Genomic DNA, 1,100,911 nt, shown 5'->3' with positions numbered 1-1,100,911 from the left:
GGAATTTTCAGGAGCTTCAGGCGCTCCTTCCCCCTGGCAGGCAATGCAGCCTCAAGGGCCCCCACCACAATAAGCAGCCTGCCGCTCCTTCATTCCAGCCGATACCTGCACACAAACCTGCTGCCCCCACCATCGCTCCAGACTAGCCAGAGGGCAGCCCTACCTACAGCAACTACATAGCTTAACTCAGAGGCTGCCCCCTGCGCGCAGCTCTGACCCTGACAGTGGAGGCAAACACTGCACCTGGGAGCAGGAAAGGGTTTTGACCTCCTGGCAGACACCAGCACTGCTCACCTGAAACCCCTGTCATTGCTCCAGGCCAGTTGAAGGGCAGCCCCACCTATGGCAGCTTAGGGCTTTAACGCAGAGCCTGCTCCCTGGACATGGCTCACTGGTCCTACCTGGGGAGGCAGACCCTGTGGCTGGGAAGCAGGAAAGGGGTCTCTCTTTAGGGTAGGCACCAGCACCACTCCTCTGCAACCACTGCCATTGCTCCAGTTCTGAAGAGCAGAGCTTCTGAGCACTAGAGGGTGCTGCCTACACAAACAATATTTCTCACTATCCAAATATGAAAAGGCAGAAGAACCTTGTTCAATCCCAAATCCCTCAAATACCAGAAAGAGGGCTCAGTGGGACTGAAATCACCAATCTTCCTGAAAAAGAATTCAATATAAAAGTCATAAGCATGCTAATTGAGCTACAGAAAAATATGCAAGAGCTAAGGGACCAATTCAGGAGGGAGATAGACACCTTAAAAAATACAGTATCGAATGAAACATACAATGGAGGAATTTAAAAGCAGATTGGATGAGGCAGAAGAGACGGAAAATGGAATTGAAATTAGAGAACAGGAATTCAAAGAAGCTGAGGCATAGAGAGAAAAAGGATCTCTAGGAATGAAAGAATATTAAGATAATTGTGTGACCAATCCAAACCGAACAATATTCACATTACAGGGGTATCAGAGAAAAAGGGATAGAAAGTGTCTTTGAAGAAATAATTGCTGAAAACTTCCCCAATCTGTGGAAGGAAATAGTCCCTCTCCGGACATGGAAGTGTGCAGATCTCCCAACACAAAGGACCCAAGGAAGACAACATTAAAACATATAATAATTAAAATGGTAAAGATCAAGGACAAGGACAGAGTATTAAAAACAGCCATAGAGAGAGAAAAGATCACCTACAAAGAAAACCCATCAGGCAATCATCAGACTTCTCAGCAGAATCCTTACAAGGGAATGGCATGATATATTCAATGCAATGAAACAGAAGGGCTTCCAACCAAGAGTACTCTACTCAGCAAGATTATCATTTAAATTGGAAGGAGGGATTAAACAATTCCTAGATAAGCAAAAGTTGAGGAAATTTACCTCCCACAAACCATCTCTACAGTGCATTTTAAAGGGACAGCTCTAGAAGGAAGTGCTCCTAAGGCTAAATAGCTGTCACCAGAGAAAATAAAACCACAGTGTAGAGAGTAGACAAATTAATTACTAATCAAATGCAAAATTAAATCAGCTAACCACAAAGTCAGTCAAGAGATACATAGAGTATAGAATATGACACCTTACAAAGAGTGGAGAAGGAACGAAAAGAAGGGAAAGAAAAAAAATCTACAGATTATGTTTATAATAGCATAATAAGTGAGTTAAGTTAGACTGTTAGATAGTAAAGAAGGTGCCCTTGAGCCTTTGGTAACCACAAATCCAACGCCTGCAATGGCAATATGTACATATCTATTGATAATCACCCTAAATGTAAAGGGACTGAATGCACCAATCAAAATACACAGTTACAGAATGGATAAAAAAGTAAGATCCATCTGTATGCTGCCTACAAGAGATTCACTTCAAACTCAAAGACATAGACTAAAAGTGAAAGGATGGAAAAAGATATTTCATGCAAATAATAGGGGGAAAAAAGCAGGACTTGCAATATTTGTATCAGATAATATAGACATCAAAACAAAGTAACAAAAAAGGACATTATATAATGATAAAGGAATCAGTCCTACAAGCGGATATAACCATTATAAATATCTATGCATCCAATACAGAAGCACCTACATATGTGCAACAAATACTAACAGAATTAAAGGGGTAAATAGAATGCAATGCATTCATTTTAGGAGATTTCAACACACCACTCACTCCAAAGGACAGAACAACCAGATAGAAAATAAGGACACAGAGACACTGAACAACAACACATTAGAACAGATGGACCTACTAGACATCTACAGACACTCTACCCAAAAGAAGCAGAATATACATTCTTCTCAAGTGCACATGGAACATTTTCCAGAATAAATCACATACTAGGCCATAAAAAGAGCCTCAGCATATTCAAGAGATTGAAATTGTACCAGCCAGCTTCTCACACCACAAAGGTATGAAACTAGAAATAAATAGTACAAAAAAAACAAAAAGACTCCCAAACACATGGAGGCTTAACAACATCCTCCTAAGTAATGGATCATTGACCAAATTAAAACAGATATCAAGCAGTATATGGAGACAAATAAAGACAACAGTTTAATGCCTCTACTTCTGTGGGATGCAGTGGAGGCAGTTCTAAGAGGAAAGTATATAGCCATCCAGGCCTATTCAAAGAAGGAAGAACAATCCAAAATGAACAGTCTAAATTCACAATTAGTGAAACTGGAAAAAGGAGAACAAAAGAGGTTCAAGTCAGTAGAAGAAGAGACATAATAAAGATCAGAGAAGATATAAATAACATTGAGAAGAATACAACAATAGAAAAAATTAATGAAACTAAGAACTGGTTCTTTGAGAAAATAAACAAAATAGATAAACCCCTAGCCACACTGATTAAGAATAAACAGACTGTACACAAATAAACAGAATCAGAAATGAGAATGGAGAAATCACTATGGACACCAACAAAATACAAAGAATTATAAGAGAATACTATAAGAAATCATATGTCAACAAAGTTGGATAACCTAGAAGAAATGGACAACTTCTTAGAAAAATACAACCTTCCAAGACTGACCCATTAAGAAACAGAAAGTCTGAATATATCAATTACTAGCAATGAAACTGAATCGGTAATCAAAAAGCTACCCAAGAACAAAATCTCCAGACCAGATGAATTCACCACTGAATTTTATCAGACATTTAAAGGAGTAATAATAATCCATCTTCCTTAAAGTTTTCCTAAAACTAGGAGAGGAGGGAATACTCCAAAACTCATTCATGAACCCAGCATTACTCTAATATCAAAACCAGGCAAAGACACCACAAAAAAGAAAATTACAGACCGATATCACTGATGAACATAGATTCAAAAATACTCAACAAAATCTTAGCAAACTGAGTTCAAAAATACATCAAAAAGATCATACATCATGATCCAGTTGGATTCATTCCAGGGGTGTAGGATATTATAATACTCGAATATCCATCAACATCATCCACTACATCAATAAAAAGAGGGGCAAAAATAACATGATCACCTCCGTAGATGCTGAAAAAGCATTTGACAAAATTCAACACCCATTCATGATAAAAACTCAACAAAATGGGTATAGAGGGCAACAATCTCAACGTTAACAAAGGCCATATAGGACAAACCCACAGTCAACATCATACTTAACAATGAAAAGCTGAAAGCTTTTCCTCTAAGGTTGGGAACAAGACAAGGATGACTGGTCTCCCCACTTTTATTCAACATAGTACTGGAGGTCCAAGCCACAGCAGGTAACACAAAGAAATAAAAGTAGATTACACTCCCTGAATTCAAGCTGTACTACAAAGCCACAGTCATCAAGACAATTTGGTACTTGCACAAGAACAGACCCATATACCAGTGAAACAGAATAGAGAGCACAGCTGTAAACCCACACATATATGGCCAATTAATACATGGTAAAGGAGCCATGGACATACAGTGGGGAAATGACAGCCTCTTCAACAACTGCTGTTGGCAAAACTGGGCAGCTACATGCAAGAGAACGAAACTGGATTATTGTCTAACTCCATACACAAAAGTAAACTTGAAATGGATCAAAGACCAGAATGTAAGTCATGAAATCCAAAAACTCTTAGAAGAAAACATAGGCAAAATTATCTTGAATATAAACATGAGCAACTTTTTCATGAACATATCTCCATGGGCAAGGGAAACAAAAGCAAAAATGAACAAGTGGGATTAGATCAAATTTAAAAGCTTCTGTACAGCAAAGGACACCATGAGTAGAACAAAAAGGCATCCTACAGTATGGGAGAATATTTTCATAAATGACTTATCTGATAAGGGGTTAACATCCAAAATATTTAAAGAACTCATGCACCTCAACAAATAAAAAGCAAATAACCCGATTTAAACAAGGGCAGATGATCTGAACAGACACTTCTCCAAAGAAGAAATTCAGATGGCCAATAGGCACAAGAAAAGATGCTCCACATAGCTAATCATCAGAGAAATGCAAATTAAAACCACAGTGAGATACCACCTCACACCAGTTAGGATAGCCAACATCCAAAAGACAACAACAAATGCTGGTGAGGATTCGGAGAAAGGGGAACCCTCCTACACTGCTGGTGGGAATGTAAGCTAGTTCAACCGATATGGAGGTTCCTCAAAAAACTCAAAATAGAAATACCATTTGACCCAGGAATTCCACTCCTAGGAGTTTACCCTAAGAAAACAGGATCACAGATTCAAAAAGACATATGTATCCCTATGTTTATCGCAGCACAATTTACAATAGCCAAGGCATGGAATCAACCTAAATGTCCATCAGTAGATGGATAAGGAATAGGTGGTACATATACACAACGGAATATTATTCAGCTATAAGAAGAAAACAAATCCTACCATTTGCAACAACATGGATGGAGCTAGAGGGTATTATGTTCAGGGAAATAAGCCAGGTGGAGAAAGACAAGTATCAGATGATTTCACTCATTTGTGGAGTATAACAACAAAGCAAAAACTGAAGGAACAAAACAGCAGCAGACTCTCAGAACCCAGTAATGGACTAGCGGTTACCAAAAGGAAAGGGGTTGGGTAGTGTGGGTGGGAAGGGAGGGATAATGGAATTAAGGGGTATTATGATTAGCCGACATAATATTGAGGAGCACGGGGTAGGAAGTATAGCACAGAGAAGACAAGTAGTGACTCTATTAGCATCTTACAATGCTTATGGACAGTGACTGTAATGCAGTATGTGGTGGGGACTTTATAATAGGGGGGAATGCAGTAACCACAATGTTGCTCATGTGAAACCTGAGCATAAGATTGTATATCAATGATACCCTAATAAAATATATACATATATATAGTATATCACCTATAATTTTTTTTAAAAGATTTCTGAAGGCATTAAAGGAAAAAAAAACCTATAAAGAGACACACTATTCAACATCATCAGACACAGAGATAACTCAGACGTTGGAATGATCAAATAAGGAATTTAGAATTGCTATAATTGACATATTGTAAAGGGTCTTATGGAGAAGCTGGACAACATGCTTGAACAGATGGGGAATTTCACAGACAGAAAGCATCAGAACAACTGAAATAGAAATGTTATAAAAAAGAAAAACACAGTAAGAGTGGAAGAATGCCTTTGGGCTCACCCATAAACTTAACACAGATGATGAAAGAACTAAATATAGTAAATAGGAACTACCCAAATAGAAGAATAAAGAAAATAAAGAATTACACACACACAGAAGTAAGAGCTGGCAATAAATTGGCATCTCATAAGGAAAAGAGAGGGACACTGGGACAGACAAAATACTTAAAGAGGTAACTGCTCATAATTCTCTAAATAAAATAAAAGATACTGAACTAGAGAAATTACAAAGCTCAGAAACCCCAAAGTGGGCTTTAAAAAACCTAGACATATTGAAACTGTTGGAAAAATAAAGAGAAAATCTTGAAGGAAGTGAAAGTGAAAAGTTCACCTTACATACAGACAACAAAAATAAAAGACAGTAGACCGGCTGTATGGAAGGCATAACAATGGAGAGAGACCTCTAAAGTGCTGAAATTAAAAATCAAAACAGAACTGTTAATCCAGAATTCTATACCAATGAAAGTAACTTCAAAAAGAAAAATCTTTTTTTCTTTAGATAAAAATAGAATTCATTAACAACAGACTAAACTACAATAAATGCTGTAGAGTTTTTCTGGTAAAAGGAATCGAACACCAGATGGAAATTTTTATACAAAGAAATGAAGGTCTCTAAAATTGGTAAAATAAAAATAAATATAAAAGGCACTTGCTGTCTTATTTTCACTTACTATAAAAGATAATTGTTTCAATGCAAAATAATAGCAATATATTGTGGATTTATAGCATATATAAAAGTAAAATGTATGACAATAATACAAAAGATGAAGGGAATATAGTGGAAGTATACTATTATAAGATTCTTAAACTATATGAGATATGGTAGAATATTATTTGAAAGTAGATTTTGTGATTAAAGCTGCAAACTGTAAATTTAAAGCAATTACTAACATTTATTTATTTTTCAAGTATATATTTTTAATTGAAATATAGTTGATACACAATATTCTGTTGGTTTCAAATATATGACAGTGGTTCAACAATTACAAACATTGCTAAATCCTCACTCCAATTAGTGCAGTTACTGTCAATATAAAAGATGTTACAAAGTCATTGACTGTATTCTCCATGCTGCACTCCCATCCCCATGACCAACTTATATTATGATTGAGATTTTTGTGCCTCTTTATCCCCCTCACAGTCCCCCCACAACCACCCCTAAACCCTCCCCAGTAGTAACCACAAGTCACTTCTCAGTGCCTCTGAGTCTATGGCCCTTTTGTTCATTTTGTTTTGTTTTGTTTCTAGATTCCACATATAAGTGAAATCATAACGGTGTTTGTCTTCCTCCACCTGGCTTATTTCACTTTGCATAATACCCTCTAGGTCCATCCATGTAGTTGCAAATGGCAGGGTTTCTTTCTTTATGGCTGAATAATACTCTAATGTGTATGTGTACCACATCTTGATCAATTAATCTATCTGCAGACATTTTGATGTTTCCATATATATCTTGCCTATTGTAAATAATGTGGCAATAAACATAGGGGTACACACACACACACACACACACATATATATTGCTCTCACCACTTTTATTCAACATTTGAGGTTCCCATTACAATAACTATCTATCAGCGTAGTAAGATGCTATAGAGTCACTACTTGTCTTCTCTGTGCTATACTTCCTTCCCCATGCCCCCCCAACTTTATGTGTGCTAATTGTAATTCCCCTTATTCCCCTTATCCCTCACTTCCCTCCCATCCTCCCCTGTCCCTTTCCCTTTGGTAACTGTTAGTCCATTCTTGGGTTCTGTGAGTCTGCTGCTGTTTTGTACCTTCAGTTTTTGCCTTGTTGTTATACTCTACAGATGAGTGAAATCATTTGATACTTGTCATTCTCCACCTGGCTTATTTCACTGAGCATAATACCCTCTAGCTCCATCCATGTTGTTGCAAATGGTAGGATTTGTTTTCTTATGGCTGAATAATATTTCACTGTGTATATGTACCACATCTTCTTTATCTATTCATCTACTGATGGACACTTAGGTTGCTTCCATTTCTTGGCTATTGTAAATAGTGCTGTGATAAACACAGGGGTGCATATGTCTTTTTTGAACTGGGCTCCTGCATTCTTAGGGTAAATTCCTAGGAGTGGAATTCCTGGGTCAAATGGTATTTCTATTTTGAATTTTTTAAGTAACCTCCATATTGCTTTCCACAATGGTTGAACTAATTACATTCCCACTAACAGTGTAGGAGGGTTCCCCTTTCTACACATTCTCACCAACATTTGTTGTTGTTTGTCTTTTGCATGTTGGCCATCCTAATTGGTGTGACATGATATCTCATTGTGGTTTTAATTTGCATTTCTCTGATGATTAGCAATATGGAGCATCTTTTCATGTGCCTGTTGGCCATCTGAATTTCTTTGAAGAAGTGTCTGTTCAGCTCCTATGCCCATTTTTTAATTGGATTATTTGCTTTTTGTTTGTTGAGGTATGTGAGCTCTTTGTATATTTTAGATGTCAACCCCTTATCAGATATATCATTTACGAATATATTCTCCCATACTGTAGAATGCTTTTTGTTCTACTGATGGTGTCCTTTACTGTACAGAAGCTTTTTAGTTTGATATAGTCCCACTTGTTCATTTTTTATTTTGTTTCCTTTACCCTTGGAGATATGTTCATGAAGAAGTTCATGTTTATGTTCAAGAGAATTTTGCCTATGTTTTCTTCTAAGAGTTTTATGGTTTCATAACTTACATTTGGGTCTTTGATCCATTTCGAGTTTACTTTTGTGTATGGGGTTAAACAATAATCCAGTTTCATTCTCTTGCATGTAGCTGTCGAGTTTTGCCAGCACCAGCTGTTGAAGAGTCTGTCATTTCCCCATTGTATCCATGGCTCCTGTATCATATATTAATTGACCATATATGATTGGGCTTATATCTAGACTCTGATCTGTTCCACTGGTCTATGGGTCTGTTCATGTGCAAGTACCAAATTGTCTTGATTACTGTGGCTTTGTAGTAGAGCTTGAAGTTGGGAAGCAAAATCTCCCCTGTTTTATTCTTCCTTCTCAGGATTGCTTTGGCTATTTGGGGTCTTTTGTGGTTCCATATGAATTGTAGAACTATTTGTTCCAGTTCACTGAAGAATGCTGTTGTTATTTTGATAGGGATTGCATTGAATCTGTAGATTGCTTTAGGTAGGATGGTCATTTTGACAATGTTAGTTCTTTCTACCTAAGAGCATGGGATGAATTTCCATTTATTAGTGTCCTCTTCAATTTCTCTTAAGAGTATCTTGTAGTTTTCAGGGTATAGGTCTTTCACTTCCTTGGCTAGGTTTATTCCTAGGTATTTTATTCTTTTTTTTTTATGCAATTGTGAATGGAATTGTTTTCCTGATTTCTCTTTCTGCTAGTTCGTTGTTAATGTACGAGAATACAACAGATTTCTGTGTATTAATTTTTGTATCCTGCAACTTTGCTGAATTCAGGTATTCTAGTAGTTTTGGAGTGGATTCTTTAGGAGTTTTTTTTATGTACAATATCATGTCATCTGCAAATAGTGACAGTTTGACTTCTTCCTTACAAATCTGGATGCCTTTTATTTCTTTGTGTTGTCTAATTGCCGTGGCTAGGACCTCCAGTACTATGTTGAATAAAAGCAGGGAAAGTGGGCATCCTTGTCTTGTTCCTGATCTTAGAGGAAAAGCTTTCAGCTTCTCGCTGTTAAGTATGATGTTGGCTGTGGGTTTGTCATATATGGCCTTTATTATGTTGAGGTACTTGCCTTCTATACCCATTTTGTTGAGAGTTTTTATCATGAGTGGATGTTGAATTTTGTCAAATGGTTTTTCAGCATCTATGGAGATGATCATGTGGTTTTTGTCCTTCTTTTTGTTGATGTGGTGAAGAATATTGATGGATTTTCAAATAAATCATCCTTGTGTACCTGGGATGAATCCCAGTTGATCATGATGTATGATCCTCTTGATGTATTTTTGAATTTGGTTGCTAATATTTTGTTGAGTATTTTTGCATCTCTACTCATCAGGGATGTTGGTCTGTAGTTTCTTTTTTTGTGGTGTCTTTGCCTGGTTTTGGTATTAGAGTAATGCTGGCTTCATAGAAAGAGTTTGGAAGTGTTCCCTCATCTTCTATTTTTTGGAAAACTTTAATGAGAATGGGTATTATGTCTTCTTTAAATGTCTGATAAAATTCAGTGGTGAGTCCATCTGGTCCGGGAATTTTGTTCTTGGGCAGTTTTTTGATTACCGATTCAATTTCATTGCTGGTAATTAGTCTGTTCAGATTTTCTGTTTCTTCCTGGGTCAGTCTTAGAAAGTTGTATTTTTCTAGGAAGTTGTTCATTTCTTCTAGATTATCCAGTTTGTTAGCATATAGTTTCTTATAATCTCTAATAATTCTGTGTATTTCTGTGGTATCCATAGTGATTTTTTTTTCTCATTTCTGACTCTGTTTATGTGTGTAGATTCTCTTTTTCTCTTAATAAGTCTAGCTAGGGGTTTATCTATTTTGTTTATTTTCTCAAAGAACCAGCTCTTGGTTTGACGTATATCTTTTTAAACAGAGATTTTGTTTGCTTCAGGTAAATTCCAGAAGTAGAATTACTGGGTTGAATGGTATTTCTATTTTTAGTTTTTGAGGAACCGCCACACTGCTTTTCAACAGTGACTGCACCGATTTACATTCCCACTAACAGTGTAGGAGGGTTCCTCTTTCTGCACATCCTTGCCAACAGTCATTATTTCTTGTCTTTTGATTAGTGGCCATTTTAACTGGTGTGAGGTGATGTCTCATTGAGATTTCAATTTGCATTTCCCTAATGATTAGCAATGTGGAGCATGTTTTCATGTTCCTGTTGACCATTTGTATTTCTTCTTTTAGTTCCTCCACCCATTTTTAATAGTGAGGTTTTGTTTTTGGTGTTGAGGTGTGTAAGTTCTTTCTATATTTTGGATGTTAACCCCTTATTGGATAAATCATTTATGAATATATTCTCCCATAATGTAGGTTGCCTTTTTGTTTTGTTGATGGTGTCCTTTGCTATACAGAATCCTTTAGTTTGATATAGTCCAAACTTGTTCATTTTTTGTTTCCCTTGCCCAAAGAGATGTGCCTAGGAAAAAATTGCTCATGCTAATGTTCAAGGGATTTTTGCCTTTATTTTCTTCTAAGACTTTTATGGTTTTATGTCATACACTCAGGTCTTTAATCTATTTCAAGTTTACTTTTGTGTGTGGAGTTAGACAGTAATCCAGTTTCATTCTCTTGTATGTAGCTGTCTTCCCAACTGCAGTTTTTGAAGAGGCTGTCATTTCCCCATTGTATATCCATGGCTCCTTATCGTATATTAATTGATCATATATGCTTGGGTTTGTATCTGGGCTTTCTATAGTCTGTTCCATTGATCTATGAGTGTGTTCTTGTGCCAGTACCATACTGTTTTGATACCGTAGCTTTGTAGTAGAGCTTGAAGTCATGTAATCCCACCAGCTTTGTTATTTTGCAGGATTGCTTTGGCTATTGGGGGTCTTTTGTGGTTCCATATGAATTTTAGAATTATTTGTTCTAGTTCATTGAAAAATACCATTGGTATTTTGATTGGGATTGCATTGAATCTGTAAGTTGTTTGGACAAGATGGCCATTTTGACAATATTATTTCTTTCTATCCATGGGCATGGGATAGATTTCCATTTGTTGGTGTCTTCTTTAATTTCTCTCATGAGTGTCTTATAATTTTCATAGTAAAGTTCTTTCCCCTCCTTGGTTAGGTTTATTCCTAGGTATTTTATTATTTTTAATGCAATTATGAATGGAATTGTTGTCCTGATTTCTCTTTCTTCTAGCTTGTTGTTAGTATATAGGAGCACAACAGATTTCTTTTTCATTAATTTTGTATCCTGCAATGTTGCTGAATCAAATTTTTAGTTCTAGTAGTTTTTTCATGGAGTCTTTAGGGTTTTCTATATATTTAGTATCATTGTCACCTGCAAATAGTGACAGTTTTATTTCTTCCTTACTTATTTGGATGCCTTTTATCTCCTTATCTTGTCTGATTGCCATGTTGAAAACTTCTGGTACTATGCTGAATAAAAGTAGTGAGAGTGGACATCCTTGTCTTATTCCTGATCCTAAAGGAAAAGCTTTCAGCTCTTTATTGAGTATAATATTAGTTGTGGGTTTGTCATATATGGCCTTTAGTATGTTGAGGTATGTACCCTCCTGCGGGTAAAATTGTAACATTTCCAGAATATCTCGCCTGGCTTTAGTATATCTGCATATCAAAAGGCGTTCAGGGTGGAAAGAAGTATGGCTTTAGTGCATTTGCATCTTTCCTCAGGGATGGAGAAGTTCATCTCCATATCTATGGGTGATTACCTGGGCAACAGAGTGCTTATCTGTATCTGAGAGGTGTGGTTGCTGCTTGAGCAGAGAAGAAAGACGGACTGGGACTGCAGTTTGTGAGAAATAAACAGATTTTAAACTTTATTTCTCCCTTGACTGATTTTGGTTTTTGGAGGTGTTTTGCTACGGGATTTCTTTTTCCCCGGACTGACACCTCCGAATTCATTTTGTTGAGAGTTTTTATCATGAATGGGTGTTGAATTTTGTCAAATGCTTTTTCTGCATCTGTTGAGATGATCATATGTTTTTTTTCCTTCCTTTTGTTAATGTCATGTATCACATTGATTGATTTATGAATATTGTACCATCCTTGCACCCCTTGAATAAGTCCCACTTGTTCATGATGGATGATACTTTTGATGTATTTTTGAATTAGGTTTGGTAATATTTTTTTAAGGATTTTTCTATATATGTTCATCAGGGATATTGATCTATTCTTTTTTTTTTTAAGTAGTGTCTTTGGTTTTGTTATTAGAGTGATGCTCGCCTCATATAATGAGTTTAGAAGTATTCCCTCCTCTTCTACTTTGTGGAATAGTTTAAGAAAAATGGATATTAGCTCTTCTTGAAACATTTGGTAGAATTCAGCTGTGAAGCCTTCTGGTCATGGACTTTTGTTTGTTGGGGTTTTTTTGATTACTGATTCAATTTTGTTACTGGTAACTGGTCTGGTTAGATTTTTCTGTTCCTTCCTGAGTTAATCTTGGAAGTTTGTACTTTTCTAGGAGTTTGTTTCTTCTATGTGTCCAATTTATTGTCATATAAATTTTTCCATAGAATTCTTTAAGAATTCTTTGTATTTCTGTGATGTTGTTATAACTATTCCTTTTTTGTTTCTGATTTTGTTTATTTATTTCTTCTGTGATCTTTATTATGTCCCTCCTTCTACTAACTTTGGGTTTCATTTGTTCTTTTCGTAGTTACTTTAATTGTGAGTTTAGACTGTTTATTTGGGATTATTTTTGTTTCTTGAGGTAAGCCTGTTTTGCTATCTCCTTCCCTCTTAAAACTGCTTTTGCAGCATCCTTCACTGCATGCACTGTTGTATTTTTGAACTGTTGTATTTTTGTTTTTATTTGTCTCCATGTATTCCTTGATTTCTACTTTGATATGTTCATTGATCCATTGCTTATATAGAAGCATGTTGTTTAGCCTCCATGTGTTTGTGGGTTTTTTTTGTTTTCTTCATGTAATTGATTTCTAGTTTTGTACCATTGTGATCTGAGAAGATATTTGATACAATTTCAATTTTTTAAATTCTTTTTGAATTTCTAACATTTTAAAAAATGTGGTTAAACAATAAGCCAATAATAGAGATAAAAAGGAATCACAAATACTTAATTGAAAAGCAAGCAGAAATAGAAGTATAAAAGGAGCAGACAAATAGGTAGAACACATAAAAAAAGCTTTCAAACTGGTAGGCTTTAATCCAAACATATGGATGATTAGAATGAATGTAAATTTTCAAAACATATGAATTAAAAGAGAATGTTAAATTTGAAAAAAATGCAAGACCCAACAATATACTGTCTAAAAGAATTCTAATTTAAATATAAAGACACAAATAGCCTTAAAGTAAAATATAGAAAATATATACAGTTTAAACATTAATCGAAAGAAAACTTGAGTGGCTATAGTATTACCACACACTGTAGACTTCAGAATAGGGAACATTTACTAGGAATCAAAAGAGACATTATGTGATAAAGGTGTTAAGCAGCCAATAAGATGTAATAATACTGAATGTGTATCCACCTAACAAAAATGAACCTTGCTTTATACCTTACATATCTACAGAAATGATATTAAAATGGATCACATACCTAAATGCAAAATATAAAACTATAAAACTTCTAGAAGGAAAACATAGGAAAAACCTTCATGATCTTGAGTTAGGCAAAGATTTCTTATATAGGGCACAGAAAATCACTATACAACTATACAAGAAAAAGTTGATAAATTGTATTACCTCAAAATTAAAACAATTGTTTGAAAAACACAACTAAGAAAGTTCAAAGGCAATTTACAGACTGGGAGAAAATATTTGTAAAACATATCTGATAAATTATATCTATACTATATAAAAGAACTCTTACAATCTGTTAAGAAAGCAAAAAGCCCAGTTTTAAAATGGGCAAAGGGTTTGACTAGAGACATCACCAAAGAAGATATACCACTGAAAAATAACATGAAAAATGTTCAACATCTTTAGTCTTAGGGAAATACAAAACAAACAAACAAACTTCACAGTGAAATACTACTACACAGCCACACACACAAAAAAATGGCTACAGTGAAAAACAGAAAATGATTAACCACACCAACTGTTGGTGATGATGTGGAGCCACTGGAATGCTTATACACTGTTGGTAGGAATGTAAAGTAGCATATTTACATTTGGAAAACAGAATGGCACATTCTAAAAAAGTTAAAGATGCACTTACCATACAGTGATTCTTCCCCTAGGTATTTACCCAGAGAAACAAAACATATATCCATATTTAGATTTATATGCAAATGTTCGTAGCAGCTTTGTTTATAATATCTAAGAGCTGAAAATAACTCCATCAATTGTCTACCAAAAGATGAATAGATAAGCCATATTTGCTCTATCTGTACAATTAAATTCAATAAAATATAATGAGTTATGGATAAAATAATATGAGTATATTTTAAAATAATAATACCAAATGAAAGAGGCAGCCAAAAAAGGGTATAACCTGTATAATCCCATCTATATAAATTCTAGAAAATGCATACTTAGCTATCTCATAAAGTAGATCCATGGTTGCCTGGAGATGGGTATCGAGGGAGAAAGGGCAGGAGAGAGAAATGAAGTTAAAAAGAAATGAGGAAACTTTGGGAAGTGATAGCAATGTTCAGCAACTTGATTATGGTGAAGGTTTCACAGGTATATACATAGACCAAAAGTCATCAGCTTGTATACACTTTAAATATTTATAGTTTATATGTGTATCAGTTATACTTCAATGAAGTTATGAAAAAGGAATGATGAATTAATGAATTTTTTCTGACATTGGATTATACTTTTCAGAGTACTATTTTTATAAGAGAACTCTTTCTAAATGCCTGAATGTCACAGTTTCTATACATGGTTGTTTTCAAGTCCCTTTCTCAAAGTCTGTTTTTTTTTTCCTAAACTGAAGTTACCTTATTGAAAACTAGATGAGCATTCTCTCTTCTTTGTGGTAGTTTGCATGACTACTGATGTTTGGAGTTCAGAATGAAACTTGAAGGATAATCAATTCAATTATTTGCTTTCATTTCTTACTTCTGCCACATCCTTTTGTGTGATCTGGGGCAGCAAATTGTTTTTACATTTAAAACTATTTTTAAATAATTTGGCTTAAAGTTTCCAAAGAGTAGAGTGGTAATAGAACTTGGTAATAGACCACTGTCCTAATCAGAAACCCTTATTTAAATAACATTTAAACCAAGTCTTCAATTTAAAACATATCAATGCTTTGAAACCCTTGAAATAAATATAGATGTACCACACTTTCAACTTATTAATTGGAAAGTAGCTAACTTTTATATGCAGGAATGTCAAGTTCAGATAACTTGGCTAATACATAAAGGATGTTTAATACAAAAAATATCCTTTAAAAAAGACAAAAGGCGGTTGTGTAATTGAAAAATTTTCAAACGACTTTCCTGTTCTTTATTATTTTTAATCTTTTATAGATATTTTAAAGTTCTATAGTTTTTAGTTTTTGTTTCAACTCCATTTATACCCTATGCATTTTTTTTATACTGTAGATTACTTTGGGCCAGTTGTCTTTTACAATTTGAATATATCAAGGAATAATCATTTTTATTTTTTATGATTTTAATTGAGAAATAAGGTAGGAACAATAAATTACCTTCAACTATATCTATTTTAAGCACTGAAAAAACATCTTAAAGAATATGGGTGTTGCAGCTGTTCAATTGTTATTTAAACATTATTTCTCACATTGTGCCTAATGGATTTAATTATGGTTCATGCAGTTGTTTCTTTATCATTTCTTCAGATGGAGAAATATACAGATGCATTGTACACCACCATGACAGCATGTTATTAGGCTATCTTTGCTGATGAAGGTATTTTCAAGTTATGTTGTAAAAGTCCTTTGCAAATAAATTCCATTAAGCACTGGCTTTCTTTTGTAGCCCACCAGTAATCATAGTTACTCACCTAGATCAAGTACAAATGAAAGTGAACATATCCAAACTAAAAAGCCTTATTGTTGACAACAGGAAGGAGTCTAAAAATCCATTTAACATTGAAAAGAACCAATTAAAAATATTTGCTCAACTCTTTTTCAGCCCATACTTGCCCCTAGGAAGCTCATGCTTTATTTGAGGACATAAAACAATCACAAATAAAGTAATATTTAATAATAGCCAAACTCTGACTTTAAGTGCATTATTATTTTAAGGAAGTGGATTGAAGAAAGAAGATCTAGAATCAGGTTTGAAAAATGGATGATTGACTATCAGTAAATAATATGAGCAAAGAAATGAGGGGTGTAAGTGTGTTGAATATGGTACATATGGGGGAGGTTTGGGAATAACAGCCTACATAGAGATACAGTTTCATATTTGGAAGTAATAGATAATAGGATAGAAAAACCTGATCAAATTACAGAGGGCCTTGAATGACATGAAGTGCAGTTGACCTTGACACAATGGGCAGGCCTATTTTTTAAAATTATTTTTTATTTATAGTACATGCCTTCCACACAAAATTTTAAAGGTACAAAAAGGCATTCCAGGAAGAATAATTCTCCCTTCTAATAAAACTTAATAAACTGATTTAAATATTTATATGGTGAGCAAAGATCCAAGAATAGCTGAGAAACTCCTGAAGAAGAAGAAAAATAAGAAGAGGAGGAAGAAATCAGCTTGCCCTATCAGATATCAAGACTTAATGTGAATTTATTAGTAATTCAGACAGTTTGGTGTTAACACAGGGATGAAAGATTGACAAAATAGCCTGGAAACAGTCTGTGCATATTTGAACACTTTTGACAAAATGGATATTGCAGATCACTGGGGAATCAGTGCTGGGAGAGCTGGTTATACATACAGAAAAGAAAAGAACAGATCCCTCCTTCATGACATATAAAAATAAACTTGAAAGATAAAAATTTGAAGAAGATGTGGGACTTTTGAAACCTTAGTAGAGAAGAATCTCTAAGATATAAATGACACTACTTATAAAACATAGATAAATTGGACTACATTAAAATTAAGAATGTCTCTTTAGTAAAAGACATCATATAGATAAGCCACAAACTGAGAGAACATTACAGCAAGATCTCCTATGAATAGATCAATAAGGAAAAAAAGGATAACTTAATTGAAAGCACTCAAACAGGTATTTAACTGGAGAGAAAACATGAATGGCCAATAAACATAAGGGAAGAAGCTCAATCCCAGTCTTAATGAGGAAAATGCAAATCAAAACCAATGAAATTCCACTTTATGCCCACTGGACTGTAAACATTAAGAAGTCTTAAAGACCAAATATTGGAAGGGATGCATCTTAGGCAGTGCAGCAAAATGGTAAGCAACCAATTGGAGAACATTTTGTTACAATATTATAGTCACATAACTTACTACTCTGTACTGGGTATTTCCTAGAGGATTTCATGCACATTCACAATTGAAGACACATACAAGAATGTTCATAGCACTATTTAGAGTAGCAAAAATCTGTAAATAACTCAATGTTTGGTAACAACAGATAAATTCACTGTAGTATAGTCACACAGTAGAATATTATGCAGCAATGATAATGAACTACAGCTATTTTTTTAAAAATGGATGTATCTTAGAATCATAATGGGTCAAAGTGTCAAGTCATGCAAGACTGTTCATAAGTTTAAAAATGAGCAAAATCAACAAATACATAATTTAGCTATATATATGTATGTGATCAAGTTTTCTTAAAAGCAAAGGGAATGATAAACATTAAAATCATTTAAGAGTTACTTCTAGGGTGGCAGATGAGGATGAGGCAGGAAAGGAACACAAATGTAGATATGCTATTAGTACACTAGCTTTTTATTTTTAAGTTGGGAGAGTAGATGGAGTCATTGGTATTTTGTTTCTTAACTCACTTATACATATTTGTATGAAATATAACCTTAAAAATATCATTTGGAGAAAAGTATTTCCTCCTACTCACTCAGCTGCCCATTTTCCTGCCACAGAGGCTTGTTAAATAAATTGTGGAACATCCGTTTCATGGAGTATATTGTAGCCGTTATAAAAGAATAAAGCAGTTCCATATGTTCTAAAATGAAATGACCACTGGGTTATATTGTTAAAAGAAGTGTGTGTATAATGCTACAATGTGCATTAACACACACTCACACACATATTTGTTTGTGCATGTGTCAGCTATCTCTGTAACTTTACCAAGAAACTGGCTCTCATAAATTCTTGACTCTGGAAGTGACTTATGGAAGCCATATTCTTAAGGGTTGTTTCAGCCACATGTAGGAAATGAGATGGAGACAGTGATAGGGTGCTGTGTGTGGGAGGGACATTCAGTAACAAAATCAGGGAAAACAGGGAGACAAGATGGAAAACCATCACAGGAATACAGCCATGGGGACCCAGGACTGGGGAAGGATGATGGCAGTGGGATTATAAGCGGAAAAGCATAACGAAGTGAAATATATATTTTGACACTGTAAATTGATTAAACAGGCCATTCTAACTAATTATTTTATTATCCTAGTTGTGACCTGTTAAATTCGAGGAGTGGTCATGGAATGTCACAGCACTGATGGTCGTTAGAAGTTTTGTGGAATCTCCTTTAGCATTAAAGTCACAAGGGAGAAATGCCTACAGAATCTCAGATTCTTCCTGATTTACATAATGTACATAAACTATTTTCTGACCTTTATCCTGAGAAGGACTTAACTAATTAGTCTTTGGTGGGATCATAAAAATGTTTGCCTACTAATGTGCCCTCTGTAGCAATGCCAAAAATACACTCCTAACTGGATATTCTAAGAAAAAGTCCTTTTAAGGCTGAAAATAGATACAATTAGATTTATTCTTATGACACCTCTAATTAAATTTAATGAAAATGGTAGAATTTTTTTCTTCTACCCAATTTCATTATGATATGAATTTCTGCATATGTGTAGTATTGTATCCATAGTAATGAACTGTTGATTTTTCTTAAATTGTCCCGCCAATTATACATGCCCATACTTCAACTAATTTTTAGTAGAATATGCTGGCAATTTAAATAAAATATTCCTAGCCACCTTTTCTTCTTGCCCCCCTCATTGCCACCATTACTCTTTTTGAAGTTGCTCCGTTTGCCAAAATGAGGCCAGGAGCTTGTTGCTTACAAACATATTGATTGCAGTGTTGTGCGTGTGACCCTCTGCTGTCCTATTTTCCTGAACCTTGGATGGAGTCATCGCTGTCACCAGTACAAATCAGTTATTTCTTGTTGAAGTATCTGACTCTTTAAACATCTGTTGTCCTTTATGTCATTTATGGGACTCAGAAGAGATCCACTTCAAGTTTTTTCTCTCATACAACAGAGATTTTTCTACAACTTGTGTTATTTCCTGTGTCCCAGAGATTGTTTCATTTTCCTGCAAAAGGAGGAAAAAAGAATCTAAATACTTCCTGCAATTGCATAAAGTTTATTTTGGGAACTAAAATCTGTGCTTTTTTCCCCCATTATACCCTATTTTCCTTGCTGAAGAATTATAGGGAATGTTGAGTGATGTTTGCTCCTTTGCACCAAGGAAATGTTTCTTTTACTGATTAGAAAGTTTTAAAGTAAATATTCTGTGACCTAGTTCAAATTCCAGGCTTGATGTGTTTGTGGAAGGGTACAAAAACTTTCTTCTGAATCTGTCTCCTTACCCTTTAATTAGCATTCAGACTGTTGCTTGAAACAGCTAACATTAGTCCCCCTCTATGCTAATCAAATTTTATGAATAGTGTACACAAAATCAATAAACAAAAATATCCAAATCTTGTATTAGTTTATTGCTTTTTATGATGAAGAGAGAAAGTTTTACTGTCTTGAATTAGCAAATGTTCTCTGTTGAATCACGGATATTTCTTATCCTTTCTAGGGAGGAATTTTCATATAAACAAGGTTTTCTTTAGTCTATCTAAGGCTTCCAATTAATTACATTTTACAGTGACTATAAAAAATGAAGATTCACAATAATCATTTCCTGTGAGGAAAGAATAAGACACAGGAGTTACTTAGTCAAGTTGCTTGTTCATAAAATGAAGTGTTGGAAGAATGGCCAGGATGCCACTGTATGTTTAGGCTGGAACGTGTATAATCCACTTTTATTCCTGAATGATGGTTTTATTGCCACCTTTTAGAATGCTTTAGTGTCCTGAGCTTTTAGATGCAAGTGTGTATGTGACTTGCTTGCACATTTTCTAAGAACATATTTTCCAAAGGCAAAACAGGCACTGTTGTTTCTGCTGTGGTCTCATTTCACAGCTCCGTTGCAAACTAATTTTCCTTGGCAATTCGTAACAACTTTAACATGTTATTATTTTAAGCAATAAGTGAAGGAATTATCAATTCTGTAAATAAGAGTATTAGTCACCATCTCCAAAATTGGTTTGAGGAAGGAGGAGAGAGTTGATTTCCTGGTGACATGGGAGACCAAATTGTGGGGATAATTTCCTTTTGTGCAGTTAATTTATCTGTGCTGGTAAGTACCTTACCAACACAAATTCCTCCCTTTTTGTTTTTTCACATATTGGTAAACTTAAAGTACCCATTTTTTCGGATGTAAGAAACAGGTTTGGAAAGTTCAGTAAATTTGCCTAGGTAAGACTGTCAAAGGAAGATATACCCGAAGAAACCCAGGAATCATGATAATCTTTTATTAGCTGAAACAGTCCACAGTACTAAGTGCATATCAAATGACATGAGTAAGATTCTATTCATATTGCCCAATTATCCATCCAAATTTCCTTGTTTTACTCACTGGAATACTAGATGTGAATTTAAGGGGAAATTTAAATTCAAACAGCTATACCAGATAACTTAGGATAAAAGTAAGTGGCATCCTTGTTGAATTAAATATTGATGAAGAATATAATTTTGATTTTATTTATTTACAATTACCATCCTCTGAAAGATTTGTTTTATTTTATAGCTTTAAATAAATATTGGTTTCTCCCACCTCCGTTAATCTGGTTTTTTAAAAATAATGATTGGGAGAATCACTCAAAAGATGTTAGCATCTAGGAGGAATAACGAGTTTGCCTCTGATTTCCCCGCCACGGAGGGTAATAGAGAGGAAGTGTGGAGTGCTTGAAGTGATTAAATTTTCTGGGCCATCTGGTCATCAGGAAAAGGCTGTGTTTTCAATTTCACAGTGAACAAGAAGTTTATTAAGGAAGGAGAGCATTTGGTTTAAGGAAGATAGGAATCATACTTGATTTCCACAACCAAGGGCTTCAGCTTGCTTAATTGTGAAAAGAAGGGCTGCCTGTGGAAGACTCATTGGTGTGACCGGTTAATGGTGCCAGTGTCTGTGTTGCAAGGGAGAACTTGAAGAATGGTTTGGGCATATGAGTAAACACACAAGGGTAGCCACTTCAGTCCCCTAAAGCCTCTCCCCGCTCCCATACTGTCTTTATGGAAGGAAGAAAATGAGCCAAAGAGGTGAATTTTTCTCAGGCCAAGGAAAGAAATCAGAGCTTCTGGTTCCTTAACGTTTACTGCCAGTCTCTGATCCAGGTATGAGTTGCAAAGCCATGAATCAAGATTAATTGATTAACAACTGTTCACTCTTCTATTTATTGAATTACCTCATGCTTTAAAAGTTAAAACCAGGCTCATGTTTTATTTACCACTTTTTAAATAAAGAAAGCACTAAGTTCAAGAGAGGCTGTAGGGTAAAAATCAAGAATAGGAAAAGCAGTCAATGCAAAAAGCATATATCTGCACTAAACATTGAGATTGGATGTCTAGCAGAGAGATGGCAATGGACAAGATTATACAAAAATTAAGTTTGGACGTGAGTCCAGCTGTTGCTACCTGCTGTCGGCTCATTGTCATCTTTGCAAGTAATTACTATAAATCTCTGATGCTACCTAAATGAAACTAATTAATATAGTTCTCTGATGCTACCTGGGATGTGATTGAGATTGAGCAGTCTGAAACTTTTAAAAGAATTTGTAGAATGTGCAGTTCCACAGAAAAGGGTGTTTGCATCTTCAAGGGATAGCTAATTGCTGGGTATTAGGAAGAAATTTTCCTGACCATTTAAGAGACTATTGCCCAGATGATCTTTGGTTTATTAGGAGTGCTTGTCAAGGTGAGGATTCTTTTCATCTTCACTTGAAGCTGCCAGTATGGAGAGAGAAGGGTGAGGTGAGGAATGGATTGCCCTTCCAAAAAGGGCAGAAGAATGGAATGTGCAAAGGCTTGAAGGTCAAGAGTTTAGTCAGCCTCCAGACCAAGGCAAGGTCAGTGTGGCTGAAGCTCGACCGGGCTGGGGCTGAGCAGAGGTGAACTGGGAAGATGTGAAGGGCCAGATCATGAAGGGCTTCATGCCATGTGGAGGAGCTGGACTTTGCCTGCAGACGATGTGGAGCCACTGGAGAATGTTAGCAGGCAGCCCTCCTTGTTACTGACATCCTGGCTCATAGTCTTCTCTCTCCTTCCAAGCCCCATGCGCACTGAGTGCACTGTGACAGTTCACAGCACCTGAATTTCCACATTCTCTGCATCCACTCCTCTGACTTTGTTCTCATTCAATCCACTCTGCATCTGACATCCTAAAGTCTCCTAACTCTGAATGTAGTAACTTAACCATCTTTCCTGCTCCTGCATTCTATTATCTCATTGAAGTTGCTTTATAGGACTTCTAATGCCTGATGTCCCTTCACTCAGTCCTTTCCCTCTCTCTAGACTTACCTTCTGTGTTAGTTGGAGTTCTGCAGAGAAACAGAACCAATAGGATGTGTGTGTGTGTGGATGGACAGAAGGTTGGATGGATAGATCTAGATCTAGACCCATCCATCTGTCTATTTAGATTCTTATTTTAAGGAATTGACTCACACCATTACAGAGGCCTCTGAGTCCAAAATCTACAGGGTAGGCTGGCAACCTGGAGACCCATGGTAGACCTGATGCTGTGTTTCAAGTTCAAAGGCCATCAGGTTGGAGATCTGGGAAGAACTGATGTTGCAGTTCAAGTCCAAACACTGTCTACCGGCAGAATTCCTTCTTGCCTGAGGAGGTCAGTATTTTGTTCAACTCAGACCTTCAACTGATTGGATAAGGTGCACCCATACAAGCTTTACTCAAAGTCCACTGATTTAAATGTTAACCTCATCCAAAAACACCCTCACAGAAACATCCATAAAAAGGTTTAACCAAATATCTGGGCACCACAGCCCAGCCAAGCTGACATAAAAATCACCGTCACACTGTCCTGTCTTCTCCAGCCTAGACCTACACAGTGAATGTTTTCATCTACTCCTTGCTCAGTCCCTCACCTTGTTGTGCAGCCACTATACTGGCTTTGCTAATGCCAGAGCTTGTATCACTCTTGCAGTCTGCTGCCTCTCCTCCTGAAACTGCTCAGCAACACTGAAGAAACCACACATCCAAGTGTAATGGTGCTGTGAGGATGTCGTCCCCAGTTTCGGTGCGGTACTAAGGGCTGGTGGGTGCTGCTTGTGTGTCCCCAGCCAGCTCCCTCCCCATTCCCACAGAGCCTATTTCAGACCTCTGCAGTTCTGGGGAGTCCCTTACCATACCAGTCTCTCTTTCTCAGCTGATTAACTTACCTATTACTACACAGTGAAAATTGTGGGTTTTAAGCATGAACCACGTCAACTTGCTGCTCTTCTTGTCTCAACCATGTGAATGACATTGGTTGACCTCATGAGAGAATGTTGGAACCAGAGGAAGAGCCCAACAGGTATTTAATTTGTCTTTGGAACTTATCCAGAGCAACTCTGCCTCTTCTCAGTTTTAACTTTTTTGTTGTCCAGACTCCTTGCCCCATTTTCCCATTTTCTACCTTCCATTTTCCACCTGGTCTGTTTACCCAGTGGCTCAGTTTGACCTTCATACTCCTCAAGGTCATGTGTGCTGGTGCCTCCTCTACTTAGGAAAGAAGGGACTGGCAGTGGCTACGGAGGTCTATATTCAATTCCTATACCTGTGGTTCAACCAGATAGCATGTCTGCTCAGAACTGGAGAGTCCCTGGGGACTTTGGTGGCTCCATGTCTAGCATGATACCCTGCACTTCTTACTACCAGTCTCCCAGCAGCTGACCAATGCTTGTAACAATTACAAATCTCCAAGGGGACTTCCTGACACCCTCTGGTGGACCAGTGTACCAAACAGTGTACAGAAGCTGTACAAAAAGTATTTCCATCAGTTCTGGTCTCAGTGAATTGGGAACCACAGTTTGGGTCTCCTCTAGACACACATGCTCCCCAACACAGGCCAGAAATGATCAGCCCATGGTGCCTAGGAGTCTTTGAAGGTCATTACTGTTGGCCTTCTGACATCATCTGTCCTCTGCATGGTGGCCCATTCCATCTTTCGACTTGCCATATCCTGCTAAATGTCCACTTTGAACTCCTTTAACTGACCTAATACCTCAGGGTGATACATCCGAATCAGACTTAGAAATGGTAGGACATAGTGTCTGGATGTGGTTGGACATATGGTACCAGTCATGGAGAAATGGCAGTAGGAAGAGAAGCAGGGTGTTTTAGGAGGAAGATCAGTGGTTTGGCCATGTGAAATCCCAGGTGACTGGCACATGTGTAACCATGGTTTCTGGAGGGCTTTGTATTAGGCCTGGATCATACAGCCTGACTTTTTCCCTTCCCTCCAGACCATGTGAGTTCACCTTTCATCTTACAGGTTGCTGAAACATAAGGAAGAGTGCTGATCACCTAATCCCAGTAATGTAAACCAGAGGGAATTTATATGTAACAGAAAAGACCCTTGTTATAGCAGGAATTCCTTATATACATCAGAGGTAGGTCCCAGCTTCTGGCAGCATCAGAACTTCAGCCTCAGTGCAGTAATCTTTTGCCATTTCTGCCTGACTGTTGGTCTGAAGTTCATTCTAGATGCTGTTTGGGTCAACTGTGTAGTTTATACAAAACTATTATATAAGGATCCTTAAAAAGACCTCTGTTTATTCATCAGTGCATCTAAGCCTGTAATATAATTGCTCCTTCAAATGCTAGCCAACGCGCAGAGAGGATAGTGAGGACAGCTTCTACCTGCACTGCAGGTGTTTGGGAGGGTCTGGAATCATCAGCTGCTATATGTGCAACATTGGTTGGCATCAGAAACAGGCATGGAGGAAAGCATGTTCTGAAACATCTCCCGAGTCTATCTCTTGCCTGAGAACTAGCTCCTTTCCCACATAAAGGCCCACTCTAAAAGGCTGTTTCTTGAACTCAACATGGTGAGTGCCAAGTATGTGTGTGTGTGTGTGCATAAGCACGTGCACTTAAATGATGAGCCATTGAAACACAGGCCTTGTAGACCTCTATACCATCAGAGGGATTGTGTCAGAAGACAGTTCTGTGTCTAGCCTGAAGCTCAGAAAGGAGGCTGGGGTACAGATGGCACTTTGGCAGTCAGTACATGCTAGGGGAAGTTGGAGTGTTTTGTTCTTTCTTAGGTTTCTTTTGCACTCTTTACCTCCCAAATTCCTTAATTTCAGTATTAGAGATTTATATTCTCTTTTAAAGACTCAGCAGGCATGTGACTCTTTAGTGTGGTGATATTTTCCTTTATTATATAGTAGTGAACACTGCTGTTATAAGGTATAAATAACCTTTTGAGTAGAAAAATAAAAGGAGGGAATATTGTAAATTTTAAAAGAGGAACACTTTTAAATTATTTTTATTAATTTCAGAAAGACTGGAGAGTGAAGACAGGTCCTCTAAATGTTTCACAAGAGTGAGATCCTTGAAGAGTTTGCAACCACCAAAAGAATCAACAGAATGCATAGAAATATGGACAAGCCAATTGTAATAATTTTTAAGTATTTTTATTGAAGTATCATTGATATGCAATCTTATATTGGTTCCAAGTATACAACACAGTGGTTCAACAGTTACCCATATTATTAAATCCTCACCCCCACCTAGTTCACTTGTCAACATAGGAAGATGTCAACAAAATCATTGGCTTTATTCTCCATGCTGTACTACTATCCCTGTGACCAACTTATATTATGATTGAAATTTTTGTGCGCCTTTATCTCCCTCACACTCCCCATCTACTCATCCCCAGCCCTTCCCCCATGGTAACCACCAGTCCTTTCTCAACGTCTATAGGTCTACTGCTATTTTATTCATTTTATTTTGCTTTGTTTTTAGATTCCACAAATAAGTGGAATCATATGATATTTGTCTTTCTCTGCTTGGCTTATTTCACTTAGCATAATACCCTCTAGATTCACCCATGTTGTTCTTCCAAATGACAGGATTTCTTTATTTTTTATGGTTGAATAATATTCTTTATCCATTCATATGTTGATGGACACTTAGATGCTTCCCAGCTATTGTAAATAATGTGGCAATAAACATAGGGCTGCGTATAGCTTTTTGAATCAAAGATTTTGTTTTGCAGCAATTTACATTCCCACCAACAGTGCAGAAGGGTTCCTTTTTCTCCACATCCTCGTCAACACTTGTTATTTCTTGTCTTTTGGATAGTGGCCATCCTAACTGGTGTGAGGTGATATCTCATTGTGCTTTTGGTTTGCATTTCCTGATGATTAGCAATGTGGAGCTTCTTTTCATGTGCCTGTTGGCCATCTGTATTTCTTCTTTGCAGAAATGTCTGTTCAGGTCCAATGGCCCTTTTTAATCAGGTTGTTTTTTGGATGTTGAGTTGTATAAGTTCTTTACATAGTTTGGATGTTAACCCATTAGTGGATGAATCATTTACAAATATATTCTCACATACTACAGTTGCCTTTTTGTTCTGCTGATGGTGTCCTTTGCTGTACAGAAGCTTTTTAGTTTGATATAGTCTCACTTGTTCATTTTTCTTTTGTTTCCCTTGCCTGAAGAGATGTGGCCAGGAAAAAATTGCTCATGCTTATGTTTAAGAGATTTTTGCCTATGTTTTCTTCTAAGAGTTTTATGATTTCATGTCTTACATTTAGGTCTTTGATCCATTTTGAGTTTTACTTTTTGTATGGAGTAGGTAATACAGGTTCATTCTCTTGCAGGTAGCTGTCCAGTTTTGCCAACACTAGTTATTGAAGAAACTATCTTTTCCCCATTGTATATTCATGGCTCCTTTAGCATATATTAATTAACCATCTATGTGTAGGTTTATTTCTGGGCTCTCTATTCTTTTCCATTTTCTATGGGTCTGTTCTTGTGCCAGTACTACATTGCTTTGATTACTGTATCTTTGTAGTATAGCTTAAAGTCAGAGAGTGTAATGCCCCTAGCTTTGTTCTTTGTTCTCAGGATTGCTTTGGTTATTCAGGGACTTTTGTGGTTCCATATGAATTTTAGGATTATTTGCCTCTAGTTCATTGAAAATGCTCTTCATATTTTGATAGGGATTGCACTGAATCAGTAAATTGATTTGGGCAGGATGGCCATTTTGACAGTATTAATTCTTTCTATCCATGAGCATGGGATAGATTTCCATTTATTGGTGTCTTCTTTAATTTCTCTTGTGAGTGTCTTATAGTTTTCAGAGTATAGGTCTTTCACCTCCTTGGTTAGGTTTATTCCTAGGTATTTTATTCTTTTTGATGCAATTATAAATGGAATTTTTTCCTAATTTCTCTTTCTTTTAGTTCAGTGTTAGGGTCCTGATTGATTGGGCTCAGCTGCTTAACCCTTCTCTGTGTGGTCTTCTCTTCTTCACCAGGTTCAGGTGGTCTGTTCTGCAGTCTTCAGGTCATTTTCAGGGTGAGTTGTATTTGCCATAGTTGCTTCCCTGCTGGGTGTATGAGAGGTTTCCGCCTTGCCTTCCTACTCTGCCGTCTTTCTCTTCCCCCTACTTTTTAAATATCAAAGTACATATAAAGGTGCACCCAAGTACAGATTACAGAGAACTGAATGGGTGAGTCAATAAGTTCTCCTTGAGTGTAAGTTAGGCTCTTTTGGATGTCCCTTTTCTTCCTCATCTACTTACAAACTGATGGATGGTGTTCCTTGAGTGCCTCAGAGTCTCCTATTACTCCTAAGCCAAAACTAAAAAATGATAGATCCAATGTCCCTATTAATTCATTAGTTAATTCTGCATTATTTCATTGAACACCACCAAGGAATCACTGTCAGTCTCCATGTTTCTTTTTCTCTGATGTACAGAGCTACTCCAGATAATTTGCATCTTTCATTCATTCTCTGTGTCAGAACTCTAAGAGAGGTGGTATCCCAGGGCCAGGAAGCCAAACTTTCAAGGTCAGTGGCAGTATATTTTACATTGATGATACCAAATATGTTTTGCTGAGAATATTGATAAAACCATTTATTTCTACCAAGGGCTGTCTACACTGATAAGTAGTCAAATACAAGAAGCAAAATAAATATGGATGACCTTGGCATTGCTGCCTCTGACACTTTTTTTATTACTTTAATATTTTTTCTATAAAGTCTGTAGGTGTGGATGGTGCCAAACTGTATTGAATTTCCCTGTACCTCCTGGAATTGCAGTTGTTAGTTTTATGTACTAATTCTTAAAGGAAGAGATATTTTTCTGTATGAAGATGCAGTGCTTAAACTTGATAATACAACTCTCCTTCCAAATATGTTAAACTTTAATTAATGAGGATGTGTGTTTAATGAGATATGCAGATTAATTGAAATACAGAGTTATTAAAACCTTCCTAAAACAAAATTTTTACAATTCTCCTCCTTAATAAATTATATTCAATATTATCTATTTATCATCCTTTGATTAGTCTGGATTTTGTTATGCTTCAGGATATAAAACAATCATTTATGCTTCGACTATAATATATATGAATATAGAGAGGAAGAAAGTATTTCCCCTCTTTATTTCCAGGATCTAGCCTTAGAACTTCACTTAAAACAACAACTAACATGCTCTCTATTTATTTCCTTTTGATTGCCTCTTTGACCCAAGGGTGCAGCCCTAGATTCAATTTCAATGGGAATTTTTTAATTTAAGGTTTTAAAAATCACTGTTAATCCTTTTTCCAATTTCAATTGGAAGTCATACATTTTAGCAAGATATGTTTAAGTTGCTGACTAAGCCAAGCAAATGAGTGTCCCCTGAGTTTTAGAAGGCAAGCATTTTTAAACAAAATCCTAAGATTACTTCAGATGTGAATTTATCTGCTAGTTGAGTGCTATAATCATCTCCAGCCTTTCTCCTATTTCTTCATTCATTGTTCAGGCAATGAATATTTATCAAGTGTCTACAAGCTGTCAGACAGTGTGTGGGATGCTGAGGGACACATAGGAGACAGACCACGGATCGTGCCTTCAGGGTATTTATGAGAGTAGTGGGGCATTAGGCAGGGAGTTTCTTCGGCATCACTGGCTGATAGAATCAAAGCTAGGTTTCAAGGCAACTGTTCTCAGTCAATAAAAAAGCAAAATTTTAGCAGCCTTCCTGAAAAATTCAAGCCCTCTGGCTGCAAAGAAAAAAGTCCCACCTTCCCCGCAAAAAATATTCTAGTGGCTTCAACAAACAAGGGTACTAGATCAGTAATTTTCAAACTCTAGTGTGCCTGAATTACTGGAGTGCTTATTAAAATACAGATTGCTGGGCCCCCACTGGAGGCTCTGATTCAGTGGTTTGGGATTGGAGATGGGAGGGGTGGATTTGCATTTCTGAGAAGTACCCAGGTGAAGCAGGTGCTGCTGGTTTGGGGACTACACTTTGAAAACCACCTGTCTAAATTATTTTGTTCTTTAATAGACCCTTATTCTGGTGACAATGTTGATTTTAATAATGATCATGACAATAGTGCACACCTGGTAAGCCCTTGTAGCGTGTCAGGTATTTTGCTCTTTACCATCATTACATTTAATTCTCACAACACCTTAATGAAATAGTTGTGATTACTGTCCTCATTCTACAGGTGAAGATATAAACGTTTAGAGAGGTTAATTAATTTGCTCAATGTTACCGAGCTAGTAAGTAACAAAGATGAGAATTTGAATTTAAATCTTTCTAAGACTCATCTGTGTCCCAACCCCCATGCTCTTCTGCCTTCCTAGGATGGCCAGCACTCCTGGGCAGTGATGGAAAAGTGCAGTCATAGTCTGTCTGGGAAACAGCGCAGACGTTGGGGGCACCTGACTCCATGTGCGCCTGCACCTAGGGGATTCTGAATAAATGGCTCTTTAGATTCTCATGGGAAGGAGATAGCAGAACTTCTTTTAGTAATCTATTCTAGTGGCTAATAAGCTTTTTTGTGATGGGAAATTCTCTTTTTAATTAGATAAAGTGTTTCCGTTTTACAGAGTTTTAAAAGCCATTAAATCATCAAAAATTAGATAACTGTAGCACAGTACACCCAGTTGAATTGACCACAGCTCTAGATAAAACAGGAGTTAACAGTGAGGGCTGGAACAAGGTCTGCTGCTTTTTCCAGAAGGTCAAATACCTGCCTTCGCAATCCTCATCCACTTACAATGCATTTCAAAAGGTGTCTGCGCAATTAGTTTGAGCTTCCCTGACCTGTCTGAATTCAAGTATTTTTTGTATATCTCCTGACATAAAAGTAGTAATTATTCAGTATATTAATTAACAGTTCTCTCAGGAGGGTCCAGTGATTCTCCCTATAGGGAGAGGAAAATCTGAAAATGTGCTGGAGGTTCATCAACATCCTGGGAAGGGCCACCCTGCTTCCTGGATGGACTGCACTGTCTGTTGGGGGAACTGTTGCCGTCTCTTGACCTCTCATCGGACTCTTCTCCCACCCACAGAGGGTAAGGGGGTGTTATGTGTGGGCTATTAGTATAATAATATAGTAACATCATTATTATAAAACAGAACAGATACAGAAACAACACAAAACAGTTGTATGACTTAAGAATTATTCTGAAGTGAATGTTCTTGAAACCACTGCCAAGTCAAGAAAGAGAACTTTGTCACCCACAAATGTTAATTTTATGTGTCAATTTTAACTTGACTGGGCTAAGGGATGCCTAGATAGCTGGTCAAACATCATTTCTGATGTGTCTGAAGGTGCTTCTGGAAGAGATTAGCATTTGAATCAGTGGACTGAGTAGAGAAGATTGTCCTCACCACTGTAGGTGGGCAACGAGCCCATTCAGGGCCTGAAAAGAACAAAAGGTGGAGGAAGGACGGATTCACTTTCCGCTTGGGCTGAGACTTCCATCTTCTCTCACCCTCAGACTTCGCAGCTCCTGATTTCAGCGTTTAGACTCAGGCCGGGTCTCGTCCTGTCAGTCTCCTGATGCTCCGGCCTTCAGGCTGAGGCCACTGGCTGTCCTGGGTCTCCAGCTTGCAGATGGCAGACCATGGATGGGACTCCACAGCCTCCACAGTCAGATGAGCCAAGTCCTGTGGTAAATATCCTCACATATGTGTATCTCCTTTGGGTTCAGTTTCTTTGGAGAACCCTGACTAATACGCCTACCCAGAAGTCCCACCTCCCCCACAAAAGTAATCAAATCCTGACTTTCTGTAATTGCTTTGCTGCATTTTTATTGTGTTATCCTGCATGTGTGCATCCTAAGTGCTAAAGTTTAGTCTTGCTCATTTTTAAAATTTGATGTGTCTTTAGGTATCTTTTCACATACAGAATCCCTCTCCTCCCTTTTCTTTTCTTTAAATTTATGTGGAAGAATCTAAGCTATTTGACCTTTGCAGTTTCCCCAAATCTGGATTTTGCTGATTGCAGTCTCTTGGTGGAGTACAACACATTCCCCTGCCCTCTGTATTTCCTGAGAATTGGTGGCTAGATGCAGGCACTGGATCAAACCCATGCTTACTCCCTTTGGCAAGATTCTAGGTGGTGTTGGATAAGATCATAGGCAGCACATGATATCTATCTCTCTTTTTATGGTAAGAACAATTTTGATGCTTACTCTCTACATCTTTTAATTCATTAGCATTGTAAAATGATGCAATTCTTGTTCTATCATTTCTTTCCCATTATTAATTGAAATACATTTATAAAAAGATACTTTATTTGCTGTTGTAGTCAATATGTATAGTTCAGTAGTGTAGTTCATGTAGGGACAGAAGGGTAAATGCTTGATTCTTTAACTTTATTTACTGGTTCTTATGAATTAGCTCCCTATCATATTTCAAAGGTGACCAATTCCTTTTTTAAAAGATCATTTAAGAACTTACAGATTTAAACACGCTTATAAGTTTAAATACATTGCATTTATTATCATCACTGAAGCTCAACAATCACTTTTGGCCAGTGGGAGTCTCTTCAGCATGGCCCCTGAGGCCTTTTGACTTGACCCAAGTAGTCTTCGACAGCTCCCTTGATTTTTGGAATGGCGAGACGTTCTAGGCTTTTTTTGTATACTTCTGTCCATATGTAGAATCCAGCATTTCTCTAATAAGTCTCAGGTTCTTTTGATGAGACATTTTAAAAACCATATGTTGTGTTAAGGGTGCTCATTGCTACCGGATCAGTCTTTGTTTCTAGGCCTTTGTTTCTAGAGCCAGAAGTTAGATACATGTAGACACATACATACATATATGCACCCTTTTATGTCTGCTCTTCCCCCACTTTTTAGTAGCTGTACTTTGTCTACATTGTCTCATAGCCCTCACACAGTCTTTTCTCCACAAAGGCAAGGTATATATCTAATGTCCATCACCAATCCTTATGTCAGTGTCAGCCTAGTCATCTTGGCTGTCTGAAGCTCATTCCTCAGGAAAGGTTCTTGGGAATAGTATTCCAGGTTCCTCTCACGTTGATAAATCTGTGCCTATACTTGAAAACAAGTCTTTCTGGATATTAAATCCCTGGCTCATTCTTTCTTTGAGAATCTTAAATATGTTACTCCATTTCCATCTGGGGAAAAACATTGCTGTGGAAAAAAAACGAGTGGCAATCTAATTTTCTTTCCCTTATAATTCACATTTTGTTTGTTTTTAGGCGCCCAACACTTTCCCTTCCTATTCCTCTCCCTTCTCTTCCTGTCCTGTCCCCTCCCTTCAAATATTGCTGGGCATTGATCATTCTCAGTTGATATTCTTAGGTACATGGTGTCTCTTTTTCAGGGTATAGTTTCCAATATGTATATTTTTAAATTTTAGAAACATTTTTCTGGAGTTACGGTTTCTAGCAGTTGTTCTGTTCCCTCACTTTGGCTTGTCTTTTGCAGGTACTCATCTATACATTCAAACTCCTTTGCGTATCTTTAATATTCCTCATTTTCTTTTGAATCTTTCTTAAATTTTTTTCGTCATCTCTTTTATCTTTAAGATGTTTTTCTTTCACACATCTTGTTTCTTCTTAGGTTTGTGTCTGTTGTATCTTCACTTAGGTTAAGTATCTGTTTTGTGTATTTGCTCTTCTTTTCCTTCTGGTTTACTCTTCATTTCTGAATGCTTTTTTCCTTTTATTTTTAATTTGTGTGAGTTTTGTCACCTCATTTCTGATTTTTTCTGATTTTGATTTATTTTTTAAGTCTTCTATCATTTTCTTAATGTCTTTCAACTCATTTTGAAGTAGTAGATTAAAATTTTGTTCCATATCGTGGGCATCTTTCTGGCATGCTTTCTTCACCTAAGGGATGCTATTCAGATCCTTGGTTCCTTTATCCTTATAATACTTTTGTGTGGCATCTACCTTGATACTTTCCTAGGCTCATTTTTAGTGAAACTTGTTTTTCTGAACTTCAGAATGAGGTGGAGGTCTAGTAAAGCGTTTCTTACTTCACAGAGATGCTCTTGCTGTTTTTGAATAGTACTTAATATATGGCAGCCTTCTCAGTTCTCTTGGCTCTGTTTCCCTCCCCTACTTTCACCTGAACTTCCTCCTTGCTTTGTCTCCATTGTCCCTATTCTGCTAAATTCTGATTGCACCCCATCTGCTTCTCACTTTTCTGGGCCCTGCCCTGGAAGGGAGCTCTGATCCACAGGGGCCCCTCAATGCTCCTGCAGACCCTTCACTCCCTGTTGGCGAGGGCGGAACCTCACAATGTCGGCCACTGCTCTCACATTGGTCCTCATATTTTCCGGTGATACCTGTCCACTGTATGGTGGGCTTTCTGTTCTTGGACCCATAAGTCAGAGCCCTGTTGCTTCTCTCCTCTTCCTCCTGCACAGATGGGCTACCATGCAAGTCTTGTAAGGGGTGGTTTATCTCCACCCACTGATATCTTGGGGTTCATGGGATTATCTTGTCACTTAGTTTTGTCATAAATGTCCATGGGTTTTGGTCTTGCTATCTCATCCTAATTTTATGTGAGGATTTGGAGAGATTGACAAACTATAGTTGCCACACTGCTTATCTTCCCAGAATCCTCCCTACCAAGGAACTCCTGATAAATGTTTCCCCAATTTCCTTCCTTCTTAGAGCAGAGAACTATTTTAACCACCCTGGTAAAGACCTTTAAAAGTGTTTTGAGGGAGAACTCTCTTTTCTCCTCAGTCTGCTCAAGCCTTCTGTCTCCTCTTCCTCCCCCTGGGCAGGTTTGAGCAGGACAGAGAGCTTAATAGTGTGACAGGATACTTGCAACATTTCCCCATCATGCTCTCTGTAGGACTGAACCAAGGAGAGAGTGAGAGCAGAATGTTTTAAAATGAAAGCTGTTTCTGTCCCAACTGGATCTTTAGGGATTCATTCTTTAATGGGAAGAGGTCATTTAGAATACAGTTTTTCAGGGGCTGATATTACACTTGGGAACAGAGGCAGGTACCACTAGGGGAAACCAGCCCTGTGATCTGAGAAGCATTTTTGATAGTTGTATTTGTGCAGTGAAAATTGGAGAGGCCAAGGATTTCAACTCTGTTACAAAGACCCATTCTGTGAGTATAAAACTGCAGCAGCCCACCGCGCGAGGCTCGCCTCCTCCCCTCACTGCTGGACGGAGTGTAGCTGAAGTCGCAGCTCCTTCCTCCCTGCCTCACGGGCTCTGCGCCCTCCCTGAGTCACCTCCCCAGGCTCTGCGGTTTTTCTGGGGAGGTGCTTGGGGCCCTCACTGACAGCCAGGGCTCCTTCTGAGTTTCAGCCCAGGCCCGAAGGCCCCTCTGATTAGCATTTCTTTTATTAAGTGGGAACCTATGAAAAATCAGCCCTTTCTACTGCTTACAGCATTTGGTGTTTGGCTTGAAAGTGTCTCTTGGTGACCTTTATTTGCATTGGCCTCCAGATAATAGTAAGCTTCCTTAGTGAGGAAGAGGTGGGAAGAGGTAAAGGGCATATATGAAGCCTAAGTATTAACTGTGAGGGCCTAAGTATAGGCTGCGCAGCGGGCTCTGGCAACCTCAGTTCTTCTGCCCTTTACGAAGGGACAATCACTATCATTAACTACCCTGGCTGAGCACCACAGGGACACTTACAAGTTCTAAGATTTTAGAGATGAGATAGCCAGTGTCCCTCAGAGGTCCTTAAAACAGGAGGTCGCACCTGGAAACCATGGAAGGGGTAAAACTTTGTCACAGTGGAGAGGTTGCCAACTGGCAGCTTGCAGGTGAGTTTTGTTTGGATTTCGGAGAGTTAAATTTTTTTAAATTAGTTGCGAACATTTAAATATCAGGAGACTTCATGTTGTTTAAAAAGAGGTCAATTACTGGCTTCTCTTGAGAAACCAGACACCTGGCAACAGCTGGCTGGAGCTGAGTGGCAACTGGCCTGTAATACAGGGGCTTGTGTGCTCCTCGTTGCCATAGTCCCCTTTCTCTCCTCTGCCATCATTTCTGCTCTTTCAGCAGATTATTCCCATCAGCATACAAACCTGATGTTATTTCTTCCTTCCTAAAGAAGCCAGCCTTTCTCGACCCTCTTCCCAGGCCATGCTCCTTCCCATTTCTTACCCCCTCTTTGCCGCAAAAACTCCTTGAGTGTTGCCCACACTCACTGCCTCCACTCCCCTGCTCCCATCCTCTCTGAATGCTCTGAAGTCAAGCCTCCACCCTCAGGCTCTGCCACGACACATTGAGGTCACCAGCGACGCCACATGCCTCCTCCCAGTCAATCCCCGAGACCCCTCTGACGCCGGCGCTCGCCCCCTCCCTCCAGAGCTCCCTCCTCGCTCATCTGCCCTCCGAGTTCCACAAGCTCCCGGTTTCCTTTCTCTCCAGGCAGTTAGCTGGGAGAGACCCTGGTCCCTGCCCACGGTCCTCATTTCTCCCCATACCCCCTTTGTGATCACCTTCAGTCTCATGATTTTTAAAAGCATCTATGTGCAAGTCGCGAGTGTCTATGTCCAGCTCAGGCCAGGGCCAGAACAGCGGGCATAGATAAAGCTGCCTTTCTGACACTCCTGACATCTAATAGATGCCTCACGGTGGCACATCCAAATGGAGCTCTCGGTCTTCCCCCGTTTGCCAGCTGTCTTCCATGGACCTCTCCAGGCTCACTAGAGGGTGAACCTAACCCCTCTCCCACTCTCAGCCCTGGGAGAGTGACTTGTATGGGATATTCCACCCTGTGGCTTCTGGTTCTATTCAGCCAATGCAAATCCCAGCAGCAGATCAGGGGAGAGAAGAGACTGAGTTCAGGGTGTTTATTCCTTGGGCTCCTTTCCCACAGGGTCACCCAGGGTTGGCTGCATCCCTCTATCAAAAGTAAGTCAACACAGCATATAATTCTGTCCTTTCTGGGTCTGGTTACTCTGGCCCCTTCGTGCCTTGGGGCTGGTCACTGCCCCACTGTGTTCTAGACTCAAAGTATCACACTATCACTGTGGTTTCCCTACACCCTGCCCACACCTTTGTAAAAAGTCCTTCCATGAATTATCCTAATTTTAGTGCCATCTGTTTCCTACTGGGAACTTGGTTGTACCTTATATTGTTGCCCTTTTTATTTTAAGAGGATATTATTGAGAGGGGCTGTCCTTTGTGTGAAGACAGTTAGAAAGGCAGATGTATGTCCATCATTTTAATGTTACACTTTGATGGAAGCCTGAAGGGAAAACAGAGCTAATATAGTCATTTCAATAAATATTCTTGACTAGACCTTAACCTAAGAGGATAGCTAACAATTCAGAAGTAAATGCAAATGAGATAAAAGAGTATTTACATTAGATAATGACACTGCTGCACAAGCCAAGCCAGTTGCAGACCCGTGCAGACCACTCTGACTGTGGTAATATAAATTGTGATTGATAGAAACCTTCCAGTAAGGCTGCAAACTGCATTCGCACGCATTTCCAACCATTTTGCCAAGATACTTGTAGTGGGGAAATACTGCATTTCTTTGATCTCAAGAGTGGGCATTGATTTAGCTGCCAGAGACAGAGGAAGCTAGAATCATTATTAATTTATCTGCAGACACTGACCCAAGCCATTTGTTAAACAAGAGGTTCACTGTATGGCTTGCGTTTCATTGCTGCTGATGTTTACTCTTGTTCTTAATACTATCTATATGCTTAACTAAACTCAGTTAAACAAGATCCTAGCTTGTTGATGCTTCACATTATTTTGGCATCTGATTGCTTGTGAAAGGAAGAATATGGTAGCTCATCTCCTGGTGATGCTGGGACAACAGAAGAGGAGACTTCCCTTGATGTGGAATTGTGAGAGATTTATCCCTAATCTCACTTCCACTTCCTGTCCCTTTCCCCCAACATGAAGCTTCCAGAGAAAAGATATATGAACTTTTCAAAGGGCAGTTTTGTTTTTAAAATTACAATGAAAAAAAAACAAAAGCAGAAACAGCCAAGATAAAACAAATCAAAATGAAACAAATATCATTTATTATATCATTGTGGGGGTCAAAGGGTCAAATATTATTTTTAAGGGCCTAGATAAAGGGAAATAAAAGCAGAAAGGGCAAATAATTGGGCAAAGATTTATGTACAAGGAGGTTTATTCTACAATTATTTATTCTGGTAGAAGCAATAAGAGTATATTACAATAAAGGAATGATTAGATAAACTATGATATATCCATATAATAGTTAAATAACTTGTTATATACACACACAAGCACCCATTAAAGTCATCTTTTCAAAGTATATTTGAACACATAGGAGACTGTTCAAGATAAAATTTCAGGTGTAAAAAGCAACTATATGTGTAATATTATCCCTGTTTTGACTGTATGTATATGCATGTGTATTACATATATATATGCACACCCATACTAATAGAGAAAGAGTTGGGGAGGTACACGCTATGCTAAGAGTGGTTATCTCTGGATGATAGGGTTATAGATAATCAATATTTGGTTCTTTATAAGCTCAGTATTTTATAAATTTTTTTTGCAACAAACATATATAGATGTTAATTTTATAATTAAAGGTGGGAAAGTCTGTCTTTAAGAAGGTATGGTGGAATTTCAGGCAGCCAGTAATTGGCACTTTAATGTGTGTGTGAGAACCTTCTATTATATCATACATAATAGACAGTAATAATTAACAATTTTCATAGAATAATAATAACAATGAGCCTTTATTATGTACTTACCATTTGCCAGGCCCTGTACATTAGCATACTTTATGTTCATTGCTTCTCTTTTAATTCTCTTTTAATTCTCTTAACAGTGCAATGAACTAGAATTATCCTGAAGAGGCAAGTCAGGCTTAAGAGAAGTTGAGAATATTGGTTAGGGTAAAACACACTGCTGTAAAGTAAACCTGAAATCTCATTGGATTAGCCAAAAGGAGGTGAGTTCTTAATCATGTAAAGGTTATTTCTTAACAATATAAATCCATTGGCAACACTGCTGAGGCGTTGGGTGGAGTTTCCACACTATGTATGGATGCGGCCCCTGCTATCTTCATCACAGGGCTTCCAAGGTTGCCCTGAGTATTCACATCAGGGCAGCAGCCAGGGGAATTGAGATAATGAGGGAGTGTAGTTTTTGTGGGCCAAAATTTCCATACACATTTCAGTGACCAGAGCTTAATCACAATGGCCACTCCTAACTGCAAGGGAGGCGAGGACATAGAGTCTAATCATATTGCCAGGGGGCAGGGAAAAGGGCTTGGAGAATGGCTCACTAATCTCTGCCATGTGAATTGTCTTATCAGAGATCGGGCACCAAGTAAGTAGCAGAGCAGGATTTGAATACAGTTCTACACCAAAGCTGACATTGTGACCACAGAGCTAGATGTTCACATTACAGAGGGCTGAAAGTTTAAAAACTGACTTCATTAGGCATTGGCTTATAGTGCAGCAGAGTTGCTGTCTCTGGAATTGATATATTCAACCTTTTGGTTTTATTTCCTTTAAAAAAAAGAGGTTTTATTTTGTGTTCTTTGTTAAGTGAGATTCAAAATGAAAACAGAGGTTGAGGTACGGCCAAGGCTAAATACCCAAGAGTGGAATAAACATCCAAGAGTTAAAGATAGGATGAGCAGATATATGAGGAGAACTGCCTTCAAAAACAGTAAGACAGATTTAGAAAGTGTAATGCAAGAACAGCATGTTATAAAATGACAACAAAGGAAAAAGAACAATTGCATACTTCATGTTCTACGAGGAATGGTCTTCAAATAAGAAAGAGCAGAACAAACATAATTAAGAGAGAATTGGAACTGAGATGCAAAACAGCAGTGAGTGTAGCATTCTATAAAATGAGGCCCAGGACATCTGTTTCATGGAGATGGACGCATTTGCCTTTCTTACTCCAAAGTGAAGGTATAGAAATTCCAAAAGGAATAAACCCGTAGCAGGGGAGAGAATGGAATCATGGTTTGCCAAAGAATGAGAGACTTCAACACGTTTCTGGAAGGCGGGAAGTGGCTGAGAGCTAGTTGGCAGATGAGAGGGAAAGACAGGTGACAACCTAGCACCAGTCTGGGGAGGTTGGGGGGCCGTTTGGGGTGAAAGTCATCAGGTTCCTGGGAGGCAGGTGTGAGAGCAGAAATGGGAGCAGGGAGGGAGAAGGAGGTGCACTATTAAAGGTCTGTCTACTAAACAATCTGTTAATGCACCTGACACATGGCAGACTTTGGCAGAATGTGGAAATGAGGAGAAAACACAGTGAGTCAAGGTAGGATGGCAGCTTTTATGTGAAAAGAAATAGATGTTTAAATATTATTCAATGTTGCAGTGGTGATTAAGAGAAAAAAAAATTAAAGCATTGAGAAGAGGAGAGAGCAATGGGATAGTATAAAGAGAATCCTTATCTTTCATATCAAGGAGTTAAAAAATGCTCTTATTTAATAAATTAATAAATAGAAATACGTCTTAATTGTATCCAATAAATCATCCAAAGGAGTGAAATAACTTCTAAAATAAAAAAAATAAAACTATTACGAGGTTGCCCTTTGGGTAGTGCCACTGAGGGGCAGAGAAGGGGACAGTAGTAGATTGTAAGGTCTTCAAATAAGTACTATTTGACTTACCCATGTATGTTCTTTATAGAAAGTAGAAATCAGTTCAATCCTCTAGGATCCCTTACTTTATCATGCATTAAATTTTCTCAGAAATCCTATTAGAATATAGATTTCTGGCCCGACTCCCTGAAATGATAATTTAGCAGGGTTTTCTGATATAAGTGATCCAAAAGCCATACATTAGGAACCATGGTTCTTGGCAGTGAGAAATTGTATCGTGTTACTGCCAAAATCATAGATGTGAGAGCTCAACATACAGGCTCCACCCTAGATCAATGCATCAGGATCTCTAAAGGTGGGGCTCAGGCATTGGTATTTTTGTTAAGCTCCCTAGGAGATTTTAGCAGCCTGCCAGAGTTGAGATGTGGGGCATTCCCGCCGACTTGTCTGAGACTCCCTTTCCCCTGACCTACATAGGAGACTAACATGTGTCCCAAAAAAGGCCTAAATGCCTGTGGCACCACTTTGGTGACTATGTGCTCCATGACTAACTAGTTCCTTAGCCAAACAAGTCTAGAAACTTGTCTGCAACAAGTAAAACTGCTTTATGTGTGTTAGTTTTTTAAATCATCATAGCAATCCTATGAGGTAGTTATTATTACTATCTGCATTTCATAGATGCGGAAGCTGAGGAAAAGGAGGTTAAGTAACTTGCCTAAGGTCACAAGGTTAGGTGGGAGATCTGGGATGTGAACCCAGGTGGTCTGGCTCACAGTCTGGACCCAGCCATTCAATTTCTTTATAATCATTGACTTCTCCCTGCTCCTTATTTTGGCTGATGGCCATGATTTTACTCACTGAGGAAACCAAGGCAGTGAGACAAGGCCTCACTCCACTTGCTTCCACACCCACGTCCACCAGCTTCCTGCACCTGCTCCATGTGTGCACTGGATCCTGTCTCCTCCTGTAGAGTCAGAGACATGGTTCCACACTTAGCCATCCCTCTCCTCCTCCTCAATTATTTCCTCAGTTGCCTCTTTCTCACTAGATGTATATATTAGCTGTTACCCATATGCTGTAGCCCCTTTCATGGAAAAAAATCCCTTCTTTTTTTTTTTTTTTTGATCCCACATCTGCCTCCAGGTGCCATCCTATTTTTCTCTCTTCTATAGCAGAGTTCCTCAGAAGAGTGATCTTCCCTCTTCTTCTTCTATTCTGCTCCAGTCAGACTTTAGAGTCCCCCCACACCAGCACACACATGTATACTCATTAAACTAGTGTTTTTCCCAGGCGCTCTATACTGCCAACTCCCATGGTCCACTCTGAGTCTCAGCACCCTCCACTGAGCAGCGTGTGTCAGCACTAATAACCTCATCTGGAAACTTCTGGGACTTCACTCTGCCTCAGTTATGTTTTCTGCTATGTTACCAACCATCTACTCCTTCTCAGTCTCATTTTCCAATTCCCCTCATCCCTTTGTTTTCTAAGCATTGCATGCCCTGGGCCTCTGTCTGCTATTCCTTCTCTCTCTATAATCAGCCCATAGGTGATCTTGTCCAGGACACTGCTGATCTTCAAATTCATATTTCTAAATATCTTCATGGCCATGGGATAGGAAAAGATTTCTTAAACAGAACATAAAATGTGCTGACCATAAAAGGGAAAATGGATAAATCAAACTACATTAAAATTTCGATTATAAATCAAAAGACACTATTCAGTGAATGAAAAGGTAAGCTACAGAGTGGAAGATATTTATAATGCATATATCTGACAAAGGACCTATACATTATGTAAATAACTCCTACAAGTAATAAGAAAAAGATACACAAAGTAATAGAAAAATGGGCAAAAAGTTTGAATAGCCCAGATCTGTCCCTTGAATTCTAGGCTTGCATATTCATCTGCATATTCATGATCTCCATTGAATAGTCATCTTAAATTTAACCCATCCAAAACAATTTCTCCTTCCTCCCTTCCCCCTTCACCTGCTCCTCCTTCAGTAAATGGCAACTTCAGGTACTAGTTGCACAGGCTAAGACCCTGGAGTCATCCTCAACTATTCTCCATTCTCTTATACCCCATATCTAATCTACATTAGTTCCCTACTGCTGTGCAAAAAATTGTGTTTTAGTTTCTGTATGTTGGGAATCTGGGCCTGACTTAGCTGTCCCCAATATCAGAGCCTCTTACAAGGCTGCAGTCGGGGTGTTGGCCGGGGCTGCAGCCATCTCAAGGCTTGCCTGTAGAGGACCATGTCCAAGCTCATTGGTTGGTAGCCCTCAGGTCTTGCTGGCTTTTAGCTGGTCACATGGGCCTCTTGAAAGTAAGATCAGTGTAGGATTTGGCTTTCCCTAGAGTTTGCTAGAGAGAGAATGAGAGAGAGCAGCTAGACAGAAGTCACATTTTGGAATCTAATCTTGAAATTGACATGTAATCACTTTGGCCATATTCTTTTTTCATTAGAGGTGAGTCACTAAGGCCAGCCCACACTCAAAGGAAGGTAGGTATCATTGGGGGCTGTCATAGACGCTACCAGTCACACAGTCCAACAGGAAATCCTGCCATTTCTACTTCCAAAATATGTGCAGAATCCAAGCACTTCTTACCATGTCCATTGCTAGCACCCTGGTCCAATCTTCTATCATGTCTCACCTGGCTTATTGCAATAGCCTCTTAAATGGCATCTTTCCTCCCTAACCATTACCAAACAGAGACTGGCACACAACCTATGAATCAGATCATGTTAATCCTATACTAAAAAAAAAATCTTTAATGTTCTTTAAGGACCTACATGCTCTGCTCCTGCCCTGACCTCTTCTACCTTTCCCGTCTTCACTCATTCTGCCCCAGCCACACTGGCCTCCTGATGTTTGTTGAACACACCAAGCATGTTCCTGCCTTGGACACTTTGCATGCTGGTCTTCTCTTAGGTATCTGCCAGTCTGTGCAAATACCACCTTTCAGAGAGACCTTCCCCAAGTGTTCTATATAAAATATACCTGCCCCCTCCTTTACTCGCTGAATCCCTAAACCAGCTTTTATTTTTCTCTATAGCACTTACCATTTGCTTTGTTTTACTTGTTTGTTTATTTTATGTCTCTCAGTAGAATTTAATGGCATGTAAAAGGAGCTCAGTAAATATTTATTAAATAAATACATACATACCCTTATTAGCTTATACCAAGTTCTTGGTCTTCCTATGGCTGCTATGGGACAATTTTGTGTGTGTGGCACCTTTGGCATGTTGACCTCATCTGAGTTGTATTGAATTCATCATGTAGTTCTTATCATAAAGTGGAATGGGTGGGTGGGAATGTGGAAGAGGAGCAGGAGGACAGATTGGGTAATATGTACATAGCTCCCCCAGTCCCTCCCAACCAGCTGGTCCTTCATCTTCTTGGAACAACCTTTCCTTTTCTGATCCTCCTGGTGCCTGTTCTTACTTCTGCCTCCTTGCTATCATTTCCAGGCCCCACATTCATCCAGGACCTTCCCCAGCATGGTCCTTGCTCTTACACCCATGGCTCTTGCTCTACCTTTGAAATCCTAAATCCCTGCCAGAATACTCAGGTGTGGGCCCTGGTGCTGCTACCTCTTAACTCTGACCCTGGACAAGTAACTTAACCCTACCCTTGCTCAGTTTTCTGTAAAATAGGGAGAATAATGGTATGTATCAAAGGGTGATGGTATGAATTAATGCATGTGAAACACTTTGAACAGTGCCTGGCATGCAGCAAGTTCCCAATAATTACATGTTCTTTTAAGTTATTTCAATCTCAAAAAGCATATAAAACTCTCATATTTATGTCTTCTCCAAACAACTACCTTATCTCCCTCTCCTTCACATTGAAGTTTCTTGAAAAAATATAAATATCCTTTGATATGTTTCTCCCTTGCTCTAGTGCCTATTTTTTCCCTTCAAATGAGTTACCAAACTATGTCATTAAACTGCTTTTTCACTTCATTCTCTCTCTCCCTTACCTTCTTGTCTTTGCCTGGAATGCCTTTTCCTGGTTCTCTATTTGACTGAATTACACTCACTCTGTAAGATTCATCTAAACTTTATCTTCTGGAAGCCTTCCCTGGCCACTAGTCTATGTTAAATATCTCTTTGATTCAATTAGGAATTTATTGTAGCTAATGATCTATTCAGCTAGCTTTAAAAAAGATAGAGTGGGGAGGGAAAGATGCTCATAAAGTTATTGCAAGTGTTAGAAGAGTAGGCTCTAGGCTCTAGGCTTAATGATTAGTAAACCAGAAAATTAGGAAGGTGCATCTGCAATTCTTAGGTTTAGGTCTACACTGCCTCTGCCAAGATCCACATCAGCATGGATCTTCCAGCACCCAGAAAGCTGGGGACTAGACCCTGGCATCACTGCCACTAAAAAAATCAAAAGCCTCCACAACTGTGCTTATCAGTATGAATGATGGAAGCAGTAACAAGTGGTCTCTATCCTAGGGTAGTTACATCCATGTTCCAAGTCTTTTGGTCTTTGGTTCCATTTGACAGAGGCTAGGTCCATGTGGGGAAATTGAGCTGCAAGAAAACTGGGAAATGTAGTTTGTAGCTTTCCAGCCCCTAATATGCAGAGAGGCATGCTGTAAAGAGGATGAACTAGAGGGAGCCAGGGCATGTAACTGCCTGCCGCTCCTTTATGCTTTCATACTGTCATGTGGTAATATTCTGTAGTACCACCACTCATGTTCTCTCCCACTGCCTCATTACCTGTCTGTCTCATCTGAATAGACTGTCATCTTCTTGAAGGTAAAAACTATTCCTGTTCCTCTCTAAATTGTGCCTGACACATTGTAGGTTCTCAGTAAATGTTTATTAATTGAATGAACAAGAAATTTTAGCTTTATCTTACAATTCTTCTTTAATCCACCAGCAAGCAACTTCTATTAGTTCTGTCTTCAAAATATCCTTCCAACAAGGTCTCATTCTCTAACTAATACAACAACCTCATTATTAATTTCTATGATGTTGTTACATTCTGTGGTATAAGCTTTATGGCACCACCTAACTTCCTAAAACACAAATCTTCTCATATGCCCCTGAAAGCTAAAAACCTGAAAGCTTCCAATGACTCTCCTTAGGCAAAGATACAAATGCCATAGCATAGAGTTCAGTCTTCCTCCTTCTGTGCACTTCCCCAGCTTTTGTTCCCATCAATCTCTCATGCACGCCCTCTCTGCTCATCACTCCCTCAGTGCAGCCAAAATGCCTCGCTTTCTTGCCTCTGCTCTGTCCAGTCCAACTCACTGTTCATCATCCAGCTCAAATGCCACTTATTTTAAGGTTTTCCATTACCATCTCTTTATTCCTTCACCCGCAAACTCCACATCTGACCAGCAGAACACCTTGCTTTTTCTCTCAAATTCTAGAGCAGTGGTGTTTACACTGTGTTCCACAGGCCCTCGGGCTCCCTGGGGATGTTTCTAGGGCCTCAGGGAAGAGAGGGAGGCTGAGCTGGCAAAACTCTGAGCCCCCATTTCACTTCAGCCAGAGCAGCTCTGCTCAGTCTGATTCTTCTATTATGTTTTGTATGAGACATTGTTGAGAATAAGTTTGCATTGCTATGGGGAAAAGAAAAAAAATACCTTTAAGGGCAGTTTCTAAAGGACCTTACTCTGTAGACACAGCAGTCATCTTAATACATTACATTTAATTATGTGTGTGAGTAGTATTGTCCTCGCTCAGTTTTGGGTCCCTGTGTTTGACCTGACAGAAGCAGCCAAGAAGCATTTGTTCATTTGTGTTGAAGAGAGAAGGCTTCAAGAAGACATTATAGTAGATGTCAGCTTCAGGTGGAGCTGTAATGGAGAAGAAGGTTAGACTTCTACTTCCTCAGAAAACCAAAAATAAGAACCAAAGGGAGTGTTACAGAGATGGCAGTTTTAGATCCATATGAACAACTGTCACTCTGACCTAAGCTGCGATGGACTGACCACCTTGCAAAAGCCTCTATGACAGTGGATTTCTCTCCATGAATGACACATAAGTGATCTCAGGGGGGGTTGTCCATTCTACCAGAAGACATCGCAGGCCCCTTGACTTCTCTGTCTCCATGATCTGCTGTTATAATGGTAAGTCCCCACTGAGATTCCAGATGGCTCAGTATCTGGACTTTTTGACACTGTAAAATCAACAGTAATTTTTTAGTTGGAAATGAATTGGTGTGATACTTTATATTATTGAATTGTTTACTGTCTGTTTCTGACTGAGGCCATTTTAGAAAGGCAGTGCCAGGACTGAAGTGGTGTCAGATGGGGAAGCCAGCAGTGTTACTGAAGCTATGTTGGCATCTTATGGTTACAGATTTGCTAGGGCAGCACATTTACAGGAAAACTTACAGTTTCTGCTTCTTAATAGGAAATGGGAATTCACTTGACTGAGGTAATGGATTGTGGGGGATTCTGCAATTATCTCTGTGGGTGGTCAGCAGCCATTTGTCAGCAGCATTCAAGTCAAGGGTTTACTTCACTGCCTATTTTGCATTATACTTTTATTACAGTTTGATTAGGATTTCCCACTTGGAGGTTAAGTAATGGTATATTTTATTCCCAGAACAACTAACTTTTTTACTAGAAACCAAAAAATTACTTATTTCCATGCCTTGGGATCTTTTGTTTGCTGTGTTTTGGAACATATTGGCAGGAAGACTAACAATGACCGCAGGACTGCCACAGTTCTCAGGGAATTTTGACACAGTATACTTGGAAACATGGAAAGAATTTGTTTGCTCACTTACTTAGACCAATACCTATCTTTTCTGGAAACATTTTGTAAGATGGAAAAGTACTACATGTAGTTCAATAATTCTGTTTTATTGATATTATTCTAATTAATTCTTGAAGCTCTGGCTAACAACTTCAAGGAAGAATGGTTAGCATAATTACCTAATTTTATATCTTTTTTACTTTTCTGTTTCCAGAGGTGGCTATTAAATTGAAGGTTTATGGCATAATATTTTTCTTTAATAATGATAAATGTTTGATTTCATGTATCTCATATGTCACTTAAGGAAATAAACTCAACAAATAAACTTCAAAGAACATATCTTCATATCAAGACAGGATATTCTCATCAATCAGCTTTGTAAATAGAAGACTAAACAGAAATATAATTTATAAGTTGTATTATAGATGTTAGCTGACATTGACATTCATACTAAACACAGGGCTAGCCCTACAGCACTGTACAATTTGTGACTGTCAGTATATTTTCTTCTGTAGCTTAACCTATTCTATATCCCTTAGCCTCTTGCACATATATGCACACATTCCATGTCTGCTCTACTTCTGTTAATGTCAATACCAGTTGTTAATGGAGCAAAGGAGAAATAACAATATTTCAAATACTCGCTCCTGGGAAGGGTATTCCTTCATATCTAACCATTGTCCTACAGCTAAAGATACCCTTTTCAATTCTAGCAAAATCGTTGGCTGTCTCATTTTCTTAAACTTAATGCTACATTAGCAGGATAGTTTAGTTATTCAGCATTTGCAACACGGGAGTAAGAAAGGAATTTATGTAGTAGTCCAGGGCTTAAACTAACAGGATTAAAAACCCAGATAGTGTGGGTTACAAACATATGGCCCATTTTCATGACTAATCACTTGAGATGTATAAAGGGTGTCACCACAGAAGCAGTAGAAGGAAATATAAAAATATGTGATATAATTATGTTTCAGAGGAGGAATAACCAATTCATTACACAGGATCAACTCAAAGAGAATCAAGAAACTTCTTGTGTGTGGCTGAGGATCAAACAGTACTTTATTTTGTTGGCTCAAACAAGTAAGCTCAGAAACCACAGTCCAGGATTAAAGGGACTGTCATAAGATGTAAAATGCTTATTAGCACAGACATAATCTTTGATGTAAATGTCACAGTTCGAAAAATAGCCTGAGAGCACTGGGCAGCCTTTGAAATTTGGTTCATATGTTGAGCTTGTCAATATGCTACCCATTATGCCAGAGGCTTAAAATTGGTTCTTTTCTTGGTTCATATAGGGTGGGGGTGAGGGAATGCAAAATTGTTGCTCATTTATTACATGTATGAGGCAACATCTGTCCATTTTTTTGTCTGTGTTTCTGCCTTCAGAATATATTAAATAACCATAGAAATGAGCTCTATGGTTGAAAATTGCTAACCTAAAGGTAAAACACATGGGTAGACATACTACCTGGGCTAATGGTCAATGAGAATGCACCAGCTGTTAAAACACTAAACCCTTCCATGATGGTTGGTCAATAGCTACAGTCCTGCCATTCCTACATGCCCCCTGCCCTGGCCCCTTTCCTGGGACTCGAGGCTTTCGTATAATCCCACAACTGAAGGGATAATGCCTGGTTCAGTGCAGCCTCCAGGGTTTTGTTGGGGCATTTTGTTAAATATTCTCAGTAGCACCTCTGCATATTACCTAACTCTCTGGAAAGCAGACTTCCAATAAAAGAGTAGAATGTTTCTAGCCTTCCCTATTCAGCAGCATAACATCATTCAGTCAGGATACTAACTGGAAAGACATGGCGTACCCAGATTGAAAGAATCTGTTCAAAGTCAACTTATAAGGGCACTATTTATAAAGATGTGGAGGGACCACTGGGTTAATGGAGTTGGCCAGGGATAGAAAGAGTAAACTGCCACCACAGGGCCCTGGTGGATCGAGGAAGGGTGGTGGTAAAATAGATAAGGCTGCCTTAGAAGAGTGACCTTAGATCACGCACACACACACCATTAGCCTGAAGCAGTCCTCAAGGCAGGGATTCTGACTAGGCGAGGGTAACTTGCAGAGGGGCCCATCTCCTGCCAGTCCCCCACTGGCAGGACCCAGTGGGAAGCCAGGAAGGACAAGGGCCCAGTGACTAGTCTGTAGGTTGTACCCCCTGGGGTAATGCTGCAAGTGAAGGGGGGAGGGAAAACACTCTCTAATTGTTGTCCTTCTATGGAATTTTTCAAAATATCCCACGTGAAGCCTCTTCACAAGGAGAACATATGGAAAATTTAGCTCATTTCTTTAAATGTATAACATTAGATTAGGAAATATATCTCTTTTTGTTAACTAACTTAATTCTCCATGCTTAGTACCATACCACAGCCACACCTCTGAAATGGAGTTTTCACAATCAATCATACAAAATTTCAATATTAGAATGATAAAGAAACAAATAGGTATGCAGTTGTTCAAGAGATTCCTGTGAAAAAAGGTGACAGAAACTCTGACAGATATAATTACTTCTGAGATAGGGCAGGGCAATAATTTATTCTCAGTTAAGATATAGTTGACTCCTGTGATGTCTACAGTTGTGAACATACAACTCTCTTAGCAGCTCAGTGGGTAAAAACATACTGTTTTAAAGCGATCACTCTTATCTCTCACAGACTGACCCATGTTTCATCTCCATGCAAGAACAGCTGCTTATTGTCTACATATTAAAAGATCAAAAGATAGATTATAGGAAAAAAAGAAACTCTTTTTTGCTTTTGCTTCTGTTCCTTCCAAACTCCACCTCCCAAATGTTGAGCACACAGTGGCCTTGGTCGGAGTTGGATTTGTGCAACCTGCTACTTGCCCCCAAGGTCCCACAGTTTTCTGTTGCCACAGACACTCCTGTGGTGCTTTCAGACTTCAAGGGACCATCGAGTGGTTGAGCAAATGCAGGTTAGCCAGCAGTGACAGAAATGGCTTCCAAAGTGTGGGACAGCACAGATCCCATTGCCCAGATGGCGTGGTCAGTTTGGAAGTGTTGCCACTGCTCAATCCATGTTACTCCTGGGAGTTAGTGACACAGAGGAGCTGAGCTCTAATTACGATTAGGCAAAACACTTAACTTCTTACACAATGGGGATCATATTTGACTTCAGTGGACCTTTGGAGGACTTAACACTGTGGTGGTCTGCCCTGGCCAGAGGGACCACTTTCCTTTTGGCCAACATCCTGGATGATTATTTTTATTCCTTTTCCAAATTGAGTTCTTGCACTTATGATGATGTCAGCCCTCCTGGGCACCAAACTAAGGAAATTATAATGTCCTCACTGCCTAAGAATATAATATAATGCAAAGATATATGAACAGCTTTGTTTTGGGAGAGGTGTTTCATTCAAACAGGAGAGGAAAGGAAATGAGTTTTAAAATTCTCTGAACACTGAAGGGTTTTTTCTTTTAATTATATGCCTCAAGTGGGTAGCAAGAAACTTGCATAATGGAAAAATAATAGGTAATTCTAAGTTCAAACATTTATTAAAGGCCTACTGTGTGCCCAGCACTATTCCAGGTGCTAAAACAATGATAGAATATGATGTCTACCTTGACCTCAAGAAGCTCCTGGTCTAATAGGAGAATACATTTAGACTTAGGAGCAGCAGGGGTACAGTGCAGGAAGTGTGTGCTACAGAAGAGTGGAAACAGGGAAGACGTGACATTTGAGTTGGACTTTGAAGGACAAATTCTAAGCAGAGGAAACAACCACCTAGGCAAAGGCATGGGGTGTCTAAAATGGTGCGGTAGGTCTGGGGAAGGCGTGGTTAGAGAGGACAGGGTCTGGGGAGGGAGCAGAGGCTTATGGGTGCCTGTTGCTAGGAGCTAGGGTTTTATTCACTCAGCAGTAGGGAGCTGTTGTAGGGCTTAAACCAGGCAGGGCATAGTCAGATTGACCTTTTAGAGCTATCCACATGTGGGTGCAAGGGGTGAATTAATATTCCTGTTCCAAACATTGTATTGGACCTTCACATGCATTAAATGGCTTTCTAATTTGCTTTAGGTTAAATTACAGTGAAATTAATTGTATATCAGTCAGTGTCCTGTCAGGAGACAGAAACCACATCAGTTATTTTAATAGAATTTAACATAAAGAATTGTTAACTGGGCGTTGAAGAACTGAAAAGACACAGAATACATTGAGATAGCCTGTTGGTAGGAAAGGCTTGGTCAGGGAATGAGAGGAACAAGGGAAAGGTTAGCATTATTAAAACTTAAAAGGCTTTGGGGTGGGGGTCAGGTACTCTGAGGCTGGTTCTGTGAGTATTGGCAGAAGTGCAAACTAGAATCAGCTGCTGTCACTACCAGAGTGAAGATGTGAGACTGGGAGGGGCTGATAAATAGGAAGTGGGCAGAAAGCCAACAGGACAAAGCAGCTCCCTTCCTTCTCTGGCCTTGCCGGCTCCATCCAGCGCTCCTGCCTGGCAGGGCCTAAGCGGGAGCAGCAGGCCAGAGGCTCAGCCCACAGCCAGCAGGCAGAGCCTAGGAGGGTGAGTTTGCAGCTGGCGGTTGTAACTTAGTAATGCACAACTGTCATTCCCAGAGTATGAGAAGAAACAGGGCAGACATCCTAGAAGCTAAAAATGTCCTGAAACATTAATGGGTGATCAGTCACTTCTTAGGCTTATTTTCATAGTTACCTGTGGGTGCTATTAGCTCTTTATGACCTCTAGTTCACATTTTCTTTAATGCCTTAGGACTCATTGCTTTTCCTCTGACAACCCCCACCCCAAGTCTATTATCCTGCAGACTTTAGGGAAAAGATATGAGTGGGCCCAGAAACATCAAAAGGTGGGCAGGGACATTTCGGGCCCATGGTCTCAAGCTTATCGTCTCCCGGTTGTCTTGGCTTATCTGAGGCAGGTATGTCTTTGGTAGAGAAATCATACTTCCTTTAGTCACTGCTGCTTCAACTAATGCCCCTGTAAATACTTTGCTTAGGGCTTGGCTCTTTGTATGCATTTGAACTTGTTTAGAGAATTGCGTTTGGGAGTCTTGATCCCGTGAATTAAGCACTTGTTACTTACTGCTGGTATTTTTCTCCAATTGATCTATATGTGTAAGTCTTGCTTCACCCACTAGATGACAGTCTTCTCTGAGGGCAGATCTGTGTGGCAGGGGAGCACCTACTTGGAGTCACCCGAACTAGGTTCAAAGCTCGGCTTGGACAGTCGCCAGGTAGTTCATGACAGGTTACTTGATCTAAGCCTTAGCTGCCGCATCTGCAAAACAGGGGATGGTGTCTGTGTTTACTGGGTCGTGAGGGTGAACTGCAATGATACCATAATACAGAATCTAGCACTTCGTAGGTATTTAATGACTTACTTCTCTTCTCTTCCCTTTATTTTCTATCTCTTCCAGCTATCTCATTATGCTTGGAATGCAGTAACATCAGTGACCTGACTTACCAAAATGAGAAGTTGTGGAATCCTTTTAGAAAAGAATCTGAAATGTCTTTATACAATTTCCCTCTTCCCAAGGCATCTACTACATTGGGTACACCAATAACAATTAAAATACATACATAATGGCTGGAAGTTATTTCTAAAGAGGAAGGTCATCTTCAGTGTATGCGGACACGAGCTGCCGGATATCGTGTCAGAACAATAGCTATTCATTGTGTCGGTTTCAAAGCCGGCACCGGCAGGCTAGCATTGCGGTGCTATTCCCACACAAACAAACCTCAAGCACAATTTCCTTGACCCGATGGATTGGTACAAACAATTCATCCCAAGAGCTCTTTACATTTGTCTCCATGTCACTCATTTAAGCACTCAGTGCTTTCCAGGGAGTCTTGTAAGCAGTGCTTAGGAATTAATGATTTTTTTAAAACAAATGTTCATCAACTCCTACCCTCAGGATCGTGATTTGTTGCTGAGTACACATGGTAAACAGCTCGGTTCCTTCCACCAGAGCTGTAGATGGGAGATTCAGCTGTCAGATAACACAGGCTGAAGGAAAAGTCCTCCAAAGGCGCCAAAGCACTAAGAGGCTGGCCAAGGCACACAGGCTGCTGGAGGTCCTGACTCCTGGGCCAAAGAATAATGACAGACTTTTTATTTTTAAGTAGGAGTTAGCATTTGGTAGCACTTAATATCTGCAGTGACCTTTACAGCTATTGTTATTAGTTATTCCACCCAGCAGCAATTTGAACTAAATGAGAAACTATTTTTACTCAACTCTACCAACTCTCTCCCCTTCCACTCCAGTCACAAGACCAGTGGGGTGCTCTGTATATCTTGCTGACATTCATTTAGGTGTAAGATCTGTTCCCTCATGAGCAGTGATCACAGTGGTAGAGTATTTTCAAGTCAAAACAATATGAAATACAATGCATTTTAATATGTTCTAGATAAACCCGATCATGTCACTTCTGTGCTTTAAAACCCCACAATAGTTCCCCATCTCACTTGATATAAAAGCTTAAGTCTTTAAACTGGCCTACAATACCTGCTGTCCATCGCACTGCTTGGACCTCCCCTCCTACTCCTCACCCTCTCCTTAACCCTGTCCCAGTCACGGGCCTGTTTACGGCAACTCCAGCCGGTAGACTCTTGGCCTAGGCCTTGCAGGGCATGTAGCCTCTGCCTCACATTTTTCCTTCAGATTACCTCCACAGCTGATTCTCGCCTCCTTCAAGTCTGCTTAGATGTCACCTTCTCAAAGGTATCTTCCCTACCAGTCTAATTTAAAATTACAACTGTGATCAAGTATTCAAAACCTAACATACTATATAATTTACTCAGCTATTAAGTTTACTGTTTATTTTCTCTCCTCCCCACAAGACTGTAAAATCCACAAAGTAGGGATTTTTCTGTTTACTTCACTGCCTCGATGTGCTTTGTACGTGATTTTGGTGGCTGTGATATTCAATCATATATATGTGCTACTAGTTCCCTGTTGTTAGACCTTCAGGTTGTTTTCTTTATTGGGTATTATAATTTCCTGGAAATAGTTTATCCTTATAACTTTGATTTTGTAAGATTACACCATTTCAGCCTGACAGAGGTGTTTGGGATCCTGAGAATGTCTACAACCAGATACTGTTCTAAATGCTTTTATACAACCAACTTAATCTACCATATCTAGTGAGGTAAATACAATTGTTATCCCCTTTTTCCTGTTTGGGAAAAGTGAGTCAGAGCGTTTAAGTACCTTCTTTAACATCACAAGTAGTAAGGAGTAGAGCTGGGATCCAGACCAGGCGCTCAGCTTCTGCAGCTGTTCTCTTAACCTGTCCTCCACCCCACCAGCTGCCTCTTGGTCTCTCTCCCAGCAGATGTCAGTAAGATTCCTTTGTCCTGCAAGTCAAGACCTCTATCTGTATATGACGCACTAAAGACCACATCAAGTGCCATTAAAATCCCTCTCAGGGAGTAAAATTAAAATCCGTTTCCCGGGCCTCTTTGGGGCTCCAGCTGAGCCCCTCTGAGTTCTCACTGTACTGTCAGGGAGCCTGTGTTTTTCTACCTGGTTCACAGAGGTTGCCCAGACTTGTTACCATTTCCTAACTCTACAATGTCTGGGAAACAAAGTTAGGTCGGAGGAGCCCTGTGAGAGAGATGAGGTGGGGGGAACCAGCATTCATCTTCCCGGGCCAAGGCAAGGCAACTCAGCTGTGCTCACATTGTGCTAAAAGTCTCTGTTACTAAAATTGAGACATTTGCCCCTCTGCAAGTTTCTGGGAGTTCTACCATGCTTCATAAACCCTCATAAATTGTCATATTGCCATTTTCAGATATAATCATAAATTCATGTCTTATAGGGTCGTAGAGCTGTTTATTTTGTTGTCCCTGTTACAGTGATGTGCAGAGGGTGCCAAAGTGTAATTCACTGGAGCCTGGAGACTTAAATGCAGCAGCCAGGTGCTCTCCTCCTATCTCCTTACTATCTCAGACTTTAATTTCCTCTTGGCCATGGTTCTGCTCTCCTTCCTGGCTTGATAGGAGATCATTCTTCTTGATAGAGAAGATGGAAACAAACTAGGGATTAAGTAAGTCTGCTTGCACTGTCTCATCTCTAACTGTGCCACCTGCCCCAAGCAGTAGGCCGACCCTTCTCTCATTCCTTTTCTTGTTCTGAGCATACCCCAGTGGTTCTCAGTGTTCTGTGTATGCACTAATCCCAAGCCCCAGTCTCCCACTTTCCTGACTTGATTCTTTCATCATGCTGTTTCACTGTGTGGAACAAATTCTTCCTGCCTGACTTTATAAGTGGTCTTATAAAATATACACAGTGGTTTCTTTGGATAACTCCCTCTCTTCTTTCTTTCTGGAATTATGTATGAATAGAAAGTGAAACAATGTGGAGCCTCCAATCTTTCTAGAATCAATTTCTAGATGATTAGTGTCTCTGCCCATGAGATCTGAGTGCCTCACCTAGGCTTTGCATGCAGGAGGCCTGCGATAATGGTAACAAGAATAGCCAGTCTTTCTTGAGTGTTTACCATGATTTAGGCACTGTGCTAGGGGCTTTATATACATTATCTCATTTAATTCTCACAATCAACATATAAGGTAGGTCATATTATTCCATATTATTCTTGACTATAGTGAGGAGACTGAGATACAGGAAAGTGCCATTTGTACAGCCGTGAGGGCAGAGCCAGGAGTCTGACTCAAGTCTGTCCAGATTCCTGAGTGTGCACTTTAACCTCCTCCTCATGCTGCCCTCTGAGTGTGTTGAAGTCCAGTGAATCATCTCTTCTTTTCTCTGGACTTGTAGGGCTCTGCTTTCCTACAGTCTCAGGAAAACAGACTGCTCATGTTCTCTTCTTTGGTGCCTACACATCATCTGATGACAAGGTTCCTGTCCTCTCTATGTGCCAGTCACCTCCACTCTGTCATCCATCCAGCTCTCCTGCATTGGCCAAAAATAGGTCTGAGCAGCAGCTCTTTTCACTGTGTCCTTGTCCTTCTGCGACATGAGAGCATCAGCAGAACGAGGCTTACGTGAGCCAGATGCTCTGCATCTGGCAGAATGGGGCTCCTAACAGACCTCTGGATGGTTCTCTCATCATCCCTCAGTCTGCAGAGAACAGGGCCTGGTGGTGGAGTGACAGGTGCCCCCAGCCAGGTGGGCCCAAGGGGAACTGGCCCTCCATCTTGCTGCCTTCTCATGGAGCTTTTCATGCTCTGGGAATATTTTGTTGGTTTGAAGGCTTTTCTTCAGCTATGATTTACATGTCACCTACTGCCAAAATTTTAAGAATGTGAGATGGTTTACAATAAAACACATCTACAACAGGACAGTAAAAACACATTTTAAAAAGAGAGGCAGATAGAGAGAGGTCAGAAATCATTTGGTTGAATTCCTGACTTATAAAAGAAGTTTAATAGTATATGAATGTATCTGATTAATTCCCTAAACAAATGTCTAGGTATGTGAGAATTGGAACAGAACTCTGCAGATGGGAGGAATCTGGAACCTCAAGGCCCATTCTGTACATGCAGTCAAAACCAAAGGGCATCCCACCTAGTGTCATCCATGGAAACACTCATCACTGCTGCTTCATCTCAGGAGACTGCAAGGAAGGCAGCACACAGCCAATCACATGTGTTAGTCCAAAATTTAGAGTAGCCAGTCTGCCCAAAGGTCATAGCCAGAAGAATTCATCACTGTCATTGACAATAGGAAGGACCACAATAAACTGGTCCTTAAATTTTAGTACCTAATTCACATATTATACAGACAGAACTTACACTTGCTCGTTTATCTCTCTGTTATTATTTTTAAGCACAGGATTGGTATAAATCATAATAGAACCTTTTAAAATTACAATACTTGCTTCAAGGGAAGCTTGTGCTGCAGCTTATCTGCTGAACAAGATTTCCAAAGGGAATGGATGAGTGAAGAGTAGGTGAGTGCCCACCTAGCCCCATAACACTGGCGAATCAGTCTCATGCTAGCCACAAACATTTCATTCATTAAGGCCAGGTGTGTGCCCTCAGTGCTTCCTGCTGTGATGAAGGCTGGCACTAGGGGAGTTCAGAATCAGACTCGTAGCCAGGGGCCTGACTCAGGACATTGTGGGGCAGGGCAAGGAGCACAAGTGCCTTGCTGACTCTGTCCAAACATGCACCTTGATAAGTTTACATGTGACCATTCTACAGATGGAAAAATAGAGAAGGAACATTGGCAGTGGAGGGTAGCTTGTGAATTTTATGTCATCAGAGATGTAATAAACACTCAAAGTGACCAAGTAAATCAGAGGAGTGGTTCCCTGAGATCCCTGCTGGGTGTTCTCTGTCTTCCCTATAATTCAATAGGGACATTTCTATAGTTCATTGCATAGAATCAGAGTGCTAAAACAATCTAGAAACTAAGTACTGGCTGGGATTAGTTAAAAACAAAAACAAGTACAAACAATGAAAAATCAGACAACAGATATAACCAAAGCTATTATCTTAGTTCTTTCTGTGTCCCTAATGTGAATTTTTAAAGTATGTAGATATTTATGGGAGTAGTTATCTGTCATAGGTAAATACTGGTATTTTCTTCAGTACAGGAAGTCATTACCAATAGGAATGATTAGGACAGGGGAAATGGCATTGGTAAGTCTGGGTGTGGCTATTTTTTGTCAACTTGATAGAATTTGGTGATAATTTTTAAAACATCTCGTATGGCTGGATTAAAACATAATTTAAGAAACTTGGGGTGATATTACAGCAAAACCCAATCTCCACAAATGATTATGTAAACTCATTTCACCAAGTATTTTGTTGATCAGTTGTTTGTTCATCCATCCGATCCATCTATCCGTCTATCTATTCATACACCCATTCTTCCACCATTCAATAATTCAACACTTTCTGAGCAATGTAATGGGCTGAATTACATTTGGTGGGCTGTCTCCACCAAATGCATGTGTGTTGAAGTCCTAAACTCCAGTACCTCAAAATTTTTTAATGTATTATTTTTATTAAAGTATAGTTGATATACAGTATTATATTGGTTTCAAGTGTACAACACAGTGATTCAACAGTACACGTTATTAAAACCTCACCCCAACTAGTGCAGTTACTGTCAACATAGAAAGATGTTACAGAATCATTGACTATATTCTCCATTCTGTGACCAACTTATTATGACTGAGATGTGCCCCTTTTCCCCTTCAACCCCTCCCCCAGGGTAACCACTAGTCACTTTTCAGTATCTATGAGACTACTGCTGTTTTGTTCATTTGTTTTGTTGTGTTTTTGGATTCCACGAATAAGTGAAATCAAATAGTATTTGTCTTTCCCCACCTGGCTTATTTCAATGGGCATAACACCCTCTAGGTCCATCCATGTTGTCACAAATTGCAAGATTTCTTCTTTATGGCTGAATAATATTCCATTATATATATGTACCACCTCTTCTTTATTCATTCATCTATTGATGGACACTTAGGTGGCTTCCATCTCTTGGCTATTGTAAATAATGCAGCAATAAACATAGGGTTGCATGTATCTTTTTAAATAAGGGATTTTGTTTTCTTCAGGTAAATTTGTAGAAGTGAAATTACTGGATTGTACGGTATTTCTATTTTTAGTTTTTTGAGGAATCTCCATACTGCTTTCCACAGTGGCCTCACCAATTTTTGTTTTCACCAGCAGTGTAGGAGAATTCCATCTTTCCACATCCTTACCAACACTTATTTCTTCTTTTGGATAGTGAACATTCTACCTGGTATGAGGTGATATCTCATTGTGGTTTTGATTTGCATTTCTCTGGTGATTAGCAATGCGAGCATCTTTTCATGTGCCTATTGGCCATCTGTATTTCTCATTTAGAAAAATGTCTGTTCAGGTCCTCTGTCCATTTTTTAATTGGGTTATTTGTTTTTTGGTGTTGAGGCATATGAGTTCTTTATGTATGTTGGATGTTAACTCCTTATTGGATAAATTATTTATGAATATATTCTCCCATACTGTAGGTTGCCTTTTTGTTTTGTTGATGGTGTTCTTTGCTGTACAGAAGATTTTTAGTTTGATGAAGTCCCACTTGTTCATTTTTTATTTTGTTTCCTTTGCATGGGAAGATGTATCCAGGAAAAAATTGCTCATGTTTATGTTCAAGAGATTTTCGCCAGTGTTTTCTTCTAAGAGTTTTATGGTTTCATGTCTTATATTTAGGTATTTGACCCACTTAGAGTTTACTTTTGTAGATGGAGTTAGACAGTAATCTAGTTTCATTTTCTTGCATGTTGCTGTCCAGTTTTCTCAACATCAGTCATTGAAGAGAATATCTTTTCTCCATGGTATATTCATGGCTCCTTTAGCATATATTAATTAACCATCTGTGTGAGTTTATTTCTGGGGTTCTCCATTCTGTTCCATTGATCTATGGGTCTGTTCTTGTGCCAGTACCATACTGTTTTGATTGCTGTAGCTTTGTAATAGAGCTTGAAGTCAGGGAGCATAATACCCCCAACTTTGTTCTTCTTTCTCAGGATTGCTTTGGTCAGTACCTCAAAATTTGACTGTACTTGGAGAATAGGGTCTTTAAAGAGGTAATTAAGTTAGAATGAGGTGGTTAGAGTGGGCCCTAAGCCAATATGACTGGTGTCCTTTAAGAAGAGGAAATTTGGAAAGACATGTGAAGACATAGGAAAAGGACAGTCATCTACAAGCCCACCCTCACCCCCATGGCTCCCTAGAGGAACAATAGCAATGAGCAGGCTTGCCTCCTGGAGACACAGGCAGTCACTTCTCCCAGTGTTTCTTCCAAGCCAAGAGTCAGCTCCCTTAATGCAGCTCCTGGGGGCTTGCTGTCCTTTCCTTGGGATAAGGACTTGGCCCTGGTTTCCCACTGGCTGTGACTTGAACTAGGGTGCAAGCTTTGGGAGGGTCTGCCGAGGCCTAGCAGAGGGGCAGGGACTGTCCTCCAGGAAGCTGCATGAGGCCACCTTGGTCCTGATCTCGCTGCAGGGATCATATTCCGAGGAAATCCATGTGAAGCGTTGGAACTGCACCTGGCACACAGTAAGTGGTGCACGTTAACATCATTGTTAGCGCTCCTATGATTATTGCAGCACTAGTTGCAAGACACTCTGGGATTTGGCTCAGCTTGTCTTTCCAAATTGGTCCTCCATCTTACAGAATCAAGGCATAGGTTTTAGAACCAGTAACTGCACAGCCATTGAAGGAGCGATTGGACCACCTCAGCATTGATTACATGTGTCACCTCAGAGCCTGTACATCCTTCTTATTCTCCCTAAATAGCCAGGATAGCTAAGCTGTGCCTGGGTCCTTCCAATTCACCTGGAGTCTTGCTATCTCCTGAGCCTTGCAGAAGTGATGAGCACCTCTCCATGCATTCATTTGGTGGGCTAGTGGAAATGGGATGTAGCCAGACTGCTAAATCCACAGTGTCCGGAATTTAGGCCTCAGATATCTGACTCTGAGAATGTACACCTTGCACTGCAATCTAGATTTCCAGAGGAAGGTTTTCCTTGGCACAGACTAACCAAGACCCAGGTCTGGGTAATTTAAAGCCTAGGTGAAATGGGGCAGAAGGAGCCCAGCATATATACAGGTCTGTGTCTTGGCTGGGGAGATGTGGAAGATTCAAGGTGCCAGACAGCTGGCTTCCCTCCAAGCATTTACCACCCTGGCGCCATGGAGCTCTGGGCAGCGCACGTGCTCATCTCCCCCTCCTCTCCTCCTCGCATTCCTTCCCCCACCTCCTTCTCATATTTTCCATAGGCTGGAGAAACTCAGGAAACCTAGAGACCCAGAGGGAAGGTAATGAGACAAATGGGACCAAGGAATCAGACCCTGCCCTGCCTGAGGACACATGGCTTACAGCGGATGATCCCTCTGCCTATGCAATCCAAGGGCTAGCTAGCCCTGGACCTTGAACCCAGGCCCTCACCCAGCTCTGCCTGGGTGTGGCCCTGCTTCCCTGGCAGCCTTTGTTCTCAAGAGAGAGGGCAGCTGAGGCCTGGGGTTGTATCTCCAGGAAAGAGGAAGGCTTTGGCAGCCACAGATTCACACAGAGCCCGGGAGAACAAGGGCTGCTGTTCCCTCCCTGCCCCCTGCCCACTCCCAGCCCTCTGCCCTGTGGTGCCCAGGCTGCATGCACCATGTGGACACCCGAGACCTTGCTGTGGGCTTCCTGAGACCTGAGGCTTGTGGCTGGCGGTGCCTGGAGTCAGCATGTCTCTGGGTTCTCCTCCCAGAGGGGAAAGCACATGCTGCCGGCCCTGACGGCAGCTCCTCGCTGGGTGTGCACTACTCGGGCAGGAATTGTTGTTCACTCTGGGGCTGCTCGCTTTTCTTCTTAAAGCATAATGTCACATGGAATCCTGAGCCTGAGCCCAGACTAGCCTCTGAAACAGAAGAATGTGAGCTTTTATAAACCTGCTTCAGGTGCTCCCTGAGGGAAGCGTTTCCCTAATTCCTCCCTCCTCCCTCCCCACAACTATGTATCGAACTAGAGGAATTACCTTAATAAGGTGAAAACAAGGTGTCCTGTGACTGTCATTGCTCCACTTGCTGTTGCCAGCAGCCAAGGATGCCTGTGGACAGGTGGCACCAGAGGCCAGAAGAGTGGCCAGTAGCAGACATGGCACACCTTGGGGTGGAGGTGGGCGTGGCCAGCACTGCTTGTGACACTGGCAGAGCCCCCGCCTCCTGCCCTCTACTGGGCCTAGCCCTAGCCTAGCCATTGCCTGAACTTGAGAACTAAATGCATTGGCTAGGACTAGCCTAGCCTAGCCTGGCCTAGCCTGGCCTGGCCTGGCCCAGCCACAGCCCAGCCCCTGTGGGCATGGTGCCGCAGGTCTCCCAGACGCTGGCCTTCTCCCATGGCCAGCACAGCTGCCCTGGGCCACACTTAGGAATTCATTCCAGGGGTTTTCTTAGACCTATTTCAGGAGCACAGCAAAGGAGGGCCTTTCATCCAGGGATCTCCTGCTCACTGAACACTCCCAATTTAGATTTTTTAAAAATTTGTCTCCAAAGATATGCTAATATGATTGAAAGAAGGAAACGATCACGAGCTTTAAACTTCTGCCAAACTTAAATATACCATGCCGATGAGTTTTAAAAATAAAATCTGCTATTATTGTGAATATGATTGGGTGTGTGTATGTTCTTAACAGCCTTAATTTATTAAATATTAATATCTAAAGTATATCACAATTTTCAAAATGCTATTTAGATATTTTTGGATATTTAGCATACCCAGAGCCTCAGAGAATGGGCATGTACCAGGCCTCTCTTGACCTCTGAGTGGCCTGCTGGCCCCTTTTCTCTCTGTTGACTGTGGAAAAATTTTCACATTCATTTCAACTTCAGAAAATCTAAGATGCTATTCCCTGTTTCATTATAGCGGCTGACCTATGTTGAAAGATGCCTTCTAGGTATAGGCATGCACAGTTCAGCCCTTTCTTACTCCATTTGCAGTACTGTTTTCTCCCCCACAGTAAGGCTGCTTCACTGACTTCTTCACCGCAGCCTGTCCAGCCCTGAGGGAAATGGCTGGCAGATATGCATGAGTCCTTTTCCCTTAGCCAGTGGGGTTCAGCATGGCCTCACACTGGAATCAGTGAGAGGAGGGTACAAAACTGAGGCCTGGGTCCCATCCTCAGAGATTCTGGTTTACTTGATATGAGATGTGATCTGGGCATTGGGAGTTTTAAAAGTTCCCCAGGTGCTTCTAATGTGTACCAAACTTTCAGATACAGTGCCTTAAATCAGTGGCTCATGACATTAGCATCAGAGTAATGTGGTGGGTGTTATTAAAAACCAGATTTCTGGGCCCCATTCCCATGGTTTCTGAGTCAAGGTTCCCAGATGGTACCTGGTAATGTGCACCTCTAACAAGTTCCCAGGTGATGTGGTGCTGCTGGTTCAAGACCACATTTTGAGAACCACTGTTGTAAAAGAAAGAAAGTCAGGTAGATGGGCTGGGAGGGAGACGTGATTGAATGCACAGAGATCCAGCTATTTCTTATTCTCAAACACTACAGCTGGTTGCAGAGTCAGGGACACCCTTAAGTTCCAGAGTGCAGGTCACGGTCACTATAGCTGTGGCTGTGCGGGAAACCCAAGTGGGGTTCAGCTAAGTCCAGGCGACCAGAGCCCCAGTTAGTTGGGTAAGGCACGGGTCTAAGACAGAGAGTCTGGGGGTCTAGATCAGCTTGTCCGAGGAGAATGTAATGCGAGCCACAGCCACGAGTCACATCTGTAATTTCATATATTCCAGCCACCTTAACAAAACTAGAAACAAAGAGGCTAATTTTTAAAATAAATATTTAACCTAATTATCCAAAATCTTACCATTTTAACATGTCATTAATAAATTATTAATGAGGTATTTTACAGTATTTCTTGTAATGCTCAAGTCTTTGGAGTTGGGTATGGTTTTACTTTAGAGCATGTCTCCGTTTGGGCTAGCCACCTTGCAGTGGCCACGTGTGGACAGCACAGGTCTGATACACCAAGTACTGGGGCCATCTACCTCTGAAGAGGGGCTGGTGCACAGAGGCCCCCACTTCCCTCAGCAGCATGCATCCCCTCCTGCCCACCCCCTCCTCAGGCCCCTGGAATCTATTCTTGGTGGTATATGAGCCTCTTCCCTGTGTTCTTCACCATCTGCAGGCACTTCTGGAGGGTGCAAAGGTCCATTGGGCCAAACCAGATCTGCAGGGCTGTGTCCTCATGCCTGCGTCTGAGGTCAGGATCCGAGAGGCTCTCACTGTCACCCCCTCCCCCTTTCCTGACTTCATCATCTACAGATATGAGCAGAGCCCCCAGGAGTTGGTGGGAGATGATGCAGCTTTTGTTGGAGAGAAATGGGTGTCTGACATGGATTGAGGAAGGCAATGAAGGGAAAGCTGTGGTTAAACTGAACAGTAGAACCACAATGGAGTTTTCTTTTGCACGCTGCCAGCAGGAATGAACTAGTGTTTCTAGTGCTCACACTGGCCGGAGTAGCCCAGAGCACGGCTCTGGGTCAGCTGTCACTCTGCTCTGCGGCATGCTGCCTTCTCTCCCATCGAAGTCATCAATCATGCAAGCATCACACACCTACTGCATGTGCAGGTATACTGGTGAGGCAGTAGGTCATGGTTGCTGGGATCCCATGTTTTGGAATCAGGCCTGAATTCAAATCCCCACTTTTGCAGGATGATTTTAGGCAAGTTATTTACTCTCTAAACCATGGTTTCTTCATTTACAAAATGGGGATGATAACATCCATACCACAGATATCCTGTGAGGGTAAACTGAGGTGATGTGCCATTTCTTAGCTCAGTGTCTGGCATGCAGGCACTCAGTGAATGGGAGTGGCTGGCACTCGGTGAGGTGAGCAAGGGGCCTTGGGAGCAAAGTCTAAGGAGGCATGTGCTCTTGGGGTCATGCAGGCTGCTCTGTGTGGGGTTCTCACTACCATCGCCACCGTCACTGTTATGTTCCTACTCACAGGAGGACTGTGGGAATCACCAAGCTACATATGACATTGTCTTTTCCCTCAAGGAGCACAGGGTCCAAGAGGGGAGAGAAGATGTAGACACAAACCGTTCAGGGCAAGCTGTGATGATTGTCCTGAGAGAGGAAAGAGAAATCAGTTCCACCTAAGGGATTCAGAGACTATGTCCTTGAAGAATGGACAAGATAACCTGCAGATAGAGATTGAGGGGGAGGACGGTTTATAGGGAGAATGACTTGGTCAAAGCCGTGGAGGTGAACCACGCTCAGGGAATATTGAACAGCTGTTGTGCTGGCATATGGAGGCAGCTACAAGGGAACGATAGGAGGCTGGTTGCCACCCATTGGTACAGGGCTTTAAATACCAGGCTAAGGAGTTGTCCTGTATTTGGTAAAAAAAAGTAAAGCCATACACAACATCCCAGAGAGAAGTGGCAATAGTAATAATGAATACCTTTTCCTTTTCAAACAGAGGGGTCTTGAGAGTCAGAATTTATTGACTGTCAAAATTCAACACAAACCCTCATGCCTTGAGACACAGGTAACTTGTAAATCATGTCATCCATTCCCAATCCCACTCCCCCCAGGTAACCCCTGTTACCAACATGTTGTATATCCTTCCAGACTTCCTTTTGTACACAGATGGTATTTAGAGATTAAAATTTTAACCAAAATTGGATCATACTATACTTGCCATTCTGCCATTTACTTTTTTATTGTGAAAAATATCCACAACATAAATTTTTCCATTTTAACCATTTTAAGTGTAAGCAGCATTAAATGCATTTACATTGCTGTGCAACCTTCACCACCGTCCAACTCCAGAATGCACTTCATCTTCCCAAACTGAAATGCTGGACCCATTTAACACTACTCTCCCCCTCTCCCGCCTCTAGCAACCACCACTCCACTTTCTATTTTTATGAATTTGACCAGTCTAGGTAGCTCATATAAATAGAATGACACAGCATTTATCTTTTTGTGACTGGCTTATTTCACTCAGCTTAATGTCTACAAGGTTCATCTATGTCATCAGTATATGTCAGGATTTCCTTCCTTTTTAAGGTTGAATAATATCCCATTTTTATATATATGCCACGTTTCATTTTGTTTAACAATTCATCCATCGATGGCATTTGGGTGGCTTCCACCTTTTGGCCATTGTTTGCTATGTGCTTTTAAATAATATATTGTGGACATATTTTGCATGTGAGCTCCTTTAGAGCTACCTCATTCTCCTTAGTGGCTGCCTAATATTCCATTGTATGGACATGACTAGTCTAGAATCACACAATCATCTAGGCTGTAGTTTGGATTTGAATCCAGTCTTTTCTAGCTCCAAAGGTTGAGCATTTTTTTACCTCTTCAGGAGTCATGAAGGATATATATATATTTTAAATCACCACATGGGCAGGAGGGTGTTAAGCAAGTATAAATATTGTGATACCATTTATTGGGTTCTGAGAGGATCTGATAAATGAAGTGATGAGCGTGGTGCAGGCCAGGCTACCTCTGGATAAAGAGTCCCCACCTGTCCTCCCAAGACAGTTATCACCAGGGCTTGGCTCATGCTTTCTGGCACCCCTCCCAGGCTGGTTCTGGAGTAACATGAATAGTAGCATCTTTAGACCAGAGGGGGCCTTAGAGTTCACCCAGGCCAATCCTTTATTTTCTGAGGAAAGGAACCCCGAGCCCTGGGGATGGGCCCCGCCATGTGTGAGTTTTCCCCTGCTTCCACCTGAGGCTGTGGCTGCTAGCTGAGCAGTGTGGTAAGATGCTCCACACTGCTTCTTATCCCAGTTTTGTTGTCTCATAATCACTCTGTTGATGCTGGAAACTCATTTTCCCAAATGCGTTATTTTTATTGTTTATTTCTCCTGTACGCATATATTCTTCCCATAGCCTGCCTGGCTTTATTAAAAGATGTTTATATTTTCTAATCACTTCTACTTCCTTTTCTTCCTTCCAGAAATGGAAAATCAATCTGAGTATCATTAAGAGGATATCCCCTAAAGAAGATTGCTGGTGACAATGAATTTGTTACTTTGTTCTACTGAGCAATTGGAGTCCCTCCCACAGTGGTGAGTCCTGGTGTCATTTCACGGTTTGAAGTCAGGCAGGCCTTTCACTGTCTTGCCAAGTCTTCATTCCACTGTCTCACTGCCATTGGCTGATCTGATCTCTACACTAATTAGTTTCAAATCCCTTCATATTGATCTAATAAAATTGGCTTGTTTAATTCATGTCAGGAAATTCTGAGAATGTTTCATTTAGAATCTGATGAGGGCATTTTTTCTTTTAAGTGTCCAGCTGGAGACATCCCTTGGGGGAGAGAGGTCATCTTCCCTGCAGGCTCTTGAATTACACAGAGCAAATGCCGACACTGCGGTGAGAGTCTGCCTGCTGCTGGGTCCAGAGGCTGTCACCACAAACACTCCTGCTTGGTAATGTGCTCTCACCAAAGGCACCCTGGACTTCTGTCTCCCCACCTCTAGAGGCTGTCTGAGCTGGTTCAGAGCATCAAAACCTAGCCTGTGAGGGTGGGGCCTACTTGCTGTCCATCCCCACCATCCAGGCCCAGACAGAGCCATGGCCTTTTCGCCAGCCCCATTCACACACTGCGTGATTTATAAATGCCTTCTTTTTTTCTACTGGCTATGATCCCCTGAGGAGAGGTTGCAGTAAAAGTCCCAAAGTTGAATGTTTTCTGTTCTGTCACAAAGAGAAATGTCTGGGCAGATACAAGTGGACTTAAAGGGGAGAAGGGAATTCAGCTAGGAGCCCAACCATATCCTGGACGCACGACTGATTCATGGCAGTCAGAGAGATGCTTTTTGGGGCTGTGGTTACTCAATGGCTGAGATTAAAATTCTAATATATATACTTTCCCAATCAGCAACCACCAGGATGCAGAGAGCTGTTTATTTAACATGATCAGCCCACTATATCCAACTCGTCTTCACTTGCATATCTCCCCCGAGATAACTTCCATAAAAATGTGTACACATGCTCTTAAATCGTAGAATTTCCTTAAAGCCCCCTGCGAGTGCCTGGCCTAGCCAGACTGTCCAGGCAGTGGCCAGGGGGCGCCCCCACTCAGTGGAGGGTTCTCATACATGTCGACAAAGCAAGCTGCAGCCAGAAATGAGCTTCCCCCAGGGCAGCCTCCTGTGAGCCGGGCCCTGGGAGCTGCTGTGCAAGCTGCAGCATTTGGCAGATTCATTTGTCTTCATTAATGTTGCTTATAGCTGAAGCCTTTGTCACATATATGATTATGTGAGGTTCGATTCTCCTGAATGTGTAAACACAGAGCTCTAGGGCGAGGCTCCAAGCAGGCAGCAGCCTGAATAAAAGCTTTCCTGCTGTTGGGGGGATGGCATATGCTTTCAGCCCCCAGGGATCAGGGCTCCACTGCAGGACCCAGGTCTGAAATGCTGGGAACCATTCTCAGAGCAATAGGGTTAGGAATGTTGCTACCTGGGTCCTCGGCTCCATGGGCTCGCCTCTGCCTGCCCGTCACCTTACTGGGTATGTCCTTAGCCATTTCTCTCTCTCCTCAGTTCCATGTTCACAGAGTCTACTCAACATCACGTTCTCCTGTCCCTCAGCTCCAACCCTTCCTCTTTCCTCCTGGGGCTTCTGTTCTCATTTAATGCGAGCATCATCTCATTGCTGGATTTCTGCAACAGCCTCTTAATCATGCCCCGTACCTCCAGTCTTGTCCCCCTGTAATCCCTGCTGATATCTTAATCTTTCCAAAATGCCTGTCAGTTTGGGCCACTCACCTTCTCTTGGAAAAGGCCAGATGGCTTCAGGTGGTCTCAGGCCCTTCGGGACTAGGCCCCGAGAGCCCTGCCAGGCTTCAGCTCCATCAATCTGCTAGGTCCCTCACACGTGCCACACCCGTATCAGGGTTGTACTTTGTCACACGGCTCCAAAACAATTGTACCTGGTGCTTAAAACTGTAAGGCTTTTAGATAAGGCAATTGTTTAGTTTTAACTCACTTAGCTCTGCTATTTGTCAGATTAAGACAGGAGCACATGGAGAACTGGACCAAGTAAATATCTAAGTCATGGCTTTACAAACATCACGCTTCTCCAGGGGCTGGTTTTGTTTCCCAGCTGTCATACTCAGGCTGCTTTAGGTATGAGGAAGAGGACAATCAGAGGAAAAAAGGGGAAATTTATTAAAGAAAGTGTGTGAGGAAACCCAGAAAAATTTGGCCTTAGAAAGGGCAGAAACAAGACAGCCCTAGGGCCAAGCCCATCGCCATCTGTGTCTCTGTCTCTTACAGTCTCCCTCATTGGCTTGACCTTTCTCCATTTTCCTTGCTTCCCTTTGACCAGCTTCCTCTGCTTACTCATCCTGTACAACCCAAAATGCCAGCCACATGCCAGGGTCTACATGGGCTGAGCACCTACCACCCGCTGCAACTTCCTACTGTCTGAGAGAGAATGTGATGGTCCTGAGTCATCTCTCTGAGTCAGGCTGAAGCAGTCCTGGGCCCTGGGAGGTCTGGGGATTGGTTGTCCCTGGGTCAGGACTCTCCTGCATTCCTCCGCATAGCTTTGACCCAGGGTGGGCAGGTTACAGGGTGTTATGCCTTCTCTGTCAAGGGCTGGGAATGGAGGAAGCTTGTCAGTGGTAGGCTCTATTAGTTATTAACTCTATTTCTAACAATGAACCATAACAAAGTGACATAGGAGGCTGGATTACTAACAAAGCACCACAAACTGGGTGGCTTAAACAAAAGAATTTATCGGCTCACAGTCCTGGAGGCAAGAAGTCTGAAATCAAGGTGTTGGTGAGGAAGGTTCCCTCCGAGGGCTGTGAGGAAGCATCTGTTCCCATTCTCCAAGCTTCTAGGGGCTGCAAGCATTCCTGTGCTTGGAGGTAGCATTCTCCCTGTGTCTTCATATCATCTTCTTCTGGATGTGTCTGTCTCTGTGTCTCAGTTTTCCCTTCTTACAAGGACACCAATCATATTGGATTAGGGCCTGCTCTAAGACTTCAACTTAACTTGATCATTTACAAAGACCCTATTTCCAAACGTCACATTGGCAAATACTGGGGCTTATGACTTCAACATCTTTTGATGTTCAACCCATAACAGAGGCTAGGGACAGGGTCAGTAGACAATTTTATAGTTCCTCTCCTGGAGCTTCTCAGGAGCTCCACGGTGAGCCCACTTTGCCAGTTAATACTGCATATTTGAAAATTGCTGAGAGTAGATCTTAAAAATTTTCATCACAAGAAATCTAGTTGGCATCCATCACCATACTTAGTATTATTAACTATATATAGTTATACATATGTAGTTATTATAGTATATAGTATAATACAGTATTATTAAGTGTAGTCATCATGCTATATATTACATCCCATGGCTTATATATTTTGTTACAGGAAGTTTGTACTTTTAGACCCTCTTCACCAATTTGCCCACTCTCCACGCCCCACCTCTGGCAACCACCAATCTGTTTTCTGTATCTATGAACTTTCCTGTTTTTTTCTTTTTAGATTTCACACATAGGTGAGATCATATGGTATTTATCTTTCTTTCTCTTATTTCACTGAGTATGATGTCCTCAAGGTCCACTCATGTTGCTGCAAATGTCAAGATTTCGTTCTTTTCTGTGGCTAATATTCCACTGTGTGTGTGAGTGTGTGGTGATGGTTAGGGTTTAGTGGGGCATAATTTCCTGACTTAGAATACAGCCTTCATTTTTGTAAGACCTCTAAGGAAAGATAATTTATAACATAGATAGGTCCATAGCTCTGAGAGCAACTGTTAGTTTGGTCAGTAACAATTACAGCTTTATCCAGTAGGTAACTAGATTGTTTCCATATCTTGGCTGTTGTAAATATTGCTGCAATGAACATGTATATATATTTTTCAAGTTAGTGTTCTCATTTTCTTTAAAAATATCCAGAATTGGAATTGCTGGATCATATGGTAGTTCTATTTTTTTTTTTTGAGGGTCCTCCATAGTGTTTTCCATTGGCTGCAAAAACTTACATTTCCACCAACAGTGCACAAGGGTTCTCTTTTCTTCACATCCTCACCAACACTTGTTATTTTCTTGTGTTTTTGATAAGAGCTGTTCTAATAGGTGTGAGATGGTATCACTATGGTTTTGATGTACATTTTCTTAATGATTAGTGATATTGAGCATCTTTTCATGTACCTGGGCAGATTCTTATTAGATTTTCTCTTTTTGCCTCAAGTTTCCTCATCTTTGAAATGAAGATAGCAATAGTTATTCAAAGGATTGTTGCATGGGTTAAATGCATTAAAAACTTCAGAGCACTGGTACCCCACAAGCCTGATGAATTGGATGTTATTTTCATCACAGTCATTCATATTATAGAGGGTAGAAGGAGAGACAGAGATAAGAAGAAAACAAATCCTACCATTTGCAACAACATGGATGGAGCTAGAGGGTATTATGCTCAGTGAAATAAGCCAGGCAGAGAAAGACAAGTGCCAAATGATTTCCCCCATTTGTGGAGTATAACAACGAAGCAAAACTGAAGGAACAAAACAGCAGCAGACTCAGAGACTCCAAGAAGGGACTAGAGGCTACCAAAGGGGAGGGGTGAGGGAGGGATGGTGGGAAGGGAGGAAGGGAGAAGGGGATTGAGGGGCATTACATCAGTACACATGGTGTGGGGGAGGTCACGGGGAAGACAGTGTAGCACAGAGAAGACAAGTAGTGACTGTGGCATCTTACTACACTGATGGACAGTGACTGCAATGGGGTGTGGGGGGAACTAGATAATATGGGTGAATGTAGTAACCACAATGTTTTTCATGTGAAACCTTCATAAGAGTGTGTATCAATCATACCTTAATAAAAAAAATCAAAGTATTAAAGAAAAAAGAATAAGGAGAGGCAGATGTTAAGAGTCTCAGCCAAGGCTCCCAAACCCACTGCAGAGCCAGGGCTGGCCCTCACAGCTCAGGCACAAGAGGACAAATGACTATCTCTGTGAGCTCCGGAAGGAGCTGCCTCTCCATTCCCACCCCCTCTTCCTTTCATATCCTACAGAACTGACAGTGCAACGTTCTTGGGGTGGAATGGTTTATACCCAACTTTATTCCCACATTGGCAGGTCAATCACTAGAATCCCGTCCACTCTGAGCGAGTCAGCAAGCTGGTCTCTGCCGCTGGGCCTCTCTGCCCCTGCAGCCATCTCAGTCTCTGACCTCATCTCCACTCTCCTGCAGCCCTGCAGCCGTGCCACTGTGTTGCCCAGAGCACTGGGCGAAGCTCTTTATATAGAGTCAATAATGACATATTGCCCACACGTGTGTATAGTGAGCTAGCTGACCAGGGCCAGGTGAGAATCCTTCAGTTCATCCACAGCCATGGATTCAATAGCAGGGGAGAGATGCTGGGAGCAGCGGGTCGAACACTGAGTCTGGTTCCTTTTGGGGAACCGGGGTTTACTCGAGGTGAGAAGAGGCTCCGTGAGCTCATCCTCAACAGCAGGAATGAAGATTAGTATGAGTCACAGGCATGAATAAAAGGGACTTGCAAGGTACAGAAAGAGCATGTCTGGGCTCTGCATGTCTGAAGATGGTTTTAGAAAAGGCCTATTCTCCCTAATGAGGGAAAATGGGTGTCTGGTTTACAGAAGACAGAGTGGTGGAGGGGAAGTGCTTGGAGAGCCGCAGGCTGCTGGCAGCGGGCACCTGTGGCAGGGAACTGAGACACTCACCTACAGTGCTTCTTGGCAGAAAGGCAAGGTACTTCCTAATGGAGACTGATGAAACCAGAACTCAGAGAGATAATGAAATGAAACAGGATTCCCCCTCTGAATTGAAAGTCAGGGCTGGTGATAATGAATGCAGTTCTCTCTCTTGAGCCTAGAGAAGCTCCAGTCTGCATGGAACTTTATGAAATGAGGCCTTCCTGGTAGGACAACTTATTGTGAGGAGAAGACTGTTTAAACTGCTGTTAAACAGAGCTAAGCAAAGTCAAGCAATAGCCTTCCAACTCTGCAGATTAATCCTATGAGCTGGGTGCTCAGAAATCTCTAGGAGGTTTGAAGACTTCTCAAGTCTTCCAGCAACCTCTGAAAGGAAATAGGTGCAAATTGCCCTGTGTTGTTTCTCTGAATGGAGCTTGTGATATCATAGGGTGAAAAAAAGAACCCTCAGGTGCAAGCACTTTGGAAATCTAGAGATGTTTTCCTGGCATGGGGAGTATCAACAAAATATCCTAGACTTTGGGGTGCATTAAAGAAGGAACTGGAGGAAGTTTGTCCTATAACAAAGGTGGATAGCAAGTCTTCTGATGCTGAACTCCCAACATCACTACCATTCTACTGTGATGAATAGAAAAGGCAGAGTCAGGATTGAAGAGATTTGCTCTTGAGGTAGGATATTTTATTAATTTTTAAACTAATATTTTATCTGTATAGTATTTGATATTTGCATTGTCACTCACTAAATTTTTATCTCATGCCCTACATGTGTGCACTTCAGAAAATTGTGCGTAAGTTGGATTTTTATAAATCATTCTTAATTTTGATGATTTAAGGCATAACAACACTATACATTGGTAAATCACTTCCACAGTTTACAAAGTGTTTTAGTGTATATGGTATCAATTTTCACAGCACCTTCGTGAGGAAGTGCTGTCTTCTCCATTTTCCAAAGGAGGGAACTAAGACTCGGGGATCAAGGGATATGCTCAACCTTCCCTGCTTCTTGGCTTGTGTTCAGAAGTCAATTCTCCTCTCCTGGCTAAAAATCTTACAGTCTTATTTTAAATTTAGTATGTATTAATTAAATTAATTCCCTCATAGAGTAAATGCTTATTCTGCCAGGTTAATTTTTCTGTTTTATATGTATAATATCAACAAATATTTATTTTTATTTGTCAAATCATTGTAAGGGCATACACCTATAGTGGGTCAACATTGAAGAGTGTAGCCTAAGACTGAAATAAGGATTATTATCCCCATGTTGTGAGTAAGAAAATAAAGCAACAGTGAGGCTAAGTGGACTTCCTAAAGCGTTGGTGAAATAATAGTACCAGTGCTGAGTATTCCAAGCCTCCTGGTTAGCCCATAAAATACCCCTATATTTTCACTTCTTGCTTTGATAGACTGGTTATTTGCGATACCCATGTGGATAAAGTGAGAGTTCCTGTGGCTAGGATTCTCACCTGGCGCTGGTTGACTAACTCACTGCACACCTGTGGGCAATACATGGCTGTTGACTCTATATAAAGAGCTCCGACCAGTGCTCTGGGCATTACACGGTGGCAGGGCTGCAAGGCTGCAGGATAGCAGAGCAGAGGCTGGAGTGGTGGCAACACTGAGGACAGAGGCCCAGAGGATGGCTGTGCAGGATGACTGTGCAGAGAGGTCCAGATGACGGCTGTGCGGACAGAGGGGCCCAGAGGCACAGACCAGCTTGCTGCATACAGACTTGCTCTGAGTGAACAAGATTTTAGTGACTGACCTGCCACCTGTAAGTAAAGTTGGGTATAACCCTTTCACCCCAAGAATGTTTTGCTGTCATTTTCTTTGGTCACATTGAATCCACAGCGAACTTGCCCAGGGCTGAAATCCACCGGCAAGACAACCCATAAGAACTTTTTAGTAGAAGCATAATATGTGAGCTTACACAAGACCCAAGGGCAGATCCATATGTCTGTCCTTTGAAGGTTACACAATTTGGCAGAACAATTTTAAGAAAAAGAATATGAAACTAGAGAAAGGCTCTGAAGATTCATTAGCTTCATAATTCATTCATTCATGGTAAATCTACCTCTGTCAGTAGCCAGCAGGAATGCTCAGCAAGAGGTGAGAACCCTCTTCCAGGGTCTCACCACACTCCACATTCCAGAGTTACACTATCCCAATGGGCAGGAATGGCTTGAATTTTGTCTCCCTTCATCAGTGAGGAGAGGTGGGTGAAACCCCAACTAGGGTTGAGGATGTTAAGAGCCACTGTCCATTTGAAATTCATTCAAGTCTCTGAGACCAGAGAAATTACTTTCCAGGAAACCAAAATAATTTAAGACATGATTGAGGAACAAGGTTTAATAATCTTTAAACAAGTTACCAAGGAATGAGTATCCACAGATTAGAGGGGCAAGTGCTACCCCCAAATTTCAAAATGGTAAATTCTGGAAACTACAGACTGGTAATTTTAGTATTAGCCACCAAGAAATTCCTAGAATGGGTTACCTAACATATAGTTTATTAAAATATGGGGGAGACATGATTACCAGTTTCTAACATGGATTCACAAAAAAGAAATCATCACAAATCAAGTTCATTTCCATTTTTTTAAACTGAAATAGTAAACCCAAAGATCAAGTGAATACCTTTGGGCTTTAGAAGGCTGTTTACAGGATCTTTCATCATATCTTTTCAGCCAAGTTGGAGAAATATGGATTGAGCTATGGAATTTTTTAATAGATTGGTCCAATTGACTGATAGAGTGAGATGAATTAGTGCTGGAATGAAAGTTAGGATTGCCCATTTCTTTTTAACTCTTGTTTGTCAGGGACAATGGAGAAATAAAGGTGAATAAGACAGAACTTCAAAAGGTCAGCAGAGAGAAATGGTATATAAACAGCCAGCTATGATCCTTATGGAGAGGGCTGCCCCAGGGACATGGAAGCAATGACTGAAATAGGACCATTGGGGGGAGGGGTGGGAGATCTTTAGAGCAATTCATAATGTCCAACTACTATGTAGACCACCTTATAAAATAGTGAGGATTCTAACTAGAGACAAGATGACTGGTGGGAGAAGACATTGAACAGTGACTTACAGGTTGTCTTCAAATGCTAAGGTCCCGAGTTTGCTCATGGTTAAATTCCAACTGGTCACAGCACAGCCACACCTGCCCAGAGCTCTGTGCTTACGTCTCTGCAGCCAGACCCGGGCGGGACCAGAACTGCTGCGGTGGAAACAGTCAGCTTGGAAAGCACAGTCACACAAGGAGTGAAGGAAGGGGAATGGAAACTTGTTAGCTTGTTCAGATCATTGGGATCCTCATTAAAGGGAAGGTACTTAGCTATTTACAAAACCAGAAGCTAAAGAGTCCAGGAATTAAAGGAACATGGTGGTCTAGCAAATGAAGGCTGGCAGTATGGGTGGGAGACCCTCCACTCAGAGATTGTATTTATGTCTCAAGAGCTAAAAACCTCCATACTCCCCTCATTTCAAAGCTTTTTCATGCCATTGAAAAGACTGATACTGCTTTTCTAAAGAATAAAGTGGATTATTTATTAACATTTATAAAAAAATACTTCTGTAATGCTACTTCAGGGTTTGAAACCAGGCTGACTGGATGAGGCATATCTAAAGTCTAAAAATTCTCATAATATCAGCCTTGTTCCTGTGCAGAGAGTAGTTTAAAATGAAATATTAACTCAGTTAAGTACCTGGAAACAATTGACATCAGACTGGGAAGAATTTATTAGAAAAAACACATCTCAGTCCCCCCCAGTGCAGGAGCACACAGCTCACTGTGCACACTTGTCACTGGCAATCTGTTAGATTCCATCACTGGCAAGCGGCCTGGCCTAAATCTAAATTCCCACTGGGAGTCTCTTCCCCAAAGTCACTGTAACAAGAAAGCCACACATCCTCAAAACTCCTTATAAGTGTATTTCCCCAGGGACTCACCCTTGCTCAGTCTGACACCCTCCTCTGAGGACAGAAAGTGGGCATGTGGTGTGAGCAAAGCCCTTTTCACCAAGCCAGCTCCCAATTACTCACAGCCTTTCTCCAGTGTGCTCAGCGTCACAGACACGACAATGAACTCATGTCGCAGGGCTCCAGATAATGCTGGTCGTTTAATGCGGTTGAATATCACAGCCAGGGCCTTCCTGTTTCCAAACCAGTCAGTAGAGTTGTGGGTCCTTGAGTGTGTTTCACAGCCTTTTGCCATCCTGTGGAAAACAAAGAAGAATCTGATGCCCTGAACACTTAGTATGCGACGCTGAGGTTTAGTTATTCCTCTGCACGGCAGTGGAAGGCTGTGGTCCTTGGATGAATTAGGGTAGAGCTCCGTTTGCTAGGCAGCACCCTGCCCCTGTATGAATAGGCCCACAGATAGGATGGTCTCCATGTGACTGGGAGGATCTTTAGTCACAAAATGTTATCTATTCTGTCTAGTATTCAAACATCATACTTCAGTTCCTTTGGAAACTTAAAAATATTAGTTGAATTTAACCATCCCTTTTAGGACCCTGGCATTCTATGTTTCCTTTGTAAAACCACTTGTGGTATAATAATAATATTATAAAATAATAATCCAGAGGGAGCATAAAAAAATGTCAGTACATGTAGGTCCTGACAGTTCTGAGAAATGGGTTATGTGTAAATCTTGCCTTCTTTTTCTTCAAGGAACCACCCTGATAAGCCGAACTTGTGAAAACCTGCTGGGATGGTCCCTAGCCTTTTGGCTTTCAGTAACAGAAGGGGATACAGATTTGTGTGTAGGCAGTCTCTTCATTTTATCCATAATAGCTTGGCAGTCAGATTATTCCCATGTTTTGGATGATAAAGAAATGCTGTGAATAGCAATACAATGTGTGGAACCAATGCACTACAGCATTAATCTAATCCATCCCTCTCTCCTCCCCCTTTTCCCCACACTCCATTTGTAAATGGCAGTATTACAAACAACTCAGGCAGGTACGAACAAAAATCTACAGAGAGGCTATAAAAAATATATCCTCATGGTCCTACCCAAACCATGTCTAGCAAGTACACAGGACTTGTGTACACTTGGCTAAGAATGCATAGATGGATGGATAGATCAATAGATTGGTAGACATAGCCAGATAATTTTACATTATCATAATAACTGTTGATGGTGTAAAGGTCTTTTAAGTAAATAGATAAAAACCAAGGTGACACTCCTAGAAATGTTCAAGCTGCATTAAATCTCTTTTGGTTCTTCCAAAGCATCCTTCTCTTACTCTCCCTAGCACCCTTAACCAGCTAGTTCAGGATCTTATTTTAAGGATAACCAACCCTGGGAAGCCTTCTGTGATCTCCCAAGACTAGGTTAGTTGCTCTCTTCTGTACTGCCACAGCACGCTGTTTATCCCCTCTCAGAGCAACACCATGCGAGGCCATGTTACAGCTGTTTGTTTAACTGTCTTTTCCATGAGTCTGTAAGTTCCCTGTCTTTTTTACATTTTGATCTCCAGCACAGATCATGGCACATAGATGGTGTTAGATAGGCATTTGTTGAAAGAATGATTGACCTCACTGTAATTCAAGGTCACCCTGGAATCTGTAGAACCAGCAAGTATGAATTGTAGCTCCGTTATGTGTGAGCACCATCCTTTATGTGTGAGCACCATGCTCTGTCCCGGTTCTTTTGAGGCCATTGAAGGGTACAAGCAATGGCCCTGCTCTCAAATCCTTTGCACACTACTAGACAAAAGAGATCCTCAGAAACCCTTCAGGATCCACTGACTTCAGCGGAACAAGAGATCACAGAGGCCTAAGAGTTCTATAAGGCAAGGAGTGAATGACTGCAGCTAGGCGTGAAGGAGGGGTGTAATTTGACTAGGCAAAGAGGATGAGGAGGGCATTGCAGGACGGAGGAATAAGAAATGGAGGGAGGGTGACAAATCTGGCATAAACAGGGAACAGGGAAGAGCCTAGCTTAGCTGCAATTGAAAGTCCAGATTCTCCATGAACTGTGGAAGCTGGGGCTGAATTATGGAGGATTTGCAAAGCCAGGCAGAGGGGTCTAGGCTCCAGATAGTACAGAACAGGATATCCAGATAAAACTTGAAGTAAGGGAATTTCATGATAAAAAAGTCACTCAGGAAGAAAATCTAATGGTCAACAAGGCAGACCTGAAAGGGAGAGAGCTGTGCTGAGAAGGCCACACAGTAGCCGTTGCGGTTATCCAAGAAGGAAGTGACAGGACCTGGGCTAAGGAGCTGCGTGGATGAAGAGAGGAAAAAGGAAACCAGGAAAACACTTCGGGGAAAGAAATGGCAGGCTGGCCTCAGCCAGAGACATCTGATGCTCTTTAAGGGCCTGGGAGGTCTGATGCCTCGGAAAGTACAAGTGTCTGCTCCCCGGGAACCAGTGGCCAGGGACCGGCGGATGAGGGGGAGGGAGATGTCTTTGGAGGTGTTCAGCTGTCCTGACTCCCCTTGCATAGGTTCTAGGCCACCCTGCGCTTCCCTAGAGCTGAGCTCCCATGCAGCTCTTCTCTCTCCCCAAGCCCAGCACAGGATGGGAAGCTCCAGCTTCTCACAGCACCCGCTTTCTGTGCCAGGCAGGGGGTTAAGGGTAATTGTCCAGTAGCTGCCCTGCAGGGCTTCCAGTCCCTCCAGGGAGAAGCTCCTGGGCTGTGCTGGAAGCTTTGCTGAGGGCAGGACTTTACTGGCCATTGCTGGGAAAATGTGCCGGCCTTTGACTGCCTTCTCCAAGGACTCTTGGTCCTGCTTTCACACTTTCCTCCAGTGGCTTTTCATGCTGGTCTTAACAACTGTCATGTGAAAGTATAACTTTGAAAGAAAAGGCTCTTTTCTTTTCCAGAATGTGCTCAGGAGGATTAGCCAGATCCCTAGTGCCACCAGTTCCAGCTAAGCTTCTGGTGCAGAGAAGTTGGGGCCTCATTGCCATGATTTATCATTCTGGTGTCATTCCCAGACAGCCTGCCTGCTCTCCCAGTTTAGCTTTTCATCATCATTTCGGGGCTGTTTGCTCAGCCTTCACTATGGCTGTTGCAATTGTGTTTTGGACCTGACCTCCTGGCAAGCCATGGGCTTGGCTGATGAAGCCGGCAGAGGCTGGCAGGGGAGGAGAGCAGCCTGAGCTCATGGGAAGGGGAGGTGATTCAGAGGGGACTCTGAAAGACAGGCTTGTGCTTCTGGAGCCAGGAAAGGAATTCACTGAGCAACTAGCTCAGGTGTTCTTTCTGAGGACCCCGTCTGATGGGGGGCCACCATTGTGGTATGGTTTCCTGCTTCGTCTCTTCTTAAACCAAATCCCCCCTCAGACTTTCATGCTGTTGTCATCTCCTAACAAAATGATTGTAATTCTCTCCAAATTGTGCTTCATTTGAAATGAACCCAGAAGCAGCCCTAAGACAGGACACAGCTGCCTGCCTCCATTTAGGAGCCACTCGGCCTGCTGAGTTGCTAAGTGCCTTCTCCCCACCACCTCCTCCACTGCTCCCCTCACCTGCAGCTGCGGAGATAGCAGACAGATGGGGGTGAGCAAAGAGCTTTCTTTGGTTTGGATGTCTGGAAATCCAGGAGTCCAGAATCCTAACACTGACTTCTCCCGGGTTGCCTACTTTATAAGAACAAAATCACCAGCCTCTCTTTGGCATGGGAGGGATGGATTTAGCATTATTGATCAGTATTATGTGTTAAGCTCTTTACATACCCTGTCAATCCTCAGGACAGCCCTTAAGAAGTAAATAGTTGTATCTGAAATTTACGGTTACTCAGAGAATAGAAGTATTACCTAAGGCTGCACAGCTAGTAAGTGCGGGAGCTGGAATTGAGGTCCACCCTGCCTCTGAGAAAGGATAGGTGAGCCCATACACTAACTCTTCTGATTCATAGGCAAACATGCATATCAGAAGGATATTATTGACAAAAATATATATTTATTGAGTCCCTTAAATGTAAGTCAAGAAAATGCTTCTAGCTTCTCAGAGGGAAAACGCCATATGAAACTCACATAGGGAGTACATAGCAGTTCCTGCCACTTCCCTTCAGGGCTGGTTTGATGACAGTGTGATGTGAACTGCTGGGCACCATGCTTTCCACTGTCAGGCCAGACAAGTCAGGGCTGGTCAGTGGGTAAAGTGGCCTTGAACAAGAAGAGCTGCAAGGCTGACCTCTGCTGTCTCGCCGTGGGTCAGAAAACTTGTCACGCAGCCTGTCTAGGTTTCAGGAGCTCCACCGCAGAAGAGAAACTGAAACCCCCGGCGCTGCGGAGCCCGCCATGAAGGTGGGTGCAAGCCCTGCAGACTGGCGACGAAGCTACTGCCAAACAGAAGGCGACACCTGACGGGACTTTCTGTTGTCTTCTCCTGGGAAGGCGGAGCCCTCCTCTAAGGAGCCTCCCTGGAGCTAAGAGAGGATCCCATCGCTTCTGAAACAAGTCCCTCCTTCCTTGCTCTCCTGCCCCCCACTCCAGCAGGCAGGGGCTCTTCGTGTACAGGCAGTGAATAGCCCTGGGGCAGGGCTCCTGGCATGACTCAATTATTCACTGAGCCTGGTGCAGAATTAGTGCTATTTCTCTCTTCCTCCAGTGAACTGGCTACTTCTCCAGACTCAGGCTCTGGGGTTATAGACTTTGCCATGTCACCTGACTTCTTAGCTTAGCCACTTGGGGCTCTTGGAAAACAGGATCCTTTCTGTCTGGGTCTCGGAACAGCCCCAGGGCATTCCTTGAGTTTGGCTGAGACTGCCCTGCACACACCCAGCCACCTTGAGCCAGACCATAATGTCAGCCACCCTCCGCCTCCCCCTAGGTCCCCTGTTCATCTTCCTGAAATGAACTCATTCACAGCCTTCCTACACGCTAGCTCAACCCTGCCTAATGGCTTATATTACGTCTGTCAACACCAACCACCCAGTAATGAATGCATGAAATACAGTGCTGACAAGGATTCTCATGTTAAGCCTCAGCTGGTGGGAAGGAATAGCCTGAACTTGATTAGCAGCGTCCGTCGTGGGCATGGGAGGAAGGCCACCAGCGTGTGCAAGGTGTTTGTTGTCTATGCACCAGCAGTAAGAGCATGTTTCCCTGGCCTCACATCAAGTTTGGGTTTTTTTAAGTCTTTATTCAGCTCATATATTTTCCCCATGGATGTGCAGTACCATTTTTTCCCCTGATAAGTGATTTTTAGACGAAGAGTACTTTTTTTTCACACTGAGCTGTGTGAAAAGCTTACTACTATTATTTCCATCAGAGCTCCTTGAGAAGTCTGGGGAAATGAGGACATATCTTTTTCAGAGACAAGTACTAGAAATTTACTCACTCATTGAATAAGCCTTTATTGAGTGGTTATTATGTGCCAAACACTTGGAGGCACTGGGACAAAGAAATGAACATGACACTGAGTCTGCCTGCAGAAAGCTCACCTGCCAGCCTGGAGGAGCCGCCTGTTAACAGCCAGACACAGACACAGCAAAGCCTCATTACTTCCCCTGGAAGTCACTGTGATGCTGTTGAAACTGAATTGTTCTCACTAACTTCCATTTTCTAAAGAGGCCCAGTGTTGAAGGAAGAACAATCTCCTCCACACTGTTATCCATCAGTGATTCTCAGTTCCTGGTGTCAAGATCCATGGTGCCTTTAAAACACTCTCAGGCAAAAACTGCTGAACGGGGTTAATAAATCTGACTGAGGCAGCAACAAGCTATTTGGCAAGAGTCCTCATAACTGCCCTGTTTACCCTGTTCAGTCTCCACAGATTCCTGTTCAATACTTGACTGCCCATCCTGGCTCCTGAACCAGTTCTGTTCTGGACTTGAGACCTTCAGGCTGGGCCCTGTGCAGCCTCACACCCCTGACACCATTGCCCTCCCTCAATGCTCACTGCTGCCTTTTCAGACCAAACCTGACCTTGCATCGCTGACCTGGCATGCCCCAGATTTCACTTCTGCTAAGAGCTTCTGCACCAGAATGGGTCACCCATGTAGTTGCTGCATGGTGCTAGAGCATCAGGAAATGCCTGAAACACTTTGGCGATGTCTGGGCGTCTGACATTTGCTTTTATTGTGATTCTGGGCTGAATTTCAGTGCTCATCAGCGTGTTTGGCAATACAGAGACTCAGCCTTGGCCTAGAGAAGGCTGAAGCCATCTGTTCTTTCAAGTGATAGAAAAGATGAGACTGGATTAACTCAAACCAGGATAACCCAAGGAATGCTTTCTGAAAGGCATAACCCAGGTGTGAGATTTCGCTTTGTGTGCTTACACAGAGATCCACAAAACTGTTTAATGTAGTGCTCAGAAATCTAAGGTCAGAGACAGAAAGTGAGTTAGTGGTTGCCAAGGACTGAGGGGTGGGAGGAGGAGAGTGATGGCTCAGGGTGCAGAGTTTGGGGGAAGGTAATGAAAATGCCCTGAGATTAGATAGTGGTAATAATTGCCCAATTCTGAATACATTAAAACCCACTGAATTAAAATGGTGAACTTCATGATATGTGAAGTATATCACTAAAGCTATTTTAAAAAGGAATCTATGGTCTATAGCAAAGAAAAAAGAACCCCAACCTGGTATAAATTTAATCAACACTTGCTTAGCATCTACTATGCACCAGGCTTATTCTGAGGGCTGAGAGGCATTTAGAAATGAGACAAACAAGGACTTTGTAGCACTAACCCACAGATGAAGTTGAAACTCCTCTTTGCATGCATATATGGCTCACCTGGAATATTTGTCAGCCTAGAGCCAGGTGTAAGCACCCACCCAGCCACAGTGGTCACCTTTGGACTTCTTGGGGTATGACTGCGTGTCTTGGCGGCACCAAAGCCCTTTCATCTCCTGGGAGTGTTCCACTCAGGAGCTGGCTTATCTCACTTGTTAGTAAGCACAGGAGCGGAACAGCCTGCAGTGAACCTTTCTCTTTCTCTGTGCTTGTGGGAGTCGTCCAGGCCTCTCTCTGGGACTCCATAATCAGAGATATGGTCGAGAGTGCTAACGCAAGACGTCCGCCCGAGTGCAAAGCACTCCTGCGAGGTGTAATTGCCTGGCAGTTTCAGGGTCTTTGGCTGGCCTTTGCTCGCAGTTTTCATCCCCACTATGAGAAGCTAAGTCCATGGAGTGGCAGTCATGAGCTGGGCACAGGTGAGGCCCCTCACTCCCCTTCCTCTCTGGGAGTTGTCTGCCATGTCAGGCACAGTAGTTACATGAAAGTGTTCTCAGCGACAGTACCCAACCACACCTCCAACTATGAGCAAATTAAAAGACCTTGGAAACAATCCTCTTATCCTCCAGAGGTTAACATTTTCTAACTTCCAAAAATAGAAAACCAAGTTCAGCCAGTTTTCTGGACATCTGGACTGCAACCTTCCCTCCAAACCAGAGTGAGGTAAGGGTCCTGACTGACCCCACTAAATACAACACGTTGTCCGACACCCACCTCTCTCCTGTAAAGAAAACCAGTTGTAACTAGATGAGAATTTCCATGTATGCCAAATGAGCTCCCTGGCAGGAGAACAAAGGGACACTGTTGGAAAGATGTCATCCAGTATGGAGATAGGAGTTCAGATACTGGGAGTCCACTGGCTGTAAACTGAGCCTAGATTCCTGCCCTGAGAAACATGTAGATGTCTCCCAAGGAGGGGAAAGTTGTGCAGGCAAGCACAGCCCCAGTGGTAAGTTTGGAAACTCCAGGAGCAGGGAGGAGGGGGCCTGTGGGAAGATAGGAGGATTCAGGGCATCTAGATACCAGATGCTGTCTGGAGAATTGGGTGGGGCTCGTGATGCCTTCTGCAAAAACTTGGGCAAGACGGGGATGCTTGCCTGGCAGAGGCAATAGAAACAAGACAGTTCATTTATATTTTTGATGAAGTGAAACTTTAGCTTAAAAAAAGGTCTGTTGCAACCAGAATCCATCTCACAGATGAACACAGAAAAGCACTGTTGCCTGTTGCCTCTACACTCAGGAATTGTGCCTTCAAAATCACAATCAGTGGCCATTTCAAGGGCATGAACAGGTCCTGTCCAACTGTCTCACAGAAGGAGAAAACAGGCAAGCAGAAGGGGAAGAGTTTAAAATAACAAGGAGGCTCTTTAAATAGAGCTGTAAAACTGGGTGGCAAACCTAGTCCAAGGGTTAAAAACAAGCTTTTCCTCCAAAGTTTCTATGGCAACTAGATAAAATCTACAGCAAGAGTGTAGTTAATGGAATATTTCTTCTAGACCAGCATGTAGCGGTAAGTAATGAAGGCTGACTTTGTGCAAGGATCCAACATGGGTTACATTTTTAGCTGCTTCTTTTTTTCCTGGCAGGAATTGGGCATGGAGTTTGGTGAAACTCCATTTACAATATGCCCTGATTTCTCTTTCTCATAGCATAGAGTCTAGAAAGCTGGGGCAGAAACACTGGTGTTGATCCAAATCACTTGGAATGAGAAGAAACCTCCCTCTCACTTTCCCCACCCCCACCAACAGTTTGGATTCATTTGACACACACTTGCAGTGTTAATTTGGACATTTAAAATAAATGCTCATGACTAATTTTATCTGTACACAAAGAAGAAACACAATCTGGTGAGGTTATTCTGAGCTACTTGTGTTCTACATGACTAAGGAGCGATGGGAATGCTTGGATGTGGAGGCCTGGAAATGGTATTTTAGGACTGTCAGTTACTAGCTGTGGGACTTTGGGCAAACTATTTAAACTTTCTGTGTCTCAGTTTCCCATAATATGGGCCTAAGGGTAATGCCCACCCAAAAGTTGGTTTAAGGATTTAAAGGAGATTAAAATATATAAATGTGCCCAGCAGTGACTAGTATAGAACAAGTATTCAGTAATTGCTTATTGAGTCTGATTAAGTTTCTTTGGCTACAGATCACTTTAGGGTTCTAGAGAAGCTCCACTATGTTTCTCACCAAGAACACTGAATCCCAAATCCTTTCAGAAAGTGGCTTCTCAGAGAACAGTATAAAAATATGAGATTATTCTAAGTGTGGAATGTATAATTAGATATTAATAAAAGTAACACTCATTGACACTTACTTGGTATCAGGCATTGTTCAAAGCACTTCATATGCATTTGATTATAACCTTTACAGGGCCCTGTGTGGTAGGCAATAGTATTATCTGTTAAACAGATGAGGAAATTGAGGCATAGATAAGTGAAAAATTTTAAATAGTCCTGAATTGTTTAATTTCCTACCACTACGCCATCATTATCAACACTAACATCTCCTGAGCCTGACATGGCGCTATATACTTTATGTGTTTTATTTCATCCTAGCCTTGTAACTTGGTATCACCACCTTACAGATGACAACAATAAGGCTTGTTATACTAAGGAATTAGTCAAAAGACAGCAAAGCTGGTAAGTGGTGGAAACACCATTCAGCATAAGTATTTGTGGCAGGGATGGGAAGCAAAGTTTTACTGGTGGATCACTGGAGGTAATAGTGAGGGTGCTACTCCTATTTGTAACCCTTGGTTCTTGGACTCATGAATTCTGACCGTGGGAGAAACACCACCATATACTGTATGCTAATTTAAAACATATATAACCTTTTGGAGGACATTGCCATAGACCTAGCCACCTAGCTGGCACAAGTTTTCAAAAGGCCACTTCACCATTCTACCAAGGCAGCTGCCTCAGTATGATGAGGAACAGAATAAGACGAGTGCAATCTGTGAACTCGGCCCATTGCCACATAGCCCATTGCTGTAAAGTGAGACCCTTCATCAGAAACAATGCTGTGTGGAATACCGTGGTGATAGGCATTCAGTAAGTCTATGGATGGTAATTTTGGCAGAAGCATTGCATGCAGGAAAGCAAATCCATATCCAGAGTAAGTATTTACTCAAGTAAGAACAAAGCACTGCCACTTTCATGATGGAAGTGTTTCATTGTAATTAACTTGCCATAGTTAGTTAGTTAGTTAGTTAATCAGTCTGGGGAATGGTTCCATATCAAGAACTCAGTGTTGGAGTGCTTCTGTACATGCCCAACTTTATGGCTCCGTAGTTAGACAACACTCAGTTCATGGTGGGAAGCTCACATTGCATAGCAACTTGGTGGCCCATGATGTCCCATAGTAAGACCAGTTTGATGTCTTATGGAAGGGAAAGATATCTGATCAAGGTCTCTGTGGACTACATTATGACATAGGGCTAGAGAGTTGATATACCTCTGAGGTAGGGCTGTGAAGGCAGATTGCTGGCCTTGGCAACTGAAAGCAAACTGCTTCTGGTGGTTTTTACTAACAGGCTTTGAGAAAATGGCATTTGATGGATCAATAGCTGCATATCAGATACTAGGGGAAGTGTTAGTTTGGCCAAACAATGAAACTACATCTGGAATAGCAGCTGCAATTAGAGTCAGCATCTGATTAAGTTTATAATAATCAACTGTTATTCTCTAAGATCCATTTGGTTTCTGCACAGGCCAAATAGAGAAGTTCAGCAGGGATGGGGTGGGAATTACCAACCAATCACCAATCCTTTCAAGTCCTTGATGGTGGTAATATTTCTTTCTTAAACGTTTAGGTGAATTTGCTGTAAAAACTACGTGGACCTGGAGTTTCCTTTGTGGGACCATTTTAGTTATAAGCTCAACATCTTTAATAGACATAGAGCTAGTCAGATTTTCTCTTCTTGTTTTTGTTTTGGCCATTTTAGCTTTTCAAAGAATTTTTAAAGTACTTCTACATTATGAAATTTATTGGCATGAATATTTTACAGTATTGCCTTATTATCCTCTTACTGTCTGTAGGATGTCTATAATGACAACTCTCATTCTTAATGTGAGTACTTTCCATTATCTCTTTTTTTTCTTAATCAATCGTGTTAGAGTATTATAAATTTTACTAATCTTTTCTAAGATCCAAATATGGCTTTGTTATTTTTCTCTATTCTTTCTTTAATTTCTGTTTCTTCTATTTCTGCTTTCTTTTGCTTTTTTGTTTCAACTTACTTTGGGTTTAATTTGCTCTTCTTTTTCTAGCTTTATAAGATGAAACTTAGGATCTTTAAATTTAGATCACTCTTCTACTATAAGCATTTAAAGCTACAACTTTCCTTCTAAGCACTGCTTCAGCTGTGTCAAACAAATTTTGATATGTTGTGTATCATTATCATTCAGTTTGGAATATTTTCTAATTTTCCTCATGATTTCTTCTTTTACTTGTATGTTATTTTAAAATGTGTTGTTTTATTTCAAAATATTAGGTATCATTCTTTTATAGACTTATAATTTAATTTCATTGTAGCCACAGATCATATTCTATAATATTTCAATCTTTTGAAGGTATTGAGATGTATTTTATAGCCCATTACATAAACAGGTAAAGTGTGAACATTCTGTGTGCTCTTGAAGAGAATGCATTTTCCCATTTGTTGAGTGTGGTATTCTAAGTGGCAGTTGGGTCCAGTTAGTTGACCATTTTGTTCAAATCTTCCTTATCCACTTTGATTATTTTGTCTAATTTTTCAATCAATTGAGAGAAATGTATCAAAATCTCCAACTATGATAATCTATTTCTCCTTTTAGTTCTACCAGTTGTTGCTCCTTATAATAATTTGAAGCACTATAATTGGGTAAGTAGAGATTTAGAATTTTTATTACTTCCTGATTGAATTTCTCTTTAAGAAATACCATTTTTTAAAATCTGTGGTAATACTGTTTACTTTCTCTGATATTAATAAACCACACCAGTTTTCTTATGCTTACTGTTTACCTAATATTTTTTTTCCATCCTTTCATTTTAAGCTATTTCTATCTTTATATTTCAAGTGGATCTCTTACAGATAATATTTAGTTGGGTCTCACATTTTAATCTCTTCCCTTTAATTAGAAAATTTAGTCCATTTACATGTAATATAATCATTAGTTTTAAGTCTCCCATCTCATTTTTTTCTAGTTGCCTCATCTTTTTTTGTTCCTCCCTTCCTGACCTCTTTTGGGTTAATGGAATTCTTTTTAGTATGTTAGACCACATCATAGTCCTATAGATCGCTGAAGTCTGTTCATTTTTTTAACCTGTCATCTCCAGATTGAATAATTCCTATTTTTCTTCAAGTTTACTAAACATTTTCATTTCATATATTGTACCTTTAAGTTTTAGAATTTCCATTTCATTCTTTTCTATATTTTCCATTTTTCTGTGAGATTTCCCATTTGTGCACTCATTTTGACCATCTTTTATTATAAATCCTTTGACATATTTGTAGTAGCTTCTTTAAAGGACATGTCTAATAATTCTAACATATGGAACATCTTGAGTTCTGTTTCTATTTTTTTCTTTAATTCTTAAGTTTGGATTATATTTATTTTTTCTTTGAAAGTCTACTAAATTTTTACTGTAGCCTGGAGTAGAGACTCTGTATTATTGAGTGTTGAGTTTAAAGAGTATTGAGTTTTGTTCTTGAGGGCAATTAAATCACTCGTAGATTCTTTTTGGTTTTGTGAGGCTCAGTTTTGTTCTTTGTCAAGGTAGGCTTAGTTTGGTTTTAGAGTTAGTCCTTAGTGTAGCCCTTACTCTATGATATGGTCCTTACTCCTACAATTCTTATGTCTAAAGTAGGGACTGTATTCCTAAGGCATAGTATTTCTTGGGTCTCAACTGAGTTCCAAACCAGAACTCCAATATCTGTCAGTACTATGCAATCTCTGTCATTACCATTGGTATTATCACTCAGCTCTCAGCCCTGTAGCAATTTCTGCTAGACCTCATGGAGTTTTACCCTGTGAAGTACAGTCCACACTTGCCAAAGCATATTGAATCCCCCAACAGACTTTTGGGCCTCTCCTCACACAGGTTCTTCTCTAGCACCTGATCTCACAAAATCCAACTGTTTTAGCAGCCTTCAACTGTGTTCGCTGCCTTATCTGCTCACTGTTTTGTCTCCATCTCCCTATGTTATGGCATAAATGTGCTCAAGGCAGAAAACTGGAGCAATTGAGAGAAGTGTGTTAAGATCTCCAACTATACTTCTCTTCTTTCAAGAATTTAAGTCCTACAGCTACATGCAGAAGAATGAAACTGGACCACTTTCTTACACTATACAGATAAATAAACTTGAAATTGATTGAAGAGGTAAATGTAAGACCTAAAACACGTAAAAGAAAATATAAACAGTAAGCTTTTGAACATTGACCTTAACTTGTTTTTCTGGATATGTTTCCCCAGGCAAAGGAAACAAAAGCAAAAATAAATAAGTGGGACTACACCAAACTAAAAAGCTTATACACAGCAAAGGAAACATCAACAAAATGAAAAGCCAACCTACTGATTGGGAGAATATATTCACAAATGTGTATCTGATATGGGGCTGATATCCAAAATATATAAAGAACCCATAGAACTCAACACCTAAAAAAACAAGTAATCCAGTTAAATAATGGGCAGAGGAACTGAATAGACATTTTTCCAAAGAAGACATACAAATGGCTACCAGACATATGAAAAGATGTTCCACATCCCTAATCATCAGAGAAATGCAAATCAAAATCACAATGAGATATCACCTCACACCAGTCAGAATGGCTACCAGTAAGAAGACAAGAAATAAGAAGTGTTGGCGAGGATATGGAGAAAAGGGCACCCTCGTGCACTGTTGGTAGGAATACAAACTGGTGTGGTTACTATGGAAAACAGTATAGAGGTTCCTCAAAAAATTAAAAATAGAACTGCCAAATGATCCAGGAGCTCTACTTCTGGGTATTTATCCATAGAAAACAAAAACACTAATTTGAAAAGACACATGTATTCCTATGTTTATCACAGCATTATTTACAATAGCCAGGATATGGAAGCAACCCAAGTCTCCATCAATAAATGGTTGGATAAAGAAGATGTGGTATATATACACAATGAAATACTACTGAGCCATAAAAAAAGAATGAAATCTTGCCATTCACAACAACATGGATATACCTAGGGAGTATTAGGCTAAGTGAAATAAGTCAGACAGAGAAAGACAAATACCATATAATTTCACTTATATGTGGAATATAAAAAACAAGACAAACAAACAAACAAAAACCCAGAAACAGAGTCATAAATACAGAGAACAAACTGATGGTTGTCAGAGGGGATGGGGTGGAGAGATAGGCACCTCTTGAGGTGCAAACTTCCAGTTATAGAATAAATAAGTCACAGGGATGAAAGGTACAGCATGGGGAATATAGTCAGTAATATTGTGATAACTTGGTATGGTGACAGATGGTAACTACGCTTATCATGGTGAGCATTTAGTAATGTATGTAAATGCTGATCACTATGTTATACACTTAGAAGTATTATAATTATTATAATATGTCAACTATACTTTTTAAAAAATAATTGCAGTCCTGTGCTACCTGTTGTTCTTTGCTTGAAAACAGCTGTCTCATATATTTTGTTCTTTGTTGTAGTTTATTTCAGTAGGAAGACAAGCCAGGTATCAGTTACTCTGTCATTTTGGGACACTAAAATCTCTGAACATGTCATCCTAAAGCCATTTTGAAATATAATAAAGAGCAAATGCTTGTATATGATGTTTGCCGATGAGAAGACCAAGCTTCTGTAAAGAAAAATATGACTATTTGTATCTTAAATGAATATCTAAAAGATGTTGCAATTGAAATTGTAACACCATTAATTCACATATCAAATAGCTATGAAGTATTTACATTTTGTACTTGGTGTGTACCAAGGAAGGATGAAATCAGTCCAACCAATATTTTTGATAACCCAGGCAAAGGTCCTGAAATAGGCAGAAAGAAAATAAAGCAGAGCCCTAATGTCAAGAAGCTTTTATTACACCAGGGAAGACAAGTCACACATTCAAAACAAGCTAAATATGAAGACAAACCTAACTTCCCCTTCTACCTGCAGGAGCACCTCTTATCACACACAATCCCTACTCCACACTGAAGTCCAGAGCTGCACCAGGATTGAACACCTAACCCACAGGGTACCAGTCTATAGATGGGGGTTAGCCAGTGAGACTCAGAGACTGCAGTTAGATGGTAGGGGTGTTTGGCAGGTATGGTTACTCTAACTAGAACCAAGATTGAGATGTAAAGTGCTATAGGAGTTCTGCCGGCATAGAAATGACTCTGATCTATAGTAGCCAAAGAAGACTTCATGGAGGAGGTGAAACTTAAGGTTCATTTCAAAGAAAAAAACTGTACCTTAATGGAGTAGAGTATGGGTGGCCTTCATATGCCTCAGAATTGCCCTTTGTAGTCTATGTTCTACATTCTTTGAAAACAAAACACTAACTTAAGCTTTGTATTGTTTCCATCAATCATTGACAGTTTCTCCTCTTTTTGTTTCCTGTGCGAAAGGGTAAACCATCTAGTTCTTTGTGAGGTCTCAAGTTTTCAGTCTCCTGTGTCTTGCTGTCTTTGGTTGTATGCACTCTACTCTAGTCAAAGAACTAGCCAAAAGTTACAGAAATGCTATTGAATCTCTGTGGAATTATTTTTATTTTCACTCCATCCTGACTGATCCTCTTGTGTTTATTTTGTGCCTATCAGATGTAGAATCTTTTGGAGCAACAGTAGCCTTAAATGAGAGTCAGAACACTACATTTTAATTCCAACTTAGCTAATTCCCTTGTGACCTCCCAGCGCCTTGTCTTGCTCTCCCTGCCTAAAAACAGAATGAGTTATTTTAGCCCTTGTTTCATTTCAGAGCATCATTAGGGGAATTAATGAGATCATGTTCGTAAGAGGATTTAATATCTTCACTGGGACAAAACATCAGAGATGGCAAATCCATCCAGCAATTGTTGCCATAATAATTATAGTGAGCAATAGAGAATCTAAAGGGAGAAGTGGTTTTCTATTTTTCCTGTAATTGTGAAGGAGATTGGAAAGTGAGAAGACAGGGGTAGAGAAATAAAAGCCAGCTTCACTTTGACTTAGATGGCATCTGACTTTCCCTTGAAGGTAGATGGAGATAAGAAGATTCTCAGAAGGAATAGTTTCCTAATCCTTTACTCTGCATCACTACAGCCTTCTCGCTGTCCCCTTTGAGAAAGCACGGTGAAAACTGCTCTGTCCTAACTAATCGTTTCCTATTTGATGGAATAAATGGTGACATTTAGTGTAATTGTAGTGCAGGTCAGGTTGAATTAATTGCTTTGCTGTGAAGGGATCCTGGAGCAGAAGACAGAGTTATAAGCAGCACAGACAGGAATGGTATTAAATTTGCAGTGGCCGATGAGATGAGGGCTTCAGTTTCCATGTTTTGGGTGGTCGGTGTTAATGGGCAGGCAGCATTCCGACAGCATTGGCAGAAACATCAGGCAAGACTGCATGAGAGATAATGTTCCCCTTGAAAACTAGGGAAGGGGAAAACTAGGGGCCAGAAGGCAACCAGCTATCGTAAAAGTAATTAATTGTTTTAGTTTTTAATGGTCTGGCAAGATTGCCTTTCAAAAAAATGAATCATGCAAATGGGACCATGATGTCAGACAGACTGCCCCTGGAGACACTGGAGACTAGTTCCTGATATAAATTATGATAATGAGTTAGTTTTTAAAATGTTTTATGAGGTTGAGAAGTGAAAATTCAAATTGTTTCTCTTCAATCTCTCATTGCTTTGAATGCCTTTCAGAATACGGAAGTTAACATATTCTTTCAAAAATTCCTTCCAAATTTACTGGCTGTTGCTTCCCAATCAGGTCTTTCTCCAAGGATGGTTTTAGTGCATGATTTTCATGACTCAGCTTAAAATGAACAAGACCTCATTGTTGGCTTTCTTGTTTTTGCACCAGCATTATTGACAAGATCTGCATAACTATTGGGAAAAAGGTCTGTTGTCTAACCAAGCTACTATGGAAACCTGATCCAGGCCATTTAGAAGCCCAATGCCTTTTCCTCCTGAATTTGTGAAGAATTTTGAGGCTGGGCAAACTTCACTTAGCAAATATTCATCAGGGCAGAGCGGTACAACTTGTTCACTACACTTAGCTTTTCATCTAAATCAGCTTTGCAAATAGACACACTGGCCGGGGGCGAGGGGCAGGCAGCACCGCTAGGGGGTCATTGTGAAGCACGCAGTTTTCACTTACTTCTTTCCTTCCGTCCTGATTGGGCAGGAGTGGAGAGAAGTAAGGCTTGGCTTCATTTTCTTTTAAACCACACTGACAAAATTGATGGTTGGAAAAGTAATTTTAGATGCTCAGTCTTTGTAGGTAAATTGCTCTATATTCAAGAAAAGAGTTGAAACTTTACCTCAAACCTCTAGGTTCTAAAGGAGCCCAGAAATGTGGTCTCATCTCTGCTTTCCCATGAGAATTTTCCTTCTCCCACCGTGCCCTTTAGATATCAACTTGAGAAGAGAGTGATCACTAGTGGAAGGTGAAGCTAGAGTCCCCGGATCACACTGGGAGCCAGCACCGGGGTGCCACCCACCCTGCTCCGCCCCAAGGCTAGTCAAAGTCTTTCCTCAATAAATTCCTCCGGCCATTTCCTTTCCTTGTTTATTGCCGAGTATCCTGAGGTTTAAGGGCAAAGGGAGGTTTCACTGCCAGTATCTTTAGGTATAAATCTCATTTCTGTGGAACAAGCCTTGAAAAATGTATGATGTAGTTATTCATCATCATTTATGATTCATATACACTTAAACTTCATGACGACTCTGACCACAGTCATCTCTCCGGGAACATGGACCAGAGGGATAGAGCCTTGGGGACATTTCCTGTGACCGTTGACAGGATTCCTCACTACATGACAACTGAGGACTGAGTATCTGTGAGTAACAGTCTCCTCCTTGGGATCTGATACACAGGGCGTGCTCGTGGTGTGGGACAGGGTACAGAACCTAAGGATATGGTAGCCTTTTCATACTCTACTTTCATCCTCCTCAGAGGTGATGATATAATTGCACCACTATCTGAGGTAATTGGAATAACTCAATACAGAGGCTTTATCTCTAATTCCTGCTAGTATTTCAAACTCTTTCCTGCCAGATCTCTTATGCAAACTGGAAAATCAGTGCTGTTGAGGTTTATGCCCCACCCCACCCTTTGGCCCAAGTTATTCAGATCGTGTCAATAATGCTGGTGCAGAAACAAAGCATGGGAAAGGAAAAAAGCAAAGGAGTTTGAACAACCCAGGGCTGGATTGTCTGTCTGCAGTGAGGTCATTCCTGGCTCAGAGGGTACGGCTGAAGTTGAGGTGTAGTTTGGGTTCCCTTGGATTCCCCTGCAAAGAGGGCAGTTTCTGCAATAGTTTTCTTTACAGAATCTAAGATACTGAAGAACAGGCTTCACAGACATGGCCAGATGCCCAGTGGATGCAAGCAGAGGTAGACTCTGAGATGGGGAGAAACCTATTGGATTATAAAATATTAGATTATTAATTGGTTCAATCAGTGAATTTTATTGAGTACCTACTATGGGCCAGGTACTGTTCTAAATGCTTAGAATACATCATTGAACAAAAAAGATGGAAATTCCTGCCCTCATGGAGCTTACATTCTAGTGGAAATAGAACCAATACAAATAGAATAAATAAATTAATGATAAATGTAGGGGGATTGGGAGTGTTGGAAGGGTCAGTTCTAATTTTAAACAATATTAATTAACCAGGGCAGCCAGGATAGATGTCACTGAGAACTGAAATTAGAGGAAAGAGTCGAAGAAGGTGTAACAGTTCATTATCTGGAAGAACATTATCCAGGTATAAGGGACAGATCAAACAAAAGTTCTTAGGCAGGATCCTGTTGGTGCACTTGGGGACAGCAAAAGGCCCTGTAGCTGGAGCAGAGTGAGCAAGGCAGAGGGTATTTGGAGAGGAGGTCAAGCGTAGTGTTGTGGGACAGAGCAAGTAGACAGTCATAGGCCATGGTAAGGACTTTGGCTTTTACTCTGCAGAAGATGGTCAGCCACTGGACAGTTTGAGCAGAGGAGTGACATGATCTGACCTTTTTTTTTTTTTTTTTTGTGAGGGCATCTCTCATATTTATTGATCAAATGGTTGTTAACAACAATAAAATTCTATATAGGGGACTCAATGCACAATGCACAATCATTAATCCACCCCAAGCCTAATTCTCGTCAGTCTCCAATCTTCTGAAGCATAACGAACAAGTTCTTACACGGTGAACAAGTTCTTACATAGTGAATAAGTTCTTACATGGTGAACATTACAGGGGCAGTCATCACAGAAGCTTTCGGTTTTGACATGATCTGACCTTTTAAAAGGGTACTCTGGCTTCTGTACTAAGAACAGCCTGTAGGAGGACAAAGGAGGAAACAGAGACCAGTTAGGAGGCTGTTGCAATAATTGAGGTGAGAGATGATGGTGGCTCAGCCCAGAGCAGTAGGAATAGCAGAGCAGGGAGAGAGAGAGAGAAAGGGAGAACCCTGGTGTACTTTAAAGGTAAAGCCAAAAAGATTTCCTAATGAGTGAGTGAGCAAGTGAGTGACCTCTAGTCCCAGGAGTAAGTATAGCAATAGACTTGAGCAGCAGAAGAAATCTCAGTGCCCAGTGAGAACCACTTCTGTGGCTCAGAGGGCCCTGTGGGAACAGAGGTGCAGGGGTAGGAACAGGAACAGCTCATGGCTGGTCTAGCTCTGCTGGGCCCTGACCCCTCCTGGACTTCTGGCTTGTCTTCTCCATTTCTCTCATTGGCTGTCAGCCCCAGACACCTTCAGGATGATACACCAGAATAATTTCCACTCTGCAGTTTATTCATGTATTCATCCCCAAATACATATTTAGCCCTCATTTTGTGCTATGCCCTGAGTGGAGACTGAGACTTGCATTCATGCTGTGCTTTACCCCACTGGCTGGGACCTCTGCTCAGTGCCTCATGATCTCATTTAATCTTCCCAACGACCCTTAAGATAAGGACTGTGGTAGGACATTAGAGCTTGAAAGGTTAAATAACTTCCCAATGTCGCACAGCTATAGGGGTGAGCTATGATTTGAACCAAGTTATGTCTGACCCAGCTGGTCACTTTTAGCCTGTATACTTGAAATAGCAGTTGGCAAACTTTTTCTGTAAAGGGCCAGAAAGCAAATATCTTAGGTTTTTGGATCATGTAGTCTCTGTGAAACTCCTCTGCCCTTGTAGTAGGAAAGCAGCCATTGACAGTATGTAAATGACTGAGCACGGTTGTGTTCCAATAAAACTTTACTGAAATCTGAGTTTCATATTGCTTTCGTGTCATGAAATATTATTCTTCTTTTGATCTTTCTTCAACCATTTGAAAAGCTAAACCCCATTCTTAGATCACAGGTCATTAAAAAATGCAGCAAGCTGGATTTGGCCCATGGACCACATACTTGCTGACTTCTGCTCTGTAAGATAGTCTCTTCCATGATGATCTTAAACCTAGGAATTTTCCATACACACTGTGTCAATTAGATTTCAGTTCTCATAATGCAGAGACTTAGAGCTGAGGAAACCGAGGCCTATGGGGCCGACCACCTGCTGAGGGCCCCAGAGCAGTGTGACCGGCCCCAGCCTGTGTGCATTCACAGGCTCCTGTAAGGGTCCGTTCCCTGTCGCTCATGGCTGCCTGCTTCCAGGGGAACGCTGAGGGCGGCAACCTGCCAGGAATTCTATCAGGGGCCACGGTGGCCTCCGCCTACTCAGCTTAGCGTTCCCAATAGTAAAATCTTGAGACCCTAACAAAAAAAATCCTGGGCTTGAGAGGAGACTTAAAGAGAACGTGTGAGGGATTAATTACACACCCTTCAAGAATCTTAGCTTCCAGCATCCAAGCCAAACAAAAAAAATAGTTGTCTCCTGCCAGTCCCTTTGCTTCGAATTTAGCTGTCTCAGTATATTCCCTCTCCCAAGCTCAAGCAATCCTCCCAGCTGGTAAGAGAAGCGAGCCACCTAAATAGAGCATTTCTGCTCAGGAATGTAGCACCTGCCAGGCCAGCTGCAGTTGTCAGATTCCTCCTAAAATCTGCTATGATGCCCAAGACGAAAAGCGTTCTTGGGTGACTTTTGATTCCACATTAACTGTAAGTAAGTCTTTAAACTAAAAATATATTAATGCATCATTCTAAGGCATTTTTGGGTAACACTAATTGATTTAAAAAATCTGTCAAGCAAATAAAAAAGGTGCAGTGAACCTACTGCCCTTAAAGGGGAATATAGGAGATAAAAGAGCATTCTTGGAGGAAGAAGGTAGTGTTCAGGAAGTCAACAGCCAGATCCTTCTAGGAACTGACCCCTAAGTGACTTCTGAGTGGGGAGGAGATCCCGCGATGCCTGAGTCACCTTGTAGGCAGGCGGCCGTAGGGGGCTCTGGCTCACCCACTCGAGTAGGGGCTTGGGAACTGTTGGCCTGGCTGGAAGAGATGATCCGAGATCACTGGGATCAGTATAGGTGGCTCGCTTCTCTCACCAGTGAGGAGGGTCGCTTGAGCTTGGGAGAGGGACTGTACTGAGACTGAGAAAGCTGGCGGAGGTGCAGCAGGGAACAGCTGGAGCTGTCACATGGCTCGGCACCAGCTGAAGTAATGAGGAGATCAGGAGTTGGGAGAGAAGTGAGGTGTAGTAATGGTGGAGTGCTGGAGTCAAGATTTTCCCAGCCCTACCACTGAAGTTTGCTGGCTCCCTTTAGTTCTTGCCTCCAGAACACCCAGCTCTATCAAGGAACCCACCAACATTTGTATCCTTACATTTTTGTAAGATTCCTTCTTATTAAGGTAAACCCCTTTACTTGAGTTTGCTTGGGCAGGCTCCCATGAACCAGAGACTGATAACTAAAAATCACATGTTCATTCAGTTTTTCATTCACTCAATCAATATTTACTTTTAAGCCTTGGGATCGAGCAATGAATAAGACAAAGCCCTGCTCCAGGGGGGTTCACATTCTAGTGGAGAGATAAAGACAAATAAACAAATAAACAAGTGAACATATACAATATCAAATGCTGCTGAATACAGTAAAAGAAGGTGGAGAATGGAAGGATGGAGGAAATTACAGAGATCCTCACTGATAAGGTGACATTTTAGTGGAGACCTTAGGAAGTAGGGGAGCCAGCCCCACAAATACATGGAGGCAGCGGTCCAGGCCAAGCAGCAAATGCAGAGGGAGGCATGTGCTTGGTGTGCCCCAGTACCAGCCAGGGGACATGTGCAGCCGGGCTGAGTGAGTGAAGGTGGGAGCCACAGAAGATACGTCACAGAGTCCGTAAGAGGCTTCAGATTATTATTCAGTTAGTCAAGTTTATTGAACTCTACTGTGCACTGGGTCTCCTCAAAGTCTTAGAATCAGGAATCAGGATACAAGTGTCTTCTTTCATTAAAGGTTCCAGATTTCACTCTGGCTATCTGACATTAAATAATCTGCAGCTTGTGTTTTCCATACTCAAAAAAATGAAACAAATGTATTGGAGAGAGAAAGTGATTGAGTAATATTCTTATTGCTTAGGAACAGTATATATCACATGGAAAAAACATACATAATTGCAGGATTGAAGCATGACTTTAAAGCTTTCTTTATCTACTTCAGCCCCTGCCTCCATGAGGGAGTGCCCCTAAGTTGCCCCAGAAATGCAGCCCTCTTTCCTGTGCTTCAGAAAGATCCAATGAGAATTTCCATAGCTTTCTTTGGAAATGCCTTCTCCAAACCCAACATCAAACTTGTGCAGTTCTGCATGAAAACGTAAAGCCCTTCTGCCCTTATGTACTGCTACTACAAAAAAATGTCATCAGGTGACCCAATTCCTTCATTCAAACATTTGTAGTGAATGTCAGATAAAGGGAGAGTACTGTTATAAAGCTAGGAATAAATCCCTCACATATGCCTCCTCTTTTCACCTGCACCACCCATGGAGGACAGAGTGACACTTGGCCAGTCTCGTCTTTCAGGAAGATGGTATCTGACTGGATCCCAAAATAGTCATGCTTCAACCAAAAGATGAGTCTGCCTTTTCTTATCCAGAGGAAATCAAAATTGTCCCCAAATTAAGTTCCTAAATACATAATAACTCTGCTAATAAATGGACTTGGATATAATTTGTCCTCCCCTCAGAGACAGAAATAACATCAATAACTATAATTTGCATACAACTGCTCTTCAGATTTACAATCAGTCTAAGAGATTGTATTTGTTTCGGTGTCTTCTATGAAAAGTCTGAAGTTGACCTGTGAACCCTTAAAGAAATGGCATGAAAATGAAGTATTATCAACTCCACTCTCATAACAGACAAATCACTGGTCACTCTTGTCTCTGCTAAGCTCTTAGTGGCTCTGTGTGTGTGTGTGTGTGTGTGTGTGTGTGTGTGTGTGTGTGTGTGTGTGTGCATGTGTATGTGTGTTGAAGTGTGTGTGTGTCAGGTTTGGGGAATCTACATTAGATATTTGCCTTCTGCTTGTCCTAGTGAATTTCCATTTTCTTTTCCTTTCTTCTTATAAGCCAAGAAAGTATAAAGAAAGTTTGCTCAATCGACAGAAACAGATTTTTGCCATCTGTTTCATTTCATAAAAAATGAAATTGCTCAAGATGACACTTAGCATTTGATGAGGGCAATTGGTTTCTTTGGATGAAGTGCAGCATTAATGTGACCAGGGCATAGGTTCAGTTCCATATGGGCTACCTGGAGCACACAGAGATGAGACCTAGCTTCAGATGCAGTATTTATACCACTGGAGCTTGACCAGTGTCCTTTTAGTGTTTGATGCTAGCCACATATAAGAAGCCACATGAAAATGACTACAGAGGAAATGGCTCAAAGGGCTAGTCCTGCCAATGGGAAATACCATCCCTATGATATAATGACTAAATGACAGTATATTGCCAATACTTGGTGCTTATGTAAATATAAAGAACTCACATCTGTACACAGATGTCTGTTTTTTTTCAGTATGATAGGTTTCTTTATATACCCAGCAGAGCCTAGTGGTTAAGACCCTGAGCTCCAGAGACATAATATTTTAGCTCAAAATCCTCCTTCATCTCTTACTAGCTATGTCATCTTTGATAAATTAATGAACCTTTCTAAGCCTCAAATTCCTATCTGTTAAGCAGAAGTTTAATAGTGCCCCACTCATTATTTTGAGGATTATATGAGATGATGCATGTAAATGACAAATTCTTATAGATCATAAAATTCCAGAGTCACTTACAAACATAAATTGCAGATTGTAAATATGCCAGTGTGAAATCCTCAAATTCCAACTCTCTACCCTCCCCATTAACTTCCCAGGATATTGTTTTAGAAAAATCTTTGCAGTATTTGGGGAAAAACCTGAAATAATTTCAAAGAACATTAACCTCAAACAGTCTCTTGGTAGGCAAGTTTGCTATAAGGTCAAATTTAATCAAGTTCATTTTTTAAAGTTTAAACTAAAGAGATATGATAAAGGATACCTGTTATCATAGTCAATGGTAAGAGAGTTAGTGTTTTAATCTCACTAAACTGAGATTTAGTGATTGAGATAGAGATGGGGAAAGCACATTTCTTCCATGATGTGAGAGTTTTTCTTCTTCAACAAATATTTAGAGTTTTAGATTGTATCATAATTTCTTATATTTAATTATTACTTTGGATTCACGCCAATTAATTATTACTTTGGATTCAAGATAACAAGCATTTTTCAAAAGCCATTCTACCTATACCAAGCTGGATCTTAGAGAGGGCAATAATAGATTTCATAGGTGATAATCCCTGGCTTAAATGTCTCCTAGATATTATGGGAATAAACATTTTTCTCATTTTATTGCTTCTTTTTCTCTTCTCAGCAGAACATTTCTCTCGTATTTTATGGTAGTGAAAATTATCCAAGGCATTATGAAGAATGGGAGAGGAGGATAATAAGAAGGTTTAAAGCAAAAACAAGACTTAAGCACTATCAGATGCCAATGAAGTAGGAAGCCCGGTGGTTGTTTCTTATCATGATGAGATGTCAGTGATGTTCAAAATGAAACCCATCCCTCAAGTGCAGGGGGCAGTCCGCACTGCCCAGACTTCCCTGGAATTTGGGTAGAGGAAGGAGGAGGAGGTCGCGCCTCTGTCTCTTGATTCCTACTTCCAGCAAAGCAGTTGATAGACCATCTGACCATCCATGTGTGCAGGCCTTGCTCACTTGGTACTTTCCCACCGATGAGGCCCAGCACCTTTCACTGCTTGCCACAAAGACAGTAAAGCAGCAGAAAGCCCTCACTTGAAACCTTTGTGTGTATAGCAGACTTTATGTAAATATGGGGAGATGGGGGGATTTCATAGACTTGAAACATAACTTAAAACTGAATTCAATACACCCCTGAGCTTAAATGTCTCTGCTCCTGCCTCCTGAAATGTTCATTCCTCTCACACTTCCCTTTTCCTCCCCTCTAAGGTCACTTTCTTCCATTTTCTTTTGCATGACCATTCAGCTTTCTTTTTGTTTGGCCTTGTCCTTCCAGGTGCTGTATTGGTCTATCTAAATTGTCCACCAATATGTTTTTTATGCATTTGCTTTTTTTCAACAAATATTTATCAAGGACCTATTGTGTGCCCACTTCTGAGCTAGGCACGGGGTGTTCAAAGAGGAGTAAAAGAGATCTAGTGCCTATCCTCATGGAACTTAGCAGTCAGTTCTCCTCACAAAAGGAATTCTCGTAGCCGTATTTATAATAGCAATTCTTTTTAAACCCTAGTGCTTTATGAATTGGCATCTGAACTCCCCAGTTCATCATGGCATCCAATTTTCTGTCATCATGATAATAATTTTTAAACGTGTTAAACCCTCATGGGAATATGGCAGCAGTTGATTCACATCCCAAGTAAGTTTATATACTTTAAAATCAACAAAAGGGAGAACCAGATCCAGAGAGATATGTGAGATGTTAAATCCAGAGGAGATTATTGCGAACCCTCCCTGAAGGCCTGGACACAAGTATAGCTGACCTCAGAGCCATCTTGAAGAAGGAGGAGGAGAAGGAGCCTTGTCATCACGGCCTGGCTTCCTGCTTTGGGAAAACAGGACAAGGGAAGTACCCAGCCTGTTCCTGGGCACGTGGGTCACAATAAACAGTGCACTGTGCATGCATGAAAACATACTTTAAACATGGTTTAAAGCACTCTTTAAACATGGTTAGGCCTCAAATTAGAGGTCTTTGGGACACACAAGAGTGGAACAAGTGTGAGGGCTAGGAGTTTGAATTAGCTCAAAGAGAGCCCTTTTTCTTCTCTTACAAGTGTCATGCAGGTGCGACTGAGGATCATTCAATTGGGGACAGTTAGAGACATGCAAAATAAGAGTCTAAGCCAGGAGACTCTGGTACTTGGGACTGGAAAGAAGGACAGCAGTCAATGGGCAGATTGTGCTCACTTGTTATCAGGCCTCACAAGCTAAATAGTGCAGGATTTGTCCAATATGCAGATGGGGAAAGAGCAGATTCTTGTTTTCTACTAATGGCCTCATAACTAGTGTCAAGTGAGAAGCAATAGCAGTGGGCAGACAGTGGGGATTTATTTAAAGCAACAGGGTAGAATGGCTCATTTTGGTGAGACACCATGCAATAAGCCCAAACGGCTGCATGGCTGGGTCAGTCCTGTCCAGCAGAACCCCAGCTGCTGGCCAGCCTTGGGACACTGATGTGGCAGGTAATTTTTGTTAGATACAGCAGGATATGCTTCCAAATGTTTCTGCCCAGGTGCCTGGCCTGCAGGAGTGAGGAAATGCAAGCCCCGGAGGCCAGCACTTAGCAGAATTACTCACAGCTGTTGGAGAAGTGAGTTGCACTCACCCCTTTTATATGAAAAATATATTACACTATTATACTCTACTCCAAAATATATTGCTTTTTAATACATAAGTTACTTAAATTACTAGTTATGTTGCTTTATAGACGTCCATGTCCCAACCCTCACGTCTTTGGGGACAATTCATACATCAGAAAGGTGGGCTTGTTTATGCCTGGCTCTCACGCACATGACTACACATTCCCCGGGAGGGGAGGTGGGCCTCTGGTGTGAGAAAGGGAGCGTGGTGGCAACGCGGAGCAAGATCAGTAGGAGTGCTGCCCATGCTGGGAGAGGCGTGCGGTGCTTTGGTAAGTCGTCACTTCGGTCTTGCCACCACCATCCCTGCTCATCCTTTCCATCCCGTGTCATTTGAATGGCAGTTTCTGCCAATTTTCAGTCATTTACGTATGATAAACCACAAAGCCACCTCCTTAATAGATTGGAAAGCTATGCATTCTTTAAACCCACCTGTTTCCATCTTTCACAGGACAGCCCCTGTCCTCTCTGGATAGACTTATAAGGAATGTTCTGAGACAGAGATATCAGAAATGTGTGGTCAGTAACTTCTTACTTTTTCATGTTGGGGTGGAAATAATGGGCATAAAAGATGTGTAACTTCTGTCTTTCCTAAAATAGGACTGAAACTGAGAAGAAAGCAAAGTAAAAGAACCAAAAATCTGATCCCTTCCCTACTTCATGAAATGACCACTTCGGCACAGGCGGTTATGTGAGAGAGATTGGTGAGACTCCAGTTATATCTCAAAAGACAGGTCTCCAGAGTAAAACACAATGTGGAGACAAGTAGCCAGGTAAAATTCCAGCCTGTTGCTAAATTAACCTAGATGATTCAGTCACAAGTGAGATTTTTGCCTGAATGGCCTGGAGAATTACCTAATGTCTCATGGCAGTTGAGATGGTGAGAGCTTGCCCCAAATGAAGGATGTGAATACAATTTACTCTACCATGGCCAGAAGAATAATTGGCCAATTCCTTGAAAAACTTGGTCACAGAAGAAAAGAATTATGAATGTGTTTCCTAATTCATTACTCTTTTCTCAAGTTGGAAATGTCACTTAAGCCACCTGGCAAAATCTGGGAAGCATTCCCCTAAGAGACTGAGGGTACATTTTCATGTGGGGGGTGTGGGGGTGTCCTGAGGAAATCACAATACCATCCAAAGGAGAGGAAAAATGGCTCTCCTTTAACCTAGAGGTCTGCCTGCAGGCTGAATGCTGGGAGGCTTGCTCTTTTAAAGGAGGCAGATCTCATGGCTCAGGATAGGATTACTTTAGATCAAATTGTGCACCAGCAAGGGTGGGGGCTAGCAAATGAAAATGCTGTCATGCACAGCTGGCTTGCCAAAATCCGCAGAAAATCAAACTTAAAATCACTTCTGTAATTCTAGCCTTAAAACTGAGAAAAGAGAGTTCATACCCTGTGTTTTGGAAGTTGCCAATGGGACACTGTATTATTAGGAATTCAGGTTATGAAGGAGCCTCCCAGCCCCAGCAGGGTGTTGAGGACTGAGTGGGTAGGGACCCTCTAACACTGAGCATGCTGAAGGTAGCTTTCCCAATGCTTGCGCAAAATGTAGCTGGGCAGGTATCAAAATGTAGCTACACAGGTGTCAACTTCTTTTCCATTTTTCTTTTTTTAAAACCCAGCTTTTACTTTCAGAGAGAATTTCCAAGTTACAAAAACTTGGATTCTATTGACCTACTTTGATATTATATCCACAAAAACTCGGGCCTGAAACCCTAGGGCTGCAGATCAAGATGGTGAGGGGTCCAGTCTGAGAGCTACACTGTTCCAAGTGTGCCTAACAAAAGGTGTGCCAGCCCAGCAGGTTGATGAATAGAAGCAAGTCAAGGAAGGAGTCAGAAGCTACTGGCTGGACCAAAGAGAGAGGACTGGACTGCTCCCCCTCTGCTTGCATAGTCCAGCTTGCATCCTCTTAGCTGGGGCCTGGGCAGCATTGTTAATGGAAGAGCCTGCTTGCACATCTGGGGGCTCCTGCTGCCTCCAGCCCCACTTTCAGAGGGAATAATCCAATGACCGCATTCCCACCAGCTTGTTAATGATTCAGTGTGTGGCTTGTTGCATTCTCCCAGGAGACAAGGACAAAGGTGCTCTAATGATGGGATTTCACACATGCTATAGTGCCTGGGAGGGAGTGCTGCCTGGGGCTAGGGACTTTTCATCTCTCTGTGGTCCCCACCACCTCCTCTGACAGCCTTCAGAACAAGGTCTGCCCAGACTCTTAGCCCCACACCTTCTGTTCTGACATGGGGTTGGCCTCTGCTACCCAGGGCCCAGAGGAAGCCGGTTTTGCCTGGTGGGTTCCTGCCCAGGATGAGGGAAAAGGAATGTAGTGCCTTTTCTGTAGCCACCTGTATGCCTGGGAGATTAAGGAGTCTCTGTAAAGGTAAACAGTTATGTAAGGAAAAAGAGACTTACTTTAGTGCTGGATCTTGTTATGTGGGACCTGCAGTACCACGTGGAGTATTAAAAAATAATGTGGCGATTAAAACCATCTCTTCCCTGTTTGTTCTTCTGAGTCATGCTCAGTTTAAGCAGCAAGAAAGATGACGACCTTTCTCTTCACTCTAACTTAAAGAGCAGCTGATGCCTAATGGAAAAATTGGAGAAAATTGTTATCATCAACCAATTCAATGGCTGGAGCATTTCCAGCATGGCTTTTTTCTGGATAAAGAGAATTTCCGAATGAGAAGCCTGGTGTGGTAAAAGGATGAATCGGGAGGTCCAGGGAAGTGTTATAAAGCCAGGGAGAGCAGGAACAAGCTCCCCTTCATGGCCCCAGTTCTCAGAATTTCCTTGATTTTTCTGGACAGCTAACTTAAAGACATGAAGGATAATCTGGGCTGTGGGCAGAGCAAGGAAGTTCAAATCCAGACACTGGAGGTGTTCCTTGCCATGCTGATAACCTGCTGAGGGAAGACCTGTTCCAGTTTCTTCCCATGTGCAGAGGTGATAATTGCAGCCCCATATGAATTTTGTGAAAATGTTAAGAAGATTATGTGGTCAACCTTTGAGTGATAATCTAGGCTAAATGTTAAACAAATGTGTAGTTCATTCCCAATCTGAAATTGTTTTATTTCAATGCTCTTCCCCAAGGAAGTCCATGATGCTGTGTGCCAGGATGTGTCAGGACAAGGCAGCAGCCCCTGATCTCATTATCTATGTAGTTATTTTTCAAAGACTTCCTTGTGGGGACATGACTAATGAGTGACCAAAGAGTGGAGAGTATGGAGGAATGTACTGTACAGAAGATAGGCACTAGTTAATCTCCTCTGTTGAAGCTGGAGAGAAAGGGAAAAAGAAACTTGTTCTAAAACAAGAGAGATAGAGGTTAGACATAATGAAGAACTTGCTGACAGTGAGCATTTTAAGTTGCTTAGCAGGGCAAATACAATCATAATCCTGGCCTTGGCCAATATAAAAAGCAATAAAGGAAGCCAAATTTCCCAAAGAAAAGAGGCTGTATTACCGGAATTAGGTCTGCTTTCCAGGAGAAGCAGACTCAATTTCCCCACAACCAACACTCTAACCTGTGGGCTTGGCAATTTTAGGTTCTGTCCCTAGAAAAGTTCCTTTTGGAAACTAGAGCCTTTCTCATCACTGTGAAAGTGAACTTGCTGACAGTTCTAGGAAGGCTATAGATTTTTTAAATGGGAAGGGCTTTTTCCTCCTCCTCTCTTTCTCTTTCCCCTCTTTCTCTCTCTCTCTCTCTCCCCGTCTCCTTTTTAAACCTTTTTATCCAGTCTGTTAAACCACCACAGACACAGATTCTTCCCCGGGGGCTGTTTCTGCTTCCCATTTATTGAGACTACCAGGTCATACCCCTTTGCTTTCGATTAACCCAGAGCCATCTAAAGCTGCTGTTATGCCATTAACTGATGCCCTAGCTGCCTGCTCTCCCAAGTCTCCCTCTTCTTTCCTCCAGTCTGGTTACCCAACTACCTTTCTTTCCTCCTGTTTCCCCCTCTGTCCCTCCTGCTGGCCTGCATGCCTTTTTCTCTCCCCTTTCCTTCAGCTTCTCCTGACGGCTCTCTCTCCTCCTCCCTTCTTTCATCTGTTTCCTCCTTTTCTTCCTTTCTTCTCCTCCCTTCTAAGCCGTGCTCACTCTATCTCCCAGAGCCATGATTTAAAAAATCAGGTTGTTTCTTGGAATCTACAATAGAAAGCTTGGCTGAAAAATCACCCCTGGGAGGTCCTGGAAAGCCAGAACCAGCATTCAGATTTGTTTATTCATTCAACGAATATTTACTTAGCAACTACTATGTGCCAGGCCCCTGAGATTAAAACTATTAAACTTGCCCATCTGAAATATAGGCCTGACTGAAGACAGAGGATGGACTAAAGACCTTGTGTTATTCCCCAGCCCTGTGTTCATAATTAGTGATTATTGCTCCAAAAATTGCAGCCAGAGACCTTTCACGAATGTGGCAAATGCCCCGACAGCTAGTGGCTGGCCTTGAAATGTCACTAGGACTGTGTATGGTGATTTGTTTCCTTTTTCCCAGCCAAAGACCCCAGTGTCTGGCCCTTCCAAATTCTTTCTGAATAACTGGTTTCTAGATCACTGTAATCAACTGTTTCCTATAGGCAAACCCTTCTTGATAATGAGCTCATCGGCCTATCCAGTGAAAATACAGCAGCACAATTAATATTTGGGGATGAAAATAAATCACCGTTTTCTGAATAATGAGCCCCAGGTCCTGTTTTAGAGCTGAATACAAAGTGCGAGACCAAACTTTAATTCTTTTCATGAGAACTGACAGACTTTACTTCAAACCAACTGCACTTCATTAAAAGTCTGATAAAAGGCTACAAAGCAGCACAGAAATATTGCAGCTGTGTGCTCTGAGAGAGAAGGAAAGAATCCTTACATTGTTCAAGTATGACACTATGAGTTTGTAATGGAGTCACCCCATTGCAGATATATTCAGATTCAGTGCACTGATTCTCCTCGCCTGCCACCCGGGTTCACTTAATGGTGAAAGGGAGGTAGCAACCAGTTCTCTTAGATGCTTTTGACTGTACAGGAATTAAACAACCAAGTTGGGGCTGGAGAGAGGTGCAGAAACATAAGAAGGATAAGCTCCCTCTGAATAAGAGGCTGGCACCAGGGCTGGTGACCAACAGGGCGAGTCATGTCCAGCTAAGTTGCAAAGGAGGGAAAAGTGGGTGGTGGTTTGACAGGCCCCCACAGAGGTGGAGGTGGAGACCAGCCTTTGGACTACATAGTGACCCTGCCTCTGAACTAGGAACTGGGGGTCTGAAGCTGCTCAGAGAACATCTCCAGGAGGCCTTGTATAATTCCTCATGCTTAGGTGACTTCTCTGTGCTACCTGGGTATCTTGTACACACTCCTACATACACTTCGCCTTCTACTGGAATTGTCTCCTTTTTCACAGTGGTTGCACCATGGACTTTGGGTAAAGGCATTTGACTTTCTCACTAATTACCTGTGTGACCTGGGCAAGTTACTTAACCTCTTTGAGCCTCAGCTTCTCCATGAATAAAGACTGGAGATAATAATAATAGGGTTGATATGGGAATTAGGTGAGTTAGTGAAGGGCCTGGCATATACTAGTCATTACCACCATCATCATCAATAATATCATCTTTCTCACTTGATCATAAGTTTCTCATGTGCAAGGTTTATATACTAAGAGCTCAGCAGATAGGATATCAATAAAAGTCTTCAATGGATTTCATAACAGTATCTACCAGCATGTAGTAAGAAGCTAGATATGCCTCTCATGGGATGATGATTTAGTCTGGAAAAAGCTAAGGGTCAACGGAGATGCAGGGGGTCACCCACTATTCTATATCTTTGCTGTGGTCAATGAGAAGTGATAGGCATGGCCTTTGCTATGAGGAGTTAGGATAGGAAAGATTTTTTGATAAGGAGATGGTATAATGAATCCAGAGAATCTTGCACCAGATACAAGCTCCCTGCTGCACCTTGTGTGCATCCATTTAGAAGTGGATGACTAGTGGGTCTTGTCTCCCAGGAAACACTCCATAAGAAAGAGCCCAGCATACTGTGTGCAGAAAATGGAGCCGTGAGTAACTTTGTACCCTTCTCTACCCTCACTGCCTTTCATGGACCTCCCGGAGCAGAAAGGGTTCTCAGCTGCCCACACGGTGCCTATTGCGGGATGTGCTCATATGGGGTTTACTCTTAGAGTTATTAGAAACTAAAGGGTACTTCCAAGGGAGGGGTGCCCTGTACAAACAGTCTAATCTGGGTGTACAGGTGTGGTCATGTCTAAGGAGAACAAGCTGGATAACTTCTGAAGCTCCTTTGCAACCCTTTGAGCACAGGAAATAATCGCTATTGGTGAATGTGTGTGCACATGTATGTGTGTATGTGAGAGAGAAACAAAGAGATAAGGGTAAGAAGGAGAGAAGAGAAACATGGTATTTCTAACCAGATTGTTTCCATGATAGTGCCTTTCTTAAAATTAGCATAGCTAGTGAAATGAAGAGGTGGCAGCTGACTTGGAAGTATTTCAGACAGCAATGTTTCTGATTCATCAGAGTTGTCATTAAGAAAGAGAATAACTAAAATATGTGTCATAAATACTGCTTTCAACAGCCTTTCTCAAAGAGTGAGACAAGCTCACCTCTGGCACAGTGGACTTACAAATTAAAGGGGAAGACATTCATGTGGTAGTGAAAATAGAGCTAAGGAGGAGGTCTCATTACTGAGCATGGACTAGAGGGGGGAATGCCTAATGGGAGTTAGGAATCTGGGCTCCAATCCAGGACCTGCTACTAACCAATGTGTGGCCTTGAACAAGTCACTTCATTTCCTCTGTTTTTCTATCTGGTGGATAGTAGTAGTCCTGGTTTATGAGTCCTCAGGAATCTCCTGAACAAAGAATTTGAACCGAGTCCTCCAGCAAACTGGAGGAAAGGGATTTGGAGGAGAAAGATGTGTCAAACATTAAATTGCAGAGCTGTGCAGTCCCTGGGAGAAAATTTATCCTTAGGGGAAGAAAAATTCTGGCACAGCAAACTGGGCTTAGCAATAGGACTCAAGGATCAAAAGGAGTAATGACTCTTGGTTCAGCACAAAGGCTGTTATTTGAAGCCACCCTGGCCCAATTATCTTGATGTTGTAAGCTAGCCCTTGAGAGAAGAATAAATAAGGCTGGAAATGCAGTGTCACCAAACTGTAGCACCATGGAGCCGCAACAGTCCACTCCAGGTTGAGGCCTCTCCCAGCAGAGCACAATAGCAAGGCAAACACCAATTCATTTCTGTGTGGGGTCTGCTGGGGGCCAGGGCACTGAGCAAAGCTCTGCCTCCAGAGCGGCAGACAGGCAGTAGCAGGGCTGGCAGCCTGCAGGGCAGAGCCTGGCAGTGCTGGGAAGGGGATGCACAGAGGCACTGTCACGATGAGCATAGGCCCAGGAGTCTCAAACACTTTTGAGACATCCCCCAGGGCTCCCAAGAATATCTACAGGGTGAGGGGCTGTGGAGAGGGAGTAATTCAGGTGGAGTCCTACAGGCAAGTAAAACTCCATACTAAGGACAAAATTGCTTCATTGAGTCTTATATCCTGGAGCCTTCTTGGAACTGTGCTCCTGAAGGGTTTCTCAAACACCTAGGTTCTACTTCAGTTATTCTCACCCTCACCTGTCTTGGCCCAGCTGCTGCGGCAGTTGCCAGCTCTGCATGGGCTCCAGTGGGCTTCATGCCAGGGCCACCTGACAATGTCTAGCGCTACAACTGCACTGCAAGCCATTCACCTTCTTCCTGGGGCTTCCCTGTTGCATGGGACCCAAGTAGGTGCCCATGTATGAGCAACAACCTAGAAATGCAAAAGAGTTAATAATCCCATGGTTTAAACCTTTGGCCAGCAGGAAACAGGTTCCTCCCCAATGGTGGAGAAATTCTTCCTTCTTTTTCTCCCATCCCAAAACAGCATACTCTCTCTGAGATGCAGTTTTATAGTTTCTCCAAGGATGGTCTTATCAGATGTAACAAGACGGTGTGGAGAAGAGACATAGCCTTCTCCTATGAGACTGAACACCAAGTGTGCAGATCTTCCTGTCTCATATTGACAATCAACAGAGTATCTACCACAGAGGAGGATTTCAACAACCAAGGGGACAGAGAATTCCTGCAGATACAAGCCAGAGTCTCTTCTCAGACACCCCAGTGTTCGTGCGGTGATCCCATAAGCAGAGTGACTGAGGTAGCAAGGAAGGAGCCTATGCATGGGCCCCAAAGTATGGGCTTCCTCACCAAGGTTGCTTGAACTACTGGCACTGACAGAAGCAGAGACTGATGTTGATTCCTTGATATGACAGCACTCTTCAATGAGACTAGTCAGCCACTTCATGTCAGGGCAGTTACAGTGGTTCCTTCTGCCCAGCAGGCATCTTTACTGGACTTGATACCTACTCTGCATGTGGGTTTGTTTTTTCTTCCCAAAGTTCCTCCACCATGACTACCTGAGGCCTTCCAGAATACCTGGTACATTGATGTGGTAGCCCTCACAACATTTCATAAGACTGAGAGACCCATTTTACATCGATGGTGGAAGAGGTGCGTCAATAGGTTCTAACGTGTGCCCTGTCATCAGGAAGCAGCCAGTCTAATAGAATGGTGGAATGGGCTATTAAAGTCTCAGCCAAGTCACCACCTTAGGAAAAGTAACCTGCAGGGGTGGAGCACTGTCCTCTGGCATGCAATATATGTGTTGAACTATCAGCCAGTACATGGTGTTCTGTCCCCATAGTCAGGACACATGGGTCTGGGAAGGAGACGTGGCCTCTCTCATCATCACCCCCAGCAACCTTAAGGAATTTGTGTTTCCCATTTCCACAGAGAGAATGTTCCAGGTATAGAGGCCCTGGTGTCCAGAGATAAGAATAGAGTTTCCACTGAACCTAAAACTGCAATTACCACTTGGTCACTTTGAGCTCTTTATGCTAGTGGATCAGCAAGAAAAGAAGGAGCTTCTGTACTGAGTACCATGCAGGGCTATGGTTGCTCACACAACGTGAGCAGGGAAGAGTATGTCTGAAACCACAGGATTCATGAGGATGTATTTTGGTGCATCCATGGAAAATGAGTAATCACAGCAATCACAGCTCAGGGACAAAGCAGTAAAGTCCTCAGATGCCTTGGGGATATAGATCGTGATTATACTACTAGGTTAAGTAGCGCAGATCAGTGGCAAAGTAATGGCCAAGGAGATAGAAATCTAAAAGGGAGGTGGAAGAGGAGGATGGTGAATGCCAGTTACGGCCTTGGGACTGGCTGCAGCTGTGGGGCTGCATCTCATTCCCCTAACCCTCTTGCCTTGGAACCCTTTGGAAATTTCAACCACTACCACCTTGAGGGAAACTCTGTGACTGATTAGACAGTTCCCCCCAAATACTTCCCTGGCTTGATTTTCTTCTTAAATAGTCTGCATGACAGGACAAAACAAAGAAGAATTCAGCAACTGTTGCCTAAAAACTTATTCATTACTTTGGGAATCAAGGCAAAGTGAAGTACCTGGATGGAATGAATTCAGTTCCTCCTCCTATTGTCTCTAGCAAACAAGTGACTAAAGCCATGAATGTTAATTTCCTAGAAAGTGAAGTCATCACTTGTCATCTTCATAGTAAGAAAGAGCCATTAAATATATTAGTTCTTTTTTAATTGAAGTATAGTTGATATACAATCTTATACTGGTTTCAAGTATAGAACACAGTAGTTCAACAGTTGCCTATATTATTAAAGCCTCACCCCCTCTAGTGCAGTTACCATCCATCAGCATAGGAAGATCTAACAGAATCATTGGCTGTCACTCCCATCCTCGTGACCAACTTATATTATGATTGAGAATTTCTGTGCCCCTTTATCCCCTTCACTCTCCCTACAACAACCCTCTCCCCATGGTAACCACCAGTCACTTTTTGGTATCTTTGAATCTACTGCTATTTGTTCATTTTGTTTTGTTTTGTTTTGTTTTTAGATTCCATAAATAAGTAATCATATGGTATTTGTCTTTCTCTGCCTGGCTTGTTTCACTTAGCTTAATACTCGCTAGGTCCATCCATGTAGTTCCAAACAGCAGGATTTCTTTCTTCTTTATGGCCAAATAATATTCCATTGTGTAAATGTACTACCTCTTCTTTATCCATTTATCTATTGATGGACACTTAGGTTGCTTCCATTTCTTGGCTATTGTAAATAATGTGTCAATAAACATAGGGGTGCATATATCTTTCCAAATCATGGATTTTGTTTTCTTCAGATAAATTCCTGGAAGTGGAATTACTAGGTCATATGTTATTTCTATTTTTGGTTTTTGGAGGACCCTCTATACTGCCTTCTACAGTGGCTGCCCCAATTGACATTCCCACCAACAGTGTAGGAGGGTTCCCTTTTCTCCACATGCTCACCAACATTTCTTGTCTTTTGGATAGTGGCCATTCTAACTGGTTAGAATGTGGTTTTGATTTGCATTTCCCTGATGATTAGCATTGTGGAGCATCTTTTCATGTGCCTGTTGGCCAACTGAATTTCTTCTTTGGAAAAATGTCTGTTCAGGTCCTCCACCCACTTTTTAATCAGGTTATTTGTTTTTTTGTTGTTGACGTGTATGAGTTCTTTATATATTTTGGATGTTAATCCCTTATCAGATAAGTCATTTACGAATCTATTCTCCCATACTGTAGGATGCCTTTTTGTTCTGTCGATGGTGTCCTTTGCTGTACAGAACCCTTTTAGTTTGATGTAGTCCCACTTGTTCATTTTTTATTTTGCTTCCCTTACCTGAAGAGATGTGTACAGGAAAAAATTGCTAATGCTTATGTTCAAGAGATTTTTCCTTTGTTTTCTTCTAAGAGTTTTATGGTTTCATGTCTTATATTCAGATCTTTGATCCATTTTGAGTTTACTTTTATGTATGGAATGAGACAGTAATCCAATTTCATTCTCTTGCATGTAGCTGTCCAGTTTTCCCAACACCAGTTATTGAAAAGACTGACTTTTCCGCATTGTATATGCCTGGCTCCTTTACCATATATTAATTGACCATATATGCATGGATTTTTATCTGGGATTGTTCTATTGATCTATGGATCTGTTCTTGTGCCAGTACCAAATTGTTTTGATTACTGTGGCTTTGTAGTAGTGCTTGACATCAGGTTGCATAATCTCCCCAGTTTTGTTCTTTTTTCTCAGGATTGGTTTGGCTATTCAGAGTCTTTTGTGGTTCCATTTGAGTTTTAGAACTATTTGTTCTAGTTCATTGAAAAATGCTGTTGGTATTTTTATAGGGATCGCATTGAATCTGTAAATTGCTTTGGGCAGGATGGCGATTTTGACAATATAATTCTTCCTGTCTGTGAGCATGAGATAGTTTTCCATTTATTTGTGTCTTCTTTAATTTCTCTCATAAGTGCCTTACAGTTTTCAGAGTAGAGGTCTTTCACTTCCTTGGTTAGGTTTATTCCTAGGTATTTTATTCTTTTTGATGCAATTGTAAATGGAATCATTTTCTTGATTTCTCTTTCTCCTCATTCATTGTTAGTATATAGGAATGCACAGTATTAATTTTGTATCCTGCAATTTTGCCAAATCCAGTTATCAGTTCTAATAGTTTTTTGGTGGAGTCTTTAGGGTTTTCTATATATAATTATCATGTCATCTGCAAATAGTGACAGTTTAACTTTTTCCTTACAAATCTGGATACCTCTAATTTATTTGTGTTGTTTGATTGCCATGGCTTGGACCTCCAGTACTATTTTGAATAAAAGTGGTGAGAGTGAACATCCTTGTCTTGTCCCTGATCTTAGAGGAAAACTTTTCAGCTTTTCTACATTGAGTGTGATGTTCATGTGGGTTTGTCATATATGGCCTTTATTATGTTGAGATACATACCCTCTCTACCCGTTTTGTTGAGAGTTTTTATCATGAATGGATGTTGAATTTTGGCAAATGCTTTTTCAACATCTATTGAGATGACCATAGGGTTTTTCTCCTTTTTTTGTTCATGTGGTGTATCATGTTGATTCATTTACAAATATTGTACCATCCTTGCATCTCCTGGAATAAATCCCACTTGGTTATGATAGATGATCCTTTTGATGTATTTTTAATTCAGTTTTCTAATATCTTGTAGAGGATTTTTGCATTTATGTTCATCAGGGATATTGGTTTGTAATTTTATTTTTTGTATGGTCTTTGTCTGGATTTGGAATTAGAGTGATGCTGGCCTCATAAAATGAGTTTGGAAGTATTTCTTCATCTTCTGCTTTTTGGAATACTTTAAAAATGATGGGTATTAGTTCTTCTTTAAATGTTTGGTAGAATTAAGCTGTGAAGCCATCTGGTTCTGGACTTTTGTTTGGTGGGAAACATATTAGTTCTTATGTAGCTGCGTGCTATAATAATATCAGCTCTTAAGTGTTTATTTTAAATACTCAATCAGTTTTCAGTGTCTCTGTGTTTGTGGGTAAAAGTGTTTGAAGATGTAAATTCTACCTTGACCTAAGTACAAAGTTTGAGTCAGACCAGCATAAGATGTCTGATTGCACTCCTGACCAATACAGATAACCTTTGTGGATAAAAACAAGTTTCCCCATTACAATCCTTTATAAATTCATGATCTTCCTAAGAGGACACAAGCCTCACTCATGCCCACTCACTACCACATCATTGAGCATTTAATTGTTTATATTTTGCATAGAATGATCCTGCCTTCCCCCTGGAGTCTAAGTTATTGGAATATACAAAGCCTGTCTTCTAAATCTTCTACATTCAGTGTGAGGCATACACCTAAGACTTCACAGATCTTAAAGCCTTCTTATATATATTCTCTAATTTAAACTTAGTGTATATTAGTAGACTGCTTGGCCTACTTGCTTAAAAAAAAAAACTGGCTCAGGGTAGTTTTAAAGGGTTTCCTCCTTGGATACATAATCATAGTAGTTACTATCAGCCAGAATGCTTTCCAACAAGTCCACAAGCAGTCATCACAAGCAGGGACTTAGACACAGGGCTTTTCTGTGTCAGAGCCAGAATTCAGAATGCTTTGCTTTTCTTTGGTAAAAGAGACCCAAGGTTTTTCTTTTCAACACCCTTTTGTACTGACCTCGTTTTCTGGCTTCTCAGTAAAAGGATTAAGGGCTCAGGAAGCATTCAGGGAGGAAATGGCTTGTTTAGCTGGACAGGGTACTCAGGCAAGTCTGAAACTGTGAGGTGCAAAAGCCATAAGGAGCTTCCATTGCTCTGTTTCAGGCAGTTCTACAAGCTCAGGTCCCTGTTCAACCCTGGGTCATCTTATAGTGATATGCTTGGTGGTATGTGTATTGTGTACATTGAGTCAAACTGTTCCCTTGAGTGAGCACATCCTAGCAGTTGGCAGGATATAGAGTGCTGAAGCATTGGGGCAATTTATTAACCAACACTTTAATGACCTAAATCATTTATGTCAACTTCCTTTTTGAGAGTGTAGCCCATAGTAATGTGCTGATCCTTAAATGTGACACCTTGTGGTGTTTAGCTAAATAATAAATACACTGAAGAGCTTAAAAATAAAAATGGATTCAGGCAATAGTTGAATGTGCCTTTCTTTCTTCTAAATTTCCTGCAGAGAAACTTTCTTCTCATTCTGAATTTTATATGATAGGAAAATCATCTACAAATGTACTCAAAATATTGAAAATACTTTCACTGAAGTCTGATGGTGGGTAATAGCAACTAGGTCTCATGGCTTGCTCCTGACATGAGTTAGATTTAATTCCAGAACCCAGGTGAGCTACGAAGTGACCCTCTTCTTTCCATTATCCTTGATTTTACTGTCCTTTTGCAGTGGTTTCAGTGAAGAGCAGACTGAAAGCAATCCTTAGGGGCCTACCATCAAAGTTGGATATAGAAACTGAGATATAAAGTACCGAATAAGAAGCCCGTTGTCAAGAGAATAGTGAGTCCCAGAGCTTCTAATTTTGTATTTCTTCCTTCCTCCTCATTCTATTAAAGATGATTGCCTTCAATATTTTTCAGAAGAGTCTTCTCAGGAGTGGTCTTGACAACAAAAAAGTGTGGGGAACAAACTTTGCCAGAAGAAACATAAGTGCACTTGGGGAGCAGAGGTAGGGCAGCTTTATGGTGGTCTTGGCAAGGAAGTATTATATGATATTCATGGGGGGCACTCAATTCTTCCTTCCATATCCACACATGTGGTGGCTGGCCTTGGGTTCCCATCAGAGCCTACTTGTTGTGGTGCCTGGAGACTGAAGAGACTCCTACAGCCACCTCAGACACACCCTGCGGTTGCAAATTGGGAACCCTGCAGCCTATTAAGAGGTTTGCATGCAGTGGCTATAGCTCTACTGACGCCAGGGCAGGGCCTGCCTATTTCACAGTTAGATCCTGCTCAGATGAAGTGGGATGAGGGGTTAATAACTTCCCTTCCCCTGCAAACCCCAATTCTCATTCAGAATGCTGTTCTCAAGCCCACGGTCTGTTTAAGAGAACTCCCACAGCAGATTAAAGAAAATAAGTCTCAGGCTATTAGGACTCCTACAAAAGTTCCCTAAACATCCTAAAAAGTTTCCACTAGAGGAGGAAGCAGTACATGGTGAGCAAAGCCAACAGAACAACTAGAGATGGCAGGGCTTACACCCTGGGTTAATGGTGACAATATTGAATGGGATTGTTTAGTAGACAGTAACAGAAAATCCACTAAGAGAATATCTATTTGTTTACTTAAGAAAATCTTGAACTAGGCAGTCCCAGGTTTGTGTCAGCAGCTTCCTAAAGCAACAACACTGAGTAAGAGTCTCTGCAATTCTGTTGATCTTCCCCCTCATGGTTGCAAAATGGTTGCCATAAGTCCAGGCATCATGACTTCACAAAGCCATTTCCAAAGGCAGCTGGCAGAAACATTCATCAAGATGTCTTCTACTTTTTATTTATTATAATTGTAACTAACTTTCAAGTATTTACTATATGTCAGGGACTATCCTAAGCCCTTTATAAGCATTAACTCATTTAATTCTACAGTAGATCAGAAAAACCAAAGCACAGAGGGAATAATTTATCAGGGTCACACAGACAGGATGTCATAGAGCTGGGACTCAACTCTGGCAGTTTGGCTCTCAAGCCCTTAGAGTGCCAAACCACCTCTCAATTAGGGCAGAAGAGATTTCCCAGAAGTCCCTGAGCAGACTTTGCCTTATGCTTCATTATTTAGAGCTGGGTCACATGACCACACTGGCTGTAAAGGAGGCTGGGAATACAAATATCTGCTTATTTCAGCCTACAGGAAGGTGGAAGCTGTGAAGGTCAGCTGAGCAACCAACCAGCAGTATCTGCCCTAGTTACACAGAAACAATGGCCTTTGTCATAGGGGAAAGGTTCTGGTGCACTGGGGCTTAGGTGAAAGTCCAAGGTCACAGGGCTATTTGGCTTCCTGCCACTGGGGGGAAAAACACAAGCTTCCACACAAGACCAGCCAGAAATAGTGAAATGCCAGCAGCCTGAATCTTATCTTTCAGTCAGTCACTGGAGTATCTCTGCCTAAGCAGTTCTTAATAAATTATTCATACTGATTTAATGAGGAGGAAATCAGATGCAACAGGTGTGGTTCTTCCTGCTTGCTTGTTGAATGGCTTTAGAATAAGCTTTCAGGTACTGGTCACCTCAGGGAAAGCAGAAGGAGGACAAAGCAACTGTATTTTAAGCTAATTACTAAAATGCTAATACCTGTCAAGTGGGGATATTTAGTTTCAGTGTCAGTGGTCCTAGAACAGAGCTCTGGAAAGGAAAGGAGAGTATTACATAAGCGATTTGCTTTACATGTAGTCCAAAAAAGCCTCTTAGATGTGAAACATAGTCACCTTCCAAGTGCTATTGTACCTGCTTGTGCACTTGGGTAGAATCTCATTTTAATAAGCTTGAAGAGACTTCCAAACTGCTACATTACATCCAAATCTCAGTAAACTTGAAGTCCACTGCTATAATATACTAAAATATACTGTGTTATTTCCTGGGTTTAAAATTTACTTGCACAAAGCAAACGTTAGGTGTACAATTCACTTGCAAATGACTTGTAGGGGGAGGAAGAAGAGTTGGGTGCCAAAGGATTTGCTTGGCTTGTACCAACCCATTAGAGCAGGAGAAGGGAAATGGTGCTGTATCGTTCTGCAATGACTGTAGTCAAATACAGCACAACATCTGAAGAGAATACAACATGTTTTTCAAATGTTAGATGGTTATGTTTTGCAGTTTTATAAATTGCTTGGTTGTTTGCTTTTGCCCTATTGTTCTTTCTCCTTTTTGGTCAGGAGCTCATGGTATTAGTACAAGCAGCTAAAGAATGCTATTAAATAAGTGGGGTTTTGAATAGCCATGATCTATTCAGAAAATAATTAAAGGTTCACTCAAGACAGCTTATAACTGGAAAATGCTGAGCGCTCACACAGCAAACCCACCCAGATGCACTGTTTTCCCTCCTGGCCCTAGAGAGTCATCACCTCTGCTGTTCCTGATCTCCCTAAGCCTCAGTTTTCCCATCTGCAAATTCTACACACACTGAGCAGGATTTCACAGAATGCCCAAATTTGATAAATAGGATTCAGTCACAACTGACAAGCTTTTCCATATGCTAAGAAGAGTTAACAAAGCAGACAAAAAACTATATGAAAGGGAAATACCTTCATTCAAAAGACAGACGATTAAAAGGATAAATATTTCTAAATGCTTTGTATGACTGGAATCTTTTCCTCCATATTGTATCTACACTGACAAATAATGTTAATATATAAAGCTCTCTCAAGGCATGGAAATAGCCTTGTTCAGTTGGATGTTAAAATGGCATTCTCCCTACATTATGCTTTATGAATGCAAGGTTAATGAAATTGTGCGTGTTTCAGTTTTCACTCTGCAGGTTATTTTCTAATAGGAATGAGACAGTCCTACCTTTAATTTGCTCTTTTATTAAATTAAATGTGTTTTGAAGGAAGGGCCATTTTATCTGCTATTCTGTCTTACATTCACAAGCAAGAGGGCATGCTAAGTGCTTTCCCTTGCTGATTCTTCTAGGAGCTTCCTGTTTCCAGTGAATGTGATACCGTCCCATGTTTTGCACACAAAAGTAAAAACTATGAATTTCTTTAAATCAAGGTCTTTAAACCTAGGCAGGAGCTTCCTTTTGGATTCCTATAGTTTGTATTCACCTTATAAAAAAAAAAGACTTTAAGTATCTAAATGGTTAACTCAGTGGTTCTCAAGTAGGGGGCTTAATATTTCCCTTCACTCAGTGCTCCTCAGCTGGGGGCTAAGGCATCGGGTGGGACACTGTGGGGTCTATGTGACCGACCCACACGCTGTAATGCATTTGGTATCCCGGGATCCCACCATTAAATGGCAGAAGCACCCTTTGGTCATTATGAAAACCATAGCAGCCCCATGCACATGTCCGAATGCCAGCTTCTCTGAGAGAGTCCGAGGTGGGAGAGTCCCTCTGCAGGAAGGAGGTCTGGTAATAAGAGATTAGTTTCTAAAAAACCCAGAGGGGTGTCTGTGTCCACATGTGCAGAAATGTGGCTTTAATCATTCTGGCCCATGTCACCTGTTAATGTATCTTAGCAACTTCATCACTCCCCAGGTGGCAACCCTTATATTAAGGAAAAAAGCATAAGAGAGGATGTTTGAGAATCCCATGACTTAAAAAAATCATACACTTTTCCTAAATCTTAAATAAAAATTGAAGCTTCATCATGTAACTTTATAGAAAATGTAGACTTATATCTCTTTCATACACTATAGAATAGACTAAAGGTAGTTCACTCTAAAACAGCCCTTGAGAAGTAAAGATCCTGCATAAGAAACATACTCAGGAGAATACAAAGATTTTGTTTCTGTGTTCCAGATTCCTGTGGGCATCAGGGTTTTGAGTCCCAATTGAATTTAACAAACAGGTATTGAGTGCTAAATGAGACAGATGCTGTCTTGCACCCTGGGAATGTAAAAGATGAGTAAGACATGTTCTTTGCTTTTGAGGCTCAAGCTGTGCCTGGGAGACTGACTCTTGGATAAGCAGGAGGTAAAATAATAAACACCACCATAGAGGTATGTTTACAAGCTATGGGAATCAGGTAAAGGGATAGTCGATCTCACCCAGGTATAGGGGACTGGGAGGAGGGGGGCAGGTAGAGACAGACCCAGGGGAAGCTTCAGAGGGAAAGTATTAAGTGAGTTGGGCCTTGAAAGACAAATGGGAGTCTGCCAGTGGCAATGGGATGGGGACCAGAATTCCTAGTAGAGAACAGCAGATACATGATCACAGAAGTATGAATTAGAATGGAGAAAATCCAGTGTGGTGGGGCATTGGTGGGAGGGTGGTCGAGGGGAGGGTACAAGAGCCAGGGGTGGCGGTGTCTAGAGGGCCTGATATGCCAGGCCAACAAGGTGGAGCTTACCTTACAGGTAGAAAGGAAGCAATTTATATATTTAAGCAGGGAGGTAAAATAATCTGATTTATATGGGGACAAGAACTCTGATAGCAGTACATGGAAGATGGGTCAGTGCAGACAAACTTCAACCAGGGATACCAGTTAAGTGAATTGACCTTAATACTTCACTTCTAAGCACTCATTCATAAGATTTGGGAAACCAAGATAATCCATAGCAAATTGAAGGCTGAAAATAAATTTGAAGATTTTCACTACTGAAAATTTTAATGATTTGCCCTACTCCTGCTAGTCTGAGTGCCAGCTCAGGCACAGTTGGTTAAGTCAAAGGTTCATGGTAGCCACAAAAACAGCCATCAGTATCTTGGGTGGACTGGCTCTGGGTTCTGGACAGTGATGGGTGCCCTTTATTGGATAATCAGATCTTCTCAGGGTGTCTGAGCACAAGAAATAGATACTTGCGGAAAACATGATGGCAAAGAAGCCAAGTTACACAGAGAAAAGCTCACAGAAACTGTACCAATAGGTGCTGAGAAGAGCAGAAAAGAAAATCAGAAGCAGCAGGAAAAAGATGCTAAGCCAGAAAGAGGCTGAGTCCTGGGGGTAGGGTGGCCAGTGTCCTTCCTGAGAGGTACTCCTGAGGTTCTAGGACAATTGTTCCACAATTAGAGCCCTTCTCGTCACCCCTACAATGGTCTAATGCCAAGATGCTGGGTGTGCAGCTGCTCAGACATTTTTCCTGTTTGTTCTTATGTTCTTGTATCTCTTTTTTAAAAAGTTCAAATTAACTGAGATAGCTTCTATGTATGGTTCTTGCAAACAGAAGGAAACTTATGCATCTCACTGAGGTGGTGGCATTGTTTCATAGTCAATAATGAAAACACCATCTGCTGAGTGCTCCCTGTGGGCCAGGCACTGTGACAATAGCTGTATGTGCAGGATCTCACTTAACCCCCATGATAACCCCATGAGACAGATTCTTCCATTAACCCCACATCATAGGTGAGGAAAAGGTCTCAGAATATGCCCATGTCTGCTCAGAGAGCAGAGCTAGGGCCAGGTCCACTGGGCTCTAGAACTGGCATTCTTGACAACTGTACCTTTGTGGCAGAGATGGCTAGCCATCTCCCCAATTTATGTTCCACCTTCCCTAGAACACAGTTGGTGCTGGAAGTCACCACCTAGTTGGTCACTACAGTTCCCAACCTTCTCACTTGTAGGGGAAGCCATGTGACTAATTTTTGCCAGTGGAGAATGAGCTTTGGGTTTGTGCATCACGTGTGGGCTGAGGGCCTCTCCCTCCTCCCGCCTTCTGCCAGCTGAGTGCAGATGATGAGGGTGAGGCTCCAGGGAACAGCGGGGCTGCAGTGTGGAAGAGCCCATGTCTGAGTCATAACATGAAAGAAAACTGCTGAACAGGGACACCTGTATCGTATTATGACATGAGCAGGAAATAATCTGAGATTTGGGGGGTCTGTTTGTTTCCACAGTCTAATACAACTGTGTGGCCTCCCTTTCCTGCCATGGGTGTCGAGAGCAGAATAAGCTTAAAGCTTGAACCTCTGGTGCCCTGGTAGGTTACCCACCATTGCTAAAAGATTGTGGTTACTCTCTTCGATTCACTGTTTTCCCAAACCAAGAGGAACTCCCTCTTTTTATTCAGCATAACAGGAAAACCAGAAGGTGTCAGAAACAGAATAAACACATTGTTTTCATGCCTTCTCAAAATCCTTGAAAACTCAGGAGGAAGAAAAACAGCAAAGCTTTGAGCCTAGTAGCACCTCTTATCTGTTAGAGGCCTCCATTCCAGTCCAACTTATATTTAGATGTCACTTCTTATTTTATACCTCCACCTGCTGAGGTGCAGTCACTTTTGGTGTGAAACCCAGCACCTGTTTAATAGGCACACAAGAGATGACACAGCTGTTTTCAATAGTAAACAAAAGTGTAACACACCCAGGAAAGACAGCATGCATGCGAGGGAGAGAAGCTAGGATCAGAAAGTCCGCCTCCACTGCTCCCCAGCAGAGGACTATGTCACTGGTGTGAACAACTGGGATCCATACCATGGGAACCCTCAAGGGAGACATACAGAAAGCACCTCAGTGCCTGGGGATTAAAGAGAAAGGATTTATGTATAAGCGGCCAAGACCTGTTGGTCAAGGGGTTGCCCTGTGGGCGGTTAAGACCCCTGCACCTCCAGGTTGCACATTCGTGAGGGCAGGTTCCCACAGGCAGACATGCTCAGGTCAGAGAGGCCCCCTGAAGGAAGTGAGGATCTAAGGGGTGCTTCAGTGGTGTCTGATAAAGACCTCGATGTGAGAAAAGGCAAGTGGGATTGCATTCAGGACCCTCTGGTGCTGAAGATCAATGTTGCTGCCCACACGCCCCTGCTTGCCTGGCCTGTGGGAGAGACCATAGGCCTGGGAGTTGGAACATTTGTCTCTCGTTCTGCTGCTGGCTCCTTGACTTAGCAAACTGATATCTGGGCCTCAGCCTCCTTACCTCTAATGTAAGGATAGTGAACTAATTTATTATTTCCCAAAGTGTGCTCAGTGGTGCACTAATGCTGCAGAATGTTAATTAACAGGTATAGCTGGGAAGTAAGGTTTCTGTGGCCAGAAATCATGCCGAAAACTTCTCATATATTCCTTCAGTTATTCATTTTTTTTTCAAAACAGTATTTATTGAGCTCCTGCTATATGTACCACATTGTTCCTGGCACTTGTTCCATGAACAAGACAAAGTCTCTAATTTTTACTTGGAAGTGAGGTAGACAGAAGACAGATAATAAACAGATAAATACATGAGCAAAAAAAATGGCATGCATCATCTTATCTTATTCTCACAACAAGTGAGACAGGGACTTTTTTTTTATCATGCCCATTTTACAAATAGTGAGATTGAGGATAAGAAAGCATAACTTATTTAAAATGATAGAGGTTAGAAATGCCAGGGTTGGGACTATCTCTGCATTAAAGTCTGCTTTAAATATGTTGTTCTGCACAGAATTGCATTAACCAGTATCCTGGGGCCATTACATTCCTTGTCATCACTCTATGTTCAGCTCATGCCCATAGCCACTATGGGCTCAACCACCTGCTCTATGGTCTCTTCCACCATCCTTGAAAGTCAGTGCTCTGCAAAACACCAGTTTGAGAAATTACATATACCAAACAGTCTGGAGGAAGGATCTTCTCGTCCTAATAAGACAAACAGCAACAAAAGATTTTGCTCATACACATGCAGAGATTCATAACTCAAATGACTGAGAGGTGATGTATCACCAACTACTGTATAATGTCTTGTGAGTTATGCCTCTCAGCAATTCTGAATTGACTTAAATTGGTATTCTCTTCTTACCATAATAATTAAATTTCTTCTCTATAAAAAGCAAATGATGTTTTTGGAAGTTCTTCCAACTTTAATAATCTAAGGAGTGACTTGTCAGTGATAAGCTGATTTAAAAAGCATATACTTTATCTTGATACCTTTCTTTGAAGAAGATAAAAAATCCAGAGCCCACTTTCAATGATCCTTTGGTCTTTGATATCACTGTCAGAAATCATAAAGTAGGGAAAGAACGGTTATACTTTTTATGTATGGCCTATTGAAATGGTCAGGATTGTGGAGTGTTAGAAACAATATAGTGTCCTTTAAAGGAATGAACTATTTGTAGATACCACTTTCTTAAATGCTTTGCCATTTTTACCATTGAAAGAGTCCTCTTAAAACCCAATCTAGATCTAATCTGATCTTAAACTTTCCAGCAGAAAGGAACTTTAGAGTTATAGTTTATATAAAATCTCTGCAGTAGATGGAAACATCTCTCACACACACACACACACACACACACACACACACACACACACAATTATGTTTAAATAACCAAGTGACCAGATTTGAAAACTGGAAATAGAAAACAGATTGCTCTTCCTGGAGATTTTCACAGTAAAGGGTCACAAAACAATAAAAACGGCACAAGAAAATCTTAGAAAGATGGAACCCCAATCATTTGAGGCCTTGGGATCTGGGGAAGAACATCAGAAAGTGGTGGCAAAATAGTCCCTTCCACTTGCACTGATTGACATTCAGCTGGGTTATGGTCTTTAGATGTGCATTAGGGAAAGGAACAGAAGTGAAACAGGAGTGAGAGAGTTGATGTGTTGACCATTCCCAAAGACCATGTGTTTTTGATTTTTGGTTTTTAAATATATCATCTTATTTAATAGGACTGAGGCAGGAGTCCTAGATCTTTGATTTTACTTTGAGACACAAGTAAAGGTGACTTAGAATTTGTTGGAGGCTGTTCTAGGACAATGTTGAAAGCCCCAACACTTTTATGACTGGCCACTAATCTCTAAGGCAAGCCTCAAAAACTAGTCCTTTGCTCGTCTACAAGAAAAGACAGTAATTGGTGAGCTACCTTTTTCAATAACCAAGGTTTCATCAAATGTGGAGTGATTATACAATATTCAAGTAGATGATCAAGAGAAATGCATCCCCTGTTCTAAACGGGCCATAATGGAAAACTACTTGTAGATGATTGCAAAAAGAAAAGGGCAGGGTATATGGACAGTGAGATAGAGAAACACATTGTAAAGCACAGGCCATCTCATTTGGTCTTTGAAATTATTGATTTAGAATTCCTGAGCTCTGGTTAAGAAGAAGTAAATGTTAAAGCTGTAATTTTCATCTTGTATAAGAAGGAGACCATTTGCTTCCTCTACAAGAATGCTTTGGCTACTCATACAAAGTCAGAAAGAAGAAGACATTTGCTTGGATGTCTTGCAAAGGAAACATTTGCTGTCCTACTAGAATAAATCAGAATTAGCACTACTTTCTGGCAATTACTGGAATAGTAAAGGTCTGGTGTTCTCTGTTTTAGAGGAGATTCAGTCCAACTAGGCCCCCTATGTTTTGATCCTTTCTTCCTCACTGTCACCAAGATTAGACTTCCCCTGGGTTAAAAACCCACCTCTAGTCTTAGACAGCCCACTTTTTATCAGGATGACACAAACAGAATGCCTCCCGCTCTAAAAGTCCAAAGGTGGTTATTAAAAGGAACTACCTGTGATAGGTACAGGTGACTCATTTTTCCCTTCATTAATTCATCAAACATATAGTGAGTAATTTTCCTTCATTAACTCATCAAACATATATTGGGTAATTTCCGTGTGAAAGATAAAGTCAATAGCAAACCATAGTTGGTAGTTAATGGGGGAGATACAGGGACTGGGATCATAGAGAAGAGGTGCTCAAGAGGGCTTAGGGAAGTCAATGAAAGCTTCTACAAGTTGTCAAGCAATAATGATCATGAAAAGGGGATACAGAATTGAGTAGACATTTCCCTTTACGCATGTTGTTCTCTTGGTCCAAGTACACAGAAACCCCTTTTGGAAATCTACCATATTTCTTTTCCCTAAATACAGCCACCCTGTATTGTGGTGGGTCAAGTGACTATGGCCCTAAGGACCTGTTGGAGGCCTATTAGGGAATGACTGTGTCCCTGCAAAATTCATGCACTGAAGCCACACCCCATATTATGATTGTATTAGAAAGTGGGTTCTTTGGAAGGTTATCAAAATTAGATGAAGTCATAAGGATGGATCCCTCACAAAAGGGATTATAAGTACCTTTATAAGAGTCAGGAGAGAGAGACAGCTCAAGACTGCTTCCTGTCTCTGCTCCCTGCCATGTAAGGATACCTTTGAGAGGACATCAGTCTGTAACCCAGAAGAGAGCTCTCACCAGAACCTGACCATGCTGGTAGCTGATCTTGGACTTCCAGCTTTCAGAACTGTGAGAAATAAATTTCTGCTGTTTATAAGCCATCTCGTCTATGGTATTTTGTTTTATCAGCCCAAGCCAAGATATGGCCCTTGTTTACCTCCATTTAGTCTTATAGGTCACATTGGTTACATGCTGTCTGAACCCTTTTCTAGGCTCAGTACAAAGGCAGTGCTGGGCACAGGTCCAGTTGGAAAGCTTGGCCTTCCTTGTTGTCTTTTAACCAAAGCACAATGTCAGCTGTGTCTCTTTTATTATGCTGGTAGCTGCATTAATCAAATTCAACATTTTTGTCCTTCTTTTCATTTTTCATAGCTATCATTGCTTTGATATTTCATTACTTACTTCTTTAAAAGAAAACAGTTTTTATCCAGGGTGGCAGGGATGAAGGTGGGGAAGAAGCTGATAGCAAAAGATGTATCTAAGCAGAGATACACATAAAACCAGTTAATAACAGTTCAACAAAAAATTAAGTGTCTATTATGTGCTAAGTATAGGCAACTTACATTTTGGACATGTAAGCAAATAAATGTGAAGATAATTCAATGGATGGCTGGATATGGATGGAAGAAAAAGTGGACAAGGCACGTGCCTTTGCCCTCTAGAATCTCACCGAAAGGGAAACAGTTCACACCCCTACTAGGATATATGCTGTAACTACAGTTGCCACGTTGTCCAACCCAAGACAGCCAAGCACTGGTATGCTCATGTGGACAAGCTGACAGAATATTTGAAACTGAGATTGACAAAGAACTAGGACATGTTATAGGTACACTATAACACAAGACCAAATAAAATCTTAAAGGAACAAATTAAGTCTGGTAGGAACAGAGTTGATATGTGGATTGGCTGTGAAGAGTGAGCAGGATTATCCCACCAAGCAACCAAGAAGGGCAAAGCACTGAGACAGGAAGAACACTGTGACAAATCAAAGACTCTAGAGACTAAGAGATCTCTAAAATAAATGAGTTTATTAAGACTTTACAGATGCCAGCAGGATAAGGACTAAGTCCTGGGACAGGAAACTTTTTCACCAGCAGCAAGGCCAGTTAACAGAAACAATTTTCTGCCAGACTCAAGAAATAGAGCATGTTTATAAGGGGTCTCAAGGAAAGAAAGTTTAATTTAAATTCACATTGGTTACAGATAAGGAAGATAGGCAAATGCAAATTGGGGGAAGTCTAGGGGTAGGTGGTTAGTCCACAGGAAAAGCTCATGGGTTTGTTGTTGATGACAGTCAGATACCGGTCACATGCACAGGGATGCAGCTGTCCTGGGAACCTTTTGGCTAATTGTTTAAATGACTTATCCACAAACATGGAGTTTCTGGCTCTGTCTGCGGCTATTGACTGGATGACCTTCCCTTTTCTCTCCCTGATTCTCTGGCCCTTATGTCACTTCATTTAGGACATTTCAGAATTTTTGCCTTGTCAACTGTTATCAAGGGCACAGAGCTGGGTAAGCCTGGAGGGTTGGGGTTGTGCCCTGAGCTGCTGGGAGTTGAAGTTTGAGAAAAGGATAGGGCTGATGGTGAAGGAGCTTTTGCCCCATAGAAAATGAGGACCTATAGATGAAGTGGTGCCTTAAACCTGAAATGGGAAGGAGGCCAAGTCTGACAACACATCTTGAGCTCCAGATGGCCCAAAACCATGTCTTCTAGTTCATTTCAATTCCACAAATGAACATTAGAGTTTGAAGAAAGATTAGAAGTGATCTAGTGTCTAATCCAACAGCCCTCATCTCCAGATGAGGAAAATTAATGGCTTAAATGAGTCACATAACTACTCAAATGACCCATGTACTACTTAGTGATAAAACCAAAGTCCTGCTTTGCCAATTACTATCCCTGGCTTTAGGCAAATTACTTAACCTTTCCAAGTCTTCATTTCTTCATCCATAAGATGAACGGTTGTTGCGATGATTCAGGGTTAGTGTATGTAAAGTGCTTAGTAACATGCCTGATGTGTAGAAAGAACTCAATTAATATTAACAAATTATCATCATCAATAACAATGAAAATAATAACTACAGTGTTATCAAAGTTTTCTCACTCTAATGCTTTTTTTTGGTATTGTTCTGTAGTGCTTAATCTTGGCTGATTATTCTAAATCCTGTGTGGTGTTTTAGACAGTTATATATTTCCTAGTCTACTCCAAACTTACTGAATATGAATCTTGAGATATTTGGGGAATCCGAACTTTTGAAAAGTTCCTTTGATGTTCCTGACAGTAAGAACTAGGATTAGAAACAACTGTCTATATTTACTGTTTGTTCAAACTTAATTTTTTAGTCTTTGGATAGGAACATGGAATCATTTTCCATGGTTCTGTCCTTACAGTGTAGGTGTAGGACGTGGGGGTGGAGGGATGGGTGGCACATAACGCTGGGATCCCAGGAGGTTAGAAACCCACATCTGTGCTCAACAGAAAGGAGGGATCGGATGGCAAGATTGGAAATGGGAATATTCATCACTGGTGGAAATGATTAATTATGCCCAGTTTTGCACATACATTTGCATGCCTCTTAATCTAACATATGCAAATACATCTTTAATAGCATGACTTGTTTGCCAATGTTGAATGCTAACTGTAAATAATTTCTATGTTTTGTAGTGTTTAGGAAACTTCAATATGGCACTTGCTAGCAGACAGTTGCTGTCTCCTGGATTTAGCAACATATTAAGTAATCATTACAGAAACATTTTTCATTTACTTCTAATAAAAGAAGTCTAGACAACAATTTGTGGTTCTCTATGGAAACAAGATAGGTAAAGCAAGAAGACTTTAAACTTACTTATGGAAAAATTTTAAAATATAGCCTATGGTTTTATTTTATTTTATTTTTTCTTACTAAGGTTTTGCTAACAGAGCAAAATAAGCCATTACAAGTTTCACCCCTTCCTCCAGGATCCTAGTTACTTTTTCTTGTGGTATCATAACCACCAACATAAGACGGGCAATAGAATAAGGAGTGAGACAATGATAGGTGCCTGGCAGTCAGTACCAGGAAATGGTGGTCACTGAATAACCACCTTCTGATGTGCCCCTCTCCTTGCTCTCCTCTTCCCCATCCCCACTCCACAGTCCATTATTCTTAGTCTAAGAATAGAAGAAACTCTTATTTGACCTGCAGGTTCCTGGGGCCCCACTTCCAGAGTTTTTGATACTGTTTATCTAGGGGTGGGCCTAGGAATCTACACTAATAACAATACCCTCCCTCCCCAGTCAACTCTGTGATTTTGATATAGATGGTCCTCAGGACATGTTTTGAAAAACTCTGCCCTGGGTAATGTAGGGACTTGAAACCCACTGGATTCCTGGGCTGGAAGCATCAACAGCCCCTGGGAGTTAGAAATGCAGAACCTCAGGACCCACTTCAGGCCTACTCAGTCAGAGTCTGCATTTCAGTGATCACAGGTAACCCATAGGCACATTCACATTTAGAAAGCACTGTTATAGAGGAGGCATGTTCTGCCCCCGCTGATGTATAAACCTTTTCCCTACAGCCTTTTCCTCAGACCTACTGAATCAGAAACTCTGTAGGGAGGACCGGTAGTGTGTGCTCTAACAAGCCCTCTAGTCCAGTGCATTCTGGTGCATACTAAAGTTTGAGAACTACTGGCATAGTTAATGGCCTGCATGTTAAAATTAAATTCACCAGAATACTCAGTATCTTCTGTTGTGTATAACACGTAGGCCACTGTCACCTGATATAGAGCAAATCTCATAGGCTCTTGCTTCATATTATCAAGCCCCCAGAATCAGTCAACACTACAATATCTCCTACCTTCTGCTTCACTGGTGAAGAGGAGGCTTTGACTAATGCAAACAGTGCAGGCAATCTTCTCTTGTAGTAACTAATGAAATGCCACAATCTGCAAGCAGCCAGGACAGCTATGCTGTATGATGGTATCAGGGGATGAGTGGCTCAGATAGTTGAGTTTCAAATGAAAAATAACTTCCTGATCTAAATTCCTTGGAGGTTACAAATTAGTGTTCTCTACTTTCTGGTGACTGACCCAGTTGGAACAGTGTAGGGAAAATGAAAGTTCCTATGGCCAGAATCCTCACCTGACCCCAAACTACTTGATGACGTAATTGGCCTCCTGCTACACTAATGTTTACATACCCACTGGCAATGAGCCATTATTGTCCTGTTGCTAAAGAGCTCCGCCCAGTGCTCTTCCCTGAGGAAGAGGCAGAGACGGATTGTGAACTTGTTAGAGGCAGACATATTTCTAGCACTCAACCTGCCACTATGAGAATAAAGCTTGGTATAAACCCTTTTACCCCTAGGTCCCATTGCCATTCAGTCTCACCGAATCCAGAGTGAACTTGCCTGGGGCTGAAACCCTCTAGCAAGACACTCTTGTTTGGACTTTCCAGTAATTGTTATACTCAGCACATAATCTAATACCAACCAGATCTAAACTAGAGGTTTTTGTTTTTCTCATGGTCTCTCTCTTCATGTCATCTGTCTTGGGCTCTTTCTGGCTCTCTCTTTCTGTCTATGTCTCTTCCTCTCTCTGTATCTCTTCATCATACTCTATGTCCTTATGTCTCTGACCTTCCCATCCCAATCTCTTTAATGAAAAGAGTCAGCAAGTCTCCCAGGGGGTGGGGGAAGAGAGAAGTGAATTTCAAGGTGGACCAAGCAAAGAGGCTGCCAATAAGGTTTTGTGGCTCCTGTATTTTACTTTTTCTGATGTTAGAGAGTTGCAGGTTATCCTGCTATCTCTGCTCCTTTTTCTAGTTTTTTAATTTGCGAGTGTTTGCCATAGATCATTACCATGCTATTTCTCAATGGGACTGGAGTACTAGTTTATCAAAATGTCAGCATAAAGACTAAAAGTCAAGCAAATTTGCTGCAATAAGGAGAAGCGGTAAATTTGCTGTCAGTTAAGAAATCCTCTTGAATTCAAAGTGCAAGTCTAGCTGAAAGCATTTTTTAATAATTGTGACTGAATGAGTGTGACATTAACCCAATGTGTGTGCACTTTGATCTTGTGCCTTGTTAAATCTCTCAGTTTTAATAATTGGAGCCATTATTTATGCAATGATTCCAGGAGCTACGCTATCAGGGAATGCCTAAAATATCAAATCAGGTTCATTTTGCTAATTTCATTTGGTTGGACTCACATCTATCCTCCTCTTATTCTTTGTGAGTGTTAATGATGATGTACCCTGGAATAACTTTCTTCTTCCAGTCTTAATTATAGTTTGGGTGAAATATTGAACCATTTTAACATTGAAAATATTTGGTGAATAAACCAAGAAAAATTTTAAAGAAGTTGTCATCTCGTATAAGCAAAAAGAGATGAAGCATGTGGAGAAAGACCTTTATCTGCCTGGATTTGAAGTTTTTCCGCAATATTCTCCAATCAGTGGATGGAGGAAACACAGAAGACAAAATTTTTTTCCTCAAATCTAATTATCAAAAGGCAATTCATCTTGTTTGAATATTTCAAACAACACATCCCTGAAGCCACTTTTTCAATTCACCTTCCTGTCTGATGTATGGATTTTGTGTTATCATTTGGAGAAACCTCTTAGCATATGGTGAAAAAAATGCTGTTTTGCTAATTTTATGTTTTATTTCTTAATGACCTACTACTTCTCTGAAGCAGCTTTAGTCAAATGGCTTAAACTCAATCTGACTTTTCTAAGAGTTCTTTACTCTGTGACAGTGACTCGCTGGGACAGAGCCAAGATGTTTATATGTTTGGGGTGGGAGTTACATTGGCCTCAGCTTTTGCTGCTTTTTCAGAGAGCTTACAAATTGTAAGCCCTCAGAATAAGTGGCATCATTAGTGGGTGTAAAATGCCCTCAGGGAATGGCAGTGATTTAGAATTCAAGGAATCAGTGAAAAAAGAGTAAGAAAGGGATGTAAGAAAGAAAAGAGTAAGAAAGAAAAAAAAGTAAGGTGAACATATGCATTTTCCTTTTATTGAAATACTGCAAGTTACCAGGGCAGTATCTGCCAAGTAAAAGGAAATCTTTTCATTTTAGACAATTATTTTAGGTAATGTTTGGCAAAAGATTACTTAACCTAAGCAGCTTCGATCTAAGATTCTGTGAAAACTGCATGTGCCGTAGAGGAGATCTGCTCTGAACTGAAGGGGTCACTGGCAGAATAATTTCATTTCCCTATAAAGGAAAGATGGTCTGGGCTCTTTGGAAATCTGGTCTTCTGAAACTACAGTTGAAATTGTATGAACAATTTAATCAATCAGTATTTTATAGCCTGGGTCAAATGATATTACCTACATTAGTATTCTGATCAAATGTGAATACCCTTGGTGAATCAATAAAGCAAAACATAAGTACTCAACTGATCTCCTCCTATAAAATCACTGTGTTATGCACTGCAGGGTTTCCAGAACCTTAACGATTGCCTTCCAAAGGTTTACATTTTAGGCCAGCATTCTTCAGTAGCACTTTCTATGGTGATGGAAATGCTCTATATTGGTGCTATCCAATAGAGTTAATAGAGTTAACACCAGCCACCTATGGCTAATGAGTACTTGAAATGTGGCTAGTGTAACTGAGGAATTAAAATTTTAAATTTTATTTCATTTTAATTAAGTTCAAATAACCACACACATAAGGCTAATGACTACTCTATTGATTGGATGACCATTTTCATCAAAGACAAAATTAGTGCTCATAAAACCATTAATAACTACCCATGAAGAGGTATAAAAGAAATGTTGTCTTGGACAGAGGAGAACTTGAACTGAGCTAGGCTAGGCTGGCAGAAAATGGAGAGAGCAGATGTTCTGGGCTGAGGGAATAATAAAGCAATGACCTAAAGACAAGAAGAGCCTGTGATGTACCTGAACAGCTAGGAACCTGCCTTGATGGGAACTGAAGGTTCCTGCTAGAGCTGAAGAGGAAGGATGATGTTGGGGGAGGGGGAATTCATCATGTACCAGGTACTTCACATGTACAATATGATTTAATCCTCATAGCCAACTGATGAATAGTTGCTTCTATTATCTATATTTTGTGCTCAGGAAACAGACTCAGGGAAGTTAAGTATTTCCCCCAAGTTCACAAGCTAGAAAGTAGTGAGCCAAGCTTTAGAACCCAGGCAGCTTTCCTCCAGATGCCATGATCTTTAAGCACCTCACTCCACTGCAGTGGTTGAGAATTTGCTCTCCAGATTGTTCTTCTGTTTCTATTAGCTTGTGACTATGGGCATCTATAAATTGAAGACAGAAAACATACATCATTAAGCTTATTGTGCTAACATTACATAAGATACTGCCTGTGGAGTGCCTAACAGTGCCTGGCACATAGTAAGGACTCAATACATCTTTGCCCAATCTTATTATATCAGAAAGAGACTCAAAAGGTAGCAAAGAAATTAGGGCTTGCTTGAGTAGGCATTAGGTAACCTTGCACTGAGGTCTGACATGTTGAAACTCATATAAGACAAAGGACAGAACAGAGGAAGAGAGGGAAGATTAGAATCAAGGAGGCCCCCAAGAGGCAGTTGCAGTCTTAACTAGGTCTACAGGCTCACATTCAACAGATGAAAGAAATGTGATTTTATTTTTTCCCTAGAATCAAAAGTAATACATATTGAGTAGGGAGAAGAGGACAAGGAAGAAAATTAAAATCACCTGTAATGCCACACCTAAAAGATAATCACTATCATTATTTTGGCAGATAGCCTTCCAAGTTTTTGTGTTTGTTTGTGTGTTAATTCACATTTTAAGTTTACCGTATTTACCTACAGTAAAATTAACACTTTTGGTGTGCTGTTGTATGAGTTTTGACTAACATACAATGTCATATAACCACCAGTACAGTGAAGACACAGAATAGTTCCATCACCCTTAAAAAATACCTTTTGCTGTCCTTAGAATCAACCTCTCCTCTTACTTCCAACCCAAACCCCTGTAACCACTGATCTGTTGTCCATTCCTATAATTTTGCCTTTTCTGGAATGTCACATAAGTGGAATTTTACAGGATGTAGTGTAGCCTTTCAAGTCTGCCTTCTTTTACTTAGCATAAGGCATTTGAAATTCATCCATGTTGTTGTGTGTATGAATAGTTCATTTCTTGTTACTGCAAAGTAATATTTCATCATACAGACATACCACAGTTTGCTTCCATACACCAGTTTTTAGCAATTTGAATACGGCCACTTAGAAATAAATTTTCATTTCTCTTAGGTAAATACCTAGAAATGGGATTGCTGGATCATATGTGTTATGTAAATGTTTAACTTTATAAGAAAATTCCAAACTATTTTCCAGAATGGCTGTGTCACATTTGCATTTCCACTAGCAAGTATAAGGGCTCTAGTTGCTCTACATCCTGACCAGCATTCAGTATGATCAGTTTTTTCTTAAAGGCATTCTAATAGGTGTATAATGGTATATAATTGCGGTTTTCATTTGCATTTCCCTAATAACTAATACTGTTAAGTAACTTTGTGTGTTTTTTATCTTCAAGTAGAGAAACTTTGTTTTCTTCTTTTTGAAGCTGTTGGCCTTTTACTTCTTTTTCTTCCCTTACTACATTGGCTAGGACCTTCAGTATGATGTTGAATAGGAGTGGTGAGAGCAGACATCCTTACCTTGCTCCTGTTCTTTGGGGGAAAGCATTCATTCTTTCACCATTGGGTAGGATGTTAGCTGTGGGTTTTTGTAATGCCTCTTAATAGGTTAAGGAATTTCCCTTCATTTCCTATCTTGCTAAGAGTATCATGAATTGATGTAGAATTTTTTTCAAATGCTTTCATGTGAGTATTGAGATGATCATATGATTTTTCTTCTTTAGTTTATTAATATGGTAAATTACATTGATTGGTTATCTAACCAGCCTTGCAATCCTAGAATAAATCCCTCAGCCATGATATATTATCTTTTCTATATGTTGTCATATTTAATTTGCTTGTGTGTGTGTTTGTATGTATATATATTCTTTAACCAAAAATAGGATGGTTCTATGCATACTGGTTTGTAGTCCTTTTTAAAAACTTGTATTTTCTTCAATCTTAAAGAAATACATGTTTATAAAAGTTTTTTCTGATTAGTTCAGTAGATTTTTTCCCTGTGTTTTCTCTTGGTAGAGGAGTAGAAGATAGTTACTATATATATTTTGTTTCAGATTCATTAAATTCAAAAAGCGGAATGAGACATTTCCAACCCACACAAACCAATTCTTCTAATTAGCTAATAAACTTTGAAAAGAACTATTCGTATCTTTGACAAAATGTTAAGAGAAAATTACTCTAAGTTTTGAAGGCCACTGTAAATGTTAAGAGCAAAGGATGAACATAGACCTCGGAAATCCCAGTACTCATCAGGAATATGGGGAGTCTAAGATCTTTTTTATGATAAATTTACTTTATCTCTTAAATAAACTTATTATACAGTAGAGAGCTCTGATATTTGTAAAGAAACTTTTTTCTTCCATTAAAAAGTACTTGTATAGATATAGATGTAGATATACATATGTATATATGTATGTATGTATATATATGTGTGCATATATATACATAGGCTCAAAGAAAAAGCATTAACAACCTTTTGATAAATTTTATTTTGAAGTATTTTTTATTATGAGGTGTTTCTTTCCTGGACAAGTTAGTTTTATCATTTCTTAAAAAAATAGAAATGTGATTGTTTTCTACTCTAGAAAAATGCTTTTAAGACTGGCATACCCTGGGCACCCATTTAAGGCTTATTTTTAGAATTCCAAGAATCTGTTTTATTTTACAAAATAGAATCTAGTTACTCTCTATATCCTCATAAAGATAATGGTACTGCTGAATTCTGTATGCGAGATGGAGCTCAAGAAAATGGTAAATCTCGCCCAAGGCCTCGAGGATACTAAGCATGAACTTTGGGAGGAGTTAGGGTTTTTTGGGGGGAGTCTCTCATTCTCAGTCTGTGGTTAAGATGTATCTGGGTCTCAAAATGTTTGTGCAAGAGGGTGAATTTCAACGTTTGCATCATTTCCCCTGTTTTACACTCCACTCGCATAGACCACAGCTGAGAGCTTTAGAGAAAAGGCGCTTTCGGCAAGTGCAAAGTGGTATTGTCATGTTGCTAGTGGAGCTGTCTGTGAGAGCCAAGAAAATAGGACCAAAAAAAAAGGAAGTAAAATAAGTCATAGTGAAACCTTCTCCCTCAGAGGAAGGAAAGCAAACATTGAAATATTGCTTTTTCCTGGCTGCTTATTAAAGGGAAAATTTGCCTACTGTGCTGGAAGAGTCTTTTATTCACCATTCTGTTGATGCAAAGCATCCAGTGCAAGGTTTGTTTTTGTATGCATAACCCATACTGTTTCTTAAGGTGAACTCCACTGACAGTGAGTATTGAACAGATTCAGAATTTCTCTGATTAGAAAAGATGTTGATTTGTTTTGATCATTAAATAATTTATCTGAGACCAATTCCCTGAAACTGTTAAATTTAAACATGCTTGCTTCAAAGCCCAAATTTCTGAAACATATGAAGTCATTATTTATATGAGAGTGGAAGTCTTATTTTATTTTTAATATGGATCAGTTTGTGCCATTTGGATATTTTGTGGAACTTACATAATTTTGTCACTTTTAGAAATGTTATAGGGTATTGTAAATTAATTAATATAAAAATCTTGAGTTTATAGGTATAGAATTGTAGTACCACATTATGCAATTAAATACCTCACATTCTGTTTTCCTAAGTCCAAGGTCATTGGTCCAAATTGCAATTATATAATTTCTGTTATGATTGTTGGGGATTGGTATAATTTGACTAATTATTACCTAAACAATGAAAGTTGGCAGGGACTCAAACTGAAACAAATGCTTTTTTATATGAGAAAATAAAGGAAACTGGATGCGTTTTTCTTTTGTCATTCATTGCGATGGACTTCAGTTAATCATACATTTGCACTGGGTGGTACAGAAAGCTTTCTTTATTTTCCAGAATCATCTTTCCTGAATGGGGTAGAAGGGAATCCTTCAGAGGAAAATAAATGATTATGTTTAGAGAAACATCACATTGACTGACTAATTGGAAGTATAGTGGAAAAATCCCACAGGAAATGGTCTGAAGCCTGTGACTTTTATAGTCAGTACTCTTAGACAGAGCAAACATTCCTTTTAATGACATAAAAATCCATTTAAATTGAAGGTACCATCTGCTCAACTTTCTTATCTGACCACAGGCTCAAGAATAACCATTGCCATTAAAGAAATAATAAAATATATTGTGAAACATTGGTAAAACTTGTGTCTAAACAATAAGAGTACAATTACAATTTAGGATATTGCCTTTTGAAAAGGCACTTGTTCTTTTAGGCAATTTAATATATTACATAATTTATTAAACCTTCTTAGCCTTTCCAAACTTTTCCAGAATTCTTGGTCTGTTTTAACCACAAGCTTTGAATAAATGGATGATAAGAGAACAGGGTCATTGTCACTTTCTAAAGGTGTGGTGAGTTGTGTGAGTGCAAATAACAGAGAACCCCACAAAGGGTTTCAGAACAGAAAGGTTAGGGAAGTATTACTTAGCTGTGTACCTTACAATGTTAGGAATTGCACAGGGTTCTTGGGATGCTGAAGAACCCACTGGCCCCTAGAGGCAAAGGGTGAAATGTTGAGGAAGTGCTGCTGGGACATCTCAGGCTCAGAGTTGGAAATAAGTTTCTTCCGAAAGCCTCGAGGCAGCAAGGTTTTCCCAAAGTGCTGGGAGTGAGAATCCCATCAGTCTTATGGCCATTTCTTACAAATTCTAGGTAGAGAGTTGCCCCATTTCCCCCAACCCCTAGCTTTATGACTTGGAATATGTTCACAGAGGCCATCATTCCATGTCCCTACACATTGTAACCTCAGTGCCAGAGAAACTCTTATTGAAAAGAAGAACAGATTGGATAGGGCAAGTCTTCCATGCTAGCAGCACATTCCAAAATTAATAGTGTGGCTTCTGGAGGACTGAATGAAATAAGAATTGCCTTTAGGTCAGCTCAGTGTAGCATAAATAAAAATGTAAGTTCCTTGTTTAAATCTCATTTGAACATTTCATGCTGCTCACCTTAGAGATTGTCTTATTTCCTTGGCAACTAATGACAGGTAGGCAGAGACGTGCTGGACTTTGTGGAAACAAAAGAGGCCTTCTAGAAGGTGGTATAGCATACTGTTTAAACCTGTCAGATCTGGAACCCTCCTGCCTGGGTTACATTTTTATTTTGCCATTACCAGCTATGAATTGTCAAGCAAGTTTCTAAATTTCTTTAAGCCTCAGTTTCCTCATTTGTAAATTGGAATATATAATTAGACCAACCTCAAAGGATTACTGTGTGGATTAACCAAGATCATTTATGTCAAATACTTGATATATTTTAGTTGCTATTATTAATAGCTGCCACTATTTCATCTACTTTGCTATTCCTACTTCTGGCCTTTCAGACATCCAGATTATTCAGAATTATTATTCTTACTCAGAATTCTTATTTAGAATTACTTAGCCCACCCAAATTCTGAATGCCTAAACAATAATTCTAGAAAAAGCTATTTATTAGATACAAAACAGACACATTTCCAACAAAGGCCTGTCTCTCTGTGTTTCCCTCAGCATTGACAGGATATCCCTAGACCATAATTATACCCAAAGTTATTTAAGTGGGTTCAGAAGCTCTAGTAAATTAGGTAGATGTAAATTTTGCAGGCCAAGTAGCATTCCAGTGATTTTTGAAAGTCATGATTATAGGCGTCCCTAGCCCACTGGGGACATACATACTCTTCTCATTTGTCTTGGTAGAGAGAGCTCTGTCATTCCACTGGTCACTTTCAGCCTCACAGAACTGGTTTTTAATTTCTGAAGATGCAGTAAAATGTGAAGGAAGAAAGTACTTGAGCACCTACGAAACCTGGTGCCCACCTGGTCTTTGATGGGTCATCAGTCATCAGTGGTTTGGTTTTGGAGTTTATATTTGTTATGTGTGGATTAGAGGTTATTGGCTGCAATCTTTCATAGGCCAGAAAAAGAAAAGCTACTTTGGCTTTTTAGGTCACAGCCTTTAAGAATGTCATTTAAGATTAGTATGGAATATAAAAAAATTGTTTTCTGTAGAATTATTGACCTAAAAAAGTAACCTTTTCATTTTAAATTCTGAGCTTACCATGCAACACAAGTAAATAGACTGTAGCAATATTATACTCCTTAGCTGCAGCAGAAAACATTTTATCATTCTTGGTTGCTGCAAAATAATAAACTGAATAAGTCAAAGTCATTTTATGAACTCTCCAAGATCTTGCTAAGGAATACATAGAAAATGTATATTTATCCTTATGATACATGGAAAATAATCTCAGAACACTTCCCTAAGTGACTCTACGATGCTATACAGGCTATGTAAGATTATGAATGCATTGAGTTTATTTAATATGATGCTTTTGGGAATGTGGTATAATTGAAAGCTTTGGAGATAAACAAGCATCAATTGAGTTGAAAAGTTCCTTTTTAAATAAGAGCTGTTAAATTATACTGCAAAATGCTGGAGAAAATATTATACTCTATCTAAATGTGAAATTAATGTCTCCCTCAACATTGCTATAAGTAGTGTACCACAACCTAGTTCATAATTGAGTGAATTGTTTCTTTTGTTTCTGGTGATTCAGATTTCCCAGGTAATAATGTATCTTTTCCTTGTCTCTTTCTGTAACCAAATTCTGTCTGCTAGACTAGGCTGTATGAACAAGCAAATTAGTGCCTCCAGGGAAGGTATTAGTTAATATGCCATAGAGCAAAGAGAAATATTTCAAGGGAGGTAAATACATACTAATTTTCTGAAAGCACAAGTTTGCTTCATAATTTTCCTCACTGAGTTAGAACCACAGCTCTTTCACCAGTGGTTTTCCTTCTCCTTTGTAACTTGTGACTTCATTTATGTGACTTATTTCATTTGTTAAACTTGTCTCTGTGGACACTAACTATCTGAAAAGCCATGCTTGGGTCATTTTAAAACAAGATATAAATCAGCAATCCTCAATCTGTGGTTCCAATATCCAAAGGTATGTTGATGTAAATCAAGGCGTATCTTTAGTTCTTTAAAAATAAACTCAGAATAGCTTTGAACTACAAGATGCTACTGAAAATTAGAGTGAATGATTAATTGTACAACAAATTGCCTTCTAGGATTTGAAGTACTTTATACTGGAAGAATTCCAAGTGTACAGTACCTGAATGAAGAAATGGTTGCTAAGCAAACAACTGAAGTGTCTTAAAAATTTAAGTTATACCTGCTCCCATCTTTGATTTCCATTCCTTTCCTCCAAGCCCATGGTATTTGGAGGCAATGTGTTGATATTATAAAATAGATTAAAAAGTAGACTCTGCTTTTTACATGCCATCAGTGAAATGTTTAGGCTTTATAGATCATTACCACTTGATGGTAATTGGCTTTCTTCAGCAAAAAAAATCATAGATGTGTGATTTTAGAAACTCTCCATTTTTACAAATGAGGAAGCAAAGGCCTTCAACATTTAAAGGAATTGTTTGAGTTTACCCAACTAATTAGCCACAGACTTCTACCAAGAACCATGGCCCCTCTCCACCAATATTGCATTTTTTCTCCCACTATACCAGACTACTATACCTTAGAATAAAGTGAATGACAAGGCAAGGGAACAGGAAATTAAGAATCGGCAATTTGGGGTAAACTCTATGACACTGTTTCTCAAAGTGTGATCTGAGGATCACCTATATTAATTACCTAGCTGCCTGTTAAAAATATTGATTCCTGAACCCTACCCTGGACCTACTGAATCTTAATCTTCCAGGAATATGCAACTTAAACAAGCTGTCTAGGTAATTTTTCTGTATGCTGAAGTTTGTATTCCATAGGCTAACGATAGCCTACATGTTACACTAGAATGTTTAAAATGTTTTAAATTACTATAATAATGTAATATATTCCCATTTGAGAAACATGTAATGTTCTGCAGTGGAATCTAAAGAGTGGTGCAGAGGCCTGTGGTAAAAGGCAAGGGCACTGAGTTTGGGTTCCATTCCAGGCTCTGCTGCTTTGCTGCTTAACTCTGAGCCTCCCTTTTTTTCTTTTTTTATTGTAAGAATAATGCCACCTTTCAAGATTGCTGAGAGATAATGGATATAAAATACCTGACAGGCATTGGGCCTAGCAGAGTAGAGGCATACAACGGTCAATCACTGTCATTCCCTAAGCTAATGTAACTGTTGTTTTCCATGCCTCTTCCCTTACCTTATAATGTGGAAATACACTGAATTCTACATTGTTTCAGACCTAGCTACCATTTGTGGATTATTTCTGTCCTTTGCTCCTCCTCTCCTCTGTGGCTTCCTGCCTACCTCTTGGCCATCTCACCTCCACCAGGAGAAAAGGGAAACTAAGAAATTCAACTCAGAACATCCATTTTCCTCATATGTTATTACTTTCAGCAAAAGGTTTGGTTTGAGGGAAAGAGGCTGAACCACTGGCCCAAATAACATTTTTTTTTATTTGCTTTCTGAGAGTTTAATTTACCTATTTTTTTAAATAGTTTCTGTTCCTTCTCTTATAATGGATAAATGGTAGTCAACAGGCTCCCATCTGAAAGCAGTTTTTAATCAATATTGCACAATCAAAGTATATTTCTGAAGGAAACATTTCGAATCTTATTTCCTTCCTTACTTTTTAGGGAAACTGAGAGGATTTGGTTTAATGAAACTCATTAAGATCCTATGGAGAAGGAGCCCAGGTATGAAGTAGGTCAAATTCAATCTCCCTGGTCATGCCCTTCAGGCATTGCCGACTGAGTTTCTAGCTGGGCAGAAAGGTGTGTGTGATGGATTCCTAGATGGCAGAGCTCCTCCTTACAGGCTGGGACCTAATGAAAAGGTGCCTGTGCAGGATCTGCGGCCAGGAGTCTTGATTTTCATGTAAAATGTCCTCAGCTCCTTCAGACCTCTAGGTTTTTCCTCATGAAAAGCTCTGTACCCCAGATGCTTGGTGTTAGGCATTTGCTGGTTGGAAGGAAGAACTGCAGCCTCAGTGGCAAGAGCTGTGAGACTAGCGGAGCTAACAACCGGGGGCTTCCCGCGGAAGTGAGCGGAGCAATAGGGGAGATGGTTCATGACCTTGCCGGCGTGTAATCAGACTCTGGCAGGGCGCTGGGGGCGGGGGGCCGGGGGGGCGGGGGGGAAGCTGTGTGGAGGCCTGGTCTTCTCCTCTCCCCACTCTTCAACCATAGCCAGTCCTGGGTCCTGACTGAAGTCTGATACTGGCGCTCGGGTGGACCAATGATCTGGTTGTGATGCGTGGCAGGACCAATCCACTAGAGTTGCATTTTCTGGAGGGCAGGTATGTTGGCTTTCTTGTTTGCTGCTCTAATCTCAGCACCTACAACCAGGTCTGCACTCAGTAGATATTATTAAATAAACGAATCAATAACCATCAGTTAACAAATGTTTGTTGAAGGAAAGGAAGAAGAAGGCAGAGGGAAATGGAAGAATAAAATTATGAGAAGTTGATTGGCTTGTTCGAATCAATAGATTACCTGAAGAGTTTCCTTTTCAGATACAAGAGAATGCTTCTTTGGTCAAAGGCATAGGAGATGCCTGCTGCTATAGACCCTCCAGTTTTAGGGTCTACCTCTCATAGTATTAATTCTGGTGACTGGCTGGATTAGAAAAATAATGATGATGATGAATAACAACAATGGCAGCAATCAGCATTTACATAGCACTTGCACCACATGGACTACCTTTTCCAATCCATTTGTAAAACTTAATGAATGACACACAAGTATAAGAGTACTTTGCCATAGCAGTGTGAAGTTTGATATAATATGGTACAAAGGCCATTTAGTCACTGGAATGTGGTGATACAAACAGGGCTTAAGGGCAACAGGCTAGCCTGGTTTCTCTAAAAAAACTCTGTGTGTGTGTGTGTGTGTGTGTGTGTATACACACTTGTGTTTGTAAGTGCATGCACCTACATTGCACAAAGCCTACTCAAAATCATTTTGCTAATTACCTTGATTCTGGAAGTCGAGTTACTAAATAAAGCTAAATGTAATTTTTACCTTAATACCACATCCTTTTATTCAGTTCATAGTTTTCTGGGAAGTTTCCAAAACCACAGATGCAAATGACACATGAATCTCTAGAAATTTCCCTTCAGGAGAATGGCATTATACCAGCAAAGGTGAAGGCTAGAGCATACTTTTAACAGAGCCCCTAACTAGATCTGTGTTTTATAGACCTGCTATGTGATCCTTATTTTGTCATCTTTGTTTGCTACTTTAGCACTTTGGCTCTTGAGGCACTTCATTTAGACTCAGAGAAGGCAAACTGGAATGAATGGAACTTTAAATAAACTGTAGTGTCCTTGAGTGTGTCCTCTGTGAAAGGCCATGGGCTTTGGAGGAATACAGATGTGGGTGGTTTGCATTCCAGCTCTGCAGTCATCATCTGTATGACTTTAGATAACCTAAACAACTTAGAATTCTCCTCTACAAAACAGAGAAGAAATAACCTCTAAGGGTTGTTGTGTGTTTCCAGTGAATAATATACATAAAAATGCTTAGCCCAAAAACATGGCATGTACAATGTGTGTACATAATTACTTCCCTTATGATCGAGTCTTATTAACCCCCTCAGCAGCCTGCATAGTATAGACTGCTTGAATACTTGGACATCCCCAGAACCAGAGTAAATTAAGAAAAAACCCAGCTTTTCCTTCTATGCCTTTCTCCTTTACTTTCACACAGAATACTTCTGATCCTTCTGTTTTTCCCCACAATATGCAATCCTCTGTGGCACCAGCTGAGTGCCCTACAATTTAACTCAATCCTCTAAAAATTACGTTTAGAGATCTACTACTTAGAGATCATCTCAGATCCCTCTGGTTAAGGGCTCAGTTCTCACAAGATAGCTCCCATCCCAGTTCAGATGCCAAACACAAGTAGAAGGTCCCCAGGCTACCCACAGTTTCTGTCTGAATTGGCTACAAATTGGAGGTTCCCACTATCCTCTCCTCAGTTTCGACTGATTTGCTAGAGCAGCTCACAGAATTCAGGGAAACACTGATGTTTGCCAGTTTGTTAAAGGATGTGATAAAGGATACAGATGAGCAGCCAGATGAGGAGATGCACAGGAGGAGGCTGTGGAGGGTCCCAAGTACTGAAGATTCTGCCTCTCTGGAGTATGGGTGCATTACCCTTCTGGTGTGGACGTGTTCACCAACCTGGAAGCTCACCAGACCCCATATTGTTAGGATTTTATGGAGGCTTCGTGTAGGCATGATCAATCATTAACTCCATTTCCAGCCTCTGCCCTCTCTGGAGAATGGGGGTTGGGGATGAGAATTCCAAGCTTCTAATTATGGCTTGATCTTTCTGATGATCAGCCCCCATCCAGGAGCCCACCCAGGGTCACCTCATAGAACTCAAGATGTTCCTAGTGCTCTTACTATTTAGGACTTCACAAGGGATTTAGGAGCTGGGTGTCAGGGATGAGGTCATAGACCAAATATTTATTTCTTATTATATAAATCACATGATCAAATAGAACCTCAGGGAAGCCCCTTCTTTCTCTCATAGATTGTTGCAGTTATTACAGGTGTCCTTTGTACTGCAGCCCACTGTCTACATCGCCACAAATGTTATCTAAAACACACGCGTACATGGACACATGACCTTTAATTCCGCTCCCTCCTTAGTTTTCTGCTGCCTACAGGATAAAGCCTAAGCTCCTTGTTGAAGCATGCAAAGCTTCCTCATCTAGCTTTAGGTCTTTTGATTCATTTCTTGCTGATCCTTAACTGTTGCTTCGACCTTGCTATGCCCTTTACACCTCTGTGCCTTTGCATGTTAATTTTTTCAGTCAAGAATGTCCCCTACTCTTCTCCACCCAGTGAATATCCACTATCTCTTCTTTCAAGGTAAACCTCAAGTGTTATCTCTTCTGTAGAGCATCTGTGGACTGCCTGAAGCCAAGTCAGTTACCTTCCTTTATGCCTTTCTGGCTCCCATAGCTCTTTGTTTGTATCTCTATGATAGCAGCATCATGTAGTAGTTAAAAATCAAACACACCTAGCAGTGCCATGTTCTGGATGTGTGACCTTGGGCAAGTACACAACTTCTATTAACCTTGTCTTCATTTGCAAAATGGAGACAATATTAGTATCTATCTGACAGAGTTATTTTAAATATTAAATGAGATAATCCATGTAAAGCACATAACAGTGCCTAGAACATGGTCTTTCTTCGTTAGACTATGAGCTACTTCATTTTTGTATCCCAGTACCTAGCACAAAGCTTGGAACATCGTAGGTATTTAATATGTTTGTTGGAAGAAAAGAAGGAAGCAAACAAGCTTTCATCTCTATTAACAAAGAACACAGAAAATGTTAAACCATTTGTGAGGAAGGCTCATTAACTGTCCTTTCTTTTATACTTTATTTAATACTCTTGGATCTCTAATTTGACTAGCTATAAAATGCCTGCTCCCCTCTCCCCCCAGAAAAGCTTACAAGACATAACATGTAAAAATCACACCACCTTATGGCCTTTGCACACTTCTTAGGTATAGAAATTAAATCAACACTGACCCAGAAAAAGGGAAGAAAAATTATCTCCTATTTTAAGAATGCATATAAACTGTGAAATTAAAGAAACTTGGTAAAATAGAGATCAGATAAACCAGGCAATAGCATTTCTAGAGTTCTCCATGTTCTGTATGGAGTGTCAATACTTTGGTTTTCAGGACAATTCACTTGTCAATTATCAATTCTCTTCTAGTGAATTGTTAATGAAATGATATTGCTGTCTTCTTATACTTCAAATTCAAAACCGAAATATTAAAAACAAATACTGTGTTTCACTATAATAAACTATAGCAGCCTATTTCTTACTGTGTCTAAAAGTGAGCTTTGGCAGTTGGGAGTAAGATTTTGAGGTTCTAGTTCAGGGGCAGGTATTGACAAGTCAAGTACTCCAGCCAAGTTTATGGTTTACCATTTTAACAGCACTGCTGATTATTTCTTAGGTAACTTAGTTATTTATTTTAATACTACTTAATTTTTCTGCAGTTCAAATTCCTCATTTACAAAAAGAAGGTAAAAATAACTTTTTGAAGGCATGGAGATTAAATGTGAAGATTAATTGGATAATGTGTATAAAACATCTAACATGGTGCTTTGCATGAAGCAGATACCCAATAAATGTTATTTTCTTTCTCAGGATTTTGTTTACAACATCTTGCTTTATTCAGGTTAACCTGTTTACATATGGGTCTACCTCACTATACTGTAAATTCACCCAAGGCAGGAATTATGTCAGACTTATCTGTGGATTCCTGTCACCCAGCACACTGCTTGACACATAACAGGGGTTTAATATATAATTATGCAAGGTGGGAAGAAAGGATGGGAGGAGAAAAAGAAAGAAGGAAGATAGGAGAAAGGTAGAGACAGAGGGAACTAAACACTAGGTAAGTTGGGTACCAAAGAACAAAAGTTGCTGTACAATTATTTAAGTTATTGTGTTTTAAATGTTTATTTTATCATGTTAATTCTAATAATTCAAAATTATCAGCATTATAAGAAATTTAATTAAATATTCCTTCATACTTTTGAAATAAAAAAACCCGACATAATGTCTCTTTTTGTTTTATGCCAATACACATGAACAAGCACTACTGAATGAAAATTGCTTGTCAAAAATGTAACAAATGTGAGATGGGGCTATGATTTTGATGGCATGTGTCAATTATACCAGCAAAATGACAGGAGTGCCACCATGTTTCAGGGTTCTTATGTGGCATTTAGAAAACTCTGCAGTCTGTAGTCCTTGTTCTGTGACCTAGTCAGGGTGATTTATCACAGTTAAAAAGCATATGTTTCATGCCTTTTTAGTGACATGCTTGACACAGATTACAAAATGATACAATCTGTAGCATACCAGAGATGTTATGCTTTTGGGTTATGTAATTCACTGTTTGAAAATACCTTATCCAATATCAAAAGAAGGAGAAGCTGCTATCAAAACAGTTTTCAATCTTCTCAAACAAACTTCTAGTACCCTTTCTCCAATGTTTGCTGGCTCCTAACTTTATTTTAGGCTTTTTGTTGCTCTTGCTGTTCTTTTTGCTTGGTTAGCATTTGATAAATACTGTTTTCTTTTGAATGTTTAAAAAAGTTTGAATCATAAAAATGCGAGCATAAAAGCACAGGAAGTAACAAATTCCTCTGTGCCATCTCCTTGTCCCCTTACATTCCATCCACTCTCCTCCACAGTTATGCATCCTTCAAAACCTTTCCCATATATTAAATGTATAGCTGCATGTACATATATATGTGCATATATTTTTTCACATAAATGGAAGCCAGCTGTATACACATGTTATTGAGTAACTGTTTTTCTTAATATGTCTTGGAGATCTTTTCATATTTGTGCATATAAATAGACTTCATTCATTCTAATGGTTGTATAGTGTTCCATACCTTGGTTCTAACACAATTGATTTCTACATTCCTATTTTAATCAGGTTAATTTTATTTTTTCACAATATAAATAGTACAGCAATGGACATTCTTGTCTGTTTACCTTTCCATAGTATAGACTCCCAGAAGTAGAATTGCTGTGTTAAAAAGCACACCATTTTTTGAGTGGCACTTAGAACAGTCTATTGTAACATTTAGTAATCATTGCCATGTGGTTATTCTTCCCTGTTTTACATGAGGTTGGAATTCTCTGGTTTAATTGATCCTTCAGATACATTAAGATATTAGCATAAAGAAGCTTTAGCTTCTTAAACAGAAGGGAAGACAAGAAAGATTGTGCCACTTAAGTTAGTTTAATCAGGAAATTTTAATGATGTAATATTTGGACTTGGCCATAACAAGGTTCATTTTAAAGATGAGTTCAGTTTAAATCTCATATTTATTTTATCTAATACCACAGCCAAGGGGAATTTATCTATTTAAATGGGTATTCACCTAAAAGAATTATCCCTATAGCATGGACTAGAGTGGGAGCAGGAAAATATGGAATGAAGTGCTTCTCAGTAGATTAGACAATTACAGTCCAGTTCTATTGATGCCCTACAAAATGATTGCTGCTAAATTTAATGCATATTTTTATGGGCATTTTGTTTTTGTTTTTGTTTTGCAGTGGGGGGACAAATGCCCCCATTATTGCCTTTGTATTGCAGGAAAGGGAAGCGTCTAAGAATTCTGCATTTTTAAGTGTTAAAAATGAGAAATTTAGGCTACTACTATATGGGTCATATTTGGAGCTATCTTAATTAAAAAGGCTGTGAAAATTTCTGAGATTGAGGATATATCACAGACTTTCAAATGGAAAGTTACAAATCATGTTCAAAGAGAATTGAGGACCTAGGGTAATAGAGTTTGGGGAGACTATTGGATGATGGTTTTTATGGGCTGTTTGGCTGCGCCTCCTGGGCTCCCTTCTATATTCGCCCAGTACCCTCCCCCACCTATTTGACTGGTATGGTTGCAAATGAAAGTTGGTCTTCTTTATCACTTTATGGTTAAGCTTGCATCACTGCTTTAAAATCAGAACATTTTGAGGTACCAAAGGAGTCCTTGGAGGGCACTGACTCGTTTCTCTTGCCCTGAAGCAATAAAACTATGTGCTGCCTTCTAGGGTAATCAAAGGTCATCTGTCTTTCCAAAGGATTCCTACTGAGTTTCTTTCACTTTTTTTTTAATAAAGGAAATTGATGGCTAATGAGAACAGAATGATCAAATCAAAGTCCTCCCTGTCCATGCTTTCTACACAAGTGTCTGTTCCTTGAATCTTGTCTATTCTGTTCACCACTGCAACTCCTTTTCCTTCAAACTTCAGTCAGTCATCATTTCTTTGGTGATGGACACCCTCCCGGGTGCACCCTCACTCCCAAGGGAGAGTGTTCTTCTGTCATGCTTATCAGTATAGTTTGATATTGTGCTCTTGTTTGTCTCTCCCATTAAACAGCGAGGATAGGTGATTTGTCTTTATCTTCATACCTCCAGCATCAGACTTAACATCCAACACTCAGTGAATGTTGGTTAAATGAATGAATAAACAATTGACTGAATAAACCAATTGGACAAACAGTCCCTAGATGTCAAAAGTGTATTTCAAACTAGAGGAAGAAGGATGGTTTAGAGGTTCTTCTCTGCTTTCTGATTCCATATGAAAGCTATAGTCATTTTACTTAGACTCTTTAAGGTCTTTGTGTAGGGTGATAACCACTTTGGAAAATGACCGCAGTGTGAGTTGGTGTTTGTTAATGTGCCAAAATGCATCATGGCAATGATTATCTATCCATCACTCGGTAATTCTCTGGAGTCTTACTCAGCCCATGGAACTGATTCCAGAGGTTTGTTGTAGAAAGCCCTGATCAATTGGACTGAGCCAAACTGATTTATAAAAATTTGAATTTTTCAGGGTCAGTTGTACCAAGAACATTCCAAATTTTGCATGTGATTGTGTTCAGATTCGATTGCCTTTTTTTTATTTGTTAGATGAGGGCAAGAATGACAAGACCTGTATCAAAACAAAATATGCTGTGAAAACTGCTAAACAGTGGCATTTGGGAAACATGGTTAAGCATGTGTACTTGTGCAAAAGTGATTAAACTGAAGCAGGATTAGCAAAAATTTAGGGTTCAAGATTAGCATAGAAATTAATTTCTGAATAAGCAGGTTGTCTTGTTTCATTTAATTGTTTCCTGTGTGATGATGTTAAACTGAAATTAATTTCTGAACTTTTTTTAGCCTTGAAACTATAGGAGTGCTTCTCAGCTTTTTGTGTCTGTTTAGAGTCCCATTTTGCGGCCTCCCCATCATGCCAATCAAAGGCTGTTTATAGCCTTATGAGTTTCTGACTAGTTGCTTCTGACCCTACTTGTCTCATGCAGCATTTTCCAGACTGTATCTGAACCATTCCTTAATCAGTGTTTTTTTTTTGGGGGGGGGGGGGAAGATCTTTACTCCACTGAGCAATCCTGGGAAAGTTTCATGAAGAGACTTCTCAGAAGCCTTGAATCTGCAAGTACTTAATCAGTGTGCAAAGCTTGCTCCAGCTTGCAGAGTCAGTTTCTATGAATGCACAGCAGAGTGACTGTGAGGGGGAACCAACATCTTACAGGGTCCTGCAATGTGGTCCCATCATCCTACTTCATTTAGGAATTAGAAGGGTAAAAAGAAGAAAGAGTTGAGTTGACAGAAGTCTCAATGCCATACTCTCTGGTTCTATAGAAGTTTTTGGGTTTAAGTTCCTTGTGATTTAGGCTTTACTTTTCTCCTTTCCATTGCCAGCTAAATCCTTGGTCCTTTATTATGCTTATCTTGACATGACTTCTTAGATTCTTACTCAATATAGTTTTTTATACCTGGGTGAAATGCAAACATACTAAACCCTTGTTAAACTGGTACTGGTTTATTCTGCATAGTAATTCTCTTGCTCTAAATTGAAAGTTACTCTTCTTCTGAGTGCATCAAGTACTCAGGTGTTCTTAAAACATTGGCTCCCCCAAGTTTCTTGTAGTAGAAATCTCTTTATTTCTAGACACCCACTATTTTTAAATGAAAATGTTTTCCTATAGTTAGGCCTTAAAATTATGGTACAGTTATGAAGCTACCTAAAATATCCACTGAGTTCAAATGATCAGAAGAAGAAATGTGTGCATAGTATTTAAATATTATATATATATATGTTTGTGTATAAAGTCACATTAGTTTTGTACATAAACTTACTTTAACATGGTCAGAAGAGTAAAATAAATGCTAAAGATAATGTTAGAATCATATTACTCAAGAAAAGTAAAAAAATGTGATGATTTTTAAAATATAAAAGCATAATAATTTATTGAAATTTACTAAGAATAACACTTATGAGAATTCACCAATTCATTCATTCTCAAAATTTTTCTTCAAATGCTAGTTGTGTAAGCAATAATCATATTAATATTAAAATTTCGAGGTATAGTTCAAGTCAACATTTTAAAAACATACACAAACCCTGATACAGCAGCATTATAGTCTTTTAATCAATTACAAGTAGAATAAACTATAAAAGTACTTAATTGTAATCAGTAATTAGGGCAGTGATAATTTTGGAGAAGAAAATCACCTACAGTGATTATTTCAATAACTTGCTCATTACTATGAAGATAGAATCAACAGATTCTTTTAGCATTCTTCGCAGAAATTATCTCCTAATGACATTCTAAGCGATGTCACTAGCTACTGTGTGACTCTTTGGACAGATATCAATGTTTCCATCTATAGTATAAGGATACATATGTTGAAACCTAATTTTTAATATCTACTGACTAAATGAATTATTAAAATAAAGCAGTATTTAAGAAAAGGTATGCTGATATTTTTAATGGACTCACTAAACATAAATGTATAGGAATATTGATAAATTTTTGGTAAGAACAACTTCCCTACATGAAAAGCATATTGAAATTGCCACACATTGACATTTACATCCACATATGACATTTAAACCCAGTTGTGTCTGGTTGCTAAATAGAAGACCTAATATAATCACAGAAATTTTAGAGTTCAAAGATTTTTAAAGAGCACCTAGTCCAACCTCCTTATTTTATGAATGAGAAAATTAAGGTTCAGAAAAGAGAAAACACTTTCTAGGGTGTTTAAGGAGTCGCTGCAGATCTAGAGCTCCTTGGCTCAGGTCAGGACAGTTCCCTCGTGGATCTCAGCTGACCTTTGTCAAGAACTTTGAATATGAATACCAAACATAGTCTGGAAACTTAACATGTAGTGACCCACAGGTACAATTTTTCAAATGTACATAAATGCCACAGGGATTAACAAAATATACTCATTTAGAAATGATAAGAAAATTCATGGTAGTTTTTTTGTTGTCATTTTGTATTTGTCTCATCTGTAGATTTCTCAAAAATTTTCAATGGAAACCACTCAGAATTTTTGAAGTGACTGTAAAGTTTAGGAACCATGACACAACGTATCTTCTCTTCTCTGTTAAAACTTTGAGTGAGTCCCCTACATCCATTAGAATGGCTACTATCGAAAAAAGTGTGGGTGAAAATGCAAGGTAATTGGATCCTCTGTGCACTGTTGGTGGGAATGTAGAATGCTGTAACTGCTATGGAAAACTGCATGGCAGTTCCTCAAAAAATTAAAAATAGAAATTAAAAATTAAAAATGATCTAGCAGTCCTACTTCTAGGGAAATCTTATGTTACATGTATTTTATTGCCATTAAAATTTTTTTTTAAGTTGAAAAAAAATTTGAGTCACAATATCACAAATATTGGAAAGGGATAATGATTTACTCATTTGTTGTTGTTATTATTATTAATATGACCTATAGTAACAGAGCAACTATAGTACTGATGCAAGGATGAGTCTAAGACCCAATGAAACAACATAAGATGTTAACTCTGATATTGGTATGTACACAGTGCTACTGAAGATTATTTACCATGACTTTATACCAAGTGAAAAATAATCTCTTTATTTTATAGTCATGTTAAGACACACAGAACATTTGATTTTAATGGCATTTTTCACTTAACAAGAGTAGTATAAAAATATCCACCCCATCCTTTATCCTGACTTACCAGCAACACACCCTGATTCTGGTCTTTAAACAACTCTAGAGAAACACGCAAAACCCTATGGTATCTAGTCAGCTTTGTCATGTCTTCATTCTTTTTAACTTTATAATAGTGTAAGCTCATTTCCTTTTGTTCATTCTTCACTGCATCCTTTATATGCTTAAAAACAGTCTTCCTTTTCTCAAGCAAAAGAATCCAAGTTACTTAGGCTCTCTTGGAGTGTATTTCCCACAGATTAGCACACTTGGAAGTATTTGTATTAAATTGTGCTCCGTGAGTAGATGATTAGCAGCATGTCACTAGAACAAAATACTCTGCCATGAGTCTGCATAAAGGCAGGGTTCGAGAACATGCTTAAGCTTTCAAAGATGAAATGAGAACCCAGAATACAACCTTTATTACAATTCAACAAACCAAGTGCTCATTCACTGTCAAAATGTTCTTAGAGTCTTCTCTGCTGTTATGTTCTGTGGGTTCCACACTAGCTTAGATGTATGCACTTCATCCCCATTAACTTTAATGGGTTTTACCTGCACAGCAAGAAAGGCTGACCCACAAATACGTACGGAGCTGCCATAAGCTGTATTTCTTAGGAAACCAAGTTCTACAGGATTAATTTTACATGGGAATATAGCCAAGGTCTTCCTCAAGGCCACCTTTAAAAGAAAAACTAAGATTTTTAGGCTAAAAATTTGGCAACCCAGAAAAACCTTATTTTTGTTTAAATAATAGCACATATTGCTAAGGAAATATGACTATTATTTGTATTGAATCAGTTAATATATGTACAAAACATTGATATTTTTAACTCTTGTATTTTCTACATTTTTTTATAATGGTTGATCTTTTTAAGTGTTTAACTATATTATGATGATTATTCTTCTATACTACTGTTCCTACAACTCCTGCTTTTACTACTATTCATACCACCAAGAGGACTTGCTGAGTAAGAATTTTGTGTTTTGCTTGTCTTAAAACACCTCCTTTTATCACTTTTCTTGGAATGTCCTGTTAAAAGTTTAGTTACATTAAAGGAAATGGAAACAGTATATGAAGGAGGGATAGTTTTTATGAAATGGAATTTGTGGAATGCCCTTATTTTGGATGAGTTACAGACTTCCAAATTCCACAGAAACCCAAATAAAAACAGTTATATGCCAGTTAAAACAAGACTTCACTCAGTCTTGGAACAGCCTGTGTCATTTGGTGGCATGGCACTAGTCTAAAGAGCACAACAAACAAAACCACGAGACTACAAACTTGACAACAGAAGAGAAAAAAGAATGGATTCAAAGTGCCTTTAACATTCAGACTGTGAGTCTGAAAACACCCTAATCACAAAAGTAATTTGTGCAAGTTAGTTGGTTAGTTTAAGAAGAAATTATTGCCCATTCAAATTTGTCATTCTTCAGAAGATTCTATTATCTTCATCTATCTATATCTATCTATCATCTATATCTATCTATCTATCTATCTATCTATCTATCTATCTATCTATCTATCTATCTATCATCTATCTATCTATCTATCTATCTATCTATCTATCTATCTATCTATCTATCATCTATCTGTAATCTCTACCAATGCTTGTCGTGTTTAAAATGAGAAATTGTAAATGATGAAGCTATTATAGAGTAATAGAAATTGAAAGATTTATTTGTTCTTCATTAAAAGATATACTTGATGGACCTACTTTTCAGTCAAGATCTAATCCTGGGACACGAAAGTGAGCTCTTTGCAGGCTTGAAACATGCCTTTCATGTTTATATTTCTGGTCTGAGTGCAGTCTTTGGTGCATAGGGAGTACAAACTGATAGTTGTTGAATGAGAGAGTATATCAAAATAGTATTACAAAGAGATGGCCTACCTAGTTTCAAAACTCTTGTTCATTATATTCTGCCAGTCAGTGTAATTTTAAGGAAGGAACGTTGTGAATGAGAAGCTATGATTAGTACATGCAGCATTAAAAAATATCCTCTATTTCAAATTCTAAGAAAGTATATACACACACACACATATACTTATATATGTATACATATATATACATATATGTGTATATATGTATATATATGATGAAAATGTAAGAAAGCATTTATGTTGAAGTAATTTTTCAGAAAATTACCTAGAGATAGCCATTGTTAGTATTTTTATATATTTCCTTCCAGTCTATATAAGTATTCATAGTTTTTATATTTGAAGAGATTTGCAATCATATTGGATCTACAGAACACATCAAACTCTAAATGTTATTTTATACATAAAATAATTCAGAGCAAACTAAAAATAGTTACCCTATAAGGAGTTTACACATAATATATATCGCTCACAAACAATGAGTTCGAAACAAAATAAACCAAAAACTAAAACTAAATAACATTGGGATCAATGATGTACAACTAGTGGGACTAAGGAGAGTTCCTGGGTCTCCAGGTTGTCTGCATTCCTAAATTGTTTCTACTTTATATGAAGATTTTTTCATTTTCAAATGAGGACATTTCATCTTAGCAACTTACAGAGTACTTATTTCATACGTCTTACAAGGGTTTAAAAGACAAGTGCTCCTCTAAGATGCAGACATACATAGTGGCATCTGATCTGAAATACCTTTGCAAATACCTGTTATTGTGATGATTTAGCTAAAAATACTTTTCTGAATGGTGGGCTGTGGCAGCTGATTATGGCGAGTTAACTGATGAGATGACTGGGGAGGGTGGAGTTTTACCTTGAGATAAATTCATAGAATTATCAGCAGCTTGTTTCCAATCATGACCAACATACAGAACACTGTCAAAGCCAGAGCTCTTTTATTAGAATTAGGATGACACTTGGGATGTGTACCGCAGAAACATGAACCCACAGGCCATACTGTGGATGTACACGTAGTAAATTTCCAAATTCACAGAAGTAAATTTCCAAACTGCAGTAGCCTCTTTTCTTTCTAATCCCTAAATCACTGTGGTACATGATTTCTTTGGGGCCAAGAAGTTGCCTTGCACTGCAAAATATTAAAAAGCATGGCAGTATTTTGGGGTATCAAATGAAAAGATCACTTTGAAGTGCTCTAAAATTGTACTCCTTTGGCTTAAAAGAGCCAACTAACTTTTGAAAATACTTACTAACTTGAAAATGAATTAGGCTCCAAGGAGAAGAAGGTTAGTTGTAGTTTTACTCACTTTTGATTGAAATGCCTCAGAAGTCCTGCTCAAGGCTCATGTTATTGAGACAGAGATCCCAATTGTGGATCAGGGAGCTCATTGTTGAATAGTCCTTCATCCAGATTTTCTGATAGAATGAGTGTAGAGTTTCTAACAAAAAAATCAAATAGGACAACTGGCATGAAGCTATCCTGTTTGAAAAAGGAGGGAGGGGATAAAAAAGGTTAAACAACTATATATTGCAAATTAAGTAAGCTGGGTGTAAGAATGCCCTAGAGAAAGTACTTTACTCAATTATATGGTATATTTTACAACATTTTGCAAGTTGGGAAAAAGAAATATTAGATATATAAGCAAGTGGTTCTTGGAAATTATTGAGAAATATTAAAATAAAGCCATCATTGCATTAAGAAAAAATCTTAAGGACTTTTTTTGAAAATTCAATCTCAGAATTTAAGATCCAATGAGGCGCTACTCAATTGTAAGTCTAACAGTCCAATTTAAAGATGGGCAAAAGATTTGAGAAGATATCAAAGAAGAGATACTAATGGCTCATAAGCACCTATAAAAATGCTAACATCATTTGTCTTAGGGAAATGTGAATTCAAACTATAATAAGATGACACTTCACACCCACTGTAATTGCTATAATGAAAATGTCAAGACAATAACAAGTATTGCCTAGGTTGTGAAGAAACTGGAACCCTGACAGGAATGTAGTATAGTACAACTCTGGAAAATGTTTGGCATTTTATAACATTAAATATAAATTTACTATATGACTCATCAATTTCATCCATAGGTTTCTATCCAGCAGTAATGGAAACACGTTCACACAAATATTTGTATGTTCATAGCAGCAGTATCCATAATAGCCTAAAAGCAAAAACTATTTAAGTGCCAACTACTAAGTGGTGAATCGAAAAACAAAATGTGGCATATGCATACCATAGAATACTGTTTAGCATGAACTTCAAAATATTATGACAAGTAAAAGAAGCCAGATCCACAAGACCACATATTGTATGATTTTTTTAATATTAAATGTCCAAAATAGGCAAATCCTTAGAGACTGAAAGATTAGTGATTGTCTGGGGCTCACGATGGAAACAGGACTGACTAAATGGGTACAAGGGAGAAAAGATATCGGTAAGACCTCGAGCGTCCTGAATAGATTACTAAACAGGATTGTGGGGACCCGGGATCGGTCACTTGGATGCTCTGAATTGTACTGTTGGTGTGGTGGGGGCGTGAAGTTATGACTAAATCATGAGAGCATAAAGAACTGTGGGTTTAGAAACTAGAAAGCAACCTTCTGGCAAAAAAAGTTCAGAGTAGCTGACCTGTTAAGAGGGATGGGGTAGGCTTCTTCTGGGAAAGAGGGAGGTTCTAACCTAATGAAATACATTTTTAGGGAGGGTTTTAGAGGAATACAAATTAACTTGGTTTCATCAGGATGACATTTTGCTTTGTTTTCTCTTTGTGGAGAGGAGTGAGGTAAGGGCTCCAGACAAAACCAACGGGAAAGCTAAGAGTAACAGCTTTTTCCTGGGTGAGGTGGTAGGCGTGGGTGGGTGTTAAGTGTGAACTAGGAAAAAGTGAAGCCTAATGAGCTGATCCTGCAAAATAATTTCAAACTAAATAATGTTAGAGTGGCAAAGGGATCATTTTATGGATATGGAAAGTCAGCTCAGAGAGTGTCAGTGACTTCTGAAGGTCACACAGCAAGCAGAACCTTAGTACAAATTCAGGCCTCTTGACTTCCAGTTCAGTGGTCTTTCCACTACAGACTAATTTGTACCCCAGCATCCCTTTGTACTGTGGTAAGACTATTTTTACCCTTTTTAAAACTAGTAATTGATTGTATTGTGCTGAGGGGGATAGAGCAGAGGAGGAATGATACAAGACAAATGCTCTGACTTAGAAAAGCAACCCTCAGTTCCCTGGTGGGAAGGAAGTCCAAACGTAACTTAAGTGTCAACAAGCCCTCATGGGAAACCATAAAAATGGAACACGTTTTATCATAAACCTTGTGATCCAAAGGACATACCAGAGCATGTGGAAAGATCTGCTCAACTTTATCATCATTAGAGAACTATCTATTTTCTATACTAGAAGCTTTTGAACAGAGTCTTAGTGTAAGAACAGAGTTTTAAAAACAGAATCTGTGCCATGAGACCATCAGTAATATAGTCAAAACTTTTGGCAGATTTACATAATTAAAAATAGTCATTAAATATAATAAGATGTATGTTGCTCAATATGTTTTGGTCTGTAAGACTGTTAAAAATAAGTCGTCAACAGTAATACAATCCAGTGGTGGCAAAAATATGTTTACTGAGACCATTTCATTCCATTCCATCAGAGGCTGGTGCAGATGGAACCAGGCAATACCCAAGGTGGCCTGTAAAAGCCCAAGAGGATAATTAAGAGAGAAGGAAGATGGAGGATCAAAAAATTAAAAAAAAAAGAAAAAAGAAAGAAACAGAGTAAGAGGAAAACAAGAGGGAAGAAGAAAAGGAAAGCATAAAAGAGAAAGATATATATGGATATATGATGGGCAGTTCAGTTGCTTCAAAACAGTTTACCTTATCCTGCTTTATACATCGTCTCTCTCAATTTTCAACACCACTCTAATCAAAATTTTTGTTGTGCAAGAAATAATATAATATGCACATAGTAAAAAATTAGAAATTATAGAAAAGCAAAAGGAAGAAAATAAACATTAGCTATAATCTCACCATCTAGATTAAATCTCTATTAACATGTTACTCAATAATATTGTCAAATATTTTTGTGTTTTCAAAACTTTTTTTTTTACAAAAAACCTTTATTGTTTTGTATCCTTATTTTTTTTCACAGGAAATATTATGGGTATTTTCCTACCTCAGTAAATATATACTTTTAAATTATTTTAAATATTTACCTCCATTTAAATATGATTTTATAAGAATTTGATTTTATAAATTTTATGAATTTTTCCTACTTTTACTTTGTTATATCATGCTTGTAAAATCTCAGAATTTCTAACGTAAATACTTTTTTTTGGATGGAATAGAAAGTTATTTAATGTCCATTCTTATGAAAACAAAAGCTAGAAATAAATGAAGTACATGCTACAACCCTGTGCTCGGCTCTGTGAAGAGAGATGGGAATGAATCTGTGTGTCCAGAAAAATCACATGGTTATTTGAGAAGCTTTTTGAAGAAAATGCAGAAGCATGGATTGGCAAAGTAAACACTTACCATCTATTGCAGCTTGCAATAATAGGGAAACAATGACACAGCCTTAATTGTGAAGCCATTTGACACCTTATTATTGATTTCAGAAACTCTAATGCTGCACCAGTTCTTTACAATGTTCCCTGATGTTTCAGATCCACAGGTACTGTTGCTATTAATTCACATTTACCTACTAGAGATGCATGAAGCTTGGTTGGTTAGTTGGGGAAGGATGTCTAACTCAATATTCACTAATTCAGCAATTTCTTTACATGATTTGTATTTTCCAAAGTGATGATCTCAGCTGATACTTCAAAGTATAATCTAAAGCCTTCTGTTAGCAATAAATCTGCAGAAATTCATAAAACCTAGTGTTTCATATTATTATTATTATCAAACATTTATAGAGCTTTCTACTAATGACATTTTGCATAGGGCCCAACATTCATTTGTGATTCTTACCTAGTCTAAATTTGGCCTAAAGAGAGTGAGAATAAGGGATATTCACAAAAAATTATGTTCTTATGGTTAAATATTAAATAGCCAAGCAATACACGTTCCTGTTTACCATTGTAATGATTTATAAATGACAGTGGCAACAATCTCAAAGAGAATTCAGTTAACAACCTTTGCGATTATTTTTTAGCTTTATAGGGTTAGCCTTATTGGGGTTGATTAAATTCAAGCTGTGGTCTTTCATAAAAACTCAATGGAGGGACCAGATGGCCCAACAATACCTCCCTTTGTGAGAGGAAATAACTTGAAGATTTTTGTCTAATTAAAGTATTTGTCTGGTGGGACCTGAATTAATTGTTATTCCTTTAAAAGGAGTCTGCATTACAAATCATCTCTATAAAATACTGATTATTCAAAAACAGAGTTCTGCTTTCACTATTTCAGTTATGTCCTGGCCCAGAGCAGCATGAACATGACATTTTGAAGCTAGACTCTGATACCATCTTGGGATTTCAGTATGAAAATACAATTCTGGGACATCAACAGAGCAAGGCTCTATGGAACAAAATGCCCAGAAGGTCACTGCATTACTTTCCTACTGTTCCAGTCCCATGCTCACAATTACCTTAACTCTTGTCAAAATATTTTCCACAGTAACAGCCAAGACATAATTAGCACCTTTTCTTCATGCTGAAAATATCATTGGTAGCCATAAAACACATTTAGAGAAAGTCTTTCAGTACCTTAACTCAGCAAATGGCTACTACGGTTAGTGAAGTACCGTAATTTGTCTACTAGTAGGAATAACGCTCTATTGCACCCTTCATTCCTTCCTCCAAATAGTCCTAACTGTATGGGACAAAGAGAAAGAGGGAAGTCTCATCAGGAGGTAGTGGTTAAATGAGTTGTGAAATTCAATAGGAAATTAAGACAATAAGCAATCTTTCAGTACTATGGTTAGTTATTTGTCTTCGTCATTTTACAACTTTGTGTAATTTGACTATAATCAAAGTGATGTTCTGAGTTTTGTTTTCCAAAAGCCTGTTTTATATCAGACAGACAAAAAGTGTTAGTTTTGTCAGGAATGGAGACCATTTATGTGGCTTCTCATATGTTCTTGATTGAGGCTACAAAAGCCAAAGTAGTTATGATCAGACATTTCCAGCAGGGGGTGTAGCCACTTCCACAGGGTAAATTCTTTGGAAGCCAAATCACATCAAACATCTGAATATTTTTAGTGTTACCACTGATAGTAGAAGCTGGAATTTTGATAATATTTTTCATGGCTTTTATCCCTTTTGATTCTAAAAAGACCAGGCATATTAATACTTTATTAGGATATAGTAAAGAAATAGAAATTTGTGGAGTATATTTAAACTAAAAATCTAAATTCTCAACTGAAATCTTATTCTGCTAGTTTTTTCAAAGTAAATTAAGTACAAAGCTTTGGGTGATTTTAATTATCTGGTACAGCAGAACAAGTACTTAAATTTTTTATTTTAGATAAGAGGAGTCGTTGATCTGAGAGGGCTTGGTAATATTTACTTCATCTCTCCCTCATGCACACGCATGCACGTTTGTATATTTAAAGAATAAATTACTTTTCTCAAAATTTCTTCTCTTGAATGGGTCGGGTGGGTGTTTATAGCTACTTTCCTGAAGACATGGCTCCTGATCAATTATAAGATTTCATCTTATCCTTTGGTTTCTGCTTTATTTTCTGCTCTGAATTGCCTTTAATTGTTGATTCAGCCATAGAACTTTGGCCCCCAATTCCCATTTTCAGATTTTTATTTGTACAGAAAACTGTATGCTTTATTTTTTAAGAAGAGCAAATAACATAAAAGATAAAAATTTGTTAGTTTATTTGTACTGGTAAGCAGCTTTAGACTGTTAGTGTAAATGAGGAAGAACATCTTTAAAGTCCCAGAGCCCTTAAATCAAGATGGATGATACAGGAAGACTAAAAATGCCAGTTATAAAAATTATCATTTGAAAACCATGGTTTTTTTATTTATATTTTCTGGGGGTCTTTATTTTGAGAAAATGAAATTTCAAGTCTTTTTTTCCCTGATTTCATGTCCTGATTCTTTAGTATCATGTCCTGTTTTATTTGACTTTGGTTTGTGTTGATGCGTGTGCATGATTATTAAATTTATGATTTAGGAAATATTTTTTAAAGTATCTAAGTGGACACCTTGTAATACATAACATTTCAAAATCAAAGTTATAACTTTCAGTTGGCTTACTGTATTTTTAAAGGTCAAGAAATGCCTTCACAGGCATCAATTTTCCAACCTATACAACTGGGATTGGTACTTAATGGCATCAGTACCCACTCTGATGGTTCCACTTCTTCCCCCCAATTTCCTCCTCTCCTCTGTTACTCCTTTCCTTCCCTCTGTGTTTACTTTCATGGCAAGTTTTCTTTGGCATCCTTCTTCCCGGTTTATGCCTTGTAACTGAAGTCAGAAGTACCTACAGACCTTATTTAATCTATTTGGTAGTTCAGAAGCAAGGGAGTGGCTGGAGTAAGGAATTTGTCAGGCCTTTTTAAAATTAGGGAGTAAAAGACAAATTAAAAGTGTCTCTTGTGGCTTTATTAAGGTTACCTTTAAGAAATATGGAGACTCGAGGAGTAGGATTGTGGAACAAATGAACAGAACTTCTGCAGGAGTATTGTGACAGATTTCCTGAGAAATATTTTCTAACAGATTTTAACCAAAAGGCAGATTTTGTTTTTCTTTATTGACAGACGTATATGTATTTCTGGTTGGCAGCAACTACATCCTTGTAACACTAGAAAGCAACTTTGGTTAACTTCAGTACCTTGTGTGATATAATAAATAAAGAATAACTTCAATTTAAAAGACTTTTTATATATTGACTTTACTAATGAACTGTGCTCAGTTGTAGGAAACAAAGCTTTCCCCAAAGAGAACTTCTCCCGCACAATACTTAACGAATTTGGGTAGACTTATGTTTTTATTCATTCTTTTACGTTCCTGTAACTATTTTAAGACTTCTGTATAAGATTCTGATGACCTTGGGAAAGTCACAAGACTTCAGTTTTTTTCAATGATAAAAGGAAACGTTATTTTTCTACCGACCTTTCTTTTCGTACCGTTCACTGCCAATGCCCAAATGAGAACGCTGAAAGCCCAGTGGATCGCCAGACTTGTGACATTTCTAGAAGTCCCCCAAAATACTGAATATGTTTAAGGCGATATAATAAAAGCCAGGTGGCCGATGGGTTCCTAAGGTTGGGCTGGTAGTGATGAAAGCAGGGGTTTTTGGGCCGCCCTAAAACCCGCCCCATGTCTCGGCATTTCGCTCAACTTCCTTAAGAACACACTAAACCGAGGGCCTGCCTGCGTCCCTGTGCCATGGCGACGGAGAAATGGATTCTTTTTGCTCCCATGGAGTTTTTGCTTTCTAGGTGAGTATGGCATCAGGTCCCGGCCGGCGAGTGATGTATTTGGCGAGCAATCCCCAGGAGAAACCTGGCTGCACACGCAGGAGCAAACATTCGAGCATGTCCGTGAGAACCAGCTTTGGCGCATATTTTCCTCCCTGGAATTCTTTCTGAGACCGTAGGGTTATTTCTCGAGAATCATTCGGTGCCCACGCGACGTTTGGCAACGGCTAACACAGTATCAGGTTCCTTTGCAGTATTGTGGTTTGTTCTGTTTCGGCAAGAAACCGGAACAGAAGGAAACGGAGAAAGCAGGGAAGGTTCGGATTCGACGGTGCTCAGGATTGCACTGTCTGCAGCATCTAAAATGTGGAGGATGGGATGGAGGAGGAGCAGAATATAGAGAAAGGAGAAAGCTGAGGAAAAATACTCACGCCAACGGGTAGAAGGGAAAAGGTGAGAAGGAATGGAGTAGGAGAGGGAACCAATGGATGGGAGCGGCGGCGGAAGAAGGAGGGGTAGAAGCCAATGGGGGAGCCGGGACGCGAGCGAGGACGCGACTCAGTGCTTGCTTCCCTCCCTCCTGCTGGAGCGCTCGCGCCTTCCCAGCCTCCCCGGAGACGAAGGGAGGGGCGGGGCCCAGCCGGGGCGCGCGGCGCGGGAGGCGTCGCGAGGTGCGGGCGCGGAGGCGGAGGATTGTGGGGGGCGGTGCGGATACGCGCGCGCGCGCCCCGTCGAGGCTGCGCCGCCGCTCCGCCCCCGGCCGGGTGTGTGGCTGCGCGCGCGCGCGCGTTCCGGCGGTGCGCGCCCGGAGAGATGCTGAGGTAAAGTTCGGGAGAGAGGGAGACAGATCCGTCAGCGCGAGGAAGCCCGAGTGGCCGCCATTACTGAACCCGGCGCCGCGGCGGGGGCAGGGAAGGGGGGAGGGACGGGCCGCCGCTGCTGGCGGGGAGGGCGGGTGGGTTACTCGGCAGTGGGAGCCGTAGGGCTTTAAGGTTTCGGGGCGTGTGTGTTGGGGAGGGCGGGGGGAGGTGGCTGAAGGGACACGGCGCTCGGGGAGCGCGCCGGGGACGAGAGGCGAGCAGAGAGTGGAGGAGGAGGAGGAGGAGGCGGCGGCGGCGGGAGCGCTCCCCAGGAATGTCGCTGCCGCCGCCACCGCCGGGGCTGCTGCCGTTGAGGAGGAGACGGAGGAGACCGACGGTGTTAGGTAGGACCTTGCGAACCCCGCTCCTCCGGGCCTGCCCGCTCGCCCCCACCCGCCGGGGACCCTCCCGCCCTGGCTGCCCCGCTCGGTCGCCGCCGCCGGTTGTAACCAGTTCAAGGGGCTGGGGCCCCATAGCCGCCGAGGGGAGCCCGGCGCCGCGCTTCGACCTCCAGGCCGGGCGGGAGCGGCTGCGGCGGGGGCACACGGTCGGCGTGAAGGGCAGAGCGGCCGGCGGAGGGTCGCTTTCTCCACAGGTGATGGGGCCGGGGTCGGCGGAGGCCTGGTGGCGGCTGGGGATCGCGCCGGCCCGCCAGGCGTCCGTTGTCGTCCGCCGCCCTCTCGTGTCCTGGTCTCGGATGGTACGTGGGGAACGAAGGTGGCGGTGTCTGTTGGCTGGGTTGCTGCTATTAACGAGTTCCACCTGGACGGGGGAGAGGGGACGGGCACATATTCGCAGAAACATGATCTTCTTTGGCAAACTTAAGCGCCTTTCAGGGGGTTCGGCCCTTTCACTTCTCCCTCTGTCGCTCCCCATTCTTCCTCCACCAGTTTCCCTTCTGCTAAAGGTCGGAGTAGGGTGTGAGAAGTTTGCACTGCGCAACTAAAACAGAGTCCTGTCGGTTGCTTGCGACTGGGTTGAGGCTTTGATACCGAGTTTTCGCTAGAATAACCTCTAGATTCTCCCTGTTTCCACTAAAGAAAAGTATTGGCGTGGGGGTGGGGAACCGCGCGGGAGCGCGCGCGCACTTAACCCACACTGAAATACATTCCCTCCCTCCCTCCCTCCCTCCCTCCCTCTACAGCGTTATTAGAAATGCAAGTGAGGTGTAGAGGCTTTGGGTACAGCTGAGGCTGAAAGGTGCTGGTAAGTGAAGGCAAACTTAAGACGTTTAGTAAAATTTCGAGAAAGTTGTAGGGGAGACGCTTGTACTTCTACCATATGATAGAAATTCATGTTTGGCCCATGGTTAATAAATGGGAATTTAAATGTTTTAAATTCAAACTAATATAGGCATAGAGATGGTGTGTTCGCGCGTTTAAAGTTTACTTTCCAACGGTAATCTGTTTTGTGATGAGTAGTAAACGTTATCAGTAAAAAAATATGTTCAGGTGTAAAACTGAAATACGTCACTGTTTACTGGTCTTTTCTTGAGCTGCCTACTTACAGGTGTGTGTGTGTGTGTTGGCGGGCGGGGATGGAGGGCTTTATCGGCTCCACTTAAATCCAAAACCCGTTTTCAATTTGAACAGTATATTTAGGGGGTGTTTGTTTACATTGAGGATCTCATTCACCTGGGAATATTTTTCTAAATCTCCATTTGAAATGGATTTTTAAACAAAAATTTAATCTAGATGGAACTTACTCGGATAACTAATTTGGTTAAGTAAGATACGTTAGTAAAATGTGGAAATGTTCCAATTTCAATTTAAGCTTATTTAACTTTAACATGATAAAACTAAGTATTTTTAGATACACATACTGATCGTATGGGTAACCTACTACACAGTTTCCAGAGTAAGGTTTTTCTTCCATTTTAAGTTGCACAACATTTCTCCCTATAGCAGAGCAGAGAAAGAGTGTTGTTAGTGCCGATCACCAAAAACTTGTATGAGCCTTGGAGCACTTTGACTAAACATGCATGATTGAAAAGCTGGGTAGACCTGTGTATTAACTTTCAAGAAATAACACTATTGATCTAATTGATTTAGAGCACAAATTAGAACCATATCCACTACTAGATACCCCTCCCCCCACTTAAATTCAGGAATTTAAAATATGTATTGTAAAATAATATCTTAATTGTCACGTGGTACGTGCCCTAAATGCTTTAAAATCATCTTCCTCTCCTCCCCTCTCCCCCTTTTTGTGTTTGAAATGCAGATTTAGTACGCTTTCTCTTTTGGAGAAAATTTTGACCTTGACAGTTAAGAAATTTTAAAGAACAAAGTACTGTATGTACATTCCTTTTCTGGAATTGAAGTTGTGGTACAGCTTAAAATAATTTTAATAAATATATTAATTAAAATAATTATATTTATAATTATAATTATAAATTAATTATAATAAATATAATAAATAAAAATTAAATAATAAAAACAGTTTTGTAACTCACTTTTTTAAATTGAAGAAAAAGTTACGTCTCCGAAGACTACTAAATTTTTACTTTTTCAACATTAGCAGAACTTAAGGTGTTGCCTTTAGTGTTCATTTAAATATGAAATGATATAGAGATTTTCTTGGTAACTACAGAATAAGTTTTGTCACCACTTCGGTTTCTATCGGTACTATTTTTCTTTGCATACCAAGAAGGTATGTACGTAAAATAATTGACTCAAGAAGCGTTGTATAGTGTTCTGTTTTAGTAATGTGTTTGTTCCTAAAAGTTGTCTGTAAAATACAGTTAAAAGTACACCAAGTGAGTTCAGTTGTTAAAAGAACTGTGAAGAAACTTTGATTAAGTGATCCGTCATTTGTGACTTGAGTAATCAAGATCCTATTTACTTTAATGAAAGTTGCGGTCGATCATTTCACCAAAGCAGGAAAAACCATGTTAGAAATTAAGAATAATAGTTCAGGGCTAAGACTTTTAAGTATGGAATTGAAAATAATTGATTTCAAACTCTATTCTTTTTGGTTCCTTACTGATTTTTCTTGGATGTTTTGAGACTTCTGACAGCCTCTCCTCCCAGACTGTGGCAACTTCTATTTTTGTCTGCTTAAATGTATTGTACTTAAGTAAGAATTCCTTTGAAAAAAGAAATCATACGCATTGAAAAAAAATTGAAAGCCTGATTTGTTACACATTCAGATTACCTTTATTTAGCATTTACTGTGTGACTGGTCTGGGGGAATACCAAGATAAGTTAGAGATCGCTCAAGCTTAAGTTGAAAAGGTGTAGTAACTACACAGGAGTAAATAGTTATTACAAGCACTAAGGGATTCAGAGAGCAGCTGTTCATATGAGGGTCTCTTTGGGAATCCTTTACAGAAGAAAAAACATTTGAATTTGTATGTTTTAAGTGAATGGAAGAGAGAATTAAAAAGGGTGGTTCTTTAATTTTTTTTGTAGTTGGTTGTCAACAGTATCTTAGATTTGCAGTCAAATAATACTCGGTTTTTAATGTTTGGTCATGTCCTTGTGTTTTACTCCTTAGACCTATTGCTTGGGAAAAAGTTACGTATAACTTTTTTGGGTTAAAATAATATGACTGGTACATGTTGCTTGGTTAGATACTGAAGTTTTTTCATCATGAAGAGTTTATGGTAAAGAATTTTTGTTTTTTTAGCTTCATGTTAGATTTAGCTTATTCTGCTATTCCTGACCAGTATCTTATTGAGCAGTTAGGCACTGTTAGTGATACAGGGAAATAAAAAATACTGCTTCCTTAAAAGAGCTTACAGCTTTGGTGGGAAGAGAATTTAGGAATTGTTAAATACCAGGTGAAGAGTAGAAGAGCTATACAAGGCAGTACATACTGATTTAAAAATGGGTATAAAGGAATTTAGATAAAGGAGGTAATATTTGGAAGTTGCATAGAATTGGAATTAGGAGAAAGAAAGGCATTTTGCTAAGTTAATGACACTGGGCCAAACAAAACACACAGGGAAGTGGAGGATAGATTGGTAGGTGATAGGAAAATACAAGGTAAAAATGTAAGAGCATCATTTTGTGCCTTACGAGCCAAATTGAAAGATTTGGGGGAAAGGATTAAAGTTATAATAGCAGTCATGGCAAAATACATGAAGTTTGCATTGCTGTATGCTGTATTTGGCATTGTCCAACAGCCTTGGGAAAACTTGTGAATTGGCTTCTGATAGGGTATAGTTTTGTTCATTTTCTTCCAGTTAGTCATGTACTGTTCCTGATTCACAATTCTGTTTCTTTCTGTGCTTACCTTTTCAGAGCCAAGGTAATAGCTCTTTTAATTTACTTTTTATTTTGGTTGACTGTTTAAGTGACTAGTAGAAAATTAACATTCTTATGATCTGAGGAATTTAAAGATCCAGGTATCTATTCTACTGTATTAAGTATATAACTCTGGATATTTCTTACAAGAGTATTAAATCATACAGCCTCTTAAATTTTCTAAAGTTTATGACTTGCAATTTATGTTACTGATCTTGACCTTGCCTCATTTCATTTCTGTATTTTCATTTGTCTTCCAAAATACTGTCACCTGAATCATAGGTGACACCACCATCTGTTGCTGAAACTGATTAGTTTTTCATTAAGAAACGGACTCATTTGTCTTTATTTTTTATATCTAGTAGCTGCCACCAAGCTCTCTTTGTTTTGGATTGCTCTTTTCAGTTGTGATAGGTGTTTTAAAGCCTCCAGTATTGGTACATCTGTTGGGCTTTGCGCCCCACCAAATCTAATTTTGTATTCTACTTCTAGTCTATAATGGCTTCTTGTTGCTTCTTAAAAGGTCTTAACTTCTGTTTGCCTTGAAAAACTTCTATAGTCATATCTTTAGAAATAAACAAGATGTGTCTACTTTTCAACATGGCAGCTATGTTCAACCACTCTTCCCTAATCACACATGTGGAGTGACTTCTTAAAATCCAAATCCAGTTTATTTTTCAAAGTTCCCTCAAGTTTGTTCTCACTGCAGTTTAACCTATTGCAGGGGTTTGCAGATTAAGGCCTTAGGGCCAAATCTACCCATAAGCCTGTTTTGTGTAATGGCTTTTTACCTTCTGAAGTCATAGAGGAAACGGATATTTTGTGTTGTTAAAATTTCCATGAAATTCAAATTTCAGTGTTTTTTAACACTCCCATAGTTATTCATTTAAATGTGTCTATCGCTGTTTTTGAGCTGTAATGGCAGAGTCCAGTAGTTGTAGCAGACACTGTATGGAATGCAAAACCTACAGTATTTACCGTCTGGCCTTTTTCAGGAAAAGTTCTCCAAGTCCTTATGTAATCCAACTTGTAGTGATCTTTTTCTTTGAATTCCCATTGCACTTACCAATTCCCATAGTATGATACATATAGCACATTGCCTTTTGTCTCTCCTCAGCTATGGTATTATAAAGCTTCTTAAAAATAGTGAGGAGAGTGCTATTGAGCCCTTTTTAAAAAGTCTGTATCTCCTTTCAAGTCTTTACCCCTTCCTGAGATTCCGGTTGTAATAATGAAAATAATTCAATGTCAGATGTCAAATAGTGTTCTTTTCCCCACTTCTCAGTCCTCCAGAGGGGATAAAGGACTCAGACCCTGCAAAGGAGGTTTGAGTATTGATAGCGCTGGCTTAGTGGATTTCCCTGTGTGTACCTTTGTACCCCCAAACCCTCTACATAAACCTAAGCAGATAGTAGCTAAGTGCAGTAAATACTTAATGGTTGTTTACATATATTGATAAAAATGAGATGACCTTTGGTTCTTCTGTTTTCACCACAGAGTAAGGAAATAGTCAAAGAGGAGTTTAAAATAGCTTTCACTCCAAGGACTCAGACAACAAGTTATTCGAGGAAAAAAGTGTTGATTAAATATGTTGGCAGTTAGTCTCTAGGAAGGTAAAAATGAGTAAAAGCACAATTACCTTCCCTGAGTGGAGCTTACGTAGCTCACAGGGTACTGCCTACTTGGACCCTCCTAGAAGTGCTTCCATTGAGCCTTCAAGAAATGCTGTTGATAAACCCATAATTTGTTGTTTATGAGCATAGTATATAGGTCTTGGAAAAAACTGAGCTTTTTATATTAGAATATTTTGCTATAGTAGACTTCATAGACCCATGGTAGTATGTGATTTTTGTTAACTGTGACTACAGCTGTGACTTCAGGATTCCCTAGTGGTTTAGGATCTGAGTGCAGATTGAATCCTTTAGTCATTAAATACTTGAGCATGCACTGTATGTTGCTATACTAGACTTAATAGACTTACGGTAGTATGTGATTTTGTTAATTGTGACTACAGCTATGACTTCAGGATTCCCTAGTGGTTTAGAATCTGAGTCTGCAGATTGAATTCTTTGGTCATTATTTGAGTTCCCACTGTATTTCAGGCACTGTTTTGGGTGCTTGGAATATGGTGGAAAAACAAGATCTCCATCCAAATAGTTAATCCTGAACCCTGCCAATACGTGCTTCCAGGTGTTCAAGTCAATGCATAAATTGTTGAAATTCTTAATAGATCATCTTTTCATTCATTTTCCTATACTCTTGTCTAAAGAATAGAAATGATGACTATTTAGTGTTCTTTTCAACCTTAAGATTGTGTTTATGTGGTCAAAACCCTGGTCAAAGCAAATATTATGGAATATGATTGTCCTACAGGTATTACTACATTGTTTAATTACTTAGCTATCTTACATGTGTTAAAGTGTCTTTTTCATTATGATTTTTACAGCATTGATAAATTTGTCATTGAGAATGTATAACATTAAGAAAAGTAATATACTGTATTCATTTTTTTAGTATACACTTAGTATTTTTATTAAACTATTCTAGGTAAGTTTACTTAAGATTGTGGAATATGTGATAATCTTTGGGGTTGGGTCTGTCTTCTCTCTCAAATACTTGTTTATAAGGGACATTTTATTTAAGATGGAGCATGATTGCAAAGGTCCTTCTGTTAGATGTTTAGAGTGTAATTTCTTTAATATTTGATTTGAAAAAGATGTCAAAATACAGTTAGATAATTCTGGCTGACTGTTGCAGATCACAGACTTCATTCTAATGGCTTACTTTTTGACTACAAAGTTTTGGGATTTTGAAATTTGAAATATATGTATGTATATTCCATAAATAAAAGAGCTTTTAAATTGTTAGCTGTGGAATCTTTGTGCTGTATTCACAAACTAATTTCTGCTTTTTCACTGTATAACTTTGTTATCCAGTTAATTCACTGTGTTCTTGAATTTGTAGATATTTGTAAATATCTACAAATACAGTAAGTAGTCCAGTTCTACGAAGTTTAGGTAAAAAATGTTAAGCATGGTGCAAATACTTGGTTTGACTGAATTAAGATTTTTATTTAATTTTGCTAATAAAAATTAATAGGATTGGATGGGACTGCCCTAATTTATTTTACTTCTAGTTATTTGCAGGTGATGTCAGTGGAGAAGCCAGGTATTTGGGACAGGTGGTAGTTCTTTTCTTACCTTTATTTTTTTCTTCATGTTCTTTATATTCTTTACTGTTTGTATACATGACTATGTATTTTCCCTATTTTGTGAAATTTTGACATGGTAGAAATGATCTGTTGCTTTTAATTCAACCTCAAAAGAATGTGAAAGATCTCCAAATAAAACTTTCATGAAAGATTCATTGCTTCCACATAAGTAACCTAAACATGCACTTCTTAAAGGTTATTTAATTTTGTTGGTATATCAAATAATTCTAAAAGATTGTCTCAAATATATAATCTTAAAATTATTCAGCTCGGTGCTACTCAAAATGTGGTCCATGAGCTCTTTGTGATGACTCTTAGGGGAAATGCAGAAATCAAGAACATTTAGAAACAATTTGACAGTAATTTTATATGTCTTGATCTAAGAAATTGGAGCTTGGATATTTAAAATTTTTCATTTATTATACTTTACAAAATCGGACTTGCAGATATGAAATAGTTGGTCTTCACCTTAGTTTGAGAAGGGGTGCTCTGTCATTTATATTAACTTCCCATTTATTTCTATTTCCCTATTAAGTATTTGAATGTCCTTAATTGTTCTGGGGCATAAAATTTGATAGGTCTCACAGGAGTATGTTGAAACTTCTTCAAAAATTTTTTTTAAATTCTAAAGTCTTGCTTAATTTGTATGAAATTCTATTTCAGGGAACAAGTTTTGAGGAGCTGTATAATAGAAGGCAGATTGTTTTTAGAAGTTGTAAAGGAGTTGTGACAACTAGTACATATTAGTTATCACAAAACATAGCCTCTAGTCACAGAAGGCAGGAAAATTGAGGGAGGTGGAAGGACTAGTTTCCCTCAATGAACAAGAAAGTTGTAGAGACAATGGCACTTTTGGTTAAACAGGCTTATTTTAAAGTTTATGAGACATTACATGTAAATTTTTGTGTTTTTTAATTGTTAGATTTGTCTTAAATTTTGAGGTCATTTTGCATTTCAACAAATCATAAAGTGTCTTTGTGGTGATTTCTTAAACATAACATTGTCAACTTGTGTGGTGTTTGTTATGAACATCTTTAATATGTATTTAATTCTATGTGTGTATCTTAATTTATGATTAAAATTTGTTCTTTTTCTCTTCTTTCTAGGAAGATGATTCATATGATCTTGAAGACCTTTCTGCACAGAAATGAGGGAAATACAAAGAACTAAATTTAGTTGCAAGATTTGGGATCTGTATTTTGAGATGATTTTATTTTCAGAATGAGAAGTATATCTGGTTACCTATATGAATGTAGAGACATGAGAAGAGAGATATGATGGCAAAAAACAAAGAGCCTCGCCCCCCATCCTATACTATCAGTGTAGTTGGACTCTCTGGGACTGAAAAAGACAAAGGTAACTGTGGAGTTGGAAAGTCTTGTTTGTGCAATAGATTTGTACGCTCAAAAGCAGATGAATATTATCCAGAGCATACTTCTGTGCTTAGCACCATTGACTTTGGAGGACGAGTAGTAAACAATGATCACTTTTTGTACTGGGGTGACATAACACAAAATGGTGAAGATGGAGTAGAATGCAAAATTCATGTCATTGAACAAACAGAGTTCATTGATGACCAAACTTTCTTGCCTCATCGGAGTACGAATTTGCAACCATATATAAAACGTGCAGCTGCCTCTAAATTGCAGTCGGCAGAAAAACTAATGTATATTTGCACTGATCAACTAGGCTTGGAGCAAGACTTTGAACAGAAGCAAATGCCTGAAGGGAAGCTCAGTGTTGATGGATTTTTATTGTGCATTGATGTAAGTCAAGGATGCAATAGGAAGTTTGATGATCAGCTTAAATTTGTGAATAACCTTTTTGTTCAACTATCAAAATCAAAAAAACCTGTCATAATAGCAGCAACTAAATGTGATGAATGCGTGGATCATTATCTTAGAGAAGTTCAGGCATTTGCTTCAAACAAAAAGAACCTTCTTGTAGTGGAAACATCAGCACGATTTAATGTCAACATTGAGACATGTTTTACTGCACTGGTACAAATGTTGGATAAAACTCGTGGCAAGCCTAAAATTATTCCCTATCTGGATGCTTATAAAACACAGAGACAACTTGTTGTCACAGCAACAGATAAGTTTGAAAAACTTGTGCAGACTGTGAGAGATTATCATGCAACTTGGAAAACTGTTAGTAATAAATTAAAAAATCATCCTGATTATGAAGAATACATCAATTTAGAGGGAACAAGAAAGGCCAGAAATACATTCTCAAAACACATAGAACAACTTAAACAGGAACATATAAGAAAAAGAAGAGAAGAATACATAAATACTTTACCAAGAGCTTTTAACACTCTTTTGCCAAATCTAGAAGAAATTGAACATTTGAATTGGTCGGAAGCTTTGAAGTTAATAGAAAAGAGAGCAGATTTTCAGTTATGTTTTGTGGTGCTAGAAAAAACACCTTGGGATGAAACTGATCATATAGACAAAATTAATGATAGACGAATCCCATTTGACCTCCTGAGCACTTTAGAAGCTGAAAAAGTCTATCAGAACCATGTACAGCATCTAATATCAGAGAAGAGGAGGGTAGAAATGAAGGAAAAATTCAAAAAGACTTTGGAAAAAATTCAGTTCATTTCACCTGGGCAGCCGTGGGAGGAAGTTATGTGCTTTGTTATGGAGGATGAAGCCTTCAAATACATCACTGAGGCTGATAGCAAAGAGGTGTATGGTAGGCATCAGCGAGAAATAGTTGAAAAAGCCAAAGAAGAGTTTCAGGAAATGCTTTTCGAGCATTCAGAACTTTTTTATGATTTAGATCTTAATGCAACACCTAGTTCCGATAAAATGAGTGAAATTCATACAGTTTTGAGTGAAGAACCTAGATACAAAGCTTTACAGAAACTTGCACCTGATCGGGAGTCTCTTCTTCTTAAGCATATAGGGTTTGTTTATCATCCTACTAAAGAAACATGTCTTAGTGGACAACATTGTACAGACATTAAAGTGGAGCAGTTACTTGCCAGTAGTCTTTTGCAATTGGATCATGGCCGCTTACGGTTGTATCATGATAGTACCAATATAGATAAAGTTAACCTTTTCATTTTAGGGAAGGATGGCCTTGCCCAAGAACTAGCAAATGAAATAAGGACACAGTCCACTGATGATGAGTATGCCTTAGATGGAAAAATTTATGAACTTGATCTTCGGCCAGTTGATGCCAAGTCGCCTTACTTTTTAAGTCAGTTATGGACTGCTGCCTTTAAACCACATGGGTGCTTCTGTGTATTTAATTCCATTGAGTCACTGAATTTTATTGGGGAATTTATTGGAAAAATAAGAACTGAAGCTTCACAGATCAGAAAAGATAAATATATGGCTAATCTTCCATTTACATTAATTTTGGCTAATCAGAGAGATGCTGTTAGCAAGAATCTACCAATTCTCAGGCACCAAGGGCAACAGTTGGCAAACAAGTTACAGTGTCCTTTTGTAGATGTACCTGCTGGTACATATCCTCATAAATTTAATGAAGCCCAAATAAAGCAAGCTCTAAGAGGAGTGTTAGAATCAGTTAAACATAATTTGGATGTGGTGAGCCCAGTTCCCACCAATAAGGATGTATCAGAAGCTGACTTGAGAATTGTCATGTGTGCCATGTGTGGTGATCCATTTAGTGTGGATCTTATTCTGTCACCCTTCCTTGATTCTCATTCTTGCAGTGCTGCTCAAGCTGGACAGAAAAATTCTCTAATGCTTGATAAAATCATTGGTGAAAAAAGGAGGCGAATACAGATCACAATATTATCATATCATTCCTCAATTGGAGTAAGGAAAGATGAACTGGTTCATGGATATATATTAGTTTATTCTGCCAAAAGGAAAGCATCAATGGGAATGCTTCGAGCATTTCTATCAGAAGTTCAGGACACCATTCCTGTACAGCTGGTGGCAGTTACTGACAGCCAAGCAGATTTTTTTGAAAATGAGGCCATCAAGGAGTTAATGACTGAAGGAGAACACATTGCAACTGAGATCACTGCTAAGTTTACAGCATTGTATTCTTTATCTCAGTATCATCGGCAAACTGAGGTCTTTACACTGTTTTTCAGTGATGTTCTAGAGAAAAAAAATATGATAGAAAATTCCTATTTATCTGATAACGCAAGGGAGTCAACCCATCAAAGTGAGGATGTTTTTCTACCATCTCCCAGAGACTGTTTTCCCTACAACAACTACCCTGATTCAGATGATGACACAGAAGCACCACCTCCTTATAGTCCAATTGGGGATGATGTACAGTTGCTTCCAACACCTAGTGACCGTTCCAGGTATAGATTAGATTTGGAAGGAAATGAATATCCTCTTCACAGTACCCCAAACTGTCATGACCATGAACGCAACCATAAAGTGCCTCCACCTATTAAACCTAAACCAGTTGTACCTAAGACAAATGTGAAAAAACTGGATCCAAACCTTTTAAAAACAATTGAAGCTGGTATTGGTAAAAATCCAAGAAAACAGATTTCTCGGGTACCTTTGGCACATCCTGAAGATATGGATCCTTCAGATAACTATGCTGAGCCCATTGACACAATTTTCAAACAGAAGGGCTATTCTGATGAGATATATGTTGTCCCAGATGATAGTCAGAATCGCATAATTAAAATTCGAAACTCATTTGTAAATAACACCCAAGGAGATGAAGAAAATGGATATTCTGATAGAACCTCAAAAAGTCACGGGGAGCGGAGACCTTCAAAATACAAATATAAATCTAAAACCTTGTTTAGTAAAGCCAAGTCATACTATAGAAGAACACATTCAGATGCAAGTGATGATGAGGCTTTTACCACTTCTAAAACAAAGAGAAAAGGAAGGCATCGTGGAAGTGAAGAAGATCCACTTCTTTCTCCCGTTGAAACATGGAAAGGTGGTATTGATAATCCTGCAATCACTTCAGACCAGGAGTTAGATGATAAGAAAATGAAGAAGAAAACCCATAAAGTGAAAGAAGATAAAAAGGTAAGTTTATGATCAGTAATGATTATAAAGATGCTTAATTTTGCCTTTAAAAAAATTATTGTTTAAAGATAATGGATTTGACATCAGAGAGAATTTAGGCTCCCTTATGTCATTCAGTAAATATAATTGGTAGCTCTCTCTTAATATTTTGAGAGGACAAATATTTGTGTTTTTTTGCATTTTGTGTTTTAAGTGGAGTAGAAATTTGATATCATAAAGTATAAAAATTCTTAGTGAATATGTTCATTTTCTTTACAGAAACCCAGATTGAAAGTGATTTTGTTCTTTCTCCATTTTTCTGAAAGCATCCCATTCGTCTCTTTTCCCCTTCAGACCTACCAGTTTTGCAATAATTTGATATATCTGTCTCACTCAGAGGTACTAATGCAATAAAAGTAATCATTTGTAGTCATGGAAATTAATTTTTCCAGACAGCTTCTCTGTAACTGGTGGTGTACTGCCTAAAGATAGGCAGAAAGGTTTCTGAAATTTGAATGTAGAATTCTAACCAAATGGCAAGTTTTTGTCTTTTGTATTTTCATTAATTTATCTGATGGAATTAAATATTAGAAACCTGCATGTGTATGCTATTAAAGTTGTATTTAATCATTTTTATTTTTATTAGATTTTTTTCACAGTGGTACTTTAGCTCCCTTACTTCCAATACTAATTGACCCTTGAGTATATACAAACTTTTCTTCAAGGTTTTTTATGGTCTTAAGATAAACCACACAGTAGGCTTTTATTCTATGTATTGATAATTCTTTATCAATTAAGTCTGTTGTTTTAATCAATACATATTTATGACAGCTGACTGCTGTATCACACCCAGTTAGATACAGATGTTTTGAGCGACCTTATTCTAGTTTTCCTCCATATCTAATTTCTGCCCATTACAGTTGGATAGACTTCATTTTCTGAGTTTAAGCTGCAGTATTTTCTTATTTTATCATTAATTGTTCTCTAAATTAGGCACGTAAACTATTTTGAAATAAGACTCATCTAAATTTATAGCATAAACTGTTTACCTCATAACACATTACTAAGTAAGTCTGACATCTCTTCATACTCATCCTATTATCACTAGAGTCCTCATTACACTTTTTTTCACTGCTGACATTGTTTTTCTCTTAATTTGCTTATTTTGATTAAACGAATGCTTATTAACAAAAATAAAGCATTCAGTCTATTTTTAAAAAAATTTTTATTAAGATATGATTGATATACACTCTTATGAAGGTTTCATATGAAAAAACAATGTGATTACTACATTTACCATATTACCAAGTCCCTACCCATACCCCAATGCAGTCACTGTCCATCAGTGCAACAAGATGCCACAGATGCACTATGTGCCTTCTCTGTGCTACACTGTTCTCCCCATGATGATACACAATGTGTATAAAACATAATACCCCTCAATCCCCTTCTTCCTTCCTCCACACCCACCCTCCCACACCCCTCCCCTTTGGTAACCACTAGTTCATTCTTGGAGTCAGTGTGTCTGCTGCTGTTTTGTTCCTTCAGTTTTGCTTCATTGTTATACTCGACAAATGAGGGAAATCATTTGGCATTTGTCTTTCTCTGCCTGGCTTATGTCACTGAGCACAATGAAATAACTCCATCCAGCTCTATCCATGTTGTTGCAATGGTAGGGTTTGTTTCTTTCTTATGGTCGAATAGTATTCCGTTGTGTATATGTACCACCTCTTTATCCATTCATTTAGTGATGGACACTTAGGTGCTTCTATATCTTGGCTATTGTAAAAAGTGCTGTGATAAACATAGGAGTGCATATGTCTTTGAATCTGAGAAGTTGTATTCCTTGGGTAAATTCCAAGGAGTGGAATTCCCGGGTCAAATGGTATTTCTATTTGTATTTTTTTGAGGACCCTCCATATTCCTTTCCACAATGTTTGAACTAGCTTACATTACCACCAGTAGTGTAGGAAGGTTCCCCTTTCTCCTCATCCTTGCCAGCACTTGTTGTTCTTAGTCTTTGATGCTGGCCATCCTTACTGGTGTGAGGTGATAATCTCATTGTGGTTTTAATTTGCAGTTCCCTGATGATTAGTGATGTAGAGCATCTTCTCATGTGTCTGTTGGCCATGTGAATTTCTTCTTTGGAGAACTCTCTCTTCATATCCTCTGCCCATTTGTTAATTGGGTTATTTGCTTTTTGGGTGTTGAGGCATGTAAGTTCTTTATATATTTTGGATGTTAATCCCTTGTCGGATATGTCATTTACAAATACATTCTCCCATACTGTAGGATGCCTTTTTGTTCTGTTGATGGTGTCCTTTGCCAGACAGAAACTTTTTAGTTTGATGTAGTTCCATGAGTTCATTTTTGCTTTGTTTTCCTTGCTTGAGGAGATGTGTTCAGGAAGAAGTTGCTCATGCTTATATTTAGGAGATGTGTGCCTGTGTTGTCTTCTAAGAGTTTTATGTCTTCTAAGAGTTTACATTCAAGTCTTTAATCCATTTTGAGTTAACTTTTGTGTATGGGGTTAAACAGTAATCCAGTTTCATTCTCTTGCATGTAGCTGTCCAGTTTTGCCAACACCAACTGTTGAAGAGGCTGTCATTTCCCCATTGTATGTCTATGGTTCTTTTATCATATATTAATTGACCATATATAGTTGGGTTTATATTAGGGCTCTCTAGTCTGTTCCAGTGGTCTGTGGGTCTGTTCTTGTGTCAGTACCAAATTGTCTTGATTACTGAGGCTTCGTAGTAGAGCTTGAAGTTGGGGAGCATAATCCCTCCAGCTTTATTCTTCCTTCTCATAATTGCTTTGACTATTCGAGGTCTTTTGTGGTTTCCCTATGAATTTTAGAACTGTTTGTTCCAGTTCGTTGAAGAATGCTGTTGGTATTTTGATAGGAATTGCACTGAATCTATAGATTGCTTTAGGCAGGATGGCCATTTTGAAAATATTAATTCTTCCTATCTGTGAGCATGGGATGTGTTTCCATTTATTGGTATCTTCTTTAATTTCTCTCATGAGTGTCTTGTAGTTTTCAGGGTATAGGTCTTTCACTTCCTTGGTTAGGTTTATTCCTAGGTATTTTATTCTTTTTGATACAGTTGTGAATGGAATTGTTTTCCTGATTTCTCTTCCTGCTAGTTCATTGTTAGTGTATAGGAATGCCACAGATTTCTGTGTATTAATTTTGTATCCTGCAACTTTGCTGAATTCAGATATTAGATCTCGTAGTTTTGGAGTGGATTCTTTAGGGTTTTTTATGTACAATATCATGTCATCTGAAAACAGTGACAGTTTTACTTCTTCCTTGCCTGAGTGGATGCCTTTCATTTCTTTGTGTTGTCTGATTGCCGTGGCTAGGACCTCCAGAACTGTGTTGAATAAAAGTGGGGAGAATAGGCATCCTTGTCTTGTTCCCAGTCTTAAAGAAATGGCTTTCAGCTTCTCGCTGCTACATATAATGTTGGCTGTGGGTTTGTTATATATGGCCTTTATTGTGTTGAGGTACTTGCCCTCTGTTCCCATTTTGTTGAGAGTTTTTATCATGAATGGATGTTGAATTTTGTCAAATGCTTTTTCATGTGATCATGTGGTTTTTGTCCTTTTTGTTGATGTAGTGGATGATGTTGATGGATTTTCGAATGTTGTACCATCCTTGCATCCCTGGAATAAATCCCACTTGATCATGGTGGATGATCTTTTTGATGTATTTTTGAATTTGGTTTGCTAATATTTTGTTGAGTATTTTTGCGTCTATGTTCATCAGGGATATTGGTCTGTAATTTTCTTTTTTTGTGGTGTCTTTGCCTGGTTTTAGTATTCGAGTGATGCTGGATTCATAGAATGAGTTTGGAAGTATTCTCTCTTCTACTCTTTGGAAAACTTTAAGAAGAATGGGTATTAGGTCTCCACTAACTTTGTTATAAAATTCAGTGGTGAAGCCATCTGGTACAGGGGTTTTGTTCTACGGTAGGTTTTTGATTACCAGTTCAATTTTGTTGCTGGTAATTGGTCTGTTCAGATTTTCTGTTTCTTCTTGTGTCAGCTTTGGAAGGTTGTATTTTCCTAGAAAGTTGCTCATTTCTTCTAGGTTATCCAATTTGTTAGCATATAATTTTTCATAGTGTTCTCTCATAATTCTTTGTATTTCTGTGGTGTCCGTAGTGATTGTTCCTTTCTCATTTCTGATTCTGTGTATGTGTGTAGAGTCTTTTTTTTTCTTGATAAGTCTGGCTAGGTTTTATCTATTTTGTTTGTTTTCTCAAAGAAGCAGCTCTTTCTTTCATTGATTCTTTTGTTTTATTCTTCTCAATTTTATTTATTTCTTCTCTAATCTTTATTATATCCCTCCTTCTACTGACTTTGGGCCTCATTTATTCTTCTTTTTCTAGTTTCATTAATTGTGAGTTTAGACTGCTTATGTGGGATTGTTCTTCTTTCCTGAGGTAGGGCTGTATTGCAATATACTTTCCTCTTAGCACAGCCTTTTGACTGCATCCCACAGATTTTGCGGTGTTGAATTATTGTCATTTGTCTCCATATATTGCTTGATCTCTGTGTATATTCGGTCATTGATACATTGGTTATTTAGGAGCATGTTGTGAAGCATCCATTTGTGGGCTTTTTCATTTTCTTTGAGTAATTTATTTCTAGTTTCCTACCTTTGTGGTCTGAGAAACTGGTTGGTACAATTTCAGTCTTTTTGGATTTACTGAGGCTCTTTTTGTGGCCTAGTATATGATCTATTCTTGAAAATGTTCCATGTACATTTGAGAAGAATGTGTATTCTGCTGCTTTTGGGTGTAGAGTTCTGTAGATGTCTGTTAGGTCCATCTGTTCTAATTTGTTGTTCAGTGCCTCTGTGTCCTTACTTATTTTCTGTCTGGTTGATCTGTCCTTCAGAGTGAGTAAAGTGTTGAAGTCTCCTAGAATGAATGCATTGCATTCTATTTCCCCTTTTAATTCAGTTAGTATTTGTTTCACATATGTAGGTGCTCCTTTGTTGGGAGCATCGATATTTATAATTGTTATATCTTCTTGTTGGATTGACCCCTTTATCATTATGTAATGTCTGTCTTTGTCTCTTGTGACTTTCTTGTTTTGAAGTCTAATTTGTCTGATACAAGTACTGCAACTCGTGCTTTTTTCTATTAGTTGCATGAAATATCTTTTTCCATCCCTTCGCATATAGATCAGTCTTGTTTTTTTTATCCATTCAGTGACTATGTCTTTTGATTGGTGCATTCAGTCCATTTATATTTAGGGTGATTATCAATAGGTATGTACTTATTGCAATTGCAGACTTTAGATTTGTGGTTACCAAAGGTTCAAGGTTAACTTCCTTACTATCTAAGAGTCTAACTTAACTCATGTAATGTGCTATTACAAACACAATCTAAAGGTTCTTTTCTTTTTTTTCCTCCTTTTTCTTCCTCCTCCATTCTTTATGTATTAGGTATCATATTCTATACTTTTTGTCTATCCCTTGATTGACTTAGGGGATAGTTAATTTAATTTTGCATTTGCTTTGCTTAGTAATTAGCTGTTCTACTTTCTTTACTGTGGTTTTATTACCTCTGGTGACAGCTATTGAACACTTCCGTCTATAGCAGTCCCTCCAAAATAGACTGTAGAGATGATTTGTGGGAGGTAAAATTCTCTCAGCTTTTGCTTATCTGGAAATTGTTTAATCTCTCCTTCAAATTTAAATGATAATCTTGCTGGATAAAGTAATCTTGGTTCCAGGCCCTTTTGCTTCATTGCATTAAATACATGATGCCACTCCCTTCTGGACTGTAAGGTTTCTGCTGAGAAGTCTGATGTTAGCCTGATGGGCTTTCCTTTGTATGTGATCTTATTTCTCTCTCTGGCTGCTTTTAACAGTCTGTCCTTATCCTTGATCTTTGCCATTTTAATTACTATATGTCTTGGTGTTGTCTTCCTTGGGTCCCTTGTGTTGGGAGATCTGTGGATCTCCATGGCCTGAGAGACTATCTCTTTCCCCAGATTGGGGAATTTTTCAGCAATTACCTCCTCAAAGACACTTTCTATCCTTTTCTCTCTCTTCTTCTTCTTCTTCTGGTACCCCTATAATGCAAATATTGTTCCGTTTGGATTGGTCACACAGTTCTCTCAATATTCTTTCATTCTTAGAGATCCTTTTTTCTCTCTGTGCCTCAGCTTCTTTGTATTCCTCCTCTCTGTTTTCTGTTTCATCTATCGTCTCCTCCACCGCATCTAATCTGTTTTTAATACCCTCCATTGTGTTCTTCAATGATTGGATCTCCGACTGGAATTCATTCCTGAGTTCTTGAATATCTTTCTGTACCTCCATGAGCATGTTAATGATTTTTATTTTGAACACTCTTTCAGGAAGGGTCACGAGGTCCATGTCATCTTTCTCAGGAGTTATATTAATTTTACTCTCAACCAGGTTCCTTTGGCATTTCATATTTGCATATGGCGCCCTCTAGTGTCCATAAGCTCTACTCTCTGGAGCTGCTCAGCCCCTGAAGCAATGTCAGGGTTGCAGGGGAGTGGTATTGGTGCCTAGGGGGAGGAAAGAGCTGTTTTCTGCTTCCCTGCCGCTATGCCTGTCTCCACTGCCTGAACCAGTAGGCCGAGCACACAGGTATAAACCTCTATGCTTTGCATTTGTAGTTGCTGTAGATCTTCTTTCTGGCTGGCCTAACGCCAGGGTAGGGTTTGCCAGTTTGTGAGCCAGGTGGGGCTGGCTGGGAGAAAGGTGCATTAGGCTGCCTATCACAGCAGGCGTTTTTGGAGCTGGGTAGCCAGCCAGGGAGTTGGAGCACCTGGAAATCATGAAAGTTCCCAACACGCTGGGCAGAATGCACCTGTACAATTCTGTGTACCTGTCCTTTCTTCTGAGCAGTAAGCTCTGTGCTATCCTTGCCCCTTTAGCAGCCCTCTTGGTAGGGGCTTCCTTGTTAGGAAGTCTCTCAGACTGCCCACCTTTTTTTGTCTCAGAGCAGCTGGATATGGATTCCTGCTTTCCACAAGCGTCTGAAATCTCAGTCTCTCCAGGAATTCTGCCTGTCTTAGTTTTCCAGTCCCCTAATCATGAGAGTAGCATGCAAGCACCATGAAATGTAGGTTTGTGCTCCCAGAGTATATCTCTGGAGTTAGGTATTCAGCAGGCTCAGGCCTCCACTCCCTCCCCGCTCCTTCTCTCTTCCTCCTGCCAGTGAGCTGAGGTGGGGGGAAGGGCATGGGTCCCACTGGGCCACAGCTCTTTTCTCCATGTGTATGCAGTCTGGCTCAGTCCTATTTCCTGTTGCTCTTTCAGGATCAGTTGTCTTAATTGTATTTTCTTATTACATGCGGTTTTAGTAGGAAGCCTCTCGCTCACCTCTCCGCCATCTTTAATCCATTCAGTCTTTTAAAACATTTTTTTGAAGTATAGTTGATAGTCAATCTTATATTGGTTTCAGGTGTACAGCATAGTGGTTCAACAGTTACCACATTATTAAATCCTTGCCCAACTAGTGCAGTTACTATCTGTCAAGATAGAAAGATGTTGTAGAATTCTTTGCTCTGTTCTCCATGCTGTACTACCATCCCCGTGACCATCTTATGATTGAGAATTTTTATGCCTCTTTATCACCCTCACCCTGCTCACCCACCCCAGTCAGTTCTCAGTGTCTCTGAGTCTGCTATTTTGTTCATTTTGTTTTGTTTTTAGATTCCACAAATAAGTGAAATTTTATAGTATTTGTCTTTCTCTGCCTGTCTTATTTCACTTACCGTAATAACCTCTAGATCCATCCATGTTGTTGCAAATGGCAGCATTTCTTTTTATGGCTGAATAATATTCCATTGTGTGTATGTACCACTTCTTTATTCATTCATCTATTGATGGACACTGGTTGCTTCCTTATCTTGGCTGTTGTAAATAATGTGGCAATAAACATAGGGTTGCTTATATCCTTCTGAATCAGGGATTTTGTTTTCTTCAGGTCAATTCCTACAAGTGGAATTACTGGGTCAAATGGTTTTTAGTTTTTTTGAGGGACTTTATACTGCTTTTCCACAGCAGTTGCACCAGTTGACATTGCCACCAACAGTGTATGAGCGTTCCCTTTTCTCCACATGGTCACCATCACTTATTATTTCTTATCTTTTGGATAGTGGCCATTCTGATACTGGTGTGAGGTGATACCTCATTGTAGTTTTGATTTGCATTTTCCTGATGATTAGCAATGTGGAGCATCTTTTCATGTGCCTGTTGGCCATCTGTATTTCTTCTTTGGAAGAATGTCTGTTCAGGTCCTCTGCCTATTTTTTAATCAGGTTATTTATTTATTTATTGGTGTTGAGTCATATGAAGTCTTTATATTGGATGTTAACCCCTTATCAGAAGTGATAAACAAAAATATGCTCCCATGCTATATGTTGCCTTTTTTGTTTTATTGATGGTGCCCTTTGCTGTACAGAATATAGTTTTACATTTTAAATTGTCTTCATTTTTTGTGTGTGTGTTATTTTTCCACATTTGATCTACTTAATTGTTTTGGTAAATTTTTGTTTTGATTTTATTTAGAGAACATAGTTGTGGGCAGAATAAAAGGAGCTCTTACATACCCTTCACTGAAATTACCAGCAGTTTAAATTTTACCCCATTTGCTTGAGCTGTATGTATGTGTATTAGGTTTGTTTATTTGTTTTTGAGCTTTTCAGATTAAGTTGGAGATATTGGACTCTTTTTGCTATTAATTACTTTATTGTTTATTTCCTAAGAGCAAGAACATTCTACATATATTTTTCGTTGTTTTTTCTCACAGTTGTATTTTTCCATATTGTTCTATCATCTTTCAAATTACAATTTTATGCATTTGTAGTTTTCCATTTAGCTAATTGAATCAAAACTGATAGATAGGTTAGGCTTCCAAGTTTTTAGTTTTGCTGTCCCTTTTCACTGTAGTGGTCAATTTGCATAAAAGTGTTCATTTTGTGTTACTTCTTTAGGGGAAATGTACAGCAGTGGAATCTCTAGATTCAAAAGACATGAATATTTCAATGACTGTTATTACTATAGCTCTTTTAATTTCTTAACCATGAGCACTGTGAAGGGAAGGAATGCCAAATTTATATTACTATTTTGAAATTTTAACAGTCCTTAATTTCTTATAAGAGTAATAGTAATTACTAGTAATGGTTCCTAATTTCCTATTAAGTTTATTAATTACAATGTTCCATTCTCATGCCTGATTTGTCCTACCTAGTTACTTAATAATAACTACCTTTTATTGATACTAAAATTCTTGTTTTACATCTCTTAAATGTGGATATGTCTAACAATGTCATGTCATAACTGAGTAACACAAGGTTTTTTCCTTTATTTTTAACAGGTATATAAAGTGGTGCTGTTGACAATCACTGGCATCTTAAATTTAATGGCTATAGTAATTTGCTTAACTTTTATTATTATGCATAGCCACAGAGACAAATGGGGACTAACATCAGACCTATAATCCCTTTTCCCTGCTTGCAAATAGCTCATGTATTTGATTCCACTCAATAAAAGGTATAATGTACCTTTCTTCGTTTGGTGTCTGTCCTTTCCTCACTTGCACTGAAGTGGTGAGTTGTCTGATTTGTATTTAAAAATTTCCTTTTAGTTGATGTAACTCGCAGTAGGCTCAGCTATCTTACTTTGAGAGCTACCTTACAATTTCAGTGCACTTTCATGTAACAATTCTTAGATTCATGTTATGATACTTGAACTCTTAAAATTAAAAAAGTAGTAGTTTAGAGCTTTTAGATCTATAAATAGTTTTTAAATAAGTGTCACATTTAAGTGACACTTTAATGTTTGGTTTCTGGACCTATGGTTTTAAAAAAGATAAATATGGGTTACAATGTAACTTCATTGATGCGTTTTTGTACCAGAGTTACATTTAGGGCTTTATGTTTATATAGGCAGAGTGAAATGGCTTGAATCTCTTCAAGGCTAACTGTGTAACAGTTATGCATGGTATTTTTCCTTTAAGCATTACAGAGAGATCAGATTAAAAAGATAATAAAAATATTAACAATTACATGTCAACAAATTTGAAAGTTTAAATGAAGTTATCAAACTCTTAGAAAAATATACTTTACTGAGGCAAGAAAGCTTTGAGTAGTCCCACAACTATTAAATTGCGAAGTGGCACTTTAGTCTTGCTGCAAAAATACCAGGCCCCTCAGATAATTTTACAGGAGACTTTTCAAGGAGCAGATCATTCCAATGTTCGACAAACTATTCCAGAAAATAGAAAGCAGGAGAATACATAGTTGAACTCATTCTCTGGAGCCATGTATACTTAATTCCAGGACCAGACAAGGACAGTATAAGAAAAGAAAGTTATACCCCATTTTAGTTATAAATGTGCATGAAAAATCCTAAATAAAATACAGGTCCATAGACCCTTAGCTGCAATATTGAAATCCAGTTACCTCTGAAAACTTTTTTTTTTTTTAAGAACTTGACAGCACTACTTGATTTTGACCTGTTCTTTGTGGCAAAACCTAACTTGAACTGATGTGAGCTTATTTCTAATCATTGTTCACTTTATTTGGAATGGATAGCCTTACAGTTCACTGCAAAAATATTAATGTTATTTGAGTACAGAGTGCTGATGCACAATTTGCTGCAGTTGTTACATCATAAACTTTTTAAAAATCAAATGTACATCACAGTGGTTCAACAGCCCCCCTTCCCCTCCCACCACCCCTACCCACTCTCCTCGCCCTTGGTAACCACTAGTCACTTCTCAGTGTTTATGAGTGTAATGCTGTTTTGTTCCTCTGTTTTGCTTTGTTTTTAGATTCCACAAATAAGTGATAGCATGGTATTTGTCTTTGTCCGCCTGTCTTACTTCACTGAGCATAATACCCTCTAGATCCATCCATGTTGTTGCAAATGGCAGGATTTCTTTTTACGGTGGAGTAATAATCCGTTCTGTATGTGTACCACATCTTTATCCATTCATCTCTTTGTGGACATATCTTGGCTATTGCAAACAGTGCAGTGATAAACATAGGGGTGCATATATCTTTTCTAATCGGATTTTTATTTTTTTGGGTAAATTCCTAGGAGTGGAGTTACTGGGTCAAATGGTATTTCTAGGTTTAGCTTTTTGAGGAACCTCCATACTGCTTCCACAGCAGTTGCACTAGTTTGCAGTCCCACCAACAGTGTAAGAGGGTTCCTATTTCTCTGCATCCTCGCTAGCATTTGTTGTTTCTTGTCCTTTGGATAGTGGCCATTCTAGCTGGTATGAGGTGATATCTCATTGTGGTTTTAATTTGCATTTCTCTGAGGATTAGCAATGTGGAGCATCTTTTCATGTGACTGTTGGCCACTTGGAGAAGTGCCTGCTCAGGTCCTCTGCCTGTTTTTTAATTGGGTTATTTGTTTTTGGGGTGTTGAGGCATATGAGTTCTTTATGTATTTTGGATGTTAACCCCTTATCAGATGAGTCACTTACGAATATATTTTCCCATACTGTAGGATGCCTTTATGTTCTGTGGATGGTGTCCTTTGCTGTACAGAAGCTTTTCAGTGTGGTGTAGTCTCACTTGTTCATTTTTTATTTTGTTTCCCTTGCTCAAGGAGATGTGTCCAGGAAAAAATTCTTTATGTTCAAGAGATTTTTGCCTATGGTTTCTAAGAGTTTTAGCATTTCATGACTACATTCAGGTCTTTGATCCATTTGGCGTTCTCTAATAATTCTTTATATTTCTGTGATATCTGATTATTGTTTTTTTCATTTCTGGTTTTGTTTATATATGTATATTCTCTTTTTTTTCTCCATAAATCTGGCTATGGGTTTATCTGTTTTGTTTATTTTCTCAAAGAACTACCTCCTGGTTACACTGATTTTTTTTTTTCTATTGTTTTTTTATTCTCCATTTTATTTCTTTCTGCTCTGATCTTTATTATGTCCCTCTACTAACTTTGTTCTCCTTTTTTCTACTTTGTGATTTTAGACTGTTTATTTGGGATTGTTCTTGTTTCTTGAGGTAAGCCTGTATTGCTATGTACTTTCCTCTTAGAACTGCCTTTGCCATGTCCCACAGATTTTGGGCTGTTCTGATTTGTTTTCATTTGTCTCCATGTATTGCTTAATTTCTGTTTTAATTTGTTCATTGATCCATTGATTATTTAGAAGAATGTTGTTTGGCTGCCATGTGTTTGTAAATCTGTCTTTATGGTTTTTTTGTGTGTAATTTATTTCTAGTTTTGTACCACTGTGGTCTGAGAAGCTGCTTGGTACAATTTCAGTCTTTCTGAATTTATTGAGGGTCTTTTTGTGGCCTAGTATGTGATCTGTTATAGAGAACATTCCATGTACACTTGAGAAAAATGTGTATCATTTTGCTTTTGGATGGAGTGTTCTGTAGATATCTTTTAAGTCCATTTGTTATCAGTGCCTCTGTTTCCTTATTTATTTCTGTCTGGTTGGTCTGTCTATTGATGTGAGTGGTATGTGAAAGTCTAAAATGAATGTGTTGCAATCTATTTCCTCCTTTAATTCCGTTAGGTTTTTTTACATATTTAGATGCTCCTGTGTTGGGTGCACAGATATTTATAATGGTTATATCCTCTGTTGGACTGACTGCTTTATTGTTATGTAATGCCCTTTTTCTCTCAGTACTTTGTTTTGAAATCTATTTTGTCTGATACAAGTACTGCAACTCCTGCTTTTTTCTCCCTATTATTTGCATGAAATAACCTTTTCCATCCCTTTACTTTTAGTCTGTGTATGTCTTTGGGTCTGAAATGAGTCTCTTTTAGGCAGCATATAGATGGGTCTTGTTAACTTACCCATTCTGCCATTTTCTGTCTTTTGATTGGTGCATTCAGTCCATTTACATTTAAGGAGATTATTCATAGATATGTACTTGCAATTTTATTGTTTTCTGGCTGTTCTTCATCTTTCCTACCTGTTCCTTTCTTCCTCTTACACTTTCGTTATTAATGGTTTTCTTTAGTATTGTTTAGAAACTTGGGTTTCTTTTTTTATTTATTTTTCTGTGTGTGTATTTATGTATTTATGGTAGTTAGTTGTGGTTACCAAAGGTTTCAAGGATAGCTTCTTTACAATAGTGTATCTTAAATTACTGAGTACTCTGTTTCAAACACAATCTAAAGGTACTTTTTTTCCTCTTCCTCCACATTTTTCATATTAGATGTCATAATCTGCACTTTTTGTGTATCCCTTGACTGATTTTGTGTATAGTTGATTTTACTTCTTTTGTTTTAATTTCATTCTTGCTTGGTTACTAATTGGTCTGCTGCCTTTACTGTGGGTTTATTTTCACTGGTGAAAGCTATTTAGCCTTAGGGACATTTCCATCTACACCAGTCTCTTTAATATATCCTGTAAGGCTGGCTTAGTGGTGATGAATTTCTTCAACTTTTGTTAATCTGGAAATTATTTAATCCCTGCTTCAAATTTAAATGATAATCTTGCTGGTGGAAGATTCTTGGTTGGAGGTCCTTCTGTTTTAGTACATTAAATATATCATGTCACTCCCTTTGGACCTGTAAAGTTTCTGCTGAGAAGTCTGCTGATAGCATGATGGGGTTTCCTTATAAGTAATCTTTTTTTCTCTTCCTGGCTGCTTTCAGTGCCCTCTCTTTGTCCTTGATCTTTGTCATTTTGTTATTGTCAATTATTACATGTCTTGGTATTATCTTCTTGGAGTTCCTTTTTTTTAGGGGCTCTCTGTTCTTCCATGCCCTGAGTGTCTATTTCCTTTCTCATATTGGGGAAGTTTTCAACAATTATTTCCTCAGAGACTTCTATCCCTTTGTCTCTTCTCCTTCTGATACCCCTATTATGCAAATAATTTCATTTGGATTGGTCACATACCTCTTACCATTCTTTCATTCCTAGAGACCTTTTTCCTCTCTGTCCCTCAGCTTTATTTTGTTCCTGTTCTCTAATATCTCATTCAGTGTTTTCTCTGTCTATAGTAATCTACTCTTAAATCCCTCCATTTATGTTTCATTTCAGATGCTGTATTCTTCAGCTCTGATTTAGCTTTTTTCCTGGTCTTCTATTTCTGTGTTGAAGTTCTTGAGACCTTGAATATATTTCTGTAAATCAGTGAGCATGTTGATGACTTTTATTTTGAAATCTTTATCAAGAGGATTGGTGATCTCTGTTTCATTTAGCCTTCTTTCTGGGGTTCTGTCTTACAGTTTTGTTTGGGTCAAATTCTTCTGTCTGCTTATTTTATCAGGGATTCTGTGTTTCTTCCTGTGTATTAGATGTCTCTGCTATGTTTTCTGGTCTAAAGAGTAACAGTTTTATGAAGAAGGTGTGCTATAGTGCCCCGAAGCTCAAGATTCTTTACTGTCTAGTGCCTGGTTCTATTTTGTGGGCCTGAGCTGTATGCGTGCTGTGGACGGGTCTGCTTTTCTGTCTGGTTTCTGTAGTGGCCTAAGTCTGCGTGGGTAGTTTGCTGCCTTTATGATCAGATGATCAGCTCAGGAATGTCTGTTGAGGTCACAATGGGTGGGGCTACCCTCTGCTGGCCTGCAGCAGTGGCAGGGCTGCAGGGTTAATGGGGTGTCCCCTCCAGACGTGCAGCACCAGGTTTGGACATCTGCAGGAAGGAAGGAGCTCTTGGGGCACCTTCTCCAGGCACCTCTCCAGTTGGGTTGAAATGGAGTCAAGCAAGCTGGGAGAGTCTCCCTCTGCCTGCCAGGTAGCAAAGTCTGATGCTTCTACTGGGCCACATGGGTTGTCTGTAGGCAGTATGTGCAGGGAGGAGCCTTGGGGCTACATTTCCAGTAAAGGGGGATGGAGCAGCTCAGGCTCCCATGAGTTCCTGATCTGTTGGGCTAAGGAAGGGCTAGGAGGCATCTTCCACCTGCCCTTTCTCCTGAGGAGAAAGTTCTGTTCCACTGCTGGCATGTCTTTCAAACTGCCACCTCTGTTTTGGGTCTCCAGACTGGCAGAGCATGCCTGCCTTCCACACTCACTGGAGTCTCAGCCTCTCCGAGTGTTCTGCGTGCCCCGCCTCACTAATCACCAGAACCCAATGTATTGTGGCTTCATGCTTCCTGATCATATCTCCAGAGCCAGGTGTGCAGTGCTCCTGGGTTCCTCCCCCCTCCCTGCTCCATTCTTCTTTCTTCTGCCTGTAGGCTGATGGGGGTGGGGGGTTGAGGGAGGGCTTGGATCATGCTTGATCTTGGCTTTGCCTCCTTACCCTTTTCTTTGTGATCCTTTCTTCCTCAGGTGTAGGGGGTCTGTTCTGCAGTCTTCAGGTTATTTTCAGGTCTAGATGCATTTGCTGTATTTTCCTCTTTTATGTATTTTTGGAAGGAGGCTTCTGTCTTGCCTTCCTATTCTGCCATCTTTAATCCTCGGGTCTCACGTCATAAACATGTTTTGTGCTGTATATTATGGTTATTTAAAAATTTCTGAATTCTAAAGCATCTAGTCTCAAGAGTTTTAGATAGGGGATTTTGGACATAAAATAGCAGAAAGTACATTCAACGGTATTATAAGTCACTTGATAAAACTTAAATTCATGGGAAAACTAGTGTGAACAGAGGAGAACTTTCTTAACTTGAAAAAAACTCTACAAATACACAAATGATATTTACAATAAACATTATCCAAATGGGGAAATGAATTCCCTTTTCAACCAGGAGCAAGATGTTATGTACCCACTGTCACTACTTCTATTCAATATTATACAGAGATCATAAAGCATTAAGGTAAGAAAAATTAAAAACATGAGTATTGCAACCAGGGAAACAAAATTGTCATTAATAGTTGATATGATTGTCTCTATAAAAGCCAGAAAGGATCTACAGATTATTTTTTATAATAAAAGTATTAATTAAAGAGTTAGAAAACAGCTCCATTATAGACCAATAATCAAAAGTATGTTATAGCTCTTTACATTACTAATTCACAACTTGAAAAAGCAGAGAAGACACCATTTTCAAAAGCGTGGCATATTATTAAGTGCCTAGGAGTAATTATAGTATCATGCAAACCCCTGTGTTGAAAAGTATAAAACTTTATTGAAAGACATTAAAGAAGACCTGAATGGGACATTGTGTCTTCTTATGCATGAATATGACATATCCTAAAGAAATTGTTGCTCTTAAAATGATGTCTAGATTCATTGTTCCTTCATTTGAAGTGTCAGAGTTTTCAAGAAATTTCACACACTGATTCTAATCCAATTATGGAAGAGTGAAGAACCTAGAATAGCCATGACACTTCTGAAGAAGAAAGGCAAAGTGGAGTGGTGGTGATGTGTATGTGCTTATTCTATCAGATAACGTAAAATCTCAGTATTTAAGAAATGTTGTATTGGCCCAGGGATATGCATATTGACCTATAGAATAGAATAGAGAGCCCTAAAACACAGACCTCTGGCTGGGAGCTATCCTTACAACATGGTACTCAACAGGCTGTTAAACACTTGAAATGTTGCTCATCTGAATTGGTATGAACTGGTATAGAAGGTAAGGAAGGGCTTACCTAAAAAGTGTCATTTTAAGTCAGGTCTGATACATGAATAGGACTTAAGTAGGGGAATGGTTGGGTGGATGGAAGAATATTTAGTGTTGAATGAATAGAATGTTCATGTGGTGAGAGGGAACATTGTATGATCTTAAAGGAGTTCACTGTGGCTGGTCATGGATCTCAGTCAGGTGTTGGCATACTGTCTGTAAAGAGCCAGATAATATTTTAGGCTTTGAGGGTGATACGGCCTCTGTTAATTACTTCTCAGGGCTGCCGTCATAGACAATATTTTAAGCGGATGAATATGGCTATCTTCAGAAACAGGCAGGCTAGATTGAATCCCCTGGCCATTTGCTGATCCCCAGTCTACAGGAGAAAATAGTACAAGGAGATACTTTATTAGGGACTAGACTTAGACCTTTTTAGCAATGTTAGGAATATTTGTTACTTAAGAGTAATTTGAAACTAGACAGTAACTGAATTGAAATCACTTGATTTCAGTGTAGAGAATAGGTCGAATGATATGGAAGGACAGTTGACATATTACAGTAGTCTAAAAGAACCTATGATGAAAACTGAGTGGGAAGGGAGAATGGTGGAAATAGCATGAGATGAATTTTAGAGGATTAAAATCTATAGGATTCAGTGCTGTGTATTTTATTACATGGGAGAAGGGTGAGGATGATAAATAAGATAGAAAAATTATCTCCTTGGTTTCCAGCTTGTTCAGCTTCGTCCATGCTGTTAATGATGTAGAGTATTGGAAATTTACCAGGTTTGGAGTTGGGGAGTGGAAATTGTAATTGGTTTTAGAGTTAAAATGGAGATGTCAATTTGACAGTTAGATACACTGGTCCTCAGAGGAGATGTCTGAATTTGAGATGAATATTTAGGAGACAGTGAAGTAGAGATGGCAATAGATGAAATGACTAGGGAGTGAATACTGAGGAGTGCCTAACAGAGTTGAGGAACTGCCAATGTTGAAAGGCCAAGTAGCAGAGATGATCCTTAAGAACAAACAGTAGTAGAAAGAAATAATGAGTCACTTATTTTTTCTTAGCTGATTTGCTCATCTATAAATTGGGAATTTCCTTGGAATTGTGGTAGAAATTGGAACTGTATGTTCTAAGTCTCTGGAATACAGCACTCAGTGCTCAATAAATGCTATAAGTGTGCTTCAAGCCTGAAATTAAATGCTCTTATAATTACTGATCCTGATTTTATGACCTTAATGGCTTTTTTTTTTTTTCCTCCTCTAAGAAAAAAGGTCATTCTGCTTACCTTCATTCTTTGATTCCAAGATGGGAGCCATAATATAGGAATCTTTTCTCAGATTCCTTGACAGCTAGAAAATCCTAACTTTTGGGTACTAATGGCATCTAAGGAAGGCTCAGATCTTTTTCTTTTAAACTGGGTTTAGTTGTCATTTGTGCCAATCAAGTGACTTTACGATAGAGTATCTTTTATTCTATACTCTAAAATGAGTTTAATGTTCATTATGGGAAAAAATCCTCTTAAAAGACATTTCTTCATTGCAACCATCAGAGAATTTTTTTAAAAATCATGACTCATATAAATTTCTATCTAACTGAAATCTCACAAAACAATACTTGCTTCTACTGTGTGTGTGTGTGTGTATATATATATTTTGTTATCATTAATCTATAATTACATGAAGAACATTATGTTTACTAGGGTCCCTCCCACAAACCCCATTACAGTCACTTCCCATCAGCGTAGTAAGATGTTGTAGAATCACTACTTGTCTTCTCTGTGTTGCACAGCCCTCCCCATTCCTCCCCTCCAAATTATACATGCTAATCGTAATACCCCCTTTCTTCTTCCCCGCCCTTATCTCTCTCTTCCCACCCATTCTCCCCAGTCCCTTTCCCTTTGGTAACTGTTAGTCCATTCTTGGGTTCTGTGATTCTGCTGCTGTTTTGTTCCTTCAGTTTTTCTTTGTTCTTATACTCCACATATGAGTGAAATCATTTGGTACTTGTCTTTCTCCGCCTGGCTTATTTCACTGAGCATAATACCCTGTAGCTCCATCCATGCTGTTGCAAAATGGTAGGATTTGTTTTCTTCTTATGGCTGAATAATATTCCATTGTGTGTATGTACCACATCTTCATCCATTCATATACTGATGGACATTTAGGTTGCTTCCATATCTTGGCTATTGTAAATAGTGCAGCGATAAACATAGGGGCGCATCTGTCTTTTTCAAACTGGAGTCCTGCATTCTTGGGGTAAATTCCTAGAAGTGGAATTCCTGGGTCAAATGTTATGTCAATTTTGAGCATTCTGAGGAACCTCCATACTGCTTTCCACAATGGCTGAACTAATTTACATTCCCACCAGCAGTGTAGGAGGGTTCCCCTTTCTTGACAACCTCACCAACATTTTTTGTTGTTTGTCTTTTTGATGATGGCGATCCTTACTGGTGTGAGGTGATATCTCATTGTGGTTTTAATTTGCATTTCTCTGATAACTAGCGATGTGGACACATCTTTTCATGTGTCTGTTGGCCATCTGAATTTCTTCTTTGGAGAACTGTCTGCTCATCTCCTCTGCCCATTTTTTTAATTGGATTATTTGTTTTTTGTTTGTTGAAGTGCCTGAGCTCTTTATATATTTTGGATGTTCAGCCTTTATCAGATCTATCATTTATGAATATATTCTCCCATACTGTAGGGTACCTTTTTGTTCTATTGATGGTGTCATTTGCTGTACAGAAGCTTTTCAGCTTGATGTAGTCCCACTTGTTCATTTTTGTTTTGTTTTCCTTGCCCAGGGAGATATGTTCATGAAGAAGTTGCTCATGTTTATGTCTAAGAGATTTTTGCCAATGTTTTTTTCTAAGAGTTTTATGGTTTCATGACTTACATTCAGGTCTTTGATCCATTTCGAATTTACTCTTGTGTATGGGGTTAGACAGTGATCCAGTTTCATTCTCTTACATGTATCTGTCCAGTATTGCCAGCACCATCTGTTGAAGAGACTGTCATTTCCCCATTGTATGTCCATGGCTCCTTTATCGAATATTAGTTGACCATATATGCTTGGGTTAATGTTTGGAGTCTCTGTTCTGTTCCAGTGTTCTGTGGCTCTGTTCTTGTGCCAATACCAAATTGTCTTGATTACTGTGGCTTTGTAGTAGAGCTTGAAGTTGGGGAGTGAGATCCCCCCAGTTTATTCTTCCTTCTCAGGATATCTTTAGCTATTCGTGGTCTTTGGTGTTTCCATATGAATTTTTGAACTCTTTGTTCCAGTTCATTGAAGAATGCTGTTGGTAGTTTGATAGGGATTGCATTGAATCTGTATATTGCTTTGGGCAGATGGCCATTTTGACGATATTAATATTTCCTAGCCAGGAGCATGGGATGAGTTTCCATTTGTTAGTGACCTCTTTAATTTCTCTTAAGAGTGTCTTATAGTTTTCAGGGTATAGGTCTTTCACTTCCTTGGTTAGGTTTATTCCTAGGTATTTTATTCTTTTTGATGCTATTGTGAGTGGAATTGTCTTCCTGATTTCTCTTTCTATTAGTTTATTGTTAGTGTATAGGAAAGCCACAGATTTCTGTGTGTTAATTTTGTACCCTGCAACTTTGCTGAATTCTGATATTAGCTCTAGTAGTTTCGGAGTGGAGTCTTTAGGGTTTGTTATGTACAATATCATGTCATCTGCAAATAGTGACAGTTTGACTTCTTCTTTACCAATCTGGATTCCTTGTATTTCTTTGTTTTGTCTAATTGCCGTGGCTAGGACCTCCAGTACTATGTTGAATAACAGTGGGGGTAGTGGGCATCCCTGTCTTGTTCCCGATCACAGAGGAAAAGCTTTCAGCTTTTCACTGTTCAGTATGATGTTGGCTGTGGGTTTATCATATATGGCCTTTATTATGTTGAGGTACTTGCCCTCTATACCCATTTTGTTGAGAGTTTTTATCATGAATGGATGTTGAATTTTATCAATTGCTTTTTCAGCGTCTATGGAGATGATCATGTGGTTTTTGTCTTTCTTTTTGTTTATGTGGTGGATGATGTTGATGGATTTTCGAATGTTGTACCATCCTTGCATCCCTGGGATGAATCCCACTTGGTCATGGTGTATGATCCTTTTGATGTATTTTTGAATTCGGTTTGCTAATATTTTGTTGAGTATTTTTGCATCTACATTCATCAGGGATTTTGGTCTGTAGTTTTCTTTTTTGGTGGGATCTTTTCCTGGTTTTTGTATTAGGGTGATGTTGGCTTCACAGAATGAGTTTGGGAGTATTCCCTCCTCTTCTATTTTTTGTAAAACTTTAAGGAGAATGGGTATTATGTCTTCTCTGTATGTCTGATAAAATTCCAAGGTAAATCCATCTGGCCCGGGGTTTTTTTTTCTTGGGTTGTTTTTTGATTACCGCTTCAGTTTTGTTGCTGGTAATTGGTTTGTTTAGATTTTCTGTTTCTTTCTGGGTCAGTCTTGGAAGGTTGTATTTTTCTAAGAAGTTGTCCATTTCTCCTGGGTTTCCTAGCTTGTTAGCCTGTAGGTTTTCATAGTACTCTCTAATAATTCTTTTATTTCTGTGGGGTCCGTCGTGATTTTTCCTTTCTCGTTTCTGATTCTGTTGATTTGTGTTGACTCTCCTTTTCTCTTAATAAGTCTGGCTAGAGGCTTATCTAATTTGTTTATTTTCTCGAAGAACCAGCTCTTGGTTTCATTGATTTTTTCTATTGTTTTATTCTTCTCAATTTTATTTATTTCTTCTCTGATCTTTATTATGTCCCTCCGTCTGCTGACCTTAGGCCTCATTTGTTCTTCTTTTTCCAATTTCGATAATTGTGACATTAGACAATTCATTTGGGATTGTTCTTCCTTCTTTAAATATGCCTGGATTGCTATATACTTTCCTCTTAAGACTGCTTTTGCTGTATCGCACAGTAGTTGCGGCTTTGTGTTGTTGTTGTCGTTTGTTTCCATATATTGCTGGATCTCCATTTTGATTTGGTCATTGATCCATTGACTATTTAGGAGCGTTTGTTAAGCCTCCATGTGTTTGTGAGCCTTTTTGCTTTCTTTGTACAATTTATTTCTAGTTTTATACCTTTGTGATCTGAAAAGTTGGTTGGTAAGATTTCAATCTTTTGGAATTTCCTGAGGCTCTTTTTGTGGCCTAGTATGTGGTCTATTCTGGAGAATATTCCATGTACACTTGAGAAGAATGTGTATCCTGTTTCTTTTGGATGTAGAGTTCTGTAGATGTCTGTTTGGTCCATCTGTTCTAGTGTGTTGTTCAGTGCCTCTGTGTCCTTACTTATTTTCTGTCTGGTGGATCTGTCCTTTGGAGTGAGTGGTGTGTTGAAGTCTCCCAAAATGAATGCATTGCATTCTATTTCCTTCTTTAATTTTGTTAGTATTTGTTTCACATATGTTGGTGCTCCTGTATTGGGTGCATATGTATTTATAATGGTTATATCCTCTTGTTGGTCTGAGCCCTTTATCATTATTTAATGTCCTTCTTTATCTTTTGTTACTTTCTTTATTTTGAAGTCTATTTTGTCTGATACTAGTATTACAACACCTGCTTTTTTCTCCCTGTTGTTTGCATGAAATATCTTTTTCCATCCCTTGACTTTTAGTCTGTGCATGTCTTTGGGTTTGAGGTGAGTTTCTTGTAAGTAGTGTATAGATGCGTCTTGCTCTTTTATCCATTCTTTTACTCTGTGTCTTTTGATTGGTGCATTCAGTCCATTTACATTTAGGGTGATTATTGAAAGATACATACTTATTGCCATTGCAGGTTTTAGATTCATGGTTACCAAAGGATCAAGGTTATCTTCTTTAGTATCTTATTGTCTAACTTAACTTGCTTATAGAGCTGTTAAAAACACTGTCTGGTGATTCTTTATTTCCCTCCCTTCTTATTCCTCCTCCTCCATTCTTTATATGTTGGTTGTTTTATTCTGTGCTATTTTGTGTTTCCTTTAACTGCTTTTGTGGGTAGTTGATTTTATTTTTTACCTTTAGTTAGTATTTGGTTGGTCTGATTTCTTTGCTGTGATTTTATTTTCTCTGGTGATATCTATTTTGTCTTAGGAGTGCTCCCGTCTAGAGCAGTCCCTCTGAAATACCCTGTAGGGGTGGTTTGTGCGAGGCAAATTCCCTCAACTTTTGCTTGTCTGGGAATTGTTTAATCCCCCCTTCATATTTAAATGTTAATCGTGCTGTATACAGTATTCTCTGTTCAAGGCCCTTCTGTTTCAGTGCATTAAATATATCTTGCCATTCTTTTCTGGCCTGTAAGGTTTCTGTTGAGGAAGTCTGATGATAGCCTGATGAGTTTTCCTTTGTAGGTGACCTTTTTTCTCTCTCTGGCTGCCTTTAATACTCTGTCTTTGTCCTTAATCTTTGCCATTTTAATTATTATGTGTCTTGGTGTTGTCCTCCTTGGGTCCCTTCTGTTGGGAGTTCTGTGTACTTCTGTGGTCTGATCGATTATTTCCTCCCCCCAGTTTTGGGAAGTTTTCAGTCATTCTTTCTTCAGACACTTTCTATCCCTTTTTCTCTCTTCTTCTTCTTCTGGTACCCCTATAATGTGGATATTGTTCCTTTTGGATTGGTCGCACAGTTCTCTTAATATTGTTTCATTCCTTGAGATCTTTTTATCTCTCTCTGCATCAGCTTCTATGTGTTCCTGTTCTCTGGTTTCTGTTCCATCAATGGCTTCTTGCATCTTACCCATTCTTCTTATAAATATCTTCCAGAGATTGTTTCATTTCTATAATCTTCCTCCGGACGTCATCCCTTAGCTCTTGTATATTTCTCTGCAGCTCTGTCAGCATGGTTATGACCTTTATTTTGATTTCTTTTTCAGGAAGATTGGTTAGGTCTATCTCCTTCTCAGGGGTCGACTCTGTGATTTTGGTGTGTATCAAATTCTTTCACCTGTTCATGGTGATAGAGGTAGTTGTGCTGGGCTGGCGCTGTGTGTCGGCTGGGAGAACATCCCTTCTTGTTGGTTTGTGGTCTTCCTCTCCTGGGAGAACAGCGACCTCTAGCAGCTTGTGCTGGGCAGCTGTGTGCAGACGGGGCCTCTGGTTCTTGCCTGGCCACTGTGGAGTTAAGCTGCTCCAATATGGCGGAGCCGGGTTGGAGGGGAGACAGGCAGGAGGCTGTTTATCGCTGTGAGGGGCCTCTGAGTTGTGCTGCTGCCGAGGGGGTTAGGGTGCCCGGTGTTCCCTGGGCTTCCCATCTTTTGTGCTAAGTGTCCCGGGACAGTCCTGCCCAGCTGTCGGGTCCCTGTCCCTTTAATACTTTCAAAAAGCACTCGCTTTTCTTTGTCCCAGGGGCGCCGGTTGCGGGGACCCGCTCACAGGTCTTACTGTCCTGTTTCCCTAGTTTCCAGCACCCCACGTACACACTGTGTCTGCGCTCTGGTGCAGATGGCTAGGGCTGGCTATTTAGCAGTCCTGGGCTCCCTCTCACTCCCCGCTCCGACTCGTCTCCTCCTGCTGGGAACTGGGGTGAGGGGCGCTCGGTTCCCACCGGGCTGCAGCTTGTATCTTACCCCCTTTGCGAGGCACTGGGTTCTCGTAGACATGGATGTAGTCTGGCTGTTGTCCTGTGTCTTCTGGTCTCTCTTTTAGGAATAGTTGTATTTGTTGTATTTTCAAAAATATATATGGTTTTGGGAGGAGATTTCCACTCTTCCACTCCACCTCATTCCACTGTTTATTTTATTTATGATTTTTAAGTAGAAAAAAAGTGCTAGTTGTGAGCTACTAAATTGATATCCTTACAGGTGTTTGAAAAACAGTGCTTTCAGAGAATGAAAGAGAGAACTTGAGTTGTATTGATAAAATTGTCAGTTTCTTACATGTCTTTCAGTGAAATGACGTATACCTGAGTTTAAGCTAGTTCGTTTTTTAAGTATCTATTTCAGTGCTGTCAGTGTAATTCAATTAATAAATAGTAAAATATCTGGTGATTTTTATGGTGCAATAAAAGTAAGGTGATATTCTGATGGGCTTTATTTTCAACTTCTTTTTAAATTGTTTTCCTGTCTTGTTTCCAGGTCCTGAATCTTTTCATCCTCTTATTTTTATTAGCAACTACCAATTCCTATTTTCTTCTCAGATGTTCCTTCCAGTCCATATTTTCTCTGTATTTTACTTCTCCTTTCTTTCTAAATTTCACTATCAGATAGTATCTTTTGCTGTAGCCAGTGGAGCCTGTTTGGAGAATAATACCAACATAGGTTTGTTTTTGTTTTTTTTTTTAAATGGAAGTGAGAGATGTCTGTATGTATATATTAAGTCACAAGATGTTAATTTAGTATTAGTAAATAGTGAGTTAATGTTATGCTATTAATATGGTAGCTCCTTTAGAATGAAGTAAATCTTATGTTTAAAATTGACTTCTGACTTCTAGAACCCCAATCTTAATAAAGTAAAATGCCTTTTTAAAATACGATTAAACAAACGTGGCAAACAGAATTTTCTCGATTCTTAAATTGTTCAGTTCTGATATAAAAATAGTGAATTATGTGAAAATATATCTTTATTGAACTGTTATTTCTGTGTATCAAAAATGCATAAATTATAGGGTAAGTTTGCTTTTTGTTTTTAGTGTAGATCACTTAACCTCATGATAACCATTTGATTATCACTGTTCATATTGGAGAAACTAGATTCTTGAAAGAATTTTAATTAAGGCTAAATAAAAAGTTGATGCTAAAAAGCTTATTATAGAAAGAGTAATGCTTAGAGATCACATACAGATAGGATAGGCAATATTTGTTTAATGTGCAAATGTAATAATCACCAAAGTCTAGAGCTGCTTGAAAGTTTAAGGTTTTGTTTGTTTTTTTTGTTTTACATATTTTGTGGTGGAGTACCTTGGTTAGATTTTTTGGCAGTTGATACAGGGTATCCATTGTATCCATTATTATCTTGAAGACACTTCTTAAGCAAGTGAGTGAGGGTCACTTTTATAAACGATGTATATTCAGAAGAATGAGAAAGCTACTTTCCTAGACCCCTCACTGAGTATCTTTTCCAGCCTCTTGCCTTGAATTGGGTCCTGAATCCATTCCTGTTAGTATACTCTGACCAGGGGAATATGCTATTGGATGTCTACCTAGAGCTCTGGGTAAAGTTAGCTTTCCCTCAAATTGAGGTGATTTCCAAGGGATGAAAACCATAATGTCTACTATAGGCAAGATGCTTATCCTGTTTATAATTGATCTCCGTGGCCTAGCACAGTATACTGTACTGTGATCACTTGAAGTCAGAATGGATATATGGCTTTGTTTTTGTAGTGTTGATAAAAGAACCATTTATGTGTCTGTTTAATAATTCCAGTTTATTTAATTCTAGGAAACTGTCAATAACAAGCATCTTACTGAATGCCTACTATGCCTCAACACTGTCTGAAGCTAATGTAACAGGGATGACTTGGTCATGAGCTCTGCTCGAGAAATTCAGCCTAGTAAAACTGATTTTGTTGAAAATTAAACATTTTGTATTTTTAACAAGGTATAGCAAAACTTCAGGTGCTTTCATGTCTCATCTCATTTGGAATATGTTTAGTGAGGTGTTCCTTAGTAACCATTTCTATTGCTTTCTTACTAATTGGCTGAATTTGTCTACCTCTGGTTGGTTAGTTATATGATTTTTCTAAAATTTCTTAGAAAGTTAAAATTGGTTTCTTTAAAACCATTTCTGGTACTGGCTACATCTATTTATGGTATTATATAAGTGTAGATATATAATGTATTTCTTCATATATTTTACTAATTTACTGTTTCTTTGACTTTATTCTATGTTGTCTGTCCATGATTTATTACTCTCAAATTCAGGTTGAAATGTAACTAGGTGGTCAGTTTTTAGAGTATATTTCTGATTCATGTGACCTAATGAGACTTAATTTAAATGACTGTATCAGTGTTATGCTTGTTTTTACTTTTTTCTAAAAGCAAATGTACATTTCATTGTGGCTTTCTTTTTACTTTTTTTCTTAATTATTGAAATGACTAATTTTTGCAGCACATTAATTATAATTGTTAGAATATATTTAGTTTATATCAGGGAGGCACTTAACTAACCTATAACATAGAATAGTGCTCTTTTTGTAATTTTGTATTAGTAGACAGTTGTTACTATTGCTAGACTTACAGGTTATAGAGTTGTCAACTTTATTTACTCCAAAATTTGGTGTACTACAAATTGTCCCACTCAACCCTAGAAGGGCTATTTCTACAGTAGGTAATTTTATGGTATCTAATTCTCTGTAATGTTTTCTTGTCACCTCAGCTATGTTGTGAGAGTCCTAAAATAAATAGGGCTTAATCCTGATTGTGTAAAGAGAAACTCCAGTGAAAAGAGAACTGCATTTTTTAAAAAGTAATTTTTGATATTTCCAATTTTTAGAACAAAATATAAGGGTGTGACAGTGATCTTGTGATTGTATCTAACTTTGTCCAAATAAAAGATACACCTATACTTTGTATAAAAGTAATTGTTTTAAGCTTTTTGAAAATCTGAGAAAAGGTTTGGGATTTTTCCCTGGGAAAACACAAATTTGCAAAATTTTACTGAAGTTTTAGGGTTTCATATACATCTTAAAACTGTGAACTGTAGTTTTAAGAACCTCTGTTGATGTGAAGGAGGAAAACAAGCTGAAATTTTTCTTCATTCTTTACTGATCCTCTGATTGGCAACCATAAAGTAACAGAAAGTACTTACCAGATGAAGATGGGAAACAAGGAGAGAAACTGATTTTAAGAATGAAATGCTAGGTAAAATTTAAAAAAACTTATTTTCAATTGAGTATACTTAAAAATATATATTTGGAGAAGTTGTTAAGAAATCCACCCATTGTTCACTTGAGTAGCTATGTGTTTTGCTAAGACTCCAAGTGACTCCAGGTTTATTTTTCTGTTAGTGAAGCTGTTAATGGCATTAATAAAATATGTGCCACTTAGACAATATATGTTGAAATGGTTTATGAGAAGATGTCATCTTAGATATGAATCAACACTAGAACCAGTTTGTCTGTTACTGTATGATAGAATACAGACCACATTTGTTTACCCTCACTTATTTTCTCTCCCCTCTTCCCACCTAGTGTTAGCTTTTAAAAGATGTGAAAGCACCTTCTACATGTTCCCTGATTTCCAAAGTGTGTCTGAACTCAGACAGCACCTATAGCTTTTATAGACTTTACAAAAAAGAAAATTGAAAAAGGAGTCCTGGCTCCCACTAAAGACTTCCTACACTGATGTGGTGTGCTGTGGTGTAATGCTTATTTAATTCCTCCCACCTGAAGTAATCACTTTATAGTCTATCATGTTTAATAAGTTTTGTTTTTCTTACTATGTTGTAAGCTTTTTTGAGGGCAATTAGGATTATCCTTCATCTTTGTGTACTCTACAATAACAATAATCAATCTTGAGTTATGTAGTGACCTTTTATAAGTTTAAAATTCTCAGACTTCCTAGGAAGAATATATCTGTAGCTGTTTCCCAAACTTGAGTTCTTGTTTCTTGTTTTTATTAGCCTAGCCCAGTGGTTCTCAATCAGGGTCAGTTTTGCCCTCCAGGCAATATCTAGCAATGTCTGGAGACATTTTTATCTGTCCCAGCTGGGGTGTGGAGTTGCTCATGGTGTCTACTGCATACTGCTAAACATCCTACAGTTCATAGATGGTCTCCCACAACAAAGACTTTTATGACAAAAATGTCAGTAATACTGAAGTTGAGAAAACCCTGTGTAGCAGCATGTGGCCTTGAAGGAAATTCCTGTGAGATTGTAGAAGATTGTACAAGGTGTGTTTGTACCTGCTTATTTAAAAACAAGTTTTTCCTTGTAGGTCATAGATTTTACTTCCTTCCCTCACCATGATTCAGTAGGAATGTATTTTCTAGAAGGAGCTACTGTGAGCCAAATCTGTATGCTTATTGCTATTTGTCCTTCTTGGCTGATCTTTGCTCTGCTGTAAAATAGGTTGTTTCCATTTCATTGTCACAGTCTTATTGGATTATTGTGATGACCTTTTTTAACAAAACTGAGATTATTGTAAATGGCATGTGATTATGAGAAATAATGCAGAGAGATCCCATGCACCCTCTGCCAAGTTTCCCACAAAGGTTAACATCTTGAAAAACTTAAGTATTATCTCACAGTCAGGGTATTGACATTAATATCCACAGATAATTAGATTTCCTTGGGGGTTTTTTGGACTCATTTGTGTGTGTATTTAGTTGTGTGCAGTTTTTCACATGTGTAGGTTTGTGTATTGACCACCGTAGTCAAGATGCAAAATAGTTCTATCAACAGATCCCTCCTGTTTCCTTTTTTTAAAATAAGTATCATTAATATACAGTCTTCCTCCTGTTGTCCTTTTATTAGCCATACCCTTCCCTCTCCTCATTCCCTCCCATCCCTAACTACTGACAATCACTAATTTGCTTTCCATTTTATAATTTTGCCAGTTCCACTATATATACGTGGGATTATACAGTATGTACCTTCCTGCGATTGACTTTAATCATTCAGCAAAATTCTCTTGAGAGTCAGTCAAGTTGTATAAATCAGTAGTGTGTCTCTTTTTATCACTGAGTAATATTCCATGGTATATGAAGTTTTTTAACCTCTTGAAGGACATCTGTGTTGTTTCCAGTTTGGGGCTGTTATGAATAAAGTTGCTGTGAGCAGTCGAGTACAGATTTTTATATAAACACAAATTTTCATTTTTCTGGGTTAAATGTACAAGAGTCCAATTGCTGGGTTATATGATAGTTTTATATTTAGTCTTATAAGAAACTGCCAAACTGTTTTCCAGAGTGGATATACCATTTTAAATTCCTTCCAGCAATGTGCAGTGATGGACCCAGCTTTTCCGTATCTTCACCAGCATTGATGGTGCAATAACTTTTTAGTTTTGTGTTCTCTGTTCGCTCCTGCTTCAAACTATTCTTGTATGTTGCTTTCTGAAGTCTGGTATTAGAAGTGCCTAATCTTTCTCCCTACAAAATATAGCCTCTGTATGACATTCACATTCCTTAGTTAGGCCCCTAAAAGCCATTTGCAGTGTGCCCCTCATCTACCTTTGTACCATCATTATTCATTCCTACATAAAACTTTTTAATTCCAGGTGTGTTGAAATATATGGTGTATCAGCTGTTGTGAGAGTCAAGATTGTGCATATAATATTACAAACTTTCTAATATATAGTAAGCAGTAAGTAAGGGCCAGTTTCTGGAGATTTCTGAGTACTTAAGCTGACACAGAGTAGACACTAGATTATTCCTAAATTCCTGAATGTCCCCAACCTCATCTCTTCCTTTATAAGTTTTTCTTTTTGAGGTCTGGGGTTAAGCATTACATCTAATTATTTTGACACTTTATATATTGTTTTGTGTGTGCTATTAACTAAATGACTAGTAGTGAGGTGCTTCTTAATAGATTATATGTTTATTGAGGGCATTAACTTCCATTGATTTCTTTATCCTGTACAGTATGTAGCATTATGTTATATACATAGTAACTGCACAGTTCTTACACACTGTTGAAAGTATACAACCTTATATCTAAAAGAATTTCCACAGAGTTGGTTGGTTTATTATTCTTGTAATTTTATGATAATCAGTATTTTGTGTGAACCCCAATTTTATTAGGTTTGGATGCTTAAGCTTAGGCACACCTATACAGTGACTTCCATAGGATTGAAGAATTAGGTATAATGAAACTTTGCATAAATTGGTAAATAAACCAACAGTATTTTATATACTTACTAATAGAAATCTTACATGTAAAAGGCTTTTACGGTAAACAGGCTAATTCCTTTTTGTAATTTTGTTGCTTCTGAGCACCTACCATGTGCTAGATATTGTGCTAGGTACAGGTACCAAAAAGGGAAAAGTGGACAGCTGCTGGATAGTATTTTGGAAGTCATATCAACCAAGCTTCCTATGCATTTGCTGTGGAGAGTAAGGGAAATGGAAAAATCGATGTTGACTCCTAGATTTATGTTTTAAGCAAGTGGGTAGATTTATTGACACAGTGAAGACTAAGGGTGAAAGAGTAAGTGAAAAACGAGAATCACAGCGTCTGTTTTGTGCTTATTATGTTAAGTTTAAAGTATCTGTTGACATCTTAGTGAAAGTGGAAAAGTTAGATGTATGAGTCTGGAATTCGGAAGAGGAGTTACCAGGATGTAAAAATCAGGGGATTGATTGAACAAGTGATGCAATAATCTAGATATGTGAAAAGATGATAGCTTTATGGACCAGAGAGTTAGCAATTAAGATTGAAAATAGATTCTGTATCAAATACATTTGTGTAACAGTTGCAAGTAGGGTGTGAGAAAAAAACGGTATCAAGGATAACTCCAAGACTTTCAGTCTGAGTGACTGAAAAAGTGGAATTGCCAGCAGTTGAGATGGAGAAGGCCACAGATGAAAGTATATTTTAAAGAAATCATTGGTTTAATTTTGTATATGCTAAGAAAGAAATATCTCTTAGATATTCAAATGATGTCAGGTAGAATGTTTCAGATAAACCTAGAGTTCAAGAGAAAGACTTGAACTGGAAGTATTAATTTGGGTTAATCAGCATGTGGATGACATTACCAAAAGGGTGAGTATAGATGTTGAGAAAAAGACAATTAGGGTCTGAGGCCTAGAGTATTCACAACATCACAAGTTTGGTGAGGAGGGACCAGCAAAGGGAGACTAGTAAGGGGAGAGCAATGGAGGTGTAATAGAGGTAGTCTGACAGACCAGTGATGGGAGTGACTGCTAAAAGGCCAAGTAAAATGAGAGCTGAGAACCAGTTGTTGGAAAACAATTATTGTTGATCTTCCTTAATAAGAGCAGATTTGGTGGAGTGATGAAGGAGAGTGATAGGCTAATTTGAGTTACACTCAAGAGAGAATGGAAGAAGAGGAATCAGAGACATGTAGTATAGATGACTTCTGCATTATGGGGCAAGTAGGGATAGGAAGACTGAGGCTTCTTTTTTAAATGGGAGCAAGAGAGTGTTTTTTGGTGTGTCAAAGGAATGATATGGTAGGAATAAAGTGTCTTGCTCAAGAGATTTTCATTTCTTTAATGGGTTTTTTTCTTCAGTTTCTTCACATTTTTGCCTCTTTCTCAGTTTTTCTTTAATCTTGTTTCAAAATTTCATCTTAAATTTAAGAGAGCAATCCAGATTTTCTTGTTTCTGGGATTGGTTCTTTGAAAGTCCAGTCAACTGCCTTTTACTACTTCAGTTTGCTTCAGATTGATGGTTACAAATGAAGCAGTTAAGTATTGTTTTTTTTTTTTAATGTTATTGATTATACTATTTATTTGAGGCTGTTGCTTAGATGCCTTCATTGTAGCATTGCTGAATTACTGACGTGGGGAAGCAGTTTCAACTATATATGTCTTTTCCTGGTCCTGTTTATTTATACTAATGATAGTTTTTAATATCTGCTGGACACTTAATTGGTAACATTGTTTACATTATTTGTGAATGGAATGTTTATTTTAGGGTGGATATGCTTTTACAGACAAGAGATTTGGCTAAGTGGCCCCAAAAAAAGATAGTGGGCATTTGCATTCAAGCCAAAATTGAGGTAATATGAATGTACTAATAAATCAAAAATTGGATTACCATAAATCAGATCTTGTTTTCCCACTGGTGTGATTATTAAATTGGGGCTGCCATTTCTGACTAATGGTTCATCAAAAGCTATAGAAAGAAATGACCAAATGCAGGTACAAATGACCAAATAAAAATACTCTTATTTTTCTTACATCTCAGAAAATCTTGATGGTATTTTGTAACAATTGTAATCATCTAGCATTAGGTACTTTAACTTATGAAATAGATTTTAATCTAAATCATTTTGAATTGGTATAAATTTGTAGCTACAGATGAGCAACTCTTAACCAAAGAGCAACTATATCAGAATTACATAAGAACTATTACTTACAGAAAAAAGGAAATAAGCATTTTATTCATCCTGAAAACTAATATGGGCATGTCTAATCCAAAGCTGTCTTCTGTATAGAATTTTCTTTTGTAACCGGTCAATTAGTTAATAGAAAAATTAGTAAAATCACAAAAGCTTTTTATGCTTTCCCCTCCTCTCCCTTCCCCAAATATATATGAATTATAACTTGACTGTTAAGGCAGTTCTACATTAGTAAATTACCCCTTTATAGAGTTTGTCAGATATTCCATTCTGTGAACCACTTAGCCTTTCGTTACCTTAGATTACTAGCCCTGATTCTCGGTAAAACTACAGAATTAAATAATTTGCCCTTGTAACTTTATGGACCTTGGGAGATATTTTCTGAACCAAAAATCAATTATTTTACTTTCCTGTCTCCACCCGCCCAATTTTAGTAAAGTATTCAGGGCTTCCTAGATAAAGTTTACACTTCACTTTTTCCTGTCCCCATGATACTAAGAGTAAAGGTGGAATCATTTCAGAGTCATCTGAGAGTTTAGATTGATACTTCTAAGGCAGTATTAGAAGAGGATTTCTTAATATTTGATTGGAACAGTTAAGACTAGCTAGCTTACTATTAATTTGCCTAAGTGTAATCTTTCTACCACGGTACCATCTCTCTAAAACACCCATTGTTGACTTTTTTCACTTTTATAATCAAATGGTACAGGCTAGAAGGTACCTTAGTGTTGCTGAGAAAGAGGACTCAGCTACTGTATCCCTAACTCAGCTTTGAAATCAAGTTTCTTCATTTCTACTTCCTTGCATATTGTTCTGTTTTGATGGTGGTAGTAGCGGAAAGATCATTTAAGGAGTATGGGTCTTTATGACTTGGTGGCTGCAGTCTTGAGCTGGATCAATACTCCAATACTTTATTGGCAATATTCCAGACACCTACCTGTATTAAATGTTATCTGTACACATCCAAGTTGTATGTGGTCTCTGTCACCAGGGAGTGATAGTATGTGAAAATTTAGAAGTTGGATTTCATGAGCTCTGGAAGTTTGCTTTGAAGAATATTCCCAAGGTACCATCCAAAGGAGACTCCTCCAAAAAGAGTGGGAAATAAGATGAGGATTGTACCCTAAGCATTGAAAACTTGGCCTTAGCTCCTTTCCCTGTCTACACACACTCTTTTCTGATTATAAATGGCATGTTTTTATCCTGTTTTGTAAGTCAGTAATTTAGGACAAATATGAATGTGATTTATACCAGAGAAAATAAAAATCTGTAGATAAAAATTTAGACTATAAAAGGAAGAAGGGGTGTCAATAAAAGTGCTCTAACATCTTTGAATTTCTGAGAACTTTATCATTATTCTATATTGTAGAGATTTCTCAACTGGGGGTGCACAATAAGAATATCTGTGGAGATATTTTCTGTGCTCTACTCCAGAAAGACTGACTCAGAATCTCAACAGTTGGATTACAGATAATACTTAGGATTTTGAGATGTTCACTCCCAGGTTAACTCATTTTCTCCCAATGTTAGATTGAAATCAAACTTTTACTACTGTGAAAATGTTTCATCCATTACGTATGAAAATCATAACATTTAGAAATAGAAGCAGTAGACAGGAAGAAAATGGGAAAGTAAGAAGGGTCAAATGATGGGATTAAAGAAACATTGATGGAATTATATAGCTTCATTGTATAATCAATAGTTAAAGTTAACATTATGTTCTTACAGACATCGCTATGCTCAAAAGCCTCACTTGGACCTGCCCCAAAGACTAAATAAAATTAACAGACTGTCTAAAACTGAATTGAGCATTGCTTACTCCTAGTTTTTCCTTTGCATTGGAATTGAAAAATATTTTCTTGTCTTCTTCCTGTCCACTTTGCTATTATTTTTCAAAGGTAACATTTTTGTCAGCCATTTTTTCTCAGTCTACTTTTATCTCTTTGCATTGGTCAAGTTGCTGCTTCTAGCACAATTTATTTAATAAGATCCATATTGATGGACATTTACACTGGATGTGGTTTTTAAATATTTTTTGGTACAAAATGTGCATTTACATTATTACAAATGTTATTTTGAAGGAAATAATTTTAATAGTTTTAACTTGAATGCATTTTCTTATAGCAGAAAAAGAAAACTAAGAACTTCAATCCACCAACACGTAGAAATTGGGAAAGTAATTACTTTGGGATGCCCCTCCAGGATCTGGTTACATCTGAGAAGCCTATCCCACTATTTGTTGAAAAATGTGTGGAATTTATTGAAGATACAGGTAAGATCAGAAGTATGATTGCAAGAAATTTTACGTAAACTTTCATTTTTACTACACCAAAAATTTGCCAAATGTTCATGATTCATTAAAGCTAAGTTTTGAAAGAGGTGTATAGTTCTCATTATTAGATTGATTGTCTTTAGTATTAACACTAAGTATAACGTCTGATATTTGGGAGAAATTTTGTTCTCTGTTAATGCTTGGACTTCTGTTTAATGGCTAAGTCAGATGCTAAAGTGTTATACTTAACCTTATTCTGGAATTTAGAAAAACTTGGTTATTAAATTATGCCACTATTTAACCATTGGTAGTTAAGATTAAATCAATAATTTGAAAATTTTCAATATTTAAGTCTAATACTGTTTAATATCATTTTGCACATGAATCTGTTAATATTCATAATAGTATTTACGAATGTGTAAAAGACAGCTTGTTTGGGATGTGTTTTGGATTGAGCTGTATTTTTGAAGAGAGGGTGGATAGCCTCACTATTTTAAGAATAAGCCTGCTCTTATGTTTACTTTTCCAATGTAAAACTATTATTGAGGATTGGGGTAGTCAGAGGTAGGGAATAAAGGTAGGATATTATCATGTTTATGTTCGTTTAAAATGAGCACAAGTAAACTGTGAAACCTTAGTGATTGGACTACAAAATTTAATGGTTTGAAAAAATGATCTAATTCTGTTTTAGCTTTATTTGTTCTTAATGACCTTTGATAAAACAAGCATTGTTTAAAAAACAAAACTAAGATGCTCATTTCCTATCAAAAAATCAAGCTCATTTTTATACCTTACCCTTTAGTCTGATTATCAGCTAAATTCTAAGCATAGTGGGTTGTCTGGTGAGAAGTACTGAATTCTTAGTTTTCATAATGTGGGGTAATACTTGTCATCCACTGCTGTTACAGTTGAAATACTCTATATCTTCCTCCTCCTGTTACTAAGTGTTCACTTATAGAGACTAAATTTGGATATGCCCTTAATCATTTGGTTGTTTCCTTCACAGAGAGTGTATTAGACAGATTTCTTACCTATATTTCTGTCCATCTTTAGCATAGTAGAAATGCAGAGGTTCTTATATTGGCTTCCTGCTTTGAGCTCAGGGAATTCTCATTTTCTCTAGTAATATAGTAAGGCTTTATAGATATGACCTAGCACTTAGAAAATACTTTTCTCTAGTGATTAGAAAAATCAAAATAAATTAATAATAGCATTTTGTGCATTTTTATAATTAAAACCTTTTTCTTGAATATTTTCATTGTAGTTGAGTGGTTTTGTTTGAGGAAAATGAGTGGATTCTAAATGTAAGATTAAAAATGAAATTCTAGTTCAATTCTTAGAACAATTTGAATTAGTTCATTCAACTGACAGGTAGTTTATGTGGGTGCTTTGTGAGAAGTATGCTGAGGTGCTCTAGGACCACAGGATCACTGTGTGAAAGGTGAAAGCTAATTCTTTGGTGGTGGTCATAGCGTACTGTGTGGTTTTGTTACTAAATTATAATGCTAATCAGTTTTAGTAGAAATTCCCATTTGCTTGCGAGTTCAATATTGAATTCTCAGTATGGACTATAGCATACAACCATCTTCTGTTTAAGGTTCAACTTGTAAATATATATCAGATACCTATTACATACAAGTTGTACTTCATTGTTTATAGCTCCGTAGACATGCTGGTATAAATGAACGGTACTTTTATTGTTTTAATCATTACCCTTGTTTAATCTGCATACAATAAAATTCACCGATTTTAATTGTATGAATTTTAGTAGCTGAAGTCATGTGACTGCCACATTGACGATACAGAACATTTTTATCATCCCCATAAGCATCCAGTGTTTCATCATTAAGTATGATGTTACTGTTGTTTTTTTGTAGATTCTGTTTATCAGGCTGAGAAATTTTCCTGGTTTCTATTCCTAGTTTGCTGTGTTTTTATCCAAAATGGGTGTTGATTTTGTTGTGTGATTTTTTTTCTACATCTTGTGGAAGTGACCATCATATGGTTCTTTTTTATAGTCTGTTACGTGGTGAATTAAATATTAATTGATCTTCAAATGTTAAACTAACCTTTCATCCCTGAGATAAGCACTACTTAGTCATAATGTTGTGTGTTATACTTTTTATATATTGCTGGGTTCAGTTTGCTGAAGTGTTAAGGATTCAGCATCCTGAGAGATATTGTTCTATAGTTTTCGTTTCTTGCAGTGTGTTTGTCCGGTTTTGGATAAGAATAAAGCTGGCTTCATAGACTGAGTTTATTTTCTGGAAAAGTTTGTATAGAATTAATAATTCTTCTTTCTTAAATTTTGGTAGAATTCACCAATGAAACTACTTGAACCCAGAATTTTGTTTGTGAGGAGATTTTAAAGCATAGATTAAATTCCTCTAATAGATACAGGGCTGTACAAGTGTTTGATTTCTTCTTTGGTGTAAGCATTGGGTTTTTGTGTCTTTTGAGAAATGTGTTCATTTCATCCAGGTTGGCATAAGGTTGTAAAATCTTACTATTCTTTCAATGCCTATAGCATATGTAGTGATGCCTCCTCTTTTATTCTTAGTATTACTATTTTGTGCCTTTTTTTCTCTTATTAGAGGTTTATCAGTTTTACTGGTCTTTTCAAAAAACCAACTTTTCCTCTCATCCATTTTTTAATTCATTGAGTTATTTGTATTTAGTTCTTTCTGCTTTCATTTGATTTCTTTATAGGCTCGTAAAGTAGAAGCCTACATTAATGATAGTAATCAATATTCTACTGTAGTATTTAATGTTAAAATTTTTCCTCCAAGCATTGTTTTTAGCTGCATGCCACAGATTTTGATAGGTAGTTTACATTTCATTCAGTTGGGAATACTTCGTAATTTCCCTTTTGATTTTTTTTTTTAACTCTTCGGTTATTAGAAGTGTTTTATTTCTAAATATTTTACAGATATCTTTGTTACTCATTTCTAGTTGAATTTTATTGAAGATGGAAAACTGATTGTAGTGTAAGTTTATTGAGACTTGTTTTATAGCCCAGGATATGGTCTGTTTTGAAGAATGTTCCATGGGACATTGAACAAAGTGTTTATTAAGCTATTGAGAGATTCTGTAAATATCAGTTTTTTTAGCGTATTGGTCAAGTCATATATCCTTAGTGATTTTCATATTGACTTGTTATTTTTAATTATTTAAAACAGTACTATTGAAGTCTGCAGTCATGATGGTAGCTTTTTTCTGCTTTTAGTTATGTTAGATTTTACTTCATATGTTTTTCAGTTCTTTTAGTTGCATATGCATTTAGGGATATGAAACATCTCTCTATGCTTCATAACATTCCTTTTCTGGAGGCTACTTTGTCTGATATTAATATAGCCAGTGATTCTTTTGAGTAGGGTTTATGTTTTATGTCTTTTACATCCTTTTACTTTTAATGTAGTTCCTTGTAGAGAGCATATCATGTCTACCAATCCACTTGTTTAAAGCACTTATTAGATCTTTGGCTCTTAATGTAATTATCACTATAATTCATTCTAAGTCTGCCATCTTGTTTTATTTTCCAATTGTTCCATATGAACATTATTCCTTTTTTCTTTTCTTGCCATCTTTTGGATTAATTGAATATTTTTATTATATTTTAACTCCAGTATCATGTTACTAATTATAACTCTTTTTTTAGGGTGCTCTAAAATTTGAAATACACATCTTTCATCACAGTTTGTCTTCTGTGATGTCTTAAACATCACAGTACATGTTCATAATTCTAGCTTCAAGCAGGTAATTATCTTCATTTTTGAAAGATATTTTCTTAGATTATAAGTCTTTTATATAAAAGCTTTATTAAATGTAATTTACACACTCTACAACTCATTTAAAGTATACAATCCTGTGGTATTTTGTTATCATAATTTCAAAGTATTTTCATCATGCCAAAAAGGAACCACATACCTATTAAGCAGTCACTCCCTGTTCCCCACACCCATCCTCTTAACTTTCTGTCGCTGTAGCTATTTCATGTTCTGTTGTTTCATGACCAGTTTCTTGTATTTAACATGTCTTTGAGGCTCATCCATATTGTCACATTTCTCAGTACTTCATTTTTGTTGTTGAATACTTTTTCATTGATGGACGTCTGACTGGTTCCCACTTCTTGGCTATATTGAATATTGCCATTCTGAACATCCCTGTGTAAGGTTTTGTGTGGACACGTTTTCATTTCAATTGATCATATACCTACAAGTGGAATTGCTAGGTCATGTGGTAACTCTGTGTTTAACCTTTTGAGGAATTACCAGATTTTCAAAGTGGCCACACCATTTTACATTCTCACCAGCATTGCATAAGAGTTCCAGTTTCTCCACATCTTTGCTAACACTTATTTTCCTCTTTTTTGATTATAACCATCCAGTTTTAATTTGCATTTCCCTAGGGACAAAATGGTGCTGAGCATATTTTCAAGTGTTATCAGCCATTTGTATATCTTTAGAGAAACAACTGTTCAGATCCTTTGCCCATTTTTTAGATTGTCTTACTGTTGAGTTTAAGAGCTCTTTATATATTCTAGATACAAGTTGCCAAATACGATTCGCAAAATTTTTTTCCCATTCTTTGGGTTGTCTTCCACAATTTCTTGATGGTATCATTTGAAGCACTAAGTTGTGGATTTTGATCAAGCTCAATTTTTTATTTTAAAATTTATCACTGCATGATATCACATCTAAGGTTTTCCCTAATCCAAGAGCACAGAAGATGTTTTGTATAGTCTCCTATAAGAGTTTTATAGTGTTAGCTCTTAAATTTTAATCTATCACCTTGTGTATAATGCAAAGAAGGGTTCCAGCTTGATTTTCTTTGCATGTAGATATCCATTGTCCAAGCACCATTTATTGAATTGCCTTGGCATTCTTTTTGAAAATAATTGATCATAAATGTGGGTATTTTTGGACTTTAGTTATATCCCATTGATCTAATATGCCTATCCATATATGCCAGTACCAGTCTGTTTTCATTACTGTAGCTTTGTAGTAATTTTGAAATTGAGAAGTATGGTGTTCTCCAACTCTTCTGGGGATATAGTTTTAGGCTGATAGATCTTTTTCCTTTTCTTTTCATTCAGCATTTAATGGCTGCTTACTTGTTAGATATGCAGAAAACAATCTGCTCTTATTCTCGTCTGTGTTCCTCTGTGTATGATGTTTTCTCCCTCAACTCCCAGCTGTTTTTAAGATTACTGTTTTTTAGCAGTTTAATTAAAAATGTACCCTAGTGTGTTTCTTTAAAACAAAAACAAAAACTTCTACTTAAGATTTTTAGAGCTTCTTATATCTCCTGGTTCACAATTATAAATTTTTTGAAAATTTTGGGTCATTATTTCTTGAAATATTTTTTGTTCTTTTTCCCACAACTCTGCCTTTATTAGATTCTAACATGTGTTTTGACATCTTGAATTTGTCCCACAGCTTACTGACATCGTTCATTTTAACCTTGTTTTCTAGTTGTGTTGCATTTTGATTAGACTATATATAGAGAGGGGAGGGGGAAGAGCAGTATCTTTTAGTTCACTATTTTTTGTTTTTTGTTTTTGTTTTTTCCTCTGTGGTCTAATCTAAAAGTTCAATTTAAGCTGCTTCGATTTTTTTACCCATCATACTGATTTTTTCCTCTTACATCTTTGAGTATATGTATAATTCTGTTCTATTTCATTTCTGGGTCTGTTTATGTTGACTTTTCTCCTGATTATGGGTTGTATTTTTCTGCTGCTTTGGTGATTCTGATTTGAATGTTAGACATTGTATATTTTACATTATTGGGTGATGAATTTTCTAGTGTTCTTTTAAAGAGTGTTGGATTTGTTTTGTCATGTGTTAAGAATTTTGTGACTCAGTTTGGTCTGTTACAGACTTGCTTGTAAATTAATTTTGTCAGATCCAGAGCAGCTTTTATTCTAATGTTTGTTTAGACCTACAATAAAGTATAAGGATTTGACCCAATACCTGCATATTAAAAGGTCTTTTGAGAATAGAATTTGAGCTTCTCAACCACTGGCCTCAGGAAGTTTCCTCTCATACATGTGCAATATTCAACCAAAGACTCCAGGGACTTTTCTGCATACCAATCAGTCGCTTTCTCTGCATTTTCTCTTTTTTTGATACTCTACTCCATAAATTTTAGCCACCTTTGCCTTTCTGACCTTCTGTCTCCATCTTGTCAACTCTGGTAGACCATTGTGCTATGTTGGGATTCCACTTCCCTATGCTACTATCTAAAACTACCTATGCATTTAATTGAGGCATTTCAACAGTGTAACTTATTTTTCCACACACATCAGTTCTGAGCTGCTTTTTTTCTTTTTTAATAAAAGTATCATTGATAGACAGTCATTGGATTCAGATACATAATACAGTAGTTCAGCATTTACCTACATTATTAAGTTCTCACCCCCCTCCAGTGTAGTCACTGTCCATCAATGTAGTAAGATGTTACAGAATCATTAACTGTATTCTCAGTGCTGTACTACCATCCCTGTGACCACCCTATATTGTGATTGCTAATTATTGTGCCCCTTAATCCCCTTCCCCCTCCCTTCCACTCTCCCCACCGCTCTCCTTTGGTAACCACTAGTCCTTTCTCAGTGTCTGTGAGTCTACTGATATTTCATTCTTTCTGTTTTGCTTTGTTTTTATACTCCACAAATAAGTGAAATCATTTGGTATTTGTCTTTCTCCACCTTACTTATTTCACTGAGCATAATGCCCTCTAGGTTCCTCCATGTTGTTGCAAATGGGAATGTTTCTTCTCTTTTCATGGCTGAGTAATAATTGTGTATATGTACCCCATCTTCTTTAACCATTCATCTGTTGATAGACACTTAGGTTGCTTCCATATCTTGGCTATTGCAAATAGCTCAGCAGTAAACACAGGGGTGCATATATCTTTTTGATCAGGGATCTTGTTTTCTTCGGGTAATTCCTAGGAGTGGAATTACTGGGTCAACTGGTATTTTTATTTTTAGTCTTTTGAGGAACCTCCATGTTGCTTTCCACAACAGTTGCCCCAATTTACATTCCCACCAGCAGTGAAGCAGGGTTCCTATTTCTTCACATCCTTGCCCACATTTGTTAATTCTTATCTTTGAGCTGCCTGCTTTTCCATGTCTGAAAACTGTTGTTTCAAATAATTTTTCCAGGTTTTAGTTGTTTGCCATAGGAAGACAATTTCCAAAACAGTTAATCCTTCATGGTGGAATCAGATGTCTCTATTCGTTTGTATAATAGTACTATATAGTAAGTTGTGCTAAGTTCTAGTTGGAAAATGAGCCTTGAAATATTAGTACAAATTCAAAGTAGACAAAACAAGGTAATGTAGAGGAGAGAGAGAGGGAAAAAAGGGAATAACAGTCCTTTCTTAGTAATTAATCAGGTTGATAAACCTGATAGATATGAGGTTGAAAAAGGACTCGAAAATGCCTCTCAGGTTGTTACATTAGGGTGACTGTAGGTGGTGTACCATTAATGACAATAAAAATTATGGTACAAAAAGCAGGTTTGATATTTTGATACTGGATTCATATTATGCACCTGTTAAAACTTAAGGTGCCTGTGGGGTTTCCATATAAAAGCCCAAGACTCAATTGACCGTATAGTTATAGATCCTTGGGAAATGGTTTGATCTAGAATAAGAACATGGTAATTGTGACAGATACTAATGTAAGCTGTGTGCTGATGACATTCAAGGTGAACATAAAGAGTGAGAAGTTCACAATGCAAATAGGCTATACAAAAGAGTGGAGCCTTAAAATAGTGGGAGAAGAAAATTTTTAATGAGAAGGAAACATGGTTATCAGCATTGAATGTACAGAGATCAGGTTAGATAGTTATCTTAGAATGATAACTTTTTTCTTACATTTTTATTGAGGTGAAAATCATATAAAACAATTAAAAAATGTACGATTCAGTACCATGTAGTACATGTTTGATGTTGTTCAACCATCACCTTATCTAGTTCAGAGATTCTCATCACTGCAAAGAAAACTCAGTACCCATTAAGCAGTTACTGTCTTCCCTATGCCCTCTTTGACCCTAACCACTGGCAGCCACCAACCTGCTTTCTGTCTCTGTGGACTTAATTGTTCAGGACATTCCATAGAAATGGAATCAGGCAGTGTGTGGCCTTTTGTCTGGTTCTGTCACTTCACAAAGTCTTTGAGGTTCATCTATGTAGTAGCATGAAACACTGTGTGAATACATACCACGTTTTGTTTATTCATTCTTCAGTTGGTGGGCTTTTGGTTTGTGAATAGTGCTGCTGTGAACATTCGTGTATACAAGTATTTGTTCAAATGCCTGTTTTCAATTCTTTGGGGATACATACCTAGGAGTGGAATGGTGGATCATATGGTAATTCTATGTTTACTTTTTTGAAGAACTGTCAAACTATTTTCTACAGGTCCTCTGGCAATATACAAGGGTTCCAAGTTTGTCCACATCCTCGCCCACATTTGTTATAATTTTCTGTGTGTGTGTGTGTGTGTGCTAGCCATTCCTCTTGAAGGGGATTGCATTTTGATCTGTTGATCACTTTGGTAATACTGCCATCTTAAACAGTATTAAGTCTTCCAATTTATGAATACTAGATATCTTTACATTTACTTAGGTCCTTTCTCTCAGCACCATTTTAATTTTCAGTGTACAAATCTTCTACTCCTTGATTAAGATTATTCCTAGGTATTATTTGGATGCTGTTGTAAATGGAATTGTTGTCTTACTTATTTTTGGAATGTTTGTTGCTGATGTGTAGAACTGATTTTTGTGTGATGCTGAATTTTTTAATTAGCTCTTTTTTTATGTGTGTATTCTTTGGGATTTTATATATATCATATATATATATATATATATATATATATATAATGTAATGTCCTCTGAACTAGGAATAGCTTTACTTCTTTCAAATTTGGATGCCTTTTATTCTTTGTCTTGCTTAATTGCTCTCACTTGAACTTGTGCGGTGTCGTATAGCTGTGGTAAAAGCAGGCATCCTTAGCTTATTTTGTATTGAATAGAGAAGTTTAATTCTTTCACCATTATGATGTTAACATTGAGGTTTTCATAAATGGTCTTTATCCTGATGAGGAAGTTTTCTTTCTGTATTAGTTTCCTGGAGCTGCCATAACAAAGTCCCTTAGAGTGGGTAGCTTAAAACACCAGAAATTTATTCACTCACAATCTGCAGACTAGAAGTCTGAAATCAGCATATCAGCTGGGTCACACTGCCTGTGAGATTGTGCGTAAAATCCTTCCTTGCCTCTTCCTGGTTTCTGGTGGTGGCTGTCAGTCCTTGGTGTTCCTTGGCTTGCAGCTGTATTAATCTAGTCTCTGCCTTTGGAGCTTTCCCTGTGTGTCTCTGTCTTCTGAGGACACCAGACATTGTGTTAAGGACTCACCCTACCTTAGTATGACTGTATCTTAGTTAACTGATTGTACATTCAATGACTCTACTCTCAAAGAAGGTCACCTTCTAAGATATTGGAAGTTAAGACTTCAGCATATCTTTTTGGCAGGCAAAAGCAATCCATAACTTCTTATTTTCTAGTTTGTTGAGTATTTTTTATCATGAAAGTGTTAGGGGGCATTTGTTTATTTTCCTCAGTTCTTGTCCTTGCCACAACAAAGAATTGAAGGGCAGAGACACAGTAGTGAAGCACAGGGTAAAAGTTTTATTTAAAGTTATGTACTTAGAGTATGGGTGACCTCAGAGAGGAGAGGCACACTCTGAAAGGTTGAGAAAAAGTTTTAGAGAGAGTGCGGGCAACCTCAGAGAAGAGGTCGGTCTTTTAAAGTCTGCTGTCTTCAAAATCTATTGAAGCATTCCTGTGTTAGATACTTCTAACACAGGATTCACCCCAGGAATGCAAGGGTGGCTCAATGTAAGGAAAGATTGAGGGTTCCCCCTTTTAAGGATTTTTCAGGAATGTGACAGAGGGCCAGGGGTGTGGACTTGTCAGGTGGGCTCAAGGTGTGTATCTTTGATGAGAGACATTATGGGTCTTTTCTTCTATTCTCAGTCCTCCAGGTAATTCTGCAAAATTAACATAAGAAATTTACTGATCAGGTTCCTCCCCAGGATAGCAGCTTCCCTCTCGGAACATACCAATCAAGATCACCTGCCCTGCCCCCAAGGTGGGTGTGTTAGTCTGTTTGCTAAAGAATATATTAAGAATCTTAATTCCTAACTCCCTGGGTTTTAAAATGCAGTCTTAGCTTTAAGATAGAATCTTTCCTATTTTTACTATGCTGTTCAAAGCTGAGCTTGTTTGGAAAATTAATCATGATGCTTGTTTCCTCCCCAGGTTGCAAATTACTTTAGGGGCTGGAGGAGAAGGAAAAAAACAGCATATAGGTTAAGTTAAAGAATAAGCTGGGCCTTTTAAGCAAGCTTAAGTAAATTTTACCATAACATCATCTGACTGACACAATAAAGACATGGGCTGTGCTGGGATACTTTTCTTTATCTGGGGAATATCTGGATATTCCAGGTTACTCCTGGCAATTGGGGCTTCAGCTGATTAACTCATTAACTCTGTGAGTCTTTTCTATCTCTAGTTTTAAGTGGCTAACTCTTTGAGTCTCTTTTAGTGGGCTTTGCTGGCTTTTATCTCCACCCTGCTTATACATATTTTTCTAACAAAAGGGTGTTGGATTTTGTTAAACAATTTTTCTGTGTTAGCTGAGATGATCTTGTGGTTTTTCTCTTTCATTCCATTGCGGTGTTATATTCATTGATTTTTTTTTTTTGTACATTGAACCACCCTTGCATTCCTGGGGTGAATCCCACTTGTTCCTGGTGTATAATATTTTTAATAATGCTGTTGAATTCAGTTTGCTAATATTATGTGGTAGGTTTTTGCATCTGTATTCATGAGGGATATCGGTGTGTATAGTGGTCTATTCTTTTGGTATCTTTGTCAGGCTTTAGTATCAGAGTAATACCTTGTAGAATTTGTTAGAAAGTGTTTCCCCCTTTAGAGTGATATTTTAATGAGCATTTTCTCTGGCTTTATAAGTCTGCTGTCTTCAATATTGAAGCATTCCTGTGTTAGATACTTCTAAATTTTTTTCTGCATTTTATAGTTTTTCAATTTCCTGCTTTGTTGTCAGTGTACCTCCTGCTGCTGGTAATCTTATTTTGTTTTTCCCATTTGCAATTTCTAGTCAGTTGTGATCAGGAAAACACATGGCAGAGTTAGCTTAAGTTGTGCTTTTTGGAAAACAGGAGGTGTTCCTCCTATAAATGTAAAAATGTATTTTAAGGCAAGGGTTTTGTGACATCTTTTTTATATGTGACAGCTTTTTATAGTTTTTATGACAGCTACTTATAGTTCTTTTTGTTTCCTTTTGGCTATGATAGATTAGGTGATCAAATAATCCAAGTTCCAAATATGTGAGTAATTTTTTCACCTATATTTGCCAGAATTTACATTTGCATGTAGTTGTTAATCTGGACTGCACTTTAACAAATGGGTTATAAAGAAATGGAGACTCTGTTGTAAATGGATTGTAAAGAAATGGAGACTGTCATTGTGTCTAAAGCTTAGAAGTTTTATTTCTAGTAAGACTGAGTCAAATGCCAATGACATTCTTAAAATACTGGTCTAATAAAATTGTGTATTGCTCCAACACACCAATAATGGATGAAATAATTGAGGTAAAAGTGGATGAATGAATCTTTATTTTATTGCTAAGGTAAATGAATAGAATTTTTTAAAGCCTTTTTATTTAAAGAGCATTCTCACTTGCTGTTTTGAAGAACTCCCATTTTTTTCATCACTTGCGTGCTTTTTCACTAGACATCATTACTTTATGTCCTCTGTCCTTCCTTGCCCTGCCTGTATTTCTCGATCCATTTTTGTGATCACTCCCTTGCATACCTCCTCAACCTCCACTGTGTTATTCACTTGACAAAACTTCAACTTTGGTTAACCTGAACTCTCTTCCTGTTATGTAATTGGACCAGAAAGGGGATCATGGCTGTAGAAAAAATGTAAGCCTTGCATTTGGCTTTAGAAAAAACATAAGCTGTGCATTTCACTTTAAATATATGACCACACGGGCTGAAGTAATTGTGCTGTAATTCCCTAGTCAGTTTGTTCCTTTGCTTTCGTAAAGGATTACTTCTTTTTAAAATAACCATTTTCTCTGTCTTCATAATGTTGAGAATTTCTGAACCTTCAGAAATGTAGCAAGAATAGTACAATTAAGTGTCCCTATACTTTTCATGTAGATTGACCATTATTTACTTTTGGCCATATTTGCCACCCAACCTTTTTTTTTTTTTTTTTGGCCAAACAGAGTAAATTACGCACAATTGGACAATTCATAAATCTTTTAGCATAATATATCTCCCAAGATAAAGGACATTTTCCCCACATAACTACAATATAAATACTGCTTTCAGGAAATATAAATTGGATAAATCTTATTCCCTAATAATATTTAATCAAATTTCCCTCCATTGTCCCAGTAATGTCCTCCTACAGCTTTTTTGTTCTTTCTATTCAGGATCCAGTTAAGGATGGTGCATAAAATTTCTTGTTTCATTAGTTTTCTTTAATCTCGAGTAGCTCCCTTGCCTCATGTGTGTGTTCATTACACATTTTCTGAAGATTATCAACCAGTTTTTTGCACAATGTTCTAAATTTTGTTTTAATTTCTGGTCAGAGTCATAAGTTAAATGTTACTTGTGGCTGGAATTCTACATTGGGCTATCGTATCTTAATGAATCACTCTAAGAGACTCATTGTGTTGGTTGCTAAAGGACGTTTTATGATTCTTTTGAAATTCTAGGCTTTTAATAACCATAACAGTGTATGATAAGTGCTAAAAGTTGGTGTCATTGACAGCTAAATTTACTGATTCAGATGTGACCTGTTGTTATTGATCTAGCAAAGAGGAATTATAAATTAGCCCTTAAAACATTTCTTTAATTTTAGTATGCCTGTGTTCAGCAGAAATTCACTGACATTTTCTGGTATATTAATAATTATCTTTTGTGGTTTCTAGCTTTTAAGTACTTTTTATCAGTAAGCCAGAACATTGTCTTCTTGAAGTAGCTGGTCGTTGGGTCTTAGCTAATGCTTTTTTTTTTTAAAACACCACAGCCATTAGACTCAGTATCCATGAGAGTTAGGATCCCTCTCTCTTAAAATAGTGTTTGGCACATTTAATTAAATCCTTCATTAATAAATGTTTAAAAGAACCCCAATATTTTGATAAAAAGCAGTTTTATGGAAACTTTGGGGGGGAAAGAACCACAATTTGTTAAAAAAGAGAAAAGAAAAAGAAAAACATGTAAAAAGAAAAACATGTAAAAACAAAGTGTCCTACTATGGCATTAGTTACATGAATAACATTTCTTTAAGTTTATTTTCCAAACTCGAAGTAGCAATTATGGTTTCTTCCTACAAATACAAATAATTTATGATCATTGCTAAAGATTAAAGAATGGATACATTTGTGCTACAGTAAGACTTTTCATAATAAAAATGTATAGCAGGTTATGATTTACTGGACCACTAAGTTATAAACACAGGTTTCGGTTTTGCATTTTGGTAAAAGTGGATGATGAAGTTGATACCGAATGTGCAAGATTCTCAATGGTTAGGATAAGGAAATGAAGTCTCTAATTATTAGGCAAAAACTATCTCAGATGCTTTGTTTTTATGTTTAATTGAAAATTGAAAATTGTTTGTAGTTGACAACCAAATGATGTATACCTGTAACTCTTTATTTTTTTTTAATGATGAAATTCCTGCAGTAAAACAAATGTGCAAGTCTGAAGAAAACTTCTGGTCTTTACTCGTTTTTATCCCTCAGGTGAAATAATTATTTTGATTATAATCAGTTTAAACTGAATGCTTACTTTCGTATAGTAAACTTTCAATGTGCTCTGAGATGAGTGTGTTGTTTCTTTAATTTTCATACCTCTATGGGATGTATGTGCAGTTACTATCTCCATTTTAGAGAATAAACTCAGACCAGAGAAACTGAGTAACTTCTGTGAGGTCACACAATTGGATTATAGCCAAAGCACTACTTACCATTACAGCTTACAGGGGATTTTTGATAATCAGAGATGTTTTTCTTAAGGAAAAAATAATCTATTTATGATAGCAGGAAGAAAAATACAGATAGGTCCATAAGGAGTAGAACTGAAAAATCACCTATGATTTATGATCAGGAGTTAAGTTTTACTTTCTCTATTTATATCATAGATATAATACACATTTAAACATATGTGACTTTTTCAAAAGGGGGAAAATAACATGGTTTTGTAATAATTTTAATATATGAGCAGCTTCATTCCATGCAATAAGATACTTTGGGATTACTTTTTGGTGTGCAGGGACGTGGTCTTTTTTTTTTTAAGGTAGCATCGATAGATACCCTTATGAAGGTTTCACATGAAAAACAATGTGTTAACTACATTCACCCATAATATCGAATACCCCTCCCCCCCCATACTCATTGCAGTCACTGTCGTTCAGTGTAGTAAGATGCCAGAGTCACTATTTGGCTTACCTGTGCTACACTGTCTTCCCCATGATATCCCCCAAACCATATTTACTAATCATAATACCCCTCAATCCCCTTCTCTGTCCCTTCCCACCCACCCTCCCCAACCCTTCCCGTATGGTAACTGCTAGTCCCTTCGTGAAGTTTGTAAGTCTGGTACTGTTTTATTCCTTCAGTTTTGCTTTGCTATTTTACTCCACAAATGAGGGAAATCATTTGGTATTTGTCTTTTCTCTGTCTGACTTACTTCACTGAGAATAATACCCTCTAGTTCCATCCATGTTGTTGTAAATGGTAGGATCTGTTTGTTTCTTATGGCTGAAAAGTATTCCATTGTGTATATGTACCACCTCTTCTTTATCCATTGATCTACTGATGGACACATAAGTTGCATCCATATCTTGGCTACTATAAATTGTGCTGCAGTAAACATAGGAGTGCATATGCCTTTTTGAATCTGAGAACTTGTTTCTTTTGGATAAATTCCTAGGAGTGGAATTCCTGGGTCAAATGGTATTTCTATTTTTAGTGTTTTTGAGGAACCTCAATATTGCTTTCCATAATGGTTGAACTAGTTTTACATTCCCACGAGCAGTGTAGGAGGGTTCCCCTTTCTCCATATCCTCGCCAGCATTTGTTGTTCCTAGTCCTTTCGATGTTGACCATCCTAACTGGTGTGAGGTGATAATCTCATTGTGCTTTTAATTTACATTTCCCTTATAATTAGCGATGTGGAGCATCTTTTCATTTGCTGGTTGGCCATCTGAATTTCTTCTTTGGAGAATGTCTGTTCAGATCCTCCACCCATTTTTTAATTGGGTTATTTGCTTTTTGGGTGTTGAGGCATGTGAGATCTTTACATATTTTGGATATTAACCCCTTGTCAGATAAGTTGTTTACAAATATATATTCTCCCATAATGTGGGATGCTTTTTTTATTCTGCTGATGGTGTCTTTTACTGTACAGAAGCTTTTTAGCTTGATGTAGTCCCATTTGATCATTTTTGTTTTTGTTTCCCTTGCCCAAGGAGATGTGTTCAGGAAAAAGTTGCTCATGTTTATATTCAAGTTTTTGCCTATGTTTTCTTCTATGAGTTTTATGGTTTCATGGCTTACATTCTGGTCTTTAATCCATTTTGAGTTTACTTTTGTGTATGGAGTTAGTAATCCAGTTTCATTCTCTTACATGTAGCTGTCCACTTCTGCCAACACCAGCTGTTAAAGAGGCTGTCATTTCCCCATTGTATATCCATGGCTCCTTTATTGTATAATAATGACCACATATGCTTGAATTAATATCTGGAGTCTCTATTCTGTTCCACTTGTCTATGGGTCTTTTCTTGTGCCAGTACCAAATTGTCTTGATTACTGTGGCTTTGTAGTATAGCATGAAGTTGGGAAGTGAGATACCCCTGCTTTATTCTTCCTTCTCAGGATTGCTTTGGCTATTCAGGGTCTTTTGTGGTTCCATATGAATTTTAGAACTATTTTCCCTAGTTCGTTGAAGAGTCCTGTTGGTATTTTGATAGGGATTGCATTGAATCTGTAGATTGCTTTAGACAGGATGGCCATTTTGAAAATATTAATTCTTCCTACCCAAGAGCATGGGATGAATTTCCATTTATTAGTGTCTTTAATTTCTCTTAAGAGTGTCTTGTAGTTTTCAGTGTATAGCTCTTTCTCTTCCTTGGTTAGGTTTATTCCTAGGTATTTTATTCTTTTTGATGCAATTGTGAGTGGAATTGTTTTCCTGATTTCTCTTTCTGCTAGTTCATCGTTAGTAGTGTATAGGAATGCAACAGATTTCTGTGTATTAATTTTGTATTCTGCAACTTTGCTGAATTCTGATATTAGTTCTAGTAGTTTTGGAGTGGGTTCATTAGGGTTTTTTATGTACAATATCATGTCATCTGTGAACTGTGACAGTTTGACTTCTTCCTTAACAGTCTGAATGCCTTTTATTTCTTTGTGCCGTCTGATGGCCGTGGCTAGGACCTCCAGTACTATGTTGAGTAAAAATGGAAAGTGTGGGCATCCTTGTCTTGTTCCTGATCTTAGAGGAAAAGCTTTCAGCTTCTCACTGTTAAGTATGATGTTGGCTGTGGGTTTGTTATATATGGCCTTTATTATGTTGAGGTGCTGGCCCTCTATACCCATTTTGTTGAGAGTTTTTATCATGAATGGATATTGAATGTTGTCAAATGCTTTTTCAGTGTTTATGGAGATGATCATGTTGTTTTTGTACTTCTTGTTGATGTGGTGGATGATGTTAATGGATTTTCTAATTCTGTACCATCCTTGCATCCCTGGAATAAAACATACCTGATCATGATGGATGATCTTTTTGATGAATTTTTGAATTTGGTTTGCTAATATTTTGTTGAGTATTTTTGCGTCTATGTTCATCAGGGATATTGGTGTGTAATTTTTTTTTTATGGTGTCTTTGACTGGTTTTGGTATTAGAGTAATGCTTGCCTCGTAGAAAGAGTTTGGAAGTATTCTCTCTTCTACTCTTTGGAAAACTATAAGGAAGATGGTATTAGGTATTCACTTAGTGTTTGATAAAATTCAGCAGTGAAACCATCTTGTCCAGGAGTTTTGTTCTTAGGTAGTTTTTTGATTACCAGTTCAGTTTCATTGCTGGTAATTGGTCTGTTCAGATTTTCTGTTTGTTCATGGGTCAGCCTTGGGATGTATTTTTCTAGAAAATTGTCTATTTCTTCTAGGTTATCCAGTTTGTTAGCATATAATTTTTCATAGTATTCTCTAATAATTCTTTGTATTTTTGTGGTGTCCACGGTGATTGTTCCTTTCTCATTTCTGATTCTGTGTATGTGTATAGACATACACAGAATCAGTTTTTTTCTTGATAAGTCTGACTAGGGGTTTATCTGTTTTGTTTATTTTCTCAGAGAACCAGCTCCTGCTTTCATTGATTCTTTCTATTGTTTTATTCTTCTCAAATTTATTTATTTCTGCTTTAATCTTTATTATGTCCCTCCTACTGATGTTGGGACTCATTTGTTCTTCCTTTTCTATTTTCATTAATTGTGAGTTTAGACTGTTCATATGGTATTGCTCTTTCCTGAGGTAGGCCTGTATTGCAATATACTTCCCTCTTAGCATGGCCTTCGCTGCATCCCACAGATTTGCAGCGTTGAATTGTTGTTATTTGTCTCCATATATTGCTTGATCTCTGTTTTTATTTGGTTATTGATCCATTGATTATTTAAGAGCATGTTTAGCCTCCATGTGTTTGTGGGATTTTTCGTATTCTATGCATAATTTATTTCTAGTTTCATACCTTTGTGGTCTGAAAAGCTGGTTGATACAATTTCAATCTTTTTGAATTTGCTGAGGCTCTTTTTGTGGCCTTTTATATGATCTTTTCTGGAAAATGTTCCATATGCACTTGAGAAAAATGTGTATCCTGCTGCTTTTGGGTGGAGGGTTCTGTAGATGTCTGTTAAGTCCATCTGTTCTAATATGTTGTTCAATGCCTCTGTCTCCTTACTTATTTTCTGTTGGTTGATCTGTCCTTTGGAGTAAGTGGTGTGTTGAAGTCTCCTAAAGTGAATGCTTTGCATTCTGTTTCTCCCTTCAATTCCGTTAGTATTTGTTTCACATACATAGGTGCTCCTGTGTTGGGTGCATAGATATTTATAATAGTTATATCCTCTTGTTGGACTGACCCCTTTATCATTGTGTAATGTCCTTTGTCTCTTGTTACTTTGTTTGTTTTGAAGTCTATTTTGTCAGATAGAAGTACTGCAACTCCTGCTTTTTTTCTCCCTATTAGTTGCATGAATTATCTTTTTCCACCCCTTTACTCTCAGTCTGTGTATGTCTTTGGGTTTGAAGTGAGTCTCTTGTAGGCAGCATATAGATGGATCTTGTTTTTTTTGTGTTCACTGACTCTGTGTCTTCTGATTGGTACATTCAGACCATTTACATTTAGAGTGATTATCGATAGGTATGTACTTATTGCCATTACAGGCTTTAGATTTGTGGTTACCAAAGGTTCAAGGGTAATTCTCTTGCTATCGAACAGTCTAGTTTAACCCAGTTAGTATGTTATTAAAAACACAATTTAAACCTTTTTTTTCTTCCTCCTTCATTCTTTATATATTAGGTATCATGTTGTATACTCTTCTGTAGTCTTTTTCTATGTCTTGACTGACTTTGGGGGTAGCTGATTTAATTTTTCATCTGTTTAGTAATTAATTGTTCTACCTTCTTTACTGTGATTTTATTTCCTCTGGTGACAGCTATTTAGCCTTAGAAACACTTCAATGTATAGCAGTCCCCCCCCAGAGTACACTGTAGAGATGGTTTGTGGGAGGTAAATTCTCTCAGCTGTTGCTTATCTGGAAATAGTTTAATACCTCTTTCAAATTTAAATGATTATGTTGCTGGATACAGTATTCTTGGTTCGAGGCCCTTCTGTTTCATTGCATTAAATATGTCATGCCACTCCCTTCTGGTCTGTAAGGTTTCTGCCGAGAAGTCTGATGGTAACCTGATATGTTTTCCTTTGTTTGTGATCTTTTTTCTCTCTCTGACTGCTTTTAATATTTTGTCCTTATCCTTGATCTTTGCTATTTTAATTATTATATGTCTTTGTGTTGTCCTCCTTAGTTCCCTTGTGTTGGAATATCTGTGCACCTCCATTGCCTCTTCAAAGACTCTCTTCTTCCTCTGATTGCCCTGTAGTTACTTTTGGATTGATCACAGAGTTTTCTCAATATTTTTTCATTCCTAGCAATCCTTTTTTCTCTCTGTACCTCAGCTTCTTTGTATTCCTCTTCTCTAATTTCTATTCCATTTACCTTGTCCTCTGCTTCATCTAATCTGCTTTTAAATCCCTCTATTGTATGATTCATTTCAGATATTGTATTCTTTAATGATTGAATCTTTAGTATATTTAATTCTTTATTATTCTTTAGTATAAGAAACCTGAATTCTTCCCTGATTTCTTGAATATTTTTCTGTACCTCGATGAGCATGTTTATTTTGAAATCTCTTTCAGGAAGATTGATGAGTTCCGTTTCACTTGGCCCTTTTTCTGGTGTTTTTGAGATTTTGGTTTGAACCAGGTTCCTGTTAAGTTTCATATTTGTATGTGGCGCCCTCTAGTGCCCAGAAGCTCTGCTCTCTGGAGCTGCTAAGCTGCTCGAGTGAAGTCGTGGGTTGCAAGGGAGTGGCGTGCTGGTGCCTGAGGGGAGGATAGAGCTGTTTTGCTGCTTCCTGGCTGCATTGCCTGTCTCCACTGCTAGAACCAGTGGGCCTAGCACACAGATGAAGCCTCTATGCTTTGCATTTTGTAGCTGCCAGTTTGCGAGCTGGTGCTGGCTGGCCAGGAGGAAGACACAGCAGGCTGCGTATCATGGTGGGGGCCCTTGTATCTGCTTAACCAACCAGGGGAATGGAGCACCTGAAGCTCCTGAAAGTTCCCAACCTGCTGGGCAGAGTGCGCCTGGACAATTTTGTCCACCTGTCCTTCCTCCTGAGCAGCAAGCTCTGTGCAGTCTTTTCCCGTTAGCACCTCTCTCACTGTTAGATAGTCTTTCAAACTGCCTGCCTGTCTTTTGTCCCAGAGCAGCTGTATGTGGATCCCTGTTTTCCACAAGCAGCTGGAATCATCTCTTAAAGTATTCCACCTGTCTTAGTTTTCTAACTCCATTGATCTCCAAAGCACCATGCAATGTAGGTTCATGCTCCCAGAGCAGATCTCCAGGGCTGGGTGTTCCGCAGTCCTGGGCCTCCACCCTGACCTCTCTCTGTTTCTGTTCCCCTACTGATGAGTTGCTGTAGGAGAAGGGCTTGGGTCCCACCGGATCAAGGCTTTGGTACGTTATCCTGTTCCAAGGTCCGTTCAGTTCCCCAGGTTTATGGATTCTGGCTCATCCTTCTTTCCTGTTGCTCTTTCAGGATTAGTTGTAGTAACTAAATTTTCGTATTATATGTGGTTTTGGGAGGAGACCTCTTTTCTCATGTCACATTGCTATCTTTAATAATATCCTTTGGGATTACTTTTGTGACTCAACTATCATACCCTAGTATCCTGATAATCATAGTCTATTCCTGAACATGTCTTCAAACATTCAGTATTCATATTTATCCTTATATATATGTCTTCATATATATAAATTTTATTTTTACTTTTATTTTCTAGGAAAAATGTCTACATGAAATTGTTTTGCCTAACCCCAATGATAGAAAGCATGCAGAGAGGAAACCACCCACCATGAAATAAATGGGGGTGGGGGGCATTTCAAAATACAACCTTTATATATTAAATGGAACAAACTAATGACCCTAGTTTCCTCAGTGTGTGACCTTTGGTAAGTCACTTCCCTTTTCAAAGCTTGTTTCCTTATCTTTAACAGAGGGCCTCTTGTGAGTTATTTTGAAAATGGAATGAAAATGAATCATGGTGGTGTGGGGGGGTAGTCACGGGGATGACTTTGTAGCACAGCTAGGACAAGTAGTTACTCTGTGGCATCTTACTACACTGATGGACAGTGACTTCAGTGGGGTATGGTGGGGACTTGATAATATGAGTGAATGTAGTAACCACAATGTTTTCATTGTGAAACCTTCATAAGAGTGTATATGAATGATACCTTAATAAGAAAAAAGAAACTTATGCATGGAATAATTGGGAACTTTTAAACATTATATGCAAGGAGAGTAACAAAGTAAAATGTTAGCAAGCTATTGGTGCTTTTTCCTAAATACTAACTTAGTGGCTGGATAGTAGTGAATGTTTTATTAAATTCAAGTTGTAATGATAATATATCCCTCCCTCCCCACCCCACTGTGGAATTTAAAATACTGCTTTTGATTAATCGAGAAAACAAAATATTGTAGTTAGCCTTATTATTCCTATAATGGTCTTATCCCAAAATGTCACTTATGAGTACTTTAAAGAGTCTTGTTCCATTGACGTTATCTTATCTTTACAAACTTGATATATATAACAGTTGCAGAATGTAGCAGACCCTTGAACAGCTTGGGAATAGCAACACCAGTTTCATGCAATTGGAAATCACATCTAACTTGATTCTTCAAAAACTTAACTATCTATTGGTTGTTAACCAGCCAACTGTTGACCAGAATTCTAACTGATAACATAAACAAAACATATTTTGTATATGTATTATATACTGTTATATGTATTATATAAAGTAAGCTAGAGAAAAGAGTTCAAATTGTTGCAAATCTTCAAAAATTCTTCTAATGTATTTATTGAAAAAAACCCACATATAATTGGACCTCTACAGTTCAAACCATGTTGTTAAAGGGTCAACTGTATATCTATATATCTATATCTATATGTCTCTGCTTTTTTAGAGCAATTTTAGGTTTACAACAAAACTGAGAGGAAGATACAGAGATTTCCCATATATCTTCTGCCTGTACATATGAAATTCCCCCACCCTGCCTTACCAACATCACTCAACAGAGTGGTATGTTTTTTTACCAAGGTTGAACCTACATTGACACGTCATAATCACCCAAAGTCCATAGTGAACATTAAGGTTCATTCTTGGTGGTGTACATTCTGTGGGTTTTGACAAATGTCTAATGACATATATCTATGATTATAACGGAATATTTTCACTGTCCTAAAAATCCTTTCTGCTCTGCCTGTTCTCTCTTCCCATTCTCCCACCTGTGGCAACCAGTGATCTTTTTATTGCCCCCATAGTTTTGCCTTTTCCAGTGTAATATAGCTGGAATCATGGGGTGTGTAGCTTTTTCTGATTGGCTTCTTTTACTTAGTAATATGTATTTAAGTTTCCTCCGTGTCTTGTCATGGCTTGAAAGCTAATTTCTTTTTGGCACTGAATAATATTCCATTGTCTGGATGTACCACTGTTTATCCACTCTACTGAAGGGGCATCTTCATTGCTTCCAAGTTTTGGCAGTTATGAATAAAGATATGCTGTAACTATCCATGAACAGATTTTTGTATAGATGTAAGTTTTCAGCTCCTTTGAGTAAATAGCAAGGAATGCAGTTTCTGGGTGCTGTGGTAAGACTATGTTTTTTCAAGAACCCACTAACCTGAATTCCAAAGTGTCTGTACCATTCTGCATTCCCAGTAGCACTGAGAGCTCCTTTTCCATATTCTTGACAGCAATTGGTATTATTGATGTTCTGGATTCTGATCATTCTAATAGGTTATTTCACTGGTTTAATTTGCAATTCTCTTGTAACATATGATGTGGAACATCTTTTCATACACTTATTTGCCATCTGTATATCTTTCTTGATGAAGTATCTCAAGATCTTTGGCCCATTGTGTAATGGAGTTTTGTTTTCTTATTGCTGAGTTTTAAGAGTTCTTTATATATTTTGGGTAATAGTCCTTTATCAGATGTGTCTTTTGTAGACATTTTTTCCTTATCTTCTAATTCTCTTGACATTGTCTTTGATGGAGCAGTTGTTTATAATTTTTATGAAATCAGCTTATATTTCTTATGTATTGTATCTTTGTTTGTTGTCTTTAAAAAAGCATCACCAGCAAAGACACTAATTTGAAAAGATACATGGCACTCCTATGTTTATTGCAGCATTATTGATAATAACCAACATATGGAAGCAGCCTAACTATCCGTCAGCGGATGAATGGATAAACAAGAGGTGGTACATATACACAGTGGATTATTACCCAGCAATAAAAAGGAATGAAGTCTGTTTATGACAACATAAATGGACCTTAGAGGGCTTTATTCTGAGTGAAATAAGTCAGACAGAGAAAGACAAATACCATAGATTTCACTTATATGTGGAATCTAGAAAACAAAACAAAAAATAAACAATAACCCAGAAACAGACTCATAAATTCAGAGTAATAGCTGGTGGTTGCCTGAGGGGAGGATGATGGGGGCATAGGCAAAATAGGTGAAGGGGATCAAGAGATAGAAACTTCCAATTATAGAATAAATAAGTCACAGGGATGAAAGGTACAGCATGGGGAATATAGTCAGTAATATTATAATAACTTGGTATGGTGACAGATGGTAACTACGCTTATCATGGTGAGCATTTTGGAATATATAAAGATGTCAAATCACTATGTTCACCTGAAGCTATTATAACTATACTTAAATTTTAAAATGTTATTAATTGAATTAAAAGGCATCACCATACTCAAGGTTATTTAGGTTTTCTACTATGTTACCGTGTAGGAATTATGTCATTCTGCATTTTGCATTTAAGTCTGATCCATTTTGACTTCATTTTTGTGAAGAGCGTAAGGTCTGTGTCTGGATTTATTTTTTGCATGTGAATTTCCAGTTTTTCTGGCACCATTTGTTGAAACTATCTTCAGTCTGTTGTATTTATTACCTTTGTCAAAGATGAGTAGACTGTTAATTGCTGTCTATTTTTGAGCTCTGTTCTGTTGGACTGATATATTTGCCCATTCTTTTCTCAGTGTCCATTGTCTTGATTACTGTAGCTTTATGTTAAGTCTTAAAGTCACGTAGCATCAGTCCTCCTACTTTTTTCTTCTCTTTGAATATGGTGTTGGCTTTAGATCTTGGCTTCTCTCTATAAACATTAGAATAAGTTTGTTGATATTTACCCATCTTCCTGGGATTTTGATTGGCATTGCATTGGATCTGTAGATCTAGTTGGGAAGAACTGACATCTTAGCAATGTTATCTTCCTATCCATAAATATGGAATATTTCTCCATTTACTGAGTTTTTAAAAATTCATTAGAGTTTTGTAGTTTTCCTCATATAGATCCTACACATATGTATTAGAATTTTACTTAAGTATTTCATTTTTTGAGGTGTAATGTAAATGGTATTGTATTTTTAATTTCAGATTCCACTTGTTCATTGATATATGATGAAAGCATTTGGCTTTTGTATATTGACCTGTAACCTGCAACCTTGCTGTAATCACTTGTTAATTCCAGGAGGGTTTTTTTGCATTTCATTTTCTGCATAGATAATTGTGGCATCCATGAAAAATGATAGTTTTATGTCTTTCTTCCCAATCTGTACACCTGTGACTTCTTTTCTTGCCTTTTCACTTTAGCAAGCACTACCATTCCAGAATGGTAGTGAAAGGTGTGATGAAAGGAGACATCCTTGCCTTGTACCTTATCTTAGTGGGAAAGCTTCAGGTTTCTCAGTATTAAGTATGATGTTCTTAATAAGCCTTTATCAAATTAAGTAAGTTCCTTTTTATTTGTAGTGGGTTGAGAGTTTTTATCATGAATGAATGTTTGATTTTATAAAATGCTTTTTCTGCATCTGTTGATCTGGTCATGATTTTTCTTTTTTAGTATAATGATATAATGGATTACATTAATTGCTCAGTATTGAACCAAACTTCATACCTGGTATAAATGTGACTTGGTTGCAGTATATAATTCATTTTATACTTTATTTTTTAATTAATACTTTATTAAGAATTTTTATACATTTATGTTGATGAAAGCTGTTGGGCTGTAGTTTTCTTGTTAATGTCTTGGAATTTCTAAGCTTTTTATCAAGTGAGAAATCTCACTTCACTCAGCTTGAGATACATGATCATACTTCAGCCATTATTTTAAGACTCAAAATAGCTGTCCTGTTGAACTATGTCATATCAGGGACAATATATTTTATATCTTATATATGCATGTTCTAATGCAGTATATAGTAGGTGATTATTAAGGATCATTAAATTCTGTTTCAAATAAAAACACATCCTAGTATATATATCCATGGTCATATCTCTTTAGCGTCTACTAAGTACACCTTTAATTAAATAAGTTACAGCTGTCTCTTAGTTTTATCTTATTTATGCATATTCTGTTTTATATTTGACTTTAGGCTTAGGATATCATCTATGAGAATGACTCCCAGATTTTTTTTTCTCACACCCCAGTTTTACTGTATTCTTGACTATGTACAGAACATTTCTGAAAGTGGTATCTTGGACTTAGGATAAAATTCATCTTCCCCCAAGCCACTTCCTCCCTTGATTCTCCCTTTTCTGACAATGCCAGATTTCTTTCTTCTCTTATTTCATTAGTCTGACTCCTCTTTCATCCATTGTGTCTGCATACTATTAATTGTTAAGCCTTGCCCTTTCTTAGCAATATTTTTTGTGTCTGTATTCCAGTGTCACTGCTAAGATCTGTTATATCACATTTATACTTATTACAGCCAATCCAGTTTGTTTCCCCACTCCGATATATCTCTATTTAAAAATACTGAGTGTTTAAGGAATTTCATTTAGATCAAATTCCATAGCCTAGGAATTAAGGTTTTTTAAATCTAAGTTATTTTGGTTGCAAGAAACCAAATGGAAAAAAATACACTTAATTGGAATGAAGGGTGTCTTATGGAAGCCAAAAGCAGCTATTCCCTAGAGGATTAGAACCCAGGTAGTGTTGTTATCAACATTTTCCTGTGTCCTTTTCTCTCTCCAGACTCACTTTACTGTTCAGAGATTGTAGATTTTTATGTCTCAGTTTTAACCACATGCTAAGCCTAACCAGATGTCCTTGAGCCCCAATTCCAAATTCCCATAAGTAAGACTCTGATGAGTACAACATGCATACTGGCTAGCTATGTCTTTATTTAACATTGCCAAATAAATAATCAAATTATGTTTTTGGGGGGTAACCAGTTAATGAGTAAGAATGTTTAATTTAATTTAATTTAGAATGTTTAAATGCATATTGCATTTTGCCTTAATACTACCACATACCATATACCTCCTTCTCTGGTCCTTATATTCATAGCAAGCATAAAGAATGCACATTTAATTCCATAGCATCTAGCTTGAATAAGCTTATATATTACCAATTTTTTTTTCCATCACCTACACTTTTTTTGGGGGGGAGAGTAAAATTCACATCACATAATTAGCCATTTTACAGTATACAGTTCAATGGCATTTAGTACATTCACAATGTTTTATAACCATCTCCTCTTTTAGTTCCAAAATATTTTATCACTCCAAAAGGAAATTCTATATGCATTAAGCAGTCACTCATTCCTTATTCACTCTTCCTCGGCCCCTGCAACAACCATTCTGCTTTCTGTGTCTGTAGATTTGCATAATCTAGCTCTTTCATTAAGCTTTATGTTTTTGTGATTAGTCTGCATTATAACATGTGTGTGAACACTTCATTTTTCTTATCACTGAGTAATACTCCATTTTATTGATGTACCTGTTTTTGTTTCTAAGGTCATCCATTGATGGATATTTGAAGTATTTACACTTTTTTGGCTATTGTAAATAGTGCCTCTATGTACACTCATGTACAAGTAATTTCTTTGAGCCCCTCTTTTGAGTTTTTTAGGGTATACACCTAGGAATGTATTCAATCTTTCTGAGGAAGAGGCCGTACCATTTTACATTCCTACCAGCAATGTATGAGAGTTCCCATTTCTCCACATCTTCACTAGCATTGTTGTTCTCCATTTTTTTTTTAGTATAACCATCATTAGTGGTTGTGAAGTAATACTTAATTGTGGTTTTGGTTTGCATTTCCTTAATGAGTAATCATTTTGAACATCTCTGTGTACTCCTTAGCCATTTATCTTTGGAGAAATGTCTTTTCAAGTCTTCTGTCAAGTTTTAGATTCAATTGTTTGTCATTTTCGTTCTTGGTTGTGATACTTCTTTATGTATTCTTAGTTCTAGACTCTTACCAGATAAAAAATTTGCAAGTATTTTCTCCTATCTTATGTGTTCTCTTCCTTTATCATGTCCTTTGATGCACAAAAGTTTTAAATTTTGATGCAATTGGTTTTTATTTTTGTTCCTTATATTTTGTTGTCATATCTATGAATCCATCACCAAATCCAAAATTATGAAAATTTAAACCCTGTTTCCTTCTAAGAGTTTCATGGTGTTAACTGTTAACATTCAGTAAGTAGTCATCAGCAATTAAGGATAATTTTACTTTAGTCGTTAACATTTTGGATTCCTTTTCTTTCATTTTCTTACATAACTGTTCTAGCTAGAATTCCAATACAGTATTTATTAGAAGTAACAAAAGTGAACATCTTTGTCTTATTGATTCTTCTGTTATTCTACTTTGTATTTTGTTTATATACATTTTAATTTTTCTTATTTGTTCTGCTAGCTTTGAGTTTAGCTTGTTCTTTTTCTATTTTCTTAAGGTTAACCTAGCCTTAAAGTTGAGATTTTCTTCTTTTTTAATTTAGGTATTTATAACTACATACTAACTTCTGACCACTGTTTTTGCTGCATCCCATAGGTTTTGGTATATGTATCTTTTTATTTATCTCAACATATTTTCTAATTTTTTCTCCTTTGATCCACTGAATTTTTAGAGTGTGTTTTGTTTCCACATATTTGTGAAGTTACCTTCTGTTACTGATTTCTGGTTTCATTCTTTTGTGCCCAGGAACATATTTGTATTATTTTAAAACACAAATTTTTTTAGATTTGTTTTGTGACCTAACAACTAGTCTGTCCTGGAAAATGTTCCATATGCATTTGAGAAAAAAAGTGTATTGTGGTGTTATTGAGTGAAGTGTTATGTATGTATGTCTGTTGGTCTAGCTTGTTTTTAGTATTCAAGTTTTGTATTTCCATTGTGGTCCTCTGTCACTTGTTCTATTCATTATTGAAATTTTTTTCATTACTGAAGTCTTCAGCTTTTATAGGTGAACTGTTTTGCCCCTTCAATTCTGTCAGTTTTTGCTTTGTATATTCTGGGATTCACCCTGTTTTCAGTGTGTAATGTCCTTCAATTTCTCTTGTAATAATTTTTGTCTTAAAATCTATTTTTTCTGATATAAGTTAGCCCACCCAGCTATTTGTTTACTATTTGCATGGAATATAATTTACATTCAACATATTTGTGTCTTTGGATCAGTAGTGTGTTATAGATTGCATACAGTTACTCCTTTTTTTAAAACTGTAGTTTCTATCTTTTAATAGGAGCCTTTAATTCATTTACTTTTAAGGTAATGATAAGAGTTCTACGAGTTTGCTTTTTTTTTTTTTTAATGTCTTAAAACCATTTGTCTCTTAATTCCTCCATTACTGCTTTCTGTTTTGATTTCCCCTTCTCCCCCAGGGTACCATTCTGATATTTTTCTTGTTCCTTTTTCTGTATATTTTATATTTGCTTTGTAATTATCCTGGGGGTCACAGTGAACATTTTCATTTTTTAGCATTCATATTTCATTAGTGTATAAAAAGTCTGCTCCTCAACAATCCCATTTCCTACTCTGTTATGTGTTATTTTCACAGATTACATCTTCATACATGTGTACCTGTTAGCATAGGTTTATAATTATTGTTCTGTGCATTTCTTTTAAATCACATAAAAACAAAAAGAGGTGTTACAAATGAAAAGTAACAGTACTACTATTGGCTTATATATTTATCTATGTAATTAGTTTTATCTTTTTTATTTTTATTTTTTATATGGCTTCAGATTATTGTCTGATGCAATTTCATTTTAGCCTGGAGGACTCTTAAGTACTTTTTAATAGGGTATGTCTACTAGGTATGAACTAACTCAATTTTTGAAAATCTAAGACTGTCTTAGTTTTTCCTTTTTATTTTTTTTAATCAAATGTACACATCGCAGTGGTTCAACAGTCCACCTACCCCTGCCCACTCTCTAGGTTTATGAGTCTGTTTCTGTTTTGTTTGTGCATTTGTTTTGCCTTTTTTAGATTATACATATAAGTGAAAGCCTATGGTATTTGTCTTAGTCTACCTTATTTCACTCAGCATCATACTCTCTAGGTCCATCCATGTTGTCAGAAATGGCAAGATTTCATTCTTTTTTATGGCTCAAGTGATATTCCATTGTGTGTGTGTGTGTGTGTATACATACACCACATTTTCTATATCTTCATCTATCAATAAACACTTAGGTTGTTTCCACATCTTGGCTATTGTAAGGAGTCATATATCTTTTCAGATTAGAGATTTGTTGTCTTTGGGTAAATTTCTGGGTCAAAATGGTATTTCTGTTTTTAGTCTTTTGAGAAACTTCCATACTGCTTTCCGTAGTAGCTGTGCCAGTTTACATTCCCACCAACAATGTACAAGGGTTCCCTTTTCTACATATCCTTGCCAACATTTATTACTTCTTGTCTTGATATTAGCCATTCTGACTGGCATGAGGTGATATTTTGTAGTTTTGTTTTGCATTTCCCTGGTAATTAGTGATGTTGAGCATCTTTTCATGTGTCATTTGGCCATCTGTGTGTCTTTGGAAAAGGTGTTCAGTTCTTTTGCCCAGTTTTCAGTCAGATTATTTCTTTTTCTGATGTTGTGTGAGTTCTTTATGTATTTTGGATATCAACATTTTATTGGCTATGTTACTTGCAAATATCTTCTTCCATCAGTAGGTTGCCTTTAGTTTTGCTGGTAGTTTCCTTCATTATGCAAAATATTTTCAGTCTGATGTAGTCCCACTTGCTTATTTTTGTTTTTATTTCCTTTGCCTGGGGAGACATATCCAAAAATAAATTACTCATGCTCATATTCAAGAGTTTACTGTCTATGTTTTCCTCTAGGAATCTTATGGTTTCAGGTATCTTATACTTAGGTCTTTAATCCATTTTTAGTTTATTTTTGTGTCTTGTGTAAGTAGTGATCCTACTTAACAAGTTTCATTCTTTTGCATGTAGCTGTCCAATTTTCCCAGCACCATGTGTTGAGGGACTATCTCTTCCCCATTGTATATACTTGCCTCCTTTGTCATATACTGACCACATATGCATAAGTTTATTTTTGGCCTCTCTATTGTGTTCCACAGATCTACGTCTGTTTTTGTGCCAGTACCATACTGTTTTGATTACATAGCTCTGTAATATAGTTTGAAACTACAGAGCATGATGCCTCCAGCCTTGTTCTTCCTTCTTTCAGAATTGCTTTGGTTATTCAGCATCTTTCTTGGTTCCATACAGATTTTAGGATTATTTGCTCTAATTCAGTGTAGACTGCATTGAATCTGTAGATTGCTTTTGGTAGAATGGGCATTTTAACAATATTCTTTCTGTTCATGAACATGGAATATATCATCTCAGTTTCTTTCATCAAAATGTCTTGTAGTTTTTGGAGTACAGTTCTTTCATTTACACAGTTAGATTTATTCCCATGTACTTTTTTATTTATGTTGTGTTTGTAAATGGGATTGTTTTTAAATTTCTCTTTCTGCTTGTTCATTATTTAAATATAGAAATGCCACAGATTTCTCTAGATTGACTTTGTAGTGTGTGACTTTTTGAATTAATTTATTCATTTTAAAAGTTTTTTGGTAGAGTTTTTAGGTAGGGCTTTCTATATATAGTATAACATGTGCAAATAGTGACAATTTTACCTCTGCCTTTACAATTCAGACCTTTCATTTCTTGTTTGATTGCTGTGCTTAGGACTTCCAGTACTGTGTTAAGAGTTGTGAGAGTGTGCATCCTTGTCTTGCTCTTGATTTTAAAGGAAAAGTTTCCAGCTTTTCGCCATTAAATATGATGCTAGCTTTGGGTTTTTCATATATGGCTTTTATTATGTTGAGATATGTTCCCTCTGTACCCCTTTTGTTGAGAGTTTTTATCATGAATGGTTGTTGAATTTTGTCAAATGCTTTTTCAGCATCTATTAAGCATTATGTGATTTTTACACTTCCATTTGTTAATGGGTTGTATCACACTGATTTGTAGGTGTTAAAACATCCTTGTATTCCAGGAATAAATCCCACTTGGTTATGGTGAATGATCCTTTTAATGTACTGTTGAATTTGGTTTACTGACATTTTGTTGAGGATTCTTTCATTTATGTTTATTAGGGATATTGGTCTTTAATTTTTTTTTTTTTTTCCTGTAATGTCATTGATTTGAGTATCAAGCTGGCCTCATGGACTGAATTTGGAAGCTTTCCATCCTCGTCAGATTTTTGGAATAGTTGAAAAGGAACGATAGCTATCAAATCTTTTGAGTGTTTGATAGAATTCTATAATGACATTGGTCCTGGACTTTTGTTTATTGGCAGCTGTTTGATTGCCAGTACAATTTTGTTACTAGTCTTTGTTCAGATTTTTTATTTCTTTCTGGTTCCCTTTTGAAAGATTGCATGTTCAATTTTCTATTTTTTCTTGGTTTGGCTTTGGGAAATTGTATTTATCTAGGAATTTATCCATTTCTTCCAGATTGTCCAGTTCGTTGGCATATAATTTTTCATAGTAATGTAATTGTGCTTCTGTGGTGTCAGTTGTAACTTGTCCTTCTGATTTTAAGTCTTTTTTTGATGGATCTAGCTAAAGGTTTATCAATTGTGTTAACCTTTTCAAAGGACCAGCACAGTTTCATTCATCTTTGTATTGTTTTATTAGTTTCTGTTTTATTTATTTCAACTCTGATCTTTATTATTATTTCCTTCTGTCTACTAACTTAGGCTTTGTTTGCTTTTTTTTTCTAGGTACTTTAGGTGTAGAGTTATTGTTTGAGATTGTTCCTTAAGGTAGGCCTGTATTGCTGTAAATTTCCCTCTTAACAACTGCTTTTGCTACATCCCAGAGATTTTGAACCATTGTGTTTCTATTTTCATTAGAGTATTTTTTTATTTCCTCTTTGACCTATTGGTTGTTTAGTAGCATGCTGTTTAGCCTCCTAGTGTTTGTGTTTTTCCAGTTTTTTTTCCTTTCTTGTAATTGATTTCAGTTTCATACTATTGTGGTTAGGAAAGATGTTTGGTATGATTTCATTCTTAAATTTATTGAGACTTGTTTTAAATGTGTCCTAATATGTGATCTATCCTGGAGAATGTTCTGTGTCCACTTGAGAAGAATTAATATTCTGTTATTTTTGGATGTAATGTTATGTATAGATCTGTAAGTCCATTTGGTCTAATGTGTCATTTAGAGCCACTGTTCCCTGATAGATTTTCTTTCAGGATGATCTATCCATTCATGTCAGCAGGGTGTTAAAGTCCCCTACTATTATTATGTTATTGTCATTTTTTCTCTATTTGTGTCTGTTAATATTTGCTTTATATATTTAAGTGCTCCTCTGTTGAGTGTGTAGATACTTAAAATTACTGTATCTTGCTGGGTTGAGATCTAAATTATTATATAATATCCTCCTGTGCCTCTTGTTACAGTCTTTGTTTTCAAGTCTATTTTGTCTGATAAAACTGCTGCTGCTCCAGCTTCTTTCTCATTTCTGTGCGGAATATCTTTTTCCATCCCTTCAGTTTCAGTCTATGTGTGTCTTTAGGTCTGAAGTGAGTCTCTTGTAGGCAACATAGACATAGATAGATCTTGATTTTTTGTCCATTCAGTCAGAAAGGTGGGTGATTTAAAGCTTCTTTCTGCACCAAGGCTTCTTTTAGTGGTTGTGATATATATATTTTTTTTATTGTGTTCTAGAGAGTTCTGCAAAAGTTGGTTCTGACAGTTTTGCAGCTTTTTGGTTGCTTTTGTGGGGGAACCAAGCCCTGAAACTCCTGTCTCCCTCTGTCGCTGATGCCATCCCGATGAATGTATTTATCTAATTTATGGCCTGTCAACATACTCTACTTCTCCTTCACCCTTTGTCATCTATTTTATAACATAATTATTTTGACCTGAAGGTTTACAGAAACAGTTTTTGAAACCCTCATTTTGTATGTTAGCAACTCAAATAGAGCTTAACAGTATTTTTAAACTTCAGATTCAATAATTCTGTGTGGTACAAAAGTTACCTTTCTAGTAAGAGAAAGAAATATGGTGACTCTTGTTTAGAAGGTATTTCAAATTTCTAAATAATATTTAGTTTTGGAATATTGGCATAGATTTCTAATGCCTTTATTGCTAAGTCCAAGTAAATCTTGGGTAAATCACAAGATAATCGAGTTGGTTTCTTTTCTTTTCTTTTCACATCATTCAGATACTAGTGAACGGAAAGCAGGGTTTTTAGTATGGATGATTATTTTTCATTTAGCAATCAATATAAATGCTTATCACTTTGAGGGTTTCTCAATCTTAGCACTATTGGCATTTGGGACCACTTTATTCGTTATTAGAGGAGCAATATAAGATCTGATCTAGGTCCATTGCATTTACTGATCATGTCTTTTTTGACATCTTTAATCCTCAGCCTGTTTTGTCTTTCTTAACTGAGGCTGTCACTTTGAGCTACTAGTTTTAGCCTCCATTGATTGTTTATCTGTATTACTTCTGTGTTTGTAGGTTAATATTTGTATAAATCAACTGTTTTCCTCAATTTGAGTTTGTCTAATGTTTTCTCATTATTAGGTTAAATTGTGCTTTTTTTGTGAGAAATACTACCAAAGTATGTTGTATCCTGCTAATTAAGCATATCATATTTGTTGAGATAGCTGGTCAGTTTGTCCCAATATAGGTGATACAAATTTAGATCATTTGGTCAGTGTCTGCCAGACTTACCAAAGGTAAACTTTGGATTTATTTATTTATATTGGGGTGGAACATGTGTGTTGCTCTTATATTTAATGAGTTATAATCCATTAATATCCTTATATATTTTGATATTCAGATTGTCTTAGGCTCTGTCTTAGCTTCTGTGTTCTTTTAGGTAGGTGTCCATAATTCTTGAAACACTTCTTTGCTTTCTGTCATGAGACATACCAGGCTTGACTAAGACTTCCTAATCCAGACTGGGGATTAGCCTTCTTTCCAAAGAGCTCTGATTTGTTTGTTTTAGTGTTTTAGTAAAGAATAGTATTTAGAAATTAATATTGAGGCTCTTTCTGGACCCTCTCAGTGGACAAGCCTAGGAAATGAATATGTGCATGTTTATGTAATCTCTAATTATTTCTATACTATATTAAAAACTATGAGTTTATGCTGATTATCTTCAATTTCAGTCCAACACCACAAAATACACTACAGTTCTAATCCCCCTCTTGTTATGAATAAGTCTCTTCTCCTACAGTGAGAATCTTTGTTCCCTTTATCTTCAGCATATTTAGTCATTTGCTCAAGTCTAGAATACACAAAAATACCACTCTAGATTGGAAATACACATACCACTGAAATGTGGAATACATATACCATTCTAGGTTGGAAACCTACTAACTAGAGCTCAGTATTTGCTTACAGTTCTTTTTATTTTTAAAGTCCAATTACATAGAGTGAGGAACATCAAACTTGGGGTACAATTATATGAGTTACTACAAATGCATACTCTAGCTTAATCCACACACCTGTCAAGATATAGAATATTTTTATCACCCTTTATGTCTCCTCCCAATTAGTCTTCCACCAAAGATAACCTTTTTTATGACTTTCCCCCCACAGTAGATAAGTATTTTGCCTGTTTTAGAACTTCATACAAATGAAGTTACTAAATAAATTATTTTGGGTCTGGTTTCATTCATTCATCAGAGATTATTTCATGCTAACTGTGTTAGTAAAACTTTATAACTTTATTTTAAAAATGTAACTTTGGCCATGAAACTTGTCAGTGGGTTTTCGCTCCCTTTATGTTCATGTCTTTTTGAATATTGACTTATTTTTCCCCAGTATAGACACATTTTGTTTCCCTTCCATGTCCTTAGAATCTTTGTAAAGAACAAAATAATTCTAACCAGGTGAAAAATTGAAATTAATACGTTGTCCCTGAAAGGCCTTGACATTGGTCAGGAATAAGTTTGACAGAATCTGCTTTTCCATCGATTCTTTTTTCCTCCCTCTCGTGTGATCAGAATGCAATGCCTTATCAAATTGAGTGTCTTTAAGAAGTGCTTTGAGGAACTTCCCATTAAACATAGAGATAGGTATAGACTGGCCAATGACAAAAATGTTAGATCTTTTGTTATTGTCCCAGAAGTCCCTAATGCTTTTCTTTTCTTTCAGTCTAATTTCTTTATGTTGTTAGATTGGGTAATTTCTATTGATTTATCTTCAAGTTCACTTGTTCATTGCTCTTATCAACTCCATTCTGCTACTGAGCCCATTTAGTGAATTTTTAGTTTCTCTTACTGTCTTTCTTTGTCCTAAAATTTCCATTTAGTTCTTCTGTGTATTTCTGTTCCTTTGCTGAAACTATTTTTCATTTATACAAAGTATGCTTATAAATTGGCTGCTTTAAAATATGTTTATAAATTAGCTGCTTTAAAATCCTTGTCAGATAATTCTACAGTTGACATTTTTGTGTTGGGGTCTGTTGTCTTTTCTCATTCAAGTTGAGATTTTCTTAGTTCTTGGTATGATAATTGATTTTAATTTTATTGTATCCTGGACATTTTGGATATTATTCTATGAGACTTTGGATCGTATTTAAATCCTCAATTTAGCAGGCCTCCTCTGCAAACTGCTCCAGTAGGGGAGGAGGGCTGCCTCATTACTACAAGGTCAAGTGGAAGTTCAGACTCCCTTCTTGGTCTCCAGGAGCCTCTCTGACACTACTATGGTGGGTAGGTGAGGGTCCTTCCTACCTCAAAGTAGGGTGGAAGTTCAGGATCTCTACACAGCCCTGACATTCCAGGGGCAGGAGAGGTGCATTTGTTACTGAGCAGAGGTGAAATTCTGTTTTCCCTATTTGGTTGCCACTGGTGTGTGAGGAATCATGAGTTCTGTGGTCTTTGTCTGGAGTTAGAGCAATTATGGTCAGAATTGTTTTGTTTTACTTGCTAGGCTGAACCTTTCTCAGTCTTTTCACTGGAGAGTAAGCTTTTCTTGTTGGTGAGTTTTTTCTGTTTGTTGTATTGTTTTCATTTTTATTTTTTGCCTGAGCTCCTTGTGGTATTCTGGATTGTAGGCTTCTCTGTTGCCTGGTCCAGGATACATAAGAGGCAGAAAGAAAACCCAGGGAACGCACTGTCCATATTATTCAAAGTTCCAAGGTTGCTGGCTAGTCCTCCTTCATGTCTCCACTGTACAGAATCTTTTGATGTTTGTTTTTTATATATTACAATCAGGAATGTTAGCTGTATTTAGTGGAAGAAATAGGGAGAACACATCTTAATGTTTGCTTAGAACTGGATGTCCTACATAGTTTAAGATTAAAATTTTATTAAGAACTTACTGTACATAAAATGCTCAAATATGTAATTTCTAAAAATATTTTACCACCATATTTTCATTAATTACTAAGATGTACGTAAAGTTAAGTACATTCGTATAGATATTATATGCATGTATAAAAGAGTATATATGTATTTATTCTTTTAGGATTATGTACTGAAGGACTCTACCGTGTTAGTGGAAACAAAACAGATCAAGACAACATTCAAAAGCAGTTTGATCAAGGTAAGAAGACAGTTATATAAAATAAAACCATTGTTGTATTATTTTCCTTAATGAAATTTTATGATGGGAAGATTGATTTTCAAATGAAAACTTCCTAAGTATATGGATATTGAGGGGAGAGAGTTTAAAAGTGGAATTAGAATTATTTAATAGAATAGGTACCACAGTCAAGGAATAGGAGAGCTGTAAATCCATTACCAGAACTGGGAAAGCAATAAATTGGTTTATGATGTATCAGCATCTTTGTATATAAGAGATAGTAGTTACCTGAAAGTGCAGTTTAAAGGGTGTTTGTTTTTTGAAAGTTTGGGTTTTTTTTTTTTTTTACCATAATTTTGGGCCACCCAACTAACCAATAGGAGTAAAAACAAAGCTGAATTTCCTACTCATATTATAGTAAATTCTGTATGCGATTAAGGTTTAAATGTAAGAAATGAAAACTAAAGAGAAAAATGAGTGTGTATTTTTATAATCTTGGAATAGGGAAAGGTTGAATTCAATATGAAACCTAGAAAGCATGAATAAGATAATAAACTGGACTACCTAAAAATGTAAAAATTGTGTATTAATGGATAAAACATAAAATCAGGAGACAAACTGAATGTGGTGACACTGTGGATCTCTGTGTTAGATTAAGCAATTACATAGAGGAAAGCAACCAACAAGTACGTGAAAATACGCTGTCTCTGTCAATTATAAAGAAATAGAAATTAAACCAAAATGATTGCATTTGTTTATGATCAGAACAAGAATGATTGTTGACAGGATGTAAACAAACAGGTATATTGTACACTGTTGGTTGGGGTGCCTTAAGGGAGGCATTTCATGAATATCTTAAAATTCAGGTAGCTTTGCTAGAGAAATTCCACTTGTAAATATTTGTTAACAGACATCTTTGTGTAAGCATACCATCATGCACTTAAGGGCATTCACTGCAGCATTGTTTATAATCTTAAAAGGATTGGGGACCACCCATGTGTTTATAAATAGAATAGTAGAATGCCTTGTAAAATAACGTACATTTATATGTGTTGAAATGGTAAAATCATGATTTTTGAGTGGCGTGTGTGTTTTCCTTGGCTTTGAAAAAGAGTATTGTATAGTATTTTACTTAAAAAAATATTTTGTTAGAAAAACTGTTTAATCTAGTGATGGAGGGAGGATGGTAGTACCAGGGCTTTTTGAATTAGATTTCCTGGTTTTGTTTTCTGGTTCTGTCATTTAATTGTCTTTGTGCCCTAGGGAAGTTACTATTTCTGAATCTCAACTTTTTCATTTCTAGAATGGGAGTAATAAGAGTACTATCAAGACTAATCAGATATGCATATGAAGAGTTTTCTTTGCCAGGCACCATACTAAATGTTCCTTGGGTAGTTATTATAAGGAAACAAGCTTTAATACATAAACATGTTTATCATAGCAGCTTTATGATGTGTTTAAATGAAATCAAAATGTTCAGTAAAGAATATTATGCAAATTTTTAAATCTGGGGGAATATTTTGTAACTATTAAAATTATGTAGGGCAAAATGTTAATAATTGGTGATTCTTGATTAAGAATATGTGTGAGTTCTTAGTACTATTCTTACAAATGTTGTGCAAGTTTGAAGTTACACTCCCACCTCCACTAAAGTTGCTTGTAAAATTTTAATAACCTTGGTAATGCCTTAACAAATAAGCCCAATATAAAATGTATATATGTGATTTGTCTTTTTTTTTTTATTGAGCAGATAAGGGCTAAAAGGAAACATACAAGTGTAAACAAGTGATTATCTTTGGGTATTGGGAGTAATTTTTTTCTTTTTGTTGGTCTGGATTTGTACGTTTTCTATCATGAGTATTGATTACAGTTAGTGAAAAATGGTCTGTTTAGCAACAAATTAGCCTTATGTTACACCTATTTAATATGTTCATTATCATTTTTTAAGTCAGAACCTCACTAAAAATATTTCAACTTATATATTAAAAATTTTAAATATAAAAGATGTAGATTCAAATATATATATATATGTAATTTTTGTTTTTCTGTTTCCTTATGACCTCTTAAGTAGGCCATATGTAAAAAAAATACTTTAAAAGAGGATAGGTATTAGTAAAAGCTAATGTCCTCCAGTATACCAGTAAGCTTAACAGCATTTTTTATTATAATAGAATATGCTTCTTGCTTGGTTTTCTCTTACCTATATTCCTTGTCAGGCAAACCTATATTTAAACAATGGGGGAGGGTTGAATCAGCCTATAAAGAAAGGTGTCTGATGAGAAGACTTAAAATATCTGGATCTACAAGTACATGTTTATCTTACTTTGCCCATAATAAAAATTTTATTATATAAATTATAAGTTAAAATTTTAATTTTTGTCCTGCAGATCATAATATCAGCCTAATATCAATGGAAGTAACAGTAAATGCTGTAGCTGGAGCTCTTAAAGCTTTCTTTGCAGATCTGCCAGATCCTTTAATTCCATATTCTCTTCATCCCGAGCTGTTGGAAGCAGCAAGTGAGTAAAAAGCCTTCTTTATTTGAGAGGAATGGGGATTGTGGCTTTTGTATATTGATTGCTATATGTTAAAATCACTAGGTTTTGCAGTGCACTAGAATGTAGCTAATAGAAATTCAGCTTTCTAGTCCTGTTTCTTAAAGGTATGTTTTTCTAAATAAATCAGATCCCTGGGGATAGCCTCCAGGAATATTTAGTTTTAATAGTCTCCCCAAGTGACTCAGTGCTCCTAGAAGTTTGAAGATCATTGTACTAGAAGTTTCAAATTTGTATTTTTAGTTCAAGTCAAAGGTATTGTAAGAAAATTGAACTCTTCAATTGGATGTATCTGTAATGTACTTCAGTAAAATAATCACATCTGGTCTGTACATGTATGTATTTAAATTTTTTCAAGTCAGATTAACTTTAGCTTCCTGTCTTAAGTCATTTTTTGAAAAAGAAAGGCAGGAAAATGAGTATTTATTCCTGCTTTGGCAGCATTCATACAGATGTTTCTATGAAACAAACAGTACTAGATACCTGGAAATTGAGATAGGTCTATTTGAATTATCAGGTAACATAGTACTGAATCCACATTGTGGTCAGTAACTACAAAAATGTAGTTTCTAAATATTTCTCTTTAAAATTTCCTTTTGATTTTAAGTCTTCAAGCTCTTTTAAGTGAGACAACTTTCTTATAAGTTTGATTATATTAAAGTTCTTAGTTAATTTTCTGTAATTAAAAACCACTTCAGTATATTCTTACAAGGTATAAATTGCCTTACGCATATTCTCATGTGTAAATGGAAAATGTTTTAATTGATGGCTTAGACGTTCTTGACTGTAAACAATAGCTTTAGAACTTTATTTCTTGGGAAATGTTTGAGGACTGATTTTGAAGTAATATGTGGCAAATGAGAGTTTGTTAGTACTTGGTTATACTACCATCAATTGGTATGCAGACTGGGTTCCTCCAAAGGAAATTCGGTTTGCAGAGGTAACTCCTCCATTGTTAGCTTTTTGGAAGAATTAATGAGGAAGAGCAGTAAAGTGCTCTCTTACCTCCCATTTGCAGCAGAACCACATTTCAGTTATCCTGTTTCATAATTTACATAGATTTGGGGAGTAACTGAGTTAAATGCTTGAACTACTTAGGAAAAAAGACTTTTGATAAGCAAAGTGGATTATAAATAAATATAGGGTGATATTTAAGGGAGTTGGCATAGTGACCTGTGGGCCAAATTTGGCCTGCCACTAGTTTTTGGAAGGCTTGTAAGCAGAAAATGGTTCTTAAATTTTTAAATAAAGAGAACTAAAAGAAAATTTCATGGCACATTAAAATGATACGAAATTCATATTTCAAGTTTTATTGCAGCAAAACCACACTTCCTTGTTGCATGTTGTCTGTGGCTGCTTTTCTGCTAACAACTACAGGGTTTGAGTAGTTATGCCCTCAAAAACCTAAAAATATTTACTCTGTTGCGTAGAGTCTAACAGGTTTATCAGTAATTAGTTCATGCTAAACCAATGTCTAGTTAAATAAATTACTTGAGTAAATTGGTAATATACCATTTACCATTTTACCATCTCTGAGTCACTTTGATCTTCAGTGGCTAGCTTTACTTGCAAAAAGGCTGCTTGAAATAGATAATGTATGAGAAGTTTCTTTAGAACACATTTTCATTTTTGTTTACCTATCCTAATATGCTTCAAACACGTTAATTGTCTCTTAAGCATAACAGGAGGCTTTCTCAGATATTTTTAATGTATGAGTTTTATACAGATCCCTCACTACTTTAATTTTACAGAAATCCTGGATAAAATAGAACGTCTTCACGCGTTGAAAGAAATAGTTAAGAAATTTCATCCTGTAAACTATGACGTATTCAGATATGTAATAACACATCTTAACAGGTATTTTTATTTCTTGTTTTTGAAAATAAAATGCACCACAAATTTCAAACACATAACTATAAACTGGGCAATTATAAGATAGAAAAAGGGCACAAACTAAATATGTGGTTCGGTGTTGGTTCCTCATTTTTTCTGGGTTTTTAAAGTAGATTTTTGATCAGCTTGTTTAAAGTAAATTACATGGCTTTTTTAGTACATGTCTTGGTTATATAAATAGTAAATAGGTTAAGTAAATTTTCTGTTTTATCACTATTTAATTTCTTTTATAGGCTTAGGATTTTAGATACAAAGTTACAGATAATTAACTAAAATAAACCTATTTGAATTTGGAAAAATGGAGGTTTAAACAGAGAAATTATATACCCAATGTCGTAAAATTAATGACAGGCACATCTTATGACTTGAATCCAAGTCTTACTAAGAATATCCATTTGCTTTTTCTATCATACTGTGTTGCTTTTTTGTATCTTGCTTGTTTTGTTTGTATATTACACATAGTGAAATTTTATCAAAAACTTGAATTCATATTGCTGTCTATCCTTTTACCTAAAATGCAGGACATCAATCCTGTATTAATAGCCCTAAATATTTAGCTTCAAGTCTATGCTTTTTTCTGAAAAGATCCTTCTCCCAATGCCATTCCTTAAGTGAAAGAGGCTATATTGTATATTAGCTTAAAATCAGACCAAGGAGTGAAACAGGTTTTGAAACATTTTTAGTTCTGTGACCTTGGGCTAATTACTTAACCTTGCTAATTCTTAATTTTCTCAACCATGAAAATGAGAAGCATAATACCTCATAAAACTGTTCTTGCGACTGAATAGAATTACTAAATTTTCCTAAAGTCTGCTCTTCACAATATTTTCTACCACCATTTTAATGAGCTGAAGTTTGTTGTTTGTTTTTTTTTTTTAACTAATTTCAGTGCCCAACCAAGTACATTTCAGCCTGTACTTAAAAGAGAATATTAACCAATTAAAAGTTTTATTATTGCTATCAGTGTAGTCCAAAATTTTATTACTATTACTAGTAACCTTTTTCCAAAGTCTCTCTCCCTGAGAAAATGCCACCATACATAGTAATGTGGCATGATAGTGAAATTAATTTTTTTGAAAATTACCATAATAGTGGTCCATGATATGATAACAGATGTGCGTGGTTTGCTACTATAGGAGACCTTACCCAATACAGAGTGTAGGGATGATTTGTGAACATAACTGTATGGCTTGATTAAATTGTTGAAATATGAATTGTACTTCATAAAAAAGAGTAGGGGGAAAAGAGCATGTTCAAGGAATCACACTTGTATCCCACCATCAGTATTGTTTTAGACATTTAAAACACTTGGCACTATTTGGCTCCAGTGATACAACATCAGGCAAAAAGCATGTTTGATGGGTTGAGGAATAGCAAAGAGGCCTGTGTGATTCAAGCCTTGTGTTTTGGAATGCTAAAAACTAATTTAATTTTTTTGAAGGTTGGAAAGTCTTCTGGTTGGAGGATATAATAAAGTCATTATGCAAAGCTCAATTTTTCCAAGGTTTAAAGAGATGGCATACCATGGTTTATCTTTCATTTCTCACAGTCATCAAGGAATTTGGATATGCAGTTAGAATTTTCTGTTTCTCTTGCTGGAAACGCATGAAAATTTGTCACATGTCCATCTTACCCTGAGAAAAAGTTTTTTCTTCACACAAATTAAGGAGGTTTCTATAAGTAAATTCTAAAAGCCCAGGGTACAACATTTTTAAAACTTTGATTCTCATAATGAATGGTTTTTACTGCTGTCTCCTGTTACTACAGTGTAGATGAACATAGATTGCACAAGAAGGAAAAAATGTTTTAAATTTGAAGTTAGATAAAAGGTAAAACTAAGTCATCCAAGATCATACCTTGCTCTAGGATTCTTTATTTGTAATGAGTGTTGATTGGTTTCTAACTGTTTTTTCCTATCATGATTTCAGGGTTAGTCAGCAAAATAAAATCAACCTAATGACAGCAGACAACTTATCTATCTGTTTTTGGCCAACCTTGATGAGACCTGATTTTGAAAATCGAGAGTTCCTGTCTACCACTAAAATCCATCAATCTGTTGTTGAAACATTCATTCAGCAGTGTCAGTTTTTCTTTTACAATGGAGAAATTGTGGAAACTGCAAGCACTGTGGCTCCTCCACCGCCTTCAAACCCAGGACAGTTGGTGGAACCAATGGTACCGCTTCAGTTACCACCACCATTGCAGCCTCAGCTGATACAACCACAGTTACAGACGGATCCTCTTGGTATTATATAAGTAAGAAGTGATTGCAGACAGCCTAAATTTGGACAAATAATAAATCTAGACATGCATGTTTCAGGATTCAGTGGTTATACTTCATATTTCTTACCGTTCACATTCATAATGATGAGACATTTTCTCTTTGAACTATATGGTATTCTTTACATTTACATTACAAATCTAAGACCATGTGATAAGCATGATGGAGAGGTTTAATTTTTATAACAGAAATAGCTATAAAATACAAAGCTGCTGTTGCATGCAACCTTATTGCAATCAGTATATCATTCCTGTGGCATTTTCTGTCACATTATATTGTGAATAAAATTTTTCTATAGAAATTAAATGATTTAAAAACTCACATATATGAAACATTTAATGCTTTTCAGCCTGCTTTATGGCTGGGTTTTCTTATTTGATGTGTTAATTTGAGCAACTTAATTCACATTTTGTCTGTCTGTATAGATCTAAAAGCCCAGTTCAATATTTCATAATTTCAGGCTACTTAATGCCATGCTTGGGATGTTGTTTGAAAGAAAGAAAAATACACTTTAACATATTTCTGTACCTTTATCTTTACTTAAAAACCTGTGAATGATTTGGTGAGGGGTAGATGAACATATTTTTCATACACACATACCAAGGACATGCTTGTGGCTAAAGTGCGTTGATAATGTTGTGCAAAGGATAGTTGTCACTAATCATTTCCTTATGATCCATAATAAAATAAACATCCTGTATACTGTTAATTCTGTAAACAGATCGCATGTTCAAAAGATCTATGATGGTCTTGTAATCTTAATCTAATATATTTTAGATATTTTAATTTTTTCCCTCTGAGGAAATACATTTAGTATAATGTAGAAAATACTTCATAACATTTTCAGAAGGTTATATAACTTTTCATACATAAACATGAAATTTGTTGTAGAAAATTCCTTAAACCAAACGTTTTAATCTAGGACTTCAATTTAATCTATTCCTTGAATCTATTTTTATGTGGCCCTTAAAAACATATCCAAAAATCCATTGCTAATAAGCAATAAAAATACTTTGGGTACTGACAGCCTCTAGGAGTATGTATATACAAAAGTGCAAACTTGCATCCAAATTTTTTTCTGTGATATGTTATACTAAAATCCAAAATGGCTTTTGCACCAGTTTTTTAAATCAATTTTTCCTTTGCTGTTGGTACCAGATTTGCTGTAAATGACTGCTGCTTTTGGTTAAACATTTTGACAGTGAAAATACAACCAGAACACTAAATTATGGATAAAATTTTCAGAATAGCTGGCATAGGTAAATTTTTTTAGGCTTCATTCAAAATTCGTTGCTTATCGAACCATGCCAATTTTTTCTGGAAGGGAAAAATGATTTATTTTTCATTGCTAAGTTATATTTTCTGTAGTAAAGAGAAAATTCTTTGGTCCATGTTGTAATCTTCACTCATTCTGCAATTTTAAGGTTGTCTTATGTATATTATAGTAAATAGATGATTTTGAGATTTGAGGCTCCTAAGAGTTTGATTTGCTCCATTTTTTCCTAAAATAAATACTGTCTTTCCCAACTGCTATGTCCTAGGTATTGTACTTCTAAATTTAAGTTCAGAACTAAGATGTCGACATGAACCAGGCTGCTGTTGAAGTACATGTATATGATAAATGATCTTATTTGTGTTATCCTCCTACCTGTGGTTATCTTTTCTAAGAAAACAAAGTCCCTATTATTCCTATTGCAAAGCACACAGGAATTAAGAAAGTACAGTAATTTTTAAAAAGAAAAATCCGGTAAATGTAGTATTCTTAACTTGTTCTATATTACTTATTACCTGTTGTCTATATAGCTTTAATTTATAGCTGTCAGTTTAACATTGGCATGTCTGGCAAAGAAAATTAAACTTTAAGAGTTTTATAAACTGTTTCTAGGTTGCTAAAGAATTTATTTTTCTACTATATATGGTATAGACAAAGCTCAAAACTATGTACAGGAAAAAAAGCCTGACTATTTCTTTTGGAAGTAGGATGAAGAGAGAATTTTCAGAACTGTTCGTGTCTTCAGTTCATTTAGTCATAACTTTGCTATTGTAATATGTGAATCCCAGTTTATTTAAGCTATTCTTTTATACTGTTAATTTAACTTTTCATGTACATTTAGTACCATTTTTGTTATTAAAACTAGCATTTACCATTTTCCACATTAAATACCTTACACCTTCCCCAAAACTTATCTCAACTTTCCTATGCATTCTATAATTGATTTGAAAAACTTCATAGTGGGTCATTTAAAATTCTACATTTTGGTTCAGTTAACTAGTAGGTTACAGTTAATTGAAAGTTAAAAAGTACAGTTTAAAGCTCAGTCTGTTACACTGAATTGATTGCATTTGGTTTTGCCAGTGTTTAGATACATGTTTTTAAATATTAGAAAAATAATTCTAAGAACAGAATAATATAAACTTTTTTTCTGGTAAGTTACTGGAAGGTTTCACTAGGGACATGTCATATCTGAGACTTCTTAAAGGATGAGAAGGACATTAGTCTCATAATTAAGGGTAAACATTAAGGCATTATATTTTATAATTTTAAATAAAATTCCATCTATATACATGTTGCCATTGTCTCATTTAAGCTTCAGTGCTTGTACTTATTACAATATTACACTTAACAGTATCTAGGTTAGCGATACAAAGAAATATAGTGGTACTGTTTCAGATTTTTGGTAGGTTTATTGGAAGTCAGTTTCTATTCAACATATACTTATTAGGATATATAATTTAGAACAAAATTCCAGGCACAGTATATTTCCATCTCAAATGATATTTGTTACTAGTGGTTTTTTCCTCCCTAACATTTGCATTGTAAATACTGCAGGTAACACCAATCTAACAGCCAAAAGCAGCTTTTATTTTCCGTACTGTGTGTAAATAAAGTAGACTTCTTTTTCTTGAGGTACTGGAATTTAATTTCTAATATCTCTTAGATATAAACAAAAGGGAACAATTGAAATAAGAACTTAGGCCTTAGCTTCCATGGTGATTTTTAGTTTTTTATACAGTAATAATTGTGATGTCATTTGTCAACTGGATATAAATATATATATATAATTTTAAAAAGTCAAAAGTGCTTTGTTTCTTTGTTTATAATTAATGTAATTTTGTGCTTCACCCACAGGATGCTGCAGTAAATACTAGTGAAGCTTCTTCTGTATAAAGAATGCTAATAATAAAACATTAAGAAGCTGTATAATCTTAAGTTACAGTTTACTTCAATTTAACCATTTTGTTGGTAAAAATCAGCTAATTTGTGTGTGTATGAAGTAGGAAAATAAAAATAATATAAATTTATGTCCTATGATGAAAAGTTTTATTAGGGAGGTATATTAGTTTTTACTGTACTGTGAGCAGAGATTCAAAATTCATTCTGGATGTTTACAAACAAGTGAAAATTCAGTTTTAAAAGTGTTGAGGAAAACAAGATCGCACAGATTACCAAGACTCGAATGTTATCTGGATCTGAATTTTTGACTATGGCTGGATGTTCTTTTGAGCCACTGGAAATAGGAAACCTGTTCTGGTTTATAGCAGAGCTGCTAACATTGAAGAATGTATTTTTGTTTTCTCTTCATGGTTGATGAATATTGAGCCAAACTATAGGTGTGTGTTGTTAGAGTCTGTGGATCAAGTGAGGTCTCTCTGACTTGAATTTTTTTATGTGAATTTAAGCATTTTAATTAAGTACCTTAATTCTTAGTCTAAACATTTTGTGATTTGTATTAATACCTTGGGGACGTGTTTAATTTTTTATTGTATGTGAACTTTTGAAGTTCTCGGCAGCCTTTTCAGTTTACCGAATGCCTGAAAATAAAATTTTCCAAGATTTAATAAGGGAAGGAACTACTCTTCAAAATCGATTTCTTATGGTAGCATCTGTGTGTAGTTGAAAAGACTGTACAGGCATTAATATCATGTCCAATATCCAGTCATTAGATGTGATCCAAGTAGCATGATCTTTTTAAAGCAGTTAAAATCTAATTAGTTAACTTTGGCAATATTTATATTCAGTTGAACTTCCTCCTCCTCTGAGCATAATTCCATTTCCCCCCCACAGTACTACTTTTATGTTTTTGGGGGTAGGTAGGCATAGGGAATCCACAGTTCTTACATTATTCAAATTTTAAAGTGTTTAATATTAATCTTCCATAGAAGTTTTTCAGGCACTAGGAATCATTTTGAGAAACTTATCAAGAAGAGACAAAAGTAAGTTTTCAGTTACTACTCAGTTTTATATATAAAATAGTTACGGCAGTTCTGGTTTATTGATTTTTACCAATAGTTAAGAGTGCTAAGACCTGCAACGTATACTTTTGAATAGCTATCAAGGCATTCATAGTTAAGAAACAATAGTTGTTTATTCCCACAGTGTAGATTTTCAATTTTATTTCCACAAGTGGTAAAAATTAACTATGAACATAATAATGGCTCTCCCATTCTAATAATTTGCTAAACTTTTAGTATTTTCTTAGTGTTATAACCTATTTTTTCTAATTTATTTCTATTTTGTATTAAATCTTACTCCAGTGTAAGTGGGACAGGTTTAGCAACTGACTTATTTTATTCATTGCTTCAGTAATTAATTCATCCAGATTAGTCTGAATTATGTATCTGTACTCACCAGATCATTTTCTTACGACTTTGAACTGAATGTCCTAAACATTTAATATTTTTAAAGTTGTCACCAGTTTTTAAAATACATATGGAGCCTTTTGTCTAGATTCTTGGAATTTCATTTTTTCCAAATACATTTGATCAATGAAGCCAACTTATATTCAGTATCCTAAAATGATAAGTAAAATTAGAAGCAATGCACACTATCCCTGCTGTTATTATTTGTACAGCACTTGGATTGATTTTAAACAAAAACTAACTTTTTGAGAGAACATAGTCCTTAGATACCCTCTCAGATTTACTTCTTGGAAATTTCATTCCCAAATTTTTCGTCTTTGTTGGCACCCAAGGTATAGTTATTGAGTGTTTTTGGTTTATAGAGAGAAACCAGTACCAGCAATGTACTTTAAAAATACAAACTTAATTCTGTTTTATCCAGTTCATTAGTTCAAAAGTGACTGTTGCAAATTAAATCCATTTAAATATTTTCATGATGTAGATCAGGGGTGAACCATTTCTATGAAAGGAAGTAAATAATGTTAAGACATAGCAGGCCCTGTGATCGCTGGCACTACTTTGGCATTGTGCACAGGCAGACATAAGCAATATAGAAATGAATGATTACATTCCAGCAAAATTTTACAGAAACCTTAGTACGGTGATCTTTACCTTAGATGGTTAGTAAAATTAAATCTCAACTGTTATTCATGTAGAATAATTTATGATAGATTAACTCAAAATATAGGTCAGTAAAACTTAACAAAGGATGAAGATAGTTGTCTATTCTTACCACCTTTTTTCCAAAGGGAATCATCTTTTTTAGTTGTAATTAATAAGTAAATGAGAGCTACGGAATAATTATTTTAAAAGATCATAATTATTAAAACATCTGGAAAATAGGACTGGTGACATAATTGCATATATCAGATCTGAATTGTTTACACAGCCTTATTTCTATTCTTAAGGATGACTTGAAATAATATTTTTGAGGGCAGTAATTGCATCTCCACACACTGTGTATTAATCATGATCATACAGTAAATATTTCAATTATGACAGGTTAATGAAGGTATTATTTTTAAATTAACCCTAAAATATCAAAGTCATACCCATAATGGATCTAGAATTATGTGGCAATTAATGGATGGCTTCATAAAGTGTAGGTCTTTGGTTCTGAAATTCTTTTGGCTATTTTTAGTTTATACTTAAGTGCTGTATAAAGCTTATGGATAGCAAATCGTTAACAGTAAGACTTAAGTTCAAACAAGTTCCTTCAACTAAAAATAACCTTAGAAGTTTTAAGAATGTGCTGGCTTTTGAGTGAGTTAAGCTACCCAGAAGCCATCCAACTATACAAATCTTTGAGGTGCAAAAATAAGAGATCCCCATTTAATGTGCCAACTGAGGGGGACAAAATGGAGTTTCAGGAAGGAGAAGTTCATACGGTAAGGGTTGATTATATAGAAGAAAACCTTAACACATTCAAATGTAGGCTCTTCATATATCAATATGTAGTTTTACAGTTAACTGATAATTTTATAAATTATAATCTAGTCAAAACTCTGCGTTTTGGTGGCAGGCATTTTAGTGAAGAAGCTTTTGATGTTACTCTAGGAAATTCAGCTGTTTACAATTCCTTCTCTCCCTTAATTCTTTGTGAATAAAAATGGTTCTAGCCGAGAAACAGGGGGAATTGATACTACAAGGAATTGGGAGAGAGTAATTCGAATTGCAGAATGTTTATTACTCTTCATTATACAGTCTGAATTTAAGTCACTATTTTCATTTTCTACCACCTTAATTAACACTTTGCCTTACAAACACTAGAGGTTCCAGTTTTCACATGAGCTATACTAGGTCACAGCAAGTCAACACACCATCTAACAAGTTGTAAAAAACCAGGATAACTTTCAAAAGCCGTATTTATAAAAAAGCATCAGTGTGCTGTGAAAACAAGGTCTAAAATAAATTCACTCAGTCCCACAGAGGAGAGAAACATCCATAGTTAGAAGATAAACTTTTTTTTTCTTGGTAGAATTGGCTCAGACCAGGAATCTGTATTCGGCACAGGCAGAGTGCCATGTTAAAGGAAAGAGACCACCTATGGTTTTGTGATTGCATAGGGCTGGAGTGACAAAGTAAGAGGTTTGAAAGGCCTTGAAGGAAGAGCTAGTCTTTCAAGATACTAAGTGTTGAAACTTAGGCTAAAACGCTAAGCTGAAGTGTCTGAAAGGCAAAGCTGAATCTCTTGCAGTCTTATCAAGGCTAAGCAAACAAAAGCCCAGGTTCTAAACTGAAAATTTTACAGGTCTGTACCCTTGAAATAGGGATGAATTGGGCTAAGTCTTAACAAAACTTTTAATATTGCCTACCAGAACAAGGGAAGAATTGTCTTGGATCCTCTACAGTTCTTTTATCACAGTATCCAGTATAAAATAAATTATTTGATGTGTGAAGAAACAGAGTGACAGATAACCAAGAGGAAAAAAAAAAGTACAGTTGAATCAGTGATCTGGATTGTAGGGTTAGTGACTTAAATAATTGTGACTCTGTGGAAGAAAATGGAGGGAAAGGTTGACAAGTAGATAAAAGTGAAAACTTTCATCAAATAATTTTTTGTGTTTTTGTCTTAAAAGGATATTCTAGAGCTGGAAAAAGCTTCCTAGATGAGGTAGCTGAGCCAGAAATAAAATTAGTTAAACAAGATTATCAATAGATAATACCAGAGAAGTGGGTATGTTCAAATGTCTAATCTGTAATTTGGAGCACTAGAGGGAAAAGATTGGGACAGGGTGCTTGAACAGATTATGGCTGAAAGTTTCCTGAAATGAATGAAAGTGTACAGATTACAGTTTAGCCAATTTCAGTTGAGCAGAATGAAGCATTAAAAACTACACTTAGGTACCCATGACAAAAATGCTGAAAATAAAAGGGTTCTATTTTTAAGCAGTTAAGAGAAGACAGATATCTTCCATAGAGCACCAGCAAGGCAGTTGAACCTCCGTAGAAATGAGATCAAGGACAGAAGATAAAGGAATGACATCTTTAAAAAGTGCAGAGTGGGGGGAAAAAACCTGCCAAAGATCGTTGTGAAAAGTCCCTCCAGACCAAGATTAAGGTATTGCATCACCAGTAGGCCTGCATTGAAAAAAAAAAAAGCAAAACTGGTCCTCAGGCAATTTACCTGCTGCTTGTCATTGAGACTGCCAACAGTTCCTGAGAGATCTGAGCACTAATTATTTAAAGTTCCCTCTAAAACCACAAACTTGGGAGTTTTCGGTATTGTAAAACAATTAATTTGAGGCTGAGAGGTCATTCCTCAGATTGGCCACCTCTTGTAGCAACTCTGGAACTTAAAGGTTCTTATCAAGGCTAAGCAAACAAAAGTCCAGGTTCTAAACTGAAAATTTTACAAGTCTGTACCCTTGAAATAGGGATGAATTGGGCTAAGTCTGAACAAAACTTTTAACATTGCCTACCAGAACAAGGGAAGAATTGTCTTGGATCCTCTACAGTTCTTTTATCACAGTATCCAGTATAAAATAAATTATTTGATGTGTGAAGAAACCGAGTGACAGATAACCAAGAGGGAAAAAAAAAGTACAGTTGAATCAGTGATCTGGATTGTAGGGTTAGTGACTTTTAAATAATTGTGACTGTGGAAGAAAATGGAAGGCCAGCTTCAGGCTTCTGTAGAAAACGAGGACAACAGCTAAAGTGAATAAAGTAGGAAAGACCTTACCCACTAGTCATTACTCAGATTTCTTTGAAGAATAAATATACTAGAGAAATATGTGTACTGAATGTGTGCAAGCCTTTATTCAAAAAGCATATTTGAACATCAAAATTCACAGTGGAGAGAAACTAACTGGAAAACTAAGTCACACCTCAACATCTAAAAATAGAGAAATCTTAACACATGCATTAAATATGGGGAGGCATTCACTAAAAGATTATAATTTTATACACTAATGCTCATACTAGAGGGACCTTTGTACTGGATTTGAAAAGGTCTTCACTGAAGAAAGTTTACACTAGCAGGAAGCCATATGAATACAGTAACCACGGAAAAGCGTTTGCCCAGAAGTCACAACAATGTTAACTAAAATTGCATATTAGAGAGAAACTAATATAGTGGGTATAGGAAGGCCAGCAACCACAAATCAAAAGGCTTATTTAGTGATAGCCAGCCTCCATGATGGCCCACCCATGGTTCTGGCTCCTAGTGTTAACATATTGCATGGTCCTCCACTTCATTATACCAAGATGGGTCTTGTGTAACCAAAACAGTAGACATGATGGTATGTTAGGTCTAAGATTGGGTTTTCCTCTTGGGCTCTCACTATTTTGTCTCTGATCTCTTGCTCTGAGGGAAGCAAATTGTTGTACTATGAGTACTGAAGTCTAGTCAGCAACTTGAGCCAAGGTCTGTCTACAATCATGAATGAGCTTGGAAGCTGGTTCTCCTGTTCCAGCTGACAGCTTGAAGGAATTACCACAAAAGAACCTGAATCAGACCTACCCAGTTAAGTCACTCCCAAATTCCTGTCCCTCAGAAATGTGTTGTTTTAGGCTGCTGAGTTTTGGGGTATTTTACACACACTAGATAAACAGTACAATTGTGCATCAAAGTTCATATTGGGGGAACACTTTATGAATGCAATGATTGTGTATTTCTTTCATTTCCTAAGTACAACTCCAGGCATTTCAGCAGTTTCACACAGTAAAATCATATATATGTGTTTAGTGGAAAAACACTAAATGCTTGATTAAATCTCAGTATCAGAAAACTCACCAGAGTGAAAAACTATATACTGAGTAAGAGTCTTCATGGAGAAATATTTTAAATATATATAGAACCTCAACTAGAGAGAAACCTTATGAATGTACTGACTGTAGTTAACTAAGAAATACCACAGCAGCATTGGCAGATTGACAAAGAGAACCTCTGTATAGGAAGAAAGCCATATGTCCAGACCAAGTCATGCTTGAGTCACCGTTAATGCACTGATGGTGGAAAAGGCCTTGGAATCAGTTCCCAGTATATATCAGAATTCATAAATGAAAAAAAATCTGTTTCTTTGACGTGAGGAAGCTTACAAGAGTGAAACTAAACTGTACATTATAGATTTTGTAGAAATCAATACAGCCCAGAAACTATATATTTGTCAGAAATTCTGAAGAGAAGATCTTAAAAGACAAGGGCATATTATTGTACTTCCCATAAGTAATAACAGGAAAAATGTACCACTTTGAAGTATTAGAATGTACTAGCAAACTTTATCAAGGGCCAGATGTAAATATTTGAGTTTTAAAGGTCAAGAGACCAAAAAGTAAGGATATTATATATAGATATTTAAGACAAAATAAATGCCCACAAAATTTTTGATAAAAATTTTAAATGTCATTGTATTACAAGTTAATAATTTCCAATTGAATGTCTAGTTACACTTCTGCAATTGCAGTGAACTAGATTTTGAGATACAGAAATTCCTTTGCAATCATCCAAGTCAAAAAAATGCTGCTGAAATAAGTGTGAGCTTGAAAAGTATATCCACTACTAATTTAGGGATGAAGGTGTTACTTCTTGTTTTAACTTTTGATAGTACAGAAAAGTGAATAAAGCAGGTTGACAAAACTTGTGATTCAAATGTCATCAAAATGGCTTTTCTATAGCATGGATTTTGCATGTAGGGGCTACTTTGCCTTTCAATTTTGGGTTGAATTTATTAAGAAACAAGTCTGCAACAAAAATGCTAATTTTGAAAGCCATTCAGTATTTAATAATGGTGGTTGATGATAGGTCCTCTCATTCAGAAAAAATTTAATCCTGGCCTTGAGCTAAAAAAAAAATTGGAATCAAAGTTCATCAGTGCTAAGAAATTGAACTGCTGTGTGAAGGGCAAATCAGAGCATTGAACTACTACTACTGACAAATTCATGGAATTTATACTGGATAAACCTGTAATAATTGGACTCCACAATACTGTGGGTTCAGTAACATGATAGATTCAAATATTTTCCATAAAGGACATACTGACAAATAACAATGAATAACCACAGATTTTAAATCTTATATTACAAAAACTTAATAAATTGTCCAAATAAGCTTCTTTTGTTCTACAGTATATTTTAGCACCAGATTTAAGAACAGATTCTATTTCAGGTTGAATGAATGTTTCCAAAACTTCCTTGAAAATATTCTCCCTTTAGTTGTTCTACACAGAGTATCCTTAGAGGTTATTCAGTCACTTTATCTTGGCAATGACTCTGACTAGACAGCAACAGAACAGTATTGGTAACATCTGTGAACTCAAGACAAAGAAAACCACTTAGAATCATTTGCATTGTTTTTAGATTGACTTGATGTTACCAAGTGTTCTAAATTCGTTGAGCAATTTTTCTCCCCGAAAGGCTTGAACAAGTTTCCTCTGGACATATTTCTTTGACTACTGTAAATATTATTTCATTAATTCACCAGATGCTAATTCTATGCAATCTCTTCCAGAAAACTGGAGAGGAGCATTGTGTCATCTAATTATATAATTCCAGTGTTACCCTAATACCAAAACTAGAAACAAACATGTGAAGAAAACTAAAGACCAATATACCTCATAACTTTAGATAAAAAAAGTTCTTAGCAACATTTTTTATCTTAAAATTATTAATGTACAATTACATGAGCAACATTGTGGTTACTAGACTCCCCCGATTATCAAGACCCCACCACATGTACCATTACAGTCACTGTTCGGTCAGCATAGTAAGATGCTATAGAATCACTACTTGTCTTCTCTGTGTTATACTGCCTCCCTCGTATCTCACCCCCCTGCTACATTATGTGTGCTAATCGTAACACCCCTTTCCCCCCTTATCCCTCCATTCCCACCCATCCTCCCCAGTCCCTTTACCTTTGGTGACTGTTAGTCCATTCTTGGGTTCTGTGAGTCTGCTGCTGTTTTGTTCCTTCAGTTTTTTCTTTGTTCTTATACTCCACAGATGAGAGAAATCATTTCATACTTGTCTTTCTCCACCTGACTTATTTCACTGAGCATAATACCCTCTATAGCTCCATCCATGTTGTTGCGAATGGTAGGATCATGTTGATGGATTTTCGAATGTTGTACCATCCTTGTATCCCTGGAATGAATCTCACTTGATCATGATTGATTAACTTTTTTATGTATTTTTGAATTCGTTTGCTAATATTTCGTTGAGTATTTTTGCAACGATGTTCATCAGGGATATTGGTCTATAATTTTCTTTTTTTGTGGTGTCTTTGCCTGGTTTTGGTATTGTGTGATGTTGGCCTCATAGAATGCATTTGCAAGTATTCCCTCCTCTTCTACTTTTTGGAAAACTTTAAGGAGGATGGATATTAGGTCTTCACTAAATGTTTGATAAAATTCAGCAGTGAAACCATGTGGTCCAAGAGTTTTGTTCTTTGGTAGTTTTTTTATTACGAATTCAATTTTTTTGCCGATAATTGGTCTGTTCAGATTTTCTGTTTCTTTCTGGGTCAGCCTTGGAAGGTTGTATTTTTCTAGAAAGTTGTCCATTTCTTCTAGGTCATCCAGTTTTTTACCATATAATTTTTCACAGTATTCGCTCATAATTTTTGTATTTCTGTGGTATCGGTAGTGATTTTTCCTTTCTCATTTCTGATTCTGTTTATGTGTGTAGACTCTCTTTTTTTCTCGATAACTCTGGCTAGGGGTTTATTTTGTTTATTTTCTTGAAGAACCAGCTTCTGCTTTCATTAATTATTTCTATTTTCTTATTCTCAATTTTATTTATTTCTGCTTTAATCTTTATTATGTCCATCCTTCTACCAACTTTGGGCCTCATTTGTTCTTCCTCTTCTAGTTTCATTAATTGTGAGTTTAGATTGTTCATTTATGATTGTTCTTCTTTCCAGAGGTAGCCCTGTATCACAGTTTATTTCCCTCTTAGCACAGCCTTTGCTGCTTCCCACAGATTTTGTGTTTTTGAATCATTGTTGTCATTTGTCTCCATATATTGCTTGATCTTTGTTTTTATTTGGTCATTCATCCATTGATTATTTAGGAGCATGTTATTAAGCCTCCATGTGTTTGGGGTCTTTTTCATTTTCTTTGTGTTATTTATTTCTAGTTTCATACCTTTGTGATCTGAGCAGCTGGTTGGTACAATTTTAATCTTTTTAAATTTACTGAGGTTCTTTTTGTGGCCTAGCATCTGATCTATTCTTGAAAATGTTCCATGTGCACTTGAGAAGAATGTGTGTCCTGTTGCTTTTGGATGGAGTGTTCTGTGGATGTCCATTAGGTCCATCTGTTCTAATACGTTGTTCAGTGCCTCTGTCTCTTTCCTTATTTTCTTTCTGTTTGATCTGTCCTTTGGGGAGCTAGTGGTGTGTAAAAGTCTCCTAGAATGAATGCATTGCATTCTATTTCCCCCTTTAATTCTGTTAGTATTTGTTTCACATGTGTAGGTGATCCGGTGTCGGGTGCATAGATGTTTATAATAGTTATATCCTCTTGTTGCACTGACCCCTTTATCATTATGTAATGTCATTCTTTGTCTCTTGTTACTTTCTGTTTTGAAGTCTATTTTGTCTGATAGAAGTACTGCAACTCTTGCTTTTTTCTCCCTATTAGTTGCATGAAATATCTTTTCCCATCCCTTTATTTTCAGTCTGTGTACGTCTTTAGGTTTCAAGTGAGTCTCTTCTAGGCATCATATAGATGGGTCTTGTTTTTTTTTTTATTTTGGTATCATTAATCTACAATTACATGAAGAACATTATGTTTACTAGACTCCCCCCTTCACCAAGTCCCCCCCACATACCCCTTCACAGTCACTGTCCATCTGCGTAGTAAGATGCTGTAAAATCCCTACTTGTCTTCTTTGTGTTGCACAGCCCTACCCATGCCCCCCACACACTATACATGCTAATTGTAATGCCCCCTTTCTTTCTCCCCCACCCTTATCCCTCCCTTCCCACCCATCCTCCCCAGTCCCTTTACCTTTGGTAACTGTTAATCCATTCTTGGGTTCTGTGATTTTGCTGCTATTTTATTCCTTCAGTTTTCCTTTATTCTTATACTCCACATATGAGTGAAATCATTTGGTACTTGTCTTTCTCCGCCTGGCTTATTTCACTGAGCATAATACCCCCTAGCTCCATCCATATTGTTGTGAATGGTAAGATCTGTTTTTTTCTTATGGCTGAGTAATATTCCATTGTGTATATGTACCACATCTTCTTTATTCATCTACTGATGGACATTTAGGTTGCTTCCATATCTTGGCTATTGTAAATAGTGCAGCAATAAACATAGGGGTGCATCTGTCTTTTTCAAACTGGAGTGCTGCATTCTTGGGGTAAATTCCTAGAAGTGGAATTCCTGGGTCAAATGATATTTCTATTTTGAGCATTTTGAGGAACCTCCGTACTGCTTTCCACAATGGTTGAACTAATTTACATTCCCACCAGCAGTGTAGGAGGGTTCCCCTTTCTCGCCAACCTCGCCAACATTTGTTGTTGTTTGTCCTTTCAATGATGGCAATCCTTACTGGTGTGAGGTGATATCTCTTTGTGGTTTTAATTTGCATTTCTCTGAAGATTAGTGATGTGGAGCATCTTTTCATGTGTCTGTTGGCCATCTGGATTTCTTCTTTAGAGAACTGTCTATTCAGCTCCTCTGCCCATTTTTTAATTGGATTATTTGCTTTTTGTTTGTTGAGGTGTGTGAGCTCTTTATATATTTTGGATGTCAATTCTTTATCGGATCTGTCATTTATGAATATATTCTCCCATACTGTAGGATACCTTTTTGTTCTATTGATGGTGTCCTTTGCTGTACAGAAGCTTTTTAGCTTGATATACTCCCACTTGTTCATTTTTGCCTTTGTTTCCCTTGCCCAGGGAGATACGTTCATGAAGAAGTCACTCATGTTTATGTCCATGAGATTTTTGCATATGTTTTTTTCTAAGAGTTCTATGGTTTCATGACTTACATTCAGGTCTTTGATCCATTTTGAATTTACTTTTGTGTATGGGTTAGACAGTGATCCTAACCCATTCTCTTACATGTATCTGTCCAGTTTTGCCAGCACCATCAGTTGAAGAGACTGTCATTTCCCCATTGTATGTCCATGGCTCCTTTATCATATATTAATTGACCATATATGTCTGGGTTAATGTCTGGAGTCTCTATTCTGTTCCACTGGTCTGTGGCTCTGTTCTTGTGCCAGTACCAAATTGTCTTGATTACTATGGCTTTGTAGTAGAGCTTGAAGTTGGGGAGCAAGATACCCCCCCTTTATTCTTCCTTCTCAGGATTGCTCTGGCTATTCGGGGTCTTTGGCGGTTCCATATGAATTTTTGAACTATTTGTTCCAGTTCATTGAAGAATGCTGTTGGTAATTTGATAGGGATTGCATCAAATCTGTATATTGCTTTGGGCCGGATGGCCATTTTGATGATATTAATTCTTCCTAGCCAGAAGCAAGGGATGAGTTTCCATTTGTTAGTGACCTCTTTAATTTCTCTTAAGAGTGTCTTGTAGTTTTCAGGGTATAGGTCTTTCACTTACTTGGCTAGGTTTATTCCTAGGTATTTTATTCTTTTTGATGCTATTGTGAATGGAATTGTTTTCCTGATTTCTCTTTCTATTAGTTCATTGTTAGTGTATAGGAAAGCTACAGATTTCTGTGTGTTAATTTTGTATCCTGCAACTTTGCTGAATTCCGATATTAGTTCTAGTAGTTGTGCAGTGGAGTCTTTAAGGTTTTTTATGTACAATATCATGTCATCTGCAAATAGTGACAGTTTGACTTCTTTACCCATCTGGATTCCTTGTATTTCTTTGTTTTGTCTGATCGCCGTGGCTAGGACCTCCAGTACTATGTTGAATAACAGTGGGGATAGTGGGCATCCCTGTCTTGTTCCCGATCATAGAGGAAAAGCTTTCAGCCTCTCGCTGTTCAGTATGATGTTAGCTGTGGGTTGATCATATATGGTCTTTATTATATTGAGGTACTTGCCCTCTATACCCATTTTGTTGAGAGTTTTTATCATGAATGGATGTTGAATTTTGTGGAATGCTTTTTCAGCATCTATGGAGATGATCATGTGGTCTTTGTCCTTCTTTTTGTATATGTGGTGGATCATGTTGATGGATTTTCAAATGTTGTACCATCCTTGCATCCCTGGGATGAATCCCACTTGGTCATGGTGTATGATCCTTCTGATGTATTTTTGAATTGGGTTTGCTAATATTTTGTTGAGTATTTTTGCATCTACATTCATCAGGGATATTGGTCTGTAGTTTTCTTTTTTGGTGGGGTCTTTGCCTGGTTTTGGTATTAGGGTGATGTTGGCTTCATAGAATGAGTTTGGAAGTATTTCCTCCTCTTCTATTTTTTGGAAAACTTTAAGGAGAATGGGTATTATGTCATCTCTGTATGTCTGATAAAATTCTGAGGTAAATCCATCTGGCCCAGGGGTTTTGTTCTTGGGTAGTTTTTTGATTACTGATTCAATTTCATTGCTGGTAATTGGTTTGTTTAGATTTTCTGTTTCTTTCTGCATCAGTCTTGGGAGGTTGTATTTTTCTAGGAAGTTGTCCATTTCTCCTAGGTTTCCCAGCTTGTTAGCATATAGGTTTTCATAATATTCTCTAATAATTCTTTGTATTTCTGTGGGGTCCGTCATGATTTTTGCTTTCTTGTTTCTGATTCTGTTGATGTGTGTTGACTCTCTTTTCCTCTTAATAAGTCTGGCTAGAGGCTTATCTATTTTGTTTATTTTCTCGAAGTACCAGCTCTTGGTTTCATTGATTTTTTTCTATTGTTTTATTCTTCTCAATTTTATTTATTTCTTCTCTGATCTGTATTATTTCCCTCCATCTGCTGACCGTAGGCCTCATTTGTTCTTCTTTTTCCAATTTCGATAATTGTGACATTAGACTATTCATTTGGGATTGTTCTTCCTTCTTTAAGTATGCCTAGATTGCTATATACTTTCCTCTTAAGACTGCTTTTGCTACATCCCACAGAAGTTGGGGCTTTGTGCTGTTGTTGTCATTTGTCTCCATATATTGCTGGATCTCCATTTTAATTTGGTCATTGATCCATTGATTATTTAGGAGCATGTTGTTAAGACTCCATGTGTTTGTGAGCCTTTTGGCTTTCTTTGTACAATTTATTTCTAGTTTTATACCTTTGAGGTCTGAAAGGTTGGTTGGTAGGATTTCAGTCTTTTGGAATTTACTGAGGCTGTTTTTGTGGCCTAGTATGTGGTCTATTCTGGAGAATGTTCCATGTGCACTTGAGAAGAATGTATATCCTGTTGCTTTTGGATGTTGAGTTCTATAAATGTCTATTAGGCCCATCTGTTCTAGTGTGTTGTTCAGTGCCTCTGTGTCCTTACTTATTTTCTGTCTGGCGGACCTGTCTTTGGAGTGAGTGGTGTGTTGAATTCTCCTAAAATGAATGTATTGCATTCTATTTCCTCCTTTAATTCTGTTAGTATTTGTTTCACATATGTTGGTGCTCCTGTATTGGGTGCAAATATATTTGTAATGGTTATATCCTCTTGTTGGACTGAGCCCTTTATCATTATGTAATGTCCTTCTTTATGTGTTGTTACTTTCTTTGTTTTGAAGTCTATTTTGTCTGATACGAGTATTGCAACACCTGCTTTTTTCTCTCTGTTGTTTGCATGAAATATCTTTTTCCATCCCTTGACTTTTAATCTGCATGTCTTTGGGCTTGAAGTGAGTCTCTTGTAAGCAGCATATAGATGGGTCTTGCATTTTTATCCATTCTATTATTCTCTGTGTTTTGATTGGTTCATTCAGTCCATTTACATTTAGGGTGATTATTGAAAGATATGTGCTTATTGCCATTGGAGGCTTTAAGTTTGTGGTTACCAAAGGTTCCAGGTTAGCTTGTTTACTACCTTACTGTCTAACTTAACTTGCTTATTGAGCTATTATAAACATAGTCTGATGATTATTTTTCTCCCTTCTTATTCCTCCTCCTCCACTCTTCATGTGTTGGGTGTTTTGTTCTGTGCTCTTTTTAGGAGTGCTCCCATCTAGAGCAGTCCCTCTAAGATACCCTGTAGAGGTGGTTTGTGGGAGGCAAATTTCCTCAACTTTTGCTTGTCTGGGAATTGTTTAATCCCTCCTTCATATTTAAATGATAATCGTGCTGGATTCAGTATCCTTGGTTCAAGGCCCTTCTGTTTCATTGCATTAAATATATCATGCCATTCTCTTCTGGCCTGTAAGGTTTCTGTTGAGAAGTCTGATGATAGCCTGTTGGGTTTTCCTTTGTAGGTGACCTTTTTTTCTCTCTCTGACTGCCTTTGATACTCTGTCCTTGTCCTTGATCTTTGCCATTTTAATTATTATGTGTCTTGGTGTTGTCCTCTTTGGGCCCGGTCTCTTGGGAGTTCTGTGTGTCTCCATAGTCTGAGCAACTATTACCTCCCCCAGTTTGGGGAAGTGTGCAGTAATTATTTCTTCAAAGACACTTTCTATCCCTTTTTCTCTCTCTTCTTCCTCTGGTACCCCTATATTGCGGATATTGTGCCTTTAGATTGGTCACACGGTTCTCTTAGTATTGTTTCATTCCTGGAGATCCTTTTATGTCTCTCTGCATCAGTTTCTATGCGTTCCTGTTCTCTGGTTTCTATTCCATCAATGGCCTCTTGCATCTTATCCATTCTGCTTATAAATCCTTCCAGAATTTGTTTCACTTCTGTAATCTCCATCTGGATGTCTGTAATCTCCCTCCGGACGTTTGTAATCCCTCCGGACTTTATCCCTTAGCTCTTGCATATTTCTCTGCAGCTCTGTCAGCATGTTTATGATTTTTATTTTGAATTCTTTTTCAGGGAGACTGGTTAGGTCTGTCTCTGCAGATCATCTCTTAGGTGTTGTCTGCACTATCTTGGACTGGACTAAATTTTTTTGCCTTTTCATGGTGATAGTGGTGGCTGTAGGCAGGTTGTGGGTGTGTCAGCTGGGAGAAGAAAGTCCTTTCCTGCTTGCTGGATACCTTGCCCTTCTCTGCTGCCTGTGTCAGTTACCCGCACTCCTGGAACAGCCACCGGGTTAGTCCCCTAAGCTGCTGTGGGCGGGGTTTCCATCAGAGCAGCACGGAGCCCTGCGGGGAGTGGCAGGCACACCAGGTGCACTCCTCCATGATAGCGGTGCCCGCTGGGCAGCTGTGTGCCAGCAGCAGCCTTTGGGTCTGGCCCGGGTGGCTGTGCATTGGGCTGGTATTCCGGTCGGCTGCTGGGAGCATGCCTGCTCCTTCTGGCTCCGCGGGCCTCTAACGGGCTCCTCTGGCTCCACTGCTACTAGTGCATACGAGCCGCACCCAGGCTGTTTTGTCGCCGCTACTGTGGGCTTGCACAAGCCTCTTCTGGTCTGTTCTGGCACCGCTGGCGCACACAATCTCCCGGTCCCTTCCAGCGCCGCCCACCCCCGGCACACGCTGCCACTCTCCTGCTACTGGGCCGGGGTGTTGGGGTCCGCCACAGTTGGGGGGATGACTGACAGGCTGCTTAGTGCCATGAGGGGCTTCAGAGCTGCACTGCCTCCATGGGGTTTCGGGCGCCTAAGGTTTCCCGGGATTCCCAGCTGCTGGCTAAGTGTACCAGGACTACTTCGTCCAGCCAAGGGGTCCCTGTCTCTTTAAGACTTGCAGAAAGCACTCGCTTTTCTTTTGTCTCTGTGGTGCCAGTTGTGGGGACCTGCCCACAGGTTTTGCTTTTCCATTTCTCTAATATCCAGCACCCCGTGCACCTTGTGTCTGCGTTCCGGGTACGGATTTCTAGAGCTGGTTATTTAGCAGTCCTGGGCTTTCACTTCCTCCCCGTTCCAACTCCTTTCTTCCCGCTGAGTTCTAGGTGGGGGAGCGTTTGGGTCCCGCCTGGCCACGGCTTGTATCTTACCCCCTTCGTGTGATGTTGAGTTCTTGCAGATGTAGATGTATCCTGGCCGTTGTACTGCATCCATTGGTGTCTCTTTTAGGAATAGTTGTATTTATTGTATTTTCATAAATATATATGTTTTGGGGAAGAGATTTCCTCTGAACTACTCACACCGCCATCTTCCTGTGATCCCTGGGTCTTGTTTTTTTATCCATTCAGTGACTCTGCATCTTTTAATTGGTGCATTCAGACCATTTACATTTAGGGTGATTATTGATAGGTATGTACTTATTGCCCTTGCTGGCTTTAGATTCGTGGTTACCAAAGGTTCAAGGGTAATTCCCTTACTCTCTAGAAGTCTAGTTTAATTCACTTCATATGCTATTACAAACACAACCTAAAGATTTTTTTTTCCTCCTTTTTCTTCCTCCTCCATTCTTTGTATGTTATGAATCATATTTTGTATTCTTTGTCTATCCCTTGGGTTACATGTATTTAGCCTTAGGAATACTTCTACCTATAGGAGTCCCTCCAAAATGCAGTGTAGAAGTGGTTTGTGGGAGGTAAATTCTCTCAGCTTTTGCTTATCTGAAAATTGTTTAATCCCTCCTTCAAATTTAAACAATAACCTTGCGGGGTAACGTATTCTTGGTTCTCAAGTCCCATTTGCTTCATTCCATTAAATATATCATGCCCCTCCTTTCTGGCCTGTAAGGTTTCTGTTGAGAAATCTGATGATAGCCTGATGGGTTTTCCTTTGTATGCAATCTTTTATCTCTCTCTCTCTAGCTGCTTTTAAAAGTCTGTTTTTATCCTTGATCTTTGCCATTTTAGTTATTAAATGTCTTGATGTTGTCTTCCCTTGGTCCCTTGTGCTGGGAGATCTGTGTATCTCTGTGGTTTGAGAGACTATCTCCTCCAGATTGGGGAAGTTTTCAGCAATTACCTCCTCAGTGGCACTTTCTGTTCCTTTTTCTGTCTCTTCTTCTTTTGGTACCCCTATAATGTGAATATTGTTCCCATTGGATTGGTCACATAGTCCTCTCAATATTATTTCATTCTTAGAGATTCTTTTTTCTCTCTCTTAGCTTCTTTGTATTTCTCTCTAATTTCCATTCCATTTACTGTCTCATCTACTACATCTAACCTGCTTTTAAATCCCTCCATTGTATGTTTCATTTCAGATATGGAATTTCTTAATGATTGAATCTCTGTCTTAAATTCATTTCTGAGTTCTTGAATATTTTTCTGTACCTCCATAAACATTTTTATGATTTTTATTTTGAACTCTCAGAAAGATTGGTGAGTTGAGTTTCATTTGGCCCTTTTTCTGGGGTTTGTGAGATTTTGGTCTGAACCATGTTCTTTTGATATTTCATATTTCTGTGTATTGCCCTCTACTGCCCAGAAGCTCCAGTCTCTTGAGCTGTTCAGCTCCTAGAGTGAGGTTGGGGGGTCATAGGGAAGCTGAGCTGGTGCCTGGGGGGAGGAAAGATCTGTTTATTGATTCCCGTCTGCTGTGCCTGTCTCCAGTATCAGAGCTAGTGGGCTGAACACACAGGTGTAAGCCTCTGTGCTTTGCGTCTTTAGCTGTTGTAGGTGGGGGCCTCCCTCTGACTGGCCTGATGCCAGTACAGTGACTGCTGGTTTGCGAGCCAGTGCCATCAGGCTAGGAGGATGGCTCGGCAGGCTGCGTATCACAGTGGGATGCCTCAGAGCTGAGTAGCCAGCCATGGGAATGGAGCACCTGAAGCTTCTCAAAGTTCCCAATCTGCTGGGCAGAGCATGCCCAGGCGACCATGTCCCCCTATCCCTTCTCCCATGCAGCAAGCTCTGTGCAAACCTCACCCCTTCAGTAGCTCTCTTACTGCTAGGAAGCCTCTCAGACCCCTTGCCTTTCCTTGTCCCAGAGCGGCCAGGTGTGGATCCCGTCCTCCACAAATGGCTGGAAACTGTCTCTCAAGCATTCCACCTGTCCCAGCTACCCATCTTGCAGAGCACCACACAGTTTAGGTTTCTGCTTGCAAAGCAGATCTCCAGGGCTATGTGTTCAGCAGTCCCTGGCTTCCACCCCCTCCCCGCTCCATTTCTCTTCAACCCGCCAGTGGGCTGGGTTGGGGGAAGGGCCTGGTTCCCGCTGGATCAAGCCTATGGTACGTTACCCTGTTTTGTGAGGTCTGCTCAGTTCTCGAGGTCTGTATGCAGTCTGGTGCAGCCTTCTTTCCTGTTGCTGTCATAGGGTTAGTTGTATTAACTGTATTTTCACACTATCTGTGGTTTTGGGAGGAGTTCTCTGTCTCACCTCTCATGGTGCCATCTTGAATCCAACCCTCTAAGCAACATTTTAACACATTAAAAGTAACAGCATATGAAAAGAACAATATATTATGACCAAGGATGAAGACTGATGTAACATTTTAAAATGAATTATAGTGAATAATATTAGTGAAATTGGTACAACAGTCCCTCCCTCCACAAAAAAGAAAAATCAAGCATTTTATGTGGACCTGACACTCAAATGGAATTTAAAGGAAAAAAGCCAAATAAACCAGCATTTTTTACCACAGTTCCCACATATCTTCACCTTTGTTAAAATACATTGATCTCACAGAAAGAGGTTCTTACATAGTTAGAATATAAATAGCTTAAAGCAGCAAGAAGGGATTTCAATTTATGCTAATGCAAGTAAGGTCATTTGGACCAACCCTGCAACTTAAGACACCTAGAAAAAATGGACAAAATTGTTTCAAAATATCAATTTGAAGGATTACAGACAGCAGGAGAAAAAAACACCTTCTTAGACAAACCTTTCTTTGGAACCACTTTGTCCTTGGGTTTTTTTTTTTTTTAATCTCTAGGAAGTAACTAAGAGGCTGAGCAATACTTTTGACGGCCTCCTGTAGGTATAGGTGGACAGGGGATAGGAATCAAGACCTCAAAGTATTTCCATAGTTTTGTGACTTTGATGTCCACCACAAAACAACAAGGCAGGTGTGCAGAGACAAGATAAAATGAATTAAAACCAAAAGAAACAAGACAGACTAAAATATCATTACAATTAAGATGGAGAATTTCTTCATTTGTCATGTCAACAGGCATTTGACAAAATTAAACATCCATTCATGATAAAAATGCAACAAAATGGGTATAGAGTGTATGTACCTCATAATAAAGGCCATATACAACAAACTCATAGCCAACATAATAGTGAAAAGCTAAAAGCTTTTCCTCTAAAATCAGGAACAAGACAAGGATGCCCACTCTCACCACTTTTACTCACCGTAGTACTAGAGGTCCTAGCCACAGTGATTAGACAACACAAAAAGGTTAAAGGGATCCAAATTGGTAAGGAAGAAAAACTATTTGCAGATGACATGATGTTATACTTAGAAAAAGCCACAGAAAAACCACTAGAACTAATAACTGAATTCAGCAAAGATGCAGTATACAAAGTTAATAACAGAGATCTGTCACATTCCTATATACTAAAAATGAACTAGCAGAAAGAGAATTGGGAACACAATTCCATTTACAATGTCATCAAAATGAATAAAATACCTAGAAATAAACCTAACCAAGGAGGTAGACACTTGAGAGAAATTTAAAAAGACACTAATAAATGGAAATCTATCCTGTGCTCATGGATAGGAAGAATTAATATTGTCAAAATGGCCATCCTGCCCAAAGCAATTTACAGATTCAGTGCAATCCTTATCAAAATACCAAGAGCATTCTTCAATGAACTAGGACAAATACTTCTAAAATTCATGTAGAACCACCTAAGACCCTGAATAGCCAAAGCAATCCTGAGAAAGAACAAAGCGGGAGGAATTATACTGCTTGACTTCAAGCTCTACTACAAAGCTACAATAATCAAAACAATTTGTTACCAGTGAAAGAACAGACCCATAGATCAATGGAACAGAATAGAGAACCAGATATAAACCCACACAAATATGGTCAGTTAATGTGCAATAAAGGAGCCATGAATATACAATGGGGAAAAGGCAGCCTCTTCCATAAATGGTGTTGGGAAAACTGGACAGCTATATAAACAAAAGCAAACTTGAAATGGATCAAAGACCTAAATGTAAGTCATGAAACCATAAAACTTAGAAGAAAGGCAAGAACCTCTTGAATATAAACATGAGCAATTTTTTTTCCTGGACACATCTCAGGCAAGGGAAACAAAAAATGAACAAGTGGGACTACATCAAACTAAAAAGCTTCTGTACAGCAAAGGACACCATCAGCAGAACAAAAGGGCATCTGACAATATGGGAAAATATATTTGTAAGAGATTTATCCAATAGGTCTAACATTCAAAATATATTAAAAGCTCAAAAGCCTTGACCCCAAAAAACACAATTCAGTTAAAAAATGGGTTAAGGACCTGAACAGACTTTCCTGCAAAGAAGAAATATGGATGGCCAATGGACACATGAAAAGATGATCCACATCACTAATCAGGGAAATGCAATTAGGAAGACCATTACCCAAAAGACAAAAAGTGACAAGTGTTGGCAAGGATGTAGAGAAATGAGAGCCCTTCTACACTGTTGGTGGGAACGTAAATTAGTACAACCACTATGAAAAGCAGTAGCAGATTCCTCAAAAAACTAAAAGTAGAAAAACCATTTGACCCAGTAATACCACTTCTAGGAATTTACCTGAAGAAGACAAAATCCCTGACTTGAAAAGCTATATGCATCCCTATGTTTATTGCTGCAATTTCTAGAATAGCCAAAATATGGAAGCAATGTAAGTGTGCCTCAGTAGATGAATGGATAAAGAAGAGGTGGTGCATATACACAATAGAATATTATTCAGTCATAAAAAGAAAAATCCTGCCATTGCAACAACATGGATGGATCTAAAGGGTATTATGCTCAGTGAAATAAGCCAGGCAGAGAGAGACAAATAACATTGTGGAATATAAAAACAAAGCAAAACAGAAGGCACAAAACAGCATTAGACTCATAGACATTGAGAAGGGACTAGTGGTTCCAAGGGGGAGTGGTTGGGGCAGGTGTGGGAGGGATGGGAATAAAAGGGCACAATAATTTGCAATCACAATATAAGTTGATCATGGGGATTGTTGAACCATTGTGATGTACATTTGAAACCAATGTAAGATTGTATATTAACGATACTTCAATTTAAAAGATAGAAATTTCAGCAGGTAACTGGAAAAATACAGAAAAGTACTAAATGGAAGTTAGAGAACCCAAAAACAAAGCTGAATTAGGTGAATGAAATATATTAGCTGAATTGAAAAATAAACTGAATTAAGAACTCAAAAGATTGGCTTATGATAGACAGCTGAGGATAAAATTCATGAATTGAAAGACTGGTCAGAAGAAAATAGAATAAAACAAGAACTGAGGGAATAAAAGATACAGAAAGAAGAGGGAAAGTTTTCTCATAAATTCAATTGAACTTTGTAGAAGAGCAGAGAAAGGTAGACTCAGACAAAATTCCATTCCACTATGAATAGATAATTGCTGAGATCTTTCCCCAACTAGCAGGACAGCAGAAAACTGATCCAAAGTTTATGAATCTATCCCAAGCAAGAAAGAAAAAAGTTCATACCTAAGCATATCATAATAAAACTGCTGAAAATTAGACAAAAAAACTCTTAAAAGCAATCAGAGAAGAAGAATTACCTTCAAAAGAGTATCGCTTACACTAAAAGCTGCTTTCTCAACCTAAACAACAGTGAAATGAGATCTTCACCTAAAATGCAATACCAAAACAATTAGCCTTTAATAATAATGGTAAAATAAAAGACATTTTCAAACTAGAAAATGATCTTAAGAAATACTGAAGAGAGTTTTTCAGGCAGAAGAGAACTATCTCCAGGCAGAATGTTGATGTGTAAGAAAGTATGAAATGTAATAGCAATGGTAAATATGTGGGTGAATCTAATGTTAACAATAATATAACAACAATAATAATAGTTAACAAAAATTCAATTTACAGTAGTAAATTGAAGCCAGTAGAAAGGAAAAATGGAATAACAAAAATGCTTAAAAAGAAAGGGACAAAAGGAAACATTGAGAACAGAGAAATACAAATACGTGTTTTGGTAAATGTATACCCAAATATATTAACCACCTCGCTGAATAAAATATTCTAAATAAATAATTAAGGAAGTCAGGAAATTTAAAAAATGACAACATCAGAAGAATTTACAAGGACCATGCCAAAAACCATAAGGATACAGAAAGATTAAAAGGAAAAAATATGGTAATATAAAAAACTGAATGTCAATATATTTGAAAATTTGAGTAAAAGAGAAAAATTCCCAAAAAGCAAATCATATCAAAACTTTAAAGAGTAGGGTATACTAATGGTTTGATACCTACTAAAATGAATTTGTAATTTCAAAGTCCACTCGCACACATAGGCCTAAATGGCTTTGTCAATGAGTTTTACTAAATATTTAAGGAAGAAGTAACACAAGTCTCATATAATTGAAAAAGAGGATGAGCTCAACATAATGCTTGATAACTAATTCAACAAGGCCATGATTATAAGACAATTTTGTGGACATAAATGCAAAAATCTTAATTATTTGTATTTACCAAGATATTAAAAGGAAAATACAGTTGATTCACCTTTCAAAAATCAGTCACTATATTTTGCATTTATAGAATAAAAGAAAAATTATGATGTTAATAGATAAGAAACCATTTTATCAAAAGCTATGTCATTCAAATGCTGATAAGCTGGTATTGCCATACTATTGTCAGACAGTAAAATGTAAGGCATAAAACATTACCAGATATAGAGAACATTTAATAATGATAAAAGGTTCAATTTAACAGTAAGGAACAGCAGTTCTAGATTTGTAAACACCTAATAACAGAATTAAAACAAAGTTTTAAAAATGATAGGAATATAAGGAGAGATTAAAAAGTCCACAATTCCAGTAGATTAACATATCTTTTTCATAACTGATAGAACAAACTAATAAAAAATACCAGCAAAGATATCAAAGATTTGAACATGATAAGCAAACATGACATAATGGACCTAAAATAGATCTATACACAATAACTACAGATATTTACATGAGGAAATCTCAACCAATTTCAAAGGATTAAAATTACAGTTTTTTTCTAGTTATATTAAAATTAAGATAAAAATTAACACAATAAATCCCCAAATGTAAATTAACTATGTACTTCTAAAAAATTCATGGGTGAAAAAAAAATATTTTGAAATAAAAGATAATGAAATCACATATCAAATCTTGTAGGATGTTAAATTGTGGGATGCTTGGAGACAGAATTCTAGTTTTGAGTGCATGTATTATAAGCAGGATTTATAGTTTTAAGTGATATGTTAGAAAACCTAAATTACCAGCAGGTAGAGAAGACTATAAACTAATGAAGTAGAAAACAAATGTATACAGTAAAGCCATAACTCATATCTTAGAAAAACTACCTGTATTTTTAGAATGGCCCATATTCAATGGTATTGGAAGAATCCATGATGGGAAAGACATTCCCCAATAGGAGAATCACAACATAGATTCTTAGCATTTTAGAGCAATCTGTGCCATCTGCAGCAGAGAATTATATATCTTTCAAAAGCTCCCGGCACGTTGCTGGGCCCTTGAAAAGAGCATGACCATGGGCTATCAAGTGCCCATGTGGCCAGAACTGAGATGAAATAGGTTCTGTCAGACCCATCCCGTCGTAAGGTCAAATGGATTACCAGCCATCTATAATATAGAAGTGGTACATCTGTGATTGGGCATTAGCAGTGCCAGAGGACCCAAATAAGTTGCATGAGCAGGTAGGTCCTGATCCTTATCTCATCAACCACTGGTGTTCCCTCTTTCTCAGTTCAAAACCATGTCCAATATGGCAGCCATGGAAGTGCACTGCTTAAGTCTTTAAGTAATTAAAGAATTACCTCTAGCAGCATTTAAATTCCAGATAACTGGGCACCTATAGCCAATAATCAAGTAGTGGGTGAGGTGGACAGGTAGGATCTAAACATTTATGCATTCAGCAAGATCTGTAGCCCTGCATTCCCCAAGGCCACTGGGAATGTTCTTGTGAGATGGATACCAGTATCACTAAGGAGTTTATTGGTGGCTCCTCTCTGCTGCAGCCTGGAAATAATGATAGAGGTGGTCACAGAATTGAGCTCATTAACAGCAATAGGAATGATGGCATCCCAAAGCAATGGTACACTAAACTGCCAGAAGGCACAAGGCCATAACTACCTTAAAGACCTGCAAGATTGGAGGGGTAATCACGAAGGCTTGACCAGGGAAAAAAATGAAGATGGTTAATAGAACATGACATCCCGAGGGGCTAAAGAGATGGACATTCAACGATGGAGGTGATTAACACCTAAGTTTTTTTTTTTAAAGCAAGTATGGAGAAATGAGGCCAAGGGCAGCTTCTCCAATAAATTTAAAAATATCACTTTCCTGATCTGAGCTAGTGTTCAGACTGAGAACCAACTGACTAGAAAGGTAAACAAGTCTCCAGGAAGAAAGACCCTACAACTTTCCAGCAAGTATATACCATAAAATTTCCCCTGTCTGTTCCCAAAATGACCTGTTTACTCAGGTGATCATACACTTGCAGAAGAAGAGGACCCTAACTTTTTGAGAAATACTCGACACAGGGTCTGAGTTGACATTTGAAATGTAGAGACCCAAAGTATCATTACTACCCTTTTGTTAGAATGGGAGTTTACAGGGACCAAGTAAAAAGTGGAATCCTGTCCAAAGTCCAGCTTATAATGGGTCCAATATTTTTCACAATCCATCCAATGGTTATTTGAGTGGTCCTAAGTGTATAATTGGGATTGACATACTTGATGATTGGAGTAACCCCACATGACCCTTAGCCTGTGGAGTAAGAGCTAGTTTAGTGGGGAAAACCAAGCAAAGCTTATGATACTATCTACAGCCTCCAGTCAAGATAGTGAAACGAATACCGTATCCCATCCTAGAGGTGGGAGTGGCAGAGATTAGTGCCACTCTTAAAAATGTAAAGGGTGGTAGTCTGTATCTTATTTCTGTTTAATTCACTAGTTTGACCTCTGAAAAAACAAGATGGACCCTGGAGAATAACTGCAGATTATTTATTATAAGCTGAACCAAGTGGTAGCCCTAATAACAGATGTAGTGCTAGACATGTTATCATTGATAGAGCAGATTAGTAAGGCCCCAGGTACTTGTTAGGTGGCCATTGATTTGGCAAGTATGAGAATACAGTCCAATTAGGAAAGAGTATCAGAATTTTGCATTCCTGTGGAGCAGACAACATTCATTCATAATTTTACCTCAGAACAATCTTGAGTCTCTTAACATCTGTTACAATACATTTTGAAGAGATCTGAGTGTCTAGACATCACATTGATGTCATGCTAATCAGACAGGGGTTACCTCCAAAAAATATCTTGCATTTCCAACTCTTTCTTGGTGTCTGCGTCCCAGAGGACCCAAACTAATACAGGCTGCTTGGTGTGTGTTTGTGGGGGGTGGGGTGGAGGCTGTGGGGAGAGCAGAGGGGAGGTGGTGGGTAACTCTTATGATCAGCTGATGAAAGAGAAAAAAAACCTAGGTTTGTTCTTAAGTAGGTCGTCTTGAAATGTGGGTTAGAAACCAAAAATGGACTGTAGCTTCACCTCAGCTTCACTTAGGAATGGCCTTAATAGATGTCAGACATTAATAGGAAATCCTCTTGGTGGGCAGCGATTCAGATGGTATACCTGATCATCCACTTTCACATAAAGAAAAGGGACTAAAGGTTAGCATATATACAGACTCATGGGTATTGGCAAATGACCAAAAGGGATATAAGAGAGGAGGAAGACTGGAATTTTAGAAACAGGGATATCTGGAATATAAAATGTGGATGGACTTCACTGGAGTGGGCACAAAATGTGAAGATCATTATACTGGATGTTAATGCCCACCAGAGTGCATATGCCATGGAAACACTAAACAATTAGATGACTTGCATGGCTGACATCAGCCAGGCTCTATCTTCAGCTACCCAATGCTGGCACAGTAAATACACAAACGGAGTTACCATGATGGCAGGGCTGGAGAACATGCATGAGCCTAACAACACAAACTCCCATTTACCAAGTCTGATCTAACTACTGACACTTCCAAATGTCCAATGTGTCCAAACTGCCAGCAACAGAGGACAACAGTGAATCTCTAATACCATCTCTCAAGGAGGCCAATCAGCCAGTTGGTTAGTGAGTCAGTCAGAGAGATTGGTGAATATCTCACTTAATAAATTGAAAATGATTGTATTTTCCATTGTTATACACAATTCTTGGGGTGTTTAGTACTAAAGTTACAGTACATTATAGCTTAAAGAGAATTTTGTGAGCTGGTTTGTTAAGTCTCTTATATGATTCATTCAGGGTCCCTTAAAACTGACTTACAAAACAAATTCAATACTAGGAACTGCTTCCTGTGTGCATGGGTATGTGTGTATGTTGTGGGCTCTCAGATTTTAGAACTACTGGAGAGAATCTCACCCCATGCCATTGGCCCAGTTTACATGGAGCAACAGCTTTCATTCTCATTTTGACCAAGACACAGAGTGAGAAATAATTCTGACATCACGGCCCATTATGTGTGTGTATATATACACACATACACACTCATTATATACGAAAGTTTTCCAAACAGTACTTTCCCTAATTATATAAAACACCCTCTAATCTATTCTATATATTTTTTATTATTGCTTATATCCAACTAATCATGGTTGCAATCCTCCAAAGCAGGAGATTTCACATCCTAGTAATAGGTTAGGTCCCACAATTTAAAATATAAGAATAAAAAACATCAATATTGAGAGCTCTAGGCCTAGAAATTCTTGACTCTAAATATAGCTTGATAGCAATATGTACTCAAAGATTAATTTGTCAGATATGAGCTATTTATTGGAAGTCAGTAGTTTGGACAGAAAATACATTTCCCACTGAGTGAATGTATCTTTAAAGGTAAAATGAAGGGAAGTCCATAAAAGTTTCTCTCCATACATTTATACACATGAACAAGACACCAACAAGGAGTGCTGATGACACTATGTCTCCTGTTGTCTCCTTTCACAGTCACTCCAAAAATAGGACATTTTCTTTTATACTACTAACCCTGACTTTAAAAAGTGCTAACTAGGGAGGGGCGGAAGATGACGGCGTGAGTAGAGCAGCGGAAATCTCCTCCCAAAACAACATATATCTATGAAAATATAACAAAGACAACCCTTCCTAGAATAAAGACCAGAGGACACAGGACAATATCCAGACCACATCCGCACCTGAGAGAACCCAGCGCCTCGCGAAGGGGGTAAGATACAAGCCCCGGCCCCGCGGGAGCCGAGCGCCCCTCCCCCCAGCTCCCGGTGGGAGAGGAGCAGGCAGAGCGGGAGGGAGACGGAGCCCAGGACTGCCGAACACCCAGCCCCCGCCACCCGGGCCAGAGTGCAGGGCCCTGGATACTAGGAAAACAGGGCAGCAAGAACAGTGAGTGGGCACTGGAGGCCGGGTGTCGGAGGACATAAGAAAAGCGCGCCACCATTTTTTTCTTTTTTTTTTTTGCTTTTTTGCTGTTTTGTTTTGGGAGCGCTTTTTGGAAGTCTTAAAGGGATAGGGCCCCCAATACTAGGGAAACAGGGCAGCAAGACCGGTGAGCAGAGGCCTGAGGCTGGCACCGGAGAATAAAGAAAAACCAGTGACCACCTTTTTTTTTTAATTAAAAAAAAATTTTTTTTTTTTTAAATTTAAAAATTTTTTTCTTTTTTTTTTTTTTTGGTGGTCATTGTTTTGTTTTGGCGGGTGCTTTTTGGAAGTCTTAAAGGGGCAGGGCGGGACACTTAATCCAGAGGTAGGGAATCTGGGGATCTCTGGGCACCCTAACCCCTGGGCTGCAGGGAGCAGGCAGGCCCCTTACAGAAATAAATAGCCTCCCAGCCGCTCCTGCTCCAACGCGACTCCACCATTTTGGAGTAGCTGCCCGAGTCAGGCCATGACCACAGCAAAAGCAGAGATTAACTCCATAGCAGCCGGGCAGGAAGCAGAAGCCCTGTCTGCGTGCAGCTGCGCAGCACAAGCCACTAGAGGTCGCTGTTCTCCCAGGAGAGGAGGGCCACAAACCAACAAGAAAGGAAGTCCTTCCAGCCGTCACTCGTCCCAGCTCTGCAGACTATTCCTATCACCATGAAAAGGCAAAGCTACAGGCAGACAAAGATCACAGAGACAACACCAGAGAAGGAGACAGACCTAACCAGTCTTCCTGAAAAAGAATTCAAAATAAGAATCATAAACATGCTGACAGAGATGCAGAGAAATACGCAGGAGAAATGGGATGAAGTCCGGAGGGAGATCACAGATGCCAGAAAGGAGATCGCAGAAATGAAACAAACTCTGGAAGGGTTTATAAGCAGAATGGATAGAATGCAAGAGGCCATTGATGGAATTGAAATCAGAGAACAGAAATGCATAGAAGATGACATAGAGAGAGACAAAAGGATCTCCAGGAATGAAACAATATTAAGAGAACTGTGTGACCAATCCAAAAGGAACAATATCCGTATTATAGGGGTCCCAGAAGAAGAAGAGAGAGGAAAAGAGATGGAAAGTATCTTAGAAGAAATAATTGCTGAAAACTTCCCCAAACTGGGGGAGGAAATAATCAAACAGACCACAGAAATACACAGAACCCCCAACAGAAAGGATCCAAGAAGGACAACACCAAGACACATAATAATTAAAATGGCAAAGATCAAGGACAAGGAAAGAGTGTTAAAGGCAGCTAGAGAGAAAAAGGTCACCTATAAAGGGAAACCCATCAGGCTAACATCAGATTTCTCAACAGAAACGCTACAGGCCAGAAGAGAATGGCATGATATATTTAATACAATGAAACAGAAGGGCCTTGAACCAAGGATACTGTATCCAGCACGACTATCATTCAGATATGATGGTGGGATTAAACAATTCACAGACAAACAAAAGCTGAGGGAATTTGCTTTCCACAAACCACCTCTACAGAACATCTTACAGGGACTGCTCTAGATGGGAACACTCCTAGAAAGAGCACAGCACAAAACACCCAACATATGAAGAATCGAGGAGGAGGAACAAGAAGGGAGAGAAGAAAAGAATCTCCAGACAGTGTATATAACAGCTCAATAAGCGAGCTAAGTTAGGCAGTAAGATACTAAAGAGGCTAACCTAGAACCTTTGGTAACCACGAATTTAAAGCCTGCAATGGCAATAAGTACATATCTTTCAATAGTCACCCTAAATGTTAATGGGTTGAATGCACCAATCAAAAGACACAGAGTAACAGAATGGATAAAAAAGCAAGACCCATCTATATGCTGCTTACAAGAAACTCACCTCAAACCCAAAGACATGTACAGACTTAAAGTCAAGGGATGGAAAAACATATTTCAGGCAAACAACAGCGAGAATAAAGCAGGGGTTGCAGTACTAATATCACACAAAATAGACTTCAAAACAAAGAAAGTAACAAGAGATAAAGAAGGACACTACATAATGATAAAGGGCTCAGTCCAACAAGAGGATATAACCATTCTAAATATATATGCACCCAACACAGGAGCACCAGCATATGTGAAACAAATACTAACAGAACTAAAGGGGGAAATAGACTGCAATGCATTCATTCTAGGAGACTTCAACACACCACTCACCCCAAAGGATAGATCCACCTGGCAGAAAATAAGTAAGGACACGGAAGCACTGAACAACACAGTAGAGCAGATGGACCTAATAGACATCTATAGAACTCTACATCCAAAAGGAACAGGATATACATTCTTCTCAAGTGCACATGGAACATTCTCCAGAATAGACCACATACTAGGCCACAAAAAGAGCCTCAGGAAATTCCAAAAGATTGAAATCCTACTAAACAACTTTTCAGACCACAAAGGCATAAAACTAGAAATAAATTGTACAAAGAAAGCAAAGAGGCTCACAAACACATGGAGGCTTAACAACACGCTCCTAAATAATCAATGGATCAATGACCAAATCAAAATGGAGATCCAGCAATATATGGAAACAAGTGACAACAACAACACTAAGCCCCAACTTCTGTGGGACACAGCAAAAGCAGTCTTAAGAGGAAAGTATATAGCAATCCAAGCATATTTAAAAAAGGAAGAGCAATCCCAAATGAATGGTCTAATGTCACAATTATCGAAATTGGAAAAAGAAGAACAGATGAGGCCTAAGGTCAGCAGAAGGAGGGACATAATAAAGATCAGAGAAGAAATAAATAAAATTGAGAAGAATAAAACAATAGCAAAAATCAATGAAACCAAGAGCTGGTTCTTCGAGAAAATAAACAAAATAGATAAGCCTCTAGCCAGACTTATTAAGAAGAAAAGAGAGTCAACACAAATCAACAGTATCAGAAACGAGAAAGGAAACATCACGACGGACCTCACAGAAATACAAAAATTATTAGAGAATACTATGAAAACCTATATGCTAACAAGCTGGGAAACCTAGGAGAAATGGACAACTTCCTAGAAAAATACAACCTTCCAAGATTGACCCAGGAAGAAACAGAAAATCTAAACAGACCAATTACTAGCAATGAAATTGAAGCGGTAATCAAAAAACTACCAAAGAACAAAACCCCCGGGCCAGATGTATTTACCTCGGAATTTTATCAGACATACAGGGAAGACATAATACCATTCTCCTTAAAGTTTTCCAAAAAATAGAGGAGGAGGGGATACTCCCAAACTCATTCTATGAATACCAAAACCAGGCAAAGACCCCACCAAAAAAGAAAACTACAGACCAATATCCCTGATGAACGTAGATGCAAAAATACTCAACAAAATATTAGCAAACCCAATTCAAAAATACATCAGAAGGATCATACACCATGACCAAGTGGGATTCATCGCAGGGATGCAAGGATGGTACAACATTCGAAAGTCCATCAACATCATCCACCACATCAACAAAAAGAAAGACAAAAACCACATGATCATCTCCATAGATGCTGAAAAAGCATTTGACAAAGTTCAACATCCATTCATGATAAAAACTCTCAGCAAAATGGGAATAGAGGGCAAGTACCTCAACATAATAAAGGCCATAGATCATAAACCCACAGCCAACATTATATTGAACAGCGAGAAGCTGAAAGCATTTCCTCTGAGATTGGGAACTAGACAGGGATGCCCACTCTCTCCACTGTTATTTAACATTGTACTGGAGGTCCTAGCCACGGCAATCAGACAAAACAAAGAAGTACAAGGAATCCAGATTGGTAAAGAAGAGGTTAAACTGCCACTATTTGCAGATGACATGATACTGTACATAAAAAACCCTAAAGACTCCACCCCAAAACTACTAGAACTGATATCGGAATACAGCAAAGTTGCAGGATACAAAATCAACACACAGAAATCTGTGGCTTTCCAATACACTAACAATGAACCAACAGAAAGAGAAATCAGGAAAACAACTCCATTCACAATTGCATCAAAAAAAATAAAATACCTAGGAATAGACCTAACCAAAGAAGTGAAAGACTTATACTCTGAAAACTACAAGTCACTCTTAAGAGAAATTCACGGGGACACTAACAGATGGAAACTCATCCCATGCTCGTGGCTAGGAAGAATTAATATCGTCAAAATGGCCATCCTGCCCAAAGAAATATACAGATTCGATGCAATCCCTATGAAACTACCAGCAACATTCTTCAATGAACTGGAACAAATAATTCAAAAATTCCTATGGAAACACCAAAGACCCCGAATAGCCAAAGCAATCCTGAGAAAGAAGAATAAATTAGGGGGGATCTTACTCCCCAACTTCAAGCTCTACTATAAAGCCATAGTAATCAAGACAATTTGGTACTGGCACAAGAGCAGAGCCACAGACCAATGGAACAGACTAGAGAATCCAGACATTAACCCAGACATATATGGTCAATTAATATTTGATAAAGGAGCCATGGACATACAATGGCGAAATGACAGTCTCTTCAACAGGTGGTGCTGACAAAACTGGACAGCTACATGTAGGAGAATGAAACTGGACCATTGTCTAACCCCATATACAAAAGTAAACTCAAAATGGATCAAAGATCTGAATGTAAGCCATGAAACCATTAAACTCTTGGAAGAAAACATAGGCAAAAACCTCTTAGACATAAACATGAGTGACCTCTTCTTGAACATATCTCCCCAGGCAAGGAAAACAACAGCAAAAATGAATAAGTGGGACTATATTAAGCTGAAAAGCTTCTGTACAGCAAAAGACACCATCAATAGAACAAAAAGGATCCCTACAGTATGGGAGAATATATTTGAAAATGACAGATCCGATAAAGGCTTGACGTCCAGAATATATAAAGAGCTCACACGCCTCAACAAACAAAAAACAAATAACCCAATTAAAAAATGGGCAGAGGAACTGAACAGACAGCTCTCCAAGAAAGAAATACAGATGGCCAACAGACACATGAAAAGATGCTCCACATCGCTAATTATCAGAGAAATGCTAATTAAAACTACAATGAGGTATCACCTCACACCAGTAAGGATGGCTGCCATCCAAAAGACAAACAACAACAAATGTTGGTGAGGCTGTGGAGAAAGGGGAACCCTCCTACACTGCTGGTGGGAATGTAAGTTAGTTCAACCATTGTGGAAAGCAGTATGGAGGTACATCAAAATGCTCAAAACAGACTTACCATTTGACCCAGGAATTGCACTCCTAGGAATTTACCCTAAGAATGCAACACTCAAGTATGAGAAAGATCAGTGCACCCCTATGTTTATCGCAGCACTATTTACAATAGCCAAGAATTGGAAGCAACCTAAATGTCCATCGATAGATGAATGGATAAAGAAGATGTGGCACATATACACAATGGAATACTACTCAGCCATAAGAAAAGGGCAAATCCAATCACTTGCAGCAACATGGATGGAGCTGGAGGGTATTATGCTCAGTGAAACAAGCCAAGCGGAGAAAGAGAAATACCAAATGATTTCACTTATCTGTGGAATATAAGAACAAAGGAAAAACTGAAGGAACAAAACAGCACCAGAATCACAGAACTCAAGAATGGACTAACAGGTACCAAAGGGAAAGGGACTGGGGAGGATGGGTGGGTAGGGAGGGATAAGGGGGGGGAGAAGTAGGGGGTTATTAAGATTAACATGCATGGGGGTGTAGGAGAAAAGGGAGGTCTGTACAACACAGAGAAGGCAAGTAGTGATTCTACAACATTTTGCTATGCTGATGGACGGTGACTGTAAAGGGGTTTATAGGGGAGACCTGGTATAGGGGAGAGCATAGTAAACATAATATTGGTCATGTAAGTGTAGATTAGTGATACCAAAAACAAAACAAAACAAAACAAAACAAAAAAAAGGGCAGTTCCTGTGTGGCAACCTCCAATGAGTTCTACACAAGGGTATAAAGGGCATATAAAAGTGTAGGCAAAGGGTCTGTTTGCGTTTATACAGAATATCAAAGCCTAATTGGGCTACCCCAAAAATGAACTAAGACACGATATGAAAGAGAACTTCCAACATCAGCACTCTCTGGAAGACTCATGCCAGAAGATGATCATCAAAAAACCCCAACAAAGATCTGCGCACTGCTACAGCTGTAGATGCACTCATCCCACCAGCTCCTGGACTTGACATGGGAATAAAGGAGATATCTAAGCTGGCCTGTGCATACAGTAAAACAACAAATTTGACTGGATCTATACTGTCGGAACTCAACCAAGAATTAGGAGAAGTGCAAATTGTAGCGCTCCAAAATCTTACAACTACAGACTATTTACTGTTAAAAGAACATAATGGATGTGAACATTCCCCAGGAATGGGTTGTTTTAATTTGTCTGATTTCTCTCAGACTGTTCAAGTTCAGTTGGACAATATCCACCATATCATAGATAAGTTTTCACAAATGCCTAAGGTGCCTAACTGGTTTTCTTGGTTTCACTGGAGATGGCTGGTAATTACAGATATGCTTTGGTTATGTAACTATACTCCTATTATGTTAATGTGTGTGTACAATTTAAGTAGTAGCTTAAAACCTATACATGCTGAAGTTACTCTACAAGAAGATATGTCAAAGAAATAATCAATCTTCCCATGTTTTCTTCCGCCTGCTACTTCTATAGCTTTTCTTCTTCCTTCCTAATTACAACCCTTAAATAGAATTCGTGCCTCATATCAAATTTACCGAGTATCATAATTCTTCCAAGTGGTAAAGATACCTCAAGACAAATGCTGGGCATAGAAGCTACAGGGCATAAATATGCAAAGAAACAAAAAGCTAACCATTTCAAACAATAAGGCTTCTCTCTCACTTACCAACTTTACATTTCCCTGTATGGCCCCGGAAGATGACTGGTTAGCCAGAGACGGGTAAGATTCCTCAAGGGAGGAACAACCTAAGACAGGCACAGTTGCAGGGGGGCCATCACGTGAGAAATTGGGGACCAACAGAGGTAAGGCTTAGAATCTCACCCCCCCGTTCTGAGAGAAATCTTCTGCATACGTGGATGTTTTGTTGCCCTTGTCTAGCTTGGATTAACACATAGTCTACAGGCACACACCTGATCATCTACATTTGCTCTCTTACAACACTAAACTATGTTTTCTACCTTTATCTTGTATCTACCTACCACTTCAGCATTTTATTAAAAATAATAATAATAAAGAGAGAAATGTGGTATCCACATATAAATCAAGTATAAAAACCAAATGAGTATTCATATTTGAACTGACTGTTTATAGTTCATAATGCATGAGCAAAACTGAAAGTTTCTGTGATGACTGCCCTTGTACTGTTCACTGTGTAACTTATTCATTGTGTAAGAATTTGTTCTCCATGTAAGAACTGGTTTGTTATGCCTCAGAAGATTGGAGACTGATGAAAAATAGGCTTGAGGTGGATTAATGATTGTGCATTGAGCATTGACTCCTCTATACCGAATTTTATTGTCGTTAACAACCATTTGATCAATAAATATGAGAGATGCCCTCACAAAAAAAAAAAAGAAAAAATTAAATTAAATTAAATTAAATTAAATTAAAAAAAAAAAGGACAGACTTCCAATGGTAAAATAAATAAGTAACCGGGATGTAATGTATAGCATAAGGAATATAGTAAAAATATTGTAACAACTTGGTATGGTGATAGCTGGTACCTAGAATTATCATGTATATAAATGTTGAATTACTGTGTTGTACACTTGAAACTAATGTAATGTAATACTGTGCGTCAACTACCCTTCAATAAAAAATAATTATCTAAAATAGATAAATAAATAAATAAAAAGTGCTAACTAGCCCCCTGGAAAATATGAGACAAAAATGCGAAATTTCTTGAAACTGAACCTTTTGGTGCAAACAATAGGGTTATTACATATGTGATGCTTTGAAATTCCTAAGACAAATCCTACAAGAAACCCCTTTCATATGTTATATCCACTAGAAACATGTTATCCCACCCAACACTGTGAAGAAGGCAGGGATATGGAATACCTCCAGGCTCTACAATAAACATGTTCTAGAAACAATTTCTACATGAACAGTTTCTGTACAGGGCTTAGTAATTCTAAGAACAATCCTAAATTTATTTTGCAGATGAGGAAACTGAGATGCAGATATATTAAATGTAATTTTCTCAAGACCATACAAACTATATGGTGGATTTGAATCCTTGTTCTGACTTCAAAGTCCACGTTCTTGAACAGTCTCATCTGTTTCTCAGTCATTTGATTTGTTAATTGGGCAGAAATGGCAGAAACTCAGTCATGTGAAGAAGTCCATAATGCTATGAGTTCTTACTGTACCAGGAGATGGCAGGTAAGCCTGCAAAACTGACCTTGCTCCAGTTTTCAACAAAGTGGAAAAGATCTAACACCAAAGTCAATGCTGTTATTATATGAAACTTGAATTTCTGAGAATGCACAAATAACAGACTGAAATGAGCAGTGGAGGTATTCTTTTGTTAAGACATCTAATATGATCCCATACCTCTTATTGCCTTCCATAGTTGATAGGGGCTGAGGTTTAGCCCTTTCCCATTCCATTCTAATAATGTTTAATTTGTATTTCACTGTACCATCAGAAGCTTAGTGTGAAACTGGAGAACTCAGACAATGCTCCTTTTTCTGGTCAGGAGATATCCAGACAATATTGGGAGGATTATATAAAAGATAACCCTGTTTTGTGTGAGCCTGAAAATTCTTAGTGAATTTCCAATTTATACCATTTTGTAATCATATCAATCTGATATAACTGGTGTCTTTCTGAGCTTTTCTCTCTCATCTAAACTTTCAAATTTATCAATGCAAAGTTGTTCGTATTTCCTTTATTATCCTTTTATTTCCTGCTGTATCTGTAATGCCTCTGCCCTGCAACACTCTAAACATTTCTTACTTATACCTCTTCTCTTTTTCTGTTGATTAGTTCTGCCCAAAGCTAGTGTTTTAAAAAAAATCAACTTTTTGCTTTCTTAGTTCTATTGTCTTTTTTAAATTTCATTAACTTCTGCTTTTATCTTTATTGTTTTCTTCTACTTCCTTTGGATTTATTGTGCTATTTTTCTAATTTCACATGTTAGTTGATTAGATCATTAATTTTTAGTTTTTCTCTTTTCTTTAATATGCACTTAAAGCCTTAAGTTTCCCTGAGTGTACTGTATTAGCTGTATTCTACAAATTTTGATATATAGTATTTTTATCAGTTTATTTTGAAATGTTTCCATTTCTGTGTGTTGGAAGTATTTTTTAATATTTATACACACAAGATTTCTAGTTTTCATATGGTTTCTAATTTAACTTAATGGTTTAGAGATCATAGTCTTTTTAATAAAACTTCTTTGCAGTTAGTTGAGATCTATTTTCTTTCCACAGACACTTGGAAACAATGTTAGTTTCTAATTCTTGAGTACAATTCATGTCCTATGCATGTCCATAATACTAAGCTTATTAAATTGAGGTGCTTCAGTCTGTAATACTTTACTGGTTTTTTTTTTTGTTCTCAGTTGCTAAGATGAGTACTAAAATCTTCCATAATATACCGACTTTGTCAATTTGTCCTGAAGTTTTTATCAGTTTTTTCTTTACATAATTTGAAATTCTTTTGTTAGGTGCATAAAAGTTTATGATTGTTAAATTACCGTGGTGGATAGTATTACCATTGCCTAATGTCTCTCCTATCTCTGTTTATGCTATTAGCTGGAATATTTAGTTTATTTATTATTAACATAGCTCTGATGCTTTCTTTTGGTGAGCATTTCCTGGATATGTCTTTTTTTTTTAGATTATATATATATATTTTGGTATCATTAATCTACAATTACATGAAGAACATTATGTTTACTAGGCTCCCCACTTCACCAAGACCCCCAGTAATAGGTTTCACAGACACTGTCCATCAGCGTAGTAAGATGCTATACAATCACTACTTGTCTTCTCTGTGTTGTAGAGCCCACCCCATATCCCCCCATATTATGCTTGCTAATAGTAATGCCCCCTTTCTTTTTCCCCACCCTTATCCCTCCCTTCCCACCCATCCTCCCCAGTCCCTTTACCTTTGGTAACTGTTAGTCCATTCGTGGGTTCTCGTATTCTGCTGCTGTTTTGTTCCTTCAGTTTTTCTTTGTTCTTAAACTCCACATATGAGTGAAATCATTTGGTACTTGTCTTTCTCTGCCTGGCTTATTTCACTGAGCATAATACCCTCTAGCTCCATCCATGTTGTTGCAAATGGTACGATTTGTTTTCTTCTTATGGCTGAATAATATTCCATTGTGTATATGTACCACATCTTCTACTTATCCATTCATCTACTGATGGACATTTAGGTTGCTTCCATATCTTGGCTATTGTAAATAGTGCTGCGATAAACATAGGGGTGCATCTGTCTTTTTCAAACTGGGCTGCTGCATTCTTAGGGTAAATTCCTATAAGTGGGATTCCTAGGTCAAATGGTATTTCTATTTTGAGTATTTTGAGGAACCTCCATACTGCTTTCCACAATGGTTGAACTAGTTTACATTCCCACCAGCAGTGTAGGAGGGTTCGCCTTTCTCCACAACCTCACCAACATTTGTTGTTGTTTGTCTTTTGGATGGTGGTAATCCTTACTGGTGTGAGGTGATATCTCATTGTGGTTTTAATTTGCATTACTCTGATGACAAGCGATGTGGAGCATCTTTTCATGTGCCTGTTGGCCATCTGAATTTCTTCTTTAGAGAACTGTCTATTCAGCTCCTCTGCCCATTTTTTAATTGGATTATTTGCTTTTCGTTTGTTGAGGTGTGTGAGCTCTTTATATATTTTGGATGTCAACCCTTTATCGGATCTGTCATTTATGAATATATTCTCCTATACTATAGGACACCTTTTTGTTCTATTGATGGCATCCTTTGCTGCACAGAAGCTTTTCAGCTTGATATAGTCCCACTTGTTCATTTTTGCTTTTGTTTCCCTTGCCTGGGGAGATATGTTCACGAAGAAGTCACTCATGTTTATGTCTAAGAGTTTTTTGCCTATGTTTTTTCTAAGAGTTTTATGGTTTCATGACTTACATTCAGGTCTTTGATCCATTTTGAATTTACTTTTGTGTATGGGGTTAGACAGTGATCCAGTTTCATTCTCTTACATGTAGCTGTCCAGTTTTGCCAGCACCATCGGTTGAAGAGACTGTCATTTCCCCATTGTATGTCCATGGCTCCTTTATCATATATTAATTGACCATGTATGTTTGGGTTAATGTTTGGAGTCTCTATTCTGTTCCACTGGTCTGTGGCTCTGTTCTTGTGCCAGTACCAAATTGTCTTGATTACTGTGGCTTTATAGTAGAGCTTGAAGTTGGGGAGTGAGATCCCCTCAACTTTATTCTTCCTTCTTAGGATTGCTTTGGCTATTTGGGGTCTTTCATGGTTCCATATGAATTTTTGAACTATTTGTTCCAGTTCATTGAAGAATGCTGTTGGTAGTTTGATAGGGATTGCATCAAATCTGTATATTGCTTTGGACAGGATGGCCATTTTGACGATATTAATTCTTCCTAGCCAGGAGCATGGGATGAGTTTCCATTTGTTAGTGACCTATTTAATTTCTCTTAAGAGTGTCTTGTAGTTTTCAGACTATAGGTCTTTCACTTCCTTGGTTAGGTTTATTCCTAGGTATTTTATTCTTTTTCATGCTATTGTGAATGGAATTGTTTTCCTGTTTTCTCTTTCTATTAGTTCATTGTTAGTGTATAGGAAAGCTACAGATTTCTGTGTGTTAATTTTGTATCCTGCAACTTTGCTGTATTCCGATATTAGCTCTAGTAGTTTTGGAGTGGAGTCTTTAGGGTTTTTATGTACAATATCATGTCGTCTGCAAATAGTGACAGTTTAAATTCTTCTTTACCAATCTGGATTCCTTGTATTTCTTTGTTTTGTCTAATTGCTGTGGCTAGGACCTCCAGTACTATGTTGAATAATAGTGGGAGATTGGGCATTCCTGTCTTGTTCCCAATCTCAGAGGAAAAGCTTTCAGCCTCTCACTGTTCAGTATGATGTTAGCTGTGGGTTTATCATATATGGCCTTTATTACGTTGAGGTACTTGCCCTCTATACCCATTTTGTTGAGAGTTTTTATCATGAATGGATGTTGAACTTTGTTGAATGCTTTTTCAGCATCTATGGAGATAATCACATGGTTTTTGTCCTTTTTGTTGATGTGGTAGATGGTGTTGATGGATTTTCGAATATTGTACCATCCTTGCATCCCTGGGATGAATCCCACTTGGTCATGGTGTATGATCCTTCTGATGTATTTTTGAATTGGGTTTGCTAATATTTTGTTGAGTATTTTTGCATCTACATTCATCAGGGATATTGGTCTGTAGTTTTCTTTTTTGGTGGGGTCTTTGCCTGGTTTTGGTATTAGGGTGATGTTGGCTTCATAGAATGAGTTTGGGAGTATTCCCTCCTCTTCTATTTTTTGGAAAACTTTAAGGAGTATGGGTATTATGTCTTCTCTGTATGTCTGATAAAATTCCGAGGTAAATCCATCTGGCCCGGGGGTTTTGTTCTTGGGCAGCTTTTTGATTACTGATTCAATTTTGTTGCTGGTAATTTTTCTGTTTAGATTTTCCATTTCTTCCTTGGTCAGTCTTGGAAGGTTGTATTTTTCTAAGAAGTTGTCCATTTCTCCTAGGTTTTCCAGCTTGTTAGCATATAGGTTTTCGTAGTATTCTCTAATAATTCTTTGTATTTCTGTGGGGTCTGTTGTGATTTTTCCTTTCTTGTTTCTGATTCTGTTGATGTGTGTTCATTCTCTTTTTCTCTTAATAAGTCTGGCAAGAGGCTTATCTATTTTGTGTATTTTCTCAAAGAACCAGCTCTTGGTTTCATTGATTTTTTCTATTGTTTTATTCTTCTCAATTTTATTTATTTCTTCTCTGAACTTTATTATGTCCCTCCGTCTGCTGACCTTAGGCCTCATTTGTTCTTTTTCTTCCAATTTCGATGATTGTGATGTTAGACTATTCATTTGGGATTGTTCTTCCTTCTTTAAATATGCCTGGATTGCTATATACTTTCCTCTTAAGACTGCTTTTGCTGCATCCCACAGAAGTTGGGGCTTTGTGTTATTGTTGTCATTTGTTTCCATGTATTCCTTGATCTCTGTTTTAATTTGGTCATTGATCCATGGATTATTTAGGATCATGTTGTTAAGCCTCCATGTGTTTGTGAACCTTTTTGTTTTCTTTGTACGATTTATTTCTAGTTTTATACCTTTGTGGTCTGAAAAGTTGGTTGGTAGAATTTCATTCTTTTTGAATTTACTGAGGCTCTTTTTGTGGCCTAGTATGTGGTCTATTCTGGAGAATGTTCCATGTGCACCTGAGAAGAATGTGAATCTGTTGCTTTTGGATGTAGGTTTCTATAGATGTCTATTAGGTCCATCTGTTCTAGTGTGTTGTTCATTGCCTCTGTGTCCTTACTTATTTTCTGTCTGGTGGATCTGTTCTTTGGAGTGAATGGTGTATTGAAGTCTCCTAAAATGAATGCATTGCATTCTATTTCCTCCTTTAGCTCTGTTAGTATTTCTTTCACATATGCTGGTGCTCCTTTATTGGGTGCATATATATTTATAATGGTTATATCCTCTTTTTGGACTGAGCCCTTTATCATTATGTAATGTCCTTCTTTATCTCTTGTTACTTTCTTTGTTTTGATGTTTATTTTGTCTGATACTAGTACTGAAACACCTGCCTTCTTCTTGCTGTTGTTTGCCTGAAATATGTTTTTCCATCCCTTGACTTTTAATCTGTGCATGTCTTTGGATTTGAGGTGAGACTCTTGTAAGCAGCATATACATGGGACTTGCTTTTTTATCCATTCTATTACTCTGTGTCCTTTGATTGGCGCATTCAGTCCATTTAATTTAGGGTGATTATTGAAAGATATGTACTTATTGCCATTGCAGGCTTTAGATTCGTGGTTACGAAAGGTTCAAGGTTAGCTTCTTTACTACCTTACTGTATAACTTAACTCACCTATTGAGCTATTGTAAATGCAGCCTGATTATTATTTCTCTCCCTTTTTATTCCTCCTCCTCCATTCTTCATATGTTGTGTGTTTTGTTCTGTGCTCTTTTTAGGAGTGCTCCCATCTAGAGCAGTCCCTCTAAAATACCCTGTAGAGGTGGTTTGTGGGAGGCAAATTCCCTCAACTTTTGCTTGTCTGGGAATTGTTTAATCCCTCCTTCATATTTAAATGATAATCGTGCTGGATACAGTATCCTTGGTTCAAGGCCCTTCTGTTTCATTGCATTAAATATATCATGCCATTCTCTTCTGGCCTGTAAGGTTTCTGTTGAGAAGTCTGATGATAGCCTGAAGGTTTTCCTTTGTAGGTGACCTTTTTTCTCTCTCTGGCTGCCTTTGATACTCTGTCCTTGTCTTTGATCTTTGCCATTTTAATTATTATGTGTCTTGGTGTTGTCCTCTTTGGGTCCCTTCTGTTGGGAGTTGTATGTGCTTCCATGGTCTGAGCAACTATTTCCTCCCCCAGTTTGGGGAAGTTTTCAGCAATTATTTCTTCAAGTACACTTTCTATCCTATTTCGCTCTCTTCTTCTTCTGGTACCCCTATAATGCGGATATTGTTCCTTTTGGATTGGTCACACAGTTCTCTTAATATTGTTTCATTTCTGGAGATCTTTTATCTCTCTCTGCATCAGCTTCTATGCATTCCTGTTCTCTGGTTTCTATTTCATTAATGGCCTCTTGCATCCCATCCATTCTGCTTTTAAGTTGTTCCAGAGATTGTTTTATTTCTGTAGTCTCCCTCTGTACTTGCTCCTTTAGCTCTTGCATATTTCTCTGAAGATCCATCAGCATGTTTATGATTTTTATTTTGAATTCTTTTTCAGGGAGACTGGTTAGGGCTATCTCTGCAGATCCTCTCTCAGCGGTTGTCTGGACTATTTTGGCTGGACTAAATTCTTCTGCCTTTTCATGGTGATAGCAGTGGCTGTAGACAGGTTGCGGTTTGGTCAGCTGGGAGAAGAAAGTCCTTTCTTGCTTGCTGGATGCCTTGCCCTTCTCCGCTGCCTGTGTCAGTTCCCCCGCGAAAGTGGCACCCCTTCCAGGCAGCTGTGTGCCAGCAGTGGCCTTAGGGTCTGGCCTGGGTGGCTGTGTGTTGGTCTGGGATTCCATGTGGCTGCTGGGGCCATGGCTGCTCCTGGGCCACTCCTCCGCCACTGCTGCCAGCTCCCGTAGGCCACTCCTGGGCCCCTCTGGTGCCGCTGCCACCAGCGCATGTGGGCTGCACTCGGGCCCCTTTGGTGCTGCTGCAGGTGTGTGCGGGCCTCTCCTGGGCCCCTATGGTGCCGCAGCTGCCTGCGCGCTCAGGCCGTTCCCAGGCGTTCGGTCACTGCTGCTGTGGGCTCGCGCCAGCCTCTTCCAGACCCCTCTGCTGCTGTGGCTGCTGGCGCATGCAGGCTTTTCCCAGGCCACTAGGTTGCTGCCATGGTGGGCTCGCATGGACTGCTCCCGGTCCCCTCTGGCGCCACCGCCCCCAGCACATGCTCCCGGTCTCCCACTACTGGGCCAGTGTGTTGGGGTCCGTGCCAGTTGGGGGAATGACTGGCCAGCTGCTTACTGCCGTGCAGGGCTTCAGAGCTTCACTGCTGCTCAGGAGGTTAGGGATTCCCAGCTGCTGGTTAAGTGTGCCAGGATGAGTTCGTCCAGCTGTGGGGTCCCTGTGTCTTTAAGACTTGCAAAAAGCACTCACTTTTCTTTTTTCTCAGGGGCACCAGTTGCGGGGACCTGCCTGCAGGTTTTGCTTTTCCGTTTCTCTAATATCCAGCATCCTGTGCACTGTGTGTCTGCACTCTGGGTGTGGATTTCTAGAGCTGGTTGTTTAGCAGTCCTGGGCTTTCACTCCCTCCCCATTCCAACTCCTTTCTTCTTGGCCAGGTTCTGGGGTGGGGTCCCGCCGGGCCGCGGCTTGTATCATACCCTCTTCATGTGATGTTGAGTTCTCGCAGATGTAGATGTAGCCTGGCTGTTGTACCGTATCCACTGGTGTCTCTTTTAGGAATAGTTGTATTTATTGTATTTTCATAAATATATATGTTTTGGGGAGGAGATTTCCACTGAACTACTCACGCCACCATCTTGGCTCCACCTCGAATATGTCTTCTTTTAATCCTTTTTTTTTTCATTTCCAAGTCTTTATTCTAGTACTAAAATTCTAAAAATTTAAACTGCATCAGTGTTTTCATTAAAGTTTAAATCATGAGGGCGTATTATTTTTACTAATAGAAAAATGAAAATACATTTACATCACAAAATAATATTGTATATTTCAAAATAGAAAGTTGATCTTAATAAAAGATAACAATAAATCATTTTCAGAATGAGGAACTGTATTTTTAATTAAGGGGCAAACTTTTGTGATTTAAAACTTTATTTAATAGAAGTATCATTGACATATAATCATTGATATATGAATCACAGTGGTTCAACGGTTACCTATATTATTAAATCCTTACCACTCTAGTGCAGTTACTATCTGTCAATGTACTAAGATGTTACAAAATCATTGACTATATTCTCCATGTTGTACTACCATCCTTGTGACTAACTTATATTGTGATTGCAAATTTTTTTTTTTTGAGACAGCATCTCTCATATTTATTGATCAAATGGTTGTTAACAACAATAAAATTCTGTATAGGGGACTCAATGCACAATCATTAATCAACCCCAAGCCTAGTTCTCAACAGTCTCCAATCTTCTGAAGCATAATGAACAAATTCTTACATGGTGAACAAATTCTTACATAGTGAATAAGTTCTTACATGGTGAACAGTGCAAGGGCAGTCATTACAGAAACTTTTGGTTTTGATCACGCATTATGAACTATAAACAATCAGGTCAAATATGAATATTCGTTTGATTTTTATACTTGATTTATATGTGAATCCCACATTTCTCCCTTATTATGATTGTTGTTATTATTATTATTATTTTTAATAAAATGCTGAAGTAGGTAGATGCAAGATAAAGGTAGAAAACATAGTTTAGTGCTGTAAGAGGGCAAATGCAGATGATCAGGTGTGTGCCTATAGACTAAGTATTAATCCAAGCTAGACAAGGGCAACAAAAAATCCACGGATGCAGAAGATTTCTCTCAAAACAGGGGGGGTGGGGTTCTAAGCCTCACCTCTGTTGATCCCCAATTTCTCACCTGATGGCCCCCCTGCAACTGTGCCTGTTTTAGGTTGTTCCTCCCTTGAGGAATCTTACCCGTCTCTGGCTAACCAGTCATCTTCCGGGGCCATACAGGGAAATGTGAAGTTGGTAAGTGAGAGGGGAGCCTTATTGTTTGAAAAGGTTAGCTTTTTACTTCTTTGCAGATTTATGCCTTGTGGCTTTTATGCCCAGCATTTGTCTTGAGGTATCTTTAGCACTTGGAAAAATTATGATACTCAGTAATTTTGTTATGAAGCACGAATTCTATTTAAGGGTTGTAATTAGGAAGGAAGAAGAAAATCTATAGAAGTAGCAGATGGAAGAAAACATGGGAAGATTGATTATTTCTTTGACATATCTTCTTGTAGAGTAACATAAGCATTTATAGGTTTTAAACTACTAATTAAATTGCGTACACACATTAACATAATAGGAATACAGCTACATAACCAAAGCAGACCTACAATTACTAGCCATCTCCAGTGAAACCAAAAAAACCAGTTAGGCACCCTAGGCATTTGTGAAAACTTATCAATGATATGATGGATATTGTCTAACTGATTTTGAATAGTTTGAGAAAAATCAGACAAATTAAAACAACACATTCCTGGGAACTGTTCACATCCCATATGTTCTTTTAACAGTAGATAGTCTATAGTCGCAAGATTTTGGAGTGCTGCAACTTGCACTTCTCCTAATTCTTGGTTAAGTTCCGACAGAATAGATCCAGTCAAATTTGTTGTTTTACTGTATGCACAGGCCGGCTTAGATATCTCCTTCTTCATTCCAATGGCAAGTCCAGGAACTGGTGGGATGAATGCAGCTACAACTGCAACAGCGCCAGGATCTTTGTTGAAGACTTTTGATGTTCATCTTCTGGAATGACTCTTCCAGAGATTGTTGATGTTGGAAGTTCTTAATTCGTTTTCTGGGTAGCCAAATTAGGCTTTGATCCTCTGTATAAACACAAACAAACCCTTTGCCCACACTTTGATATGCCCTTTATATCATTGTGAAGAACTTATTGGAGATCACCACACAGGAAGTGCTTTTTTCTTTTTTTTTTTTTAAGAGAAAGGAATATTATCAGAAAAATGTACTTCCTTAGCTGATCATCTGACACCCTTTAAATGATCAAAATTAAGGATATTTAAAGCATGCTTTAATCATTGATTTACAGTTAGTTTTATCCTATCAGGGAGTAATCCCCCTTTTCTTTCCTTTTTTCTTTTTTTGTTATCATTAATCTACAATTACATGAAGAATATTATGTTTACTAGGCTCTCCCCTATACCAGGTCTCCCCAACAAACCCCTTTACAGTCACTGTCCATCAGCATAGCAAAATGTTGTAGAATCACTACTTGTCTTCTCTGTGTTGTATGGCCCTCCCCTTTCTCCCACCCCCCCCATTATGCATGCTAATCATAATACCCCCTTTATTCCTCCCCCCCCTTATCCCTCCCTACCCACCCATCCTCCCCAGTCCCTTTCCCTTTGGTACCTGTTAGTCCATTCTTGGGTTCTGTGATTCTGCTGCTGTTTTGTTCCTTCAGTTTTTCTGTGATTGCAAATTTATGAGCCCCTTTATTCCCCTCAATCTCCATTCCCCACCTACTCAAAAACCCCTCTCCCTTGGTAACCTCTAGTGACTTCTCAGTGTCTATGAGTCTACTGCTGTTCTGTTCATTTTGTTTTGCTTTGTTTTTATACTCCACAAATAAGTGAAATCATATGATATTTGTCTTTTTCTACCTGGCTATTTCACTGAGCATAATACCCTCTAGATCCATCCATGTTGCTGCAAATGGCAGGTTATCTTTTCTTTTTATGGTGGAGCAATATTCCATTGTGTATATGTACCACCTCTTCTTTATCCATTCATTTAGAAATGGACACTTTGGTTGCTCCCATATCTTAGCTATTGTAAATAATGCAGCAATAAATGCAGGGCTGAGTGTATCTTTTCAAATCAGGGATTTTGTTTTCTTCAGATAAATTCCTAGAAGAGGAATTACTGGATTGTATGGTATTTCTAGTTTGAGTTTTTTAAGGAACCTCCATACTGCTTTCTACAGCACTTGTACCAATCTACATTCTCACCAACAGTGTAGTAAGGTTTCCTTTTCTCCATATCCTTGCCAACATTTGTTATTTCTTGTCTTTTTGATAGTGGCCATTCTAGCTGCTGTGAGGTGATATTTCATTGTGGTTTTGATTTGCATTTCCCTGATTACTGATGTGCAGCATCTTTTCATGTGCCTGTTAGCCATTTGTATTCTTTTCTTAAAATTTTGGTATCATTAATATACAATCACATGAGCAACATTGTGGTTACTAGATTCCCCCCTTATCAAGTCCCCTCCACATACCCCATTACAGTAACTGTCCATCAGTGTAGTAAGATGCTATAGAATCACTACTTGTCTTCTCTGTGCTATACTGCCTCCCCTATATTATGTGTGCTGATCGTAATGCCCCTTATTCCCCTTATCCCTCCCCTCCCACCCATCCTCCCCAGTCCCTTTCCCTTTGGTAACTGTTAGTCCATTCTTGGGTTTTGTGAGTCTGCTGCTGTTTTGTTCCTTCAGTTTTTTCTTTGTTCTTATACTCCACAGATGAGTGAAATAATTTGGTACTTGTCTTTCTCTGCCTGGCTTATTTCACTGAGCATAATACCCTCTAGCTCCATCCATGTTGTTGCAAGTGGTAGGATTTGTTTTCTTCTTATGGCTGAATAATATTCCATTGTGTATATGTCTCACATCTTCTTTATCCATTCATCTACTGATGGACACTTAGGTTGCTTCCATTTCCTGGCTATTGTACATAGTACTGAGATAAACATAGGGGTGTATCTGTCTTTTTCAAACTGGGCTGCTGCATTCTTAGGGTAAATTCCTAGGAGTGGAATTCCTGAGTCAAATGGTATTTCTATTTTTAGTTTTTGAGGAACCTCCATACTGCTTTCCACAATGTATTTGAAGAAGTGTCTGTTCAGGTCCTCTGCCCATTTTTTTAAAAAGGGTTATTTGGTTTTTGGGTGTTGAGGCATAAGAGTTCTTTATATATATTTTTTCAACCTTAATCCTTTATCAGATGAGTCATTGATGAATATATTCTCCCATACTGTAGGTTGCCTTCTTGTTCTGCTGATATTGTCCTTTGTTTAATCCTTACTTTTAACCATTGTGTTGAAACTTTACCTCCAACTTTAGACATTTCTCATGTAAATGGCACAAAGGTGGGATCTTTAAGATTTCATTAGTTTATATAATATTAACATGGTGTAAAGTGCTTATCCTGGTTTGGAAGAAAGTCTGGAGAAGTAAGAAGAAAATTAAACACTTAGGAGAGCTTAGTACTAAGCACTAGACTCTATCAGGAACTACCTCAGACAGGAATGTGATCTCAGATAGTCTTTTAATATCTTTGGCTCAAACAGAAGTAGTCCTGTTTGATTCACCTGTTTAAAAGCAGTCTGAAAAACATGAATTCTGTTAAACTCCAAGAAGTAATTGTTTGAGACACACATATGTATGCACACATACACAATCTCATTTTAAACCTTTCCACTGTGAAATATGACACACATACAGAGAAGTGAATAAAACATTAATGTATAGTTTAATTATTATAAAGTCAAAACATGTAGCCACTACCCAGATCCAGACTACTGCCAGTTCCCAGAAAACCCTTGAGTGCTCTACCTCCCCTTCAACTACGGTAATTGCTTGCTTGATTTTTTTCTCAAGGTAGCCATAGCTCTGGAACAAAAGGAGATTCTGCTCTCGAAACAAATTCCCCTATGAATCCGGAGAAACTGAAGGAGAACAAGGGGAAGGGTAAGTTGGGAGAAACCATTTTTATTGCTCACAGTTTGCTTTGGATTGCTAGCCAGGCCCAGCGCAGTTTTCTCTGGCCAGGGCTCACACTCTCCTTTGCCACCTGCCCTTTCTGGGAGGAACTCCATGGGCAGGTCCTTGGTGACTGGCAAATGCCAGACCAATTATATATCAGGAACAGAGGGGAGGAGAGAATGGCTGTTTTTTCTCCATCCCTTCCCCCAGATAGACCAGAAGCTCTGAAACATCCATTGGTATGTAAATGGCCTAAGGCTTGGTGGGAGATTTTTGAAACTCTGCCATTTACCCTACAGTAATATTTTTGTTTGTTTCAAGGTAATATTCTTGGTGAAATTTACTATGATCAGAAGTCTACAGTATTTTGAATGAAAAGTCGTTGGAATGCCTGTGAACTCAAAAGGAAGGGGATTGGAAAAATTCCTTATTGGATTATTGTTGAGAACTCTCTTCTCTCCTGAAAGGGAGGCCCAGGTGTAGGCGTGTCTCACATGGCAACATCAATTCCCTGCCTGATTCCACTCTAGCCTGTATTGTGCAGTAGGCACTGTGTTGGGTATTGGGAATACTTATCTCATTTAATCCTCAAAACAGCTCTGCAGGATGAGAAAATTGAGGTTCTCTAAGAGCCAAAGAGAAAGATAAAGAAAAGTTGTACTTAATTCATAAATGTGCAAGACTACTAATTTACTTACATTTTTTTCCCAGGGTAAGCTCTTTAAGGCATGGCCTCATGTGACTGATATGAATTTGCCTTTTTAAAGTATTTGTGTAATTGGGATTTACTTTATCTGTGGAGAACTTGAAAAAGTAAATTTCTTCCAGTCAAAGCATTTTGAACACATTTAGGGCTCACCAAAATTCCTAGGAGTGTTATTAAAAATGTATTATATATATAGTCAGCCATACTGTAAATTGTAGCTAATGGATGTTTGGTTGACAAAAGTAGGAATAGTTTGACTTATTTACTCCTTGGGCTCCTCCAACTGGAAAACTCACCTAAACATGTATGTCACAAACGAATTCAGGACAAAAGCAAAGCCTCAGCCAAATCATGAAAACAGCCCTCACTCACCTGGGAAGACTGCTTGCCTGAAGTAAAAGGCCATCAGTTAAATGTGAATGCTCCAGAAAGACACTTCTAAAAATGAAAGTAGCTGGATTATGGAGAAAAGAAACACCACTGGGCATTTTGACTATGGTTTTATTTCGTTAAGTTACTGAGTATGTACTATATTACAAGAAGTAAAATTTAATATATAGTTTCCAAGTGCCTACTCTGTTTATGACACTATGTGGTGGGCTCCAGGGGACACAAAGATGAATGACTTGCCATCCTCACAATTAAGGCAGTTCTAGTCTAAGGAAGGGTAAACAATCAGGCATACACAGATAACTAATGATATGAACAAAGTGTGGTGAGACCTCTGAGAAAGAAGCAGAGGGAAACTGTAAGTCCGGGGAGAGAAAATCCCAGGGCAAAATACTTCTAAAACCAAAATCAGTCAAAGGGAGAAATAAAGTTTAAAACCCATTTATTGCTTGCAAACTGCAGTCCTGGGCCATCTCTCTTTCCTGTTCAGGCAGAAGCAAAACCAGCCCTCCCCTTCACCTCTCAGGTTCAGATAAGTCCTCCCTTGCCCAGGTAATTACCCATTGATAATGGAGATGAACTTCTCTCCACCCACGAAGAATGGCTGTTGATATGCAGAGGCACTAAAGCCATACTTCTCTCCACCCCTGAGGATGCAGATGCACTAAGGCCAGACAAGATATTCTGGAAATGTTATAATTTTATCCACAGAAATGAACCAATAGTTGTTTGAGTACCTTACAGACCTGGCATGTTCCATACGTTATCATATTTTAATCTTACAATCATTTGATGAGTTTGGTATTATTCTCAATTCAAGAACTATGGCTAAGCACAACTAAAGAACTAACCCAGGTTCGTACTAGTAAATGCACAGCTAATATTAAAATACAGATATGCCTGCTCCAAAGCATGTGTTCCTGACCCCACAGGTTAAGAGCCATGTGATCTACAGAAAAGATGTCCTCATTGACCATGTGTCTATGATAAGAAAGGAGCCAGGAGGCTGAAACATTTTTAGGATGACTTCAGATACCATTAAGTATATCATCTAAGGGTAATTTGGAATTACTTTCTTAGCCTAGAGTGTAAAACACTTCAGTTGGAAGGCATGGAGCAAGATTTGATCAACAGGCATTCTCCTGCTTCTACCGTCAATCTCAAACACTGCCTTTAAATGATAAAAATGCATTGAGTTTTATTATTCACATGAGTACAAACACTGGATATATTTCCATGAAATAGGAAAAATAATATTCAGCCTCATTGTATAAGTCAGGGGTCCATCTTCACTCATTAATATTGCTATTTATATAAATGATCATTTTGATTTGTAATTACCTTTTTGTTCAGGTGACTTTGCAGTCCCAGTTGTCCTCTTTAATTGCTTGCCTTCACTTGAATACCTGCTCCATGTTTTCTCAAGTGCTATCATCACATCATTATTGTGCAAGGTGAATGAACATAAAGATTATTATCATGTGTAGAGGCAGCTGACAATCAGCAGAGATGATTTTTCTTCCATGTGAATTGTGTAGCAAAGAGGGAATGCTAGAAATTAGCCCAAAATGGACAATTCAGCACTCTGGTTTAATTTCAGTTCTGCCAGTAAGCCACTGGGAAGACCACACACTGCGTCCTGGTACTCTCTCTGTTTTCAGGTGATGATTAAAGATGCTTGTCACCATTGTTTTCCATGAAGGGCTGATAGAGTTTGCTAATGAAAGATATTATCATTTCTCAAAATGGTATAAACCACTGTAGAAACTAAAATTATAGGAAGTAATCTTACTCACATTTTGACTTGCCTAGGTCTACCTGGCTTTGAGAAAGCTGGTTTTATGGCAAGGGTTGATATGCCATAAAACTACAGTTTTAGCTTTTCATCAGTGTCAACACTAAAACCCAAAGGGCTAGAATGTCAGAGAACCAAAATAAACTTTAAGAGAACAAAAGCAGCCAGACAATTGTGTGATTATAGATGCTGAAACTGGTGAAATCATGTGGCTCATCTGCATGACCCTCAATTAATTCCAATGTACTAGGCACAAAAGTAAAATGGAATTTTAGAGTCTGAAACTTTTACTCCCTATATCATGCATGATATGATGAATGAGGGTTTGGTTATGTAGTTTGATTTTCGTGGGTTATTTCAAGCCAGGAGGTTTTGAAAATTGGCAGTCACTTCTAGTATTTACTCCTTAAACATTCAAGCCTGGAGGAGAAAGTGAGTTCCCAGTGAAGCTGAGATATGATAGTGGATCTTAACAGTGTGGTGTACTTTACTTACATGCATGGTCCATATGCTTTTAATTTGTGTGTAATGGTTTGGTGAATTGTCAATCTGTCCTTTTTAAAAGAGTGTGTAAGAAAATAAAATATACATTAATGTTCACCAGTGAAGTAGGGCTTCATGTTCTCCTATTTTGAAAGTGTTTTCATTTCAAATATAGTGAGAACAAAAGTATTCAAGAATTGATCTTTGATATCATAGTGGAGCTAAACATGTAATTTGACACTCAAATATGTGATTCACATACTTTTTCAAAAATGAGTTAAATGTTTTCAAGTACTCATTTTCTTCATTGTATTTATCACCATCTGCAATTACCTCATTTATTTATTTCTATACTTTTTCATCATCTGTCTCTTCCACACTAAGGTGAAACTCCATGAAGAAAGAGGGGTAGTGCTTTGATCACTGGTACCTAGAACATTGCCTGGGACATAAGTGCTCAATAAATATTTATTAAATAAAGGAGCTAATATAAATCGAAAAATATCCATCACATCCATTCAGAAGCATATGTATATATTTATCAACTCAACTTGATGAAGCCTCCAGAAAGGCAACATTAACAGCTTGACTAAGTGTCTTGTTGTTAGATGGGATCAATGTATGTTTAGATAGATGGGAGTGTAAGGTTCCAGGAACCATGGTACATTGCTTAGAAAGAGCAAACCCTTTAGTGTTAGATTTCAGAAACCTTTCTTTTGTTCCTGATACTTTCTTCTTTTTAATTGAAGCATTTTTTATTGCAGTATAATTCATAATGGTAAGATGCAAACATCTCAAGTATATAGTTGATATGACATATGAATATACCCATATAACACACCGATCAAGATATATAACTTTACAGCATCCAGAAAGTTTCCCTGTACTATCTTTTAGTCAATCCCCATTTCCCCCTTTCCTCTAACCAACTGTTGTTCTGATTTATCTATTAGTTTTGCTTGTTCTTGAACTTTATATTCATGGAATCATATAATACGCATTCTTTCATGTGTTTCCAGTTTGGAAATTATGAATGAAGCAGTTGTAAACTCTTTTATATGAATCTTTGTGGACATATGTCTTAATTTCACCTGGACAAATATGTAGGAGTGGAATTGATGGGTCCCAGTTTAAGTGTGATTATCTTCATAAGAAACAGACAAAAAATTCTTCATTAGTTGTATTATTTTACACTCCTACCAATAATGCATGAGAGTTCTAGTTGTTCCACATAATTGCCAATGTTTGGTATTGTCAATCTTTTAAGTTTTAGCCATTCTAGTAAATGTGAAATGGTATTAATTGTGTATTTAACTAGCAGTTTTCTAATTACCAATGTGAGTATCTTCTTATTTTCTTCTTTGCCATTTCTGTATCTCTTTTTTTGTGTGTATGAAGTCTGTTCAAGTCTTTTACCCATTTTATTTGGGTTGTTCTTTTTATTATTGGTTGTAAGAGTTCCAAATTTAATCTAGATACACATCCTTTTCCTCATATTTGATTGTGAAATTTTCCTGAATGTTTTCTTCCAGTCTCTGGATTGTCTATTTTTTTAAAAATTGTATCTTTTTATTAGAAGTTTTTAATTTTGATTAAGTCCAGTTATCAGTTTTTTAATGGCTTCTGTTCTCTGTGCCCTATTTTACAAATCTTTGTTAACTCTAAGATTGCAAAAATATTTTCCTGTTTTCTTTTAGAATCTCTATCTCAAATTAATTTTTGGACATTTAAAAAAACAACAACTGAGTTTGATCTTACTTTTTAGGAACTCTCAGATATGCTAAAACTCTATGTAACTCCCTTGGGATTCTTAAATGAAAAATATTTTATTGAAACAAAAGCTTATTACCTAAAACAGAAAGCTGATTTTGGTTGATAAAACATTCATTCAAATAATGGAATTATTATTTATTTTATTCCATTATTTTTCAAAAACTGAATATTTTATTTTTATTTCTATTGTATTGTATTCAACAACTGAACACTAACGGCAATTGTGAATCAGTTGTTTTAATGGAGGACAACATAGGCACAAGTCCTGGTTTGGGTCGTTTTATTGTTTTTTATAGTTGCAGTTTTCCCTTTTTTTTTTCTGACTACAACAATTATATTACTTTTTATTTCATGAGTAAACTTCAGTAGTCTAACGGTAACCAGAAGCATTTTGGAAGACAGACATGAGCTGGTCTGAGACTGAATTTTTTCCTTCAGAATCTAGAAACAGAACTAGAGTTGACTGAAGTATTTCATCTTACCATATTCTATGTATTGATTGCCCAAGAATATCAAAATAGTTCGTATAGATTTTCCTGGTTAAAACTATGTTAGGACATCTCTGATGTTAAATTAAATCACAGAATAATATAAGCAGCATGGATGTGAATTCTGATGATCCTGAGTTTGAATGCTGTCTCTCCCACAACCCAGTTTTGTTACTTATATGAATTGAAGTGGGGTACATAATTCTTTTGAGCATCACTTTCTTCAGCTGTAGAAAAGGAAATACTTACTTCTTAGAATAATGGCAAATATTAAATGCAATCCTATATGTAAAATGCCTGTCAAGTAGTTGGTGCTCAATAGATATTACCTCCCCCCTTTTCTAATTCTTGAGTCATTTTCTCAAGAACAAATACAAAGCTACACAAACTCCAGAAATTAGGTTTTTCTATATTATCCTATATAGTGTTTCTCAAATTGCAATCTAGAACCTCTTGGAGTCTTCAGAGAGATTCTTAGGGGTCAGAGGGTTTTCCTGCAGGATTTTTAAAACAAATCGTTTTTATTGGTATGATTATCTTAAAACATTAAGATAAGCAGACTCTAAAATATCTAAATAAGTTACATTCAGCTTATAACAGAGCATTGCCATGAGATTTCAATATTAATTTTCATTTATTTTTTCCATTTCTTCTTACTGAGCTAAGGGGTCATCAGTGTGACAGTGTGTGTAACTGGCTGCTGTTAGGTTGGCAAGTTCTACAATCTAAATGATAGCAATGGCCAGTATCTGCTGCTATTCTCTTGTCTGTGAAGGCAAAATTTGTATTTCCTAGTGATAATATACATGTGAATAACATTTTCAGTGACCAAGACTTTAGTTTCTTATGTTTTTAATAAATCAGTACTTTGATTTCACATCATGAAAATGACATGCCACTAAGTATTATACTCTTTTGGAGGGACTAATGGAAAATGAACACAAACTGAATAATATAAATGCTGTATCTGCACCAAGTAAAAGCCAAGTGTTTTCAGAACATTCTATACAAATATTTAATGGTAATTTGAATATTCTAAATTGAAAACAGGGTAGAAGCAATAAAAATAAAATCTGATTTATGATCAATTTTGAAATGGTGTAACTGAGACACTTAAAATATCTATTAATTGTATCTCTGAAATTCTGCATCTCAAGCCTCATTCGTGGCAAACATGATGCTGAGTCTGTTTGAAAAACCACAAGGGCAGTGATGCCTGTGTCAGACTTGTTTCCCTGTAGAATCCTGTCTTGGGGGTGGGTGGGTAGTTTTGATTATACAGACTATCCATTAATTTCTCTCTTGCTAACAATTGTTGGAATATTGGCCAAATAGAGTCCCAAGCAGATATAAAGAAAACACTGTGAGAAGCCTAGTTTCTTTTTTACCTTCAATGGACTGACTATGACCTCAAGTCCCTTAACTTAAAAAAAAGAAAGTTTAAAAAATATTTCTAAGAACTTAAAGCTAACTTCAGTCAATCTTTTCTTGTTCCAAAGTTTAGCAAAATCTGATTAGAAATGTATTTAGTGCTGATTTTAATTATACTATTATGCTAAACATATTTGAATAAATAATACAACTTCAGAGTCATCAATAATATATTGGCATTCAAGGATTGCTCACTGGCAGAGTGTTAAGTATGAGGCCTGATTTTCCTAAATTACCTTATTTCATAGATTCTCAGCTCCCGTCTAATTGTGTGCTATGTCCTAATTTCAGAGATGTTAAAATATGAAAAAAATGTGTCCTAGTATCTGTAAAATTGAGTAGTAAACAAAGGTTTAATTTTCTTAGAACATACTTAGGTGAGTTGGTATGCTCTGCATTACTCAAAACACAGAAACAGATTAAGTACAGACTGAACCTGAGGCTACATCTTTCCACTATCAAACCTAACAGTGGTGATTTAGTTCCAGCTAAACATATGATTCACTGCAATAAATGAATGTTGTTAATTTGAATTGTATTGATTTGTAGTTTTGCATTTCAATTGTTAAACCTGCTTTGATTTTAGAATTTATAACAGTTATAAGAATTAGTTTATACCTGGTTTTAAGTTTATATATTTAAATAACAAAATAATAGAAGTAATTTTAGCAATACCGGTGGTCTAAAGAGAACTAAGTGCTTTAAAGGAGGTCATACATAGCTTCTCTGTGAGAAATTCTTTAACCTAGCATTGTTCAGTAGTGCTATCATTCTTTTAAATTATGCTTTCTTGCTATTTCTGTACACATCCACTGATTTCCCCAAAGGATTTTATCTCTTGTCAACATTCATTTTTTTTTCCTATATGTGGTAAACCTTTTTCCTCTTTTTAGAGTATAAAGGGTTTAAACGTGGTCATGCAGGATTGTAGCCTGACTGAAGGAGCTTGTAATACCTGGAGACATCAAGTTCATGATCCTGGAACTCTGACCATCCTTCCAACTACAGATTCCTCTATCCATGTATAACCCTTTAATAAACTGATTGTAGGGTTTCTAAATAGAGAAAGAACATGAAAGGTTTCTGATCTCTTTTTTCAAATCATAAAACCAAACATCAATTTATTATTTCTTAATAGCTTTGAAGTCAGTCATTGCCGACTTATTGGAAAGACAGGTCATTGCAAGAAATATATCAAAGCATATTTTATTTGTAATTGGGCAATTTAATTCAGTAGGTGTGTTATTTTTTTGCCTAATTTTTGTGGGTGAGAAGACACATTTTCATTACTTTTTAAAAGCTGTGAAAGAACATAATTTTAACCAAAAACAAAGAGAAAGATCGGTTACTGACAATCCCTGTAGGCTTTCTATTCCTTTCTCTATTTTTGTCTCAGCAATAACGGAAACTCTTAGATGGTTTCACACAATTTTCTTTTTGTAGACCATAAAATGTGTACTGATTAAAAAAACTTCTCAAAATTACTGATCTTTCACAGTTTTTTACTTCAAAATAGTGTCATAGTTCAGAGAAAGGGTAGGACGACCACAGGAAGGGGAAGAAAGTAGTAAAACTCCATTATGTAAATATGCCATATTCCTTACTAAGAGTGTCAATTTAACATAACGCAGGCAAACCTATTCCCTTCACTTCACCTCAATAAATGGAGTACCGGAACCACCTCAATATCAGAGGCTTTCACCTTTGGCACACGCAAGGCTATCACTTGAGCAGTATGGTTTGTGCAGTAGTTAAAATCAGAATATTTAAAACTAATCTTCAGTATTGCAAGTAGGTCTGTCCCGCATGTTTGTATTACAACACGGCTAAGGTTAGAGTGCAGGGAAGTATAAGGAGAGTAATTGTCCAGTACAACTCCAACAGTCTTAGCGCTCGAATCTACCTCTCGGGCGAAATAGGTGGACTTCAGCCTGCTCTGCGTTTCAGCGGGTTGGAAGCCAGGCTCCAAGGTGACGTAGCGGGAACACTGTTCAGGGCCTGGCCACCCATCCGGGCTTCTCCACCCGCGACCCCACAGGCGTCTGCGCAGAGTGGACGCAGCATGGGTAGGCGAGCTAATGCTCACAGAGCCCGGGCAGGTTTAAGTGTGGTGCTGACAGTCCAGAATTGAACGGTCCCTCGTCCGCAGGAATTTCCCAGGAGCTGGACAACGCCTTCTGGCACTGGCACAAGGTCCCTATGTCACGGAGCGAAATATCGGTAGCATGTTCCATGTATTTGCGAGGACGACCCATACGCGACTCAGAGCCCTAGTGATCCAGCGCCCTGGTAGCCCAGCAAGCCAACCGATTCGCAAGCTCTCAAGACTTGGCTGAGAGGGTGGGGGCTGGGGTGCCGCCTGCTCCAGGAAGGCCGCCGAGACCGCCTCAGTTGCGCTGTCTATCCCGGCCCGCTCAGGACCACTACAGTCCCACGACAGCGCGTCTCTCGCTCGCCCGGCCTCGAAGGCGCCTCTCGCACAGGGGTATCCGCCGAGATCGCCTCTCCAGGCTCGCTCCGCTGCCCGAACGAGGTGACCAGAGACCCCGCAGTCCCAGACCTAGGTCCTGAGATAGGGCCCCCTTACCCAAGGGTCCCTGTGTGCTCATTTGCATGTCCTACCCTGCAGGTAAACCCGACGGGTCCTCAAGGCTACGATCAAAGCACCAAACATGCGGGCCTCGAGAGGTGGGCTCCGTTGCATCAAATTTCCCTGAACATTCCGAAGTCGCCAGTTCAATCACCTTAAGTGGGAGAGGCCGGAGACCGCCTGGCCTTAAATGGGCTGTGAGCGAAGATAATGTAAGACCGTTCATTTGGTCCCGGACCTCATGCTTCCGTGAGCTTGAAATTGATTTCTTCTATTAGGCTATAGCTATAGTTTTTGGTAACAGTACTTAACCTTTGTGCGTCTCAGCCCCAGAGAAGGTGTCGGGTACGCTTGGGTGTCAGTATCACCCAAGAATGTAGTTGCCAGCACTTCTGCTTACTTTCTTTCTAAAAAGGATTGGTTAGTTGTCTTGCATTAATATATAAGTGAACTATCTAGAAATGATTTAGTAACGATCCATCGAGCAATTCATGTGCCACTTTTGCAGTGAACAAGAGCCAACCTACATGGACCTCTGGAACTGTTGAAGGAGATAAGAGCATAAATAAGTTTACTTCAGAACTTTATATTTTATCAAGGAAATGAAAGTTGACATTTTCTTATTTCCCCGATAATGTGGAAAGGGCACATTTGCATGTAAATTTCCAGGTGTAACTCAACTTCATTCGCGTTTCATAGTACACTTAGACTTTCATAGTAAAAGCAGATTTTACTTTTGTTACACGTTGTGCTTGACTCAGACTAATTAGCAAAAGGTGGCAGGGCGTTGGGAGAACTGCACAAAATATGGAACGCTTCACGAATTTGCGTGTCATCCTTGCGCAGGGGCCATGCTAATCTTCTCTGTATCGTTCCAATTTTAGTATATGTGCTGCCGAAGCAAGCACGGCATTTGGGTGTGCTCACAGCTTATAAAAGATCTGGTGATCTATGGCTCCTTTCTACTTACGGCGATCAAATTGCGTGCCTTCCTGGCGACTTCGGGACACACAGGGAAATTTTATACGAGGGGATCCACCCCCAAGGCTCGCAGTTTGGTGCTCTGATCATAGGCTGCTGTGGACCTCTCGGTGTGACATGCAAACGACCATACGGGGAACCTTGGGTAAGGGGGCTCATTGCCGGACAGCGAGTCTTCGGATCTTCGCGCTGGGGCCGCGGAGCATGCTGGGAGCAGCGGTCTCGGCGGACGTCCGTGCGCGCGCAGCGCTCCGGAGTTCTCCGCGAGCCAGAGACGCGCTGTGGCGGGGCGGTCCTCTTGTTGGGAGGGCAGGGCGATAGGATGCCGCAGTTGGGAGTTTGTTGTTTCCCACTTACACTCTCTCTGATGAATATTTTTTAAAAAGTAACCACCCAGCGGTATCACACGTCGAAAAGTTAAGGTAATTCCTTAATATCACCTAAAGTCACTCTACTTCCAAATTTTTTTGATTGTTTAAAGGATGCCTTTTATTGTTGGTTTGTCATAGATATCCAAACAAGGCTCTATCCCACATTGTATTTGGTTGCTTGCCTCTTAGTTCTATATTATCCTCACAGTACCCTTCACCCACCCACCATTTCTCTTATGCCTTTGATTTATTGGGGAAACAGGATATTTGCCCTATAGAAAGTCGCAGTTCTTGTATTTGGCTCATTTCTTACTGATATTTTCGTTGTTTATCCTCTGTTTCTTGAAAATTTATAGTTAAATATGAAAGCCTATTTAGATCCTGGTTCAATTTTTTTAAGCATGCTAGGTTCATTAGTAGGGTGTGTACTTCCTGTTGTGTCTCAGCTTGAGGCGTGAACCAGTGGGTTCAGGTGAGGGCGTCAGCCTGACCCCGACATTATAGTGTTTCCCTCAAATCTTCCACTTAATGATTTTAGAATACAGTGATGAATGTTGCCCAGGGAAGGGGTCTGGTGGTATGTAGGTTGGTTGGTTGATTTTTAATCCTTGGCTCATGAACTGTAAGGATGTAAACCCAAGGCCCCTGGTGCCCAAGTTCTGTGCCCCAGAAGAGAAAATTGAGAGAGTAAGACCAGGAAAAGAAATGAAAGAGGAGTGTCGATGTTTTCTGAGTCTCTGGATCTTTCAGTCCTCTTCATAGTTTGGTTACATGAACTAGCAAATGACCTTTCTTACTTAGCTAATTTGAAGTTGCCTTTCTGTCTCCTTTACTTGTAAGAGGCTGTAACTCTGGGGGAAGCATGTTCCCGGAGCGGGGTGAATAAACCGGTGTGACCAAATCAGTGTAAAGAAAGGTTAGAATGGGAGAAATCTGTTCATTGCTCAGCGTGAGGCCCAGCTCCATTCTTCCCCTCTGGCCACCGTTCTCCCTCCCCATCTCTCCCCTCAGGGCGTGCACTTGGCTTCTCCACCTGCCCCTTTCAGGAGAAACCAGACCAGTGACACAACAGAGAGGAGAGAACAGCCTCTCTCCACCCCTTGTCCCAGAGACACTCTTCTTTCATTTCTTTTCCTGGTGTTTTTCTCTCAGTTTTCTCTCTTGGGACACAGAACTTGGACACCAGGGGCCTTGGGTTTACATCCTTATAGTTCATGAACTAAGGATTAAAATATTCTAGACTAGTCCGACCATCTTCTGAGGTCAAAGCCATGGCTCTTTCCACTGCACCACTTGTAGTATTACAAGGTCATACTATTTGAAACAGGTTACAAAAATAGAATGAAGACTTCAAGCCCGTCATTTTACAACCACATTCTTGAGTTCTACTCATTGCAGTGCAACAACAGGATATCACAAACTGATAAGTGAAAAGTCTACCTTATACTTTTTATTCACAGAAAGGGAACATTCAGTGATGTGATGTAATTGAAACAGGCAAACACCACAAAGCATTTACTCATCAGGAATTTTTCTCTAATTAAAAAGAAGAAGAAACTCAACCCAAATCCTCACATCCTCTTGAGCAGGGAACAGATGAGTCAATTAGAACCACAGCTTCAGTGACCAGCTTTACCTGTTGTGAAACTGGTGAATTCCATGTGGGGGAAGGAGGGTATCAACCTGGGCTGCAGGTTGTAGTCACCAGGAGAGCTTTTCAAAAAAAAAGTGAAAGAGACTATCAGGGATGAGTTTCCTTAATTTCTTGTCTTTAGTACAAATGTACCCATATTTACACCCATCCTTCTTCCCTGTCTTTTGGTATCAGGGGAGAAGTGTCCCTTGTATGAGAAAAACCTAGTTTTGAGCTCTCAGCCTTCACAGATCTGCATCAGGCTTGTCACCCCCTTTTTTTCCTCCCTCCCATCTCCATTCTTCTCCATCTGACATGCTGCACATCAAGTGAAGCTTGTCTGAGTTCCCCACCAGGCCCCTTCCTTTGTTGCTCCCTCCGTTTATGGCCATACCCCATTCCCTCATGTTCCTCCCATTAGTTCCCCAGGACTTCCCCTAAATATCCCACCTAGAAAGAACTCCAGGGATTTTTCAAAACTCACCAGTCTTGGGTTTTATTTCTTCAGGCCTGTTAGCTAACCTCATAAACTAAAATGTACTAGAACATTATTTTCCAAACTTGCTTAGTGATAGATTCCCAGACCCAACTCCTTACATCTCTGGAGGATTCGCCTGTGCCAAGGCATTTAAGGGATGATCTGGTGAATCTCCCAGATGACCTATCTGTATTTTTGCAGGCTACTTTTAGTGAAATAATAAAGTTACTGTGGCAAGTCTGGTGTGAGATAGTATTGTGCTTGGGGCTCTTTCACAGCAACAAGTTCCTTTAATTTGTAGCAGATAACCTCATGTTCTGCTTCACTGAAAGAAAAAAAAAGTGAAAGAGACTATCAGGGATGAGCTTCCTTAATTTCCTGTCTTTAGTACAAATGTACCTATATTTACACTCATCCTTATTTCCTGTCTTTTGGTTTCAGGGGAGAGGTGTCCCTTGTATGAGAAAAAATTGTGCCCAGGTGGGCAACTACATTATATAGACTCTAGAGAATATACTCCAGAGTTATCTGATTTCAAGTCTAAGGAAACTATCTTACAACTCTGTAAATTGTGTTTCTAGAGATGTAAAATCTGTCCTGACCAGTAGAGAGTCAACTGACTTCTCTCTACCACTGTGGAGGAACCTAGTTTTGTTTCCACTTGTACATTCATTTTAACATTCCTCTACTCCATATAATTTGTGATTTTTTATTTCTTTGAGCTGGTTACACCATCTATCTTGTTCCCTCATAATTAATAAATTCCATAAAATCTTTCTTTATGAGAGGCATAATTTTTATCTTTCAAGAAAAATTGTCTTTTAACAATTTGGAGGTCTACTGAGATGCCCAGTGGGGTCACCTAACAAAATCAGGTATATTTTCACCAAGTAAGTAGAGCTCATGTGCTGCTTAAAGCTCAGACACATCTTTTTTTGCTCTAAAAATGGTAGAATTTTGCCGACTTTCCATTTTTCTAATTTGAATGTGGTCCTCTATTAATTTTGTGGTTTGTTTTGTTTACAGCAATGAGTCCTTGCCTGCTCTTTGTAGCACATTGATTGGGAATTAGTTTTGATCTGATCATTTGGTGAGTTCTGTGAATGGTTAGTGATTTGTAAAGATCTAGTCTGTTGTGTGAAAGACAGCTAGTTTTGCATGAAAGAGAGACTAGTTTGGTAGTCTTGTTTGCCTATTGGTTTGTTTGGGTTCAGATCAATTAAGAATGTTGTGTGCCATGAAGAAGAATAGCTCTTGATTTCTGATAGTAAAACATCTATGTCTTCTCTGATTTATCAGTGTTATATATAAGACAAGTGTATGTTTTTGTTATACTTGGGTTTTTTTTTTAACTTATACAAGTTTACTGATCAAATAAGCTAACATTAATTCTACATAATACTTGCTTATGAAAGATGTAAATTTGTGTTTAACCAAATTGAATCCTTAGTCCAATGAACTTTATTTTATTACTAATTATGTTCTGTGTTAGTCAAAATGGTGCCCGACCCCCACACTCTTCAACCTAAGATGGCAACCATTAAGTTTTGGTTTCCTGAGATTAGGTTCAGCTTCCCACTCATGACACAGAAAACTCTGTGATGCAGACTAATAAAGTCCTGCCAGCTGACCCCAACGATTCCATAACCAACCAGCTCATGCCAAGAGCCTTAATAGGATATATAAGCCAAAGCCCCCCAGCCCACGCTGCTGCTCTCTCACTCTCACGGGCAGCCACCCTGCCACTGCTAAATAAATCTCTTGGTTGGATATTTGTTTCTCGGTGTGGTTGTCTCTTCCCCTAAGGAATTCGGTGGTGTTTTATGGGTGCCATGACTCGGATGGGACTCCCCCACCAGGAGTGGGACACCCATCCGTTAGAGGATGAGACCATTTGAGACCTCCCTGAGATAGTGGTCAGCCTGCACCCATCCTCTCAATCACCTTCCTTTCATCCACCATTGCCTTCGAGATCAGTGAGTTCCCCAATTCTGAATCCCTCAACCTCAAGGGTTGCAAAATGGGAAGCTGACCATTGATCGTCTGGAACTTCCTGGGGCCACCTGTGAGGAAGGAAGACACACCACTCAGACCTTTATGGTCCCGGTGGTCCTTGAGGGACTCTCATCAGTCCCAGGGCTCGGCCGGCAGTAAGACAAGACCCTTTCCTCTCCCTCTCACTTGGCCTGGGTCTCACCTTTTCTCCTGCTCTCCAAAAACCCTGGTGCTGGAGACCCATCAGGGTCCCTTGACTATTGGGACTTGGTGACGACCGACTCCCATAGCCCAAGATCTCACCTGATATTTGACCTAAGCCGGGACGCCCCTCTAGTCAATATATTAACACCCTTATATCCACATGGGGGAGCATCTTCTCTGCTGGCCGACTCCCCACTAATATGTCTTTTAGACAATTTAAATACTCTTAGCCTAACTCCAGACATCAGGCCCAAAAAATTCATCAAACTTTGTACCCAAGATTGGCCCACTTACCTGTTAGATAACCAAAATAAATGGCCCCCACACGGGTCCTTAGATCCCACCCTCCTGCGAGATCTTTACAACTGTTGTGAGCAATCGAGAAAATGGGTAGAGATTCCGTATGTTCAGGCTTTCTCCCTCCTCCAATCTAATCCTTCCTTATGCACAAATTTTAACCCAAAACATGTCCTACTAGCATATAGACCCCCCTCAGCCATCCCTTCTTCCTCTGTGGTGTTTGACCCAGTGGACAAGCCACCTCCCTACAGACAACAGGCTCCACAACCCCCAACCCCTCCAATCCCAGCACCACCCTCAGCACCAACTTCACTGGTACCAGCTCCTCCTACTCCCTCTTCTCCTCCTTCTCCCTCTGCTCCTACCCCCACCTACCCTTCTTTCAGTCCTCCCGCCACTTGCTCCCGCACCCCATCTACTCACTTGCCAAAGGTTATAGCCCCTCTTCGGGAGGTGGCCAGAATTGAAGGAATAGTCCATGTTTATGTTCCCTTCTCTCTGGCAGACCTCTCCCAAACTGAAAAGCGTCTAGGCTCCTATACCACCAATTCAACCTCATACATCAAAGAATTTCAGTATTTACTCCATGCATACAGCTTAACATACCATGACATCTACATGATCCCTTCCAATACACTGCTCCCAGAAGAGCACAGGTGAGTATGGGAACAAGCTCGTACGTACGCTGATGAAGTTCATCAAACTACCCCTGCACATCCAATAGGGGCACAGGCTGTTCCAGACCAAGATCCTAACTGGGATTACAACACTTCTGGTGGACTAGTCCTCTGGGATCAATTCTCCACCTGCCTAGTCGTGGGACTTAAATGAGCTGTGCAAAAGGCAGTCAATTTTGAAAAACTACAAGAAATCATTCAAGAAAAAGACACAAACCCCTCCACTTTTCTGGCTAGACTGACTAAAGCCCTTCAGCAATACACCAACCTCAATCCAGAAACCCCTGATGGCCGACAACTCCTCATGACCTATTTCTTTTCCCAGAGTGACCCCGACATAAGGGCTAAATTAAAAAAATTGGGGAGGGAGCCTCTTACTTCTCAAACTGAGATTTTAGCCACAGCTTTTAAAGTTTATCATAAGAGAGACAAAAAAGCCAAATGGCAAAAGTACCAGAATTTAGCGCAAGCCCTAAGAGGCCCCAGCCCATCCACTGTGACAGGACAATGAGGAGGATGTCCTCCACCAAAAATGCCTCCAGGACCCAGTTTTAAGTGCAGGACGGAAGGACATTGGGCACATGTGTGCCCCAATCCCAGGCCACCACCAGTGCTGTGTCCCAAGGGCCATTCTGGAGGTCACTGGTTGGTAGATTGCCCCAGCAGCCACAGGGTAGCTGGATCAAACTCCAACCCAAACCCAGACCTCTTTGGCCTGGCGTCAGATGACTGATGAGTCCTTGGGAATCCCCTCCCGATGAATGTCATCACCTCCCAGGAGCCCAAGGTAACCATTCTGGTGGATGGACATCCCATTAACTTCCTCCTAGACATGGGCGCCACGTTCTCAGTATTGAGGGAGTTTTGGGGACCTACCTCTCTATCTAAATCCCCTATTGTCAGGGTAGGGGGCAAAACAATATTTCCAAAAAAGACCCCCATACTTTCCTGCTCATTCTCTGGTCACCCCTTCTCCCACACATTCCTAGTCATGTCCCAATGCCCTGTTCCCTTGTTAGGATGAGATATATTATCAAAATTCCAAGCTTCCATTTAATTTAGCCTCGCTCCTTCCCTTATCCTCATTCTTGCAGAAGCTATCGAGCCAACACCCAATCGAAGCCCTTCCATCCCCCCCATCAGTGAACCCCCAAGTTTGCAACATAACTACCCCCTCCTTAGCAAAATGCATGCCTGTTAAAATTCACCTAAAAGACCCCCTACACATTCCTTGCCAACCCCAATATCCCCTGCCCACCACTAACCTTCTAGGGCTTCAGCCAATCATTGCACATTTACATAAGAAGGGTCTCATTAGGCCCACACATTCTCCCTATAATACCCCCATTTTAGCTATAAAAAAGCCTAATAGCTCTTTCTGCTTAGTGCAAGATTTAGGACTCATAAATACCACAGTCAAACCTATCCACCCACTAGTACCAAACCCATATACAATACTACCCTCCATACTCAACTCTTCCCTCTATTTTTCAGTTATTGATCTCAAAGATGCTTTCTTCACCATCCCTTTATTCCCTGAATCTCAAGACATCTTTGCTTTTACCTGGACTGACCCCCCCCACACCAGTCCCAACAATTCACTTGGACACTACTCCCCCAGGGATTCAGAGATAGCCCGCACATACTTGGACAAGCCCTCGCAAATGACCTTAAGGAGCTAACACTCCCGCAGTCCACACTTCTCCAATATGTTGATGGTTTCCTTCTGTGCAGCCCCTCTCTTCAAGTCTCTGAGGCTGATACCATTACCCTTCTTAACTTTCTTTCTGAAAAAGGATACCAGGTCTCACCACATAAAGTTCAGTTATCTCAATAAACAGTCACATACTTAGGAGTCCAACTATCACATGGCTCCAAGGCCATCACTCTAGACTGATAAAAACTAATTCAAGAATTACCCACCCCAAAAACAAAGGAAGAAATACTCTCATTCCTAGGTCTAGTAGGGTACTTTTGAGCCTGGGTTCCCAACTTATCCCTCCTAGCTGCTCACCTTTATAGTTTAACAAAAGGAGACTCAAGGGAACCCCTACTCAACTCTGCCAAGACTCCCTTCTTAAAGCTCCAACAAGCTCTTCTCCAAGCTCCTGCCCTTCACTTACCAGACATACAACAACCTTTTACTCTATACATACATGAAAACAAAGGACTGGACTCAGGAGTCTTAGGACAAATGAAAGGTCCCACTTTCGGTCCTGTAGCCTATCTCTCCAAAAAGCTAGACCCTACAGTTCAAGGATGGGCTCCCTGTCTAAGAGCCTTGGCAGTGGCATATGTCCTAATCCAGGAGGCAAAAAAACTCACTTTTGGAGGCGTGATCACAATCTTATCACCCCATTACTTAAAGGACCTCCTAACATATAAGGGATTAAAGACCCTTCCCCACTACCAAATCCTTTCGCTCCTTGTCTCCTTTCTACATGATTCTTCTATCTCCTTTCAGGCCTGCTCATCCCTAAATCCTGCTACATTACTCCCTGTTATGCAAGACTCGCCCTTCCATCACTGTATTGAAACCCTCGAAGACCTCTTCCCATGTCCCTCCCATATGAAAGAGGGACCCCTAGAAAATCCTACTCATGTTTGGTTCACTGATGGCAGTTCTCTTCTAATGAACGGGGAATGGCTGGCAGGATATGCCTTTGTTTCCCTAACTGAAACCACTGAAGCAAAATCTCTGCCACAAGACACAACCAACCAACAGGCGAACTCTTTGCAGTCAAGCATGCCTTCGAACTAGCCACTGATTGCTCCCTGACACTTTACACTGATTCCAAGTATGCTATGCTATCCACACCCTTCTTTATCACTCAGCAATCTGGAAAGAAAGGGGACTATTAACTACCAAAGACACCTCCATTACCAATCCTAAACTTATCACAGACCTCCTCCATGCCTCTCTCCTCCCTCGTGAGATAGGAATCATTCACTGGTGCTCACACCAATCCGACTCATCCCCAATAACAATAGGCAACTCAAAAGCAGACCAGACTGCAAGACAGGCAGCTATGTCAGAAAACCCAACCATTGCTCTAGCCATTCCCCACTGCTCTTCCAATATTCCTGATAATTTCCCTCCCAAACATGACCTCTTTTCCTACTTACACTATTTCACACCAGCCCACAAAATTTAAAAATGTTTCTCAACTCCTTCTTTCCTCTAACTGCCAAAGACCTCAAATACATCCAACAGCTAACCACTGACTATTGTATCTGCCAAAGAGCTAATCCTAACACCCCTTTGAAACCCAGCTCTTTTCCAACTCATCAGGCTAGAGAACATATCCCTGGAGCAGGCTGGGAGCTTGACTTTACTAACATGCCCAGAGTCCGAAAACACACATATCTCCTGGTGCTCATGGACACATTCTTGGGATGGGTTGAGGCCTTCCCCACTTCAAACAAGAGGGCTTCCACCATCGCTTCAATTCTTCTCTCAGATATAATCCCGAGATTTGGAATGCCCACCTCATTTCAATCGGACAACGGCCCAGAATTTGTTTCCCACATTACACAAAGAATTACAGGAGCTCTCAACATCCCATAGCATTTCCATATTCCTTATAATCCCAAAACGTCAGGAAAATTTGAACATACCAATCAAACACTAAAAAATATTCTTACCAAACTCTCTCTAGAATTACATACTGATTAGATCAAACTCCTTCCTCTAGCTCTGTTCCGTCTTCAAGTACTCCCAAAAAACCTTCATCATTATCCCCTTTTGAGGTCATGTATGGTAGACCTCTGCTCCCCCCCAGAATAACTCCTTCCCTTCACCTTCTGCCTGAACACTTTTCTTATCCCCTTCTTTCTTTCATTCGCCCCTAGCTCTGGAGACATCAAGAGGCCCTATTACCCGATCCCCTGAGGTCTCACATCTCTTTTCCCCAGACTCCGAGTGACTGGGTATACTTCTTCTCTCCCTCCACAGACTCCACTCCCTTAACCCCGAAATGGAAAGAACCTCTAAAAATCATTCTCTGCACCCTTACTGCCGCTTGATTAGAGGAGTCCCCTGGAAAATTAACCTCGTGGATTCATATCTCCAGGTTGAAACCTGCCAGACCTCTGGGAGACAGCTCAGGAGAAAAAGCCTCAAACCTGACTCCTCCACGCTTCACCTGCACCCCCTGCACAACAGACCTGCTAAAACTCTGCCTCTCCTGTCTAAAGATCACCCCCCACCATTCCCAAGAATGGATCTTAGCATCCCCACCTTATTCACTCTTACCCTCTGCTTCCTTACTCCCTTTGCCAATACATCATATGTTTGGAGATTCAAGTTGAGGGAGACATATACAAAAAATACCCCCACAAAAAACACTGCCCTGGCAGCCACAGCTGATTATCCCACAACAGGCTGTGCTTACACCATTACAATTTCCCCACACAACTCCGAGCTGATACAACAAGCCACTCGGCCCTACCTATGCTTCACCTTCGACCAGACAAAAGAATCCTGTCGCAACTGGTGGGTCGAAACTTATGGGGGCTGCCCATACTGGTAGTGCAAAATACATGATGCATACAACAGCGCAGGAATGTTCAAATTCAACTTGAACACAAAAACCTACACATTAACAATTTCTGACCCATAGGATTCCTGATGGGCAACCGGAGTGACAGGAAAATTCTATTCCAATGGATACTCATCTCACCCCTCTGGGGAGTTTAGTTTAGGTAGAGAGTATGTCTCCATTGCTACCCAGCACTCCCAACTATCATCCAGCATACAACGCTCTGAGCAAATACTTGTTAGTCAACTAGAAAGCCCAGACCCCGACTCCCCCCTCAGATCCCTCCTCATCCCCTTCACTCTACTCTTGGTTCCGTATCATACGAAACACTCTTGCCTTCTTAAACCTCAGTACCCCCATCCTAAAGCCAACCCACTGTTTCCTTTGTGCCTCTTCAGCTTGGCCCTTATTAGCTGCAGTCTCTCTTAACATCACAAATTATAACTTCTTGACCTCAGGAACCCCTTTCAGCCCAATTACCAATGTTCCCTTATGGGAACCAGAAACAGACAATATCTCACTCCCCTTACATGCCTGCATTTTTCCAAACTCCCTTACTAATGTTTCTCTAGGGAGAGGCAATTGCGCTTATAACCAAACCATCTCTACAACCTCCTATTCATGACCAGGAGACTTTCTCTGGTGTAACGGCACTCTCTCAAACCAAATTCTACCCAATCAATCAGATTCTTGTTTTCTTGTCACTATTGTCCATCAACTAACATTATACAGTAGCTCCGAAGTACAATGGTTGCTTCCTTACTCCAGAACCTGCCAAGCGGCCTTTCTTCTCATTATGGTCGGGATATCCCTCTCTGCCTCTGCAGCAGGAATGGGCCTCTCAGGAGGAGCCTTAGGACACTCCCTATGAGCAGTAGATGACCTTAATGCCAAGCTACAAATGGCTTTAGATTCCACCGCTGAATCCCTGCCCTTACTACAGAGACAAGTTACATCTCTAGCCCAAGTGACCCTTCAAAACCGGCAGGCCCTAGATCTTCTAACCACCGAAAAGGGATGGACTTGCCTCTTCCTTAAAGAAGAATGCTGTTATTATGTCAATGAGTCAGGACAAGTGGAAGAAAATGTACATAGACTGGCCGATCTTGCAGAAAGTCTAAAAAGGTCCCCCGCAAAGACTAGCATAATGGGACTCTTCCAGTCCTCTCTCCTCACTTGGCTCCTGCCTATCCTCGGTCCTTCACTCATGACCCTTCTTTTCTGTACCTTCCTGCCCTGCACAATTAAATTCATTCAAAATTAGATCAGCAAAATTTCTAACCAGACTTTCAACCAGCTCCTCCTTAGGGACTACCAGTTGCTGAAGGATGTGGACTAGATGAGTGCTGAAATTCCTTAAAGTGCTACAGGAAGATAGCTGGCTCCTTCCAGACGTCCAACACACCAGTGATTGGTTCAAGGGACTGTTCCATCTCTGGATCAAGGGAACATTTCTTGAGTTCTCTGAGGAAGAGATCTTCACCTTTGGGGCCTGGGTGTACATCATCATGAAACTGACAGCCCCCACCTTGTTTGATCATAGCTCTTCCCTTTTGCACCCCCCATCACAGCCCCCTTCCAGCAGGAAGTAGCCAGAGAAATCAACAACATCCCCTCTCCCATACTAAATAAAAAAGGGAGGAATGTTAGTCAAAATGGTGCCTGACCCCCACACTCTTCAACCTATGATGGCGACCGTTAAGTTTTGGTTTCTCGAGATTAGGTTCAGCTTACCGCTCATGACACAGAAAACTCTGTGACACAGACTAATAAATTCCCATCAGCTAACCCCAACAATTCCATAACCAATCAGCTTGTGCTAAGTGCCTTAATAGGGTATATAAGCCAAAGCTCCCCAGCCTGCCCTGCTGCTCTCTCACTCTTGCATGCGACCACCTTGCCACCGCTAAATAAATCTCTTGTTTGGATATTCGTGTGTCGGTGTGGTTGTCTCTTCCCCTAAGGAATTTGGCGGTCTTTTATTCTGTAGTATGTCAGCTTGAAGATAAATTTCCAAGATCTAGGTAACTTAAAATCTTGGATTGGGCTTATTAAATTTAACATTGTGTTAATTAATGGAAAATCACTGGATATCTAGATCACTGGATACCTTCTAAGTAAGATCAAATGCTGAAGTATTAATTATTAAGCATAATTTTAACTTTCTTTGCTTCTTATTTTTATATACTATAGAAGGACTATATCTTTGGGTCATGTTAATGAACATGTTCATTTTTGCTGGTTTGTGAAGTTGTATATGAGATATTAGCAACTATGGAAAAATTGTGTAATATGAATTCATGAGCTCTGCATCTGATAAAATGCTGGGGTATGACAGCTCATATTATCCACCTCCAGTTCTCTCGGCAAAGTAGGAGTTATTTTGGTTGAGTTATAATTATTATATATGGTTGAGACTACACTGAGAAGCAATAGTTTCAGAGAAATTTAACTGTATATGCTTCTGTTTTTTTCAAGAAAAAACTAGTTTTGTCCTAAAGCAGCAGCATGAAGGTTTTCAAAAGATAACCTTACTTTTCTTTTAATCTCTCTAATATTTGTAAGGAGGTCCCATCTGGCATTTTTCATGCTGACAAGTTAGATCAAGCAAATAAGACAGAAAACACTATCGGGCTAGAATTTTATCAATTTTATTATACGTGCAAAAAAAACCCAGTTTTTTTTTTCTATTTCTTGTTCATTTCTATGCCACTGATTTCTGCTCTTTGTTATTTCCTTCCTTCTATCTACTTTAGGTTTAATTTGCTCTTCTTCCTCTAGTTTCTTAAAGTAGAAATTTAGAGTATTAATTTTAGACCTTTCTTCTTTTCTAATAGAAGCATTTAAAGGCAAAATATTGCCTCTTGGTAATGTTAGCTGTTTTAGTGTACCCCACAGATTTTAATGTGCTGTGTTTATATTTTCATTTGATTTAGGATATTTACTTTCCCTTTTTCTTTTTTCCCCTTTGTCATGTGGATTATTTACATGCTTATTTTTAGTTTTCAAATATTTGTGGGATTTTATAGGAATCCTTGTATTCTTTTTCTAATTTCATTCCCTTGTGGTATGATTTCAGTTATTTCATATTTATTTTCACTTGCTTTGTAGTCCAGGAAATGATATGCCTAGTGAATGTTCCAATATGTACAGAAAAAGACGTGTTCTATAGGTACTATAGGTTCTATAGGTACTATATTTCATTCCCTTGTGGTATGATTTCAGTTATTTCATATTTATTTTCACTTGCTTTGTAGTCCAGGAAATGATATGCCTAGTGAATGTTCCAATATGTACAGAAAAAGACGTGTTCTATAGGTACTATAGGTTCTATAGGTACTAATAGCAACGTTAGTTGATAATATTGTTTGAATCATGTATATCCTTACTGGTTTTTTATACTTCTTCCATCAGTTATTGAGAGAAGACTGTTGAAATTTCTAGCTGTAATTATGGAGTTCTCTATTTGGCTTTTCATTTCTAACTGTTTTTGCTTCATATATTTTGAAGCTCTGTTAGATATGTACGCATTTAGAATTACTATGTCTTCTTGAGAAATTATCCCAGTATCATTATGAAATGTTCCTCAACTATCACAATGGCCAAAATTAATCAAAAGGAATTTTGATAATTTATAAAAACATTTTAACTAGAAATACAACTTGTATTTTACCAAAGCCACATCCCCTTTTCCTGCTTTGATTTTTTCTATGGCAACCATTTCTGCCACACAGTTGTTTTCTGTCTTACCCCCACTAGAATAAAACTTCCAAAGAGCAAGACTTCATCTGTTTTGTTACTGTTGTATCTCAACTGCCTGTCAAAATGATCTCACTAAATACTTTCTGAATTAATTCATGTATGAAAGGCTGTAAGAACATACTATCTCCATGACTCAGCTCCACTTACTCCCTGGTAAGATGGCCTCTGCTCACACAGGGGCTATCTCAGAAGGAAGCTGTACTCCCTACTGTGCTCTCACACTGCCGTGCAGCACAGCTAGCACTGCAGACCAGTGCTGTCTTGGGTTCTTAGGGTCTCAGGAAGATGTTGGTTACATGATTCTTTGTTGTAACCTTCTCTTAATATTTCAGCCACTTCTAGTCTAACTAGGATTTAGTGCTGAATCATTCCAGAATGGTGAGTTTGAGTGACAGACACCCAGACGCTGGCCCCTCACCCTGGACTCCTGGTACTAGTCTGAACTCACTCCTTTAGGAGGCTGTTCAGGCCCTTATATAATATGGACTCTTTGGGCCAGCCTCACTGCTTCTGGGTGTGGCTTTATATGTCCCTGAATTATAAGGTGAGTAGGAGTTTGCTTCTTATACCAAGATCCTAGCTTTATAAAACATTTCACATCTCCTTATCCATACCGTGGTTTCTCTTGCCCCACCAGCTCTGTTCATTCACACAGCTGAAGGTTTTGGTTTTCTTGGGAAATTTAAGCTTCAAATCCACCAGAGAAACTGAGACTGTCCCCACTGTAATATTTGATAATGCAAAATGCAAGTAAAACATTTATCAATAAAATCCATTTCTCTCATATTAATTTCTAAACAGGGAAAAAGCTCTTCTTAATTAATTGTTAATTAATTGTTTTGGATATCATGGAAAGATGCATGGGTTTGATGGTCAGAGTTTGAATCCAAACCCCACCCCTTGGACAACCCACACCCTCTTGTTATAAATAGGGATAATAATAACATCTGCGCCACTTGCTTCTGAGGGATGAGGAAGGATCTGCGAGAAATGCCTGGGAAGCTGTTGCCCTGAGAAGCTCTTTCAACTTTAAGATTTGTAGTGATTGGTATTTTTAGTGATTAATTCAAGAAGAGCATTTGGGTATGCATCAGAGGTCTTCACTACATCCTGAAGAGCACCTGGCTACAGCTCTTAAACTGGGATAAATGCAGTCCAGTATCCATCGGCAGTTACTGTGGAAGCTGAGACCATATCTAAAAACCCTGGAAAGGAAACTGTGTAGCTGGGAGGAAAAGCACATTTGGAGCCAGTTACCTTTTCTATTTCTTTTTCAAAAGCTTAAAATATTAGTTACTTGTTTAATCTGAGCACAAAAGCTGCATACATTTGGGTTAAATACATGAGATTACTTGTTCATTATATGAGGAAAATGAGAGAGATAAGATCTATTGTCACTTTGGGGAAGTTAAAGCTTAAAAGTCATACTACAAGTGTCTACTCTGTACCTACTATTAGCCTACTGAATTTTCTTTTTATCTGTGATGCCTATCAGCAGGATCAAATTGTATTCTTGATTTGCTGGAAGTCCAGTGTAATTATTCAGGACCTGAGAGGGGGAAAAAAGCCATCCAAGCACCCAATAGTGTTCTTGCCAGAAAATTCCTCATCCTTATGATAATGTATAATTAATTCTGATTTATGCCAAGCTCACAAGCTCCATGTTTTTTTCTGTGTCCTTCATTGGCTACACTGTGTCTACGACCCATAACTGTTGAGCCCTCCCCTCCCATCCCTGCCCCACCCAGCCTGGATCCTGCTTTCCTCTTCAGTAACTTTGGGTGAGCTCAGTTGCTTGGGGTTTGGTTTAAGAGTGGGCATTTCATATCATTGGTTCAGTGGGGGACATACTCCAGTGCGCTCAATATCTCCCATCACATGAACTCATTTTTTTATTTATTTACTTATTTAAAATGTTTTTATTTAGGTATAATTAACATATTGGTTTCAAGTGCACAACATAATGATTGGATATTTGTATGTATATAATGCAAAATGATTACCAAGGTAAGTCTAGACACCACACAAAGTTAACTTTTAGGATTTTCAGTTTTTCTGAAAACTCTTTTCAGTTTTCAAGCATACTGTAAGATATGATTGACTCTAGTCATCAGCTGTACATTACATCCCCATGATATATTTACTTTATGTATTTATTATTCCATTTTTAACTGGTACCTCTTGATTCTCTTTACCCACTTCATCCACACCTCAACTTCCTCTCCTGTGGCAACCACGATTGTCTTCTGTATGTATCTTTTTTTTTTTGTAGATAATTATTTTTTATTGAAGGGTAGTTGACACACAGTATTACATTAGTTTCAGGTGTACAACACAGTGATTCAACATTTATATACATGATAATTCTAGGTACCAGCTATCACCATACCAAGTTGTTACAATATTTTGACTATATTCCTTATGCTATACATTACATCCCGGTTACTTATTTATTTTACAATTGGAAGTATGTACTTTTTTTTTTTTTTGTGAGGGCATCTCTCATATTTATTGATCAAATGGTTGTTAACAACAATAAAATTCTGTATAGGGGAGTCAATGCTCAATGCACAATCATTAATCCACCCCAAGCCTAATTTTCGTCAGTCTCCAATTTTCTGAAGCATAATGAACAAGTTCTTACATGGAGAACAAATTCTTACATAGTGAATAAGTTACATGGTGAACAGTACAAGGGCAGTCATCACAGAAACTTTTGGTTTTTCTCATGCATTATGAACTATAAACAGTCAGTTCAAATATGAATACTCATTTGATTTTTATACTTGATTTATATGTGAATACCACATTTCTCTCTTTATTATTATTATTTTTAATAAAATGCTGAAGTGGTAGGTAGATACAAGGTATAGGTAGAAAACATAGTTTAGTGTTGTAAGAGAGCAAATGTAGATGATCAGGTGTATGCCTGTAGAATATGTGTTAATCCAAGCTAGACAAGGGCAATAAAACATCCACGTATGCAGAAGATTTCTCTCAGAACAGGGGGGGTGAGGTTCTAAGCTTCACCTCTGTTGATCCCCAATTTCTCACGTGATGGCCCCCCTGCAACTGTGCCTGTCTTAGGCTGTTCCTCCCTTGAGGAATCTTACCCGTCTCTGGCTAACCAGTCATCTTCCGGAGCCATACATGGAAATGTAAAGTTGGTAAGTGAGAGAGAAGCCTTATTGTTTGAAAAGGTAGGCTTTTTACTTCTTTGCCCTGTGGCTTCTATGCCCAGTGTTTGTCTTGAGGTATCTTTACCACTTGGAAGAATTATGATACTCAGTAAATTTGATATGAGGCACGAATTCTATTTAAGGGTTGTAATTTGGAAGGAAGAAGAAAAGCTATAGAAGTAGCAGGCGGCAGAAAACATGGGAAGATTGATTATTTCTTTGACATATCTTCTTGTAGAGTAACTTCAGAATGTATAGGTTTTAAGCTACTACTTAAATTGTGCACACACATTAACATAATAGGAGTATAGTTACATAACCAAAGCATACCTGTAATTACCAGCCATCTCCAGTGAAACCAAGAAAACCAGTTAGGCACCTTAGGCATTTGTGAAAACTTATCTATGATATGGTGGATATTGTCCAACTGAACTTGAACAGTCTGAGAGAAATCAGACAAATTAAAACAACCCATTACTGGGGACTGTTCACATCCCATATGTTCTTTTAACAGTAAATAGTCTGTAGTTGTAAGATTTTGGAGCGCTACAATTTGCACTTCTCCTAAATTCTTGGTTGAGTTCCAACAGTATAGATCCAGCCAATGGGTTGTTTTACTGTATGCACAGGCCAGCTTAGATATCTCCTTCTTCATTCCCAAGGAGAGTCCAGGAACTGGTGGGATGAGTGCATTTACAGCTGTAGCAGTGCGTGGATCTTTGTTGGGGTTTTTTGATGATCATCTTCTGGCATGAGTCTTCCAGAGAGTGCTGATGTTGGAAGTTCTTTTCCATATTGTATCTTAGTTGATTTTCGGGGAAGCCAAATTAGGCTTTGATCCTCTGTATAAACACAAACAAACCCTTTGCCCACACTTTGATATGCCCTTTATACCCTTGTGTAGAACTCATTGGAGGTCACCACACAGGAACTGCCTTTTTTTTTTTTTTGTTATCATTAATCTATACTTACATGATGAATATTATGTTTACTAGGCTCTCCCCTATACCACGTCCCCCCTATAAACCCCTTTACAGTCACTGTCCATCAGCATAGCAAAATGTTGTAGAATCACTACTTGCCTTCTCTGTGTTGTACAGCCCTCCCCTTTCTCCCACACCCCCCATGCATGCGAATCTTATTACCCCCTTCTTCTTCCACCCCTTATCCCTCCCTACCCACCCATCCTCCCCAGTCCCTTTCCCTTTGGTAACTGTTAGTCCATTCTTGAGTTCTGTGATTCTGGTGCTGTTTTGTTCCTTCAGTTTTTCCTTTGTACTTATATTCCACAGATGAGTGAAATCATTTGGTATTTCTCTTTCTCAGCTTGGCTTGTTTCACTGAGCATAATACCCTCCAGCTCCATCCACGTTGCTGCAAATGGTAGGATTTGCCCTTTTCTTATGGCTGAGTAGTATTCCATTGTGTATATGTACCACATCTTCTTTATCCATTCATCTATTGATGGACATTTAGGTTGCTTCCAATTCTTCGCTATTGTAAATAGTACTGTGATAAACATAGGGGTGCATTGGTCTTTCTCAAACTTGATTGCTGCATTCTTGGGGTAAATTCCTAGGAGTGCAATTCCTGGGTCAAATGGTAAGTCTGTTTTGAGCATTTTGATGTACCTCCATACTGCTTTCCACAATGGTTGAACTAATTTACATTCCCACCAGCAGTGTAGGAGGGTTCCCCTTTCTCCACAGCCTTGCCAACATTTGTTGTTGTTTGTCTTTTGGATGGCAGCCATCCTTACTGGTGTGAGGTGATACCTCATTGTAGTTTTAATTTGCATTTCTCTGATAATTAGCAATGTGGAGCATCATTTCATGTGTCTGTTGGCCATCTGTACTTCTTTTTTGGAGAACTGTCTGTTCAGTTCCTCTGCCCATTTTTTAATTGGATTATTTGTTTTTTGTTTGTTGAGGCGTGTGAGCTCTTTATATATTCTGGACGTCAAGCCTTTATCGGATCTGTCATTTTCAAATATATTCTCCCATACTGTAGGGTTCCTTTTTGTTCTATTGATGGTGTCTTTTGCTGTACAGAAGCTTTTCAGCTTAATATAGTCCCACTTGTTCATTTTTGCTGTTGTTTTCCTTGCCCGGGGAGATATGTTCAAGAAGAGGTCACTCATGTTTATGTCTAAGAGGTTTTTGCCTATGTTTTCTTCCAAGAGTTTAATGGTTTCGTGACTTACATTCAGGTCTTTGATCCATTTTGAGTTTACTTTTGTATATGGGGTTAGACAATGGTCCAGTTTCATTCTCCTACATGTAGCTGTCCAGTTTTGCCAGCACCATCTGTTGAAGAGACTGTCATTTCGCCATTGTATGTCCATGACTCCTTTATCAAATATTAATTGACCATATATGTCTGGGTTAATGTCTGGGTTGTCTAGTCTGTTCCATTGGTCTGTGGCTCTGTTCTTGTGCCAGTACCAAATTGTCTTGATTACTATGGCTTTATAATAGAGCTTGAAGTTGGGGAGTGAGATCCCCCCTTCTTTATTCTTCTTTCTCAGGATTGCTTTGGCTATTCGGGGTCTTTGTTGTTTCCATATGAATTTTTGAATTATGTGTTCCAGTTTATTGAAGAATGTTGCTGGTAGTTTCATAGGGATTGCATCAAATCTGTATATTGCTTTGAGCAGGATGGCCATTTTGACGATATTAATTCTTCCTAGCCATGAGCATGGGATGCATTTCCATCTGTTAGTGTCCCCTTTAATTTCTCTTAAGAGTGACTTGTAGTTTTCAGAGTATAAGTCTTTCACTTCTTTGGTTAGGTCTATTCCTAGGTATTTTATTTTCTTTGATGCAATTGTGAATGGAGTTGTTTTCCTGATTTCTCTTTCTGTTGGTTCATTGTTAGTGTATATGAAAGCCACAGAATTCTGTGTATTGATTTTGTATCCTGCAACATTGCTGTATTCTGATATCAGTTCTAGTAGTTTTGGGGTGGAGTCTTTAGGGTTTTTTATGTACAGTATCATGTCATCTGCAAATAGTGACAGTTTAACTTCTTCTTTACCAATCTGGATTTCTTGTATTTTTTTGTTTTGTCTCATTGCCGTGTCTAGGACCTCCAGTACTATGTTAAATAACAGTGGGGAGAGTGGGCATCCCTGTCTAGTTCCTGATCTCAGAGGAAATGCTTTCAGCTTCTCGCTGTTCAATACAATGTTGGCTGTGGGTTTATCATAGATGGCCTTTATTATGTTGAGGTACTTGCCCTCTATTCCCATTTTGCTGAGAGTTTTTATCATGAATGGATGTTGAAGTTTGTCAAATGCTTTTTCAGCATCTATGGAGATGATCATGTGGTTTTTGTCTTTCTTTTTGTTGATGTGGTGGATGATGTTGATGGACTTTCGAATGTTGTACCATCCTTGTATCCCTGGGATGAATCCCACTTGGTCATGGTGTATGATCCTTTTGATGTATTTTTGAATTCGGTTTGCTAATATTTTGTTGAGTATTTTTGCATCTACATTCATCAGGGATATTGGTCTGTAGTTTTCTTTTTTGGTGGGGTCTTTGCCTGGTTTTGGTATTAGGGTGATGTTAGCTTCATAGAATGAGTTTGGGAGTATCCCCTCCTCCTGTATTTTTTGGAAAACTTTGAGGAGAATGGGTATTATGTCTTCCCTGTATGTCTGATAAAATTCCGAGGTAAATCCATCTGGCCCGGGGGTTTTGTTCTTTGGTAGTTTTTTGATTACCGCTTCATTTTCGTTGCTGGTAATTGGTCTGTTTAGATTTTCTGTTTCTTCCTTGGTCAGTCTTGGAAGGTTGTATTTTTCTAGGAAGTTGTCCATTTCTCCTAGGTTTCCCAGCTTGTTAGCATATAGGTTTTCATAGTATTCTCTAATAATTCTTTGTATTTCTGTTAGGTCCGTCGTGATGTTTCCTTTCTCGTTTCTGATACTGTTGATTTGTGTTGACTCTCTTTTCTTCTTAATAAGTCTGGCTAGAGGCTTATCTATTTTGTTTATTTTCTCGAAGAACCAGCTCTTGGTTTCATTGATTTTTGCTATTGTTTTATTCTTCTCAATTTTATTTATTTCTTCTCTGATCTTTATTATGTCCCTCCTTCTGCTGACCTTAGGCCTCATCTGTTCTTCTTTTTCCAATTTCGATAATTGTGACTTTAGACCATTCATTTGGGATTGTTCTTCGTTTTTTAAATATGCTTGGATTGCTATATACTTTCCTCTTAAGACTGCTTTTGCTGTGTCCCACAGAAGTTGGGGCTTAGTGTTGTTGTTGTCATTTGTTTCCATATATTGCTGGATCTCCATTTTGATTTGGTCATTGATCCATTGATTATTTAGGAGCGTGTTGTTAAGCCTCCATGTGTTTGTGAGCCTTTTTGCTTTCTCTGTAGTTTATTTCTAGTTTTATGCCTTTGTGGTCTGAAATCTTTGGAATTTACAGAGGCTCTTTTTGTGGCCTAGTATGTGGTCTATTCTGGAGAATGTTACCTGTGCACTTGAGAAGAATGTGTATCCTCTTGCTTTTGGATGTAGGGTTCTGTAGATGTCTATTAGGTCCATCTGCTCTACTGTGTTGTTCAGTGCTCCCGTGTCCTTACTTATTTTCTGCCCGGTGGATCTATCCTTTGGGGTGAGTGGTGTGTTGAAGTCTCCTAGAATGAATGCATTGCAGTCTATTTCCCCCTTTCTTTCTGTTAATATTTTTTTCACATATGCTGGTGCTCCTGTGTTGGGTGCATATATATTTAGAATGGTTATATCGTCTTGTTGGACTGAGCCCTTTATCATTATATAGTTTCCTTCTTTATCTCTTGTTACTTTCTTTGTTTTGAAGTCTATTTTTTCTGATATTAGTACTGCAACCCCTGCTTTCTTCTCATTGTTGTTTGCCTGAAATATGTTTTTCTATCCCTTGACTTTTAGTCTGTACATGTCTTTGGGTTTGAGGTGAGTTTCTTGTAAGCAGCATATAGATGGGTCTTGTTTTTTTATCCATTCTATTACTCTGTGCCTTTTGATTGGTGCATTCAGTCCATTAACATTTAGGGTGACTATTGAAAGATATGTACTTATTGCCATTGCAGGCTTTAAATTCGTGGTTACCAAATGTTCAAGGTTAGCCTCTTTAGTATCTTACAGCCTAACTTAGCTCTCTTATTGAGCTGTTATATACACTGTCTGGAGACTCTTTTCTTCTCTCCCTTCTTATTCCTCCTCCTCCATTCTTCATATGTTGGGTGTTCTGTTCTGTGCTCTTTCTAGGAGTGCTCCTATCTAGAGCAGTCCCTGTAAGATGTTCTGTAGAGGTGGTTTTTGGGAAGCAAATTCCCTCAGCTTTTGTTTGTCTGGGAGTTGTTTAATCCCACCATCATATGTAAATGATAGTCATGCTGGATACAGTATCCTTGGTTCAATACTCTTCTGTTTCATTGCATTAAATATATCATGCCATTCTCTACTGGCCTGTAGGGTTTCTGTTGAGAAGTCTGTCGTTAGCCTGATGGGTTTTCCTTTATAGGTGACCTTTTTCTCTCTAGCTGCCTTTAACACTCTTTCCTTGTCCTTGATCTTTGCCATTTTAATTATTATGTGTCTTGGTGTTGTCCTCCTTGGATCCTTTCTGTTGGGGGTTCTGTGTATTTCCGTGGTCTCTTCGATTATTTCCTCCCCCAGTTTGGGGAAGTTTTCAGCAATTATTTCTTCTAAGATACTTTCCATCCCTTTTCCTCTCTCTTCTTCTTCTGGAACTCCTATAATATGGATATTGTTCCTTTTGGATTGGTCACACAGTTCTCTTAATATTGTTTCATTCCTGTAGATCCTTTTATCTCTCTCTATGTCAGCTTCTATGCGTTCCTGTTCTCTGGTTTCAATTCCATCAATGGCCTCTTGCATCCTATCCATTCTGCTTATAAACCCTTCCAGAGTTTGTTTCATTTCTGTAATCTCCTTTCTGGCATCTGTGATCACCCTCCGGACTTCATCCCATATCTCTTGCGTATTTCTCTGCATCTCTGTCAGCATGTTTATGATTTTTATTTTGAATTCTTTTTCAGGAAGACTGGTTATGTCTGTCTCCTCTGGTGTTGTCTCTGTGATCTTTGTCTGCCTGTAGTTTTGCCTTTTCATGGTGATAGGAATAGTTTGCAGAGCTGGGACGAGTGACGGCTGGAAGGACTTCCCTTCTTGTTGGTTTGTGGCCCTCCTCTCCTGGGAGAACAGCGGCCTCTAGTGGCTTGTGCTGCGCAGCTGCGTGCAGACAGGGCTTCTGCTTCCTGCCCGGCTACTATGGAGTTTATCTCCACTGTTGCGGTGGGCGTGGCCTGGTTCGGGCCTTTGCTCCAACGTGGTGGGGTCGCGTTGGAGGGGGAGTGGCTGGGAGACTATTTATCTCCGTAAGGGGCCTCCGTGCTCCCTGAAGCCCAGGGGATTAGGGTGCCCAGAGATCCCCGGATTCGCTACCTCTGGATTAAGTGTCCCACCCTGCCCCTTTAAGACTTCCAAAAAGCACCCGCCAAAACAAAACAACGACCACAAAAAAGAAAAAAAATTTTTTTAATTAAAAAAATAAATAAATAAGTAAATAATGGCGGCTCGTTTTTCTTTATTCTCCGGCGCCAGCCTCAGGCATCTGCTCACCGGTCTTGCTGCCGTTTTTCCCTAGTATTTTGGTCCCTTTCCCTTTAAGACTTCCAAAAAGCGCTTGCCAAAACAAAACAGAAAAAAGAAAAAAAAAAAATAAATGGCTGCCCACTTTCCTAATGTCCTGCGGCGCCAGGCCTCCGGTACCCTCTCACCATTCTTGCTGCCCTATTTCCCTAGTATCCAGGGCCCCGCGCATGCAGTGTGTCTGCGCTCTGGCCCGGATGGCTGGGGCTGGGTGTTCAGCAGTCCTGGGCTCCGTCTCCCTCCGGTCTGCCTATTCTTCTCCCTCCGGGAGCTGGGGGGAGCGGCGCTCAGGTCCCGCCTGCGGGGGCTTTTATCTTACCCCCTTTACGAGGCACTGGTTTCTCGCAGGTGTGGATGTGGTCTGGATGTTGTCCTGTGTCCTCCAGTCTTTATTCTAGGAAGAGTTGTCTTTGTTATATTTTCATAGATATATGTGGTTTTGGGAGGAGATTTCCGCTGCTCTACTCATGCTGCCATCTTGGCTCCCTATTCGGTATGTATCTTATGATTTTGCTTGTTTGCTTGTTTTGCTTTATAGATTCCATGTGTAGATGAAATCACACAGTATTTGTCTTTCTCCATCTACCTTATTTCACTTAGCATAATTCCATGAAGGGCCATCCATGTTTTTATGGCTGAATAGTATTCCATTCCATTCCACCTTCTTTATTCGTTCATCTGTCAGTGTACAGTTAAGTTGTTTCCATATCTTGGCTCTTATAAATAATGCTATGATGAATGTGGGGTACATATATCTTTCCAAATTAGTGTTTTCAGTTTTTCTGGATAAATACCTAGAAGTGGAATTACTGGACCATGAGGTAGTTCTATTTTTAACTTTTTGAGAAACCTCCTTACTGTTTTCCATAGTGGTGGTGCCAGTTTGCATTTCCACCAGCGGTGCACAGAGGTCCTCTTTTCTTCTCATCCTTGTCAACACTTGCTGTTTCTTGTCTTTAGCAGTGCCCAGAGGTCCTCTTTTCTTATCCTTGCCAACACTTGCTGTTCTTGTCTTTTTGATAATAGCCAATCTGATAGGTGGGAGGTGATATTTCATTGTGGTTTAGATTTGCATTTCTCTGATGATTAGTAATGTTGAACATCTTTTGGCTTTCTTTATGTCTTCTTTGGAAAAATGTCTGTTCAGATCCTCTGGCCATTAAAAAATGTTTTTTGCTACTGTGTTTTATTATTGTTTGTTTATTTTGGATGTTAACTCCTTGTCAGATATATGATTTGTATACATTTTCTCCCATTCAGTAGATTGTCTTTTCGTTTTGTTGATGATTTCCTTTGCTGTGCACAAGTGTTTGTTTGAAGTAACCCATGTGTTTATTTTTGCTTTTGTTGCTTTTGCTTTTAGGGTCAGATCCAAAATTCATTGCCAAGTTTGATGTTAAGTGCTTACTGCCTATGTTTTCTTGTAGAAGTTTTATGGTTTCAGGTCTTACATTCAAGTCTTTAAACCATTTTGAATTAGGTTTTGAGTTAGTTTTGATGTAAGATAGTGATTTAGTTTCATTGTTTTGCATGTGGCTGTTCAGTTTTCCCAATACCACTTATTGAAGCGACCATCCTTTCTGCTGTATGTTCTTGCCCACTTTGTCATAAATTATTTGACCATAAATGTGTGCATTTACTTTTTGTGTTTTTAATTCATTCCACTGATTTATGTATCTGTCATTATAACTTCACACTGTTTTGATTACTATAGCTTTGTAGTATATCTTGAAATCAGGGAGCTTGATGCCTCCAGATTTTTTTTTTTCCTGAAGATTGCTTTGGCTATTAAGGCTCTTTGTGGTTCCACAGAAATTTTAGGATGGTTCCTTCTATTTCTGTGAAAATGTCTTTGGAATTTTGATAGATATTATACTGAATTTGTAGATTGTTTTGGGTAATATGGACATTTTAACAATATTAATTTTTCCGATCCTGAGCATGGAATATTTTTCCATTTATTTGTGTTTTCAATTTGTTTCATCAGTGACGTATAGTTTTTAGTGTATAGGTCTTTGACCTCCTTGGTTAAATTTATTCCTAGATATTTTATTCTTCTTGATGCAATTGTAAGTGGGATTGTTTCCTTAATTTCTATTTCTGATAGTTTGTTGTTAGTGTATAGAAATTTAACTGATTTTGTATATTGTTTTTATATCCTGCCATTTTACTTATTTTGTTTATGAGTTCTAATAGTTTTTTTGGTGGTGTCTTTAGGGCTTTCTATATATAAAATTCTCTCATTTGCAAGTAGTGAGAGTTTTACTTATTTATTTCCAATTTGGATGCCTTTCATTTTTATTTTTATGTTTTCCTAATTGCTCTTGCAAAGGCTTCCAATACTATGTTGAATAAAAGTGGGAGAGTGGGCATCCTTATCTTATTCCTGATCTTAGAGGGAAAGCTTTCAGCTTTTCAGTGTTAAATATGATGTTAGCTGTTGTCTTTTCACCTATGGCATTTATTATGCCAAGGTATATTTCCTCTGTATCCACTTTGTTGAGAGTTTTAGTATCATAAATGGGTATTGAATTTTGTGAAATGCTTTTTCAGCATCTATTGAGATGATCATAGGATTTTTATCCTTCATTTTGTTGATGAGTATATTATATTCACTGATTTGTGGTTACTGGTATGTGGCTATATCATCCTTGCATTCTTCCAATAAATCCCACTTGATCATGATATATGATCATTTTAATGTATTGTTGAATTTACTTTGCTAATATTTTGTTGACAATTTTTTCATCTCTGTTCATTGAAGATATTGGCCTGTAATTTCCTTTTTTTGTTTGGTTTTGGTATCAGGGCAATGCTGACTTCATAAAATGAGTTTGGAAGTGTTTCCTCCTCTTCAGTTTCTTGGAAGAGCTTGAGAAGGATAGGTATTAAATCTTCTTTGAGTGTGTGGTAGAATTCACGAGGGAAGTCATCTGGTCCTGGACTTTTGTTTGTTGGGAGGTTTTTTTGTTACTGATTCAATCTCCTTATTAGTAATTGGTCTGTTTAGATTTTCTATTTCTTCCTGATTCAATCTTAGAAGATTATATGATATCTATGAATTTATCCATTTCATAGATAGTTTGGCCAGTTTGTTGGCCTATAATTAATTGTTCATAGTGGTCTTTTATGATTCTTCATTTTTCTGTATTATCAGTTATAACTTCTCTTTCATTTCTGATTTTATTTGAGCCTTTTCTCTTTTATTCTTGGTGATTTTAGCTAAAGATTAGTTAGTTTTTTTATCTTTTCAAAGAACCAGCTCTTAATTTCACTGACCTTTTCTGTTGTCTTTTTAGTTTCTGTTTAACTTATTTCCATTTCTGATCTTTATTGTGTCTGTCCTTTTACTAACTCTGGACTTTGTTTCTTCTTTTTCTAGTTCCTTTAGGTGTAGGGTTAGCTGAGATTTTTCTTATTTTATGAGATAGGCCTGTATTCCTACAAGTTTCCTTCTTATAACCACTTTTGCTGCATCCCATAGATTTTGGCATGTTGTATTTTGCTTTTCATTTGTCTAGGTATTTTTATTTCTCCTTTGATTTCTTTGTTAACCCAATGGTTGTTCAGATGTATGTTGTTTAATCTTCACAGTTGTGATTTCTTCAGTTTTCTTCTTGTAATTGATTTCAGGTTTCATACCATTGTGGCTGGAGAAGATGTGTGATATGATTTCAATCTTAAATCTATTGAAACTTGTTTTGTGACCTATTATGTGATCTATCCTAGAGAATGTTCCATTTGCACTTGAGAAGAATGTGTACTCTGCTACTTTTGGATGGAATGTTCTGTGTATAACCTATTAAGTCCACCTGGTCTAATGTGTCATTGAGGCTGATGTTTCCTTATTTATTTTCTGTCTGGATGACCTATCCTTTGATGTATGTGGTGTGTTAGTCCCCTAATGTTATTGTATTGCTGTCAATTTCTCCCTTTAGTCAGTTAATATTTGCTTTATATACTTTGGTGCTCCCGTGTCGGCTGAATAGATATTTATAAATATTGTATCTTCTTGTTGGATTGAATTCTCATCATTATGTAATGCTCTTGTCTTTCACTGCAGTCTTTAAGTCTATTTTGTCTGATATGAGAATAGCCATACCAGCTTTGTTTTTGTTTCCATTTGCATGGAACATCTTTTTTCCATCCCTTCACTTTCAGTCTGTGTGTGTCCTTACATCTAAAGTGAATCTCTTGCAGGCAGCCTGTGGATGAGTTTTGTTTTTTAATCCATTCAGCCACTCTGTGTCTTGATTGGTGAATTTATTCACATTTAAAGTAATTATTGATAGATATGTACTTATTGCCATTTTGTTAATTGTTTCCTGGCTGTTTTTGTACTTCCTTTATATTCCTTTCTTCTCTTTCTTCCCTTGTGATTTGATGACTTACTTTATTGTTATGTTTAGATTCCGTTCTCATTTCATTTTATATACCTACTATAGGTTTTTGCTTTGTGGTTATCATGAGGTTCACATATAACATTCTATGTTTATAAGTCTATTTTAAGTTTATAGCAAATTAAATTGAACTCATTCCAAAACTACATTTTTACTACCCTCCAACAATTTATGTTTTTGAAGTCACATTTTACATCTTTTTATTTTATGTATTCATTGACTAATTGCCATAGTTTTAATTTTATTATTTTTTATATTCATAATAGTTTTGTAAGTGATTAAAACACTATCTTTACTGTATATCACCTTTTATCAGTGAGATTTCTACTTTTATGTTTTCTTCTTAATTACTTAATGCCATTTCTTTTCAGCTTAATGAAATTCCTTTATCATCTTGTAAGGTTGGTTTCATGGTGATGAATTCTTTTAGCTTTTGTTTGTCTGGGAAACTATCTCTTTTTCAATTCTGGATGATAACCTTGCCAGGTAGAATATTCTTGGTTGGAACATTTTTCTTTCAGCACTTTCAATATATTGTTCCATTTCCTTCTGGCTTTCAGAGTCTGCTGAGATATCCACTTACAGTCTTATGGGGTTTCCTTATATGTAACAAGTTGTTTTCTCTTTCTTGCTTTTTTTTTTCTTCTTTCTAACTTATGACATTTTAATTATAATATGTCTTGGTGTAGAATTCTATGGGTTCATCTTTGGAACTTTCTGGGATTCCTGGACCTGGATATCTATTTCCTTCCCTAGGTTAGGGTTGTTTTCAGGCATTTATTTCTTCAAATAAGTTTTCTGCTCTTTCTCTTCTCTGTTTGTGATCCCTATAATGTGAATGTTATTCTGCTTGATGTTATCTAATAGGCCCCTTAAGCTATTGTCACTTAAATTTTTTTTCTTTTTTCTTCTCTGTTTGAATGGGTTTCATTGCCCTGTCTTCCATGTCAGTGATCTGTTCTTCTGCCTCATCTAGTCTACTGTTGAACCCATCTAGTATATTTTTCAGTTCAGTTATTGTGTTTTTCAGCTTTGTGACTTCTGTTTGATAGTTCCTTGTATTCTTACTTTTTATTTTCTTAATTTTGTTGAAGTTCTCATTGTGTTAATCTATTTTCATAAGTTCAGTGAGCATCTTTATGACCATTAATTTGAGTTTTTTAATCAGGTATTACACATCTTAATTTCATTAAGGTCTTTTCTGAGGTTTTACCTTATTTTTTCATTTGGAAAATATTCCTTTGTTCCTCATTTTGTTTGACTCTCTCTGTTTGTTTCTGTCTGTTAGGTGAAACAGCTACCTCTCCAGTCTTGAAGGAATGGCCTTGTGTGGGTGATGAACCTTGTCATATAACCTCACCCTAGATCTTAGTTGTCTCTTGAGCCTTTGTGATTGTTTAAGAAGTGTAATTCATTCTTGCTAGATCCCCATTTTTGAGGGTATGCTAAGACCTGTCAGTGTTCCAAGGGGAAGGATCTCATTTAGTACCTAGTTTCAGGCTGATTGGAAGCCAGACTCTCAGGCAGCAGCTTTGAAAGCATGCAAATATATTCAGTCCTGTGGGGTTGTAAGTCTGAGCCCTGTTGGGCTCCAGACCAGGAGATCTGGAGGTGTCACCTGGGTGATGGTTGCAACAATTGGGACTCTAGATGATTATAAGCTCCTTTCTGGGAGGTATTGTTGAGCTGTAATGAGGCCAAGACATTTATCAGGGATGGTGTGTGGCAAATATTTGTAGCAAACCTGAAGCCTGTCTCTCAGGCTGAAACTCCAGGACAAGTAAATAGGCCTTTATCATAGGAAGACTGGGGGTGTGTTTCAGTGTGCTCTCTCTGCAGGGCCCTGGGATTGGTAACCTGCCAAGAACTGTCTTTCTAATTGTTTCAGTCCTGTGGAGCCTGGGAATGCAAACCTCCTTGCCCACCAGAGCCAGGCAATCATGGGACATCCCCTGTGTGAATAGTGTGCATCCACGACTTTGATGATTAGAGCTGGAGAGTGTAAGGGTTGGAGCACACTCACTGACTTCTGCAGACAGTTGGAAAATGCCTTGACTGCATGCACACATGGGCTTCAATTATATAGTGAGAAAGTGCCTTGTCTGCGCATGTCTGTTTGCTTTAACAAGGGATTGGGAGAGTGCTGTAATTGCTTGCACTGGCCATCCCCAGCCAGGGAGTGGGGGTGTGCTACAACTTCTTGCTCCAGTCAGCTTTAGCAAGGCAGTGGGAGAATGCTGTATCTGTATGTACCTGTTTGTGCTAGCAGGGTAAAGAAAGAATACAGTAATGGCATCCATCAGTGCCTGTCTCTAGAGAGAGTTCCCAACTGTTCCCTGCCTCTCTCACAGATGCTTTAAAATTTGCAAATGAATCTCCTTCACTTATAGTCTAGAAGCTTTTCAAACTGCTGCTTTTGCACTGGCTCCCAGGGCAAGTGAGAAGGCACATAAACCTTTTAAAAGAAGAATCTCATTATTCTACATCCCTTTGTGTCCCTTGAACATAAACCCCTTTGTTTATCTAAATCCGACATTTTGGGGGCTTATCTCTCCAGTGCATGTCACAAGGATTGGGGTGCTTGATATGGGACACAAACACCTCATTCCTCTGTGAGAAACTCTGGACTGGAGATACCCCTCCTGATTGTGGGTTGCTGGGATGGGGATTTTTGTTGAGACTGAGTCTCCTCTTCTCCTATGCACCTTGTTTGGTCCTTTTATCCTTTGTTGTGAAGGAGCAGTTCTAGTTTTCCGTTCTTTTTCAGAGGGAATTAATTATTCTGAGGGTATGTGGCTGTAAATCTTGTTCATGGGAGTAGGTGAGTTCAGGTTCCTCCTACACTGCCATCTTGGACTGACCCTCCTCTGGACACTTGTAATACAGATTCCTGGGATTGTGATTCAGCTAACAAGTCATGGAGAGGAGCCCTGGGGACCCCATTTGAGGAAGCACCCAAGGCATTCTGATGTAGGGCTCTGTGGAATACTCTATGAGAGTCAGTTTTCAAACTGCTGGCCTGATTTTTATCTTCTATCTTAAATTCCGCGAGCCTAAAACTAACTTTCTAGGAATAGGTACAGATTTCTCTTATCAGTCATCATGCCTGAACCAAAATTTTGTAAATGTAACCAATATAGTCTTTGTTCTTCCATTTTTCTCCTCTTTTCCCCTCCCTCTTCCTCCCCCTCCTTCTTTCTTTTTCTTCTATTTTATCCAGTCATTCACCAAGTCTGCTTGGCTCTTTCTCCCAATTATTCATTCACAATACATCTCATTCTCATGGCCACCCTTTTAAAACACCCACCCTTACCAACTCACATCAAAGTCTTCCAGCTTCTCTTTTCCTACTCTAATTCTTCTTTCACATAGTTAACTGTCATTTTGTACAAACATCATTTCCACCATGTCACTCACCTACTCAAGAATAAGTAGTGATTTTCTATCTCCCATGTTAGAACTTAACTTTTCTTCCTGCTATTTTGTTTTTTTTTTTATCAATGGCAGTTCTCATTATTCCAAAATTATGTATTTTTAGTGTCTGAATTAGTGCCTCTAGTCCATTATGCAGACAACATATCTTTCTACTTTTGCCTTTGAGTATATAATCTCAAAATACATTCATTACAAATTTTTGTGAACATTAACTACTTTGTTATTGTGGACGTTAACTACTTTGTTAAAGGGATATTTTGATGTAATGATTATATTATTAGGAACACCTTCCCAAATGCAAGGGCTAGTGAAGAAACCAAGTGGACTGATGGAATGAGGACTCTAAGTTCCTATATTTTATCACAGAGTTAACCTTCCCTTTGGTGGTTTCCTTAACTTAGATTTCTCTTGCTCAGTTACCTTTGACCTTGAACTTTTGGAGGAAGTAAAATACATTTTAAAGTGTTGTCTGTTGTAAAAATTTCCCTAAAACTGGATAGCCAAAATTTTAAGTCCTCGATTGTTTTGAACACATTAAAAATATTTATTGTCCTGAGAAGTTGTGCATTTAGCGAATCTGTATCTACTAAGACAAAGCTCTGACATATTTTGAAAGTTAGGAACAGTTATCCAGAAATTCAGGGGAGATAGCTGGTCCATATCATAACAGATCTTTTTCTCTTCTTATTCTAGTCCTTTGATGTCTCTGGTAGCCATGCATAAGCTTATGTTGGAAATGGTTTAAGTACTTGATAAATCAACATATGTTTCTTTTCTGAGCACTTATCATTGGCTACTGTCCACCACCTTGACAAAAACTCAATAGACCTCAACCTCTTTTCACCACAGCCTGACACCCCTAAGGGATACTCCCCTTTCTGACAATAATAGGTGTACTAAATCAGCTCTCAAAGGATCTCTCTCTTTTCTCCTCTCTGGGTAAGGTGGGCAGTGTATGTGTTATTTGAAAAAGTTCCTCAGGAGGTTCTGAAACCCCCACCCATTCTCCATTGAGAATCACAGCTTTCAAATCTCCCAATTGCTTCTTCTGTAATATAACTAAAGTTTATCAGCTTGATTTGTCAGTTTATGAAAGAGTTATGGTAAAATTTATCTCTGTATTTATAGTTCTGAAAGTTTCATTGTAATTGTCACTGTTACTTTTATAATTAGGTGCTTAAAAGATTGTTATGTCTTCTTTCATTGTTTCATTTTACCTTTATATAGTGTGTTTCTTTATCTCTATTAATGCTGATGCATTAACTTCTAAATTGTCTGATATTAACATTGCCATGTATGCTTTCTTTTGGTTAATATTTGCTTGGCATATCTTTATCCATCTGTATATTTTCAAACCTTTAGTGTGATTTTCAAAATTATTTTTTCTTTTAATTAAGCATTATTTGGATCTTAAAAAATTGACCCTTTCTCTTCTTCTATTTGTAAATAAGTGGGTTTAATCCAGGAGTTCACAACCTTTTCCTTTAAGGACCAAATAGTAAATATTTTTGTTTCTGTGGGCCATATAGTATCTGTCATAACTACTCAAAAATAGTCACTGGTAATACATAAATGAATGCATGTGGCCATATTTGGCCTGCCAGGTACAATTTAACAACCTCTGGGCTTAATCCATTTACATTTTTGTGATTGTAATATATTTGGACTTATTTCTGTCATCTTATTTTGTATATTTTGTTTGCCATCTGTATTACTTTGGCAGTGCTAGCTGAGATTACAGATGAACCTGGAAACCTCAGTGGTTTAATACAAAATAAGTATGTATTTTGTTAAAATTCAGTCATTGGCACAGAGGGCATGGTCCCTCCTAAACAGTCATTCAGGGACCCAGGCTAACTTCCATCTTGTGGCTTGGCCAGCCATTCCTAACACGTGGGTTCCAAGATCACCACAGAAAGGGATAAAAGGGTAGAGAAGGTACACCTGTGTCTTAACCACATCAGCCTGAAAGTAATTTATATCACTAGTGCTCACATTTTGTTGATGAGAAGTAGTCACATGGTCCCGCTGAGCGGCAAGAGAGGCCTGTAGTTCCCAGCCGCCTCCTGGTAACGTTTCTCCTCACCATGGTGGAGGACAACAAATCTTTTGTCAGGCATCTAGACACTTAATGCTACAGCCACTCTTTTTCTCTCCTGGTTTTTTTTTTTTTCTTCTTCTTCTCTGTTTTCCTATGTGATTGATAATTTTAAAAAATTCTTTTTTAATCCCTTTGTTGGCTTAGAATATTTATATATAATGTATTTCTCTTATTTTAGTGGTGCTCTTTACAGTTAAAATGTAGGAATCTGTCTTTCTAGTAACTTTTACAATGTTATGTAATTTGATCAGACACTGTATTTCTGGATTTATTTTTATTGATTCAACTTGCCTCTCAGAGTCCATTGCTTGCTGCACGCAGACTCGCTCTGAGTGGATGGAACTCTAGTGATTGACTTGCCACCGTGGGAATAAAGTTGAGTATAATCCTTTCACCCCAAGAACGTTCTATTGTAATTTCTTTGGTCACATTGCAATCCCTAGTGAACTTGAAACCCATTGGCAAGACACTCTTCCATTAACTCTGTTTGGTGGAATTGGTGAGATGTATTTTGAAGCTTCTCATTGTACTGTCCATATTTCTTAACTGTTCTTTCATAGTTTTTTTCTCTTTCTGAGTAGTTTGTTCTCAATGACTATTTTAAATTTCCTAATCCTCATTTGAGTATGTACAGACTAGAGGTGATCTCATCTTAAGTTTTTCAGTTTCTATTTTTCATCCATCTTCTCTAATATCATTTGTGCCTATTTTTGTTTTAGTTTTTGGACGTATGTTTTTCTTTCTTTGTAAGGATCCTGAAAACACATAAACACTTTTTAGGTTATTTTGTTATTTTCACTGCATTTGCAATGTTGGCTGAATTTTGTTGGTTGTCTTCCTTTATTGATTCTCATTTTCTCTTTCCAAGTCTCTTCACTCATTTCTCCCTGAATGGATGTCTCTTCCCCAAGATGCCTGTGACCCCTGTTCTGAACTGGTTATGATATGGATGGTGGGAGTCCTGCACTGTGTGCTCCTGAATAGGTCACGGGTCTAGTCCCTGCATTTGTGGGCAGCTTTGATCAGGTCCTTGCTCAGATCACTTGATTTCAGGACTGCTTCCTGTCTCACTAGGTTTGCAGCTTCTCAGGAGGCTTAACCTCAGGCTAGTGGCTGCAGCAGCTCTCCTTGTCATGGGTAGGGTAGGCAGGGGACACTGGTCCAACCCTGATTTCCCGCAATGAGCCTGGTTCAGGTGCCTGCCATGTGTGAAACATCTGTAACAGACATGAGTCCCCAAGTGCCAAACTCACTTGGATTCAAGAGATCAATATCTTGCTTTAGAGCCCACCTTTTTAATATCTTCTTTTTACATTTTATCTGTTGCCTTATGTTTGGAGCTGTGATGAAAGGGGTGTAGTCCCATTCCTCTTTTAGGAACCAATCTACCCTCATTTGAGAACTTTCCCCTATTCCTTTTGATTCTTTCATTGGTGACCACACTGCTGGCTCATGTTTTCACAGTTCATGTCTCTGTTTGATCTCCAAATGCACTCAGAGCAAGCAAACATAAATTGTTCCTGATAATTTTCCTCAGACATATGGTGGAGACTGAGCCTGGTGGCAGGAGTGGGTTGGGTCTCAGTGGCTGTGTCACAGTGAGGTCAGCTGGCTTTAGTGAGTCCTCACAGAGCTGCCATGGTCACTCTGCCCTTGCTCCTCCTAACACTTCTGTCCTCAGCCAGCCTGGCACAGCCTCATGCCCCAGTGTGCAGCAGGCTGTGAGAAAAGGCTTCTTTTGGTTTGGGCTGACCAAGACAAAGTGTCTTTTCTGACACCCTGCCTTGAACCCAATTATTTCTAGCACTTGAGCTATGGAATAGGGCAGCTCTGATTGGCTGGGTGTTGTGTATTGTTCCTGATTACATGAAGCAGGAACTTTCCAGGTCCCTCAAGGGACCCTTTTGCACTGGTACTTAAGATAGCATAGAAATATGTGGATTCCTGAACCAAATACATGTTTCCTTTAATTTTTTTATGTTTTTGTAATTGTGTTTTTTTTTAATGTCTTGCTACTTTTTATAATTGCCAGAGCTTGCCAGAGAACTCCTTCAGGGAGGTTTAGGAGATGACAGAAGGAAGGAGAGGCTCATTTGAAATAGGAGGAAAAGGTATAATTATGGAAACGATAAAGGAAGCTGAGAAAATCAAGGAAAAGAGACTGGAAACAAGTCCAATCTGACGGTTTCATGCTGTGGTTGGTAGGTTTGGGTTGGAAGCCTCATTCTCAAGAATGTCTTGTGCTAGCCACTGTCCCTGAACCTAATTAGTAGGCACAAGGGAATGGGATTCAGGGACTGTGAGGTATCTTACAGCCAGGGTGCGGGAGCAGGAGTCAGCCAGCAAAGCTAAGTTTTAGAATTATGGAAGCTTTTGATGACTTTTCTTCTTGGAAGCATTTTACTAGGCTAGACAGAGCTTGCCAGTGCAGGGGGGTCGGAGGACAGACAGCATAACGTTTGGAGCAGGGCAGTTCTTCCTTGTGTGGGAAGCTGTTTTCAGCAAGGCACTAGGGCATTTGGAAGACTATGTAGTTGACCCTTGAGCAACACAGATTTGAACTGTGTGGATCCACTTATACATGGTTTTTTTTTGATAAGTATATTGGGAAATTTTTTGGAGATTTGCAATAATTTGAAAAACATTTTGTTTTTTCTCTAGCTTTATTGTAAGAATAGATTCTATAATACATATAACACACAAAATATGTGTTTTTTGACTGTTTATGTTATTGGCAAGGCTTCTGATCAACAGTAGGCTATTAGTAGTGAAGTTTTTGGGGAAGTCTAAAGTTATACATGCACTTTTGAGCAAGCAGAGTGTTGGTACCCCAAACTCCTGTGTTGTTCAAGGGTTATATATGTATATGCTTTTTATGATTGCTGTTAAGAAAATATCAACTATGGGCCCTTGAGCATAGCAGGTAGATACAATTCCTAGAGAATGAAACAGGTATGAGTTCCAACATCAAGGAATTTATCAAATTATCTGTAAAACAGAATCTCAGGTGGCTGTTTCCACTCAGACCAGAGAAATCAAATGTAGAGATATGAATGTCACTGGCACCATGGGATGGATGTAGGAGTTACACATAAGAACCAGGGAGCAGAGATTGTGTTCTTATGATTGCAGCATTCAGAGAGTAGGAAGGGGAAGTTTGAAGGTGGGTTATAGTCTCTGCATTGAGAATGGAACGTGACACCCACCAGAAAGCCAGGCTTCCATGAATGTGGCCATTTTGGACGCTAAGAAGCCAGAGTCCAGGAGAGCTTTCCCACATTGTGCTTGTGATTTATCTCACATCTGTTTCACTTTTCTATCTGCTTATACATCTGTTCCTTCTCTCCTTCCCCTGTCATTTTACCACTTACAGTAATCCTTCCTCAACGTCACCAAGAGAGCTTCTGCAGTGCTATCTCCTCTAAGGCACTCACTGAAAAAAAAAAAGAGAGTTCCTACAATGTGCTGGGCTTTGTGTACTTCGCATGCATCATCTCATTTCACGGTTCCAGCAATTCCATGAAGTAGTTATAAGGGAACTTTCAGGAAGTCTCCAAAAAGGGTTTAAGACCACTGAGCCTGATTGTGTAAAGGTGTTTCCATCTCATAGGAACAGAGGTACTAGTGAATTGTGACCACTGTTTTTAAACCACATCAACAAGGTTTGCTACAAGAATACCCTGCAAAATCTTTTATCACTAAGGGAAAATGAGTAACACATGCTTGGTTTAGGCCCTTTTAAATAAGCAAACATGTTTGGGAGTCATGTTTGAATCAGCAAGTGTCCATAGCAAGTCAAGGAATGTTGGTACCTTTCTAGGTAGGTGTAATGAAATAATAACATTCCTTGCCAAGGAGATTGTTGTTTTTGATGAATCAGGAAAACCTGGAAGGCTAAGCAATTGATTTCTCAGTGGTGGACCTGAGCTGGTCAATTTGTAGCAAACTTGGTTAGTCAAATTCAATTTTCCAGTTTAAGAGAAGTGGACTCCTTGATTTGAGATGTTTTGCTGTGCTCAGAGAGCCTCATAAGCAAAGCACAGCCAGGCACCATGAGCAGGGACAGCTTTTGTTTACCAGAAATCACCTTGATGAAGTTATGTAATACAGAGCCTGTGATTCAGGGAAAGATTGGGCCAGTGAGGGAGCAAAGAGGCCCCTGGGGCTTCTGTTAGGGGTATTAGAAGAAAAGTAATGGGATGTGGAAGTAGAAGCAGGAATGAACATTTGATGCCCTTCACATGGGACTGATGGGAAAAAGAAATTCTTCCTGACCAAATGGTCATGTCATAGATGCACAGAGTTTGAGTAATGGGTAAAGTTTAAGCAAACAAACCCCTCATGTGGAGATGAGACACTGAGGTCCCAAGAGGTCTGTCTAAGGCAACATAGCTAGGAATGGGTGGAGTGGAATTCTCATGCATGTCTTCAGACTCTAACTTTACATCACACTATATGGATTTGAATTTATTTTTTTAAGGTTCCTAATTCAGTCCTGCTTATGGTGTGGCCAAATGAGTCTCCTGCTTCGTTTTATGAAGACAGAGACTATAGATATGCTGTTTTTTCTTTATTAGCAATGATTCCAAAGGCTCATAAAAAGTTTACACATCAGATAACTGACTCCCACTCATGGTCTGAGAGAAATTCTTAACTAACATTCCTTTTTCCACCTACTTCTCTTTATTTTTGTGATGGTTTGGGCTTCCCAGAGTGAGTGATGATTTATTTTGAACAAAATTGAATTTGTTATTGAATCCTGCTGGTGTAAATGCTAAGCTAAATAAATGGAAATAGATATAAGTCCCAGGAATAAATCAGACTCCTTGCTTAAAAAGCAAGTACATAATTCAGTCTTTTCTGGTAGGCAAGAAAAATCCACATAGCTAAAAGTACACCTCCTAGCCTATATGTGGGGTGTTGCTCAAGTTATTTGTTGATTTATTCATTTGTAAGAAGATAGGGTTTTCTTCCTCACTTCCTTTTTTTCTTTCTCTTCATTATCACTCATTTTTGGGAGGTGTCTTTGGTAAGTCAGAAGAAAAAGAGACTTTGTCAGCACAAAAGTATATTGCAGTCATACTGTGAAAGGTGGTGAATATTCATTCACAGGAAAGGTGTGCTGGAAGTGGTGTCCCCTCAAGATTCTGAAGGACTGAAAATAACAGAGAAGCAGATTCACACTCCCCTCCCCTAGAAGCAGAGCCAGGACCCTTGAGGGAAAGACAGGGATGGAAGAAATAATGGGGACATAGGCAAAGAGGTAAAAAGGGAGACCAGAGAGGAAAGGGCCTTACAGTCCACCAAAGACAAGCTCTGCGAGGACTGAGAGTGACTTAGAAAAACTAAAGGGCCCCGTGTGTGATCATCTAATCAATGGAACACATTCAGTTTGGTGATAGACTGTATACAGGTAAAATATAATTTGCTGTCCAAACTGATACCCCTTTGCAGGTGAAAGTGGGCATTACTGATGATGTGATAGGATAGGTGTAAACTGGACTACCAGGCACATCTTGACATTTGGTCACAGACTGTACCTAAACCCTTTCCAGACCTCATGGGCATAGTAAGAGTTAGGTATTCATTCATTCAAAGCACAGTTATTAAATGTCTGGCACTGCACTGGAAACTGAGGATACAAAGTTGAGCCCTTCTGTTTCTGTACCAGATGCATATTCTTTTTGTGGCTGAGACTTTCATAAAACCAAAGAGCAAGACAAAATCTTCACAGTCTAGTTCACCAATTATGATGCTTCTTAGCAGGCTTATGTATATGCCTTCTACCTTGTCTCACCTGCATGGTGGTGGCTGCACACCCTAAAGCATGATGAGTCAGAGTGGCATGGTTTTGTTCTGTCTCTGTGCTGCATATGGTGGTTTTAATCAAGTGAATGCCTAATTTTGTAGTGTATCTTATTAAACCCTTTGCCCTTCCCCATTCCATCTGTTACATGTCTCATTCTCTGTCTTCCAAATGGAATAAGCTGTGTTTTTCCACAAAGACTTTTTTCTCTATGTTTGATGTCTTTCAGAAATAGGCCTGGAGTCAAGAATTACAATCAAGCTGAAGTGGGTCTGACTGAGGATTTTGAGTATCCTGAATTACTTTCTCTAATGCTCCACTTCTTTTACAAGCAAAGCCTCCAATTTTGATGGCTTTTAGTGCAGTGTACTGGGTAGCTCTGTAGTTTCACAGAGCTTTTTCCTTCCTGTTAAGGCCTCAGCTACTGTCTCCCTAAGGTATGAAAGACCCTGGGAACACACGGTTAAGGCGGTATCCACTTGGATCAGTAGGTCTGTGTCTCAGCCCTGCTGCAGAGTTCAAACACTGCTGGTGGAATGATCATAATCTCATTGGGCCTTTCTAATCCTTTTGATCTGTCGGCTATTTTACTGTCTTACTGACCAAATCATTTAAACACATCAAAAACAACACAACTTGAATGTAAGCCTCAGGGACTCTGTCCTGGGAATAGCAAAAGAATACAGACAAAAATTCTCCAAGGAGCATGCTTCTGTTTATTATTACAGTTTCTCTCCTTGGCAGGTATGATGAGGTTTTAAAAGGTGTTGTTGGTATGTAAAATTCCAAATTTGATTCTCTTTCAGCAAGCACAACCCTGGACATTTGGGCTCTGGCCCACTTTTGTATTATTTATTCCATGTTTGTGTCAGCTTCCCTGATTTTTAAGGTTCTGTGAGGATGGCTTCTTGTATCTCTCATCTTTCAAGTCCTCCCTCACCCTACCTTTCCCTACCTTAGTGCTAAATCCACTGTTTTTCACAGAGAAAGTGATTGATAATGGTTTCTAAACTCAGTAAATATCTTTGTCCCATAAACCAGTAATTCCCTTACTTTATATTTCTAGACTGAAAGACTTACTGAGAGGTGCTTAGATGGAATGCAGGGGTTAATGTCCTTTGAGAAACAAGGCCAGACCCAAGGTGTGGAAAATACAAAAGTCACTCTGTGTGTAGTCCTATGGGGAGGTTTTGCTACCTCAGATGCAGAATCTTCAGGCCTCTGGGGATACAGGTGAAACCTGGGGCTGACGCCGCATCCAGTGTTTTGACACTCTTGCTTACTGCTGTTGCTGTCTGACATGCACTCACAAACCTGCTTTGCAGTGAAAGGAAAAAAAGGTGTCTTAGACCAAATAACATTCAGCTAAATCATGACCCATGATCTTCCTTAAAAGGAGCACCCAGAATCCTTGATTGGCTCCCAAACCAGATTAAGGTAATATGTGCCACACCTTGAACTACACAGGAAACAATCCAATCCAGCCAAAAAAAACCCACAGAGAGTAAGATATAGGAAAACAGGCTGCTTGATTCTCCACATTCTATTCCTAATTATCTAGTGTTTCAACTGGCTGGTACATGCTCTCTACCCTATTTGATGCTTTCATGTTGCTTTTCTCTATTAATAGCCAGGGATGATTATGCTTCATTATCACTTCTGGGTAAAACTCTCATTGCCAGGAATTTCATTTGTGTTGCATTTAACAACAATCTAAATTTCTGCCTCACTTGAGGGCAGGAGGGTAAGTCAAAATTGGCCTACAAAATTTAACTACTAAATGTAGGGTTTCCTGCTCCTGGGAATACCTAGTGATCAATGCCAGTTGGAGTACCATAAGCAACAACTGACAAAGCCAGCAGAAACTTAAAGAGTTTTCTAATCTAGGCATAAGCAGCCAGTTGGTGCTTCTTTGAAATGAAGGGACTTGGATTGGTAGAGATGAGGGGGAAACATTTGCTAAAAGTGAATATAGGCACAAGCCAGTTGTATCAAAGACAGTTTCTTAGTGTGACTTGAACCTAAATTTGAGGAAAGGAAGTAAATTTCAGTAACTTGAACTTTTAAACTCAGGTTTCAGAGAAGCAATGAGATTGCAAGTTTCAGAGTTGTAGATTATATCTTATTTCTGTCTTTGTAGGTTCTAAGGTAGTGTTTTATGCTTGGTGGCCACTCAATAAATATTCATTGAACTGGATTGAGTTTTCAGAAGACAAGAAGGAAGTTAGTGGAAAGCGCTGATTTGGGTATTTTTCAGTCCCTTTTCTCTATACAATTTTAGAATTCTAGGGGGGCCAAGAGGCAAGAGAGAAAGTAGCAGGTCTGAAGATATGAAAGAGATTCTGTGAGGCTGGAACATGAAATGAGAGATGAGGCTGGAGAGGTATGTGGAGGCCAAGTTATACAGGGTCTCTTCAGTTGGTAAGGCATTTTTGGCTTAATTCTTAAAGCAGAGTGGAGCTACAGAAGGATTTTTAGTGAAGGGTATGGCATGCTTATACATATTAGAAAGATCACCGGGTATAACATAAAGAATGGATTGGAAGAACTCAAGTAGGGACAGGAGAATCAGTTAGGAGTCTTATCTCAAATTTAGTAAATGATGGTTTAAAGGCTAGTGGCAGTAAAAGTGGAGAAAAGTTGATGGATTCAAGAGAGGGAATTGATAGTCCTTGACTTTGATTGGATGTGAGAGATGGTGGGTGAGGAGGAGCAAAGAGGGAAGGGTGACTTCTGGGTCTCTCCGTTGGGCATTGATAGGAGGTGGTGCCATGAGTGAGACAGAGAAATGAGAAAGAGAAGTGGGTGTGGGGAGGTGGTAGAGAGAGATGATGATGAGTTCGGTTTTCTACATGTTGAGTTTGAGAAGCTTATGGGACATCTTAGAAATGTGTAGTTGGCAGTTGGATGAATGGGTCTGAAATTCTGAAGAGAAATGTCAGTTGAAGTACAAATTTGAGAATATATACTGTGGACATGGGAGTAGATGGGTTTTTCAGGGAAATACAAATATTTAAGGACTTGGCAGAGGGACAGGGGTACATAAAGAAACCTAATCATGAGTGGTCGTTGAGGTAGGAGGCAAATAGGTATGCACAGGGGAAGAGAGAATTTAAAGAAAGAGGGAATGGTCCAACTTGCTCACTTTTTTAGTCTTCTAAGTTCTAGGTTCCCAAATATTTCAAATTCCTTTTAGTTAGTAAATCCAAGATTAGAAAAAAAATACAAATTCAACCACTACTGTATGAATGATGTAGCCCAAGGTCATTGGTATATTTTATTTAAACATATCTAACTGCTTCTTCTGAGGATTTTACCTAATGCTAAAGAGAATGAGAAGAAATCCTCTTCATACACCTCTTCATACCTTGTACATACTGTACAACTACACTAAAAGTAGCCAGCATGGAAATTGACTTATAAATACTATGAGCACATTAAGGTGAGTATATTTTTTTAAATGTTATGTCTTTTGGCTATGGTCTAATATGATGATTGATGGGAACTGAAGAGTGACAGGAAATATAGGTGAAAGCAAACGCATAGTCCTTTGGCCTTAGAAAGAGCAATAGGCCCTGTATCTGTCCCCAGGGGGAACATTTGGTGAGTAATGATCTTGATAGACATTTTAAACATCCTGACAGTGATGTGTAAAGGGTGCTGCTTTTACTCTTTGGACAGTAAATTCTCCTTTGCTGCAAGTCTGTTCAGAGGACCACCTAAGGGTACAATGGCAGAAGCATCACGACACCTATATTCCTGTTACAGACAGTGGGTGCTGTAAAAGGCATGCTATAAGAGGCTGTAAGTGGGTGCTGTAACATTCAGGGCCTGTTTTCCCTGCAGAAAGGAGAGAGCGAATCCGAGGTCTCAAGAAGGCACACTTCCCTAAAACATCCTACTCCCCAGGTTGCTGATTAAGAGCTGATGATTCACATTTAGATGCCCCTACACCCCCATCCCCTTCCTAACAACACAAAATTTGAGTCAAGCTTGAACCTTGCTAAGAAAACAGACTTGCTCTTTTTAGTCTTAGCAGCACTGGAGTCTAAACACAGACTCTGTGGGAGGGCAGCTCCTTAGTTACCTCCTCCCCAAGCTGTTGCAGGAATTTCAGACCTCTGCTTGCCAGAGCACTTTTATGGGGTTTTTTTTTTTTTTTTTTGGTGGGGTGAGGGAATGCCTACTGTGATGTACGCCCTTCCCTTCATGGCCCCAGTTTTTTTCCTCTCTTGACAGAAGGGACTGGATTAGGGGATGTTTGAGGTCCCCCAGGTTTATTCTGTATCCCCACCAGCAGGGAGTTTGTCCTCAGTCAGGCCCTTCCCTATACATTCAGTTGGCTTGGGAGGACTGCTCTACATTTGGGCAAGGCAAGTCATATATGTTGGTCTGCAGAGAGGGAGCTTGTTTGGAGGAGGAATGCTATGGGAAGAGGCTTCTAAGCTGAAAATGCACAGACCCCTCTGCGGATGGGAGGAAGACCAGAGCCCTAGTTCCTCTTAGGGGTCTGTCTAGAAATTAGAATGGTTCAGTTCTGCCTGGCCTTGCCAGTGCTGTGTCTGATTCCTTGGCCTCCTCACTTTGTGTTCACCTGTGAAAAGAGGACCCTGGCTTAGAGGAAGGGTGTCAGAGGCCGACAGATCCAGCTCTGTCCTTTGTTTGTTGTGTGACTGTGAATGAGTCATTGGACTTTCTGCTCCTCATTTTCTTCATCTGTTAAATGAAGATGTCTTAGAGACCCGTGTGAGGATTAAATGAGATAACACATCTGAAACTGCAGTACAGAGTCTGGCGGCGAGGCAGGAGTTACCTCCCTCCATCCCCACTCCTCTTCATTTTTACCTTTGTTCATGTGATCCCCCTTCCCTAGCCATTCTCTCTGCCTTTCCACTTTCAGGGCTCAGCGAGGTCCTCCTGCCTGTCCCAGTGCTTGAGGCCTCCTGCTGCTCCCTCATTTACAAGGAGAATGAGGGGGCAGTGTGTGCTGTGGATGTCGGAACTAGCCTGCTTGGGTCTGAATCTTGGTTCGGCCAGTTATGAACTTTGCAACTTCAGGGGTTGCTGAATCTTTCTGTTCCTCAGCTTTCTTATCTGCATGAGGACAGTGGTAAAAATAGTACCTCTTTCCTAAGGTTATTGTGAAGATTAAATAAATAATATTTGAAAAGTTTTGATTAGTGTCTGACACATGGTACTATGTAAGATCCCACCATTGTTATTTTAAAGAACATTATTTTAGGAAATCAGGAATTTAGGATTGGAGAAAGCTGAATTCAAAGTCTGCTCTCCTGCTACTAACTTTGGATAATATACCTGCCTTATAAATTGTGAAGATGAAATTGAGATAACAGCCTAGAACCCAGTATGTAGTTGATAACTAGTAGCTATTAGAAGACTACTTTAGTCTTATGGAAGCAAGGGACTGAGGTAACTGCATGAAGAATTTTTGTAGTGCTGTTTAGGAAACTGAAAGCCCAGTTGATGCCCTGACTGAGAAGGACTGAGATAAGAGGCAAAGCAGAGGTTGTGGGTGATTTGCAGGAAGGGATGGGAACTTCCTTTGTGTTGCTTGCTAACCTGTATCACCAGAATCCTAATCAAGTTAGGTCATTAGAAATATATTTGGAAAGACCTAGAGACTTTGGCCCATGAGAAATTCCAGCACAAGTCCATGCAAGTCACCTTGCAGCATATCTCTGGTGATGTAAGGCATTTCTTGTGCTTTGTCCTTACATGGCAGCTGAGTCACTGCCATGGCGAGCCGCTGTGGGTGCGTGATGTGCTATCCTCTGCTGGCTAAGCCAGTCTATGATTTTCCTTTTCTGAGCAGGTGGAACTTGCCATTTCAGGGCGTGTGCTTCACATAGCTCTTCTTCTGAAGCTAAGCTGGGACTCAGAGAGTCCTAATTTCTAGGGTTCTTTATCTGATTTGGTCCTGAGTGATGTTTTAGGTTCTAAGAGGGTCTGTGTCTCCTTAACCTCTGCCAACAGTGAGGATGTGACTGCTCTCCACCATTCAGGGCAGAGGGGATCTGACTGGTCTGTTAACCTTGCAGAGAGGTGGGGAGGGGGGAAAAAAGGCAAAAGAGAAACAGGCCCTGGCACTGACGGTTTCTGCCCCAGGTGACTTGGCTGTGTTCACATCATAGGACTAGGAATTTGAACCTGTCTTCCAACATAGTATGGATCTGAGTTTAGACTTTTCATGACATAAACTTGTCACATCCCTTTCTTCTACTTTGACCCCCTACTACTTCTTTTTGAATTTCATGTTAAATTCTGCAATGAAATAAATTCTTTGGTAAGGACATGTAATATATTTCTACCTTGAAATTACAAATTTGCCACCTATTTGCTATATCATCTCACCAACATCTTGTGGCTTCATTGTTAGCAGTGCCAACAATTGCTTTCAAATATCAAGATTAAAGTACCCACTTTTTTTTCATTACCATAAAGTTCTTTCTGTTTTTCACTGTATTCAGGTAGGAAGACTCTTGATTAATTTCATTTTGCAGAATAAAATTCAGATATAAAGAAGTTCAAAGAAGCAGTTAATTACATTTAGGTGGTGGGCCTGGATATAGTAGTTAGTGGTACTCAACCTGGCTGTACATCTGAGGAATTAAAAAAAGTATGATGTCCAAGTCCCATCTCACGTTAATTAAAAGTGACAATCCTTTGGGGCGGTGTCTAGGCAAGGATATTCTAATCTGTTTAGATGAATCTAATGGGTAAACATGATTGAAATCACTGCAGAATTTACCAAGGAGGCAAGACTTCATTTTCATCGTTGGGATTAGGAAATCAAAGGAATGACTGTAAAAGAATTTTTTTTAAAATGTAGCTGATAATATTAAATTACAGCTTGCTTTATGCTATTTTTAAATCGTTTAGCATTTTGCATATGAAGGTTTTTAGATAGCAATAGGTATAAGGCTGTATTTTTTGTGTTTTTCATTTTCAGTAACACTTCAGGGATTAGGACTGGAAATGTCCACCCACTGTTTATCAGGACTTTATTGAATATGTTGGTGTTACCCTCCTATGTGCTCTCTTTGGTACATGACTATGTTAACCTTAGTGATTTCCAGTGGGGTGGAGCCCGGTGCCCCTGGGAGGCTATTCAGAGTCACTTTGCAGAGTAAGCCTTTTTCAAACTACACCCCGCGACACATCCCCCATTCTGATCTGCTTCCTCGGGGCTCCACTTAAGTAATATTGCAGCAGTCAGCCTTGGTAACTAATGGGAGTGTATTTTTGGGGTATGTGAGGGCAGAAATTAGGTTGAGAGCCACTTTCTTAAAAGTTTCCCTGACACTATTAAATATGGCATATTTATTCTTGTCTTTAGAACTTTATGTGGAAATGTCGAGCTAGTTGTAAAAAATCTAGGACTGGAAATTCCTTGCATTTCATCTGAAAGTTTGATGCACCTGTAGTTGGGACTCTATCTCTTTTAGAGATGGAGTTCAGAGCAAAAAAGAGCCATTCTGTGTAAGATTTGCCCTACAGTGGTACCTCTGGCTGGCAGAGTCCCCCTTAAACCACTTTGGGATTCTTCAAGCTTTAGCTCAGCTGGGTTGCTTTTGGAGCCAGAGTTCTAATCATTAGCATTAGTGAGTTGTTGCTCATTAGCATTTGTGTGGAGTACCCAAATCACACCAACAAAGGGTGTGAAACCCTTGTTTATGGTAGGGGGAGGGTGTGCGGGGATCATTTCTCAGTTATTTCCCTTGGTGCAGATCCATTCTTCTTTGGGTGGGGATGTTTAATGTTCATACTGTTAGGTGAGAGTCTTGTTCAGAGAACTTTTCTTAAATACACATTTTTTAAAAACTTTTCTTAAAAGCCCACAAACCCAACAAAATACTTTCTTTGTCATGTTTGTTTAGAAATTTGAAAAGGCCTTCTGCTGTATACAAGTGCTTTTCCTGCAGTGCAGGTCTACCATTCATTCAAGCAAAGAGTTAACCAAGGCCAGGCAGGCTTCCGTGGCAGCCTGCATGCTTTGTGCAGTAGCCAAGCTGGGGGCTGAGAGAGGCTGATACTCATTTGTTTGTGTATGAAGCTTGCATTCCCAAAGTCTTAGACATCACATACTAGGAGGGATGATGGTGCAAAGCAGGGACAGATTCAAGTGTTTCCTGGCTGTTCTGGTTGCCTTGGATACATCAAATTCTACCTGACAGCATTTGCCAGTTGGTTGTCTAAACAGAATTTTCTTGTCCATTGGAGAGTGAAGATGAATGATTCAAGTTTAGCAGTAATCATAAATACTGTTATGTGAGCCATGTACCTGAGTCTTACAGTAAAGCCTTTAGTTTGGTGATCTTCGGCCCCCCCTTGTTACCGCACCATGTGTAACCTTCACCTTGGAATTGTGTAGTATGATGAGGTATAAGGGTCTTTGATTCTGAGAAACTGCGCAGAGGGTTCGTGCAGAGGGGCCCAGCTAGAAATGTCTCCCAGGATCCTGAAAGCTCCGTTCCTTCCTTCTTTTTTTCCCTCCGTGTTTCCCCTGAAATCCTTGGCTCTGGATATAGCAATAGCGCCTCCTAGTGTGTGATAGCGGGAGGATGGGCTTCCCGTTAAAATAAGGTGAAGTATTCCAGCTTCATGGAGTGAGGTGTGAGAAACAGGCAACTTAGCATTTATTTAACAGCATACCTGGGCCTAAATATGCGAGAGCAGCATGTCTGAGGAAGGAAGAGAAAGAGCAGGAAGGCAGGGTCTCAAATTATTTCAGAAAGATATGAAAGCTAAGGGGAGTCACAGAAGGAAATCCAGATACTAGGGAAGTTAACTGTTCTTATGAACAATTTACCATCCTTCCAGATAATTCAAAGCTTGGCCAAGTGCACAGGGAGAATGATGGGTAGAGCCTGGCCACAAAGGCCTTCCACTACTAACTGAGACAACCTGCAAAGGGGCCGAAGCCTTTTTTGAGAGGTAAACTGAAATTCCAAACACACCAAGCATTAGTGTGAAGGCTACCAAAATATAAACGATTGATTATTACCTGACCAAAGAGTTTTGATTAAAGGAAACAGATTTAAGTATAGTAAGGAGCAAAAGGGCTATAGAGCTGGACTACAGAGAGAAGGGAAGAGGAATGCTTCCTTCCTTCATTTTGTTCATCTAATACATATTTACTGTTGAGCTGCTATTCAGGGCCAACTTCTGTTCTAGGTACCAGGGATACAGAGGCAAGTAAAACACAGTTCCTGCCCTCATGGAGCTTACATTCCTCATTGTTGTCAAGGGGCAGGTCACCACAGCTTAGTCCTCCATGTTTACATTTTTAAAATGTGGTTTATTTATAGGCAGAATGTGATTTGAGGCTATGGAAAGTACCCACTCCTCAAAATTGTGTCTGCCCCAGCCAGTCTTTACTGAAACTTCTAAACCAAAACCCCGTATTCATTAAAGACCTGTTTTCTGAGAGGAGTAATGATGAAGCCAGATAGTTTGCCCCCACACTTACTGTCTGATGAAAATAAGCAAGCTGACAAGACCTAGAGGGCTGGGGATGCTGAGGGTAGAATTGTACTTCTGACCCTGGCAAGATGTGGCCTTGGGGAGTCTATTTTTCAGGGCCAAGGTTTGCTCATCTGTAGAAGCAGCTGTATTAATTCTTCTGTCAGGTCCTTTCTAGCTCTTAATATTCTATTTTGCATGGCAGATAGCATCAAGGGAAGCACAGAGCGTGGGGCACCCCTGGGAACACTGGATAATTGTTTGGGGATGGGGGCAGGACCAGATCGGGCCCTGACAAAAAAGGGGGGAGCATAGAGAAGAAGCATGATTAGACAATCAAATTTAGGCTCTTTAAAGAATGTTTCTAGGACTTTTATTCCTGGGTCCAATTTCTGACTAGAAATTGCCTAGAAGGGAGGACGGCAGGTGGGTAGGGTTGTTAAAGAATTTTTGGGATGCCCAATTACTTATACTTTTGTAGGTCAAATTAGTTTTGAAAATTATCTACAAAACTCATGGTCATAGATTGGATCCCCAGGCTGTTGTAAAGAGCTCTGTGGTGTGGATTTCCTTGTTGTATGGAGTGTTTTTCCTTTAACTTTTCTGTTCACGATAGAAATGGAATACCGCAGGCTGATACTCTTTGAATCCTAGAGAGCAAATGACCTACTTACTTCCTATTGTCCCTGAAATATTCAATTAGAGTATATTTTAGGAAATACCTTTTCAGCTTGAAACCTGATTTTGCTTTTGTGAAAACACACTCCAGTAGAGAGATACCCTATTGGTTTTCTTGGCTGTTCTTCTGACCTACTATATAACTTTTGGACACTATATGACTTCTTTCCCTGGAGAGATGTAGTGTAAAATCCATGGGCTTCTTCAGAAAAGACAATTCAACTATACTTTTATAAGCACATGTGATGAAGATAAATGAAATATTTGATTTGGTTAAGAAATTTTAAAAAATGCCAAAGTTATTTGCTAGGCTCTCTAACACCTAGAAGGCATTGGTCCTGGTCTTTGTAGTTTAGGCTTTCTTTACGTTGTCATCCTTCCCTTTGCAAAGAGTTTCAGCCTCTCTGTGAAGATCAAAGTCCTGTGTAAACAGTATTCAGGGATGGAATGTGTGTGTGGCTTTTTATTTGCAAAATTTATTACACATGGCTGATTTTTAGAGAAATAACACCAAAGACCAGAGGCTGAAATCTTGGGTGGCTTTGTAGTTTTCTGTGTGTGTTCTGCCATCTGCTGGAAAAGGATCACCGAGCTTGGAAGGCTGACTGGCAAAGTGGAGGAGGCTGTGCACTCCTGGGCCCTGCGTCCCTTTCTCAGGGCTGGGCAGAGTACAGCAAAACTCATAAAATGCATAATGCTCTTGGTTTTCCTTAATTCACAGCCAGAGTGAATTAAGAGATTTCCCTACCAATCCGCTGAGAGCTAACTGCCTCAGCCCCAGGCTGTTTTGGGAGGTGACATCACAACGTTCTCTGGTCTCTTTCCCCTCCGTACCCAGTACATTGCTTGAATTGCCTTGAGCTACTTTTCATTGGTTTAAAGTGGAAACCAAGCAAACATTAAATCCAAAGTAGGAGGCAGGGTGGCTGCCTTTGTTGTGATGTCAGTATAAAAGAGACAATTGACCTATTCAGGAAAGAAATGCCTTTTTTTTCTGGGATTATAATTTACCTACTTTTTGATGTTAAAATGTCCTTTTACAAAATGATGGTAATAGATGAGCATTATCAGTTTAAATATGTATTTGCTTAGCAGAAGAAAAAGTTAGCAACTTTTTAACTGTAATAAGTTATTACAATTTCTTCAAAAGCATTTTCTTATCTGTGAAATCCCAAAGTCTGGGTAAATGTGGTTTGCTATTCCCTGTGGTCTCACTTTTCCCTTCATGAGACAACCTCAGTGGAAAAGTGGGGTCAGCAATCTTTAACTGTAACTTCCATATTTTCCCTGGCAAATTCTCTGTGGACTTTTCTGTGCTGTGACCCACATAGAAACACAAAAATAATAGTGTGCTAGAATGAGGATAATGCTAAGTGGGTCATTGCTTTATAGATGAGTTTTGGTCTGTTGTAAATGCTTGGCCTGGTTTTGCACCCCTCTGGATCATTTTCTTCTTCTAGAGCTCTGGATGGAATGTGACCTTCCTTGCTGGATGTGTGTGTGGAACTCCCATGGGAAAGACTCAGAATTTTGGCAGTGAAGGCAACTGGGACAGGATGTGGAGGTCCAGCTTCCCTGTTTCTTTTTAAAATTTCTCAGACACATACAATACTTTTGAAAGAATTTAAAATGGGAATATGAAATTTTAATATCAATGATTAGTGAAAAGATTCAGTAACTAAAGTAATAAAACTGACTTTCTTCCTTTTTAAAGGGTTATAATTATAGAAAAGTATGATTTTCCCCCCAAATGTTTTAAAGCCTTGGTTCAAATAAAATTATAAAGATTAAAGAAAAAAGAAGTGGAGCTACTCTAATGAGGCTGGTTTGGTACTTGGCTCTGTGGAACCTGAGTTGAAAACTGCTAGTGTAGAAAAACTGAATCGAAATTCATTTTTAAGAAGATATTTGTTTAGAGAGTAGATGGTTGAGATCTGAGGTGGAGGCTGGGAAAATAAGTTTGTGCTGAAGCCAGAACACATGGTGTCTTCATTGGAAATAGATGTGCCCAGAGAATAAACTTTTTTGCATATATTATTGATAACAACTGCTTCTGAACAAGCAACAGCATTGAGGGTTGCAGGGTGTGAGTATCATATGCACACACACACAGGCTTACAACCTAAAGGCCATGTAAGAAAGGGGGAAAACCCTCCCCAATTAAATCTTCATGGGCCAGATTATTAGAAATATGTCCAAGAAGTGATTTCATAAAACTTTTGAAACTTGGCTGAAAACCTTGCCAGAGCTGTATCATCTGGTAAATATTTAGGACTTTGTATGTATTATTTTCAAGGAAAGACAATAAACTGTAGAAATTTTTTTAAAGCAAAAGAAAACACTGAAGGATTGTTAGGTTTTGAATCAGAATTTTGGTAAGAGAATGAGATTTTTCCTGGGGGAAATAGGTCTTATTTCTGATAGATTAAGATTATTTTAAATTTTCTTTATTGAGAGTGACTGAGTTGAAATTTACTATGACTTGTTTGTTAACTAGACAAAGTCTGCACATATGGTAGCTTCAGTTTTCATCACCTGTTTTTGTTTTTTAAAATTTTCTTGTCTGAAAGAACTTAGGAGATTTCAACATTACCGGCATCTTAAAATCTCAGTAAGTCAACAGTAATTGAAAACGTGAATTCTCCTGTATCTTAGGAGAATTAGAAAGCAGAAAAGTAGAATTTTAAGAGGGAGTAGTCAGATGTCAAGGCAATGTCCTGGTTTCCTCAGGCCATTCCTTTCTTTTAATGGCACCATTTTGTATTTCTTTCACAATGAAGTTGACATCTGTCATCTCACTTGTCTTTCAAATATCTCTTAAAGCAAATGGGTATAGTAATCATGCATCTGTTGTACACCTGGGGAAACAGAGTCACAGATGAGAAATTACTTTCCTGTCTCCCTTTTCCTCAATTCATTGTTCTGTTGATAATAAGGATAACACAGATGTCAATCACTTACTATATGCCAAGCACTTGTATTATCTCATTATTTCTTGTGAGGTAGGTATATTCCTTTTTTTTTCCAAATGTGGAAATAGAGGCTTATAGAAATTAAAAATCTTGCCAGAATTTATATAGCAGTAAGTGGCAGAACTGGGAACTAATCCAACTCTGACTTCATGACCCATGTTTGAAACCATTACGTCATACTGCTTTTCCAGTAATACGTTACAGATAAAGCAGCTTCCACAGACCAATTTTTTAAAAATTGATGTACATACAATAAATTGCACAAATTTTAGTGTACAGCTTGATGCATTTTGGCATGTATATATATATATATATATATATATACTCATGTAACCATCACCTAGATCAGTATATCAGAGATTCTTGGTAATTTTTCCCCCTTTCCCTGTTTCTTCATCCCCCTTCCCTATGGCAGCCACCAGTCTGTTCTCTGTGTCTGTGAGTCTGTTTCTTTTTTTTGTTGTTGTTGTTTATTCATTTTGGTTTTTAGATTTCACATATAAGGGAAACCATACAATATTTGTCTTTCTCTGCCTGACTTATTTCACTTAGCATAATACCTTTGAGGTCCATCCATTTTGTTGCAAATGGCAAGATTTCATTCTTTTTTATGGATGAGTAATATGCCACATTATGTATGTCCCATATCTTATTATCTATTTATCTGTTGATGGACACTTAGGTTGCTTCTATATCTTGGCTGTTGTAAATAATGCAGGGATAAACATAAGAGTGGATATATCTTTTCAAATTAATGATTTTGTTTTCTTTGGGTAAATTCCCAAAAGTAGAATTGAAAGTAGAATATTTCCATTTTTAATTTTTTGAGAAACCTCCATACATTTTTTCATAGTGGCTGCACCAATTTACAATCCTACCAGCAGTATACAAGGATTTCCATTTTACCACATCCTTCCCAACACTTGTTATTTCTTGTCTTGTTGATATTAGTCATCCTAACTTGTGTGAGGTGGTATCTCATTGTGGTTTTGATTTGCATTTGCCTGATAGTAGCGATGTTGAGCATCTTTTCATGTGCCTGTTGGCCATCCGTATGTCTTCTTTGGAAAAAGGTCTGTTTGGATCCTCTGCCCATATTTTAATTGGATTATTTTTTTGGTGTTGAGATGTAGTTTTTAATATATTTTGGATATTAGCCCATTGTTGAATAGATGATTTGCAAATATATTCCCCCATATAGTAGGTTGCCTTTTCGTTTTTTTTGGTGGTTTCCTTTACTGTGCAGAAGCTTTTTAGTTTGATGGAAAATTGAACCCAGCTGTCTATTACTGTCTCCTAACCTGGTTACCTGCTTTCATGTCCAGCATCCAAAAAAGCAAGGTAGACTTTCTAGGAAAGGGCTCTGGAGAGTTCACTGAGCTTTGTTCTGTAGTTCAGTGTTCTGTAGTTTGGTGGTAAGACTCTCATTAAGATGTTTTAAAACAGCATGACAGAAACCCAGTAAATGAATATGCACTCTCTGTCAAGGCTCAGTAATTTCCCAAGGCCTAAGCAGACAAGTAGCAGGCCTCAGACTGGACATGCCTACATAGCGTGTAGGCAGGCGTCATCTCACAGGCTTTATCCCATCCTGGCCTCTTCCCTTTTCTGTTGACTTGGGCAGAGTCCCAACTCTTCCTTACAAAAGATCAAAACTAAGACTTCTTGGCTGTCTCTTAGAAAAGAGGCTGGTTTGGCTGAACTTTCCTTCCTTGGTACCCCAGGAAGTACAAACTCCACTAAAGGACCTTGAAACCAACAACTTTCTTCTTCATACCGTAGTTGTGGCTTTGACTCAAAAACTGAATGTAGCTGAAGCCAAGTAAATGGCAACTCTGAGGATTCTGTCCAGACTCCCCAGATTTTAACCCCTTATCTTTAGAACCCTAACCCTTCTCTTTCAGACCCCAGGCCTATACAAAGTGAAATTCGATTTGGATATAAAGTTTGTTCTAAAAAGGGGGGTGCTTTTTGGGCTGTCACTGGTCTTGAATTCTAATAGCCGTCTTTGTTACTTTGTTGATTATGAATTTTCTAGAAGGAATAATTTTGTGAAACACATGTACTCTGGACCCTGTTTGTGCAAAATTCAGTTTAAGGAAAGGTGCCTTAAATGCCTGACTGTGCACTATTTGTTTTAGAAGGAGAAGAGATAGCTAAGCTCTTTATTTTGTTTTCTTCTTGGTTCTGTGAAATAGTGAAATTTTACTTTTCAATTTCTCCTACGCCTCAGTAATTCAAATATCTCAGCTATCCAACCACAACAAAATATCACAAGTGCTTTAGGAAATTTTGGAGGAGAAAGGGTGTGGTCAGAATGCTGACTTCTTTCTCCTAACAGTCAAATAGCATCTTCTCACTTTGTGATTCGCTACAGAAAAACTGACCTTTCATTTTAGCCTCTGCATATTAAACAACATGATTTGTAGCATTCCATTCACTACAGCAAAAGCTCATTATTTTAAATATCTGTTTCCAGACGTTCATTATATATGTGTTTCCTCTTCTGCTTTCAGAGAAGGAGGTAGTGTTATTTACATCTGGCAAATGGGAAAGAGTTCAATAGACAAACTGTGACTCATCAACTAACTCAGCCCTGTCCTCACCAGCAGGTGGTTCTTTTGATCTGTCACTAAACCTGGACTTTTACAGGAAACAGCTCTGGAAGAAGGCAGTTTAAATTTGGCAGTGTTGTAAGCAGCATGCATATAAATCAGATTATCCTTTAATACCCCAAACATCTTATAGAATAGTGGTGGAACTGGATTTACAGGGGATCCCAAACATGCAATTTCTGCAATGCACACATTGTTCAATCATGAGCCATAGAAGCGTAGTTGGTGGTGTATTGCCTGTATCTTAAATCCCAAACTGAAGAAAATGAGGGACTCCACATTCCTCAGGTTACATATTATATCAAAGAAAGCTGTGTCCCTTGGCAAATTGTACCTCCTTTTGGAAACGGGACCTCTAACCCTACAGTAGTAAGGATGGGAAACCCAAAGATCACCAATGGGTCATTGGGAATGATGGTAAGTGGGGCCATTCCTGCTTTTACCTCTTGGTTCCAGACTTAGGACTCTTTCTAATGAGACACAGTGCCATATATAAATTCAATATACTGCATTTTGGGGGCTGGCACCCTATCCTTGCAAAGAATTGCTTCCAAGCTGATATTTCAGCTATACCTCCTACAGGACATTTCAATGCTCTATTAGGCCATGGCTTCTTGATGGTGCAGTATGTGATATGATCGATGTATTCCATGCTCATGGACCCACTCTACATGTCCTTTATTGTGAAGTGGGTTTCCTGGTCACATGCAATATATTGTGGGAGTCCATGTCTGTGGAAGAGGTGCACTGTGACGATCCCTGGGTAGTGCTGATGCTTGAGGTTCTACAGATAGTAAAGGCAAACCTGGCACTCAGAATAGGTATCTATTCCTATGAAAATGAATCATTGGTCCTAAAGGGTGTAGTGTCAACTGGCCAACAATTAGTTAGTCTCCTCAAGGAATCATTATATATAGGATGCTTAGCATTGATCTCTGAGACTGGAAATTCAGAGATGGCAGTAGCTAGGTTTGCTTTGTAAAGGGAATCACATTGTTGGGCCCTGGTATAGCTTTTATTTTGCCACTGCGGGTATGTGCTCATCTTGTTAGTTCAGGGTGGTCAATGACAGAGGCTAACTCATATCAACTGGTCAAGTCCTTTTGCTTGCTGTTCAGTGCCTTTTCGGTGGTAGATGCTTTCTGATAGGCATTAATGTGTGATACAGAAATTTTTGCACTTCACACTTTGTGCTTGGGACTGTATGTCCATTTACAGGGACTTTTTATCTCTGATCTTCTGGTATTTTCTCCTTTCAGGCCCCTGTCCAGCCAGTTACCCATCTAGCTTTGCAGGTCATTGCAGTCATTTTGTTTTCCTGACTTCGTGCTGCCGCCTGACCTCTCTTACTTTGGGGTCCTGTCAGCCCTATTGTTATCAAAAGTCAACTTTTGTGACTGCCTCTCCCACCATAGGCTCTGGCCTGCAGAGGAGAGCCACTGTTGAAGTTCTTGGTGATGCTGGTTTCCCTCTCACTCGCAAATTCCTGATGTCCTTGATAAATGAAGTGGCCTTTGGCTCTCCTATGAAATATAATACTCTGGTTGGTGATTTAGTATCACATAATTATAAATGTGATGCAGACATAGCCCACCACTCCTTATAGGAGCCGGCACACCCCTCATGCAGGGAGATGCCACAGAGAGCCCTCTGCCACTGGTAGCATATGCCACCTTCAGGAGTGGTGCTGTTTCCCTTCAGTATGCCCTGCTTCCCTTAGCCTTTTTACCCCTTCTACTGCTTGCTGTGGCAACTCAAGCATTTCCACTTTTCTTAGCATAGGCTATAGTTTACTCCAGGTTTCTAGGAGCCATCCTAACAGAAAGTTTGCTCCTTCCCTAGGGTCTTTACCAGGGTATTAAATCCCATGTCCCCAAAAAGTGCCCCCAGGTCAATTTATTTTTGCTTATACAGTCTTATAGTCCTCCTCTCTTCATCAAGTACCTTAAAATCCAGCCTCAGAAGTCCTCCACTGGACTGTTGGGTCATGCTGACTGCTTCTTGCACTCCTTTGGGGTGTAATCTCTTCCCTTTCTTATCAGCCCTAGCATGTCACCACAGATTATGCTGGAATTTATCCCTAGTTACCAGTTTTGCAGCCAGGGACAAGGTGGGGCTGCTTCTAAAGGTGGCATGTGTGCCTGTGGCAGAGAGGCCTTCCTCCATGGGGGATATGCTAGCTCCTAATGAGGAGTGGGGGGCCACCTCTGTAGGCTCTTATGGTTCAGGGGAGTCTGTAGAGACATAATCCTCAAGTGCTCTAATCCAGATGCCCCCAGATGGGTCCCCGGTTTGTCCAATTAGGACTTTTATATAATAGACCTGACTTGGGTAAGTGCTTAAATGTTTCTGGAGCTTTGCAGCTATTCAGCCCTAGGTTTGCTCCTTTGTTGTGTCTGCTCTTCTACTATGGGAGAGAAGAGCCTCTTTGCAAACTCTCAGACAGGTTTTCTTATTTTCTATACTTAGTCTTTACCTGTTAGTAAGTGCTCTCAAGTTGTTTATTATCCCTCTGTAGGGCAATACAACTTAGTAATAACCAACCGACCCTGCATTGTTCCCTGCTAACCTTTCTGATGCCTCAATCTTCCTGGCCAGGGCATCCCCCACCACTGGGATGTGTTCCCACATCACTACCAGTAAAATCTTCAGCAGTTGGCTCACCACCTTGTTCCAGGGACTATCCATGCCCCACAAACTGTTTGGGAAGTGCTTTTCTTTGCCAGGTGAGAGGTGGATGATCTAGTCCAAAGATCCTATTCTACTGCCTGCTCTCAGCCTACTCCTGCTACTTTATTGTGTCAGTTCATGTTTTCTGGATGTCAATACCAAGGTAGAATTAGTGCAAGGGATTTATAGTTGGAGACACCTGTGAAAGATAAAGCGGAGCTAGAGTAGAAGTAGAAAAGTCTTTCAACCTGAAACCTGTGAAAGGAGAGTGGGAAGAAAAGAGGACAGGATAGGAAGAGCCTGAGACTCAGCACATCTCTGAGAAAAATCTCAGCAGGCAGATAAGAAACCAGAGCAAAGATTGTTGTTATAGGCAAGCTGCCCTGGCAGGAATGACCCCACCAAAGTGTACCTGCTGTGCACAGTGTGAGGCTGCGAGTGATCCAGGGAGTCTGTGCCCTTGGCCTGAATGTTGCTTCAAAGTCTGGCATCTCGTCTGCTGGAGATTGGCAGCTGACTACATGCTGGGCAGTGGGGAGATTTGAATGGTGCACATCCATGGCCGTCTCCCACTTTGTTGTCTGTAGTCTTCTTTTGTTTTCTTCAGATAAATTCCTAGAAGTGGAATTATAGGATTGTATGCTATTTCTAGTTTTAGTTTTTTGAGGAACTTCCATACTGCCTTCCAAAGTGATTATACCAATTTACATTCCCACCAACAGTGTAAGAGGGTTCCCATTTCTCTTAATCCTTGCCAGCGTTTGTTATTTCTTGTCTTTTGGATAGTGGTCATTCTAACTGGTGTGAGGTGATCTCTCATTGTGGTTTTAATTTGTATTTCCCTGATGATTAGCGATGTATCTTTCCATGTGCCTGTTGGCCATTTATATTTCTTCTTTGGAGAAGTGTCTGTTCAGGTCCTCCACCCATTTTTTAATTGTTTTATTTATTTTTTGGGTGTTGAAACATATGAGTTCTTCATATATTTCAGATGTTAACCCCTTATCAGATAAATCATTTACAAATATATTCTCCCATACTGTAGGATGCCTTCTTGTTCTGTTGATGGTGTCCTTTGCTGTACAGAAGCTTTTTAGTTTGATGTAGTCCCTCTTGTTCATTTTTATTCTCTTGCCCAAGGGGTTGTGTCCAGGAAAAAATTGCTCATGCTTATATTCAAGAGACTTTTGCCTATGTTTTCTTCTAAGAGTTTTATGGCTTCATGACTTACATTCAGGTCTTTGATTTATTTGTGTATGGAGTTAGGCAATAGTCCAGTCTCATTCTCTTGTATGTAGCTGTCCAGTTTTCTCAGCACCAGTTGTTGAAGAGGCTGTTTTTTCCCCATTGTATATTCATAGCACCTTTATTGTATATTAATTGACTATATATATATGTGGGTTTATATCTGGGTTCTCTACTCTGTTCCATTGATCTTTGGGTCTGTTCTTATGCCAGTACCATACTATTTTGATTAATGTAGTTTTTTAGTAGAGCTTGAAGTCAGGGAGCATAATACCCCCAGCTTGTTCTTCTTTCTCAGGATTGCTTTGGCTATTCAGGGTCTTCTGTGGTTCCATATAAATTTTAGATTCCGTATGAATATTTATTCTAGTTCATTAAATAATGCTGTTGGCATTTTGATAGGATTGCATTGAATCTGTAAATTGCTTTGGGCTGAATGGCCATTTTGACAATATTAATTCTCCCTATCTGTGAGCATGGGATAGATTTCCATTTATTGGTGTCTTTAATTTCTATCATGAGTGTCTTGTAGTTTTCAGATTATAAGTCTTTCATCTCCTTGGTTAGGTTTATCCCTAGGTATTTTATTCTTTCTGATGCAGTCATAAATAGGATTGTTTTCCTGACTTCTCTTTCTGCTAATTTGTTATTAGTATATAGGAATGCAATAGATTTCTGTGTATTAGTTTTGTATCTGACAACTTTGCTGAATTCAGTTATTAGTTCTAATAGTTTTTTGGTGGAGTCTTTAGGGTTTTCTATGTATAATATCATGCCATCTGCAAATAATGACAGTTTAACATCTCCGTTACCAATTTGGATGCCTTTTATCTCTTTGTGTTGTCTGATTGCCAAGGCTAGGACCTCCAGTACTATGTTGAATAAAAAAAAAAAAGTGTTGAGAGTGGGCATCCTTGTCATGTTCCCAATCTTAGAGGAAAAGCTTTCAGCTTTCCACTATTAAGTATGATGTTGGCTGTGGGTTTGCCGTATGTGGCCTTTATTATACATACCCTCTATACCCATTTTGTTGAGAGTTTTTATAATAAATGGATATTGAATTTTGTCAAATGCTTTTTCAGCATCTATTGAGATGATCATGTGTTTTTTATCCTTTTTGTTGATGTGGTGTATGATATTGATTGATTTATGAATATTTTACCATCCTTGCATCCCTGGAATAAATCCCACTTGGACATGATGGATGGTCTTTTTGATGTATTTTTGAATTTGGTTTGCTAATATTTTGTTGAGGATTTTTGCATCTATGTCCATTAGGGATATTGGTCTGTAATTTTCTTTTTCTGTGGTGTCTTTGCTGATTTTGGTATTAGAGTGATGCTGGCCTCATAGAATGAGTTTGGAAGTACTCCCTGCTCTTCTACTTTTGGAATACTTTGGAAGGATGGGTATTAGTTCTTCAAATGTTTGGTAGAATTCAGCTGTGAAGCCATCTCGATCTGGTATGTTGCATTTTGTGGGGTTTTTTTTTATTACCAATTCAATTTCATTGCTGGTAATTGGTCTGTTCAGATTTTCTGTTTCTTCCTGGGTCAGTCCTAGAAGTTTGTGTTTTTCTAGAAAGTTGTCCATTTCTTCTATGTTGTCCAATTTAGTGGCATACGATTTTTCATAGTATTCTCTAATAATTCTTGGTATTTCAATGATAACCATTGAGATTATTGCTTTTTTGTTTCTGATTTTTTTTATGTGTGTATATGTGTGTATATTCTCTTCTTTTCTTGATAAGTCTGGCTAGAGACTTATCTATTTTGTTTATTTTCTCAAATAACCAGCTCCTGGTTTCATTAATTTTTTCTGTTGTTTTATTCTTCTTTATTTCTACTCTAATGTTTATTATGTCCCTCCTTCTGCTAACATTGGGTTTATTTGTTCTTATTTTTCTAATTTAATTATGTTTAGATTATTTGTGAATGTTCTTGTTTTTTGAGGTAAGCCTGTATTGATATGTACTTCCCTCTTAGTACCACTTTGCGGCATCCTATAATTTTGGACTGTTGAATTTTTGTTTTCTCATTTGTCTCCATGTATTGCTTGATCTCTGTTTTTATTTGTTCATTGATCCATTGATTATTTAGAAGAACGTTGTTTAGCCTCCATATGTTTGTAGGCTTTTTTGTTTTATTTGTGTAATTTATTTCTAGTTTCATACCATTGTGGTATGAGAAGCTGCTTGATACAGTTTCAGTCTTTTTGAATATATTGAGGGTCTTTTTGTGGCCTAGTTTGTGATCTATTCTGGAGAATGTTCCATGTACACTTGAGAAAAATGTGTATCCTACTGCTTTTAGGTGAAATGTTCTGTAGATATCTGTTAAGTCCATGTGATCTAATGTATTATTCAGTGCCTCTGCCACTATTTATTTATCTTCTGTCTGGTTGATCTGTCTATTAATGTGAGTGGTGTGTTAAAGTCTCCTAAAATGAATGTGTTATGATCTATTCCTCTCTTTATCTGTTAGTATTTATTTTACATACTTAGGTGTTCCTATGTTGTGTGCATAGATATTTATAACGGTTATATCCTCTTGTTGGACTGACTGCTTTATTGTTATGTAATATCATTCTTTGTCTCTCATTAATTTCTTTGTTTTTTTTATTTTTTTTATTTTTTATTTTTTATTGAAGGGTAGTTGACACACAGTATTACATTAGTTTCAGGTGTACAACACAGTGATTCAACATTTATATACATGATAATTCTAGGTACCAGCTATCACCATACCAAGTTGTTACAATATTTTGACTATATTCCTTATGCTATACATTACATCCCGGTTGCTTATTTATTTTGCAATTGGAAGTGTGTACTTTTTTCTTTGTTGTTCTTGTTGTGAGGGGATCTCTCATATTTATTGATCAAATGGTTGTTAACAACAATAAAATTCTGTATAGGGGAGTCAATGCTCAATGCACAATCATTAATCCACCCCAAGCCTAGTTTTCGTCAGTCTCCAATTTTCTGAAGCATAACGAACAAGTTCTTACATGGAGAACAAATTCTTACATAGTGAATAAGTTACATGGTGAACAGTACAAGGGCAGTCATCACAGAAACTTTTGGTTTTGCTCATGCATTATAAACTATAAACATTCAGTTAAATATGAATACTCATTTGATTTTTATACTTGATTTATATGTGGATACCATATTCCTCTCTTTATTATTATTATTTTTAATAAAATGCTGAAGTGGTAGGTAGATACAAGATAAAGGTAGAAAACATAGTTTAGTGTTGTAAGAGAGCAAATGTAGATGATCAGGTGTGTGCCTGTAGACTATGTGTTAATCCAAGCTAGACAAGGGCAATAAAACATCCACGGATGCAGAAGATTTCTCTCAGAACAGGGGGGGTGAGGTTCTAAGCCTCACCTCTGTTGATCCCAAATTTCTCACCTGATGGCCCCCCTGCGACTGTGCCTGCCTTAGGTTGTTCCTCCCTTGTAGAATCTTACCCGTCTCTGGCTAACCAGTCATCTTCCGGGGCCATACAGGGAAATGTAAAGTTGGTAAGTGAGAGAGAAGCCTTATTGTTTGTAGCTTTTTACTTCTTTGCATATTTATGCCCTGTGGCTTCTATGCCCAGTGTTTGTCTTGAGGTATCTTTACCACTTGGAAGAATTATGATACTCGGTAAATTTGATATGAGGCTATTTAAGGGTTGTAATTAAGAAGGAAGAAGAAAAGCTATAGAAGTAGCAGGCGGAAGAAAACATGGGAAGATTGATTATTTCTTTGACATATCTTCTTGTAGAGTAACTTCAGCATGTATAGGTTTTAAACTACTAATTAAATTGCGCACACACATTAACATAATAGGAGTATAGTTACATAACCAAAGCATACCTGTAATTACCAGCCATCTCCAGTGAAACCAAGAAAACCAGTTAGGCACCTTAGGCATTTGTGAAAACTTATCTATGATATGGTGGATATTGTCCAACTGAACTTGAACAGTCTGAGAGAAATCAGACAAATTAAAACAACCCATTCTTGGGGACTCTTCACATCCCATATAATGTTTTAACAGTAAATAGTCTGTAGTTGTAAGATTTTGGAGCGCTACAATTTGCACTTTTCCTAATTCTTGGTTGAGTTCCAACAGAGTAAAACAATTTGTTGTTTTACTGTATGCACAGGCCAGCTTAGATATCTCCTTCTTCATTCCCATGGCAAGTCCAGGAACTGGTGGGACGAGTGCATCTACAGCTGTAGCAGTGCGTGGATCTTTGTTGGGGTTTTTTGATGATCATCTTCTGGCATGAGTCTTCCAGAGAGTGCTGATGTTGGAAGTGCTTTTTCATATTGTATCTTAGTTCATTTTTGGGGTAGCCCAATTAGGTTTTGATCCTCTGTATAAACACAAACAGAACCTTTGCCTACACTTTTATATGCCCTTTATACCCTTGTGTAGAACTCATTGGAGGTCACCACACAGGAACTGCCTTTTTTTCTTTTTTTTGGTATCATTAATCTACACTTACATTACAAATATTATGTTTACTAGGCTCTCCCCTATACCAGGTCCCGCCTATAAACCCCTTTACAGTCACTGTCCATCAGCATAGCAAAATGTTGTAGAATCACTACTTGCCTTCTCTGTGTTGTACAGCCCTCCCCTTTCTCCCACACCCCCATGCATGCTAATCTTAATATCCCCTTCTTCTCCCCCACCCTTATCCCTCCCTACCCACCCATCCTCCCCAGTCCCTTTCCCTTTGGTACCTGTTAGTCCATTCTTGAGTTCTGTGATTCTGCTTCTGTTTTGTTCCTTCAGTTTTTCCTTTGTTCTTATATTCCACAGATGAGTGAAATCATTTGGTATTTCTCTTTCTCCGCTTGGCTTGTTTCACTGAGCATAATACCCTCCAGCTCTATCCATGTTGCTGCAAATGTTAGGATTTGCCCTTTTCTTATGGCTGAGTAGTATTCCATTGTGTATATGTACCACGTCTTCTTTATCCATTCATCTATCGATGGACATTTAGGTTGCTTCCAATTCCTGGCTATTTTAAATAGTGCTGCGATAAACATAGGGGTGCATTAGTCTTTCTCATACTTGATTGCTGCATTCTTGGGGTAAATTCCTAGGAGTGCAATTCCTGGGTCAAATGGATAGTCTGTTTTGAGCATTTTGATGTACCTCCATACTGCTTTCCACAATGGTTGAACTAATTTACATTCCCACCAGCAGTGTAGGAGGGTTCCCCTTTCTCCACAGCCTCACCAACATTTGTTGTTGTTTGTCTTTTGGATGGCAGCCATCCTTACTGGTTTGAGGTGATACCTCATTGTAGTTTTAATTTGCATTTCTCTGATAATTAGCGATGTGGAGCATCTTTTCATGTGTCTGTTGGCCATCTGTATTTCTTTTTTGGAGAACTGTCTGTTCAGTTCCTCTGCCCATTTTTTAATTGGGTTATTTGTTTTTTGTTTGTTGAGGCGTGTGAGCTCTTTATATATTCTGGACGTCAAGCCTTTATCGGATCTGTCATTTTCAAATATATTCTCCCATACTGTAGGGTTCCTTTTTGTTCTATTGATGGTGTCTTTTGCTGTACAGAAGCTTTTCAGCTTAATATAGTCCCACTTGTTCATTTTTGCTGTTGTTTTCCTTGCCCGGGGAGATATGTTCAAGAAGAAGTCACTCATGTTTTTGTCTAAGAGGTTTTTGCCTATGTTTTCTTCCAAGAGTTCTATGGTTTCATGACTTACATTCAGGTCTTTGATCCATTTTGAGTTTACTTTTGTATATGGGGTTAGACAATGGTCCAGTTTCATTCTCCTACATGTAGCTGTCCAGTTTTGCCAGCACCATCTGTTGAAGAGACTGTCATTTCGCCATTGTATGTCCATGACTCCTTTATCAAATATTAATTGACCATATATGTCTGGGTTAATGTCTGGATTGTCTTGTCTGTTCCATTGGTCTGTGGCTCTGTTCTTGTGCCAGTACCAAATTGTCTTGATTACTATGGCTTTATAGTAGAGCTTGAAGTTGGGGAGTGAGATCCCCCCTACTTTATTCTTCTTTCTCAGGATTGCTTTGGCTATTCGGGGTCTTTGGTGTTTCCATAGGAATTTTTGAATTATTTGTTCCAGTTCATTGAAGAATGTTGCTGGTAGTTTCATAGGGATTGCATCAAATCTGTATATTTCTTTGGGCAGGATGGCCATTTTGATAATATTAATTCTTCCTAGCCACGAGCATGGGATGAGTTTCCATCTGTTAGTGTCCCCTTTAATTTCTCTTAAGAGTGACTTGTAGTTTTCAGAGTATAAGTCTTTCATTTCTTTGGTTAGGTCTATTCCTAGGTATTTTATTTTCTTTGATGCAATTGTGAATGGAGTTGTTTTCCTGATTTCTCTTTCTGTTGGTTCATTGTTAGTGTATTGGAAAGCCACAGATTTCTGTGTGTTGATTTTGTATCCTGCAACTTTGCTGTATTCCGATATCAGTTCTAGTAGTTTTGGGGTGGAGTCTTTAGGGTTTTTTATGTACAGTATCATGTCATCTGCAAATAGTGACAGTTTAACTTCTTCTTTACCAATCTGGATTCCTTGTATTTGTTTGTTTTGTCTGATTGCTGTTGCTAGGACCTCCAGTACTATGTTAAATAACAGTGGGGAGAGTGGGCATCCCTGTCTAGTTCCCGATCTCAGAGGAAAAGTTTTCATCTTCTCGCTGTTCAATATAATGTTGGCTGTGGGTTTATCATAGATGGCCTTTATTATGTTGAGGTACTTGCCCTCTTTTCCCATTTTGCTGAGAGTTTTTATCATGAATGGATGTTGAAGTTTGTCAAATGCTTTTTCAGCATCAATGGAGATGATCATGTGGTTTTTGTCCTTCTTTTTGTTGATGTGGTGTATGATGTTGATGGACTTTCGAATGTTTTACCATCCTTGCATCCCTGGGATGAATCCCACTTGGTCATGGTGTATGATCCTTTTGATGTATTTTTGAATTGGGTTTGCTAATATTTTGTTGAGTATTTTTGCATCTACATTCATCAGGGATATTGGTCTGTAGTTTTCTTTTTTGGTGGGGTCTTTGCCTGGTTTTGGTATTAGGGTGATGTTAGCTTCATAGAATGAGTTTGGGAGTATCCCCTCCTCCTGTATTTTTTGGAAAACTTTGAGGAGAATGGGTATTATGTCTTCCCTGTATGTCTGATAAAATTCCGAGGTAAATCCATCTGGCCCGGGGGTTTTGTTCTTTGGTAGTTTTTTGATTACCGCTTCATTTTCGTTGCTGGTAATTGGTCTGTTTAGATTTTCTGTTTCTTCCTTGGTCAGACTTGGAAGGTTGTATTTTTCTAGGAAGTTGTCCATTTCTCCTAGGTTTCCCAGCTTGTTAGCATATAGGTTTTCATAGTATTCTCTAATAATTGTTTGTATTTCTGTGAGGTCCGTCGTGATGTTTCCTTTCTCATTTCTGATACTGCTGATTTGTGTTGACTCTCTTTTCGTCTTAATAAGTCTGGCTAGAGGCTTATCTATTTTGTTTATTTTCTCGAAGAACCACCTCTTGGTTTCATTGATTTTTGCTATTGTTTTATTCTTCTCAATTTTATTTATTTCTTCTCTGATCTTTATTATGTCCCTCCTTCTGCTGACCTTAGGCCTCATCTGTTCTTCTTTTTCCAATTTCGATAATTGTGACATTAGACCATTCATTTGGGATTGTTCTTCGTTTTTTAAATATGCTTGGATTGCTATATACTTTCCTCTTAAGACTGCTTTTGCTGTGTCCCACAGAAGTTGGGGCTTAGTGTTGTTGTTGTCATTTGTTTCCATGTATTGCTGGATCTCCATTTTGATTTGGTCATTGATCCATTGATTATTTAGGAGCATGTTGTTAAGCCTCCATGTGTTTGTGAGCCTTTTTGCTTTCTTTGTACAGTTTATTTCTAGTTTTATGCCTTTGTGGTCTGAAAAGTTGATGGGTAGGATTTCAATCTTTTGGAATTTACTGAGGCTCTTTTTGTGGCCTAGTATGTGGTCTATTCTTTAGAATGTTCCATGTGCACTTGAGAAGAATGTGTATCCTGTTGCTTTTGGATGTAGAGTTCTGTAGATGTCTGTTAGGTCCATCTGCTCTACAGTGTTGTTCAGTGCTTCCGTGTCCTTACTTATTTTCTGCCAGGTGGATCTATCCTTTGGGGTGAGTGGTGTGTTGAAGTCTCCTAGAATGAATGCATTGCAGTCTATTTCCCCCTTTCTTTCTGTTAATATTTTTTTCACATATTCTGGTGCTCCTGTGTTGGGTGCATATATATTTAGAATGGTTATATCGTCTTGTTGGACTGAGCCCTTTATCATTATATAGTGTCCTTCTTTATCTCTTGTTACTTTCTTTGTTTTGAAGTCTATTTTTTCTGATATTAGTACTGCAACCTCTGCTTTCTTCTCGCTGTTGTTTGCCTGAAATATGTTTTTCTATCCCTTGACTTTTAGTCTGTACATGTCTTTGGGTTTGAGGTGAGTTTCTTGTAAGCAGCATATAGATGGGTCTTGTTTTTTTATCCATTCTATTACTCTGTGTCTTTTGATTGGTGCATTCAGTCCATTAACATTTAGGGTGACTATTGAAAGATATGTACTTATTGCCATTGCAGGCTTCTAATTGGTGGTTACCAAAGGTTCAAGGTTAGCCTCTTTAGTATCTTACTGCCTAACTTAGCTCGCTTATTGAGCTGTTATATACACTGTCTGGAGATTCTTTTCTTCTCTCCCTTCTTATTCCTCCTCCTCCATTCTTCATATGTTGGGTGTTGTGTTCTGTGCTCTTTCTAGGAGTGCTCCCATGTAGAGCAGTCCCTGTAAGATGTTCTGTAGAGGTGGTTTGTGGGAAGCAAATTCCCTCAGCTTTTGTTTGTCTGGGAATTGTTTAATCCCACCATCATATTTGAATGATAGTCATGCTGGGTTCAGTATCCTTGGTTCAAGGCCCTTCTGTTTCATTGCATTAAATATATCATGCCATTCTCTTCTGGCCTGTAGGGTTTCTGTCGAGAAGTCTGATGTTAGCCTGATGGGTTTTCCTTTATAGGTGACCTTTTTCTCTCTAGCTGCCTTTAAAACTCTTTCCTTGTCCTTGATCTTTGCCATTTTAGTTATTATGTGTCTTGGTGTTGTCCTCCTTGGATCCTTTCTGTTGGGGGTTCTGTGTATTTCCGCAGTCTGTTCAATTATTTCCTCCCCCAGTTTGGGGAGGTTTTCAGCAATTATTTCTTCCAAGATACTTTCCATCCCTTTTCCTCTCTCTCCTTCTTCTGGTACCCCTATAATACGGATATTGTTCCTTTTGCATTGGTCACACAGTTCTCTTAATATTGTTTCATTCCTGGAGATCCTTTTATCTCTGTCTATGTCAGCTTCTATGCGTTTCTGTTCTCTGGTTTCAATTCCATCAATGGCCTCTTGCATTCTATCCATTCTGCTTATAAACCCTTCCAGAGTTTGTTTCATTTCTGTAATCTCCTTTCTGTCATCTGTGATCACCCTCCGGACTTCATCCCTTATCTCTTGCATATTTCTCTGGATCTCTGTCAACATGTTTATGATTTTTATTTTGAAGTCTTTGTCAGGAAGACTGGTTAGGTCTGTCTCCTTCTCTGGTGTTGTCTCTGTGATCTTTGTCTGCCTGTAGCTTTGCCTTTTCATGGTGATAGGAATAGTTTGCAGAGCTGGGACGAGCGACGGCTGGAAGAACTTCCCTTCTTGTTGGTTTGTGGCCCTCCTCTCCTGGGAGAACAGCGACCTCTAGTGGCTTGTGCTTGGCAGCTGTGCGCAGACAGGGCTTCTGCTTCTTACCCGGCTGCTATGGAGTTTATCTCCGCTGTTGCCGTGGGCGTGGCCTGGCTCGGGCCTTTGCTCCAAAGTGGTGGAGTCGCATTGGAGGGGGAGCGGCCGGGAGGCTATTTATCTCCATAAGGGGCCTCCGTGCTCCCTGCAGCCCAGGGGATTAGGGTGCCCAGAGATCCCCGGATTCCCTACCTCTGGATTAAGTGTCCTGCCCTGCCCCTTTAAGACTTCCAAAAAGCACCCGCCAAAACAAAACAATGACCCAAAAAAAAAAAAATTAAAAATTAAAAAAAAAAAATAAATAAATGAAAAATGGCCGCTCATTTTTCTTTATTCTCTGGCGCCAGCCTCAGGCATCTGCTCACCAGTCTTGCTGCCCTGTTCCCTAGTATTGGGGTCTCTATCCCTTTAAGACTTCCAAAAAGCGCTCGCCAAACAAAACAGCAAAAAAAAAAAAAAAAAAAAGGCCGCTCACTTTTCTTATATCCTCTGGCGCCAGGCCTCCAGTGCCCTCTAACCACTCCTGCTGCCCTGTTTCCCTAGTATCCAGGACCCCACGCACGCACTGTGTCTGCGCTCTGGTCTGGATGGCTGGGGCTGGGTGTTCAGCAGTCCTGGGCTCCGTCTCGCTCCCGCTCTGCCTATTCTTCTCCTGCTGGGAGCTGGGGGGAGGGACGCTCGGGTCTCTCCAGGCCGGGGCTTGTATCTCACCCCCTTTACGAGGCGCTGGGTTCTCGCAGGTGTGGATGCGTTCTGGATGTTTTCCTGTGTCCTCTGGTCTTTTTCTAGGAAGAGTTGTCTTTGTTATATTTTCATAGATATATGTGGTTTTGGGAGGAGATTTCCGCTGCTCTACTAACGCCGCCATCTTGGCTCCTCTCCACTTTCTTTGTTTTGAAATCTATTTTGTCTTATATAAGTGTGGCTACTCCTGATTTTTTCTTTCTTTTATTTGCATGAAATATCTTTTTCCATCCCTTCACTTTTAGTCTGTGTATTTCTTGCATCTGAAATGAATCTCTTGTAGCAGCATATAGATGGGTCTTCTTTCTTTTTCCATTCTGCTCTTCTATGTCTTTTGATTGGGGCATTCACTCCATTTACATTTAAGGTGATTATTGAAAGATAGGTACTTCTTGCCTTTTATTAATTGTTTTCAGGCTGTTTTTATAGTTCCTCTCTGTTCCTTTCTTCCACTGTTATACTCTTCTCTTGTTATTTGATGGTTTTATTTAGTTTTGTGAATGCATTTCTTTAAAAAAATTTTTTTTGTATATCTATTGTAGGCTTTAGTTTGGTGGTTACCAAAGGTTTAAAGATGGCTTCCTTATTACTATATCACAGTCTATATTAAATTGCTGATTACTCTTTCAAACACAATCTAAAGGTACTTCTTCCTCCTCCATGCATCTGTACTTTTTGTGTATTCCTTCACTGATTTTTTTATATGGTTGATTTCACTTCTTTTGTTTTGGTTTAATTTCATAGTTTCTTGGTAATTAATTGGTCTATTACCTTTACTGTGGGTTCATTTTCACTAGTGAAAGCTATTTAGCCTTAGGGACATATCCATTTACACCAGTCCCTTCAACATATCCTGTAAGGCTGGCTTAGTGGTGGTGAATTCCTTCAACTTTTGTTTATCTGGAAATTATTTAATCCCTGCTTCAAATTTAAATGACAATCTTGCTTGGTGGGGGATTCTTGGTTGGAGGTCCTTCTGTTTCAGTACATTAAATATGTCATGCCATTTCCTTCTGGTCAATAAAATTTCTGCTGAGAAGTCTGATGATAGCCTGCTGGGGTTTCCTTGTAAGTAATATTTTTCCTCTCTGGCTGCTTTCAACACCCTCTCTATATCCTTGATCTTTGCGATTTTAATTATTACATGTCTTGGTGTTATCTTCCTGAGGCTCCTTTTTTTAGGGGCTCTCTGTGCTTCCATGCCTCAAGTGTCTATTTTCTTCCCCATATTGGGGAAGTTTCCAACAATTATTTCCTCAGAGACTTTCTATCCCTTTGTCTCTCTCTTCTCCTTCTGGTACCCCTATTATGCAAATATTGTTTCATTTGGATTGGTCACATAGTTCTGTTATCATTCTTTCATTCTTAGAGATCCTTTTTTCTCTCTGTCCTTGGCTTCATTGTATTCCTGTTCTCTAATTTCCATCTCATTCACTGTCTCCTCTACCTGCAGTAGTCTACTCTTAAAGCCCTCCATTGTATGTTTCATTTCAGATACTGTATTCTTCGGCTCTGAGTAGCTCTTTTTCTGGTCTTTTATCTCTTTGTTGAAGTTCTTGAGATTGTGAATATTTTTCTGTAAGTCAGTGAGCATGTTTATGACTTTTATTTTGAAATCTTTATCAAGAATATTGGTGATATCTTTTTCATTTAGCTTTCTTTCTAGTGTCCTGTCCTGTAGTTTGTTTGGAGCATATTCCTCTGCCTCCTCATTTAGTTAGGGTTTCAGTGTTTCTTTCTTTGTATTAGGTGGCTCTGCTATGCTTCCTGGTCTATAGAGTGATAACTTTATGAAGGAGGCATCTTATTGTGCCCAGAAGCTCAAGATTTTTATTTCCCAATGCCTGATTCTACTTTGCTGAAGCCCCAGCTGTTGGAGTACAGTGGGTGGGGCTGCCTTTTGTCTGTCTTCTATAATGGTCGGAGTCCATTCTGGCAGTTTGCTTCAGCTGCTGCCTTTGTGATCAGAAAAGTCTCTGCTGGAATTGCTGTGGGGAGACCACCATCTGCCTGCTCTGCAGCTATGGTGGGGCTGCAGGGTTAATGGGTGGCTGGGCTGATGTGAAGCTTTGCCTGGGCCGACACGTAGCACTAGGCTTGGACACCTTAGGGGAGGAAGGAGCTCTTGGGGTTGACTCCTGCAGGAACCTGCCCAGTTGAGCTGAAATGGAGCCTAGAAAGCTGGGAGGGCCTCCCTCTACCTGCTATACAGCAAAGTCTGGTGCTGCTGTTAGGCTTAGTGGGTTGGCTGCCACAATGCACCTAAGGGAGGAGACTGAGTCTGCATTGCCAGTGACAGGGATGGAGCAACTGGCATTCCCAAAAGTTTCTGACATGTTGGGCTGAGGGAGGGCAGGAGAGGTATCCTCCACCTGTCCTTTCTCCTGAGGAGAGAGCTCCATCCAACTTTCGCCCCTCTGGCACCCCTCCCACTGCTGGGAGTCTTTCAAACTGCTTCTTCTTCTTTGGGTCTCAGGGCTGGCAGAGTGTGCCTGTCCTCCACAAGTGGCTGGAGTCTCAGCTTCCCAGAATGTTCCACTTGCCCCTTGGTGTCCAGCCCTGCTAATCACCAGAACCCAATGTAATGTGGGTTCATGCTCCCGGAGCAGATGCAGGTCCAAGTGTTCAGTGCTCCTGAGTTCCTACCCCCTGCCCACTCTGTTCCTTTTTCTTCTGTAGGCTGAGGTTAGGGGAGGGTTTGGGTCCTACTCAAGCATGGTTCTGCTACTTTACCCTTTTCTGTGTGGTCTTCTCTTCTTCCCTGGGTGTAGGTGGCCTGTTCTGTAGACTTCAGTTCATTTTCAAGTTTGTATTTACTGTATTTTCTTCTTTTATGTGTTTTTGGGAGGAAGATTCTGCCTTGCCTTCCTACTATGCCATCTTTTTCTCTGCCCCTGAAATTTCTTTTCATGATCTGTCAAAAGATATAACATTTAAAAAGTGGGTCTATGTCTAAGAAACTTTGTGTTTTGTTTAACTGAATTTCTTTAATTTAGTTTTTTTTTCTTACTAGTTCTTGCTGTTCTGTCTTTGATGTGACTTAGAACTCTTGGGTGATGTCTCAAGGAAAAAGCAGTGTTTTGGGTGCATGTTTGTTTTTCTATTTGTTATTTCCTCATTCAGTGTTTGATGAGTGCCTGCTATATACTAGTTGAGATTATAAAGATAGGTATTTTCCCCATTTTACGAAGATCACAGTTCTCAGATCTCTCCTAAATAAAAAAGCAGAATTATAAGGAATTGTCTGCCTTGTAATTCATTGTAGTAACTTTGAGGGAAGTAGTTTTATCTTTTTTTGGATGAATATTCTATCTGCAAGAGGAAAAAAGGCTTGCATATTATAGAATGAGGAAAAGAATAAACATTGTGAAGAATTCAAGGTTTAAGAAACATATTTCTACCTCTAAATGACAACTATTATTTGCTTTAAAATAACAGTTTTTCCATTTTTATTAATTTGTATTTTTCCCCCAAAGAACTGCTACTTTCTTCCTTAATGTGATAATTTTTCATTGATGTTCTTTTCTTTTCTTCAAGATTATTTCTCAAATGTTTTCTTCATGTATAAGACATTTCCTTCTTTTATCATTTTGTGATATTTCCCCATTTATTTTCTATTCTCTAACTAGCTCTTAAAATGCCCTTAAAGATCACCTCAACATTTCTTTTAGTAAATCAAATTATCCTCAGATTAGTTGCCTATTCCCTTACCTTTTTCCCCCATCTTTTCTTCTTTGGCCTTTTTCTTCAAAGCTATCTTTCTATTTTCACTTTTCTTTCTTCTCTCTGAAATACAGTTAACCTACCTCTTTTTCAAAATTTTTTTGGTCTCACTGATTTTCTGTATCTGAGAATTCTTTTAGTGGATTTCAAAGAACTATCCAGTTCATATTATTATGTTCCTAAGAAAGATATTTTTACTCTGAAAGTTTCTTTTGCATTTCTGAATGTTTCCTTTATTTCAGTTCTCCCTTACTCTCCTTTTACATTTTTGTCTTCTTCCTGAAAGGACACACAGCCTTCCAGTTGCTGAATTATCTTTATTGGTAGAGTGATTCCAAGACAAAATGTCAAGGGATTTTTCCTTTTATTCTAGGAAGGTGCTCCCAACATCATTCCCTCCCTAGGTAGGTTCATTTTCATAAATTCCATTTTCTAGTTTTCCTTTAAGAGTAGTATATAAACAATCACTTCTGTGATTTTCCAAAGTTTGCCTCCATTTTTGGGGGTCACAGATGGCTAAATCCCTATTCTTCTGTTACTGTCTCACTTAATTTAAGTACTACATTCAAAATATTGAAATCAGGTGGTCTTGGGTTGTTTTGTTCCATTAATTTTATCTGAATTAGACAATTTACCTTCTTCCATTTAAACTCGATCCCTTGCTTCCCAAAATGTTTAATGTAAAAGTTTCTCTCCAGGACCTTTTCCAAACTTTTTAGAAGACCAAGGCATTATAATGATGTTTTTGGAATTCTTTTCTCTAGTCAAGTTAAGGGCTTTGGTGGTATCTCATTTCCATGAAAGGCTAATCCAGTCTCAGATTAATCAGTTTCAACTTTTAACATTGTTTCAAAATCCAAATGCTACTTTCCTTCCTCTCTGTTTTTTGTTGGTTAAGTAAGTTCAGGAATTTTCTTCTCATTCTATTTGATGGAAAAGCCAATTCTTGCCAATAAAAGTTTTTATTCAATATAATGCTTAAGTGTCAAATTATCAGTCAAAATATGACCAAAAAACATAACTGCCTCATCTTTCCATGCTTTTCACCTTTCTTTCTTATAGGATTTATTCTTAAACATGCTCTTTTTTCTTTAAAATTGGCTTGATTGTCCCTCATAAAAAGCATTCATTTTATTTTTTGACATATGAAACAATTTGTCCTCATTTCAAAAGGATCTTCTTTTTATACTTTGAGTCATAAAGGTTCAAGAAAAATGATTACTCTGCACACTAAAAAGTCATCTTTAGAAATGCAAATCAAAACAACAGTGAGATACCACTTCACACCTACTGGGAAAGCTAGAATAAAAAAGACAAATAATAACAGGTGTTAACAAGTGTTGATGAAGATACAGGGAAATTGTAATTCTACACACTGTTGGCAGGAATGTAAAATGGTGCATTCGTTTGGAAAAAGTCTAGTAGTTCTTTGATAGTTTAAACATAGAGGTACTGTGTAACCTGGCAATTCCAAATTTAGGCTTATATCCAAGTAAAATGAAAACATATGTACATGCAGATGTTCATAGAAGCACTATGCAAAAGAACCAAAAGGTAGAAACAACCCCAGTGGCTATCTACTGATGAACAGATAAATAAAATGTGGTATGTCTATAAACAGAATATTATTTGGCCAAAAAAAGGAAGGAAGTGCTGATAATGCAACAACATGGATGAACCTTAAAAAAATATGAACATTATGCTAAATGAAAGAAACCAGACACAAAAGAGCATTATGTATTATTCCATTTATATTGAATGTTCAGAGTAGGTAAATCTGGAATATGGAAAGTAGATTAGTGGTTACCTAAGGCTGGGGTTTCAGTGGGGATGGCAGAAAGGATGAGTAATAACTGCTGATGGGTACAGGGCTTCTTTTTGGGGTGATGGAGATGTTCTAAAACTGACTGTGGTCATGGCTGTACACATCTGAGTATACTAAAAAGCACTGAATTCTACAGTTTAAATGAATGAGTTGTATGGTGTATTCTTTCAATAAGCTGTTATGAAAAGAAAAATAACCTTTAAAATGCATTTATTTTTCAGTTATTGTACCATTTCCTCATGAAGTGTTTATAAGAAATGTTTTTGGGTTTTCTTGATCAAAATTTCTCCTTTCTCTCAGAAGTCAGACTCATTCTTCTGACTAACAATTGCATCTTATCCTGACAGAATCTATTCTGATTACTTTAAGTTTCAAAATAAATCCAGATTGTGCTTCTTCCTTATGAATAGTAAGACTGTCTTTACTACTTTGAAACAGTAAACATTTTAAGTGTAGGTGGTATAAATTTTATTGTGCACAGCTAAATTTATGACTTTTAAGTATATTTTCAAATATATGCGAAAAAGAATAATTTAATGAAGCCCTCACACCCATCACTTTACTTTAATAATTATCAACTCATAGACAATTTTGTTTCATCTAGACCCTACCTATTTTTTGCCACCCTCCCAACAATTATTTTGAACCAAATATGAGATGTTCATTTTATCTGTAAAGACTATGACTGATTCTGGGATAACTTTAGTCTTACCCAACCAGATGACCCCCAAGAATTTGACTGACAAACCAGGTCCCTGAACTATAGTGCTTTCCTTAGCCCATCCTTTCTCTGGTAGATGTTACAGCAGTCTTAGGTGCTGTGTCTTCTAGTTCTGAAAGTGAATCAGATGTGAGCATAATGTCATCAATATAATGGTACAGCCACACCATTGGTGGCTTCTCCCATGCTACAAAGTCCTGGGCTACAAGTCCATGACAGATGGTGGGGCTGTAGAGGTATCCCTGTCAAAGGACAGTGAAAGTCCATTGCTGTCCTTCCCACATGAAGGCAAACTGTTCCTGACTTTAGTTCTATGTCAATGGAAAATAAGGCATTTGCAAGATCTATAACATAATGATACATTCTTAGTTCATGTCTGAGGGTATCCATCAGGTCTGCAATAGAGGTGGACAGCAGAATGCAGAGGGGGTATGACTTTATTCAGTTCTCTGTCATTCATGGTCATATGCCAGGAGCTGTCCAGTTTTTTCACTGGCCACACTGGGGAATTGAAAGGAGTATGGATGGGCTTTATAATCCCCACCTTCTCCAGTTCCTGGAGGGTTTCTCCAATTTCTTTATGCCCTTCAGAAAATTTGTATTGTTTGGTATTAGTCACCCGTGGAGGCACAGGCAAAGCTATCAGTGGGTGCTTAGCATGTACCCTCAGAACTGCCTTCACCACACATACCTCAGTCTGAACTAACTTGCAGTGTAGCCATAGGCCATGGAGGATATTTATCCCCAAAATATATTTGAGGATGGGAGAGATATACACAGTATACTCCTTTGGGGGTAGATGCCCTATTCCCAATAAGAATCATGCTTGTTTCAGTCTGATAGCCTTACCCCCATATCCATCTGTAACAGCAGGGGTCCTTGGAAGTCACTCAGGGTTGCCATAAATCAGTGAACACTCAGTTTCTGTCTGCCTGGGCCAGGGCACATTTTACATTCACTGGGGAACAATGAATTAATATTTCAACATGTGGCCTCCAGTCCCATCCTGGTCTCTCAGGGTGGGTACCTTGAACTTCTCCTCAGTCAAATTGTATTCCCCAATCATCTTTCTGTGTGGGTTTGGGCGAGGTTAGCTCACTGTCCAGCTGTAAGTCTTGCAAACACACAGGCTGGACTTGTGGCTCTGTCTCCAGCCTCCACTTGGTCTTCAGTGGCTGGAACTGCTGCTCCAGTTTCAGTTGTTGCCACAGCTCTAGTAAAGTTCTATTTGACTTCCCATCCAATTTCTCTCTGTCTGATCCTGCCACTATTAAATCAACTCACATCTGGGTCTTCATGACCTTCATGGGGCCCTTTAAATTCTTCCTCTGAGTAGCAGACCATATGTCCTTTTGTACTTTCATTGTTTCAGCCTCTCCCAAGTCTACCACCATATGGGTAACCTTACTTAGGGACTTCCCTAAGTGAGGGGCAAGAATGACCATTAGGAGCCCAAAGGGACATGGGAACCATTTCAAGTACCACATTTCTCATCCCTTCAGTAAAAGGCTCCTCATTGGGCTGTAATTATCTGTACTGTAAATGGTATTTTTCATGCCTAAGTGCCATAACACCTGTTGGAGCTCAGCATATGTCTGCTATCTAGTGGGGGAGGATGATAAATAATCCAGATGGAGTCATGCAGCATGAAGTGTGACCATAAGCCAATCAACGAGGGAGTGATTTTCTGGGGTCTGACACTACATTTTGTAATCACTGCCTCAGGGCAGGATGAACTGTCAGGGAAGCCAGCTTTCCCATCTCTGATCCAGACAGAACAATTGCGTTTCACCCACATGCCAGAGATGCAGGAGCCAAACTGATACCAACTCTAAGGGCTTCTGCTGAACCCAAGAACCCAAATCTACCAGCTCATCCTGAGTAAAGGAGTAGAGCATAGAGTGCTCTACAACCTGGGGAAGGGGTTGCACCTCTCCCAGAGGAACCCGTGGTTGCTGTGTCTTTATTTTCTTGACTGCAACTGGGTGGGCTTTCAATAGAGGAGGGGTCAGTTCCTCCAACACCAACACTTCATCCTTCCCTGGCTCCTCCTCCACAGCACCTCACAGCTTGCATTCTCCTGCTGCTTCCTTTTGTATCAATGCCATTTTATTCTTCAACAGATCCACAGCACTTCACAGCTTGTGTTCTTGTGCTGCCATTTCTCATGTCTCTCACAGGAGCATGTTCCTCTCATCTGTGATCCTTTTTAGTGCTGTGAGAAACCACCAACCCATGTTCCCACCACCTTGGAGGCATTCTGTTTCTCAAAGGACCTTCTTCTGCTGAGGGCAAACTGTACTCCCTCAGGTGTCACCTCCACCTTCCCCTAGTCCTGGGGAGGGGCCCAGTCCTCTAGGAGGCAAGCCACCTCAGACCACATGCCCATTGGGGGACACTTGAATGTCTCCCCATCCACAAGGGCAGCCTGCTGAAGCACTCCTCCCATGAGGGCACCCTGTTATGTTCTTTCATCTACAGTGAATCCTGCCAACTATACCAGTTGTCTTACCTTAGGATTTCAGCTCTGGGAAGGTTCACTGTGGATTCAGTGAAACTGAGAAATGACAATAGAACATTCTTGGGCTAAAAGGGTTTATACCTGGCTTTATTCTCATGGTGGTAGGTCAAGCAATGGAATCATGTCTGTATCCAGCAATCTACAGGTCTGATAATCCACCTCTGTCTCTGCCTCTGCCCAGAGCACTGGGCTGAGCTCCTTATATAGTGACTCAGTCAATAATAGCTTATTGCCTGTGGGTGTGGCAGCTTTAGCCTAGCAGTAGGCCAATTGCATCATCAAATAGTTAGGTTCAGGTGAGGATCCTGGCTATAGGAACTTCCATTTTCTCCACAGTTGGCGAATTATAGTGTTTAAGGCTAAGTAGCTAATACTTAACTCAGAGTAAGGTCTCATAAGACAGATATTAGCAAAAAGATTTTAAATTGTGCTTTTTGACATTAACTGTAGTCATTTGTTTATTAGTACCATGTATAGCTTAGGAAGCATTTTTGCATAAGTCACTCATGTTTGAATTCAAGGGAAGGGAATCAAATTTACTGAATGTCCAGAGTTTGTCTGGTACATGCTAGGTGTCCTCATCTGAAAAAGTGAAGTTTCCTGTGGTCAGAATTCTCAACTGGCCCTGGTCAGCTTACTCACTACACAAGTGTGGGCAATATGATGTTATTGACTCTATATAAAGAGATCTTCCCAGTGCTCTGCACAATACGGTGGTATGGCTGCAAGGCTGCAGGAGAGCAGAGCAGAGCAGAGACTGGACTGGTGGCAGTGCCAAGGACAGAGACTAAGATGGTTGTGGGGGTAGAGAGGCCCAGAGGCAGAGACTGGCTTGCTGCATGCAGACTCACTCTGAGTGGATGGGATTCTAGTGATTGACCTGCGCGCAACTGTGCGAATAAATTTGGGTATAACCCTTTCACCCCAAGAACATTCTACTGTAATTTCTTTGGTCACATTGAATCCATAGTGAACTTGTCCAGGGCTGAAACCCGTTGGAAAGACACCTCATCTCACTAATTCACATTACAACCCTATGAAGAGTAGCTCTCCAACTTACAGTGGAGGAAACCATGCCTTAGAGTGGTCACTCATTTGTCTTAAGTCTTCTGAATTGCAAATGGTGGAGTCAAGATTTGAACACAGTTCTGTATGATTCCAAAGTCCATTTTTGTTGTTTAATTAGAAAAATTAAGACAGATCCTAATAAACTTAGGTTTCCTTAGTAAAGCTTGTCATAGATATACTATAAGGCAATACATTGATGTGAAGTGAAATAAAATGGCAGGGTGTGTGTATATGTACACATACGTATACTTACGTACACTCATGCTCACACACTTTAGGGAGAGAGATTATCTAAACTGACTTTACATTAAAAATAATTGTGTATTAAAGTGGTTTGGCTATAAAACAGTACTTTTTCCCCTTTATTTTAAAGAAAACTTTTTGTAAGATGTGTTTTGTATACATAAATTATTATGTATATAATACATTTTAATGCTAACATTGATGTATACTGATGGCATTCTAATTACTCTTCTCTTTATAAATCCCCACATTAAACTTAATTATTGCAACCAACCATGATCATCAACATTCTCCTAAAATTCTTATGTCAACTCCAAGAAGCTACTAAATCTTTCTTATCATATTTCTAAATTGTAAATGAAGAAAAGAATTGACTACCAAAATCATCTTATTCAAAACCAGCCTAACCATTCTTAGAAGTTTCCTTTCCTTCTCATTGACTTTTCATTTTATTATCTTTAATTTACACAGAGCTTTAATACAATCAATAGTTACTGCTTCTGAACCATTTTGAAAAAAATTTAACTTGTAGATAGAAGAAGTAAATATGTAAGGACACATGAATTCATATTGTTATTTTCCAAACACATCCATAAAACATCCTACCTTATTTTGTTTCCCTCTTATTTAAGTACCAGCAAGCACTTTTTGTGTTTACAAAGACTGAAACATACTTGAATGAGAATGGATATGCCCATTTCTTTTTCCATGTTGGCACTTGGCTCCAATGATATCAACAGTTGCCATGCCGACCTCAGCAAGTCACACACTCCAATTTGGGATTGAATCCAGGGTAGTGTATCCTGGGGCATGGGGCTCAACAGTGATCTAGGCAAGTGAGGCTATAGACCTGCTTCATTGCTTATGGAGTGAGGGAAATTGAGGAGGTAAAAGGAGCTAAATTTTGTGTGAGCTGAAGAATTGAAGCCCCAAGAAACAACAGTTCTGGTTTCTCTTCCTCATAGGTTACATAGGAAGACAGAGGCACTACCTACACCCTGGTCAAGTGCCCAGGGCAGGGCCATCTAGCATCTACATAAAAGACGTGTTTGTCAGTCCGTGGACCTTCCACATTCCCATTCTTTCAGATCATGAGGACCATGGCACTGGATAGTAGCTGCTTTCTCATAGCCTGTTCCATTTCTAGTTTCCAAACTGCCTAGAACTGAATTTCTTTATTTTTTTTTGTATCATTAACATACAATTACATGAGCAACATTATGGTTAGTAGACTCACCCATCATCAAGTCCCCACTACATACCGCATTACAATCACTGTCCATCAGCATAGTAAGTTGCTATAGAATCACTACTTGTCTTCTCTGTGTTGTACTGCCTTCTTCATGCCCCTCCCCATACATTATGTGTGCTAATCATAAAGCCCCCTTTTCCCCCTTATCCCTCCATTCCCACTTATCCTCCCCTATCCCTTTCCCTTTGGTAACTGTTAGTCCATTTTTGGGTTCTGTGAGTCTGCTTCTGTTTTGTTCCTTCAGTTTTTTCTTTGTTCTTATATTCCACAGACGAGTGAAACCATTTGATACTTGTCTTTCTCCACCTGGCTTATTTCACTGAGCATAATACCCTCTAGCTCCATCCATGTTGTTTCAAATGGTAGGATTTGTTTTCTTCTTATGGCTGAATAATATTCCATTGTGTATATGTATCACATTTTCTTTATACATTCATCTACTGATAGACACTTAGGTTGCCTCCATTTTCTGGCGATTGTAAATAGTGCTGCAGTAAACATATGGGTGCATATGTCTTCTTCAAACTGGGCTGCTGCCTTCTTGGGGTAAATTCCTAGGAGTGGAATTCCTGAGTCAAATGGTATTTCTATTTTTTATTTTTTGAGGAACCTCCATACTGCTTTCCACAATGGTTGAACTACTTTACATTCCCACCAGCAGTGTAGGAGGGTTCCCCTTTCTCCACATCTTTGCCAACATTTGTTGTTGTCTGTCTTTTGGATGTTGGACATCCTAACTGGTGTGAGGTGATATATCATTGTGGTTTTAATTTGCATTTCTCTGATGGTTAGCAATGTGGAGCATCTTTCCATGTGCCTGTTGGCCATCTGAATTTCTTCTTTGGAGAAGTGTCTGTTCAGCTCCTCTGCCCATTTTTTAATCGGATTATTTGCTTTTTGTTTGTTGAGGTACATGAGCTCTTTATATGTTTTGGATGTCAACCCTTTATCAGATATGTCATTTATGAATATAATATCCCATACTGTAGGATGCCTTTTTGTTCTATTGATGGAGTCCTTTGCTGTACAGAAGTCTTTCAGCTTGATATAGTCCCACTTGTTCATTTTTGCTTTTGTTTCCCTTGCCCGGGGAGATATGTTCATGAAGTCGCCCATGTTTATGTCCAAGAGATCTTTGCCTATGTTTTTTCATAAAACAGTATAAACAGTATGAAAAGCATATATGAAAAACTATATGAAAAGCATATAGTTTCAGAACTTACATTCAGGTCTTTGATCCATTTTAAGTTTACTTTTATGTATGGGGTTAGACAATGATCCAGTTTCATTCTCTTACATGTAGCTATCCAGTTTTACCAACACCAGCTGTTGAAGAGGTTGTCATTTCCCCATTGTATATCCATGGCTCCTTTATGGTATATTAATTGACCATATATGTTTGGGTTAATATCTGGACTCTCTATTCTGTTCCTCTGGTCTATGGGTCTGTTCTTGTGCCAGTACCAAATTGTCTTGATTACTGTGGCTTTGTAGTAGAGCGTGAAGTTGAGAAGCAAGATCTCCCCTACTTTATTCTTCCTTCTCAGGATTGCTTTGGCTATTTGGGGTCTTTGGTGGTTCCATATGAATTTTTGAACTATTTGTTCCAGTTCGTTGAAGAATGCTGTTGGTATTTTGATAGGGATTGCACTGAATCTGTATATTGCTTTAGGCAGGATGGCCATTTTGACAATATTAATTCTTCCTAGCCAAGAGCATGGGATGAGTTTCCATTTGTTAGTGTCCTCTTTAATTTCTCTTAAGAGTGTCTTGTAGTTTTCAGGGTATAGGTCTTTCACTTCCTTGGTTAGGTTTATTCCTAGGTATTTTATTCTTTTTGATGCAATTGTGAATGGAATTGTTTTCCTGATTTATCTTTTTGCTAGTTCATTGTTAGTGTATAGGAATGCAACAGATTTCTGTGTATTAATTTTGTGTCCTCCAACTTTGTTGAATTCAGTTATTAGTTCTAGTAGTTTTGGAGTGGATTCTTTAGGGTTTTTTATGTACAGTATCATGTCATCTGCCAACAGTGACAGTTTGACTTCTTCCTTGTCAATTTGGATGCCTTTTACGTCTTTGTTTTGTCTGATTGCTGTGGCTGGGACCTCCAGTGATATGCTGAAAAGAAGTGGGGAGAGTGGGCATCCCTGTCTTTTTCCCAATCTTAGGAGAAAAGCTTTCAACTTCTCACTGTTAAGTATGATGTTGGCTGTGGGTTTGTCTTATATGGCCTTTATTATGTTAAGGTACTCTAAACCCATTTTGTTGAGAGTTTTTATCATGAATGGATGTTAAATTTTGTCAAATGCTTTTTCAGCATCTATGGAGATGATCATGTGGTTTTTGTCCTTCTTTTTGTTGATGTGGTGGATGATGTTGATGGATTTTCAAATGTTGTACCATCCTTGCATCCCTGGGATGAATCCCACTTGGTCATGGTGTACAATCCTTTTGATGTATTTTTGAATTCGGTTTGTTAATATTTTGTTGAGTATTTTTGCCTTTATGTTCATCAGGGATATTGGTCTGTAATTTTCTTTTTTTATGGTGTCTTTCCCTGGTTTTGGTATTAGAGTGATGCTTGCTTCATAGAATGAATTTGGAAGTATTCCCTACTGTTCTATTTTCTGGAAAACTTTAAGGAGAATGGTTATTATGTCCTCTCTCAATGTCTGATAAAATTCAGCAGTGAATCCATCTGGCCTGGGTGTTTTGTTCTTGGGTAGTTTTTTGATTACTAATTCAATTTCATTGATGGTAATTGGTCTCTTAAGATTTTCTGTTTCTTTCTTGGTAGGTCTCGAAAGGTTGCATTTTTCTAGAAAGTTGTCCATTTCTTCTAGGTTATCCAGTTTGTTAGCATATAGATTTTCATAGTATTCTCTAATAATTCTTTGTATTTCTGTGGTGTCCATCATGATTTTTTCTTTCTCATTTCTGATTCTGTTTATGTGTGTAGATTCTCTTTTTTCTTATTTAGTCTGGCTAGGGGTTTGTCTATTTTGTTTATTTTCTCAAAGAACCAGTTCTTCATTTTATTGATTTTTTTCTATTGTTTTATTATTCTCAATTTTATTTATTTTTTCTGTGATCTTTATTATGTCCCTCCTGCTGACTTTGGGCCTCATTTGTTCTTCTTTTCCTAGTTTCAATAATTGTGACTTTAGACTATTCATTTGGGATTGTTCTTCCTTCTTTAAATAGGCCTAGTTTGCTTTATACTTTCCTCTTAGAACTGCCTTTGCCACATCCCACAGAAGTTGGTGCATTGTGCTGTTGTGATCATTTGTCTCCATATATTGCTTGCTCTTTGTTTTTATTTGTTCATTGATCTATTGATTAGTTAGGAGCATGTTGTTAAGCCTCCATGTGTTTGTGAGCCTTTTTGTTTTTTTTGTACAATTTATTTCTAGTTTAATACCTTTGTGATCTGAGAAGTTGGTTGGTAGAATTTCAATCTTTTAGAATTTACTGAGGCTCTTTTTGTGACCTAGTATGTAGTCTATTCTATAAAATGTTCCATGTGCACTTGAGAAGAATGTGTATCCTGCTGCTTTTGGGTGTAGAGTTCTGTAGATGTTTGTTAGGTCCACCTGTTCTAGTGTGTTGTTTAGTGCCTCTGTGTCCTTACTTATTTTCTGTCTGGTGGATCTGTCCTTTGGAGTGAGTGGTGTGTTGAAGTCTCCTAAACTGAATGCATTGCATTCTATTTCCTCCTTTAATTCTGTTAGTATTTGTTTCACATATGTCGGTGCTCCTGTGTTGGGTGCATAGATATTTATAATGGTTATATCGTCTTGTTGGACTGACCCTTTTATTATTATGTAATGTCCCTCTTTATCTTTTTTTACTTTCTTTGTTTTGAAGTCTATTTTGTCTGATACTAGTGCTGCAACACCTGCTTTTTTCTCCCTATTGTTTGCATGAAATTTCTTTTTCCATCCCTTCACTTTTAGTCTGTGTATGTCTTTGGGTTTGAGGTGAGTTTCTCGTAAGCCGCGTATAGATGGGTCTTGCTTTTTTATCCATTCTATTACTCTGTGTCTTTTGATTGGTGTATTCAGTCCATTTACATTTAGGGTGATTCTTGATAGCTGTGTACTTATTGCCATTGCAGGCTTTGGGTTCGTGGTTACCAAAGATTATAGGGTAGCTTCTTTACTATCTAACCATCTAACTTTAACTCACTTATTACACTATTATAAACAGAGTCTGATGATTCTTTATTTCTCTCCCTTCTTATTCTTCCTCCTCCTCTCTTTCTATGTTAGGTGTTTTATTCTGTACTCTTTTGTGTTTCCCTTGACTGCTTTTATGGATAGCTAATTTTATTTTTTGTCTTTAGTTAGTATTTTGTTTGTCTGCTTTCTCTTTTGTGATTTTATTTTCTCTGTTGACATCTATTTATCCTTAGGAATTCTTCCATCTAGATCAGTCCCTTTAAATACCCTGTAGAGGTGGTTTGTGGGACGTAAATTCCCTCAACTTTTGTTTTTCTGGAAATTGTTTAATCCCTCCTAATTTAAATGATAATCTTGCTGGATACAGTATTCTTGGTTCAAGGCCCTTCTGTTTCATTGAATTAAATATATCATGCCATTCTCTTCTGCCCTGTAAGGTTTCTGTTGAGAAGTCTGATGATAGCCTGATGGAGTTTCCTTTGTAGGTGATGTTTTTTCTCTCTCTGGCTCCCTTTAATACCGTGTCCTTGTCTTTGGTTTTTGCCATTTTAATTATTATGTATCTTGGTGTTGTCCTCCTTGGGTCCCTTATATTGGGAGATCTGTGGGCTTCCATGGTCTGAGAGACTGTTCCTCCCCCAGCTTGGGGAAGTTTGCAGCAATTATTTCTTCAAAGACACTTTCTATCCCTTTTTCTCTGTCTTCTTCTTCTGGTACCTCTATTATGTGAATATTGTTCCGTTTGAATTGGTCACACAGTTCTATTAATATTTTTTCATTCCTAGAGATCCTTTTATCTCTCTCTACCTCAGTTTCTCTGTATTCCTGTTCTCTGATTTCTATTCCATTAACAGTCTCTTGCATGTCATCCAGTCTGCTCTTAAGTCCTTCCATTGTTTGTTTCATTTCTGTTATCTCCCTCCAAACTTCATCCCGTAGCTCTTGCATATTTCTCTGAAGGTCCATCAGCATGGTTATGACTTTTATTTTGAACTGTTTTTCAGGAAGATTGGTTATATTGATCTCACCAGGCCCTCTCTCTGGCATTTGAGTAATTTTGGACTGGACCAGGTTCTTCTGCCTTTTCATGGTGATAGAAGTGATCGCTGGCAAGTGGCACATGTGCCAGCTGAGAGAATAAAGTCCCTTTCTGCTTGCTGGTCACCTTGCCCTTCTCTGCTGCCTGTGCCGGTTATCTACACACAGGGATCAGTGTCTGGGTTAATCCCCTGAGCTGCCATGGGTGGGGTGGCCCTTGGGATAGCGTAGGGCACTGCTGGGGCTCGCAGGCAGGTGGCATGTGTTCTCCTGTGAGAATGGCACCCCCTTGTGCCTTCCAGACTTTGTGCCGGCTGCTTCTGCCTGTGACAGGCAGCTGCGCACAGTGGGTAGCCTCTGGGTCTGGCCCAGTTAGCTGCATGCTGGAAGAAGACTCCATGTGGTTGCTGTGGATGGGGCTGCTCTCTGGCTGGTCCACAGAAATGACGGGTCAGCAGTTTGCTTGCAGTGCCAGTGGGGAGAATGAATGGCAGGCTGCTTATTGCCATGAGGGGCTTCAGAGCTACATTGCCACACATGGGGTTAGGGTACCTGAAATACCTTAAGATTCCCAGCCTGCTGAGCTGAGTGTGCCAGGACCATTTTGTTCACCTGTTAAACCCTTGTCCCTTTAAGACTTTTAAAGCACCCACTTTTCTTTTGTCCCAGAGGAGCCAGCTGTGGGGACCTGCTCGCAGTCTCAGATTTTACTTTTCCATTTCTCTAATATCCTGTACACCATGAAATGTGTGTTTGTGCTCCCAGTGCAGATTACTAGGCCTGGTTATTTAGTAGTTGTGTGCTTCCACTCCTTCCCCAGTTAGCAGTCCTGTGCTTCCACTCCTTCCCCACTCTGATTCTTTTCCTCCCTCCAGTGAGCTGTGGTTGGGGGAGTGCTCAGGTCCCACTGGGTCACAGCTTTGTGTCTTACCTTTTTTGTGAGATGCCGAGTACTCACAGATATAGATGTAGCCTGGCTGTTTTACTGTATTTTCTCATCTCTCTTTTAGGAATAGTTGTATTTGCTGTATTTTCAAAATATATGTGGTTTTGGGAGGAGATTTATGGCACTCTACTCATGCTCCCATTTTGAGAAATCTCCTGAGTTTCTTACAGAAATGTAGAGAGGCAAGATTTTCACTTTAAAAGTTATTATGTTGCAATTGCAAGTAATTTGTAAGATCATAAATTGAATGTAAAATTGTGCAAATGGTTTGTCTGTTTTGGGTGGATTCTTTGCTATGGTCATGACAACTATTTCCATAGCCACACACGTAGATTTTGAAAACAGTGTAACTTCTCTAGACAGGAATGTCTCTGGTGGCTTTATTTCATAGCCAAATCATTCGAAGAACTTGCACTAAAGTTGTTTGGAAGCATATTTATAATGACCAAGAAATACAAAAAGATTTTAATTTGGCAGTGTCTAAATAGTCTCTATTCTCTCTATATATATTCTACTGTAAAGATATATTATTTGGTGGAAGAATCCCTATATCAGGAATTTATTCTATTAAAACACTGAAATGTATGCAATGATACTAGTCAGTAAAAAATTGCTTAAGTAAATGTATAAACTTAAAATGGGATACTATTCAGTTGTAAAAGTGAGTAAGATTGATCTAAAATAACTATAGTAACTGGAGAAAGCAAGAGTGTATAATATCAAATTTTTGTCTTAAATATTTACATATGTGTACAAATAACACATAGAGGTATCTTAAATTCTATTTAAAAAGGCTAAATAAAAACACTGTATGTCATCTGGAGAGGTAGGTTTATGGGGCACATTTTTATTTTCTGTTATGTATTTAAAAAGTGTTTCAGCTTTTAATAATTGTCATGTGTTCCTTTTGAAATAAAAAACATGCACTAAAAATACCCTATTCCTTTGTTTTCGCTTCTTCAACACAAGTCAGAAGGCCCAATCAGGGGAAGTACTGGATCTGAGACCCTGAGGGAACTTATGAATTAAGCTTTGGGCATCTCTGCACTGTACGGTATTTTATCTAAAAAATCTTATCCTGACCAAACCATGAAACCTAATTAAAAATGGAAAATTCATAGAAGGAGAGGCCTCTCTGCACATCCCAGGGGAGCCATTCTTCCCCCACTCCCTCTGGATCCTTACAGTTCATTAGCTAAGAAGGAGTTAGAGGACTTGTCTCTGGCCACAGCTGCTGCCTTCTTGATTGTTGCTCTGATCTGGTCAGCAAAACCCCTGGTGGAAAGCAGCAGGCTCTGAGCAGCCTGCCAGGCTGGCCTGCTGGCTGGGCCTGCCCTCCCTCCATCTCCTCCCTCCTCCCTCTCCAAGCCACTGTACTATGGATAGTCATTAGGAAACATGTGAATTGAGGAGCTTTATTCTTTGGTGGGGGTGTATGCCAGGAGTGAGTCATTCAGACTCTGGGACTTTACGAGGGATATTACAGACCTAAGATCTGAGCGATGACTTGAGCTAATGGCTTTATTTGAGTGAGAAACATCATGTGTCCCATGGCAACTGTACTCTATACTCTGGGAGTGTTTGGATTATAAGAGAACTGCTGTTCTTTGCTACCTTCCCTGCTAACCTGAAGCCCTCTTTGTGGGACTGGTTGCCCTCATCACAGCACATGAAAAGCCCCAAGGAAGGACATAAGACTGAGGACAAGCATCTTAATAATTTGGTGCTGGCCGGGTAGGCTGAGTCACATAGCAGTTAATCACAGAAGGAACACGTGAATTGGGTTCTGGTATGGTGGTAGCCCAATTGAGAATGGAAATGGAAAAGGAAGATTAGGAGAGTTCAGCAGAAGAATAGAAAGTTCTGCTCAAAATGGACCTTTTTGTGCTTTTTAACTCCAGAATTGTGCTCCTATAGACCATGTTCCATCACAGTTAGAAAATCATAGTTTACTTTGGTCATTTCCTGACCACTACACTAGAGTTTCTATAGTTTTGATTTTCTGCACCCTACCCTTTTACTGATATTGTTATATTGACATCAAAGAGATGGGCAGGCAAAACCAAATCAGTTGTATGAAAATAGCCCATTTCACCATTCAAGTCCTTATCATTCAACCAGCTTTACATCTTAGTAAATTTTTTGCTTACATTATTTAATAGGAAAAAAATCATATATCTTGATTAGACAATTTTAGTGCTTTTTTTCTTATGTCACTGTATAACTGAGTATTTTTTTAGATCTACCTATGTGTAGCTACTTCACGTAGGGCAGTCTCTGTATTTAAGTAGAGATAAATTACACTAAATAATTCAAGATTTTCTTTTTCCTTCAAGTCAAGGAATTTTTGGCTTATGGTAGAGCCTCCTGGGACTAATATCTATGTTCTTTCCTTGCTGGGCACAAAACTAGACCTCATTTATCAGCTGCTCTTGTAGCTAGAGTGGCCTTGCCTAAGTTTGGTCAATGGAATATGAATGAAAATGATGTGCTCCTCTTCTAAGCCTGACCCAGAGCAATTTCCCATAGGCAAGTCCCACTCCTTTCTCTACTTGTCTGCTGAAGGAGAGATTCAAAGACTTAAAAGAGATCAGAGTTACAAGATGGAGGAACCTGATTCCTGAATAACTTTGTGAAGCAGAGTCCCTCTAATGACCTTATCGGACTGTATGTGAACAAGAAGTAAACTTCTAATGTTCTAAGCCCCTGACATTTGGGCTTTCTAACTACAGAGTGAGTTTCTCCTAATTTAAATGAGCTATTTTAAATTAGAGTTTAAGGATGCTTTCTTTCTACTTCAACCAATTTCAGTGATAGGAAATACTGCAAGAGTATTAATATTCTATATTATTAGGTCATCAATTAGAGAGAGAGAGAGAGAGCTAGTTCATGGCACCAATAACCCTTAAAGAGAAGCTTTTTTTTTAATAGCAATATCCTGTGGAATATTTACGGACAAGCCCTCAGAGGCTATTTATACTAGGGTGTTTTTATTATCCAGGACAAAAAATTGACTTTCCATGTAGCAAGGCTAAACAAATTAAAATATTTACTTTGTTTAATTGCAGCATAACGGTCAGAAGTAAAGGAGCATTGTTCAATCATTTCTAAGATGGCCTTCGAGATATGGTGTTCTGATCCTCTAAGTTTGTTTATAACCAAAATTGACTCTTTTAAATTGAAGAATCATTGATATACAATCTTATACTGGTTTCAAGTATACAACACAGTGGTTCAAGTTACCCATATTATTAAATCCTCACCCCCACTAGTGTAGTTACTATATATCAACAAAGGAAGATGTTCACAGAATAATTGGCTATATTCTCCATGCTGTACTACTATCCTCGTGCCCAATTTACATCATGATTGAAAATTTTTGTGCCCTTTTATCCCTTTCAACCTCTCCACCCACTCACACCAGCCCCTCCCCTATGGAAACCACCAGTCACTTCTTAGTCTGACTCACATTTATTAAAAAAAAAAATTCAATGAATAGATTTGTGTAGTTCACACAATAAAAGAAAATAAGATCTCATAGGTATAGAAGGCATGGTAACTCCAGGGATCTCTGTTGGAGGAGCTCATGGCAAGTCTCCTTAGCTACCATCAGAATGACTCAGCTCCACTTATCTTACATCTGTTCCTCCCTTGTCCAGCGTTCCATTTCCTGGGGGAGAGGGTCAGATGTATACGGTTTCCATGCCTTCCCCTTGGCTAGGATAGGGTGTCAAGTCTGAGAGTCCCAGAAGTACCACAAGGAGGGTGAAAGGAGAACATCCCCAAAAGAAAGGCAGGATTCTAAAACATCCATTTAGAAAACAGAAGGTGGTAGCTGGGGAAGTAAAAGCAAAGTAGATGGCTGCCTCTCTCATGTGCTTGTTTGTGTCCCTCTGAAGAATCTGTGTCCTGTTTCCTGCCTAATATCTGAAAAGATAAGGCAAGGTCAACACAGAGAACTTTTGTTACTAAAGGCATCATTTATAATGAAATGATTGGGTTACCAATCATTAGAATAGTAAAAGGCATTATGATCAAAAGCTTAAAATATTACACTATATTTACTTGCTTATAATATGAGTGAGATGCCCGGGCATATAGTCCGAAGAGGTGAGGTATATTCATAACCATGTGACATTGTGTGTAGTTGCAGTTTTTAGTACTATGCTTAACTTAGCAACATTAACAGGTTTTGCTGGGAAGTATATTCAGATTGACAGCAATTTTCAAAATAATAAGAGACAATGTTTGGGCTCATTATTATCTGAGGTCAAAAGGACAGTGAGTACATCATTTGAAGTCTGTTTATTGATCCTTGAGCCACTGAGCTCTTAATCCACAGTTTAATGTACCTTTTGAAATGCAGTTGCATGCTTTTTAAAAAACTCTATTTTGAAATAATTTTAGATTTACAGAAGAGTTGCAAAATAGTATAGAGTTCCTATGTAGTCTTCACCTAGCTTCCTCTATTAACATTTTATATATCTATAGTTACAGTCAATTTTTAGTAGTTGAACACAGTCATATGGATTTAAGAAAGACAGATTGATGTACTTAAAAGGATGGGGTTTTGGATTCTGACAAACTTGGATTCAGGTACTGTATTATACTTACCAGCTATTAGTGCCAGGCAATTTACTTCTCTAAAAATGGGGTACATCTCTCTTACAGGGTCTTTGTGGGCATTAAACATTCCATAAAAATGGAATCATTTTTTAAAGTTTTGGTACACAGTAGATGCTTATTAAATGTCCCTCATCCTGCGTTTAACCTTTCATCACTCACTTTGACCTCTATCCCTTCCTTTTGCTCTTTATTTCTTCATATCATTGGATAATGTCACTTTTTCTCTGGATTTTTGTTTCAGTTTTTGCGTCTGTCCCCTGTCAGACTGCCTTTCCAACCCACTTGTTCTGGCATTTTCTGATGCTGGGGAAGGAGATGGCATCTTTGACCTAAGTATTTCCTAGCTTTTTTCTAACTTAGCCTTGACATTTACTAACCTGAGTTTGAAGTACAAAATGTTTCCACATCACTAGCAAGGACATGGGGAATTATGAGGCAAAAAGGTGAGACCAATAGCTCAGGTTGCAAAATGTATGTGAATATGAGTATGTGCATGTTTGCGTGTGTATGTGTAGGGTGGCAATCAGACAGGATGTAAACTCTGAAAAACAACTCAAGCTCCCCTATGCTTTAACACTGGGAGGAATTCCTAATATATGAAGTTCAAGACCCTGGATTCAAATAACCCATTTAGCCAAGTGGGACTCAGATCCTCAATGAGCTAATCTACTCCCATCATTTATGCTGATGAATGTCCATGGGGAAGGGAAACAGTACAATTCTGGCACCATTTCACCTCTCAGCAAAAATCTGCTTAAAACCAGATGCCTGGTAGCCATATGACAGATGTAGCCATATGACAGACATCCTGAGTAGGGGGCTCCCCTCAGGGACCCAGGAGAGGCATGGGTGATTGTGCTGCACGCCTGTGTCTAATCCTAATGGGCAGTCTGGGAGGGGGAGATGGAGCCCAGAACATCTTGGAGATGACACCGTCTGGGCCGTAAGTGCTCCAAACAGGATTTAGTCTCAGTTCAGCAGCTGTCTCATGGCAGCAGCCCTTTTTGCCATATGGGGAAGGAATATTTGGCATGGAATTGGGATCCTCAGGCTGGTAGAAACCCCATCATCCATGGGAGAATATGAGTCAGAGGCCTAATTTGAGAGTGAGGGAGAGTATGAGGAGAATAGGCACTGTCTGCCTCCAAATGCCTCTTTTTAAAAAAACTTTTAATTTAGGGGACTTATTCTGGTCTCCAAGCTACAGCCAGAGAAAGGAGTAAGTCTGACTTTGTCAACATCATGGACTTAATAAGAAAAAAGAGTAATCAGGTTGGGCTGGTAAGGAGTTTTACCAAGAGGCAGTGCTTGCCCATGCTCAGTTTGTTTGGAAATCCAGCAGGGGTCATTGGATAGGTCATAAAGTGAAAAATGACCATTGGTAAAGAAAATGGAAACCAGATGTGAGGCAAGTAGCATTTCTGAAACAGCTACATACCCAGATTTGTAGCAGGGCAGGAAGCATGATGGTGAGGCCTGGCAATGTTTCTTGCCTGTGGTGGCTATGGCTGGGACACAGGACCAGAGGGCACCTTTCTTTTCTGAGAGATGTGAGAAGGGTGGGCAGATGAGGTGAAACCAGGGACCTGATTTGTTACAGTTAAGGACTGAGTCATTAGCATTAAAATATACTGCATATTTGAGCTTTGCAGATAATGTAATCATTTTGACTAAGAGCTCAGTGATAGGAATATTCAAGTTTGTGGAAATATGATACGTAGTCTTTTATCTTAGAAGAGAAATGCTAACATACAATATCAGTACAACTATATGACCTAGTGGAAAAATGGTTAAGAAATAAGAAATCTGATCTGTAGTCTAGGTTACTTTGCTTATTTGCATAAGTTTCTTTATACATTGATGGAAATGAAGACAATAGTTAATACTTCGTTACAATTAGCTTTGTGCCAAGTACCTCCTGTGTGTAGGTACTGTTATCATCTTCCTTTTATAATGAAGGAGCAGAGACCTGAGTTAAGCTACTTCCTGAATGTCATCAGCTAGTAAATGACAGAGCCACTATTTGACCCTGAGTCCCTTGACTCCAGAGGCTATATATTCAACTCCCCTACCATACTGTCCGCTCTGTTCACCTCCCAGGCTGTGGCAAGGAAGAAATTAGGTAACAGAAAGAAACAGACTTGCAACGGCTGCTAGTGTGGAAAGAGTCTACCTTTTGGAGCCTGACAAAGGTTGATTTGAATCCTACTGCCATCTTGTAACTACCTGCAAATTACTTAATCTTAAAATTTTTGTTAATGCCCATTTTGCTGACTGCTGGAAGATTAGAGATGATGTTATACAATGTGTTCAATATTTTTGAAACTCAAAAATATTGGTAGCTGTCACTGCTTGCTCCTACTTTCATATACTATTCTAAAGGAACAGGACCATGTGTATATTTTTATATCCTTAGTTGTATTAGGGCTGAGCACAAAGTTGTCACTCAGCATTAATAACAATGGGTAACATTTACTGGGGCATTACCAGGGGCCAAGTGTTAGTCTAGGTTCTTTATTAACTCTTTTAACTTTCTCAGCTGAGGGAGATGAATCCTAGTGCCCTGATTTTACCGATGACGAGGTAACTTGGTTCCCTCAGTGGTGACTTATCATCCTGCTTGCTCCTCTGTCTCTTTTTATGTGTGGTAAATATGACAGTCATTGTCTATCAACAGTACATTATTTTTTTCTCAGTGCAGTTTAAGATTGCATTAGCATTTTGGATAACCTTATCATACAGTTTGTTCCCACTGGCTTTAGGTAACTATAAGCTCCTACATATTAGTCAGCTCAGGCTGCCCTAACCATAGACTGAGTGGCTTATACAACAGAAATTAATTTTCTCACAGTTCTGGAGGCTGGAAGTCCAAGGTCAAGGTTCTGGGTGATTTGATTTCAGGTGAGAACACTTCCTGGCTTGTAGACCAATGTCTTCTGCCTATGTCCTCACATGGCCTTTCTTTGGTGCATGTGTGTAGGGAGAGAGAGAGCTCTGGTATTTCTTCTTCTTTTATAAGGACACTGGTCCCTTTATATTAGGACCCAATGCTTATGACCTTACTTTCCCTTATAGGCCCTGTCTCCAAATACAGTCATACTGGAGCTTAGTGTTTCAATATATGAAATTTTGGGGACACAATTCAGTCCATAGTATCTGTGGGGAAGTTGGGGTTCCTATGGCCAGGATCCTCACTGAACTTAAACCACCTGATGATGTAACTGGCTTGTTGCTACCGCTTCCACACCTTTAGGCAATAAGCTATTATTGCGTTATATAAAGGGCTCGGCCCAGTGCTCTGGGAGGAGGCAGAGATGTTGGTGCTAAACGTACCATCGGAGAACAAGCCGGGTAATAAACGCTTTCACCCCAAGAACGTTTTGCTGTCATTTTCTTTGGTCACACTGAATCCATAGCGAACTTGCCTGGGGCTGAAACCCATTAGCAAGACAATTGGTGAAAGTCAGCAGGGTTCACTGTTGACCAAGGAAAAAGACAGGCTGCCCTTATGGGAGGGGTGCTTCAGTGGGCTGCCCCTATGAATGGGGAGACAGTGGATTGTCCCCCAGTGGGTATGTGGTCTGAGGTGGGTTGCCTCCTAGAAGACTTGGCCCCACTCCAGGACTGGAGGCAGGTGGAAATGACACCTGAGGCGTGGGGGTGGCCCTTGGTATAGTAAGTAGGTCCTTTGAGAACCAGAGTGTCCGTGAGGCAGCAGGACTGTAGGTAGGCTGCTTCTCACAGTCTAAAAAAGGTCTACAGAGGAGACCCAAGAAATGGTGGCACGAGAATGCAAGCTGCAAACCTCTGTGGATTCCCTGAGGAAGGAGATGGCCTGGATGCGGGAGGAGGCAGCATGGGAGTGCCGGCAGCAAGGTGCCATTGGAGGTGAGACAGCAGCGCTGCCAGGTGTTTTGAAGGAGCAAGAGGCCATCAAGGAAAAAGACAAACTCCTGAGGGAAGCACAGGTGGAGGTGGCACAAGAACATCAGCTGCGAAGCGTTGAGCTGAAGGTAAGAAAGCTTCTGAAGACCAAGGTAGCATTGCTGCGAGGCACAGTGGAAAAGGTAAAGATTGTAGCAGAGGAGGCCCTTGGGGGAGGGGAGAGAAAGGTGCCATCAGCCCCAGAAATGGAGGAGCTGGGGAAGGATGAAGGGGTGGTGCCAGAGGCACTGGTGCCTCCTGTATTGAAAGCATGCCCGGTGATTGTAAAGAAAATAAAGACCCAGCAGCTGAAAGTTCCCAAGGAGAGGAGCAGCCCCCTCCCCAGGTCATGGAGCACTCTATGGTCTGCCCCTATCCTCAGGCTGAGCTGGTGAATTTGGGCTCCTGGTTTAGAGAGAAGCCCTTGGAGTCAGTATCAGCTTGGCTCCTGCATCTGTGGGTCTTAGGGGTGGATGGAATTGTTCTGTCAGGATCAGAGATGGGAAAGCTGTCTTCCCTGACAGTGCAGCCCACCCTGAGGCAGCGATTACAAAATGCACATCAGACCCCAGGGAGTCACTCCCTCCTCAACTGACATATGGCTGCACTTCGTGCTGTGTGGCCCAATCCGGGTGATCTGCCATCCTCTCCTGTTAGATGGCAGACATATGCTGAACTCCAACAGGTGCTATGAGAGCTAGGCATAAGAATTGCCATCTATAGTCCAGAGAATTATAACCCAGATGAAGAGATTTTCACTACTGGGATGAGAAATATTATACTTCAAATGGCTCCTACATCCCTCTTTGGGTCTCTAGTGGCCATTCTTCCATCTCACTTAGGGCATCCCATAAGCAAGGTGACACGTACAGTAGCAGACTTAGGAGAGGCAGAAGCAATGAGAATCTGGAAATAAATAAGACCTGTTACTCAAAAGAAGAATTTACCGGGCCCAATGAAGGTTACGAGGACCCAGATGTGGGTTGACTTAATATGCGCAGGAGACATGGAAGGAAATTAGATGGAAAGTCCAATAGGATCTTACTAGAACTATGGCAACAGCTGAAACCAGAGCAGCAGTTCCAGCCATTAAGGCCAAAGAGGCAGAGGTCAGACACAGAGCCACGAGTCCAGCCTGTGTTTTTGCAAGACTTCCTGCTGCAGAACAAGCCAACCTCACTTGATCCCACACAGGAAGGTGATCGGGGAACACGATTTGACTGAGGGAAAGGTCAAGGTATCTGCCCTGAGGGACCGGGGGGGACTGGAGGCCACATGTTGAAATAGCTGTCCATTGATCCCCAGTGAACATACGTGTCCTGGCTCTGGTGAACACAGGGGCTGAATGTTCACTGATTCATGGTAACCCTGAGCAGTCCCCTGGGACCCCCACTATCATAGATGGATATGGGGGGAAGGCTATCAGAGTAAAAAAAGCCCAAATCCCTTTGGGAATAGGGCATCTACCCCCAAAAGAGTATACTGTGTATATATCTCCTATTCCTGAGTATATTTTGGAGATTAATATCCTGCAGGGTCTATGGTTGCAGACCACTGCTGGTGAGTTCAGACTGACAGTATGTGTGGTGAAGGCAGTTCTGAGGGGACATGCTAGGCACCCGCCCATAGCTTTGCCTGTGCCTTCATGGGTGACTTATACCAAACAATACAAACTGCCTGGAGGGCATACAGAGGTTGGAGAAACTCTCCAGGAGCTGGAAAAGGTGGGTATTATAAAGCCCACCCATAGTCCTTTCAATTCCCCCAGTGTGGCCTGTAAAAAAGCCAGATGGCTCCTGGCATATGACTGTGGATTACAGAGAACTGAAGAAAGTCATACCCCCTATGCATGCTACTGTCCCCTCTATTGCAGACTTGATGGATACCCTCAGCCATGAACTAGGAACATACCATTATGTGGTAGATCTTGCTAATGTCTGCTTTTCCATTGACATTGAGCAGAAAAGTCAGGAACAGTTTGCCTTCATGTGGGAAGGATGGCAATGGACTTTCACCATCCTTCCACAGGGATACCTCCACAGCCCCACCATCTGTCGTGGACTTGTAGCCCAGGACTTGGCTACATGGAAGAAACTGCCAATGGGGCAGCTGTACGGTTATATTGATGATGTCATGCTCATGTCTGCTTCTCTTTCAGATCTAGAAGGTGCAGCACCTAGACTGCTGCAACATTTGTAGGAGAAAGGATGGGCTGTGAACAGCACCAAGGTTCAGGGACCTGGTTTGTCTGTTAAATTCTTGGGGGTCGTCTGGTCGGGTAAAACCAAAGTTATACCAGAAGCAGTTATAGACAAAGTCCAGGCCTTTCCTACCCCCACAACTGTAGCTTTGCTACAGGAATTTCTGGGTCTTCTAGGCTACTGGGGAGTGTTTATACCACACTTGGCACAAATTCTGAAGCCCTTATACCAGTTGCAATGAAAGGGTGTCAGGTGGGACTGGGATGAGACATGTGCATCTGTCTTTACTACAGCAAAACCGGCAGTCCAGGCCATGCAGGCCTTGAGTGTGATAGACCCATCAAGGCCCTGTGAGCTGGATGTTCATGTCACTGAAGATGGTTATGGTTGGGGTCTCTGGCAGCGGCTTGAATGAACTCACCAACCCATTGGATTTTGGTCACAACTCTGGAAAGGGGCAGAGGTATGATACACTTTGATAGAAAAACAACTGGCTGCCGTGTATCATGCCTCACTGGCTACTGAACCCATCACCGGAATGGCCCCAATAAAGGTAACAATCACCTATCCCATCTTGGGGTGGGTACGAGACTGGACCCAAAAGCCAAGGAGTAGTGTGGCACAAATACCCACACTAGCCAAGTAGGGTGCTTACCTACAGCAGCATAGTGCTCTCTCTAGTAGCCCCTTGAGTGAAGAACTCCAACACTTGTTGGGGCCGTTAACATATACTAGTGAAAAGTAGGAAGAACTTGCTTTTGAACCATTAGTAGAAGAGAGTCCCTATCAGGAGGGAAGAGCCCCTATACCCAAAGATGCATGGTACACAGATGGCTCCAGCCGTGGGCAGCCCCCAAAATGGAGGGCCATAGATTTCCATCCCAAGACTGAGACAATATGGATGGAAGATGGTGAGGTGAAGAGCAGCCAATGGGCAGAGTTGCGGGCTGTGTGGCTTGTGATCAGCCAGGAGCCCTCCCCTAGAGTTGTCTGCACTGACAGCTGGGCTGTCTATCGGTGCTTGACCCTGTGGCTACCAACCTGTTACCATGCCAACTGGCTGGTTGGTCACCGACCCCCTTGGGGGCAAGAATTATGGCAAGACTTATGGACCTGTGGTCAGACTAAAATAATTACAGTATACCATGTAACAGGTCATTTGCCACTGGCATCCCCAGGAAATGATGAGGCAGATAAATTGGCCCAGATATGTTGGTTAGAAGGAAAGCCTGCCTCTGATATAGCCCAATGGCTACAACAGTGTTTGTTGCATGCAGGGCAAAAGACAATGTGGGCTGTAGCCTGTCGGTGGGGCTTGCCTTTGACCTTTGAAGAAGTTAGTAGAGCCCGGCAGGAGTGTGTCATGTGTTCCAAAAGGGACTTACACCGAGTACCACAGCAACATGGAATAATAGCTAAGGGGCCTATACCCCTCGTCAGGTGGCAGATAGACTATATTGGGCTTCTACCTGTGTCAGAAGGATATTGGTATGTGCTAACTTGTGTGGACACAGCTACTGGACTCCTGGTTGCTTTTCCTACCCCTTGTGCAGACCAGCAGATGACCAAAAGAGGTCTGGAGCATCTCTTTGCTGCCTATGGCTGACCACAGATGACTGAGAGTGATCAGGGCACCCAATTTACTGGACATACACTGCAAGAATGAGTACAACAGCTGGAAATCAAGTGGAAGTTTCATGTGCCATACAATCCTACCGCAGCAGGCATGATAGAGAGGCCCAATGGCTTGTTAAAATCTGGACTAAAGTCTGATACCAATAGTCTGCGGGGATGGTTAGTTTGCTTATGGACTGTGCTACGGCATTTGAATGAGAGACCCCAGAAGGGATCTCTGAGCCTCGTAGACATGTTAACACATATGGCTGTCTCCCCTATATAACTGCAAGTACAAACCAAGGAAGAATCACTGAAGCCGAGGTTTGGCCATCAGAATAACATCTTGCTGCCAGCACCAACTGCACTGAACCCCGGAGACTCCTCCATTGAGTGGACGTGGTTTTGGACATTTTGACACATGAACCAACGATGGCTGGCTCTCCTGGCACCTTGGGGACAAGGCCTGGAAGCTGGCTTCCTATGTATTCCTGGAATAACAGCAGAGTGGCTGCCAAAGGTCGCAGTAGTATATCCTGAACGGCCAGAAGGTAAGAGCATCTTACTGGGGAGTTTTGTTTTATCACTGTGGCCAGTGCATGCACCTCCAGTAACACTATATATAGACTCTTCAGTAACCCCCATGGGGAAATGAGTAAAAGTATGGTATACTAGACCTGGAAGGGACCCCTTCCTGCTACAGTCCTATCACAGGACCACTCTCTTGCATGCATCCTACCTGATGGACAAGATTTACCTGTGTTGGTGACATTAAAACATGTGTCCTATCACCCTTAAAGTCTTTGTGGATAGGGAACTTCCTCTGGCTTGAGGATTATTATAATTTTTGTATCAACATCTTGGTGTATCTTAATTTTTATTATCTCTAAGTTGTTCTCCTCTGCTGCTATCGTGGAATCTGGTTACAGTGCTCCAGCTTTCTCACACAGGTACCATTGCGGAAGATTGAAAGCATGTAGATTGTAAGGCAAGAATCCTGGAGGAGTGGAGTGTGGGGAAGTTGGGGTTCCTATGGCCAGGATCCTCCTGAACTTAAACCACCTGATGATGTAACTGGCCTGTTGCTGGGCTGCTGCTTCCACACCTTTAGGCAATGAGCTCAGCCCAGGGCTCTGGGTGAAGGCCGAGATGCTAGTGCTCGACCTACTGCCGGAGAACAAGCCGGGTAATAAACCCTTTCACCCCAAGAACGTTTTGCTGTTGGTCACACTGAATCCATAGTGAACTTGCCCAGGGCTGAAACCCATTGGCAAGACAGTATCCTACGACCATAGCGGGGTGGCTGAGTGCTGGAGACAGGTGGTAGAGAACTGAAGCAAAAGGCTGTAGCCACTTAATCTTGGGCTATAGGGTGGTATGGGAAAAGTCAAAACTGCCCCTTTGCCTTCAGGGGCTGTGCTCCCTGTCTCTGTAATCCCCTCCAGCCCCTGAGGTTCCGCATTCTTGGTTTTGCTGAGTAACTGTGGTACTGACAAGGTGGGGCAGAGAGACAGCTGAAAGCTGTTACTGCGTCAATAACTGAGTTTCAAGCCTAGGGATTTCCCTGTCTCATAATGGGCATTTTGCCTTCCCACCATAGGAAACAGATGCAGGGAGGGTGGCTTGTAAGCTGGAGCCCTTAATCATAAGAGCAATGGGAACTCTTCTAGGACCTTCACTGCTGGCAGGATGACTGTGGTGACCTGCCAGAGAAATCTCAGCAGCCCTTTCAAAGAGGGTTAAGGTGAGGGAGACTCAACTTGCTTCAGCCCAGAAGAGTGAGGACAGGGCAAGCAGGGCATGTGTTGATTGGGATTCTCTAGATTGCAAGTGCTACATGAGATGGGAATGGATTGATTCATATATAGTCCTCAGGCTGGCTGAACTTCCAGTGTGGTTTGGTTCAGTGCTCAAATATTATCCCTGGGATCTGTCTCTAGGCTTGCTTTGTTTAGGTGTCAGCTTTAAGCTCACTTTGTGGTTTCATATCCTTGTACTACCAATTCCAGAGGAAGACTAAACATATTTCCCTGGCTCTGACTGGTTTATGTGCCATTCTGGAACTAGTGAGTATAGCCAGGGATGGGATACATTGTTATTTTAAGCCAGTCAGGGATACCCATGTAGCTAGGGTTGGAGTCAGTTCCATGGAAACCACATGACTAGAGAATGGTGGAGGTTGGTTTCTCAAAGGAAACTTTGAATCTCTTGGAATTTTTGAAAATAGTTGTTGGACAAAAACAACTGTTTATTACAAAGCCTGTCTGACATGGTCCTCAAAACAAATCTTCAGTCAATGTTACTGAAATGTCCCTGAGAATTATAATAAGGTGTCACTTTCTCTTCATACTCTTATTACAAAATTTTATGTTTTTTATATGCTAGAGTATAGAACTATAGTCTCCACAGATTATCTTTTTATTTCTGAAATTTCCACAATGGTCTTGTGCCCATTCATCCAGAAAAAATACCTAATTGTTTTTAAGCTGTAATGGTCTAAGTGGTTTCTTCATTGGGGACATTGCAGCAGTTAAAAGAGATGGTTTGCCCTGATGGGGCTTTCAGTCTAGTGTTCCAGTCTCCTCTTCAAGCTGCTCTGCTGGTGCCTGTGTATCATGTCATATGGCCCAGATATCTGTGACCTTCCTCAGGCCACCACACTGGCCTTGCCCTATTCTTTATTATGCTGTGCTACACAGAGAGCAGGGTCTCCCTTTAATTCAGCACAGCATTGCAGAGACTGCCATTTGTTTTTATATGTGCAGTAGCACTTGTCACAGTTGTCATGAATTATCTGTATATTTATTTGTTTAATATCTTTCTCTCTAGACTACTCATAAGGGTAGTGATTGTGTCTATATTTGTCATTGTTTTCCCTTGCCTATCCAGTGCCTGGAGCATACTAGACATTCAAATACTAGAAACACCTACTAGTCTGTCAGATTTAACAAGACTACTTAAGGTGAAGGAATAATGAAACAAATTTACAATATCAAAAGAATCCTGAAACAGTTACTAAGTATGTGTCTTGGTAGGCTTGGGCTACCATAAAAAAATACCATAGATTGGGTGGTTTAAACAACAGAAAATTTATTTTCTCACAGTTCTGGAGGTTGGGAAGACCAAGATCAAGGTGCTGACTGCTTTAGTTCTTGAGGAGAGCTTTCTTGTTGACTTGTAGATGGCTGCCTTCTTGTTGCGTCCTCACATGGCAGAGAGAGAGAGAGAGAGAGAGAGCATGAGTAGGCTTTCTGGTGTTTCTTCTTATAAGGACACTAATCCTGTCTGATTAAGGCCCCACCCTTATGATTTCATTAAACTTTAATAACCTCCTTATAGGCCCTATCTCCAAATATAGTCATATTGAGGTTATGGCTTCAAATTTGAATTTGGTGGGGACATAATTCAGTCCATAGCAGTGTTGCTACTTTCAGAATACATAACTCGAGGGTACCATCAGGAGCCTTCCTAGTTGCCCACTTACCCAGTTTCCTGTATGCTTCTGTGTGGCAGAGGCTGGCTGACCATACCCTGGAGTGTTCTGAGTATGTGTACTCATATAATCTAAGTGTACCTCCCTCAAGACCCAGAAAGAGAAGGATGTTCCTCTGCTTCCAGTTTAAGTTGGCTTTCTCAGTCCCTGATTTTTTTTCCCCACATCTCTGTCTTATCCAAAGACTGGGAATATTCACTCCCTTTAAGGAAGCCTCATCCTCAATCTATAACCTGCTGCCACCCTGCAAAAAGAGAGCAAAAATGTCTCTTAAAGACCATTCAAGCTCAACCCAAAATGCAAATCTTTTGTGCCAAACAGAATACTTATATATTTTTAATTTTAAACATCTACAGTTAGGTTATTTCACATTATTCTCCAAGAAAAATTGGTAGGTGTAACCAAGGGTGCATTTGGGTATTTTTTTTTTCTCAAAACAAAGGCACTGTCCACCCTAAATGGAGTTCAAATCACTGCATCTGGGCAGTTAGACTCACTTCCAGCACCTATAGCAGCCTTCCTTCCAGTACTCACTCCTCTCAGATTTTACCTACCAAGGCTTTGCAAAAGTCTTGGGAGTAGACAGAACTCACATTATGTCTATATTGCCTGAGTATGGTACTAGATCACACATAATGTAATATTTTAGCCTCTGAAGCTAGATGTCTGTATCACTGAACCATGGTGGCTGGAATAAAGGACAAAACTCTTATCCTAAAATGGCCAGAAATGTGTTGTCTCTGTATGTAATGGGTGGAAGTAGGTATAATATTTGGACCATAGTTTTTCCTTGTTCTGAAAGCCTTCTGCGTCATATAGTTGTAACTAAAAAACTGATTCTGGTTGCTTGGAACAGCCTTGAATATTGGTAAAGTCAACCAAATATAAATACTTCAAGCTGGGTGGCAAGTGTTTTCTTTAGTAATAGAAAATAATGTTTCTTGAAGAGAAAGACAAATTTTTAAAAGTTTTTTTTCTCCTCTCTTTCTCACTGAGTGTTTGGTCTAGAATTTCTGTGGAGAATATTTGATATGACTGATAAGCGCTTTTAGCTTTCTTGAAGAAAACACCTAGACCATTACAGCTTAAAAACAAGAAACAAGAATAAAATATAATTTCTAAATGGTTGAGCCTGCATATTATCTTTTTGGTAATAATAGTAAAGAAAACAAATAACATTTAAATAGTGTTGTAGAGTTTACAAATGTTTGACAGGTTACCATTGGGTCTGTTTTAGGTATGAGCACTCTGCTCAAGCTCAAGCTAGTAATTCCAAATCTCATCATTCAAATAACTAATGGGTATTTGTGGTGGGGATGGGAGATTGTTTTGCCTCTTCCCACTTCCAGTATTGCCTCCACTTCCTGCTAGCTTACTCCATTCCCCCTGTCCTGCCACTACCTGACCCCGAGATTTCTAGGGCTTCTGCTGCCTCTGGAACCAAAAAGGGATGAGGAAGTCACTGCCACCAATGAAGAAAGAGCTGCAAAGTTACTAGACTGGACATACCCAATCTCCTAGAGTGTCTTAGACTGGACAGTTAACCCAGATCTGCATACTTAAGTGTTCATCCTGGCTTACCATCAGCCATTTGATAGATACTAACTAGTACACAACCATTTGGTGCCACCTGATTCTGTATTTATCCATTAACCTAGCTGAGGCCCACTAATGGCAAATACTGAATTTGGCACAGTTAGGAATCTAGAATCAGGAAATCCATTCCTGGATGAGCCAAGGGAGGTTTTAAGACCTGTGAGCCCTGACTGACTTTGGGGACCCGGTAATGAGATAGAGATGACAGGTTTTGCTCTGTGGATGCAGTCTTCCAGCACCATTCCCAGGATCACTGCCCATGTGTGTTCCCTGCAGAGCAGTTAAGACCCAAACTTCCTAACCATTAGCCTGTCTGCTCAGAGAGCTCTGAGCAAAACTGCCCCTTCCCTTGGGGTTTAGCCAAGTGGAGCCTTCTTTGGACTTCTGATTTGCTATTGCTGAGGAGAGAGGGAGGTGCCGGGTTATGCAGAGTTCATCAAGCCCATACAGAAGACAGGGCTTCTGACTTGTTTGTTCTCAAAGGACACATTTTTGTCTCTCATTTGCACATTAATAATAAAATCCAGTAGTGGTAAGTAAGAGTCTTCTTGATGTATCCTGTTTTTATTCCTTTCAGTTATTCCATTAGGATGTTTATTTCATGGTGTGTTGTCATTTTGATGTGCTATGTTTCTTTGGCTGTTCTCAGTTTTGTATACATGTATTTTAATGGATATGCTAGTGTCTTCATACCTATATTTGCTAACCAAAAATGTGTTATCCCCTTTGAAATTGCTCTTATTGAGAGAATGTTTCTTTATATGTGATTCATGGTCAAGCTTAAGCCACGTTTGGCTCTTTGTAATCATTTTCTTTTTAAACATATACCCATGAATGTATTATTAAATAAACTTTCTCAAGGGAAGTTCCTTGAGAAGTATAAAAAAGGAGTGCCAAAAAGAGGAAATTCCAGTGCATCTGTGCTCTTGGTTACTTTCTTAGAGGTTTAAATTTTCATTTAAAGTTTATTTTCTTGGTTTCACCCTGGTCATTCTCCCAGTCTCTGTCACTTTTCCCAAGGTACATATGACCAACTTGGGCCTCTCTTTCAGCTATTTATCTGGGCCTTTCTACTCTTTACCCCCCACCTGAAATATGACTTTGAATGTGGAAGATTGTAGTCTCTTAAGATTTTGGGGCATTAGGGGTCAGAGAATAAAGTTCTGACCTAAGTTGAAGTTTAAGAGCTCAAGTGCTTAGGATTCAAGTATTGAGTGAATCAGGCTCATTGCTCTGTTCAGAATTTTACCAGCTTCTTTCATTAGTGTCTTCCCCTTTTGGTAGTGACACAGACATGCTGCATCTAGTACCTGTAGGGATCACAACTTGAAGGCTAGTGTAGAGAAACTTGTATTTGACATCCATTAGCATTTGGACTTCCTTAACTTCCAGGATTTACTCTAATATAGTGCCTATAAATCAGCTTTTTTTGCATGGGAGACTTTATCTTCTCAGTTTAGGGATATATAATTCACAGTATAACAAGGAGCAGGCTAGGATAGCATTGCAGTTATCGTTGCTGTTACTATTGCTGTCCAACTACTATTGCTATTGCTGTTATGGCTGCTGTTCCACCCGCTGAGGAAACTACATCATAGAGGACAAGCAATGTGCCCATGATCACACAGCTGGTGAATGACAGAGCCGGGATTTAAACCTAGTCTGTTGAGCCCTAAATCCTATGTTACTTTAGCTAGGCTTGCCTGTAGTTCTTAAATATAGAAAGCACATTCCCTTGTGTTATCTTGGGGGATTTCAGGGCATGTATCATGAAAAAAAGTGTAACACAGAGAGTTTGAATGAACCCTCAGAACTAGTTAGCAGAACTGAGACTCAGGACTCCCAGTTCTCAACCCTGTGCTCTGCTTCCCTATGGAGCAAGCAATAGTGTTTTACTGACTCTGTATTTATAAAGCAGTCCTGCAAATTAGCATAGTTCCAGAGCTTGAAAATTAAGCCAGGGGAACAAGAGTTCTAGCAATTACTGAGATTGCATCTTCTTGCATACTTGCCATGCTACTTACTTTATGCATCCTTACCTTGATCAACAGCATTGTCTTTATAGTGCTGTTGCTCCCTTGAGCAGCATGGGCACTATAGGGTGGAAATACGTGCCTGGTCTGGTGGCTGAAAATTTACTGTATTTTGTATATTGCTTTGATCTACAGTAATTTATTGAAAACTTAGTATATGGCCACCAGTGTCAGATTTCTTAGGCAAGATATTTGCAATTGGTGGTGTTGAAAATGAGAGTGCCTTGCCAATGGGTTTCAGCCCCAGGCAAGTTCTCCATGGATTCAGTGTGACCAAAGCAAAACGTTCTTGGGGTGAAAGGGTTATATCCAACTTTATTTCCAGGTGGAAGGTCAGTCACTAAAATCCCATTCACTCAGAGTGAGTCTGCATGCAGCAAGACGGTCTCAGCCTCTGGGTCCCTCTGTCTGCACAGCCTTCCTGCACAGCCATCCTCCAGGCCCCTCTGCACAGTTGTCCCATACAGCCATCCTCTGGGCCTCTGTCCTCGGCACTGCCACCACTCCAGCCTCTGCTCTGCTCTCCTGCAGCCTTGCAGCCCTGCCACCGTGTTGTGTGCAGAGCACTGGGCAGAGCTCTTTTTATAGAGTCAACAGCCATTGCCCACAGATGTGCAGTGAGCTAGTCAGCCAGGGCCAGGTGAGAATCCTGGCCACAGGAACTCTCATTTTATCCACAGCAGAATCATCAGAAATTCTTTAAGGCACAGTTACCTTTCCATGATCTGTACATAGCTAACATATTATGGGTTATCAGTGGGAGTGCTGCCCCTTTTTTCCATTGATGTCTGAATTCTGGACTGCTGCTGAGGAACCGAGGTGGTGAAGGCAAGGTGTCTGAAAAGGTATATTAATGAGGGAGGGTTTCTGTTCCAGAAGTAAATAAAAACAATTTGGGGATTATATGTGGTGTCTTGGAGTTTTAGAGTACAGGCTCTGTAGTCAGTCTAATTGCTTGGTTCTAATTCTGACTCTGCCACTGATAGCAGGAAGATCTTGGGCAGCTCTGGGTGCCTCTGTTCCTCATCTGAAAATTGTGAATCAGTCCTTGTCTCAGGATTCTTTAAAGATTGAGTTAATAATACCCTAACACTGTCTATCACATAGTTAGCTATTATAGGAATGAATATCATTTTTCTCTCATTTATTTTTCCTTCATTTTTCAAAAAGTAACTTATATTTGACTAAAATATTTGACTGCCTTACTCTGTATACTTTTATATATGCCTCCTTAGCAATTTAACCTGAGAGTCTATTTTCTAAAGATAGCTTTTAGATACAACAAAATATAGAAGAAATATACCAAATTATAGATTAAAAGAAGAGCCCATTTCTAGGAAGCCCAGATATGAAGGCAACATTTTGAAACTCTGTTTTTTAGAAGAATAGCACTTAGAGTATGCCTTTCCTGCTTTAAATTTGGAGTGGCTTCTATTCCTTTCACCTGCCATACTGAGCACTCTTTAAGGCACATTCAAGATCCTCTCATTTTGCTTCCCTGTTCAGCCTCATCTTGCATACCCCTCCTTACCTTCTTGTAAGTCAAGTGACAAGTAAAGTGTCATTCTTAGTAGAAAAACTCAAAAGTTCCTGTTCTAGCCACAGCAAGTTTGTAGTGATTCTTCATGTACATTAATTATATACTTGCACTTCTCATGGTGCAACAAGTTTACTCTCCATTATTCACATGTAAATTATTTAGTTCAGTGGTTCTTAATTCTGACTGATGTACAGTATGGTGACTGTAATTAATAATATGTATTATATGTTTTAAAGTTGCTAAGAGAATAGATCTTAAAAGTTACCACAAAAAATTGTAACTATGTGTGGTGATAGATATTAACTAGACTTACTGTGGTGATCATTTCATAATATATACAAATATTGAATCATTGTTGTACATCTGAAACTAATATAATGTTATATGTCAATTATATCTCAATTAAAAAAAAGTTTACCTCTTCTAAGTTCCATTTCTACATTGAAATGGAATATGGCTAATCTGACTAATTTGGGCTAATAGTACTACTTTACACTTTTTAATACCTAACAATTTATTAGTATCAATGGAAATATTAACCAATATTTACTGGGAGTCTGGTGTATGCCAGGCATTTTGCTGGATACTTCAATTCACAGTAGAATGTGAGCTCCCAAAAGACTGAGGTTCTGGTCTGTCTTTTTCACTGATGTATGCCAAACACCTATAACAGTATTCAATAAGTATTTTTTGAATGGATGAATGAATAATCTTAAAATTCCATTGAAAGGCAGAATCATTATCCCCATTTCCCAGAGGAAAATGTGAAGCTCTGATAAATGCTTGCGCAAGGACACACACTTAGGTGGGAACAGAGGCTAGAGAGGAATTGAATTTCCAAAGCCTACGTACTTTCACTCCTTTTTTCTTCTCCTTTGTCCCTTCCCCTTCCTGTTGCTTCTACTCTTCCACTTTCCCCCATTTTCCTTTTTCTCTCCATTTTTTCATTCCTCTTCCTTCTCTCTGCCTTTTTTCTTTTCCTATTTTCTCTATCCTTTAGTTCCACTTTCTCCCTCTTTTCCTCTTTTTTCTCTTTCTCCTTCCCCTTTACCCATCGTCTTTTCCCTTTTAAAGCACTTTTAATATGGCATTTTACTTCTTAGACTGTCATAGCAGTATTAGACAAGAACAGTTATTTCTTATTTTACAGATGAAGAATCAGAGAGAGATTAAATGACTTGCTCAGTTTCTCATAGCTAGTTAATGTTGGGGCTTCAGCCTGATTGTCTTTCCACTAGTCTAGTTAGTGCCTGTCCCACAGCATGCGTTGCCTTGCAGGTATCAGTGGTTGTGGGTGGTAGATGGTGGGTATCTCTCCTCCAAAACACTTATTAGCTTCCAACTGAATGGAGTGAATTCTGATGTAATTTAGGAGCCACAGTAGGTTTGTAAGGGAGACCATGCGGCAGATGGGACTTGGATTATCCCCTCAAATTCCACCATTTCAGGGAGCTACACAAAAAGCTGTCTCATATAAAAGAGGGCTCCAAAGCTGCCTCCAGAACCCACAGTGCATGTGAGCCCTACAGCCTCAGAAGCAGCACCTCAGAATGGCACCTCTTTTTTGGGGGTTGGGTGGGTATTTTAAAAATCACTTGAAGCCCCACATGGATAAATGTTGCTGACTCCTTCCTACCTTGGGGCATAATCTCTTTCTTTAGTCTAACTCAACTCATGTAATATATTAGTGGTATTCTACTAATATACTTGTTAGTATACCACTAACAATTCAAAACCCCTAAATTACAAATTCTCATAGTGCTGACCAACCATGGAGGGTACTGTCTACAGTTATGCCACACTTCTTGGGCCTTTCAAGACATTAAACCAAGGGCTAACACACCAACTGAAACAGGTCCTGTAGTAGTTCAATCTTATGTTAGGAAAAAGGTTTGCTTTTGGCCAAATTCCATACAGGACCTGGGTGTCTTTTTGTTGTTATTTTCTTTCTCCCCCAAGCTTTATTGAGGTATAATTGACAAATAAAATTGTAATATATTTAAAGTATACAATCTAATGATTAACTATGTATACATGATGAAATGATCCACAATTAGGTTAATTAACACATCTATTACCTCACATAGTTACTTGCTGTTTTTTTTGGTGGTAACAGATGATGTGCACTCATAGCAGATTTTGTGTATAGAATAGGCAGGATTTTATTCCTTTTTTATGGCTGAATAACATTCCTCTGTGTGTGTGTGTGTGCGTGTGTGTGTGTATTTTTCCCCACTTTTTAAAAATCCATTTATCTGTTGATGGACACTTAGTTATTTCCATATCTTGGCTATTGTAAATAATGCTGCAATGAACATGAGCATTCAGGTATTTCTTTCAGATAGTTATTTCATTTCCTTTGGATATGCACCTAGAAGTGGGATTGCTGGATCATATGATAATTTATATGTATTTTTCTAAGGAAACTCCATACTGTTTTCCATAGTGGCAGTGCAGTTTACATTCCACCGACAATGTATAAGGGTTTCCTTTTCTTCACATTCTTGCCAATATTTGTTCTCTTTTGTGTTTTTGATCACAGATATTCTAATAGTTACAAAACATTATCTCATTGTGATTTTGTTTTGTGTTTCCCTAATTAGTGATGTTGAACATCTTTTCATGTATCTATTGGTATTTGTGTATCTTCTTTGGAAAAATGTTTATTCAGGTCCTTTGCCTATTTTTAAATCAGATTTATTTATTTTTTTTGCTATTGAGTTCTAAGAGTTCCTTATTTATTTTGGTTATTAACCCTTTATTGGATATATAGTTTGCAAATATTTTCTCCTTTATTGATTGTTTCCTTTGCTGTGCAAAAATGTTTTAGTTTGATGTAGTGCTACTTGTTTATTTTTGCTTTTGTTGCCTGTGCTTTTGGTGTTGTATCCAAAAAATCATTATTTGAGACCAATATCAAGGTCCTTTACCCTTTGTTTTCTGGGAGTTCATGGTTTCAGGTCTTACCCTTAAACATTTAATCCATTTTGAGTTAATTTTTGTGTATAGTGTAAGATAAGGGTCCATTGTCTTTCTTTTGCATATAGATATCCAGTTTTCCCAACACCATTTATTAAAGAGGATGTCTTTCCCCTTTTCGAATTCTTGGTGCCCTTGTTGGAAATTGGTTGACAACATATGCATGAGTTTATTTCTGGGCTCTGTATCTGATTTCATTGACCTGTGTGTCTTTTTTTATGCCAATACCATACTGTTTCGATTACTATAGCTTTGTAAGATAGTTTGAAATCAGCAAGTGTGATGCCTCCCAATTTGCTCTTCTTGTTCAAGATTGCTTTAGCTATCTGTGGTCTTCTGTGTTTCCATGCAAATATTAGGCTTGTTTTTTCTATTTCCGTAAAATATGCATTGGAATTTTGATAGGGATTGAACAGTATCTGTAGATTTCTTTGGCTAGTTTGGACATTTTAACAATATTAATTATTCTAATCCATGAATGTGGGCTATCTTTCCATTTATTTGTGTCTTTAACTTCTTTCATCAATGTTTCATAGTTTTCAGTGTAAAAATCTTTTACCTCCTTGGTTAAATTTACATCTAAATGTTTTGTTGTTTTTGAGTCTATTGTAAAGAGGATTGTTTTTATAATTTCCTTTTTAGGTAGCTTGTTGTTAGTGTGTAGAAACACAGTTTGATTTTGAAGAGCTTAATCTGTTGGGCTGCTGTAACAGAAATACCATAGACTGGGTAGCCTATAAACAACAGACATTTATTTCTCACTGTTGTGGAGTCTGGGAAATCCAAAACCAAGGGATGACAGATTCAGTGTCTGGTGAGAACCCACTTTCTGGCATGGAGATGGTGCCTCTTTGCTTTTTCCTCACATGGTGATGGGGAAAAGGGAGCTTTCAATGGTCCAGGCCACAGTGATCAAACAAAGAGATAAAAGGCATCCAAATTAATTGGTAAGGAAGAAATAAAATTGTCACTATTTGCAGATGACATGATACTGCATATAGAAAACCCTAAAGAGTCCATCGAAAAACTATTAGAACTAATAAAAACTATTAGAATTAATAACTGGATTCAGCAAAGTTACAGGATAGAAATTAATACACAGAAATCTGTTGCATTCCTATATACTAAAAACAAACTAGCAGAAAGAGAAATCAGGAAAACAATTCCATTTACAATTGTATCAAAAAAAAAAAAAAACCTAAGAATGAACTTAACCAAGCAGGTAAAAGACCTATACTCTGAAAACTATAAGATGACACAAATTAAAGAAAACACTAATAAATGGAAATCCATCCTATGCTCATGGGTAAGAAGAATTAATATTATCAAAATGGCCATCCTTCCCAAAGCAATTTACAGATTCAATGAAATCCTTTTCAAAATATCATTGGTATTTTTCAATGAATTAGAGCAAATAATCCTAAAATTGATACAGAACCAAAAAAGACCTGAAATAGCCAAAAAAATCCTGAAAAAGAAGAACAAAGCTGGGGGTATTATGCTCCTTGACTTCAAGCTCTACTACAAAGCTACAGTAATTCAGTGTCGTACTGGCATAAGAACAGACCCATAGATCAATGGAACAGAATAGAAAGCTCAGAAATAAATCCACCCATATATATGGTCAATTAATACATGATAAAGTAAATATGAATATATAATGGGTAAAAGACAGGCTCTTCAATAACTGGTGTTGGAAAAACTAGACAGCTACATGCAAGAGAAAGAAACTGGATTACTGTCTAATTCCATATGCAAAAGTAAACTTGAAATGGATTAAGACCTAAATGCAAGACCTGAAACCATTAAACTCTTAGAAGAAAACATAGGCAAAAATCTCTCAAACATAAGCATGAGCAATTTTTTTCCTGGACACATCTCCTTGGGCAAGGGAAACAAAATAAAAAATGAACAAGTAGAACTACATTAAACTAAAAAGCTTCTGTACAGCAGGGGACACCATCAGCAGAACAAAAAGGAAACCTACAGTATGGGAGAATATATTCATAAATGATTTATCTGATAAGGGGTTAACATTCAAAATATGTAAAAACTCAAATGCCTCAACACCAAGAAAACCAAAACAAAACACAAATAACCTGATTAAAAAATAGGTGGAGGACCTGAGCAGATATTTTTCTAAAGAAGAAATACATATGGCGAACAGCACATGAAAAGATGCTCCACATCATTAATTGTCAGGGAAACACAAATCAAAACCACTATGAGACATTATCTCACATCAGTTAGAATGGCTACTATACAAAAGATAAGAAGTAACAAGTGTTGGTGAACATGTGGAGAAAAAGGAACCCTCCTACACTGTTGGTAAGAATGTCAATTGGTGCAGCCACTGTGAAAGGCAATATGGAGGTTCCTCAAAAAACTAAAAATAGAAATACTATATGATCCAGCAATTCCACTTTTAGGAATTTACCAGAAGAAAACAATCCCTGATTTGAAAAGCTATATATACCCCTATATTTGTTGCTACATTATTTACAATAGCCAAATTATGGAAGCAACATAAGTGTCCATCAATAGATAGTGGATAAAGAAGAGGTGATACATATACACAATGGAATAATATTCAGCCATAAAAAATAAAGAAATCCTGCCATTTGCAACAACATGGATGGACCTAGAGGGTATTATGTTCAGTGGAATAAGTCAGGTGGAGAAAGACAAATACCATATGATTTCACTTATCTGTGGAATCTAAAAACAAAACAAAACAAAATCAACAAAGTAGCAGTAGACTCATAGGAAAGTGACTGGTGGTTACCATGGGGGGAGGATTAGAGTGGGTGGTTGGGGAGGGTGAGGGGGATAAAAGGGCACAAAACCTCTCAATCATAATATAAGTTGGTCATGGGAATGGGAGTACAGCATGAAGAATATAGCCAAGGGTTCTGTAGTATCTTCCTATGTTGACAGAGTAGCTGCACTAGTGGGGTGAGGATTTAACTGTTGAACCACTGTGTTGTATACTTGAAAGCAATGGAAGATTGTAAATCAATGATACTTCAATTAAAAAAAGATTGTATATCAACAATACTTCATTAAAAAAAAAGGAAAACAAATTATTTGCTTAAAATATTTTAAACAAGAACAAAGAAAGTAAAATGATGCCATTGCCTGGAGTAAGAGGGAAAGAAGGAAAGATTGGTTTTATGTGTGAAAATTCATTCTCATCTATGTTTTTAAGTCTAGATGTATGTGTGTGTGTTTGTTTATATGCACATATATTTTTGTTTGGTTTGGGAGTTTTTGATTGCATATCTTTAGCTGACCAGGGGAAGTAGAATGGGAGGAAGGATTAAGTCTCTGAGTTGGATAAGCTCAGGTAAAGTAACATTTGCTAGGCAAAAACCCAACGGGAGTTTGCTACACAACCTATTCTGCTCTGGAAGACATAGTCTTTGCCCTAAAGAAACTTGGCCTGTGTGACAGACATGCATATAGTTAATGGAATATATGGCAGGCCACTGTAAAGACTCAGCCAGAGGTAAAACAAAATTGATGCTTGTAATGGGTTGCAGGGTTTCAGTTCCCTCATTTGTTTCATAGCACCCTAGCAAATGAAGATTACTTTGCCAATGGTGTGTAACTCTGTACTTTATATAGAACTCATTTTTAAGAGTGCATTTATTAAATTGGATTATTCACTAACAAGTTTGTACTGTAAACAAATCTTTTATTAAAGCCAGTTGTGACTTTGTTATAGTGAACACTTTAATAGAATGTATTATATTTATGCTAGGAGAATATTATAAATGAGAATTAGTTTATTAATAATTTTTCTTAGGTAAGGTGAAGACTCTACTTTAAAAGACTGCATGAGCTGAAAATGCTGTGTTATAGTTACAAAACTCAGCTGTAAATAACTTGAACAGGTATCATGACCACTACTCCCTCTATCTCTGATGACACATAAGAGGTGTTTACAAAAACTTGTATCATTTTTGGTCATTACTTTTTGTTATTTTAGGTAGCAAAGGAAGGGGGAAAATTTACCCTTATAAGCCTTATAAAATCTTCTAATATTACATATTGTGGAGTGATAAGGAGAAAATTGCTAGGAAATTTGTCTTTGCCTGGAATGGAAACAATGTACTTAAAAAAAAAAGAAATTAAGAAATAAGGATTACTGAGGAATTAGTTATGCCTGGGAATGTCATCAAGTTTATGGGGAAATCAAAAGTAGCACAAGACATGGCTAGTACTGTAAAGAGCTGTCTACTTGAGTAGACAGGATTAAGACTTATGAAAAAATTAAACACTAACACAGGAAAGCCCCAGAAATACCAGTGCAGTTTAAACAGCTCATAACCCCTGCTTCATATGTTGGTCCCGAATGCTTTTTTTTCCCTATGTAAAACAGCACAACTGTCCTTCTACCAGTGTATCAAAGCTGCTTGTTTTCATGTCATAGTTTTGTGTTTGGAGTGAATCAAGTGAAGCAGCAAACCATTACTAACTCTATAAAGTCAGGCAAGAGAAAATATTAAATTCAGGATAACAGGGAAATCTCTGACTGGAGCCAGTTTCTGTGGACAGACTCACCCCAAGGTGTGCTTCAGGCTCCAAATCTAGGTGTTCATCCAGGATCTAATCCACACTTCTGGGACTTTTTGAGGCCTTTTGGCCTTTGCTGATGGGAATTTTGCCTGGGAAAGGAGTGGGGCTCAGGCTGATTGGGGTGTGAGGTCACTGTCATAAATCCAGGAATGTCCGGAAGCAAAATGAAAAATGTCTTGCATGTTTCTTGTGAGTAGGGGTTGCCAGTCTGGCCCCCTGACCCTGGGTTTGAGGGGTCTCATCCTTGAGGCTAATGAGCCACTCCAGAACCGAAGCTTTTTTCTTCCCTCCTTCCAAGGAAGCTGCATGCTAATGGTGCCACCTGTTACCTCACACAATCTGTCTCATGGCTTTGTGGATCAGTTGGGTCTATTTACTGTGACTGAAATCCCAAAACATACTGGCTGAAGCAGAAAAAGGACCTTTTTGGCTTTTATGACCAACAGAGCCAGAGTAGGGGTGTTTTCTGGCTCAAGCAGTGTCATCAGAACTGAGTTTATTTCTTAGCTCAATTCTGCTCCCCACCCAACTTTTTGGCTTAATTCTTAGACAGGTTCTTCATAAATGTGAAATGGATGAGCAGCTTCAAATTTGACATCCTTTTACTTTCAAAAGCAGGGGCCAACCATGATTTCCATTAAAATGTCTCATGGGGAGGGGCGGAAGATGGCGGCGTGAGTAGAGCAGCGGAAATCTCCTCCCAAAACAACATATATCTATGAAAATATAACAAAGACAACCCTTCCTAGAATAAAGACCAGAGGACACAGGACAATATCCAGACCACATCCGCACCTGAGAGAACCCAGCGCCTCGCGAAGGGGGTAAGATACAAGCCCCGGCCCCGCGGGAGCCGAGCGCCCCTCCCCCCAGCTCCCGGCGGGAGAAGAGCAGGCAGAGCGGGAGGGAGACGGAGCCCAGGGCTGCCGAACACCCAGCCCCAGCCATCCGGGCCAGAGTGCAGGGCCCTCGATACTGGGAAAACAGGGCAGCAAGAACAGTGAGCAGGCACTGGAGGCTGGGCGACAGAGGACATAAGAAAAGCGCGCGACCATTTTTTTTTTTTTTTTGCTTTTTTGCTGCTTTGTTTTGGCGAGCGCTTTTTGGAAGTCTTAAAGGGACAGGGACCCCAATACTAGGGAAACAGGGCAGAAAGACCGGTGAGCAGAGGCCTGAGGCTGGCACCGGAGAATAAAGAAAAACGAACGACCACCTTTTTTTTGTTAATTAAAAAAAATTTTTTTTTTTAATTAAAAAAATTTTTTTTTCTTGTTTTTTTTTGTGGTCGTTGTTTTGTTTTGGCGGGTGCTTTTTGGAAGTCTTAAAGGGGCAGGGCGGGTCACTTAATCCAGAGGTAGGGAATCCGGGATCTCTGGGCACCCTAACCCCTGGGCTGCAGGGAGCAGGGAGGCCCCTTATGGAGATAAATAGCCTCCCAGCAGCTCCTGCTCCAACGCGACTCCACCATTTTGGAGTAGCTGCCCGAGCCAGGCCACGCCCACAGCAACAGCGGAGATTAACTCCATAGCAGCCGGGCAGGAAGCACAAACCCTGTCTGCGCGCAGCTGCGCAGCACAAGCCACTAGAGGCCGCTGTTCTCCCAGGAGAGGAGGGCCACAAACCAACAAGAAAGGAAGTCCTTCCAGCTGTCACTCGTCCCAGTTCTGCAGACTATTCCTATCACCATGAAAAGGCAAAGCTACAGGCAGACAAAGATCACAGAGACAACACCAGAGAAGGAGACAGACCTAATCAGTCTTCCTGACAAAGAATTCAAAATAAGAATCATAAACATGCTGACAGAGATGCAGAGAAATACGCAAGAAAAATGGGATGAAGTCCGGAAAGAGATCACAGATGCCAGAAAGGAGATCGCAGAAATGAAACAAACTCTGGAAGGGTTTATAAGCAGAATGGATAGAATGCAAGAGGCCATTGATGGAATTGAAATCAGAGAACAGGAACGCATAGAAGCTGACATAGAGAGAGACAAAAGGATCTCCAGGAATGAAACAATATTAAGAGAACTGTGTGACCAATCCAAAAGGAACAATATCCGTATTATAGGGGTCCCAGAAGAAGAAGAGAGAGGAAAAGAGATGGAAAGTATCTTAGAAGAAATAATTGCTGAAAACTTCCCCACACTGGGGGAGGAAGTAATCAAACAGACCACGGAAATACACAGAACCCCCAACAGAAAGGATCCAAGAAGGGCAACACCAAGACACATAATAATTAAAATGGCAAAGATCAAGGACAAGGAAAGAGTGTTAAAGGCAGCTAGAGAGAAAAAGGTCACCTATAAAGGGAAACCCATCAGGCTAACGTCAGATTTCTCAACAGAAACCCTACAGGCCAGAAGAGAATGGCATGATATATTTAATACAATGAAACAGAAGGGCCTTGAACCAAGGATACTGTATCCAGCACGACTATCATTCAAATATGACGGTGGGATTAAACAATTCCCAGACAAACAAAAGCTGAGGGAATTTGCTTTCCACAAACCACCTCTACAGAACATCTTACATGGACTGCTCTAGATGGGAGCACTCCTAGAAGGAGCACAGCACAAAACACCCAACATATGAAGAATCGAGGAGGAGGAACAAGAAGGGAGAGAAGAAAAGAATCTCCAGACAGTGTATATAACAGCTCAATAAGCGAGCTAAGTTAGGCAGTAAGATACTAAAGAGGCTAACCTTGAACCTTTGGTAACCACGAATTTAAAGCCTGCAATGGCAATAAGTACATATCTTTCAATAGTCACCCTAAATGTTAATGGGTTGAATGCACCAATCAAAAGACACAGAGTAACAGAATGGATAAAAAAGCAAGACCCATCTATATGCTGCTTACAAGAAACTCACCTCAAACCCAAAGACATGTACAGACTAAAAGTCAAGGGATGGAAAAACATATTTCAAGCAAACAACAGTGAGAAGAAAGCAGGGGTTGCAGTACTAATATCAGACAAAATAGACTTCAAAACAAAGAAAGTAACAAGAGATAAAGAAGGACACTACATAATGATAAAGGGCTCAGTCAAACAAGAGGATATAACCATTCTAAATATATATGCACCCAACACAGGAGCACCAGCATATGTGAAACATATACTAACAGAACTAAAGGGGGATATAGACTGCAATGCATTCATTCTAGGAGACTTCAACACACCACTCACCCCAAAGGATAGATCCACTGGGCAGAAAATAAGTAAGGACACGGAAGCACTGAACAACATAGTAGAGCAGATGGACCTAATAGACATCTATAGAACTCTACATCCAAAAGCAGCGGGATATACATTCTTCTCAAGTGCACATGGAACATTCTCCAGAATAGACCACATACTAGGCCACAAAAAGAGCCTCAGAAAATTCCAAAAGATTGAAATCCTACCAACCAACTTTTCAGACCACAAAGGCATAAAACTAGAAATAAACTGTACAAAGAAAGCAAAGAGGCTCACAAACACATGGAGGCTTAACAACACGCTCCTAAATAATCAATGGATCAATGACCAAATCAAAATGGAGATCCAGCAATATATGGAAACAAATGACAACAACAACACTAAGCCCCAACTTCTGTGGGACACAGCAAAAGCAGTCTTAAGAGGAAAGTATATAGCAATCCAAGCATATTTAAAAAAGGAAGAGCAATCCCAAATGAATGGTCTAATGTCACAATTATCGAAATTGGAAAAAGAAGAACAGATGAGGCCTAAGGTCAGCAGAAGGAGGGACATAATAAAGATCAGAGAAGAAATAAATAAAATTGAGAGGAATAAAACAATAGCAAAAATCAATGAAACCAAGAGCTGGTTCTTCGAGAAAATAAACAAAATAGATAAGCCTCTAGCCAGACTTATTAAGAAGAAAAGAGAGTCAACACAAATCAACAGTATCAGAAACGAGAAAGGAAAAATCACGACGGACCCCACGGAAATGCAAAGAATTATTGGAGAATACTATGTAAACCTATATGCTAACAAGCTGGGAAACCTAGGAGAAATGGACAACTTCCTAGAAAAATATAACCTTCCAAGATTGACCCAGGAAGAAACAGAAAATCTAAACAGACCAATTACCAGCAACGAAATTGAAGAGGTAATCAAAAAACTACCAAAGAACAAAACCCCCGGGCCAGATGGATTTACCTCGGAATTTTATCAGACATACAGGGAAGACATAATACCCATTCTCTTTAAAGTTTTCCAAAAAATAGAGGAGGAGGGGATACTCCCAAACTCATTCTATGAAGCTAACATCACCCTTATACCAAAACCAGGCAAAGACCCCACCAAAAAAGAAAACTACAGACCAATATCCCTGATGAACGTAGATGCAAAAATACTCAACAAAATATTAGCAAACCGAATTCAAAAACACATCAAAAGGATCATACACTATGACCAAGTGGGATTCATTCCAGGGATGCAAGGATGGTACAACATTCGAAAGTCCATCAACATCATCCACCACATCAACAAAAAGAAAGACAAAAACCACATGATCATCTCCATAGATGCTGAAAAAGCATTTGACAAAGTTCAACATCCATTCATGTTAAAAACTCTCAGCAAAATGGGAATAGAGGGCAAGTACCTCAACATAATAAAGGCCATCTATGATAAACCCACAGCCAACATTATATTGAACAGCGAGAAGCTGAAAGCATTTCCTCTGAGATCGGGAACTAGACAGGGATGCCCACTCTCTCCACTGTTATTTAACATAGTACTGGAGGTCCTAGCCACGGCAATCAGACAAAATAAAGAAATACAAGGAATCCAGATTGGTAAAGAAGAAGTTAAACTGTCACTATTTGCAGATGACATGATACTGTACATAAAAAACCCTAAAGACTCCACCCCAAAACTACTAGAACTGATATCGGAATACAGCAAAGTTGCAGGATACAAAATCAACACACAGAAATCTGTGGCTTTCCTATATACTAACAATGAACCAACAGAAAGAGAAATCAGGAAAACAACTCCATTCACAATTGCATCAAAAAAAATAAAATACCTAGGAATAAACCTAACCAAAGAAGTGAAAGACTTATACTCTGAAAACCGCAAGTCACTCTTAAGAGAAATTAAAGGGGACACTAACAGATGGAAACTCATTCCATGCTCGTGGCTAGGAAGAATTAATATCGTCAAAATGGCCATCCTGCCCAAAGCAATATACAGATTTGATGCAATCCCTATGAAACTACCAGCAACATTCTTCAATGAACTGGAACAAATAATTCAAAAATTCATATGGAAACAACAAAGACCCCGAATAGCCAAAGCAATCCTGAGAAAGAAGAATAAAGTAGGGGGGATCTCACTCCCCAACTTCAAGCTCTACTATAAAGCCATAGTAATCAAGACAATTTGGTACTGGCACAAGAGCAGAGCCACAGACCAATGGAACAGACTAGACAATCCAGACATTAACCCAGACATATATGGTCAATTAATATTTGATAAAGGAGCCATGGACATACAATGGCGAAATGACAGTCTCTTCAACAGGTGGTGCTGTCAAAACTGGACAGCTACATGTAGGAGAATGAAACTGGACCATTGTCTAACCCCATATACAAAAGTAAACTCAAAATGGATCAAAGACCTGAATGTAAGCCATGAAACCATTAAACTCTTGGAAGAAAACATAGGCACAAACCTCTTAGACATAAACATGAGTGACCTCTTCTTGAACATATCTCCCCGGGCAAGGAAAACAACAGCAAAAATGAACAAGTGGGACTATATTAAGCTGAAAAGCTTCTGTACAGCAAAAGACACCATCAATAGAACAAAAAGGAACCCTACAGTATGGGAGAATATATTTGAAAATGACACATCCGATAAAGGCTTGACGTCCAGAATATATAAGCAGCTCTCACGCCTCAACAAACAAAAAACAAATAACCCAATTAAAAAATGGGCAGAGGAACTGAACAGACAGTTCTCCAAAAAAGAAATACAGATGGCCAACAGACACATGAAAAGATGCTCCACATCGCTAATTATCAGAGAAATGCAAATTAAAACTACAATGAGGTATCACCTCAAACCAGTAAGGATGGGTGCCATCCAAAAGACAAACAACAACAAATGTTGGCGAGGCTGTGGAGAAAGGGGAACCCTCCTACACTGCTGGTGGGAATGTAAGTTAGTTCAACCATTGTGGAAAGCAGTATGGAGGTACATCAAAATGCTCAAAACAGACTTACCATTTGACCCAGGAATTCCACTCCTAGGAATTTACCCTAAGAACGCAGCAATCAAGTTTGAGAAAGACAGATGCACCCCTATGTTTATTGCAGCACTATTTACAATAGCCAAGAATTGGAAGCAACTTAAATGTCCATCAATAGATGAATGGATAAAGAAGACGTGGTACATATACACAATGGAATACTACTCAGCTATAAGAAAAGGGCAAATCCAATCATTTGCAGCAACATGGATGGAGCTGGAGGGTATTATGCTCAGTGAAACAAGCCAAGCGGAGAAAGAGAAATACCAAATGATTTCACTTATCTGTGGAATATAAGAACAAAGGAAAAACTGAAGGAACAAAACAGCAGCAGAATCACAGAACTCAAGAATGGACTAACAGGTACCAAAGGGAAAGGGACTGGGGAGGATGGGTGGGTAGGGAGGGATAAGGGGGGGAGAAATAGGGGGGTATTAAGATTAACATGCATGGGGGTGTAGGAGAAAAGGGAGGGCTGTACAACACAGAGAAGGCAAGTAGTGATTCTACAACATTGTGCTATGCTGATGGACAGTGACTGTAAAGGGGTTTATAGGGGAGACCTGGTATAGGGGAGAGCCTAGTAAACATAATATTCGTCATGTAAGTGTAGATTAGTGATAGCAAAAAAAAAAAAAAAAAAAAAGGGCAGTTCCTGTGTGGTAACCTCCAACGAGTTCTACACAAGGGTATAAAGGGCATATAAAAGTGTAGGCAAAGGGTCTGTTTGTGTTTATACAGAGGATCAAAGCCTAATTGGGCTACCCCGAAAATGAACTAAGATACTATATGAAAAAGAACTTCCAACATCTGCACTCTCTGGAAGACTCATGCCTGAAGATGATCATCAAAAAACCCCAACAAAGATCCACGCACTGCTACAGCTGTAGATGCACTCATCCCACCAGTTCCTGGACTTGCCATGGGAATGAGGAAGGAGATATCTAAGCTGGCCTGTGCATACAGTAAAACAACAAAATTGGACTGGATCTATACTGTTGGAACTCAACCAAGAATTTGGAGAAGTGCAAATTGTAGCACTCCAAAGTCTTACAACTACAAACTATTTACTGTTAAAAGAACATATGGCATGTGAACAGTCCCCAGGAATGGGTTGTTTTAATTTGTCTGATTTCTCTCAGACTGTTCAAGTTCAGTTGGACAATATCCACCATATCATAGATAAGTTTTCACAAATGCCTAAGGTGCCTAACTGGTTTTCTTGGTTTCACTGCAGATGGCTGGTAATTACAGATATGCTTTGGTTATGTAACTATACTCCTATTATGTTAATGTGTGTGTGCAATTTAAGTAGTAGCTTAAAACCTATACATGCTGAAGTTACTCTACAAGAAGATATATCAAAGAAATAATCAATCTTCCCATGTTTTCTTCCGCCTGCTACTTCTATAGCTTTTCTTCTTCCTTCCTAATTACAACCCTTAAATAGAATTCGTGCCTCATATCAAATTTACCGAGTATCATAATTCTTCCAAGTGGTAAAGATACCTCAAGACAAATGCTGGGCATAGAAGCCTCAGGGCATAAATATGCAAAGAAGTAAAAAGCTAACTTTTTCAAACAATAAGGCTTCTCTCTCACTTACCAACTTCACATTTCCCTGTATGGCCCCGGAAGATGACTGGTTAGCCAGAGACGGGTAAGATTCCTCAAGGGAGGAACAACCTAAGACAGGCACAGTCGCAGGGGGGCCATCAGGTGAGAAATTGGGGATCAACAGAGGTGAGGCTTAGAACCTCACCCCCCCGTTCTGAGAGAAATCTTCTGCATACGTGGATGTTTTATTGCCCTGGTCTAGCTTGGATTAACACATAGTCTACAGGCACACACCTGATCATCTACATGTGCTCTCTTACAACACTAAACTATGTTTTCTACCTTTATCTTGTATCTACCTACCACTTCAGCATTTTATTAAAAATAATAATAATAAAGAGAGAAATGTGGTATCCACATATAAATCAAGTATAAAAACCAAATGAGTATTCATATTTGAACTGACTGTTTATAGTTCATAATGCATGAGCAAAACCGAAAGTTTCTGTGATGACTGCCCTTGTACTGTTCACTATGTAACTTATTCATTATGTAAAAATTTGTTCTACATGTAAAAACTTGTTTGTTATGCCTCAGAAGATTGGAGACTGACAAAAATTAGGCTTGGGGTGGAATAATGATTGTGCATTGAGCATTGACTCCCCTATACAGAATTTTATTGTCATTAGCAACCATTTGATCAATAAATATGAGAGATGCCCTCACAAAAAAAAAAAAAAAAAAGGACAGACTTCCAATGGTAAAATAAATTAGTAACCGGGATGTAATGTATAGCATAAGGAATATAGTCAAGATATTGTAACAGCCTGGTAGGGTGATAGCTGGAACCTAGAATTATGTATATAAATGTTCTACCACTGTGTTGTACACTTGAAACTCATGTAATGTAATACTGTGTGTCAACTACCCTTCAATAAAAAATAATTATTAAAAAAAACAAAACAAAACAAACAAACAAAAAAAATGTCTCATGGAATCTCATTGGCTTTAATGGGATCCCATGCCCACCTCTGAACTAATTTCTCTGGGTCAGGGGAATGAAACAAACTGATTGGCTTAAGACTGAGTCACATGCTCCATTTCTTTGATTGGATTCCCACCCAAAACATGACCTTGGGTTAGTAAAGATGGCTACTTGAAAGTAGGGGAGTTTCTCTGGTCTGGCCTTGATGCTGTTCTCTAAGAAGAGCTATTTGTTTATTCTGCCCATGTCCCTGGCTCTGGGGGACCTCCTCACCATTCACTATATTTTCTGGCTACATCTGGAGTGGGTGATGAGGGGTAAGCTCTTCTTTGTTTGAATTGAGATAACTATAAATCCTAAGAGGAAGCCATAGTTTGGGGCTCCTCTGAAGCAGTGACTCTTGTAACGGGGCATAGATTTTATGGGAATTTTGGAAGTTATGCCTGTGAGATTGTTACAAAGATATTGGCTCCTGTGAGGAGTAATGCTTTTAAGGTTAGATGATCTTGAATTTGCCTGATATGTTCTATCTCATTGTTCTTGAGCTCTCACCTAGGGGCCAGGTAGAATAGCTCCTGGGTGCTGTGTGGATTGCTACAAGACTCCTGTAGAAGACTAATGCCTGATGCTCTCCTGCTGGCAAACTCTTAGCAGACCTGTGCCAAATGTTGGCTGTGATAGTCTTGTGTGTTTTAATGTTCAGTTGAGCTTACCCACTGGTGGTGTTGCAGACATATATGTAAAAATTAAGCCTGAAATAAGGCTTCAATTCCTGATCTCATGATATGGCAGAATCTGGATAATTGCATTACACCTGTTTCCTCTTCCTCCTGGGCACAAAGCTAGCTTCATTTCCCAGCCTGTCTTGCAGTAAGTATGGTCATTTGACTGAGTTCTAACCAATGGAAGTAAAGAAGAATACTTCCATACCTGGCCCATAAAATCCTTCTCTGTGCCATCTCCAATTGCTCAGTGAATGCCAAGGACTCTAAGGCTCTAGAGGAAGGTGAAACCTCAAGGTAGTTGGAGTTGCTGAGTGGCCACATAGAAGGTCACCTGCAATCAGGAACATCCATTTAGACTTCAAGTAAACAAGAAATACACAATCACTTTATTTAGCCAAGTAATTTAGAGGCTTACCTGTGAAATCAGCTAGTACTTCCACAATTAACAGTTGTTAATTAACAGCTAACATGCCTCAGATCTAGACGTTTTCACATGGTACACTAAGGGATGCAGGCTTGCCACATTTCCAGCAATGGTTTTAAGGTTTTTTAAAACCCCTATAAACACAAGATGTGTGTTTAAATGAACTGATGATTTGGAAGTACACTCATTTGCTCCTAGAATGGTTAAAGTTTGGGATACAACTCTTAATTGTAAGTAGGAAAAAATGGCTAGGAGGAAACATTTGTATATGTGTTCCTCTATCTATAATAACACTATCAAATGTCCACCTTGCCAGTTCAGGATGGCAGAGAGAGATTGGAAGTAGACTGAGCTGTATTAGAGATCAGAGAAGTTTCAATTTTTTCCTCTTCTACAGCCTCCAGTCTCAATCAGGGGATCAGGGGTTTCTAGCCCATTGTTGTTTACAGTGTTGTTTCCCATGCTGTGGATGGACAGCCAATGGAACATTAGTCCATGAAAAAAAGGATTATGTGTTTAAATAAATGAAGACAAATAAATAAATTAAATAAATGAAGACAAATAAATAAATGAGTTCCAATGCATATTAGCAGGTTAAAGGTTCTGAGAGGATCTGTAATAAAGGAACCTATTTTTAACATTGTCAGTTTATAATAAATATTAATACATAATATTATAGTTTTATTATATAGTTTAGTATCATGTTCTATTATTTAATTTATATTTATTTTATATTTTATTAAATTGTTATAATTTTATTTATACATGGATAATTTATTTACAATAAACTACCCCCAAAATCTCAGTGTCTTAATAAAGTAAAAGGTTATTTCTTACTCATTGCAGATCCATGTGGGTCATTGGGTATTTGGGAGAGGATGGCTCTATCCCATGTGGTCACTCAGGAACTCGGGCTCCACCCACAGTGTGGGACCGTTATCCTTCTAGGGTTTCAGAATTCTCCACTAGATTCTTTGCATCCAGCTAGCAGGGGAGGGGAGTATAGAGAAGGCACATGTGCTTCTAACCACTTGTAGAGGGATTGCTCTCCACATCCACTTGCATTCCATTGGTGAGCACCAGTCCCAAGGTCAGCTTAAAGGTAAAGGCACTGGGAATGTATCTAGGAGGAAGAGAAGAACATGGATATTGGTGAGCAATCCCACTCACTGTCACAGTTTGTCTTGCTGACCCCCATATATCTCTTTGTTCCCTTTCACCCTACAGTGAACATATTCACATCCTAAAGGAGCTACCTAAAGTTGTATCTAGTCTCTACATTTAGCTGAAAATCCAGGATATTTTGGTGATACAGGGTCGTCTCCATCAGAGGCAAAATAGGAGAAACATGGTGGTCCCTGACACACAGCAATTCTGAAATCCTTCTAGTCACTCATGTCTGAAGCTTCCAGCCTCAATTCACTGATGTGGCCCTGATTCTGCTCTACAGGAGGAGTTCACTTGTTCATTGTTGCTCATTACCCTGGCTCTGTCCTCTGAGAGGATCCCCTGTCCATTACCTTCCCTGACCTTATTCTGAAGTGAGTGGTGAGAAGTAAGTCCTCCTTGGTAGCTGTGCAGACTTTGCAGGCAATTTCCTAACCATCTTATTCCAGGATCCAGGATCTGGCTGGCCCTTTAGGGTGAGAGCTAACGAGCCTCCACGCACTGAGGTGAGTGGGCATATTAATAAGGTTTGAGATTTCTATATTGTTTTCCAAATGCTTTTATACACATTGTTGCATGCAACCCTCAAAACAACCCCATGTGGTGGGCATGTGGAGACAGTGGGAAGGGCTACTGAGAAGTCCAAAGTGCATTACTGTAGGCCCATTCATAAGGCAAGAAAACATGTCATGACTTGCTTCTGCTTTATGGGCACCCTTTTTTTTTTTTTTTTACCCAATCTGGGCCATTTTGTGGACTCATTATTCAGTCATTTCAGGTTTTTAAAAGTTTGACCTGGCCTCAGATTTGCTGAGCCACCCATCCTTTCTCACCAAATGAATGACTTGTGACAAGGGGACTCACAATATTCATCTCATTATGAGATTCTGTATCCCAGCCTGGAACACCTGATCCTACCCTGCTCTTTCCTCTTTGCAGACCCATGGCATTTCCACTCTGGAAAGGTTTATAATATTGTTCTAGACCCATGACTTTCACTCTATCTTCCCAGAGGAGGAGAAGTTCTTTAGAGGTGACTTCAGCTGTCAGCTCAGAGCAGATGAGGTGGGGGTTGGGATGCAGAAAGGTTCATCAGTCTTGGCTCTGGGCTTCTTATCCCCCCTTATCAACCAGGGCAGCCCAACTGTGGTCTGTAACATTAGAGGAAAGGGTTCCACTACTAAGAAAAAAAACCTTAAAACCCATGGTTATAAGTTAAATCCATCATCTCTGAGGATGAAAAACTTGAGGTCTGGAGAGGTTTATTGATTCCTCCTCACTTGTGGAACTGTCATTAACACTTGGGTTTCCTGAATCCCAGAAGGATGCTCTTTGTATTGGAGTGGCTGCCTGTTATTTCCCTTGTTGGGGCATGTGGTGTAAGAAAAAGGGTGAGAGTCAGGCTCTGCCATGACAGGGAGTATGGATGACTTGGGCTGGTGCTTCATCTCTTGCTCTTGGTCTCACAATTCCTCACTAGGTGAAGCAGGAACAGTCTTGTCTTCTCATGCAGGACAGGGCTGCTCTGTGCATGGCTGATGGTGCACCCTGCAGAATCTGGGCACCTCCCAGGCATTTCATCAGCTCCTATTTACTGAGGCACTGCCTGAATTCCTTATGCCATTTCATCCCCCTTCCGCTCATACCATTGGCTGACAGTGCCATTTAAAATCTCAAGTAGGAGGGGGACAACATAATTGTCTCATCAGATTTTGGACTTTTAGAATGTTGTTCTTCCCCAGAGTTGTGAAGATGATATAGATGGAGGTCAGCTTGATTCTCTCTTTATCCATGGTCTGAGATTATTAAGAATGCAAGAGATGACTGCTCTGTCCAAGTCTCCTCCCGGCCCCACTTTTCACCATGTATTTGTTACTTCTCAGGACTCGATAGGAGTGATAGCATTAGATTTGCCTTTCTTTTACCAACTGGAGAAATACCTCACTGGGTCACACAGTTCCAGCTTTTGTGGGTGAGGGTAGCGAATAATTTCCATCTGTATGTCTTATTGCCCTGAAGAGAGGAAAACAGAGCCCCAGGGTTTGAAATGCCAACAATTTAAGAAGTTTCTAGCTGTTCTGCTACTTGTTCTAACTACCAGCTTTGGTCCCAGAAAAGATTTTCTTGCATTTTGGTTGTCTGTGGGAGGGGTTCTCTGCAGGCCAAAAGAAGGGACCCTAGATGTTGAGGGTCGTGTGGTATGCTCCTAGATTCTAAAGCTCCTTCCATGTGCCTATCTGATGTGCAAGTCAGAGCTGGGACTCTGCATGAGAAGGCTCTGTGGGCTGTTGTCCATCAGGGGCAGACTGCATTGGTGGGAGTTTGCCCATATTTTGAGAATTAAAGCCTATTTATTTTAGAATTAGAGTCACTTTCTTAGCTGTTTATGTTCCATTTTTAATTCTTTTTCTGTTCCCTGCTTTCTTCTTTTGTTCTTTTACAAACAAACAAAAATTCTTTTAAATAACTTTTAAAAAGGTATTGTAATGCTGTCCAGAGAGGGAAAAGTGTTCAGATTGTCTAACAGAGAAACACTGTGCATTTGAGTTTTTATTGCTTAGTATCCACCCACCATTTTCTAAATATGTAATAACAAAGTTTGAGATTCTTTTTTCTGAAGTGGCTTTAGGGAAATCCCTTTTAAACCTATGGCTTTTAGTCCAATGAGGGATCATCTTCCTTTCGTCTAAATTTTGCATATCGTCTGTTTCTTACAGGGCTTCCGTATTGTCTCAGGCTCCACTGGAAATGCAGCAAGGATTCCTAGCACATCCCAGTTGCTATAGCAACAGCAGTCTTTCCCATAATGAGCTGCATCATCTGAACTGATGTCACAGCATCATGCAGCAGGTCAAACAAGGCATCTCCTAGTATTGCATCCTACAGATGTGCTGTAAACATCAAAAGCAGACGGTGGGAGCAGGAGATGGTGAGTGTTAAATGTCTGGGCCTTAATTGCATGGCTGTTTTGTTGGGTATTTGGTGTCTGCTAAGGCGGACATGGGAGGATGTTGTCTGCTTAAAATGGACTAGGAAAAGAAGGGTTGTTTTACCTAAATCTGTTTTTCAGAGTGCTGGGTTAAGACAAAGGCCTGCAAGAGTCATAGAAGAATCAAAATATGTAGAATTAATCTTGCTCTATGTCTGTCTGCTTTTTTTACTGTTCTCAAAGAATTTTTCATAAACATAAGATAATATTCTATTGCAAAACCCCCAATGGGGTCTCAAATGAGTAGTTCACAGTATTTCAACATTGTAAAGATTATATTTCCTTTTTGTGGGGCAGAGCTAATTGGCCCCCTATTTGTTCTGGTGATTTATGAAATATTTAGTGATTTGCAGTATAAAATTCAGTATATACCTTGTTTAGATTTCAGTTTCTTCATGGTGAGGAATGAATGCCGAATAAGCATTTAACATAACCCTGATGTGAAAGGGGATCTCTTGCATGCTCAAGTCAGAATTTATTAAAAACAAAGACCCAAACCAAATGAAATTACTTGAACCTTTTGATTTATATGGTAGTCCTTCAGTCCATATCCTTTATAGTTAGTTGAAGCCTGCCACGATATTTTTCCATTTCTAGCTAGTCTCTAAAATAGCTGGAGTTGTTTGCAGGCTGACTTGTAATAAGTCTCCTCTCTGCGGCATTTGCAGTGAAGGGTAACCCAGAGAAGAGCCTGTGGAAGTATCTCTTGCTTAACTTTAGCCAGAATCTGGTAAGATGAATAAATAGCAGGGTCCTCAGTGATTGTGGTTGAATACAGATCTCTGGACTCAGTCATAATAACTCAGTTCTGAAACTCCAGAAAAACATACATTGTGTTCATTTCAACTCGTAGCTCTGTCTTTAGGCATCTTCATTTTATATATATGTATTTTTTTTTCTAAAAAATGTGGTCTGACAGTGCCAGGTACGGAGCAGTGTGTTGTCTTTTGTTTTGGGAAATGAAATGGATTTCCCTAGTGCAGCTGATGTCTACTAAGGGAGAGAAAGGAGGAGACACATGTCAGTTCAACTGATCAATATGTCCACTTGGAATCAGGGAGTGGTCTTTTGGCTCAGTGCTGCCGCGTTGGTAGTTTTTATTTGAAAAGTCTTACAGGAAAGAATGGTAACTTCTGAGCCCCTCTTCTTTTAGTTTGTTTATTGAGCCTAAAAGATAAAGATTTCCTAATAGGAAGCAGAAAAATCATTACCTCTAGCCAGCTTGGAGTGGTTTTTTTTTTTTTTTTTTTGCACAGAGTTGAGCATATTGGTCCCATTAAGCACTAGCTGGAATGAAAGACCTTGGATTTTAATTAGTTTGTTTATCTACATCGCATGCATGCTACCCTTGGTCCTTTAAGCTGGTGTGGCTGACATTCAGCTGTATAGGATGGGAGAGGCAGCTCAGCCTGGCTTTATCACAAGCACTTAGGAGCATGAATTGTTCGTTGCCTGTTTTTTTGCCGTATAATGTGAACAGAAAGCTTTGCTGGGACTGCTGGGTGTGAATGCAGCTAAGTCAGAAGCTCTAAGGTGACATGGAGGAGTGCAAGATGGTGATGGGGGAAGGGAAAGGGTGTCTAGTGGTTGGATTATGAATCTGGAGAAAATCATGCCGTGCCCATTAGAATTATTTTTAAGTATTACTTCTAAGGAAAAGCAACAAAGACAGACTTGTTTGGTAATATGAATTGCTAGGAGTAAAAATAACCAAAGGCAGCATTTTAATGAGTTTTTCTGTTTGTTTAATTTTTGTTTTCTTTTGTCTAACAGTGCTCTCACCGCTTCATTGTGAATTATTTGTACAATTACTGGAAGTCACAGAAGCCAGATTCCTTAAGGGCAGTGATAGAAAAAGTGGAGTCATGCTTTGAGGGCGGAGAAGGTGCTGGTGGGAATGGGCTGACGCAGTTATCTGGTAGAATATCCTCCCAGTTCAGAGCAGCCTGTGATCTCCCCCTTGCTCCTACAAATGTTCAAAATGCAGTTACAGTTCCCCAACTTTATGCTTTTGTGCTTTTTCCTCCAGGAGAACAAAGCCCTAATAATGGGAGCTGTCATCTTGGTGCTCGGTTTCTTTGCAGAGGGCCACAGCCTGTGCTACTCTGATTAGCTGTGTGTCTTAATTACTAGCTAAGGCTATTTCAGTTGCCTTAGTTTTAATATATCCCCAAGGGGTTGATGGGTGTGTGTGTGTGTGTGTGTGTGTGTGTGTGTGTGTGTGTGTGTGTGTGTATGGGGGAAGGGAGAGAGTGCTCTATTGCTGCATTTAGATGTTTCACTGAAACTTTCTAGAATTTTAAGTGGTGAATGACAGATCATCGTGTTTACTGTGTGGCCAAGTTTAAACCATGGAAGGTTTCCAAGAAACCGACCTTTTCCATGCTTTTGGTTATAGCTTTTATTACTGAATTACAAAGTTATGAAGAAGTTAATTCTTTTTGGATAAGTAGGCCATTGTAGGAGTGATAAAAACAATCATATTAACAAGCTATCATTTGTGCAGTTCTTATTATGTATCAGGAACTGGACTAAACATCATATATATCTTTATTCAACCCTTATAATGACATTATGAGGTAGAGAATAAGAATCTCACAATATTAGATTAGGTGTTGTTATTCATATTTTGCAGAAACTGAGTCTCAGCCAGTTTACAGATTTGGCTAAGGTCATGTAGTTAATAAGTCACTGGGCTAGGATTCCAGACCAATGTGACTTGACTGCGATGCCCACATGCTTGCCCATGCTCCGCTTAGCTTTATAATATCTGAACTGTATATACCAGTTAAATATACAAATGACTGTATAAATATCAGTGTTCTTTACTGTATCACACCCATCCCACCCCTCCTCATTCTAACTGGAAAATCAGATTTCACCAGTAGAAAGAAATCCCACATACAACATTCAAATCAGTTTTACCACAGGAATGAGCTTGAATCTTGGTTGGATCCTGTTCTGAACTTAGAGATTCAAGTAGTACAGAATCAGGGCTCAGACATTTTGCCTTTTCTGTTGTTTGACATATCTTTCTAGCAGGATCTACATATGGGAAATGCTACACGAGTGAGTATGGGCATGATGGAATTGTGCTATACACAGGTTTTACATGAGTCAGTAATGATTCAAGTTTCTTGTACCTGTCTTATCAGGTACATATGTAGTTTTCTGCTTACTTTAAACATTTGCATTCTCTGGCAACACCAGGCAAGGAAGAGAGGAGGAATCTTCTCTCATTGTAGCCATTAGGTATACTCTGAATTCATCTCTTCTTGGGTCAAGAAGATAAAAAGAAAGCTTTTTTGCTGCGTGTATCAGTGGCTGAATCCAAATGCTGCCTCTCTCTGACAATGTACGAGAATGATGGTCTTGTGCAACATCCTGGAAGCCTTGTGTTTGGGGAGAACTGATACAGTCATCTCTTTATCATCTTGCCCATCTCTGGCTTTCCACGCCCAGTGTCATTACTGGGCTCTAAGGGCTGTTCTTTGTTTGACTGTGGGGCTAATGTACACACTGACAGCACATTGATATTGATTCTGGTATGGTGAATACTCAGAAATATTATTCCACAGAGCTCATTAGCCATTTATAAGTTCTGGGAAGAAGTTAACCTTTGTCCCAGTGGGGACAAGGAGGACAAGGCTCATGTCTCCATGAGCTACAGGAATGAGAGGCTCGTCAGAAAGCAATGGTGCAGTGACTAGGGAGTTAGGTTCTAATTAGGGGAAAAAAGCCAGAGGAATTTAGAGAAGTTAGTGGTCCTGTTACCTGTCTCTCATTTCCTTCTATTCCAATCCTAGAATCAGTGAATAATAATTTGTTTTGATCCTATCTATTTAATTCAATTAAAGAAGTATTTATTAAGTGTCTACTATGTGCCAGGAAGCATCAGAGAACATAGCAGTAAATAAGACAAATGCAAGTATTTACCCCCACATATTCTGGAGGGGGAGACAAAAATAAACAAATTTATGTGGAATAATTTATTTTCTCTGCTATTGTAATACTATTTTTATTTCTGTTTATTTCTGTTCCATGTGCTAATAGATAAACTCATCATCTCTGCACATATCATGAATATATGGTCTCTGTGTGGAGGTAAAATCACTGCATTGAATAAGAGCTTTGTTTTCTTTTTCTGCTTGGGTTTGGATTAGAATCTTGCTGGGCCCCAACAAAGCCAATATGGCAATTAGCATTTTGTTGGTATAAGCTATTCTGAAAAGTGGAATTGTAATCAACCAAAAAGTACCTGTTCATCTCAGTTGACACAAACCTAACATATGGAAATATGAAATGTATATGACAGATCAGTTGAGAGATTTTTTTCATTTTTATAAAAGATATTTCTCCCCTTTGTCCAGAGAGAGCCCTCTAAATCAAACGTTCAGCCAGTGGGCTGGTGGAGATATGTGCCACGGGGTAGGTGTTCCAGTCATCTCCAGCTGTCAGCAGCCTGCCCACTTATCCTCATGTGCCTTACTAACATCACTTTTAGATGGGAAGCATTTCTCTACACAATCATATTAACATATTCAAAGCTGATTGTATTTTCATAAAACTTGTCAGGTACGTTTGATGCATGTATGAGGTATGTCTGACTTGTAATCACTTGCAGCTTGACTATTCCTTTTTTTTTTTTTTTTTTGAGAGGGCATCTCTCATATTTATTGATCAAATGGTTGTTAACAACAATAAAATTCTGTATAGGGGACTCAATGCACAATCATTAATCCACCCCAAGCCTAATTCTCATCATTGACTATTCCTTTTGATGGCAGTTGCACATACCCAACTGTAGATGGGCCATGAGTGGGAAGACTTTTCAGGGGAATATCACTTTTTATACAACTGTCCAGAACAGAAGACTTGTAGGTATTTTATATTAATAATGCAGAAGATTTCCTCTCTGTACACACACACCTGTCAGTAGCTGAATCCACCAGTTGGTTCTAAGACTTAGTGAGGGCAAAGGAGAGACTTTTTTCCTCCTATAAGCCACCAGCCATGTTTTTCTCTGTTCTGCAGCTATAGGGCATGCTCCAGACTCTTTTAGCCATCTTGAAACTGTGTGCTTTGAGTCACAGGGGAAATGGGAAGAGAATGAGAACCTTTATGACAGGGTCTCAAACTGGGTGATTCATGAGCTGAACCTGGCCTGCAGCTGGGTTTGTATAGCCCCAGGGCAGGCTTCATGGGCTTGCAACCTGTGCAGAAGAAGCATATGGCCCTGAACTTAGAATGGTCCACACTTGTTTAATACTCTGTCGCCATATTGAAATTCTTAATTATTTTTGAGCAAAGAGTTCTGCATTTTTATTTTACACTGAACCTGCAAATTATGTAGTCAGCCCTGTATGGCTCTTTTAATATAAAAAATTAACACACAAGTCTGAGTTTCAAGTTTCTCTAAGAATCAGATGATGTGGGTCACTTGACAAGAGTTGACTGCTTTAGATGGAGCAATATTCCCCTGTTTATCACGGTCTCTCCATATTCCCATCCATTTACCCCCACTGCTAGTCCCTGGCCCTGTAGGTGTTTAAGTCTGAGACCTCTGCTCTGGAGCAACTCACATAGAAATTGTAGAGCATAAAATAACTAAAGGACCTTTGTCAAAACAACCTGGGGTGAAGATCGCATGCATGGTAATGCAGAGGCCTCCCTGGTAATTCAGCACCATGCACAGCAGTTCAGTTGCATTTCTTTTATAGGCAATGGGGGATATACTACATTATACCTGAGTATTTTGGTAGGTCAGGCTTATTTGTCACCCTCATGGGCTTTCAGGGGAGAAATGAAATCTTTTTTGCAAGGCAAGCTAATTAACCATCCTACTGTTTCATTGTTTATATTAATTCTCCTGCCCTTTGTTTACTACTTGATTACTTTTATCACCTTCTCTGTTTAACTCTCATTTGAATTGCACAACATTTTTATGCTAGTTGGGTATTTTTTTAGGATTATCCTTTTTTTCTATTCTCTTTCTTCCAGGGGCTTGGGGCCCTGTAACTTGGGGTTATATTACTGCAAGAAGAGCTTTTTTTTTAAATTAAATAGGGAAGTACAGTCAATATTTATAATGAACCGTTCTCCAGCAAGGGAGTTCCAGACATGCTAATGTTCATAAGTCCAGATCTGCCTTTACTGTTTATAATAATGAGATGCTGGTGACAGTCTCTTGGATCTTACAGTAGGTGAAGAATTCTCACCTATTATGTCATAGTAAGAAGTAGCTGTGTTAATCTACAGATGTGCAGGTTTTTGTTAGAGAACTAATATGAATGATGGCACTTGCTGCACAGGAAAAAGGTATTTTTTTTTTTGGCTGTGTGAGAGTGAACAAGGACCTGACAAATCCATAAGGGGCTCCTGACCTCTCTTAGACAATGAGGGGGTGTTGGAGTCTTCTCCATGGATTAAGCCCCATGGACTCACAGCCTTATGCTGTGTCCCATAACAGCCCTAATGCCTGCCATGTCCACCCTTGTACAAGCTATAAAACAGCCTGTTTCAGATAATTTCTCCAGAGGTCAACAATCAACAAAAGCATCAAATGTCTGCCATGTGCAAGATCATGGGCTGAAGAGACAAACACCTTATAAATTTGGATGACCAAAGGCATTCACATGTGTATTACTTGGAGAGCTTGTCATAGATTTAACACTACATTGTCTGGGCTCTGCTAGTAGACGGTTCTGATTAGTTCTTCCCTTGTTCTGGAGGTAACCTGAGATGGAGCTCCAGGCATATCTGGGGCTGCCCTCTCATCTTCTATTCTTTTTATTTAATTCCTTGAGTTAAATATTTTTTCTTAAATAACTAATTTTTCTGGCCCACTCAAATCATTGTTGCACCCCCTCTCAGCCTTCAGTTCTCATTAGTGTGCATAGTTTGTTTCTACCCGACAAGTTTCCTATTATTGTTACCTTCTGGGGCAGCTATGAACCTACCACAATCCTCACCAACAGGCCCCCATGCCCTTATCTCCCCTGCCACTGTTTATTCCCACCATTAGCATAAAAATAGCCTATGCAAAACCAAATGACACTGCAACTCCCCCCTCATAATGTAATCAATCTACTTACATTTAGTCTTTAATAGTTAATTCAAATATTGTACCATATTTAACCTGTTTTTGTTTCTATGTGAATTAAAAGGGAATGACTCTTTAGAAGTCCTCTCAGTCACTGTTGCAAGCAATCTATGTGGGGCATCAACCAGAAATAACTAAAACAGCAGGGATTTATGTGGTAGAGGACTGTATGCAAAAATGATAACAGGTGTACAAAAGTGGTTTTGAAAACATTTGTCCTTAGTGTTATTATTATGTTACATTTTCAGTTACAAATAAATAAAAATAAGGAAGTGGTAGGAGAAGGTGGGCAGCACAGCAAGCACCAGAGTGATGCACATTCCTTTAGTGTTGGCTAGGAGTGGCACACAGCTTCTAGAACACTGTGGGGGCATACTTGTTCCAGAGGAGCAGCTTCCTGAAGAGAAAGGACAGATCTGCAAATAAACGTAAAAATAAAAACCACCATAAAAACAGGCATGATTGCTCAGAGAATGAATGAAGAATCAGACTGGTGGATTAAGATATTATAGTTTTTAATAATTTAGTAATAAATAATTGATGACATGATTTTTAAACATTTGAATTTTTACTAAACTAGGAAAAGGAATAGGCCAAGGGACAGAGGACCAAGTAAAAGGTAACATCATTAGCTTAAGAAGAGACAGGTTTCACCATGTTATTTTTTACTTGAAGGATTTTTCTCTTGTTCTTTGCTCTGTCGATGCTGTAAGGTTTACTTGTTGTAAAGGTGATAAACCCATATTTTTGTTTTCCATTTTTAAATTATTCTTTAAGAAAATAATAAAAGTAATCTCTGGCATGATGTTTTTCTCTGGTTCTTAGATGCTAGATCCTAACACTATCCTTTGTAAAGAGCATGGATACTTAGATACCCCAAGAAGCAGTGCAATGAGTGCTGTCAATCAGCTGAGGAGAAAAAAAAATGCTCCTTTTCAGAGATACTCTAGAACTACAGGTGCTGTTGGAGATGTCACATTACCAAACCTAAAGTGATTTCTTACAATAATTTACATTGAATGAGAGATTTCCATTTTGGGTTTCGGAGTTCTCAAGTCCAACAGTTTACACTTATGTGTACAGACTGGTGGTCTCTCTGTGGGTTAGTGGTGAGGAAGGTGAGCAGGGATGAGTCATCCCATGGGCACAATAGCCAAGTTTCCCTTCTTGATTTACTCTATCTCCTGATACCCTAAACCTAAACACTAAATAGGAACAGAGCCTGGAAGGGTGAATTTTGGAGCTAGATGTATTTACCTTTGCATTTTAGCTCTAACATAGAATTACTAGGTATGTTATCTTCTGTTTCTTGGAGTATCAATTTCCCCATGTGTAAAATGGGGACACTATGCATTTTACAGGTTAAAATGAAAGATTTTATGTAAAGTTATGGGCCAAAGCAGGCATTTGATAAATAAAAGTTATCATTATTATTTCAGTACTCAGAAATAGTGGGATAAGATTACTTCCCCAAGAAGAAAAGTAATTTCTCCTCAACTCTAATCCTAAAACCAAGCAAATTGTCCTCAAAGCTAAATACTTATTCCATGCTAGGCATATATATTATCTCACTTAATTTCCTTTTCCCACCTAATTTTTCTCTGTAGCATCACCATCTGCTAACTGCACATTTTACTTACTCATTGTTTGTCTCCTCTTAGTATAAAGCAAATTGCACAAGGGCAGTGATTTTTTTTTATTTTGTCCATTGATGTTTCCTTAGTTCCTACACTAGTGCCTGGCATATGGTAGATGATTTCTGCTATTTATTTTGAATTAAAGGCAAACTGTCTTTTAGCAGTAGATATCTGTAGCTGAATTTTGTACCAAAGGCATATTTCAAATACCATGCTTTTGAACTGAGTATTTATTTCTCAGTAAGCAGGTGTGAGATTTTTTTCCCTTGAAATTCAACCCATTTTGACAGCATCTTATTTTTGGAATGCCTTTCTCTTTAAAAAGGCAAAACAATATCCAAAAGCAATTAGAAAAACATCCTGGGACAAGACAGTATTCTGGTTCCACCATAAAAATAACAGGCTGAATAAGAAAATGTGTGCTGTTAAATTTTAAAACTCGTAACATTTTTATGTTATGGTTGTAAAACATAATTAATATATTTACTTTAGCAACCCCATCATGCTACAAGATAAAAATTATGCATCATAAAAATTTTCTTAGATCTGTAGTATATGCCATGGCCAGTTGAATACACAAAGACGTTATTGTGTTCAGATAGCATGTTCCTATAATCTATTTTAAAGAGCTATGGACTAGAAGTAAGGAACCTAGTTTTAGTACCTGTTGACACAATCTTCCTGAACCTTAGTTTCCTCCATAATAAAACAAAAGGATTTAATTTATATGATTTTTGTTTCCATTTAGCTCTGAATATTTTATGCCTCACTTAAGGGTTCTCCATATCTCTCAATTGTTCAGCCTTATGATTTTTCCAAAATGATGTCTCATGCAGTATTTTAAATTTGCTTAGTGCCCTACTGCCCTCATGCAGATGAAAACATAATTTATACACCATTTAAATTTCACACTTGTGTCTCATTAGCTTGTGTTTCATGAAGGTTAGCCTATAGTTAATACATAAGGTTTCACTTTACACTGACAAATTACTGTCTCTCACAACAAACTTTCTACAGTTTCCTTACCTTGAAAACTCATGGATTTTCTATTTGCTCTTTCTCTTTTTAGTCATAACATGTATTTTTTTTGTTAAGGAATTGAGTGAAATATTTGGTTCTCCTCTACCTTTCCTATTAGATATGGATTATAGATTCTCTTTAAAAACTCACACTGCTGTTCCAGACATTCATAAAAATACTAGTGTATGTGCTTTTATATGGTTGAACCACATGAAATTCTCATTTTTGTAGGTCAAAAATGGCCAAATATCAGCAATTTCATTGTGTTAATTATCATAACAATATTAGTATTTACTATTTTTATAATTCAGTGATGAAAGCCAGCCCTTAAATGAGTTAGTGAGGTAGTGCAAAGACCATGCAGAGATTTTAATGAAAGACATCTGGGATTGAGGTTTTTCTGTTACTAACAGTGTGCCTTGGGCAAGTTTCTCAGTTTTGCTAGGCCACAGTTTCCACATTTGTATAGTGAAAATGTTGATACCCGTCTCTCAGGCTTGCTGAGAATGGCTGCCAGAACAGTGCCTGACACATGATTTGCACTCAGTTCCTGGTAACCATCCTAGTACTCTCTCAATTATAAATATCTAAAATATTTCTCTATTAAAACAAACAAGTGGACCTAAATAGATTGAATGAGAAATGGTTACAAGAAGGGACAGATAGCTAGGAAGAGGGGTCCTGTTATCTAGGGCAGTGTAGACTTTTGACAAGGTTTCTAAGGGACCTTATGGGGGAGAATAGGAAGGTTGTCTTTTGTATCATCCTCAAGTAACTATCTATGGAGCAATAATTCTATAGTTTGTCTGGCACCTACAAATTTACTTCAATTCCCTTTTTATATTTTGTTTTTTGAGCAAGATAGTAACACACTTCTCTTATGAAAACTGTGGACTATCGTATTTATAACAGATTTTAAATGTTATTCTGTAAAATTTTTTGAGCCAAAAAAATTCATAGAGGCTAAATGTTCACAAGTGTTCTATATGTTTAATGCCTACTAGGTAAACAAGTTTAATGTTTTATTTAGTCTAAAATGATTCCCATGAGACCATGAGTCTGGTCTCAGACTAGAAGGGACAAACCTTTAACTCTCTTCTTTCCTCTGGGTAATCCTGTTCTTGTCCATGGCTTCTCCTTAGCCAGTTCGTGCTGACTCATGAGTTCTGATTTCTAGCCTCTGGTTATGTTTCTTGAGATTCAGACTTACATTTTTCCTGCCTTCTGTATGTCTTCTCCTGCATATTCCACGGATAACTTACTCTATACACCTAAAATGATCTCATCCTTTTCCTCATTCCAAACTTTTTCCTCTTCCTGAACTCCCTGTCTGGAATAAAGCCTTGCCTTCAATCCCATCCCTCAGGGTAGCAATCAGGCATCATCAGTCTTTTGTTCCAGCTCTCTCTTCACCCAAGTCCTGATGAGTCACCAAGTCCTGTAGAGTTTCTATCTCTCTGGGATTTGGTGAAAATGAACTTAGGATCACCCCCAATAATATTGCATTATGTGATAGATTTAGGTTGGGCACTCCCCACCTCTTTGCTTCCCCTTTTCTCATAGACCTGATGCTGTAAGACATTCTCTTGTGAAAGCCCCTTCCATCCCCATGATCTTTCTAACTGTGCTCTGAACTTCTTCCAGCTCTGTTACAGCCTGTGTCTAGGACAACCTCAGGTATCTAGCATGGCCGGTGTGTCATAGTGAAGTCGGGGAGAACATGCACAGTGTGAGTATTGGATGAAGACTCCAACAAACATGAGATGTGTTAGCCTAGAGGGAAAGAGTTTGTTGTTTTTTCACTTTGAATAAAAGTTTATCTGATCAGAGAGTTCCAAAAGTTGATACATGAAGTTACTACATCCTGACTCAAGAGAGTTACTTACTGCTGACTTCAGTACCAGTATGTATTTCTTTTTTGCAGGCATAATTCTCATTTGTCGTTTGAATTAATTCCAATAGACAAGAGCCAGTTTTAAGTCTGTGGCCCACAACATGGGCATTGTTCACAGGAATATTCACAAGAGAGCAAAGGAGCAACATTTTTTCCCCTTGAAGGATTCAGCTGACTGGTTCTCTGAAGGAGGCAGGTGGCATGTTGGTGACATGGTCTTGGGATTAGTTAGATCTTCTGAGTTTAAGTCCCAGTCACACATGAGCTTCATGCCTAGGGAAAGTTGCATAACTTATCTGGGCTCTGCTTTCCTTTGTAGTACCTGCCTTGTCAAGTACTGGGCAGTTCAGTCACAGTGTATAAAGCACAGTGCCTAGGATACAGCAAATTTTCAGGAGTGGTCAGTGGAGGCTGGGGCTATTCATAATGTAGAAGGAGGACTAACTCATGGCCAGTCTCACTGCTTGGCCTTGTGTTAGCAGAATATCTGTTCCAATCCCAGATTTGTGAGATTTCAGTGGTCTACACCACTGCTCTGTAGCTTCAATGGAGGGATCTGCTGGTGCGTTGGAAACAGAAGCTCTTCCTGGTAGAGGTGCCCACACTGTGATGGGTGTGCCCACACTGTGATGGGTGTGCACACACACGAGACCCCTGATGAAACTGACGCTTCCTGAGATTCCCCACAGGGCCCTCCTTTCAGGGAGTTAGACTCTGGTGGGGCAGTTATGAGAAAAAAACAGAAAAACAAGATAACAAGATATTACCAGTACTTTGACTCCATTTGTACCTCTAGGTTGGTGAGCCTTGTGGAAACTTGGGTTGTACAAATCCAAAGTATTTCTGAGACAGTGTATTTATCCTAGATTTTAGAGTTCGCCATCACCTTTTCATTCTTCAACAACTCTGTGGGGATGAGGGATGAAAATTGAGGCTTTACTTGATCACACCCTGTTCTCAGGTTCTTTTTGGAAATCATAGTCACCCAAGAGGTTTAAGGTGGTGCTCATTAGCTACTCTTCCACAGAATGCTGTCAAGTTGTAGTGAATGCAGACCAAAATTTACCACACATACAGATATTTATTAGACTAACATTCTAATAAGTGTGCAAAGTAGGCACACAATATTTTATGCAATCTATTAGGCCAGCTTTGTTTTCTTTTTAGGTGCTCCAACTGTATCTTGAGTAAAAGCTTTTCTTGAAGTAGGATTCCACATCTTGTAGTAAGAATCATGCAATCAAATTCTTCTAAACCAGTGGTTGGAGACAGGGACAGATTAAGGATTAAGCCTCAGACAGCATTACTAAGGGGAGCATCCGAGGATTCTAACCTCTCTCTTGCAAGTGTTTCTACAATATTTCAGCTAACTCATATGTCTTAAATACCTTTAATTTCTCCAAGGATAATCCATCTCTAACTTTGAGCTTGTTAAGTGGTAAAGCAATGGTTATCCAAAACCAAATAGAGGCCCAGAGTGTTTAGTAAGAAGAATGTGGATACTGCAACATTCAGAAGAGTTTGTCAAGTTGGGAAACATCTGCTTCTTTTTGGATATAGGAGTGAGACCACCCCCTTTCTGAGGTAGCTCTTGTTACCTCACTCCTGGACGTATATTCCAGTGTCACTTTAGCTGACTATATCTAGAAATGAAGTTTGAATTAATTGTCATACATATCATGCAGATTATTCTCAAGCATTTTAAAGTAAATTTCAGATCTTATAACATTGGGTTACCATTTTACATTGAAGCTTATGTCCTACGATTTACTCAAAGTCTGTTAGCTCATGAGGAGTGGGTAAAAAACCAAATCCAGGTGTAAATGACTCTCAATCCCATGTTCTCTTTGTGATACCAGTGTACTCGACTATATGCTTTTCTAATGCTGGTCTCCTGGGATTGAAGCCCCTTGGCCACTTTTTAATAAAGTCTAAAATTTAGTTAATAGTAATATCCCAAATGTTAGAAAGTAAGGAATCTGCCTCTTCTGCTGACTTGGTCCTCCTGTACCCTCTTCCTGAGTAGAGGAAAGACAGTCCCACCAGAATTAAGAGACTTTGCTTACATTCCCAAAAGGTGGCTTTGGTGACTTTGGTTCTTTTCCTCAAGGAAACTGGGATATGTATCCCAGGACCTAGAGGACATTTGTGTGGGGCCACATGGCCCCTCAAGGCCATGACTCAAGGGCAGGGACTCTCTGGACAGTGAGATGAAGATGGAAGGCTGGGCAGCTCAAGGGCCTAGAGGAGACAGCTGCGTGGGACCAAGCCAAGAGCAAAAGCAAGCAGTTCAGTACCAGAAATATGCTAGACAGTTGCCAAGGCAACAGAGGCTAGAACCAGTGGTAGGGATCAGCTGGTCTTGTCTGGAAGAATGTAGGCCGAGAGCAGAGCAAAAAGAAGCCAAAATAAAAGTAGTAAATTCTGAGATACCAAAAGCAAAAATCAGTTATCTAAAACCAAATAGAGGCCCAGAGTGTTTAGTAAGAAGAATGTGGATACTGAAACATTTAGAAGAGTTTGTCAAATTGGGAAACATCTGCTTCTTTTTATCTGCTAGCTTTCCTCCTACAGTGTCTTTACCCTGGAACCTACAAGATGTCTGATATCTTCTAACCCAGGGGGAGTTTCCACAGTGCTTCCCCTCAGCAGCTTTACAAGGCCCAGTTAATGCCCTGAAAGGTAGGAGCGCCCCTGTAGTTTTACTCATTCCTATCCTTGTGTTCTGAGCATGCTCATTGGTTCTAGGGTCATCCTCACAGATCCTCTGGGTGACTAATCTGATTCTCATGCCCAGAGGATTCCTGGTGACCACTCTACCAGCCCAGAGTACCTGTGGTAGAGGTCCCCTTTAAGGTACCCTCCGAGGAATTTCGTGATTGGTTATTTAATTCATTCACGCGACTCTCTAGGACCTATTACTCAATAAGAACAATGGCATTGGTGTTTGACAACAGGAATTGTTTGAAGGGGCCTTTACAGATCTGCTGGACAACAGCCATTTCTATACTGATGACGCTGCAGTATTTCAGAAAAGCAGCTATTTTGGGCAGGAATTCAAAGCTACACTTTATAGATCCAAAGCGAGTTTGACTTGTATATGGGAGTTACTGTTTTTTAAAAAGACCTTCAGGTGTTTCATTTAAAGTTAAAAACTTAAAAATCAAGGGACATCTTTTTCCACAGAAGTCTTTTGATTTTGTGTAGATGCTAGGAAAGGAAGAAAAATGTTTTATGGCCGAAGAATGCAAAATCCTGGGCCCAGGTAGTAGAGTATCTGTTTCTTGGTCTTACATGGTCCTGAGCCTCAGAAATATAGAAAGATCTGTGGGCCTTTTAGGGCTTGATACTAATAACTAACAGGATACAATTTCGGTTTAGGATTTGGAAATGCCAAACGTATTAAAAATGTGCATAATAACAACAGCTGTAATGACTTTTTTCCATTTATTGAGTGCTTACTAGGTGTCTGGCTCTATGTTAAGAAGTGCTTTACACACACTAACTTATTAAATCATCAACAAATTTATTAAAAGGTAGTTGAAGGTACACACTCAATGCTGAGATATTTCTCAACACCATTTTTCAATGAAAAGACCAGGACTCCTTGGAGAAATGGCTAATTCTAGGGCTAAGGCAGGGAAAAATTTGAGTTGAGTGTAGACATCATGTAGTATTGAGAAAGTGAGGAAGCATTCAAACAACAAAAGGATGGAACGTGCCACAAGTGACACAGGAGCAAGCTGACAGAGCTTCCGATGGCCAAATTTGGAACACTGAGCAATAAAATAAATAATGTAGTATTGAGTTATAATCCAAAATATATAATCAATATATGAGTGCATATTAATATAAAATGATTAAATAAATAAATAGGGAAGAAGAGATAACTCTTCCTCACAGAAGAATTCCAAATAATGTTATTTCAGTACTTCTATCTCTAGGAGTTAAGAGCTTTTAACCTGCTGCTCCATCCCCCTTAGTGGGGCTTGAATTAGTGGCTTACTTTCAAGGAACAGACTATAGAAAGAGAAAAGTAGTAACTTTACAGAGAAGAAATCTGGCAAACACCGCCTTAGGCAAGTGATGCAGGTTAATATCATCAGTGATGTCATGCCAGTGTCATGTACCCCTGATATGATGTGAGGATACGGTACTTCATCTCTATGGTATTTCCAAAAACCTATAACTGCATTCTAATTATGAGAGAAATATCAGACAAAGCCAGGTTAGGGGCAGTCTGCAGCATAGCTGTGTGTACATGAGTGGCAGTGGTGGGGGTGGGTGGGGATAGGGGTCTTCAGCATGTTCCTCAGGCCCTTTCTGCTACCATATTTCTCTCCCATTCCCAGCCCACATTGTAGCAATCCGTCCCTGGTCAGCCTTCCTGTACCTTTCCCAACCTCTCACTTCTCAACCAATTTCTGGCATATCCTGCAGAGAAATGTGAACCTAATGATAGGAATCTCTCCCATGCCCCACCTCCCTGAAACAGATCTGTTTGATACATCCCTCCTTACCTACTTTCTCTAGGTTTTATAGGAAGAGGCAAAAATGTGTTAAAAGCATGGGTTTTGGAATCAGGAAGAAATATACCTGTTCCTTACTCTGCCACTGTAGCTGTGTGACCTTGAGCAGTTCACCTAAAACTTTCTAGTACTCAATTCCCCATCCTGTGAATTGAGCATAATTGTGTTATCTCCTTGGTAACATTAGAAGATAATGCAGGTGAAGTTTATTTAGCATGCTCTCTGGTACAAATGCCTGGCATGGTAAAGAAATAATTTCTTTCTACTTCAGCACTTAGCCTAAAACAATCTGAGTTCCATGCCCCTTATATTGAAACTGTTGTTGTTAAGGTTGCCGGTAAGACCCCCTGATATGGACATTTAGTCTTGCTTACCTCCCATCCTTTCCTCTTCTGGTACCAGTGAGCCGGCTCAGGAGCTGCATTCCTCTGTGGATCATTGTGCAGCTGTTAGCTCCGTACCCTGCTCTCCCTTGTGTTCTCACGGGGAAAACACAAGACCCAAGGCAGGCTAACCAGACAGACAAGTCAGGGGGTGGTGACTTTGCTACCATAATCCCCCTGGACATTCTCTTTTCCTGTCTTTTCCATAGATGAATTCTTTAATTTTACCTTGGAGTTTGTTTTCTACTTCTTTTCCTTAAACGCTTTTATTTTATTTTTTTGCTTATGTGAGAGTTTTCTGTTGATACCAAAGGACTCCGCCTGATGTAGGTTCTTTGAAGCCTCTTTGATGTCTGACGTATGGTTGACTCCTTCCTCCTCCTCCATCCTGAACTTAACATGTCTCTAGTTAGGTTCATAATACTTTTTTACTAGTTCATATTATATGAAATACAAACATATATCCATATATTTCTCTTTTCCATTAAAATGTGAAGTGCTTGAGGAAAAGGACCATATTTTATTCATTTATGTATTTTCAGCTCCTAGCATGATAGGAGCTCTTACCATATAGTCATTATTCCCAACAAATATTTGTTGACATATTTAGTATTACTAAAAAAATCACTATTACGTGATTCACAGAGAGAGTAAGTTTGTTTTCAGGGATTAGAGCAAATAATGAGTCTCTTCCATTATAAATTTAGGACAAAATTTTAGCCTCCCCGTGTAATATAATTGGACCTCTCCAGAGGAGAAACTAGGTCAAGGAACTGTTGTGGTGCAGGGAAAGCAAAATTGTAGACATCTTAAAAGCTGATACAATTTTCTGTATATAAAAGCTCAGCTAACTATGTCTGTTTTGAGGTACTGTTTAGCTAGATCGATCATTATTTTGTATGAAATTGTTTTTTCCCTATATCTGTAAGTGTGTATCTGAGTTGAGTTTAGATTTACTGTGAATGGAAACTCTTAGAAACGTAGCCAAAAAGTCAGGAATGTTTGTGGGTCCTTACTGTTTAAGAATTTAGAGACAGAATTACTGAATGGAAAGCAATCTTACAGCATACAGTAAAATAATGGCTACTGCTAGCTCTTATGGTGCCTTTACACAATTTAGAAAAAGACATTCCTTTCTCAAAACACTTTATTTCCACATTTGGGAAATTGTCATCATAGATTGATTTTATTAGAACAGGGCACTTACTTGCAATCTTCTTGAAAATCACACTAATAAATGTGCAAATTTATGATATCTGTGATGTGAAGCCCCCACTTCCCCCCTGAAGTGGTGCCCTTGTTTAATGCACAGCCTGCATGTGGACTATGTGGCAGCCTTAGCTAAGGAATTGCATTTGGAATTCTCTCCTAGTATGTGGTTTTGCCAATAATTACTAACTGTTCATCGTGATAGTTTGCAGATGAAAAATGAAAAGTATCATCAGCTGCACTTTACTGAAGGGGAGAAGCAGGTCATTTGGGGCATTTCCAAGTGACTCTCAGATCACATCCAGACCATTGTCTCCAGAAAATTGAAACAGGGCACCCAAGACCACTGTGTTTAGGCTGTTGTTTACCTGGCTTGAAAAGGATTCTGTAATACCATTTACATTAGCTATAACTTCACCAAATGTACTCCTTCAGTTCCCAACTTCCTGTTCTAGAACTCTGGGACAGATTCCCAAGTATACAAATTTTAGGTTATGGCAAAGCACCAAAAGTTCTGGCCAGCATTTAATCATTGCCACTTCTTCAACTTCCTTGGTCTAGAACTGGGAATCCCTGTTCTTGTGCAAATCCTGTGGCTGATGCTCAACATGTGAAGCCAGAAAACCATCTGTTCTCTGAATAAATATGAACCCTTGCTTATTTTCTTATAAGAAGTGATATTTTGGATCTAAAAGAATTTGGATCTACTTGGTTTCCCTTGTTTTTTTCTCTCTATGTTTGGTCTCTGACCTGTATTTTGGTTGGGGCCTGGTATGCAGTAAGCCATTGCAATTTATTCTACATATTTTCTGGCTTTAACCCTCTCAAGAGAATCCCTCTCAAGAGGACCATCATAGCAGGAGAGCCATGATCCCAATAAAGCTGGGAGGTGAACAGAACACTGAGGATAGGTACAGGTTCTAGGTGAGCTTGTTTACTATGGGGCTGGAGTGGTGGGTAGAGTTCTCCAGGGGATAGTGGGAAAGGAGAAAAGCTGTGAGTTGTGAATTAGATGCAAAGATGCCTTGGCCAGTATGAAAAGCCCACTGGGTAAGGATCAATGATCATAGAACGCTATATTTTCACTGGTGACCAGGAAGATTCAGTGGTAGAGATCTGAATCATCCTGGGACTGAGTGGTCTCAGAACTCTGGGATAATGACTCAGAGCAGTCACCTGCTGTGGCCCCAACAGAGAAAGTCCGGAGAAACGACAGCTGGCAGGCTGGTCCTGAAGCTAGGGTTGGCTCAGAGACTGGCCTTGTATGGATGGAGGCTTCCTTCCATGACAATAGCTCAGCTGACACTCATTGGATTCCAAGTACTGGGTGGGACTGAAAGGACTCTTGCCTCCTTAGAGCTGCCAAAAAGAAAGACACATAACAACTGTGAAATAAATTAGGATGAGCAGAGTGCTCCAGCAGTTTCTGAACAGAGAAAATCCTGAGGAAATGCAGCCTAAGGAGAAATTTACCTTCTTGGGAGGAACCCTCTTCAAAAAAGTAGTCTTTCAAAGTGAACATCTTTCTGTTTGTACCTGATTGTTTAAGGAAAACGCGCTCATTTTAGAAAAATGGAAGTATTAGTACATATAAGAATCAGAAAAAGAAAAAGTGCACTTTTAAAAACATTTTATTTTGAAGTAACTTTAAATTTATAAAAGAGTTGCAAAGATAATACAGATTGTCCCCGTGTACGCTTTACCCAGCTTCCTCTAATGTTAACATCTGATATTACCATGATATACTGACCAAAACTAAGAAATCAGCATTGGTGAACTACTACTAACTAAACTATAGAGTTTTCTCCAGAGTTTTCTATTTTTTTTCACTAATTCCCCTTTTCTTTTCTAGGATCCAATTCAGGATCCCACATTGCATTTAGTCATCAGATCTCTTTAGTCTTTTTTTAGTCTATGACAATTTCTCTGTTTCCTTGTCTTTTCTGACCTTGATGCTTTTGAAAACTAGCAGTCTGGTATTTTCTAAAATTTACCTCAGTTTGAATCTGTCTGCTGCTTTCTTCTTAATAAACTGAGGTTATAGATTTTGGGAAGGATACCACAGAAGTGATGTGCCCTTCTCATCACATAAGTCATAGGGCTTATGATATCCACACAACTGATTGCTGGTGATTTTAACCTTGTTCACATGGTTAAGATGGTGGTTGCTAGGAAAGTTACTATTTTTCTGTTCTGTGCTCTATTCCTTAGATGCAGGTCACTAAGTTCAGCCACACTCAAGGTGAGGGGACTTGGGCTTCACCTCTTGGAGAGAGATCTGTCAAAAGATCTGTGGTCATTTGTTAAAAGTACCACAATCCTTAGTAAATTTGGGAGGTAGTATTTTGAGACTATGAAAATACCGTTCTTTCTCTTGAACATTTTCCCCTCTGATTTTAGCATTCAGCTAAATTCAATTGATCTTGCCTGTAGCAATTATTATTGTGGTGTTATAATTATTTTCTGTTTCCCTCATTCCTCTACATTTATTAATTGGAATTTTTTGGTAAGGAATGTCACTCCTGCATTTATTTATTTATTCAATTATTTATTCCTATCACTACATACTCATGGATATTTATTTTATACTTTAGATTACAATTCAGTACAATGGTTATTTATTAGATTGCTCAAATTGTTTCAGCTTCAGCCATTGAATATACATTTTTGAGAAGCTGGGGGAAGGTCACTGTAGGCTGAGAACTCAGTGTGAGTAAAGATCTGGTAGGGGAGGAACCTGGTGGGATCAGGGAATTGAGGTTAGGCATTGTTGCTGTAAGTGGCAGAGATGAATGGAATGGAGGTGACAAACAACAGCTTGGAGACCAGTGAGACCAGTACTGGAAAGAAGGCAGAATACAGCTGAGTTGGCAGCTATTTCAAAGCACAGTAACTGATGAATCACTGGACCATTTAAAGGGACACCGTCTAGAGTTTTGTTCTGGATTCTGTTGAGTAAAATGTGATGTGAGGGACTAATTAGTTTTCTTCATTGCCTCTAAAATATTTTTCCTTCCTGTATTGGTATTTTCAACTGCAGTTGTAACAAGGATCAGATTTTTATTTTAAGCTTCATACTTTTTTATGGCTCAATGTCAACAGAGACCAGGGCTCATTTAGGCTAAAGAGAAAAATCATTTGATTTGTGTTCATTCATTTATTATCTGTTGGTTTCTCCTTCGTATTCATTAGGGCCAGTGTGTTGCTGCTATGCTTCAGTGTTGAGAGAAGGCTTGCCTCTTGTGCAGGCTCTTGATTGCATGTCGTAGGGGGCTCTGCTGCTGGCTGACTGCAGGAACTTGGGCAAGTCTTTTCTCCTCTTTGAGTCACTCTCTCTTCAGCACTAAAAGGAAATAATTTGCCTACCTCACAGGTCTGTTGTCAGAAATAAGATTGATTTTTAAACATCACTTAGCATAGTGCTTTTGTACTTGAATAAATGTTATAAGAATCAGTCTAGAGCTGATTCTTACATATTAACTGGTTACTGAGAGATTATGTAGTCTATCCATCTGCCTGTGGACCACTGAGTACCCACAACATTTAGGTTAGAAGTTCTGTATTTTCTTTTCCAGTATTTCTGGATGTGTGGACCCCACAGCCATTTTCAGCAGTAGTGAAAACACTTATTAAGAGCCTCCTATATACTGGTACCATATGGTATGTGTGCTTTATAGAGATGAATAAGATATGTATTGGGCACCAACAAATTTACAGTATTGTAGGGGATACAGCTGTGTAGATATAATTAAAATTGAGTGCATTAAGTGCTATACTAGGGGTATAAACAAAGTAATGTGGGTGTTGTGTGAGAGAAATGATTAATTCTGCCAGACTCATGAAAGTTTCAGAGAGAAGTTGACATTTGAGCTGGGCTTCTATCTCCCAGGAAAAGGTGTGTGTGTTTGTATGCACTTGCGTGTGCATGTGTGTGTGTGTGTTTAGGGAGGAGAGATAATAGAGTGATGGTGGTGGAGGTATGGAAGCAGGAACAAACATGGCATATACCAGATTAATGTGGCTTGAGTGTAAGATGAGTAGATGGCTGGTTGGGGCAGGAAGGTCACAGAGGGGAGGTGGACATGACATGGGACTGGAGAGGTGAGTTGGAACATGCTAAGGAGTTAAGACTTTATCTTACAGAATAGAGAAGTTACACAATTAGACCTGTGTTTTAGAAAATCACTTTTTGCAACAACTCGGAAGTTGTGGGAGGGCTGAAAGTGGTCAGCAGTTTATTTTCATAGGCCGAGTAAGAAGAGACAGGGGCTGGTAGGTGGCTGTGAGTGTGTGATTGGAGAGCAGAAAACAGCGAGTTAGTATTTCAGAGGACTTTGATGGAGTAGGGGAGGAGGCAAAGGGTGAGCTGAAAATGGCCCTGAGGTTTGTAGGCTCAAATGGCTATAATGGCTGGAGTATCATTATCCAAGATACAGACTAGATAACACGTTTTTGTTGGCTTGCTGCTAGATGCCCTGCTCTTCTGCTCACTGGAGCTACAGAGAGAATACACAGCGTCTACCTCTCAAAGAATTTGCTTGGTGAATAGAAGCACAAAAACCACTAACTCACCAACCAAACCTCTACTAGTAACAGGTTGATTATGTACTAAGTGCTGTGGGAACATAGGAAAACAAGCATTTAAGTCTACCTGGGGAAGTGGAGAAAGGTTTCACAGAGGAGCTTCCACTGAAAAGATGAATAGGTGGTTATTAGGGTGGTAGGACGACAGTGGCTAGTCCATGGTGAGGCGGTAACATTTGATAGGGGAAAAATGATGAAAGAGGTTGGGTTATAAAGGAAGTGGCAGCTTTCCTCATTAGATTGTAAATGGGGTGAAGGCAGGGGCATGTCTCTTGCTCAGCATTGCATCTCTAGTTTGACTGGTAGGAGAGAGAATAGGAGAAGCAGGAAGAGTGGTAGCAGGAATCCAGTTTACACCAGGATGAGTATGTAGAGATAATGAATCTGGATTGTTCATTGTAAAAACTGAGGAGGAAAAGGAAAGTGTGAGAAAGAAGGTGGCAGGTTTTGAGGAGAATAAATTGATACAGAGAAATGAAGTGCATTTGGACCAGTTTAGTTTCATACTCTTAGGATTCTTCTAGATACTGATGCAGAAAGGCTTCCATTGTAAGCTCCTCCTTGCCTTTTAACACAACCAAGACCCTCAGAAAATCTGATTGGATTGTAAGACTGGATGCTGTCTGGTGAGCAGGAATGAGTGGTCTACCTGACTGTAGGTTTGCAACTGTAACATCGGTGCTCCTCCATAACTCCCCACACCATCTGGGGACACCATCTGGGTACACACAATTGGGACAACATCTGCTGAAGGGGGGTGGTGATGGGGGGTAAGGAGTGGGATTATTTTTTAATTTTTTATGAGATCCAAAGTTTAATATTTTATTTTTCATAAATTTTTTACTTTAATATTTTTTTATTGGCATATCACTGATATCCAATCTTATGAAGGTTTCACATGAGCAACATTGCGGTTACTACATTCACCTCCACTGTCAAGTCCCCCTGCCACACATCCCATTGCAGTCACTGTCCATCAGCATAGTAAGATGCTATAGAGTCACTACTTGTCTTCTCTGTGCTGTACTGCCTTCCCCGTAACTCCCCTACATTATGTGTGTTAATCATAATACCCAGAAGGAGTGGGATTATTTAAGTAAGTATCTAAGTACCTACTTATCCCTTTGGCTAAGGTAAATAACCATAATTTCTTTTGATCTTTCATACTGGCTGTATTTTCAACCTTTTATTCATCTGGACTCTGTCCCCCTTCTCCACTCCAATACTGCCCTTTTCCTGTCTCTTCCCCACCCCATAATGAAATGTAAAAATCTCAAGGGAAAAGAAATAAGATTTTCATTCCAAAGAAAAACTGAAGGGTGGCTGGAGGGTGAGGGGCTCTTTGAATTATTTCCCACATTTTATATTCCAGAAGTCCCAATTGGGAGAAATGCTCTTCTAGATGATAATCTATAACATGATTAGCAAATCATGACAGCCACTTTGGGGTTCCAGTTAGAATGTTTCCATTTTATTTCTGCTAATTGGTAGATTTAGATTGCCAGAGATGCTTAGATTCTGGCTGGGATCAGGCATTTAATTTATAAATAAAATTGATAGAATTATAAATAATAATAGAATCAAGGAACAGCCTAGAAATCATCTAGATTCTAGGGCAAACTCCATACTTCATAGATGCAGAAGCTGACACTCAAAAATGTCAGTTATGTGCCCAAGTTCGGGCAGTGAACCAAGCTAGGTTTGCCCCAAGTCCCTAGGCCAGACTCCCTTACTGCCTGGCATATGGCTTTGCTGCACATGACAGGATGCAGTGCCACATTCCCATTTCCTAATTGTTTCCTGGCTGCTCTTATCCTTTCACTGCATAAGCTACAGGGTGGTGGCACCTGTATGGAGTGAGTCATCCAAGGACTACAAAGTTACTTACCTAATGACTAAATCCTGGGACAGAAGGGAGAGAGGTTCTTTGGACAGAAGCTTTCTGTAGCCCAGTAGGCATTTCCACACTGCTTCTTCATGCTGGGCCTAGGTCTCTCCCTTTTGTACTGCACTCAGAGGGACACCTGCCGTCAAGAGTGTAGATGTCTCACCAGAACTTACTGACAACTAACCCTAGGACTTCTTTGGAACTGACCATATAATGTGTACCTTTTGTGGTCAGCTAACACTCTTCACTACTGATTTCAGTCTTTTCACACCTCCTTTAAACAACTTCTTCCAGTTACTATGGCCCTCAGGGACTCCGCTCTCTCCTGTGATCTCCCAAGCGTGCAATGCAACTCCTGGGGCACTTGCACCTAAGCTGCCTATCAGGAGTGCTCTCAGTCAGCCCTTCCCCTGTCTTCTCAGCAACCAATCCAAACTTTTACCTCAAGCCCCTCCTTGCTACCTCAGCACCCCATCTTGGGGGGAAGACAGTGACCCAGAGTTCATGAAGGAACTATCATAAGGTAAGAATTCCGCAACCTGGACATGCTTGCCAGCATTTATACTTACCATTTTCTTCTTCCTCAGTGGGGAGATGTCCCTGACCCTTCTGTAGTTGAACTTCCCTCTCCCGCTTCCTGGATCCCTTACCTGTTGGTCAGCCCCTCTCTATTCCCTGTATCTTCAAACCTGTCTCTCTTCATCAGCCCTTTCCTAGTGTATCAATACCCTCAAAATCTCCCCCATTAAAATAAACAAACATTAACAAAACCACACATATCATGCAACAGTCCATTTGTCCTGGCCTCCCCCCACCATCCTACCCTTCTTGTTTGCCTTCCTTCATGAAGAACACCTCTGCTCAGCCTTCATACCATCACCCCCCCACCCAATTCTGCTCCTGCCGATTTTCAGTGGTCTGATGCCTCATCTCCAGACTTCATTATTTTATTTGCTAAGAAGTATTCCTTCACTTAGAATGCAGCACTTGAACTAAACTTGATGCTGGGGATCCTGAAGGGTTAACTTTTTGTGGAGCAGTCCTTCTGGGGTCAAAGTCCCCTCTGAATGGGTTGTCAGGCTGTGTGTGTTGGTAGCCTGTCTCCTGTACCACCTACTGGCTGGTCGTGATTGTGGGCGGGCTGTGATGGGGATGATTGTGGGGATGGCTGGGATCCTTGGCAGATACTCTCCGACATTAGTCCAAGGTCTTTAGAAAACCACTGTGAGAGCAAGACAGTCTGTCCTGAGAACCAAACCCTTTAATTTTTACAATGTTGACTTTAACTGGCATTGCATATTTTATTTCTTTCTGTGTTTCTTTGGATTTAGAAAATGCTGTGTGTGTGCCTATGTGTTGAGGAGGAGTAGTAGAAAGTGTTTTTGGTCAACTGTAAAAAAAGGCTATAACAAGCATTTCCATTTATGTTTAGTCTGTTTAGTCAAAGTGTTCATTATGAAAATTGAGGTGTTCAAATCTCAAATTTGTTCCCTAGTAGAAAGAAAGCCTTGTATAAGGTCATAGTGCACTCAGAGGAGGCTGGGGCAAAGAAGCCCCAAGGCAAAAACAGGGGTGCTTTGTAAACTAGACCGACCTCCCTCTTCATAAGGCTCCCAAATAGGTCCTTGAAAGGGGCATGCATAGCCGCCAAACGGAAGGGCATTCTGAAATTCCCTGCAGAGGGCTGCTCAACTCAGTCCATGAATTATTCCGAGGATCTTCTGGAAGCTCTACTGGGAACAGCAGTCCCACTCCCCTGGGACAGACTCTTTTGAATGGGAGAGGCCCAGCCCCTTCTTCAGACTTGCAGCCAGGAACGGTTTTCCCACCCCAGTAAGGCCACAGAACAATAGTGTCTCCAAAACAGATCCATGTCATCAATTTGTCACCTGGAATCTTACCTCCAGAGTCTGGAAAGACTTACTTTTACAGCAGTGACTCAGACTTGGGTTAAGAATATGAAGCGGTCAGAAGTGTTCACATTCATGGAATTAAGTGGTTGAAAACTCCATCTCCTTGTTTGTCTTCAAAAATTATTAACTGCTCTGGAACTAAGATTATGAATATACATGTTTCTTTGTTTTTATTAAAAGTTGACTACTTATAAAAACAAAGCAAAACAGAAAGAACGAAATAGCGGTAGACTCATAGACACTGAGAAGGGACTAGTGGTTACCAAAGTGGGGAGAGGTTGTAGAAGGTGTGGGGGGGAAGGGGAAGGGGATTAAGGAGCACAATAATTAGCAATCACAATAAAGGGTGTTCACAGGGATTGTAGTACAACATGGAGAATGCAGTTAATGATCCTGTAACATCTCACTACATTGATGGACAGTGACTGCACTGGAGGGGAGTGAGAACTTGAGCCATGGTATTGTGTATTTGAAAACAACATAAGATTGTATATCAATGATACTTTAATAGAAAAAAGTTGACTACTAATTCTGATACCTATTTCTATGTTTTTACTGTGTTTTTAAACAGGAATGGATTGCCATTAACCACATTTTTATGATTGTAGTTTTCTCCTAGTGACTGTGTCACTTTTAGTATCCTGCTTATTAAACCTTGCTTTTTTTCTTAGTTGATGGAGCCTATTTTTCTTACAAGCATGTGGAGAAGGGACGGGGATGATTTCCTGGCAAGCTTGGTGGGTCTACATAGGAGTCTTTTTTTGGACTTCTCTTCTAATCTGACCAAGCTGCTTAACTACTTCAATTGCCACTGTTTTTCTTCTTCGCTACTTATGACTAAAAATAATCTAGTTCAACCTCACATCCCCACCAAGTCACAATTGGCCTAATATGAATAATGCTGAAGACAGGAAATTCAGTGCCTCAATGACAGCACATATATTTTCAGGTAGCTTTGACTGTTAAAAAAGCCCAAACCTGTTGCTGTCTAATTTCCTTCCATTGATCCTACCAGGGCCACACAAGACATATTTAATCTTTTTTCTAGAAATTTGAAGGCAGTTCTCATGTCCTTTATTTCCTCCTTTCCTGCCTCTCTCCATCTCTCTCTTTTCTAGGCTGAACTATCTCAGTTTCTGTTTTACAGGCTGTTAACCCTCCTGATTGCTTTTTTTTGAGTGGGCAAGGGCTCATTTCCATGAACATATGGTATGTAGAACTGAGCATAATCCATTGCAAAGGAAGGCAGGACTGCCATCCCTTTCATCTTTATACTGTAACTTTAAGATCACATTAGTTTATGTTCATGATTCAACAGTAATGTATTAATTGCCTCCCAGGTGGTAGATATTGTGGTAGGTGCCTGGGTGCTGGGACAGCAAGGACTGGTGTGGCATAAACAGTGGAGGACATTTCCTAACAAAAGGGTTGGGGGAAGGGCTTCTCAGAGGAAGTGACTTTAAAGCTGGACCCTAAAGGAATTGGGCAGGAGATTAGGGGGATGAAAGAGGAAAAGGTGGAGGAAGGAGGAGAATGTACCAGGCAGAAGGAAGACCATACACAAAGGCCTAGAGGTGAGAAAGGAGCTGAATATAGTACAATCTGACTGAAGATGAGACTGAAGAAGAGAAGGCAGAGATGAGGTAAGAGGCATAGGCAATAAGTACCCTTCCTCCACCTTTTTCTTCTATTCAGACCCTGAATAGATTGGATGTTGCCCACCTGTACTTATTCAAATGCCAGTCTCTACTGGAGAGACCCTCACAGACACATCCAGAAATAATGTGTTACCAGCATCTGGGCATCTCTTAGTCCAGTTAAGTTGACACAAACTTTAACCATCACAAGCACAATACATTCACTAAATTAAATTGAAAATCTTTTCCTTAACAGGTAAGGCCAAGAATAATCTATTCTAAGCAGTGAGTTTATTGTTTTAGTGGTTGATTTACTCCAAATATGAAAACAATTCTTTTTGTTGTTCTCAGTGCTCTTTTTCTTTAAGTGTGTAAGTTCTCTTTAAATTATAACCCTCTAGAGCAGCTTAACCTCAGGATATTAAAGTACCATTATTTCTAAGCCAGTGTGCTTTGTTCCACTTTGGCCACAGAGGATGCGATACATGACATTTTCAAGACAGAGTCAGAGGTTCTGAAATACCTGTCATCTCTCAAGAGGGGACCTAGTAAAAGACTGAAAGACTGTGGACAAATCAGCACAAGTCAGATGCTCCTGCGAGATCAACTTGGTGCTTGCCCCCAGGGGAGTGGCATCGCCGTCACGCAGACGGGAGGCTTCCGGATCCCTGGCCACCATCATTTTGTGCCTTATAAAGATGATACTATTGATCTGATGGTTTGTTTCTAGGTTCTTATGAGGCATGCTTATAGAAATGGTTGCTGAGCATGCTAGATATGCACAATGCTATTTAAATGCTTAGTTACCAGAAGTGAACCCAGATAATGACTGAGTTTGGTTCCCTACAGACTAGAACTGCTGGTGCTGAAGCAGGACCATTAGCAGAGTTCTGCAGTATCTCTGCACAGTCCTGATGCTTGGCCATTAATAAGTTATTGATTGATCAGGGAGGAAGTCAGTGGCTCTATTAGTGCTGGTGAAGTAGAAGAGGGACTGAGTAATTTGCATAAAATAAATCTTTTACTTACTTCACTATTAAATGATGGAGAGGAACGGAGGATAGTTCCTGAAAGCTAAAATATATAACTATTATAAAGGCTCTCAGAATGTTAACAAATGAGTAGGTGGTAAAAGATCTGTTTGGGGTTTGTATTTTCTAGATTTACTGGCATGCAGACTTGAGCAGGTTTTAGTACTAGAGAGACCAGCCTCAATCTTTGTGTATTCTGTTCTGTCATTGCATCCTCTTCCCTTGTGGAAGAGGAAAAGGAGTGACTCATGATGAGTCCTGGTTTTAGTTTCAGTTGATTCCTGAAGGTGCAAAACTGAGTCAAAAAATCGTCTTATGTTAACTCACTCTGGTTGATTTCTTTTAAAGAGAGCTATTTGCTAGTTTAAACAGTAATATTGAGAAGTAGAAGATTATATGTTACGCTTTAATATTAAGAGAACTCCAGAAACTTGAAAAGTAATTAAGTCCTTAAACTAAATGCTAATCTTGTTTTCTAATGACTGAAAAGATGTCATAAGCATGACATAAAAGGCGTAACTCCTACCTCTCCTTCCTTCCTTCTTCTTCCTTCTTTCCTTCCAACACATGTTTAACCAAGCACCTACTTATATCTGACACTGTACTATATCTTGGGAAAACAGATGGTGCTCCCCTCCCCCACCCTCACCCTCAGGAGGTGAACAAACAAATTGCCATATAGAAGAAGCTAGCATGCTGAGGGAGTGGCTAACAGGCTGGCAGTCAGGAACGGCTTGTTATGCAAATCAAAATGATAACTATTTTGTAAATTTAATTTATTAACTTTTTTCTTTTATTTTTGGTGGGTCCTATGTGGATTTCTGTGACTATTGAGGAGTTCTGAGTCAATACTGAATATATTTGCAAAGAAATACACCATTGGCAGACACAGGAGGGGATATTTTGGTTCAATGAATCTTGAACCAATGCAAATTTAGTGGATCAGATGTAATGTTTGTAATGGATAAGAAGTATTAGTTATCCAAATCAAATGCCATCACGATGAACCCAGAACCAGTCATATTTTTTTCACTAGGGTAAAACTTAAATGTGCAATTGTTAAAAATCAAATTTTTGGTTTTTGGACACTAGAGACAAAGTAGAGGGAATGGCAAGACTCAGGTTTCTAGCATCAAGCACTGAATTTACTCATTGACAAGAATTTTTCTCAACACAGTGGAAGGAGGGATTTGGAACTTTCCAAAACAAGATTTTGTGCAGTTTGGACAGTGTTTCTTATGAGAACACAGAATGATTAGAAGGAAGTGAAGTGAGAAGTTGAAGAGTTATTGCTAATTGTTTTCCTGCTAGGTTTTAGGGAAAGGTTAGAAGGTTAGAGGCAAACTTTGGTAAAAAATTCTGAGGGACTTTTCAGTGTTTCAGAGTCTGATGGTTCTAGTTTCTTATAATATAAAATGTTATTTCAAAACTTATGGTTTTTTTTTTTTGTAGAAGATCATTTTTAGCACTACTAGAAATAGACCAAGTGTCTGCTCATTGTAAGTTTCTCCTTGCTTACACATTGATGTAAAAGTTTTTATAGGAAGAAAAACCCTTACTACATAATTATAGAAAACGTCTTGAAAAGTGTGCAACCCCCTATTTGGATTAAAGTACAACAGCTGTACATCCTCATACCATAGTTATCCCTGCTTAAAGAAGAGGGATAATGAAAACAAGTGTTTTATGGAATGGAGGTCAGACAGATTGCTACTGAGTGAAGTAAAAGGCCCAGAGACAGCAATTTACCAAGCTTATTAGTCTAGTGTTCAGTTTAATTCTGAGACATGTTTTGACGGCCTAGAAAATGTTGGGACTATCCTGGGTATTGTGTATACAAAGACTAAGAGACATAGTCCATCAAGAAGCTCCTAATACAGTTGGAAAAACACATACATAAGCACCAACCACAGCTCAACAATAATTAATCAATATATCAGTCACTTAATTTTGTCCAGGAAGTCCAGGTGATACTGCTAAGAACATTTAGGTATCTGCCAGGCAGAGAAATAATGGAAGACAAAGAGAAAAAAATGATGCAGCCTTGGCCACAGAAAAGTATATAAGGCATTAGGGGATTTTGATTCATTCCATTTGGCTAGGACATAAGATACTAAATGGGGGGAGAATGGGAGGCTGGAGTGGTTGATTAGAGCCATATTGTGAAGGGTCCATCTAAGATGTTTGGATGCTATCCTCTAGATTATAGGAAGCCTTCATAGTCTTATTCTCCACAAACATTTTATTATCAATAGTTTTTAAATATATAGCAAAGTTGAAAGAATTCTTAAATGAGCACTTGTATATCTATCAATAGTACAATACAGATTGTACTATTAACATTGTACTATACTTGTTTAATCAACTATCTATCCATCCATCCATTCTTTTATAATCCATCAATCCATTTTATTTTTTTGTGCATTTCAAAACAAGTTACAGATTTCAGTACACTCTTTTAAATACTTCAGCATAAATATAATTGACTAGAGTTCACTATTTAAGGTATTTAATATAAAATTATAATCTTTATAGGTTTTCAAGTATGAGAATAAGATAATCAGTTTTATATTTATGAAATATCATGTGGAGGATCAATTAGAAGAGGGAAAAGATTAGAAACCTGCTACAAAAGTGTAATAAGAGATGGTATGGATGTGATGAGAACCTGTAACAGGAATGGAGAGGTACCGATTAAATCAAGAGATAATCTAGAAGTGGAGTCAATGGATCAGTGACCAACTGAATGTAGGCAGGGGAACAGAGGGGTTGGGGAGTAAAAGGCAGGGTTGGGGGAGTATAAATGTGAAAAATGGAGTGGGGTTTCCTAGCCTGGACAACTGGGTCTTTAGTGGGGAGCTATATAATACAGAGGGGAAAAGAGGTTTGGAAGTAGAACAGAAGATAGTAAATATAGTTTTGAACATGTTGAGCTCAGGGTGCCTATAGGATGTCTCAGGTACTTATGTTCAGATGCTGTTTGGAAATAGTCTCTGGAGTTCTGGAGAAATAGCAGGACTGGGGTTGTGGTTAAGGGATGCATCAGGCCAGGTAAGCTGAAACCACCTCTCAGGGAGAGCATTTAGAATAAGCAGAAAAAAAGGGTCTTAGGGACTAACTCTGGGGGAAGCCAGTATTTAAGGAACGAGAAGAAAATGCTGAGTCAATGAGGGAGGTGAAGAGGAATAGTCAGAAGGCTGGAAAGGAAACCAAGCCTTAGACAGTTTGTTAGATAGATAGACAGATAAAGGTTTATTGTGTTTGCTGTATCCCAGGCATCATAAGTGGTTTATATTCATAGACTCATTAAGCCCTCATAACAACCCTATTCTATAGATGAAGAAATAAGGAAACTCAGGGATGAAAAAGCCAAGTAACTTGTTGTAGGTCTTGTAGTTGGTAAGTGGCCGAGCCAGTTTTAAAACAGAAGTTATTCAGATTCAGGTTTAACCATGGTGGCCAAGGAAGGGGGAATTTTCCAGGAGGAAGCAGTCAGCCCGTCACAGCCCTCCATGATCTAAACACAACCTACCTTTCCAAATTTTTCTTCTAATTCCTCTTCATTTGCTTGACAGGTCAATTTGGAGTGCTCCATGTCTTCTATACAAACTCAAGTTCTACTACAGCTTCCCAAAGTGTTTTGTAGGTCACTACTTCCATGAGATCTCTGTTAAAAAAATAATAATAAATATGTCCTGTGGTCAAATAAGTCTAAGACATGCTGCCAACTTTATTCGCCTTTTGGAAATTTGCAAGTTACATTAGCCCAGCTAAGGTATTGGGCAGTCTTGCAGTAAATAACTTACTTTAACTTTGTCTGCCAAGTATCTCCCAAACTTATTTGAACTGATTTGACTGGAACCCATTCCCCTTTTCCTCATGGAAAAATATGTAAACTTCCCTCAGAACTACGGTTCTGAAGTGTTGCAAGTGAAATATAACTTTACTTTTTCTTCAGATGGTTTTAAGTGAGACATAGCTTTTTCTGCCTCTCACTCTTAATGGCCACCCCTCACATGGCCCAGTAGAAGGGTGTCCATGTCTATTTCATTTTGGGGTCTTACTAGAGCAGTGCTTCTTATATAGTAATTGTTCTCTTATTATTTGTGGATAAATAAAATGCACAAAACACAAGTACTTCTTTTTAAAGGAAAATTCTCTGTAAAAGGACTTATCTGGTTCAAAACATAGATGCAGATAGACTCAAACCAGACCAGGCTTTTATTTGAGAATAAGGAGAATGTATATTTTCAGTTTTTTGTTTTTATTTGAACTGTTTTGTTTTTGGGCTCAGTTGAGGAGTAAACTGAGAAAGGTAACAATCTGGTCATTTCTGTCCTAACTGTATATATGGACATACCATGAGGTCTTGGGAACATTACTTCTCTTGAGCAATGTCTAGTCTTGTCTTATAATTTAAAGTCAGACTTGGAATAAATCAGTGCATGCCTATACCATTTAAACTTTCTTACTGGTTTGATGCAATTATTGTCCTTGCTCATTCTAACTTATTGTTGGCAGTATTCCCATTGGTTTCATTATTTCATTTGTGAGTCCTTGAATGAAATTTAATCAAATGCTATCTTGTGTCAAATCTTTTTTGTCCTTGACATGTATAATGCATTCAGCTATGCCCTGCTCTGTTTTCCCCATGGAGATAGAGGAGTGACTTCTCAGACTCCTTCCCACACTCTTTTCTGCATTGTGCAGCTCACAATGCCCATCTGTGGTTAAATCATGTAGAGAATGAGTTGTGTGCGTGTGTGTCTGTATGAGAGAGAGAGAGAGAGAGCGAGCATGTGTGTATATATAAGCCAGGGTGAGTCATGTAGCGGGGGATGAGCCATCCTTGATGAGCACAGGCAGTCACTGAGCATAGAAGTCCTTAAGAAGGGCCTGGGCATTTGGGGGAACTGGCTGCTTTCTTTCTGCACATCAACCCCACCTGCCTTCACGTTTGTTTGTTTAGTTGTTAGCTGAATGTGCTACATCAAGAGCAGAATGCTGGAATGCTTAGAAGTTTAGAAGGCTTTGGCGGAGTTTTATTAGCTTACAATACCCATTTATATGTTTAAGAGCCCCTAATTAATTATAATTATTTAGAATGAGTCTTGAGATTATTTTTTGTGGTGAAGACAAATCCTTCTTGGAGTATATTTTTTATTTTCAGAGTCTCTTCAATGCCATGAAGAGTAAGTTATTTAAATTTGTATATGTTAATGTGGTGGTGGTGGTACATTGATAATCATCGTTTAGAGAGACAGCAGACCTGGTGGCCACTTAAAGTTCTAAATTTATTATATTAAATGATTTGCAATTTAGGAGAGGAAAAGAGACCTGAGGATCAGATCTAGCTATGTATAGTAAAAGAACATTAGGCTATCCAAGACTAAGTCTTATCGTTTCCCATATGACATTTATGGTATACAGTTAAATAGGCAATATTTTGCATGGCATGACAAAATTGTATTGTCATGACAACCATATCACATAGGGAAAATACTAACATTTAGCATCACTCTAGTAATACTGAAATATTTAGAGCAAACTTTAGAATTAAAAAAATAATGAAGTTATTGTGATGTCATCAAAATGGAAATTGTTGCAAAGGGAAGAAAACACACTTTTGGCTGAATGCGTAGGAAATGCTGATGGTATTCATTAAGCATGAAATAATAAGGGGAACAAAATTTCCAACTCTATCTCCTCCTCCTTGAAATATCTTCTGTTTTTGGCTCTCTTTGAAGTCAATGTATGGTCTTTGCTTTAATCCATTTTTAAAGCTTCCTTTGAAGTCAGTGGGAGCTCATGCCTGGAAGGAGAGGGAAGTGACTGAGGAGCTGGTGCCTGCTGGGGAAGAGGGACCAGCTTCGTCATCACCGGAAAAGCGTATTTATTGATTGTCCTCATGTGCATGTTCTATTAGACTCTACAACCAAAGTGACCTTCAAACTGGTCTGATTTGTTTCCTAGTCTTATAAAGCTATTAAGATGACCCAAACCAATTATTTCTTTTTAGGATAGTGTTTTCATTTCAAATGATTGGAGAAACATGAATATTTATAAATGGAAATAATTCTTTTGTCTTGATACTTTTACAAATGCTGTTTCACTTAAACAAATGCATTTTCCAGATAAGTGAAACTAATAATTATCTAATAGAGTAATTCCTTCAAGGACAATTAAAAAGTATAGGATCATTTTCTCCTGTATGAAATTACTTCAGACTGCTTAGCTTTTTTTTTCCCCTTTAAAAAATCTTATTAAATATATTTTGGAGCAAGGTAGGACCTAATTTATTTCTCATTTTTCCTGCCTCTGTGCTGTTGCCAGTTGTCCTCTGTGATACAGGTTGTGTTTTCTCTGTTTCTATTCTGCTCTCTTATTTTACAGAGTTGCCTGAAGAAGGTCTGGGACACCTGAGGTAGCTTTATATCTTTCCTACAAGGTAAAGTATAAAGACTGTCCCTTCTGTCATTTCCTTTTTCTTTCCCCTCATCTTGTCCAGGTCCTCACTCCCTGTCCCTCCTCTCCTTAGACCTCCTGCTCCTTTTCCTTTCTGCTGTGGTCCTTTCCCACAATGCCAGCCCCTCTTATGAATTGAGAGGGCCTTCATAGATGTCTCGCCTGTGCACTTTGGTTGCAGGCTTGAGCTCTGCATCTCTGGATCTTGGATGCCTCTTAGGGCCTCAAACTCAACACTTAAAAGCTGAGCTTAGCAGCTACTGTCAAGATCTTTGTGTTAATCTCTGCGAGTGGCATCGCCTTCCATCTAGCCTGAAAACCTGTGAATTGCCCTTAACAACATCTCCTCCCTATCACTCTGCCTCTCATTTAACAAAATCAGTACATGTACACCTTGGAAATCGGCATCTGCCCATCTTCTCAACTCTTCGCTGCTACTGTCTCATCCACACCTCATCACATCTTACCAATGACTACAGCTGTTTCCTCCCTGCACTTCCAAGTACAAACTTGTTTTCACACCATTGAAAGTTTTTTTCCTCACTTGTGGCAAGTGGTGAGGTGACCTGTGATGATCTGTTTTTATGTGTCTCCTGGGCCAGAATGAAAGCTCCTGGAGAGTGCAGTTTATAGTTTATTTCTCTCTCAATCCCCATCCTAATTGCCTACCTCAGATCAGGTACAAATCAATAAATGAGGATTTTGAGAGGTCCTTTTTTCACTTGCATTTGGCCTTCAAGTTGTTTTATGTTGAAGATGCTGGTTCAGACATTACAATAATAAAACATTTTAACAGAGTCCCTCTTCAAGAGGCATATAGTTAGAAAAGGTATAATTTAAAAAAATCTCCTATAAGGGAAAACAATGCTTACACACTGAGGATGGTCCAGTAGAAGGACAGAGAGTTCTGGTCCTTAGTGATGATCTTAAGCCCTTGTAACACCTCCAGAGTCATCTGCTGCTGGAGTCCTTGTTATATGAGAAGTAACCCCCTATCATTAAAACCACTTTAGTTGGGTACAGAGAACAGCCATCTGCTTCAGACTGTTCCACTTCTCAGGATTTCTGAAAAGATTTCAGATAAGAACCTCTTTTAGCTTTTCCTTAGTGTGTTTAGCAGAGCCTGTAAATCAAACACACAACACCCCCAGTCTTATTGTAAAAAGTGATAATATAGTGGGAGAATGCAGCCAAACTACCTAATCTGTGGTAAGGATGAGGAACCTTTTTCTTTTAAAGAAAGGTAGAAAATATCCATAAAGTCCCCTAACTTATGAAGAGAAACCTGGTTTTAATTTTAGTGAGGTTTCTGGGCAACAATAGAGACAGAAAATTATCTGTTTAGCTAATTTAAAAATTGAATGAGCGGACTTACTGAATAAATGTATAAAATAAAAGTATGTTTCAGTTCCATTGTTTGAGCAATTAAAGGAGAGGGAAAAAAGTAAGACAGATCTAGGTTTTTTTGCAGCTGGGGAAGTAGGAGGCAGAGCACAGCTTGCTGTGGATGGATGGCCAGGAAGGCAGAGCCAGCGCCTGAGCAGAGGCGGCGGTTCCTTTAGTTCCCCACTGCGCTTCATACCATCTCTTTGAGGTCTCTGCTTCTTGTCCTGCCCTCGCTTCTAACTTACTTCATCCGGCCCAAAGCATCCTCCAAGTGGAATGTCTTCCCAAGGTGCTGCAGGTTCTTCTCTCAGCTTCTCATCAGCCTTTCTCTCAAGCCTCTGCCCCCAAATACTCTCCTGCCTAGGGTGCAGGGTCCCCCTTGCTGTGGGATCTCATCTCCTCCCTCCCTTTCCCTACATGGATTTCTTCTGTCCAGGAACATTTCTTTTCAGCTCCAGCTCAGTGGAGTCCTAACCAAACTTTGGTGTACTACTTAACTCTCTGGATCTCACTGTCTTTGTCTGTGAAAAGAGCATTAATAATACATACCTCACCAGACTGTGAGTCACCTAGCAGCTCCTCAACAAACATCCATTTCCCTTCCCTCCTGTGCTGCTGTTCCCATTGCCTCACTTCTGCTCTGCTGATACTGTGCTTTCCAGTCCTCTCACCAAGTAAGCCATCAGCTTGGAATTTGCCTCTGGAATTCTGCCTGGAGTCTACCCCTGTGACTGAGAAGGGTTTCAGAGGAGACTCTGAGGTTCAGGTCTTAGTCCTATCATGTACTTGCTGTGAGAGCTTTGGGAAGATTGCATACTCTCTTGGTAGCCTCGTTTCCTCATCTGTAATTTGCAAATAATTATTTCTACTTCAAGGGTTGTAGGGAGGAGTCATGAAAAGTGTTTAGTGTAATATTCAGCATGTTGTAAGTGCTCTATAAATGTTATAGATACCTTAGCTTAGAAGATTTGCTGAATGCCTATGATCAGTAGCATGATGTCCTCAATGCCCCTGCTTCATCATTCATTTGAGAAGGAAAGCATGGCAGCGTTCAAGTACAGTTGAAGCAGTTTATCTGGAGCAGGCCCTTGATAGATACTTCCTGAGGTTCATTGTCTGTGGTGGAAGGGGAGTGTAGAGAAATGCACTGGTTTTATTTTGTGTGGGAGGGAAGCTGTACCACCAGAGAAGGATGCAGTGACTAGGATATGGCTCCCTAGGCCAGGAGGGGGGTGGCAGCTGGACTGGACAGTGGGCCAACGAAGGGTGCTACAGCCATCGCCTCAACACTTTTGGTATCTTTACCCAACTTCACCCTCTCGCCTCCAGTTCTTAAGTTACCTGATACCTAAGAACCCTACAACCCCTTCCTAAAAGAAAACTACTGCTTTAGAAAGATTATTTGCCATTCTGAGGTAGAGTATTAAGATTCTACTCAGAAGAGCAGAATGCAGATTTTTTTTCAGCAAGAAGTAGAAGCCGAAGATGAAACTACTTTCAAGGATCAGCAAAGTATTCAGGTTGTGCAAAAAAGTAATTGTCTTAAAGCATCTTTAAAGTAATACCTGTTATTTAACTGTTTGTCAAAAATACTATTATATTACATTCTGGCCACAGGAATAGATCAATACTTTTTAATAGGAAACAAGACAGGCCTGTGTTTGTGTGTGTATGTATACATAAAGGTATTATCATTTCCTATTCTAGTCTAAAAAAGCAGATACATTATCTTAAGCCTATATTATTTTCTAGAGTGAGTAGTTTCTGAAACCTGTAACTTATGATATATTCTGAGGCAGAGATAGAATATCTGAATTTGGCCAGTCCAGTAATGCTTGCCTGGTGATAGTATAGTGGTGTTACATCATGTGACATTTAACATGTGCAAATTCAGGAGCATTTGGAAAGATACTTAAATATTGTGACTCATTCTCCATGCCTGTTCATTCAGTAAGCCTAGGCTTGCCCCTGGAGCTTCCTTGGGAGGGAATTCATGCTTTTGCTTTTCCTCAGTTGATCTCAGCTCCATCTGGGGTGGGGTCGGGGCAGAGTGGGGCATCTTCTTGAGCTCAGGGTGATTCTGGAGTTTAAACAAGGCTCCTGAGTGCAAGCCAACGTTTTCATCTCTGGCTTAACCCAAGGAATCATGTTCCAACCCTGGAGAAAAACAGTGTTTTGAGAGGCTAAGTAGCAGTCTCTAACATTTTCTAATTCTTTACTAATGGGTTCTCAAGGACGATTTTCAAAATGAGCATCCTTTTGAAATTAGGACCTCCTGCCATGATAATTTAAGCCCTGGTGAAGTGTAGCTCCAGTTGCCTCTCTTACTGCCATTCTATATCCCCTCCGCCAACTCGTGTTCTCTCCTTTGCGTTGTGATTGTAAGTGACCAGGGGTGGGCTGCAAAAGGGCTGGTTCATGACCAGCTAGTGGCCACAAGTAATATGGTGTTCAGTGCTGGAATTAGGGTCAACAATCAGGAGTTAGTAAACCTGCAAACTAGAGGCTTAGGTTTGGGGAATGCTATGAAGGAGCAAAATCCCCTAATTTGTGAAACCGTGCTCTAGGCCAAGAAGAATCTTGTATTCTTGTCTTGCTAGAATGATGAGAGGAGGGATTTCTTTCTAGGCAGGTTAATTCTTACAATACCAGAACAATAGGCAGTCTCCAAGGGTATAGTCTGTGTCTTGCATTGCCCTCATCTGCAGAATATTCAGGGTATTTTTGATGCCATAGATAATTCTCATGGGGGAGTGGGAGGTGATACTCCTGGGAGTTCTATGGTTGTCACTTCATGTTTTGTTACTGTTACTTAGTGATATGGGGAGGCGAGAAGCAAGGGACAGCTGATAATGGCTACTTATAGGGAGTCATAGAATCATAGATTTTGGTAATGGAGGGGCCCTCAACCCTAATTCTTGAGTTTTATAGAGATGAAATGATTTGTTTAAGGTCAAAATATGTGTAGAGCTAGGACCAGAACCTCAGTTTCCTGGCTCCAGGCTGGTGTTCATTACGCAGTTACAGTGTCTGATAAACTGGTTTAGCCTGTTTTGTGGTACAGCCCCACCCTTTAATGAGCTCCCTGAAAAGGGGAAAACAAAGTCCACATTATTCTTATTTGTTGAGGCTTTAGCAAGCAAGATTATCATTGGCAAAGTGCCCAGTGTGCCCAAATTCTGAAAATGTTTTGTGCTTGTATGTGCAGGGGGTGGGGATGGATGGGTGAAGGGGAATGGATGGCACTAATGATGAAGGCCACAACTGCAAAAACTGATTTCACTTACAGTAATGTGTGCTTATGGAATTTACAGGGATTTTATGACTATTACATCCTTCTATCTGTTTGGCATTAGGCAGATCTGCAAAGAGTAAATTTGAAATGAGAAATAGTTCTAGACTACTTTCTGGGTACTTCACTTGTCATGATACTGTCACAGCTCTTGCTTTGACCTCACTTTTGAGAAGAAATCCCCTCTAGCCTCATGATATCCTGGAACGAAGGGTGGGCATAAGCAACTGAGGGGCACAGGTTCTGAGGGGCAAAAGTAGCCACCATGATGCAGATGGAAGGCATTTATTTAAATTTTTACTCTGATTCAATCTTTGAAGCACTGGAGTTCAGGTCACATGGCCATAGAAGGAAATGAATTCTTCCCTTTTATCTTCTGATGGCTTTGGTTTACATGGAAATTCTATTTTAATAAGATTATTATTATTGTTTTACTTACTATAAATGACCTCTGTTTTTTAAATGTTGCATTTGCCACAATGTAGTATATGCCACACTCAGCAGGAATAAATCTTGTTTAGGCACCAATGTAAAAGGGGCTGCTTCTCTGTGCTCTGGCTACAGGATCCGCAGTTGTTTCTTGGGACCAGTTCTACCCAGATCTCTCTCAGTGACACACAACCACATTTTTTTAGGAACTTTGTTAAAGCAGATAAGGGATTAAGTGTGAAAGACCTCAGATTGCTGAATGTTACTTTAAAGCAAGGAGCGAATAGCATGGATGGAGCATTATTCTCACATTCCAATGCCAGTGCCTTCAAAGTCGGAAGTCAGCAACACTCCTTGACTGAAATGGTTCTGTTCTTGGCTTATTCAGATCTTCTCTGATATCCTGTTCTTGGGTCTACAGCTTTCTTTCTCTGCATTAGAGAGTTTATTTCCTTCCTCCAAACTTTTATTACTGACTGGGGAAGTTTTCCAGTAGTAGCTGGAAGTTCATTATCTTTTTGGCTCTAGCTGTTTCTGTTCCTACATGTCCCTGAACATATATGTGAAAATCTAATGTATTAAGAGATTGGCTTTCCTCTAAAGCATGTCCTTTGGAACCAGCTCCTTCTTGACCTTTGGGCAGCTGACAGAGTAGCTGTATGGTCCACCTGGACTCTGGTTTGGAAGAAAGCAACCTCTCAATCCATTCTGACTTAAAACTTCCTCCTCTATACAGAAATCACTGACTGGATGACAGCCTTGGGCTATAACCAGCAAGTGTCCACATAGAGCTAATGGGAGTTAGCTGATAGGGATGGGGATTGCTCTTAACCCATTTCTAAGTGAGCTAAATCAGCATAAATTGGTAATCATGCATAAATGACTTTGAGATGAATCTTATACCTAAATGCAGCTCAGCAAGGTTGCTAGCTTTCTAATAGTTGGTCGTGCTGCTCTACTCAGGCCATCTGTGAGTGAGCAAAGAGAAAGGAAGAGAGAGGAAAGAAGAGGTAGAAGGAAAAAGCTGGGGGATGGGCAGGGTAAGGGAAAGGGATGGGGGTGAGGAGAGAATTGAGAGGGAGAGAGAGAATATTTATTTGAAGGCTTCATCTTCTGCTAGATTATATTAATCTGTGATTTGGGAATTGGCCCCATTATTCAACAGTGTCCTTGAAAATGAAGGTGATATATTTCAACTGCATTTTTAAAGACAGAAATATATATGCCAGACTTTCAGATGTACCAAAGGAGGAATTTGGCTGTATTCCATAATGTTATTAAAGAGAAGAAAATATCTCTTGAATTCTATCACAAGAGTTGGAAAATATCTTATGGAGTAAATTGCAGAATTTCCAGAATGTCCTGCCTAGCCTTAGTCTATTTACATATCACTAGGTATTTACCACAGCTGCCTCCCACAGCCTCCAGGGCAAGGGGTGGAGAGATAATGGCCATTCTCTCCTCCCCTCCTTTCCTGGTACATAATTGGTTCTGGCTTCTGCCAGTCACCAAGGACTTCCCAATTGAATTCCTCTGGAAAGGGGCTGGAGGGGAAGTGAGCTTACCTGCAGAGCACCAAATGGGCTTGGCTAGTTGGAACTGAGGAGAAAGGGGAGAGGGTGAGCAATGGCCGGAGGAGATAGATGAGGCTGAGCCTAGCCAGTGGATTTGAGCAAGCTGTGAGCAATAAAAAACAGTTTCTCCTAACCTGTCCTTTCCCTTGACTGATTTCAGTTTCACTGGTTTCATTGGGGATTTGCCCCAGGTGGGGAATACCTTTCCCCATGGAACTACATATCTCAATTTAGCTTTCCATTTCCTGGAATCAGAAACTGAAGTATAGTGTTGCTAAGTGACTTGCCAGAGCTCACCAGCTGATCAGAGGCAGAGTAGGGTCTAGACACAATTCTGAATTGTATTCTGTGGGCTTTCTACTGCACCCTGGACATATGCATATATCAAATATGTCCAAAAACAAACACAATCTGAGAGACTCAAGAAAAAAAAAGGATTGGTTAGAATTGAGTTTGAGGTGAAGGCAGGAGGGGCTGATCTGTTCTGCAGTAGGAACAAGGCAGAGATAAAGATTTTGAAGGAGAAGGAGGCTCGCTTAGACAGTCTGTGATAGAGCAGGGTGGGGTCCTAATCCTGGAAGATGAATTTGGTGAGAAGAAATACAATCTTCTGCAGGGAATAGTCCTTTAATGTGTCCTTTAGTTTGGAATGATATGATATCCTTCATATCTTGATTCATCTGGCTAATGGAAAAGAGAGAGCTAGAGAGTGGCATCTTAAGGAGGGTAGTTGAGTTGGAATGGCAGAGAAAGGAAATGTTGATGGTTTTTTTACCTGAGATTTATCACATTGACTCTCCAGTCATATGTGATGTTAGTCCTTTGTTTTTGAGCCTTACACAGATGAGTATATTTTTAGGGAAAGTAGGGCATCAGTTCCTACATAAAGACCTTCAGAGGGATGATGATGTTATTGATTGACACAAGTAAAAGTATGATTCACAAAGTAAAATATACCCATGTTTCAGACCTGAGAACAACCCATATAAATATTTGGGGAACTTCTTTCTTGACATCTATCTATGCATATTTATATTTACATTTTGTTTTTATACAAATGTGAACATATTGTACATCTTGTTATGTAGTCTGCTTTATTTAAGCTTTAAGTCACTTTTACTGAATCCAAGAATTGAAGAGGCAGGTGACAATTTAATCCTTCTCCTAACTTAAGCTTTACTTTTATTTTTTAAAATCAATTTTATTGAAGTATAATTTACATAACTAAAATACACCATTTTAAATGTATCATTCAATGAGTTCAGAAGAACTCTGAAAATTCAGTAACAACCCAGTAAAAATGGGCAAAACATTTGAAAAGACACTTTATAAAAGAAAATATTTCTCTACTGGGTTCCTTTAGTTTTTGCTTCCTGTATTTTGAAACTCTGTTCAGAAGTTGAAGTTCTATAGGATTATTATATCCATTTGATGAACTGACTCTTTTATCATTATTATATGTCCCTTTTGTTCTTTGGTATTTATTATTCCTTGTTCTAATGTCCACTTTGACATTGAAATAGACACTCTAGATGTTGTATGGTATATCTTTCCATTCTTTTAATTTTAGCCCATCAGTGTTTCTGTATGTGAAGTGAGTTTCTTATAGACAGCATGCAGTTGGGTTTTGGTTTGCCTTTTAATTGGAATGCTTAGCCAATTTATATTTAATGTAATTGCTAATGAGGTTAGATTTAAACTTAGTACCTTCCTGTTTGTTTTCTACTTGTTCTATCCTTTGTTTCCTTTCCCCCATTTTCCTGCTTTCTTTTGGGCAGATATTTATTATTTTAATAATTTTATAATGAATATTTATTATTTTATCTCCTATTTGCTATACTGCTTTATTGCTTTCAAATTCAGAGTATGCATCTTTAACTTATCATAGTTTATCTTCAAATAATATTGTACTACTTCATATACAATACATGAATCTAACAATCTCCAATTTCTCCCCTCCTGGCCTTTGTGCTACTGTCATACATTTTATTTCTATATATGTTGTAAATCCCACAGTACATTGTTATAATTTTGCTTTAAACAGTCAATTATCTCTTAAAGACACTTTTAAATGGAAAAAAATTTAAGTATATTCCCACATATTTGTCATTTTTAGTGCTATTCATTTCTTTGTGTAGATCACATTTCTTTTGTATTATTTACCTTTTGCCTAAAGAACTTCCATGAACATTTCTTATAGTACAAGGTTGCTGGTGATAAATTTTCTCAGCTTTTATCTAAAAAATAATTTGTTTTTGAAAGATATTTTTACTGGTTGTAGAATTCTAGGTTGTCATTATTTTTCTTTTGTACACTAAAAATGTCACTTAGTTGTCTTCTGCTTGGCATAGTTTCTTACAAGAAATCCATGATCATTTTTTATTTGTTCTTTGTTACATAAAGTATCTTTCCTTTCTCTGATTGGTTTTAATATTATTTTTTAATATGAATTTTCAGCAGTTTGATGATGATGTGCCTTTGTATGATTTTCTTCTGTGTTTATCCCGCTTGGAGTTCAATGACTATCTGGGATTTATGGGTATGTATTTTACCTAAGAGATAGAAAATTTTCTCTCACTGTTTTTAATTGGATGCCAGTCATTGTGAATTTTGTACTGCGAATGCTGGATTTTGTTGTATTTCTTTAAAGAGTATTGAACATTTTGTAGAAGTTAGATGATTTGCAAACCACTTCAACACTTTAGAGTTTATTCATAAGCTATGATAGTGCTGGTGAAGAGCAGACTTTATGGGTAATTTAGGTCTACTACTAGGGTATGACTTATTCTGGAATCACTACTGAATTCCTTTTACATTCCAGGAAGTTTCTTTACTCCGGCAAGTGGGAGTTAGAATGATTCCCAGTTCTGTGTCAGCTTTGGGAATTGATCAGCTTTCATCTCTCTTTAACTGCTATTTCCTAGGAAATTGGCTGGCCTTGTGGAGTTTTGTACCATGCATGAACAGACTATATTCAGCCACAAACTCAAGGAGGTTCCCACTCATGTTTCTGGAGCTCTTTCTCTTCATAGCTTCCTCCTCTGTGGCACTCTGCCCTGCCAGTTTAATCTGCCATGCCTTTCCCAAACTCTAGTTTCTGTCCCCTCAATTCAGTGAGACTAAGCTCTTCTTGGGTTCTTTGTCCCTGCAGTATCATCTGGAATTTGCCTCTAGGCATAAATCTGGGACTCCTGTAGGGCTGATCTAATTTATTTTCCCTTTTCTAGGAATCACAGTCATATCTGAGATCCAATGGCTACAAACCAGAGCTGAGACTAGGTTGAGAGAGGTACCAAGGGTATAAAATTTAAGAAGCCATTCACTCTCAGGGTCATGCAAATGCAGGATTGGCCTTAAAAAAGGAGTGCCTCACCTAGTCTGATGAAAGCAGTTGTCTTATATATTTTATCCAGTTGTCTTATTGTTTATGATCGGAGAATAATTCTGGACTTGGCTAGTCTCTCATTGCCTGAAGTGTAAGTCTCCTGTCATCTGCATATTTAACTCAAGAGTATGTCATGGATGCCATTTTACATCAAATAATTTACATGTTTACTGCTTTTAAAATGATTGCCTTGTATTACATTGTATGGCTGGATCTAAGGATTATGGAAAGTAAAACTCATTTCTTAAAAAGTCTCCCATTCTCACAAGTGACATTTATTTATCACTGAAAATGAATATGTGAGTACACATAAAAATATTTCATTTAGAAATATGCTTTGTATTGAGTATGTTAACTAAGAGGCAAGACTGGCGAGTGGTTTTTCTCTATACTTGGTTTGTTACCTGAACATGTTGTTAATCCAGAGTAGTGGCCTGGGAATAAAACTAACCACTGTGGCAGTATTTCGCATTACATTCTGGAGCATGGGGTAACTTTAATGATGAATCAAAACCAGAGTTTCAAGAGATTGGTTTCAACAGTTCCAACAGTTAATCAGCTGTTTTCTCAGTTAAATTTATTTTGACAGAGGTAAAAACATCAAGGTCTGTCTACTACTTAAATATAAATGGAGAATAGACTGTCTGACATATGTTGTCCTCTTTTCAGTTTAACAACAAAATAGGTATCCAAAAAGCATGATTTGTTCTAACAACTCTTTTAACTATCTAAATATTATTCTTGTTTAACTACCATTTGTAAGTTTTATGTTGCCTTTTAACTTATGAACCAGATAAAGGAATTTTAACATTATCATTGTAATAATTGTTAGAAATTATGTGAAACCAAAAAAAAACCCAGCTACCAGAAGTATATATATACAGGAAAATGATAAAACATTGATTTGTTTAGTTAGTAAGATATGGTATGGTATTTCTTTCTTTTCCATTTCATGCATTGTTTTTTAACACCATATTTCTTTCTTTTCTATTTCATCTATTGTTTTTAATGTAATTGTGTCACACTTTTAGAGTAGAAAAGTACACTTCCATATGAAAATTCAATGCAACATTAAAATATTAACAAATTGAATCCAACAATATGTAAAGGAAATTATAAGCCATGGGCAAATGGGATTTATCCTAGGTATGCAAGGCTGGTTCGGCATTCAAAAATCAATTAATCTATCAGATCAATAGGCTAAAGAAGAAAAGTCATATGATTGTATCAATAGATGTGGAAAAAGTATCTGACAAAGTATAACATTCATTTGTGATTAAAACTCTCAGAATACTAAGAATAGAGGGGAACTTCCTCAGTTTGATAAAGAACATGTATGAGAAAACTTATACCCACATCATATTTAATGCTGATGAACCAGAAGCTTCCCTGCTAAGATCAGGAACAAAGCACAGATGTCTCCTCTTATATTCCTTTTCAACATTGTGCTGGAAGTCCTAGCTAAGGCAGTAAGACAAGAAAAGTATGTAAGATGTATGCTGAATGGGAAGGAAGAAATAAACTGTCCTTATTTTCAATTGCCTATGTAGATTGTCTATGGAGAAAATCTGAAATAGATTCTTGGAGCTAGTGAGTGATTATATAGAAAGGTTGCAAAATACAAGGTCAGTGTACAAAAAGTTTATTAATTTTCAATTAAATTTACATTAATACCTTCTAAATGAAACAATATAAACATAACAAAATATGTACAATATTTATATGAGAGAAATTACAAAATTCTGATGAAAAAAACCAAAGAAGGACTAAATAATGGAGAGGTATTCCATATTCGTGGGTAGGAAGATCCAATATTGTCAACATGTCAGTTCTTCCTAACTTGATCTGCAGATTGAATGCATTCCTAATAAAATTTCAGCAAGTTATTTTGTAGAGATTGACAAACTAATTCTGAAGTTTATATGCAGTGGCAAAAGACCCAGAATAGCCAAAACAATATTGAGCGAGAAGAACAAAAGAGGACTGATATGACCTGACTTCAAGACTTACTATAAAGCTGCAGTAATCAAGACAGTGTGTTATTGGTGAAAGAATAGATAGCTCAATGGAACAGAATAGAGTCCAGAAGTAGGCCCACACAAATATAGTCAACTGATATTTGACAAAAGAACAAAACCAATACAATAGAGCAAAAACATTCTTTTCAACAAATGGTGTTGAAACAACTGGACATCTACATGCAAAAAAAAGAATCTAGGCGGAGCCAACATGGCGGCGTGAGTAGGACAGTGGGAATCTCCTCCCAAAAACATATATACTTTTGAAAATACAACAAACACAACTAGCCCTAAAAGAGAGACCAGAAGACGCAGGACAGTGGCCAGACTGCAGCTACACCAGCGAGAACCCAGCGCCTCGCGAAGGGGGTAAGATACAAGCCCCGGCCCTGTGGGACGCGAGCGCCCCTCCCCCCAGCTCCCGGCGGGAGAACAATAGGCAGAGCGGGAGGGAGACGGAGCCCAGGACTGCCGAACACCCAGCCCCAGCCATCCGGGCCAGAGCGCAGACACAGTATATGCCCAGGGGGCCCTGGATACTGGGAGAACAGGGGGTAGACCTCAGAGCGGGTGCTGAAGCTGACGCCCCTGTGACAAAGAAAAGCGGGGGCTTTTTTGAAAGTCTTAAAGGGACAGGGACTTAACAGCTTGACGGAAACAACCCAGGTCACAGTACAGCAGCTGGAAATTACAGGGAAAACCGGGTGCACTAACCCCCTGGGCAACAGCTCTGAGACCCCTCACGGAGGCAAACAGTCAAGCAGCCCCCCCATCCATCACCCCACCGGGCGCTGCGAAAGCAGAGAAGCAGCCTGAGACAAATTCCGCCCACAGAAAGGGAAATTTCTCCCTTCCGGCCAGGCAAGACACAAAGACCCACTCTACACGCAATTACCCAACACAAGCCACTAGGGGTCGCAGTTGCCCCAGTAAAGAAAGGCCAGTAGTAAGTGAAAATTTTGGCCCTCCCAGCTGACAGTCAATAGCACCTGTCAACATGAAAAGGCAAAAAAATATGATTCAGACAAGACTAACCCAGACAGCTTCGGCATCTGCTACATCTTCCCCTGAGAAGGAATCTGGGGAGATAGATTTAGCCAGTCTACCTGAAAAAGAATTCAAAACAAAAGTCATAACCATGCTGATGGACTTGCAGAGAAATATGCAAGAACTAAGGAAGGAGAATTCAGAAATAAAACAAGCTCTGGAAGGACTTCAAAACAGAATGGACGAGATGCAAGAGACCATTAATGGACTAGAAAACAGAGAACAGGAACGCAGAGAAGCTGATGCAGAGAGAGATAAAAGGATCTCCAGGAATGAAAGAATTTTAAGAGAGCTGAGTGATCAATATAAAAGAAATAATTTAAGAATCATAGGCATTCCAGAAGAAGTAGAGAGAGAAAAGGGGATAGAAAATGTCTTTGAAGAAATAATTGCTGAAAATTTCCCCAAACTAGGGGAAGAAATGGCCTCTCAGACCACAGAGGTACACAGAACTCCCATGACAAGGGATCCAAGGAGGGCAACACCAAGACACATAATAATTAAAATGGCAAAGATCAAAGACAAGGACAAAGTATTACAAGCAGCCAGAGAGAAAAAAAAGGTTACCTACAAAGGAAAACCCATCAGGCTATCATCAGACTTCTCAACAGAAACCCTACAGGCCAGAAGAGAATGGCATGATATACTTAATGCAATGAAACAGAAGGGCCTCGAACCAAGACTACTGTATCCAGCACGAATATCATTTAAATATGAAGGAGGGATTAAACAATTCCCAGACAAGCAAAAGTTGAGGGAATTTGCCTCCCACAAACCACCTCTACAGGGCATCCTACAGGGACTGCTCTAGATGGGAGCACTCCTAAAAAGAGCACACAACAAAACACCCAACATATGAAGAAGGGAGGAGGAGGAATAAGAAGGGAGAGAAATAAAGAATCATCAGATTGTGTTTATAATAGCTCAACAAGCGAGTTAAGTTAGACAGTAAGACAGTAAAGAAGCTAACCCTAAACCTTTGGTAACCACAAACTTAAAGCCTGCAATGGCAATAAATTCATACCTTTCAATAATCACCCTAAATGTAAATGGACTGAATGCACCAATCAAAAGACACAGAGTAATAGAATGGATAAAAAAGCAAGATCCATCCATATGCTGCTTACAAGAGACTCACCTCAAACCCAAAGACGCGCACAGACTTAAAGTCAAGGGATGGAAAAAGATATTTCAAGCAAACAACAGAGAGAAGAAAGCAGGTGTTGCAATTCTGGTATCAGACAAAACAGACTTCAAAATAAAGAAAGTAAAAAAAGACAAAGAAGGACATTACATAATGATAAAGGGCTCAGTCCATCAAGAGGATATAACCATTATAAATATATATGCACCCAATACAGGAGCACCAACATACCTGAAACAAATATTAACAGAACTAAAGGAGGAAATAGAATGCAATGCATTCATTCTAGGAGACTTCAACACACCACTCACTCCAAAGGACAGATCCACCAGACAGAAAATAAGTAAGGACACAGAGGCACTGAACAACACACTAGAACAGATGGACCTAATAGACATCTACAGAACTCTACATCCAAAAGCAACAGGATACACGTTCTTCTCAAGTGCACATGGAACATTCTCCAGAATAGACCACATACTAGGACACAAAAAGAGCCTCAGTAAATTCCAAAAGATTGAAATCCTACCAACCAACTTTTCAGACCACAAAGGCATTAAACTAGAAATAAACTGTTCAAAGAAAGCAAAAAGGCTCACAAACACATGGAGGCTAAACAACACGCTCCTAAATAATCAATGGATCAATGACCAAATCAAAATGGAGATCCAGCAATATATGGAAACAAATGACAACAACAACACTAAGGCCCAACTTCTGTGGGACGCAGCAAAAGCAGTCTTAAGAGGAAAGTATATAGCACTCCAAGCATATTTAAAAAAGGAAGAGCAATCCCAAATGAACGGTCTAATGTCACAACTATCAAAATTGGAAAAAGAAGAACAAATGAGGCCTAAGGTCAGCAGAAGGAGGGACATAATAAAGATCAGAGAAGAAATAAATAAAATTGAGAAGAATAAAACAATAGCAAAAATCAATGAAACCAAGAGCTGGTTCTTCGAGAAAATAAACAAAATAGATAAGCCTCTAGCCAGACTTATTAAGAGGAAAAGAGAGTCAACACAAATCAACAGTATCAGAAATGAGAAAGGAAAAATCACAACAGATCCCGCAGAAATACAAAGAATTATTAGAGACTACTATGAAAACCTATATGCTAACAAGCTGGGAAACCTAGGAGAAATGGACAACTTCCTAAAAAAATACAACCTTCCAAGACTGACCCAAAAAGAAACAGAAAATCTAAACAGACCAATTACCAGCAACGAAATTGAAGCGGTAATCAAAAAACTACCAAAGAACAAAACCCCCGGGCCAGATGGATTTACCTCGGAATTTTATCAGACATACAGGGAAGACATAATACCCATTCTCCTTAAAGTTTTCCAAGAAATAGAAGAGGAGGGGATACTCCCAAACTCATTCTATGAAGCTAACATCACCCTAATACCAAAACCAGGCAAAGACACCACCAAAAAAGAAAACTATAGACCAATATCCCTGATGAACGTAGACGCAAAAATACTCAACAAAATTTTAGCAAACCGAATTCAAAAATACATCAAAACCATCGTACACCATGACCAAGTGGGATTCATCCCAGGGATGCAAGGATGGCACAACATTCGAAAGTCCATCAATATCATCCACCACATCAACAAAAAGAAAGACAAAAACCACATGATCATCTCCATAGATGCTGAAAAAGCATTTGACAAAGTTCAACATCCATTCATGATAAAAACTCTCAGCAAAATGGGAATAGAGGGCAAGTACCTCAACATAATAAAGGCCATCTATGAAAAACCCACAGCCAACATTATATTGAATAGCGAGAAGCTGAAAGCATTTCCGCTGAGATCGGGAACTAGACAGGGATGCCCACTCTCCCCACTGTTATTTAACATTGTACTAGAGGTCCTAGCCACGGCAATCAGACAAAACAAAAAAATACAAGGAATCCAGATTGGCAAAGAAGAAGTCAAACTGTCACTATTTGCAGATGACATGATACTGTACATAAAAAACCCTAAAGACTCCACCCCAGAACTACTAGAACTGATATCGGAATACAGCAAAGTTGCAGGATACAAAATCAACACACAGAAATCTGTGGCTTTCCTATATACCAACAATGAACCAACAGAAAGAGAAATCAGGAAAACAACTCCATTCACAATTGCATCAAAAAAAATAAAATACCTAGGAATAAACCTAACCAAAGAAGTGAAAGACTTATATTCTGAAAACTACAAGTCACTCTTAAAAGAAATTAAAGGGGACACTAACAGATGGAAACGCATCCCATGCTCATGGCTAGGAAGAATTAATATCGTCAAAATGGCCATCCTGCCCAAAGCAATATACAGATTTGATGCAATCCCTATGAAACTACCAGCAACATTCTTCAATGAACTGGATCAAATAATTCAAAAATTCATATGGAACCACCAAAGACCCCGAATAGCCAAAGCAATCCTGAGAAAGAAGAATAAAGTAGGGGGGATCTCACTCCCCAACTTCAAGCTCTATTATAAAGCCATAGTAATCAAGACAATTTGGTACTGGCACAAGAACAGAGCCACAGACCAATGGAACAGACTAGAGAATCCAGACATTAACTCAGACATATATGGTCAATTAATATTTGATAAAGGAGCCATGGACATACAATGGCGAAATGACAGTCTCTTCAACAGATGGTGCTGGCAAAACTGGACAGCTACATGTAGGAGAATGAAACTGGACCATCGTCTAACCCCATATACAAAAGTAAACTCAAAATGGATCAAAGACCTGAATGTAAGTCATGAAACCATTAAACTCTTGGAAGAAAACATAGGCACAAACCTCTTAGACATAAACATGAGTGACCTCTTCTTGAACATATCTCCCCGGGCAAGGAAAACAACAGCAAAAATGAACAAGTGGGACTATATTAAGCTGAAAAGCTTCTGTACAGCAAAAGACACCATCAATAGAACAAAAAGAAACCCTACAGTATGGGAGAATATCTTTGAAAATGACACATCCGATAAAGGCTTGACGTCCAGAATATATAAAGAGCTCACACGCCTCAACAAACAAAAAACAAATAACCCAATTAAAAAATGGGCAAAGGAACTGAACAGACGGTTCTCCAAAAAAGAAATACAGATGGCCAACAGACACATGAAAAGATGCTCCACATCGCTAATTATCAGAGAAATGCAAATTAAAACTACAATGAGGTATCACCTCACACCAGTAAGGATGGCTGCCATCCAAAAGACAAACAACAACAAATGTTGGCGAGGCTGTGGAGAAAGGGGAACCCTCCTACACTGCTGGTGGGAATGTAAACTTGTTCAACCATTGTGGAAAGCAGTATGGAGGTACATCAAAATGCTCAAAACAGACTTACCATTTGACCCAGGAATTGCACTCCTAGGAATTTACCCTAAGAATGCAGCAATCAAGTATGAGAAAGATCAGTGCACCCCTATGTTTATCGCAGCACTATTTACAATAGCCAAGAATTGGAAGCAACCTAAATGTCCATCGATAGATGAATGGATAAAGAAGATGTGGTACATATACACAATGGAATACTACTCAGCCATAAGAAAAGGGCAAATCCAACCATTTGCAGCAACATGGATGGAGCTGGAGGGTATTTTGCTCAGTGAAACAAGCCAAGCAGAGAAAGAGAAATACCAAATGATTTCACTCATCTGTGGAATATAAGAACAAAGGAAAAACTGAAGGAACAAAACAGCAGCAGAATCACAGAACTCAAGAATGGACTAACAGGTACCAAAGGGAAAGGGACTGGGGAGGATGGGTGGGTAGGGAGGGATAAGGGGGGGAGAAGTAGGGGGGTATTAAGATTAGCATCCATAGCGGGGTGGGAGAAAGGGGAGGGCTGTACAACACAGAGAAGACAAGTAGTGATTCTACAACAGGTTGCTACGCTGATGGACAGTGACTGTAAAGGAGTATATAGGGGGGACCTGGTATAGGGGAGAGCCTAGTAAACAAAGTATTCGTAAGTATTCGTCATGTAAGTGTAGATTAATGATTAAAAAAAAAAAAATGCAGTTCCTATGTGGTGACCTCTAATGAGTTCTACACAATAATATAAAGGACATATAAAAGTGTAGGCAAAGGGTCTGTTTGTGTTTATACAGAGGATCAAAGCCTAATTTGGCTACCCCGAAAATGAACTAAGAAACGATATGAAAGAGAACTTCCAACATCAGCACTCTCGGGAAGACTCATGCCAGAAGATGATCATCAAAAAACCCCAACAAAGATCCACGCACTGCTACAGCTGTAGATGCACTCATCCCACCAGCTCCTGGACTTGCCATGGGAATGAAGGAGATATCTAAGCTGGCCTGTGCATACAGTAAAACAACAAATTTGACTGGATCTATACTGTTGGAACTCAACCAAGAATTAGGAGAAGTGCAAATTGTAGCGCTCCAAAATCTTACAACTACAGACTATTTACTGTTAAAAGAACATATGGGATGTGAACAGTGCCCAGGAATGGGTTGTTTTAATTTGTCTGATTTTTCTCAAACTATTCAAATTCAGTTAGATAATAACCATCATATCATTGATAAGTTTTCACAAATGCCTAGGGTGCCTAACTGGTTTTCTTGGTTTCACTGGAGATGGCTGGTAATTACAGGTATGCTTTGGTTATGTAACTATACTCCTATTATGTTAATGTGTGTGCGCAATTTAAGTAGTAGCTTAAAATATATACATGCTGAAGTTACTCTACAAGAAGATATGTCAAAGAAATAATCAATCTTCCCATGTTTTCTCCCGCCTGCTACTTCTATAGCTTTTCTTCTTCCTTCCTAATTACAACGAATTCTTAAATAGAATTCGTGCCTCATATCAAATTTACCGAGTATCATAACTCCTCCAAGTGGTAAAGATACCTCAAGACAAATGCTGGGCATAGAAGCCACAGGGCATAAATATGCAAAGAAATAAAAAGCTAACCATTTCAAACAATAAGGCTTCTCTCTCACTTACCAACTTAACATTTCCCTGTGTGGCCCCGGAAGATGACTGGTTAGCCAGAGACGGGTAAGATTCCTCAAGGGAGGAACAACCTAAGACAGGCACAGTCGCTGGGGGGTCATCAGGTGAGAAATTGGGGATCAACAGAGGTGAGGCTTAGAACCTCACCCCCCCTGTTCTGAGAGAAATCTTCTGCATATGTGGATGTTTTATTGCCCTTGTCTAGCTTGGATTAACACATAGTCTACAGGCACACACCTGATCATCTACATTTGCTCTCTTACAACACTAAACTATGTTTTCTACCTTTATGTTGTATCTACCTACCACTTCAGCATCTTATTAAAAATAATAAAGAGAGAAATGTGGTATCCACATATAAATCAAGTATAAAAATCAAATGTGTATTCATATTTGAACTGACTGTTTATAGTTCATAATGCATGAGCAAAACCAAAAGTTTCTGTGATGACTGCCCTTGTACTGTTCACCATGTAACTTATTCACTATGTAAGAATTTGTTCTCCATGTAAGAACTTGTTCGTTATGCTTCAGAAGATTGGAGACTGACGAAAATTAGGCTTGGGGTGGATTAATGATTGTGCATTGAGCATTGACTCCCCTATACAGAATTTTATTGTTGTTAACAACCATTTGATCAATAAAAATGAGAGATGCCCTAACAACAACAACCAAGAAAAAGTACACACTTCCAATTGTAAAATAAATAAGCAACCGGGATGTAATGTATAGCATAAGGAATATAGTCAAAATATTGTAACAACTTGGTATGGTGATAGCTGGTACTTAGAATTATCATGTATATAAATGTTGAATCACTGTGTTGTACACCTGAAACTAATGTAATGTAATACTGTGTGTCAACTACCCTTCAATAAAAAATAATTATCTAAAAAAAAAAAAAAATAAATAAAAAAATAAAAAAAAAAAAAAAAAAAAAAGAATCTATACACAGACTTTCACAAAAATTAACTCAAAATGGTCATAGACCTAAATGTAAAATGGAACACTATAAAACTCTTAGAAGATAACATAGGAGAAAACCTAGATGACCTTAGGTATAGTGATGGTTTTTTAGATGTAACACCAAAGGCACGGTTAATGAAATAAAAGAATGAAATGAAATAATGAATGAAAGAATTGGTAAACCAGACTTCATTAAAGTTAAAAACTTCTGCAAAAGACATTGTCAAGAGAATTAGAAGATAAGCCACAGACTAGGAGAAATATTTTCAAAAAGCATATCTAATAAGAGACTGTTACCCAAAATATACAAAGAACTCTTAAAACTCAGCAAAGAGCAAATGAACAGTTTGAGTGAAAATGGACAAAAAGCTTAAACAGACACATCATGAAAGAAGATACACAGATGGGAAATAAGCATTTGAAAAGATGCCTAATGTTATATGTAACTAGGGAAATGCAAATTAAAACAACAGTGAGACAACACTGCTTACCTATTGGACAAAATCCAGAATTTTGACAACACTAAATGCTGGCAAGAATGTGAAGCAATAGACACTCTCATTTATTGCTGGTGGGAATGCAAAATGGTACAGCCACTTTCAAAGACAGTTAGGCAGTTTGTTACAAAACTAAACAAACTCTTACCATATAATCTGTCAATTGTGCCCCTTAGTATTTACTTAGATGAGTTGAGAGCTTATGTCCACACAAAATCCTGCACATGGTTGTATATAATAGCTTTACTCATAAGTGCCAAAACTTGGAAGCAACCAAGATGTCCTTCAGTAGATGAATGGATAAATAAGCTGTGATACATCCAGACAGTGGAAGATTATTCAGCACTAAAAAGAAAAGAGCTATCAAGCCATGAAAATAAATGCATATTACTAAGTGAAAGAAACCAGTATGAAAAGGTAACATATACTATAATTCCAACTATATAACATTCTGGAAAATGAGAAACTCTGGAGACAATGAAAGAATCAGTGGTTGCCAAAGGTTGGTGGAGAGAAAGGGGTGCATAGATGGAGCATAGAGGACTTTTAGGGCAGTGAACTATACTGTATATAGTATACTGGTGGTGACATATCATTATATATTTGTCAAAGTCCATAGAATGTATACCAAGAATGAACCCTAATGTAAACTATGGACTTTAGGTGATAATGATATGACAATGTAGATTCAGTGATTGTAATAAATTAACCACTCTGGTGCAAGGTTTTGATAGTGGGGGAGATAGTACATATGTGGTGGCAGGGAGTACATGGGAAATCTCTGTACCCTTAGCTTAATTTTGCTGTTAAGTCAAAAACTGCTCTAAAAATATATTTTAAAAATTAAATGTTACACTGTATAAAAATCCTAAATATTATAAGGTAAGTGTAATAAGAGTCTTTGTTTAGTTTCTCTAGAAAGCAGAGCCCAAGTGAAGATACAAACCCAGGTGGTGAGAATTGAGAGTAAAAGGTAAATGAAGCAAGGAAAAATGCCAAGCTGTGTGATGCAAAGAATTTATGTACTGGATGGCACTGTCAGTGAGGAACAGGTCACTCAGCAGGCAGATCTTCCAGGAGAGTTGCAAGAAAGATCTGTCTCTTCAGGTATTCCATAGAATGAAAGTAAAGGAGCAACCCAGGTGCCAGTGAGACATTAGCCTGCACATGGATGTATATAATAGCTTTACTTAGCCAAGGGAAAGGAAAAAAAAAAGATGGTTAAGGGAATATGGAGACATGCAGGTTTAGTATAGTAATCTGTTAAGGAAGAAAGAATGAGGAAAATACAGCAAGAAAGTCGGAAAGGGCAGTAGGCCACTGTATCAACGGCCTGAACCCATGAGGGAACAAGGACACTGATTTTGGAGTCACACCTGGATCTAAATCCATGTTCCATTGCGTAGCAGTTATGTGACTCACGTCTACAGTTATGTTAAATGATTATCCTTAACACATGTGTGTAAATTTTATTTTTTCAAGTATGAAATTAACAACTGATAGGATCACATTCATTAAGATCTTTGAACAGTAGATTAAATTGAAGCCATCTGATAGTTGTATTTCTAGAGAAGTTTTTCTGATGCTTTTCTTATTAGGTAATTTTTCTACTGTTATTATCAATAAACCTTACTGAACATTCATAATGTCTTGAGTGTCACTCACAAAGAATAAATTCTCTGCTTGCTTGAGGCAAATATTTTAAACTTCCAAAGATTAAGGATTCCAAAGAAGTTTGGCAAGTATATGTTACAAGATGAGGGTGATAAATGTCCCAAACTGAGACTACAGGGTGGAATAGAGTATGATCTCTGGTGTTGTATTTCTATAGGGTGAGATGGAACATCAGAATCTAGAAAAGAATAAAATAAAAAGTGTTGGTGCACAGGAAATGTGGGGTCACTGATGCACAGTGACAAGCAGACTAAAGTGAAGTCAAGGTCACCTATTCTTAGAGAAATTTATATTCACATCACACAATACTTCTCTTTCCCTTTCTCTTCTGTACATCTGAATGCAAGCATACGTGCACAGACATGACATACAAGTACCCCTGAACTTACATTTGTTTTTTGCATGTGTGTGTTTTTGCTAGGGTGACCTTTGGTTCCTTTCCTAGTCAACTAAAACATGTAGTTTTAAAAATGTGGGTTCTGTCATTTAGTTGGAGAAGCAGTTCATGACCTGTAGATACAAATTTATTTTTTATATTAAAGGCTCTGTACTTGCCATTCTTAGAAACTAAAGGAAAAGAAGGAAAAAGACCCCAGTCTCTGAAAACTTGTAGGGCAAAACAAATTGTGCATATGACAGTTGTCTGCTAAATAGCATTGTTCATATCGAGTGGATCCTGGTTTAAGTCAGGACCACTTTGATTTCCTTTCCAAGGGCCTTGGTTAATATGCTAGAGCTGATTTCAGGAATTAAGGAGCAGCAGCATTAACCTGAGGCTCCTCAGTTCCCTTTCACCAGGCACTCAGAACAGATCCTGTTCATATCCGCCATATATAATCACAGGAAACCCAGGGATGTATTTTATCCCCAGCAGGCAAAATATAACTCCATCCCCTTTCTGTCCACCTCTGAAAGTATATGAAAAGGCAAATGATAGTAACAGGATTATAGTGATAACCTTGCACATGCTCTCATTGATTAAGTGGTAAGTTATTTGCATGTTCTAGTACTTTATATAATTGGTAGTAAGATACATTCAACATATCTCAAAACAAATAAATACTGGCCTTGAGCCCCTAACACTAAAGTGGAGCATCCTGCCCCAGGGCAAATCTGCTTCTTTGTTACACAGATAAAATGCTATGTTATCTATACTGGCTTCTAAGGCTTCTTCAGGAACTTACACCATTTTTTACCCTATCTTGGAAAAACCTTACTGGAGTATACTTCATTTCTCAGATGGAGTTCACTGTTATGTTGTCTGTAGTACACGTGCAGTGTGGGCCTGCATCTGTTATTGCCTCCTGCACCTTGCATTGTGTTCACTTGTTCACGTGTCTGTCTGTCCATTCCACCGTAGGTCCCAGAGATAAGGTCTCACCTTAATTTACCATTCTGTTCCCTTTGCTTAGCACTGTGCCTGTCTTAGAATTGCTGCTGTAATTAATGTCTGGTAAGCTATGGAAATAGCTCCAGGATACATTCTTTGTGAGTGAAATATGTCATTAATTATCTATAATGTGTATTCATATCACTAGGAGAATGGCCAAAAGGCCTCTGCTTTTCAATATAAAATTATATTGTTAGAAGTTGGAGAAGAGGGAGAATTATGGGAGAAGAAACAAAAAGGAAGTAGCTTTCCTTTTTCACTTAACTCCTGAGTTTGCCTATGAGATTTGATAAATTTCACTCCAGACTAATTGCCATTCAGTACTAAGGGATAGAGTTTGTAGTCTTGACTTACCAGCCTCATGATGTTTAGCTTTAACTGTCATGGCAAGAATAGATGATTTCCCTTCCTAAGAGCGTGTTCTTGGAAATGAATTGTCTCTGGAGTTGTCTTACCTATCAGTCATAACTCCTTTCTCTTCCCTAGCTGCACCTTGATTTCCTTTTGGCATCCACCATCCCCCCACACATGGAATCTGAGGTGTTGGGGAAGTTGACTTACCCCCAGATGCAGGAATGGGCCTGATGGTCAATCCCGTCCTCTCTGCCAGTAACTGGCTGAGGAATGACATTGTGTCACAAACTGGACCTATGGTGCAAGAGACAGGTGTGTTGGAGACACCTAGGAAAGTTTTCCCTTCCTGTTTCCGGAGTTTCTAGAAGTAAGCCCTGTCTCTACCGCTCTCTACCGCTAGAGGCTATTGTGTGCAGTTGTTGATACTGAGTCGCTGCTGCCATCTTATGGGCAGCCTGAGGATGAAGTTAGCCCTCAGAGGAGGGTAGACTTTAAATAGAGTTTTGGGGAAACCAAGCCAGGGCTGGTGGATTAGGGCAACCATGAAACCTGCCCTTATGCTAGTTTTCCAGTTACCTGAGCCAGTAAATGTTCTCATTGTTTAAGCTAGTTTGATAAGTGTCTGCTGTGACTCACAGCCAGAACTGTCATAACTCATTAAAAACAAACAAACAAAACTTCTCTGGTTTTGAATAGGTGGAAAGTGGAAACAATGCAAGACAGTTTGGCAGGTAGGAGAGCTTTAAAAAAAACCTCGTTTCCTTAAACCAGTGCTTCTAACTTGAGCATATATTAGATTCACCTGAAGAACTTGTTAAAACACAGATTGCTGAAACTCAGTCACATAACTGATTCCTTAGCTCTGGGTGGTGGTTGAGAATTTGTGTTTCTGACAAGTCCCCAGTGATGCTGATGTTGCTGGTCCAGGGAGCATATCTTGAGAACTACTATCTTAGGCCTCCAAATACTCTGCTTTTTCTACCAGGATAGACAAGTACGGTGGGCACTCATGCTGTTTCTGGAAGAGCCATGGAGTTCTTCAAAGCAGGTTAGGCAGGTAGAAACCCACAGAATGGCACAATTATCAAAACATGATTGTCTTCTTAAACAAACCATATACTTCATGAGGAGAGAGTCTATGACTTGACTATCTTTGTTAACACACAGCTCTAAATTAACTTACCCTAAGGAAGGCGCTATCTACCGAGCTTTCGTGGTTGGGTGTTTTTAAGACAAGGGTAGGCACAATATACAAGGAAGGCTAGGCTAACCCGGGATGATTACGTAAATTGGAGTTCACCTAGTTGCTAAGAGACTTCAGCAACTTGTCTTTAGGGGAAATGGCTGCACTGAAGTCTCTTCTTTGAGGCCTTAGCTTTTGAAAAGGAAAACTGTAATCACCTATCATTTTCTACTTTTCGCAGTAACCACAAAATAAATCCCTACTGATGTTGCTTTTGCCCTCAAGTATTTATTCACTCTGTAGACACATCAACTACAAGTTAGAGACCTTTGTGTTACACATAGATAACAGGCTGTCACTTTCTAAAAGAAGAGAACTTTCCTGCCCTCTGTGTAACGTGCATTCAGATAAATAACTTTCTTAAGAACCATAATTGATATTTTTTTGTGCAAGGGCTGGGGTGCTTCCGTGCTTTACTTTACTCCCAAGCAACAAATGGTCATCCAAATGCAGTGAGGCTCTGCCTCTGATGTGTGGTGGAAGGAGAATCAGCCGCCTGCAGGCGGGAGGCCTTGTCTCTGGCAGGGAGTCCTTGTGTCCTCTGAGCCTTTGTTTAAACCTGGTGTTTGTTCAGCTCAAGACGGGGTCTTGGCTTTAAGTTACCCTTTGCATTTCTTTTGGCGTCAGATTCCGCCAAGTGATTCACACATGCTAGGAATGCAGAAAAGAAACTAAAAGAGTGGGCTTTACATTAGCTAGGAAAGGATTAAGACAGAAGTAATCAAATTTGATGAGCACGGTTTGACACAGTCCCTATGCTTTTCAGCCATTCACACACAGGCCTGTATTCAGGCCTGTCCTGTGGTTTCAGGCTTCTGCTGGGTCCAGCTAGCAGAAGGGGTGGGGCAATCTCCGTGAATGAATAAATTTGTGATGATTACTGAACTGCAGCCTTCACAATGGCATTCCTCCAACACTGGAATAGAATTTTTATGTGGTACAAAATGATGGTACTCTGCACGTTGCATTTTTCCCTTTATTTTGTACAAGTAATTAGAAACAAATTTTAACGGGAGCATTCCTCATTTAGGGAGTCAGAGCAAAAAGCTATAAATTTGATAAAGAGGACTCACTCAGATAATGAGAGGTATTTTAATATGGTATTTCATGAAACATTGGCCCTTGTAAAATACCGTAAGTTATGAATATTAAGCTGAAAAGTTAAAATATGATAAAAAGGTTCTGCAGAACAGGAGATTTTACAAAGCTTTTCATCAAATGTTCCCTCCATACTCTGAAAAATACTATCACCAGTGATTTAACTGTTGTCCAGTTTTTTCCCATGTTACAGCAAGATCTCTCCCTGTCATGATAAGGGTAAGTATTGAATACCATTTACAGCAGGGCATTTTGGGGATCTCCCTGCTTAGATATCCAAATTACAAAGGGCATTATGAAGCAATGAGCTTCCCTAGCTTTTCTGGCAACTTTGGTTCCACCCCAGGCTGATTTCTCTGCAGGGTACAAGAGCAGGCTGCCCCAAGGTATGCCACTTTGGCACACGGATTATCTCAGGGCTGAAAACAATCAAGGCCCAAAGACTCAGAAAGAAATTTGATACCCATGTCCCCACCCCCTCCCCACAACTGCATAAAAGAATTTAGATAAAGGACTTGCTCCAGGAAGAGAGCTGTCACCACAAATAACTATGATAGGGAGGAATGTGGCACAGGCTGTTAAAATTCCTCTCTATGTCCCATTGTTTCTGTGTGGCCCAGCAAACACTTGTTTACCAAACATCTACTCCTTCATATTCCTGTGAATTGCTTTCCGTTTCCTTTTAAGTCTCAGACCCCTAGCCCCTTCACCTCAGTTCAGGATGACATATGTACCTCATTTTCCCTGACTGTCTTTGGAATCTGTGTCTATGGATTCCCTGTAACACACTTAACTAAACTTTTGGTTTTTTTCCTTTTGTTAATCTGTCTCATGTCAATTTAATTCTTAAACTAGCTAGAACCTCTAGGGGTAGAGGAAAATTTTCCTCCCACGCACCTCATTGAGGTCGTACATTTCTTGTTGAGAATGATAGAAGTTGGAAATTTCCATATTATGTCTTTTCTGAATCTGTTTAGTTTTTTTTTTTTGATAGTGTCTTGTCCCTTTCTCATATGTTTAATTCCATCTTTTATTTGTAAAAATAATTTAAAATTTATTCTCTAGCCTGTCCTGATAATTATATTATATTGTAAGTCTGGGGAGAGGAAATTTTGGGGCAAAATACCTCTAAAAACCATTATCAGTCAAAGGGAGAAATAAAGTTTAAAATCCATTTATTGCTCACAAACTACAGTCCGGGCCATCTCTCTTTCCTGCTCCAGCAGAAGCAAAACCAGCCTTTCCCCTCACCTCTCAGGTACAAATAAGCCCTCCATTGCCCAGGTAATTACCCTTTGATATGGAGATGAACTTCTCTCCACCCCTGAGAAATGATGCAGATGCACTAAAGCCATCCTTCTCTCCACCCTTGAGCACCTGTTGATATGCAGATGTACTAAAGCCAGGTGAGATATTCTGGAAATATTACAATTTTACCCACATATGTGAAGCTCATGTTTGTTGTTATTGCTGATATTTCGCTGTGGTGACATGTTCCCTTAGGTTTTGTGATTTTGGGTTCTAGCTCTAGTTATAAGTGAGAACCCTGTGTGGCCCGAGGTGAGGATGTGTCTTTATAATGAGGCTTCCTGTTTTCATAAACCAGGACCTCAGAGGCAGTGACATCTGGGAACCCATTTTTATGTTAATTTCTCTGTGTGGGACTGACCTGCTTTTGCAGGTAGTGTAAATCCACATCTCAAACCCATAAGAGAGTAAATCTGTGATTACAAATTATCAGGGGAGATTTTTTTCCCCTTAAAGTTCAGCCTGAGATAGAGAAGATTCCTTGTTGCCTTCCTCTGTGGGCAGACTTTTTCCCTAGTTCATCTGTATTCAGAGCATACAGCCCTTCTATACTCCTCACTCAACATAAAAATCTGTTTTATCACACTCCAGCTTGTGGCCACCCCATGTGTCAGTTTTTACAAAAGCCCCGTTGTTGCTGAGAGTAGCAGTGGTGTCCAGAGTGACAGAAACTTGAGTATCTGCCTTCAGATTTCTTTTTGTTTTTGGCCTTGGGGTGTTTACCTAACATTTTTGGGAAAGAAAAAAAGCCTCTGTTGTATTTCTGGGCTATCTTCTGAGGCCTGGTTGATCTGGACCCTGAGAAGCAGGGACAATACAACCTGGAACTTCCTTAGAATTCTAGGAGCTACAAAGGACTGTAGAATTGAGGATATTTCTCCAGTCAATCTTCATTTAAATGTGAATGTCAAGGAATTTAGGCTCCCTAGAATATGAATGAATAGGCTAGGGCAGCTATAGCATAATAGAATGAAAGCTAGATTGATAATCAGAGGACCTACATTTAAATCTTTACTTGACTATATAAAATTGTGTGAGCTTCCATATCCTCATCTGTAAAATAGAGAAAAAAAATACTAGAGTTGCTGTGGAAAGTTAAAGGGTATAGTGTAGGTTAAAAAAAAAATTTGGAATGGAGTATTGGGGAAGAAAACATTTCCTCTACCCCTAGAGGTTCTAGCTAGTTTAAGAATTAAATTGACATGAGACAGATTAACAAAAGGAAAAAAACCAAAAGTTTAGTTAAGTGTGTTACAGGGAATCCATAGACACAGATTCCAAAGACAGTCAGGGAAAATGAGGTACATATGTCATCCTGAACTGAGGTGAAGGGGCTAGGGGTCTGAGACTTAAAAGGAAACGGAAAGCAATTCACAGGAATATGAAGGAGTAGATGTTTGGTAAACAAGTGTTTGCTGGGCCACACAGAAACAATGGGACATAGAGAGGAATTTTAACAGCCTGTGCCACATTCCTCCCTATCATAGTTATTTGTGGTGACAGCTCTCTTCCTGGAGCAAGTCCTTTATCTAAATTCTTTTATGCAGTTGTGGGGAGGGGGTGGGGACATGGGTATCAAATTTCTTTCTGAGTCTTTGGGCCTTGATTGTTTTCAGCCCTGAGATAATCTGTGTGCCAAAGTGACATAATGTGGGATGGCCTTTAGTCCCTACAGGAGCAAGCATTCAAAAATGCTAGTTGAATGTAGTAACTCTTTGGTCATCTTAATCGTTGTGGTTGGCCTCAATTACTGATCCCTTGATCAGTGTCCTGGTTATGGTGGTTGAGAATCCAACATGCATTCCACTCTAGTTTAAACCAGTGGTTCACAAGCTTAAGCACACCTGAACCACCTGGAATCCTTGTTGAACTACCGTTTGCTGTGCTCTGGCCTGAAGACTGATTCAGTAAGTCTGGAGCTGATCCAATAGTTTGCACTGTTCCCAGGTACTGTGACTGGTGCAGGGATAACCAGTCATGGTAATCTTATTCTTCCCACTGGTAATTGGTTTAGAAAAGTGCAGGTAGTCTAAATCTGCCAGAGGAGATGTGAAGGGAAGTCTGTTGAGAACTTCCAGGGAAGATTACCTCAGCACTGAGAAAAGACACAGGAAAAGCTGGTACTGCTTTTCCTCTGGACATTGTGTCAAGACAGGATGCCTAGAACTGCCACAGGCATCTTGCTTTCATCATGAGGAGGAAGCCATCTAGGGTAGAGAGCAGAGCTAAGAGAATCTCAGGGCAGCAGAGCTGGAATCCTGATAGCTTCTCTCTGGCTAGGTACTGCCTTACCACTGTGAGATATTATATAAATGGAAAAATATTTTTTAAAAATATAGTTTGAGTTGAAGTTTTCTGGTTATTTAGAGCCCAAAATATTCTAAGTGATGCACCTATCATACTGGTATGTTGTCTTTTTCTCTGCCACCCCCTGCTCTAGAATGCCAAAGTATTTGAGTTCATTAAAAATTTTTTTTCATTTCTTTTTTTGAACAAGTAATTTTCTGTGACACTGTCTTCTCTACTTAAATTTCCCTTCCCCCTTCAATTGCACCCAGTCCTCTGGGGATATGCTGTAACACTGTCAAGTTGTGAATCCCTTGAAAGGAGGCAACTGCTCCAAACTTGCATCTCATTTGTACATGTGGAAATGCAGGATCCATTTCTGGTTGAATGCATGAGGACAGTTTTACTGGATGTCTTCTTCCTTGTATTCTATTTCTATACATTGTTATTTTTTGGCATCCCTAGCTAATTAGTAACTTAATCTGTCTCCTTTCAAACTTCAGTTCCAATTTCTAGAATTCCCCAGTCAAGTCAACATTGATTCTACCAGAATTTCAAATGTACCCTGTCCTGTGTTGAGATTTTGCTGGAAAGATTTATAGCAAGGTTCAAGGCCACATGTTGCAAGTGCTGAATACTGAATTGTGACCAGGCTTGCAAAGAAAATAAAAAGGAAGCTATCTAGGGAGTTGGGCCAGCTCAGCACCTCCACATGGAGTCTGAGAAAAGGAAGAGTGATTTTTTTTCTCCCCCTTTTTAATCCTGGTTTGGACAGCTTCTTTATTCGGAACGTCAAGGACTGTTCGGTTGAATGAAAAGAATGGGGGCTCATGGGATTGCTAATGAGATACAAAGCCACCTTGGCATAAAAATGAATTTCTATTTGTTGTCTCCTCTGGCCATGGGAAATGAGTTAAGAGCTTCAAGCCAGTTTCTATTGACAGGTGTCCTTACCATGATTAACAGTGCAATATTCTAATTGGCTTCTGAGAGGGAAGGCCAAAAGCTTCCAGTTGTATGCTTTCCTCCTAGCAGATGCCTGAGCTGAGGTGAGGAAATTGGTACTGATGTGGCATGAAGCACACTATCTCGTAGGAAAATAGGTTCTTAATAATTATAGCTAACATATAATATTTCTCATAAGATTACATTTATATGTCCACAAATTAAGGCAAGTGCTGAAATGAAGAATTTTATTATTTCCTAATATCAAGTGCCTTTTCTACTTACTCTCTAATTGTAACCATTTCTCTAGACCAGGTCATACTCCAAGTCTTCTTTTAAAGTCTTGCTGGACAATCCAAGCTAGAAGTAATATTTATTTCTTCTGAGTACCTGAGAAGTTAATGACTCTGCTCTTATCCTTTTTTTGCAAACTTGACTATTCTGCTTTTTTAAGGCAGGGACTATTTAATATCTTTTCTTATATTCTCCATACAAGATTCAGCATAGTGCTTTGCATGTAGTAGTCACTAATATATATTCGTTCATTGGTTGATTCTTTTGGTTGATTCTTTTTTCGTATGAAGTATACAGCAAGGTAGACTCAAAGCCATCTAAGAAGAGTTTTCTCACATTAGGCCTGTGGGTGGACATCAGGGTTTCTGCCAACTCCCTGTAATTGAATGCTAAGTAAATGTTTTCTGAGGAGAAGGGACCATAGCTGTCAATGGATTCACAAAGGAGTTCTTGATTGCCTCCTAAATGATGAGAATTACTGAACTAGTTCATTCATTTTCTTTTCTTCTTGACAAAGCTAGGTCCTAATCTCATGTCCACCTCACAAGTGCATTAAGAGTTCTCTTGGGATGCTTCAGTTCCCATTTTTAGTTGTTACCCCTGAAAGTGAAACAGATTAAATGAAAATCAGGTGCTGTGATAAACTCTATTCTTTTTTTTTTTAATTGCACACCAGTAAAATGACTGTGTTCCCAAGTTCCAGTAGAGATAGAGTACCTTGGTGGCTGTAAGGACTCTAAGCCAGATGGCCTGCACTTGAATCCCAGCTCTGTCACTTACTAGCTATGTGACCTTGGACAAATTACTTAATTTCTCTGAATCTCAGAGTATTAATCTGTAAAATGGGGATAATAAAAGGGATCAAATTCTGAAGTTGCTTCGAGTATATTAAATGCATCAATACATGTAAAGCATTTAAAGTACTGCTTTGCCCATATACATATAGTAAGCATGATGTAAACGTTAGCTATTATTATTGTTCTTGTTGCTGCTGTTCAGATTTACCTCTCTTTTGCATCAATACAGATTAGCCATGGTAATTGTATCTTCATTAGCCCTTTCCACCACCAAATACTCTCCTGGGTAATCGCATTAGGGTCAAATTGGATCGATGATTTGCTTTGCAGAAATTATGTAGTTTTCCTCTCATAGATATAATTTCATGTTTTCTTGCTTGAGTTTGCTTGGCACTCTGAGGCCAAGTTCTCACAACATGAGAGTATTTAAGTCATTTTAAATATTACAGGAGCAGAGAATCAAGATCCTTTGAATGTGCCATTTTTCCATAAAATATTTTTTTGAAAAATTATTAACAGAAGTATTCTTCATTTGAAGAAAAAACCCTTAGTAGAATCTTTTAGTCATCATTTTAGTTGTTGTTAACTTGGAAAAGGATGAAATAAAATGCAGAGGATGTGGACAAATTGAAGTCAGTACTGCCTGGAATTGTTTCTTTCCATTAGCTTTAAAATTAGCCCTTTTAAAATGATGAAAGGTTTTGATTAATCCCAGAATGTATAAATTTAATTTGCAGAGATTGTCTGACTGATCAGTTCTTAGTTCCCACTCTTGGGAGAAGCAGAAAAACAATGAAGTGATTTTTGTGGAGGAAGGGGTTGTGCTAGGTGAGGTGGTTTATCCAGTGTTATTTTTATGAAGTGATTGGCAAACAGCTTGAAGAGGGAGGTGATGTATGGAGGCTGTGCTGAAGAGATTCCTCAAATAAGTGGTACATCCTGTAATTATTTCCCCCACTTTTCCCTGAACACTGAAACTATAATGAAACAACTAATATGAACTACTACATTCCCAGGGTCCTAAGAGCTCATGGAAATGGAATATACACATTTAAGGAGGAGAAGATTTTCCATATGATGTCCAATATAATGAAGAGTTGCAATGGGAGTTGAAGTTATAAGGAGTAAAATATATAATGGGTGTTAGCAGAAAATAGTTGTTATATACAAATTGGGTAATTTTCAGAGAGCTTAAATAAAACTAAATTTATAAAGGTGTAGGCAGGGTTATAGGGAAATAAACAAGGAAAGCTCTGTATCTTTATGCTACTAAGGGGTGAGGGCAGTGCTTGTCCACTCTAGGTATGAACTAGCAAAAGGAGCAAGTGATAATCATGATAATCATAATCCAAAAACAGAGAGAGTGAGAGGAGAGAGACAGAGAGATATGGAGAGACACAGAGACACAGAGAGACAGAGAATGCTGAGAATCAACTATGTGGAGAGGGTCCCTGATAGGAGCTCTTAAATCTGGCCAAAGTCAAAGGATGGTGGGAATGTAAACTGGTGCAATCATTATGGAAAGCAGTATGGAGGTTCTTAAAAAAAAATTACTATATGTTCTAGCAATCTTATTTCTAGGTATATATATGTAGAGATATATGCAGTCCCATGCTCATTGCAGCATTGTTCACAATAGCCAAGATAAACAACTCAATGTCTCTCTGTGGAAGAATAGATAAAGAAAATGTGGATAACAGAATATTATCCAATGGAATACTTTTCAACCATAAAAAGGAAAGCCTGTCATTTGTGACAACATGGATGATCCTAGGGGACAGTGTACTAAGTGAAATAAACCAGACAAAGACAAATACTATAATTTCACTTACATGTGGTATGTAAAAAAACCTAACTCATAGAAAAAGAGTAGAATGGTAGTTGCCTGGGGCAGGGAGGTTCAGGAAATGGGCGAAATGAGGAGGTGTCAAAGGGTACAAAGTTTCAGTTATGCAAGATGAGTAAGTTCTCAAGATCTGATGTCAGGCATGGTGCAGTATAACTAATACTGTACTGTATGTGTGAAAGTTGCTAAGAGAATAGACCTTAAGTGTTCTCCTGCTGTGTGCTCCCCCCCACCCCCACCCCCACCCACTCAAAAGTAGATATGTGAGGTGATGATAGGCTCATTAGCTTGATTGGAGGAATCATTTCACAATGTTTATGTATGTCAAAGCTTCACATACACAATGTTTATTTGTCAATCATACCTCAATAAAGCTGGGAAAAAAACTTAAAGGATATTGCCAGACTGGGACAAGCCTTCAAGGAAGGGTAAAGATCAATGCCCTAAACTTGCCCTATTCTGTTTTATTCTATTCTCTCCTCATAGTACAAATTTTGTGACAGTTGTGTACTTGAGGTGTGTGGCTGAGTGGAGTGATTATAACAAAATGGAGGAAGGACCAATAATTCTATATAACAAATGAAAACCTTAGATGCTCTTTCCTTTTTACCACAAGACTGCTTCCTCGAGCTTTTGGGAAATGCCATTCTGGGAACATTTTATACCATCCTAATATGAATATTCTCCTTCTCCGGCAGTCTCCACTGCTTACCCAAGTGCCTCTCATTTATCTGCCTTTTTCATCTTCCTGCTTCCACAAGTCTTGAGGACATGCTGGTTTCTTTTGCCCTCCTGGCTTTCTTCTCCCCACCCCCTTTTTGGATACCTCTGTTTCTTTCTTTCTAAATTGGAACAGACATGAATTTGTTCTGGGAACTTTTAGTAATCTATGGAAAAGGTTATTAAAAGCCTCCTGTCAGATGTGTAGTTGCTTGGTAACGCAAAGAATCTCCTGCCAAGTTTATGTTCAGAGAATTAGACAAACCATTAAGTCTCCAATGTTTCCAGGCCTGGGCAGCAGCAGTTTGCTAGATCAACTATGTCTGCGGAGGTCCTTACACAGTCACAGAGCCTCAGCCTCCACGGAGCCCTGAGGCTCAGGGCAGAGGTTGCACCCATCTGGCCAGGCCTGAAGAGGCACCTGGGGAGGGTGGCCTGCACAGAGGGTGCAGCCACCTTTGCAGAACAATGAAAATTGAATAAATCAGTGTGTGTCAGTGAGGTGGTTTTGAGATTCTCTCAGTGTTTCTCTGTTTTTCCTTTGTTCTACTTTATGATCTCTTTTTTATTTTCACATCACTTTCTAGTGGTTTTCAGGAAACCCATAGTTTCTGACTTAACAAATGGTACCAGGTAACCTCAGAGCAATGGAATAGAACTAATGCTTGTTGCCCACCTCCACAGACACACAAGACTGAAACAAACAAAATCCCTAATATTCTGGGTTGGGAGATAATCAGGAGGAAACCTGGAACCCTGGAGGAAACGAGGTTTCTATAGAGGTACGTAGGATGAATCTGGGTGAAATATTTGTCTTTAATGCTTGTTAGGAGCTGAGGCACCAAAAATACCCCAGGGTCCTGCAGAGAGTTCCTTGCTGGACTGAGGATGGTATTTATTGCTTGAGAGTATGCTGGAAAGTGCCAAAAGAGTGGGCTTTTTCTGGTGGTGTCAGGATCCTCTATTACTTGCACTAATTATTGGCCTTGCCACTCTCTGTGACTGTCTTGTCACTCCTCTGTGTTAACTGTAAATCAGAGGAGGTAGAAAAGCTTTTAAGAAGAAAAGTACACTGCTTGAGTAAAAATCAGTGCTTGGCGCACCATGACTGTGGTGGGGTAGGTAGAAGGTAAGGAAGCAGGAACTTCTCTAAGACTCACTGGCTAGGAGCCAGGATTATTCAAGTGGAAGTGAAAGGGAAAGGAAAGGAAAAGCAAAATCTATTAAAGGGTACAAAAATTTTTCTAATGAGCCTTCAAATACTACATTACCTTATAATAGTAGTCATTGTATCATTTGCAAATTAAACTGTGAAATGATTGACTTGAATTGGGCTAGAGACTTAAAAATGACTTCAAGAAAGGAAAAGGTCTCAAATTAGTTACAATATTTTATTTTATTTTATTTTTTATTTTTATTTTGGTATCATTAATCTACAATTACATGAAGAACATTATGTTTACTAGGCTCCCCCCTTCACCAAGTCCCCCCCACATACCCCTTCATAGTCACTGTCCATCAACATAGTAAGATGCTGTAAAATCACTACTTGTCTTCTCTGTGTTGCACAGCCCTCCCCGTGCCCCCCCCCCACACTATACATGCTAATCATAATGCCCCCTTTCTTCTTCCCTGCCCTTGTCCCTCCCTTCCCACCCATCCTCCCCAGTCCCTTTCCCTTTGGTAACTGTTAGTCCATTCTTGGGTTCTGTGATTCTGCTGCTGTTTTGTTTCTTCAGTTTTCCTTTGTTCTTATACTCCACATATGAGTGAAATCATTTGGTACTTGTCTTTCTCTGCCTGGCTTATTTCACTGAGCATAATACCCTCTAGCTCCATCCATGTTGTTGCAAATGGTAGAATCTGTTTTTTTCTTTACAATAGTTTTTATACAAGAAAGTTTTCAGTATTCAGAGTAACAGACTGGACGGTTTTTGATGATGATTTCAACTATCGGGAGCTCATTTGATTTTCATTTGGATGGATGAGGAGTCTCTGTAAAGACAAGACAAGAGCTAGGGCATCTGCTGCAGTATTTTCCTAAGAATACAAGTAAATTGAGTATGATTTGATTTTAACCTCTTTTCATAATCCAGGTTATTAATTATATATATGCTGCTGTATATAGTATGAAAGTATCTCCAAGTAGGTACAGATAGGGGAGGAAGATGACCTTGTGTCTTTATTCTCATGGCTTTGAAGTAGGAATAAGGGTCACTGCTTAGAGGGTGGATATTGGCGAAGGCTGGATGCTCATGCCCGCGGAGAGGACAATGTTGACAAAAGGCTGCATGTGTGGGATAATTAGTTGGTATTACTAATCAAGATTAGTTTATATAACCAATCTTGTGCATGATTGTCCTCTCTTTTGAAATGCTAACTATCTAGATGATTTTGTATGTGTTTGAAAGGAGTTAAGTGCAGGCTGGAAGCTTTCTGGTGGCATGGATGCTCTGCCAGATGTCTCAGAAAGCTTTTTCTGCTCCCCCATTTCCTGATGTTGCTGAGGCGTAGAAATGTTCTTGAGGCAGCAAAACTACATGGATGAGGGAGGAGCCCAGAACTCTTGAACTGAAATGGATGGATTAAAAAGAAAGTCACTTTTTTTTTCTTTGAAGCTTAGATCAATGGGTAAAGATTATAAAAGCAGATTTGGGTAGTTTTCTAGTTGATTCACAACTGAACCATCTTCTTCAAAAAATAGCAGCCCATTATCCTTAAACATGTTTTAGGAATCTTGAAGTGGTGATACCCTCCTAGGATGGGAGGTTGACAGATGGTTTCTACATTCCTTGTATTCTGAAATTATATGGTTCTCATAAATGGATTTTTGTTATATTCAAGATGTACTTCCCATATTGATACAGCATAATAGCAAAGGTTTCCTTTCTTATCTAATTTGAAAGTGACCTTGAAACTAGTAGACAGTATGAATGGTAATAAAATTCCACATGCTCAAACTGATGTCAGATGCTATCTCTGAAAGGCAAAAATCTCAGAGGTATCCTTAAGAGAACCCACCTGACTTACCTGATTTTAGGATTCTAAAAAGATGGTGATGATAATGATGATGATAAATGTTCCTTGAGTGAGAAACAGCAAGCTATTTAGAAGTTTGTAAAGTAAACCCCAACCAATTATCCATAGCTAGACAATGTTAATAGCTTTTTTTCTTTTTTAATTGTAGCAGAATACTTTTTAACTTTACATGGTGTTTTAGGAAGTCTTTTTAAATATTAGATCTTATAAAGAATAAAATAATTTTAGTTGAGAAGAACCAAACCACACTGTGCTTCCTAAAAGGTTAATTAATTCAAGCATAAATTACAAGTGTATCTATATTCACCCATGCATAATTTCAATTAATATCTAAGAAGCTTATTTGAAGCTTTGGGTAAGTGGGATGGACATGCCAACCTCACTGCAAGGCAGTGGTTCTCAACCAGGAGTGATTCTGCCCTGCAGGGGACATTGGCAGTATAAAGACGTTTCTGATTGCCATGATTGGAAGGTGGGAGTACTGTTGACATGTAGTGGGTAGAGGCCACAGACATGCTAAACATCCTATAGTGGAGAGCTCCTCACAAAAAAGAATTATCTGGCCTGAAACATCAATAGTGTCAAGATTGAAAAATCCTGCTATAGGGTAATATGAGCTGTTTACTGACAGAATATCCTCTCCAACAATACTTTCAGGTCTACTTTAGATCTGATCACATTCCAACCCCCTGACTGCAATGTTGAGGCCACACTGATACCATTCAAGGATCTGAGTGAGAGAAGAGATAAGATCTAAACATTTAATAGGTGTATGTTGACCCAGTTCCCCAGTTTGGGTCAGGTACTTCTGCCTTCAACTGTGTTGGTATCCTCTAGTCCAGAGACTCCATTTTACTCTCTCTAGAGAGAGGCAAATTTCCAGCAGAGAGAATCTGAGGTTCTGGCAGCTTCTTAAATTGGCTTTTAGGCAATAATCTATTTTGGGCCCACCTCACCTCACTTCCAGGGGAACAAGATGTCATCAATTCTGGGGCATTTGAGGGCTGCCATATATAAATTAGATAGGCTCTCAGTTCGCCACTGCCTTATTTGGCTTTCTCAGATCTGCTTAATCAGTGACCTCTTGTACATTTGTTTTCTGGTTTCCAAAATTATTTGCACTTATTACCTCTCTTATTCTCTTGTTTTTTAAAAAGTTTCTTTAGTGATATTTTTGTGGGATTTTGAGAGACTTATGAGGACATTTGATTTTCTATCTTTATCAGAAGTGTAAAATAATTTTTTCTTCTCCAGTATGTTTTCTCCTGGCTGTTCTATTTGCCTGCTAATACCAGGAAATGGCTTTTTTTTTGCATTGGTAATAGAAGGGGTTTATTGCGTATCTTGGTTTTTGTGGTATATAGTCCAGATTGAATGCTACCTCAAAAGTTTCTCCTGTTACTAAAAACAAAACACAACATTTCCCAGTATTACTTTCAGCCTCTGGATTTTTTTTCCTTTTTTCCTATTTCATAGCCACTTATTTAATATGTAGTATACAATTGTCTACCAGATAATTAATATAAAGCCTTTATTTTCTCACTATTTGAATTATTCATGCATATGCTATCACTTCCTGATTCATTCATATATTCAGTCCATGTTTATCACATACCTGCTAAGCAGAGGGGTATTAGTAAGACAATAAGTAGGATGCAAAATTGTGTTACATAATTCCTACTTTGAAGAAGTTTATAATCTTTGCCTCTTTCAGAAGTAAATTATATGACATGACATGTTTCTATGATAATGTGACATTCCTCATAATCCTTGTATGTAATATTAACACACGACCACTCTCCCTTTTTATACCATCAACTTTGAAGGGTATCTCTGGGTAAGGATATGATTCTGCATAAAGTAATGGGTTATAAATATGCAGGAACTACAGTTTATCAGATGTCCTAGGCAAAGGAAAATACAGCTCACTTCATTTTGTGGCTCTATTGAGTCCTTAGGAGGTGAAGTGCAAAACTCATTGCTGAATACTTCAAAGGTCCAAACTGTCAACAGTGTCAAGGTTGTCACACTCTTTGAGTCACTAGGAAACAATCTTCTTAGAATGAATAAACATATGCCTATGTGCCTGTTTGCACAGTAGATCTTTGTGACACCTGCTATGGTTGATGGTGTCAGCAACCTGCCTTGTTTTAGTCCTGTATTTCTTAACAAATACAAATACCCTTGATTAAACAAAAAACGTGGTAGGATGGGCTGAGAGTAGTGCAGGCAATGTACTTTTCTTTGTCTTAGTCTTGAATTTGGAGATTTTCATTGTAAGCAAGGCAATCAGTCCTACACTTGCCATACTATATATATCTTTTCTTGGATTTCTACTGTGGAGGCTATCCAGCGGTCCTTAATAATGGATATACTACTCTATTTTATTTCTTTTTAATAGCTTCTTCTCCTGATCACCCAAAGATACCATGTAATAATAGCATTAAACAAGTAAGGATAGTCATAGGGACCAAAAATGTTTTCAGGGAAAACCATTTTTAAATTCTTGTACTGTACAGCCATGAGATAAGTAACCTCATAGGTATTGGGGCACAAATTTCTCCTTTACCTTTTATTCCAGTTCATCCCCAGAACATCAAAATAAAGTGCCCTGCCAGTATGCTTTCTGCAGAATTTGCCACAGCTCTTAGCACCATATCTTGATGACAGAAAAGCTCTTAAAGCATTTCTTCATTGACTGATGGATAAATCCAAGGTATTAGAAACATTGTTGGATTTCTGTGTCTCTGTGGGGCACATTCTCCATGTCACACTTTGGAGTTTGTCTTTATTTACTTTGTTACAGGCAAAAGATGAGCCCAAAGTAGAGACCTAAATTGATAGGCCTTTGCAGAGGACCAAAGGGAAAACCTAGACACAGCACAAAAATGCCAATATCAGAAGTTAATCATAGATTTTGCTAGTCAAAATCTAGAATGCCAGTTGAAGAATCCCAGTCTGAAACTAAGAAAATATTGAAAGGGACATAAATTTATCAAAAGCAGAATGAGAGATTCAGAGCTGAAAATAAAAAGTAAATAAAATGGGAAATTAAGCATGATTTGCAGTTTTATTTCCTTTTAATACTGGTAGATTGAGGTTGGATCAGCCTGGGCATACAGGAGCAGGGACTGTTAAAGTCATAGGGCCAGAAGGCAGGGAAGGAAAGCCTTCTTGCTTTTGTCTGCATGAAGTCTGGAATCACACTGTTTTTGAATACAAAGAATACTTGGAGTGCCATTATTTGTGCTCCTTTTGCACATTGTAGTGCAGCCAAGGCAGGATCTGGGTGTGATAGCAGGTCCACCTAGCTGCTTGATGTCATCCACCATCCCAGCCCCATCAGCAGGACCTGAATGTTTCCTGGCTTACAGGGAGAGTGTATGAATCTGCAGGCTGTGGCAACTATGCAGAGCACCATGGGGAACATGTGTGCTGGGCCTGAACCCTGGTCACTAGTGGGACCTGGTGGGCACTGATAGGGGGATTCCCTGGAGCAGCTAAAAGCACACAGGGGCCATGTGGCAATGTGCATGGAATCTGACTCCATGCAGCCAGTGGGGCCTGGTGAACACCAAACATAGGAACTCCCCAGAGCAGTCCTGAGCAGCCCAGAGTGTACACAGGTATAGTGTGATGAGGCACAGGGAACTCAGCTGGTGCCAATCTGGAGTTACTTGGAGTGCATTCTCAACCCTCTGCTGGCTCACTAGCCTCTACCTGCCAGTGCAGAACCCACAGTTGCCCACCCAAGAGCTACTCCAATGCCTTCAGGACCATGCCCTAAAAGTCTCAGCACTAGGAAAAACCCATCCCACACTGACATTCCTATAGCTTACCAAACCATGAGACACATGCATTTTACACAGGGGACTCTCCTACACAAGCTCAGTCCTTCAAATCTGCGAGAGCAAGACCTTTCAACTTATTCAAAGAACCAAGCACAGAAAGTCATACAAAATAAGGAGACAGAGGAATATGTTCCAAATGACAGAACAAGAAAAAAAAACAAAAACAGGAAAAATCACAAATGAAACACAGTTAATCAATCTACATGATAAAGAGTTCAGAGCAATGGTTACAAAGATATTCACTGTACTTGAGAAAACAATACTAGAACTCCTAGTAGGCCTCAACAAAAATATAGAAAATCTAAAAAAAAACCAATCAGAGATGAAGAATTCTATAGATGAAATTAAAAAAAAAAAAACCACTGGAAGGAATGAACAGCAGACTAGAGGGTGGAGAAGAATGGATCCATGACTTGGAAGACAGAGTAAACTGAAAGCACTCAAGCTGGACAGCAGAAGAAAGAAAGAATTAAAAGAAAAGAGAATAGAGTAAGAGAGCTCTGTGACAACATCAAACATCCTAACATCTGCATTATAGGACTCCTAGAAGGAGAAGAGAGAAAGGAGTAGAACATTTATTTGGAGAAATAATAGCTGAAAACTCCTCTAACCTAGGGAAGGAACCAGTCAACCAGGTTCAAGAAGCTCAGAGAGTTCCAAATAATAGAACCCAAGGAAGTCCACAATAAGACATATCATAATCAAAATGTCAAAGGTCAAAGACAAAGAGAATCTTAACAGCAAGAGAAAAGGGATGGGAAATATATACTATGCAAAAAAAGGGCTGAAAAAAATGCTGGAGCTGCAATACTTACCTCAGACAAAATAGACTTCAAAACAAAGAAAGTAACAGGAGATAAAGAAGGACATTATATAATGATAAAGGGATCATCCAGACAAAAAACAAAAAAAGGAACAGGTGTTGAATGACACATTAGATCAGATGGACTTAACAGATATATACAGAACATTCTATCCAAAAACAACAGAACACAAATTTTTCTTAAGTGCACATGGAATATTCTCCAAAATATATCACACATTAAGATGCAAAAAAAAGGCTCAACAAATTTAAGAAGATTGAAATTATATCAAGCATCTTCTCAGACCACAATGCTATGAATGAAGCTAGAAATCAATTAAAAGAAAAAAACCTGGAAAAAAACACAAACATGTGGAGGCTAAATGAAGCATCTAAATAATCAGTGAATTAAGGAGCAGCTCAAAGAGGACATCAAACAATACATAGAGACAAATTAAAATAGAAACACAATGGTTGAAGATATGTGGGATGCCCCAAAACTGGTTCTAAGAGGGAAGTTTATAGCAATGTGGGCTTGTCTCAAGAAACAAAAACATCCCAAATAAACAATCTAACCCTACAACTAAAGGAACCAGAAAAAGAACTAACAAAGCACAAAATTAGTAGGAGGGACATAATAGTGGTCAGAGCAGAAACAAATAAAATAGAGACTAAGAAAATAGAAAAAAAATCAACAAAACCAAAAGCTGGTTCTTTGAGAAGATAAACAAAATAGACAAGTCCTTAGCCAGACCTACCAAGAAAAAAAGAGAGGACACAAACAAAATCAGAAATGGAAATGGAGAAGTTACAACTGATGCTACAGAAATTCAATTGTAAGAGAATTCTATGAAAAATTATATGCCAATAAATTAGACAACCTAGAAGAAATGGATAAATTCCTAGAATCATACAATCTTCCAATATTGACCCAGGAAGAAACAGAAAATCTAAAAAGACTGATTACTAGTAATGAAATCGAACTGATAATAAAAAACAAATAAAAGTCCAGTATTAGATGGCTTTGCAGTTGAATTTTACCAAATATTTCATGACAAGCTAATACCTATCTTTCATAAAGTATTCCAGAAATAGAAGAGGGGGAATACTTCCAAACATCCTATGAGCCCAACATTACTCTAATACCAGAACCAGACAAAGACACTACAAAAACCAGAAAACTACAGACCAATATCCTGATAAATATAGACACAAAAATCCTCAACACAAAATATTAGTGATCTGAATTCAAAAATATATAAAAAAGATCATCCACAATGATCAAGTGGGATTTATTCCAGGGATTCAAGGATGGCACAATATCTACCAATCAGTGTGATACACATTAAAAAAGGAAGGATAAAAACCACATGATCATCTCAATAGGTGCTGAAAAAGAATTTGACAAAATTCAATATCCATTCATAATAAAAACACTCAACAAAGTGGTATAGAGGAAACATACCTCAGCATGATAAAGGTCATATATAACAAACCCACAGCCAACATCATTCTCAATGGCAAAGAAATTAAGAGCTTTTCTTTTAAGGTCAGGAGCAAGACAAGGATGCCCATTCTCACTGCTTTTATTCAACATAGTACTGTAAGTCCTAGCCATGGCAATTAGACAAGAAAAAGAAATAAAAGGCATCCAGATTGGTAAGGAAGAAGTAAAACTGTCACTATTTGCAGATAACATGGTATTATATATAGAGAATCCTAAAGAGTCCATCAAAAAACTATTAGAACTAATAACTGGATTCAAAAATTTGAAGGATACAAAATCAATACAAAGAAATCTGTTACATTCCTATATACTAATAAAAATGAACTAGAAGAAATGGAAATAAAAAAACAATCACATTTACAAGTGCATTAAAAAGAGTAAAATACCTAGAAATAAGCCTAGCCGAGGTGACAGACCTATACTCTGAAAACTACAAGACACTCATGAGAGAGATTAAAGAAGGCATTAATAAATGGAAGTCTAAAATGCTCATGGATAGGAAAAATTAATATTGTCAAAATGGCCATCCTTCCCAAAGCAATTTACAGAGTCAGTGCAATCCCTATCAAAATACCAATGGCATTTTTCAGTGAACTAGAGCAAGTAATCCTAAAATTTATATGTAACCACAAAAGACTCTGAATAGACAAAGCAATCCTGATAAAGAATGAAGCTGGGGGAATACCCCAATTTCCAGCTATAGTACAAAGCTATAGTGATTGAAACAGTATGGTACTGGCACAAGAACAGACCAAAATGGAGCAGAATAGAGAGCCCAGAAATAAACCCATACATATATGTTCAGTATATGACAGAAGTGTCATGAATATACAGTGGGGAAAATACAATCTCATCAATAAATGGTATTGGGAAAACTGGAAGGCTACATATAAGAGAATGAAACTAGATCACTGTTCTTACATCACAGACAAAAGTAAACTCTAAACTGATTAAAGACCTAAATGTAAGACAGGAAACCATAACATTCTTAGCAAAAAAACAGGCAAGAATTTCATGAATATCAGCATGAGAAATTTCTTTATGGATACATCTCCCTGGACAAGGGAAAGAAAAGCAAAAATGAACAAGTGGGACTACATCAAACTAAAAAGCTTCTGCAAAGCAAGGAAACCTTCAACAAAACAAAAAGGCAGCCTACTGTATGGGAGAATATATTTGAAAATGACACATCCAATAAGGATTTAATATCCAAAATATTTAAAGAACTCATACAACTCAACACCAACCCCCCCCCATAAATAATTCAATTAAAAAATGGGCAGAGAATCTGAACATTTTTCCAAAAAAGACATACAGATGGACAACAGGCACATGAAAAGATGCTGCACATCTCTAATCAGGGAAATGCAAATCAAAACCACAGTGAGACATCACTTCACACCAGTTAGAATGGCCACTATCCAAAAGAGAAGAATTAAGAAGTGTTGACAAGGACGTGAAGAAAAGGGAACCATTGTACACTATTGGTGGGAATATAAATTGGTGCAGCCACTGGGGAAAGCAGTATGGAAGTTCCTGAAAAGACTGAAAATAGAAATACTATACAATCCAGTAATTCCACTTCTGGGAATTTACCCAAAGAAAACAAAATCACTGATTCAAAAAGATATATGCAGCCCTGTGTTTATCGTCATATTATTTACAATAGCCAAGATATAGAAGCAACCAAAGTGTCCATCAATAGATGAAAGGATAAAGAAGAAGTGATACATATACACAAAGTAACATTACTCATTCATAAAAAGAAGGAAATCTTGCCATTTGTGACAACATGGGTAGACCTAGCGGGTTGTCATGCTAAGTGAAATAAGCCAGGCAAAGAAAGACAAATACCATAGAATTTCACTTGTATGTGAAATCTAAAAGGAAAATACAAAAACAAAAATGAAATAGACTGTAGGTATAGACAACAGTGTTGGTTACCATTGGGACAGGTTTATGGGGAAGGGTGAATGAGGTGAAGGGGATAAAGAGCTATAAACTCCAAATTGTAGAATAAGTTAGTCATAGGAATGGAAGTACAACATAGAAAATATAACCAATAATACTGTAATGTCTTTGGTATGATAATGAGGTAACTACCCTTATTGTGGCAAGTATCTAGTAATGTATATAATTATTGAGTCACTATGTTGTATGTCTGAAATCAGTATAATGTATATCAACTCTTTTCTAATAAAAAGTGAGAAGGGAATAATAGTTGGAAATTTCCCAAATCTTGGAAGAGATATCAACATCCAGTTACAGGAAGCTCAAAGTACCCAATGCAAGATCTACCCAAAGATTACTCTGAGACATGTTATAATCAAAATGTTAAAAATCAAAGCTAGGAGAGAATTTTGAAAGCAGCAAGAGAATAATGATTTGTTTTATCCAAGGGAAACCCCGTAAGACCAGCAGTAAATTTCTCTGTAGAAACCTGTAAGCCAGGAGGGAGTGGGATGAAATATTCAAAGTGCTGAGAGGAAAAAATTAAAAAACAATGAAAAATAGTATACCAACCAAGAATAGTACACCCTTATCCTTTGAAGCCAAAATTATCCTTTAATAAATGAAGTAGAGATTAAGATATTTCTGAGTAAACAGAAGCTAAGAGAGTTCAACACCAGTAGCTTGCCTTACAGAAATGCTAAAGGTTGTTATTCAAGTTGAAATGAAAGAACACTAAGTAACAACATGAAAACATGCAAAACTCACTGGTGAAGGTTTATATATAGTGAAATTCAGATTAGCCTAATAATGTGATGTGGTATATAAATTACTTTTATTAAAGGTAACTATATTTATAATAATTTGGTTATGGATACATAGTATAAAAAAGATACAAAGTAAAATGTGGGGGCAGGAAAAGTAAAAGTGTAGAGTTTTCAAAAATAAGGTTTGAAAGTTAGTTGTTAACTTAAAATACACTTATCTATAAGATTGTTTATGTAAGCCTCATGTTAACCACAAATAAAAAACCTGTAGTAGTTACACAAAAGATAGAGAAAGGAATTAAAAGCATACCACTACAAAAAAAAAGAATAAATAAAGAAATACAGTAAGGGAGGAAGTAAGGAAGAAAGGAACTGAGAAAAGAAGAATTAACAAAATGGCAATAGTAAATTTTCAACCTACTAATAATTAATTTATACATGAATAGACTAAATTCTCCAATCAAAAGACTGAGTGGCTGAATGGATAAAAAAACAAGATCCAACAACATGCTGTATACAAGAGACTCACTTTAATTTTAAGGACATGTAAGTAGAAGTGAAGAGATGGAGAAAGATATTCCATGCAAACGGTAGCAACAACAAAAAAGAGCAGGAGTGGCTGTATTTACATCAGATAAAAAATACTGTCAGTCAAAGTTAGTCACAAGAGACAAAGATGGTCACTCTTCAGTGATTAAGAGGTCAATTCATCAAGAGACTATAAGAAGTATAGATATATATGCACCCAACATTGGAGCATCTAAGTATTTGAAGTTAACATTAATAGAACTGAAGGGAGACATAGCATTATAATAATACTAGAGGAGTTCAATACCCCAGATAGATCATCCAGACAGAAAATTAATAAGCAAACAGCAGATCTGAATAACGCTATAGACAAATGACCTAACAGACATATATAGAAAAGTCCATCTCATAGCACTAGAATACACCTTCTTCTCAAGTACACACAGAACATTGTCCAAGATAGAGCATATGGTAGGCCACAAATCAAGCTTAACAACTTTAAGAAGATTGAAATCATATCTAGTATCTTTTCCAACCACAATGGTATAAAAGTAGAAATCAATAAAGAAGGAAACTGAAACATTCACAAAATATGTGGATATTAAATGATACAGTCCTAAAAACCAGGTAACTCCAAGAAGAAATCAAAAGGAAAATCAGGAAGTATCTTGAGACAAATAAAAATGAAGTGCAGCTTACCAAAACTTATGGGATGCAGCAAAAGCAGTCCAAGAGGGAAGCTTAAAGTGATAAATGATTACATTAAGAAAAAAGAAAGATCTCAAACAGCCCAATTTTACATATCAAAGGATTAGATAACAAAGAATGGACTAAGCCCAAAATTAGCAGAATGAAGGAAATAAAAAAGAATAGAGCAGAAAGGAAATAGAGACTGAAAAGACAATAGAAAAGTTAAATGAAACCTTAAGAGTTGGTTTTTTAAGTTATTAAGTTATTTAGATAACTTAATAGCAGAAAATCCCAAATAATCCAACTAAAAAATGGGCAGATGACCTGAATATTCATTTTTCCAAGTCAGACAAATGGTTATCATGAAAAGGTGTTCGACATTACTAATTATCAGGGAAATGCAAATCAAAACCACAATGAAATACTACCTCACATTTACTAGAATGACCTCTCAAAAAGATAAGAAATGACGGGTGTTGGTGAGGATGTGGGGGAAAGGGAACCCATTGCATTGTTGGTGGGATTGTAAATTGGTGCAGCCACTATGGAAAACAGTATGGAGATTCTTCAAAATGTTAAAAATGGAATGACCATATATATGATCTAGCAGTCCTGCTTTTGGGTGTATATCCAAAGGAAATGAAATCAGTCTTGAAGAGATATCTGTATGCCTATGTTTATTGTAGCATAATTCACAATAGCCAAGATGTGCCATTTATGACAACATGGATGAGGGCTAAGTGAAATAAATCAGAGAAAGACAATTACTCTATGATCTCATTTATATATGGAGTCTTAAATAAAGACAAACTAATGGAAACAAAGAACGGCGGGTGCTAGGGGTGATGGGGTAGGGAAAATGAGATATTGATCAAAGGGTACAAACTTGTAGTTATAAGATGAGTAAGCTCTAGGATCTAATGTACAGCATGGTGATTATAGTTTACAATACTATATATATGCTTAAAAGTTGCTAAGAGAGTAAATCTTACACACACACAAATATAATTATGTGAACTATTGATGTGTACTAACCTTATTGTAGTAATCATTTTTGTGTAAATAGTCATGTACACTTTAATCATACAAAATGTTTTATGTCAATTAAATATCAGTAGAGCTGGGAATTTTAAAAAATGGAAAAACATGTATAGGGACTTAATTCCTTCTGTTTAAGATCAGTTTTTCTCCAACCTATTTCTCTTTATGGTTCAGTTGAGAAATAAGTACAGCAGAAACTGCTAGTTCTTCCTTTTCTGGACTTCAAGTTCCTGGAGGGTGGAGGGTCGGCAAGTGCTAACTCACTTGTTTTCTAGAGCACCCAGGTTAGTGTCAAAGTGAGATGCTCATAAAATAATTTTTTCTTAAATTACAGTGTTCATAAAATGATCAGGCCAATATATTCATCTGCCTCCTTATAAATCTAAATCTATTTTCTTTAAAATTTTCATGTTATTTTGCACATTATGGTGGAAGCTGAGAAAAAACATTTTCTCTCAGCTGTTCTTTGTTTTACATTATAAAAATATGAAATTAGAAAAACTCTTACTTGTAGACTCCAGCTTAATTTAAAGGTCATTCCAAATGCTCTTATTTTAAAATTGAGTCAGGTGCATGTTAATGAAATATTCTGTTGTTCATTTTCAGGCATATGAAGTAACATTTCTTGTTGAGGAAACTCATTCATAGGATCTGTAGTATCCAGTCAATGTTTGAATCATATAGAACTGTTAACAGTGATAGAATCAGGGCAAAGGGCACAAACAGAAGCTATGACAAGCAGATTTAGTCTGAGATCCATTTGTATTTGGCTGCAAATGACTAAGACAGACCCAAAGTAGCTGTGTCATGTGATGTATGATGTCATTGTGAAGAATTAATTGAAAAATTATAAACGGATGATTCCCACAACCTTTTGGAGAAGGACCAATTGTTTCTGAGTGTCACATAAATTTTAACTATTGTTAACAAAGAAAGATATGAAAAATCTTAAGGGACAGTCATCTTTCAAGCATCTGAGTCACTCTTGGATGCCAGCCACGTGCTCATGTGCTTGGATGAGGAAGTCTTCGTAAAGACTTGCCTGAGGAGGGCGAGAAGTGAAAGGCTCTGGAGTGATGACCTCTCTGGGATGTGCTGCTCCTTCCCCTCCACACCATGGCTAGACGTGCTTAGTGGTGAGTAATGAAATCGAAGGGCGGGAGGGTTTTTGCTTTCAACTTAGGCTTTAGCGTTCATGGCTGAGGAGGGAGAGCATAGCTTGGCCTGTTGTAGTGTTCAGCATTTTGCCCTTTATCCGCCTGTGGTTTAGAGGGGTTTCTAAATTTTAAAATACAACTTTTTTTTTCTGTTTTTGTTGAAACGAAGATCTGGCAAAACACCTGGTAATATTTAATTTAAAACTAATTTTCTAGGGTTGATGAAGGATCTGCTAGCTTCTTTTTAGAGGCTTTTAAGTCATTAGCTCTTACCCAGCAGTTTCTGTTATTGCTGTTTATTTCATTAAGCAAGAGAATTTACTAATTCTTAATTTATTAAGAAAAACAAAAATTCAGTGAAGGTGAATTTATGCGAAACTGCTACATACCTCATGCTTTTATTTTCTACCAGAATACACAGAGCAAAAATATTTATGGGCTACACTGTCTCTCTACTTTCCACTAGAAAATACATATTTCATTTATCTTTGAAGGTCCATGATATATAACCCTTCCATATTCTAGGAATTATTCTCTCAAACACCAATTCATGTTAGAACAAGTCATATTTTATCAAACTCCCACCTTCAATTTAGATGGCTTGTTGGGCAGAAATGCTTGACAGTATTTAATGAACTTGATGCATTTTAATCAAAACCATTATAAAATATTGGCTACCTTGCTGAAATTGTTTATTTGAAAAACAGACCTTTAATTATTCTTTCTGTAATAAAGAACATTCAGAGGGGGGGAATCTCTAAACATATCAGATCTCTGGATATTAAGAGCCTTTGCCATCTCCCATTAGTATATTTTAATTTTACATCAGAATCTTCTACAGAAAATCCTTTTTGCATGTCTGAGAGGTTAGGGTGCGAAGGAAATAATAGTGAATAGGATATAATTTTTCGAAAATCCTGGTCTCTATGAGAGTTCAACACCTGTAAAGTGCCTGCTGTTTATGAGAAAACAGCAGTTTAGGTAGTTATTTGATGTGTTTTCATGTTGCCACATGAATAGCAAAAACAAATGTAATATTAAAGTTGAAATATTTGGCTTAAGTTCATTTATTTGATAGTTCAGTCTGATTCAGTTATCTTCAAAAATAAAAGTTATTCCAGAATGTATCTACTCATGGGACAGATAATGAAATAACTTAACCTTCAACTGGATTACTTAATCATCTGTGGCTTTCATCATGAGATCATATTTAGTTCACAGGATGCAGTTCTTAAAGGGATATTTGAGTGAAACAAATACAGCCTTAATACTGAAGAGAGTCACAGTATTTTGTATTAAAAAATATGGTATAGGCACAATTTTAAACTTAGTATTTTAACTGAGCATCCCATCCAGTCTTGTGACATTTTCTACCAAAAAAACAAAATCCTTTTCCTAGTCAAATAAGTTTGGGAATGAATGTACCCAATATTCCTATCCTTTATTTGAAGATGCTCAGTGTACCTGAGCATATTAAAGCTGTGTCTTGCAACTAAGAAACTCATTTTTTAATCTAGATATTTTAAAGTTATGTGTTTGCACACAGGTAGAGTCAAGTAGTTCTGAGATTTAAGACACACAGCAGTCACCAGACCTTTTTGTTCCATTTTCCATTCTCCAGAGGCAAGTATTCTTTTGGCTGATTCTTTTGGTAACTACCTCCACTTTGAAACAATAAAATGGTATGGTTACTTCCTGAGTATTTTTTGTCTTTATCTATTCACTTCTCACTATGAAAAAAGAGAAATTTATTTAGCTTGTTCCCCAACCCCATCTCTCTCTTGCAAGTCTCTCACAGGGGTGTACGTACATGTGTGTGCACACACATTTGCCACCCACCCCATCCTGCCTATAAAATTATGTTTTGACTTGGATTATATCAACATTTCGTATTTGTATTATTAAGAATATATAAATGCAGTTTTTGGCTAAAGCAAGTAGAGTAATGATTCCTGTTCTAATTTTGTACAATTTCCTATTTTTTTCTGGAGTTATAGTCATTATTTGGTTAGTTTTCTGTGTGTTTATCTCTAATTCAGTTCCCAGTTCTCTACCAGTTGAATAAATCTCTTCTAAGTATGTTCACTTACAGCAGGTTTTCTTTCAACGTCGTCTGTTAGCAGCAGCCTTTCTGAGAGCATTCTGACGTATTCCAGTCCAGACTGCATGCTTCCTTGCCTCTGGTGCATAGCTGCCATCCTGAGATTTCCCTTCCCTATCACCTTGGGGTGCTAGGTCTCTTGTTTTCTGTATCCCATGACTTTCTCTTTCTTGGTTTACTGTTTTTTTTCTTGGTAGAATATCTAGAGAGATCTGGTAATTCTGGAAAGTGTTTGGGAGGTTTTTCTGTGTGTGAACTTAAATGTCTGAAAGTATCTTTATTCTATCCTCACATTTGTTTGTCATTCTACATTATTCTTGATATGCAATTCTATGCTAACATTCTTAAGGAAATCTATTGTCTTTTAGCTTCCAATGTTGCTGTTATAGAAAAAACACACTACTGTGTGTCTCCTTTACTCTTAACATTCTACTTCACTCCTAATTACCAAATGGGTGGTGCTTTTTCCCACACCAAACAATTCTGTGATACACCTGGGAGTCCTATAACTTAACTCAAATCTGACAGTATCTACCTGAAGTTACTGTCACATCTCACAGGTCAGTCCCACAAGACTCTCCCCTACACCCACACACTTCAGATGCCAATTGCAATCCAGGTTGTTACTGGTGTGTCTGACCAACTGGCTATAAATTGACCCCCTTCTTTGTTCCCATGACCCCACTCTCAGGTTTGATTAATTTGCTGTAGATACTCACAGAACACAGGAAAGCAGTTTACTTACTATATTACCACTTTATTACAAAGAATATTAAAGGACCTGAATGAATAGCCAGATGAAGATATATATATAGGGCAAGGTCCAGAAGAGTCCTAAGCCCAAGAGCTGCTGTTCCCTTGGAGTTTGGGGTGCATCACCCTCCCAGCACGTTGATGTGTTCCTGCTCATCAATCTAGAGGTGCTCTGAACCCTGTCCTTTTGGGTTTTTATGAAGACTTCATTAGGTAGGCATGGTTGATTAAATCATTGGCCACTGGTGATTGATTCAACCTCCAGCTCCTTTCTCCTCCCCAGAGATTGGGTGTGGGACTGAAAGTTGCAATCCTCTAATCAAGGTTGGTTCCCCTGGCAACCAGCCCCCATCCTTAAGGGCTTTCTAAAAGTCATCTCATTGACATAAACTCAGGCGTGGTTGAAAAGGTTTTGTTGTGAATAACAAGACACTCTTTCACCTTTATGGCTCTGGAGCTATTTCAGGAGAGAACAAAAGACCAAATACTATAACAAAGATGCTCCCATTGTTCTTGTGTTTAGGAAATTTCAAGACTTTTAGGAGGTCTCTGCCAGAAATGGGGACAAAAACCAAGGATATATTTCTTATTATAAGTCACAATATCACAGTTGCTGTTAAGAAATCCAAAACAATCTAATTTATGATTCTTTACATATGCCTCTATCTCCAATGTAAATTTCATGTTCCCTAATATCCTGAGTTTTCAAATAAAGTATCTCAGTTTGTGCCTATTCTCATACACTAAGTGGTATCTTTTTAATCTAGAAACTCCTGTCTTTCATTTTCTTAAAAGATTTCTCTTTTCTCCTTTCTTTTCCTTTCACCTTCAGGAACTCCTTTTCTTCAAATGTTGTACCTCCAGATTGGTTGCTAATTATCATATGTTTTCTCTCCTGATTTCTATTTATCTTTTTGCTTTGCTTCCTGTGAGATTTCTTCAAATTTATTTTCACCCATTGTGTTGAAATTTCCTTTCCTACTACCAGGTTTTTATGTTGCCAAAGTTCTTTATTATTCTATTAATATTAAAAAAAAATAACATTCTGTTCTTGTTTCATGGATACAAAATCTTATTTCTGATAATCTTTCTTTTTCTCTAAAATCATCTTCTTCTTGCATAATTTGTTTCTTCCAGGTTGAGGATTTTGTTTGTCCTTAGGTCTGTTATCCATATTAGAACTTTCCCTAAATCTATGCTAATACTTGACTGCCTGATCATATTTAGGAATGGAAAACTAGAATAAAATGTTCTGCATGTGTGTATGGGCCTGTTGACTGTGAATGTCCCTATAAGGTAATCTGGTTGTGCAAACTTCACTAACTTTTCTTCTTGGACTGATCAAATCTCCTCGAGAGGGGATCTCTAGTCTCTTGACAGGACAACAGTAAAGGCTTTGAAGAGTCAAACTGGGGAAGAGAACTGCGGTCTTAGCACTCAGAATGCCTTTGTTAACTTAACCCCCTTGTTTTCAAGGCACTTCTGTCCTTAGCTCTGCTCATGTCCTTAAGTTCAGAGACCCTTTGATCGATCCTTTCTGGAGAATAAACCTCTGGTCTTCTGCCAGAATTAGGAGTGGGAGCAACTATCCAGCAATACGGAGTAAGAAAGACCTAGTTCTAACTGCTTTTTAAACATTTTTCTATCAAAATTAATCTTCTTGATGTATCATTGCCCCTTTACCCAGAGTTAGACCAAAGTCAAGGTTAAGGGCACAGTCCTCCAAAACTACCAAGTCTGCCCAAGACTTCTGACATTAGTTGCAAGTTCAGGGCTCCCCAGGACTATCCCCACTTCAGACCAGATGATTATAAATTTGGAGGTCTTCACAGATTCCTTCAGATGTGATAATTTGGTAGATCAACTACAGAACTCAAAGTGCTATGTTTACAATTGTAGTTTTATTGTGGCAGAAGGACACAAATCATAACAAGCCAAAGGAAGAAACACATAGTGGAACTCGACTGCGAAGATTCCAAACACAAAGCTTCCATGTCCTTAGGGGTGCTTGACTCTTTGATGTGTGACAATACTCAAGGAATACTGCCAACTTGGGAAGTTTGCTTGAGCTTCAGTGTCCATAGTTTTTACTGGGGCCTCATTATTAGGCATGCTTGATTGAAAGGTTGCGTGTTTGGTGACTCAAAGCCCCAGCCCCCTAACCACGTGGTTTTCTTTCTGTTTTGCTAGTCCTTATTATAAATCACCTTCTTAGTATAAAGTTACAGGTGTGGTCTGAGGGGTCAACCATGAATAACAAAAATAATATCACTTGGGAAATTCTAAGGGTTTAGAGATTATCTCCCAGGACTCAGGACAAAGGCTAGACTTTTCTTTGCATAAAGTTAATTCTTCACTACCATGCTCTTCCACCTCCACTTCCAGAGGTATGTGGTTTCACCAATTTCAAGACATTAAAAGATTCTGAAGTAAAATCAGGTTGGTTCTTTGCTCTCTACACTGCTGGCTTAGGATTTAGCTTTCTTCAGTTGGCTAAGGCATTTATCACTTGTTCTTCTAATTTCCAGCTTTCCAAGAAATTATTATTTCTCTTTCCATTCTCAAGTGTTTATACACACACACACACACACACACACACACACACATATATATATATATATATATATATACACATAACCCAAAATCTGGACAGTAGTGTTGTTAGTGGAGTTTCTAGAGGAAGCAAAAAATAATAATAATAATAGATTTATATATATATATATATTTCACTTTGTTATTGCTACCCCCAAATCAATCATCACTCTCTCGATTTATTTGCTGTAACAACTTCTTTTAGAATACCTACTAACACCTGGTAAATAAACACTGAATTAGCAAACACTTCCATATTGCTTCATTAATACAGATAACTAATACTTCAGAATCTTTAAAGATGATTCTTCTTTAGGGCTCATTTCCTCTCAACTTCATATATTACACTCACAAAGATAAATAGCCTCATCACTTGTTGACTGGAGATGAGAATATGGGGATAGAGGAGGATCTTTTAACTTCAATGTTATCTATTTTTATAGTATTTGATATGTATTACTTTTTAATTAATAAATAATTTCAGAACAAGAAATAAAGTAAAACACTGCATAAAATGATCCTTAAAAATTTTCCACTTCAAATCTATGATGGTGGTGTTAATAGAGAACTAAAAATGGAGAATCCTTTTTATATTTAATGGAGTAGGTAGAACAGAGCACAGAATGCCTTTAATCACTCTCATCTAAAAGTCAGACTTGGAGTCTCCCTCTCTCTCAATCTTTCTCTTTTTCTTTCTGGGCTAGAAAGAAGTTTTAAGGTTACCTTTTATATTAATGAAGTGTGCCTGGAAAAGAGGATATTGATCCTCTCAAAATGCTGATTTTTCATTTCATTTTCATGGTAAGAAATACATGTATTGATTTTCTGTCTCCTACTAGGACAGAGCTGTAATCCTATATCTCTCCTTTTATAATCTTTTTAGAGTTCCTGCTTTCTGCCAGAATCATTTCAAACTCAAATAATAGGGGTTCACAGTCTTCTTATAATATGGCCATAACTTACCCTGTAATCTTACCTGTTTCTGGTCCCCTATCAAGCTGCAAATTCCCCTCAAAACTGAATTATTTGTTGATTCTCCCAACTTGTTGGCATGAGGTGTCTTTGTCCACATAGTTCTCCCAGCCTGGAATTCTTTCCACACCTCCTTTCCATCTCTGCGCATCTAAATCATACCTGTTTTTCCAAATCGATCTGAAATGTTACCTTCTCCAGTAAGGTTTTCCCCTTATGTTCCATCTAGGATTAATGCCACTCCATCAGGGCCTCAAAGGGCTTTGTTTGACCACATACTGCCTGTGCAATAGGTATTAGTGGGTGAGTGTGTGTGTATATATGTGTGTGTGCATGATATGCATGTGCACCCATATATGTGTGAGAGAGAGAGGAGGGTGGGAAATTGTCCCTATTGAATTATAATTTCTTTGAGGGTAAATATAGTAAGTCCTGTGTACATAATGACTTACATATAGTTGATTGTCAGTAATGTCAGTTGATTTTAAATGAATCATGTTTCATTTTCCTTGTGTTTATAGCATTGACAAAAGCAGCAACTGCATAGATTATGTAGTAGTGTTTATAAATCTAGTTCCTCACAGAATATTTTCTTGAACAACAGAAAGGTAGCTGCCTAATTCTTAAAAGTGATTATTAGCAACTTGTGATGGGTTAAGACATATGAACACTCTTTAGCATTCTATGAATCATAGTTCACTCATGAGCATGGGCACCATTTGCAGCTGACTGTTTGATGCAGGCAAATGAGTCTCCAAGTGACAGGAACTGACTACTGAAGTAGGGGGAAATTACACAGGATATATGATGATTAGCTGAGTCAGTCTGGGTATCTGTGCCACAGGAGAAGGATCTAAATGGTGGGGGCAGGGGTGGTAAGAGGAAGTGTTGAGGGAGAAAGATGATTGATGAAGTGTTTTATAATCGACAGAAGACTCTATGCTCTGGGTGAGGAAGTTAGTGGTGATTGAGGGACTACCCAGGAGAGGATGCCTGGTCTTGTTCATTAGAAAGATATAATCAGCCATCTGCCTAGGGCCACAGCCATACACAAAGAACATGTTAAGGGGAGAAAAACAGACAGAGAGGAAATATCAGTGATAGCACCAAGATCTTTTAAATTGTAAGAATCTGTGAGGGCCCCATTATTTACTTGCTGTTCCCCCCTTGACCCCATGCTCTTGAAGTCCTTCTCACTGATACCCACTTGCAGGCTGCACTGTTATCGCAGGTTAGAAAGTGAGACATTTCATCTGGGGTCATGGCAGTGACCTCACTAACCTGCATTACTCCAGGTGAGTGTTGGAGGGCATGGGGCTGGCGGGGGAAGAGGGCCAAGGAGAAAGAGGAATCAGACAGTGATTATGGAGACTTCCTTAGGTGCATCTTAGAAAAGCCACTCTTTCTTCCCTCTGACCCCAAGTACAAATTTAACTTAAAACTTGTTGGGAATTCTTGAATTCTCTTTACGAGCTTGAAGTCATTTAAAGTTTCTCAACTCTTGACCTCACAGGAGGCCAGGGAGATAGACAGGAAGAGAGATTTAAAATTAGGTGATGAACTAGAGCCTCATTCATCTAGGAAGGCTGCAACATTAAAGCAATTGATTAAACTTTTTGTATTTTCTTCCCAGAGCCCAGTTCTAGTATCCTGAAACCAGATACAGGAGGCACCTCTTGAGTTCATTTATTTTTCCTTAATGCAGTCAAAGTGTGAGAGTTAACCTTAGACAAAAATCAAAATATTCCAGTGGAACTTTTTTTTCTAAAATCAGTGAATCTGTGAATAGGTTCTGTGAAGAGTGATTATGAGAATATGAAAGAAAGAAATGAAGAAGGAGAAAATAACTTAGTGATGCTTAATGTAATTTTCTCTACCTCAGTTTTGTAATGTGCTTTGTAGAAAGCAGATCTGTCAATTTGGCTAGAACTATGCTTTAGTTTCTCACTTATTTTTTAACGAGTAAATAGAGCACGGAAAGACTGAGAATCAGCATTTAGGCTTGCGGTTGACCTACTTGATAATAAGACTGCCTCTCGAACTATACATAAATGATGATGTTCTTGCTTTGAAAGAAGTTTCTTCCTATGAAAGGAGAGGGAGCATGAACATATTTAGCCCAGTTTAGCTTTGACAGCTGGTTATGTTAATATATTACCATTAATTCATTTATAAATTCGTTAATTTTTCCTGCTTTAGGATTGCTAAGGGTTTTTTTTGGTGCTATTTTTTATTAACTGAACTGCAAGTTTAAATCAGATTTGTTGTAGAGTCCAAACCGAACTTTTTATTGGTTTTGTCTTCCGAGGAATGATAGTTTCATGCTTGCAAGCTTCTACCTGGCCCTCAGCCTTGTTCCAGGGGCCATGGACTGGGGCCGACAGGCGCCTAGCAGGGACTGGCAGCAGTAGGGTCCCTGGCGATTGCAGAGATCTCAGTGGTGGCAGCAGCAGTGTCGGTGGTAGGAGCGGTAGGGGCGATGGCTGGCCTGGCGCCACCACCATAGTGGTGAATGAGGTAGCGGCCCGCCTGCACACTTTGTGCCACCACGTTAGTGCCGTGACACGACATCAGCAGTAAATTTCAAGGCTGTACACAGTAAGCGAAGCTCATAAAGGCCGTCGAGTAGAAGATGAGCACCCTTGTCATGCGGCCGCTGATGTCTGGCGGAGAGTTCATGTCCTTAAAGGCGGCCAGCGGAAGGCCCCAGTTGGCCACAGGACCCCAGAAGTGAGTGCTGGTCAGATATTCCAGGAGCTCCTTGCCCTTCATGTAGTCCCTAGCCCTCCGCCACAGGGCCGCCACCGCCGCCATGATCGCCGAGCAGGAGGAGCACCAACAAACAAATGGACCGTCTGCCCACAGTGACGTGGGGCCCAGAGCCTGTACTGATACACGGTCTGTCCGTGGCTTTGCGCCTTCTCGTGACTGCTGTCAACCAGGCAGCCGGTGGCCTCACACTCTTGCCTTCACGTGACTGCTATAAAGTGCGCTGGTCAGCACCGGCCACTGTCGAGCGTGTATTTGCAGGCGGCAGGTGTGGCCTTACCCTCACGCTTTTGCGTGACTGCCGTAAAATGTGTACAGTGTGTGCACGTGCATGCGTGCATGTGTGAATGTGTCCCTCTAGCAAAGCTGCAACCATGTCCTTGTCCTTTGCTCTCCACTGGGCTGCGGCTACCTTAAGACTCTCAGAGTTCCACGTGTCAGGCCAGGGAGCTGAGTGTCCAGCCGCCTGCTTCTCTACAGCTATACAAAGGGAAACTGCCAGTTCTGTCCAGTCTGTGGACAGTGTTGACTCTCAGAGCTTGATAGGAAATTCTTTAACTAGGGACAGAATTTTAGTCCTGACACAGTTTGCCTGAGTGTTGCAGACGTAGTGACATTTCACCCCCAAATTCAGCATCTGGCTCTTAAGAAGGACATTATCTTACCTACAGTACATAGTATATTCACTCAAGATACTTAACATTTAGTTCAGTACTATTATCTAATATGTGGTACATATTTAAGTTTTGTAGCTTTATGGCTTGGAGGAGGAAGATCCAGAATCCAATCAAGATTCACATTTAGTTACCATCTCTTTTAGCTTAATCCCAGAGTTCCCCAGGATTTTTTGTCTTTCATGACATTGACACTTTTAAGGAGTACAAGTCTGATTTTTTAGAGTGTCCTTAATTTGAACTTGTCTGTTTTCTCATAATCAGATTTAGGGTAAACATTTTTTGGCAAGAGTACTACATGTGATGTTTTTACTAGAGCATCAAAATGGGAGGCACATGAAGTCACTTTGTTCCATCATTGGTAATATTAAATTTGGTCATTTGGTTAAGAAGTGTCTACTAGGTTTCTGCATTGTAAAAGTACCCTTATCGCTCTGTAATCAACAAATAATCCAGGGATAGTCTCTTTGAGAGTGTATGGATATTCTTTTCTCCAGCAGTCTTCCACCTAATAGTTAAAATCTGGAGAGACTGAGATTCCAGCTGCTTGTGGAAAACAGATATCCAGCTGCTCTGGGCGGGCAGTCTGAGAGACTTCCTAACAGCAGGAGGGCTGCTAAAGGGGCAAGGATTGCACAGAGTTTTACTGCTCAGGAGAAAGGACAGGTAGACAAAATTGTCCAGGTACACTCTGCCCTGGACAGGTTGGGAACTTTCACGATCTTCAGGCGCTCCGTCCTCCTGGCTGGTTATGCAACTCCAAGCGGATTGCTCAGTTTTGAGTGTATATAATCTTGGCCTTTCTGAACTATGACTGGATGTGCTCTGTCCACCCAAACACTCTTTTCCATAGTGATCCTTGTTTTGGCAACTGTTTCCTTTTTCTCAGCTCACTTATCACTGCTTGTTTGCAAAAGGCCTGCCTATAACTGCTTCCGGCGTGGAGCTTATACATTAATTTCCAAATAGGGACAGTGTAGTAGCCCTCCCTTTGTAAGAGATTTAGGCCACTAAGGACGTATGAAGCTGGTGCGCTACAGACTTTCCAGCGTCCTGCTGTCATGTAGCAGCTCTGCATCTGACTGTATCTCGTTTGGTCAGAAGAAGAGAACCCGAGAGGGTGGGGAGAAAAGGAGGAACTGGATAGTTAATCCTGCGGAACCTCTAGGGACAAACCCATTTCCAGTGAGTACAGTCAGATTTCCAGCTTTTCTATTCTTTTATTTAAGAGAGAAAATTACAAGAGAAGGAAGAAAGAAGTGGGCAGCTTTGATGACTGTGTAGCTGAATTTTTTGCCCCCTAGTTTGATTGAAGTATACTGTCCTGTTTTTAATGTGATTATCAAGTCAAATGCATTCTCTTAACATCAGGTTTTGACTAAAAAGTTATGGACTGTCAGGGAGATAGCCGAAGCAGACCTTGTTAGTAAGCAGCCAATGGTATGTTTCTTTTGGTTCTAAAGGATGATAAATAGAGTGTGGTGGGAAAAGCCCTCCCATAAATTAAAAAAAAAACAACTTCAAAATCTTTACTGCTTTCAGCTTTTGCACTTTAAATGTTGAATCTTCTTTGCATGTCCATAGAGGAAAGGATTTGATCTATGTTATTTTTAACAGCAGCTGGGATAAAGTGGCATTATCTCTAATGCTGGAAGGTGGCCACAGATGAGCATTTGATGGGGGGAGGGGAAGAGGAGGTCACTGGATTCCCAAAAGCTGTTGATCACTCCTCTCATGCAGCTTTGGAACCAGAGTTATAACTGGGTGGGTACACGCACTTGGGTCAGTGTTTTCTCATTTGCATCATCAAAAGTTGTCTACTGGTTTAGAAAATTTTTTTTCTTTGGTCTAGAAAGGAAATCTTACAGCAATATGCCTTATAAAGGAAGGATACAAAACTTGAAGTATATAGAAGAACATGTACAGACTTGCACTGAATTTCCTGCTATTTACTTGCATTCAAATGGAGTAATTTGATGGGAAGACAAGTTAGAATAGTCATGATATGGGCAGGAAAAACACACACAAAGGTTGTGTTATAGGTCATGACAATATGAAATAGTTTTCCTTTCAATTATAAATTTAAGTGATCTTTGAAATTAGATGTGATTTTGTGAAAATCAAAAATAGAGTTTAGTTATCTGTAGGTGATATATTTAAATGTTGACTAGTAGAATTGAAAATTAAATGTTTATAGTAATTACTTTCCATGAAAATGGGTGATTAATCAATTTTATGCCACTTACCAGGTTTGCTATGCTGTTATGACATATATGAGAGTCCTTTCCCAGTGGCAAAGGTATATTCAAGGGAAAATAAATAGACAGACATTGAAATAAAACTTGAGTAATGTGCTGCTTTGCTTTACTTCTTTGAGTTTTGGAAATTCTCTTGTTTGTAGTCTGATTGGTTAAATATGGAAACATGGCCTGGGTGATATTTTATAGATGCAGAAAAATTTTGCTTTAGCAGCTTGAATATAAGATTTTACTCATGTTTGGTGCACACCAACTTATTTTTGTTTAATGTTTTTATTTTATTCTGTGTCCTCTACCTATATGTCCACGTCTGAATTGTCAATCTTAAGTTGCACACTCCCAGAGGGGAGATACATCCATGTTTCTTCCTTTAGGAAGAATTAGTAACACATTATGTGTAAATAATGATTTGCGAAATGTATTTGCATGGTAATACTTTATTTCTTTCCATTAAGTAGGGCGAATCTCTTGATGCTATTCGTGTCCCTTGGTAAAATGGAGGGCCATCACTTAGTATCTACGCAGTTCTCAGTATAAGCAGGATATAGAGCTTCCAATAGCTTTGAAATCTGAATAAATAATCCAAATTAATCACAGATTTTTAGGGTCAGATGGGATCTTATTGATCATTTAGTCCAAGTTTGTCATTTTACAGATGAGGAAACTGAGACCTAGAAGTGTGGAATATCTTGCCCCAAACAATGCAAAACTACTGTGCCTGCTTGGTGCATGGCCTTTTGGCATGTGGAAGTGCAATTATGTTGGGACATAATTGCATTGAGCCCATTCTTTGTTATGTTTTTTAGTTTACAGTAGGGTGTGCATGTCATATAAGGCCCTGCTCTGATTTAAGAATTTCATAGAAAACCAAGCATCCTTTTTCAGTTTTGCAGGGCTCTTGGGAAGGGGTTTGGTAGTGAGAGGGTATGTGACTCTAGTTGGAACACTGCCCTGGCATTTAGTTTTCTGGTTTGGATGAATCTGGCTTCTTAGAAGACGGAACCACTGTGACACCAGTATATTTCTTCAATTAAAACCAGTTCTGTAACCTTGCACTAGAAACGTTTATTAACCTTTGTGTATCAGATTCCTTCTCTGGGATTGTGATTCTAAACAGATCCCTCAGATGGCAGTGAATTGATTAAAAATTTTAAAGTGCTTTGGGAAATCTGGATCAGAGCCTGTCTGAGGCTACGGTATGGTTTATGAAATAGAATAATAGTTCACTCTTACTGTGAATTTCCCAGTAAAATTTTGATATCTTCTAATTGGTTTTAAAAAATAGCTAAGTCTAGTATTATTGTTATTTTAAAAACTGTGTGCAAAGATAGTTAAAAGTATAGGGTGTGGATTTCTCCCTTTTGCATTCAGGTAGAGAAAGTTGTTGAATTGAAACCTAACTCCATTCTCTAAGGCAAATACCAAAGGAGAAACCTACTTTGTGACTTAATATTTTACTTTTTGCAAATAGCTTTTCATTAAAAAATTCATCTGTAAACCTCCTTGTCATTTAATTTAAATGATAAGAAATTGGGGAGGAGCAGTGTACACTGCAGCATTGGAAGGCTTCTAAAATAATATGATAGGAGTAACTTATTTTTAAGGCTTTTGTGATTTCAACAAGTCTTATTCTCTGTGCCCATTCCTGTGTGGCAAGTTATATGTTCTAGTCAAAAGGGGAGATTTCTTGATGTTTTTCTCTCCACTTTGTAGGTAAAATTATTTGCCTTTTGTTACTAAGGGAATATTAAGAAGCTAAAGAAATATAGCTTACTTTCAGCAGTCACGTTTAATTTGACATTTTGGTGAGCTGCCTTTCTCACTTGGGGGAATGGAGTTATAAACTAACTTGAATGTGTAGAACCATAAAAAGAAAAAAACCCACTGACTGGAGCAGAAAAAAACTTACAAAAGAAAAAAACCCATTGACTGGAGCAGAAATAATCTGCTCCTGAAGCTAAAAATCATGTTTATTTAAAATATTTAAAGTACAAGATCCTAAAAGTTGTTATTTTATATTGGATTGGTATCAAAAGAAAGATTAATTACATAGCTAGATCATTAGTAAACTAATCAACTTTATCTTAAAAAGCAACCTTACTTTATTATGACTTTCGTTTGTTATTTATAACATATTTGATTAATATTTAATGTTTTATGTTTAAAGACAATTTATTATTGAAAATCCAGAAACCTCTACAAATTTCATCATAATGAAATACTGAAGCAATTTAGGTTGAGAGTTAACTAGATAAATTCTATATATTCCATGATTTTTTACTTTTCAGGGAAGTAAAGATTTGGAATTATTACATGATAATCTGTTTATCTAATGAACCATAAAAAGGCACAACCTCTTCTGAATGCAGTACAGTGGTTTTGCTATTTAGAACATGTTCCTGCTCTACTTATGTCTTATATTGGATATATTGGTTTTAATAGTCAAAATGATGTTTGGATGCTTATAGCAGAAAAACTCAAAACAACAGAGGCTGGGACAAGATAGAATTCTATTTTTCTCTCATTAAAAGGAGTCCAGGACTGGAAGCTCCTTGCTATCATGTGGAATTCGTCTCCCTAACACCCTACTTTAGGAGGCTCTTTCAGCATACTCAAAAGCATCTCCTGGTCTGAGATGGCAACTGGAACTCTGACCATTATGTCCACATTATAGGCTAGAAGAAGGGCAGAAAGGGGACCCTTGCTAATTAGGTAAGCTATTTTAAGCAACTCTCCCAGACTGTCTACTCAGCAATTCTACTTATGTCTCATTGGTCAGAACTTAGCCACATAACCATACCTAGCTGCAGTGGAGATAGGGAATGTGGTTTTAATTCTCGGCAAGAATATGCACAGTTGATAATCAAGATTTTGTTACTAAGGAATGAGGAGAGAATGGGTGTTGGGTTAGGCAGTGCCACATGGTTTTATGTTCCTATTATATGTTGGGTCTTGGGGCTACTTTGTAGAAATTCAAAACACCTCTTTTTGTTTTGCTATGAGCTATGGTTTCTTAATTTAGAAATCTGGCTTAATTTAGAAACACTGTTTCTTCTGCAAAGTATCATTTCTTTATTTGGCAATCTTGTCTGACTCTTACTTTCTTCTTTCCTCTTGCCTTTCAGCTGTTTTGGAAAGAAGTAAGGATTAGACTTCTCCATGTTAACCATGAGTGTGACACTTTCCCCACTGAGGTCACAGGATCTGGATCCCATGGCTACTGATGCTTCACCCATGGCCATCAACTTGACCCCCACTGTGGAGCAGGGTGAGGGAGAAGAGGTGATGAAGGATATGGATTCTGACCAGCAGTATGACAAGCCACCCCCACTGCATACAGGGGCCGACTGGAAGATTGTCCTCCATTTACCTGAAATTGAGACCTGGCTCCGGATGACTTCAGAGAGGGTCCGGGACCTAACCTATTCAGTCCAGCAGGACTCAGACAGCAAGCATGTGGATGTGCATTTAGTTCAACTGAAGGTAAGGAAGGTCTCTGAGCTTAGGTCCCTTTTAGACAGAAGTCTGAGAAAGGCTGTGGCACCCAGAGCCTAAGTCCTATAATTCCCAATAAGAACATGACTAGAAAGAAAAATAGAACAACAGGTTTGAAACCATTATCCTTGTAGATAAACATGGACAAAATTAGTTTTTCCCAGATTTTACTGAATAGATTGCTTATCTATAATAAAAAAAAAAAGCTTAGTAGATAATGTGGGGGAGAGTGGGAAAAGGGAGGGACATTTTTGTGCAATGTCATAGGAATCAGTTATTAAAAATAAAAATACTACAAAGAGTTTAATAAGAAGACCCTCATAGGTAAAACATCAAACTGAGCTGTGATTGTGAGTATGTGTATGTGATTATTCTGTCAAAGTAGCTGTTGCCTTTGTGGCAAACAGTACATTCTGGTATGGTGGGGAAGAGCAGTGTTTTTCTTTTAGAATGAGTCCTTTTGTGCAGGTACAATGTATCATGGAAAACAAAGGTGCTTTTATAATAACTCATCTAAACTTCAGACATTAAAAAAATGTGTCTTCTAGAGCCTTTAAAAAATCTGACTTGTTGAAAGTAATGAAATGGAGGTACTAATGAAGAGTGCTATTAATAGAGATTTTGGCCTCTGGACCCCCAAATACAGTGAATCTTCCCCTGCCATAGCCACTTCTCTCCTCCAGGTCCCTGAGGGAAATAGATTCTCAGGTCAAGGACTAGCAAGGCAGATTTATAACAAGTCAAGACATTAGCCTCAAACCCCTATGACATTTCTAGTCAGTTAAATGAGATCCTAAAGGAAAATTCCCTTATCTAAGCTGATTCATCCTGAATGATGTAAAACCAAAGACCAAATAGATTTTTGGATTTTAGGATGTCGCTGTCAGCATGAGAGGCAAAGATGGGGGAAAGTTAAGATAAGAGAGCCGATGGCTCAAAGCCTAGAGCAGAGTTGGCTCAGCCTTCTCAGGCCAGCTCAGCAGATCGTGGGTGTAGCTGCCACATGAGGGTGTCCAAGAGAGGAGAGGGGCTTGGGGGAAAAGAAAACAAAAGAGCCAGAAAGGCAGGGTGGCTGGGCTTCCCCCAGGTTGAATAGGTCTGGGTGGTCTTTGCATAGGTTTTGGGGAAAGAGAAAGCACAGAAGTGTAACAGAAAGATGGCTAGGAACTAGCTTCGGTGGAATGCAAGCCTGGCCAGTTTCCCACTGTAGCAGCAGGGATGGTCTGTTTTGGTTCCTGAAACCCAGCTCCTGATGTAGAGGAGCAGCTCTGCATCTTTGGAGGCTGGAGTGAAATGGAGGTCCGGGGGCTCTGCCGCACTGCTCTTTTCCTCTGTTTTTTCTAATGTTCCACTTACGTGGGGCTCCCGTAAGGAAAAACAGGGTTGGATTTGTACAGAAAGTTGACTGTTGCCTTCCAAAATCTTTCACATTTACACAGAAAAGGTGGTAAATGATAAAGGCTAATGGGGGTGGGGGAATGGAAATATCTGTAGAAGACACCACAAAAAATGCTTCTGAGGGCTCCAAAAAACATTTTGTCAATTAATTTTATTTAATTACATCAACAATACATGAGTGAAAATTTAAATTCAAATTCCAAATAGAAATGTAAAGTGTTCGTACAACCAATGGCTATGTTTAGTGTTTGAGAAATCACCTCTAGGACCATTTGCATGTCTTTCTCTCTTTGGAGCTGCCTGTCAATCTTCTCAGCTTAGTCAAAAGGCACCTTACATCAGCTCTGCCCCACAGTGTGGTCTGTGTCCCCTGCTGAGAAAGGAGCCCCAGCAGGGCAGAAAGTCAACACAGGAATAACACAGTAGTTGATCAATGACTGTTAAAGGGATGAATTGAAATTGTCTTATGTTAATTTAATTCCAGGCTTTCTATAATTACCTATTTTTTAATACTTATTTCATCAAGTGACTTAACCAACATTCTCTGTAGTGTTCTCAAATACTCTGTAATAACAGAGCCCTTCCACATTAAACCCAAAGTCAACAAGCTCTGGTCAGTGAGCTATTGCCTAGTCTACACAAAGGTTTAGTTTTGGTCTCCTAATCTGCTTGGTTAAGTCTGCCCTTTATTTGTGTAATATTTTTTTATTCAACCACATAAACACTTTGATGCATTTAAAAAATATTTTAAATATATGTCAGCTTTTCAGATTTTCACATTGATCTACAGAAAAAGGAAGGACTTGGGCTTGGTATTTTATGTGTGGAGACAATAAAACAACCTTGTAGAAGCAGCTTTCAATTGAGGGCAAAGCAGAGGGGCAGGCCTAGCCTGGGCAAGGCCAGCCGTCCGCTGGGGGGCATCCCAGCCTGGGTTTCCATTACTTGGTGAATCACTCAATCTGTTAATTTGGAATGAAAAATAACCATCACAGAGATAGGAAATACCTTGGCTTTAGGGCCATCTAGGAGCAGATAATTTCTAAATTTATATATCCATTCCAGTGTTCTCCCAGGGCACCCAACTGCCTGACATCGCTCTCTACTTGTGTCTCTAGTGAGGCTATGTCTCCATATCCTCAAACTGGATATGCCCATCAAAAGGCTTTTAATCCCCAACCCCCTCCACTCCCTGTATCTTCCCAGTTTCAGTAAAAGTCACCTCTATTTGTTAAGCCAAGGCATGATTCTCCACCCCACATATATGTCTATCAACAAGACCTGGGGACCCATCTGCAGAGTGTGACCTAAAGCCATTTACTTCTCCCCAACACTACTGTTGTCACTTCACTGCTTGCCTAGGCTGCTTTTAGAGCCTCTTCTACCACCCTACTGTTTATTGTCCACATGGCAGCCAGTGGGATCCTTTAAAAATGTAAATCAGGTCATGTCACTCTCTTGCTTCATATTGGTTTACAGTAAGACCCAAATATCCTGTTGCTCTAGCCCCTACTTACTTCTCTGGCCATGTGTACTGTTACATTCCCTGTGTGCATAAAGCTCTAGGCCCACGGGAAGCTCCAAAGAAATATCAGGCTAGTTCTTGCCTTAAAAATTTTCCCTGTTCTCTCCGCCTAGAAACTCTCTTCCCTCCATTTTCGCCTGGCAATTTCTGGATCCTCACCAGGCAGTCAGCCAGAGGTGCAGCCGGGGTCTAACATCTGGAGGCGTAAGCCTGGGAGAGGATTTGGCAGGGGTTAGGTTGAGGTGGGGCCCGTGCTGTGTTTAGTGAAGGGCTGGCACAAAGAAAGGAGTACGTTTACCTAACTAGTCTACATGCTCACACTCCCTTTCACATTGCTTGCTCTAAGTCTTGTCCTCATAGTCTTCTCTGCCATTGGCTTGAGGTATAACTTAAAAAATATTAGTTGAAAAGTGCTTTTGGAAAATGCTTATGGTAGGCTTATCTTAAAAGGTTTTATATTAAATGCTACTTTCTCAAAGAAGCTATTCCTGATCCCTATTCCTAAGACAACAAACAACTATCTCCTTCCCCAGCAATTTTCTACTCCATTGCTCAGCTTACTTTTCTAATGTTCTTATCACTAGCTTCAATTGTCTAATTTGTTTACTTGTTTGCGTTAACCTTAAGGACCTCAAATGTCTAATTCTTCATGGTATTCCTGTTGCCAAAGACAACGGCTGGGTGTTTGGTGGGGGTTCAGTTCCTATCTGTGGCTGAGTCCAAGTCTGTATGGTCAGTGCCTTCTCTTCCCATAGACAGGCTTGCACCAGAAGTGACATAAGGAAGGCTGCTTGGTAAGAATTAAATTAAGTGCATTGGATGGGTGTGCATTTGGGGCATCACTCTCCCCTCAGGGAGAGTCTATAAGTGGTTCAGAACTCTTGGGGATCTTGCCTGAGAAGTCTGCCTAGGATAGCCTATTCTTTCTGTAGGTGGTGGTGCGTGGTCCTCTTCCTCCCAACCATTTTTCTGTTTAACTCCTTCTTTGGTAATGATTTTGGTCAACTAAGCAAACTCTCACTCTAAACTCAGAGCTACTGTTTTTCTTTAAAGATAACTGCTTATCTCTAGTCATTGTGTTGATCTTAAATTTGTTATCAGAGTCTTCTCTTATCAACTTATTACCCAGTTCTTAGGAGTTTTACTGTAACACCCAGGATTAACTATAAACCACTATTTCAAAGTTCCAGTGTTGGGGGGTGGGAAGGTGATTGTTGTAGAGAGTGAATAAATAGATCTAACCTTAAGATTAAAATATGGAAATAATACAATATATTATTCTGTATAGTGTTTCTATTATTTTTTAAACTGAAAACGTAATACACATATTTTGCATCTTAGCTTTCAGGTATTCTTTATTAAGAAATATAAGAAGCCAACTGAACTGTTTTTAGAAACTCTCTCTCTCCTCCTATGGATTCAGAGGCTTTGCTATGCAGGAAAACTAAAGGAAAAATTTTTTATTTTAACTGAGGCTTCTGGTCTGGGTGAATATATTTGGGTGTTACATAGGCAAATTAGTCACCTCTGGTTCCTGATTAACAATCTTAGAATATTATTTGTATTCCTGGAAATATGGTAGCAGGGGTGAGGCAAAATTTGGACAAATAGAAGTCTTGAAATGACTTCCTGGAATCAGCTCCCCAAATAACCCACTTTAAATAAATAATGCTCTCAACCATCTCCAGTTGAAATTTGTGTCTGTATCTTCAATTTGGGACTGATTCTCAAAGTTAGAACATTCAACAGAGACTGTTTACAAGATGTTCTGATTGGGCTACACCCAGATGGCCATGTGCCTGACATCTGAAGTTAAATCCAGATACCCAGTGCCTTACATGCCATCTGGAGGGCTTGCTGGGAAAAAGGCTAGAGTCCTTGCTGCAGCTAGGGCTGGCATCAGATGTGCCTAATGTACTGAAGACGGTGGAAGTCCTGGGATAATGGAACTCTTGGGAGAGGATTCATGCTCATCATGGGGCAAGGAGCCTGCTCCAACACAGAAGGGAAGGGAGGCAGGGGAGTGGCGGTTTGTGATAAAGTGTGTTCCCAGCCCTGAAACCCATCTTGAGCATCTACCCAATGGGTACCCAATGAGGGGAAAGGCCTGTGGATATGACCTGGGGGACTTATCTCCTCTGACTCTCCCCCTGGGCTTCTCCCCTCCCCTTGTTCAGCACGTATAACAGCAAAATAGTATTCTTTTTCTCCCTCTGCTGGAGCATAACTAACTGAACTCTGCCTGACGTCTCAGAGGTGGTACCAAAACGGCAGCTGTGGAGTCCAGGGTCTGCTGGCTGTGACTGGATAACAACCAGGATTGATTCTTGGGCACATCTAAAACATGCCATAGGCAGAATTTGATGCCATAGCTCAGGAATTCTTGATAAAGGGAACTCTTAGTGGAACAAAACTTAGGTTTGGAGACTGGAGGATTCTGATCTTAATATGATCACATGTTAAAGCCTGAGCCATTCAGTTTATACAGTCTTTGAGCAGTTTCCTATTTCTAACACATCTTAAGTTAAAAAAGCACCGTTTTAAGGTTGAAGACCAAATATCTTGGGTTTTTGGGAAGAGAAGATATTTTTCTTTTTGCCCCTAGACCTCTCTTTTTGAAGAAGTAGGTCTCAATCCATTAGTGGGTTGTGAAATCAATTTTTATGAATTAAAGAGCTAAAACAATAAAATAGCATTACATGAAGTAAGAATAAATACTATTTTGTGAATCTTAATTTTAATTGTACACATATATTACATATATGCTTGACCATGATACCATGATGTGAAATTTATGTCTTATATGTCTGAGTCAAGGCCAGAATAGTCTGATAGCTACTGCTTTAGACTCTCAACTTCCCTCAATGTCTTTGATATACACTTTAATTTTGGAACATACTATGCAAGTATCAATGAAACCTGGTACTGATGTTTGCAACATCATTGTTTTTTGTACTTATCAGAACTCACATGAAATGCCCATTAACTTGGCCACCCCACAAGCATATTCCAAATCCTAGAAAACTGAAAAATAAAGCTTGATTTCTCTGATGGTGGATATGAGGATGTTAAAATTTTTTATTTTCTCAAAGCCTAGATTTGTGGCTGGAAATCTCTTTTTTGGTTAATGTGCCTTCCTTGGGAAATATCTTCTCAGGGAAGCTGGATACTAGTTGTTGAGTGTCTTGGGAGTGTGCTTTCAGTATGGTGCTTAACACCGGAGAAGTTTCTCCTATTCTTAGGGCCTAGTTTGTATAAGAGTAGTTGGTATCATTGACCTTTAAAGGATGGATGAAAAAAAAGGTATGTTTAATGTAAAAGACCTGATTCTGTGGAAAAATCTATCTCAATTACTGAGCAGTTATCTCCCCACCCCTTTATACACCCATCCAGTGTTGGAAAACAGAGTAAGTGCTAAATAAATACTTTATGAATTTTGAATGGCTTAATATTTCATCATGATATGGAGAGATGATCTAAAAATCTCTGATCTAGCATGTTATATACTACATGTGTACTCTCTTGGTTAAGACATGGGAAGGGCGGCTTGGAAAAATTAACTTTGGTAGTTTCTGACACATATTATTATGAAAGATCTTTGGATATGCATGAACCTTAGTCACAGGCACTGATGTATTTAGAGCTTTGGGATGGGAGCACTTCGCATTTTGAAAGAAACCAAAAAACAGGGTTTAGAGAAAAATCACATATATCATAAAAGTATTTTAAAATAAATTCAGTGGGAATAGTCTGATGAAACTAGTATTATTTTATTAGAGAAGTATTACTGGTATTCATTACTTTAAAAATGCTTGTACAATAGCATCATCATGAGCTATCACTGAGCAACAATAGCCATCAGTTTTTGTGGTGTCAGATAAGTTGTTTGTATGGCAACCCACTAGAGGCAGTGTATGAGTTAACTCTTCCCTTATCTAGAGAGTCTTCAGATTGGTGTCATTCACTGAATGTCTGATATATACCAGGAGTTTTTACTTAAATATATTTTATTTAATCCTCATCATAACCCCCTATTAGATATGAAGACTTTGAGTCTCAGAAAGGTTAGTAGGTGATCAGCCTCGGAGTCAAACTATGCTTTTTGAGTCTCAAGTCTAATATTCTTTCTATTTTAGTGCTGTGGCCTCACACCCCTCTAAACAGACGTGAGAAATTTGAGTGGTTATGAAGTATGATAGTTCTGGTTTTCTTGTATTACATGGTTAAGATGAATGGATCTGAGGTGGGGGACTCACTGTTTTTCTTTATTCTTAATGAAGAAGAAGATTCAACCCATGTACGTTTTACTCCACTACAGGTATAGGGCTGGGAGGGTATTGAAGGGGGGACATGAGTGAAGTGCTGGGTTCCCCCTGAGTAGGGGCATTTATAGCTACCCTGAATGAGAGAGAGAACTTTTTTTTCTCTTTGTCATTTGCTGCAACTTTTCCCACTCTCCCCCACTTCAAAATTGTACATCCCAAGAGGGAACCATGGTCTAATTAAAGTGAAATGGTACTCAGTTATAAATTACTAGTATCCTAACTTTGAAGTGGGCAGAACAAGAGAGGAACACCTTTAATAAGAAATGTTAGCAAATCAGTTGGTTTTCATGTATGACATGTAGAGAGACAGTGGTTCTTACCCTTAGCTACACAGTAGACTTTCATGGAAAGCTTTGAAATACCCATTTTCCAGGTCATGTTCCAGACCAGCTACATCAGAATCTGGGTTTGGACCTAGACATTAGTAATTTAAAAAATTTCTCAAGTGATTCCAATGCTCAGATAGAGCTGACAACCCTGAAAGGAGAGGATTTTGAGTAAAGGGCTTTTGGGTACATCTTGCTTGCTCTATGCATTCTCCCTTTTCTGCCAAAAAGATTTAAAGTCACTTATTTAGGAGCAAAGACTTCCACATGACTCTTTTGAACATCAATAGTTTCTCACGTGACCTCATAAAACAATGGGAGGGAAGAGAGTAAGTCCATGCCAGATATCAGCCTATACGTCTTAAATGTACTCTCTTATGTTATTCTCTTAAAATTTTTTATATGTGAAAGAAAAATTGATTCCAGATAAAGTAAGTGTTTCCGAAGTCTCACAACTTTTTGGGCTAGATATTATTTTACATGGGGCACAGGGCTGTCTGCCTGGAACTGTGGAGGTTATATATGAATGGCGCCTTTGAGGTTGTACAGTGCACCACCTGCACAGCTTTCCATGGCCTTCTTGCAGAGGCATGGGAAGTAGCCTGAGCAAAAGGTGCTTTGAACATGAAAGACAGGAGGGCCTCTTTATTGGAGCCAAGGCATGGTGAGTACATATATTACTGAGCTTAGTGAGACACATTTTGAATGACCATAGTACTTAGAATGCCTCAGGGGAGTCTGGGCTTTATCCAGTAGTCACAGACATCTACAGACAAAGGAATAATATGGTAAAGCTGTGTCTTAGGTTGAGATTGAGGGTATATGTGCATGGTGATTTAGAAAAGGGAGAGGTGTGATACAGTTCTGATGCTGTTCAGTAAATGGTACAGAGTGGCTGTCTTGGATGGTAGAAGTGGGAAGCAAGAGAAGCCGTCAGACCAGGTGTCTGATGCAAACCCAGAGAAAGGCAGGGGGGCAGTTAGAGGTGACTGACTCTCAGCGGCTTAATTTGCCCTCATCAGGCTCAAATTGAACTGATATGTATATTGTCACTTCATGTTAGTGCTGAGAGCTGTATTTCTTTGTATAGGTGTGAATAGAATAAAAGGGAACGGAAATTTCTTCTGTGTTCATTGTAGCAGTGGGGCTGTTATTAGAGGTCATTTTAGTGTAAGCTGCTTCTGTTATTCTGAGATACCTTAATATACCAATTTTCTTCATTTGAATGGAGCAAATTTGGCAGAATATCATTAAATAGAAAAGGGATGTATGAAATAAAAATGAAAAATGATTTGCTTTTCTCCCAGGAAAGAGGGAATGGGTATAAGGTCTGCTGGAGAATTAGGTCACAAGGAGGGAAATTGAGCTTAGGCAAATTATGAAGAAAGTCCTCAGTGTATCGTACAGAATATCTAATTTCTATTAAAGAACCCTATAAAATAATTCAAACAATTGTGTCAACAATAGCTCCAGCTCAGACTTCTGACTCTGCAAAGGAAATATCATCATACTGGCCAAAGGACTCCATCTCTGTAAATTGTGGGAGTTAGACATTAGTGACGAGGTGGCCGGAGAGTCCTTCAAGTAATATTCTATAGGGGACTACCTACCCTCCTAATGCCTGTGTCTATGCCCCCATCTGGGAAATAATTAAGAGTGAAATGTTTGGGAAAAAAAAATATTTTAACTGCTGTGTTTACCTCCCTTACCTTTCAGCTGTCCTCCCAGATCAAGTCCAAATGTCTGGGAATGGCCTGTAAATTCTTTCACAGTTTGAACCTAGCTGGCCTAGTCTTCCTTCTGATGTCTCCTTTCCTGTACCTCTAAAAAGCCAGGATCTTTCAGAAATCCATGCCTTGGAACAGGATTTTTCTCTCTTCTGGAAAATTGTTGCACATCCTCTGAATTGTGGCTAAAATGTTGCCTACTGGTGAAACCATTTTGAAAACCAGTCTGGTCAGTTCTCCATATTTTCATATGGTGCACACTGTAGCATAGTGGTGAACACAGCATTCAGTTTGAATTATTACTGTTCTAGTTGTTATGTGGAATCCTGTTATTTTATTTTAAGTCCATAACTGTATCTGTTAATACATTTGTATGACGTTGAAATAGGGACAAAAGAAAACATTTCTTTTGACTATTTTGTTGATCTAATGCAAACAGATATACTAGACCTGTGAATAATTAGCAGATCTTTCTTAGGGAAAGTTAGTTCTCACATCTACACTGGAATCTTGAGGGCATGCATATTTTCATTTGGTTTGACTTTAGAGAGGACATCCTGGAACTTTGCACTTAAGGGGAACAATTTGGGGAAGAGATCCTCACCTCAAAATTTTGTTGGCAATTTCAAAAACAGCATATCAATGATCATTTAGAAGTAAGTCATATTGGTAATGAAAATTTAATGTCATTAAAAAAGTTACGGCAAGGAGACAAAGATGAGGTATTTTAGCTTTTATCTGAATTGTCTGTACTACATTTTGTAAACAAATGTAGGATTTGTATAAGAGGGTACACAAATACCTCATTATCATGGCAAACACATTAAACACCTATGTTGACTTGATTTGTTGGGTTTTCTCTTTTTAAAATAATGTTTTTATTGGAACATAGCTGATATGTGACATTGTATTGGTTTCAGATGTACAATATAGTGATTCAGTAATTATAAACATTACTAAATGTTTACCATGATAAGTGCAGTTATCTCCTGTTACCACGCCAAGATATTACAGTACTAGTGGTTATATTTTCTATGCTGTATTTCCATTCCTATGGCTAATTTATATAATTTGAAGTTTGTACCTCTTTATCCCCTTCACCTATTTTACCCATCCTTCCGCCCCCTATCCTTATGGTAATCAGAAGTCTGTTGTCATTATTTATGGTCTGTTTCTTTTTTGTTTGCCTGTTTTGCTTTTTTAGATTCCACATACACGTACAATCACATGGTATTTGCCTTTCTCTGTCTGACTGACTTCACGTAGCATGGTACTCTCTAAGTGCATCCATGTTGTCACACATGGCAAGATTTCCTTCTTTTCTAATGGATGGGTAATATTCCATTGTATATATATATATATACCACATCTTCTTTATCCATTTATCTATTGATGGACACTTGGGTTGCCTCCATGTCTTGACTGTTGTAAACAATGTTGCAATAAATATTGGAGTGCATGTATCTTTTTGAATTAGTAATTTTGTTTTCTTCAGGTAAATTCCCAGAAGTAGAATTGCTGGGTTGTATGGTATTTCTATTTTTAGTTTTCTGAGAAACCTCCATACTGCTTTCCATAGTGGCTGCACCAATTTACATTCCCACCAGCAGTGTACAGGGTTCCCTTTTCTCCACATCCTAACCAACACTTGTTATTTCTTGTCATGTTAATATTAGCCATTATGACTGGTGTGAGGTGATCTCTCGTTGTGGTTTTGATTTGCATTTCCCTGATGATTAGCGATGTGGAGTATTTTTTCATGTGCCCATTGGCCATCTGTATGTCTTCTTTGGAAAAATGTCTATTCAGATCCTATGCCCATTTTTAAATTGGGTTATTTGACTTTTGGTGTTGAATTGTATGAATTCTTTATGTATTTTAGATATTAGCTCCTTATTGGATATATCATTTGAAAATATATTCTCCCTTATAGTAGGTTGCCTTTTTGTTCTTTTGATGGTGTCCTTTGCTATGCAGAAGTTTTTTCATTTGATATAGTCCCACTTGTTTATTTTTGCTTTTGTTACTTATACTAGATTCTCTTTAAATGTGTAAACTCCAGTAGTTCTCCTTGGTGTGTACATGTATCTGTTGGATTCTGGTCTTCTACAATGAGTAATAAGTTAGATAAACCAGAATGAATCTAAACTCTTCATAGATTAATACAATAGCTGACATTATTTTATGCATGTATGGTGACATGCTTTCCTTTTCATTTTTCTCTTTTCTGCTTCTTGTGATCTATATATATCTCTTCTTGGTTATAAACCTGAACTATCTGTATTTTTTAAAAATTTCCTTTTAAACTTTCATAAATTAAGTTGTATGCATTAGCAAAAATAGTGAATTTTCTCCTTAGAGTTGGTGGACATCAGTTTTGTTATTTTTGTTTTAGGTTTTTAAAATTGTTGGGTTTAGTTTTTCCTACAGATCTATAAGCAATTATATATTTTTTTCTGCTACAAGATCATAAATAAGAATAAATGTTTCATAACTGTTTAATGTGGTTACTCTAAAAGCCATTACATCTTTTAAAATGCAATTCTATAAATATGTTTCAGGTTTCCAGAACAAATTTATTGAAGCTTAAAGAACACGGCTTTATAAAGAGTGTGCATTTATTTAATAGAATTTTGTGGTTTCTGCTTTTATTTTAAAAAGCAAATGTGGTTTATTTCATTCCTTATCATATTTAACCTCTTTGTTTTATTTTGGTCTTCTATTGAAATTTTTATAGATTAGTCAAAGATTGTAAAAAAGATCTTATTCCAAACTGAAACTATTTAAGATGATTGTGTTTCCCTCATATCATGACCCCACCTAGACATTGCAGCACCGATTTTGGACTCACAACTATTCTCATCCACACCTAACTTAAAACCAGTTATCTAAGGCCCAGCACACAACTCCTTTCTCCTTCCTGGATGCTATCAGCCTATGCTGCTCAGATAGAACCTACGCTCTTGATCCGTAATGTGGCATCAGTGTTGACTATCTTGCATTCTTACTTGCTTCTTCACATATGGTTTTGTAATTTCCTCAAACAAGTCTAAAAGCTTTTTAAAGGAAAGTTCTTCTGCTTCTTTTGAATAAAATTGCAAACATTTTTGGTCAACTGACTGAATCTTCACCTTGTTTTTGACTTTCCTTTCCTTGCTAAGTGGCATTAGCATGTCAGAGATGCCATGACTTCCCAAGGATATTTCAGTGAAATAATAAAATATATTCATAAGCACTTAAAAATAAGTATAACTGCTCACAGAAGATTTCATGCTAGAGCTTGGCCAAAACAAGCAGAATTTTGCTGGAATTAACCTAGAGCAAAATTGGATACTTTTCTTAATAAGAATGAGGTGATGAGTAACCTTAATTAAGTTGCTTCAAAGGCAACAGACTCCAGTTAATACAACCCAATGTTTGGGCCAAACTGAACCTCTAAATCCTATGTGAATCCTTTGCCAGTTAAATTCTAATAAATCTCCAGTGTACTCTGTTTCATGTAAAATTATGAATCCAATTCCATCTTGAATTACTTGGAAGCTTAATATTCATTTACATCCACTCTTTGTCCAAATGAGGGCTGGTGTGAAATTTGCTTGCTCATGACATTCCCTCTAATAGCTCTTACAGTAAGAGTCCTGGTTTTATAGGTTAAAGCAGGTACTCTGACTTATATTAATCAGTCATAAATCTACCTATGAACACTGTAGTAAGGAAAGCAAAGGGGAAGAACTAGAAATGCACTGACATCTTGATTAATGATTCCCAGGACACTAAAGATCTTGCAAGGAAGGAAAAACATCTATAAATCAGGTGATGCTGAGTGATTGTGTTGAGTAGCAGCAGTACTTGAGCTTTATAGATGGATAGCAACACTATCTGGCAGCTTCTCTTTGTTCTCAGCTGCCTGGAATAGACCCAGAATCCAGTGTCCAAGTTCTGTTGCTAATGTCATGACGTGGCAATACCTTCCTTTCCTGGACCTCAGCTTCCTCATTTGTAAGGAGGGAAGTACAAGGCTCCTTCCAGCCCTGACATTTTGCAAAGATGACCAGGCACACCTAAGGCAAACTGTAAATTCTGTTAAGTGTGTCACTCTGATACTCAGTCTCCTCTTTGTGCATCTGGATGAAGAATTCTTTCTTCTTAGAGTCCTTTACTCTGCTAGGAATCATGCTAACCAGTCACCTACCATTTGTGCCTTGCTTTCCTCAAAGTGGTTAGCATGCATTATCTCAGTTAGTCCTTACAATAATACCTGGGCATTTGGTGAGGGGCCTGAGGCACAGAGAGGTCAACTCACTGGCCTAAAATCACACAGCTAGAAAGAGGCAAAGCTAGAAATAAAAATTAGGTCTTTCTAATACTGAAGTCTGTGTTAACCTTTTCTTAGATAGTAATTTCTTTGAGAATGTGATGAAAACTATACTGTCTTCTCAAGACATTGCACACACATGCCCATAATATTTTGTATACTATTTCAGAAGCCCTTTGAGACACATTCATGGGGACTCCACGTTAATTCCTGTATTATACTATGTCACACTGCTCTTGCAGGATTTCAAAATAGAAAGATTCTAACAGAGAGAAAGATAATGAAAATGAATACTTGATTCCATAGTCTTAGGTTTAGTAGAAAATTGTCACCTGGATTCTTGTTTCCAATAGATTTCTTTGAATACATGAATTTCAGGGACTTTGGGGAGCCTCTCTCTCCCAGAAAGGTGGTGGGGTTGCAGAAGAGATCATCACCTTGAAAAATTAATTTTCCAGTTTGATCTTTAATCCTGAATTTTCTCTACCCTCCACAAAACCTTTCTGTCTAAACTTAGAAATAAAGCATTAAATATAAATGTCATTGGGGGTAAGTAATATATTGGCTTATATTCACATCAAGAATAAATGCCAGATGCTTTCTTAAAAAAACGTTTGTTGGTGGCGAAGAGGGCTCTGGGCCCATAGAATGTAGATGGAAGGGAAAGAGTTCAGAAAGAGGCCCTGCTGATTAACTGCCAGTTATTGCCTTGAATCATACGGCTCAGGGACTGCTAATTCAAGCAGAAGAAAATAGATTCTGAGCACATGGGTAGTAACTTCTAACAAAACAGTTGAAGGAATTCTTAAACTGGATTGAGGCTTGTAGGGCATATTTAAGATGTCCTTGTTCTTTATCCCGATGATGGCTCTTTTAATTCAGGCTGCCTCAGCGATTTTAGGAGCACATTGGAAGCAATGAAAACTTGATGCCTTATTAATATCAACCAGCTTATACTGCTGGAATGGGAGTTAGCAGACAGTCAGTTGTCATTCCTGCCCTCACACCTCTCCCCTTCCTGCTGGTCCAGTGCTGGGAATGAGGCAGAGTGGGAAGTCTCCAGGATTTGGAGATAGGCATGCCTGGTTCTGATCCTATCTCTGCTACCCACTAGAAGTTAAACACCAAGCAAATCATAATTCCTATGAGCCTTAATTTTCTTTGCCATAAATATTTACCTCTAAAGGCTATTGTAAAAATCAAGTAAGATCATTCCTTAGAAGAACTTGGAAACCTCTCAGGTACTAGGTAAATGTTAGTAGTTATGATGATGAAGATTATTTCCCAGTCCCCACACTGCTTGCTGCATTTGTGACTATGGCAGGATGAACTGGCAAATGTGTGCATGTATAAGTATGTTATGTTTGTGGAAGCTATATATATATATATAAATAAAATACACTCTTCTATAAATTGCATTTGGCCATGAACTATAGCCTTAATTAACAAGGACTGCAAGGACACATTTCATTTGACATTTCTGAAATGAAAGACAAATTTGATTTTATATTGTGCTAAAATATTTTCTAATATGTGTTAGCATAGTTTCTCCCCAAATTTCAAGTGTATAGGGCTGAACATTTCTAATCTTTCTCAGGATTAAGTATATTGCAGCTTTTGAGGTTATCACTTGGAATATCATTTTCACAAAATAGAGCAGTGTAGATTTAGATGTAATAAGATATTTATGCTGAATGTTTCCTCTTTCCTTCAGTGTCATCTTTGGGATTTGTATTTTCTTCTAAGAAGTGGAATAAGGGGAGGATACAATTAATTGAGGACTTCGGTTAATTATAGTTTTATTGTTAAGATTGCTACAATTTGGGCCAATTCAGTCTTTAAAAAGGCTTCTTTAAGTCCCCACATAGAAAAAAAGGCTTCTATATGAATGTTTACTATATCTTATTTATAATATGAAAATATTAAGAAAAACACAAATGTAGAAAGTAGGTATTTTGTCTCACCTATCTAATAATCTGGTAGTGGAAGATTTAGTTGACTGGGGAAGGAGGGAAATGTTGCTTTAGATTTGCAAATTGGAGTGTGGAAATGCCTGTGAACAGACAAGACATTCCTCCTGCTTGTGCAAGTCTAAGTCAAATTAGCTTTTAGCTAGTTCACATGATTTCCTAAGACTAAATTTTATACTGGCTTGTATATGAGAAAATAAGACATTTTGTTGTCTCAGCACATTTTGATATAATCAAAACTTGTAAGTAGAAAACATGAGCTTCCTAAATCATTACAAATCCATTTCAATGAGTTGGATAATTTATCACCCTTTCAAAAAATCTGGCCCTGCTTTCAAAGCTACAGCCTCTGTTTTCTGCTTCTATTTATCACTCTTTCTTTCTGGTCTATTATACAGACCTAACACAAAGGATATAGTTTTCTTGGCAAAAAGCTATTTATTTGCTAGTATGTGAACTGGTATCTGGGAAACTTGCCAAATTAGCACAATTTTGCCGAGGTATAGAAACCACACATGAACTGGGGTCTCATGCTGCAGGCACAGCGGCTCCTTAGGTAAACCTGTTGTAGACTAGTTTATTCTTGTGTGTTCTGGCTGTCTAGTAGGCACAGGATGGTTGGTTTTTTTTTTGTTGATGTTTAAACAAAACATTTTATATTTTTTCTGATAATAAAGTGACACATAGTCATAAAGTAAATATCAGATCTACTGTGCTGTCCAATATGGTAACCATTAGCCACATACAGATATTTAAACTTAAATTACTTAAACTTGAATAAAACTAAAAGAAAAGTTCAGCTGCTTAGTCTCACAAGCCACAACAGTACAGAACATTTCCATAATTGCTGAAGTTCTATTGGATAGTGCTGAAGTGCTGATTGCTATTTGATGCAGTACTCCTCCACCCCTTCTCTTTAACTCCAAGGTAAGTTGTGGCCATATTTCCATTTAATTAACTATAGCTCTGTGCTATCATTTTTAATGCTGCATAGTAATCCACTGCGTGGATGTGCCCTAATTTATGTGCTTAGTCTTCTAATGATGAATATATAGCTTGCTTCTATTTTTTCCCTATTATAAAAGGTATTTGATTATTATCTTTGAACATGTATCTTTTTGTACTTGTCTAAAATATTTAAAATTGGAATTGCTTGGTTGAAGGCTTGCATGTTTTACATTTTGGTAAATTTTGCAGTGCTGCCCTCTGGCGACTCTATCAATAAACACTCTGTTGGTTGATTGTGAGACATTCCTGCCTACCTCGGCAAGTCACTGAACCTCTCTAAGTCTCATTTAATTCTTCTATAAGAATAAGAATAATAATATTTACCATTTACCTTACTAGGTAGCTGCTAGCAATGGAATAATATTTGTGGATACTCCAGGCAAATAAAAGTGCTACTATCATATATGATATTTGTATTATTAAGCTACCTATTGGTTGTAAGGATGGAAGTCAGGGACCCTTAATCCTCTGTGATCTAGTTTAACTCCCTGAATAAGAAAGAATGGTGGTAGTAGTGGTGGAGAGAACATGACTTTGAAGACTTCATCATGGGAAGGGAGTCCTGGCTTCAGAAATCTCATTTATTGTTGTAGGCAGTAAACATATCAGTGTAAAAGGTAGGATTTTCCAAATAAGGACATTTAGAGAAGCGGGATAATTTTTGTTTTCATGTTAGAATGGGGTGAAACCTGAACATGGTCCAACACTCTTCCTCATTCTACAGCTGAGAAAGCAGATGCCCAGAGAAGTTAAATGAGTTCTCAGATTGGCACTCCTAACAAGGGACGGAATCTAGGTCAGACCCCAGTTTTCTGATCCTCCACCCAGCGTCCTTTCCTTTATATCCCGCAGCTCTAAATGACGAAGTTAGGAGGTGATGGGATTTGTATTTCCCCTCAGATGAAGCATAAACCAGTGTTATAATCCAGTTTGGTAACTAGTACTTTACTCTTGAAATAAATGCCTGTGTAGGCTAACTGGGCTATTGAAAGTCAGGTTGCCAAATGCTTATTAGCTATTTGAAATTCCTGTAGTGAAAATAGTTTTTTTTTTTTTTGTTTTTTTTTGAGAGGGCATTTGTCATATTTATTGATCAAATGGTTGTTAACAACAATTAAAATTCTGTATAGGGGACTCAATGCACAATCATTAATCAACCCCAAGCCTAATTCTCAACAGTCTCCAATCTTCTGAAGCATAACGAACAAGTTCTTACATGGAGAACAAATTCTTACATAGTGAATAAGTTACATGGTGAACAGTGCAAGGGCAGTCATATCACAGAAACTTTCAGTTTTGATCACGCATCATGAACTATAAACAATCAAGTCAGATATGATTATTCATTTGATTTTTATACTTGATTTATATGTGAATCCCATTTCTCCTTTATTTATTTATTTATTTAAATAAAATGCTGAAGTGGTAGGTAGATGCAAGATAAAGGTAGAAAACATAATTTAGTGCTGTAAGAGGGCAAATGTAGATGGATAATAGAGTTTTTTTAAACTGACTCTTTAAGCCAAATTACAAATCAAATCTGTCTGCTGAATGGCATCCAAGTTAGCATTTCTTAGAAACAAATTGTTTGGTGAAACTCTTAGAGTCTCTCTCTTTAGTTCTTCTCTGAAATTTGAACTTAATACCTTAATTTACTTTATGATTTTGCATAAGAAACCATAAATATGGACAGCTTCAAGTTACGCAGATTTCCATCAGCTGTAAAACCAGCCAGATGACCTTATTCTGCCTGCGCTGTCTGACCTGTCTTCAAAGTCTTTTCCCTGAGTTCTATGCCCAGTTGCCTCCCACAGGATCTTTCTTTTCACTGGCAGTTTTTTTAATGTCCAATAGCTACTAGCAATAAATAAGTTAGGGAAATTAACGTGGATGGCTCTCCTCCTATTGCATCTGGGTCTTCAAAGAAACAGTAAGATCTCTTAAGTGTAGACACGGCAGACCCCTGTAGCGAGTTGTGTGTTAGATTGCAACTCAGTGAGAATGCTTGTCCTTCTCCTGGAACTAAACACTCACAAGGTTTCCAGTCAGAGTGTAACTTCTCATGTGGCCACGTGTGACTTCTGCAGGGCTTCCATACATGGCAATACTTGGTCTTGCCCTTGCTGATACAAAGCTGTAGAAGATGAGATGACACAGTGTTAGGACCAGTGGTTTGCTGGAGCAGGCCAGCAGGAATATAAATAACAGTGAAAACTGGATTTTTACATGAGATGAAAACTTCCAGATTTTTAGGTAAAGAGCTATTTTTTATTTTACATTTCCTTTTGTTATGTAGTTAAAAAGGCATACAATTATAGATTTGAAATGAATAGGATTATTGCCCCCAACATAAATGCTTTCTTATATTGTTTTCTTTCTTTTTTCATTTAAAAAGTTGTCTTTTTTTTGTATATGCAGCAGTTGAATAGTGTTTTCCTTGAACATACCACAGTTGAGGCAGCTATGAGAATTATCCTTTGAAATAGTGTCTTAGTGTATTTGTCACATTGTCATCAAACATGGTTTACTCAAAATCCCAGGAAGTTCTTCCTTGTAAATAAATTTGCTTGTCCTCCCCTTTTTATTGAAGTAAAACTAGTTCATTTCAGAATTTTCCTTTGTGATGTTGATGCTGGGAAAAAATATGGTGAACCTTATAGTCCCTGTCCCCTTTATCCCCTTTAAAGAGATTCTGATCTGTTTTATCAGGGCTATCCTATATTTTAATTATATATACACATAACATATATATGTATATGTATATATATGTATGTATATATATGTATATATATATATATATATATATATATATATGTGTGTGTAACCCGCCCCAACCTACTTTGAAGGTACATGAGTATAAATCCCAAACAAATGACTGAGTTTACTGGTTGTCCATTTTCCTAGATAATTATAAAAATGGGTTGGTGGGGAAAGTCCATTGATCAAAGCAGGATATTTTGGAGTGACCTCTTGGATGAGAGTTAAGGTATAGAGGAAGGGATTTTGTTGAAATCTTTACTTTGTCATTTTTTTTAAGGGCAAAGTTTTGGGGTTGGGTTTTTTTTGCTCTTGGTTTTGGTTTTTGATTCTGCCTTTACTTAGTGGTGGAGGAGCATATGTAGAAAAGAAATAAATGCCTTTCAAAAATTAAAAAATTAAGGATTAATAATTTTTTGATAAATGCATGAGAATATTTGGTTATTAAGTCTATACAGTAATAGTGCTAAGGCTGATAGGATCCGTGAAAATCAGTTGAAATACTACCACAATGCTTTATATGAAAAGCAACATTCACCATGGTTTAATTTTAAATGTTGAACAGTCTTTAAATATCATATAGTGCCATACTATTTAATTTGGCAAATATTTCAAAATGAAAAAAAGTAGAGATACTATCTTTACTTCACAGAAATGTACTTTAACTTTGACTTAAAAAAGAACAAAAATATAGGGAGCAGAATTCTTTTGACAATACAGTGTCAAGAGCTATAATACTCTGTTTAAAGAAATCACCAAACACAATTCTTTTCAGAAGTAAACATGCAAGATATTTTTGTTTCTTTATCAAATAATGAAAATATGGAGCTGATAGCAAGACTTATAAAATGAGTTATACTTTCAAATTGAAACAATTTTGGTGGATATAAAATCTAAATCAAGTAGGCTTATATTATGGTTTAATACTGGTTGTCAAATGTCTGGGTGAAAATATCTGTTTCAAAATGGTACCTGCAATTGTTACATATTTGTGGGTGCAGACAGGGCTGATGATGACCAGAGTCAGAGAATTGGATCATGTTCATGGACCTCAGATAAAACTCTTAATGGACTTGCTCCTGCTTTAGTGCTAATAATTATATGCATTTTTATCAAAGATGTTATCTTACCCAAGAGGAGAAAAAAACACATATTAGGAAAAATAACTTAATATGAAGAAAATCAATGATCATCAACCTGTGATATCCAAATACATGATACTCTTCAAACTACTTTGGAGACTTCAAAAAGCTTAATGGAAATTGTACATATATCCATGATATGTATTCACTGACTGACATTTTTTTTTATAGCCTCTGTTGGAAATTCTAACAAGCCCATGAGGTATAAAACATCTTTTATATGTCATATTGGTCAGGGAGTCTGAGAGGTATTTGTATTTGTCATCGAATAAATAGAAAAATGGAAAAATAATGATTTCTAAATAAATTTAGCTTGACCAACAGGCACAATCTTTCAGAATATGGGGTTTATTGTGGGGAAGGATTGGGTAGAGGTGAGAGCTAACAAAATAGTTTTCTTGGTGAAGACAAAGTTGAGGAACCACTGAATTAATCTGCTGATAGGGCCTCGTCATCTAGCTGAGTAGGGCCTGAGGGAATTCAGGGTGGAAGAGGTAGGTCTTGATCAAACTGGGACAGGGAAGGGCCTGAAGATCTCTTGCAATGGGCGTTTTTGGCGATACCAGGTTGAACCCCTGAGGATCCTGAACAGCTTTGCCCTCAAACGGCCCTGGTGTAGAGTGCAAGCAGCTCAAATTTAGAAATTTGCCCTGTAACAGAGTTCTTCATACAGTAAATATACTGAGAGCACTCCTTCCCCCTAGTTCTTAGCACTGGGCTAGGGCAGGCAAAACTCAGAAATCCCAAGCTTCTGGCTAATCTAGAATGAATTGCAGAACTTGAGCACAATTGAGTCTAAAATGAAAGAGTGAAACCAAACAGAAAGATGTCTGTGTGATAACCACACTGTGAGTTCTTCCCTGTGTGCCGCCGGGGCTGACGTCCTGATCAAGTTCAGGTGCCTGGAGAAGCTACACAGACAGGGCCCGGACTCCGGACCACATGTTTCCTGTCTACTTCATAAACATGACATTTCTGAGTTGTTCCTGTTGGCATTTTCATCTCAGTTCAGAGACCATAAACCTTAGTTATGTAACAGGACCCAAGTTATATCAAAATAGAAAATGTAAACATTTCTCTTTGACTTACTTGCCTGAAACCTTCCTCTCCCAGCTTTGCAAGGTTGACCTGATCATCATTTTAGCAACTTACAATTATTTACTTTGTATTTTAGAGATTACACCAGATTTGCTAGATCTTCCCCAATGATCAAAGTCACATCTTGTTCCCATCTGCTTACTTGATAGCAAGTTAGCATGAATGAAAAGTCTTGACAAATACATGTTAAATATATAAATGAAAGTTAACTTGTTCAAGATGATAATTCTTTTACTACCATAAAGCTATGTTAGCAGTCAGAAATATATCAAATTTGCTTTCATTTTCTAAAAGGAATGCAAAGTGGAGAGAAATCGGCTTGGAAAGTACAACTCTTCATGTTAGGATAATGAATCTTCATTCTAATTATTTACGTATTTTTGTATGGTCTGGTAGTTAGGAGCTTAGAGTTGTAATACTGCCCTCCAGTTAATTTGAAGCTTTTAATTTTCAGGCACATCAGTTTCTTCTTCAGTGAAGTAAGGGTAAATACTGATTTCATAAATACATGGACTGCAATAATATTACCTACTTTCCATAGATGACAGAAGCTGTATAATTATAGGTGTTGTTGATGTTGTACTTAGTTTTCTTAGGAAGTTTTCCTATATTATTTGTAATTGCAAATACCCTTAGAATTATTATTAATAGCCACAATAATAATAAAGAAAATGAGCAATGGAACAGGTTTGATTACCATACAAAATTGCTATATTTTAAACAAAGAGAATAAGGAGAGAATAACATCTTTATAATGAAAACATGCCAGAAGTATATACCCACAAAACTTGAAAATGATACCTATATAATATTTTGTTTTTTGTAAACCCATTTATTTAGAAAATATAAAAATATACTATTATATTCATCTTGCTTTTTCTTTAGACTATACTTTAAATTTTCAGTAGTGACGTGTAACTTTATAAGTAAATTTTATTACAGCTGAATACTTCAAAGAGTTGTAGTTTTGAAGTAAACTGCTGTAATTAGGGAAAATCTATTCAGAAAGTACAATATACATGGATTAATGGAACTTTTCCAAATATTGCCAGCATATAAATTATTTTGTAAAACTCTTTCTTACACATAGGATCTAAAATGCAAAGAAAATGGAATTTGTATTCAAAACAAATAGAAGCAACACTGGCTCCTATATGCTGATAGTATATGATAAAAGAGACTTTTTTCTTAAGCACTTAGATACAAATATTAACTGTACTGAGAATTTTTAATTTTCAGTATAATTCAACAAGGTACACAAATAGAACTCTATAAATATGTTCCTATAATCATACATAAAACCATTTTATCACAAATACTACCAAAACCTCCAAAAAAATGTGAACTATAAACACATTTTAAGGACATTTTCAGTTTTAACAACTACAAAAGCAATTAATGTCAATAAGATTATTTGGTTTAAAAAAATGAAGGGCAGTGTAATGTAAATCCGAATACTGCAAAGTTGTTTTTTGCAGATGTAGTCTTGAGTTTCATACAAGGTACTAAACAGTTTCAAAAATAATCAGACTTATTCTGTACAATTTAAGGTCTTGAGCTAGAAATCTAAAAAGAAAAAAATAGCAGTACATGAAAAATAGGTATGTAGAAATAATGGTATAAAATATGATTTTTATATAAAATGTACCACTCTTCAAATGTATAAGGCTTAATACAAATATTTTTGGATAATGAGTGTTGCACATAATTTTTAGAATAGTCTCGAACCACCCAAAGTTTAGTATCTTAAAAATGTTAGCATATTTCTGAAGTGAATAAACATGGCACAGGATGCAATTTAATGTTAACTATACTGTTCCACCCAGTAAAAATAAAACCTTTTTTGAGCTCAGGAGAGAATGTATCTTTTGAATGCTTGATCTCTTTATAAATTCTACTTTTAGGAATTGCTGGAATTTTGTAATATGAACTGATATCCATCAGGAATTGGTCCAAATTTAAACAGAAGAAACAAGAAAGACATAGGTGTCAAATAGCTTATGTCTGCCCTATGTATACAGTCATAATTACTTTTTACATCAAGTAAAGTGATTTAAAGTAAAAAATATTTTTGGGTAATACTTTATTACCAATACTTAATATACAAGTAGAATTTTCTCGATTAGTTCCATTTTACCCATTTCCTTTGAAAAGTACCCTTCTGCCACAATGTAAACAAAAAATAGTCTATAATACGGTGACATCAGACACATAATAATTTGCAGTGTGGACTCTTGAACTGAGACCAAATCTTAATTAACCCAGAGCTAGAGAGGTTTTATTTCTTGCACATGCCCAAAGTAACTGATATCAAGTCACATTTTCTGTAAGCCTTGAAGAATTTTTATTTAACACGAGAGGTTTAATACCTTACATTAAAGGCTATGCAGCATTCTTCTGTTGTTGTTCACCAACTGTTTCTATGATGGTAACTCCGAGATCTGGAATGTGATCCAAAATGCAAGTGTTTTGCTGTCTGTGCTTCAATTTCAGAACTAGCATACCCTTTGGGAGATTTACATGGGGATCTTGCTATGGAATCAGAATGTCTTCCAGGTGATTGTGATTTTTGTTCCTGAGTCAGTCTGCTTTGAGGTGAACTTGATTGTGATTTTCCTATTGACTTGGACCTTTTTTTATAAAGACTTGGACCTTGACCACCCTCTAGAACCATTCCTTTATGGGGTTTGTGACTGCCTTGCTGAGGTAGACTGACTGCCTTGATAGTGACTTGCAGCAAGATTTAGACTGGCTAAAAGAAAATCACCTGTGTTGAGACTCTTTAAGGCTATCAGACTGCCTCCTGTTTCTTCCCCATGAAGAACTACTTTGAGTTCTTCTTTGGCTGGGGCTTCTTGATCTCCTGTGGTCACTTGGAAAGCAATAGTGACATTCTTTTGATTTCATTTGGATTGGTGTTTTGTGATCACCTTGTGCAAATGATTTCAATCTGATGGTCACATACCTACTTTGTATTGAGGTTATAAAGAGCACCTTCAGTATTACAAACATCTTCAAATATGACTAGTTCTAAGGACACACCGTGTCACTTGATCTTGAACCTTGACCTTTAAGCTTTAAGGCTTGCAAGATGGAGTTTATGAGACACAGAACCAACAAAATCAGACTTGGTTTTGACTGCAACTCTGAGTAAATGTAGGAAAGCCAAAGTCTCAACCTGGTTTTGTCCTTTGTCTTTTGCTTGATAAAGACTTGCCCTCCTTTATATCTGTGTCCACCTTCCCTCTTGAACTCCTTGATACTTGAACTTTACGTGCTGTTTGTCTTGCCTACTGTTTATGTCTGGATTCTAGCTGACAGGTTGGTTCAAACTGTGTGCGCTTGCTATCTACTATGGGCTACTTTAGATTTTCTGGTGGCATCTATGATGTTCCTGACAAAGAGGGAGGTGTGTGTGTGTGTGTGTGGAGAGGGTGGGGTGGGGCTCGTGTAGCGAGACCTGGAAGCTTCCTCCATTCTTGCATAGTCTCTTTGGCTGCTAGGCCTTCTGCCGCCACAGCAGCTCTACAGGCCCTGGAGTGACCCTTGCCCTCAGCCCTGTCAGCCACAGGCAGGCCCCTAGTAATTCTAATTGAGTCAAAAACAATTTAAAAATTACAGAAGCTGTGAAAGAAAAACATGAGTCAGAATTAGTAAAACTCAGAAATATGGTGATTGAAGGGAAGCAAGATTTTTACGAGAGATGAAAAACTCAGAAAAGAATTAGAAATAAAAGGGAAAATAATTTCAGGAATGAAGACTATACTAGAAGAAAGGAACACAGGGCAAATAAACAAAACAGATAATACCTTAAGAAATCTAGAATATGGGAGGGAAGACTTTCCTAATAGCCCCCAAGTGGAGAAACAATCCAAATGCCCATCAACTGATGAATAGGTAATGGAATTTTCATTTATCCGTGAAGGAACACTATTTACCAACAAAAAGAAGGAACTAATTATACATGCATCAACTTGCATAAATTTCAAAATCATGCTACATGAAGTAAGCCTGACACAAAAAAGACTACATGCTGTATGATTCCATTTAAATGATGTTCTAGAAAAGAGAATATAAGGACAGAAAAAGATTAGTGGTTGCCTGAGTCTGGGAGTATATAGATTATGGGGAAAAGGGAGGTGATTGACTACAAAGAGCATGAGAAAACTTTTTGGGGTGATTGAAATGTTTGTATTTGGTTACACTCCTGCTTATATTGGTCAAAGTTTACCAAACTATATATTTAAAAAGGACTAATTCTATTATATAAAATAATACCTCAGGAAAAATAAATAGAGAGAAAAAGGATGTGAGAAAAAATAATAGAAAAGGGTTGATTGCCACGGAGATTATAGTAGTCTCCAAGAAAGAAAACTAAAGCAGTGGACTAACACCATTATTAAGATCTCTACTTCATGAAAACTTCTTGAAATAGATTTTTTTTGTTGTTTTACATTAAAAAAATTTTTTTAAATTAAGGTATTATTGATATACACTCTTATGAATGTTTCACATGAAAAACAATGTGGTTACTACATTCACCCATATAATCAAGTCACAATGTGGTTACTACATTCACACATATTATCAAGTACCCCCCACCCCATACCCCAATGCATTGGTTACACTCCTGCTTATATTGGTCAAAGTTTACCAAACTATATATTTAAGAAGGACTAATTATATTATATAAAATATATATAGCTTATATTCCCACTAGACAATGCAGGCACTGTCCATCAGTGTAGTAAGATGCCACAGATTCACTATTTGCCTTCTCTGTGCTACACTGTCTTCCTCGTGACCTCCCACACCATGTGTACTAAACATAATACCCCTCAATCCGCTTCCCCCTCCCTCCCCACCCGCCCTTCCACACCCCTCCCCTTTGGTAACAACCACTCGTCCCTTCTTGGAGTCTGACTCTGCTGCTGTTTTGTTCCTTCAGTTTTGCTTCGTTGTTATACTACACAAATGAGGGAAATCATTTGGCACTGGTATTTCTCCGCCTGGCTTATTTCAATGAGCATAATATTCTCCAGCTCCATCCATGTTGTTGCAAATGGTAGGATCTGTTTCTTTCTTATGGCTGAGTAATATTCCGTTGTGTATATGTACCACCTCTTCTTTATCCATCTACTGATGGACACTTAGGTTGCTTCCATATCTTGGCTATTGTAAATAGTGCTGCAATAAACATAAGGGTGCATGTGTCTTTTTGAACCTGAGAACTTGTATTCTTTGGGTAAATTCTTAGGAGTGGGATTCCTGGGTCAAATGGTATTTCTATTTTTAGTTTTTTGAGGAACCTTCATATTGCTCTCCACAACAGTTGAACTAGCTTATATTCCCACTAGACAGTGTAGGAGGGTTCCCCTTTCTCTGCATCCTCGCCAGCATTTGTTGTTCTTAGTCTTTTCGATGCTGCCAATCCTAACTGGTGTGAGGTGATATCTCATTGTGGTTTTAATTTGCATTTCCCTGATGATTAGTGATGTGGAGCATCTTTTCATGTGTCTGTTGGCCATCTGAATTTCTTCTTTGGAGAACTGTCTCTTCATATCCTCTGCCCATTTTTTAATCAGGTTATTTGCTTTTTGGGTGTTGAGGTGTGTGAGTTCTTTATATATTTTGGATGTTAACCCCTTGTCAAATACATCAATTGCAAATATAGTCTCCCATACTGTGGATGCCTTTTTGTTCTGTTGATGGCGTCCTTTGCTGTACAGAAACTTTTTAGTTTGATGTAGTCCCTTGTGTTCATTTTTGCTTTTGTTTCCCTTGCTCAAGGAGATGCATTCAGGGAGAAGTTGATCATGTTTATATTCAGGAGATTTTTGCCTATGTTGTCTTCTAAGAGTTTTATGGTTTCATGACTTACATTCAGGTCTTTGATCCATTTTGAGTTTACTTTTGTCTATGGGGTTAAGCAATAATCCAGATTCATTCTCTTGCATGTAGCTGTCCAGTTTTGCCAACACCAGTCATTGAAGAGGCTGTCATTTCCCCATTGTATGTCCATAGCTCCTTTATCATATATTAATTGACCATATATGGTTGGGTTTATATCTGGGCTCTCTAGTCTGTTCCATTAGTCTATTGTTCTGTTCTTGTGCTCGTACCAAATTGTCTTGATTTCTATGGCTTTGTACTAGAGCTTGAAGTTGGGGAGCATAATTCCCCCAGCTTTATTCTTCCTTCTCAGGATTGCTTTGGCTATTCAGGGTCTTTTGTAATTTCATATGAATTTTAGAGTGATTTGCTCCAGTTCACTGAAGAATGCTGCTGGTATTTTGATAGGAATTGCATTGAATCTGTAGATTGCTTTAGGCAGTATGGCCATTTTAACAGTATTAATTGTTCCTATCCATGAGCACAGGATGTGTTTCCATTTATTGGTATCTTCTTTAATTTCTCTCATGAGTGTCTTGTAGTTTTCAGAGTATAGGTCTTTCACTTCCTTGATTAGGTTTATTCCTAGGTATTTTATTCTTTTTGATGCAATTGTGAATGGAATTGTTTTTCTGATTTCTCTTTCTGCAAATTCATCGTTGAAAGTTTTCCATTTCTTCTAGTCATCCAGTTTGTGAGCATATACTTTTTCATAGTATTCTCTTTTAATTCTTTCCATTTCTGTGGTTTCCATAGTGATTTTTCCTTTCTCACTTCTGATTCTGTTTATGTGTGTAGATTCTCTTTTTTTCTTGGTAAGTCTGGCTAGGGGTTTATCTATTTTGTTTATTTTCTTGAAGAACCACCTCCTGCTTTCATTGATTCTTTGTATTGTTTTATTCTTATTGATTTAATTTATTTCTGCTTTAATCTTTATTATGTCCCTCCTTCTACTGACCTTGGGCCTCATTTGTTCTTCTTTTCCTAGTTTCATTAATTCTGACTTTAGACTGTTCACATGGGATTGTTCTTCTTTCCTGAGGTCGGCCTGTATTGCAATTATACTTCCTTCTTAGCACAGCCTTCATTGCATCCCACAGATTTTGCCATGTTGAATTATTGTTGTCATTTGTCTCCATATATTGCTTGATCTCTGCTTTGATTTGGTCGTTGATCCATTGGTTATTTAGGAGCATGTTGTGTAGCCTCCATGTGTTTGTGAGAGTTTTCATATTCTTTGTGTAATTCATTTCTAGTTTCATGCCTTTGTGGTCTGAGAAGCTGGTTGGAAGAATTTCAATCTTTTTGAATTTACTGAGGCTCTTCTTGTGGCCTAATATGTGATCTATTCTTGAAAATGTTTCATGTGCACTTGAGAAGAATGTGTATTCTGCTGCTTTTGGGTGTAGAGTTCTGTAGATATCTGTTACATCCATCTGTTCTAGTGTGTTGTTCAATGCCTCTGTCTCCTTACTTATTTTCTGTCTGGTTGATCTGTCCTTTGGAGTGAGTAGAGTGTTGAAGTCTCCTAGAATGAATGCATTTTGCATTCTATTTCCCCTTTTAATTCTGTTAGTATTTATTTCATATATGTAGGTGCTCCTGTGTTGGGTGCATTGATATTTATAATGGTTATGTCCTCTTGTTGGACTGACTCCTTTATCATTATGTAATGTCCTTCTTTGTCTTTTGTTACTTTCTTTGGTTTGAAGTCTATTTTGTCTGATACAAGTATGGCAACTCTTGCTTTTTTGTCCCTATTAGTTGCCTGAAATATCTTTTTCCATCCCTTCACTTCTAGTCTGTGTATGTCTTTGGGTTTAAAGTGAGTCTCTTGTAGGCAGCATATAGATGGGTCTTGTTTTTTATCCATTCAGTGAGTCTGTGTCTTTTGATTGGTGCATTCATACCATTTACATTTATGGTAATTATCAGTAAGTGTGTACTTATTGTCATTGCAGGCTTTAGATTTGTGGTTACCAAAGGTTCAAGGTTAACTTCTTTACTATCTAAGAGTTTAACTGAACTCACTTAGTATGCTATTATAAACACAAACTAAAGGTTCTTTTTTTCTCCTCCTTTTTCTTCCTCCTCCATTATTTATATTTTAGGTATCAGATTCTGTACTCTTTGTCTATCCCTTGACTGAATTTGGGTGTGGTTGATTTAATTTTGCATTTGCTTAGTAATTAACTGTTCTACTTTCTTAACTGTGGTTTTATTACCTCTGATGATGGCTATTAAACCTTAGGAAGAAACACTTCCATCTATAACAGTCCCTCCAAAATACACTGTAGAGATGGTTTGTGGGAGGTAAATTATCTCAGCTTTTGCTTATCTGGAAATTGTTTAATCTCTCCTCAGATTTAAAAGATTATCTTGCAGGATTAAGGATTCTTGGTTCAGGCCCTTCTGCTTCATTGCATTAAATATATCATGCTACTCCCTTCTGGCCTGTAAGGTTTTTGCTGAGAAGTCTGGTGATAGCCTGATGGACTTTCCTTTGTATGTGATCTTATTTCTCTCTCTGGCTGCTTTTAATAGTCTTTCTTTATCCTTGATCTTTGTCATTTTAATTATTATATGTCTTGGTGTTGTCTTCTTTGGGTCCTTGTGTTGGGAGATCTGTGCACCTTCATGGCCTGGGAGACTATCTCCTTCCCCAGATTAGGGAAGTTTTCAGCAATTACCTCCTCAAAGACACTTTTTCTCTCTCTTCTTCTTCTGGTACCCATATAATGCAAATATTGTTCTGTTTGTATTGGTCAGTTCTTTCAATCTTCTTTCTTTCTTAGAGATCCTTTTTTTCTCTCTGTGCCTCAGCTTCTTTGTATTCCTATTCTCTAAATTCTATTTCATTTATCATCTCCTCCACCATATCTAATCTGCTTTTAAAACCTTCCATTGTATGTTTCATTTCTGATACTGTGTTCCATAGTGATTGGATCTCCAACTGGAATTCATTCCTGAGTTCTTGAATATTTTTATGTACCTCCATGAGCATGTTTATGATTTTTATTTTGAAATCTCTTTCAGGAAGATTCATGAGATTGGTTTCATTTGACTGTTTCTCTGGTGTATTTATGATTTTGCTTTGAACCAGGTTCCTTTGACATTTCATATTTGTATGTGGCGCCCTCTGGTGTCCAGAAGCTCTACTCTCTGGAGCTGGTCAGCCCTGGAGCAATGTCGGGGGTCGCAGGCGAGCAGTGTTGGTGCCTGGGGGGAGGTAAGAGCTGTTTGCTGCTTCCCAGCTGCTATACCTGTGTCCACTGCCAGAACCAGTGGGCCGAACCAGAGGCCGAACCAGAGGCAAAGCATGAGCCTCTATGCTTTGCATTTGTTGCTGCTGTAGGTGGGCTTCCCTCTACTGGCCTGATGCCAGGGCAGGGTTTGCCGGTTTGTGAGCCACGTGTGGGCTGGCCAGGAAGAGGGCGCAGCAGAATGAGTATCATGGTGGGGGGGGGCCTTGGAGCTGTGTAGCCAGCCAGGCGGCTGGAGCGCCTGAAGATCTTGTAAGTTCCCAACTGGCTGGGCAGAGTGAACCCAGACAATTTTGTCTCCCTGTCCTTTCTCCTGAGCAATAAGCTCTGTGCAATCTGAAATAGATTTTTTAATGATTTAAAATTCCTTGTTGGAAAGGCAGTACACGTTTGAAGAAGGAAAAATCTATATGAAATCAGAAACCAATGGACTATAAAAGGAGAAAGAAAATAAAAGAGAAAAAATCCTATGGTCATCCAAGCTGAACAACCAAGTCATTAATAAGGGAAAGAATATCAGATTGTAACTAGATTTTTGTCAAGATAAGTTTTTTTTTTTTTCCCAGAAGGCAATGGAATATCATGTTTAAGTTACTTTGGGAAAGAAATGGAGGTTAAGTATTCAGCCAGACAGAACTTCAAGTGTAAAGACCACAAACTTGCAAGAGACCAGAGTATGTTGTTTCCTGAGTGGTTACTGAGGAGTCTTCTGGAGAGTAAGTTAGGACTGCTGGCAGTGATTTTCATTGACTGATAAAAACCATAAAAAGGAATAAAAACCAAAAAAAAAACCATATGCAACTCTTCACAAAACTATACAATCCCACCCATGAATAGCTTTGCCAAATAAAAAAAAAAGAAAGACAAAAAGAAGCCTGAATATGATCAAGCCTCAGATCTAACTAGCAATTTCTAAGAAATGTAGTGGAGAGGGATGTGTTGGACAATACCATGGGACTGCAGTCAGCAAAACAAAACCCAGACTTGTAAAATGTGAGATTCTACAGGATAAACAACTCTTCTTCTTCATCAAAATTTCCAAGAAGGAGAGGGAGAAAGAGAAAATCTATAGATTAATAGAGATATGAAAGCCATGTTAGCTGTGTGGTCCTTGTTTGGATTCTGATTCAAAATACAGGCTATACAAACAATATATGTGTGCACGTGTGTGTGTATATACACATACATACACACACATACATACATATACATCTACATATTTTATGACAATTGAGAAAGTATGGACATTGATTTAATATTTGATAATACTAAGGAATTAATTTGTAGAAGTATAATAATGGTGTGGAGAAAGTGAAGGTTTCTATGGCCAGGATTCTCACCTGGCCCTGGTCCAACTGCTCAGTACAGACGTGTGGGCAATGCATTGTTACTGATTCTGTGTAGAGAGCTCCCCCTGAGTGCGTTGGGCTGAGGCTGCAGGAGAACAGAGGCTGGAGTGGTGGCAGCACTGAGGACAGAGACTGAGACGGCTGCGGGGGCAGAGAGGCCCAGAGGCAGAGACTGGCTTGCTGCATGCACACTTGCTCTGAGTGGTGGGATTCTAGTGATTGACCTGCCACCATAGGAATAAAGTCAGGTATAAACCCTTTCACCCCAAGAACATTCCATTGTCATTCCTCGGTTTCATTGAATCCGTAGTTAACTTGCCTGTGGCTGAAACCCATTGGCAAGATAAATGGTATTGTGGTTCTGTTTAAAAAAGAGGAGTCCTTATCTTTTAGCAGTAAATACTGAATGTTATTTAGATGAAATGACAACATGTCTAGGATTTCTTTCAAAATAACTTGAGGTTGGTGAGAGTGGGTGGGAATATAAATGAAGAGGACTGGCCAAGCATTGATACCTGTTATTGCTTGTGATGGGTATGTGAGTGTGGGAAAAAGGGAAGTTCCTATGGCCAGGATCCTAACTGACTCTAAACTACTTGATGATATAATAGGCCTACTGCTAGGTCAATGCTTCTACACTTGCAAGCAATAAGCTATTATTGACTGAGTCACTATATGAAGAGCTCCGCCCAGTGCTCTGGGTGGAGGCAGAGACAGAGGTGGATAACGGACAGACCTGTAGACTGTTGGAGGGGAACATGATGGGGGCTCGACCTGCCGCTGTGAGAATAAAGCCAGGTATAAACCCTTTTACCCCAAGAAAGTTCCATTGTCATTTATCAGTCGCATTGAATCCATAGTGAACTTGCCTGGGGCTGAAGCCCTTAGGCAAGACAGTGAGGATTCATTGTCCTGTTCTCTGTTTTTGTTATGTTTGAAAATTTCCATAATAAGATGTTTAATTAATAAAATGACTAACATTTACATAAGATTTTTCACAAATCTGTAGTGAAAGCATTTATCATTCTCTAGGACAAGTAAATGAGACTTAAGAGGATATCATTTGCCCCAGGACATGTGACTAAACAGTGTCAGAATCAGGAATCCAATCCTGATTCTCTGATACTGTCTTGTCTCTGCCTGTCTAAAATCATGCTTTCTTAAAAGCAGAGGTGGTTCTTTTCTTGGTTGTTTGGGTAACTCTTCCCAGTATTCTGATCTTCAGTGTGGGAGACATCAGATTCCCAAGAAGTTTGTCTGTGATTCCTGCAACATCACACTTTTTACTTCTGAGTGATACCCCCAGTTTTCCTTTGCTTACCTCCAGGCATTGCACCTTTGTGCTGGGCTCACCTCTCCCATTTCTTTCCTTCTGTCATTACAAGTTAAATTTTTCCTGTTTTAGTTGCTTTCAGTTTCTATTTTCTTTTTTCCTTTTCTCCCTTTCTACATCCATCAGGTGACTTTTCAACTGCTAATTACAGCTTTTTTGTTTTTGGCTGTGCTATATCCTTCCTTCTCCCTCATTCGCACCCTAATGATCACTTCCCTTTGAAAGAGTTGGATTCAGGTGAGTTTGAGCAAGTGAGCCAGCAAAGGGAGCTCTCACAAGACAGTCAATGAAGAAGAAATGAATGGCCACACTTACCAGGTGAGCTGACCTTCACTATGTGATTGGGCAAGGTACTGTCTCACAAGGCTACAGTGTATTTCCTGGGTGTAAAAAGTATAGAGGGATGAAAACTGAGTCCAACACCTTAGAAAGCATAGAGTAAGGAATATTTTTTGTCATGAAACTAGCTCTTCTAAGTATGGCATTTCATTGCTTCTTCATTGATGTCACCATAAATATTAATGGAGTACTTACTTTGCACAGGTGCCAGGTTTCCTCTCATACTAATGTTTGAATAGAAAAACCACAAGTATTTCTAGATTTTGAATGCTATTGTTGGGTTCTTGTCTCATGAGGACTGTCTTGTGAGAGCTCCCTTTGCTGGCTCACTTGCTCAAACTCACCTGAATCCAACTCTTTCAAAGGGAGGTGATCATTAAAATTCTTCCTTGTAATTTAAGAAGAATTAAAAACATATCTACAAACACAAATGTTCATACATTTCAAGAATTATTAGGTTATGTGACATTAAATTACCAGAAGATTCCTGTGGTGCTTTCTAGAAGTAGGAAACTTTTAAACATGCCCAGTCATCTGTAGAAAAAAATGCAAGATGAGATTTGATATTTATCTACAAGAAAGTAGGTGAGATTTAATGATTAATTGAATTTGTAAGAATCAAATCCTGTCAAGGGAAGGTATTGGTTGTGCATTTACTATTTACTTGTACTATAGCACCACCTAGTGTTGATACAGAAACAAGTGCTCTACAGCTGTCTAGCTTTGCTGACCTTGCTGGTAAACAAAAACAAGATACCTAAAGAATATTCTTGGCCCATTGGCCAAGGAAATGGTGCTGAAAAATGTTTCTAAGTTATGAAATACAAATTGCATTATACATTTCTGAAATGAAGAATCATGCCTTCAGTTACCTAATGATCAGAATGGATATATTTATTGGCATACATATATGACATTTTTTTTTTTTGAGAAGGCATCTCTCATATTTATTGATCAAATGGTTGTTAACAACAATAAAATTCTGTATAGGGGACTCAATGCACAGTCATTAATCAACCCCAAGCCTATATCTCAACAGTCTCCAATCTTCCGAAGCATAATAAACAAGTTCTTACATGGTGAACAAGGTCTTACATAGTGAATAAGTTCTTACATGGTGAACAGTGCAAGGGCAGTCATATCACAGAAACTTTCGGTTTTGATCACACATCATGAACTATAAACAATCAAGTCAGATATGATTATTCGTTTGATTTTTATACTTGATTTATATGTGAATCCCACATTTCTCCCTTATTATTATTATTATTTTTTAATAAAATGCTGAAGTGGTAGGTAGATGCAAGATAAAGGTAGAAAACATAGTTTAGTGCTGTAAGAGGGCAAATGTAGATGATCAGGTCTGTGTCTGCCTATAGACTAAGCATTAATCCAAGCTAGACAAGGGCAACAAAACATCCACGGATGCAGAAGATTTCTCTCAAAACAGTGGGGGTGAGGTTCTAAGCCTCCCCTCTGTTGGTCCCCAATTTCTCTCCTGATGGCCCCCCTGCAACTGTGCCTGTCTTAGGTTGTTCCTCCCTTGAGGAATCTTACCCATCTCTGGCTAACAAGTCATCTTCTGGGGCCATAACAGGGAAATGTAAAGTTGGTAAGTGAGAGATAAGCAATATTCTTTGAAAAGGTTAGCTTTTTACTTTTTTGCAGATTTATGCCCTGTGGCTTCTATGCCCAGCATTTGTCTTGAGGTATCTTTACCACTTGGAAGAATTATGATACTTGGTAATTTTCGATATGAGGCGCTAATTCTACTTAAGGGTTGTAATTAGGAAGGAAGAAGAAAAGCTATAGAAGTAGCAGATGGAAGAAGACATGGGAAGATTGATTATTTCTTTGACATATCTTTTTGACATGTATGACATTTTATTGCTTTTAAGTTTAATGTCTATCTTTTATTTTTCTGACAAACTGGTATGTAGATGTTTGGAAATTACTGATTTGCTTTAACTTCAGTTGCTCTTTCAACAAAAAAATCTTTAAATGGTGAAACATCAACTTATTTAAATACATTAATGCACTGTTAGGACCAGGGTTAGCACTTATGCACCGTCACTCCTTTTCTGACACCCCAACAGAGAATCGTCACTGTTAAAAAAGCCACAAAACAAAATCTGGGTTATTGACATTAATGATTTTGCTACCCAAGATGTGGTCCATGAACTAGAAGCTTAGGTAACACATGGGAACCTGTTAGGAATGCAGAATCTCTGCCCCCTCCCCAAACCTACTGAATCAGACCCTGCAGCTTAACAAGATCCTCAGGTGACTCATGCCCATTAAAATTTGAGAAGTACTGCTTTAGACTTCTCCCCCACCTTTTCCTTGCCAAAGATTGAACTTCAGTCAAACCAAGACTAAGGACTTTCATTTTAATTTTAGGTTCATAATATTTTATTCTTGGAAAAAGTGACATGATTTTCTTGTCTGAGTCATGACTTATTTCATATAAATTGTATCACTGCTGTTGCTGGGACTCAGATCAGCAAATGAACACAGAAGGCACAGCCCTTTCCTATCATATCCGTCAGGTTGGGAAGCATAATCAGGGAGCCATTTAAAGCAGCTAAGAGGAAAATTGCCAACTGATATTTTAGGGCATGCAAATGCTAACAAAATATTTAATTTTGCTGTGGTAGACTCATAGTTTGAACAGACAGTAGAAGGTGAGGCTTAAATAATTCCTGACAATTGAGGTAGAAGGAACACTTAGATATTGTATTATTATTAAAGTTGGAAATTATAAAGCTTGATTTTTCTTAATCCTTAATTTTATCTAGTTCTTTCTTTATACATCTAGTAAGTTTAGTATAAAAATAAAAGCTGTCGCTGCCATTTTGTTTTTGGTTAATGTTCAGTTAGCTCATAACTTTAACAAATTAATCATTCAGAAATTTAGTTAAATTTTCTAAAATATTTTAACCTATCTAATGATCTCAAACACCTTAGATGAATTAATAGGATAGACTTAGAAGCCTAACTAAACCAGTCTTTCTATGTGCTTATACAAATTAGAAAACATTATAAGCCAAATGTGTAATTATGATAAACTAGAACTTTTTGCATTAAAAATTAATAAAATTCTCACTTTTACTAAATTCATAGATGGTATCTATTAAACATTTCAAATTAAAACTTAAAGGCAATGTTATATTTTAGATTCTTTAAAAATTTTTGAAAAATTTAAAATAATAAACACAGATTATAACTACAAAACTTACTATTAAGTTTAGCACAAAGCACCGTGGCTTCTGTTGTCATCTCTATACTTATTTCTACATTTTCCTAGTCCTAGTCACTTATACACAACTAAAGAAAGCATAAGTTATTTGATCCATGAAGTTATTTAATCCAATTATGGACAGGTGTAGTAAGTGAGATACTGTGGACCAGAATACAAGACCTGGGTGCTACTTCTGAACTGTAGATTCCCGTGCTGAACCTTCTATAGATTAAGTCTTCCCTGCCAGTAGGGCAATCCAAATCTATGGTAATTAGCTGGGATTAATTTTGTAATCCAGTAAAATACACAAGCACTCATCTCCAGGGTGTATTCTACCTTTATTCAATTTTTATTGTAAAATATTTCAACATTCTCTCACCAATTTGGGTAGATCAAGTTCTATACTCCCACCAGAGGTGCAGCTAATGTTTTCATTGCACAGTTAGGGTTGATTGAAAACTACACTCCCATCCAGGCTATAAACTAACTGTATAGTATATTTTCTGTCTCATCTGCCTTCATTTTACAGTAATTCTATTGACATTGCCCCCTGACTGGAGTTTGGCTAAGAATGAAACACTAGACATTATGTTACTGGACTCTACTGTGTAAGCACGGTTATTGCAGTGTATCAAGCATTCTGGATATGGACTTTTGTACTGGCATGATTATTGTGAAGAAATCAAGAAAAGTAATCTTTATGATATTTCTTTCAGACTTCAATATATAGATGCCTATTGGATTGTTCTGTGGAGAAAATGGAAGTTCCTATAGCCAGGATCCTCACCTGACCCTAAACTACTTGATGATGTAATTGGCCTACTGCTAGGCTAATGCTTCAGTGAGCTATTACTGACTGAGTCTCTGTTTAAAGAGTTCTGCCCAGTGCTCTAGATGGAAGCAGAGACTGAGTGGATTATGGTTCTGCAGACTGCTGGGTGCAGACATATAGTACTCAACCTGCCACTGTGAGAATAAAACAGTATAAACATTTTTACCCCAAGAACGTTAAGAACGTTCTGTTGTAATTTCTTGGTCTTACTGAATTCATAGTGAACTTGCCCAGGGCTGAAACCTCTGGCAAGACAGTTCCTTAAAAGAACACGGAAGTTTGAGAATGTGTTTGTCCTCATAGGTTGGGTTCCTAGGAGGCAGCTTCCCAGGCTCTGAGATTGTATGCTGCAGGCTTATTGGGATGGGCCATTGGGAAAACATCTGTGAGAGGTGAGGGACATGAAATCAGGCAGGAGGAGAGTTGAACCCCAGTGCACCTATGATAGAGGCCTCAGTCATTCCTATTGTGAACTGCATAGAGTTGTGCCCTCATCCGTTCCCTGCCAGGCGTTATTCCCCCTTTCACTGCAGGCATTGGATAAGGAAAGCTCACAGGGTAGGGCATGAGTGTGGGTGAGGCATGTAGAAGCAATTCCCAGAGAACTGGGTCTCAGTTGAGAACAGTGATCAGCCCATGCTTCTGGCAGCTGGGGGAGTAAGTGCCCCAATCAGAAATGGTGGGGAAGTATAAATGTTTCCCACAGCACTCCTGAAGTGTTTTCTTCATTAATATTATTATTTATTAAAGAAGGGCTTGGTCCACAAAAGACCATGTTCTTTAGTCATGGAACTTAATTCTAGGACAGGTAGTGTAATAGCAGACTGATCCCTATTTTGCAAAGGAAATGCCTCTCTGCTGAGAGGCATTGTGGAGAATGCATGAAAACATGGCAGTGATGTTGGCAGGGAGATGGCAGCGGGGTTCTCTGAACCAACTGTCTACTGCAGCTGTGAAAAGACACACAGCCTGGCTGCCAACTGTTGGGCTCATTGTGCTTTGGCTGGATTTAGTTCCCTCTAATGTCAACTTGCAATTCTATGTTGAAGAAAATTGGTCTGGTCTGCCACTATCTCCATCTCTTAGCAACTGAGAGAGATTGAAACAACAGCTGGGTAATTTGATACTGGGAACTTAAAGGTCATGGAAATGGAATATAATGGCTGTTTGTATTGAAGGAAAAAGAAGAGAAAATGATGTAACTCTAATGCTTGGAAATGTTTGGAATGTCACATGGGTTACAAAGAATAAAAATCTAGTTTAAACTGGTTGGACTATTCCACTCTCAGAATGATTAAAGTTGAATCCAGAGCACTCCCAAACACATGTATTTACCTAAATATAAATTCCTGTGGAATGTTAGAACTGCAAAGTGGAAAATAGTTTCTGTGTTCTGCCTTTATTTTCTCTTAGAGAAACCTACTGCTTTCTTACCACAAATTTTGAAACAATTCCAATACAACATAGATGACTGAATAGGATTATATATATGTGTGTGTGTGTGTGTGTGTGTGTTTATATATATTTATATAATTTTACAATAATTAGGCAGTGGGAACAGGAACTCAGAGGTGAAGGTGAGAGAAAATGAGGGTGGTCCTTAGGGATAGTAATGTGCTGGAAGCCTGCTTTATAGGCTGCTCACACTGTCTCCAGGGTACCCATACTACAGGTAATAATGGGATTGCATGTTTGAAAACTGGAAGATGAAAAGCCAAGTAAAATTGTGGATAAGTTGTTTTCCCTCTTCCCTGGGGCCAGTGAAGAGGCCATCTGGTTTTCAAATTAGGAAAGCCAGAAAATAGTAAGTGTGTGTTCTCAGAATGAGTCATAGTCATACTCTAATGAAAATTGCAAAGCAGAAAGAAAGAAGGCAAGAGAGAGGGAGGAAGAAGACTTTGAAATGGGGCACAACTACTTGCTGCTTGCATTCCTATAGGTTCATAATCCAAGCATTTTGCAGCTGCTTAGTAGACCCTTCTGGACAAGGTTCATTTGAAGGGGTGTGGACTACAGGGGAAGGGACTAAAAATCTAGTGCTTTATATGGCAGGTAACTGCCTGGTCTTGTTTCCCAGAGTAACTTGTGCATCCTTCACATATGCCTCCTTCATCCAAGCACAGTAGGCAGAAAACCACTCTTTTCTTTGCTTGGCTAGTGATTCACTTCCTCACCACCTTCTCATCCCAGTGGGTTATGGGTGCACTGCTGCTATCAATGCAAGCATCCCTGTACTTTTTCATCAGTGGTATGAGAATTTAATCCCTTCCACATGAAGTGGTTCCAGTTCCTCAACAAATATTTGGTTTTATGGACACAACTTAGAAGATGTGAAGTAAAAATTAATTGAGAAACATGTTTTCTTTTATCCAATTCCTTATCTCTCAACTCCCCTAAGACCAAATTCATCCAATTTATAACAAATGAAATGGAACCATATGAAATTGCTTTTTCTTTATGTAGACCAACAGTTAATTTCATTTGATTCAACTTCTACATACACAAACAAGTTCTCTGAATAAAAAACCCCATACAACTGAGTGACTATAAGTACTGTCCCTAGAATTCTCTGAGGAGAAAGAAAAGACTTCAAGTTAAACAAACTGACAAACTTATTTGTAATCAAACTAAATTCCAGATGGAATTTCTGTTCAAGACAGAAAAATAATAGGGGTTATATCTTGCAAGAAACTAGCACTTCTCCCTAAGGGAGATTAGGATTTAAGTTCTCTTTGTGAGAGATGTTTCCAGTTTGGTTGGTTTTGCATTTATTTAAAAAAGCAGTATTTGATATTTGCACTTCACTAATTCTCTAAAATTTGTTCTGATTCCAAATCTCTGTGTTACAGTTCTATAAATTTGTTTATGTACTCTTTGCTTTGGGAAATAGGAAATACCACTTTTTTTTAGATGTAAACTCCAACTCTCCAGTCATTTGGGAAAGAAGTATGCATTTGTTCACTTCCACAGCTCTAGAACATTCGTTTTCAATTTTCTTCTTTTATTTGAGGCTCAAGAAGTGTTTACATTTTCTCTCTGGGCCCAGAGCTACAGTCTGATGAGCATTACACAAAGGAATGAAAATCTCAAAGTAAAACTCATTTATACTTCATTTTTAATGGCTTATGAATGTATCATAATTATAGTGAAACTTTATTCAACATGTACTTTCAGGTTTATGCATGTACTATCATGTTTAATCCTCATTCTGTGACATGGATACTAGTCCTAACTCACTTAACAAATGAAGGATTTGAAGTACAAAGGTTAACTTTTTCTCCCAAGGAATTGAAGTTGTTAATAGTGCTGAGACTGAATTTCAGGCTGTCTTCAGACCTCTCAATTTACTACACAATTCTGCTGTTAGACTGACTGCAACCTATTCAGGCATCCAATCAATTCATCATTTTCATTGAATATTTTTTGTTATCAGTTTTTATTTTGAAGGTGACATTTGGGGAAAATGTCTTGAAGGGACTGATAATAGGTTACATATTACCTATTCTTTGAAGAGCAAAGCTTCAAAGGAAAGCATCTTGGTGAATTTTCTCAATGAAATTTAAGCAATGAGATTCAAGCAAAATCAGCTTGTTTGTAGCTCTAGCATACAACCAGCCTCTCACCTAAATCCTTATATCTTAATCTATTGAGCCAAGTCTGCAGCCAGAAATCATTTTCACCTCTTGTAACTACCCATAAAAATTTTTTAAGCACACTTTTAACTACACAGTACTATAATTATTATCTACCCAGTGCCTTTAAATGTTCCTGTTTCTATGGTGAAACAAAAGTTTAATATATTGTTCTTAAACATATTTATATGCTGTGTTTTCTAGTATCTTATGTGATATTTATCAATTCCATAAATATTTATTGAGGACCTACTATATGTCAGACATTCTTCTTGGTATAGCAGTGAACAAAACACAAAAATTCTGACCTTGAGTATTTAACATTTTTATAGTGATTAGCTTTTAAAGGGATTATTATCAACAGAAGGCCAGAGAAGGAGGGTGGACCTATAGAAGCAACTCTTTAGAAAGGATTGAGAGGCTTGAGAAAAAAATGCATGTCACCCCCTTTTTCAGGAGCCCCCAAAGCCAGCTCACACTCTCCTCAGACATGAGCAAACAGCAAACTAGGGGCTTGAAAGAGGTTTCAGTTGAGTTTCCCTTGTGTGAGTTACCTCCAAAATACATTGTATTAAGGTATTTGTATAGCAAACTAAAATCTACTACTGGATTTTAGCCTTATTTCCTGTACATAGAATTCATCTAGCTATATTTTAATTGTGTCAAATGAAGATGAAAATGTTCAGATGTTGGGCCCCAAGTTGAGGATCTTTCTAAAATTCATGGAGTTAAAAATAATAGGAAAAATCCCATAAGTAGAAGCAGCTGAAGAGGGAAGCTGAGGGTGGGGTTCACAGTTCTTCCAAGGAATGGCTGAGGCTGGCTGGTTGGAACTCGGCACTGAGGCCGCTTGGCTTCCATATGTGTGCGGGTGTCTGTCCTGACAAGCTGATTTAGCATCACAGTTCCAAGACTTGTGTGTATTGCAGACTTGCAGAAATACCTTGTGGCATACTTTGGTTCCCCAAATCGCTTGAGCCAGATCTTCTCAGTAACAGAGCATTTTTATTTATAGAGCTCTTGCTACAAAGTAGAGGCAATTTAGAGTGGTGGTTATAAGGGAGCTGATTCTTGGAGCCCAACTGTCTGGGTCCAAATTCCAGTCCTGCTTCATATATGGCTACACAAGGCAGCTCAGTGTGCCTCATGTTCCTTTTTCTGTAAAATGATGGTCATAATAATAGCATCTACCTCATAGGATTGTAATGAACATTATATTAAATAGTATCCGTGAAATGCTTAGAATGATGCCTGGCCATACTAAGCACTATATAAATGTAGTTAGTATGATGAGATTCTCCTGTTAAAAGACATTGCTTGAAACAGCAGCAGACTCACAAACTCCAGGAAGGGACTAGCGGTTACCAAAGGGGAGGGGTGGGGAAGGAAGGAGAAGGGGATTGAGGGGGTATTATGATTAGTACACATGGGGCCCATATATTTATCTTTTGTGCTCAGAGAATCTCTAGTAAGTTAATAAGGTTTGTGGAGTTCTTTACCTTCCTTATGCTGGCACTGTGATGGTTTAGGCCTTGTGGGGCTAATTTGGGGTTTGCAGGATGCCTTGATCTGAGAGGAAAAAGCAATCTTTCTGCAAATGGAAGAGAATTAGACCTTGAAGTTGGGGGTTGTGTCTCTTAATAATAGTCTTTTATGGGGAGCACATTCTGACTAAATGTGTATTTCCCAATTCAAACAAATGATAGTTAGCTGCTGGGTTGAGAGAGAAATATTGGCTCCTGTGTTAGATCTTTAGACAAAGGAAGCAGTTGAACTACTCTTCAGAGTTGGTTGAAAAATCATAGCTCGAAGTAAGAGAAAAATCATAGTTCTAAGGTCGTCTTTGAAGAGGAAGAAATCCACAATTGACCTGAATAATAAATTCTCATTTATGAACTCTTGCTTTATTGAAAGATCTTTGTTAAGCCTTGAAGTCTTGTGAATGAAATAATAGCACAATATGCAGAATCCAAAGAGCTTTCTTCTTAAACATTTGTGCCCTATTCACAGTCAAGGTGTCCATTTGTTATTAGTCATGCTTTCTGAAGTTGAATTTTACTTCATGATTTGTAGGTATTTGTGTAAAGTGACTCATGTAACTATTGTGAAGGAAGGAAGAAAGAAATGGTTTTGTAATTTAATGTAGACCAGTGTGGGGCCCAAAGATTTTTAAAAATCTATTTGCATTTTTCATTTGAATTTAGGTGTCACTGTAGTAGGCAAGGGTTCATATGTAAAGCACTGCAAGACATGCTCCTAGGAGCCAGAGTTCAGTATACTTTTACTCAATCAGCTGAGGTCTGATTATCTTCACTCATGCCCCACCACCACCTGCTCATGCCTGAAGATCCTAGTGGCCCAGGACAGTATCTAGTAGGTTTTCTAGTTCCTTTAACACAGAGAGAATTAGTTCATATTTATAGATTCATGTATGGTAAAGATAGTTTTAAAATATGTAATATACATTTTTTTCTGATATACAAGATTGTTGTAAAAAATACAACAGATAAGTGAGAATTCTCCTTTCACATTCTTAAGAGATTACCCCTATTGACAATTTGGTATATATTCTTTTAGACTTTTAGTGCGTATTTATCCTCATTTATATAATTTTTAAAACATGGTGGTTATATTATTTAATGAACTCTCTCACTTCACATAATATTTTAAGATCTCTTTCTGGGTCCATATTATAAAGATCTGCCTTATTTGTTTCATTTTATTGATTGATTAATTGTGATTAGATAATACATGCAATGATACAAAATGGTAAACACTGAAAAGGATCTCTCTTTCCCACCCTTATTCTCCTGCCTCGCATTTCCCCTCTCTAGAGGCAGTCATTGCTATCAATTTCATATAGATTCTCCCGGAAAATACAAGCCCCATTATTCCCTTTAGTACATGAACAAACTGTGTGAGCCTGGATAAGCTGTGCCCCAGCCTGGAAGAGGAAGAACTCTTCCTTGACTTGTTTGCTCCCTTCAGCTCCCGCCTCATTTCTTTGCTCTCCTTATGTCAGTAATCCTTGAAAAATTGTCTCTAATTACTGTTACTGATTCCTCTTGCCCACCTTTTCAGGAACTCACTGCACTCTCGCTTTGCATGCTATATTTAAGAACTGGTTGTGTTCTGCAAGGGGCTAGCTTCCTTATTTCAACTTGGGCCAAGTTGACAAACATTCTCGGTTTGAGTTCCACATGACATGGACTGATGCATTCTTTGAGACTGCATGACAGCCTGACTTGCCCCCACTCTACTTGCTTCCTTTCCCTTCCTTAGGAGTTTGTCTGAAGAGCGCTCCCTAGTAGACTTCCTGCACACTAATCTCCCCTGCAAAGTCTGCTTCCCAGGAACCAGCCTGTGGCATCCTCTAGTGGTTTCCTACCTCAGAATGAAAGCCTGAGGGGCAGTGGCTCCACATGTCTTTCACTCCCCATTGCCAACCTTTCTGGCTGCATCTCCTACCGTTTCCCCTTTTTCAGTTCTATTTGCTGTTCTCTAAGTGCACTAAGCCTACTCCCACTCCTGAGCTTTTGCTCTTTTGACTTCCTGGATGCACTTCCCCCAGATACCCTCCTGTGTTAACCCTCATCTTGAGGTCTCTGTTCAAATATCACTTTATTTGGGTTTATTCCCTGACAACTCTATAAAGAGCATCCCCACTACTATCCTAGAACTCTCTATTCCCCTTATTCTGCTTTTCTATTCGTCATATCACTCACTACTTATCTCAGGTATAATATACTTTATTTACTTTTTTGTGTCTTTTCCTGTTTTGTTTTCTTCTATATTCCACGGACCTAGAAAAGTGTTTGCCATAGCAAATATATTCAAGTAATACTTATAGATGAATGAATTACTCATTTTTCTTCTTCATGCAAATGTTGCATCCTTTAAGTAAATGTATTACATATTAATTTTCTTCATTTAACAATGTAACTTGGAGAATATCCAAATCAGAATATTAAGAGCTGCCTTATTCCTTTTTAACAACTACATACTTTCCACTATTGCATGTAAACACAATTTATTTAATCAGCTCTCTATTAATGGATATTTCCAATAGCAATGAATAACTTCTTAATGTTATCTTCTGTAATGTGAGTGTATCTGTAGGAAAGGAATCTCTAGAATTGTAATTTGCTAGTCAAAGGGTATATAATTTATATTGGCAATTTTGATAAATATTGACAAGTTATTTTCCATAAATCATGTACTAATTTACATTCTCACCAGCAAGGTATGAGAATGTCTCTTTCAACACATCTGATTATTTCTTTGATATCGCTAATAATGATAAATTAAAATGGCATTTCAGTATAATTTTAATTTTCAATTCTCTTATTTGAGTGAGTTTGAATTTCTTTTTATGTATTTAAGAGACAGTTATATTCCCTTTTGTATAATCTTTATTTTAATAGCTTTTCTATAAACTGTTGGGCTGTTGTTTTTTTGTTTGTTGTTTTTAAGGAAATAACATGAATACTTGTGAATACTTTTCTTGGTTTGCCTTTTATCTTTTAACTTTGTGTATGGTGTTTTATTTTTCATATGGAATTATAACTTTTTTTGTAGTGGAAGTATAAAGTTTTTTTTCTCTTAAAGGTTTTGGGTCATACTTTAGTTTTTTTCACTTTAAGATTATAAATATTTGTTTCCCTTGATTTTTCCTCCAGTCCTTTTAAGTTTTGATTTTTTAGATTTTAAATCTTTATTCCCTGAGAATGTATCCTAATGCACCTCTTAAAAACATGGGCATACGTTTTTTTAAACCAAAGATTACTTTAGTGTCCCAGTATCATTTATTGAATATAAATAATCTTTTCCCCACAGATGTCATGTTCATCTCATTTGTTTCCAGCTTTACATTCTGTTCCATTTATCTATTTATTCATGTGTAAGTACCACATTGCTTTATATATTACAGTTTTGTAATAGATTTCTTTGCTATCTGGTTGGTTTTGTCCCAACTGAAAAAGAAAAGTCCTGAAAATAATGTTATTTCCAAAAATTTCCTGCCTTCTAGTTTATTTTTCCACTTACATTTTGTAATCAGCTTGTCTAGTACCAAATAGAAATCTGTCGTTTTTCTTATTGGTATTATGTTACATTTACACATGAATTTAGGAAGAATTAATATCTTGATAATCTTGAGTCTTTTTACCAAGAACACAGTATGTTTCTTTGTTTAAGTTTTCCTGTATTCTCATCAGTATATATTTACTTTTTCATGTTTTTAAATATATATATATATATATATATTCTTTTACCCTGAATGTATTGAGATCACCATATGATTTTTAAAAATTTATTTTTCAAACCTTAAACCAACATTGCTTTCCTGGAATAAATCCAACTTGGTCATGATTATTATCCTTTTTTATGAATTTCTGGATTCATTTGTGAGGACTGATCTATGTCTGGTTTCCTTGTACTCCTCTGGAGTGATCCCTTAGAGCTTCTCCCTGAAAGCCTGGGGGTTTGGTTTCTTTTCTTTTCCAGGGCTCCTCCTGCTTGGTGGCTTCTGAGATCCTGTTTTTGTCCCTCCAGCACTGAAAACTGCTGGAAGTTCAGCTAAGCTTCTCAACCTTGCAAATCTGCAAATCTGCTCTGCTTATAAATCTGCAAAGGAAAATGGTGCCAAATATCTCAATTCTCTGAATTTCTATTCTCTGTGGGATGTTAGACTCTCATCCTTGCTCTTTGGTAAATGTGTGATGCCTTCAAATGGATTCTTTTTTGTTCAGCTTGTCTAGTTCTCAGTGAGATGGTGTGTATAAGCTAGTCTGCCATAACCAAAAATGGAAATCAAGGAATGGTATAAAATGGAAGTTTAAGATAATGTTCAAGTATGGAGTACTATCAGGGGACGGTAATTATAATTTGTGTCCCATGCCTCTGGGAGCAACAGAGGTAGCACAGACTACCTCAGACACCAAGAATTATTTAGCACCCATGGGATGTGAAGGTGATCTACTGTCACAGATCTGTCACATCTGTCACTCCACTGATCTCAGGATATTCTGCTTATTCAAGGGTAGGCAGTGTCTCCTTTCTCCATAAACACTTCATCTGCATCCCACCAGATACCTCCTCCAGGGTCACTCAGTTACCCATGGCAGGAAATGAGGAGGTACCCGTGCTCAGTATCTCTGCTTCTTCACTCATCATGTCCAGCTGTTACCAAATTACATCTGTTGTAGTTCCCTTATGTTTCTAAGTATGTTTGCTCTTTTCCATCCCCACTGCCTTAGTGTAAGTCCAGTTATTATCATTCTTTTTCTGACTTACTGAAAAGACCCCTGTTCTTGCTCCCCTATCAAAACAAAGAATGACCTTTCTAAAATACAAGTCTCACCCAAGCTTTTGCTACTGTGCTTAAAATCCAACAATAGTTCTCTATAACCCGTAGGATAAAATTACATATACTATACATATCCACTCCCTGGATGGACATGTAAAATACTGGAGACAGGCTCTGTGGGTACTTAGAGACCTCTGTCCTTGTGCAGGGGCTGCCCCTCTCTATCATGTGACTGGAGCAAATGACAACCTCTCTGGATCTTGGTTTCCTCCTTAAGGGTAAGAGGAAATTGAACCAGAAAATTTCCAACTCTGAATACTTCATGATTCTGAATCATTATTTTAAAGTGTATTGTGTATATTTAAAAATAAAGCTTATGTTTATAGCAACACCCATTATCTGGTTTTTGAATTCTATACAGAGAGTATTATCAACATCAATTATATAATTTTTATGTAACAACAGTTGATTTTATCTGCATGGATTCATGACTCAAATGGGAAACTAAATTATGAATCATTGTAATGAAGTCCTTTGCCAGGAAAGGCCTGCAGAAGCCCCTCAGGATCAAGGTGTACACACTCTCCAAGACACGCCTTCCTCTGGCTGGCCTGGAGCGTGACGAGTCCCCTCACTCTCTGGTCTATCTCTTGCCTCTCTGTGTGCTCCCCCTGCACGCTATGCTCTTCTCTACTCAAGTGTTTCCAGCTCCTGCAACAAAAGTTCCTTAAACACTTTTCTGCTCCTGGGTCTTCTTACAGGATGCTTTTCCCTCCCTGAATGTTTCCCCCAAGTCCATGCCTGGCTGTCTCTTACTCTCACTGATTCTGTCCTACTCACTAGAACTTGGCTTTGCCTCACCCCCTTTAACTGGCATCTCTGCTTGGAGTTAGGTGCCCCTCTTCTTCCTGTTCTCATAACAACCTCTGCAGAAACCATCATGGTGCTTCTCATACATGATAATTATTTACTTATCTGTCTATCTAGATTCTCAGCTCCTTGAAGACAGGGGCCACATTCTCTTCATTCTTAAAATTCTGAGAGTGGAGAACAGAGCTTAATATATAGTAAATATTTAATAAACACATTAATTTATATTTGAATGAACGTATGTATTTCACAATGAGAGCCATTAAAGAAATACATGTCCCTTATAGGGATCATAGAAGAATCCCTTTTACAGCTAACTTTGTCAAATGTCTTTGTTTGGATTATATATATATATTTGCTGTGTGGCATACTTATGGAAAATTGTGTTTTCCTTAGTGAAAGGATGTTTCTTAAATTCCTTGAGGAATATGTAAATTTTCAAATAAGCATGGTATTCCAGACCAATGTTGATACTTGGTTCTGGACAGAAAATCTTGTCTTAATTTTGTCATCTTTCTTTTGTGCTGGCAAGAGCCGACAGCTATTTAAATGAGAATTAAATATAGGACCCTGTGAAGTACATGTTCCTTTTTTGTCTGCCAGGATGTACCTGACCACAGAACTGGGGTTGTTTCTCTCTCTTAAAAAAAATTGCCATAGGCTCTGCTGTCAAATTCTAAATAAAAACCAGTGATGAAAAAAGTAACTCCTGAGAGATATTCCAGTGGTCCAAATACTTCACCACTCCTAATAGAAAATGTACTTTTTTTCTTTTTCTTGAAAGATATTCAAAGAATCTGAAAGTTAAAGTGCCACCAGTTTGTAACCATTATAGTCTCTAATTCATCTATATTGTGAGTTGGCTTTGACTGCTGGGTGTGTCTTCCCTTTCTGTATTATCACAAATGGAAGAACCTCAGCATGTGGGAAGTGGGAGCGGGGATGTTAGAGAAAAAGTAATTGCGTGTCAGAGAAGGACCTGTGCAAAGCATTTTGGCTTTGGGAAGGTAGGTTCTTTCTTAATCGTTGGTACTGACTAGCTAGAGCAGGCCTAGCTTAAGACTGGAGCTGGGAGTAAGCTCTAAGTGTACTCTCACCAAAGATTTGACGTGCAGTAATTCATTTGTTTGCATCGTCATTGGGTAGTCATCGAGTTTTATGACAAAGTCTATGTGACGTCCATTGGGCCACCTCCAAGCTGCTGGTCACCCTGAACTACAATCTCAGAAGAGTGGGAGTGGGGTGGGAGTAGCTTGTGAAACCCAGAAGCAGGCCCCATATGCTCCAATGATTCTGTAACATCCCCGAATTCATTTAGTCAGCAGACATTCACTGACATATGCTGAGAGCCCAGGGGTGTTTTAGGCCCACTCTGCAAAGATGAACCTGACCTAGCAGCTGCCAACTAGAGTTCGCTGTTTGGAGAGGTAGGAAGGAGGTAATAAGACCATTAACATATCAGGCAGTGGCCGAGCCTGGGGACCCTGAGGAGGGGGCATTAAGCCACTTAAAGAGAATTGTGAGGCTTCCAAAGGAGATGAACACTGAACTGACTGCCAGGAAGTTTGAGGGAGCAGAAGCCAGTGAAAAGGATAAAACTTTCAGACTTTTACCTGTTTTGGTGCTCTCTCTTTAGGGAGACCATGGTGATAGATTTATCAACCCCTTTATTTAAACTTTTTCAGAATGAGATTTGACTAATTCATTCTACAAGTAGTTCTCAGAAAATCTCCAATCCAGGAAAATCTTGCTTATATCTAATTTATATACACCTACTCCTGGAAATTCAAGCTCTCTCCTTGAGTTCTGACTTCTGTGGAAATCATGAGAAGGGTGTTAATGAGGAAGTTAAAAGCTTTGTGAATTTATCCCATGTTGCCTTTGGGAGTCAGAATGCTCAGTGCTGCATGAAGGAACTTGCTGGTAAGATGGCACAATGCAATTTCCTTGTTTCTTTTTTTGGTTATTTCTCCGATGAGATACATGCCTATGAAATGGTCATAGTAGCCAGTAGGTGGAGTACTTTATTAGAAATAGCAGACCTTAGTAGATATGTATCAGTTTGTAAAGGGGAATTAACTTTCATAACTATGAGGAATGTTTCAACTATTTTTGTATTAATAGCTTTTTCTGTGAGAGTCTACAAGAAAATGAATAATCTTCATAAGATGCTGAGCAGTTTTACTGGACTTTTCCTGGGACTTCTCTGGAGCGATACCCTGTGTGGTTACTGCCAGTCAGAACTTGCAATTGTTTCATAAAACAGCTGTGCAAGTCACGTGTGTGCCTCTGTTGAATTATTATTCATGATGGTCTAAGCTCTCAGTGGGTTATTAAAATATAGGTGTATAATTTCAGCATTTCTCCTCAGCTAACATAAAATCCCATAGTGGGGTGTTGAGGAAGTGCTGCACACAGATTGTAAGCTTCTTGAATGGGCTTTCTGCTGTAAACAAGCACTGGCACATTCGACACTCGTTTGCCATCAGCTTACATTCTCTGAGAACTTAGGTCAGTGCCTAAAATAACCCTTCTAATTGTGAGGGGGCACATGTGGACTGAAATTCCAGTTAGCAGTCTGGGAGCTGAGGGACTGAGGATTTGAAACCTTTCTATAGTTACTGTTCATAGAAGCCTTTAGGCAGTTAGGCCCAAAGCCTGTAAGTGTTCCAGTATGGAAAGAAAGTTATATGTTGTGTTTTATATTCTCGGTTTGTAAAGCTGGTTAACCAGAGACAGCTGGTTAAAAACCAAAGCTGCTTGAGTTACAAGTTCTAGGCTATCTGTGCCCTGCTTTCAATCTGGTGGTTGGTGGTGGAATAACTGACAGAAGCGGATGGCTTGGCTGAGGGACGTGAGATTTCAGCATTCTGTATAGGACCCCTCGGTAATTTGGACCTCTTCTTGCTGCAGAATTCAGGTAAGCTGTTGTTTACATGGAATTCTTTATACGACAGAGTTGTAAAACTCTGGGACACAGAGTTGGACACAGAGTGTCAGTTCTGTCCTGCAGGCAGCATGCCTGTATTGCTGGGCACTGTGTTTCACTCCCTACCTTGGCCTTATGCCAAATGAGAGCCTTCATACTCTGTGGGCACTAAAATTCTAGGATACAAGAGAGACTGATGGAGTTCACACAAAGTATGATTTATCTGGCATGTGGGAAAACACCTCTTTAAAATTTACCTTCCTCTTTTCTATTTCCCTTATTCTAGCTCCAAAAGGCAGGCTTTTTTATTTGTGGGAATAAATCTATGGGAGAAAATGTTAAGCCTGTGAGTATAGTTTTCATTCATTTCATATGAAATATATTTCATATATTTTAAAGCCACTTGATAGGTCTGTTTTATCTTTGGGCTGAGATGAAAATCAACACTATACTTTTCCAAATAACCTTATCTAGCCTTGCATTGTGCCCCATAACACAATGGAATTAATATAAAATGCTGCACCATTATTGGTTCTTCTTACTCCAGTATTGACCTACATTGTAAAGTATCAAATGTACTTTTGACTTCCAAGAATCTGGCACATAAAATAAGTATGTAAGTGCTGTAAATGATGCTTTGGAACTTCTGCATGAGTGGGTTATTTAACCCAGCATTTATTCAAATTTCTACATATACATCATATCATATGACAGATGTATTTCTGAAACATGTGTAAATGGGATTTTAATACGTAGTTTGAAAGCTGATCACTTTTAAGGACTCAGTGTAAAAATCAATAGGAAGTCACAACTTAAATTATGCTTTGATGGTTCTTTTTTGCACATAAGGTCCCTAAATTGAGATATACTGCTCTTGCATAACTTTCATAGATTTTTTAGGAGCAAAAGCTGTCTTTTCATTATCAAAGAGCATATATATATACATATATGTATGTGATCACATGAAGCTTTTTGAGTGTTTCTTAGAAGGGTGCTGATGTGGTAGGATTTGGGGCTGGCTTATTGGACACATTGGATATTGAATTCTGCTTCTGGTGGGGAAAGATTTTCTGGAGACAAGGTTTAGTTTGAAACTTAAGAAGTTAAAAAATAGAAGTTGAATATTATCCTACTCTTCATACATTATGTCAGTTTAATAAACCTGAAAAGCTACAATATTAGTGCTCTTCTAACATATCTATTACAGTCTTAGGAATTAGTAGCTTGAACAATATGAAATTGCCAATATTTGAAAATTTTAGACCTATAAAAATGGCAGTTGGCAATTGGCAGTTTTATGTGGCTCATTATAATTGTTTAATGGAGATGAACTCATTTTAATGAAAATTGAGTTAAACCCCCAAACACTAGTAGCAAGAGCCAAATAGTCTCATAGAGTATGAGAGCTATCTCATTAAAAACATGATCATTAAGGGTTACTTCATGTGAATAAAGCCAATATGTATTTTTTATATCCTTCTTTGCATCCTTTACTTCTTTGTTTGGTTTTTTAAAAAGAACTTAACTGTTTCTGCCAAATGCTGCCTACACTGTTTATTAGATCCAGTGACTGTGACATACATCCTCAATGGCTGAGTTGATATTTAGCAGGGTTTGGGATGTTTTTGTGAAGGTTCATCCTCTGGTAGCTTATCAGTGACCAAATGTATGTTACAGTTTTAGGGTTTCTCTATATGTACTATCTCTGTGCTCTTCTTTTTTCAATTCCCTACAGAGAATCTGAGGTCATTGATTTTAGACTTTTCTTCATTTTTTAATGCAGTTGTTTAGTGCTATAAATATTCTTCTAAGTACCTCTTTAGCAACAGTGTAGGAATTTTTGTATGTTGTATATTTATTTTTATTTATTTAGAAATGCTTTCTAATTTACTTTTGATTTCTTCTTTGACTCTTGATTTAGAAATGTATTGTTTATTTTCCACATATTTGGGGATTTTCCAGAGGTCTTCTTGTTATTGTTTTTATTATTCTAACAATTTCATTGTAGCCCAGAGCACACTTTCTGTGATTTGAAACTTTTTAATTTACTGAGACTTATTTTATGATTAGCATCTATTTGGTAGATCTTTCATGGGCACTTGAAAGAATGTGTGTGTATGTGTTCTGCTGTTGTTTGAGGACTAGTTCTAAAGTGTCAATTAGGTCAAGCTGGTTGCTAGTGTTGTTCAAATCTTCTCTATATGTATCCTTACTGATTTTATGTCTATTTGTTCTATCAGTTATTGAAAGAGGGGTATTGAAATATCCATCTAGAACTGTGAGTTTGTCTGATGCTCCATGTAGTTTTATCAGCTTTAGCTTTATGTATCTTGAAGTTCTTTTATTAGATGCATTTAGGATTATTATGTCCCCCTGATGAAATTATTCCTTTATCATTATGAAATGACTCTTTTTATCCCTGGTAATATTCTTTGCTCTGAAATTTACTCTATTTGATACTAATATAGCCACTCAACCTTTGTTTTAAAGTATTTTATCCTTTAAGGAGTTTCTCTAAGGTACTTATGCAAAAATAAACTGTTAAACTTTTATTTATTAATGTATTTATTTATTAAGCTGTAAGTAGAATTCACTGGTAGTTTTCGGAAGTCCCGCAATTCCATTTTCATAGTCATAGGGTTTTTACTGTCATCCTTCCTCCATTGTTAAGTGATTGTCATTTTACAGTAGGGTGGCCTTCTCTCTATATAATGTATGGTATCATATATTTAACATGTAGCATGAAATGACCACTGGTCTGTCAGACTGGATGCCAGCTATAAACAACAGGTGTGGCTTTACTACTGCATGCTTGCTAAATATCAGTCCTTGAATAAATAACAACTGATGACCCCTGAGGTAGGTGTAAGAACCGTTTTTCCAATCATGCTATAGTGCTCTACCTTCTGTAGATACCTTTTTTTTTTTAAGAATCTTTATCTGTTTAGAATCCATAGAACAATTCGATAATCAAGTTAACCTGTATATCAACTTCTTAAGACATGGCTTCTTTATATTAAGGGACAATTTCATAAGGGAACTTATTTAAAAAATTTTTATTTTAGATTTTGGCTGAAGTTTCAGGTAGCAAATATTTGTTTATGAATTTACCAGTTATTTATTGATTATTATTTTGCCAATTATTAATTTACCAGTAATTTATTTATCCCTCTAATCCTCCCAAATGTCAGCTATTGGGAATTTGAGGGTGAACAGTACTACCTGGTTCTTGCCCTGAAGAAGCTACAGTAGTCAGGGAGAGAAGCCTATTGCAGGTTCTAACACATCTAGGATGAGGTGCAAAAGCAATGTGTGGATGATATGTAAGAAGGTACCTTCTGGCCTTAGAGGATCTCTCAAGATGTAAGAGCCCAAAATAAATTCATTCACCTATTTCTAAAAAGGTAGCAACTATTTTATAATGTATACCCTCTTTTATTCTTACAGAGATTTTTACCGTGTACCTTGTTATCAGTGTATCTCCAGTGATTAATTTTTATGTCCAATTCTGAGTTTTCAGCAGAGTTCTCACTCTGCTTACCATGCTCCATGTAGCATATATTACCTAGTAGAGTGCCTTACACTCTCTTGGGGCTCAATAAATATTTGTTGAATGAAAGAATGAATATTTATCTCTGTGTTGCTCACTGTATGGTGGATATAGGAAGAAACTGGAGCTGTTTTTCAGCCCTGTCATGAACTGGATATGAAGGGAGTGACTATCACAAAGATGCTCCAGGGCAGCACTCATGGAAGGCATCTTCAGGGCCTGGGAATGAGCGCTCACGATGTGCCAGCAGGATGGATATCGGAGCAGAAAAATAATTCTGTGTGTAGAGTCTTCCATGTACTGAGAATAGAATTCAGAGAAAAGCAGCTTTCAGCACCTCAGGCCCTGGGTAGGATTTCCACATGCCTCTGTTCCTGTCCATATAGTGTATCCTCAGCAGGTGGTCATGGGAATAAATTAGCTTCAGGCACCAGCTAGGCCAGAGCAGCTCCAAGGGATTGGAGTGAGAGGTCAGGCTAGTTTGGTTATATTGCTGGCAAAGTGTCCAGAGGATCTGAAGTACCAAGTTGATAATAGTTGGTAGTAAATAGTTCTGCACATCTTCCCCTTTTCTTTTTCTTGACAGAAACATTCTGGTAACCATTAGGTAAGTCCAATTTAGAAAAGAGGGAAATTTCTAGAGTTCAGTCATGTAGGTACATGAGTGTTCATTTTATTATTATTATTTATACTTCACATATAAATTATATGTTCTTATACATATTAGAATATTTCTTATGGAAAACACAGAATATGAAAAAATCCTTCTGACATATTAGGTGAAAGAAGCAAGATGTAAGAATACATACTATATGATTTCATTTATATAAAAATCCAAAACAGGGAAAACTAAGCCATTTTATTTAGGTGTGCATACTAACTAGGTAAAATGATAAAAAAGAAGCAGGAAGTGATTACCATAAAATAATAATATTGATCACCTGTAGGCAAAAGGTCATGTGGGGAGCATCTTGGCTGTTAGCATCTTGGATGTCAATTTCTTCAGCACAGTGATGGTTACATGTATGTTAAACTTTAACCTATGTAAGCTATATTTCACAACACTAAACTAAAAAACATGAGAAAAATTAAAATGCAGCACAAAAAGAGAGAGAGAAAGAATTTTCATTCTTCTTCACTCACTTAAGGCTATCATCATTCTTTATATAATTAGGAAAACTGCCCCTTGCTTCAGGTTTAGATGTTGTTGATTTTGGGCTTACATAGACAGGTTTCTGTGTATTATAATTTGACCTGTTAAGAAGAGGATTGTGGTTGATAGTACAAAACATTGATATTGGTGCTTAGAATAGAATTTGGGTACATTTTTGATGCAGTACTAATAATATTAAATAAATGTTATTACTAATATATTAATCATATTTAAAATATTACATAAATTTATTATCAGATTTATCATTAGTGCATACTTAGTATTGTTATTACATATTTATTAACTAAAAATGACATTGAGTATTATACATCTGACATGCTTCATTTTTTCAAACATTGCTTAAAAAGAGATGGAGATAGACTGGATACAACATTCATTTGTTACATGGTTTTTAACTTTAAAAATCTGACAGTTGCAGTTGGTAAATCATCATTTATACCAAATACCTACTTTTTAAATGTAGAACTTGTTAAGTAATGTGTCAGATAAAATGGTGGCACATATGTGCCAGATAAAAAAATTAAAGCTTTTCAGTAATAATTTGTGTTTGTATGAATTGAAACACTATATCATATTTAGCTATTGTCCATAAAAGTTTAACTGTAATTAAATATATTTCTGAGAAATACCTGAGACCCAGATTTTGCTTCTTTTCTTTAGTATTTTTGTGCTTGACCCACTTAGATGAGGTCTTTACTTTCAAGAAAAAAGAGATGAGAAGAGGGAGGGAAAACTCACTAACATGTTCATGAACTTGATCCATGGAATTATCAACAGGAAATATAAACAGATTATTCTTAGAATGATCCTGCTTGCAAAAGACTTGAACAATTTTTTGTGGATAAGTAGGCACCCACACACATCCCATGACTTGATAATTTGGCATGTTTCCACAAAGTATTAACTCGATAAAATTATTTGTTGATATTTTATGAAAATGGGTATTGCAATGTGTCTGAAGGATTCTTATTACAATTGATGTGTTTTTTATTCTTATTACAATTGATGTGTTTTCGATTTTTGTGTTGTGAAATATAACTTGCATAAGTTAAAGTTCATAAATTGTAAATTTATATCTTAATAAATAATCATAAAACAAACATGCATGTAACCATTATTACAAGGAAAGAGGGAAAAACATAATACTCAGCTAATTACTGTCTCCTGTGCTTGTATCACTCGGGGACATTGCACACCCTTGTCCTGAGTCTCTGGTTGGGAGGAGGGCACACATGCCAGTGGTTGAAAGTGCATCCACATAGCCTATCTATCCAGCATTGATATAGTGTTGTCAGTGTGGGTGCTAATACTAGCTAGAATGGTGAAGATCTGATGGACAAATAGAACTGAGCCGTTCTTACTTTAGTGCTGATCACCTGTGGGGAGAAGTCTCTATATTCCCCATATCCTTTTCTCTACCAGTTTTGCAGAATGTTTCTGGAGTCTAAAGGTGTGATGGTCAGAGCCACCATCATAAGATACTCTTCCCCTATCCCTTTTACCCTTGGTGTGAGAAAATTTCTTTTTTTTTCTCAGCTGGGGCAGGTATGCACCCAGGGGACTTCAGGATGGACTTTCAAAGGAACAAGGTTTGAACCCTGCAGTTTCTCCTTGTGAGTGCAATCTGGACTGTTGGCCCAGCACTGCAGTGGGGCAGCTCTGCTCAATGCATTCATTCGGGGGGTGAGGGTCCTTACTTTACCTTGAGCAACACTGTCCAATAAAAATATAATTTTTATACAAATTTTATAAAAATATAAATTTCAAGTGCTACCATATAGGACAGCACAGATCCAGAGGCTCTGCCATTTTTCTAGGACCTCAGATTTCTCCACTGGATCTTTTGAATCCAGCCAGCAGACTGGCTGGAAGAAACAGTACATAGAAGATACCAAAGAAGATTTTAGGGATTATGCCTGGCAATGAAGTATATCACCTCCACCCACATTCCACTGGCCAGTAGTCAGTCACTGATCCCACCTAAAGTGCTTGTGGCACCTGGGAAATACAGATTAGCCCTGAGCCCATGAGGAAAAGGAAATGAGTTTGGTGAACACATAGCAGAGTCTCCACCATAGCAGGTAAGATATTATTGTCTACATTTTACAAATCAGGAAATTGATACCCTGTTAGATGGGCTAGTTAATGGGAAAATTAAATAGACTTCAGATCATCACTCTGCAGAGTCTGCCCTGCCTCATTCCCTTATTTGTCCCTCTTCTTCCTCTTTCTGTCCATGTAGATACAGTTCTTGCAGAAAACCTAATGTCATCAGTATTTTATCTCATCAGCTCTCCTAGGCTGCTCTATGACTTAATGACAGTATCCTATTACTGCTGTTTTGGAAAATAACAGGTATCCCAGTATAATGAAGCAAATGTGTCCTATTACTGAGTGGTTCAAATAATAGTACTATTGTGAACGCTGCATTATCATTTTGAGTTGGGCCTTCTCCTTCCATGTACTGAAGCTCCTCATTCAAAGCAAAGGATTATTAAGGTCCTCATCAAGCCATTTCAATCAATGTATAAATTACATTTTATGATATAATGAGCAATCAGTTCAATTGAAGATTTTAGCTTTTTAAGTGCTTAGAATAGTAACAGAAATGCTCTTAATGGTGAAATTACTGAATTGAAGTACTTGGATAAGCTGTTTTATTTCTTAGCTGGAAGGGGATATTTTAGATGGATAAATAAGATAATATTCCTCAAAGCAAACTAGTGGTAAAGAGTGATGGCCTTCCATGAACTACTGATTATGACACAAATGTCCATCAAGGGGAGTTTTTATCGAAAACATAATTAGACCACTGCTCTTTTTCTCTGAATTAAAAAAACTGGTTTGGGTGTTTTCTGTTGTCTTAAATTTTTGAATAGGAAATACATTCCCAGGGTTCAATATTAAAAAATATTAAAAGATATATATTGCAAGGTCCCCATTCAACCCTTCCCTACCCCAACCAGGTTAGGTACTCATTCTTATGTGTTTCTTAAAGAATTTTCCAGGATTTGTATATGCATTTACAAGCAAATGTAAATAAATAAATATATATATATATATTTTTCCTACTATGTTATTCTATACACACTATTTAACACCTTGCTTTTTAAAGTTAATGGAGATCTTTCTATGTTGAATATAGGGAACCTTTTTATCATCATTTCTTTTTTATGGCTCTACAGTATTCTACTGAATGATTGTACCATGATTTACTAACTAGTCCCCTATTGGTGGACATTTAGTCTCTTTCCAATCTTTGGATATTAAAAATTGAATTACAATTAATAGGCTTAAACATAAATCATTTCACAAAAGGTATAAATGTATTGGAGCTTATATTCTCAGAAGTAGGATTGCAAGTTGATGTGCACATGCATTTGGAATTTGATAGAATTGGCCATATTGCTCTCCCAGTGGTTGCACTAATTTGCTCTCCAACCAGGAATTCATAAGAGTGCCTATTTCCTACATTTTGCCAATAGATCGTTACCAAATTTTTTAATTTTTACCTTGTAGCTGAAAAATGATATTTCGGTGTAGTTTAAATTTATATTTCTCTTACTATGAGAAAGTTTGAACAACTTTTTACATATTTAAGGACTATTTTATCACTTTATTTATTTAATTTATTTCCTTTACCTGTTTTTCAGATGTGTTGTTGGTCATTTCTTATTGATCTGTAGAAGCTATGTTGATCTTTTTTTAATGGCTGGATTTTGAATCCAGAAGACCTTCCCCCATGCAAGGTTACAAATAATTTACCTATTTTTCTCAGTAATTTTTACATTTTCATTTTTTGCATTTAAATCTTTGGTCCAGTTGGGATTTTTCCAGGTACACTGTGGATTCAATTTAATTATTTTCCAAATAATTTAGATATTACTTTTTATCCCATTAATTTGAGATGCCTCTTTTATTATATGCTCAAATACACACATGTGTCTGATTCTACTTCTGGACTTACTCTTTCCAGTTGTCTATCTGCATTTATGTGCCAGTATTACCCAGTTTTAATTATGGAGACTTTATAATATATTTTAATATTTGCTGGATTCATCTGCCTTCATTGCCCTACCCCCTATTTTGTTGCTCTGGCTATTCTTGTTTGTCCATTCATATGTTAGGATCAGAATATTTCCCATCCCCATCCTTCAGCCTGTGGTTCAGAAATACAAAAAGAGACATTCATACCCAAACCAATGTGTAAATATGTCAGTAATAACAGTTTTATGGCATTTGTAACTGTCTTGAAGAAATCTCCCACTTCTTTATAATTTACACACCCATATACAACAACACTTCTTAAGAAGACCTTAAGAAAATTTTTTAAAAATGTGTAGATACATGCCTAAAAACCAGCGCTTTACCTGAGTTATGAAATAACAAAAGACATCGGTGACTAGCATAAGTTAAGTTGAATTATTAAAGGGTTTTTGTTTGTTTGTTTTTTCGCAAAGTTATTAAATAAAATTCTTGACTGTTTTCTCTCCATCTTGGTTGGTATTGTGTCTCTCCATCCACGATTTGCTTATTATTTGTCAACGATATCAGGGTATCATAGCACAGCAAGCCTCAGTGCCTTTTGGTGCTTCAACATGTAAAATACAATCTTGCTTTTAAGATGGAAGGCTTTACAATTAGCAAACTGGTCTCAAATTAAGTTCTACATTTAAAATAAGAAAGGGTAAAAGGAAACATCAAGATGCAACACCCCCATGGCTTTGTTTACTAAGTGCTGTGTTCCAGTATCAGAATGTATTTGGCTGGCTCAGCACATTGTAGTGGTGGTGTTTTTCCATTTTTACCCTTCTTTTCCTTCTTAGATATGCAGCAAGCAAGCTCCTTGACTCAGCTGTGAAGTACTTACCATTGCAAAGCAACACATAATTAAATGCTGGAATGAGTAGGGCAGGCAAGTGCTTTGGCTTTCAGAGGGCAAAAAATTCAGTTTGGTCTGTAAAAGGCATAGTAGAGGAGGCAGAGACTGCACTGGGCCTTGAAAAAAATTTGGTCAGGTACAGAGGCAGGACAGAAAGACAGTTTATGCAACAGTAATGTCGTGAGCAAAATCCAGAGCCAGGATGAGTCAGGCTTATTTCAGGGACAGTCTGAAACTGTGTCCTCTGAATCTGTGTCGGAGTTGCCAGCCCGTTGTAGGCTGGCAAGGGGGACTTGGGAGGCAGCTGGTTGTAGCCCAAGGAACAACCAGGGCCTGCGGGCCAGAGACCCAGATTCTGCTACTAGCTGTGTTTCCTTGGCAATTCATTGAACCTGCTAAGCGACATGATGGCATCAGATTATGCCATAATTCAGAAAAGTCTCTAAGGTATCTTCCCATTTTAAAGTATTCTGTGATTTCTTTTGTGGTGGTCCTTGATAATTAGAATATGAACTTTGCAGTTTATCCTAACATTGCAGAGCCTTTAAGGTTGTTCTGAGCAAGGGAATCACATAACAAAAGGGGGATTTCATTACACAATTAAAGGGATATTTATTGGTTTTAAATTTAGCAAAGGATGATTGCCCTTTGAAAGGCAGTTACACATATTGGAGGAAGGAAACCATCACTGAGGCACACCAGTAGTTCAGACAGGATCAGGGCAGTTGAAATAGGAATTAAAAGAAGGGGACATTAGGGGAGCCAAGATGGTGGCGTGAGTAGGGCAGTGGGAATCTCCTCCCAAAAACATATATATTTTTGAAAATACAACAAATACAACTCTTCCTAAAAGGAGGGGGAAGACAAGAGACATTGCTTACTCATTCTTTATTGATGATAAGAAACTGTACTGGGTTCTGGGGAATCCAGTAATAAGCAAGACAGAAAAAGTCTCTATTTTCACAGAACTTAACATTCTAACAAAAGGAAAAATCAGCAGAATTTGGTGATTGGCCAATAGAGTCTTTGTGCCTTTAAGAGAACAATACTTACCCTAAGGCCTAACATCCAGCTTCACAGGATTGGATAAAAAATGTTGTATTAAAAAAAAAGTACTGTATTTTCATATAATGGAATACATGTAGCCATAAAGAGTTATGACACATACTTACTGACATGAAAGAATATTCATGTTATGCCATTGAATGAAAACTAAGACAAATGTAGAACACAAAATAGAAAGATATATATGGCTTTGTCTGGAGAGTAGGATTATTGGTGATTTATTTAATATTCAGTGATTGTTCATTGAGTGCCTGTGGTATGCCAGACATTGTTTTGGGCTCTAGGGATAAATGGTAAATAAGACAGACATAACCCTTGACAGATTTTGTCTTGTCTTTTTAACTTTTTTGCAAAGAACTCATTACTACTTCTTTTACAAATAATGTTATTACAAAAGTTTTAAAAAATCCTCCCATTGGCCTTCTGTGTGATACCTGTGTTTATGACTCCTTGGCTGTACAAGTGAAGTAGAGGATGCACTGTTATAAATGACACTGTCTTGGCCTATGTCTCCTCCAGATGCTTATGCAGGAGGGGAGGTGGCTCCAGGACACCAGCCTCCTCCTGCTTGGGGTGGATCAGGGCACTGCCTGCTCTTTGGCAGTGGGAGGAGTCAGAACTCCCAGACTCTGCCTGGCTCCAAGGAAAATAGAGTCCTGCTGGTGAGATGTGTGCCTCTGCTGGCTTTTTATAGCCCTTCTAAGGGCTAGTCATTCCAGCTTTGGTGTCTGTTTACATTTGCTGTATGTTACTTGACACCTCTTTATTCCTGTTGAAGTTGCCTCTCCCGGAAATCTCTGTCATTCCATAAACACTGGCAACTGCCCCGCAGTGCAGCTGACCAACCACAGTTTGAAAAACAAAATGTATTCTGGCTACATTTAAAGGGAGTTTTGGGGTGACTTCATGCGTGAGGACATGACTGTAATATCTTTGTGGGCAGACTACCTGAAGGGGTATCTGGCACTAGCTATAACATAGGTTCCAGCACCTTTAAACAAACGTCTGTGTGTTACTCTTCCCTTCCTCCGCGCAGCTCTTCTCCCATGACTACTGCTAACTATGCATTTCTGCTAGAATGCACTTATCATCACCTCCTGTTTTTAAAAGGCAGGATCTTCGTGTATATGCTGAAGAACAAACAAGCAAGCAAAAATCACCAAATTATTATTTTTTTAAAAAGTATGTCATATTCCTTATAATAAATTGTAAATATAAATAAATATATGGATACATATAAGAAGAAATAATTACCTACAATCCTATTCCCCTGAGATGTTTTTGTGTATTTTGTGTACTTACTTTACACAGTTGTTTTCAGCTTTGTTCTACCACTTACGTAGCCTATGAATAGATCTTAGGCTGTGTCTGTACCAATATTTTCCACTAAAGATAAGCCTATTCTTTCTTTTAGTGAGTGAATGCTATCATAATTTTTCCAGCATCAAGATGGCCTCTTGGCCCTGATTGTAAAATGACAAAATTTTTCTCCATTTAAAAGAAGTATCTATCTATTTTTCATGTGCACTCTGGCTAAAGGGAATTACTGAAGCTAAGCTAGCCAATCAAATCCTCACTCTTTGTTGCTCTGTGATGAAACCCAGGGGCATTTTAATACAGAGACCTCCTCGGGGTCACTGATGGTCTTGACCTTTGCACCAACCTGAGGGAGAAAGGAGAAAAAGAGGTCCCTCTGCTTGGAGTGTGAGAACCATCTTGACATTTCTGTGAGCAATCCCGGAGCACAAATCCTTCATGCAGTGTAAGAGGACAAGCAACATTTGACAGAGTTTAATTAGAGCCTGCCTTTTACTAGTTTCAGAGATAAATTTTCCTTAGGAATTTCCTTATTGTCGTCATTGTTTTCTCTCTGGTTTGCTTTCAGCCTTTTCCAGTCTAGACCTCTCTGTATTGTCCCTCACTGTTGAATCTTGCTTCTGCCTGCCATGCAGAGTATGAATCATTGTCAAGATGTCATGCAGTTCCAAAGAACCAAGATCTCTCATGTTTGGGTGTTCCAGCTCTTTTGTTTACTCACAGAGGCCATCTCCTGTTACCCTCTTATATTAACTACTGATAATTCCTTTATGTCTCTAATTTCCCACACCAGGCCTTTTTCTTTAGCCACGCACCGCCGGCCACACATTTTCTCCTCCCTCTATAGAACTAAACTCCCTCTATAGTGCTTGAATGTAGCAACTGTCTCATTTTAGTGTCTTGATCATTTTTCTCCCTCCTGCTTTTTTTTTTTTTTTAGCTTTAATAGTATGCTATTTGTAACCCATCTTCTCTCTTTTTATTTGGAAGTAGATAAGGTCTAAATCATAGAGAAACAATAAAAATTGTCTTATCCTTGTAAATCTCTCTTATAGTCTTTTCTTACTAATATTTTCTATATCCCCAGCTCATTTGCAGCTTTCATTTTGTTTCTTTAATTTTATTACTCATTATTAACTCACTTTACACATCTGAATTTTCACTAGACATTCACAAGATGGTTTCTGTCTGCAATTAAATAGGGGTAGTTGGGTATAAGACCTTGATTACTGTAGGGATGGGTTTATTAATCATGGATTGATGTTAAAAGGACTGACCTGAAGTTTGGTTGGTATTTGTGTTTGCTTAGAACTTATTTATTGTCCTGCTTTTCCTTTTGTGTGCTTTCTGAAACTCTGCTCATTGTTAGGTCTGAATGATTATTCTATCTGTATAATCAGAAAATTCTTCCTCACTAAGTTTATAGTCAATCTAAGTAAGCCATGAGGTTAAAAATGGTTTAACAGGTAGAACTAATCTGGAGGTTTGGAGAAAGTGCACTGAAATTGAATTCCCTTCTTAGCCAGTTGCTAATTTCAAATGTAAATTCCTTTGAGGAGCCTGAATGGGTGTTATAGGACTATTTGAATGGATCCTTCATTCTCCATTTTGGTGTGTCATTGGACATTAATAATGGATGGTTGCTGCACTTGGTGGTCAGATATGTTAGTTTGATCCATTTTTATTTCCCAAAGGGGCCTCTGGAAAAGGGCAGTGAGAGTAGATTTGAAACCACGTTATTGGAATTCAATAACTTTCATCTTGCTTTGTATGTCTAGTGCTTGCAGAAGAGCAGCTCTAATACGGAGAGTCAGTCAAGCATGGAGCAGGCAGAATACCAAAATGGATTTTCTTAACTAAGATATAAGTTGAATACTGTGTTTTAATTTAGGCTCTGATCCTCAGCATTAGATTTTCCAGAAAATGTGCTAGATGTATGCATTTTGCTGTTTTTGATTCTGTGGAGGAAGGAATAAGCATAGGAACAAAACAAATCCACCAATACAAATTATTTGGGTTGCTGAAAGTAAACAACAGTTTATACAAATTGTATATTTCAAAAATTCCTAAGCAATTGTGAAGTACTGAAATTTTAGTGTTTTAAAGTATAATCCCCAAGGGAGTGTTTAGTTTTTGTTAGGTCTCCACTTTCCTGGTAATTAATCAAAGGCTATGTAGTATCTTGAAAGTAGAAAATTCTGAATCCTAGGGTATTGAGGTCACTGTTGAGTGATATAACACAAGATCTACTTTGTTAAGTGATGGAATCTGTCCTTAGAATTGGTCCTCCCTTGAACATTGCTATGAAAATGTAGAAGAGAGTTGATGATCTATTCAGTCATGCTCTGGGACAAATCAATCAATCAAATTAAAAGGAAGAGAGCATGAATAATTTTTACATTCCCATTCATTTCATATGATTAATGTTTTTCCTTCACTCAGGTCTTTATATCAAGTGTGCTCAACTTAAAAAAAAATCAAAGCAAAGCAGAGTTAAATGTCTTAATAACCAGTGATTAATGATATGTTATTTATCTGTTAGTACCTGGCTAGTAGCATCTGACCACCTGACATACAGCCCTAAGAAAATGATGAGGGGATGGCTATGAATGAAGTCTCTGCCTTTACAGAAAGAATGCAGGGAGTCTGAGGACCCTCTTGTGCTGACATTGATCTTCAGTCACCATGATATTGTACTTTATATAACTTACAATGCGTAGTCCGACCTGGATTCTTTTAATGTTGTTCTGCCATGGGAACAGACTTCAATTCTTTGTTGTTAAGTTTTACTCTTTTTCTTTTTCACAAAAGAAATGAATCTATAGTGAAGAAAATTTAAAACATGAGAACAGCACATTAAAAATCATTTGTAATGCTGCCGCCTAGAGGAAATACTATGAACAGCTTTGACATCTTTTTTAGTTCTTCACGAGTACACATAGCTATAATTTTTATAGAATTTTTATAACTGACCTTTTCTCAGCTAACAATATGTGTTGAACATCCAATGCCATTAGTGTATTTTGCATCCTCTCTTGTGATCATTTGACTATTAGAATTTTTTTACCATTATAAACAACTCTGTGATAGGATTTCAGTAGATAAATCCATTATTGCCCTTGGAGAGATCCCCAGGAATGAAATTATTGAATCAGTGAGAGGCAATAGGAACTACACAGGAGGCTAATTGACAATTTGTTGTTATCGCAGTTACAGGGTCTTAACCATGGCCCCTAAAATTAGTTCTTCACAGGGCTCTGATGCTATGAGGTTTCAGTTCCTGTTCTGGACTCTCAGATATGAGATCTAAAAACTTGTGTCTGTAATGTTAGCTCCCAACAGGAATGTTGTAGGTGTTTAAATACAAATCAACAGCTAAGTTAGTTGCTGTGGATATTTATGTGGGGGAAGAAAACATAGAAACACATCCTTAGAAGTTGTGCCATAGTCTTAGTGATCTAAATATATTCAGAGTGCATTTAAGAAAGAGGTTGACCTGTCGAAGGTCACACCATGAGTCAGCAGTGAAATTCCAAGTAGGACCTTTATCTTCTTAACTTCTTTTTCCCAGCATAAAAAAGTATTTATGAATAGGTCAACAGAAATCATTTGTAAATGAATCTATATAACTTTAGAACATAAATTCTTAAATGACTGAGTTGAAGAGAGAGTTATGGTGGTATAGGCAGGTGGAAATGAACCTCAAAGGAATATGTGTGTATGTGCATTTGTGGGGAGGGAGGCAGCATTGAAGGGTGGCAGAGCAATGGCCTGAGCCTCCCATGGAGAACAAGGAAAACACAACCAAAGGGGCAACTCAGGACATTAAGCCTGGAATTGGGGTTGGCACCTTGGCCTTCATTCTGAATGAACCATAGATCTTTCCTCCTCTGTCTGGTGGTATGAATCTGTGTTGTTAATTCAGAGCATATGGCAGGGCCACCTACAGGAGCCAGAGAGATACTTTTCAATGTCCCCAGGTCTGGAACTCAGGGCTCCTGATTCCCAGTCTAGTGTTCATTCTACTACTAATAGGAAATAGCAGTCATTTTACCAGGATTTTCAGGAGATACACAAAAGTTTCTGAGTTAATAAAGCCCAGGCTGTGCATTATAGGATGGGTACATAAAATAAAAGAGAAAGAAAAAAAAAATCTTAGAGCTTGAGAGTAGAAGTCATCCATCCATCACTGTCTTTACAGATGAGGAAACAGGCTCTGTGTTCTATTGGAACAGAGCTAGTCAGTACAGAGCAGGGCTGAGAACACAGACAGTGACACTCAGCTTGGTGCAAAGTCATATGGATACATCTTGTGATTCATTTATTCTTCCTCATGATAATCTTCAAGCCTCTATTTCATGGTTCATGAATTCAGTAGCACAGCATCAGCATGTATTAATATATTTGCATGAGGTACTGTCCTCTATAAAGCAAAACAGACAAATGCAGCACTTTGCCATACAAGAATTTCTTAAGAAATTCTCATAGAAATAGACAGAAATGACATATAGCCAATGAATAAACAGAGCAAATATGTAAATTGCACAACTTTTGCCATGTGAGAAGGTAAATGAAAAGATCCTCACAGCCCATTGCTTGATTAGAAGACCGATCTTCATCATGGATAGCCTTAAACTGATAAGTTATATGACTCACCTCTGCCATGTTGTTGTTATATTGGACAGAAAAAGAAAGAGTGCGCTACCTGCACACCCTGCATGTGACTGCACAGGATGGTGAAGTTTCTTTGGTATTTTTATTCTATGGTTTCTTCTGACAAACCAAAGGTTGCCCTGCCCTCTTCTGTGGTGGCAAAAGCCACCTTCACCTGGTTATCTTATAAATGCCTGTCCTAGTCATTTGCTTCAGGGCCGCTGTTAGTATTAGGGTGCTATTAGTACTGTTATTCTGAAACTATTATGTGTGTAATGTGAGATAAGCAAATGAGTAATTATGGGATCTTTGACTTGCTTCACCCCCTGTGTTCTTGAGAACAAGCTTCTTGGTGCAAAAGAAAGGAGATACAAATGTAGTCTAGAAGGTGTTAGGTAAAACCCAGAGTAATGGATATGAATTGGAAATAGCACTTATGAAGTCTTAAGTTGTTATATTTTTAAATAGTCATATATCCTAGCTCTGTTAATTAAAAAAACCTAGAAACTGTGACTAACCCAGTATTAATGAGCATACTTATGCAGATGGTGGTCTGGAAAAACTTTTACCAGGCTTCTCAGAAAAATGGCTAATTTCAAGTCTGGAAATACATAAGATAAACAAGGACTCTATCAAATACTACTAGAATAATCAACTTGAAGTCACATCGAAGGGGATCCCACTAGTCAGTGAGCTTCAACAATGTTAAGAATTACAGTGGTTCAAAACTCATCAAATATGTTTAAATCCATGAATAGATGGATGGATGGCTACCTTTTGAATATGACAGAGAACCAATTCATTATCTTGAAAATGGATAAAGAAAAAGAATCAAGCATTTATATCGACCTTCTTTTATGAATTGTATCACTGTAATCAAATAGTTGCTGAAGGAAAGCATCTTCTAATACAGTTATTCCAGCTTATTAGCTGGAATGAAAAAAAAGAAGATAGAATTAGAATATCATTATTTTCTAATCCCCAGTGCATTAACAGATGTAGGTACACAACTTCAACTACCAGAACAGTCGGTGCATCAGCTATCAAAAAAGAGGCACAAAGAATGTAACTTCTGCCGTGGATACTTCTGTGTAATGTCAGTGGCAGGCCACCTTTCAAGTGCTGGGAAGTTTTGTTTCTATAGCTGTGAAAAGCAAGCCTGCATGTAGTTCCCATTTCAGTGCCAGTCATTTTGACAGACGGCTTATCCCCCAGTGAGTGGTTTTCACTACATGACGCTCAGCACTCTGGCATCACGACCACTGCGTGCTTAAGTGCAGGTTCCTTGGTTCCATCTCTTTTCGAAAGGAGCGACCCTGGAATCAGCATCATCAGCAAGCACACTGCAGTGTGAAAACCACCACTGGCTTCTCAGTTGGTTTCTACCTGAAGTCAGTTCTATAAAGATGTCTTGGGGGAAGTTTAGTCCTTCTGAGCAGTTTCCAGGTGAGTTGTTTAGAGTTGAGGCCATAGCTGTCATTTTTGTTAGTGAATGAACTTGGATTTTGAAACTTTATCTAGTGAGTCATGTGGAACCCAGAATGTAAGTATGTCTAAGCAATAGCCCAGTTAGAAAACATCTTCTACCATGTATAATAGCAGTTGTCAATTTTCTTCTCATCTTTTTGCTCAGGGTTTTTTCCTTCTCAAATAAGTCAGAGCCTGGGATTAGGAATTTAAAGTGGTATCCCAATCAGTGATTCCTCTAAATCTTTAAAAATAATAATCCTGAATGAAAAAATTTCAAATCACAGAAAGCAGAACAATCCAGATTTGGATATGGCCAGGTATGGCCAGACAGAACTTCTAATTGGTCGTTTCTTAGTTGAAGGCAAAGGAGACTTTCAGAGTATGAAAGCAGAAGTACGAAGGCTTCCAAGCCTGTATTCAGCATCTTATCTTCTATCATCTCCTTCACTCTCTGAAATGCACATGCTATTTTAGCACCTCTACTAGTCAAAACAGAAAATGATCCAATGTCAGTTACTTATATTTGCTGATTGAGTGCCAGTTAGTGTGGATATGCTTAAGAGATGAAACTAAACTACTACTTGTTTTTTAGGGATTCAGGTTGATTTGTAAAACACAATATTTTATTCAGTCAAATCCAACTCTACAAATATCCTTTGAACACTGCCCACATGTATGGCAGTGTCCTAAAACAGCATAGCATTATAGGTACAAAGACAAGTAAGATGCATTTCCCATTTCCAGAAAGATACAGTCTGGTCAGGGAGATGGATGAGTAAAGCTAATGATTAACAGCAAAACCACTTCTACATAAATAATCTTATTTGAATTCTTGCACTTTCCGAATTTTAGCAATTAAAGGGATAACTCCCATTTAGAACAGAGTACTGAAAACTTTGGAGAGAAGTACTGCGATGATCGTAAGAGTCTCAGCATTCCTCCCACCATTCTCCATCACAGTCATTCTCAGTATGACAAAGAAGAAACTAGGACCATTAGAAAAGTGTATTTGTTAGGGGAATGAAAAAAAAGAAGGGGTAGTCTACTTCTGGGGAAATAAAATAACTTGTCATAAAAGCATCTCCAAGTCTGTCTTTTGGAGAAACTACAGTTTTCAAAGTCAACTGAAAATGGCATTAACACTCTGCAATAGGAAATTTTTACTATAAAGTTGCAAGTTTTAGTTCAAATGGTTGACTTGTGACTTTTTGTAACAAGTGTCTGTATTTTAAAATATAAAGTGCATGTATTAAGTAGGAATCTCTTCTCAGCTTTTTCTAATGAACAGACACATATGGTGAACATATGGGTAAAAGACACTTTAATCATTCATTTCTATAATTCATAATAAACAAAACGAGCAGTCACAACACCATGGCATTTTGCAGTAAGACTAAAATATGTATACAAAGTACATCTTACATTTAATTCTCTTCTTACTGACTTAAGAATATGAAAATTTTTTATTCTGAGTGTAATGATATGCTCTGAATAAGATGAGTGTTTATAATTTTTGAAACTCTTATAGGAAAAAGATGGAATTGGGAGTGAGGAGACCTGCCTAGCCTTTAAAATAGGCCTTACTTCACATTTATATTAGAAAAACCATTTGAATGTGTCCAGCAGTTACACAAATGTAAGTTAAGAGGGTTTTTAAGAGAAACACTGAGATTTTTTAGGGGAAGAGAAGAGAAACATTTGGGGTTGTAGATGGATGGAGAAATGCCTGCCAATTGCGGTTGGTTCCTATGGAGAGGCAAGTGGAGTTTTTGGGGGGATTTGCTATGTTTTCTCATTTGGCGATTGCAGGTGGGGAAGCAAAATGCAGAGAGGAGTGGGAGGCATTGCACTTGTAGAAATTCCTGAAACTGAGGTGCCAAATGTGGTTTCAATACCTGCCGTGAGGAAGTTGCTAGAGGGGTGGGTTTCCCTCCAAATGCTCATGGAGCCCTGGAGACTGGCAGTTTGAGGCACTTTTGCAGAATATTGATCCATGGACACTTGTAATTCATGAGGAATCCTTCAAGATGTTTGAGAATGGTTGAGAATGGGCATAGAGGCCTTATGTTGAGGCAGCAAACAAATCCCCTCCCAGAGACAATTAGCAGAGACTGAGGTGGTCACACTCACAAGAAAGGGGAGCACTCACAGGAAGGGTGACCTGTTTTCTATCCCATGCTGGTGAAACTGGACATACTGGTTAACTGTACATTACAGTTATCTTAACAGCCCTGTATCTGTCTGGAGAAGATAAGATACAACTGAAAAATATACAACAATCTTACAGAAAAAAGAAAAGGCACCTCTCTCACATAAACATGCATCAAAATTAGAAGAAAAATACTAGCCCAGCCTGCTGGAGTTTGTTTATACATGGTCTCAGATCAGTGTTTGTATCAGCTACTTCAGTAACCACAGAACATTCCTGTTTCAGTGACAGGCAGCAGCAGCTGCATTTTGAGATCACATGGTTTCAAGAAGATCGAGTGAAGTGGGCAGTTGGCAGCATAATGTAGCCGGTGCGTTTTATGCTCTGAGTAATTCTAAATGTAATAAAGGCTACCATGCTATATGTGAATTAAACAAGAAAATGGAGAAAATCACTTTTGCACTTTAACATAGTAACGTCTATGGGAAAAAATCTTATGTAACTCTGAAGATACATCGTTAACCACTGTCATTTGCTTTAATTCACTTTGAGATGGATTTCAGATTAGCCTCATTTTCTTTAATACGTGCCAGAAAATAATGTAGAAGCTATAAAACCAGGGATGATGATAGTAGTGCTATGACCCTAAGAACTGTGCTATTTGTAATTTCCAAGAAACTGAAGAGAATCAAAATAACCCAAAGTGTATGACCTGAAATGAACTTTCATGTACATTTTACTGAGAGATTATAAACTGGGTTCTTTTCTTATTTTAAAAATTACCATACAGCAAAATTGACATTCTTTTTTGGTGTGCAGTTCTACAAATTTTAATGCATGTGTAGATTTGTATAACCATCCTCACAATCAGGATACAGAATAGTTCCATCACCTCAAAAAACTCCCTCATGCTATCAATCTGTAGTCATGCCCCTTCCCACCCCCAGTTCCTGGCAACCACTGGTCTATTCTAAATCACTACAGTTTTACCTTTTGAGAATGTTACATAAATGGAATTATATAATGTTCAAATTGGTTCTTTCACTTAGCATAATGCCTTTGAGATTTATCCAAACTGTTGCATATATTAATTGTTCTTTTCTTTCCCCAGTTGCTGTGCATTGTACAGATGTACCATACTTTTGTTTATCCATTTACCTACTGAGGGACATTTAGATTTTGGTGACTATGAGTAGAGCTTCTTTTCATTTTTTTGTGTGCCTAAGTTTTCATTTCTCTGGGATAAACACCCAGGAGTGAGATTAATAGGTTATATGGTAGTGTATGTCTAATTTTGTAAGACACTGCTGAATTGTTTTCCAGAGTGATTGTACCGTTTTACATTCCCCCCAGCAGTCTAGGAGACTTCCAATTGCTCTGGAACTCCTCAGCACTTGGTATTGTCAGTAATTTTTTATTCTAGCCATTTTAATAGGTGTATACTGGTATCTCATTGTGGTTTTAATTTGCATTTCCTTAATAACATGTGCTAATAATCTTAATTTTCATGTGCTTATTTATCATCATTATATCCACTTAGGTAAAATATTCAAGTCTTTTGCCCATTTTATGATTGTGTGTGTTGGTTGTTTTCTTACTGTTGAGTTTTGAGAATTCTTTTTATGCAATAGTTTCCCCCTCATCCATCATCTCACTTTCTGTGATTCTAGTTACCTGCAGTCCACAGCAGTCTGGAAGCAGATGCTTCTCCTTCTGACACATTGTCAGAAGGGCAGTAGTAGTCTAACATGAAGTCGCAATGCCTGTGTAACTTAATTTACCTCACTTCATCTCATCACATAGGCATTTTATCATTTCATATCATCACAAGAAGAATAGGGTACCTTTTGATGATGATGATAAAATCTTGATAAATTATATGAAGTTGCATCTGGTTGCCAAATAATAATATTCATAGGAAGTGAGATGTATTAGCTTTCATTTGTTCTTAACAGAACAAGAAAGGGGGCTAACTCCAGGCAAGCTTCTGAAGGTTAACAGTTTGTCCTGATATCCTTGTCTGCCTTTCTCTCAATTTGCCTTTCCTATACCTCCATAGTCCCAGAGTTATCTAGCTGTCTGTTCCTGGACGTGGCACACAAGGGGTGGGAGCTGTCTTTAAGGGCAAAAGACTGAATCTGCAGTCCTAAGAGTGAGAGAAGTCCACACTGGTAGATATGTTCACAGTAACCTCATCCCTGGGAATCAGGAGATGAATCCAAAGGTCAGAGAAGAAAGGTCTGGCAGAGACGACACTGGGGTAGAAGGGCTGGAACCGACAGGAATATTGGCCTGAATTAGCTGTGAACAGGAGAAGTGGGATCATGTCAGGCTAAGATTATGAAAGGTGAGTTTCCAGGAATAACTTGCTTTATACAAGATTGATTGGTGGGCCTAACCATCACTCCCACTGATGGTGGAAAAGGTTCCAGGACTGTCACTCATACAATCTGCAACAATCTCATCCCTTTCCTGACCTTACCTCCTCTGTGGGCACGTAGTTTTCTGCCTGCTAACATGTGCTATCAAAATAGAAAAGAATCTGAAAACAAACATTAACATTTGTTGGGCAATTATAATTCACAATGAATTTTAGGTACTATATGAGCTTAACCAGTCATTACATGGTGTCTTAAAATATCTAATTGTGGAATGAAAGATTTTAATCTCCTATTAATACACCTAATAAGCAGATGGGGAAGAAATATTTTTGCTTATAGGTCCCTAAGACATGTATATATAACCAGTCCTGAAGTGGTTGTTTCTTTTCATATTCCTAAAAAACTGTGGATCTCTACTAAAATAACTGCTTTGTTTCCTAATAAATAGCACTACAGAGCTCAAAAGGTTGTTATACACTGAGCAGTTTAGCCATGTGAGTTGAGTCCGGTTTCCTGTGGCTATCTGCTCAAGTCACATATCCAGGCAAGCTGAACACCAGGGATTCCTTACATGCATCAGTTGAACTCCAGTCTAGCCTCCTGGCCCACTGCCTTCCACTTCACCTTGTTAATCTAGTACCTACAGGGCCTCCAACAGGTCAGATCACTGAGGGCTGTTTAATTCCAAACAGTCCCTGATGGGAGGAAGCCATTCAGCAAATCATTTTTAAAAGTCTCTAGTACCTAGTTATCTGACTACATTAAAATAAACAGAATGTGCATAATCTTCCGTTTCTTTCATATAAAGGTCCAGCAAACTGGTAACAGTTAAGGGCCTAAGCATCAGAAGCTTCAAACTGATTATTCTTTAAATATTTGTTTGGTAGAGGGACCAAGAAAAGTGAATTTTTCTAGTATTAAAAAGTGCATATAGATTCAGAATCACTCAATTACCTGTCTCTAAACAAACCTCTCACCAAATGATCACAGCATAGTCGGTGTTTGGAGGTGTGTATACAGACTCTTAGACACATATATACAACCCACACATGTATCTGTAGTTCTTGTTCCACAGTTGTGTGTGTATGTAATTTTGTCAGACCAGGCAATTGGTGGCAGAGTGAGAGAATAAAAATAATTAAATTAATAGACCCCAGAAAATTACACCATGTTATGTGTTATTTAGTTTCAGAATATCAGGGAAGACGGTGGTGTGCACATTGCCAACATACTCAACAGAGTGAGGTCACATTTGTGAGGAGAGTGTTTCTTTCTCCTCAGAGCCTATCTCCTTCTTTGGGAACTGGGCCAATTTACCTTTCAGTTACATAGGGAGAAGAGTATAGAGGCCTAAGTTAATTGGTACCCCTTAGAGATTTTTTTCCCCTGGATAGCTGACAATGACCTGGCTCTGACTAAAGTCCCATGTCTGTTGTGAAGGAGCCAAATTATGTGTAAGAGGAATGGGTGGCATGTGCATTGGCATGAACTTTTTGTGGTGCCAAGGCTATATATACAGTCTTTCATATTGGAGGACAGGAGTGGGCTAGTTGAGAAATGCCTATTTGGCTATTCTGAGCAGGCCACATAAAGGTTACTCAAATTGTTTTCTCTCATATGTGTTATATTCTGCATCTGCAGGATCCTAGTGGGACCCAGGAGACAGAGATAACAAACCAGAGTTATGAAATCAAGAGTGTGAGGAAGTCGAGAACACTGCCAAGGGAGTGCTTAAATGGCCACTGCGGAGGCTCTGCTAGGAGGGGAGAGAGATGCGAGAAAAAGCGAGGGAAGTGCGAGGGAAGTGGCTGGGGGCCTGGATGAGACCGAAGAGGATCTCTAGTGGAAAAATGGGACTGAGAAAGTTGGACAAAGAGAGGTGGGTAGCATAGGGGACTTCCCAGTACTGTTCCACAGGTAGAGTGATGACAGGGTCCAGGGAGGGTAGAGCTATGGCAGAGATTCTCCCCAGTGGAGTGGGTGTGAAGGTCTTAGCAGTTGTGGAGTAAAGGAAATTCGAGGCTAGGGTGTTGGTTGCTTCATTGGTGTGAATATTGAAATTACCTAAGATAATGGTATCACCTTGGAGAGGTATTATGGAGAGGAAAACTATGAACCAGATACATTCTTCAATATAGAGGAATGAACGAGAAGATAGGTAACAGCAAGGACAGAGGAAGACAGGAAGATTGAGCAGTAGAAGATGCCCACTAAGAAAGAGGGATGTTATGAAGCAAAGAATAATGATCAGAAAATGGCAAAGAAGTACTGAGGCCTGCCCTTCCCTCACTGGCCCTACCCCCCATCTCTCAGGCGAGGCCTGAGAGAATGAGCGCCTTACCTTGGGAGGGAGACAGGGAAAGTAGGAATGCTGGGCAGAGCCAGGTTTGGGTAAGACCAGGAGGTAGATGCAGCCTAATGTGAAGAAGTTAGTGTTCTTACAGAAGAATGTGGGGATCCTAGCCAAGAAGGTACAGAGAATTTGGGTGCAGGAAAGAGGTCAGCAGTGGGAGGAAGGGAGTTTCTCAAGGCAACACAGAACTACAAGGCATCCTAACAGGGCAAGATTGCAGGGCATTTGCTCTGCAGTGGTTGTTGAAGTAGCAGGAATAAGACATGCAGAGATCAAAGGAGTGGGTGCTCTGAGAGGCCTCAGCTGAGACCCAGCAAGATAGACTACCTGATGATAGCAGTTAGAGGCCTGCTGTTTTGTGCTGGAGCCCAGCAGAGACTAGCTAATCTGGCTGATTGGTTCCCAAACACTGGTTATCAGGGTAGTGTAATTTTGGCTCCGGATCTCTTTTGGACTGCATACACTCAGGGGCCACATTTGTAAGGACCTTACCTACTTAGGGCTCCAAAGTCTATTAAATTTAAACTTTTAGTCTGTTTCAAATTACTATCACCAATTTGCATCATTGTCACTAATTAGTTCTTGGGTTTTAAGAACTAATATGGAGAATTTATTGGGATTGTACAATAGTTATTTTTCATAATTCAGCACCATTATTCAATAGATTTTTTTGGCCTGTTATTACACATTGTTAAATGTAGGTTACATTTTAGTTTTCTTTAAAAAAAAAAGGAATTATATGAAATCAGGAGGTATTCTGATTCCAGCATAGAATGACTGAATAGTCATGATAGGACTCAGAACTCAAATAATATCTTAATATTGAGCCTTAACAAAAATCGTAAATAAAAGTCCCATTTAATATAAAACTAAAAATGAGTAACAGAGCATTTTTCATGGACATTGATCATTTTGATGCTTAATTGACTCAAATTACTCAAGTAAATATTAACACTGTTGCTACCCATTTTGTGCTGGTGGCCTCTTACAGCACAATGGAAATTTGGGAACTTATAATGACAAGTGACGTATCAGACACCATATCTGCCTATTTTATAGTATGTATCGAGGAGATTGAAATTTTGATTTAGTAATATTTTTATTTAAAATATTCAGGTCTTAAAAATAAAACTGTATTTTGTCTTTCTTCATCCTTGGAAATCATCCTTAACGCTTTCCTTCTTTCAAGTGATACTTCTTGCAAAGTCTGGGTTGAAGCTTAGCTGTTCATTATGAATTTAAATATTAAAATCTGCCCCCATGGAAATGCAACTCTTATACTGAAGGCCCTGTGGGTCATTTAGAATGGCGGAGAGTTCCTGTCCAGCAAACATTCTAGCCATTCTTAATGCTATAGGTGTCTGGATGAAGATGCTACTATCTTGAAATATTATGTGCTCAGTGGAGCCCACCACCAGCAAAGAGAGCAGCTATTAGCTCCCTTGCCAGAATCCCAAACAGTAAATAAAGAGAACAGAGAGTAGATTTGTGACTTTTCTCCTTGGCTGAACTTTCAATTTGGTACCTGAAAGAAAAGGATTTTTGTGGTTTAGAACAAGATTAACTTACCTGTGTCCACCGAAAGTCCAGTGCCCAGGAAAATGGCCTGCAACTATGTATGTGGTCAGAAACAAAGGCTAGCGATCAAACATGTGCTCACCTGACCTGTTGGCCCTGATCATTGTGTCAGGTGAAGGAGTGACCTTTTTTACTACCACCTCCCTAGGATAAGGCCAAGTAGTCATATGTTTCACTTTTCTTTACTGCAGGACATTTGTGAAGATATTTCTGATCATGTTGAGCAAATCCATGCCCTCCTTGAAACAGAGTTCTCCCTGAAGCTGCTGTCCTACTCTGTCAGTGTGATAGTGGACATCCACACGGTGCAGCTCCTCTGGCACCAGCTCCGAGTCTCTGTCCTGGTTCTGCGGGAGCGTATTCTGCAAGGTCTACAGGATGCCAATGGAAACTACACCAGGCAGACCGACATTCTGCAAGCTTTCTCTGAAGAGACAAAGGAGGTGGGTATTTTCTTTGAAGTCAAGTCATGCACTGTTAAGTGTGACCAGTTGAGGATGTTTCACTTCAGAGATGTGGGATTGGAATTCTTTGTAGGTAAATAAGCAGGTGCTGAGCTTGATTTTGAATCTAGGTATAGTGACCAGAGGCTAGGGCCCTTCTAATGGGAATAAACTTTTAGACCAGAGTTAACTCATACCAGGTAGTTTGCACAGATACCACCCATAGTTGTTGGTGCTAATTTGGCTTCCTGTTCCCCATTTGATTATTTGATAAATATTTGTTGATGACTTACTATGTTTCAGGCACTAGATGCTAAGAATATGATAGTGATCATAACATGGTCTTTGCCTTCAAGGAGTCTAGTTGGGGATGGAGACAAGTGGACAGACACTAAGGCCAAACAGTGGTAAATCTACATGATGCCAGTGGAGGACAGAGAAAGGGCATGTAATTCAGACAGAGAAGCCTTTCCAGAAGAAATGAGTCTAACCTGAGACCTGAAAGAGATGCAGGATTAGACTGGTGAACAGAGGTTTACCAGAAAATGTTCTGGACAGAGGTAATGACATGATCAAAGATCCAGAGGTAAGAGAGAATAATAGGCTCAGAGAGCTGCAGATAGGACTGGGGCAAAAATTTCAGGTACAGTTTGAACTAGTAGGTGAGCAGAGGTCAGATCATGAAGATGAAAAGCCATATTAAAGACCTATATTAAGAATTTGACTTTATTTTGAGGAGAATAGAAGAGTTTGTTCAGGGAATTGGCATAATTAGATTCATGCTTTAGAAAAATTATTCTGGATGCAGTAAATCAAAAGGACTTTAAAAATTTATTTTACACATCAATGTATTTAGATTTATTATACTCATATTGACAGTAGTTTAAAGAGTTTGCTGTTATGATTCTTAATGCACAGCTTAAGAATGAACACTGAATTTGAATCCAAGTGAACTTTCCTATTCCCAAATAAAATTGACATATATTGATAGAGCAAAGTATTGTGCTTACTAGAGGTTTTGTGTGTGTGTAGATAGATAAAGTAGGTAGATAAATAGATACCATATATAGAATTATAGAGTATGTGTGTATGTATACAGTCCCTTGGCTCTTGACATTCAGGTTAGTGCTCTACACTTGGTTTTGTGGAAAGTATGCACTATACAAATTTATAAGGCATATATATAAATAAATAAGATTAAAAGGCCTTATAATGAATGTTGCATTATTCATTAACTTATTAATATATTAATGTTGCCCTGGCTCCAACATTATCAGCAAGACAAAGAATAAATCATAAATGATTTGTACTTACTGATCATTGTTTTCTTAATAATGATGCTCTTGCTGTGGCAAATTCCCTGCAGTCCCTGGAAGTTTATGGGGATCCAACTCTACTAGGCTTATTTCTAACTTTAAGTTGTAGTCCTTGTTTTCATTTAGTTTTCCTTGTTACTGTGAGTTAGGGAGGTGACACAGACTTTGATAGAGAACTTTTTAAAATCATGGGATAACTATGTGGGCGTGTGTTAGTGCCCAGTTACCATCCCTCCCAAGGGGTTTCCCTAGAGGGTCCTTGTGGGGACTCTTACTGTTATGGGAAACTATAAAGAATCCAAAACTGGTCAACCCTGCCCTAAATCTGGTATGCGTAAAGCATATGCTAATGAGTTGGAGATCAGAGATGGGGAAGGCCTGTCCACACTCTGAAGAGACCTTTCTTTAGCTGTCTACCTGGCAGCCATGGTCTGTACATTCGTTGGTTTGTTGGTTTTTGTTCTTCTCGTGTGTTCTGCTGACCCTGTTCAACATCCAGTATTGATCAGTCATCAGGTCTGCCCACTTTCTAGGACCAGAGTGGGCATTAGAAGTCAGAGTCAAACCAATTCATTTTACATATTTATTTATTCATTAAATAAACATTTGCTGATAATCAACTCTTCATTGTAGAGCTGGGGTATATATCAGTGCTCTAAGGTTTATTATTATCATTGTTATTGGTATTTGGTAGAATATGTTCATCATGCACTTATTTGAACTTGTATCATTCATGAAGTGGTAGCCCAGGAAATGACGGGAAGTCACTGAGGCTAACTAATTGTTACTGACTACTGTTTTCACAGGTATGTTCTGAATTTATTAGTAGTATCCATTATGGTTCTTACAATGTGAGCTCAGTAATTTTTCATGGATTTGATTGGAGAGAACTTAGTGCATTTTCATGTTTGGAGTTAGTTCTTTAGTCCTGTTGTAGAGGTGCAAAAATACGTTGTGTAAGGGATAGAGGAACAAGTAAATTCTCAGCCATCTGCTTTGTGGATATTTTTCTATCAACTCAAGTGTCTCCATTACCTTCCTTCCTGAAGCTGTGGTTCCCTGATCCTATTTGTTTGTACTTCCAGTGTGGCTCCATGAGAATATTTCAAAAGCTGCTTAGTTTTATTTGTTTCTGCCAGCACATTGGAAATGTGGAAAACAGAAAGGGAATTAGGATAAAATTCTCAGCTTTATCAGAATAAGTTCAGCTGTGAAAGATTTGAAGAATGCAAAGGGAAATGGCATAGAACATGCTGATCAAATAGATTAGTAGACATCCTTCCAATAAAGGTGAATTCAATTTTCTCTGGCAGTTAGTTGAATTTTGAGCCACATTAAAGAATGAAAGTTGAGAAAGTGCAAGTTCTGTCTCTTGCTGTCCTTGCAAAAACAAGATGTATCAGTTTAATTCCTTTGTTAAAATAGGGAACAGGCCATATCTTGTAAACGAGTTGGCATATGCCTTACTAAAACAAAACAAATAAAATAAATCAAAACATTTTAGGGCAAAGCTTAACATTGTTTAGAAAATGTGTTGTACTAAAGTTTTCTGTATTCAGGTACTGTGGTAAGCACTTTATATTTATTGCTTTATTTAGTGTGAAGGGTAAGGGGTATTAAAAATAGTTGCATTTTATAGATGGAAAACCTAATTTAAGAGAGTTTAAGTAAATACTTAAGGACATATATAAAACAAGGAATAATTTAATTAACAAAACCCAGCTCTTAACTGTTTTTTGTTACAATAGTTCTTTCCTCCCTGCCTGCCTCCCTTCTTTGCTTTCTACCTTCCCTAAATATTTATTGATTTCATACTGTTTATAAGGCACTAGGCATTCAATGGATAACACGTTAGGAATGACCTTCATAATTTTGTTACATCCTCAGATAGTTTTGGGAGGTAAGTAGGACAGGTGATGATATCCTTATTTTACAGATGATATTAAAGTATCTATCTTAAGAAAGAGGACTGACGTTGAGAGAGAGGAAGTCACACAGGTGGTGATAACTATTAGTAGCATTAACACAATAGCAAACACTGATTAAGAACTTGCCCTATGTCACATGGTGTAGCGAGCACCGCACCTACTGGGTGCCCCCCTCTCTACGGGAATGCCCCGGTCCTCCCAGAGCTTTCACGCCGTAGCGCTTTGTGTGTTCTTCGGGCAGCACTTGTCCGGGGCGATTTTTATTATGATGAAGTATGTCTAGTTCCAGCCTTCATGAGTGTTGGCATTGGATTATAATTCTCTCTGTATCTTCCACAGCACCTAGTGCATATCACTATATAAAAATCTGACGAGTTGATTAGAATTAAATAATGCAGATAATCACTGCTTTTAGGGATAGAAGAGTGAGATCAGTTTAAGTTGTTGACTAGGATTAATCAGGGGAGATTAATTATTTGACTCATAATTTTAGCCTGTAGAAAATAGAAAATTTTAAGAATTATTACTATAGTGTAAATAAAAATATTGAAGGATTTTTTTGTGTGGATTTTTCCCCTTGCCCATCAGAAACTAAACTCCTTGCTTCCCATTTCCCTATCATTGCTTGCTCCTCTCAGTCTATGCTGCTCTTTGGAGTGCATTCAGAATCATAGAAACCCAGCATGGCAGAGCTGAAAGGAATCTGAGTAAAACTTCATGTGGTCTGAGGATTTAGGGGGTGGGGGTAGGGTGGGCAAAGTGGGGGTTGCAGCATTCTGGTAAGAGGTCCATGAATTTATGTGTTGGTAATTGAAGCTTAACAAACACAACACCATGTACTGAGATTAGTGGATGAAGGGGAGAGGGGGCATACAAAATTTTCCTTTATAACCATAATTAAGGCAGTGAAATTTTATTTCCAACTCTCTTCTCAGTAAGAACACTAAATCAGGGCACAAAACTGACTGTTAAGTAGCAGTGGACTCTGATACAATCTTGGGAACATTTTAATAGGGAGATCTTCAAATCTCTAAATTATGAGTATTAAATTTCATATTCAGTTGGTGGCAAAATGTGGTATTAAAAAAGGGAAGATCTAAGAAGGCATTTGGAACCAGAGCTTCAGTGAACTTAATGATGGGTAAGTAACAAAGCAAAATTTGTTTCAAATTAGGAAAAGAAAAAAGGGTTTCCTTGATGTCTGAGACAAGATTGAGGCCATTAATAAAATGAATAAATTACCCATCAATAAAGTGAATAAATTACCATCTCCATAAAACATAACCTTCATCTGAGAAACTGCTTTATAATGTATTAAATGGAGGTATATTTGAGTTTAAACATGCTAGGCAGCCGTGACACAGCTAATGACAGTACATAATGAAATGTGAATTTTTTTGAAATAAAAAGGGCAATAAAAACAATGTGCACTCTTCCCCTACCTCCATATCCACCAGAGACTTTATTACTTACAGGTGTTACAAAACTGTCTGGGAAGGTGGTCCAGTAGAAAGCAATGGGACTAAAAATATTAGTATTACTAAGCATTATTTCAAGAAATGAAGCTCATTATTCATAGGCTTTGAGAAACTTCAGAGAGCTTTCTTTTTCTAGATTTTACCATGGAGAAGCAATTTAAAAAAATGCTTTTGACGAATGCTCTTTAATTACAACTGTGTTAAAACATATGGGGGTAGATACTTGTCACTTGGTCTTTAGGATATGAAATGGATTGGTTATGAGCTGTTTTTGTTTTGTTTGTTTTTCAGAGAGGGATTTTTTTTAATTTGAAAAAATGCAGCAATAATTAAATATAGTTACCCCTGAGTAACCATCAGCCATGCACGGAAGTTGTTGTCCTGGTTGGGAACAGGATGGGAGAGGGCTCCCTTTGGAGCATTAAGTATTTTGGGATATAGTATTTTCTTTTCCAAACAAAGGACTGGTAGGGAAGAGATCTTTAGGGAAAGACTCAGGAAAAGGCAGCCATATGCTATTACCTAATGTCATGCATGGTATATATTCATCTCACAGTACTTATTGAATACCTGTTAATTTTAAGCAACACAGCACCCCTAGTCTTAAGGTTCTAAGTGACCATCAAAATGGGGACCAAATGCTTGCTCAGGGTTACAGTGCCCTCTCTTTCCAGAAGCAGGTGGCTGACACTTTCAGGGGTCTAATTTTTACCTGACTCCTCAAATTTTTTTTTCTCTACCCATCATAACTTTTCCTGAATGCCTCCTTAACTTCACTTAAGTAGCTATAATGCTGTGCCTTTATGATAAAAATGATAGAAAATAATGCAAATTTTAACTAGTTGGTAATTTAAATACCAGTTTACAGGGTATCTATGGAAGGTAACCATTATTTATAATTCTGTTTTTGTAAAGGAGTAAGTTCCCAATACAGAACAACCAAATTAAAAAATATATAAATACAAGCTGCTTTTAAATTGCAATTTCCACTATTAGTTTTGTTTAATTGCATAAAGTGTGACTTTTGTTTGGCTGGCTCATTCCCTGGTGTTTTTGGCTTCTGATTTCAATATTTATATAGCCTAGTCCAGGTAGAAACCATAAAAACCACACAATTCCATTTAGATCATTTTCGTTGAGCACTCCCTCTTCTGTAGTGCAACTTAGCATAGGGATATCACTCATTTTGATGAAACCTCCCCCCTCAATATACTTGATTTGTGAAAGTAACAACATAGTAAGTAATAAGAGTGAACATTCATTGAGCACCTATCCATGTACCAGAGCAAAAATCTGACTCTGAAGCTTGGGCTTTTAATCACCAGGGTCAACTAAAACTACATAACCAGAGGAAGAAATTACATGAAGATTTAGAAGAACTCTAAAATATCATCATTCATTCTTCACTTATTTGTTTAATAGATGTATTTTGAATGCTTACTCTGTCCATACCACTGTGCTAAATGTGCAGGTATCCTGGTGAGTCAGCCATTTTTTAAAATTTTGGTATCATTAATGTACAGTTGCATGAGCAACATTATGGTTACTAGACTCTCTTCATCATCAAGTTCCCACCACATACCCCATTACAGTCACTGTCTATCACCTAGTAAGATGCTATAAAATCGCTACTTGGCTTCTCTGTGCTATACTGCCTACCCTGTGACCCCCCTACATTATGTGTGCTAATCATAATGCCACTAAATCCCCTTATCACTCCCCAGTCCATTTCCCTTTGGTAACTATTAGTCCATTCTTGGGTTCTGTGAATCTGCCGCTGTTTCATTCCTTCAGTTCCTTCTTTGTTCTTATACTCCACAGATGAGTGAAATCATTTGGTACTTGTCTTTCTCTGCCTGGCTTATTTCACTGAGCATAATACCACCTAGCTCCATCCATGTTGTTGCAAATGGTAGGATTTGTTTTCTTCTTATGGCTGAATAATATTCCATTGTGCATATGTACCACATCTTCTTTATTCATTCATCTACTGATGGACACTTAGGTTGCTTCCATTTCTTGACTATTGTCAATAGGGCTGCAATAAACATAGGGGTGCATATGTCTTTTTGAAACTGGGTTCCTACATTCTTAGGGTAAATTCCTAGGAGTGGAATTCCTGGGTCAAATGGTATTTCTATTTTTTGTTTTTTGAGGAACCTCCATACTGCTTTCCATGATGGTTGAACTAATTTACATTCCCACCAGCAGTGTAGGAGGGTTCCCCTTTCTCCACATCCTCGCCAACATTTGTTGTTGTTTGTCTTTTGGATGGTGGCCATCCTAAGTGGTATGAGGTGATATTTCATTGTGGTTTTAATTTGCATTTCTCTGATGATTAGTGTTGTGGAGCATCTTTTCATGTGCCTGCTAGCCATCTGAATTTCTTCTTTGGAGAAGTGTCTATTCAGATCCTCTGCCAATTTTTTAATTGGATTATTTGCTTTTTGTTTGTTGAGGTCTGTGAACTCTTTATATATTTTGAATGTCAACCCTTAATCGGATCTGTCATTTATGAATATGTTCTCCCATACTGTAGGATGTCTTTTTGTTCTACCGATGGTGTCCTTTGCTGTACATAAGCTTTTTAGTTTGATATAGTCCCACTTGTTCATTTTTGCTTTTGTTTCCCTTGCCCAGGGAGATAAGTTCATGAAGATGTTGCTCATGTTTATTAGAGATTTTTGCCTATGTTTTTGTCTAAGAGTTTTATGGTTTCATGACTTACATTCAGGTCTTTGATTCATTTTGAGTTTACTTTTGTGTATGGGGTTAGACAATAATTCCGTTTCATTCTCTTACATATAGCTGTCCAGTTTTGCCAACACCAGCTGTTGAAGAGGTGGTCATTTCCCCATTATATATCCATGGCTCCTTTATCATGTATTAATTGACCATATATGCTTGGGTTAATATCTTGACTCTCTATTCTGTTCCACTTGTCTATGGGTCTGTTCTTGTGCCTGTACCAAATTGTCTTGATTACTGTGGCTTTGCAGTAGAGCTTGAAGTTGGGAGATGAGATCCCCCCTGCTTTATTCTTCCTTCTCAGGATTGCTTTGGCTATTCGGGGTCTTTTGTGATTGCATGAGTTTTAGAACTATTTGTTCCAGTTCATTGAAGAATACTATTGGTATTTTGATAGGTATTGCATTGAATCTGTAGGTTGCTTTAGGCAGGATGGCCATTTTAACAATATTAATTCTTCCTTCCCAAGAGCATGAGATGAATTTCCATTTATTAGTGTCCTTTTAAATTTCTCTTAAGAGTGTCTTATAGTTTTCAGGGTATAGGTCTTTCACTTCCTTGGTTAGGTTTATTCCTAGGTATTTTATTCTTTTTGATGCAATTGTGAATGGAATTGTTTTCCTGATTTCTCTTTCTGCTAGTTCATCATTACTGTATAGGAAAGCAACAGATTTCTGTGTACTAATTTTGTATCCTGCAACTTTGCTGAATTCAGATACTAGTTCTAGTATTTTTGGAGTGGATTCTTTAGTTTTTTTTATGTACAATATCATGTCATCTGCAAACAGTGACAGTTTGGCTTCTTTCTTACCAATCTGTATGCCTTTTATTTCTTTGTTTTGTCTGATTGCTGTGGCTAGGACCTCCAGTACTATGTTGAATAACAGTGGGAGAGTGGGCATCCCCATCTTGTTCTTGATCTTTGGGGAAAAGCTTTCAGCTTTTTGCTGTTAAGTATGATGTTGGCTGTGGGTTTGTCATACATGGCCTTTATTATGTTGAGTTGCTTGCCCTCTATACCCATTTTGTTTTTATCATGAATGGATGTTCAATTTTGTCAAATGCTTTTTCAGCATCTATGGAGATGATCGTGTGGTTCTTGTTCTTCTTTTTGTTGATGTGGTGGATAATGTTGATGGATTTTCAAATGTTGTACCATCCTTGCATCTCTGAGATGAATCCCACTTGGTCAGGGTGTATGATCCTCTTGATGTATTTTTGAATTCAGTTTGCCAATATTTTGTTGAGTATTTTTGCATCTGTGTTCATCAGGGATATTGGTCTGTTAGTTTTCTTTTTTTGTTGTGTCTTTGCCTGGTTTTGGTATTAGAGTGATGCCGGCTTCATAGAATGAGTTTAGAAGTATTCCCTCCTCTTCTATTTTTTGGAAAACTTTAAGGAGAATGGGTATTATATTGTCTGTAAATGTGTGATAAAATTCAGTGGTGAATCCATCTGGTCCAGGGGTTTTGTTCTTGGTTAGCTTTTTAATTACCGATTCAATTTTGTTGCTGGGAATTGGTCTGTTTAGATTTTATGTTTCTTCTTGGTCAGTCTTGGAAGGTTGTATTTTTCTAGAAAGTTGTCCATTTCTTCTAGGTTTTCCAGTTTGTTAGCATATAGATTTTCATAGTATTCTCTAATAATTCTTTGTATTTCTGCGGGGTCCATCATGATTTTTCCTTTCTCATTTCTGATTCTGTCGATGTGTGTTGATTCTCTTTTTCTCTTAATAAGTCCAGTTAGAGGCTTATCTATTTTGTTTATTTTCTCAAAGGACCAGCTCTTGGTTTCATTGATTTTTTTCTATTGTTTTATTCTTCTCAATTTTATTTATTTCTTCTCTGATTTTTATTACATCCTTCCTTCTGCTGACCTTGGGCCTCATTTGTTATTCTTTTTCCAGTTTCAATAATTGTGAATTTAGACTATTCAATAGGGATTGTTCTCTCTTCTTTAAATAGGCCTGGATTGCTTTATACTTTCTTCTTAGAACCACCTTTGCTGTGTCCCACAGAAGTTGGAGCATTGTGCTGTTGTTTTCATTTGTCTCCATATATTGCATGATCTCTATTTTAATTTGGTCATTGATCCATTGATTATTTAGGAGCATGTTGTTAAGCCTCCATATGTTTGTGAGCCTTTTTATTTTCTTTGTACAATTTATTTCTAGTTTTATACCTTTGTGATCTGAGAAGTTGGTTGGTAGAATTTCAATCTTTTAGAATTTACTGAGGCTCATTTGTGGCCTAATATGTAGTCTATGCTGGAAAATGTTCCATGTGCACTTGAGAAGAATGTGTATCCTGCTGCTTTTGTGTGTAGAGTTCTGTAAATGTCTGTTAGGTCCATCTGTTGTAATGTGTTGTTCAGTGCTTCTGTGTCCTTATTTTCTGTCTGATTGTGCCTTGGAGTGAGTGGTGTGTTGAAGTCTCCTAAAATGAATGCATTGCATTCTATTTCCTCCTTTAATTCTGTTAGTATTTGTTTCACGTATGTTGGTGCTCCTGTGTTGGGTGCATAGATATTTATAATGGTTATATCCTCTTGTTGGACTGACCCCTTTATCATTATGTAATGTCCTTTTTTGTCTCTCATTACTTTCTTTGTTTTGAAGTCTATTTTGTCTGACACAAGTACTGCAACATCTGCTTTTTTCTCCCTATTGTTTGCTTGAAATATCTTTTTCCATCCCTTCATTTTTAGTCTGTGTGTGTCTTTGGGTTTGAGATGAGTCTCCTGTAGGCAGCATATAGATGGGTCTTGCTTTTTTATCCATTCTATTACTCTGTGTCTTTTGATTGGTGCATTCCGACCATTTACACTTAGGGTTATTATTGATAGGTATACTTATTTACATTGCAGGCTTTGGATTCTTGATTGCCATAGATTCAAGGGTAGCTTCTTTACTATCTAACCATCTAACTTAACCGTCTAACTTATTATGCTATTATAAACACAGTCTAATGATTCTTTATTTCTCTCCCTTCTTTTTATTCCTTCTCCACTCTTTATATGTTAGATATTTTCTTCTGTACTCTTTTGTGTTTCCCTTGACTTATTTTTGTGGACACCTGATTTTATTTTGCATTTATTTAGTATTTGGTTAGTCTACCTTCTCAGCTGTGACTTTATTTTCTCTGGTGCCATCTATTTAGCCTTAGGATCTAGAGCACTTCCATCTAGAGCACTCCCTTTAAAATACACTGTAGGGATGCTTTGTGGGAGGTAAATTCCCTCAACTTTTGCTTATCTCAGAATTGTTTAATCCCTCCACATTTAAATGATAATCTTGCTGGATACAGTATTCTTGGTTCAAGGCCCTTTTGTTTCATTGCTTTGAATATATCATGCCATTCCCTTCTGGCCTGTGAGGTTTCTTCTGAGAAGTCTGATGATAGCCTGATGGGTTTTCCTTTGTAGGTTATCTTTTTTCTCTCTCTGGCTGCTTTTAATACTCTGTCCTTGTCTTTGGTATTTGCCATTTTTATTATTATATGTCTTGGTGTTGTCCTCCAGGTCCCTTGTGTTGGGTGATCTGTGGACTTCCATGGTCTGAAAGACTATTTCCTTCCCCAGATTTGGGAAGTTTTCAGCAATTATTTCTCATAAGACTCTTTCTATCCCTTTTTCTCTCTCTTCTTCTGGTACCCCTATAATGCAACTATTGTTCCATTTGGATTGGTCACATAATTCTCTTAATATTCTTTCATTCCTGGAGATCCTTTTATCTCTCTCTGCTTCAGCTTCTCTGTATTCCTGTTCCCCGATTTATATTCCACTAACAGTCTCTTGCACCTCATCCAGTCTGCTCTTAAATCCTTCCATTGTTTGTTTCATTTCTGTTATCTCCCTCTGGAATTCATCCCTTAGCTCTTGCATATTTCTCTGTAGCTCCATCAGCATGCTTATGACTTTTATTTTGAATTCTCTTTCATGAAATTGGTGATTTTGGTCTCACCAAGCCTTCTCTCTGGTGTTTGAGGGAATTTGGTTGGAACAAGGTTCTTCTGCCATTTTATGGATATGGAAGTGATCACTGGTGAGTAGTGCATGTGTCAGCTGGGAGAACAAAGTCCCTTCCTGTTTGCTGGTCGCCTTGCCCATCTCCACTGCCTGTGCCAGTCAACTGCACACAGGGAGCAGCCTCTGGGTTAATCCCCTTAGCTGCCATGGGCAGGGCAGCTCTTGGGATGGCCTAGGGCACTTGTGGGGGTCTCAGGCTAGCAGCATGTGTTCTCCCACAAGAACGGTGCCCCTTCATGCTTTCCAGACTCTGCTGCCTGTGCTGGGCAACTGCACACAGGTGCCAGCCTCTGGGTTGATCTCCTGATCTGCCATGGGCAGGGTGTCCCTCGGGATGGCCTAAGGCACTGGCAGTGGTTGCAGTTGTGCAGCACATGTTTGCCACGAGAACATAGCCCCTACATGCTTCCTGGACTCTGCATCAGTTTCTTCTGCCTGTGTCAGTCAAACGGGTGCAGGGGGCAGCCTCTGGGTCTGGCCTGGTTAGCTGTGCTCTGGGAGAAGTCTCTGTGTGGTTGCTGTGGGTGGGGCTGCTCCCTGGCTTCTCTGCAGCAATGGCTGGTCAGCCAGTTTGCTTGCAGTGCCTGTGGGTGTGAATGAACAGCAGGCTTCCTATTGCTGTAAGGGACTTAAGAGCTGCGTTGCAACCCAGGGGGTTAGGGCACCAATATTCCTTAAAGTCCCCAGCCTGCTGGCTGAGTGTGCCAGGATGATTTGTTCACCTGTTAAACCCTTGTCCCTTTAAGACTTTTAAAGTGCCTGCTTTTCTTTTGTCCCAGGGCAGCTCACTGTGGGAACCTGTTCGCAGTCTGAGTCTCAGATTTTGCTTTTCCATTCCTCTAATATCTGGTACACAATGCAATGTGTGTCTGTGCTCCTGGCACAGATTACTAGGGCTGGTTATTTAGCAGTCCTGTGCTTCCACTCCCTCCCCACTCTGATTCTTTTCCTCCCACTGGTTAGCTGGGGTGGTGGGAGGGCTCGGGTCCTGCCAGGTCATGGCTTTGTATCTTACCCTTTTCATGAGATGTTGAGTTCTTTCTGATGTAGATGTGGCCTGTGTACTGTATCTTCTTTTCACTCTTTTAGGAATAGTTATATTTGCTGTATTTTCAAAATATATATGGTTTTGGGAGGATATTTTCAGCACCCTACTCACACCACCATCTTGAGAATCTCGAGTCAGCCATTTTTTGTGTGATTTATACTCTTACAAACTTGTGAAAGAAACAAATGAAATAATCACAGTAGTATATTTTTAAAGATTGAGGTAAGTGCTTAGTGGAAAAACTACATAGTTTATGAGAGCTTATAAGAAAAGATTCTGATTTAGGTAGGGGGTTTGCAACCTTGAAAAAGTGAAGCTGTATCTGAGGTCTGAGGAACAAGAGTCAACTATTTAAGGAGTATTATAGTTGGGAAGCTTTCTTGACAGAGGAAATAGTATGTGCAAAGGCCCTAAGGTAGGAGGAACACAGTGTGTTCAAAATCTGAAAGGAAGATCCTGTGGCTGGGTGCAGCCAGGGAGAGAGTGTCCTGAGAGAGGCCTCTTCATGTCCACCTTTGGAAAAGTTTGTGTTTTTAAGTCAGCAGCAGGAAGCTAATGAAAGGCTTTAAGCAGAGAAGTGATAACATCAGATTTGCAATCTGTAAAGCTTACTCTGGTGGTAATGTAGGAAACAAACTGGAGGAGGGGGTGTATCAATTTAAAATAATATCCAGTGCAGCAAAGAAAATTCTGATACAGAGATCAGAGTGTGAACTCTGGGTCCGACAGCCTCCATTTAAGGCCTGGAGCCTGGCCCTTATTTGTGAGGCCTGTGCTAGTTATGCACCTCCTTTTGGCTCAGGCTCTTCTTATGTAAGACAGGAGAATAGTACAGACCTCAGAAGAATGTTGTCATGAGGATTAAATGAAGAAGTAATAGTAGTAATCAACCAGTCCCAGCAGCAGGAAGCTAATGAAAGGCTTTAAGCAGAGAAGTGATAACATCAGATTTGCAATCTGTAAAGCTTACTCTGGTGGTAATGTAGGAAACAAACTGGAGGAGGGGGTGTATCAATTTAAAATAATATCCAGTGCAGCAAAGAAAATTCTGATACAGAGATCAGAGTGTGAACTCTGGGTCCGACAGCCTCCATTTAAGGCCTGGAGCCTGGCCCTTATTTGTGAGGCCTGTGCTAGTTATGCACCTCCTTTTGGCTCAGGCTCTTCTTATGTAAGACAGGAGAATAGTACAGACCTCAGAAGAATGTTGTCATGAGGATTAAATGAAGAAGTAATAGTAGTAATCAACCAGTCCCATTTGTAGATGAGAAAACTGAGGTATGGAAAAGTTAAATGAGGCTTTTCATCATTATTATTCATCTAGATATTGTGGAGAAAGCATTAGGGGGGTAAGAGGTAAAGGCAGTATGAAGGTCTGAAGGGAAAGAATATTCCCAAAACAAAACAAACAAGTGAAGAAAAAAAATAATCTAGTGGAAGGTCTGGGAGAGGGTAGATCTTGGGATAACCTGATTGAAAGGACATAAAGTCCAGCAGCCACATGATGTCTGGCTTCAGTTTGCTCACACTGTTGCACCTCCAGGAGAATGCAGGTCTGGGTATATAATGACCCTTCACTTTTCAGTGTCCTTCCTTCATTTCCTGAGGGTCTAGATTAGACCATGCTGTCCCTAGCCTGGTAGGTTTACTAGGATTTCAGGGCCCTTCTTTCCCGAACAAATCATCAATCAAAAATCTGTTGTGTGATATCAGAAACTGCATTAATAATGAGATAAAAATCTTAATCAGATAATTAAAATTAGAAATTAAAAGCACTTGCTTGTTTAGATGAATGGATAGAGAAGATGTGGTATATATACACAATGGAACATTATTCAGCCATAAGAAGAAAATGAATCCTATCATGTGCAGCAATATGAATGGAGCTAGAGGGTATTATGCTCAGTGAAATAAGCCAGGAGGAGAAAGACAAGTACCAAATGATTTCACTCATTTGTGGAATATAACAACGAAGTAAAACTGAAGGAACAAAACAGCAGCAGACTCGCAGACTCCAGGAAGGGCCTAGTGGTTAACAAAGGAAAGGGAGTGGGGAGGGCTGGTGGGGAGGAAGGGAGAAAGGGACTAAGGGGCATTATAATTAGGACACATAATATAGGTAGGTCACCGGGAAGGCAGTACAGCACGAAGACAAGTAATGGCTCTATAGCATCTTACTACACAGAGAGACGGTGATTGCAATGGGGTGGGAGGGTACTTGATAATATGGGTGGATGTTGAAACCACAATGTTGCTCATGTGTAATCTTTATAAGATTGTTTATCAATGATACCTTAATTTAAAAAAAAGTACTTGCTTGTAAAGCTGTATTTTAAAATAGGGGAGTTTGAAATCAAACCAGCCTATCTTGAATTATAAATAACGAAGGGTGACAGGCACTTGATATCTAGCATACACAAATGAGAGTAGGGGAAAGAAATGCATGCAGAGGGAGGGGACAGAGACTATAATGATAAAGTTTTGACATTCATTAATTTTCTCCAGGATTACCTGCGTTTGTCTTCAAAAGGATGGTGACAAATAGAAGCTGGTCTTGAACTATTTATTATGTATGCAAATTCAGTAGTTCACCTCCCAGTGATTTGTGAACATATATTAAACATGACAGGCTTGGTATAATTAATCATTTCTCTTGAAAAGTAGTATTTGAGTGCTACTATAAGCTAGCCGTGGTTGTAGGTGCTGGAGTGATAGTGATAACCAAAACAGATGTTCTGGAGATTTTACTCTTACATTCATTTTTTGTTCCTAGAAATTTTATTATTTAAGGCATCACTTAAGGAATGCTTATCAAATGAACCATATACCATTTTAAAATAGAATATTTTAAATAGATATTTTTGGCTTGACCTAGACCACTTCTATCAATTCTCTATGCTCCAGATTAAAGAAAAATCCTAAAATATTTAAGAACAGGATACTATATAAAGCAGTATGATAATTGATTAATATGCCTTCTGTATGTCAAACCAGAAGCAGTTGAGACTGCTGCATTTTTTTATCTTTACAGCGGCCTCTGCTGAGATTTCATTTGAACAGCAGTTGAGTGTAATTGATGTTGCGTTTAACTGAAACCATTGCCATAATCTGTTTCAGGGCCGACTTGATTCTCTAACAGAAGTGGATGACTCAGGACAGTTAACTATCAAATGCTCTCAAAATTACTTGTCTCTGGATTGTGGAATTACTGCTTTTGAGCTGTCTGACTATAGTCCAAGTGAGGATCTGCTTGGTGGCCTGGGTGACATGACCTCTAGTCAGGTCAAAACCAAACCCTTTGACTCCTGGAGCTACAGTGAGATGGAAAAGGAGTTCCCAGAGCTTATCCGAAGTGTTGGGTTGCTTACGGTAGCTACTGACCCTCTCCCTTCCAACTGCACTGAAGCGATTAGAGAGGAGGCATCTCACATATCTCCCTCAGCAGATGACAAAGGTGGATGTGAGGAAAACAATGCTTCCACAGTCAAGGAACAACCAGGCCTAGCTCCAGGGACATCTCTGTCATCTTCGGGGACAGCTCTGTCAAATGCAGTTCAACCCTCTTCTGAGACTGGGAAGCAAGAATACAACTCCTCCTCCCAACTTGGGGCAAAGAACCAACAGCCTTTTCCTTGTGAAAATGCAACCCCCAAGCGATCCATTAGAGATTGCTTAAATTATAACGAGGACTCTCCCACGCAGCCCACGTCACCAAAAAGAGGGCTTTTCCTTAAAGAGGAAGCTTTTAAGAATAATCTGAAAGGCACTGATGGGAAGAAGCAAATGGTTGATCTCAAGCCTGAGATGAGCAGAAGCACCCCTTCGCTGGTGGACCCTCCTGACCGGTCAAAGCTGTGGCTGGTGTTACAGTCTTCCTACCCCAAGAGCCTGGCTGCTGCCAGCCAGTCATATGAGTGTTTGCACAAGGTGGGCAATGGGAATCTTGAAAACACAGTCAAAAGTCATGTTAAGGAAATCTCCTCCAGCCTGGGAAGGCTTAAGGACTGCCATAAAGAGAAGCCTCAACTTAAAATGCCACACAAGTCCCCAGAGGAGGTGTCTTTGTGCCAAACACCTAAACAGGGAACCAGTTCAGGCAAGCAAGCTGAAAATAAGAGGAGCTCAGTAGTGCCGAATGGAATTCCTTCGGGTACTTCCAAAGCCATAGAGGGGCCAGAAACGGATTCTGCTTCTACATCCTCCCTTGAGCCATGTAATCAGAGAAGTTGGAGTGCCAAATTGCCAGTGCAGTCAGAAATATCCAGTTCACCACCTTTCACTCAAAGCAGCGAATCGTCTGTCGGCTCAGACAGCATCATGTCTCCAGTACCCCTTCTTTCAAGGCACAAAACCAAAAAGAGTTACTCCTCCTCCCCAAGTCACGTTGCCAGGAATGGTCAGGTTGTGGAGGCCTGGTATGGTTCCGATGAATACCTAGCACTGCCTTCTCACCTTAAGCAGACAGAAGTATTAGCTTTGAAGTTGGAAAACCTAACAAAGCTTCTGCCTCAGAAACCCAGAGGAGAAACTATTCAGAATATTGATGACTGGGAACTGTCAGAAATGAATTCAGATTCTGAGATCTGTCCAACATACCAAGTCAAGAAGAAGCATACAAAGCTAGGAAGGGTGTCTCCAAGCTCCTCCAGTGACATAGCCTCTTCGCTGGGGGAGAGCATCGAATCTGGGCCCCTGAGTGACATTCTTTCTGATGAGGAGTTGTGTATGCCTCACTCTGGCATGAAAAAATACACTGATGAGAAGGCGGAGAGAGCTTCATCCTCTGAGAAAAATGAGAGCCATTCTGCTGCAAAATCTGCTTTAATTCAGAAACTGATGCAAGATATTCAACACCAGGACAACTATGAAGCCATATGGGAAAAAATAGAGGTAAGGTGGTCTTCTTAACCTGAATAATTTCTTACCTGATTTTTGGAAATAATCCTGGGAAAAAGTCAACCCCTCCCCACCCTATTATAAAATGTGTTCCTATTTTTGCTAAGCCTGATTTCCTAAAAAAAGAAAAGAAAAAACAAACCATCACTGTGTTGTGACAGAGTGTGTCATTTGGAGCTGCCCTTGTAGCTTCATATGTCCCTGCCTGGCATAGTTCTACTGATATTCCTCAAACCTAGTATGGCTCTTGCTGAATGGCAGATCCCCTTGAAGGGAATACAAAGTAAAGTAGAACAGTAGCTGTCCATACACAGTACCTCAGGAATATGTGAATGAAATATTCTAATTACCCTTATGGCTTTTTTTATGTGTTTGTTCTAATCCCAGCACAGCTTTCACATCCCATGTTAACTCCCTTAAGAAACAGACCAGACATTTCTAATTTGGGGGGATTCTTTATTTTTCCTCAGTTTTCTTCTTCTTTGAGGCCTCTGGCTAATAACATGCTACCTATACTGTGTACCTCCCATGGGCTCTGAGATGTGGAGTTGATATTTGGTATAAATATGTACTTCTAGAAGGAATTATTAGATGTGATGAAATCTTGGAGGATGGATTTATCAAAGTTCTTAGGATTGAGCTCTGTAATGTAAGATGTGATTTAAGACACTAGATAAAATTATAGTACCTATGAACAGAATAATCTGAAGGAATAAAATGAAGGTACATAAAATAGAGGGAAAATTTTATTGCAATATATAATAATCCCACATATTAGTAATTATTTTTACTAAATATATATTCATTCCATACAACTACCCTAGTATTAACCCCATTGTATGGATGAGGAGACTAAGGCTGACAGAGACCAGTCAGTCTGCTCTAGAACCCATACTGACTAGATGCTCCCATTCCTCTCCTTAAGCCAGCAATCCATACGTACCACATGTAAATGGTGAGGTACTGTAGAGAGGAAATAGTGTCGGCAGAGCTAGGATTTGCTAGGGAGTCCTTGTGAAGTGCTAGACCTTTGGTGGAGATTTGAAGGATGTGCCAGGATTTATACAGAGAGAAGGAAGGTGGGTATTTCAAGTAGGAGATACATAAACTAAAACACTATAGTGGGAAGTGGAATGCACTTGGATATGGGGTGCACAGACAGCTGTGCTGAATTGAAAGCCTGTGAGCGCACCTGTGAGCAGAAAGCCGTGGAAGTCCCCATGTGTATGGTAAGCCTGGTTGCTGCAAGAGCTAAGGGCCAGACCAGGGCAATTAGGATTTGTTCACCAGGCGTTTGTGGCAACTCTGGTGAAGGCAGTAATGCAACTCACAATAATTAGCTCTTCTTGAGCTCATATTTTGTGCTTAGTTCTATATAAGAGCTTTACATGCCTTATTTTACTTAAGTCATGGGAGGTAGGAATTTTTCTGATGAAAAAGCTAGGGCAGAACATGGTCAGGAAAGTTGTTTAAGGCCTCATGGCTAGTAAGTGCAGAGTCAGGATTTGAACCCAGAGCAACACACATAAAGCACTGTAGGCCATGGCCTCCAGTAGCCTTTCTAGAAGCTTTAATTGGCAGTAACAAGAGAGATGGCCATGGTAGTGGTGCTGGTGACGGCGGTGGAGATGTTGGCCTTTGGCAGCCAACCTAAGGAACTTCAGTGATGTGAGAACATGGGGAATAGGGGTGAAGGGCTGTTGAAATGAACAGGATCCAAAAGACTGATTTTAGGCCTTCCTCAGCCATTAAAGTCTGTAATGGCCCACAGCTAGTGATGATCCATTCTGGGCCTTGTTTCTCCTTTTGTAAGTAGAGGTGTTTTAAGCAAATGATGGCTATGATACCAGCTTCCAATGGTAGCATGCTTTGATTCTGTAATTCTACAGAAAGGAAGCCAAGTTTTCAGTCTCTGGGGACTGGTGTATCTTTAATAGAAGGAAATATTTGTATGGGTAGCTGGCTTCACGTGGAGGTGAGGCAAGTAATTTTTTTTTAAATGTGCATTGATACTGAATATATGATAAAGCTTTTAAGAGAAGTGTCTTGTAGGCCACTGGAAATACTGTCCTGGAATTGGAATATGAGGTGAAGGCTAAAAGTAGATTAAGTGCCTTCCTCAGCCCAACCCTTCTTCACTATTTCAGGTGAGAGCAGCTTCCAAATTCCAAGTCACTTAGCCTTGGATATCAACTCCAGCTCTGATCTCCTCTACCTAGTGACCCAAGGAACCTATTCTACCTGCAAAACATACATAATGAGAGAGGGTGTTATTTAACACCTTCCTTATACCAGGCATCTACTAGGCACTTTATCTGCAGTAATTCTCTCACAGGATTCTCATAACAACCCTACAAGGTAGGTTTTATTATCCTAAATTGACCATTTCTCTTCCCCTCCAATGACCCCACTCTGTGCCTGAATTACTGCAGTGCCTCCCAACTGGTCTCTCTGCTTCCATTCTGCTCCCACTAAAGCAGCCAGAGTGATCCTTTTAAAACATAAGTCAGATCATGTTACCCTTCTGCTCAGAACCCTGCAGCAGCTCCTGTCACATTCAGAGGCCCGACGGGCTGCTCCCCTGATTTCCTCTCTGACCTCGTTTCAACTGCTCTTCCCTGTGCTCACTTTGCCCCAGTCCCACTGGCCTCTTTGCTGCTCCTTGAACAAGTGGGTCACGCCCCTGCCCGCAGGGCCTCTGTAGGGTCCCTCTGCACCTTCTCCATCAGATGCCCTCATTTCTAATTCCTTTACCTCTTCTAAGTCCTTGCTCAAATAGTAACTTCTCAGGAAGGCCTACCCTGAACACTTTTTAAAAGTGTAACCTGAATTCTTTTTCTTTATCTATAGCTCTCACCATATTCTGTCTTTTTATATAATTCTCTTATTTCGTGTGTTTGCTTTTGGTCTGTCTCCCCCTGAAGAATGGGAGTTCAGGAATATTTATCTGTTTGGTTTGCTAATTTAGGATCTCACCTACCTAGATCAGTGCCTGGTACATAGTATTTATTTACTCAGTAAAGACTGTTGAATGAATGAGTCAATCCCCATTTTAGAGCAGAGGAAACTGAGTTCAGAGAGATGAAATAAACCACTTTTTCTAAGCTGCACAGCTAGTAAATTAGAGCCAGCCTTCAAGACCCATCTGTTTTACTCTTCCCACTGGATAAAGTCTTGAGAATTCCCTGAGAGAATGAGAATAGAATGGAGAAGAGAAGAGAGGTGACAACTCAGTTTTAAGTTGTAGCCCAGTTTTGAGTCAGGGACAAGGGAGAGACCCAGTTTTGGGAACCAGGAAGGGACGGATAGATTTCTTGGGTGGCAAGTAAATGGATTAAGAGGTGTTTAGTAAGATGGATGTTAGCTTTATTCTCTGCAAAAGGGAGATTAAGAAGAATCAGAACAAAGAAAACAAACAACCTTTAGATCTGTTTGAGAGAGGATCAGTGAGGACCTTAGAGAAAAATGGACTTAATGAAAGATTGGTGGTAGAAACGGGGTTATAGGCGATTAAGAAGTGAGAAGGAATTCCTCATAGTTTAAGGAACTGGGCTGTGAAAGCAATATGAGACAAACGGTGATAATTGGAAATAAAGTCAAGTAGAAGTATCTTTAAAACAAAGCTTATGTGGGGCAGAAAGAAAAGACTGTAGCAAGAGAGCTTGAGGTAGCTGGAAAGAGTGGATAAGTGTGGCACATACTGAGACAAGAAGGGAGGGAGGGCATGTGGAGCTCTGTGGAAGGACTTCTGGCCTGATGGAAAAAAATACTGAGGAATACATCCTGCTACTGACTCCACCTCCACCAGATGGAGAGTGGTGTGTTTCCTTCTCCTGCCACAGCCCAAGTTCTCCTGTCTTGTCTCTGAGCCACAAACGGCACAAGGCTGTAGGCAGCAGAGAAGCCCAGTACCAGAATAGAGATGTATGGGGCTGTGATAGAATCTCTGGGATTACACCTGAGTGACAAATGTCTTAGATGCCTTTAGGTTTTCTGTCACTCCCTACCCCTCATTCACATTTGTGTCTTTCTTGTAGTAGGCTGATTTTGTGAATGTGAAACATTTCTTTTTTAATGTGCACTTTTTATTCTATAGAAAAATTCATTTATTTGAATAGATAATCTACTAACGTGGCCTAAAAACATGTGTTAAAAAATATCCAGTAGAAACCCCTTCCTTATTCCCCATCTTGGGTTTCCACCTCACAAGAAGTGATCCCTGTTGTTTTTAGTTCTTATGTCCTTTAAGAAGTTCTTTACACATACACAAGCCAATGCAAGCATAGTTATTAAACAATATTTTAAAACCTGGGAAACAAGTTGCAACCTATTCATCTCCACAGATAAAAGCTCTTCAGTTAACTAAGTTCCTAAAGGATGGTCCCTCTCCTAATCTCACTTGGGGGTTGAGGGGATTTTGCTCAAATATGACTGATTTCCCCAAAATGTGTTATGTGGCTATGGTAGTCAAGCAGCTCAGGTCTGAGTGTTTACCTCTGAAGTGAGCTTCTCAAGGCCCAAAATTAAATTGAAAAATGAGTCAAGCCATTGAATTAGAGGCATTTCTTGTGATACATTCAAGAAACAGAACACAAGCAATGAAAAGAGAGAAGGACATGTCTGGAGCAGATGGAATCAAACAGAATGGTAAAAAATTAACTTAGTATGATATTTTATGTGATACAAGTAATAGGGGTTGGCAAACTACAGCTTGTGGGCCAAATGAGGCCTAATGTCTAATTTTTAAAATAATGCTTTATTGAAACACAGTTATTCTAATCGTATATGGCTGCTTTTGTGCTGCAGTGATGGAGTTGAGTGGTTGTGACAGAGACCAATGGTTTGCAAAGCCTAAAATATTTGCTATCTGGTCCTTTTCAGAAAAATTTGCTGAGTGCTGCTCTGGAGGGAGGAAGAAGGAAGGAAAATAATTCCTGATCAGCATTTACTATGTGCCAGGTTCTAAAATAGGCTCTGTCATTTAATTTTTATAACAACCCTATGGAAGAGCGATTATTGATGCTGTTTTATAGATGAATTTAAGACTTCAATTTAAGATTTGCCCAGGGTCTCACTGCTGCTAAGTGTAAGAGCTCAGAGTCCAGAGCTCATTTTGACTGTATGCTGACACATTAGTAATACCAGACTGATAGTGGCAATCATTAAAGAAATATCATGTGTCCTGAGTTTTCTGTTCTTTCCTTTTCCCTTTTTTCATTGTGATTAAAAAACATGTAACAAAATTCGCCATCTTAACTGTTTTTAAGTGTACACTTCAGTGATGTTAGGTATATTTACATTTTTGTGAAAAAGATCACCAGAATTTTTTGCATCTTTATAGCCCATTAAACTACAACTTCCCTTTCTCCCCTCTCCCCCAGCTCCTGATATTCTACTTTCCCTTTCTATGAGTCTGACTACTTTAGATACCTCGTGTAAGTGGAATCATACAGTATTTGTTTTTCTGTGACCGGTTTATTTCAGTAACATAATAATCCATGTTGTAGCATCTGACAAGACTTTCTTCCTTTTTAAGGCTAAATAATATTCCATTGTATGTATGTACACATTTTGTTCTTCCATTTATCTGTGGATGGTTATTTGGCCTGCTTACAACTCTTGGCTACTGTGAATAGTGCTGCTATGAACATGGTGTGCGTATATCTCTGAGACCCTGGTCTCGATTCTTTTGGGTATATACCTGGAAATGGGATTATTGGTAGCTCTATTTTAATGTTTTGAGTACCTCAATACTATTTCCCATAGCAGTTGCTCCCATAACAGGGCACAGAAGTTCCAACTTCTCTACATCCTTGCCAACATTTGTTATTTTATATCTTTTCTTAATATTCTCAGGCATCCTACAGGGTATAAGGTGATATCTCATTGTGGTTTAGATTTGCGTTTCTCTGATGATTAGTGATGTTGAGCATCTTTTCATATGTTTGTTGGTCATTTGTGTATCATCTTTGGAATAATGTCTATTCAAGTCCTTTGCTCATTTTTTAATTGGGTAACTTGATTCTTTTATTGTTGAGGTACAGGAATTCTTTATATATTCTTAATATTAACCCCTTATTAAGTATACATATGATTTGCAAATATTTATTCCTATCCTGTAGGTTACCTTTTTACTCTGTTGATTGGGTCCTTTGGTGCACAAAAAATTTTAAGTATGATGTAATACCATTTATCTATTTTTGCTTTTGTTTCCTGTGCTGTTGGTGTCATATCCAAGTAATCATTGCCAAGTCCAATGTCATTAGGCTTTCCCACTATGTTTTCTTCCAGTTTTATAGTTTTAGGTTTTAGGTTTAGGTCTTTGAGTTCACTTTTATTTTATCTCAGTATGGTTACCTCTCATATTTTAAGGATTTCACCCCAGGCTTTCTTGTAAAATAGGACATTGCTTCAAGGCTAGAACCAAGTCATCTTCTGAGACTTATCTCTTAAAAAAAAAAAAACTCGGAGTCACTCTTTTTAAAAACTCCTGTCTGATCATTATTTACTTGATTTGATATTTAAATAAGTCCCATTTGACATATGCTGTAGCTTTCTTTATTCACTCCCAGAGTAACTCATAATCAAGGTCCTCTACAAATTCAGTTCTCACTAGCCTTTGATGTTTCTTTTATGCCAAGGATGTACCCATTTTCCTAGAGCTGATGGAGTGGTAGTCTGCTCTTAGATGTTGATAATGATTTCTTAAGAGCATCCTGTCAGATAGAAACTATTTTCAGGTTACTGGGTTATACTGTTCTTCATTTTGTATGTGCCTTTGCCTTATGATAACTTTTCCCTTCACAGTTAGTTGCTAGTATTCTTCTTGTCTCTGAATTCTCTCTCTTCCTCACATTTTCTCTCCTATTTTTCTTTATTTGTGTTCTGGACTATATATAGTTTTCACTCTCTGGTGCCTACTTTTCTTTTAATTTCTTTTTCCAAGAGTATCTTCTACTCTGTCCCTGTAATGCTGTCCTGGAGATTCTCAGATTCCAAATATGAGAGCACTATGAGCTGGCTCTCCAACACCATCCAGTGTATCCAGGGAGCTGAGGAATTGTTTAGAGGCAAGAGTGAAAAAAGAAGGATTTAGTTTATATATCAAGGAAAAAGCCAGATTCTTAAAGAATTGCCCAGGCTTAGCTTTGTAATTAAAATTGGAAGATTCAGGAGTCCTAAACGATTACAAATTGAACATAAGTTGATAGTACAGATAATTATCCAACAAGAGGTATATTAGCAGAATGCTATAGGAGCTGTGAATATTCCATACTATGGAATTCCATACTAAAACCTAAATTTTGTTTTAGATTCTGGATTTAGAGCTTGAGAGAGCTATGATAACATAATTTAAGGGTCTGTGCTTATTACATAAGATAATATTTGATAACTTCCAAGTGGAAGTCAAAAACTGGGGAAGCAGAGAAAGCAAGATGACAAGTGTATCTAGACCAAGCGTCACGGAAGAGGAGTCACTTGAGCTGGGCCTTGACTGATGAACAGAATGTCGATAGAGATGAGGAGGCAGGATGATAGTGACAGAAGCTGTGGCATATGCCAAAGTTGAGGGCAAGAATATTGAGGTTATATTTGGGAAACACTAACGAGATGCTTGGTAATTTGGAATTTAGGCTAAACTGCTCTCCAAAATATAATAAAATAGAAAAATAGAAATCTTTTCCTCTCTCACATAACAAGAATTAGGCAGACAGCCCAGGAAAGATAGAGGCCGTTGAGGACCCCAGGTACCTTCTCCCTGTTGCCTTTCTATGGCTCACCAATAGTACTGTATCTGCATTCCAGCTCACCAAAAGAGGGAGTGGAGACAGGCCAGACTTCTTACAGATGACTCGGAAGTTGCACACTCTACAACTGTTCACACCCCATTGTCTCAGACTTGGTCACATGACACCAACTAACTGCAAAGGTGTTTGAGAAAGGAGCCTCTAGGCTATGAACATTAAGAGGCAGATGTCTCTTAAACCAACTGCTGGTTGGAATACAGTTTATTGATGGGAAAGAGAATATAAAGCTGAAAAGAAAGTATAGAGCCAAAATATGATGGACTTTGAATTCCAGATGTTCGCATAGCTTTGGCACAAAATAAATACCTGTCCATTGAATGTATAAATAAATAAGTATATGAAAGTGTGAATGTATCATTCAGTTTGAACTTTATCCTTTACACCAGTAATTACAAGCTAAAATGACCCTAAGAGTCCAGACAGATAATATAAATGCATCATACAGCCAGGTGAAAATAGTGAGTGATGGAAACAGAACAACTGGAGGGTAAGTGCTTGTGTCTAAAGGGCAACTACTACTCACCCCAGGTAATTGTAGTGCAATAATGTGGGTCATTGTGACTAGATGTTGCAATATTTTAAAAAGAAGTAGGAAATCTGTATTTTATGTGACATCTCCCCCCCTTTTTTTTTCAATGTTTAATCTGAGCAGTTTTGAAACAGGCCAAATAAAACACATCTGTAGGACAGATTTGACCCTCATGTCATTAATTTGCTGTCTTTGTGAAAATGAGAAACTATGTAGAATTTTGGCCCAGAGCGTTGCTATAGTTTTAAGAAGGTTAATCTGTTTATCGTGTATCTGGCTGGCTGTACCACTAAGTGAAGTGATTCTTGATTAGGGCTGCACATTGTAATCACTGGGAATATTTGAGAAAAAATCCCTACCTCAGATTCCATCCCAGACAATTAAATCAGATTCTAGAGAGGTGGGCATTTTAAAAAGTTTTTCTGGCAATTCCAATGTGTAATCAAGAGTGGGAGCTGGTGCTCTAAGGCCAATTTGGAAGGTTATTGCAATAGCCGAGACATGTGATAAAAGGATCTGAACTGTGGTTTTAGAAACCAGCTGTGGAAAGAAAGAAACAGAGGTGGGAGACATTATAAAGGACAAATTGATAATTTTTTTGCATTTTAAAAATAGGAGAGTAGAGAAAGGGCATCAAAAGACTTGAAATTTCAAGTTGAGTTTGGGGGCTAGGAGATGAAAGGAGTTTAACGAACGGTTCCAAGGTACACATGAAGTTAAGAGACACAGCAGATAAATGGGGGAAAGTATATGTTATCTTATGGGCAAACACTGTGGCCCAAATCCAAACAGAATTCTAAACCAATGTAACATTTTTAAAGATAAGCCTACACAATTCTTTTTAAGGATAATTATCTTTTGTGTGTATTTTATTTGTTGTAATGCCAGGGAAAACCTGTGAATTAACATTGCTAATGGATTTGTTGAGACAAGATGTCAAGGTCATTTCTCAAGGTTGGTGGAAGAAGTGCTATAGAGATCCAAGCAAATGCCTTCCTTGTTCACATACTGGGAATGTTTCAGTCCTGCCTTAGTGGGGTTTCTGCAGAGCCTTAGCTGGGTCTTGAGGCTGTATCAATGATGGTTTAGCACCACCGTGAGGCTCTATCCAGTCACTGCATCAAATTTTTGGCCTCTTAAATATGCAGGGAAGAGGTGCAGTTTTTTGTTCACAGTTTTAAGCATTAAGATGAAAATAGTTCTTTGTTATTTTCTTGGTATGGAAAGGTTGTGATTGAATAACACCTTCTTGTATCAAGATAATTACAGTGCCATAACTATTTGACAACAAATATTTCTATGATAAGTAAAATCAAAAGGGGAAGAAACTCAGTATTGTATTTTTAAATTCAGCTAAAATAATTCTTAGGATATTGTGAGTTCTTCTTTATCCTTAAGCCAAAATAATGACTCTGTAATGCTGGTAGGGTGTTTTGGAAAGATAACAATTAAAAAAAAAACCTTGACATTTATTACCTACTTACAACATGTCAGGCAAAATACTAAGAGGTTTATTAATTTAACACATTCAATTAATTCTCAAGGAAAAAAATCTCTCTTTGATGCAGACACACTTATCTTATATTCCTATTTTGCCAATAAGGACAGGAGACATAAAGAAGTTAATAATTTACTCAAGAGTATAGGACTTGAAGGCAGGGATTTTGGGCTCAGTTTCCAACCCTCCAACTTATTAATTATGAAAACTTGGATAAGTCCCTAAAAGTTTACTGTTTAAGTCTCCTGGTCTTTAAAGTGGAATATTAATTATCTTTGTAATGCCATTGCACAAATTAATGTGTGGAATTACAAAGAACAAAGGCTCATTGTAAACTCTAAAGTCTACATGAATCTTAGTCTTATCATTATGTTACTTTTCCTATGAATGTAGGGAATTAGCATCAACTTTAGTAGAAAAAACTAGAATAAGAACTTTAATTCTTCCCCTAAGTAGCATTGTGACCTTGGAAACTTAACCTCTCAAGCCTCAATTTTGAAAAGTAAATGTTAATAAATAAATTGAGTTGGATGACCTCAGAAACACTTCTCAGTTCTGAAATCTATGAGATTTATTGTGAGGCATAAAACTAAGATAAGCAGCCATTTCTCTGTAAAACACTCACTGGAATTTATCACTTCAACGTGGTTGGCTTTCTGGTCCATGGGACTCTGGATAAATGCCCCTTAGATGATCTTAATGGTAAGTGAATCTGAGATGGTGACATTAGTGAACCTGGAGGTAGGAAACTGTCCCTGCTGCATTCCTGGCACTGTGATATGATAAGAACCAGACATCCTAGAGGAATTGGGGCCTGGCTAGAGTTTGTAAGATGCCAAGAGACCAGGGACAACGGTGACAGTAGACAAGTAAGTAACCCAGTAAGAATTAGATGTGGATTAGCCTGAATTTATAGCAAACAAGGTCAACTAAATTAAGCAGATTAGAAACATTCACCTTGGCAGACTTGCTATTGTGATGTCTTAAAATTACCTGTCAGCACTGCTATTCGTGCTCTGTTCAGACAATATGGGGGAATATCATTCCAAGTGTGTGGGTTCTGGGTCAAGGTCACTGACAATGTCAGACCATGTCTGAGTCTGTGGATCTTACTATATAAAAATGATTGGCCTGAATTTTGCATGGCACAAAACAATTTTACCGAGGAGAGGTATTGCCTGTAAGCTCAGGCCATGTGCTTTACATCTTTCAGGTAGATGAATTTCTATGTATTACTTGTTAGGAAGACCGTGGCTTTACATTTGCCTTTGTTTCTTATGTAGGAATCAAAGAAGTTGTTGGTATTTTGTTTTTTAATACTTTTAAGAAATCAAACTGGAGAGGGTCACTTATAGATGGTGCTTTGATATTTTAGATTTGTTTGGAGACCATTCACTACTCATTTGAAAAAGGTGCATGGTGTGTGTGTGTGTGCGTGTGTGTGTGTGTGTGTGTGTGTGTGTGTAAGAGAGAAGGAGAGAGACAGACACAAAAAGGTGTATGTCACAATTGGCTGTCTAGTATTCTTCCCTTTTCTTCCTACTGGAGTCCATTACCTTATAAAAATAAGGCTGATAAGTTGTATTAACATCAGTTTTTATTTTTTCTTTATTTTCTATAATGTATATTCCAAAATAAATTCTCATTAGAGCCTTTTTCCTTTTCCTATCCTCACTACATCTTTGGTTTTATGTAGTTTGGTGTATGCCATGGTATTCAGGAGACTATTGACCAGAGCCTTCTTAATAGGATAAAGGGCCCATGGAAAATCACATCGTTCTCACTCCTCTATCTAGACACACTTGTAAATAAGGGAAAAATGGTTAAGAGTAGCCTTGCTCAAATTACCAAAAAGATGAATATTCAGAAAATTAGTAGGTGGAACTCTATGGCAAAGGTAACATTGCATTTGGTAGGAAGGGATTTCTGGAGCCATATGTATTAATGGGTGAGGAAGCGTATATGGTGCTCTATGGTGGTGGAACATGGTGGCTAAGAATATTATGCTATCCTGAGCAGGTAACTTGACCTCTCTGTGTCCTCCTCTGCAAAATAGGGTTAAAAGTGTGTTTTTTACATAAAGTTGTGACATTTAAATGTGTTAGAATGTATAAAGACCTCAGATTAGTACCCAGCATGTAGTAAGCATTCAATAAATTTTAGCTCCCTTGGTTGTTATTGTTGTCATTATTGCTGCTTTAGGAGCAGGGGGTCAGGCCTTAGCAGCTTCTTGTATGTAGATGACTCTGGCCTTTTGGGATCAAATGCCACCACCCTGGTTTCTCCTCTCACCTTCAGCTACCTCGGTCATCCTGAAGCTTCAATCTCCTTCACAACCCTCCCTCGCAATGATTGATGCCACCCCAACCCCTTCTTGTCCCTTCTTGGGACCTGTGAGGGTTGACCTAGATACCTGCACCCCTCTTCCTTGTGAGTCTCTGGGCCTCTCGTCTTGACAAATGATTCTTATATTGTACTAGAGATAATTCTCTGCTGATTGGTCCAATAATTTTAGTTAATGCACTTCTTGACATTTTAGGAAGTTTATGTTGGGGAATTTTTGCTATGAATGTGTATTCAGACAGATACAAACAAACTTTTAGTTTATACTAGTGATACATTTATTTTATAGTATTGTGACATTAGTGAGCCTGGAGGTCGGAAACTATTCCTGCTGCATTCCTGGCACTGTAATATGATAAGAACCAGACATCCTAGAGGAATAAATAAATGACCTTATTTATTTATAATATGAACATATTTATTTATAATTTGATTTATACATATTTATATTTATTTATAATTACTTACAAATAATAACTCCTATAGCACTCTTTCACCAGAGGGTGGGTCATTACAATTATAGGAAGAAAAAGGAAGGTCTTCCAATAGGTTTAGAATTATCCCTCAAGCCCCTGACTGCTGAAGATGAAAAGATTGAGAACATGTCTCAGAAAGTCAGCAATAGGTTAGGGTGACTTATTGGGAAAGAAGCATTTGATCTGGATCTTGAAGGATAGATACGGTGAGTGGAGGAGAAGACACCTGGAGAGTGTGTGGAAGTCACCAAAGATCAGTTCCCTGTCTAGAGGAGAGGGAGCAAATCATCTGAACATGTTTGGCTTTTATGGCAGCTATATAGTCAAGAACCACAGATATGAGCAGTTAAAAAAAGCTTGAGAAATTGTTCAGCTCAATGACTTCATTTTACAGCTGGAACCTATCTCGTCCAGTCTGCGGTATTTCCTATTATAACCTGCCGGGCCCTGGTTATACCAGATCTTGCAAGTTTGTCACAGAGGGCAGGAAGCACTTTTCTTTCAAGACCAATACTAAATGTCCCCAGTGTGGTTGGCCCTTTATCTTTGTTTTCCTGAGATATTTTGAAGCAGTTTTCCCTTCTCTGCATTTGATGTATGTTTAAAGAATTCCACAGTTGGTTTTGAGTCACAGTCGGCATCAAGAATCACTGAGAGACACAGAATGAAGGACTGGGGTGAAGAAACTTGACTGCATTCACTCTGGAGCCTCAAAATGTAAAAGACACACTGGACATATCCCACATGCTGTGCTAGGTCACCTTATCCATGCCTGGGGTCTCCAATACCATCTGCATGTTGCTTTCTCTGACCTAGATGTTGTTTCATACCTCAGCTGAGTTCTGAAACCAAACTCATGTTATCTAATACCACATTCATCATCTTCCTGCAGACTGTTTCTTCCTTTTGAATTCTTATTGCTTCTTTCACAGAATGGTACCTCCACCTGAAACAAGTTGGCAATCATTTCAGATTCTAACAAATTTCTCATCAATCACATCCACTTGGTCCCATCCATTTTAATTTTAACTTCTCTGTAACCTGGCATGTTGCCTCCATGTTACCTGCTGCTGCCTCAGTCTAGTCCTCATTGACTATTTCATAGAGAGTGTAGCAGCCTTTTAACTGGCTTCTCTAATCTCAGCCTTATGCTCAATAATCCACACTGCAGCCAGAGTGAGTCTTCTAAGATGCCAGTCAGCTTCTCTCACTCCCCTGCTTCAGAACCCCAGTGACCCCGCCACCCACATTGTCCTCAGGATAAAAGCTAAACTTCAAGTATGTTATATGTAGCCTGGTTCCTGGCCAGAATCTCCAATCTCATTTTTCAGTGTTTTCCTATTTTCTTCCAGGGTGTTAGCCGTGCTATCCTTAGAATTCTCAGAATGAGCTGTCCTCTCTTGGACTTCATTTTCCAGTAATGCTTTTCTTTGCTCCTCCCACTGCCTTTTATTTCTTTTTTTGAATAACTGACACTTATCTTTCAGGGCTCAGCTTAGTTGTGATTTCCTCCATGAAGCCCTCCTTGATGCCCCAAGTCTAATTTAATGCCTTCTAACGGCTCTTGAACACTGGCATTATCTACAACCGAGGTTCTCAAGAGAATGGTTCAGGCACCTCTAGGGTTCCCAAGATCCTTTCAGGAGGTCCACAAGGTCAAACTATTTTTTAATTAAAACTAAAATGATATTTGCCTTTCCCACTATTATTCTGTGTGCTGTAGAGTTTTCCAGAGGTTACATAACAAATGATATTTCAGGAAATTTAAGGGCAGAATTAGAAATTGGAATCCAGCCATCTTCTATCAAGCCACACATTAACAAGATTTGCATAGAGCTAAAATAGTCCCACTCTTTTCACTATTTTTCATAACAATGTGTTATGTTAACATGTAGTAGATTGCTATTGTTGTTTATACATGAGTAAATATTTTTTAAAATTCTAAAGTAAATATTGATAGTTATAACTCATGGAAACAAAAACTCTTTGGGGCCCTCAATAATTCTTAATAGTCTAAAGGAGTGCTAAGACTAAAAGTTTGAGAACTGCTGATCTATATTATCATACATATCATACTTTATATAACTGTGCTCTGAACTCTGTAAGAGTCTGGGTCAAATATATGTGAGTCTCAGGCCCTAATACAATTTCTGATACATATTAAGCTCTCAACAAATAATTTTGGAATAAAGGACCTAATACACACATGTTCATGTGTATGTACACATGCATGGAGTTTGAGCAAAAAAAAGGTAATTTTCACTTCAGCTGGCCTAATGCTACCCAATTTAAATAGTCCACACCATTAACTAAACTAATAGTACTCTGAAATTGCATATTATTTTTAAAAGCTCTAGTTCTGTCCTTTTTTTTTTGAACTCCAGAAATTTTGTATAAGGATGGCTATAAAAATTTTGACACACTTGAGTTCTGGTTCAGCTATTTACTGGTTGCGTGTTATCAGTCAAGTACTTAATCTTTCTGAGTCTTAGTTACCTCACCTGTTAAATGGGGAGCATTGATGGGTCCTAAGGGGCTTTTGAAGATTGCGTCTTTCCTTTTAATCTGCATGGGAGCTCTTCTCCTTTCCAAGCAGATGTATTTAGATAATACTATTTCTGCCTTCTTGCCTTTAATGATAGTGCAGTGGCTGAGTTGTTACCCTTTACTGTCTCACCACCCTGAAGTTGTCCTGTAGAAAGTTGGCTATTTTCTTGCTCATTCAGTATGACAAACTCTCCACAAGGAATTTCATTTTTTTCCTAAATACAATAACTTTATTACTAAAGAATTCTGTGTTCTCAGAGAAAATTTAGAATATTTAGATAAATAACTCAATAATCACAGGTAATCTTTTGAATAATCTTAGCATTCTACAAACACTCCCATCTGTCCATGTGCATTCTTGCTCTGGATATTTGGTTTGCATGGTTTTACTAATCAGCAAATTATTGAGAGGTAAATTAAACACACAACTGTATTTTCAGCTCTCCACTTCAGGTCAAGGAGCCAGCCTTTTTCATGAGCACTTTATGGACATGTCAGGAAATGTTCATTAAAAGTGATTGTGTAGCTCCAATGAGGTTGGGGGAGGCTGAGCTGTAGAAGGACTGAGCAGGTAGAGAGAAGAGAGAAGTGGGGAAGAAAGGATAACAAGGAGAAGAGTGGAGAACAAGGGAGGGGAGCGACTGGGGGGACAGGAAGGAGAAGAAAAAGGCAAAAGAGAAACAGCAGTCAAGAAAGAAAGAAAAAGGAGGAATGAAAAGAGCACAGAGTGTAGGGAGAATGATCTAAAACAGAGGGAGCTGTGATGGGGATGGTTGGGAAATGAGGACAGACAGCAACGGAAGTTACTGGTTTTTCTCTCTGTGAGCCTCCTGGGTTAGTAAGTCTGGGTTTCTAAGTCTAGTTAGAAAGGCAGTGTGGTGTAGTAGTTCAGAATTTGGGCTCTGGGACAAAAGTACTTAATAGCTATTTAATGGCTTTATGACCTCTAATAAATTACATAACTCTTCCTTGTGTCAGCCTGTGCATCTGTACAGTAGGGAAATTTGTGCAGACTAAATGACTGCATAAGTTATTAGAAAAATAGCTAGTAGATAGTCAGCACCCATATGAAAGTATTGTAATTTGTAATCCTGGATATGAAAAATCTACAATTAAACTATTAAACATCACAATCCAAAATTCTAAGGCGTGAGCACCTCAGGTCCTCATCTGGGATTTAGAGGCAAATGAAGATGATCTGGTCTGCCCACCCAGTGTCTTTGGAGGATTGGGAGTGCCTGAGGCAAGGACTCCCCTAGAGTAAGTGAGCAAAGCTTTGGGTCGTTTGGACTACCTGGGAGGGTCCCCAGCTTTACTCCTGACAGCTGTTGAGTATTTGAGCTTATTGGTGCTTCAGTTTCCTCCTCTATAAAATGGAGAGTGTGGGAATCTTATAGCATAGGGTTGTTGTAGGGGTTAAATATGTGCCTGGCACATAATAAGTGCTCAGTTAATATTAACCCATTACTAGTTCCAGTTTATTCCCAATTCTTTTATTCATTCCTGTAACTCGGGGTGGGGGGGAATATTTTCCCAGCCTGAGGCAAAATACCTTTAAAATTGAAATCAGTCAAAGGGAGAAATAAAGTGGGAGAAGTCCATTTTTTACTTACAAGCAGTCATCCACTTCTTTCCCATGTCTCTCATGACCCAGCTGCAAAAAGGGACCCCACCCAACCTCTCTGGTCCAGATATGCCCTGCTTCCCCTTGTAATTACCTATTGATATGAAGACAGACTACTCCTCTCCACCCTTTGGAAATACCTATTTATATAGAGATGTGCTAAGGACAGATGAGAGATTCTGGAAATATTGCAATTTTACCCACAGTCCACCCCTCCAGAAATCTTGCCTCACAATCTACTCACTCCCCATCTTCCATAACGGTCCCTGTGTGAGAAAACTGGAGCACTGTAACCAGACTAATAACATACAATAACAGCAGCAATAAAATCATGGTAATCCTCAAGCCAGAGGATTCAGCTAGGTTCAAAGTCCTATGCAGATTAAGTCCATAGCTCTCCCATTCCCCAGGCGGTAAGTAGCTGAATGGATAGGGGGTTTGGAGCAATCATCACACGGCAGCTGCAACCAGCGGGCAGGTCCAGACCACAGGGACTGTAGAAGAAAATAACCTTAAGGATGATAAGATACATATTTCAATGACACCAACATAGGCAAATCTTGACCATCAGGTAGGATGCATGCAAGAGAGTGGTCCTGTGATAGGACAGTAGCAGGAATGGGATCTCAACCTGGTTTAGTGTACCAGACTTTCACCCCCTTCCTGTGGGAGTTACAGATGAGTCAATATATAGGGCTATGGGAGGTACATGCACTGGCCATAAAGATAAAACAGAACTTCCCTGTAAGATGCTCTTACCTCCTGAATGTTTTGGGTACACTACTGTGATCTTGGGAACCATTCTGCTGTTACTCCAGGAACACACAGTAGGCTAGCTTCCAGGCCTTTCCCCCAAGGTGTCAGAAGAGCCAGCCATCACTGGTCTATGTGTTGAAATGACCAGGGCCACGTCCACTCAACAGAGTCTCCAGGGTTTAATGCAGTAGGGGCTGGCAGCAGGATGTTGCTCTGCTGGTCATATCCTGGCTTCAATAACTCCTCTTTGGTTTGCACATACAGTTGTATAGGAGAGGCAGCAAGGTGTGTGAGCATATCCACAGGGCTCAAGGCTCCTTTTTTGGGCTTCTCATTCAAACACCGTGGCACTGTCCATAAGCAAACTGACCAGCCCCATAGACTACTGGTGTTTGACTTCAGGCCAGATTTCAACAAACCATTACCTCTCTATCATGCCTTCCCTGGTAGGTTTGTATGGTACATGAAACTTCCACTTTATTCCTCATTGATGCACCAGTTCTTGTAACGCATGTCCAGTAAAGTGGGTGCCTTGATTGCTCTCAATCACCTGTAGTTGCCATAGGCTGCAAAGAGATGCTCTAGGCCCCTCTTCGTGGTTTGCTGATCTCACAACGTGCAGGAAAAGCAACCAACAGTCCAGTAGCTGTGTGCACACAAGTTGTGGAGTAGTGATATCCTTTAGATATGGGCAAAGGCCCAATATAGTCTATCTGCCACCTGCCAAGGGGTATGACCCCTTTACTAATGTCCCATGTTGCTGTGGGATTTGGTGTAAGTACCTCTTAGAGCACACAGGGCACTCCTTCTGGGCTCTGTTGATTTCTTCAAAGGTCAAAGGCAAGCCCCACTGACGGGCTATAGCCCACATTGTCTCTTTTTTTTTTTTTTTTTAGGTTTTAAACTACTAATTTAATTGTGCGCACACATTAACATAATAGGAGTACAGTTATGTAACCAAAGCATACCTGTAATTACCAGCCATCTCCAGTGAAACCAAGAAAACAAGTTAGGCCCTTAGGCATTTGTGAAAACTTATCTATGATATGGTGGATATTGTCCAACTGAACTTGAACAGTCTGAGAGAATTCAGATAAATTTAAACAACCCATTCCTGGGGACTGTTCACATCCCATATGTTCTTTTAACATTAAATAGTCTGTGGTTGTAAGATTTTGGAGTGCTACAATTTGCACTTCTCCTAATTCTTGGTTGAGTTCCAACAGTATAGATCCAGTCAAGTTTGTTGTTTTACTGTATGCACAGGCCAGCTTAGATACCTCCTTCTTCATTCCCATGGCAAGTCCAGGAATTGGTGGGATGAGTGCATCTACACCTGTGGCAGTGCGTGAATCTTTGTTGGGGTTTTTTTTGCTGATCATCTTCTGGCATGAGTCTTCCAGAGAGTGCTGATGTTGGAAGTTCTTTTTCATATCGTATCTTAGTTCATTTTCGGGGTAGCCCAATTAGGCTTTGATCCTCTGTATAAACACAAACAGACCCTTTGCCTACACTTTTATATGCCCTTTATATCATTGTGTAGAACTCATTGGAGGTCACTACACAGGAACTGCTTTTTTTTTTTATCATTAATCTACACTTACATGATGAATACTTTGTTTACTAGGCTCTCCCCTATACCAGGTCCCCCCTATATACTCCTTTCCAGTCACTGTCCATCAGCATAGCAAAATGTTGTAGAATCACTACTTGTCTTCTCTGTGTTGTACAGCCCTCCCCTTTCTCCCACCCCCCTATGGATGCTAATCTTAATACCCCCCTTTTTCTCCCCCCCTTATCCCTCCCTACCCACCCATCCTCCCCAGTCCCTTTCCCTTTGGTACCTGTTAGTCCATTCTTGAGTTCTGTGATTCTGCTGCTGTTTTGTTCCTTCAGTTTTTCCTTTGTTCTTATACTCCACAGATGAGTGAAATCATTTGGTATTTCTCTTTCTCTGCTTGGCTTGTTTCACTGAGCATAATACCCTCCAGCTCCATCCATGTTGCTGCAAATGGTAGGATTTGCCCTTTTCTTATGGCTGAGTAGTATTCCATTGTGTATATGTACCACATCTTCTTTATCCATTCATCTATCAATGGACATTTAGGTTGCTTCCAATTCTTGGCTATTGTAAATAGTGCTGCGATAAACATAGGGGTGCATTGGTCTTTCTCATACTTGATTGCTGCATTCTTAGGGTAAATTCCTAGGAGTGCAATTCCTGGGTCAAATGGTATGTCTGTTTTGAGCATTTTGATGTACCTCCATACTGCTTTCCACAATGGTTGAACTAATTTACATTCCCACCAGCAGTGTAGGAGGGTTCCCCTTTCTCCACAGCCTCACCAACATTTGTTGTTGTTTGTCTTTTGGATGGCAGCCATCCTTACTGGTGTGAGGTGATACCTCATTGTAGTTTTAATTTGCATTTCTCTGATAATTAGCGATGTGGAGCATCTTTTCATGTGTCTGTTGGCCATCTGTATTTCTTTTTTGGAGAACCGTCTGTTCAGTTCCTCTGCCCATTTTTTAATTGGGTTATTTGTTTTTTGTTTGTTGAGGTGTGTGAGCTCTTTATATATTCTGGACGTTAAGCCTTTATCGGATGTGTCATTTTCAAATATATTCTGCCATACTGTAGGGTTCCTTTTTGTTCTATTGATGGTGTCTTTTGCTATACAGAAGCCTTTCAGCTTAATATAGTCCCACTTGTTCATTTTTGCTGTTGTTTTCCTTGCCCGGGGAGATATGTTCAAGAAGAGGTCACTCATGTTTATGTCTAAGAGGTTTTTGCCTATGTTTTTTTCCAAGAGTTTAATGGTTTCATGACTTACATTCAGTTCTTTGATCCATTTTGAGTTTACTTTTGTATATGGGGTTAGACAATGGTCCAGTTTCATTCTCCTACATGTAGCTGTCCAGTTTTGCCAGCACCATCTGTTGAAGAGACTGTCATTTCGCCACTGTATGTCCATGGCTCCTTTATCAAATATTAATTGACCATATATGTCTGGGTTAATGTCTGGATTGTCTAGTCTGTTCCATTGGTCTGTGGCTCTGTTCTTGTGCCAGTACCAAATTGTCTTGATTACTATGGCTTTATAATAGAGCTTGAAGTTGGGGAGTGAGATCCCCCCTACTTTATTCTTCTTTCTCAGGATTGCTTTGGCTATTCGGGTTCTTTGGTGTTTCCATATGAATTTTTGAATTATTTGTTCCAGTTCATTGAAGAATGTTGCTGGTAGTTTCATAGGGATTGCATCAAATCTGTATATTGGTTTGGGCAGGATGGCCATTTTGACGATATTAATTCTTCCTAGCCATGAGCATGGGATGCGTTTCCATCTGTTAGTGTCCCCTTTAATTTCTTTTAAGAGTGACTTGTAGTTCTCAGAGTATAAGTCTTTCACTTCTTTGGTTAGGTTTATTCCTAGGTATTTTATTTTTTTGGATGCAATTGTGAATGGAGTTGTTTTCCTGATTTCTCTTTCTGTTGGTTCATTGTTAGTGTATAGGAAAGCCACAGATTTCTGTGTGTTGATTTTGTATCCTGCAACTTTGCTGTATTCTGATATCAGTTCTAGTAGTTTTGGGGTGGAGTCTTTAGGGTTTTTTATGTACAGTATCATGTCATCTGCAGATAGTGACAGTTTAACTTCTTCTTTACCAATCTGGATTTCTTGTATTTTTTTGTTTTGTCTGATTGCCGTGGCTAGGACCTCCAGTACTGTTAAATAACAGTGGGGAGAGTGGGCATCCCTGTCTAGTTCCCGATCTCAGAGGAAATGCTTTCAGCTTCTCGCTGTTCAATATAATGTTGGCTGTGGGTTTTTCATAGATGGCCTTTATTATGTTGAGGTACTTGCCCTCTATTCCCATTTTGCTGAGAGTTTTTATCATGAATGGATGTTGAACTTTGTCAAATGCTTTTTCAGCATCTATGGAGATGATCATGTGGTTTTTGTCCTTCTTTTTGTTGATGTGGTGGATGATGTTGATGGACTTTCGAATGTTGTACCATCCTTGCATCCCTGGGATGAATCCCACTTGGTCATAGTGTATGATCCTTTTGATGTATTTTTGAATTCGGTTTGCTAAAATTTTGTTGAGTATTTTTGCATCTACGTTCACCAGGGATATTGGTCTGTAGTTTTCTTTTTTGGTGGTGTCTTTGCCTGGTTTTGGTATTAGGGTGATGTTAGCTTCATAGAATGAGTTTGGGAGTATCCCCTCTTCTTCTATTTTTTGGAAAACTTTAAGGAGAATGGGTATTATGTCTACGCTGTATGTCTGATAAAATTCCGAGGTAAATCCATCTGGCCCGGGGGTTTTGTTCTTTGGTAGTTTTTTGATTACCGCTTCAATTTCGTTACTGGTAATTGGTCTGTTTAGATTTTCTGTTTCTTTTTGGGTCAGTCTTGGGAGGTTGTATTTTTCTAGGAAGTTGTCCATTTCTCCTAGGTTTCCCAGCTTGTTAGCATATAGGTTTTCATAGTATACTCTAATAATTCTTTGTATTTCTTTGGGGTCCATCGTGATTTTTCCTTTCTCGTTTCTGATACTGTTGATTTGTGTTGACTCTCTTTTCCTCTTAATAAGTCTGGCTAGAGGCTTATCTATTTTGTTTATTTTCTCGAAGAACCAGCTCTTGGTTTCATTGATTTTTGCTATTGTTTTATTCTTCTCAATTTTATTTATTTCTTCTCTTATCTTTATTATGTATCTCCTTCTGCTGACCTTAGGCCTCATTTGTTCTTCTTTTTCCAATTTCGATAATTGTGACATTAGACCGTTCATTTGGGATTGTTCTTCCTTTTTTAAATATGCCTGGATTGCTATATACTTTCCTCTTAAGACTGCTTTTGCTGCGTCCCACAGAAGTTGGGGCTTAGTGTTGTTGTTGTCGTTTGTTTCCATATATTGCTGGATCTCCATTTTGATTTGGTCATTGATCCATTGATTATTTAGGAGCGTGTTGTTTAGCCTCCATGTGTTTTTGAGCCCTTTTGCTTTCTTTGAACAGTTTATTTCTAGTTTAATGCCTTTGTGGTCTGAAAAGTTGGTTGGTAGGATTTCAATCTTTTGGAATTTACTGAGGCTCTTTTTGTGGCCTAGTATGTGGTCTATTCTGGAGAATGTTCCATGTGCACTTGAGAAGAATGTGTATCCTGTTGCTTTTGGATGTAGAGTTCTGTAGATGTCTATTAGGTCCATCTGTTCTAGTGTGTTGTTCAGTGCCTCTGTGTCCTTACTTATTTTCTGTCTGGTGGATCTGTCCTTTGGAGTGAGTGGTGTGTTGAAGTCTCCTAGAATGAATGCATTGCATTCTGTTTCCTCCTTTAATTCTGTTAATATTTGTTTCAAGTATGTTGGTGGTCCTGTATTGGGTGCATATATATTTATAATGGTTATATCCTCTTGATGGACTGAGCCCTTTATCATTATATAATGTCCTTCTTTGTCTTTTGTTACTTTCTTTATTTTGAAGTCTGTTTTGTCTGATACCAGAATCACAACACCTGCTTTCTTCTCTCTGTTGTTTGCTTGAAATATCTTTTTCCATCCCTTGATTTTAAGTCTGTGCATGTCTTTGGGTTTGAGGTGAGTCTCTTGTAAGCAGCATATGGATGGATCTTGCTTTTTTATCCATTCTATTACTCTGTGTCTTTTGATTGGTGCATTCAGTCCATTTACATTTAGGGTGATTATTGAAAGGTATGAATTTATTGCCATTGCAGGCTTTAAGTTTGTGGTTACCAAAGGTTTAGGGTTAGCTTCTTTACTATCTCACTGTCTAACTTAACTCGCTTGTTGAGCTATTATAAACGCGGTCTGATGATTCTTTATTTCTCTCCCTTCTTATTACTCCTCCTCCCTTCTTCATATGTTGGGTGTTTTGTTATGTGCTCTTTTTAGGAGTGCTCCCATCTAGAGCAGTCCCTGTAGGATGCCCTGTAGAGGTGGTTTGTGGGAGGCAAATTCCCTCAACTTTTGCTTGTCTGGGAATTGTTTAATCCCTCCTTCATATTTAAATGATATTCGTGCTGGATACAGTAGTCTTGGTTCGAGGCCCTTCTGTTTCATTGCATTAAGTATATCATGCCATTCTCTTCTGGCCTGTAGGGTTTCTGTTGAGAAGTCTGATGATAGCCTGATGGGTTTTCCTTTGTAGGTAACCTTTTTTTTCTCTCTGGCTGCCTTTAATACTTTGTCCTTGTCTTTGATCTTTGCCATTTTAATTATTATGTGTCTTGGTGTTGCCCTCCTTGGATCCCTTGTTGTGGGAGTTCTGTGTACCTCTATGGTCTGAGAGGCCATTTCTTCCCCTAGTTTGGGGAAGTTTTCAGCAATTATTTCTTCAAAGACATTTTCTATCCCTTTTTCTCTCTCTACTTCTTCTGGTACCCCTATAATTCGTATATTGTTCTTTTTCGTTTGGTCACTCAGCTCTCTTAAAATTCTTTCATTCCTGGAGATCCTTTTATCTCTCTCTGCATCAGCTTCTCTGCGTTCCTGTTCTCTGTTTTCTAGTCCATTAATGGTCTCTTGCATCTCGTCCATTCTGTTCTGAAGTCCTTCCAGAGCTTGTTTTATTTCTGTATTCTCCCTCCTTAGTTCTTGCATATTTCTCTGCAAGTCCATCAGCATGGTTATGACTTTTGTTTTTTGAATTCTTTTTCAGGAAGACTGGCTAAATCTATCTCCCCAGGTTCCTTCTCAGGGGAAGATGTAGCAGATGCTGAAGCTGTCTGGGTTAGTCTTGTCTGGATCATATTTTTTTGCCTTTTCATGTTGACAGGTGCTATTGACTGTCAGCTGGGAGGGCCAAACTTTTCACTTGCTACTGGCCTTTCTTTACTGGGACAACTGCGACCCCTGGTGGCTTGTGTTGGGTAATTGCGTGTAGAGTGGGTCTTTGTGTCTTGCCTGGCCGGAAGGGAGGAATTTCCCTTTCTGTGGGCGGAGTTTGTCTCAGGCTGCTTCTCTGCTTTCGCAGCGCCCGGTGGGGTAATGGATGGGGGGGCTGCTTGACTGTTTGCCTCCGTGAGGGGTCTCAGAGCTGTTACCCAGGGGTTTAGTGTGCCCGGTTTTCCCTGTAATTTCCAGCTGCTGGACTATGACCTGTGTTGTTTCCGTCAAGCTGTTAAGTCCCTGTCCCTTTAAGACTTTCAAAAAGCCCCCGCTTTTCTTTGTCACAGGGGCATCAGCTTCGGCACCCGCTCAGAGGTCTTACTCCCTGTTCCCCCAGTATCCAGGGCCCTCTGCCCACGCACTGTGTCTGTGCTCTGGTGGGGGTGGCTGGGGCTGGGTGTTCAGCAGTCCTGGGCTCCGTCTCCCTCCCGCTCTGCCTGCTCTTCTCCCGCCGGGAGCTGGGGGGAGGGGTGCTCGGGTCCCGCCGGTCCGGGGCTTGTATCTTACCTTTTTCACCAGTCGCTGGGTTCTCGCTGGTGTAGCTGCTGTCTGGCCACTGTCCTGTGTCTTCTGGTCTCTCTTTTAGGACTAGTTGTGTTTGTTGTATTTTCAAAAGTATATATGTTTTTGGGAGGAGATTCCCACTGTCCTACTCACGCCGCCATGTTGGCTCCATCCCCCCCACATTGTCTCTTGCCCTGCATTAGCTGTTCTGGTGATGGGCTCCATTGCCAGCAATGCATAGTACACAGCAGCCAGTTGCTTCTCCATCAAGATGTACAAGACCTCTGCTCCTTTCCATAGTTGTGACCAGAATCCAATAGGTTGGTGTCTCTGTTCAAGCCTCTGCCAAAGGCCCCATCCATAACCACCTTTGGTTACATGAACATCTAGCTTACAGGGCCTTGATGAGCCCATTACACTGGAGGCCTGTACAGCCTTGACTGCTCGCTTAGCAGCAGTAAAAGCAGCTGCACATGTCTCATCCCAGTCCCGCCTAATGTCCTTTCATACCAACCAGTTTAAGGGCTTCAGAATCTGTGCCAAGTGCAGGATAAACACTCTCCAGTAGCTCAAAAGACTCAAAACTCTTATAATACTGGCATAGAGGTAGGGGTAGGGAAAGCCTCCACCTTGTCTTTTACTGCTTCTGGGATAACTTTAGTTTTTTCCGACCAGACAACCCCCAAGAACTTTACAGAAAAACAAGGTCCCTGAACTTTGGTGCCGCCCATCCTTCTCCTTTAGATGTTGCAGCTATCTAGGAACTGCCCCTTCTAAATCTGCAAGAGAATCAGGTGTGAGCATGATAATATCAATGTAGTGATATAGCTGCACTATTTGCAGTTTCTTCTGTGTGGCCTAGTCCTGGGCTACAAGTCCATGACAAGTGGTGGGACTATGGAGGTATCCCTGTGGAAGGAAATGAATATCCACTGCTGGCCTTCCCACATGAAGGCAAACTGTTACTGGCTTTTCTATGCTATGCCAATAGAGAATAAAGCATTAGCAAGGTCCAGAACATGTTGTCCCTAGTTCATGACTGACGGTGTCCATAAGGGCTGCTATAGAGGGGACAGCAGCATGCAAAGAGGTGGGACTTCATTCAATTCCCTGTAATCCATGGTCATATACCAAGAGCCATCCAGCTTTTCTACTGGCCATACTGGGGAATTAAAAGGAATATGTGTGGGCTTTATGATGCCCACCTTCTCCAACTCCTATAGAGTTTCTCCAATTTCCTTGTGTCCCCCAGGCAATTCATACTGCTTAGTATTTGTTACCCACTGAGATACAGGCAGAACTACAGGTGGGTGCTGAGCATGTCCCCTCAGAACTGCCTTTATCACACATACCCTCAGTCTGAACTCACCTATAGTGGTCTGTAACCACAGGCCCCGCAGGATATCTACCCCCAAAATATATTCAAGGATGGGAGAAATGTACACAGTATACTCCTTTAGGGGTTAATGCCCAACCCCCAATGGGATTTGGGTTTTCTTCACTCTAATTGCTTTACCCCCATAGCCACCTATCACAGCAGGGGTCCCAGGAAAATGCTCAGAGTAGCCATAAATCAGAGAACATTCAGCTCCTGCATCCACCAGCACCAGGACATGTTGTACATTCATGGGAGACCAATGAATTGCTAGTTCTACATGTGGCCTCCGGTCCCCACCATGTCCCCTAAGGTGGGGGCATTGACCCCCGCATCAGTCAAACCATGCTGCCCGATCATCCTCCTGTGGAAAGGGCCCAGAGGAAACCTGAGTTCTGTCCACCAGGACGTCTTGCAGGGACACAGGCCAGACATGGGGCTTTGCCTCTGGCTTCTGCGTCCTGGACCTCAGCGGCTGGAACTGCTGCTCTGGCTTTAATTGGTACCACAGTTCTAACAAGTTTTTCTTTCATTACCCATCAAGTTTTTCTTTCATTACCCTGGCTTTTATCAAATCAACCCTCAACTAGGTCCATCTGAGACCTTCACAGGCCCTTTGCACCTCTCCTTTCAGTTGTAGTCCATACTTCCTTCTGTGCTCTTATTGTTTCAACTTCCCAGAGATCTGCTAAAGTACGAGTAGCCTCACTTATGGGTTGCCCTATGTGGGAGGCAAGAATAGTTAGTCACTAGGGACCCAAAGAGAGATGCAGGTTTTGTATGGAGCACCAGATTTCTCATTCCTGTGGTGAACAACTCCTCATCAGGGCCCTGGGGGTCCATATTATAGATGATATTTTTCATGCCCAGGTCCTGTAACAACCTGCTTGAACTCTGCATACATTTTCCAGCTAGTGGGTAAGTATGGTAAATCACCCTGATTAGGCAAAACTGCCCTGATGGCTGCTGTCAGCCAATCCAGAATCACCCGATTCCCTGAGGTGTGACAGGCACTTTGCAACCACTGCCAGAGGGAAGGGTAAGTCATCAGGGAAGCCAGTCTACCAGTTTCAGAACCCAACATAGCAATGTTTTCCATTCTCATATCCCAGAGATGCAAAAGCCATGTAGGCAGAGGTTCTGACAGCTTCTGCAAAAACTGGACACTCATGTCCAGTAGCTCATCCTAGGCATAGGGGCAGAGCATGGAGTGATTCACAACCTGGGGAGAGGACAGCTCCATCCCTCTAGGATGTGCTTTTCCCTAGACTAATTCCCCACTAGGACTTCCTAATTGGAAGATCCACGGGTGAACCTGCACCCTCCTCTGCTGCATCCACTGGGGTCTCCCCACCATCCACAGAAGGGGTTCTGGGTATGTCCCCACTATCTCTAGGGGCAGCCTGCCAAAGGGTTGCACCCTTGAAGACAGATTTCGGGTTCAGAGGTCCTGCCAACTACCGCCAGATGTAAAATGGGGGAAGTGTATCTTCCCAACCTGGGCAAAATATTCTTGACATGGAAATCAGTCAAAGGGAGAAATAAAGTGGGAGAAACCCATTTTTTCCTTACAAGCAGTCATCCACTTCTGCTCCCCCATGTCTCTCGCCCCAGCTGCAAAAAGGTACCCCACCCAACTTCTCTGGTTCATATATGCCCTCACTCCCCCTTGTAATCACCTACTGATAGAGATGGATTACTTCTCTCCACGCCTGGGAAACACCTATTGATATGGAGATGCAGTAAGGCTAGGTGAGAGATTCTGGAAATATTGCAATTTTACCCACAATTCCTATTCCTTTTAGACTTTGATGATATGCATTTCATCCTTGTTTTGCCCTTCAATTTGATCGTTTCTTTTTAGAAACTAACAGGGACAACCAAATTTGAGGCCTCTGTATTTGTTGGATAAAGCCCTTGCCCATTATGAGAGTCAGGGATCTTTCCCCCATTGAAACCACTGTCAACAGTATTTGAATAAATTGGGGCTTCATCTCAATTTATCCCTTCTACATGATCCTACTGAGTTCAGAATAGAACTTTCCACCTGCCCAGCCTTAGATGACACCATTCCTTGCCTTGTCTGCTCTCCCTTTCCAGCTGACAGCCTTTTACCCTTATTCTGGGACAATTTTATCAGGAATATTTTTAGATTCTAAAGACATCCATTTATGCCTTTAGAAAAGAAGGCAAATATTTCATGAAGCATTTTAGTATTTGAGTTTTCTTGTGGCATCTGAGTTAAAACTGCCTTAAACCATCTCATTTTCTCTTCAATCTTTCTTCTAAAAACACACACTATATCCTTTCTTATGTCAATTATTTATACTGTGTTGGATTCTGTAAGTAGGAATGTGGGTAAATGTGTGAGATGGTAGAGCCCTAAGCACCACTTTTAACTCCCTAGCATTTCATCTGGAGCCTCTGGGTCTATGTACATTAAGTGTGTTAATAAGTACATTACATCAAGATGGGCAGTTAGGAAAGTAAATTGTATCTGAGTGCAATTGTGTAAAATCTAAATTAGTCATTTCGTATAGGAACTATGTATATAAGAATTCAGCAAAAATGGAAGATTAAATGTATACCTTGGTAGATATACATCTAAAACCTCAATGCATAATTTTGCTTCAAAGTAGAGTTCTAATTTTCTAGTTATCAGAGCCTAAATAAAGCTTCCTTGTGGATAGAGTAAGAAGATCACAATTATTCATTGGTAGTATTATTAATGTAAAGACTGGCTCCGAAGTATGTGTCCTGTTTTGAAAAGTTAAACCAGATTATTCTTAAATTTATGGCTATTAACAGAGAAATATGACCGCCTTCAGACCTACTGATGAAATAAGCAGGTAGGCAAATCCCAGCTAACCTGCAGGTTCAGATATCGCCCCCTCCACATTGCTTCATCTGATGATCTGGACAGAAGTCGTGACTCCCTCCTGTGAGTGCCCAGAGCAGTTGGTGCCCCCTCCCATACTGTGGCTGTGTAGGGACCTTTCTCATCCATCTCCCTTGCAGCAAAGTACTATATACTTAGTGAATAATAAAAAATATTTGAGTGGATGAGATAAGGTCAAATTGGAACTTCTTAATTAGGAATGCTTTTTTTAAAAATCACTTATCAAGCCCTAGTTTTACACCAGCTTTAAAATATATTTTCTCTTGAAATCCTCATGTAAACCCAAGTTGGATATTATTGTCCCTGTTTTATAGATGGAGAAACTGAAGTCCAGAGACACTGAGTAGCTCATTTGGTTCACACCATTAGTAAGAGAGATTGAGCCTGTAATCAAATTCAGTTTTATCTGGTTGTAGCAACTTTTTTGTAACATTCACAATGGTTGGTGTCGGGCATGTTTTTTCCTCTTTTAATATGACCGCTACTGTCCTTCATAGTTAATCCTCATTTACATATTTTTCAGTTTCTAATTTCTTCCAGGGACTTAGACAAATTGTTGTGTCAGCTGGCCTTTCACTGTTTCTGTGGGTCAGGTGCTGAGTCCGCCTGCCTGTAGCCATGTGACAATGGGCAGGTGTCCTCGCCTCTCAGGGCCTCAGTTTTCTCATCCGCAAGATAGAGGTGACAGCAACACCTACCTCCCAGGATCTTATGAGGCTCAAATGACCTATTGTATATAAAATACTTTTTCAAAGTCCTGACACATAGTGAATACTGTATGAGGATGACTTGTAGTTTCAGCTAGTATTGCTCAGATGAGATCATTCAGAGAATCCTTTACATACTAAGAAAGGGGTAAATACTTTTTAATAGTTTAAAAGATTCAACAACAGAGGCTAACCAATTTTTCATAAATATAGTGAAAATAGTTCACTTTTTTGGTGTTCTTCCTCAGGTTTCTGTCTGAAGGCAGCTAACTGGATCTAGAGTAAGTCAGACATCACACTTGATTTCTCCGTCCCCCAAGAAACATGACTCCTTCTGGGAGGGAACACATTCACACACACAAACAATAAACACCAAAAAGGAAATGAGCTCTTCAGGTCTTTGGCCAGAGTACCTCCTGAGAACCATCTCCTCTGGGATTAAACTGAGTCAAACTCATTGGTAATTAAGGCACTGGTAAAATGGGCTTGTTCAAGCTGCCTTAAATTTTTGGTTTACATTTTCTGTCAATTAGAAATGAAGTTTATAGTGATTTTACTTGGTTAAAAGAAAGATGTGTATTTCTTGTTAAGTGTCTCACCTCATCACATATCCTCTTTCATGAAAATTAATAGAAAAGAGTGAGTGTGAAGGGGGAAGGACTTAGAGCTTAGAGAATTTTACCTGGGTGCCAGGATGGGAACTGGGGATCCCTCAGGCTTCTCCTTCATCTGGGTCTGCTAATGTGTCCCTAAGAGTGCTCCCTCTAGAGGTCAGTGTGGAACCGTGAGAGAAACAGACCAGAGAGATGCTGGTTCACATCCCAGCTCTGTCACTTGGCAAGTCACGCACCTTTGACCCTCAAGTTTTCTCATCTATAAAATGACCATAACTGGCGCCACTTCACAGACTTGTGATGACAACGCAGTGTCTACTTCCTGCTGTTTATGTCCCCTTTCCCCTCTAAGAGAAATAGTTTTCAATTTCAATTTGGTCTTAAAATCATCTAACTCTATAACAAATTACCCCTCGGCTTTCAGCTCCATAAAGCAGAGACCGTTTCTTGTTTCCTACTGTATCAGTGTCTCCTGGTTCCATCTCTGGTGCAAGAAAACCTCTCCTTTTGATTTTTGCTATACATGACAGCCTTGCCAGAAGGCAACGTAATCACCCCCACAGTTTATATGTAACCGAACTAGGTTTGTTGTAGGAGAGAAATAGGTAGGAAAATAAAATAAATAATGGATATCCTTAAACTATCCTGAGAGTGTCACTATTTGCAAGACTCAAGTGTAACTTTTCCTTGTGAATATAATCTTCAAATGTATGCTAACCAGCTGTTTCTAGCAAATTATTTTTCATAAACCTGTAAGTATATATTTGCTTGTACTTTCACTGTGCTTCTTAGTCTTTAAAGAGATTGATGCTTTAGGAAGTTTGAAAGTAAGATTTTTAAAAAACACCTCATTAAGGAACTTCGAAAATTCAAATGATTTGGAGGTGAGAAGTGTGCCGCCAGCGGCGGTAACAGGGCTAACGGCTGTTCCACGTTCTCCCCGGTTAAATGGCCAGGGTTTCCTTTGGGGGTTGAATCCTGGCTTGGCTCCAAACAGGAGTTATGGATTCTCAGAACACGCATTAAATATGGTATGGTAGGGACCTGCCCAGAAGAAACCAGGCAGGGGACGGCCTGGGAGGACTGGGACCCCCCGTGTGCCTCTGGAGAGCACGGCAGGCAGGCAGAGAAATGGATTGGAAGAAGGGGTGGAAAGGGACAATAAGGAAACCGGTGATAGAAAACGATAGGAGAGAGACTGAATGGCTAAGTTACATGGGCCGGAGTTTGAACAGTGAGGGCTAAATGTGGCCTCTCAAAGGTTTGTAATTCAGCCTGTAGCAGTGAGTTGCACATGTGCAAATGTACTTTTTATATAGTGCAGTGGCAGACTGGATTGTATCATGAAGAAAATCTGAATTTTATGGTCATCTTTGACTCTTAAAGTAAGTATGTGCAAACTCAGAATATTAGAGACACAAACACTGATCAGTCAAATACTAAGAACAAATTTGACTACAGATGGAATTCTGATACAGGCAGGATATATTTCACAAGAAAATTCAGGAGAGTGCCCCAGACTCTTTATTGGTTGTAAAACATTTTTTAACAATTAAAATTATTTGAATTCAGTGGGCCAGTGACTAGATATGCTTTACGTTCTGCTGATATTTTGGCTACAGTGATATTTATCTTTTTATTCCCAGTAATGTCCAGCAGTGTGCTTTACACAGAGTAGGCACTTAAGAATATTTGTTAAAAGAATGCATGAATGACATTTGGTGTACTAGGATTTGATCTGTATTAGAAAATAAATAAAATTTTGTATTTTTTCCCATTTTCCTATGTTAGCCCTGTTTTCTTACATTCACACCACACAGACTCTAGCAGAGCTTCTGAAAATGAGCATCAGGTATTTGTTATATGAGTCTAAATGTGAATTCCCTTGCACATTGCATGGCTTGGTGTACTGAGTGGTGCTTACTCGCTCTCTCAGAGAAGAGCATCTCACGGTGTGGGGATGGTACACAGTGCACTGTCCTCCACACAGCCCGCTGGTGACGGCCACACACGGAGAGACTAGACTGGGAGAGGTGGAGGAATAGCAGGTGACAAAGGTATCAAGAAGCAGGTGGATTCGTCTCATTTGCCTTTATGATTTCTGTTCATATTCTTGTGGCTACACATATAAGCAGGAGGGGAGGTGGAAAGCTGAGATCTCCCTAAGAGGGAGGAGTGATCAGCTTTTTATTACAGGAATATAGGGATTTCTGAGGTGTCTATTGTGATTGTTGAAACTTTTTAGTACTGGCAAGAGAAGAGTTGAGAAAATGTGCAACAAATGAAAATTGGTGAGGATAGGATATAATTCAGAGGAAATCCACGAAGCCTTGAAAGGACCTCTGTTTCCTTTGTATCCACAGCCTTGGTTTCGCTGTCCTCCTGCCCTGTGCAGAGAGATCATCCAGAAAGGCTCAGCCGGGCCCCTCGGGTTTTCCTAATCTGCATCTCACAGATTTCAGTTAACTCTGTAATCATGGTTCTCTTAGAGAATCTGATGCACATTGTTTAATACTCCTTGGCGAAGACTAACTAACCTTTTGTGATGAGGTACCCATGCAGTCACATACATACAACTTGTTTCGTTTGCCTTTGCCTATTTTCTGGAGGAAGGGAAGATACAAGTAGTCTATAATTGGTTATATTTCAAATAACATATTTCCTATTTGTCTTCTAGGATTTAACCAGTTGTTTCCAGAATAATTTATTACACTGTAAAATGCTATTTTCATTTCACATTTATCAACCATCTTGGCTCTGATATTCTGATAAGGTTTTGTAGATATTTCTATAAGTCTATTTGGTCAGCAAAAATTCTTAATTATTCATAGAATTTAATTATGGGAGCATTAAGAATTAGGACTTCAGTTCAAACAGACTCTGCCCTTGTTTCTGCTCAAAGATTTACTGTCCTCATCTGTAGGGGTCTTTGATAAACATCAAGTCAGACATGAATTTCCTATGTATTGTGAGTCCTAAGCAGTCTACCGGAAAGAGGGACTTGAGAAGTGATGTTTCTGAACAAGTGGGAACAAGGGAGTGACATTCTACTGAGATGAGTGAACCTGAATGTGGGTAACATCTATGTTAAAAGACTCAAGTATTTGGGAGGAAGTGAAGCAAAGCCACTCTCAAATTTATGGAAACACAGAAGAGGAGAGCTAGCAGACAAACGGATATATGTGAAAAGGCAAAAGGAATTACTTGACATGAATTCCTAGCATTTAGAAGAAGTCCCAATAGGAGAAAATTAGAGGAAACAATGATTTGAGTAGGTCATCAGAAAATGCATTTGGTGGGGGAATGGACTGTATGAAATTCCTGAAACCATCCCTGTTGGACACATTTTCACCTCACCTAGAAGATACTCTTCTAAGTGATGACTGAAGGGAAGCCTCGGTAATGTCATTAGCTTGGGGTCGAAGGCTAAGACCTGAGGCATGTTAAACTACCTCCTACTTCCCAGCTCATCCCGGTGCAATTGCAGAGGCCTATGTTTATAATTAACATATCTCTAACATAATATTTCTTGACAATTTTACCTAAACAGGATGGTTGTTGATTGTCTTCCGACGCTTGGCACAGTAGGGATGTTTACAATAGTGAAAGCTTTGGGTAGCATTTAGGAGCATGGGAAAACATATGATACCCCACGACATGGATGACAAGATGGAGCTCTGCTCAGGCAGACCTCACACCAGAGCACGGCAGGACAGTCTGGTCCAACTCTGTGCTCATATCTCTGCTCTATCTCCCTTTGACAGAAAGGAATGTATTTCTGAGTGCTATTTGTCTGAGTTTCTCTTTACCATCCTTCTAAATCCCATTTTCTCTTTTTCTAATAATTATTTTGAGACCAATCAATTGCTTGAATTAAAAGGTTGTGAATCTTAACTACTATCTAGGAGAAACCTTAATAACCAAACCTAGCTTCTGAGAAGCATGATAAAGAAAATGAATTTTCACCTATTCCCAATTTAGTCTCAAGATATCCTCAGTTAAGCATTAAAAATATTAATCAAAATTAATCAAAAGGCAAATCTGAAGAACAGTTTAAATTTAATAGGGAAATAGCATCCCAAGCCATCTCAATGAGTACAAATGTCCTGTACAAGCCTGTCCTTGCTCTTGTAAGCCTCCAGATGGTGCTGTTTACCCAGATAAGGAACTCGGCACCCAGCCCCTTTTCCTTCCCTTAGATTCATAGCTGGGCTATCATTTTTTTTTCAAAATATTTTCCGTTCCTACAGATGTGTCCTTTTAAATGGTCAATAAATTTTTATAGCCACTATTTGAAAAATTGCAAGATTATTATGATTTGTGCTTCCTAGCCTGGAATATTTCTTTATGTGCGGGGCACACCCAGACTCAGGTGTTTACGTTTGTTCATTGGTCCCACATCCTCTGCCATTCTTGCTTCTTAGAACCCAGGCTCAGCCACAGATATTTGTGCTGTTAGTAGAACTCAACCAAGTCCCTTGTTTAAATCACTTAAATTATTTAATAATAGATTTCTAGTTCAGTTAAGGCATTGCAACTCCATATGCTCCTGAGCAAAGAACACCCCACAAATGCTTTTATCCCACAAAGCCAATGAGTGTTCCTAGCAGACTTGACCTGGTTTTTGGTGAGGGGGCACTTGTCAGACACCAGAAATATTTTTTTTATGATTTGCGGTCACTTTTACAGTGACACCCTGCAATCCAGTCCAAATTCCTCAGAAGACTGTTCCGAAGAAAAACTGAGAGGGAGTCATGGACAATTTCTTTCCATTTTGATAGATTTCAATGCCAGGAATAATGCAAATTCTGTTCTATTCTGTGGAATTAGGATGGCAGTGTGGTAGTATCAATTTTACCATTGGTGAGGCTTGGAATTTTTAAGATTGGCTTTAAAAAATAGTCAACTAACATGGTTTTCTTGTCCTTTTGTTCCTTTTCTTTTCTGTCACAAGGGGTTTGTAAACAAGCTGGATGAATTCATTCAATGGTTAAATGAAGCCATGGAAACTACTGAGAATTGGACACCCCCTAAAGCAGAGACGGATGGCCTTAAACTGTACCTGGAGACACACTTGGTAGGCAAGATTGTGTTGCTCTTGCTGTTAGTAATGGGGAGACTTTAATGCGCTGCTTGTTTGTTTATGGAGAATATCAACTTTATTTATCAGAAGTCATTATATGCTAATGAAGCAAGGTTTAATGGGGTAAACTGCAGAAGCTGAAAATTTACTGGTGTTTCAAGTAACACTATGAAATCTAAATTCTCTACATTTCAAGCTGTTTTTTCAAAACTTTTGCCAGAAAGGTAAGTATCTTAAAAATACTTTAGAAAACTTTACTAGATCCTTGCTTTCTAAAGCTACAATGGAAAGTTTTCTTTAAAAAAAATAAAAACAAATAAATGAAAGATAGTTTTGATGACCATTCTAAGCTTTCTAGAATTCTTGTAAAATTAATGAACCTCTCATTATCAAGAGAGTCTACTTTATCTGTTCTACACTGGGTTATTTTAATAAAATGTTTAAAACAATGATCTCCATCATTTTTGCTGCTATGTGGGTTTTTCAGCATATAATTAATACAACTGTCATTACACTCGTCCCTGTGCACAGGGAAAACCATGGAAGGGAAGTGGAAAACACTTGGATGAATATGCTTCTGAATATCTTAGAAGCAAGAATTATAGACTGAGGGACATTTGATGAACCTCATGAGGTTTTTACTGAACGCTTCAAATGGCCGATATCAATTATGAAGGGGTGGAAACCAAGTAGTGGAGTGTGATAAAGCATGAAGAAAAAGCACGTTGTCATAGGAAATGAAAATTCAAGCTTTAAGGACCTCATCTTTATTCCTTTCACCGAGAGCGCAGAATTAACAAAGGCAATGAACATGAACCCTTGGGCGCCTGACTGTGGGGCCTGTTCTCTGGCCCTCACAGTCAGAATTTGGGTTGAATGAATCCTGTGTGGGAGTCCTCCATGTGTGGGGCCCACAGGCTTCCTGGACTCTTCCCTGTGATGGTGAGTGAGAGACTGAGACGGTGGGGCAGAAGAGGGGAAAGAGAGAGGGTTTTTTTCCTTTTTTTTGGTGTTTGTCTCTTGAGAGTGTTTATTAGAAAAACAGCCTCAAAATCCTACTGTTGCACTCCAGTAGGCTCCTGGATGACAGAGAATGACAAAACCACACAGTCGAGGATGAGGGTATTGCTTTGCTTTGTAGAGGCCTGCGTTGCTGGTGTGTAAAAATGCCAGTGACCCTAACCACCCCGCTTGCACATGGATTTTTAAATACTGCCCTTAGTACTCAGTTCCCTGTTGAGTAGAACCTTGATTTTTTTTTAAAGAGGGCATTTCATAGTAGCAAGATAAAGATATTCAGTGCTTTATAATGTAAATTGTTTTAATTAGAATGTCAACTTTTCACTGGCATTGTTCTGACAGAAATTCTAATCTGTGTTTAAACAGGAGTATATGAACTTTATTTCACATTAAGTGTGCTGTCTTAATTTCTCTTGATTTGATATTTTATGGAAAACATAAATTTAGTTTTTGAGGTCCCAGAGGGCATGGGCATATAATGAGTGCTTCAGCTCTAGGCTGTTATTGAAAGCTAGGCTAGGAGAGTGTGAACCCAGGTTCGCTTCCCCTTGGGAGTTGAGTGACATGGCCTCTGTAACCAGCGCACATTCCCGTTCTCAAATCCGTATTACAGAGTTGCTTACTTAGCATCTCCTACTGATGTCAGCCTCATTCTGACCCAACGCTGTCCACTGGAACTTTCTGGGATGATGGCATACTCTGTATTGTACTGTCCATGGGGAGCCACTGTGCACATGTGTCTGCTGAGCACTTGAAATGTGGCTAGAGCAACTGAGGAAACAAACTTTTAATTCTAACTAACTTACATTTAAATTTAAATGGCTCGTGGCTTAAATTTTAAACTTAAGTGCCCCATGTGGCTTGTGACTCTGTAGTCCAGCCTTATAAAATACAGAACTCTTTAGGGCTGGCCATAATGAATTGCAGGTATCAGTATCTGCCTCCTAATGACATTCTCATCTGAAATGCGGTAACCATTATTCTCTTTGCTGTGGATCTCTTACATTAGATCCACAGCAAAGAGTCCTTCTTAAATTGTTTCTCTCTTAAAGAATAACCTTGTTTCTGCCTAATGACCAAAACTTTATTGACTTTAATGAATTTTCTCCATGATCATGTCTGATTATATTGATTGGAATAGAGATAACATAGGAACATCTTTATCTCTGCTTTGCAAATAGTGAAGGACTATCGTCTCCAGATCTGTTCACTGGGTGTTTAAGTCACAATCTCAAATTTCACTTCTGAAATTATGAATAATATTATCTAACAGTTACTGGAGGCCCTAGTGTGCATGCATTGCCATTGAATGATAAAGGAGAATTATTGAGTCACTATTAAACTCTTGCTGTGGCCCTTACTCTAGATACAGCCTGTTGTTTAAACATCTTTCAGACAAACTCTGAGTTACTCTGTGTCGAAGAGGACAGTGTTCACTTTGTCCTCCTGATCAATACTGTCATGTATATTTTTTATTGTATTTAATTACTCAGTTAATATTGTTATTCTTCTCAAAAGAAGGAAAAAAGCATCTATCTGTCCATAAAAAATATACATAACTAAGTCTAAAGATGTATACTCCTTAGTTTACCCTGCATTACTGTTCCTTAATGAGTGAGCACACAGTATTTGCAAGATTATCCAGGAGGTAGAGATAGCTACATGATTTTCTTTAAATATCTCTATAGATTATATAATTTAACACTAAATTAATGTATATGCAAGCCCCTGAGTGCAGTGTCTCCCTGGTTTAATAATGTGTTAGGATAGTTGGCACTCTGCAATGTTTATTGTAAAGAAAAAAATAAAAACAGTAACAAAAGTTGTACATTTATACTTTGATATGTAATTCAATTATTTTCCATGACAGTAACCAAGGGTTTTTACCAACATAAATCAATTAAAGCTTCAGAATACTTTTATGAGAGATATGAAGGAGCTTTACTTTAACTCGATGAAATACTGTGAAACTGTGATGATACATCAATGATTTTCCATGATAATTAATCATCTGATTACAACCTGCTGCTCCTTTCAAAAATACAATTCCTGTCTTCCTAGAAAATGACATTTTCAGGAAATGTCATTCTGGAGAGGTGTTTTGTGAGTATTGAACATATTGAACATCCTCTTTGTTAAAAATGATTTTTAAAATAGCACTGTATACATATGTTTTTGGACAAACTGCCTTCTTCCTCCCTCTGTCCACTTTTAAAAAATAGCTTTATTGAGATAATTGACATACAAAAAAATGGTGTATATTTAAAGTATACAACTTTACAAGTTTTAGCAAAATGATAAACATATAACCCATGAAACCATCACCACCATGAACAGGTCCATCACCTCCAAAAGCTTCCTCACAACTCTTTGTGATTCTTCTCTCCCTTTCCTCGTTCTTAAATAATCATCAATCTGCTTTCTGACACTGTTAGATTAGTTTGTACTTTCTAGAATTTTACATAAATGGAATCAAATGATATATGTTCTTTCTCTCTTTCTCTCTGTTTTTTTTTGGGAGGGGGACGGGGAGGAGAGGGTCTGGTTTCTTTCACCCAGCATACTTATTTTGATGTTGCATGGTTTAATTGTTCATTCACTTTTATTGCTCAGTAATATTCCATTGCATAAACAACAATTTGTTTATTCATTCATCCTTAATGAATATTTAAGTTGTTTCCCTCATCATCTTATTGGTTAAAAAGCAAAAGTCACCAAAAACTACATTTGAATGTAAGCATCATATATATAAGCATCACAATTAGTTCTTAGCAGACTGTTTATATTTTTTTCCTTTAAGAGAATCTGTAGTATTCAGAGTTAGCTTAAGAGTAAAGCAATAGAACAGGACAGCAACTTCTCCCTCTAGAGATTTCATTTCATGTCCATTTGCATCTGAAAAGATAATTCTAATCTTTCAAATAGTTTTTGTGCATGCCTAACTCATCAACTGGGCACCACATCATATACAAAAACCTATTGTAGGAAAACAAATCAAAAGCTTTTCTAATCTGTAGCCAGTCAGAGTATACAGTAGGAGAAAGCAAAGTCAAACTGACAGCAGATAGTTGTGCAGGAATTACAGAAAATAGCTAAGCACGAGGGCCTGGCTTAACCTTGGGAGATAACGTTTGCACAGGTAATACCATGTCATGTTGGGCAAATATTAACAAATCATGCAGAAATAGCCTTGGGAAAACAACATTCTTAATTCAATCTGATAAATGAGAAAACATGGGTGGAAATGGTGATGATGAGATCATGTATGTTAAGCACTGGTGAGTGCCAGGAAGTTATTTAGGTGCTGGGAGCATCTGTTGAATGAATTTGGCTGCTGCTTTCAGGGATTTGCAATCTAAGGGAGATGACCATAGATTATATTTAGTCATCTACAGACCCATAAACAATGAATGTAAAATGTAATTTTGAGCAGTAAGCTTTGTGAAAGATAAGTACTGTTTGGAGAACAGAGAAAAGTTTTAAGAGCTCTTCCTGAGGGTGGGGAAGTCTCAAAGAGGTAATTTGCTGTAGACCTCACAGGCCAAATATGATTTGTTAGATGGAGAGGGGATAGGAGGAGATTTTATGGTATGTAAGAGAGGTGTGGTGACCCATCTGGTACGGCTGAGACTAGGTTGCAGTCTTACAGTTTGGGGCTGGGTGGTAAAGGAGACTGAGTGTCTTTTTAATGGATTGAATATTTCTCTGGGAGTAGTAGGTACTCACTGAAGGTTTGATTTTATTTTAAAACAGGAGAGTGGCATGAATCAATCATAAAAGCTGCGAGAGTGGGTTCAGCTTGGCATAGATTAACAGGATGAGGTCCATGGCTTAGAGAAGAGAATAATTATGAGCATAATGAAAAATGGATTTGAGTGCAGCATTTTAAGGGTATGCTGGTACAGGCCGTCTGTTATTAGTATCTTTACGTTTTTTTTGGTTTTTTTTTTTTTTACTATGTAGATACAACACAACATTCTAAAGGGAAATAAAGAGAGTAAAAAGGTAGAAAGTCAAAAATAAGCTTTCCATCTGTGTCCCCCCCGTTTTTAGTTCTCCTCCCTTGAGGCAACCATTGATTATTCTTTCTCTATATACTTTCAGTTATTCCAGGTATTTGAAAACATATGTACATGTGTACTTAACTTTGTTTCCTTAATTTTATATGAGCAATAATTCAGAATTAGTAAATATAGAACTACTTCATCATTTTGAATGGTTGCACAGTATTTCACTTATGAATATGCCATAATTTATTCAACCAGTCTTTTATTGATGAAAACTTAGGTTGCTTGATATCTTTTTCTATTATAAACAGTGCTTCAGTGAATATCCTCAGATATTCATTACTATGAACACTTTACTATGAAATTTCTGGATCAGAGGTTATGACATTTAAAATTTTCATGTATGGCCAAAATTATCTTTGATAGAGATTGTACCAGTTTGTACTCAGCAATGCAAGAGAATGTCTATTTCTGCACATCCTTGCTATTGGAAATGTATCACATTGGTCGATCTTTGTTTGATAGTTACAAATGGCATCTCATTGTAGTTTAGTTTGTATTTCTTGTATTGTAAGTGGAGTGGAGTAACCTCTTCATATTTATAGGAGTCATTTGTATTTCCTTTCTGAGAACTGTCTGCTCATATTCTTAGCCTATTTTTCTGTTGGGTCATTGGCCCTTTTCTTCAGGATTTATGGGAGATTTGTATATGTTAAGGAAATGAGTCCCTTGTCTGTGATGTGAATAGAATTTTTTAAAAGAAAGATACTATTTGGGGGGTTCTATTTCAAAACAATATGATATCTTAACAGCTTGAGGAATCCAGGGTTAGGCAGGCCTGAAAGCCAGGCTGATAAGTGTGTAACAGGTCTCTGTCCTCAGCAAAAGCGTGTTTGGATTCTAGTCCTAGAAAGACAAGTATGTTCTAAGGTGTTTGTTTACTTAGTCATTGATGGAACAAGCCTAAGATCTGGGAGGCTGTTGTTGAATGTTTGGATTAAATAATGTTCGAGCAATAAGAGAAATGGAGAGGATGTGGGTTAGGTTAGGTGGGAAGTAGGTAAGACTAGAGTGGAGGGGATGGATCGGGGAGAGGAACAGGTTAGAGAGACACTTCACAGTTCTCTTTGGGACTCTCTCTTTAGTCAAATCTCATTACTAACGTCTTGTTTTGTCTTTCCTGATCTCCCCGAAGCTACTAATGTTCTTGAGAGTAGGCGGGAAGGCCTGCTGCTCCACAGCTGACAGAAATCCAACCAAGACCTGAATGTATAAAAGGGTGTGGAAACTGGCTGAAAGCTTCTTTGTGTATGGAGTGGGAGTGAAGCTCCAGGGCCATTCTAGCGATGTGCAAAACCAGGGAATGAGAACATTACAAGTGGTGTTTTCATGGAAAAGAGGGGGCAGTTTTTACAAGAGCTCAGTGACCATCATGGGCATGTGCTGAAGGTGGAACAAAGTCTATCTTCATACAATTGCTGTAATTATGGGACTCTAGTTAAAGAAAGACATTACATTACACTCACTGGAAAAAATTCAAACCATAGAAAAAAGCATAAAATTAAAAGTAAAAAGCCTTACCCTCCCTTGGGTAACCAACATAAACAGTTGTTGTATATCCTTTTGGACCTTTTAATGTAAAAGTGAATACATTTTAAGGATTTTCAATTCATGTTATACAAACTGTTCAATGACTTGCTTTTTGTATCTAAACATATCTCATACATCCTTTTGTCAGTGCAGGAAGAGCTACTACACATTTTAGCAGCTCCTTAGTATTTTTTTGTGTAGATGTGTCACAGTTTATTTAACTATTCCCATGATGGTGGCCATTTAAGCAGCTTGCTTATTTATGCTTTTGCAAATAATACTGCCAGGTGCATTCAGGATATTTTAACACCAGTTCAGAGTCTTCTCCTTGTCCCATTAGTGTCTACTCACAGCAGCAACTCAGGGCCCTGATGAAATAAGAGTCTGTTGTATGCTAGAGGTGGGCTTTGCTGTTGGCCCAGAAAGTGAGCTGGGCCCGTGTTTGTGTGTGTACAGCATTTTTTGAATTCGTGTTTATGGAAGGGTAGCTTTTAAAACCCACCTTTAAAATTTTGTTCATTTAGGATTGGTACCTGCAATATGAGGTGGCTACCACAAGGTGGCACAGAAACACCGAAATTCTGCAGACCAGTGTTCGCAGTCTTGATATCCGTGAAGGGTTTGAAAATTTTTTTTATTGTACTTAAGGTACTTACAAAACCAGATTGGATTAAACTAATAATGTGCTGGCTAACACAATCTCAATACAGATATTTTTGCATTTATTATCTATATTTAGATTTTCATGTTGTATTTTTTGTTAAATAGCTTTCATTTGTACACAATACTTCTCACAGAGTTTTTAGCTGTACAAGAAAATTTACCAAAATGCAGTCAGCTTTTTTCTTTTGCTTGACTTCCTATCTCCATCTGGGTTCCATTTTTCATTGCTTGAAGAGACATGAGGCTTTCTTTTCCCCACTCCCTTGTGCCCACCTCTCCCTACTTGCCTTTCTCTGTTGAGATGATAGGCAGCCCTGACCCAAGAAAGTTGAGCTTCACAAGACCAGCAGCTGCCATGTGGCTGCACTGCTCAGCTAATGGGAGGCAGTCATGAGACTTCAAAAGCTTGTGCTGCATGAGGTTGGCCGCCACCTCTCTCAGACCTACTGCTGGTCTCATAGGAGCTTTGAAGTTCTGTTTGCTTGTCCGCTTTGATTCCTGTCATTTTAAGGTGACTAGCTAAGAGTTTAGTAGGGAGCAGCATAACTTCTCTTTGGGGGATTTGAAATATTCAACTCCCATCCTTGAGTTACTCCCTTTAGTGGCTTGTGTATGGAAAGGTCTGTTGGGAATTTATAGCATGCAGGCATTTTGAGGTCGATGCATGGGGATGGGAGGATCATTTTGGACATGTGAAAGTTCTGGGCCACATTCCTTTGCTCATGTAACTCTAATTCTGTTTATCTAGGAGACAAATAGTGTTGTCTTCTCTTTTCAGTTAAAAAGGACCCCTAAACTGTTCAAAGCTCCTGGGAATATACTTTTTGCTTGATTCAGTTTAAGAGCTCTTGGGCCACAGTACTGATCAGTTCTCATTTGTTTTGAAAACTGTTGGTACCCAGACATTTTACAAATTTATTACTTTATTTATTCTTCTCTTTAGGATGTAATGACTGTTTTAAATGAGAATGTCAGGGAAACACTGCATCTATTAAGCCCTTCCTTTTTAGGGCAGTGGTATGCTAAGCCCCGAGGAGAAAGTTTGCAGACTGGCCCTGCAAGATGAGGATTCATTTATAGGCTGAAGGACACTGGGTGTAGACAAGAGCCAGGGTAGGACCTAACTCACATGAGCCAGGTGCTGTAACTTACCTCTCCCTCCCTGAATAGACCTTCTTATCTATTGTGTTATATGGAACTTAGGAATCTTGAAGCAGTTCACCCTGTATAAATGATATTAAGGTAGAAGTTTCAGGCCTGAGACAGATGTATACATTAGCCAGAATGCCTTTCATATCTATTTAAGGTTGTTGTGAAGATCAAATAAACATGTATGCAAGGATGCTTTGTTCATTCTGGGAGAGCTGTATGCATCTCCTTGGAGATCTGAGGTGTGGAGAACATGTGGCATGAGAAGCTCAGGTGTTCCTAGAGAAGTCGAGTTTCTCCCCACCTAAAGAAATGATTCACCTGTGACATTCACCTGCTTGAGGAACAACGTATATCTCTTTGGTATCTCCTCTAACAGCCTTGCACATGTGAAATAGGTACTAAAAATATCTGCTAAATGAATGAATGAACATTTGTAAAAGCATGGTTACAACCATTACAGGCAGTAAATTCTAACTAATGTTGTAAATCATCAAACAATGCCTGAGAATGTCGGCAAGTCAAATTATTTCCTCTACTGCTTCCAAACCAAAATGGACTCTGCTTGCAGAGCTGATTTTCAGGTATTGTCTGGTATATTTGTGACAAGAAAAACACCTATAGAGGTTAAAAAAAAAGAGGAATGTTTTCTTCTGTTTGGGGGATGTAATTCATCCCCCTTGGCAGAAAACACAAGGAAAATAAAAATGTTAACTCAAATATTAAAAAGGTTAAACAAATCCATGGGTTAACATTACTGTTTCAAAATATGAAGACTTATGTGACTAGACAGGATGTTAATGACTTGACATTATAAAATTTATTAAACTTATTTTTAAAGCAGTTTGGTTCCCCCTCTCAAATGCATGAAGCATATGGGAGTTGGAATAGAGCTGCCCTAGGCTGCCAAACAAATTTTTAATGGAAGTGGAGTCCTTCAGGGATTGTCCTAAATCCACATAATATTCTTAAGTCCTGGTGTTTGTGCTGGGACCTATATATTAACAGATGTACATGTGAATAAAATACTTATATCCATCCATCACCTTGGTGACTTCACATCTTTAGGGGCTGTTACACATCAATTATTCCACCACAGGGGGTAGAAAGATATTTGGGTCAGCATTGACCTCTTTTTCAATCAGCACCTCAGAGCAGTGTTCTGGAAGTTAGATGGTCCCTTTAGGCAGAACCTCTGTTTGAGAATCTATTTGGCCTAATGTGGCCATGCTGGGAAGACAATGTGATTACCTGTGCCAGGTGTGGAGGTGGCTTTCTGAAAAGCAAATGAAAATTTGGTCACTAAGAGTCACCATCGACAGTCAGAATCTCTCCCATATATCTAATTCTTGAATAAGATATTAGCAAGTGTCTCAGAAAAGACTGTCAAACCTTAATAAAATACACTTACCTACCACAAACAAAAAAATGCAGCTGTTTGAAAGAAATCGTGATTTGTCTGAAGAACTAAATTCACTTTCAAATGCTTGCAGATGTTATTATCTGAGGTTTCAGGAAGAAAGTCTCCTCAGGAAGGATGAAGATTTTTGTCTTTGTATCTTAATGTCTTCTTTTTATTTTTTTTAAAGGAAAACAAAGTTTTTATAATGCTTATCTTTTCATCATAAACTTGGAACTTCATTCTCAGGACTACATAGTGCTTTTAATTTTCTTGAGCTTCTGACATTATACCTGGAGGTGTGTTACATATTGTCATGACTGATAAATCAGTGACAAGTGCAGCCACTTCCTTTTGTTGCAGAAATACACAATCGTGGTGGTGGCTGACCATTTGTTTAATTATGTAGTAAGTATCATATGATGGGAGGGTAAAGCTAAATTAATGATTTGGCCTACCTCAGCCTGGGTACAGTTTATGTCGCAGGTACACTGGGATCATCTAAGTGTAATTGGCGAGTAATTTTGTAAGCAAAGGAACATGACAGGTCATTTAGATGGTGTTCACTGAGTAAAATTTGGGGACATTTATCAACCACTCCCAAGCAAAGAGTGATTGCACCAATATCTCTCCAAATGCTATAGTTAGTTTGAAAGATACATGGAGGTTTTTGGCTCGGATCTTTATTCATTTGCTCCACACTTGTTAGGTGTGTGCTGTGTACCAGGCGTTGATACCTCTGAGGATACAAAAATGAGTGAGAAGTTCTGTTCTCATGGCTGGGAAGCAGATGCATCAATAGTTATACCCCAGCATATTAAGTAGAGCTTTGAGTTCTACACAGAATCTGTGAATTCTGAGGAGGGGGATCTTGGAAGATGGAAAATGGTCAAGGAGAACTGGCCAGAGAGGGTGACACTCGAGATGAATTTTAAAGGATGAGCAAGGCTTAGCCAGGGGAAGGGCAAAAGGACTTTACAGGCCGAGGTGCTAGCAAGAGCAGAATTTGAAGGAAGACGGCTTGTGTGAGCTGGAAACTTTAAGCAGTTCTGGTGCATTTCAAGGCAGACATGGGGCTGGAAATGCAGACTTGCTGGGGATCTTAGGGGGTTCTGTAGGACATGCTTGAGGTGGGATCTTATCCTGGAACCTTGGGAAGCCATTGAAGGGTTTTAAGAAGAAGAGTATATTTGTCAGTTGTCTTGTAGACAGACCGTTTCATGTAATAAAATGTTTTCATAGAGCTATTACTGTATGCCAGGCTCTGTGCTACAGGTATTGAGACATTTCATCCTCACATCAACCAATGAAGTAGGCACTAACATTTACCCCTTTTTACAGGTGAAGAAACTGAGTACACAGAGGCTGTCAAAGTCACAGTAGGTGATGGAGGAGCCAGGATTTGAACCCAGATTGTCCAGCTCCAGAGCCCATGCTTATCACCACCACTCCACACCACATCATAGCCACTTGACACAACTGACTGTAACTCCCTATTTATAAGATGCACATCCCCACCCCACCCCATTGCACTGTGAGCTCTGGGAGGTCAAGCACTGTATTCATCTTATTCTCAGCCACATCCCACAAGCTTAGGACAATGCCTGTATGTTCAAATAAGGAGCAAATGGGGTTTTGAAGGGGCCATAGCTGGAGACTGTTGAAGTAAACTGGCAAGGCATGATGATAAGGGCCTGAATCCAGGGCGTGCTAGTCTATACAGAGAAGTGAAGATAGAGAAATACAATGGCAGGTCTTGGTGATCGAATGGACGTGTGCATTTTCTTGGTGTATTTTCACAATGTTTCTGATTTCCAGCTCCCACACCAGAGAGATGACTTGGCAAAAGAATCTGAAGCAGAGTGAAGCTCGTGCTGCTCTTCACAGAGCTCTGACATTCCTGGGAAGGAATGTTGCAGATTCAGGATGAGAATTTAGAAGAAACTTCCCCGGAGATAGTTAAAAATAGAACGGACACATCTGTCCGGGATGGCTGAGGGACAGAGCTGCCCTGAGGTAGATGAATGGTTAGATGGCCTTTGGGATTCTTCCCCCTTTGAAATTTTCTGGTTTCAAATAAATAAAAGTTCTCCTGAGCTACCTATCCTTCACTGCCTGCTTAAAGATAAAATCAGAGTGTCCAAGGACTGGAAAATATGTTGAGTCAAAATGCCTGGGTTGCAGATAAAGAAACAGAAGCCCAGAAGGGTTAGGTGACTCGTCCCAGGGCACATACCTGAGGCAAAAGGAAGACCCACGTCACTGGTCTTCCCCAAATCTCAGATGGCAGCATCTGTGTTTTAGTGCCCCCTGTGGGCAGGCCTGAGGCAGGTGGTGACACAAAGCAAAGAGAATGTGGTCTCTGCACTTGAGTTGAGAGAGCCTCAACAGTTAGTGCCACTTGTCACCTGGATAATGCCATGAAGTACCATTTACTACACAGAATATTTGGAAAATAAATAAAATGAATTTAGAAGTCTGTAATGATTTTTGTTTAGCTCTGCTCATTGCCAGGCACTGCTTCATGCTTTAACAATCGTTCTCTCTAATTCTTGCAGCAACCTAGAAGTTAGATAGTATTGTTTCATTTTGTGTTCCAGAAAGCTAAAGCCCTGAGAACTCGTTCTGTAAGACCAGGCTGTGTCAGCACCAATCCGACGCTGCACAAATGATGTTGGCATTTTGTTGTGCTTCCCTACAGTCCCTTTTTCTATGCGGTAGGATTGTTCATTTACATACCTGTAATTTTATCATAGATACAGTTTTGAATCTTCACTTTTTGGCTTGTATTGTGTTCTCTGTATTTTTCATGTGGTTTCATAATCTTCATTTTAATGGCTGTATAATGACCTACCAAGTTTTTTAGTAGGTTCTTAAAGAAATATTTACTCATAAAAATCTTTTAATTCTTGGCACATATGGTATTTGGAAGGTACATTTTATATTTTGAGCACCATCTGACTATCCTTTATGAATGGGACTGGGGAGAGGAGGAGAGAAACTTCCAGACTCTGCACAGGGGACCATGGCTTTATTCCCCGCCAGGAACCCCTCTGGGAACATGGGGTGGTCCTGGGCACCATTCAGGGTGGAGCCCAAGTGGAGATGGCCCCAGGCAGGTAGCAGGTAGTTTTCAAGCCTCTGCTTTTCTGACTGAATACCATTCTTTCTCCTGCCCCAGTGAAAAAAAGCAAGTTTTCATTTTCTTAGGGTAGTAAAAATCTTTTGTGTAAAGAAAAAGTGTCATCAAGTGCCTTATTCATCAGCACATATACTATCTCTTTAAAATGACAGTGGGAGTAAAAGTTCATCAGTTCAATATGTCTTTCACATTTGGAGACTCTTGACTAATAACCTCTGGTATTTATCATCAGAACAGCCAAAGAACTAAATTCTGGCACATACTGCTCTCACACACTGTGAAAAACTTAAAAAAAAGAAGATTTTCTCCATTTTTCCTTCTTCCATTCATTTAGAAGGAAAAGCATACCTTTTTTTAATTAAAAAATATATAAGCATGCAGAAACATCTGGCCTATATTACCATAGCAGCCTCCTAAACGGCCTCCTTGTTTCTGGTCTGTGCTTTTAAAATCGACTCTATACAACAGCCAGAAAGATCCTTCCAGAACACAGAACTGTACCAGTCACTCTCCTGTGTTGTTGGTGTCTTCTTCCATGACTCTTTGAGGGTCCGGGTTAAGTACCATATGCAGCCACAGGTTCCACTTACCCAGCTTGCAGCCTGTCCTTGGCCACACCAGTGGGAAGATGCCCATGGCTCCCCACTTCTTGCTACAATAAAGATGACCTCTGGGCCTGCATACAAATCAGTGCAAGCTCCCTACTGGACTGCAGACCCTGGCTTCCGCCTTAGGCTCCCACAGCACCTACTCAGCACTTGCCATACACATATGGAATACAGCCCACAGCTGTGGTTTTACTTGGCAGCATGATGCTTTCATTTTTTTTAAAATTAAATCTCGTTGGTCAGAGCATATCACCATTCAGTTTGCTTAAGGCCCCACCACCCTCTATTATATACCAAACCCAAATACTTATTTATTCTATGCTGGGTCATATAAAACTACTTGCTTTTTTATCTCTTTTATCCAATAGACTATAAGCTGTGCCAGAATTATGGATTGTTAGCTTTTGTATCTGTAGGCCTGGTAAAGACTGCTCAATAAATATCTGTTGTATTAATTTGTGCTCTTCAAAAAAGCTAAAATTAGGTCAGGAAAGACTCAACAGCTTTTTTTGGCCTCTCAGTTGTTTACAAACATCATAAAACTCATGGACCTCAATGGCCCTGGCAAATGCTAACAGTATTGCATGGGGGTAATGAGTGTTTTATCTGCTTTGTAAGGTCTTATGATCAAAAGTACAATCAGCATGCTTACCTGAATTTGGATCCTGCCAAGTAGTAATGCACCCAGGTCTGGACAAGCTGGAGAGGCAGAGATTGCAGGAATGGAAATACTCATTGGTCAGCATCTGATTGTATCATCTTTTTGATAATCCAGTCCTTTGTCCCAGTTACTGTATTTTTCATTTCCTTAGTTATTCTCTTCTAGACATTCAGTTTTGTGTTGCTTTAAGGATGCTAAAAAAGATCTGGTGCCCCACAGGACCCAGATTACTCACTTATGGAATTTCACATAATCAGTCACATAGGACCATGGGACCTGCCTATGGCAATGTTGTTACCATAAATTAAATCTCCAGAAAATCTCCTGCATTTTCAGGGACTGCTATGGGTATTACTGTGGGACTATATACCATAAGATATTGCTGAGGAAATATGCCAAATTACATTTCAATTGTACTGTACCATCTCAAACTTCTGTCAAATATTCTTAATACTAAATTCAGTGTAGTACACAAAGATATTGCTCAATGAGTGTTTAATGAAACATTCTGTAGTAGTAGTGTCAGTAGCACTAGAATGGAAATGTGTCCAAGTTACAAGTTCAAAGGAAATAAAACCTTTTGTCTAAGCTTCCTTCTCTAGGTAAGAGGTGGGGGCATATGGGACAGAGCTTATTTATAGATCCTTTAGCAGCCAGAAATTTCACTGACAATTTTGTTAAAGTGCCAGCTTGGCTGCCTTCTCAGAGGCCCGTTGTGAATTCCTTAGTTGATATTAATGGTTAATAGGTGCACGTGAAAATCAAGCAATATTGTACCTTTTGGGTAATAGATCTATTAAATGGTTCTTTTCCACAGCATCAAGATTATCAGCTTATCTTTTTCCTAATAATGTATACTTCATCTTCAAATGCTTCTACATCATCTTGAGGCAGAACCAGATCCAGCTGCATCTATTCTATACTCTTGGCTTCAATTATGTCAAATTATCCAACCTACTCATAGGTCCTTAGGTTGTCTTTTGCTATGAGACATGTGCCTCTTCGGAAACTCATGATTACCAACCATTCAGCCCAAGTCTATTGTAAGAAAATTTTGGCACTTCTGGTTGATCTCAGGTGTTTTTATTTTCCCTGTACCTTCTCCCTGAAACACACAGAAACCTCATTCTGCATGGCAGTGTTTCAGAGTTAAGGATTTCATTGCAGTGGCAAAAAGTATGCAGAAAATGGCAAAATATGCAGCCATATTTTGGCTATAAAGTAATAGATATTAAATTTTTCATAGACATTGTATTATTTGGATTGACCAGAGGCATGAGGCTTCTCATACTTTGCCATACTTTCTTTATTCAACCATATACCTGTAGCTAAAAGAGGGCAATACAAGAAATAGTTGAACAGCTCTTGGGGATTGTCTCTTCCTGTCATATTAGCATAAAGGCTAAAAACTTTACTGTTTCTTATGTCTCTAGTCAGGTGAAATGATTAAAAATTTTGGAGTCAATGTTTTTAGTCAAAATCCTCATCTGTGTACTTCACAGTCTGATCTGTCTGTCCCTATCTCTTTCATCTCCAAATTCTTTTGATTGTTTTTGTTCTTCTGAGCTTTAAAGTGAACCCTTCCCTCCATTAAAAAAAAGGAGAGCCCAGACTCACTACTGAACATCCAAGATGATTCAGGCTGTGCTTCGTTCTCCTAGTAATATATGCAAGTGCCCTTTGATGCTTTATACCCCCTAATCCTTATTACTCAGCCTAGTATGTAGAATAGACACAATACAGGGTTTTTGAATGAATGAATGAATGAATGAATGAATAGCTAATTTCACAATTTATGGTTGTTTAATCTCTTTATCCAAATTACATTTCAACTTGTACTGTACCATCTCAAACTTCTGTCAAATATTCTTCATACTAAATTCAGTGTAGTACACAAAGATATTGCTCAATGAGTGTTTAATGAAACATTCTGGAGTTTCATTTTGGAGTCTCATCATGGCAAAGCTAAAATTAGGCACACAGGGTTTCAAAATCCATGCTTATTCCAATTAGTCAGGTCAAGGAATGGATTTTCACCCTGAAGACTAATCCTGATTCAGCAGGCTGGTTACTATAATTACTCTCCTTTGGACCTCCTATGGTTGGAATGCCTTACAACATTCCAGAAATGGAAATATCTTCGGGAAACCATCTGTGTTTCTTGAAATATTTAAATGGAAACCTTCCCTTTCAGAGAGTGCTGTTGATCCAGTTCAACAGATATCCACTATTCTTGCAAACATTTATCAAACACCTTTATGTGACATGAGTTGGAGAAAACTGTGAAACTGGCGATTCTTTTAGGTTACTTACAATTGGTAGCCAAGTATAGAAATCAAGCAGAATACAGCATGATAAATTCTGCAATAAAAGCAGGTATAAGGATCAGAGGTCACAGGGAGCAGGGAGTGATTAACTCCATGTAAAGCATTAGGGGAAGGCTTCCTGAAAGAAATGGTTCTGAGTTGGAATTCAGCCGTGACAGCAGTTTTTGTCTTTTAGATGGCTATCCTGACTGAAAAAGCCTCTGATGTGCTTGATTTTTCATTTATAAAAGCAGCATCACATTGTAAGGAATATAGCTTTAAAAATCAAAGATATGAAAAACATTCGACATTTCAATACAGCACCTAGATCCATCTCGGTAGTAATTCTATGGTTTGTGTGATATCTGAGAAACAGAGCTGAATCAAACCCTACTATATTAATGGATTTATGTGCACATAAGGCTAATATATTTTATACTGCCAATTTTTTTATGGTTTCATAAATAGTGCTATCACTAACATTTTTAGAAAGTGAAGAAAAGAGCTTATATGTGCTGATAGAAATTCAGTCTATTTTATAGAACACTGCTACTCTTGATATAGCCTATGGGAGGTGACTTTTCATAAAAACCTAATGAATTTCTAGATTTGTCAGCTGTTTCCAAACAGATGCACTCTGCTAATCTAATGGAAACATTTTGAGCCCAGATTCCAAATATCAATAGCTTTTAGTATTGCAAATTAGTGTGTCTATTGGGTAAATTGGGCTTTGTGGTTCTTGATAAAAAGTAGCAAGTAATTTTGTGTGGATGTATTATGTTTAACTGCCTTGTGAGGGTTTGACGCTCATATTTTTCCTTGCAGAGTTTTAAGTTGAATGTAGACAGTCACTGTGCTCTCAAGGAAGCTGTGGAGGAGGAAGGACACCAACTTCTCGAGCTTATTGCATCTCCCAAAGCAGGTAAATCCTTCTGAAATATTGCAAGTCTTCATGTCTCCAGACTATTAAGAATGAAGAAGCATTGCTGTAAATTACTGCATATATTCACTTCCTTATGTATTATTAATATTTACATTATCAGATTGACCTTCAAGATTTATAAATGTTTCATATACTGCATACAATGCTGTGGTACTTAAAAGGTGAAATACTGCCTCCAAATGCTCTGTTCATCTTATTTTGGGCTTGCTGTTCACCTGAGTTGCAAGTAAAATCACATTCCAAAAAACTTCACATTGACATGCTTTTTGATGTTGGTGCCTGGAAATACCATTAAGATACTGAATTAGAATTGTGCAAATAGTTATAATGCATATGCATTAATGTACTTACAGATATCATTACAGATATAAAGCAGGCAATCTACAACTACCTGATTATTTTCCTGCCAATGCACACATGTGAACATTTTGGGTGTTCTTTGCTAGTCTGATGCAGTAGCAGAGTTTTGGCCTTAAACTAGTTCTTACCCCAATATTAATGTATTTATGAGGAAGAGATTATAAATAAAAAATAGTTTTGTTATTTGGTTATATTTATCCTGGTAATAAGAGACCATAAAATGAATTATAATTTGGCTCTTGCTTTGAGCTTACCACAGCTAAATAAGAAAAGACATCCTTAATCAGATGGGCTAGCTAAAGACTGTTGTTTTTATTGGGGCCATTTACTGTATTTCTCATTGAATTAACTTTACCTATTTCCATATATCTTTCTGATCATTGTAAACCCTCCACATAGATACATACAGGGTCTTTTATTTGGAATGTGAAACTATAGTGTTAATTAACTTTATACATCATGATTTTTGTTCCACATGCATATTTTTAGTCAATATACTGAGTCTAACTCCACTCTAAACCATGCACCTGTGTGGTTATCCCATTTTTGTGCCCTTATGCTTTATATAAAATCAAAACTTCCTAGTCTCTATTCTGAGTGGCAAATGCTTGTATGGCAGGTGATGGCAATGGTCGTTTAAAATTAAGCTTATTGTTTGAAGTATCCATTTAAATTACTAAATGAAAAAATAGTAATGGGTAAAAATGCAGTCAGGTCCATAACTTACGCTCCCCCCTTCCGGAGAAGGACTGAAGGACATGCTGCGGATGGTTGCCAGTCAGTGGAAGGAGCTGCAGAGGCAAATCAAACGACAGCACAGCTGGATTCTCCGGGCTCTGGACGCCATCAAAGCTGGGCTGCTCGCTACTGATGTGTCTGTGGCGGGCGAAGGCACGGGAAGCCCCAAGGTAAGTGGCTTGAAGTTTCCCTTATTTCCTCTTATTTCTGTCTTCTTTTGAACTAGGCACCACTGAAGTTTTTTTTCCACCCCTAAGGCTTTTCGTTTCTACTAGGTAAACTTTATCTATCTATCTATCTATATAGATATATAAACAAAATGAAATGGCTTAGTTTAGAACAGTAAAAAAGCCTTCAACTTCCAAGTTTTCCAGGAAGAGGTCTCTTTGTGGAAAGGGGCAGGCTAGGAGGGGGACAGTCCTTTAGGGTAGGAGAAAGGGGAACATAAAACATTTAGTAAACAAAACATAAAGCATCTTTAACATGAATAATCAGAATGGTTTTAAATTGTTTTGTTGCAACTATAAATCACTATAATCAGTGCAATCACTCAGCTCTGACATCCATTAGCCGCTTGGTTACAGCAAATTAACAAAGAAGAGAGAAAGTGATTCATTATCTCATTCCTGTTAATGACTATCAGATGCATTGCCTAATTAGGGGATGGTCATTGTAGTGGGAAGAAGGTCATACGCTTTGCTACAAATCTTTTTGCTCTGAGTGTAAGTTCTCCATAATGGTGCATGCACCGAATACAACAAGTACTTTAAAAATGAATATTGACATGTTTGGTTATCCATTTTAGGTTTACAAAATAACCCACAAAGTATAAGCAACTAAACTTTAAACGAGGTACCTTTTAATACAACGCACCACTGTTCTAAAGGTATCCTGGACTCATGATATGGAAAATAATTTTATTAATGTAATCTCTTTCCTTTTGTATTTGTTCTTTTGTGAAAGTAAATGCAGAAAACCATTCTCATAACAGACTCAGCATCGAAACATATTGTATTATGGGGGAAGCAAATTTAAGAGTTCATGGTTTCTATTCCTGGCAGGGACAAAGTAATTAAATCATCATCAAGTCACATTTATTCAGCATCCATGTGGATTGGCATTGTGCAAAATGTATACAGAGCAAGCTAAACAAACCGTTTACCCTCTTAGACTCACATTCTTAAGTGCAGGCAGAGGAGAAACCCAACCTGCCCTGCAATGGTGAGACCCACAAAGCTACTGAAAAGCTCAGACGATTTATAGCTTTGGAACCTCAAACAACAACCTCTAACTTATTTGTTGGAAACAGAGGATGGAATCATTAGTTCAGTTCCATTTAAAGAAGTCTTCATGGAGGGGATCACATTACAGGAAATACTTGAAGGAGGGAAGAGCAGCGGCTTGGCACATGAGCACATATTTTAGGAAGTGACGTGATGAAAGGATCAAAGCTGGAACTAATCGCATGGAATGGAGAGGGTGTTCAGCGGCCTTCTCAGGGCAGAAGTGGAGCTCTTTCAAGGAGAAGACTGTAAGGAGAAGTTGATTTGGGTTAATGCTTTGGGCAGGGGGTAATGATGATGAGAAAGGACACAATTAAAAACTCTGTTGTGTTTTATTTACTTAACACAAATATACTGAGAGCTTACTTTTTAAAACCTGTTCTGTGTTGGATATATTCTATGTGCCAGACATTGTTCTATGGTGCTTCTGTGTATTCTCTCATTTAATTCTCTCAACAGACCTGTAAGGTAGGTCTGTTGTAACTCCAGAAAATGGAGGCACAGAGAAATTAAGTAATTTGTGTAAGGTCACACAGGTGCTAAGAAGCAGAATTAGATTTGAATCTACGACCTTTGGCCTCACAGCCCTATTCGTCACCCTATTTTTCCCCTGATATTTAAATTCATATCTTCAGTCTTCTCTGAGAGCATTGCCTCTCACAGCACCGCTCAGGACCTGGTATGGTGAGCAGTTAGCCTCAGTGCCTGTCTCAGGGAGCCTGTGGTAAAGTGGGGAGAAAGACTTCAATCTACTAATCAGGCCTTTACAGATGGTGATGTGCTGTGAAAGAAAAGAAGAGGGAGCAACTGGAGTTTGGGCTGGGAGAAGGGATTTATTTGTATTTTTAGATCAGGGTAGTGCGGAGGCCTTCTCTGCGGAAGCAGCACTCAGCAGACCGGTGCACTTAAGGAGGAGGGTGTGAGGGAAGCTGGGTGGCAGAGGGGAAGGTTTTAGAGTGAACAGGGAAGTGACACTGATCTGCAGCTTAAAAGCTTGTTCCTGGCTGGCGTACAGCACGGTGGGTGGAGTGCAGTGCGTGGGAGCGCAGGTGGGGAGGGGCCAGTGTGGCACTGCAGAGAGGGTGCAGTCACCGAAATTAATATAAGACCGTGTCAAAAGTGAGCAGCCCTATTCACCAGAGCCAGTATGAATTTGATACTTATAAACTGGCTCATTTTGTAGGAGGTATCACAATGGAGTAAGGAAGATAACCCAGTGAGAAGAAAGTAGTATCACAGGAGAGGCAATGTCAGCATTTGTCAAAAGGAGGACCTGGCCTGGCCCCGTCTCAGATAGGTGAGCACCTCCTGTCTCAGACTGCAGGGCCTGCTTTCCACAAGCTCCCAGAGAACTGCTGTTCAAAGCCCTAAGACAGGCCTCTTCCTGTCAGGCCACAAGGTCCTCACACAGAATGGATGAGAGAGCCTATTGCATTGTTACTAATAATAGCAAATAATTGGTATCAGCTGAAGTGTTTAAAACAGGGAGTTTAATTAAATTATGTTACATTTTACCCTAATGATAAGGCTGCATAGCCATTAAAAATAATATGTTAGAATTTTAAACATTGTAAAAGACCTATAGTATGCAATTATGTATTTTTATATACCTTTGAACTTTCCAAATTTCTACAATGAGTCAGAATTATTTTTAACAGAAAAATAAAAAACTAAAAATGCATGTAAAATACAAGAACTAAAAAGTGATTTAAAAGGTAAATAGGTGACATTGATGTGAGAAGACTGAAGATATGAATTTAAATATCAGGGGAAAAAAATAAATACATCTACTTCTTAAAGATTTGGGTGCCTCATTTCTAAACAAACAGTAACAAAAACCCTCTGTATTTGAATCATCCCCAAAGTGAACGGGTCTTCCTTGAGTCACATTAGTTACAAAGGGTAACAAAAGTTTGTCTTGTTAATTTGTATTACTGTTCCAAAGACTTTCCCGACACACTCCGCACAGTGCAGTGCTCATGAAGGCAGCCACAGGGAAGGGCCTTCGTAGGTACCTGCAGATGGGGACCCGAGAGGTGCTGGGGACTGATGGGTGGGGCCAGCAGAGCCCCATGCCTTCGCCCCCCAGGTAGTTCTCTCTTCCCCAATCCTGGCTGAATTATCTCTGGACAAGTGAACTCATCCATAGTAAAGGATGAAGGTGAAATCAATCTAAGACAAAGAAGATACAATTCTAAATTTAAGTTTAGGAAACCATGGAGAAGTGAGAGTGATCATTCTTTCTCTTTCATGTTTATAATTTTCTCCTTTAGTCCCTTGGGCAAACACAAAGATTAATAAGAAAGGCTCAGACTCTGAAGTCAGACTGCCTGCGTTCAACTCCTGGCACTTACTAGCTCTGTGTCCTTGGGAATATTAAGTGGTTTCTCTGTGCCTCAGGTTCCTCCTTTGTGAACTGGAGGCAGTGATAGCACTTGTCTCAAAGGGTTGTGATGTAGCTTGAAGAGTTGACATTTCTAAAGTGCTTAGAGCAATGCCTGGTACATAGCTAATCCTGGATAAGGGTAAATGTACAAGCCTCATATTCTGGTAGTGCAAACAATAAACAAATAATAATAGAATTTGATAAATACTGTAGTAGAGATAGATAAAAAGTGCTACGAGTACACAGAGAAGGAAATAACTAACCCTACTTGGGGGGTATCAAAACAGAATACGGGAGAGTGGGAAGGACTGCCAGGGTGAAAATAATGGGCAGGGAGAATGGCACTTGCAGAGACATGAAGGTGTAAAAAGGTGTGGCATGGCTGGAACCCAGGATTTTGTGTGGACGATGATTGGGTGGTTTAGCAAAATCTACACTGTCTCACAGTGTGACAAAAAATTACCCTTATAATCACTGATTTGAGCAATAATTCCTCATGTGTCCTGTTGGACACTATCCAAGCCAGAGTGAGGTCCCTATACAGAATATATCTAATATGTATTGTTTAAACAGAAATTTTTCTTGCCATATTGCACTAAATAGAGCAAGCTTAAATAGGTGACTCTGAAGTTCTCTAAGACTTAAAACTGGATTAGACTTCTGTCTATCATGTCAGCCCTCTTTCCGTGATGTGACCTTGCACAGGTCATGTACAAATTTTGCCATGAAATGCATCTCCAAGCACAGTAGTTATGATAATTATTTCATCTTAGACCTAAAAGAGGAAGCAAAATTAAAACAATAAAAATAACTCCAGAATTCATCTTAGGTTTACTTCAGAAGCTACTGGGAACTTGAGAAGCATAATAGAAAATCTAAGGGATATATCTAGGGGGTATTTTTCTTTTTTACCTTGTTTGAGAGACTGCAGAAAAGGACTTGGTCTTAGAAATCTTGTAAAGAAGGAGGGTAGGAGGAAATTCAAAGGCTCTGGGAAACTTCTCCCCCAGGACTTGGCAGCATACCTTATTTGTTGTATTTCATTTTTTTAAAAAGTGTTTTCCCAGGGCTGTGAGATCTTTTATACATGGAAATAGAGAACGGAATTCAGCAGTTCTAGAAACAGTTTCAGCACTCACATCCAAGAATTGAAAATATGCTTGTAATTATATATCTTAAGATAGATTGGTGAAAGTTTATCACCTTAAACTAGGCTTTCAGTGTGTTAAGTTTTTGAATGGTGTAAGCCGGAGGGATTTCAAACAGTGAATATCCAATGCCTAACAAAGGCTACATTCTTTTCTTGACCTTTCAAGACAACAACAACAACAAAATCCTGAAAGCAAGAAAGCATCCTTAAATTTTGTACATTGCCTCCTTTAAAATGTTCTTATCCTCTATTTTCTTTACTTTTCGCATATAGAGCATGCCATCATTATGTGTCTAAGCAACAAGGCCAGATTTCCCCACATGACATCTCAGACTTTGCATCACTGGAAGCACAGAGCAATAGTTCCTTTGTCCTCTTTAAAGAAACAGATAAGTTCCTAAAACAAAGCATATTTGAAGATTTTATTGTAAATTCAGGAAACTTTATAGCTTCTAGAAGGGTGATGTAGCCTCAGTCCCAACCAACATCTTCACTTACTTAGTGAAAAAGACAGAGGGTTAGCTGTTTTGAACTCTGGGGTTATGCTGATTTATCTGCCTTCTTTGAGGTTATTAGATTGAAGTCTTCATCCCTTTGGAAATGGATGTCAGCCTATGAATGTCATCAGTGTTATCTGTTTGACAATAGCATGAAAGTAAGCTTATGGACATTTCTTACGTATGTTTGCTCAGCCCTACGGAGTGACAGTATTAGATACTGGCTAAGAGACCTGTGCCTGGCCTCTGACTTGGGTGTGTCTAAGGCAACCTGGCTTTTCTTCAGTCTAGAGAGGCAAGTCCAGTGTTAACACACATTCTCTGTCTGTTATCAGATGCCTGAATCTTAACCCAGTATTTGTACTGAGTTATAGGTAACTTTTTTTAACTGGAGGGGAGAAAAAAACCAATTTGGGAAGTACCTTTGTTGATATTATCTCTGTATTCTATAGTGCCTCTTTGGTAACAGTGCATTTGGGTATTATTATCCTGAAATAGTAATTTGATCCTAATTCTTCCAGAGCATTGTCTCTGCATTCATTTCTTTTCTGGCTCAAAAGCTTATGTAGTTAACATGTTCTTTAAAACAGGATCTTCAGAAACAGCATTAAGGTAATAAATGGGAATTACATTTATATGTTGTAAGTTCCCCATATACACTGACACATAAATGTATAGAGAACTCTTTGAGATACTTTACTATTTTCTTCATGCAAAGAAGGGCACAATTATATGTTGTCAAAAGGAACTGGAAATGATACAATAAGATTAAATTGTATCTACAGTCTACAGAAAGAAAGACCACAGGCAAAGGCCTGGCCATTATTTATTGGGTGCTGATGGAGAGCTCTGCCCAATGCTGGGCTAGACATGAGGGAAGACATGCTCAGTGGTCTTATCATCTCAGTGTTAAGACACAGTGTAACATCTTGTCTAATGTAAATTGGGCTATCTCAGATCTAGAATAATAGATCACCTAAGATTCAGATAATCTTAATTAGGATGTTGACAGATTGAAGTGGAATGTGATTCTTGATGCAAGCAAATGAGTAATAAAATGCATTACCAATTCTACCTCTTCCCTGCAGAACTCTTCCTAAAAGCCAGTATCTGATCCATTTCTTTTCCTGCTGAATATACAAACATAGCCCTCATATACACTACCTAGGGAGAACTCTTTCTTTTACTATGGATTCTTCATTAGTCCATTTTTTTGTTACCAGCAAGGCAACTTTTCTTCAAATGTATTTTGGAAAGACAGAAACAAAAGTGAGTTATTTCTTTGAAGATCAGGTGTGGTTACTAAATTTGTGATAGAATTAAATAGAATATAGTTCCTCTAATATCCTTTAGGCACTTACATTTTCATATTATCAGATGTGTGGGTGGATCCAAGATGAGAAATTTTTAAAAATAACATACCACTCTGAGGAAGTGACTGAAAAAATGATTGAGATAGTAAAAGTATATACTGGGTCAAAGGGCAGGTAATGGTCAACTCTTCATGCTCTCTCTATATGATGTGTAAGACCATAATTTATGTTAATTTTTTCACACTATATTTTCATAGCTAGTGGCCTTGAGGGTAGAAACATTTGGCTCAGGAAGAATCTGGGAGTGAAATTCTTTGGTGTATTTAATCAACATAGAGAAATGTCATTGACCTACTAGGTAGCCTTTTTCCCCCCTATTTGGTCAAAGGGTGCCAAATCTAGGAATCTGTAAAGGCTGAAGTTGCAAAGATGCATAGTATGGATGTAAAGTTACATTCTATGGAAAACAGCCATCTTTTGTTAGCAGAACTCACATGTTAACTGATCTACTTTAGACATACTGCATAGGAAACGCAGAGGGACTTTTTGATATATAGTGGAGGTAAACATTTAAAAAAATCTGTAAGTACTTAAGTACAAAATGGAAGGGAGATACAGAATTACTTCTAAAATCACTTTTAAATTAGTAAGTAAATTAATTGAAAGTGTGAAACAGTTACCTTACTGTGTGATTTACACTTTTTTCTGGATGTGTTGTTTCTGGCAGGGGAGAGGTCTGAGCTGGGGAGAGCCCTGCTAAAGGGATTACTCTGCTCTGGCTTTTGTGTTTATTGAGTCACCTAGGACTTCATATAAAACAGCGGCTTTCAAATGGACACACACCTGCACTTGACACCCAAAATACTCCAAACGTTTGTTTAACTTTCCTCACACCCAGAGGATCTCCCATCCAGTAAGGTCAGAAAGCACTGAGATGACCACATTCTTCTTCTTCCTTCTCCTTGGCAATCAGGTGGAATATAGCTATTTATGTAGTTCTGATGTTAATAGAAATGGAGATCCTCTTTCAATGTATTGTAGTGCTCTTTGCTGCCAGGACTCAGAACATTCCTAGTTTTACCTCCCACTGGGCCTAGATGAAGGTTAATGTTTCTCAGGAAATGTTAACTAGATTGGAGGTCCTGCTGGGCCAGAGCTGGGGGACTGTCTCATTGTATTTTCCAGGCCATTTTGCATTGGGTTGGGGTAGGGGCTTCCCATCTGTATACTTAGTCGCCTGCAGAGGCCAGCACTCGTTTAGTGTTGCCCCAGAAGGCTAAGCAAGGCCATGAATCTTGCTGGGTGGGAAGAAGGCAAGGGAAAAAAAGGAAGCCTTAACCAGGAGACTAAGACAAAGGAAAGGAGGGAAGGAAAGGAAAGAGGGTGAAGGAATGGAAAGACAAAGAAAAGAGAGAAGTATGTGTCCAGTGAAATACATTAGAAGCTAACTGCCCGAGTCTGTTTTACAGACATTAATGCTTTCATGTCTTCCTCTCTCCCTCTCTCTCTTACTCTTTCCTTTCTCTATCTCTGGGAATCAGAGCCAGAAAAGCTTTCTTTACATATGATATCTTAGATTATTATTGTATAACCATTTTGTGTGTGTGTATGTGTAACATACTCTGTTAGTGGGATCAGCACTTAGAGCAGCTTACTGTGGTCAGTCTGTGGTCTGTGTCAAGCCTTTTACCTGGATTGCCTTATTCAATCTTCTCAACAATACTAGCAGTCTTAACTCCTATTATCACTTACACTTTGGAACAACATATCTAAGCACATATTAGATACTCAGGCTTATTCAGAGTCTTTCTGAAAACCTTACATGACAGAGTGAAGGCCAAACTCCTTATTCTGTCATTTGATAACACCTGATTAGTTAAGATTTGTGTCACTGTTTCATTTCATAAATCAGGTAGCCAATTCACCATCTTCCAAATGTATTTTCCCCTTTCTTTTTTCCTTGCTTTTGCCCCAGGATTTTCCCATTCTCTCCTTCTATACTATCCTTAAAATCAATACATATTGAATGTATAACTGTACTGATATCATAGTTCTGGAGAGGATAATGCCATACCTCTTCTTGCTCCCTGGCCAGCAGTAGAGACAGATATGCACATATGTAATTAGATTAAGGAAGACTGTGTGATAAATACCATAATAAGGCACATAAAAGATGGGGAAAGGGCATTATTTCAATCTGATGGAGTCTGGGAAGGCTTCCCCACACAAGAGAAAATGGATTGTGTGAAGGTCTCTAATATTCTGACAAATTGTGAGTAGGAAGATAGTAGAAGGAAAGCATTCCAGGAAGAGGAAATACATGGTCAAAAGTATGAAAAAGGGAATTTATGAGGGACATCTAGAGAATGGTAATCAGTGAATAGTTGGGCTCTTTTGGGCCTAGAGTATCTACATGTTTTGGGGAAGGGATGAGGACCTAGTGGAAAATAAATCTGAAAAACTTAGAGCTGTATACTAGACAGCTTTGAATACCAGCTGCAGAGCTTGTATTTTACTAGCATGCCGTGAGTGTTTTAATGATTGCATTTAGTTACAGAAGACATGATAAAAGTAGGATGAGAAAGCAAGGCCTGACAGGGAATTAGGAAACTAGTACAGTAACGAAAGGGAGGTAAAGTAAAACACTAGCTATGATAATATAAAGAACAAAATAGAAGTGATATTATGGAAGAAGAAATGTTAGGGTTTGGTATCTAGGGAATAGAGGGTTGAGGGAAGAGTTAATGACCACAGTAAACTGCTCTAAGTGCTAATCCCATACAAAGGAATTGAGTATGAGTAGTTGGAAGAATGGTGTTACCATTAATGGAAGTTAGATACATTTTAGTAAGCAGTTTTGAAAGCTGCATATAGTGACCTTGATGTCCAATTAATTAGAATAACTGGGTATATAACCTGGGCATAGATATTTTTGTAACCTCTGCAGAATGTGCAGGCAAGTTCGAGAACAATGATTTGGAAATAGGAGAAGCCTGAAAATAAACTATGGGTTATATGCAATGTTCAGTGGAAAATGCAAACCCGAAGCTTGGAGTAGGGATCAGTGTTAAGGATATAAGTTTGGCAGTCAAAATAGAAATAATAGCTGTAGCCCTGGAAGTTGATATTGACTAGAAAGGATTATTGTGTGAGAATGAAGGAAAGGTATGATAGAACCTTGAAGAATGTCTGGAGTAACTGAGGGCAAGATGCTATATTAAAATGGAGGATTAAATGAGAATCTGCATGCTCAGCAGTAAAACTCCCAGCTCTTACCCCAGAATGCTGGTAGAAGGGATAGCAGGGATGTAGGTCAAAGGAACTTTTCGTGGGGTATAGGTGACCTTAGCATGTGTGTAGGCTAAAGAATAGGACTTCTTAAAAGGGGACAGTTGAAAATAATTTCAAGAAGGAAGAGAAAGAAGATGAATTGATACAGTGATTCAGTTGAGGGAGAGGATGTGAACCCGGTAGAGCTGTGAGTTTCAGGTAGGGAAGATACTTGTGACATAGAGAAAGAAGAAATGTTGGGTGGTAAGCAACAGTCAAGAGGTAAGGAAGCCAAAGCATTTAGAATGAAGGCAAATTCAATGTGATTAGTCAGTGCAGCAATTATTTGCATAGCGGGAGGATTGAGGGTGAGGAGGGACTGGAGAACAGGACTGAAATTCATATCCTGCCTTCTCACTAGAGATTTCCAATAAATTTTTAGTCCTAAGTGATTGCTCCCTCATCTAAATTGTATTGCATTTACTAGTTGTACAACACAGCTGATGATTAATCACAAACAGCCTTGTGACATTATTTCCATTTTATCTTGAACTTCCACTTATGTCTTTTATAGTTAAATTTTAAGGTGCTTACACTCCATGACTGCAAACTCCTCAGGGCAGCAACTGCATCCTAAATTTTTTGTTTTACTCACTTTAAACATTATTTGAGCTAAAAATTTTTATTTAATTTTAATGAGTTGATAAATAATATTAAAACTAAAGACAGAACTCCACTTAATCTTTTCATCTTTCATGATACTGTGTGGATAGTGACACAATCCTATCTTCCATCTGCTCTTCCTTTCTATAATTCTCTTGCTTTTTATAAATTCCTTTGCCTCTTGCTTTTTATTGTATGTAAAACAATCTTTCAAAGAGTGATTTCAGCTATTTTTCCTAAAATGACTAGCAATTTATACTGTAAAAAAGGAAAAACATATGATTTTATTATTAAATTTGCACTTGAGTCATGTCTAGTTGGTTAATCATTTTAATAGGTTGTTAGATTTTTTACATCTTAAAAAAGACTTGCTGAAAAAATGTACTCTGAGTTGCTTCTTTGAAAAAGACTAAAAGCATCTAATGTAACTTAGCAGCTGACCAGCACACTGGTTGATAAAATTTGTAGTCTTCCCTTTAAAACTCTCTAACAAGATCAGGTGACACTGAACCTAAGAAGGTACAGGTCTCTAACTGACATAATCTCAAAGGGCAGAACCAGATCATACCACTGTTTGAATCACTAACAAAGTCTAATCTCTGATGTATTATATTTGGTGCATTATAATCTGTGTTCATACACATCTTTCTAGAAGATGATAAATGCGGTTTAGCTAACCTAATAAAGTTTACACTCATCTAGACCTTTGTAGAAAATATGGGACTGGGGAGCTTTGCTCTGTAAGACGACCTGGATCAATTCTCTGTAACAGTCTCCACAAAATACACACTCATGCAATTTCCAAACCAGCTGCGTCAGTTTCCCTACTTTGATTCATTTGGTTCCTATTCTAAATGTCATTAGATAGATGGGGAGAAATACTGATTTTCACTGCATAAAGTCTGGGTAAACCAATAACACCAAAATTTCTAATAGGAGATTTTGGTCTGGTTGGGAGAGAAGAAAGAATTTAATAAAATTTACCTGAAGCCTCTAAAATTAATCCGTTATTTGAGGGCTATGCATTTTGAATAATAAGGAATTTTGAAAAACTCCTCTTTGTCTCAGCTCTTTTCTCCTTTTCAGACCCTCATACCCAAAGCTCTTATTTCTTTCCTAGCTGAAAATAAACTAATAACCATGATTCTGATACTGAAGAGACTTAATAATATCAGTGATACGGACTGTTGTAGAACATGCCGACCAGCTTGATGTGTTGGAACTTTTCCCATTACTCAAGACTCTGGAGGTTCCAGAACCGTGCCTGTCGCACACTTAGCAGTTGCTTTACATTGACTCCCTTTTTGATCCCTAATTCTTCTTGCTCTTTACAGACTCATTTAAGATTTATGTGTTTATCAAATGGCAGCTTTCTGGGCCCCACTACCCATTCTCATTAATGAAGTTCTGGTGTCATATAGTTTTTTCCTCTCAAGTAAATTAGACTCAAACGACTCAGCAGAAAACAAAATGTATTCTTTGAAATTACCATTAAATAGTACTGCTATCATTTTTGTTGCATTTTAGAATGGAATGAAATCATCTGATTTCTGAATAAGTGAGAACCTTGTAACTATTACTGTTAATCAGTGATTGAATTCCTTCTCCCCCTTTTGGTTGACGGCCACAAGTTATTAATGATACGATACAGGACAAACAGAAGAGTGATGTGAACAAAGACATCGCTAGATGAAGGTACATTTGATGATCTGGGTGTTTTTATACCTTTGTAATTACTTTTGTATTTTATCCAATTGTGCAGTAGTTTTCAGTTGTATTCCTGCTTCAGACCTTTGACAAATAGCATCTTCTATTGTTATCTGGAGATTATTTTAGTCTCAATTGTACACACACAGCTTAACGGCTATTCTCCATTGGCTAATACACAAAGGGAAAATCAGGTAAGATTTTGAAGATAGAATCTCTTTGGAAATTCTGCATCTTAAGCAGACGTTGTCTCACAAGTTTCTTTGAATGAATGCCTTGAAATGGAAACTCTTTTTGTATGTACTTTTCCTACGCAATCAATAGTTCTCTTTCTTCCCCTAAATGATAAAATTGGACATTAGGAAGTATAGGCACACTTCTCCTCATAAAGGGAAAAGGGTTTGGGATGTTGCACTAATGATATAATCAGCAGCAGCATCAAACAATGTTTATTAAGCTTAATTTGCAGGCATGAGAACTGCCTAACCAACAGCCATTTTCCTCCTCTTTCTTAACAGAATAACCTATTTTTTCCACACACACATTTTCTGATGTGTTATGTGGTTCAGATGAAATGGACCTTATTCCCCAGTCCAGGCAATGAACCATGGTTAGCCTACCAGACAGCCATGTGGCTCCCCTTGCTCTGTTAGCATGGCTGATTGATGCACTTCTGAGCAGGGAGATAGGAAGGAAAGTCTCTGTGGGGCTTTGGGAAAGGTTTTCCTTTTTTATAGAAAGAGACAAACAAGAAGAAAAGGTTCCCTTTCAAACTCTGGATGCTTTCACAAGGATGTGAAGCTGAACTATTATAGTCATTTTGTTATATTATGAACGGGCAAAGCTTAAATGCAAAGGGTGACAGGCGAGGGATGGAGTCTTTACATCGTTGAACAGCTGTATTAACCAACCCTGGAGCTATCCTACCTTCAGCGTTTTTAATAATTCCCTGCTTTGTTTAGCCTTTCTCTGTTAGTGGAGTTGGAATTCTCTGTTATTGGGAACACAAGCATCCTAAGCAACAAATTCACTGTTTTAATAAATTATTATAGATTGCTAAGCACCATACAGTTTTAATCTTTCTCTTTGTGTTACCACTCAAGCTGCTTGCTTTTGTTTTTTTCTCCCTCACTGCTAAACTGTCATCTTTTCTTCTTAAACCTCTTACTTCTGAACTTTTGCTACACGGTACCCTGGCCACAGTCACTTTATTGATACTGTGCTCATTAGTGTTCATTTATGACTTATTGGTTACAAATCAATTGATCTCTGAGCCTCAGCTCCATTATCTATAATTAAAACACTTGGTTCTGATTGGTGGTTTAATTTAAAAATTATTAGCCAATAATTTTTTTGAAACTGAATCTTCCTCAAACTCCATCATAAAAAACAAACCAAATAGAATTTTTTGGTTGACTCAGTACGTGGGAGCTTTGCTTACTGCCCTCCCTGTCCTTATCCTCTGCAGAGCTCACAGGTTCCATAGCACATAGTTCTAAAACTAGCCTCCAAATCTGACCTTCTTGTCAGTGCCTCTCCTGCCTCTTTTCCATTTGCACTGTAATCCTTACCCAGAATGCTTCAGTGGTTTACCGTTGCCTAACTACAAAGTTCCTGCCTTTCTAGCTTTGTTCCTTTGAGTCTTCTTTGTATTCCTTTGCCTCAGCCACGTGGGGCTACTTCTAGTCTCCAAAACAGCTCAGTTTTTCCCTTTTTCTATGCTCGTCTCTTTCTGTTCCTTATGTCTTTGCCCATCTCCACCTGTTCAGTCCTTTTCACTCTCATCCAGTACCCATGTAAGTCAAAATGGCTCTCAGTTTTCTGAATGTTCCTATAGCATTTTAATCTCAATTATAGTACCTACCACATTCTTTGAATTTTATGTTAAAGATCTTCCTCAAGCTGTATGCTCTCTGAAAGTGGGGAATTTTTTCTTGCTCACACTGCAGTGTTCAGCATATGTCCCTCAAAGATAACTCTCAAAAAATGTTAATGAACAAAACATTTACAACAGAAATCAAAATCCTTAAATTATGTGGGTGTTCTTTATGTTTATTTTTGTTAGTCCTTTAAATATTTGTATAAGTCTTGTAAATTGATCTATGCTCTATGATGTTATGTAGAATAAATTGATTTAATTGATTAAATTTAGTCAATTGGATGGAATCTAGATGGGCTATATAAAAATAAGGTGAGTATCTTTTCAATACAAAGTGTTTTATGGTTTTGCAATTTCATAACTTAAAAAAAAGAGAAAAAGCTGCCTACTATGTCCATACTGAGGCATTTGGCTTTTCTGACATTTTAAAAAGGGTTATTTTGAGTTAGCTCACTGACATCCTAAGCATACCAATTGTGAATTAATAAAAAGTGTGGCAGGTCTACTAATACTGTAATGCTCAAACACTTAATTTTCATTTAAATAATTGTTACTGAGCTCCCAGAGAGGATAATCAAATTTGTAACTTCAATAAATTATATCTTTTTGTATTTATTTTCCTGTTTCCTATAATTACTATAAGATTATCATTCCTGAATATAATGTGTTTGACAATTCCATTAAGTTGAATAGAAGTTATGAAGGTTGGTGAAGGAAAGACTATGCCACTGTACAACTATTTAGTTTCTACCATTTCACTGTATGAAGTTATTTAGTGCTTCATAATTTTATTAATATCTTTAAATATTTTTGATGAAAAGGAAATGGTATATTGATTTGATAAAGTTAATATTTCAAACAAATTGTAATAAGAATATTCTTTTGACACAGTAGTGATAGTATAATGATTAACATGCTTTGGAGGGGGAAAAAAAAACAAATTTAGTAAGTTTTTTCCAAGACCAATATTATCAATTACTTTCATAACTGGAAGGAACTGACTTTAAGACTAGAAATAATGATAGAGACATTATATATATATATACACATATATATATATATATGTGTATATATATATATATATTCTAGAACTAGATAACTGAGAACTTGAAATAAGTCTGTATATTCATACACCATAGGCAAATGGATGGTGCTGTCCCTGAGGTCATCAAGGCAGAGAATCTTTTCTCTGCACCTGTCATCTGCAAAGGAGGAATGATAATGTCCCTCTGTCCCTTAAGGGTTATTGAAGGGATTAGGTGATAAATAGGAAAGTATTATCAGAGCCGGGTGGTTGATTAACTCATACATAGTTGCTATGAAGACCAGAGATATTTCACACATTCCTAAACTCCTATAGTTGCTGCCAGGGTAGGTGTCTGACTCCCTGTTCTCATTTCAGGGTGCGTCGGAAGGCTGGGCTGTGGTCTGGGTGACACTAAGGAACTTTGAGTGGGACACAGAACAAAGGAGAAGCACAGCATCAGGGAGAAGGTGGGCATGAGAACCAAAGACACGTTCTGAAGCAAGGATTGAGTCCGTAACTGGAGGCAGAGGGAATAGATGTGAAAAGGAAAATAGGAAGGTAAACCTAGAAAGATTCACTTTAGGCACCACTACTCACAGCCAGATGCTTCACAATAGGGACCTTGGGTGGTGCCAGAAATGGTGGTAGTGGTAGCTTTTAAGGTGGCAGAAAAATCAGTCCCAGCACAGGCCATGCCTTCCACACATCATCCTGTGATGCCTGGGGTTCCTCTTTGGTGCAAAATACTGGCCTTACAGATCTCACTGATTCAGTGTATGATGTCTTCATACCTTTTGAGCTCTAGCATTATAACTAAGCACAACACCCTAAGGTGATAAATTCCTAAGATTTAAAAGATAGAGGAGCTGAACTCTTGAGTTATGATTTTAATGTTTGCTATTGTTATTGGAAATAATTATTATGATACTTTGTCAGGGTTTTTGATGTTAAGATATCATGTATCTAGGACTCTAAAATAAATTGCTTCTATGACTATGTTCATTATTTACTCTTAGTAGGTCTAAGGTAACATAGTATAACATTCAAAATATGCCAATTGGCTTGTGTTTTAACACTAACGAAGCTGCTGATCCCTTTCCACTTCCCACATTCCCTCACTCCTTGTCCATTAATTCTATAGGACTCAGTTTAACTCAGGAAAGGAAAATGGGTCACCTAAAATGAGTGTAGTCTGGGAAACGCACTGGCTCTTAAGGCCTTGCCCATAGGAGCCTCAGTAAATTCCTTTCTGCAGAGATTTTGGTGCTTGCTGCTCAACTACCAGCAAGCCTCTGAGGGCTCAGTCCCTGGAGATAAGCTAACTGTGGCCACAGTTGTGCCAAAGAAGGCTCAAAAGAGGGTAAGTTCATGAATATTTTTCCAAGTAGCTTTACCTATTTCAGCATATATGGTCAGGTCTTTAAACTCCCAACCCATAACGCAGTATTTCCTGTCCCAATAATTTCCATATCTTGGTCTCCTAACAAGCACTGAGCAGTAAGTGGGCTCCACTGTCTGTCGGCATCTGACTGCTCCAACTGTGTTAATCATCTGCCCATAGAAGTGTGGAAACCCTGGGGATTAGTGTTTGGCAGTCAGTAAACTGGTTGTATTGTGCAAAATTTTGGGAGAAGAGAATAGAATAGCCAAGTGAGTTAACAGTGGTAACATGAGTGAAAGTGGTGCTGAAAATGCAGATTCCCTCCTATTTAAGTGTATTGTGGTTTTGAATAAAAAGATTTGTGTTAAGTACAAGCTTATTTTAGTTAATTTCAGTGCTAGTGGAAAGCTATTCATTGAGTGTGAATGAAAAGCAAGTCTTTGGGCTTATGAGCCCAGGGCCCACACAGCTGTCCATCCCCACAGAGCCCTGGAAGGTGCTTGTTGTATTAGGTGCCCACAGAGGACAGTGAAGCACAGAACGAGTAGGACAGATGAAAACATGCTGCTCAAGAAAAATAGTTTCCTTTTCATAACACATGTGACAGTCCTGCGTCCTGCATCTGTCATGATATAATGACCCTATTAACACAAAAGATATGAAAAATAAGGAGTCAGCATGGTTGTTACCTAAGCCCAGAACATTTTAAATTGCTTGAAGTTGAAATCTCCTAAAAAGAAATTATAGTTGTTGAGTGGCCCTTTTGGCTTCTTGGTAAGATTTGTAATTCAAATAGTTCAGGACTTAATTCTTATAGAATTTTGTTTCAGTTTTCCTACGTAAAAGGATCACAACATTTTGTATATTACAGAAAAATATGGGATGATTAGAGCCAGGAAAACTAGGCAGGGAAAAATAAGAAAACATACCTCTTTCCCTGTTTCATAAAACTGTGGTAGAGTACTAAGTAAGACAAATAACCTTATAATTAGAAAGAAAATTATGAGAAGCTATTTTTATTCTAAAAATCACATTAATGGCTTTGTCTGCAGCATAGTTATTACCAATTGCCATTAACTTGGTGGCACGAACAAGCTTAAAATTTACTTCATATTCTGTACTTGTAATGATTTTTTTGAAAAAGTGTTTTTTTTTTGAAACAGTGGCATTCAAATGGTTTAATTAAAACAAGTAGAATAATAAACATATTTATGAAGGGTTGTATATGTTTTTGTTTTAAGTTGAACAGATAATGTCTAGTGATTTTGTGAGTCTTACAGTGAATAATTAAAATAAATTTAAATTCAAATATTAACATTTCAATTTTGAGTTTGGTGAGCATAAGCAAATTATTATAAGTTTGTTTTCAATTCCTGCAAAGCTTATTAAAATTAACTTTTCCTCCATTTAAGTAATGTGTATAACTAAACTTCCTTCCTACTGTGAAACGGTTTCATTTATTGCTATTTGTAAACTGCCTAGGATAGATGCAGAGTGGATTGGGCTCGAAACTCCTTGAACAGTTTCTTTTGAAATAACACTACATACGTTAAGCTCAATTACACATCCAAACAGCCACAGCTCACTTTTGGTAATTTATTCATTGATTTAACATAGTACCCAGAAGAGCCATGCCTGCTGTCATTTTTGTAATATATTATGTTTTAAATATACTCATGCTCACCCATGCACACCATTAAGGTGTGCATAAACCTGTGTTTTTCTCTCTTGACAGCTATAAATGTTTGTTATTATTACACAAAACATATGTTCATGTTGTTTTTGTCTAAATTATTCTATCTGGGGCTATAAAGTTTTAATGTTATTAGTTGCCCTTAGAATTTTAATGTTTCACTGCTGTAACCTTCTTAGGATTTCTGTGCAATTAAATAGAAACTATTTCACTGCAGCCTGGAAGAACAATATATTTTATACAAATAAAAAAAAAACCTTCTTGCTCCATTTTCTTTCAGTGTAGTAAAAATGTTTGCTTGACAGTTTTTCTTTTTGGTCAACGAAAGCCTCACATGTGGTCATACCTGAACACAACTCTGTGCAGACCATTGCTCTTCTTGTTCCTGGCATCTACTGCAAAGGTCTGAGTTAAACACCATTTCAGCCCTTTGGGGTCACCCCAGGGGTCATTTAGTAGACTGCTCTTGGGCCTGGTTTTGGTCTGATATGTGTAGAGACCCAATAGGGACTGAATGGGAATCCCATTATAATGCCTAATATGTGTCTAACTTGATTTGTTTTCCCAGCTTGGATCAAGGGTGGTTGGTCAAGCGTGGTTTTAGTTACAGATTGGTGGAACACTAGCATTTGGTTGAGGCATGGAGATGCTTTTCCTTTGTGTCTGATCTCCTTTCTATCTCCACTCATCATACTTGGTCTAGGCCTCTTCATTACAGCACTTTATGGCTGAGACTAATCTTGAAATTTAAATTCCCGCAGAAAGAATAAGTGAGTTGCAAATAACTTATGTTATACGGATAAGGTTTGAAGGTCATCCTGACTTGTCTGCCTATAATTCAATAATGTTGGCAGTGTCCATCCTACCCCATCTTTCCACAGTGCTGAGGAGAGTAGTGTCACTGACATTTTATTGACTCTAAACTTCAATTTTACTTCTATTGATCACTCTTCCATTGTCGTTTTCCTAAAATACATGTTGCATTACATCAAACTCTAGCTCAACAGCCTTGCCACAAAATTTTCCTTCATTTAGCACAAAATCAGTTCTCTAGTCTCATTGGCCCTTAGGTTTCTACACAGCCCATACCTCAGCCCCACTTCTCCACCACCACACTTGACAACAGGTGCAAGCCGGTTCCCTCGGGGTAGGGTGCTCTTTGCTTTCTATCCATTCAAATTCTACTGCTTTGAAGTTCATCTCAAATACTGCATCATCCATTAGGTTCATCCTAATTTTCTCTCAGTCACAATTAATCACACCTGTTACATTCCTTCAGCACATTGTTCTGGTGTGAAGAAGCACATATTTGTCACTTATTTCATTCTGTTCTCTTGTTCACTAGATTATAAGCTCCTTGAGAGAAGGAACTATACAGCTTTCATCTTTGTTTTTTTATAAATACTTAGCACAGGATTTAATAAGTACTGCTGTGAATGAACAAATGACATTCATTTTTTTCTTTTATTAACCTTGAAATAATTGGATTAGGAATCATTGAACTATTAATAGGCTGATATTGACTGAAGTTTTATTCAATCTCTCTACCTTTGTTCAGGTTTTATGGGCATGAATATAGACCTAAGGCAATATAGACCTAAAGTCTGACAGACTGACACAAAAAGAGACTATATAGCTCATTATGTTAGTGGAGCAATCCTTGTTCATGAATTCTTTTGCTTACATCTGAAAGAACCATCAAATGCTCAATTCATCTTGTGTCTGTCCTCTTCTGAGGAATCAAAGATTATTTGGCCTTTCTTTGGATAATCTCCTACCTCAGTAAAAACTCAATGTAAAAATCAGAGAAACAAAAGAAATGGATTTTGAACTAGGGGTATCTCATATATCACCTCTGTTTAACTTCAGTTTGCAGCCCAATTTGACTTCTAAGAAAATTATTTATTAATCAATACTTGGTATTATTTTGTTTTTCTAGATCATGAGTTTGAGTTGTGACAAAAATTGGAATTATATTCTACTAACCTGGTCCATTTTTAATTAAGATACAGAGTTTTAAAACAGTATTAGGAGTTTATTCTTGTTCCTTAAACAGTGCCCCTAAAATAACATAGAGTGAGAATTTCTCAATGTTCTCAGGAACTGAGCCTACTAGGACATTATTTTAACAGAAAATTTTGTTAGTGTCCTTTCCCTTTCTTCTCTGGGACTACCAGAGTTTATGTCAGTCTCCAGGAAAAAGAAAACAGGAAATGAAATTCTTAAAGGATTTGTGAAGTCTCTCATGTTAAAAATCACTCTTTTGGACTTTTCTTCTTTTTGTCTCCCACATTTCTAGTTCAACACCATATGCAAAGCCCAGTTGGAAATAGACTTAAAAAGCCACATTTAACTTCCTTTTGTAGTATTCCTTTTTTTTTTCTTTTTTAGAGTGGTCTCAAACGGTAGAGATTAAAGTCCTCAACAGGCAGCAGTCACTGCTCACGAATAGTAGAACTCCTCTAGTTTGTACCATTTTAATTACACTTAAACTTTTTAACAATTATATGGGAAACTTCTACAAGGCAAAGGAAGGTGGGGTGAGGGTTAGTGTAGAGCCTGAGCAGCTTTCTCTGTTAGAAACAGAAAAACCTATAATGGGAAAAATACCACATCTGCTGAAGAATGGAGATAACAGAGAATAGTAAGTCAAGGTGCTTGGTTACAATAATAATCTCCCATAGAGTGCTCATTACTGCTAAATAATTGACTTGTGTTACAAGAAGTTTTCTCAGTGAGGAAAGGGTCAAGAAGGTCAGTTATTTGGTGGTAATGACCATAGCGGTCATTAGAGGGTATTAGTGCTATTAAGCATAGAACTTTAACTTTTTATTGAAGTTTTTATTTAAATGATATTAACTTCAATTCAACTTTTAATTGAGGTGCAACCAACCAAATTCTACAGCTGGGCACCAAGAAGTAATGAACATAAAATTACATGTTCTTCTAATAGGTTGATGGGTCTTTATGAGAATTTTGAGGGCCTCCACAGAGCTGTTACTAGATGCAGACTGCTCTGATGTCTTCTTCTATTAGAATTAGGGCTGGGTGAGTGAATGCACCAAATAATTTCAACCTGGACTACTGAAAGGAGAAAAAAAGGGGGGACTAATAAAATGAAGTAAGCACTTTGTTTTCTGGCTCTTTTTTTTTAAGTGAAAGGTTGCATTTAAATAGCTGGTTTGGATGTATCTGGCAGGCCTTTACAGCACAATATACAACTCCTCTTGTTTTTCTCTTCCTTTCTTCCTCTTTTTCCTTTATTCCAATTAAATGGGAATAGAAAAAAAATACCCCCCCAAAAGGAGGTTTTTTTTCTTTCTTTCTATATTTTAAGGAAGCTCATCTCTGAGAACAAATATCTATGTGTCTCTGGTTCTGTCAGGGTAGCGGTACCTGTGAGAAGTCAGAATGAAATGAACACTTTCTTAAAATATTTAAGTTAAGCCAAACAAAAGTGAGAGTTAGTGCCAGAACTTTGCCATCCATGATTTATAAATAAGCTGTTTTCTAAATAAAAACATCCAACTACCTGCAGTTCAGATCTCATGGAGAAGTAGGAGGGATGTACAGCTTGGGGAGGGAATCTTCTATTACTCCTTCTCTAGGAACAAAAGAGAGAGAAGGCAATTTCAAGGTTCATAATTTTACCTCTTTGAGCCAAGAAGAGAAGAGCTATGAGTAGTGAACAATTTCATAAACAAAATCATCCATACCTAAAATGCTTTGTTTCATCGTAAATCATAAACTTCGTGAAGATTTGGTGTTAAGCTGGTTGGCTGCCATTTTGCAGCAAAGAAATTTGCTAGAGGAATTGATAATAGCCTTTTTTCCTTTGGAAAAGGATTTAAACTACTTTACATTTTTGGTAGATAGCCAGCGTTTCGTCATTTAAACATGTCGCATTACTATGAAAAACATCATGCATCACCACACAGCATAACTATGTGATTTGCTGAAGTGCTAGTTTCTCAAAAAAAAGGTGGAGGTGGGGAGAGTGAAGGAAATGAAAAAAGGTAGACATCTTTTTTTAAATGTGAAAGCCATCCAGGATATATTTTTTTCCCTCAGGATCCAGGAGAAGTATGCTCTTAAACTAGTCCCATGTCTCTGGATGCCCAGGTGTAAGTGGGCTGCTTCTGTAGATGTGAAAGGACAACCCTAAGCTTCGTTTTGAATCAGAGAACACACAAGTAAGGTTATGACATGTGCCAGTAAAGCTAGTTGCATTTGAGCATTCATTTGCCAGGAAGCTGTAAGGACTAAACCTCAGTTTTTTAAACACAACTAAACTTCTTCAGTGACTTGAAATGATGTCTTTAGTAAGATTGATAGCAGTCTGCCATATTTCATTGACTAACCAAAGTATTAGTTTGGAATGACCTTTATGTGAGAGGAAAAGAAAACTGCTTCCCAATAGCTAGGTGAATATGACCATTTTTGTGTGATACTTTGGAAATTTACTATTCTAATATGTGGATTTCTCTTCTGCATGCAAACCAAGGCTGCAGTTCTCAGCTGCCTCTTCCTGTCCCCATCAGAGGAAGTTGTCACAATTTAACATGTAAAATTTTTAATTAAAGATCTCTTCTTGTTTTAAACTTGGGTTTTGAGAAAATCTTGTTTCATTTACTTCAAACCATCTTTAGATTAAAATTAGAAATAAGGTCCTAGATGAGGATATAAGCAAGCAGCTTATTGTATTGTTCAACATTTAGAAAGTGAAGGACTTTTTTCAAGTATAAGAAGAGTATAATAGAAATTATCTCATGTTATTACACAAAAGAAAAAATATATAATGCACTACTTATAGAATTTGATGAAAATCCTGTTAATGCAGTGGAGTTGGGTATATCAGCTTTGATTTTATTTTCCAAGGCATTTTTTAATAAGTTTTACACTTAGTTCAGGTGAAAAGGCAAGGTGCTTTTGAACCATAGAGAAAATATTCCTATCAAACTAATGTCATTTGCAGACTTGATGCATGCAATAACCCTAACAGAAGTGAAATTATAACTTAATAACGTAAGCCCCCAATGTCCTTTGCAGTCTGAGGAAATAAGTAAGCTGTTCCACATAGAATGTGTAAAGTCTGGTTAACAGTGTAACCCTTTCCTGATACAAATGTTTTAAATGATTCCTTGTTCTTTCTGATAGTAATAGTCATAGATGTTAATCAAAGAAAACCTGGAAACCCCAGAAAACAGTAAAAACAGAAAGTTACAACTATCTTACCGTTGGGTGGTAACAATAGCTAACATTCTCATATATAAAACTTCCTTCTAGTCTTTTTTTCTACTGCCAGTAATTTTGGTGACTTTTGAAAAATTCACAGATTTAATATGGAGATATTTAAATTAGATCAAGATATCTTATACTTCATATTTTCTATTAAGGAATATGCTTTCCATGCCTCATTTTCCGCAAATAACATACCCGTTTTGGGGGAGGTTTGTTCTCATATTTATTTTGCTAACATCTCATATTGTGCTTGAATTATCCTATCTATTGTTTACCATTTATTTCTAGAAAATGATTCTTTGAGCACCCTATGTTTTTATATAAGATTAAGATTAGCACCACTTCTGTGCTTATGCAAATCATGATGTTATAATGACAGGTTTTATATTTAAAAATTTTCTACTTTTCAGAATGCCTTCTTGGATAGTTTAAGATTTCATGATTAGATTTCATTATTGAATAGTTTATGAGTTTTTAAGCTTGAGATTGGCTAGATTTTAAATAGGTTTTACAAATGTAGCAGAAAAGAGTAAACACTATATATTACAGTTGTGCAGTTGTACAGAAGTAAGAGAAATATATTTATTGATCTCCTGAGAGCAGTAATTGTAATATGAAGAAATAGGATTCTATTCACATCCTTCTTGTGCTTCAGAGTTCGTTGCTGTAACTGAAGCCAGCACTCCAGCACTTCACCAGTAAGATGCAGCTCATAAGACTATTGGAGTTACTCTGTAAAAAGTAGCTTTAGAATAAGCTGTTGAAGTTGCTGTATAAATGAAATGTGTAAAATGATTTAAAAATTTACAACAGCATTTTGATTGTCAATTTAGGTAAAGGTCTTTAGAAAGCAAGTGCAATATACTCTAGATGTGGTTATACTGTGGGTTGTCAGTGTTCTTTTATAAACATGGTTATGTGTAGCAGTTAATTATAATACAAAGAAGCCTTCTTAGACCTTGTTGACAGTCTAATAGCATTCTGTAGTATTTAGGAAATGGCATTATAGATGATGGGAGAGAGACAACTTTCTCTTCCTAATAGAGTTTTCAGCATTATATTCATTCCTTTTCCCCAAGTCTTATAAATGTTTATTTTATTAAAAAAACATAGGGAGGGTGGAAGACAATGTGACTGGATGTCTGTTTTGCTATGAAACATTGACCATACATTTTCCTCCTTGCCCAGGTAAACAACAAATATATATTGAGCATCTTATATATCGAACACCTTATAAAAACATATATTGCAATTTTTAAATGCCTTTAAATGAAAGTTTAGGAGCTCTTGCTATATAGAAGGAGCTAATCACTAGAATGATCAGTCAATTGATTTATCTATTTGTCTTTTTATTCTACAAATATTTATTAAGTACATAATATCTACCACACATCCCAATATGATGTCTTCCCCAGACTTGTAAGTTTTGTGTTCTGTGAAAACTTGGGCTTCCCCTAAAATATTTGCTAGGGTTGCAAGAAAGGAAAGAGACAGACCACTTCTAATTAAATGTTAGGCAAATTGATCTTTAATGGGAATGTTCTGGTATCAGCAAACTTCATGCTCATATGAAGTGGTAAATTTGCAGAGATACACGTCTATGTGTCTAAGAATATAAACAGGACAGCTTGATGGAAAGCTGGGAAGAGGATCAAAGAACCAGGCTTTGGACCAGAGAAAATAATTACCTTTTGGAAAGACCTTGGAAGCTGTGAATGATGACTAGTAGGGACACAAGACTTGAGCAAGAAGACCAAACCGGGTAAAACTATGATTCAGACTTTACCTTTATGGGTTAAAAAATTCCAGAGAAAAGTTTGGGAACAAATTGTAAGAGTACTATTACTTTATTTTTATTTGATTTGCGTATTTGGGGGGTGATTTGTTTAGTACCAAAATGTGTTTAGATTAGTTCATTCTTAACTATCACTCATTTGTATCACATATATTTTGTATGCAACTGGAATATTTTATTAGGTCAGCAGCCACAAAGAGTGAGCAGGTAAAATCATCTTAATTGTAATGCCATCTAAGATAGAAAATTAAGAAGGTATGATACATGTTAACTGGGTCCTTTCTCTGCTTATTTTTCTAATTTAATTTCATTTTAATTGTAATAAAACAGAGTATAAAAGATTCATATCCACCCCATCAGCTCATATAAAGTATCTTTGTTTCATTTTTCAGTCTTTGACAGATTTTAGGTACAGGACTACAAAATCATACAGCATAAGGCTTTTACATTAGAAAATATGGAAATACAACAGTAGTTGTTCTCCTTAGGACAGAGCCCTCTATCTGGGGAGAACAAGAGATTTCACCCCTTTCTATGAAGTTTAGTCATTTTGGTCTTGCTTTAATTTACAGTGACAGCACCTGTAAAGAGCATAGGCTTCCTCTGGTAGATCACCTTATTGTTTCCATGATTCACTCCCCTTTCCTGTAAGAGGATTATACACCATGTGACTTGCCATCCTCCTGTGGAGGAGGATGCACCCCTGCTGCATCGATGTCAAGCTCAAGGTTGACTGTGTGACTTGATTTTGACAGTGGTAAGGCAGCAGATGTTTTAAGAGCCATTGCATGTCTCTGTCAGTTCTCTGGCTCTTTTCCTCTGCCACAAAAATAGCATGTCCAAATGGGAGCTGCTCCGTCATCCTGAATCCAGGAATGAAGAAGACAGAAGGAGAAAACTCGCAACTCACTCAGAGCCATTCTTACAGACATGTAAGTGAGCAGTGAACATTTGTTTTTGTAAGCCCCTAACATTTGGGGGTTGTTACTGCAGCAAAACTTACCAATACATTTATCAAAGGCCTGACCAAGTATTTCCCCAGCCTCAGCAAACCAGTCTACACCCCTGCCTGTTTCCCCAACTCTGTCTTCCCCAACACTGCTCTCTTACTTACAAACCTTCCACTTCTCCTTATTTCTAATTCAAACCTTTTCTGTTTCTAAAGCAGCATAGAATGTAATTCATATGTCAAACTAACTTTCTATTTTTACTCCACATAGCCTCCACTACTAGCTGGGCCAGTTTCCTCATTGTCCCCCCAGGCTCCACACATATGTTTAGGGCATTAGAGTATAGTGGGTAAGAGTGGCTTCTGGATTCAGACAGCCTCAGAGTGAACCCAGCTCCCACCACTGACTAACTGGGTGATGTTGTACAAGTTAATCAAGCTATCTAAGCTTCCATTTCCCTATCTGCAAAGTGGGGATAATAAAGGGACCCAGTTCACAAGGCTTTACTATTAGCTAACGTTAAGCATGTAAAGTGCTCAGTGTGGTACATGTCACACGGTAATACTCAATAAGCCTGGAATTTTGTTCTTGCCTTCAGCTGGAATGCTTTTCTTCCTTCTGATTTATCTTAGTTCTAACCAAACTTCAAATTTGAGTGTAAAGCCCTCTTTATACAGTTTTCACTTACAAGTTTTTTTTTTTTAGTATTGTCTTTACTTGCTTATTGTTTCCTTCTGGTTTTAAACTTTTTAAAAACATTGATGAGTTAAACCTACCCTGTATCCTACTGTAAGTTGAGGACATTATGGCTATCTAACCTAATTGGTAGTAATTCTCTTATTGAGGGTATTCATTTTGAGAGCTGAATATTTGGGGGGAGGGGGTAGAGGGATAGAATCAGTATAGAAATGGCCGTAGTTTTAACCAAATACTTCTCTCAGACAGCTCTGAACATGGTTGATACCTGGTATGTCATCCAGTTCTCTTCCTAAATATATCCCTAACTTGAAAGTGGTGTAGCCATAACAATAGGTTTGGTATTAAGATAAAAACATGTCAAGTATTTAAAGCTGAAGGGAGTGAGGCCTGGGCACTAGGGTTAGTTTTCAGTGTGGAGCTCAAGAGTGACCCTATTATTACCAAGTTAAATCAAGGGGATTTTCAAAGGGATGATCATTCCTAGCTGAATGAAGTGTGTTTTGCCAAAGTCAGGTTGTCTTGTGTTATTTGGGATGCACCGCTGAGTACTTTATTGTTTACACATTGGAAAACTAAGTTACAGCCTTTCCAGGAAACTGGGAATCAATTTATTTTAGTGAGGGAATGAGGGCACAGAAAAGCAGATTGCCAATTCTATACAACTGTGAAGAACAAGGAATTATGGAAAGCTTGCTGTATGAGTCATGGTCAGAGTAAAGATCTTTGTTGTAGGACTTAAGGTGTATATAAGTTACATATAAAGTAAATAAGGCTCTATGTTGGGATGTTTTACTGTCAGTTTTCATTTGTATCATTTGCTAAAAAAAAAGTCACATGAAGCAAACATATCACTGATCTATCTGTAATTATTAAGTTGAACGTAGTTTTAGAAAGTATTACCCTCAATAGAAAGCGCTATTACTAATTTAGCTGTGGATAGGAAGCTGTGTTGGAACTGGAAGCTAATGTTAGAAATGAATTAGAACAAAATCTGAATGAAAAACACTGATAGAAATAGACAATGGTTTTGTTCAAGATACTGATATTATAGTAAAGGAAAAGACTGTCAACTATTTTATGGGAAAATGATTATGTTTCACTGAACATAGTTTACTAAATACATAAAGAATGTTGAAAATGAGTGATTAATTATAGTACCTATTTTTTTTGAAGTATGAATAAATGTGTGAAAATTGTAGTTATCTATATATTGAAGCCAAATAATGGTAGGAGAGGAGATTACTTCAAAAAACAGGGTGTTAAAAGTCATGTTTATTAGCTTTTATGAAAACAATGTAGTGCCATTCAATTTATTCATTGCTTTATGTTGGACAGTTCTCAAGAGATCTGAAATCCACCATTAAGCTTACTGATTTACATGCAAATAGTTGTCTTCTTGCTCAGCAGTATATAGGCTAGTATTTATAAGGACTTTATATTTTGCCCTGAAATGTCTTACACTTACTTGAAAAATTATTTAAAATAAAGATGTCCTGGTATCTGTTAGACATATTAAACCAAAAATCTGTATACTTTTAAAAATAACAGACTTTGAGATGCAGCAAATAGTTCATATGCAGACATACCTATATACATATAACATAATTGCTGGCAATCAAATGACTTGCCCATCAAAACAAGCAAATGTTGTCTGTTTTATTCTAAATTCATGGATGCTGTCTTCATTAGGAGTGTTAACTTATCAAAACATCATTTCTTGTACTTGGAAAATGAAAAAAAAGTTTCCTTGGGTGTAGGATAGATTTTGAAAAACATTCTTTTGATGTGTGAGTTCAAATCAGGACGGCTAAATTAGAAAGAAGAGATTGAGAAGTAAATATTTGAATTCTTATATATTGACAGGAATTATGAATAGAACTGGGTTCAAAGTTGAGAAAACCAGTCCTGGTAGCCATACAGGAACTCCTAGCTGAGAGTGAGGCTGTGCAAGTGACTCCATGTTGTGAGCACAGTGAGAGAAATCACATTGTCATGTGGCTGCTCTAGGCAAGACAAAAGCTTTGTGTATGGCTTATGCTGAAATTTCTTTTTAAAGACTGAATAAAAATTAGTTGGATAAAACTGTATTTCAGGCAATGGCCACAGAATGATACTGTTAGGGAACACTAAGTAATTCCACTTGGGTGTGGGGGAAGGAGGATGTGGCATGAGTTGAGGCTGGGGAGGCAGGCATGGGGCCGACCAGGAACAGGCTTGTGTGATAAGCATGACCACTGAGCATTAGTGTGATAGTTCAGGGGCACCTGTGGAGGTATTTAAGTTAGGGGGGGTGACATGGTTAGCTGTGAAATTTAGAGGGGTCTTTGACAGCAGTGTACAGTGTGGAAGGGAACACAAATGGAGCCAGGAAAAGCAGCAAGGAGGGGTGCCTTTGATGGGCTGGTATAAGGCAGTGACAGTGAGAAAAGACAGGAGGGGATGGATTCAAGAGATGCTAAGGAAGTAGAAGGATCTTGGCCTACCCTATCATCTCTAGTTATACTTTCTGTATTTATAAATGGGAATAATAATAGTACCATGAGCTCCATAGGTGGTTTCAAGGATTAAACGTTAAGCAGTTAGTCAGGGCCTGGCACTGAATGTCAGGCTATGATACATCATAATACATCAGCATAGCTTGGTAGCTGATGAGGTAGAAAGCTGGACACAGGTAACTATTGGCTTTTGATGAGTCAGCAGGGGAAACTGGTACACAGGCATGTCTCTGTGATGCTGTGGCTATGGTCCAGACCTTAGAAGAAAGCAACTATTGCAATAAAGTGAGCCAAATGAATTTTTTGGTTTCCCAGTTCATATAAAAGCTAAGTGTGCAATAGCGTTATGTCTAAAACAACAATGTACATCCCTTAATTAAAAATACTTTATTGCTAAAAACTGCTATCTGAGCTTTTAGCAAGTTGTAATCTTTTTTCTGGTGGAGGGTCCTGCCTCATTGCTGATGGCTGCTGACTGATCAGGGTGGTGGTTGCTGAGGGTTTGGGTGGTTGTGGCGATTTCTTCAAATAAGACTGCAGTGAAGTTTGCCACATCGACTGACTTCTCTTCACAAATGATTTATCTATAGCATGCAATTCTGTGTGATTCCATTTTACAGTAGAATTTCTTTCAAAATTGGAATCAACTCTCCTAAACTTTATCAACTAAGTTCATGTAATATTCTCAGTGTTTTGTGGTTATTTGGATAGTCTTCACAGCAACTTCATCAGTAGACTGCATCTCAAGAAATAACATTCATTTATCCAAAAGAAGCAGCATCTCCTCATCCATGAAAGTTTTTTCATGAGATTGCAGCAATTTGGTCACATCTTCAGGCTCCACTTATAATTCTAATTCTCTTGCATTTGCACCACATCTGAAGTTATTTCCTCCACTGAAGGCTTGAGCCCCTCAAAGTCAACCATGAAGGTTGGAATCAGCTTCTTCCAAACTCCAGTTAATGTTGCTATTTGACCTTTTCCCATGAACCGCACATGTTTTTAATATCATCTAGAATGATGAATCCTATCTAGATGGTTTTTAATTTTCTTTGCCCAGATCCATCAGAGGAATCACTTTCATGGTTACTTATAGCCTTATAAAATGTCTTTCTTAAAAAATAAGGCCTAAAAGGCTAAATGGCTCTTTGATCAAAGAACTGCAGAGTGGGTGTTGTGTTAACAGGCATGAAAAGAGCATTGATCTCATTGTCCATCTCCATCCGAGCTCCTGGGTGACTAGGTACACTGTCAGTGAGCAGTGGTATTTCTAAAGGAATCTTTCTTTCTGAGCAGTAGATCTCAACGGTGGGCTTAAATATTTAGTAAACTATATTGTGAACAGATGTGCTGTCGTCCACGCTTTGGTGTTCCATTTAGCAGAGCACCGGCAGAGTACATTTGGTATAATTCTTAAGGGCCCTAGAATTTTGGAATGGTAAATGAGCATTGGCTTCAATTTTAAGTCACCAGTTGCATTTGTCCCTAACAAGAGAGTCAGCTGTCCTTTGAAGATTTGAAACCAGGCATTGACTTCTCTCTGGCTATGAAAGCCATAGATAGCATCTTCTTCCAATAGAAGGCTATTTTGTCTGCATTGAAAATCTGTTGTTTAGTGTGGCCACTTTCATTAATTCTCTTAGTTAGATTTTCTGGATAACTTGCTGCAGCTTCTCCACCAGCACTTGCTGCTTTACCTTGTACTTTTATATAATGCAGACGGCTTCTTTCCTTAAACCTCATGAACCAGCCTTGCTAGCTTCCAGCTTTTCTTCTGCAGCTTCCTCACCTCCCTTAGCCTTCATGGAATTGAAGAGACTTGGGACTTTGCTCTGAACTAGGCTTTGGCTTAAGGGAATGTTGTAGTTAGTTTGATCTTTTATCCAAACTATTGAAATGTCCTCCATATCAGCAATAAGGCAGTTTTGCTTTCTTATCATTCACATGTTCACTGGAGTAGTACTTTTAATTTCCTTCAAGAATTTCTCCTTTGCATTTACAGCTTGGCTTTGCACCTCTTGGTGCAAGTGGCCTAGCTTTCAGCCTATCTTGACTTTCAACATGCCTTCTTTACTAAGTTTAGTCATTTCTAGCTTTTGACTTAAAGTGAGAGACTCTTCCTTTCACTTGAATACTTAGAGGCCATTGTAGGGTTATTAATTGGCTTAATTTCAATATGACTGTATCTCAGGAAGCAGGGAGGCCTGAGGAGAGAGAGAGCGACTGGGAATGACTGGTGGAGGAGCAGTCAGAACACATATAACATTGATCGATGAAATTCACCATCATATATGGTCTTGGTTTGTGGTACCCCCAAACAATTCCAATAGTAACAACAAAAATCACCATAACAAATACAATAGTAATAAAGAAGTTTGAATTAATGTGAGAATTACCAAAATGTGACACAGAGACTTGAAGTGAACAAATTTTGTTGGGAAAAATGGCTCTAACAGACGTGCTCAGTACAGTGTTGCCACAAACCTTCAATTTGTTAAAAAAAATGTATTATTTCCAAAGCACAATAAAACAAAGTTTGCCTGTATTCTGAGACAGGTAATTGTGGAAGAGGGACTGATACCAAAGGGCAGAAGCCAATTTTTAGTGGGTTCAAGAACAAATTCAGGAGAAAGAATTGTAGGAAAGATAGTCTACTACAACAAGAAATTTCACTATGAAGGGAAGGAGAAAAACAAGATCACAGCTGAAGGGAGATACTGTATAAAGATTTTCTTTTGGTGTTTTATTCTGGGTTGTTTGTAACACATACAGAGCTAATAATCAAGTTGTGTTAGGAAAGTGGATAATTGGTATAGTGCACCCTGAGATTTAGATTGGAAAAAAAAGGAAGTCAAAAGAGAGTTAATATATGGGCAGGGCCTAGAATTACTGAAAACATGACTGGAAAGAGTAAATGCATTAACAGAGAGAGAAAGAAAAAGAGTGAGCTGGGAGAATCAAGAGATTGTGGTCAGAGAGTGGGATGTGGGGGTTCACATTCAGATCCTAGATATGACAAGAATATGGCTATGGAAGTGGATTACAAAATAGTTAGGCCATCAGAATTGAAGAAGTCAAGGGTCTGGAGTGTAAAAAGAGTCACCCTCATGTACACTGGAATTATCTGAAGCAGACTTGGGTGGGAGAGAAACAAAGATCCTGAGCCAGGTACCTTAATGTTCAACCAGTGAATGGGGAAAATCCAGAGATTCTGCATGAGTCTCAGGGACATGTTTTTAAATTAGGGCTAAGGAGCAATGGTTTGGAAAAGGCTACAGGGGGCACAAAGACTGTCTCTCTTCTGCCTATTGTGTTAAATGGGGAGGGAAAGAATGAGCAGCCCTGCTTCTGAGAAAAGGGATGGTGGGGACATCAAGGACAAGATGAGTTGGGAGCAGTATTAGGGTTAGCGTATGTGAAAAGATAGAGAAGGCGGTCTCTTTTTGAGCAGTGGTGAAGAATGACAAGGGTGAGAGGCATGGTAGAATTACCTGGTCCCAAATTTCCATTCTGATACAGACAGAGACCCTGGAGAGCAGAAGCAGCCTGTGGCTTTATAGACAAAAATCCAACTCTGTTTTATGTCTGTGTTTTGTTACTTTTCCCTTTTCTGCATCCAGCATTTTGCCTATTTAACTGTGTATTAGAATATTGGCCAATAATTGAGGGAGGGAGATGGAAGGAATGAAAATCAGCAGGTAATTGCATATTGTGATGAAACCTTAAAAATTGTTGAGTTTTTGTGAAATACCTGCTGCAAATAGTTGATATTGTTTAATGACCTAGCAGAATGGTATGATCAATGAAAAGACCACTTTTTAACTTTATATCCTTTTTTTTCTTTCTTCCATCCTCTTTTCCTTTCTTTCATACTCTATGTTTTCTCCTCCTTTCCATTTAAAATGCATATGTCGTGTTTGAGCTACCAAAGCTCTGTGCTTGGCTGTTGGTGGGATCACATATTGGAGGTGGTAAGCAATGAACAAAACTTGGTTCTTATTCCTAAGGTCATTACAGATAAGGGAAGAGACTGATAATATTACATAGTTCTAACTATAATGCCAGCAAAAAGCATGGACTAAAATGAATAAATAAATGATATCATATGGAAGAGTAGAGGACAGAACAATTAAAGAATATAAAACACTTTATGAAATTATGTGCCTCAGGGAATTTTCATTCTGATATGGTGATAGCATTCTGAATTTCAAAGTCTAGATGGCTTCCTCTATTTAGGATTTGATTTGATTCTCTGCCATGAGAATGGATGACTGACAAACACGTAATATATAACATTTAAATTCTATTGCTATTGAATAGTTGACAATATAATATTAATGTTGTTATCTATTGATGCTTATGAATAAGCCCTGAAGATGATTAAAGGAACTGTAGGTGATCCAGAAATACTAAATTGTTCTGCATGAGTGCTCATGAGTGTCTGTGGCTAATCATTGACGCGCTCAAAGAATAGAGAAATTTACTCTTGGAGGCAATGTTTCAAGTATGTATTGGGTATTTACAGAGATGATGCAGCAGTCATCTTCATCTATCTTAAAAGTAAAACTAATGATTAATTGTGTCTGTACAACACCAACCATTCTAATACAGAGTGAAAGCCATTTATTTATTCCTTCATTTGCTCAGTTGTCAAAAATGTTTGCTGAGTGCCTTCAGTGTACTAGGAACCACATTAAGCCTTTGGGAAAATGATAGTGACCACACCAGGTAGGACTTGTCCCTTCATAACGCTTGAGGAAAATAGAAATGTAATAAAATATTTGCACAGATAAAAGTAAAATTGCAACTGTGAAAAATACAACAAAGGAGAAGCCCAGAGTGTTAGGAGAACTTGTAGTTGACTTGATTTAGTCAGGGACGTCAAGCAAATGTTCACCAAGGAAACAAAATAGAGAAGAAATATAGATAATGGTTAGGTATTAAATAGGTGAAGGTGGAGGGTAGTGAGGGACTGAGAATCTTTTCAGGCTGAGAGAGTATTGGTGGTAATGCTCCCCAGTGGCTGGACCAGAGAATGAAAGAAGGGCCATGGGATGGGACGGGATTTCAGTGGGAAGGAGCAGCTAGACTGTGTAGGACCTTGTAGTTCCTTGTAGTGAAGGAGAATATATAACGAGTAAATTTTATTTTATTCATATATTTTACCTTAATATAGGTATATCTCAAGGCAAATGCCTTTCCCAAGAATAAAGTAGAAGAGACATTATTGTCATGGTAGAATATTTTAATAAAATGTAAAAATGGTAAAATCCTTTATTTTTTTCTTTCCAATAAAAGCAAGATAGCATGCTTCTTCACTCATTAAATATATAAATAAGAGGAAAAATAAAATCTCTAGCTCCTATCTTGTTTATCCTAATCAGGATTAGCTTTATCCTAATCAACAATCTTATATTCAACCTTAATGATATTTCATTAGCTTCTCAGAACCACCTTTCCTGTCTAGGTCTAATTATATCTAATGTAATGTATCTCAACTCACTATATTAAATCATTTAAAAAAAAACATTTAAGAAACATTTAAAAATACTCCAGAGCTTTGATTTAGGCCTTTGAGAGGATTGAGCCTTCTTATTTCTTTTTGGGATCCATGACCTTCTAGTTTTCTCCTTCAACATTTATTCTTTATTCTCCTCTTACCTAACCTAGGGAGATGAAAATAAATAATTTTCTTTTTGTAACAATTTATAAATGTCTACATAAATGCAAAGCAAATGTAAACATTTGTTTACTCCATCCTTAAAATAAGTTAGTTATTCAAAATGCTTCACATTGTGAACAGAGACCAACTCTCTCTTGGCTTTCCTCACATTATCCCTCAGAGATAAACCTCAATTGATAGGGAGTCTTAGGCCCATCTAGTGGTATATTTTAATATCCTATTATCCCCCAAAGAGATCAAGGTTCTAAACCTTTTGAATGCTAAGCTTCAAAGAATGTGACTTGGAAATGACACAGAAATACCACCTCAGAAAATCTATGTAGTAATAGTGTGAGACAGACTCTTTGTTACAGAATTATACAAACAAAAATTGCACAAACAAAAGTACACAAACAAACATGTACAAAGGGATCATTAGCTGGTGCAGTTTCTCTTTGCTGACCTTTCAGTGGCATGTTTTCATAAACCACTACCCCTCTATGCACTAGCCAGAGAATCCTCAGATTGCTCACCACCTATGGGATTCTGTTTTTAGTGGGGATCCAGTAGAAGCAGACTGCAGCTCTTCTGCTACCTGAAAGGTTCCTGTGAATTTTTCCTTCATTAAAAATAATGTTTTGGGACTAATAAAAATATGCCCATTTCCTTTCTGTAATGGGTAATGAGTAGTCAGGTGCACATTCAGTTAAGTCTGGCACGCTCAGTGTACAGAAGGGTAAATCTGAATGCAAGAGAAGAATACAAATTTTGTAAATACAAGTGAAGTATACAATAATATGCAATACAAAAAAAAAAAATCAGAGTGCTAGAACCTTCCAGGCAAAGAGCAAGAGAGCTTCTTGCTGTCTTCTAGGTGAAAAACTGAAAAACTTACATTAACCAAGCCTATTGGACCTGAACTTTGGGGCTATTCCTAAGATTAATGGACAAAAACAATGACCTCTAAAGGTCATCTTGAAAGACTGACGGAGATCAGTTAAATTCAGTGTGATCCCTAATTTTCGCTCTGTGGAGAAATAATTCACTCTGTGGAGAAATAACAGAGAGCTACAATTAGGACTTAAGGAAAGGGAAGTTTATTTGAGGAGATAAAAATGGTGTAATCTATAGGTATATCCTTGATAAACTGTAAATAACAGGTTAGTACAAGGATTCTATTAGAGAAAATGGGGAACATTTTGTTTTTAGGGTATTACATTTTAATCTGGCAAAAGAGAAAAGGAAAGCCAATGTTCTTATGCTAGAGGTTGTTTTTGAAAATGTTCTTAGTAGTTGGAGATTTGGAGATGGCAAATCAGCAAATAAATGAAGGTATCTTTAAGGAAAAGGCTGTTAACATTATTTTTCCAGAAATGCAATATCATTTCCTTGGAAGAACAGAAATGATTAATATAGTCTTTTTGTTCAGGGAAGCTATTTCACAAGATAAAAGGCTAGTAATCTAATAACTAGCATATCAGTATTATTTTATTTGCTTTTTCCTGTTTGTAAAATAACTTCAGTGCTATCTTGTTATTGTTGTTATACTTGGCTAGTTATACATCTACGATAAGAGAACATAATTAATGTGAAAAATTATACTGAAATGGTTGTGTTTATTTTGTGTCACTTTAGCATTGCCCCTTCAGGAGTACTATTCTTATTTTCCACTTGCATTCAATAATAGGCTTGCAGCCAGTGGCATTGTATTTACACAGTTTTTGTCAAAACAATTTTATCTCTAATAGATTTTTATCTACATTGACTGAAAACTTCTGTTTCTGTTTAAAACTTTAATGTAATTTCTTGTCTTTATTTCAGGCAATAGAAAAACTTTTGAACTTACATATACTTGGCAGCTATATATTTTTTGTTTGACAAAGATGATTTATCTTTTTAAATAAGGAGACAATGTCCTTAAAATTAGGCATCTCATTTTTAAATGGGCTTTGAGGAAAGCAACAAATGTGAACAGTCTTTTCCATTCATTCACTATAGAAAGGAGCCTTTAAAAAATATTCCAAATGCTGTGACCTTCAGATGATTAGAATTGGTTACAAATACAAATGAATTCCCCACGAACATTAAATGAACCCCTAAGAAACCTTATTTGAGAATATGTAGAGGTATATTTTCATTTTGATGCACAAAAGTTTACATATGTGATTACCTATTAGTGTTACTCAGATAAATCCCATTAAATGTGTATGCTTCTGTGTGTATAAATTTATATAAGAAATGGCAGTTATACTATATCAGTGTTAAGACTACTCCATGGGAATACAATATGACAATGAAAATGGCAATACAATTAAAGCTCACATAGTATTAGAATTTTCCCATTAAGGGAATAGTCTTCATGATAACATAAGAGGATAAATCGAGACTTACTGGTATAATTTCACCAAATGTGTACCGTTCAGTATAGTTCTGAAACAAATATAATAAGGAAGATTAATGCTCTTGATCTCTTGAAAGGTGCTCTCTGACCATTGTGTTGTCCTAATGGATATTTGAAATCTTCTAGTCCTGAAAGTAGAAGATAGGAATCAATGTTAAAACCCATCCACTAGGAAGCACATGGTGAGAAAGGTGTTTCCTTCTTGCCTCCCTTTTTTCTTTTTCTTTCCTTCTTTGCTTTCTTCCTGCATTTGATTTTTATCTCCTCCTTTTCTCCTTTCCTCTTTTTCTTCCTTCTGATCCATGAACATGTTTCCTTTTTTAAAAAAACATTTGTACTGTTGAAGAGTTACTGTGTTGCTTTGTGCCAACTATGTGTCATCAAGGGGAAACAAAGACAAGAGACATGTCCTTTATGTAAATGGACATGTAAGCTGTAATGAACGTGATACTTAGTCTTGGTTCTCTGCCCAGACCAGGGCTGACTCCAATAGAAATGAAAAATTCATTGTTCTTTATCTTCAGGTAGGATTCAATCCATAGGCTTAAATATGTTTATAAGACTGAGTTTGGTTATTCACCTCTTTCTGTTTCTCATAGATATATTTACCTGGCATATGAAATATTAATACTAATATTAATAGATGCTCATATATATATGGAATATGTATATATAAATATATAAGGAAGATTTATATATATATATAAATCTTATTTTTATATATGTGTATATACATACACACACACACACACACACAGAGCACATAATTCTGACCTATGAAAGCTACTTAGTTGCAGACCCTTGAGGATGACATGGTTGCTGGAGTAGACCATTTCCAACATATCATTTGATGTTAAATGGTCTGATTTAGTTTGGTGATCTTGTATTTGCCAAAGAATGATACAGAGGCATTGTAAGGACAAAATGCACACAGATCTCAGTCCAGATGGAGATGGGATCGCACTTCAGGAACTGGAAGAGGTGGTAGAAATGGGAAGTTGCTGTCCTCCACAGACTGTCAGGTAATGTCCAGAGAAGTGGCTTTTTCTGTGAAGGTCATCTTTCCCTACTATCAAGGTTTCTAGGCCAGCATCAGAGTGGAAGGCTGTCAGTAATTTCTAACCTGGCTCAGTTTTATCTGGTGACCTAGGAGCAAAGAAATTCTAACACAGTGCTGGTTTCTTGAGACGTTCATTTGATCTCTCTGTAGAGACTGCCCAAGGGGGGTTGTTTTCAGGATGTTCCCAAGAGTTCTACTGGCCTAGGAAGTAAAAAGGGTTTCAGGTATTCGAAAAATTTTTTGCTATTGCTGTAAAATGGCACAAAGTCTCTCTATATAACAAGGCCTTGAATAGCTTTAGTTCTATGTTGTATCTGGGGGACCAAATATTTTTTAATCCCACAGCTTCTCTGTTTCTGTCTGCCCCTGTTTTCTTTTTCTCCATTCTCTCTACTAATGAACTCTCACATACTTAAATATTTGTTTCCCTAAATATATAAAGTATTTTTTAGCCTTTACTTTTTTCCAGTTCCTTACACAGAGAGCTCAGAAGTTCTTATGATTACCCAATCAAATTCCCTTCTCTCTTTGTCAAGAGACCTCCTTTTTTCTAAAAAGCTGCCATGCTATGATGCTTCTGGTCTTTCACAGACTAACAAGTATGTTTACTATAATCAGTGGATCATTCAAGCACAAAAGTTACAAACTAGTCAACTCTCAGTTACAGATTTATTTCTGTGACAAACCTAAATCTTGTACCATATTTGCTGTAAAACATGCATCGATATGTTACTTAGCTGGACGAATATTTACTTTTGACATTGACCTAATCTTGAAAGATTAGACTCTATTTAAATTCTGACTTTCTGCACAGGAAAATAAAGCCATTAAATAAAAAGCCAGTTATTCATTTGTCTACAGAGTATCAGGGGAAACTATTTCATCCTAAAACATGCACACGTAAAAGAGGAGCACTGAGCACATTTTCAATCTTGAATATTTCATTTAAATGTCATTAAGCTATCAGTAATGTTTGCTGCTTCTCGTTTCCCATTATTGATGATTGACAAAATATTTGTGGGTAAACAGACAATCTTTTTTATGACCGGCCTCCTCCTACCTTGTATACTTCTTGGTGGCACTGTCTAGTACGGGTGACAGAGGAGCTCACTCCTGTGTCAGTAAGCTCCCATGCCACACACAGGACTGTGCAGCTTCCAGTACCTCTGGCAAGAGGAGCAGGGGGATAGATAGTAATGGAGGCAGACACTGTTTATACATCATTCTTGGGAACCTGGTAGGAGGATCAGAGTATGGCAGGGAGGAGTCTTCAAAAAATATCACACAAGGCTGAATAGCACTTTTTAATGGGAAATTCTTGTTTTGACTTTAATTTTATGCTTAGATGCCTTTAATTTGATACACACTTAATTTACCATTCCTTGGAGAAGACATTGATTATATGAAAAACTGTCCTATTGCTAACAAAACAGGATTGATTTCAGGGTGTACCCTGACAGCATTGTAGTGTAATGGTGCCCACCTGGAAACATTGAAGCACATACCTCTGGAATCATCTCTGTCATCTTCTGCTTGTGATTGCCTAAAAGCTTTGTTAAAGTCATAGTTCTGAAGAAAAATGGGTCCAAATAGGTCTTGAAAAAGCAGGAAAGAAGCCAAGTTTGAACATTTGAGTTGCAAAGTGTTGTAAAGGATCATTTAAATAGCTACATAGCAGTTGTACATCTGAGAACACATATAATACTAGATAATAGATATATTTATATATATTTGGATTTCCAAAACCCTAATCACTTTGACACTGTAGAGAAATGGCATTTAACACTGCTATGACAAGTTTCAGGGAGAAATTAGAAATCTGAACCTGCATAAAAGATCTACCATGAGCATTATTTCAGAAAATTCAAGTCTTCTACATTAAAAAAATTAGACTGCCATGATTTCTGAAATTCTAATGGCTGAACTAGCAACAGTAAAGATGTCCTGGTTTCAATGAAATATATTTCATAAATTAGCTTATCATTGCACTGATTTAGCATGCCTAGCAGGTGAGAGACAAAAACATGTGTTACCTTCCCTAGGGAACCTTCAATGAATGTCATTCTGGCTTCATATGTCTTTCTTCTCTCCCCTTCTTGAACTGATATAAAATTCTAATGTGTGCCCTGTAGTTCCATCTTCACTGAAATCTAGCAAAACCGCTGAAGGTAATATAGTGGCTATGGTGCATGAAAAAAGGGAAACGGAGTACAGTGATTCATAGCATACTTGAAGAAAGTTGCAGTTGTTAACAGCACTACTTTTGTATGTAGACAGGTTAAAATATGTCACATATTAATGATAAAAATAAGTTATTCATTTTGGTTAGTTTCTTGAAATTTGTGGAAAGACACTAAAACTATATTGGTAACTTAAAAATATTGCCATATGTATATGAGGGCATATCAAGTCATTGTCACCCAAAACATTAGTCAAGAAAGTAGGTGTATGTGCTATGAGTATCAGTAATCTTGATAAGTAGTTGTTGTGTAAAATAGCAGAAATGGTAGGTATTATGAAAAACTCTGCTTCTATTATTATGAACATGAAACGTAACATTTTTCAAGAATAAGAACTCAGGCCAACTTCCCTTCTCTCTCTTTGTTCTTCTATGCAAATTTGAGCTGCTGATGCAGATATCATTTTGCAAATGGTGTTCATTGGTCTTCACATCCACAGATGTCAGTGCTTTCTGGAAGGAGTGACCCTTCCCCTTAGGCATTTTTCACATTTGCTAGATGAGAAAACTGAGGTATATGACCAAATATGTTTCCTTTTATTGGTAAGAAAAATAGGCCCTGAGAATCCTTCTTACTTTCACTTTTTTGTGGTCCCAGATTTGCCAGTGAAAATGCACAGCCCTTTTTTCCTTACCTTTTGCTCAGAAAGCCTGACCAGTCTTTAAGTGGCATCCTCACTCTTTGAAGGAAGCTGGCTGGTAAAAGCTTTAGCCAAGATTTCCTTCTGAAAATAAGACAGGATGAAGGTACATCAATGATTTGTGACAATCTTTGGGAAAATTCACACAGTTGAAATTAGATTGCTGAAACCTAGCCAATAGATGTTGGCACTACTAGTGTAACTTAGGAATATGAGTGATAAAAGTTACTATTCTTTTTAGCAGTTGAACTCAGAACTTCATGTGTATGGGGTTTTGGGCCACCATGAATCCTGCCAAGTGCTATGAATTATCCTATTTTTCAGAGCACAAATATATTCAAAAGCCTTTCTGGAACTAATTGAAGAATTCAAAGAATTATCAACATGACTCTACTTGCCTTTCTCTATAAAAAAGAAAGTATATTAAATATCCCCTGAAAAGATATACCTTTAAGCTATTAAAAAAAACCAATAACCCAGATCTCCATATTTTAATTTATGGAAGTATACAAGAATAAGAATTTACTTAGGGTCTTCAGATCATTATTTTTCCCTTTATTGTTACTTCATTTAAAATAACGTAAATGGCCACCACCACTTCTTGCAGCCTCAATAGTCTTGGGCTTGAGAATTGCATGTATTCTTATTTCTGTGACTTCAGGAAGCCAGAACTATGTATTAAGTCCCAAACTTAGCTAGAGGAGAATTTAGAAGGAGTTGTTTAAAAAACATACATTTTAGAAAATGTGTTGATTTGAGCTGGCTGTGGTTTAAAAGCTACAACAACATATCTCATTTTTGAGTAAGATTTGGTTTCCATTAGTTCCTTCTCTGGTTGTGCTGTTCTTATGAATTACTATTTGCTATTACTATATGTAGAAATTATCACTGTTTGATAAATAATAATGGTGATCATTTTTAGAATTGCTTTTTTTTTTGAGGTGCACATATGAGTGCATTCCTTTTTGGTCAAGTGTCCACTAAGCAAAAAGGATTGGGTCTTCCTTTCCTGTTTATTGCACTTCCCATTCTGTCATTATCAGGTCTGATATTTAGCAAAAAAACAGTTCCAACTGCCTGGATGTGCTGTGACAGAACTAACTGTATCTTAACTTATTTGAATCAGTGTTGTAGAAAAGCACCTAGGCATGCTGAAGACAGCTTTTATGAGGTACATTTTGTCAGTGTAAACACTATGAAATCCAACACGTTTGGAAAAGCATACTCAGTATTTGTTAGAATGAATGAATCACTAATGGATTAAAGAGTACAGCCAAATAAACCTAGACTAGTCATAAGCATATGTGGCCTAATATTCAAATGTAGGAAATCCAATTAAGCTCCAGCTCTCCTTAGTTTTTCATTCATGAGGTAGTAGCTCTACTGAAAAAGCAAATAACTAAAAAGTTTCTTTTACCAAAAAAAGGCATTGCATTTTTAAAATATAAGTTTGAAGTTAGTCTTCCACAGATAGCCAATTTAATTATGCTAAAAATGACATTTTTAATTAAACACCAAGGTAAGCATAAATGGATTTCAAAATAATTAATCAAACATCAAAAAATTGAAACCTTTTTCTGCTTGAGCAGCAGAAATGAAAGAACCAGTCTTCGGGTCTCATAGAGATTCAATCTAATTTAATTCTCTGTCTTCTCTAAATAAACATTCCTAAAACCTTTTTTTTCATCTGGGGGAATAAGGATGAGAGGGGTAATCAATATTTCTAGCATTTTAATTAAAACCGTTAGTGGAATAAATCCATTTAATTATCAGTTAATGAAATACAAGGTCATTTACCTGACAGGAACTTTGAGGGTGGATTACTAGCTGGAATAAAGCAGAAGAACCCAATGTCACAGCCATTTAACTTCTGTCAAATTTAAGGTTAAAATCCTTTTAGACTGTTTAACCTATTCTCTACCATTTTTCTATTATGTATGCCAATTGGCAGGAGAAATACATGTTAAAACTTACTTTACATCTAATTGTGCTACAAAGTTTGCATGAAATTTCTATAAATACCTTTATATTCCTAAGGCATGAACTGAAAAGCTACAATAGACTCCAATGTAATTTTATTTTTGTTTTGTGTTTATACTTATAAGTTAAAAGGACATTTGTTTTTTTCTTACTGCAAGTCTTACGCATTATTTCTTTTTAAATATGAGTTAATTAAATATAAGTTTCAGAAGTTTAAATTTAGGATGCAAATACTAAACAAGCTATAGTAAAAAAAAACCACTTAAAATAATTTATGGTAAATTTTATATAATCCCTTTTTGAAATGACCTGGATTTCATAAGAATAACATTAAAAAGTAAGAGCTGGTTGGTCACTAAGCTAGATTTACAAATTGGTTTGGTGAATGATTTTAAGTCAGTTTGACAAATGAAGAGAACGCAGAAAGTATGTAAGTGTGTTACAGAGGAAAGTTCCTTGTCTTTAATGGAGACAGGATTTTTCTAAGCAATACACACTGCTCCATTTTATATAGATTACTTTTTAAAGTAAAGCCTAAGAAGGCTTTCTTTCTTTAACAAAGATGTTTAACAAAGAATTAATTATCTAGGGTTTTGGATTTTATTTTAATTTTGTAGATTTTAGTTTGTCTCCTAGCCATATATTTCAGAGTTAAAAAAAGCAACTTGGTACTGAGGTCTCATTCTTTTCTAAAATAAAACTCCCTAAATGTTATAGTTGTGCACAATGCAAACAATTACATGCAGTTTAGTCCATGGTATTTCATCCTGAGGCAACTTAGCAGTGTGCCATCCAAAAAGCACACCTTATAGTAGTTTGCCTTTTAAAGACACACTGGTGATCCATTCTAACTTCTAAATGCTAAGTACAACTAATTTACAAAATCCCACATCACTTAAAAGAGAAAAATAAATTTCTAGCTAATCCGTATTTTATTCAGACCAAGGTTCCCTGTGAAGATATAGTAATCATAAAAGGAGAATTAGCAGCCCTGTTTTGCATTCATCCAGTCTGTACATAGATTTTTAATACTTTGAGAAAATAACATAAACTACTAGAAAGGCTGGTTTAGACTAGATAGTCCCAAGAGCTCTTTTTCCTTTCTTTTATATTATTTAAAATGTAATCCCTTTGTCAAAATGGCCATGCTCTCAAAGCAATTTACAGATTCAATGCAATCCCTATCAAAATACCAACAGCATTTTTCAATGAACTAGAACAAATAGTTTTAAAATTCATATGGAACTACAAAAGACTCTGAATAGCCAAAGGAATCTAGAGAGAGAACAAAGCTGGGAGTACTATGCTCCCTGACTTCAAGCTCTACTACAAAGCTACAGTAATCAAAACAGTATGGTACTGGCACAAGAACAGATCCACAGATCAATGGAACAGAAAAGAGAGCCCAGATATAAACCCAAGCATATGTGGTCAATTATTGTCTGATGAAGGAGCCATGAATATACAATGGGGAAAAGACAGCCTCTTCAATAAATGGTATTGGCAAAATTGGACAGCTACATGCAAGAGAATGAAAGTGGACTACTGTCTAACTCCATATAGAAAATTAAACTTGAAATGGATCAAAGACCTGAATCTAAGACATGAAACCATAAAACTCTTAGAATAAAACAGGCAAAAATCTCTTGAACATAAGTATGAGCAGTTTTTTCCTGGACACATCTCCTTGGGCAAGGGAAACAAAATAAAAAATGAACAGTGAGACTACATCAACTGAAAATCTTCTATACAGCAAAGGACACCATCAGCAGAACAAAAAGGCATCCTACAGTATGGGAGAATATATTTGTAAATGATTTATCTGATAAGGGGTTAACATCCAACATATTTAAAGAGATCATAAGCTTTGACACCAAAAAAACAAATAATCCAATTAAAAAATGGCTGAAGGACCCAAAGAGACTTTTCTGCAAAGAAGAAATATTGATGGCTAAAGGACACATGAAAAGATGTTCCACATTGTTAATCATCAGGGAAATGCATGAGGTATCATCTCATACCTGTTAGAATGCCCACTATCCAAAAGACAAAAAGTAACAAGTGTTGGCAAGGATGAAGAGAAATAGGAACCCTGCTGCACTGTTGGTAGGAATGTAAATTGGTGTAACCACTGTGGAAAGCAGTATTGAGGTTCCTCAAAATAAAATAGAAATATCATTTGACCCAGTAATTCCACTTCTAGGAATTTATCTGAAGAAAACAAATCCCTGATTCAAGAAGATATATGCACCCCTATGATTATTGCTGCATTTTTTTGAATAGCCAATATGTGGAAGCAATGTAATTGTCTTTCAGTAGATGAATGAATAAAGAAGAGGTGGTATGTATATACAATGGAATATTATTCAGTCATAAAAAGAAAACAAATCCTGCCATTGCAAAAACATGGATGGATCTAGAGGGTATTATGCTCAGTGAAATAAACCAGATGGAGAAAGACAAATACCAAATGATTTCACTTATTTGTGGAATATAAAAACAAAGCTAAACTGAACAAAATAGCAGTAGACTCACAGACACTGAATGGTTACCATGGGGGGGGGGGAGTTGGGGTAGATAGGAAGAGTGAGGGGGATAAAAGAGCACAAAAATCTCAGTTGTAATATAAGTTGGTCATGGGGATGGTAGTACTGCATGGAGAATATACCAAATGATTCTGTAACATCCTCCTATGTTCACAGATAGTAACTGCACTAGAGAGGGTAAGGATTTAATAATGGGTGGGTAACTGTTGAACCACTGTGTTGTATATGTAAAACTAATATAAAATTGTATATCAATGATACCTCAATTTAAAAAAGCAAAATAAAAAGAATAAATATGATAATTTAGACTTCAAGAAGAAAAATGTAATCCTTGTAACTTACCAAAGATTATAAATTTTGCTGAGCCATAAAGTGAGATGTGTAAAAAGGAAAATGTTATTCTTGATACCTAATTATTTCAACTTTGATTAGAATACATAGAAACAATCAGGGATGTATGTGTAAGGACACAGAGGGCTGGGCTTTGGCACTTGTGTAGGTTATTTGATGCTCTTTCATAGCAATTTGCTCTGTAGCCTCTTTGCTTTTTAACATATTTTAATGGCTTCCACCCTGGGTGCCCAATTGTCCACTGAAAACTATGCAATGTCTGTCTTGTCTACTTCTCCACATTTCCAACCACTTTCTGTCCTTTAAGCAAGGTGCCCATGTCTATTGTATGCATCATAGCGGCCAAGGATCATGGGTTTAATGGGTTCATCACTCTTTCTAAACTGTTTGAATGGCTCTTTGTCATCGTGGTGGTGGTATGGCATAGAATTGTTGCGGATAGTTTAGTCAGTGCTGTGTGGGGTTAATTGTAACTTCGTGTACTGTGGAAGATCTGCTTCCTATAGAGATTATTCACAAGTCACTGTAGTTTCTTTTTGGTCTATTTACTTCTTAGATTCATTTTTTATTGACTACTCTTTCCCCCTCCACCACCATTTGACTGTCTTTAAGCCCACTCTAGGTGTTTTCTCCATATACATATTCTCTTAAGAGTCTTATCATTTAGGGTGATTTCAACCACTCTCATAAGCAATGGTGCTCAGATTTACATCTTCAGTTCAAAGTCTGCCTACTTTGCAGCCTACAGTTCCATCTTCAATTGACTATAGAAGATTGCCAGTTTTGTATGTTGTTCATACCTAAAACTTTCCATAATAATGAAATGTATCTCTTTCTCCTTTTCCATCTTACCTGTCATTTCCCTGCCAGTGCATGCCGGGATCCTCAGCAATAGGCACAACAACCCATTCTCACTGTTCTCTGCTTTATTTCCTAAATGAGAATCAACCACCGAGTCCTGCTGAATCTTCCTTAACAAGGCCTCTTGGAAGCATGCTTTCTTATTTCCCAGCTGCACAGTAGCCTCGGCCTTAATCTATTTCTGTCTGGATCACTCTACCAGCCTCTTACCTGATTTTCTTTCCTCCTCTTAGAAACCTAGAATATCATGGAGCTGGTTATTTTCAAACATTCTTTTGCTTCTTCATCCCTATAAAATACAAACAATTCCATGCATTTTGATCACTCCCTGTTGGATCAAATCCAAGGTTTTTTGCCTTTTCTTTAAAAATACTTCCAGCCAAATTAATTTTTTATTTCTAGTCAAGAAAACTCCATTCAAGCTGCACCCGAACTCCTCTGAGCTTGTTCACTTTTCTCCATGCTTGGTATTCTGTGCATTCCTCTCTCTGAATGCACATCTCTGATTTTTAAATCCTTTACTGACTTACTCCCATACAGCTCTGTGTGTCCTAACACTTAAAGTGCAGAAGAGTCACTCTGTTAATTGGTATGTGTTTGGCCTCAATTTAGGTATTCTACCTTTGAAAGTTTTATCATGTTTAGCCATTTTTTCCCTCCTTTTCCTTTTATTAGTCTATGAATAAGATTTGTATATCAATTTCCTCATCTGTAAAATGGCAGTGGTATTAATCTTGAAGAACGTAGTGTAATTGCTAAATATTAAGTAACAATTTTGTATTTGTTCACTTGTTTTCTCCAGTTTCTACATTAGCAAAACTAGAAAAAACAAAATATTTTTGTTTATGGTCATGAATTCATATGTTCAACAGAAAAACACAGTAGTTGATTTTTATCATTTCATATTCTCACAAATTGAATGAGTAGCAATTTCCAGATTTCTGCCTATTAAACTGTATATACTCATAGTAGCAAATCAGAAGATCCATGTCTCGGACCATTTGGGCTCTTCTGCCATGTGCACAAATCTAATTTGAAACCATTGTACCTTAAACTCTTACTAATTGCTCAAACTTAAAGCCATTATTTTAGATCATTATTAAAAATCAGACTTTGCCCTATAAACGGCCCATAATTTTTAGCAGCTATATATCTGCTGTGTAATTTCCTCTTTCAAAAAATGTCACGCTCAATTTAATATTGGTATGTCATTCGCAAGTGGCTTGGGGACTTTGTGAAGCCATTACAAACTCTAGTTTCACAAGAGTTGGACTCTGAAGCCTGCAGCACTGACATTCTGGGTCTTGTTTTCCTGACACGGTCCCACAGCATATTTTTCATACCCTAAGGGCTACCCTAGGGGATGTTCTGTCATGGAATGAAATGGCATTGACTAAAATGAGAGTTTTCTCCTCTGTGAGAAAGTGAATTGAGAAGAATCCAATCACAAATGCAACAAACCAATTAAATCAAAACAAAACACACAATTCTGTGGGCTTGCTAGTTAAGATTGAGACATACCATACTGATAGTCTTTTAGGAAGATGCCTTGTACACAAATAGAAATACTACTAAGCAGCTATGTTTACACAATATATGAAGATACAAAAGAATCATATTCCAAGGACTTCTATATATTCACAGAATGATGTATGTAGGATTTGCAATCACAATCTTAATACTTTTGACTGTAAAATATTCTGATGAAGAAAACAGAAACAGACGAGTTGAATTAAAAAAATTCATCAGTAGAAATACTGTATCAATAGGTAAATTGATACCAAAAAGGAAATAACTCAGGAAAAGCATGAATATGCTGCAGATTAAGAAACAGTTGACTGTGGCAGAGCTTACTCTCTCAGAGAAAAGAATTTTGTTTGAATAATTTAATTTGAATTAAGATATAAGGCCTTTTTTATAACAAAATATTATATGAATTGGTAAGCATAAAAATCAGTATGGTTTTACCATAAAGCTGGCTATTTAATGTCCAATTAAGAACAGAATTTAAGTTTCAATTTATTTCATGTATTGTAAAACACTCGCTGGTGGTTCTTGGTTTTTGGAAGATCATTACAAATGCCTTGAAAAGCCAAAATATCCCACCGATTCCTCCATTTTTCCCATGGAATAACCTACTCTTTACCTGAACAATGTAAGTTCAGTCTTTAAAGAGAGAGAAAGGGAGAGTGACAGAGAAAGAGAATTGAAAGCTGTAATTGGAAGAGAGATTTTATTATCACCTTTTCTTTTCTCATCAGTTATCTCCTATCCTGATTATACTATTCACTTAATACATAACCCCTATTCATTCAAATATTTTTTTTATTTTTGAGAGAAAATGGAAAAGATAGGAGAGAAGAAGAAAGAAGGGGAAGGAAAAACACAGGCAGTAAAAGTAAAAATTGTTCCCTAAAGTAATTTTCAATCATTCAAAAATGTGTGGGGTATAAATACAAGGTAACATATAGTTTTACAAGTCAGGGTGATAGTGCTATATTAAATTATGCCATGCAGAAGTAATCAGATTTTGTATTTTTACTCTCTTTCCTATTTGTCTTGCGGTTATTTCTAGTTTAGATAATACTGGTATTCCTGGGTTACTTTTGAGGGAGAGTAAATAGAGTGACACTTGGAGGATTGTGTAATATTGTATATCTGGGTACCCTACTACCCTGTAAGTCCCTGCAACTAAGAAGGAGCAGAATACACCACTCCAAATGAGCTACTTCGGTATGTTGATTGCATTGAGCTGAAGGTAATTAAAACCCAGCAGACTCAGGAAAAACTTTTTACCTCTTCCTTACATGCCTAAAATAATTTAGACAGGGGACCTGTACTGGGAAGAGCACAATTACCCGAGATAACTTTTTATATCACAGACTTATCTTACCTAACTTTCACTCTTCTCCTCTTGCTGTGAATTGTTTTCCTCCTCTTTGGAGCCCCAGACTCCTACCCACTTCTCCTTAGCTCAGGATGGTACATGAGCTTCAGTAGCCTGGCTGCCTTTGTGGGGCTCCATACATATATAACTGAATTTGTTTTTCTTCTATTCATCTGTCTCATGTCAATTTAATTAGACTAGCCCAAAAACCTAGAAAGGAAGAAGGGGAGAACTTTCCTCCCCAACATAACAAAAGCCTCAGTAATGCTCAGAGTTAGAGGTAGATAATATAGTGCTTTACACTTTTTGGGCAGTTTTCCTTAGCAGTAACTATTATTCTGAACCTTTGTTTGGAAATTGAATATTATAAAAAAAACTGAAGCCAACTCTAAGTGTACCAGCCTATGAATCTGCCAACTGAACTTCTTTTCCCTCAGTGTTTACATAGTCACTAACATTCTACTATTATCCTTCTACCTTGGTGACATCTGTGAACTATGTGAATCTATATCTGGTTCTCAGTTGGATTGTAGGTGAAAGATGTTAATAATAACTCAAATTTAGGGCTAAATTCTATAGCATATTTGAAAAATCTATTATTGGAACTTTTAGTAAATCTTTTATTTATTTATTTGATTTGTAAGTTACTCCTTTTTTCCCAGTTTTATGGAGATAAAATTGACATATAATATTGTATAAGTTAAAGTGTACATAGTTATTTGATATATGTATATATTGCAAAATGATTACTACAATAAGAGTAATTAACATCTGTTACTTTACATAGTTACACATTGTTTCCCTTTGTGATGAAAACTTTTAGTGTTGTATATTACATCCCCAGGACTTAGTTGTCTTATAACTAGCAGTTTGTACCTTTTGACTCCCTTTCCAATCCTGTCATCCCCCCACCCACAGTAAATCTTTGTGTCAATATCAAGTTTTCAAGTAACTTTGATGGGTGAGTAAATTCTTAAAGAGCTCATGATTTAGTTAGGAATTTAAGACTTACACACCTGAGCAGATAGTTCTCTACCAGTGCAAGGTGGTCAATGATACATAGTGGAAGTAAAGGTTGTAACTGGGGGGATGAAAGAGGTTTTGTGTTGGGCCTTAAAGGACTTCTGAGCTTTATCTAAGAGAGCAGATTAGAGATTGTGTTTCATATAGGAGAAATGTTGCTTGCAGACTCAGGTGTAAGCACTTATTTAGGAGCCAGTGATGAATAGAGAAATGGCCTGGGGAAGAGGATTGTGTGGAAAGTAATAGGAGATAAGACTGAAAAAGGAAATTGATGTTAGACTGGAAAAAACCTTTTTTGTTAGCCTAACCTTTTTGTCAAGTAGGTGAGTTGGGCCTAGATTTACATATATTTTCCTAGATTTATGGTGATCATGTTATGCAGAGTATAATCAGAAATCTAAGGAAAGTCAACATATGTTAAATCTGTCACTCTTAGGCATCTGTCTTAAATATTTATATGCATTTAAACAAATGGCTCAATGCTTGATGGAATGGGTCCACTCTTGCATCACTGAAGGACTTCTCTAAGGAAGGTCCTTGGAACTTAAAACCAGGAGGTATGTCTGAGGTTTGTAACACATTTCTAAATCAGGGTTCTGTGCTTCTGTCTGTCTTTTCCACTTGTACTTTTCCTGTATGAAAGTCCAAGTGAATTGAATGGCAGAGCATTGGAAATAATGATATATGGTAACCATATATAAAGAAATTGGTGATAATATAATCTTCAGAGTAGAGAATAACTTGATAAAGCCTCCTCAAATTTATTTACACAGAACTGAGTGGTGCCCTGGCACCTATTTCCAAGGCATTGTGCTCAACACTAACGCAGGATGAATGCCTCCACATGGCCTCCAAGAGCCGGGCCCTGATTTGCAATAGGAGAAAGGGCCGAGGCACTCATTGTAACAGCTTGGAGAACAGTTCTGCAAGATGTCTCCAAGAGACATTTATTTCCCAGTTTGTCTGCTGAAAAGGAGCTCAAAGAGTAAAGGGAAAAGATACTGAGCGACTTTGTAGACTGTGGTGAAGTGGCTGGTGGTGAGAACAGATGAGAAGCCCAACTCTCTGATGTCATTGGGAACAAGCTTAAAACAGCAAGTGAGCCCACAAATCTGAGTTCAGCCCGCTGGCTCTTCTCTCTCATTGCATCAACATTTATTACAATAGCTGTGATTTCTGGTATTTTCAATTTCAGATTTGAATGTAAACTCATGCGGAACACTTTTTGTCATGATCATTGGGATTTCTCTGTGCCTAAAATACTGCCTTACACACAGTAGGAGGAAGTAAGGACTTAGTCATTTTAATTTTATGCAGTATTATGAATGTGTTTCTTAATGTTTAATTAGGATGTGATCTTTTTTTCTGTTATTGTATGTTTTGAAAGGCTAGCAATGTTTTTTACTAAAATTTTAGCATGTCTTGGGACAAACGAATACAATGGTATGCTACATGGATACCACTTACTCCATATAATGATGAAGCTATTTTCATTAAAATGATAAAAAATAGGTAATATACAGAACATTAATAGTACTTAAAATTAGCACATCTAGTTGATCATAGTAAAGAAATAACATGAAAGTCAATTTGATGTTTACCAAAAATGCATCCTTAATAATTAAGTGTTGGGGGTTTGGCACATGGCAGTTCACAATAAAGAACTGTTCTAACACATTTGAGTCTTTAAGATAGAGCAAGGAATACAGACTGTTTTTAACATGAATTTTTGCTAATTTGAGACCTCACATATTAAATGGCATTATGACTGATGTTTTCTTTGGTTCCTGGGAAATGGAAGAAGAGGTTAGGTGGTAAATAGTCACGTTGATATGTTGACTCTATTATAGTCCTTTGTTTATTACATATAAGGAAAATGATGGTCTTTGGGGATTTTTTCAAGCCAAAGTTTTCTGCCCTCTGAATGATCACTGAAAGATTATAATGTAATTCATGTTTAAAATGTGAAAGCCATTGGCTGTGTATTTTCTAAAGAACAGTCTTTCTCATTTTGATGGAATTTTCAGTCATATTGTATATATCTCCCTGTTTAATATTTTAAATTTGGTTTGTACTTCAGAAATGATTGCTGTTTTGTGATTTACAGCCTTGGAGAAAAATAACATAGTAGTCATAACTTTGCAGTTTTTTGTGATGCATGAAGATCAGATTTTTTAATGTTGGTTAATGCTTTGCTAATTAAAGTGTGCATGTTAATTAAAGCAGAGGCTAATGTTAATTACCTATATTAATGGAATCTCATGTAGCACCTGCCTGAAGCAATGGGTTCAATTTTCAAAATATCTCAATTAAGGCTGAAACTTTTGATTTGCATCTAGTAGGGTTTCAATTAACTGCATTGAAAACTTAACACTCTTAGGGGTGCAAAATACCCGTGATTATTTGACGTATGGCAGAGTTTGGTAGGTTCATTTATAGAGACTTTTTTTCAGCCTAACTACATTTATCTCTTGCCTACTGGTCTGTTCATCCCCCAAGCCCAGTGAAAGCAGCACCTCTCCCATGAAGCGCTTTCCCATTCCCAGTGTGCTTCCGCTGCTTGTTTGCTGCTTTTACTTCTTTTGTGCCATTCCAGCTTGTATTACAGTTGCTTGTTACAGTCTGGGTCCCTTCCTAATTAGAAGCTCTTTGAAGTCCTTGTCTGCATCATTTACAAGGGCCAGCACACCTGATAAGATGCTAACATGTTTTGTAAGTTGAAGACACTCTGTAAGTGTCCTTTGCAAAACAAGTAAATACCTTTATTGACTAAAGTGGAAAGCAGTGAACTTTTCACTTTCAGCTCATGGCAGTTGCCCTGTTGCTACATAAATAATGGTTGCAAGTAAAGCATGAAATTGCTGTTTGAGATCTCATTGCTTTGTCAAATAAAAGATTGGTATTTTTGTTAATTTCAGTTAGCTAGGGGCTGGAATGGGGAAGAGGCTACTTGTTCAAATAAAATATAGTTCAAAAAATAAGGTTAAAAATAGTCACTATTATGAGACCAGAGAAGGACATGTGTTTCTGCTGGCAGCAGTGATGTTAATATCCTCTTTCAGTCCCAGGTTTATAATCTGACCATTCTGCATGCAGATCTGGCTGTGACCACAAGCACAAATACTTTAAATAAGCTACTCATTTAAAAGAGCCATAGAAGGCTTGTTTTATCTTGGAATATAACATATGGGGTTATCATGTTGTGGGCTCAAATATTAAAATAATGAATTGAAAGTATAAATAGATAACTGAGGACAGGTACATTGTAATTAGTATGCATATCAATCCTCTTGAACTTACTGTTAGGTTTGCTGAAGTCCCAGTAACAACTGTCCCCATTGGGTCTTCAGAAAGGATTATGAGCTAATGGTGCTAACCTTTCTGACATCTAGTATAATCATGGTTTCAGAAAAAGTTTCTATTACTCTACATGATTGAAGGGAGCACTAATCTCCTCAATAAGTATACACAAATACATCACACACTGAATTACAGCTCCTGGAAATCAGCACAGTTACTGCTGTTCCTTGGCAGACTTCGACTCTAACTGGTTGTTGATCTCGGAGGGCTAGGATTTGTCTTTATTCAGCTGTAGAGAATATCAGATGAACATTAGATTTCCATGTGTAAGTTATAACCGGCAAGACAACACAAAAGGCACATAACAGTTTACTGTCCTGAATGTGCTGTTGGCATGCTAGTTTAAAAAATTTTTTAAGGCAAAAAGAAATAGTATTGATTGGGCAAGAAGATGTCAGCTGTAGTCCTGAAGGCAGGATATAAGATAATGAAATGAGTTATGAATGGGTCCCTTAATGAAGAGCAATGCAGGTTTAGATGTGATAGTGAGAGCTCACATACTTCATGTTACAACTGGCACACTGTTGGTTAGTTAGTAGAAGAAAGAAATGTGACAAATATAATATGCAGAACAGACTTTCCCAGGGTGAGGCAATGGACCAGGTCTTTACAACTCAGAGAGCAAAGTCACCAAAGCATCCATTCCCCATTGTGGCACCATTAAGGTGGCAGATGGCAAAGCATTAGCAGGAAGATATTATGAACAGCTGGAAGACATCTGGTAGGAAGTGACAACCTAATGGTTGTGCCGGGCTTCCCTTAATTGTGAGGTAGTCACTCAAAAAGCCTGAAAGAAACTTCGATGTTTTGGTGGCAGAAGGAGTAGTTGGCTGGAGGACTATGTTTTTATTTAGATGTATGACAATTCTGAAAATAAGTGACTTAAGAGCCTGGTGAACAGATTATTTTTAAAAAATTACAGAAAATTAATTGTCTTTTCCCCAAGTGGCAAATAAGAACAAACTTTTTAAAGGTGTCTGCGAGGCTCACATGGACCTGGAATCCACTTTAGGAAGATAGTTGATTCATTACCAAATTATGAATAATATTTGAAACATAGGATGTTGAGGGTAAATGGAAAGGTTAGGTGTTCATAGAGAATATGGAAACACTAATGAAACTGGATTGAGGAAGATGGACTATTTAATGACTCAATTCACCACTCCTATTTCTTGATTTACTATCTCATGACTTTTCTGGAACCTAGATGAAATATAAAAAGCTTTTGGCTATTTCTGTCTCTCTGTTCTGTCTTTTTTTTTTCACTCCAGCCATTTGTCCTTCACTGTCTGTGTCTCATTACTTACTCTCCCACTTTCTCACAAAGATCATCTAATTTTTCATAATCTCTCTCTTTGAAGATTCACTGTAGAGAGAGTGACATTTCATTTTGGGAAACTTATTTCCTACAGAACAGTAAGGACAACAGTAAGGCTGATAGGTAGAATTTGGGGGAGACAAAAGCCACTAATACCTGTTATGTGACTGGGGCAAATTATCTTACAGGTTACCAGGTGAGTACTTAATGACTCCATGAAGCCTGTTGGAATGCACATGTTGGAAAGGAAAAAGAGATCTGAGTAGGTGCCAGGGAATAGGCGAATTTCCCAAGTGCTGTCCTGATCTACTTAACATAGGGAGGATTAAACCAGACTGTTCTCTAAGTACAGCCTTTCAATAAATCTTAGGCCCATCTTCCATCATCCAGCTGGAATGTTAACCTCTTAACCACTGGACTGTTTGTCCTACCCTTGGGCCCCAGGCGCATATAGATAAAATGAAAATAAGAAGGAAAACAACTTACTGTAAGCAGGGTCTGATCTCAGTTTCCGAGCATCTAGTGTCCAGATGTCTTCTTTAGAAAGGGCGGATTGCTGTGAGCAGGCCAGGTGGAGTCCAACCACAGAGCAAGAGGCAGGAGGAGGGGGGAGGACAGAGCAAGGAGCCAGAGACTGGAGGGGGCAAAAGTGAGCAGGTATTGTTGCGTCAGGGCAGCACAGACACAGAAGCCCTAGAGAGGCAAGCAGGGCGCAGGAGATCTGAGGGGAGCAGGGATAGTGTCTCCGGAAAGGAGTAGCAAGAAGACGGGATGGATAAAGGGCAAAGGTCCAAGATGTGCTGCCTCCCCAGCCCTGAGTTTCTGAATTACCACAGGACGCCTCCCCCTCAGTACGTCATGGTAATGACAACAAATTGGTACTGTCTGGGAATCAGCAATCCAGATTGGCAAGAAAAAGTCCCTCACAGTGAAGCTTCCTTGCTCACCTTACCCAGGAGATGTGAAGGGAAGGAGTGACACGGTGGTCGAGTGGCCAGCTATACCAGGGCACAGTAATCAGAGTGTGCAGACAAGGAGCACGTGGCAGTGGTGCACAGCCACCAAAGTCACATCAGCAGTGTCATTTCTGGAGGTTAGGGAGTGGAGAGTTTTGATTGAGTCCAAGAATCACAGGACAAGGTCCACTAAGTCTTGCAGGAAATTACTGATGTGCATACCTTATGCAGGTACTTCGTACTGCACTCCAGCTGTTTTAGTTGCCTTCGTCAGGAACTGGCTAGGGTTTGGAAATCACTATTGCAGGGTTGCTGGCTAAAGAGGATACCTGAGATCATTAGGAGAAGAAGCACTGGACTTGGAGCCAGAAACCCCTGGTTTTTCTCCTGTCGTTGGCTATGTGACTTTGGACAAATTAATTGATTTGACATCTGGCTTCTGCATCTGTTCAGTGGGGATAGTAATATCTGATTTACCTGAGCACAGTACAAGGTTTTATAACTATCAAATGTATATGAAATCACATAGCCATAAGATATAAATGTAACTTATTCCCAAATCTATCAATATCCTATTAGCAACTGATTCCTCATCAAGCAGAACATTATTTTCAATGATGACTTAAGCATTTGTCCAAGCACCCAGTGAGTAGTGAGCCGATATAGGTGAGAGATAGCTAGTTAGATAATTCACTAACCCGGGATTACCACATCTAATTAACTGTTAATTTGCATACCAGTTCAAGTAACAGGACAAAATCAATACTTGTTTCATAGGAAAACAGATTATTTGGAATAGAACTATAAAATACAAATATCTAATTGTGTAAAATACAAAAGCTTATAGTTGTTTTTAAATGTCCAATAAAATTACAGAGTTAAAAATTTAACTCTATCATTAAATCATAAAATTAAAAGATAAATGTTTCTTAGGGCTTCTGTGCTTTCTGTCACAAGAAGATATCCCAGGCTTACTTTATTCTTTTCCTACCCCAAACTTTTACAAGGGTTTTTAAAATATCTTCATCTCTTTTTAGATAGAGAAAAGCTTTATCAGACTGTCTCTTTGCCTCATTCCTTCATTTTAGCAAATACTTGTCTACTATGTGCTAGCAACCTGTGATATCAAAATAAATCTGGCTCATATCCTATTCTTGGGGAACTTAAAATCCAAAAAGTTAGAGGAAGGTGAAAAGAGATACATGTTTTGTACTGGAGAGGAAAGATCATGTGTTCAGAGAATTCAGGTGAGGTGGGAAATTATTGAGCCTGGAGGAATGTGTGGATATGGATTTGCAGAAAGAGGAAAACTTGGGAAGCAGAGGTAGGAAAGTTGTATACCTGGCAGGACATGGTTTAGTCTGTTGAGAGCTTAAGTGAGGTTTACGATTTGTCAGAAAAGAAAGTACACAGGGGAACAGGGACTTGGAGCCAGCCCTGAGTGGTGTTTAAATACTGTGCTAGGACATGTGAATTATATTCTAAAGAAAATGGCAACCACTAAAAGGTTTGGTCCTCTGTTGTTATTGATTTTTAAACATAATAATGATGTAACTGAATATATGCCACAGGAAGCCTCATAGAAAGGCCCCTTTTTATGTAGGCCATCATAAGGGGACATGTAATCACACTGCTGGGAGGTTGGGCATTGAACAGGCTGCCTGGTAGCGGGTATGAGGCCTCGAATCCAAGGGCCCTCATTGCTCCTGTGGCTGTGTCTTGCATGCAGCAGCAGATCACCGGAAGAGTCTTAATGTCACTTTGTAATACGATTGGTTCTACTGCCCGTAACTATGAGAAATTCCATGTAGCTCAGATACCTTTCTCTAAGCACAGAACTTCTTTCTTGGTTCTTTCTCCAAATCTTGATAGAGTTATACTTCCAGAGATGAACTTACATGGTCAACTTGATTATATAAGCTATAGCAGAAAAGTAAAATGACTTGAAAAGACAAAACTGCTGAAAAAGCAAAGCATAGAAGCTCATGCTGAAATGAGGCTTTGGATGCTCTTACTTTGAGGCTACTTACTCTTGTTCTTGATACTTATCATAACTTTTGTTATCTAGTGTCCCAGCTTAATTTAACATATCATGTGAAAGATGACACAAGCTAGTAGAGGCTGTTACATCAAGAATTGCAAGGGATCACTCTTCTAGCCTGGATATAGTAGAGGGCCTAAATTGTTAAATCAGAAACAGGAACTCTGAAGCGTTGGGTCTAAAGCCATTCTATGTGAAGAAAAGTAGCTCCAATAATATCTGCAAGTATATTTGTCTGTAATGGGTGTGTGCGTCTGTGGACAGTCATCCACAGAAGAGATTCTGTTTAAGGATATGAAATATCTCAGGCATCCATCCTAACTGGTAGAAATAAAATTAAAAGAAAAATTATTGGCACTTCAAAAATATATTGTTCCATTCCTCTCCCCTTTGATAGTTGGCAACTTAATTAGGTGGGTTTTGGAGTCCCTGTGAAGTCATCTTAAGAGGTTTGACCACATATTAAGCATTTTCATATTCCCCTGGATCCTTGTGATTTGAACTTTCCTATCCTGTTACCTGTTGTTCAGCTCTTCTTCCCTACGATGACTTCGAGAATTCTGCTTCGCTCTGTGGCCTGGAATGTGATATCTTGTCCCTATGTTTTAACTTAACTAAGTCTCTTATCTCCAGGGTTAAGGTGTCATAGACACCTGCTAAAATTAAATGTTATCACTTTTAATTAAAATGTGTAACATAGAGGCATAATAGTCCCTAGGAATTTTTTTGTTTACAATTCTTAAACATTCCTAATCTATTTTTTAAGATGAAGGAATCTCAGGAAACTTGGTCAAAGCATCCCTTTTTATGGTATTTATCCTACCACAACTGCAGAAGTCTTTTGAATGCCACTCTTCACATCTTACCTCTCAGCTTGGCAACATGAGGTGTTTGTCAGCAGTGGCCAGAGATCTCTCCTTTCTACCAGGATATCACCTCTCCTTCGAGGCTCCTGAGATTGTTCATGAGCCTCACTCAACAACCCATTAATTAATTAATGCATTACACACACAATTTTCTGGGCATTGGCTATATAATTATGAATGAGAATGATGCTGTGCCTGCCCTTGTGGAATTTACATTTCAGTCATGTACAGATCAGAAGAAGCAAGCATGCAAATAAGCAAAAAATAAAATAAAATAAATCATTCAGTCAAATTAATACAATTGTAAGATATAGTACAAATTAGGAAGAAAATAAATAAGACCCCAGAGAGAGAATAATAGAAGCAACCTATCTTAGATGAGATGATCCGAGAAAGAAGTAACATTTAAACTGAGACCTAAAAGTTATGAAGGTGATAGCCATATGAAGAAGAAAGGAGGAAAATTCTAGGCAGAGGTAATAGCATGTCCAAGGTTGGAGGAAACTAGATTCATTCAAGAAATTTAAAGAAGCCTAATACAGTTGGAAAGTGTGGGCAAGGGTGAAGCATCCCAGGAGGAGGGATGGACAGTGGGAGCTAGAAAGGCAGCCCACAGAAGACTCTGGTGCACAGAGGAGATACGTCAGCAACACATCAGTTGAAGCTGAGGCCAGATCTTTCCTTTATTTATTTATTTTTTGACTGAGAAGAGGTTCAGAAAGGATGGCCTCATAGCAAGAGGCCTTGCTTCTAACCCACCTTTTTTTTTTTTAAGGTATTATTGATATACACTCTTACGAAGGTTTCACATGAAAAAACAGTGTGGTTACTACATTTACCCATATTATCACGTCCCCACCCATACCCCAATACAGTCACTGTCCATCAATGTAATAAGATGCCACAGATTAACTATTTGCCTTCTCTGTGCTACACCGTTTACCCCGTGATCCCTCACACTATGTGTACTAAACATAATACCCCTCCATCCCCTTCTTCCTCCCCACCTGCCCTCCCACACTCCTCCCCTTTGGTAACCACTAGTCCCTTCTTGGAGTCTCTGAGTCTGCTGCTATTTTGTTCCTTCAGTTTTGCTGCATTGTTATACTCCACAAATGAGAGAAATCATTTGGCACTTGTATTTCTCTGCCTGGCTTATTTCACTGAGCTTAATATCCTCTAGCTCCATCCATGTTGTTGCAAATGATAGGATTTGTTTCTTTTTTATGGCTAAATAGTATTCCATTGTGTATATGTACCACATCTTCTTTATTCATTCATCTACTGATGGACACTTAGGTTGCTTCCATATCTTGGCTATTGTAAAAAGTGCTGCAATAAACATAGGGGTGCATATGTCTTTTTGAATATGAGAAGTTGTATTCTTTGGGTGAATTTCAAGGAGTGGGATTCCCAGGTCTAATGGTATTTCTATTTTTAGTTTTTTGAAGAACCTCCCTATTGCTTTCCACAATGGTTGAGCTAGCTTACATTCCCACCAGCAGTGTAGGAGGGTTCCCCCTTCTCCGCATCCTCACCAGCATTTGTTGTTCTTAGTCTTTTCGATGCTGGCCATCCTTACTGGTGTGAGGTGGTATCTTACTGTGGTTTTAATTTGCATTTCCCTGATGATTAGTGATGTAGAGCATCTTTTCATGTGTCTGTTGGCCATCTGAATTTCTTCTTTGGAGAAGTGTCTCTTCATATCCTCTGCCCATTTGTTAATCAGGTTATTTGCTTTTTGGGTGTTGAGGCATGTAAGTTCTTTAAATATTTTGGATGTTAACCCCTTCAGATCGTTTCTTTAAATAGATGTTGACTAAAGTATCCAATACCTACCATTGTATTGTCAATTATGGGGAATAAGGAATAATAATGGAGCAATCTGTTAAAATTTGTGTGCTTTGGACAGAGCTATGTTTAGGAATCCTTTCTCAATTAGTCTTTTGACTTAGGAGATAGCAATAGTCCATTTTTTCACTGTGGTCCTAAAGGAAGAGCAGGAAAGATACAATTGAGGTAAGCAAAACTGAGGAAGAAAGCAGAGTGTTAAAGTTTTGTTTAACCTATTCCTTACTTAGAATAGTGGTATGACTGATGAGTAGGAATCAAGCCATCAAAGATAAAAAAAAATGTGTATTTGTATTTTTTTCCACTTTCCTTCAGGTATAATAGCAATGAGCTAGTGAGCATTTTCAGGAACAACTAAGCCATAAGCTACCTTTACAAACTCTAAGCAACAATGAGAATCCATTGGAATTACCATTGCAGAGGTGTGTGTGTGTGTGTGTGTCTGTGTGTATTTTCACAGATCTACCAGAAAATAACCCCAGTAGCTCCTTTTAATATTTGGTGAAATTGTGGAAAAGAGGGAAAGAGGGAAGAATTTTTTGATAGTCTTAGTCTGTTTGGGCTTCTATAACAGAATACCATAGACTGGGTAGTTTATAAACAACAGAAATTTATTTTTCATAGTTCTAGAGGGTGGGAAGTCTGAGATCTAGATGCTGGCAGATTCAGTGTCTGGGAAGGGCATGCTCCCTAGTTCACAGTGTTCTCACATGGTAGGAGGGTGAGAGAGCTGTCTGGGGTCCTGTAATGGTGGTAATCCCTTTTGTGAGGGCTCTACCTACATGACCTAACACCTACCAAAGGCTTTACCTCATTGTATTAACCATCACATCTGGGGGTAGGTCTCAACATATGAATTGTGGGGGCTCACAAACATTCAGTCTATAGCAAATATGTTTTGAGTTTTAGTTTGGGTTCTAGAATTTAATTTTTGAGGATATTGCAACTTCAACGTACAAATGAATTTTGTTTAAGTCAAGAGTTGTTTAAAGAACATCCCATTTTGGGTTCTCTGGGCACTCTTGTGGTAACCGTTCTTCACACTCATACACACACTAGCTTTTTACCCTTGTGCTTCTCTCTGCCTTTATTCTCCTCATCCCACTTCCCTGCTGTTGGATCTCCTTTCCAGTTGAAGGGGCCACACTGAATCTTAGGCACAGATGAGGGAGGTGGACACCCAAGACTTAGGGGTCTTTTCCAGGCTTTCTTTACCCATGCTGTGAAAAATATATATTCACCTATAGCCTGGCTTAAAATTATCTTACAGATTCATGCATTTCAATATTGAAGAATATTGAAATTCATGAACTTGAAGATAGGTACTATGTTAAGATATTAATGCCTGTAAGTATTTGGTATGAATTAATGTATCAGATATCTTTCTAATTCAATAGCTAATAGGAGTAGAGATGGGGCTGGGTGGGCAAAAGTACAGGGAACTTTTGTATATAGGCTGTTACAATGACTTTGAGATTTACTGGAATATTCTTATTCAACATTTAGGGTTCTTGCCTTACAGTAAGCAACCTTTGCTTCTGTTAGAATTTCCCAATTAAACACAATTATCATCCTTTACATTTTTATTATGACTTTAGTAATTTGATTAATAACCAATATATTGAAAAACAAAGGGGTTTTCCTGGAACAATATTTTGATATTTCCTACTAATACAGTTTTAAATTTTTTTAATCTATTATAAATTTTCAAATGACTCTTCTGATTTTCATTCTTTTCTTCATCTTCAAATATTTCTCATTTATCAGTGAATCACATATCAATATAATATCTAGGTAAAATGTATTTTCCCTCCTTTTAAATACTTTAAAATTCTCATCTGTTTTTATGGCATGTTACTGCATGTCTCCAGAGGCACACGGCATTTTTATTTTCAAGTGAATTTATATTAGCTACAGTCTCCAGCTGTTTTAGATATAGGATCATTTCCTGTCAGTACTGTTTCCAGGACAATTCTTTTTCCCCCCTCACAAAAATGAAAAATGTAATTTAACAAAGACATCCTATAATTGCCTTCATATCTAGCAAGGTATCTAACAATCTAAATACTTACTTTATTTAAAACATCTGTCTACATATTATCTAGTGATTGTCCAGGACTATATCATCCTTGGGAGAGGCAGCTGCTGCCATTTTTATTTGATTTATAAGGAACCCAAAAAAAATGTCCCCTCGATACTGATACTGAATCTTCTGCCACATGTCATATGTGAGATTTTTTTTTTTCAATGATAATAGCTTTTGGTGCTTGCAATTAGTTTAGTCTACTTCAAATTGGGAAAGACCATTCTTTTAAAAATCACTATGGAAACATTCTGCACGAATAGTAAGCTTTTGTTATATATATCAAAGTATCATAATAAAAATGGTGGCATGCTGTTCTACTCATATAATTATCCTTACACTGGAATCACATTTTAATTGCTAAATTTTTTAAGAGTTATTTGTCTATAGTGCATTTTCTTTTCATTTATAATAAAAATGTGAAGTCTCTTTATTGTGAAGTTGTTCTGCTGATTAGAGCAGTCAGTTGTATTTTCTTGTTATTTTCCAGAAAATGCATGGAAAAAGATGGCAGCTTCTATAAAAGCTCTTTGTCTGTGGGTTATACTGAATCCTGCTGGTAGAGGGACCCATTTGTTAACTCTGTTTATTGTACATGACCCTTGAGCCTAAGATAAAGTGTTTAACTTTTAATAGATCATATCAATTTAGGCTCAGCTGATTGCCAAGAACAACAGATACCCAGGCTTATAATAATGTGTCTAAATGAGAAAGTTTACCTTTTCCTGGGAAGTAATCAAAATATTCCTTTTTGGAGCACTAAGAGTATGAAAGGAAAATGATTACAGTTCCCTATTGACACACTGTTGTGATTGACAGGAAAAACCAACATGCATACCACCTGAGACATCTTGTTCAGGAACTTTCTGGAGGGCAGTAAATTGGTGTTGGCACAAACACAAAAAAATAAAATGACTTGATTCAGCACTTTTCAATTCAAAATCCCCAAACACCAAAGAAAGAAGTAAATATTCATCAAATGATCAAAATTTATATTGATTTTTATTCTACATTAGCAGCTCAAAGTCGAGATTCTTGACAGGGTGGTTGTCAGTTTGCATGATTCTCTTTGAAATGAGGATATAGGCACTGAGCTGCGTGCTACTGTGCATTCCTGAACCATAGGCCCTGATTATTAGAACCCTAGGAGGCTGAATTTTTAAAAGAACAGCATAAAGTCACACTTGTTCAGTTCTGTTTTGAAAACTAAATTGTTATTATTAGTTTGTAAAGTAATTCTTGTTGTTCCTGCTTCATTCCTTCCCTTCTATCACTAAAGACACCATTTTATAGAATTTCAAAGGAACTGGAGTGCATGTTGTAGTCATAGTTAATAGCAATATTTGCCAGCATAATTGTACTTGTGAACAAACTGCCAGTCCTGCAGGGCAAGAGAAGCTAAGAATGCATCTTCACATTATACATCTTTAATCTTTAGTTTCTGCCAGAAAGTAAATAAGGATTTACTGTAGTGGAATTTGGAAGATGGGAATAAGGACTCAGCCATAGAACAAAAACACAGACTTGATGCCTGTGTCATTGTGCAGAGATTTGCTAATGGAGAAACATCGAAATTCTAATCATCCCCTCAAGTCCACACAGCGTAATCACACTCCCTTCCCGCCCTGACTCAGGACATAAAATGCTGAATTTTTAATGACTGTAACTACTTGCATTACAAAGAGGAGGAGGATGGTGGCGGGTTAGGCTCTTAGAGATGTAGTTGTGTGACGCCTTTGTCGGCTGATAGGTAGAGGAGTGTCGCTGTTGCTTTTAATGAACGTCTGTCCTTAAAGTGGAGGAAGAGACATTTTCTTTACATACAAACAAATGCAGAAGAAGTAATGAAAATAGCATTCATGTTACTGCTTCCACTCCGCTTAAATGCTTACCATTCAACAATTATCATTAAGGACATAGCTTTAAAATCGAATTTCCTAAACATTATAGTGAATGTCTTTAATGGTTTGCAAACAGCATCAGGTCAATAGAAATAAGAAGGACATTGTAAAGATATAAATATAATATTTTTTACTTAAATCAGTTACCTTTTGCAGTTCTCCTGACTTAGTTGTCCATGGATGCAAATAAATAAACCTTGGGAACCTAAGATTAGGTTTTCTGGGCCTGCTAATATGGTCACAAAGTTTTGTATCCTAATGTACAAAGATTAGCATATACAATAGTCTTTGCTGAGTATAATATTAGAATAGCTTTGAGATTCTTGTTAAATGTTTAATGTGTATTTAATTTTTAACAAGGGGAAATATTTATATTTTTAAATACTTTTGTAACTCTATTATACAATGATAAAAAACAAACTCACTAATTGTTTCTTTGGCAACATATTTGGAGTGTATTATTAGTCTTATCCTCAAATGAATATTTTACCTCCTGTTATTTAGTGTAATTTTTCTGTAATTCTAGGTAATATGCTCCCTGAGGGCAGGCACCATGTCTGAACCAGATTTTATCTTGCACAATGTCTTAAACATAAGAGACTCTTAAGATATATTTGTCAAATGAATAAATGAAAGTGATTAATCGACTTTACTGCACAGAAATACACTGCTCCTTAGTCCTGCTGCTCCCTGCCCCATCTCTGTGGAAGGAAGCTTTGGTACTCAGTCATGCACACTGGACTGAAGAACAACATGAGGTTGTTCTCATCTAGTGTAATGTCAAATATTATCTGTATTTAGGCAGAATGTAGTTGTAGCTAATTAGTGGATATGTGAATAAATGTCTTTAGAGTTCATTTCTGGACAAAGAAAGTACACTTTTTTTAAAATTGAGGTAAAATTGGTATGTAACATTATAAGCTTCAGCGGTGCAATATTATAATTTGATATTTGTATACACTAAAAAGTTATCACTACCATGAATCAAGTTACCATCCATCACCATACAGTTGTTCCCCTTCACCCATTTGCCCAACCCTCAATCCCCTTTTCCTCTGGCAACCAACAGTCAGTTCTCTGTCTCTCTAAGTTTGCTTTTGTTTTTTAGATTCCACATATAAGTGACATCATATAGTATTTGTCTTTCTCTGTCTGACTTATTTCATGTAGCATAGTAACCTCAAGATTCATTCATGTTATTGCAAATGGCAAGATTTTCTTGTTTTTTATAGCTGAGTAATATTCCATTGTGTGTGTGTGTAAACACACACACACACACACACACACCCCACATCTTACTTATCCATTCATCCATGAATGGTCAGTTAGGTTGCTTTGCTTCCATATCTTGGCTATTATAAATAATGGTGCAACAAACATAGAAGTGAATATATGTTTTTGAATTAGTGTTTTTGTATTCTTTAGATAAATACCCAGAAATGGAATTACTGGAACATATGGTGTCTTTATTTTGAATTTTTTGAGGATTTCCCATACTGTTTTCCATAATGACTGTACCAATTTATATTCTTACCAACAGTGTATGAGGGTTCTCTTTTCCCTACATCCTCTCCAACACTTTCTATTTCTTGCCATTCTAACAAGTGTGAGGTGATATCTTACTGTGGCTTTTATTTGCATTTCCCTAATAATTAAACATTTTGAAGATCTTTTCATGTGCCTCTTGGCCATCTGTATGTCTTCCTTGGAAAATATCTATTCAGATTCCCTGCCCATTTTTTAATTGAGTTGTTTTTTGTTGTTGAGGTATATGAGTTCTTTATATGTTTTGTATATTACTTGTTGGATATATGATTTACAAATTCAGTAGGTTGCCTTTCATTTACTGATGGTTTCTTTTGCTATGCAGAAGCTTTTTAGTTTGGTGTAGTCCCACTTGTTTATTTTTGCTTTTGTTTCTTTGCTTTTGGAGTCAAATAAAAAAAATGTTGCCAAGACCAATGTCAAGGGGCTTACTGCTGTTTTCCTCTAGGAATTTTATGGTTTCAAGTCTAACATTCAAGTCTTTAATCTATTTGAGTTAATTTCTATGTATAGTGTAAGATAGTGGTACAATTTTATTCTTTTTCATGTGGTGTCCAGTTTTCCCAAACCATTCATAGAAAAGACTGTCCTTTCCCCTTGTATATTCTTGACTCCTTTGTCGTAAATGAATTGATTATATATGTGTGTGTTTACTTCTGATATCTATATGCTGATTCATTGAACTGTGTGTCTGTTTTTGTGCCACACTGTTTTGATTTCTGTAGCTTTGTAGTATAGTTTGATGTCAGGAAGTGTGATACTTTCAGCTTTGTTCTTCCTTCTGAAGATCACTCTGGCTGTTCAGGATCTTTTGTGGTTCCATATAAATTTTAGAATTATTTCTTCTAATTGTGTGAAAAATGCCATTGGTATTTTGATAGGGATTACACTGAATCTTAAATTTCTTTGAATGTTATGGACATTTTAACAGTGTCAATTTGTCCAATCTATGAGCATGGAATATCTTTCCATTTATTTGTGTCATCTTTAATTTCTTTTATCAGTGTCTTGTAGTTTTCAGTGTACAAGTCTCACCTCCTTGGTTAAATTTACTCATAGGTATTATATTCTTTTTGATGTAAATGGGATTGTTTTCTTAATTTCCTTTTCTGATAGTTTACTATTGGTGTATAGCAATGCCACAGGGTTTTTATATTGATCTTATATGCTAACTTTACTGAATTCATTTATTGTAACAGGTTTTTTGAGAGAACTGTTTAGAGTTTTCTATGTATGGTATCATGTCACCTGTAAATAGTAAGTTTTACTTCTCCTTTTACAATTTGTATGCCTTTTATTTCTTTTTCTTACCTAATTGCTGTGTCTAGGACTTCCAATACTATGTTGAAAAAAGTGGGGAGAGTGTCCTTGTCTTGTTCTTAGAGGAAGAGCTATCACTTTTTCACTAATGAGTATGGTGTTAGCTGTGGATTTGATATATCCAGCCATTATTATATTCAGATAATTCCTTCTATACCCACTTTGTTCAGAGTTTTTATCATAAATGTATGCTGAATTTTGTCAAATGCTTTTTCATCTATTGAGATGATCATATAATTTTTGTCCTTCATTTTGTTAATGTAATGTGTCACATTGATTGATTTGTGTATGTTGAGTCATCCTTGCATCTCTGGAATAAATCCTACTTGATCATGGTTTATGATTCTTTTAATTATTGTATTGTATTTGGTTTGTTAATATTTTGTTGAGGATTTTTTCCTCTATGTTCATTGGTAATACTGGCTTGTAATTTTCTTGCTGAGTCTTTGTCTGGTTTTGGTATTAGCGTAATGCTGGCCCTATAAAATAAGATTGGAAGCATACCCACCTCTTCAATTTTTTTGAAGTGTTTGAGAAGGAGAGGTATTAAATGTTCTTTGAATGCTTGATAGAATTCATCAGTGATGCTATCTTTGCCTGGAATTCTGTTTATTGGGAGTTTTATATTACTAATTCAATATCCCTGTTAGTAACCAATCTATTCAGTCTATATTTCTTCAAAATTTAGTCTTGAAAGATTATATGCTTTCTTGGAATTTATGCATTTCTTCTAGATCGCCCAATTTGTTGGTGTATAATTATTCATAGTAGTCTATTTTGATCCTTTGTATTACTATAGTATAAGTTGTAATTTTCCTCTTCTCTATTTATGAGCCCTCTTTTTCTTGGTGAGTCTAAGATTTGTAAATTTTATTAATTTTTTCAAAGAACAGCTCTTAGTTTCATTGATCTTTTCTATTGATTTTTTAGTCTCTATTTCACTTATTTCTGCTATGATCTTTATTATTTCCTTCTTCCTATTAGCTTTGGGCTTTGTTCTTTTTCTAGTTCCTTTAGGTGTAGAGTTAAACTTTATATTGCAACTTCTTGTTTCTTATGGTAGGCTTGTAACACTATAAACTTCCCTCTTTAAACTGCTTTTCCTGCATCCCATGTATTTGGGACTGTGGTATTTCCATTTTCATTTGTTGCCAGGTATTTTTTTTTTAATTTCTCCTTTGATTTCTTCATTGACCCATAGGTTGTTCAGGATCATGTTGTTGAATAACCACATATTTGTGATTTTTCCAGCTTCTTCCTGTAATTGATTCATAGTTTCATACTATTGTGGTTGAAAAGATGCTTGATATGATTTTAATCTTAAATTTTTTGAGACTTACTTTGTGACCTAAGATATGATCTATCCTGGAGAGTGTTCCATGTGCACTAGAGAAGAATATGTATTTTTCTGCTTTGAGATGGAATGTTCTGTATATATCTATTAAGCCCATCTGTTCTAATGTATCATTTAAGGCTGATGATTCCTTATTGATTTTGTCTGTGTGATCTATCCTTTGATGTAAATGGGGTATTAAAATCTTCTACTATTATTGCATTGCTTTCAGTTTCTCCTGTTGTATCTGTTAATATTTGCTTTATATATTTAGGTGCTCCAATGTTGGGTACAGAAATACTTATAATTGTCATATTGTGTTGTTGGATCAACCTCATTATCATTAGGTAATGCCCTTCTTTGTCTATTTTACAGTCTGTCTTAAAGCCTGTTTTGTCTGATAGAAGTATAGCTATACCAGCTTTCTTTTTATTTCCATTTGCATGGAATATCTTTTTCCATCTCTTCACTTTCAGTCTATGTATGCTTAGATCTGAAGTAAGTCTCTTGTAGGCAACTTACAGATGGGTCTTTCTCACTCTCTTTTTAATTGATTTAGCCACTCTATGTCTTTTGGTCTTTTGTCTAATTTAGTCCATTTACATTTGAAGTAATTATTGATAGGTATGTGTTAGTGCCATTTTCATGATTGGTTTCTAGCTGTTTTTTTTAGCTCCTCTCAGTTCCTTTCTTCATTTTCTCTTTTCCCTTTGGTTTGGTGATTTTCTTTAGTGTTATGTTCAGATTCTTTTCTCATTCTTTTTTGTGTATTCATTGCTTTGTTGTTACCATGAGATTCACATATAGCATTCTGTATACGTAATAGTCTGTTTTAAGCTGATAGTATCTTAAGTTGGAGTACATTCTGAAAACTCTGCGTTTTTTACTCCCTGACTCCATGTTCTGTTTTTGATGTCCTGCTGTATATCTATATTTTATGTATCCCTTAACTCATTATTATAGTTAATTTTTCAACTTTGGTCCTTTAACCTTCATATTAACTTTGTAAGTGGTTGATCCACTCTCTTTACTATATATTTGCATTTACCAGTAAGATTTTTAATATTTATTCTTCTTACTTGTTAGTGTTTTTTCTTTTCTGCTTGAAGCCCCTTTAACATATCTTGTAAGGCTGGTTTAGTGGTGATGAACTTTTTCAGTTTTCGCTTGTCTGGAAATATCTTTATCTCTCCTTGAATTCTGAATGATAACCTTGCCAGGTAGAGTATTCTTGTTTGGAAGTTTTTTTCCTTTCAGCACTTTGAATATATCATGACATCCTTTTGGCCTGCAAAGTTTCTGCTGAAAAATCAGCTGGTGGTCTTATGGGAACCTCTTTGTATGTAACAAGTTGGTTTTGTTCTTGCTGCTTTTAAATATTCTCTCTTTATCTTTAACTTTTGACATTCTAATTACAATGTGTCTTGGTGTGGCCTCCTTTAGTTCATTTTTTTTGGAATTCTCTGTGCTTTCTGGAGCTGGATGTCTGCTTCCTTCCCCAAGTTAGGGAAATTTGCAGTCATTATTTTTGAAATAACTTTTCTACCCCTTTCTCTCTCTTCTCCTGTGACCCATGCAATGTAGATGTTATTCACTTGATATTGTCCCACAGGTCCCTTAAGGTATGTTTACTTTTTAAAGTTATGTTTTCTTTTTCCTGTTCTCTTTGGGTGGTTTCTACTGCCTTGTATTCTGGGTTGCTTATCTGTTCTTCTACCTTATGTAGGGTACTGCTGAACACCTCTAGTGTATTTTCAATTCAGCCAGTATATTGTTCAGTTCTGTTACTTCTGTTTGGTATTTCTATGTTTTCTATATCTTTATTGAAGTTCTCTGTGCTCACCCATTCTTCTCCCAAGTTTGGTGAGCATCTTTATGACTATTGCTTGAACTCTTTATATGGTAGATCACCTATCTCCATTTCATTAAGGTTTTGTTTCTAAGGTTTTGTCTTGTTTATCTATTTGGAATATATTCCTCTGTCTCCTCATTTTAGTTGATTCTCTTGTGTTTGTTTCTGTGTATTAAGTGAAGCATTTATCTTTCCCAATCTTGAGTAGCCTTGTATAGGAGATGAAACTTATTTTCAACCTTGCCCTAGCTTTTTGTTGTTTCTCAGATCTTTGTGATTATTTAAGTAGCCTAATTTATTCTTGATAGATCCCAGTAGGGAGGCTGTGCCAAAACTTGTCAGTGTTCCTATATGCAGTCTTTTGGGTCAACAGTCACAAACTCTGCTGACTTCTAAGCCAGGAGATATATAGAGGTGTCCCCCATTACAAAAATCTTGGCTTTAGATATGTGCTTAAGTAACCTTTCTGGGAGATAACAATGTACTGTGGTAAGACCAAGGAAGAGTGCTAATATGGTGTCACCCTGCCTTTGTTCCCTAGGGGGCACCCCTGTTCCTTCTGGATGTGTGACAAGCCTGTAACCTGCTCCTCAGGCTGAAGCTCCAGGACAAGAAAATAGGCCTTTTTCATATGAAGACTTGGGAAATGTTTCAGTGTGCTGTTTGTACAGTGCCCTGGGGGTGGTAGCCTGCCAGGGACTGTCTCTCTGATATTATCAGATTCTTGGGGCCCAAAACCACAATCTTCCTGGCCACTAGAGCCAGATGCTTAAAGGGAATCCCTTATGTGGTCTGCTGTAGCAGGGAAGGCCTCAGTTGCAGCACATGGCACTTGCTCACCTGGCTACTGCACATGGGGCAAAGCACTCCCACCAGAGTTAGCAGGCAGGTGTCGTGGGGTACAGTATGTGGAAATGATGCCTGCCAAGTCTGGCACCCAAAAGGCAGAAGTAACACATAAAAATGGCTCCCACCAAATACAAATTGTTGCAGCCACTATGGAAAGCACTGTGGAGGTTTCTCAAAAACTAAAGCTAAAAGTACCACATGACCCAGAAATTGCATTTCTGGGAATTTAACTAAAAAATACAAAATCACTAATTTAAAAAGTACATGCACTCCTTTGTTTATTGCAGCATTATTTACAATACCCAAAGTATGGAAACAACCTAAGTCTCCATTGATAAATGAATGGATAAAAATGTGGTGCATATATACGTAATGGGATATTACTCAGCTACAGAAAAAGAAGGAAATCTTGCCATTTGTGACAACATGGATAGACCTAGAGGGTACTATGCCAACTGAAATGAGTCAAAGAAAGACAAATGTAATTCCACTTATATGTGGAATCTAAAAAACAAATGAGCAAACAATAGAATTATACTCATAAACACAGAGAACAGACTGGTGGTTGCCATAGGGGAAGGGGTGGAGGGGTAAATGAAATAGGTGAAAGAGATAAATAGAGGTATAAACATCCAATATAAAATGAATTAGTCACAGGGTATATAGCATAGTGAACAATAATATCTTTGTATGTTGATAGACAGCAACTGCACTTATTGTGGTGAGCATTAAGTAATGTGTACAATTGTTCAGTCACTGTTGCACACCTGAAGCCAATATGATATTTTATATTAATCATATTTCAATTTAAAAATAAAATAAAATAGGAATAATAAGAAAAAAATGGTGTGCACCAGCATGTCCATCTTGGAGAGTGTCTCAGTGGTTTTTTGCTTTTCTGGCAGACATGTTAGGATTAATAAATGAGTCTTCATCACACATGGTCCAGGTGCCTTTCAAGCTGTTATTTTTATGCTGGGTCCTGGAGAGACTGTATTTTTTAGAGCAGATATTTTGTTCCCTATATCCTTATGGTTCTCCTGGAAGTAAGTCCAATTGGTTTTCAAGGCCAGATGATTTGGGTGCTCATCTCCATGGTACAGTTCCCAAAAACTGGGTTCCTGATATGGGGCACAAAGCCCTCACTCCTTAAGAGCAAATTTCATATTATGGGATCCCTCCTGATTGTGGGTCACAGCACCTCGGGTGGAGCTTCTTGCTAGACTACATCTCTGCCTCTCCTGCACAGCTCGCTTTGTCCCTTTTATCCTTGTGGAGGTGCTGTTAAGCTAGCTTGTCAGTCCATTTCAGATGGAATTGTTCCACATGTAGCAGTAGATTTGTTGCATTCATGGGAGGAAGTGAGTTCAGGGTCCTTCTACAAGGCCGTTTTGAACCCTTGCCAGAGGAAATGCACTTTGAATTCAATCCCAGAGGTGTGTTATTTCAGGAAATTATGAACAGCCAACAATGATGACAAAAGCAAAATGCACAAAATAACTAGGAATTTGGTGGAAAAAAAATACTGTAAAGGTGACAACTCTAAATCCTGGAATGAGTATGGGGTACTCTACCAAACAAAAGCATGAATATTCCCAAGTAAGTTTCTAATAAACTCTGAAAGTCCTGTCCTTCTCAGGGCCTGTAGGGGTCTTGGGATCTGAAGATGTTTCCAGAAGAAGGAACAATCTGGGCTATTTGCATGAGAGGGATACTATGGGGAAGAAAGAAGGCAAAGTGAATATTTATATAAGGAAGAAGAGAAAAAGGAATGTGCTCAGAGATACTGCATCATAGGTTAAAAAAAAAAACAACTTCATAGTATAAGTAGGAAAATATTCCCAACTGACAAAATTATTGGCAGAGAAAGCATACCACACCCCATTATATTTAAAGATCCCTGTGATTTTCCTAAGTTGCTGTGAACTCTTCCAAAAACAAACTGTGGTATTGCTAATATCTCCTCCAAAAGATCAAATGACTCTTTTTCTTTTTAATGGGAAGTTAGATTTTATGAAGCTAAAACAAGTTCCTACCCAGAGGACTTAAAACTGTTTTGAAAGAGATTATGAAGATTACCATGTAAAGAAAATAGCTAAAGTTTTCATTCTATACATGTATGACTATGATGATTACTTTCTAATATGGTATGTGACATATAAGATCACTGTAGTAGTTGAATAAAACATTATCAAATGATTCTTGAATTAAAGAAACTTCTTCCTTTTTTTTCTAGAGGAAGTAAACAAGTTATGAATTTCAATAATTTTTTCTATCTAAAAAAATAGCCTCATTTCTAAGAGAGCATGAAGCCAACAGTTTTAAAAGTCAAGCTGAGGCTACAGCCTTCAAACTATGCACTTTAGTTCTTTGTATTTTAAACCATTTCAGATTTTTAAACGCAGTAAAATTTATTCAGCCCATTTGACTGGAGTGCCTGTCATATACCATGTGCCATGGAGGTGGCTGGGGATACAGCAGTGAACACACAGACACAGTCCCTGCCCTCCTGGGGCTTCCAGTTCACTGGGGGAAGATGGACAATACAAAATAAGTAACATGTTTTGGCTAGATATGATAGTATATGTGGAAGAAGATAGGGATTTCTGGGGGTGGGGATGAGTTGAATTTTTAAGTAGGAGAGGATGAGAAGATGGCATTTCAGTAAAGACCTGAGGGAAGTCAGGGCCTGAACCATCATGCAGACAAGTCCAGATGCCCCTGGCTGTGCCCACCAGCCCTGCTGGTGCAGTTTGGGATGGTTGAGGATTGAGGACTGACCACTGGCATGGAGAATGTAGGCAAAAGCCCCACTGGAGTGTATTCAAGAGAAAATAGGAGAGGAATTGGACAAAGTAAAATAGGTGATGCACATAAAAGTGATTTTGCTATAATAGAGAATAGAAAAATGAGGCTTTAGCCAGAGGATAGATTGGTGTCAATTGGTCTCTAAGGATTCTTTTTTTTTTTTCTTACTATGGAAAAAACAATGGAATTTTTTTGGCTATTGTGCTAGTGATAATACAGTAGAGAGGAAAAACAGTGCAGGAACGAAGAGCAGTTTGCTGCAGGTGGTGATAATCTTTGCTTAAATAAGAGGGGATCTGGTGCACAAGCAGAGGGGACTGGACTTAGAAATATGGACAGTTTCTGCAGAAACAGGAGGGAAGGAAGAGGATGTAGACCTAGATGTCAGTGGGGTAGATGTGGTGGGCAGCAATGAAGTACAGAATGAGTGAGCAGGCAGACCTACAATGGCACGAGTTAAGAAAGAGTAAAATTATTCTTTGGATAGTTAACCCAATAAAGGATTCTGGGACATGCAATCTTAGTGAAATAATTGGTAATTTTTGATTAAGTCAGTGCTTCTTAGGGCATGGATAAAGCATATGTGTCTCTGTGATTATAAATGTGGTTATGCGTTGAATTCTTAAAGATTGTTAGGCTGAAATTTACCCCCCAGAATTTATCATGGACTAGCTATTTTGTTATTAGATACAATGTCAGAGAGAAGTAGATGGTTGAGTAATTATTCAGGCCCTGAAGAAGATTACTGAATTTGAATTAAATAAAATACTTTAGAACACTGTGTCTTATGTTCTGATTAAATTATTAATTTATAGTCTGAATTTGAAGAGGAGTATCTCTAATGATTTAGGCTGTAGGTGCATACAAAATAAAAAGAGGAAACATGCTTCTAATAAGCAGCAAAGCAATTACATTAAACCTCAGATGAAAGGCAGTGTTTCTAACTGTATTGTGTATTAGTCCAAACAGGCAGCAACAACAAAATACCACAGACTGGGTTGGTTTAAACAACAGACCTTTATTGCTTACAGTTCTGGAGGCTGGAAATCCCAGATCAAGGTGCTGGCAGATTTGGTTTCTGGTGAGGCCTCTCTCCTTGGCTTGCAGACCACCACCATCTCACTGCATCTCACGTGGCCTTTTCTCCCTGTGCCCACTCTTCATCTTCCTCTAAGGACGCTGATCCTATTGAATTAGGGCTGCACGCTTGTGACCTCACTTAACCCTAATTAGCTCTTAAAGACCTATCTCCAAATGCAGTCACTGGGGGTTAGGGCTTTATCATACGGATGGGTGGGAAGCACAATTTAGTCCATAACATTATGTTAAAAATTTATTAGACATACAAGTTACTAGAATCTCTTAGGTATTCCCACTCTTGAGACACTGGTTTTCTGGCCTGATGGTGACTTTTGATTCCCTTCTGAATGCAGTGTTCTCAAAGCACACCAGGAGGTGGGAACTTTTTGAGCATATTTGAACTAATCCATCGAATAGCTCTCTTGCCATGATGGACAAAGAGACATAGAGGAAGATTAATGCCAGTCATAGAAACAGTGGCATCTTCTGTTGACATAGCTAGCATTGGATAGCATCCAAATTCCCTAACCTGACATCTTCAACAGTCTATAACCTTCTACATTTTAGCCTCTTTATCCAAATTTCCCAAAGCTCCAGCCACCATTCTCTGAACATGCCATATCCTTTCATGACTCTTGGCCTCAGAACAAATGAGTTACTTTGCCTACAAAGACATCCATCTGCCTTTTCACTTGACAAAGTCATACCCGTACTCCTAGGTCTGGCTCAGATTCCACCCCTGTCTAGCTTTTCCTGTCCAATCCTCATTGTCAGAAAGTCAGTTGTTTTATTCCCCATCCTCCCCACAGTCATTTAATTCAGGATATTTGTACTTATATGTTGGCATGGCTTTTTCCTCCACTATACTTCAGTCCCTTGGGAGAAGAGGCTATGCTTTGTTCTTCTTTGTACACACTGTCCCTCGTGCCCTTCCTGATACATGATAAAGGCCTATCAACATATGAGTAATAAATGGATGGATGTCTGAATGTACAGTTCATTCATTCAGCAATTTTTTACTGAGCCACTGTTACGTTTCACATTCTGTCAAGATGCTGAGAATACAAAATGGCAAAGGAGACAGACACAGTTCCTTTATGGAGCTTAGAGTCTGGAGACTGAGACAGAAGAAGTATAAGCCAGCAAATACAAGACTCAAATTGTAATACATACTGTGAGGGAAATTAACACTTTTCAAAAAAAGAGTAAAATAGAGTGAATAATACTTTAGACAGGATGGTCAAGGAAGGCCTCTCTGACAAGTAATATGTCAGCCACGAGTTGAAGTATGAGAAGAAATGAACAAGAGAATGTTCCAGAGAAAGGGAACAATATGTGCAAAGGTCCTAAGACAGGAAAGAACTGTTTAAAGAACTGAAAGAAGGCAAGGCAAGTGATCAAGAGGGAGACAAGTAGAAAATGAGGTCTGAGGTAGGCAGGAACCAAATCTCATGGGACATGAAAGAAGTGTGCTTTTTAGAATGCAGTATGAAACCAACTCAGGTGTTATAAAAACCACTCTTTATAAGGTAAGACTGGAGAGTCAGGAATGGGTGAAGGGAGATACAGGTCAGAAGATAATTGCTGTACTGTAGGGGAGAAGTGGTGAAGGCTGGCAACAGTGCAGATTCGGAGATAGAGTGGAGAGACTTTATGAAAGAGGAATCTATAGAATTAAGGAGTAATTGGCTTTGGGAAATGGAAAAAAGGAGTCAAGGATGATTTTCAAGTTTTGACATGAGTAAAAGATGGTGTCATTTATTTAAAAGGGAAGGCCTATACCAAAAGTTTTGGGAGATGAGGTGAGGATGAGAATGGAGAGTTCTGTTCTGAACAGTTATGCCTGAAGTAAATCCAAGTAGCAATGTCAGGTGGTTGGATATATGTAAGTGTGGAGCTCAGAGGAGAGAACTGGAAGCCATTACTACCTACGTGGCATTGAAAGCCATGGAGAGAGTATAAGTAAAGAAGAGAGGTCCAGAACTAAGCCCTAAAACAATAACCAGTGATCTCAGCTGTGATTCAAAAAGATCAATCCATGAGCCATCTATAAAATGAATTTGGGGATGGTGGAGGAGGGAGGGAGAGCAACTGAGAATCCATTACGTTAGGTCAGTCAAGGGATAATGCAGGCCTCGACTAGAATAAGTGAGGACTGATCCTTTTTCTCTTCTCAGTATATACTGTCTCCAGTGGCATTCTCATTTCATCTCCTAGTGTCAACCATTGCCTCTGGATTTATATTTCAGTCTTAATATTTCTATTTGCTGAACATCTCATTTTGTACCCCATCAGTACTTCAAACCAAAAGATTCAGCTCCTGCTCACTTGTTCCATGCACCCATATTGCTCTTTTTATGCTACTACTCCTGTTGATGCTACTGTGGGCCTCTCAGTGACCAGGAAGAGGCTGCTCTGTCATTGGGTCTGTTCCCTCTTGTTCCTCTTTATTATCCTTAATGAGTAAGTTGCCAAATTTCATTGCCTACACAGTAGTAATATAGTTTTATCAAGCTAAGTTTCCCTTTGTAAAATATAGTCATTTAAAAAAAGTATTCACATTATCATAAATGCTAATAAATAAAAATTTAAGCCAGTTTCAGTCTTACTATTTTTTTAAGAACTGTATTTTCTTCAATTTTTTCTCCTAAAAGTTTAACTTTGGACTAAGATGTAGTATGAGAAAAATTTAAGATAGTCTGCAGAGAGATTTAGACTGGCAAAGCATTTGATCTTAAAAGAAGGAGCTACTTTGCTTGTTTTTATCATCACATTTAGGAATGAATCACTGAAAGCAGAGATAGAAATAGAGATGGATAGGAAAGACCGGTGCCAACTAATTCATCTCCTCATTAGTGCAGGGAAGTTTCCTATGTCAAATGCCTGTGAGATATTATGTAATAAAAGTCTTAGGTTACAACATTTCAGTCATTTTCATAATGTGACTAATTATCTTTCTAGTTGCTCTTGGCATTGTTCTCTGAACAATGTATCCCTGTCATATGAGAGGTGTTTCCCTTTGTACACAAATGAAATGCCAAGGATCTCAAAGGGGTGAACTCCAATTATTTTTCCATTGTTGTAATGAGTCTACATTAAGTCAATCTCCTCTTGATGATCCTTCTTGAGACCAGTGGTGTACATATGTGAGATCATTACCCAGAGCAAGTAGTGGTCTAGCTTATTACCTTAGGATGGTTAATAGCTAATGAGAACCTCTAGAGATCAGACATGCCCTTACCACCTAATGGTACAGATGCATTATTCTAATGGACTTTCCAAAAGAATATTTGGTGTGGGATGACCTTCTCATTACCCCTATAGCTTTAGAGAGGGCATGGGTGTGCAGGATGGCATTTGGAAGGATTACTGTTTTTAAGTTCTTTGACTTTTATTCAGTATCTCTCAGTTATCTCATCTTTAATCACATAAGAATACTGTATACTCTTCTGAAAGATATACTCTGTTGTCTTGTCCCTATATTCAGTTTTACATCCCCTATTAAAAAAATACATTCTTAGGTCAATAGGTATTATTCCTCCAAGACCTATGATATCTGCACACCTCTTGGTTGGGAGTCTTCTATAATGCCAATAACATCCTCCATACCTGTTCTTGAACATCATTAATAAAGATGTTAAATAATACTTGCTCTAGCATTTCCTTAGTGCCTTCCCACCAGCCATACTCCTTCCCGCCAAACTGAATACACTCCTTGTAGCATTATCCTTTGTTTATACTGTTTGATGTAATTCTTAATCCAGTTGAGTCTATTCTTATTCAAGCCAATTAGTTTGGGCAAGAAGAGTTCATTCACATGGACCAATATATAGATTATGGTTTTTAACTGATTTCTGAAACTTCAGTTAGATGAATATAATAATTTGAGCACTTTTCAAAGAGTTCTTTCTCAGCAATCTAGAGCATTTTTAATTAGCTGTTTGTGGAAAGTAACAACATAGGAATTCTAGAATGGTTTGAGATACTAAATTTCATAAGCTACTGATTTCTTTTACAGAGTCCTGATTTGCCCTTTGAAGCAGCTGTCACTTTGTAACACTCTTTTTCCCGTGGTCATCTCTAAAACTAGAGACCAGGCTAAAGGCCTTGGTTGGCACTGAACACGAAGAGTAGAAGGTTGTGTCTGACTTGGCTTTTTTGCATATTACAGAATTCCAGCAGCTACCCAACAGCTGACCAAGAACTGTTTCTCTTGGGAGAATCTGCCATTAAGTTATAACGAAGTAACAATTTTAAGGCTTATCAGAAATGTTCATGGATATGCTTGGATTTAGTGAAATGTGCCAAAAGGAGAGCTCCTCTGGTCCACAGAGCACATGAACTCAGCATTACCCACCCCACGCCACCTACTTTACCCTGGGCAAGCATGCCGCTGAGAGGCGTCATTCCTTGTCTCATCTGGTGTTCTCTGGGGCCCTAAAACTGCAAGGATCACCATGGCTGCAAGAAAGCATCTCCTCAATACATGCCAAATATTCTTGAGCATTCTTTTTGCCTTTGATAGGAAACAGCACAGTGAACTTACTACCTCTCCTTTGCTGCAGTGAGTCCCAAGTAACTGTGAAAGATATAACGATTCAAAGCTGCATAAGCAAAATCACTATTCCCTCTATTTTAAAATTACTAAGATAATAATTCAGGGAACCAAAAAAAATGTAATAAAGGAAGACTGTTGTCACTATGGAAGAGGTATTAGAATTAGTACTAGGCTTTTTTTATTCTCCTTAGGGAAGATAATGAGAAGCGTTCAGAGTATGTGTCCATGCAAATGTATGGATTGGAAGGGGAAATCTTTAAAAAATAAGTTGTGGCAATATGAGGAGGAATATTATTAAGTAATTTGTATGTGAAGTTTCATCATACGGTATTATGATCTCAGGGATATTTTGTAATATTTACTGAGTCTTCTGAGAGTTCATTTATTCAGATCATATTTTAAGGAGGAAGTTATAAGATTCAGATCTAAAATATAATTCTGTAATATGCCCAGCTGATCCCATTAAATCCAACCCGAAAAGGAGCAATATAATGACGTGAACAATTCCCATTCTTTGAGTTGTTACACCTCACTTGAGATGCATTCCTTCTGGATTAAAACAGCAGTTCCTGTTTGTTTTCCTCTCCAGGCTGAGGTTCAGCTATGCTACCTGGAAGCACAAAGAGATGCTGTTGAGCAGATGTCCCTCAAGCTCTACAGTGAGCAGTATACCAGCAGGAGCAAGAGGAAAGAAGAGTTTGCTGATATGTCGAAAGTTCATGCAGTGGGAGGCGATGGGTAGGCAACTACTCCTTTTGTTGTTTTATTCTCACTAATCTCTGCTTTTTCAGTGATTTTCCACTGGTAGGTGTTAGGCAGGCTTTTCCTCCCTGGCTTCACAGACAAGGAGAAGCTCTATACATGAGGCATTTATGTTCTTTCCTATTTGTGCAGAAATTGAAGACTGTGGATTTAATCAGCCTCTGTCATCTAATCAGAACTTTCTAACTTCCCCATTATCTTTTTCAAAACAGACTTTTGCAAGTTTCAAAATAGAAATTTTACCAGTGTTTGTATGACTACATTGTGCCTATAGTATTGGCTCTTCCTTGTTTTAATTTTTTTTTTCAGTTTATTTCCCCCCTTTCAAACTTCAACATTCATTTTAAAGTATATCTAAGGAAATTTTAAACACCAGAATCTCATTGGAAATTTGGTAAACTGTAATTTTCCTGGAAAACATAGATATTTAATCACTGTTTAGAGACCATGGGTTAGCCAGTTAGCTTCATGTAAGTCAATTGGAATAACAGACCAGCACTTGAATTGCCTCTGGTATCTGAAAGGATCCACTGCACAACTTCAGTGACCCATCAGCACTGTCATGCAGTTTGAGATGTGTGGCTGTATTTATATTATGCTAACTACCCATACTACTGAATAAGTAAGCCATGCATTCAGATGTTTCCAAATGATTTTATAGTTATGCAAACACTGTGTATCTGTTTTTCATCTTTTTTTGTCTTCTCTGGCCCAATTCTAACATTTAGTATATGATTATTAAAGAGTAAAAGAATAGTAATGAAATTTAATTATTTCATAGTTTTAATGGCTTAATAATAATTATACTCATAAAAATGGAAACAGTAACCTATTTCACTTTTATATCTGAGCCAGACAACATGGGGGAGAAACTGTTACCCCAAGTTCCATTACAAGTTATAAGCATCATATAAACCTATAGGGTGTGACTAGCTAAAATACTCCTTGAAAATGCAGGAGGAAAGAAGTATTTTCATGCACTTGAATCAGAGTCATAATTCTATTAGGAAAAAATTTGTCTATCTATATAATCTGTTGCTCTACCAGGATTTTTCTTTTACATGGACATGTTATATATGTATTTGATTCATTTTTTATGATTCAATAGCATTTATTCATAAGAGGAAAAGCATAGCAGCAAGTAAGAAAGGAAAGGTTAAATCTTGGAGCATGAACAATAAGCTGTTTTGAGGCTTTCATGTGCTTTAATTTTTCTAAATGCATAAGTAGTCTCTGGTGTACAAGCAAGCACAAACTTCAGGTCACATTTTCGTGTTTTCTAAAAGCCCTGGGGACTGAGCGGACATCACATGCTTCCGACCTCAGATTCCAAGGACCCAACCTGAGTACTTATGCTGATCTCCGCAAATCATAAATCTGCCCTGGGAATTGCTTAGTTAACAACAAGCATTGTTCTGTGAAGTGGGAGTAGGTGAACTTGCCTGATATCCTTTGTTTATGCTCCTTGGGGTGCTGAAGGCTGTGCATTGTGCAGAAATTTAAGAGTGTGCTGAAAAAAAAGGCAGCTATTTAATACTAAGGACAAAAACCATATACTCCTTTCTATTTTCTGTTTACATACAGAAAAGCATTGTTTGAGGAATGTGTGTGGGTGAGGTTATCTGGGGTGTCCTGCCCCCAAGACTTTTTGCTCCCACAGTCAAATCCTTAATTCTGAAGCCTTAAGAACACAGTCTTGTAAAATTATCTGCTCCAATGATACATAAACTTCATTAACTGTTCCTTTTGTTAACATAAAATGAGCATTGTTTCTGATGAGCAATTGTGGAAATATTGTGGGCCTTCTAGGGTCTTCATTCCATATACAGATAGCCAGTCTACTAAAGATAAAATTAAGCCGGTGATACAATTCATATATATTTTATTTCCTTCCGATGCCTCCATGCATACTAAGGATAGTATGTAGTTGAAAAATGTATACGACTACTCCAGGGAAGACTCAGCTGCTAGATAAAATGGTGATCTTAAATTTTTTAAGAATTTTATTTGACCAAAATATCATTTAGAAATGCATTTATAACCTCTCTGGCTTGACAAAATGTTGTGTATCAAGGTGATAAAATGCAGCTTATATACAACTATGAACTGTGTGTTTGGCAGTCATGAATATATGTGCTGGGAAGATCTCCCTGACTGTGTGTGAGACCGTGAGCTCCAGTAACAGAGTGTGCTCACCTCTGGGAGCCATTCGGCCCTGGCACCAGCAGCACAGAGTTGGAAACTATTACTCCCTAGAGGTACATGCAATGTATGAGTCGCTAGTGATTCTCAGTGGGAGCAGATTTTTTATTTCTGCTGATTTAAATGACAGTACTTACAGACTTTTTGTTTCATTCATGCAATAGATGTTCATTGAAGGCCTACTATGTGCATGTCATGATGCTCTGAGTGGAGTTTGTCAAGAAAACTTACATTTTGTTTATTTTGTAAAGTGTAACCACCCCTTTCTATCAAGAGGTTGTCTGATTTCATTTCTTAAATGAAATTCAAAGACGCTGTTGAATTCATTAAGCAACATCCTACTTGCTGTCAGACTTTCTGTAGATTAAAAACCATCTCTTGTACAGCTTATAAATGATAGAATTGAGAGGCAAAAAGTCTGGGTGAATGGCTTGTCTGGCATGATGGTTTAAAATGGGGCTAAAACCTCATCTCAGTACCCTGGGTCAGACACAGTAGACAATCCATAGAGTCACATCTTCCCTCTCTCTGAGGATTTCATTTCGACATTTGACAAACATTTTTCCCCTCAGTCCCATGCTGTGCACATTCCATACTGTATGAAGTTTAAGTTACAGCATCTTCTTTCAATAGAGAGATGAGTCTTAAGGAGGTTTCATTAAAGCCACAAGCAAGCTTGATTTGACAAATATTAAGTACCTGTTATATTAAAACTAAGAGGCAAAAATGAAATGGCCCCTGCCTTTGAGAGGCTCACAGTTTGGTAGGAGGAGCCAGATAGGTAAACAACATGGAATAAAGCATCTTGAGTGTTGAGGTAGAAATCTGGGTAGGGTAGAGGTCACGTTCATGGAAGGCAGAGCTCAATTCTGATTGTGATATGGGGAGTTGGAATGGATTAGGAAAAACAGCAGAGAGGATTCAAGATGATTTTCAAAAGAAGGCTAGCTTAGGGAGGCTTATCAATTTAATGTGAACAAATGTTTATTGAGCACCTAGGAAGACCACACTCCCTGCTTTCATGAACTTTGCCATCTAACAAGAGTGTGGGGCATTAAGCCAGTATTTACCTGTGCAGTGAGAAGGAAGGGTAAACAGAGGGTGCTAGGGTCATTCAGAGTGAATGGGGAGGACTCCATGAGGCAGGCTGCCTCTGTCATGCCCATGGCACCCTGTCCTGCATCTGGTGCAGTGCCTCCCACAAGCTAGGTGCTCAGTGAATGAATGGATGCATAAAGGAATAACTGAAAACTGACCTGGGGTGTAAAGAGAGGAAGCAAAGGTCTGGAATTATCCAACTGCCTGATGTTCCTTATGACTGGAGAGCAGGGTAAAAAGTTGGAGGGGTATGTTCAACCATTGTGGAAAGCAGTATGGAGTTTCCTCAAAAAGCTCAAAATAGAAATACCATTTGATTTCTGCTGGTAAATCCACTCCTAGGGATTTACCCTAAGAATGCAGCAGCCTAGTTTGAAAAAGACAGATGCACCCCTATGTTTATCGCAGCACTATTTACAATAGCCAAGAAATGGAAGCAACCTAAGTGTCCATCAGTAGATGAATGGATAAAGAAGGTGTGGTACATATACACAATGGAATATTATTCAGCCGTAAGAAGAGAACAAATCCTACCATTTGCAACAACATGGATGGAGCTGGAGGGTATTATGCTCAGTGAAACAAGCCGGATAGAGTAAGACAGGTATCAAATAATTTCACTTATCTGTGGAGTATAAGAACAAAGAAAAAACTGAAGGAACAAAACAGTAACAGACCCACAGAACCCAAGAATGGACTAACAGTTACCAATGGCAAAGGGACTGGGGAAGTGGGTGGGAAGGGAGGGATAAGGGGGAAAATAAGGCATTATGATTAGCACACATAATGTAGGGGGGACACACAGGAAGGCAGTATATACAGAGAAGACAAGTAATGATTCTATAGCATCTTATTCCACTGATGGACAGTGACTGTGGTGGGGTATGTGGGGGGGGACTGGATGATGGGGGGGTCCTAGTAGCCATAATGTTGTTCAAGTAATTGTACATTAATGATATCAAAATTAAAAAATTAAAAAAAAAAGTTGGAGGGATATGAAAAATAAGGCTTGGCAAGTAGTAAAGTCCAGATCCTTGAGTTAATCATTGAGTTCATAGTTCTTTACCAGTATAGGTTAAGACCCCTGTGGAGCTTTTCAGCTGAAAAACATCTGCCTACACTGCTCCATTAAAAATTCTCATTCAGTGGGCAGCAGCGGGCAAATAGACGTGTTTTAGTGCCTACTTCCAGTTGAGAACTACTGTGCTACTGATATTCAAAGTGTGTTTTCTGGACCAGCAGCATCAGCATCTTCTGGGAATTTGTTAGAAATGCCAGTTTTGGGTCCCACTCCAGACCTACTGAACTGGAAAGTCTGGGGGTGCAGATTAACAATTTCTGTTGAACAAGGCCTCCGGGTAATTCTGATGCTATGGGGTGAGAAACACCACTTATGTCATTGGACATTGGGGTTAGAAGTTAATGGAGAAGGTGGAGACTGGGTTGGAGACTGAAGCCAGCAAGGATCGCTATGCCTTGGTGGCGCGTCATGAGGACAGTGAAGGAGAGTAAGGAGCCCGCCGACGCTCTAACTGCTGGCTCCAGCAGGAGAAAGAAATTAGGACTGGGAGTCAAATGACTTTTTGTCATTTAACTTTCAGTATTTATTGAGAAACTGTAAAGTGAGGACTGTACTAGGCCCTGAAGAGGTACAAGCAATGGGACACAAAGAGTGGCAGGTGTATGTATGTAAATCAGGAAAGCCTTCCAAGTGAGGTATCATGGAGGATGGCCCCCGGTCAGAGGTGACAAGAGTGTTTCCTACAGAGGAGGGAGTGTGTACCAACAGTTGGAACCAGCAAAGTAGGTCCAGTATGGTTAGATTGTCAGTTTTGAGATAATATTCTGTCAGCAGTGTGGAGAACAGAGTGGCGTGGGCAAGCCTAGACAGTGCTCGGTTATGGGGCTCTTCCGGTCATCCAAGTGAGAAACGGGGCCCGAGCTAGGACAGCAGAAATGGAAATTGAAAGTTCCCAATGGGAACTGAAAGAAGGAAGTTGAAAACAGGCCCCGATCACCAAGTGGGGGCGGGGGAGAGGGTAGGGGGCATTCAGGGAGAGGGGATTTAAGAATGGACCTGCATGTTTCCGGTGGATGGCAGATGGACATGTCATTCACTGAAGTGGAGAATGCAGGGGAGGATCAGGAGGTGAGGAAGAGGCTGAGAATTTGGGACATAGTTCTTCTGATGGTCTGTGGAAATGCCCAGAAAGCAGCAGGTCTGAAGCACAGGAATGTTTTGGGCTCTGCAACCAGTGCAAGGGCGGTGTGGTGACTGCGGAGTGGCAGAGGCAGAGAGAGAGATAAGAGCTTATCTTGTGATAGACTACCCCCCACCCTGAATATAACATTATATTTAAAGAATGCTTGAGTTGAGGGGCGGAAGATGGCGGCGTGAGGAGAGCAGCGGAAATCTCCTCCCAAAACAACATATATCTATGAAAATATAACAAAGACAACCCTTCCTAGAATAAAGACCAGAGGACACAGGACAATATCCAGACCATATCCGCACCTGAGAGAACCCAGCGCCTTGCAAAGGGGGTAAGATACAAGCCCTGGCCCCGCAGGAGCCGAGCGCCCCTCCCCCCAGCTCCTGGCGGGAGAAGAGCAGGCAGAGCAGGAGGGAGACGGAGCCCAGGGCTGCCGAACACCCAGCCCCAGCCATCCGGGCCAGAGTGCAGGGCGCTCCATACTAGGAAAACAGGGCAGCAAGAACAGTGAGCGGGCACTGGAGGCTGGGCGACAGAGGACATAAGAAAAGTGCGCGACCATTTTTTTTTTTGCTTTTTTGCTGTTTTGTTTTGGCGAGCACTTTTTCGAAGTCTTAAAGGAATAGGGACCCCAATACTAGGGAAACAGGGCAGAAAGACCGGTGAGCAGAGGCCTGAGGCTGGCACCGGAGAATAAAGAAAAACGAACGACCACCTATTTTTTTTTTTTTTAATTTAAAAAATTTTTTTTTTTTTTTTTTTTTTTTGGTGGGCGTTGTTTTGTTTTGGCGGGTGCTTTTTGGAAGTTTTAAAGGGGCAGGGCGGGTCACTTAATCCAGAGGTAGGGAATCGGGGGATCTCTGGGCACCCTAACCCCTGGGCTGCAGGGAGCAGGGAGGCCCCTTACGGAAATAAATAGCCTCCCAGCCGCTCCTGCTCCAACGCGACTCCACCATTTTGGAGTAGCTGCCCGAGCCAGGCCACGCCCACAGCAGCAGCGGAGATTAACTCCATAGCAGCCGGGCAGGAAGCAGAAGCACTGTCTGCGCGCAGCTGCGCAGCACAAGCCACTAGAGGTCGCTGTTCTCCCAGGAGAGGAAGGCCACAAACCAACAAGAAAGGAAGTCCGTCCAGCTGTCACTCATCCCAGTTCTGCAGACTATTCCTATCACCATGAAAAGGCAAAGCTACAGGCAGACAAAGATCACAGAGACAACACCAGAGAAGGAGACAGACCTAACCAGTCTTCCTGAAAAAGAATTCAAAATAAGAATCATAAACATGCTGACAGAGATGCAGAGAAATACGCAAGAGAAATGGGATGAAGTCCGGAAGGAGATCACAGATGCCAGAAAGGAGATCGCAGAAATGAAACAAACTCTGGAAGGGTTTATAAGCAGAATGGATAGGATGCAAGAGGCCATTGATGGAATTGAAACCAGAGAACAGGAACGCATAGAAGCTGACATAGAGAGAGACAAAAGGATCTCCAGGAATGAAACAATATTAAGAGAACTGTGTGACCAATCCAAAAGGAACAATATCCGTATTATAGGGGTCCCAGAAGAAGAAGAGAGAGGAAAAGAGATGGAAAGTATCTTAGAAGAAATAATTGCTGAAAACTTCCCCACACTGGGGGAGGAAGTAATCGAACAGACCACGGAAACACACAGAACTCCCAACAGAAAGGATCCAAGAAGGACAACACCAAGACACATAATAAATAAAATGGCAAAGATCAAGGACAAGGAAAGAGTGTTAAAGGCAGCTAGAGAGAAAAAGGTCACCTATAAAGGGAAACCCATCAGGCTAACGTCAGATTTCTCAACAGAAACCCTACAGGCCAGAAGAGAATGGCATGATATATTTAATACAATGAAACAGAAGGGCCTTGAACCAAGGATACTGTATCCAGCACGACTATCATTCAAATATGACGGTGGGATTAAACAATTCCCAGACAAACAAAAGCTGAGGGAATTTGCTTTCCACAAACCACCTCTACAGAACATCTTACAGGGACTGCTCTAGATGGGAGCACTCCTAGAAAGAGCACAGCACAAAACACCCAACATATGAAGAATCGAGGAGGAGGAACAAGAAGGGAGAGAAGAAAAGAATCTCCAGACAGTGTATATAACACCTCAATAAGCAAGCTAAGTTAGGCAGTAAGATACTAAAGAGGCTAACCTTGAACCTTTGGTAACCACGAATTTAAAGCCTGCAATGGCAATAAGTACATATCTTTCAATAGTCACCCTAAATGTTAATGGGTTGAATGCACCAATCAAAAGACACAGAGTAACAGAATGGATAAAAAAGCAAGATCCATCTATATGCTGCTTACAAGAAACTCACCTCAAACCCAAAGACATGTACAGACTAAAAGTCAAGGGATGGAAAAACATATTTCAGGCAAACAACAGCGAGAAGAAAGCAGGGGTTGCAGTATTAATAGCAGACAGAATAGACTTCAAAACAAAGAAAGTAACAAGAGATAAAGAAGGACACTACATAATGATAAAGGGCTCAGTCAAACAAGAGGATATAACCATTCTAAATATATATGCACCCAACACAGGAGCACCAGCATATGTGAAACAAATACTAACAGAACTAAAGGGGGATATAGACTGCAATGCATTCATTCTAGGAGACTTCAACACACCACTCACCCCAAAGGATAGATCCACTGGGCAGAAAATAAGTAAGGACACGGAAGCACTGAACAACACAGTAGAGCAGATGGACCTAATAGACATCTATAGAACTCTACATCCAAAAGCAGCGGGATATACATTCTTCTCAAGTGCACATGGAACATTCTCCAGAATAGACCACATACTAGGCCACAAAAAGAGCCTCAGAAAATTCCAAAAGATTGAAATCCTACCAACCAACTTTTCAGACCACAAAGGCATAAAACTAGAAAAAAACTGTACAAAGAAAGCAAAGAGGCTCACAAACACATGGAGGCTTAACAACACGCTCCTAAATAATCAGTGGATCAATGACCAAATCAAAATGGAGATCCAGCAATATATGGAAACAAATGACAACAACAACACTAAGCCCCAACTTCTGTGGGACACAGCGAAAGCAGTCTTAAGAGGAAAGTATATAGCAATCCAAGCATATTTAAAAAAGGAAGAGCAATCCCAAATGAATGGTCTAATGTCATAATTATCGAAATTGGAAAAAGAAGAACAGATGAGGCCTAAGGTCAGCAGAAGGAGGGACATAATAAAGATCAGAGAAGAAATAAATAAAATTGAGAAGAATAAAACAATAGCAAAAATCAATGAAACCAAGAGGTGGTTCTTCGAGAAAATAAACAAAATAGATAAGCCTCTAGCCAGACTTATTAAGAAGAAAAGAGAGTCAACACAAATCAACAGTATCAGAAACGAGAAAGGAAAAATCACGACGGACCCCACGGAAATGCAAAGAATTATTGGAGAATACTATGAAAACCTATATGCTAACAAGCTGGGAAACCTAGGAGAAATGGACAACTTCCTAGAAAAATACAACCTTCCAAGATTGACCCAGGAAGAAATAGAAAATCTAAACAGACCAATTACCAGCAACGAAATTGAAGCAGTAATCAAAAAACTACCAAAGAACAAAACCCCCGGGCCAGATGGATTTACCTCGGAATTTTATCAGACATACAGGGAAGACATAATACCCATTCTCCTTAGAGTTTTCCAAAAAATAGAGGAGGAGGGGATACTCCCAAACTCATTCTATGAAGCTATCATCACCCTAATACCAAAACCAGGCAAAGACCCCACCAAAAAAGAAAACTACAGACCAGTATCCCTGATGAACGTAGATGCAAAAATACTCAACAAAATATTAGCAAACCGAATTCAAAAATACATCAAAAGGATCATACACCATGACCAAGTGGGATTCATCCCAGGGATGCAAGGATGGTACAACATTCGAAAGTCCATCAACATCATCCACCACATCAACAAAAAGAAAGACAAAAACCACATGATCATCTCCATAGATGCTGAAAAAGCATTTGACAAAGTTCAACATCCATTCATGTTAAAAACTCTCAGCAAAATGGGAATAGATGGCAAGTACCTCAACATAATAAAGGCCATCTATGATAAACCCACAGCCAACATTATATTGAACAGCGAGAAGCTGAAAGCATTTCCTCTGAGATCGGGAACTAGACAGGGATGCCCACTCTCTCCACTGTTATTTAACATAGTACTGGAGGTCCTAGCCACAGCAATCAGACAAAATAAAGAAATAAAAGGAATCCAGATTGGTAAAGAAGAAGTTAAGCTGTCACTATTTGCAGATGACATGATACTGTACATAAAAAACCCTAAAGACTCCACCCCAAAACTACTAGAACTGATATCGGAATACAGCAAAGTTGCAGGATACAAAATCAACACACAGAAATCTGTGGCTTTCCTATATACTAACAATGAACCAACAGAAAGAGAAATCAGGAAAACAACTCCATTCACAATTGCATCAAAAAAAATAAAATACCTAGGAATAAACCTAACCAAAGAAGTGAAAGACTTATACTCTGAAAACTACAAGTCACTCTTAAGAGAAATTAAAGGGGACACTAACAGATGGAAACTCATCCCATGCTCATGGCTAGGAAGAATTAATATCGTCAAAATGGCCATCCTGCCCAAAGCAATATACAGATTTGATGCAATCCCTATGAAACTACCAGCAACATTCTTCAATGAACTGGAACAAATAATTCAAAAATTCATATGGAAACACCAAAGACCCCGAATAGCCAAAGCAATCCTGAGAAAGAGGAATAAAGTAGGGGGGAATCTCACTCCCCAACTTCAAGCTCTACTATAAAGCCATAGTAATCAAGACAATTTGGTACTGGCACAAGAGCAGAGCCACAGACCAATGGAACAGACTAGAGAATCCAGACATTAACCCAGACATATATGGTCAATTAATATTTGATAAAGGAGCCATGGACATACGGTGGCGAAATGACAGTCTCTTCAACAGGTGGTGCTGGCAAAACTGGACAGCTACATGTAGGAGAATGAAACTGGACCATTGTCTAACCCCATATACAAAAGTAAACTCAAAATGGATCAAAGACCTGAATGTAAGCCATGAAACCATTAAACTCTTGGAAGAAAACATAGGCGAAAATCTCTTAGACATAAACATGAGTGACCTCTTCTTGAACATATCTCCCCGGGCAAGGAAAACAACAGCAAAAATGAGTAAGTGGGACTATATTAAGCTGAAAGGCTTCTGTACAGCAAAAGACACCATCAATAGAACAAAAAGGATCCCTACAGTATGGGAGAATATATTTGAAAATGACAGATCCGATAAAGGCTTGACATCCAGAATATATAAAGAGCTCACACGCCTCAACAAACAAAAAACAAATAACCCAATTAAAAAATGGGCAGAGGAACTGAACAGACAGTTCTCCAAAAAAGAAATACAGATGGCCAACAGACACATGAAAAGATGCTCCACATCGCTAATTATCAGAGAAATGCAAATTAAAACTACAATGAGGTAACACCTCACACCAGTAAGGATGGCTGCCATCCAAAAGACAAACAACAACAAATGTTGGCGAGGCTGTGGAGAAAGGGGAACCCTCCTACACTGCTGGTGGGAATGTAAGTTAGTTCAACCATTGTGGAAAGCAGTATGGAGGTACATCAAAATGCTCAAAACAGACTTACCATTTGACCCAGGAATTCCACTCCTAGGAATTTACCCTAAGAACGCAGCAATCAAGTTTGAGAAAGACAGATGCACCCCTATGTTTATTGTAGCACTATTTACAATAGCCAAGAATTGGAAGCAACCTAAATGTCCATCAATAGATGAATGGATAAAGAAGATGTGGTACATATACACAATGGAATACTACTCAGCCATAAGAAAAGGGCAAATCCAATCATTTGCAGCAACATGGATGGAGCTGGAGAATATTATGCTCAGTGAAACAAGCCAAGCGGAGAAAGAGAAATACCAAATGATTTCACTTATCTGTGGAATATAAGATCAAAGGAAAAACTGAAGGAACAAAACAGTAGCAGAATCACAGAACTCAAGAATGGACTAACAGGTACCAAAGGGAAAGGGACTGGGGAGGATGGGTGGGTAGGGAGGGATAAGGGGGGGGAGAAGTAGGGGGGTATTAAGATTAACATGCATGGGGGGGTAGGAGAAAAGGGAGGTCTGTACAACACAGAGAAGGCAAGTAGTGATTCTACAACATTTTGCTATGCTGATGGACAGTGACTGTAAAGGGGTTTATAGGGGAGACCTGGTATAGGGGAGAGCCTAGTAAACATAATATTCGTCATGTAAGTGTAGATTAGTGATACCAAAAACAAAGCAAAAAAAAAAAAAAAAGGGCAGTTCCTGTGTGGTAACCTCCAATGAGTTCTACACAAGGGTATAAAGGGCATATAAAAGTGTAGGCAAAGGGTCTGTTTGCGTCTATACAGAAGATCAAAGCCTAATTGGGCTCTCCCGAAAATGAACTAAGATACGATATGAAAGAGAACTTCCAACATCAGCACTCTCTGGAAGACTCATGCCAGAAGATGATCATCAAAAAACCCCAACAAAGATCCACGCACTGCTACAGCTGTAGATGCACTCATCCCACCAGTTCCTGGACTTGCCATGGGAATGAGGAAGGAGATATCTAAGCTGGCCTGTGCATACAGTAAAACAACAAATTTGACTGGATCTATGCTGTTGGAACTCAACCAAGAATTAGGAGAAGTGCAAATTGTAGCGCTCCAAAATCTTACAACTACAGACTATTTACTGTTAAAAGAACATAAGGGATGTGAACATTCCCCAGGAATGGGTTGTTTTAATTTGTCTGATTTCTCTCAGACTGTTCAAGTTCAGTTGGACAATATCCACCATATCATAGATAAGTTTTCACAAATGCCTAAGGTGCCTAACTGGTTTTCTTGGTTTCACTGGAGATGGCTGGTAATTACAGGTATGCTTTGGTTATGTAACTATACTCCTATTATGTTAATGTGTGTGCGCAATTTAAGTAGTAGCTTAAAACCTATACATGCTGAAGTTACTCTACAAGAAGATATGTCAAAGAAATAATCAATCTTCCCATGTTTTCTTCCGCCTGCTACTTCTATAGCTTTTCTTCTTCCTTTTTAATTACAACCCTTAAATAGAATTCATGCCTCATATCAAATTTACCGAGTATCATAATTCTTCCAAGTGGTAAAGATACCTCAAGACAAATGCTTGGCCTAGAAGCCACAGGGCATAAATATGCAAAGAAGTAAAAAGCTAACCTTTTCAAACAATAAGGCTTCTCTCTCACTTACCAACTTCACATTTCCCTGTATGGCCCCGGAAGATGACTGGTTAGCCAGAGACGGGTAAGATTCCTCAAGGGAGGAACAACCTAAGACAGGCACAGTCGCAGGGGGGCCATCAGGTGAGAAATTGGGGATCAACAGAGGTGAGGCCTAGAACCTCACCCCCCCTGTTCTGAGAGAAATCTTCTGCATCCGTGGATGTTTTATTGCCCTTGTCTAGCTTGGATTAACACATAGTCTACAGGCACACACTTGATCATCTACATTTGCTCTCTTACAACACTAAACTATGTTTTCTACCTTTATCTTGTATCTACCTACCACTTCAGCATTTTATTAAAAATAATAATAATAAAGAGAGAAATGTGGTATCCACATATAAATCAAGTATAAAAACCAAATGAGTATTCATATTTCAACTGACTGTTTAGAGTTCATAATGCATGAGCAAAACCGAAAGTTTCTGTGATGACTGCCCTTGTACTGTTCACTATGTAACTTATTCATTATGTAAGAATTTGTTCTCCATGTAAGAACTTGTTTGTTATGCCTCAGAAGATTGGAGACTGACGAAAATTAGGCTTGGGGTGGATTAATGATTGTGCATTGAGCATTGACTCCCCTATACAGAATTTTATTGTTGTTAACAACCATTTGATCAATAAATATGAGAGATGTCCTCTCAAAAAAAAAAAAAAAAATGGACAGACTTCCAATGGTAAAATAAATAAGTAACTGGGATGTAACGTATAGCATAAGGAATATAGTCAAGATATTGTAACAGCTTGGTAGGGTGATAGCTGGAACCTAGAATTATGTATATAAATGTTTTATCACTGTGTTGTACACTTGAAACTAAGGTAATGTAATACTGTGCGTCAACTACCCTTCAATAAAAAATAATAATTAAAAAAAAAAAATGCTTGTTTGTAAAAGAATGGATACTCAAAATATTTTTATTTCAGTTAGAATCTTTCCTGCTGTATTATATGAGATTTTTAAATCATTGAGAGATCTAGGTGGTATCTTGATTGGCAGGAACTGAGGACTACAGTTGACTGTTATTTTCTGACTTAAAGCTGCAGGTAAGAGCTCCTGATCCTAAAGATCTGAGAATGTATTAGGTCTGCTCAAATTGTTTCCAACAACACAACAATATTTATCTTTAGAAATAGTCATAAATTCACTCTGGTTTAATTTCTTTTTAAAAAAAATTTTTTTGAAATATAATTGATATGTAATATTATATTGGTTTCAGATGTACAGCATAGTGATTTGGCAATTATATATACCTTATTAAGTGGTCACCACAATAAATAGAATTATCATCTGTCACTATAAAAAGATACAACATTTTTGGCTCTATTCCATCCCTGTGATTGATTTATTTTACAATTTGAAGTTTATACCTCTTTATACCCTTCACTTATTTCACTGCCCCCCTGCAACCCATGGTAACCAACAGTTCATTCTTTGTGTTTATGAGTCTGTTTATGTATTTGTGTTTTGTTTGTTCATTTATTGTTTTGTTTGTCAGATTCCACATATAAATGAAATTATATGGTATTTTTCTTTCTCTGTCTGACATGTTTCATTTAGCATAATACCTTTTAGGTCCATACATGTTGTTCAAAATGGCAGTATTTCCTCTTCTATGGCTGAGTAATATTCCATTGCATAAATGTACCACATCTTCTTTATCCATTCATCTATCAATGGATACTCTAGTCTGATTTCTTAAAGAAGGAGAGAGAACATACTAGATTAGGAATTAAAGATTGGAATTCAAGTTGCACCTCTGCTACTTTTTAACTGTGTGACCTTGATTGGGAAAATTAATCTCAACAAGATGCAATATTCTGTAAAATGGTAGTAGTTACTCCCATCTATTTCATATACTTTTGCAGCAGAGAAATGTAATAATCAATAAGAAAATGTCCAAGATACCTGGAATGTACTAGATATGTGAAAAATTAGTTAATGAAATAGGCACTGGGCAACTACTATGTTGCAACTCAAATACATCCTTATGAAACAATGGGAAAAATTCAAGAGAGAGAGCATTAATGGGTATACTTAGGAGGCCTGCCTAATCTAGCTTGGCTAGAGGGGTCAAGGAAGTTTATGGGAGGAGGGATCTTCTGAGCTGTTATAAAAGATGCATAGATATTAGCCATTAGAAAAATGTTGGGTAGAAGGAGAGTGAAGATTTCAGCCACAAGACAGTAACTGTGTAGGGTGTGTGTGTGTGTCTTTGCCTATAGACGGTTACTATAAATAATAATTTTATGCTGCTGAAGCAGAAGGGCATGGAAATGTTTCCTGACTCTGCTTCCTGGGATCAGGAGGGAATTCCAAGGGAATTCTTCAGGACTCTGCTCTTGTGATGAAGTTCTAAAAGATACCTCAGTCTCATTAGCCATTTGCCAGGCTTCCTCTGGCTGTGGGAAAATCTGGCCGATGTCTACAGATGGAGATACTGTCAAGGTTGATGCCCTTTATCTATGATATCAGAGTAATTCATCCCTCAACATGCAAGGTTTCAGCATACATTTTACTCCCACCTACAAATAGAATACGTATGTATTCCCAAGCATAATAGGCCAAATTAATTTTAAATAGACAAAAGTTTAAAAGTTTGGCAGGAAAGGTGAGTCCATTTCATTTAGGAATAGTAACATCTCCGTATAGTATAAAAATACACACATGCAAATATCTATAAACACCACCAAAAGGAAATGATATTGACAAATGAAAGCAATTCCCTATTTAAAATATAGCTTGATTGAAAATCAAGTTTGGCTTTCTAAATTAACTAAGCAATAAGACACACTGGATCACTTTAACCACCTGAGAAGGGATAGAATCACCCTGGCTTTCACCGCTGCAGGGTGATCTTTCTGGTTTTTTGTTGAGCAATAGGCCCAAAAGTATTTCTGTGTGGTTAGCTGAACATTCATGCTCACTCCTCTCTCTCTCAAACACACACACACACACACACACACACACACACAACCATTTTGAATTTCTGCTCAATGTGTGTTTTTGGAACATTGCTACATAAAATATTTTCTTTTTCGGTACGCTCCACCCATAAAATGAAGTACTGTCTGTTATATGTGCCAATATTGAGAACACTCTCACAGAAATCACTAGACAACCCAAAGAAACCTTATTTCCACCATGCATTTCTATTTTCTTCCCCTGACTCTTGCTGTATCTCAATCTAGTGATTAGCTGATTAGGGTTCATGTAAGGTTGTTTTTGCTTCTTGTATTCTGGTATCATTAAATAGTAAGGTCACAATGCAGCATGCAGTCAAAGGAGCAAAAATTGCCTGCCTACCTTCTGGATAACTGATATTCTGGATACTATGTGATTATTAAACTAGGTCTTTCTGGGCTAAAAAAAGGAAAAACCTCACTAGTGGAAATGTGTTCATTGGGAGTCATGATATACCCTTTTAATGTGCAAATGCAGTAACTTAATTTTAGCCCAAGATAGTCTGGCAATTCAGTGATCTAAATGCCAGGAGGCAACAAAGGAAAAACCAGATCGGTAGAGGCCTACTTGAGGGGAAGTACTACAGCAAAGTTAACAGTGAAGTCAACTAATAAAATGTATATATGAATCTCCCTTCCAACTTAATTTCTGTACAGCTTTAGAGAGTTGATGGGACCCAATTAAGAGGGAGACAGGTACTTACGTGCACAATGAAAGTGTATCTAAGACAAATATAATTTTAATGTGCAGAGCTTAACTCTTTTATTTCAAATTTATTCTGTTATTCATTCTTCCATCTCCTTCACAAAGGATTTGAGTCAATGTACAAGAATATTTACAATGAAATAGAATAAATACTTGGCTGAATTAAATTACGCAAAAGTAAAATATATATAAGAAAACAGATGCATATTCTATGCATGTCCTCATGAAGGGGGCTATGACTTGGCTCTAAGCTTTCCATACCAAAGAAAAGAGTGAAATTTCATCCATCAGAAAATTCAGTGTCCCAGGATTAAAAATAATATATATCAGGGGAAACACAGCTTATGCCTTTGAGACCTGAAAGGAGAATACTATATCCCTGTAAGAGAAACTGAATTCCCAAGGCAATTTTTTGATGTAGGCTGCTAGAAGTGATGTCAAAGCATAATTCAGCAAGAGCAGTTCTACAAGTAATTAAAACATTGTAGCGCCAGCGTGGCACTCTCTGGACAGGGTCAGCCTCAATGGAGAAGACAGAGGAAATCATTCCGGGAGAGCACTCCATATTAATTCTGCTGCCAGGCTTTTGTTATGAATTGGATGGCTGAGAGTTATTTCTAGACTATTTACCTCCTGCCATAATCCTGAGGGTAAAATTTCTCTATTGCCTCTTAAATTTTTGAAAAACAGTGAGGCCTACAATGGGGTAGCCCTTTTACAAAAGGGTGAGCTGCCCAACCCACACCAGTATGCTGGTGCACTATGACACACAGATAATGACGTAGGAAGGTTTATCTTTTTTTGTTTTTAAACATTATCATCTCCAGACTTTTCTCCTGAAGTACAGTTTCCCCATTTGTGTTAAAATCACTACTGATTCTAAATTCTTCAGAATGTTTTACAGCTCTTTGCCTACAGTTCAGTGGAGTGTATTATCTGGAAATTTAGACAAGGGTTTGACTTCCTAACAGCTTAACAGAATCCTCTAAATATACCAGAAATCTACATTGATATTTTGCATGTTGTGGCTAACCTTGGGAGTTAGAATTTTTTGCTTTATGGCTCTATTTTAATAACTGATAGACAGTCCATGAGAAAGTGGGGCCATTCATTACCAAGTTTGTAAGGTTGATTTTGTTTTTCTTAGACATTTTCACATGTATGTGAGTATATATGAGAATTGAGAAAATTACTGCTGGAAAGAACTCCATATTCCTTTTTATTTATTAATGGCAAAGGCAGGCTGCTTTTCTCATGAGGAAGTCACTCATGAATTTTCATTCAAAATAGTAAATTAGTGTCCACACTTTAATATGTTTAGAGTGGAAAGGGATTCTACATGCAACTGTGCATATCAGATTTCCTTTCTGGAAAGCTAAATTTTATTCTTTAATGATATTATGATTGGGCTATGTGCTACTGTTGTATCTCCCATCTGTGCTTACCTAGCGCATGGAGTAGAGGATGATGGGAAATTCTGATCTATTGCTCGTATTTCACTTCAGTAACATTCTTAAACCATATTATTACAAGGTTTTGCTGCCACTCCCTTTAGTGTCTTTTTGAAAACCAGAGGCAGACTTCCTTGAGCAAACAATGTGAACAGTGAACACTCAGTGAATATTTGGGGAAAGAATCGATATGCTAAAGAAGCTAAGAAAATTGGATCATTTAATAGAAGTCCCAGTATAGATAAGCTGGTATTTCAGGACCCAGTCTTGTATTTTTGGATGTGTTGGTGTGAATTAACCATTAAGTATACAAAGGATGGATTATTAAATGTTCCAAAATATATATTACTCAGCCTTACGTAGAAAAACTGCCAAGACTTTTTAATGTTAGCTTTTCTTCAGCCAGTGAATACTCTATTTTGATTATTTCTTCATTTAGTTGTCTATTTTAATCACAATTCCTCAGTGAGCCAAGCTGAAACCTCATATATTCACACACACCTCCCATTGATTTCACTTGGGGGAAACTTTATCTTTTAAGCAAAGTTTAAGTTAAAATGTTGAGTTAATGATGCTCACTTTAAATACCAAAGGCTGAATGCATTTATGTATTCAAACACTTAGCTAGTCAAACATAACTCCCATCAGGGTTTAGAGGAAGGATTATTTCTTAAACTATGCTAGCCTCACAAATAATATATTGCTATCGAATCTGTAGAAAAATGATACTGAATAAGCTTGTTAGTATTTTTTTCCTGTGGTGAAAAGTCTTGGAATCTTTTTTTAACCTTAAAAAGGCAAAGTAAAATGGTGGGAAGATGTTGGGAAATAGTTCTGTTAACTACCCATAGTAGTTAATTCAAACTTAGAAACACACTAAAGAGAAAAACCGCACATTTATTTCTCTATAGCGTTATCTCTTTCCCTACTGTATTCATAGACTATGAAACACAAATACATTCATAATTCTGTATTTGTCTAACAAAACCTGACTTTGAGTTACCAGACTTTTTCTCCTCATGACATGTTTAAGCTTTAAACCTCCTAAAATGGGAATATTATACCTATAACAGAATGTCTAACTCTTATTGTGAATCTATTCAAGATCAGGTATATGGCAATTTACAGTACCCTCCCACTCCCCCCAGGAGGCTTACGGCCCTGTTGTGATCTCTTGGCATGGCCAGGAGCTATTTCCTGCTGACTCTCAGCCCTCACTGGCCCTGCCAATTCTCTGAGGTCTGGCTTCAAAGACCCCGCGCCCTGCTCTCCTTTGGTTCACCAGCTGAAGCCTTTGTCAGGGTCACGAGCTGAAGCCAGGCACCTTGTGAGGATGAAAGAACAGTCTCTCATGGGGTTATGAGAGAACAGGATAGCAAAGGGAGTCCCGGCCAAGGCTTCCTGTGTGAGAGGACACCCGGCTCCACATTACTGGGAGGACCTGGTGAAGGCAAGCTCTTCCCAGCCTTCCTGGCAACAGATGGAGCTGAAGTCCTTGTGCTTTTAGCTTTGCCTTCAGCCCGCCTCACCTACCTGCCCTCTAGCTCTTAGGCCAAGAGAGGTGAGCACACACATCTGAGCACTTGCTCCTTTTGCCTTTATTTCCTTCTTATTCTCGAAATCCACTGAGATAGAAGGGGTGAGATTTTCCCTTACTTTCCCCATTGCTTTTAATACCCCCTGGATCATACTCTCCTAATTCTGGGGTAGCATTCTACTTTTCCCCTGTCTTTGTGGTTAAACTGTGACAGGGTGCAAGGAGAGAGAAATGACGACAATAATTCATGACGTGTTTCTAAATGGTTGTATCTGTTGAGTGAGCAAATGCTTATTAATCATTCCTTACTAGTCACTCACAGAGTTAATAAAGAAAGCCTGATGGTTTGTTTGCCCCTGTTACATGGTTTTTGTTTGTTTTTTATTTAGTGTTTTAAAATGGGAAACTATTTCAGATTTCACACGTATGCTGGAAGTCCTTGTAAGTCAAAGTGACGTCTATGACCAGCAGTGTTGCCACTTGCAGTAATTGTTAGAAATGCAGAAGAATCTCAGGCCCCACCCTAGAACTACTGAGTCAGCCTGCCTTTCAGGAAGATTCTCAGCTACAGCATATGCACATTAAAAGTTTGAGAAGCACAGCTCTAGGCCATCCTAGCCTTACTGAAGGTTTTGGTTGTATCAGCTACACCCATCATCAACTGTCAGTTAACCATTTATTAATTCTGTGTGTCAGTCAGTAACCCATGACCTTGGGAGCTTATGGTCCCAATCAGGATCTTTCTAATTATGGTAATGTAATTTAAATAAATAGATAATTCTAGATCTAGTCTCCTCTATCACCAGACATACCTTAAGTTTTTTTGACACATCTATTAAGATTAAATTTTAAGTTATAAACAGTGGATGTTAATTTTCTTGGAAAGTAGTTATTTAATATGTAGAGACAGAAGGGAGTAGTAATAAGATACTCACTTAATAAATCCAGATTCATGCCTGAGACTGCTGTTTCATTAGTACTGATAGGGTTTTGCTCAGTTACAGTTTGACAAGACTAGGATTTTTTTAAGGGAATGATTTTTGGGGGAAGGACAAAGTCATAGTATTTCATCCTGCACTTTCATTTTCTGATCACAGTGTTTTAGAAGAATTTGGGCTTTACTTATTCACTAGGCTTTCAAAAGAGAATCACATTAATCCTTCTAAGCTCCTTATTCTAATGATTTATTTTGTTGAAAACCATAGTGATCCTCCTTTGAATTTTAATGATTGCTGACTATTCAGAGATTCATTGTTTTGACTTCCTGTCCTTACCTTTGTTTCCTACATGTCTGTGGGGAACACCTGTCTAATACTGGATCTGCCCCTGGTTCTCACTGGCTTACCAGAGTCACTCAAGCCTATCTCTGAGTGTTAAGCTGAAATGCTGGCTACTCATCCATGACAATAAATGGAGAATATATGTTTGCAGAGATAGGCAGGTAGACAGCAGAGGAACAGATAAATGATTGAGTCATTTCCCAGTGAAAATCATATATTTTTGATATGATAGTATATTGTTATCATTGTAGATAAATTAATTAAATTAGTATTCTTAATCATAAATGTATTGGGATGCAATAGCTATAGAAAATATGGTAGATGAGAACGCAGTTTGAATTTTGAGGGTGCTATTCTAACCCAGAATTCTGAACTGTGTTAGCTTTCATAAGGTACTTGACCCTCCATTTCTCAGTCTGTTAAATATGGCAATGCTCTCTCTCAAGGGCATAGTAGTAGTCATTTTGTGTAAGTGCTGCAAATCCTCAGAAAGGATAAGCAAATGGAAATAGCCATGCTATGTCTCTGGTTTGAGCATCACATTTACATGTTATGTTTTCGAAATCTAAGAAATGGCTATGTCACAAGCTTGAGTTCCTATTTTTCTTACTGTGTAAACTACAGAGAGAATTTTTCCCTTCTCTTTTTACAGGTATCACGTAGGAACATCATGGGTTTTCAAGAATATATTATTCTAATATGAGATTTTAACATCTACACTGTATTTATGCATAATACATTTTGTGCCTTATCTTCAGGCTTCTGGACTTTGATTCAGAATATCAGGAGCTCTGGGATTGGCTGATTGACATGGAGTCCCTGGTGATGGACAGCCATGACCTGATGATGTCAGAGGATCAGCAGCAGCATCTTTACAAGGTTAGAGCCACCCTTCTTGCCTTGCCCTGCTGTGGGAGATCTGATTAGCCTGACAATTCTCTCTCTCAGGGTATCTCTGCGTTCATTGTATGTATCATGGTGTCTGTTAGAATTCCCTTCCCTGTCCCCAAACTCATTTCCATCCCCTGTGTGCTGACAGGCTGCACCGACATCATAATTGCAGGAAAGTTCCCTTTATCACATTCTATTTGGTGTAATTCTATGGAAGGACAAAGATTTGTCTTCAAGAGGAATAGCAGTAAATGAAACTGCACTAATAAATATACTGAAACAAAATGAAGGATAAATGGACTGGTAACATTTAACAAAATGTGTTTTTGCTGGGGCTCTCACATGGGTTCTGTCCACTCCTCAGATCTTCCCAGAATAAAAAGGAATTTGCGTTTGGTTTGAAGTGCTGCTTCCAGGGTACAGAGCTCCTCCAATTTAATATTTATTAGTGACACATAGAGCAGACATTGTCATAGTAAGTCAATATATTTGCATGTGATTTTAAAAAACTGACTTGGAACTCACATATTGATTGCAGGCAGTCCATCTAATAACTATCTATATTGTTTCCATGTCTGCTAATTCACCCTTAGCCTAGTGTGTTTTACCAATTCTACTTAAATAGTCTTAGAAGGTCTTGCAAAACAGCCATGTGATTTTGGCTGATAAAATGGTTGCAAGAGTCAGTGACTGAAAAAGCTGTTGGGGAGGGTAGAGGGGCTTTTCCACTGAAATATCAGATTGCAGTAAATCTTCCTCATTTAGGCAATTTTTATTGGAGTAATTCTGACAGTTGTCATCCTTGAATTGCTTTGAACATATGGCATATTTCAAAGAGCAGATTGTGAATCATAAAAAATAAAATTAATAACTAACCACAGAATCAGCAACAGTATAATGACAAGAAACAACTACCCTCTAGCTTTTAAATTTTTCTTATAGAATAAGAAGTACATTCAAGGTCAAATAAAAGTTGTCTTCTTTCTTCTTCAATTTTTGTCATTTTAAGTTATCTTTCTTAATATATTATTTTAACCTTTACCTCCTCTAGAGAGAGAGATTTATTTGTATGTTTCAGGGCTCTGGTTACCTTTGGTGTTCCCTGGGAATTGTCTTGGCTGAGAGGAGGGATAAGCTCCCTAGAGACTCAGCAAATGGTGATATTTTACTCCCTAAAGAATTCTGTCCAACGTTAATTGAGTTTGTTGACTAATAGCTGTTTCCTGTATGGATAGCTGTTGTATCCATACAGGAAAGCTGTCCATTATATCTTCTGGTGTAACATAGTGTTAGAGTAACAGTCTCAACCTGGTGTAACCAAACTAGGTGATTTCACATTTCATGTAAAGATCAAGAATTACAGATGAAAAAAATGCCTGTAAGTCTACCTTAATTTACTGATGCAAAAATATTTGCTTTATTCTTAAGACTTACACATTAAAAATTGAGCCAAACAGGAAAAAAAATACAAAAATTACCTAATCATAGCTGTAATCTCAAAATGTATTGCACTCATGATGCCAAATAACATTTCTTTTCTTCATGATGCATTTTGTATTTCTCACATAAACCACCCCTTTTTTCAGGAACAGTGCTATTCTTTGTCAAAATCACATCCATATAATTTACATCACAATTAATAGGAAATGATTGAACAAAAAGTACCGTCTTCTTTCTGTTGCGGTGTCCTTCTAAGTGCTCTGCCTGAGCATTCCCATTCCCATTCTGACAAACTGAAGGCCATTATGCCATCCACACAGTAGTTCTGGGTTATAGAATTATACCAGCATTTTCCATCCTGGGACCCTTTATTTGTAACTAAAGTTCTGTATCATCTTTCTGCTTTCAGGTGCCCACCATACCTGAGCTCATTAGACTGGCATCAACTTTGTATTTGGCTTATAAACTGAATTAATGACTGAGTTAGAAACCAAGGGCAAATGATACGGGTTTGTAGAATCTCTCTTTATATAAGCTCCCAAATTATTCCAGAGGTTTGGAAACCTCCAAAGCAATCCTGAGGATATAGACTAAGGAGTCATTTAGAATTTGGGGTGTCTCCTAAATTAGGAATGCAGCACAGGAAAAATGATTTCAGGTCTTTGCCTGGAATCCCCAGAGATTCTCCATTAGGTCAATATTTTCAATGTCCCATTCCTTTCTTCTAGTCCACTTATCCAGGAATCAACTGCACTGGTGCCTTGGGAGAAGGAAGTTTGGAGCCTATTGATCACGGAGACCCTGAAGGAGGGGTGCTTTTCAGTTGGTCCCCAAGCCTCCCAGGCTTTTAGTACCATTCGAGACCACCTTAATCACTTTTAGTCTTTCAATTTGTTGATCCTGAAAGATACCAATGCTTTATCAGCATTTCTCATGTAGGGCATCACTGATATTTGAGGCCAAACAATTTTTGTTAGTTTGTGGGGCTGTCCTTCCACTACACGACATTTACTGTTCATGTTGCAGTCGTTGTGACAACTCAACAGAACACCCAACCCATTTCACATTTCCAATCCATCTCAACCCATGTACATCATCTTCATTTCTTCAAGTGCTTGTTTAACACCAAAAAAAATGCCTTTCACTTATATTTTATACATTGTTAAGCAAAGCACCTTACATAGTTGATATTGAACTAACAGATGTTGGGTTAAAACATTAAGGATGGGAATAAAACTCATGATCTCTGGTATTAATGTAAACACTGAGGGTGAAACTTAAGAGAGACTTTCAGTTGAATTATGGTAAAAATACCAGGAACTATACACGAGGACAGAATCATTATTTTTTTTATCATAGAATTCAAAACCTTTGTTCTCCTTTCCCCAGGGGACTCTGTATTTCATTACTCATCTCATTTCCTGACACAGGTAGTCATGCCCAGATCCCTATTCAGACATTACACAATCCTAGGTTGATCCCCAAAGTCCACATTTGGAAATGTTGGGTTAGAGAAAATATAGTAAGATGGTAGTCAGTGAGAGTGAAGATTTTTAAGCAATTTTAACATCAGGTACTACCTTCCTGACTTTACTATCTATTTTATATACTGGTCCCTGCTAGAAAATCATCTGGCCTTAACTGCTGGATACAGAACTACAGATAAATAGCCTCAGACTGTTCATTCAGCAGAGCCCTGAGTGGGGCATCTGTTGTGACATCGTGGTTACCCCAAACCAGAAAAATACCAAAGGAACTTATAAAGGAAAATAATGAGATTTAATAGGCAAAAAATATGTTGATACAACTCGACATAATTTAGGACCTTAACATTACAATGGGATTTAAGTGGATTTTCTGTTTAAACCATTTCTTGTTCTTTTCAGATTGTTAAAATTTAAGACCATTTTCTTTCCAATTAATTTTAAACTGCAGGGTCCTAAGAGCAACCTGATTCTCATTAAAAACTAAACACTCTGTTGAATATCCCTTCTTTGTTTTGAGACAGTGAGCCATACTACCAGTGTCTTTCTTCCTCCCTTCTCTGGCCCAACCTCTGAATCGGGACCTTCTGTTACTATTTTCTATTAAACATTGGCAGTATCACAAGACTAGAAGACACAAATGTGGCCCTTTCTCGCTTTTTCTTCCTCAATCTGAGGATCACCTCTAAAGAGAATTTGCTCCCACTCTCTTAATTTCTTTCTCTTTATTCCTCCTACCTTCCTAAGTAGGACAATTTAATTTGTCAAAAGTAACCACTGTGATTTTGAAAGTTCAGCTCCTATTTGGACTAGAGTTACGAAGGCAGAATTCATAATCACACAGAGCTGTCACTCTGCTGGTCTGCATGTGCATTAACTATTAATGGAGAAATATTTAAAACCCACTTGCAAAGAAAAAGCTCCATTTTTTCATTTCTACAGATCAAAGGTGGCATTATTCTTGGGCTCAGGGAAGCTTAAGACACTTCCTCCCCCATCCTACAAGTTCTGTAGACCGAGTGACCTGGAAGCCTTTCCACGATAGGTGGGAGAGCAGCGCACAGGCTGCTGCTGTAACTGTGGCTCTTCCCTCTTGAGACATGTGGCTACGGGGTGATGAGAGTGTGCCCTGTCAGGGATGCCCTAACTCCCTAAAAATGATGCCCATCCTCGGCCACCCACGAGCACAGATGGCAGAACCCTTTGTGATCTTTGATTGGGGTGGGGTTCCAGAGTCCAAATGGTGATTATTGTTAAAATTAAACAAGAGCTGTTTTCAGACAGTAGGAAGCTACTAAAACATCACATTTATAGATTTGTTCCTTGAGTGAATGGCTTAACTGCTCCTCATCAATAAAATGTTAGATTATATGATTTCTAAGGGGTTAAAAATAACCCTTATTACTTAAAAAATAGTAACATTCATACTCAATTCAAGTAAGACCATTCTACTTTCAAGGAATTTACACCGAAGATTTTATATTTAATTTTAAGGGTTAGTTACTCATATAGTTCTGCTTTTATGAGAAAAATGCTGGTGTCCTCTTTTATCTTTCTCTAATGGCTTAAGTATTATACAAATATGTCCAGTGTGCAAAAGGAAAAGGACCATTCACTTTGCATAATACAGTGCTCAGTCAACAGAGTAATTACATCTTTACTGTGCTGTGGACTTGAGGTCGTTTATAAGAATTCACAGAAAAATAATAAAAATATCTTAAAAATATAAATATAAACCAGAACTCAGAAAACGTACGTAGACTAGTCTGTTTCTGTGAGAAGAGTTATATATGTAGGCACATAGACTGTAAGGTCCTCTGCAGTTACTACAAATGATCACAGAATTTTATTCTGGGTTTCCTGGTAGTGAAAGCAAAGAGGGAAATGTGCTTAATTGTAAAATTTACATTTGCATAAGAATAAACTCATACCTCCTTTGAAGAAATTCAGTTTATTTTGATACTTATATATGAAAACATTTTCTTTTTGGATTTTTAATGTAAGTGGTTAGAATGGTATGGTAGAGAAATGTCTAACCACAATATTTCTTACATGTAAATTTCTAAAAATAGCACTCTTACAAGTGAATTAATTATTTTTCTCTGACTGTTGTCAGGTAATGTTTAAAGGCTTTGATCACAGCTGTCATCCAAAGATGGCTCCTTCTGATGACAGTTTGGCCAGGTGGGATTAATAAGAGAGGACACCAATGTTATATATTAGAAAAGGGGAGGATATTAGTAAAGTAAGAGAGAAGCATAAGCATTGAAGAGAAAGGAAAGAGTTGCAACTAGTCAGTGAAGATTAACCAAACAAAAAAAGTAAAGGAATAAATTTAAATCATGGGTAGATGAATGGATTTTAAAAAATACCCTGAAAAATGAAAATAGAATTGTTTTAGAGAAAAAATCATGTAAGATAAAGTGATAAGTTTTAAAGGAGAAAGTGCTACTTTAGAGAATTTGAATGTGTATTAAAAGGCAAACATTATGACTTTTAAAAGACACATGAATGGAATAGGATTAGAAATTCGGGAATAAGATTAGAAATTCTGTGGAAGAAGAAATATAGTGTAATAGAAGAAAAATGGGGCATAATTATTTCATAACTATTGGTGACACAATGATGTTATCATAGCTGTGAAACAGTCATAGAAACAGATTAATCATACTATCCATATATTATAAATTCACAAATTCCAACCCTCTACAATAGTTCTTTTTCACATTGTTCTGGATCAGATTGATGTAAATAATTTCAGATGTGCCTTGATACCACCTTTATGACTGAGTCTGGACTCTTAAAAATGTAATGCTAGGCTGGTTCATAGTCCAGGTCACAATAGCTAGGCTTAAAATACAAGAAAATCCATTACCTTTTTAAAAAAAATTTCACGTGTTGGTGTAGAGAACAGAAGGATGTGTCAAAAAGTAAATTCCATTAAATAGGCCTTATGTTGGAATTTCAGTACCAAAATTCTCTACTTTGATTGTTCAGAATGAGGCAAATTATTGGTTATTGAAACAGTCAAGGTAAAAATGTATCAGATATATCAGGCACAAGAAGCTAATGATAATTTTTTACCTTTCTCCCTGTAGATTAATTGTAGAGCTTAATTGTATGTTGGATTAAAACTCCATTTAGATAAGAAGAATATGCTTTAAAATCATTTTAATATTTCAAATAACATTATCTAGTCACTTTTAAAGGGAGCAGAATAGAAAAACCTAGGCTGTGTCTCCACTGCTATCTAGAAATGAATTTGTTGTTCCATTTTTATTAAAGTTCAAAAAGTCCTTAGATTAACTGTCTTATTAATTTGAGTTTTGATGAATCAGTGTTTGCTATGAATACTTGAATATTTTTCCCTTTTCTTGTCTTTTTTTGAGAGAACAAAATTCACCCTGAAAATGTTTAGGAGAAGAAAAAGTAGATGGAAGTAGTTTCTGAACAATATGCTAAACACCATTCATGCTGGAGCTTATAATTCTTATTTGAATCACTTCTTTAAAGGAAAGAAAGAAGGATGTTAAGAGAATAGCATGCCAAGAAATAGCTGGCTCTGTGTGCAGAGGGGCAAGGAAGGGAAGCCCCGCCAGCAGTTTTTGTCTCTGGCGGGTCAGCTACTGTCCGGAAGGTGCGTTGGCTCTCCGGGCTGCCTCTGCTGTATTGTGCGGCTCCCTTTCCCTGGCCTGGCCTGCTCTAGCCTAGAGTGGATCAAACAAGCTGTGGGGAAAGTTTCCCTCATTTGCATCACTTCTAGACAGCCCTGTCGTACTCTTTGCTGACAGGAAATCACTGTCTTTGTCACCTTTTCTCAGGGCCCTCCTTTTGGCAGAGATGGGCCATGTGACCACGCTTAATCACAACAACAGGGCTGGCTCAGGGCTCAATGACATGTTTTCCTCAGTACTTCAATAAATGGGGTAGAGGAGTCAGTAGGAAATGACTACATTAATTTTAGAGTGAAAAGATAATTAACACTTGAAGGACTAATGCTACAACCTATGGAATTATTATTCAAATTGAAGTTAATTTATCAAAAACTTGTGAAACTATCTCCCCTATTGCAACTGTTTAAAAAAAAACAACCTTGAATAGTAAGAGTTGGGCATGTTGGGGGGAGAGCGGGAAGAAGGTGGGGAGAAAGGAGCTTTGAATGGCTATGGGGGGGAAAGAGAGAGCGAAATCATAGCAAGCACTGGCTATGTTTGAAAAAGCAACCTAAATGGGTAAAACTTCAACATTTGGGACTGAAGGCTGGAGCATGTAAAACGCTTACTTAGATGATATGAATAGGACACTGGCAAACAAAAGCAGCAGTGTGCTCCTAGAAAAGTGTGCTTAAAGGAGTTTCCTTGGCAACAGAAATGCAGTTCCAAAAGTAGACAGAACTTTCCTCAGAAAACATACTATTAATAACAACCTTCCGGAACAACTTGGAACAATTTGACGACTTGGCAATAATAATGCCAAGTGTTCTGCAAATTAATCTAACACATAACAGTTATGTTTCCCTTGCCCGTAATTCTGTTGGACAGTACCTAGAACTTCTTGCTTTTCAGTCATACAAATGTGAAAAATGTTTCTGAACGTTGTCATGGAAAAAAGAAAACCAAAAGAAATGCTAGTGGCCAACATTGGCCAATGATTACGTCCAGCCTTTTGGAACCTACAAGAGAACTTAATTCAGTGAGATGAGTTTATTCCAGTTGAAGCTACTGCATTTAATATCTCATTTCAACAAAGATGCTTTCACAAATAAAACTTGGTAAAGGGTTAACAGCCAAGACTTACTATGATGTGAAGCACATCTTGAGGCCATTGGTTATATAAATGTAACACTTCACTAAATACATGCTAAGTATTATTTTTAAAAGCATCATCATTTCTTGTCAGCTCAGAGAATAAACTAATCTTGGATCTACTTGGCCAATGGGAATCATTTGAATTCTCCTGAAGGCTATCTGTTTGCCATCCAAGAAAGGTAGAGTGTTCCCCTCCTCTGACCTTTCCTGAATCCTTGAATCTAAAGGTTAAAAGTAATCAATATCTCATTGCACTGCTTGGTTTCAGGGTAATAAGTAATAACCATCATGTTAAAACCCAAATGATTATAGATAGCATGTAAATGAGTTGACCTGTTTGGGAGCTCTTATTAATTGCAATCAGAATAATCATTAGAGTTTGCTAATAAAATTTTGGATTAAATTGCAAAATTTTTAGACTTTAACTTTAGAAAAAGACTTTTATTTAATTAAATGTGAATGTGCAGTGTTCTCTCCTGTGTTAAGCTGAGAGGTTTGGCTTTAACCCCACATATTTATAGATTTCTTTCTGGATTTTATAAAATAACTTAGAGGAACGTTTAGATTCCTTATAAGAAAAGATGCTTGGTTCACTGCCACCGTTGGCTCCTGAACTGCTCATACTATGTATATGTTTCAGGTCAGTGACTTAATGGAAATGCCCTTACCTAAATTTTAAGCATTTCCTATTTTTAAATTACTTATCTTTAGTAGTTATACACATATTTGGGCTACTTGGGTTTGAAGCTAAAAACAAAATTTGTGATGTATAATTAAACTTTACAGATAACCATGGTATGAACTGGGGGGTATTTATTTTGTTTTAAAAAAAGGCATACCAGAGTTTAAAGATAAAAATCAAGGACAATCATTGACAAAGAGATCTTGATATAAAAAGGATAATGTTAGGTTTAATGTTCCATGTAATTACATTAGGAAGGCATGGATTATCTTAACTGTATCCATAAGGAAGCATATAAGGTATATATATGCTAATGAAGCCAAATATTTTGTCTTTATTATCATTCCAATTTTTATATTTTATTAGAATTTCATACATATATCCCTAAAGAAGGAAGATAGTTCTAGAAAGTTACTGAGATAATGTTTTAGTTATTTCAAAAGAAGTCCTGGTAACTGTTGAGAATAGGCTGGAGAGCCCAGTGAGGAAAAGGCTCAACCATAGTGCTTTCAAAGATAAATTCATTAATCTCCTCCCTTCTGTCCTATCTCACTACCAGGTCTAACCTTAGAAGGAGGTAGATTTGTGGTTATCCAAAGGACATTATTTTTTGAATATTAGAAATTCCCTAGCATTACTATCTCCATTACTAATTGTTCATACTGCCTTAAATCCCATCCTTAAGAGTCATTTCTTTAGGGTAAAACAAGAATGCACTCTCTTGGGTGGGGAGGGAGGATTAGATGATAATACTGAATTAAATGCAAATTTTAACATCTAGTTGAAATGGAGGGGCACTGGGAAAGAAACACGGAGTGAATAGAAATGAGAAATCCAGGAACAGGACCAAGCACAGATGTTATTTACTTCACCATTTAATAAAAAGTAAAGTGTGTTTGTGTGAGTGTGTGTGTATGTGGTATGAGGTAGGTGTAGTATGGAGGGAGGCAAAAAAACTAACATTGGATAGTGCTCTACACACATTATCTTATTTAATGCTCACAATAACCCTGGATTATTTCCCCCCTTTCATGGACTCTGAACCTGAGACAGAAAGGTAAACTGACTAGCCTAAGAGACACAGAACTAGTTTCTCAGTCAGGTTAGGGCAGAGTTTGCTGAGATAACAAATAACCCCCAAATCCCAAAGACTTAAAGTTACAAAGATTTATTTCTCACATACACTACATGTCCATCACATGTGCTCTGCTTGGCACTGTTCTTACCCTAGGACTCAAACTAAGGGACCAGTCACCATCTTAAATATTCCTCAATTTGGCCAAGAGAAGAGACCTCTGGAGAGCCTCAAGCTTGCCATTAAATTTTCTACCTGGAAGACACATGTCACTTCCTCTCAAAATCATTAGTGAGAACTAAATCACATGGCCCTATTCAACTCCAAAGTAGATGAAGAAATCCATCTCTATTATATGCCTGAAAGACAGAAAGCTAGGAATATTTGTTGAGCTGTCTCAGTACCTACCACAAGAAATAAGTAAATAAGTCAGGGTTTGAACCCAATCTGGGTGGCTCTAATGCCCATAGTCTTTCTTTCACATGCTGCTTACCTTCTCATTGTTGCCCCCTGTCATTTTCTCTACATTAAGCAAAATTCTTGCAAGAATATTATATCCTCCTTCTATGTGAGCTTTTAGTGCCAAGATAGAGAAAGAAGATCCTAAATGTTAGATGGTACATATGCAGAGAGAACATGATGGACTTGGGTTGGCTTTTTGGCCAGTCACCAGCCTGTTCTGTGAAAGCCACCAGACTTAAGCACCATGGCACCCTGAAGAAGGTGGTTATCCAAAGGATGTAATTTTTGGAACATTAGAAATCCCCTAGCCAAGCTGTCTCAGCCTGCCACGCTGAGCTTCATAGGAAACTCCTATTATTGTCAGACTCAGGAAGGCTAAAGCTGAAAATATTTATGTTTTCAGGAAGAGAGGTACTAAACGCAGTCTTGCCTTAGGGTGATTCCACCCATGGATCCTGTTATCGCCAAAGGGAGTTCCTGAAGAAGGCTTCCTATAGAGAGATGCTCTAGAGGAATATCATTTGCAGAAAAACCATTTCCAGTCCTGTCAAAGAAACAATTTCAGTTCTCAGAAACAAGCGCTTTCCCAAGCATATTTTTTAATAATGTGGGCATTTGTGAAGCTCATACATTCTTAAACTAGGCACTTCTGTGACACTCTGTCCCTAATGAGGCACAGTGGGGTAAGCTAAGAGGGAAGCAGTGGTCTTCCTGCTGAACCTTGATTCATTTACATAAGACACAAAATGTGAACACACACATTCACACACAGGCGCACGCGTGTGCACACACACACCTTCTTTTTCTGAAGGTAGAAAAGAGTCAACCAGGATAATATCCTTATTGCTTTTGGAGTTGATTTTAATTTTTCTTCCAAATTTTCTCAGACCACAGAGCTCTAGCCTTTCTCCAGAAGGATAGCTATACACCCCTAAAACTCATCTGAACTTACTAGTACAGCTGCTGTCCTAAGTTGGTTAGTCCATATGCTCATAGACATTTGCATAAAGAGAATTTGTGATTTGTGATACTCCCCTTGTCATCTCATTCCTTCCACTGAAGGCTGATAGGTTTGTGGAAGAGATGCACACACACAGTTATGCACACACATTTATGTGTGTTTGCACATACACACACATATACTACAAAGCATTAACTTATTTAATAAAAAAAAAGTCTTTTATCAGGATTGAATTTAGATGAAACCAGATTCCTTGGACCAAATATGCTGGTACTCCCAAGACATTTAAAACATGCATACATAAATAACTATACAAATGCCTCTCATACATGCCAAGTTTCGGTCTGGAGCTTACTTCACCATTATAAATCTAGGCATATTGGATTTTGCTACTTTCAGTACAATAGTATTATACCTTTCAATACTCATAGGTGCCTCCCTGAGAGAGCCTTCCTTGAGAATAATTTAGTCATGAATACCTTGTTATAATTAAATACTATATTAAATGTTATAATTATTTTTAAATAATGATAGATTTTGACTTTGTGGACCATATTTGAGAATGAATATTAAAACTTTTATTAGACTACATACTCCAGGAAGACAGGGTTCATTTCTGTGTTGTTCATGGGTATATCTCCAGTGCCTACCTAGCCAGGACCTGGCATATAATAGAGACTCAATAAATACATGTTGAGTAACATTTTTCCAACAAGGCTTATTCAATAATCTATTAAATCCTAATAATCAGCACTATGCTATCTATTGATTACTTTTTAAATAAGCATCCTATATTCATGCTCTGGTAATCGAGTCTAAAACTTCATGGCCTTCTCTTATACTGTGTATAAAAACAAAAACAGAACTCTTTCTCCTTGAATGACCAAAGTGCATTAGAGGCTGTTCTTAACACTGAGATTTGGTGAGGCTGAAATCAGTGAAAAAAAGAGGGTGGTAGGGAAAGAAAGAGGAGCAGAGGAAGGGAAGGACAGTGATACCCATGTCTGAGACAAATGGTGTGAAAATGTACAACCAGTCATCGTGATTGTATGGCTGGTCTCCAGCCTCTCAAAGCACAGTGTTCGCTGATTTATCCTTCACTGTGTAGACAATTCCAGTATACTTACAGATACATATGAAGAACACATGTAGTTTGTACACATTAATAGATGTAGGTGAACATGAACAGTCATTAGAAATGGTTTGACCTCAAATGAGTATGTGTGTCTAAAAATGTAATCACGAAGGGAGAAAAACAATGAGAGATTTGTACTGGGTCTGGCTCTGTAATCCAAGCTCATCACAATGAGCATAGATGGGAGAGAGTCTTAAAAGATTGACTCATTTTTCCAAAGATATTGCTAGCTAATTCAGAATATGAATATTTAAAAAAAACTAAATTTCACTGCTAAAATTCAGGAGAAGGCTGAAATGTATTTCTGAAACTCTTTCATTAAAAAAGGTCTGCACTACTCATAATTTTAAAGATAATCCTCACATATGGTCATTTTGTATTTTTTACTTGGCCATTAATTGTGAGTTTTAATGATTTTAAGCAATTAAGAAAAGGTTAAAAGATGTAACATTTAAAATTAGAATTTGATAAAGATTTGTGATGAACTCATATCTTGCCCCTGTTTGTAACCATCTTGACAACTTTTTGGGTTTACTGTTTTCCCATTGAACCTTGTCCTTCCTCATCAGCTTTCCTCAGCTGGGACATGCTGAGATTTGAAAATATGCATGAAGAACATTATCCTCTCTGTTTGATTCTCCTCTCCTCTTCCTCACTCTCTTCTGCCTTGTGATGCCAAAGTCCTATCCTGTGAATCACTGGTTTTCTTATAAGCCATGAAAAAAAATCCTCATGTTCACAAAAGCTTATGTATAAAATGAATCTCAAGAATTCATCTAATTAATTCCTTTTCTACAACATGGGAATATATAGCAAAATAACTCAAATTTGGCTAGCATTTTATAATCCATGTTTTGATGATAGTTTAAGAGGCTCCATCCATCCAAGTCTGTGTTAGAAAAAGAAATAAAGTACAGAAACACTGTCAGAAGCCTTTTCTGTTTACAAAATGATCCAGGGATACCATGAGCAATGCCAGAAGTCTCATGTGACAGCCAGCTCTTGTGGAATTTTTGAGTTCACCAAATTCAGGCAGTAGTTCCAGAAAGCTGATTGGAGCTCAAAGATTTTTTTTTTTAAGTTAACTGAAGTGAATAATCATGTTCCTGTCCATTGTCCACACTGCTGCTCAGACCTGTGCCCTGCTGGAGTGGACATCTTCCCAGAGCTAGGTAATGTTTGGCACTCAATAAATACTTTCTGAATTGAATACCTGCTTAATGAATGTTTTTTCCTGAATATTCCAAGAATCTTAGAGGTTTTGTGCACTTCCACGGGAAATAACAGTTTTACCTGGGATTTCAAGAGTGCAACTGACCTCAAAAAGACCCTCATTTCATTTTCTCTCTTTCAAGAATTGCTTTTTATCCATTCCAGATTGGAAAGAATTTGTCTTCCATTGAAGACCTTTCCAGAGGGAATTCCACAAGCTCCCATTAAAATGTTTAACAACTCTCCCTATCCTGAAAGTCTTCTTATATCCAGTATAAATCCCTTTTGTTGGTAGGTTTAATTGTCAAATCAGCCAGAATCCATACTCTGGAATTAAACCTGCTTTCTGTTTTCTATATAGTGACATTTCCCAAGCTTTTGCAGTTTTCAAGTTAAAAAATCTTTAAAAAAATCCTTCATTCAGTTTTGTCTACACTCTAACTAAAACCACTTCCATCCTCTTTTGTAGGAGAAAATATGCTAGTATTGAGAGATTGCTGGTAAATTCATATATTTTAGGGGCTTTAACAAGCTCCATGGATTTCCCCTTCAGGTTTTTCAACTCCCTCTTACTAATGGTTAATAAAATAGTTCATGGATGGTTTGGAAGAGGAATGTAGCCTGCCTGAAATGGTATGACTTACAGTGTATACCTGGGAAAAACAAGAGTGTTACAAGGAAAAAGAAATGACATAAAAATAGACCAAAAATCCTCTTCCCATTTAGGGACAGAACTGCTGCTGCTCCCAATGGACGTATAATATATTATTTATGTAAGAGTGAGCATCACGTTTTTGGCTTACATTCCATTTGGAGCATATACAGTATGCGTTCCCTTGGCTTGTTGTATCTGTATCTATCTATTTTTAATACATTGCTTTTGTCTTTTTTTCATACTTGCTTACATCTGCTGTTATGAAAAGTGACAAAGTTTTTAAACATGAAAGAAGTGATGGAGAAAGAGATGATAAGAGATAACATTTCAAAGGAACGTGAGGTGGAGGAGTAGGAGCAAAGTCACCATGGAGAGAAACCAAGTGCAGTGTCTGCAGGATAAATGAGAGGGAGGGCCAGGGCAGGTGTCCGCAGTCATGAGGGAAAAAGGTCCCAAGGCTACACAGAGCATTTTTAAGTTGGAAGGTGCATAGTGTATTTTCCACCAAGTTATTTAACCTTTTAAGCTGCAGTTTTCAAACCTGTGGAATGGTGATAACATCTGCCTGTAAAGGTTGCTGGATTTGATGGGGTAATATACATAAGGGGTTCAGCCCTGTGCTTGGTGTAAATAGTTCTTTGTTCATTACATTATATAGAATCAGGGATTGACAAACTACAGCCTGAATGAAGGTCAAATCCAGCCCACAGCTTGTTTTTTAAATAAAGTTTTATTGGAACACAGCCAGGTGCATTCTTTGTTTATATATTGTCTGTGGCTGTTTTTACACTACAATAGCAGAGTTGAGTAGTTTCAACAGTGACCATATGGCCAGCATGCCAAAACTGTTTATTATTGGGCTCTTTGCAGGAAAAGTTTGCCAGCCCCTGGCAAAAATAATAACTATTATGGAAACCCTAGGAATATACATTATTCTAAAACCTAAGTGGTTTTCCAATTCAATTTTCTGTCTGTTGTATTGTAGTAATAACTGTTGGCTATCACTCTTATGCCCAAGGTTCTAGTTTTCCTTTTTAACACCTCAAAGTTGCCTTTTGCTTGCTTTTCAGTGTAGTATTAATGGTTAATTGGTTCATTTCACCACCAGGTGGCCTCCTATACTCTACTGTGCTTGTGCGATCCAAAGGAAAACAGAAAGTGGATCCCAAACCCTTCTTTCAACTCTGTCTGTTATTTGACTCATTAGTACTTTTCTGGTGGCTTCACTGCTCCAAAGTTGCTCTCTGCACCCACATTTTGTGTTTGGTCCTGAAACATAAATTCACACTGACCTTGTTAGCAAATGAGTTGTAAATTAGTGTTAGTAATAGTTAAAACAATAAAAACAAAATTAAAATATTTAAACGCATGCCGACACACACTCATATCAAAGTGTATTTTTTAAAAAGAAACTTGGCTATCACTGTAAGAGCTTTGCCATGACTCAATCCCATTCTTACATGTATGCTAGCAGGAATTACTGCTCTGGGAGCTTCCTGAGGAAAAGGCAAAGGGCACAGCCAGGTAGACCTCCACATGTTGATTTTTCTTGAACAGCATGGTGGACTTCATTTTGGTGCCCAGCTTGTTATTTTATTCTCTAGAACCCCTTTTAAGTTTTCTCTGATCCTATTTTTAAGCTTTGCTAAAGACCAATGTTAGGGATGGAATACTGGAAAGCTGTGTGGAAAGCACTAGAGAAAGAGGCCGGGTTCTCCTTGGGCGGTAACTGTCTTCCTTTGGGGTTTCATTTTCTTCATCTGTAAAGTGAGGTGGATGTACTGGTAGCTCCAAGGACCATTTCCACATCATTATTCTCTCTTTGGTGAAAAAGATGGCTCCAATTAATAATTGATATGACAACAAACAATCTGACAAGACCAGAATTTTAGGAGTTCAGTTTCAAAGACTAAAGAAGCAAACTCCTGGGAAACTACCATAAAAAGTGTGTAATTTCTAAGCACCATGTTATTTTTGGTTCATTTCAGGTAGTAGTTATAAATAACATATTTTATGAACTATTTTAGACTCTTTCCTTTTCATTTTACTTATTCATGGGTAGGTAACTTTTCAACTGGATTGTATACAGTATGTTCTGATAAATCTGTCATGGAAGTTCAGCTTCCTTTTTAACACCTTTTAATTTTCTACACATTTTAATTTTCCTACCTTTTTCTTTAGGCAGAATTGCTACATGCTCCTTAGATTTCTTTACAGCATAGAATAGATATATTCCCTTATAATTCCATTGAAAATGAGTCATTTTTTAAATCATATGAACAACCTGTTCTTACCTTCTGCATGTGTTGTTATACACACATCACTACTTTATATTTGAATTGTCACATTGGATGTCATGGCAAATATGGCCAAAGGCATTTAGCTGTCCATTGGAAGGGACCATAGTGGTCCCTAGGGTGTTTTGGTAAAGAACAGGCTCATGTTTGAATGCGAAGTCTACCTGGGAGACCTAGTGACAGTCAATCACTCTAATTCCAAATTCCCTGCCAGGGCTGCTTCTCTGGAGAGCTATCTGGTTAAAGGCACATTCATATTTGCTTAGGGGGAATTTGATTACAAATTTTTGCAAACTGCACTAATTAGTATCAAATCCATCTAATAATTTATGAAATTTGCATTGCTTTGTGTGTGTCTATGCTCATCTAAGACATTTCCTATCTTAATTCTCTTTTCTCATATGTATTTTTAAAGTTATGTATGTCCACATGTCCTAATACATATATTAGGAATTAATGGTCTAATAATTCCACCTTTAAAAGTAAGGAAGAGTAAGGAATGATGCTGTTTCTTAGTGACTCCAAAGATGAGGTAATAAGCATTTGTTAGGTATTATTGTCTGCTATGGAGAACAGAATAAAGGAAGGCTTTATCCTTTTCCTCAAGTAGTTTATAATCCATTTAGAAAAGTAAAACCAAAAAACATGAAACAATAGCACAGATAGCAAATTTGGTGGTACAGAAAAGTAAGTGCTGGTCTTCTTAGTACGTCATCATAGGAGAAATGCTATTTGAACTGAGCCTTCCTTACTAGATGGAATTTAAATTAGTGAAATGGAGATAGGTGCATTGCAGGAGAATGCAATATGGGGGGAAATCCCTCAGATCTGGGAATTAGTTTCACATGCCCCTAGTACTTCACCAAAATCAGGAAGACACACTGGGAAGAATAGCAAGCCAGTGGCACATCATAAGAGCTTTCATTCATGTGTCCAGTAGTCAATAAAAGGCAAGTTTTTTTTCTATTGAATATTGAATCCTTGATTCAATGTTTCATTTAGTGGAGGGAATTTATGTACATAAACATACAAACTGGTGGCATAAAAGAGATGAGAAAAGTTAGGCCAAAGGTCATATTTTCCTAGCATGCAAAATATGGATCAAGTTTTAACCAACACTTGTATATACTGCTTCTGATGTAGTAGGAATAGTTCTAAGATCTTTGCATATATTAGTGCATTCAATAATCCTCATAGCTGCCTTGTGAAAGAAGTATTAATACCATCCCCAGATAAGCAACGAAGGCACAGAGGATTGCACAGCTACTAAGCAATGTATGCAGAGTTTTAAAATGCATGATCTGATTCCAGTCATGTATTTCTTTTCTTTTTTTGCCAAATTCCTTGAATCTCATTGATTCATGAATTAAAACGTTTAGCATGGGTCCTTTTATGAGTGTATAAAACTTAGTGATTAAATGGTTAGATGTGTGTGTATTTTGAGAAGTATTATTTCTGGTAATCCCAACATGCTCCTTCCTCCCTTCACTAAGGTTAGAGAAAATTAGTTAAACTTTATAGATGTATTTTCTAAAAGATGGGTAATCTATATATTGTTTATCTTCCTAATGACTCCACTCTGCTGTGACTTACTTACTCTCTCATGTAGACAATAGTTACAGTAGCTTATTTCTAAGACAATGGGAAATTTGTGATCTTACTTGAAAATGGGAAACAGACCAAAAAATCTTATTACAAAAGTCATGTATATTAAAACTGAAGACTTTTTAAAAAAACGGTGCATTTTATATAGAGATCTGAAATTTCATACAAACATGATCTATTTACTTCTTAAAATATCTGATTATCTGTGGTAGATAAGTGGCAAGTATATCATTATTCCTGTTTTACGGATGAGATGACAATGGAAGCATGAAATGACTTCCCTTGGATCATTTAGCAAGCCACGAACAGAGCAAAGGCTGAACTAAGAGTCACAGGGAAGGTGGTCCCAGTGAAGGGGTTCCCTATCACTGGTGCTTAGGGAAAATCCCCAAACCCCAAGTTTTAGTACTTCTTCCTTCTTGAAAAGTTACCCATAGTTATGACTATCAGCTGTGCTCCATGGCCACATCGTGGTACGTTGGTTGCTTTTCTAATCTCCTCTTAGTGAATTTTGGCAGACCTTATGCAAAGTTTCTAAATCATCATCATCATATTCTTTCATCTGATTACTTCAGGGAAGTCACTGACTGAAGACCTCTTTAGCTGTGATTTCCTCCCTTTTCTGCAGTACTTTTTATTTTTATGTAGTTCTTATGATTTATTCTCTGTAGACTAGTTATCATTTAGACTTTCTGGTTAAATTTTTGTAATTTCATTTACTTATTATTTTCTCTCCATCCTTCTATGCATTTCTTTCAGTTTGTTCTCAAATCTTCTTCCCTCTTCCTTACTTTTTATCACTTTTAGAATTGTATGCATGCATGCATACACACTATGTTCCTCTTTGATGGAGTTGTTCTAATAAACTCTCCTTGAATGTTTATGGCAGACTCCCTTATACAGCTGGAAAAATGCTCAAAAGCTGTTATTATAACCAAGGTTTGCTCTTTATTGTCTTAGTTTATACTAAAACATTTTCACCTGTACCCTAGGGTCTCTGTAAACTGTAGCCATAATTCTTCTGAACAACAGGTATGACTGTCAGGGAGAACTCTCCTGCCCTTTTAGCCTCAACCGCATGGTATTAAAAACCTCTAGAAGTTTGGTGGATGAGCCTACACCAAAAGGAATCTGGCCACACAAGCCACAAGAGGGTTCTTAAAGTGTATTTTGACCACTCCAGAGTCACTTAGAATGGCATTTTTGACCTTATTTACATTATACTCCCAGGGCCCACCAATTTCCTCAGACTTCTGGACTGATATCCAAAGATGCATTTTCAAGAATAACAGCATGGCCTAGCAAACTAAGCTGAAAGTCTTTCTTCCTGAAAATTCTATTTCTGTATTTTAGTGCTATCTTACTGACCTTGGGCAAGTCACTTAGCTTCTGTGTATCAATTTTCAATCTGTAAGACTGAAGTGGTATTACTAACTTTCCCCATGGGCTTGCCATAAGGGAACAAAAAACAATCTATTGAAATGACAGTCAAGCTTTCTGAGGCTGCAGCAACAAACGGTGCTTAAAACTTAAAGCCTGAAATCTGTAGTTTATTTTTCTTAAAATCTCTCTCTAGTAAATATGGACATACACCTAAAGAAACAAAATAGTGAGGCTAAAACAGAAAGGTTTTTAAGTCTATAACAGACTAGTGTTAGAACTGGAAATTGTACCCAGCTTTTTGCATTCTGATCAAATGTTATTTCTATGAGAAAACTCTGAACTCATAAAAAGTGTCCTTAAATATTTAAAGAGCTTCAGTCACCTTCCTCTTTTCTTTGATACATTTTATAGAAGCTTTTCTTATGTTAACCATTCCTAGCCATGGGAAACAATTAACTTTGCCCATGATTTCATTCTAAAAGTGTAAGTAATATTTCTGTATTGGATGTTTTGACCAAATAAGTTTTTCACCAAGTTCAAAGATAAATAAGGCAATCATGGTACTCATTTCTGTGTATTAATACTATACCTGGCATATATTTCAACAGCTGATACAGGCTTACCTGATCTTTCTTTTGGGAGAAATTCAAATGAATAAATATTTGCCAATTGCCTTTTACCTCTAAACCATAATACTGAGAGTTAAAGTGGATAAAGGGTGAACACCACATGATCCCTGACCTTATACACGCTTCTGTAAGAACTAATAACCTAATTCTGAAACCACATTCATCCTCATCTGATGTGAAGGCACAAAAGTACCCTGAAAAAAATGGCCTAAGCCATCAAATATTTCACCATACAGAGATTTGGGCAGTCACCAAGAAAAAACCCCATGACATTATAGATCTATTGAGATTATAGGTATGAAAACCATTTGAAAAGTTAGTAACGCCCTATAAAGAAAAAGCCATAACATGAATACATACAGGTATGATGGTATTTCCATTGTGTTTTGGGAGCAGACAACTCTGGAAGTGCTTTGATTGGCTGTCTTAATGCCTGCTATCACATGGCTGAGTTCTGGATATGCTTCTCAGTGCTAGAGTACATAGTCCCCGCTAGTCCCCCGACAGTGCCCATTTACACTAAACTTGAGAAGATGTTTTTTGATGATGACATTATGGGGCATAGAGCTTTCAGCCTTCATAGGCCACTGATTCTCATAGATTTCCAGAGTCACCATGTTTTGCAGCAATATCTTTTTGATAAGCTACAATAACTGCAGTGTTCTACCTCTCATTTTTCTTGTCATCTTCAAAAAGAAAGCAAGATATTCTCTTTAAGGGAACATTATCAGCAGAGTTACCATAAGAAATATATAGTGTTTTCCTTACAAAATTAATTTGGCGTTATTTTTGAGGTGCGCAACATCTTGGCAACTGCTTTGGTTTAAAACTCTGTGATTTGGGAAAAGCACGTTTCAGAATGTTTAATTCAGCGATACAAAAGGCACTAATGAAATATGCATGTATGAATTTTATATCATATTAGTTTCCTCTTTCTTGAATTCTGAATAAAAGCCAAACATCTGGATTATGTTTGAAAAGCCTGAATTTCCAATTTTCAGAGAGATTCAATCTATTTTGACATTGCACACTTAGCCTTAACATTTACAGTGTGCTATTAACATTACTTGCAATTGTAAAAAAAAGTCTAGATTTAAACAAACTTGGTGCCTCCTAATGCTAAAAATATATCTATATTTGAAACGGCTGCTGCTGCACAACCATGTACGTCCATGGTTTAGGCTTCATCAGCATTTCTATTATAAATACTTGCATTGAACAGGACTATAAAATTCAGCTATAGAGGTATGGGGCAAGCTTTGATATATAAATTCTCCTATGGTAGTTTATTAAAACAACAAACAGCAGTTCATGTATTACTTAGTGTTGAGGAACTATTCAATGACCCAGTGTTTTCTGAAAGCCTCAGACATTCAAGGTACTCCATGGTTGACCAGGAGAGGCATAGCCCTCATCCTTGGAGAGCTTATTCTTTAAATTCATAAGACAAGTACCAAGATTTCTCTTTTTATAGATATTGGGAATATTTTGGCAGCTAGACTAAAGGCAAGTAAATATTTATGGACATAACTTAGGAAAGTAACTATAGATATCAATGCTTTATCTCATTTCATTACCATAGTTTGTTTATTTAAGACATAGCTGGTCAATTGAGTTTTAGGAGGCCAGGCAGGAAATTGTGTGTCTACACCAGAGATCAAGAAAAATAGAATATGACATTGTGTTTCGAGTTTGCATAGTGGTAAGCCTCCAGCAGACTTTAATTCACTACACTAAAATTTTTACTGGATTTCTCAGAACATATATTAGGTAAATGTCATTCTTTTGAGATGTATAGAGAACAGCTAAAGTCACAGATTTCCCTTTCTTATTTTGCTTTATTAATTATAAAAGCAAATCCATTAAATCATATAGCAGTGCCCCATTAAACAAAAAGATGTGTTTGCAGGTGTTTGTTTAGATTGCAAGATGGAAAACAAAAGAAATGATACTTTTAAATTGGAAACTTTTTTAAAGGAGAAAACTGAGTTTCATTAAATTAATTGCTGCTCCTTGTGTCTTTTTTTCCATCCTGCATTGCAGACTCTAACAGATATTACATAATTGCCTAACTATTCTTCTATGTGCTGACATGACATTACGACAGGCCTGATATGGTGCATCATAATGAAACCGTAATTAGAACAGTCATGATGTATCACAGCACCAATCCACATCATCAGTGAAGTGCACTGGAAGGCACAGAAAACCCACTGTGATGTGCAGACTTTCAACGCAATACAGCCACAACCATGAAGTTCATAGCATGGAGCAAAAATTGCCATTATGCCCACACTGCTGGCATTATAACACATTTCTTAGATATGTTTTAGAGAAAGTTCTGTATTGATGGTAGAAAACTTTCAAGAGTGGCATTTATGAAATTTGCATCTTTTAAAAAAATCTACAGGAAGGATCTTGTTGAAATATGGACCAAACTGTGTAAATTCTATAGGAGTTTCCTATTTCCTACAAAAGATTTCTCAAAAAAAAAAAAAAGAAATCAAAAGTTTCATTTAATATCTCAAATTCAATTAAATACTTCTATAAAGGAGGACATATTTAAGATTGTTTGAGGATTTTCAGTTAACCATGCCTTTTCATTCTCTGTGTCCTATCTTGAGCTTAAATCGTATAGCTTACATTTTATGTGGTTGTACCTTTGCTTCATTATTGTTCTAGGTTTCTTTGCACCAGAATCTTTCATCTTGAGTCTTCTCCAGCAGGTGACAACTTCTCTTTAGCTTGGTGTTTTTCAGTCTTGACATTTCTTCTAAATATTATAATGTGAACATTGTGATTGATCTGGTGAATGTGGGCCCAAGGAAGTTCAACTTTCTAAATTAGAGAGGAAATTGAGACTCTATCCTCTAGGCCAGTTGTCACTTAATGGGTAATTATTCCATAACATTTCCCAACCAGGTAGACTGATTTCTTCCTGGATACCTTTGGTGAGTGGGAACTCATTAAAAAGTATTTGAAGTCTGCTAATATGTCCTTCCCTCTCTTCTCTCATCTTCAACTCTTCTTTTCCGCTTGACTGGATATCTCCAGCTCCTTCAGCAGTTTGCTCTTGGAGAAATGTTGACTCTTTTCCCTTCCCTGAGTGCTCTCCTTTGGACATTTCAAATTGTCTAGGTCCCTTTTTGGAAAATGAAACCCAACCAGAGCTAGGACGGCGAGTCTGTGCCTAGTAAACCATAGTCAAACTGATCTGCTACCTTTCTTAGTTTTGACTGCATGTTTGTCTCAATCCGCATGTTTGTCTCAAATCTTATTGCCTTTTTTTTACATTTACTTCCATTGTCTGTTGATTCATTGAACCTAAAGTCATTAAAGACTAGTCATCTCCATTCTTCATGCAGTTTTTGTATTTTTGCATTTTTTGGTGTTGGAGGGGAGGGTTATTAACTCTGTCTCCCTAGACATTCGTTATATCTCCTTAAATTTAACCTATTATACCAGCATGTTGTGTTCTCTTTAGAGTATAATATCTTCACAATCTAAAATAGACAGTGCTCAGTAGTTACCTCAAATTTAGATCCAAATCAGTGCATTGGTTGGCCTATACAGTATTAAAGAGGTTTAATTCAACATAAAAAATGTGAGTTTTCACATAAAAATAGGTATTTCTGTTTCTCTTAAAATATATCCGTGGGCATACAGAAGCCTTATTGAAACTATATTCCCACATGGAAACAGTTGGCAGAGCTGAGCAGTGGTTGCTCCTTTAGGATGGAACTTGTGCTCTCCTGTCCTCCACAATCCACACTACTTTTTCCTAGTTCCCCCTCACTGGGATCAAGTATTAGCAATCATCACATTTATGCATTGTTTTTCTTTTAGTAGAGAAAATTGTTTTCTTTTTCCATGACACTAGCAATCCTTAGAATGTCAAAGATAGATGATCTATCCATGCTCAACTCCACTCCTTTCCATTAGCTGCCCAGTGGTAGGGTCTGGCAGCAGGCTAGTACTGGCTTGTGAGAAGTGATTGTTAAATATTCAGGAATTTTGCCAGCAGTAGCAACCATTGATAGTTTGGAATCTGCCATGGAAGTATTTATGCCAGGGAAATCAGCAAATACTACAAATCAGGGCTCTTTTTTTCCCCCAGAGAGCCAGTTTACTAGTACACCACTACCTGTAGGTATTTGAGCTTATGATCTCTGAGCTAAAATATGTATTATTCTTTATTGATCAGGGAGATCAATATAATCTGGCAATCGATCAGCATGCCATATATGCGTTTTACTTATATGTGTCATTAATAAACATTTGGGTAAGACTAGACCAAAAAAGAGCCTTATGGCATCACATATCCATTAAGCAGTGACCTTTACATGTGGTTGTTTAATAGGTTCTAAGCAAAATTTGTACTTCTGTGCTTCTGAATGATTGCATCCTTTTGCTCACTTTATGTTTATGAAAATCTGATAGAAGCATACATACCTGAGCTAGAATTCACATCCTTGCTATAGGGATTCAAGTCATTAGATTTTGGGTGTATGTTCTTAGTTATTTAATTATGTTTAAAATCTGCTTTGTAATGTAGTAAATAACTGATATTGCTACAAAATTGCATTGAAAAGGTAATAGGATTGAATTTCTATACAAGTTGACACTCAATTAAAATTTCCATGAGCCCAATGAGTTAGGCAGTTCTTGGTCAGGGAGCTTAGAACAAACGCCTTCCTCCTAAGCCGATCACTTTACAACGGCAAATGTATAATAATGTCAAATCAAGGCTCAATACATCAACTAAAATTTTGAGTTTGGTATATCAAATACAGATCACAAACAAGAAATAGACTAGAACACATCCATGATATTTCTTCCTTGAATTCTTCTATTTTTTTATTGACAATGGAAGAAAAATAACACATTAAAATCTCCTTACTGAATTACTGTCCTAAACCAATAGATCCATGGGGCATGTTCAGCTAAAAGCCACAACAGACTTTGTAATGCAATGATGTAATCTTGGCTTTGTGTCATTTATATTCAACCTAAAAAAACCAATTTTCCTCAATAGACAGGCTGACAACAATATTGTTCAGTGTGGGTTTTTATTTGGATTCCTTCCAAATGGTTCACATGCCTTCACAGTAACACATCATGCCTGCTTACGTTTTTTGCCTGAATTCCCAAGTTTTCCCCTTTTACTAGCTTTCTATTTTTCTTTTAAGGTCTCAGTTATGTTTGTAAAACTAACCAGCTCCACCACAAAATTAGGATGTATCTTGCGGAGTGCATTCATTTTACTTTTTGCATATTTTTCCGGAGGTCATGTCAAGGTTAGTTTGAATTCCATCCTACATTAAGACTTCTTTCACAGCTATTTAGCTCGGCAGCCTACTCCCCGCTGGGGTCTGCCCCTTGGGCACGTCAAAGCTTCAGACCTGACAAATCACACACAGATGAAGCTGTACAGTTTTTTAAACAGTTTCATCAGTAACTTTTTTCTTTTTCACTATCCTTCTTCATGTTGAGATTTTTTTTTTCCTGAATTACCGTTTCAGGAATGTTGATTTCTGTTTGAGACAGTTTGTTTTTACATCAGAGTTGAAAACTAGCAGTATCATTTATTTTATGGAAAATCACACCAATAGTCTTCTAGTCACCAACACTACAGACTGAAAGACCTACAGACCATTCCTGACTAGTATAACTGTAATTCCATGATTAAAGTCTGTTTGTAGCAGGAAGCTTAGTGTTGGAAGGGTGGCCATATCACAGTCTATCAGAATGAGAAAAAAATGTCAGCCATAAAATGCATCGAGTATGACATATTATGGGTTGAGCCTCGACATGTTTCTCAAATGGTTAGTAATATGCCCTTACCAGGATTTTAGCAAATTGTGAAACTAATGGTGCAACTCCATTTCCTGTTTAATTGATGAAGTTAAAATGCTTGGTTGCTAATGAGTGTATTAACAAACAATGTCCCCTCTACAGGCTTAATAGATCCGAATTTTTAAAAAGCAGCTTACTATCCTTATTTTTATATGATGAAAAATACTGACTGCCACGAATTGCCAAAACAACTGAAGATATGGTTTAATTATTGCTGTATAATCATTTTGACAATGTCAAACAACCAGATTATAGTTTTCTAGTTTCCACATTAAATTTTCTTTTAAAAACCATAGGCTTTTCATTACATTTTCATCAGGACAAACAACACCTGAAGATCTTAGCTATAGACTAAGCAGAAAACTTAGAAATGAGGGGAGAAAATATATTTTCTCTGAGTCCTCTCCTCAGTCCTCCTTTACAGTTCCCTCAGTATGAAAGTATCCAGTGAAGGGTTCTATAAAAGGTTGCTTGGTTCAAACTAATTAAAGACAGGTCCAGATAGAAAAAGAAAAGAAAAGGGGATCGAAGGAATTACATTAGATGTCAGAACTTTGGGGACATTTTATTTAAATTTTTGTAATTCTATTTCAAGAAAGTACTGAATTCTAAAAAATGTATATTTTGTGCCATAATTCCGTATTTGTGTTATTTTGCAATAAGATACATGTCAACAGGCAAACATCTTGAAGAAATCATTTCGTCAATGGCATATTAACACATTATGGTGAAAAGAGAGGCTTGTGGTTTTCATGCAGTGCATTTCAGTCTACAATTAATGTGAAAGCACTACAATGCCTATGCAACTTCTCTTGCCTAGTGGTGCACCATTTATCATTGCAGTTTTACATTGACCTTGACACCCACTTCATTAGAATAAAGATTGTCTACCATTTAGGTTACATTGTTCCTCTGCACAGAGACCCCATGCAAATTTCTGTTCAGATAGAAGAGCTGCGAGGCTGTCAGAGGTCATCTGCATTAAATGATTGCAGCTATTTTCCAACTGCTTCTTTTCATTCTACTCAATTCAGGCTAGGAGGATCAATCAAGTCCTCTGCCTGAAACAGTGGGACTGCTGGGAATATAACTGTTTTTGGTAGTAGTGGATATGCCCTAAACAGTATTAAATATTTAATATAGGCTCATTAAAGGCCATGCAAAGACTTCAGAAAGATGTCAGATTTATAGAAAAATCTAAGAGACTAGAGAACCTTTTAAAAAATAAATAGAAGAATAATAATCAATTTTACAATTTTAGAGAGTGTGATTGCAATAGTTCTTAAACTTAGTAAATCTTTTCTATAGGATACTTTTTTTCTCATCCTTGAACTGGTAGGGAAGGGATGAGGCAGGCAGACTTGGTGTTCTTATACAGTATATTACATGAAATGAGCATGAAAAGTTTTCATTTATTGGTGTTTTTATTTTTGTTCTATAACAATGAACTCTGCTCTAGGTATTTATTTTAAAAGGTTTAGGTATGTGTTATATAAAAGAAATGATTGGAGAAATAAGTTGCCAGGTTTCCTACTTAAGTTTTCTGAGTGATATAATTGGAATTAAATTATTAATGGGAGATACTTTAAAAAAGATTGTTTTATGATCTTCTATTAAGGAATTTGCAATTCATTTTAATATTTGTAGTTTGATTTATATTAAAGATAATGCAATCTATGTCCAATTAACAATACATGGCCAATGTAATGTGATTTTCAGATCATGCAAATGGAATATGCTAGAAGAGGGAGTAAAACTCAATTCTTAACCTCAGATGTAATTTGCTGTGCGAGTTCTGGCAATTTTAAATGACATTGCACTTTTTAATTTTTCCAAAGGCTCAGCAGCAAATTTATCCCAATCAAGAAAGCCTATTATTAATTTACAAGGACAATTGTAGGAGTCTTTATAATTTCTCTGTGCAATTATTCACCATAAATTGCTAATGGTAAAATACAAGGAGTTTGTAAGAAATAAGGACTATTATTTGTCTTGGGCTTGAACCCTCTTCTTAAGTCTTGAACATCTTTCTGAAGCACTGGTGATACTGGCTCCCTGTGAAACATCACATGCGTTGTGAGATGCTGGATGCTCGTTTTCTGAAAAGGGGCAGCACGAGAGCTGCTGCAGAGGCGACCCTGGCCTCTAGCGGATTCCTGCACTCGGCCTGTACAGCTGAGCTGCAGACCCTGGACTTTCATATGAAAAGACTCTTTGTTCACCACTGAATGGCATTAGGCATGGACTTGCTGAGGGGCCACCATGAAGCCTCGCATGAGGAGGGCAAACACTAGCCAGAAAACACAATGCGGGAATCATAGCTGGACACATCCCTGCATTTTTGTGCAAAAATGCTTATTTTCACGCATAATTTTGCTAGTAGTTTGGTGTTTCATAGCATGTGCTTTCTTAATGATAGACTAAAATACATTTTATTTTTCTCAGTGTATTTTCTCTATCTGTTGTGTGTTGAGAAAGGGGATTGTACTGGATGTACAGGTGTTTGCGGTATTACTTTGCACTGGGAAAGATGACTCAAACTTGTCATTCTAATAACCAGATCATTTTCCTTGTTGTAACTCTTTCTAATATAAAGTCACATGAAGCCCAAAAATATAGTGTGAGATGTAAATATTCAAACCTTGAAGACACAGTATCTGACAGCCCTATTTTATTATTATCAAGGAAATTCTTTGGTTTAATTATTGTGTCTCTCATAGCCAAAACTTCACTCTCCCCTCAGCAATGTCTGGTCTCTTTTCAACATAACCAACAGAAGCACCATACAAAAGTCTTACAATGGATGTCTTAATCTCTCTGTGTGCTTTTAGAGCATTATTTTGAATTCCATCATGCTGCCTTTTTTCTTTCCTCTTCTGAAGTTTTATTACAGCAGCAGAATTCCCAGGGAGCTTTGGGGGCAAGGTTCACATAATATAGCCCTGAAGTTTTGCTTAGGTGGAATCTGTCCACCCCATTCCTGGCCATCTTTTGATGATCTTTCTATTTCAAAAAGATTCACTGGGTAGAGTCTTATAACATTAGCTGTATGTAGTTTATTTTTTATTTTTTTATTTACTAGACAGTGAGCATCTACAACCCTTTCATGATGCTTGCTTTCTCTGACCTCACAGTGACAAGGCATCTTGTTCTTTAACATTGAGGGAGGCAGAAAAATGCTTGAGTTGCTCAATGTGTGCCTTCTATACCAGTTTCAAAATGGCTTATTCTTCTGGTTTCCATGGTGACAATTAACACTGTTTCAAGGCATTGTTCCAGTCTCCATTTGGGCAGAATTTTCGGTGTGATTTTTAACAAAAAAAAAAAAAAAAAAGGTTTAGGAGGGAAAAAAGCCTTTAACATAACTGTCAAAAAAGTTATCTCAATCAAGTCTTCATGCATTTCTAATTATATTTACTTCAGAGATCTCTGTTTTTGCTGGCTTTGTTTCCTAATTCAATTTTGGCATCTTAAAAAGTGAATAAGGATTTTCTAAAATCTTCTTAAACTCTTGGTTAAAACATTGAGTGTATGTAGTTATTTTTAACTCTTGTTTTTTAAGTTTTATATATATGTATACAGACACACACACACACACACACACACACACAGGAGTGGCATTTAGAATAGGAGTTAGGGGGTGTCTTTAATTTAGATCATTCACACATCTATTAGGAAGCTTCATTAGTCAAAATTGAATTGGCCAAGCAAATACATTTAATAATGTAGATATACCCTTTCAATAGAGTATATTTTGTTTTTGACTAGACAGAGAGGCCCACAGCAGGTGCTGTGGCAAAATTAAATACTAGATACTTATTTACCTTAGCATTTAAGAAAAGCCACCTGACTTTAACTTTGTTAATCTCATTTTTGGGTATACAAAAGTAGGCCATATCATAACATCCCCAGACCACAGGACACAATGGGGCAGTCTGCTCACTTACTGCTATGGGTAGAATGAATATGAAGATTAAATTATCTTCTCACCCCAGGATAAAGCAGCCCTACTTGATAGGATGACTGAGAACTGATAGAGCCTGCAGTTGGTTCTCTATATAATGCTTCTAAAAAAATGTTGGAGAGAGAAGAGCAAAAAGATACTTGCACCAACAAAAATCTAACGGTCCTGGTATTATTACATATATATATATATATATATATACACAGTTCGTGGCCCTAAATCATATCAGATTCAACCTTCAGAGTACTTCAGAAATTAAAATAAATATTTTCACCTTAGGTTACATGACATTCTAGTACCTTAAATGCACATACCAATACATCTACAATTATATGGATTCTCTCAGCTTTTATAGTTTGAAGGCATTGTCCATCAATCACATTGTTCATCAAGCTGTTTACACAGTAGGTTACATGGTGACAAGATGGAGAGCACACAGAAAGACAAGGGTTTTTAATATAATAACCTATAATCGATGACTGCATCTACCACATTTCACAAATTATTTTATTATGCCTGAAATTAATTTCTTTTTATATTTTTATTATTATAAGACTGTCATTTTCATAGGACACATCTAAACTGTTCTCTTTCTTGACTGATCTGCTGTGTAGGAACCATTAAAAGTTGGGATGAGACAGGGCATGAGCTTATCACAAGGGATAGTGATAACTGGTCAAGGCTGCTCCTAGGTGGCATAGCCAGAGGATTCCCTGTCTATTAATGCATGTGGCATAAGCTATAGCCTTGACTAGGATTCCTCTGCCTGCCTAAAATACTGGTTCCTCCAATATTATGTCAAAGAAGTCTCACCAAATTAATTATGTAAATATTTGTCAGCAACTTCATCGTTAGATGGGAATCTGATTACATAAAGCACACTGCCCTCTCCTCCAATCATCACTCTGATAAATAAAACCCTATCTATATTTCTAGAATACTTGCTCAGTGTAGAGTCCAGAAAACTCAAGTGGACAGTGTGTTATTCTAAGTATTGGAGTAATGTGGTCCTCGTAATAGTCTACCGTTAGAAAATGCAACCAGAATTTCCCATGAATCACAGGCCAAATTCTGAAAGAGCTATAAGGCAACTCTTGATTTTTTTCATTATGCATATTCATGTAATTTTGGATACTCTGACACCCTGCTCAACATTCATTAATACTATGAAATGCTCTAAATCACCTCATTTAAAACATTTTATTCTGTGATCCAAAAATGACTAACATTTGGGGAAGTTTACGTAATACAAATAATGTGCATGCTTAGTGTAAATGAAAGATTAAAATAAGAAACTAAAAGTATGCAAACATATGCGCACAAATGCTGAGGATCTATTAACCTTAACAAATATTTCACACCTTTTCCTTTAGCTGCTTCCTATTGTATTTTAGTTTGGGCTTCCATATAATATCTTGTTTCCAAGGTGAATAAAATCGCCCAAGTGCATGCGCATGTTTTGAACTTGTTGATTTGCTACTTTGCCCAGACAAAAGCTTTTCTTATTAGATCTGATAAAGTGCTCATCTGATAAATTAGCTCAGTTTGGGCAGTAGAGCAGTCCTACCAATGAAGGGCCTCACGAGCTAACTTTTGTGCCTCAAGGAAAAGTTTTGAAACTGCCATTATATTTTGGAAATGTATTAAAATTGTAAAATGTGTTTAATATTTTAACTAGAATCTAATTTTTTTACCCAGAAAATTTACATAAAAAAACATCAGAGATGTTTTTACATGTATTTAAAAAATACAGCCACAGTCATTTATAGCTGTCTAAAATATAGGACTTTCTAACCATAAACTTATCCAAATAGAGTTATTTGAAGAGAATCACTATAATAACTGTCATATTAAATAGCACTTACATTATCTCTAGCAAAACATGTTTCAGGAGAGACTCTTTTGACAGTTTGTTAGAATACAGTATAAATCGGGGGATAGGGTTCTGTTATCGGTTGTGATGTTTGAGTACATTTTACAGTAATCAATAAGGAAGCATAGATTTGTGACTATTCCTAAAGCACTGGTTTCCTTTTTCCTCTCTTTATATGCCTCTTCTCCAAACCCACACAGAGTTTTTAACTAAAAGAAAAATGTCAAAATGTTAACTGAGAATTCAGGGGACTTACAGGATTAAGTTACACAATCCTTAGGGAATCACTTAATCCACACCACTCTGATACTGGTCCTTTGTGGGACAGAGAGGAGAGATGTGCAGCACTCTGGAGCCAAATGTTAACCAAAAAATAACCAATATTAAATCTCTCTAGACCAGGTATTTTCCTATTTGGAATATTATAAGTTAAAGATCAAATGTGTGTTTTTAAATTTAAATATGTGCTTTAAACTTTAGTTAAAAAAGACATAAATATTACTCAATGTATGTGTAATCCATGTATTTTTAACTGTTTTCAGCAGTATTCCTCAACTGTTCAAGCCACTTAGGCTTAGCCTTCCCTTGAAGTATATTGGAAACAAGAACTTTTAACAAAACTGAGCATCACTAACTGTGCTCAAAGATTTTTCTAAGAACACCTCTTTCCCTAATAATCTCTCTCTCTCTCTCTCTTCTGTTTTAGCGATACAGTGTGGAAATGTCCATCAGGGACCTGAAAAAGATGGAGCTGCTTAGTAAGGTTGAAGCTTTGAAGAAAGGTGGCGTTTTACTACCAAATGATCTCCTTGAAAAAGTGGATTCAATTAATGAAAAATGGGAACTGCTTGGGGTATTTGCATTTTTATTACTGTTTGCTGGTTATATGTGTATTTTTTGTGTAGTGAAGTACTCTATCTGTCTGATTTCTAATTTGAGGCACAAATATCTCTTTCAATTCATTACCTTCATTTCAAACAAGCTATTCATGCTATAATGGGGGAAAAACACTGTTTTTCCTCTTCTGTTGATTTTTTCTTTTACTCTGCGCTTGTCTCCTCTCAGGTTTTAATAATTTTGGCTCTTTAATACGTAGAAAAGTAAGTAAAATATGCCATGTATTATGGGTATGCACCAAGTCAACTATAATGCAGTATATCTGATATACACTGACTGTCATGCTTGAATGAATGTTAATAGAATTTATTCTGAAGGCACATGTTCGAGACATCCACTATTTAACTATTTACTGTACCCTTCAGATGAAAAGTGGAGTTGTCACTATAGCTCCCAAGTCACACTCAAGCCACCGAAACAAAGATGCAAATCTGACCCAAATCTGACTGGCAGAATTAAATCGGCCTCCGTTTTGTGCCTCAATTTCCAGCTCACTTTTAACAAAAGCCAAAAAAAAAAAAAGTTTCATGTAATTCATTTCACGCAATGATGGGCTGGGTCTCAGCCAAAGACTGATGCAAGAATCTGGCAAAAAGGCAATCTAGAGATTCCGTTACCCAGAGACCAGGATGGCACTGTGCAGGAGACAGTGCTGTCCTTTTGTTGGAAGACAGCTGAGAGAGAGAGAGGTTAAACTGTATTTTTTCATCAGCTTCTCTCCTAAATTGCCTTCACTTCAAATGAAGGGTAAGCTAAATTTGTCAATTACTTAAATGATGAATTATAACAGCTAAGTATGGGTGGTGTCATTTATGGAGCATAATTTTGCATGCCTTCCATTTCCTGCCTTTTTTTTAATTTTAAAGAAATAATACTCCAAAAATATTTTGAATAAGAAACTTTCCATGTACCTTGATGACTTGGAGGAATGCCAGTGTTCAGTTTATGCCATGCTTAATCTAGGTGATTAAAAACTGCAAGTTTAAATCCTTCTTTCTCATCTAAATTCACTACACTCTGCAGTTGTGCAGAGCAACTTAAAACGTTAAAAGTTTTTACTCTGACCTATTGTTACATTACTTTTTGATAGTAATTAAAGGCTTTTACTTTATAATACAGTATTTAAGTCAGAACCTACCAAGTTTTACAGAATTCATTGCTCTCATACAGGAGAAATGGGGCTAGTGTTTGACATTTTACAAGGTTGTTTACCAAACAGGTGAGAATGACAACTTTCTGTGCTTGATAGATAAAGTGTTAGTCTATGTTGTATCTTCATGTATGTCCAATTTGATAAATAACTAACAACAATCCTTTTTGAAAATCGTGTGAAGTATGTAGATTGCTTTCTCAACAAAAATTTTAAATCAACACAGTATTTTTAAAAGAAACAGACTATTTAGCTATCCTTTATGAGTTAGATATCTTACAAATGGTTGCCATTTTGACACAAGTATCATTCAAATGCAATATATAGAATTTTATAATGATTAGAGGGAGAGAAGAATAGAGGAAAGATTTTAACACAACCAATGGCACACTAACACCACCATGCACACTGTTTTAATTGGCATGATCACATTTTAATTGGCATGAAAAAAATTTAAAGACAAGGGTTTTAACTTCTAACAATAGTAAAATAGAGGGATATGGTTTTTAATATTACTTTCATCTAAGGTGAACAGTGTGGAATGGAAATACATTAGAATGAAATGTCAGTGGTGCGTACAGTTTAATCTGTGAAATTTTGTCCCCTGTGCTGCATATTACTCTGTCTCAATTGCATATTAAACAACCCTATCAAGGCAGGCATTGGCATCTGCTCTGCTGACACAAATTGTGAATTAAATGAAATTGATGTCCTCTGTCGTGTATTTATGAAGACGGACCATTCTCTGAAGTATTCTGTTTATGAAGAATTTATGATTGCAAACTGTTCCAGAACAAAAAAGTGGCAATAAATTCTTTTTTGTGACCCTACCCTCCAAGGGCATTGATTTCACCTCCTGCTGCTACTTTTGTTACAGCATAAAAACAATAGCTAAATCTGGATTCCACTGAGGGGCTTCAAATGATCAATATTTGCACCATGAAAATACAAGGGTGTTGCCAAGAAAGGCTATTTTTCTGTTATGATCCCTAAAGATACTGTTTACAGAATGCCACACAGCAGATGAATGTTTGTTGACTTAATTTTATTTGTGTTTTCTAGGCTTATTTTGGTAGGTGTGATTCATCATTATAGATGAACTCCTACTGACTCTCCAAAGAGTGTTTCCCACCAAAAAAATTTTAAAACCCTTCCTGACTTCACCTTCATACCAGAGTACTTAATCTAAGAAGGCTTCAAGTGTAGGTGGACTGAGACTTATTATAAAACATATATTAGAAAGTCCAGCATTCACAAATGCAAAGTGGGAAGAACTGTGGGGTTGAGCAATTTTCAAGTTAAGTAAAATCAACAATAGCACCAAGGCTACCTCTTCTTAGCAGCCCTCAGTCATACGGTATGGGGAATTGTACTTCAAAACAATGAAAAGGGAATTTAATTCTCCACGCACAATCTTCCCTTAGCCTCTTTAGTATATTGATTAAAGTCAGACTTCTGTCTCCTGAAAATTGTATGTGGAGAATTTTTTACTGTAAACTCCTGTCATGAGAATTCAAATGAATTTTTATATCAGGGACCATGGTGAACTTTTGGGTCAAATCTCCTTTCTGTTAAAGGATATTATACATGACTGAGGTCTTCTTAAGCCTCTAATGGTAGTCAGAACACACATTGCTCAAGTATTCAAAAATCTTAAATGGAACAATGAGTTAATCTGAACCGACAGTGATTTGTGAGGTGGCAGGTGCCACTGGATCCCTTCCCGGTGGCTCTTGTTACCAACCAAACTGTGGTATGTGTTGGTCCCTAAGTTAATCTATTTTTTTGGTTTTTGTTGTTGGTGTGTCTTGTTTTTGTTTTTACTGTGATGTATTAGAAAACCTTAGGAGAGAAGACCCAGGACACAACGGCGGGGCACAGTGGGTCAGGTCCCCGTGACCTGCTCTCTCCTGAGAGCGGAAGCCTGGTAAGGCAGCTGGAGGTCAGGATCAAAGAACTGAAAGGGTGGCTAAGAGATACAGAGCTCTTCATCTTCAATTCCTGTCTGAGACAAGAAAAGGAAGGAACAATGAATGCTGAGAAACAACTGCAATACTTTAAGGTAATAAAAAAACAATCAAGGTTGATAAAAAGCTTTCTTTATGGTGGGGATGAAATATTTATCAAGTACATAAAGTATTATACCCGTGTATCTATGTATCACTGTGCACTTAAATGTTTCCTTGAATTTATAGACTCCATCCACATTTCTGATAAGCCAGCTTTTGTATGTGTATAAAGATGAACATTTAGCATATCAAACATACATTGTATAGAAGAAATCTCTGCTGCTTGTGTGTTTTATGTAGCATGCAGGGAGGGCTTTGAAATTAAAAGCAGACGAAAAACAAACCCTAAAGATTACTGAGGATTTTGGTAGGCAGACCGAAATGTTCTAAAATAATGTGGCTAAAAATACTTTCATAAATTGGTATGATAAAAGCACATGATGTAATTGAAGACCATTAATATTAACAAACAGAAATGTAACTTTTACATATGAAAGAATCAACTATTCATGGAGAGAAGAAATAAAGTAAAAGAGGTTCCTGTATGCAGGCATACTCCTTGTAGAAAAATGCCAACCTTAGCAACACAGGTGTGTACCTGTTCACTGCATGTCCATGAAGAAGAAGCCTTCCCTCCTGCTTATGTCCATGGTTTACACAGTATCTATTCAAAAGCAATTTAAAATTCAAATATTTTCCTCTTATTGCTCACACCAGCCTGTCCTGCATGAACCCTTCTATAAATGCAGTGATTCTTCAGGCTCTGCCTGGAGTCAGCCAGAGGCTTTGGGGTTGTAGAATAGAAAGTCAGTGTCCAGAAACCTTCTGTCATGAAAGATCCTAAAAAGGAGACAGGGAAAATATAAGAAGGAAAGCACTTTTGGGGACCAAGCAACTGTTTCTTCTCAAAACCTTCCACAACCAGGTTTTATTTATCTCACACCCTCTGCCCTGCATTTCTCCAGCAGTCAATCAGAGAATTTAGTCACAGGGGGTTCACTTTCCCTCTGCTGTACAGACAGGCTCTCCTGCTCACCTGCATACCCCAAGAAGAGGCATCCTCAAAGGTGAGATCATAATACTTGCCAGTAAATTCTGTGCATTGCACACTTACAAATGGTTTTGCTTGGAAACCTCCTCTTCTGCCATTGACTTGACAAAACCAAACTGGAAGTTAAATGAACTTGCCTACGTAAGTGCATTTCACTGCCTAATATCTAATATCCTTATGATTTGTTATTTCATCTTTACTTGTCTCACACAAACCCCCATTGCAGGAAAATGGAGTCTTAAAATGGAACTTAACATGTACCTTATAAAGCATCCAGATCATTAGTAGGTTGGATGTTGTGAGATACATTTTTTTCTCTCTAGTATCTATATTGCAGCTAAATTTAGTAAGCTGATCAGTGGCCCCAGCCAGTTGTGTGACCTTTGTTATGTATCTCATATAATACCTTAGTGCTTCAATTTATTCATCCGTAAAATGGGATGCTGATAGTATTTATCTCACACAGTTTTGAGCTCACATATGTAAATTATTATTTCTACTTTTTGTAATGGTGCATTCATAAGGGTTAGAAATCTCAACATTATAAGCTCAAATGTGTTATATATAACTGGAAACAATAACAATAAGGAAGTTTGTTATTATAATTATTTACATACCTACTTACCTACCCACATACCTCATATATAGAGATTTAAAAATAACATTTTCCCCCCAAATTCGCTGTTATTATAAATGGAAGTATGGGCAGTTCTGCATCAATTTTGTTGATGCTTTCAAAGGACATTAGCTTTATGCTTTAGCTTTGTGTGGTATCATCACCATCATTTTAAGCTAGGTCCTACTAACAAATTTAAAAGAGTTTAAGAGACAGAAACAGAAAAGGAGAGAGAAAGGACTCCAGGCTTCCAGATCATTAGCTAATTCCTAGGAGTCCTAGTCATTTGCTAACTAACACTTTCTAGCCACTACAGGAATATTCACTACACTTTATTCCATATTTACTATGTGCATCTTAGAGGCTGAATATAATAGAATTTTTATTTCAAAAGTGCCAGAGACTATCACATGCTTTTTGCTATTTTATTTCTTTCCTTCAAAGATATTTTTTCTTAGAGTATTTTTATGTTTTATGTGTCATAATTCATTAAACTAACTGCTTTTACACCCCACATTTATTTATTTAGCTATTTTAAAAATAATATAATAAATACAGACACTTTCCTACCTCAAACAAAAGGCAGGACCTTAAGTGATAATGTGCACCTCACCATATGGTTTCTCCAGCCCTATTCCATGCTCTGCTCTTCTTGCCTAAGGTAATCATGAACCCCATATTCTCTATTCCCTTGTTTTCTTTTGATAGGAAAGAATATTCTTTATTTTAGTTGTTTTTAACTTTATTAAAAGGTAACCATGCTGTATGTTATCTTTTTGTACTTCCTTTTTATTTTACTATTATAATGCCAAGCTTCATTCTTGTCATTGAATAGGGTTGCTATTCACTTTTTTGACAATTGTGTAATACTCTGTTTTGAGTATATACATGTATCTCATTGAATGTTAATAGCAACCTTAGGAGGTTTGTATTGGGATCCTGATTTTGCAGATACAGAAACAGGCATATGGAAGTTAAGTTTTGTGTGTCCAAAGCCACATATAATGACTTGTAGAATTAAGTTTTAAATCCAGGTGTGTGTGACTCTAAAGCCCATTTTCTGGACTACAATGCAAATTGACATTTACATATATTTACTGATATTTACTGAATGCCTTTCCATGCCAGAGGACTCAGAAGGAAGAGCAAAACAGAACTAAATGTCATTATTTCTTTGTGGTAGGTTTATCAGTCACAGTCTTCAGCAGTTTGGCCCACGCAACAAATAGCTTTAGCTACTGAGGATCTTGGGAGGTGCAAATATTTGTTTTGCCTTCTACTTTTGTACTGTATCAATGTAAATTCTTTTGTCATGTGTCATTTTTTAAATTGAAACTTCTCAAACATTTTGAGATTATGGAGCCCTAATGATTTTTCCTTATGACCTGAAACTCTAGTCCCTTACAAAGTTTTGACCTTGAGGCATTTGATCAGATAAGCAAAGTGGATCTAGCAGGATGGCACTTTTTTTTTAAAGGAAGTTTATGCATGTCTGTTGGAATAAATCTTTCCTAGCCAGGTTTTCAAATATTCCTGGGCTGTTTACTCTTTAGCTTTTAGTGTATGATTAGTGTTTTGTATATTACATTCATTGAACAAATGAAACCAAATGTTTGTAATACAATAATAATGTAAAATAATGTTTATAACCTGTCAAAATCATAATTGGTAATAAGCATATGCAGAATAAAATCTTTTTACTTAACGCATGTCCAAAGAACAGATATCCTCTATCTGTCTAAGTGATAAAACCTCTCAGATAGGAGAGTTAGTAAAGACTGTTTACGTGTGGGGAACTCTTTGCCATGTCCACCTTTTTTTAGGGGTTGCCAAATGCCTCCTGCCACCACTGGTCACACAAAGAACAGGCTTTATCCACAGGGTTTAGCTTTATGGTTCACTGTTCTCTAAAATCTCAGGCTTTTAATAGAATGAATTATTTTATATGATACCTAGAGTGATGGTAGATAAGCCACAATGCTCTACCCAGGGAACAAGAGGGAGGGTGCTGCGTATAAAAAGGAAAACCCATCACTTTGTAGACACAACTGGTAAGAGTAAGGATCAGAATCTTAAGTTTTTAGAGAAAGAGAAAAAGCAATTGTGGAATGTATTCTTTTTCTTTAAGGCAGCAAGTGTGATAAATGTGTGATTAGACGTAAGACAAAATTCTGCCTAAGAAAGAAAGAGTCAAAGCCCAGCACGGAGAGGCAGGAAGGTGTGGGTGCCTTGGGACAGAAATGCAGAATTGTCAAGGAGTGAACACTCCATGACAGCAAATGCAGGGAGCACGTCAGAGATGTAATGAGGCCAGCTGGCAAAGGGTCCCTCAGAGCTGTGTGTACACAGCTCCAATGCCATTGGCTGGGAAGCACTACTTTTCAGTGATGACCCTTCAGAGAGAAAAGAAAAGGATTACTTGATCATATGTTCCTTGTATCCCATAACCAAATTCATTATTCTAAAGACTCAGATTGGGGAGAAATTATCCATTACCAGCTAAAGGAAGCTGCAACACTGACAGGCCCAGAACCAGCCTGGGAAGGACAAGTTTAGACCTGCCAAGAGGTTCTGTCATCAGAAGGTGGATGAGTGAAATCGATTTGGGAACCTTATCAATGATTAAAGGCCCCAAATTTGCTTAGCAATTTAAATTTGACCACACACTTTTATATATGTTATTATACATAACCCTTGCACTAATTATGGAAGTTGAAAATTGTGATGACTTTCTTATGTGTGTGTTTATTTTTATGAATGAAGAAATCAGATGTGAAAAGTTAATGTGACTTGTTATAATCCACACAGCAAACAACAGCACAGACAGAGCAAAAGCCATGATCTTTGGGTTCAAATTCCAATATTCTCCCATCTGGAGACCCTTCAAATTAGACCCTCCCATTTGCTGACCCTTCAAAATAAACACTGAAGCCTTGTTTTATTCTAAATCAAGGGTTGGCAAAAATTTTCTGTAAAAGGCCCCATAATACAATCTCTGTTACAATTACTTAGCTCTGCTTTTGTAGCATGAAAGTAGCCACAGAAAATATGTAAATGAATAAATACAGTGTGTTCAATAAAGCTAATTTACAAAATGTTTACAAAAGCAGACTGTGGGCTGTATTTGGCTCATGGGCCTTAGTTTCCAAGACCCTGCTCTAGATCAGAAAAATTATCGTAAACATGGTGATAGCTACCATCTGCAGCTGCTTTATGGAATTGCATTAGAAGGAAAAAGACATTCTTTTAATAATTGTAACAATGACAACTAATGCTTATTCAATGCTCAGAAGAAGTTGCAGTTTCTAAATGTTTTACCTGCATTTGCTTATTTAATCCTCACCACCATCCTGAGGCGGGCAGTTTATTATCCCTTATTTATAGATGAGAAAACAGAGGCAGGGAGAATTGAAGTTTGTTACTCAAGGTCATACTGTTGTAAGTGATACACCCAAAAGTCAAAGCTAGAAAGTCTGTTTTAGAATCTGCCTCTACTTTGTAGACTCAGTAGTTCTTGCTTCAAAGATCTATTTCTGAAAAGAAAAAAAAAATACATGAACTGGGAGGTTATTCTATTGTTCTTCAAGTATGCCATTTCTGAATACTTGGCAGCCAGCTGGTGGAAGTCAGTGAGTCAATATTTTAAATCTTGGAAATTAAAATTTTTAGAGTAGGATCTTTAAAAGGATTTCAAATTAACTATGAACTGTGTAGCATACTAAATAATTAGTCTAAAAAAGAATATCACTACTGTACTTTAACAAAATAGACAAAGAGCTAAACACAGTTAATATGCTTTAAGAAATGTTTTCCCAAATCTTACTGTATAATTTCCAGAAATAAAAAAGGACTAGTCTATCCAAGGCATTTAGAGGGAATTTCTCATGTCTACCATAAGCCAATATCAAATAGCACCATAAATAATTACACTTCCTGTGTTTCCCCCAAAAACCCAAATATTTAAGGAGATTAGGTTAAAAGATGAGAGAAAATATTTTGAAAGTTTTGAGATATGAGAAAGAAGGCCTTGGTTCCTACAGGTACAGAATCAGCCATTCCAGGAACCTTTACAAACCTTGTCATGATGATGTTGTCAAAGCTGCAGAGAGTTTACAGTCATTCACTCTGGCTGTACCAGAAGCATGCATAGTGCTTTCAGAATCAACAGACATCAGACAGGTTTTAATTCTTTTACATGATTTAGATAAGTTTTTTTTTTAAAAAAGCTATTCTATTAACTAAGTGTTTTCATCAAAAGAAAATACTGAATTCAGCCTTTTATCAGTTATTTTTCCCCACCATATGTAAAAATCTATTACCTAACACTTCTTTGGAAGTAATTTTACATAATTGGGTACAATCCAGAACTGCCTTTTAAAAAATTTGGCTGGGTTAAAGTTGAAATTCAAAGATAGACTTAAATAAATGTTATTCATACTACCATATGGGAGTAGTGGAAAGACCCACAGAAAATTTTTATAGGCAATCCCAGTGCAGCCTTCTAAAGTAAAATAAAATGGAACAACAAAGGCCTAATTCTTTCTGGGTACACCTTTTACTAGAAGAAGATGCTGAATGATTCTGTGACAGGGATGTTCTTCCCCTGAGTTGAGGATGCAAAGATATAGCAGTGTACTCGAGTACATTTCATTTGTATCACTTGTGTTATTTCTAACCAGATTTATGGAAGTTAAAGCCTGCAATGCTAATATAGAAAAACGAAGAAGAGATGTCTTTCATCCTTCATTGATGCCTAGAAAACCAGATAGAACTGCTCAGAAACCACAGTGATGAACGTTGCTGTTCTTAGTTGATATCTTAACATTAATTAAGTGCTATTTTGATTAGTAAACTCATATTAGGAAGAAACTGGGAGAACTGCAAAGGTATCTCCATGCTCTGCATTCTAGGTAAGTGCAGGATTGGAGTACTGGATCTCATCTCCGTCGTGTAGAGCCTTAAGCATTTAGGTTCAAGATGCTTGGATTTATCCTGGCTCTGCCTGATTCTAGTCCATGATCTTCCTTAAAGTCTCAGATTTCTCATAAAGGGGAATAATACTATCACTTATGTTAGAGTGGTTATGATTGTTAAATGAGATAATATATATGAAAACTGCTTAAAATAAAGCCAAAATATATTTTGGCTATCAGCAGTCTAAAGACTGTATATAAACCTGTCCTTTTTGAAAGCAGAATTTTAATACAGCAGGGTAAATAGGTAAACAGATACAGGAAATTACATGGGGTTTTAGTTACTTCAGGCAAGTGGTATAATCTATAGGAACTGAATTACCTGTTACTTGGATTGTTGACCTAATATCATCTAGGTAAAACCAGAGGAGCATGGTTGTCTTCTCAAGACTAGGGAAGAAGGAGGTAATTAGGATACCTCCAAAGTTTACCCTTTGACCTGGGGAAAGGACAGCTTTTTTTGGGGTGCAGAAAAACCAGGTCCCAGATTTTCAAATGTGGGTCTCCATATTAGGCTATTTTTCAGCTTTTGAGCAAGGTGGTAAAACAGTTACTTGGAGTCCATTTTCTATCCCATTTTCTGTCTCTCTGACCACCTTTTGTAAACACTCCTTTTATACCTTAATCATTTTTCTTTCAGATTATTGCTCTTCACACACACACATACACACATGCAAACATACACACGCACAATTAGACTTCCATTTAAGGAGATAAACAATTCTTTTTTTATGATTCCTATTCAATTGCCAATTGTCTTCTGTAACTTTATTATCACATCACTCTTTTATAGCTTACCAATTAATAATATTTGTTGAATACCCTCATTAGGTTCTGTTAGTGGGCAACATTATGATCTAGTATTTTCAGCTGGGTAATATTGAGAAATAAATTTCTCTTTGCTTAATATTCTGTATTTGTAAATTTAAGTTTTTGATTGGAAGGATTCCCTTCAACTCTAGCATTCTGTGATTCTGTAATAGACATCTTTTTCCACTGGCAAATTTATTCAGCTATAGATGTCATTTAGTTCCCCTAAACAACACTTCCAGTCTGGCACAAAACTTCTGATATGTCGCCAATTCTATGTGTCAGGATTCATGTTTACCTCATTGAAATGACCCTTTAGAAGGATGACGGCACCTTTTGAACCAAAGTTGCAGTGTCACTGCCTTTGGCACCATGGTAGCCAACTTTCTCTTTGTACCCATTTCTTTTCTAACATCATTATCTTTATAATGTGAATAGAGATGTGGGTCTAAAATAGAAAAGGTCCTCCTAGTTATGAATTTTAGTCAAGATGGTGGCATAGTTTATATATATATAATGAAGTATGTATATATTATATTCATTTATATATATTTATGAATATATGTGTTCATAAATCATCAGGACTGATTGATTTTAAAGTAGAAAGAAATTTACCAATAAATTACTGATGCAGTGATGACAAGCTGTACATATCTGTAAGAAATGGAAGACAGGAAATGCTTGGTTAAAATTAATGACCAGGTTGAAGTGATAGAGGATTTTAACCTAACAAAACTAACCGGAGACTAAACCATCAGAGGCCTAGCCTTATTCCTTTCTCTTCTCTTAGGTGCTTTGAAGTCCTTCACAATATAGCTAAAGGCTTAGTAAAGTCTTGCCTGTCCTTTTGTTGTCAATTTTTAGCATATTAGGTGAATTTCTTATAAATTGCATTCTAATCAAATCTGCAAGTCTGTATCTTTTAATAAGAAAATAAAGCCCATTTACATTTATTTCACTGATTAAGATTGTTCATCTTTCACACATCACATTCCTTCACTTATTTATTCAGTAAATATTTATTGGATACTATTATGTGGTAGGTACTGGGCTGGATGTTAGCAATGCATGAAGCTTACATTGGGTCTTGTTTAAATATTTTGCTATAAGACATGTTGTTTTGTTCATTTTTACTCTAATGAATTGGAAGTTTTTAAGAAAATATTTCCTTTATTTCCAATATTAAGAATGAATCAGCCTCTTATTATTGCTACTTTTAAAATGAGAAATTGACTTCTTTCTTCATCCTCCATGCTATTACTATGCTTTTGTTGATATAATCTCGTATTTAGTTATTAGCTAATATTATTTTACTAATATAATTACATTATTTTTCATACTTTCAATAATTTCTTTTGACACTTGCATTACATTTTTTTCTGTAGATAATTATTTTTTTACTGAAGGGTAGTTGACACACGGTATTACATTACATTAGTTTCAGGTGTACAACATAGTGATTCAACATTTATATACATGACAATTCTGGGTACCAGCTATCACCATACCAAGCTGTTACAATATCTTGACTATATTCATTACATCCCGGTTACTTACTATTTTACCATTGGAAGTGTATACTTTTTTTTTTTTTTTTTTTGTGAGGGCATCTCTCATATTTATTGATCAAATGGTTGTTAACAACAATAAAATTCTGTATAGGGGAGTCAATGCTCAATGCACAATCATTAATCCACCCCAAGCCTAATTTTCATCAGTCTCCAATCTTCTGAGGCATAACAAACAAGTTCTTACATGGAGAACAAATTCTTACATAGTGAATAAGTTCTTACATGGTGAACAGTACAAGGGCAGCCATCACAGAAACCTTCGGCTTTGCTCATGCATTATGAACTATAAACAGTCAGTTCAAATATGAATACTCATTTGATTTTTATACTTGACTTATATGTGGATACCACATTTCTCTCTTTATTATTATTATTTTTAATAAAATGCTGAAGTGGTAGGTAGATACAAGATAAAGGTAGAAAACATAGTTTAGTGTTGTAAGAGAGCAAATGTAGATGATCAGGTGTGTGCCTGTAGACTATGTGTTAATCCAAGCTAGACAAGGGCAATAAAACATCCACGTATGCAGAAGATTTCTCTCAAAACGGGGGGGTGAGGTTCTAAGCCTCACCTCTGTTGATCCCCAATTTCTCACCAGATGGCCCCCTGCGACTGTGCCTGTCTTAGGTTGTTCCTCCCTTGAGGAATCTTACCCATCTCTGGCTAACCAGTCATCTTCCGGGGCCATACAGGGAAATGTAAAGTTGGTAAGTGAGAGAGAAGCCTTATTGTTTGAAATGGTTAGCTTTTTATTTCTTTGCATATTTATGCCCTGTAGCTTCTATGCCCAGCATTTGTCTTGAGGTATTTTTACCACTTGGAAGAATTATGATACTCAGTAAATTTGATATGAGGCACGAATTCTATTTAAGGGTTGTAATTAGGAAGGAAGAAGAAAAGCAATAGAAGTAGCAGGCGGAAGAAAACATGGGAAGATTGATTATTTCTTTGACATATCTTCTTGTAGAGTAACTTCAGCATGTATAGGTTTTAAACTACTAATTAAATCGCGCACACACATTAACATAATAGGAGTATAGTTACATAACCAAAGCATACCTGTAATTACCAGCCATCTCCAGTGAAACCAAGAAAACCAGTTAGGCACCTTAGGCATTTGTGAAAACTTATCTATGATATGGTGGATATTGTCCAACTGAACTTGAACAGTCTGCGAGAAATCAAACAAATTAAAACAACCCATTCCTGGGGAATGTTCACATCCCTTATGTTCTTTTAACAGTAAATAGTCTGTAATTGTAAGATTTTGGAGCGCTACAATTTGCACTTCTCCTAATTCTTGGTTGAGTTCCAACAGTATAGATCCAGTCAAATTTGTTGTTTTACTGTATGCACAGGCCTGCATAGATATCTCCTTCCTCATTCCCATGGCAAGTCCAGGAAATGGTGGGATGAGTGCATCTACAGCTTTAGCAGTGCGTGGATCTTTGTTGGAGTTTTTTGATGATCATCTTCTGGCATGAGTCTTCCAGAGAGTGCTGATGTTGGAAGTTCTTTTTCATATCGTATCTTAGCTCATTTTCGGGGTAGCCCAATTAGGCTTTGATCCTCTGTATAAACACAAACAGACCCTTTGCCTACACTTTTATATGCCCTTTATACTCCTGTGTAGAACTCATTGGAGGTTACCACACAGGAACTGCCCTTTTTTTTTTTTTTTTGGTATCACTAATCTACACTTACATGACGAATATTATGTTTACTAGGCTCTCCCCTATACCAGGTCCCTCCTATAAACCCCTTTACAGTCACTGTCCATCAGCATAGCAAAATGTTGTAGAATCCCTACTTGCCTTCTGTGTTGTACAGCCCTCCATTTTCTCCTACCCCCCCATGCATGTTAATCTTAATAACCCCCTACTTCTCCCCCCCCCTTATCCCTCCCTACCCACCCATCCTCCCCAGTCCCTTTCCCTTTGGTACTTGTTAGTCCATTCTTGAGTTCTGTGATTCTGCTGCTGTTTTGTTCCTTCAGTTTTTCCTTTGTTCTTATATTCCACAGATAAGTGAAATCATTTGGTATTTCTCTTTCTCTGCTTGGCTTGTTTCACTGAGCATAATACCCTCCAGCTCCATCCATGTTGCTGCAAGTGGTTGGATTTGCCCTTTTCTTATGGCTGAGTAGTATTCCATTGTGTATATGTACCACATCTTCTTTATCCATTCATCTATCGATGGACATTTAGGTTGCTTCCAATTCTTGGCTATTGTAAATAGTGCTGCGATAAACATAGGGGTGCACTGATCTTTCTCATACTTGATTGCTGCATTCTTAGGGTAAATTCATAGGAGTGCAATTCCTGGGTCAAATGGTAGGTCTGTTTTGAGCATTTTGATGTACCTCCATACTGCTTTCCACAATGGTTGAACTAACTTACATTCACACCAGCAGTGTAGGAGGGTTCCCCTTTCCCCACAGCCTCGCCAACATTTGTTGTTGTTTGTCTTTTGGATGGCAGCCATCCTTACTGGTGTGAGGTAATACCTCATTGTAGTTTTAATTTGCATTTCTCTGATAATTAGCGATGTGGAGCATCTTTTCATGTGACTGTTGGCCATATGTATTTCTTTTTTTGGAGAACTGTCTGTTCAGTTCCTATGCCCATTTTTTAATTGGGTTATTTGTTTTTTGTTTGTTGAGGCGTGTGAGCTCTTTATATATTCTGGACATCAAGCCTTTATCGGATGTGTCATTTTCAAAGATATTCTCCCATACTGTAGGGTTCCTTTTTGTTCTATTGATGGTGTCTTCTGCTGTACAGAAGCTTTCAGCTTAATATAGTCCCACTTGTTCATTTTTGCTGTTGTTTTCCTTGCCCGGGGAGATATGTTCAAGAAGAGGTCACTCATGTTTATGTCTAAGAGGATTTTCCCTGTGTTTTCCTCCAAGAGTTTAAAGGTTTCATGACTTACATTGAGGTCTTTGATCCATTTTGAGTTTACTTTTGTATATGGGGTTAGACAATGGTCCAGTTTCATTCTCCTACATGTAGCTGTCCAGTTTTGCCAGCACCATCTGTTGAAGAGACTGTCATTTCGCCACCGTATGTCCATGGCTCCTTTATCAAATATTAATTGACCATATATGTCTGGGTTAATGTCTGGATTCTCTAGTCTGTTCCATTGGTCTGTGGCTCTGCTCTTGTGCCAGTACCAAATTGTCTTGATTACTATGGCTTTATAGTAGAGCTTGAAGTTGGGGAGTGAGATCCCCCCTACTTTATTCTTCTTTCTCAGGATTGCTTTGGCTATTCGGGGTCTTTTGTGTTTCCATATGAATTTTTGAATTATTTGTTCCAGTTCATTGAAGAATGTTGCTGGTAGTTTCATAGGGATTGCATCAAATCTGTATATTTCTTTGGGCAGGATGGCCATTTTGACGATATTAATTCTTCCTAGCCATGAGCATGGGATGAGTTTCCATCTGTTAGTGTCCCCTTTAATTTCTCTTAAGAGTGACTTGTAGTTTTCAGAGTATAAGTCTTTCACTTCCTTGGTTAGGTTTATTCCTAGGTATTTTATTTTTTTTGATGCAATTGTGAATGGATTTGTTTTCCTGATTTCTCTTTCTGTTGGTTCATTGTTAGTGTATAGGAAAGCCACAGATTTCTGTGTGTTGATTTTGTATCCTGCAACTTTGCTGTATTCCGATATCAGTTCTAGTAGTTTTGGGGTGGAGTCTTTAGGGTTTTTTATGTACAGTATCATGTCAACTGCAAATAGTGACAGTTTAACTTCTTCTTTACCAATCTGGATTCCTTTTATTTTTTTGTTTTGTCTGATTGCCGTGGCTAGGACCTCCAGTACTATGTTAAATAACAGTGGGGAGAGTGGGCATCCCTGTCTAGTTCCCAATCTCAGAGGAAATGCTTTCAGCTTCTCGCTGTTCAATATAATGTTGGCTGTGGGTTTATCATAGATGGCCTTTATTATGTTGAGGTAATTGCCCTCTATTCCCATTTTGCTGAGAGTTTTTATCATGAATGGATGTTGAACTTTGTCAAATGCTTTTTCAGCATCTATGGAGATGATCATGTGGTTTTTGTCTTTCTTTTTGTTGATGTGGTGGATGATGTTGATGGACTTTCGAATGTTGTACCATCCTTGCATCCCTGGGATGAATCCCACTTGGTCATGGTGTATGATCCTTTTGATGTATTTTTTAATTCGGTTTGCTAAAATTTTGTTGAGTATTTTTGCATCTACGTTCATCAGGGATATTGGTCTGTAGTTTTCTTTTTTGGTGGGGTCTTTGCCTGGTTTTGGTATTAGGGTGATGTTAGCTTCATAGAATGAGTTTGGGAGTATCACCTCCTCCTCTATTTTTTGGAAAACTCTAAGGAGAATGGGTATTATGTCTTCCCTGTATGTCTGATAAAATTCCGAGGTAAATCCATCTGGCCCGGGGGTTTTGTTCTTTGGTAGTTTTTTGATTACCGCTTCAATTTCGTTGCCGGTAATTGGTCTGTTTAGATTTTCTGTTTCTTTCTGGGTCAATCGTGGAAGGTTGTATTTTACTAGGAAGTTGTCCATTTCTCGTAGGTTTCCCAGCTTGTTAGCATATAGGTTTTCATACTGTTCTCTAATAATTCTTTGTATTTCTGTGGGGTCCATCGTGATTTTTCCTTTCTCGTTTCTGATACTGTTGATTTGTGTTGACTCTCTTTTCTTCTTAATAAGTCTGGCTAGAGGCTTATCTATTTTGTTTATTTTCTCGAAGAACCAGCTCTTGGTTTCATTGATTTTTGCTATTGTTTTATTATTCTCAATTTTATTTATTTCTTCTCTGATCTTTATTATGTCCCTCCTTCTGCTGACCTTAGGCCTCATCTGTTCTTCTTTTTCCAATTTCGATAATTGTGACATTAGATCATTCATTTGGGATTGTTCTCCCTTTTTTAAATATGCTTGGATTGCTATATACTTTCCTCTTAAGACTGCTTTTGCTGCGTCGCACAGAAGTTGGGGCTTAGTGTTGTTGTTGTCATTTGTTTCCATGTATTGCTGGATCTCCATTTTGATTTGCTCATTGATCCATTGATTATTATTATTATTTTTTTTTTTTTTTAATTGAAGGGTAGTTGACAACAGCATTGCATTACATTAGTTTCAGGTGTACAACACAGTGATTCAACATTTATATACATGATAATTCTAGGTACCAGGTATCACCATACCAAGTTACAATATTTTGACTATATTCCTTATGCTATACATTACATCCCGGTTACTTATTTATTTTACAATTGGAAGTGTGTTTATATATATATATATATATATATATATATATTTTTTTTTTTTGTTAGGGCATCTCTCGTATTTATTGATCAAATAGTTGTTAACCACAATAAATTTCTGTATAGGGGGGGTCAATACTCAATGCACAATCATTAATCCACCCCAAGCCTAATTTTCGTCAGTCTCCAATCTTCTGATGCATAACGAACAAATTCTTACATGGAGTACAAATTCTTACATAGTGAATAAGTTACATGGTGAACAGTGCAAGGGCAGTCATCACAGAAGCTTTTGGTTTTGTTCATGCATTATGAACTATACACAGTCAGTTCAAATATGAATATTCATTTGATTTTTAAACTTGATTTATATGTGGATACCACATTTCTCTATTATTATTATTTTTAATAAAATGCTGAAGTGGTAGGTAGATACAAGATAAAGGTAGAAAACAGAGTTTAGTTTTGTAAGAGAGCAAATGTAGATGATCAGGTGTGTGCCTGTAGACTATGTGTTAATCCGAGCTAGATGAGGGCAATAAACATCCATGTATGCCAAAAATTTCTCTCAGACCATGAGGGGGGAGGTTCTAAGCCTCACCTCTGCTGCTCCCCATTTTCTCACCAGATGGCCCCCTGCGACTGTGCCTGTCTTAGGTTGTTCCTCCCTTGAGGAATCTTACCCATCTCTGGCTAACCAGTCATCTTCCGGGGCCATACAGGGAAATGTGAAGTTGGTAAGTGAGAGAGAAGCCTTATTGTTTGAAAAGGTTAGCTTTTTACTTCTTTGCATATTTATGCCCTGTGGCTTCTAGGCCAAGCATTTGTCTTGAGGTATCTTTACCACTTGGAAGAATTATGATACTCGGTAAATTCGACATGTGGCACGAGTTCTATTTAAAGGTTGTGATTAGGTAGGAAGAAGAAAAGCTATAGAAGTAGCAGGCAGAAAAAAACCTGGGAAGATTGATTATTTCTTTGACATATCTTCTTGTAGAGTAACTTCAGCATGGATAGGTTTAAACCACTAATTAAATTGTGCACACACATTAACATAATAGGAATATAGTTACCTAACCAAAGCATACCTGTAATTACCAGCCATCTCCAGTGAAACCAAGAAAACCAGTTAGGCACCTTAGGCATTTGTGAAAACTTATCTATGATATGGTGGATATTGTCCGACTGAACTTAAACAGTCTGAGAGAAGTCAGATAAACTAGAACACCCCATTCCTGGGGACTGTTCATATCCCATATGTTCTTTTAACGATAAATAGTCTGTGGTTGTAAGATTTTGGAGTGCTACAATTTGCACTTCTCCTAATTCTTGGTTGAGTTCCAACAGTATAGATCCAGTCCAATTTTTGTTTTACTGTATGCACAGGCCAGCTTAGATATCTCCTTCATCTTTCCCATGGCGGGTCCAGGAACTGGTGGGATGAGTGCATCTACACCTGTGACAGTGCGTGGATCTTTGTTGAAGTTTTTTTGTTTTTTGTTTTTTTTTTTTTCTGATCATCTTCTGTCATGAGTCTTCCCGAGAGTGCTGATGTTGGAAGTTCTTTTTCATATCGTATCTTAGTTCATTTTCGGGGTAGCCAAATTAGGCTTTGATCATCTGTATAAACACAAACAGACCCTTTGCCTACACTTTTATGTGTCCTTTATATCATTGTATAGAACTCATTAGAGGTCACCACATAGGAACTGCATTTTTTTTTTAATCATTAATCAACACTTACATGACGAATACTTTGTTTACTAGGCTCTCCCCTATACCAGGTCCCCCCTATATACTCCTTTACAGTCACTGTCCATCAGCGTAGCAACCTGTTGTAGAATCACTACTTGTCTTCTCTGTGTTGTACAGCCCTCCCCTTTCTCCCACCCCGCTATGGATGCTAATCTTAATACCCCTCTTTTTCTGCCCCCCCTTATCCCTCCCTACCCACCCATCCTCCCCAGTCCCTTTCCCTTTGGTACCTGTTAGTCCATTCTTGAGTTCTGTGATTCTGCTGCTGTTTTGTTCCTTCAGTTTTTCCTTTGTTCTTATATTCCACAGATGAGTGAAATCATTTGGTATTTCTCTTTCTCTGCTTGGCTTGTTTCACTGAGCAAAATACCCTCCAGCTCCATCCATGTTGCTGCAAATGGTTGGATTTGCCCTTTTCTTATGGCTGAGTAGTATTCCATTGTGTATATGTACCACATCTTCTTTATCCATTCATCTATCGATGGACATTTAGGTTGCTTCCAATTCTTGGCTATTGTAAATAGTGCTGCGATAAACATAGGGGTACATTGGTCTTTCTCATACTTGATTGCTGCATTCTTAGGGTAAATTCATAGGAGTGCAATTCCTGGGTCAAATGGTAGGTCTGTTTTGAGCATTTTGATGTACCTCCATACTGCTTTCCACAATGGTTGAACAAGTTTACATTCCCACCAGCAGTGTAGGAGGTTTCGCCTTTCTCCACAGCCTCGCCAACATTTGTTGTTGTTTGTCTTTTGGATGGCAGCCATCCTTACTGGTGTGAGGTGATACCTCATTGTAGTTTTAATTTGCATTTCTCTGATAATTAGCGATGTGGAGCATCTTTTCATGTGTCTGTTGGCCATCTGTATTTCTTTTTTGGAGAACCGTCTGTTCAGTACCTTTGCCCATTTTTTAATTGGGTTATTTGTTTTTTGTTTGTTGAGGCGTGTGAGCTCTTTATATATTCTGGACGTCAAGCCTTTATCGGATGTGTCATTTTCAAAGATATTCTCCCATACTGTAGGGTTCCTTTTTGTTCTATTGATTGTGTCTTTTGCTGTACAGAAGCTTTTCAGCTTAATATAGTCCCACTTGTTCATTTTTGCTGTTGTTTTCCTTGCCTGGGGAGATATGTTCAAGAAGAGATCACTCATGTTTATGTCTAAGAGGTTTGTGCCTATGTTTTCTTCCAAGAGTTTAATGGTTTCATGGCTTACATTCAGGTCTTTGATCCATTTTGAGTTTACTTTTGTATATGGGGTTAGACGATGGTCCAGTTTCATTCTCCTACATGTAGCTGTCCAGTTTTGCCAGCACCATCTGTTGAAGAGACTGTCATTTCGCCACCGTATGTCCATGGCTCCTTTATCAAATATTAATTGACCATATATGTCTGAGTTAATGTCTGGATTGTCTAGTCTGTTCCATTGGTCTGTGGCTCTGCTCTTGTGCCAGTACCAAATTGTCTTGATTACTATGGCTTTATAATAGAGCTTGAAGTTGGGGAGTGAGATCCCCCCTACTTTATTCTTCTTTCTCAGGATTGCTTTGGCTATTCGGGGTCTTTTGTGTTTCCATATGAATTTTTGAATTATTTGTTCCAGTTCATTGAAGAATGTTGCTGGTAGTTTCATAGGGATTGCATCAAATCTGTATATTTCTTTGGGCAGGATGGCCATTTTGACGATATTAATTCTTCCTAGCCATGAGCATGGGATGCGTTTCCATCTGTTAGTGTCCCCTTTAATTTCTTTTAAGAGTGACTTGTAGTTTTCAGAATATAAGTCTTTCACTTCTTTGGTTAGGTTTATTCCTAGGTATTTTATTTTTTTTGATGCAATTGTGAATGGAGTTGTTTTCCTGATTTCTCTTTCTGTTGGTTCATTGTTGGTATATAGGAAAGCCACAGATTTCTGTGTGTTGATTTTGTATCCTGCAACTTTGCTGTATTCCGATATCAGTTCTAGTAATTCTGGGGTGGAGTCTTTAGGGTTTTTTATGTACAGTATCATGTCATCTGCAAATAGTGACAGTTTGACTTCTTCTTTGCCAATCTGGATTCCTTTTATTTTTTTGTTTTGTCTGATTGCCGTGGCTGGGACCTCCAGTACTATGTTAAATAACAGTGGGGAGGGTGGGCATCCCTGTCTAGTTCCCGATCTCAGCGGAAATGCTTTCAGCTTCTCGCTATTCAATATAATGTTGGCTGTGGGTTTTTCATAGATGGCCTTTATTATTTTGAGGTACTTGCCCTCTATTCCCATTTTGCTGAGAGTTTTTATCATGAATGGATGTTGAACTTTGTCAAATGCTTTTTCAGCATCTATGGAGATGATCATGTGGTTTTTGTCTTTCTTTTTGTTGATGTGGTGGATGATATTGATGGACTTTCGAATGTTGTGCCATCCTTGCATCCCTGGGATGAATCACACTTGGTCATGGTGTACGATGGTTTTGATGTATTTTTGAATTCAGTTTGCTAAAATTTTGTTGAGTATTTTTGCGTCTACGTTCATCAGAGATATTGGTCTGTAGTTTTCTTTTTTGGTGGTGTCTTTGCCTGGTTTTGGTATTAGGGTGATGTTAGCTTCATAGAATGAGTTTGGGAGTATCCCCTCCTCTTCTATTTCTTGGAAAACTTTAAGGAGAATGGGTATTATGTCTTCCCTGTATGTCTGATAAAATTCCGAGGTAAATCCATCTGGCCCGGGGGTTTTGTTCTTTGGTAGTTTTTTGATTACTGCTTCAATTTCGTTGCTGGTAATTGGTCTGTTTAGATTTTCTGTTTCTTTTTGGGTCTGTCTTGGAAGGTTGTATTTTTCTAGGAAGTTGTCCATTTCTCCTAGGTTTCCCAGCTTGTTAGCATATAGGTTTTCATAGTAGTCTCTAATAATTCTTTGTATTTCTGCGGGATCCGTCGTGATTTTTCCTTTCTCATTTCTGATACTGTTGATTTGTGTTGACTCTCTTTTCCTCTTAATAAGTCTGGCTAGAGGCTTATCTATTTTGTTTATTTTCTCGAAGAACCAGCTCCTGGTTTCATTGATTTTTGCTATTGTTTTATTCTTCTCAATTTTATTTATTTCTTCTCTGATCTTTATTATGTCCCTACTTCTGCTGACCTTAGGCCTTATTTGTTCTTCTTTTTCCAATTTCGATAGTTGTGACATTAGACCGTTCATTTGGGATTGCTCTTCCTTTTTTAAATATGCTTGGATTGCTATATACTTTCCTCTTAAGACTGCTTTTGCTGTGTCCCACAGAAGTTGGGGCTTAGTGTTGTTGTTGTCATTTGTTTCCATATATTGCTGGATCTCCATTTTGATTTGGTCATTGATCCATTGATTATTTAGGAGCGTGTTGTTTAGCCTCCATGTGTTTGCAAGCCTTTTTGCTTTCTTTGAACAGTTTATTTCTAGTTTAATGCCTTTGTGGTCTGAAAAGTTGGTTGGTAGGATTTCAATCTTTTGGAATTTACTGAGGCTCTTTTTGTGTCCTAGTATGTGGTCTATTCTGGAGAATGTTCCATGTGCACTTGAGAAGAACGTGTATCCTGTTGCTTTTTTATGTAGAGTTCTGTAGATGTCTATTAGGTCCATCTGTTCTAATGTGTTGTTCAGTGCCTCTGTGTCCTTACTTATTTTCTGTCTGGTGGATCTGTCCTTTGGAGTGAGTGGTGTGTTGAAGTCTCCTAGAATGAATGCATTGCATTCTATTTCCTCCTTTAGTTCTATTAATATTTGTTTCAGGTATGTTGGTGCTCCTGTATTGGGTGCATATATATTTATAATGGTTATATCCTCTTGATGGACTGAGCCCTTTATCATTATGTAATGTCCTTCTTTGTCTTTTGTTACTTTCTTTATTTTGAAGTCTGTTTTGTCTGATACCAGAATTGCAACACCTGCTTTCTTCTCTCTTTTGTTTGCTTGAATTATCTTTTTCCATCCCTTGACTTTAAGTCTGTGCGCATCTTTGGGTTTGAGGTGAGTCTCTTGTAAGCAGCATATGGATGGATCTTGCTTTTTTATCCATTCTATTACTCTGTGTCTTTTGATTGGTGCATTCAGTCCATTTACATTTAGGGTGATTATTGAAAGGTATGAATTTATTGCCATTGCAGGCTTTAAGTTTGTGGTTACCAAAGGTTTAGGGTTAGCTTCTTTACTGTCTTACTGTCTAACTTAACTCGCTTGTTGAGCTATTATAAACACAGTCTGATGATTCTTTATTTCTCTCCCTTCTTATTCCTCCTCCTCCCTTCTTCATATGTTGGGTGTTTTGTTGTGTGCTCTTTTTAGGAATGCTCCCATCTAGAGCAGTCCCTGTAGGATGCCCTGTAGAGGTGGTTTGTGGGAGGCAAATTCCCTCAACTTTTGCTTGTCTGGGAATTGTTTAATCCCTCCTTCATATTTAAATGATATTCGTGCTGGATACAGTAGTCTTGGTTCGAGGCCCTTCTGTTTCATTGCATTAAGTATATCATGCCATTCTCTTCTGGCCTGTAGGGTTTCTGTTGAGAAGTCTGATGATAGCCTGATGGGTTTTCCTTTGTAGGTAACCTTTTTTTTCTCTCTGGCTGCTTGTAATACTTTGTCCTTGTCTTTGATCTTTGCCATTTTAATTATTATGTGTCTTGGTGTTGCCCTCCTTGGATCCCTTGTCATGGGAGTTCTGTGTACCTCTGTGGTCTGAGAGGCCATTTCTTCCCCTAGTTTGGGGAAATTTTCAGCAATTATTTCTTCAAAGACATTTTATATCCCCTTTTCTCTCTCTACTTCTTCTGGAATACCTATGATTCTTATATTATTCCTTTTAGATTGATCACTCAGCTCTCTTAAAATTCTTTCATTCCTGGAGATCCTTTTATCTCTCTCTGCATCAGCTTCTCTGCGTTCCTGTTCTCTGTTTTCTAGTCCATTAATGGTCTCTTGCATCTCGTCCATTCTGTTTTGAAGTCCTTCCAGAGCTTGTTTTATTTCTGAATTCTCCTTCCTTAGTTCTTGCATATTTCTCTGCAAGTCCATCAGCATGGTTATGACTTTTGTTTTGAATTCTTTTTCAGGAAGACTGGCTAAATCTATCTCCCCAGATTCCTTCTCAGGGGAAGATGTTGCAGATGCCGAAGCTGTCTGGGTTAGTCTTGTCTGGATCATATTTTTTTACCTTTTCATGTTGACAGGTGCTATTGACTGTCAGCTGGGAAGGCCAAAATTTTCACTTGCTACTGGCCTTTCTTTACTGGGACAACTGCGACTCCTAGTGGCTTGTGTTGGGTAATTGCGTGTAGAGTGGGTCTTTGTGTCTTGCCTGGCCGGAAGGGAGAAATTTCCCTTTCTGTGGGCGGAATTTGTCTCAGGCTGCTTCTCTGCTTTCGCAGCGCCCGGTGGGGTAATGGATGGGGGGGCTGCTTGACTGTTTGCCTCCGTGAGGGGTCTCAGAGCTGTTGCTCAGGGGGTTAGTGCACCCGGTTTTCCCTGTAATTTCCAGCTGCTGTACTGTGACCTGGGTTGTTTCCGTCAAGCTGTTAAGTCCCTATCCCTTTAAGACTTTCAAAAAGCCTCCGCTTTTCTTTGTCAGAGGGGCATCAGCTTCGGCACCCGCTCAGAGGTCTTACTCCCTGTTCCCCCAGTATCCAGGGCCCCCTGGGCATGTACTGTGTCTGCGCTCTGGCCCGGATGGCTGGGGCTGGGTGTTCAGCAGTCCTGGGCTCCTTCTCCCTCCCGCTCTGCCTATTCTTCTCCCACCGGGAGCTGGGGGGAGGGGCGCTCGGGTCCCGCAGTCTGGGGCTTGTATCTTACCCCTTTCACCAGTCGCTGGGTTCTCACTGGTGTAGCTGCAGTCTGGCCACTGTCCTGCGTCTTCTGGTCTCTCTTTTAGGGCTAGTTGTGTTTGTTGTATTTTCAAAAGTATATATGTTTTTGGGAGGAGATTCCCACTGTCCTACTCACGCTGCCATGTTGGCTCCGCCTCTGATCCATTGATTATTTAGGAGCGTGTTGTTAAGCCTCCATGTGTTTGTGAGCCTCTTTGCTTTCTTTGTACAGTTTATTTCTAGTCTTATGCCTTTGTGGTCTGAAAAGTTGGTTGGTAGGATTTCAATCTTTTGGAATTTTCTGAGGCTCTTTTTGTGGCCTAGTATGTGGTCTATTCTGGAGAATGTTCCATGTGCACTTGAGAAGAATGTATATCCTGTTGCTTTTGGATGTGGAGTTCTATAGATGTCTATTAGGTCCATCTGCTCTACTGTGTTGTTCAGTGCTTCCGTGTCCTTACTTATTTTCTGCCCAGTGGATCTATCCTTTGGGGTGAGTGGTGTGTTGAAGTCTCCTAGAATGAATGCATTGCAGTCTATATCCCCCTTTAGTTCTGTTAGTATTTGTTTCACATATGCTGGTGCTCCTGTGTTGGGTGCATGTATTTTAAGAATGGTTATATCCTCTTGTTGGACTGAGCCCTTTATCATTATGTAGTGTCCTTTTTTTATCTCTTGTTACTTTCTTTGTTTTGACTTCTATTTTGTCTGATATTAGTACTGCAACCCCTGCTTTCTTCTCGCTGTTGTTTGCTTGAAATATGTTTTTCCATCCCTTGACTTTTAGTCTGTACATGTCTTTGGGTTTGAGGTGAGTTTCTTGTAAGCAGCATATAGATGGATCTTGCTTTTTTATCCATTCTGTTACTCTATGTCTTTTGATTGGTGCATTCAGCCCATTAACATTTAGGGTGACTATTGAAAGATATGTACGTATTACCATTGCAGGCTTTAAATTTGTGGTTACCAAAGGTTCAAGGTTAGCCTCTTTAGTATCTTACTGCCTAACTTAGCTCGCTTATTGAGCTGTTATATACACTGTCTGGAGATTCTTTTCTTCTCTCCCTTCTTGTTCCTCCTCCTCGATTCTTCATATGTTGGGTGTTTTGTGCTGTGTTCTTTCTAGGAGTGCTCCCATCTAGAGCAGTCCCTGTAAGATGTTCTGTAGAGGTGGTTTGTGGAAAGCAAATTCCCTCAGCTTTTGTTTGTTTGGGAATTGATTAATCCCACCGTCATATTTGAATGATAGTCGTGCTGGATACAGTATCCTTGGTTCAAGGCCCTTCTGTTTCATTGTATTAAATATATCATGCCATTATCTTCTGGCCTGTAGGGTTTCTGTCAAGAAGTCTGATGTTAGCCTGATGGGTTTTCCTTTATAGGTGACCTTTTTCTCTCTAGCTGCCTTTGAAACTCTTTCTTTGTCCTTGATCTTTGCCATTTTAATTATTATGTGTCTTGGTGTTGTCCTCCTTGGATCCTTTCTGTTGGGGGTTCTGTGTATTTCCGTGGTCTGTTCGTTTATTTCCTTCCCCAGTTTGGGGAAGTTTTCAGCAATTATTTCTTCCAAGATACTTTCCATCTCTTTTCCTCTCTCTTCTTCTTCTGGAACCCCTATAATACGGATATTGTTCCTTTTGGATTGGTCACACAGTTCTCTTAACATTGTTTCATTCCTGTAGATCCTTTTGTCTCTCTCTATGTCAGCTTCTATGCGTTCCTGTTCTCTGGTTTCAATTCCATCAATGGCCTCTTGCATCCTATCCATTCTGCTTTTATAAACCCTTCCAGAGTTTGTTTCATTTCTGCGATCTCCTTTCTGGCATCTGTGTTCTCCCTCCGGACTTCATCCCATTTCTCTTGCGTATTTCTCTGCATCTCTGTCAGCATGTTTATGATTCTTATTTTGAATTCTTTTTCAGGAAGACTGGTTAGGTCTGTCTCCTTCTCTGGTGTTGTCTCTGTGATCTTTGTCTGCCTGTAGCTTTGCCTTTTCATGGTGATAGGAATAGTTTGCAGAGCTGGGACGAGTGACGGCTGGAAGAACTTCCCTTCTTGTTGGTTTGTGGCCCTCCTCTCCTGGGAGAACAGCGACCTCTAGTGCCTTTTGCTGGGCAGCTGCGCACAGACAGGGTTTCTGCTTCCTGCCGGGCTGCTATGGAGTTTATCTCCGCTGTTGCTGTGGGTGTGGCCTGGTTCGGGCCTCTGCTCCAAAGTGGTGGAGTCGCGTTGGAGGGGGAGCGGCCTGGAGGCTATTTATCTCCGTAAGGGGCCTCCCTGCTCCCTGCAGCCCAGGGGTTAGGCTTCCCAGAGATCCCTGGATTCCTTACCTCTGGATTAAGTGTCCTACCCTGCCCCTTTAAGACTTCCAAAAAGCGCTCGCCAAAACAAAACAGCAAAAAAAAAAAAAAAAGGTCGCACGCTTTTCTTATGTCCTCCGGCACCCGGCCTCCGGTGCCCGCTCACTGTTCTTGCTGCCCTGTTTCCCTAGCATCCAGGGCCCCCTGGGCACGTACTGTGTCTGCACTCTGGCCCGGATGACTGGGGCTGCGTGTTCGGCAGTCCTGGGCTCCGTCTCCCTCCTGCTCTGCCTATTCTTCTCCTGCCGGGAGCTGGGGGGATGGGTGCTCATCTCCCGCCGGGCCGGGGCTTGTATCTTATCCCCTTTGCGAGGTGCTGGGTTCTCTCAGGTGCGGATGTGGTCTGGATATTGTCCTGTGTCCTCTGGTCTTTATTCTAGGAAGGGTTGTCTTTGTTATATTTTCATAGATATATGTGGTTTTGGGAGGAGATTTCCACTGCTCTACTCACGCCACCATCTTCCTCCAGTCCTCCACTTACATTATATTTTATAAGAATATGAACACTAATTCAGAATCAGTTCTTCATAATACTCATTCCATTGTTCAACATGTTTTTTTATACCATGGTTTTCCATTTTCTTAAAAAAAATTTAATCTTAGTATACCTTTTCTTAGTATTAGATTATCTTCTAGTAATTTTTATAGGAAAAGTTCATTTGTAGTATATTCTCCAAACCTTTACATGTCTGAAAATCTTCTACTTGATCTCATATAAAAACAATAGCTTGGCTGAATATAAAATTTTGTTGTGGGTAATATAATATTTTGCTATTAAACTGCTAATAATTATTTTGGCATTTATAGTCATAAAAGAGAAGTTTGATTTTTGTTCCCACTTAGTAACTTTTGTTTTCCACTTGCATGTGCCTGGATTTTGGTCTCTTTTCATGTCTTTTGCTGGGAACTTGGTGAGCCCTGCTTGATTTTGAAATTTTAAATCCTGCTTTAGATCAGGAAAGCTTTTCCTGCTACATGATTATATGATGAATTCCCTCCTTTTGGAAATTCTATTCCGTGCATATTGAGTCCCCTGAGCTTTTCTGCACTTAAAGAAATCTATTTTTATTTTCACTTCTTTTACCCAAGGACTTCTGATAGAATTCTCAAGATTATGCTTTTGTTCTATCTTCAAAAGTGGCTACTTCAGTACCATGGATGCAATATCCTTGTGCATATTTTCAAGAAATGAACTGAAATTTTCTATGGTTTTCTTTTTTCTTGAATTAAATTTAAAGGGAGTCTATTAGTCTATTGCTTTGAGTCCTCGAATTGGACCTTTTGAACTACAGTATCTGTTAGTATGTGTGTAGGTTTTCCTATGTCTGTTTATTCTTAAGGAGGAAGTTGTTGTTTTCCAGGACTGTGTATTGAGATAGGTCCTTTGAGAGATTCTGTAAGTGGCTCCCTGTACCAATATTTCCAGTCCAGAAAAAAAAGAAATAGTTTTATTAAAATTCAGGGATGAGACAGTATATGCCATATACATGGGATAGAAAATTCTCTATTGAAAATGAAGCACAGGGTACTTACATATTTAACATCAGGTGAAGCTGAAACCAAACCAAGGAGCCTACACTTCCCTCATTCATCAGGGGCATGCATCTGCAGTGTCCCTGAGGAGAGTGGCCTTGCAAAACCATGTGTCCATTAGCTTGGAGGGAGGAAGCTCCATTCGAAGACAGCTGTTCTATCATGTAGGGATATGTCCTAGAGACTTGCAATAGTGCAGTTAAGTGGAAGGAAGGAGGCTGGATTTAAGAGAGACCTCAGAGTTAGAAATGACAGGATTTGGAGCTGCTTTACTGGTAGGAGTGAGGAAGAGGGGATGCTTTCTCAAGCTTCACTCCCACCAAGAGCTTCTCTCCCTACAAGGCTGTTGCCTCTGTATCAACCCAGAGACCCCTTTAAATGAAGATGAGAATCTTCACTGAAAGGCATTGAAAGTAATAGAACATATGTAAGGATGGAAGGGTTCTGGTACCTAAATAAAGAGGAGCCAGTTCAAGATAATTTGGGGAATGTAGGTAGACATATTATTAATTCATGCAACACCTTTCTCTTAAGTGAGCACCTATGTCAAGCACTGTGCTGAATAATAGGGACAATGTGGTGAACCATCCATTGACCTCTTCCAAGGAACACAGGGTCTATAGGGGATTACAGACAAGTCAACAGGCAAGTGGAATAGAATGTGGCATCTGCATTGATAGAAGTTAACATATGTGCTAAGGGTACATGGGACCTTCCTGGGGAGGGGCAGGCAAGTTTTCCTGGGGAGAGGCAAGGAAGTTCCCTCTTTAAAGTGACTCTAAATTGAGATCTGAAGAGAAGGAGGGGGTGGGTGGACAGAATAGTATGTGCATATATGGAGGCCTGGCGATAAGTGATTGAAGAAATTCCAGTGTTGTTTTGTGTGCCTATTTAAATATCATTCAAGGGTGTGTAGGTCTGAATCTATGTATTTTGTCAACAAACTATAGTGTAAACTTTTTTTTAATTAAGATTTTAATTTTTCTAGAGCAGGTTTAGGTTCACAACAAAATTGAGGGGAAGGCACAGAGATTTCCCATATATGCCTTGCCCCCACAGATGCATAACCTCCCCCATTATCAACATGCTTGCCCAGAGTGATCTATTTGGTACAACTGATAAACCTACATTGACACATCATTATCACCCAAAGTCCATAGTTTGTATTACAGTGCAGTGGGCTTGGACAAATATATAATGAAATGCATCCATCATTATGGTATCATATAGAATAGTTTAACTGCCTTAACAGTCTTCTCTGCTTTACCTATTCATTCCACACCCCTCATCTCCCACCCCAAGCTCTGATGTGTGATCTTTTTACTCTCCATAGTTTAGGCTTTTCTAGAACGTATGCCTGGAATCATACAGTATGTAGCCTTTTCAGATGGGCTTCTTTCACTTAGTAATATGAATTTAAGATTCCTCCATGCATTTTCTTCTTTTTTGTTTAATTGTATTATTATTATTATTATTATTATTATTATTTGGTATCATTAATCTACAATTACTTGAAGAACATTCTGTTTATGTTTACTAGCTCTACTACACCAAGTGCCCGCCACAAACCCCATTATAGTCACTATCCATCAGGGTAGTAAGATGCTGTAAAATCACTACTTGTCTTCTCTGTGTTGCACAGCCCTCTCCATGCCCCCTCCACATTATACATGCTAATTGTAATGCCCCTAATTGTAATGCCCCCTTTCTTTTTCCCCACCCTTATCTCTCCCTTCCCACCCATCCTCCCAGTCCCTTAACCTTTGGTAACTGTTAGTCCATTCTTGGGTTCTGTGATTCTGCTGCTGTTTTGTTCCTTCAGTTTTTCTTTGTTCTTATACTCCACATATGAGTGAAATCATTTGGTACTTGTCTTTCTCCGCCTGGCTTATTTCACTGAGCATAATACCCTCTAGCTCCATCCATGTTGTTGCAAATGGTAGGATTTGTTTTCTTCTTATGGCTGAATAATATTCCATTGTGTTTATGTACCACACCTTCTTTATCCATTCATCTACTGATGAACACTTAGGTTGCTTCCATATCTTGGCTATTGTAAATAGTGCTGCGATAAACATAGGGGTGCATCTGTCTTTTTCAAACTGGGCTGCAGTATTCTTAGGGTAAATTCCTAGAAGTGGAATTCCTGGGTCAAATGGTATTTCTATTTTGAGCTCTTTGAGGAACCTCCATATTGCTTTCCACAATGGTTGAACTAATTTACATTCCCACCAGCAGTGTAGGAGGGTTCCCCTTTCTCCACAACCTCGCCAACATTTGTTGTTGTTTGTTTTTTGGATGGTGGCGATCCTTACTGGTGTGAGGTGATATCTCATTGTGGTTTTAATTTACATTTCTCTAATGACTAGTGATGTGGAGAATCTTTTCAAGTGTCTGTTGGCTATCTGAATTTCTTCTTTGGAGAACTGTCTGTTCAGCTCCTCTGCCCATTTTTTAATTGAATTATTTGCTTTTCGTTTGTTGAGGTGCATGAGCTCTTTATATATTTTGGATGTCAACCCTTCATCAGATCTGTCATTTATGAATATATTCTCCCATACTGTAGGGTGTCTTTTTGTTCTATTGATGGTGTCCTTTGCTGTACAGAAGCTTTTCTCATGAAGAAGTCGCTCATGTTTATGTCCAAGAGATTTTTGCCTATGTTTTTTCCTAAGAGTTTTATGGTTTCATGAATGACATTCAGGTCTTTGATCCATTTAGAATTTACTTTTGTATATGGGGTTAGACAGTGATCCAGTTTCATTCTCTTACATGTAGCTGTCCAGTTTTGCCAGCACCATCTGTTGAAGAGACTGCCATTTCCCCATTGTATGTCCATGGCTCCTTTATCATATATTAATTGACCATATATTTTTGGGTTAATGTCTGGAGTCTCTATTCTGTTCCACTGGTCTGTGGCTCTGTTCTTGTGCCAGTACCAAATTGTCTTGATTACTTGAAGTTGGGGAGCGAGATCCCCCCACTTTATTCTTCCTTCTCAGGATTGCTTTGGCTATTTGGGGTCTTTGGTGTTTTCATATGAATTTTTTAACTATTTGTTACAGTTCATTGAAAAATGCTGTTGGTAATTTGATAGGGATTGCATCAAATCTGTATATTGCTTTGGGCAGGATGACCATTTTGATGATATTAATTCTTCCTAGCCAAGAGCATGGGACGAGTTTCCATTTGTTAGTGTCTTCTTTGATTTCTCTTCAGAGTGTCTTCTAGTTTTCAGGGTATAGGTCTTTCACTTCCTTGATTAGGTTTATTCCTAGGTATTTTATTCTTTTTGATGCAATTGTAAATGGAATTGTTTTCCTGATTACTCTTTCTATTAGTTCATTGTTAGTGTATAGGAAAGCCACAGATTTCTGTGTGTTGATTTCGTATCCTGCAACTTTGCTGAGTTCCAATATTAGGTCCAGTAGTTTTGGAGTTGAGTCTTTAGGGTTTTTTATGTACAATATCATGTCATCTGAAAATAGTGACAATTTGACTTCTTCTTTACCAATCTGGATTCCTTGTATTTCTTTGTTTTGTCTAATTGCCATGGCTAGGACCTCCAGTACTATGTTGAATAACAGTGGGGAGAGTGGGCATCCCTGTCTTGTTCTTGATCTTAAAGGAAAAGGTTTCAGCTTCTCACTGTTTAGTATGATGTTGGCTGTGGGTTTATCATATATGGCCTTTATTATGTTGATATACTTGCCCTCTATACCCATTTTGTTGAGAGTATTTATCAAGAATGGATACTGAATTTCGTTGAATGCTTTTTCAGCATCTATGGAGATGATCATGTGGTTTTTGTCCTTTTTGTTGATGTGGTGAATGATGTTGATGGATTTTCAAATGTTGTACCATCCTTGCATCCCTGGAATGAATCCCACTTGGTCATGGTGTATGATCCTTTTGATGTATTTTTGAATTTGGTTTGCTAATATTTTGTTGAGTATTTTTGCATCTATGTTCATCAGGGATATTGGTCTGTAATTTTCTTTTTTGGTGGGGTCTTTGCCTGGTTTTGGTATTAGGGTGATGTTGGCTTCATAGAATGAGTTTGGGAGTATTCCCTCCTCTTCTGTTTTTTGGAAAACTTTAGGGAGAATGGGTATTATGACTTCTCTGTATGTCTGATAAAATTCCGAGGTAAATCCATCTGGCCCGGGGATTTTGTTCTTGGGTAGTTTTTTTATTACCGCTTCAATTTTGTTGCTGGTAATTTGTCTATTTAGATTTTGTGTTTCTTCCTTGGTCATTCTTGGAAGGTTGTGCTTTTCTAGGAAATTGTCCATTTCTTCTAGGTCTTCTAGCTTCTTAGCATTTAGGTTTTCATAGTAGTCTCTAATAATTCTTTGTATTTCTGTTGGGTCCATCGTGATGTTTCTTTCTCATTTCTGATTCTGTTGATGTGTGCTGATTCTCTTTTTCTCTTTTTCTCTTAATAAGTCTGGCTAGAGGCTTATCTATTTTGTTTACTTTCTCAATGAACCAGCTCTTGGTTTCATTAATTTTTTCTATTGTTTTATTCTCAATTTTATTTATTTCTTCTCTGATCTTTATTATGTCCCTCCTTCTGCTGACTTTAGGCTTCATTTGTTCTTCTTTTTCCAATTTCAATAATTGTGATGTTAGACTATTCATTTGGGCTTGTTCTTCCTTCTTTAAATATGCCTGGATTGCTATATACTTTCCTCTTAGGACTGCTTTTGCTGTGTCCCACAGAACAGCATTGTTTTTTGTCTGTGTGTTGTTGTTGTCATTTGTTTCCATATATTGCTGGATCTCTATTTTAATTTGGTTGTTGATCCATTGATTATTTAGGAACATGTTGTTAAGCCTCCATGTGTTTGTGGGCCTTTTTGCTTTCTTTGTATAATTTATTTCTAGTTTTATACCTTTGTGGTCTGAAAAGTTGGTTGGTAGGATTTCAATCTTTTGGAATTTACTGAGGCTCTTTTTGTGGCCTAGTATGTGGTCTAGTCTGGAGAATGTTCCATGTGCACTTGAGAAGAATGTGTATCCTGTTGCTTTTGGATGTAGAGTTCTATAGATGTCTATTAAGTTCATCTGTTCTAGTGTGTTGTTCAGTGCCTTTGTGTCCTTACTTATTTTATGTCTGGTGGATCTGTCCTTTAGAGTGAATGGTGTGTTGAAGTCTCCCAAAATTAATGCATTGCATTCTATTTCCTCCTTTAGTTCTGTTAGTATTTGTTTCACATATGCTGGTGCTCCTGTATTGGGTGCATATATATATTTATAATGGTTATGTCCTCTTGTTGGACTGACCCCTTTATCATTATGTAATGTCCTTCTTTATCTCTTGTTACTTTCTTTATTTTGAAGTCTGATACGAGTACTGCAACACCTGCTTTTTTATCCCTATTTGCATGAAGTATCTTTTAACATCCCTTGACTTTTAGTCTGTACATGTCTTTGGGTTTGAGGTGACTCTCTTCTAGGCAACATATAGATGGTCTTCCTTTTTTATCCATTCTATTACTCTGTGTCTTTTGATTGGTGCATTCAGTCCATTTACATTTAAGGTGATTATTAAAATATATGTACTTATTGCCATTGAAGGCTTTAGATTCATGGTTACCAAAGGTTCAAGGTTAATTTCCTTACTATCTAAGAGTCTAACTTAACTCACTTAATATGTTGTTACAAACACAATCTAAAGGTTCTTTTTTTTCTCCTCCTTTTTCTTCCTCCTCCATTCTTTATATATTAGATATCATATTATGTATTCTTTGTCTATGCCTTGATTGACTTTGGGGATAGTTATTTTAATTTTGCATTTGCTTAGTAATTAGCTGTTCTACTTTCTTTACTGTGGTTTTATTTCCTCTTATGACAGCTATTAAACCTTAGGAACATTTCCATCTATAGCAGTCCCTCCAAAATAGACTGTAGAGATTGTTTGTGGGAGGTAAATTCTCTCAGCTTTTGCTTATCTGGAAATTGTTCAATCCCTCCTTCAAATTTAAATGATAATCTTGCCAGATAAAGTAATCTTGGTTCCTGGCCCTTCTGCTTCATTGCATTAAATACGTCATTGCATTGAATACATCTGGCCTGTAAGGTTTCTGCTGAGAAGTCTGATGTTAGCCTGATGGGCTTTCCTATGTATATGATCTTATTTCTCTCTCTGGCTGCTTTTAATATTCTGTCCTTATCCTTGATCTTTGCTGATTTTATTGTTATATGTCTTGGTGTTGTCTTCCTTCGGTCCCTTGTGTTGGGAGATCTGTGCACCTCCATGGCCTGAGAGACTATGTTTTTCCCCAGATTGGGGAAGTTTTCAGCAACTACCTCCTCAAAGACACTTTCTATCCCTTTCTCTCTCTTCTTCTTCTTCTGGTACCCCTGTAATGCAAATATTGTTCTGTTTGGATTGGTCACACAGTTCTCTCAATATTCTTTCATTCTTAGAGATCCTTTTTTCTCTCTGTGCCTCAGCTTCTTTGTATTCCTTTTCTCTAATTTCTATTTCAGTTATCGTCTCCTCCACTGTATCCAACCTGCTTTTAATGCCCTCCATCGTGCTCTTCAATGATTGGATCTCTGACCTGAATTCATTCCTGAGTTCTTGGATGTCTTTCCATACCTCCATTAGCATGTTGATGATTTTTATTTTGAACTTCCTTTCAGGTAGAGTCACAAGGTTCATATCATTTAAATCTTTCTTGGGAGTTGTATTAATAATTTTACTCTGGACCAGGTTTCTTTGGTGTTTCATATTTGTATATGGCGCCCTCTTGTGTCCAGGAGCTCTAATCTGGAGCTACTCAGCCCCTGAAGCATTGTCGGGGGTCACAGGGGAATGGTATTGGTGTCTGAGCGGAGGAAAGAGCTGTTTCCTGCTTCCCGGCTGCTGTGCCTGTCTCCACTGCCTGAACCAGTGGGCCAAGCACACAGGTATAAGCTTTTGTCCCAGAGAAGCTGGATATGGATCCCTGCTTTCCACAAGCAGCTGGAATCTCAGTATCTCCAGGAATTCTGCCTGTATTAGCTTTCCAACCCTATAATCACACAAGTATCATGAAAGCACCGTGAAATGTAGGTTTGTGCTCCCAGAGCAGATCTCCAGAGCTAGGTATTCAGCACTCCCAGGCCTTCCACTCCCTCCCTGCTCCATTTCTCTCACTCCCACTGGTGAGCTGGGGTGGGGGAAGGGCTCTGGTACATTACCCTGTTCTGTGTGGTCTGCTCTTTTCTCCAGGTGTGTGCAGTCTGGCATAGTCCTCTTTCCTGTTGCTGTCTCAGGAATAGTTCCACCAACTATATTTTCTAATTGTATACAATTTTAGGAGGAAGCCTCTGTCTCTCCTCTCACACCACCATCTTTAATCCCTGTTCCTCCTCCATGTATTTTCATGGTTTGATAGCTCTTGAGTGTATTTAGCTTGTAAGAAACCACCAAACTCTCTTCCAAAGTGCTGGTCTGTAACATTTTGCATTCCCACCAGCAATGAATGAGAGTCCCTGTTTTTCCACATCCTTGCCAGTGTTTGGTGGTGTCAGTGTTCTGAATTTGGGGCATTCTTCTAACATGTGTGTGGTGGTATTTCATTGCTGCTTTAAGAGTATAAACATCTTAAAAATAAGAACTATCTTGCAGTTGTATTTGTTTTGCATGCCCTTCATAGTACCAAAGACAAGGCCTTAGAGTCACTAGACATTCAAGAAGTACTTGGTAGTTTATAGAATTTCATCATGAAATGGGACCTGAGATCATTTAGCTACCTCAACCTCCTCATTCCAATGAAGGAAAAACCAAGTTCTTGGATAAATTTAATGACTCACTCAGGACCACACAACCAGAGCCAGATGGTAGCCTACATTTCCTGAATCCTAATCCAGCCCATAGTCCGATAATACCAAGCCAGTGATTTCATGTGTGTCATTATTGCTGTCTTTGCAATTTTCACATCTCAGTTTTCCCTCTATGAAGTAGATATAATAATCTTATTTCATTTGATGAATATGAATAAAAATAATCATCACAAAATATATTGTGATTAATCGGAAATGTAGAAATGCTCATTAGTACTATGTAGTACTATTTAAGCAGTAGTAAAAATACTATGACAACAAACCAAGTCACCTCTGGTACTGGAACTCAGAGACTTACCATCCTGATCTGCAACAGCTTCTCATTTCCAGGGGCTCTACTCTCAGGAATTCAACTCAGTATAGAGTTTGCAATAATTTTTCACCTTATGTTTGTGTTGCACCTGCATATGAGGAGTTTAAAGAACTTTATAGACATTAGCTCATTTATCCTCCCAAAACCTCTCTAAGATAGGGTGGAGGCGTTAATCATTATTCCAATCTGAAAAAAAAAGCCCAACTTACCTCTCTTAATTTCACTGATGCTCTAAACTATTGATTAAATCCTAACTTATACTCTGTACACTTAGAATATCACATTCTCCTCCCCAAGGATATTTTTCTTTCTTTTTAAGTTTAATGTCATGAGGATAAATGTACAAACTGATGAACAGGTTTGGTGTTAGAAGATTCTGTGAGATGCAAAGGATATGTAATAACACACCTCTTTCCCTCATGCTCTCCTCCTTTTCTTGAAATGCCCTTCTTTATTGCCCTTAACTCATGACAAAAGAAATGGGTTTCAGGAATTGGAGGGATGTTTCAGTCATTCAGTCTTTTATCTATCTGCCAACACCAGCAACAGAGCCAATGGTCATGCATTCAACCATCCATCCTAACTCTCAATAAAGCACTGATGCAGCAGACTTCAAAGCTGTAAGAAAGCGACACCAGAAGTAAAGTTTTTAAATCTTGTGTGCTTTGCTTAGGCATGTGGTTCTCACCATAAAGATGTTTGTAGCTAGACCTAGAAGATGTTAGAACATGACCAGGACATGAGCAGAATCTCGGTCCATGCGGGATTCATTCATGCAGATGGTTGTGGCAACATGTATCCAGTTAAAGCAGTTGTCCACAGTCTAGGCCAATTAAAAGGAGAGTAAATAAAAATGATAAAGACAAAATGAGATTAAAGTTCTCTAACCTCTAGAAGTTCATGAGAGAAGATGACAGTCAACTTACAGCTGATTTGACAGATATTCAAAGCTGTATTTTATTATTTTTTAAAAGGCTGTCTCAGACCAGTATCTGATATTTTTCCTGTCATATGGCAGAATAAGGTTAAATGGGCTTAAAGGACTATCCTCCAGTCTATTCAGTCTCCTTTTGGAGAGCAGGTAGGAGAGAGATGTGTTATCTCTTCTTATAAGAAAACATTCTTCTAAGAGGAAAATTAGCTTTATTCAAGACAAGCTCTCAAAAAATTCTGCTGGACCTCCATGACATTGTATTAGCTATGAAAATGTTTAAAGAAAGTTGTTTTTCTTTCCACAAGGGTCTGGAATTTGCTTTGCACTAAATTACCATTATAGCAATTTACCAGTTGGCTAATATTTAGTCAGCATCTCTCTGCTACCTAATAAAGTAGTTTTGCTGTTGCATATTAGTTAAACTTCTAAACAACCCTGAGAGTATAGTTAGTATTACTCCCGTCTTGGGAGTACTGAAACTGGTGAAAAGGAGTTGAGTTGCCTTGGGCTTCCACTGCAAAAGCAAAGAGCTAAGAAGCAAATTCCCAGTGGTCTAAATTCATAGGAAGATGTCCTATTTACTTTAGATGCTATGAATTTAAGTCAGAAATGTGAAGTTTATAGAGCTCTCTCTACCTCAGCCTCTTCTAGATCAGGGAGGAGTAAATGAATAAACAGAAGCGTCTTTCTAATGTTGACTTTTTGTGCCTAGTATCATTTTCCTCCTTCTCAGCGGTGTTACTCCCCATAGGCCAGCTCTCTCCCTGCAACTCCTTTCCTCCCAACTCTCTTCCTTGTTGTGTCCCTTGACTTCTTGAATTCATTTATTTCCCGTCTGTAGGACTCTGGAGTAATAGGAATACTTCCATAAAACACCAGTTCCTGGATGTTAAATACTTAAAGTAACACTCTGAGTTTTTGTTACCAGTTCCAGGAGTGGCTTCATAGGCAAATAAAGAGTAAATCAGCCAGAGATAAGTTGAGAAAAATAGGATTTGACAGAGGAGAGAGGTGAAGAATAGCCAACTGTGTATCTCAGCTGTGCTGAAACAGACATAAAAATACCATGCAGCAGAGCTGAGTGAATCGTGCAGCTGATGAGTACAATAATCTGTCCTCTCCAGTGTGTTATGCATCATCCCTGGGAATTCCTCTCGGGTCTCCTTGCTCCCGTGTCTCTTGCTTTGCTTTGTAGTGCTCTTTCATTCTCCAGATGTGGTCTTGATATTCATCCCCCTTTTGCAGATTTGGCCTAGAGAGTGTATTGTGCTGTACCTTATCATATAGAATTCTTTCCTTCCTTTCCTCAAGGCTGTTCTGGATATTCCTTTCACCTGGTCAGTAAATAGGCAAGATCCATTAAAAGCACAGATGAATTCAGGTAGCTAGAATCAACAGATAATCTAGAGAAGAAAATCACCTTCATCTGTTGCCCAGAATTATTTTGAAATGATTCCCATGGAATCTAATAAAAGATAAAAAGAACAGTGGGTGTTGTAAATAGATTTCAAATATAATAATATATAATAATGTAAAAGTAAATTGCAATTAATGCTTTATCTTCTTATGAAAAGAGTGACTGTGAAATTTTAAGAAAAGGTATTTTCTGGTATAATGGCTGGGTTGCATTTTTATCCAACACCGTTTTCCCCTTACTGCTGTAAGTTACCTTTCTATAATTGCAGACTAGTTGAGCATCTTAAGAATAATGGACATGTTTTTAAAAGATTATTGTGAAAAGTGCATTCTTTATTCCAGGGAGACTCTGTAATAGATACCAGCATTATAGTAATTATACAAGTAATCTGTAAGCTATTACAGTTTCCTTTACAGTAACTTAATCTTCATATTGTTTGTAAGTCTGGAATTTTAATAGTGTTTTTAATTTAGAAAAGGAAGTATAAAACATATTATTAATTACATGTGAATATGAACTAAGCACATGACCACTGAGCTTGATTCTTAAAAACAAACATATTGCAAAGTACTTAACCCAGCCTAGGGAAAGTCACAAAGAAATTACAGGATGCCACACAGGGATAACAACAGCTTTCATGGAATAACACAGCAAGGGTCTGCATTTTTCAAATGGTGATTCTATTTTGGTCCATAGCCAAAAAGCAGCTAAGAGGAATAGAAATATTCCTTCCTACATATAATTCATGTTTTTTCAACAGATGAAGGTATACACAATTAAAACATAAATGTGATTGTAAAAGAGTGATTATCTTTTCCCTTAGTGACAACATTCATCCAAAGGGCTCCAAGAATTTATAGTGTTAATAGTCCTGGTGACCCTTAATGATTCAACTTGATTGGTGGGGCTACTAGATTGCAAGAAAAAGTAAGGTCTTTTCTTAGGTCAGAGGTCAGGCTAATTAGGCCATGGAAGTAAAGGTGACTGGTCTTTGGACTTCACTTACCTGTTGCCTAGATGAATAGATGGGAGATGATTTTTCTTAAAAATGAAAGTATTTACTAAAAACATTTCAATTTTAAATGTGTATAAGAAATCATTTAGTGTTAGAATCTAGACTTATACTGTCATGTACAGTTTTAAAACTATTTTGGCATACATTCCAGACCCTCTTCAAAGAGTCAATAGATATGTGCTTAGTGTATCAATTCAGGGAGCTCTAATGCTGTTTTTAAAATCTAGCTTTTACATTAAATAAACCAGTTTGTTATTTTGAAAGAAGTTATAATCCACTTAAACTGTCATTCTCTGTTTCTAACTTGCAATTAGATGGTATTTCCAAAATGTCAGACCTAGATTCTGCTTCTACCATCACCATAATAAAATGTGACAGCCAAGATATTATATCAATACCTTTTCCATAATTAGCAATAAGGATCCTGCCAAGGGTTAACTAGAAAAGTTTCACAAACGTTTTTCTACAAATGGTCCTGAAGGCAGCATTACGCTTTTGAAATCTGCTAATGTAGCAAAGGCTCATGACAACCAGGAGACAAATCTATGGGCAAAACTGTTTAGAGAGAATAGTTTTGTAGTGTATGATGTATGTTATGTAAATGAGCTTATTAGGACTCTCATCTATTTTATTATTGGTGACCAATTTAATAGAGGCATTTAAAAAACAATATTTCTTCCTGACTCCTAGAAATGAAGAAGATACATTGATATAATTGAGAGCAAATGATTGCATGTCGTGCCATTTAATCATGTCATTTTTCAATTGCTGTTTTTTGCACTTCACTGGATGCTTATAGAATATTTAGTTTCAATATAGATTAAGTCCCAGGGTTTAAAGCTAGCTAAGTTCCTGTAGGAAACTGTAACATTTATAGGCTAACATTGTCTTTTAAGTTTGGAATCAGTTAAGAATATGCAGATGTTATTTTCCCATATTTCCTTTAAAATATATGTGCAAGTCATCATTCATTACCTCACTTGAGATATTTTACTTTTTTTGCTATTTGGAAGAATTACTCCTTCACAACTCCAGGGTGGAAATTCTTATTTACAACATTTATACAATAGGTATAGTTAAGCAATTAATTGGCACAAGAATGGAGCTGTCAAAACCAAAAGATCTGCTGACCTCTTGTTGGAAACTTTGGTAATCATTTGTCTAATGAATGTTTCCTACTTCTGTTCAGTCTCTTCTTGATTATTTATATAATTTGCTTCTTTCTCAGAAAGGAGATCATCTCCCACTGTCTGCTAGAATATAAGGTCCTTCAGGGAGGAAAGTTTTGTCTGTTTGTTTACTGATGTATCTCAAACACTCAGAACAGTGCCCATTGTAGTGGGTGTTCAATAAATATTTGTTCAAGGAATGAATTAGTTTTTTTTTTCATTTCTTCTATCATAATCACCCTGTATTTAAGGAACACATAGATTACTAATTCTAAACATATTTGCAGGCCTAGGAGTAGGCAAAAAATGGACCACTGAAAGGTATACAGAAGAAAATGTTGGTTCTCTTATCAATAACCGCAAGGCTGTGGCCACTTCTGGTTAGAAGTCAAGGGCAGAGATAGCCTGAACATGTAGAAATCTTACAAGTTTCTTCAGCTTCTTTTATGAAAGACAATGTAGCCTAGTGTTTTCATGATTGGCTCTGGATTCAGGGTGCATGGGTTAAAATCCTGCCTTTGCCGCTTATTAGCTGTTATCTCTGTCAGTTATTTAACCTCTCTGTGTCTCTATTTCCTCATTTGTACATTAGGTAGATAACAGTAATATATATTCACAGTGCTGTTGTGAGGATTAAATGAGTCAGTACATACAAAAAAACTAAGTAGAAGCCTAGTGCACAGAAATACACAAAAAAGGTTTACTAGTGTATGAAATTAGTGAAAAATAAGAAAATTCTACTAAAAATAATGCTTTAGCGACTTATAAGACTCAGTGATTGTTAGTTATTTTGTATTCAAGCAAATCTTGATTAAATATTGGAAGGAAACATAACATTGTTCTTATTTTGTATTGCTTCAGATACATATAGTCAAGTCATATGATCTTTGGTAAAGTACGTGAAGTACATCTGATATGTCAGGTCTCTCATTTGTGTACTGACACCAACAATAAAAGATTATAATTTTATAAGATGTATATGATTACATAGGAAACTCATCACTGCAATAATTAGATTTAACAAACATTCTTCAACTTCCAGGAGTTTTCTTCAACTTCTTTTCAAAATTCATGCTCTTCTATATAAAGTTTTGTGTTTATATTTTATGATATTTCTAGAAGTAGGACAGGTATATTAAAAAAAGACACTGCATTATTTTTATCATATAGTAGAATGTCTTATCTGTTAACTGAGATTTATAGGTTTGCAGTTTGACTCTGTCCCAGGGAATTGTATAGCCATTACTTTTTAAATAATAAATAAAAACTATAAATTTGCAAGTTTATTAATCCATATATTGGCTCCTGCTTGCAGAACCATGATGACTGGATGGTATTAAACCCAAAAGGAATGGTAAATTCTCAGATTATATCATCAGTTATAGCTTGGCCTTACCAAGAGATTTTTATAAAAATAACAAGCTTTATTGAGATATAATTTACATACCATGAAAATCTAATGTCAGAATGTTTTTACCACCCCCCAAAAGAAACTTTACCAATTAGCAGTCACTCCTGTTCCCCACTGACTGCAACACCTGGCAGTCACTAATATACTTTCTGTTTCTATGCATTTGCCTATTCTGGTCATTTCCTATAAATGGAATCATACATATACAAAGCGACCTCTTGTGTTTGACTACTTTCACTTAATGTCTTCAGGATTCATGGTGTGGTATGTATCAGTACTTCTTCCCTTCTTATTGCCAGATAATATTCCATTGTACGGATCTACTACATTTATAAATGAATTCATCATTGGTGGATGTTGTTTTTTTTCTACTTTTTGGCTATTATGAATAATATGGTTATGAATGTTTGTCTACAGGTTTTTACATAGTTATATGTTTCAATTCTCTTGGGCATGTACCTAGGAGAGAGATTGTTGGGTCATATGGTAATTCTATTTTTAACTTTCTGAGCACTGTTTTCCAAAGTGAGTGCAACATTTTGCAGTCTCACCAAAAAAGTATAAGAATTCCATTTCCCCTACATCCTTGCCAGCATTGTTATTTCTGTCTTCTTTATTTTAGCCAGTTTTGTGGGGGTGAAGTACTACCTAATTGTGGCCTGTATTTGCATTTCCCTAATAGCTAACGATATGATGTTGAGTGTCTTTCATGTGTTTATTGGCCATTATATGTGTTCTTTGGAGAAATCTCTATTCAAATACTTTGTCCATTTTTAAAATGGAGTTACTTGTTTTTACATTGTTGAGTTTTAAGAGTTATTTATATATTCTAGATACAAGTTATTTATCAGTTATATAATTTTCAGACATTTCCTCCCATTCTGTGGGTTGCCTTTTCACTTTTTTAATGGTGTTATTTGAAGAGCAAAAGTTTTTAATTTTGATAAATTGTCTAAAAGTCACTCATACTTTTGGTATCATATCTAAAAAAAAACCATTGCCAAACCCAAAGTCATAAAGATTTATTCCTGTTTTCTTTTAAGTCTTTTTTTACTTGTAGCCCTTAAATTTAGGTCTGTGATGCATTTTGAGTTAGTTTTATATTTAGTGTGAAGTGAGAGTCCAGTATACTCTTTTGCATGTGGATATCAAGTTGTCCCAGCACCACTGTTGAAAAAATATATTTTCCTGAGTTAATTGTACCAAGAGCTTTTTAAAAAAAATTTTATTTTGGTATCATTAATCTACAATTACATGAAGGACATTATGTTCACTAGGCTCCCCCCTTCACCAAGTCCCCCCCACATACCCGTTCGCAGTCACTGTCCATCAACATAGTAAGATGCTGTAAAATCACTACTTGTCTTCTCTGTGTTGCACAGCCCTCCCTGTGCCCCCACACACACTATACATGTTAATCATAATGCCCCCTTTCTTTTTTCCCGCCCTTATCCCTCCCTTCCCACCCATCCTCCCCAGACCCTTTCCCTTTGGTAACCGTTAGTCCATTCTTGGGTTCTGTGCTTCTGCTGCTGTTTTGTTCCTTCAGTTTTCCTTTGTTCTTATACTCCACAGATGAGTGAAATCATTTGGTACTTGTCTTTCTCCACCTGGCTTGTACCAAGAGCTTTTTAAATCCATTTATTTTATTCATAAGTATTCAATCTTTAATCATTAATACTTTATACTTAATCATAAATAATCCTTTTTATGGCATAAATTAACATTATCTTGTCTAAATTATTTGAGTATCACAATACAGTTATATTTTTCCTATACCTGAACTTATTATTATGTGATATCAACTCCTCAGAGAAGCTTTATTGATGATCCAATCTAAAGTAACACACCTCTCACCATTTTCTGTCATATCACCTTATTTTATTTTATAGCTCTTATCACTATCTTATATTTTCTTGTTTATTTCTTTATGTTTTGTTTCCAGTCTCTCACCACCTCCCCTCACAAATTTGAGTGTAAACTCCATTAACAGAGAAATCTTGCTGCCCTCTGTTATATCCCCATCTGAACAGTGTTGGCACATAGGAGACACTCAATAAGTACATCCATTTGGGTGGATGGGTGGATGACTGAAATGTGTCACCATCACACTCTACTCGAACTTCCATTCTGTCTTAATGTTATAAAACTTATGGTTTCTTGAACTTTTCTTATGTGAATCCCCAAATGTAATGCCTGTCCTGTCTTCCCTCCACTTTTTTGAGCTCCCATCAATTTTAAAAGCCTAGTTCGAGCCCCATGAATCATAATCTACCCCAGCTAGTAATGATCTTTCTCATCCCCCAAGTCAATGTCCATAGTTTAGCATGTTTATCAATTGCACCTTACATTTGGTCACAGCCTCACCATTCACAAAGCACAGTCACTTACCTTACTTCACTTAAAACCTAAAACTACCTGATGGGTTAGGTCTTGTCAGAAACCTTTGCCGTGCATTGATTTTCCATTTTGAGGAGACAGAGTCTTCTCTTCAGGCAAAGTACAAGTCCTTAAGAACAGGTACTACATCTTATTATATGCTTCTTATCCACCAAAGCCAGTCCTGTATTCAAAATTATGGTGTTTGGCACATGACTGATTCCCAGTAAATATTTATTGCTATAGGAAATATCACTCAAGTGATCTTTGCCAACCTTGCTCCCAAATAATAGTCTGACACCAATCAGTCAGAAGCATCAGAGGTATCAGTACAGCCTCTCATCATTCTCACCTGCTGTACATTCTTATTAAACCATGGTACCTTCCAAATAATCAGCATGGTTATGTTGTACTATGTAAGCTTTCTGAGTACAAAGCTTCTGTTTAACTTAGCACAATGCCATATGTTATTAGAGTCATTAATTGCTAAATGACTTGATAAAAATGACAAAAAGATGTAAAATCCCCAAATATGATGATCGAACAAACTTTCATGTTAGTATTCTTTTCTCTAATTTAATTTTATTATTATTTCTTTTATTAAGGTATCATTGATATACCTTAATATATCAGGTTTCACATGAGCAACATTGTGGTTACTACATTACCCCTATTATCAAGTCCCCACCACATAGCCCATTACAGTCACTGTCCATCAGCCTAGCAAGATGCTATTGAGTCACTATTTGTCTTCTCTGTGCTATTCTGCCTTGCCTGTGCACCACTATATTATGTGTGTTAATCATAATGTCCCTTAATCCCCTGATTCTCCCTTCCTGCCCACCCTACCCAGTCCCTTTCCCTTTGCTAACTGTTAGTACATTCTTGGGTTCTGTGGATCTGCTGCTGTTTTGTTCCTTCAGTTTTTGTTTTGTTGTTATACTCCACAGATGAGTGAAACCATTTGGTGCTTGTCTTTCTCAATCTGGCTTATTTCACTGAGTGTAATACCCTCTAGCTCCATCCATGTTGTTGCAAATGGTAAGATTTGTTTTCTAATGGCTGAATAATGTTCCATTGTGTGTATGTACCACATCTTCCTTATCCATTCATCTACTGATGGACATTTAGGTTGCTTCCATTTCTTGGCTATTGTAAATAGTGCTGCGATAAACATAGGGGGGCATATGTCTTTTTGAATCTGTGATCCTGTTTTCTTAGGGTAAATTCCTAGGAGTGGAATTCCTAGGTCAAATGTATTTCTATTTTTAGTTTTCTGAGGAACGTCCATACTGCTTTCCACAATAGTTGAACTAATTTACATTCCCACCAGCAGTGTAGGAGGGTTTCCCTTTCTCCACATCCTTGCCAGCATTGTAATTGACTTCTGGATGTTGGCCATCCTAACTGGTGTGAGGTGATATCTCATTGTGGTTTTAATTTGCATTTCTCTGATGATTAGCAATGTGGATCATCTTTTCAAGTTCCTGTGGGCCATCTGAATTTCTTCTTTGGAAAAGTGTCTGTTCAGATCCTCTGCCAATTTTTAAAATCAGGTTATTTGCTTTTTAGTTGTTGAGGCACATGAGCTCTTTATATATTTTAGATGTCAACCCCTTATCGGATCTGTCATTTATGAATATATTCTCCCATACTGCAGGATACCTTTTTGTTCTACTGATGGTGTCCTTTTCTGTACAGAAGGTTTTCAGTTTGATATAGTCACACTTGTTCATTTTTGCTTTTGTTTCCCTTGCCCAGGAGATATGTTCATGAAGAAGTTGCTCATGTTTATATTTAAGAAAGTTTTGCCTGTTTTTTTGTTTTTTTCTTTGTTAAGGTATGATTGATATACACTCTTATGAAGGTTTCACATGAAAAAACAATGTGGTTACTAAATTTACCCATATTATCAAGTCCCCAACCATACCCCAATGCAGTCACTGTCTAACAGTGTAGTAAGATTCCACAAATCCACTATGTGCCTTCTCTGTGTTACACTGTTCTCCTCATGAGCCTAGGTTTTTTTTTTTTCTAAGAGTTTTATGGTTTCATGAATGACATTCAGGTCTTTGATCCATTTTGAGTTTACTGTAGTGTATGGAGTTAGACAGTAATCCAGTTTCATTCTCTTACATGTAGCTGTCCAGTTTTGCCAACACCAGCTGTTGAAGAGGCTGTCATTTCCCCATTGTATGTCCATGACTCCTTTATCATATATTAATTGGTTGTATATTTGTGGGTTTATATCTGGGCTCTCTATGCTGTTCCATTGATCTATGGGTACGTTCTTGTGCCAGTACCAAATTGTCTTGATTATCGTGGCTTTGTAGTAGAGCTTGAAGCTGGGGCGCATAATCCCCCAGCTTTATATACCCTTCTCAGGACTGCCTTGGCTATTTGGGGTCTTTTGTGGCTTCATATGAATTTTAGAACTGTTTTTCCCAATTCATTGAAGAATGCTGTTGGTATTTTGATAGGGATTGCATTGAATCTGTAGATTGCTTTAGGCAGGATGGCCATTTTGACAATATTACTTCTTCCTACCCAAGAGCATGGGATTAATTTCCATTTATTAGTGTCCTCTTTAATTTCTCTTAAGAGTGTCTTGTAGTTTTTAGGGTATAGGGCTTTCACTTCTTTGGTTAGGTTTATTCCTAGGTATTTTATTCTTTTTGATGCAATTGTGAATGGAGTTGTTTTCCTGATTTCTCTTTCTGCTAGTTCATCATTAGTGTATAGGAATGCAACAGATCTATGTGTATTAATTTTGTATCCTGCAACTTTGCCAAATTCAGATATTAGTTCTGGTAGTTTTGGAGTGGATTCTGAAGGGATTTTTTACGTACAATATCATGTCATCTGCAAACAGGCTTCTTCCTTACCAATCTGGATGCCTTTTATTTCTTTGTGTTGTGTGATTACCATGTCTAGGACCTCCAGAACTATGTTGACTAAAAGTGGGGAGAGTGGGCATCCTTTTCTTGTTCCCAGTCTTAAAGGAAAAGCTTTCAGCTTCTCCCTGTAAAGTATGATGTTGGCTGTGGGTTTGTCACATATGGCCTTTATTATGTTGAGGTACTTGCCCTCTATACCAATTTTGTTGAGAGTTTTAATCATGAATGGATGTTGAATTTTGTCAAATGCTTTTTCAGCATCTATGGAGATGATTATGTGATTTTTGTTCTTCTTTTTATTGATATAGTGGATGATGTTGATGTATTTTGTTTTATTTTTTTTATTTGGAATCATTAATCTACAATTACATGAAGAACATTATGTTTACTAGGCTCCCCACTTCACCAAGTCCCCCCCACATACCCTTTCACAGTCACTGTCCATCTGTGTAGTAAGATGCTATAGACTCACTACTTGTCTTCTCTGTGTTGCACAGCCCTCCCCGTGCCCCACACACACACTATACATGCTAATTGTAATGCCCCCTTTCTTTTTCCCTGCCCTTATCACTCCCTTCTTACCCATCCTCCCCAGTCCCTTTCCCTTTGGTAACTGTTAGTCCATTCTTGGGTTCTGTGATTCTGCTGCTGTTTTGTTCCTTCAGTTTTTCTTTGTTCTTATACTCCACATATGAGTGAAATCATTTGGTACTTGTCTTTCTCTGCCTGGCTTATTTCACTGAGCATAATACCCTCTAGCTCCATCCATGTTGTTGCAAATGGTAGGATCTGTTTTTTTCTTATGGCTGAGTAATATTCCATTGTGTATATGTACCACATCTTCTTTATCCATTCATCTACTGATGGACATTTAGGTTGTTTCCATTTGTTGGCTATTGTAAATAGTGCAGCGATAAACATAGGGGTGCATCTGTCTTTCTCAAACTGGAGTGCTGCATTCTTAGGGTAAATTACTAGAAGTGGAATTCCTGGGTCAAATGGTATTTCTATTTTGAGTTTTTTGAGGAACCTCCATACTGCTTTCCACAATGGTTGAACTAATTTACATTCCCACCAGCAGTGTAGGAAGGTTCCCCTTTCTCCACAACCTCACAAACATTTGTTCTTGTTTGTCTTTTCAATGATGGCAATCCTTACTGGTGTGAGGTGATACCTCATTGTGGTTTCAGTTTGCATTTCTCTGATGATTACCAATGTGGAGCATCTTTTCATGTGCCTGTTGGCCATCTGGATTTCTTCTTTAGGGACTGTCTATTCAGCTCCTCTGCCCATTTTTTAATTGGATTACTTGCTTTTTGTTTGTTGAGGTGTGTGAGCTCTTTATATATTTTGGCTGTCAATCCTTTATTGGATCTGTCATTTATGAATATATTCTCCCATACTGTAGGATACCTTTTTGTTCTATTGATCATGTCTTTTCCTGTACAGAAGCTTTTTAGCTTGATATAGTCTCACTTGTTCATTTTTGCCTTTGTTTCCCTTGCCCGGAGAGATATGTTCATGAAGAAGTCACTCATGTTTATGTCCATGAGATTTTTGCCTATGTTTTTTTCTAAGAGTTTTATGGTTTAATGACTTACATTCAGGTCTTTGATCCATTTCAAATTTACTTTTGTGTATGGGGTTAGACAGTGATCCAGTTTCATTCTCTTACATGTAGCTGTCCAGTTTTGCCAGCACCATCTGTTGAAGAGACTGTCATTTCCCCATTGTATGACCATGGCTCCTTTATCATATATTAATTGACCATATATGTTTGGGTTAATGTCTGGAGTCTCTATTCTGTTCCACTGGTCTGTGGCTCTGTTCTTGTGCCAGTACCAAATTGTCTTGATTACTGTGGCTTTGTAGTAGAGCTTGAAGTTGGGGAGCAGGATCCCCCGCACTTTATTCTTCCTTCTCAGGATTGCTTTGGCTATTTGGGGTCTTTGGCGGTTCTATATGAATTTTTGAACTATTTGTTCCAGTTCATTGAAGAATGCTGTTGGTAATTTAATAGGGATTGCATAGAATCTGTATATTGCTTTGGGCTGGATGGCCATTTTGACAATATTAATTCTTCCTAGCCATGAGCATGGGATGAGTTTCCATTTGTTAGTGACCTCCTTAATTTCTCTTAAGAGTGTCTTGTAGTTTTCAGGTTATAGATTTTTCACTTCCTTGGTTAGGTTTCTTCCTAGGTATTTTATTCTTTTTGATGCAATTGTAAATGGAGTTGTTTTCCTGATTTCTCTTTCTATTAGTTCATTGTTAGTGTATAGGAAAGCTACAGATTTCTCTGTGTTAATTTTGTATCCTGCAACTTTGCTGAATTCCGATATTAGTTCTAGTAGTTTTGCAGTGGAGTCTTTAGGGTTTTCTATGTACAATATCATGTCATCTGCAAATAGTGACAGTTTTTTCTTCTTCTTTATCAATCTGGATTCCTTGTATTTCTTTGTTTTGTCTGATTGCCATGGCTAGGACCTCCAGTACTATGTTGAATAACAGTGGGGAGAGTGGGCATCCCTGTCTTGTTCCTGATCTCAGAGGAAAAGCTTTCAGCCTCTCGCTGTTCAGTATGATGTTAGCTGTGGGTTTATCATATATGGCCTTTATTATGTTTATATACTTGCCCTCTATGCCCATTTTGTAGAGAGTTTTTATCATGAATGGATGTTGAATTTTGTCGAATGCTTTTTCAGCATCTATGGAGATGATCATGTGGTTTTTGTCCTTTTTGTTGGTGTGGTGGATGATGTTGATGGATTTTCGAATGTTGTACCATCCTTGCGTCCCTGGGATGAATCCCACTTGGTCATGGTGTATGATCCCCTTGATGTATTTTTTAATTCAGTTTCCTAATATTTTGTTGAGAATCTTTGCATCTACATTCATCAAGGATATTGGTCTGTAGTTTTCTTTTTTGGTGGGGTCTTTGCCTGGTTTTGTTATTAGGGTGATGTTGGCTTCATAGAATGAGTTTGGGAGTATTCCCTCCTCTTCTATTTTTTGGAAAACTTTAAGGAGAATGGGCATTGTGTCTTCTCTGTATGTCTGATAAAGTTCCAAGGTAAATCCATCTGGCCCAGGGGTTTTGTTCTTTGGTAGTTTTTTGATTACTGATTCAATTTCGTTGCTGGTAATTGGTCTGTTTAGATTTTCTGTTTCTTTCTGGGTCAGTCTTGGAAGGTTGTATTTTTCTAGGAAGTTGTCCATTTCTCCTAGGTTTTCCAGCTTGTTAGCTTATAGGTTTTCATAGTATTCTCTAATAATTCTTTGTATTTCTGTGGGGTCCGTCGTGATTTTTCCTTTCTTGTTTCTGATTCTGTTGATCTATGTTGACTCTCTTTTTCTCTTAATAAGTCTGGCTAGAGGCTTATCTATTTTGTTTATTTTCTCAAAGAACCAGCTCTTGGTTTCATTGATCTTTTCTATTGTTTTATTCTTCTCAATTTTATTCATTTCTTCTCTGATCTTTATTATGTCCCTCTGTCTGCTGACCTTAGGCCTCATTTGTTCTTCTTTTTCCAATTTCGATAATTTTGACATTAGACTATTCATTTAGGATTTTTCTTCCTTCTTTAAATATGTCTGGATTGCTATATACTTTCCTCTTAAGACTGCTTTTGCTGCATCCCACAGAAGTTGGGGATTTGTGCTGTTGTTGTCGTTTGTTTCCATATATTGCTGGATCTCCATTTTAATTTGGTCATTGATCCATTGTTTATTTAGGAGAATGTTGTTAAGCCCCCATGTGTTTGTGAACCTTTTTGCTTTCTTTGTACAATTTATTTCTAGTTTTATACCTTTGTGGTCTGAAAGTTGGTTGGTAGGATTTCAATCTTTTGGAATTTTCTGAGGCTCTTTTTGTGGCCTAGTATGTGGTCTATTCTGGAGAATGTTCCATGTGCACTTGAGAAGAATGTGTATCCTGTTGCTTTTGGATGTAGACTTCTATAGATGTCTATTAGGTCCATCTGTTCTAGTGTGTTGTTCAGTGCCTCTGTGTCCTTACTTATTTTCTGTCTGGTGGATCTGTCCTTTGGGGTGAGTGGTGTGTTAAAGTCTCCCAAAATGAATGCATTGCATTCTATTTCCTCCTTTAATTCTGTTAGTATTTGTTTCACATATATTGGTGCTCCTGTATTGGGTGCATACATGTTTATAATGGTTATATCCTCTTGTTGGACTGAACCCTTTATTATTATATAATGTCCTTCTTTATCTCTTGTTACTTTCTTTATTTTGAAGTCTATTTTGTCTGATATTAGTATTGCAACACCTGCCACCTGCTTTTTCTCCCTGTTGTTTGCATGAAATATCTTTTTCCATCGCTTGGCCTTTAATCCGTGCATGTCTTTGGGTTTGAGGTGAGTCTCTTGTTAGCAGCATATAGATGGGTCTTGCTTTTTTATCCATTGTATTACTCTGTGTCTTTTGATTGGTGCATTCAGTCCATTTACATTTAGGGTGATTACTGAAAGATATGTACTTATTGCCATTGCAGGCTTTAGATTCGTGATTACCAAAGGTTCAAGGTTAGCTTGTTTACTTCCTTACTGTCTAATTTAACTGGCTTATTGAGCTATTATAAACACAGTCTGATGATTATTTCTCTCCGTTCTTATTCCTCCTCCTCCATTCTTCATATGTTGGGTATTTTGTTCTGTGCTCTTTTTAGGAGTGCTCCCAAATAGAGCAGTCCCTCTAAGATACCCTGTAGAGGTAGTTTGTGGAAGGCAAATTCCCTCAACTTTTGCCTGTCTGGGAATTGTTTAATCCCACCGTCATATTTGAATGATAGTCGTGCTGGATACAGTATCCTTGGTTCAAGGCCCTTCTGTTTCATTGCATTAAATATATCATGCCATTCTCTTCTGGCCTGTAAGGTTTCTGTTGAGAAGTCTGATGATAGCCTGATGGGTTTTCCTTTCTACCTTCCTGATGGGTAGGTGACCTTTTTTATCTCCCTGGCTGCCTTTAATACTCTGTCCTTGATCTTTGCCATTTTAATTATTATGTGTCTTGGTGTTGTCCACTTTGAGTCCTGTCTCTCGAGAGTTCTATGTGCCTCTGTAGTCTGAGCAACTATTTCCTCCCCCAGTTTGGGGAAGTTCTCAGCAATTATTTCTTCAAAGACACTTTCTATCCCTTTTTCTCTCTTCCTCTTCTCTGGTACCCCTTTAATGCAGATATTGTTCCTTTTGGATTGGTCACACAGTTCTCTTAATATTGTTTCATTCCTGGAGATCCTTTTATCTCTCTCTGTGTCAGCTTCTATGTGTTCCTGTTCTCTGGTTTCTATTCCATCAATGGCCTGTTGCATCTTATCCATTCTGCTTATAAATCCTTCCAGAGTTTGTTTCACTTCTGTAATCTCCCTTTGGACATCTGTAATCTCCCTCCAGACTTCATCCCTTTGCTCTTGCATATTTCTCTGCAGCTCTGTCAGCATGTTTATGATTTTTATTTTGAGTTCTTTTTCAGGGAGACTGGTTAGGTCTGTCTCTGCAGATCCTCCCTCAGGTGTTGTCAGAACTATCTTGGACTGGACTAAATTTTTTGCCTTTTCATGGTGATAGTGGTGGCTGTAGGGAGGCTGCCAGTGTGTCAGCTGGGAGAAGAAAGTCCTTTTCTGCTTGCTGGATACCTTGCCCTTCTCCACTGACTGTGTTGGTTACCTGCACTCCTGGAGCAGCCACCGGGTTAGTCCCCTAAGCTGCTGTGGGCGGGGTCTCTGTCAGAGCAGCACGGAGCCCTGCAGGGAGTGGCAGGCACGTCGGGTGCACTCCTCCGTGATTGGCGCCCCTGCCGGGCAGCTGTGTGCCAACAGTGGCCTTTCGGTCTGGCCTGGGAAGCTGTGCGTTGGACTGGGAATCTGGTCGGCTGCTGGGAGTGTGACTTCTCCCTCTGGCACCGCTGCAGGTGCGCGCGGGGCTCTCCCACGTGGGCCTCTACCAGGCTCCTCTGGCTCCATTGCCGTCGGTGCATGTGAGCCACACCCAGGCTGTTCGGTCACTGCCACTGTGGGCTCGCACAAGCCTCTCCTGGTCCCCTCTGGCACCGTTGGCGCACGTGATCTGCTCCTGGTCCCTTCCAGTGCTGCCACCCACGGCGCACGCTGCCACTCTCCCACTACTGGGCCGGTGTGTCAGGGTCCACGCCAGTTGGAGGAACGACTGGCAGGCTGCTTAGTGCCGTGAGGGGCTTCAGAGCTGCACTGCCTCCCCGGGGTTTAGGGCACCTAAGTTTCCCTGGGATTCCCAGCCACTGGCTATGTGTGCCGGGACAACTTCGTCCAGCTATGGGGTCCCTGTCTCTTTAAAACTTGCAGAAAGCACTCGTTTTTCTTTTTTCTCAGGGGCGCCAGTTGCGGGGACCTGTCCACAGGTTTTGCTTTTCCGTTTCTCTAATATCCAGCACCCTGTGTACCTTGTGTCTGCGCTCCGGCTGCAGATTTCTAGAGCTGGTTGTTTAGCAGTCCTGGGCTTTCACTCCCTCCCCATTCTGTCTCCTTTCTTCCCACCGGGTTCTGGGGTAGGGGAGCGTTCGGGTCCCGCCTGGCCGCAGCTTGTATCTTACCCCCTTCATGTGAAGTTGAGTTCTCACAGATGTAGATGTATCCTGGCTGTTGTACTGCATCCACTGGTGTCTCTTTTAGGAATAGTTGTATTCATTGTATTTTCATAAATATATATGTTTTGGGGAGGAGATTTCCTCTGAACTATTCACGCCTCCATCTTCCTGTGATCCCCTTGATGTTGATGTATTTTCAAATGTTCTACCATCCTTGCATCCCTGGGATGAATCCCACTTGATCATGACGTATGATCTTCTTGGTGTATTTTTTAATTCGGTTTGCTAATATTTTGTTGAGTATTTTTGCATCTGTGTTCATCAGGGATATTGGTCTGTAATTTTTTTGTGTGTGGTGTCTTTGCCTGGTTTTGGTATTAGAGTAATGCTGACTTTATAGAATGAATTTGTAAGTTTTTCCTCCTCTTCCATTTTTTGGAAAACTTTAAGGAAAATGGGTATTAGTTTTCTATAAATGTCTGATAAAATTCAGTGGTGAAGCCATTTAGTCCAGAAGTTTTGTTCTTGGGTAGTTTTTTGATTACTGATTCAATTTCATTGCTGGTAACTGGTCTGTTTAGATTTTCTGTTTCTTCCTGGGTCAGTCTTGGAACATTCTATTTTTCTAGAAAGTTATCCATTTCTTCTGAGTTTTCCAGTTTGTTTGCATATGAATTTCATAGTATTCTCTACTATTTTTTGTATTTCTGTGATGTCCGTATTGATTTTTCCTTTCTCACTTTTGATTCTGTTTATGTATGTAGATTCTCCTTTTTCTTGATAAGTCTGGCTGGAGGCTTATCTATTTTGTATATTTTCTCAAAGAACCAGCTCTTGGTTTCATTAATTTTTTCTATTTTTTTATCTTCTCTATTTATTTCTTCTCTAATCTTTTTTATGTCCCTCCTTCTACTGACTTTGGGCCTCATTTGTTCTTTTTTTTCCAGTTTCAATATTTGTGAATTTACTGTTCATTTGGGATTGTTCTTCTTTTTAAAAAGTTCTGGATTGCTATATACTTTCCTCTTAGATCTGCCTTCACTGCCTCCTTCAGAAGTTGGTGAATTGAGCTATTGTCTTCATTTGTCTCCATATATTGCTTGATCTCTGTTTTAATTTGGTCATTGATCCCATGATTATTTAGGAGCATGTTATTAAGCCTCTATATGTTTGTGAGCCTTTTTGTTTTCTTTATGTAATTTATTTCTAGTTTCATACCTATATGATCTGAGAAGTTTTTTGTTACAATTTCAATCTTTTTTAATTTACTGAATCTCTTTTTGTGGCCTAGTATGTGATCTATTCTGGAAAATGTTCCATGTGCACTTGAGAAGAATGTGTATCCTGCTGCTTTTGAGTGGAGTGTTCTATAAATGACTGTTAGGTCCGTCTATTCTAACGTGTTGTTCAGTGCCTCTATCTCCTTACTTATTTTCTGTCTGACTGATCTGTACTTTGGAGTGAGTGGTGTGTTGAAGTCTCCTAATATGAATGCATTGCATTCTATTTGCCCTTTAATTCTGTTAGTATTTGTTTCACATATGTAGGTGATCCTGTGTTGGGTGCATAGATATTTATAATGGTTGTATCCTCTTGTTGGACTGACCCCTTTAGCATTATGTAATGTCCTTGTTTGTCTCTTGTGACTTTCTTTGTTTTGAAGTCTATTTTGTCTGATACAAGTACTGCAATACCTGCTTTTTTCTCCCTATTAGTTGCATGGAATATCTTTTCCATCCCTTCACTTTAGTCTGTGTATGCCTTTGTGTTTGAAGTGAGTCTCTTGTAGGCAGCATATAGATGGGTCTTGCTTTCTTATCCATTCTGTAACTCTATGTCTTTTGATTGGTGCATTCAGTCCATTTACATTTAGGATGATTATTTTTAGATATGTACTTATTGCCATTGCAGGCTTTGGATTCATGATTACCAAAGGTTCAAAGGCGGCTTCTTTCCTATCTAGTAGTCTACCTTAACTCACTTATTACACTGTTATAAACACAGTCTGAAGATTCTTTTTCCCTCCCTTCTTTTTCTTCCTTCTCCCCTCTTTATATGTTAGGTGTCATATTCTGTACTCTTTGTGTATCCCTTGACTGACTTTATGGGTAGCTGATTTAATTTTGCATTTGGTTTGTATTTAGTTTATCTACTTCTTTTTTGTGATTTAATTTTCTCTGGTGACAGCTATTCCACCTTAGCACACTTCCATCTAGAGCAGTCCCTTTAAAATACACTGTAGAGATGGTTTGTGGAAGGTAAATTCCCTCAACTTTGCTTATCTGGGAATTGTTTAATCCCTCCTTCAAATTTAAATGATAATTTTGCTGGGTAGTGTATTCTGTATTCTTGGTTCAAGGCCCTTCTGTTTCATTGCATTAAATATATCATGCCACTCCCTTCTGCCCTGTAAGGTTTCTGATGAGAAGTCTGATGATAGCCTGATACGTTTTCCTTTACAGTTGATATTTATTCTTTTTCTGGCTGCTTTTAATAGTATGTCTTTGTCTTTGATCTTTTCCATTTTAATTTTTATATGTCTTGGTGTTGTCATTCTTGGTACCCTTGTGTTGGGAGATCTGTGAACTTCCACACCTGAGAGACTATTTCCTTCCCCAGATTGGGAAAGTTTTCAGCAATTATTTCTTCAAAGGCACTTTCTATCCCTTTTTCTCTCTTCTTCTTCTGGTACCCCTATAATGCAAATATTGTTCCACTTGGATTGGTCACACAGTTCTTAATATTCTTTCATTCCTAGAGATCCTTTTTTCTCTCTCTGTCTCAGCTTCTCTGTTTTCCTGTTCTCTAATTTCAATTCCATTTACTGTCTCCTCTACCTCTTCAAACCTGCTTTTAATTCCCTCCATTGTTTGTTTCATTTCTGTTATCTCCCTCCTGAATTCATCCTCTGGCTCTTGAATATTTTTCTGTAGCTCCATTAGCACACTTATGACTTCTATTTTGAACTTTTTGGGGGTAAGATTGGTGATTTAAGTCTTACCTAGCTCTCTGGTGTTTGAGGGATCTGGGATTGAACAAGGTTCTTCTGCCTTTTCATGGTCCTGGAGTGATGGAGTGGTTGCAGGTGAGTGACGTGGGTGTCGCCTGGGAGGATAAAGTCCCTTCCTGCTTCCCAGTTGCAGTGCCTGTCTCTTCTGTCTGTGCCCATTAACCACACCCAGGGAGTGGCTTTTTGGGTTAATCCCCTAAGATGTTGTTGGCAGGATGGCCCTCAGGATGGCCTAGGGCAATGGTGGTGTCTCAGGTGAACGGTGTGGGTTCTGTCATGAGGACAAAGCCCTTTCATGCTTCCCAGTCACAGTGCCTGTCTCTGCTGTCTGTGCTGGTTGACCACGTGCAGGGAGCAGCCTCTGGGTTAATCCCCTAAACTGCCATGAGTGAGGCTGCCCTACTGGTGGCCTAGGTGGTGGTCGGGGTCAGAAGCAAGTGGCATGGGTGTTTGCAGGGAGGGAAAAGCCCTTTTGTGCTTCCTGGTGACCATGCCTGACTCCACTGTCTGGGTCGGTTAACTGTACACAGGGAGTGGCCTTTAGGTTAATCCCCTAAGATGCCTTGGACAAGGCGGCCCTCAGGATGGCCTAGGGTGATGGCGGGGTTAGCAGGCAAGTTGCGCGGGTTCTGCCATGGGGACAAAGCTCTTTTGTGCTTCCAGGTTGCAGCGCCTGTCTCTGCTGTCTGAAACGGGTAGCTGCATGCAAGGAGCGGCTTCTGGGTTAATCCCCTAAACTGCCATGGGCAGGGCTGCCCTCCTGCTGGTGTAGGGATGGCAGGGGTTGCAGGCAAGTGGCACAAGTATTTGCAGGGAGGGCAAAGCCCTTTCATGCTTCCCAGCCACTGTGCCTGTCTCCACTGCCTGGGTCAGTAAGCCATGCACAGGGAGAAGCCTCTGCGTTAAGTTGTGTAGTTGCTGTAGGTGGCACTTCCCTTCCTGCTGGTCTGCACCTATGGCAGGGACAATGGGTTTGTGTGCATGTGCTGGCAAGGAGGAAGGAGCGACAGGCTACTTATCGCAGTGAGGGACCTTGGGGCTGCATTGCCAAACAGGGGTATAGGGCGCCTGAAGCTCCTGAAAGTTCCCAACCTGCTAGGCTGAGTGTGCCAGGATGATTATGTCCACCTGTTTCTTCTCCTAAACCCTTGCCCCTTTAGCAGCCTTCTAACTGTTGAGAAGTCTTTTAAAGCACCTGCTTTTCTTTTGTCCCAGGGCAGCCAGTTGTGGGAACCTGTTTGCAGTCTTAGTCTCTGACTTTGTTTTTCTGCCCCTCTAATCTCTAGAGCACCATGCAGTGTGGGTCTGCACTCCCAGGGTAGATTTTTAAGGCTGGCTATTTAGCAGTCCTGTGCTTCCACTTCCTTCCTGCTCTAATTCTCTTCCTCCTGCCCGTGAGCTGAGGTGGGGGGAGTGCTCAGGTCCCACCAGGTCGTGGCTTTTTACTTTACCCTTTTCTGTGAGATGTTCACTTCTCCCAGATGTAGACTGGCTGGTGTACTATTACTTCTGGTCACTCTTTTAGGAATAGTTGTATTTGCTGTATTTTCAAAATGTATGTGGTTTTGGGAGGAGATTTCCACCACACTTCTCACACTGCCATCTTTCCCTCTCTTCTCTCATGTCAGTATTCTTAATAATTGTATTGAAAATCCTGGGGATCATCAAACACATACTAATAATGTAAAAATATCACTGATTGAAAAGGTCTATTCAGTGTTGATTCATTCTTTTTTTTCCTGTCATTCTGTAATAATTAATATAATTAATAACCAATGTAAATGTTCCCTAGGCTCCTGGCCACCTGTGTGACTCTATAATCAGAACTTGTAACTTGTATTTTATACTTCTGAAAACAAAATCTCTAAAGTTGATTGGTTTTCTTCTCTGAAAAAGTTCCTGTTTCCTGAAGACCAGTGTTCTTAAGCTTTCTCATGCATTGTAATCCCCTGTAGGGCTTGTTAAACCATAGTTCATCAGGGCCCACCCTGACTTGCTGATCCAGAAGATGTGGAGTGGCATCAGAGAATTTGTATTTCCAATACATAAATTCCTAGGTGATGCCAATGCTACTTAGCCTGGGGAACACAATTGGAGAAACTTTGCTCTAGAAAATCTGGTCATAGGTCACAGCCTAACAGAAGACACTTGCCCTCCTCATGAAATTTAAATGGTAAGAAACAGAAACTGAAAAAAAGAAAGAAAAACACATGAAATAGTATAGAAAACCCTTGCAACAAGGAGATGGAGCTGTCCACTTGACACTAATTTAAACTAGAAGAACTTGCCCTTCTTTTTCACTCCCCCCACCCCCATATATTTCCCTATTGCCTACTAGACTGAAGTCAAGTACATATCACATATGCAGATCAAAACTTCTGTATTGTGCTTGCCACACAGAAGACATATTCAATAGATATTATTAAATAATTTTATCACTCTAGAAGGTAAAGTCATGTTTGACTCTAAATGGAAATGCTTAATAAATAGTTTCTTTTTATTTGACAGATCATCTAAAGTCTCATCACTTTGTTTATATTGACCTACCTAATGATGTTACATTAACTTGCTGAGTAAAATTGTGTAAGAGATGTGGAAACAAATTGCTTTTGAGTTTCTTAGCTAGATTTATTATTTTCTCACTTTTTAACATACATTTGATTTTGGTATTTTTTAAATATTCTTTTCCTCCTTGTCTCTCTTTTGTCTATTCTTACATTTTACTTATTGCACTTAGTGCATTTTGGTTCTTGGTGTAATTGTAGTTCTTTTATTCTAAGCTCATTGATATCCTTTTGTGATAGTAGGTGACACTATTGCTTAATGTCAAACATATGGGTATACAAAAAATATAATCATTCTATGCAACATATGTGCACATATGCATATATTTAATATATAATGAGGAATAAAGTGTCAATATTGGCAGACTTACTTCTTGGTGTTAAACTGAAGCCAATGTCAAGAATGATGTTATATCACATTTGACTTGATAATGTAAGTGGTTTAAATAGTCAAAGAAGTTAACAGAGGCAGGAGGGGAAAAATAACACAGATATACCAAAAACACTAATTTATACCACCATTGATGAATTGAAAATCAGATTGACAATTTTTAAGTATAAAACAAAAACCCTGAGCCAGTTGGCAACTCTTGTAATGTTTCCAAAAGAACTGTTTAGAGGGTTGGAGATCTAATTTTTATACAGGACAGAATGACTTAGTTCAAATTTTGTTTTTTACCTTTCCACACTTCTCATAGAAATCTGCCTTTTTAGTAACATGAGGAAACTGAGCAGAAATGTAGTATAAATGATAAAATTGGTCATTAGAAATTTTAAAGTAGCATACTTTTAAAGTAGCATACTATGTCCCAACAATTGGATTTTGAAGTGACACCAAGACACTGACCTCCATGCCAACAGAGGTAGCCTTGTAGGAAGAAATTGCCTAGCGTTTACCAAATAATAAAGGACAGCTAAATTCAAAATGTCTGGAATGTCTTTCTTAGGTATATTGATAATCAGTTTGTTTTTCTTTCTTTTTAAATTTCCTTTCCCTCTCCTTTTCTTTATACTTTTCTAGGAAAGTAATATAACTATGCTTGGGAACCCACATGATCTCATTAGATATCAAGAAAAATGCTTCCAAATTGGAAATAATGAGAAGCATTCCAAATTTTACTGTTCCTTACTTCCTTTTCCAGCTCCTCCATTCTTCTCCACACACTAGTCACTCCCACTACCCCAGGCAACTTGTTTCTGGACCTTCTTTCCTTACAGCCACAGCCTCCCAACCTGGATCATCTGGCTCACATTGTTTCTTTGAGGATTTCGCCATCTCCCCTAATAGCAACTTGCACAAGCTTACATTAGCACCTCCCTCTATGCATTATTCTCAGTACCATAATTATACATAGAGTCCACCTTCAGTGGATTCTCAGCTCCTTGAGACAAGGAGAAGTAACTTGCTCCTTTTTGAAGTCTCTGTGCCTGAAACAGTGGCTGTCAGGTGGAAGGTGCGATGCCAGGTGAGGAGGTTCAGGAGGCAGGGATGAGTTTGTTTTATTTCTGTGCCTTATTTAGATTGCTTAGCTTGGGTTCCTGTTTAAAAGTACTTTTCTCTGAAAATGGGGACCAAAAATAGTTATAATAATCATTTGTTCCTACGTAGTTATATTTAACATTTCTCTATGCATAGTTTATCATGAAAATAATATAAACTACTGATTCTTGGAAACACTGCCAGCAAATGCACTGATTTTATTTAGTATGTGTTTGTGATTATAAATAAATTGTGTATTTTAATAGTTGTCATGGAAACCCATTTATGTAGAAGAATGTTATTTTATCAATTATATCTCCTAGATATGAAAATATGAAAAAAGTACTGAAAATATGTTGGCCATGTAAAATTCCTAATTTTTTCCTCCTTTTTAAAGTAGTGTAATTTCCCAAGTGTGGATATAGGATAAATTATTAATCCAGAAGATAGACTCAGTTCTTTGGATAGTTAAAGTAAAAAAGAAAAAGTACAGAATTGTAAAGATCAAAATCAGAATTAATAAAAAAAATTGAATGTTAATGGTTTTAAAAACAGCTTTGAAACCACTTAGACTGGCTCCCATTAAAATGTGAGGTGAGGATCATCTGGATACTAAAATACAGGATACATTCTAGGATACTTATTAAAAAAAACTATGGCCAACAACCTTTATGAAAAATTCTCCTAGCAACCTCACGTCCTAACTTGCTCCTTTTTGAAGCCTCTGTGCCTGAAACAGTGGCTGTCAGGTGGAAGGTGCGATGCCAGGTGAGGAGGTCCACACACTAGTTACTCCCACTTGCAGAACTTTGAAAATGTCTGTAAGGTGAAGGAAGCCCATTTCGGTTATTTTGTAAATGTTACCTAATGTGGCTGTGGTAACTCCACACACACTTTTAGTGCCTTGTGAGGCAAATTTTCATTTGGCTAGGAGACCCTGGGACTTACTGGTGGCCTGAGGAATGCCGGTATTATTCTAGTCAACTTCAAAGGGAATTCTGCAAGACCCAGTTTTATGGCACAGAAACATCTCTTTTGACTTTTCTTTCCTTTTTTTTTTAGCAAACAAACAACAAACACAAATGAAGATACTCAATATTCATGTTCATAGTACTCATTTGAACCAATTTCAATTGACTATATTATCTTGAAGTACTTAATATTGGGTCAAAATTTGGCAGGTATTAAGTGGGCTTGGTAGTTTGACTTGCCCACAGTTGTTTTAGAGTGAAAGAGCAAATTTAAGGTTCTGTGTGTGTCTGTGTGTGTGCATGTAACAGCGAGAGAGAGAAAGAATGCATGCGTGATGGGGGTAGATAGAAAGATTGGAGGAGATGAAAACAATGCCTGTTTCTTTATTAGGCCTTCAGATTTTATCTTTGAATGTCTAGGGGTTTCTCCTTAGCATTAAACTAATGAACAGTACCAGTAAAGAAATTTTTTAGACCTGGAGGTTATATCAGGAGTTATATAGGAAAATAGTAATGAACCCTAGGAAAATAAATAAGGGTAAGTCCAGGAAACATAACTAAAAATGCTGCACTGGTATAAATTGAATAATAAAATTCCTAGTCATATTTTACTATAAATAGAGGTTTAGGAATTTGTCATTCACCTTATTTAAAATTCAGAAACATTAAAGGTACATGGTTCTCTCATTACAGAAATAATAGAATTCCAGCTATTACTGAGTTAGGGTCATTTAAATGGCTATAGCATGTATTATATCAATAAGTGGAACATCTGTATGAAATGTCCACCTGCTGATCTACTACCACTCTGTGCACATTTCAGTGAGTTGCACTTAATCATTTTAAGACTTCTGCTAATGAAGCCTTATCTAGATTAACATTTTAAGCACAAATACTTTTAGACATTAAAACTCTTGCACTAAATGAAATTGCATTGTCTTGTTTACCCTTGTTGATTAATAAGCAATCTGTTAACTGTTAGAACAGTCCAAGTGTAGCAGTAGAAGGAGATTAGTAATTCAGTGATGTTTGTGGATATAATAATTATTCTCCTGAAGGCTTTGAATTAGAATATCACTTACAACACTATCCATAGGCAAAGAAAAGATATAATATTTTTAGACATGTGTACCCACTATTTTGCTTGAATCATTCAGCTTAGGGTCACTGCAGCAATACAAATGCTTCTGGGAGCAAAATGCTATTTTGATGCATGAATATCCCTCTTAAATACTGTGAATGTCTATTAAAAGAAATACAGCAACCAACAAATACTGCGGTAATAGTACAGTATCCTAATTCCTGTTTGCAGAACATTATTGCTTTGTTAATCAAGCTATGGAAGAGAAATGTTGCTTATCCTTTTTTTCCCAAATAATAGGTGTTATATATCAAAATACTTTGCAGTCTTACTTAAATTATTCCCAGCCAGTAGAAAACTGAACTTTTAGTTCCAAAGAATCTATGACTGAATTTGGAAAAATCCCATTTCCTTTTGGAGGACTAGTCTATCTTGTGTGTTTCATATGATCTTGAATCGAAGCATGTCAATTTACTTGGCATTGATATGACCTAAATGATTTATTTCATTTAGTTATAAATTGTTAATCACCTAGGTGTCAAGGTGGGAGCCAACATTGTAGGTGGAGAAATCAGTGAAAAAGAGGACTGGAATTTAACTAAATTCTTTCGTATTAATTGGGTATCCTAGAAGGTCTCCAATCTAAAGGCAACTCAAGACCCCTTCTTGTCCTATTGCTCATAGCTGAGCTTATCACAATTTAAAATTATGGTGGGGAATGGTGTTTTCATATTTGGGGGAAATCTGCCCTATAAACCCTCATGGATTGGACCCTCTCTGTGTTGCAGTCCCTCTGTTGTGAAATCAAGAAGCGGCGTCGAGGTGTGGCCTCCATCCTGCGATTATGCCAGCATCTTCTGGATGACCGGGAGACCTGCAACCTGAATGCAGACCACCAGCCCATGCAGTTGATCATCGTGAATCTTGAAAGAAGGTGGGAGGCCATTGTCATGCAAGCTGTCCAGTGGCAAACACGGCTACAAAAGAAGATGGGAAAAGAGTCTGTGAGTGATGTTTTTTTTTTCTTTTTTTAATGCATAATGGTCTCTCATTTTTCTCAGAAAAAACATTCTTTCAGGGCTTGGAAAATGTCTTCATCATACAAGTGGTTTTTGCTAACTAAAGGGATAGCTATCACCAACCACTAAATGAAACTCCACTTGTCATAACTCAGAGATTTACTTGCCTACTAATAAGATGCATTTTAGTGTATCTCATTGTCTTTTTTAAAGTCACGTGTATATTTTGCTTTACCTTACCAAACAAAGTACATTAATTCTTTCAGTCATTCCTTTGCCAACAATACTCATTACTCACATAATACCCCATGAAGATTTTGCTAGAAGTGGCTTACCAGTCTTAGAGCACATGGAGCAATGTGAATGCTCTACAGATAAGGCCATGAAATAAAGTATACTGTACCTTCTCATTACATGATGAGTGAACACTCTCCATTTGTAAAATAATCTCCGTTGTTCCTGATTGGAGTGCCTTCTGGTAGAGCTGCATTGCTGAGAACCAGCAAGTTTCTTCTTAGAGTTTTAATGTAGTGCTCATGGTAGAGGTGGGGATTCCTCTTAAGATTTTTTCAAGTTGGCTGTAAGTTCAAGCTGTTGCTGGATGAAGGAAGTATAGGTGATGACTAGAACTGTTTTGTTACAGAGTATGCACTTGTCCAGAAAACCTTCATATCTTTAAGGGAAAGGATTTACTGTTAGAAAAATTGCATTCCCTAAATGACTTTGAAGTCAGTGTCTATTAGTTGAAAACCTAATTCTTATGGTTGACTTACATAAAGAAAATGCAAACATATGTACATAACATACATCTGATATGTTTATATTATCTGGTGTATGCTTTGGAGCGTTCAAAATTGAAAAATCGAATGTAATAATCTTGCCACTTCTATGAATTCTAATTTTTACAATGCTTTAATATGTGCTGTCTGATGTTTTGAGTATTGAAGACTGGTAACAGAAGGGACAGAGAATAAGTAAGGCTTATAACTCTTTTTTACATCTGTAGCTGTGTTGAGTAGAGGGGGGTGATTTTTATCCTCAACAGTTCCACTTAATTGTTTTGAGCTGAAGTTGTTAAATTTCTTAAGACTTCCAAGTTATTACCAGTAATCAGAGTCTATATAATCAAATGTCTTTTCTTGAAATGACCTGTTTGTTGTAAAGCTATTTATCTGGAGTCTTCTTTTCTTTTCTTTTGAATGTTTGGAAGGGCAGAAGAGGTTATTTTTTATTCTATAGTTTGAGATTTCTAAGGATGGTAGTGGTAATAATAAAACTTACATAAAAACCAACTGTACCTGGAGAAGCTCTGATGTTTTAGAAGCATTCAAACTGCTTTGGAGGAGACAAAAATGAGTTTCTTTGGGGATTTATTTGAAGGCATATTATCATGGATGGAGGACTAGATCTCTACAGACTAGATGTAAACATTTTTATTCTACTTCTGTGGTAAAGGTAAAAACTTTAGCTTTGCAGCCCTTTCTTACAGGCTCAAGCTACTACATAGAGGTAGATATAAATTACAGTTTTGGAGAAGTCTCCCCTTTGCTTTAGCTTGGGTGCAAAATGTATTGTAGGTGTTTGGAAGGATGAAGGTAGCAAATAAGGTCCTCTGTGTTAAACAAGGTTGAAAACCTCTGTTGCGAAAGGGATGAAAGAGTAGTAATGCAAGCAATGCAATGAGCACAGGGTACCTCATTAAGTTGGAGATATTTCTTGCTTCTAATCTCTGTTGGTTGGGTGGAGTTTAAGTTTCTTTGAAGGGAAGACAAGTATTGCACCAATATCAGAGGTTGCTTTTGCAGAGAATCAGAAGCCCTAAAGTGGTCTCTCTTCTTATTCATCATAAGCCCCTACCCCAGCCTCCCTGCCATGCCATCTCCTTCTTGTGCACAGGGACTTTCACTGCTATATTTTCCAGGGCTCTGGACATACGTGGACATAGTAGGTGTTTGATAGATACTTGCTAAGTGAATGAATAGATGCTTTCATTTAATAAATTTTGTTTCATTTTGTCATTTTGGTTTGAAGTCACTCTATGTTAATTCTTGATGTTCTTATTCTCACAAAATGGCTTTGAGTTTTGTTATGTTTCTGTAAGGATATTTCATCTTCATCAGACCACTAAGAAGATGCCTTTTAACCTTTTTTCTTGTCTGATAGGAACAATGTTTCCAAGTTCTAAAACATGATGTGCAGTATCCTGTGATATACTCTCTTTACTTCAAAAGTTTTTTTTTGGAAGGAAATTCAGCATGATGATTGGATAAAATCATTCTAAAAATATGGGCTGTGTTCTGACACAACATTAGGGGCTCTGATTTTATCTCCATGTATAGGATTGTCTTCATTAGTCACTTTGGAAATAGCTTGTATAAGAGATGCCACCTAATCATCCATCTAGCACTCTTCATTATTCAATTTACATCTGTATGTGTGATACTTTGATTGCTATTGGTCTTCTCCACTGGTCTTAAGAAAGCATCCACACAGCCAGTTTCTGCTCACCTTTGCATTCCTAAAACTCCATATAGTACCTAAGACTTAATGTGTCCACCTTAATATTTATTAAATAAGTGAATTTTCTCTAAGTGATGCTCTACAATAGCCAATGTTGGAAATTCAGAGGTAAATCAGATATCCTCCCACTCCTCAGAAGGTATAGTTAGATAATACAATTCTATAAGTAGTAATTATAGGAAATTACTGACTTCAAGCTTACAGTTAAGACTGAAAATTACGGAAAATCTTTCTCCCTTACCAAGATTTGAAATTGCATAATCTTTTGACACTACACTTGGCTCTTCCTACATTCAAGCTCTTTTCCAGATTTATTTTGTTCATTTTTTGTAGCCTATAAAATATATCTGTCTACACTTTTCAAGCTTTAATTCTAATTTTCATTTGAATTGTATGTTTTTGTTTATTTCTAATCATCTACCTTCTTTCTTTGTAATCTAATGAAGCTTGAATTCTGTTCTTTTGACTCTTTTCTCTGATTCAGGCCCCACATCTTGGCCAACAATACCATGCACCTATATTACCTTAAGCCATCCCATCTGCCAAAATAGCATTCTGAATTTATGATCTATTTATTATGGAAAACTGGGATTTTTATTATTTTTAACAGTTTATGAGACTGACACACTTGTACTGCGCCAAGGAAGCAGGCTTGTTTTTAATAGTTTAAATTATCACTTCCTACAATAGAGGCAAATTAAAATATATAAGGCAATCAAACAACAAAATAACAGCAATTATCCATACCAATCACCTATAAATCTACTTAGAATGATGTTTTTTAGTGTTTAATGATGAGGAGGTATAACTCCTTGATGAAGGCTATTGACCTTCTTCTAAAAACACATAGGCAGACTTCCACTTCTAACCAGGATAGGATAAGGAACCAGATTTACCCTTTTATTATCTGAAACAAGAAAACTAGACAAAAATCACAATTTTTAAGACCTTAAATACGAGGCAATGGAGAGATGTGAAATGAATGACGTGCTATTGTGATTACCCAAATTTCTGCCTAGAGATTCTATGTCACACTGTACAAAGAGGAAATCCATGCAAAGCCTAGAAGTTTCCCTGAGTTGAGGAGACAGGTCTTAAGAATCTGGGGAGGCTAAAGTGGCTAAAGTTGCTATACAATGTAGAAGAAAGAGCTCTAGAGATAAGCAGAGGGGTCCTCACAAGTCTTTAATGGAAGGAACCACCTGAAAAAATCAGCAGGAACAATTGCTGGAGCTCACACACAGCTACGAATAGCTTCCCATCAGTCATGGGATAAGCCCTTATCATTTGCAGGGCATGTGACAGAATACTAAGAATTGTTTTGCCTTAGTAATGGGACAAAATTAGGCAAAATGCTGATCTAATCTTGCCCAAAAAGCTTAAAAAGTAAGACCTGAAACAATCAAACTCTTAAGTAATTTAACAGCACCCAGTACAAAACTAAAGAATACTTATAGGCATAAAAGTACCCAGCACCCAAAAAGGTAAAATTACTGTGTCTGGTGCCTAGTCAAAAGCTACCAGAATGCAAGGAAGAAGTAAAATACATTTGATAATAAAGAGAAGCAGATCCATAAATGACACAGACTATAGAATTACTAGACAAGAATGTTAAAAATTATTTCACTTGAATTCCATATGTTCAAGAAGCTACAAAAAATATTGAGCTTATTAAGCAGAGATATTGAAGATATCTGTCTAAAATCAAACTTCTACAGATGAAAACTATAATAACAGAAATGAAATATACAGTGAATATTATTAACAGCCAAATGGACACTGCAGAAGAAACAATTTAAAAACCTGAAAACATAGCAGTAGTAAGTGCCCAAAATGAAACAAGAGGAAAAAAAGACAAAATCCAAAACATAACATCAGTGAGCTGAGATAACATAACTTCAAGCAGCCTAATAGATATGTATTTGGAATCCTTGAAAGAAAGGTCAGATGGACATTTTTGAAAATATAAGGGCCAAAATTTTCTGAATTTCATGAAAACTATACACCCACAAATCCAGAATATCAACAAGCCTTAGGCACAAAAAACATGAAAAATTACAACAGAGGACATCATAATTAAATTGTTTAAAACCAGTGAAAAGAAAATATCTCCAAGGCATCCAGAGCAAAAATATATACAAAAGAATAAGAAAAAAGAGTTAAAACAGTCTTCTTTTTAGAAATAATGCAAGTAAGAAGACAGTGGAGCAGTGTATTTCAAGCATTGGAATAAAATAACACAGAATTCTATATATAGAAAAAAATATCATTCAGAAAAGAACACAAAAATAGAATTTCCAGACATCAAAGGTTGAAAAAAATCATAACCAGCAGAACTTACTACAAGAGATGTTGAGGGAAATCCTTAAGGCAAAAGGAAAATGGTATCATATGAATACCTGGGTCTGCACAGTGAAATGAAAAGTACTGGAAATAGTTGCTATGTGGGTTAATATGACTTTTTGTATATTTAAATCTCTTTAAATGATAACAGGTTGTTTAAAGCAAGATAATAACAATGTATTGCAGGATTTATAATAATGTAGAAGTTAAAAATATGACAACAGTATCATAAAGTCCAGGTAATAGAATCCTCCTGTTCTATGGTTCTTATGTGTGGTGGTGTGGTATCACTTAAAGATAGACTGTGATAAGATAAAAGGTATAGTATGACTCTTTGAAAACAAAAGAAACTATAACTAATAGACAAACAAAGGAAATAAAATTAAGGAAATCATTAAAACCACACACAGGGCAGAAAAGAGGAAATATGGAAATAAAGAACAAATATAACAGATAGAAACAAACAAGATGAACGATTAAACCAAATGAATCAACAATTCTGTTGAATGTAAATGGACTAAACACCCCAGTTAAAAGGCAGCAATTGTCAGATTGAATGACCAAAAAACAAGACTGATCTATATGTTGCCTATAATAAACCCACTTCAGAGGCAAAACAGGTTTAAAATAAAAGGATGGAAAAGTATATATTAAGTTTCAATAATCAAAAGAGAATTGGAGTGGCTAAATTAATATTTAAAAAATTAATTTCAGAGCAAAGAATATTACAAGGTATAAAAAGGACATTTCTTAATGATAAAGATGCTAATTAATCAAGAAAACACACCATTACTAAATATTTCTGCTCCAATAACAGAACTTACAGTACATGAACCAAAAACTGATCCAATTACAAGAAGACGGTAATACACAATTTGGAGCAGAGATTCTAAAACCTTTCCTCAATAACTGATTAAAAAAAGCAGAAAACCACTAAGAACATAAAAGACTTAAATCACACCATAAACCAACCTGACCTAATTAACATTTAAAACTCTCCACCCAACATCAGAAGAATATACACTCTTTTCAAGTATACATAGAACATCTATGAAAATTGACTGTCTTCTGAGCCCCAGAACAAGTCTCAAATGTAAAAGAAAGTATATTCTCTAACACTAATAGAATTAAATTAATAATAAATCATAGAAATATATAGTAAAATCCTCAAATATGTGGAAACTAAATAATACACTTACGTACAATACATGGGGCAAAGAAGAAATGATAAAAGGAAGTTTGTATTTTGAACTGAATAGAAAGAGAAAAAATATTAAAATTTAGGCCACTAAATTTGCCACCTCCAAAATAATGATCTTAGGTTTCATCTTATGCAACTAGAAAAAGAAGGGTAAATTAAATATAAAGCAGAAGAAAGGAAATAATAAAGATCAGTGCAAAAGTCATTGAAAGGGAAAACAACAATAGGAAAGAGATCAATGCAACAAAAATGTGGTTTTTTAAAAATAATGTCAGTGAAATTGATAAAGCTTTAGCAAGCTTAATCAGGAAAAAAAAAAGCAGATTTTCAATACCAGGAATAAGAGACAGTTGTCACTACAAATTATACTAATATTAAACGAATATAAAGGGAATATTATGAGTAATTTTATGGCATTAAATTCAACTATTTACATAAATATTCAAATTTCTTGAAAGTTGCAAACCACCACCATTTACTCAAGAAGAAACGTACAACCTGAGTAGCCAAGTATGTGCTAAATAAATTGAACTGTTAGTTTAAGACCTCTCTACAAAGAAAACTCCAGGCCTAAATTATTTTATGGGTGAATTCTCCCAAGCGGTTAAAAAATAGTACTAATTTTATGTCACATCTTCCAGAAAATTGAAAAGGAAGCAATACTTCCCGATTCATTTTCTGGACCAGCATTAGAGAGACAAAGACCTTACAAGAAAGCTACAGACCATATCCCTTGTGAATATTGTTTAATAGATTCTCAACAAAATTTTATCAAATCAGATCAATAATATATAAAATAGATAATACATCATGACTGTGTGAAGTTTAGAAATGCAAATTTAGCTTAACATTTGAAAAAAAAAATCAATGTAATTCACCATAATTATTGACTAGGAAAGAAAAACTATGATTATCTCAGAGGATACAGAAAAAGCATTTGTCAAAATCCAACATTATTCCTGATAAAAACTCAGAAAGCTATGAATCAAATAGGAACCTCTTCAATTTAATAAAGGGAATATGCAAATAATCTACAGCTAATATCATACTTAATGGTAAAAGACTGATTGCTTTTCTTCTAATATCAGGAACAAGGCAAGGCATTTTTACCATTTCTATTCACCTTTGCACTAGAAGTTTTAGCCAGTGCAATGAAGCAAGAAAAAATAATTAGAAGCATGCCTCTTGGAAATTACAGATCAAAATTATCTGTACTCAAAAACTCCATGATTACCTATGCAGAAAAATGCAATAGAATCTCAAAAAAAAGATCTATAACTAATAAAGGAACTTAAAGCTATATGGGATACAAGATCAATTGTATTTTTATGTTCTATTCATGAACAATCAGAAACTGAAATTTAAAAATATTATTTCTAATAACAAAAAAATATGAAGACCTAGCCTCTGAAAACTATAAAATATTGCTGAGAAAAGTTAAATAGTTAAATGAGTGAATCATACTGTGTTCATGGATCAGAAGGCACAATATTGTTAAGATACCAGTTCTTCCTGGATTTATCTATATAGTCAGTAGAATCCAAATGAAAATCCCAATGATGTTTTTGGTAGAAATTTATAACCTGATTCTAAAATTCATATGGAAATTCAAAGGAACTAGAATAGCCAAAACAATTTTGAAGAAGATAAATTAAGTGAGAAGACTTAAATCTCTTGATTTTGAGATATATAGTAAAGCTACAGTAGTTGAGAGAGAATGGCACTGGTACCTAGGCAAAGAAATAGATCAATGGAACAGGATAGGTATTTTAGGAATAGAACTACATATAAGTGGTCAATTGATTTTTGACAAAGATGCAGAGGGCAAAAAAAAAAAAAAAAGATGCAGAGGGCAATTCCAAGGATAGTCTTTCAATAAATGATCCTGGAACAATTAAATTTCCATATGCACAGATATTAAATTGAACAACATATTGCACCATATACAAAAACAAAGGCAAAATGGATCAAAGACCTAAATGTAAAATGTAAAACAAAAAATTAGAAAAACTTAGGGTAAAATCTTTGTGTGAGCACTAAAGGAATTATAAAGGGTAATGAGGAGGCTTTTGGGAGTGATAAATATATTCATGATCTTGACCACAGTGATGATTATGTGAGTGTATTCATGTGTCAAAACATATTAAATTATATATTTTAAGTTGTGCACTTTATTTTATGCCAATTATACCTCAGTAAAACTATTTAAAAAATATATGGGCATATATCAGATTTTTGCATATAATTACAAATAGTTGATAGATTACCCTGAAGCCTGACTGTGAGTATCCTTACCTTTGAGTAAGTAAATAAAAATGGGCCTTCCTTTTCTGAAGGACCAAATAATAATAATATCTGACACAGCAGGCACTTTTGTAAGTGATTTCAGGTTAAGTCATTTAATACTTTTAGTAAGCATACAATATATGTACTATTATCCTCTCAGTTTTACAGAAGAAAAAATTGAGGCACAGAAAGTTCCAGCAATTTGTCCAAAGTTTACCAGCTAGTTTGTAACTGATCTGGCATTCAAACCTACTTTTAGGCTCCAAAGTCAGCGTCCTGAACCTGAATTGTCTCTCTAAAATGAAGCTTTCCTTCATGATAAGAATGGTCTGTATGCAAACATTTACTTTTTTCTAATCAAATAAATTAACAGGACTTTTATGAATATAAATTAAGCATACTGGATTTTGAAATTAGGTAATGCCACTTTTCCAATATAATTTAGGGAATTATGGATCAAATTTATTCACTATCATGGGTGATACACAAAGAAATTCTAATTGCCAAAAATTAACCATATCTAACTGGCTAGAAAAGCAGTAATTTTTTATAAGAACCTTAGGAAAGAGGGGTAAACAAGCCTTTCCCTTTGAAAGTACTAGAAAATTAGAGACGAGAACATTTGGGCTGCCATGTGAGTTGGATGACCACTGATAGCTCATTGACACTTATTTAGGCATTTCCCCTAAGTATTTAGAGCTACTTATTAAATTCACTCATGCTTCTCAGAAACTGCTGACTTAACCAGAATTGTATTAAGAAAGCCAGTTTTGCAACAGTGCCATATATAACACAAATCAAATCTCTCTTTTCAAATGCCGTCTCAATAAACCTCTTTACTGGACTGGTTCAATCTAATAGCAGTCAATTCACTCAGGGGAATCCACAAAGTTGCTAACACAAGAAGGTGTTACATATTGTAGGGAAATATGCTTCTCAGTTTATTTTATTTTCTCCTGTTAATTTGTTTGTATGACTGACTAGCAAAGATCCCTCTGAAAAGCCAAGTGGTATAAGTGTCAATCATTAAGAGGATGAGGCTGTCATGATATCTGCTAGCAGTACTGAACATATACTGTCCTAGTCACTGGGCTGCCATGTTTCATACATTGTCTCATTTAATTTTCATAACAAGTGTAAATGAAGAAACTGAATTTTGAGAGATTAATTATCCAAGATCATAAAGCTAGTAAGAAGAGGAAAGAGAACTGAGTCCATGCATATATGACTTCAGGACTTTAAGGTCTTTCAGCTCTTACAGGGTTTATTGATAAAATTTCTTGACTTTTCCCCCCAAGACTAATTTGGTTGGTTATCATATCCTGTATTAATGTTTATAGTCTTCCTTTTCCTTTTTATTGGAGACTTCCTGAAATTCTTTTTTTTAATTGAATACGAGAAGAATCATATAAACAAATGACAGCACAGTAATTCCTATTAACATATTATTTCCCATTAGTTTGTCAGTCCTCAGAATTTCTGCTTAATATATTAAAGATCTAAATACTCAAGCTAAATTGGACTTAGTTTGAGAATTCCACTTGAAAGTAAATCTAAAACTTCCTTTCATTCTCATTCATTGGAACTTACATGAAAAAGTTGGTTTCAGTGGAAGAAATGTGTGGATAGAATTAAGTATTGGCATTATTTGGAAAAAATTAAAGAACCAAACAATGAAAATCACTGAGTTTTAAAAAAGTTATTTTGAAAAACTGAAAAGTTTGAATAATAAAGTTTAGATTTTAGCATGTATTTTTATGAATGAAATGCTTTGGATAAGGTCATCATATATATCACCATTCAATACTTTTTACTCCAAAATTATTTCTAGAATTAATAGAGGAATTGTGTGTAAAGTCCCTTTAGTTTGCTGTTGAATCCAAGGACAAAAATGAAGAGAAAAATGACCTGACAATTAACATATGCATGAAAAACTACTACAAAGTGTTCTAAAATAAAGTCTGAGATTCTGCCGCAAATATCCCTGCCCTGCCAGTCTTTAAAAGATATTTGCTCAAGATGGCAGCATAGAAGGATCCTGAATTCACCTCCTCCTGGGGACACAACAAATACACAAATACATGTGGAATAATTTCTTCAGAAAAAGCCCAAAAACTGGATGAACAGAGCCTCCACAACAAGGGACAAAGACTGAGATAGGTAGAAATGACAGAGATAAGATGTCACTCAAAAAAATAAAACAAAACAAAACCCATTCCCACTGGAGCAATCCACAATTGGGACATCTATCAAAAACACAGGACTTCTCCTTACAGAACAAGGGCTTGGAGCTGCACATAAGATACTCCAATCCTTAGCTCTTACATAGACTCTAAGAAGCTGGGTTTTGAACATTAATAGGGCTTACATTCCAGGAAAACCATAGAGCTACCAGGAATGGAGAACCTGCTCTTAAAGTGTTCACACACAGTCTCACTGGCCCCAGGACCAGTGATAAAACACCAGTTGGAAAAGCACCAAGAACATAGGTAAGGGACACCCACTTACTAGTCCTAGGACATCTGCCAGAGAGGCAGGAAACTGCTGACACTCTCTCTCAGGCTAGAGACACTGTTGGGTGTCACTTTTGTAATCACATTCTACCTTGCTAGTGCTCAAATTGGTGGGCACCATTTTGGAACTCTCACTCTAACCTGCTAATACTGGTGGGTGTGCTCCACTGAGAGCTCCACCCAGTGCTACAGCATTAGTTATGGTGCCCCAGCCAGCTGGGCCAGGGTCGGGGAGAGCACTGCCCACCACCACACCACAGCTACTACTCTGCCACAACTAGACAGGTACACACAGCTCACACAGGGGGATGTCCTTGAACAGCTGGCCCTTGTGATTGGGGAGGACTGTGCTTCTGGGCACCATGGAACATCTCCTACATGAGACCGCTTCTTCAAGCCTCAGAGACATAGATTATTTGCCTAATACATACAAAAAGAGAGTCAGACAAAATGAGGAGACAGGGGAATATATTCCAAACAAAAGAACAATGCAAACCCCCAGAGAAATACCTTAATGAAATGGAGATAAGTAATCTTTTTCTAGTAAAGAATTCAAAGTAATGGCCATAAAGATGCTCACTGAACTTGGGAAAAGAATGGATGAACACAGTAAGAACTTCATTAAAGAGACAGAATTTACAAGAGTACCAATCAGAGCTGAAGAATACAGTAACTGAAGTGAAAAATACACTAGAGGGAATCAACAGCATGTTACCTTATATACAGATTAACAACTTGGAAGACAAGGCAATGGAAATCACTCAGTAAGAAGAGCAAAAAGAAAATAATCTTTTTTTAATGAGGATACTTTAAGGGCTCTCTAGGACAACATCAAGCATACTAACATTTGCACTATAAGGATCCCAAAGAGCATAGACAGAGAGAGGGGAAGAAAACTTTCTTGGAAAATAATGGATAAAAACTTCCCTAATCTGGTAAAGGAAACAGACATCTAGGTCAAGGAAGCACAAAGAATTTCAAACAAAATGAACTCAAAGAGATCCACACCAATTCACATTATAATAAAAATGTCCAAGTTAAAGAGAGAATCTTAAAATCAACAAAAGCAGAAAAATGAGTTACATACAAGGGAACCTCCAGAAAGCTGATTTTTCTGAAGAACTTTTTCAGGCAATAAAAGAAGTGTCATGATATATTCAGTGCTGAAAGGAAAAACTTCCAACCAAGAATACACTACCTGGCAATTATCATTACTCAGCAAATATCAGTTATCATTCATGATTGAAGGAATGATGAAGTTTCCCAGACAAGCAAAAGCTAAAGGAGTTCATCACCACTTAACTAGCCTTACAAGAAATGTTAAAGGGATTTCTTTATGTGGAAAAGAAAAGGCCATAACTAAAAATAAGGAAATGTAAGAAAGAAAAAATTTCACTGGTAAAGGTAATTATATAATAAAGGAAATGGATCAACCACTTATAAAGTTAATATGAATGTTAAAAGAAAAAAAGTACAATCAACTGTAACTACAATAATTAGAGGATATACAAAATAAGATGTAAAGCATGACATAGAAACATTAATGTGGAGCATGGCAGCAAAAATGTACTTCTTTTAGAATAAGTATGTACATATCAATAATTACTTTATATGTAAGTGGACTAAGTTATGCAATCAAAAGACATAGGGTGGCTGAACTGATTTATAAAATAAAAGAACAATCTATATTCTGCCTTTAAGAGACTCACTTCAGATCCAAAGGTATACACAGACTGAAGTGAAGGGATGGGAGGAGATATTCCATGCAAATGGAAATGAAAAAAACCTGAAATAGCAATACTTATATCATACAAAATAGACTTTAGAACAGAGAATGTAATAAAAGACAAAGAAGGGCATAATAATGATAAAAATCAATCCAACAAGAAGATACAAGATTTGTAAATGTTTATGCAGCCAACATAGGAGCACCTAAATATGTAAAGCAATTACTAAGACATAAAGGGAAAAATTGACAACAATATAATAATTAATCATGGGGACTTTAATACCCTATTTACACAAACAGATCATTTAGCCAGAAGTTAAAGAGGAAACTTTGACTTAAATGGCACATTAGACTAGATGGCTTTAATAGACAGAACATTCCATCCAAAAACTGAAGAATTCACATTCTTTTCAAGGGCATATGGAACATTCTCAAAGATAGACTACATGTTAGGCCACAAAACAAGTCTCAGTAAATTTAAGATGAAACTGTATCAAGCATCTTTTCAACTAAAGTAGTATGAAACTAGAAATCAATCACAAGAGGAAAACTGGAGAAAAAAAAACCCTTGGGCACTAAACAACACGCTATTAAACAACCAATGGGTCAATTAATAAATTTTAAAGGATGTCAAAAAATACCTTGAGACAGCTGAAAATGGAAACACAGCATTCCATAATCTATGGGGTGCAGCAAAAGTAGCCCTAAGAAGCAAGTTCATAGTAATACAAGCCTACCTCAAGAAACAAACAAAAAGTCTCAAAAAATCTAACTTCAAACCTAAGGGAACTAGATAGAAGAAAGTAAAAGGAAGGAAATAATAAAGATCAGAGTAGAAGTAAATGAAATAAGAGACTAAAGATAAAAATGAAAAAGATCAATGAAACTAAGGGCTAGTTCTTTGAAAGGATAAATTGATAAACCTTTAGCCAGATTTATCAAGGAAAAAAGAAAGAGGACCATATTTTAAAAATCAGAAATGAAAACAGGGAAATTACAACACATACCACAGATATACAAAGGATTATATAGATCAAGCAGACTACTCTGAACAACTATAGATCAACAAATTTGACAGCTTAGAAGTAAGATAAATTCCTAGAAACATGCATTCTTCCAAGACTATCATGAAGAAATAGGAAATTTGAATAGATCCATTACTAGCAGTAAAATTGAATCGCTTATCAAAAAACTCTCCACAAAGGTCCAGGAGCAGACAGCTTCAGTAGTGAATTATGCCAAACATTTAAGAAGAGTTAATACCTATTATTCTCAAATTATTACAAAAAATTAAAGAGGAAAGAATGCTTCCAAACTCATTTTTACAAGGCCAGCATTATTCTATTTCCAAAACCAAAGACACTATAAGAAAGAAAATTTTTCAAAGTATCCCTGATGAACATAGATGCAAAAATCCTTAAGAAGATATTACTAAATCTAATTCAACAATAGATTAAAAGGATTATACACCATGATCAAGTGGAACTTAGTTCAGAGATGCAAGGATGGTTAACATCCACAAATCAACCAAAGTGATACATCATATTAACAAAATAAAGGGAAAAGATCATCATCTCAATAGATGCAGAAAAAGCACTTGATAAAATTCAACATCCTTTTATGATAAAAACTCAGCAATGTGGATATATGGGAAACATATATTAACATAATAAAGGCCATGTATGTCAGACTCACAGCTAAATCATACTATTTTCCTCTAAAATCAGGAATAAAACAGGGATGCCCACTTTCATCACTTTTATTCAACATAGAATTAGAATTGACACCAGCAATTAGGTCAGAAAAAGAAATAAAAGGCATGAAAATTGGAAGGAAGACTGTTACTATTTGTAGATGACATATTATATATAGAAAATGCTAAAGACTCCACCAGAAATCTATTAGAACTAATAAATTCAGTGAAGTTGCAAGATATAAAATTCATATACATAAATGTTTGCATTTCGATAACCTAAAAATGAACTATCAGAAAGATAAATTAAGAAACAATCCCATTTACAATTGCATCAGAAAGAATGAAATACCTAGGAATAAATTTAACCAAAGAGGTGAAAGACCTGTACTCAAAAACTGTAAGACATTGATGAAAGACAGTGAAGATGACACAGATAAATGGAGAGATTTACAATGCTCATGGATTGGAAGAATTAACATTGTTAAAATGTCCTTATTACCCAAAGCAATCTATAGATTCAGTGCAATCCCTATTAAAATACCAATGGCATTTTTCAAAGAATTAGAGCAAATAATCTTAAAATTTGTATGGAGCCACCAAGAACACCAAATAGCCCAAGCAATCTTGAGAAAGATCAACAAAGCTGGAAGTATCATGCTCTTTGATTTCAAACTCTATTATAAAGCTGTAGTAGTCAAAACAATATGGTACTGGCATAAAAACAGACATGTAGATCATGGACCAGAATAGAGAACCCTGAAATAAATCCATACTTATATGGTCAATTAATCTAAGACAGAAAGAGGCAAAAAGGAGGAAAAGACAGTCACTTTGCTAAATGGTATTGGAAAAACTGGACAGCTATAAGCAAAAAAAAAAAAAAAATTGAAGCACTTTCTTATACCATATTAAAAAAAACTCAAAATGGATGAAAGACCTAAGTATAAGACTTAAACCACAGAACATATAGAGGAAAGAACAGACAGTGAGCTCTATGATATCAGACTTAGCAATATTTTCTTGTATCTGTCTCCTGAGGCAAGGAAAGCAAAACCAAAAATAAACAAATGGGACTACAAACTAAAAGGCTTTTGCTCAGTGAAGGAAACCATTAACAAAACAGCCTTCTAAATGGGACAAGATGCTTGCAAATTATATATCCAATAAAGGGTTAATATCCAAAATATATAAAGAACTCATACAACTCAGTATCAAAAAACACCACCAATCTGATTTAAAAATGGGCAGAGGAAGTGAATAGATATTTTTTTCCAAAGAAGACATAAAGATGACTAACAGGCCCATGAAAAGATGCTCAATATCACTAATCATCAGGGAGATACAAACAAATCCACAATGAGATACTACCTCACACTAATCAGAATATCTATTACCAAAAAGCCAAGAAATAACAAATGTTGGCAAGGAGGCGGAGAAAAGGGAACCCTTCTGCTATGTTGTTGGGAATGTAAATTGGTACAGTCCCTGTGGAAAACAGTATGAAGTTTCCTCAAAAAATTAAAAATAGAACAAATATAATCCAGCATTTTCACTTCTGAGTATTTGTCCAAAGAAAATGAGAACACTAATTCAGAAAGACATATGCACCCCTGTGTTCATTACAGCATTTTTGCAATAACCAAGATATGGAAGCAACTTAAGTGTCTATTGATAGATGAATTGATAAACAGGATGTAGTATTTATATACAATGGAATATTACTCAGCCATAAAAAGAATGAAATCTTGCTTTTTATGACAACATGGATGGACCGAGGGGTATTACGCTAAGTGAAGTAAGTCAGACAAGAGAAAGACAAATACCATATGACTTCCCTTACATGTGGAATCTAAGAAAGCAAAACAAATGAATGAAACAAACAGAAATAGACTCATAGATACAGAGAACTGATGGTTGCCAGAAGGGAAGGGGGAGGGCTGTGGAAGAAATAGTTGAAGAGAATTAAGAGGTATAATCTTCTTGTTATAAGATAAAAAAAGAGAACAGGTGAAAAATACAGTATAGAGAATATAATCAATATTATAATAACTCTGGTGAGAGATGGTAACTAGACTTACTGTGGTGATCTTTTCTTAATGTACATAAATATAAAAATCATTATGTTGTACACCTGAAACTAATATTTTATGTCAATATACTTCAATAAAATAAAATTTTTTAAAAAGTTAAGATCTTTTATAGTAGAACTCTTCCTTTGTCTGACAACTTGCCCAGTTCAATTGCTTCTATCACCTGCAGTATATGAATAATGCTGTACCTACTTGGAAATGCTTAAACTAAATCAAGATATAAACAAATAAGTAAAAGGACAGAAATTTTCCTTTGGTTTTCAGAAATCTGAGAATGTGTGGTTTTAAAAAGAAACCTGGTGAAGACACAGAGATCATTCTCAGAAAATGAAACAGATTTGAAGAAGTGTCCAATTATATTCTTGATGATGTCTTCAATATACTAATTCACTCCTAGATTTTTGTGGAGAAATGTCCAGGAGTCCTTCATAATAACTGAAGACGCCACTAGCATTGAATGGGTGGGTGTGGGGAGACAACAATAATATGGCTTATTTCCCACAAACACCAGTAGTGTCCCCACTGGGGACAGAGTGCTCTTACCTTCATGTTCATGCTGGTGACAGATTTCTGTAAAATACTATTATGCTTATAATGTACATCTGTAAAGTACTCAGTACAGCTCTGCTTAGCCCTTTTCAAAGCCCAAACCTTTAAAATTCATCTTTCCTATTTCAGTTTTCTCACCTATGTAACTCGTCATGCAAGGTCTCTGAATGGTACCATCACCATTTTCTGTTAAGAGGAGTAACTATCAGTTAGACAATTAATAAGTCATTCTTGCTTTTCAAACAAATGTTTTAAACAGAAAAATATGGATTCCTTTGAAATGACTTTATTTTAACAAGTGTTGCCTTTGAGTCCTTAGTGAATTTAGGGTTGTAAGTTTTTATTAGTCACACAGACACACAGACATATATGTGTGTGTGTTCCTTTTGCCTTGCACTGGAGTTCTAGCATTGAAAACATAACCTTGTATTCAGAAAACCCCTGCACAATTTATTGGCCTTGAAAGTATGCAACACATCTAGCCACATAATTGAAAAAAAGGCCACGATAAACGGGATGGCCCCAGGGTAAAACACCCAAGAGATTCAATTGGTGTCACTTTGCATCAATGTCCATGCATCATGGTAATTGAGGTAACATCACCAATTACCACATTTTAATTAGAGTTCTAAGAACTTGAGAAAATTTACAATGATAAGACAACTCACTTTAAAAAAGAGAAAAAAGAAAAGAGAAAGAAGGAAAGAAAAGAAGGAAAAAACTCACACATTACATTACTCAATCTTGTTTCTGGCAAGCAGATGTTATATAAATTGATGTTTTGTGAGTCTTCTTTATTTCTAATGCTTTTTCTATCTCTCAATCTTATTATTTGGTGATACATTTTGAGAAACGAAGTATTTTTAAAATGATGTTTTGTGACTAATGTAATAGCATTCTCACCATGACATGACTGATGATTTTAGAAATTTATGACCAAAGAAATTCTCTAGAATGTGGCCGTGGCTTATAATTTCATTTTCCATCTAAGTGTTTCTCACCATCATAATTTGGAGATTCATTGTAAGTTTTAAGTCAGTGTCTGAGCACAGTGACACATTATAAAATTACAGATTTCTCTGGCTCTGGTTGCTGAACAAAAATAGATTTAAACTCTACTCCCCCTTCAAAAAAATTAAAAGCAGGAAGAATTACTGCATTTAGAAAATAATTTTGACTTGTGGCAATTATTTTTATAAGGCTAGAGTTTAAGTGAAAAACCTCCTGTAAAATTTTAGTGCTGCTACATAATCAAGTAATTATGTAATTACTTGTATTTAATTACTTACAAGAGAGATGGTTGTTAAAAAAATCTTTGTACATGTCGAAAAACAGCTTTCTTCTTTAGGGTATTTCTAGCCCAGCTTCAAATACAAAAAAGCGCTTTTAAAAGTAATTTCCAGTGACTTTATTTTTCTTTCACAAATCCCTTACCAGTTTTCTTCAAATACATGAAAGTGCATTGTGTACAGCTCTCTCTGCTCTCCCTCCTGTTTCCACTCATAATAGCCAAAAAAGGAACAGAGGGAGGGAGGAGGAGAGAATTGATTTTAAATTACAGTTGAAAAGTTTGATGTTAAATATGTGTTTCCCGTAAACAGCAGATTTTCAAGGGAAGTTGAAGAAGTCCATTTCCTTGAGTATTGCAATAAAATGTTGTGACAAAGAAATTGAGCCAAACTTCACTACCTAGTAGCTTTGTGATTGTGGCAAACTATTTAAATTTTCTATGCCTCAATTTCTTCATCTGTATGATGGAAATAAAAATAATAACTACCTCAGGTTATGTGAGGTTTAAATGAGTTTATAGGTAAAAAGTTCTTTGAGCAACTTCTGCCACAGAGTCAATAAATGTTAGTTGCCATTGTTATTGTGCTGTTGCAGGGAACAAGTCTTATTTATCTTTGTGATTGTCTAGAAATTAATACATTGCCTGACATACTAGCAATTAATTTAGTTTTGTTTAATGAACACATGAACAAATGACAGAGAAATGGGTAGCTGAGGATGTCCTGTCTTAAGTGACAGATTCTAAGATTGACAAAACCACCAAACCTTCTCTTTCTCTTTTCCAGCCAGAATTGGTGAAAATTAAACCAGTTGAATTAATTTTAGACATACCCCTCTTGGCACTGACTGATTTGTTTACTTTTTTTCTATTCTTCTATTTTCAGTTTCATTGATTTCTGTCTAATTTTGATAATTTCTCTACTTCTGCTTTGTTTGAGGCTTAATTCCTCTTTTTTGCAGCTTTCTAAGGTAGGAGCTTAGGTTACTGATTTTTAGATCTTTCGTCTTTTCTAACATATGCACTTAGTGCTATAAATTTCCCTCAAAGCCCTACTTTTGCTGCATCTCACAAATCTTGACAAATTGTATTTTCATTTGTATTTAGTTTAAAATATTTAAAAATTTCTCTTGATACTTCTTTCTTAACCTGTAGTGTTATTTGGGAATGTGTTGTTTAATCTCCAAATATTTGGGGATTTCTTAAAGGTATCTTCCTGTTATTGATTTCTAGTTTAATTTCATTGTGGTCTGAGAGCATATGTACATTGTATGGGTTCTCTTCTTTTCAATTTGTCAAGATGTGTTTTGTGGTTCAGAATGTGATCTGTCTTGGTGAATGTTCCCTTTGAGTTTGAGAAGAATGTGTCTTTTGCTGTTGTTGAATGAAATTTCTATAAATGTCCAATTATTCCAGTAGACTGATAGTGTTATTCAGGTTAACTAAATTCTTACTGGTTTTCTGCTTGATTGATATATTAATTACTGAAAGAATAGAGCTAAAATGAGGAAGTCCTTGGCACTAGTTGAAATCGACCTATAATGATGAATGCCCTGTTTCTCCTTGCAGTTCTATCAGTTTTTGCCTAATGTTTTTTGTTCCCCTCGTTAGATGCAGTACACATTTAGGATTGTTATGTCTTCTCAGAGAATTGATCCCTTTATTACGATGTAATACCTCTTTTTATCCCTGATAATTTTCCTTGTTTTTGAGTCATATTTGTCTGAAATTTATATAGATACTCCAGCTTTCTTTGGATTAATGTTAGCATGATATATCTTTCTACATTCTTTTAGCCTTTCTGAGTTTTTGTTTTTAAAGTGGGGTTCTTATAGACAATATAGTTGGATCTTGTTCTTTTATCTACTCTAAAAATCTCTTTTAATTGCAGTATTTAGACCATCTGCATTTAAAGTTATTATTAATATAATTGGATTAATATTTATCAGATTTTTAACTTTTCTATTCATTGCATTTGTTCAGCATTTCTTTTCCTCCTTTTTCTCTTTTCTTTGATTTTAATGGAGCACTTCATCAAATCAGTTATATGTCTTCCCAAACATTTTTGGTGGTTGTCCCAATTTTACAATACACATTTTAGACCAATCTAAGCCTTCCATCAAGTAACACTATACTGTTTCAAATGTATAGTACAGATTATTTATAAGAGTATTCTCAATTCCTCCCTCTCATCACTTATGACATTACTGTCATTCATTTCCCAAAACATTGTTACTATTACTTCTTTGAATAAACAGTGTATTTTACTTTGATTAAGAATAACAAAAAAAAGGAAAGATTATATTTTACCTTCAGTGATTCCTTCTCTAGTGTTTTTTCCTTTATACAGATCCATTTCTGACCTATATAACTGTCCTTCTCCTCAGGAACTTTTAGCATTTCTTGCAGAGTATGTTCACTGACCTACCTTTCAATTTTGTTTGTCAGAGAAAATATTTACTTCTCCATCACTTTTGAAGGAGAATGTTCTGGATATAGAACTATAGATTAATGACTTTATTCTTGTGATAATTTAAATATTTTACTCCTTCTCTTCTTACTTGCATTGTTGTTGATGGGAAGTCCATTGTAATTCTTGTGAAGTAAGGGTTTTTACCACTCTGACTCCTTTCTAGATACTCTCTGTCTTTAGCTTTCTGCAATTTGAATATGATATGCCTAGGTGTAGATTTTTAACTGTTTATCCAGCTTTCTGGCCCTGGGTTTGGTGTCTCTCCTTAATTTGGGGATAGTCTCAGCCATTTCACTCCAAATATTTATTTTCCTCTATTCTCTTTTTCTTTTCTTTTCTTTTTGTATTCCCATTATACATATATTGTACCCTTTGAAATTATCCTAAAGTTCTTGGATGTTTAATCCTTTTTATCACTTTTTTCCTCCTGGCATTTCAGTTTAGAATTTTTTGTTGCTCCTTCTTCAAATTCATCATTTCCTTGGTTACATCCAGTGTACTAATGAGTCAGTCCATCAATGGCATTCTTCACTTCTTTTATAATTTTTTTAATTTCTAACATTTCCTTTGATTCATTCTTAGAGTTTACATCTCTTTGCTTACATTACTGTAACGCTGGAGAGAGGAAATCCTGGGGCAAAATACCACTAAAACTAAAATCAGTCAAAGGGAGAAAGAAAGTTTAAAACCCATTTATTGCTTATAAACTGCGGTCTAGGGTGGTTTCTCTCTCCTGCTCTGGCAGAAGCAAGCAAGACCTCTCCCCAGCCTCTCAGGTTCAGATAAGCCCTCCATTGCCCAGGTAATTACCCACTGATATGGAGATGAAATTACTCCACCCCAGAGGAATGCCTGTTGATATGCTGATGAAATAAAGCCAGGTGAGATATGCTGAAAATATTACAATTTTACCCACAATTACCCATTTCTTCTTTCATGTTGTCTACCTTTTCCATTAAAGCCTTTAATATATGAATCATAGTTATTTAACATTTTCTGTCTATTAATCCCCAAATCTGTGTCATATCTGAGTCTGATCCAGATACTTGATTTGTCTCTTCAGACTGTGCGCTTTTCTTGCCTTTTAGCAAGAGTTTTTTTGTTGAAAGCTGGACATGGTTTATCAGGTAATATGAATTGAGGTAAACATGGCATTAATATGAGGCTTTATGTTAACATAACTAGGAGTTGAGCTGGATTTCATGTTTGCCATAGCTGTAATCCATTTATGCTCAACTTCAAATTCCTTTAGTGGCTTTGTTTGTGTCTCCACTGTTGCCTTTGAGGTTTCCTAAGAATTCTTCCTCAGATATCTTGCAGCTCTTTTAGCTCAATTTTCCCATTATTTTAATGGACTTCTATTGGTATAACGGTAATGAGTGGGAGAAGAGAAGTGTTCTATAATTTTAAGATTAACTCTCAGTTTCAGTGGGCCTTTGCCCTTGGGTTGTGACCTTCACAAACATTTCTTAGCTTTGTGAGACAGGAAGGCTAGAGAGGGTGAAGTGGGAGAAATGTCCTTCCTCCAGGTGGAATAAGGCTCTAAGTAAAATTTTTTTCCCCAGGAAAGTAGAACTTTGTTATGGAGAATGTTGAAGGTGTATTTCCAAGTGGTTACTCCTCCCCTCCTGTTGTCAGAATCCCAAGAGAATCTTTCTTGGCTGTTTACTGTGAGAAACTGCTGGGGTTCTTTTGAAGGTACCCATGAAAATGTGAGGCCTCCCTAAGACTATGACCCCTAGGCATTTTTGATTCTCGAGCTGTCCCATGCAGCCTTCAGCAATTCATTAAACTACTATTTAAAATTTGCTACCAGTTTATGGCTCCAGTGGCTTCTGCTTCAGCTTAGTAGATATTATCTACAGTGGGGTTATTTGTGATTCTCTGGACTCACCTGTGTCTACAGATTTCAGGGTAACAGTTTACCCTGCAACTCAGTGTTCAAAGAGGTGCAAAAAAAAAATGATTGATTTTCAGTTTCTTTAGCTTTTACTTCTTTTGAAGACAGGAGTGACAACTTCCAAAGCTCTTTACCATTCTGAGCTAAAATCATTAAGTCCTCAACACTGGTTGAAATGGAGGGTTCTGTCTCAAGCTAGGGCTCCAGAGCTTCATCCTAGGTACAGAATAAGGGCCAACCTGATCCAAGCCTGCAGCTTATAAATTTTGGGGAAATCTTAAATTGTAGGATCAGGGTCAAGCAGGGCTAAAAATCCAATTCTTAGGAAGTATAATCCAAAAGGGCCTAGTCAAGAGGTTGAAACCCAGATTAAAGCACAAAGGGCTGCAAACAGAGAGCCCAAGGGCAATGAGAGTAATTCCCATAGAAGTTTAATAGAGAAACTGAAGAAGTGGAACTGTTAATGGTGCAAGTGGGTTTGGGCTGGAATATAGCCTCCCATTTCCCTTAGTAATTTTTGTGTGAAAAATTGATGAAAAGTCACACTCCTCTTTTTTTTTGTTTCCCCCTTGTTTTTGTTCTCCTCTTTTTTCTAATTCTAGTCTATTGCCACAGCCTGGTGGCTAGAGTAAACTCCTTGCCAGTGTGCCTATTTCCAAGTAGCTCCTCCAGTCTTCCCAGCACACCACTGTCTGTCTTCAGTAACTGAACTGCTGTTGTAGTGATGTTTTCCTACTGAACAAAAATATATTGTAGCTCCATTTCCTTGCAAATCAAAGTTCATAACCCTCCAAGTCTCCATAGGCTGCTGCTGTCAACCTAAATAGAGAGATAAACTGAGGCAAGCTCAAATTACCAGAAATTGAGTTTACTTGGAAATAGCTGAGGAAATGCAACTCCAGCAAGTGCATTCTGTAGCAAGCTACAGGTAAGTCCATGGAGGGTTTTGGGTGGCTGTATTTATGGGTGAGGAGGACAAAGATGGGGAAGTCCAGCCAGAGTCCGAGAAGTAAGTTCATTGGTTTGAGGATGGAGCAAGATTCTTGGCAGATGTTCTTTGGTCAGGATGCAAGTCTTGAACTTCTGTAAATCAGGCATTTATAGAAAATCAATCTCTCAGCTCTTAAATTCTGTTCTCCTAAGGGAGCATTTATGAAATTCTCCATTTCATATCCTCCAGTTCCATTTTAGATTAAAATCCTTTCACACTGCATAAACCTTTTGCCCCAATAAATGTCCACCCAATTAGTTCTAAATGACAAAAAATGTTTGAAGGATATGATCAAATTTCACAAAGTAATAAATACAAATGGTTACTAAACCCATGAATCAATATCCATTCAACTACTAATGAAAGAAATGTGAAGTGACATAGTTTGTCAGTTACTATCTTTTAACCAATCAAAAAGGAGGAAAATTAATGACAAATTCCAGTGTTAGAGAGGTGAGAATGGGGTGCAGACTGGCATAATCATTAGCTGTTTATCAGTATCCTAAAAAGGTGTTCATACCCTTTATCCTTCTTGAATTTACTCTCAGAAAATAATCTGAGCTGTTTATCTGATGATATCTATCATGTTTTACTTACAAAACCAAACATGGTTGGAAATAATAAGGATTCTAATAATATGTATTTTAAGTAAACATTTAAAATTAATGGAGTGTTTAAAACCATTAAAAATCATGTTTTCAGAAATGTTTTTCAGGTCCTATTGGATTTGGTTTCTAAATAGCTCTAAAGTCCATTCAGTTTTCCCTAACTGTGTAACACCCTAGTCTATGGTACCAGCATCTTTCATAAGGTGTTTAGGATATTACGTGGTACAAAATGTTCAATGAATGTTATTTGTTATTATTCTTATTCTTATTCTTACCTGTACCACTGTAGTAGCCTCTAAAATTGCCTTGCCCCATAAACTTTTTGCTCCCTTTCTAGTCTGTTCTCTACCCTGCAGCCTGTGTGATCTTTTAAAACACTAATCTGATCATGCCATCTTCCCTGCAACTCCAAACTTATTTGCAGTCACATATCCTTTCTTGCAGGCCAGCCCACTGCATGCTGTCAGGCCCTCAAATGCAGCATGCTCCCTGCTGCCTACGAGCCCTGTTCCTTCAGCCTTCACCACTCACCCATACTGTGATTTTCCTCTCAGAAAATTCTTGTTATCCTTCAGAAATCAGTTCAAGAACCACTTCCTCAGGCAAGCTTTCTTTGGCCTCCTAGAGTAGATAAGTCCACCTCTTTTATCTTACCACAGATTGTAATATCCACTGTGTCCTAAAACTAAAACTTGTCTGTTTTATTCAGTACCAGGCTGTTTTATTCAGTAAATATGTGTTGAATAAATTTGCTGAATACACATTTCTGGGATGGATGAATTAACGAATGAATGAGATCATCTAAAAATTTCATATAAGCTTTAGTCTGCTTATTTATTTTTTCTTCCTGTATCAGACCGCCATTAATTCAGTCTTCATCGACTCACTTCATCTTCTAATATATTCATGGTTTTCCAACCAAAGAAACCTCTACTTAAATTTATCTCATATACAGCTGCCCAGCCATGTACCCTGAATCAGTTCAAAGTAAGTTAAGATATTGAAACCCTCATCCCTCTGAGGAATGGCAGGAGGAGGAACCTAAGGCAGGGCCTGGGAGGAGTCCAGTCCAGCTGCCCCTGCAGTAAGCAATCTCCTTCTCCCTTCCCAGTATGCAAGTCTGTATTAGCCTTTTCTATATGTCATGATTTGCAAAAGACTGGGAAGCACTGGTCTAGAAATAATAGGTATTAAGCCTCAATTGCAACCTGCTGATCATGAAGCAATAGTCACATTTAAATATTGACTGAAGAGAAAACATTTAAGTGAAAATGCCACTGGGGTTAAATAAATAATTTTCTTATCCCACTATAGGAAAATCAGATTTACTCTATTTTGTTTTTAACTCAGGTCTGATATTTTAGGTCTGTTGTTTCACTTGAGTTGTGTTCGTGATTTTTTAACATACAAATGACTAAATTTGCTCAATATTCAGGAAAAGATCCTATGTTTAGTCATCTAAGGGGTTAACACTGAAATACCAAAATTGAAAAAGTTAATTTTTGTAGAGCATAGCAGTGCAAAATACTACAGACGGCCCTTTAGGCCCTAAAATCTATTTTAACATAAATTAAATATTCTTCCCAGAGCCATAATACCATCAATTTATCACTGCTGATTATGCAAGTATTGGATTCTGAATATTTAACCTATTTGCAAGGATGGTTTATTATCTGATTCCATAGGTCGTGGAACTGGAAGGAACAACCTTTAGGCAAATAATCAACAAGTTTTCCTTCAGTAACTTCTATATGTCTGGCATTGTTCTGAGTTTAGTCTATACAGAGGTAGCGCGGGGTACCATCTTCACTCTCAAGGAATTTGCAAGCTGTGTGGAGAATAGTAAGATAACATCGACATAGATGAGACAATAATTACTCCAAACTGTGTTTGGGCTGAAAATGGCAGCACCAATTACAAAGCTCGATACAAAGCTGCAGGGTACTTGGGCGGTGAGCCTGTGCTCAGTTTATACCTACTCAGTGTGTGGGCAGTACTATGTAGTAAGTGTTGAATGAACATTTGTTAAAAACAAATGTAAATACTAAATTGTGTGGTTCTGTCACTAGTGTAAGAATCAACTGAGAAATCGCTGAGGGCAAAGTATCAAGAGAAATATTCATAGAGGAGTTTAAGACTGAATTTTGAGAGCTTTGGTGAGGGCAATAGAAGCCACATTCATTCATTCAAAAAATATTTATTGAATGCCTACTATGAACAGAGGCATGGGGACATAAGTGAGCAGGGAATATTCATGAGGTGGTTACTATAGTAAAGATCATCTTTGGGGGAGCATTAAATTACATTTCAGTCATTTTTATGTGACCAGATTGTGGAATGCCTTAAAGTCAGTAAGAATAATTTAGAAGAGAAAATAGCTACTGAAAGTTGTTTGTTTGCTTAATGAGAGGAGTAAGACAATAAAATGGTTTATTTTAGGAAGCTTGGTTTGAAAGTGGTATGTAGGATTTTCCTGAACATATTATTGACCCTTCTGTTTTTAAAAAAGTATAGGGATGGGTTTTTCACAAACTTTCATTGGAATTTATGAGAGTGTTTAGTTGGCCTTTTAACAACAAATCCTTCTAGTGTATCTCACCTACTTTTTCTTGCCATAATATAACTCCATTTCTTGAGACTGGAGTTGTGGAAATTGGGAACCTTTTCATTGTCACAGTCATAGTAACTTTCCAAATGCTATCACAGAAAATATGGTCCTATGTAGCCTTTTCTCACCTAGTAAAATAACTCTACTCCCTTGACCTTTCTCAAATGGTTTGTTTCTTCAGTGTTAAAGAACACTCCTTGACTATTAAACTTTAATGATTTCTAACTAGTTAGATTCTCCCACATGGCCCTGATTTTGCTTCTTGCTTTTATACTTAAGCAAGAATAGACATAATGACAATTACTTCTAAATACTGAAGTGCTAGAAGCTCCTAAAAGAATCCCATTTCAGGAGTAGTTTTTACAAGTAAAGTTAACCTGCCCAATGCATTTTTTAATTTGATGGAAGCTAAAATAACTTGCATTCTCTTTATTCCTCACCCTGTTACCGTAGTCATTTGTTAAGTGTTACTTTCTTACCTCTTCATATAGCTCTTGTTATCCACAGAACTAGAAAAGGAGTTACAAAAATAAATATCCAGAGAGATGTCCCTTCCTCCCTAGGACTGTGGACAAGAAGAGTCAACTGATTCATAGCAATCAGCAGGTGCAGGAGTGAGAAGATAAGTTACTTGAGGACTCCAGGCAAGTCCTGTCCACCGGATGGTGTTTCCTCACATATTTAATGGGCCTGAATGGCCTACTGGGCCTCCCAAACCAAAGATCCCATTCATGAACTTAAATTCTCAGTTAAAGAGCACAGTATTCAACCAAAATACTAAGGGTGGAAAAAGGGTTAGGCGGAATTCAGGTGTCTGGGTTGTTCCTGTAAAGTCACTAACCCTTTTCATCCAAGTTGATGCACATTAAAATTGGTTTAACTCACAAAGCAAAAGTACAGAATATTAGCGGATCCAAAATAACCCATATGCCTTTTTGCTCTTTTCTTTTCTGTTTTACAGTCTGAAAGAACCCACTTCAACTGAGAAAGGGAGTCCAATTTTCAAAAAGCAGTTCCTCCAATTTTTCTTCTTTCTGAATGACACTCATACAGTAGCAGTGGTAAAATAAACAACAATGTGTTGGATTTTGTTTCTCTTTATCTATATGACATTTGTGTCATCACCGTAGCTCTAATCCATATTCAGGTCTTCATGTTTGGTGTGCAGTAATATGTAAATTATCTTGCCAGCTGCATGGAGCAGTGTTTGTTTATTCTATTTCTTTTGGCACTTCACAGAACTGAATTTCTGCCAAAATGGGGCTGCTTCAGGGAGCACTAATGCTCCAGGAGGAAGTTTTGAAAGGAAATGCACATCATAAGTCTTCACTCTGTGAAGCAGCAAAATCAAAACAAACTTTCTGTTTACTAAAATATCAGTATTATGAATGTAAAATAATGTATTTGTTAAAATATAATGAGCACACTGCCCATCTCCAGGATGCTCGGTATATGTGGGTTTTTGAAATGAGGACACAATGCCGAGAAAGCTGGTGCATTTTTATTCTTGGAAAGAAAGTAGGTGAAATGAAGCACACAGAGACAACATCTAGAAGTTAAGGGGGAAAGAAATATTTCAACATGCATATTAATCTCTGGAAACACATGGCATTTACATGCATTTAAATGTGGACAGCTGTGGCGTTTAAGTGTTAAAAAATTTCATTAATGATGCATAGAGCTATCTACTTCTTTTGGCAGGCCTTTCAGTCTTCAATCTGACACTTCCTTTTTTATCCAGCAAGCTAATTTCCCCTCTTTTGTGAAGAGTAACTGTTTTCACACTACTGCTTACCCAGCAAGCCTCCTTATTGTTTCATGGTTAATTATCTTCTCCGGCTTCACCTTCCCCAGCACAGGGAGCAGGACTGTTCCTCCCCAGCACTAATGAAAGCTGGGTTTTATGAGTACACTGTGTAAATAAATGCAAGGTCTGATCAGGCAACATAATAAATGAGCTCCTAAAGTTTATGGAGTCACAGCTCATCTAGTGATTTTACTAAATAATGAGGAAAAATGATTAATTTGGTCGGGGCGGGGGGACTTTAATTTTGGAGAAAAAAAATAAAGCTTTTGTTACCCTAGTATGGACCTATCTGCAAGTAAATGTAAGAGGTCCATATTTGTCCAAAAGTTCTTCATGCTTCCTAATAGCAGTAATGATTTTTGCCAGGAAAATGTCTTGCTTAGAGTAGGATTTTAAAAAATATTGTTGATTTGGTAGGAGGTGGAGGTCACCTGGCATTGTATTTCCCTGATTATTTGCTCTTTATTAAGAAACAAAAAAGGCAGCCAAGCTTTCTGTAGTCAAAGTGTGCTACGCTCTGCACAGACTACAAGCAAAACAGAGATAAGTCACAAATGCTACCATTGCCAAGTGCCTGGGGTAGTAAATTCAGCAGAACTGTACCAGGGAATTAACTCCACTGGCCAGTCAGTGTCCTACCTCCCTGGACTCAGCATATTCTCTTAGTTGCCAGTTCAAGCACCCATATCTGCAGTGTTGGGACTTAGAGTTACTTTTGGTTATTTTTTGCATTGCGAAAGGATTTTAATAGATTGAGGTGACACTAAGTCTCTAATATTGTCTTTTTATATGTATACAAAATGAACTCACATTTTGAGATCCCTTTTCCTATAGAATGAAATTTACATTTCTTTGATTTGGGAACCTTTGATTTGGGTTACAGTTTGAATTAAGGTCCTGACATTTAAGACTCTCAAGAGCTTTCTTCTTGAGAGCCCAGGATCAGAGTTTCCACTGCAATCAAGACTGAGATTTCAAAATCTAATCGGATCTCAGGATCCTTAGTACTTTTCCCTTGAGAGCTCAAAAAGAAAATCCCTCAGGGAGTCTACGTTTTTAACATGTTTAAGGACTCTAGGAATCAAAAGTATAAAATCTCTTGGAAACTTATTTCACAGACATGTATTACCTTCTAGGAAAATTCTTCCTGAAATTTCTAGCAACTTTTCCATCAGGTATACTCTCTAGTCATTTTTATGGAGGGAAAGGTGGCAGCTCAAGGGAAGTATTCTAGCAATTTTGAGACTTTTTTAGTCCTCCCTAAGTCTAAAAACAGTTACCTTTAAAGGAGACTATTACAACCAAACATGTAAGTTGAATGAAATAAAAGCAGATATAGAAACAGGGATTAAACCATCTTAAGAAAATGAATCACAGCTGACCTGCCTGTTAATCATCTTAAACCTTGGGCCAATCAGATGTTAAACTGAGAAAAACAGTACAAGTTTAGCTGGCTGGCAGAGATTGAAGTAATATTTTGGGTCATTCTTAATTTGCTTATCCAAATTGGCCAAATTTATTCTTAGTTTTATTCTAAATGGAGAGTTGTAATCAATCTTAGAATTGAAAAAACAAAACAACAAAATCCCACACCTGTGGATCTGAGAGGAGCAACAATTAAGGACAGTAACAACACAATATTGGTTATTAATGTGTACTTTGTTGAGTGTGAAAAAAAAACAAAATTCTGTCAACTAATATGTACTCTGTAAAGGGCACTTACCCACATAGGTGAACTCTGTTAGCTGATGTTCGGTTTTTCAGGCAGACCTCGGCGTGTTGGCAAATCTCTCTTTACGCATTAGGCTACCCCAGGATCATGCCACAGATCCAGTGTTCTTAAAATTCAGCCTGAAAGTTGGGAACCCAAGTCTATGTCATAGAAGAGTCCATGTGCTAGCAAATTTCACTTGTTTATAGGATTTTTCACCTCCTCTTTACTAGAATGTAGTTTGTAGGATTTTATTCATGGAAGATCCTTATCATAAAGGAAGAACAAAGTTGTACTTTACAGTAAGGCAAAGATAAGGCAAAAATTATTCAGTTCAGAAGCTCAAAACTCAAATGGTATGTCCACTCCTGACAGTCAAAGTGCAAACCCCCAATGCCCAGAACAATGCCAGAAAAATGGGACCAGATTTTATCATTAGGGGAAAAAGTCAGTGTCTTGCCAGTGGGTTTCAGTCCCGGGAAGTTCACTATGGATTCAGTGAGACCAAAGAAATGACAGTAGAACATTGTTGGGGTAAAAGAGTTATACCCAAATTTATTTCCACGGTGGCAGGTCAGTCATTAGAATCCCGTCCACTCAGCGAGTCTGTATGCAACAAGCCGGTCTCTGCCTCTGGGCCCCTCTGCCCCTGCAGCCGTCTCAGTCTCTGTCCTCAGTGCTGCCACCACACCAGTCTCATCTCTGCCCTCTTGCAGCTGTGTAGCCCTACAGCCTGCCACCATGTCACCCAGAGCACTGGGCAGAGCTCTTTAAACAGAGTCATTAACAACATATTGCCCATATTTGTGTAGTGAGCTAGCCAACCAGGGCCAGGTGAGAATCCTGGCCACAGAAACCTTCACTTTATCTACAATCAGTTATGCAAGCTGGCATGTGGCTCTGTCATTGTCATCCAAATAGGTTTACCTGTGGTAGAATGTAGAAAATGACACCATTTTATTATGGTTGGGTTTTTACAACTTTGTTGAGTTTATTTTTCCTTTGTATCTCCTTATATTTGTTTTAATTCTACAGAATACTATAAAGGTCACGTAAAGAAATCCCTTTATTTAAAAATCTTTTCCTAATTTTTTAAAAATCCATTTTTTAAATAATCCTAAATGAGGGTACTTTCTTGAAACTCAGGGGAAAAAGATCAGGGAAACAGAAGAGTGACTAAGAAGAGAAAAATAAACCAATTATCCTATGCAGTCTGTTCTGAGTATAAAAAAATTATATTATGTTTGCATATAATATAGCAGCAGTCAAGATAAAATAATTTGTCAATGAAAGTAGATTATTTTTTTAGTTACTTCTAGTAAAACATTCAGTTAGGTGAGAATGTAACTTTCCTATAGTAGATGTTTAACAAATATGAATAAAGATTTCTACAATAATTAACTTGTTTAAGAAAAACATTGATGAGAGGCATTCATCTGTTGCCACCTAGCTTTAATACTACCAACACTGAGGTTACTACACCTAAGAGTTATTTATCAATTATGACAGTATCTAAATTTCTTTAACTTTTGGCACAAACATATTGCCTCTTAATAAAATTAGTGCTCCTGCAGGGCCACCCCTCCCTACAGTGAAACTGAAGTTCTAGAAAAGGAAGAAAGAAGTGCTCATATTTTGTGCATCTTTCTTTCTTCTATGGAACTACTTCTTACAGCCTCATGATTACCCTGTTTATAGAACCTTAAAGTTCTTGGCAACCTCTTCTTCACACATAAAATCAAATTTAGAAGTGTTAAATAGAAGGGGTTTTTGGTTTTAAATAGATTCAGAGTCAGTATGGGCTACTGTGTTTGAAGCTGAGGGAAGAGGTGTTAGAACAATTGAGGATTTCCTATATAATCTGTGGCCTTCTTGGTTTCTCCGTTTCCATCCTCCTTCTAACACTGGTGCTGGAGAACAGGAAAGGTGATGAATAGACTGGTAGGACCAGACTCCCAAGTTCAACAGCAATGTCACTGTGGAACCTGGAACCCTCTCAGCTACTCTGTAGCACAGCTGTGCTTATTTCCTCACCATCCAGCCTCTCTGAAGTTACAAATGACTTTCTTCTTGCTAATTCATTAGCTTTTCCTCAACTCCCATTCTTCTTACCTTCTCTGCTCCTCTAACACTTTTAACTACCCACTACTTTAAAAATCTCCTCTCTCAGCTCCCAGAATATCACACCAGTCCTACCTGGATTTCCCTGCTGTGTTTCCTTTGCTGGCTGCTCATCCCTCCTTTGCAGGTGCCCACAAGGCTCAATCCCATCTGTCTTTGCTTCTTACTGTTCTCTCTTCTTGCAGTGTCCTCCTCCACCAACACTTTTTCTGAATTCCTTTCTTCTCAGTGTAGCCTATGTGACCTTCAAAATAATAGACAATTGGGCTTCATGTGGCCAAACCCATGCAGGGGAGACTGTGGGGTGAAGAGAGGCAAGATGGACTGTGGGACATACTGTCATTTAAGTCAGCTGAAGTGGTTTTCATAAGGAGGCTTAGCATCAGGATAATCACAGGAGGAAAACATTTCAAGAAAAATGGAGTTAAATGCCAGAGAAGAATCAAATAAAATATGGCCAAAGTCAATTCAGTTGGACTGGGTTATCAGAAGGCCACTGGTGATCTGCCAGAGGGTTCTGCAAATAAGAGCTTCATTGATCACACTTCTCACTCCTCATGAGAGGCTGTTGCATCAAAATGAGTGAAGTGGAACTAAGAGAAGTACCACGCACAGGATGTTCTGCAGCATTTCAGGGAATGGTGATCATGCATGCAGACCAAACAAAGCCTGTAATACAAAATTATTCTTATTGATAATATATGCACACTGATATAAATGAATTTAGAAATCTTATGTTTTAATATTTGTATAAGCAAGGCCCTCAATAGCATAGTGAAGTCTTGTTGTTTGATGGTGTTCCAGGCTTCGAAACTCAACAAGACTGAGGACTCCTATTAGCTGGTGGTTTTTTTTTTAAATTAAGCTGAAGTTAACATAACATAAAAGTAGTCATTTGAAAGTGAGCAATTCAGCAGCAGTTAGTGCCTTCACAATGTTTTGTAAACATCACCTCTATCTAGTTCCAAAACAATTTTATTACTCCAAAAAGAAACCCCTTACTCATTAAGCAGTTGCTCCCCATTCTCCCCTCCCTCAAGCCCCTGGCAACTACTACTTTTCATTCTGTTTCTATAGATTTACCAGGTCTGGATATTTCATATAAATGGAACCCTACAACATATGACTTGTGTCTGGCTTCTTTCACTGAACATAATGTTTTTGAGGCTACTAGCTTTTATACCTGAGGGTAACAGAAGCTATAAAGTCAGACATTCTCCAAATTGTTTTGCATAGCATAGTTTAACCTCAAGACGATTCCTTGGATCCCTTCATCAGTTCATCAGACTGTGGGCAAGTCTTTCTTCCTTTCATTCAGAAATATTTTTGAGAAGACTCTGCTCTCCAATAGTCACTGTTTTAGTTGCAGGAAAACAGATGCCCTGCCCTCATGGAGTTTACATCCACAAGGGGAACTCTTGATTCCCAGTATTGGGCTTTCTTTTGTACCTTGTCCCTGTTGAGAATTAAGGCAATTTTTGCTATTATAAAACTTACTTTAGAACAAAATCTAATGGAGTTTTCAGCTATTTCAGAAATATCTGTGTAGTCAAAACTAGGAAATATGCCCATGGTGGCACTCATTTTAGCGAGATTTGTGAGATGCCTTTGGGTTTTACTTATCTGTTTTGAGTTTCTGATCAGCTCTGTTATTGAAAAAGAACATTTTGCTAGAACAGTTTTTGATCATTAGTGTGAGATAGACCTTCAAAGCATTTTCTGAGCTGAGACAAGTTACTTTAACGTTATTGTCAACCTGATAGATAGTGAGCAGGATTTGATTGCTCTAATGTGTCCGTTGTGATAGAATTTCACAGACAATGGACTTGCCTTTTAAGAAAAGATTATTTTCAGGAAACAGAAAGTGCTTGAGCTATGGTCCTTGCTGAGGGCTGGCCAGGGTCTCTTCTCATTTGGTTATTCCTGAGAGATAAGTACAGTCAGAACATAGAAAGACAAACCCACACCCCATTTACAGAGCAATGCAAGTGAGTAGGATTCCTCAATGACATATATTTCACTGAATTCCATGCATGTGGTTGTATTAAAAAGATTAGTCAACCACCTAGCAGTTACTGGTTGTTTAACAGTTAGCCATACTATCCTCCTCTCACTTCAGCATATATGTATATATTTACTAGTAGTTTCCAGTCATTATACCCCTATTGTGTGCCAGCCTCCTCCCATAGGACTGTACCTATTTTCTCATGTAAAGTTCCCAACAATCTCTAAGGTAGATACAATGTGTGTGATTATTTTGGAGACATACAAATGATGGAACTGAGACATATAAATGTTAAATAACATGTGCAGAATCACAGAGCTGACATGTGATTTGAGGGACCTAGGATTCAAACCAGATCTTTTTGGATTTCTGCCTCAAATCCTGGAATGGTTGATACCAGTGAACATTTTTGCCCTTTATTCTATTTCTGTTTTCATCTATATTTTTTCTTGTTAATAACTCTAAACCTATTCTCTGCTGAACAAGAGGCAGAGTGCTCTACACTCTGAGTCCTCACAGAGCTGTCTTCCCACTTTCTGAGGACTGTTAGCTTTCTGTTATGGCTGTTGTTGTTTTTTAATTTCTATTGAAGTCAGTTTAGGAAAATAATTATGATCAAAATCTCAGATACTTTAGTTTTAGATTGGAGGGGATTGCTAAGGAAAATATTGTATAAAAAAAGTAGAGTGAATATATGAAGGTTGGGCTTTCCCTTCCTTTAAATTGATTTCTCCCACCCTGACCTTTATATTATTTTCTCCCTCCTGTCCATTGCCTCCTCAAACTTCCAGCATTCTGCTTTTTGCTCTACAGTAGATATGTACATCTTTATTCATTTACAGTTAATGCCATTTATGTTTTTGTCATTTTTCCTTATATTATTGTTTTTGTTGTATTCTCCTTTTCTGCAGATAAATATTTTCTCCCAGGGCTTTGCAAGTGGTTTTGCTCAATAAACTCCTGGACCTAGAATAAATAAGAGGAACAGAAATTGCAAGAACCTTCTAAAGGTTTTGCCCATTCTGAGCACCAGGTGTTTGACTGGAACATTGAGTTCATCATGGTCTTTCTGATATTCTTTAGTTTTTCAAGACATGCAACTTTTTAAAGGAAATTAAAGGAACCTAGAGATAGTTATATCAGATCTCTGTTTGGTTATTGTTTTATAGAGTGTCAGATTCCTTCGCGTCCACTCCTTAGCTGATAATGTGTTTCTCATCTCTTCTAAAAACCCACCATTTAACCTAAAATTTAAGAAAATCTGAGAAATGCAATAAAGGAAAACCTTACTCAATGAAAGCCATACACATACAGAAGGAAGTGAATTTGGATATATGTTACGTGCTGCACTTGGAATCTTTGTTCTTTCATCTTCTTAACATCATTTTTCCAGCCACTTTTAGTTACTTTCTCTGTATATATTGTGCTAATATAAATACCCTGCTTCAAGAATAAAAATAAATTGCCACCAATTAATTCCACTTGTTTCTTGAGCAGATCTGCAAAGATGTCTGTGTGTGAGTGTGTGTGTGTGTGTGTGTGTGTGTGTGTGTGTGTGTGTGTGTGTATGATTGTTTATATAGAACCCTTGGTTTAGGCCAAAATTCAATGAAACAAATTTGTGAATGAGAAAGACCTTACAAATGAACTTAATTCAGAATTACCTCTGGAACTGCACACTGTCTATTGGCACCTCATGTACTACTCACTGTCCTTTTGGTTTCAGTCAAATATTCTTAGATTTTTGTTTAAAGCTATTTTTGATTTGTCACTTTATCAAAGATAGGAACATCTGTGCCTTTTTAAAAATTACTAGACAGTTCATCCAAAAAAAAAACCAAAAATACTTCATTAGCTTGAGCATCATTGGCTTGTCAGGCTGTCGTCAAAGAGAGCACTGGACCAGTTTTCCCACCAGTCGCATCACTATACATATATCTTTTTTGCAAAGACTTTTTAGGTACATAAATTTTCTAATGTCCTTCCTCCTGGAAACTTTTCCTACTTCCTTGCCTCCCAGGGTATGTTTCATGTTTGAAGTTAAATGTGAAGAAATGGAGATTTTATTGAAAATATTGACAGAATTTAATCCACAACAGAAGAGGGTAAATGAGGACAGAGTGATTAGCACTTCTTTAATACGTAAAATTTAAAGTCTAAAGTGAATAGTTTTCTAATGGATCTTGTCAGAAATTCCCTGGAATTCATGTACAAAAAAATTCCAAAAATTACAATAAGTTTAAGGGAAAAATGGGAAGAGGGAATTAGGAAGGGAAAAGGACAATATTGCATCCAAAAGTTTAATCTTTAACTATGGAAATTTTCCACTCCAGCTACATTATTGAGCAAAAGGCTTGTTCTTTTACATGCTGCAGTAAGTTTTATACTTTCCTAGCCTTGCATTTGTAAATCCTTAAAGGCAGCATTTGGTCAGAAAACAACTGTGTCGAGAAAGATGCGTCTGAGTTACAGGCATCACTTGGGTCAAGCTCATTACTGGTGCACATCCAGATGGCACTATTCCTGCATCTAGTGTGAGCCCCCAGCTCTGGGACTCTGGAAAATCTGTGCTGCTAAGTGGTAAAAGTCAACCAGAGAGTTACAAAAGAGCTCCTTTGAAAGACTAGCTCAATTATTTATTAGTACTTTCAGAGCACAGTGTCAGCCAAGATAGTATTTAAAATTAATATACTATTTGATTAGACTGATTGATTGTTCCTAAAGCTGAAGATTTTAACATTCACCAGCCATACTTACCGGTCAGTAGTACTTCTTTTATCAGCAATTAAGGAATAAACAGAAATTCTAATAAAAATTCATCACAGTGAATGGACTCCATAGCTAAGTGAGTGTGATGTCACATTGGTAGCAGAAAAGATATCTCTCATAAAACTTAAAAATATCCCTTAATTAATGTTTATTTTGTAGCTGGACTCTTTTAAACACAAGTAGGCTATACAGGTAATCTCTTACATAGCCAGTATAATAAACTGCTGATGGCTATTTTATACTTCGTAAATTCATATTGTATCTTTTAGCTGTTAGTTTCAGGAATGATTGAGGGCTTCTTAGAAAGGTTCTGGTAATGCACTCCTGGTGAAGCCTTTTTGCCACTACTGAGGAATAAAAACACCATGACCTGTTGTCCAACCGTACTTTTAAAATAATTCTGAATTGTAATGCAAATATGCTGACCTGTTATATATACTATGTGACTCCTCTCTCTACATATCATGTCATGAATCCCTTGTGGTTTTAAAAGCAAATTGAAAGGAGTGATGAGAAGGAGAGAATGAGATAGGCAGGGAGAACCTTTTGTGAATTGACTAAGGGCCACTCTAGAGCAATTCTATGTGCATTAAGAATTACAGCTACCTTACACTGACTGCCTCCTAAGCCCTTCACATGCATTAGCTCATTTAGGCCTCAGAATTCTCCCGGGTGGCTGAAATTCTATTCCATTGCCCCAAGCAAAAGTGGCTTCAAGTGGAGAACCCAGAAGAGGGGTGAGAGGGGGTTCGCTGTATGTGGCTGCAGAGTGTTCCACTACAGACTCGGGCACTAAAACAGTGTCAGAGTAAACGTGCCTCTAGAGATGTCATAAACTGTACCCTTTTTACCTTCATGTATCTGAGTCTTATCTTCACCCAACCCAAAGTTTAAAATGTAGACAAATCAATAGGAAATGTTTCATTCCATAGTTTACAATTTGACTGTGATTATCATACATTTTAATCTATGTTATTGCTTTGAGTGACAAATTACTATTGATAGAAAAGCCTGTTTCAATAATTTTGGATGTTATTCCAGAAAGGAATAGAGCTGATCATTATGCTAGCTTTTAAATCCATGCTTAGGGCAAATTTCTTTCCTGATTCTTTCAAGAGATTTTGAACAGATGCAATCTTCATGTTTGTATTTCCTAATTCTTCTCTTTCTTTTCTTTCTCCAACCCAGGAGATTTTGAATGTGATTGATCCTGGCTTGATGGACCTAAATGGGATGAGTGAGGATGCCCTGGAATGGGATGAAACTGACATAAGTAATAAATTAATTAGTTTTAATGAAGAATCAAATGACCTTGATCAAGAACCCCAACCTGTCATGCTTGAAGAGGCAGGTAGTGAGCATCCTGGTTGTGAAGAAAAGACAGATGACCATGGGGGAGCTCATTATGCCTCAAGTGTTACTGCTCCCTCCAGCCCACACATTTACCAAGTATACAGCCTCCACAATGTTGAACTCTATGAGGACAACCACATGCCATTCCTGAAAAGCAATCCAAAGTTCAGCAGCATGACACAGCCTAGTGTTTTAACTAAGAGTCTCAGCAAAGATTCTTCATTTTCATCCACCAAATCTTTGCCAGATCTTCTAGGGGGTTCCAATTTGGTGAAGCCCTGCCCATGCCATGAAGGAGACACGAGCCAGAATTCAGGCAGTGAGAGTGGAATCGTCAGTGAAGGAGATACTGAAACCACTACTAACTCAGAAATGTGCTTGCTCAGTGTGGTAGATGGATCCCCAAGTAATCCTGGAACTGAACATCTGGACCCACAAATGGGAGATGCAGTTAATGTGTTAAAGCAAAAATTTAAAGATGAGGAGGAACCCATTAAGCTTCCAAATAGCTCTCAGTCATCCATCTCACCAGTGGGTTGTGTAAATGGAAAAGTTGGAGATTTAGACAGTATTACCAAACATACCACTGATTGTTTGGGAGAAGAATTACAAGGAAAACATGATTTGTTTACATTTTATGATTACTCTTACCTCCAAGGCTCAAAACTCAAATTACCAATGATAATGAAACGGTCACAAAGTGAAAAGGCCCATGTGGAGGATCCCCTGCTTCATGGTTTTTATTTTGATAAAAAATCCTGTAAATCTAAACATCAGGCTGCAGAGTTACAACCAGATGTGCCTCCCCATGAAAAGATTTTGGCAAGTGCATCCCATGAAATGGATCGCACTTCATATAAAAGTGGTGATGTAGAGAAGACGTTCATTGGTGTGCAGAATGCCAAACAGCTTTCCCTTTTATCTCATAGTTCGTCTATTGAGTCCCTTTCTCCAGGGGGGGATTTATTTGGATTTGGCATCTTTAAAAATGGCAGTGACAGCCTCCAGCGAAGCACGTCTTTAGAAAGTTGGTTGACATCCTATAAAAGCAATGAAGATCTTTTTAGCTGTCACAGCTCTGGGGACATAAGTGTGAGCAGTGGCTCAGTTGGTGAACTGAGCAAAAGGACATTAGATCTCTTGAATCGTTTGGAGAATATCCAGAGCCCCTCAGAGCAAAAATTAAAGCGAAGTGTTTCTGATATCACTCTACAAAGCGGTTCCCAAAAGATGGCCTTTACTGGCCAGCTGTCATTAGACAGAGCATCCTCAATCAATGAAGACTCGCCAGCATCTCTTACAGAACTTAGCAGCAGTGATGAGCTCTCTCTTTGCTCAGAAGATATCGTGTTACACAAGAACAAGATCCCAGAATCGAATGCGTCATTCAGGAAGCGCCTGACTCGTTCGGTGGCTGATGAAAGTGATGTCAACGTCAGCATGATAGTCAATGTCTCCTGTACCTCGGCATGCACTGATGATGAGGATGACAGCGACCTCCTCTCCAGCTCCACCCTCACCTTGACAGAAGAAGAGCTGTGCATCAAGGATGAGGATGATGACTCCAGTATTGCAACAGATGATGAAATTTATGAAGAATGCAACTTGATGTCAGGGCTGGACTATATAAAGAATGAATTGCAGACCTGGATTAGACCAAAGTTTTCCCTGACAAGAGATAAGAGAAAGTATAATCTCAGTGATGAAATAAAGGGCAGCAAGGATGTAAGTAGTAAGGAGATGACCAACCCCTCTGAAACCTTGAACATTGAGGCCCTTTTAAATGGTTCCATAAAATGTCTCTCTGAAAATAATGGAAATGGTAAGAATTTATCCCACACCCATGAGTTAGGGACAAAAGGTGACAATAAGAAAAATATTTTCAAGGTTAACAACGATCCACATGTGGCTGACTTGGAAAATGGCAATATTGAAACTACTCCAGAAAGGCAGAAGGATAAACTGAATGAGATTTCAAAGGAACCAGAAAATCTTGGCTCAGCTGGGAAAAATATTTCAGCGCATTGTAAGTGTAAAGCACTTGTGGATAGCTCAGATGATTCAGATGTTGCTAGAAAGGAGTTTGTTCCCCAGAGTGTTAGACGTCTTCCAAAGAAATGCGAAGCCCACCACCATTTTGAAAATCAAAGTGCTGCTTCTACTCCCACTGACAAGTCCTGCCCAGAACTGCCTTCAGAAGCCAGAGTCATCAACAGACAGGGCTCCGGGGTACTGAAATCCTCATCTAATGATGCACCAGATCCGGCTGGAAAATCTGCTGGCATCTGCCTGGCACTTGAACAAAATGAAACAGAGGAAAATATTTGTATCAGCGACAACATTTCCTGTTGTGACTGTGAGCCAGATATTTTCCATCAGAAAGATGCTGAAGATTGTTCAGTACATGACTTTGTGAAGGAAATTATTGACATGGCTTCAACAGCACTAAAAAGTAAATCTCAGCCTGAAAATGAGGCAGCTGCTCCTACTTCATTAACTCAAATCAAGGAGAAGGTGTTGGAACATTCTCACCGGCCCATCCAGCTAAGAAAAGGGGACTTTTATTCCTACTTATCTCTCTCCTCTCATGACAGTGATTGTGGGGAGGTCACCAGTTATGTAGAAGAGAAGAGCAACACTCCATTGCCCCTGGACGTTACTGAGTCTGGCTTAGAAGACAAGGAAGACACTGAAAGCTTCTTTGAGGCCTGTGTTGAGGATGCCTCTGGTGGACAGGAGCCCTGTTTCTCCAGCGCACCTCCAAATGAACGCACGGTTCCTGCAGAAGCTGCGCTGCCGCTGCAAGCATCAGGCTCTTCTCAGCTCAGTGATACTTCTTGCTTAGCTGGTGATATGGACATGGTGGCTCTTTCCAGTGCTCCCCTGCAGAAGGAATCTGATGATGGAAAGGAAGCGGATGGTTTACCCCAACCTTCCGGTGTCCATGGAGAAAGCTCAGAGTCAACTGCTCCGTCAGGGCTGGGCAGGGAAAAGGAGAGTTCGGAAAATCAAGGTGACTCTGGAATGCCAGTAGACCATAATGCTGCTTCAGCCAAATGTAGAGTTCCAGGACTCTCCTCGAAGGCTAAGCAGCCGAAAGACAAGGCTAAATTGCATCCCAACCCCAAAACTTTAACCTGTGAAGGAAATCTCCTAAACCATGAAGAACAACATAGGAACATGCATAGGTAGATGTAACCCTCTCCACGCATGAAAATCATCTCATTGAAAGGTAAATATAGACTTCATTTAAATATATATAAATATATTTTAACATAAGACATTTTATGTATGTATATATATTTAAAATACGAGTTTGAGTCAACAAAGCCATGATAGGAGAAAAAGCTAGTCAGAAAGATTGGTCATGGCAAATATTTATCTGAATAAGACATTTAAGTGGAAGAAATAACTCCCAACAATGCAAGTAACTGTGAAGTGAAAGTGGGAAATAACAGTGACAATTGACATTTTTAGTGATGTTATCTTTATTACATCATTCTACCAAGGAGAATGCAAAATTTGAGGAAGGAGACACATAATTTAGGGCCTCGAATTCTACTATTGAGGGAGGAAAAAAAGGCTTTCCAAATTACAATTTACCATCTGCTCAAAATGCACACACAGTGACAACGCTCCCCATTTCTGTTTCCTGCGCCCCGAGCTGCCCGCTCCCTTCAGTGCCTGGAGATGAACACCGATTAGTTAGAGTCTGCCTCTCCTGAGCTGGGCCTTCCTTTAATGCTCTAACGTAACTATCATCACATTTGCTTCCTCCGTGGAAGGCTGTGCTGTCACTGCTCCTAATCATGGCGCAGTCTGAGGATTCAAACAGGAGGGGAAAGTTGATGTGGAAGAAAAGGCTCTTATTTACCCACAGACCGACTGAGAACAGGCCCAGAAAGCAAATGCAGACAGAGTACATGACAGGTTAATGGCATTTTGATAGAAACAGAATTTTTGAATTTTGCCTGAAGGTGACAGGCTGACTTCCATCAGAATTTTTAAGAAAGTCATTCCACTCTTCATATTTAATAAGACACCTATTGATTGATAATTCTGAGATGATGATATAGCACTAAAAGTAATACAAAAATTCTGTTTTCTTCCATTTCCAAGCCCCAGTGATGAATATGCTTTCTCAATCAAGTTTAAAGAAGAAAATTTGAGCTTCTGAATGTGACAGTTGTATTTCACAAAGTATGAGGTGCTGAATGCCACCTCCACCCCCCACCCCAGAAGCTTAATGCCATAACCTAAACTCGTGCTATAGGAAGTGAATTACAGAAGCAATCTACCCTAATTTGTTAACTTATTCAAATAACAGTTATTATACTTAACTATGCTAAAGATTATCTTTTTTGTGGCAGATTGTTTATTTTTTGATGAGCCTAATTACTGATTTTCTAAAAGTAATTTACATTTATTACAAATACATCTTTTAAAATGTGACAGATAAATGTTGTTCCCATAATGTATTATGAAAAAAGTTACTATTTAAAAACACATTATTTAATTTGAAAGATGAATGGCAAACATCATTATTTTTTTTCCTGCAACACCTGTGCCCTCAGCTCATTAAAATGTGTGATTCTGTGTAGAGCTGCTAGAAATGGGGACTGAGGGGGGAATCTATACCATATATATATATACCCTAAAAATAAACTCAGTATGCAAAATTGAAAAAAGGCATCCTACTTACTAATATCTAGCTCAACTAATTTTCTGTTTCAGATTCAATTTACAATTGGCTGCAAGTGAGAACAAAAGTAGGAGAGAGAGAAATGTATTTCCTGTGAAACATGTCCACCCTATAATCACATTCGCCATCAGTATGCAGTAAAACTGACCATTAAGGGAGAATAACTGCAATTCCATAAGCTGCTTCCAAACAAGTTCTATTAGAACCAATTGTACTGCGGGCTCTGCCAGCCTCCACAGAAGGGCTGGTAGAGCCTGGCTGATTTTTGTTTTCTGAAAAGGGATAAAGGCTTGAAAGCAGCTCCACTCTGAGCATGACATCATGTGACTGTGACCTTCAAGTCACCAGTCAGGCTGAGACCCAGAGCTCTGGCTCTGGAGAGGCCTCTGGGAGGCATTTCTCACTTTTTGATACTCTGGGAATTTCTTCTCTCCCTTACATAGACGTAGAATTGAAATGAAATGTAAATGATAAACAGCTCCATCTTTAGACTTGGGGAAGTAAATGTGCTGATGGGTCTGTGTTACCCTCACATTTCATAGGCAGGACAGTGTAAAACTATCACCCAGCCCGCCTGCCAATCAGCAGTATTTTGTTGAACCCCCGCTGTGCGATACCTGGTCCTATCTCAGGCAATGGGAAAAGCAGCCAGATTTCTACTTCTGCAGAACTCACATCGCCCCCAAGTGACTTGTAATCAGCCTAGGGCCATTAAAGTGGCCATATTTACTGGCCCTATTTAGTTTCTTCAGTATCATGTAGACAAAACATCTGTAGGCCTAAATTTTCCACCACTCATTAGCATTGGGTACCTGGATATAAGTATTTACATATTGTTAAAATGCTATTGACCAGGACAAATTTTTTAAATCTCAAAACGCTGGCATGCCTTCATTGTTAAATGTCAGGATTACAGTAAAATTATCTGGTAAATATGAAGATTTACATCTATAGAAGCTTAATTGTTATCATTGTTCTTCCTACAAAATTTGGAAGAGCAAAAAAAAGCTCTACTATTTAAAGCCATTTGAAAACCATCAGCTGGGGTGCTCTTTTTATCAGGATCATAAAATTCACCAAATTCAATTTGCTGGGTCTTTTTTTCCCCCAGAAATAAGTTTATAGATGAAATTATTATGTCATCTGGAAGAGCTACAAGTGAGAATAGCAGATACAGTCTGCAACAGTAACCAACATTTTTCTCAAAAGTTTTTGATAAGGTTTTTCATTTACTGTGTTCTAATTAAAAATCCACTGAAACTGTTTGAGTTTTAACATGATCTAACACAGTATGCATTTGTACCAATTTCCCGGCACACTGCTGTGCTTTTCACTATTTTCATTTATGTGTCATTCAAAAATAGAGAGGTCAGTTGCAACAAATCACATCAAAGCGAAGGTAACTGGCTAGATCCAGATATTTCTGCCTAATTTGGAGGAAGCACATAATTTATGTCTGGAGTGCCTCCTAGGACCTGCCTAAGAGATGTACTTTGCACTAATCTTTTTGCTGTATTCTGACAGTTATTTCTTCATAATCCTCATCATAAGCCTCTGATCTTTGGTGAATGATTTCATCGTAAACTTCAGGCTCGGTAAATCCTGTGGTATAAAAATTTAACTCATCACATGCAGCCAGCATGTTCCTTTTTTTCCCTTCTGGTTGGGTCTGTTTTTCCGTTTTCAGTGATGGCGGAGTGGGGGAGTCGACACTGTATTTGCTTAGAATACATGTATTTCCTTTAGAACTTTCTAGCTCCTTTGTCTTTCCTTCTTTATTGGTCTGCAGGTATGATGGTTGGTAGCCCATAGAGTCTACATTTTCAGCAATTGTATTTATGCATGCTCAGGTATACATGTACAGTAAAAGTACTGCTGCTAGGTTTTTACAAACTGAGAAAACTGTAAAAGCAAACATTCTATTAGTTGGCTTGTCACTAAATGTTTAATATGTCCAAACAAGTTTAAGAAACTCTTGGTGATAATATATTAATTTTTCACTAAACAATACAGGTGTAATCTTATCAAATTTACCTTTAAGATCACTTTGATTAGCCAGCACTTCTCAATAACCAGCCCTGCCATGCTAAATAATGAAGATTTTATTGGGCATTACACGCAGCACACACACACACACACACACACACACACACACACACACACACACACACAGTCCAGATCTGTGCTTCAGCCAGTTTGGCTTGCCTCTCCCCAAGTGGGCCAAGTTGAAAGAATTGATTATTCAGAGAGAATTTAAATACTAGCATTTTGTCGGACCAGATTTGCCTCACCTAAGGATGCCCTCCTCAGTGGCCAGATTTCAAATGAGCCATGTCCTCAGCATTTGAACAATGCTCCATGCTCTTTCTTGAGTTACTGCACTATTTTACTGTACCAAATTTCACCCCATCTGTTCCTGTCTGTCTCTCCCTGTTCTTTATAACTTGGCTTCTCTTCCCGACTTCCTGTGGCTCCAGCCAAACTACATTTGCACATTGTTTTTTTGGCTCTTAAACAGGTTGCAGGATTATAGAGAAAGAGAGCAAGACAGAGGGAAGGAAAATATTTAGTTCTAGGAGGACAATAAAGCAACCTGACATCAGACTTCAGAACTCAGTTTAAACCCAGACAGGCAAAAGCCTGCTTTATTTGAGAGCTGGTTGGAGGCCCTAAAGTAATTGCATCCTGTGTTGCCCACATGTAGAATGTAGTTTTTCTTCACAGTCAACAAGTTGCACTTAGCCACCTAGAAATATGCAGAACTCATGGAGTTTGGAACAGATTTGTATCTGAGCCATCAGATGTACAGAAATAATCGAATCATTCTCATTTGCACAATGGTGCCTGTACCTTAAATGAAATGCACTCATTTTTAAGCTAGAAGCCCCAGTTATGGTCTTTTTATATTCAAAGGGTTGAAATACTTTGGATTACCACAATATTATGAATATTTCACCACTTTGTAATAGTGGAGTTGTTCAGTCTCACTGTCACACAGTGTCACTGAAAGTAGGGCTCAGTGTGCGGGCCCAGGGCCCAGTCTGTGAATCACTGTTGACACTCTTCCTCACTACTTGGGTATCAGCAGCCCCACAGTTTCATATTGATGTGAGATTGGAGTCTTCAAAACTGAATTCACAAGCAAAAGAATGGATGAGATCCAGAGGACAGGTCAAACTTGATGAACTTTCTTGTTTTCTTTAAAACTATGTCTTTAAAAAAAAAAAATCAATGTGTTTTTCATGTTGACTGTAACATTTTTGTCAGTAGAGTGAACCTTGGGCTACTAAAATCACTGTTTATATTTTATGTATTCCTTTATTTCAGAACAGCAGCAGGTAGTCCCAAAGTGGCAGCCTTCAGTGGTTCCAGGGCTCAGTTTTGCAAATGAAACAATCATTTCTGAAACTTTCCCTTGTCACTTTTTTGTTTCTTGTAGATAAGCCTGGCTGCACCTCAGGGTGACCTCATCCTCCTGCCCTGGGCTGGTCTCTGGTTCCATCACGTCACTGCCATTGATGACACTGACCTCTCCCAAGAGGAATCTTCCTTCCGAACGCAGTCTGTCCCCATGAGCCTTCCGTTCTGGATGTGTGCACTGGTTCCATTTAGGTGATCGAAGTTCAGCAGAGCTGCTTGTTCTCCCATGGATTCCTGTCCCAAGCTACCTCTAGCACCCCACTTCTCCAGTGAGACTTTTCTGTTTGCCTCTTCCCCTCCCCATCTACTCTTTAAAGTTCTGCAGTTCACCAAATTGACAGTCCATTAAATTCACCCATCTGGAATGACCCCCTGCCAGTACTTGGCCAATTTCATGTTTCAGTCTGGGTTGTTGTTGTTTTTGTGGTATGATGCCTATGTTTATTGAAAGAGGTTACCTACAAGGCCAACATTTGATTTGATTGCAGCATAGAGAAGAAGCACTGGCCCTTCTTTCAAAATAAAGCAACTTTTAAAAGCACTATTTTATTTATTTCATTTTAAAAATAATAATCTATGCAGCACTTCAAGAAACAACTATATGGTGTTGTGTATTATAAACTGGTGACATTCTACTATTTAATTATGTATAACATTTTCATTTTTTATGCTTCTTGAGGTGGTAATGAGAAAAAAGTTTTTTAAAAAAGTGTGCCTTGCTGTATTTCTTATACCATTTATTAAAAAGCTGCTTTCATGGTAAAATTATGTTGGTTTGGAAGGAGGAAATAGCAAGGTTAAGATGTGTGAATAATTTCTGTATATATGTATAACCAACTACAAACATTGATGTATAATGACAGTATAAAATGCTTTCATGTTTATGATGTCTAGTGATGTGGAAAATATAAGCCTTAAATCCACTAGATTGCATGGTAATTAAAATTGGCATAATAAACAAAGTTTATTGAGGGAAAAGGAAAAACAGTGATCTCTTCTACCTGTGTTCTTAACCCAATGATTGCATCTGGTTCTGGAAAAAAACAATAGTGTGGCAGTTTCCAAAATGTCCAAATTGCATAAGGGGCTTAATTTACTTAAACTGCACATGAAGCCTTCACAATTTGCGAAAGCTTTCTGATCACTGTAAAAGTCTTGGAACACAAATGATTAAATGCCAGTGCCCCAAACTGATAAAAATTTAACTTATATTATTTATTTCTACTTACCATTAATGGTTTAATGTTGGATTTCAGGATACCTAGTATGTCTCATATTTATTTTACATAATTCTTTTGAATAGGTTTAACAGAAAGATGGTAGGAAAGTATAGAAAATTTGACTTTTGATTTAGACTGTAGATTGCAGACATATTTATTTTGTGTAAAAGAAATTAGCTGAGAAATATTCTGTTTGGTCTTTATGGCTCTTATTAAATGCAGTTTTTAATTTATATCCTAACACCTACTAAAGTGCCTGACACACAGTAGGTATTCAATAAAAACTTGCTGAAGTATTGAATTAGGCCATATGGATGACATCTGTATTTTCATTTTGAAAAACCTATGCTAAAACATGTACATAGCTAGAAAAGAAGATACCCATATAAAGCACATATGTATGTGTTTTATAAAAACATGTAATATACTATCAGTTTATGTCAAATTTCAAAAAGAAATAATGTGTGTTCAAACAATCACAAAAATGATATTCATTCAATTGATAGTTCATTAACACTTTTTATCTGCAAGGACTGTGGTAAATGGAGAGGATGCAATGATGAACACAGGCCCCGCCCTCAGGAGGCTGACCTCCGTGACAGACCCCGTGAACACCCAGACGCGAGGCAGCAGGGGGTCCTGCAGGTGCAGAGCAGAGGACAGGGGCGGAATAGGCACGAGGACAGAAGCAGCAAGGAGGGGCAAGGAGGAAGAAAAGGGCTAGAAGAGAGCAGAAAGTCAGAAAGCAGAAAACTAGTGACGCATTATCGCGGGGACAGTGGGAGAAAAGGTACATTGGGAAGGCTTAATGAAGGGCCTTTTTTATGTAATATGCTGGGTAGTAAGGGAGACTGTAGAGTCTTTGTTTTGCACCTGATTTCATTTATCGTGAGAATTTTATTAGTACCACACCAAGAACATTTAAAAAATACTAGTCTATAATTCTACCATTTTCATAACTATTTGTATTGTCATGACCCTTCTAATCTGTTCCATACAGATATTTCTAAATTGATGAATTTTTATAGGCTTTTGAATAAGTGGTAATTTGCTCAAAAGAGGTTTTAGGCAGACATTTAGTTTCGGTGTTAAGGCGATTACAGGGGAAAGAGAGTAGAGAGAAATGTCTCATTAGGAGGCAGCTGTAGAAAATAAACTAGGCTTGGGATGATACAGAGTACATGGGGATAGTGCCCTGGAATGTACAGAAAGAACAAATCCTGGAGTCTTTGAAATACTTAACAGCATTCTGGATCTCTGTTGAGGTATGGTATTATTTTATATATGAAACAACCTTAATTTTCCTTGTATAGTAATTAATGCCAAGTCTGTCTATTGGCAAAACGTTTAAAGAATTGACTATGATGGTCTATTTACCTGTTGTATGTTTATTCAAGACCTTGAGGTAGTGAAAATATTTATTATCTACTTAGTGTTAACACTGAATTTGTAGAACGATTTTCAGGTTTATTGAACCATAATTTTTCAGGTTGGAAGGGATGGGATAGCCTCAATCTCTTGCTCTGTGTCGGCACTACCTCCCCAGGTACCCTTGAAAATGGTCACACCTGTCTACACACTTCCAGTGACAGTGTTAAAGCAAGCTGTCCCACTGTTGGGTGTGTCTGTTTGTTAAAAGTTCTTTGTAAGGTTGCTAAAATCTGCATAGTGCTCCCCTCCCACCATCCTTTAATTTTGCTCACTGGTCCTAGTTCTGCCTTGATGAGCAGCTCCTACCCCTTCTTTTTCATGGCAACCCTGAAGAAAATTGAGGCCAGTTACTTACCTTCTCCCAGCTTCTATGATTTCTATTCTTGAATTCTCTCAAATGCCCTTCATATGTCATGATTTTCAGATCCATTTCAACCTGACTGAATGTTAACAGACAGAGTCCTTGAAATTGAGGAACTGTCTTCATCATCATACGTGTAGAAAAATATCTGAACACTTAAGTGGTAAGTTTTCTCTAAAAATATATTCAAGATATATGTTTATTCTATTATTGTAAATTTCCTTAAATAAATAAATAAATAATCCATTACTTCCACTAGTGGCCCAGTCCAGTGCTGGAGTTATCTTGAATCTTTTCTTTACAGAAGTCCAAACCTAACCTGTTTCCATAAAAAGCTGGGTCCTCCTGCCCTCCATTTATTTATTTATTCATTCAGTCATTCAACAAATATTTGTGGAGTGGCTACTTGTGTGAGGCACTGTGTTTGGCACTTAGAGATACAAAGGCAACTAAAAACGTTGTCTCTCCCTACAAAGGGTTTACAGTTTTTTCTGTGGAAGTGCCTTTGATGTCCTTGAATAGTGTGAATTTCTCCAAATTAAATGACCCATTTATTTTTGTTTCCTACTTAGTTTCTCTACATTAAAACAAATCTACTGAGCAAAGTAATGTGCAAAATTATCTAGATCTAAGGTTTTCAGAGTTTTAATTACAAAAAAAATGTGTATTTCAGATTCCTGGTCACTGAATAAGTATGCATCTTACACAATAACAGAATAATCTAAATTTAGGGCTTTGAGAAGCTGAGTTTGATGATTTTGTTGTGTTTAGTTTGTCCAGCCTAGGTTTTATCCATGCTGTGATTCTTGAGAACATACTAGATGAAAATATAAAAACACACTGAAATGATGCAGGTGTTTCTGACAAGTCAAATTACCTTAATTTCCAAGTGAATCTGATATTAGAATTTTAATAAATACCTGATTTTCAAGCACCCCATATAATTCTTATATTTCAAATTTTTCTAACTTGAACCAAGTTTAGAACTGTCTCTTTTTTTCTCTATATTATAATTTCAGACATATAAAAGTTGAATTAGTAAATGATATTTGCTTACTCATCCCTCAGATTCATTTGTTGTTAATATCTTACCACATTTGGTTTCTCTCTGTACACACACACAGACACACATACATACACACACTTTTTTGTGAGATAGAACCATTTGAAATTAAATTGCAGTACATAACACTTCATTTGTAATCACTTCAGCATATATGACCTAAAAATAAGGGTGTCATTCTACAAGTTCATAACACCATCCTCACACCCAAGAAGTAATATGCAACATTGATACAATAATATCTGATAAATTTCTCCAAATGCCCTAACAATGTTCTTTTACAGTTGTTTTTGCTTTAATCCAGGACCCAAAGATGATTCATTGCTTTTAGTTTATGTGTCTTTATTCTTGACGAGTTTCCATGTCCTTTTATTCTTACTATCTGTGGTCTTTCATAACTGACATTTCTGAAGAGTCCAGACCAGTTTTACAGAATGACCCACAATGTGTCCAGTTGTTTTCTCATTATTCAACTCAGGGTAAATATTTTTCTCAAGTGTAATATGTAAGTGCTGTTGTGTTCAATAGCTACTCTTTAACGAAGAGTAAATGAATCATTGACATTCTTGATGTGTCTTGAAGTTCACAACTTACTCTTTCAGCTCATGCTTCATTAGTCTAAGGCAGAGGTCAACAAACTATAGCTCATGGGCCAAATCTGGCCCACTGACTATTTTTTGTTTGGCCTATGGGCTAAGAATGGTTTTTATGTTTTTAAATGACTGAAATAATTAAGAGAGTATTTCATGATATGTGGAAATTATATGAAATTTCAAATTTCGGTGTCCATGAATAAAGTTTTATTGGAACATAGCCACACACATTTGTTTACATATTGTCTATGGCTGCTTTTGCACTATAACTGCAGTTAAGTAATTGTGACAGAAACCATATGGCCTGCTAAGCCTAAAATATTTACTATTTGGCCCACTACAGAAAAAGCTTTTTCATCCCTGGTCCACAGTGTTCTAAATTCAATATCATTTTCTTAGAAGTAGATAGATTTCTATTTTCAAAATCAATGTAACATGTTAGCACCTGCAATAGTTATTTTTTTGCTTTCTAGATTTTATTGAGTTCTTTATTTGTTTCATGTTACCACAGTAAGATTTGTTTCATAAACTTAAAGATTATTCCACATCCACAGTTGGTTTAAGAATTTAAATTTAGTCACTTACTACATAGCCTGGCTTTGTTTGACCTAGAGGTTTAGTCAATTATAAACTAAGTCATTAGTTCAGTCAAAACCATAAGGAAAATAGACACAACCTAAACTCCCTTCAGTTCACCGATAAACTGGAATCCTTTCTATAAATTTTTTTCTAAAGTAGTCCATGAAAGTTTAAATCCAGGTCATTTAGAGTCAGTTTTTTTCAAATTTATATTTCAAAGATAAAACCATGATTAAAGATTATTTAAAATATGCTTTGATTTCCCAAATGCTGGTCATAAGTAACAATTTACCAAAAAGTTTTCACCACAGACCCTGTTGTGGACATAGGTAGACACTCATATTGAACAGAAGATGTTCAAAAGGTAACAGTCCTTCTTTACTTTCTTTCCTTAATTCACCTTTGAAAACACTACTGCCACCCACTGACACGTGCCTCAGGAGGCGACACTCAAGTCTTTTAGCCATTTCCAGCTCCTTATATAGCAACTGCATACCTTCCATACAGCAATGGCTCCTAAATGAAGCTTGCAATGTATTTGTTTTTACAGAGTAAAATAACAAGATGATGTGTGCATTTCAGGCCCACAGTACTAAGGCTTCTGTGGCAAAGGCATTTTGGCCAATGCCTTGAGACCAGTCTGATCCTTGATTAAAGGGCCCTTGCCAAAGCAGAAAATTTGTAAAGAATATTTGTACTTGTGTTTTGAAGTAAACCAGGGCTTGCATAAAGCAGATTTTCTCAGTCTCTTTTCTGTTGTAAAATACACAACTTGGAAGATGTTCATATGTGTGAGAGACACTGCCAAATGTTTGCCAATAATTCATAAGCAATTTCCAGTGAGCAAAGACTGCCCTTCTCTCCCACTCAAGCAGGGGACCTTAATGTAGCTGAGTGGAGTGACATTACTCTACAGATAACTTTGAAGCGAAATCTAATTCATACTTTTACAAAAAGTTATTCCTAAATATTCGTACTTTATTATTGGTTACCAATCCCTTGTGACATTTTGTTTAAGAATCACTGACATTGAGGCTTATACTCTTCTGCTTAAAATGAAGTGCCCCAAAACCTAGAAAAGGCTTCCAATGGGCAAGAGAAGCTACTCCACTGTGCATGGATGTACAGCCCAGATGCTCCACAAATACGAATACCGTGAGCTTGCTAGTGAACACATTCTTCAAAAAAAGTGACTTTAAGGGAAGCAAATACAAAATTTGGCCTCAAATTTACACTGGAGAAATGGCCAGTTCTGATAAGTTGACGCAAGTTAACTACTTTTGTTACCTTCCAAGGCATCAGATATGGAACACAAGATTTTCCAGCTGTGCACAAAACCTTTTGTGTGTCTACCATGTGAGCTGCTGTGGTCATCAACTTCATAGACTGTGGGTCACTCTCTCTCCCTTCTTCATTCATATTACGTGGGGAATTTGGACTAGGATCACCAGATGTAAAACTTGGTATTTTTTTCTCACACCATCAAGACATATAATAATGGATTTTATTAATTTAATGAAAATTAATAAATACATGATTTAGTAAAAAAAACACTTAAATTATTAAAACATTTCTTTGTTCTACCTTTCATTAAAAAAACTCAAGTCTTTATAAATAAATGGACCATTATAGGCATAAAACAAATATTATTCAGCAAAATTTATTCAATGACTAAAATGACTGAAGGCATTAGGAACATAAAAACACACAAGATCCTCTTTAAACCCCAATATTGCCTAACCACTGATTTATAAAGAATAAGGTTTATAGAATTAGCTTAGTTCTACTAGTTGTTACTTACAATGTGAGCAATTCAAAACAAATAATTTCCTCCACGTGTGTGTGTTTGCTTGCAAATATGTTTCATTTACTTTAAAAATGTCTTTTTATATATAAATCCAAGTTGCCAAAATTTATCTTGTCATTAAAATGGTATGAAAATCAAATCAGTCTTCATATAGGTCTTCTCATCCCTGCCTATCTAAAATGAGTTATGATGCTTACAGTAAAGTTTTGTAAAATGAAAGCTCCTTAACTTTTCAGTGAACATTTTCTTTTTTAAATGTACACTATTTGCCACTCTTCTAAATACTTTTACCAGTGTTCCTAAGTTCAGGATTACTCTTTCACCAGTGATGTCTTTTCCATGCAAATGATATGTAAAAATATTTTTAGAAAGTAAAATTACTAATTATTTAAAGGCTAAGAGGCATTTTTGGTAGGAATGAAATCATATTCAATGGGTATGGTTTTTTAAGAAAGAAAATAAGATTCTGACTGATTCAGAATGATTGAACAGTAGACTATCCTTGTTTAACCTAAGGGTCTCACTACTTAAGTCATCTATGACTTACTGGCAAGTCAACATAAATAAATTCATGTTTAAAATTTAATCTTTGATGAATCAGCATCACCATAATGGTTACCAATTATTGTTCAGTATAGGAAATGAGTAAGTTATAGGAAATCAGTTACAAACACATTCCGGATATTGTTTCTTAAATCACTCCAAGTAATAATAATAAACCATTACCACTTGAGTACTTATGTGCCAGGTATGGTGCTAATTTCTGGTACTCATTTTACAACAAGGAAACTGAGGACTAGAGAGGTAGGCTAGTTACTGTTTGCTTCCTTTTCATAAAAGCATTGTGTGGAGGAAAAAAGCCATTTTTAGAAACTCATTTTCCATCTATTTTATCTAAAATAAATAAGGTTTTATTTTAGAGTTCACTTAACATCCATACATACATTGCTAAATTTCCTGTTACTTATTGAACATACATGTTCAATTCTTGCCAAAACTGAAGAAAGGACTTCCATTTAAAAAAGTATTTCTTGTAAAAATTCTATAAGAAGTGATAGCTAAATTAGCACTTGAAAAAGTCCAAAGAAAATTATATATTGTGTATATAATTATGCCTCATTATGACCTCTGCATATTTTCCAGAAAAGTTAGGCATTAAGAAAACACAACAGAACACCTTAAAGGTCAGAGCCTAATGAAAGAAAAATGCAGTAGTTAATCATGAAGGATGAGATGAATGTTCCAGTAGGAACATACATTTTTAACATTACATTTTTCTTGAAAAATACTTTAAAATATACAATTTGTCTTCCATGTATTTTGTTTCATATCTGAAAAAGGTGATGGAGAGAGACAATTCTAGAAGGTATAAGTATAAATTAAATTTTAACTTAATGAGATGAAAATGTGCTTGCTATGATTCCTAGCATTTTACTGTGATTTTTCTTCACATGTGTCTCTCTTCTCCAAAGGTATTAGAGCTTTAAGAGTACATACTGAGATCTCTGTTTGCATTCTATTCAAGGGGTATTTTCTGAGATAGTAGAGTTCCTGGATCATATTTGTTGGATTTCACTCTGGCAACTCACTTAACTATAAACATTTAAAATAACCATAAATGACAACTGTTTTTTAACTTTGTATTAGGAAATACCTTCAAATTTATAAAATGTTGCAAAAATAAAAATAATACTCTTTAATTAGGTTTACCTATTGTTAATATCTTAACTGATTTGCTTTATCATTGTCTATCAATCTATCCATATATTTTTTTCTGAACCACTTGAAGATAAGTTACATACATCATGGTCTTTTATCCATAAATGCTTCATTATATATTTCTTAGTAGGTATATAGGTATATTCTCTTACACAACCATAGCACAATTACCATCTTCATAAATTTAGATTAATACAATATATTCATCTACTTTACCTTTTACATTCTAGTTCTGTCATTCTTCTTAATACCCCTTACAGCATTTTTTCCCTTGTCAGTGTATGATTTAGGTACTGAACTTGTTTGTCATTATCTCTTTAGCCTCATTTAATCTGGAAACATTTCTCCAACCTTTCTTCATCTTTTTATGACACTGACAGTTTGAAGCCCAGGCCCTACCCTTTGTGAAACAGTTTGTTCCTCATTTTATGTTGGCCCCATCTTCCCATGCGATAGGATTGAAGTCCTGCATTCTCAGCAGGAATATCGCCGAGATGACCGTTCTGTCCTCCTCAGGGTATCATATCTGCAGACATGCATTGTCCATCTGCCCCCATTAGTGATGTTAATTTTGATAATTTTGTGAAGTAACACTTTAAAGCCATGCAAATAACTTGCCCCTCCTAAAAAAATTTCCCTATATTTAGCATCCATCAATAATTCTTGTTAGATCCAGACTTTAGCAAGATGGTTGCAAAATTATGATTTTCTAACTCTACCACTCTCTCCCCATTTACTAGTTGGCTTGGGATATTCCACTGTAAATTCTCTCCCTCTTCCCTATTTATTTATTTATCTTAGGTATAAATTCATGAAATTCTCTTTCCTCCAGTTATTTATAATTCATTATGCAAATTATTTTGGTGCAGAAAGTGTTACAGATCTGGCTAGTGGGAGCCTCTTCAATCTAGCTCTTTAATTCTTATGACCTATTTTAAGCAGTCCCTACATTCTGCTATAACAAAATGTTCCAGTCTTATCTTGTACCTACCTGCCCCAATCCTTTCATTAGCCATTTTTCTGCAGAGCTCCAGTTCTTTCCAGCAGGGATTGGCATTAGAAACCGAGATCCGACTGCTAGGTGTGCTTATGGCTACTGGGGTGTCTTTGTTTTTTGACCATTTCAGCCAACAAAGGTAGGCTCCTTTCCTTCCTTTATTTTCCTTCCCTTCTTTCCTTCTTTTACTTCTTTATTTCTTCTCTTTAGTGATGACATTCATTTAAAATAGAATTAAGTTCACTTGTTTCCATTTCCTTTCAGTTAGGGTTTGTTTTTTTTTCTCCCATTCTTATTGAATGTATACAAATGTATGTCCACATACATAAAATTATATATGAACAAAGGCATATTCACATACACACATGTATACACATGCACACAAACATGCAATATACATATTATACTTATTTTAGAAATCGGGAGTTTTCTAATCTCAATCCATCCCGCAAGATTCCTTCTTGACTTCTCTGATTATGTATTTGTATTTACCTTCTTCCAACATGAGAACCTTGGATACCAACACCACTACACTCAGCTGCTGCATAATATATTTAAACATTTTCAGAATTACTTAAGTACCATTAATAAACAAACCTGCTAAAAAGAGTTCGTGATCCATTTGCAATTCCCTTTCCACACACCCCACCCTACTCTGGGGGGGTGCGTCCAAACCCTGAGTCCAGAGTTTCTAAGTTACTTTGTTACTGAATTACTGGTTCCTTTCTCCATCTCCTGCCTACCTCCCTCCCTTATTTCCTTCTTTTACTTCTTTATTTCTTTCTCTTTAGTGATGACATTCATTTAAAATAGAATTAAGTTCACTTGTTTCCATTTCCTTTCAGTTAGGTTTTTTTTCTCTCCCATTCTTATTGAATTAATTTTATTTTTTGCATATGTGGACTATTAAAATGCTTTCCAAAGTCAGAAGGACATGAAAAGGTATATTCAAAATATTGTTGCTCCCTCCTCTACCCATCAATCTTGTTTCCCCTCAGCCATTATAACTCCACAAGTCCATTGTCTTCTGGCTCATTTTTCCTCTGTTTCTTATTGATGTATATATTCTTTATCTCCTTTCTAACACTAAAGGTAGCATACTACCTGTATCTTTTTTGCCTTTGATTTTTTTCAATTAATAATACCCTCTGGAAATCACTCCATATCAGTTCATAGAGATACTCCTCATTCTCTTTTATAACTCTGTGGCACTCGCTGGTCCCAACGTTTTTGAAATCCTTATGTAAACACAAAGGGAGATTTGGAGTCCACCTGTATAATGTGAAAGAATTCATGATAAGTTTTTCCAACTAAGGTGCTGGCGTAAGTGGCCTATCCACTCTGTTCATTATCTAAGAGTAGCTGTGGTTTCAGCCCTTCTTTCCTGCTTCTCTTGGTTTCCCTCAAGCAGTTAACCCGTACCCTCCTGTCTTTTAATTAGCCCCATGACACCCTACCTCCCACCAACAACTGGAAACTTTCCCTCGGCTTAGAAACATGCTCAAATGTCTGCTATCATCAACACCTATCTCTCAAGAGCGTCCCTCTGTACGCTGCACAGTCTCCCCTCTGGAGGGACCAGTCAGAATGAGATCCATCCAGTACTCTGCTAGCCAAGTCATGGCACACATGGGAATATGTTTATCTGGAGCAAGGTTTCCTAATTTTCAGAAAGAATCCTTAGAATCTAGCAGTACCTCTATCTTTCAAACTTCCCTGTCATGTTTCCATCATCTCCATCCTACACTACCTGAATCCTCAGGAGCTTTTTGCTAGTGTACCTCTCCTATTTGTTCTCCCTCTACAGTCCTATTTCTCTCTGCTCTACCCTTCTGAAACTGCTCAAACACACTTACTCAGGAAATTATTATCCAGCCAGACAGCAAAGATGCATTTGACACTTGAAATCTTTCTTGAAAAACATTTTACTTTTGATATTTGAGATACAGTCCTCTTCTTTCTCTCCTACATTTTGATATGTGCCACTCCTTCCTGCTGTCTCTACTGGAGGTCTTTTCTCCAGGTTTCCTTCTTAGCTGCTCTCTCTTTTCATTCTACAGTTCCTATCTGAATTATTTTCTACTACCATAATTTCAATTCACCTCTGGTGCAACTTCCCAGCATTTCATAACTAAGCGCGCCCTTTGTCAGGAATTCTAGGTCTAGGTCCATTTATTTAACTGTCTAGGTGATGGTTTCCTTATGATCTCATACTTTAAAACCAAATTTTAATACAGTTCTGCATTCTCAGATAATGACATTAACATTTTTCCAATTATTTAAAGAATATCTCTGATTCCTCTCTTTTTTTTATATACTCCATAAATGACTAGAAAAATCTTGGTGTTCCTTCTTCCCCACATTTAAACATTCCTTCTTGAATAAATGTTTAAGCATGAAACCTCACTTAAATATTTTCTATTCCCATTGCTACCCTGATGCCAAGACCCCCATGACTCACACATGGTTCATAGCAATAATTTCCTTATTCCTTGTTCATTTTGGGGTCACTCACAGTGCTAATCACTTTGCCTCACAGATTTCACTTAACCAATTCCTTTGTAAATACCTGAATGTGTGCCCTACTAGAGCTTAGACAATGCTTGTGAAATATAAGATGTCTTCTCTTGAAAGCGGTTTAGCAGCTTTGGGATTCTCAGTCTTTAGTCTGTAAAAGACTCACCTGAGAAGCTTGAAGAAATGAAGATTCCCAGTCTCCACCTTTATTTTGACCCAGTAGACCTGAGGTAGAGCCTAAGCATCTGTATAACAAGCCCCCTGCTTATTCTTTTGCAGGTATCACACTGACCACACTTTCTAAGACATTCCTCCAAACAGTTGCTAATTAGTACCCAATCTAAGTTGAGTAGATGATATTTTTCATATGCATTTATACAATTTTTCCAAAAGTGATGTGTGATGTGAAGAAACTTACAACATGAATCACAATTAAGTGGAAAAATAATCAATGTAATAAAAGATAGGAGCCAAGAAATAATAATGGTGAGAAAATAATTATTTGAAAACCCATACTAAGGGAAAGTAGTGAAATAAGCATAAAAATTCACTCAGAGCTTCTCAGCAATCAAAGTAAAAAAGAAAGCATGATCGATGAAGATATTATTGATCTAATAAAAGGAAGCAACTTTTTCCTGTACCTGAGCCTTGGGAGGAGTTTGCCCTATGGGTCTTCGTTTGGGGACCGTTGAATAACATAATAGATAATATTTAAATAGTTTTTTTTTCTTTTTTTTAAGAAGCCTGCATGGGGCTACTTCCTATAGTAAGCTTAGATGAAAATAGGAGGCATTTTGGAAAATCCTGGAGATGAGTGATGGGTGGATCCCTTTGATAATTCCTTCTAAGTATCAATAGTCTAAGTGAGGCTTTGGACAGGAGAGTAATAAAAGACCGTTCAAACTTGAGATTACTATCCAGTTCTACTCACAGACAGTCTACATTTCTGATTGAAAAAAGATCCAATGTGGGGATGATAAAGATGCTGTTTTCTTGTGAAAATGAAATGACTTGTCTGATATTTTTATCTTAATAGTCACTTCACCTCTGTACAACAATGAACCAAATGAGCACTCTCAAACAGATCAAGGGCAAGTCTCACAAAGTAATTCAGTGTCTGCACAAAGTGATGGAGGTGCTGGGACTCTGTACAATGAAGCATGAAGGAGACAGCCTGTCGTAGGAGGTTTAAGGGTAAGAAATACCAAAGGTGTCTCGACCACAGAAGATCCTCAATATGACACCTGTAAACATTTGATTTTGAGACCAACTGCATACCAGGGGTTAACCAGGTAAATCACAAACTGTGACCCTAAGCAACTCCATAAGGCAAACAGTTGAGCAAACAAGTTTAATATTATCCATTTAGACATCAAAGTGTGCCTGCCAAAATTGGTCCTTTTGGTTTTATAATTAATATTTTCCAGCTTTTCCTGACATAAGTTGGCCAATAGGTTGAATTGCTTGTTAAAGCCACTTGTATGACCATATGGGAAGGCATGTCATCAACACATGAGAGGTCCTTGTCTTGCTTGGTAGGTCATCTGAAGAAAGCCAATTTGTTCAGTTACAAAATTAAAAGGAGGGCACTTGGGACCCAACCCTGTTTTATGCCATTTAAAATAGACATTTCATCTGTCAAAAAGAAGGCTTTTCCTATCCACATTAATTTGTGCCATATTGTACAGCAGTAATGGCTCTGAGAGAGAATTATAAGCCTTGAATCTATGTTGAGATCATACACTTAGGCCTTTTTATGGATTCAATGACCAATGATAAATCAGTAGGTTCCATGAAGTCTTAAAGTGCTCCTAACTGATTGAAAGGCTGTATTTTATCTTCAGAAATGTATGCTGCATGCTCATCTCACCTTCAATTGTTCAAATGTATTTTCCCAGTCTCCCTTCATGTCCCGTATATACTCATAGTTATTTTAATAAAGGTCTTATAGTCCCAATTAGCTTTCTGATTTGTTGGGTCATCCAGAACTTTGAAGAGTCAGTCTATAAATATATGAATGCTCTGTATGTTCGCTAAGTTAAAGAATGAATAAATGATGGGTGAATGAATAAATGGATGAAAATTTCCTCCTTTGGTTATGATCAAATATAAAGTTCCTAACTGTACAATTTGGAGAGACAGAAGAGACAATAAGTCAAGGAATTTAATGAATGTGATCTATGTCCTTTAGCTTAAGAGGTTGTCTTGGCTGTCAGTCAAAGAAATTTGGAATCATATCACTCCAGATTTTCAAAGTACAGATTATTGAAAACAGATGTGTTCCATCAGCACTTGTCATGAAGTTACAGACCTTGTCACAACGGCCAAGCCATTACAGTGTTCCAGTTGGATTCCTTTAATATTCCTTTCCTGGGGAAAATCCAAAGAACACTTTGTCTCAATAATGAAAACTGTTAATTCCTTAATTTTCTCATTTCTCTCCCAGCTCTCATATGCATATCAAGGGGTTGTATTTAGCTCTCAAAAAGTTTTCACTTGATTGATAACATATCTCTATTTTGATGCCAGCCCTGTCTTGGTGCATTATACAAGAAATCTATGGTCAAACACACACACAGACCTCAAGTTTCAAAGCTTCTGGTGCAGTAGCATAAATAGAAAGTCACTGGAACCCCTTCCATAGTTAGAGATACCTGAATTTCCAAGTGGACACAAAATTTGGTGCCTTCACTCTAACTCCAAGCAGCAGAGGCAAGGCTGAGGCCTGGAAATTATCCTGGATTCCCACATCCTGAAGGGAAACTGAGGGGCCTTGACTCTATTTCAACCTTAAACCTATGTAGGCATCAAGTCTGCCTCTGCTTTCACCATTAGAAAGGATATTATGCAACTACACATATCTGTCATTCTGTAGTGGGAATGGCATAGATACATCATAATTATTTTACATTCTGAAATGTTGGTCATTGCATATCTCATAAAAGGCTGCTCAATTTAAACAAGGAATTTTATCACATGACACCCTCCATCTGGTTAATTTAAAGTAATATAATTTGAAAGTAATTTGGGAGTTCCGTCATATAATAATTTATATGGGAGTTCCGTCATACAATTTCTCTATAAGAGGCCTGGGACATTTTGACCTTTGCTGAAATCAGCATATATTTTAAACTGGGGAAAGAAAAGAAGGAATGTTGCACCTCATAGCTTATGTTTGATTTGTGTAATTGTACCTAAAACAAGACATGAACAGATACCAAGTGGAATTTTAAAAGATACTATATATAAATATAGGAATTGCTTAGGCAAGCAGTAAAACCTATAGGCTACACTGCTTAAAAGGATAAGCTCGATAATTTTTGGACACATGCACCAACCACAGTGGAGGAAGAGCTCTGGACAGTGGAGTCACAGGCCTCAGTGTGACTCTGCTCAGTCACCTAACCATCTGTATGTCTTAAGGCAAATTACTTACACAATTACTACTCTGCAGATCCCTCAGCTGTATAATGGGGATGCAAATAATTCACAAGTTTACTTTGAATCTAAGAGATGAATTCATTGGCTCAGTTCCTCTCTGTACGTACATATGTAAAAATGGTGTTCTTTATTATGAAGATACATGTCACTTAAAATTTTGGTTCTGAAAGTTAAGAGAAAAGGGAAATGCTTTTGGCATCATCAAAATGACAAGAAGACTCTGGCTCCCTCTCTGCGCTCCAAAGCTGGATTCCCTGTGGTGAAGTGTCTAATACTGGGTGAAAACGCATTAATCTGGCATACAACATGCAATATGTTGGACTAAATGTTTGCTGTATCACCGTGGGTCATTGTGAGGTGTAAAAACACACAACTTGAATTACTTGCTAGGTTTCCATGAGGTGGGCAGACTCATCCAAAGTAGGATCACCTTGCCCAGGCTTAGAGCTATACCAGGTACCATAGCAGCAAGTAGAGTCTACGTACACTTTCCCAAATGCAGCAAACTGTGATCAATTATATCTCAACAAGGAAACTACTCTTATTCAAAGCAAGTTTGAAAACAATATTTCAGGAGTCTAACCCTTCTTTAATCATATACTTTGATGGAAGAATGTTCTTATGCACATCAGCTCAGCTCAATTCCTTCCAGAAGGACTGACATCTTAAACTGCACTAAACAATGAATCACCTTGTCAAATAAAGTGCAAAATGGAAAACCTGTTACCAAACTCATCTGATATAATGACATTTACAACAACATGTTTGAGGTGATAAACCGACAATAATAATTATATTTCCTTTAGACTTTGATTGTACTCTGAAAGTTCGATGCAATCATACTTTCTTCCTTCAAGAAAATTTTACACCCCGACATTTAATTTCCGAAACTTCAAACCTTCTACGAACATGCAAATCACAGTTGGCATTAAAAGAAGCACTCTCCTCAGGGGCCTGGAATAATGATGATGATGATGATACAAACAATAGCTAAGTACAGGAGGCTTTTCCTGTAACTCAAGGTTGATGGAAGTATTTCAATTCAGAAATGATAAATACAGCGGTTTTCTCCCCCTAACAAGATTTTGCTGGTGGACTATCTTAAGAAGAATAAAAGCAGAATCAAGGTCATGAAAAACACCACACTGAAGCTGCATACACAGAGCTTTTGCACACAGTAGGTACTTAACTATTATTAAATGAAATACGTGTCATGAGTTCCTGACCTTGCAGACACTCCTGTCTCCCACTGATCCCCTATAATCCTGCTTGGGCAATAGGCTTCCCCACTGGCTCCTGGGCAAACTCCTCACTTCCTTCTGGGTGGCCAAGCATTGGATCCTCTCCTACATTTCTAAATTCTCACTGTTCTAGCAGTTGTGTTCAAAACCTGTGGGCTCATGCTCACTGGTAGTCTTTGTTTATTTTCCTATTTGCCAGTAGCTCTGGTTGAAAGTTCAGTAGGGAAAAACGTTGAAACTTTTGACTAAAATGAGATTTGATATACTATTTGCAGGGACCAGCTATTCATGCTCTATCTAACTTGGAACTCCCCAGGGAATCAAGCACATGCTGTAATCTCTTCCCAGAATATTTGTGATAATAAAAATTTACTTTATGACCCAACAGTTCAGAGATTAAGAGACAGCATAAAAACTTAAGTCATGTAAAAATGGGATTTTTGTTTCTATACATAACTGTTTTAGATGCTCTCCTGAACATAAAAATTACTTATTTGTATATGTAGGAAGTTGTAGTCATAATATAAGCAAAGGACATACTATATACACATTTTTCTCTCTGATCCCTCAGATTTTATACGGCCTCTCACAATGGAGACAATAAACTAATACTCCAAACCCAAATTATGAACATACTTATTCAGTTAATTGTTTAAAATACATTGCCTACAACTGCATCAACTATTAAATTGGAAATTCCCAGTGGTCTGTCTTGTTCTTCCAATACTAACATGGTATCTTCCTACGTATTAGCACTCAACAAAGTGATTAATATTGAAATAACTATAAATACTTAAATAAAGAGTATCTGGATTTTTTTTCTAATACTGAGAGGCAGTTTGACATAGTCTCCCAAAAGGCAGGGAGATTTCTAGAGCAGCTTGACTCGTGTCAGACCTAGCACATAGTAATTCCACAGTTCATATCTGTTAAATGAATAAATGAGGAATGACAGGGAGATATTTAATATACAGAATTTGAGACAGTTTCACAATATGGAACCTAAGGAAAGATAATCCTATTGATAAATGAACAAATTGGGGTGCTGTAAGGATTTAAACAGCAACGATGACAGTTAAGATCAATCATGACATGGCAGGAATTTCATACATATCTCAAATACACATACTATCTCTAATATCTTGCAAGATATTTATTATGAAACCCATTCCATAGATGAAGATAAGCAACTTTGCTGAGGTCAAACAGCACTGATGGGGCTGGGGCAAGATTTGAAGTCTTCTCCCAAGCCTGTCATTTTCCCACTTGCCTGCACCACCCTGCTTGTTTCCTGAGGTCCATAGACCCAGTGAGAGTGGGGGCTGGGAGGGTGGGAAGGGATATCAGCCTTACAACATTGCATACTTATTACAGGCAGTGGAGATTTGATATAGTAAGTCCAGTTAGGAGAGGATGCTATGATTTGGGTGATTCTAAAACTGAAACCTTTCTACGTATGCGGGCATATGACTCCGGCCAATTTTTAAAACATTCTTTTGACCCAAAGTGTAGAATGACACATGCCCCCTCTCGAAAACAAAAGAGATGATTGGTGGCCACATGCTGAAGTGGTTATCTTCCCTCTGCTTTACACATCACTATTTGTAAAATCATTGACAGGGAGAAAGATGATAAAGACTCCATATTGTGCAAGATACTGCTGCATTCAAATAGCTTTGTCCCTTTTGTTAGGAACTCAGGAGGCACACTGGCTCTTGGAGGGTCAGCCAGCCCGTGAAGCCACATAATGAATTTCAGGGGCAAGGACCTAACAGGGTCCACATTCCAGTAAATGACTTTAGTAGCAAAGAAACCAGGAGGTTGTCTTCTCATGTGTGAGCTCTGTGGGAGCAAGAGCTTCATGTAGCCTGCCAACATCACACGTAGGTCTGGGCTAATGTCTGTATTAATTTAAGTGTTCGCTGGAATTGCTGTTCATTTTTTTCTTTTAAATGATTCACTGCTTTGCAAAATGAAAAATCCATAAAATGTAACAAGGACTCTGTGACAATTAGTGCTGAGTGCTCTTTTTTAATCCTCTTCTGGAAACTGAATTTTTCATGGTTCAGATACTGTTCCAGTAATTAATCTGAAAATTTGCCATATTTTTCTGAATTAGTATACCTCAAATTTCTTCAGCAAAGAAAGTGAAGAACTGCAAACCACTTACTTTCACTGCAACCTAGTTGAAACCACAAGTTAAATTATAACAATGGAAATCATACTTTTGTGTCTCTCTCCAGGCTAGTAATGTTCAACAGTTGCCAATCAGCAGCCTTGGCCTGCATAATTCAGCCACTGAGAAGAAAATATGGGCATCAGTTTGGGAAAATCCTATCCAGAATGCTCATAGGTACTTCTCAGTTTCATAACTAATAACTACTACTAATTGAATCTATCAAAGTCCATGCTCAAGTCAATTCTCTAATATAACAACCATTTTGGAGTCACTATGTGTTAGGCTGGATGTTAAGCACTAAAGGTACAAAAGTTTCTCAATCCACAACCGTGGAAGTCATCTTTGATTAATAATTTGCCTTCCCCTCCCACATTCAGTCCTTTAGCTAGTACTGTTGATTCAGTATGAAAAATATATATGTATATTACTTTGCCCATTCCTTTTGCGAGGGTCCAAGCCACCATTATCTCTTGCCTGTACTACTGTAGTATTGATCCATCCAGCCATCTGCCCATTTACTCAGCAAACAATACTGGACACTCAGTATGTACCAGGAACTTTTCTGGGGTCACTACTGAACAAGACAGATGGGATCCTATTCCCATGGAGCAGCATTCTAAAGAAGGAATACAAAAAATATTAAAAATAAGGAAAACCATTAGTGATCAGTCTACTAGTAATAATAAAACAGGGTTCTCTTGGAGGCAAAGGCAGTAACTAGAGATGCATTAAGTTTTTCTTTGGGTCTTCATATACAGACAAATTCTGCTATTTGTCTTTGACCTTGGTCTTTGGAAGACAAAAATAGCTGAATGCCTACTTCAAGATCATTTTTGGCTTCCCTAAACTTGTCAAAAATTGAGTGGGTAATCATGTAGGTTTCCAACATTATGAATGAAAGTAACATCAGTGATTCAAGATTCATTAAGATTTATTATTAATATCTGAGTTGTCATTTGCAACTATTAGGTGAGCATTATAAATATAATTTAGAGTGAAATCTATGCTTTGAATTATACAGAGTCAGTTAAAATAAAAATACACATTTATTATCACAAGAATGCTATACCACCCTATATAATGATTATGAAAGCTTTTAATTTTATTTATGTCCAAATGCAATTTGTAAAGAACTTTCAACCAGTTAAATAAATAAGGAAACAAATCAGCAGATAAACAGGAAAACCTCTAAGATGTGTATTTAGGTTTCAGTTATCAAACTCCATTTACATTATAATTTTGAGAAAATACCCTCTTTTGGAAATCTTTGCATCTTGTTAAGATGAATTTAAAGCAGAATGCCAAATTTGAAACCTTAAAATTTCCTAATGAAGTGAAACTTTAAGAAGAATGTTTAACAACACCCATGATAAACCACTGTTAGTAGGATCATACTGCAGACTGCAGAGTATGAAAACAGGAAGAGGCTATTTCAGAGAAAAATCAGGAAACCAGAACTATCTTACTGTGAAGTGAGAAAGGGGCGTTTGAGTGACTGCAGGAGCATTCTAGTAGCTGACAGTGCAGACTGTTCCTGCTCTGTGGTTTCAAACGTCCAAAATCAACTAATATCTTCCATGCTAAACTGTAGAAATAAATTATTTATTCAAATAATAGATTTATTATTTTTAATCCTGTCTTATCCTAATGAACTAACTATTAAATTTAACACTAAGCATTCAGCTTTTATCCAAAAAATGTATTTAAGGATACCTCTGGCAAGGAGCAAGAAAGGCCTCTCTGAGAAGGCAACTTTAAGCTGTGACCTGAATTACAAGAATTAACCATTCAGGTGATGATCTCAGTGAGAAAATAGCAGTGCAAGGGCCCCCAGGGAATAACTGCCTTATCAAGTCTGAGAGGAAGATGGGTGTGGCTGGGGAACAGGAGGGCTTAGGGAATGGGTCCCAGTGAGGACTGAGAGGCAGGCACCAGGTGCTAGAATTCCCCGTCCACTCTTGTCTCCCACCTCCACCATCCTGCCTAACAGGCCCCATGCATTCTGCCCTCTGCGTCCTGCAGAATAGACTCTTCACAGTGAAACTGCCCATTATCATTCCTCTGCTTACCATCCTTCCAAGATTTCCCACAGCACACAGAATGCTGCCCAACTCTTTGCCAAGCCTCCAAGACCTGGCCCCTGCAGACTTCTCTAGGCAGATCTCAGGACTGCCTTCTCGGCACTCATTAATTTCCAGCCCCTTCTCGCTGCTCGTTGCACATGGGCAAATAGGCCTGTTAAATCTGGCCTATTCCCTTTCCTAGGACCCTTTCCCCCAGGCTCTTTGCATGATGTCCAGTGCTTGTCTCAGGTCTCAGCCTGGCCTTTTAGAAGTCTCTGATGGTAACAGCTACCAAGATAGGGTCTACCTCCCCTGCCAAACATGCTGACATCCCCCATTAACTATTTTACCCCCTTGAATTCCTTTTCTTGCATATTGACGCTCTTCCCTGCTTTACAGAAAGCTTCTTGAGGACCGCTGCTGTGTCCATGTGCTCCACCACTGTAGTCTCAGCACCCAGCCATGGTGCCTGGCAACAGTAGGCCTCCAGTAAATATCCATTGAATAGGTAATAGAAAAATAAAAACAAAAGCAGCAGTGATCTTTAAAGTTACAACCCAGTAGGGGAATAAACAAATAGAATAATAGTAGCACATGAAATGAACAGCTCCTGAACTATTAAACCATTCACTATACGCCACACATACAGCGTCCTCAATATTTAATCCACTTATTGCCCACAACAAATCTATAAACAAGACGTTACTCTTACTGTGTATTTTTAAAAACAACTAAGAACCTAGAAGCTCAGAGAGAAAGAGGGCCCTGCCCAAAGTCATGGTTGGTGGGTGGTCTTGAAATCACACCCAGAATGAAGACTTCATTTAGTTGGCATCTGGGAGGCACTGAAGGTGTTTGAAACAAAGTAACATAATTCTTAAAATATTTTATTAGTAGGAGTATTCATTCCCAGAATTATGAGAGATCACTTGTACTTTTAATTCTGTGAACCCTAAATAGAGCTGATAGTCCATTTCCCTCCTCGGCTTTGCCTGAGGGCTCTGTTTCTGACTCCTTTCTGCAATTAAAGAGAATTGGGTCAAATTTTAGACTGTGAAATGCTCCTCTGACACACAAATAACCACAAGGACAATTAAAATGATAAAATCTTAGACTAAATGTGAAATAAAGTCAAATATAATTTATTCTGAATGTTTATAATTATTCTTAGACATAAAATCATGTACTGTGCAAAAATTCATGAACTCTAATTTTCAGGAAAGAAAACAGCACAATCACAATAAACCATACCTAAATGTGTTTTTAAACACATTATTATTTATACCCAAGTTTTAATATGACTTATTTTCAGTCTGCCTGGTTTGTTTCAATCCTGTTAAACAAAAATATTCCTGCAGAATGTATTTCTCCATGTGACTAGTTATATTCTCAGGTAATGAAGAAACAGATTATGTACTTATATTCTTTCTTCTCAATTCTAAGTATAGTTAGGAACAAAAAAAAATCTATCCTTGGGCAACACACTAATTCACAATTAAACAAGTACTATGCCAAGACTTAAAAAAATAATTAGGGAGAATGCAAGCACAAAAGAAATGAACTTTCAAGCTGTAAAGACTGATTTGAAAATTTTAAAGAGAGGTACAATTCACATATAGTTATGTGACTCTTTTTCCCATAAAAAATCCATGCTGATCATTTTCTTATGTCATTAAATATTCACATGGTGTATAATGTAAGATTCTTCAACATGAAGCTATGTCATTATTTCTTTAACAAAGCTTCCTGCTGTGTAGCAAAACTATTTCCCAAGATTTTTTTTTTTCGTTTTTCAGTTTCAATAATATAAAAAATCCCACTGGGATGAAAATCTTTTTTTAATAATCAGCTTTATTAAGGTATAATTTACTTACAATAAAATACACCCATTTTAAGTTCCTATTTCAAGAGGTTTGAAAAAGGTATTTACCCATGCAATCACTAATACATTTAAGATAGAGAATATTTCAATGAAAGGAAGTGTCCTTTTGTGTCCCCTTCTTCCCTGGCCTAGGCAGCCATTGAGCTGTTGCTATAGGTAAGTTGTACCTGTTCTAGAATTTCATGTAAATAGAACCACATAGTATGTTTGCTTTTGGATCTGGTTTTATTCACTAAGCATGTTTTCATGTCCATGTTGTTATGTGTGACAAATGTTCACCATTTTTTATTTCTGGAGCATGTTCTATTGTGTGAATTTACCACCATTTGTTTATTCTTTGTCCCATTGAGATATTTGGGGTTTTTCAAGTTTTGGCTATTTTGAAGAAAGATGTTGTGAACATTAGTGTATGGGTTTACCTCTGAAGATGCTTCCATTTCTCCAAACAACTCTGGTTGGGATTTCTGGGTTGTGTGGTAAGTGAACTTTTAAGAAACCACTTAACCGTTTTTGCAAAGTGGCGCCCCACTGAACATTCCCACCAGCAGTGTATCACAGTTTCGCTTGCTCCAGATCCTTGCCAGCATGTGGTATGGTCAACCTTTATCATATTTGCTCTACTAATAAATATGTAATGGAATCCACTTTGCTTTTAGTTTGCATTTCTCCAGGGACTCGTGATGCTGAGCTTTTTCAGATGCTTATTTGCCGCCTCTATCTTCTTTGGTGAAGTGTCTCTTCCCATCTTTTGACTGTTTTTTAAATGGATTATTCATCTTCTTATTGAGTTTTGAGACATCTTTATATATCCTGGACAAAAGTTCTTTTATCATATATATTTAGTGCAAATATTTTCTTCCAGTTTGTGGCTTGTTTAATTTCTTAATGGTGTAGTTTGAATACAAGACATTTTAAATTTGATGACGTTTATGACTTTTTCTTTTATGACTTGTGCCTTTTTGGGCCTAAGAAATTTTCTTGCCAATAGCATTTCAACATACTTTGCTAATTTACTAAGTGAAAATGAATACTACCTTGGTATTTTTCTGAGGTTAAAATATACTCAGACTTTATTACTTCATAGGGCTCTTGTGAAGATTAAATGAGATCCATGTAAAGCAGTTAGTCTGATGACCAGGTGTTCTACTGTTCAATGCATTAATTTTAGTATGATTATGTATATCGGAAACTTTTATTTCTTTGTAAATTCATTTACATACAAAATTTTAAGAACTTTATAATTAGGAAACTTAATTTTTTTTCATTTTTGTTGCCAATTTTTCCCCCTATAGTAGCTTTTTAACTTTTTTATTTTCCTCATCATATTTCCTCTATGATTTCCCTCCAACCCCCAATTAGCTTTCAGTTTGGAAAAGTCCTTCCTCATGCAGAATCTGTTCTAACATCAAAATTTTAATATGTGATACAGTTGGCACCACCTAATTCTAGGTTAGAAGCAAGTCACAGGCCTCAGCCATACTCAGGGAAGGGACGAAAAGGCGCGTGGCCCAATAGCGGTCACGTTGGGGCGCTTCACCACAGCACTTGAAGCCTGCCGGCCCTGATGCCTTTCTGGTCATTATGTGTTGAGGGACAACAAAAAACAAAACAGACATAAGAGTGCACATACTTTGAATCCATTCACATAAATTGCAGGAAATACAAACTAACCTACAGTTATGTGTCCCTCCCCAAATGCAACCTGGAAATTCAGGGGAATTGAACACCTTGTGGGAGCATCGTTGGCCAACTGGTGCAGGAAGCACTGGGTAAATGCACTTCCCCTTTACCTGGCTTCAGTCCACTTGTCCCTCACCTCTGCCCCCCAAGATTGTTCTTTCTAATAAAGGAATTGCACACAGGCTTTCTGCCTGGAGCCCTGCTTCCTGGGGGACACAGGCTGAGCCACTATTACAAAGATAATGTTTTCATATTATTACTATCCCCCTAAAGACATTCTCAAACTGCTCTGCTACCACTTGCAGATATTAATAAGCTAAGGCATGAGACATACTCTCCAGTCACCCCTCACTGGCTACTCAAAGGAATGGTGGGAATTATGTAGAAGGAGGCATGGGGCAAGTGTCAAGGAAAAATCTGATGCTGGCATAATCTTTCCTTAGATGGCACAACCTTCAGGTTGTGAATATTTTCTTCCTTTCTTCCTTCTTATCTCCTTTTCATAAAACATACAAAAAACTAAACTAAAATTAAAATGCTTTCATCAAGACAGAGTGGAATTTTCCTTAATGTCTTAGTGTATCACAGAACCTCAGATCCTCCACTGTTGCTGGTGCCTAAAGGACATGGAAAACATTTGAAGTTTTAAAATGCTCAGCCACAACTATACATGAGGAATGAGCCTGAATGCCAGTCTCCAGAAGCAACAAACCTACAAAAGGTGCCACACAAGCCTTCCTCGTCCCTGGGGCCCCAGACTAAAACAGTGCACATTACAATTTGGTTCTAATATCCTACAAATGTTGGACACTTCCTGTATGCTGTCACTGAAGTCACTCAAAATCTATCTCTTCCTCAAAACCTATTCATTGGCTACTAAGTTTTTTTGAAATTTTGAGGGGTTGCTTCTTTAGTTTAATATACAACTGCCAGCATACCTTGATAAATTGCAGTATGTACAAGATGTACTGAAACAGTAATAAAATTTGTTTATTGTTTCTGTGGATCAGGATTTCTGGGCCCACTTGGTTAGGCCATTCCAGCTCAGGGTCTCCAGTGAGGTTCATTCAGATAGTGACAGGGGCTGTAGAGAGCTAAAGACTCAGCTGAGACTGGAGAATCTGCTTTCAAGTTGGCTCACTCATATGGCTGACAAGTTGTGCTGGCCTTTGGTGGGAGGCCTCATTTCATCTCCATATGGGCCTCTCCATAGAACCGAGTGTCTTCGTGACATTTTTATGGGCCTCCTCCAGAAAGAATGATCTAAGAGATCAAGGTAGAGACTTCATTGCCCTCCATGACCTGGCCTAGAAAGTTCCCTCTGCCATGCTCTACGTACAGGCATTACTACCATGAGACAAAGACCATAGGAGGTCATCTTGAAGGTGGGCAAGGGAAAAAGAAATGACTAAATGGATGAATGAATGTATCCAGGTCACTAAAGCTAAGATTTCAAAAATCAGTTTAAATTAATCCACAATTGATTGTACTATCCATTAATTAGCACCTTATTGATGAACTGTATAAATTATTGCACATACTAAGAGCAGACTAAGTCAATCTGATTCAAAGCTTGTATGTCTACCTTTCTTGGGCATGAAACACCGGACATGTGAAATGAATCACCTAACAGTCTGTGAAGCGAGCAGCAGGAAGCCTCCCTACTTTCTGTTTAAGTTGCCATTCTTGCTCTCCTTCGAGCTCATTCCGCCATCACAGCTTGCCCACCTGTCCCTGACCTTCTGTCCAAGAACATACTTCTGAGATTTTAATCTGGAAGCCTCATGTTAGTAATTCCAAGCATTCTTTTCCTAGTAATCCATACATTTCATTAAGAATTTAAAATACAAGATAAAGGAAATAAGATCATGCTTCATCTTCCTGTTTTCTCCCTGGAGTTTTACTCTACCTAATCTGAATTTCTAAGAGGAAAACTGACACCTCAGGAGCTTGCTTTACCCTAGCTATAATCAGGTGCTAACTAACAATGTGGCTACTGTTGTATATAGTGTTTGTTGTGCCTCTTGCATAAAGAATGGTTAACTAAGAAAAAAGAAAAGAGCTACCATTGGCCTAATGCCCAGGGGCATTAACTCTGAGTTATGTACCACATAGGACATATCTACTCTTAAGCAAGCTCATAAACAGTCTGCCAAAAAAAATTAAAATAAACTTCATGTACCTCAAAATACTAATTTATAGCTGATAATCTAAAGTTTCTGAAATTCTGGATGCTTTGAAACTATTTTGTATCTATGGAATACTTTTATACCTTGACCTACATATGGGTGGGGAAGGGGGTGCTATAAAACACATGGTACCTGGATACTTTAATAAAATAGGAAGAATTTTATCCTCTTTCCACTAATTGATCCATGTTAGCAAGAATGTATCTCCCAGATTTCAGTAAGATAAAGCTGTGAAAGTGTAATTCTGTACAAACAAAGAAGTGATCCTTGATAGATGAAGCATTTACCATGATATCAAACTGACAGGGTCATCTGCCCAGCTGGTCACTGAGGACTTCCTGGAAACTGCCTTTTCTGCTTCTTTCTGGACATAGATGTGGACACAATGTCTTTGTATGGCATCTCTTGAGAGTTATCAGACATTTGCTGGTTATCATTGCCATAATGCCATTTGCACAATAGAAAATACTAAAATTTATATTGCTTGGGTAGATAAAGGGGGAATATTTCTAAAATGTTTCTGAAACTTTAGGTGATGACCACGCGCCATGACAGCAGTGAATGTCCAGTACAGAGGGGTGCTTCTCTCAGAGGACCCTGTGGCCTGAATGTCTGAAAATGGAAGCTGCCCAAAGGGAAACTTGTTTTTTTTCTGATAAGTCAAAATATTCTTCTTCAAAGAAAAACACTGAGTAAAAATGTTTAGTTTTTCCTTTTGAATTTAGGATAATTTGCTGAGAATATGTCTTCATCAGAGCCTTTCCTCCATGAATAGACCGATGTTTCCTGAAAGCTCCAGGTTCTTTTCTCTTGTGCTTCCCTCCAGCATGACTCATTTTTCTGACCGTTTTTAAATGAATAGAATTCAAATACGTCTGAAGCCCAAGTCCTGCACGAATGGTGGGAAATACAATGCTAATCAACACTGTATTAGGGGAGTTGGAGTAGGAGGAGGGGATGCTTAGGACTCTTCATCATCCCTGGAAGTCCCCAGCTGAGGGCCTCCCAAATCACCACTTGTGACCCCATTCCACTTCCATGTGAGGTCTTCTCCATCCTCCGGCCCCAACCAACACTGATCTTTGCAGGCACTGCCTTCTCTTCCCTCCCATTCTAGCACACCTCAAACAGTCTAAGTAACTTTTACCAAAAGTCAGTGAGAGCACTTGCTTCAAATTCTTCCCTGAGGCAAGGGAAGTTACCTCATTTAAGCAGGGAGGGAGAAAGAAACATAGGAAGGAAAACACAAGTTAGTATCTCAATAAGCTGTTTGTCCCCAGGGAAAAAAGAAATGACTAAATGGATGAATGAATGTATCCAGGTCACTAGAGCTAATAATTTGCAATTCTTCTAGCCATTGGTTGTCTCAGCTGCCATTATATTTGCATATCCACGTTTCACACTGGTCTTTCAAAAGCTTTGTTGCTTTAAGTATAAAGACCAAAAACCTTAACAAGGCAAGCAGGGAACTACATGATCTAATCCCATCCTTTTCCTCCAGCCACCTTCCCCCTAACTCTGAGGCAATAGTTCTGAATTTTGGCTATGGATGAGAACCACCTGGAGCACTTAAAAAAAAGTACCATAGGCCGATCTCATCTTGGAATGATTACATCCAAATCTCTGGGGATGGGGCCCAGGTCCCAGTATTTTTTAAAGCTCTCCAAATATAGTCAGGCTTGGGAACCATTTCTTCAAAGTCTCTGGCCTTTCTTCAACTTACTGTAAACTAGAATGATTCTTCCTAATTTTTCAAACTAGATTGGCGATCTGGCATTCACTTCTAGCTTTTTCTATCACGAAGGGCTGACTAGTAAATGCCACACCTCATTCCAGTTATCCTCCTCAGAACAGTCTTCCCTAAGCCATCAAAAGACATCAGATCCCCTGTTCTATGCTCTCATCACTCCTGATACATTTTCTGTCAAACACTTGCCATGGTTTGTAGTTTTTCTCTTGTATGATTTGTTAATATCTGTCTCCCTTATTATACTGTAAGCCCCTGAGGGCAGGAAGTATTGTGGAATTTGTTCATACTTACATTTAGAGCTTAGGGCATTATAGGAAATTTGTAGATTGAGTACTTAAATGAATGAATGAATGAATGTGGATGAATTTGAGAACCTGTGAACTTTATCCTTGGAATATGCGATCAACTATGATAAAGACAAAAATGATACTCTCCTTTTCTTTTTTTTTTTTAGATGAAGTTTGGAAGACCTTGAAAAAACTTTTAACAAGCCTAGTTTTCAAATATTTTGTTCGTGATTTTAGCATCTACACCAAAAAGCATTAGTGAATAGTTTCAGAGTCTTTTCATATTTTAATAATTTTAATTTAATTTTCCAACTTGAATAAAGAAAACACAGTTTTGTGAAAAAGAAAATCTTGACTAGTCACTGAGTGAAGAAACAAATAACTTCCGAAGCCTTTCAAAATGCAATATTTGTATCTAGGTTCAAAAGTCACCCAACAAGCACCAAAACATGTCAAAACAGAATTCGGGTTTCCTCTTTAGGAATTCCTTAGGCGATAGAAACAGATTCTGGATTCTACAACACAACGTTTTGATCATTTATTTACTCAAGAAATCTCAGTTCAGATGTACTCTGGGTTTTTGGTGAAGTCCTCCTTTAATTTAAAGTATTTCTTTTAGAGTTTTATAGCCTTGCTAAAAAAAATCCTTTTAGAAAAACTATAGAATTCTACTCCAATATATTTTCTCTTCTTTCTTTATATTAGTATTACAGGACTATAGTTTAAATGCTAAGTATGAAAAATATTTAATTGTATTTCTCAAAAACTCAAAGTTTAAGAAATTGCCTGGATGATTAAATTATTATTTATAGGTCGAGTCCTTATTTAGTTCTTAGGATGCTTCTTATAATCAGCCATATGATTGACTTTATTTGTGACATCCCTAATGGTAGTTATATTAAAATATGTAAGACACTAGTTTTGTTTCTGCTAAAGATTATGTCTGGATGTTTCTGCTCTACACTTTCCAGAAACAAGTACTGTATCACATGTACTGTCTCCCTTATTATAATAAGAGGGAGGGAGGCTGCAACAGCAGTAAGGGTAGGTGATGGCTGTTTACCAAGTCCTTAAACAGCTGTTTCTAATGTTTTGCTCGGCGAGGTTTGTTGATTAGTGGCACAAAGCACAGTGCTCACACAGAAGCTCAGTTCTGGAGAAGAGAGTCAGTCAGAGGCTCTCACCCAGCTCACCGACACTTGTCTCCATTACAGATGCTGGCTGGTAACATTTTTAAACCATTTTGACAGCTTTGTCTCCCCTCAGTTGACCATTGAAATGGTCAACCTATTTGCATTTATAGAGGAGACTTTAAGCAATATTTATGAAGCTGACATTACTGAGTATCAGTTGTGTGCCAAACACCATGTGAAGCCCTGGAAAAACAAAGGTAAGTGATTTCAATATTTTCAGAAAGTTATTTAAATAATTTCATTTGGGGATTTTTGTTGCCAAGGAGTCTGTCTTTATCTGCATGGTACCTTTTTAGTAGAAGGACAATAATAGCACTTGTTGGCCACATGTTAAGTGCCAGGTATTCCATACATGTTAACAAATCCAAACCTATGCCTCAAAATAACCCTCTGGGATAAGAATTATTTTAGCTTCATTTTGTAGATGGAAACACCGAGGCTAGAAAGGTTAAATTATTTGTCCATAAGTGCAGGCAGAATGTCACCAGGCTTTCTGGGAAAAAGTCTGTGGAAACCAAGAACTCAGGAAAAGCTGCAGAATGTGGATTCACATTTCTCTTGCTGAAGGATTGTTCATAGAGGATCAAAGCAAAATATCACTAAGAATATTAGAGGGAGGGAGGCTGCAACAGCAGTGCAAGAGGAGAAAGAGATGCTTTTGCAAATGGCAGAGGGGGAAGCTTGAAAATGAGATCACCTTTCCCAAGTGCTCGACATTAAAAAATTGCTCACCTCTCTTCCCTGTGTGCCTGTGAATTGTAACATGAGCGGTCCTTTTGTATTACAAGCATGACATTAATTTTTCTGCTACTTGTACAGAGTCATTTAACAATGAAATGATGCAAATATTTGTCTCCAGGTGCTAGGCACACTGTATTTCAATCTAAAACTGTGAGTCTTAGCTTATGAGCCACCTCTAATGGTACTGAGCATCTTTCCTCAATCTACATTCACATCAGTTCCATTTTCAAATAAGTCAAATGGGAAGCTCAAGTTAGCCAGTCAGAGCTTAACACCTCTGATTTATGGTCAGAAGTATCTTAATAGGATCATTCATTTTCCTTTGCTCGTTCAGAACATCTGATGTTACAAGTTTCTAGAAATGTTCGTGTATCCTCTGGTTCTGCAAAAATATAATCTTTATCTCCAAAAGTGACCTTCAAATGAGCAGGAAATGAAAGGCAGCCGTTCTTTCTCAGTCACCTTGCTTTGCTTTATTGATGTCATAATGGAAATCTTGAGGACCAGAAATCTCAGAATTATTATGATATTTTAATCTTTTTAGGTTAAGTGTAAATGTGAAGGTGTTGGGCAAAAAGCATTAGTTTAGGCCTGGCTTTATGAAGTGTCTCTTGCCCTTTCTCTCCTTGTTCAGTTGCTTTAGAGAGGATGTCTTTTCTGCAAATCTGCAATTTCTGGGCTTTTGTGAACTTGTTGTCTTCTTCCTACACTTTTATAAGTGACTTGATTTATGAAATTGTTCAGAACTACATTAAGCACCCAACTCCCACTCCCCTCCTCCGTGCTGTCCCCTCCCCGCCTCACCTGTGCACCTCAGCATTAGGTCCTTTGTTCCTACAACATATTTTTTAACATTTGCAAACAAACAAACTGCAGTCTGATTACTAGCCTCCGTTCTCACTGAAACGTGTCCATTTAAACACAAGCTTTGCTCAGTTTGAGACTGTGTATGTCAGGATAGAGTTCTATGCCCAGAGCACTCCAACTTCCTAAGTAGCATAGGATTGTCAATGATCTTGCTCAAAAGCTAACATCCTAAGCATGAACTCCAAATTCCAGACCATCAGAGTATGTCTTTGTATAACATGCATGCCTAGACACTGGTACTCTAAAAATTTCTTTGGTTGGGGTGAACTCTTAGTAATGGATCAGTTGCTTACCTGGGTAATCATTTATTCTCCTGAAGCAGAAAAAATTACTGACTACTTGATTCTAAAAACATCTCAAGGGCAACAAAAAATTAGGATGAATTAGTGAATTTACAGAGCTGCTCTAGTAAATATGAAAATAACTTTTGTACCATTACAATTTCTGTGGTAGCTTTAAGAGCATCCCAAAATAATTGGTTTTACCTATGCACAGAACTCATTTGAGACTACCAGATGTTTAACAAAATATTTTCCCCTCATTTCATACATACTTCAGGAAAAAAAGACTGTATTGACTTTATTTTTAATTGCTAAATTCCACCAATAAATTCTCATTGTAAAAAAGTCAAATACAGTAAATGTACAAAATGAAAATAAAAGCTGTGTCTTAACGATGTCAGTCTCCATAGATAGCCACTTAAGAATTTAATTTGTGTCCTTCCAGGTCTTTCATAGAAAAGCAGATGTATAGATATGATACTCAAATATATTTAAATATATAATGACAGTGTATTCCTATCCTAATATTTATCACATGTCCTCAGCTTTATAGTTTCCATCCTTTTTCTGAAGGCTGTAGATGTGACAGTAACACCAGAAGGACTGTCTTGAAACTGGGGGGCTGACAGCTTAGCTATACAATTGGCCCACACTGAATGGATTGTAACATCCAACACATTACGTTTTAAGGTCTCAAGGAGATATTTTATGATCATATTTAACAGACCACATACTCTTTCCTTCAGGGAGACTGTAAAATTCCCAGATTATGGGAGCAGATCTTATGCTCAAGTATTCAATTCTTTATTTTAAGCTTGATTTTTCTTTTATTAAGGTTTGTCAATGGTACTTTGCTTAAATTCCCTCCTGTGGCCAAAGACTCCTTTCCCACATATTTGTTTTTATAACCATGTGGTTTTTAAGAAGATGGGCTTCCCATCGAAGAGAATATAATAAGGAGTATTCTTTTGTTACTGAAAAGATCTGGCTGAGTTAATGAGATTGTTAATATAAACTTATGAGGTCAAATGATAGCTCAAAAATGGTCATAAAACCAATGGGAAGTTTCCACAGGGTAGAAAAGTACCTTTTTTTAGCTGATAATAAACTGAAAAAGAAGAAGCATCTGGTTTGGGGCCTTTTTTGACAAAGAAGGGAAGATGGCAGGGGAGGGGAGAGGAGATCCTCACACATTCACATAGTATGAAAGTTAAGTCCAAGTAGAGGAGGCAAGTCGTGGGTTTTTTCTTCAGATAAATTTTACCAACTGAAAGACAAGTCATGACTGAAAGAGTGTTTGAATTTTATTTTCTACTGGAAGCCACTTTAGTTTAGATATTTTGTTCCCAAAGTAGGATTTCAAAACCTTTGTTCCTCTGAGTATACAATTGTCCCACGCAGCTCACTCTGCCAGTCCCTTTCAGTGGCTAGAAACCGTCAGTGCAAAATAGCCACATTGCAGCTTTTTTTTATTGTCTTTTTTCCATTTTATTTCTATTGACTATAATCTTAAGCCTCAGAATCAGTGGCTTGCCTTCCCATTGTTAATGTCTGCTAGAAACGGTCAAGTTTCTCAATCTCTTATAAACAGGACGTAACAGGAATCTGGTCTCATTTCACTTTCCCTCCCCTCCCTCCGCCCTTCAAAATCAGAGTCAATAGTCAGCAGTTTGCACTAACATAAATCTTGTTATTGTTTATACCAACTCACCCTTTCTCATGCCATTAGAACCACAGTGGCCGTAGGCCCCAGAGATGTGCTCACCGTCAAGCTCCAAAACTGCACCGCTTTTATGACAACAGTAAAGCCTTGAGCTGTCACTTTCTACCACGACTGTTATTCACCGTGATTACTGGCATTTCTTTCTGGCTCATTCCCTCCTGCTCCCATCCCCCATTTGAGTGTTTGAAAAAAAAAAATTGAAACAAATAAAGTAAAGAACTAAAGATTAGCAATTCTTAGTTGAGCTGTGTAAAACTGTGACTGCCCAGACAGAATCTGTATTCTGTTTGCTATATCTGCATATTCCTCCCTGAGAACTCATCCCATTATTCTGATGGGTTTTAAGGGAGCTCTGAGGACAAAAGTGATAAAGAAAAGCGTGGCCTTCTTGTGCCCAGTGAGGAGCCAGCTATGTCGTGCCACTATCCTGCTCCAGCTACTTGACAGTTTGACCCAGAAGCCCTAGCTTCAAGGCTGAACTCCCCTGTAGCCAGGTGTGAGGCTCAGGTGGGATAGGAGCGTCTACATCCTTCAGTTTCCTCACTGGAAACATCAGATCCACCTCACAGAGCTGCTGTGAGAATCAGATAACATCATGTATGCTGAAGGGTATTGTAAACTTGTGATCACATTGTAAGTATTCAAACTTAAAAAGCTTGTTGATTAAAAGAAAGGGAAAATAAGATTGGGTATGCACAAGAACTAGAACTCACCTGATGATGCATTTAAAAGTCATAATTAAATGGTCCAGTGTTTTTGAATTTAAAGAATGATATTTTAGAGTATACCTGTACAAACTATAACTTTTAAATAATTGTTTTAGTTTTTATAGGGTTGTAGAATAAGAAGGTATTATTCTCATTTTACAAATGAGGACAATGGTATAAAAAATATTATGTCACTTGCCCCAGGCCCCTTATTACTTGGAATCAAAAGCTTTCTGATTTTGACAGTCTAGATATTTGTCTCATGGCCTCCAGAGAAAGGAGAGGATTTATGTGTGAAGTTCATTCTGGGAAAGGTTACATGTCCTCTAATGTATGTTCATTTGGCATTAACACTTTGTTCTATTCAGAATTGTATTAACTGTAAATTAATATTAGTTTTCTTCTGTTTCCTTACTAAAATAAATCTGTTTTTAAAAATCTCATTGCAAAAATGCATTGAGGAGCAGGGTTAATAAATAGAGAAATAGGGCAAAGGAACTAAGTCAGCCATATATTTTCAGGGTGAAAGCTCTATTCTTTTTTTTCTCTACAAATTTAACAAATGCAAAACATATTTTTTAACTGAGGTTTATTTGAACACTGTGGGATGGTGAAGGTGCATTAGAACCAGTCCTATCTATTGAGTCATGGATGAGTGGAGAGTTAAAATCTACCAAAAGGATTTTCCAAAAATGCCCATATTTAAAAATTCACTTAGAACAATGCTTTGTCTCTTTTTTTTGAAAAGTAAGTTTCTGTATGAACAAAATAACAACATACAAGATAAATGAGATGAATAATCTGTAGAGTAGAGGTGTTTAAGAACTTCTAGTCATTTTGTTCTCTGATATTTTTAAGGAAATTACTTAGCCAACTTCAGTTTTTCAACCAACATGATAAATAATTGGCCTCAGAAGACTAATCCCAAAAGCTCCCAATTTATGAGTTGGTTCCAGGAGTCAGTTTAAAAGTCAATTGTCTGAAATTTGAAATTTACTTTTTCCTTGGCAATATTTTTTGAAATGCAGTTTCGCCTCTCAACTAGTCTTAAAACACATCACCCGCTTCACAGCCTCTCTCTACTCTGGTGCATCAGCACTAGAGGAAGCATATTCAGGGGACAAGGACTCCTTCAGAGAGCAAGTGGACAGATATTCTTGAGGTCCAGTGACAGTGACTTTTCTATTATTGTGTTTGTCAAAGTATCCCACTAGTTAGTTTACTCCTCATGTGATTGGGGAACACAGGGATGGTGCCCATAGTAACAACAGTTTGTGGTTTGCTTCCTCCAATAACTTTTCCTGCGAATAAATTACCCTTAAGTATTTATTATTTGTGGAATCACTGTTGGCATGCCTAATCCCCATGCACACAGGATATGGTTGTGGAAGTGAATATATTAGAAGACTGATCTGCACAAAACCAGAGTTAATGTTTTCAAGGCAGAAATAATGTCCTAAGATTTTTAAATGGTCATTAAACAATCTGTCTATAAACTACACGATCTAAAGAGCATCTTACATAAGATGTGAGTTAGGAAATAAACTTTGATCTTTCATTTTGGATAGAAAAATTACATCATTTAGTATCTTCTAGAACCTTGTTTGTGTTTAAAGAAAGGAAAACATTCACAATTTAACTTAGATGGCATGAATATTTACTTTCAGCAGATGGTTCTTAAAAGAAGACAAATTAAAATTTACTGGTCTCCAAATGGATATACTAAAGTTAAACATTAGTCTTATAGAACCTCTTAGTAAAAAACTAAAACTTTAAGGATCAGCCCAAATATTTGGGTAAAACATAAAGCCTTCCACTAAACCCCAACACTCTCTCTTTCTCAAGGAACATGGCTATGATAACTTAAACTAGAAAGGAAATTGACTCCTATGCCAATCGTAGCAGAATAAGTGAATCCTATTATTAAATGATTATCCTATGCTGGATTTGGAATACATGACATTTTATCTATGATATCTTTCCTCTTGGCTTGCCAGCATGTGCAAGCTGGGTTCTTCTCGGTTTCTGGGATGGCTTCCAAGGGGTGGGGGAGCTAGGGCACATGGCCACATATGAAGTAGTCTTATCTTAACATTCGGATCTTTGTGTTTCAGAGTATTAACCAGATTACAGGTCATAATCTGTAAAAGCTCCCCCGCTAGTACCCTGCTTGACTTCTTTCCAGATGAAATCTCTTCAAACAAATCCTGGATCACAAAGATGCTCTGTTTTGTGTCTGGAGCCAAAGAGGAAAAAAAAAATATGCATATAGAGAGACAAGTATCCGCCAAGGGTAAAGCGGTAGATTGATGAGGTTCTGCGTTTATCACCTCTGGAAAAAAAATTGTTCCTGTAAAAAGAAGCCAATTGCAACATTTAGGATGAAGTAATTCATCTAGTGATTCTTCTTCCATTTGAACTTTTCATTTCCTTGTGCTTTTTTATGGATGCCCAGTTCGAATGTGTCTAGATAAGGACATGACTTATTTATTGGCACTAAGAGCTTTTTATAAATTTAATGTAATTTATGGATTTTTAATAATCCCTCTAATAGTTTCTTTACATGAGTTACCACTTTTTTTGAAAGCCAAATTTCATTTGCTTTATGACAATAAATGTGCGAAAGAGAAAATTAGGGTTTAAATAAAAAGTTATACTATTGGTGGACCAAACCCATCCTTTGGCTCATAAAACACTACTGATAGGGGCACCCTACTATTTTTAAGGGGTTCATGAAATAGAAAGAACTCAGTTGTTCTCATTTGTTCTCTCAGCATGCAGACAGGATGTTTATGGGAAAGCAGTTTCAAAAAAGAAAAGCTTCCATTCTCATTGGGAAGGTCTGGGGTAAAGTGACTATAATCAAGCTTGCTTGCTAAATACCCTCAATTTTTTAGAAGTAGTTTTTCCTCTTTTACAAAGCCCCCACCCTCCACCCAAGGATAACTTTCTAACCCAACAGGTGTTTACTAGTAGTCTTCATTTTTTTTGCTTGTAAACAATTTAGAACTTGCTTCTCAGGCAAATAACCTGGTGACATTTAAAAAATAATTCCAAGGGGTCTAACCTACAACAAAAGATGTCCTCTAGACCAGGAAGCATCCTCTCCATTCCAGCACTTCTCTTAGCTGAACACTACACATGCCCACATTGGGATGCCTTTCTATGTTACTCTCATTCAGCTCTTCCTGGTCCAGTATCGATATGCTCCTATCAGTGAGCTTACTCAAAAGTGCTCATTCCTTCCTAGTCACCTTTAGGTAGAGCTTTGAGCCTCACCAGGTACTGATCTTGTGGCACTGAATCCAACAAACTGTATAAACAAGGGTGAGTGAGGAAGCCTCCGCTCTAGAATGAGAGATTCCTTCTCCTCCCCATTAGCCCTCCAAGGTCCTTCCTGTGCTGGCACCAGCCTGCATTCCCACCCAGGCTGTAGACAATTTCCTCGGGCTTGAGCCCATGCCTCCTTAGAACTTTGGGTCCCACTTCTCCTACTCTGATAAAATCTATTCCCATCCCATGTCAGGTTCACTTTTTAATAATAGTTTTACTGAGGTATAATTTACATACAGTACAATTCACTCACTTGAGGTGTACAGCTAGATAAATTTTGGTAATTATATACCATCATACAACTTCCACCACCACCACCATAAGTAAGATATAGAACAATTCCATCACCCTAAAAAGTTCTCTTGTGCTTCCTTGTAGCTGATACCTTTGGATTCCTGGTCCTAGGCAACCGCTGACTTCTTTTCTCATTGTAGTTTTGTCTTCTAGAATTTCATAAAGAAATCATACAGTATAGACTTCATTTTGTTTGAATTATTTCACATAGTTTGATGCGTTTTAGATTCATCAGTATAGTTGTGTATTAATATTTCTTTCCATTTTTTTGCTAAGTATATACCACTATATAGTTAGCTATTGACCAGTCTACAGATTCATACTGATTTTGTTCTGTGTCTTCTATCTCCTCTGAAACTGATTTGGAGGTGAATTTCTTGAGTTTCAAGGTGTCTGCTCCAAAAACTTAACTAAACGTATGTGCATTCAAATGTAATAGAAAATAGAATAGGAACAGATCCATAGAGTCCTCAGAACGAAGACTATTTCATTTTCCTGGTGCCTTCTGGGAAATGAGGAATTATTGATGTGAGTATTAATGTCATATTGGACAGTTGTAAAGTTCATTCAACATCTGAAAGAACACAGACACTGAATAATAGTATGCCTCTACTATAGTCTTCCCTGATTCCTGTACCTCTTTAAAGTAAAGTTACTTTATTTCTTCCTCCTACCTTATCCATTTCTTCTAATGGCCACTTAAACTATGGGTAAAATGTGATAGGGAACGTCTACAGTTATTTAGGAATGTAAGTTCCATGACCATTCCTTCTCATGTGCCCTAAGTATTTACTATTTTTCTATCTATATCAATTCTGACATTTTAAAATCTGATAATCAATTACTTGAAAAGAATTGTTATTTGAGTTTACCAATCAATTTGGTAAAAACTGGTTGATCTGAGTTGATGTAATATAAATTATGACTTTAGTAGTGTTTCTCAAAATTTAATGTGCATAAAATCACTAGAGGTAGCTTGACAAACCTGAGGTTCCTAAGCCTCACCCTTACAGATTCTGATTAGGAAGGTTGGGACACCATCTACAAATCTACATTTTGTAAACATTCCAGGTGATTCTGAAGCAAGTGGTATGTAGGTCTCACTTTGACATGTGCTATAATGCAAATGATCTGGTATAAAAGGCCAATTATACCAGACTTTTATATTGGCAAACTGTTTATTTGGCAAGCTATGTGCTTTAGTAAGGACTCTTTCAATTGCAAGTTATAGGAACCTAAATCAAACTGGCTTAAAGAAGCAGCTATGTATTTATTCATGTAATTGAAGAGTATGAAAGGAGAACTGGCTTCAGTAAAGATCTGACCATCTACTGGCTTTCAAAGAATGTCATCAGGACTTGATTTCTCTCTCCATCTTTTGCGTTGTTCTCCTCTGTGTTTCTTCTTTCAGGAAGACTATTTATAAGAGGTAGCAAGATAGCCACCCATAGTTCTGTGCTTATAATCCACCTTCACAGCAACTCCATTGGAAAGACAAGAGTCCCGTGACTGAGTCTCACTGGATTGGGTCTCAGCACATACTCATTCCCAGAGCATTCTGAATGCTCTGAATGGACAGGCCAGAGGCAGGTGGCCCCCACTCATCCAAGTGAGTGAGTGTGTAATGGGAGATGGAAGTTATGGATCAGCTCCAATTAAAACCCATGAATTGGGGTGATTCCCTCCTCCTTCAAGAACAAAATATACCAATATATTAGTTATGGAAAGCTAAGTCTAAGTCAACTACATGACACATTTCACATGAATAGATGCTAGTAAAATACTAAATTTTCCTCTGGCTAGCCATACATATGGATAACCTTAGATTTCAAATTACTGGTGACAAGAGCACAACAACTAACTTGTTTTATATGGGGCTTAGTAATTTTACTAAGCATTTTTAATAAATACATTGTGATCTCAATCATTAGCATTGCTATGACCAAGTAGCTTTTGGAGAGCTTAGCTGTCCAAAAAAGGAGGCAGGGTACCCAACAAGGCTATTTCTGTGAATTCGGGTCTCTTAGATGGTTAGGATTACATTTTTAAAAATTGTGCTTCTAAATCCACAACTTAAACTGCATCAGTAACTATAATGATGGGTGATGACTTATTTAAGGAAAAGAAATCTGCTGAAACTACCTCATCATTGAGATATGAGAGGTAAAGTAGGAGGATTTAAAAAACATAACAAAAATAATTGAAAGAATCTGGATAAAGAAGATGGATTCTAAAAGCTGTGTACAGGAATTAAGCCATTCCTATAGTGAGTGAGATGATAAATGTGTGCATAAATGTGGACAAGCTAAGAGGAGAGGGGTGGTGGGACTGGGTAATCAGAACTTTGCTCTGCATTAGAAAGGACATACCTAGAATTGCTGTGGGCAAGAAATCTCTAAATGGAAAGCACTTTTACCAGTAATATTACACTGTGAAATAATTTCATAAAGGGTCATCTGTGAAGACATTTAAGGCTAGGGTAAAGCAGTACACAAAAGAAAAACCAAACAAACAGTGGCATAGAAGACCATCAGGAAATGGGGAGCCCATGACCTAAAAGGTCTCTTTTGATCTCAGTTTTCTCTGATTCCAAAACAAATGTCTCTTTTTCAGATTCCTCTCAAGCAATAGCAATTTGAGGTTCAGCTGAATGTCAAACATGTCAGCCCCTTTCCCAGGACTGCTGTTTGATATGGGTCTGGTGAGGCTTTATGACTTATGGCTCAGCAGGTTCGGGAAGTAACAACAGATCTCTTTTCTCTTTTTATTATAACTCATGACCAGTGCCTCTTACCACCTAAAAATTTAAACCAAAATGTCTAAAAACAAAAAAACTTCAGCTCAGAAGAGTCTCAAAATATTTTGTGACTTACTGACTCAAGTTAACACAAGTTCAAGGAATACAGCTGAGTTTGGTGGTAATATCACAATTTCTCCAGGAATCTAGTGATCTGTCAGAATTGTGTGCTTTTATGCATATTTAAAATATATATATAATTACCTATACATATATATTTTTAAAACTTTCCCCAATGGTCACTACATGATATTATTGTATACCTGTAGTTTGTTTCTGGACATTTTCTCTTAGATGAATTGACTGTGTATCCTACTTAGGGAAAAGCAAGTTCAATGAAACTATGGTAAATCAGGTACTTAGAAAAAGACAGAAGACATGAATGTGAATTGAAGTGACTTTAAGAGCTGGGTAAAGGATGACATCAGCATATTGGCAAGAAACAGAGATATACTGCGAGGCCAGACTGTCTGATGTTCTGTCCAGGGTGGAGAAAGATAAACATGAAGGTGAATGCAGAGCTACGGTAATAAATACAACTGTCTAAAACATGCCCTTCATGGTTATGAGTATATTTATTTTCTAATACAGAGGAAATATTTAACATACATGATTCATATTTCAGCCCCCTCTTCTTTCCTCTCATGATTTCATCTCTGTCAACCCTGCTCTACCTCTGATCTGCCACCCATTCTAACGAGATGCTTTTGAAACTTGTGTTCTGTACCAGACTCCTCCTGTGCCGTTCAGGGCTCTTTCCTCCTCAACCTAATGGAAACTTGACTTCTACTTGACCATGAAAACTTTTTTACTGCTCTCTTAATGGCTTCTACTTATAGATAATGGTCTTAGGTTCCTCTGAGAAAGCAGATCTGTGACAAGGGCTTGCATTCAGTTAGTATATTTTAAGAAGCAACCCCAGGGAACAGGGTGGGAAACTGAGAGGTGTGAGGAAGGAAGGAGGGTAAAGCCCATACAAAGGTGTATTCTCAGACTCATCACTGCTGTGGACAACAGGAGATCAAGCCCCCCAGGGTGCTGTAAGGAGCCTGATAGGAAGCACCTTAGAATTGTTTGCCCAGTGCGTGTAAGAGGGGAGCATGTATCCACCAGCTAAGTGTTGGACAAGTATTGTTCCAACCGGGGTTAACTCCCAGCTTTTTTAGATTGCACATAAGTGGGTGCCACATCTTATTGTCAGGAGAGCCCTGGGGTGGAAGGCAAGAGCTGAGCAGTGGACTTGATCTGTGGTGCTGCCAGGTCAGACCTGTGTGAGGCTCCCGGTGCAGCGATTACTGAAGTAAGCGTGGCCACAGGGGATATGAAGAGAAAGGATATGAAGTGTTCTCTACAAGGGGCAACCAATTCCTTCATCACTGCTGCATCTAGTCCACTATTCTCCTAGTTTTACTCCGCCAGTAATCCCCTTGTGGAATCCATGACATCTTAGACCACTCTCTCCTTCACCTCAGCTTCCAGCCACCAGTGTGCTGTTCCAACCTCCACAAGGACAGTGGCACTAAAGCCCCCATATCCTGTACAGCCTGTCTGTCACTATTTCCCATGGCATCAGTCCAGATGGTGATGACCTAGGACTTCCTGGCCTCACAACCCCTCTGCCTCAGGCATCACTCAACTTCAGCTGGCCCTGGCCCAGCTGTGCCTGTGGCTGCACGATCACCTAGGCCTTTTGTACTTGTCCATCTTGAATACAGCACTTTCTGTTTTCATACCCAACCTATTCACTTCCTCATTCCCTCAGCTTTCCTCTTTGTTCACACCCTGCTCTCAGATGCTTCCCTTCTTCTCAGTCTATATCCAAGAAATTCTGATTTTATTTGCTTCCTTACCTAGGCTGGACTTCTTGAAATAATCATGTCAATAACATATAAGATGCCACATTACATTCTATGCCTCTTATACCTACTGTCCAATTTCTTGGTTCTGTATCCTTGATTGTTATCAAAGGCTGCTGGAGAAAATTCTCAAAGCCGTTACACCAGACTCAGCTGCAAATCCATACTATTTCATCTCTGCTTGAATAGCAATCTTATTTCATTTGTGTATTTTCAAATCCCTAGACTAGTGCATTCCTGACATGCCTTTTCCACATTCTCCACGCTTCCATCCCTAACCTTATGTACGCATTCTCAGTAGATGCCCTTGCTTCCTACTTCACTAAAAAAGGAAAACAAAATAGAGACATTACAACAAAAAAATGCCTCAGCTTCTTTTATCCACCTCCTAATTTACACCCTGACTCAACCTCTCTCTTTGTTTTTGTCTTTGAGGAAACACAAGCCCACTTCCCTGTGGGGCCAATTCTACCCTTTATCTAAAGAAATGAAACAGACGCTAATCTAAGGTCATGCAACTATTTCTGTCAGCACACCAGCATACATGAAGTCCTCCAAATTTTAAATAGCATTTCTTTTTGATTTGTCACCGTCCTGCTATGCCCACTCATGGACAATTCAGTGCTTTCACTTATGAAACAAATTGCATTTACCTTTCAGTTGCTTCCTGGAGGAGTCTTCTTCACACCTCACCTGGACCAGAGCCATAGTCTCCTGGCTGGTCTTCAGGATGCTGTCACACTCATTACCTCCTGTCATCCCTTTCATCAATAACTAACAGAGTGCTTAAGATTTCAACCTTGTGTAGTGCTCAGGACCTCTACCATCAAGCTTCTCATGTACCCACACATGCTCAGACTTATCCCTAATGTAGGATGTAGGAGGAGTATACTTCTTAGCACATGCTGTGTCTATTCCTTAGAGTATCTTTTCCCCTCATTTGGACAATCCACATTCTACTCATTATCCAAGATTAGACCAGTGTGTATTAATCTTTTCCTTTGCAAAATGCCTATTGTATAAGTAGTCTGTAGTATATTTGGTAGTGCACTCTTTTTATTAGTTTTGATTATTTCTTCTGCTTAAGACTTGTCTTTAGCAAGGAAGTATGCCCCCTAGGAGCAAGGACTTTATCCTATACATCTTTTGTCCAGACAGAGGAGGCCACTCATTAAGTGCTTACTACAAATACCCATTGACTTCATTTCAGTGAGTCAGAGCTTTTTGTTTGAAAAGTAACCTACACATATGCACCTGAATCTCAAATAGTACAAAGCAGCTCCTCAAAATTCATAATTGGAGTGAACTGGCATAATGAGGATCATTTTGAATGTTGATTGTGGATGACCTAGCTTCATGGGAATCTTGGACTGTAGGAATCATCCAAAAACATATAGTTCCAAATAAGTACAGTGCTAAGTGTTGATCCAAATCTATATAGATGATAAAATATAAATATAGCCTGTCTACATGTCATAAAAACTCAAGATACAAAAATACAAAAATGTGGTAACATAAAGGTTTGACGTTTTTAAAGATATCTTAGAGATGTTGACAGCTATAAAAATCGGAATTTAAATATTAGTTTGGAATTTACACAAATCAGAGCTAAAACATAAGAATTTAACTGAGTTTTATGTTTGTGTATGTTTAAGGATCATTAAAACACAAATAATTTAAGAAAAAAACACTGCAGGACTCTTTTAAAAAAGAAATCTGATAAACATTGATCTAGCCTACTTTTCAGCCCTTCACACGAACCCATGCCAACCTATGCTTCCATACTGCAGCCCTGTGACAGGAAGCTCAATATTTCTTAAGGCAATACATTACATTTGAAGCCAGACTCTGTTTTTCCAGAATTTGTTCATCATTTTATTTTATATGAGCATTCTAATTTCATATACCTATGGACCAGACATGTACATAAATGTGTACAGCAGGCCAAGTGTGATACAGTAAGGAATCTGGTGACTGGAAGGAACTACTCTGCTCCAGCTGAATGCTGCCAGAGGGTGAGGGGCCAACATTCCAGATCTTTCTGTGACTCAAGAGAGGCCAAAAATTCACATATTTACAGGCATACCTCATTCTATTGTGCTTTGCAGATACTGGGTTTTTTAAAATAAATTGAAGGTTTGTGATGAGCGAGCCTATAGGAGACATTTTCTCACTCCCATGTCACATTTTGGTAATTCTCACACTTCAAACTATTTCATTATTATATTTGTTATGCTGATAAGTGATATTTGATGTTACTGTTATAGTTGCTTTGGGATGTCATGAACTATGTATATATACATTATATATAAGACAATGAAATCCATTGATAAATGCTGTGTGTGTTCTGACTGTTCCACCAAGTAGCTGTTCACTCCTCCCTCCCCTCAGGCCTTGCTGTTCCTGGAGACACAACAGTATTAAAATCAGGCCAATTAATGCCCCAACAATGGCCTCTAAGTGTTCAAGTGAAAGGCAGAGCTGCACATCTCTCACTTGAAATCAAAAGCTGGAAATGATTAAGTCTAGTGAGGAAGGCATATTGAAAGCCTAGATATGCCAAAAGCTAGGTCTCCTGGCTACCAAACAGTTGCCAAGTTGTGCAGGCAAAGGGAAAGTTCTTGAAGACACTAAAGGAGCTACTCCAGTGAACACATGAATCATAAGGAAGCGAAACAGCTTTATTGCTGATAGGGAGAAAGTTTTATTGGTCTGAATACAAGATCAAACCAGCCTCAACATTCCCTTATGCCAAGGTCTAATCCAGAGCAAGGTCCTAACTCTCTTCAATTCTATGGAGGTGAGGAAGTTGCAGAAAAATATTTGAAGCTAGCAGAGGCTGGTTCATGAGGTTTAAGGAAAGAAGCCATCTCCATAATATCAAAGTACAAGGTGAACCAGCAAGTGATGATGGAGGAGCAGCAGCAAGTTATCCAGAAGATCTAGCTAAGGGAAGTAATGGAAGAAGATGCCAGCTAGGATGTTCATAGCCAGAGAGGAGAAGTCAATGCCAGGCTTCAAAGCTTCAAAGGACAGGCTGACTCTCTTGTTAGGGAATTAATGTAGCTGATGACTTTAAGTTGAAGCCAATGTTAATTTACCATTCCAAAATCCTAGGGCCCTTAAGAATTACACTGAATCTACTCTGCCAGTGCTGTGTAAATGTAACTACAAAGCTTGGATGACAGCATGACTGTTGACAACATGGTTTACTGAATATTTTAAGCCCACTGTTGAGACATGCTGCTCAGAAAAAAAGATTCCTCTCAAAATGTGATTGCTCATCGCCAGTGCCCCTGCCCACCCAGGAGCTCTGATGCAGATGTGCAACGAGATTGATGCCACTTCATGCCTCCTAACACAACATCCATTCTGTGGCCCATTCTGACTTTCAAGTGTTCTTATTTAAGAAGTTCATTTTGTAAGATTATAGCTGCCATAGATAGGGATTCCTCTGATAGATCTAGGTTAAGTAAACTGAAAACCTCCTGGAAAGATTCACCATTCTAGAAACCATTAAGAACATTTGTGATTCAATGAAAAGCTCCAAATATCAACATTAACAGGAGTTCAGAAGAAGTTGGTTCCAGCCCTCAGGATGACTTTGTTGGACTCAAGACTTCAGTGGGGTTGAAGTACCTGCATATGTGGTAGAAACAGCAAGAGAACTAGAATTTGAAGTGGAGCCTGAACATGTATCTGAACTGCTGAAATTTCATGGTAAAACTTTAACAGATGAAGAATTGGTTCTTGTGGATGAGCAAAGAAAGTGGTTTCCTGAGATGAAATCTACTCCTGGGGAAAATGTTGTGAGGTTGTTGCAATGACAACAAAGGACTGAGAACAGTACACAAACATAGTTGATAAAGCAGCAGCAAGGTTTGAGAGGACAGACTCTGATTCCACAAGCAGCCCTGCTGTTGGGTAAAATGATATCACATAGCATCGCATGATATGGAGAAATTGTGAAAGGAAGAGTCAATGTGGCAAATTTCAGTGTGGTGGTATTTTAAGAAATTGCCACAGCCACCCCAGCCTGATCAGTTAATGGCCATCAACATCGAGGCATGACCCTCCACCAGCAAAAAAGATAACAGCTTGCTGTAAGACCAGATGATGGTCAGCACTTTTGAGCAATAAAGAATACCTTAATTAAGGTATGTACATCGTTTTTTGAGATATAATGCTATTGTACACTTAATAGACTATAGCATGAACATAACTTTTATATGCACTAGGAAACCAAAAATTTCATTTGACTCAATTTACTGTACTAGTCGATGTTGTACAGATATTGCGGTGGTCTGGAGCCCAACCGGCAATATCTCTGAGGTCTGCCTCTGTGTGAGATCTTGTGGCTTTTCAACACTAGTAATTAATTTAAAATGTTAGATAAAATACTATGGAGGAGTGTAGTAAAAATAACAAACACATCTGTGGGCTTAACCCTGTCTTGAAGCCCTTCACTTTTTTAACTTCTGAGTTAAATCCTGCCTTACATTTTTACCTCTAGAAAAAACATGTATTAAATTTATGCTCTTTCATTAAAAAAAAAGAAAAAGTTAGTCAAATATTTAAGGACAACTATTGTCCTTCATACTTACCCTGGTCTTTTTGACATTCCTTGAGTCTTTTGAATGCAAAATACAATTAGGTTCTAAAAAGCATTATGTGCATAATATTGAGAAAGTCCTGACTTAGAGAGTCCCTTAATGCAAAAGATTAATTTATGTTGTGATTATTTTTCTTGGTTCATTGTTAAATTTTCATTTTGTATTTTTATTACTGTCCTCTAGGCCTCCCAACTTTGTCATAAACAAATTTCATAAGCAGAGCTTCTATTTCCTCATTTAGATGATTAATTAAAACTAAGCTGAGCTCTCCTGGACCAAGATAACTTTCTTATGGTAGGCCACAAGTCTTACTGCCCTGACCCCTAACCAGCTAAACATACAGCAGTCAATGATCTTTAAGTCTCTAGAAAAAAATTATCTTTTCAAATTATTAATTAGCATCTAAACTGTATTTCTCTTCTTCACAAGAAGATATCAAGATAGAGCTTATCAAAACTTCTGTTAAGGATAAATCTGTAAATTAAGTTCTATTTACCAACTTACATTCCACTTAAAAAAGAGCTTAGGTCAGCACCATTTTTTTACACAACACAGGGGATTTCATTCATATTGTCTTTTGCTCCAAGCATAACCCATAGAGCACAATGTGGCCGGTGTCCCCTGGAGCTGTACCCCCACACCCCTGCATAAGATCAAGTGGGCACTAATACCCTTGAGGCATCTGTGCAGATGTGCTGGCTCCTTGGGTCATATTTATAAGCTCAACTTAAAAAAAAATAACATAAACGAAACAAAACCAAAAGCCTGATTAGCGATTTGCTGGCATCAGACATCAGACATACTTCAGAACACTTTTCACTGATAAATATTTTGTTAACATTTGAATTTATACAAGAAATTATAATTTGGTTATATAATCAATTTTTAATCTGAGTAAATGCTGTGTAAACCCAGAGAAAAATGGAAATATCTCTGGCATTCCATATATATTATTCATCTTCACTAAATAAACATATCTATTGTAATCAAGATTATCTATGTGAGCCAGGATTGATGAGTTCTTTGGTTAAGGGCAGGATAGTAAATATTTTAGGGTTTGCAGGCCGCATACGGTCTTCGTCACATATTCTTGGTATTTTTTTCTAGCAGTTACCAACGTTTTAATAGTTGGTAACTTAATAAATAGTATTGCCTCATTTTTGTATTTTATTTATTTTCTCTGTATTTTTGGTACTCTGCATACACTGTCTTAAGTAGTTTAAGGTATTTAGTAGTTTTTAGATCCTCACCATAACCCAGGGAAATAGGTTCTACAATTTTCTGCATGGGAACTGAAGCATAGCAGGGGTTAAGTAACTTGCCTATGCTTTCATGAGGATTTTGCTCCTACAAAGAATTTCTTAAAATTGTATCTTACATATATTAAAGAGTGAATGTAAGTGCAAAATGAATACATGGAATTTGTGCTTACTTCTATATAAGGTAAAAGTGGCCTCAGTCTTTTCCATTTTTTTTCCTTTATACCAGAGTGCAACTACAGATGTGTGTGTTTTTCACTATATTTTGGAATGATAAACTGATAAGAAAATATTTTAAATAGAATGCCAAAAATGTCTTCACTGTGCACAAAATGGACAAAATCCAAATGTTAGTTTAAATTTCATATTATCTACCAATCTTCCCAGAAAAATCTGAAAGATGTTGTTGTTTAAGTCACATACTTCTTCTGAATCATCTTTTTCTTTGTAAACAGTTGGCAATCCAAACTCGGGATCTTTCCATTTAATGTTCAGAGGAAGCCCATTTTAAAGATCTTTTTTAATCAGCATATCTGTCACCTTCTTTTTTAAACTTTTACTTTTTTTTTTTTTTTTGGCCATTACTTTCTGTTACTCGTGGTTACTTAACTTGGAACTTTAAACTGCTATTCATTTTCTTCTTTAATACTGAGATTTCCTACTCACCAAGACCTGCTTTCTCCCTGTTTCCTCTCAAACTGAAAATTGGTGGTCGTTTTTCTCAAGGCTGTCATTTTTACATTAACCTTGTTTCTTCCTTTAATTGGTGTTTTTCTGTTAGACAATGGTAAGGGGCTGGTGATGGGTGTTATTTATTTTGAGAATCCTGCTTTAGTGAAGCTGATGTGAAATAAAGGCTCAAAAGGAAAATACTCCTTAAGGCCTCTGACAGTGGGGGGAATAAAAAGAAAGGAGAAAGGAAGGAGAAGTGGGGGGCGGGTGGGTGGGGGCAGGGAGAGCATTGGAATGCCCTCATCAGCGTACAAAATAGAGTCCAATTAGATGCAGGCAGCCACAAGGTTTCTCCAAATTTAAATGTAAAGCCAAGGCCAGGGCCCTATCAACCCGTGGGCGAAAAATGCACTCCCTCCAGAACAGCTCGCTGGCTACTGAACGTGAGCACAGCTAAAGAACAGAATGTTTCCTTCAACTCATGTATGTTACACATTCAAGGGGCAAACCCGTGGCTAAGAGGATGCGACCATATTAATACCCCTTTTAGGCAAACCAGTAAGTATTCACATTTCTTCTCTTTGTTCCCCTCTCAGTGGGCTACTGTACAGCTACCTCTGTGACTGTTCATTGTCCACTCTTTTTGAATTAGTTAAATTGTTTGACTCCTGCAAGAAAGTTAAAATGATGCCTTTGAGGAGAGTTCTTACAGATGGTTTGTAAATAGAAGTAGAAGGAAATACATCATATGGTATTTCAAACTTACATCCTTTATTATTTTAATTTGGAAAGGAAAATGGGCTAGAGAATTAGAAGATTTAGGTACTGTTATGTTCATTCCACAAGTTTTAATTTTCATAAGAAATTTTAAGCATTCTTTCAAACATGACAAATAGTTCCAATATTAGTTCTCTAGCTTTTCACAAAGTATGAAGCTAGTTGAAAGAAAACATACTAAATATCTGAAAATTTCAATAAAGAACCTGAATGTTTTATGCCACACAAATATCCAGTATTGGAAATAGTATTTTTTTCAACCTTCCTCTTCCTAATTTTCATGGCTTTACACCTCTGATGGTGTTACACTTAAAAATTATATGATTTCAAGCACTGGTTTTCCTGCCTCAATGTTGTAATTCATAAACTTGCATGTTATTTTTATCCTAGTAATCTGATCAATAGGACACACTTCTACCAGATCACAATGATCAGAAAGCATCATTTACGGGAGAATCAACATTAATTTTCTGTAATGTAATATATCATGATGAAACTAGAATACAGTGTATGAGGAGAGCAGAGCATGGGATGCTTCTATATGGTGCTTTTGAATCAACTCTTTTAAAAAATGCTTTACTTGCCAATTCATTTAAAAACCTAATTGACTGTGGTTTTCATGTTTTTATGCTCAGGGGTAAATATTTCACAACCCCTCAGCTGGTATTTACTAAGCAAGTTCTACACACAAGGCCCCCAACAGAGCGTTTTAAAAGAGTTCACTGGAAATGCTGTGTGGAGTTCCACACTTGCCCGCTAGGGAGCCCTGCCAGTCACAGCCGGTGGGGGAAAACCTGGTGCTCGTCACAGCCCAGCAAGCCATTTATTGTACAGAAAGGACTGTCCTCCCCAAAAAGATGTGCTGCTATAGAGAGGTAAATAGGTGCTTCAAGGTAAATATATAGGTATATGTAGAGATTGATAATAGTTACTAGACATCGGGAAGAATTTCTAAACTTTTATTGAGGTATAATTGTAAGTGTAGAAGTTGATGAATTTTTACAAACTATACTTGTATAATCCACACCCAGATCAAGAAACAATATTACCAGCATTTCTGAAGCTTCTCATTCTTCCACCTTGAGGATAACCCCTCCCTCTCTTCTAACAGCATGGAGTAGTTTTGCCTGTTTTGGACTCTCCATAAACTGCAACACTCTGTACACCCTACTTTGTGTCTGACTTCTGCTCAGTCTTTCGTTGGGGAGGGTTAGCCAAGTTGTATGAGTTGTAGCTCTTTCAGTCGCATTCTGTCTTGAATATGCCTTAATTTATTTGTCCATTCTGTTGTCCATGGGTTTTGGGGATTTCCAACTTGGGATTCAGCTTTTGGGGAAATTTTCTAGCTTTGGGGAAAATCTAAAGTTCTCCTTTGTCTTTCTCGTTTACTTTCACACAGAACTCTTCACTTCTGGTCACCAAAAGTGTGGTTCTCTGTGACACCAGCTGGGTGTCCTACAATTTAACTCAGTTCTGATACTATCTAACCAGAAATAACATTCAATCCCACAGGTTAAGGTCTCACTGCCACAAGCTGTCCCCACTTCCAATGCTAATTGCAAATAGTAGGTCCCCAGGCTACCCACAGATTCTGTCAGACTTGACTACAAATCAGAGATTCCCCTGACCTCCTCCCCCTTGGATTTGACTATTTGCTAGAGCATCTCACAGAACTCAGGGAAATCCCTTTACTAGTTTATTAAAGGATACAGGTGCACAGCCAGATGAGATTCATAGCGGGGGGGTGGGGGCGGAGTTGGGAGGGCCCAAGCACCTCTGTCCCCATGGAGCTGGGATACTTCCCTCTCCTGGTGTGGATGTGTTTGCCAGCCGGGAGGCTTGCCGGACCTCCTAGTCGGGGTTTTATGGACATGTCATCAGTTAGGCATGACCAGTCGGTTTCGTTTGCAGGCCCTCTCCCCTCTCTGGAGAAGTGCGTGTGTTGGGGCAGGGAGCTGAGAATTCCAGGCTGCTGATCATGCCTTAGTCTTTCTGGTGGCCTGTCCCCATCCAGGCACCCCCAGGGTCACCTCATTAGAATAAAAGATGCTCCCATTTCTCTTATCACTGAGGAAAGTACAAGGGGTTAAGGAGCCCATGTCAGGGATGGGGTCAAAGACCAAATACTACAATATTATAAATATCAAGGAGATGCTCCCATATTTCTTACCACTTAGGAAATTATAAGAGTTTTAGGAGCTCTGTGTCAAGAACTGAGGGCAGATCCCAGTACATATTTTCTGTGTATCACAGGTTGTGTGACCATTCTTGTGCATGACTTTTGGTTAACAGATGCATGGTTCTGGTGGGCCCTCTCTTCGGGAGGAGATGCTGGCTCACAGGGTAAGCATGTTATTTGGATAGCAGAAGGGCTGCTTTTCCAACCTGGCTGTACCAGCTTGTGAGCCCACTGACAGCAATAGAGAGCTGCTCCATGTAGCTGCTGGCACTTGAGCTTTTCTGTCCTTTGCATTTTAGCCATGGCAGAAAATACATAGCATTACTCTGTTTTATTTGCATTTTCCTGACAACCACCATGATACATGTAAAAGCACTCTGCCACAGTAATCAAATTCTCACAACAATTTGTACCTTAGAGGAAGCGGCTCCAGTGCATGCATGACTTACTCAACTTCACTCACCTTGCATGTGGCAAACCAGGATCACAGTGCTAGATTTGGCTCATTAGTGAAGCACATAATAGCATTTTAGAGTCAGAAGGATTTTGAGATCATCTCACCTCAAAGTTTCTTACAGATGAGCAAGGTGGATGTGTTAACTGCTTCAGACATTAGATAATACTTCCTGCAGTTTGGACCGGGGGGACACCCTGGCCCAGAAGTCTCAGTCTGGTTCTGGATTCCACTACCCACCAGCTGTGTGCCTGAGTCAAGTCACTTGCTTTCTCTTGGCATTTATTCTTTCTTGAGAGCTGTATGAGCTCAGAAGCATTTTTCTTGTGTGTTTTTAGCACCTACAAGACAATTGTCATTAAAAACTGCGACTTTCTCTGGTTTATAGGGACAGACTTGATTCGTCTTCAGCAGCCTGTCCTTTCTCGGTGCCATGAATGCTGGGCTTCAGCTATCGGCTCAGCAGCTGGATGCTGTCCTGAGGTTTTGGCCTTAGCCAGTGATCTACCAGGTAGCTCCACCTGCATACCCACAGGCACCTCCACTGTCCCAAACCCAGCATGTCACCACTCTCTACTTCACCAACTGCTGTCCTCAATCCTACTTCCCTGTTTCCTACCTTAATATTAATTGGTTGGTGATATTAATCACCAACCTACTTTCATCCTTTGTCCAATCTACATTCCTGTCTCCTTTATTGCACTGTGTTACTCCAGTTCAAGGGCTCCTCACCATGCTGCTTTCTAGTGGAATTGTTTTCTACATAGCTTCAGTCCTTTTCCCACGAAGAGAGAAATTCTTTGCAATTCTATGGACTTTATATTTCTATATCATGATACTATCATGCTATAATCTTTTTTTTTCTTCTTAAATGTGGATTTTTTAAAATTTTGTTTTGATATCATTAATATACAATTACGTGAGCAACATTATGGTTACTAGACTTCCCCCATCATCAAGTCCCCACCACATACCCCATTAGTCTCTGTCCATCAGCGTAGTAAGATGCTATAGAGTCACTACTTGTCTTCTGTGTTATACAGCCTTCCCAGTGCCCCTCCCCACATTATGTGTGCTAATCGTAATGCCACCTATTCCCCCTTATCCCTCCCTTCCCACCCATCCTCCCCAGTTCATGCCATAATCTTGCTAAAATAAAACAAAAACATCTTTGATGACTCTCTATGGACAATAAAATGAAATCCCAGTTCCATGACTTGGTTCTGAAGGTCTTTAAAATCTGGCAACTGCTTATCTTGTACACCCGAGTTTAATTTCCTGTTGCTCATTTTGTTTTGCTGCTTTACCTCCATGTCCCATGACAGATCTGTCTGGCTCTCTACCACATTCCATACCCTGTGTGAGGCAGGCGTGCTCCCATTCACCTTCTAGAAACTGCTGACCCAGAATGTCTTTTTCTTCTATTCCTGTTATATTCCTACTGGTTTCCTCATCCATGAAGACCTCTTTTACCCTCCCTTTTGTCTGCCCAGGTTACTTTCTCCTTCTCATCCCTGTTTTCACATCAGTCACCACAAAGTACTCATGCTCACTTTTACACGATAGCCCAGCCATTTGTTTCTGTGTCTGTCTCTCCTGCTTCTTTAAGCTTCTCAAACATCAGGATTGGGTCCGTCCATCTCCGTATCTCCTGTGCTGAATGAACACTTGAATGTATAAATGAATTTATTGAATCTGAGGGGGCAAAAAACCAGGCTTTCCTTAGTAGCAAAATATAGATACAACTTTCCTCCCTCCTCACCAATATGCTCAAGTTTTGTTTTCTTTGCTTTTCTTGTCATCAGTATTTTTTTACCAAGGTGTTTGCAGTAATGGCGGTTCTGTATATACTTTAAGTGAATTTTTGGCAATTATGACATCTTGAATCTAAAGATTTGTATGGGACTCCTTGAGGCTTTAAACTGATTACAGGTGAATTTTCTGAAATCAAATTTATCTTAAAAAGCAAAAGCCCAGAGAGTTACCAAGAGGAGTGTGTATAACAGAGTACACTTCCTTTTCTGCCCTCTGCAGTGTTGGTCTGCTCCTCTCTTTCCATTTTGCAATGTGCAAAACTGATACACTACGCTAATTAATGTTGAGCATGTTGTTTTTAGAAAAGTCTGGAAAATAAATATAAAAAACAGTCTAGGATGTGACAAAAATCCAAACACATTTTAAAATTAAAATAATATAATGCCTAGGTAAAATAAATGAAAGCTTACAAATGCATCTCTGAAATAGAAAGCCCTGGATGGTCTATAAGCCCTTTGCTAGAAAAATAAAAAAATTATAAAAGAACCAACTACTCAGAAATGTGTAAGTGCTTCACCTTTTCCTTAATGTATTTTATGCAGACACAGTTATCACTCAAAAATTTATCTTTAATTGAAACTTTAAAACCTAAAAATGCTGTTATAAGAACATATTAAACAACAAGATAGTGAAAATCTCAAGGCAGAGAAGTCTCTCTGACATTCTTTACAATAATTAGGTAAATAACAAGGCATTAGAAAATGTTCATTCTAATTTTCCAAAATGGTTTTTCTCTTACAATATTTCAGATTTTACAAATAAGTTCTAAAGACTAGAAACATGCTGAACAAAGACAAGGAATATTTCTAGGCAAGTCACAAAAATTAGTAAGGATTAAACATTTTTCACTCTTTGTTCAAAAGTGCATATTTTGATTTTGTTCTCACGTAAATAATGCTAAATTATAGCATGAAGCCCACGTTGGTAACTACTCTTCAACAGCCACATTATCCAGGATTATTGGCATTAAATACTAAATTAGCATTAGCTGACTGCTATTGTTTATAAATTAATTTTTTCCATCTTTTGTGAGTTCTTTGAATTACACTGTGTAATTTCCCTTCTCTCAAGGGACATAGGCTGTTACAGTGAAAATAACTGTCCTCGAAACTGAAGACTTAGAAGCAAAATGTGATTTGCCACCAAGCGGCTCTTGTGAGCTTGGCCGAGTTATTCCACTTCTGCTGACTCTCTTTAGAGGCGTTGCGTGGAACTGGACATGGTGTGAGGGCTTTTCTGATTCTAATATAATTCTAAGTGACTCTTCCTGGGCCCGTGTCAAAGAATATTATACCCTATAATATAATACTCTTCAGCCCTTTCTCTACCATTTTTGTATTAAGACTCTTCTACTGAAGGTGACTAAACCATCTCAAACAGCCTGAAGCCAAACAGATCCTTTGTTGGCTCATAAAACTGACAAGTCTGGAAGTAGGTCTAGGTCTTGGAGTCTGAAGGGCCGCAAAGGCGCCCTCAAGACCCAGCTTCTCAAGTTTGTCTCCCAGCCCCTTCCCTTTGGCTTGGCTCTCTTCTCAAGCAGGCTGTCTTCACGTGGTGGTCTGTGACATCCCCACACTTGCCTCATCTTTACAAGACACGCCAGTGCACATACAAACATATTTCCAACCAAAGCCCCTAGGGGCCCCGTCTGAGTCATGCCCTCTCTTGTCAGTGATGGGGCTGAGTGAAGATGGGGCTGAACAGTGAGCAGGGCATTTCCATGTGAACAGGTCGGGGGACAGGGGTTCTTCAAAGGAAAACTGAGTCATGGTTTGCATGAAAAGGGAAATGGATGCTGAACAAACAAAAGGAACAGGTGTCCACTGTGACTCTGCAATTTGGGTCCCTTCTTTGTGATGTGTGTGGCTTGTCCCCTTTCTCCACTGTTCTGGATAGCAAGAACCCTCTTTATTCACTCTGTATTTCCTATCAACCTACTACTGTTTTTTGAAATGAGAAATAGATGTTTGTTTGCTAAATGACTGTCCAGCTCTGGAAGTAACACCCAGATTGCAATTAGCTGACAGCCAGACTCCAGCTGCAGGGACTTTAGGGTCTGCCACAGCATGTGAGCTCATCCCAGGCTCTTCCCAGGCAGCTCTTTGCCAATGGCTAAGCATGGTAGGCTTCTAGGGCCCGGACATTTCTGCCTGGCGCTGTACTATTCTGTGTGCAGTTTTCGATTGGGCGCTTCCCTGTGGGCAAGCCAGGGCTTTGTTAGGTCTGTATAGCAGTCTGAGGCCCCCCAGTTTGCTTCCTCCCATGCTTCTTTCACACTTGCACATATGCATCTCATCTAAAAGCTCTTCCTGTCCAATCCTGCTTCCTCCCCTGGACCTTTCACAGGTGGTTACCTCTCCATATCAACTTTGAGCATTCTAACTCTGTCTCAGCCTTTGCCTTCTGGGGGCCCAAACTGATAAGAGAGGCTTTGGGCCTGGATCATTCAGCACTCATTTGGCAATGAGGACCCCCTTCTTAGGTGGTAAGCAGGACACACCATCCCTAGCATGAGGTGGTGACTCCGTTACTGAAACCTTCACAGGTGGCGACCTAGAATGGTGGTGTGTGGAGAACACCCTGACTACGGCAGTGACTCAGGACTTTGAAAAGGGCTGAGTAGGAGGTCGGTGGGAATAGCACCTATCAGGGTGACACATTTCTCTGGCTGTTATTAGACTGAATTGAAAAACTAGAGAAGAATAATGAAAAGCTAAGTACAATTAACAAACTGAAAACCAAGTGATAACTCCAGGGACCTCTTTAGCAGCTTCAAAAGCAATCTTTATCCTCTGCAAGGAGAAAGCAGAAAAAGCCAAAAACCAAACTCTGGACTTAGAATCACTGAGCTTCAGATGACTGAATGCTCAGCAGGGGCAGGTCTAATTATCAGGACACTGGTTGAGAGAATCAGGAAGCTTGATATATGGCATGCAGGCATCAGAGTAGATACCCCTCAAGAGTTTGGCTGCCCATACCCCTCAGAACCTTCAGAGCCTCTGTAGGGGGACTTCTCATCCATATTAAGAGCTAAAATTCTCCACCAGGTAGGAAGACACTGCAGGGATTCTTCTCAGCCAGGCAAGGGGAGCTTTTCCCCAAGATCTGCCTCCACCACTACTGGCTGCCATGTCCATAACTAGGATAAAGTCAACATAAATCAGCTAGTGATGTACTGAGCCTGATAACAGAGCAATCATATCCTAAGTTTGCTACAAAAATTAGTCAGCAAATTCCAACAGAAGCTAGGAAATACCCTCGGATTTGATTTTGAGGGTGCTTGACAGAGGGAGCCAGAATATGAGACTGGATAAAGAAGACTTTATTGACTTAGGTTGACTTAGGGATACTCTCTAGGAATACAGGATTTCACCTTGGCAAGAACCTCAAGATATTATGTGCAGTCTTTGCAAATGTGTTTGTTACTTTTTATCCTAATCAAGAAAGGTGACCAGAAACAGTTCACCTTGGTCCTCCAGGGTGTGGACAACAATATACATTCACAGTTTTGCCCCAGGGCTATGTAAACTGTCATAATATAGTCCTGAGAAATCTGGACCATCCAGTGTCCTTCAGAATATCACATTTATACATTGTGTGGATGACATTACGCACATTAGGTAGGTTGAGTAAGAGATGGCTAGCATACTGGAAGCCTTGGTAAGACACATCATCCAGAGAACAGGAAATCAACCACATGAAGATTCAGGCACTTGTCGTATCGGTAAAATTTTCGAGACCCAGTGTCAGAGACATGTTGAGACATTCTTTCCAAAGTAAAAGCAACAAATTGCTGCCTCTTGTATACACTACAACAAAGAAAGGACCCTGGTTAGCTTCTTTGAGTTCTGGAGGGAACACATTCCATACTCAGGAATACTGCATCAGCCCAAGTACTAGGAGGTAGGGCTCTGCATGCAGCCCTGCTCTGTGGATCATATGAACAGGCAGAGTATGATTTTGAAGATGTCGGTGGTGGAAAAGACACAGTGGAGTTTATGGTGAATCCCAATTAGAGAATCTCAATTCAGGCCCCTGGGGCTCTGACAAAGTCCAAGCTATCTGCAGCAGGGAAATTTACCCTTGTGGAAAACCATCAAAACTAGTAGAGGTGAAGACTGAGAGCAAGGAGAATTGGAGTGAAGAGAGGAACACTGGTGATTACCAGTTGCTAAAAGGACTATCATATTTGTCTTAGGAAGACAGACCACTGGCTCCCTGGAGGGCTGCCCTCAAATGTCTGTGGAGCAGTGGATCCACATGGCACAAGGTGAGGACCTGTGGCAGCCAATAGAGGGTACTGCTTGGATCCCCCATCAGGACAGAGCTTGTCATTCAGCTGTGAGGGTGCAGACAGCTGACAGCCTGGTGGCAGTGTGTTCAGAGTAGCCACAACTTCTGAACCAAGACTGTACTGTTCTCTAGGGGTCCTCACATGGTGACTGAACATGGTGGGGTTCCCAGGGCCTGTCCGCTTCTGCTCGACATGGAATTCCTCTGACATGATAGTTCACAGCACAGTATTTCATCCTCAGAGACTCTTCCTGCCAATTCTGCCTTCTCCCCTCCCCTTGCACAAATCATATTTATATACTGGTCTAAAGGTTTTCCTTGCCAAACCCTGCTTCCTCTCTCTTTATCTTTCCCCAGGCATTGTTCCCTAAAACCTCTTGTTCTGCCCTCCTCATTTTAGCATTTAATTCCCAAGCACAATATCTAACTAAATGACTTGGTAAAAGTTCTGATTCTGGCTAAAATCTACATTGCCTCCTGCTTCAAGAGCACTTGAACTTCCCTCCAGCTTCCGTCAAGGACATTGCTCACCTGTGCTCCCGTCCAGTAAATCAGTAACACCAGAGACTTTGCTTCAGCGACTCTCACTTCAGCCTCATTTCTGACACTGTGGTGCAAGCCAGAGCTTTGTGGTGAACAGACGGGTGAATTTAAACTTCAGTAGTCTTTACTACTTTTTTCATTTATATGAAAGTAAAGTTTCATCTTCTTTGCTCTCTTCCTGTTATATTTTGCAACAGGTCTCTTGTCAAGGATGTTTCTGATTAGGTGGTATGAAGGGCACCCATACCACAGGAGGGTAAGTGTACATGTGAGAAATGTACACTTTGAAAGGCAAGCAGAGTTTTGCGTCCCTAGGTCATGCAATTCCCATATTATTCTGAAGTTAAAGATTCCAAATATTACTTTCAATTATTTGTTAGTTTTTTCTTTTGTCCTAATAGTACCTCTGTAAGCCCTTTGAAGATGTTTCCTTCCACTGATGTTTAAGGAACACCAACTTTAAGAGGGATCTGGTTTCCTTTTTCTTACCCTCGAATTTTTTCCCACTAGTTTTAGTCTTTTCCCTAACTTTTATTAAGCTATCTTGGAGTTCAGAAGGCTGAGAGAGTTTTTTTCTTTAAAAAAAAGAAAGCTTGCCTACCAGCCAATTTTATATTTTTCCCCAAGCACTCAACAGTCTAATCTTTTCCCCACTTAAAATGAGAAAGAGTTTAGCAAGAAATTGACTTAGTGTTAGGACAGGAGCTCCGGGACGCTCTAATCTCAGTGACAGCTTTAACAAGCCAATCCGCTCTCTGGCCTCCTACATATTGAACAGGACCTGCTCCTTCTGGCCCTGCAGGTAGGAAAGCACATTTGTGAAGGCTCTATTTTCATTCTTTCTTTTGGTTTCCTCTTCTGTACTTTCAGAATCTTGAGTCTTTGCAATATATCCTCTACTCTTTTAGAAGAAAAATTTAGAAAGGGGATTGGACTTTTGGTTGCCTTTGAAATATTTGCTCCAGTTTTACTATCTGCATAGCCCCCCATATTGGAGATATTTGGAAATGTTTTGAAATTTTGAGTCTTTAAAGGAATATCTTGTTTTTTGTTTTCTATTTTCATAGGAAGAAAAGAATGACATACATTTTTTAGGCTGAGGAGACTCAGAGACAAACAGTATTAAAATTCTTTGCAACATTGTTGATTGGCTGCCTATAATTATCCATGTCAGGGGCCCTTAAACTTTAAGGTACATGATAATCACCTACTGGGTTCCATTCTCATAGTTTTTTATTCAACAGGGAGGGGCTGAAATTTGCATTTCTAACAAGTCCCCATGATGACAGTGAGATGATGATGATGGTCTGGGGAGTCACACCTGAGAATCACTAACCTGCATAGCATTGCTATTATTACCCAAGAGGGAAAAAAAATCCCAAAATTTCTATAGGCATTTCTAATGGAATTACAGTGATAGGACTGTTTTATGTCAAAACTGAATGAACTTAAGAGGGGAAGGAAAAAAAGCCTGATTTATTTTCAGCTGATTAATTAAGATATAAAAACTGTCATTTATCTTAGTCTGATGGTGGTGTTACATTCCTTTGTTTCTTACAGGAAAAATGCATGTGGTCAATTATTAGTAAAATAGTCTACAAATATAAGCTATTTTAGTTGTCTTTATTTTTATTTTTCTTTATTTGTCCCAAATATTTACTGAAGTCTATTGCAGTTCATCAAGTTTTTCCATCTGTAGATGTGGGGCTAGCAATACGTACCTTATAGGGGTGTTATGATGCTCAAAAGAGAGAGTGCTATGGAATGTCTAACAGTGCCTAACTAGTAGCAGCTGATCAAAAAATACTAATTTTTCAAGTTCAGTTTCTTTACACATTTTAACACCATCAATTCTTTTTGGGTATTTTTAAAAAGTACATTTACTGTGAAAAAACAGAAAAATAAGAGAGCAGAGGTACAAATTACCTTAATGTGGGATTATTTTCCACTAGATATTACAGGAATTGGGGATTTTTAAAAAAACAAAACAGGAATTAGAAAATAGGAATAGCACCTTCAATGCCTACTAGGCAGGTTATTTTAAACTATTATGGCAAATTCACATTTATTTATTGCAAATTCACATTTTTTGATTCATACTATTCCCAAATCCACAGAATACCATCAATAATAGAAGTGTATTTGTGCGTCAGGCACTAGGCTAAACACTTCATATTGTTTACATCCGTATCTCTTCTTCATTCCCCCCCATGAGGTTGTCTTTTCTTTTATGGATAGTTGTTCATTGTCATGTCATCTCACTGGTAGTGAAAGTGCCATGTGAGCAGTGGCTTTGTTTTATATCAGTTGTAGCCCCAGTGCATATAAGAATACTTGGCATATAATAGGTGCTCAAGGAGTATTTGTTGAAATAAATTCATGCATCGGTGAAAGGAAATGAATGAAAGGAACTCTTCCCTGAGAGGTTAGGTAATTTGCCTCAAGTCTCTGGCTAAGTTAAAGTTCAGGTGCTCTGACTCAAGTTTCCTCTCTCCTGACCCCCAAAATACACTGCAGAATATGGACTTTTTTAAACACTATTTAAAAATATCTAAGTTTCTCTGTAACTTTCAAATGGTAACAATAGAATGTGTAATATTGAAATGTGTTTGAAAAAGAAGCCTGGAGTTTGGATAAAAGTTTAAAATAAACTCAAGTTAAAGATAGACAGTGGTTGGAGGGAGTGAGTTATTTTATAGATATGTCTTGTCTTTGTGCAAAACCAGATTGTAAATGGTAAGACTTCTGAGATCACCAACAGGAGGTTTTCTGATTCTCAAACCGCTGAATGCCTGCAGTCCTTCCCTCAAAGAAAGGTGTGGCTGAGGCTTTCTAAAGTCTATATTCCCTCTAAATCCCACAAAGCATGAAATGGTGAGGGGCTCATCTTAATGCTTGATACCACTTGATATTCTGAATATGGGCCAAAGCAACAATAGCTTACCATGTTAGTATTAAATAAATAATATTTGCACATTTGCCTGCCTTTGATTCTGTGTCATAAATAAAATGAAAATTACACCTCACAATACCAAATATTTCTTGTGGTACTGGAATTGTTAAGATTTTGTTATCTTTTCTCCTTTTAATAAAAAGAAAAATACAATCACATTTTACTCCCATATCCATTTCCCATTGGCTGCAGTGGCAATCAGAAATGCATCTTTATCAGCTTCCTTTTAGAATGTGGTTATTATTACATTCAAATAAATACTGTTGGAAACTAATCCTTATTCACTTCAATGAAGACTTACTTTTAATATTTTTGTTTGTCTCTTAATTTCAAGGGGATTTTTGAATTGGACTGTCCCCTTTTTCTATAATTATAGAAATATTGATACCAAATGTTTTGATTGAAATATCATTGATACACAATATCACATTAGTTTCATGTATACAACATAGTGATTTTCACAGTTATATACATTATTAAATGCTCACCCCAACTAGTGTAGTTACTATCTGTCAACATAGGAAGATGTTACAGAACTAGTGACTATATTCTCTTTGCTGTACTATCATCTCTATGACTAATTTATATTATGACTGAAATTTTTGTGACTCCTTATCCCCTTCACCTATTTTACTCACCCACTCACCCCAATCCCTCCACCATGGTAACCACTAGTCATTTCTCAGTGTCTGCTGTTCTGTTCATTTTGTCATGTTTTTAGATCATATGGTATTTATATTTCTCCACCTGGCTTATTTCACTTAGCATTATACCTTCTAAGTCAGTCCATGTTGTCTCAAATTACAGGATTTCTTTCTTTTTCATGGCTGAATAATATTCCATAGTATATATGTACTACCTCTTCTTTTATCCATTCATCTATTGACTGACACTTTTAATATCTTTTCAATTATAAATAATGTGGCAATAAACATAGGTGTGAATATGTCGTTTTGAATCAAGAGATTTTGTCTTCTTTGGTAAATTCCTAGGAGTGGAATTCCTGGGTCAAATGGTATTTCTATTTTTAGTTTTTTGAGGAACCTCCATACTGCTTTCCACAGTGGCTACACCAACAGTGTAGGAAGGTTCCCTTTTCTCCATATCCTCACCAACACAAGTTATTTCTTTCTTTGAGACAGTACCCATTCTGACTGGTGTGAAGTGATATCCCATTATAGTTTTGATTTTCATTTCTCTGGTGATTAATGATGTGGGGCATCTTTTCATGTACCTGTTGGCTATCTTTAAGTCTTCTTTGGAAAAATATCTATTTGGACCTTCTGCCCATTTTTTAATTGGGTTATTTGTTTTATGTTTTTCTTGGTGTTGAATCATATGAGTTATTTTTTATGTTAACCCCTTGCCAGGTAAATCATTTATGAATATATTATCCTATACTATAGGTCACCTTTTTGTTTTATTGGTTCTTTCCTTTCCTGTACAGAAGTTTTTTAGTTTGATGTAGTTTCACTTCTTTATTTTTGCTTTTGTTTCCCTTGTCTGGGGAGACATATCCAGAAAAAAATTACTTATGCTTATGTTCAAGAGATTTTTGCCTATGCTTTCTTCTAAGAGTTTTATTATTTCATGTATTATACTTAGGTCTTTAATCCATTTCTAAATTACTTTTGTGAAAGAAGGACAAACACCACATGATCATCTCCATAGATGCTGAAAAAGCATTTGACAAAATTCAACATCCATTTATGATAAAAACTCTCAATAAAATGGGTATAGAGGGCAAGTACCACAACATAATAAAGGCCATATATGACAAACCCACAGCCAATATCATACTTAACAGAGAGAAGCTGAAAGCTTTTCCTCTAAGATCAGGAACAAGACAAGGATGCCCACTCTCCCCACTTTTACTCAACATAGTTCTGGAGGTCTTAGCCATGGCAATCAGACAACATAAAGAAATAAAAGGCATCCAGATTGGTAAGGAAGAAGTCAAACTGTCACTGTTTGCAGATGACATGATATTGTATATAAAAAACCCAAAAGAATATACTCCAAAACTACTAGATCTAATATCTGGATTCAGCAAAGTTGCAGGATACAAAATTAATACACAGAAATCTGTTGCATTGCTATACACAAATGATGAACTAGCAGAAAGAGAAATCAGGAAAACAAATCCATTCACATTGCATCAAAAAGAATAAAATACCTAGAAATAAACCTAAGCAAAGAAGTGAAAGACCTATACCCTGAAAACTACAAAAAGCAAATAATTCAATTAAAAAATGGGCAGAGGATCAGAAAAGACACTTCTCCAAAGAAGAAATTCAGATGACCAACAGGCAGATGAAAAGATGCTCCACATTGGTAATCATCAGAGATATGCAAATTAAAACCACAACGAGATATCACCTCAAACCAGTTAGGATGGCCACCATCCAAAAGACAAACAACAACAAATGCTGGCAAGGATGTGGAGAAAGGGGAACCCTCCTACCCTGCTGGTGGGAATGTAAATTAGTTCAACCATTGTGGAGAGCAGTATGGAGGTTCCTCAAAAAACTCAAAATAGAAATACCATTTGACCCAGGAATTCCACTTCTAGGAATTTACCCAAAGAATGTAGCAGCCCAGTTTGAAAAAGACAGATGCATCCCTATGTTTATCACAGCACTATTTACAATAGCCAAGAAATGGAAGCAACCTAAGTGTCCATCAGTAGATGAATGGATAAAGAAGATGTGGTACATATACACATGGAATATTATTCAGCCATAGGAAGAAAACAAATCCTACCATTTGCAACAACATAGCTGGAGCTAGAGTGTATTATGCTCAGTGAAATAAGCCAGGAGGAAAAAGACAAGTATCAAATGATTTCACTCATCTGTGGAGCATAAGAACAAAGCAAAAACTGAAGATACAAAACAGCAGCAGACTCACAGAACCCAAGAATGGACCAAAGTTACCAAAGGGAAAGGGACTGGGTAGGGTAGGTGGGAAGGGAGGGATAAGGGGAATAAGGGGCAGTACAATTAGCACACATAATGTAGGAGGGGGCAAGGAGAAGCAGTATAGCACAGAGAAGACAAGTAGTGACTATAGCATCTTGCTACATTGATGGACCATGACTGTAATGGGGTATGTGGTTGGGACTTGATAATGCGGGGAATCTAGTAACCACAAAGTTGCTCATGTGATTGTGTATTAATGACACCAAAATGAAAAGAAATATATGTAAAGTGGAACAAATTATATTTGAAGTCTTTTACCTTGAAAGAAAAAAATTACTTTTATGTATGGTGATAGAGAGTAATCCAGTTTCATTCTCTTGCATGTAGCTGTCCAGCTTTCCCAACACCATTTATTGAAGAGACTGTCTTTTTCTCCATTGCGTATTATTACCTCCTTTGTCATATATCAATTGACCATATATGTGTGGGTTTATTTCTGGGCTCCCTATTCTATTCCATTGATCTATGGGTCTCTTGTGCCAGGACCATACTGTTTTGATTATAGTAGCTTTGTAGTATAGCTTAAACCCAGGGAGAATGATACCCCCAGTTTTGTTCTTGTTTCTTAAGATTGCTTTGTCTGTTTGGGGTCTTTTGTGATTCCATATCCATTTTGGGATTATTTGCTCTGTAGAAATCTTAGATTTTTATCTGGCCACCTGACTTTATAATACAGACTTCATTTCCCAGCTTATTTTACAACCATTTGTGGCCATAGGACTAAGTTTGTTAAATGAGATGTGAGGTGGTATGTGCCATTTCTAAAACATGTTCCTAAGGGGAAGATCCAGGCCCTTCTCTTCCTTACTTTTAGTATGTCTATTCTGCAACCTACAAGGTAAATGTGGTAGCTGATAACCTTGGTTTGGCATAGTAAAGTGAGAAGACAGAAGGAGCCTCGGTCCCTCCATGACAATATAGATTACATCAGTCTTGGACCATCTACTTCCAAATGTTTATGTGAAATAGAAATTAATTTCTATCTAATTAACCAGTTATTTTGTTACACAAAGCTCAAGTGACTTCATATACAGCATTTTCTATTAAAAAATGTTCAATTTTTATTTTTAGAAAAACTTAAGTGGGGAAACCGCTAAGTCAAGATCTTTGGCAACAAGGAAATATCCAAGTGAAAATACTTTTAATCACTCACCAAAACAAAGCAAAATTGGCAAAAAATCTGAAATTTGAATAATTGGTTTAGGTGTTTTTCCTTATATATGTTAAGGTACAATTGTCAGTGATATTTCAAGTTTATAGTTTTCCTTGGGTTTGACCACACTAGTCACTTTTTAGGAGGCATTAATTCTCAATCAAACCAAGTTAAATTAAAACAGTTACATTAATATCTTAGCTTTGTGCAGAAGTATACTGATAACATCTCTCTGATACACATCCTTTCTTGATTCCTCTGGGAAACAAATACTGAAAAGTCTCTAAATAAGTCAGCTAAGAATCTTCTTCTGGAACTTCTGTCAAATATATATCTGACAGGATATAATTCTTGGACAAGATTATTTTAAATTATATTTTTAATGATTAATTCTTCAGTATTTTATCATTTCTTTGAGATAAGTCTCTGATTATGAATCATTAATAATAACAAGTAATGACTAAACTTCAGAAGGTTGAATTGCTTATTTGGTCTGTACCTTGAGCAGCTGTCCAGGGTACTTAAATAAAATTAATTACTGTAAATACTTAAATTACAGGATTTTTCTTTTTCTTCTGGATTGTGGGTTTTGAGAGAGTGAGGCCGCTTTGCACAATAGCTCAGTTTTTTTCCATTTTAAACAAAACTTTGAAATCTTCCAGCCTGAGAATAAATGATAAACATAAAATATGTGGGTTGCTTGTGTAAACCATGTGAAGAAGACTGTACAACACTTTGCAAACAGTGTTATGATGTTTTGCATATGCTATAGAGATAACATGATTAAAGATAATGTCTACATAAATTATGAACTTCAAGGACATTGACTCCAGCAGACCCCCAGTGCAAAAATTTCATTTGAATTCCTAGAAGGTGGTCATTTTGTTCTGCTAAAATATGCCTTAAGTATGGGAAGCTCAGCACCTCCATAGATGGTCCTCTTCTGTTTCTACATAATGGAAAACTTCTTTCTGCTATAGAATTTAATCTAGCTCCTTATATGTTTCATCTTTCCATCCTCCTTGGGTCTCATTCTGCTTTCTGTGTCCCCATTCTTTTATTGGAGAATAAAGGGAAAATTAAGTTCCTTCCCCAGATCTTAAATATTGAGTATTTGAATTGCTTTGCTCTAAACCACCCACTTCCTGGATGACAGTGTAAGAAAACAAAGTACCTATTTCTGAATTCTAAATGAAATCAAAATCCTAAGTACATTTATAATAACCCATTCATGATTTGATAGCAAAGCAATACATAGTTGCAAAGTGTGTTTTCACTCTTTTTAAAAAAATACAGTAAAATGAGAGTTGAAACATTTATTTATTGGTCATCATAACTTGAGGCTTGTTTACTATTAAGACAGCAGTTCTCAAACTGTGGATTGAGGACCTTTTCATGGTGTCCATAAGGTCTTAATTATTTTGTAATAATCCTAAGGTGTTATTTGTCTTTTGACTTGGATGTTTGACCTAGTGTAGCAAAAGCAACGGTGACTAAAACTGCTTGCACATGAGCCTGAGTCAAGGTAGTGGCACCACACTGTACCAGGAATAATTCTATTCACCCCTGCCACACAGTCACTGTAAAAAGAGGCAATTTCATTTAAGAATGTCCTTGATGAAGCAGTAAGAATTAACTTTATTAAATCTGAACCTTGAACATGTATCTTTTAATTCTTTGTGATGAAATGGGAAGTAAAGCACTTTTGCTGCATATCTATACGTATCTTAAAAAACACTGTGCCAATGTTGAAGTTGTGAGCTAGTCACTTTTTTCATGGAACACTATTTATCCTTGAAAAAAATAAACTATGGTTATTCAGATGTGGGTATTTGGCAGACATTTTCTTGAAAGTGAATATGCCTGCTGCTTTAAAGATTCAGCAGACAGTATTTGTTTGCCAATAATAATACTTGAGATTCCAAGTGAAAATCAGAATTTTAGGAAACTTATTACTACAATTGTGAGCTTGACAGCTTCCTAATATAATAGTGACTTTACTGATCAGATTGGTAGTGATATTAACAAATGCGATTTTTTGATATGGTTTAATGAAATGTATTAACATTTGGGAGATTTGTATAACTCAGTTAGATAATGTTTTAAAAATTACCACTACATGATGAAAGTCATACATGGACAAAAAATCTACAGTACAATGAATTATAATGGTTAGAGAATGAAAATTTTCTTAATATAATTCTAATTTAAGATATCACTACTTGTTGAGAGTTGGTAAAACAGCAAAGAAGAATATCCACATTATCTGAAAGGTATTAAAATTTAACTTTTTTCTAAATATGTCTGTGTAAAGCTGGATTTTCTTCACACATGCTAACCAAAACCACATACTGTAACAGACTGAATGCAGAAGAAATATAGGAAGCTGTTTTCTACTAAGCCAGATATTGAAGAAAACCAAAAATATAAAACTATCACTCTTCTAATTTTTTGTTTGAGAAAAATAATTCTTTTAAAATGTGTTATGTTGACATGTAATGAGTTTACTTATTTTTAATGAACAAATAAGTATTTTTATATGTTTTAATATTGATTACGTTAAATATTGATAAATGTGATACACATAATCCAAAGCTCTTATAGTGACCACCCAAATGCTCAAGAGTTAAAGGGGACTAGAGAAAAAACATTTGTGAATTATTGCATTAAAGTATGCTCTGGTTAAAGATCATAGTTATCTTTTCCCCCATTTATTTCAAAAGATTATAAATAAAACTGAAATGTCTTTGTTTCCAGTAATAACCAATAGTATATCTATTACCCAATGTGTGTTTGCACCCTGTGAAACTATTTTATTTTATGTCTGTATGCATCTTGCATGTGATTAATGCTTGAAAGTTGCTGTTCTTTGTGTAAAATAGAACTTTAAACCCCTACAGCAGCACACCAGACTTCAGGAAAAACTTGCAGTATCTTATCTGGTATCTTTCTTGACCTTGATCGAAAAATTAGTTGCTCATAATTGCAGGTATATTGGTTCTAGGGTTTATAAGAAATAACTCTTTAGACTTGTCAACATTCATAAAGCATGTAAATATTTCATAACTTATTTGGGTAATAACGAAGACCTTTTCCTTTCTCCATGGAAGAAAACTTTTAACATTGTTCTCATTGTGACGACCACCTTTATTGAGTGATTAACCTGAGGTGGGCACTGTACTAAGTACATACTTTATTTCAATGAATCCCTACAGCAATCCTTTGAGAGCTATATTACCAGTTTTACAAATAAAGGAACTGAAGCTTGGGGAAAATAAACAATTTCTTGAAGTCACTCAAGCTTGTAAATGATAGAACTATATTTAGACCCAGATTGCATTATGAACCCCAAGTTCCTAACCATGTTTTACTCTTCTCATCTGGTCCAGCCCCCCACTCCCCATACTACTTTTGTGCTTTTCACATAAATCTATTGTTGCCCTTAGGCTACTTTATTGCAGTTTATTTCTTTACATATTTACCTCTGCTAATAAATTCCTGGCTCCCTGAAGGAAGGAATAGTGTCTGAATTATCACCACACAGGACAAATCCATTTTAGCTGGACTGAATTAATAACAGGTTAGGATGTGGAAGCCCAGTGAGCTTAAATACTTTGCCCTTAACCACTCAATCAGTGTGCAGCAAAGTCAGGATCTGAATCTAAACCTTCCATCCCGGTTCTCTATTGCAAACACTGCAGGTAAGTGGCTCTCAGATATGGGGCCTGGAGCAGCTTCATGAGTATCACCTAGAATTTATTAGAAATACAAATTATTAACTCCACCCCAGACCTGCTGAATAAGATCCTGTAAAGGCCCAGCAATATGTGTTTTAATAAGCCCTTCTTGTGATTATGAGTCACACTAAAGTTTGAGAATCACTCCTCTAGGTAAAGAGACTACAGTTTAATAAAAACAGAATGGTTGACTCAGCATGGAGCATAATAAAACCATTTGTTCGATTTGCTGTGTGATCAGGTTTACAAAATATCCTATTCTACTGAAAATGAAAAATTCAAGTAAAAACTCACCTAGTATGATTGTTTTCATTTTGAAAAAAAAATCAATCTAAAGCAATTAGTAATTTTTCAAACAACCAGGCACTGAATTAATAATTTTGCAATTAATAAGAAAATTCAGTGGAGAAAAGAGTCCTCTGGCTATATAAGTATGCCTACCTGGAAAATCCAAGGTAGTGTTGATATGAAAAAATCCTCAGTACTGTCCTTATGTATTACATATAAACATACATTTATTATAAATAATGATTTATTAGATATTCTCTCTTAATTCCTTAGTTTCTTCTCTGGCATACCAAGAAAAACTATTTTGCTAAATTTATGTTATTTTTCTCCCCTGACACTATAGTTTTGCCTTTGAATGGACTAGAGGACATATTAATAGCATGGCAAATTTAGCATTAAGAGCTTGAATTCAATTTGGATTGAGGAACAAAGATGGAAAATTGTTTAAATCAAATATTTAACCCCTCTCCAGAATGTAAAATCTCCTATCCCATGATATGGAGGGACCTTAGTATTAACCCATTAACTCACAGGCTCCTCCTATAATGAAGACTCATCTCTCAAATTGTTGTAACTCATCACATGATTTTTTTAATAGAAAAAAGTTCTTCATTGCTGCATAACTATTTCAACAAAATGCTCAACATTTCAGAGTAAATCATCTTACCTTATTTGTTACATAAAGTATTTGCATTCTACTTTTAAAAATTGTATCCTGATCTCTATATATTGCTTTATTATCCTCTTAAATATCTGACCAAAGTAAAGCAAAAATTAGATACAATCAAGCTTTGTAGCTCCTCTCTCCTACCTGTCATTGGTAGCTTCTGACAGCCAACAGTGGAAATTCAAAGTCAAACCATTTAATGCTAAGTACATGGAAGTGAATTTCCAGAGACTAGATATTGTTATCACATGAGCACCAGGCACAGTTGTACACTGACAGCAAAAATGAAGATGTAAATATGTAATTGTGATAGCTGTGCATATATCACATGTATGCATTCAGGGTTAAGACATCATAAAATTCTTTTCTCTCTCTCTCTCTCTCTCTCTCCATAGACTAATATGTAGATTTTAAGGGAGGGGAGGATATAAAATGAGAAAGTATACAGTTTAATGCTAACTGGAGCCCTTTTGGTTGGATGAGTGCCAAAGCAACTTTCAAAATATTTCAAAACAGCTGCTAGCATATAGAGATTTTAACTGAAAGAGTAGAGTAATGAAATAGGAATTTCTAATGGGCGAATAAACTTATATTTTGCTTAAGGTCCTTAATGAACATGGAGATAAGCAGATCCAATAAGGACTTTTTCTCTCATGCATGCAAACCAAACTTCTGAAATTATACATGTAAGGACAAAATACTAGAGCTGACAAATGCATTCTAAGGTAACCTACTGTGCAAGTCATCTCTGAGTATCCTGTGTATTTCTGCTGTAGAAAGTTTCTGGAGGGCAGGAGCCACATTAATTCTCTTAAATATGGGTGGTTGAAAGCTTGGAACTTGAAGCTGAATGTGCTCATTAAACTCTATTGTAACAGTATAAAGTATAATTGAAATAGCTTCAGCATATCTAGTTTTCAGTGTCTAACAAAGGATCTTACATATTCTTTCTACTGGGACAATTTTGCCCTTTGGGAACCCAGGAAAAAAAGTTGCTCTCCAAAAAGGAAAGGAAGCAGGGTAACATATTTCCAGACCAATTCTTCTGTAAAATAAATAGTCAATAAAATACAATCGCTGGTCTTTCCTACTCATAGAATCTTTATTGGAACAAAGAAGAAAGATATTGTCTATAAATATAATTCACTGAAGATTGTGCAGAAAAACTTTAAAAGGGAGAATAAATTTCTAAAAATTCTACTCTTTTGGTCAAAAAGGGTTTTTCTCCCCTTGGCATCATTTGGCATATTGGGACTGTCTCCGTATCCGCAGGACCTGGCCTGGAATAAAGTATTACACTACTGGAATGGAAGGACTGTAGAAACGGAGTGCCTTGCTGGAAGCCTCCATCATCTGACCTAGATATCAAGTGGTAGGTACAGCTCCACCCCACAGTGGGCCAATAATTCGCACAAAGCTGTTTTATAGAAAGCTACTGCCTGCATCTGTGTTCATTTTCAGCTTCATTCATCAGCCATTTACTGGGCTTACAGTACAGCAAGTACTACAGCACTGACCCACCTTGACCTATGAAGTCAGAGAACTTTCCCACCCCATAAAACAGTCCTGACTTCTCTAGAATTGGTATGAACTCCCATTTCTTTCAAATGGAAAGCCTGCGCAGAGCCAAAGGGTGGTCTTTGAGATCTTCTCTTCGGATCCAGCCCTATGATGCGAGGTGACCTGCCTGCCTCCTGGCCGCCGTCTCCGAGTGGGACGAGGCCCCACATCCGTGACCAGATCCTCCAAAGGCGGCTTTCCGCCCCACCCTCTGCCCTACCCTTGTTCCACCCCACCCCGTTCAAAGACCTTGCGTTTGGCCTGTGAAAAACAAGCATCTCCGAATAAAACGCCGGTTAGCTAGAAAATGACCCCTTCCCAGGAAGGAGGGATCAGGACCTTGGTTAGGTCTTCGGCTAACTCGTGGGATCCCTAACGCACGCCACAGATGCTCATTACGATTCTTTTTACGTGCAACATGTGGGGAACGAAGCAGTTTCATATCTCCTGGTATTATCTGCCGTCCAAAGCATTTTCTTTGAGAGAAAAATGAGAACGCAGCTGCGCCATGGGCCCGGCCAGCGAGAGCTGGGGCTCCCTCCCACTGTCTCCCCGCGGCTGCCGGGGGCGGGAGGCTCCTCCGGAAACTGATTCGGGTTAGAGGAGCTCAGAGGTCGCCTTCACCGGCAAGGAACGCCGCCGGGCGCGCACGGGCCTTTGTGCGGCTTAGCTGTTTCCCGAGAGCCACGAGGGTGGAAGGGGACGCCCAGGTCTGCTGCGAGGGCGGGCATTGGGCCCCTGGAGCGAGCGCGGGGGCGCTGGGCTGGGCCCTCTCTGCCGCTCTCGGCGCTGGCAACTTCTGGCCAATCGGGTCTGCCCCACTGGCGACGCCCCAGGCTCAAAGGGTTAAGCAGGTGTCTTGCCCAGCGAGGCGCTATTGGCCGAGGGCCGGGGCGCCACGGCCGCGGTCGCCACTCTCATTAGAGCCAAGTTCGGTTCGCACGGCGGGTGCGGCAGACACTCGTGACCCGGCCGCCGGGCTCCGGCCTCCGAGCGCGGGGAGAGGACGGGAGAAGTGAACGAGATGGGGACACTGCCCCTAGCCCCAAGCGACCTGGGTCTGGGGAGGGACGCGCAAGAGGAGAGGAGCCCGAGTCCCGCGTTGAGCAGGGGTGCGTCCTCCATCTCGCAACTTCTGTCCCGGCTCGTGAGCCGGAAGAATGAGGGAGGAAGTAGGGCGACAGGGGGTCCTGGGCAGGGGGTGGGGGAAACGATCCCTTCTCACCGCCAGTACTCAATAGTCGGGCGAGAAGGAGTGCAAATTGTCATGAAAAAAGCGGTCCAAAACACAAGCATCCCTCTTCACCCTCTAAGGCACACCGATGTAACAATGTGGAGAAGTAACTGGGAGACACGGGGAAATAAATGCACGTGTTTTCTCTTTTTGTTTCCCTGGTGGTTGGAATTTGCAGAGCTCTTCTCGTTGTGGACGCTAATTTATTCATTTCAACGTTCGAAAGGGGCTTATGAAGATGGGTCATCAGAGGGCACACCCGGCTACCTCTAGCTGGACCTATAGTTCCCACTTCTCAAGTTAGTCCAAGACCAAGCCGCCTGCCCACCAGGAACGAGCAGAGCCCCTTATAAAGGGAACAAACTCTGCATTGCACAAAAGCGGCTTATTTTGCCCCCTCCTTCTCAGCACACGGTCCCTCCTCGATAAGCATCAAGTTCTCCAGTAGTCCAACTTGCAATTGGCAATCCTCGCGCTGCGTGGTGTGCAGCAGACAGGCAGAGATGGGTCCCGGCTGGAAGGGGAAGCCCTAAGCCCCCATTCCTGCACACGCGGACTGAAGTCCAGGTTGCTGGAAGCTGCGGGAGGCTCGAGCCTGCTTGGATGGTGGTTATTTCTCTAGAGAAAAGAGGGGAGAGACGCGCTTCAGTCTTGCATTTTGGGTCGGAAGTGCGCGGTGTGAATGTGTGTGCGTGTGGGTGTGTAGAGGGGCGAGAAAGAAAGGCACCCTCCGGGGCCCATCATTCCCTTGCACGGGCCAAGTCCTCGCCAAGCCTCCCGGTGCATCCTTCCTCCTCCACCCTCCTCCCCTTCTCCCCTCAGCTGGGCTCGCGCCGCGCAGCCAGAGCAGCCAGTGAGAGCAACATCCTGGAAAGAGGGGGGAGCACCACCGCCCCCCCAAAAAGGAAAAAGGCCCCACCCTGACACGTTTTGCTGTTTGCAAGTCCCTCGCACGCCCCCCGCACCTCCTCCTAGCGCCCGCGGCCCCGCCACCCCAGCCCGCTGCGCGCACATCAAAGCGCCTCTCCGCCGCGCACAGTGGCCGCGGCTCACTAATGGGATTGCAGGCTGGTGCCTGGCTCCGTCGCTGCCGCCGCCGCTGCTCGCCCTGCTGCTGCAGCCGCTGCCGGAGCCCGAGTCCTAACCCCCGCCAGTCCTCGCCCAGAGCCGCCGCGCCCGGGGGCCGAAACCGCGGCGATGATCCGAATCTTTCCGGATTTCAGCGTGCAGGTGACGGCCGCGGCGGCCGGCGGGGCGGCCGCGGGGGTGCCGGCCGGCGCTGGCCTGGGGAGGGCCGGCGCCGCGGCCAACGGCACCCCGCAGAACGTGCAGGGCATCACCTCCTACCAGCAGCGGTGAGTAGTCCCGCTTGGGCTGGGATAGTGCCTCCGCTCCGGGGTGCTGGGTGGGACACTCTTTGCCTCCTGTTTTATGCGTTACAACACACATGCACATCGCCAGGGCTCACTTTGCTTGCTCCTCGTTCTAGATGAGAAAGAAAAAAATAATTCACAATTCGAACTGAAAGGCACTCCAGTGTATTGGCGAAGTGAAATCTTCCATTGCCCTCTGCCTGGCCCCAAATCCAGAGCCTCAGCTCCGCGTAGCCAAGGAGTTGAAGCGAAGTCTGAGATATTGCACAAGGTGCTTTTGCAAAGTTTGGGATACCCGTCCCCTTCAGCGGAATTTTCTCAGTGCCTCTGCCGGCTGCGGACCCGCGCTGACGGGCAGCCAGGGGGGCAATTGATCACTGGAGGCTGATTGATCATTTGTTTCCAAACCGTATAAGAACGATTTTCACGTGTAGCCGTAGACTTGCAATTCTAACATAGTAGTGTTAATCATGTCACCTGTTACTGTAGAGAAATACAGCAGGAAATCCGAGTCTCTTCGGCACTCTTAAGTATTCGTCTTAAACGCATTATAATGCAAATGCGTAAGATTCAGAGATGCCAGTTAGGAAGCAAATTTTACCAAGTTAGGCTAGGTGGTGAGAAGGAAGTTTTAAAGTATTGCTTGCATTTCTCCCAAACATTTATAGATTAAAAAATATATATGTATCTGGTTGTGACATTGAAATAGTAAACATTCTTCGATTCAGTTAGAAAAGAAAGGGAAAAATTTACTGCCATCAACAGCCCTAGAACCCTAAAGTTTTTCCTTAAAGACAACTTGCGATGTTCCAAGATTTTATCAAAAATGTAATCCAGAAAAATATGTTGAAAAAAAATTAACAATGTAGTATGAAAGGTAAGCTCCCCATTTGTGGGGCTTGGTTTTATAGAAGAAGGGAGAAAAAAAGAACACATGAAAGTGTGAAATTCAATATTTGTGTTTCCCAGATTGCACACGATTAAACAGCTGAGAGATTTGCCAATGGCATTTAACTTAAAATATACACAATGCATAATTCAAATAACAGTTCCTATTTTTACCTTGTATTTCAAACTTCATTGATTTGAGAACCTTTGATTTGAACCAACAGTGTTTAAACTGAAAAGGTTAAGATAATCTATCATTGCCATATTTTGTGCCTTCTAACCAATGGCCCAGCGACCAGAGCAGATTTTGCATTATAACACTGTTTTCCAAGTTGATGCCCAGTATCGCAAATATTCTTTAGAAGACCTCCTTATATGCTGAGTACTATAAGAAGTTTTAAAGAATCTTGAAAATAATTCAAAAACAGGCTACTCCTTGTCAAAGATAATTTTTATTTATAATATTTTAGTCTGTTTTTACTTCAGTGATTACAAGAATCTTTAATACAAAAGATCTGGAAATCTTGAAACATAAAGGACTAGAAAAGATTAGATTTTTCCTTTTCATGTTTCAGGTATGTTTTCTTTTGTCACTTATAAAACATTTAAATGACAATAGAACCTGGCGGTCACTAACTAGGAAGTGCAGGCAATAGTCACAATAGTCTGGTCTGTGAAGTAGGGAGTCAAGGGTCAGAAATGTCAGATGGCCTTCGGATGATTTCAGGGACCTCTGGGGAACTCCAACAAATGGGTAAGATATAAACTGGGCATAAAGGCAGTTATAAATTTTCCTTTAGGTTTGCTCTCAGAGTGTTGGTGTCCTTCACTATGAAGATCTTTCCAGGGCCAATTTCCCCACCAGTCAGGAGCATCCAGGGGTAATCCTCCATAGTTCCCCACACTCATATTGAAAGATGCACTGATACCTTCCACCTTCATCTTTGAATTTGGGCCACTTAATCAAGTCTCTGAATCCCACTGTCGTTCTAACGACTAAAGCTTTAAAAATAATCCAACTGTAAAGTTGAACCTTGGGATGCATTATTCCCCTCTTTTTTAGGTTCTGTTAGATTGACAGAAGAGAGGGTGCCAGCTGTGAAAAATGTATAGCCTTCTTTGCTTTTGTTACTCAGACATGATGACACCTGTTACTGCTTTTAATTTTAGTTAATTTGGGGACAGTAGAGTGAGTCTTGTGGGGCAAGAAGGTTATTGTCAAGTGTTTAAGGGAGGGTGTGTGTCTCTAGGCCCCTTGCCTCTGATACTTCATCGGGAATGTAGGCCACTAACATGGGAGGCTTTAGGGGCACTGAGGAGCTGACTTAATTTCCACCTCAAGACCTAGATGTTTGCTAAAGTGAATGGTGACACATCATTTTACCAAAAAGCTATTTTTGTGTTAAGTAGGTTTGGGGAATCTGATGAGGGAGTGAGTGGGGTTTCTTTCAAGCAAAGAGTGGCCTGTTTGGCAGAACACCAGCTTCTCTCACTTATCATCTTTGGGCAGAAATGCCCTAGGCTGGCTGTCCTGGAGCCAAAACTTCTAATCCGCCACTTTGTCCCCTCCCTTCCTGCCCATGTATATCTTGTACTCAATACTCTTCACATAATTCATTCTTCAATCACTCTCATCTTCTACCTGTAGAGTGTGTTCCAAAGAGAACTCAGACATCATCATGCAGATTAAACACCTCTGCCATGAGAAACACGTATGTTTTCAAAGTTTCCAACTCTCAGTTCCACTTTACTGGAATAGTAGGACTGAATGAGACCCCTTTTCAGGTCTATTTTTTTCTTATGCTTGATGTAAAATGCAAAGTGTCATATAGGACTGATGTTTTCTCTCTGGCTCTTTCACTTAGTCCAGGAGGATATGCTTAGAGATGCTATGCTATTTTCCTGGATGACACATGACTGACCCAAGTCATCTGCCTAAAAAGATGCCCACAGCAGGCAGAGTGATTTAGTGGAAAGCTCTAACCAGGGTCTACCCCAGGTGATGGCATTCCAGTATTGGCCCTGCACTAAGAGGCCCTTTCTCCAGGCCTCACTGAGCTGTAAAATGGGGATCCCAGAGGTTCACAGTTCGGTCTGGTACCAGGCATCAGGAGCCCACTGGGGAGAGGCATTTATATCTAACTGCGCTTACACTCCTGGGGATTCACCTGTGCACTGTGGGATCTGCAGATATGTAAATGCGTGAAAAATGCAGATGCTCCGGCTTTGGAAACGCTGCTTAGTGCCCGAGCCATCAGGTGTCGGTGGCTCTTGGGGACCCGCTGGCTTGGCCAGCGCCCTCCCCACCCGCGTTTGTTTCCGCTGTCTCTGAAGGCGCGCCCGGGACGGCGTCCTGCCCGAGGCCGCTCCAGTGGCCTCCAATTCCTCTCCGTTTTGATACTCCCGAGAAGGCAACTGTTCGAAACTGCAACTGAGTGGCGTTGTTGCGCCGGCAGCCGAGCTCCCCAGTCCCTCAACGAGAGAGAGAGAGAGAGAGAGAGAGAGAGAGAGAGAGAGAGAGAGAGAGAGAGAGAGAGAGAGAGAGAGAGAGAGAGACACAGACGGAGAGCGAGCGAGCGAGCGAGAGAGGATGAGACAGAGGGAGAGAGAGGAAGGAGAGGGAGAGAGGGACAGGAGAGAGAAGGGGGGTGTGGTGACTGCGTGCGAGAGAGCGCTCTGGAGCAAAGCAGCTGGAAAATGTCCAGAAATACTTTCACAGCGGTCAAGCCGGGAACCCCCGGCGTGTCCTCCCCCTCCCCGCCCCTCAGGCCTAGGCCCTGACCGCCCCCCGCCGGGAGGGTGCGCGCCCCACCTGCCACCGGCCCGCTCCGGGGGGCGGGGGCGGGGGCGGCCGTGGGGGTGTGGCGGCGCGCGAGGTGTGAACCCGGAGGCGGTGGGGCCCGGGCCGGACTGTCCGCGGGCTCGCGCGGCAGCCCCCCCGCCGCCACCTCCCCCTTCGCCGCCGCCGCCGCCGCCGCCGGTCGCCTGTCTCCGCGCTGGGCATGCCTCGGGAGCCGGAGCGGCCCGGGCCGCGGCGGCTCTGCGGCGCATGGACGGCGGCGGCGCCGGGCGGGCAGGGGGAGGAGAAGGCGCCGGCGGCGGAGGAGGCGGCGACCTGCGGCAAGAGGCACCGGCGGCGCGAGGGGACGGCCGGCCGCCGGCGAGGCTCCGGCCCCACTACTTTTCCGTAGCCTCCCGCCGCAGCAGCACGGCCGCCGCCGCCGCCGCCACGGCCACGGCCACGGCCACGGCCGCCGCCCGCCGGGCCGCCGCTGAGCGCCGCGCACGCCCGCACTCACTCCCGCCACCCCACGCACACGCACACCCCCGCCCTCCCCACGCCCCCCGCCCCGGGAGGGGGGAGAGAGGCAAAAAGTAAGAGAGGAAAAAAAATAGCAGGAAGATGGCGCCCACCAAGCCCAGCTTTCAGCAGGATCCTTCCAGGCGAGAACGGTAACACTTTTCTGTTTATTGAACCTGCAGCCCGGCGGCTGTTGCCGCCGCCGCCGCCGCCGCCGCGGTGGCGGGGCCGCTCCGCAGTCCTCCTCCCGGGCCGCGGGCCCGCGGGGCCCCGGCTGCCGGCTGCGCGCCCGCCCGCGGTCCCCGCGCGCATTGTCCGCCGGCGGCGGCTGCGGCAGCGAGCGGGCTCCGGCGGCGGCGCCGGGCTCTCCGAGCAGTCGCACCTCCTCGGCTCGCCGAATAGAGTGACTCGCTGACAAAAAAAAAAAAAGAAAAGAAAAGAAAAAAAGAAAGAAAGAAAGAGAGAAACAAACAAAAAAGAGAAGGGGTCGCCGTGTGCCGGAGAGCCGCGGCGAGGGTGGGGGCCGGGGATCCCCGGGGCCGCGGCAGGTCCCTTGGCAGCTGCTCTCGAGGAAGGAATGAGGCTGGGGAGGGGGAGGGAAGGCAGGCGGGCAGGGGGAGGAGGCGAGGCGGAGGCCGGGGGCGGGGAGCGCGAGCTCGCGCCAGGCCCGGACTGGGTCGTGGACGGGCTGCCTCCGCGCGGAGCTGCTAGGCCTGGCCGGGCGGGAGAGGCGCGCGGTCGCTGCCTCCCGGCTGCGCGGGCTGCACCCTGAGCTCGGCAACTTGTGGGTTCCCTGCTTCTCCTCCCGCTCTCATCTTGCCCTCCTCCCACTCTCCCACCCCCCTAGAAAAAGAAAAAGAAGCAAACCCTCAAGCCCAAATAAGCAAGCAAGCAGTGAGATCCAAAATATGCCAACAGTTGGAGCATCTATGCCCCGTTAGTTACTGTTTGGGGAGCTGTGTTTTAAAAAGTTCCTGGTGAGAATTGCGTATTCAGGCAAGGAGCTCAGCCGAGCATGTCTGTTTGAAGTTAGTTAAAACTAAAGCCAAGGGAAAAGGGAGTTTGTATTCAAAATATCCTTAACCTTCCTGCGAGAAAGGCATTGTTAGATTTCAGGGTAACTAAGCACCCCACCCCACCCCCTGCCCCACGTGATATTAACTCCTGCTGTCCAGCCAGCCTACTTTGTTTGAAACCCTATTTGTTATTAATTGGCAGCGTTAATGACAGTTTTTGCGTATAGCATATTGGCTTGAACAAAGTATCTTCTTTCTGTCTCAGAGGAGGAAATGCTCAGTAGGAAGTATGAAATGTTACCATTGGTTCATGAGGAAAACAAATGCAGTCTGATATAGACACCCCACCCCTTCGGCCCCTAAGCAGAGATACTTACTTTCGCCCCCAAGCTTAAGTGAACTTGAAAAGATGAGCAAAGTCCGTAGTTGGAAGATTTAATTATTCTTGCATGGACAGTTTTATTTTTGATATAACATAGCATTTAACCTATAGGTTACATCACTAGAAGGTAGGGAATGTTTAAACAAGCTATTCATGTAATAAGCTTCCATTGAATCATTGCTTGTTTCCTCCACACAACAGGGACCGCAGAACTGTCAGGATTAAAGAAATAATTTTAAGTAGGTACATAATTGACTAATTCTAAACTGTAGATAATTTCTATATAAATCATATACCTGAGAATAAGTCATACATAATCCAGTTTTTAATGATGTTAAGTGAGTATAGCTTTAACTATTTGACAACTCGTATAGCTCAAACGAACATTTAGTATTAGTGTTTTATGAAGAATTAACATATTAAGTACACTTATAGATAGAAAAACTGCTTCTCACGGCATTCATTGTGCAACACTTTTAATAATTACTTTTTATTTAACCTGATAGTGAATACTCTACGAAACTAGAACTAGTTTGTAATTGATTCCCTCACTGCCTCTCTCCCTTCTTCCTCCTCCTTCCCTGGTTCTGTTGGTAGTAAGTGTATTTACTGGGATGGCCCCAGTAATCTCCCTAGCAGAGGCCTATTTGTGTGCCATTTTGGGAATTTCTCTGAGATAGGAATCTTGAAGATAGAATTAATTTCTAGAGGAAACTTCACAGCCTGTGCATGAGCGCGTTCTTTATCACCTGTCTCCATTTGGCATTCGAAGAAGGTAAATCAAAGTGCGTGATTTGTTATTCTGCTCCACTTGAGAGCTGAACTAAATAACACTTGGTCTGAAATTCTGATTGAGGTTGTAGGAGGATATACTGTATTTAATTTAATGCCCCTTAATAGCATTCTTGTTCGGCTTGGATGCTGTCATTTTAAAGGTTGGATCTGAGAAGGTTTTAACCTGTAGGGAGAGGAAGGAGTAATAATGGGGTAGGGGGCAGAAGGAGCAATATAGGGGAAAGAAAGAGGTTATAAATGAAATGTTCCCAACAGTAATAACCACCAACTTGGGCTGTTATCCAAACAGTTGCTTTATGCCCAGAGGGTTCACTTTGTTATTAGGGTTTTAAATGCTCTCAACACTTTAAGTGTAAACATTACACTCGTTAGTTGATTTGGTTTTGTAATGAGAAATGGGAAGTCAGAGAGTTTGTTCAAGAGGGGTTGTTTTAGGTAGTTACTGGTTTCAACTAAGTAGAGTCATTTCACCTTCACGAGCACTTTGTGTCTGGAACTTGTTGGTTAGTAGTAGTAGTTCTCTGTCATGGTTGAACACAAATATATTTATAAAAGATTACTTACTATGGACATGCTCTACATGATATCCTCACATTTATTTAAAAAATGGTTTTCAAATCATTGATTTCATAAAGGCATTTATGGACACTGTTCTTTAGTGCTTTTCAAATATACCAGTAATCAAACACAGAAAAAAATATATCTTTTGAATTGTCTTGTTTATTTATGAATATCTGACATGAGTTTTATAATACAGTACAAAAGTCATTTCCTTCTAATAATGTTTACAGAGTAGATTTTGGAAAAGGAAGCTTTTTCTTGATAATATCTTTGCTTGCTAGCTAGTACTCAAATTTCTCTGCCTCACACGCACAGCAAGTGTCTCGTTAGAGCTAATAGGACAAGGTAAAAACCTTGTATATTTAAACTTGTTTGATTCTTCTTTAAACTCCAAGAGTGCAAATTATATAACTACCACAGAGTTTTTCCACTATGTGGATGTATAACCAAGAAAATGAGACTGACAGCGTGTCAGGCAGGTGATATGCCTTGCTGGTTTGCAAAGCATATCCCAGTAGCATAGGGCTTTGGGTTTAAAAAGTAAAGGTGGTGGTGAAGACTTTCTTGGAGGTATTTCTTTCTACACTGTGAGTTTCAACACAGAGTGATAAATGATGATATGCGTTATCTAACACTTGCTTATATATAAATAGCTCCACAAGATTGCTTAAATGATAATCGAAAATATGAAATAGGATGGCCTTCATATCACAAGGCCAAGGGTCTACAAATGGAAAAACTGAAATAATGAAATATTTCCAAGGCAACAGACTGTCAACAAGAACTGTAATGCATGGGCATATCGTAGAGCCACCAGAGAGGATATTAGATTGTATAGCTCTGGAGCCAGAAGTTATAATGACCTTTATTATGTAGGACCCTCCCACATGACCACATCCTTTCATATTTCCAATTTCTGATTTATGAATTGAGAGACATAGAGTAACTCTGAATCTGTAATATGCCAATTACTAGATTTGGTTTATTACAATGAGCAAACTTGAATTCAACATTATTTGATGCTTTTGGTTTGAAAAAGAAAGTAATATGAGGTATTTTCAGCACCTAGTGGTGTATTAAGTTTTCATCTCTGTGTCTTTACGTATTCTTGAAAATATGATTTTTATTTTTGACAAAAAGGTATGTGAAATAATCTCTCACCGATAAATGGTAAGCATTATATTGTAGTTTAAATGTAATCTACATATTGGAACAGCTTGATATTTTTAGTGATACAAAGTTTGATTTTTCCCTGAAATTCTTCTACACAGTGGTTGCCCCTACAATATACCTATTTTATGGGAGTTCCAGAATTTCCATGAAGCCCTGAACTCCTTTGCTATGCCCCAGATCATAGTCTGGAACCCACTGGCATGTTAAAATTGCATCTGTTTGAAACGGGACCTAATGTCCAGGATCCCCTGCTCTGTAGCAAGGTTTTCTATGACAGGATGTATGTATGTATGTATGTATGTATGTGTGCACGCACGTGCATGTGTGTGTATATATAATTATACATATATGCATACTTTGGGAAAGCAGCACTTTTGGGGAAAGACTTAGGTAGTGTAGTTTTTATTTAGTTATTTTTAAGCTATAGAACTTATTTGTGGGGGATATGTCACAAAGATTTCTAAATTACTCCTAGTGATGTTTTCCCCTGTAAACATCCTTAAGTGCTTTACTATTAATAATGACCCCAGTGTAAACTTTAGACAGTCTGTTTTTGTTTTCTTATTTTTTCTATGATTCTTGGGGTCTTCTTCCTTATGCAGAATGCCATTCACTCAGTTTAAAGAAAATTAAGCACACATGAGAGCAGAACTTGCCCCTCCCCGATTATGTGTATGCTCACATGGTCACTTTTTCTACATTGTAGCATTTCACCATTTGAATAAACTTTAAAAAAATTCTGTATTACAATTGGTGTTGTATAGACATTCCTGAACTGCTTACAATGGATAAGGCTGAAACTTAGTAGAAGAGTTAATGTGTTGAAAATTTGAGTTGATTGAATATTAATTAAAAAATTTAAATGCTACCAAAGTTGCACGTTATGTAGCAAGTGAAACTTTAAATATTTAAATCTGTACTATGATTAGGTAAGAACTTCCAGAATTTATGGGAACATTCAATTATGTTTGCTTTGCATTTAATGATGTTAGTATTTTCACAGTAAATAGTGCCTTTTTCCCCCCTCATTGGGCAGTGTAATAAACCAACTGTAACTGAATGGTATTTTTACTGCACTGGGCCCTATTAGTGTGAATAGGATGTTTGCACTATTAAGTTTGATAGAACCTTACATAGTTAGAATAATTTGTAGTAATATTAGTAATACTACAGTGTATAGGATATGGCTTAGTAAGAATAAAGTGATGACCACTGTATCTGAAATGACTAGGGGAGTGACAAGATTAAACAACACTTGAGGTTGTCAGCATACATTGCTAAAGCATAATGGTTTGGTGCATTTATTGGAATACTTGTGATCTTGTGTACAAAATCATGAGAAGCAAGATGAAAATTGCATATTACTGTGGCACAAAGTGCTCATGGCCCTTGACTATAATTATTGCTTGGTTAGTTCACTCAGCTTTATTTATTGAACCTCTACTATGCATCCTCATGGCTTGTGTCAGGGATTGTAGTGAGTAATATACCCTGTAAGAGCAGTTGCTCTGGCTATAGACTTGGCCTTATATTAGACATGCAGAATATTAAAGAGAGCCAGAAAACACCCTTTTCTAAAGAATAGGAAGTATGGAGTTCATAGAAGTATAAATAAGGCTCTTAGTCTCTTTTAACTTCTGTTCTGGAGGTACAGGTTTTTCAGCCTATAAAATATTTAAATAATAACTGTAATATTATTAAAGGTTCTTGGAAGAATGAAAGAAAAGATACTATACAAGTGTAAGTGAAATTATAGCAAATTTTGGAAAAGATCTCTGATGGGATTTAAACATAAAAATAAGTCATATATGGTAATAATAAACATATATTGGACACCACCATGTGTCAGACCCTGTATTAAATACTTCTCAGTACTTTTGTCACTCATTTCCCCGCTGCCCATGAGGAAAGTCCTAACATCCCCATTTATGGATGAGAAAATAGAGGCTGTTGTTTCCAAGGAAGGTAGTAGGGTACAGATTGAATTCAGGTTTGTCTCTGTAGAAATGTTCCTTAACCTCAGTGTGGAGGGGACTGCATTTTTGGACTCTGTGGAGTCAGGGATTTCTGACCTGGTGCCAGAGAGTTCCTGTCATAGAAATACCATGTACATTATAGGTAGTTAACTAGATCTCTGCTCCTTGGTCCTTCGTCACGTTTGCAGACAGTCAGAAATACAGCATTTATAAAGTTAGAGGAAGAATCAATATTGAAATTATTCTCACTTGACCCTTTAACATTCCAGTAGTTTTGTGGGTAGGCTCCACAGCTGTATATACTAAGGCAGAGATTTTTACTGAATGGTTTTGGCAGAATCAGTTTGCTGTGTATATATGCCTTGTTGGTCATAGCCTATGAAGTTCTCAAGAACCTCTTGCACTGTGCTGTTATCTATGCCTATGGATGTGCCCAAGTTCATCTAAAGATTACATTTGAGGCATTTTTATTATGTGATAGTTTTGCCACTGAGTGGGTAGGAACAACCTCATAGAGTTTCTGAAAAAAACACTTCAGTACCTAACTGTATTTCTGGGTATTGTCTTTTGAAATATGTAAGGACTCATACAAGTTGGCCTCCTGCCAAATTATCTGGCACTATAATAATGACAGCAAGCATTTATATAACACTGTGTGCCAGGTACTGTTCTAAGGGCTTTACATATATTAATTAACTCATTTAATTAAAAACATGTTAAAGAATGGACTATAATAAATATACAAATGATAAGATATCACTATTTACTCCACCCCACTGGCCACCCAAGGCCCAACACACATACACACTTGTGGCATCTTCAAGAAGGGAAAGTCTTCGATGACATTTTAATTTCTCGAATGCCAGGCATCATAGGGATTGGTCCGGCATGTTCTTTGACAAAAGTTGTACTTCAGGAGACTTTGCAGCATCTGACTCCATCACTGCTCATTGTGGGATGTGTGCTAGATTTGAGGGAGCAAACAGGCATGCCACATTTATCTTCACTTTTTGGGTGTAATACTGTCAACCAAATAGCTTCTTTTAAAGAATAAAATGTATAGCAGGAATTTAAGAACTTGAAAGGACTAAATAAGAGCATTTGAGTATTTGTAGTTGAAAGACCTGAGTGTTTTGTTTGTGTATCTTAATTAAATATTCACTTTTACATTCAGAAAATTTCTTGTTAACATAGAGATTAGGTTACCCTACAAAATGTTGGAAAGGGCTCATTTAGAGAGATCTTTTGCTAAAATATTGAAGATAAAAAGCAGCAGTCAATAGGAAATATAAGTGAAAAATAGAGTACAAAATTTAAAACAGCATTTAGTTCATCTTAAAAGAAATTACATCTGATTACAGTATTTTCTTATCATCAGTATGCTAGTGCAGAATTAAAGGGCCCTAGCTTGGGTACCTAGGTTATATATACCATAAAAACTTAAATTTTTTATCAGTTATTTTAAAAGTAGTACCACATAGCATTGTAAGAACACTTCATGGAATTATAGGTCATTTCAATAATATCTCATTACTTATGATAGACAAGAGCTTTTTCACTTGTAAGATTTATAAAAATAATTTTATTATAAAGAAAAATTTGGTATTGGATTACAGATCATCTCTGTGTGAATATAGCTGAAGTCAACACACTGTTCTCCCATCAATGAATTCTCCTTTCTGCTATCATAACACTGTAGAAAAGGATACTAGTTCTAAACTTCATCCAAAAGCACTTTATTTAGAAAGATGGCAGTATTTTGGTAGGGGCAAATGGAGTGACTGAAACTGTTTGAAGAACCTGTTTCTTCAGTTCTAGAAAACGGAGACATCAATGAAAAAGGATATTTTAGTAGTGAGTATGTGTTGCGCTGATTGAGGGAGCATTTTTCCTGTAAAAATAATTATTTCTCACAATCTATTTCAGAAAAACACATACATTCTGTTCATATATTTGAGTGGGATAGATTTTTTTATTGCACAAGATTTCTGTATATGGTGTTAATGCTTTTTATATAAACTCTCTATAGTTACTGTTTGCAACATAACTTATATGTAAAATATAAACCAGATATCTCTTGTTTGTATATGTCTACCTAAAAAGGGAAAAATGTTACAAAGATACCTTGAACACACAAATGTCTTACTTTAGATCAATTAAATGTAAACATATGCAATGGATTGGTGAATTTTTTGTTTTCCTAATGCTGTAAGGAAAAGTAGGCTCATCATTTTTTTTGCACATTTTTATTGTTCTGTGTAAATGTAATTTGTTAATCCTGTGAAATTTGTCATAGATAAATTTGCTTGGATTATCTTGTCACCACCGTATCTGCATTCTTTTGTTCATTGCTTATTCATAATTTAACAGTCTGGCAGTGAGCCTTTTTGGGATGCTCACAAAAGATATATGACCTCTACCAGCTGCTACTATAACCTGCAGAATGCACAGCAAGACATTAGAAACGTGAGGATTCCTCTACTGATTAAAGTGCTCTTCATTTAAACAGTCTGTTCATAAGAATCTCAGGAATCTCTTGCTACCAGCAGTTTTGATTATTTTTTTGTCTCGCTAACAGAATTAGTTCTAACAATTGAATCTTCATTTGGTATGAATTTTTCAGATTATCCAAAGGAAGTTAATTTCCTGAATGCTCTTCCTTCTTTATAACTAAATACTTAAAAATTTATATTTGGGGATGTTAAAGTTATTCAGGAATGGTTTAATTGGGCAAGGAAGAATGGAGAGTGGAGTAGCTGTATCACATCCCAATCTTAGAAGAAATGGTTGGTTTAATGCTACTTGAAAACAAGCACTCTACAGTTTATACCCTAAACACCCCATTTATGTAGTATGTGGCAGACATTAAAAATAGAATGTTACTTGAAGTGTAACCACATCTTTAGGTTTTCATTATTCTGAATTAGTTTAGCATATGAATTTATTCTCATCCCCCCACCCCCCGCCCTCTCAAGAAATCAGCAGATCAGTTTATGAGTAATGGCTAGTTTTTGCCTCTCTTCTGTGCAGGCATATGATTACAGTTCAAAATAATTCATTGCTAATCCATGCAGTATTGGTTCATCTCCATCACTCTGTTCTGTGATTAGAGCCTCAGGCCTGCTGCCTCACTTTCTGTCCTGATTTCCTTTAACTGCAACCCTTGTTTTAATATAGTCCTGTAGTCACCATTCTCCTACTAGCCCCTCTCCATTCCTCATATATATCGATTTCAGTAGATTAATATTTATTTGAAGCTATTTTTCAGACTTTGTGAAAAATGTATTCATTTCTTACTGTGAATCTTCATCTAAAGGGAGGGGGAGAGGGAAGATGTGGGACTTAGGTATTCAACTCTTCTTGGAAAGTAAAGCTATTTTGCTCTGCCAGCCTTTATTCTTTGCTGTGGTCAATGTTTGTTCTCTATACACATATCAGGACCGTTGGTTTCCTTGGAAAAAATTTTTAGGCAGATTAAGCTACAATGTTAACAGTTTAACTCTTGTTTGCAACAGTTCTAAAATGGCTTTCTGTGTTTTCTAAGTACACACTGTAGTCAGTACAATCACCGTAATATACATTTATCAGCTTGCACTGGGCATTTCTAGACAGCACACAAAGCTATCATTTTCCTTAACATCAAAATTTGCCTATTTTACCAGAAGGTCATCTAACAGATTTTTTAAAGACTTTGTTTCAGATCTCAGTAGTCCTGTGTTCCTTTTAATAATTACTTTCGTCTCATTGTAGCCGTGTGTTTGAAAGTGTAGGTCAATGAGGATGATTGCATTCAGAATTTCATGATCTGTGTAGTGGAACAAATTGAAAGCAAAGCCTGTATCAATCACTGTGAAGGGAGGGTTAATTGTTACCGCTTCTCAAGCCTCTGGACAGATAAACCAGTAATGAAATACTTATTGCTCTGATATGTGAATGCTAAAGGATGAAACAATGGAAACAGAAGCAGTCTTCAGAGATAACCAAAAAGGCAAAGAGAAAAGAGTCAACTGGAGGGAAGTATGGAACTGTGTACTCGCAGTAACTCTCTTCAAAGTAATATTGTTATTTTAGCCTCCTACCCATCTTTTCCTGGCAGGTTAGGGCATTATCATATATCAGGTTGCTAAAGCCTAATAAGAATATAAATGGAAAACTCTGTTAAAAAAAAAGTACCATCCTCTGTTTTATATGAACTCTATATATTTTATAAAAATAATGTTCCTGTTCCTATTTAAGGTTTTCTCCTAAAAAACTTGAGATGCTGCATATGTTAAATATTATACATGCATAAAAGGCTTGAATTTTAGAATGCTTTAAAGGATTGTTCTGTTATCTTTGAAGAGATTTTGAAAATAATGGTTCTACTGTAGACAAAAGCACAGAGGAAATTGTAAAATACATAAAGAAATAATAAAATAAGAATTAGTGTTGCAAAGAAGTCATGAGATTAAACACAGTTAACCATTTCTTCCATATGAACTTAACATTTAAACATCTGTTAGTTACTTATATGTTGAAATATATGCAAAAATATTTAGCTAAATTGAAGTCTTAGGCCCATGACAATCATCTCAACACAGTGGGTAGTTCTGAAAATTAATGAGAATGATAATACTGTAAAGACTGTTCCAGAGTTTGCCCAAATTCATTATCTAAGACTCTTGTTAAGAACATCTCAAAGAATTTTAACCAGGAAAATATATTAATGGTTCAAAAGCATTTTCAAAACCCTGAATTATAAAAGTATAATGGAATTATATATGCAAGAGTTATAGTTAGTAACACAGATAGCAGAAGACATTATGAAGGCATATTTTTCCATAGCCTATACTGCTCTTGCATGTGGTTTCATCCATAGGGTTTAATCTTACACATTTTTTTTTTTTGCTTTTAGGACAAGAAAATCAGGATCTTTTAAAACATATGACGGATTCCTTCTCATTAATGTAGGGAAACTTACAGCTGTTAAAAAGTTAGGTATGTCTTTTAAGCAGTCATTTAAGATTCATTATAAACATCTACTGATAAGCTAGAACATTCTTAATAAAAAGAAAGAACTGAACCACATCTTTATATTTGTCTTCAGAATGTTAAGAATTTCCCAAGGGCTGTTACTGTGCAGTACTGAAGGGTGTGGCATAGCAACTTAAACAAATGATTGGTGCATAGCCCTTCCTATGATAGTAGCACCATCCTCTGGCTAATGTCATTTTGTAGATTATAAAAAATAACTGTAATAGTGATGCTATAACATCCCCCAATCAGGACATTTAAACTGCTACTGAAATTACTAGGGCATGTCAGTAGAGAGCTCCAAAAATCAAGCTGTACCAAAGGGTGTCAACTTCAGTGTACAATGAAGGCAGGCAGAAGGCAAGGTCCATTATTCAACAGATGTCTATTAAGACAGGACCCCATAATATTGTTATTGTCATGGCACTACATTATGAATTACTATTGGTTACTTGCTTGTTGGTATTAGAATAGCAGGTAAAATGACATAAATCCTGCTCACTGGTGTCAGTCTTTCATTATCTTTACAGGAAGTTGTTCTCTACCCAGGTCCTCTAACTGTTTAGAGCCGACTTCTTCATTTCTATATGGGGTTGCTAACATTTCCTTCCAGCTACAAATATGACTGCATGATTTGAATTACATGGATATATGATACAAAACAATGAGTTGAAGTCTATGGTGGATTTTTTTTTCTGATGGTATTAACACTTATAAATACTCCATATTTATAAAACTGTTAAGTGAAATTTTTAAGTTAAATGTGATGCTTATCATACAGCTTCAGTCAATAAAATATAGGATATTTAAATACTTTTCTTTTATGAAAACATCTTTGAAAGGAAACTTCATACTGCAAGAATGTCCAGAGGGAAATTGCAGTGGAAGCAATAGGCTGTATTAAGTTATATTTTAAAGTGATATATTATGTACATGGCTCAATGTAGCACTAAAGAAAAACACTAAAAGTGTTTAGTGATAAATACATTTGTTGGTTAAATTCAATCAAGACAGTAGAACAACTCTGAAAATATTTGAAAACCAGATGGTATGCTACATAGAAGGAAGTTAACAATGTAATGTTTCATGGGCAGGCCGGACTAGGTGAATGACTGATCTCTGAAAATTTTGTGTGTCCCTAAAACATTTACAAAGGAGTAATTTATGTAGAGAGATTTTTTCCCAAGCCACAACAATTATTTATTTCTTTACAACCCTGTTTTTCAAAGGAGCTTTCTTCTAATTCATCTTTTCTACTTGTAAAGGTGAACTGATTTAGTGTTTCTAGTGTGGACAGATTAAATATTTATGATTGAATAAGATTTCTTCATAAATACTTCTAAAATAGATGTATTATTTAGTCACTGGTTTATTGTTTTCTTTGAAAACTTCTAGTTGATATCAATAGATATTGCAAGTATATTCTTATGAGATAATTAACTTTTTTGCCTGATTTCCATGTGTATGCTGATCATCTATACATTATCTGTAGTTTAAGAGTACTTTATCCCCTAAAACCTATTTTATAATAAAAGTATCTTTTCCCTAAAAACGCTGCTCTTCAAAAGGTAATTTTCCATTTTTTCTATTACGAAAATACTCAGAAAAATAAAAGGCATGGTATAATGTAGACTGGACTTCTTAGCTTCTTTCTTTCCCTCTCACTCATTAAAACCCTATTTTCTCAAAGCTCATTTTGGCTAGTTGTTAGAAGATAATATGATTAGAACAATTTACAGTTAGGAGTGAAGTTTATTTTCATTTTTAAAAGCAGCAAATAAGAACAAACAAATTTTAAATCAATAGAACAGGAAGAATCTTAAGTGTGCCCTTGCCGGTCTCTTGATATTATGCATATATACCTCTTTCCAAGAGGTACATTAGTTGATGCTTTGAAATACCTTTTCTGAAAATCTAACATCTCAGTGTTACCATTTTAGAAATAATATGTTGATTTTCTCATGTATGTAGAAAAATGGGTATACACCATGATCTAGGTTAAACACATGCTGACATGCTGTATGTATTTTCACTGGTAGCCACTTTTTTTGTCTAGTTTAAAGTTTCCCACTGTGGTAAGAGCTACCATCAAATAAAGACATTAAGAATTGGGTAATATGTTGTGACACCTAGGTTGGAAAGTCTACTCAGTGCTGAAATAGAATTTAAATGTAGAATTTATAGATGGCTAAAGTGTTCTTTGTAGAAAGGAATCCAGAGTGGATGTTTAGACTTAGGTTGAATGCAACTCTAACAGACGTCACAAGATCCAGCCTCTTTCTTGCTTCTTCGGCAGTTGGGTTCCTTTACCAAGACTTGTTCCAAGGGCAGATGTTACCATTCAGCTGTATTTTGCTGTTATTCATTTGTGAGCAGCATCTGTTCCATATACAGTCACAAAGACTTTTGATAGACCCTGGCTAAGTGTGGCCTCTCCTGACTTAAACAGGGATTTTAAACCCATGGCCTGTCAATGTTACAGCAGTTGCTGAATGGGCTTCCAAGGACCCAAGAATCTCCTGAAATGGAATATTCATCATTTTTATCAGTTACTCAAGGGAGTATATTTTCCCTAGAAATCTGTGCCAAGAATTGTGGAGTCTGAGATTTTACTGTACTTGCAAACTAATAAGTTAGCTTGCTACAGCTTGATGAGTGCTGGTAAAAGATCCAAAGCCCTTGGATCAGAGATGAAGAAAAGTTTAATATGGCATTAGCAGTAGCCAGAGTATCAGCTTTTAAGGCAATTTTCTGAGCTCCAGTTCATACAGTTGACGAAAAGAGGGCCAGGTATAGGTTGTGTTACAAGAGGATCTCTGAGCTTAGGGAACCTGAATCATTTAGAATGGAGAGTAAATATGTCTTCCCTTTCCTTTGAATGGAGAAACAGTAGCTCTATTCTCCAAGGATGTTCTCTGTACAATAACAAACATGAATAGATAGTCTAGAAAAAGGAGAGTTAGTGCCCTGCCTGCAAGATGGGTTGAAATGCAAGAGACCCACAGAGACTTGTTTCTGAACATTTTATTGGGGAGATTATTATAGAAGGGATGAGAGGATCTCATGGTGAAATAGCCCTATAGTTTAGAGCTTCTTTGAGCTTAATGCAACTTAAAGTCAAGTATTTGGAGAGAAAGTGACAAAGATTCCAAATACCGAATCTCCCTCAAATTGCATATGCTACACTGCATCAAGCTTCTGTAAGTTTAGCTGATTCAGTAGTAGATGGGTCCTTATGATGTGTTAATACATTCACATTATCATGACTTATTTTATCACAGATGTTCATCCTGTTTTGTAAGAATGCCTTCTTCTGCGTTTGCTCTATTTAGCCATAAATATTAACTTGTTGAGAGTTCACTTTGTGTCTTTTCATATGTCATCTAAGTTTCTCCATAACTCAGTAAGATAGGTTCTGTCAATATATCCTTTATAAAGGTCAAAGTAAGGATTTGAAACTGGGCTCAAGCCTCAGTCTGTACTGTCTTACAGTATGCTAGAGATGATATCTTTGACCGTACTTTTCTCCTTCTGACTCTTATAGATTTATTTTCTATTTTCATTCTTTTTCCTGCAGTTTTTCCATTTCTCCACCTCACTGGGCTGCATCATTATGTTTTTTCCTTTCCTGTACCCATTCCTCACTCCATATGGGCCTAGTTGACATTATCAGTCCCTTCCTATATATTGACTTTTAATACCTTCCATGGTATTGAGTCATTTTATATCTAAATTATACTTAATCATCACCTTTCTTATCTGCTGATTTCATAGTAACTATTTCTACGAAGTTAATGATTACAATTACAACATAAATAGGTTAACCAAAGTTGCAGATCACACGTAGCATTTTGCTAAGGCACTGCATTAAAGAATGTTATGACGAGATTATGATCTTGTTTAACAAGGACAATCTGTAGTTCTATGTACTGCATAATTTTTATAATATTCAGGTGTGAATAGATTTAGTTATGATGGCTAGGTCATAATATACTCCTATCTTTTGTATAACATTGTACTTTTGTGTATATCATAATTTGTTGATATAGTTCATTTAGAAGGCTTAGTTAAAATAACCCATGGCTTCTGATCAGTTCAAATCCAATTATAAATTAGGTGTTCACCTCCAGTTGCCCAATGACTTGGCACTTTGCTTTCTTATGTTCTAGTCTTTTAGCCCAATTTTATCTCAGTAGGATTTAACAATACCGTGCTAATATAATTTAATGCAAACTAATGATCAAAATATGGTCTAATAACTAATGAGGTCACTCAGACACAAATATTTCTATTGCATTCTCTGAAATGATGTTTACATAAATGTCAATCGAATATCTGGAGATCATGCTAACATGAAACTGGAAGCTGCTCTTGAAGAGGTGACAGTAGAATGTAGACACTGTTGAAAAGCAGATCATAGTTCTTCATCAGAATCTATTGTTAAAATTCTAAATATCCATAACCAGTTATAGAGGACCATTAACCAAAATGATGGAAGATGAAGAAATAAATTATAGTTTATTCCATACTTGTCTTTCTACATAGATTGTGACTGCTTGGGAAAAGAAGAAATCAGTCTCCTTCATTCTGCATGCTCAGTCGTGAAACACCTTCCTGGCACAGAGTTGGTATATGAAGGATTGAATAAATTCTGATTATGCCTGTTTCGTATTTACATTTCATCCCAGGAATTCATAACCCAAAAATCTGCAATCACCACTTGCACACCCCTGACCTCTGATCTAATAAAGAAATTAATAGGGAAAAAATTTTTTTATAACTATAAGTATTTTACCAATGCTTAAAAACTACTATGTTCTGGGTTTCAAGGCTGAATTATTTACATTGTCTTTTCTGGATTCCCTAAAAATTATATCCTGGTAACTCTGCAGGGACTAGTTTTAGGTTCAAGATGTGTCACAGCTCTTTATTAAGCAAGGAACAAAGAAAATCAATTAGAACCAAATATACCATTGATAGTTTCCTTACCTCCAAATGATACCACCAAATAGATGAATTCTGGAACAATGGAATATTTCCAATTAGAATCATATTAAACCCTTTTTGTAGCCAATTATAGTTCCATAAAATTTGAATTCCATTAATTCTACATTTCACAAAATTGTACCTATAATAATTTAAGTTGATTAGAGCAAAATTAAAAAATTCAATCATGTGAGCTAGAACAGGTTACAAAAAGAGCTGACATTTTTCTAATAGCACAGAGCAGCCATCACATGACCTTGTGAGTGTGGTAACTATAACAGAAATCTTGTACAGCAAATCTCATGTAAGGATACAGTGAATAACCATGATTAATATAACTCTTTACCATGATTGAGTAATAGTGAACATTGTTACTTTCATACTAGCCAAGAGAAGGATAAAACTTGATAAACTTGTTTGAACTTACAATATATAAAGAAATAAAATAATTAATTACTCTAGGGAAAGAATAGATCAGGAGTTCAAATATACTTATTCCTTCCTTTCTTTACTCTGAACATTGCTAACTTTCTCCAAAGCTTATTATCTGTAGTCACTGCATTTTTTCTTTGGTGCATATTGGTGATACTCAGGTATACTAATGTTTGTCTTGAATAATTTTTGAAACACAATTTAACTACAGATTTATTTATGTATAGGTAACAAAACACATCCAATTATGTGGAACTAAAATAACATCTGACATGTTGATATATATACCTCACTGTGTTCAGACACACACACACACACACACACCCCTCCTATGCAAATGGAAACAGAGCTCTACCCTGTAACACAGTTAGAAATTCTATTCAGTGTTAATAATGAATACTCAATGTAATGGGCAAAAGCTTCTTGTTTGCCCAGTGAGTGCACTGAGTTCCAGAAGCAAATATAACCATGCATAGCTATTTGGTGTGATGCATGATGATGATTTTGTCCAGACCTACTTTGGCCTCCCAACTCAGAAAGAAACTGGTCTTCTACATCCAATATATATGTATGAAGATTGCTCTCTTTCTGAAAATCACAGCCCATATCTGGACTGTGCTTTTCTACCTGAAAAATTTCAGCCATTACACATGTCTTATAGTTTTAATAATAATATCCTAATAAGAATGCTTTTGCATTATTATTATGTGTCAGGCACAGTGATAAGCTCTTTAACTTTCTAAACATTTGAATTTGTTAACTTGGAACTCATCTTTGATATCTTTAAATGTTGCTCATTATAAGCATTTAATTTCTATTTCAATATGTTTATTATATTTGCATCTTCTCTACACAACTTTCAGTTTTGTTTAACTGAGTCATGTTCTTATCCTGTGGACCAACTTCTGTCTCTCATTTTGGGGAATGTGCACTTCTTCATCCCAAATTTGGAGGTAAAAAACAAGGCAAGCATTATAGGTTTTTGGAAGTTCTCATTTTCTCTGAGTTTTATAGGTTAGGACATTTTGTTGCCTAAATATAGAAACTCTTGCTTTTGTATCATTAGCAGTTACATTCACTGCTCCCCAGTTGGAAGCTTCTGTTTAGTGTTCACATTTTGACCACTCTTCTTTGCCATGCCCCTTTATCTCAAACTCACTCAGCATTTCCTTAAATATACTCCTTCAGTTCCCTTAAAGTTGGGCCTTCCATTTTCAAGTGCCACCTAAAGGTTTGTTTCTCTTTTTGTAAATATCCATGACCCCCTGTTCTCCATTTTGATTTTTATTTCTTGTTACAATGTCTCTAAAATGAATTGCAGTTTCTTCCTCTCCCTAATAATTGAATGCTTCCCTGTCCTGTTAATACCCTGTCCTTCACCCCATGAACCTATCATTACTTTCAGTTTTTCTTAGCCAACAACATCCAGCTTCCTTGTATACCTCCAAACCTGGGGTAGCCTACTATCAATAGACATTGTCAGGGTTTATCTCTATAATCTCTTGGCAGCATTTGGTACTACTGATCACTCCTTCCTTTCTGAGACACTCTGTTCCCTTGACTTCTGTGACGCCATGCTTTCCTGGTATTCCTTCCAGCTCTCTGTTTGTTGTTCAGGGTTGTGGCCTGGTTTTCTACTCTCCTCATTCTTTTCTCTCTGTGGGAATCTGCTGTCCATTCCCATGGCTTCATAAAAGGAAATAAAGATGTTGACAACACCACCATTGTTTGTTTTGACCAGGATCTCTCCTGATCTCTAAACTCATATACACAGCTGTGTATTGGCCATAGCCATTGAGATGTCCTTTGGGCACCTCAAACTCAAAGGAACTCAAATTTAACCATACAGTGCTTGGCACATAGTATGTGCTTCCTATATTATATGTCAAATGAGTGAGTGGTAAATAAATAAATACATGGATAGGAAATGTAGCCTTAGAACCAGCTCATGCCAGTGAGTTGATGGTGATAGTTATTTTGCTCTGTCAAACAGTTGATACATACACTCTTGCCTTCCTTGCCCATTGAAATTTGTCCTGCCTTTCTGACCTCTCTTTTTGACCTCCTGATTTCTAGACACACTACTTTTTTGACTGATTCTTGAACTCCTTTACTTACTCCTCCATGTTTCTGTTCCTAAACTTCTGTTTTTCTTATGCCCCAAAAACCACAAATTCATTATTCCTAGACCTGACTTTGATTTTTGACAAGAGAGACCTGGTATTTAATAGGTGTGTATGTGTGTACATGCATGTTCATACTTTAACTCTTGTTCAAATAAAGACTTGAGTTTCGTAATGTTAAGGTTGGACAATTGAAATAAGCTAACTCTTCAGAAAACATATTTACATGAGTAAATACTTCATGTACTTTGATTCTGCTCTAATTTCTTTCATGAAATATACAGTCGGCATGAATTGTGGTCAAATTCCTGGTAGATGCAGATTTAATGATGACTGTACTGGGAAAGGGTGGGCCCCTTCAGTGAGAGCCCCGTGAACACGCATGTGGTGCTGGTGCGAGCAGTGATGGATGTGCTTCATTTCCTCAGCAACAGAATTATCACTGTGTGTTGAGATTCCTGAGTATTTTCTGGTTTACTGAAGAGAAAATCCTACTTTCTGAATTTATCAAATAGTAAATTTGAACACAGTGCTATTATCTGTGCCTTTCTCAACTCAAGTATACTCCACCAAGAGGGGATCCACTGACTGAAGTCTGGTAGCTCTCGTAAATGGGCACGAACATTTTATGAACATTATGTTAGGGACGTGCCATGTCTAATGTTTTATGTGGTTTCCATTTACGTTTTTTGTGAGTAATGATTAATTGTTGGATTAGGCAGAATCTGCAGGTCTTCCTGTTCTTCCAAGTACATAATAGGGAGCTTTGCAAGGGAGGAGTAGAGGTAGATAGATTATAAGATAGTAGTCAGACATACGGAAGAACTTTAAAAGGGCAGCATCCAAGCAGGTCTCCTTACTTTTATGTTTCCTTTGCATTGATACAGGTTTTTTTCATTGACTTAAATACCTTTTCTTATTTTTAATTTTTTTATTGATGTGTTGATATACAGCCTTATATTGGTTTCAAATGTACAACACAGTGGTATAACAGTTACCTGTGTTATTAAATCCTCACCCCCTCTAGTGTGGTTACTATCTATCAACATAGAACGATGTTACAGAACCACTGATTATTTTCTCCATGCTGTACTACCATCCCTGTGACCAACTTATATGATTGAGATGTTTTGTATGTTTTGTGTCCCTTTATCCCCTTCATCCTCCTCCCCCACCTGCTTCAACCCTTGGTAATCACCAGTCACTTCTCAGTGTCTCTGACTCTACTGCTGTTTTGCTTTGTTTTTATATTCCACAAATAAGTGAAATCATATGGTATTTGTCTTTCTCCACCTGGAATATTTCACTGAGCATAATACCCTCTATTTCCATCCATGTTGCTGCAAATGGCAGGGTTTCTTTTGTTTTTATGGCTGAGTAATATTCCATTGTGCATGTGTATCACATCCTCTTTATTCATTCATCTATTGATGGACACTTAGGTTGCTTCCATATCTTGGCTATTGCAAATAGTGCAGCAATAAGCATAGGGGCACATATATCTTTTTGAATCAGGGATTTTGTTTTCTTTGGGTAAATTCCTAGAAGTGGAATTACTGGGCCAAATGGTATTTCCATTTTCAGTATTTTGAGGAACCTCCATACTGCTTTCCACAGCAGTTGCACCAATTTACATTCCCACCAACAGTGTAGGAGGGTTCCCATTTCTCTGCATCCTTGCCAACAGTTGTTATTTCTTGTCTTTGGATAGTGGCCATTATAGCTGGTGTGCGGTGATATCTCATTGTGGTATTTAATTTTCATTTCCCTGATGATTAGCAATGTGGAACATCTTTTCATGTGCCTGTTGCCCATTTGTATTTCTTTGGAGAAATGTCTGTTCAGGTCCTTTGCCCATTTTTTAATCAGGTTATTTGGTTTTTGGGTGAGGTATATGAGTTCTTTATATATTTTGGATGCTAACCCTTTATCACATGAGTTGTTTATGACTATATTGAATATATTCTCCTATACTGTAAGATGCCTTTTTGTTTTGCTAATGGTGTCCTTTACTGTACAGAAGCTTTTTAGTTTGATATAGTTCTATGTGTTCATTTTTTATTTTGTTTCCCTTGTCTGAAGAAATGTGTCCAAGAAGAAATTGCTCATACTTATGTTTAAGAGATTTTTGCCTATGTTTTCTTCTAAGAGTTTTATTTTTTCATGACTTATATTCAGGTCTTTGATCCATTTTGAGTTTACTTTAGTGTATGGAGTAAGGCAATAATCCTGTTTCATTCTCTTGCATGTAGTTGTCCAGTTTTGCCAACACCAGTTATTGAATCTTTTCTCGACTGTATATTCATGGCTCCTTTATCATATATTAATTGACCCTATATCTGTGGGTTTTTATGTCTGTGTTCTCCATTCTGTTTTGATTACTGTACCTTTGTATAGTAGAGCTTGAAGTCAGGAAGTGCAACCCCACAGCTTTGTTCTTCTTTCTCGGGATTGCTTTGGCTATTCAGGGTCTTTTGTTGTTCCACATGAATTTTAGAACTATTTGTTCTAGTTCTTTGAAAAATGCTGTTGGTATTTTGATAGGGACTGTATTGCATGTGTAATTTGCTTTGGGCAGGATGGACATTTTGGCAATATTAATTCTTCCTATTCATGAGCATGGGATAAATTTCCATTTATTAGTGTCTTTAATTTCTCTCATGAGTGTCCTACAGTTTTCACAGGATAGGTATTTACCTCCTTGGTTAAATTTATTCCTTGGTATTTTATTCTTTTTGATGCAATTGTAAATGGAGTTGTTTTCCTGAATTCTCTTTCTGCTAGTTCATTGTTAGTATACAGGAATGTGACAGATTTCTGTGTATTAATTTTGTATCCTGCAACTTTGCTGAATTCATTTATTAATTCTAATAGTTTTTAATTCTTATTAATTCTAATAGTGGGATCTTAAGGGTTTTCTATGTATAATATCATATCATCTGAAAATAGGGACAGTTTAACTTCTTCCTTACCAATTTGGATGCCTTTAACTCTTTTTTTTTTTTTTGTCTGATTGTCATGTCTAGGACCTCCAGTACTATGTTGAATAAAAGTGGTAAGAGTGGCCATCATTGTCTTGTTCCAACTTAAATGTCTTTTATAGTCATTACCAAACTCATGTAATGAGTTTGGGAGAGAAGCAGAAAGACAATGTTTATTACAGTAGCCATGGAGCAGTCATGCCTATTGTATGTTTATATCCTTGAATTTTTCTTGGAACAGGAAAAAATTAATATAAAAAAAATCAGTTCAGATGCAAATGGAAACTAGAGAGATATATCTCCTCTTGTACCCTAAAAATAGTTGTCTGAGAGAGTTTCTCCCCCAAATCACCAAGAACACCACAGTAGAATGTAAAATTACAGACTTTTTTGGGTGTGGCTAGAGGGATCAGTTTATTTTATGCACTTTTATAGCTTGTATTAATTCATAAATAAAAATTGACTTTCCTCATTACTCTGTCAGTTAGTCAAATGTAATCATACATTTGTTTGGGTTTCTAAACATATTTGGGTCTCTTCCCATAGAATAAGATCTTTTCTTATCCATGAATTTTATTCATACATCATATATAGTTATGTGCTTAATATGGAATTGTGAAAAAGCGAAGGATTTACATAAAACGTAATAGTGATTCTTAAAGAAACACTAGCAGATGAAAACCTGCAATAAGACAGCTTCATTTACTCATAAGAACCCCAACAGCAGTGTCTTGTGTTTTGGTTTGTTGTGTTTTTCCCAGCATATGTGTTTAAACATGTTCGCCAACCTCTGGAAGTATTTAGAGAAATGTTTGTGTTGCTTAATTCCCCACATAAATGGTAATTTCATGGCAGTTCCTGAAATAAACATTTTTAAACTTGAAAATATTTTGTGACTATTTCCATTACTGAAACAAATATTTAAAACTCAAAGTAATATTTTACCAGTAATTTGAAACCTAGTAACATTTCTCTGAAAAATGTGAATTCATATCTGATTGTAGCACTGCCATCTTATATTGGTTCTGCTCTCTTTCACACTTAATCTGTATAACATATTGTGATAAATTGCTCCATATCTCAAATTGAGGATGCTGCCTGGTTATTCATAGTGTGAGTATTGTCTGATATCTTTATGGCAGCACCCTGTATCTTCATCACCATCCTCACCCTCATCATGTAGGCAGCATGCATTGAACTCTTTCTGTGTCTCAGTGCATTAAAAGTTTGCACATATTATCTCATTTAATTTCCACAGAAACTCCCTGAGAAAGAGATACACTCATTTTATGGGAGAAGAACTAAGTTTCCTCTGCTAATCAGTCATGGTCTTATTTAAATAATTTTGGAAAGCTACATTTTAGTTCTAAATAAAAAAAATAGAAAAGTAAAGAGAGTGCCTCAAAAGTTCAAATATAGAAATAGCATATGATACTCAGTTACCTAAGTATCACCTAAGTTAAAATCCTCTTAAGTAAATAATCATATACAAATATAAATTGCTGAAATAATGCTCATTTTTTAGTTATGAAGTCAAAAGAAGCAATTAGGAAAAAAGAGAGCTTTTTTTTAAACAAGTATTTTGGTACAGTGGTGTGTTGGGTCTTGATGTCAGTGAGAAACTTTGTGTCTCTTTTTGAGCTTAGGGCCTTACTGTATTAAAAAGAGAAAGAAGACTTGATACTGCTGCTGAGATATTTTGAAGAATCCCTCCTATCTGTAGAGGAGAATGCCAAAAAAATGAGTTGGTTGATTAATATTGGTTTGAATTGAAAAGTGTAAAGACTGGATTTTTGTTATTAAAAATGAGTTTTGAAACTATTAAGCACTATTGATTTATTTCAAACTGCAAATAATAACAGCATAAAGGTAGACTTAAGTAAACCATTTAATAAATCCCTCATAAATGATGAAAAATGTCCTAAGAAGAAGAGTTTGTGCTTATAAATGGAACTGTTTTATGTGCAAGCATTAATGAGAGAGAGATTACTAACATTATATGAAAGCTGTGAATATACCGAAGTTTAGGAATTTATACTACAAATTTAAAGTATGTATTTCCTTCTAATTCAAGATCCCTTCATCTTCTTCCTTTCTGAAAGTGATTTATAGTTTAAATGGGTACTAACCAGTGGCTTTTCTCATTGTTAGTGGTGAAGTGTTAGATGCTGAAGAAAGTCTAGGTTGAACTTAATGATGAAAATGGCACTTTCTGGGGCTACAGAAGTTGCTTAGAAATGCAAGCAGTTCTGAATGTGAACAAATAATGGCCAAACAGGTCTTTTCTGTGTTTATTGTAACAAACCCCATATTAGCTGTCTTTCAGATTTTAAATACAGAGCAACATTTGATAAGGGGACTTTTCCAAATGGGAAGAAACAGCAGATAAGGACATTAAATTGAAGTAATGAGCTGCTAAAGCAGATAATGAATCAGGCTGTTTCAAAGGAACTTGTGGGGGGAGAAAAAAAAAAGACAGAAACTTTGAAACTGGGTTATCCAGCTTTTACAAAGAGTGGTCTCCTTTTCCCTCAATCAAGTGCTGGCTGCACAGGGAGGGCATAGCATGTGTGTGTCTTACGTACACACATACCTTGGATATATTGCAGGTTAGGTTCTAGACTGCTGCAGTAAGAGTGAATGTTGCAGTAAGATGAGCCCAGTGAATTTTTTGGTTTCCCAGTGCATATATGTTTACGCTATACTGTATTCTGTCAAGTGTACACTAATATTGTGTTTATAAAAACAATGTACCTACTTGAATAAAAAAATACTGCCTAAAAATGCTAACCATCACCTGACCTTTCAGTAAGTTGTAATTGTTTTGACGGTGGAGGGTCTTGTCTCAGTGTTGATGGCTACTGACTGACCAGGTTGGTGTGTGCTGAAGGTGTGGGTGGTTGTGGCAATTTCTTAAACTGGGACAACAGTGAAGTTTGCTGCATCAATTGACTCTTTCAGGAACAATTTCACTGTAGCATGGGATACTATTTAATAATATTTTATCCACAGTAGGACTGCTTTCAAAATTGGAGTTATCAATTGTATTTATATAACACTCTAAATCCATTGTTGTCATTTCAACAGTCTTCACAGTATCTTCACCAGGAGCAGATTCCATCTCAAGAAACCACCTTCTTTGCTCATCCACATGAGTAACTCCTCTTCGGTTACAGTTTTATCCTGAGATTACAGCAATTCAGTAACATCTTCAGGCTCCACTTCTAATTCTAGTTCTCTTGCTGTTTTTACCACATCTGCAGTTACTTCAACCCCACTGAAGTCTTGAGCCCCTCAAAGTCATCCTGAGGGTTGAAATCGACTTCTTCCAAATTCCTGTTAATTTGATATTTGGGCCTTTTCCCATGAATCACAAATGTTCTTAATGGCATCTATAATGGTAATCCTTTCCAGAAGGTTTTCAAATGACTGCCCAGATCTCTCAGGGGAATCCCTATCTATGGCAGCTATAACCTTATAAAATGTATTTCTTAAATAAGAACAGTTGAAAGCCAGAATGACTTCTTGATCCATGGGCCGCAGAATGGATGTTGTATCAGCAGGCATGAAAATGACATCAATCTCATTGCACATCTCCAGTCAGAGCTCCTGGGTGGGCAGGGGCACTGCCGATGAGCAGTCATATTCTGGAAGGAATCTTGTTTTCTGAGCAGCATGTCTCAATAAATATCCAGTAAACCATGTTGTCAACAGATGTTCTATCATCTAGGCCTTGTTGTTGCATTTACAACATGTGCATGTAGATTTAGCATAATTTCTAAGGGCCCTAGGATTTTCAGAATGATGAATGAGCATTGACTTCAACTTAAAGTCACCACTGCATTAGCCCCTAACAAAAAAGTCAGCCTCTCCTTGGAAGCTTTGAAACCAGGCATTGACTTCTCTTCTCTAACTATGAAAGTCCTAGATTGCTTCTTCTTCAATAAAAGTTTATTTCATCTACATTGAAAAATCTGTTGTTTAGTGTAGCCACCTTCATTACTTCCCTTAGCCAGATCTTCTGGATAACTTGCTGCAGCTTCTCCATCAGCACTTGGTGCTTCACCTTGTGCTTTGATGCTATGAACATGGTTTCTTTCCTTAAACCTTGTGAGTCAATGTCTGCTAGCTTCTATTTTTCATCTACAGCTTCCTCACCTCTCTCAGCTTTCATAGAATTGAAGGAAGTTAGGGCCTTGCTCTGGATTAGGGTTCCATTTAAGGGAGTTGTGACTGGTTTGATCTCTCCAGACCACTAAAACTTTCTCCATATCAGCAATAAGGCTGTTTTACTCTATCATTTATATGCTCATTTGAGTAGTACTTTAAGTGTCCTTCAAGGCCTTTCCCTTTGCATTCATAACTTGGCTGTTTGGTGCAAGAGGGCCTAGCTTCTGGCCTCTCTCTGCTTTTGACATGCCTTTCTCACTAGGGTTAATCATTTCTAGTTCCTGATTTAAAATGAGAGATGTGGGACTTTTCCTTTCCCTTGAACACTTATAAGCCATTGTAGGGCTATTAATTGGCCCAATTTCAAAATCATTGTGTGTCAGGGAATAGGGAGGCCCAAGGAGAGGGAGAGACATGGGGGAGCAGTGGGTCAGTGGGGCACTCAGAACACACATATCCTGATGAAGTTTGTCATCTTATATGGGCACAGTTACAGTGCCCTGAGAAAATTACAAATAGTAATATCAAAGATCACTGATCACAGATCACCATAACAAATATAATAATAATGAAAAAGTTTGAAATATTGTGGGAATTACCAAAATGTGACATGGAGACAGGAAGTGAGCAAATGCTGTTGGAAAAATGGCTCTGATAGACATGCTTGATGCAGGGTTGTCATGAACCTTCAGTTTGTAAAAAGCAGAGTTTCTGTGAAGTGCAATAAAGCCAAGTCCAATAAAGCCAGGTATGCCTGGAGTTGTCCTGAGGATGGGGAACTGAATCTCTATATGTACTAACTGACATCGGGCCCACAGCTTCAAGCCAACTCATCTTCTTCACATCGAAGAATCATTCAAGAGACAGAAGCAGGCATTAGTGCTGTGATCAACCTTTATGTTAGAACTGAGCTCCCATTTTAATGTCTAAGTTAATTTTACATTTGAAATTAGTATTCATTGTTCAACTAGAAATTAGTAGATGATTCAGTGAGATACTGCATGGGAAAATGCTTTATAGATTCTAAAGTTCTCTATAAATACCAAAGTGATATGACAATTGCATGACATAAATAATCCTGATGCTCAGTATTCAGGACTTTTCTTATTGTTACAGAAAAAAGAAAAATAGACTGGGGAGAAGCTATGGTTTGGGAGGTATGAGATGCCATTGATTAATGGAAAATTTGGTTTTTCACTGTTCATTAATGTACCTGAAAATTATATTCGAGTTTCAAAGTGATCACCCTTATAAACACAATTGTTGACTGTGGACAAAATGACTGATAATGTTCAGTATTGTCCCCAAATGGGAAATTTTCTGCAGCTCTTTGTTTCACTTTTTACTGCACTAAAAAAATGACAAACATGCATTGATTTAGTGCTTGCTATATGCTAGACTCCATGCTAAAAATGTCTTACGCATTATTCATTCCTTAGTCAACCTTATGGGATAGATGTTATTGTTGTCATTTTATAAATGAGGATGCAGTAGTACAGAGAGGTTAAGTAAATTGCCTAAGGTCACACAGCTAGTAAATTTTATAGTCAGGATTCTAGCTTGAGGTCCTAGACTCCAGATCCCAGTTTCCTTTCTGATATACCTTATGTCCTATAGCAAATGTGCTGAACTTTTTTCCCCATTATTTTTACAATTTATTTAAGTTAAAATATCCAATTGTTACATATGTATACATCATGTGCTGTGAATAGAAAAGAACTACCTCAGTGAAGACATTTAAAATTCCATATGAGTATAGGAAATTCTGAAGACTTAATGGAAGCATCTATTGTAAATCAGGTAGCCAATTTACTCTGCCAGACAAAGAGGTTGTATATTTTAAAAGGTGTAATTAGAGAAGCATAAAGAAAATGGCAGTTGTGAAAGTCTAATAAAGCAGAGTATTTGTAACAATTCTTAATATATATGCCACATAAAATTAAATGTACATAAAATATTTTGATTTGAACCATCGGTATTAAAATTCTCAGGATCACCCAGGATGGTGTCTTGTAGTAAACTATATATGTTATGAATTTGGAATATAATTATGGATTACATGTTCCCTAAATTCAATAATACAGTTTATTAATGGTACATTTTGAAGTTTAAATCACATAACTTTTCATAACCAGTACGCTTCACAACAACATTTATGATCTAACACGGTTTCTGAGGGGCAGGAATCTTGGCATGCCTACCTGAGCGGTTCTGGCTCAGTGTCTCTCATGAGACTTCAGTCAAGTGCTAAGGCTGGAGCCTCACATCCAAGATGGCTTGGCTCTTATGGTGTGGGCAGGCCTCAGTTCCTCACAGGCTGTAGGCTGAAAGTCCCTTTCTTCCACTCCTTGAAAGACCCCTAACCTTCCTGAGTGTCCTTAATGGCAGGCACCTGGCTTAGGTCAGCGTGAGTAACGAAAAAGAGAAAGGGGAGGGAATATGAAAGATCCGAAACGGAAGCTGTACTCTTTGAGAACCTAATCTTGGAAGTGTCATACCATATTCTCTGGGTCACAGGGAGCAACCCTGCTACAGTGGGGATGGGAACTACATAGGAGAGGGAGGTACTTGGAGAATTACTGGAGCCATCCTGGAGGCTGATAGTTCTGGAGGTTGATATACTGCAACAAGTATTTCATTAGGAAAAAAATGTACTGATTATGTTCTAAAGTTTTTATGAGGAGTTGTTGCCCATATTGTGTCACAGAAGTTGCAGTTGAAAAAAAAAGTTTGAACCAAATCTTCTTCCTACCTTGGATAGCACTTTGTGATTTGATTTTGTTGAACTGGTCTTGTAGGTTTGATGGAACCTGTTATAGCAGACTAAAAAGCCATTTCCATAATAGAACTGTAGGTGCTAGATTTGAGTATCTGCTTTCCTGTTTCCCACTGTGCCATTTCTGAATCTCAGCTTTCTTATGTATAAAATAAAATTAATATTAGATTTGTAGACTTGCAGATCCTAGTTGTAAAAATTCTAGAGTGGTTATGAAAAATGAATGGTACAGAATGGAATTAATAGATGAGTAGACAAAAAATATTTATTTTTGAAACGTTTTTAAAGAAAAGGTTCATTAAAATTTAATGAATTCTTAGTGCTCTGCCTTAATTCAGAAAAGGAGTCAGGTGGGATTGCCTTTTATAAATCAGTAAGTAAAAAGAAATCCGTGTTACTAATAATTTAGTGAAATGAGGCTAAATGAGAAGAGCAAAGAGTCACAAGCATGTAGGTTGAATGAAAAATGACATTCAAAAAAATTTTTAAGGACATTTTCAGTAGTGGGGGCTAAAATTTTGGAACACATTGAGATACCTGGCCATTAATAAAAGTGGTTTTGTAAATCTGGGAAAGAAGTTTCAAAACAAAGGATAAAAATAATTAAAATTCATTAATGGTAAAAGGACTGAGCTTGATTTTGATTCTTTTCTATAGATTTATCCTAGGTTAGAGATAAGTTAAATTAACATCTAAAAATCCTCAATTTTTGAGGAAAAGCAAAACATCAGTCCATAGAGTTTTGTTGTTTCTGCCTTCAGTTGCTTCTGTTACCATCAAGCTCTGTTAATTCATTACTTTTCCAACCCAGCATCCTAACCTAATATGTCCATTTTGATTCTTGTACAGTTTCATGGTTTTTCCTTACTTCTGCAAAAGGAACAGTTTTTCTTTTTACTTTATATTGTTTATTAAAACATGTATTAAGAAAATTCCATGCAACATATGGGTGCACTTCAAAAATAATTACTGTATTCATTTTCTAGGGCTGTTGTAACAAAGCACCACAAAGTGGGTGGCTTAAACAATAGAGATTTACTGTCTCACCATTCTAGAGGATCGAAGTCCAAGATCAAGGTGAAGGCGAGTGTTTCGTTCTGAGGACTGTATGGGACACTCTGTTCCAGGCGTCTCTCAGAGCTTCTGGTGGTTTGCTGAACACGTAGGCATCCTTGGCCTGGTGATGTATCACACCAGCCCCTGCCTGCATCTTCACACGGCATTCTCCCCAGTGTTTCTGTGTAAGCACACTGGTCACAGTGGATCAGGGTCCATCCTAATGACCTTAGTTACGTCTGCAAAGACCCTGTTTCCAAAGAAGGTCACACTCGGAGGGGTGGAACTGGGGGGTAGCACTTCAACACAGCACCTACCCTGGGTAAGACAGATATTATTACTATCCCAGAAATGGGCACCTGGAAGTGTGCACCCCCACCCCCATCTCCCTGTGGTAATCATGTTTTGGACTTTTGTGAAAATGATTTCCCTGTTTTTCTTTATAGTCCTACCATTAATTGTTTTACCTCTATTTTGTGTTATTGCTAACAAAAATATAGCTTTATAAAGATTTCTTTTATGAAATGGATATATTTTAAAAAGTAGGACTGGAAATTACATGTTATGCATAATATCATCTTCAATTACCAGGGGATAATATTTATTTAAAATGCCCACTTTTAAGGGTGAAGTAATGACTTAAAAATAATACAACTTCTAGTGGGCAAAACAGAAGTGATATTTTGTAAGCTACCTTTTAGATCATATTTTATTTTTTTATACAGACCACTTCCCCCGTTGATGACTAGTATCTATATAAACTTCTCTGGAATGTATTTTAGTTCCCCAATTTGTTCATATTGTAATAAAATCCATGATTGTGGTTTCCAAACTTTTCATTATGAGGGACTCAAATTATTATGTTCCTTCTAAACCCATTTTGCAATATTTTAATCTTGTAAACAGCACTTATTAAGATATAGTCAGATCTTGCCATTTTCTGTTAGTGATAGATATCTCCCAGTGCGGCCCTTGGTCAGCCTGAGATAGCCTATGCGGTGAAATACTGCCATATAATACTAGTTAAAATCAAAGAAACTTGATGTTTTAGTTACCTTGTTAAGTCTTATTTTGGAACAAATGTAAGATTTTCTTAGTTTTTAAAAAATTTTGAAAATAGTTTATGCCCATGACTGTCTTTTAAGATTCCTAAAGATCAACATTGCTCAGTGAAACACACACCCACATGCATAGCCTTTGCTGAGTCTTCAGCATGGAAGAATAGTTAAATTAAGTTCCTCATAGTCATGTTTCTGTTTAATTAAAGTCTTCAACCTCATAAGTACATATGTTTGCCAAATTTTAGATGACCCATAATAAATCCAGCTGGTTGTCCTGTTCTCTATTGCTCTGTCCCTTTTTAAAATCCCTGCTGTGTCAGCTGTAGGAAAAGAGGTAAAAAGAACACGTTGCCACATAGTGGATCCTTCATATTTCTTTGTTGAATGAAATACATTTTTAGAAGGGTCTTTCAGAACTGTGAGTTCAGGAATGGGAAGTGGTTAGAAATGATAGAATTTAGATAGGTAGCTTACCCCCAAAGTCGACCCATTTCAGACTGTGTGCTCACCAGAAAGCCTCTCCCACATGGAAAACTGCTGCTCTGCTCTCCCCGAAATGTTTGCCTCCCATTGATGGGGTGGGAACTCTGCAGCAGCTGGATGCCTTGGGGTCAACGTATGTCCTCTTCTCACGAAGCAGCTACTCCCAGAAAGCACCCTTGCCAGTCAGTGTCATCACCTTGCCTTCTTCCTTATACCCGAGTAAAGACAGTTCTGCTTGGGAAGCTACGGTGGGAAATGGAATGGCTTTGGTGGTGGTGTCCCTTCTGCGACATAGAGAGGGGAGTGGTTAGTAAGATTTAGATAAAGGCACTTTCAGTTTAATATAGGAAAGAGAAGATGCTGAAGGAGGGAAAGATTCTAAGAACATATTCATCTGTTTGAAGTTTTTTCCTTGAGCTAATTCCAAACCCAAGGGGTAGAGGGGGGTTGATTTAAATTTTTTTAAGAATTCCTTTTTTCACTGACTTAGTGTTCATGCTGGGACTATTTGGTCCATAATTCTGCCACATTAAGGTTAAACAGGCATCTGGGGCTGATCAGACACCTAACCACATTCTCAAAAGTTATTTGTTTGGATAAGTGTTCCGCATTTCCTCGAAAGATGGACTTTTAGAATTTCATTTGTTTTTAAGTCTGGAATTACTTGTAAATTAAAATCTGTTTATAGTTCTACATATACATTTTGAATTTTGAATGTCATCTCTACAGCAGGGATACCTCGATTAAGTAACCCTTTCAAGTGCTGACATCTGAAATAGGCCATAGGGCATAACTTGAGTGAATATATTTTTATTTTCTACAATAAATTACTTTATTTGAAGTCAAGAACTATATCAAATGGATTTCTGCTTCTTGGGCACATAAGTGTACTGCCTTGCACGTAGGTTAATAGATTAATGTTGAGAAATGAATGAATGAATGGCTACATACAGAGTGTGTAAATAGGATCTACCCAGGAACCACTTACCTGAGATTTGTGTGTTTGATTATTGTCTAAGTAACAAAGGAAGTTATCTTTTATTATCCATAAATACATTAAACAAATATTCAACTGAATACTATGATTGTTCGTCACTGTGTAAGTGCTTTGTGGGGATCCCCGGGGAAGGGAACAGGACCTCCACCCTCATGGAGTTTTCTTTGCAGGGGGAAAATGATCATGATAATTAGCACATGAAAACACGATGAGGGCCACGGCTGCACCTCACACAGGTGAAGTGCCTCAGTGGCCCAGAAAAACAAGAGTATTTCAGGTGTTTGGTGACATTTGAGTTCAGTTTTGGAAATGTGATGACGGAAAACGAAGTAACATATCACTAAGGGATATTTTCGACTGTGGACAACCGAAAAGTTGGCTAATGGTGGCTTAAAACCAAGTTTGATTATTTTTTGTAACAAAATGAGAAGCACAGAGTTAGGTGACTACTAGTATTGGTTTAGTAACCAAACAAAGACATTGCTGGTATCTGCCTTGCCTCTCCGGCTGCTTCTCTGTGGTTAGGAGAGAGCTGTGCCATCTCGATCATGTCTGCTCTAAAAGCAGAAAGGGTGAGCGCTAGTGGAGGGACAGCCACTTTTATGTATTTTATCAGAAAAGTAAAGGATTTCCCAAAAGTGTCAGATTAGGTACCTAATTATCATGGTACCATCCAAACTACACTGGAAAGATGCAGAAAAAGTCCTCACCAAACAAAAACAAACACAAACACAAAAGAACAAACTAAAGAAGGTTTCTTTAGTGTTACTAAGGAGAATAATATATGAAGACATCTGATCTATAAAATAATCTGTCAGAATTTAGTAAGTAGTGAATCATGATCTCTAGATTTGCCTATAGTTAGAGGATGATATTTGTAGAACAGTAGAATAGTTTTTGTTGGTACCATGGTAGAAATTATTTGACGTAAGAGTCTGCCATGAGCAGTTGAATGATTAAAGACTTCTAATAGATGGGGGTGTTTGAATAAAGAACATTTCACTTCAAGACCAAGTCTTTTAATATTGCCAGCCTAGAGAGCTTATATTGACAGCTGGGTGATTCCTTGTCTTCTTTTGAGAAAATGTGTGTATGGCTTTTTTTTTTTCCTTTCAGTTTCTAGAAGGGAAAACTGTTTTCATTATTTCTTTCAAATGGTCATGGTTACTTTTGTTGATGTTGTCAAAAAGAAGATTTATAAAGAAGCATCTTTGCTGTCTTTACATCCCTGGACCAGTGTGATGGAACAAAAGGTCTTTACTGTTTCTTATTATACTAGTATCATATCAGTTTTAATTTTTTAAATTTTTTATACATTTTTTAGTAGAAGAATATGAAGTCCTTTATAGGAAAGGAAGGCTAGAAATCCGACAGATCATGGAAGATTGATAGCTCCTTTAATTAATAGAACAAAACAACAAATGGCTCTACATTTCTAACAGCATTTCCACCTTTAAGGTGATTTTATTCCTTGGAGGTTTCTGCTATGGTGGTGGTGATGGTGGTGTGTGTGTGTGTGTGTGTGTGTGTGTGTGTGTGTGTGTGTGTGTGTGTGTGTGTGTGTGTGTGTGTGTGTGTGCTGCTATGGTGGTGGTGATGGTGGTGTGTGTGTGTGTGTGTGTGTGTGTGTGTGTGTGTGTGTGTGTGTGTGTGTTTGGCTGGAACCACTCTAACCGTAGACTTTCCTTCTTCTGGCCACCTTGGTCACCATAACCAGGCAGCAGCAAAGGCAGGCAGCTCCTGGGGGTGGTGCACATCAGTGGCTTTCAGACATTACATTAGGCATAACAATTCTTTGAGGAGCTTGATAAACTGGAAAGCTTATAGGCCTGCTAAGTCAGGCAGGAGGAGACTGGGAATCTATAGGCACTTCAGACAAGTCTGATGTAGGTGGCTTCTGAACTCCACTTTAAGAAACAGTCATGCAGACAGTAAGGGAAGTTGTAGGAGCAGCTAAGAGCTCTCACCCTAGGTCTTCCTGCATCTCACCTGCTCCTGATTGCTAACATCAGGGGTCTCCAAAGTGGCATGTGCATGACTCCAGGTAGTTTGCAGGAAGGTCCATTTTGGTTCAGGAAGAAAGTAGTAAACCTCTATTTATGTTCATTCTTTTAACTTTGTCTTTTAAAATTGAATTCTTATTTGTGTTTTGCAATGTACGTGCAATCTTAGTACAGTTGCACCTACTTATAATTTAGAAACAGGTAAATGCATATTAAAGGCCTATTCTAGAAAAAGTTTTACTGATGTGGTACACGATCAAAGAAGTTTGGAGATTGCTGCTTTAAGTGATTTACAAGGTCCAAATTCATACCTCTTTCCTGCTCTTTACAAGAGTTTATTGTTCCTTAACTGCCTTTCATCAATGCTTCTTTTATTAGTATATACATATATACAGAGCACAGCTGAAGATTGAGAAGAGGAAAGGGCTTTGCAATTTATGTCAGGGAGACATATCTGTGTCCTAAGGTTAATTTTCTGATCTAATACCTTTATTTAAATAAACCACCTACTGAGGAGCCAGAAGAAAAGAAGGTCGTTTCAGTCTGTAATGTCACGACCATCACTGCGAGCATTTGCCGAGCTTGCCGTCTAGTTACCGCACGCCCAGAGACACTGGCGGGTATTTGGAAATGTGGATTTTCTAGAGCCCCAACTCATTCCTTAAGTTAAACCTTAAGTTAGCCCCTTCTCTTTGGTGCTCAGAGTCGTCTCCCTCTCAAGTATATTTCTTCAAGGTTGAAAGAAAGGCAGTTTTTACTGTATAAAATTATATTTTTAAAGATTTTTTTATTACAGCAGCTAAAAACAGATTGTCACCAAAATTATGAATATAGTCCATTAGGTAAAGTTTCATCTCCCTTATTTGGAACTTATTTGCCTCCTAATATTTTCTGTGCTTTAAAACAGACTGTGGGTCCAAAGATGCTACGATTTTCTATCCCAGGTTCCTCTAGTTATTTCCAAATATTAGACCATTATGACTTTTTAATAAGTGTTTGCTCTGACACACACACACACACACACACACACACACACACACACACACACACACACACACACACACACACACACACACACACATACACACACACCCTAATCTATTCATTCAATTCAATTGCCAATAGAGGAGAAAAATCACATAAAATTGCTGGCTTGAAAAATTTCCATACTTTCAGTATTGTCATTCTTTAGCAGCCACAGCATAGGCCGTGTCTGAAGATCTGAAATCTATTTTGTGGTCTCATTTAAAAAATTCATTTCTCCTTTTAGTGCTGCTTTTCCTGGTATTTCTCAGAATTATCATTAGATGGGCCTGGGTAAATTGGAGAGGGATGATAAAGTTGGAGTTAAAGTGGTAATAAATAAAACCAATCACAAACTAATAATATTTATTGAGTCCACATGTGCCAGGCACTGTGCTAGGAACTTTGTTATCTCACTTAATCTTTACGCTAACCATATGAGGTGGGTGCTCTTATTATCCTGTTTACAGATGAGGAAATGGAGGCTTCGAGAGGTGATAAAACCTGCCAAGAGTTACCCAGCTAGTGTGTTGAAGAAGAGGCTGAGTTCCAGATGTGCAAGGCTCTGTTTTGTAGCAGGGTATATATATTTCTGCTTTTGATATTTAGTCTTTTGTGAGGTGGGAGTTAGAAGTTGGTTGGAAATAGGCCACTTTGGGGAAAACAGACACATCCTACCCTACCCCAAAGACAAAGCCCCAAACACAGCTGGGAGCAGGGCCATGCTCACACAGCTCATGGAGCATCATCCCGGCTTGGAAGAGGATGGCATTTTCCAGGGCAGTGCAGAGCAGTGGGGCTGCCTGGGAGCCCCTGTCCCCAGCGCGGGAAGCTGACAGTGGTAATGGGGTCTGTGTGTGTGATTCTTGGCGGCTGGGTGTAGAGCTGGGTGCTGGTGTGCTGAGTGGAAGGAGGGCCTCGCAGACTTTCATGGGGGGAACTGGGCCTCTGGCATTGGGGGAGCCCCCTAGGTACCTGGGTTCCAGGCCCTCAGAGATGTCCTATTTCTGCCTTGAAATCTGTTTTTAGTCCATAAATTCAAGACTGCTAATATTTCTGTATCTTAGTTTATTCCTCTGAAAGTGGAATTGATCATTGTTTGGGGCATTGGGGAAATGTTGGATGGATTAGTGAGGAAAGATCTTTAAGTGGTTGGTTGTTAATTTTTCCAAAGACAAAATGTCAGGTAATGACTGTCTGTGTTGTTCTAAATTGGTATTTTCCTCAGTCTCTAAGGTGACAACCTTTCAAGATTCTTTAAGCATGATTTTTGTAAAGCTGAAAGATCAGGAATCTACCTGTCCTCTCTTGTCCCTGTTTGTGTCTGCCACTCCTGGAATATCATGAGAATGCAATAAATAATTGCTGAGTGATTTAAAATTGCTCAACTATTCTGAATCTCAGTCTTTCCTTATCTGTAAAATGGGATAATAGTGTGAGTCTCATAGGGTTCTTAAGAAGATTACATTGTATAATATCTTAAAGAACTCACTGTAGTGCCTACCATCTTGAGCACACACAATAAATGTTTGTTATTAATCATTCTGCTTATTGTGACTCATCTCTAAAACATCACACCTGGCTCTGCTACTTAAAAGCTATGTGCCCTCCAACAAACTAGGTGAGCTAAGTCCCAGTCTTTTATTCTGTACAGTATAGATATTAATGCCCACTTCACTTATTGCTGTGAAGTTTGAATTTGGTTCAAAACCAACAGTTACTCAGTGCCTATTATGTGCATCACTGAATTTACACATTTTTCTCTTTTGATCTTTGCAAAACTCTCTTGAAGTAGGTGCTATTGTTTTCATTTTATAATTTAGAACATCAGGGCTCAGAGAGCAAAGTTTTCTGTGGCAGGTAGTAAAAGTACTACTTTTTAAGTAGTAAAAGTAGCAAGTGTCTGTCTGATGGCACTCTCCTGTACTTTATGATATCTAAGGCCATTTGAAAGGACCATACATTTTCATGGGCCTTTATTATATTCTTTGCCCTGAGGGCTGCAATACAGTAAGGTGCCGTAACATAATGTGCTCTATTTAGATACTTAAGTACATCATGGTAGAATGAACATTTGAGGGAATGTTTTTCCAAAGTTCTCTTGGCTTTTATATTTTTTGTACTTTTTTTTTAGATCCATCTAAAAACACTGGATCCTGGATTTCTCAGGTCAATAAAGAGTAGAACTGCATAATTAAAGTTTGGAAGGAGGTCTGTTTTGTGTTTCATAGCCTGTTTTGTGAACTTTGAAGTGGTTATTAAGTAAAAGCAGCTACTAAACTGGGAGGTGAGTTTAGTTTTAGAATTATGCCAATTGACTTGTCAGAAACTTTTTTTTTTTAAAGAAATGACATATTATTATGTCAATTCTAAAGCAGCTAAATAGAGTTTCTGTGACTGCTGAAATTTTGCCAGAGGATCATGGTTGTGACTATATCAAATATCCAGAGACCTGAAGCTAAAACTACCTACTTTATCACTGTGTTTTTCCCTGGGGTGTCTTAATTAAAAACCAATTTGAGAAACAAGAAGAATCCATTCCTAGCTTGAAATATTGTTTCCCTGACAGATCTTTCTTTGCTGGAAGTCATCCCAAAGTTGTTTGGAGTGTCAGGTTCAGAGTTAATTGGGTTTTCCTATCTAGTGAGAAGAGGGTAGCTCTTTTATTTCGGTCTGTTGTTCCCATGGTTGTGAGCTTTGGAAAGGTTTGACTCAGAACGTATGAGATACGAACACATGCACTGTATTTTTGAATTAGTATTGATTGACAGGTTTCTGTTCAATGTAAACAGCTTGAAGGGAAACCTGCAGAAATGGAATTTGCTGTTCAGAACATTCTCCTGCATGACATAATGATTAAGTTTCACATTAATCAAAATAACCAAAAAGGCGATATTAGGGACTTTTTTGGTAGCAAGTTGTAAATTAGAATGCTGAATTGGGAGTAATTAAATCATATTTTTGTTCAGGTTTTTCTTCTCAGATGCTACCATTTCAAAAGAGCACAGTTCATGTGAAAGTCTGAATAAAATTCACAGAGTAGCATCAAGGACCTCTGAGCCCAGGAAACTGAGTTTGGCAGTGCTAATTTGTATTAAAGTTGTTGTTGCATGACAGCCGGAAAAAGATTTAATGCTTGCCACCTGAATCAAGGCACGGAACATTGGTTTCTATAACTGCCATGAATTTGAATCGAGGCCAGTATCTCTAAATTTGAAATAAACTGATACTCTGTCTTGAAAAAAGATACAGGCCACTTATGTTATGGAAGGTATTTAGAAAATGGTATTTCAGTTTAATTTTTTAGACACAGACACACAGACACACAGACACAGACACAGATACACACACACACACACCTTTTTTTTTTTTTTTTTCAGATTGTTAGGTTCCTCAGCACTGTGGCCAGTGGTGGTTCTTGCTGTTAGAGGGTCACAGAGGAGACCTAGAAATGCCTGTAGCCATTTATTATCTACTCTCAGCTAGGAGGTTGCAGTGAGTTTGTACCAGGTTCCAGGTTTGGTGCTTCTCTTACCACCGAGGAGCTGTTCACTTCATCAGAAAGTCATTATCCCTCTTGGATGTCACTATGGTTCAAAGTATTACAGTATTGCTTTAGGAATTTAGATTTTAACCCAGCTACCCTGCTGTGGTAAAACCTTAAAGCCACCAGATGCAAAATCCATTCACATGCCCAGCACAATAAAAATGATTATGATAACAATAATTCATATTTTGCATTTGCAAAAACATCTTTCATCTGAAGAGCTTTTGTAAATGGAACATGCATCTTGAGACTACTTTATAGAAAGTGATCTTTGAGTCCAATATGGAAATGAATCCACCTCTGAGGTGAAATGTGGCAGCCATTTAATTATTTTTAACAGGCACATATTAAGCACAGTCTATGCAGTAAATGTTCTGCTGAGAAACTATATAAATTATATTACATTAAAATTTTCAGACTTTATTTTTGTTCTTACTGAAAAATAACATCTTCATTTGATTGGAAAAATACTCAGAAAGTTGATTATTTAAAAATATCTCTGTTGAGCTCCCTTTTTTCAAGCCATAAATGATTCCCTTAAGGTCACAGAACGGTAGAGCTGTTTCTCATTTTATTTCACCATCTGGGTTGGGGTAAGAGCTCCAGCAGCATACTGTCTGGATAGGTACCATCAAAGCACACACAACTCTTAATTGCACAAATGCAAATAATCCTAGGCCAGCATCTCTTCCGTTTACACTTCCTCCCTTGATGACCTCATCTGTTTCTCGGGTGTCACACAGCAGCTCTGTGCTGATGGCCGTTTGGTTTCTCTCTGCTTCCCATGGCTCCTCTAAGTTCCTGCTTTATTTTCCCACCATTCTTCTCTCCCAAGGCATCAGCCCAGCATCTCACATTCCAAAACAGGATACCCGTTAAACTAATCCCTCAGTCTGTATGTACTGACCTTATACTTTTACTTCTGTTATATGTGCTCAGTACTGGATAGTATTTAAGACAACCTCCTCCTCCTCAAATTCAGTTAAGTTCCTAAATTCTACACATGTATCTTCTGCGTGGCCTTTGCATCTGTCCACATTTTAGGAACCAGCCAGTGGACTTTTACTGCTGACTGCAGGATAAAGGAAAAGAAAGTGAAACCCAAATCACCCACTTTCCCACCTGCTAATATTACTCAGGTGGTGGAGGCAGAATTAAATGTATTGGCTGAAATAAAGCTTGTGGGTAACTTGTAATAAACTCTCATTTACTGTTCTGTAGTGATGGGAATAATTTAGAAGTTTGAGGCTGTACTAGAAATTGTGTGTGCCTGGTTTGGCCATTTGTAGCATTTTTCAACATGCTGTGCAATTATAAGTTATTTAAGTGAAGATGAAAGGGCAGTTTTTTGTTTTGGTGTAATTAGAGAAGAAGCACATTTCAACACACAGAAGTACAGATGTCTGAATAGTATATTGCCATTGCACAAAGGTACAGGGGAAAATTTTCACTCTACTCAGCCCGTAATTAGAGTGACTGTATTCTCCATCAAAGACAAACAAATTCCTCAAGTTCTGTCTTTCTTAGCATATTTTGTAGCGTTTATGAACCTGAAGATTTTTCCCTTGTGAAGTTTTATATTTTTCTTTAGACTATAAAAATTTGTTCACTTTTTATGACACCAAATTGTATGTGTGCATGGGCTTTAAATTGAGTGAATGCTTTTAAAACAATTAAATGACCTGTTTACATTACCAATATTCAGGGGGTAGGACACTCATACTAACTCATTGATTTTTGAGATAAGCATTTTTATCTGGTATTGTAGATTTTCACTTAATTTTATTCTTCCAATAATAATCTTGAATGTAAAATTTCCCTTTTATATAGGAAAATATATTTATGCCAAATGTTCTTGCCAAACACTATACATTGAAATCTTTGGCTGAAGCTATATAATATGTTTTGGTTTCCTTCTTTTCCAGTAGTGCCTATAAATTAGTGATCCTGTGCTATATCTATGTAATTTATCAAAGTTTATTGAATGAAATAGAATCATTAAGTGTAGTACAGCAAAACTCATTCAGAAGAAAAATTGTCTAATACGGTGTGGTTTAAAATGAAGCTTAACTGATCAGATTCATTATATGTAACACATTATATGTTGTCCCACGTTTTGAAAGTGAGTTGAGTATTGCTTAGATGTAACCCCCACCTGGATTTTAATGGTTCAATCTTATTTTGTTTGGTTTTAATCTCTGCTTTATCTTAGAATTTTAATCAGAGTTAGAAGCAGAGTGAGGATTCCTCTTCATACTGCTCTTCAGAGATCTTCTACTTGGATTAAATGAGTGATATCCTTATATAAATTTTGCCACTTTTTTAGTGTTTTTATAAGATGAAAATGCACAAAAAGGGTTAAATATATACAAAAAAGGAAAGTAATGAACTGTTACCAGAGACCTGCTGCTCTTCCATCAACATTTTGTTTTCGTCTGTCTTTGGAGAAATGTGGCCATATAGGTTGAATAATCACCTAAATGCTTATGTTTCAATTCTCTATAAACCTTTCTTGTGCTGTCTTTTGAATGGAAATAATATTTAAAGCAGTTTTAATTTTCTTCTAGTCTCAACAAAATTTATTCCAACAACATTCTCAGCAAATTGGGTAACATTAGGATAGCTGGAAAACTGTTGTGTTTGCATGTATTTTTTAGAGATGGGAACTGCTTCAAAACAAAACAAAACAAAACAAAACAGTGGAACCAAAATAACGTCTTCATTGTTCATTCTTAACAGTAGTTCTATTTTCTTTTGTAGGGTGGAAATGGTTGACATTAACTACCCTTAGTCATGTGAATATTCAGTCGATTTTTGCCTTGTCTTCTGAAAGAGTTTCTGGAGGTTTGGCTGCCAGGTCTTCGGTGACAGTTTAGTCATTCCTGTGTTCTAAATGCTGAGTATCTGACTTAATTGGGAAGGACAGTTGCATCACGGGAGATTTTCTGACTTGATTGTCTCTCTTGCCAACCAATAAGTCTGGAGTGTAATGTGCATAAATATGGAAAGAATTTGAGGGCCAAATTATACTGAGTATCCCATAAAAGGAGTTTTAAAAATTATGGTAATGATTATTACTTGATATGTGTGAGGGCCATCTGGACTTGACATGCCAGAATCCTGTCTCAGCAATATATGCTTATAATCAGACTAAGATAAACAAGCAAATAATATAAATTGATAAAGAAAATGGGGAACAAAGAAAGGAATTCTGTAGATGGCCTTGGTAACAGTGATTTTGATATATGCCAATGTCTTGTTGTTACTTAGTTTAGGGAGGGCTTCAGTTTTGTGTCTTCAAGGAGAAAGGTACAACTACACAGTCTAGAGGCAATTTAACATTTTTGAAAAGCAGAAATCTATAGTACAAAAGTAAGCATTACACAAATTACACAGTGAGAGAGGATCTTTGGTTTGTTAAGAATCTACCTTTTTGACATTAGGTTGTTCCTTTGCAGATTGGGACTTTTACTATTTAAAGAATTAATGTTTATGGGTTTTTTTGGTAAAGTGTTTATCTAATGCCCCAAATGTATGTTATGTTTAGTTAAGAAATTGAGCCTCCTTGGGAAGTCTCAGTGTAGACTTTCTAGGGAAGATATCTTTTCTCTGTGTACATCAGTTAAGGATTATGTTTGAAAAACAAACAAAATCAACAAAAAACTTATAAGACAGGACACATCCTCGAAGGGAAAAGAAGGCAGAAAAAAAGATCTCAGGCTTATTGGAGTGAGAACAGTTGATTTCTGCGAGCATTTCACAAAAATGTTGAGGATTCAGATTCTGAACATGGATGGCAGCAGCTTGATTCTCCATAATGCATGGAAATAGATTAGAAGAAGCTATAAAGTTCTATCATGTCATGGGTTGGTGAGCGAGGATGGATTTACATGATCAAGGATATAAATGGCTCCGAGTGAGTCGTTAGTCATAAGGTCCACAATTCTTCATAATTGACATGGCTCTCCCTTGTCATTCAGATAGCAGTACGGACGTGGAGTGGGGCTGCCCTGTCACCGCAGCCCTGCGAGGCCACGCCGGCCGGCTGGATGGGAGAATGCTGCTGCATGCCTCTTGGTCTGTGTGCAGCTGTAGTTTGGGGTGTTTCATGTCATTTAAAAAATCATGGCTGGATCACCAATTGTACTCTGCCCTCTCTCATTTGTATGATTTAGAGAAGAGACTATGGGCAATATGTTTTGTTTTTTTTTCCTCTAAGTGTGAATATATACCTGTGTTTTGAGAAATAGTTGGAAATATTCTCATGGCTTTCATGTGGCTCAGCCTTAAAAGGCATATTCTAATGAGGAGACAGAAAAGTGTATTCTCTTCAATTTAAAATAGTTTGGATAGACTAGTAGGTGCCTGCCTTCCAAAAAATCACTCTGGAAAAGTCTGGGTGCAGCTGATTTCCTTTGCCCGTCAGGGAAAGGATGGCGAGCGGAGAAAGGGAAACCTCTGTATGCACTGGTCTGTGTGTGTTGATGTCAGTGGGGAGGGTGAGGTTTTCAGTTCCATTACTGTATGTCAAGCATATTTTTAAAACGTGTTCTAAACCTGATGGCAGTGCTAGCACCAATCAAAGACTTTCCCATTGACATTTTAAGTTATTTTCAGGATCTTATTGGGCATTTTTAATAGTGGCACAAATAGTAAAACTTATTTTGAAGGTTAGTGTTAGTTTAGAAAGTTAACAGTACTGCTGCGTAAGATTCAGTCAGATCAGTATTGTAACTTCTTTGATTAGCAGGGCTGTGGGAATGTGGGTCTTTAGCTTAGGATGGATATGATTTTACTTTATTTTTTTTAAGGTGGAGAAATGAATGAGGCATGCATTCATGTTTTTCACCTAGGCCAAATGCAAGACTTTTCAGTGATGTAACCCATTAGGTTGGAGAAGCTTTTCTGTGGTGCTGCCCCGCGGGGCTGAGAATGAGTTATGAATGCTGCACTGTTTCAGTGCAGAGGGCCTTGCCGGGAAGAGAGCGGTGTGCCTGGGCCCCAGCTATTGAGAAGATGCCAGTCAGGGATGAAAACGTCTTTCATGAAACTATAGCTAACTTCCCTGTGACACATTACCAGAAAGCAGAGAGTGTTTTTAAAATCAATAGTGTGAAAATAAGCACAATACCTTATAAAAGTCAGAAGGCTCTATTTTAAAGTATGCATGTTGAGTGGCTAAAAATATACAGGTCTGTGTCAGAATCCTTTTTAGAGGATTGGTCTAAGCAATTTGCCTCCTCTTTCCCTGTCTCCCTGTTCACAACTCTGATTTCTTTTGCCTTTTGGTTACAACTACAAAAGATGTCTTCTGAGACAAATGCTTGTGCATGACATCAGGGCGAAGGAATGCTCAGCCCAGTGCAGCAGGCTTAAAAGCATCAGCTGCTTGAAAAAAATGTTACGCTTTTCAGGATGGATTTAAAAATTAAGATGATCCTCAAGAGGGAGGAGTTAGGTGCAGAAGTTTTATTGAAGTTTTTTATTATTTTTCCAGTGATCAGAGACATACTAAAATTGGAACTGGATTTTGAACATTAGTAATATAATGTTTTTCCTCAAAAAGAAGATGTCCTGTGGTCTTTATAAAACAAGAGATAAAAATGACAACAATAGGGCAGCATAAGGTTGTAAATTCGTAAAAATTACAATTTTAAATACTGATTCTATACTTTGATTTTAGATATATTACCTAATAAAACTAGATTAGCTTTATAAATTTGTAAGACTAATCATTAAATAATTGCATATCAAAATAATTTAAATTTCTTTTTGTTCTTCCTAGGTATTACCATGACTTAATTTGGAGCATTTTAATGAAATTTCCTATACTTGGGTAAAACATATGTTCATTACAATAACAACTAAACATTTTGTCATGGTTCAACATGAGAAAGAAACCATGCTTCTTTTTGTTTCAACTATCAATATCCTTACAGATAAAGTTAATAATTATTATTAATTTCCACTCTTATTCTATGTACATCCACAGAAGAAAATGGATTTTCTAGAAAAATTTTTAACAAGCACAATTTTGATAAAATATATCAAAATGCCAACATGTAAAATATTCAAATCAGATTGAAAAAGTCATTGATTTGGTGATTTATTGCTTATGTATTTAAAAATAATGTTTAAGTATTGCAGTTCTATGTTAAATTATGATTTAAATTATTAATCATTATAAAAGGTAAACTGAGTCACATGAATTTTTTTTTTCTTCAAGAGTTCATTTGAGCATTTGATTCGAATAGGGCAGCACTAAACTGAAGGTAGTTAGGAGTGCTCTCTGACAGGAGCTAGGGGCAAGGTTTTGATAGAGCAGACACCAAAACAAAGCAAATAAATTATTTAATTGGCTATGGCTGAAGTGGGTACCTTATTTGGGAAAGGCTAGTTGGCTCTTTGTGTTTAATTACTTTAACAAGCATTATGTAATAGATGCTAAAGCTGTTTATGCCAAGAAAAGTATTCATGGATCAAATGGTTTTGGCCTGCACAGAAGGAAAAACAAACATTAAGGAAAGGAAAAATTGAGGAAGGAGATGACTGGGTCATATACGCTTAACACAGCTGGTCCAGTGAGTGTCTTGACTCTGTCCAATGTGCACTTCTGGTGCAGGAAGTGGGAGTTTGTGGGAAGGGAAAGTTTGCTCACTTAACTAGGCCTTGATGTCTCAGAGTTGACTGAGGCTGGCAAAAAACAACTGCACTCTACTTTTCATATGTGCTTTCTGGAAATTGAGCCATTAAAAATGACAAGAAAATGATGGGACTGGACGGACCTTTCACTTATGTTTTCTATCTTGGCCACATGCTTGCTAATGGCTTTTTCTTGGGACAGGAACATAGCTGCCTTAATACTGGAACAAGATGGGGGAAAGTTTATACATACTGAAGGTACAAACTTTGATATACTTCTGGGTAAGTTTTTCAGTTGATCTAGGGATTGAAGACATTTTCTCCTCAATAGTTACTGCCTCTCTGACTTTCCTTCTTCTAATAGATTTTTCTACCAATTAATTTATCTATAGTAAGTATGCACTTGCATTTGTTTCATAGGTGTTTTATAAAGCATTTGGGGATTTTATAGCTGTTTACAGCATTCAAGATACTTCGGGAACAAGAGAAAAAATTCCTAGTAAAAATTCTTTTTACTGTAAAAGACAACCGTTTCGGCATGTCCACAGCAGATCTTTGTCAAAGAAAAGACTTACTAAGATAGTTTTCTTTAAATTTTCATCTTCTCAGTTAAAAAAAATTATAAAAGGTAATTCCTTCTTGTTTATGTCAGTAGTATATAAATAGACACATCCCATATTTTAACAATGATTAATTAAGATACAGTAATGGAAAACAACCTGACTACTCCATCAACATCTTTAGGATTCTGGCTCTTGACTGTTATTGTATGACAAGAATGAGAAAAATTTGCATTTATATAATATCTTTCTTATGAAGACCCCAGAGGTTGAATCTGGTTTTATATCACTTATGGGGTGTGTCTTCACTGGGTATGTCACCAACCACATTAGCACTACTAATAACTAAGTAGATTGGACACAGGTCTCTTGTTGTTTTCATTGTTATACCATTGATGCCAGTTGACTTGTGTTCTCCAAAATTTCTCTAGGCTTTACTTAATCTTTCAAATTCCTAATTGTACCCCTCAAGGAGACATTTCAATTTACATTTCCGTCTAGATTTATTTTTCTATATTTCTCATTGTGAAATCCTTGGCCCAACTCCAAAGAAATCTTTCCCATCACCTAGCCATTGGGCACCTATTTATTGAGTGTCTGCTATATAACTGCTTTTGAACAGGGTCCAAGAGATCATGGATGAACTACTTATGATACCTGCCATATAGGGTCTCCCAATCCCAGTGTGGGGAGGCTCAGGAGTGGAGACACACATATGTGCAAAGCAGCAGTTGCAACTAGCGTGATGTATGCTGTGGAAAAGGAGGTACAGAATGTTCTGGTGCCATACAGTTGGGACACCAGACTCATTATAGAGATCAGGAATGGATGTCAAGAGCACAGGAACCCTTTAAGTCTTGAAGGATGAGGAGGAACAAGGCAGGAATTGAAAAGGACGTCTAGGCATGGAGACAGAAAGCCATAGGGACATCTATATAGGCTGTTGTGATTGCGCACATGTAGTCTTATGTCAGGAAACAAGGGGGGGAAACTATGGTTTGGGAAGTCTTGAAAAACTTGTATTTTGTGCAGTGAGTTTTGAGCTTTATTTTATACTTACTATCACAGTGCCTGTAAACTGACTTTAACTGAGAGCGCTGCAGAAGATCAGCATGGGAGTGAGCTGGTTAAATGTGAACTGTGGAAGGCTGACTCTGTGGTGGTGTGCAGAAAAGGCGAGGAAGGTGAGATCACAGGGAGGGGACATCAGGGTGAGGCTGGCAGTCCTCCAGGCAGGAGCTGGCACCCCTGTCAGGGCAATGCGAGTAGGGATGGGCTTGACAAATTACAGGAGGCAGGAGCTACAGAAATTAATAACTGAATGGATGTAAGGGGTGAAACAGAAGGGGAACGTCATGGTAAGCAAAGGTTTCTGACTCAGTGGATTGTGTTTTATTCCCTGAACTGTGAATGTAGGAAAAGGACCAGATTTGTGCCAGATGATAATGAGTCTCATTTCAGATGTTTTGAGATTGAGGACTTCCATTCAAAAGTGAAATGGCAGAAACTCAAAAAATTTCTGACTAATCCAGAATATGGAAATAATTGAATGTATCTGAGAAGTGAATGCTGGTTGAGTGATTGAATGGATGTGTAGATTAGCCATCAATTCATTGCATTTTAAATGACTACTATTGACTTGCTTGTAATTATTTAAAAACCATACAGCACAAAAGGAATCATTCTAATTATTATAAAAGTGAAAGAATAAGAAGCAGAAACAATTCTTTTTGTTGTGTAAACATTTCCAAATAGGTTAATGTGAACTGTACATAACCCTGCACTTAAAGTTGATTGGTCTTAATGCTACCATTGTCCCCTTCCCTGATTACCTACTTTGGGAATTTCTTAATAACAGTGGAAGGCTACTAGTGGGTCAATCAGTAGGTAGAGTAATAAACTTGAAGTGACGAATAAAAAACTTGAAAACTAGTAGTGAGTATAATTTTTTACAAGTTAGTAGAGGAATAAATCCATTTGGTTTCAAGTGAAACTAGTGACAAACCTGGAGTCTTGTCAGGATCAGTGAGACAGGTATGGGATGGTTAAGAATGGCCGTATAGAGTGATATTTGTGATCATTTTATGATACAGATTGATATTCTTAATATTCCCTCTGGGAAGCCATCCTGGTTAATGGGCTCATAATTCCAGGAGAATCAAGTTCCAATGTAAAATGTAAACTGGACATGAGGGGTAATATCCCCTTCTAAGACTACCTTAGAGGTCTTCCCTCTGGGAGAATCAAGATTCTCAGGTTGAGGAATACTTTGCCCTTTGGAAAAACAGCCTTAGTTTCTAGCCTTCTGTCCTCTGCCGTAGTTTCCCCCCTAGCAGCATCATCTTTTGAAGCTGTACAAGGTACTGGTTTATATCCATGCAAGAGCCGTGGACACCGAATGTGGGTAGAATTCTTCCCTCTAGCAGTCTAAAGCTATTGAAACAACACACATCATTCATTCAATGACTAGATGACAGAAATTTTCAATGATAGTTGCTTTCCATCTCTTAATTTGTATCATTCAGATAATCCTTGACTAATTCAAAGCAATCTGATTGGGTTGTAAATGTTATGCCCTATATTCAGCATTAAAAAATATCATTCAGGATTAGCTAAAGAGTACTTGTGCTTACTATTGCATCCCTCTGTGGGCCTCACAGGAAGGCACTCATTGCTTTGGTTATTTGATAGTGTCACTCAGCCTAACCAACTTGGGTGTCTGATGTTGGCAGCACTCAGAGAGCAGATCCATCTCTCTTTGTTAGACCCACATTCATGAGGCTAATAAAACCAGAATGCCAAATTAGTCATTGATGAGGAGAACACAATTACACAGATGGAATGCCTATCTTAGCAAGGCCCTCACATTCTTTTCTGACATGGACAGCAGATCATACTCAGAAGGGGGCCAATGAGCATAGACTCAGAATGGGGATGTAGGATGAATGTGACTAAGCCTGATGCCACCTGCTGACTGTAGACTGGTCAGTAGAACTGGTCTCTCAAACTGAAGCTGCTGCTCCATGTGTGGTGTGTGAAAGGAGTCACCCAGCATTTGTCTCTGTGGCTCTCATCCTTATCTTGCAGAGACATTGTATCTGTGGTTAAGGAATCTCTCTCTGAATGTCATGTTCTTTCTTTAGGTCATCAGGTAATCAAATTTTGATATGGTTTAGGAATCATTCTGTTTATTTATGATGACTTTGCCTTGTCTTCCTCTTATATATTAGTTATTGTTATGGTAGAACTTTCAGAGGTTAGTTTAATTTCCAGATGTTTGGAGGATGCCACTGTTCGACCTACAGGCATAGGCAGTGTCTCAAACTGAGGTGGTTAGAAATGACCAGCAAAGGCTGATTCACTGCCTGTCCAGACCTTAGAAGCACACCTGTCACAGAGCCTGACGTGAAACTGTCTAGCAGGTAAGTTGCTACAGTTATTGTTGTTTTAGACGTTAGGAGAGCATAGAGAGCCAAGAAGTGCAGTGACCACATTTTCTGACCAATATCAGAGCACAAGCTATTTGATGTCTTCATATGAAGGCATAACCATTAATGAATTACCCTTATTGAAAGAAAATTATATGAAATATACATAATATCATGATTAAATTTAGGATGAGAGAAAGGAATGAATCAAAGATAACTCCAAAGTTTTGCATAACTAGGAGAATGGTGATGTCAATAATCGAAGTAGGTGGACTGAGACATGGCGCTAGTTTGGCATAGAAAATGATCATTCTCTTGGGATTGTGCTCCCTGTGAATTGTGTGAGGACAGGGATTCAGATACAGGTTTGCGAGTGACCAGTTTTAGAGACTTGAGAGTAGGAAGAACAAAGACACTCTAAAGGAAATGAAAAAAAAAACTTTCAAGGAGATGGCTAGGGTAGGGTCAGGAAATGCAAAGAGGTGAAAAACTAGAGGAAAATATGATGAAATACAATGAAATTCTCTGCTTTGTTTAGGTCAGGAGATCTAGGTGAGAAATTTAAAAGGAAATTAGAAGTAAATGCACAAAGGTGAAATAAGATTTTGGACCTAGAAATGGCCACTGAATTTGATAACAATGTCATATGTGACAAAAGATTATTTGTTAGCCATTTTGTACTTTTTATTAGTTCAACTATGGGTTATTTTCCATTTGATAGGCATAAAGGCTGAACTTCACAGACTGATGTGCCCTTTATTTCCCACTGTAAATAAATCATTCTCTCCGGTTAATTCAATTAACTTCATTTTAAGTTTGAACAAAGGGAAGAGAAAAGAAAAACATTAGAATATTAAAATATTGTTACCTTTTTAAAAAAAGACCAATATGTCTTCATAGCTTCATACGTGTAGTCAAATTAATAAATGGAGGCATGAGAATCTTTCCAGTTCTTTCTGATATTATCAAATACCCTGTTTAATTAAACACTTTTGTTTACATAAACAGGATTTTAGCTTATCATAACCCAGAAGGAATTTGAAGCGGAGGAGGATTTTTAAGTCAAATTAATTACTTTCTGCCTCAGGGAAAGGGAACCAGCAAGTTTGCAGAGATACTCTCCTTTGAGTTTTCCAAGGTAAAGAGGGTAGATAGGCTGGTTGCTCTCTGGGGGAGCGAGAGGAAGGTGGTATGGATGATGGACTGGGGCAGTTAGTTGTTATTTTGTTTGAAATGTGATGTGAATTCTGTGAATACCATAAATATGCAAGTATATATATATTTGTACTTAAGTATGCATTATTGAGGAAAAATGTAAATACATGAAATTCCATGATACTTCACTATTCTATCTGTTATAATAGATATTTGCAAGCTGACTCCCAGGATATTAAATTAATATCCTGTTAACAAAGAGTTAAAATCAATTAATACCACTCCTTCTCTTTCATCAAAAGACAAAAATAACACATCAAAACCACAACAATTAAATATACTAAACTCTTACAAATTATAAATTAGAGCACAAAATATTTTTCAGCCATGAAAAGTGTTGCTTACATGAATAACAATGGTTTTATGTAAAAAGAAGCTGATCTTTGATGAATTTTGTAACATTTGTTATTGGAACTTTAAATTTTTGAAAATTTGGGTAGCTATTATAGGATTTATATTTTAAATATTTAAGCACTTTGATTTTTTACTTGGAACGGTTGCCATTTTACTAAAGAAGCAATTAACTCTTGGGAAAATGTTATCATGAAGACAGGAAGGAAAGAGGACAGTTTTAATAAGAAACTGGAGCAGGGAGCAGCTCAGCACAGTAGAGAGTACAGGTTCAAACCCTGGTTCTGACACTAGCCATGTGGTTTTGGGCAAATTTTTTAACCCTTCCAAGCCTCAGGTTATTATTTACAAATCGAAAATAACCCATACAGGGTTGCTATAAAGTAAAACAAGATGATATATGTAAATATGCAAGAAACAAGAGGCATTCAATATATGATGATTCGGAATAGGAGGAATCCTGCTGAGTGCTTTTGCTTATGGAGAAACCAATAATGAATTGGGAGCCAACTTTTTTTGGAGAGATACCAATAAGGAACTTCTAAATCTTGTTTTTAGCTTTTGCAATCTCAGGTACATTTCATTATTCTTCCTCAGCTACCTCTTCACCCTATTGTTTTTAGTTCACCTTGTATTCAAATGTGAGCATTTTCCAATCTGCTTTCTTTGGCCCTCTTCTCTTGTTCTAAATATCCTCATGAGCTCCCTTGTTCCCATGTAACTCCTTCAGCTCTCCTGTCTTAATCACCATTCAACTTACAGTGAAACTAAACCGCTTCCCTTGACCAGAGTTTCTCATGACCCCATTGGACATCTTCAGTAGATGTTCAGCTCTTCTAAATTAGGTCCTCTATCTATTTCTCTTCACTTCACAAAAGGAAGGCTTATTCTTTCTAATTCTATAACCTAGTTAATGGCTGAATCATCCATCTAGTTATGCAAGCTAGAAATCCAGAAGTCACTGTTGGCTCTTCCTTACATGGTATTTCTACCTCCTGTTAGCTCCTCACTCTGCTTGCTTCTGTTTCCCATCACTGTGGTCCTAGCTCAGGCACTGTCATCTTTCATCTAGATAATTGAATAGCCTGGAAACTGGCTTCATTCTTTCCATGTCATGGCCTGTGTAAAAACTTTCCCTGATGGGAATGTATCTGCTGCAATGGGAAACAGTTTGGTGGTTTGTCACAAAGTTATCCAGCAATTCCAGGTATCTACTTGAAAGATTTGAGAACAGGTGTACAATTACAAGTACACATATGTTCATAGTAGCACTATTTGCAATAGCCAAAAAGTAGAAACAGCGTAAAGGCCCATCAACAGATGAATGGATAAAGAAATTGTGTTATACACATAAAATGGATTAGTATTAAGGAATATTAAAAGGAATATTAAAAAGAATGAAATAGTGATACATACATCAATGTGGATGAGCCTTAAAATCATTGTGCTAAGTGAAAGAAGCCAGACACTAAAGGTCACACATTATATAATTCCATTTATATGAAGCGGTAAATCCATAGACACTGAACACAGATTGATGATTTCTGGACCCAGGGGAAGCAGAAAATGGAGAGCAGTTGCTTAATGGGTGTGGTTTTCCTTCTAGGATGATTAAACTGTTTTGGAACTAGATAGTGGTGGTGGTTGCACCATTCAGTAAATGCCATTGAATTGTTCACTTTTAAATGATTGATTTTATATTATGTGCATTCAAGCTCAACTTACAAAACCCAACAAGCTTTCACTGACTCCCCCATGGGCAGAGGGAAGCTCCCTTTCCCACCCATATAGGTGCTGTTCCCCAAACACTCCTGTTCTTTCACCATTTTCTGCTTTGCCTCATGCTTTTCTCCCTGTTCTCCTTATTGGTAAAGCCCAAGTGTTCTTTGAAAGAGAATTCTTTGTATTCTTTGAGGCAGAGCACAGATACCTGCATTTCTTCTCTTAGATGTTCCCTACTCTGACCACCTGCCCTGGCAGTAGCCATTCTTCATCCTGCTCCTTGCTCTCATAGGACCTGAGCACAGCCCTGAGTCATGCTGCACCCAGTTAGCGGCATTCCTGCCTCCTTCCATCACTGGACTGTAGCTCCTTCAGGGCCATTTCATACAATTCGTGTTTGTATGTCTGTCAGAGGTCAAGAAACACATTGGTACTCAAAGTTGGTTTTTAAGTTTTATTTTGAAAGTGATTTTTTTTGCTTCTTTAATTTCAATTATTGATTATCCAGTTGAACTTCTTTTCTAGCCCTTGATTTATAATAGCAGTACTGTGAGGAATTAGAGGGGGATTATTATAAATGTTATATTTCTTGTTAAACACACAGTTGCATTTGTAAGTGATTATCCAGCATGTCTCTCTGTCCTGAAGTATTTTCTTTCTAGTAGTTTACAGGTATACTTTAAAAATTACTCCCTTGATGCTTTGGAGAAGAAACAATTTTAACTTAAGATTCTCATCATTTGGTAAAGATGCTCCAAAAAATTATATGTCTGAGGAAAAAATCTGTTAATGATGTCCTTTGCTAGGTCCAGTTGTCCTTACTGTTACTTAGACCCTTTTCTTTGCCTTCAGCTTGTTTAGACTGGGTTTCTGCTGCTTCTATTAAAAATATCCCAAGTAATGTAATTTAGTATGCTACTACATCAGCTTTGGGGTTTTGAACAGGAGTGACATTCAAGGTATTTGCAGTGGGTTGGGCTGAAGCAGACAGAAGCCCACAGTCACCACCTAGTGTGAGGATTGCTTCAATTGATGCTTATACAAAATGACCTAGGATCTCAAAGGAGGGAGATCCTCACTCTGCTGGCAGAACAGAGGTGCTGGCACAGGTGCCCTTGTACAGAGTTGAGTCTTAAAGACTAGCTTGGTGACAGCAGGGCCTCTTGATGTCTGGAGAGTGTCAACAGCCTCTGACTTAAAATATTCTTACCAGTTGTTGCCTAGATCAGACATGTGTAAAGCAGTTTTTATTAATTTGAACTTATTTGCTACCAAATGTCTAGTAGAGACCTGTTTTAATGACTATTGCCAAAATGCAATTTACTAGAGAGCATTTCAGTCTCAGATGCCAGCTAAATGTATTGTGTTGTTTATCCTCTGTGTTCTTCCATGGTGCATTATATTTGATTGCCAGGATTAGCTGTATGGGCTAGCTCATGATGATGCTGGATAAATGACGGCACTGCTGCAAGCCTGTGTCTATGTTACAGACACAGATTTTGTGACTTGTTACACATCTAGTACAAGTATATGAGTAGAAGTTTCAACTTCAATTAGTTGAGTTTATGAAGCACTGACAGAGTGGGGCAATATATGAGGCATGTAGGAAATTGCAAAGGAAATAGGAAACACAATCTTTGTTCATATTGAGTTATAATCTAATGGAACAAATATAAATGGAGATACAGGATAACAGATAAAATAAACATAAAAACATAGTCATAACCAGTTACAGTTGGATAGAGATATTTGTACAAATGCTGTAGTGTTGGCGAAATGATTGCAGTGACTATTGTCAGCTGGGGTAAGTCAGGAATTGGTTGAATACAGGATGTAAAACTTACATAAAAATATTAAGGATAGGAAGGACAAGGATTAGTGTTGGAGAAATCATGCTAGGAAGTGTGAAAGAAAATGAATGAACACAGAGTAGGTGAGCTGTTTGTAGATGGCAGTAAGATTTGCTTGGATAGCTGAGGTTTCCTAGGATATAGGCTTATCTTGGAAAACCTCAGAGTAGGCTAACTGCTGTGACAAACAATCCCAATATCAGTGGCTTTAATATAATCAAATGCTACTTCTTACATCATTCAACGGGAATATGTATGTGTATGTGGGATCTCTATTCTATGCAATTATTCAGGTTTCCAGGTACCTTCCAGCTAAATTCAAGGTTCTAAGAGTATTTCATTCAACTAGTGAAAGGGGCAGAAAATGAAAGGTGATCTGTGGGAAATATATGTGAGCCAAGTTTAGAAGTAACCCTGCATGTATTCCACTGACCAGAATGTAGGCATGTAGCCACACCTCTATGCAAGAGACTGGGACAGGTAATCTAGGTGGGTGCCCAGAGGAAAAAGGCATGAGTTTTGGGAAGTACATAGCAGTCTCTTGCTATCATTTTTATGCTAGCCATCTCTGAATCTAGATCGCATTTTTATTTTTCACCTGAAGTTTAGTTTGTTCTCTTCGATTTGCCTTGCGAGCTTGGATGCCCCACCATTGCCTAACTCACCAGCCCCTCCTTTCCTAACTTCATTATTCATCAATTTTTTTATCAACAGTTTTTTAATTCCTTTATTGCCTTAGCTCTTCTTTATACATTTAAGTGTTCCTTCAGAATGCCTATTCAATTTGTTCTTCTTATCCTTTGTCCATCTTCTGTACACATCTTGTCAGTGATCTCATTTCCTAGTGATTAGATGAGTGTGATAATTTCCTACCCAATATTCCACCCTGAATATTGCTATTGGATAAATAATCTCTTTCATCGCACTGTATCCTCATCAGTAATCCTTTTCCTGCCCTTTGGTGTGAGGAGAAATCTCAAATTCCTCAGTTATGTTTGAAGAATCACCTGCTTCTACTTCCTTTCCAGCCTCATTTCTGATTGCTGAGCATAAGAAGGCTCTACTCCAGGCAGGCTGGGCACATTAGTCTTTGAATCCAATTTTCACCCTAGAGACATGAGCTTCTCTTGGAGAATGTGCTCTTCTGTGCCTTTTTGGAGCAAGCTCCAGTGTATGTTATGAGTAACTCATGAAGCACTGCACGAATACACCGGCTCCCAGTGACCTTTGGCTTGTGTGTTCCACTCACTCCTGTGGACACTTAGTCATACATAGCCTTGTTCTGCTATAAAAATGTTTAATGTGTGCACATTTTGTCTCTCCACATTGATTGTTAGGATCCATATGGCAAGGATTATGTCATGTATTTTATAATTTCCTACTGGGTCTAGCATACAACTAGGCACAACGTGATTACTCAACAACTACTTGCTGAATAAATGTATTGAATGGAGATGAAGGCACTTAGGTGTGAAAATAAGTGTTTAGAAAGGAGTTTTCAAATGATTAAGGAGGCAGTTGGGAGCCATCGGTGGCTTCTGAGAACAGAAATCAGAAGTTACTCAGGAAAGGAATCTGTGGTTGTATGTAAGATCCTGCCAAGTTTAAAATAGACAAAGACAGTATGTTAGAGATGGAATTAAAGCAAAAAGCCTGCTTTGTTCACATTGACAGGAGTAGGGGTCCTATTCCCTAAAGGGCTGGGGAAGACAGAAGTCTGAAGCCAGAAAAGATTCCTGGCAGGCTTTCTAGTTGGGAAACATAGACATAAAAGTAAATGATAGGACTTATTGCCACTCAGAGAGCAAAGTAGAGATGGCTTCCACAAAACCTGACAGCAATGTGGTATTGATGGTAAATTGGGAATGAGTGATGAACATAGTGTGTTGATTTCATACTAGTTCTGTTTCAGGTTGCAACAGGACTTTCAGGCTCAGATGTTCTGCAGTTATTGGCAGTATCATATGTTTGAAAGAGCTCTGATTGTAGAGTGAGGAGACCGGTGACTGGTCCCCACTTTGTCACTGGGTTTTGTGACCTTGTGGATGTCATTCATACTTTACGATATGTGTGGGTTAGGCTAGAGCATGTTCATGGGATAGATCCATTGAAAAAGTATCCTATAGTCAATAAATTTTGGAAATGCTGTATATTTTTCAATATTTTTAATGAACATTTTGAACATACAAAATAGTTGACTTTTATGGTAAACACCCATGTATCTGTCACTTGGATTCAACAATGAACATTTTACTATACTTGCTTTGTTATATACCTGCCCATCTGGCCATTACTTTATCCATTCATCATTTTGTTATCACTTTCTTCTTCTCCTTCCCCTCCTCATCCTTATTGTTATTATTTTATTTATAATTTTGGTCAAGAAGAGAAAGCATAGTAGTAATTAACTCTGGGGTTACAGATGTGCTCATTACTTGTATAGATTTAGATTGCTGACATCTGAGTCCTTGGAGTCATGTCTAAGCATTGCCTTAGGCCCCACATTTAGTCTATCAGCTGCGTTCCTGAGTCATCTATTTTATACTCCATATTCAGCTCATCTCTTTGACTCTACTTTCAAAATATATCCCAAATCTGTTTATTTCTCACCATCTTCACTACTACCCTGTGCCTTCCAGGTACTGTTTTCCTCCACTGGATACCTTGGCCTCTATTTTTACTCTTACTCACCCACAGTGTCTTATCCTCAGAGAAATCAGAATTATTCTTTCTAAGTAAAAACCACAATCAAGATCTTTGCTCAAGATCTTCCAGTCACATAGTATGGCCTACTAGGCCCTGTATGATTAGTTCCCTTGCTCATCCATGATAGCATTTTCTATGATCCTTTCTCTTTCTTACATAACAGTCTACATGTTCCTACCTCAGGACCTTTGAACTTGCCTGGAATCTTCTTTACCCAGATAATTCATGATCTGCATTCTAAACTCCTTTAGGTTTCTGTTCTAATGTCACCTTATCATGAGAGCTTTCTTCATCACCCTATCTAAAAGTAATTTTCTTTATCGCTGTTCATTTTTCCTTATCTTACTTTTCTTTTCCTTGGTGTGTATATTTATTTTTTCCCCCCCCTGTGGGGCAAATGTGATCTCCATCTATTCTAGGAGTGTAAAACAATTATTGGCTCATAGTAGATACTTAACATATATTTGTTACATATGCAAATTAACTGAGTATAAATAAAAGACACTGCATTAATGTGGTAACTTAAAAAATTTATACACATAAACTTGCTGAGTTATAACACATACTGATTTTGTCTAAAATAGCAGGGTGCCCCAGATAGGACATGAGAATGAATCTGTGAAATGCTACTGAAGTTGTCCCAGCTGTACTCATCTGTGAGGAGGAAGATAGTGGGGGGCAAACCTTGGTCAAGTGTGATAGAGAATCACATGTTGAAAGTTAATATGAAGTGAGTTGATGCTCCAGTCTCTGAATAGAGAAACATAGAAAGAAGAAAATTAAATATGGGAGAGAAAAAAAATTTTTCCAAGTCTGCCATTGACAATTTAAATTCCAAGTAGTCTTAGTATGTTTTTGTTAAGTTAGGTTATTTTGCATTCAGGTATTGGCTTTAGTGAGCATAAATGCAAGAGTTCCCCTGTATAGGCATGTATCATAGCAACTTGGGAATCCTAATAAATAATTTTTATTCATAATTTTCATTTCATTTCTTTGCTTAATTTAAAAGATCAAAATTTTCTTCCTTTTTCTTACTAGAAGTGTATTTCAGTATTAGCCCTTTTTAATCCAGTTCATCTTTTAACCACATCCACAAAATACTTATCAGTTACTGAGAAATTGGAATGTAAGCTCAATTATGTTAAAAACTAATGGGTAACACTAACACATAGTAACAGCTTCTTTTGCAATATTTATTTTCTTTGTGGTAAAAAAAAACAAACCAAAAGCCCACTGCTGCAGAAAGAATTTAGCTACAAGTTTATCAATTTGAGCAGGCCAACTGCACAACTAAATGTATGTGAAACTTAACAAATCCCTTGGGGAAGCTGACTGTAAGAATTTTCTAGTCTGTGTCGAGTTACTGAGGTGTGACATGGTGGATTGGTCTTAATGCCTTAGGCAAGCACAATCAAATAGAGACAGTTTAAGATTTTTCTGTGTCCATGAAGAAATCTCTGGTGAGTGTCTAAATGAAGCTTTTATAAAGGAAAGGAACATAACACCATCATGAGTGCTCTTCCCTGAATATTTTGATGAGTTATTTTGGTTTAGAAGAAATCCAAGTAAGATTTACATAGGGTAGGCTTTGTAACAGTTGAAAAATTTAAGATTATGGCTTGCTTTATAGGAGTATGGGAAAATACAATGAATTTTCCCTTACATTTTAATTTTAACTTTCAAGGAGAAAATTCAAGAATAGTGTATGTAATTTCCTGGAATTACTTTGGATTAAAGCAGTTTGATTATGTTGTCTCTTCAAATTGGCCATCCCATTGACCCCAGAATCTTGGAAGGGTTTGATGTAATAGAGTTACTGTAGTAAAGTAGTTGAATGGGTAGGGTCTTGAGCCTGATTACTTCTTTGGAATCTCAGTTATACAACCTATTAGCATGTGACCCAGGACAAATTAGTTAACCCCAGTTTTCTAATCTGTAAATGGGAATATCATCAGTTTTAGGATTGTGTAAAGGTCAAATGAACTAATAAATGTGAAACATTTAGAATAGAGCTTGACACATAGCATTCAATAAGTGTCAGCTATACAACAACAGTGACTATAATAATAGTATTATGTTACTGTTATTGTAGTTTCTCAGGAGCATGGGCCATGTAGTGCCATAGTCCTTCAGTTGCGAATACTCAGTGATGACAATATGAGAGACAGATTTGTGAGTTGGGTTCCTAGTCTCTGAGAAAGTTGGAACCCCTACCAGACAATGTTTTCCAACCAGGGAAGGCATTACTATAGAGGAAACTCACTTTAAAATCATCTATGTCATAAAATAGAGAGAACTTTTTAATCTAGATGTGAGGATCAGGAGACTACAGCTCAATGGGGTTGTTCTAGCCTTAAAGATGATGGAAATCTCAAAATTGTTAAAACAACTGCTCCTTGAACATTTCTTGGCCATTGGGTCTTTGGGATTCAGAGAGCTTTTCCCCAGTTTTTCAAGCATCAGCTTTCAGGAGAGCTCCGAAGCGTCTTCACAGTCACTTTGGTCCTCTGAACAAGTACTTCCAAGTTTTTCCTGTAACTTGTCTTTATGGTACTGACCTAGGTCCTTAACAGCTGTCTTTCTACAAGATCCCTGCACCTAACTGTTAACCCTAGACAGCCTGCCTTGGAAGCATGTTATTCCCTCTCTTGACCTGGCTGACTGACCAGAAGGCAGGGAGCCACTGACACTGCTCTTGGACTTCCTCCTCGAGTCTGTGTCATCTACCAACCCCCTCATCTCCTCCTGTCCTCTGGGTTTCAGGAGCCCTCTGGTCTCTAACTCCGGCCATTTCTTTTTCAAACCCTGCGCTTCCTTGTTTTCCTTTCAGAACTTTCCTGATCAGGACTCTGGGAAAGAGATGGAGAAGAGACCCCCTTTGGGGTGGCAAAGGTGGAGGGAGATAGGGGGGCCCAGAGAGAGGACAGACAGGTCCAAGCTGGGACATCTTGAGGGGGAAATGGGGGCATCCACCTTGAGCCTAAGACTGTAGGGAAAGCAGCTATTCGCCTACCCCAGCAGAAGCGCCACCAGCCACCCAAGGCCTGGATTCTTTTTTGTTGTTTAGTTACTGGGGGAGGGGTGGCCGCAGGTCCCCACAGCCTGGTCGTCTGAGACGGAGGGACCAGGTCACAGAAAAGGCCTCTGATATGTCTGCCAACTGTTAATCAGCAAATAATTGAGAAGTAATTATTGTTACTGTTACTTTATTTTTTTTTAAGTTTTAAACTACTAAATAAATTGCGCACGCACATTAACATAATAGGAGTATAGTTAGATAACCAAAGCATATCTGTAATTACCAGCCATCTCCAGTGAAACCAAGAAAACCAGTTAGGCACCTTAGGCATTTGTGAAAACTTATCTATGATATGGTGGATATTGTCCAACTGAACTTGAACAGTCTGAGAGAAATCAGACAAATTAAAACAACCCATTCCTGGGGAATGTTCACATCCCTTATGTTCTTTTAACAGTAAATAGTCTGTAGTTGTAAGATTTTGGAGTGCTACAATTTGCACTTCTCCTAATTCTTGGTTGAGTTCCAACAGTATAGATCCAGTCAAATTTGTTGTTTTACTGTATGCACAGGCCAGCTTAGATATCTCCTTCTTCATTCCAATGGCAAGTCCAGGAACTGGTGGGATGAGTGCATCTACACCTGTAGCAGTGCATGGATCTTTGTTGGGGTTTTTTGATGATCATCTTCTGGCATGAGTCTTCCAGAGAGTGCTGATGTTGGAAGTTCTTTTTCATATCGTATCTTAGTTGATTTTGAGGGTAGCCTAATTAGGCTTTGATCCTCTGTATAAACACAAACAGGCCCTTTGCCTACACTTATATAGGCCCTTTATACCCTTGTGTAGAACTCATTGGAGGTCACCACACAGGAACTGCCTTTTTTTTTTTTTTTGGTATCACTAATCTACACTTACATGATGAATATTATGTTTACTAGGCTCTCCCCTATACCAGATCCCCCCTATAAACCCCTTTACAGTCACTGTCCATCAGAATAGCAAAATGTTGTAGAATCACTACTTGTCTTCTCTGTGTTGTACAGCCCTCCCCTTTCCCCCACCCTCCCCATGCATGCTAATCTTAATACCCCCCTACTTCTCCCCCCCCCTTATCCCTCCCTAACCACCCATCCTCCTCAGTCCCTTTCCCTTTGGTACCTGTTAGTCCATTCTTGAGTTTGTGATTCTGCTGCTGTTTTGTTCCTTCAGTTTTTCCTTTGTTCTTATATTCCACAGATAAGCGAAATCATTTGGTATTTCTCTTTCTCCGCTTGGCTTGTTTCACTGAGCATAATACCCTCCAGCTCCATCCATGTTGCTGCAAATGGTTGGATTTGCCCTTTTCTTATGGCTGAGTAGTATCCATTGTGTATATGTACCACATCTTCTTTATCCATTCATCTATCGATGGACATTTAGGTTGCTTCCAATTCTTGGCTATTGTAAATAGTGCTGCGATAAACATAGGGGTGCACTGATCTTTCTCATACTTGATTGCTGCATTCTTAGGGTAAATTCCTAGGAGTGCAATTCCTGGGTCAAATAGTAGGTCTGTTTTGAGCATTTTGATGTACCTCCATACTGCTTTCCACAATGGTTGAACTAACTTACATTCCCACCAGCAGTGTAGGAGGTTTCCCCTTTCTCCACAGCCTCGCCAACATTTGTTGTTCTCTGTCTTTTGGATGGCAGCCATCCTTACTGGTGTGAGGTGATACCTCATTGTAGTTTTAATTTGCATTTCTCTGATAATTAGCGATGTGGAGCATCTTTTCATGTGTCTGTTGGCCATCTGTATTTATTTTTTGGAGAACCGTCTGTTCAGTTCCTCTGCCCATTTTTTAATTGGGTTATTTGTTTTTTGTTTGTTGAGGCGTGTGAGCTCTTTATATATTCTGGACGTCAAGCCTTTATCGGATGTGTCATTTTCAAATATATTCTCCTATACTGTAGGGTTCCTTTTTGTTCTATTGATGGTGTCTTTTGCTGTACAGAAGCTTTTCAGCTTAATATAGTCCCACTTGTTCATTTTTGCTGTTGTTTTCCTTGCCCGGGGAGATATGTTCAAGAAGAGGTCACTCATGTTTATGTCTAAGAGGTTTTTGCCTATGTTTTCTTCCAAGAGTTTAATGGTTTCATGACTTACATTCAGGTCTTTGATCCATTTTGAGTTTACTTTTGTATATGGGGTTAGACAATGGTCCAGTTTCATTCTCCTACATGTAGCTGTCCAGTTTTGCCAGCACCATCTGTTGAAGAGACTGTCATTTCGCCATTGTATGTCCATGGCTCCTTTATCAAATATTAATTGACCATATATGTCTGGGTTAATGTCTGAATTCTCTAGTCTGTTCCATTGGTCTGTGGCTCTGCTCTTGTGCCAGTACCAAATTGTCTTGATTACTATGGCTTTATAGTAGAGCTTGAAGTTGGGGAGTGAGATCCCCCCTACTTTATTCTTCTTTCTCAGGATTGCTTTGGCTATTCGGGGTCTTTGGTGTTTCCATATGAATTTTTGAATTATTTGTTCCAGTTCATTGAAGAATGTTGCTGGTAGTTTCATAGGGATTGCATCAAATCTGTATATTGCTTTGGGCAGGATGGCCATTTTGACGATATTAATTCTTCCTAGCCACGAGCATCGGATGAGTTTCCATCTGTTAGTGTCCCCGTTAATTTCTCTTAAGAGTGACTTGTAGTTTTCAGAGTATAAGTCTTTCACTTCCTTGGTTAGGTTTATTCCTAGGTATTTCATTTTTTTTGATGCAATTGTGAATGGATTTGTTTTCCTGATTTCTCTTTCTGTTGGTTCATTGTTAGTGTATAGGAAAGCCACAGATTTCTGTGTGTTGATTTTGTATCCTACAACTTTACTGTATTCCGATATCAGTTCTAGTAGTTTTGGGGTGGAGTCTTTAGGGTTTTTTATGTACAGTATCATGTCATCTGCAAATAGTGACAGTTTAACTTCTTCTTTACCAATCTGGATTCCTTGTATTTTTTTGTTTTGTCTGATTGCCATGGCTAGGACCTCCAGTACTATGTTAAATAACAGTGGGGAGAGTGGGCATCCCTGTCTAGTTCCCGATCTCAGAGGAAATGCTTTCAACTTCTTGCTGTTCAATATAATGTTGGCTGTGGGTTTATCATAGATGGCCTTTATTATGTTGAGGTACTTGCCCTCTATTCCCGTTTTGCTGAGAGTTTTTATCATGAATGGATATTGAACTTTGTCAAATGCTTTTTCAGCATCTATGGAGATGATCATGTGGTTTTTGTCTTTCTTTTTGTTGATGTGGTGGATGATGTTGATGGACTTTCGAATGTTGTACCATCCTTGCATCCCTGGGATGAATCCCACTTGGTCGTGGTGTATCATCCTTTTGATGTATTTTTGAATTCGGTTTGCTAATATTTTGTTGAGTATTTTTGCATCTACGTTCATCAGGGATATTGGTCTGTAGTTTTCTTTTTTGGTGGGGTCTTTGCCTGGTTTTGGTATTAGGGTGATGTTAGCTTCATAGAATGAGTTTGGGAGTATCCCCTCCTCCTCTATTTTTTGGAAAACTTTAAGGAGAATGGATATGACTTCCCTGTATGTCTGATAAAATTCTGAGGTAAATCCTTCTGGGCCGGGGGTTTTGTTCTTTGGTAGTTTTTTGATTACCGCTTCAATTTCGTTGCTGGTAATTGGTCTGTTTAGATTTTCTGTTTCTTTCTGGGTCAGTCTTGGAAGGTTGTATTTTTCTAGGAAGTTGTCCATTTCTCCTAGGTTTCCAAGCTTGTTAGAATATAGGTTTTCATAGTACTCTCTAATAATTCTTTGTATTTCTGTGGGGTCCGTTGTGATTTTTCCTTTCTCGTTTCTGATACTGTTGATTTGTGTTGACTCTCTTTTCCTCTTAATAAGTCTGGCTAGAGGCTTATCTATTTTGTTTATTTTCTCGAAGAACCAGCTCTTGGTTTCATTGATTTTTGCTATTTTTTTTTTCTTCTCAATTTTATTTATTTCTTCTCTGATCTTTATTATGTCCCTCCTTCTGCTGACCTTAGGCCTCATTTGTTCTTCTTTTTCCAATTTCGATAATTTTGACATTAGATCATTCATTTGGGATTGTTCTTCCCTTTTTAAATATGCTTGGATTGCTATATACTTTCCTCTTAAGACTGCTTTTGCTGTGTCCCACAGAAGTTGGGGCTTAGTGTTGTTGTTGTCATTTGTTTCCATATATTGCTGGATCTCCATTTTGGTTTGGTCATTGATCCATTGATTATTTAGGAGCGTGTTGTTAAGCCTCCATGTGTTTGTGAGCTTTTTTGCTTTCTTTGAACAGTTTATTTCTAGTTTTATGCCTTTGTGGTCTGAAAAGTTGGTTCGTAGGATTTCAATCTTTTGGAATTTACTGAGGCTCTTTTTGTGGCCTAGTATGTGGTCTGTTCTGGATAATGTTCCATGTGCACTTGAGAAGAATGTGTATCCTGTTGCTTTTGGATGTAGAGTTCTGTAGATGTCTATTAGGTCCATCTGCTCTACTGTGTTGTTCAGTGCTTCCGTGTCCTTACTTATTTTCTGCCTGGTGGATCTATCCTTTGGGGTGAGTGGTGTGTTGAAGTCTCCTAGAATGAATGCATTGCAGTCTATTTCCCCCTTTAGTTCTGTTAGTGTTTGTTTCACATATGCTGGTGCTCCTGTGTTGCGTGCATATATATTTAGAATGGTTATATCCTCTTGTTGGACTGAGCCCTTTATCATTATGTAGTGTCCTTCTTTATCTCTTGTTACTTTCTTTGTTTTGAAGTCTATTCTGTCTGCTATTAATACTGCAACCCCTGCTTTCTTCTCGCTGTTGTTTGCCTGAAATATGTTTTTCCATCCCTTGACTTTTAGTCTGTACATGTCTTTGGGTTTGAGGTGAGTTTCTTGTAAGCAACATATAGATAGGTCTTGCTTTTTTATCCATTCTATTACTCTGTGTCTTTTGATTGGTGCATTCAGTCTATTAACATTTAGGGTGACTATTGAAAGATATGTACTTATTGCCATTGCAGGCTTTAGATTCATGGTTACCAAAGGTTCAAGGTTAGCCTCTTTAGTATCTTACTGCCTAACTTAGCTTGCTTATTGAGCTGTTATATACACTGTCTGGAGATTCTTTTCTTCTCTCCCTCCTTGTTCCTCCTCCTCGATTCTTCATATGTTGGGTGTTTTGTGCTGTGCTCTTTCTAGGAGTGCTCTCATCTAGAGCAGTCCCTGTAAGATGTTCTGTAGAGGTGGTTTGTGGAAAGCAAATTCCCTCAGCTTTTGTTTGTCTGGGAATTGTTTAATCCCACCGTCATATTTGAATGATAGTCGTGCTGGATACAGTATCCTTGGTTCAAGGCCCTTCTGTTTCATTGTATTAAATATATCATGCCATTCTCTTCTGGCCTGTAGGGTTTCTGTTGAGAAATCTGATGTTAGCCTGATGGGTTTCCCTTTATAGGTGACCTTTTTCTCTCTAGCTGCCTTTAACACTCTTTCCTTGTCCTTGATCTTTGCCATTTTAATTATTATGTGTCTTGGTGTTGTCCTTCTTGGATCCTTTCTGTTGGGAGTTGTGTGTTTCCATGGTCTGTTCGATTACTTCCTCCCCCAGTGTGGGGAAGTTTTCAGCAATTATTTCTTCTAAGATACTTTCCATCTCTTTGTCTGCCTGTAGCTTTGCCTTTTCATGGTGATAGGAATAGTTTGCAGAGCTGGAATGAGTGACGGCTGGAAGAACTTCCCTTCTTGTTGGTTTGTGGCCCTCCTCTCCTGGGAGAACAGCGACCTTTAGTGGCTTGTGCTGGGTAGCTGCGCACAGACAGGGCTTCTGCTTCCTGCCTGGCTGCTATGGAGTTTATCTCTGCTGTTGCTGTGGGCGTGGCCTGGCTCGGGCTGCCCCGTTAGTAAGGCACTGGGTTCTCGCAGGTGTGGATGTGGTCTGAATGTTGTCCTGTGTCCTCTGGTCTTTATTCTAGGAAGAGTTGTCTTTGTTCTACTTGCATAGAAATATGTGGTTTTGGGAGGAGATTTCTGCTGCTCTACTCACGCCACCATGTTGGCTCCTCTGTTATTGTTACTTTTGATTAAACAAAACTAGTAGACTCCTTTCTCAATTTTTTTCTCTCTGTGGGGGCAAACAAAATGGGAATTGAGTTCTTTGTACAATTGTTGGGAGCCTCTTTGTAGCTTTTGTAACGTTTTATAGTAAGGAATGCTGAAAAATCCTTCAATGTTTACAACACAGGACAATGGTTGGAAGCATGGTTCCCTTTTTCTACATGTGTGGCACAACCTGGAAAGTTGAATAGAAAATAATGAAAACATTTATGTTTCTAATAAGAGAAAACTCACCTGTACATGCTTTGGGTCTCTTCATATTGTTTTAATAAGTGGTAGATTCTACCAGTAATTAACTCTGTAAATACCAGTCCATTGTTTATGAGCACAGAGTAAATAAACTCAAATTTTGACCTCTTTTGTTATGCATTAGGACCTAATTTCCAACTTTAACCTAAATTTTACAGTCAGCAACACATAAAATTATAGTGTGTCATTGAGTGCTATGGTAATTTTAAGTATTAATTTAAATAAATGGAGTTCCTATTTTAAGTACCTCTTTGTAAGTGTGAATAGTAGGTGCCACAGATTGTAGGACTGGGGAGGGTCTCAGTTTTCACCTAGTGCACCATGCCAGGTGCCAAAGAGCACAGGGAAGCCCAGGAGCATACATCACTTGGCTTGAGTCACTGGTTGCCTCACTCTGCAATCTTGTTCCATGTCTCATATGTTGGTAAGCACTACTGCGCTAACAGTGATCATTTAAAAATTTTGTATTTTGCTTCAAAATGGCAACCTCCATCACCAGTCAGGCTTAGGGACAATCTGCTATTTTAAGTGGAGTCCCTAATTTAATTATTTCAGTCAATATCTTCAAAAGTTATGAAGGACGCAAAGAAGATACAACTTCAAATTGCATATTTCCAATTGTAAAATTTAAAAGACATACTGTTTTGTTCACAGATGTGGACTTTTTTTTTTTAACACAAGTGCCACTACAAATATCTTATACTTTAAACATAAAGGTACTGACCCTTTAACTAGCTCTAACTTTTTAGAGATAGGAAGAGTTTTCCAGAGGAAGAACATTATATATTATAGTGTAGGGGTCAGGAAACATTTTTGGCAAAGGGACAGAGCAAATATTTCTGGCTATGTGGGCCATATGGTCTCTGTCAGGATAGCACTGAAGAGTCTTCACAGAAGTGCTCAGCTCTGCTGTTGGAGTGCAAAAGCAGTCATAGACAATATGTAAAAGAAGGGGCATGTTGCCTTTAAATGGCTATGTTCTGTTAAAACTTTATTTACAAAAGCAGGCAGAACATGGAATTGGCTTGTAGACCATAGTTTGCTGAATCCTGTTCTTTTGTGGTGATTGGTTTCCAAGTTTAATACTAATTAGCTGAAAGCTATATTTAAAATTTATTCTAGTCGAGTCATAAGGAAAACCACCCTATATCATATAATTTATTGTTTAGGGATGTATGCTTAATTAAAATAACTTCTAAGAAGATGTCATAGAGAACAGTAGAGAGGCATCAGCAAGGATTATCACTGCAATATCATTTGTAATAGAAAAAGAGGAAGTAACCGTAATGCTCATTGGTAAAGAGCTGCTTTAACATACTGGAAATCTGTACAGTTTAAAAGAATGAGCTACAAATATGTTTTCTGACAAGGAAATTTCTCCCTAACACCATTATCTTGAAGGACAAAGAAAGCAAGTTATAGAATGATATATATGATACTATTTATGCTAAACAAGTCACAAAAGGGTACTGCATCTTCTCTGTGGGTATAGATGTATAGATGCATATTTGTGAATTTATAGAAAAATGCTCTAGAGGACTGACTACATACCAACCTGGTCACAGAGATTACCACTGGGGAGGGAATGGGTTTAGGGATGTTAGTCACAGGTCAAAGAGGATGTGAAACCATACATTTAAAAAAGACATTAGAGAAAGACATGCAAAAACTGCTAGATAGACATTTACATTCTGAAACAGTATAAAGAATGAGAATTTACAATTTTAAAATTAAAATTATAGCACATGAAATTTATAGTCTTTATAATTATGAGAATTCTAGGGAAATGGATGTGTGGTAGGAATTCTACTCCTAGTACAATGGGCCTGTGATTTATTTATTGCCTAGTCCTTGGACCTATAGAAAAGTCTTTGAACTTTATGAAATTTGCAATAACTCAGTAACTTTGTAAAAGCAGTAGATATGCCACAGTGGTCACAGATTTATGAGCTGTATGTCAATGTTATGGTCATTCTGGCCTTAGGAATTTACACTTGTGTTAGTGTCACATTTTCATAGGGCAACTTATTTTGTGACATGCTACTTTCTCCAGTGACATCTGTGAGGATTTGGTGCCCATGTACCTCAAAGTAGCACAGTTGTGTTGTTTTAAAATGTGGCTATTATAAACTATTGTAGTATGTGAGTCTAGACATAGGATGGATGATGCTGACTTGTGGTTGAGAAGAGGCTGTATTTTCAAATCCAGCAAGAATTTTTTGCAGACCTACTATGAACTCCACACTGTATTAGAAAAGTAGGTGCTATTAAAAAATGTGAATGACAGCCACTTTTCTGAAAAGCTAACCCCCTCACTGAAAAGAAATAAGATAACATCAAAAGATATCACATTTAAATGCCATCTTGAGAATCCAGTAGTATATACAGTGGATCAGGGGACCCATGTGGGCTAGAACAGTTGAGGATCAGCTTCCTAAGACATTGTATCTTGACTGGGGTCTTAATGTAGTTTGGGCAGACAGGGGAATTGGAAAGGCAATTATCAGGAACTAGGGAGCTTGTGAGCAATGTCGGTGAGTCAGAGAGAAACTTCAGGCGTCTCTTTTGAAGAGAAGCCTGGTGGAGTGGCGGTGATGAGGAGGGCGGCACAGTGGGATGAACGCTGCTGCTGGCAGTGGGGCAGCAGTAAGAGCAGCAGTGATGACACTGGGGTCACATTTGCAGACCAAGAGTTTTATGCCAGGTAAGATACTAAGTGTTTCACATACTTTTTTCAATCCTCACTAAGCCCAAGCCCAGAGTACAGTTCCTTTTGCCCATCATACAGGTAAGGAATTGGGGTTTAGAGCAGTAACACAACATCTCTGAGAGCATTTGGTCTGTGAGTGTTGAAGCCAGTGTGTAATCACTGCCTGTCTGACTTCAAAGTCCCAAACTTCCCAAGGTCAAGCGGACCCAGAGGATGATCGTCTGCTCCTGGTTCTGCCGCTTAGTCATCACTGACTCATTTTCCTCCATTGTAAAATAATGGCACCACACAGCACAATCCCTGATTCCTTACTCTCATCGGGTTACTTCTTTACCTCATCAGAAATGGGGTCAATAATTGTACAGTGCAGATAAGGTAAGACAATGAGAGAAAACAGGGAACAGTGTCAGGTGGATAGTAGACACTCAGTTAGGTTTTCTAGAGCCCCCAAAATAAAACATCGTTATCATCATCTTTTCATCAAAGAGCTAGTCTAGATAATTGCTTTGGCATTTGTTCTACTGGGTATATCCTAAACTGTGAATGAGGGAGATGGTGCAGGGTTTGCATGAACCTCACTCCATCTAGAGTAGAGAACTTCCCTTAAGAGGTGGGCCATGACCAGGGGACAGAACTTTTAAGAGAGCATCTTTGTTGAACTCTAACTGCATATGTATTGTATTTGTCTAAGTGGTTTTCTTAAAGTAATAACATCCATAAGATTTTGGGAGTCACAGTGAGAAGCATACTAGCCAGTTTTCCTTTGGACTAACTTTGAGCCAATTTATGTAAGAAAGTGTGTGTTTATAAATTACAATAAACCAGAGTTCTGCTTTTCCTACTTGTTCTTCCAGTAGCTTTTAATCTTTGTGTACTACTTACACATGGAAGAATAATTGAATTATAAGCCAGTTATGCTCTTTTTCCCTTTCCTTTTTGTGTTTGTTTTTGGTATCTTTTCTTCACTGTAATGTTACTTTTATTGAGGCTATGACAGCTGAGGCAGCCTATCTAAGGTGCGCTCCTAGTTTGTGACAGGGATAAATCAAGAATACAGGTTTTCTCTAGGTTAGAAAGGTCTGGAGTTACGTGCTTTTTTCCTTAAATGTTTTTCTTTTCATGTTCTTTTTTTCTTCTCCCTTTACCCCTCTGAGCAATAGGCTGATCTCCCCAAATGATTCTTATGCCAGAACCCCGTATGTACAACAAAAATGAGTGGTAACTTCAGTAGGGGTATAGAGTGGAGAATTGAAACCTTGAAACCTCTTCTTGAATGAAACAATCTTTAGTTGCTATCCACACTAAATATTTGATTCCTAATACTGCATCTTTATTTTGGTAACAGCATACTGTATTGGTGGACCTTAACTAAAGTTTAATGAGAATTAAGAACTCATTAAATACTAGGAACCATATCTCTTAGGAGATAATATATATCTATCTTTTAAGTGAGAATTTCATATTTCAGATGTATACCCTATGAGTATCTTCAAACTAAACTCTATCAGGAAAAATGTATTTTCATTCTCAAAGCCATATCTTTTGATCAAAATGTTTATATATAAACTGGCAGAACATGACAGACCTCAAGGTTCAAATTTGTTGATTGGTGTCATAAGTGGTAGTGTCTAAGTGTTCTCGGAGAGCAACGAAGCAGTGTAGATGAATGGATTTTCTGACTCAAAATGTTCAATATCCTTGAGGTGTGGCAAATTCTAACAGTCTGCTCTACTGGATTCCCATCCCCTTAGTGATAAGATACACCAATTAAAGGAGGAAAAGAAGTCAGAAAAAGCATTGTATTCTTCAGTCAGTGTCTCCATACCTAAAGAATATACACAAATCAGATTAGATGGTTTCTTCACATAACATATAAAATTGCTTGCTGTTATATCATAAATACTTGGATCTCTTTATCCCTCATGGTTGCCTTGTATATTTTTCTAGATATTGAATGTTTATAGTAAGTTCCTTATAACTTTTAAAATTGGCTAGACTTGCCAGTCTTATGGAAAAATGTTTCAAATGGAATTCAGAACATGTGTTTTGGCTCCTTTAATTAGTTTAGATTTAAGATGAGTTTACACATAAATTTTGTATTTTAGGTAGTTTTATTGTCTTCCTTTATTGATTATAAATGTAATCCATGCTCATTGTATGCCATACAATGCACAGATATAAAGACAAAGCTATCTGTGATACAGAAATACAACTATTTTAAAAATTTTGTTAATAATCATAGACTTTTATTGCATTTACAATTATGTATATATTTAAAATTTTTCATTTTACTGTTTTTTAAATTAACATATCATAGAAATCTTTACAAAATACCATATCATCACTCTCTATAGTTGCACAGGTATTTAATTGCATAGTATATCCTGTAAACAGTTTCTTATAATGGCTGTTTGACCTGATTTCAGTATTTTATTTTTGTTAACAATTCTGTGGATATCTTTTGGTATTTGTATATTTGTTCAATTACTAGATTTCCTTAGAATAGATTCGGAGAAATTGAATATGCATTTAAATTTTGATTAAATATTGTCAAGTAGTCCTCCAGCATTCTTTCCACTTTCTTTTCATATTAGTAACATGGAAATATCACAATAAGCTGAAGTAAGAAATAGAGCAATTTTCACTTTTCTACATACATTTAAGTGAAGAACACACACACAAAAAAATCAATCTGAAACATCTTTAGTGCTGGATCAGTAGATTTGATCTTACTTCTTACTTCCTGTAACCCGTTACTTAAATCAGAAAAGCAAATACTTGAAAAATTACCCCCATAATTTTGTTTAGAATAGGCAAAAGAAGGAAAATGTAAATTTTTGGATGATATGAAAATATACAGTATCATGTTATTTTTTATTGTGTGTATACATTTTATGGCAGAGATACAGATAAGGGATTAAGGGAATTGTACTGCTTATTTCTAGAGTAGTTTATTCATTTAAAGACTATATTTCATAACATGATTTTAGTATTAAAAAATGAAAGAATTGTTGTAGAGAAATATATGCTTGCTTTTTCTGCTGTTAAAAATTGAGAGCTATGTTTATAATCAGTGTCCCCAGTTTAAAATACAGTTGCCCTTTGAACAACATGGAGCTAGGGGCACTGACCCTCTGCAATCAGAAATCCACATATAACTTTTGACTGCCCCAAAACATTACTAATAGCTCTACTGTTGACTGGAAGCCTTTAAACAGTCAATTAACACATATTTTGTATATGTTTTATACACTGTATTCTTAAAGCAAGCTATAGAAAAGAAAATGTTATTAAGAAAATCATAATGAAGAGAAAATACATTTACAATACTGTATGATATTTATTGGAAAAAAATCTATGCGTAAGTAGATGAAGCTGTTTAAACTCATGTTGTTTAAGGGTCAACTGAAGACGACTCAAATACCAAAACTAACCAAATGTTATATACCATCCTTTTGAACTAACCTTAAATGATCACATATAGATAAGAAAGTCATTATAAATATAGTGTCTGTAATATGATATATAACATATCTTAAATGATTAAGTGACATGTAGTTAAACCTTAGTATATTAAAATAAAAAGTCATATCTGTTCTTTTTAGTAAATGAAGTTGGTCTGTGGAGGGAAAGTGCTTGTTTTACAAATCTGGGTGATAACACTCTTTCTTAGATTGTTTTTTGATTAGAGCATACTGAATGGAACAAATATTCAGAGATGAAGAGAGCACTAGAGGGCAATTATAAACTATCATTGAGAGATTGGTGAGTGTACCAACCTGGAAAGGCAGTTCTGGGTCTCCAGAGCTGTAGAGCTGGTATGAGAGAGCCCCGGAGCACGAGGCCAGGCCTTCCAAGGAGGCAGCCTTCTGTGCTGGCCAGTGAGCAGGGATTTCACAGTGTGACTCCAGGTAACAGTGGTCTCTTTCCAGAAGTGGAAGGACGCTGTATTTAGACCTGAAATGGCTTCAGAGATATACTACATTCTTTGAGTGAGACTATTAGAACTGATGACTGGTCTGTTACATCTCATTGAACCCAGGGGGCTTATCAGTGCATATGGAGAGGAGATGGTTAGAAGGGCCTGAGAAACAATCTCCAAAGTTCTGGATGGGAACTTACAAGGCTTGAGATAACAGGTATATCTTCATCTGTTTTTCTCATTTTCAGGACTGGGAAAAATGGGCTTGATGGGAGGCTCATTGTTAGGGCTAAGAGGGCATTAAGTTGAAGTTTAACTCTGGTGAAGAGATGAAGAAAATGAAGCAAAATAAGCAAAACAAGTTAATACTTAACTAATGAAAGAGGGTGAATGAAGACCCTGGAATACTTAGGAAACCATTGCAGGATTTAATGGGGATAGAGGTCATATGGTCAGATATCTGTATGCTGGTATAAAGTATATATTTTAAGAAGAAAATTGATTATGGCAATAGGGATGTGAGCAAATCATAGCCCAAAGATGGGGAAGGACTGACAATGGAAGGATTTCTCCCCTGGAAGAAATATATTAGAAAATAATACAGAGGGGACTCCCTGTGTATTACACAGGTAATTCGTACAGTAAATATACACACACAAAGGATATACATGCATCCATAGATACAAGTGGGTAACCACATACATATCTATATACACTCAGGAAGGAAATACATCAGAGTGTTAAAGAAAGTACTCCCTGAAAGGAAGATTTAAAAAAATTTTTTTTCATTTTCTGTTTTTCTGTATTTTCAAATGTTTCAACAATAAGCATCTATTACTTTGATAATGAAAATAATACTTAAGTAATATTTTTAAATACCAAAACACACATACAATTAGAAATAATTTGTGTGTGGATGAAATAAGTAGAAGTAGTTGTTGGACACATTTCAGGTGGATGAGCATGATGATGCTTTATTTATTGACATTATAAAACTTTCATTGAGGTGGGCATAGTAAAGTTGGGAGTTGCATTTCTACAGATGGTCCACTAAGATTCTGAAAAAATTATGAGTTGTCTTAAAATAAGCCTTCTCAAATAATTGAGGAAACAACAGAGTAATTGTCTATTCTCAGTTTAATTCTAACTTAAGGGAGAATTTATTGGTCAAGTGAAGACTGTACCTAGAATGGTAACCTGAGATTTTAGGAAGCAGATTTTAAAAAATCCAAATAAAAAATTTGTTTTGAGCTCCTTAAATTCAGGGCCA

General features: G+C 38.2%; 4 protein-coding genes, 1 non-coding gene and 1 pseudogene across 23 annotated transcripts in view; 3 read left to right on the top strand and 3 right to left on the bottom strand.

The window, feature by feature from the left end:
- Positions 1-164,721: 164,721 nt before the first annotated feature.
- On the top strand, positions 164,722-258,858 carry ARHGAP5 (Rho GTPase activating protein 5). Of its 5 annotated transcripts, none has more exons than XM_036881206.2 (7): positions 164,722-164,863; positions 173,470-177,357; positions 211,929-212,076; positions 248,770-248,847; positions 251,214-251,345; positions 253,133-253,238; positions 255,203-258,858. In XM_036881206.2, exons 2-7 carry the CDS (start codon positions 173,638-173,640, stop codon positions 255,528-255,530), a joined length of 4,512 nt encoding a protein of 1,503 aa, XP_036737101.2. In that variant the 5' UTR covers positions 164,722-164,863; positions 173,470-173,637; the 3' UTR covers positions 255,531-258,858. The 5 variants fall into 5 exon arrangements, with proteins under 5 accessions (XP_036737101.2, XP_036737105.2, XP_036737103.2 ...); XM_036881208.2 differs by lacking the exon at positions 164,722-164,863 and adding an exon at positions 165,049-165,246 and having other exon boundaries at positions 211,932-212,076; XM_036881205.2 differs by lacking the exon at positions 164,722-164,863 and adding an exon at positions 165,050-165,246.
- A 59,372-nt stretch (positions 258,859-318,230) lies between these two features.
- Positions 318,231-318,337, bottom strand: LOC118910336 (U6 spliceosomal RNA). The gene has a single exon (XR_005023917.1). It is a non-coding gene; the product is annotated as a U6 spliceosomal RNA (small nuclear RNA).
- Positions 318,338-318,684: 347 nt separating this feature from the next.
- On the top strand, positions 318,685-950,300 carry AKAP6 (A-kinase anchoring protein 6). Of its 5 annotated transcripts, XM_036881257.2 has the most exons (16): positions 318,685-318,832; positions 448,151-448,362; positions 483,643-483,697; positions 548,988-549,345; positions 627,699-627,950; positions 643,612-645,384; positions 680,937-681,059; positions 698,436-698,532; positions 699,661-699,821; positions 781,042-781,190; positions 802,823-802,943; positions 835,183-835,329; positions 838,361-838,585; positions 900,126-900,341; positions 938,753-942,149; positions 947,059-950,300. In XM_036881257.2, the coding sequence occupies exons 4-15, from the start codon at positions 549,022-549,024 to the stop codon at positions 942,107-942,109; spliced, it is 6,945 nt and encodes a 2,314-aa protein (XP_036737152.2). In that variant the 5' UTR covers positions 318,685-318,832; positions 448,151-448,362; positions 483,643-483,697; positions 548,988-549,021; the 3' UTR covers positions 942,110-942,149; positions 947,059-950,300. The 5 variants fall into 5 exon arrangements, with proteins under 5 accessions (XP_036737152.2, XP_036737151.2, XP_036737154.2 ...); XM_036881256.2 differs by lacking the exon at positions 483,643-483,697; XM_036881259.2 differs by lacking the exons at positions 318,685-318,832; positions 448,151-448,362; positions 483,643-483,697 and adding an exon at positions 533,603-533,722.
- LOC118910271 (mitochondrial pyruvate carrier-like protein) lies at positions 542,458-542,975 on the bottom strand. The gene is given in 1 exon segment (XM_036881300.2): positions 542,458-542,975. A coding segment is annotated over 1 exon segment (426 nt). The 3' UTR covers positions 542,458-542,549.
- LOC118910247 (serine/arginine-rich splicing factor 12-like) lies at positions 572,725-574,348 on the bottom strand (annotated as a pseudogene).
- Positions 950,301-1,021,859: 71,559 nt separating the features above from the next.
- The window catches only part of NPAS3 (neuronal PAS domain protein 3), an 843,415-nt gene continuing 764,363 nt past the window's right edge, over positions 1,021,860-1,100,911 (top strand). For 4 of the 11 annotated variants that reach the window (XM_036881329.2, XM_036881325.2, XM_036881324.2 and 1 more), the window contains exon 1: positions 1,021,861-1,022,363. In XM_036881329.2, the coding sequence (XP_036737224.2) occupies positions 1,022,206-1,022,363 (158 nt within the window). In that variant the 5' untranslated portion in view covers positions 1,021,861-1,022,205. Of the gene's footprint in view, positions 1,022,364-1,026,161; positions 1,026,723-1,100,911 lie in introns of those variants that run through there. The other 7 variants (XM_036881330.2, XM_036881326.2, XM_057488505.1 and 4 more) reach the window with 3 other exon arrangements.

Source organism: Manis pentadactyla, chromosome 11, assembly GCF_030020395.1.
Source record: "Manis pentadactyla isolate mManPen7 chromosome 11, mManPen7.hap1, whole genome shotgun sequence".
Lineage (NCBI taxonomy): Eukaryota > Metazoa > Chordata > Mammalia > Pholidota > Manidae > Manis > Manis pentadactyla.
Note: the sequence above shows the minus strand (reverse complement) of the source record. Positions and strands in the feature narration are given on the sequence as shown.

Coding starts and splice junctions, on each gene's coding strand:
- AKAP6 (XM_036881256.2), top strand. CDS start 549,022: ATGTTAACCATGAGTGTGACACTTTCCCCACTGAGGTCACAGGATCTG. Junction 627,951..643,611: donor TCTCTGAAGAGACAAAGGAG/GTGGGTATTTTC, acceptor AATCTGTTTCAG/GGCCGACTTGATTCTCTAAC. Junction 698,533..699,660: donor TATTGCATCTCCCAAAGCAG/GTAAATCCTTCT, acceptor CTTCCGGAGAAG/GACTGAAGGACATGCTGCGG.
- ARHGAP5 (XM_036881206.2), top strand. CDS start 173,638: ATGATGGCAAAAAACAAAGAGCCTCGCCCCCCATCCTATACTATCAGT. Junction 177,358..211,928: donor AAGTGAAAGAAGATAAAAAG/GTAAGTTTATGA, acceptor ATTTTCTTATAG/CAGAAAAAGAAAACTAAGAA. Junction 248,848..251,213: donor TCAAAAGCAGTTTGATCAAG/GTAAGAAGACAG, acceptor TTTGTCCTGCAG/ATCATAATATCAGCCTAATA.